The sequence below is a fragment of the Chaetodon trifascialis genome, chromosome 4 (genome assembly GCF_039877785.1).
Source record: "Chaetodon trifascialis isolate fChaTrf1 chromosome 4, fChaTrf1.hap1, whole genome shotgun sequence".
Taxonomy (NCBI): Eukaryota; Metazoa; Chordata; class Actinopteri; order Chaetodontiformes; family Chaetodontidae; genus Chaetodon; species Chaetodon trifascialis.
Genome location: NC_092059.1, coordinates 4,097,359 through 5,207,848, shown reverse-complemented (window position 1 = coordinate 5,207,848; position 1,110,490 = coordinate 4,097,359). Strand labels below are relative to the sequence as shown.

At 44.4% G+C, this 1,110,490-nt stretch overlaps 59 protein-coding genes across 129 annotated transcripts; 27 read left to right on the top strand and 32 right to left on the bottom strand.

Annotated features, from left to right (window-relative positions):
- The first annotated feature begins 1,990 nt into the window (after nt 1–1,990).
- On the top strand, nt 1,991–5,408 carry ociad2 (OCIA domain containing 2). The gene is made up of 6 exons (XM_070961113.1): nt 1,991–2,248; nt 2,345–2,429; nt 4,449–4,502; nt 4,616–4,663; nt 4,761–4,917; nt 5,298–5,408. Exons 1-6 carry the CDS (start codon nt 2,159–2,161, stop codon nt 5,365–5,367), a joined length of 504 nt encoding a protein of 167 aa, XP_070817214.1. The 5' UTR covers nt 1,991–2,158; the 3' UTR covers nt 5,368–5,408.
- Nucleotides 5,409–7,352: 1,944 nt separating this feature from the next.
- Nucleotides 7,353–74,120, top strand: fryl (furry homolog, like). 12 transcript variants are annotated; one of them, XM_070961580.1, is made up of 63 exons: nt 7,353–7,475; nt 12,663–12,732; nt 35,014–35,222; nt 35,743–35,796; nt 36,931–37,070; nt 37,219–37,315; nt 38,444–38,523; nt 38,898–38,978; nt 39,093–39,261; nt 40,128–40,220; nt 40,313–40,411; nt 40,792–40,893; nt 43,215–43,259; nt 45,653–45,756; nt 45,945–46,053; nt 46,165–46,251; nt 46,352–46,523; nt 46,615–46,747; nt 46,838–46,945; nt 47,053–47,290; nt 47,372–47,548; nt 47,657–47,743; nt 47,832–48,100; nt 48,459–48,666; nt 48,877–49,001; nt 49,104–49,161; nt 49,253–49,344; nt 49,473–49,645; nt 49,774–49,934; nt 50,035–50,145; nt 50,999–51,153; nt 51,265–51,364; nt 51,491–51,659; nt 52,103–52,371; nt 52,477–52,617; nt 52,726–52,894; nt 53,003–53,087; nt 53,520–53,632; nt 53,717–53,867; nt 53,951–54,054; nt 54,691–54,873; nt 55,117–55,318; nt 55,760–55,881; nt 55,994–56,181; nt 56,573–56,667; nt 56,781–57,376; nt 57,652–57,920; nt 58,007–58,147; nt 59,002–59,202; nt 59,316–59,477; nt 60,125–60,235; nt 60,399–60,575; nt 61,306–61,506; nt 62,670–62,861; nt 64,704–65,113; nt 66,761–66,968; nt 67,088–67,237; nt 67,456–67,554; nt 68,391–68,459; nt 69,834–69,851; nt 70,670–70,780; nt 71,364–71,557; nt 72,166–74,120. In XM_070961580.1, exons 3-63 carry the CDS (start codon nt 35,103–35,105, stop codon nt 72,404–72,406), a joined length of 9,288 nt encoding a protein of 3,095 aa, XP_070817681.1. In that variant the 5' UTR covers nt 7,353–7,475; nt 12,663–12,732; nt 35,014–35,102; the 3' UTR covers nt 72,407–74,120. The 12 variants fall into 12 exon arrangements, with proteins under 12 accessions (XP_070817681.1, XP_070817673.1, XP_070817674.1 ...); XM_070961572.1 differs by lacking the exons at nt 7,353–7,475; nt 12,663–12,732 and adding exons at nt 18,059–18,582; nt 20,793–20,858 and having other exon boundaries at nt 60,125–60,199; XM_070961573.1 differs by lacking the exons at nt 7,353–7,475; nt 12,663–12,732 and adding exons at nt 18,059–18,582; nt 20,793–20,858 and having other exon boundaries at nt 61,306–61,467.
- Nucleotides 74,121–74,626: 506 nt separating this feature from the next.
- Nucleotides 74,627–76,956, bottom strand: zar1 (zygote arrest 1). Its single transcript, XM_070961529.1, has 4 exons — nt 76,264–76,956; nt 75,164–75,256; nt 74,850–74,924; nt 74,627–74,767 (listed from the first exon to the last, which is right to left on the bottom strand). Exons 1-4 carry the CDS (start codon nt 76,954–76,956, stop codon nt 74,627–74,629), a joined length of 1,002 nt encoding a protein of 333 aa, XP_070817630.1.
- A 147-nt stretch (nt 76,957–77,103) lies between these two features.
- On the bottom strand, nt 77,104–79,778 carry slc10a4 (solute carrier family 10 member 4). The gene is made up of 3 exons (XM_070961586.1): nt 79,084–79,778; nt 78,622–78,832; nt 77,104–78,122 (listed from the first exon to the last, which is right to left on the bottom strand). Exons 1-3 carry the CDS (start codon nt 79,611–79,613, stop codon nt 77,598–77,600), a joined length of 1,266 nt encoding a protein of 421 aa, XP_070817687.1. The 5' UTR covers nt 79,614–79,778; the 3' UTR covers nt 77,104–77,597.
- Nucleotides 79,779–82,027: 2,249 nt separating this feature from the next.
- slain2 (SLAIN motif family, member 2) lies at nt 82,028–97,888 on the bottom strand. Of its 5 annotated transcripts, none has more exons than XM_070961346.1 (10): nt 97,139–97,829; nt 94,519–94,661; nt 88,976–89,143; nt 88,721–88,894; nt 88,291–88,644; nt 88,060–88,206; nt 86,767–86,853; nt 84,442–84,480; nt 83,800–84,010; nt 82,028–83,705 (listed from the first exon to the last, which is right to left on the bottom strand). In XM_070961346.1, exons 1-10 carry the CDS (start codon nt 97,621–97,623, stop codon nt 83,642–83,644), a joined length of 1,872 nt encoding a protein of 623 aa, XP_070817447.1. In that variant the 5' UTR covers nt 97,624–97,829; the 3' UTR covers nt 82,028–83,641. The 5 variants fall into 5 exon arrangements, with proteins under 5 accessions (XP_070817447.1, XP_070817448.1, XP_070817450.1 ...); XM_070961347.1 differs by having other exon boundaries at nt 86,767–86,850; XM_070961349.1 differs by lacking the exon at nt 86,767–86,853 and having other exon boundaries at nt 97,139–97,888.
- A 255-nt stretch (nt 97,889–98,143) lies between these two features.
- Nucleotides 98,144–105,133, bottom strand: anapc4 (anaphase promoting complex subunit 4). Its single transcript, XM_070960627.1, has 28 exons — nt 104,859–105,133; nt 104,151–104,266; nt 103,958–104,063; nt 103,733–103,865; nt 103,571–103,645; nt 103,458–103,484; nt 103,315–103,359; nt 103,130–103,214; nt 102,311–102,418; nt 102,061–102,231; nt 101,919–101,983; nt 101,736–101,778; nt 101,525–101,601; nt 101,336–101,436; nt 101,201–101,252; nt 101,008–101,063; nt 100,845–100,891; nt 100,691–100,747; nt 100,545–100,601; nt 100,365–100,458; nt 100,137–100,234; nt 99,780–99,841; nt 99,639–99,677; nt 99,458–99,559; nt 99,298–99,375; nt 99,018–99,185; nt 98,721–98,844; nt 98,144–98,499 (listed from the first exon to the last, which is right to left on the bottom strand). The coding sequence occupies exons 2-28, from the start codon at nt 104,256–104,258 to the stop codon at nt 98,266–98,268; spliced, it is 2,412 nt and encodes an 803-aa protein (XP_070816728.1). The 5' UTR covers nt 104,259–104,266; nt 104,859–105,133; the 3' UTR covers nt 98,144–98,265.
- Nucleotides 105,134–107,405: 2,272 nt separating this feature from the next.
- On the top strand, nt 107,406–158,014 carry palld (palladin, cytoskeletal associated protein). 3 transcript variants are annotated; one of them, XM_070960540.1, is made up of 21 exons: nt 107,406–107,555; nt 109,049–110,044; nt 128,201–128,376; nt 128,647–128,713; nt 129,527–129,644; nt 129,734–129,796; nt 132,469–132,610; nt 132,722–132,745; nt 133,486–133,605; nt 134,728–135,178; nt 149,008–149,691; nt 150,401–150,545; nt 150,924–151,025; nt 152,918–153,139; nt 153,552–153,701; nt 153,990–154,078; nt 154,917–155,049; nt 156,380–156,587; nt 156,671–156,836; nt 156,936–157,069; nt 157,170–158,014. In XM_070960540.1, coding segments are annotated over exons 1-21 (4,353 nt in total). In that variant the 5' UTR covers nt 107,406–107,553; the 3' UTR covers nt 157,331–158,014. The 3 variants fall into 3 exon arrangements, with proteins under 3 accessions (XP_070816641.1, XP_070816640.1, XP_070816642.1); XM_070960539.1 differs by having other exon boundaries at nt 134,725–135,178; XM_070960541.1 differs by lacking the exons at nt 107,406–107,555; nt 109,049–110,044; nt 128,201–128,376; ... (5 more) ...; nt 133,486–133,605; nt 134,728–135,178 and adding an exon at nt 143,242–143,378.
- Nucleotides 157,988–162,694, bottom strand: cbr4 (carbonyl reductase 4). Its single transcript, XM_070960543.1, has 6 exons — nt 162,571–162,694; nt 161,968–162,116; nt 161,589–161,709; nt 161,328–161,464; nt 160,075–160,209; nt 157,988–159,982 (listed from the first exon to the last, which is right to left on the bottom strand). Exons 2-6 carry the CDS (start codon nt 162,110–162,112, stop codon nt 159,804–159,806), a joined length of 717 nt encoding a protein of 238 aa, XP_070816644.1. The 5' UTR covers nt 162,113–162,116; nt 162,571–162,694; the 3' UTR covers nt 157,988–159,803.
- Nucleotides 162,695–164,727: 2,033 nt separating this feature from the next.
- Nucleotides 164,728–194,216, bottom strand: sh3rf1 (SH3 domain containing ring finger 1). 2 transcript variants are annotated; one of them, XM_070961260.1, is made up of 12 exons: nt 193,926–194,216; nt 192,476–192,983; nt 176,865–177,140; nt 176,203–176,298; nt 174,618–174,923; nt 172,125–172,235; nt 170,247–170,374; nt 169,299–169,469; nt 168,703–168,986; nt 168,292–168,611; nt 167,505–167,875; nt 164,728–167,406 (listed from the first exon to the last, which is right to left on the bottom strand). In XM_070961260.1, exons 2-12 carry the CDS (start codon nt 192,857–192,859, stop codon nt 167,238–167,240), a joined length of 2,616 nt encoding a protein of 871 aa, XP_070817361.1. In that variant the 5' UTR covers nt 192,860–192,983; nt 193,926–194,216; the 3' UTR covers nt 164,728–167,237. The 2 variants fall into 2 exon arrangements, with proteins under 2 accessions (XP_070817361.1, XP_070817362.1); XM_070961261.1 differs by lacking the exon at nt 172,125–172,235.
- Nucleotides 194,217–200,025: 5,809 nt separating this feature from the next.
- nek1 (NIMA-related kinase 1) lies at nt 200,026–217,002 on the bottom strand. Of its 2 annotated transcripts, XM_070961384.1 has the most exons (36): nt 216,952–217,002; nt 216,383–216,531; nt 216,189–216,285; nt 216,010–216,107; nt 215,741–215,824; nt 215,575–215,642; nt 215,392–215,478; nt 214,884–214,938; nt 213,915–214,115; nt 213,751–213,823; nt 211,355–211,506; nt 211,067–211,132; nt 210,699–210,758; nt 210,567–210,614; nt 210,383–210,463; nt 210,070–210,242; nt 209,849–209,971; nt 209,647–209,749; nt 208,817–208,903; nt 208,161–208,244; nt 207,967–208,044; nt 207,042–207,137; nt 206,588–206,797; nt 206,433–206,483; nt 206,090–206,330; nt 205,872–205,979; nt 205,598–205,771; nt 204,742–204,936; nt 204,540–204,645; nt 204,334–204,410; nt 204,028–204,245; nt 203,246–203,400; nt 202,579–202,991; nt 202,185–202,318; nt 201,960–202,092; nt 200,026–200,531 (listed from the first exon to the last, which is right to left on the bottom strand). In XM_070961384.1, exons 2-36 carry the CDS (start codon nt 216,497–216,499, stop codon nt 200,518–200,520), a joined length of 4,260 nt encoding a protein of 1,419 aa, XP_070817485.1. In that variant the 5' UTR covers nt 216,500–216,531; nt 216,952–217,002; the 3' UTR covers nt 200,026–200,517. The 2 variants fall into 2 exon arrangements, with proteins under 2 accessions (XP_070817485.1, XP_070817486.1); XM_070961385.1 differs by lacking the exon at nt 211,067–211,132 and having other exon boundaries at nt 205,872–205,997.
- An 800-nt stretch (nt 217,003–217,802) lies between these two features.
- fbxl5 (F-box and leucine-rich repeat protein 5) lies at nt 217,803–225,248 on the top strand. Of its 2 annotated transcripts, XR_011602095.1 has the most exons (12): nt 217,803–217,931; nt 218,650–218,865; nt 219,629–219,724; nt 219,922–220,117; nt 220,892–221,077; nt 221,220–221,345; nt 221,857–222,011; nt 222,112–222,194; nt 222,334–223,068; nt 223,641–223,789; nt 224,147–224,695; nt 224,726–225,248. XR_011602095.1 is itself a non-coding variant. In XM_070960123.1 (11 exons), the coding sequence occupies exons 1-11, from the start codon at nt 217,842–217,844 to the stop codon at nt 224,221–224,223; spliced, it is 2,109 nt and encodes a 702-aa protein (XP_070816224.1). In that variant the 5' UTR covers nt 217,803–217,841; the 3' UTR covers nt 224,224–225,248. The 2 variants fall into 2 exon arrangements, 1 of the variants encoding a protein (XP_070816224.1); XM_070960123.1 differs by having other exon boundaries at nt 224,147–225,248.
- Nucleotides 225,235–240,311, bottom strand: cc2d2a (coiled-coil and C2 domain containing 2A). Its single transcript, XM_070960121.1, has 40 exons — nt 240,028–240,311; nt 239,802–239,883; nt 239,513–239,566; nt 239,233–239,313; nt 238,956–239,109; nt 238,499–238,590; nt 238,268–238,369; nt 238,085–238,165; nt 237,781–237,996; nt 237,529–237,688; nt 237,266–237,402; nt 237,050–237,181; nt 235,459–235,668; nt 235,218–235,324; nt 234,980–235,120; nt 234,646–234,802; nt 233,994–234,265; nt 233,646–233,823; nt 233,379–233,532; nt 233,059–233,206; nt 232,270–232,408; nt 231,953–232,156; nt 231,747–231,839; nt 231,561–231,652; nt 230,869–230,883; nt 229,537–229,704; nt 229,381–229,438; nt 229,183–229,292; nt 228,678–228,774; nt 228,491–228,589; nt 228,226–228,402; nt 227,709–227,723; nt 227,389–227,592; nt 227,213–227,302; nt 227,025–227,138; nt 226,777–226,911; nt 226,545–226,667; nt 226,401–226,459; nt 226,140–226,317; nt 225,235–225,965 (listed from the first exon to the last, which is right to left on the bottom strand). The coding sequence occupies exons 3-40, from the start codon at nt 239,516–239,518 to the stop codon at nt 225,780–225,782; spliced, it is 4,884 nt and encodes a 1,627-aa protein (XP_070816222.1). The 5' UTR covers nt 239,519–239,566; nt 239,802–239,883; nt 240,028–240,311; the 3' UTR covers nt 225,235–225,779.
- A 518-nt stretch (nt 240,312–240,829) lies between these two features.
- Nucleotides 240,830–244,792, bottom strand: LOC139330478 (complement C1q tumor necrosis factor-related protein 7). The gene is made up of 3 exons (XM_070961400.1): nt 244,771–244,792; nt 242,525–242,761; nt 240,830–241,458 (listed from the first exon to the last, which is right to left on the bottom strand). Exons 1-3 carry the CDS (start codon nt 244,790–244,792, stop codon nt 240,830–240,832), a joined length of 888 nt encoding a protein of 295 aa, XP_070817501.1.
- A 3,195-nt stretch (nt 244,793–247,987) lies between these two features.
- On the bottom strand, nt 247,988–263,047 carry cpeb2 (cytoplasmic polyadenylation element binding protein 2). 4 transcript variants are annotated; one of them, XM_070960423.1, is made up of 12 exons: nt 261,883–262,017; nt 261,665–261,772; nt 259,891–260,160; nt 256,516–256,606; nt 254,362–254,412; nt 253,131–253,154; nt 251,352–251,525; nt 251,176–251,265; nt 250,866–250,984; nt 250,641–250,755; nt 250,184–250,365; nt 248,505–249,794 (listed from the first exon to the last, which is right to left on the bottom strand). In XM_070960423.1, the coding sequence occupies exons 2-12, from the start codon at nt 261,719–261,721 to the stop codon at nt 249,567–249,569; spliced, it is 1,401 nt and encodes a 466-aa protein (XP_070816524.1). In that variant the 5' UTR covers nt 261,722–261,772; nt 261,883–262,017; the 3' UTR covers nt 248,505–249,566. The 4 variants fall into 4 exon arrangements, with proteins under 4 accessions (XP_070816523.1, XP_070816524.1, XP_070816520.1 ...); XM_070960419.1 differs by having other exon boundaries at nt 261,665–263,047; XM_070960422.1 differs by lacking the exon at nt 254,362–254,412 and having other exon boundaries at nt 247,988–249,794; nt 261,665–263,047.
- Nucleotides 263,048–277,740: 14,693 nt separating this feature from the next.
- ndnf (neuron-derived neurotrophic factor) lies at nt 277,741–287,454 on the top strand. The gene is made up of 4 exons (XM_070960023.1): nt 277,741–278,069; nt 283,444–283,638; nt 284,064–284,188; nt 285,324–287,454. The coding sequence occupies exons 2-4, from the start codon at nt 283,445–283,447 to the stop codon at nt 286,718–286,720; spliced, it is 1,716 nt and encodes a 571-aa protein (XP_070816124.1). The 5' UTR covers nt 277,741–278,069; nt 283,444; the 3' UTR covers nt 286,721–287,454.
- A 9,167-nt stretch (nt 287,455–296,621) lies between these two features.
- Nucleotides 296,622–328,022, top strand: prdm5 (PR domain containing 5). 5 transcript variants are annotated; one of them, XM_070961305.1, is made up of 16 exons: nt 296,622–296,720; nt 297,454–297,537; nt 298,115–298,237; nt 299,674–299,842; nt 299,979–300,156; nt 300,982–301,074; nt 301,172–301,293; nt 301,970–302,049; nt 304,467–304,551; nt 304,640–304,797; nt 305,233–305,326; nt 308,737–308,897; nt 311,660–311,753; nt 320,016–320,101; nt 324,418–324,522; nt 327,248–328,022. In XM_070961305.1, exons 1-16 carry the CDS (start codon nt 296,622–296,624, stop codon nt 327,410–327,412), a joined length of 1,896 nt encoding a protein of 631 aa, XP_070817406.1. In that variant the 3' UTR covers nt 327,413–328,022. The 5 variants fall into 5 exon arrangements, with proteins under 5 accessions (XP_070817406.1, XP_070817408.1, XP_070817407.1 ...); XM_070961307.1 differs by having other exon boundaries at nt 296,628–296,720; nt 299,674–299,847; nt 299,993–300,156; XM_070961306.1 differs by having other exon boundaries at nt 296,628–296,720; nt 299,674–299,847; nt 299,993–300,156; nt 304,467–304,593.
- A 74,940-nt stretch (nt 328,023–402,962) lies between these two features.
- Nucleotides 402,963–407,226, top strand: slc34a2b (solute carrier family 34 member 2b). Its single transcript, XM_070960788.1, has 12 exons — nt 402,963–403,008; nt 403,094–403,231; nt 403,318–403,446; nt 403,601–403,744; nt 403,833–403,944; nt 404,037–404,232; nt 404,324–404,419; nt 404,729–404,840; nt 405,386–405,553; nt 405,839–405,955; nt 406,061–406,185; nt 406,681–407,226. The coding sequence occupies exons 1-12, from the start codon at nt 402,963–402,965 to the stop codon at nt 407,224–407,226; spliced, it is 1,929 nt and encodes a 642-aa protein (XP_070816889.1).
- Nucleotides 407,227–417,100: 9,874 nt separating this feature from the next.
- LOC139330267 (protein sel-1 homolog 3) lies at nt 417,101–429,834 on the bottom strand. The gene is made up of 24 exons (XM_070961090.1): nt 429,778–429,834; nt 427,662–428,196; nt 427,435–427,561; nt 426,825–426,946; nt 426,526–426,641; nt 426,182–426,231; nt 425,914–426,037; nt 425,687–425,816; nt 425,396–425,536; nt 425,111–425,316; nt 424,839–425,018; nt 422,209–422,331; nt 421,976–422,116; nt 421,791–421,853; nt 421,533–421,709; nt 421,325–421,452; nt 420,870–420,953; nt 420,685–420,766; nt 420,366–420,441; nt 420,164–420,282; nt 419,860–419,981; nt 419,331–419,445; nt 419,033–419,096; nt 417,101–418,849 (listed from the first exon to the last, which is right to left on the bottom strand). Exons 1-24 carry the CDS (start codon nt 429,823–429,825, stop codon nt 418,602–418,604), a joined length of 3,321 nt encoding a protein of 1,106 aa, XP_070817191.1. The 5' UTR covers nt 429,826–429,834; the 3' UTR covers nt 417,101–418,601.
- Nucleotides 429,835–430,373: 539 nt separating this feature from the next.
- Nucleotides 430,374–434,449, top strand: LOC139330581 (proteasome subunit beta type-11-like). The gene has a single exon (XM_070961558.1). It carries the CDS (start codon nt 430,479–430,481, stop codon nt 431,652–431,654), a length of 1,176 nt encoding a protein of 391 aa, XP_070817659.1. The 5' UTR covers nt 430,374–430,478; the 3' UTR covers nt 431,655–434,449.
- On the top strand, nt 434,380–454,031 carry LOC139330580 (cadherin-11). The gene is made up of 14 exons (XM_070961556.1): nt 434,380–434,455; nt 438,077–438,917; nt 442,862–443,156; nt 444,544–444,663; nt 444,986–445,153; nt 448,047–448,228; nt 448,874–449,130; nt 449,241–449,377; nt 449,538–449,659; nt 449,992–450,109; nt 450,244–450,552; nt 450,687–450,879; nt 451,001–451,385; nt 452,445–454,031. The coding sequence occupies exons 2-14, from the start codon at nt 438,258–438,260 to the stop codon at nt 453,345–453,347; spliced, it is 3,849 nt and encodes a 1,282-aa protein (XP_070817657.1). The 5' UTR covers nt 434,380–434,455; nt 438,077–438,257; the 3' UTR covers nt 453,348–454,031.
- Nucleotides 454,032–457,441: 3,410 nt separating this feature from the next.
- Nucleotides 457,442–461,647, bottom strand: cltrn (collectrin, amino acid transport regulator). Its single transcript, XM_070961357.1, has 6 exons — nt 461,351–461,647; nt 460,956–461,014; nt 460,592–460,677; nt 460,294–460,410; nt 457,880–458,074; nt 457,442–457,792 (listed from the first exon to the last, which is right to left on the bottom strand). Exons 1-6 carry the CDS (start codon nt 461,415–461,417, stop codon nt 457,654–457,656), a joined length of 663 nt encoding a protein of 220 aa, XP_070817458.1. The 5' UTR covers nt 461,418–461,647; the 3' UTR covers nt 457,442–457,653.
- A 2,245-nt stretch (nt 461,648–463,892) lies between these two features.
- On the top strand, nt 463,893–483,879 carry reps2 (RALBP1 associated Eps domain containing 2). Its single transcript, XM_070960771.1, has 19 exons — nt 463,893–464,296; nt 470,242–470,365; nt 471,166–471,335; nt 472,117–472,225; nt 472,614–472,720; nt 472,809–472,947; nt 473,033–473,096; nt 474,421–474,589; nt 474,705–474,758; nt 475,008–475,086; nt 475,412–475,486; nt 475,801–475,849; nt 475,932–476,068; nt 476,324–476,385; nt 476,475–476,564; nt 479,238–479,324; nt 479,413–479,546; nt 480,500–480,605; nt 482,708–483,879. Exons 1-19 carry the CDS (start codon nt 464,117–464,119, stop codon nt 482,774–482,776), a joined length of 2,004 nt encoding a protein of 667 aa, XP_070816872.1. The 5' UTR covers nt 463,893–464,116; the 3' UTR covers nt 482,777–483,879.
- Nucleotides 483,880–487,141: 3,262 nt separating this feature from the next.
- On the top strand, nt 487,142–543,641 carry nhsa (Nance-Horan syndrome a (congenital cataracts and dental anomalies)). Of its 3 annotated transcripts, XM_070961256.1 has the most exons (9): nt 487,142–487,571; nt 531,064–531,216; nt 532,194–532,327; nt 533,097–533,159; nt 534,941–535,133; nt 536,451–536,582; nt 537,084–539,906; nt 540,611–540,734; nt 540,813–543,641. In XM_070961256.1, the coding sequence occupies exons 1-9, from the start codon at nt 487,292–487,294 to the stop codon at nt 541,441–541,443; spliced, it is 4,533 nt and encodes a 1,510-aa protein (XP_070817357.1). In that variant the 5' UTR covers nt 487,142–487,291; the 3' UTR covers nt 541,444–543,641. The 3 variants fall into 3 exon arrangements, with proteins under 3 accessions (XP_070817357.1, XP_070817358.1, XP_070817359.1); XM_070961257.1 differs by lacking the exon at nt 533,097–533,159; XM_070961258.1 differs by lacking the exons at nt 487,142–487,571; nt 531,064–531,216; nt 532,194–532,327; nt 533,097–533,159; nt 534,941–535,133 and adding an exon at nt 535,858–536,209.
- Nucleotides 543,642–548,630: 4,989 nt separating this feature from the next.
- rai2 (retinoic acid induced 2) lies at nt 548,631–559,118 on the top strand. Its single transcript, XM_070961498.1, has 2 exons — nt 548,631–548,782; nt 554,620–559,118. The coding sequence occupies exon 2, from the start codon at nt 554,697–554,699 to the stop codon at nt 556,329–556,331; it is 1,635 nt and encodes a 544-aa protein (XP_070817599.1). The 5' UTR covers nt 548,631–548,782; nt 554,620–554,696; the 3' UTR covers nt 556,332–559,118.
- A 902-nt stretch (nt 559,119–560,020) lies between these two features.
- LOC139330397 (sex comb on midleg-like protein 2) lies at nt 560,021–572,609 on the bottom strand. Of its 6 annotated transcripts, none has more exons than XM_070961273.1 (15): nt 572,523–572,609; nt 570,447–570,550; nt 569,546–569,620; nt 568,941–569,011; nt 568,290–568,524; nt 567,003–567,091; nt 566,654–566,897; nt 564,219–564,484; nt 564,011–564,104; nt 563,693–563,896; nt 563,419–563,580; nt 563,057–563,185; nt 562,067–562,288; nt 561,812–561,975; nt 560,021–561,712 (listed from the first exon to the last, which is right to left on the bottom strand). In XM_070961273.1, the coding sequence occupies exons 2-15, from the start codon at nt 570,466–570,468 to the stop codon at nt 561,587–561,589; spliced, it is 2,103 nt and encodes a 700-aa protein (XP_070817374.1). In that variant the 5' UTR covers nt 570,469–570,550; nt 572,523–572,609; the 3' UTR covers nt 560,021–561,586. The 6 variants fall into 6 exon arrangements, with proteins under 6 accessions (XP_070817374.1, XP_070817379.1, XP_070817376.1 ...); XM_070961278.1 differs by having other exon boundaries at nt 569,570–569,620; XM_070961275.1 differs by having other exon boundaries at nt 572,529–572,598.
- Nucleotides 572,610–576,721: 4,112 nt separating this feature from the next.
- LOC139330704 (cyclin-dependent kinase-like 5) lies at nt 576,722–613,579 on the top strand. 7 transcript variants are annotated; one of them, XM_070961759.1, is made up of 19 exons: nt 576,722–576,842; nt 579,038–579,259; nt 581,318–581,352; nt 596,050–596,095; nt 596,238–596,374; nt 596,480–596,600; nt 597,667–597,726; nt 599,264–599,354; nt 599,470–599,659; nt 601,664–601,744; nt 602,598–602,764; nt 604,093–605,134; nt 605,577–605,678; nt 606,110–606,215; nt 607,194–607,317; nt 607,567–607,672; nt 607,901–608,023; nt 609,823–609,984; nt 610,087–613,579. In XM_070961759.1, the coding sequence occupies exons 2-19, from the start codon at nt 579,196–579,198 to the stop codon at nt 610,444–610,446; spliced, it is 3,117 nt and encodes a 1,038-aa protein (XP_070817860.1). In that variant the 5' UTR covers nt 576,722–576,842; nt 579,038–579,195; the 3' UTR covers nt 610,447–613,579. The 7 variants fall into 7 exon arrangements, with proteins under 7 accessions (XP_070817860.1, XP_070817863.1, XP_070817865.1 ...); XM_070961760.1 differs by having other exon boundaries at nt 576,749–576,951; XM_070961761.1 differs by lacking the exon at nt 576,722–576,842 and adding an exon at nt 577,658–578,323.
- LOC139330705 (retinoschisin-like) lies at nt 612,793–617,594 on the bottom strand. Its single transcript, XM_070961767.1, has 6 exons — nt 617,496–617,594; nt 616,985–617,010; nt 616,676–616,892; nt 615,520–615,661; nt 615,240–615,435; nt 612,793–614,082 (listed from the first exon to the last, which is right to left on the bottom strand). Exons 1-6 carry the CDS (start codon nt 617,548–617,550, stop codon nt 613,930–613,932), a joined length of 789 nt encoding a protein of 262 aa, XP_070817868.1. The 5' UTR covers nt 617,551–617,594; the 3' UTR covers nt 612,793–613,929.
- Nucleotides 617,595–619,111: 1,517 nt separating this feature from the next.
- On the top strand, nt 619,112–633,490 carry LOC139330706 (AP-1 complex subunit sigma-2). 6 transcript variants are annotated; one of them, XM_070961769.1, is made up of 6 exons: nt 619,974–620,153; nt 622,337–622,445; nt 622,565–622,702; nt 623,596–623,626; nt 626,867–626,929; nt 627,962–628,386. In XM_070961769.1, exons 1-5 carry the CDS (start codon nt 619,975–619,977, stop codon nt 626,917–626,919), a joined length of 510 nt encoding a protein of 169 aa, XP_070817870.1. In that variant the 5' UTR covers nt 619,974; the 3' UTR covers nt 626,920–626,929; nt 627,962–628,386. The 6 variants fall into 6 exon arrangements, with proteins under 6 accessions (XP_070817871.1, XP_070817874.1, XP_070817869.1 ...); XM_070961770.1 differs by lacking the exons at nt 623,596–623,626; nt 626,867–626,929; nt 627,962–628,386 and adding exons at nt 619,112–619,226; nt 630,620–633,490 and having other exon boundaries at nt 619,975–620,153; nt 622,565–622,719; XM_070961773.1 differs by lacking the exons at nt 623,596–623,626; nt 626,867–626,929; nt 627,962–628,386 and adding exons at nt 619,138–619,226; nt 630,620–630,930 and having other exon boundaries at nt 619,975–620,153.
- A 130-nt stretch (nt 633,491–633,620) lies between these two features.
- LOC139330247 (synapse-associated protein 1-like) lies at nt 633,621–637,782 on the bottom strand. The gene is made up of 9 exons (XM_070961065.1): nt 637,164–637,782; nt 636,945–637,063; nt 636,779–636,845; nt 636,617–636,690; nt 636,398–636,537; nt 636,141–636,292; nt 635,371–635,429; nt 635,121–635,265; nt 633,621–635,034 (listed from the first exon to the last, which is right to left on the bottom strand). Exons 1-9 carry the CDS (start codon nt 637,333–637,335, stop codon nt 634,907–634,909), a joined length of 1,056 nt encoding a protein of 351 aa, XP_070817166.1. The 5' UTR covers nt 637,336–637,782; the 3' UTR covers nt 633,621–634,906.
- Nucleotides 637,783–637,904: 122 nt separating this feature from the next.
- Nucleotides 637,905–670,485, top strand: shroom2a (shroom family member 2a). 4 transcript variants are annotated; one of them, XM_070960835.1, is made up of 13 exons: nt 637,905–638,147; nt 640,076–640,286; nt 648,454–648,602; nt 657,551–657,652; nt 658,002–658,019; nt 658,259–658,381; nt 658,836–661,305; nt 661,734–661,819; nt 665,246–665,848; nt 666,409–666,960; nt 668,302–668,473; nt 668,613–668,885; nt 668,993–670,485. In XM_070960835.1, exons 2-13 carry the CDS (start codon nt 640,080–640,082, stop codon nt 669,263–669,265), a joined length of 5,028 nt encoding a protein of 1,675 aa, XP_070816936.1. In that variant the 5' UTR covers nt 637,905–638,147; nt 640,076–640,079; the 3' UTR covers nt 669,266–670,485. The 4 variants fall into 4 exon arrangements, with proteins under 4 accessions (XP_070816936.1, XP_070816938.1, XP_070816937.1 ...); XM_070960837.1 differs by lacking the exon at nt 657,551–657,652; XM_070960836.1 differs by lacking the exon at nt 658,002–658,019.
- A 1,001-nt stretch (nt 670,486–671,486) lies between these two features.
- cldn34a (claudin 34a) lies at nt 671,487–672,251 on the top strand. Its single transcript, XM_070960787.1, has one exon. The coding sequence runs from the start codon at nt 671,487–671,489 to the stop codon at nt 672,249–672,251; it is 765 nt and encodes a 254-aa protein (XP_070816888.1).
- A 4,614-nt stretch (nt 672,252–676,865) lies between these two features.
- LOC139330379 (putative claudin-24) lies at nt 676,866–678,254 on the bottom strand. The gene has a single exon (XM_070961252.1). It carries the CDS (start codon nt 678,090–678,092, stop codon nt 677,433–677,435), a length of 660 nt encoding a protein of 219 aa, XP_070817353.1. The 5' UTR covers nt 678,093–678,254; the 3' UTR covers nt 676,866–677,432.
- Nucleotides 678,255–680,790: 2,536 nt separating this feature from the next.
- Nucleotides 680,791–711,673, top strand: wwc3 (WWC family member 3). The gene is made up of 23 exons (XM_070961641.1): nt 680,791–681,054; nt 692,755–692,864; nt 693,491–693,691; nt 694,074–694,150; nt 695,843–695,922; nt 698,516–698,645; nt 699,561–699,710; nt 700,270–700,343; nt 701,725–701,973; nt 702,514–702,603; nt 702,686–703,257; nt 703,336–703,456; nt 703,776–703,856; nt 704,525–704,611; nt 705,751–705,946; nt 706,112–706,282; nt 707,918–708,042; nt 708,129–708,276; nt 708,363–708,527; nt 708,621–708,713; nt 708,793–709,023; nt 709,104–709,231; nt 710,924–711,673. Exons 1-23 carry the CDS (start codon nt 680,909–680,911, stop codon nt 710,988–710,990), a joined length of 3,492 nt encoding a protein of 1,163 aa, XP_070817742.1. The 5' UTR covers nt 680,791–680,908; the 3' UTR covers nt 710,991–711,673.
- A 636-nt stretch (nt 711,674–712,309) lies between these two features.
- On the bottom strand, nt 712,310–717,078 carry traf3ip2l (TRAF3 interacting protein 2-like). Its single transcript, XM_070960943.1, has 10 exons — nt 716,982–717,078; nt 715,884–715,982; nt 715,133–715,806; nt 715,014–715,056; nt 714,864–714,928; nt 714,667–714,764; nt 713,886–713,954; nt 713,606–713,722; nt 713,440–713,514; nt 712,310–713,323 (listed from the first exon to the last, which is right to left on the bottom strand). Exons 2-10 carry the CDS (start codon nt 715,946–715,948, stop codon nt 713,162–713,164), a joined length of 1,368 nt encoding a protein of 455 aa, XP_070817044.1. The 5' UTR covers nt 715,949–715,982; nt 716,982–717,078; the 3' UTR covers nt 712,310–713,161.
- A 1,500-nt stretch (nt 717,079–718,578) lies between these two features.
- On the bottom strand, nt 718,579–729,718 carry chd1l (chromodomain helicase DNA binding protein 1-like). The gene is made up of 25 exons (XM_070960746.1): nt 729,516–729,718; nt 729,140–729,252; nt 728,293–728,399; nt 728,085–728,196; nt 727,963–727,994; nt 727,766–727,847; nt 727,520–727,682; nt 727,270–727,425; nt 726,568–726,660; nt 726,376–726,472; nt 726,188–726,261; nt 725,871–725,981; nt 725,177–725,291; nt 724,595–724,748; nt 724,284–724,470; nt 723,965–724,110; nt 722,833–722,996; nt 722,562–722,752; nt 722,351–722,449; nt 722,170–722,240; nt 721,875–721,989; nt 719,583–719,691; nt 719,228–719,482; nt 718,936–719,020; nt 718,579–718,844 (listed from the first exon to the last, which is right to left on the bottom strand). Exons 1-25 carry the CDS (start codon nt 729,607–729,609, stop codon nt 718,725–718,727), a joined length of 3,045 nt encoding a protein of 1,014 aa, XP_070816847.1. The 5' UTR covers nt 729,610–729,718; the 3' UTR covers nt 718,579–718,724.
- Nucleotides 729,719–730,503: 785 nt separating this feature from the next.
- On the bottom strand, nt 730,504–732,951 carry sft2d2a (SFT2 domain containing 2a). The gene is made up of 8 exons (XM_070961434.1): nt 732,799–732,951; nt 732,624–732,713; nt 732,317–732,402; nt 732,124–732,205; nt 731,129–731,164; nt 730,980–731,038; nt 730,869–730,898; nt 730,504–730,760 (listed from the first exon to the last, which is right to left on the bottom strand). Exons 1-8 carry the CDS (start codon nt 732,862–732,864, stop codon nt 730,721–730,723), a joined length of 489 nt encoding a protein of 162 aa, XP_070817535.1. The 5' UTR covers nt 732,865–732,951; the 3' UTR covers nt 730,504–730,720.
- A 1,800-nt stretch (nt 732,952–734,751) lies between these two features.
- tmem45a (transmembrane protein 45a) lies at nt 734,752–739,752 on the bottom strand. 2 transcript variants are annotated; one of them, XM_070961333.1, is made up of 6 exons: nt 739,566–739,752; nt 736,809–737,016; nt 736,369–736,581; nt 735,363–735,547; nt 735,137–735,279; nt 734,752–735,022 (listed from the first exon to the last, which is right to left on the bottom strand). In XM_070961333.1, exons 2-6 carry the CDS (start codon nt 737,002–737,004, stop codon nt 734,926–734,928), a joined length of 834 nt encoding a protein of 277 aa, XP_070817434.1. In that variant the 5' UTR covers nt 737,005–737,016; nt 739,566–739,752; the 3' UTR covers nt 734,752–734,925. The 2 variants fall into 2 exon arrangements, with proteins under 2 accessions (XP_070817434.1, XP_070817435.1); XM_070961334.1 differs by lacking the exon at nt 739,566–739,752 and adding an exon at nt 737,803–737,839.
- A 1,091-nt stretch (nt 739,753–740,843) lies between these two features.
- On the bottom strand, nt 740,844–748,566 carry lnp1 (leukemia NUP98 fusion partner 1). 4 transcript variants are annotated; one of them, XM_070961172.1, is made up of 5 exons: nt 748,071–748,566; nt 745,654–745,899; nt 744,459–744,557; nt 743,996–744,182; nt 740,844–742,969 (listed from the first exon to the last, which is right to left on the bottom strand). In XM_070961172.1, the coding sequence occupies exons 1-4, from the start codon at nt 748,254–748,256 to the stop codon at nt 744,015–744,017; spliced, it is 699 nt and encodes a 232-aa protein (XP_070817273.1). In that variant the 5' UTR covers nt 748,257–748,566; the 3' UTR covers nt 740,844–742,969; nt 743,996–744,014. The 4 variants fall into 4 exon arrangements, 3 of the variants coding, with proteins under 3 accessions (XP_070817273.1, XP_070817274.1, XP_070817272.1); XR_011602132.1 differs by having other exon boundaries at nt 742,854–742,969; nt 743,844–744,182; XM_070961173.1 differs by lacking the exon at nt 743,996–744,182 and having other exon boundaries at nt 742,666–742,969.
- A 2,926-nt stretch (nt 748,567–751,492) lies between these two features.
- Nucleotides 751,493–757,139, top strand: tomm70a (translocase of outer mitochondrial membrane 70 homolog A (S. cerevisiae)). The gene is made up of 12 exons (XM_070961181.1): nt 751,493–751,996; nt 753,065–753,238; nt 754,297–754,423; nt 754,519–754,628; nt 754,727–754,875; nt 755,112–755,319; nt 755,399–755,533; nt 755,633–755,740; nt 755,902–756,018; nt 756,168–756,265; nt 756,351–756,473; nt 756,554–757,139. Exons 1-12 carry the CDS (start codon nt 751,763–751,765, stop codon nt 756,705–756,707), a joined length of 1,737 nt encoding a protein of 578 aa, XP_070817282.1. The 5' UTR covers nt 751,493–751,762; the 3' UTR covers nt 756,708–757,139.
- Nucleotides 757,140–759,211: 2,072 nt separating this feature from the next.
- tbc1d23 (TBC1 domain family, member 23) lies at nt 759,212–768,502 on the top strand. Of its 2 annotated transcripts, XM_070960927.1 has the most exons (19): nt 759,212–759,270; nt 760,291–760,402; nt 760,912–761,017; nt 761,799–762,003; nt 762,101–762,224; nt 762,317–762,441; nt 762,534–762,580; nt 762,657–762,760; nt 762,885–763,007; nt 763,105–763,197; nt 763,283–763,453; nt 763,551–763,593; nt 763,704–763,810; nt 763,957–764,099; nt 764,491–764,535; nt 765,274–765,362; nt 765,450–765,585; nt 765,805–765,999; nt 766,512–768,502. In XM_070960927.1, the coding sequence occupies exons 1-19, from the start codon at nt 759,233–759,235 to the stop codon at nt 766,594–766,596; spliced, it is 2,091 nt and encodes a 696-aa protein (XP_070817028.1). In that variant the 5' UTR covers nt 759,212–759,232; the 3' UTR covers nt 766,597–768,502. The 2 variants fall into 2 exon arrangements, with proteins under 2 accessions (XP_070817028.1, XP_070817029.1); XM_070960928.1 differs by lacking the exon at nt 764,491–764,535.
- Nucleotides 768,503–769,296: 794 nt separating this feature from the next.
- On the top strand, nt 769,297–840,106 carry nit2 (nitrilase family, member 2). Of its 2 annotated transcripts, XM_070960954.1 has the most exons (11): nt 769,297–769,828; nt 769,986–770,104; nt 770,559–770,679; nt 771,685–771,773; nt 772,329–772,422; nt 772,508–772,582; nt 772,658–772,736; nt 773,059–773,157; nt 773,307–773,362; nt 773,495–773,617; nt 840,096–840,106. In XM_070960954.1, the coding sequence occupies exons 1-10, from the start codon at nt 769,801–769,803 to the stop codon at nt 773,593–773,595; spliced, it is 861 nt and encodes a 286-aa protein (XP_070817055.1). In that variant the 5' UTR covers nt 769,297–769,800; the 3' UTR covers nt 773,596–773,617; nt 840,096–840,106. The 2 variants fall into 2 exon arrangements, with proteins under 2 accessions (XP_070817055.1, XP_070817054.1); XM_070960953.1 differs by lacking the exon at nt 840,096–840,106 and having other exon boundaries at nt 773,495–773,965.
- On the bottom strand, nt 773,895–776,498 carry LOC139330186 (ICOS ligand-like). 2 transcript variants are annotated; one of them, XM_070960949.1, is made up of 5 exons: nt 775,990–776,498; nt 775,582–775,897; nt 775,221–775,505; nt 774,753–774,929; nt 773,895–774,198 (listed from the first exon to the last, which is right to left on the bottom strand). In XM_070960949.1, the coding sequence occupies exons 1-5, from the start codon at nt 776,146–776,148 to the stop codon at nt 774,125–774,127; spliced, it is 1,011 nt and encodes a 336-aa protein (XP_070817050.1). In that variant the 5' UTR covers nt 776,149–776,498; the 3' UTR covers nt 773,895–774,124. The 2 variants fall into 2 exon arrangements, with proteins under 2 accessions (XP_070817050.1, XP_070817049.1); XM_070960948.1 differs by having other exon boundaries at nt 773,896–774,198; nt 775,582–775,905; nt 775,995–776,498.
- On the top strand, nt 777,565–781,458 carry gtpbp6 (GTP binding protein 6 (putative)). The gene is made up of 10 exons (XM_070961507.1): nt 777,565–778,567; nt 779,049–779,186; nt 779,265–779,335; nt 779,415–779,545; nt 779,660–779,730; nt 779,824–779,982; nt 780,070–780,278; nt 780,371–780,519; nt 780,776–780,928; nt 781,014–781,458. The coding sequence occupies exons 1-10, from the start codon at nt 778,207–778,209 to the stop codon at nt 781,138–781,140; spliced, it is 1,569 nt and encodes a 522-aa protein (XP_070817608.1). The 5' UTR covers nt 777,565–778,206; the 3' UTR covers nt 781,141–781,458.
- On the bottom strand, nt 781,439–783,531 carry LOC139330547 (phosphatidylinositol specific phospholipase C X domain containing 1). Its single transcript, XM_070961508.1, has 6 exons — nt 783,389–783,531; nt 782,875–783,011; nt 782,291–782,419; nt 782,057–782,212; nt 781,801–781,984; nt 781,439–781,715 (listed from the first exon to the last, which is right to left on the bottom strand). The coding sequence occupies exons 1-6, from the start codon at nt 783,468–783,470 to the stop codon at nt 781,465–781,467; spliced, it is 939 nt and encodes a 312-aa protein (XP_070817609.1). The 5' UTR covers nt 783,471–783,531; the 3' UTR covers nt 781,439–781,464.
- Nucleotides 784,725–792,084, bottom strand: LOC139330676 (phosphatidylinositol-specific phospholipase C, X domain containing 1). Its single transcript, XM_070961720.1, has 8 exons — nt 791,876–792,084; nt 791,658–791,805; nt 791,369–791,491; nt 790,025–790,167; nt 789,801–789,929; nt 788,099–788,254; nt 787,365–787,545; nt 784,725–787,247 (listed from the first exon to the last, which is right to left on the bottom strand). The coding sequence occupies exons 3-8, from the start codon at nt 791,475–791,477 to the stop codon at nt 787,003–787,005; spliced, it is 963 nt and encodes a 320-aa protein (XP_070817821.1). The 5' UTR covers nt 791,478–791,491; nt 791,658–791,805; nt 791,876–792,084; the 3' UTR covers nt 784,725–787,002.
- On the bottom strand, nt 794,719–802,721 carry jade3 (jade family PHD finger 3). Of its 3 annotated transcripts, XM_070960923.1 has the most exons (12): nt 802,331–802,373; nt 800,095–800,163; nt 799,917–799,976; nt 799,746–799,828; nt 799,509–799,666; nt 799,228–799,418; nt 798,898–799,109; nt 798,625–798,792; nt 798,410–798,526; nt 797,675–798,133; nt 796,602–796,719; nt 794,719–796,445 (listed from the first exon to the last, which is right to left on the bottom strand). In XM_070960923.1, the coding sequence occupies exons 3-12, from the start codon at nt 799,963–799,965 to the stop codon at nt 795,631–795,633; spliced, it is 2,370 nt and encodes a 789-aa protein (XP_070817024.1). In that variant the 5' UTR covers nt 799,966–799,976; nt 800,095–800,163; nt 802,331–802,373; the 3' UTR covers nt 794,719–795,630. The 3 variants fall into 3 exon arrangements, with proteins under 3 accessions (XP_070817024.1, XP_070817023.1, XP_070817025.1); XM_070960922.1 differs by lacking the exon at nt 800,095–800,163 and having other exon boundaries at nt 802,331–802,721; XM_070960924.1 differs by lacking the exon at nt 802,331–802,373 and having other exon boundaries at nt 800,095–800,199.
- On the bottom strand, nt 802,667–808,898 carry rp2 (RP2 activator of ARL3 GTPase). The gene is made up of 5 exons (XM_070960947.1): nt 808,554–808,898; nt 806,860–807,528; nt 805,897–806,011; nt 804,492–804,577; nt 802,667–804,367 (listed from the first exon to the last, which is right to left on the bottom strand). Exons 1-5 carry the CDS (start codon nt 808,716–808,718, stop codon nt 804,284–804,286), a joined length of 1,119 nt encoding a protein of 372 aa, XP_070817048.1. The 5' UTR covers nt 808,719–808,898; the 3' UTR covers nt 802,667–804,283.
- Nucleotides 811,123–836,940, top strand: slc9a7 (solute carrier family 9 member 7). 3 transcript variants are annotated; one of them, XM_070960929.1, is made up of 16 exons: nt 811,123–811,675; nt 813,857–814,059; nt 814,150–814,227; nt 816,820–816,896; nt 816,991–817,103; nt 817,194–817,299; nt 817,685–817,826; nt 817,976–818,081; nt 819,008–819,096; nt 819,698–819,811; nt 820,103–820,214; nt 820,568–820,721; nt 827,806–827,869; nt 828,862–828,944; nt 830,335–830,440; nt 833,507–836,940. In XM_070960929.1, the coding sequence occupies exons 1-16, from the start codon at nt 811,396–811,398 to the stop codon at nt 833,768–833,770; spliced, it is 2,091 nt and encodes a 696-aa protein (XP_070817030.1). In that variant the 5' UTR covers nt 811,123–811,395; the 3' UTR covers nt 833,771–836,940. The 3 variants fall into 3 exon arrangements, with proteins under 3 accessions (XP_070817030.1, XP_070817032.1, XP_070817031.1); XM_070960931.1 differs by having other exon boundaries at nt 833,363–836,940; XM_070960930.1 differs by having other exon boundaries at nt 817,685–817,831; nt 817,981–818,081.
- On the bottom strand, nt 837,632–842,029 carry chst7 (carbohydrate (N-acetylglucosamine 6-O) sulfotransferase 7). The gene is made up of 2 exons (XM_070960944.1): nt 840,581–842,029; nt 837,632–838,628 (listed from the first exon to the last, which is right to left on the bottom strand). The coding sequence occupies exon 1, from the start codon at nt 841,869–841,871 to the stop codon at nt 840,603–840,605; it is 1,269 nt and encodes a 422-aa protein (XP_070817045.1). The 5' UTR covers nt 841,872–842,029; the 3' UTR covers nt 837,632–838,628; nt 840,581–840,602.
- Nucleotides 842,030–842,057: 28 nt separating this feature from the next.
- tubgcp5 (tubulin gamma complex component 5) lies at nt 842,058–852,208 on the top strand. The gene is made up of 23 exons (XM_070960921.1): nt 842,058–842,809; nt 842,910–842,963; nt 843,278–843,386; nt 843,488–843,584; nt 843,687–843,766; nt 843,908–844,043; nt 844,162–844,279; nt 844,914–845,003; nt 845,231–845,324; nt 845,417–845,669; nt 846,545–846,747; nt 846,833–846,948; nt 847,041–847,309; nt 847,403–847,601; nt 847,849–848,037; nt 848,122–848,304; nt 848,407–848,491; nt 848,578–848,698; nt 849,310–849,461; nt 849,868–849,993; nt 850,195–850,283; nt 850,509–850,609; nt 850,736–852,208. Exons 1-23 carry the CDS (start codon nt 842,676–842,678, stop codon nt 850,780–850,782), a joined length of 3,045 nt encoding a protein of 1,014 aa, XP_070817022.1. The 5' UTR covers nt 842,058–842,675; the 3' UTR covers nt 850,783–852,208.
- Nucleotides 852,209–853,300: 1,092 nt separating this feature from the next.
- cyfip1 (cytoplasmic FMR1 interacting protein 1) lies at nt 853,301–880,321 on the top strand. Its single transcript, XM_070960920.1, has 31 exons — nt 853,301–853,536; nt 859,174–859,294; nt 859,860–859,949; nt 860,424–860,501; nt 860,592–860,693; nt 860,781–860,962; nt 861,682–861,778; nt 862,123–862,251; nt 862,366–862,470; nt 863,003–863,094; nt 863,975–864,092; nt 864,561–864,683; nt 864,888–865,013; nt 865,098–865,264; nt 865,965–866,112; nt 866,920–867,073; nt 867,193–867,349; nt 868,664–868,760; nt 869,165–869,241; nt 869,464–869,572; nt 869,677–869,796; nt 869,885–870,084; nt 871,025–871,112; nt 875,536–875,679; nt 875,882–875,972; nt 877,132–877,262; nt 877,359–877,431; nt 878,237–878,331; nt 878,428–878,666; nt 878,748–878,895; nt 879,668–880,321. Exons 2-31 carry the CDS (start codon nt 859,178–859,180, stop codon nt 879,830–879,832), a joined length of 3,762 nt encoding a protein of 1,253 aa, XP_070817021.1. The 5' UTR covers nt 853,301–853,536; nt 859,174–859,177; the 3' UTR covers nt 879,833–880,321.
- On the bottom strand, nt 870,301–874,444 carry LOC139330189 (fibronectin type III domain-containing protein 9). Its single transcript, XM_070960955.1, has 2 exons — nt 874,266–874,444; nt 870,301–873,193 (listed from the first exon to the last, which is right to left on the bottom strand). The coding sequence occupies exon 2, from the start codon at nt 873,106–873,108 to the stop codon at nt 872,479–872,481; it is 630 nt and encodes a 209-aa protein (XP_070817056.1). The 5' UTR covers nt 873,109–873,193; nt 874,266–874,444; the 3' UTR covers nt 870,301–872,478.
- Nucleotides 880,245–883,762, bottom strand: nipa2 (NIPA magnesium transporter 2). Of its 2 annotated transcripts, none has more exons than XM_070960946.1 (6): nt 883,536–883,762; nt 882,660–882,890; nt 882,180–882,236; nt 881,862–881,952; nt 881,629–881,789; nt 880,245–881,445 (listed from the first exon to the last, which is right to left on the bottom strand). In XM_070960946.1, exons 2-6 carry the CDS (start codon nt 882,796–882,798, stop codon nt 880,787–880,789), a joined length of 1,107 nt encoding a protein of 368 aa, XP_070817047.1. In that variant the 5' UTR covers nt 882,799–882,890; nt 883,536–883,762; the 3' UTR covers nt 880,245–880,786. The 2 variants fall into 2 exon arrangements, with proteins under 2 accessions (XP_070817047.1, XP_070817046.1); XM_070960945.1 differs by lacking the exon at nt 883,536–883,762 and adding an exon at nt 882,988–883,516.
- Nucleotides 883,763–884,301: 539 nt separating this feature from the next.
- nipa1 (NIPA magnesium transporter 1) lies at nt 884,302–888,456 on the bottom strand. Of its 2 annotated transcripts, none has more exons than XM_070960952.1 (5): nt 888,391–888,456; nt 886,662–886,709; nt 886,414–886,504; nt 885,818–885,978; nt 884,302–885,646 (listed from the first exon to the last, which is right to left on the bottom strand). In XM_070960952.1, exons 1-5 carry the CDS (start codon nt 888,422–888,424, stop codon nt 885,153–885,155), a joined length of 828 nt encoding a protein of 275 aa, XP_070817053.1. In that variant the 5' UTR covers nt 888,425–888,456; the 3' UTR covers nt 884,302–885,152. The 2 variants fall into 2 exon arrangements, with proteins under 2 accessions (XP_070817053.1, XP_070817051.1); XM_070960950.1 differs by lacking the exon at nt 888,391–888,456 and adding an exon at nt 886,852–887,042.
- herc2 (HECT and RLD domain containing E3 ubiquitin protein ligase 2) lies at nt 888,266–926,715 on the top strand. Of its 2 annotated transcripts, none has more exons than XM_070960919.1 (91): nt 888,266–888,351; nt 889,434–889,542; nt 891,093–891,186; nt 891,380–891,511; nt 893,217–893,439; nt 893,677–893,777; nt 894,955–895,096; nt 895,180–895,284; nt 895,398–895,569; nt 895,763–895,936; nt 896,483–896,671; nt 896,788–896,939; nt 897,369–897,526; nt 897,628–897,741; nt 897,832–898,083; nt 898,168–898,361; nt 898,438–898,638; nt 898,830–899,058; nt 899,198–899,322; nt 899,613–899,791; nt 899,884–900,068; nt 900,183–900,338; nt 900,438–900,623; nt 900,756–900,932; nt 901,063–901,166; nt 901,251–901,401; nt 901,496–901,710; nt 901,798–901,930; nt 902,151–902,278; nt 902,412–902,607; nt 902,700–902,833; nt 903,029–903,202; nt 903,302–903,438; nt 903,605–903,756; nt 903,851–904,042; nt 904,149–904,336; nt 904,454–904,646; nt 904,732–904,914; nt 905,012–905,196; nt 905,371–905,518; nt 905,601–905,797; nt 905,913–906,143; nt 906,246–906,384; nt 906,590–906,736; nt 907,052–907,194; nt 907,315–907,582; nt 907,713–907,855; nt 907,967–908,065; nt 908,152–908,320; nt 908,422–908,547; nt 908,654–908,762; nt 908,848–908,987; nt 909,079–909,269; nt 909,380–909,485; nt 909,677–909,768; nt 909,858–910,033; nt 910,451–910,562; nt 910,845–910,926; nt 911,003–911,237; nt 911,431–911,608; nt 911,757–911,838; nt 911,992–912,163; nt 912,250–912,394; nt 912,812–913,037; nt 913,367–913,538; nt 914,219–914,405; nt 915,250–915,393; nt 915,486–915,677; nt 915,777–915,930; nt 916,039–916,146; nt 916,232–916,363; nt 916,502–916,660; nt 916,754–916,872; nt 917,595–917,720; nt 917,840–917,995; nt 918,106–918,420; nt 918,571–918,785; nt 918,926–919,103; nt 919,326–919,487; nt 920,373–920,464; nt 920,566–920,705; nt 920,811–920,998; nt 921,165–921,362; nt 921,498–921,581; nt 922,056–922,197; nt 922,306–922,500; nt 922,761–922,873; nt 924,530–924,720; nt 924,806–924,911; nt 924,999–925,211; nt 925,820–926,715. In XM_070960919.1, exons 2-91 carry the CDS (start codon nt 889,471–889,473, stop codon nt 926,090–926,092), a joined length of 14,487 nt encoding a protein of 4,828 aa, XP_070817020.1. In that variant the 5' UTR covers nt 888,266–888,351; nt 889,434–889,470; the 3' UTR covers nt 926,093–926,715. The 2 variants fall into 2 exon arrangements, with proteins under 2 accessions (XP_070817020.1, XP_070817019.1); XM_070960918.1 differs by having other exon boundaries at nt 903,026–903,202.
- Nucleotides 926,716–935,853: 9,138 nt separating this feature from the next.
- On the top strand, nt 935,854–984,900 carry oca2 (oculocutaneous albinism II). The gene is made up of 24 exons (XM_070960926.1): nt 935,854–936,067; nt 937,821–938,072; nt 942,822–942,917; nt 944,215–944,412; nt 944,689–944,746; nt 945,778–945,850; nt 946,452–946,609; nt 946,702–946,784; nt 948,148–948,301; nt 951,178–951,249; nt 951,919–951,984; nt 952,641–952,697; nt 953,965–954,089; nt 956,031–956,169; nt 960,732–960,864; nt 962,830–962,977; nt 963,480–963,537; nt 963,672–963,780; nt 967,955–968,082; nt 968,708–968,767; nt 969,541–969,645; nt 972,414–972,507; nt 973,203–973,296; nt 983,722–984,900. Exons 2-24 carry the CDS (start codon nt 937,831–937,833, stop codon nt 983,807–983,809), a joined length of 2,538 nt encoding a protein of 845 aa, XP_070817027.1. The 5' UTR covers nt 935,854–936,067; nt 937,821–937,830; the 3' UTR covers nt 983,810–984,900.
- Nucleotides 984,901–1,008,032: 23,132 nt separating this feature from the next.
- Nucleotides 1,008,033–1,052,274, bottom strand: LOC139330657 (gamma-aminobutyric acid receptor subunit gamma-3). The gene is made up of 9 exons (XM_070961697.1): nt 1,051,972–1,052,274; nt 1,051,604–1,051,752; nt 1,036,795–1,036,862; nt 1,021,371–1,021,591; nt 1,018,244–1,018,326; nt 1,015,155–1,015,292; nt 1,014,225–1,014,377; nt 1,010,343–1,010,542; nt 1,008,033–1,008,785 (listed from the first exon to the last, which is right to left on the bottom strand). The coding sequence occupies exons 1-9, from the start codon at nt 1,052,022–1,052,024 to the stop codon at nt 1,008,507–1,008,509; spliced, it is 1,344 nt and encodes a 447-aa protein (XP_070817798.1). The 5' UTR covers nt 1,052,025–1,052,274; the 3' UTR covers nt 1,008,033–1,008,506.
- A 5,738-nt stretch (nt 1,052,275–1,058,012) lies between these two features.
- Nucleotides 1,058,013–1,083,168, bottom strand: gabra5 (gamma-aminobutyric acid type A receptor subunit alpha5). 6 transcript variants are annotated; one of them, XM_070960940.1, is made up of 11 exons: nt 1,079,646–1,079,833; nt 1,079,351–1,079,428; nt 1,078,222–1,078,306; nt 1,077,924–1,078,048; nt 1,076,793–1,076,860; nt 1,076,201–1,076,421; nt 1,072,893–1,072,975; nt 1,065,910–1,066,053; nt 1,062,299–1,062,451; nt 1,061,790–1,062,001; nt 1,058,013–1,061,653 (listed from the first exon to the last, which is right to left on the bottom strand). In XM_070960940.1, the coding sequence occupies exons 3-11, from the start codon at nt 1,078,302–1,078,304 to the stop codon at nt 1,061,363–1,061,365; spliced, it is 1,380 nt and encodes a 459-aa protein (XP_070817041.1). In that variant the 5' UTR covers nt 1,078,305–1,078,306; nt 1,079,351–1,079,428; nt 1,079,646–1,079,833; the 3' UTR covers nt 1,058,013–1,061,362. The 6 variants fall into 6 exon arrangements, with proteins under 6 accessions (XP_070817041.1, XP_070817038.1, XP_070817039.1 ...); XM_070960937.1 differs by lacking the exons at nt 1,079,351–1,079,428; nt 1,079,646–1,079,833 and adding an exon at nt 1,083,088–1,083,168; XM_070960938.1 differs by having other exon boundaries at nt 1,079,351–1,079,818.
- On the top strand, nt 1,063,596–1,108,481 carry gabrb3 (gamma-aminobutyric acid type A receptor subunit beta3). Of its 4 annotated transcripts, XM_070960932.1 has the most exons (11): nt 1,063,596–1,064,099; nt 1,081,431–1,081,478; nt 1,083,361–1,083,452; nt 1,083,547–1,083,614; nt 1,093,881–1,094,101; nt 1,095,626–1,095,708; nt 1,096,335–1,096,472; nt 1,097,987–1,098,139; nt 1,103,797–1,104,041; nt 1,105,691–1,105,771; nt 1,106,966–1,108,481. In XM_070960932.1, exons 1-11 carry the CDS (start codon nt 1,064,005–1,064,007, stop codon nt 1,107,311–1,107,313), a joined length of 1,572 nt encoding a protein of 523 aa, XP_070817033.1. In that variant the 5' UTR covers nt 1,063,596–1,064,004; the 3' UTR covers nt 1,107,314–1,108,481. The 4 variants fall into 4 exon arrangements, with proteins under 4 accessions (XP_070817033.1, XP_070817036.1, XP_070817034.1 ...); XM_070960935.1 differs by lacking the exon at nt 1,105,691–1,105,771 and having other exon boundaries at nt 1,063,601–1,064,099; XM_070960933.1 differs by lacking the exons at nt 1,063,596–1,064,099; nt 1,081,431–1,081,478 and adding an exon at nt 1,082,696–1,083,275.
- The last annotated feature ends 2,009 nt before the right edge of the window (nt 1,108,482–1,110,490 follow it).

Sequence of the window (1,110,490 nt, the reverse complement as noted above, 5' to 3'; positions counted from 1 at the left end):
TCAGCATAACCCAAAACTTCACCCTAAAATGCAGTGGATTACATTATAGTAACTTGTATTTTGTCCCCATCCGGAAGGCCCCACAATGTCACTGTGTAAATAATAACGTGAGTAGTACAAATGTAGGTGCACGCACACAGACGTTATTCTGCTGACTGACCCCTGACCTCCTAACTGACTCTCAGACCTGATCCATTCTTCTCACTGTCCTCACTGTCAGAGGGAAGGATCCAAACAGCTCTACCATGTTCCTTCAGCACCCAAAAAACGTTCCCGTGTCCATTTCCTGTAAGTATCAGTAGATAAAGCAAAAACAGCTGAGTATGGTCATAAAACCCTGATTCCAGAAAGGCTGTGGCGCTGTATGAAACAGAAACAAAAACAGAATTCAATCATTTGCAAAGGAACTGTGTTTTAACAAGTGTTCCTGAGCCCATGCAGTCTTTGAAACGTGTTGCTGCATCAGATTCAGAATAAGCAGATATTTACAAAAATCAATGAAGCTGATGAGCTCAAACATTAAATATATTGACTTTGTACTGTTTTCAATTGAGTTTATGACAAAAAGCAAATTAACACATTCTGTTTTATTTAGGTTTGACACGGCGTCTCTACTTCTTTGGAATCGGGGTTGTGCAACCAAGCACATCTCCACTCTTAACATGACATTACCTGATCAAAAGGGATGTAACTGCACAATGCTGCCCCGAGGCAATGACAAAACAAAACAAAAAACAAAAAAAACAGATTTCATGTCTAAATAAATAAATATATTCTGTCAAGTTATTACACTTCATCATGTTAAAAAGTGATATTTATCTTACCAGTTGGTGGCGCTGTGTCCCATGTGGCTTTGCTTCCTTAAGGGACTGCTACACCCCCAGAGAAAAGGCTAAAACCACTTCAGTCCCTCATTTTACTGGACACAGACATCTCTGGTGATATCATTGATTTTTTATTTAAAAAAAATAAAAATACGGGGCGAGGGTCCAGAAAAGGTAGTTTGCCAATGCCACAGACGATTAAAATGCTGCTTATGCATTAACACATAATCCAATATTATGATATATAATCACATATTACTGGACAGGATAATTCAGCGTTCTGATACTGTAGGTACATTTTGATGATAAACCTCTGTACTTTTAAACAGTAAATGTTTTATGCTAAACTACAACTACTATACCTGCTGCTCTTTGCTTGTGCCACTGGTTGCACTGCTTCAAAGAGGCTGACCTTTGACTGAACGTTCAGTGTGCTGGGCCATGCTTTGACTCTGCTGGCCACTTCTTCAGCATGGACGCTTTGCAGACAAGAAAATATGAACAGTTTGGAAATAAGAGAGCTTGAATTAATGCTCAGCAGTGAAATTAATTGTGAAATTTCTAAACAAGAACTGGGCAATCCTGCCAAAATGTTTCTGAACAAGACAGCGAATCTATGCCATTATTAGAGAAGCTGTGGCTCTATACATTTCTTATCAGTGGTTATAAACCATTCTTTGACCTGAACGTCCCATTCTTCTGTTACTTTGATACAAGCAGTCTCTGACCTTTGGCTCGTAGCAGTATGCTGAAGCAACATATGTGTATGCGTGTGTTGTACATTATATGTTTCAGAAGACCTGCCCAAACCATGAAAACTAGAAGCTCATGATGAGCCATTTCTACCTTTGCCCACACTTGTTTCTGCCAAGCAATGGCATAAAATACACAAAACTACTTCAAATAAAGGTGTGTCCTATAAGAGGTGTAGATGTACAGAGGTGGCCCTATACTGGAATACTTTAAAGCACAATGTGTACCTTTCATCTCATGAGACAGATGGAAAAAAACATTTTTGCATGACACAGTTTTTGCCCGTTCGTAACATATATAATAAATACAACATAATGCACATTCAAATTATATTTTTCGTTCAGAATTCTCCATCTTAAGAAGCATTTTTTTTTTTACCTGCTTTATGCCTTATTTGATTTATTTTGAAACAGCTTTTAACGGACGGCGCCTGTTTTTTCAAGGGAGGCGGAGTTCTCAAGAAAGTGCAGGGTGCAGCAATTATAATCAGACAGATATCAAACGCTGAGACAGTGGTAGTGTACGAGCATCAGAAAGGTCCCAGTTCAGGTCCAAACTAGACTCCTGGAAGCTCCTGCATCATGAGTTCTGACGCATCTGGACAGACTGGAACAGTGAAGACAGAGGAAGCTGCTGCCTCCGCTCCGGCAGCGGTGAAAGGGGAGTGGAAGGTGAGAGGCAGCTAACAACTTCTACTGGATGATGAGAGTTTTCTCAGGCCGCTGTGCTGCAGATATGATGTCTGCTCTGCCCTCTGTGTCGCACAGAGCCCCATGAGTGAGCGCCATGTCCACAGAGATGATGTGAGAAGGATTTGGAAAGAGTGCCAAGAGGAGAGCTTCTGGTACAGAGGTACACTCTCAGTAGAAACATGTTTTCTTACTAATTTTCTTTTCATCATTTTAGCAAACGGACAAGCTCGTTCAAAGATCACCGCGTTGGCCAGAGTGTATTCTTCCAGGTGTATTGCACAAGTCTTTTGTAGTGGAGGCAGTGGGGCAGGGCTCCTCCATCAACGCCCTGTTATGTCCACTGTGTTTACATTCCTCTTTGTTGAATTCACAGCGACCTCTAAACAGCCTCGTATGGGAACATGTTAACGGTCACTGCCATGTTACATTTACACCGAAGCCTCGTGCACACTTTATGGACCTCTTTTCGGTGCTTGTTTTTTTAATCTTTGGTAAAGAATTCTGTGGAGCCTCGGAGTGGCCATAGACAGAAATACTATTTTGGTTACACTCCTGCAGGGAGAAGTGTATACAGAAGGCTGTCAATATTTACGGTACGTCGCAATCCACGTTTATCCACCGTGCGTAAAGACGCAAACGACTCTGTCAACAACGCCGTTAGCGATCCCCGAGACAAAAAATAGCTCCGTGCCAGCTGTCTGTATATGTTATCAAGACATTGTCCGCGGGTTTGCTGTGTCACATTCAAAGTTAATCGTGCTCATGATTTAACCTCGGACCTTTCACTAATTCAGACCAGAAGGTTAGTATAAGATAGTCGGTAAGATGTCAGGAAAAGGAAGATTTTCTGCGTCTTTACGCGCGTTTGTCAGACTGCGTGGAGCCTTTGTGATCAACAGAGGTTCGTTTTGGTGAAGGATTTATGTCAGGCTGATGCTATAAACAGCGGGCACATGGCTATTTATTTATTCAGTTAACAGCTAACGGTGTTGATGATTGAGCTGCGTGCGTCATTACGCACGATGGCTGCGCTTGGATTGAGACGCACCGCAGTTGCGTGTTTATATCTTTTCAGAATCAGACTCAGAATCCCTTTATTGATCCCCGAGGGGAAATTGTTTTTGTTGCAGGTGCTCCTTACAAGAATAAAATTAGAAGAGAGAGAGGGAAAAAAAGCAATAATAATATTATTAATAATAATAATAACAATAATACATATATAAAACAAAATATAAAAGACAAAATAAAAAAAACTAAAAATATATATACCGAGAAACTATAAGTATACACAAAACAGCAAAAAATAGATTATAAAAAGAGTATTTACAGAAGGATAGAATAGAATGTGCTTGTAACTAGGTATTCAATGTAGTGTATACTCTATGGCATTTGTAAAACGCAACCACCTTATGTTTTTTCCTCTGTATGTCCACTCCGGGACTCCGTAGAATTCAGTGAATTTTTCTGACTGTGCTGTCTCAGTTACTGTGGCTGATTAGACCCCGTTTCAAGTTTAGGTTGGATGGAGGAGGGCAGGGGTGTGTTCTGAGGTCACTGTATACCCAACTTAATCCTTAAAAATGACCTGCTCTAACAGGTGTAACAAAACTAACAAGGGATTTAGAGCTATGTCAGTTATGCACACCCACACAGCTGTAATGCCACTGTCAGACCAGTATTGTAGCGAGACGAATGTTGCTCACACACCACAACAAGCAGCACGCAGGACAGAAAATATTGTGGCCGGGTTGACAGCATAAACTGCCAGGGTTAGCTTGGCTGACTGGCTGGAAGTGATCCATGTTTTATGTGTCAACACTTTATCGTCTTTAGCCTCCATCTGCTGTGCCGCTGCCAGCTTGACTGCACAGTTACAACAGTCAGTTCTTCCTGAATTGGAAGTCCCGTCGTTGCTCTCAGATTTAGTGGACGAATTGTTGAGTCTTACTACTTCACAGGGCAAAGTTCAGTCAGATTGAGCTCAAGCCAAGCATGGGAGGATCAGTCCATGACAGGAGCTGAATGAGTCTGGCTGGGGAGGGGAGGGGAGGGGAGGGGAGGGGAGGGGAGGGGAGGGGGGTTGTGGTGTTTCCACAGTATGTCTCCATATGTCTCTTACTGTATGGCTTTGATCAGCAGACTATTGCCTCATTTGGCTTTATTTCATGTCTTCATCTAGCTCTTCCCCTCTCTCTGGGCAGCATGGCTGTCACTGGTGGTCTCATCTACAACGGTAAAGCACTGACTTTCAAACCCTCTTCTTCCAGCGCACCACCATGACACATGTAAAGCAGTCATTTTTGTAATCATCCCATTTGGATTGAGTTCAAGTTCATTTCCTCGCAGGCATCTGGAAATCATCGCAGCGATTTGGTCCCTTTCCAAAACTAGCAGGTGTGTACCGTACAGTATGTTGGACTCAGTGTCTCAGTATATGCTTTGAACAGTCCCTCAGCAATCATTGGACCCTAACTATGATTCTTTTCTTCAGTTGCGGGGATCCTTGGTTTTGCAGTGGGGAAAGCATCTTATGTTGGAACTTGTCGAAGCAAGTTTCAGGCGCTTGGTACTGGGGATAAACCAGGATTTGGACCCTGGTTTGAGGGAGGTCGCTTTGGACCGTTTAAGGACTCTGGTCGTGGGCACAGGTGGGGAATACCCTCGCTTTGGTAGTGACCAAAGGTCCTTAAAACTCCTGCTTGTTATCATTTTGTCATGGCTGAGGCTTATCGTCTAGACACGTGATGCTGTGTTAAAGTAATAACAGTTATGAGTGCGTGATGATCAAGCGATAATTGAGGAATAATTTGAAGAAGATATGATTTTAACATAAACATAAAACCAAAAGCCACACTAATTATTTCCTGCTGTGCCTCTGCTGACCATCAATATTACACCACAAGCCATTCAAACAGTATAATCTGTGATTGTGATGCAACACTTCTGCTTGGATAGATTAAAATTATACATAACAATGAAAAATTTCCTCAAGCCTCTGCATGTCACTGACCAGATTTTACCCCAACAGATGCCACCATGTGTGTGAAGAATGTAAGAAAAAAGCTGAAGCTGCACCTGCAGAAGAAGCTAAAATCTAAAGGTAAATGGATCAAATGTTGACAGAGCAATTACAAACATATATAGTGTACACAACTCTGATGACAGATTAATACAGAATACTGCTACATAAGTACTCACAGACATGTAAAAATCCTAAATGAAAATTAACAATATGTGACGCTGAAGTATTTGAGTTCTTGTCTGTAAGTCCCATGTAGAGCTTTGTACACTTGTGTTAAAATAATATAAATATGATGTTTATTAATTCCATCAGAGGCACAGAAGGACTGGCTCTCAGCGTGGCTCCATCTATCCATTTGTCTAAAGCAAACTGTTTTGGGATCCTGTGCATCATCCAGGAGAAACCACACACAGAGGCCACTAGGGGGAGCTGCTGCCCTTTCAGCCATAGATCGTTTGTGACTTTGTTCCAGTTTTATCTGGACATGTACCACTTTCTTTGCAGGTGTACAAAGTCTCCTGTAGGTACTGCAATAAAGGAATAAAGCTTTTTCATTTTCACAAGTTAGCATTATTACCAATGAACAATTCTAATACAATTATAACAATAACCATCCTCTGTATTCTCATATTTGCTTATATTGACTGAAGAAACAAAAAAAAAAACAACAGCATATTTGACATAAATCAAATTTTTAATGAGTAAATTATGTTAACAGATTGACAGATACACAATGAATACGCCATTGGTTTGGGGAGTGGTATCTCAGCAGAGGGTGTCAGCAGAGTTTCAGCTGTTTGAGTGATGGAAACAAGCTCCTTTAGGTTTCTAATCATCCAGTGAACAAACAATTAAAGAGGCAGTTATAGCCCTAAAAATCACAGAACAGAGTGACGTACAAACACGTCTGTTCCTTTAAATGGTCTGTATGTTTGATTATGATAACCGTCAGTAGCCCTACCTAATGATATTTTCTCATTTCTTATGAACAGTTGGTCTGTATTGCCACACTGTGTAAACCTGTGGTACTGTATGTACAACATATCCAGGACAAACCTCACGATGGGACATACAGAGACTTCAAGCTGCTTCACCAGGTTTCATTTCACTTTTTGATGAGTAAGCAAACTGGTTTCAGTTTGCAGAGTTCATACAGAAGCAGATCAAAGGTGTATTTTGGCCCTTTGAGCTTCATAGTAGGTAAAAGTATTTAAAGATCAATCCTCTGACACACATGTAGCCACATGAGTTTTGAGTTTTTTGTTTCAGTAAAAACTCAAGCAGCTGTGCTCTGAATGGCCTGTGGGGACTGTTTTTGGAGGGTCCTTCAGGGAAACCATTAAAGTAGAGCAGCCTAAATATGAATAAATGCAAAATAAGAGTTAGATTGTGTGTTATTACAAATATCTTCCAAATAGGAGTGGACAAATGTAGGACTGTGCCAGAAAATCCAACCCAGTTTACCAGCCTGTCTAATAATATAACATGGGCGACTGCGTTGAATGCAGCAGAAACAACCAGTAACAATGCAACTGGGTTTTTGCCAGTTTATAGCAATCTCAGTCATGCAGTCAAATCGAGACCACACAATACAGGAAGTATTATTAGATGCCAACAGGGAGCTGAGTTGTTTGAAAACTTAGTATTTTAACAATATAGTATGTATAAGTCGTGCTTTATGTTTTTAATATAAGCCTTTTTTTTTTTTTTTAGCCAAGTGTGGCGCGACAAAATATGTTGGTGTTGCCGCCTCCAAACGTGGCTTTGGCCCCACACCTGGCACTGCAGATCGGCTCTTTCGAATACCCGCCTACTCGTGTAAGATTCGGTGTACGCCGGATAGGATGGAAAGTGCACCCGTGCAAACGTCACCCTCAAGACGTCATCCAATCAACAGGTCGTTTTCTTGGGATTGCCACGTTTTTGGTGAAATAGAAAGCTGCATTTCATGTAGGCGTCTACCATCTCGGCCAATCGCGTTAAAGGAGGCGGGACAAACGGGCTGCCGACTGTTCTGACAGTGGAGCTCTCCCAACACAGAAACAGACTGAGAAAAAAAAATCACACCACTACGCAAATCCTTCCAATGGAGGAGGGCCAGGACGTTGAAGCTTGTTCGGCAAATGAAAAGAACGTCTGCAAGCTAGCTACCTAGCTCAACTAAAGGGAGAGGAAACAAAAGTTGTGAGTATTGTCAGCTTAACGAATATAGAAGTAACTGAGGACACGGCGGTTGCTATCTAATGTAGTTAACGTTGTCGTACGTCAAGTTCCGTGATTAACTTTGCCGTTGAGGTTAACGTTAGCTTTCCAACTGTGGTTCCAAAATTGGCTGCCGTAGCATGCTAAAGAAGGAGTTTGGCTCCTGCTAGTGTGAGTTAATCGCCTAGCTGCCCTGCAAGTTTAGTCGTATATGCCGTACGGATTCCTGTTGTCGTTAGTTTTATCACTGCCAAATAGCTAGCTGGTCTGTTAACATTGCTATCATACGAACGTTAGTATGTTGAACGTTAACTTATAGTTGACAACTGGCTGGTCAGCTAAATCAAGTTGCTGCTGCTCCTCCTGCTGCTAGCTAGCCTCCTGCTCAACATTAGCACTTTGCTTTAGTATCAACAGCAGGCTAGTTGCTAACTAAAAGCTACCATGAACGTTACCTTACTGTGTGCTATTCAGTTTGAACGTGCTTCTCTTTTTGGTCACAGTTTTGTCTTTGTTGTTAAAAAAAAAAAAAAAAATGTTCGTGTCAGTCAGCAAAATTGTGTGGTATGTTAACCTGCAGTATCAAAATAACCACGCGCATACAGTCAACTGAGTGAACCTAGTGTTTTTTTTTTTTTTTGGTAATGCACCAGATTTATCTGGGGCACAGTGAAATAAAGCTGCGCTATTGTGCTTAGCTATATGTAAGAGAGCACTTTTGTTTGTTTGAAGTCACACTTTAAAAGGTGGTCTGTTTGTAGGGACTGAGCATGGTGGTGCTTATGCATTGCCACAACAGTGAGACAACTGTCATCTTTGCATCCAACATTCCTCTGAGGACTTCATCCTCCTTGTTCAGAGTGCATCTGACATACAATAAAGCATTTGTTCGTGTGCAGTAGAGACCCATGCAGTGGCACTTGGATACAGACAGACAGGAATCTGGTCGGTCTGCTGTGCGGTTGGAGGTGGAGATGGCCAAACTATTTCAGACGAAGGCACAGTGACAGAAGAAAAGTCGTTTTGTGTTCACTCATGGACCCACGTGTGGGTGGACTGTGCTCTCAGCAGTGAGAACTTTTGTTGTGCATGTTCACATATAAAAGTTAAAGGACGGTAAAGCTAAATGTCATTTTTGCTCATTTAATGTTTGATTTTGCTGCAGTGTACCATGTCAGATGTCTGCTGCAGTGGCACTGCTAGGAAGTAGCACACATAGTTTAAGCTTTTTATGCACAAGATTGTGCAGTTTTGTCCTTGCCCTGGCCCACTAGATCATCAGTCTTTGCAAATGGCTGATGCCTGCTTCATCCCTGCCAGGATAAGCCTCTGATAGCAGTGCAGATGTGTAGTGTCTTCTCTAGTACATGCACAAACTAGAGGGAATCCCCCTAGATTGCAGATCACTATCTATTTGTGATTATCTGGGCCATAATTCCAGTGAATTAGTGTGTTCGGATTAATCTGGTAAGACATTAATGGCATTGAAGAGTATGTGGATGAAAAACCAAGCTCTGTAAAGTGCCCCAACAGTGGCCCCTCACTAAGCTGCCCCCTGCAAGGATTAACTGTTAACTCAGCATTTCAGTGGTGGCTACAAAAATATTATGTAATACAAAAATAACTCAATTCTTAATTTGGGTTTTTGATCTTAGAGTGCTGTTGTTTCAAAAAGTTGGTTGCTGTGGGGTCTGTTGGTATGTTTGAACTCGCTGCAGCTATTGATTGCTGCACATTTTTTAGGTGTCATGTTACTGGCCTCTTGCATACAAGCAGCTTTTGTCCATCCAGCTTGTTTTGTTATTTGATTTTTTTCCCTGTTCAAAACCTTTGCCTTAATATGTCTGACTGCTCTAGTGTCTCTCTTTAAATGAGCTTGTAACAAATATTTTGGAGGTTCAGCACCTGCCTCCATGCCCCTCGACCTCATGGGTTAACCTGGTTCTAAATGGGCCCATCCTGTAGGAAATCCTGGTTGACCTTCTGCAAAATTATCTGAGCTCTCAATTTTAGAATATCAGCTGTCACTTATTTGGCCTGGTTACAGATCGGTTGGATCCAGGTGTCTGTGTGTGTGTTTACATTTGCTCATGGTTAAATTATTAACTGGACAACTGAACAAATAAGGCTTGGAGGAACTGCTCATAAGTTTGGCTGAAAACCTTGCCGTTCAACTGAATGTTGTCTTTAACTGATTCCTCTGTGTGGTAGAACCCATCTTTATGGTTGCGCTGGCCTGCACTGAGCGTCGAACCCAAGGCGAATTGTATCTCTAGAGCACTTAGGATTTAATGGCATGGCTGTGCTCTTTCATTCTGTTCGTGGGAAATTCACATACTACAATGAAGGCTTCCTGTGAAGAAGATAAAGCTGCAGTGATGAGTCAGTGGAAAGAAGATAAACTGGCAGCTGTTTTGATAATCGATTGGTTGTTTCAGCCATTTTTCTAGCAAAAATGTCAAACATTTGCTGCTTCCAGCTCCTTAAATTTAAGGATTTTCTGCTTTTCTTTGTCATTTATGGCAGTAAATTACAGCCTGTTGGTTTTGAACTGTTGGTTGGACAAATGAAGCAACTTGAATATGTCCATTTGGGCGCTAGGAAAATGTGTCAAGCATCTTTTTATGCTTTTTTGATAATTTATAGACTAAATGATTAACTGATAATGAAAATAATCAGCAGATCAATCCAGAGTGAAAGTCATCGTTAGTTGCGGCCCTATGATGGTAAAAATATTAATGAGCTGGTGAATGGCTGAAAGTGGTGATGTTGTTCCAAAATACGTGACAGAACAAAAATTAAGATGAATGAGGTCACTTTGTAATGTTCGGCAGCCTACATAAGTCTGGTTAACAAAATGATTTGTTTTCAACCTGCTGTTTTCGCGTTTCTGTGTTTGTGGGTGATGAGCGATGATTGGTCGTGTTGTGAAATCAGCACTTGGTCACCATCTCTCTGACCTTCATAAAGCTAACTTCCAAAAGTCTCCTCATCCCTGTACAAGGAGTGCAGCATCACTTGTTCTCATTTACAAGGTTTAGGCATTCTTTTCATTGATTGCATTGAAGGACTTGGCGTAATGTAGCACACAATAAGGCCTGAGTCTAGCTAGAAATAACCTATAATTGAGCCCTGCTGAGGAAGATTATCCTTGGCTTTGGGAGAGAGCGTTTGGAGCATAATTGATGTTTGGGTCTGCCTTCGCCAAAGAAACCACCCTGTCTTTGCCCTCAAGACGGCCTCAGCTGAGCTGCTAGTGTTTCTGCCATGTTTAGATCCACTCATCGTACGTTAATGCTTCGTATTTTCTGGCTATACATGTCCCCCCCAGAGCAAGATAAAGATATGAAGAATATCCTTTGAAACACGCAAAAAGGTGTTTGTTTATGCACTTCCCTTCGCAGTCGGAAGAAGCCAGTAATGTTTCCGCTCAAGAGGTAGTGATTATGACAGGGCCAGGCCTGTCATTTAGCATTGGAGGGAGCCAGATATAGGCTATTCCCCCTTTGTCCAATTTACTGTCGCAAACTGCCCATTTCTGAATACGAGCTGGCCCAAATTCTTCAAGACAAGTACAGCGAATACAGCGCTTTAGACATTCTTGAGTTTGTTTTCAAGATTTTCATTTGCAACTGTGATTCATTTCTAAGATGAGCTCGAAGGACGCTGCACAGGACTGCTGGAAGTCGATATGTGGCAGACAGCTGAAGGGAACACAGTGAAATGAGATGGGACAATCTTGCCTTTGTCAGGGATATCTCTTGCTTCCTGGGTGCCAGCCTCCTATTTACAGCATCCTTGCTGCGTGCTGGAAATTGCAGGGCAGTATTAAATGAAGTGCAGTTAAACATTGATCAGATCAGTTCTGCTCTCCTGACCTTTAGCCCTTCCCATATGTTGCAGTTACAGCAAAATGTACAATGTTTAAACCCCGAAACCATACAGAGATCTGCAAATGCACCAATTTGTTAAGAATTAACGAGCTATGTTGAGTTATGATATGTTTTGGCACTACCAGAGAAACGTGTGTGTCTGAGAGCTTAAATATAGAGCGCGAGCTCAGTCTGTGGCTGTGCTACAGCATTCAGGATGTGCGCAGGGTTTGGTTTACCCTTTTTCTGTGGTCACACTTTTTCGTTTTTTGGAGTTGCTGAGTTGGAACAGGAAGTCAGATGTATTATTCACAGGTCTGTCAGCGTGAGAAGCAAGTAATTGCATCTAAGAATGTTGCTGTGTTTGTGGTGGGTGGGATAAAGACATGTGCCGCGTTGCTGCAACATGACTTTTGGGCCTTTAAGGTTTTTGTTTCGTTTGGTGTTTCTTTGACTTGATGTCTGCTCTGACCTGTTCTCACCATCTGTCCACAGTGCTACAGTGGAAGTTCTCACACCTCAACTTCTCTGTCTGGCTGCTGTGTGACTCAGTGGCTTCTTCTTCCTTCCTTTGTTACACTACACTGTTTGATAATGGTTCGATGTTTCTGGTCTCTTGTGCTTATCTCTTCTGCGTGCCAGTCCATTGTCACTGGATTTTGCTTCTTTTTTAGCTTAACTTTTTTTTAAAAAAGATATGAATAGGCTATATTCTTCTCTGAGACTGATAGTAACAATGACTGTATGACTGCATATGAGATTACCTGACTATAAAAGGAGCCGCTTTCACCCACCATGCTGATAAACTGAAAAGAAAGTACAGTTTTGGAGGCTCTGATCGCTTATGTAACTGCCTCTTGGATGTAGTGTGTAATCTTCAGATTATTACTCTGCTCAGGAGGAGGTTTTAATCCTGTCCCAGCACAGAGCAAACCAGGCTGAAGCCAACATTAGGCCGACCTATCACTTTGCTGTGACCAAGACCGGACTGTCCAACAGCACTCCGCATTTACGTCTCTGTCGTTACGCGGGATGTTGCTCTGTATCACAGCAAACCATCACTGACAAAAAACGTAACTTTAGAAAAAGCAGAATCTTGTCACTGGAATGTTGAAGTGACTGAAATAATCCACACAGACTGACTTTCGTTTAATGTTTTGTGTCCAGTCTAAGCTGAATTGGATCTGCTTCAAATTTCAGGTTTAAAGAGGATCTTTTGTGCTCACTGATAAATAGCAGAGGAGGTTGGTGTGTCTGTCTCCTCATGAAGACATCATTTCTATGCCTTCTGTTTCAGAATCTTGTGCAGTGAACTCGTGGACCCTCCTTTCTCTTTCCAGTTGCAGCCCCTGCTCTATGGCCTTAAGGTACGTCACACGGGCTAAGTGAGTAGTGTACCACTCTGTGGTGGGTTTTAGGTTTTGCTGGAAACTGTGAGCTAAGTACTGTGGGAATGAACAGGGTGTTGCATTAATCTCTTTGTTTTGTGCTGAATTCTGAAAGTAGCAGCGGAATAAAAAATAGAATTATTTTCTAGCTGGGATTTAGTTTCTGCCGCTGTTTGGATAACTTCACTTGTATTCTGTCAATAAATGTTGTCTACGCTGCAGTTATGAGGTAAAGACAGCTTCATTCAGCTCCGTCTGCATATATACAGAATATCCACATAGGTCAGAAGTTTACACCTACAGGTGCTACGTATGTGTATAATGTCTGTTTATCAGACCTATAACGTGACATAGACTGTTAACGTGGCGAGGCAGAGGCTGCTAGTTTGGCTCACAGCAAAATAACAACTATGTGTGTGTATTCATCTGAATATCACATGAATGGATCAACATTATGAGTCATTATTGTCAGTTCAAAGAAACAACCCGATAAATAAGCTAACCAGTCATCGAAAAATTCAACATGAAAATCAGATGATAAATGATGATGTGTCGTAAACTTTCCTCGCAGCGTGCACAGACCAAAGCTCTTCTCACGAGGAAGAAACAGGTGTGCAGCATGTATGTCACCACTGATTAATGTAGTAAAACCAAGAAGCAGAATGCCTCATGTTTATTAACATCATGTTATCATGGTTTGCATAGCTGCCCCCTCCCAAACGGGACTTGACTGCACTATGTAGTGGTAACTGGTACTTGAAGAATCTTCTGTCATATCACTGATGTACAAGGAGAACTTAGGAAAATGATGAATAGATTACCGCTGCGGTCTGAACACGATGGCACAGCAATAGCCTGTTTGAATGGTCCAACACAGCCTGAGCCCATGTTCAATGTCTTGTATCATACACTGGTTTTGTGTGTGTATGGTCACCTCATGTAAACTGGGCCCTTATTGATATTCGGGAGAATTTGAAACTTCAGCACACATGGACGAGTTAAGCACGTCTGCTTAGCTGTCAGCTTTCACAGCAGCGGTATCCAGTGACTTACTACACTAGTTTGTGTAAAACTTGCATGCCCATATGTCATATATTTTGTAACATGTAGCATTGTGCTAATTGTGTTGTCAACCTTTGTTTACATTTTTGGCAGTATAGTGTTTAGGCTTAAAAATCATTAATCCAAAAATACCCAGTATGTTACTCTGTCATGAATATGAGCCTTAGTTGCATCTCTGTTGCTGGTCAGCATCCTCCAAAACTAAAGGGTAAAAACGTGTGCAGTTAAGTCATGATGCTTGAGCAAACAGCTGAAGGTTGTGAGGTTGAATTACAGTGGTGTGTTCCTCTAAATACTGTTTTTGCTTATTATTGTGGCCTCTGGGGGACGGACGTCATCTCAGAAAGATAATTGGTCAGGACAGAGAAGAGGATCGTTCTGTGCAGGGTCTGGTCAGGTCACATTCTCACATTCTTCAGCAGTGACAGCCACGTTCTCTGCGGGTTGCCTGTCAGTCAGGACTGGGCAGGACCAGCTTGACGTCTTTGTCCGAGTGTTGAATGTTGAACGTTGCATTTCTTGTTCCTGTTTGCAGCTTAAAGACAATGCCTGCAAACTTTACATGTAGGTTCACAGACCTTAGAAGTGAAAGTAGAAGGGCAAGAGTAGCAGCGATCAAATGGAGGCTGTGAGAAGCAGAAGGTGTATGGTAAGCGAGAGCAGAGGGGGAGAATTTGTCCTCATACAGCAGGACTCTGGATGAACCATGACTCAACACTGAATGAAGTTCTTAGAGAGTGAGATTTTGTTCCTGGACAGCCCGTTTGATCACACTGTGTAAAACTTATTGCTGTAAACCTCTTTAACTTAGCAAGACAAGAGCTGAAAACTGACATACGCTGTGTGAGCTTGTGACCTGATATTGACAGGTCAGGATACGTTACAGTGCAGAACTGTGAGTAGCATAGTGCAAAAGAGTGGCACTGTCTCCATGCTGAACACTGGACAGATGTATGCATGTCTTTCAAGTGGTGTGTTGGCTGTGTCACACACTGGTACACGCACATGCACACTGTATTGAATATATAAACATTTTCGTTTGGGTTGGAATACGTGTTATCAGCTGAATAGCCAGGACACTGGCTGTAACTCAGTGGCTTCAGCAGGGAATCAAATCGTAAACTTGTATTTGAGATAAATGTAAATAAGTTAAAGACATTATTCAAATAAAGTTATTGCATACAGACATGAGAAAAAATGTAGCTTTAAGGCTTCGTAACTTCAGGTTAAGCTGCACTGCGAGGCAGGATTGTAGCCTCAATAGTGTGATTGCTGTTTGCACCATTAGAGGGCAACATTGTTTTGATATTCCACTTACATGACATGGACCTCAAACTGTTTACTGACATCAAGTGGTGGAGTAGCAGTTTAGATGTGTGCGTACCCAGACTGATCAACCTGACTGTAGGGTTGTGCTGACAGTGTACTGACCAGTCAGCCCCCCCCAACCCCCCCCCCCCCCCCCCCAACCCCCCCCCCCCCCCCCCCCCCCAGCTGACTGCAAAAGGGACTCTGACTTCTGGGCCCCAGCCCACTAGTTTTCCTGTTTTCTCCTGCTTGAAAGCAGAACAAGGCAGAGGCGGGTGGGACCCAGAATGGCATAGGAACGCTGCACATTGTTCCCAGAGCTTCCTCTTCCACATTCCTGGGCTGATTGGGATCTGGGCCTCCTGTGCAGGAGTATTGTTCAAATTCAACAGCACCACAGACCTGGCCCCAGCAAACCACAGCTGCCTCCACTGGCCATTGTGGCGCTCAGGCCGGGTGATGGCTATCTTTGCCTCATCAGTCATGCCCCTCTCTCTTTCGCTCTGACTCATTTAGTGATTCTTACCAGGATCTGCTGCCTCAGCCTCTCTGCATCTTTGCTTCGGCCTCAGTCTTGCACTGTCCCAGCAAATGTCTCTCCTTGCAACTTCAAGCAAAATTTCTCTTTGTCTCTGGTGTCTGACAGATTATTTATTTTCTTTTTTTTTTGCTCACACCAGCTGGGCAATAACATGAGAGATCAGACAGTCAGTTCTTGCCGTGATTTGGTGTACGTAATGATAATGGATGACACATCCACTTGTAGTAGTGTTTGAACTACTTTATACTTAAACTAAGATTGTGATCCTTGGAGCCCAGTCCTTTCATAAGTAGGTCTAAAATGTTGTTTTCTATTTATTAGCTACTTTCTCTGTGGATTATGAAGATTTGGGAGGAATTTACCCTGAAACAAGTTTTATGAATAAAAAAAAAAGTCCATTTGTAAAAATTTTGACAGCTTTGGGCCAATGGAGTGAGTCCAACTTTTTGCAAAAGTGTTGATGAGCCAGAGTCCAGGCCTAACAAGCTTTCTGGTGTTTTGCCATCAAATCTTGCTGAGTGTTTTCTTTTTTTTTCCAGCAATTTGGGGCTTGTCAGTAGATTTCAACCATTAGTTTGTGCTGCTGGGTGTGCTTTCTGCTCACCAGCCTCTAGGGGGCAGAGTTTTTGCAACACTGCTTCACTGCATTCATCATTGCATTCTTCCACTTTGTGCTTACTCTGCAGGCAAGGCCTGGTGCTGGATAAATGACATAAAAAGCATAGTTGAAATGAATAAATAACTGTTTTTGTACAGTATTTTCATTTGACATCCCCTCTGAGGCTCTTGACATAGTTTGGATGCTGAAACAATATCACAGTCATCTCACAAAAATGTTCACACGCTGGGTGTAAGCTCTTCCTTGATAAGTTTCTGAGCATACTCACTGATCTTACACACAGTGCATTTTGATCTTAGTATCTTAACCCTAAGAAATAATTCCCTATGAAGGAGATGGTCACTTGGCCATGCAACTGGAATATACTTATTGCACTTATTTTGCTTTGAATATATTTAACACCCACTTAAAAGCATAATGTTAATGTTGACTGTACATATTCTGAATTTTTGACCATGTGGATCAAAAGTGCTACAAAACCAACAAATAGAAGTGCAGCCACGACCCTATTTGCTTCTCACGTTGTAATGTTAACTAACAATATCATCTAATTAGACATCTGGTCACAGCCACACTGGCATCCCATCCCATTACCGCCTGACAAATGTCCAAAAAAGTCCATTCATATTCCATTTATTTCAACCACCCCTTCTGGAAAAGTATTACTTTTAAACTTGCTAGAGGCTCAGCTTTCTTGACCGGCCTCCTGTTTACTTTGGCTTGCTGCTGTTTTGTGTAAGACAGGTAGCATATAACCACCTTTTCCTGCAGGAAATGAACAGCTAGTTGTATGTGACTGGGTTGCTGAGACTCCCCAGAACATGACGATGTAAAGTAGCATTTAAAGACTGCAAAGTGGAGTTTTAATTCCTGTTGCAAAATCAAACTACTTAATGAAGTCTTAATTAGAGCAAGATAAAGTATGTATTGTGCTCTTTTGCATTGTCCAGTTCCTTTATTGTGGAGCAGAGTTATGATGAATTAGCAGAAAAGGCCTATCTTTAAGATGTTTAAACAGTTTGCTGCACACTGGTTTTGTTGGTGCTTGGATGGCATATTAATTTTTGCACTCAGTCCCAGAGAACAGCAAATTGATGATTTCTTTAGGCAGTGAGCTTTTCCAAGAGTCAGCACAGTATAGTCCCTCTCACTCCTCAGCCACGGATATTTGGAAGGGTTTGAGTTTGCTGCAGGTACAAGCTGTGCAGCCAAGCAGAGCGCAGCAGTCTGTCATCACCCCGTTTCACAGACCCCCATCACTTTGCTCATTCTGCTTCTCTTCATAATAGCTCAGCACAGTCGAGCAGGAGTGAAAGCAAGGGGAGGAGTGCTCTTGTTATATTAGCAAGTTAGCAAGAAAGCAAACAAGCATTTGTGTTTGTCTACAAATGCAAACAAGTAACACCACTCCGACAGTGATAAGGGCTATCAGTGAATGCAGGCAAGCAAGTGTAGCATGCTCCGCAGAGCTTTCCCTCTTCTTAAAGTGTCAGTCTTCTTCCTGCTCTTGGTCGTCTCGTTCACTGGAGAGCAACACAGGCCGGCAGGGTGTGGCTTGTGTCGTCTCTGTTGTGATTGGCTGGTGGCCCAGGCTTGTGTTATCTCCTGTGGAACATGTTCTAGTCCCACCCCAGATAGTGCCTGGCACTCAAACATAGCCCTGCCCACTCGCAATTACATCACTACTCATGAAAAGTGCCATGTCTGTTTGCTCTCTGCGTTCACTGTGAGCAGACAGGTAACGTTGCAGCGTAAGAAGTTTCTCCGTCAGTCACATCGGTAGCTACAGTGAACAGCTTCTCCTCTACTAGTTAGTCCAGACAACTTAAGAAAGCCTGACAGGTGGTGTCTACCTTAAGCTGGTCTGTAAAGGGCCTCACAGGCCTTGACAGTGAGTGAGTGTGTAACTGCTGCATGTAGGTAGTAGCTGGAGATGGGATCTGTACAATAGTGTGTCTGCTTATCTGTAAGTGGGGCAGATGAGACGGACAGGTAGTTTGTACGGGAGAAGGGCACGTCACAGGCTGTTGGACTACACACCGGAGTGAAAGACTGAAAGTCTTGTCAAACATGGAGTTTCTGAAGAACCTGGTTCCGACTGTCATCTCAGGAGAGGGGCCCATCGACTACGGGGGAGCCGTGTTCAGGGACACAGGTCCACGGCTCCTTCGCATGAAACGGCTGGGCCTTCTAGTCATGGGACAGACCATCGACGAGGATCCGGTAGATCCCATGATAGAGGTAGATCCAGGGATTGGCTCCTCCAGACCTGCCCGCGGTAGTCGAACCGGCCTCAAAGGTACAACTGACTCAACTGCGAATTGATGCAGTAGTTATCTGTATTGATTTTGTGTTCATCTCTGCATCAGGCCACTTCATAGGTGCTTAGAATTTACGATCTCAGTTCAGTCTATGTTAAGCTTCGTTAACATGTAACCAGGTTGGCTTTACCCCCACCCATCCCCTCCCACTTCATGTACATATGCTAACATGCACATACATACACTGCATAGATATAGTATACCATATATACACTAGTGTTTGGCAGTTGCCTTTATTTTTATAAGATGCAGAGCGATGGAGATTATAATGCAGCCTACAGATGACATCACAGTCTCAGTCGCATTAAACTGCATCTAATTTAATAATAGGATCCAATATCATCTTCTCCAAGTGTGAGGAAGAAGGAGGTGTAATGTGGCAGCTGTGGTCCGATAATGGTAACAACACAACATAATGAGCAGCTGAGTTTATTTACAGGAGATGATTACTATTTTGAACGTCTGTGTAACGTTACCTTCCCTTGCAGTTCACAGAGCAGCGCTGCTGTCAAGACAAAGAACAAAGTCTGTTTAGATCAGATCATCTAGGGGATCGGCTCACGCTGACAAACATCATGTTCATTATGCTTTTCAGTCTAGTTAGCCACACTCCTCCTTGAAATGTGACCTCACAGCAGTGTTTTAACAGTAGCAGTCAGACAGAGCTGAGAGGCAGCTGGTGCTGGGGAGCACATGTTCACCTGTGAAGGTACACCTGTGCTAGGTTATAGCCTGTTTTTGTTCTAAATGCAGATGGATTACCACAGCAGAAGATATTTACACAATTTTTAAATATATTTTGCCAAAAAAATAAATGATTAAACAACAATTTAAAATGGCAGTGGCATCAAAAATTGACAGTTATCTCTTCCATTGTCAGTAGCCGATACAATCATCAACCAGGACACACTGAACTATATTTTTCATTTTAACCTTTAACTACCAGTGACTACCTGTGGTGTGAAAGGCATTGCTTGCTGTGATGAACCCACAAAGACTCAATCTGTGGCTCTGTACAGTTTTTTAGCTTCTTTTAGAGCAGTGTTTTGGTTTTGCAGCCCTCAGTCTCACTGTGTGATTTAGTCTCACTGCATTAACCCATTTGCCAGCAGCAGCAACAGCAGCAGCAGCAGCAGCAGCAGCAGCAGCAGCAGCAGCAGCAGCAGCAGGCAGCCACTTTGAGCAAACAAGCTCTGCTAATCTGACTTCACATCACCTACCTGCCACCAAATGGTTGGAAAGTTAAGTGAACATGCAACAAATGGAAGATTGATGCTGTTTTGCTGAGGTTTTTTGTACTTTTATGGTTACATGACACACATGTCCTGAACCACTGGAAGAAATCTGTCATGGCTACAGTGTGCATCTCCACACTATTTAATTGATACAGTCTTGTATCATGCTGACCGATGAGACTTGTTGCTATTGGGTAGTGAGGTCATGATAGAAAGCATTCTGGGAAGCCATCAAAAGCTGGCATGCAAATGTGTGTAAATAAGAAAATACATATAGTTAAAATAAAGATCAGGTCCCACTCAGTATCTGCAGATGAGCAGCATTAGTGGACTCATTTTTAGACCTGCCTACTCGTTTATAGCAAAGGTTTGAGAGTTGAGGTTCTAAAGTATGTGTTGTGCTGACAGAGTTAATCCTCTGAAGGAGCTCTACTATTGTGTCTATGGATGCAGTATTTAAAGATTTAGTAGATGTGTGTGCACATATGAATTATGTGTGCGTGCAGGCCAGCCAGTTTGCATCAGCAGTGGGGTGATGACTTGTCGTCAGTCTATGGCTTCTTCTTCTTTTTTTTTTTTTTTTTTTTTTTGCTGTGCTACCTGTCAGAGCAAGCTTGCACCCTGTTTGCTCATGGCTAACTCATGTCTGAACTCTCCCTTCTGCTCTACTCACCCAGCCTCTTATCCTCTGAGGGTAATACTAGACAAGACAGCTAGCTAAACTGACCCAGTAACAATAGTTTCATTAGTCCACACTGTGGTTTGGGGCCTTGCTGCGCTGTTGTTGTTTGTTTTTTGCGCGGTCGACTCAGGTAACTGTCATGTGTGTGTTCTGCTTAGACTGCTGGCGATATGCTGATATTCATTTCAAAAGACGGGGAGAAGACTTTTCTTCAGACTGGATTGGGCAAATTGTTTTCAGATCTTTCCTCTCTTTCTTTCTTTCCAACTAGGAAACATCCGTCATATTAGAAAAATCTCCTTTTTTCATCATGCTGGTGGTGGCAAGGGTCACAATGGTGAGTTATGTAATAAAGGAAGCGATGTGATTACTGCAGTAGTTGAGGTAAGGCGATGTTTTAGAGGTGGTAGTCTGGTGTATTCATACCTCACGATAATTTCCCCTGTGTTTAAGTCAGAGCTGAGCGCCACTCCCTTGTTGTAGAACTGGCATAGCCTGAGTTGTCTTTTAAGGTGGTGCTCCTCTTTTCTTGCTCTCATTTGTCTTTCTTCGCACACAGTGACATCACCCAGCTGCTGGATGCACAGCTGAATTTTTGGGAAGGGTTTGATCTGGACGGTATTTGGTTAATGGGTGCAGCAGGTTTCCTGTTTGTGATGTGGGAGTGTTTGGAGCGTGTGACTGAACATGAGTGTGCACGGGTGGGTTGTGCTTTTCCAATGAAAGATGTGCACGTGATTTCTGTCTGAACAGTCCATAGGGTGTGTATCCAGACAGCCTGGACCAACTTATTCATCGAGTTTCTTAAATAGTTATTAGCCAACTGTAGTGAAACAAACCCTGTAATGGTGCAGCTCAGTGCAGACTCGGCACTTAGTGGGAATGCGGTGTCATAGCGGGGAAGACAAATGCCATGAATCATTGTTAGTGCTTTCTCCAACCAGCTTTCCCAATAAAAGCTCCTCCATAGTGAACAACTTGAAGACAGCTCGTTTGAAGAAGTGCCATGAGTAATGAGCTGACCTTTTTGTACCTGCGTTAAGATGAGTTTTAATTCAGATTTGCCCGGTGTTCTGCTCTGTCATTCCATAGAGACGCTACGCTTTTGACCTAAGAATGACTCTTTGCTGAAATGAGTTGCCTCTCTTGATTCCCTCGGCAAATCAGAGAAACGAGTGTCAGAGGGGAACGGATCTGTCATTGGGTTTCAGTGTGTGTTTGGTTTGTGTAAGGAGTTATTTATAAAGATGTTTTGGATTATTCAGAGTCATACAGCCACAGAGCATTATGCCGTGGATGTTGGCCAGGAAAATCTCTGATCAATATCTGTGTGTACAAAGGTTTGAAACCTTAATCTAAATGTGCAGAGTTTGTGTCTTGATAATTATTACTGGGAAAGTATGGAATAGCCAGTTTACTCAGGGGAGCATGTGGAAGTGAGGAGCTGTGCAGAGTCGTGCTGCATACTCAGACTGCTATGATGGATCTAAATGGCGTGTCCTCTGCAGCCCAGGCACCACTGGGGGAGGTCAGGGATTGAATTACAGCTCCTATCGATTATTGTTCCCACCACTGCCCTTCAGAGAGGCCAGGACAGGAAATGCATCCTCCACCCTGTGGGATCCTGGGAGGAACAGCTCCCCTATACTGTCTGCAGTCAGGATGGCTCGCTGTCAATCACTGCTCTCCACTTTGTGAATGGACCTACTATAACTTGCCCTGGTTGTGCATTTAGTTGAGATTATTTAATCAGTGAGCTCTTTCCAGGAAGTCCGTTATGCTGTTGTTTATTTCAGGTCCTCAACTTGCGTCAGCATTGTTGGACCATAGTTTTGAGCGCTAATGTTCCCAGAGAGATGATGTTGTCGGTTATTCCTCTGCATTCCTGAATCAACAAAGCTGGTTTACAGAAAACAGAGCCTGCAGACGGCTCTTCAAGTTTTCATGTTAACCGTTTCGCTGATAAGGATGAAAATATGAACTCTTAAGTCTGCTTTTAAACATAATGTATAAACATTGAGAGTCTGCCAAATTTTTGTGCCTTTCTAATACTGCCGCGTAGCTTGAGCTAAAGGTGTTAGTGTACAACACCTAAAGGCTTATTTTAGGTTTACTGAAGCCTTAAACTAGTGCACAGTACTCCATCAGACTGAAGGCCTGAAATAGGGGAATTTTTAGGTAGTTACATCCGAAAATAATCAAACCTGGCTCATACCTGAAGCTGGACTCTGGCCCCTTTGTCATGCCCCCACTGCGCTTGTGTCAGGTAGCAAAACAGTGTCTGAGTAGCCTCATTCAAAGAGAAGAAAGAAAAACTCAAGCTTATTAGATAATTTAAACTGTAAAAATTGCAAAATGGTAATGAGACAAAAATTTCCAAAACAGGAAGAAACTGTCGTGCCAGCTGTGTTGCTGTTTAACACAGTGTCCATTTAAAGGAATACTTTGACATTTTCAGACATACTCTCATTAGCTTTCAGACACAAGAAAGTGATACCAACCTTCTCATTTAACTCTCATTTAACATAGTTCCCAAAATTGTACTTTGTAGGAACTATTCCTTTAATTTAAGACCAACTTTGAACTGAAATCTTTAAAAGAATCAGGCTTTTGTTGATAAGCAAGACACTGTTGACATTAATGTCTCTTCATATCATCTGCATATAACTTTATGCAAAACTTCCAATGTGTCATTAAGTGAAATAAAGCATTATGTAACTGCTGCAAATGTGCAATGGGGCTTTAAAGAATCTGTGTTTGTTTATTACAAGGCAGAGTTTCACAGTGGATGCTTGCATCAGGGTAGCACCAGCCAGGGCTTGACAAAGCATCTACTTGTGTTTTGTTTGTTTGCAATGAGCTCTGCCTCATTTTGCATAACTTGTGTAGTGGAGGACATGTGACAGAGGGAGAGACTGAGGGCGAGAGAGAAATGAAGACTAAACTAAAAGCAGACAAAGAGCATTTGTCTGTCACAGTCCTGTTCCCCTCTGAATATTTTGTTAACAAACTTAATCCTGTGCTCGGCTGCAAATTGCTTGATGTCATGTGGATCTGTTTTTAAGTCTGCGCAAGAGCAAGAAGTCATCAACACGAGATTAAAATATTAGATGAATCAGGTGTGTGCCTCAGTGTCTCTCTCACCATCATGCAAACACAGCGGGCTGCTTTCTCACTAATGCAGAGTGTAGTGAGTTTGTTTATCATTCTGTGTGTTACTATGCCTGGTAGCTTTAGGACAGAGCAGTGATGTAATGCCTATGACTCCACTGGGTGTGAATGGCTAGTTTAACAAATAGATGAGCTGTAATCACTATCATGCTATGATCTGAGATGAGAAACTGATGAATAGTACCAATCACACCTTATCAGGTACCCATGTCTCACGATTTGGTCCTATAAAGTATGAGGTCATGTACATCATATCCTTTGAGTGCAGCTGAAGTACAGTTGACTTAAAAGATGGAGCTATGTGGGACACATAATTTAGGAGCGTAATATTTTTATTGTTTTGGAGCAGAATAGGAGTAGAACTGCTAGTTGTGGTGTGCGCAGCCCCATGTTCAGTTTATCCTCCCTTTCTTTCCTCCTCTCCTCCATCCTTCCATTCTTTCCTTACCCTCCTACTGCAGTCAGGGATGACGCATCAGTATTGCTGTAGAGCTTACAGGAAGTGTCGTTTTGATAGGCCAGCGGAGAGGCAGCACAGTAGCAGCTCTGACATGCGTATGCATTGCTGAACCGCGGCCAGGGAACACTCGCAGCATTTTGATGACATCACCCACACTGCGCTCCCGCCTCCCTCTGTTTGCTGTTGAAACGAGCTCGCTCTCACTCAGAGAGAAAAGAGCAGGCATCAGTAAAAGAACAAGAGCCAGCTCGGAAGAGGAGGGGCCGCTTGTGAGCGAATGGAGAGAGAGCGAGCTTCGGGGGGAGGCGGAGGGTGGCTGACGGTGTTAGTGGGCTAGGACTGGCACACACACTCACACACACACACACACAGGAAGAGGAGAGGGAATATTGCAGTGCATTGTTAAGACTTCTATCGTGTACTGTTCTGCTGCTGTTTCTCTCCTGTCAGGAGCAAAAGTTCTCACGCAGTTTTGTCCTTGGCCTTTCTGGATTTTTCTGCACTGAAATGGGGATGAGGGACTCTGTGGATTGGCAAGAGGGCAGCAGGCGCCAGGGTGGAATACTTCTGTAACTAGCCAGGCTATGCCCTCTCTCCTCCTCTCCCAGCGCAGTTTCACTCCTCAGTGACCTCAGTGGCAGCGGAAACAAACTGGCTGCACTTCTCGGGTGTCTTCCGTCAGCAGCTGCTCACACTGTCGTTCAGGATGACGCCTTTGACTAGCACCTGTGGAGGGTAGTGTTCGGCTCCAGTCGGGAGCAGAGCTACAGAAGTGAGAGGTGTATATTTTTTTGGAGAAGAGTGGAATGTTTGGGTTTCGTGAAATGAAAGTGACAGGATCCCTGTAAAATTTGTGCCTTCTGGTGAAGCCTAACCTTCGAGAGCCGTCATGCTGAGCCTGCAGGATTCGGTCTTCTTTGAGATCAGCATCAAATCTCTGCTCAAGTCTTGGAGTAGCAGCTGTGAGTACCTCGCCAAGCTCGCACTCATGTTTACATACCACACTTGGCCACCAGACTTATCTGCCACACGGAAGCCAGCAGACCCTGCACGGCTTTCGACATGTTTGCATGCAATCCAATCCATGCTTAAAGATTTCCCATCTCCTTCCTGTATAAGAAATTGGTTATTAATGGAGTTGTCAGGATGACTGATGATGTTTAGATCAGTTTGTTTTATGTGTATGCACAGTCTACCCTCTTTCCCGCTGCTCATCATTGTTCTACTGGCTCCTGTTTGTCCCCATGGATAGTTTAATTGACGAGCATCTGCTGAGACAGAGCACAGGTGGAATCGAAGTACTCTTTCTGTTATTCATCCTTGTTAACTTTTTGAAAATTTGAACATCCAAATCGCTCTTTTTAGTCTCTCTCGGTGGCACTCAACACAATCTTCATCCCTCTTTCCCCCCCTCCTACTTATAACGCTCCTCTCTCTTCCCTCTGGGGCAGCTAATGTTTCCCTACTATTGATCCGTCTCCTGCTTCCCTCCTATTATTAGCTTCCCATACAGCCCATATTACATCAGGAATAAAAAGGCGCTGGCTCCTCAGTCTCATTGAAATGTAGTGATGGACAAAGACAGACAGAGAGCAGCAGTTTGGATTTTCATGCTGATTCATCACTCCAGCTTTACCTGCCTTAATAATTACACAAACAGTGTTTCTTGCGCAGCTGGAAATTAAGCATTTCTTCTCGACATGTTTCCAGTAATTGCTGGTGTTTGACATGGGTTTCAGTTGCTGTGACCAGTAGTGGGGCAACACTTGTGTTTACATTTGGATCACACATCGCAGCTTTGACGGTGCTTCATGTTTTTGAAGTGTGTCTAATTTGACAAACCCGGCTCTCCACACAGCTGTTGGAGCGCACAGTGAACGGCACACAGCCTGCAACGCATCCACAGCTTTGCTGCGACTGCAGATCCTCAACCACACAAACTCTGACCAAACATTCCTCTTGTCTGGTTTGCCTTTTTCAACGGATCACCTGAGTTGTCCTTCTAGGATTATGGAACGGCTCCAGAGACATTAGAGCAATATCATCAACTCCGGGGCCAAACGAGGGAAAGGTTGTCAGAGTACGGATCAGACTTGAAAGACCACAGCTTTAAGAATCTATTTGAATTATAAATGTTGATGAAAGCCTCATGTCATCTTTCCCTCTGTTTCTCTGTCTCTTTCTCACACACGTAAACACACACACACACACACACACACACACACACACGTTGATAGCAGTTGGGAGCATGTTGTACAAGTCGGTTCTAGATAAAGTGACTTCATCGTGTTTGGATTTTAATCAGGCACATGATGTGCTCATACGCAATGAAATCTGTCATTTTCATCGTCAGTATTACCAAAGTAATTGCTCTAATAGCATGGAGGTCGAATTGGGCAATACAGGTTCATATATCACGAGGCGGTAGATTTGTTATCTTAACAGATTTTGGTTGACCAGTTATGGAAGTAAGCTGTTCTGTTAATTATCAGGGATTCCTGAGGTGTATTATAGCAGAGGCAGGCTGCCTAAAATAGAGGAGAGCGTCTCTGCTTGTAGTATCAGAAGAACTTTGTTATACTTCTGTGAAATATATTAAGCTGCAGGGAATATGAGCAGAGGGGCTACACGGGCCACATATTTAAAGAGTGAACTGACTGGAGAAATTTCAGTTCCAGCTGCATAACAAATAATTGTGTTATTCTGCATGATTTGACCTAATGGAAGCACGTAGCGTTTGGACTGATCTTTGGGACCTGCTCTTGGGTTGGTAAGACTTCAGTCATTTTGGGACTGCACCAGTGTGAGTCAAACCCAGTTTATTGATGTCCAGCAGTGGACTGTGGTCAACAGTGTTGGATGCAGCACTCAGGTCTCGTGGCTTTAAATATGCCTGTGTCAACATTTAAGTGTATAGATTAGAATAAAAATGTTTAAGAGCAGTCTCAGGGATGTGGTGGGGCTGAAATTCTCTACATTATAAACGCTCAATTTACTCCACAGTGAGCAGGAAATGAAGATTTTGAGACGCTGACAAATCATCGTTTTGTGACATCACTGACAGTTACAGTGTTGCATAACGAACTATAATTCCCACAAGTATCGAACGTGAAGCGTTGTACTGCAAGCTGTTTAGCAAAAAAAGCAGCACATTTCGAAGGGCTTTAAAAGGCAACTGGATTTGCTTGACTTACTGGACTTGACTTGCTCAAGCAAGTCCAGTTGCCTTTTAAAGCACTTAGATGTACCGTGACCTGGATGGATGGGGATCCTCACAGACAAAGAGTCGTGTACTTACTGTGGGCACAGGACAGCACAGAAGTAGCTCAGTGGCTCCGACTGTCACCACACATCAAACAGAGCTCTGGTCTGGAGCTTTTCTGTGTGCAGTTGGCATGTTCTCCTGGTCTTTGCTGGAGTTTGTTCCAGGTGCTCTGGTTCCCTCACACCGTCCAAAGATATGCAGATTATGCAAATAAGAACATCCTAATTGGAACAGTCTGCATTCCAGCACACGCTGTCAAATGTCTCTATTCTCTCCCTGCTTAAAGATTTTGTAGTCTGGATCCCTTAAACATCTGATTCCTGCCATTGAATAAGGTTCAATATTACATTACAGCTAATTTCAGTATTCTGGGATTGTTACCATTGAACACAATTTTAAACCATACATCATTTGTATTTTTCACCATATAGCTTTGCAAAGTTTTTTTAGCTTCGCAGAAAAACATCCACCTGTTGAGTAAACAGCTTTCTTTCATTGGCTCCTCTTTCTAATTACCACCCCCCCTCACCCCTCTCCCCCCTATGCTGTGTCGTTTGCCAGTTTTTCATTGGGCCTCTCAAACAAAGAGGACCTAATTTCAGAAACCTTCTCTAAGCTGCGCTGCCACAGCTCCCATCCATGAACTCTCCCTTTGCATCGCTCTTTCCCTTATGAGACCGAACATGTTGTTGAATGCTCCACTTAGTTGTACTTTGTCCTAAAGAGATGTTGCTGTTCAATGTGAACACCCAGTAACATTAATAACAGTTAATACATATGGTGAGGTGAGGTCACACTTAAGCCCTTTATTATTAAATCCGTTTTTGTTTCAAGATGGAGCATGCATGTTGGTTTCTCACTCTGTCCCTACTGATGCCTGTCGTCCTCTGGTAACAGTTTAATTTGTCCCTGTGTCTCTCAGCTTATTTTTTATTTTGAAGCAGTTCAGGTGAAGAGTAAACTAGTAGTAACTCGTCAGAGGTCGAGCATGTTGAGACACAATAGCAGAACTGGCACTGCTGCACCACATAAACATTGGCAATGATTCCTTTGTCTCTCTTAAAAAAATAAAAAAATGGACGCGCTCACGGCCCTGCATTCCAACAGTATGTGTGTGTTTGTGCTGTTGTTGCTGGTTGTCCTGATAGGGGAAGTGAGCAGGCGTTTGGGAGGGCTTTATTTTAACTGTGACAAGGTGGAGTCACTGCTCTAATAGTTGTGTAATCCTGCGGAGTGCTCCGTTTCTTCAGCACAACCGTAGAGCTTATGGGCTTCTCAGATCCAAACTGACACACTCGCAGTCTGCAGCAGTTTGGTAGCAGATTGTCAGTTCTGTCTATCAGAACCGCAGTTACAGTACTGCCCGTCTCTCAGGTCAAGATGTTCTGAATCTCTTAGATAGCAATGTTCTCTTGGGCATCTGATGTCAAATTTTCCAGGCTGAGACAGACCACAGATAAACTGTATTTTCTAAGATGACGCGAAGACCAACTCTGAACAGTTGGTAAAACTGAAACCAGTGAAAATCTAGTTGTTTCTTGGTTTAGAGTACTCAGCAGCTTTAAGAACCTTTAAAATGTTTCAGTTTTTATTTTTTAACCTGGACTTTTTCCTTCTTCATAATTGTGAATACAGCACTGACAGCATCTGACAGTAGATTTGGCTTCAAAATAACATTGTGCTTGAAAGGCAACCCAAGCTTGAGGGCTTTCCTCAAAGCCTTTAAGCATCTTTTTTTCATATTATCAGCTTTTGCATTCAGATTTGAATGGGAAAAGCAACATGACCTTGGGGTCATCAGTGAGTCATTAGTTTCCGTCGGTGCAGTTCCCAGTTTAAAACTGTGAGAAGTTTGCAAGCAGCCTTCCAGTTTTTCAGTCATCTGCAGAGATCTGTGCATCGGGGTCAGCTTCGGAAGGGAATCATAGTTTGGCACGCCACGAATGACTGGCATGTCTTAGGGGGAAAGAGAGCGAGGGAGGGGGGGCCAATGCAAAGGATGCCTTGCTTTTTTTCTCATTTTGTACAGTATTGGGGTATTCAGTCATGTGAACCAGTCAGCAATCCAGATGGCCCAGGGTGGGAGAGAAAAGAAGGACGGAGGGGGTAGAGCACCCGCACTGATTGGATATTCGGAGCTGGCTATGTGACATCATTGGGGGTGTTGGTGAAGCACAGTAAACAAAGAGGGAAATGCTTGAAAGGCTCTCTGTGCTGCTGGACAACATGACCACAACACAGCTAACACTTGCTACGACGCGGCCTCTGCCAACCCCCACACCTTCATTTGCTCTAGAAAAAATAACATTAATTTTTAAAACAACAAAAATTACAATATGCTGAAGAATGTTTATTCCCACGTTGTTTTACATAATTTTTTGGGGCCAGTTGGGGAAGGGGGGCATTTCTCTTTGAGATGTTTGAACAAATGATGGCCAAAGGCATATTGTAGATATGGTGTTTGGTTTTTAATGGGAGATGTTGCATCAGTTCAATGGATTCTGTTTTATTTGAATATATTATGTACTTTATTAAGTAAAATATTAAAAATGGTGGTTAGCCCCCCCCCCCATTTGTATTCACTAGTAAACGGACCAACAAAGCATTTATTCCAAACACAGCTTGCAGTTCCTGTTGAATGTTACTGCAAGCAGTCTGCTTGCATCAGTAAACTTAAACCTCATCTTCAATCTTCTATCTTACCGGAGTAAGAGCAGTCTTTTCCAGGGAGTATAGAAGCTTAGCATCTAGATCAGTGTCCATAGCAGGTGACAGCTTGTGCATATTTGTCCTGTCATACGAAAAAGCTTCATGTGCGAGGTATGAAAGTTTTTCTTCTGCTGGAAAATGCATTTTTTTTCCTGCACTGCTGCTCCTCAGACTAAGAATACATGAGTGTTTCTGTGACAACCAGGAAGAAACAGAACAAGGCTTTTCCTGGGAGGGAATGGGGTAAAGGGTCATTTTGATATTGGCTGTCCATTTGGCTGGACTAGAACCATTGTGGACAAGACTGGAAGTTGTGTCCCAGCTGTAGCATAACTCTCAGGAGCACTATTGAATGTTATGAAGCCTTGTGAAAAGACGGCAGCTTGGCTGTCTGAGCATGTACCTAGACGCATGTTTCCTGCTGGTTATGCAATCTTCATGCATTTCATTTAATTTTATTGGGAAATTGAGAAGGTACTTTAGCGCTTTTTAAAGGAATTTATTGTCTGTGTGTGTGCGCCTACCTATTAAAAAGCCCTGATGATTAAACAGTGTAAAGTGTGTGTGTGTGTGTGTGTGTGTGTGTGTGTGTGTGTGTGTGTGTGTGTGTGTGTGTGTGTGTGTGTGTGTGTGTGTGTGTGTGTGTGTGTGTGTGTGTGTGTGTGTGTGTGTGTGTGTGTGTGTGTGTAAATGAGGTTTAATTAACTTCACTTATCTTTGACTCTCATAACACTTTTTATCACCTGCATTAAAAGTTGTGTATATTTTTATTAGGTTAAGAAAAGTAAACTTATGCTGCTCTGAAATGTAAATTATTAGTTGAACAGTGATTCCATCTTGTCAGTGCTTCAGTAAATGTCAGGTATTTAGTCTGTATGATTTCCCATCATGACTAAAAGTTATAGGGCAACCCGAGGAAATGTGTAGACACCTGAACATTATTCCCATAGGTGATAGTTCAGTGCTTATTTCCAAGGCTGTGGGCTCCAGCCTCTCAACCGTCTCCCTAAACAGGCAAACCTAGACTCTTAAGATTTGCTTATGGTATTTGAATAGGATGGCCAAATGATCTGCGCCTCATGCAAATGTGCACAGAGCTCACTGGGTTCTCTGAGTGTCCCTGGATGAATGTGTCTCATGAAGCCCGTCTCAATGAAGAGGGAGCTCTGCGGACTTTCAGTTTTCCAGTGTTCTTAAAACAACTTTATGTTCTGTCAGAATCAGCCTTATTGGACAAGCATGTGAACACACACAAGGAATTTGACTCTTGTTTGTTTGTTTCTCTCAATGAACTTACACACTAATAGATACAGAACAGGACAGAACAGAACAGAACAAAGCTTAACAAAGTCAGATCAAATCAGTTTTATTTATCTATCTTTGCCACAAATCAACAATTTGCCTCAAGGGGCCTCACCAACTGTACAGCAAATGGCATCCCCTGTCCTTAGACCCTCGACTCAGATGAGAAACAACCCCATTAATGGGCAAAGTGGAAGAGACCTCAGCAAGAGCAACAGAGGAGGGATCTCTCTTCCATGATTGACAGACATGCAGTAGATGTCGCATGTACAGAACAGCCCAGCATTAGGGTACAGAGTCATCCACTACAAGCTCATTGGTTTTGCTGATATTGAGCTTCAGGTGATTGTTGTTGCAGCATGTGACAAAGCTCTTAGTGAAGACAGCGTATGTCTCACTGGAAATTATTCACTGGAATCATACATGTCAATATAGTGATCAATTCCACTTGAGCCAAAAATACCCTCAATACCTTTTATTGAATTCCTTCAAAGGATTCACTATATGACTCTGGACAGACAGTAGTTTTTTCAACTTATATAATCATTTTAATATCAGGCGATAAAAAGCCTGAAGACTAAAAAGGAAGAAGCGCTGCACATCTGGCACACCTAGGTGAAACTCTCAATGCAGAAATAGTGCAAAGAAAAAATAACATTTTTACCACCCTTTCCGTCTTGTCAACTTCTGCATTCTCAGAAAGGGCAGCTGGGTTCACCAAAAATCAGAATCACAATCCACTTTACTGGCCAAGTATGTGTGCACATACAAGGAATTTGACTGTTTAAACATGCACTCAATGCACTTGCACAGGAAAAAAGACTGAACAATAAATAACATTAAATAGTGCAGAAATATAAATAAACAATAAGTAATACAATACAAAGAATGGTGAGGCAATAACAATGTATACAATGACATTTACAGCGTGTGCTGGCAGTGACAGAGTTTGGTCATCTAAGCTGACAGTTAAAGCAGAAAGGCCTTCCTGGATAATCTTTTTGGTCAATGAGGTCACAGGCAAAATGGCCGTTTTTCAACATAATATTAGCACCGTCATGCAGATTACGATTATTTATGTACTGAAGTCTCCATTTAGGCGTTTAGATAATAAAAAAAAAGAATCAGCCTCTTATTTTTAGCCATTATTGAATAATTGTTTTTTGAGTGTTAGCTGTAGGCGTTTACTATGAATGGTGATATTGTGAATATCTCAAATATTTTCAGAGATGTTTGAAGCCGATAAATCCAGTTTTAAACAGTTTAAAACGTTAAGGGTGGTTTTAGGGCTGATTATGATTATTTTCCCAATGAATTGATTAGTTGTTTGGCTTACAAAATGTCAGGAAATGGTGGAAAGCCAAAAGCCAAGATAATATTTTCAAGTGTCTTGTTTTGTCCACAACCTATTCTGCCTTTTTTGTTTAAAAAAAAAAAAAAAAAAAAAAAAACTTCAACTGATCAGTCGATTATCAAAATAGCTGGTGATTGAGTTGTTGAAAACTGATAGATTAATCATTGCAGCTTTTCTTGGTATTAAGAGTTATCTGGTGGAAAGATGCAAAGCACAGAAACTTTGAACCAAAAAAGGGCAGTGAAAGATTGTTTTTCAGCCTGGTCTTCAGTTACTCCTTGGTTCTCATGCCGTTTCACTCTTTTCACTCTTCATATTATGGTATAGTGTTCTTCCAGTGTTTCGGCAGTGCTGCATGATTAATTGTTTCGTCGGCTCACTGATAAATGTTATGAATCCCACTTGAAGGTCTGCTTTGACATCTTGGGAAATATCCACTTTCTTGATGAGAGCTGAGAAGATTGATACGAGTCTCATGTTTGAATGATGAATACAAAGCTGCTGCCAGCAGCCGGTTAGCTTAGCTTAGCACAAAATTGGAAACAGCTAGCCTGTCTCGCTCCAAAGAGCCAGGAAATAGTCAGGCACATTACCCAACAGTACAACAGAGTGCTGTGTTTTACACATCTTGTGTGTATTAAGCAAATGAGACGGAACGTGTTCATTTGTGAGCTTTCGAAGTTCTGATTTGTGGTTTTTGTTATCTCTGGACAAAGCCAGGCTGTTTCCAGTCTTTGTGCTAGTGAGCTAACCGCCTGCTAGCTTTATAATCAGTGTACAGACGTGAGATTTGTGTCAATATTTTTATGTTGCTCTTTGCAAGAATTTGAATGAAGATATTTTTCAAAATGTCCAAACTTACACTCTTTTCCTTGTGTAAGTCTACTTGCTTTTCTTTTTTTAAAACAATATCTTTATTGAATTTTCAATATATAAAAAGACAAACAAGAACAAATAGCATCTGAGAAGTGTGCAAATGATGCAAAAGTGTACAAACATGCATCGTCAGATCAGATTTTTTCATGCTGTAGTCACTTAGTCCATACAACAGCACCAACAAAGTGAAACAAACACATGGCGGTCAAAGAGCCTCCTCAATGGAGGCACATAGTCATGAGTCCACAGAAGGTACATTATTATACAGTCCAGAGAATAGGGGAAGAAAGAACACCTATGCTGTTCCAGGCCTGTCCATCAGGCGCGACAAATGGTTGTCCTTCATATAATTGATGAAATGACCCCATACATTTTGGAATACCTCCTGTCTGTCCTTCAGAGTGTAAGAAATGTTTTCCAGAGGTAAACATGAAGTTAGTTTCCTAAACCACACAGCGATAGCGGGTTTACCAAAGTTTTTCCATGAAAAGGCTATTGTCCTTTTTGCTTGTAGAGAACACATGTTTATAAATATTTTTTCATGGCACTTTATCCTGTGTCCCTCTGGGTAAAGACCGAGCAAAAAGAGCCCAGGTTCCAGTTCTAATCTAATTGAGAAAATCTCTGCTAGTCTAACCAGTCTAACCTCCTCCCAAAACTCCCTCTCTCTTGGACATTGTCAGAGACAGTGAAATAAAGTACCCTTATTTACCCCACATCCATTGCAGGTGTCTGGAATATTCAAATTAAATGTATTTAATTTTTCTGGAGTAATATACACCATCATTAACGAATTATATAGTAGGAGTCTTAGGCGGGTATTACCTGCATGGGCTGCTTTACAAGCCTTACGCCAATGTTCCTGCTTGCTTTTCTACCAAATCAGCTTTGCAGGGAAAGCAGTGCAGTTCTTTCAGACCAACATTGTTGAAAGAACTACTTGTAATATTTTCTTATTCTAGATTTAGACACAAACATAAATATTAAGGTTTTTTAGAAGGATTTCCATAATTAATGACAGAGCTCTAATAGGAGTTTGATTATCCTTTTGTTTGTTTTGAAGTTGATTTAAGCCCATTTTGGGTGATATGAGTTTGGAAAATGAGTTTATAATTGGAGGCTTGGAATCAAATGGGAGCTGTATGTTTGCTCTGGTCAGCATTGGACGATCTCCCTCCTTTCTTTCTCATCAGTTGAGTCAATTTGCCTCTTTAGGAAACGTCTGTGCTCTTGTTTGGATTAGAACTAGAGCATGACACTGCATACTTAACAAGTGTGTTGGCTCGTAGTTTGACCTGCTGCTTTCGGCTCCCACTGTATTATTTCCTGACCTCTACCCTCTGCCCTCTCTGCAGCTTCTGCACCAGTCAGCAGCAGCGTGAGTAGACGCCGTGCCCCCTCCTCGGTGACTCCCCTCTCGTGGGAAAAACACAACATTGCCGCCATGTCGAGCATTACCATCGACCCCGAGCTGAAGCCCGGGGAGTTTGTCATCAAGAGTCTATTTGCCGAGTTTGCTGTGCTGGCTGAGAAGAAGATCGAGATGGTGATGGCTGAACCGCTGGTGAGTCCACAGGGGGGTGAGAGCTGGTGTCAAGAAACACAGGAAATGAAATTCGATACACAACACGTGATGTGGCACACACAGCTGAGATAACTCCTGTCTTTTGCAACTAACTGCCATCCTGTAGCCACTTCTGGAAAAACTGTGAGGAAACTCGAGAGGCACGTTATCTTTATGTACTTGACTTATATGAATTGTAAAATTGTTTATTATTAACAGACTGGATTAACTGTCCTTTGACCAGCCTCCATTCATCTATTTTATTCAGCCCAGTTTCTTTTATATAGGAGATCCCGGCGGGGTAACGACCTCAGGCTGATTGAAGTCTTACCTCACTCTCACTCAACCCCTCTTTCACCTTATGCACCACAATAAAACTTCAGCGTTCTTCTCTCTCACTTCCTTACTCATAAACAGGCCTGCTGTTAACGGACAGCAATCTGCTATTGTGCAAATACTCTCATTATCTGTGCTTAGTTTGTGACACACTTATTCTTTCCCTTTCTCTCTCGTCTAACAGGAGAAACCCTTGTCCCGATCCCTCCAGAGAGGGGAAGATGCACAATTTGACCAGGTCAGTACAGCCAGAGTAATGACCAGGAAGTAAAAAGCGTATCATGTGTGGGCGCGTGAGTGTGACATTCTCATTTCACAGGACCACCAGCAGTCCTTTCCGTACCTCTGTATGTGTGCGCAGCACTCGAATCCCCTGCTCCACCCACTCAATGGCCCGTCTGTCCCTCGTCTGTAGCTGGTGCAGAACTCCATACAATGGGCCTGCCTGCTGCAGAATGCTTTGTTCAGCACAACACAAAGCCAACGAGGATACGGTGCTATAGATCCAGCTGTCCCCATTGTGAGTGAGGGAGAGAAATGAGTATAGAGAGCGCAAAAGTGAGAGTGTAGAATCGCTGTGTCATCCTCAGCTACTAAATCAGCATTGGGTGCTGGAGCGTATCTGCCCGCCCGATGCCATAAGGGCAGAGGGAACAGTTGCATAACTCTCCGGCCCGGCATCCATTATCCACCTCCGTCATCGCGCTGCATTGGCCCTTAAGAACACACACACAGACAGGTATACCTGAACAGTTTACACATACCGGCCACCTTATCTCATGTTTTATGTAGTCTGAAATTATTCGCTATAATCTTGAGTTGGTAAAGTGCTGATTCGTTGTTTTCTGTGTTTACCTGTTGGTAACTGAATTTAATGATTTCTCATCAGAATACAGCTGATACTATACATCAACATAGAGATCATTATAGATTGCCCATAACAGGATATGTCAAGCCTGTTGATGCAGTGCTGGCTTTAAAAGGCAAGCTCTGATATCATCATTGATGAAGAGGTGTTTGGAGGACAGCTTGTTTCTGTATATGAACACCACAGGGCCACATGTACTGTGGAGCTGCTCAATAGTCATCCGACACCACTCTCCCAATTTCAATCAATAGCTTCTGTGTGTCACCCACTAGTTGAGAAAACATCTGGTCTATACTTGTGGTATATATGCTAATCAGTTATTGAATTTCCACTTTTAATTATTGCATGTGGGACAGCATTGTGTACACAATGTAAGCATTTAATTAGCATATTTGACAGGTAAAAGTATGTGATTTTTGTATTAAAAGTGGAAAATATGTGATGGACACTGAGGTAGCAAGTAATAACGAGTGAATCTAATGTTTGTATGTTGCTGTTTTCCAGTTAATAAGCTCTATGAGCTCAATAGCAGAACACTGTTTGCCCTCCCTACTGCGCACACTGTTTGACTGGTACCGGAGGCAGAGTGGCACCGAGGACGAGTCCTATGAGTACAGACCTCGCTCCAGTACCAAGTCCAAAGGGTGAGACGCTCCTCTTCGCTCGTCTGTCTTCTTCTCCCCATCAACAAATCATTCATAAGTGATTTCAATTCTGTGTCCGTTTTAAGATATACTTTGACCAAAACCTCACTGTTGACACTTATTATTATTGCTCTCTCCCTGTTTGCAGAGATGAACAGCACCGGGATAAAGATTACCTTCTTGAACGGAGGGACTTAGCCATAGATTTCATTTTTTGTTTAGTTTCTGTGGAAGTTCTAAAACAGGTGAGCTCTCTGACACTCTGCTTTTTGTATTCTGCTTTATAACACCTGTAAAAAGTGTTTGCCAGTTGGGTTGCTTGGGTCATGTAACTGAATATTTACATAGGGAAGAGGAAATTCACTGCATCCGTTTGACCTGTTACTGATGCTAACAGATGCTAACAGCTGCAGGGTTTTCTCACTAGACTTGATTTCTGGTTTCATTTCAAACAGAGTAGGTTTTCATACTTTTGCTGAAGACTTTGTCCACCTTTTTATTGCTACCATTTTATTGCTGTTATTCAAACGGTCAGATAGGCTTAACTTCCAGTACATCATTCACCGCTGATAAGAGAGCTGTCTTAACTGCGCCTTTGTTTGACTGCCGTAACTAGTGATTTGCAGACTAACGCCTGCGTGAGCAGAGCGTGTGCGTAGCAGAACCTCTTGGCCCACGTTAACAGGATAGAGCAGCCACACAGCCGGCATGCAGCGGCGCCTCATCTACAGATTCAGCATGTCCCCTGCTTTTCATTTTGACGTGCAGCTCTCAGCTAAAACAGGCTGCAGTCATCTGTGATAGTCGTACCAGCAACGACACACCTCTCAATGTCTACATCTATAGAAAGATCTGTCACAAACATGGAAAAAGGATTTTTCCATTGTTTGTTAATGTGTCACTGCAGAAAGATACTGCTGGCATTAGCAGCGCTGCAGCAGCAACACCTGACTGTTTGGTCACCACAAGCTTGCACGCTGCAGCAGTTCAGCAAGGTAGCCATCAAGCACAGGTAGAAGTGGGCAGTGGGCATAAGAAAGATAAGAGTACTGTTGTACTGTAGGTTTTTTATTTACTGATCATTTGTGGTACAAATGAACCACAGAAATGAACAAACTAGTGAGGTCTTTCCCCACAGGGGCACACAGTAAATAAACACAAATGGCAACAGACCAACTCTCAACTGAGTGTGTTTCTAAAGTGGACAGTCCAAATCTAAGCAGCATTCTGAACCAAAAGCCAATCCCTGGAGACCAGAGCTAAGTTGTCCTTGGCGTCGCTCCAGTAGTGAGGGCAATGAATGGTAGCAAAGAGAAAGAATGAAGACCATCAATGCTTCTAATAAGACCGATGATTCCATGTTTCCGCCACAGATTCCTCTTCATCCAGTGCCAGATGTTTTAGTACATGAAGTTCTGAACCTGGCATTCAAGCACTTTAAACACAAAGAGGGGTAAGTGAGAGTCGACGCACAGAAACCAGTGACACAGACGAATAATGCGTGAATAAAAAGTGCTGATGTTTATACACTCTGCTGTGCCCTTCTGGCTTTGGGGTTTTGCCTAGTAGGGAGTCAGTCACATGTTTATTTCCACCTCTTTGAATAGACTGGCTCCACGAATCATTTTGTCACTTTATAAACCGTCTTCTGTGTCGTTAAAGACACTTAAACAAAGCACAGGCTCAGTCAGGCTCAGATAAGCACACTTGCAGACTTCTTCAGCCCTTTGTGCATTGTTGTTTTGATGTCAGTCACACAGCATGACGTCTTCACAAAAAAGGATTTCTGTTTGTGTGAGACTTGATGCCATATGCTTCAAATGACAGGTACTGTGGCCCCAACACTGGCAATGTGCACATCATCGCAGACCTGTACGCAGAGGTCATTGGAGTCCTGACACAGTCAAAGTAAGCAAGCTTAACTCATCACTGTCACAGCGCAGCTCTGAACCTCACTCAGCTCTGTTGGGAGGAGTTGTTTTTTTTGGGGTGTATATGTATGTATCTTGTGTGTGCGCCCAGGTTTCAGGCAGTGAGGAAGAAGTTCATCACAGAGCTGAAGGAGCTCAGGCAAAAAGAACAGAGTCCTTACGTAGTCCAGAGCATCATCAGTCTCATCATGGGCATGAAGTTCTTCCGGGTCAAAATGTATCCTGTGGAGGATTTTGAGGCTTCTTTTCAGTTCATGCAGGTAAATTATATTCGTTTATTTACGAGATGCGTGGCTGATGCGCGCCTTTGCTAAATCGCACAACATTTTGTTTTACCGCCGTCCCTTTATTCGAGCTCAGCAGCCCTCTGTAGCAACGGCTCATAAAGCCAGATGAGTAACGATCAAAGGTGAGCTTTGCCAAGATGTGAGCGTATGTGTGTTTCAGACTTTAAGAGCTGTGAATGGAGCAGTGGCTTTTTCATTAATCTTTATATATACAGCGGTAAAAACACTCTGTTCTCTGTGATTTGCTCTTGTGAATGAAACATACTGTGCTTTATGTCCACCACCTGTTTTCTGTCTATATCATGATTTCCCATATGGTGATCTTTTAGAGACTGACCAATATTGAGTAGTTACATTCTGTATTGATATTTATGAACCAAAATCCATTACAGTTAAGTGTGTCTCTTACTGAAGTCAATAATACGATTAAAGCAGTGTTCCTTGGCTGGAGTGGCTCAGCCTGTGAAGGAAAAATAACAGTAACACAATGATGTATGGCTCTTTTCTTGTCATGTGAGCAGCAGTCTTTGGTCCTGCATCAGTCAGTGTCACAATGCTCTCCATCACAGATTACTCATTTTTTATCATATGCATTTTTTTAGTTTCTGCATTAGCTTGTCCAGGTATTTGGCTGATTCAGAAACACAGACGCACTGACAAAACACAGCACGGTGACAAAGTGCTTCACAACAAAGGCAACAAAAGAGGCTGCTGGACGGGGCGTTGTCTTAATACTGTGTTTATGTTGAACTGTGCCATCTTCTACCAGTTTGTCTTTGTTTACATATGTATCCTGTGTGTATTCTTCATACATGTGCGTCTTTGGTGTCCTTTCTCAGGAGTGTGCCCAGTATTTCCTGGAAGTCAAGGATAAGGACATAAAGCATGCTCTGGCAGGCCTTTTTGTCGAGATCCTTATCCCTGTCGCAGCCGTGAGTTTATAACAATTTCCTCTGTTTCACCCACATGAATGAATCCCTTTAAGTCAATTTGAGATCCGCGGTAATCACTCGTTCATCCTCAGGCGGTGAAAAATGAAGTCAACGTGCCCTGCCTGAAGAACTTTGTGGAGATGCTGTACCAGACAACGTTTGACCTTAGTTCCAGAAAGAAGCACTCTTTGGTAATAATTATACCATCCTAGGCTTTTTTTTTCCCCTCTCTCTTCCTCCCCACCCCGATCACTATGCCCTCTACATCTTTACTACTTCCTTCTCTTATTGTGTTTCTCTCTTCCTGTATTTTGTCAGCATTTCTGTTGGCCCCAGCACACCCAGTCTGTCATTATCATGCAGAAATGTTTCACTGCTGGTTCATTATGTTTACCAACTCCAAAATTGTCCTCAGAACATTTTTTTCATATCTGGATCTAATATATTGAATTCTTTTTAATGGATCCATCCAGCATGTTTAGTGATGTTTCTGAGCTCCTGATGGCATACATGAGATTTTAAAGCAGTTGTGCTCTCTTTGATGTTGACACTGTTCTGTCTCCCTCCCCAGGCTCTGTATCCCCTGGTGACATGCTTGCTGTGTGTTAGTCAGAAGCAGTTCTTCCTCAACAACTGGCACATCTTCCTCCAGAACTGCCTCTCACACCTGAAGGTACATCCACCCTGAGCCTTTACGCCCATCCATCCATCCATCCACTTCAGAAAAGTGTGCTCTTGTGCTCTAAAGAGTAGCACAATGGCTGTATTCTTCAGATGAAAGTATTTTAAGGGCACGACACTTGGCTTGACAAGTCTGCTCAAACCTCAGAGGTCTTATGACTCCTGTTATGAAACCTGAAATGAAATTTTGGTGTGTTTGGTGCCAGTGTAACGTGACATTCGTCCCTTTAAATGCAAGCTCATAATCCTCTCTTTGTTTCATGATTGAACACAGAATGAAGGCATGAATATTTATTAGTTTTAAAGAATGAAGTATTGCTGTTATGATGCTCTGTAGTCCGTACAAACTGTGATGCCGTCTTGGTTGTGAAGGGTGTGCTCTGTGGTTCCTCTAAAGATCAAAATGTACCTTCCCCTCCATTATCAACAACCAGATCTGGACAGGAATAGCACTTGATTTGATAATAGCCTCTTTGTTTTTTTTAGAGCTACAGTTTATGCTCAAAATGGACAAAATACAAACATGAAATAAATGATTATTAGGTGTTTAACCACAGCTCATTTGACAGAGAATGAGCTGAACCCGTGTGCAGCATCTTTAAACTAAAATGTCCTGCATCTTAACCAATGCACTTTGCATAATACGTGTTCTCTCAAGTGCTGTTTTAACTCAGGTCTGTTAATGACTCCTTGTAAACCAATTACAAACAGATCAAACCTCCTTTCCTCCTGTCCCTGGCCATCATGGAGCAAATTCAACCCAGAAGCTCATTGACCAAATTACTGACCGACTGACTGACTCAATGATTGTCTTTTCTGTTCTGCACTGATCGCCCTCTGTGCAGATCGTGTGATCTTGTGGTGGATAGATTTCTGTTTGCGTCTTTGTGATGGTGATTTTCCGATGGTTTTCAATGGCCGTCTGTCTTCTCAGTGATCTCATTCCAGCATTCTCTTCCTCCATTGTAACTGTTTTAGATCTCCTTGATTTTGAAAATCAGACAGTCTCATGAGCGTCAATGCTGATCCTTTGATCGAGATAATTTTATGGGTTTGTGTGAAGGCTCGAGTGTAGTGATGATTTTAGTGATTTAGGGCTTCTTGTCCAACTGGTGATTTTAACCCTGTGGCTGCTCCTAAAAAATCAGAATAACTTTGATGCTTCTGAAAGTTAATAGCCTTTAATAAATGTGTTATTCAGCCAGATTTAGTGTTATGCCCTGCAGGGATGAACCAGCAACCCTCCACCATGCTGAACAAATAACAACCTTTGAATATCTGGTGTGTGCACGTGTTACACAAATGAAAGCAGGGTGGAGAGTTATCCTTTAGGAAGGTCGTTGACCACCTTTTCAGGGAAAAGGCAAGAAACAAAGCCAAGACAGCGTGTAGATCAAAGGCAGCATGTGTCATTTTAATATAATTTGATTTGAAAACAAAATTACAAGAGAAAAAGTTTGATACGTGACCCCATGTGACTCGATGTTGTTGTTAAAGCAGCATTATCATATGATTTGTTTACTTCTTGTCTCAAGCGTTTGTATCCAGTATGTTATGCATGTGTGTTCAGGTCCTTTTTTATTTATTTGACTTAAACATGAACTGCAGTGAGAATAGGGACAACTAGACTTTCTTCCTACTTTAAGAGATATTTCATATAATTTGTTGAGACCAAAGAAATGGACATTCTGCCATAATTGGACAGCCCCACTTTCAAGCATGGTCCCCACAGGGTTAAAAAACAACAGTTCTGGGTGTGCTTGACACTGATTTGAATGACGGATGACTTGCGTGTCGCTGCTTGTCGGCTTTGTAGGTGAAACAGGCAATTTTGTTTTGTTTGCTCTTTCTTATGATTTGCAATTCACCTCTTTAATTGTCCTTGCCCTCATCCTCCCTTGTATCCACCCCTCTGCTTATGTGTCCTTTCTCTGTCCCACTGATTTCCAGACCACAGCACACCTTATTTTGCTTCTCTTACGCACTTGAAAATTAAGATTTTGCTCACTTGGTGTTAAAGGATGTAATACCATATCAAATACAAATGGACTGTAGTTTAGTTTTGCTGGCATGCCACTAATAATTCCACTAATAAATCCACAAGTGGCACGTTAAAAAACAGTTCGTTGTGTTTGAATAGTGTCGATTTATGTACTGTCACACTGACAAGAGTAGAGATGCTTTGAACTGCTCTTGTCTTATTTGTTTAGGTTATGTTTTTGTTTTTGCCTTTAACTTGCATGTGTCCCTCCCCAAACCCTGCATTCTTTGTCTCCTGTCATTTGATCTTTTTCTCACACTGACTCGCTCCAGATGCCGTCTAACAACAGCATCCGAAAGCAGATTGAGACGCTGCAGGTGAGTTCTCTGGCGTCAGCGACCTGCCCCGTGCTCCCTTTCTAACGGCCCTGGTCCCGACCAGGACGTAGGGCGGTACACTTCTGCCTGATTGGCTAACAGGGTAGTGATGGTTCTCTGTAGTGACAGTGACACTGTCGTCTGAGGTTGGTGTTGAGCTGGTTTGTGTTTATGGGCGTTGGTGATGACGTTTGCCTGATGTGTAATTATATATTTAGATTTTTACTGTAGATTCATGCCTATCTAAAACAGAGAGGTGTTATATATTGGTCAAGTTACTGGTGTTGGGCAATATTTGCTTTGGAATATGTTCTCTGTCTCTATCTGTCTATCTGAGGAGTGATTGCAGAATTATCTCCATGATATCAGATGTCAAAAGTTTACTCCTACATAAACACACAGTTACAGATTTGATATCTGTTTTTCAGTCAGCAACACTGTAGGAAAACTAGACAGTGACTCCCACTGTGTTGCAGTGAAATGCAAAATTCTGTTACTTGCAGAAAATAAGCAATAGTCACTGTCAGTGCGATATTGATTTCAATGTTGTGCCATCCCTAGTGTTCATTAGCAAAAGGTCACAGACATGAAAAGTTAAATTCATTGAGATGTCGTGGAATTTGGCGTTTTTGCTGCCTGCTCTGGCAGTGCTACCTTTAGTTTTCCCGTTGGACTTGGTAATAAGCTGGCTGGCAGCAGCCACATTGTGCTCTCTATTTTCTTGTTGCACAATGCAGTACCTGCCACATCGGCTGTTGACATAAGGGCTGAGTGTTGTTTTTATTAAATCATTAATCGATGATGTGTGACGGACATCTGTAATGCGCACAGCACGGAGGTGAGATGTGGATTTTCTTTCAGCGGTCCAGGTTAACCAGCAAAAAGTAGCTCTGTTATGCAGTGGAGTCTCTTTATCTCCAACTGCACTCAACACATTTACGCCAAACTAACCAGGTTAAATAACTGCGTGAAAACACAAAGATCATGTCATCATGACTCTGTGTTCAGGACCAGATGTACGTCTTTGTCCTGGATGGACAAAATAAGCCAATCATTTTTATTTATGAGCATACGTTAAGAAAGGGAAAGACACGTTTTCAAAAATGTGAGTCAAGTCAGTGACAACTTATGACAATGTACAACTGAGTTCTTTAAAAAGAAATTCAATCAACTTATTCACCAAGTCAGTTACACATTATTAAATTTCACATCCCAGTGTTTGATTTAAAGAAAGGATGATGATGTCAAAGCACTGACTTTAAGCAGACCTAAGCAGACATTGGAGACATTGTTTGTGCTCAGTGATCTGCTGCTCTGTGCTGCTCTGATTTGTTGGGTTGTACACACAAAGATTAGACTTATGATTGCAGTACAAAAAAAGGACTGTCTCACAGTGGTTTGCAACCCAGCATAAGACTTCATCTTGAAATGTCAACTCACCAAAAATCACAAAAAGACACTTTCTCACTTTCATGTGATTTTATTTATCTGTGTTTGGGACATTTGCCTTGAATGTATCCGCCTCCTGCCATCTGCTTTTACTGTATAGCGTGCTTAAGCCAAACCATGGCGTGCCCTAGAAGCATTTCCACTGTGCCCTCCCAGTAAGGGTAATCTGTGCTAACGTTGGGGGGGCAGGGCTGGACAGTCATGGTCTCTGTTTTTAAGATGTGTCCTCACTGTGAATTACCAAAATGACTTTTTTATAAGCTCCTTGTTGATTTTTAAGTTTGTTCACATCAAAGTATGGTTAATCTTTAAAATAGAAGAATGCTAAAAAGGCCATGAAGCAGCAGTGAAGTGGTTGGTTAGAAAGGTGGAGGAGCCATAGACTCTTCTTGCCGGTTTGGGCCAACCACAAACCCTCCATCTTGCCAATAAGGTAAAGCTGACATATGGGAATCCATGCTCCATGCCCACATCACACCTCCTGATCATGGCTGCTCACAGTATGGGCCTGTGCATGTATCTCAACAGTATGGAAATTTGTCATAGCAGGAAACTTGGCTGGTCGGTCCAAAATAGCCATGAAATATCAACTGGATGTCCTCCATTCCAGGACTCAATGACTTCATGTTATTTAAATTCAGCATATAAGTGGTTGTAATGACTCGGTTATTTAGCTAAAGATATTTTCCTCTGGTTGAGACTGACTGTCTCTGTACTCAGCATTTTCTGCCTAAAGCTCATGAAATATCATCAGATCATCAGACCATGTGGACTTTAACTGTTCAGACAGTCCGTGACTCATTAGCTTCTACACACAGTTCCCTGGTTTTCTGTCTGATCTGACTTTCTCAAGAAAAGACCAACATGATGTCACAGGTCTCACAGGTGGGTAATGAAATTGCTGTAGTTAAATTGAGTGGCTCATATTCTTTTTACACCCACAGAACAAAGACCCCAAAATGTCCCGTGTGGCGCTGGAGTCACTCTACAGACTGCTCTGGGTTTACATTATCAGGATCAAGTGTGAGAGTAATACTGTCACACAGAGGTCAGTACCAGGGACAACTACAAGTTGACCCTCACGCACACACGCACACACGCACACACACACACACACACACACACACACACACACAATCAACCCCATTGCGATTGATGGCTATCAAGTAGAAGTCATCTAAACATTTGTTGTTCAGCACTACATAAGCTTTAAATATCTCCCTTTTTCCCTTCTAGTCGACTACTCAGCATCGTTTCAGCACTTTTCCCCAAAGGCTCCCGCAGTGTGGTGCCCAGGGACACGCCCCTCAACATCTTTGTCAAGATCATCCAGTTCATAGCTCAGGTAATCTTGGAGCATGAATTGACGTACTTGGATTTCACAGCTGAGCCGATCCTAAGGATGCGCCACGTCGTAGCTGTGTGTCACTGATCGCTGCTCTGCTGGTTGTTTTAGGAAAGACTGGACTTTGCTATGAAGGAGATAATCTATGACCTCCTGTGTGTGGGCAAGTCTCACAAAACCTTCGCCATTAATCCAGAGGTAAAGTCAAGAGAAGGCTTCACGTTCTGATATTGTTGGAGTGTTGTTCTCTGTCTTCCCTGTCATACCTCACCCTGTCTCTCGCTGCTCGCTCTGCCAGAGGATGAATATCGGTTTGCGAGCCTTCTTGGTGATTGCTGACAGCCTCCAGCAGAAAGACGGGGAGCCTCCGATGCCTACGACAGGGATCATCATGCCCTCTGGCAACACCCTGCGTGTCAAAAAGATCTTCCTCAACACCACCCTCACCGACGAAGAAGCCAAGGTCATAGGTAGGTTGGAGTTTTTACACTTGACTTCTGGAAAGATGGGGACATTTTAGTAACTGTGTTATAATATTCTGTTGAATTATTGTGTTTCCAGGCATGTCACTGTACTACCCACAAGTAAGAAAAGCCTTAGACAACATCCTGCGACACCTGGACAAGGAAGTGGGACGCTCCATGAGCATGACCAATGTACAGATGTCCAACAAGGAGCCCGAGGACATGATTACGTATGTAACCACAACCTGATTTCTGTCACTGTCCATGGCTCTGTGCTCTTCTGACCTGTAGCAGGTTCTCATAAGCTGTTTGTGCCACAGGGGAGAGAGGAAACCAAAGATTGATTTGTTCCGTACGTGTGTGGCCGCCATCCCAAGACTGATACCAGATGGCATGAGCAGACAAGACCTAATAGAGCTTCTAGCCAAGTAATTCACCTTCTTTTAACCCCTCTGTAGCCACATCACTATGCAGTCTGTAGCTGAGGTGTCCTTGCACATGTCTTTTCATTCCTTCCTGTTGGCTCCATCTCCAGACTGACCATCCATATGGATGAAGAGCTGCGTGGCCTTGCCTTCACCACCCTTCAGGCCCTCATGGTGGATTTCCCAGAGTGGCGGGAGGATGTTCTCTCAGGCTTCGTCTATTTCATCGTCCGTGAGGTCACTGATGTCCACCCCACGCTGCTGGACAACGCTGTCAAGATGCTACTGCAGCTCATCAGCCAGTGGAGGCAAGCCGTGCAGAGCAGCAATAAAAGCCACGACGTGCAGGTTGGTCAAAGGAGTTTCAGCTGTCTTTAAATGAATTGCAGTGAGAAGTTTGTGATTTTAATTCCAAGTTCTTTGAAACAGGGCTCAAGCAGCGGCCATTCTCTGTCCCTGGAGCGCACTCCTCCATCAGGTGTGCTGCATGTGGTGGAGGGCTTAGCACTGGTGGTGCTTTGTAGCTGCCGCCCTGCCACGCGCAGGCTGGCTGTTAACGTCCTCAAGGAGGTCCGAGCGCTGCACACTGCACTGGGCATGGGCAAGGTAATTACTCTAGGCCATGCATTTTGCTGTGAACAGTTAAAAGTGAGTCTGCAGACTTTTTTGTACTCTGTTTTCTGACATTTCTTCTATCCCCCTCAATCTTTTCAGGGAGATGAGGAATTGGCCATCGATGTAATGGATCGGTTGAGCGCATCAGTGTTGGAGAGCTTCATCCATCTCACAGGAGCGGACCAGGTAGAAATGCCTTTTCTTGTTTAAAGAATCCTAAAACTTGCGCCAATGCTCTGACGCTCAACTCGTCTCCCTCTGTTATTCTCTGTAGACAAACCTGCTGTACTGTCCCAGTGGGATTGATCTTCAGACGCTAGCCGAGTGGAGCTCCTCTCCCATCAGCCACCAGTTCGATGTGGTGAGCCCCTCGCACATCTGGGTGTTCGCCCATGTTACTCAGGGCCAGGACCCCTGGGTCATCAGCTTCTCCAGCTACCTGCGACAGGAGCACCTGCCCAAACATTGCCCCACTGCCCTCAACTATGCCTGGATGTTTGCCTACACCCGCCTGCAGCTACTGTCTCCACAAGTCGACATCAAGTATGTTTCCTCAAGCCTCTCTGTCGTTGTGCTGTGTGTGTTTGTACACTGATGTAATTCTCTGAGTGTTTCTGTCATTGTGGGTGTTTTTATGAGAGGCTGTTCTTGGAATGGCCAGGTAATGGTTTCTTCATGATGACACACATAATGTAAGAGAACAGTTGGCTGAACCATATAAAACTAGTTTACTGGGCTTGACACAAGATAAATAAATGACAGAGACTGATAAAGCATGCGAGGTTTTGACATTAGCAGGCAGAAGGCAGCTGCCTCATTCTCTGGGCCCACAGTTCAGTGTTGTTCTTCCTCTTTGATATCAAGTCATTGATCTTCGACCTTTCATGTCATCCACTTGCAGCAGCCCCATCAATGCCAAGAAAGTGAACAGTCTGAACAGCAGTGACTCCTACATCGGCCTTTGGAGGAACTACCTGATTCTCTGCTGCAGCTCCGCCTCCTCCTCCACCTCCATGTGTTCCTCATCCTCCACCTCTGGCTCCGTCCGCTGCTCCCCGCCTGAGACGCTGGCGTCCACGCCGGACAGCGGCTACAGTTACGATTCAAAGGTCGGGAGCACCTGCACAGACAACGCCTTTTGCACATACATTTACAAGGCCTTGAAAAAAACAAAAGTATATTGCTAATTTCAAGCCTTGAAAGGTTTGGAAACAGAAAGCAAGAAAAGACCCGCGTAAAATGCTAACAACTAACGATGAGTCGTCATAGGAGATTCTTTTTTTATAACATGACATTTGTCCTTCTGCATCTGTTAATAGATTGTTGGCACTCCGTCCCCCTCCTCCCTGTTCAAACACATTGTTCCAATGATGCGCTCTGAGAGCATGGACATCACAGAGTCTCTTGTGTTGGGGCTTGGCAGGACCAACCCCGTCGCCTTCAGGTACACAGCACTGGACATGATCCATATATAAACCTGACTGTACGTTTTGCATTTACTTTTGTTGTAGTTTTTTTACGTACCTGTGACTTTGCTGTCCTTCAGAGAGTTGATAGAGGAGCTAAACCCCATCATAAAAGAAGCTCTAGAAAGAAGACCCGAAGTAAGCGCCGTTCGTTGATAACTTTGAAACTTTTGTGTGTTTAACAAAAGACCATCCACCGAGTTACAATGCTACTCTGTTCACTGTGCAGAACATGAAGCGACGCAGGCGTCGTGACATCCTCAGGGTCCAGCTGGTCCGGATATTTGAGCTGCTGGCTGATGCTGGTGTCATCAGTCAGATGTATGTAATCAAAAAAAAAAAGGACACTGTGATTAAACAGTGAATCACCATGACACTATGAATTTGCCCTTTTATATAAGCTGTTTCTAGACATAATAATCTTTTGTTTGTTACTTCTCCTTGTGCAGAGCCAGTGGAGGGTTAGATGGAGAGAGCCACTCTCTGAACAGCACCCTGCTGGAGTATGTTGATCTGACCAGGCAGTTGCTTGAGGCTGAGAATGACAAGGACTCCGACACACTGAAGGACATTCGCTGTCACTTCAGTGCACTTGTAGCCAATATCATTCAGAATGTCCCAGGTATGTCTTTAAAATATCGTTCACCATTTCAGTCATTGATCTTTTTATTTTAGATTATTTGCACTGAATGTTATAGGAACAAAAATCGAAGTGTCTCACGTGTTAATTTCACGACTTGTTGTGTTCAGTACACCAGAGGAGGACAATCTTCCCCCAGCAGTCTCTGAGACACAGTCTGTTCATGCTGTTCAGTCACTGGGCTGGGCCCTTCAGCATCATGTTCACCCCACTGGACCGCTACAGTGACAGAAATATGCAGATCAACCGCCATCAGTACTGTGCACTAAAGGTACACATTGGCACTTATAAAGATAGAAATGTTGAAATCTGCTTCTGCATAGAACAAAACTCGGGCTTAGGGATAACTAACAGCTTTGTTAATGTTCCAGGCCATGTCTGCAGTGTTGTGTTGTGGACCTGTAGCTGACAATGTTGGCCTTTCCTCTGATGGCTACCTCTACAAGTGGCTGGACAACATCCTGGATTCTCAGGACAAGAAGGTTAGAGAAGTCTTTTCATGTCAGCCTCTTTGATTACCATTAAAATTGTCTGATAGTCCGGCCAGGGTACGTATGTGGATGAGTGCTGGATATGAGGTTGAGGTAGTGCTTTGCCAAAGCAAAGTCTTGAATGCTCAACTTGAATACTCTGAAGGCAGCATGTCCAGAGTTCAGAAAGAGCAAAGTACTCACTTTTCTTTCGGATATACTGGCTGACACACAAAGGCAACTCTTTCATGTTTTGACCCGTCGGTGTTATCAAAGCACATTAAACCAAGTCATAATAAGATCATAAATTAGATCCCATGCCAGGTAGTCTCAATGGATGAATGTAATGATGGCAGTCAACTCAGGCCAAGTACACAATAATAATGTCTCCAGTGATAAGCAACATATAAATCCTATAGGAGCAATTGTTTCGGTCTGACTGTACTATAAGACTTCCTGAAGTCAAAGTTATACAGCAGACTTCACATTCTGCTACGCTAGTGCTACACAGTGGTGTTCAGAAGTACTGCAATATGTCAGCGCCAAACTTTTTCATTCAGATAAAAACACAAAGAAGGTTGATTGTTTAGAGAGAGCAGCTCAAAATCACTTTTTAATCCACCGTAAAACATTGTATGTAGGTGCTTAATCACAAACTTTTCCCTACTCATTACGATTACCACCTTGTTTTGACTGATTCTGCAAACCAAATGTAGAAATACTGCACATGGGGATCCATACTTAGCTTCAACTTTACAGTACGTTTTTGTGCCAGTGCTACTCGTCAATGCATTAAATCGAGCAGGAAGTGTAGTGACTGTTAGTGAAGCCTTGGTTGTAACTGCTGCTCTGCTGTCTCCTCTAGGTTCACCAGCTGGGTTGTGAGGCTGTGATGCTGCTGCTGGAGCTGAATCCAGACCAGAGCAACCTCATGTTTTGGGCCGTGGACCGCTGCTACACAGGCTCACGTCGCGTGGCTGCAGGTTGCTTCAGGGCCATCGCCAATGTCTTTCACAACAGGTATCGCACATTCCCGGCGTCAGCTTGAACTGTTTTCTGTGCATTTGTTTTTCACTCTGGAGTCAGCGAATTGCTAATCAAACACTACTTATGCTTTATGTTTTCTCTTAGGGATTACCAATTTGACACTGTGGTGCTGCTGAACCTGATTCTGTTCAAGGCGGCTGATTCTTCCAGGGACATATATGAGGTGGCCATGCAGCTGTTACAGGTCTGAATTTCTGTTTTCTTTTCATCAACAACTTCTCTTTTGCACATCTAGACATAACGCTGCCCTACAAAGCTTTTATTGTTCATTAAATGCCGTGTGTGGTATTTGTCTGTGTGAAACGAATAGATCCTGGAACCAAAGCTCTTCCGTTACGCCCATAAATTGGAGATCCTGCGAACAGATGGTATCTTGACGCCTCCCTCACCGCTGCCACACCTCTACTCCGTGTCTTACTACCAGCTGTCTGAGGAGCTCGCAAGGACTTACCCAGAGCTCACGCTGCCCATCTTCTCAGGTTTGCTACAATTCAATTTGTTAACAGCTGCTTTGGGTTAACGGGGTGCTGTAACGTGTGAAATGATTCCATTAACTCAAAGTCATATTTGTGTGTGACAGCAGGGATCTGCCCTGGCCAGAGTAGCACATATAAGCCTAGCTGTCCACGATCAGATACATTTCCAGCCTTATAACAGCCTTTTTGTTACCAAATATTGTCATATACCTGCAGAATATTCAGATGCAAAGTGTAGGAATTGAATGAATTTTTGACAAAATGTGGAGAGCAGTGTCGATATCAAATATTTATAATTCTGTGCTCTTTTGAAAAATGTGTCACTTTGTGTTTTGGATGTTTGGTTTATGTTGGTGGTTCATGAAGTCAGTCAATTTCATAAACAACCACTTACAATGCATAGAAATTGTACATACTGCCTTATGTCTTGCGTGTCTTCACTCCAGAGGTGAGCCAGCGCATCCAGACAGCGCACCCTGGTGGTCGTCAGGTCATGTTGCACTACCTCCTGCCTTGGATGAACAACGTGGAGCTGGTTGATTTCAAACCAGCTGCGCGACGACCGGAGGACTGCGGCAGTGGTGAGGACGATGAGGACGTACATGAGCGGGAGATCATGATGGTCAACAGCCGGCGTTGGCTCCATGGAGAGGGCTGGGGCTCGCCGCGAGCGACAGCCATGGTGCTAAACAATCTCATGTTCATGACTGCTAAGGTGAGACAGCTGAAGGACCGTCTGCCCTCTGTCATATTTGGATTTACATGGATTTGAAAATAATGATTTGAGATGACTGATCATGAAATGATTTTGTTTTTACAGTATGGGGATGAGTTTGCTTGGTCAGAGATAGAGAATGTATGGACCACATTAGCAGACAGCTGGCCAAAGAACCTCAAAATCATTCTGCACTTCCTCATCAGTATGTCGGGAGTCAACAGTGACCCCAGCCTCTTGCCCTACGTAAGTCACAGGGTGCTTAGTTCATGTGCCGCACTTGTCGTGTCCCCATGTTTAAGTGTCCACCACTTACTCCTTGTTTGTCTGACTGTGTTACATGTGTGTCCTCAGGTGAAACGGGTCGTGGTTTACTTGGGCAGAGATAAGACTATGCAGCTGCTGGAGGAGTTGATGTGTGAGCTTGAGTTGACTGATCCTGTTAGCTCAGCGGTCACTCACATGGACAACCCCCCCTATTACCGCATCACCTCCAGTTACAAGATCCCCTCAGTCACCTCAGGTTAATCAGTAGTATGCATGCACTAGTTCACAGCTTAGGTCATGGTTCCAATACTAAATCAAGAGTTTTGAATGCCAGATGGTGAATGTTTCATGTCTGCTCCTACAGGAACAACCTCCAGCAGCAATACCATGGTGCCAGGAAACGATGGTCATCATGACAGCAAGATCAAAGACTCTAACATGGAGGACAGGTACAAGCTGAACTACAGCACTGGCCTTTGTGTCAAACAGAGAATGTGATGAGAAGAGCAGGATGTGTGTACCTGAATGTTATACAGTATATGAAGCAGCACCAACGCATTCAATTTGAAAAGTTAAAGTACTCTTGCTTATTGGCTTTGTCATAAAAATCTGAAATTCTAAAACTCGAGTCTCCTGTTTGTATGTGTGATGTAACTCCTCTTATGGAAAAGGTTAGAATAAGAACAGCCACTAAATTATGTTTGAATTCATTCAGATGAATCACTCTCTAGTTTATTTTAGAAACGGTTTAGAGACTTTGACATCTGTGAGGTGAAATACTTTTAATTGGAAAATTCTGCTGATAGATTCAAGTTGTTGGCTGTGGGGAAAAAATGAAATGCTGGTGCTATCCTTTTAAATTAAGTCTGTCTGTTCTGCAGTTACACCCACCTGGATATCTACAGTGGTCTGAACAGTAACCTGAACCGCCAGCACCACCGTCTGGAGTCCCGGTACAGCAGCAGCTCTGGAGGCTCCTATGAAGAGGAGAAGAGTAAGAACGCTTTGCACCACTAAATTAAACATGACGCAGAATTCTTTCCCACCAACATTTCTGGTAATCTGCTCCCTTTTCCAGGTGACTCCATGCCGCTTTATGCTAACTGGCGTTTGAAAGTGATGGATAACAACCAGCCAGAACCTCTTCCCTTCCCTCCGACTGGAGGCTGTTGGTCTCCTCTTGTGGACTACCTGCCGGAGACAAATGCCCCTGCTGTACCTCTCCACAGGTGCACCATACACCCCCTCACTCTCCCTCTGTGTCATTTTATTGTGTTTTTCCCCAAGTCAACCCGTATTTTCTGCTTTTCAGATGTAACATTGCAGTCATCCTACTAACGGACCTCATTGTGGACCATGGGGTCAAAGTGGAGTGGAGTGCCTACCTGCACCTCTTGCTGCATGCAATTTTTATAGGTAAGTTCCTTCTTAATTGTTAATATATTTGATGGCTGTTTCTGCAAGAGCAGATTGTGTTCTCTCTCAGTTTGTGCACCTGAGTAACCCGATACCTTGTACCAAATAAGCAAATTCAAAAGTATTCAAATAGGAGAGGAGTGAGTTTAACAGGATGTTCCTATATGACGTCACATCACTTCTGTTGTGCAGATGGAGGGCAGGAAGTGATTTTCTCCATAGGAAGCACTATAACAGTTGCTCAAATCAATCGATCCATCAAAGAAACCATGATGAGCTTTTACTGAGAAGCAAAAGTTTTTGTTCTTTAGGGTGAAAAAATGCAAGAAATTGACTGAAAAATGCTGGAAAAATGGCTTGTTAACCATCTGCAGACTGGAGGAGCCAAGTCGGATAAATAGTGTAACATTAGCTGTTGTTTTAAATCTATGCTGATAGACAACAGATGTTTTGATTTTGTGTTTATACCTTTCTCTCATAATTTCATGTAAACTAGCACAGTAAGAGCTTTCCTCCATCTCATCCATTGTGGTTTTCACTTCCTGCCCTCCATCTGAATTTAACGTCATGTTCCTGACCTCTACTCGCTTAAGTCACAGGATCCCATATCTCTCCCTCTTCCATGTCTTCTTCCAGGGTTTGATCACCAGCACCCAGAAGTCTACGAGCACTGCAAACGTCTGCTGCTTCACCTGCTTGTCGTCCAGGGAGCGAATAGCAACGTTCAATCTGTGGCTATGGTGCTTTTACGCAACAGAGACTACAACGAGCCCAGGGTCCTGACGGTGAAGCCAGTAGCTCCAGAGTTCAACCTCACAGGTCAGTTCTGCCGTGGAGCTCAGTATCATAAGAGAAAAGGACAATAAGGAGTAAGAAAACTACTGTTGAAATGAAGGCAAAGTAACAGAGAAATGCTGCACACACTCACTGGTTATATTGCCACAACAGATCACTGGGTGGCAGCAGTGATCAAAATATTATGGTGGAGTGTTTGTTGAGGTCCCTGCAACGCTCGCCATGCACCTCCAGTGTTTACAACATGCATGTGAATTGTTCCCACAGGAGTGCAGGAGTTTTTGCCAGATTGTCAGCCATCACCTATGACAGACTCGGGCCTCAGCTCGAGCTCCACGTCATCCAGTATAAGCCTTGGGGCCGGGGGGACCGCTCTGTCCCACCTCTCCCCCACACTCCTCAGTGAGGTAGACGTCACTGCTGAACAGGACGAGAAGGTCAAAGCTCTCATTGAGTTCATTACCTCAAGGTGAGAAGACCTGGTTCCATTAGAATAAGTGTTTCCCAGAACAATACTTTTATCGCAGCCACTACTTGTACTACTACTACTACTACTACTACTACTACTACTACTACTACTACTACTACTACTACTACTACTTGAGGCTAAATAACTTGGCCTGATGTATAATCTCTCATTTAGTTTGCATCACTTGTATCATATAGATGTTACCATGTTACTCACTCTGCTCAATCATTTGCTTTCATGCCTCCTGCAGTGTCTGAATGGACTGGGTATTTTTACAGTGCATGGGTTTGATTTTGAAGTTGGTTTCATATTGACTCATCTTGCCTTGTGTGATAATATTCAATTCAGTAATATCGATAATAGCAATGTTCTGAAGTGTGGTTTAATTTCATAGCTTCAACAAATCACGTTGCCTGATGTGTGTTTTCACTTTCCTTGTAGAAAGCGAGGTCCGCTCTGGAACCATGAGGACGTGTCGCCCAAGAACCCCAACATTAAGAGCGCCGACCAGCTGAGTGTTTTTGTCAGACACGTGGTGACTGTCTTCAAGCATTCCCAGTCAGGTCTGGACGGTTATAACTGCTTGTCGCCTCATTTGACCGATGTCGGCTTGGGATACTGGTATTATCTGGACAGCTTTATCATATCTACCTGTATGTGTGTACATCCCCGCAGGTTTCCAGCTTGAGTCGCTGTTGAGCGACGTAGCCCTACAGACGGCTCTGTCTTGCTCCTCTCGCCACTACGCCGGACGCTCGTTCCAAATTTTCAGGGCACTCAAGCAGCCTCTGACTCCGGCCTTACTGTCTGACATTCTCTCTCGGCTGGTGGAGACCGTAGGAGACCCTGGAGAGGAGGCTCAGGTCAGAACGTAAAGCAGCTGTATGGTCCTGCCCTGCACCAGTGTGTGCTCGTAACATTCACTTCATCCCTACAGTACTGCTCAACTTGTTGAAGAATGAGTCACGATTGCATTTTGAGCACAGTTGCTCAAACTTTCTGATATAAATAGATACACTTGTTGGTGGTTGCTGCAGTCTCAAACTGCGACAGCCATTGTAAAGGTGGAATGGATGGTGGAGAAAGCTGTATAAGACCGAAAATAAGAGAGTCAGGTTTATTGGCCAAGTGTGCGTACACATACAAGGAATTATAGACATAGAATGGTAAAATATTTATTTGTGTTTGAACTCACTGCTGTGTAGAGTCATTGGTTTCTTTCTGACACTGACCTCTGGTGTTTTTTCTCCTTAGGGCTTTGTCATTGAGCTGCTCCTGACACTGGAGTCGGGCATCGACACGCTAGCAGACACGGTCAAAAACTATGACCTCCTCACTGCCTTAGCACAGTAAGTCCTCCTTCATTTCACGTCGTTTGACTCCTTCTTACTTGCAATCATATACTGCCTGACACGCCTGTTAGATGAGTCATTTACAGAAAGATTTGTCGTTTTATCTGCAGAACCTCTTCCCGTGATCACTTCTTGGGGCCCAAGTTTGCTGCCAACAGGAAAAGCACAGGCCAGCTGAACCTGAACAGCGGCGGTCTGTTCCATCATGTCCACACTCGCAGCAACTCGCTTCGTGCCAGCCTGATGGGCGAACGCAAAGCCGACAGACGTAGGAGCAACACCCTCGACGTCGCCGACCGGCTCGGCGGCAGCCACGGAAACCTGGCGCGCACGCGGAGCTTATCGTCGCTAGGTGGGGGAGGGGGCCCAGGAGGGGAAGCCATCCCCCCCGTGGACCCGGCGAATCTGATGGCCACCGTGTTCTGGATCGCCGCCTCGCTGCTGGAGTCGGACTACGAGTTCGAGTACCTGCTGGCCCTGCGGCTGCTGAACAAACTGCTGGGCCAGCTGCCTCTGGACCGAGCGGACAGCAGAGAGCGTCTGGAGAAGGTCCAGGCCAAGCTGAAGTGGTACAGCTTCCCTGGCCTGCTGCAGCTCTTCCTGAAGGGCTTCACCTCTGCTTCTACTCAGGAGCTCACCATCCACCTGCTCAGCAAGCTCATCAGTGTGTCCAGACACACACTGATAGACCCTTCTCAAGTGGCAGGTCAGTGTGTGGGACTGCTGTTTTTGATCATTTTTTAATAGATTTGTTTCCATCATTTGAAATGTGCTTTCTTGTGCCAACAATAGTTTGTTTACTCTAAAAGCTGAAATCCGTGCAGCTGCACAAAAGTTTTTCTTGTTTTCCTCATTGCATTCAGTGCTCAGTTCAATGCTCACACCTCTGTCGACAGTTGTATTAACATCAGTCCTTTTCTTTAAACTCCTTTGCTAATTCTGTGACTTTGTCTTCACTGTCTTCCTGACACACGTCTGCAGGCTTTCCTTTGAATGTCCTGTGCCTCCTACCACATCTCATCCAGCACTTCGACAGCCCCACTTCTTTCTGCAAGGAGACAGCTGATAAGATAGCCAAGGTGTGCACGGACGAGAAGTCGGCCACGCTCTCCAACCTGGCCCACATGATGAGCCTGTACAGCACGCACAGCTATTCCCGCGACTGCACCAACTGGATCAACGTGGTCTGTCGCTACCTCCACGATGCCTTCGCTGAGATAACCTTGAACCTGGTGACTTACCTGGCTGAGGTACGCAGGCCGACGCTCAGACGTGCTGCTGTTAGTCAGCTGTGGTGAGATCAAACCAGTAATGTGTGCATCTCTTTTTCTCTCAGCTGCTGGAGAAAGGCCTTCCCAGCATGCAGCAGTCCTTGTTGCAGATCATCTACAGTCTGCTGAGTCATATCGACCTATCAGCAGCCCCCGTCAAACAGTTCAACCTGGAGATCATGAAGATCATTGGCAAATATGTTCAGGTGAGCCTTCATTGCTTGTCCTCTTTGGTTTTGATCAAATCGCAATCAGTGCCGTGCAAGTTCCTCCTTAAATGTTACCAGTTATGCTATAAAATATTTACTCAGTGACTTAAAAGGTAAACTTGTTTTCCTATTATGTGCAGATGAATTTCATATTATTTGGTTACAGAACTCATTACATTATTGTTTGCAGGTAGCAGTCGAATCAAAGCCTCAGACTGCAGCGGTGGCTGAGAACTGTACCTACATTTGTCATATGTTTAATACAAACAAATAATTTTGTTTTTACTGTCATAGCCTACTTTAACAGACAGCCTGGTGTCTGTGAATACTGGGATGATCTGTTCTATAAGAGTAATTGCACAATTTAGAATAAGAAAGAATGACATATCTTACAGGGTCATTGTTCAGAGGCCTTTTTGAAGCAGCTCTTTATGGAAGGCTTTTACTCGTCCTGACCCAGGGCACTACTTTATATACTTTGCACTCAAAACTGCATGTGACAGCTGTTACAACATTATGGCCTTGGGCTGATTCTGTACTGGCTTGCTACCAGCGTCGCCTTTTGTGAAAGGCATTGTGTTTGTACGTGTGCGGTATACTCCTGCATATGCACTGCTATACGCTGCGAGTTGCACATGTGTGGCATCCTTTTAAGGACATTAACACAGGCCTTACATTCTAGACCGTGATATAAAATACAAATGGCTTCAGAGTCTATAGCTGCTGTGGGTAGGGGATGGTTTGGCCTTCTGAGGGAAAATATGCCCGTTCACATTCATGCGTTCTCGTGAAACACCCACACAGCCTGACATTTCACAATGGAGTCATTATATTTCTGTGTTTTGTTACAGAGCCCACATTGGAAGGAGGCCCAAAACATTCTGAAGTTGGTGGTGTCTCGCTCAGCCAGCCTTGTCGTTCCAGACGATGTGCAGCGATCTTATAGCACCGAGTCATGCGGCTCTCCAGAAATTGCCTTTACACGCATCTTCAACAACTCCTCCAAGGAGCTGCCTGGCAAAACTCTGGATTTCCACTTTGACATCTCAGAGGTCGGTGTCCTCCACCTCCAGTTTTTCCTCGTTACACTTGCTTCGTTGCTTTCACTCTCATGTGATCTGTTCATATGTATCATATTGAATTGCTGCATTATTTGACTCCGTAGACACCAATCATAGGGCATAAATATGGAGACCAGCGTACAGCAGCAGGGCGGAATGGAAAACCACAGGTGATAGCTGTAACTAGGAGTACCTCCTCCACATCGTCCGGTTCCAACTCCAATGGTCTGGTGCCAGTTAGCTGGAAGAGGCCTCAACTCTCTCAGGTACCTACTGAAGCAGACACAACAAAACATTATGTACTTATCCTAAGCAGGCAGCAGTAACTGGGTTTCCATCCAAATGTGGCACAAATCTTAATCAAAATTTCAGAATTTTCAGCCTTTATGCCACTGCAGAAGAAGATGGCCAAAAGAGCCATCCAGCTTTGGTCGACATTTGTTTCTTGACCCGATCTGATTTGTGTCCAAAATATCTAATACAGCCTGCTAAACTGATTGTTTACAGGAACTTGACAGGTCTCAACCAGATACACATTAGGTTTTCTTCTCAGCAGAATATCTGGAGCTTCTTGTTTCGAACCCACCAAATTTATTATATATCCCTTGTCTAAACACGCTATCATGCTAACTGTTTGCTGCTTCCATTTAGAATATAATGAAGCGCTCATGGTTCTTGGTAATTTGCAGTTGTTTGAGAAGTAAACGACACTTTTACACATTATATTTTCCAGCATGCAAACAAAAGCTGTGAATGCACCAAACATTAAGTGATGTTTAATAATGTCTTTGTTTCACTCTCTCGCTCCTTGTTGCTGATGGATCCGGTGTCAGAAAGCACAGAGTGTGTCGTATGTTGAACAGATAGTAAAAGACTCAAGTTCTCTCATAATGTTTACTTGTTCTTGTTACAGAGAAGAACCAGAGAGAGGCTGATGAATGTCCTGTCTTTATGTGGCCCAGAGTCTGGCATTCCAAAAAATCCATCTGTAAGACTCCTCTCCTACTCTAAAGCCTCAGACAAGGTCTCTGTAAAATCACTTAAGAACACTGCTGTTGTCCCTGTGTTGTCTTTTTGTCGTTGTTGATTTTATTTATTTTTTAACAGTTTTTTTTATAGACATACAACAATTATGTTTTACAATGTGAGAACAAAGAGCCTCTGTCCTCGTATTCATTTCTCTGCAGGTGGTGTTCTCGTCCAATGAGGACCTGGACTCTGCAGACCAGCAGACCAGTCTTATCCCCACGGTGGAGGAGGTGGTCAGAGAAGAGGAGGTGCAGGGAGAGGATACGGGCAGCGAGCAGCAGTTCGGCGTCTTCAAGGACTTTGACTTCTTAGATGTGGAGCTGGAGGATGCCGAGGTGAGAAATCCGTCAGTTTGGCACACGCGCACATAACACAGCTTGCTTGTGTCAAATTGTCTCGTGGGTGGACGGGAAAGTATTTGCATAAACCATCTTTAGAAGATCACCATTTTCAGATTCACTCAAATGTATGGCGTGCAGGGACACTGATGCACCCAGTTTTCACTTTGTCTCCAGTACTTGCATTCTCAGTTCAGTCTCTGTTCATCTCTACTTTTGCACCGTAGAGTATTGAGTTGTTTTGTCCCAAATTAACAACAGTGATGTCTCATTTGTCCTGACTGCTGTAGTAGAAACTTTTCTGTGTGCTGTAATTGTCTTAAGTCTACTAACATACGTGTTCCTTCTCTTCTCTTGCCACAAGGAGTTGCAGGTAAGTCTCTGGGCCAGTGAACTCTTTAGAGAGGCCGTCCTCTGCAGTGCCCTGGTGTCTCTGTGTTGTCGTCAAATAAAATGCTGTAGTGCTCTTTGAGTTCAAATGGTGGCTGCTGTGGTTGTGAGCCATTCACTTTTCTAGTTTTAGAACTTTGCTTCATTCACCATCCCAAAATGAAAAAAAAAACCCCTCATGAATTCATGTATTATTTGATTTTTTTTTTATTTTTATTTTTTTAAATTTGTGTAATGTTGATATGGTTTCGTCTTGTGCTTTGTTTCTTCTTCTTGTAAAATCTCTGCTGTTGTGTGCGTGCTGTGTCTCACTGCTGTGGTCTCGGTCGTCCTGCAGGGGGAGAGCATGGACAACTTCAACTGGGGGGTGCGCCGTCGCTCCCTGGAGAGCATGGACAAAGGGGACACGCCGTCTTTGCAGGAGTGCCAGTACACAGGCAGCACGCCAAGCCTCAACCTCACCAACCACGAGGACACGGACGAATCGTCTGAGGAGGAGGTACTGAGCGCTAGCCAGATTCTCACCCGCTCTGGCCTTGTAAGTCTCACTCCAATCAGGGTCCCCAACCCCCCCACCTCACCCCCAATCCACCCCCAATCCACCCCACCATGCTCCTCACACAGCCCCCGCTGGCATGGTGTGCGTGTGTGTGTGTGCGCGTACTGAGCTGGACCTGCTGCCGGTGTGGACAGGGGCTAGATGCTTGCTTCTTCGCTGGTGGTAGATTCCCCCTTCAACCCTCAGCCCAGTCCCTCTGACTGCTAGATTAATGCTGTTGTCCCCTCTCACATTTGTTTTAGTTTTTCCGGTAAGTACAGTTTAGGGAAATCCAAACAATTCACATCAACTCAAGGTAAATCATTGATAATGATAGTTTTATTATCAAAAGGAGAGGAGATTTCTTTTTTTACTTTTATGATTGGATGAATTCTTTTAATGCAGTTAGTGTAAAATTCAGTGTTAGAGTCCAGAATAACAGCATGTTCCTTTGCATTTGTAACAGTGAGGCTGCTTCTCTTTAACTCTTCTTTGCTTTGTTTTGCTTTGCAAGAAAGGTCTTTCCCAAAGCTGCCAACACTAATGCTGTTAATATAAGTGCTTTACCTCAGTCTAATGGGGGTGTTTCCTTTCCCTCTTCTTCTGCTCTTCTTGATCTTGGTAGTGCACGGTGAGAGAATGAGCTTTTGCCTCTTGTAGATATTTGCCCCAGAAATGTTTGCAGTTGTGCAGTATTCCCTGTCCCAGAAAAACGAGCATGCAGCATTTATGTGTGTCCTGAAACAGAATTTTGAAGAATTTAGTGTGAAATATGATTAATGTTATTGATGTTGGCATGATTTTACTTTCTCATGAAGCCGTTTTGAAGGGCTGGATTAGTGGAATGGAGGACTAAAATGACTAAACGTGCTCTGCTTGAGAGAAATGTGTGTAATGTAATTGCACATTGTCAAAGTTTGCTGAAACCTGGTGTCAGGTGTTATGAAGTGTTTGTAATATTTATCAGCGCATTAATGTTTAGAAGTTTTAGAAGTTCTCCTGAAGAAGCTTTTGTTCAGTCTCTGTGTTTACACTGACCACCTTCGTCCTGACTTTTGTTTAAGGTTTGCATCAAACCAGAGAGCATATAATGCAGTCTGTGTTGAGTTTATACTGTGTCTGAACGGAGAAGCTCAACCACTCAGCATGTTTTTCTTCTCCAGCTCAACAGCGACTCTGCCACTGACGATACTGCATCCAACCATGTGGACTCCTTGCAGCAGTCTCAAGAATCGTCCAGCAGCGCCCTGACAGAGGAGGCAACCGTCCTCCCCTCTCTGCCCTCCCTTCCTCGAATGGATAGCCCCATTTTGGAGATGGCCCACTCAGACAGCACCAGCAGCCAGCTGCCTGAGGTGCGATCAATCGGGAGCAGCAATAAACTGTGGTGCTCGGGTGCTTTCTAGCTTGCCTTTTCTTCATGTTCAGCCTTTATCTGCCTTTGCTCTGCTTCTTGGCTTGTCTGTCATTGAGACAAAGGATCAGCTGCCTTCAGGGAGGTTTGGGTGGGGTGAAAGTGCTGGTTCTGGTCGGGTGAAGACACTGTGTGCTCATTTTTCTGCTTCTGACTCCCCCTTCCACCGTCTTCTTTGCTGCTTTGCTCTGGGTGTGGGTGCTGAATGCTCGCTCTTGCTCCTTTTTTAATGGCATTCGTGGTTAATGGCTACGTGGTGGCGCTTGCTTTTATGTAGGGGCTTGCTTCTGTGTGTGATTTGGGGAGAGATGAAAACAAAAGCTCACCTCAGGTTAGCTGTTACTGCACATCTCCAATAACACAGCAACTGACCATTCCAACTTAATCCTCCATTAAAAACTTGTGAAATGGACACCAGCTCCTTTATCTTCGGCAGAAGCATGTGTGAGTATAAGTCCATTACAAGTGGTGTGTTAACTTTATTAAGCAGTTAAGTGAAATCCAGTGGTGCCTTAGCCAATTAAACCTCTTCAGTTTGCTACCACATTAACATGCTGTAGCCTCTCTTGTGATGAAAAGCTTTGCTGTCTACTGCTACTGACATTTATCACTCATACTAACAACGGTGAGTATATTATGTTCCCTGGTTTGCATTTTCACATATATTGTAAGTAGGTTTTTTTACCCCTCCACACACAGAACTGAATGGAACTTTCTAGGAACTCGATCCAGCCAGAGGTCTCAATATCATCTCAAGGACATCTCCCCCATCACAGCCCCAGCTCTTAGTGTAATGAGCCCCAGATAAAACCATCAATACTCTTACTCATTCCCTCCAGGATGGCCATGACCACTTCTAAAAGCTTTCTCTAATATAGCTGCCGTCTCTGTGATGTACTGGCTGCCTGCCACACTCAGCGCTCCCAATGCATTAGACTTTTAAATAAGGGAAAAAAAAGAAAACAAGACAAGAAAAACAGGTGCTCTTAATTAGAACCTCTTCTGCGAACCATCTCCAAACATACTCCCGCCATGCTTTGCGTCAACGTGACTTTACATGTGGAATTTATCTGGAGTGTCCTGTGTGTGAGTCACACACTGTAACTGGTTTTCTGCTAATGTAATCAAATATGAATGTATTCAGTTGTGGGTTACAACACTGTAGCCTCACTTAGTGTGTCTGCCCACTGTTGATTACTGCCGTTTGGTGAATTTGTTATGTCGCTAACACAGTCCATCATTTATGTGTAGTGATGGAGTGCAGCTCATAAATCAGTCCGCAGTGATGTAACGGGCAGCAGAGCATGTACAGTACCTCTCATTCATCCGCTGTCCTGCTGCGTCTCACTCCACGTCATTTCCCCGCGATGCTACTCTTTTATTAGCAGTGAGGTGGAGTTTTTAATGGCGGTTCAGTGATATATTGATATTGGCTTCTGTTTATTGATTCTTTTCGTTTTCTTTCATTTCTCATGAGAGACCTTAGCTTATGGAGTGACATAAAAAGCGATCATCAAGGAAGAGACCGTCGTAGAAAGCGCTGACTTTAAAGTCCCTCTTGTGTGATTGAAGCTGATGTGTGTTCTTAAGTACAGTCTTAATTCAGCCCATAAAAGAGGTTCAGCAGTGGATCTGTCATCTCCAGTTGATGTGCTGGCGATGTCATGACAATCAGGCAATCCAGCTGTTGGAAAAAAGAAAGTTCATGCTATCGTAGGGTGTGTTTTCTGTGGTATCATCTGCCAAACTGCACCTGAGCGCCCCCTTCTGGCTTGCATTACAGGATGCCGTAAGCATGACGGCAGCCGACGAGCTGAGCAGCAGCGTGAGCGAGGACACGGGGTTTTGCAGTGCCCCCCCTCTGCCCTCTGACCCACAGGAGCTGTGTGAGCTCCCAGACTCGCAGGACCCTCAGGATGCTCAGGAGACCCAGGACCCTCAGGAAGACCTAGACCCAGCCCCCCCTCCCCCGCCGGCCATAGACACTCCACCGGGGTCCCTCTGTGAGGAGGAATCCCAAACAGTCCTACCTCTGTCTCTGCCCCTGCCCATGCCAGCAGAGACGAAGCCAGATCTAGACCCAGACCCAGACAGCACCTGTGGCTCAGTGTGGGAGGAAGACGTGACACAGGCCCTGAAGGAGCTGGATGAGCGCTGTGAGGAGGAGGAGGCCGACTTCTCTGGCATGTCCAGGTGAGTGGATTGTTTCAGATCAAGACGGCTCGACAGAGTTTAACAGAGAACCTGAAATGTGAGATGTGAGCCATGTCAGAACCGTCTCCCCGATCAGTGATCTGTGTAATCATTATCATACTGTCAATGATAAATACAGTTTTACATGCATATGCTTTAAGCCAGTAGTCAAGCCAAAGCAAGATATATTCATCCCCTTATTAACATTCATTTGAAAGGATTTCTAAAATAGCAAAGATCTCATGTTAGAACATACCAGAGGTGCCAGAAAACGATGTGCAGTGATGTGGATTTTTGCATTTATGTTATGACACAGTAGATTTATTCAGCATCAGGGAAAACATCAGACAGCAAAGGCCACATATTCAATGACCGGACTGTCGTCTAGTAATTTGACAAGATGACAAACAACAAGATCTGTTGATTAAGCTCTGCAAGTTCTAGATTGATTGTGATTCGCTGATCACATTGTATGTTTGGTTTATAGTCAGTGATCAGAGCAGCACGTTCACAGCTTTTACGTGATCAGTTTTTATGTTTTTATAGTGATAAAAAGCCAAAAATAATATTTGGGGCATCGCTGCCTTTCAAAGTATGTGCATTACAATATGTGGCTGGACTAGATTGTGTGAAATGAAGACTTTTGAGACGGTATGATGGATAATTTCTTCCCTGGCGTGGATCCCATGTGGGCTGGAACTGTGGAGGAGGACAGGGTGGGCTGGCTCCAATCCACATTTAAACATTCCCTCTTCAAGGTGGGCCAATTCTGGCTGGAGGACGGCTGTAAAGTCACGGTTTAAAGCTACGCTGAGGCGATATGAATAAGCAATGCTGAACACACATGCAGACACACACACGCACAGCTGCTCTCGCTAGCATATATCACTCTTCTGAGAGTGGGGTGGACTCTGAGTGATTGAAGCAGCAGGTCACTACCCCGTTTAGTGTTTTTCTACATATGAGTATTTGTGTGAGTGGGAGAGGGCAAGATAAAAACAACTCTGAAGCATTGTACCTCTGTGGGGCCGGGAGCTGGCTTTGTTTTGCAGAAGTGTGTGTCTGTGTGCATGTGTGTGTGCGTGTGTGTGTGTGTGTCTGTCTGTGTGTGTCGATGCCCAGCTCGTCTAGAGCTCTCTGCAGTCCTGTGTGGGATGGGAGTGCAGTGCGCTAGTGCTGTTAGCAGTTGCAGCACAGCCGAGCTGCAGACAAGGGGAGAGAGTGAGAGAAAGAGAAAAGAGAAGCAGTAGTTGGGGTGAGGATGAGGACAGAGACTGTGTCCGCTGCAGCGCTCGGCAGCGCAGGCTTCAGATACTTATATTCTGTCTGCTTCTTCAGGCTGTTTGGTCCGACAGGCCTGTGAGTATCTGTACGCGTGTGCGGAGGAGAGAGAGAGAGATGTTTGCATGATGCTAAAATGCTAATAGCTCATATGTTGTTATTGTGCTGGGGCACTGCAGCAGATTAGAGCTCTGAAGATACTGCAGCAAAATCTGAGAGAGGGAGGCAGAGATGCAGCGATGGATTGTTTACATGCAGCAAGCGAGGATGAGCATGTGTGTGTGTTTACATTTGCCCTTCAGTAAAGACTGAGGGGAGTGCAGAATATGTCGGATTGTAGCTTATTGGCCCCCGTGTGTGTTTCAGTCAAGATGAAGGTGACGCAGACTGCTTCCCAGAGATTCAGGCCTCTCCGCCCCCTTCGCCCTTCCTCTCTGCCATCCTGGCAGCGTTCCAGCCTGTTGCCTACGACAGTGAGGAAGATGCTTGGCGTTGCCATGTCAACCAGATGTTGTCAGATACAGATGGTTCCTCTGCTGTTTACACGTTCCACGTGTTCTCCCGGCTCTTTCAGGTAAACGTCTTCTCAATGCTTTACTTTTGTTTGTTGCATCAGCAGTCTTGTTTACTAGTGAGCATTCTGTCCTTTTCTTTTTCTGTCCTTTTTTAATTCCACGTCCTTGTTTAATACAGAGCATTCAGAGGAAATTTGGCTCCATTACGCATGCATCTGTTCGCTTTCTCGGGGAACGGCTCCAGCGAATGGGTAATCAGTTCCTCAGCTCCCTGGAGGTCATGACGTCTCGCTCGCAGTGTCCCACTGTGCTGCTGGATGCGGAGACGGTGAGGCTCTTCGGCAATCATTTTACTGGTCGAGCTAAAATATAATAATGTGGTTGCAGTAACATGCAGCCATTATTCTGCAGAAATAGTGCTGCGTGTTCTGCAGATCCTTTCGTGTGTATGTGTGTCCTGCTGTAGATATTTTTGTGTTCTGTGCTGTGTGTGTATTGGCTGGTGTTGTGGGTTAATGTATGTGGTGTCCTGTCTTGCTGTTGTAGCTGGTCTCTTGTGGGCTGTTGGAGACTCTGAAGTTTAGTGTGCTGGAGTTGCAGGAACACCTGGACACCTACAATGCCAAGAGAGAAGCAGCAGAGCTTGTAAGTCACCACATATCGTCCACTCTCACCACATTTTCTTTCCAGTTCTCGTTGAACCCTTTTTCGAGGACACGTTGCCTCACATCCCCTGTGAGTCGTAAGACCGCTACAACAGCAGTTTAGTCGCTGTGTCAGGATGTGTGTGCGTGCTTGTGTGATGCTAAGGAACTGTCTCATAATGGCCTCTCATCTCAAGAGAGATGGGCTGAGGAAGCGTGTAGATTATTGCCCTCTATCCCTATGCCATCACACCGTGGACGGCCAAGCGGACTTGGAGACAAGTCGCTGATGCTGGACAAGATAAGCCCCGTTCTGTCTCTTCAGCGGGGCAGACATTGAATCAGTGTTTGTTATGAGTAGATTTAGCTGCTGTTAGTGTCTGCATCACTAGCAACATCCCCTGCTGAGGGGATAAAAATAACCCTCAGCGCTCCTAAATCAGTTATAGAGGGCCAGGCAGGAGAAGCTGTGAGAGGGTGGGAGGTGGGACGAAGGGGGAGGGGAGTGAAGAGAAGAGATGAGATTGCAGAGGGTTCTGGGATGCAGGGGCGCTAATTGAATGAGACGGCAATGGTCCCTAGAGGGATAGATACTATCCCATGCTCTAGAACAGGCCGTCTTTAATTCTCTAAGTACAATGCACTTATTAAATCTCCTCCCTGACCAGCCTTTTTTACATACGCACACAAATGTAGATGCAGACGTACAAGAGAGAAAAAGAGCTCTTGTATTGCCTCTGTTGCCGACCTTCCTCTTCCTCGTCTAATCCTTATGTTTTTTGTTTTGTTTTCTACCCTCCTGTCTTTTCTTTCACTCCTGTCCTCCCAACTCTGCAGTGGCTGGAGAACTGCAGGAAGACATTTGGGGACAAAGACAGCAGCCAACGGCCCAACACTCACGCACAGGTAGGAATGAATACTAGTTGGTTTGATGACCGGGAACGTTGTCTGTGATTTGGGTTAATCAATATGACTTCTGGTTGAAGAATTGTTAGACTGCAAATGATTGATGAATGGATGAATTCTCTGTCATTGAGACTGAAGGTTCCACTGAAATGAAACTGCATGTGTTCTTGTCTGTATACAAATCTGTTGCGTAAATGACGAGTCCTGTCTTCTCCTTTGAGAAAAAAATCTGAAACTTAAATTCAATATTTTTCAGTTTAATGACGACGCCCCCTAGTGTCGCATTTATTCGTCAGAATACAGTTCGGTATCATCTGTGTAGATGGAAAACTTCCATACAGCCAATCAGATGCTTCGTCAGTGGTCTGATCACACTGAGCCAGACAGCAGCCTGCTACACAACTTTGAACAACACTTTCTTGCTAAAATCATCTTCTTATCTAACTTACAAACATGAACACACGTCTTGTCCTGCACCTTAGCTCGTTGATCGAGCCACCAAACAAACAGCACAGTAAACGGCATGTAAGCATGCTCGCAAATGTCACTTTAGTCTGGTTCAATACTGCTGTGATCCTCTGCAGTACCACTAGCAACACGCTGTCTGCCCATCACATGTAGGCTACAGCGCCAGTTTAACTCTGAGTCTCTGTCCCCTGCCGGTGCTCAGCCTGACAGCTGTCAGTCAAACACAGACGTCAGCTCCCCCCTTCAGCTGGCAGAGAGGAAAGGATGTTTCTGATTTTCATTATTTTTCCTCCCCTCTGATAGTGAAGCAAATATTTTCAATACATTTAAAAAACACATTGACATTATTTTTGATTGCAAAAACTGGAACGACTCAGTTGAACTTTAAAGAAAAGTATTTGTGGGATTTCAAGACATACAGGTTTTCCACTTTTCCACTCAGCTGTTCCCAGTTGCTTGGACTCTCTACACGGTCTCTGTTGACATTTTGATTGAGCTTCTTGCACAGCTCTGTGGACGTCATGCTCACAGCTTCCCTCTGTGTTTTCCACCCACAGAAATGCTGTCTCAGCCTAAAACTGATGCTGTTTTTCAGCCACGCGGGCGACACATTCAGAGCTCTATCACTCCTCTCTCCTTCCTCCTCCTGTAGCCTCTGCCTTGTCTTTTCTCTCCCTCATCATACATGCCGTTGTTGAGCCTCTCAGATTAAAGGGTTGTGTTACCGCTGGAGTGAGCTCCCGTGTTTGGCCCCTGGCCTGTGTGAAGGGAGGGTGACAAACCACCGCTCCTTGGCCGTCAGGTCACTGTGTCTCAGCTGCCATGTTAAAGCTCACTAATTCTTGGTCTTTCTCTCCTTCTGTTTTGTTTGTTTTTTTTGTGTGACCTGCTCACCTTCTTGCTTAGCAAATGGAAAATCTAGCAGTAAGTGGTTCTCATATTATAGACTCTCAATAATCATGACATCTGGACAAAACACTGATCATCTCATCGCACCCTGTACACACCTGCGCTGCTGACAGCCACAGACTGCTCTGCCACCACCCCCACCCACCTCTGTATCTGCCTCTGCCTTGATCGGTCATGTAACCCAGCTCGACTCCCATCCGCCCAGTCATAATTTACTCTTATCCTGTTTACGTATGCTTTTTTTTTTTTTTTTTTTTGTTCTGTTGCTACATCCAGCCTGGATAATCAATGTCTTAACCGCTTTGTACTGCACACTGATTCTGTCTGCAGATAGATGAAGATGTCAGCAGTTACTGATGATTTCAGAGGGGGTGTCTGTGTTACTAGAGGATGGGTGGAGAGATTATATCTTTGTCAGGATAAGATTACTTTCATATTGCATGTGTATTGTTCCATCACCATATTTGTTCAAATTACCCCCCCCCCCCCCCCATGTTTTCCTGGATTAGGGTCTTAGCATTTAGTCATTGCCCACTTCTTCGGGTCGTTCATCCAGTCAGCCGTACCGGTCAAAGTGGCCCTTAGGGAGCGTCTCGGAAGGTTGTGATAGATAGTCTTCTAATTGAGATCTCATGACTAATTCTACTAGTGGTAGACTCACCTCTGGCCCACACCGGATGGCAGTTTGCTCCAGGCCATGTTAACCCTTTCATCTACTCCCACGTCTCTAACCCAGGATACCCATCTGTCTAATCATGTGATCATCAGAGTAATGTCAGTGCAGGCTGGACCATTACGCTGGCACGTGACGCTGTATGTTTCTGTCTCTGTAGGAGCTGGAATTGTGCCGGAGGCTCTATAAGTTGCACTTTCAGCTGCTGCTGCTCTTCCAGGCCTACTGTAAACTCATCAGCAGGGTGGACACCATCAAGAGAGAGGCAGAGGTGAGACTGGCACCACTCTGGATTTGTCGTTGATCGCACAAAATAAACTGGATTTGAATAAATGCATTTCTTATTTAGGTTTCTGGCTTACATAAAATCATAAAGCATGTCTGAAAAGCATTCTGCATTCAGCTGGAGTTTGTTTGTCCTCAGAAAGACACTGTGACACAGTGGTATCTTACATCTCTCTCATCTCCTTTGTCAGAGAGTCAGGAACAGACAAATTGCATTATATTACATCAGCCAGCAGGAGCACTGCTTTCCATCATTTTCTGTACATGTTTGCCATTTTGCATTAAAATGATAGTGAATGTAAATAAGCAGGAAGTTCTATGTAAAATACAGGCTGGTCATTTGTCCTCCTTTAACTACAGAGTGGATAAAGCAGTCACTGCTGGATGTGGACTGCAGTGTCTTAGTGAAGCTTTAATTAAAGTAATGAAATTAGATCGTCTCTCATACTGTGTGGAGTGATGGGGTCAGCTGTTTGAGTTCATATTTGGTTGATTTTGCTGGGCTCTCTGTGTTTTGTGCATGTCCAGCTCGCCGTGATATTAAAGCTTTCTATCCCTCCGTTTCTAAGGTGACCAACATGTCTGAAGAACTCACTATCCTCGAGAGCTGTTTGAAGGAGGCAGAAACAGGAAATGATGGTCAGGAGGATGTGTGTATGTCAGACACTGCCCAGACAAACACGGAGACGGCCATCCAGTCACTGATTGAAACTCTGAGAGCCAGAGACTTCAGCTCTGCCATCACACAGGTCAAAGTCTTTAGGTAAGATGGACATTAGAACAGCACAGACACAGTCAGCTACTTCTGATGTGAATACGAAAAATCAATTAAAATTAACCGACCAAACAACCGAATCAGACAACTAAATCAGGGAGGACCATGCTTCAAGTCAGTTACACCTTTTTTTTGTAATTATCTCATTCATGTGTTTACACTTTGTATAGCTTAAGCAATTAGACTAATTGATTATGAAAATGCTGTGTTAGTGTCCCATCACACCACCTTGAAGAGTTGAAAACGTGAGGAACGCTGCTGTCAGTGAAGTGATGGCAGCATCATCATCATCATCATCAGCTGCTGTCAATCACCCACCACAACTAGTCACAAGACCATTACTGTTCATTTTATTGGTAAATTGTTGGTAAAAGACACTGGAAAGTTGCAGTCACTACCAATGTTTCTCTTGTTTTCCTTGAGATGTTAAGCAGCAGTAAAGTCTGTTTTTCTGTTCAGACCAGGACACGTTAAAAATAAGATTCTCTGTGTTTCATCAGAAACTGCAGAGAGTGCTGGACAGAGAGAAAACAGACAAAAATGCTTCAAACATAATGTAAAGAACCTCGTCACCCTCGTCCTCCTCTTCTGTGCAGGTCTTTGTGGCCCAACGACATCTTTGGCAACGAGACGGACAACGCGGTCCAGACCCTTCTGCACATCTACTTCCGACACCAGACATTGGGCCAGACGGGCTGCTTGGCGGTGGTGGGCCCCAGCAGGGACCTGTCTCAGGCTAGCACCCGCCTCATGGAGCTCAATCTGCAGATCCGCGAGGCTCTGAGTCAGGCACAGGCCTGCCAGCCCCACACCACCATGGTCAGCACTGGACTGTGAACCTGTGGTACTGCAGGCTGCGAGCCTGGACTAGACTGGACAACAAGACCCCGACTCCCCCTGCTCTACACAGACCTTACCTCAGCTGTAGAGAGAGGGTGGGCAGTGAGGGGCTTCAGAGGAGGACGAGAGAGACTCCACCTATAAAGGGCTAAAGGATGTGTGGGAATAACTGTGACTCTTAATATATATTATTACATGTATGAATGCTTAAAGCTAACATCTTTTCCCAGACTAAGCCAACTTGCAAAATTCAGTTGCAATAAGTCATGTGGTGGTGTGCCTGGGAGAGAATAAGAGAGGACGCAGTGGGATGATAACTTTTTCTCTCTTTAGTTTTTTTTTTTTTTTTCCTTTTCTTTGTTTTCTTTTTGCTGGATCTGACCTGACGGGCCTGTCGTGGCCTCCTCGAGGCCTGGGCTGGAAGATGGCATTGAAGGCGCGTAAGACAGTCCAGAGGAGGTGTCTTATGTGTGAGGACACAGCGTCAAGATTCATAAGCAAACAGAAAAGTTTTGTTTAAAAAGAAAAGTTTTCAAAAGCATGCTTGAACGAGAAAAGCACTGCAAGAATATTTTTTTGAGAAATGTATTTTTTATTAGAGCTAACATCCTAGGTTGTAAATGTTAGGATATTTAACATGTAATTGTAACCCTGTGGGAAATGTTTGCCTTCAGGGAGTGTAAAAAGAGAAATATATCTGTTTATTGATCTGCTTTGAGAGGAGAGTCCCCTTCAACAGGTCTTCACGCAAAACTCACTCTTTAACCAAATAAGTAGCTGCCTTTAGAGACTCTCGACTGTGTGATATATATTGGATATTCTGGTATACGCTCACACACAAATGCATATAATTGCACACATAAGTGCAGACTGGCTACAACTCATTATGGAAACATAACTTATTTTACTCTGTATATATTTTAGAAAATGTATAGTGTAAAACCAGTATTTTTCCCTTGTACTTTTGTGTAATGCACTGTTCATCCGAGTAGGATGTATGTATAAAGCTAATGTGATGAGAGAAAGCCAAGACCAGATCTGAGTCATTCATGATCCACCTTTATCATCCAATCACACAAACTTCAAAACTTCCCAAAGGCTGCCTTGGTTGCTGGTTGTGGTCTTGCGAAGGGGGTCAGGGCTCATTTGGGGACAAGCCACCTGTCTGCCTTAGTGACGGCCATGGCATGGGAGATCTAATGTAGCCCCCATCCCCTGCTGGACCACGCCGATCCAGCCGAGTCATATGCATTCCTTCTCTCCACTGTGATCTTTTCGTTAGCACGTCACCCCAACATAGGCGCCGCTTAAAGCCTCACGGGGGGACCACGGATTGTGTCTGTCCATGTAGGTTGATCATGTTGCGAAGCGCGCTCGTCCTCGGGTTCAGAGGGGACGTGGCCGTCGCTGAAGCTGCCGCTGAGCTCTCAGAGTGGCCCGGCTTGCTGCTGTGACTGCAGGACATGAACCGTTACCCGAATGCTTTCTGGAAATCTTGTCATGGCACATTGTAACAGTCACTGTACTCATTCCTCAGAGAGCTTTTTTTTCCTGCTTGTCTGGTACATTTGAATGCTGTTCTTAATTATTTAATGAATATATTATTTACCTGGAAGATGTTTTAATGTAGAGGTGCATTACTTTTTTTTTTTCCTCTTGTTCACTCACATACCAGCCTTCTCTGGATAAATAAAAACCTAATCATACAGTACGAGCTTTGTCTTATGTTCAGTCATGTTTCCGCCATCTTCATAACTTCATTAAAAGTGATTTCTTATGGAAGTTTGACTGTATTTGGAGTAAAACTAATAGTATTAGAGTGTTAGACTTCTTGGCTGATGTTTCATTGTATACATCATGAGTGCACATAATTGCCTTTCATTAAGTTTAACAAGGCTGTTGTCAGTCTAGTTCTTCATGATGCAGCAGGAACTCTACTGCAGCAGTATTTTAGTTGGTTTGAGTGAAAACAATACTTCAGCAGAGTGCAAGATAGCCATTTATTGCATTGTCAAGTGTGTGGTGCTTAATGTTAATTTCATCAACACAAAATCGATATGAAACTAAGATTTTAAACATCAAATGTTTTTTTTTCCCCACCCCAATCCAAGATGCCATAACTGCATCTGCACATAGAGCGGCACAGGGTTGAAGAAACCCCACCCCCATGTGACATGCACTGAGATGTTAAAAGGCAAAGCGAAGTTGAGACGCCTCCTAGATGATGTATTTGAAGCTGAAAGTACTGTCGCAGGACAGCCGCTTGCCTTTGCATCTGCCGCACAAGTCCTGTCTGTGGGGCCGCTTGGGGTCAATGTGGCGTGTTACTGCACAGGAACAACGGGCTTTGTTGCACGTCTGGGAAAGAAAGAGGGGCTTGGGTTTAGTCGTGGCACAGGAGTCATTTTTAATTTACTGAGCATGTTAGAAAAGGGTTTACCTGACATGTGATGTCCTCAACACGGTATGGGTTGAAGTCCTTTTGGCATTTTCTACAGTACTGTTTGAAGTAAACCTGGAACACATGCCATACTTCACTTAGAGCCCATTCAAATTCTAAACATTTTAGCCACCCATAGGTTTTTACAGCAGAACCCCATCTGAAAACATGATGATTGGGATCATAGCTGTAAAAATGAACTGTTAAAGCTGCTCAGGCTTCAGATGAAGTAGCAGTTAACTCTTCACATTGCTGCAGTTACTGGTGAATTACTTGACTGAGTTGCCTTACACGTAGAAAAATAAAGCGCTCACCTTGTTCGTGCCCTGAACACACCAAACGTAGGCACTCTCCCATCGCAGATTGCATTCTCTGCAGTGGTAATATCCGTACTTCTGTTCCAAAAACTGATGGACAAAAAGCCAAGTGAGTGAGTCTGCTCACTCTCCCCTAAAGCTAACATAACACCTCTATATTAATGCACTGTTTCATCTTTATGGACTTCTACTCAGTTTCAGCTTGGTCAGTCTTTGTGGTCCTCACACCAAGCTTGCAGATAATAGCCAGACATCGATCATTTGGCTGATCAACACTATCCTAATGGGATTTAATATAGCTTTATCATTCTAACATCTCATTCAGGTTATTTTGTACAGAAAACCAAAGCATCCAGACATGATATCATGACATTTTCTGGATCTGATTTGAAGAATTATATTGTCCAAATTAGATTCATACCAAATTGAGTTTTATTTGAAGGCAAGGTTTATATATCTAATCAGGCTTCGGGAGACAACCAGGATCATCCACATCCCACTAAAAATCCTCCATTACTTCTGAGACCAAGACTTGTTTCCTTATTCACTATGAGGCAGCTTCAGGAACACCATCTGAGGAGTGATTTCAAATTTAAAATAACCAAGTTATCATATCGAAGGTTCATCATATGAGCTCCTTCATAAGATTAAATTTCCCTTTCAGTTTTTACCCAGCATGCTTTGCTTATTACCGTTAGTGCATAATCACTTAGAAACAGGAAGTCAGTTTTGACCATGGAAAATAACCCATGTTTGTGTAAACCTACTTTCTGGAGGACTTAACTTATATTTAGGTGGTTATTTCTATGTTTTATCTTAAGAATTCTACTTATTTAATATTTCGGCAAGTGAAATTGCGGAAAAGAGGTCACGCTGCCGTTAGCTGTTAAGAATTACGACAGCTAGCATAATTAGCCTAAAGGCTAGCGCCGGTGGTCAGTGAGCAGTAAAGTTTTCTTTTTTTCCTTTTCTTTTAAACTAAAATGCACATTTATTCAAATCAACAGAGCTCAACAATGGGGTGTGTTCGTCTGTCGCGTGATTTTCCTTCATCTTGAATCTTAAAAATACCCCCCTGAGCGCGAGCTATAACTTACCTGGAACCGCACACGCGCCCTGACCTTTGACCCCTCAGTATCTGACTGCGCATCCTCGCTCTTCACTTTTTGTTTGGACTTAGTTTTTTTGCGCTGTTCTGGGAGTTTTGCGGTCTTTCTGTCATCACCAGCCTGGTTGTCGTTATCCTTCTTCCCGCCACCTTTCTCCGCGTTCTCCGGCGGGTCACCGAGCGGCTCCCCGGACTGCGCCTCACCGCCGGCGACCTCCATATTGTTGTTTTCATCGACCAGGAAGGAGGTGATGCTCCGGAAAGCGATGGGTGAATACACGGCGAGGGTGCGGGGGTAACGCACACCGCACACTGCCCTGGGCCTGACCTGTGTGGCGGGCTCCTGCCTCCCCTTGCTCCGGAAGTTCTGCTTCATGGCCGCGAGGGTCCGTAAGCCGATGGAGCACTGCACCGAGGCGTCTCTCCTGGGGTTCACCTGCACCGCCATGTCTTTAGTGTTGGCCTTCCTGAGCCTCGGGGTGAGTTTTGGGTTGATTTGAGATAAGATGGACTTTAGCTGGGCCCGCTGGTGGTTGTTGAAGGCATCCGAAGTGTCCCCATAATGAGAGAGGTAACTTTTATATTTCCACCCCGCGTTTTTAGGCCTGGGGTGTCTGCCCGTGTACGGGTTGTAAGCTGGATAGAAGTAACTGTCGACTGGCTCGTCACCGTACGTTGCCATTTTGTTCAACCAACCGTCGTTGATAGGTGTAGCTATTTAAGTAGATTTGGCCGCTCAAGCTCTCCATCAGGCCTAATTAAGATCAGGTGTGACACCGGTTTCCTACAGCAGACACGTGACGAAGGTATACAAGTTTACGTTTTCTTTCTGTACACATTTTATTTTTGATGCATCTGTTTATAATATACACATATTGTACATTTGGTTCAGACGGTCAGGTCCGTCTGTAGAGCACAGATATTAACTGACGTGTTTGTCACATGCCTTTACTGTCTGACACGCACGCGCACACACAGCTTTACAGCACAGTTCATTGGTGAAATTTGATGGCGTGATTTCCTCGTTAATGATACTTTCATTGAGTTAATTTAAGCTTATAGCCAATGGAAAGTGCTTGATGGGTAACACAGCAATGATTTCAAACATGATGATTTTTCATTCCATATTCTAAATGAGTTGAACACAGTCAGAGTGAATAAATGATGCTTAGGACATAAAGCACCTGTTCAGCAGTCTGGTGAGTGATAAACATTCTGGATTTCCCTGTGTCGTTCTCCAGGTTTTCTTTATGAATGATGAATCCACTTTCAGGTGTTATTCTGCTCCCCTATATGTGGGAACTGATTTTTAGAATTTGCACATTAAACAGGCGTCGGATCAGGAGGACAGGGGTCCAACATGATGGTGTTTGGGTCACTCACTGTCACAGCACCGTACGATGAGTCAAAGTCCTCATCTTGAAACCTTTGATATGTTATATCCGTGTCCTCGCCGTCTCCCATGGGGTCTGGTTTGTGCAGGACCTTCTTCCTGTACACCCTGTAGGCCAGGATGAAAATGCCAGCCTCGGCTGCTTGGAACAGGGCGTACAGCAGAGGGAACATGTACATCCCCCCCATCAGCTGAGGGGGGAAGGCCAGCTTCAGGATGGCAGTGCACAGCTGCACGTTCTGGCATCCTGTCTCCAGAGAGACAGACCGGCGGCTGTTAGGCGGCAGGTCAAAGAGCACAGCCAGGCCGTAACCTGCAGCGTAGCCGCACAGAGGCATCAGGACAGCCACCACGTAGACGGAGGGCGGGATGGTGGACAGGAGCTCCGGCCCCAGCATCGCTCCGGTGAGGATGAACAACATCACAAGGGTGACCAGCAGAGACCACAGAGATACCTGGAAAGACACAGCATTTCAGGATGAAGGTGACTTATTTTGCATGTATGCCAGCTATGGGGCACCTTCTGCATATCTGCAACCCTGTGAGAGCTCTCTGAGCGTGGGAATCTTCCCTGCTCTCCTACTTTTTTAGTGAGGATCGATAAGAAAAAAGGTGTCATGTCAAAGCGGCACTGTGTGAAGAAACTATGGATTTTGAGCCATACTATTAAAATTGACTTTAAACAGGCTGGAATCTCCTTTATGGCATCTCTGCTGCCCAACATGACTGTCCGTTGCACTGATGTGGCCCTCCCTCACGTGTGGCTTTTATCAGAAATGGGAGGGAGGAGCTTTTCCTGACACACTGCCTCTGATGTCACTGTTCCTGCGGTCAGCAACTATGAAAGGCAAGGAAAATTACGCAGTGCGTTTTTTTGCGCAAAGGTGCGCCTTCAGGGCCTTAATGACACCAGATTTAATTATTTCATAGATTTGAAACTTGCTCTTAATTTACCTTTAAAACAACGTCGGCCACGCGCGTGTAGCGGTACCTCAGCATAACTCCTAAACCTATTGGGATGAGAGTGCTGCACAGGGTCAGGATGATGGCCCCGAAGGGCATGAGGTTGACCACAGGTGTGTTGATCCAGGCCCGGCTGTAGATCCACAGACACAGCGGCATGAGCACGAGCGCCAGCAGCGTGGAGGATATGGTCATGATGATGCTGGAGAGGAGAGCACAGACGTTATAGCGCCATAGCATGAATGTGATTTTTGCTTACAGTGTCGGATCTTTTTAGGTTTGACAAAAATATTGACTTCTGGAAGCATTGGAACTATAGAGGCATGCGTAAAGTTTACTAAAGTCCCTGTTTTCCCGTGCGTAATTTGCTGAATAATACGCGTAAAACATAGTTAAACCTTTGTCACTTGATAACAGACTACACGTTTTTGTAGATGCGCGCAGTGTCTCTACCTTAGATTCATCTCCCCGTGCACCAGCAGAGACATGATGTTTGATAAGTTTCCTCCCGGGCAGCAGCCACAGAGGAGCACGGCCATCGCTGCCACATCATTCAGAGAGAAGGCTAAAGCCAACAGAAAGGCCACCAAGGGCATGATCACAAACTGACACACCAGAGCCAGCAGCACCCCGATGGGCCGGCGGATATGCTCTCCAAGCTGGCTAACGTCCACCGTGCAGCCCAGCCCCAGCATAGTGAAGCACAGAACGAGTCCCACAAATACATTGATTCCGTGACTGAGCGGGGAATCCCAAAAAGCGGGCATCAGGTGAGGGGATTCCGTCGGCGGAGCGGCCATAAACTCAGCCCCACCGGCAGTCCTGAACATGCTGCCATCAATGAAGACGGCGCTCCCGGCCACTAATCCAGCCATGGCCGTGTCCTCCGGAGAATCCACAACTTGATTTAAAGTGTCCGACGTGAGAAAGTCTCTCAAGAGAGCAATTTGTGCGTCGGCGTCAAACAGGCTGGAGTTCTCCATGGCGCAACAGGAGGACGGAGGCTCGCCACAGTCTGTTTGTGCCTGTCGGTGCTCGTGCGTAAAATGAGTCCCCTAGTGGCGCGCTGTCACTAATAAGAAAGTGCGGAGGACCCAGTGGTCGGAGGACGTGATGGTGCCATGGCATTGACGGTCTGACAGCGACTCACTGAGTCAGACTGGTGCCGCTCCCCGACAGACGCGCATAGCTGGAGGGAGTCTGCACACGGTCTCCAGCTTCAGTGAGAGTGGAGGGGCCAATCAATAACGCCCAGGCTGCCCTTTTATACTGCGCTCCGCTCCGAGTGAGGAGAAGGTCCCCAAAATCCATCCATCCATTATCTATACCGCCTATCCCTTTCGGGGTTGCGGGGGGCTGGAGCCTATCCCAGCTACAATGGGCGAGAGGCGGGGTACACCCTGAACCGGTCGCCAGCCGATTGCAGGGCGGTCCCCAAAATATCAATCTAATTTTTACGTATTGGCAGTTTTCCATTTGTGAAATTAGAGTCAGTCCAGCAAAGGCCGATCTTTGATATTTTCCATATTAGAAACGGCGTCATTCAGACACATGAAGCAGCAGTGAAGACAGCTGTTTGTGTGCGGTTGAGTAAGCAAAGCGCACATGAATGAAAAGTGTGCTGATCTTTATATTCGTGCAGCAAACTGAAAATGTGCCCGCTCGTGTCTTTTGTCGGAGCTGCTGTTTCCTTCACGAAGTGCGCGCATTACGCACGCGTCCTCATGTCGAACCGAACGGGGCGCTGGTCTCATGTTTGGCTTAACAGAGTGTAAATAATGTGAGTTATTTCAGCTCAGTTAAATATTATGAAGCTGTCAGCGTGAGATCAACTGAATCAGTCAACTGCTGCTGGAATAAGATGCTGTAAATCAATGCGTTTGCTCCCTGAAGGAAAATAAGCAAATGTATGAAGCGTTGAGTGAAAGCTGGTGTCCTTTAAGAATAGTACTGGACATTACTGATGCACTGACCTCCAAGTGTATTGTTGCTGAAGCTGAGTGACCACTATGTGTACATTCTATGTTAAAATCTGCTGTGTAATTACAGCTAATATGATGAAAAAAATGCAGTATGTGGAGGAAATATATCAAGTTTCACCAAATAGAAATACCCAACCATGTAACTTAAATTTACAGTAACTATATTAGTTACTCCCGCAACCCCGAAAGGGATAGGCGGTATAGATAATGGATGGATGGATATTAGTTACTTAATTGTATTCTGTGGCTGTGACTGTTAGTGCACCATAATATTGCATCATGTTCAGTAGAGTTGAGGAACCTTTGGGGTTTGAGCTGACCGTTTCTGCTGTGTTTGTGTCTCTGCAGCCCACAGACCACGATCCTCTCCGTGGAAGTCCAGCACGTCAGGCCGTGGTACCACACAGAGGAAGCTGAGCGTGCGCTGACGTCACGCGTCTTCAGGGCACCGAGGCTGGAGTGGGACAGGACAGTTTGCACCGGTGACTCAGGCTTTCATCCGTCTCCTCCCCTTCCCGGAGACACGCCGCGTCCCCCATTAACCAGCCGGTGACTCCAGGTACGTAATGCAACAGCTGTCTGTGCACAGAATACTTAATGTGTCACCTTCCTCTTAAACGCTGTAAAGTGTACGGACACTTTTTGGGGGAAGCTGCTTGTTAAATAAACAGAAACTGGCAATTCTGTTCACCTCATCACTAAAATAAAACAGCTAGAAGGTCCCCGCATGGAAAAGACAAAGCATTGTACTTTGATGTGTATAAAGTCTACAGTCAAATCTCTGCCATTCTGCTTTTCACACTCGTCTAAGATGAAGAAGTGAACATCAGAGAGCAGACGTACAGATTAATAAACTTAGAACAAAATGAGTGGCATTGGGTGTATTTGATGTCTGACGTCCACAGTACAGATTAGGACTCATGAGTGACCAGTAAGGCGTCCTCTGATTGCTGTTTCCGATGGTGTGCACTCTCACTTTCATCAGCTTGTGTCCTTTGTATGCAAACTCCAACTGAAAGATTCAAAGACTTTGGATTTGACCTGAGAGTTTCATATCTTCAGAGCTCAGAGTTGTCATTCATCCACAGACATAATGAAATATAACTGACCCCGTAGATTAGATTGATAAAATTGATTAAAAAAATTAGCATCAGTGCACCCTGGCATGTTTTCAGGTGCTGAGATTCTGCCCCGAAAGCTGGAAAATGAGTTTAAGATTCGGGATTTCACACTCAAATGTCCTGCAGACACAGTTCAGACTCTGATCTTAACCTCTGTAATGATTGTAGCTTATTTGCTTTGCAGTCACTCAGATGTTTCATTGTTTCATCGTTGCGCCGTCAGTTGTCTCAGCGTCATCCAGACCTTTTATTGTTCTTAAAGATGCTGAGGATCCAAAAAAAAATGCAAAAAGAGACCAACTTTTCAGCTTTTATTTGAAATGTGAATTTACACAGGGAAACTGAATGTCATGTTGTGGATATAAAAAAAAGTTCGATAACAAAAAGTTTCACACAAAAGGTGTGCTATGTCTTTTTGCAACATTCTTCGTAGCTTCCCACTGAATCTGAGCTTGGACAGAGGCACCTCTCTCTTTAATAAATAGTTTCATTTACAGAATGACTAATTAGTTATAAATATGAAGGCGCATTATAAACATTTTTTAAAGCAATTATAAATGTATTTATTTAGTTACAAAAAACAAACAGGCAAGCAAATCAACCAAGCAGAGATGCAAAAGAGCAAATAATATTGGCAAAACCGGAAATTGGCACGAAATGATAAACAGACAAACGAAACATGGTGTTCAAACTCAAGTGAAACTTTAAATTATAGGCACTAGATTCATAACACCCAGCACACCAATCACCAGAACAGCTTCCCTAACACTGGCACACCATTTGATTCATAGCACAAGAGGTAAAAGCCAGCAAAACTTAATCATCTCGTCCTCTTATTCGAGACATTTTTCCATTTTTTTTTCTCATGTCATAAATGATACACACTGACAGAAATCTGAATTGAATGAACCACTTTCCTTGGTTTCATTGGCTGACTGGGCGAAGGGGGGCAACATATGTTTTGGGTTCAGGTTTGTTCCTCATTAGATATGTTTGATTCAGACATCAGACCTAATTCATGTCAACCTGTTCTTAAACTGACCAATCCCAGCAAGTGTAATTTTGGCAAACTGTGGCACAAATCAGAACTGCGGCTTTGGCCGAGGTGCCGTTCATCGCCCGGGTGTCTCACAAGTCCTGATCTGACACAAAACAATAAAAGGCTTTGGAGAGTTAGCTTGCAGTTGAGGTTCAACATGTACATTTTAAATGATTGAAATCTTAAAACAAAATACTGATATGGATGTTCTGACATACATTTCTTAAATAATTTGAATAAATAATTTCCAAAACAAACTTGTGCATACATTCTGGCTGATTTTACAAGAGGAAAGATTCTTAAACGTCACACCCACACGGAGGTGCTTCCACTGTTGCAAGACATCCACAATTCTCTAACGTTACGGGACATTTTCACCTGCACAGCATCATCATAGAGATCGCTCACCTACATCTGTTAAACACAGAGCATAAAGAGAGAAATGCGTGGAAACATTTCAACCTGAGGGAGGTGGAGAAAAGAAGAGGGGAGAGGAGAGGGAGGAAAGCCGGGCAATGAAGTGATACTGGACTGTCAGACAGATGGTTGCAGTCGAACTGAGGCAGGTGGTGTGTCCTCTGCTGGCGGAGCTGGAGTCGGGCTGGTTTCTTTGGCATTTCCAGGGCTTTCTGCACTACATGCCGGACCCCTCCAGAGCCGGACCCCACAGAGGAACACGATGGGAGGTCCTCTTTGACGCGGTGTGGACACTGTCCTCTCCTTTTTTTTTTTTAAATTCTGAATTCTATATATTTTTGGGACATAGTCTCTCTTCATTGTAAAAGGTATCTATCTAGATAAAGTGCCATGTTGTACTGTCTGCCTCCTTGTGTTGCTAGTTTGACTGGAGAGCCCCCTGCTGGCCCCTTTCAGTAACAGCCCTCTCTCCAGTTTTCACCTGTGCTGCTGTAGGACCGAGGAGCAGGAAGAGATCTGAGAAGGAGATGAGGAACAAACTGACGGTTAAATTATGTCCACAGACGGTTAGCCATTTACTTCTCCATTACTGTGTATGTGGTGCACATACCTGCGCACAGGTTGGGCTAGCTTGCTGCGAGGCAGAGGGATCCCCCCTCCAGCAGAAGCAGCACTGGGGCGGGGCAGGCCGCTGCGTGGAGCAGCCAGGGAGCGGGTGGGGGTGGAGGTGGCAGAACCGGGGTTGGATGTGGCCTTTACCGGCTGCCTCAAGGCCAGTGGGGACGGGGTGGCAGGAGTTCGCAGCTTACTGGGAGAGGGGACTGGAGACAGGCAGAGCAGGAACACAGTCAGATAAAACTGGATGGTCCTCACAGAAAAAAATGCTTTGATAGCTTTGAGTCTGTCAGTAGTTTAAAAATGAAGTAATAATCAAGAGCACAATGGTGTGAGATATAATAATACAAACAAAAAACTTTTTTAACCACATTCATCACAAATTCACAAATGAAGTCAAACCTGTTACGATGCAAGTTTAAAAACTACAACAGAAACTTCATTAAAAACACTTAAAAAGGAACAGAGGAAGCTAATAATTAACTCAGCTGCCTACTATGGCTCTAGATGTGCTGACAGAATGAGGTGATACACATGTGAAAACCAGAAGCACATCATAGCACAACAACAAGACAACCATGGCATGGAACCACAATCACAATATTAAAAAAGGTGGAAACCCTCAGTGAATACTCACTGAAATCACCTTCTTCTCCAAAGCAACAGGAGAGTGGGACTAGACAAAGACGAAGACAACAGAGACAGGCCTTAATTCAGAGCTGGAAGGGGGGGGGGGGGAGGTGCTGAGGGTGGGGTGTCTCTTACTGCTCGTTTGTTTTCATCGGTCTTTGACCAGTATGAGGAGCTGTGCTGCCTGCTTACATGTGGCAAATGACCTCTAGAGGTTACATGTAGAGCAGTGGATCAGTGATGGGATGGCAAAGGAGTTTAAAGACACTGGGCAGGTAAAACTGTCATGTAGACTCTGGAAACACTTGGATGAGTCTACACGCTCAGGTTTAGTGACAGTAAAGGTATTGCTAAATCACACAATGTATAAAGGGAGTCAGAGTTCTGCTGCCTAGAATTCATCAGGCACCACTTCAAAATGCACATACTTACATATAAATACACACTCAGCTGCCAGTGAAGACCCCATTTACACCCAGTATTAAAACATGATTTGGAGGAAAAACGTGTTTTACTGCGATTGCTCTTGTCTGACCACATGTGGAGGTAGTCTGCTTCACATTGTGTTTGGATCTTAGGTAGGTCGAAACTTGATCTGTGCAATGTGCTGGCATCAGTACGCAGTATAACACACTGATACAGATATTTGTTTTCAGCCAACTTAAATTAAAGGTTGTTCAAATTCAGACGCAAGCAAGAAGAAGGCTGAAGGAGACAGGCCTCTAATTACTGATTATATGTCTGTTCTTTACCACCAAAGCGCCAAAGATGCATTATTCAAAAGAACAGTGTGAAATATGAGAGCAATGCTGGTGTGAAATTAATACATACATACAGTAAGAAATAGCCTGCGTGTGATAGTCTGCGCTGCTCTCGTCTGTGCAGCTGATCTGCTGCTAACAAGCCATGTAATTTATCCAGTCACAGAGTAGCCTACAGGCCAGCGCTGCAACACACGGAGCAAACTGACAGGATATTTTCACACAAAGAAAGGAAGATTACATTTGCTTAATTTACAAGAGAGGACAAATAATTAAGAATGTGTCGCAGACAGTGTTTTTAAGTTTATCAAGTTTATCCAAAGTCAAAAACTCGCCAAACTCCATGATTTTTTTAAGGGAGTCTGGGACTGATTTGCTCAAACACAGGCTTTGCTCTGGAGGACACAAATCTGATCTCAACTAGGATTATGAGAAAGAAAATTACAAATACCAAGAGCAAACACAAAGGCAAGATCAGAATGTTCACTGCCAAGATAACACATCAGGATTTTAACACCAGGCGTGAACGGGGTCTTAGCTGCAGACTGATTGAGTCGTCCTGCAGTAAATCCTCCCTTCATGAAGGTCAAAAATGTTCAACTTTTAGAGGATGAACTGTACTGCATGACACAAAGAGGTGTTTTCTGTTATTTTGCCAAACCCTATTGATATAATGGACAAAATAACAGGAACACCTGTAAGCATACAATTCGACAGCATCACTAACTACATCCTCCAAAAAATGGCCTTGGAGTCAGCAAAAACTGAACCTTTACTGATTTACTGCAGGACATTTTACATTGTAGACAAAAAGCGGAACGCAAAAAAATGAATGTTAATCACTTTGGGAAGATGTGGAATCAGTGCGACTCTCACATGGAGCCATTTCATCTTCTAACAATGCAGATTGTTTCGAGGTTGTTGTTGTCCGTGTCGACACACGGCTGACAAAGCGACAAACTGAAAAGCAGCTGACGTGGTTGAAAAATTTACTCAAAGCTTGTATCTGTGAAAACAATACAAACTGTGAGTTGGCCATTAGAAATAGTGTTTATTAGGACAAAGGCTGCATTTGTAGTTGATTATGTACAGATGACAATAATGAATGTAAAAAGCTCAGCAGATCTGAGCGGTCATGTGACTCTGATCGTCAACCATGGACCAGCAGCAGCACACGATGGCTGTTTTGACCTTTCTGAGCGAATATGATCGATTTCCCTCTGAAGTGTGAACGTTAGATTCTTTCAGTATGGCGGCACCTGTGTGGGAGTTCTGAACTCAAGCTCATCGCTGCCAGCAACCACCTGGCTCCACCTCTTTCTTTTTCCTCTTTCCTCAAGAAGAAAGCAACAAAAACAGGCTACAACTGCAGTAGCTGAAGACCAGCTGGCATCTCGTGCATTAACACACCTTCGTCAGATCCATTTCAGCCCCCTACAAAACAGCTGTTCTGAGCATCAGTAGTCTGTACCTTCAGTGCACAGGCAGCTGACATTACTGAGTCATGAATTGTGAATATGTGCGTGAGATTGACCTCACAGCCTCCAGCTGGTTTAGGAGCAGGCTGTTACCTCGCAGGGAAGTTGGGCTTTGGAGGTGCTGTTTGGGTTTCGGGGAGGAGCGAGAAGGGGTCGAGTACCTCGGGAGCTGAGCGGCTGCTGGAAAACAGGGACATTTCAGCATGGGAGTCAGACTTGCCTGAGATTCACAGCATAACGTGAAAAAAAGGGGCCGTTGAGCCAAAGAGAAGCCTGAGTGCAGTTTGCGGCCACTAGGGGGCCCCTACAGCCAAACATCCACAGGCAGCTTCATTCAGGTGGAGGAGCAGCAGGCTGTCAGAGCGAAGTGTCAGTGCCATGGACATCTTTCACAGCCAGTCCCTCCAGTGTCAGCACAGGCAGAGACGGAGGCTGGGTTTGGTTACACATGCTTTACAGAGAGGAGAAGTCGGCGAGAGAGGCAGAAATGTAGGTGTCTCACATGCCCGGTGTAGCCAAAGCTCAGGTAGAAAAACGCATACAACTATCAGAGCAGCGAACCATTCAACTGCACAATTACATCTAAGCATACAAATAAAACAAAGTCTCTAAAAATGCAGCAGAATACTGGCAAATATCTGCTGAAATGTAAGAGCTCAGGCCACATGAACAACCTGCCCCTGAGTGGGGCTGGTTAAGACAGGATGAAAGCAGATGAAACCTGCCCTTTGACCCCCGTCCTCTCTGCCTCTCATAACATAGAGGGATTACTATTTCTGGATTAAGGACAACACCATTACCTTTATCTCCCATTACAAGATTACATCAAATGGATACTCTTAACCCACTGAGGGGGGATTCTAACTTTTTAAAACCCTTGGACACCAAAGGCAAAACAATGTTAGTGTCACCGATCGCAGGAGTCGCTCTGGATTCTCGGCGTTACTGGCAGCATGCTCTGAATCTGCAGCACGAGTGTGTTTCTTTGAAGTGAAAGTTATGCCAAGGCAATAAGAGGAAGGGTGCGTGTGAATAAAAGATATTACGACTGAAAATGATCAAAGACAAGAGGATCCCCAAACACCAAAGCCATGGCACTACAAAGCGGCGCAGTCCTTGAAGTGTAGGTGCAGCCAGAAGGATTAACAGAATTCCTACTTGCACAATGACTAACGAGAGATTATGCAGCCTGTCATGTTTCTGAATGTTCAGTACACTTGGAAAGCAAAACAAATATTAACATGTCAGCTGACAACACAGTGATATCAGTGATGAATCTGATAATCTGAGCAGTGCAATGATTCATTTAACTTTGAGGGTTTGTGTGTTTTGCAGAGTCAAACAGAAATATGACATGTTTTTGTATGTTTCTGCCACAGGACTCACTCGCAGACTGGTTCTGGTGTCGTGGAGAGCCGCCGTTTGGCACTTGCAGGTTGGACTCGCAGCTGCGGCTGTTCTTGACGGGTTCTGGGCCCTGGGCCGTCGCCGCTGAGGAGCGCGTGAGGTTGGGAAGACTGCGACGTAGCTTTTCTGCAACAAAAGCAACAGGAGGGAGTTAGCATCACGAAGCCACTGTGGTCTAACACGTCCTCCGCCTTTGGTGGCTCGGTGTACCTTCGTTCTTCACCACATTGGTCTGCAGGTCGTGCCCGTGGCCCTGCAGCGAGTGGCGAGGCTGCTGCAGGCGGCTGATGATGGGCTGAGGCGAGCCACGGCTGTGGCTATAGTCGATAGAGCGGGCGGGGGAGCGAGAGCGGGGCGAATTCCTGGGGGAGGCGCGGGGAGAGTGCCGCGGGGAGGGGCTGAAGCGGTTGGAGGGCAGGTGGAAGGCCGGGTGCACCGCCTCCTCCTCGTCCTCCAGACTGTGTGCGTCTAACTCCTGGTCACTGAAGGTGCTGCGACGCAACGAGTGGCAGGACGAACCTGAGCTCCGCCTGGATGCTGTTGCGGCGTAATCTTGTCTCAGACCTGACAAACACGGATACACTCAGTCACAACACACCAAAGATGAAAACTGAGCAGCTAGATGAGTCCAGGTACATACTCTCTTCCTGCATGCGTGCCAGGATCTGAACATCAGTGACATCATTGAGTTTGTAGGTGGTTGAAGAGCCCACTGAGTCCTCGTCCATCTCTGAGGTGCTCAGCTCGCTGTCCACTGAAGACTGCGGGCTCACCGCCGGAGGATTCCTCTCTGCGGCTGCGTTTCGCTGGTGTACTGGTAAGAAAATCATGTGTGAACACATACTCAGCAACAAAAGGTATTTTGTAATCGTTAATGAACCAGAGAGAGCCATACCTGCATTCCCAGGCATTAGCTGCTGTCTGACTATGGGCACTCTGCTGGGGGTTGAGGAGGGGGAGTTGAAGCCGCTGCTGTAAGGGCTGTTGGCTGCATTTGTGCTATACGGACTTCCATAACCCTGCTGGTTGTAGGGACTTCCATACAGGCTCCTGCGCTTGTTGGCTGCAGAATCAAAGAATAGAAAAAAATGAGTGAGGTCACATTACAGTAAGAAAGATCAAAAGTGTTACAGGTTTGGTAATAAATTCAAGTTTTTTATGCCTTCAAAGAGAACAAATCAGGTTATTCTGCACTTTTAGGGCCTGCACCGCAAACACTCAGTCTCATTTTGACATTAATCTGCTTTAGAACAAACAAAGGGCTTTATTATAGTCAGAAGGTCTGCAACTCAACCACACCTCTGTACAAGCTGAGTTAGAAGATGCAGTTCAATATAATAATATGATCAATGGCTGTCTTGATACTCTGTGGCACCACTAATATTCACAGTGGGTGTATTGAGTCTTTGAATATTGTATGAAATGTCACATCATTTCTTTATTTGTGTTTCCTTAACTCTACTTTATTACAGATCAGTGTGATCAAGTTAAAACTGTCAGCAAGAGATGAAAAATCTAAGGCTCTTCTCAACTAATATTCTTCCCTTGTAGTCGCTTAAAAATCTCTTAAATCACATCTCCAATATTCTTGTGTGTCCACAGATGGATTCAGTCATGCAGACGGATGCCTTAAAGTCTTCTGCTTCTTTGTGAGGACTGACATGATGCCAGAGGTGAGTTTTACCTTCCTTTTCCAGTGCATTTATGAGGTCGAATGCTGCTAAAAACTTAACATTCAGCGTTTCGCTCGCCCTGAATGTTAACACGCTACATCTATACCCCGTGACCTATAAAAGACCCTGACGCCCATCCCAGAATTTGACCACAACACCAGCAGTGTCTGCTCTGAGCCGGCACCTTTATGAAAGCTCTGCAGTGTGCTGGCAGTCCGGCCGAGTCTCTTAAACCGTATGCTGAGTGTGGGCCTGATGGAGTTCCTGCACCATCAGCCGGGAGAAGCACTTAACAATGCACATCATTCAATCCATACGCACAGAGCACAATGCAGCTCTCTGTGACAGCAGCAGCCCAGGCTCCAGTTTACTGAGCCCCTTGTCTCAGTGAAGGGATCTAACTCTGGACAGGCTGCCGGTCACTCTTGCAGTTTGGTGGTTCCGATGGTTCATGTCTTCCTCTGGGTGTGTTTACACAGCTGGGTGGTGACTGGAAAGGGGGCTTTCAAGATCAGCAACCTCCTCCTCCTACTTTCTCCCTCTCCTGGTGCTCTGCACTCTGTCCTCCTGCATTATTTAGGAAATTCCAGCATGTCCACTCTGCTGCCATCCGCACCATCGGCTTCTGAGGAATGTCAACAACACTGCAACATGTAGCTCTGTAATGCAGAGCACTTTAGAAACAACGGTGCTGCCTTCGTTTTCACGGAGGAAGAGTCAAGTCAACAGATTAAAACGCTTCACCTGGTGAACTAACCTCCAGTCATCTTACTTAATATCCTCCAGTGTGCGCTCATACGGCTAAAAAATGTGCACGAACATGCCACTGACGAACACAATAACATTTCTGTGAATGCTCTCAAACATGACTCATCATCGTGTACTATGAAGTAAAGGAATCGCACTAGCAGTAGGAAATTCCTCTTGACACAACAGTGTCTGTACTGCCTGCTACAAAGCCATATGAACCCGGCCGAGCTCTGTGTTGGTCATTGTAGAGGTGGTTAGATGACAATGAGCCCGATCACTGCAGCTCTAGCAGCACACTGTCATTTGAAAGAGACACAGGCTAATCTAAAGGGATCTGCAGCACAGGGACCAACCAAAATAGAGTGTCCTCAAATCCTCATGTCCTCAAAGAAGAATAGAAGTCAGGAGACGAGAGGAGAACTGCTGTTTCTACCTGCTGTGATTGATGCCGTTTTGACTTACTGCGATATGAAATTGTACTGGAGGATTTTCCGACTTGGCTTTTCAGCTGTGGAAACTTCAGGGTAGTTTCCAGCCCTAACCCTAAATGAAGCCAAGATACAACAGCCTGATATAAAATGAAGGCCTGCAGGGCTTAAATGGTTAAGAGGAAGTGAAGACAACGCTTGGCATTGAGGTAAAAAAAGAAAGAGAGAATGGCTCAAAACAGCCAGTGCAGATATCACAAGAGGAGAACAAACAGAGCAGCCTTTGTAAATTAAATTAACACCACAAAGGCGAAAAGGACTGGCAGAGACATGCAAGAAGGAGGTGAACTAACTGTACAGAATGAAGTTTAAAACAAGTCAAAGCTTTTATGAGCAGGAGGAAGGCAGGTCAGCTATGTGGCTGTGGCCGGGACCTCTGGGGTCCTGTGTGTGCGCTGGATCAACAGAGCGGGACAGCTGTCGGAGCAGCGCTGTGGAAAAACTGGTCTGCTCCGGCAACACATGTACTGACTGTTTATCAGGATTGTCTGACATGAAGAGAGCAGCGCTGTCCGACCAGCATAGTCAACTCAGCGTCTCCTCCCTGTTGTTGGTTATATAACTGAGGCACGTCATCTGGGGTTATGGTTTTAACAGGGTGTGCACAGACAAAAGGCTTGGTCACTCCTGACACTGTAAAACTCAATTCTGAACACCTTGTATGAGTGCCGGCACAGACGCCGTTTACACGTTAAACAGATAACAAAGTCGTATCTTGAATCTGCCTCAGGTGAAGTTATTTTTTTTCCTTGCAGTTCCCTTGACACAAACTCAAACCAACAGCATGCCAACAGGGTTTCCATGCTCCTGCGAGAGTCCGGGTGTGAAGGAGGGTAGCCAGGAGCCATCAGGGTGTGTCTGTGGTGAGTCTGTCTTTCACTCACAGACACAAATGCTCTCAGACTGCAGTGCTTAAGGTTTGCTGAAGTCTTGCTGTGTGCAGAAAAAGGAGCCATAAACCTAAACTACTGCCCCGACCTGGATGCTCACTTCATCTGATTAATGGTGTTTTAACCACATGTCCAGTGAATCGCACAGAAAATCCTTGTTGTTTGAGCCTTTGTGAAGTGATAACAACATCAGTGCCAACTGAGGACAGAAGAGAGGGGAGTGGGGTGGGTTGTATCAGTGACAGTGGAGATATTTTCAGGCCCAAGGCAGGATGACGTTATCCCCCCGTCCACACCTAAAGTGATGATATCACCGCTATCATGCTTCCATAAATCCCACTCAAGCGGCTAGTTATTTGTAGTACTAGTCAGCTGCTAAACAGATAGTGTGCTTTGTTCAGTAAGGGTTGTCTGAGGCTGCGTTTACACACAGGTCTTGAAGCCCCTTTTTTAAAAATAAGCCTTATCTTAAGCAAAGAAACAGCTAGAGAAGAGAAAAGGAAGGAAATGAATCTTTGTGCATCCCTATGCAGATTGCTAATTTCAGTGAGATTCATCATCAGTGAAGAAGGAAACCCAAAGCAACTGCTATTCCTGAATGTTTTTCCATTTCCACATTCATAAGGAATATCGGATCTACAAAACGTGAGGGGGAAAAAAGGCAACATGGAGCCGAAAAGGACCGCAGTCAATTCATTAGCATCACCATAATCAAACCTTGGTACCCTTGGACGAGGACGTGGCTGCGTGTCCGCGTCCGTCCAGATTCTTGCACAACAGAGCCAAGAAGATCACAGTGAACAACCTTCAGCGGCCTATTGCTCAACATGAGCTGTCACATGGGCATACCGCTGTCAAAATGGAAATGACCCCTCTCAGTTTAGCTGCGAGGATTTGAGGCCGGTCCTCCTCACTAAAGGGACTGACTATAATTAGTGGCAGTTAAAGGCTCAGATAACAGACACAGACCAAAAGGACTGACAATAAGGTAGACCTGGGTGTATTATCTGATTAAACCTCTATAATAATGTTTTGTTTATTTAAGATTTAGACTGTGTGCAGTTTCGGACAACTTTGACTTCTTGGTGTCTTGTATTGGACAATGAATTAAAACCCAGCAACTCTTTTTTAAACTTGAACAGCTGCACTAGACAGCTCCTCAACCTCCAGTGTAACGCTAGTTTCCATCCAGTCTGATGATGTGTATGATCCCTCCACATGGACCTAATCAAGATGGCAGGGACCACCACATCTACAGTTTGTGCCTCAAAATTTTAAGGAGAAAGTGATGCACTAGAAAAGGATTTTCATTTTGCAGATGTAAATATAAATAAATAAATACATGCTCCAAGCACCCAGATGCAATCATATGGCACAAAGCAATAAATATTTAGCATATCCCATGTGGTGAAGTCTAAATTATTACTGCTCACAGGCATTGCTGCAAAGGAGTTACAAAAGAGGCAAATTAAATCCCCTTTAAACTCCCAAACAGCTGATGATACGCATGACTTTGAGTGTCTGTCATGTGCCGCACATTCAAGAAGAGACTCGCAAAACACACACACTTTCTCACAAACACTCTGCCAGTTCATGAAGCAACAGCCTCTGCCATTAAGCGACTGACCCTACAGGTACATGTCTTAAGTTCCTCTTCCCTTTAGAATAAAGGAAGCTTAACACAAGGGAGTGTGTGTGTGTGTGTGTGTGTGTGTGTGTGTGTGTGTGTGTGTGTGTGTGTGTGTGTGTGTGTGTGTGTGTGTGTGTGTGTGTGTGTGTGTGTGTGTGTGTGTGTGTGTGTGTGTGTATGATACATCTGTCTGTTTTTTGTTTGTAATTGTATGTAGTAGTCATAACAGTATTTAAAGCAATAAATGTGTACTACATATTTATTTTGTGTTCTCTGCTCTTCAAAAATCAAAAACAGGGGAATAGTGAGATTCTGACAGAAGCTCACTCCACATTAAAGCTCTTAGTCAGACGAATATTCCTCACAACATTTACACCCCCCTCTTATCGAGCCAGCAGGACGGGTTATATCTGCATTTATAAACAGGCTGTACCTTGCTGGATCGATAGTTCTACATTTACTTTATATACGACGATCATTTACAATCGTCCCCTCAAATCACTGCTGCTTCACTGTTTCTGTGCCTGGACGTGTACACACTCATAACATTTCACGCTAGTAAGGATTCAGGATTGGAAATAAGTAAGAAGAAAGATGCATGTTCACTGAAGAGGGGGTTGGCGTCGGGGTGGAGGGGGAGTAGAAGAAAACATTAGTAAACATCATTTCATCTATAGCTTAGACATGAAAACGGAAACGATGTCAGCTGGACAGGATCAGCCTTCATGTTCTGGAGATCGTAGTGACAGTGACGCTTTTAGGGAACCAACCTAAACGCCAATGGTGTCATTATTCCATCGCCATCACTTCATAAAGGTGCGTTAAAGCAAAAAGCTTGTCTGTTGCAGTTTAAGTATCATTAGCAGGACATTGAATCCCTCCTAACTCTGGGGTTGCATTTCGTAGCTAACCCATAAAAGAGGGATTCATTCTGTGTATCACTGATGTTGTTACTGGCTCTGTTAATACTGGTGCTGCTAAGTTGACGCCACATGTTTCATGTTTACCTGACAGGGTGAGGTCCAGTCTGTGGATGAGGGAGCGCTTGGCTGATTCCATCTCAGGACTGGGGTTGTCAAGAGCTTGGCGGCACCACACAATAGGACTCAAGGTTTTCTGCAGGGGGCTGTTCAGCTTCGCCTCATACAGCCTGGAAAAACATGAACGGCATCCACAGTTAGACCAGGTAAGTCACACGTTCCTCAAAGCGGCACAGGCCACCATTACACAGACCGTCACCTCTTTCTCTAATGACGGCCGACCATGACAGCTCACACCTCATATGTGATGTGACCCAGCGGCTCTCAGAGGAAACGAGATTGAGGGGATAACAAATGTTTGTCCACTGTTTTATCACAAAACGCTGCAGCGGCAATGACAAACAAGGTGGATGGGGAGAAAGGCATTTTTGTGACCATGCTCACTGACACTGAACATTACTATTTGCATTAATACAGACCTCTGTCATACTTAAATATCTGAAATCTCGGGTCCACTAAAAAACAGCTGAAAACTCACTTCTCTCTGAAGACTTCTCAAAATATTCTTGACTCTCAGTGTTAAGCATGAGAACAATGCAACTTTCCACTCCTGCAGCAGCAAAACTTGCAGAATGAACCACTGTCACAAGGCCAGACGGTCTGGAGAAGTCACTGGGTTCAGCGCTTAGTCAGCTTTATAGACTGAAACTATAAAACCCTCTTAATACTGAGGGGAACGCATACGGATATAAAATAACAGAATTGGCCACTAGTTTCTAGAGAGGAGATGAGAAGAGTTTCCACTCAGAAGAGAAATCTGAGTCAGCAGCTGTCAGCTCCGTTGCAGCCATCGAAGAAGCCTTTCATGATGAAAGCAGAAACATTACAGGCGAAGGCGGGCGAGCGCAGCGAAAAACAAGCTGAAATCTGCGACTGCACATTTTCAGTGTTTATCAACACAATGGCCGTCATTCACATAGGGTACAGCACGTAGTAAATCTACATCTACGTCTACAGTTCGTACTTGACCTCCAACCCCTGAAACAATATGTGTCATGTCCACATGCGGTCAGCACAAGTGTGACAAGAGCGTCTATTGATAGGCGGGAGCGCTGCAGGCGAACGCAGCACTTTAAATCCAGTCTGATGCTAATTCAGGGATTACAGGAGTCTGTGACAGGAGCTGGCGAGAGCTGGGCACTACACGGTAATCCCAGATATCAATCTGATCCACGGGGCAGACAAACAGCCAGGGCATAATGAGACTGGCTCTGCTGAGCATGAGCGAGCAATGTCTGAAAGTGGTCTGATGTCAAAGCCTCACTGGGAAGACCCTGCTGCGAGCGGGCTTCCAACCAAATTTGATCCTCCTTCGTTGTAGTTTTAGTAACTATCATTGAGTTGCATCGGGAGCTGCGCCCAAACGCTGCTTATCACAGCGCCATTATCATAGCAGATGCCAATCAAACAGATGCTTCCTGACAAAACAGATAACAAGGGCCATCATCTGAGGACGGCCCATCATTATATTCACATCTAGTCAGTAGCTGATGCCAATTCTATCCTAACTGACCCATATACAAGTCTACATGCCTGCCATGAGCCCTGTAATGAAGACTCATCTCTGTGTGTAACTCTGCCTCTTCAAGGGATTTTCTTGAGTTGGGATGAGAGGCGAGATTTAGACAGCAGCACAAATCCAATCTTACTCCGGAGTTTCAAGGATTACACCTCTAAAGTGTGTCTATGCAAAGCCACCTAACCCTAAACATGGCAAATGCTCAGCAGTGGAGGAACTAATACGAGCACAATGCGCCAGGACAGGATTGAGCATAGATGGACAAGTGGGCTGTCAGGATGGTTGTGGCACCCAGCAGGCCAAGGTGATGCCAAGGGGTCGTCCTCGACCCAGACATTCTCCATGCTACCTTTTAATATTATTAATACCCGCTGTTTGTAATCTCTCACAGACAAAGCATGCGATCAGCCTTCAGATGCTGACATTTGTTCCAACACGAGATGACAGTCCTATTTCAAATCTCTCGCCTTCCTCGCTCGGTGCTGCAGAGCACTTGTGGCTGTGTGCCAACTGTTGTGCTGAAGGGAATTCAGAGGAGGACTATAACCATGGCTACCTCTCCCACATGACTGCTGGCAACAGGAAAACAACTTTGGTTTTTGCTGCACACACTGATCTCCAGCCACCACCGCCACGACAAGCCAAGCAATCTGCCACATCACAACGACAAAACGGTCCAACAGATGATCAGGGACTGGAGGGTCCTGACAGCTGAGAGCCTGCGCCTCACAGGCCTGCTGATCACTCACAAAACTGGACGCGAGGTATGAGGTAATGCTGATCGGTATCGATTGTGTGACAAAGCATGTCTGTTGTGATCACACGGTCCGAGAAGGGGCTTGGCATCGCCCGCATGACTCGCCAAACAACGTCCCTCAGTGAGTCAATGATCCACAATGAGACTCCTTCAGTACAGATGACTTCAGACTGTTTATGCCAGACGGTTTGTGGTGGCAGCTAATGTGTAGAGCAGCTGTGCCCGGCCGGTAACGTTACTGAAGCCCGGTACTGAAGACACAGGCACGGCTGTAAAGGTGAGATACCTCCCAAGACAAGCCTGTCACTCACCAGCTGTCCTCGTCTTCGTGTAGACAGTCCATGTCCTCGAGGTCTAAGATTTCCACTTCGTCTAGGATTGACGTTTCGCCTTCATCTGTAAAACCCCCGGTTGTGTCTGAATAAAGTGAGTTCTTACTCGACACAGAGGCGGCAGCCGATGCCCCCTCATATTCATACGCCCTCCTGAAACTGATGCCGTCGTAAGACAGTCTGGGGCTCAAACAGCGGTTGTTCTCCAAAAGCCCACCGTAGCTCCCCGTTCCGACGAACCCCACCCCAGGGAAGCCGGCCAGACCGGCTGCCATCCCCGCTGACAGGGACGACGAGTCGTATCCGTCGCTGAGGGGTCTGTGGTTCGCTGACATGGCTCCGGACGAGGACAACATCGTGGACCGACTCCGGAGCTGTTCGTTTTGCTGTTCGAGTTTCTTCACCAAGTCCTGGAGCTTCCGCACCTCCAAGTCCGCGTTGATATTTGAGTTGATATCCTCCATAGCGGCTCCTCAGCCCTACGAAAATATGCGGTGGTCTGTGGTGTTTTCAGTCGTTTCTCTGCCGACAGTCTCTCGGTTTTTGTTCACTTCACTATTTTCTACGTGTTCAAAGAAGACACTTTGGTGTTCAACTGACTTAAAAAGCTCAACATCGTCATCTTCTCCGGAGAACCGTGCTCACGGGCAGGGTCGAGGCCATTTTCATAATACTCGTCACCAACTGTGAAAGACCAACAGGCGGCGGATAACGTACGTCACTGCGTTCAGCGTCGGGAGCGAGCACGTAACCAACACCTATTTGCACGTGCACAAGAACTTACGTTTGACAAACGCGTTTAGTCCCAAAAATCGTATTTACACATGTACGATTTATATAACCTAATTATTATTTGAATATGAATGAATTTACCAGACTATTCAGCTCTTTATTTTCAGTTCTAAATATATTAATTGACCCACAAGAACACAGGGGTGTTCCAATTAGTCTCTACAGCAAAATATAAAATGAAAATCAGTTATTCAAACAAAAAAACTGTTTATTTTCATATCCAAATATTTCAGAATTAGAATAAACAAATATTGCAACAAGCAAAAGATGGAGCCAAGTCTTTTATTTAAGTAGCTTGTTTCTGCGTCTCAGTCTTAAGGGAGCTCCAGGGCTTCCTCCGACTCCAGATGCTCCTCAGTTTTCTGAAACACTGCTCCGCTTCGCTCTCCAGCTTCAGCCTCCACACTCTCCTCTCCCTGCCCCTGGCTGGTCATAGAAGCCTCCAGTCCATCCTGGTCAGCGCTGGCGTTCTGCGACTCGGCTCCCTCATCGTCTTCATCTTCTACATCCATCTCAAAAACGCGGATGTGCCTCAGATTGGCACTTAGCTGCCAGGAAAGAAACAGTTAAGGTTAGGAAACAGGCCAGTTACATTCATTCACTGGCATGCCCCCGCTAGCAGAGAAATGTGAGAACACCGCAAATAGGTCATCTGATCATATTGATCCAAATACAGAAATACTGCAGTATAGCTCATTCACACATAATATCCCAAACTAAAATCCCCATACACTTATTGGAATGAGTTCAAGATATAAATTTAACATACCACACAGGCCACTTTGCGGATTCCATTAACAGCAACAAACTGGGCCTTCATACTTTCCAGTTCACGCCACTGATTCCCCAACACCAGCTCCTGGCACGGGATGGCACCGCTCTGCTGGTCCAACCTGACAACATGGATGACATATGCAGCATCTTACCTCATCTTTGTCTTTAGACAACGGCCTAAATTTAACTACTGTGAGACAGTTTCAAACCATTTTAAACGACTCACTCATTTCTAATATTTATCTTCTTTGTACTGATGGAGAATCAAACTGTATTTCTAAAACACACACACCTCAGGTTAGGGTTCCAGCTGAATTCAGTCTCACAGCTCAGGGTGGAAGCAAGAGGAACCTGAGCCAGGACGCGTCTTCTGTTCTCTTCTTCTGATCCTTGCAAGACCACAGTTAGCGTTTCATCGTCATAGAACCGAGCATCCAGGCAGCTGTATACATAATTAGGCCTGAAAAAGAAAAACAGTCATGGTGGAAACACCTTCAGTGTCTGAGGGATTACTTTACATTTATGTCCATTTCACAAAATGAAGTGGTAGGAGTGACAAGAGGGGCACTAACTGGGCTGCAGCATTATCATCATCTGCACTGTCGAGATGGTGGCTGAGGTCAATGGACATGACGCTGTTGGGGATTTGTCTGTGCGGGCAAAAAATACATTCGGTTAGAAACGCATTAAACACACAAAGAAACTCACACAAACGCCCACAATCACACACACCTGTTTGGGTCTGTTCCTTTGCGTAATAGGTAGAGCTTGCAGGGTGAAATCTCTGGCATGCAGAACAAAACGTGGTGCATTTTGGCTTTCTTGTCATTCCACCTGTCGGTCAACAAAGAAATATCATGAATACAATCCCGTCTTACCGAACAGACCATTGTGATGTTTGTGCTTTACGTACAAAGATGGAAGTTCAAAAAGTCGTGGAGTGTTTTCAGAGCTGGAAAGACAAGGGACATGAAGAAATAAATGCAACTTTAATCACATTAATTCAGTGATATTTCAAATACTACACAATGTTAACAGAGACATAAGATCATACCTCTCAGGCACAGTGTACAGGGGCAAAAAGACGGCCTGTTTTACAGACTTCCCAATCACTTCCTGCATACACATAAACAATAAATGAACAACATGACAGAATAAGTAACAATAAGTTTATCAAAACACAAAAGTTTGTTTGAAAAACATATTCACATATATTACCAAAACATGAATGTAGCCAAAAAGCTGTATTGTGGCTACAGTATGTACATAATGCTGCAGGAGGGCTTTTGATCAACACACAGAGGGGACATATGATATTGTTGAATCTTCCAAAACTTTGAGGATCCCTAACATTTGCAACTAAAAGCTTAAATCAGGCAGGCGAAAAAGAGGAAGAGCAGACAGAACTCACTGCAGGTTTCTGTAAGCACTGCTCGATCACACTCTCCATCATCCTCTTAATGAAGTGCAAAGACTTTTGGGGATATGAAGGAAACAGCAAAGGGCTCTCTAGAGAAACCAGTCAAACATTTATCTGTCAGTTATGCCAGTGGTATCTGAAGTAAAACTGCCAGCAGTACAAAAATGTGTCATAAAACTAATAATTATCATTAACAACTGAAGTCAAGATCATCATCACCCTTCAGGTTCGCGCTCTCCTGTAAGAACTTGAGCCACTGGTTTCCCTTTGTGTTGGGTGGAGACACAAGGTCCTCATCCTCATCCTTCAGGTACTGCAAATATAAGAGAAACCAAAGTGTTGTTACTCAGCAGCCCCATTCAAAAACACAAGAAAGCTTCGCAACGCAAAACCACTTGCCTGACCGACTCGTTCTACGTTGAAGTACTTCCCTTTACGATCAAAGAGTTCTTCATTCTGTCGAAGCAAAGAGCAGTTTGTAAACAGCTACCAATATGTAGAGCAGTTTATTGGCTGGCATCAGAGTGCCATTATGCTGATCTTACCTCACTGAAATGCTCAGACAGGAAGTCAGCGACAAAGGCAATGTCCTTCTGAGTCATCTGAGGGATTCAGCAAACATGTTCAAATCATAAGATGATTTCAGGAACACTTAAAAAAAAAAAAATCACAAAACTCTCTTCATCTTTGATAACTCACCTTGTTGAGTTCTGGCGGTACATGTTCCTCACACATTCGTAGCATAGCTGCATGGAAACAAACCAGTTTGGGCATGAAAACATCATTAAAACTTTATACTCGGGATCTTAAAAACAACTGCATGTCAAATGGCAGGAATGTAATTTATGATTTGTATTCTTACCCACATACAACCACCGAAAAAAGGCCTTAAAGTTCTTCATACTCTTGTCAATCACCCTAAATGACAAAATAAATTGATTCTAAGCAAAGCAGGGACCTAAGGAAACAGCAGCAGATACACAATGTGCACAGAAATGACATGAGCATTGCTAATGATACAAGAAGCTAATTAATTTGAAAATGTTTTAACTCACTGCAGAAGTTCATTGGCCTTCAGAGAGAATGACCCCACAGCTGTAATAGCACCTAAAAACATAAGACATGTAAATGCTTATGATTAAAATCTGATTTGTTTTTTTACTGGTCATGCAGGCACGGGGGCTTGGTACCTTCAATAGCTGCTGAATCCAGACCGAGGGGCTCGAACTTCTGCTTCCACAGGGACATGCCTTTCACCTCACTGAGGTGATACAACAGAGCCTCAGAGCCACTGCAGCCAAAGAAAGGAAGAGATGGATTTTAACTGAGAGCTCTCAGGCGGCAGGCAGTGATGACGAGACGCGAAAGGTTGGAAATACCTCTGCAGGTGGCTGATCACCAGCTTCTGGATGCTGGAGTAAGAGGACTCAATGGACTGGCCCAGCTTCTTCAGGCCCTGTGATGAAAACAGAATATCCAGACAACAACCAAACAAGATGTGGTTTTCACTCACAGGAAATCTCGTCTGAACTGCAAACAAATTCAAGTTCGAGCACTACGAGGAGCATCTGCACCACCTCTTACTCTCACCTTGACGGTCAGCTGGTTCATGAGAAGAGCCTGTAGTTCAGGGCTGCATGAAAGCAAAGAGCCACTGGTAAGAAACATTTGATGAACTTGCCAAAGATATTTTGTCACCATCTACAGGACACTGCAAGCATTGCAACATGATAACCAGCAAATACTCACAGTACAAATTTCTTCTTTTCTCACCTTGATTGCCCCCAGAGCAAAAGCTCCAGAAACTCATCCTGAACTTGAGTGCTCGTATTCTTTTCCTACAAAGAGGGGAAATAAGACACTTGTTGATGTCTCTCATTTTAGCCAATTCATACTACAAACCACAACTGCTGACCTGAACAAACTTGGTGAGTCGAAGATCCATCTGCATGAGGATGTCCTCCCAGGCTTCGCACATGCATGTGAGCGAGAGGTGCAGATACTGCAGCAGTGTGGAGATGTGGGTAAACTTGCGCGCCATCCTCGTCACCTCAGGCAGGCAGTCTGACAACAGGCCAGTGTCTAACTGGAAGACAAGGATGGTTGTTAAAATAAGCAAATAAGTTTACAAGAACTGGAAAATGATGCCAAGCCATCCGTCTCACCTGAATGTAGCAGATCTCTGGGTTGTTGTCAGCAGACCTGACTTCAGTGATGACAGACAAAGACTTGAGATCACTGGACAGACTCAGGCTGCGACAGGTTCCTGATACCTGTGGAGTTTCATTAAATGAAAAGAACAAAACAAAAAGAGCTGAATCGCTAAATGCATTTTATTCAGATGTCAGTTTTGGAAGCTTAATGTTGGATTTTTTTGGGTCAATATTCAAGATCGACATTCAAGACCGACATGGCCAAAATCTATCACAGTATTTGTAATCTTATACCTTGGTAATGGTATATATCATGATACAATGGTTCTGTAAATTCAATTAAGAAATGGTTTAAAATAATACCATAATTCATCACATTTGATTTATTTTCTTCTTTAATTATGAACTTCCATCATACAAATCCTGCTCTGTATTTACACTTTCACTCTCCTCCTCCATGTTTTCTTGTCTCTCTTTTTCAGGGGCAGACGGCAAACCAGCTTAAAGAAGGTGCTGCCACCAACTGTCACCCTCACATCACATGAGAACAAGGTAAGCAGTCTTGCTGCCCGAATCATGTTACCTTGCGAGGCAGCTGGATTTATGAGCTCGTTTTAGACTTGCAAGATTACACAGGAATCAAACCCTGATTTGCTACAAAGCCTGCCCTGAATATACAGAGAAACGAATGGATAGTTCCCATGGTGGAAACAGTATGGCCAAATCTCATATCGCCCAGCCCCTCATTTTTTCAGCGACCAATAAGTTGATTAATGAAATCTTTTTTCAGATGTAAAGGACAGCTCTTACAAATGAACGAAAGAGCCTTACCCCTGTTAGAGTGGCAATCTTGTACATCCCGTAGGCATAAAGCTCCACAAAACCAGCATCTCCTCCAAGAACAAGTACGTTCAGCCTGCACAGAAACAAAATGGGGTGATGAAATAATTCCCAGTCCAACTAAAAAAAAAAGAATACAGCATTAAAAAGACTCAGACGCAAGGGCCTGAATTTACCTGACTTCTCCCAGGAGATTCATGATCTCATCAGACTTTTCCTCACTATAAACACAGACAGATAAACACATGTGACTGCTGTCACAAGGAAAACATACATATGATATTGAACTAGTGAGTTATGAAATTAAATACTGCCCCACCTGAAGATCTTTGATGTTGTGCTATAGCTGTGGAAAAACAACAGTTTAAGCAAAGTTTATTCAATCGACCCATGCTGGTTTCTAATCTGATGCACAGTGAATGCTGGCGGTACCTCTTGGGGAGTGTTGGTAACTTGGGAAGAAAAAGTTTGGATTCGTCTTCTGAGTTGTAGAAGGAGCTGAGGGCACTGAAACACATCAAAAACATTCACATTATTCTACAAAAATCAGATGTCCTTTGTGCCACTGGTTTGATCCCTGAGCCCCACGCACACCTGCTCTCCTCTGTCACCTCCATCCAATGCATGCAGGTCACAGGGTTCTGCATTGGAAAGACGTGGAGGATCTCTGCTTTCTCAACACCACACAGGACCACCTGCTTGGTGTCTCTAAGGCTGAAGGCCAGTACTGGGGAGTAGAGAGAGAAGACCAGTATTACAGCTTCACATTTCCATCAACCAGCAGAAGAAATAACAAACATGTACACAGTCATTCCTTACTTTTGCCATCAGGTCGCCAGGAAAGTGCGGTGATCTCCTTCCCAGTATACTCACTGGGTGGTAAGCTCCAAACACGCTGGAAACTAGCCAAGCGGTGTAGCAACAACTGTGGACACATGCCAGCCAGAAAATTACAAAACCATAAGAGATACCAAGACATGTGTCAGGATAGATAAATGGTTTGTAAGCCGACCTCTCCAGTTGTGTTGGCCAGAGCAATGAGATCCCTTTTGGGGGACCATGCCATACACAGGACAGGGTTAGGAAGCTGCTTCTCCCCCACTTGCCGGAAGGCAGGCATGTTGTAGGCTGGAAAATAAGAATACATAAATAACAGCAATTAATCTGGCGACTACACCTCCGCATTTTGAGAAATGCACAAATGCGAGCATGTAATCCTGTTATCAGAGCTCGAGGAGGAGAGGACAGCTGAGTTTATTTCTTTACAGTAGAGCTGGACGACAGGAAAATTAATCAGCAGCCATTTTCATTTGTTTTCTAGCAAAAATGACTATTTCCTTTGAACTGAATGATTGTAAACTGGCCTTTAATGGGAGTCTGGGCTGCTGTAACGTTACAAAACAATACATCTGAAGATGCCACCTTTGCATCTGTACAACAGCTGTAACCGGCATGTAAATGTAAAACAAAAGGTTAGCTGCTGGAAAGCTAAACTAACACTCTGTAAATGTAAAACAAAAGGTTAGCTGCTGGAAAGCTAAACTAACACTCTGTAAATGTAAAACAAAAAGTTAGCTGCTGGAAAGCTAAACTAACACTCTGTAAATGTAAAACAAAAGGTGTGCAGTAGGTGGGTAGAGTTAGCGCTAGCCACCACCTGTACTGCGCAGTGCAGGAAAGCTAAACTGACACTCTGTGCTCGTTAGGGTTAGGGTCTTACCGTTAAGAGTTGACAGATCAGAGCCGTCAGTTCCAATGTTAGCTATTATGCTAGCAGGTTTGTTAGCGAGCCGACGAAGCTAACGTAAAGACAACTTCATGGCCGACTTCACCGTGCTGAACATCACAGGCAGCGCCGTGAAACACGAAAGCATCAAACACACTCAACTCTGTCGTGAGAAACACTAGATTTGAATTTTCTTCATGGTGTTTTCACAACTACGCGGACAGCGCCATATTTTCCGTATAGCCAATCATCCTGCAGGAACGGGAACCGTAAGAGGACAAACTTTGCTGAGAGGGAAAACGCAATTAGCGTGCAAGTGAGACCGTGAGATGGTAAGTAAATAGGCAGTTTTGGAGCAATTAGACTCTTTAAGTAAGTAGTAAGTTTAACCTGAGCAGTTTTAATCAGAGACATAACCTAGAACACCTGTGAGGGTCTGTGGGGCCTTTTAACTGCATCATATTTAATACTTTGATCTTAGTTTAGTTTTAATTTTGTCTCAGTTTAGTTTCATTCAGAGAACCTTGAATCAGTCTTCAAGGTTTGTTATACAGGGACGGTCTGATATCTCTAACCTCTGCAAGTCACACTGAAGCTGTGGAGGGATCAAACTGTAAAAACTGTTTTTTAGTGACTAAGCCTTGTAAAAGAAGTTGATGTTTCAATAAAAGTTGACTAATTGTTGACTCTGTGAGTGAGCTGGAAAATGTTTGAAAGGCTTCAAACTTGTCTGAAGAGCTGAAAAATGATTTATTTGCCAGACTATCACTGATATCACATTTACAGAAGCACCAGCTGCACATCTGTGTTTACTGGCAAATAATATGGACTATCGGATTTTCTTTTCAAGTATATTCTACCTGTTGTGTGTGCCTGACTATGCTCGCACTGCAGGCCTAATATGAGAAGAAAGAGTCTGAGTTTCTGCGTCTTATTTATAGAGATGCTGTGTGTAGGTGACATGTAAATATAATCTGTGATGCAAGGAATAGTGTCGTGGTGAATACTTTTCAGTGTACAGTATAAACTATTATTACATAGATCACATCACGGAGTCTCACGCTCATAGAAGTCACCACAATGCAGTTATTTTTAAATGATACCTTAGTATCACTTATTACTAATTGGGGCACGGTGACGAGTGAGTAGAATTGTAGAAGACGGCTGATTGGCTGGTGTGTGTGAAGTAGATAGTTATTACAGTGGAAATTCCTTCCAAACTTATCACTGGCACTTAACTGTAATCAGTAGATTGATGAAGAACCAGAATAGGTCTGAGCACAAAATGTGATAGTGGCCCAGAAATAGACCAAGTGAGGCTGCATGGTCCTCAACTGTCTGATATCCCTCTAAACCGCTGTTTTGAAGGATGGTGGTCTGGTACACCAAATAAAACAATTCTGTGTCTCACTGAATGCTATACATCTCTGACTTATTTGACTCTTAACATACTTCATGTGAGCAGCATTGACTTTGACAAAACCACCAAAGCCCTGGTCTTTGCTAAATCGTCCCCTAACGCACCCATAAGTGAGACAGATATGTGGGTGGTCTGCGGTCAATGGGTCAACTCAGCTGGACACAGTGGCAACACTGACAAGCTGCTGTCACTTCACTGTGTCATATTAGACGTCTTTAATAACCCAGCAAGCGTGTGACGGACAACCTTGATTCCAAAAAAGCTGGAACGCTGTAAAACTGAAATAAAAACAGAATAAAATCATTTGCAAACAAACTTTGTTTACTGGTCAGCCCATGTAGTAATCTCCTTTATCTAATCATGTGTTCACAAAGAAGTGAACCTCACTCCATCCTCGCTTGTGAACGACTGAGCCTTTCCAGGATGCCCCTTTCATACCCAATCATGATGCTCTCACCTGTTAACAAGCAACCTGTTTATCTGTGGACTGTTCCAAACAGGTGTTTTTGGAGCGTTCCACATCTTTCCCCGTTTTTAGTTACTTGTGTGCCAACTTATTTGAAACACATGGAATTAAGAATAAGAATATATTTACAAAAATCAATGAAGCTGATGAGGAGAAACATTAAATATATCAACTTTGTGCCGTTTTCAGTTGAGTTTATGTCCAAAAGGATTAGCAGGTTATCACTTCCTGTTTTATTTATGTTTTACATCCCAACTTCTTTGGAATTGGGATTGTATTCAGCAGGACATTTAATATCTCTTCATTATCCAGACCTTTAGTTTAAAGAGAGGCCAGTGCACATTGAGAGCCTCTGAACATTACATGAACCCAGACTGTACAAGCTTATTAATAGTGCATGTTGTGGGTTTATGGTGTTAAATGTTACAACAGGATGCACTGTTATTTTTCCATGTTTGATTAACAAATACTGGTTGTGTAAAAATGTCACCACTACCTTCTGTTCCCCTGGACTACCATAACACTCTCCCTTCTTGCCAGTATTCTGGCTGTGAAACCTGAGCCGGGGCCAAATATAGCCCCATACAGTGAGCAGCTAGAGGCCGGGACAGATGGGACAGCAGGCCACTGCAGAGGCAGTACGCAATTGGACCCTGAACCTGAGAGATCCTGCTGACTGTCTGACCAATAAGGCTGCTCTTCTGGAAAGAGAAGCTTCTTTTTGGCTCATTCTTACTTAATAAACACGACAAACCTGGAACCACAAAACCGGGAGGAAGCGTTTGGATACATCGCCCACTTTAATGTAAGTTTTGCTCCGATTTTGTTGATTTTCTCAGCAACGTTTTATGGTTTGGCTGTTGAGTGTTCATCGAGAAAATGAATTAAATCATTCAGTATAACAGTGTAGGTGTTGACACCGTAGTGGCTATACATAGTACCAGTCATATTTAAGCACTGCATGGACAGTATCCTCTCTGACATGTTCTTTTAAGGACATTTAGGGTCTTTCTTATTTTAAACTGTGTTATATATGTCAAATGCTGTGAAAATATCAAAATGCTTGAGTTAAGAAGGCTTATTAATTTTAGGAAAGAATAGGTGCTAGTGGAAACTTTGACAGCGCTGAGAGTTCTTACTGTTCTGTCAATCAGTCTCAACCTTTGAAATTTTCCACATTCATATTTAATAAGCCCTGCGCCGTTGTTATTGTTCTCTTCAGATAATAGTATGTTTGAGAGACATAGTCCTGGCTTGTCCATTTAATGCTTTAACCCAGTGCCTGAGTGCATGTTCATGCGTGTCCAGTCGCACAGTACCTGTGTGTTAGAAGGTGCTGGTTTCAAGGACCTCTTTTCTAAACTCAGGGTGGGTGAGTTTGTGCTGCTGCTGTGAAACATAGCCCAGGAGATTAAAAATAACAACAGCTGGTCTTCAGGACGCCATGAGGCTCTGAGTGTCACACTGCGTCATGCATGTATCAGCACCAGCAGCTTCACAACACACCACACATCCAGAGTCGGTCCACGTCTCCAGAGATCAGAGCAGGGGAGACGTGCCTGTGACCCACCTGACATCAGAGTCAGAAAGTGAGACTAGTTCATTATGTGTAAACTAGCATGTAAGGATGCATCAGGTGATAGAAATGCACAGCACATGCACATTTATATTTGGATTGTTATTAAAATTTATGGTGCATACTTTCGTATATATGTATGTATGTATAGCTAAAGTATTAGTATTAACATCCAAGCTGAAATGATCAGTTGACTAATTGATAGTCAGTTGATTGACAAAAATATCACACTTATCAAGCATTTTGATCTCATTTCCGCTTTCCTCCAGTATCACTCCAAAAGAAGCAGACAGAATAAGAACTCAGGTCTCTTTAATTTCATCAGTCTGCAATTTTACAGACAGAATCATTAACTTCTTTCTCAAAAAAAAAAAAAAGTTTCCTAGCTTTACCCTTCCTTTAATGTGAAGTACAACATATGTGAAGTGAATACACCAAAGAACGGAGTGATGGGCTAAAATGTGCCCCTAGAAACAGAGTGAGGAAGAAATGCCAGTCATGTTCTCCATGACCTCAGTTAAGGCTTTGCTAATACCCACCATCTGTGTCCAGACAACACTGGCCTGAGTCATCCTGCCAGCTATGGCTGCGACAGCAAACGAGCCAGTATTGTGTTGTCTATATTTTAAGCTTGACTACTCTTGTTTGTCATTTTCCCTTTAAGTGTCTACAGTGTGGATGTGTGTAATTTGCTGCTTAATGACAGTCGATGTGTATTTCAGGATGCAGGACGGGAGTTGGAATCAGCCACTCCCCATCTCTCAGCTGCTGAAGGACCCGGCAGGAGGCAGGACTTTGGAGGGTGATGGGGGGGTCTTTTCTGAAGCATCCTCTGATGGAGAACTCTACCTGGACTCAGTGACAGAGCTGGATTCTGGAGATGCAGACTTTGCAGATCTTACTGCCTTCTTGAGTGCAGAGGAGATCCACCGTAGCCTGGACCTGGCCCGGGAGGCCTTTGGTGACCAATTTGAATTTGAAGATCCAGGCCCTTCTAATCCTACATCCCAGGAGCAGGCTCTCCAAAATGTCCCCTCACTTCCTGTGCCCCCCAAGACTACTGAAAACCTCACCACAAGCCCAAACCTGCAGCACCAGACCAAAGACCTTTGCCCAGATGACAGTGCAGCAGTTGAAGCCTCTTGCAGCCAGAACACCCCCCTCAGCAAACCCATACAAGCGTCCAGCGAGGCTCCGTCCTCTACTGAGAAGGTTGTCCGCCACAAACCCATCCAGCCAGTCTATAAGCAGGATAAACCCCGGCTGGTTCATGAAGGCCTGGAGCTGAACGATCGGGCAGGCTCAGCCACAGAGTTCTGTAGCCGGGCTGCCACGTTCATCGAGGAGCTGTCGTCCATCTTCAAAGGTTCTGCTCACTTGGAGCAGCAGGCGGAGGAGGACTCCTCTTCTCCTGATAGTGGTTACCTGTCTCCGAGGAGTCGGCGACCTGCCCCTCAAGGCTCAGTTTCTGCTCCTTCTCTGCCCCCCAACCAAGAGGAGACACAGTACAGCCAGCCGGCCACCAGCCAGGAGCCTCAGCCCGGAGGCTCGGTGGGAGTGGCAGCTTCTGCAAGGTATCAAAACTCTGGAGCTCCAACCGCACATGGGCCGCTGTCTATCCCTTGCTTCCTCCAGAAGCTGAAGAGTCAGGAGGTGGCAGAAGGAAGCCCCATCCGTCTAGAGTGCAGAGTCAGAGGAAACCCTCTGCCGCTTGTCAGGTAAGGTTTGATGCTGGTTGGCAAAAAGATATCACCACAGCGTCCGTTAAGTAGCCATATTTGGATTTGGATCAATGTTTGAGTGAGAGTCCTGGTATTCTTCTCTCTGATGCTGAAAACAATAAACACTTCAAGTTGGTCATTATAAAGAAGCTGGTGCTGACATTGGCGAGCCAAGTAATTCCCAAATCTTGATTAAAGGGTCAGTCCACCCAAACTACCCAAATATTTAATAAAATTCTGACTTAGCCCAAGTGGTTTCTAGCCAAACAGATTCTTTTGGGTTTGAGATATCTGTGAGATTTCTTCACTACAGCGGAGGTGAATGGAAATTAAGGAGCCGGTTTGTAGGATTTAGTGCCATCTAGTGGTAAAACAAAATACGCTCTCTGGTGCCAGCATTTGGTTTGTCCGCTCTGGGCCTGCTGTAGGTATAAAAAGCTCATTGTAATCTAACACAGCAATACTTATTTTCAGGTGATTGTACAATAATGAAAACATAATTCTGAATTTGCTTCCCCATTTCTACCATTTTCGGCCCACAGTTCTCCCTAAATGTGGTCCTTTAATTTCTATTCCAATGGATAATCCAGTTTTCTTTGGAAATATTTCTCTGATTGAAAGCACTTCCAATGAAAACTGTGACCTCTGTGCATTATTTGGAGTAATTTAGGGGGGCCTTTTTTCAGTTGTTGTTTTTAAAAAGGAAGAAGTTAAACACTTCCTTGTCATAAACAGGCCGGGTAACATTACTGGAAACCTTCAGAGCTCCTACATATTGAATGAACACAACTGGAGAATGCACTGACCTGCAGTATATGAACAGACCGTTGTATCACAGTGTTACTGATGTTGACCAGACCGAGCGTCAGGATTCAGCCTTGCTGGCCTGGCCATTAGAGATAAGGTGTGCGAAATGGGAGGTGGCCAGGAGGTGAGAGCCGCTCATGTGTTGACAAGCAGAGCACCTGGTTTTGGGTTTGGGGGGACTTCCAGTCCGTGTAAGCACATTTTGTCCGTCAGTACCTGTGCCAGATGAAGCAGGGGCTCTGTCTAATTTATGCCTGGATGGACTGTTTGAGAGGACAGAGCCCCCTGCCCCTGGTTATTTGCACCAGTTCAAACTAAAAATACACTCCTCTCTTGTTTCCAGATATGTCAACCTCACAGCTCAGTCAACACGCTTGTTGTTCGCTGTTGAGACATACCTGTACTAATTAAAGTTGTAATCTGTTTGAATGTGATGATTTCAGGGCTGATAGTTTGGCTTTTTCTGGCTGAACTTCAGTGATCTTGGACCATACTGTCCATATTCATCACTTTTAAGATGTTAAATCCTGATTATCAGAACAGCCTCCTTTGAATTTCTGCTTAGTTTCTGTATATTTTGGATCCACTTGTTGCAGCACTTCAATTCAATCATTCTGTTTTTTGAAATAAATGTGCCATGAAAGGCCGCACTCTTACATAAAATTGGAGTTTGGATTTTTTTGTAATTTATGCACACTTGACCGCACGTCACCCTGGCATGTTTGGCATTTTTTGAGAACTCACAATCTCACCTAGAGTTCAAACTTCTTTGGGTTTAATCAGTCCTCGTCTTGTCCAAATAGTGGATCCTCCGAAGGATCCTGCAAGAGTTAAAGAGGTTCACTGTGGTGAAGTTTCGAGCAGGCAATGTGTTTTTAGGTGTTTGTGTAATCAGAAGGCATAAAGTTAGCAGCCCAGAACGTGTATCTCCCCAGCAGGCCGTGAGGGGCCTCTTCTGCCGCTGTATAAATAGTCTTCAGGCCAACAGGAGCCAGGCACAGGAATGCAGGCAATGCAATGACAAGGCATTTTCAGTCACCAGGCTCCACGTCTCCTGACACCTTCTTGGGGAATATGAAGGTAGACTGCAGCATGTTTAACCACAGAGAAACAGGAGAGACGCTGCAGCCATGCTGATGTTACATAGCAGAGAAAATGAATTGAAAGATGAAAGAGGTAATGCAGAAAAGTGAAATTGTTAAGTCGTTTTTTTCACCCTGTGACTTCATAATCGGAGTGCAGTTTACAAGTTAACTAAAAAAAGTGAATCCAGCTGTTGTCACAGAATGAGCTGGAAGGATTTTATCAGAGTGCAGACTGTTTGATAGATTGTGTGTTTGGCTGCTGTGCCAGCTCTATTAATGACATGCACTCAGCATTGTCTGTACCGGCACTTCCTGTGCTGGCTGCTGATGGTGGACACTAGATGGCAGCAAATTATATATTATTCAAAACAATACAGAGCACGTTGGAAGCAGTTTCTTGTGCGCATTTAAAAGGTATCCACATAGTGATATGAAGAGGTGCACTGCAAAAAGGGTTTATCATTTCTATCTGTACTGCAGCTGAATGAGTGTTATCCCCGCTGCGTGTGGCACCCACCACAAACACCTGCACAAAATGCAAAATACCCAAACTTTCTTCATGTTTGTTTAAACTCAAACATCTCACATTGATTTGTCTGAATCTTTTCCCTGCAGAGCTTCTTGCTAAAATACCAGCAAGCAGCAAAATAAAGCAGCATGTCGTCATGAATCACTGTATGTTGTGCATGTGTGTGTGCAGAGGTGTGTCTCAGCTTTCTTGTACATCTCAGTGGTGAGACCTGTTTTCACGTTTTGCATGTTTTTTTCTGTCTCCCTCTGGAAATTGAATGGCTTCTGTTCACCTTTCTTTCCTCATTTCTAATAACCTGTAGTTAAAAGCATGCACTCTGTCATTTCTGTGTGTGTACAAGCATGCTGCCGTGTGTGTTTGTGCATGTTTCCCTCTGTTTTTTTTTGCAAAGTTTGAATTCACTTTTAGCACTTTTGATGCTGCTGCCAGTCCGAGCAGGTGACACACATCTTCACCTCCTCGTTCTCTCAGTGTGATGAGTCGGTGCTGAGCTGATGCCGCCGTTTCGCACGGCCAGTGAAGGAGACATTCCTGGTGGTTGGGTGCTGGGTGCGGTCTTCCGTGGTCAACCACAATTTGTCTCGGCCGGAGAGTCTTACGGTGCTGAGCGCCTGGTATTCTTCAGTATGTCTTCATGCTCCTCACACACAATGTTTTATGCAACGCTCTGTTTATAATGATGCATCTCTGGTACTGGGATGCGTGTGTGTTATATCCTTGTGGGAACCACTTTGTGCATTTTTGCAGTCTGAGGTCATTCTGGCTTTTCTTTACTTCTTCAAGAGGGTAGTTGTTAGATTAAAGATTAGCTTCTGGCATGAGAGCATAGGGGATGTACGCAGGCAGCGTAAGGCCCTTATGTGTGTGTGTGTGTGTGTGTGTGTGTGTGTGTGTGTGTTTGTGTGGTTAAAGAGAGCATTTCTAAACAAAATTGATGGTGTGAGGTCTGGTTGTGCAGAACACCAAACATGCTGCGGGTGCCTGATGGCTGATTTCTCACTAGTTCAATGCATTGCAAAGCAGACAGAGAAGATTGTGGCATGCTCAGCGTGCTATTTTAGGAATTTTGTATGATGCTCTTCCATGTCATTACTCTGACTGCCTGCTGTGCAAACAAGGCATTTCAAAACTTGACTGGAGTTGAATGAAGAGAGATGGGCAGCCTCCACTTCCTGGTTTGAGCCGAATGCACGAAACCACGAGGGGATGCTTTTGGAAGATGAGATGCCGCTGATGAATTTAGCTGTGAAATCTACACAAGCAGGTGTGTCCAACATCAGGAGGAGACGACATTCCAGCGATCGATGATGGAATTTGTTGTCAAATATGAAGGAGGCTTGTTTGAATTCAAACATGGTGCTCCGTTTGAGCTAATATTGACCGACAGGATCAGAGGCAGCAGCAGGCACACAGACATAAAAGGGACGCACACACACAAAATCCATTTAACAAATGCATTTATTTATTTTATTCATTCCTCTGGGTAACAGAAATTCTAATAGACGATAGAGGTTTAGTCCTAGAAACCTTTGATTCATCCCTCCACAGTCAGAAAGGCCAAATCACTTCAGGAAATACCCTGTGCCATTATTTTACTTCCGCGGTACAAACGGTGGTTATTTCTTAGCAGTTTCTTGTTCAGGCAGCAGTTTTTCTGCATTGACTTCCTCCACTTTTGCACACAGATAAGGGAAAGATGTGACTCTAGCCCACAGAAGCAGCCTGTTGTTGCAGAACTAATGACTCCACCAGCTCACAGTTACAGTGGCCCTTCCTCCTACACTGTGTGAAACAGACTTGGTATGAGGTCATAGCAGGTGACCCACTGCTGACTCATGACGTAGTCCGACTGTAATGCTGACTGTTTCAGGAAGGCCATAATTTTAAATTCTCCCTCACGGGCTCATTTGATCTCTGCAGGAGGAGGGGGAAGGAAAAAAAGCCCTGGTATTTTTATACCTGCTTTTTTTTATTATGATTTTTTTATTTTGCAAGCATGATGTCATTTCATATTTAAGCTCCAAATAATGAGCGAGCCTGGAGTTACTGTGGGGGTGCGCTCATACTTAAAATTAATACTATATGGGGGACTATTTGACAGAAGCTTAACATTCCTGAAAGGTGAAAACATTTAAGAGGTGTAACTTTAACGGCGGACACTGTATGGAGATTTCACAAGTTGCTGTGAGGTAGTCAGTTTGACGTATTGTTTAGTTCTCACCGTGCTGATAACTGAGCTGCGTCCATGACCGAGTCTTACACGTGTGCAACAACGCCTTTAAGGCCTGAGTACATTTTAACTGGTTCCCTGCACGCCGCCAAAACATTTCTCAACAAAGAGGCTTTAATTTAATCTATATGAGGAGACTGAACACCAGCCACTGCAGATTATAAAACAGCCAGATGGACACACGTCAGTGCTATTCCTCAGCAGTACGTTAATGGCACTTGTGATGAATGGAGCTGTCCTGTCTAAGCCTGAGCGGTGGCCCCGGGGCCTCCGCTGGCCTGGAGACACAGTGTGAAGTTACCCGACGAGGTGAGACTTTCTCACTCTGGACCTTGACCCCCTTCCACCGTGTACATACCTTATACAAGACACAGCTCAGGCCACGGAGCTTATATTATGATGCGTGAGCTTTTTCATTGTTCTGTTAATCTTGACTAGTCCGTTAAAGCCATTATAGACATGTAGGGAAAAACAAGGTTACATTCAAGTTACATTAAGACAGAGTGCAGACAGAAAGGGAGCATTGTCTTGTACGCGTTGGATTTAGTGGAAATGTGTATTTAAAGCTGTTAATCAGGAGAATAAATGTCTAGTAATGTTAGCTTTGTGCACGGACGCTCTCTCAGCCAAAGGGATTCTGGGCTCACTGACAGCACCATGTTGAAATCACATTTAGTGCTTAGTGGGTGAGTGTTAGACACCATGAAAAAGGATTTGTCACTGTTCTGGGGTTTTTTTTTAGTTCCAAACATGTATAACAATATTATTTGAATTACTGTGTAGTTGACGCAATTAAAGGAGGAATGTTTTCCCTCTGCTTGCACGGCCAGCCTGGATAGGATCGATGAACTACCGCTAAACTGAACAATCAAGCAAGAAAGAGTTAACTAAGACGGGGAGTAGCGTAAGAGTAGAGGGAAATGAGATTTGTAGGGAGTTATATGCGTGGATCAGTGACAGTTGAAGAAGTGGAATACCAGATTTAATACGAAGCACGTCTGTCATGGACAAAAGCAGCAGTCATGCATGGCAGCAGGCTGGTAATCTAAGACAAGCTCAGCCGGAGGATGGGCAGAGGACACTCCATAAATCTCCCCTCCGCTGAAGCTTCTCCTCCACACAGGCCTGTTCGACCTCATCTGTAAACATGCACACACTTAGCATCGCCGCTCACCGGCTCCAGCGGGGCTTTCATGCTCAGCGACACATGAACGCTCAAGCTACTTTCAGTCACATCGCAACAGCTCAGGTTACTCGAGCCTCGCAGTAAACGTGGGACCTAAAGTGCCTGTTTCCAGTACAGGGCACAGGTGGGCATTAGTTTAAGGGTGGGCAGAGCGTCAGGGATCTGCCCACAGTGTTGTTGACAGTAGCAAGGACTCCTCTGAGACACTGGAGTCCCGTCGGTCTCTGCTCTGCACTCAGCTAATGTTTGCAGTTTGAGTCATCCGGGCCTCTGGGTCTGTTCCACAGCTGGGCTGTGAACAGTAAGCAGCGGGTTGCATTCCTCTGTTCACCTGTTAAATGACTCTCTGCTATTCATCATGCTTGATAAGGCACGGCCATTAGATTCAGCTTACAGTAATCTGCCTTTTGATGAGATATTTCAGCCTGTTATTTTTCCTGGACGTTGGATTCCTGCGCGGCTGCCAGAGAGCTGCGTTTGATGTCGAGCCTGCTTCAATTACGCACCTTTGACAATATTGAACTGGTGGAATTTAACGCACGCCGTTGTGCGTGTGTTTGTGTGTCTCGGGTGTTTTTTCGACAAATAGCAGCAGACTCTCCTGGTGCTTGAAACTGTAAAATGTGTTTACATGTGTTGTGCACTTGGCTTTGGGTTGTGCGCAAATCAGAGTCTGTGCAGGGATACTGGTTTTATGAGCAGATGAGAGGTCAGATGGGACTCATAAAAGCGAGCTCAAGTCTTCCTTCCCATGTACATGTGGCAGGATAACAGCTGTGTGAATGTTAAACTGTCTCACATAGAAACTCAGGATGTGCGTCTCTGTTCCTCAGCCTTGTGTTTGCCTTTTGTATACCGCTTGAATAAATCCCTGCCTTTGCTGCGGCTCCTGACATCATGGACAGAGACAGTTTGAGTGGGGGGTCTGCAGGATTTGGTTGCATGCAGGGGGGAAAGGGGAGGAGGAGGAGAGGAAGATGCTCCATGTCTGGCTCATGTGCGTCTGATCAGAGCTCAGATCTAAGACCGTAAATTCAGAATGTGGAGGAGAGGTCGCGGAGTTCAATCCCTGACTACATCAACATCAGCCTGTTGCCTCTCGGGCCATTTATCTCCTCTCATCCTCCTTTGTTGGCGGTAGTTTTGCAGCAATTTCTCGTCTCTTTCTCTCTTCAACACAGCAGAATTACAGGGTGCACCGAGTTCGGCACTGACTCATGTGCATCCAGGTTGTGGAGTGTCTTATCAGCGTCTTGCTCGCTATCTCCACCCTCAACTCAGACTGGCTGCGATTTGGCCCCAGAACTAAAAATATTCGAGGACACCGATACTGTGGTGCGCGACTCACCCACACACCAGGAGAGGTGGTCTGGCTGTCATGGAAGCAGATATTTTTGTATGCTTGTGTGTTTGCATGTTTGTGGCAAGTTCGTGGGTGGCTGGTGAAGGGGGATCATGCACATTTGGGGGGTTTTTTTGGTGGATTTACTTGCCTGGGCCTACAGATGGCCAGAAGTATGCTGCTTCCTCCATCTAAAAGCTCTCAAGTCAAGGCTGCACCTGGCCTATAATTAACAGGATGTCAGCTACGACAGGAAAGAGTCACTATGAGAAAGAGTAAATATCATTATAACAGTAGATAGCTCGTCTTTGAAAGACGGAGCTGTACACTACGTGACTCAGCCCGTGGCCGTACATGTGACCACAGATCTGCTGTGTGCGGTTCAGCCATTGCATTAACTCCATCTAATTGTTGTTCCCAGAAAGATATGATACATACCTAAAATTAGCGCTGACACAGGCAGTTATGTGGTTTGTCTCCAGCTGTAATTACTCAGTGGTGGGAAGATCGATGATTGTGGCCGTGGAAGGAGTTTTTTTTAAAATCGATGGAATTTGAAGCAACATCTGACGTAAACATCTTTGTTGGTCTTAGGTGTGAGTACATATGTAGAAACCTACAGGGGTGAAATCCCACACTGGGGGACAGTCAGCCCTGTTAGAAAAACCAGCATAGACCAGCATCATATCCATGCTGGTTTATGCTGGATTGATGCTGGTTTAGCTGGTGAGTTAACATAGCTATGCTGGAACACCAGCATGGTTTTGCTAATAACACTGGTGGACCAGCATGTTGTTGCTCCAACAAAACACAACATATGCTGGTATAACCAGCATACCCCATGCTGGTTTTGCTGGTGGCTGCTAGCCACTGCTAGCTGCTAGCCACCAGCAAAACCAGCATGGGGTATGCTACTACTAGCAACAACATGCTGGTCCACCAGCGTTATTAGCAACACCATGCTGGTGTTCCAGCATAGCTATGTTGACTCACCAGCTAAACCAGCATCAATCCAGCATCATTTCCATGCTGGTCTATGCTGGTTTTTCCAATGGGGAGGGAGACAGCTGACCTTTTAGTCGCTGTTTAAAAACGTGGCATCATTTATTTCATACAGCTGATATGTTTAATTTTCGGCTCTTGTGGACGTTGCTTTTGTTGGTTTTCATGCTGGATTTATTTGACAGTCGGGAGGATATATTGTCCTCGCAGCATGACATCATGAGAGGACATCTCTGTCTCTGTTTTTGTTAGCGTCGCTCTGTCTCCTTGGAGCAAAAACAGGTTGCCCTGAAAACATACCCCCAGTTTTTTGTGATGTCAACTGACCCTTGAAAGACCCTCTTAAACAGTGAGATATCGTGTGGAAGTGGGCGTCTGATTGAATACGTTTGGTTGTTTGTGCTGCGACTGAGTGAGTGCGTGTATGTGTGTGAATGTGAGTCCATGTGCACCTGTGTGTGTTTGTATGTTAATAAACCCAGCATGTTGCCCGAAGGGAGGAATCTCTTTATTCTTGTTGACTCATATTTTGGAAAGCTGCACATTTCTGTTTTTCTTTTTATTTAATTTTAAGTTATTCGAGTCAGACAAAGCAGTTGGTCTGTGGAGGCCGCTGTCAGTCATTTCATAATTAATGGGAACATCCAGAGGCTGTAAAAGCCCTTCCTCTTATTAGCTGTGTTTTATGGTCACTTAGGGGAAGTACGGCGCTTTTCATGTCCTTATCGCTACAAATAGGAGCAACTATTCTTCACAAACCAGAAGAATTTGAATAAAAGAACCACATGATTACAGTGTGTGCCAGTGGGACAGGAGGTCGTTAGGTGTGCGCTCTTCCCATCGTAGATTTTACAGTGTCCAACCTCACACACACACACACACACACACACACACACACACACACACACACACACTGAGAACAGACCCGGTAACAAGCACCACAAATAATCCCATCTGTTTGGTCCCGGCGGTAGCTCTCTTCATTGACAGCGACCAAAATACCACCAGCTCTGTGTGCGTTAAAGCCTGAATGGAGCCCCTGCAGAGAGCGAAGCACACCACACCCTTTCATTCTGCTGCAGGGTGTGCATCAGACGTCAACCATCTGGCTCTAAACACACCACAAATACCAGATTTCTATTCGCTGACCTATGTGAATTCGGCATTTGGAGTGTTTGGGATTATCATATGCTCAGTGTGTGTGTGTGTGTGTGTGTGCGTGTGTGTGTGTGTGTGTGTGTGTGTGCAGGCATGACCAGTAGCCACAGCCATTTGTCTTGCACTTGCCAGGTGCTGCCAACTCAAAGTGGTCTATTTAGATCCTGACTTATGCAAGCTATTTTTGTTCGGGCCTAACTGGGCTTTTTAAGTGGCCGCCTTAGTTCCGGCATGTGGGATTTATTAAGTAAGGGCTGGTGTGTTTAGTGCCCTCTCTCTTTGTGTCACACTGTATTACGTACTGTAGCACTGTCATTTTAGTTTTTCATGGTTCCCCCTCGCTGCCGTCACAGATCAGACCCCAGAGGGTTCCATGGCGAGCGGGTCGTTTGGCTGCAGCCCAGAGCTCGCTGTGGTGCTTTTGATAGTCAGCAGACTGTGGCCTGGACTTGTATAGGAGCAGAAAAAAGCAAGTATAGCTATTTGCTCAGGAGACAGATTCCACAAAGAAACAGCTAGAAAATCCCTGACCTTAAATCTGCTTGTTTGAGTGTTTGCAGCCCACAAAATGCCTCACATTAGAGGGCGTTTACCTGTTTCCAGCCATGAGGGGTTTCAGAGCTGCAGTGAGTTTGACTAGCATGGGTAGGATTCATCCTTGTTGTAAGGAGGGGAAAAACATGGAGACGATTCAAACAACCACTGGAATTATATGAATGTGTTCAGTGTGGGCAGCGCTGAAGCAGTTCTTGTCTTTTAAATGAGTCTTAAATGTGTTTTTTCTGCCCTTGTGTCTTGTGTGGAATTTGGCAGTTCGGGGCTGCTCCCTCCCTCTGAGCCCTCTGCTCAGTCCGATCATTGTGTGTGACTCAGAGTGGCAGTCCTGGTGTGAGAGTGTCAGCGGCTCAGTGTGTGTCATCCTGTCAGGAGGTGAAGCTCTGCGTGCAACCTAAGATCAAGGAAAGCTTTAGTGACTCTGGTCGAACTAACCGGGAGCAGCGCGACAGCTCAGGTAAGAACGACCATCTTACCTGGCGGTGTCATTCGTTGGTGTGCGCAGGTGAAAGTGAAGTAAATCTTTTTTGATCTGGTCTTCACAGATTAGTCTCACATTCATCGTTAAACGGCAGATGAGCAGACTCAGGGCATGCTCAGCCTTAATGAGAGTACAGTCATGTGGTTGACATCTCATTGAACCTGGCTGAGAGTTTAGGGCTTTTAGGCGAACACTGCTAACTTTAACTTTGCTAAAATGTGATGCTGCTCTCTGAACCAGCAGCTCATCAGCTGTGTGTAATGTCTGTTTGAATGGTTTTATTGTTCTTTTTTCTGCCTTCCACCTCTTTTAAATCTGCTGATTTCTCCCAGCTCTCTGACAAAAGTGAAATTAAGGTGTGTGTGTGAGTGTGAGTGCATGTGTGCATGTGGGGGCATCCCCATGAGTGCTGAGGTGTGTGTATTTGTAGCTCAGCTGCTGCATATGTCTGTCACTGTATCACTTGTCTGTCTGTCTGTCTGTCTGTCTGTCTGTCTGTCTCACACACACACACACACACACACACACACACACACACAAACACACACAAACAAACACACAAACTTTCATATATGTCACTTTTGGGGAAATTACACAGACTTACATTCATTTACTGGGGACTTACCCTAACCATAATCACTACTTGCCTAACCCTAACCTTAACCGCTGACCCAAAAATCAGCTGTTTTCCAACTGGGGACACAGCCCTTGTCCCCAGTCCCACCAGCTGTCCCCAATTAATTGGTCGTAAGTTGGAAATGTGTCCCTGAATGTATCCTAATTCATAGACAGACACACCCACACACACACACACACACACACACACACACACACACACACACACACACACACACACACACACACACACACACTTCATTCAGTTCAACAATCACCAGCCCTGATTCAAGCTGCTGTGCACACACTATAAATATAGTTATGCATGAGTTCCTACCAACCCCAGTATGATTTTCACATTTTACATTAATGGCCGCGATGGTTCGGGCTGAACCCTCTTGGCAATCTGAGGTCTGCTCTGCTGTAATGCATCAGCGGTTAAAATTCCTCAGAGAAGTGTCCGTCATTGCTTCCGGTCAGATTTGTCGTCTGCAGCTGTCCGCCGTCCGGAATATTCCGGTGAACTCTGGCCCTTGATCCTGTCCCCCGATTAACAGAGCTCCGTCACCAGATGGCCTCTGCTGCTTTATGAAGCTGGATTCCTGCATGTGTCATCTTTAAACAAGACGTTTGCGGTCGCATGCATTTCTGAGCTCGGAGCAGGACACTTAAACTAAACTCAGTCTCAAATCTGGCAGGCGAAAATATTTCCTCTTCTCTACGTGACAATGCTCGAAACACTCAAACAAATAGATGCAATTCAGTGGGATGTGTACATCTATTGTGTCTAGATCATAAAAATACAGTCATGAAGTAATTAGTGTCATTGTCATTGATATGACGATGATCCAGAAGGCTTAAAAAAACACACACACACACACATTATTGCAGCCTTAAAATTGTTATTTACCAAACCGATTAATTCTGAATATTAAACTCTTAATTACAGTCTGGTAAACTATCATTGCAAATACTTTTAAGGCATTATGATATTGATAGACTGAAGCAGCGCTAATCAGGTTTTTGGCCACTGCACAACAAGCTGAACATCACACGAATGTTTGACATATGATGGACTTCGAGGTGATAAACACACACAGTTGCGTATTTACACCTTCGGCACATTTACAGCAATGTGAATCCAGCTCTCCTTTTAGCTCAGTTTTGGTCTCAATCAACTCTATAATACAAGTATAACTGGGTCTTTAGGCTGCTACATGTGCCTCTCTGCTCGCCTGCTAGTTGCTAACTTTATCTGTCCGCTATTTCAGCAGGTTTATTAGAGAAATTAGGGAAAAAATGCTGACAGAGCAGTGAGCCATGTGGGCCATAAAGCCAAAACAATGAACTGAAAGATGCTTAAATGCTCTGTAGAGCTGAGAGAAACTGCACTGTCTGCAGTGGTTGTTTGCCGTGTTCACAGCCTTAGCTTCCGTGTTAGCAGAGTACAGCTGAGGCTGATGGGAATGACAAAGGTCTGTACCAATAGTTGTTGAGATTTTTCACAAAAAGATGCAACTTAACCTGCTGATGGCTCTAGAGGACAAGTCAGGGGGTCTCCACAGCCTGTAGGAGTCATCCTCTGTGGACCATGAATGTCTGTACAAAGGTTTAAGGCAGCTAATCCAGTGGGTGTTGTGATATTTCACTGTGGACCCTGAGACCAACATGGCTGTCCTTAGAGCCATGCTGCTACTAGCATTGCTAAAAATATTGATCAAATACACCTTCAAGTGCAGCTTTAATGTTATCAGGAAGATTTTGTTTTCCCCTGTTGAAGACAACGGTTGTGTTTGTGTGTTGGAGAAGGTAGAAAATCGAGCCAACTTGTTGGCATGCTGAGCTGATCCCAGTTTAATGATGGGAATATTTTGTTGGGCTGGTAAATGGTGCATTCAGTGGTACCAATATTGGTACCACTGCATACCTGAAGGGCAGGTAAATGATGCATTATGTGGTATTATGGAAAATTACTGTAATGAGGATGGTTGTGGTGGGAATAAATATTTTGCAGCTTTAGTGGGGTTGTGCTTTTAGAGCCTTGACTGTGCCTCGCAGAGCTGCATTCATCATGGATTCAGTCCGCCTGCGTGGGAAAGAGGAAACCCAATACATGCCATCCATCTTCTGCTTGCGTGAATTAGGAGATTTCTCTGTCGTGGATAATAAAACCAACATTGCTCGCTATAGATTCTGGGCAGCGTCAGTTGACCTCTATTGTAGTTTGTAATTAGGGATAAAGACAGCCTTGATGCCGCTCTCCTTGTCCAGTTGTACTTTGGTTGACTTCTGTGGTCCGTAGCCTGGAAACTGAACCCTGCGCAAACATGGGAGTTAAAACAAAGACAAACATGTATTAGGAAGTTTACATCCAGCCGACTCAGGCCTCGCATCCCGTATTGATTACTGATTGCCTTGTGGCTTTTTGCAAGCCTGTCACTCCGACATCCCGTCAAGGTCGTTTTTGGGATCGAACCCTCCGTCTTTCTTTTTCTCCTCGCTCTGCGCTCTGGCCTCCGCTCGTTTGGGTTTGTGGTGAAACTGAGCCTGGCTTCATAAAATTTTCCATCAACAGCAGCAAATAACAACAGGGTCAGACGAGGCGAGCGTGGCCCTCAGCACGCACTACGGAGGCCAGGGCAACGGGGTCTGGTTTGGCCTGTCCTGCGGAATGCTCTCTTCTTCTTCTGCATGTGAATAGGGTAGCGCAGGGAGCCCCGCGAAGCCGAGAACATCCCTCCGCTGATATCTCAGGCATCATCTGGCATCAATTGTCCAAACTCAGATGTGCTTAGTTGCTCTCTCGTTTGCCGTCTTCATTCAGAGAGCTGCTGACAGGCTGGTTGATTGTCATGGCGGGATGTTTAGTCACCATCTTGGCTCTTCGCCTCAGGGTGGGGGGTGAATGAAGAGGTGAGACGTCACTCAGAAGCTTTTTCGCATGCGTGATCGGAATAGTTTTATAATGGTATTGTGTTAAGAGGAAATGGGTGGTAAGCTACTTTCTGCCAAGATATTTGTACCTTCACCCAGTTTTTTCAAAGCACTGAGTGACTGCTATTCCAACACACCCTGCTGCTTCCCTTCCCAGTGAGGCCGTTGATGGTGGAGTTCCTCCCCTGCCCGCTGGCCCGTGCGCGACAAAGTCCTCGACTGGAGAAAACCCTCCCTGCCGTTTAGGCCGAGCACCACGTTCAGCACATTCCACAGAAATAGAGAGGGGATTAAATAAACATTACCGTCTGTCTCTCAATGAGTTTACTCAGTAATTATGCATAATGGTAGATCATTAAGGTTGATTAATAAGGGGTTTTATTGTTGTGCTTGTTGGGAATGGTTTGTGCTTCCTCGTTTGTGCTCAGTCAAGCCTCAGGGGAGCACAGGCTGACGAGTCCTGCGCTCGGCTCTGCGTTTCGTCAAATTGTGCCCAAACAAATTTACATTTCCATTCCTTTACTCCTACTGAGCAGATGTGTTTTCAATTCAACAAGCAGAGCCTGGTAGATCTTTGTGCCATAACCGGGATGGAAAACTACTGAAGATGTTTCATGAAAAAAAAAAAAAAACCTCACTACAAGACCACTGATGGATTCCTGAATTACAACTCTATTTTGGATTTTCGCTCACATATGTTGCTGCTCGGAAATGCTGTATTTTCTTTTCTTTGGGTCTGGACAGATTCAGGCCACCCCGTGGAAAACAAATCCCCCTGCCTCTGTTCACTATAGTTACACACACACACACACACACACACACACACACACACACACAAAACACACACTTCCAGTGCCTCCAACAGCTTTAACATCCCCCACCGCACAAACAATAGTCATTCGTTAAATGATGTCATGTGTAACAATAAGCCCTTTTCTCTATGTTTGATTTAATGGTGCTCAGAAGTCATTTTCCTATACTGAATCAAACGTGGAGCATATGGCTGCAAGATCAGATCACAGTGAACCATTTTGATTAATACAGTGAGTGGCTTAAAAGGAAGTCGTGAGCTTTATCCGACAAAGGAAACCTGAGTGTCCCAAAGCAAAGCAGCAGACATGGCAGTCACCCAGGCAAGTCGTTTCTCTTTTTCTCTGCTTGGCCGTAATCCGGAAAAATGGGTTTCCAAACCACACGGACATCTTGGTTTGCTCAGACTTTTTACTCCCAATCGCCGGCCGCTGTCGGCCTCTGCCATACGACAAACTCATGTTATGCAGGGTGCCTGTTTTGTCCCTCTGTCTGGCTCGTGTGTGATGCTCAGATAGCTGCTGAGGTGTTTGAAGCGTGGCAGATGACTCTTGGCCTCTGCTGCCGCGAGGGCCGGACACACCGAGTGGATAAGGCCTCCCCGCTCGTGCCATGAACAGCTCTTGATTAGTCTCACGTCACAATCTGTTTCCTGTCATTTAACACACCGGCGACTGGCTGCGGGATAGAGCCGGCCAAGTTTCCGTAGTTTCGCTTCATCAAGCGATAATGCGGAGGAACTGCCCCGAGGAGTCTGGGCGGTTTGGTGTGAAAACAGCAGAAAGAGAGTGACAAAGCTTTGCACCGCTCCACCTGTCACTGCTGCTGATGAATGGCTCAGTGTGATCCGTCTCAACAATGACGGAGGGTATCATTTTCCCCGTCTGACCCAGGCTGACTCACGCTCATTCACCTCCTCTTCCTGCACTTGCCATCCATTCATTCACTTTCCCCCGTCTCGCCCTCCGTCAGGCGTGAATCCTCGAGTATGAAGCGCCGTCTGAATATTTTGGCTGATGGATTGCCTTCTGGAACAGGAACTGGCCTGCCGTTTGACTGACACGCCTGGGTGTATGAAATCAAGAAATGGCCGTGCAGCAGGGTGTCAGGAATTTTTATACAGCCCTCCAAGATAGCTGGAATGTCCTCAGGTCAGGACTCTGGGCGGACAGAGCAGCTGTTCTTCCGGCATTTTGGGAATTCCTGCTCCTCCCCCTGTCAGCAGAGGTCGGGAGGTGAAGAAGATGTATATGCTCTCTCTTTTTTCTAGAGTGCTGTACAGTGTGTGGGTATCTTGATCTGATGTGTCACAATGCACTTACAAAAGAAGATGGGGCATTAAAACTGATTAAAGCAACTGACTCCTACGAATCGCGACATTTGAGGCCAGCACTTGTGCGTCTGCAGGAGATGGGTGACCCCCGTTGTTTGATCCTGTATTTGATGTGGTAACACAGAGCTGGCGGGGGTGGAATCTGCTTTAATCATCACCCTGCGAGGAGAGATGAGACAGATGAAGCCGGTTGTGTTGCGGACTCTCTCATCCCTCCTGGGTCCCAGATCGGGGAACAAAGCCGGTGTTAGCAGACCCCAGGGAGGTGGCGCGGGGCTCAGGCGCCTGCCCAGACACACAGACCTCTGATTGGAAGGAGGGAAAGGGTGTGTCTGCTTCCCGTAACACGGCGTCTCGTCAGTGCCTCAGGGTGGCCGACGTTTGGCAGATATGGAAACTCAGACGTGCCCAGAGGGCGTGTGAGTGTGTGAATGAGTGGTTATTGATGTGCTAGGTTGGCAGACGTCCATCATAGTTTGCAAAGGTATATTTAAGTTCAAGTATTTGTCGAGAAGAGTAATGGCCCTGGCTTGCCTGATAAGACTTTACTGAAATTTCTGGAATGATTCTTCGGCTGACAAACAGACCGTTAGATTAAGTTTTTGCCTTCAGTAGAATATTAATTTATTTTGGCTAGAAGTGAAATATTCAGCTACAAGACAGTGTTGAAATAATATGACACATTTGAGACCCAGAGCTCTCTGTAGAGCTCTGAGTCCACAAGTTCATTCCAAGGCAAAAGTTTGTTTAAAAGTTGTGGCTTCCAGCGTTTCCTGCATCCCCTGATCTGATTAACAGTGACAACATTTACATGGACAAAATATTCAGATTTTTGACTTTTGAAAAGACAATATTCCTTCTAAGCTGTTTAGTAGCCTGGACACTAATATTCCCCAATAGATGCAGCTGTGCCGATTAACATAATGAGATATGTCCTGTTGTCCTTATGCTCGTTCTTTGCATCAAAATAGGATTTTTTTCTTTTATTTTAGCACATAGATTTTATCAGATCCCTTTACACAGTACAACAACATCGCTGCCAGGCACTGTGCCATCCACAACATCCAGATAACAAACAGAATATGCAGGAGGTCTTTATACACCACTGATCTGTAGAGCATGCAGCAGAAAGAGGGTAAATGACATTTTAAGCAGCGAGCCACCAGCCGCTCACCTTATTCCTATCAGTTTTGTCCATCTTGTAATGTACAACCAAAGCAGGATTTTTTTCACAGTTTTCCACCAGTGGCGGACTCGTTCGACCCTCTTTCATTCTTTCATCCACCTTCTTGAAAAGGTCGGCGCTGTGATATTAGTGCATGTTCAAAAACCTGTTGATGTCCACGTCTTTCCTCAAAGCAGTTTCTCCTTCTGACAAGAAATGTGGACTTTTCTTTTGTGTGTGCGTTTCTAGCCCAGCCTTGCAAACTGTTGGCTAGTCAACACACAGAGCTGATCGTAAACAGGCCATGTGTCGCTGTGGTAAACATGTGCTGTATACATGTCCAAAGAGCGCTCCCAAAACCTGAACGATATCAGGCCTCAATCAGAAAATGCTCATTTCCCATAAAAGCTCTTGAAATGTCCGCACAGAATATGTTGTTTACATGACCCACATGAAATGTAATAGTGGAAAATTAGTGTGTATGTAAACATAGTCAGTGAATGTAATATGAATTATACATGGTAGGAATTATGGCCAAACTTACCCAGAATGAAAAAAAGGATTCTTTGAAACACTGTACTGCTAGAAGTCACAGTGAATTAATGCATAGTTGAACACTGACAGTTCCAAAAAATAACCCCGTCTTAATCAGTTTATCAGGTTTTTATCATTAAATTAAAAGTCAGTTTTTCTCCTAAACGCTCGCCACAGTATTTATTACTCAACATAATGCTGCTGGATCAAGCGGAGTACCGGTCTGAACATCTACAGGCTTCTTCCTGAAGCTCAATCTGTCATCCCGACATCTAGTTTGGCTTTTGTGATTACCGTAATCCTTTGTTCAGTAATGCAAAACAGTTGTTCCGACTGGCACGACATGCTAAAGTAACCAAAGCTGTGATTCACCTCGTCTCCCAGGTGGTTCTGTGAAGGCCGTGAGCTGCACAACTCCCCCGACATACAGATCTGGAGGGATGGTGACCTGCACACACTGGTGATTACTGAAGCCTTTGAGGACGACACAGGACGCTACACCTGCGTGGCTTCCAACAGCCTGGGAGCAGACAATACCTCCGCTGAGGTTTACATCGAAGGTCAGATGGTTTCATATAGGAAAATTATTATATTCACACTTTTGAGACTTTTTTTTACAATTAACTGCATAAATGAGTTTTACAAAGAAATGTCTTTTTTTACAGGATTTATAAGAAATGTCATGATTTTGGCTTATATTTACCTGAATTTGGAAACAGGAGAACATTTGCAGATCTCTCTTTATTATCAACATTTTTTTACTGTTGAAAGACGGCCAGTATCACACGGAATAAATAACCATCGCTGCTTTCGTTTTTGTCCCATTGCAGGAGCTTCGTCATCAGACTCTGAAGGAGAAGGAGCTGCTTCAAGCTCCAGATCGGGAACCATGCCTCAGTACGTGTGTTTCAGCATGACCTCTTGACCCGTGAAGTGACCCGTTGAACCTTGAGCAGGTTAACTGAACCCCGCAGCAGCTAATCAGGTCTGCTGCCTTTAACTAGGCCCTTAAAAGGCCCTTAAAGAGCCATAACCCCAACCCTAGGCCACACTGAATAATGAGAGGTGCCGAGAGTTAATATGGTGAAGAATCACCCTGTTAGGATGTCGCCTGCACTTATTATCAAATGCTAAACTTTTAACCTTTTCCTGCTCTCGCTCTCTTCTCTTATGCTCTCTGCTGTTGCTTCATATGAAAAAAATGTTGTTGAACAATCTTCAGTGAAAGGTTGGACCTTGGCCAAAGTATGCACATTATTAATCTGAATGCATAAACTTTTAAAAGGCTGTCTAAATATTGGAAAATAAGACATTTTTGATTGTTTTTTTTTTTTTTCAGTTTAACACTTGATCTGGCTCACAGGTCCGTTTATTTCCGTGTAGCTCTGGATCAGGATGCATGCTGTGTAAACATTTGCTATTATTAGAATAATGTATTTGGAGTATTGTGCGCTCCCTCTAACAGTACCCGCTCTGTGTGCCGTCTAGTTCTCTAAATGTTTTTGATTATTATCTTTTGGATAAATCTGCCTCCATCTGGACTACTTCCTGATTCCCTTTCTGTTTACACACCGAAGCCAAGATCACTGATATCATCTTAATTACTGGGGAGACAATTTTCTTTGATTCAAGTATCATATTTTAACTAAAACCATATAGAGAGGAGAAAAGCCTTTGTTTGTGTGCTGATTTATACTTTGTTCATTTTAGAGTTCAGAAGAAGACCACTTCAATGTCCCTGACAATACGCTCTTCATCACCTAAAACCCCCGAGGTCCTTCCTCATCGCTCCACCCTGGTCCAGGCCTTGTCTCAGCCCCTGCAGCGGGTGAGCACCTACCACACACAGGACAGCAGATGAGCTCACACACAACGACATCACAGCGTTCTCATTTTTGAGGTTTTATTGTCTTCTAGATGCAGAGCCCGGTGTCTTCACTGTATGGTGGTGAGGTGTCAGGTCCTCCTATATTCACCAAGGTAAGCCTGCAAACACTGTATATGTATGCACGACACAGTTGGTCAGTCCAAACCCACAACCATTAAAATGCTGCTGAGACTCTGCTTGGATGTTTGTCCATTTGATTTTGTAACCTGTCTGCGGGGATTTGCTCCCGTTTAGCCTCAGAAGCATTAATGAGGTCCAGCTCTGATGTTGGCCGGCTTGCAGTCGGTGTTTCAGTCCATCCTAAAGGTTTTTGGTGGGATTGAGGTCAGGCTTCTGCGCAGGCCAGTCCACTTCTTTCACACAAACCATCTCTTCATGGAAATGTTTTTGTGCACTGGTGCATTGGCATGCAACTAAAGGGACCTTCCCCAAACTGTTGCCACAAGGTTTTTAGCATACCGTCGTTTGAATATTTTGTACGGAACCGAAGGACAAAGCCCAAACCATGAAAACAGCCACAGATACGTGAATCCTGACAGCCCATACGGTATATCATGCATGCAGCACCTACACGCATACAGTACATACTTAGAACATGATACACGTGTACTCAGTCTCCTTGCCTTCCCATAATAATAGTATGCAGTACTGTGGCTTTCAGCAGTGGGGGTCAGATAAAACATAAGCTTTGATGAGCGCTCCTCCTCCTCCAGCTCAGACTCTTCAGCACTCCCCCAGCATCCCCCAACTCCCTCTCCCTCAGGCTGTGGGTCTTGTGATGGCGGGGCTGAGACGGGCTGAGGCAGAGCTTCAAACGGCCCTGCCAAACCCACAAGGGTCAGGTCTCTTTCACTCTCATTCAGCCAGTCAGGCCCTAAATCATTTTCCACTTCATTACAAAAAGACATTTGTTTTTCTTCACCCCCACCCACCCGCCTCCTTTAGAAACTGTCACAGGCTTTAATCATTTCAATGAGAGGATGTTCGCCTCTGGTGAAGTCAGCACCGTGATGTCACCCGTACAGCACGCCCACGCACACACACACACACACACACACACACACACACACACACACACACACACACTGTCAGACCCATGATATACATTCCACCCCTGGCCTTCCCAAAATACAGCCATGCCAAAGAGCCACAGTCACACAGAGACAGAGACTCAGGCACATTCATTCACACTGACAGAGTGCCTCTTGTTGATGGACACCAGTGTTATATAACTCTGTTAACTAGCAGAAGACACAGCACAGTGTTGACAGCGGGGTCTCCATCGGCCCCTTTGTTCTGCGACACTCTACAAGCTGCCATATTATTGATTGTGATTGCAAGTGGGGGCCTTTTATTGTTTGTTATTGGAGTTAAACTGGCATCTGTAAGAAGGAGGTCCTGCAGTTTGAGGTTAAGAGCGTCAATAAAGAGGTGGGTCAACTGTCATCTGTTACCCAAAAGCTCCATTTTTACACCTTTTATCTGCGAAGTAAAGGAGACGAGTGTCAGTGATGAGTCAGGCTGTCTTAATAGAATGGCCATTGCTTCTTATGCTAAAAGCTAACGGCTAGCTTAAACTTAATGATTTAAAAGTAAATAATTATACACACTTTGAAAGAATCACAGTGATCCTATAAAAATGCTCTTTAGGAGAGATCGTCTTTCACAAACCTCCAAAAGGCAGGTATTTAGCCAGTGGCGTAAGGTAAGTTACGCACGCTGCGGCGTGCTAATTGCTGGTTATGAGAGCACACATATCGTTCTGTCACGCTCTGTATATAATGCTGTGCTTTTGCAAGAATCCTTAAATGAGATTTTACACCACATGGTAGTGCTGGAAGTACACCATGCCGGAAATGCTGATCATTGTACGCTGTGCATGCAGCATTATAAACCACGATGGAGATGGGTTCGCCTTTTCGACGGCATATATAGCAAAAGTTTAATTTAATTTGAGCTCTTTGAACACTGGTGTATTTCAGATGTGGAAATGTGAAACACTTGTAAAGACTCGCTTTATATTGTTGGAGGGCCGGCTCTCTCTGCAGCCCCCCCCCCCCACCCACCCACCCAACAGGCCCCTGCGCTGCCTGCACAGTCTGTATTTAAGCCCCTGTGTTCAGCTGTCGGTGATGATAAAAAGATGTTGAAAAGATGACTTGTGTTTGACAGCCTGTCATACTTCCACTTACAGTTCATCATTTTCCAAATATGTAAGAAATTATTAAATTTTTAAATGCAATATTTTGAGAAAGCAGACTTTGGTGACAGCTATTTGGACCGAAGCAGGCGCTCATTTTTGGCTAAAGTAGAAACAAATGGACGCACTGAACAGTCAGATTTATGACTTTTGTTGGATGATGTGATGCCCAAACCTGATGGAGCAGATAGATCCAATTAACTGTCAGTGGATTCTTGGTGGGAAGCATCTCTGCATGCTTACAGATGACTGTGTCTGTGATGTTTAAAAAAATCACGTTAGCCAAAATGAAACAGCGATCCTGTGATTCCCGTGATTGAACGGCCGTTTTGTTTTCAGATGGGCTCTTAAGCCCTGGTCACTGTTTCTAGACGTCCTCTTGCCTCTCAGTTCCCTCAAATGCTGTTTCATGATGCTGCCTCATCTTCAACGATCCATCATGCTGCAACTCTGAGACAGATTTATCGTTTTCATCGCTGGTTTCTTCTCATTTCCTCATCATTATTCACTCTCTCCATCCTTTTTCTCATCACCGCTCTCTTACTTCATCCGTCCTGCGTGCAGCTGCTGCAGGATGCCCAGGCCTCCGAGGGCCAGGTGGTGGTTCTGGAGTGCAGGGTCCGAGGAAGCCCTCCTCTGCAGGTCCGATGGTACCGCCAGGGCGAGGAGATTCAGGACTCCCCCGATTTTCGGATTCTCCAGAAAAGTGAGACACTCTTCTTAGTAATAATTGATTATTTTCTAACATTAAACTGGATGAATGCTAATTACCACAATGTCTTCTCTCCCTTTCTACCCATAATACACCATGAATCAGAGCCTCGATCTGCAGCAGAGACAGGTATGTTACCTCGATTCCTTTCCAGGTTTATCCAAATGTGACTCGGCCAATTACAACACTGCTTTCATGTTCCAACCGCAGTCGGTGGTTAAAATTATTAACGGATTATTAGCTGTGTCTGGAGACTCAGATTGAGTTTGATGGCCTCATTATCAGCTGCAGGCTTTCACTCGGCTATGACTAGAGCACATCACAAGTTCATAAGTCTTTGTCTCACAGGACGCTCATTATCACATCTACTCCAGTCAGAGGGAGCCCCTGGGGAAAGTCTGAGAAACCCCACCACCCGCAAGCTCCAACACATAAACACACGCACACAAAGGGCCAGAAAAACAATGACACGCTTCCCACCTGTGTGAGTCAGGGGTCATTTCAGGTGTTGCTCTCAGGCTGTGAGTCACTCAGGCGTCCCTGAACATCTGTGCGCCAGTGTTTATGTGTCTGTTCGTCATGAGCCGTTAGATCCACGCTCGTTTTTCTTTCCCCGCTGCTCTTCCGTGTGTCTGACTGTGAATAGTGAGTCACCGGTCTAGATCACATGTCCGTCATCAGCTCACCGTGTAGATAACTTCCTGTCCATCTCTCACATCTCATTACAAATCGAGTGTGAAGTCACTGCACTCCACACCTGTGCAGACCGCTGTTCATCACTGTCAGGTCTTTAATTCTACCCATATCAGTCACAAACGGGCATTAAAGGTGTACTGATGGTGGTGGTCTGTTTTTTTGTTTTTTTTTAGAGGAGATCTGCACCCTGGTGATAGCCGAGGCCTTTCCAGAGGACGGAGGTCTGTTCTGCTGCACCGCGTCCAACCCATATGGCTCCATCAACAGCACAGCCCATCTCACCGTCACTGCAGGTGTGTGTAACACAGACAGAGAGGTGTTCAAAGCGTGGTTACCAGGCAGGAACAAGCAGCAGGGACCGCAGCTGAATGCTGAAGCTTTTAAGAACGCACCATTTTTTGGTGTTGAGTATTTCACGTAGGAAGGAGCGACCCAGCGAGCAAAGTTTGCTTCCCAAAACTTTCTGAGAACATTATTTTCCGGCTGTGGGAACGTTTATTGAAGATGTTAAAGTGTACGTCATTGGTACGTTCCCTGAGTGTCCTGGTAATGTTACTGGAACGTTGTGTGTTAGCTGGGGAGCCTCCTGGAGCTTTGACAGCCGTGACAGCTAATCGTTAGCATACTGGCACATTCTGTCAGAAAGAACCACAGACTGTGACATTTACTTATGAAGGACGAGCAAGAGCCTTAACTATGACACATTGATTGATTGACACACATACAGACGAATCATGTTCATGTCATCAGACAAATTAAGTTTGTATATTGGGATAAAGACACGACAGAACATGATAAATGTCTGCGTAAGAGCTGAAAACATGTATGGTTATTATTTTAACGGTGGTGAAAACTGAGACGTTTGGTGGTGAATGTTGAAAAATGGGACGTGGTCATCGAATTGTAAAATGCAACAAAAATTAAATGCTAATTTCTCATGTGCAGAGTTTGTTTTGTTTGTCACAACAAATGTAATCAGGCAGATGAATCAGGGCTCGAAGCTCTAGCCTCTGATAGTCCAGTGATTCGCTGGAGGTCCTGTGGTTTGGGTCTGTAAATCTCAACGAGATGAGCATCTTTTGTCCTGTTTAGTATTGTCTAGTCTGCATGGGAGAGGGGTGAGAGGTGTGAGGTGATGAGCAGCTCTTTGTGAGTGCAGCGGGACACAAATATTTCTGTGTGTGTGTTCTCACAGTCAGAGCTGTGTATGTACAGTACAGGACTCACCGCACAGTTAAAGGAAAGGCTGAATAAACAGGAATCGGCCTGACTGGACCCAGCTGCTAGTTTAGATCATCAGATCAGCTGCGAAACAGCCTTGTGTGCGTGTGATCTGCATCTACTGGGGAATGTGGGGCGCAGAAGAAACACTAAACATTAACGTCCAACGTTTTCGTGTTTGTTTCTGTTAGCAGCCGAGGACTCATCCAGTAACGGCATGTCTGGTGATAGCTCAGGGTTTGAGGATGCAGCAGCCTTCCCCCCTCCTCCCCCACCCACAGAAGTCAGCCTCCTGGAGCTGCCACCCAAGATGCCTCCTCAACCCGGCACCGAGGCTTTCCATATCAAGGAGCTCGAGATCTGGCCCAGCGTGTCTTTCCTGCCTCCAGTACAGATGGGCTCAGAGATGGAGGACAAGGATAAAGGAAAAGGGTCTCTACAGAATGGCCAACCCCCAAATCCACCATCACCTCCAAGCCCGCCTAAAGCAACCACGCCTCCACCACCACCACCACCCCCACCTCTGCCTGACTTCATGACAGATGTCCCATTTACAGCCCCAAGTCCAGCCCCGGTGGCACCAGACTCTCATCTGTCCCCAGGGAAGGACGGTCCTCCACTGCCCACCAAGCCTAAACCAAAGCTGTGAGTACCTGTTGCGTCCCCGTGTGTCTGCGCCCTGGGGGGCAGGCTGGTCCCCGGGCAGGGCTGGTGGGAGGGAGACAGACTGGGAGGCCTGTCTGAGGACTAGTGGAAATGATAGTGTTTCAGCTTTGTGAAAGGGTTAACGGGGGAATCCCAGGCCTTTCAGAACAAAAGCATTCCCCTGCTTTTATGCTGGTGTCAGTGTGGCAACGCGTTTGCCAGGGCGAGTCTGCCAGCTGCTGCCTGTCTGTGGCTGTAAACAGATCTGCGTGGCTTTTGCTGGATGGCTCCTATTGTTTCTGCCTGACCTGGAACTGCATGCCCAGCCCAGGACAGAGCCATTGTGCTCTCCTCCTGATCACCTTTCTGTGAGCTCTATAGGGACCAGGTAGGATGTCACTGTTATTAGAAGAGACTTGAATGGCTTTTCTGTCAATGGTCCACAAGCCTCTTGTGCATGGATTTTTAAAATTTTTTGTCTGTTTGCCTGTAGTTGAAAGGATACAGTAGCGAGCATTGAAAAGCAATAAAGAGAGAGAGAAGAGATGGAAGGTCCACATCCAGACTTGACCCAGACATGTTAGTTATCCCCGAGGCTACCAGGATGCTTAACTGATGCATTTGTGATGATAAATGACAGCAGACCACACACAAATAACTGTAGTGAGCTCTTCCACTCGGCTCGCTTGTTTAGCTTTTGTCTGTCCAACGTTTTTGGTCCAGACTGAAATATCTCAGCAGCTTTGTGGTGGATGGTTGTTTATGATTCCTGGAGGATGACTGTGGTGATCACCTGACTCTCTTTCTAGTGCCACCATGAAGATAACTTTAGTGCTTCAGTGTGAAATATGTCAAAAATAATTAAATGGATTCATGACAGGTTGTTACATATATGTTCCCCTCAGGATGAAGTGTAGTATCTATGGTGATTGAGCTGCCACAACGCTGACATTTTTGGATGGATTGCCATAAAATTTGGTGCAAACATTCATGATCCTCAGAAGATATAAAAACTTTGATCCCCTGACTTTTCATTTAGCCCCATCATCAGGTCAATATTTCTGCTCATCCAATACTTCCAGATTCCAGCAAAATTAAAGACATTCCCATCAGCCTTAGCTTCCATTGCATTTGGTGCTAATTAGCAACCTGCAAAAAAAATCCTACCTGCTAAACATGCTAGCATTGCTGATGTTAGCATTTAGCTCAAAGCACCACTGTGCAGCCTCACAGGGCTGCTAGCATGGCTGCAGACTCTTGCACTCAGTATTTTATATAGTTTGACAAAATGTACTTTTTACTTTTACTTACTTTATTTATATGTGTGTCTGTGTGATGGTCACAGTATTGAATTATACTGCTGCTATATCCCATCACCGTGGGAGGGTGAACAGTGCTGCTGCGGGCTGTGACGGGCTGCGTTTAGTTTGGTTACCGTGCAGTACAGCTTGATTGCACGCTGCATTTCCGCTGCATGCTGGATTGGATTCCTGCCGACGATGCCACAGTGTTGCATACATGTTGACCTAAATGTTATGACTTGTTAATTCTGTGCTTCCAGAGCTGAGAATATAGAGGAGGAGACAGAAAATTCCAGGTAAATATTTGGCTGTGAAGGGGATGCTCTGGATGTGATCTGAGTGGCGCCTCATTAATCATCAAACTGTCATGGAGGCAAACACAGACTGTAGCTGATGGCAGACGTGCAGGCAGATTCCATTTCTGATGAATTTCATGTAAATTACTCCACATTGTTACGCTGTATGATGATAAATCAGAGGCAGCAGAGACGAATGATGATCGTTTACATCTGACATGTTGGAAATTATCCACGCATGCTTGTTGGAGCTGGATTTGCATACCCTGCATTAACAGATCTGACATGGTTTCTGGGCTCTGTGGCAGAAATTATGTACATGAAATATAGATTTACTGCCTTCCAGTTTTCATATAGAACCAACAGCCTTTGAGATTTTAGTTTTTGTGCTGTACTGTTCAGATCAGACCTCTGTTCGATGAATTAGGCTGTGAAGCTGCTTCTCTGAGTGTTCATCCACATTAACAACAAATCAGCTCCCAGCGGTGAAGGAAGCACAAGCAGCCCCTCTCCTGCCCTCTCCCCTTTCACTTCTGTAATTACACAGTAAAAACAGCAGCCCTGCCATTAACGAAGGTCACGTTTGTGTCAGACTGCACTCTGTTTCCTCAGGTAACATGTAGGAACAGAGACGACCACTCTGGGCCTCGCAGTTTGTCCCCGAGTGCATCGTTTGTCATGCGGCACGTCGACGCTCAGACGAGCATCTTGTTTCTTCTCCGCTGCTGTGAAACATCAGAGCACAGCAAAGCCTGCAGCCTTTGAAAAAGCTCCTGGTTTATTACTTTAATTGCTTGTCTTTTACTATTTACAGGAGCTCTTCTTAATAAGAACCACCGCTTTCTAACAAACCACTTTGCTGAAACACTATAAAATCAATAGACACAGTGGAAACTCTGACCCTTGTGTCGTGTATTTTTAGAAGAAGTCAATGCCATGAAATCACTAAATGGTTTTACTGCATTGACATAAAGGCAGTGGGATCAGTATGGATTGAGTTTTATTATCTGAGAGAGCAGTTCACCCAGTTTGAGGCATGAATGTGTTGATTTGAATGCTTTTATCCCCAAAATCTGGAGCTTTCACTCCCTACTCAATGTGGATATCCCCCCAAAATTATTCTGTGTATTCACATCGAGGGACATCTGCGTTAGATAACATTATAATCTCGCACCAGTGTTTATAGCTGTTGGAGGGACGTGTTCCTGTTCACAAATTCAGAATAAATCGCTCTAAATCGAAGGAATAACATACTGGAAGTCTGTGTTAGGGGTGATTCGTGAAGTCGTTGTGTGACTTGGCAGCCGGGAGGGACTGCAGGAGACCTGAGCCATGGAAACAGACCTGCTGGCGTTTTCTGTGCTGGAGGAACAGCGAGCGGGCCGGTCGGTGTTTGGGTTTGATGCCCGGCGTTGATGTCAGACGTCAGGATAAGAATCAAAGGAAATTCTCAGGGGAGAGGCTCTGATTGGCCGGTTGGATCTGAATCAACCCCACAGGTTTGGAGAGAAAGCAGAGTTTCACCACATGGTAGAGAGTAGACTGAAAATTGGCTGCTTTGTCTCCCTGTACGCTCCTCTGGATTTCAGCTTTTTGAAGCAGAATTTCGTGAAGTAATTCTACACAGAAGCAAATACTGATTGGTTACTTGTAGAATTAAGTCTACAAAGCAAAAATATCTTGAAATGAAATCACCCGTTGCTTTAAGCGTGCAGATGTTATGTAAAGTAACTGAAGGCCATCGCAGGATTAAAGCCTCTTTGGTTGTGTGAGATGGTCTGGAAGATAAACGGTAAATATGTTCCATGAAACTCACTGAGAGAGCAGCCGCGGTTCAGCTGGATGAGGCTTTGCATCCCAACACGAGGTCGTTGCTGCAGGAGTTATGTTCTCTCCTCACTCAACAGCACAGCTCCTCTCTGTTCAGGGCTCTCCAGGGTTCAACTGTACGCACGTGACTGTCTGCAAAGCCACATAATGATAGACTGATATCACCTGGAGCTTGTAAATCTGTGTTTGTGTGCGCCCATGCACGTGCACGCACATGGCTGCGGGTGTGTGTTGATGGATGAGGCGTCCAGCGTCAGCTTTGTTGTATTGATAAAGGGACGTGTTTGCCCAGTGTGACATTTCACAGGAACCTTTCGCGTTTCTTACATGTTCTTTTTTTTGCTGTAATGGCACATCCTTGCTAGTACGAGAGGAAAACGTGCACGTGTTTGTGTGTTTTCACATTCAGGATATTTCTGTGTAGCAGCTTTGCTGTTGAGCTAACGCCCTCCTTGGAAACATGAAGGCGAGATAGTGAAGACAAAGGAGGAGACCGTCGAGCCAGTGCAGCGTGTGGAAGGTGTGACCGCCGCGTTATCGACCGTGATAATAGGGGCAAAGCATTTTATTACAGGTTGGGAAAACGTCTGGGTGGGCGTCACACACCGAGCACAAGTAGCAGAGGCAACAATTATCCTCAAGCCATTCCACAGCTTAATGTCTCTTTCATAAGACCGGGAATCAACTTTGACAGGCCAAATTGTTCTCTTGCACGGATTTCGTTCCGCATAGTGCTTTTAATGTGTTGCGTGTTGAACCCTCAGCAGCGGCGCGTCTGTAGATTTCTGTTTTCTTTTATGCAGCTCCACAGCGTGTTCATTTTTACTCCGTATGCTAATATCACCGCTGATGAAAACCAGGCACACTTCGGCACTCAGCAGGACCTCGACTTAGCCTTTTATTTCTACATCGATTTCGTGTTTTTGTAAAGCGACTGCGGTGATTCAGGGTCAAGCTTTTTGCTGTTGGTTTATGAAAGAGATAAAACACTGATTGTTTAGTAGTCCTCGTGGGTTGGTAGTATACTGAACTTGTCTAAGTGAATTTAAACAAATCAAAGACCTGCTGGACTCACAGTAAGCAGTGCCTGCGCTTGATTATAAAGAGTTTTGAATTGATATTTTAAGCTTTGGGATAAAAGTGGAGGCCAGTCTACGTCTGTTTGTGTCGGCGGAGGAAGTGGAAAGTTTCTGCCTCTGAGGGAATTAAACAGCAGACAGTGCAGCCGTTAGCTTTCTGTCAGACCATCCAAGCATGACCCAACACCGAAGGCCAGGAGTTATTCTGAAGTCATTCTTATTAAATTAATAAAAACGTCTTTCTGGTATTGATATATCCTCCTGAGAACCAAGGAAAAAAGTCTCTTTTAATTAATTTTTTTGTGATTTCCTGCCTCTTTGGAGCTAAAACAACAACTCACAATTTAGAATTTTCTAAAATTATTTTTATTTTAGATTTTACAGCATGTCCACTGTAGTGTACAACAGAATGATTTTACCATAAAGCAACGAAATCATAACAGGCTGACAGGAAAACAAGAATGTCAGTCCATTTTTTAAATGAAACTGAACATTTCACCTGTATCTTTTGTTGAACTGCTGAACTAAATTGACATTATTAAACATTCATAACATTGCTATTATTTTTATTATTTATTATTTATTACCTGAATTCTGACTCCAATTTATGACTCCTGACATGTTCATAAACAAGAATATAGATGATTACCATAGTTAAAAAACAATATCTTAACAATATTTTACTTATCTTTTCTCTTTTCCTGGCTTCTGCGTTTTGCTGAAGTCTCCACTTTGTCTCAGCATGAAAACAAAGTTCCCCTCATCCCACCCAAACACATGAGATATCATTGGAAAGGCCTGGATGTCCTCTATTGAGCACACCAGGACTCAGTTGGGTAGCTCAAATGAGTCAAAAGATATAGACCAAAACCAAACGTCCACTACAGAAGACATAAATGAATCGGCTGGGTCTCAGGAGGATATGTCACAGTACTATAAAATAATCTAACTGATGTCCAGTGCAGTTAACTGGTAAATGTTATATTCTGTTTTTAGGTTTCATGCAGCGTCCCAACCTTTTAAACAGTTTGCAAGCCAATAGCATGATACAGTCATATTAATACACCTCCATCAGAATCATAACGCAGTCATTCTGACTGGCACAAACACACAGGAGCTCAGAACAACAGTGAGTGACACCATGTGGATCCCTTAACGTTTCCAGGCTCTGCATGCTTACACACCGCCGACGAGGAACGGCCTGATCCCCTTTAACGCGGCCTGTACTGCATGCTGCTTGACCTCCTACCTTTCGATCCCCGTCCGCTGACATAACTGCCATACCAGTGAGATTAAATGATTTCTGCAGTAGCTCCAAACCTCTTTAACCCCACTGAGGCTGTTGTCAGGGGAACTGCATGCAAACTGAAGGCAACAAACTGCTCTTTGGCAGCAGCCCTCATCACTCACACACACACAGCCAGTGTTTACAGTGTGAAGCCGCAGCAGGTGATTGGCTGTTGCTGTTTGTCCCTGCCTGTCTTTCTGTTTTATATAAGACTGCTCTTAAGTTTTTCAGGCTCGTTGTGTTGAATTTAAAGCGGGATCTATGTTCTCTCTGTGCCGCTGAGCAAGGAGCTCCGGCTGCCAGGATTTGTCGCATATCTGCTCTGTGACTCAGAGCTTCCTCTCAGCAGTGTGTTTGTGTTTACGAGGTGCAAGTCATGAACTCTCTAATGAAGTATTAACAATCACTTTCTTGTCGAGGTGTTGCTTGCGGTTTTATGGAAAGCGGGAAACGTGCATGTTAAGGAACCACATATGGCCCCGGCTGCACACTGAGAACTTCGCTTGTGGCTCATCATCATCACACGTCTAATTAAAAATGGAAGTAAAACACTGACTGCGGATCGGTTCCCTAATGGATACCCTCGCTTCAGTAAACGCAGGCCAGAGAGCCGTTTGATTATCCAGCGAATGGAAAAAGGACGAAACAGAAAGTTAGTTGTCATCAGGGAGAAAAAGAACTTGTGCAACAGGAAAAACAAAAAAAACAGCAAAATGAAGTCACCGGAGACACAAGAGAGCAGGAAAAGCAGATAATTTCACATCAACCTCCAGAGTCAGAGATGGGCAGTCCTTAAAAGGACATGGGAGACCCAGGATTGGCTGAGACGCCAGAAAAACTAACCACTGGATTGGTCGGCCGGGCTAGACTGACCTGCATGGAATGGAGAAACTTTCCAAATAAGGAAGAGAGTTGTCAGAGCTGACCTTCACAACACAGACGTGGGGGGGGGGCTGGGAGAAAGAGGGGTGAGCAGAGGGAAAAGAGAGCGATGAAAAGACGCACAGAGAGACGAGGGGAGCCAGAGACCGGAGCGTATGCTTGGGAGTTGACAGCATGGAAACTAACAGGCCTCAGTGATCCCCTCGCAGAGAGCAGCCTGTGTTTCCCAGGAAAGAACACCCGACATGCTCAACACACAGATAAACACACATTAGCCTGCACACACACACACGCTCGGAGGATGGCGTTGTTTCCGGATGAGGTCAATCAACCTCTGATTGGATCCTGACCCCGGCCGTCGGTGCGTGTGGCTGCGCTTGCGGGATAGACTTCTTTAGACACACTCCCAGTCAGACCACTTTCACTGGCGGATGTTAATTAGAGGGTGTAACAATGTACACACGCTCTAATCTCATGACGCTCCTGTCACCGAGCGTCGACTGACTCGCCTCTGAGCGTCAGCGAGTCGACTCGCAGGGAATGACTCGCACCTCCAGAGAGAGCAAGACCTCCCCCTTATCGCTAAGACCTTTCCCCGGTATTCAGTCACATACACACTTACAGCCACACACTGGACCGGATCCCTGGCCTCCCGCCTTCCATCAACACGCTGTGACTCATCAGCGGCCTGGAAAACGCACACCGGCTCTAAAAATAGAGGCATTGCACACAAAAATAGAAATGATGAATGCCCGAAAAGGTTTTGTTTCATGCCACAAAAATGAAGGAGAAAATTCTCTTACTGATTGGCCGAATATCTGACAGCATGTTTCAGTGAATGAGCAGGGATCTGCGTGGTCGTGACAGGCACAAATGGTTCCAGAGGTCCGGCCGAGCATCGAGCTACATGAAGCTCTCGTGTTCCACAAGCTCGGCAGGTAGATAACAGTGATCTGCTTCATCTAGATAATGTGAACAGAAAGTGGATTTTATTTCCAGCGGGGGTGTCGTTTCAAATGTTACCTTACAATGGGACGTTTCATCTGTGTCACCTGAAGCTGAGAGAGCTGTTCAGATGATTGATTTCTCAAATCCATCTTCTATTCTCCCTCCTCGATCACCCCGTCTCTGCAGCCTTTAGAAACGTGGTCGAGTTTAGCAGTAAGATAAAGATCTCACTCATTCTGCTTTGCTAATGGCCGCCTTCTTTATCTACTGCTCCTAAAGCTGCAGTTATTTTTGTTCCCTGAGACCCAAAGGGAAGTTCCTCGGTCTGCAGCACCGCCGGCCGAGCTTTTATTCTGAAAGGGGTTGGTCCTGGCCGGGCTGGGAGCTTTTATTGTGGAGAGGAGGAGCTCGCAGACAGACTGACTCATGCGGGGAGAGAGAGAGCGTCTGTCATCCGTCTGGCTGCTCGGAGCTCTATATATGCTCCTCATACCTGGCAGGGCAGCAGTGCATCGTGCTTTACTCTCCTGCAGGGAAATATCAGAGCTGCTACACAGCAAGACCACAACACTGAAGGTAAAACTCTTTCTTTTGTGCACACTGACAGCTCATTGACATTCAGCAAACCTCAGTGGGACAAGAAAAGATGAACTTTATGATGCTTGTCTTTACCTTTTAAACTTCTGTGTAGCGGAGGCTTTTTAAAACTGTCACTCCCTTTAGAGCTCGCTGATTTCTTCGTTTTATTTCCCACTTTTAATGAAAAACGCACAGCAGCCAAACGCTCTGAGTTTGAATTGAAGTTCCTGGTCTCTCCGCCCGGCATGTTAATGTTTAAATCATATGCTTTCAGAGCGGGTGTGTGGTTTTCTGGGAGCACCGAGAGGCTGAGTGTGATACCCATTCATTTGCTGGAGGCTCCTGAAAGGTAGCGAGTTACAGGCTGTAGAGAGAAAGAGGAGGAGAAGAGCGGCATCACTGAGGAGGACAGAGGTCGCCAGTTTTTCTCTCCGAGCGACTGTTTGTGTGTCGAGGTTGGTTTGTTTGCTGAGCTCCTCGCTGGAGTCACATGGATTAGTTAACACAATAGAGCCTGTTAGGTTAAAAAGCTTGTGTCTCACTCGGCTCCAACTCGCTCACTGGCTCATTTCTTCAGAGCCAACTCCTCTTTCTCCCCCTGGCTCTTCCTCCTCCTCCTCCTCTCCCTCCGCTCCTGCTGCTAATCCCATTTGATGGCAATGTCTTTCCCACTCCAATCCAGAGAAGAATGTCTTCAGCATTCTTGCTACAGAGGGAGAAAAAAACACTCCCTGTCTCACTTGGACAGAGCGAGCGAAAGGCGGAGGAGTGGGGAGAAGAGGGAGGGATGGATGGAGGCGCGTAGAGAAAGGGAGGCCTCGCTGATTGAAGAGAGCCCTCTTCACCTACACTTGGATATGAAACGCGAGCCCGGATAGAGAGCGAGGGGGGAAATAATAGAAGAAAGAGGAAAGTAGGGCAGGGAGAAAGTGGGTGAACGCAGCAGCCGTGAGCTGCTGGCGTGGCTGGAGCAAGAAAAACGCTCTGCGCTGCGTCTCAAAGAGGGGGGGAAAGGAAAACAGTCTGGTTCTGTTTTATGTGGTGTAATTAGAGCCAAAGAGAACGGGGAGAAGGAGGGGGTACCCGGGGAGGAGAGGGGCTGCAAATAAGTTAAGGATACCAGCAGAACAAAGGCAGAGGGAGAACGTGTCAGCTGACGGGGGAGAAGCGAATGAATGGAAGCTGCAGGCGGAGAATAAAGAGTTTCACTGAGTGCAGTGGTGCAGCAGCAGCAGCAGCAGGCTGGTGTTTGGGGTCAGACAGCCTGTGAGATTAGAGTGAAGTGGAAACTTGGAGCGGCTCCTTTGCTCGTACAGTGATGTGTGTGTGTGTGAGGATTTTACATTGCAGCTCTGACATGTACAGTCTGTGTTTGTGCTGTGGCTCAAATCTGACGCAACAAGTGTCTCAGTCCTCTAAAGAAATGTTTGGTAATCCCCAGCGTGATACATGCGCAGTCAGAAACGACACCAAAACATTGCCTCACATCAATCAGACCATACGCCACTCTTACTCACAGTCTGTCAATCTGACAGTCATTCAGACATCAGCTCAGTCACTTTGTCAGATTGATGGTTTCTACCTGCTCGGGGGCATCAGGCGGGCTCGCGTTGACGCACCGCCGCGGCAATGATGCAATGCTCGATGAATACAAACGAGGAACCCGTGAAGCAGGTGTGTGCAGGCGCAGCATAACAAGATACACCCCGTTTGTGTGTGACCTAAAGTTGTGCAAGTCTGACAGCTTTGGTGATGTCATCTCATGAGGTCCTGGTCCGAGTCACAGTTCAGGTGACGCAAAACACAAGTCTCCATAATGTCTCCACAGGGTTAGGGTTAGTGTGTGTGTGTGTCTGTGTGTGTGTGTGTGTGTGTCTGTGTGTGCTCTCAGGCAGGGTTTCCAAGGCTGTGTTTGTGTTGTAGGTGTGAAACCAGAGCTCAATTTAACTATTTGGATATAAATCATTGACAAGCGACAAGGTCAGGCCGTTACCAAGCTCACAGGTGTTTGCAGAAACAAACATGCAGAGCTGTAATGCAAACACACAACGGGTCTGTATCCTGAAAGCAGCCAGAACGCCCACTGAAGCCCCTCCCTCGTTCCACTTGCTGCACAGCCTTTTTTATTCCTCCTCTAACGTCGCTTTTTCTGCAGAATCTGTAAGAGAACAGGCACGTCCTCAGTTCTCCTAGTGTTGTTGTTTACAGTAGGAAACCCCTCATTACTGGTTACATACACTCGGCTACTTCCTGTTCTCCCCCGGCAGCGTGCTTCTTCCCATCAGCTGGCCGGGTCTAACAAAGCGGCCCCGTCTTTTCAGCCCGCTGGCGCTGATGGCGGCGGAGGAACGAGCGCGGCATGCTCCGGTGGAACAGTGGATGAGATTCTCACGCACGCTGGGTCATTATTGTTCAGGAAGCCGAGTAAACACGGCCATTTAAGATGTTGAGGTCTTCATTTATTAAAGCAAGACGCTGCTGGTAAAGACCCAGTCCGTCTGGCACGCCTCAGCGTTCAGCTGACTGATAAATCACTGGGCTGTAAAACACACTTTCAGCCGAGTTACTGCTAAGCTGTTCCTGGGTCTGTTTATTGAGCAGAAACCAGAGAGACAAAGTCACTCCAGACCAGTTGCCTCTTTGCCTTTACTGCCCGTCCTTCTTTTTCCCCACATTAAAGAATTTACAGACAGGATCCAGGCGGAGCGAAGTGTTTTTCAGGATGAAAGGGCGAAGACTTAACGGCTCTGCCTATTTATACCAGCAGAATGGAGGCAAAGACAGAGAGGCAGCGAGGGCGAGAGACTTAAGAGCAACGCTGTGTTGCAGAATGACAGACTGAGGAGTTGGAGCGTTTTCTTCTCAGCGCTCTGTGGGCCAGTTGGCCCAGACCAGACCAGCAAAACACAGAGCCGTTGGCATGGCGACAGAGGAACACTTCCCTGCTAATTCAGCCCCGCTCTGCCACAGAGACAAGAATAAGAGGGGCAGAGGTGGAGGTCTGTGCTGCTTCTCGAGCCGTTTGTAGATACCTTCTAATGGTTTACACAAGGCGCGGGGCAGGTTTTACAGCTGGGATGAAAGGGCAGGGCGCTGTGTGCACGGCGGCCTCGGCCTGCACTATGAGGCCAAGGCGGTCTGGACGACCAGAGCTGGAGGCTGCAGGGTCACAGAGTCTGGATGACCCCCGTCCTCCGCTTCATGTAAATCCTTAAGTGGGCCATAAAACTATTCATGCAGCTGCAGATTATACAAGCTGACCTTTTCAAGCTGATATGAAGCATGCCAAACGTCTGAACAAGAGGCAAATCAAATCTGGCAAATTTAGAATTTAGATGGAAGTTAAATGTCAGCGTATTTTAGTGCGGATGGATGACTCGACTGTGTATCAACACGTACTTCAGAGAAGTCTTGACCATACTCAGAGAGCATGTTATGATTCAGCGTGAGAGGGCTGCTCGGCAGTTTGGCTTTGTAATGAATGAAGGTGCTTGTTTAGCCGCAGTGGCTTTACATAGAAAGCGCCTTTTAAGGCAAAGGGGTGATGTCAGTCAGAGCTGGATAACGTCCTCTCTGCCTCCCGCTCATACATTTACATACGCTTGTCAAAAACACAACTGTTAAACAGAGCTGTTTTCCTCGCCGCGGCGCTTATCTCCCATGTCAGAAACAAAGGTGGACGCTGTGAAGGTCTCTGAGGTCTGTCACGCTGAGGCGGTGAAGCCGCGAGGAAATGAAGTGTGTTTCCTCTCTGCTGGAGCAGACGGGCAGGGTGCTTCTCCCCGACGCTGTGAGAACACAGCCAAAAAAGGAATCAAACCGCTGCAGAGCGCCGCGAGCCTCGCGAGCTGCCAAACTATTCCTGTAAAAGCTCTCTTTCGGCGGAGGCCCGAGCAGGAGACTTCAGAGAATGTAAAGAAAGGAAAACGTACACAGAGAGGGGGACGCACTGAACCGGCCGTGTGTCGGTGAAGGCCGCGAGGGGAGCGTCGGATCGGCCGAGTGAATGAACAGCCTCGGCCATGTGAAGCCTCCTATGACCAAAAGCGCTGGCCAGGACAGACTGATCAGTCATGCTGCTGTTGGACTGTCTGGCGGCTTTGTTACACGATGCTTCCACTGTCAGTTTTATGAAATATTCACCACTGTTGTTTGTAAATGTATACGGGGAGGGGGAGGCTGAAGGGAAGGGGGCTGTCTCTGCTCTCTCACAGATGAAAAATAGTGAAAAGACTCCGCTGATTATGCGACATCTGGAAAAGATTTGGGCACGTGAACTTGGTCCTGGTGGACTCCTGACAACACGCACCGCTGGGATGCACAGTATATTGTGAGCAGGCTGCCTATGAGGAACTCATCAGGCGCACATAGCTGTATACTCTGAAGGTTTAAGACCTCAACCTTTGCTGAAGACCCGTGTCCCCCTCCTGGTCCTCAAGGAGAGCTTCCACAAATTCACTTCTGTCTTGTGGTTTTCAGAAAACCCTCCTGGTGCACGCGGGGCTGGTTTCAGTGGATGTCGCTGCGTCGGCTCTGGAACACTTTGTGAAACCGTTGCTGGTAAACAGTTTGTTTGTTTCCCACAGCGTTCCAGCTTTTTGGGAATCGGGGTTGTAGGAGAAAATAAAAACTTTGGGTTTAGAGCTGATGACTGGACAAAATTTCAAAACCTCCCTCTCCCCCGCAATGACGTGACAACGCAGTGAATCAACCAAGACGGGGGAGAGACTGGACGACCGCACCTCTGTGAAAAAGCACAGTAGTTCATCATCAGCACCCATCCCTGGCAAAGTGACGCTGCATCGGTGCGTTCTTGTTCCTTTCATCACAATGCTGTTCGAAGCCACGCCTCAGCCGTGCGCGTCCCTCGTCCTGTTTCTCAGACAGAAAAACAGCACGTCTGAGCTCTGAACCAGCTCACAGTGCACGAGGGTAAACTGCTGCTGACACTTATCTCCTCAGTCCTTTACCACGCTTGATGCATTGTCAACAGGCTGGCTTTTTAGCAAGTCTTTGTTAAAGGCTAGAGGCTGATAACCTATCAGTCCCTGCTGCTGCAGTGGTTTCCTTCCCAGAACACACTGTAACACACACACACACACACACACACACACACACACACACACACACACACACACACACACACACACACACACACACACACACACACACACACGTCCACATAACGCTGCTCTGCCTGAACCTCAGGCCTGACAGGCTATCACCTTCAGACCAGAGGGAAAACACTTCAGTTCCTGTTGAAAACCGCCGCACTCACGACCACACGCTGATGTCATCCTCAAACCGCTTTAATAACGACACGATTGGTTGTTTCTGCCTCGCTCGGCTGTCCCGACGCCTTGACTGGCACTTTAACTCTCCATTGATTGCGCTCACATCTGGCATCCGACATTTCTGCCAGTTGTGTTCTGACTACAGTTGGATGGAGACCAGGCGATGGTGTCATGCGTAAACTGAAAACAGCTGCGTGATTTTGTAACATTTGTACAAGTGTGACACTTAGTTTCAGAGACCCCCTCCCCCACAAAGAATGAAAATTCCTTCAGAACTCATAAGATGTCTTGAGTGTCTGATAACTGACCACCATCATGTTTCCGCTCCACAGGAACGCGTCCCAGCTGAAGCAGCTGCAGGACCAGATTCTATTGGAGCAGCAGGAAGCAGCTAACTGGCAGCAGCAGCAGCAGCAGCAGGACAGCCAGGAAGTCCCGCCTCCACCTCAGCAACCACCTCAGGAAGTGTCTCCACCTGCTCCACCATCTCCACCTCTCCCCCCTCCTCCCTCCTTCCAGGAGCTGGAGAGCAACGCAGCCATGCAGGCCAGCACCTTCAACTACGCCCGGCCCAAGCAGTTCATTGCTGCTCAGAGCCCCGGCGGCGCGGGCTACACCACCCAGTCCTCTGGCTCCTCAGGGTCCAGCCTGTCCTCCCCCCTGTCTCCTCCCACCTCACACAAGCCCTTCAGCAGGGTCGCCGTGCCCCCGTTCACCAAGGCCGGCAGCGTGGAGTCTCCGAGCTCCCCTTCCTTCCCGCCTCCTCCTCCGCCCTTCCTCAGCTCCAGTAACCTGTCCTCTCCTTTAGGCCCCACCCAAGACTTCCCTCCCCCTCCGCCTCCTCCCCCTCTGCCCGTCTCCTTGTCTCCAGCCCACTCGGATATGTCCTCGCCGTTCTCCTCCGTCCCTCCATCTCCTGCCTCCAGCTTCCTGTCCTCGGTGCTGCCCTCCACACCTTCTTCACCTGGCAGCCCCACAGTCAACGCCCTCGGCCTCCCCAAAGGCAATGGGACTGTGTAAGTATCCCTCTCATGCTCTTTTACACTCGGTCTTCATGCTCTCTGTCAGATAAACCTGCTGCCAGCTCGAGGCCGGATGTCTGCTCGATGGAAGATGACATGTTTACATTTTTATTCAGCGTGTTTACAGGAAAACGCTCACTGAAGAGCCCTTCAGGCACACAAACCCACACACAGACACAAAAGTTTTCCCAAGGTGCACGAGCTGTAGCCTCCATATGGCACAAAAATATACACAAGGACCTCAGAGACACTCAGATTTCAGTATCGTAGTTCACTATATGGTGTGCAAAGTTACTGGCTGTCAACATCTGTCTCTTCACAGAGTTCCTCGCTCGGCTCGTATGAACCGCAGGGTTTCTGGATTTAGATTTCAGGCTCTGAGTATTGAGTCAGCAGATCAAAAACTCTCCTCCTCTGATGGCATCCCACAGGGAGAATTTTTGTTATTTCCTCCCATCAAGGGCATTCCACCTTCAAATCCTCGCCAGTCATTTTTCATCGGCCCCTCACTCACTCCCGCACTCCCCCTCTCGCCCTGGCATTCCTGCTGCAGTCGTGAGAGATAAGAAGACACATTGAGGAATGCTATAGCTGGACATGTCCAGATAAGGGTGGACGCGCGAGAGCCAGGAAAGAGGAGCTGCGACGTGTGGAGATAACATGTGTTTAATGCTGAGAAAGGTTCTGTTTTGTCCTCTTTCAGCAAAGCGTTCCCCAGGAAGTCCTCCGGCCCCCGGACGCCCCGCGTCGCCTCTGACTCGGACATCCAGGGATCCAAGGACGCCGTCATCCAGGACTTGGAGAGAAAACTGCGCTTTAAAGAGGAGCGCATAAGCAATGGTCAACAGGTGTGTGTGTGTGTGTGTGTGTGTGTGTGTGTGTGTGTGTGTGTGTGTGTGTGTGTGTGTGTGTGTGTGTGTTCTAGCCTTATTCCATTACTGAAGGAGCTGTGTGTTTGCAGGCAGTCAGAGAATGAGCGTGTTCAGTAACATATTAACAAATCAGACGTTTATCCATGCAAGAACGCAGTTTTACCCATAAGAGTGTATTTAAACACGCTGTCATGTCACGCACCCTCAAATAAATTCATAATGTTGTCTCCATACATAATTACATCCCTCATTAACACAAGGCGCAGATTCAGTAGCTAGCTGATGGTGTGTATAAGTGTGTGTTCTGCAACTCACACACTAACCCCTGCCGACCCCATTAATCCCTGCTTCCAGAGGTTAACCTATGAGGAGAAGATGGCGCGCAGACTGCTGGGTGCTGACAACGCCGCCACCGTTTTAAACACACAGGACACAGAGGAGGAGCCAGTCACGCAGGTACGGTGGCTAAACGCTAGGACCCACACACCTGGAGGGAAAATCACACACACACACACACACCTGAAATCATACAGGCATGGAAACGTTTGACCAACATGTCTACACCAGCAGTGTTTACTCTTTTTTTTCTCCACACTAATCCCACTGTTGCATGAATGCCACACAGTCACCCTCCTGTTTTCTGCTTTGTCCTCTGATACTTTGCTGGTGTCATTCCTATCTTATGACTACTGGCTTTCCTTTTGAATCAGAACACACCCCCAGCCTCAGTCCCTGTAAACACCGTTGAAGAGCGAGTTATGAAAGCCGGGTATAAACACTGTAAAGCCCTCCATAAAAAGCTCTGTTTATGCGAACCAGTAGAAACCAGTGTGGCTGCAAACATGCTGGGGAGTAACACTCTTTGAAGGACGTGCAGCACCTCCACACAGTGCTGCTTGTTCATTCATAGATGAACTGGGATTTTTTTACTCAACGGATCATTTCCACCTCTGGAGAATTGGTAGAATTTATGTTTATAATTAGATTTTTGTCATTTAAAAGTAAAACGAAGATGTGCAGCGAGCAGGCAGACTGACACCTCCATGGACAGGGAGCACACACTCATTAGTTAAGTGGAGTCACAGACATCACTGGAACACGAGCTGTGTCCACACATGAACTCGAGGCAGCACCGTGCCCCCTCCCCCCGGTGCGATGCAGCCTGTTGGCATGACGAGCCACCTGATTGGTTGCGGCGCTGCAGCACTGCATGGCTCTGAGCACAGCTTGTGATGCTGAATTGGAAGCATGTGAATCCAAATTGTGTGTTTTCTGAGAGCAGGTAAGATTGGACACACACTGAAACACACACACACGGGGTAAGTGTGTGTGACGGGACAACACGCAGACAAAACTCCCTGTTTTCTCTCCACAGGAGGAGAAGCCATCCGATAGAGAATCTGTCCCTCAAAAGGTTTCTGAAACCTTTGTTTCTCTCTGTCACCTTGTGCTTTTTCACTCACTGTGTGTGTTGCTGTGTGTAAGACACAAAATCCCACCCAAAGCTCAGATGTGTTCACTTTGACCGGAGCAGGATCAGGTCTGGGAATTAGCTGATAAGGAACACAAAGGGCAGCACTATGATGGTTCCACGTTGACTGCGTGGTCCGTCCACAGGCAGGCGTGTCCACCAAACACCACAGAGCGGAGCTGATGGAGCATGTGTTCGCCTTGATCTCTGCACCTTTTATGCACTTTGTTGTTGTTCGGGTAGTTTGACCTGATTCAGATGATGAAGCATGTTCAAGCTTGATTGCAACACAAGTCGGCACGTTTGGTTTTACCCAGACTGCACCCTGTTCTGTCTGCAACGCATGCTGCAACGCTACCACGTTTTAGGTTTAAGTAGCAATTAGAAAAATGACTTCGTGAGATGTTAGAGAGGAACGTGCCGCAGCAGCTGCTGGTGCTGTTACAGGAGAACACCTCGGTGCGTCAGGACGGGCCGTCTGCCGTCGCTATGAGCAGCAGGACTGAGTTCAGGAGGATAAACGCTGGTTCTGCAGCTGCACCCGAGGCCTGTCATTATCTGAGCGATGTGTCATCAGACCATGCGGCTCCGCAGATGTTCCCTCTGCCTGAGCAGAGCTGCACTGATGAGAGATTGATGGAGATGGTGGGAAGGAGGAGAGGCTCATCTGGGCAGAGCTAATCATAGAAAGTGGGTAGTTTGGGTGACAATGAGGACAGGTTCATTGGTGCGTCAGGAAACGCGGAATAGGGCAAACCTGCACTTCCTGGTGGCTTTCTGCACGCTCTGACATGTGCTCGCCTGTGTCACATGATCACACAAACCTAGCAGAGTGTTTCTGCCTGCCTCTCTCTGAATCTCTCTCTCTGTCTTGTAGGAATACAAAGTTTCCAGCTTCGAGCAGCGTCTGATCAGCGAGATCGAATTCCGCCTGGAGCGTTCCCCGGTGGAGGAATCCGACGACGACGTGCAGCACGACGAAGACTCCGCCAGCCAGGGGGTGGCGCCATCCTTCGACCAGAAGCTCAAACACTACAAAGTCTTTGAGGGCATGCCGGTCACCTTCTCCTGCAAGGTCAACGGAGACCCCAAACCAAAGGTGGGAGCTCTTATTGCGCGTTGCTGATATCACCCTGATTAAACATCGCTGGCTGCAGCCGTCGTTAATATTAATGTTTGCTCATTGTGAAGCGTCGATGATGGCTTGGCTTCCTTGCTCGGGAGTAGCTGATGTGTGATGTCGATGATGGAGGGCGTAGATGTTGGACATGTGCTCTGTGTTGTGATAGGAGGAGGCCCTTTGTGAGAACACACGCTGGCCCGGGCCGGCTGCCTGGCTCTGTCCACATTAATGACGTGGTGATGACAGGCTGCAGAGAAAACACATGAAACAAAACCAGCAGGGAGGCAGAGAGACACGAGGGACAGAGCACTGCGTTTACACAAAGACAAGAGTGCATTTTCAGGCAGGAAACTCACAGACGTCGCCTTCTCTTTATTTCCTGTCTCAGGTCTACTGGTTCAAAGACGGAAAGCAAATCTCCAAGAGGAGCGAACACTACAGGATCAGCCGTGACCCCGATGGGACCTGCTCTCTGCACACCGCTGCAGCCTCACTGGACGATGACGGCAACTACACCATCATGGCAGGCAACCCAGAGGTGAGCAGAGGGGTGAAAATAGGACTGTGCGTGTCTCTTGGTTAAAAACACAAACAAAGCGCACACGTCAGTCTCCGGCCTGAGAGGGCGTTGAATGAGGCAGGAAATCACCAAAGCCCTCATGAGGGTCAAACGTTCATGTGCTACACTCTTTCTAACAGCTTTTTCCAGCTCTAACACTCACATTTTATTTCCTCCTCCCGGTCTGACAGCTGCTAGTGGTGTGGTGGAGTGTCAACACCTCATAAGCTCTCCCTCTCTCTCTCTGTCTGCGTCTCACCCTCACAGGGCAGAGTGAGCTGCACCGGCAGGATGATGGTCCAGGCCGTGAACCAGCGAGGCCGGAGCCAGCGCTCCACACCCGGACACATGCGCAGGTGAGGCTTCGCCGACTGACGGCGGGTGGAGGAAAGGCAAAGAGACATCTCTGTTTTTGGCGGGCACATGCGCCGCAGGCCGATCGCCATCTGCACGGCGTCTGCGCTCGCTCGCTCCCGCTCAGTGCATCACTCTGACGTAAAATGTTCCAAGAAGCTGCGGCTCGCACAAACGTTTGCTGCGAGCCGAATCGAATGCGCTGAACCGTCTGTTCGGGAGAGAAAAGCTCGGCGTTAATGAGAGGGAACACCTGCTCGCTCTGTTCTGTGCTGCACTGCTCTAATGACCTTGTATATACGGCGCGCCTTCATCCGAGCCGCAGATCACACGCTCCTCACGGCACATAAAAAACCCCACCTGTAACCTGTTATCTAGATGAACACTCCCTGAGCTCACACATGTTTTGAATAAGAAGAGAGATTCAGATAAAAATCAGCGTTTTGCTCTCTTTACCCTCCTGCTCGACGAGCGGTGATGTCATGACAGAGTCAGAGGAACGCCTCGTAGGTCAAAGGGAAGAGCAGAGCAGGAAATAAGAGCAAACTGTTCACACTGTGTCTGTGAAAGGGGATATATCTGTATACACGCACAAGGCACGCTTCATTATATACAAATTCAAGCTGCTCTGCACAAAATCCGTCGTGCTCCAGAGGGAGTTCAACATTCAGCAAATGTGAACCGAAAGCCTTTTAAATACTTTTAAAGCTGGAATTTATTGATTTTCCCTGTCAAATCGCACATTTTATGACAAATTCAAGCAAACTTTTGTTAAAATTCCAACATCTCCAGAATCAGGTATTTAATCCCAGATCCCGTGTGCTTCCCTCCCTCCGTCAGGCCCAGGTCCAGGTCCAGAGACAGCGGCGATGAGAACGATAACATCCAAGAGCGCCACTTCCGCCCCCACTTCCTGCAGGCGCCCGGTGACCTCATCGTTCAGGAGGGCAGACTGTGCCGGATGGACTGCAAGGTAAAGACACGCCTCCTGAGAGCGCAGCCTGGGCGTACGGCGTCAACATGTCACCGTCATTTATTGATCAGGATGAAGAGACGTCTGACCGTTTCAGCGCTTTAGGTTTGCGGCATTTATTCCAACGCGATTCCTAAAGTTACTGGAGGGCGTTCGGTCGGCAGAGCTGCTTACTGAGGGACGTTTTTAAAACTTAAAAGCAGAAAAGACTAATTATACACCATGTTTTTAGGGCTAGTATGGCATGACAAACTCTGAACTTTAATGCGAAGAGGACATTTTTATATCTGACCGCAGTTTCAAGGCCTTTTTTGTGGAGGAATTCTACAGAAATCTGGCATTTTCACTCGAACCCTCTGCCCGTTTGCTTACGGCGAGTTTAATGGAACCGGATCACGGTGGAAACTAGTGGAGCCGCTCAGCCAACAGCCAGCAGGTGAACTCAGCACCTGATCTGCTGCTGTTCTTTGATACAGAGATGCTTCAAAATAACTGACTGGAGGGGAAAATGCCCGCACCAAAGAGAATATGTTAATCATAGTAATAGAGAAAGCCATTTCAGATCCGCCCTTTAATTCAGCGTCTGTGCTGCTTTCAGGGAGGCTCCATGTCTGCGCTGCCAAAGGAACATTTCCCTCTCCGTGCGTTCCAGTTTCTTTAGGGAATAAAAAGCTAGCGGAGATGTTTCATCACTTCCTCACAGGGAGAATCCAGAGGTGTCGTCTTTCAGGGATTAAGTGGGCTCAGCTTCTTTGCGCCTCGCGCTCGTTATCTCTCTTTATCTTTTCGTCATCACCTTGCCTGCCTGCAGCCCGCAGCCCGTAGAAACTCTTTGAAAACTGGTACAAGTAATAAAATAAAACAGACCCACAATTAACTCCCTATAAAAAGACGGCCTTTTTTTACGCTTGTCAGGAATAAACTGTGAGTCTCCATTCCCTCAGAGCCCTTCATGTCGAGGATATTTATAGCAAATATTTATTTTCAGATCATTTGTGGATTTCCCAAAGTTTCCAGGCTTAAAATGTCCAAACTTCTAAAAGAGTACTGGGCCGCTTCCAGAACAGACTTATCACTGCTTAGTCTCCTCTGCGATATCTGTGAATCCATTTCTACATTTATTTATACATGCATCCAGGGTTCCTCTGCAAATAGAGACGGGTCTTTTCTCGGGTCCCATGACAGACAAACACAACACAGACATTTTAACCAAACACTGCTGCTTTCATACTCCCAGGAAACACATGCAGCTAAAACAAGCACCAGAGCACCAACAAGCGTCCACACACTCAGTGAATTTTAACGCCTGCTGTTCTTTCACCGCCTGCAGGTGAGCGGCCTGCCCACCCCAGACCTCATCTGGCAGCTGAATGGACAGACCATCCGCCCGGACTCCGCCCATAAGATGCTGGTGAGGGAAAACGGCGTGCACTCACTGGTCATCGAGCCCGTGACCAGCCGTGACGCCGGCATCTACACCTGCATCGCCAGCAACCGAGCCGGGCAGAACTCCTTTAACCTGGAACTCATTGTCGCAGGTAAACACAATCATTGAAAACAGAAGCGGGCAGAGATGCATGTTGGAGCCATTTGGAGGAAGGTAACGCGCTCTTTTCTGCAGCCAAAGAGATGCACAAGGCCCCCTCGTTCGCCGAGAAGCTGCAGAACACGAGCGTGGCTGAGGGTCATCCTGTGCGGCTGGAGTGCCGGGTCACCGGGGTCCCCGCCCCACAAATCTTCTGGAAGAGGGAGAACGAGTCGTTCACTCACAACACAGACAGAATCAGGTAAATAAAAGCTTTTTTTTCAGGCTTGCTTCATCATATTTGCAGAAATGGTCAATGGAAAATGTAGATAATCACTTCCTTTTAATTTTTCTTTCCCAGCATGCACCAGGACAACTGTGGCTACCTGTGCATGATCATCCAGCCAGCCATGAAAGAAGACGCTGGCTGGTACACAGTGTCTGCCAAGAACGAAGCCGGCATCGTGTCCAGCACCGCACGCCTCGACGTGCACAGTGAGTTCTGACTCTAAAGCACACACACGCACACACACAAACACACGCACACGCACGTTCAATGCAGCGTTTCCTTAAACCGTCCTGTCTCCGTCCTCAGCTCAGTGGCAGCAGCCTAACCTTCCCAAGCCCAAGAAGGTGCGTCCCTCCACCAGCCGCTACGCCGCGCTGACCGAGAGAGGGCTGGACGTGAAGGCGGCCTTCTTCCCCGACTCCAGCCCGCTGCAGCCCGGCGGCCTGGTGGAAAGCGATGACCTGTAGAGGCCGCGGTCGGGCGCGAGGACTGCGACGTCACCCACCCTGAAAAAAGACCCTGAAAGCCGCCCTCGCTCCTGAGACAAATACGACCTCGTCCACCCAAAGGACTCGATCATTGAACTGCAGATACAGAACTGAAGGGTCGGTGGGCAGAGTGAGCAGGTGCAGCCTGGTTTTCATATGTTTTTATAGTACGACACGACCCGTTATATTACCCAATCATCAAGTTGTTTGCCCGCGCTTCATTTTATCAACTGGACCTGGAAAGTGATTGAAGTGTTTACCACGAGGATGAGACCGAACTGCACGGTCGATCTGTTTGGCAAAGGCTTGTCTTTTTAAGTGCCTCTCATGTCTGTAAAGATCAAAAAAACAGGTTTAAAATGAAACATAGGATTACTATGCATGTTCAAGTGGTGCCATTTGAAACACAGACTAATACTGTATCCACACGTAGCAGCACTGCACCGACTTTGTGTGGAAGTGGGACGTCCCGCAGGTGGAGACCGAGTGGCTCAAAGCATGCGAGCTTTGACAAAGGAGATCACAAACTTTGATTATGTGTAGCACAGTGCTGATAGCTGCAGCAGAGTATCACACAGCACGTCAGGTCACAGGTTAGCGTGCAGGAAAAGGCCGGGCCTTAAAAACAGTGTGTTTGACAACGTTTTATTGAGCAAAAGAAATGAGGTTTGGGAAGAAGAAACGCTCACACGTGGATGCACTTTGTTTGTTTGTGGGTGCAGCAGAAGGTTGAATCTAACAGACGCAGGAAGGGAAAAGCAGGTTTTTGTGATGGACTTCTTTAATGTAAGTTGAGGCTTGATTGAGGGAAAAAAGCTGGTGACGGAGGGTCATTTTTGGGATTTCTTTTCCTTCTTTGATGGCTTATTTTAAAGGCGTGAATTGAACCGTTCTCACTGGAGCGTGGGTGCCGTGAAAGGTTTCCGTGTATTTGTCACACAAATCACAGATTGTCCATTTTATTTTTGTATGAAGAAGAAAAACTTTCCCATGAATCTTAACGTAAATTATAGCAGCAACCGTTTGTTCACTGATAAAACAAATCTTTTCTGTATCGTGAAGTTTTATAAATATATTTACTGCCTTAAATCACTTCAGGCTTAATACAAACACAACTTCTTTGCATGTTATTTTTGGACACTTGTACGGTGCCAAACAGCTTTTTTTTTCCAGGATGTATAGAAACACGACTTTCTTTCCAGTATTCGGGGGAAGAAACGCTCGACGCTGGTGAAAAGTGAAAGGTATATTTATATCTACTATTTTCATCACCTCTGTAATACTCTACAAAGTGGACGTCTTCTTCTTCTGTCTGTTCAGAGCTCGCATCAACTGTGTTTGCACATTTCTATGCCAATCGATGCCTGTATATGGATTGTTCTCCTGATATTATTTTAGGTTATGAAAGTTAATAAAAATCAAACTCTTAAGAGACAGCGTGAGATGTTTTTGTAGACCGGCAGGCTCTTCCTAAATCAATAGGAGAATGCCAAAAAACACACCATCAGCCACAGTGGAAATACCGCTCCAGCTAAGAATGCTAACCAACAGCAGAATGTAGCTCAGTGTTTTAACAGAAAATAGGACGTTTAGGATACAAGTGCAGATGAAAGAGAGAGCACGATGGAAGCTGCAGCGTTTCAGATCTCATCGCTGAGCGTGACGGTCACCTCCAACCCCGTCCATCCACACTGCAGGTCCAAAGCTGTAACCAGACACTCAAAACATTCCCAGAGCTAAAAATACCCCCCTCCCACCTCCACCACTACCTCTAATTTCCTCCAGCTGCAGCCCGACATGCCTGGCCTCTCGACAGGCCCCTCCAGAGGTGGGCTCAGGGGGCCGCCGGTGGAGGGGAAACATGTGCTGGCTGTGAGGGGGTCTCCCGGGGGAGGTGGGGGAACAAAACACGAGCGGGCGCTTTTACAGTCATGGAAAAAGACCGACTGAGTTCAATCTACTGATCAAATTTAGGACCTCGGGGCACGGAGGTCTGGACTGGGCCAGACACTCTGGAGTCAGCGGCGTTAGTCACGACCCGGCTGTCACACGCACATCAGGCCACGCCTCCTGCGGCTGGACAGTGACTCAGCAGAAAGACGGCGGGGAGCGGCAGGACAGCGAGCCTCTGAGAAAGGCCGATTTCTGTCTCCTATGTCAACAACCGCCAACTGCCTTTATACAGCTTGTGCAAAGATGTTGTTTACTCTGTTTTACAGCTTTCAACACGAAAACAGCTGATAATAAACACTGTGCATCAAATCTCACACTCAGCACACTCAGCAGCTTTCCACTTCAGCCACGAAGTGTAAATGTCCTCAGTCACAAATACCAGAGAGTCCACTGTCCCTTCTTCTTATTGATCCATTTCCTCTATAGTCTCCAACTTCCAGGGCTTAAACGAGGCAGTTTCACCTGCCTCACAGGTAACTCCAGCGTAAGCCCCCTCTGCCTACATGGCCAGCTGCAGTCCTCCGTCCACCACCAGCACCTGTCCTGTAACGTAGGAAGACTCCAAAAGAAAGAGGGCAGCCTGGGCCACCTCCTCCGGCTCGCCAAATCTCCCCAGAGGGACGGATCGCAGCCCGTCCTCCTCTGTCAGCCCTGCGGTCATGTCGGTGCGGATGAAACCTGCAAGCAAGCGAGGGCGGGGACAAGAGAAAAGCTTTGAAAAGGACGAGACGGCAGAAAAAACAGAAGGCAGCGCAGGAGTCGTGTTGTACCTGGAGCCAGCAGGTTCACTCTGATACCACGAGAAGCGACTTCTTTAGCCAGAGAGCGAGTGAAGCCCTCTAAACCGGCTTTGCTGGCACTGTAGACGCACTGGCCAGCGTTCCCCTTCAGGCCAACAACAGAGCCTGCAAACAGCAGACAACCATTACTTAGCGGGACAGAGATGTTTTAACATAAAACTTCTGTGCGACGCCATGATGCTTCCAGGACAATAAGAGCGTTTTAGCCCAATTAATCAATCAGGTCCCGATCAAAAGCATAGCACAGGTTTACAGACAGAGGAGAGAAGCTCTCCTATGTTCAGCCACTGGTTTCAATTTATCTGAGTGTGCTAATGAAATGAATTTAGGGAGACAAGCGGGGATCAGGACTGAAGAAAAAAAATCATCATTTGTCATCCTGGTTTGATTTCCTAACGACAGACTGTTCACATTCGACGGCGTTTAGCTGCAGACATCCCTGATTTAAAGCACGTTACCATGTGACAATAATGTGTGACAAAAAACAAATCTTCAGTCCCATCACCTGAAAACATGTGGTTTTCACATTACTAAAAATGACTGCATTCAGTAAGGCTTTTGCACTAAGTGGGCTAAAACATGCATAAAAACACTTCAATGTAAAATGTATAACTATGGGCTGTACTGGGCAGCTGAATGGGATTCATACAGGAGAAAGTGAGATTTCCAGTCCAGGAGTGTTTCAGACAGAGGGTGAATAGAGGTGCTGCAGCAATGACTGAATTCTGTGAACTTTAAAGCATGTAAACATTTTCTAGTAGACACCCAAAATAAAAGCACGACCCTGAAAATGATCAGAATATCCGACCTTTAAAGGCAGAATGAGAATGTCGCTGTTTGTGTTTATAGTGTCACGCACTGTACGCTGTTATTGGCTGGGCGCTACGCATCCACCTCCCAAAGGTTGACACTCACAAACATGCCAAACAAGCAGACAAGACAATACAGGCAGACGGTAGGAGCTCTACAGACGCACAGACTGAAGGACTCGGGGATCAAACCAGCGACCTTCTGATTCATCAGCAACCTGCTCTGCCTGCTGGGCCACAGTCCACACACTGTTTTATTTTTAAGAAAATCCTTCTCATTCGGCCTTTCAAACAACACTCAGAGAGCTGAAGAGGATCTGAAGGAAGAATAAAGTGATGCACACCGCCACCTAGTGACCAAACTGAAAACATGACACCGCTCACAGAGGCCAGTGGATTCAGAGCTGTCTGTACCTATGTTAACAATGGCGGCTCCCTTTGTCTGCAGCATGCTGCGCAGGGCTGTCCTGCAGGTCAGCATGGAGCCCAGCAGGTTGGTGTGAAGCAGAGCCACCATGTCCTCCGGCTTGGTCCTCAGTAACAGAGCATCCCTGAAGAGACACACACGCACATAACGTAAGTCAGTCATGTAGTTCAGTTTTATGGCAGCATTATATTCATTTACACACATATGTACATAAATACAGCAGAGCATCAACAGAGGAGTCTGCTCACCTGTTGATGCCAGCTGCGTTGACAAGATAAGAGACGTTTCCACAGGTCTTCTGGATCGTCTCAAAGGTTTTCTGCACCTCCTGCTCTTTGGAGACATCACAGCTGAGAGCCACGTGGTCAGCTGGAGAGCAGACACACAGGGTCTGTGAGTCAGGTCAAAGCTAACGAGGCTACAGCCTGTAAGTATGAGATCAGTACTGCGTGTGTCAGATAGAGAGGAAATGGGGACACGCTGCCAGCGCCCCATTCCTTCTTGTAGTTATTGGAGTCAAAGTGTTGTCATATATTTCATCTGCTTCTGAAAGAGAATCATTTGTAGCGGGATAAACTTATGTGGGGGGCGCTTGACTCAAAGAGCAGCTGACAGTGATTCCTATACCTCCACGCAGAGACGCCACAGCAGCGCGGGCAGCGTCTTCGTTCCTGGAGACAACAGCCAGCCTGCAGCCCCTCTCTGCCAGCAGGCGGGACACAGCCCTCCCGATGCCCCTGGAGCCCCCACACACCACGGCCAGCCTGGACATGAGCCTGCAGGAGACACACCACCACAGGCCTGCATCAGTGTACTTACAGCCAGGACAGCCCTACAGTGCATTATGGTACAGTACTGTCTAATACCTGCACTCAAAAAGACGCTAAAATGTCTGTATGAGACAAAACAGAACATGCAGCTAAGAGCTGACACAGGTCTATATGTATGTACATGCCGCACAAATACTGTACTGAAAGTGGTAAGATATTAAGAAAATACTGTAAAAATAAAAAAATAAGATGGATAAAACGCTTTGAATGTGTGCTAATGTTACCATGAAACCTGAACATGGCTAACTTTGTCTAACGTTATTATTAAAGGGGTCGATAGCAACAGGCTAACGATGGTAGCTAACGTTACATTTAACGGTCATTTCGCTTTCTGGTGGCAGTTTTTAAGATAGAAAACTGTAACTTCATGATAAAGTTTATACATGTAGCTGTAACTTACCTACTCGCCTGTTATTTTCGTCGGACGAAACCTGTACCTCTCTAAATAAGTTTATTGACTGACGAAAGACGGGACGCCAGAGCAGCTCATGGACGCCGCCATGTTTCTTCTGTGTTGTTGCGCTGCTGCTCATTGGTCGATAGAGGGCGCAGCGGACGCAGCTCGCGGTGCAGAGCAGCACTGCTGTGGACTGTTTCTCAGCCATCTGGCTCGATGTTTGTCTTTGGGTTTTGCTGTTTTTGTGAAACCCTCTTGGCTGCAAGAGTGCACGTTAATATTTGTCCACATGGACCCTGAACACCACAATAACCTGATCATGTCCCAGTTGAAGTTAACAGTTCACCAGTCATTTAAATAGACCAGTAAATTTAAGAGGGCAGCAACATTTTTACATTTTATTTGCTTGCATGTGTGTTTGCAGCTGGAAAGATCATGGATCATAGATTAGTGTTGTCTTAAGTCTTAAGAGACCTTATTTTGCTTCATTATTGTTGTAATAAGCCTATAATGTTCTCAATATGGAGGCTAAAATTGACAGATATGTGTGAATGCATGCATAATTAGCTACTTACACTGACAGACCTGCACCCCCACACTGAACTCGCTCACTGATTGTCAATTACAATCTTTTTGCTTCATAAATCATTCTTCCCCACGGAAACGTATTTCACCGGTGCTGGACTGATGTTGAGAGTGGGTGGCCTTTGCCTACACCTGGACGCTCCATCAGACCAGGACGCTGTGCAGGATTGATTTGCTGAGGTTAAATCACATTCAGTGCCGCTGCCGGAGCGGCCCTGTGACACTGAGCCTTGCAGCATGAATCATGAGGACGCTGCAGCAGAAAAACACAGCCGCTATGTGAGCTGAGAGCACTTCAGCGTTTCCTTAAATTGTTATGACTCTGCGCCGCAATGTTCAACAATAAACTGTGTGTCAGAGGGACATTTGCATTCAGATCACCTTCAACACCAAGACTATTTCACTCCCCTCTGTCACACTTTACTGATCCAATGATACTCGCCAGCAGAGACGGATTTTGCACACACACGGAGATATGTGTGCATGTAGTCAAGCACACACTCAGACACACAGTATTAACTTTTAGTATTTCTTGCCTCCTGGATTGTGCAGACGTTCACTGTTCGGTGCTGAGTCTTGGCGCAGACCTGCACGACAGAAAAAGTTTTCTTTTCTGGAACTATTTTTGAGTATTTTTGAGGTATTTTTGGAGTAAAGTACATCTTTTTTTTTTTTTTTAACTTTTTAACTGCCCTCTTTTAATGCTTCTTGGAACACAGGGGAAATATTTTCTTGAACATCTCTTTGAAATACCATTATATACTGAACTCTGCTCCAGGAAGCCAAACCTGATCTCCGGTCTGTTATCTAGCACAGTAAAAAGGGTTGAAGAGGGACTTGACTGACACTCCCTGAGCTTCAGTATTTACAAGAATTTCTTGACCTTGAGACTCAATTCCTGAGCTCTTGACAGCCCTCGCAGCTATGAAGACTGACTTCTACCTTCACTCTGCACACACATTTCCTGCTTTTGCTCACACGCGCATCATTCAAGCATCTGCAGGCGCATTAATGAACCAGCACTCACAGCTCATCATCTATCAGAGTGAAACAAGTGGCCGCAGACGATGAAGCAAATGGTTTACGCACTCTTTCCTCAGTCAAGCCTCGTGCTCGTACATTGGAACAGCTTATTCCTGTGGTAAGCAAACCTCTGCAGGGAGCTGTGTGCAGCACGGTGACCTCTCAGGGCGCCTGTCAGTTCCTGTCAGCGTTTCCCAGCTGAGCACATCGGGAAGGCTCACCTCTCTCTGCTGCACTCCGCTCTGCTGCAGGAGAAGCTCCTCTGCAGCCCGGAGACAAAAACGAGCAAATGCACATTTAATTCGGAACAACTGTCTCTTTACTGTTAATTCATCGCATGTGTGTACTTTCTGTCAGTCTGAAGCCGTGCGTCTTAGGCCATCCAAGCTGTGTGACGGGGACAGGAGCATGGCGGGGACACCAGCACTGCGTCCTGTCAGCAGCGGTCTGTGTCCTCAATAAGTCTCGTGGTTGGACAGCTCTGCCCTGGCAGCGAGTGGACGACAGAACACAAAGTGACCGGAGAGCACAGAGGGAGGGAGACACTGCACTGAAACTATGGAAACCATTAGCTTTTATTGTTATAGAGATTTTTTTTTTTACAAAATGTGCTATTCCCTCAAATACTTCAGAATGTTTTTCACATAAGAGACTTGTGCCAAATAAGTTGATTTCAGTTTCACCATTTTCAGACATACAAGACTAAATACAGACAAAAAAAAAAAAAAAAAAAATCAAGTAAGTCACCTTGGCATGAGGAAACCTGTTAGGTTGAATCAAGCAAACTTGCGTCGCCATGTGTTCCAATGAATGAAAATCTAGTTTATTAACTGCTGTAAGAAACGCTTCATGTTTTGAGAACTGTGCAGCCTATGCATGAACAATACGTACGAGGAGTCAGTATGACGAGAAATGTTTTGATAGTGCATAAATACGTGTTGGAGGAAGTCTGATGTGTATATTAAAGGCTTACCAGTGAAATGAAAAGACACTCGGAGGAAGAGTTTAGCACAGAGCCTGAGGTTGGTGTGGTGATTGCCAAGACAACAATGCGACATATCAGATTAAATCTACACAAGTACCAATTCAGAAAGACGAAAAAAGGCCCTAACAGTGATTTGTACCATCTGTTTACACGCTCTCTTCAAATTAAAAAAAAACTACAATATATTCCAGCAGTCAGGTACACAGTGGTCCCCCAATCAACAACACAACACAAACAAAAACACTTGAAACTAAGGGTCTAATTCAGTCAGTAAATTCATCCTCAAAGCCAGATTTGGCATGATTCAGTGATTGCCTCGATTTAAAGTGTTTAAATACCCCTCAGACCTCACAGGTGAAGACCAGATGAATAAATCACACCAACATTAAATGTCGTGGAGTCCGCTGAGGCAGGAAGGGTCAGCCGGTAATGTTACCGAATACCTTTACTATGGAGAATTTCATTCATTTATCCAACGCGTTTTAGAGAGTACAGGCGGAAAGGAGGAATGACGTGTTGAGATATTTGATCCGCTGAGAGGAACCGGTCTTCATTCTCAATAATATTAATTCTAAAACTGCCTATTCTTTACATTTAACAAGCACCAAAACTACGACCAAATCCCCTCCGATCACAGACAAATCCTACAGTCATTCAAGTCAATACAACACTTAACATTAAGAACTTTGCAGAGTCGTAACGTCCAACAAACCCAACCACAAAAAAAGAAAAAAATCAAGGGGGTCAAAGTGATTGATTTCAATAAAACCTCATCTTTCAGAGACAGACTACACATCTCCTCCTGTGGAGTGATACAGTGACGTGTCACTTCAGGCAAACATTCTGTGCTTTAGCTAGCTGTGTTTCTTATTGCCACGAGTCACATCAGGAATGAGTTACACTTAACAAAAAACCAAGGGCCTGCTGCAGGGCGAGCGCGGTCCCGTGTGCCTTTCCTGCATGTCCGAGTCACACGGCAGACTCTCGAAGAGCAGCAGGCGTCAACGAACGAACATACACTGAAAAGAATCTGCCGTGCACTGATGCTGAAACGTGATGTCGCTCTCGAGATGCAGAGCTACGTCTGGGTCTGGCTGCTGCCGAGGGGTTAGGAGAGAAGCTACTCTGGTCAGTAAATACAAAGAAGGTACAAAGGAAGCAATATTTGACTGCAGGGTCTATCTTGGAGTGTGTTTTCCGCATATTAACACGTCTACCACCACTTTGACTACTGCGGAAGGCTTCGCTAATCACATGCAAAATATTCGATCGCTGCAGGTAACAGTCCTCAGCGCTTCAGCCACACCGGCAGTGAGGCCTGTGAACGGCCCAGAGATATCTCCTGATGATGTGCAGCGTTCACATGGCTGTGGCTGGAGCGCTCGAATGTGCAATACAGCAGATCTGTCGTCCGATCCTCAGGTTTGGGTAATGCCTTCAGATCTGCGGGGAAGTGTCCTTTTTCCTACTACACAGCACAAGTGATGATGACGCCGCTCATTTGTTCCGCTCTGCTGCATCTGATATACCTGCTCCTACCTGCTGACAGTCTGAATTAATGTTAAACCTGTTATCTCAGCAGCCAGAGGGAGATAAGTATAACTGATGTGGTGAGATATGGCATAAGGCATGTGCCAGCTTAACCCCTCAATGTGTGCACTACAAAAAGGCCGATCTATGAAATAAGTTAAAATGTGTAATATATCTATATCGACAGCTCATACTGGTTGTTTTAGGACTAATCATCTTTGTGTCCTTATGTACAATAAAGTGAGGAACAGTACAAGGCACACATTTAACAGCTGAATCGTTACAAAGATATAAATAATCAACAAAAAAGGAAAAGTTCATGAGTAGTGTGCTCTCCTCTAACTGTCCACTGTGCTTTCAATGACAACGTATTCTGTTCTTCTCTGCAGCACTCATGTGCCGCTCGAGCCACAGCGGGCTCCGAGGTGTTAAAGTGTCACTCCGACGGTCCCGTCCCGGCGACCTTATGAGCGTTGATCCGTTCGGTCTGTACGGTGACGCGCTGTGGCGCCGCTCAGCCGGGTCACGGCGGTGGCAACCGTGCGCGTTAGATGCTGTCCACAAAGCTGCCGGGGAACAGTCCGGTCCTGCCGTTCCGCTGCAGCGTGCCTTTGAACCAGCCGTCCTCCCGCTTCCTGTGAACGAACACAATGTCGCCCTCCTTGAGTTCCAGCTCAGCCTCGCTCTGGGGAGGATATGATACCACCACCCTGTACCTGGGGAGGGACAGCCAGAGGCACAGGCAGTGATTAATGGATGCAGCAACAATGACAGCTGAGGAGCTGCGATACCTGTGATTTAGTGTCACACGAACCTCTCACATATGATGGGCCGTGCGTCGTGTTGTTGAGATAAGAGAGAGGAGCACGGCTGGCGAGGAGGAGGAGCGATGGGTGCACATCCGTCAAGGGGACTGCTCTTCCGATGGGAGGACTCGGGGGCTGAGGAGGAGGAGGAGGAGGAGGAGGAGGAGGATGAGGAGGCAGAAGCAGCAGCAGCAGCAGCAGGTTCGGGCTCGAGGCAGCTGACAGAGCCGGAGGGAGGGGAGGTGTCAGGGCCCACTGCGCCATGCAGCACCTCTCCGGCAGCAGTCTGTTCCGCCTCAAGGGTGGGAGAGGAGGGCGGCGAAGGACGAGACTTCTTCTTGTTGGAGGACAACAGCTTCAGAAGGCTTTTCTTTTCCCTCTGCGGCAACAGCAGCAAAAAAATAAAATTGTTAGAGAACAGCTCCTGAGGCACTGAGGCACAAGTAATTTTCACAAACCACAGACAGGTGGATTCCAGCGTCTGCAACTAGCTGCTTCTTCACCACTGACACGCACAAATGTGGATTCTTATTCTTAGCACGGACGGGTTTTAAACTGCAGGTTAGAGGTGTGAAAAATCATGGCTGCTGTCTGTTTGCAAAAGACAGAACAAACGACAGACACAGACTGTGCATAATAAGAGGCCCTGCCTGTTGATTAGTCCTGTCAGTGAGCAGCATCCTCACAAATGTCATCAGGAATCTCAGACACTCAGACATCTACTGAAAATGGCAATAGCAATACATAATTAGATAGCGTTATTTAAGATGTGGAAAATATACAGACGTATCCAACCTTGACGTCTTTGTCCAGTCGGCAAGCCAGAGCCGTGCTGTTCGCCGCAGGGTTGAGAGCAGAGCTGTTCACAGGGCCGACAGGCACAGTGAGGATAGGTACAGGCCTCAAGGCATCGCCCTCCAAGGATGCAGCGCTGACATTGGGTGGTGTCAGAGAGGCAGCGGCACAGCCCATGGCCACTCCAGCCCGGGTACAGCCTTGAGCAGCACCGGAGGAGGGCTGCGGGCACACTGTGAGGTGTGGGAGATAGGTCACAGGTGTGGCAGACTGGATGGGTGTCACTGCCGCTGTGGGCCGGTCCTGACCGTGACAAGCAGCTGCATAAGGGTAAAAACAAGATAACTCATCAACACTCCTTTCATACAGCAGGGCAGCGTCCAGTATCTGTTTCCCTCCCTGTAAACGCACCTGTCCTGACCGCATTGCGAGCCTGGTTCACCGTCATCTGGGAGCTGACATGCAGAGGAACTTTTGGCTGTTGGCCCGTGGCTGTTTGAGCTGCTGTTACCACAGCTGCAGGCTGGGAGTTGGGAGGTGCAGCGCTGGAGCACACGGCGAGGGGTTTGTTGAAATCAGGACCCGGAACAACGGCCCCCAGGGGCGCAGAGGAGGGGCTGACGATGGTGATTCCTCTGCCAGCCTGAGTGCAAAGGCTCATGGGCACTTTGGACTGAGTGCTCCCCGATGCAGTCCTGAAGGGAGGGGACATAAAGACAGATAAGACCCAGCAGTCCGGAGTACAGCATGCTTTTATTATGCCTCATAAAATGTATTTTGTTTTCGCTCCTCTAGGTATATGTTTAACTGTTTCTAGCTACACTTTTTAATCATTATGGGAGTTTACTTGCTCTTCTTCTGCAACTGTTTATGTATAAGATAAACATAGAATTTACTCAAAGAATCTTCTGGTGTTATTAACTTACAGACAAACAGATGTGAAACCAGGCATGCGAGTGCAAAATATGTTGACAATAACGAATGAGTCCTGTGAATTCATGACTGACCTGCTGACTGGGCTCATGTAGTTCCCAGGAAAGACTCCAATCTTGCCCGTGTGCATGGAGGTGCCCTTGAACCAGCCGTCCTGACAGCGTTCCAGCACCAGAAACATCTCTCCCTTCCTCAGTTCCAGCTCATCCTCCTTACGGGGAGTGTAGGGGAACATGGCCACATAGCTGGATGCAGAGCAGTAAACAAAGACGAGGAATTTAACATCAGAACGGCACACAGACCCTGAAATGGAGCGAGCGTGAGCTAACATGGACGATTATCTGGCTCATGGAAATAAGAGCAGTTTAACATTTTGTACAGCGTGCCATTTGTTGTGGATTTATCCCGCTGCCTCGCTGTTCATCTGTCATCATCTCCTCTGAGACCCTCCAGCAGAGACTGTGCCCTCTGACCCACAGAAAATCAGCACTGGAGGACAAAACAATTTGCGGGTCATCTCTCTACAGCAGCACACGAACAGGCCTGGAATGGCTGCCAAGAAGACAGAAGTCTCAGCTGGGATGTTTTCAGTCGGATTTCAGTGTTGTCAGGGGGGAGGGAACATACATGCCTCAGAGTCTGACATGCACGCACAGGCAGACGCAGATGACGGCAGGAAGAGCGGGCATGAGTGGATCTAATTCTTATCAGGTGTGTGGCGTCTCGGAGGAGTAATGAGGGGAAAGGTGAGGGGGTCAGAAGTCAGGGGTGACAGAGAGGATCTCCGATGGGACCCAGGAGACTGTCATCTGCAGGTTTTGACCCCTTCACCTGTGCACATGCTCACACTTTGCAGCCTCACGCTGACAGCTGAGGGGGTCACAGACAGGCGAAGACCTCCCCCTCTGAACGAAGCATTTGCATTAAAGCCCTCGGCCATCAGCGCGCAAACCGCTTCTGACATTTCACTGCACATTTAAGAAGACTGCATATTTTTGTGTGTGACTGTTTTTATAACTCACACTGTGGGTCTTTGTCTCCCACTTTGGTCGCTTATGCTGGGGGAGGGTCTCTGTCCGGCTGCCAACGAATATGCCGCTCCGTCCACGGAGGACTGTGGGGGTGGAGGGGGCGGCGGAGGGAGAGCGTCCTGTAAAAGAACAATATTAAGTCATATTAGCAGTGAGACGGGATTATCGTCTTTATTACGATTTCATGACAATTCATCATTTATTCCATCTCAAGGCGAAGCAGAAAGACAAAACTAAGTAACACAAGCCTTAAAGAAACAGAGAGTACGTGTTACGTAAGTTGGGAAACCAGTTTGTTTATGAGAGGGGAAAAGAATGAGAGATCATCTGTCATCTGGGATATTCCCTCCGGTTTGCCGACACTAAGGGAGAGCCTGGCTTGGCAGTCATTACGGTCTTGTCCCCGACTTCCCCTCGCAACTGAGAATTTCCTTCTCTGCTTGTTTGTTTGTTGCTAGGAGACCACATAGCCATAATCCATTGCAGTATTTAATTGGGACCATATGAAATGAAAAACATGTCCGTAGGCACACTTCAGAGCAAGCCTCAAACCGAGCATGAGCGCGTTCATCTTGACTCGCTTGTTTTCCCTTGTAATGTCAAAGGAGGCTCGAGCTTTTGACCAGAGGCTAATGATCCCAGCATGCTTTTAGAGGAGCGTCAACATTTTCTGTCTTTGGTGTTCTGCTAGATTACAGGAGCCAGTCTGCCGTGTCAACATGCAGAGCACGAAAAACAGCCTAAATGAGCACGGAGTGTCAGAATGACGCTCCTACACCTAGGAGCAAGATCAGTCCTCCCCAGCTCAACGCTGCCAGCGCTGAGCAGCAGAGTAATAGCTTCCATGACACAACGGTGGAGCAGAGTGGCACTCAGACGGCCCCTGTGGTATGCGTACGGGCCTATGTCTACGTGTGAGTGTCGATGTGCGTTTCGGTTCGCTGCTGACGCTTGAGCTGAGATAATTAGGCTGCCTGCAGGCTAGAGAAATCATCTGTACAAAAACATCATGTAGTGTTCCCAAGTGAAGCGGAGAGCTCAACCTTTTGTGTACACATTCCTGCTCATTCAAAAACTCCACATGCCAGAGCGTACACACACACAGACAGGAAGTACGCCTGCTGTTTTGTGTGGGCTGAAGGGATTTCTTGACATTTTTAGTTGTGCTGATTTTTCTTGTTGCAGCAATGTGTCAGAAACAAGTTAATTTCTGACTGAACGATTCCTCCATGTCGCTATCTTTATGGAGTTGGATGACAAATTGTGAAATAATAAGGCTGCTGCATGCCGTTCGACAGAGAATTCAGATAAACACGGTTTCACATCTGCACAGCCTGAATTAACTATGTCGCCCGCTGCAGCTGAAGGGAAGTGGCCTTCTCATCTAAACAAACTCATATTCTCATGGGAAAGCAAAAGGTTTGGAGGGAACATGACTGTGCATTGGCTCATTTAAGCCCCTGTTCACACACCATTTTATAACGTATGCTCCTTTACCGTTTTAAGCAAACATGTTCAACCCTATTTCTGTCACATATTATAACACTAGGCCATTTTGAAATGAAAATAACATGTATTTCATGACTACAAATAATGCAACCCAATGGCAGACGCACACACAAGTGAGTCAACTGCCTCAACAATGTGAAAATAGTCATTACTGTTTGTAGAAAGAAGGAAAATTTAAATAGAAATGTGCTTTCTTTGGCCATTGTTCCATATCTAATCTGTTTAGTATTCCAGAAACAGCAGCATACTTACTTTGAATCCATTTTTCCAATAATGTTTAACTCGTCTATTTTTGGGTTTTTTTGTGGCTTTTGCCTCATTTTTGTCAGATTTATAAGACCTGTTGAGGATTGCACCTACCACAGGGATAGCTGTGAAGCTCGTCTCTGAGGGAAATGTGAAGACCGTTGCTGTAGTAACAGGACTACTAGGGGGTGGGGTCACAATTAGTCCAGTTGTGCAAATGTGTACCTGTCAACAAAAGGGAAACGTGGACAGTCAAATATACCGCAATGAATCCACTGTATGAGCTCCACTGCCAAAAACCACAGTGCTAAAAATATTCTCTCTCTTCTGTCACGTTGGATGTAAATGACTCTCACAGAACAGTGATGCCCACATGTGGGATTGTATCCTGGTGACTTCGCCATAACCACAATGGTGGTGTGACGATCGGATTGGCCAGAGGAAACCAGGTGACCACCCAGCAGGATATTTGATTGGGCATGTAAAGAGAGGAGGCTTCTCCAGCCAGACATCCACGTGAGTCATGGTGGTGTCCTGGTAACAAGGCCATACTGTTGGACACACAATGTCTCCCTGTAGCCTGTGGTCTCTCCTCGCATGACTGCTCCACACAGAGCCGCCTCTTAAGGTGAGCCTTGCAGAGCGCAGGCCTGCCTTGGATTTAGCCTCCACTGCTTCCTTATCTATTGTTCACTGGGTGTGCCGTGGGAAAGCCAAATGTTACACTGTGCTCAAAGGTGACACTGTTAAAGAAACGGCTGCCTGGAAACAAATAACTATAAAACCAAAGGGCAGGTATGTTATGCTCATTTAAATAAATACATTTCCTTTCATTCATGGACAATTCGGCCTCACTCTGTCTACTGCATTGTTAGATAAGAGGCGTGTTCATTTCCAAGACGGGGACTACTCAGCTCCCCAGGCGACTGGGGCTTACCTTTGTTGTTTTTTGTCTGGGTGTTGGAAGGAGAGAAGATGAGAAGAGGTGAAGCGGGAGAGAGGAGAGGAGAGGAAAAAAGGCTGTGCATACAGCGCCCAGAGAGTCTCTATTGTGTTTTTATTAAACACAACGATCTGTAAATCAAACGTATTGTTAGCCCTGCTGTCACCTGGGAGGATCAGCTTACAGACGCAAATATACGTTTCTTTTATTCTAAAAGTACCCCGATAATGATTTGTGGGAAACGTCTGGAGTCATTAAAAATGTGATTACACCTACCGCAAGTCTTTGATGATATATAAATCATATCAACATGAAAGGATGGGGTTTGAAAAAAAAAGACAGATGATCCTTAAGATCCACTTGACTGTAGACAAGCGCTCTCCTTGTCTCCCCCGCACAAGGGAAGCACATAAACACAAACGCTGTAGATGAAAGATTGATGATTGAGCTTAATGGGGAGTTTTGGAACATAGCATTTCAGAGAGTCTGCAGTATCCAGACAACACAGACAGTACGCTCGAGAGGAAAAACACAAGGGCGCAAAATAATAGAAAAAGTGAGTAAGCTACACGCTCCCAGAAGCTCAGAGTGGGCCAGCAAAGCGGATGCAGGCGTATAGAATATGAAATGTGTCTCAGAATGTAGTCAAACCACTCGCCCTTAAAAGCATTTGTTTTTGTATTGTTATGTAAGAGAGAAAAAAGGCAGCTACTGTGTGAAAGCCAGTCAAATTTAAGGTAATAAGATAATAACATTGAAACCCTCAGATGGATCACCTTCACTTGTTCTCAAACTTCTGGACACTCAGAATCATTGACAGATGGCGAATGATGAATTAATTTTGATTCGTATAATTGTTTAACACCTATTTGAGGAATTTCATCCAGCATTTACTTAGTATTATTATTAGCTGCAGGTTTTACGTCAAGTCATGCAGAGCCTCAGACTACGATGAATCAGCAGGACACTGGTCTTGTAAATCTCCAGGTCTGTTGTTCTGACTGTCTAGCACCAAGTCAAAGCCAATCTCCAGCGGCTGGCAGCCATAAAGCAGCTGCGAGTTCCTGTCATGTCGGGATTGGTGTGGAAACCTTGAGGGCTGAGCTGGAGTCGTTTTTGCGGACGAGTGGAGTCACGCATCCATGATTTCAAACGCTTGGATGGAGCAATGGCCTGTTTGGTATGACGGGGGAAAAGGGAAGTCGGCCTAATTGCTGACAGAAGGAGAGAGGAGCCTTTATAAAACAACAAACATCATACGAAAATAAAAAGAGCTGGACTTTTTTTTTTTTTTTGCTTGACTGTGTACTGTGTTTTAGTTTTGCAATTAAATACCACTGAAGAGGACACGGACAGAGCAGCTGGCTGAGAGTCATCTCTTCCTGTACAATGCATTAAAGAATCCCATAAAGTACATTGTTAGCGGTCAATAAGGAGCACGGTGAGGGTACATAATGCTCTATGTGCTGCACTTTCCTCCATTCTGTGTTTAAGGCCACAGTCCTCTACATACTGCTGTGCATTGTGAAAAAAGATCAGACATTGTGCTATAAAAAGGCCAAATGGAGCTTATTTGTCATACTGCAGACAGCTCCAAAAATGAGCTGTCCGTCAACAGAGTTCAACTTCCACAGAGGGACTGCAATGCAGCAGCAGCCTCTTACCTGTGAAGGTGCGCTGCAGGAAAGCCCCCCGCTGATCTCCCCGATTCGGGCGGCCGCTGTGGGGTTGCTGGAGCTGATGAGAACCGGCCCGCTGATCTCCATGGAGTGCCGCTGAGGGGGAGGAGCTAGCATGGGTTTGTGGGACATGGTGAGAGAGGTGAAAGAATGTCGCTTCTTGCTGTTCTTCTTCTCCCCTGCCCGCTGAGCGCCGTTGCTTTGGGGCCCCGAGGAGGCCCCCTCACCAGAGTCCCCGTTGGAGTCCGACGGCTTGTCCAACTCTATAAGCTGACGAGCTGCAGAGTTGAACTACGAGAGAGGACGACAGACATGAGGCAATGAACAGAGAGCAGTAAGGTGGAAATAACAGACAGAGGAGGGGGAGCGGTGGAGCTGACAATATTAAAACGATCATGAAAACTGTCACTCTTCATAATAAAGTTGACTGTCATGGAAGACCTCTGTCTTTATCTAGTCAGTAGAGATGGAGAGCAGCAGAATGATCTATCGGGTCTTTACATTGGACATATTAGTCTGTGGGAGTTGTAGTTTGAAGCCAGCTCTGAGAGTGCAGACTCTGTGACCCTTTCAGGCACCTGTAAGGTAAAAAATTAAAGGGGGAACACTAAAAAGGTTCCAGTTAATCACAGGGTGCTCTCACTTGCTGCCACACGTTGCCCCGAGCAGCTCCCTCTACTTAGGACATAAAAGCCAAGCAATTCCCTCCTAGAGAGAGCCTGTGTCAGCACATTAAGTCAGACATGTGCAATTACAAACAAAACACCTTAACCTCATTCAACTTAAGGGCACCTTTAACAGCAAATGTAAATTATTGTATATAAATAACTGAAAAGGCAACTAAAGCTACCAAAGCAGTGAAAAATCAGTTACCTAGATATTCAGCTGTTGTGCACAACCAAAACAACATTTTGGGGCACTCTATACATGAGTGATGGTCCTGCATTTGTGCATACCATCTAGTCAGAGGACAACAAAATAATATACTCTGCTGCAGTGGCTGCCTAACAAAACAACACACTGCTTTAGATACAGTCTGCACTCTGCCTCTGCAAAACCTCACTCAGTGTATAAAAATATGAATATAAAGAAGGGAGGATGCACATGAAAGGAAGAAAGAAAACTGTCAGAGCTACTGAAAAACAGTGCTCTCCTTTATGCTAACCTCAACACACTTCGATCCAGTCTCTCTTCTGCCTGTTTATTATGTTCAGAACAACAGAATGCACACTGCCACAGACAGCTTTTAAATGAAAAATATAATCATCTTTCAAGGACAAAGATTTGCTTCATTCTGTCTGGATTAGTCCTAAAGCTTTTAAGTGAGACCCGCGGCGCTCACAGAGGGACAGACTGTGGCTGTGTAAATCTTCAAAGACACATTTAAGTGGTTCTATGAAACATATGAGCATTTCAAAAGGAAGAGGGGTGTCATACACATTTTTCAGGATGCATAAGGAAACACTACTATGTTCAAAGGCTCTTAGCACTTGGCTGATCTTCATGGGGCTCCTACTCAGCTCATGATTAGTGACATACAGACATTAAAGAATCTACTTAGTTTTCTTACCTCCACATATGAGATGGGAAAAATTCCAATTTTATCTCCCAGCATCCCCTCTGCCCAGTTCTCATCCACTCTGCGGATCACAGTCAGGATATCATCCTGAAATTCAAGACAGACAGGGGCGCTGCATGAGAGAGAACCTAATTAAGGATGCTGCTAACTAAGAGTGTTTCTCATCCTCCAGGAACAAACACTCAACAGAAATAATGAGGTAGGAACAATGTTTTATTAAAATGGACATGCCCGAGAGTAAAAACACTGGAGCCTACTGCACGGATTTCAGCTTGGAAAACTACTTAGTAAGCTTGTTTCTGTTTTTGCTCATGTGGCATATAAACAGCTGATGACAGAATACAAAAACATCAAAGTATGACCCAAACAGCTGGACACACATAACTACTCAATTACTGTAGTTAAGCCGTGCCTTGCTCTGCATGGCATTCATTCTGTCCAGCTTAATTACAGTTGTTCATCAAGAAGTCTGGCTCAAAATATAAACCATTTCTCTGGGCGTTTCGGTTAACAGCCCTTACATTCTAACACATGCATAACTTGAGAAAATGAATGCTTAGAAGACAGAGTGTCACTGTAATGAGAGGTATTTTTGTTTTACTACAGTGACCACGTTGCAGAGCTGCGGGTGTTGCAGTGCTACTGTGTCTCACCTTGGAGAAGGGCAGACAGTCCTTGTCTGCCTCCTTGTCTTTGAGCTCGAAGTCATACAGAGCTTTGCACTGAGGTGGCGGCTGTGGCAGCGGCTTGATGACCTGGACAAAGTTGGTGGGGAAGAAGCCATGAACTCCACCCATCTCCCCGTGGTACCAGTTCTCGTCCACTTGCCGGCGCAGGATGATAATGTCACCCTTGCTGAACTTGAGGTCTCCTGGTTCCTTGCCATCATAGTTGTAGAGCGCCTTGGCACAAGGGAGCTGGGGTACACCCTACAAACAGAGATGGAGCGTAAGATGTACGCTGCATTGCAGTTCTGTGCTACATGCTTATTCTAACCAGCCTTGTGTTTGTAGTGTATTTCCATTGAAAAGAGAACAAAATAAGTGTAATTAAGTATGCATACTGAATTTGCTTGTGAAAGTTGGTCACAGCTCTGAAAAGTTAGAACAAACTGCAGTAGTGGAAAGACAAAAGTAATGCAAGAATAAAAATAAAAAACGAACTTTCAATCTCAAAAAAGTATCACAACTTTGGAAAAAGATTTTGCTTTCTCTTTGTGAAGTCAATGTAGTTCAGGCTTAGTCGCAGGATTCATAAAAAATGAATCACCAACTGAGAGCACATTTTTCAGAAAGGTACTGGAGCAGTGCTCGAGAACAGCTGAAATTGAAAATATCCAAGCTGAGGCCCCAAAAACGCACCACAACAACATAAGACAACAGTCCATATGAAAGCCATCAGATTTCCAAACAGTGCTCACAGTCAGTCTTTTCACTCCCAAATCAACTGGAAACCAGGCCAACGGGAAATAAAACTAGCCTGTTTTTTGGACAGCGCAAACAAAAAGGATACAGAAATCTGTGACTGCATGTTTCCACAGTAAACTGCCCCGTTTGTTCCCTGATAGTGAAAAGATCTATGTTGTGAGTTCACAGTTTAAGTGTGATGAGCCTGGCTGGTTGTGACTAGCTGACTAACGCCTTCAGAGGGCCCAGGGCTCTGTCCCTTTATCTTGCAGAGGAAGGTTTTGTATCTCAGCCTGCTAGCCTCGAGTCCTGAAAGGCCCATTCAGGGAATGACAATCTGGGGAAAGAGGGCCAGCGAGTAGGGGGGAGTAGCAGGATAGAGAAGCATCAATGTACTCCATTCAGGATGGGTGTCCATGAGGAAGGCTTCAGTCCAAACCAGCCCCCCACCATTTATCCCACTGCTGTTAGACATCTTTCGCAGTGATCAGAATCACAAACACTACAAACTCACTGGATCCCAAGTCTTGAAGCGAAAGTGCGGAGTCAACAAGAAATATAAACAGTGATAAGAAAAAATGGCTAGAACTCAGGCAGATACTGGCAGAGAGAGAAAGTGAGCCAGAGAGACAGAGAGGGGTTAATGCAGAGTTTGGAGCAGGCTCTGCAGTCTTGTTAAAGGCTAATGAACCATTTAAAGGCTCAGAGGAGAATAAAAGTACAGAATGAGGCGTGATGGTGAGCCAGGGTGACATTACCCTGCTGCAGAGAATCACACAGCCTAAAGCACAGAGCCAATCGCTCTCTGGCTCTGCTGGTCCAGCCTGTGGGGAGAGAGAGGTGGGAGGAGGGGTACCGCAGCCCCCTGCACACTGCACTGGGACTGGGGCTCCTTTCAGGGGAAAACAGGGCTTTTGAGCCCACCCAGGCCTGGCAGGGAGTTTCGTGATGAAAATGCAAATGAAAGTGGAAGCTCTGCCATTTTTGTTGCAAATGACAGATCAGGTTCAAGCTACACAAAGCCAGTGGGATCTAATTACATGGTAAATATGAAATGCTTGTCCCCTTGAGACTGTGACGTTTGTAAGCACTTGTTTGCAGAGCAAGGCCAAGACTTAATAAAACCTCTAGTAAGAGCACAGTGTCCAAAGTCAGCGTTGTTATGTAATTGCCTTTTCGCATGGTAAAAGTTATTCCACTGATAAAAGGTGTCAGTAAATGAAGGTTCTGCATGTATAAGACACTGTATTAGAACAATATTTCATTTCTGAGACTGGCAGGAATTCAGGATTTCTATTCAATTAGTTCAGCAATTATCTTTTTTCGAGTTTTGCACTGGATAACACTGACCAAAGTCACTCCTGGCAGGGGAATATGTTTTGATCCCACACTCTTACTGCCTACTTCTGAGCTGGTTTTTTGATCTTCTGTCCTGGCATCATAAAAGAGCTACATTTCCATGTTTCACTTGACTTAACATAGTGAGAGAGAGGGAGAGAGAAAATCACGAGAGGCTGACTATTGGGGCCTCTGGATGTAAGAGGTGGTGTGGGTGGGTGATGGCTGGGGGGTTAATATCCGGTTTGTGTCCATGGAGACTGTTGTGTCTGCAGTGGACCTGCATAAAGGAGCACCATCAGTCCTGACCAAACATCCCCTCTGGAAAGGAGAGGGGACTGCGCTTCCAACAGGAGCCAAAACTAAAGAGTTGCTACCACATAAATGCTCTCAAAAGGTTTCATCTCAGGCTGTTTGAAAGACAAATACACGAATCACATAAACATACAATCATGCACACAGATCCTCCTTGCTTTAATCACTTTTAAACCCTCCCCAGGGGCAGGGCAAGGCTATATTAAGGTACATCTCTGCATGACAAAGCCTGGTAAAAGACATCAATATGAGACAGACTTTCTTTGGTCTAAGGAGGGGCAAAGCTAGTTTTTTTTTTCTTCACTGCACCTCTCCCAATTGTCCTCAACATCTGCAGTGAACGTTTATGTAAGTAATTATACAGCAGAATAAGCTATTGTTGCTGTATCACACATCACAGATGAGGTTATGTATTAAAGTTCGGTTCACTTTACATTTAGTTAGATTTGCCAGCTTAAACTGCACCTTTACTTTTTCTCAAGCCTATACTAATAATAATATTAAAAAATATATATTTCTATCCAGCAGCCCAACTTTCTCAAGGCTGTGGCATTTGGACTGTCAACTAAGATAGCAGACAAGCGATTTGGTGACACAAATATTTTGGTTCTCAGACTGCTTGACATGATAAATATGCTGAACAGTGAAGCCCATTATCAGTTGAAATGAATGTTTTCAGGATTTAATGTGTCTTTACGCCGTATCAGGTGGAAAAACAGAGATTGTGATACAACAGTCAATTAAATGGGCTTCACCAGGCAGCTGCTTTCACAACCTCCTCGCACCACGTTTTGAGTTGTGAAGCATGGCGGCTCAGTGTTGAGCTGTCGCCTCACCATGGCAGGGCCTTCTCTATGGACTTTGCATGTGTTAGTGTGGGTGACCTTCAGGTGCTCCAGATTCCACCACCATCAGAAAAATGTATGTTAGGTCACTTCTCTTGTCAGTGCCCTTGACCAAGGTGCTGTCTTAGAACTGGAGTTGGAGTTTTGTATGAGAGCAGTGCCTCCTCCTACTAACTTCAGTGGGGACAGAAAAGTCCCACCAAAGTACAAGAAGCCAAGGTTCACACATTTGAATTCTCTGAATACATTCAGTGGAAAATGTTAGCTCTCATTTTCCTTTAGGGGCTAAATGAGTGGGTTGCTTTGCTGGAAATCTTTACATTGGACAGTCCTTAGACCGTCAACTTTTTTCATGCTGCAAATGGTAATTCTAAGACTGTTAACCTACCCGTGTGTGCATGAGTGAGAGACAGACAGACAGATAAAAAAAGGTAGAGAAAGCAAGAGGAAAAGGGAGAGGTTATGCCCACTGTGCAGAGCATCAGCTGGTGTGTGCAATTACTCCTGTACTGCAGATAATGCAATTAGACCTGTGTGCTAGGGGGATTTGGCTGTTATAGTGTTCTCTTCCACAGCACTGGATTACAAGTGAATTACCCCAGCATTGTGCTCTACAGCACAGCCAAATGTCAACAACCAGTGAGCAGACAGGCATAAAAACACAATGCATGCATGCATGCATACAGTGGAGGACGGAGTAGGTCAAATGGGGATAATTACACTAACAGCTTGCCTTTACACAGTACTGTTTGAAAGAGGTGTTTTAACCAGCAAATAGGCTTCCTGTAGGTCTGCTACAGAGTCAGATCCAACACACTGCTGACAACCAACCAGCTCAAGAAAATCAAAATAAATAATCCGTTAGTCATCAAACATAACACTTGCACAACAGTTTTGTTTTTACTGGGAAATAGTAAAGGTTACAGGTAGATTTTGCTCTGTCAGCAGTTCAAGGGTGGCGTGTAACCACAGTAGACGGAAACCTTTACCCCCTCTGTGCAAGTGCCAGACATGTCTCCACTCCCATATGGATACCTCCAGGAGCTCTGCAGGGGTTTGAGAATGAGCAGGGGGTACTACAGCCAAAAGAGTGTGCCTTGTGTGGGGGCCGAGGGGTAGTCTGTCTGGTTTGCCCTTCTACAAACACATCCAGGCCAAGACACGTCAGACATTCAAGTACTGGGAGCACAAGCAGCCTGTGCCACACTGACCAGGTGGCCATCGGACATTTGTCGTTCATTATCAAGTCACCGTTTACTGAAGACCTTGCCACCAACTTCGTGGTACAAGCACCGACACATGATGGTAGTGAGAAATTCGGAAGGCGTGGGCCATCTTGATTCCATTAGAGCTGCATTAGTTTAAATTGATTCCTAATGGCTTTTTTAATGACCACTGTGTAGAGAGCTGGCTTCTTCGCTGCCTCCACCACACTGTCTAAAAACCTGAGGGTTTCTCAGTGTAAAATGCAGGAAATGGGCGACAGACAAAAAGAGGAGGACAAAAGGCGGAGATATCATGTTTAAGAAAGCCAGCAGCCAGAAAAAGACCCAAATTCAATTAAACTAACACAATTGGGTAAGAGATGGTGCACACAAAATCAGAGCATAGGCTGAAATTGTGCACATAGTTGTATTTTCTTAACAATTTTTTAATCTTCTTTGTATTTTTCACATAATTAGCCTGTTTTTCTAGTAGCTGCATCTCTTTCTCAAGGTCAATTCAATATACAGTTCTGGATAAATCTGTTATCTTAATGTACTGAGAACAGGTTTGTTAATAATACCATTTCTTCATTGTTGAGCAAAACAATTGTGGTGAATGAGAGCTGAACATCTGTTTTCCTCTTGGGTCTCTGATTTTCCCATCAGATCACAATCGGGTGTGTCCAGTATGTCCAAAAAACATAAACATGAGGAACACCAAGAATGACTCAATCAAGGGGAAAAAAACCTAATTAGGACGGGCCACAGACCACCAACTTTCGCTCACTGATATTCCAATGATGCTGTCATACAGGGACTTTCAGATGAGCAGCTCTTGTCAAGGCAGAGCCTCAGAAGACAGCTTACTCATCTGGAGCTGTTGTCTCGCTCTCAGTCTGAGACAAAAGAAAAACCTCCATTCTCTAGTTTCTATGGAAACTCCACACAGGAGCACTTTTTTGGGGGCCATTTCTGGGTCTCTCGACAGCGTTGTGTATCTTATAAGAGAAAGTCATTCAGAATCTGGAGTCCAGCTCTGGGAGAGAGTGCAGTGATGGCGCAAAGGGCACTGGTGAAGTTAATGGGCTACCACCTCAACAAAATAGTTTGACCTTTCGGGAATTACACTTATTAGCTTTCTTGCCAAGACCTGGATGGGAAGATCAATACCACGAGAATGTCTGTTCAGTAAATATAAGGTGACAGCCAACAGCCAGTGAGTATAGCTTAGCATAAACACTGGAAACAAAGGGAAACAAGTTCCTTTGCTCTGTCCAAAGCTAACAAAATCCACCTACCAGCATCTCTAAAGCTCACTAAAAGTATTTGATGCACAGGAAAAAGTCATTCTAATACCATGAAACTTCACCACAGCATAATATAGAATATACCAGTTTTTATGTCCCCAAGTAAAGCCATAATGTCAAAAAATCAGCTAACGCTTAAGTGTCAATAAAACTCAATTGTGCGTTATACACTGAGGGAGCTTTTCCAATAATTATCTGGTTTTATTAAAGCCAGTCTGGGAACATTTGTATATTAACGAAATCATTATTGTGTTATGGTAATACTGGATTTGCAGGATTTCTGCATCAATGTGATAAATTGAATTGAATTGAATTTGCCAGATATTGATTTCACTAGCAAAAACAGACTTTTCCATTTGGTAAAATGTTGAACCAGAGTCACTTCTTTTCAATAACTTCCCATGTTTTTTGTCCAACTATGCTCCACCATGCCAGCAGAATCAAAAAACAACAACAAAAACACTCAAGCAGAAATCAGAATCAATAAAATCTAAGCAACACTCAACCCAAGTGAAGCGAGAATCATTTATCTACTTGACTGCATTTTGTAAGGAGGGAAATAGGCAGTAAACCATTCAGGCTTTCCAAGAGCTTTACCCTATTACAACTCGCTGTGCTTGTTTGTTTCCATCACTACATAGCAAATGAGGTTCCACACATTAGTCTACGGGCACGAAAACACTCAGAGCAGTCTGGAGGCCAGATGGAAGCACAGATCACATGTGAGAAGAACAGGAAGTTTTCAAAAGCCCTTGAAACTCTCCTCCTGTTCCTCCTGATGTTGTTCCTTGTTCCTGGGTCATTTCTCAGTTAAAGAGAGACAATGTCCTCCACTCCCCGGAGTGCAAACAGATCTCAGGGGTAAACAGTCACTCAATGACCCCAGCAATCTACAGTTTTAATGCCACCCTGTAGGTGTAGCCTTCAGGCTCATGGGAATCTAGACTATCCCACCTCTAAGAAGAATGGCTTTGATCATACAGACCCCTAAAGGCTGACATGTGCAAAACCAGGAACTTCATTGAGATTTCTGTCTTAAGGTGGTGGAGTCTACAAAAACATTCACCACATGGGCATACAATCGAGACATTACTGAGCTGAGTGCACTTAGTAAGCTATAGATTAGTCATCAGAAAGAAAGCAGTTTAGCAGGAAGGGAGTATGGATTTATGGGAGAGCGTACGCACACACTGTAGAGCTGTCACACATGCGGTTTTCATGAAGCTCTTGTGTGTCTGGGTGTATGTGCAGGCTCTACTGTGAAAACGCAATTGCACGAAACCACTTGCACATGAACTGCCACAACGTCTTGTGTAGCCTAATGTGTACGAGCTGTTTTTTTTGTTTTTTTTTTACCTGGCTGGCCTCAGATGAGAGGTAAAGGCTGGTTCTGGGTGGCCCTGGGATCACCCATTCTGCTTGTCTGACTAAAAACTGAAAGAACACAACTCTTAAACTCTGTGCCAGTTCATACACTGGGCTTAACAACGGTTCTCACAGGAACCCACTCACATTTCAGCACATACAGAGAGACCAGGGAAGCTATGCAAACTAGAGAGAGAAGGGGGAGAAACAATGTGAGATCAAAAGACTGAGAAAGAAATGAGGCAGAGGGAGCACAACTTGCCATCCAGAACCTACAGTATCTTAAGGTTCTGTGACACAGACATGCAGACATTGGATCAGCAGCCCTAACTAATCTTTTATCCAAAGCCATCACAATTGAGACAGGCAATAACTGAGGGGTACATGATGGGTCACTGATGACAAACATATGATCAGCATTGCATTTCTTTGCTTTGCTTTGATTTGAAAATGAGTCAAACAAATGCAAAATGTACTGTATAAGCTCATTAGAGAGTATCGTTCACAATGCAAATGTTTTCCTGCACTACCAGTGGCAATAGCTGAATAAGCACCTCACTAATCAATCTAACATTTGGATAAAACGAATTATTTCAATTAGAAATGTGATCATACCATTTGTCAGGTATCTAATGACTTGGACGAGCGCTAAGAGAGGTCTTACACATAGGAAGTTAGCTTGTATCCAAGCTACAGAGGGATTAGTTCACAGTATCTGTGTATTAAGTACCAGTCAATATGAGCTGAATACTAAGCATTTCCTCACATTACTCTCCACTGTGCTGGTGAAAGCGTGCAGTGTCTGTGGCCTTTTGTTCCTCTTAGTCATTCAGGGTGAGCCACCTGCTCTGCTCTGCTCTGCTCTGCCTAGGCTGACTTTGATTTACGAAGGGAGTAGCAAGTCAAGGGGAAATTTGACAAGAAACTGGACAACCACCTACTCTATAGTGGCTGAATCTCAAATAAAACCTGTTATATAGGCACTGCTATCTTGTTTCCCAGTTATCTTTGTTAAATGTGTGACTTTCTCATATGCGTGCCTATCTCTCAATTATCTAGTGTTACATGTCAGACTAGTGGGCAACTGAAGACCATTTGCTTGCATTGGCTGGTATTTGTACGCCTCTACAGTGGACAAACAAAGCCAGGATATTGACACAGGTCTGGCAGAGGGCCAAGGCACAAACACTGCATCTGTTCTCTGACTCAAGAAGCAGCACAGCACTGACCATTTTTCACTTTCTCAAGAAAGTGTGTGAGAGTGTTTGTCCATTCCACCCTCGACTCAACCCAGATGTAACATGTAGCTGCTAGGTTTCCTTTATGTCCACTGAATGTAAAACGAGGCATCACATACTGAAACGAGAGGAGCAAATCTCAGGAGCTCAGAGTTTGGGGCCCTCGCTAGTTTCTTGTTCTTCTGCAAAGCTTAGCTGAGTGCTTAGTCCTGAACAGAACTACTCTATTACAGCAATTACTCCATTTAACTCGTTTGTGCCAGTCCTTCTCGGAAAGAGCTTTCTGGCTTACGCTTTGCAAAACAAGCTCAGCACTGTGAGTATAAAATTAAGTATTAGTAAGGAATCTATGCTTTCACGTCTGTCTTGGTGATGCCTGATCATGGCCACATCGGCCATTAGAGGCAAACCCATCAACATGCCTCATAAGACTAGAGACATTTGACAGGCAGACAATTCTGCTGGCACAGACCCACATTACAAAAATCTAGGTTGCTGTGGTTACTCTGCCCACAGTTATAGTATTAAGCACTGGGGAGAAAAGAGAGACAGATGCTGGTGCCTCTGAAACTAACCAGGATGTCCATCCATATACATGGGAGCTAATGGGCTTTGACATGCTCAGCATGAAGATCACACCTTCCTACCCTGGAGAACAGAAATACAGGCTGGTTGGCTCAAACCTGTGCTGACATTTCAACACACAGTGCTGCCACAGAGCTGTTTGTGTACTGACTACACACCTGTGTTTTTGTGGGTGTGCACTGTATAAGGGCCCTCGAGGATCTAAAACCAGGCTGTGACTCATTAAAACAAACACTGGCCTGGCTTGGTCAGGCCAAACTCACAGAGGGCTAGGTCTGTGTTTGTGTAAAACAACTTAGCTCAAAGTACATTTGCCTATAATCAGAACACTCATGATGGGACACGAGTGTGAATGTAGCTCTCTAGTCAGTGCTTGTGGTGGGGTGTGTGTGCAGACAGCATACTCTGGATGAACGAAACCCCCAGTCTTTGTCAGTGCTCTCCCCTATTCAAGTCCACTTCAGTAATTAATCACACACTGTCAACAGGACAGACCCCACACATGTGGAGTGACTGGGAACACTAGATTTTGGTAGCCGGGTTTGCAAGATTTCTGTCCTTTTCTTTCAAAGTTTTTTCAATCATTTATTCCTGCAATTCTGTTTCCCATTTCAGTTCAGTTGTACTTCGTTTACATCTACATCAATTGTCACAAACAACCTCAACTTTAAACTTATGGTTTAGGGAGCAAGATATAGTTTCTTTTGATTGTAACTACTGTTCTGACTGAATTAGGTGTGTTATGTAAGATGTGGCTGGGCATTATTACTAATACTGTCCTTATTACAGCAGATAAAAACAAAAAACAAAAAAAAACACAATTGCTTTGAATTGTCGTACCGGATACCGAGAATCTTCTCACAGCTGGGACAAGCATGTCACTCAGGGGACAAACGCAGATTAACTGCACCTCTGGGCCTCCAAGAATAACAGGAAACTTCTCAGCACATAGCAGAGCAGCAAACACATGCGGCTAACAGAAGAAAAGGACGGAGATTTGAGGAAATCATTTAAAATATCTGATAGAATAATTTTTGGCCTATCTCAGAAGGAGGTCAGAGACCACACATCTCTCATGCAGCAGCAAGGTGAGCCAGAGGCAGCAGGGCTGCTGCTTGAAGATGCATGAATAGCCAGTAATAGTTCTCAGGTCAGAGGTCAAACAACTCAAAACGAAACTCCCAGCAAATCATGATTCTGCCTTAGGGATGGGAACTAAACACTTAACATGCCAGCAGTCAAACGGCCCATGGATGACCAATCCTGGCCCACCAATCACAACACAGGGTGAGAGGTCAAACTGCTCTGTTAAGGCCAGGCAGGTATTAGGAGCAGTTTGGGAATAAGGGGGGGACACAAGGGGACAAATGTTGTCAAACAGCTGACAAAACAGTCAAAATAATAAATTCCACTGAAAACATTTGTTTTTGGGTCAACCCCTTTCACCCAAGCCAGGAGAAATTACTGGAATGACTGGTATAAGATATGATGGCAAGCGCAGTCAAAGTGGTCTGTAAGACAAATTATTGATAAGAGCTGGTTCTTAAAATATTGTTCCTGAGGAACCTCAGACACTGCTTCACACAAATGAGTGCAGAGGAAAGACTGTCAGCGGCGCCCACAGGTGTGACAGGACGATGGTAAAGAAGGTCATGGCTGCTTCCCTTACTACTGTCTTGCTGACAGACTTGGCAGGAGATGAGATATGGACGGAAGAAGCAGGGGGGTGTGGGCCATTGACAAATGTGACATTTTTAGCTGGTGGACCACCCAGAAGTCAGTGTTAAAAGCACTGGAAATAACAACAAACATTAACGCATCTTTGTTAACAAAACCGACAAAATAAGGTTAAACATAATCATCAGTTGACAGAGAGCTAGACAGTCCAAGCTGTACAGAAAGTTGTGGCCAGATGGCCAGCACTTTGGAAGAATATGAAAAGATGTCCTGCAACAAGATACAACTGCTAGAGCTGAGTCTGCCCTGGGGCTTTCAGGTGCCGAGGCACATCACTGCAAGCTTGATTATCAACAGAAGTACAGACTTCATGAATATGGCAGACACAGGCCTCTACAGTCCTTTCAAATCACCATATTTACTTGTGACTCAAAGAACAGCACTGCATGTCTTGCAGCAAAAGTACACAGAAATACATGCTGATACTTATAGAAGGTTTACTGAAGGTGAACGTGAGTTGGCAAGTGGAACGAGACTGGACAAGCCCAGTGTTTAGAGGAGAAACAGTGACCTGCTACTACTCATGGCATTCCTCAGAGACTCGCTCACACACTAACACAAAACATCCTACTCTGTCTGGGGGAAGAGGTGAAAAGGAGACAGAGCAAAACAAGTCAACTCTTTCCTCTATCTGTCTGGCAAATCTTAAAAGCCCAGAAAGAAAACACACCCTACGTCAGCAGAGCAGAGTTACACTACAATGAGGAGGTCTTGGCTGCACCTTAATCACATGATTAGGTCTTTCAAACTTCTCCTTGGAAATTATGTAAACCCATACATGGAGGACAGTACTTCCCACAGCATAACTGTCCATTTACTCATTTGCTGTATGTTCATCTATGTACGTTAGCAGTGCAATAGACTGCTCACCTGTTGAAGATAACCAGGTACCCCTCCTCTTGCCCATTGCACGAAGGGACAAGCTCCACTCCATCGTGAGTTTGTACATGATGGGTGGTAAAGGAAATGGAAGAAATAGATTTCAAACCTTCTGGGTTGCACATCATGTTGCACCTATAAGTTGGTGGTGTGAATTCTCTCATTAAGCACCTGCTTTCAGGAAACTTAAGGTAAGGACGCAGAAACCATTCATTTGAAATATAATTTAGAATCAGGCTGTGAAAAACTGTACTTGTCAACAAGAAACAAACTGAGCGAAAGTGCATTAGGTAAGTGTGTAAAAACACATAATGGCAACCACAGACACGCAGGTTGCTTCACTAAATAACAAGTGTTTTGTTTCCGCTGAATGAGAGTCAGCAGTCAGCAGTAAGAGGAGAACGGGGAGCAGTGCCGACTCACTGTCTAATAAACTCTAATCTCATTAGACCTTTAACAGGCTCCAGCCTGGATTTAGACAGCAAGGAGGGAGGAGGTATATGGCAGAAATATGGGAAAAATACAGCTTGTGACAGTGTCTCATAAGAGAAAATTACAGGTGGCTCCAAAATCCCTGACACGCACTGTCCAGAAGGTCACGGCTACTTGTAGACCTCCGTGGGAAATACAGAGGAGGCAAGAGAAAAGTGTGAGTGTGTTGAGAGAGCAGGAATGAATAGACCAAAGCCTTCTTGAAAAATTCCCAGTGGAAAGCAGTAAGTATGTGTTTGCCAGTATGTGGGCAGCGTGAGGGTGTAATGACGGGGTTCTGTCGCACAGGCAGAGGTCAGCCAGCCGGCCAAGAGGAAAGGCTTCAACAACAATATGATGTCATCAAAGAGGGCCAGCGTGACTCATCGACCTCAGACGAGGGAGGCGCACAGGAATTTTAATGAGATACCGCTCCATAAGGAACCCATAAACAACATTCTTCTTCTCTGAAGAAATGAATCAACTACAAAGAGAGGACAAAACACACTGCAGCTTTAATATAAAAATAACTGGGAAACAAAAAAAAAAGAATGTCTTGACGGTCACGAAATGAGAAAACTTCCCTCAATCAGCGGCAAATAATACCAAATTAAGATGCTATGTTTTTCCTTCCTGTTTCTTTAGAATTATTTCTGCGGATTTGAAGATAATGAGAAGTAGTGGCAGGTGGAGGAGGCCATCAAATGTAAGAGGCCTGCAAAAAGAGAAAAAAAAAACCTCCGCTCTAATTACCAAAGAAGAGACAATGACCTAATTACATCCCCAAGAGCTTAGGAAAGAATAGTGTCTCATTTCCCATCAACTAAACACACACAGACAGACACACATACGCACTCATATCGATAGGTAGTTGAGTGAAGATATTATTCTTAATTAAAGCCTTATTGTATTTATACATTTATAGCTTATAAATGTAAGCCATGCTGTGGCTAAAGCACAACACCAGTAAAAAGGAGCACTAAAGTTTTATGACAAAGGCAGAAATTATCATAAAAGAAGCTATATTTTGAGTCTGTGGGAGTAATTGCCCAACTCTCCAGTGGACCATAATGATAACTGAAGACATCCCCAGAAATCCTCTAATTCCTCTCCCCTCTCCCTCATTGGCTCCGACCCCTGACTGCCATGACTCCTGAACCCTAACCTTTGACTTCCAGACAGCTCCAATGGCTTTACTCACTCTCACGCAAAAATACCACTGAGCTATCTGTTCTCAATCTGTGTGAACAAAATACTGTGTTATATGAGTCAACAAGGCCAACGGGAAGACAAAACATCCATGTAACGGAGCACCATGGAGGTGAGTCATCAACCTGACTGTGAAGGGCCAGACAACCACGGCACTGCACTCAAGATGTGCCTTTTCATTCCCATCATCAAAGAGATGCCGGGCCAGAGTGTCAAACAGCTGCAAGCAACCCTGGAGATGACAAGAGGAGGGGCAGATAGCTGACCGTGCAAGGTTACACACTAAGCATTTGTCCCTTTTGGTCATGACACCTTCACTTAACACTCATAAGCTTCTGTTACTGGTAGGCTTCCATACACACACTCTTGGCTACTCTACACGTGTTGGTCATTCAGTAAGATCAGAGGGGACCCGAAACAAAACCCTGTTGTGCATCTGTCAGGCCGTCCCCACCGCCTCCCCCCTCCCGGTCATTCTCTGACCATATAAGAATTGGAGGTGGAGCTCTGCTTGAACAGGGGCACTGCACCAGAGGAGCTGCTTCAAGCCTTCAGATACCCCAAAAATCAGGGGAGAGAGGACGAACAACAAAGAAGTGGGACTGAGGGTGTCACCCAGGGGCAGTGAAGCGCTCAGTCCCCATGGAGCACCGGCCAGAGATCAGACTAGGCAATCAGGAAGAGCTTTGATCTCTGTCTTTTATGTGCGAAAAACGTCACACCTGCACAGCCATGTCTTTTCTTGTCCTCGGGCATCAGTGAATGCCTTATGACGGCAGAATAGACTTGAGAAGCGCCATTAGTCGATAACATGACATTCTACAAAATAGCTGGAAATGCGAGGAAAATAGGAAATGGCATTTTAATGCACTTCACAACTACACAGACTCAGACAAAACACCTTCACATACTGTGTGCACGGGGGAGGACTGTACCCTCTGTGCCTACACTGAGAGATTATAACCAACTGTCAATCTTAAAAACCTGAAGTAACATGGCAGTTTCAAGTGTCCACCTTTTATCTCCAACAAACAGGCTTTGTAGAGTCTAGGGAAATTCCACGATGCACAAACAGCTTTGAAATGAGCATGTATCCTCTGAAGTGATACTATGGCAAATGAGGCGGGTCCCCCAGTAGCGATTTACAGCGAGGTCTCTGATCTTGGTACCTGCATGGCTAGGCAGATGCATTATCAGCGCTTTGACATTCCAGTGATTCTACACAAGACCTTGACATCTTTTCATCTAAACTATCCTCCCTACGTGGAGACCAGAGGCGCTCAACGAGGGGCCCGTGTGTTTTCCACATTTTTTTGCCCTCTCCCTTTTTTTGGACCCATGCAATGATATCAAAGCAATACCATCACAAATACTACCTTCAGTGCGATCTGAGTACAAGTATGAGCAAAAGATTTAGTTTAGAATCTTAATCTTAATAATCTTGATTAATTCTTTCTAATATTAAGGTGTTATATTTTCTGGTGTGTGCCCCCCTACCTCAAATAATCTGGCAACTCAGAGAAAGTCAAACATTACCACACAAATGTGATTTTGAGTTTTATAACTAATACATAGAAACAATCATTTACTGGGTATTCTCAGAGGAGAGTCTAAAAATAAAGACAATAAGCAGCTCTTGTTAGAGATACAGATTAAATAAACAGCATATAAACAGCACAAAAATACCAAAGCAAGATATGCTGTAGCATTCATTGGCCTCAGCACCTGCTTTCATCTTGCCTAACTGTTGGGACAAAAGCACATTAAAATCAACCCCTGAAAGATAAATCTAAGATATGAATTTCCTGTTTCCATGTGTTTAAAAGCTCATCTCTGTATCACATCTGTTGAAATGAAACTGCTGAAACTCAGGCTCCCAACACGTCACAATTTTCTCCTGCTTCTTCAACTATACATTACATCTCCTCTCAGTACTGCAGATAAAACCACCCTGTAGTCCCACCCTGCATTTCTCACGTACATTCACAAGCAAAACTACAGCAGGGATTCCAAGTACAACAAGAAAGACTTTGGCATAAGGTACTGTCAGCCGCTAAGAGAGAACTGAGAACCTTTCTAACGGGAAAAGCGCAGCTGCAGTCCGTGCAGAACAGAATAATTTGTTGGCTCGACTATTAACTGCTCTCAATCACTGACATTAGTAATGTTGGGCTGCTAGTCAACTGGCTGGCTTTCCGATCACCATGATAACAGTTAATCCGCAGCAAAGATTAGAGAGCCAGTAATGCAACATGCTGCTTTTAATCCACACAGATTTTCTCTGTTTTGTTTCAGCTTGACCCTAACAATGGGAAACAGATTCATGCTCATTGGTCCATGTTCACTCACAGTGAGTATACTAACCCGGACAAGGGTGCTCTTAGCCTGAGCTCGCTGGGGTTGTGCTCCTGGGGTGCCCTGGTCCCTGGTTCCACTGCTGTGCGCTCTGGCCACGGCTCCTCCAGACGTACCATTTGTGCAGACTATGGCCCCAGGACCAGCCCTTCGAGGCCTCTGCTTGATGCCATCCAACAGCCGCACAAGAAGGATGTTGCTGGGGAGTTCATCCACGGCACACTCCACCAACGTCCGGCACTCTGGGCAACGCAGCTCTCCACGTGAGCCCAGGATGCCTTGGAGGCAGCGACGGCAGAAGGTGTGCTGACAGGGGAGAACCTTTGCTGAGGCATCCAATCGCTCCAGACAAACAGGGCACTCAAGCAAATCCAACAATACTGACTCGTCCATTCTCTGTGTGTTCTGCCCCACTTCAGCAGAAAGACATGATGCTGACAAGTTTTCTGTTCGCAGGCAGGACCAGCTCTGTCACGTCACTCCCATACCTCGGCTGTGGCCATGGCATCGGCATCAGCTACAAACCAGGGTCAACACATGCAAATTAATCAAATGCACACATAAGAAATGGGTCATTGTATGCACGCAACAGTCATCACATATAGCTGAAACAGGGCAGTGTTGCTTCACTTATTGATCATTGGAAATATTACATGTCAGTTGGCACAGTTGGAAAAACTGACATTCACGCCACATCTAATACTGTAGATTAGTGATGAGCTGGTAAAACAAAGCCGCTGTCCTACTGTCTGCCATTAGATTAACGACTACAGGGTTGAAGGGCAAGTTAATCTAATTTACTCCACAGCGGATAATTACACCTAGAAACTGTAATCTTGTGGATCCTTGGACCCTGGAACATATGTACGCTCAACGCGCCATGACAGCGACAAAAGGAGAGACGCCTCCAGCCGCGGCGCAGCAGTGACAGACTGAGATTTGTCTCCCCAGAGAGAAAACATGCAGAGAAATCGGCAACAGCTCGCTATGTCTGGTAATCAATAAAAGAAACTACCAATCAAATCAGCCTGACGTAACCCATCTTATGAATGCTGACATTTCCATGATAAAATCCGAACCTCTCAAGCTCATGCAGCTATAGTGAAACATTACTCGGGGAGAAAAAAAAATGTCAATATTACGTAACACTTAACAGCATGAAAAACGTGTACCGATATTTACCGGACCCTTTAAGACAGTAGTACTCAGCGCAGTAGTGTTTTCGGGACAGCATGAAAAATTAAAACTACCAAATGTAAAGTAAAGTTTGCTAGCACAGGTCGCTGGCTAGCGAGGGGCTACTTTAACGCAGCCACCTTTAAAGCAACTGCGGTTAACAATTAGAAGTTTTTACAGCAGCCGTACTTGGAAAGAAAATGTTTCCTATAACTTCTCCGACGAAATCAATTGATTTATAACACTTAAAAATAATTCGTCCACTTAATGAAATTCAGCTTACCTCTTCCAAAACAGGACTCCTCCTCTTGTTGCTCCGTATCTCCCAATTTTTGCTTTCTTGCTAACGTTTACTTGTTAGCAAGCTACCTAGAGTATACTAGTCGCTTATCTGGAGTATTCGACAAATACTACTGTTCTTCCAATATATGTTTACTTTCGAGGCGTACAACGTATAGCATGAACATACCTCTGTCAGATATTTAAGTAAAACCTAACATGAAAAGGACACAGGCGACACAACGGAACTCCAACTACAACGAGCGCCATGCTAGTACGCTACTTCTGTTCTGCTGGACTGTGTTGCTGGAAACAAGCGGAGAGGGGGAGGGAGTATGTGGGCTTCAAGTACTGTCGGGAAAGAGAGTAATTACGGGGGGTGAGTAATCAGTATACACGAACGAGGCACCAAATTACATGGAATGTGACGTTTACATACACAAGTCTGTGTACAGTTTTAGTAATTGATATAGTTTTCTAAATTGAAAAGTTTGACTGGTTAATAAAACAGCAAATACTGAACCGGCGTGAACGTCCTCTGTGGTCTGATATAGCAGCACTGGTCATCACTGTCACTCGCCATCATTTCATCGTGATGGAAGCTAACAACTTATGTAAACAGTTACTTTATGTCATTATTACTATTTATATATCTCCTGAGACAAGTGCTTGTCTTCCAGTCTACCACCGTGGAAAAGGGGAATTTCCGAAGCCCACAGAAGGCGTCATCCAGCGTTGTCAAACGGGCGTGAACTGAATCGTCTAATGATCTATAATGATGTGTCAAAGAGCAGCATCTTTCCCAGGCGGAGTGGAAAATAACTTGGTTTGCATTTCATTATTTGGCGACACCAGTGGACATGTTGTGCGGTTAGCTGGAAGCCAGCTCTCCTGGTGCTCTATTAAAAAACACAGCCACTTAAATTGTCTCCAAAATATGGATTTTTTTCCTCCCCCTGTTGCATTTCAGCAGTATGTTCCGTTCAGCTGTAATCCTCAGATATTGTTCACAGATGTATTGCTTTGTCATGTGGACATAATAAATAGCTATAAGTGGTCTACTATGAATGGAAGGAGGACATAATCTTATTTCTGAAACATACCGTACCTAAATGAATACCAGAGAGTGAATAGGGACATCTGGTGGTCACATTTCCCAGAATTTATAGAGAAAGCAAGCACATTTTCTATACTTATCACTTTTTTTTTTAGCATATTTCCAGGCACAAACGAATGCATAAGTTCAGGATGTTGATTTTAAAGTGTTTTCAGTCCTTATAGTAGCAGCTATTAATAAATTGTGTCTTATGAAATTACAACTGTCCGTTTAATGTGAATTTTACACTGCAGAAATTTGATTACTCTAAAACACGGTGCAACAGACAAGCATCCAGCCTTGGATGATGCCATCCTGTATCTTTTCTCGAGGCAAAAGCAAACGGATGGACCTGTCACTGGCAAATATAAAAATAGAGAAGAAGCCCACAGGGGGAGAGGGGGAGCACTTTTCCAAAGGCGCTGCTTTTATTACAAAAAGTACATTTGGAAGAGACCTTTGACTCCTAATAACCTTCACAGCAGAGGCGCAAAACTGCACGAGGGAAAAGAGAGCAGCCAGACAATAAACATGTGATTTATTTTTATCTCATGTGGAGGACACTGCATATTGAGCAAGCAGGAGAGATGAGGGAGAGGAAGAAAAGGGCAATAAAGAAGGAGATTTATATGGAGGTGGCTCTCTTCTGTCACACGTGATCCTTGGGGAGTTGGCAGGAGCCCTCAGGTCATATTTCCTCACAGCGAAGAGGCAGCAAATCCGCCCCTCCACCTCGGCTGAGACAATGGCCCCTGCCCTCCTTTTATGCTTGACCCCTGTGTATTACCACACATTCGGCACACATTCCATGTTGTTTGGCGAAAAGGCTTCAGCGGACATCGCTTAATGTTATTCAGAGAGGCAGGAGGAATGATTTGTAGACTTTGAAAGGCAATAATCTCCCATAATGACTGCACCTGGGGGCAAAAACAAGCTTGCTGTCCACACACACACACACACACACACACACACACACACACACACACAACCTCATATGACGGAGGTGACAGCTGGGTTACTGCCTATAAACGGGGACAAGGAAAGCAGGAGAGGACATGACAAGACATATGTCCCAATTTCCATGAAGGGATAAACCTTGACAGAAATATTGCCCTCTCTTGTACACTCCATTACTGTAAATAGATGCCCAGGGTACAAAGTGTTGAAATGCAGCAAATACCAGAGCGGAGGACCATTTTCAGGAGCTATCATTCCAGTGCTGTTCAGCATCTGACAATGCTCCCTAATTCACTTTTTAAAACAACAATGTCTTACTCTGTCTTCTCTGTGGCTTAATATGCATTAAGATCAGGACACTCGCGACCACTGATCTCCATTTGAATTGCTTTGATAAGGCTTTCAAACTTACTAAGTCAGCCTGAGGCGACCTGCTTTCAAATTTGATTAGGGACCATAGCTGAATGTCAATGAACGCTGTCTGATAACGGTTGAGTGCATATGTTTCTCTGTGGGGTGATTTTTTTTTTTCCTCTTTGAGGGCTGGGATCAAGCCAAACACAGGCCTTGTGGAGAATTCAAACCAAGAATTGAATTACTTTCATCCCAGGTATAATGTCAAACAGAGAAAATGTGTACGAGACTGATATTATGCACACTGCTATTTGTGTTTACCTGGATATATTTTGGCAAGTCAAAAGCACATTTCTCCGTCAGTCATCCTGAAAGATGACATTCTGATGAAACAGACACAAACAAAACCAACTGCTCGACTCCAAACTGAGCGTAAAATGTCCTCTCTCGTTGTACTTCAAAGAAAGCCAGCAGCATTTTGTCTGAACGCCTCATACTCTCATCATAGGCGTGAACAGACAGCCGCCTGCCTTCCTGTACTGTATATACCTCTGAACAAGTAAAATGCAAATCACTTCTGATGTAAAACTATCATCCATGCATAATACAAGTCACACAGCGGGACTTAAAACAGAATTGATGAATCTGAAATGGAACAACAGACATAACGGCATCATGGAGCATAAATATTGGATGAATTGCTCTGATGTGGATGGCATGAAACAGCTTTAAGTGCTATTCCTCTCTGGCTCTCAACAGCCTAAATAACGTTAGAGTGGGTAGTATGGAACGCCGCAACCCAAATGTGTGTGTGTTTGAATGGCAAAATCAAAATTCAGAATACAGCTGCAGGCTGGGAAGCAGCTCCATCGGCCAGAATTAAAGGTGCAAGCAGAGTTTCAGGCTTCACAAAGGTGAGCACGGTCACTTCATCTAGTTTCACTCTGTTTCAATCACACACTTGTTTCTTCATCTCCAAGCCTGCAGCATTTCAATAATTGCACCCTCAAAGTTCTGCTGTTTGTCCCCCCTTCGCTGGATTTGAACAAACCTCAGAGGGGATGTTCAGGAGGCGGCGCAGGATGTCTCCAGTGAGTTTAATCAGGATTGCTAGGAGGCATCTTGGATTCTGAGCGAATGTGTGATTGGTCACAGCCACTTGCACAAATCAATACGGCACCTCAGACTCTGATTAATATTTGCCCCAAGAGCATGTGCGCCTAATTTGGGGAAATTCTGTCAACTGGGGTTTGAGGTACACACTTTTGGTATTTGCAGCGCCCCCTATTGGTTGGGCTCTAAACACTTTGGTGGGCCCATTCCCAATCATGGCCTGAAGAAATGCACCAAGATATTTAATGATGGACAAATTGTTAACGAGTTGTGGCCATTTTCCTGCCAGGCCCTGCCCCTCTGTTAGTGGACAGCGGCCATGTTTTTTGACTAATCTTGCTAATTCATGAGAAATTAGTATCTCAGTCCTGCAATGCTGCACCCACTTTGGCGCTGATTGTTGGCAGACTTTTATGGTTCAAGAAGCTTTTTGGTGGAGCACACTGGGCTGGACTTGTTGGTCAATCTACGCATGGTGTGAGGGGTGTGGCCCGTCATTTCATCGCCACTGTCCGGCCAACTGGACATATTTCTTGGGAAGCACTCGCATCATTTCCAGTTATTGGACTGAGTTTCATGTTTCAAGCTAATGGCTTGAGAAAAGTAAATATAAAATTACATAAATTAATACAAATATTCATAATAAACAGACTCAAACACAATAAGGCTCTGCTCCTTCAGGGCTTGAACCCTGACTGCATCAATCATACCAAGCATTAAATAAATGCATTTTACTTATCTTTACAATGTATTCTCAATACATTACATTGCCACCTTTAAAATTAAATCTAATGTGAAATTGAATTTTCATTTGCTTATTCAATAGACAACCTGTAACCTCAGCTTGAAAATGCTTATGTAATTATGGCATCATTTTTGCACTGACAAAAAGCATCTTCCACTTGACGGTTTAATGTCAATAAAGGCAGGTTCACACAAGGGCTGGTGTTTGAAATCTGCCAGCATCAGTCATCAAAGCTAGTGGGCAAGAGATACCTACCACCTAAAATAAGACTCCCACCCCCATGTCTGACCTAACCTCGAGGTCAGCTTCTGCTCCCTATTAAATGTACAGCGACAGATGAATGAGGTGCTGAGACAAACACGGAAAGACAAACACAAATCAGATGATTACATTTGTCTTCTTGTCACACATGATGGCACACACAGTGTTACATGACTACAGCACTGAAGGCATGAAAGGCTGCAAAGCTCCACGATCAAATTAGTTTGTTTATTCTTATTGGAAGGATGCTGCAATCAATTACTTGGTTATGTTCTAAGTCAGAGCAAACACGCCCTCTTCTCCCGTTGCACTAAATCAGACATGGTGTTAGAACTCGGGAGCCTCTTGTTATATTATTCCACAGAGACTGCAACTACAAATAAATCTCGCTGGCTGACAGACGGCAGAGTGGTCGGCTGAAGGGCTGCAGATGAAAATAGTCTTGTGTGCTCACCGGTGGCACCTCAGCGTGATAAAGCGTGAAAAGCACAATGATTTTCTTTGAGACTTCTAATGAAACATCTTTCATATTGTGAGACAGCTCATTTGCGAGCATCGACGTGTCCGCAGCCACACCTCACAGTCTCTGTCTCATCTCTCCCTGTATCAACTCCTGCAGTCTTGTTTGTTCTGCTACACATCCATCACATCTCACCCAATGACTACAGATCTTTTGCCACGGTGGAACGGTGGTAACCCTGTCGCCTCACAGCTAGAAGGTCCCGGGTTCGATTCCTGCATGGGGCGCTGTGGGCGCCAGGGGCGTGTCCTCCACCATGCCTTTGGTGCCTGCCTGAGGAAAGGGGCCTCTCTGTTTGGAGTTTGCATGTTCTCCCCGTGTTTACCTGAGGTATCACTAAAAACATGCAGGAAGGTCACCACCTGACTAATGGTGACATCAAAGAAAAGCGCTGGTTGGATGGCAGCCCACCGCTCCTGGTCTGCCGTGGAGGAAGGACTACCAGGATGGGTCAAAAGCAGAGGACAAATTTCACCAATGCATGGTGTGTGTTAGTGTGTGTGACAAATAAAAAAGGGGATTGTCCCTCTGATTCTTCTTCTTTTTAGAAAACATCCCCTGCTGTCTGTGGAAAAGTTAAATGCTTATGTTAAGTACAAGCATTGCAAGCAGGATCTTCAGATTACTTTTCAGACATCCTCCTTATTGTGACCTGAACAGTCTGTGCGGTCGTGAGGTAGAACGAAACAGAAAAGCCTCAGGTTCTTAAAAAAAGTGTTTATTTCATATAAAGATTTACAATATTTAATTTCTAATCAAATATGCATTCTTGTTAACATCTGTACCATTGCTTACACCATCAGCTTTCTGCACTGAACATCCACCCGGCCCGGGCCACTCACCCACCATCACACCCACCGCTCTAATGCCACAGTCTTGCTACAGTATCTCGGCATCATACAGCAGTCTGACAGAAATCTTTCATTTAGCCTGCGTTAACTGAAACAGTAAGAAATGTGGAAAACGTATTAGATAATATTTCACTTCACGTTTGGTGAAAAGAGTTGTAAGAAAAGGAGGTTCAACTGGTTCTCTGTAGTAAATCTTGGTACTTTCAGTTTGAGGGTGACCTGGTTTGAAGCTATGGTTGAACGTGTGGCGATTAGAAAGAGAGCACCTGAGAGGACCAGATCTTTGCCCACCAAAAGGAAAATGTGGATTCTCACTGACTCAATCACAAACTGAGACACAACAGGGTTTATGCTATTGATCAACGTGACGATATACGTTTCATTTACAGAAATACTCTTTCATAAACATCTGACAGAACTTTGAAGTTAACTTTGGTTAATAGGAACACGTACTCGATAATGCACTTCTGAATGAACACTGGTGAGAAAATAGTGTCAGGTGCTGATAGTCAAAAGTATGAAAGACAGCCTCGAGTGTACGAGTTACTCATCATGCAAGTGTGCCTGAAACACTGTTAGATGCGGGGCTGCAACACCTCATGCATAGATCCCTCCGCCAATGATGTGCGTGATGGGAAGACGTCCGATAGCTAGCAGATTGTCAGAGCTGCCAGCTGAGCAGCCGGCTCGCAGGAAGCATTATTCATCATTATCTAGAAGAGAGGGAGAGAGAGAATCATGTTGGGACGGATAATTCATTAGAGATGCAGAGGTCACTGGTTAGACCATGTCTGCTAATAAGGAATGACAGAAGAGGCTCCAAAATACTAAGAAAGAGCAAAAACCACAGGTGGTGTTTAATCCCACTGTTTACTCCTTTAACCTTTAACTTCACTTATCAAACATAATGTGCATTTTGGTATTTTTCAGCCATGCTACTGGCATGGTTCTGTGTTGATCGGTCACTCCTGTGGTCCAGACTAAACTAGCTCAACTTTCCACACACATTCAGGGCCCTGAGGGTGAATCCTACTGACTTGCAGCGCCACCAGCAGGTCAAATATGTCAACATACACTGGCACACAGACACTCGTTCCCAGACGATGTGGGTGACCCCCTGACTTTTCCTCTAGTGCCGCCATCAGAGGTAAATTCTTTAAAAATGACTTATCTGAGCATTCGAATGGGTTGTCATTAAAATTCATATCACATTCATGTCCTCCTCAGGATGAATAGTGCCAATCATTGAATGTTAGCATGCTAAAAAGCCAAACTAAGATGGTGAACAAGGTAAACATTATACCTGCTAAACATCAGCATGTCAATATGAGCATGTTAGCTCAAAGCAATGCTATGCCTCAGTGCTTCTCACAGAGCCACTAACACATCTGCTGACCAATGACAGTGCTGAAGTCTACCACGCAGAAGAGATTTCTATCTTTTCAGCTGACCTTCTTCCTTCTTGATGCTTATTTCCCGAAACATAAATGCAACCCGACATTTAATGAGAAGAACAGACATCAGAACTGACCTAAAACCTGCAGCTAACTCTTCTGAAACGTGATGAAGAAGTTGTTTGTGACTGCAGCTTTCTGCATTGCTACAGTACAGTTTGTTCTGTTAGATGGCTCAGAATATAGACAGTGTTAATGCTGCACGGACGGGAGCCATAAGATTGATCTTCCACAGATCCTGAGATAGCTTCTCAAGGGAGATATTTGACATTTGCATCCTCCATTTCTTCTGCTGAAGGCAGTGAAAATAGAAAACAAAAGAATTGTTAAATAGAGATATTCAGTGAGAGGATTTATCTGAAGACTGCTCCCATCCTGAGGGAAACCTGTCAAACTCAAAAGAGCGATCCCCCCCCCACTCCCTACCTCTCTGTATCTGCCCCTGTCTGACAACTGACTCGTCACGGAGGAAGAAAAAGCAGGCAGACAGCGTTAGGGGTGTGTTTCACATCTACTTAGTTTCTTCGACTTTGTAGCAACGTGAGGAAAGAGGACACGATTTTAGAGACTCGATAAAAACACTCACTGTACTGTGACACAGCTCTGCTCTATGGAAAACCACTGAGGACGATTCAGCACTGCTGCCGACAATCTACAACCAACCAGGAGCCAACTCGTGTCACTAACCCTCTTGGTATGCGCCATCTGCCATCACGAGATGCAGGATGTTGGGATACAGATGTTGGTGCTCGGTGCCCAAGATGCTCAACACCAAACTGGAGCCCAGGTCAATGTTCTCATCTTCATCTTCATGTATAGCCTTAAATGCAGAAAGAGAAACCATCTGTTTGAGCAATCTGTTCATCCGGTCTTCATGAGTCAACATTTAGCGAGACGTGCGACATTTCGCACCTTAATCTTATTGTAGGCCTCAATGAACTTCTCAAAGCCCATCTGCTGTTCCAGGTTGAAGCGAAGTTCTTCCAGACGACTGAAGATGCTGTCGTGATACGCCGCCTCTACGCCCTGGTCCTCTCCGCTGCCATCTGCGGTGCAGCAGGATTTATTAGCTCTCATAACGCTGAATGTGCTCAGTTAGCAGAAATAACTAATTTATAACAGGGCAGCTTATTAAAGGCATGAATCATCTGACATAAAATATTAGGTCAGGATTAATTTTCACACAAGCTACAAGTAGTTTGCCAGCATCACGCCGTCACTAAGCGGGAATAACAACCGCAGGTCCTGTGAGCACAAAACAAGCGTGAACTGAATGAGGCTGAATGAAAACTCCTCTTCCTCGTACCTGAATGCCACTCCTCATTGAGCTGGCTGTTATTACTGTGGTTCTCCTCTCCCACACCGTTGGTAAGCAGCTCCCCCGCCTCTTCATCACCAGGACTCCCATTAGAGCATTCCTCGTCCTCGCCGTCCTCGCCCTCCTCGCCTTCTTCCTCCTCCTCCTCCTCCTCCTCTTCGTCAACATCCTCGTCCTCCTCCTCCTCCTCGTCCTCGTCGTCATCGACAGCCATCTGATTGTTGTCCTGGTCGATCTCAGCCGCTATCCGGCTGAAAAGCTCTCGGTCTTCGGCCTCTGGAGGGTTTCTGTTGAAGTCTCCAGCATCGACCTCTGGGGGGCTCCTCATTAAGTCTCCCTCTTCTTGCAGCAGCCTCTCCATGGAGGCGCGGATGTCCCGCAGGTCTTCATCCTCATAGGCACTGGAGAAAGGGGAATTATTAGACACAGCATAGAATCAACTGGCTGCATTTAGAGTTTCTTAGCAAAACGAAACCTGTCTTTTTTCTAACTCTCTCCTGCACAGAAAATTGACAGAATCAGGGTGAGGCAGGGTATCGGTCACTGTTCAAACTAACAGCCACGTCTAGACTGCAGCAGTTTATCATTTGCCAAAATAACACAGTGTCGCCCAAGCCTGCGTTTGCTTTTGAGATTTAATTTATGTTTGCCTTACTCTTCAGGCTCTGACTGGTCGTCATCTTTGGCTGCCTCATCCAGGTCCTCGATTTCCAGGTTGTTGTCTGGGGCAACGTTGGCATTAGTCACCGCCGAGTCCTGCTGAGGGCTGAAGAGACGGCTGAGGTCTGGTAGAGAGCACGTCCGCAGCATCTGACAGCACAAAGTAAACAGAGGCTTTTGAAAAAACTAATCAATTACAAGGAAAAATGTGAATTATACCAACTAACACACTCACACACAGAAGTGTATTTAGAAGATTATGTGACGGCCAATAAATACAAATTAACATCTGCATGTGGAAGGACCAAACGAACTGGCTCTGCCTCTGAGAAACTGAGATAATTCAATTGGTACAAACTTTGAGAAAAAGTTCGGAGCAACCAAACCCTAAAAAAAGCCCAGTGACAAACCTACATTAATATTCTCTGTAGCTGTGTGTTAAAAATGTTCTGCAGATCCCAGCGCCCCTGATGAAGGTTATGAGAGATATAGGTTGATGGATGCTCTTCCTGTCCTATCAGACCCACTGCACGTTCAGAGTATGTGATTAATGGCCCTGGCTCTATTCCAGACCCCTTCATTAATAAGGAAGGCTGAAACTCTACCTAAAAATACCACACAAGCCTCGACATCACACCCGACAAAGGAACAAGTGTGAATTTCCTCAACCCCTGCAACAGCAGTGAAGTAACCTCAAAGATCCCATTCTGTTACGTGATCAACCTTTCCTCGTCATGCTGTCATTCCCAGTGACAACAAAAATGTGCTTTTCATCACCTTGGGGTTGTTTGCATCAAACATGCCCGTGGAGAGGCCGATGAGGAGCGCGTCGTGCTGTTTGGAGCGCAGAGGTGAGACTGAGCGCGAGCGAGAGGCCAGAGAGGACGATGATTCATCCATGGAGGACTGAGCCGAGAGGATTGCAAGGGCAGCGGTGCGTCGGTGGGCCGGGGAACACAACTTCATAAACAGGGGCTCCTCGCACTGGGCTGAGCCTGGGAGAGGGAGGGCAGGGAGATTTAATTAAGATAATAATCACACAGAAAAACAAAGCGGTTTGGACTCAGTGAACATTAACCTCACCGCAGGATTCAGCTGGTTTCTCTGCACTCCTCTCGGCCTCCTTAGTGCCTCCTGGTCTTGTGGTACCCTCTGGTGGCCTGCAAGAAAAACGCACTTTAGCTCCAAAAATATATAAAGTCTTAACATTTATGAAAGACACCATTTATATACTGCTAATTGTAAAAACTGAAAAATCAACATTTTCTGCTTCTAAGGGGAACAGTCACATTGGCTGCTGGGCTTCCTGCTCCCATGCCTGCTGCACACCAGCTGGGGGACGTGACGCCTGTTTAGGTGTCTCCTCCAAAACCACTGACTCCACATCTGCTGGATCTGGAAGAATTCACATCAGAAAGGATTGCATTCGACTGAAAACACACTTGAGGAGCTGAAATATCTGATCAATATCAGGTGGAGTGTCATGCTGACCCGGAGTCTCAGTGAGGTTTGTTGGCAGTGTCACTCGTTCTGCTGCAGCGGCCGCAGACATTTCCTGACGTGAGGCCTCTGCAGTGTGTGCGCTGCCCTGCTGAGCCTCTGGGCTCTGATCCACAGCAGACAGTGCTGGTTTAGAGGGCATCGCTTCATTAGGCGTCTCAGCTGCTCTTGTCTGGTTAGGCTTATCTAGAGCGAATATGGCGTCATCACTAAGTGAATATACTGCTAGCACCATAATAATCATCCATGCATTCCCTGAAACAGCACAATAACAGTAAAAATGCAACCATTTAGCAACAAGAAGGGAAATTCAGAGCTGTGAAGGCGGACGCAATACCGGCGCTATAAGCTCCATGAAAACAGAGCGTTCATCAAGATTTGATGGAATTATGGTGGCGATAGAAAATACGAGGAAGGCGACGAATGATTTCACCAAACGAGAGTCACAGGCAGAATCCCAAATGTCAAGCATTATGACTTTTCTCGAAGTCTAAAAAAAATATTTTTTCTGCTCAATGTGGCCTTAAAACTCCATCATAAAACTCTGTCGTAATTTGAGAATACACAGAGGCCATTCATTACTTATGTTAAGGATTTAGATGTAACAGATGATCAAGTGAATCCAGCTTCCAAGCTGTAGAATTTTGGTTATAATTTGCAGCTATTGCAACTAATATACAGCATTTTGTATAGATAGATTTGTTAAAACAGGAGTTTGTCTTTTTTTGGTATCAATGCAGTAATTTTATACGTCGTACGTGATATGAATGTAACAGGATGTATTTCATGGTGTTAAAAATCTAAATAAGAACATTGTGGGAAAAAAGGAGACTGAACGAAGACTAACCGGAGCCTGACAAGTCTTCCTCACAGATGGTGGCGTTCTCCAGCTGCTGAGTGAGGGGCTGCAGCTCTGCCTCCTGAAGCACTCTCAGCACCTGAGAGTCCGGACTCACTCCCCACACCTTCCGAGGGGCTCCTTCATGTAGCCCACCCATCCGTATAACTTCACCTGTTTGCTCTGAGACATCGCACAGAGAGAGAGAACGAAGAGAAAGGAAACTTACAGATTGTTGTGATTTTTAGGACATGTGCTCCCACTCAGGGAGACAGGAACTCACCGATGGTCGTGATGCATGTCTGCTCTAGCGTTTGTTGGGCCACGGAGAGGACAAGTGGAACTCCTGCCTCCCACTTCTTCCGCTCTCCACCAGAACATGGTCTGTCTTCTGGACACACAGAGGAGGCTAGAGAGAGAATGCTGTGGTGAAAAGATGTGCAAAATGTCTTCCAAAACCTTTAACCAGAAGCCCTAACATGGATAAATGACTCCACTCACCGCTTGCTGTGGCACAAGTTCCCTCTAAGGTTTGCTTAGCCACAAGAAGCACAGGCAGTTCTGCTGCATCCCATTTCTTCCGGTCTCCGTTGGAAGGGGGACGCTTCTCTGTGTCCGACTGGTCCTGCTGAGGGGCAGGACTTGGTTCTGCAGGCGGTGAACGCGACTCCTCCACCTCCCCCACCGGGCTCTGAGCTTTTAGGTTCTGGTTAAGCCTGCGCAGAATCTGCTTCTTCTCACTCTGTAACGTAAAAACAAGCATTATCTTGGGAAGAATCTGAGTTTCCTCCACTTTGCGGCACTGTCACTCGAATGAATGATTCCTCACATCTCACACACTCACCTGAATGACAGCAGTCTCTGGCTCCGGCACACTTTCTTTCAGTGGAGTAGTCTACCAAACATAAAATGCTGAACTGATGCACAGGTATCTTTGGAATACACACTTCAACAACGCTATGACATCAGGTGTGACAGACTTTGTGAACGTGTACTGACCGTTCCAACATTCTTCAGGGCAGCAGTCATGGATATAGCCGGGGTGGACTGGGGTTTGGATGCAGGCAGGGCTGGAGCTATGGCAGCTGTGTCTGGCTGAGAGGGACTGGGCTGTGGAAGAGGACTGTCAGAGGTAGATGAGACTGCTACTGCTGCCGCCGCCACGGCGTTTCCTGCTGCCATGCCAACCTTCGCCCCCCGAGCTGCAAGCTTTCCCAACACACCACACGCAAGATTAGACTTTAACTTTGTTAGTTTAAGCTTGAGCAGAAACATGGAGGGATGACATGCAGTAAATGACTCAACCTCGACCTCAGCGACCCTAGCTCACCTGGTAGCATGCTCTACAAGGTGAGCTACCAGGGCGACTTTAAATAAACAAATGCACCACTAAGGCCATATAATGGCACTGGCTCAGGAATGTTAGGGTGGAGCAAAGGATAATAGAACTTACGTGGTCCTCCCAAGCTCTCTTTTCCCTCTCATAGGCTTCCTTCCTCTTCTTCTCTAGCTGCTCTTTCAGCACAGCAGCACGGGCGTTGGCCTGGGCCTGGCAGGTATGTGTACACAGACAAATGAAGAAGAATGAGGCTACGGCCAAACAATTTTTGGATGGGCTCCGTTAATGAGATGCTATTACGTCACCTCACTAAGATAACTCACTGTTTCTATTCTTGTCTCACAGAGAGCAGCAGCAGCAGCGGCAGCAGCGAGGTTTTAAAATAAATATCTCATTGTACCAGAGGCAACGTGACCCAGCAGAGCACGCTTTGTGGGTGTTCATATTGCACATTAAAACTAATAAATAAAATCAGTGTGTAAGCATGATCCTGTAATTAATGCAGTACGAGTTAATATTGCCTTTGCTTCCAAATCCTGCAGGACCAACTGCATTAGCAAAACTCAGTATGCACAGAGTGAAGCCGATCATCTATGTGGAAAAATACTGGCAATGGAGCCAAAAGGAGGAATGCAAATTTGCTGGGTATGAGAGGTCCTTGGCGATGATGGTCATGTGAGTGTAGGGTCACTTTAAATCCGCTCAGAAAATATGACCACACGCTACAAAGGTGGAGTCTGTGCAACAGGTAAAAAACCCTGCTCAGCCCCGCCTATGTGATGCATTATGTCCGTGCCCTGATTTCAGTATTTTGGCTGACAGAGGAGTGACAATAACAGTCAATGTTTTATTTTTTCTGCACTGTTTAACAAATATAAGACTGTACTGCTCACCTACAGGGATCATGCACACGTCACAGGCTGAGGTAGTGTGGCGTGGAAGCGCTGGTCATTCCACAGTCCAGGTGTTCAATTTTATCGTTCTTATCATCTAAATGTTGATATTCTAAAATATTTGTTCATTTTTAAGGCACACTCACTTTTAAAGCCTCTGTCTTCTTTCTCCTGAGCTCTGCCTCCTCAATGGACTCCTGGCTGTCAGAACCATCACTGTCATACTGAAACACACACCAACGAGAGCGAGGAGGCGAGACGTCAGAGAGAAGTGAAGAGACGCATTAAAGGTCCTCTCAAAATCTGACGGGGGGGGGGTGGGGGGGGGGGGGGGTTGTACCTTCTCTCCTCTGAGCCGGGCTTTGATCTTCTGACGCTCATTGAAGTTCTGCAAGCGGATCTGCCTCAGTCTTGACAAGTACTCCTGAGAACAAACACAGAAATGTTATGTACTGTATGCTTGACACACCTGCACACACACAGACGTAGAATACAGAATTGATACCTTAAAAAAAAAAAAGCATACATAGGCAGCGCCTATAAAAGATAAGGTTTTACTCACAACACAGCATGATGTTAACATCTGTGCATTAACACATCAGCCATTCAGCCAGGATCAAAACAAGTACAGTACAGTGCAGTGCAGTACAGGCGCATATATTCATGTATTCCATTCAAAGCAAAAAAACTGCAACACACAACTGAAAACTGAGGCGGTGTGGTTACTTTAAATGGGCACAATCAAACATAAATAATGGTATTTATTGTCGTGAATAACAGACATTATTTGGAGGCAAAATAAAGGGTAGAACAGCTCACACTGGACAGTGGAACACCACACATTGTGCAAGGAGTGGGCATGGGTTTGAGCTGCTGGGTTGAATTATGGGAGCGTCAAAGGGAGTTTGTGCAGACGTATGAAGAAGACGAGCCAAGTCAGACGTGCCATGAGTGAGGTGAGGGTGTGAGGCTGGGCATTCAGGCCTGGGCTCCTACCTCCTCCTCTTTGTTGGCTCTGGGCCTCCTGCACCGAAGAGAACTGGCCCGGCTTCCATAGATAGCAGCCAGGTTTTGCCAAGTGCCCTGTTTACCGTTCAATTTAACCACATTTTAGAAGGACGCAGCCCCTAACATCTAACTGCCACAACAGTCACGAGCTGGAACCAGGAGGTAAAGTTGCACTGATCAACTGATGTATTAACAGTGAACTGAATGAGGGGTGATTCATAACAATGACCCAACAGAGAACTGTCACTCAACTTAGATCGATGTAGCATTTTAGCCCATGTTAGCTCATTGTTTTGTTTTTAGAGCAAACAGGTTTACTCTTTGATTCAGTGACACCCTCATCAGTCGTCTTTCCTGCAGCTGTTTGCACACACATCATCTATAGCAACATAAGACCCAGTCAGGGCTGTTTGTCTGTCTGTCAGCTTCTTCTGAGGTTCTGAGGTTCTGCTGCCCCCTAGTGGCCAACAATGAATTAAGCAGCAGAGAGAACTGTTGGGTCTCAGTCTGACAAACCAGCAAACCAAAACAAATGAGTTGAAACCTAGCTGATGCTTAATTACAAACCCTTTCAAGAAACATGGACAATAGGGAGCAATCTGATTCAGTGTTTGGATAAAAAAATGCTTAATGGATTGTTAAGATTCATAAGAAATACATCAGTGTAACTTTCCATCTTTGGGCTTAAAAAAAAAAAAAAGAAAAGAAAATCACACCCAGTTTGCAAAGGGATGGTGGAAAAGGTTCAGTGTTTCAGCAACAGGACTAAATACTTAATAGATTAAGCTTGAAAGGACAGAATAAGTCACACTACGTACCAGCTGTCCCTCAGCACGCACTTTGTTGAGCATGGCTTCTCTCTTTCGCTGTAAGAACTCCTCGACCTGATAGGCCCGTCCGGGAGCCATCTGACCACACTGCCTGAGAACACACGCAGGTAATTCATACTTTAAAACTACTTTTCACACCGTGAAAACAGCAAGAATGTAGAGTTTCACCCCGATGTGTAGTTTCACTGACCTACTAAAGTGAGCTTGTTTGGAAACGTGCTGCAGCCTCTGCAGTTCCCTCTTGATTGCATCAGGGTTGAGGAGTCGTGTGGGGCCGTTGGGCCGCACCGGGCCAGCAGCAGCCGGAACACTTCTTACACACAGAGCAACAAAAACAACTATTTAGCACAGAAATATTAAAAGTAAGGGCTCCACTGACACCCCCCACCCCCCGGCTGAATACTTGCTTACCGAATGGGGCTGCTGGGTCCTGCTGACGATGCCTCCCTGCTGATGACTTTAGGCTGCGGTTTAGCCATTTGGTCCAGAGCAGCGTGGTAGTGTTCATACGAGCTTTTGCTCGGGACAGGGGCCGGAGGAAGACCCTGACCCGGGACAGCCCTCTTTCCACCACCTACATAACACTGAGAGAAAAAAAGATGGTTGTGAGTCAGAGGGAAGGGCTGCATGACAGAAAAGTGGGGAAATGCTTTAAAGTGTGAAAGATTAAAAAAGATTAAGAGTAACACTTTGTATCATAAAAAAGGAAACGGGGATCCAGCACCTTCCTCTCTGGGCTGCTGCCTCCACTGGAACTCAAGACGTGCTTCCAGCCTTGCTCTCTGGCTTGGTTTATCCGATTGATCTGTTACAGATCACAGGTTTTAGATGGAGACATACACTGACCCCTTCCAATGTGTTTCCCACTTACTACAGTGATGACCACGAGGAACAACTTTAACACCCACCTTCTCCTTTTCATATCGCTTCATTTGGTCGGCTTTGAACAGGAACATCTGCAAGCAATACAGATCAGGAAACTACTGAAACTGCTGGAAACCATCAGAAACTTTTCCAGCGGGACACAACGACTCACCCACCTGCTCTCTCTGCTTCCTTTCCTTCTCAATCAGCTCCATCCTTTTCTTTCTCATGCCGTCCTGCAGCACGAGGCAAAAGCACGTCAGTCAAAAAGAGACGTCGTTACAAACATCCGCTTTGAGGCAAGAGGCAGCAGGACTGCTCTGTCACTGAGCAGGCAGGTGAGGAGGAAAGGTCGGTTAAAGAGGAAGCTAAAATCAGGTACAACACTCCGAATGGGCTGGGAGCAGAAAACGGGTGAAGATGGGGGTCAAGCATAATGAGAGGGAGGAAACGTAAAAATGCTGGTAGGAAGAGGGCCTTCAGGTGCGAGCAAATGTGGAGAGAAAGGGAGGGAGATCTAACGAGGGGGGGCTCTCAGCTGTACCTCGTGTTTTTTCCTCTCTTCCTCCACTTGACTCACTCTTCTCTGGGGGGCTGCTGGGAGAGGGGCCTGAGCGACATATGACACTGCAGAGTGAAGAGGTAGGTAGCCAACACACACTGATTCAAACACACACTCGCACACACACAGATGGGAGACGCCTCCGACATGAAGCTCAACATCAAACAGAGCTTTTTTTAATACACACAGAGCAAAAAAAAGTTATGAGTGACGCTTAAAAAGAAAAAAAAAATTATAGCAACGTGTCGTCAACATCAACGATCTACTGACCGGTTTGTGCTTCACAGCCGGTTTCCTCTCTGCAGGCTTTTTGGCTGCGTCTGACATCTTCCTCACAGTTAAAGGCACTCCGTATTTGCTGGCTGGTTTGGTAATCTTCTGGGCTGGGGCGAGCGGTATGGAGCCAGGGGCAGAACGTTTGGCTGGTAAAAAATATCAAACATTTAGTCAGTACTCAACAGCAAAGACAACGTGCAGATGTGCAATCTGCAAACAAACAAACATCATGTCAAAAACTGCAGATCTTCTATCGGGTCTGTGCCTCCACAGCACACACTCAAGATTCAAGAAACTTTATCGTCATCAAGACAACGACACAACAAAATAATTATGACACTCCTCGCTATTTGAAACACTGTACAGAGAACAATATTAAAATAATATTAATAAAAGCAAAATAAAGCAGCACACAGAGTGACACCTGGTGTGCAGATAAACAATAAATAATGAGTATAATTATAGAGTTCAGGCCATGTCCAACAATTTGACATCTTTTGGAAGAAGCAGTTTTTCCAGTCTTGTGGTACATGCATGAGTGCTTTGAAGAGGTGGGGGGCAGGGTGGGTTGGGTCATGATGATGTTCGAGGCACTGCCTGACATCTGGCATTGTAGATTTCCTCAAATGCGGAGGACAAATTTCACCAATGCATGGCATGTGCACTGTGTACGACAAATAAAGGGGATTGTCCCTCTGGTTCTTCTTCTTCTTCTTCAACATTCCTTTATTAGTCCCATGAGGGGAAATTCCAATAAAAGGTACTGAATCACACCAGCATTGAAGGGGGCACCCAGATATGAACTGGGGACCACCTTCTTCTTCAACTGCTTGATTCCAGTGAGCTTCCTGGAACTATCTGTTCCTTCCTGGTGGAGTTGGCATACCAATCTGTGACGCGGTGCGTCAGGATGCTCTCCAAACAGTCACAAGAAGGTACTGGAGCGGCAGAGGCGCCGTCATTTCTTACCAATGACAGTGGAGGAGTGTATGGTCCAGGAGAAGTCCTCAATGATGCCCCAGGAACTTAAAATGCTCTCCACAGCCTCGTCGTCTGATATCTGTTCTTCTTGTCTTCCTAAAGGCCACCACAATGTCTTCAGTGTTCCTGTTATTAAGAATGAGCTTGTTGGCAGAACAGCGGGCTGTCAGGTTTCACACCTCGTCCCTGTATGCTGACTCATCGTTGTTAGCGCTCAGGCCCATAACTGTTGTCTCGTCTGCCAAATTGATGACGGTGTTTGTTGAAGAGGGCATACAGGAGAGGGCTCAGCACACATCCCTGTGGAACACCAGTGTGCTGGTTGCAGGCGGAGGATGTATGCCTCCAAACCTGACAGTCTAGGGGCAGAAATCCAGAGTCCAGTTCAGGCCCAGGCAGCGAAGTCTGGACACGAGTCTTTTGGGAATGTTGAAGTCCGAACTGAAATCCAACAAGAGCATCCTGATGCTCCACAAGCTCTTTTACATAATAAGCAGAGGAGCATAATACTTAATAAGCAGAGAGAAATCATATCATGAAAGTGCAATTCAGTACTGCCTTTCACACTATAGTTGAAATGCACTTGATGTTTCAAAGCTCTGGCCTGCAGTGCACCAACAGAGCATTAAATTAGGAAAACCAATTGAAGCAAAAGAAGGCAGGTTATATCGCCCATGAAATTTAAGCTGGAAAAATACTTTTTTCAAGTTCTATTTCTGTGTCCTTATCTTACTTGTTCACTTTTCTCTCCAAATAGATGGGGAAAAATATCTTTTTTCATCATGTGAAACTTGAACAAGTGTGAATTGGGGCAATAATACCCATCATATAAAGCAGCACTTCACTGTTAGCTTGTGCAGCTAGCAGACTGACATCATAGTAGGATGAGTGTGTTTGGATCCAAAAGAGTGTGATTTAGGTCTAAGTTCACTGAGACCAACAGGCTTCTAAACCACTGATTCTCTTCCTCTTCCAGCATCCGAGGATCTAATGTTTTAAGTCATCTAATCAAATCTGAACAATTTCAACAGCCTAACTACACCCCACCCACACACAGAAACACGTCATGTCAGCAAAGATGCTCCAACTGCTGTTTAACTGGGACTTTAATACAGCATATGTATCAAATAGTCAAGTTTCACTAATGTGCACTGACTCTATGCCTGTTTTGCAGTGCATTTAATCGAATGGATGGATTTTTTCTTTGAGCATAACACGAGTAAGATTTTTAAATCTGGATTTTGTGACTCCTGGTGATACTAACTAAAAACAAAACTGAGGCAGACAGCGTTGTGTTTAAGGGTTTTTCTATTGGCTCAGGTCGGTCCATGCTAAGCCATGGAGGTATGCATTTCCATTACTGCCTCAGAGCAGGGGATATCAGCACCCAGCTGGTGGTCTTTGCTTACCTGGTGGCCCCTGCACCACACCCACTTTAGGCTGCTTGTGAAGAAAAGTATGGTGGAATTCCTGAGCAATAATCTGAAATCAGAGAATAAATGTTTTTAACTGAACACATTTCTGGTTTATGTAACTTCAGCCTGCATCAAAGACACCTGACTGAGTGCTCTACCTGTGGTGTGAGGAACCTTTCTATCCTACAGGCCAGGAAAGCTTTGTCCAGTATGCTGCTGACTGAGGGCCTCTCTCGAGGGTTGCGTTTAAACAGCTGTGCCAAGAGAGAGCGCAGTTCTTGGGAGTAGTGAACAGACACGGGAGGGTACGAGCCCCGGATGATCTTCAGGACCAGGTTCTTCATGTTGCCAGCCTCAAACTGAGGAGAAATACATGCAGTTACAGCAAATTACTGAGTCCAGTCACACTCGATCATAAGCAATGATGGAGTAAAGCAGGGGGTATTTAGGGAGTGGCCGAGACTATGAGGAGTTACAGATTTGATTATGAGACTCAGGAAAAATGAGTCATTCTTTAAAACTTAGTTTGTCGACCTTTAAACACAGAGTACACATGGGGAAGAGACCAAAATCAGTATGTGAGAGAGCATTCATTGCAATGCTGTGTAAGATGTAAAACCTGAGTCAGAAAAAGCTTGGACGCTGTGTAAAACGTAAATAAAAACAGAATGAAATCATTTACAAATGAACTGTGTTTAACAACAACAGTTTTACAAAACGCTGCTGAGTCCATGCAGTAACCTCCTTTATACACTCATGTGTTCACAAAGAGGTGAACCTCGCTCCATCCTTGCTTGTGAATGAGTGAGCCTTCCCAGGATGCCCCTTTCATACCCAATCATGAAACCTTCATACAGATCCTCATTAGCATGCACAAAGTGGGCTCTAGTCAACCTGGCAGCAAATTTGTTGCTGGCAACAAATTCAGAATAAGCATATATGGAGAAAATTCAATAAAGCTGATGAGGTCAAAAATTAAATATACTGTCTTTGTACTCTCAATTGATTATATGTCAAAAATGATTCACAAATATCACTCTGTATTTCATTTATGTTTTACACAGCGTCCCAAGGCTGCACATCAAATCTACATTAAACAGTAAACAGCTCACCCACAGAATACTTACTGCATGCTTAAGAGTGCACATTTCATATAGGACACACCCTAGGGCCCAAATATCACTGCAGAGGGAGGGAAAGTAGGGAAAGTGAGAGGAGAGAGCATACAAACGCAGACAGGGATATGTTCTGGGAGAGCTTTGCATTCGTTCAACACAGCATCAACAGTCATCTGCAATGCCTTTCCTTTCTTTATCATTAACAGGAGAAAACTCCACGCTGAACTTTGAGGCAATGCTAAATTGACTTCATTGGTTGTAACTAAAGTAGATTAGATTACACACATACCTAAAACAGTCAAGAGAAATCAATACAAGCTTCCTGTTGTGGCTATAGGTTCACTCAATAAAGAGGAGACATGACACCTTTACATCACCCAGAAGCCGCCACCACATCCTGCATGGCTCACAATTTGGTGGGACAGATCTCGTCCCCTGGATTACGATTAAATGTTCATTTACACAACACCTGAGACAAACTCTTAAGTCATGGTACTCCAGAACATCAAGATCGTACCTTTTGTTGTTGTATGGTTTGTTTTCGCAGATCTCTGGTGAAAGGTAATATGGAGTTCCTATGCATGTTCTTGCCAGTTCGACAGTGCTGCAGATCAGAAAGCAAACTGTATTATTCTTCACTATTCCCAAATCCAGGCTTTACAGAGGCTCTGCAGATCTATTCATGTGACATTTCACACACCTGTTCAGCACCCTTGCAATTCCAAAGTCTCCGAGCTGTATGGTCCCATCTTTTGTCAAAAATATGTTCTGTGTGGATTTTATGGAAAGATGTGTAAATAAGGCAACACGCGAAACAAAAAATATATCATGACTGAGGGAAGAGCCTGTGGTGTGTGAAACACTACCTGTGATTTGATGTCCCTGTGGAGGATTTTTCGATCATGTACGTGCTTTAGTGCCAGGCAAATCTGAACGAACCAATCCATGATCTAGGAAAGGGAGAGGATGGTAAAGCCACATTATACAGTATCAACTTCCTGTCGATGTCATCTGTAATTATGCAACCTGGGGAAAACACACTTCAAAGAAGAGGACAAAGATATGGACACTGTTTCATCCTCTCAACAGGTATGTCCTAAACGTGAATGATTGTCTCTGAGAGTCGGTGTCTTACTTGCTCTTCTGAGAACAGAACTCCTTTCTGAGAGTTGATCTTCTTGAAGAGGTCTCCTCCCTCACAGTAGTCCATTACAATATACAGGCAGCCCCCCTCTAAAAAGAATTTCATATGGCATTCAGAGAGGTCATGACATCCATTATTTATTGTGTCCTTCAGGGTATAACTGTGAATACCTTCAAAAGACTCCTTATACTGGACAATGTTGGGATGACTCATGTTGGCAAGAACGGCAACTTCTTTCCGAGATTCCTGCCTCTCTTTACTTGACATCTGTCAAAATAAGGATGCAACAGAGCAAGGGAATAAAATGGAGCTCACACTGACAGTGAAATGTGAAGCTTGTGCGATATCAAGCATGGGAGCTTACTCCAGATATGCCAATCTCCTTGATGACATATTGGCGTCCATCCTCTTTGGATTTGACAAGGACGGCCTTTCCAAATGAGCCTTCCCCGATCTTCTTCACCTTTTCGTACTTGTCCATGTTAGTGGGATGACTGGCTCCTCATGCTGGGTCTGCGAAGAGATCAAGGCACATATTGCAAAGCTATGCTCGAGCTGATTAGGCTTTGGACATGAAGCTAATGGTTTAATGACAGTAGTTTTGTAAAAAGCAATAATCTGATGCACCATTCAGAAATAATGATTGTGTGTCGTTCTGTAAATATACTGGGTTAGGGTTAATGTTAGCTCCATCGAGGAGTGCTGCCAGACAGAAAAGGATCTCTCGCCTCAGACGAGCTGTGATGCTGAGACAACACACGATACAGCTGTAGCAAGATAGCTAACGTAAGTTAGCCAGACGGAGATGAAGAAATGGAGCATCCAACATATAATAAATCCCCTGTGAGTGCCCGCAACACTGAGTAATATAATTAAGGTAACTCACTAGGTAGCGGCATGGACATGCTATTATGTGGCTAATACTTGTCTTACCATTAGTCTTTCTCGCTGCTTTCTCGCAGAGGTTCTGATGCATGCTACCGCCCAAGCGCTCTCTATCTAACTACAGCTGAATTTTAATTGGCCGCGTCATATTTCTCGACCGTGAATTGGTTTATACAGCTGTCAATCATCTTTCACTAGTAACGGCGACTCTAGTCTCCACCCCCAATGGGACGGTTCCTGTGGATATTTTCCATAGCAACCACAAGCCAACAGCAGACTTGAAGAGACCACGGCAGCCGTTGAACCGTGTTTTGGACAACCGACCGAGTATATTTTATTCGTAATTTAAGTATTTTGCACTTTCTTATGTTGTGAAAATCATTTGCCCAAACACAGAGTTTTACTTTACTTGAATAAGTATTAAATTAGTGGCTAATAATAGGCAGAAAACTAATATCTCAAACTATTTTAACTGCAAATATAGCCCTTTAAAATAGAAAAGATATTCGATGGAGTAACAATAAAATAGATTAAATGAGTGAAACATATTGAACTTTAACAGAACGAATGCACATAGAGTATGAAACCAAAGGAGGAAAAAAAGTGCAGCTGTGAAAAAATATGAAAAAGTGTGAAAATCTGACGAGCATAACATTCAAACTATCAAAATATGATATAAAGTAAATGATAAACGAACGACATATCTTGTTGATCTTTTCGAAAAATGTTTGCTGATCTGGGAGCGCATATGCCCTGGAGTTACGGTGAAATGTATCTTCCTTTACTTCTCAAACATTGATTCCAGATCAGTGCTTGCCCCGTTGGTCCTTATTGGACAGCTGCGGTTATAGCTTGTGGTCACATGACTAGCTCGCGCACGCCTCCTTGTTTGATTGTATCTCCGTATGTGAAGCAGATGACGCACTGAGGCTCAGTGTATGAAGATGGCTCCCTTTCCGGATGAGGTGGATGTTTTTACTGGTCCACATTGGCGCATGAAGCAGCTGGTGGGCCTATACTGCGAAAAGGCATGTATAAATAAACATCGGTCTTTAATTTGGAGTGTGACAAAGGAATTTATGGCGGTGTATGGCCAACGAACGAGTGAACGTCTGCTAGCACGTTAGCTAGCTTGTGTCTGTAGCACTCAGGATTGACTCAGCCGAAGCGAATGAACTAATGGATGATTGTCTCACGACTAAGTTACATTGGCAGCGTTTGTTAGCTCGGTGTAGCGACTAATGGGCATGGAGTTGGCGTTACATCTAGACATTTACATAACCAGTGCTTTAAATCATGTATCGGGTTGCTCCTAGTAAACTTCCAGTAACATCCTCTACCCAGCTAAGACTTGCTAACAGGCTTAGCTAGCTAACGTTAGCTTAAGTAATTTACAAGTTAGCTTGTTATGCAACATGCATTGAGTATCACAACGCAATTTCAAATGTTCCCAGAAACTCTGACAACATTGGAAATTTCCAGGCTGCCTATTAAATTTTCAGCACCTGTAAGATAAGCTCCTTTAGCGACAGTAGCTAACGCACTGTGGGTGTGTAACGGTAAACGTATATCATATACTGCTGTAATGTTAGCAATTGTGTCCTGTTGGGTTTCAAATAGAGGTAACGATTATTCTGATCCAATGGTACCAATGGAGAGGTGCGAATGGATATCTCATAGATCTCAGCATAAACACAGATGACGTTACATTTAATCATAAATTAGTCTTTCTCTTGTTTTCCACAGCTGTCAAAAACCAACTTCTCCAACAACAATGATTTCCGCTCATTTCTTCAGTCACTGTGCGCCACCTTTAAGGAGTTCAAGATGCATGAACAAATCGAGAATGAGTACATTATCGGCCTGTTGCAACAGCGCTGCTGCACTGTGTACAATGTGCACTCCGACAACAAACTCTCGGAGATGTTGTCCCTCTTCGAAAAGGGGTTGCACAGTGTTAAGGTAAATATGCATCGATGTTTTAAAGAACAGTTTATTAGCATGCCGTGGCTCTGCATTCCACTGGCTGCACATTTTTCACATTTTGGCTCAGCAGAAAACAGCAGAGATGGGCTCTGCAGCTGATACCTGATGCTCGCTGGTGGGGTAACAGTCTGTCATTAGAGTAAATATTATGTTAGCCACACAAAGACTGCAGTACCAACAACATCAGAAATTACTTTTATTATTATTATTACTAACTTTTCATGTATACATGTTAATTGTAAAGATGTGTTATTATTATGTAAGTCTTTTGAAAAGCCTAGATGCAGAAAGAAGTGGGCTGAATTGTGTAATTTCAGCCCACAGGCTTGTTTTCGTGATATTGTTCTCTCTCAGTCTATGGGCAAACCCAAAATGAGCTTTCCAGAATTATGCAATTGTTTAAATCTTAACTTCCACTCTGCAGTCAGTTTGTAAAACAGAAATGAACATTCTGTTGCTTTGGATTAAGATCTCGCACTCTGTCCAAGGGTAAAGATGTGTGCCATGAGACAAAACTGTGCTGAGATATTTTTTTATTGTTTGAGTACTTTATTTTGAAACTAGGTCTGAGAAGTCTTAATAAGTCTAATTACTTAAGAAAAACAGGTGACTGCACATTTAGTATTTCAGCTATGAAAAGACTGGACTGCTAGATGTCGTAGATGGGATTGTAAAGAGTTCACAACTGCCATGTTTTTTTAAGGGATTCCATGAATTAATAATCTTTATGTGTTTTTAGAGTGAATATGAGCAGCTTAACTATGCCCAGCAGCTGAAGGAGAGACTGGAAGCTTTCACACAAGACTTTCTGCCACATATGAAGGAAGAAGAAGAGGTATACGATGTTCAAATTTCTATTTATTGGCTATATATATATCTATCAATTTCCCAAAGAATGGGTAAGACTAAATTATGTTCACAAACAACAAAGGCAAAAGCATAAAACATGAGGAAATGCACTTAAAATGTCTTTGTTCATGCCCCAGTGAATTGCACTGTAAGCTGTTTATAAACTAAGGAGATTCATTGCAGGTGTTTCAGCCTATGCTCATGGAGTACTTCACCTATGAGGAGCTCAAGGATATCAAGAAACAGGTGATTGCACAACACTGCAGCCAACAGCAATGGGACTGCGCCGCCGAGGTGCTGAAGGGCTTCAGTCTGTGGAGCCAGGCCGAGGAGCTGCAGAAAGCCTTTAAATACGCCGATCACGAGAAGACAGATTATGGTTAGTGAGTATATTCCTGAAAGTTAAACAGTTTTAATGCAAACAGGCCAAAGGTCATAAGTAATTTTGAAGAAATGCTCCATGTTCCACATAACCTGAAACAAGCAAGCAAATGCAGTCCTTGAGGAGAGAACTATCACCAGTATTCATTACCACGGCTGTGCCAAGTTGAGTTCAGGTGTCAATATACTGGCAACAGCTGGCACATTAACTAGTTCTTCCAGTATGTCTGTGTACAGCAGGCCTCTGAGAGAAAAGCCACGGGTCTGTACACTTTTCAAATGTGGGCACACAGAAACCATTGTACAACAGTGTTGTGGCAGTGAAGATTAACATTTAACGAGTGAAAATGCCAGATGTTGTAGTGCCATCTGGTTAAGCAAAAATGAGATGTTTGAAGCCCAGCAGTGTCGTTCGTCATTCCCAGTCCAGTAGACGTTTTTCACAGCAGACATTTTAACTTGTCAGAGAAAAGCATTGGTGTTGCAAATGACATTAAAAATGGCTCCGTCCTGTTCAAGTGTCCCAGTAACTCATGACATGTGACAGTGAGTCAGCATGCACAATAGCAGGATCCTGAGACCAAGGCGGCTGGTACTCGGCCATCATTCGTTTTAGGATTTACAGCTGTTAAATGTCAAATGACTTCAGTGAGAAAAGCCTGTCCAGGCAGTGCCATGTTTGAACATTTGTCACGGCATTTGTAAAATGTGCGTTTCATAATTTTGGCATTTAAGTCACTTACAAGCGAAGCTGTTCTGTCCTCCTCCTCAGAACTGGAAAAGAACAGGGATTCTTCAGCCCACATCTCCCAGCTTCCTACAGAAATCATGCTGAGACTGTTCCACTATTTGGGCCCTGAAGACCTGTGTCGCTGTAGTCAAGTGAGCCGCTCTTGGTCAGAGCTGGCAAAGACCGGTTCTCTGTGGAGGCACCTCTATCCTGTCCGCTGGGCCAGAGGTAGGCTGAAGCCAGCTGGAACCTGGAGCCTTCAGGAACAAAATATTGTTTAATTTTACTTGCCAAATAAGACCTCATTGCATTCATTTGAGCATGTAGCGATGGTGCACTGCTGTAAAGTGTTTTTCTATCTCAACTGTAGGAGATTACTACAGTGGCCCCCCTGGGGATCTGGACCAGGACCCAGATGATGACTGGGTGAAGAGTCGGCAGAATGAGGGTCGGGCCTATCAGGAGTGGGACGAGGATGCTGATGTTGATGAATCTGGTGAGGTTTTGTCTGCAGGTATTTGTTTACGCTGGTCGGCTGTAAAAGAAGTTTCTGTTCTAAAATATTTAGCAGATAAAGAAGTTTCATTCAGTCTTCATTAACGGTGGTACGAAAAGGCACAGGCGCTGCTGACTGTACTAATGTTTGATTTTCATTGTCAAATCAAAACTAGGGCACGATAGTTTCTGGCCTGTTATCTTTTAGATAGAGGGTAATAAACATATAGTGTTATAAAATCTGTAAGTGTTTGCCCAAGATCCTCACGTACGGCACTCCACACACTCCTTTATCGCCTTCATCTCCTTTATTCACCTTATTAAGAACTGGCACAAAGGTTGCTCCCTCTTGATCTCTGGCTGCACTCTGGAATAAAGGCAGTAAAACAGGCCTGCTGTGTCGCCGTCGGCCGCGCCTAGTTGTCCATTCTTTGAAGGGGAAGATTCGAATTGGTTCTTTATCTTAATTGAATAAACTGTGTCATCTTTGTTCTTGTTCTTTGTCTTGTTAGATGTGTCAGGCCACACGCTGGGCTCCCTGGCAATTAGCACAGCTCAGCGAGAGAAGAGGCTTCTGAACGGGATCATCCAGAACCTCCTGCCAGCCGTGGGTCCGTCTGTCAAATCCATCATTCTGGCGTACAGTTCTACAGTCTCAAGCAAAATGGTATGAAGCACAAAACCTTGTTTTGACACTGTAATCACACAGTATGTAATGAGGAAGATCGTGTCACGTCTGGACTGTTATACCTGCGTTCTCTTTTCAGGTGCGTCAGATCCTCAGTCTCTGTCCCAACATCACTCACCTGGACCTGACCCAGACTGATGTTACAGATTTTGCATTTGACAGGTAAATATTAGAAGTCATTACTACCAATAAGTCATTTTGAATTCTACACAGTGGATTAGTTTTAAATTTGCCAACCCTGGATGCTTCTTTTTCACTCACCACTCATCAGACTGTGTTGTTGTCTTCCTCCCTCCTTCAGCTGGTCATCCCTCGGAGGCTGTCTCTCCCTGGAGCACCTGGATTTGTCCGGTTGTGAGAAGATCACTGATCACACCCTGAAGAAACTGTCTGTCGGGCTGGGCGACCTGACATCATCCACCTGCTTTGACAAGCGCTCAGACCGACGGGCCAAGCTCCTCAAAAGTTCTCCACTGCCCATCACGCTCATAGAGGAGAGGAACCTACATGCCGTGGGGCAGAAGCGGCAGGCCATCATTTTCAAGCACGGGACCAGCCGTTGGGGCTCTGCCTGCACCCCTGCGCGGGTGTGGGTGTTGGACCCCTCAGACCTTGCTGATATTGAAGATGCCGCAGAGTGGAGCCGCCGTAACGGGATGCCTCTGCCCGAGGCAGAGAGCTTTGTAGAGACACAGTTTGTGGGAGGCTCGTGCTGTTGCAGGAGCAGCAGGAGGCGCGGGCACAGGACTGGATCAAATGCCTCCTATTTGCATCAGCAGCTCGCCATGTCGGGGGAAATGTTTTGCGGTCACTCCATCTGCTGCACGAGCGACGCGGCCCTCAGGACTTTTACTGGGCCGCAGTGCGAGTCGGGCCCCACCAGAAGCAGCGCTGCAGAGTTTCGGACTAAATGCTCCTCAACTGGGGGCCTGCAGTGTGGGGGGCGTGAAAACAGGACTGACCAGTCAGAGGCGAAACGCTCACTGAGATTTCTCAGCCTCTCTGGATGTTATCAAGTCACAGATTTGGGCTTGAGGTAAAGATCACGCATCTCTGTTCTTCAAACAAACACTTGTTTCACACTTGAAATAGCACAGTTTCACATACAAATCTGTGTTGACATGGATTTATTTGAGAGGTTAGTGTCTTCAAAAACCGTTGTGATGCAGTGAGATGATTGAGTCATCTGTGATCAGCTGACAAATACAACGTTTTGTCAGGTTGCGTTGATACAGTTGCAAAACAGCATTTAGTGGTAAGTAGCAAGCGTAGTTATTTTCAGTGGCAGCTGTAAACAGAGGATGGTGTAATAACATGTGTGGGTGTTGTCATTTGTGCCAACACTCCACTTATCTCGGTAAACTCCTCCTCCCTGCAACCTTTCTCCCATACGCAGTTTGGGTGTGATCCAGTGGGAGCGGTTTTTCAAGTGGCTGAAAAAGAGTAGAAATGCTGATGATCAGAGAAAGAAGCGGTGCGTTACACGTGCTGCAGTCAGCAGCGTCGCCTTTATTAGGCTAAGACTGGATTATCAGCGTCCATCCAGCCGTTCCCACTGCTGCCGTGTGTGCTGCCGTGGCTGTAACGAGGCGTCGCTGTGTGTTTCAGGGCTCTGTCGCAGCGTGGAGGGCTCCCCGTCCTCGAGCATCTCAACTTGTCCGGCTGCCTCTTCATCACCGAGGTGGGGCTGCAGGAGCTGGTGTCGGCCTGTCCTTCCCTCAATGACGAGCACTTCTATTACTGCGACAACATCGACGGTAACATGTGAAGCTGTCAGGGGTCCTTTTTCCTCTGAAACACACATTTGTACACTGATGATGCAGTAAGGTGCTGTAGACATGTGAATGTAAAAGATCTGTTGCAATGTGTGGCAGCTGTAACAAACATTATTAACCCCACCTGCATAGCATGTGTCCTTGTGTAAGTAACAGATGCTACTGAGGTGGAAGGTAAGTACGCATTACAGTAGCCAGCCAGCATTCACTTCATTTTATTCTTTCTTTCTCTTATAATATGATAATGTGTTTTTAAGTATCGCTGTAGACGGTGTACCTGTGAGCTTGTCCAATGGCATGCAGTTCAGCAGATGACCACTGTGTGGTGTTTCTCTGCAGGTCCTCACGCAGACACGGCCAGCGGCTGCCAGAACCTGCAGTGTGGTTTCAGGGCCTGCTGTCGCTCTGGAGAGTGACCCTGCCGAGCAGCCGACTCTCCTAAAATGTCACGTCTCCTTTTTATCGCACTTTATCCTGGGAATACCAGTTGCTGTATTTTGTGTCACTTAAAAGTGTTTCTGGAACGAAACTGTAACTCTGCTCCCGTTATTTCCACTTCCATCTGTGCTGAATGGAAATAACCTTTTAGAGAAGGAGAATCTGAAGGGGCGTTATTGGTTTTGAAGTGTCTGAAATTCATTCTGGCTCCTTTTTTTTAAGTTTGAAAAATTAAAAAAAAAAAAAAACCTAGGGAAGCTTAAACACCAAGTACTTTGTGTTTTCTGCCAGTTAAACCCTGTTTTTCTCACTCAAACTACGTGAACTGATTTGCAGAAGTCTTCTTCTCCCCTGCTGTGTGTAGTTGATCGTTTCTAATCAGCATAGTGACTGACAGCTGACCCGTGCATCGCAGTGACGTTTTACCTTTTTTTTTAACCTCAAATAAGTGTCAGAGAATTGATCACTGCTTCCCTTTAGACTGAAGCTGGCTGTTGTGGGTGGCTGTCGTGTTTTTGACGGTTACAGCTGAGATTGATCCACCCGCTGCACATGGAGGGCTTTTTCACCCCCATCTGATTCTGATGCTGGTGCAGCCGCCATGCAGTTACTGAGACACCAGTAAAGGATGTACATACAGAGGAGTTGGCACACGATGCTGCAGTGTAGTCTTAACCACCTTAATGATACCTGATACTCACATTCACCAAAACAAACCTTTTTCCTTTTTCTTTATGCACTCAAGTGTTGGACCAATGTTCATATAAGAGGGATTTTAATACGCCCCGCACGAAAGAGCTTTTAGAGGAGCTGAAAGGGGATTTAGAAGAATAACCCTCAGATTGGGAGAAGCCTGCTGTGTGCTCGGTCAGTTTTCAGTAGATTGTGCTCCATCTTTAATCATTCTGCAGCAGGATTTGTTTGCTTGTTCAGAAGTCTTGCATGAGGAGTTCTATTGGAAATAATTCATTAACAACAATAAAAGTATCTTGGGGTTAAAAGCTGTGCTGTTGGTCATTTTTAATTATTTTGTGAACAATGATGGGAAGTAGAAAAGCTTGCATGTGATATTTTAGTGTCTCATCGCCCTGAAAAAACCATAGTAAGAAACATTTTTCAAGAGCCCAATGCACTGAGCTGTCACTACCCAACACAGCTGCTCTGCAGTAAAGCCTAACACTGATGTTGATTTTTAACTCTTCTGTGCTCCCATATATGTCAACATAGATTAAGAAAATAATAAAAACACATTTTAATGCTGTCCAGTGCAACAGCTACACAAGCTATGGCCTCAAATGTGGCTTTTGTCTGACCTAAGAGAACAACTGAACATAATAAGGTTAAGAAAGGTGGGATTCAGTTCAAAGTCTTTGTTGTGGATTTGATGTACAAATACCAAACTGGTAACTATTATTAACATTTACCTGATATACATTATATATATAAGATATACAATATTGTGCAAAAGTACAGTCAGCAGCTTAAATTAAGCTAAAGCTCGTTTTGATGCGCAGTGAGATGAGCGTCTCTGACATCACGTTCGCGTGAGCGAGGCCAGGTACACCCACACCGACAGGACGTTGTTCGGGTAGGCGTGCACGTACACGGCCAGAGCGAACTCCACATTTGATGCCTGAACATTGTGAACTCCAGTGCTGTGCACTGCCTCGATGATGGGCCTGATCTCAGAGAATGGCAGATGCAGGGGGAATCCTGAAATCTGAAAAGAAAAAGCCTGTTAGTGTTAATTTACGACAGGGATTTTTTAATGTGACGCCATGTGCTCGCTGCCAGCTGAGATCACTGAAATGATGGATTTGGGACTGATGACATCATCCAGTGCCTCAGTCCAGTAACTTTTTTCCAGGCACTCCCATCTCACTTCAGTTCTTACCCTGTTGTCTCCCAGCAGGCTCTGCAGCTCGTGGCGGTGCCCCTCGGTCACGTCCCGCCCCCCGCTCAGCTCCAGTTTGGGCAGGAATTGTTTCAGGGTGGTGGTGCAGTAGCGGTTCCAGCGGGTTGGGTGACGAGGTCGCCACTCCATAATCTTCTCCTTCAGGATCTTCTCAATTCTGCGCAGAGTGAGACGGTGAATGCGTGTCATTGAGTGTGGAACGGCAGCCTAACAAATCAGCGTGACTCAGTGCTAACTTGCCTGTCCTGAAGCTCTGCTGCAGCTGCTTTGTCTCCGCGCCAATAAGACAGCTCCTCCGGCTGAAGACAAGGAGATTTAGAAGAGAATATATATAAAAAAAGGCTGCACATAAAACAGGATTACACTGAGATGATGAGCACTCACTTGGACACTTGACAGGCCGGGATGAGAAAAGGATCGGGAGAAAAACGGCTTCCACAGATTGCCTTTTGTGACGTCAAAACTCATCGTCATCGGCGACGTATACTCTTGAATGTTGAGCCACACCTGAATAAAGATTCACAGAAGATTAAATAAACTGCTGGAACATTAAAAATCAAAAGCCACACCATGAACTGGTCGTTTCATGCTGTGTAGTTGCTCTCTCTTCACTCACATTGTCGCCATTGACCAGGCAGCCAACGGTTTGCAGAGGGCAGAAGGTGTCGTACTGTCCGTAGTGCTGACCGCTGCTGGGATTCCAGATCAGGTAGCGGCTCTGCTCGTAAGTCAAGACGTAAGCGGTGGGTCCCTAAGAAAGAAAGATCAGATATTTTTTACAGCTCTTCTCCTTGTAGGAGCTCTGCTGTGACAGATCGTCAGGCACCTGAAACCTCCGCGGGTTCACAAATGATCGTTACACACCTCCGGTATGGCAGTGCCAATTACAAGCCAGGCTTTCTTGCCCATAGACAGGAAGTAGTTGCACAACAGTACAGCATGTTCTTCTTCATCTCCCGCAAGGAGGGTGAGGAATTGCTAAAAAGGAAACACAGAGTACATTAAGACGGGCATTTCCCTCCTCTTACTTCTTCTTCTTCGGGCTCACTCACATCACAGGTGCTCCACAGGTCACAGGCGCCGGAAAACGAAACCCTGTCCGGCAGAGAGGGGATGAGCGAGACATATCGAGCAACCAGGACCTAAAGATGGTACAGTACAGCACATCCAATCAGATAAGAAACAATCACTGCTGAATTTCAGCATCCACTTGAACCAAGCGACTGACCGTGGCCTCCTGGGGGTTATTGGGGAAGGCGTCCAGTAGCTCCTGCGGGGGTTTAAGTGGTCGAATGTAACGCGTGACGAAGACCGTCTTCCCGTTGAGGTCGATGACGGTGGTGATGCAGGGTCGGTCCGGGTAAGCCCGAGCTGCGTCCCTCTCAAACCTCTCTGAAGCCTGCAACAAACGCTCGTCCTCTTGGCTGTCAAACTGCACAAAAAAGGTCAAAGGTTACAGCAGAGGGACACAGGTCAGCGCCGTGTACATGAATTTACCTTAAGAACAATGCGATCATGAATGGGTGAGTAAAACAGCGAGGCTGTTACCTTCACTTCCTTTATCTAGCACATGTAACAGAGCACAAGCAAATAAGTGACACAGAAGGATGACAAATGTTAGTATTAATAAAAAAAAAAATGCTGATGCACCTACTTCTAAAAGCACAGCGAGTAATTGCTTCAAAATAAGGGACCTCTTTTCACTGCAGGATGGGTAGAAGTCAGCTCAGACTTAAGTGACTAACTTCAGTCTCTCATGTGAGCTGTCCCTTGTTTTGATGCAATATGGCAACACAACCTTTTACGACAACAAGTGAAACTGAACATGCTTGGTTGAACACTGACATGGAAACATATGAAATGAAGCAGCCGTTAAGACACACGGACTAATACAAACTGCAACCCTGATTCCACAGAAGTTGGGATGGTGTGTAAAAAGCAAATGAAGTGTTCCTGAGTCCAGCTGTCTTTCCCACAGCATCTCAGCTCTTTTGGAACAGGGTTTGTGCAGGCTGGGCACTACAGAGCACACAGGATCCATTCTTCAGTTTGCACCTAAACGTACCTTTTCCCTCACAGACTCTCCAGGCACCAGCTGAGGTTCGATGGTGATGAAGAGTGTGATGAACGCTCCCTCACTCAGGTTTCGCAGGTGATCGTAACCTCCATTAGTCCCGTGGCTCCGCTCCTTGCTGTACCCCAGCAACACTGCCGGTGTGTTCACCTTGAACGTTCCGTCAATCTGTCAATCGATGGAGTTAAAGGAAAAAAGGTGAGCAGTTCAGGCATTCAGCGTGCTGTTAATAATACGCATCAACAAAGACTCTCACCCTGGACTGAGCATAAATGGTGCTGAAAGGAATCTTGACAGATCCCAACCAGTGCTTCTCCACCTGGGTATGCACGGATTTCCCTTTGTCTTTTTCATTCTGAGGAGCGAAACGTGAGCAACTCATTGAACGTGTTCTGATGTAAGTACTGAGAGCGAGGCGAGAGAATGTGAACTTCTTTACTCACCACTCCAGTTTCATAAACCATCTCATCGAATATGTTAATGAAAACTTCATCTCTGACTGACTGCAAGCTGGCAGTGCTGTAGTCACCGTTTGGAGCGCTGGAGGAAGAAGAAGACGTTTAGTTTTTTAGCGTTATCTGACTCTGTGAAGTGCACTGAGCTGCAGTATCTGAAATCAGTTGTATATTTCTAAATATATATATATATATATATATATAAGTGTGTAAGTAGATACAGCTGGTTTGGAATTGGCCACAAACAGCACCCAGTGGCCATAAAACACTGACAGCGAGTTTGGAATAGCCTGAAAAGCCTTTGAAGTATTTTCCTGGAACCATTTCCAGGATCTTACGGTGTGCTTACACTTCCCCAACGCTGTCTCCAAAGCATAACGTGTGATGCAGTTAATAAGAGCTGGAAGCACTTTCATAATTAACTTCATTCAATGTTTCTGATTAAAGGTAGAAACGCATGCAAAGTAAACATTTCTCGTGGAAAATGAATCACCTGAAAGGAAGCTGCAGCTCCTCGTTCCAGCAGGGGTTCGGTCCTTCAGCGGTGGTTGTTTGAAGCACTGTGCGCTGGAAGGAAACCTCCACAAAGGGCCTCACTTGTACCTGAAACACACCCAGAACAGACATAATGTAGATCCCATGCCAGTGAGGATCTCGCTGCCAATCAGCTGGAAGGCAAAGCGCACTGCACCTGGCTGAGGAGCCAATCGCTGTCCTGCATGGCACTCTGAGACGACTGTCCTGGTTTGCTGTAAAGAACAAAACAAAAACCCGTCGACACGCAGTTCAATGTTTGTCAAAAGCTTTCTTAATGCTCATCTATTGTCTCTGACAGCTGGACGCTCACTTGCTCTGCGGCCTGCGGACGGGGATGTCGTAGGCCCGGATGATGCTGACCAGCAGCTTAATGTCTCCGTCAGACAGATTCTGAGCCGTCACCTTCTTTCTTTCCTTCCTCTGAGGCTTCAGCGGCCGCTTGGGTTCAGCCAGCTTGAAAAGGTTTATTCCCAGAATCCTGATTGTCACAACGAGCAGCTGTTACCACTCAGCCAACAACCAACAGGGGACTGAAAACAAGTCATTTCAACTAATATCACACTGAATGGAAATTATTTACTGAGAGATCAAATGTCTTTCAGAGTGTGGGATGGACTTGTTACCACCATCAGACAGTCCCTCCAGGTTTTTGCAATTTTATGATCACAATGGTTCAACCCCAACTCCTAAATCAGATGGCACGTTGTGTAAAATATAATTAAAACAGAATGTGATCATTTGTTCTTCCTTTTTGACATATACAAAATATAAATATATTAAATGTTTTTCACCTCCTCAGCTTCATTGATTTTTGTAAATATCTGTTTATTCTGAATTTGATGTATGTTTCAAACAAGTTGGGACACCTGTTTGGATCATTCCACAGGTAAACAGGCTCATTGATAACAGGTGATAGCATCATGATTGGGTATGAAAGGGGCGTCCTGGAAAGGCTCAGTCGTTCATGAGCGAGGCTGGAGCGAGGTTCACCTCTTTGTGAACACACGATTGGATGAAGTTTGTTCGCAAATGACTGCGTTCTGTTTTAATTTACTTTTTACACAGCGTCCCAACTTATCCAGAATCAAGGTTGTAGTTTTGAGGCCATATTTACATCAACATTACCTTTTTCGTATTGTTGGGACCACTAAGGTGAAAAGGGGATTATGTGGTGTGTTGCTCATTATGCATCTAGCGTGCATTACTACTGGAGCTACACAGGATTAAACTGTGGCACAGTTGGCGACCAGGAAGAGGATTGCTCAAGAGTTTGAACAAAGGAAACATGGCAACAAAACTGTGCCCCATGTCCCATGGTGCCCTGCAAAGTGTTTAAGTACATGTTGTGAAGCTGTAGTTGTAAATATGATATTGTAAATATCATTGCAATATCATAACTGTGTTAAAATATTAACTCTCAAAAGATGCTAGACACATTTATAGAACTAGTGACTTTTACAAATCTGTGCAATTTAGCAAGAAAAACAATTCAAAATAAACTTAAATTCATCTTAATTTTTGGTGAAATCATCTGCAAAATCCTGGAAGGACTGAATACTACACAATGATTGTACTGGTACTCAGGGTTCAAACTAAATGAAGGAACAGAGACACAGAAAAAAAGAAAACTCTAAGCACATACCCTGGACCTGCACCACTGTTAACAATGCACAGCAGAAGAATAACAGAAAAATGGAACAGAAAAGATTATAGCATTCACTTTCAATAATGTAAAAAATGTGCAAAGTAACACCTGACAGCATGACTGCCGTTGACATAAATTACTGCGTATAAATCTGCACACATGCTATCAAAGCCTGAAATGAATTTCTGATTTGTTGTTATCGTGTCCATATGTTATGAAACCTCTCTAAGACACTGCCTTGAACAGTTCCAGGGGAGAGTATTACTCAGCCAGGGGAATGTAGTGTTGAGTTCAAGATCAAACAGGCTGAACCAGCCCCAGGCCAAGAAACATACTTACATCAGCCTCTGATTTATACAGTCCCTGTCACTCTCTCTGATAGGTTGATTTGACTGTTGATCCCACAGTGCAAAGTAATCCAACTGATCTAACCTTTCCTTTACAACTTGAGCAGGGAGTTCAGGCACTCTGCAATTTTTCAACGCGTTTTGACAAGAGGAACAAGCGTTAGATATACAGAAATGATGAATTACAACATGTACGAAGTAGCACTTTGTATACATGCTTCAGTGACTATTTTGTGATTGGCCAGAAAGAAATATTACAGTAACATGCATAACACAAACATGAAAGGCATGTCCGCTGTGAAAGGTGGGAGTGAAAAGTGAGTCAGTGACGTCGGAGTTTACCCAATGCTTGGTATCTCCTCTTCTATCACCAAGTCGGACAGAAGGTAGTGATGCTTGGCAAGAACGAATCTGTTCATGGCAGATTCTCGGATCTGTGGGGAAACAGCAGGATTATACAGCACTTAGCGCTGTTAGTGCTAAAGATTATGGTACGGCAAACACGTTTCCATCACAGGAGCGACTCACCTTCTGAAGCTGTTTGGACACTAATGCTCTGTGTGAATCCAAATGGTCTTTAGTGTCGATTATCTCTCCTTCTTTCAGTCTCTTCTCGTATTCCTGAAGTCATTTTTAACCGAAAGGAAAAAAACAATAATTAGCTTAATACAGCGGTCATGCATCCTCATTCTATCCATAATGTTCTGCATCACAGTGAATGTTTGAAGGCTGACCTGGAACACCTTATCAGTGACCTCCCTCTCCAGAGCAGGAACACACTTGTAATTTCTAAACTCTGCCACTTCCTGGTTCCTGAGCCTGAGCAGGCGAAATCTCTTGGACCTGTCCAACTCTTCATCAGTCACAAAGTTAAACTCCTCCTGCAGCTGCTCTAGACGGAAGTACTCTGGAGCCGTTACCTCTCCGCTGCTGGCCACCTGGTGAACCACGGGTGCAAAGAAAGACGCCATGATTTCCGTGCAAAAAATAAAAACAGAAAGTCTCCCAGATGGTTGACACCTAACTCACAAGACTGTATTCAGATACCCACCTTTAGCAGCTGCATGATGGAGGCGTTTTTTGGATCGTTGGGGTCCAGTCGTGACTGTGTGGCCCACTCTCCAATTTTTTTCATGTCATATAGTCCAGATGCACCAATATACGTGACGGCATCAAGACGGCCCAAGCCACTGAAAACAGAGACAGAAAGTGATTAATACAACTAAAGACCAGTTACCACTGAGGGACAAACTTAAACTACAGACTGCATACTCAATACAGAAGGTGAAGCTTATTCTCAGGTGATACGGCTTTTCACTTGCACACACGAACAGATGCATTCAGGTGCTTGTAGGAAGCTCTGACATCAATGCTTTGTGAATTTGCATGAACAATGAATGAGCCTTGTGATTCATTAATGAGCTTCGTTATCAGAATACACAAACAAATAAGCAAACATGGGATCTGTAGTGGCACGGCGACATTAATGTGGCTGTTCAGCATTTCCCAGCTGTTGAGTTGCTGTACGCTTTAGCACAGATGACATTTCAGAAACTCCTCCAGCTGCGCAGCCTTTGACTCAGAAATGAAGCTGAAAGTTAAACATGAATGACTTCCAGCATTAAACAAGTTTCAAGTCTGAGCAAGTCGCCAAGTTCATATCATGCTGAGATAAAAGTGAAACCACATGCTGCCTGGAGGGCAGGATAATGCATTTCTGATTATAAACACCTGTGGTATGCTTTGGAGAACGCTCAGCCGTGATATAAATCCTATAGAATGTCTAGTTCAAGTGCTAAAACGTGCAAAACCACCAGTACCATCCTTTAAGTGGCATTACCTGTGTATGCCGGCAGGTTGTTGAGACACAGGAGGGGCCAGTGGTACGTCATCATCCCCGATCCCCCAAGAGACGCAGCATGACAGCTTCCCAGAAGTCAACAGGGTCTGTTTGTTACTGCCATCAGCCTCAAAGGAGAGAGGCACGTCTGACGAGGCGCACAGAGAGGACGAGAGACAGGAAGACAGAGACGGAAACCACTGAAAGGTGCCTGTCCAACAAATGTGGCGGCTATGAATCGCATTCAAACACAGGTGTTATGTCTGGAGTGGGAAGATATCAGTGAGCCACAGTGTTTCAGGTCAAATGAAGGTGTTTACCACTTCCTACGCCCTCGTGGTCGAACATCACTCTCTGGTTGCTGCTAAACTCGAATTCCTCCAGCGGGACGTTGCCCGTCACAACAGAGGGTTCTGGCACTGGGACGAACACTTGAGCCAGGAGGAAGCATGATGAGCCAATCTCCTCAAACACCTACTCATAGACAGCACACACAAACACACAGAAATGAGAAAAGAATACAGTCCATGCAGTGATGGATCGAGCAGACAGACAGCGGCAGCATGCTCAGTGTTTCTGTACTGCACCTGCAAATTGATGCTCTGAGGACAGTTAACGATCTTGAGGTTGAAAATCTGGCCAAAGTGCACCCTGAAGTCAGTGTTCAGGGAGCGGCTGTCCGTTCGGGAAACTTCTTTATCATTGTACAGTATCTTGGTGAAGAGAGAGCGCCTGGCGACATCCTCCCTTCGAGCTATTTCCGCCCTGAAATGAGGAATAAGCATGATGTAAACAAAACAAGTAAACAACCTGTCAGTGGGTGACTGGGTTTATTTTCTATATGCCAACATATTTACTGAAAAACTCTTGAAAGAAGTAGAACTGAAGCTAAAATCTCTTGGCCTTCCTTGCTGGTTCTTCCTTTCTGCTCTTACCTCGGGCAGAGTTCACTGGCCGTGATGTTTCCAGATGCAGACAGCTCAGGGATCAAGATGGCCTCTCCCGGTTTCCTGCGTATCCTGGAGGCTTTCTCTCTGACCCGCTGCTCTATAGAGTCAAACTCCGGCTTCTCCGGTGGCTCCGGCTTTGGGGGACCCTCTTCATCGAGCCCTTCTGGTTCGCTCCCCTCCTGATCTTCGTCTTCTTCTTCTGTGTCATCCTGAGCCTGGCTTTTCTTCCTCTTTTTTCTCTTCTTCTTTTTGGCTTTCTGAACATATGATGTGTGTGTATTAAGACAGTATGTATGTTTCCACACAAGGTACAAGGCTGTCTTGAAACCAGACTTTGAACTTTGATTATTATTCTTCCCGAGAGCAAATGTTATAGCAGAAATGATTCTATTAAACTGATTGTGCTAAGCTAAGCTAAATAAATGCTGAATATGTAGGTTCTACAGTCTGTCTGATACTGGATTTTTGAGGCTGATACTGACATATCTAAAACGTAAACACATGACATGTGACCAAGATATAGCACATACATAATCCTACTTTGGCATTTTTATTATTATTATTACTTCCTGTATCAGGCTTCACAGTACTGATACATCTGCAGGAAGCTAATATCAGTCGATTTATCAGCAGGTACCTGTTTCCTTCTCCAGAGCTTCCACTCCTCCAGCTGTTTCTTGTACTCCGCCAACTTCCTCTGGTAGTCCTCATCGCTCTCTGCCTCCAATTCAACAACCTCTGCCATAATTTCATCTTCGTACTCTCGCTCATCTGACGCCCGGTCCACGTTCTCTCTGGAGCAAGAAAGCCAAAAAATTAATGACACGGGTACAAGAACCTGTAGAGCAACACACATTATTCAGCAAGCCTTTCTTAGCGGTAGCAGTTTCACATCAGAAAGGGCTGTTTGACAGTAAGGTGAGAATAATATAAACATAGTGTACATTTCTATGTATAATTACAGACATTACCTTCTGAGGTAGAGCTTGTAGGGCGTGTTGGTAAACTTCTGAAAGTCTCTCAGGGCCTTGATCTCTTTCCACACTTTAACTATGTTCTTCAGGAGAGTCCTGTCTTTCTCCTGCTCACTGTCTCGCAGCTGCCGAGTGTTCCTGTGATATCAAAAACACAGCCATGAAGTCACGGTGCTAAAGGGCACCTGGTTCTAGACTGAGCAGGATCTGGATAGAACACGATCAGGGTACTCACCTAACCTCCAGACTGTACTCAGATATCCTCTGCTGCATGGCTGGAGTGACGCTCTGCCCGCCATGGATGTCAAGCATGTTCCGCAGTGCACTCCTCAATCCATTCAACTACAGCAAACACAAAACACACCAGATATACAGTGTATCCGCCATATTTGGTACATACGAGATGTTTTTTAATGTTTTCAGCTTCACAGAGGAGCTGCATTACTGCACAAACACAGTCAGCTGATGAAGTTAACCTTGTCAGTGAGGTGTCCTGTAAGATTATTGTGCTGCCTGGTGAGGTACTGATCATACAGCTGAGCCAGACGGGCCCCCAGGACGTGTTCGCGACTGAAGAGAGGGTGATGGGAGAAGATCAGCCCAGAGACATCGACATCAAGCTGGTAGTCTCCTTCAGGGTCCGCTGCTCCGGCGATGTACAGATTTGCATACTTGGACTTCAGCGCCTGGCGGATAGAACAACATCATCCATCATGCAGTGTTCTGGAAAATTATAACATAATGAAATCTACTCAGCGCTTGTGTGTCTCTAAGTATGTGTGCGAGCTTTAAGGAGGCATGAAATAGTTGGCTAGATTGATAACATCACCAGAGAGTGCTGTAATGAAAAGTCATGCATGACAGCATTGTATCATAAACACTCAACTGAGCTACAACGAATGCTGTTTTCCAGATGATCACACATGACAGCTGCATCTCCAGAATAAAAATAAATACATATGAAGACAGGAGTCCTTTGATGATACTGACCGGAAATCTGCTTGCTTCCCACTCAGACACTCCCAACCAGCGGCCCACATCCGAACACTATTTTGGATGTGTCACATGTGTCACATGTTTGTCATATTATGCCTCTATGGTCAGTCACGCCATTTCAAAATCTGAGATTAACGAATTTATTAGTGTGAACAAAGTATAGAATTAGCTGAAGATGTACCAGAGATGTAACATACACACCTAACCATTACTAACCACCGCATGCAGTATCCAACATTTACTTAAAACTAATAATCCAAAGACGGAACAAAATGACTGTAGCTTTTCCAAAGATGGATTAAAGGGACCGCCCCAAAACCAAAACACTCCTGAGAGGTATTTTCTACTTTCTACTTTCTACTGTGACATATCTTTGGTGAGTGTCAGATATTGAAGGCAATATTATTCTTATCAGACCCCACAAGAAGACGAGATTGTTAATATTATGTGATAACCATCTAAGGAGGCTTTGCCACAAATTTGAACACAGAATCCAACATGTCAAAAACTCCAACTTCTTTGTGCCCGCTGATTAATGTCAGTCCTAAAACCAGCCTAAAGAGACACTACCACCACCAGCTGGACAGGTGTGGTGCTGTAGACCATGGTGACTTGTGGGATATACTTAATTCTGACCACTGCTTTGAAGTGATGTTAGGAAAAATGCGCACTGTGTGCTGGCATTTTCTGATTTTCTACTACCTGCATTATGTGAATGTAAACGGCAGGTTTAAACTCTTCTTTCTTGTTTCTGTTCCAGCTCCTCTTCAAAAGCTATTTCCACGGTGCCAACAATGCCCAGCTGGAGGTTTGATGTAGCTGTATATTGTCTGAAGAGATTATATCACAGATGTGCCAGCCTCCACCTCTGCTCTATTCTCTGATAACAGATGCCTCCCCCTCCCTGTTCCTTTGTACCAAATGCCAAACTGCCCTTTTGCTTTTTTAAAAAAATGGCACTCAAGTCTGAGGGAGCCACAATGTGCTCAGTGTATGAATGTCTACGGCGCCTCAGATGTGGCAAATGAATGGAGTGATCGAAGTGGGAGTCGCAGCGGGCGTGTGTCTGACCTTCCTGTACACAGTTTGCAGCGCAGGGTCCAGGTCCTCCTCCATCTGGAAGAGAGGGGGTCTCGTGGATGATTCCTTTATGGGGTCAGGCAGAGCCATGATCCGGCCATCATCTCCAAACCATTTCTTGCCCTTCATAAATAAAAGATATACTTTCAAGAATTCCACAATGAAGCCAGTGACAGTCAAGCTGTCTGACGTGTTGGTCGAGATTACCTCCTCCATTTTCAAAATGCGGTTCTCCAGAATGTTCTCATTGGTCAGGGATACAGGAGGCCTCTCCCCGACGTACAGACCCTCGTCCTCCAGATAACGAGGCTTCATGTTTTCAGGCAGTTTTACGGAAGTTGGGACTGTGACAACAACAGATACGTTTTTTTTTAAGGATTGTTCATATTCTGGACAGAACATTAACGCTGACATCACAGTGTCTGAAAGCTGTGGATGTGAATCAGGCGGTTTTGTAGATCACAGAATACCTGCTCGAAAACTTGGCGTGAAGAGAAGTTCACTTTCTTGCTGAATAAGCCTCCTGTATCCAACATAGTCTGCCTTCCTCACTTCCAGGTAGTCCTGGGACGACTGCTGAGTGACGAACAAATCCTCCTCTTCATCTTGCACTAGTGGAGCTTCTTCCCTCTACGACGAGGTGAAGAATATGAGGTGTTTGGAATCTACTCAGACCAGGTGGAAATAATCACAGTACACACTGAGAATTTCTTTTCTCTTACCTGATCTTCATTTTCATCTTGATTATCTTCTTCTACTTCATCTTCCTGCTCTTCAGCGTCTTCTCCCCCTCCTTCTTCATCTGCGTCCTCCTCAGCTGCTTTATTCTGTTTCTGTCTTTTCCTGCTAATCTTCTCAGTCCCATCTTTTGGATCTGGCTCAAAGTTGAATGTAAAGAAGTTGTACGCCTCCTCGGCAGTCGGTAGGCCTTTTTCTGCCTGTATTTGCAAAGAATAAATAAATAAAAACAACAACAACACAAATCATTTCTTCTTAAAATGATTGCAATCTTGTTTACAGCCTTACTCGTCTTGCTGCATCTCGGAACTTGACCCCGGTGCTGGGGGCCAGAGGGGCATCATGTCTTCCAGCTCTGACTGGATCAACCTGTAAAACACTGGGGGTTAAACCTCCACTGCTGAATTGGGTTACATGAATACAACCATGGCTCAAAGTCCCCATGAAGCCACAGCTGAGGTAGATACTCACCTCTCTGTCAAACCTCGTCACAGTGTCTCTGTCTCTGAGGCTCTGTAGGCGGCTGGGAGGCTCCAGAGAGGCCTCCTGCTGTTGAAGGCTCTCACCTTTAGACTGGAACAAAGAGGCCATACTTCAGCACTAATTTGCAAAAACACATTTTTGCAAAACAGGTGGTTTTGGAATGGGATCTCTTTCATAAATGTATTCAACACAGGCTAGTTTGTGAAGAGCTGGGTTTACTCTGGCTGCTTTTAATTTCTCCTCCAAGCGGCGCGTCACAAAGTCATCTAAATGCTGAGAGCCAGGAGAATGCTGACTTCTTGAGGAGAGACCTAGAAGACAAAGCACATCATGAGGCAATAATTAAATTTATTACCCAGCACTGTATTGTAACTAACACTGACTGTCTCATTTTACACTGAGAGCCTCTCAGTTTTGTTGACTTTTCTTTGATACATTTATTTAAATCATAATTTTCTTATTTTTAGTGTAATTTAACTTGGCCATAGTTAAAAATAAATGGCTGTATTTTGATAACTTTAGGTCATTTTGTTAAGTAAAAACACCAAAAACATCTTTATATGCAGCAAAGCAAAGGGTCATACAGTATTGCTTTGGTATGGGTGATTTTAAATGACGGAACAGCCAAAAAGCATGACAGGAGAGAGGCAAGTTTAAAGAAGACGTGGACACAAACCTCTTAGAGAACCAGTCGGAGGTCTTGATGAAGCCACAGGGTCAGCTGCCTTGTCAGCTGATCCCTCATCTTCACTGCGGTGCCGAATGGTGGAGATCTCCTCCACGGCATCATCATCATCATGGTACTCCTGAGCTGAGGACCGCTCAAGCAGCTGATGGATGCCAAGAGACAGAATTATGAGTAAATATACTGTTGGACAGTTTAAGTGGGTACTATGAAATAGTTATTAATGGTGTTACAGAATGAGAGCTGAGGGTGAAAGAGGAAGATGTACCCTTTTCTTCTGCCTCTCTCTCTGAGCCCTTAACGTGCGTTTCAGTGTCTCTCCTGGGTCTTCCTCACTGCTTTGAGGTTCCTGGTGCAACAAAGGAATCCAGTTCAGACAAACAGCAACAGCCAGACCGCATATGTAAACTGTACTACTGTTTAAACTGCTATTTAGCACAGCTGGTTCACTGGCAGGGGGAAGAGAGAGGGAGATTGTTGTGGAGCAGCCAGGAGCACACGGGAGGGCAACTACAGCCTACAGGCGAAGCTACACAACACACACCAACCTTCATTGCAGTCTGTAGTTTCCCCTTACTCGTTTTGGTGGACGGAACCAGAGCCTGTCGAGTATAATTAGATTAACTAAAGCGTTAGCAGCTCTTTTCTCCGTGTCCCTGTGTGTTTCTGACTCTGAGTGTGTATGAAATGAGCCGCCCCTCCATGTCATGTTGAGTCTTGTCAAGCGGTGCTCTAGTTCAGTTTCCGCTGGGTGAATGAACTCAATGGGACTACTGTCCGTCCACAGAAACAACAGAATATATGTTTATCTGCAGTAACAGGAATTAAGGATATTACCTGAATGTCGTCCTCATTTTTATTCTTTACCAACGTTTCTTGCAGAGCGCGACGTTTCTTTCGCAGTTTTTCTCGAATGTCACTAGAACAGATGTAGAAGTAGTCATTGAGCTAACGTTAGCTTACGTAGCTGTATGTGGCAGACGTGTAGCTAGCTAGCTAACCACATTAAAGTGGTTAATAGCAGAAACCAAGAAGGCAACAAGTAACGTTAACGGTAACTTACCTCGGGGAGGCCAGGGTGGCGATGATAGTTGTCTTTCCAGTAACTTAACGATAGCTAATTCATGCAGAAAGCGAGCTATGCCCAGTGGTGTTGCGGTCTAGTCTCAGTTATAACCGGATAACTTACTCTTACAATGTATGTATCCCTGCGCTCGTATCACTTGCAGCAAAGTTTGAAACGTTATTTTTTTTGAGCAAGATATTTTCTCTCAATACTCAGCAAACAAGCACCGTTACCGCTGCCTAGTAACGAGATAAACTACTTCTCGACCTACCTTGAAAGTCAGCGCCGATTCATCCTAACATGGTCAGTTTTGGATTTTCGTTCGTGGGAAGAACTGTCAATCAAATAACTTAGTTCCGTAGTGTACCGCCTACTACGGAGTCCGAAAAGTCACGAAAGCGCAAAGCGGTAATTCTCCCCTCTAGCTGTTGATATTTGGCATTATTGCCAATTAAAACAACACAACGGACTCGTTTTGACGTTTCATATCTTTTGCAGTGTCTTTGTCTCACACATGCTTCAGGTTTGCCATTTCGTAAAGAATAACAACCAAATAAAGCTCTACCTGTCAACAATGTTTATTTTAAGTTATTCTTGATCCAACTTGCACTCTAAACAAATTAATCAGATTTTTCATCAAGATTTATTAAATAATATATTTTCAAATCAGTAGGTGAGTCCCAATAGTAATAATATAACTAGCAGTACAAACATTTGTATAAAAATATAGTCTGACCATAGCATATGTTTAATAATAAAACAACAGTGACTAGCAGTTCTGTCCTATGTTTTCCAGATTCTATGCATAGTCCTCAGCCAGAGCGTCAAAATAGTTTGTGTCTGCATAGAGAAGAAAGCCAGAGAACAAGCTGTCAGCCCAGCCCGGGTCTGCAAATAAACCATTCTGGTCATTGAAGAAGATCTCCAGCCACACTTCATCCTCAGGGTTCAGGTACATCACAGTGGACCCAGATGCTACGTCGTGGTTCCCCGTGTTGGCATCGAAAGTTTTGATGCGATACTGACCATTCTGCACCAGACCAATGGCCAGGTGTTTGTTGGCCAGTGTAATGTCATAGGAGAAATAATAAATGCCTGGGTATGCGCAGATGAACTTGCCCGTCTGTGGGTTGTAGTGCCCACCTTCATTGAACAGGACCTTGTTGAACTTGATGGGGATTTTCTCTGCAGGGTAGCTGCTGGTGATTCCCACAGAGAAGGCGGACTTAGGCAGCAGGCTGCCACACTTGCAGATTCCTGCACTTCCACTTGGCCCTCTTTCGCCCTTGTCCCCTTTCTCCCCGTCGCGGCCTGGAGGACCGAGTAGGCCTCCATCTCCGTTCTCTCCTGTGGGCCCTCGTTTCCCCGCGGGGCCGCGGTCACCTCGGCTTCCAATCTTACCTGTTGGGCCAACTCTGCCCTTTAACCCTGAAACAGAAGAATCATGCTGGCATCATCACTTCTACACACTCACAGACTTTTTTTTTGGTAAATTCTGCCGTATGGATCAGTTTCTGCTGCAGTTGTTGAACCTGACTATTAAAGGAGCCGTTAATGGAAACACAAAACTCCACCTCATGTCACGGATTAAGTCACCCCGGGAACACAGCCACCTCGACATTTGACCAGCACAGTTTCAACTTGACTCATCCAAACTATTTTATATGCAGTTGACTACATCCGCACAGTAAATACCCCGGAGCAAAGGATCACTGTGAATCACATGCTGTATGTTTGTGGAAGAACAGTGAGCTATTCTGATCTGAATGTGTGGTTTCATGTTCAGACAAAGGTGTGTGTCTGAATTCCTGTTTCCACACATAATGGAAAACACAGGTGTGTGACGTTTATTTATTTCTGGCAGATTTATTCAGGCTGCGCAGACGATATCAGTGGATCTGCTGGATGAAACGAGCAGACGCAATCCTTCTAAATATTTTTGTAACTTTGTGGCAGCTTTATCTACATTAATTTTTCTACCACCTGAATAATGTAAATAAAGAAAAGGAATCTTAACCAAGCTGTGAACTTCCATGATAAACGTATAAACAACATTTCAGTGATGAAAGGAAAGGACTCTGTCGGACAAACAGCTGTTAGCTTGTGTTTTTGAGATGCTGGGAATGAATCTCAGACTGTTCATTTATGACCATGAAAAGACATATCTATGTTAAAATAATCAAATATTCTAAATTCAAGCTTCTCTTGCTTGTTTTTTTAAAATCATACTTTCAATCATACATTTACAGTTTTATTAGATAGTTAGAGTGCTGACAGGAAATGACACGCAACAAAGGTCACAAGCTGGTGCACAGTTTTTCTGATGCATCGTTTCATAAATCGTTTCCTAATAATGAGTTTTTCTGTGGAGCTCATCAGTTCACTTTCTTTACAAGCTGTGAAGTAAAGACGCTTTTCTGTTGCACAGAGTGGTGGTGTTTATTTATCTGCACACATGAACTGATGCTGTATCTGTTTATGTTTCGTCATATACCTGTGTCTCCCTTTTCTCCCTTTTCACCCTTCCTGCCATCTCTGCCATCTCTTCCCGGGATACCCACATTCCCATCTGCTCCCGGGGGCCCGCTGGGACCAGGTTTGCCAGGCAGGCCCGGTGACCCGGGGACGCTGCAGATCAGACGCGGTGCTCCTTTCAGTTTGGCCTCAAACAGCTGTCCAAAGACACAGTGGCACAGACAGACTACTCCCATCAACGTCCACATCTTCAAATCTGTAAATGCAAACAGTTTTTAGAGAACTTTACTAACACCTAACAAGCTTTTAGGGACATCTCTGATGAAGATACAGAACTAAATAGACTTATGTTTGCACATATTTAGAGCAGAAGAAAGATAACACTGGACATTAGACAGAATGAGCGTGTTGTGGGACCAGGCTCTTAAACAGGTTAGGAGCAGAAAGGGGAGCCTGGTATCAGTCGTCACAATGCTGTAAAACACTTATAGCGGCGTTGTCATGGGTGCAGACAGCACGAAAGCATATCAGCGAATCTAATTTTCGATGAAATACAGCATGAGGCCAGATGTGACTCTTGTAATGAGAAGCAATAGCGGCTTGACTCTGTCTCACACACCGATGTTCTCATCCAGCACAGAATTGCATGTGAGACCTCAAACGAAACCTTTGTCTCCGTTCCAAGTCTCCTTTTTTGCCAAAGCATTCCCAAGTTATGACATAACATCCAGCACAATTTCTGTCAGGGGAACCTAATCATGAAGCAATGGCACTTGAGCAGGCAGAAACATTATACATTTACGTTAGAGAGAGAGAGAGAAAGCCAGCGACGCGATCTCATCAGGAATAACCGTACCTCACTGGCAGAAAATAACCATCTGCTCAAAAGTAATAAAAACGGTGGAAATCTCGCAGTGGTGAATGAGGACTATACACGTAAATCCTCTCTGGCAACCTTTCAGAACATTCCATAATAAAACCATCTGTGGAGGCTTCCCAGCGAGAGTTACTCCACAAGAGGATCTTCAGGGAGTTTGAGCAAATGAACAAAAAAAGATTAACATAAAGATTTGATGCTTGTTCTTCGCACATTTGCCCAAGTGGGTGTGAGAATGTGAGCTTTGCATCTGCTGCTCGGCCCCGGCTGTCTCAGATCAGTGGGGGCGTCGGAACATGTGTGTCAGGTTTGCAGAGAGGGATCATCCCCTCGTCAGTCTTTAAAAAGAAGTGTGACTCTTCATTGCAACATGTTTCCCTTGGCATTACGCGCTTGCTTTGTCTGTCAGTGGAAGATGCCAGCACGTCAGGCGAATTATGTGTGTTCGACACGAGAGTGAAAACAGTGATATAAACAGGAAGTACACACATACACACACTAGACATGACAAGCTGAGCCTGCTCTGTGAAACCTACACACACACACACACACACACACACACACACACACACACAGCCGCTCCATGTTGTTAGTGTAGCATGTTTTTGATTTTGAGGGTAATGAACTGGTCACGGAGCCAGTGTGAGGTCCTGTGAGAGAGAAACCCCGCCCGCCAATTCCGCTCTGCAGCAATGATGTCAGCATTAGTAAAATGGCTATTATTAAGAAAAATGGCCCTCTTTTTATACACACATGCTCATGTGTATGTGCATGGGAAGATAAGAAAAATGCATGCAATAAATGCGCTCGCACGCTCGCAGATCATTCAGTTTCTTTTCTGAAAAAGGAGAAGAAAACCAGCATTAATTAAAAAAATAGCTGTTTTTAAAACTCTGACTGCAGTTATTTTCTAATAATGGGACGCCGCTGAAAAACTCATGGATCTCACTGCGCTCCTCTCCTGGCGAACAGGTGGAGCATTAAAGTTAATGAAAATGTCTGAGCCCGCTTCGAGCAGAGGCAGCTCCTGTGATGGCCTTTAGGTGTCTGTAATTGATGTCAGACACAAACATTCCAGGGGCGCTTCACAACTCATGCGGAACGGTTGAAAAAGAGCAATGAAGGCATCTTTAGACATGTAACCTCTTTAAGGGAGAGCATTCACCGTGTGCCATACAAGTTTATATATTATGTAGCCTCAAAGCTTCACATGCATTCATGTGGGTACACAAACACTGACACACACACAGAGGGGCATCCGCAAAGTCACTCAGCAAGCTCTACTGAAATCTTACAGTGCCTCCATCGTGTCTGTTAATATTGTGAATGAAAGCTGTTCTGTGAGAGTCCACTAACAGCACTGACATGTATGTGACCCATGTTCTTACCCCACAGGTAGTAGCCGTTCATCTCCAGAGATGATCAAAATTCTCCCCGTTGCGTGTCTTCGTCCTATCCGCTCAGACTCCGCTCTTCTTGATGGCTCGACCCCTTGGTTAACATGTTATTTGTCTTTCTCCTGCTGTGCTCTCACACATCTGCGTGCAGATCTCAGCTGCTTCGTCGCTGACAGCGTCTTGTAGTGCAGCAGCGGCAGCCAGCAGCCTGGACTCACTCCATCCAACACTCCCTCCTCTTGCCCTCCTTCCCCGACTCCCCTTATCCACTCCCTTCTCTCCGCCTCATAAACTTCCCAAGGCAAACAGCTATCATCCAGGCAATCACAGAAGGCCTGTGTGCCTTCAGCTCCATTATGTCATGGATAAAGACTCCTTGAACATGAGACACCCAGTGTGGAAGTCAGCAGCTTGGATCCTTCAAAATAAAGCTGCTGTTCCATGAGAAGTCAGACTCATAAATGGCAGAAGTCATTTGGGCCTTGTTGACCTCAGTACTGCACTTGTATTTCTGTCAATCACCCCTAGATGGGGTCAGAACTGACACAAGGAGTACCAAAAGCACAAGTTCTCACTGAGCAGAAAATGACCCCTGAGAGACATAAGATTAGAAATTAAATCATTAGATTGTTGCATTCATGTATCAGCACATATTAAGCATGTTAAAGTTGTAGACAGTCAGTTTTAACCACTTTATATTCTGTTAGCTAGTTTAGCTCAGAGGTTCCCAATCTGTGGTCTGTGTGCCCTCCAAGGGGTCACGGTCTGAGGGGCCATGGGTTGATTTATGAGGGTTGATAAGAAGGGAAAACAAAGTTCTGCTTCACAGATTTATACTTACATTTCTTTTGAGGGGGAGGGAGTTTTCTCTTTCTTTTTGTGAAATAATTAATCATTTGACAGTCATGCAGCAGAAAGCATCTGGGAGGTTTACAGGGGAAATGTGATGGAACTGCTCACAGCTCATATACAGCTGACATGACAAGGGGTCAAATGGGACTTTTTTGTGAGGGGTCACAAGACTAACTGGCTCAGTCGAAAGCGATCTGTTATATTTTAGAAGCTTAGCATCAGTTTCTGTATGTACAATCCTCTGTAGAAGTGTAATAATATAATGTAACAGAAAATGGAAATACCCATTTTACCTAAAAATTGTACTCAAGTGCAGTACTTGAGTAAATGCACGCAATGATATTAAACCACTGATTTGCATAATTCCTCAGGTATGGGAGAGTGTCATTAGAATATTATTAAATATTAAGTATTTATATGATACTTGGCTTATATGTGTTCATAACACTATATGTGTGATGACTGATAGAAAATAGTGGAATAATGAACATTAACCATGAAATTATTACTACTCATCACTCTTTGTCTTCAGCACATGCAGCATGCAGCAGCAGCCATGTTGTGTCCAAACAGAATGGGTCTTTATTCAGGAAGTGAAAGGAAAAAAAATTGTAATCAACACCCCATTTAAATACAAAACCAACAAAAATAAAAATAAACATGATATTCATTTTGCATATCAAAGAACCATTCAGTAATAATTACAATCCAAACACCTCATAAACCACTTTTGTGAATCTATACACAAACTCTGATTTAGAAATTAGTCACTTTAACAATAAAATTACAAATATTTAGCTTTAAAAATAATTAAACTCAAAATAATATCTTAGCAATTAGCATTTTAAATTTATATATAGTGTATTTCCACATAAAAATACAAAATAATACCAATGACATTTAAATATGAAAAATTATTCCAAGAATTCTGCTACTATTAAATGAAATCAAACGTGGGATAAAACAGGATGAAATGAAATAGAAATATGCATGAAAAAGTCTCTCCTTTTGTTAGCAAAACACTATCCAAAATAACTACAATCATTTACATCAGTACAAAGATATCTGGATTTAAAAATAGTTGCAATGAAAAAATGGGGTTTATTTTTCTGACAGTAAAAAATGACACTGTGGATCAGAAATCTGCAAAATATGCAATGAAAAAAATAAATCTGCATTAAAAAGGTTTACACTGTAGTTCTTACTTTTATACAAACATTAGAAACAGTATTGCACATCACAACACAGATTCGAGGTTAGTCAGCCTTTCAAAATGTGTTATATTCAAGTTTCAGAGCATCTATGAGGACAGGCAGCTGGGGCCTCGATGCAACAGGGGAGAATCTCAAGTGTCTTCCAAGAATATAATAAAACCTTCATGTTTCCTTCCTTCAAACGAAATGTGTCATGTGTATCAAAATAAGAATCAGCTGTATATCAAAAACTTTGATGCTGTTGCTAATGTCGTGATTCTTTGTCTTTGAACGGAACTTTTGGACATAATTAGCACTGGGGGGAAGTGAGGTGGGGTGGGTGGGTGGGGGGGAAATAAATCGTATAATATTCCTATTCAAATAGAAAAATACAATCAAAATCAAATAGATTTTTTTTGTCTACAAAAATAGTGAAATAAATATGATTTTTACAAAAACAAAGACACGTACAGAACAAAGTAACAGTGTTCAACATAGAAAATAGAACCTCACAAAAACAGCACGAGTCAAGTGTTACAGGTGACGATATTCAAACATGTTCATCATGAGAACTAAAGCCACGGGGGTGGGGGGTGGGGGTGGGCGGGAGCTCGCTCTTTAACCTTCACCTCCGTCGCGCTTTGACTCCCGGTCCTCACAACAACCAGACGACATTAGAATATATTAGAACACATCGGGTTCCTGCTCTACTCATACAGAATATAGATAACTTAAGACCACTGCTTCACGCTACATCTTAAATAGGTAATCATGAAAAAATAAAATTTAATAAATCTGAATTATAAATAGGTGGAGGTTTCAGAGAGATCCACACTGAGATCACTTAACGGGGTGGATAAGAAACCAAATGAGTGGGGGTATAGAAAAGTAGTGCATAATATATATTATAAAAACATACTGAAGGGCCAGTGGTGGGTAGGTAGTTGACACAAACAAATTCAATTCTATGACTAGAAATAAACTCAGAGTCTCAGTTTCATTAAGGTTTTGTAACAGTACACACTTTGACGTCTGAACACCGACACTGAGGAGCACACACCGGGCGTGGAGCACAAAAACCACGACGACACGAGAGCAACACACTTGTACAGTACCAGACGGACGGCCGGGCCACCGTCCTCACAGAGATTGTCCCTAAATAGTTATTTTTTTAAAGAGGAATTCAAGGGTCACGCTGGAAATCAAACAATACAAAGAGAGGGGAGTTTCGTCTTCAGACACACGGCACGAAAGCCTGACTGTCACTACAAAATGCTCATTAGCACGACCTCCAGCCTCCTCGCAGCCAAAGCTTCTCGTTTGCATTTCGCTCCGGGGGGGGCGGCGCTGTGTCAGGGTCGACCTTTGGAACCACATGAACGTGGGACAGGTAGAGTGAAGGCAGGGGTGATTTTCATGTTTTCATTCTCCTCTACGTCATCTGTTGGTAACTAAACTAGAGCCTCAGTCTACGCTAAAAACAGTCACACAGCACGGGGACGACACAGACACAAACCACTGAACACCACTTTGCTTCTCAACAGGAGCTTTTTTTTTGTATGTTTTTTTGTTTTTGGCCATACGAGCCACCGTGTGTCACAAAATGATGGCGTCCACTAAGTCTACATTAGAACCAATATCACTTTTTGTATCGTTAAGTACGTAAACGGATCAAACAACAGATAAACATCAACGCATGCAAGTTTAAATATGTTTTTTTTTTTACTTATTCAGCTTTGTCTGATTTTTTTGTCCCTCTTAGGCATCTGTAATAGATGGTCATGCTACTTTAATGTCTTGCCTTTAATCATGATTTCAGTGGTTTGTTTTTTTATTCTCACATCTATCCTGCATGCTCTATGTGTAACTAAGCCTATTGTCATAACATGCACTTTCCATGGCAATGGGGGCCATCAGTGGTTGAGTGCGTACTGCATTTCATTTTACGTGATTCTGGTTTATAAAAGGCATTAAATATAATACCTACACATTTATTCATATATATGTATATGTAGCAGCAAAGCTTCTAAAATAGCTTGTTAAGTATAAATGTTGAATACAGTTAGCAAGAAACCAGATCTAATATTTTGAGGTATCACTCTATGGGTCAGTATGAGCGCAGAAATTTCCTTATTATCGTTATTTAATAAACCCTCTACCAAGACGAAAGAGCCCATGGTAACATTAAAAAACAACTGTTTCGTTTTGCGGCAGAAAATGTGTCAAATTTATGCTTCCTATCTTTTTGCTACCTTTGGTTAATGACCTGGGGCAGGCGTCGACGTTGGAGAATCAAGGATTTCCCAGAAACAAGTGTGCACTACACGCACTGTAGGGTGGCTAGCAGCAGACAGACAGACAGACGAGCTGCCCCCATGCAAAAACATTCCCGTATCTACTTTAAATCTCACATACAAAAATAATAATAATAATAAAAAAACCTACAAAAATCAATCTCTTTTTAAATCTCCTCTTAGAAAAGATGAAAGTACCACAAAAGAGTTGTAGAGTTGTCAGAGCCTGAGATGTGAGGGGGGTTTTGGTGAAAAACTGAGGCTTGTGGTGTTTGGCTGCTACAAAAGATATATAGATATATATATAGTATATACTGTATAATGTTACGTACTCGATTATACTGATAGCTTAGGAGAGCAGGAGAGGCAGAGCGATGCTCTTTTTCCTTTTAGCCAGCGTTTCATTTCCCTTCCCTCTGACCGTGTCGCCATGGCTGTGGTCGCCTCTCTAGTTCCAGCGGAAGTGAATCTGTCGCGGGCGGTCGGCTCCCTCTTTGACCAGGGGCTTGTGAAACTCCCGTCCGGCGCGGGAGTGGATGTTGGCCCAGCAGAATTCGCAGTAGTACTGCAGGCAGGTGACGTTAGCGCAGAAAAAGGGGGCGAACTTCCCTCCGCAGCGTGCACCCTGACACTCATCACACAGCTGATCATCCAGGACGTAGGGCTTCACCTCCACCTGCACACACACGTTTCAGAGAAGACTGCATAAATACATTCAGTGCGATAATGTGTGTGTTCATGAGAGGCTGGGGCTTGTCGCAGCAGAGACTGGGAAGGAAGCTAATTCAATCAGCCCTAATAAGCTTTCGCTCACCATAGCAACAAGCTGCTGCTTCTCTGGACGCACGCGTGCACGCACGCACACACACACACACACACACACACACACACACACACACACACACGCGCACACACACGCGCGCGCACACACACACACACACACACACACACACACACACACACACAATGTGAATGACACATCCTAATGATGAATGAGTCATATATATATATATATAGAGAGGCTTTATGAAAAACAGGGATTTGCTAATGAAGTGTAGGCTGTACCCGCTTGTCAATGTCTCCGTGCTGCAGCTGGACGAATCTTGCGCTGATGGCGGCGATGTAACTCTGTTGATTGGAGAAGGCCACCCGCCCTGCCCCCTTCGGGTACTTGAGCTCTGGATCCGTGTCAATGCCTGCGTAGCAGACTCCGCCGTAGAGACGATCCATAATCATGGCCAGCTCAACTAGTCAGAGGGTGAGAAGAATGGTAGAGAAAAATAATCTATTCAGAGGAGTGAAAGGATGAAGAAAAGAGGTGGGAGGATGTGAGGAAGTTACCCTGCAGGGGGTGAGACAGACTGGGGGAGAGGGTGTCTGACTGTTCGAGATGGGATTCGTAACCTTTAATGTCATCAAATACACAGCTGATCATCTATTGTTAGCTGGAAATCTGGCTCCAGTTCCTACATAGAAAACTGGTATGAAATTGCTCGAGAAGAAACAAAGGATCTGTAATTACTTGCTCTCAGGGGACGAGGGACGCCTCCCACAAAGATGGTCTTGCGGGGATCAAGGGGCTGCGATCCGTCCATCACAAAATCACTGTCGCTCAGGTTCCAAGGTCGAATTTGCACCTGGAGTCAAAGTCAAAGTTAACTTTGAACGCAAGCTTTCTTTATTCAGGATAAATAAATAAATATGGAAGCACCGTCCTCCCAGTGTGAGCTGCAGGTGCTGAACTCACAGGTTTGTCCTTGATGGTGGGGCTGGAGACACACAGGTAGAGCTTCCCATCCTCCTCCATGCAGGCTTCAATCAGAGCCTGCACTGAGGTCTCCTCCTGGAACAGCAGGAATGCATATCCTGGGAAACACACACATCCACAGCCTCAGTGTGTGCATGAAGCACATAGACATAAGAACTGCATAACAACTGTTCTCAAGATAAAATGGTACCTTATTTATTAGCAATAGAGCTTCATAGCATCCAAGCACACTGTAAACAGGGTTTAGTAGCCATGAATGTGTGATTAATATGGAGGCTTTTGTCAATACCTTTAGGTGGAAAGTAGGATTTGCTCTCTGCTTTGTGTGGCCAGTCCACCACCAGGTGACCAAAGCGGCGGAAGCTTGAGGTTATTTCATCTGATGGAAACAACAGAGGTGAAGAAAACAGGCAGAGCAGAAGACGGCCAGCAGTGCAGTAAGATCCTGAAGGACTGGGTTCTCACCTTCATCTATGTCAGGGGGCAAACCTCCCACAAACACCTTACGGGAGAAGCGCTCGATGCGTTCCCCGTTTTGGTGGGGGTAACAGTTGGGGGAGCCGAGGACTCCTGGGACACCCTGGTTGCCGTGGCCGTCATCGAGGAGATTGTCATCAATAGGGAAGAGGGAGGAGCGGCCTGGTGGACAAAAGGCAGTTGAAGCTACAGCAAACGTCAGGCATTCACACAAACACACACAAGCAACACAAATCACAAACATGTGTCGAAAAACAAATGAAAGTCTCTGCGTCTCCTTTATGGAATCCTATATCTCTGCTATGACAGGGATACATTCAGAGGAAGGGCTGGCTGTAAAATAATGTTTCTGCTTTTTCTGCAGTTTTACGAGTGGTTGTGAGACAAAGCACCAGATTAAAGTGAGGGATTGTGTGTGCTCCACTCTGAGCAGCAGATAAAAGCAGGCGTGGAAGGGCAGGCTGTGTGGAATAAAGCTGTTAATAATGTCGCTGAGCAGTATGGAGGCCCACAGAGGTCAAAAGTGCTCAATACATAAATATCTTTTAAATTTATAGTCATATATGAAATGAAGTCATATCCAATTTTAGAAAATATATACATAAAAAAAATATTTGAGAAATATTTTAAGAAATTGCTTTATTTTTTGTTTCTATTAAAAGTGCTCTTTTTCAAAGGTCACAGCTGTTAGCCGGTTAGCACCTGTTAGCAAGAGTAACAACACTGTCTAAGTAAGCTTAATCAACCATCTTAGCTACTGCACGGACACAGAAACCAACATTATCATCTGAGTAAAAAAATCGACTATACGGCTAACACACAGTAAAAAAGAATATTTTGCAATTCTTAAAAAAAACATCTAAAAAATGTTCCTCAGAGAAAGACTGTGTGTCTTTCTTTCTCTGTGGTGGCTAGCTAAGAGGAGCTAGCTAACACTGCTAACACCTGATTCTCACTTTAACATTGATCTAAGCTAACAAGCTAGCCGGCTAGGTACAGTATGTAGCATGTGCAGTCATGATAAGCTAAAGAGGTGTAGATACCGCGTCTGTGTACTGCATTTATTAACAGCAGTAACCTCTAGTTGGTTTATTCAGAGTATCATTAGCATTGCTCTAGCTAACAGACGCTAACTGACTCAATCTGGCAGCCATAAAATGCGTCATAATGTAGAGATTATGATATGAATTGGGTAATATTTCATAGTTGAAATTAAAATATTTCAAAATATGAATGTAATTAAAGAAAAATTACATCCCAAACTATTTACTATTATGTTATTATGGACATGAATGATGAAATAACATTTCAAAGTAATGAGTTGACTTTTAAGAATTTCTTCAATTACTTATTTATTTACTAATTCACTTATTTAGGGTTCATTTGCCTATTCTTTTTTTTTTTCTTTCACACTGTCTTTAATAAATTAAATAGTGAAGACTTCGTGGTTCCATAGAGCAGAAGCACAACTGCCTCAATGCTTCAGATGAACATGACCAAACATAAAGCCCTCAACATCATGCATGTCTGGATACTAAAACAAGACACTCAAAAAAAGAGCAGCAATAATTTATTGGCCAAATTTTAACTTATCAAGTGTTTGACAGCACAAAAATATCAAGGTGTTCCTGAATTTAAAAACGGAAAGACAATTGGAAACCTGACTCCAGACTCAAGGCCTCAGTTTGGTATCCATTCAAGCAATAAAGCATGCCACAAGGGAATAAGCCACATGGAAAAAAACACGTTGTAGAAAGCTGAGTTTACCTCGACGTCTCCCATAGCTCCTGGCTGCATGTAAAGAAGTACAAAGTGCAAGTTTCAGCTTTGCATTGTTACAGACATGGACCTTAATCTGCAGTTATCTCATGACCTCTTCATCTAACCACCTAATAATTTAGTCAGAGTCAAGTTCAATCACAAAAAAAGTGCAGCAAATGGACTTTTTAATGCTTTAAAAACTTATCTCACATCCTCCTACATATTTTCTTTGTTGAGGACATCAAGACAAGGAGTAAATGTCTGAATGTTTATGTCATCTACTTGAATGTGTAAAAAAAAGTCAAATAAATATAAAATAGCGTAATGTGTCCAAAGATGACACATACAAAGGCATTTCCCAAACTCATTTTAGACACTTTCTACAACTTAACTTTCTTCTTTCCATAAAATGTGCCAGATCTGATAGAAGCCATTTGGAAAATCAGAAAAATAAACTCATCAGGGTCTGACTCCACACAGGCTGTTACATCACTGAAAAGCCCTGGATGTCCTCTGTCAGGGACAACAAGGCTCATCTCAGCAACATGTTCAGCCTCAGAGACACGAGCCAAAAATGGGTCTCCAGCACAGGACAGAAATGAATGCCTGATTGCTGGGTCTCAGGAGGAAACAACAAGCACCAGAAACAATAAAAAGCTCGCTCGCAATTATTTGGAAATGTCGTCTGACCCAGATTTGTGTCCTATTGAGACTGTTATACAACAAGATTTTATTTCTGACACCAACAGGACGTGTGTCCATGTGTGATGCAAAAATGAAAAATAGTCTGCAGGGCTGCAATTATTCTACTGACAATTTAATTTTAATGAAGGGATGTCTTGTTTGTGGTGCATTCAAAGTCCTCAGGAGACTCCATATAACAATGGAAACACTCTTCATGAACCACTTGTATACTTGATTTTGAGTTGTGTGGCAAATGGGACGTTTGACACTGATGGTAATGTTAAAAAACTAAATACAATGATGTTTGGCGCTACATGACGAATGGCACTTTATAGAAACATACTGTACGGGTTTGTTAAAAAAAAAAAACAGGAAACAGATACTGGTAGATATTCTCTTCTCTTCACCAGACCTACCACATGTCACCTAGTGTGCCACTGTGAGTCTGGTGAGTGTGTCTAATGAGGCTAAAGAGCAACAGTGGATGCATCATGAGCAGTGAGTCTGTATTTGATGGAAACACTGAAAATCTGCAACAGAGGGAGATAATTACCATTGAGCATGAGTAGGCCGTCAGCCCCGGGGTTAGGGCATCCCACACGGCCTGACATGAGAAACACACACAAACACACACGTCGCACACACGCGCGCGCGCACACACACACACACACACACACGCACACACACACACACACACACACACACACACACACACACACACACACACACACACACACACACACACAAATAAGGATGAGACAGAGCAGATGGAGAGGACAGGGCGAGGCCAGTGTTTGTACATGGAGCGAGAACACACACACACACACACACACACACACTACAGCCTGCCAGTGAATGTGCTACAGCAGCCTTCTCACATGTCGGCAGTGAGCACTGCAGTCAGCAAAAGGAACAAAGACCTCCTTATCCCCAAAGATACCTTGAGTCGATATTACAGGAAAATAGAAGGAACGTAGCAGAACGAAACACTTTGTTTTCATCAACAGTAATACAGTAAGACAGGAGACTTTCGACGAAATGCAGCGCTTCCTTTTCACATCTAAGAGCTGGACCACTGAAAGGTTGTGGCTTCTCCACCTGCAGTGTGCTGTGATACTGCAACTAAAGCAGCGGCTGGAGGGATCGCGTGTCATCGCGTGTGAAATATGACTCCAGCCTGCAAAGCAATATTCTGTTTAAACATCTGTATTTCAATTATGGCTGAAACAAGTCCTTTATTAATCATTTAGTTGATTGGAGGAGGAAAATATATCTGCAACAAGTCATTTCTAAGCGAAAATGCTAAAACGTTAAGCTTCTGAAATGAGATATTTGCTGTTTTGTTTTTTCTCCCTCTCTCTGAACAACATCTTTGGGTTCTGGATCGTGGGTTGGACAAAACAGGCAATTTGAAAATATCAGCTGACGCTCTGGGGACTGTTGGTGGACATTTTCCACTGTTTTGTGACATTTCATACAACAAAAGATTAATCTAGAAAATAACTGGCAAACTAATGAATACTGAAAATAATCATTAACTGCTTTCCTCATTTAAATAATATTCTAGTTTGTATTTTTTTGTTTTAGCTATCTGAGTCTAGGCTTGTCTAGGCAACAATATTTAACATTACATCTGAGTTTTTTGAAAGTTGTGAGTGTTCAAGCTTCATTAGCAAGTTTTTAAAAAACTTTATTTAAAATGTCAACTTGCAGCTTGGCAATATTTTGTCCATGCGGGCCTGTATTTTGGAGCTGCTGGTCAGGATAGCGTACACTGTTGTGTTAGCTGTGTCAGTGCTATAAATGGCAGAGCCCACCCTCGCAGGCCCTCCTTCCCTCTCATCTCCTCTCTTGGCTGTCATGCACAGTGTGTGAAAGTGTGATCACGTCTAAAATTAGTCCCGATCCCCCTCTCTCTGCTGTGCACACTGGCCCATGTCCTCTCCATCTGCTCCGGCAGGAAAAACAAGAAACTCGCCCAAGAAAGGAGGGCGCAGGTCGATTGGTAGGATGTTAGTGGAGACCACAAATTTAACAAAACAAGTATTTTGGTGCTTCTACACACGAGGCAGCACTGTTACTTCTGGGTCATATTTAAAGTGAAAGCGAAGCTGGGCTGTGAGGCTGTAAATGAGCTGTCTCTATGAGAGGAGGGTAAGGACGGTGCAGTTATTTGACACTGCTCCTCTGATGTCCAGCAGCTGAGCCCAGGAGGCCAGGATAGTGTCACACTAAAGTACATTCTCCGCTCGCTGCTGCCAAACCATGAGGAATAATTCAAAAGAAACCCAGGCCTATTAATAGTCTCCTAGCTCACTTCTCCTCTAGTTAAAAAATTCCAACTCGTGTGTGATATGCATATGGTCGCTCTGTCAGAAAACATCTGTAGCTAATTAGAGATATTCGCGGCAAACAGAGGAACCATCATTTCGCTCGTTCTCTCTCCTCCTCAGCTCTGTGTGCTGCTCAGGTTAAGTAGCAACAGGATCAGAGCTGGAAGGTCATGTAAATGTGCAGCTGGTGGCAGAAGTATTAAGCTCTCAGCGGGGGAGAAAATAAGCCGGTGTGTGGAAAAACAACGCAGCTCTGGGAGCACTGGGGCTGTCGCTTCGCCGCACCGGGTCAGGCCTCCTCGCCGAACACGATCACCTCCATTTGACCCCCCCCAAAACCCCAAACGTGGACAGAAAGGGAAAGGCAATCTTACCTTTCATCGGATCCTGCTCAGCTCGCATGATGTCAATCAGGGAGCTCTCCAGGGAGTGCATGTTCAGACTGTCGTACATTCTGGAGCGGTCCTGAAAAACACACAGGCGTGAGGTTTTATATGAGAGCAGAGTGAGGGCTGACAAAACAAGCGCACGTCTAATTCCTCACGTTTCTAACACACTTTGGGGATCTGGCTTATGAATAATAAAGCCTCTGAAGTGTGGGTATTTGGCTTAAGAGAGTGAGTAGCTCATGCTTGGATTAACATTCTTTCCGTATTTATTTACTTTCACAGCCTGGAGGTATACTTGTGAGCAGCCTATAGGACGGACTCCCCACAGACAGACGGACAGAGACTGAACCCGGACCAAAGACTCCAGAACCAGAACCAGGAGTGGCGTTCAGCCGCAGAGCTGAGATGGAGGTTAGGAGCTCATCAGCCGGCCATTGAGACAGCTCTCCTGAATGATCGACTATGACAGAGTCATACCACAGAGCGCCTAACCTGCCCAACCACACCAGACATAATGGCAGCGTAAAGGTCAACGCTTCATATTTTGATAGTGACGGATTGCCGGTTGCTTAGTACGCTTTCGCCTCGCTCCATTTGTTTAGTTTAGCACAACAGACATATCATAAACTGGAGGATGAAGTTAAATGTCATCTTAAAGGACAGTTTGCTCGACAAGGAATAAAATCCACCAACTCCACTAACTTTACATCTACGTCATCGCCGCATCACCTGCTTAAAAGCTGCTTTTTGATAATGGAATCATTAGTTAATCCACATCCACTAATCCATGTGACAGGACTGCCGCCATCAAAGGGCAAGTTCATCTGTACGGCTTGATATCGCCAAAGGTTGATGAGAGAATGTGTGTTTTGTAGTCATTTTGGTGAAATGACCCTTTAAAGCAAAGCAGCTGGGTGATCCACTGCTTTATTAGTCAGTGAGTAATTTAATGAGGTTTCCAGAGGGACCTAAATAACAGCTGATTTAGCATCGCATTCCCAGAACAATGTCAGGCTCATGATGGACAGTTTGGAGAAGCTATTAAAATTTAATGCAGCAGAACCAAAGTAATAAAACCTGCTGCCTGTTTCACCAAAGATCAAACTCAACTTGATTAACTTGACTGTGCAGATGTGGGCGTGTTATGCTCGTAGCAGCGAGGTTTGTCTGCTGCTGTTGTTCCTACAACACAATTCATGTGACAAAGTCTGTATAGGGAGCAGGTCATGGTGGACGAATGGGTGAAGCACATGACTTCCACCCTGAAGAGTGGGGTTTGTGTCCTGTGTGGAACTCATTGTTCTATTTATTGACTTATTTTCAGTTTCCTTTTTTAGTTTCAGTTTTCTGTCACAGTTTCTGTGGTTTCAGGCAGCCAAACTACTAACACAGACTCTTTCTCTGCATTAATTAATCGTGTGTTAGAAAGGCTATCTTCTCTTCCGTGTTTTCCAGACTTTTTCCTGAGTCTGAAAGCCAAGGCATCACAAAAACACGGCTGATGAGTGATCAGGTCGTGCGTAGCGGCTAATGGGGCCTGGAGAGATGAGGAGTGGGCTCCAGACGTCTGCTAAACTCACTGCTTTTTAACTCCACAACCCCGAATTTTTTTCATTTTCAAACCTGTTGTCTGCAGACACAACGAATGCTGACTCAAGTGAAATCACCAGACTTCACAGAGCTCCCTTTGGAGCCACAGAGGACCTTATACAACATTTTTCACATATGCAGCAGTATTCACCAACACCTGTCAGCAGACTTTGATTTGTAAAATCGGAGGAGTTCCCCTTTAAAGCCACCAGTCACATGTCAGAACTTCACTTGTCTGCCATTGTGAATCAAGAGCAAATCATAAGACACACAGAAGTTCAACATTCAGCTGTTTGAATCGTGGTTTTAGGTGGATATTCTTTTTAACTGTAAGGTGACGATATGCATTAATGCTAGAAAACTGTGTAATTTAAAGAAATGTCGAGGCAGACTGAAGGTTTAATACACTCAGTGAAAGCAGAAGCCACTTTCTCCTGCAGTATCTTCCTCAATCTACCTCTGTCTGATGTCTAAAACATGACACAGCAGAGATGTGTCACTGACTGCCAAACATTAAACAGAGAGGAAGGAAGGAAAAGACTTGGAATCTGAAAAATTCTGGGTCCGAGACTGTTTATGGAAATGAACAATCCATGGAGTCGGGCCTGTTTCCTGGAATAGGAAGCGCTGTACTTCTTGGCAGTGATATCACTAATAATTTGAGCTCATAGCAACAGGAATACCATTTGGTGACACCATTATTTAGGTGATATCATTATTTTAGTCTGAATGAATCACACGGTAATGAATATGTTTTCTGTTAGAGGTCATTAAAATGAACCAATGTATGGAGACACTGCAGCAGCATGTCCAGTAACTTATCAAACAAGTTTACATTTCAGGGCTTTTACTGAGTATTAAATATGTGTCCTTAAGAAAAACTCTGCCTTACAAACTGTACTCTGTACTAAAGTCTCTTTGTGAAGAAATACACTGTACAGACAATCGGTGGAGTAATTCTTACGTGACAGTGAAAGCCTCTTACATACAGCCTCAGCTGCCTGTCACTGTTTTTACATGAGAATTAAAACATTTTGTTCCCCCAAAACTGTCAAAAATAGCATCAGAAATTCTAAACTACAGATAAATTTAACATAAACAATGAAAAGCAATCCAATTAGATGACTATATAGCTACATAAGTATTGCTATTTGCATGAATAATCATGATTTCTAGTATCTATTTGATATGAATATAACGATATCAAAGTTATTGCTGTATGTAAGTGTTGTGATATATATAATATATATTGTTTTGTGGCTCCTTTAATTGTGCTCAGAATGAGCTTCAGCAGCCTTGTTACCTGAAGCAGGTCTCACCTACTAAGTGTTAAGTCTCCTGAAATTATTTCAGCCCAACCCCCACTTTGTTACACCTTTAGTAAAACCTGCACAGCAAATCAATTCCCGTTCCCCCCATCTGATTGAAATGCTAACCACGCATGCCCCTTTATGGTAATTTACGTCTACACACTGCTGTGTGTGTGTCTCTCAGTGTCTCCACTGATAACAAGAAGTCTCATTGCCTTTTAGTTTATGTTTCATCGAGGGATCTCAGTTGAAACCCTCACAAACACACAAACACCTCGTCATCATGCCCTTTGTCCAATCTCTGTTCCTATTGGCTATTGGTTACTAGTTCTTTCCCACCTTTAAAGCCAGTGATTCTCACACTGTAACACTAAAAACAAACCCCCCACCCCCACCCCAAACCAATCATCCTACAAAACAACCAACACAAGCCAATGCTCTAACAACCCAAAACACTTACCTGCAGGGGCAACAAGGTGTTGCTGTTGCTGTCTGTGCGAAACATGTTCTCCTCTATCCAGGACTTAGGCCCCAGTGATCCTCCAGAGCGTGGGAACTTGGGAGGAGCGATGACGTTGCTGGAGAAGGGCTTCTTCAGGGGCGAGACGTGACTGACCGAGCCAGGTACGCCCATGCCGCTCCCTCTGCGGTGGTCCCGGCCCCAGGACATCCCCCCGGAGCCCCAGCCGTTCCCCTGGTGGCCGCCCCAAGGAGACGGCTTCACCATGGGCTGCACACACGGAGGGGGACAGACGGCGTGGGAAGATGGAGGGTTAAAAAGGCCAAGTGCTTCTTTAGTATCTGTATATAATTTCATCCCATCCTGCCTTCCTATCCTTCCTTTCCTCCCTGTCAGCCACAGCCTAGCTTGATCTGCTCCTGTAACGGGTGGGTAGATAAGAAGATTTAGGGCTTTAAGTCTAATACTAAGCATCCCATGCGCTGCGACACCGCCAGTGTAACTTACACGAACTCTCTCTCTACCTGGACCTTGTGTCCACTCTTAAGCATATCATACATCCAATCGCGTCGTGCTTAATCTCGCGTGCTTTCACGTGGAAATCTTTCATCGAGGACAATCAACTTTCTGTTTCTCACCCACTCTGCACATAATGAGAGCTAAATCCCTTTTCTCTTTGTATCAGCTGAGAGTGTGGTGGTGTGCTATAAGGAGAGTTTTTATTGTCTAAAAAAAAAAAAACAGGATAATCTCAGCGCTGCTAAAGAAAATGGAAACCAATGGAGGCTCATGGACATGAATTATGTTTTTTTACTCTTGGGCAAAATAGTTAATGGAAAGAGAAAAAAGCATTTTAACTGACAATAAAATTATTTTGCATTTCATTCCCTTTGTCTCCTCATGATGTGTTGATCCTGTGGATGTGTGCGTGACGGTGGGACCGACAGGGTCCTTTGGAGGCTCATGGAAATATATTTACACAGCACTCTAATTAACGCAAGGGGTTAAAGGTCAGTGAAACAGCAACACTGCAGGAGCACTTTAAGCACAGCCAGCCCAGCACATGCTCCCAAACACACCCAATGTGCAAATCACATGAGGAACCTGATGCCAGAGGCTACTGACGCTTAGGCCCCAACACCGCTGCATTATCTGAAGCTTCATGTAAGCTACTGCTGGTGCCCTCACTGTCTGCCAACACACACCAATGCACGCAGCACCAAGATACTAGATGTGTTCATTTCGCCCAAATAAACGTCCATTTAGGACACCAAAGCCTGCAAGCCTTTGTATTCCCACTGACTGAGCCACAAGACCGGGATGGCCCCGTGCCATGTGAGTGCATCCCACTGCCAGCTTCCAGGACAGAACAACAGCTAGATTCAGTGATGCTCCCTTGTTCCCCTGTTCACCCCTCCCTCCCTTTGCCTCAAGAGCAGTGACTTCAGCCCTTGCAGCGGACACGACAAGTGCATTATGAAGTAAAAAAAAGACTTTTTATCCTTCAAAGACGACCACTGCATAATGCAGGCGTGCACGCATGTCTCTTAAGGCGATGCTTTATCTACAGTCACAAGATGTTCCCTAAACTGAGGACATCCTGCAGTGGTGCTCACTTAGTATTATGGGAACCTGATTGAAATTGTTTAAAAAGGATGGAGCTGTGGTGGGCATGGGGCCTCTTTTGGTCATCAGAGGTGGGAATAACAGAGATAAATGAAACAGGAGAGCTCCTGTGTCACCTTCATGTGATTTATGCTATACAGCAGCTCACCTGATGTTGGTTGTAGTTGTTCCTCTGCTGCAGGAAGGCGCCCTGCTGGGGATGCATCTGGGGACTGACCGGGGACCTGCGACTCTGCGCCTGCTGAGGGACGTTTATCTGGGGCGAGAAAGGACCGCTGAAGCCCTGCACATTAATCCCGGCGCACGGATTAGCTGACACGGGCGAAAAACTCTGGAAGAAGGCCGGGTTGATGGAGGAGGGGATACCTGGGTAGAAGCCGTTGTCAGAGTCCGTGCTGGGCATCTGGTTAATGGCGTTCGCGTGGATGGGGTTGATGGAGTTGGGTGCGGGAGGGGGCGAGGAGCTGGTCTGGACAGACCACGGAGTGCCGAACCCCGGGAGGGAAGGTGAGGACGAGCCTACGCTGGCGCTCTGCATCTCTTGGGTGGGGAGGTTCGGGAAAGCGGCGCTGAGACCTCCGGACAACATGTTGCCGGTGCTGCTGCTGCTGCTGTTGCCATTTATGTGGTGGGCGATGGGGGAGTCCATTTGGATCTTGTTTGGATTTACGGAAGTGGGCGATGGCGACACAGCATCAGCTTCAGCCTCTTCCACTGGAGAGCCGCAGGGGTCAACAGCGCTGCGCTCCGGCTGCCTCTGCGGCAGGTGACTGAGACGTCCCTGGGGTGGGGGCGACTCTGAGGGGCTAAACTCAGTGTGCTGACTTAACTGCTGATGTATTTTTCGGCTGTGTTGAAGGTCACAGATAGACTGCGTCGGGCAAAAGCGATCTGGACCGAAATCGGCGAAAGCTCTCTTCTGGTTGTAATCCGGTGTGGATGAGCTCAGTTTGGCGTCGCGCTCGTCGCTTTGGTTCGGCTGCTTTCCGGATTTGCTGACCGCGCTGCTGCTGTCCTTTTCTTCGGTTGACGGGGGTAATTGCGTGGTTGTCACCCCCACAGGCTCATCCTGCATGTTTTGCTGATGCGCAGCAGCTGACAGGAACAGCGGGGACGCGGCGACGCAGCTGAAGGGCGAACCGGGACGCGACTGGCCGCAGGAAACCGGCAGGACGAGGCGTAGTATCCGTCAGCCGGCTAAAAGAAACCGAATTCGGCTTTTAAATCCAACTCTAAACGTCTGAGAATATATATTAAGAACCGTTTCTAAGTGAGGTCTCTTTAATAGGAAAACGTCTGTGAAAAGGCTGCAGGCAGACACAGAGAGGAGGGGGTCTGGCCTATGCAAATAGTCGGCTCGTTCTGGTCGTAATCTCCGTTTTCCTCGCTGATATTTTCACCTATCTAAAGACCGAGCTGTTTCGGCCTTGGAGTAGGCTAGCCTAGCCTGTGCGGTCCTGTCCGACCGTGCTACCCCCCTCCTCTGGTTACCGGCTGTGCTGCTGCGGCAGAGGATTAAAGATCCCCGACTGAATCGACGTCACGGCCGCATCACGCCTCGGTGCGCCCGCCTCTCGCCTTGGGCCCGAGCTGCAAAGAGGACCGCATTGTTTACGTCATTTTTTCATTATTCATAAAGTGCAGTAGGCTTACACCCTCACCAAGAGCTGGGAAGTGGCCTACAGTAGGGTCAGATACACTGTCGTCCCATACAGCGAAAAAATGTCATGAATATCCCCGAAGAGACGTGTAGTGAGTCTGTTTCTCGTTAATGAGTTGCCTTATTGCGTCATTTGCAGGGTATGAAGCCAGTACGTAGGCTAAAAATCGGTGATATCTGTGTTTATATTGCGGCTCATTTGGTTCATGTGAATGAAACATTTCATACAGCCACACATTTGTTTGATTTTATTCTCCAAATCAACCTCAAACACAACAATCAGGAGCTTCTTACTCAAACCCAGCCCAGAAGATCAGAATGAATCCTGATACAGAACTTTATGAGGTCAGTCTTTGACCAGCATCGCGCCATCAGGGGCGAAAATATTCTCATAAAAACTTCAACATGATTAGTGTGGCACAGTTTGCCTCGGCTTGTGCCCATCAGTATTCAGTGCACAACCATTGTGCGTGCGTCTGCGCCAGCGTCACTTTACGCACGGACGCCAGCAGCTAAATATAGTTTTTTATGTCAGCGCGTGTCAGGGGAGATGAATCTTCATCGCCTGTTCTGAACTCAAAGCTGACAAGCAACCCTACCATATGATCTGCCTCATAAATGGCCCCCACCAGCAGCACTGTATGGCCACTGGCACAGCATATTTGAGTGTGGATGGGAAAGTGTGTGTGTGTGTGTGTGTGTGTGTGTGTGTGTGTGTGTGTGTGTGTGTGTGTGTGTGTGTGTGTGTCCTGTGTGCGTCACCATCTGACTGTGCTCATTTGTGTTTGAGGACTGAAGAGAGAAACAACAGAGGGGTTTAGGCTGATTCTTCCTCCCTCAGCAGATGAACAACAGCAAACGCCTTTTATTCACTTTAAAATAGAAAACAAGCATCAGCTGGGAGTTGGGCAGATGCGAATGAATGATGCAAATTCTGCTTCACTTTCTTCTTGTTTGTACAAAACGGCCCACGTAAATCTGCAGTTATAGATTTTATTGCCTCTGGTGTGAACACATGGGTCATCTCTCTTTCTCCAGACTGAGGCTGAATAAATCATTACAGTCTCTGTGTGTGAATGTGGGTTCTAATGGGAAGACAGATACTGGAGTAGCAAAGCAATGTGCACCATCAACCTGCCATCTGGTCACTTAATGATGAGGGCTAATCTCAGCACAAACTACACACAGCTTCCTGACATGCATTGCCACCTATACAGTGCTTTAAATATAAAAAACTATTTCATTAGCTCGCTTAAACTCAGGGAGTATATTTATGGAGGTTGTTCTTAGGACTGCTAGGAGTCAGCCAAGTGTGTGCAGATACCTTATCAATCCCTTTGTTTCATTCATTAGTGCTGCAAAGCATTTCCTGTGATAAGAACTTCAACACAACACGAAGCTCATCAATGAACCTCATCAATGACATGGCCTCATTTCAGCCGCTGGCATCTTGATTTTCTTCTCACTTTTCACAGCACCTTGAGCTGTTTTGGGAAGTAAGAAGACACCCACCCCCAGAAATGCCCCATCATAAGGTCCCAGATGGGACAGTCCCACCAGCAAGGGGGCAGGTGTGGTGGCCACGGATGGTGCTGAGCACCAGTGATTACCCAGGCCCAGTGAGTGCTGGAGGGAGTTAAATGGGGCAGGCTGCCAGCTGCTGGTGTCTGATGATGATGGGCTGGGGGAGGGGGTCAACCATGGTGGGTGGGGTGGAGGTGGGGGAAGGAGGGGGGTCCATTCTCTGATTCCCAGCTGCCCTTCAACATACAGAATGCGACACATCAGTCCAAATGACCAACCTGAGCTTACTCCTGCACACTGTAATCACCTTTAGATGTGGCTGTACTCTCTGTGCATGCACACTGGAGGGTCTGACGTACACAGCGAACAAATGTAAACCTGAAAACACACATATCGACATGCGCATGAGCGTATTATCACATTAAATTAGCATCACATTAAATTGAGTGTGAGAAATAAAGCGCACACAGCCTTCATTTTAATCAGGTTACTGGTTACGCTGCTACTGTTGGTTATTAGCAGGCACCTGGCCCGCTAAGCTAAGCATCAGATTTCACTGTGCTTGTAAAGCTAGCTCTATTTAGGTCTCTGTCAGAGCGGACGGCTGTCACACTGCAGCTGCAGTCGTCATAGCAACAGGTAATCTGCATTTCCTTTTGTGTGCTTGATTACTCTGTTTGACTCAGGGCTCTCGCTCGCTCTGTATGTTTGAAGGGTCGGGCGGAGAGGATTGATCAGCTCATCCTGTTTGACGGACCTATCCATCAACAGTGATGACTCTATTCTGGGATTCAAGGGGTGTGTTCCATCTCTTATAATCCTATCCCAGCATACAGGAAGTATGCCTCCTGTCTGCCACTCAATACTGGTTTCGTATTTCAAAGATGTCATCAGGCGGAGGTGCCATCGACCGCCTGCCTCAGTGGAAATCACAGGATTCAGAAGTAATAAAATCAGATTTGTACTGTCTAGACCTCCTTATGATTAAAGGGTCGGTTCACCCAAATTACAAACAACTTACTTTGTCATTTACCTGTGGTGGTGTCTACCTGTGCAGATTGTTTAAGTCTGATTTGTGCAGGTTTTGAGATATCTGCCATTGAGGTTTCTGCCTAAATGCAGCTAAAAAGTGCCTCTGATACTCCGATAACGAGAGAACATGCTGTGAATATTAACTGTATAAAACATACATGCACAGACTCTGTGACATCACACGTAGGTTACCGAAGAGCCGTTGTGAAGCTCAGTGACAGTGGCTCCAGTCCTCGCCATCTTGACAGCGCCTGACTCCACCAAATTCCCAGTTAATCCAAAAAATGGGTAAAGAGGTGGAGCATGGGTGGAGCTGAGGCTGGCCGAATGAAGCCTGGTTGCAGAAACCTAGCTGTCACTCAGAGCGGCCATGCCCAAAATGATGCATAACTTCAGCCCTTTGAGGAACTGCAATCTTTGGCCCTCTTGCATTTTCTCCATTTTTCAGGCCACCTGGCTGTGAACAGGCCTCATTGGATTTGTTTTTGTAATTTGGGTGAACTGACCCTTTAACTCTGTCATTGTTTTTCCCATTTACTGAGGCTTATGGACACCAAGGCTTGTTCTACCTGAGCTTCTAATTTCACATGGCAGTCTGCAGATTTAATGCCAGCTCCTGGGAGGGGTTTCGCTCAGATTTTCACCCAGCATGGCCTCCAGGACGGAGGTGTCTTTGTCGCTGTAAATTGTCCCTTTGTTGTGTCTCTCTGGCCGCTGAATGGCTCTTTGTGCTGCTGACTGATAAAGCTTCCGCAAACAGTCGTCTCACTCACACACATGCGCACGCTCAAGCCAGCCAGAGGTGTCGGTAACGATGTTATACCCACACAAGATCACAAACTCACAAACAGACAAACAGTGAGACAGTAGAGGCCTGGATGAGCTTATCTCTTATCCAGGCCGGGCCTTGTCCTCAGCCGTCACACCTTCCAGTTAATGCCACTATTGCTTCAGAATCAATCAGAAGGGCCCTCCCCTCTATGATTGGTATTATTCTGTGAGACTGAATGAGCAGTAGGTCTGTATCAGAGTGGCACATATTTGCATTTTATGGCCCGCTGCAGAAGGCTTGCAGGGCTGATTAGGTGGTTGTGTTCTCTGAGGCTGGAGGCCTGGCCAGGCACATCTGTCATGCTCAGAGTGTGTGACTCTCCTCCTCAGCCTGGGCTGCTAATGACCATACAGCAACTCAAAAGACCAACCCTCTACTCATTTTACATTATCTTGCCTCATCCCTTATCAATTTTATCCTGCTTTCTTTGTCTCAGAGCTCTCCTGACGAGTGTCCTCGTCGCTAATCCTGTTCCCAATATTCCCAGGAGTGCTCTCCAGTGATTGTGTCCACATCACATCTGTCTGCTCTCGTGCTGCTCTCCGGCTCGCGTGTGTGAGGCAAAGCGATGGCGTTATCTTAATGTCAGTGTAAATCTCCTCTGGTTGTTGCACAGAAGCCAGGAGCTCTGTTGTAACAGCAAACAGTCGCATGAACAGATAACAGCCTGCAGCCTTCTGCTTTCCATAGGCCGCTTATTTGCACACAAATACATGGATGGCGCACACACACACAGACTGTAACGTCAGGCAACAGCAGGGGTCTCCAACATATGGAGTTGCCTTCAATGCTGTTTAAAGGAGAAACAAAGAGGAAACCTGCTTATCCACACACACACACGAGCACACACGCAGGCAGTGTGTACTGAGTCAAAGCACCTGCCCGTCAGTGTATTGCAGGTAATTTAATTAGGTGTGTGTGTGTGTGTGTGTGTGTGTGTGTGTGTGTGTGTGTGTGTGTGTGTACATATGTGCCTGTTTCTGCATGTGCATCTGCATGTGCGCTCCATACATTGTCAGAGGGCATCTCAAGTGTCCCCGGCACAGAGCTGCAGCTGGGGGTCAAAGGTCAACGATGACAGGTGTCCCTGGGCTCCAGATGCCTTGTGGGAAGCCAGCAGGTGTAAGAAGAGCACCGATGTTAATGGAAACAGACCAGTGATTTCTATTTCTATAGTCCTGCTTCACTGAAACTGATCATTAGCTATGACATTAGCACTGATATGTTTTCCTTAAATCTCATTATGGTTAATCATCCAGTTCCCCTTGTACCTCAGATGCTCCTGAATCGAGTCTATCTATGAAAATGAAAGTTTTACACAAAAGACAAAAATGGCTGCAATTTTGGTCCTCCATACTTCCTTTACTGTTGGGCTAAAATTACAAATATTCATTCAGATTTATGCTTATTTTAGGTTTTCATTGCTATCTTTATTCTTCACAACATCATTCTTATTATTTTTTTTTTGTCTGAGCCGGCTGTGTGTTTGCATTCCTCTATCTGTCTCTTTACCATAAAAACTGCCAGCATAGTGCACGTGAACCCAGGTGTGAGTGACTCCTTTCTTGAGTGACCGTGCAGGTTACACATTACTGCCTCTCACTGGTGAGAATAGCACCTGCATAATATACTGACAACACAAGGCGCAGCTTCTCTCAGCGGCATGTTCTTTGATAAATGCAGGGATGGCACATGTGGAAGGGCTTTAGACAACCGTTTTTAAAGGGTTCGCATTATATTTTAGCTTGAGTAAATCTAACTGCTTTAAAATTCTCTGCCCCATGGTGTCTCGACTCCTCTCCACTGGCTTTTGGAGCAATCACTGAAACAACTGTATTGTGGAGCAGCACATTCCTGCAAAAAGCAGGAAAACACAGCGTGAAAACACAGCGCATAAAAAGGTTAAAAAATATATCTTCAGTAATTTTATTGAAGCTGCATGTACTAGTGAGTGAGAAGACAACAAAAGTCCTCTGCAGAGTATAAGAATAAAGGTTTAGCTTCGTGTCGTACAGAGTTTATTCAAATCAGCTCCCCTTTCCAACCATGATTTGAATAAGCTCCAAGGTTCCAGGAATCATTTGCAAACACGAGATTCTCTTCCACACCGACAAACTCGGTCAAAGTTGATGTTTCTAAACTGTCCAAATTTTTCAGAGTGAAATGCACAACCTTGAATGTCCTCCGTCCAGGTGACAGCCGCGGAAGATCAAACTAACAAAACAGGCTTTATCTGATGTATAGTAAACAGTCCCTTCCCCCGGCCTGCAGACCCTCCTCTGGCTTTGTTGACTCGTCTGCAGCTCGGCTTGACAGTTTACCCATTGAAGGCTCAGAGGAGGTTGGAGAAGGTGAATGGAGACAGGCAGCTGGTCCAGATGGCGTCCCCGAGCAGGTTTATGGAGGCATTTGTTTAAGATGTCTCGATAAAACAAGTGAAAACCAGCTCAGTGAAACAATAATTAAAGCCTTGTCAGGTGAGCATGTCTTGGCTGATTATGTTATGCTCAGGTTTGTTTATCGCTGTCAGACACACAAACAGCACTTTTTGGCCTTTAGCAACAATTGCTGTTACTGCGACTTGTGATGCAAGAGTCCCCTTGTGAAGTGGTTTTCATGTATTGAACTGGCATGAACATAACGGACAGGAGGGACATCACAGACAGCTGAAGTTCAAACATTATAACTTCTGTTTGAAAGATTAGAAGACAGGAATTCACCCTTCAAACACGCAGCCGTGAAAAACAGCCGCGTCAGCTGAAAGTAGGATGTGAAGTTAACGGAGAGGTTCTCATTTTTAAAGCGTGTTTAAAGGCCAGACGTCCAGGTAAAAACACTGTTTTTTCATGCTCTGGTTGTTTGACTTATATAACATGTCTTCTTTCACATTAGAAGAAAGAAAAAAACAAAATACATTTAGCTGCTGGAAACGTATGCAAATGAGTGCATATTTAACTATATATGGTGTCATTTGCATATTTAAACATATGATTTCATAAAACTGGTGATACAAAAAGCCAGAAATGGTTTATAATTATCTGTCTATTATCTAATTATTGTCAATTATTGGTTTTTGGTCCTGAGCCAGAAATCTCCACTTCAGCAAGCTGATAATGCAAAATTTTTTTGGTCTGTTAACAATGAATTCTGAGTTATGGAGAGATAAAAAGAGAAAAAGAGACATCGAAGTGAAAAAAATGAAAGAGGAATTTTGAAACTGGATTTATTCAATGTTCAAAAGTTTGTATATTTAATTAAACAGAGTCTAATTTGCGTATTTAAACAGAATATTTCAGAAAACCTCTGATACAGAAATAATTGTCTTGGCAAGTTTCATGGTGATATCTGCTATTTAAAACTCTATTCTCCTGCAGGGTCTGACGTCCTCATACCTGCATTAAAAGCATTTTTGTTTGCTGTGATCACTCCGGCCCATAATGGCTGAGAAGAGATCACCATCTTAAAACAATCCACTTTAAGTGATTGGGAAAAAATTCAGCTCAGTTCCATCAAATGTAATATGAGGCTCCAGCAGTCTGTGTTAGTCAGATCGAGCATCTGCCAAAGTTAAAGTGCTTTTATTATGAAATTCCTTCATTGTGTTACCTTCCCTCCATCAGGGATCTCTTCTGGGACACGATGGACAGGAGCAGTGATCACAGCGACCAATGACTTTCTCAGTTTACATAAAATTCATCAGTATTTTGTTTGGACACACTTAAAAAAATTAAAACCTATCCTTTAATTTATTGAGTACAGTGTATGTGAGCAGGCATTGGGCATTGCTCTCCATGCAACATCAAACAAGGCCAAATATGAGGAAATCATAGTACATTTAATCTTTAATTCTTGCTATTAGAGTACTTTTTATCCACCAGAGCAATGTGCTGCAAAACCAACCCTGATGAAAGACTGAAGACAGTTTTGAAACGATCCTGCAGGAATGGCTGCAGTTTGCCTCTCTGGCCAGCAGGGAGCAGTGTTTGCTTTCCTAATATTTTGCACATCCCAGCTATTGCCTGAACAGACATGACACTTGGGAGTGGGGGGGCTGATTTCTTGGGACTACTCTCATACCACTTTGACTCTCATGCCCACATTAAAGTCACTGAAACATCTTTTTCTTTTTTATAATGCATTTAATTTAAATGTTTTTCAGTCCAGCAAATTAGGTTTTCATGTCCCTGAATTTTTCTCCTGGGCTGTGTGTGTGTGTGTGTGTGTGTGTGTGTGTGTGTGTGTGTGTGTGTGTGTGTGTGTGTGTGTGTGTGTGCGCGTGCGTGCGTGAATAGGTGGGCGCTGGGTAAATTCATTCATCTCCGACATTTCATATCAGAGCCATAAACTTGGCTTGCTCCAGCAGACTGTGAGATTGTTGCTGGAATGTTCTTCGAAAGGATTTTATGGTCTTTTCCTGTAAAGTCTCTTTTGGGACCAACTGAAAATCTTCCTCAACAGACAGCGAGGACGTTCCAGTATTTTGGTAGAAAATTCCCCCTGACAGCTACAGAACAAATCTAATAAAGCCTGAGCACCTCGCTGGGCTTTCTCCAGTCTCTGTGATGGTTGCAACATTCCCTCTCTGCGTGAAAGAAACTCTAAATCTGTGGGACTCGGTGCTCCTCGCATTAACAGACCTTCATCATCATTATTTGCTCATCATTATGATGCATTACAAAGTGCGAGCTGAGGTGTCAGCATTGTGCTTTTATAACGCTACTAAATGCATCCACTTGTGGATTTGTGATTTACATTTGATGTAAGTTTCCAGTTTGCTCTCTGGTTTTGCTGGACCATAAAATATCGCAGTAAATCCTGAGTCTTTGAAACTGTGGCAGAGAAATGAGAAACACAGGCTTCATATAGCAACGCCATACGAACGACTGCCTCTCTTTTTACAAGATTAACTGAGAAAGTTGGAATTGCAAAACTTGCATTCTGAACTTTTCTCTCTATGTTGTTATCAACCTATTTTTGTGCCTGATTTGTATAGAAATCTGGTGCAATGAGTGGCTTTATATTCTAAATAAAGTGCCTGCAGTTTAATTTACTGTGTGAGTTCTCTAACAACCCGAGTGGAACCAAATGCATCAGTGAATGATCGGACTCACGTCCACACGTGTCATAATTTACAAAAACATCAGATTCATTCATTTGACCAATGTCATATGAGATGATGTTCTTTCTGTAAAAGAGCCACAAAACTTAAGATTTATAAAGGAATATGGAATAAATGCATGTTTCATCCGAAGGGAACAGTCTTAATTTAATGAGTGAATCAGTTTGTTTGTGTTCTAGACATGGATGAATGAATTGTAATCTGGGTTAAACCAGCAATAACTGACTTTTTTTTAGCCGTTTGGAGGCTGTAGAAACAAGTTCTGAACACACATGCTCTGACATATCATCACATTTTAAGGCTGATCCGGTGAACTTGTTAGCAAACAGTTGCTTGTGTGCACATTCAGCAACTGCTGCTAAATGCTCCACTAAGTTTTCTCTGAAAGCGGCTGCCTGAGTGTGTGTGAGTGTTGAACGTGAACCAGAAGAGTAAAGTTTTGGACCGAACAGCTCAACAATCAGCTGAAAGTTGTTTAAATTTGAGGAGAGCTGCAGATTTACACGATAATTCTGTGAAGGTTTGTTTGCAGTGAGAAACCTCTTTCACTTCCCCGCATTGTTATCACATTCCCATTTATTACATGAATCATTGCTGCTTTAATGATCCTTGAAGGTAAATTCTAGAACAACTGAAAAGCGTTTCTGTGATTGCGTAATGTAAAATAACACTTTTTAGTACTCAGAAATGGATGTAGATTGTTTTTTCTATCTTTTTTTTAAATTCGTTTGTTTATTCGTTTCACAGCTCGCATCCAATTTCCATCAGTCGTTAACAAAAATCAAGGAAGCAACTAACAGAAAAGGATCCAGGTTAAATTTTAGTGAAATAAAGCTCAGCATGATAGCATCAGCAAACTCTTGTTTGTTTATTTTCCCTACATAAATCAGATTCATGCAATTAGTCTCGCCATGTTTTTTTCCCATGGTTTTCCACGCCCCCCTGCTGCAGCTCTACTACCCCCCCAGAGGGGGCCCACCCCTCAGTTTGAGAACCACTGCTCTAACTTTATGTAGCTGTAATTTTGTCTTCTCTATATGTTCAAATCTCAGAGTACAAAGCATATGTCAGACATGTGTTTTTCCTTTTTTTTAGCACAGCTCGTGGTTTAACATGGCATAGCTCCGCTGCATCCGCCAAAGCATAAACATATCCCGGACTGTCAAAGGTGGACGAGCATGTGTTATACTGTCATGAGCCGTATGAACTGTGCATGCTTCATGGGTGCAGCTGTTATATCCTGGAGCACCTCGCTGTCTCATAATATCTCAGATAGAGTTACACTAGAAAACCACCTAATTGCCTCCTTTGTAGCAATTAGCCTTGGCTGTCATTACAATAATAGATGGTATTATAAGACTATTATTATTATTGTTGTTATTATATAAGCCCATTGATGCATTTGAAGATCTTCAAAGTTACAGTATATGTCTTAAGATTTCAGTCCTGGCTGATTTTGTAACAGCTGTGGTTTCAGTGGTAACAAAAAGTGTGGTATAAACTGCACTGAGTGTCAGATATACTACAGAAGAGCAACTGCATCTGTTTACAGTGCAGCCAAACAAACTCACGTTATGGGCATATGTGCATGTGGGAAGTTTGAATCCAGGGCTGGAATGGCGGACTCCGCCACGAACAATGGAAACTGCTGTAAGGAAAAATAATTACAGAATGCTCAAAGCGGCTAATGCAGAGAACATTTGTACAAGAGGGACAAAAATTTAGATTTCATGAAAATCTTGAAGATTATGACAGCAGATTTCTGTTTGGATAATAAATGTGCAATATGTTGCACATGATGTAATGCCACTAAAAGCTTGTCCTCCTCTTGAATGTAGACAGAGCGGGGAGAGCAGATCCTCCTCTGCTCCTCACGGCTGTGTTTACAATGGGCATACCACGCCTGGAGCTGCTGCGCTCTAGAGTTTCACTAAAAAGGCTCGGGACAGACTCCTGTTTGAGTCTGCCTGTGTGTGTGATTGTGAATCTAAACTTTGCTCTTTGTTTATGTCTCCCCGTCCCCCGAGTATTTCAGGCACCACTGACATGCCGCTCCCTCACCGGATAATAGGATGAAGTTGGACGCTGACACTGCTGCTCTCTTATTGGATAATGAGAGGAAGTTAGACGCTGACACGACATGTGCTCTTCACTCGTGTCCTCTTTCATCTGGTTTCAATTGTGGCTTTTAGTCTTTTTTTTTTTCTTCTATCAAGAGCCAAAAGAGCTTTTGAAGAAAAAGAGAGGGTGAGTTTTAAAGGATGGCCTACAGACTAATTTTAGAAAGGCTGAACCACTCATATCACCCAGAATGCCATCTGTATTTATCTCTGCAACGTGATGCATCTCTCTACAACACAAACTCCACAAAAAGCCTCAAAAGGGTTTCAAGTAACAAAGCCTTCAGGCCTGCCTCGCCTCCACTCACAGGTTGATTTTGTATTGGCTGACAGGAGTATCTGCTGAGGGCCAGGTGGGTACACGCTGGGGTAAAACTCGCACAGAATGTCCTTCACGCAGCCTGTTTTCCTGCCACATCCTTCCCTCCCTCATTCTTTCCTTGAACTGTAACCTTCCGCCTCTCCTCCCACTCTGTCTTCCTGGGATGATGCCTTCAGTGTCATCCAGTGTGCAGTGTGTGTATTTTAACCAGCGTATCTGTTAGAAAAGATGGCAAGCGTGTCATCTTAAGCCAGGTCAGAGTTCACACATTGTTTCTCCTTCCTCCCCCGCTCTGAGGAGAAACAACAGGAAGAAAAAAATGATGGAGAAATGTTTACAGAGTGGATGTTTGCCTGGAGTTTACGCTCGTAGCTCTGCTGAGTTAATGATGAACTCAGTATTAGCAGGCAGGCCGCTAAAAGGCAGCCCTCATCCTCCTCCTCCGTCGCTGTGACAGAAAGCCTTTCAGACGGCGCTTAAATGGATGTGAGGTGAGTGATGAAGATTACGCCTTCCAGGCTCCGCTCAGCGTCGTTTCGATGCATTTCAGGCCAATAAGATGTTTCTTTCCATCCTCCCTGCATTAATGGATTACCTGAGCCATTAGGGAGGTGTGAGGAGATCATTTAGGTGATGCCACAGTCAGTTACAGAGTTACCCCACAAAGCAAACACACTGAAGCCAGCGCACGGTGACCCTCAGCGTGCATCTGCTGTTCCAGACTGACCTGCAAACACACATAAACCACAAACTCACAAAGGTAGTTGCATATTTTTCTTTACAAATCACTTATCTGGCAAATGTAGCTGGAAATGCAAGGGAACACCAGCTGCTGATATCTGATGAGAGCTGGTGTTACATGCAAACAATCAGTTTGGAAAACAAGGTCAGTGAAACGGTGACTTGATATCCAAAAGGCAAACAAGACAGAGCCTCAGCCTGCGTGTTCACGCTGATAATAAACCATTAATCATTGCCGTAGTTCACTGGGTTAAATCCTCATAAGCTCACCAGGATAAAGGGTTGCGTCACCCACATTACTAAAAACATTTTTCTTACTTACCGCTCGAGCTGAGAAAGAGAAAAATGTTCTCTCTTACGTGGAATTAAGCACTCTGCAGCAGCTCATATTAAACGGAGATGAAAAGAATGTACAGCATTAAAAATTATGTTTGCATTTTATAATAAAACATATAGCACGGTAAAGCTGAGCTAATGCATGGTGATTTAATGCATGGATTAATGCAGGATGAACTCCTGTTGTCAACCTTTAACAAATGAAGTCATGAAAACTTTGATGACTGTGATTAGTTAATGCTTAATAGATCATCAGCTAATGAATGTTAACTCACGCAGCAGACCATGCAGCAGCATCACGTTGCTCCATTTAGTTGCTAGGTTTAGAGCATGAGTTTTTACAGTATTACCAAAACGACATTTAAAAACACAACAGCTTCTCTCTCCAGAATCAGCGTCCTGTGGATAATCAACATGTCATGAAGGGGACTATATCTTCAGCAGAAAGTAGTTCCAGTGAAAACTTGTGCAGTTGTGTGCTAAAGGTTTGAATGTAATTACAGTGCTTCAAATTCTCCAAAAATGAAAATATTTCCTCATGCAGCATATGAAAACTATCACAGTGCCGCTGAGCAAAGCGCTGAACTGCTGCAGCGGCTCTGCTCACAGCAGACACCAGCAGATGTGAATTTACAGTATGTAACTGTGGAAGTGTGAAACAGGGCGTCGCTGGAAAAGAGCATGTGTGGCTCAGTCCACTGTCCCGAGAAGAATAAAGTTCAGAAATGTGGATTTTGCGTCCGTAAATCTGTTCAAATGAGATTTTATTTTGTCTCTGCAGTCACGCTGAAATAGTGCAGAGGGATTAGCATCACAGGAGCGTTTTCCACCTCCTTATTCGCCTCCTCCCTCCATCTGCACTAAACTGTCCCTGGTGTGGATACATTTTCAAGATTCTGGCATGTAGCTGGGTCAGTGCATGTGTGTGTGTGTGTGTGTGTGTCAGTGTGTGTGGGTGTGTGTGTCTGGGTTATTGTGAGTATACTTGTCCCCGGAGTGGATTCATTTTCACAGCTTGGTGGTGTGGCTAATAGCAGATTCAATTTGGCATCTATTTTAATCCCAAGGATGTGAAAGTCACAGCGGCACTAATGATGAACCCAGGCATCAACAACCCCAACACACGCGCACACACACATGCACCTGTGTGTAGGTTAAAACACATCAGTACTCCCTGCCTCCATGCTACAGGAAACACTGTAAACCTTCAGGCTGTGTACCTGGTGCTGATAAGAAAATGCTTGTCAGTCTCCAAACTCACTGAAGCCCCTCTGCTCCGCTCCCTGCGGTCATTTGAGGCTGAAGTGATCACTTCTATGAGTCAATGTCTTTATGCAGAAGTGAAAAAACACTCCTTTGTTTTCACTGCACGCTGCTGCTCTCTGCTGTGCGGCCTTCTAACAGCAGACGCTAGATGACGCTGTTGTACCAACACTTTGTCCACCAGCAGTCTCCTTTCCAACAGATCTGCTGTTCCTGCTAATGAACGGCCAGTCTCAGGCTTGAACATTTATAAACAGACGTTTGACAATCGTTTTGTCCTGAAAAACACGAATTTCTGCTTCTTATATGTTTTATTACGTTTCTACAAACGTCATGAATCGTCTTGCAAATGTGTGATTTCTCATTTGAAACCCCGACTTTCCATCAGTGTGAATGCACCATGTAAGAAAATAAAGAGCAGATTATGTCATCTATGCAGCTCCTGCAGGAAGCTGAACAACCTGCAGCCGTTCATGCGTGAAGCTCTGCAGCTCCGTCACATGAAAGACGGCCCTCCTGGGGAGGAAACAGCAGCATCCTCTAAATCTAGACTGCCTGCTCATCAGACACGGACCCCCATCAAGCCGTAAATTTGGGGCAATTCAGTGCAGAGACAGTCAATGGGTCTTATCTAGGATAAATATTTGCTTCCCTGGGCTCCAGCCCAGGAACAGGCACTAATGTCTCACTGGGAATTTCCACAGTTGATCAGCAACTTTGCGCTGCTGAAACAATCCACTTAGAGAAAATTTCTGCCCATCATCAAAGCTGCTCTGCAGAGGAGGTGTATTATGATCGCGCCGCGCACACCCAGGTATCAGGGCCCATGATAAAACTTGCCTACACACTACAGCCCCGAGGGTTGCGTGACTTCTGCGAGGCACTACTGCCCTAAGTAATAATTTCCAGGGAGCATCAGGGTAAACAGCTCGGAAATAAAAAGCGAGAGGGGGAACCCCGCTGTGTGCAGATTTATGCTCTGGTGACACCTCACTGTCTGTTTTATCAGCAGCTCTCAGTCGTGCCTGAGTTCAAGTTTAAAATCATTTACTTTGAAAGAATTCAGGTGATGTGCGTGTGTGCCAGATCTGATCCTCTGCAGTCACTGGTTAATCTGAGGGCCAGTCAAACTAAAGTAAATCTGTCTGGTCCCTGTTTGTGTTTTTTTTCTCTCTCTCCTTGTGGTGCGCTGAAGGAGTGGGCTGGTTCTGCGTCTTGGAGTCTTCCTACAGCGAGCGCAGGGAAGAAGTTCGCACCAGTTTTTGCCTCCAATCCAGTGGAGGTTTCAATAGCAGCAGCGCGGCAGGGGAGGGACGCACTGCCAGCACTCAGGATACCCACTCACACACACTCACACACACTCCTGCCCACCAGAGACCAGTTAAATCCGCAAGAAAACTGCAAACACGCACCAGAGCGGTCGCCTAATGCGATTGATAGGCACCAACAGCGGAGGTGAAAACTGAGGGGACTACTGGACACTGCAGAGGACAACTTTTGATTTTTCTTTTAGATCGCTTTAGTTGTGAGGCACTTTTTTAAAAAACCCTGGTGATCATCTGAGCGGCTTTGGCAGATAACTTCGCCGCTTCATATTCTGGAAGGTAAGACTGCCTCATGTCTATTTTTCGCATGTTTCTTCCTCTCTGGCGTGTAGCGGTGCGTCTCATCCAGAGCTTCTAGGAAATTATTAGATTAAAAAAACTTGCTTCCTTTCTGTAACTTTTCTGAGGCTTTTATTTTCTTAAAATGCGCATGAAAGCTCCATATAAATTCAGAGCCGGACTCCCGGAGTAAAGTGGTGCCTTTGAAACGTCTGCCAGAGAGAGAAAGAGAGGGGAAGAGGTTTTGCGGTTTACAACTCCGGGAAGTTAAAAGTTTCAAACACATTTCAATCAAGCCCGAACTCGCATGTTCTTTTAATCTCATCTTATTTTTGGTTTGGGCTGCGAATGTGTGGCAGCCGATGGGGACCGTCAAAGTGGAGAACTTTAGAAAATCCTCTTGCTTTTGTGCCTTCGAAAGGTTCCCATGCTCCCAGGGGTGACACAGCACCCAATAAGGCGATTTATCAATACGCGCAGCCTTTAACGGCCTGCGCGCCGTGCGTGCTGTGCTCTCTGTCCATGCGTTTGGCTGCAAAGCGCAAAAACACTGCACAGTTTTTCAATCAGAGCGCAATTCGGGTGTGTGTTTGCCTCATCGGGTCACCTTTGGGTGCTTTTACGCACCTGTAAGAGCCCGAGGAGCGCTTATCGGGGATAATTTTTCATCTCTATAATACACTTAACTCCCCGCTGTCTAAATGAAAATGATTCAAGGCAGATTAGTGACAGTTTAGCTCATGTTGGGAGTTGTTTTTCCTCATCCGGTCCATGTGAGAGGAGCCGAGCTTCCCCTCTCAGCCCGTGTTTAATGAGAGACATACCCGGAGTGGGGATTTGAATAACTGTATTTAGTAGCAGGGTGAAGCCACACTGCCTCCCCTCTACTTTCTCAGGAGAATGAATCATGAACAAAAAAAAAGTCTTAAAATGGGAAGGTCTGCGTCGCATACCGTAACTAAACCGTGATTTGCATATGAAAACTCTCCGGCTGAAAGAATTCCGCCTGTGTTGCTATAGCCGCTCGCGTCCAGAGAAGTGACAAGGCTGCGGCGCACACAGTCTCCTCCGCGCTGCCTTTGGATCACATATCCAGAGTCACTGGCGGAAGATTAAGGACGCAAGTTTTTATTTCCTTGTTAAATTATTCATCATATCCACACCCCGCTCCCAGTCCCCCGGGCACATCCATTTTGCAAAGCCCCTCATTATGCTCCCTCAGTTGGACACAAGCGGAGGCAGAGCGGCTCACTAGCAGCTGAACGGACTCTCTGTGCCTCCCCTTCTCTGCTCCTTCCCCGAGCACAACATAACGGAGCATGATGGACTCATTTCCCACGACGCAGCCCGGCCTGGTGCGTGTGTGCCCCGGATGATGGGCAGTGGGTGGATGACTTTCCCATGGGGCATTTTCTCTTGTAATCTTTAATCACCCTTGCAGTCACAATGCCAGCACATCAGTCAGAGCCTCCACCACTCCCCCCTCATCACCCTCAATGCTATCTGAATAGGGGTGTTTTTTTGAGGCAGAAAGCGGCCCTGCGACCTGACCCTCCTCACAGAGACATTCCAGGATGCAGCGAGAAATGCAAGCTGCAGAGATGGACTCTAAAGAGGCACACGGGGAGGGTGAGACGCGAAGGAAACTGGGCTCTCCTCTCCATCACGCTATTGTGCCAGCTTTCGTGGTTCTGATGATGTGGATCGCTCAGAAAGTCAAACTGTGAGTGATGTTGTGGATGGCGAGGAGACAGGTCCTGAGTGATGGTTTAGACTTATACACAGAGTGGAGCGGAGGAATGTGATGGTTTGGACACACACGGACACACATACATCAGATAAAAATCTCCATTGTTGGATCAGAGCCCTCGCCACAGTCTCTACCAATTCATTAATGAGCTGTTTAGCTGGCCAAGAGCACCAGACCTGCTTTGGTTTGGCCTGCCTGTACCGCAGGTCCAGGTCCTGTGTGGTTCCATCCTTGGCTGCTAGCCCCCATATACTCCACTCACTCCAAGCCCCCTCATTGGCCCTGAAGCGACAGCAGCGATGGAGCTCGCTACTGAGGACCCACCATAAATCTGCCTTCAGACTTCCTTAAAGAAAACACACAGAGGCTTCGCGTCCTGCGAGCCCTGCCAGGCGTCTTGTTGGGTGGAATCCGAAATGTCTCTTTATTTGTGTTGAAATTAAACTGTCTTTTATTCCCTCCCGTTCTGTTAATGAGCTCCATGTGGCAGCAGGCAGGAGGCTTATCCGTCTTGACAAGGAGCTGGAGGGAAGGAGAGAGAGGGAGACCGGTTAAACAAAGTGAGGAGAGAAAGGGGAGGTCAGGGGCAGTTTGGTGCACACATGCACGAACAGGCTACATGTGAACACACACACACGGAGGACAGGGCTGGGATACGTGTCCTGTGCTCCATACATGGAAATACTGCACTTATAATCAGTGTGTTTCTGCTGGAAAGTACACTCACACACTTGCATGCAGGTGGCTGAATTGTTGCATTTTTTCCCCCTTTCATCATCAGTGGATTGTGAATGATTTTAATTCTGCAGATGATTGATGTCACTGCAAATATTGTGTCCATCTGGGCAATGTGAAACATGGTGTGAACATTTTGTTTTGGCTTTGCACATGATTTGCTTGTAATGACCCCAAATTAGAGCAGGGTCAAAGCTGTTATAGCAGTAATGCAAATGAGAGGGTCCCATTCCTCTGATCACACAGGAATGGAGAGAGGGAGCGGGGTCATTTTCTTGATACCGTAGATGTGTCAAAGACAGCCATGGGAAAGAAGATCATCACTATTTCCTCTATTGATGAAACCACTGTAAGCTCTATTGGTCCTTAAATCCCATTACACAGATTCCACAGCCTGCCAATTAGACTTTACATGACATTTTCCACCCAAAAAGCTTCGCAAAATCCACTAAAAGTGAAACAAAAAGCAATAAATGTATAAATAAGCTGATAAAAAGCAACAGCAAAGCAAAGTTGACACGATTGCGGGTGACCTTGCCTTGAAATTATCCGTTCCTCAAATTGCGATCATACATTCTTCCCCGTTCTAATTAAACATTAGACTTTATTTGTTCCAGATGCAGCTTTTTTTTTTTGAAGTGTTATTTTGGTGAGGGAACTCTGTGGCATGAGAATGGTGCAGGCCCGCATGTAAGAGTAGATCCAGAGCAGCCCGTGTGACCATGTTGACTCTGCGCTGGTCCGTGCAACCGCAGTGACCCAGCACAACTGCTCTGATATTCAGATGTCATCCCTCTGCAACACATACTGTCAATACAGACTGAGTGGTTCAGTGCATGTGGGAGAAGTATGGGTTCAGTCATGGGGTTTAAATCAGTGGTGTCACATGTGAGGAGCACTCTGAAGGCACACATCAAATGTGCTAATGACGGTGGTGATAAAACCCTTACTGTATGAGTGATAGCAGACATTATGTGTAATGACATCAGTGTGGTGGACAGGGCCGGCCGGGGCCCTCGCCGCGTCTGGGTGCTGTTTGGGGATGTTGGAATGAAAGACAGCTCTGAACGGCTCTGCACATACCACCTCAGAGCTGTCTTGAGTATTAATAGACATGTCTTTGTTCCAACTGACACGCTTCTGAAGTGGAATGAGACAAGCTGAGGCGATAAGGATCTCCACTCTCTGTGTGAGTCAAACCTCAAAGTACCACTTAGGCGGCTTTCCCTTTGCTCTCTGAAGTTTGGCGGTGCGGCGGGAGGCCGGGCTCAGACAACGGCTGAGACGGAGACTCTGACAGGAGCTGTCAAGGGCTTCTCCCCTGCTCGAGTTTTTAACGGAGGGCAGTGCACAAATGAAGCCGCGTTCGTCCAGGCCCGAGTCCTCTGGTTTTACTTATCTGCTTAGCAAAGAGCGAGGAGATGTTAAGAGGGACATGGAGTCGAGTGAAAAGGCTGGACTGTTTGTATACAAATGTGAAAGAGAGTGTCGATGAAAAAAAAGTGTGATCAAGGAAAAGAGACAGACAAGAGAGGGTGGGCAGAGAAAGAGAGGGGTCGTTAAAAGGACACCATCTCGCTTGCAGTAAATGGCGGTAAAGTATCTGGCTAATCTGCCATCATTACACTGATTAAATCACCAGGGATTTGGCGTTCCCATCAGCTGCAATCAATGGGGCAAAATCAATAGACGGGGGATACGTGAGAGGCTCTCCGTCAGCTGCACCTCGTCCCGAGCCACACTAAACATTTTTATATTAGCATCAATAAAACTTAAATGACATGGATTTGGGGATTTTTATATTAAGCGTTTTATGAAACGCTGTGGTTCCCTGGAGTTTCAGTGTCTTTTCCTTCACACGTTTGTGTTAAAACCGAGGCCTAATCCCCCCCCCCTTCCTCTCTCCCCCTTTTCGTCTCTCACTCACCGACTCACTCGAAGATGGAGTCTGAGCTGTCACACAGTCTCAGCGTTAAATGTTAATTAAGGTTAAAAGGAAAAGAAGGCAAGAAAACACATTTTAACACAAAATAAAATATACAGTGGAAAAAAATGAAAGCAAACGTCTGCTAAAAACACTAAAATGTCTGTTGCCAAAGCTCACTGTTGCCAAATGGAACTCATTAAGAAGGGTTTGTGTTTCAAGCTAGTGCCAGAATGAAAGGAAAGATAGGAAAAAAGCCATTCAGAACTTCCATTGCAAAAATAGACATTTTGGACACATCGCAGCTAATATGAGCCATCTATATTGATTGATGATGTGCATTAAAGGAGTAGTTAAATGAGAAGATTGATATCACTCTCATGTCTGCACGCTAAATATTTGCTGATGCTAACATAGCATAAAGACTGGAAACAGTTTGTAGCAGCTAGCCTGGCTCTGATCAAAGGTCAGAAAAAAATCTGTCTGCCTGTCTTGTCTTTTATTGCAGTTATATTTGATTCTAAATAAAAATCAATTTTTTATTTTGCTACCACTCTCATATCTGTACATTAAATATGAAGACAAGTGTCGATTAGCTTAGCTTAGCTTAAAGACTGGAAGCAGGGGAAAACAGCTAGCCTGGCTCGGTCCAAAGCTGAAAAACCTGCCTAGCAGCACCTCTAAAACTCACTTATTTACACATTATACCTCATTTTTTAAATTCACACAAGCAGTAATTGTTGTGAATTTGTGGTTTTAGTGAGGGTTATCTGCTGGATCAATTTCTTGAGCCAGGCTAGCTGTTTCCTACCGTTTCTAGGCTTCATGCTATGCTGCAGACTGCAGCATCATATTTACTGTACAGACATGAGAGAGGCATCAATCTTGTCAAGAAAAAAGCAAACTTGATGATAAAACTGTTTGTACTGCAAATGAAACGGAGGTGATCTGTCTTTGTCTTTCAGAATGAGGCAGTGTAAAGGTTGGAGTGTGGTTCTGCTGGTGCTTTTGGGGCTGGGAGCTTTGGCCCAGAAGCTGCCCACGAGAGACGAAGGACTCTTCCAGATGCAGATCAGGGACAAGTCGCTGTTCCACGACTCCTCTGTCATCCCGGATGGAGCCGAGATCAGTGGCTATCTGTTCAGGGACACACCCAGAAGGTAAGACAAACAGTGACTGAATGAATTACATAATGCTAGTGATTCAAACTGTTTGCACGTTGTTATGAGCGCAAAAAGGAGCCAGTTCCACCTTCCGCCGCTGACTGAGCCATAACAACCAGCAAAGAACACATTAAACTTGCAGATGGTCACTTACTGTAAATAGATAGGAAACATCAGATGTTGCTCTGTAACATGATCTATTATGGCGATGCAAAAACTAAATAATAAATGAGAAAGTCGTGTTTGTGTAATTGAGTGTCTGTTAGCTCAGAGCGAGAGAAACCAAGGTCAGTATTACAATAATATCACAGTGTGCCACAGTCTCAGGCTACTCATGCATTATCCCACACAGTATTTTGGCTAACGTCAAAATGTGATGAAGCAATGTGAATATCAGTCCCTTCAACCTATTATTTTCACAGGTACTACTTTGTGGTGGAGGAAGACAACACACCCTTGTCTGTGACTGTCACACCTTGTGATGCTCCTCTGGAGTGGAAACTAACGCTGCAGGAGCTGCCAGAAGAGGCCAGTGGAGAGGGATCAGGTATAATTGACATCAGGCAGCAGTGGAAGAGGTTAATGACACGTTATGTGGAAATATCACTATCCTCCACACACAGTTAACCTACGCAGTGATGTTAGGCTTTGTGTTTTGGTGGGTTTTAATTAAGTCACAGTCGTAGTGTCTAGTCTGACCACTTATGATGTCTGACTCGGCCCAGGCTGACGTCTATAATTTCAGAGAAGGGCTCCACTCTGCTGTAGTCACCCTACTGAATCAAAGCCATTGCATCCCTTTACTTAAGCTGTCTTGGTCTTCTTAAGGTAAACCCCGCTGCACTCTGTCTGTCTTCCTTCCTCTTTTTCTTCCTTTCTGCCTCACATGAAAACTTTCTCCATCTGGACGGCGTCCTTTCAGCACAGGAGACCCTGCCAGATGACCAAAGCGGTGGTTTAGAGCTTAAATGTGTGATGTGAGCATATATTTGAATATAAATACACGAGCACCTGCGTGTGTGTCTGTGCTCTTGTCAGGTCAGATATTACAAAATGATTTATTGGATTGTTATGCTGCTGACGACGTGCACTTTGCCTCAAGAGAAAAGAATTCGTCTGCAAGTCGAGGAGTAATGACAGATTTGGACCCAGCACATGCAGTGCCATTGGTAGAGATATGCTGGAGTAGTAGTTGCACCAGTGAACTTCTTCCTCTCGTTGCAGCTCTTTCTGCTAAATGTGTCTAGTGGGAGTAGATCTTTGAGCATTAATTTTTAGTACACCACTGAGCACACTCTCTGGTTGACAAACATAATATTATGCTAGGCCTGTCTCTCTCACGTAGAAGCTACAAGGCGCCTCTTTGTAGCACAGCTTCCCCGGAAAGGCCAAGTGAATGCCGGCCTGTGATCTTTGGGGATGTTTGGAGTGAAAACATGGCTGCCATGTGAGGGGCTAATCGTCTGTGAGGCTCGCAGGGCTTCATCATAACCTCACAGCATCAACACGTTAAACATTTTTAGTACGGGTGGAAATTATTTTTTCCTCAAAGCCAAAAGTGAAATGGAAAGAAAATACCGTAAAGGTCATGACAACAGATCTCTGTCAGAATTTATAATATAAATTTGGATGCTGTGTCAATCAAAGAGCTCATGTCGTGCCTGTTTGTTTTGGTTTTGCAGGAGAGCCTGAACCTCTGGACCAGCAGAAACAGCAGGTGACCGTGGACGAGGGGACGGAGCTCTTTACCTACAAGGGTAATGACGTGGAGTCCTACGTGGCCACCAGCACGCCCTCTGGCCTCTATCAGCTGGAGCTGCTGTCCACAGAGAAAGACAGCAACTTCAAGGTGTACGCCACCACGACTCCAGAGTCTGACCAGCCCTACCCGGAGCTGCCCTACGACCCTCGTGTGGACGTGACCGCGCTGGGCCGGACCACTGTCACTCTGGCCTGGAAACCAACACCAACGGGCTCTTTGATGGGCCAGCCTGTCCAGTACTGTGTCGTGATCAACAAAGAGCACAATTTCAAGAGCATGTGTGCAGCTGAAGCTAAGATGAGCGTCGATGATGCCTTCATGCTGGCGCCCAAGCCTGGCAGAGACTTCAGCCCGTTTGACTTTGCCCACTTTGGCTTTGTTCCCTCTGACATTGGTTTCGGAAAGGATCGAGGCCTCACAAGCAACAAGATCTCACGGGCGTACACGGCCAAGCCCAAAGCGTCAGACATTCAGAAGGTGTGCATTGGCAATAAAAACATTTTCACTGTGTCAGACCTGAAGCCGGACACACAGTACTACTTTGACGTGTTTGCTGTGAATTCAGCGACCAACACCAGCACTGCATACGTGGGAACATTCGCTCGCACTAAAGAGGAGGCTCGTCAGAAGACAGTGGAGCTCAAGGACGGCAAAGTATCGGACGTTTTCATCAAGAGAAAGGGCAGCAAGTTTCTGCGCTTTGCCCCCGTGTCCTCCCATCAGAGGGTCACTCTGTTTGTCCACACGTGTCTGGACGCCGTGCAGGTGCAGGTGAGGCGCGATGGCAAGTTGCTGCTGTCCCAGAATGTTGAGGGGGTACGGCAGTTCCAGCTGCGGGGAAAGCCAAAAGCCAAGTACCTCATCCGCTTGCGGGGCAGCAGGAAAGGGGCCTCCACTTTGAAGGTGCTAGCCACCACACGACCCAGCAGCAAGCAGCCCTTCCCTTCGCTTCCGGAGGACACGCGCATCAAGGCCTTCGACAAGCTGCGCACCTGCTCCTCCGTCACTGTGGCCTGGCTGGGCACGCAGGACCGCAACAAATACTGCATATACCGCAAGGAGGTGGCTGACAATTACGGCGAGGAGCAGCGACGCCGGGAACAAAACCAGTGTGCCGGGCCAGAGACCCGCAGGAAGTCAGAAAAGGTCCTGTGCAAGTACTTCCACAGCCCGAACCTGCAGAAAGCTGTGACTACAGAGACCATCACAGGTCTGGAGCCTGGCAAGACCTACCTGCTGGACGTTTACGTGGTGGGACACAGTGGTCACTCAGTGAAATACCAGAGCAAACTGGTGAAAACAAGGAAATACTGCTAAATGACTCTGCAAAGAATAAATCTATTATAAATATATATATTAAATAAGTTTATTTAACTCTAAGTGATATTCTACTAAGGAGTGTATACAGACTGACTACTCACACAGCGGATGGGCCTGTGGCAGTGACTGAACTGTTTGTAGAGAGAGATATCAACCTGTATATTTATGTTTACATTTCATTGTGGCACCTGTGGGTGGCCCATAGCGTGAGGTGCTTTGTTACCTGGCTTGTCGTCTTGTCATCATGTTGCCACTGGGGAGGCAGAACTTCAAAGAAGATCATCTTTCATCTCATATGTTTCTTTGTTGCTGCATGACATTTGCTTTTGTCTGTCATATTTGTGTGTTTCTTCAGTTTCCAATCACGTTGACCGGAGGAGATACAGTAGCTACCCACGTTGTATAGATTTCTCACTGCATATTCACTACATGTTTTAGGAGGAATTTAAATTATTTTATACTTTTCGTCTCTCTTTTTGATTGTTTTTATTGATGACAATAATAACTGTTACGAGGAAATTCCAGTTTTACGAGGAAGCTGTCGTAGTTCAGACATTCCCTGATGTATCTCAGCCAGTGTTTGCTCTAGAGCCCATCTTGTAAATGTGTTCTGTGCTGGAGATCTGTGTTATTATCACTGTATCGCTGTGTGTGTGTGTCACATGTACAGAGTTGTCCTGCCAATATTCATGTACATAAACACTAAATATAGAACAAGTAATCCCTCTGTCACCCTGGGTGTCATGTTCTTTTGCCAAGCAGTTAACATCTCAGTCATGGCTCGGAGATGAAAGAGCACACTGTGCATTGTGTTTATAGACTCAGATGCTCACATTAGGGTTGCATAAGCAGAACCTGATACTTGCAATTTGAAGTGATCCTAAAAAATGATTTGTGACACGAAACGATCAACAGAGGGCAAATTATTCCCTGGAGATAACTTTTTGTCTAAGATGATACAAGTGGTGTCGAAACTCCGCTGGAAACGTTTTACCTCTCAGCGCCATCATTTGCAATCAAACCAGTGTCTCAGTGACATCCATTCTAATAAATCGTTCCATTTTAGCATACTTATGAGTCCATTTCTTTGTCTCTGTTGGAGAACCGTTCATAGTTTCGATGCTGAGAATTTTTTGAGCTGACTCAGAACATTAAAGCCAGAGCAGAAACGTAGGATGAAAGTTTGTTTTAGCTCAGAGAGGACAGACCATCTGTTTCACATGGCCTGCTTCTTTGTTTTTAGGTAAAAACACTTCATACGGTGTCGCCACGCTGTGCGCTGATCTCCTTGATGATGCAAATGTGCCACACAGGAAGTTTTCATTTCATACGTGAAATTATGCTTCAGCTCAACAGGTGGAGGAACAGCACAGAAATAACACTGAGATAACTCTCACCATGACTTGTTAATATAATTTCTGTCAAATATAAGAAATTATTTTGTTGTTTATCGTCTTTTTTATGTTAAAGTGACACTACAAAACTTAAAATAATCCTCTCTTTTAATCTACAAATTCAAGCAATAAAACGCACCACTGCTGACTAATACACTCAGAGGTGCAGCTGCTGCATCCTTGCTTGGCCTGTTTATAACTGGTAGTTTATGGTAACACGTGTTAGCTAATGTTAGCAAACTTTTGTGCTAGCAAACGTTTGATTGATATTGCTGCATAACTGACAATACTTGGTCAGTTTGCTGATTTTATAATATTTCTTTACTTGTGCTGATGCTACACTATGTTGGAGTTTCTAAACACATTCTGTAAAATCAGCTACTCAGTAATATTTACCTAAAGTTTGCTGATATTAGCTAACGTTAGCCACCATATGCTATTGGTCATACCAGACCAAAAAGACCGTAGCAGTGAAGCCTCTGAGTGTGTTAAAGTGAGCAATGGTATTTTTTTATTTTGTAGGAATTCAACTTTTCAAAAAAGCTTGAATAATACACACAAAAAAAGCACATTTTTGCGCTTGATTTTTGCACTTTTTGAAATTGCACCACTTCAATATAAAAAACACGCCATCTAAACACGCCATCATCTCTAGAGCAATCCTTCTGCTCCTCTACCTTTATTTAAGTGCATACACTTACAAAAACAGGCTCCAAATTTGGGTGAATTGGGTGACTTGCAATACTATTTAACCATTAGATGGAGTTAACCACAAATAAGCGTAGAGAAAAGCCAGACACACATCAGTGCACATATCCACACGTTCCAATTAGGAGAAGTCTCAGGTGAATGGAAATGCTCTCTCTTTTGTGGCCAAGAAAAGCAGCTGTTGCTCTTGAGTTGCCATGTTTCCATCGCGACCCTGATTCTGGGTAGCTGAACTCCGATTCATCACCACAACTCACTGTCAATCAAGCGGTCCTGGTCAGGGGAAATGCAGGGAGGCTCCACCTGGCTTCCATTAACCTGCTGTTGCCCTGGAATAATGTGGAGGAGCTTCCAGAGAGCTGTGGGAGTGTCATGGATATCCCTGTAAACCGCCACCAATAAAGTTGGCCAGCTCTGCTCAAATGTTATCCTGCATGTGTGAATAAGATCTGCTGTGAAGTCCTTGGCTCCTTTCAAAGGATCTCCCGCTCTCTGGTCAACTCAAGAGGTCCGGGATGGAAAAAATGTACAGACACTTCTATTTTACCAGCATGCTTCAGGAGATCTCCTCGCAGACACTCACACAAACATACATACACAGAGAAACCTCTATCCGAGAGCCAACCATCTGCAGGGCTGTCCGTGTTTATCTTTTGCGTGGTAATGAGCGCAGGGCTTTGATGTATGAGTTTTGTATATATGTGAGTACACGGAGCAGGGTAAGGAGTGGAGACAGACGTGTAGCGCTCGGGTAAGTGGTGGAGTAATCACAGCAGCGCACGGAAGACTCTGATTCCTAAGCAAACGAGACAGACTCATAAAATCTCAATTGTGTGCTGTGGTTAAGGAACTCATAGGGTCAGAAAATTTGAGTTTGAGACATTTTGCACAAAAATAAGACCCTCTGTATTTTGAAAAGGTTCTCAGAGGGTCAAAGATCTTATTAAGTGCTCCAGAGAAGTAGTTCAACATTATGTGATGGATGCTTATTCGCTTACTTTCTGGTAATTTAATGAGAAGATTGAGACCACACTCAAATATCAAGCTGCAGCCTGTACCTTAGCTTAGCATTAAAGACTGGAAATAGAGCTTTCTTGATTCTGCCCATAAGTAACCAAATCCAGCTACCAACACCTTTAAAGATTTCTAACTAATATGTTATATATTGTTTGTTTAATCCGTACAGAAACTGAAATGTAGTAAGACTTTTAATGGGTTTTGTGCAGAACTTCGTCCTTGCCGGGTGCTTTAGAGGCACTGGAACATGGATTTTTGAACCTTTGGATGGGGCCATGGCTATTTGTTCCCAGCCTTTGTGGCAAGCTAAGCTAACCACCCGTTAGTGGTAGCATAGGCTAGTTATCAAACAGACATGAGAGTCACTTCAAACTTTGCCTTTGGCAGGAAAAAAAATTTCCCAAAACGGTAAATTATCCCTTTAAAAATTAAAGCTGCTTTACCTTTCTGTATCTCTAACCTTGTTATGTGGTAACAAATAATACCACCATTTGAACAAAACAACCAGGCCTGTCTCTTAGGATGATTTGACACTGAGAAAATGAAATTATATTCAACATGTAATTCTTTTTATTTGGAAACGAGGCATCTCTTTGCCATTAGACGCGATCTGTGGTGTGAAATATGCAGGAGCAGCGATTCAGTGATTAACCAGCTAATCAGTGACTCATGAAGAAAGTCATTAAAGGAATAATTCAACATTTAGCGAACTATGCTCACTTACTTTCTCACTGAGACTGAGAAAAGAAGACTGACGGTACGATATATTGTATGTCTCTATACAAGGTGTCATATTAGGGCTAGTTTAGCTTAGCATTAAGACTTGAAACAGCACCATTACATTCATACTATAGCTGAGGGTTGGCGTTCCACACATGTGCATTTCCTGATCCATACTCCATTGCAGTTATTGATGGTAATGAACCATAATATTGCACGTCAACTGCCATAAAACTCAACAGAAAAAGAAGAAAAAGATGAAGCATGAGGAAGGAAAATGAGAATAGGACCAGGGCAGGGAACAAAGTACGTTAGTGGAAACGATGAGAAGCATCACTATCACTTTCAGGTGATGGGCTAATGATGACATTTACGTCATGTGTACGACAGCTGGCCCTCGAGGACATGGAAAGTATGAATTTGGCTTTACATTTTGGTTTTTGTAAGACTCAGCTTCAGAGATGCTGGAAGGCTGATTTTTCTTTACCTTCAGACAGAACCAAGCTGGCTGTTTCCTAAAGCTCCCGCTCTTTATGCTAAGCTAGGCTAGCCATCTCCTGGCTGATATCAATCTTCTCATCTAACTTTCAGAAAGCATATTTCCTAAAATGTTAAACTATTCCTTTAAGTTAATGACCCACACAGATCCAGTTTCAGCGAAGCAACTTTTGGTCAAACTGAAAATAATGTCACAGACGTGCTTCATCGGCTTGCAGCGGTTGTAAGTTGTCACACTGGCAGACCTCCCACCACCACCCACCGCCCTCTATGAGGGGCTTTAGGAGCTGGCATTTGTGAGCATGTTTTGTGTATGCGTGTGTGTGAATGCACTTGTTGCTCAACTTAGAGGTGAGTGACACTTTTGGACAGAGATGGTGAAAAGGGAGGAGAGTATCCAAACAGAGACAGACAGCAAACAGACAGACACGCTGGGAGGGCTTTCAGAGTAACTCCTGTGGCAGAGGAACATTGTTGTGTGTAAAAAGCTCAGCGCTGAATGAAGGGCCGCTGCCATCGGCGGGGCCGGTGCCGTACGAGAGGGCGGTTAACTGAAACGTTTCAGTCTCACACTGCTGCCACTGTCTCAGAAATCTCTAAAGTAAACAGTGTGAAATGAAATTACGCTGCTTTGAAATCTCACACACGCACACAGAGAGGGAGCCCCAGCTGCGAGGTAAAGAGGAGGAAGACCATGATGAAAATGATTCCACTTCAGCGGCTACGGGGATAGATCATTGTTGAGGCTCGGGTCCAAACCAGCTCCACATAGCTCTGATTTAGCAGAGGGCCAGGCAGAAATCGGAGGCTTCCTTCCAAACCCATCCTGACCAAGAGCCCTTTCCCAGGAAGGGTGGAGAGGGACCAGCGGCCCTCGGGCATTGCCTGTCTCAGCCGATCTCCATTAGGATAACTCAAGTAGAGAAAAAAACAATGACTGGCTGCTGAACATGACTTTCCTTTAATCCCACTGTATATTTGACTCTAAGGTCAGTTTTATTATATGAGTAATCCCGTGCACATGATCTGCACTGAGGGTCTTCTTAAGGTGCCGATGCACTTGAACGCGACTCTGTGTGTGTTTGTGTTTGTGTGTACACATTAGCCGATGAAAAGCTTTGTGTGTTTGTGTACTCGCTGCCGTCGCTCCCTCTCGCCCGGGCTGCATGGGGGTGGTCCCTGTGCTCTCTTGTGCTCATGAAATCACTTCTAAGTGCCTGTAATTTCTCACGCTTCATCAGTACTGTAATTTCAAAAGGCTCCCTCTGAAGACCCTCCTTTAGTGGCGACCCGGGGTTGTCAAATGAAAACATCATTTATCCAGTGACCTCGGAGCTTCAGGAAATGGTTTGCTGGCTATTCAGCGACAGCCTTGAAATAGGGAGCTGTGGTGAAGGACTGCGGGGGTTTGTGAAACATGAAACAAAAGGTGGTCTGGCCCCTCAATCTACAGTATCAGGTTTGAGAGATTTCAGAAAAATGCACACATCCATTTGGAAAATCTTGTATGGAACCATTTGTGTGTTGGCCAAACTGAGGTTTTCCTCCAGTGAAAATATTTACTTAGAAAAAAAAGAAACTCAAAGTATTTATTTCAGTGCAATCCTTTCCTTCAGCATGTCATAAATGTGGTTTCTGTAGTTTTTGGCCCATCAGAGACTCCACTGGCAGTCCAGCCACTGAGTGGCTCGGTTCCATGGCTGGGTACTTTCAGGGTCACAGTCTTGGACCTGTGGGATTGATGATCTGAACGTCTTTGTTTAGCTAAAAAAGTCTTTATCATGGTAGATTTTCACATCCTCGGTGCATTGCGGCGCTGCTGTGCCTGTGTGTCGGCTTGTCATCACTTCATGAGGCCATTCATGGAAAGCATTGTTCATTCAGGTCTGCATTAGTCAGAAATGATGAAAGACGTTCGAGAAGAAAGCCGTCATGACGTGCTGCCGCTGCACTGAGCAGCCAGACAGACACTGAAAAAGCTGCTGATGACTTTATAGATTTTAAGATGTTATTATTAACTGTGCTCCAGCGTCAAAGCGGCTGCCGTCCATCAGCGTTCGTGAGCGTTACGTCAGGAGACTTTCAGCCATGAACGCTCTACGAATGCTAGTCCTAACTGAAATATCAATCTGATTATTTGATGGATTGTCCTGAAAATGTTCACAGACCTTCATGCTCTCCAGAGGATGAATCCTACTGACTTTGGTGATCTTCTCACTTTTCATCTAGCGCCACAGTGAGGTTTACATTTGTGAGTTTTGAGTGAAATTTCCCAAAAACTTACAGGATGGACTGCCATGAAATTTGATGCGGACAATACCATCAGCTCAAAACTTTTATTTTCCAATAGTTTGAATTCCGACCAAATACCTGCAAAACTAATGACGCCCTCATCACCCTTAGCTGTACTTTGTGTTTTGCGCTAATTAGCAAACATTAGCATGCTGTCACACTAAACTTATTTTCAGCATTTTACCAGCAACATCAACTAGCATTGTTACAAACATGTTAGCCTTTAGCTCAAAATACCACCACGACCTTGCAGAGCTGCTAGCTGTTGATGCTTTGCCTCGTTTGAGTCCATCCAGGTGCGAAATTCTCTGTATCACACATTTAAAGACAGACTTTCAAAGCATCCGTTGATAACCAGCTCAGACGACAGGATCGTGTTCAGATTGTTCCAGATCCAAAAATGTGAAGCCTCTATTTGAGTCTTAAAGTCCTAAACCCTCACACAGCACAAAAGCTAGTGAGATACCTGAGCAGACTCTCCATGATCTTAAAAAAGCCAAATCTGGATTATCATCTTTCTCACTATCATCTTGTAATGGGGTCTCAGCATTAGCAGAAGAGTCCTCTGTGTGTGTGTTTCTTTGTGTCTTTTGTGCAGGTGTTGGAGATCAGAGCTGGTGGGGATAACCCTGGGATCTCAGTGAAAGCTGAGTGAAAGTTAATGGGATGGAGGGTCCTCAGGGGGCGCGGGGGGGAAAAAGGGGTCGTGACATTTAATCGTCCTGCCCCGACAGGCCAAGGCACTGACAGAGAGGTCAGGGGGGACAGAAATGGACCAAGGAGGACATGGGTGGGGCAGAGACACACAAAGACCCTCTCAGAGCAGTGATCAGGCTTGTCACCCAATAAGTCTCCCTGTAGCCCCCCTCCCATGGCTTAACTCTGTGAGATACACCTGGAACATGACCCCAGGCCACTGATGACAACATGAAAAATACAGCAGTCATCTGGAGGGAAAAAGTCCCAGCAGAAGGACATGTTTACTCCATTTGTGAGGCGTAAACCCTGTAAAAACAGCAAATTCTGACAGAGACACTGGAGCACAACAGCTCATTGACTCTGAGGTAAACAGGCGCATCATGACTCAGTCCAACTCCGGTCATCTGGACCAATCACGCCGCAGTTCGGCACAGAGCCACAACACAACAGGAAGACTTTGGCATAAACACAGGCTATAAACACTGCAGACAAAACCAACATAACACTGACACAGTGCTGATTAAAGGGCGAAGACGTTTGCTGAAGAGGTGTTCAAAAACAGAGTGTACACAAACAGTCAGCGATCAGAGATGATGCTAATCTCTCCGCGCAGGGTGAAAGTCAACAAATCAAGGTGAGTGGAGATAAGAGGAACATGCGATGGCGATAACGTGAGGTCTGACCGTTTCAGCCCTTTCACAGATTCAGAAGTTGTGTTTTTCGCTGCAGTTTGAAACCACATCCACGGCTGAGCTTTTCGAGTAAGCGGTTAGTCAGCGAAGGAAAACAAGGCTCATCTGGCTTTAGTTTGTGAGCTTTTATTTTGAAATTTCAAGTTTTGCAGTTTGAACTCCCTCTCAACCTTAAAAATGAAGCGTGTAAACTTTACTCCGAGTAAATTTATGATTGCCTCAAAAAAATAAACAATAAAAAACCTCAATTTAGATATTTAAACCAGAGGAAGACTGCTTCTACTTCTCGGGGAAAAGTAGCTGAATGTGAATATGTGGCATGACAACACATGTTACACACATATTACACATAATAATATATATAATGTAATCTCAACATGATGTGAATATTTTAATACTGAGAAATAAGAGGATATGAAAAGGGAGGTACAGCAATGCCCTTCAGATCTGAACAGCAGCAATGTGAAAGTAGTAATTACTGTATAGGATCAATATGGTACCAGTCATCATTACTGGGAATGGTGGGTATGATCATGGTCCTGATTTATGTTTCAGCCTGCAGGGCTTCATTCAGAGGGTTTGAGCTTCAGGCCAGAAGAGCCATCTGTCCCTGCAGCCTTTGATTGTTGGTAAATTGTGGTTTGTGCCCTGCTGAGCCGACTGTTTTGGGCTGAACGGGTCAGTCAGACCTCTGGTCCGCTGCTTGTTGGTACAGTGCGGTTTCTGAATTATAGCACACACACAAGTTCAAGCCAAGACACACATCCACCACATTATTCTGAGGTTTTCGAGGTTAATGGCAAATGAGGAGAATGATGGTGTTTTGTTTTTCTGAGCTATGTGAAACACTTTCAGTATTGTCGCTTCTGCAACTCTTTACTGCGTAATAATATTTCAGTGTTAACGGGTCTGTTTGCACAATGATCATCGAACTGGCGCGTTCATTTTCTAAAAGTGCAAACAAAAGTGCATCTGAGCTCCTGGTTTTTTTGTTCACATGATATTAGCCAGTGGGAGTAACTTTCCAAAGTTCAGATTAGTAATCGTCACATTACTTTGGTTTATGTCAGTGGTTCTTTTATTATTATTATTATTGACATTTAATAGAATTTTAAGAAGGCATAAACATAAACAGACATAAGAGATGGCGAAAAGGACAAACTTAAGATATTAACTTATTAAAAGTATTGTTTTTTTAATACATTTTGCACAACCTTTTCTTATGCAAGTGCACTGATTGAGTGCAGTGTTTAAACCGGAGTCAGATCCCTTACATGTGCGCTCATACTTGGCCAGTAAAGCTGATTCTGATGCTTGAAGTGATGACTTGAGTTTAGGTGAGTGGTCACAGGTCCAGTCAGTGTTTAATCCCTGTATGTTTATGACCCATTCTGAATCAATAAGGCTCACAGAGTGTAAAGATGTCACTCATGCATCATTTTCATCCATATGTCCAACAATTCAGGGCCTCAGATGAGGGATTTTATGTCATTTCTAATATTTCTGCAGACTCAAACTTATGTGAGATGCAAGTTCAGTAAGATGCAGTGTTAGTGGTTTCAGTCTGTGGCTAAAACTTCAGCTTTTAGGTCCTTGACGACCCTCCTGCTGTGTGACAGTGCTGCTTTCCTCGCTGGCAGCCTCGCAGACAGCAGCCTGAATGAAACACAGGCGCGACAGCAAAGGTAGCCTCCGGTTACAAACTTCGGACCAATCAGGACGCCGCTTTGCCTTCCTGCAGCAGGAGCAGCAGAAGTTCAACCTGGAGCGCTTCACGGACAAACTATCTGCTCCCAATTCACACTGACAATGCCTGCTCACTTCCGCTGGCTTATCTGATAGCCCACCGATTGTCACTGAAGGAAACGTTTCCGAGAAATGACAATGTTGGGCATGTACGTGCCAGACAGATTTTCTCTGAAATCGTCAAAGGTCCAGGATGGAATCGGTCTGTACACGGCGAGGCGCGTGAAAAAGGTTTGTAGTTTCTGAATGGGCAACTTTGTATCCGAGTTAAGAGGCGGGAGGCGTTTAATGTCGCTTTTTAGGCATTTCTGAGCGTTGTGGTTGGTTTTTCTGTGCGCCTTTATTCCTTGTAGTGTGTCAGAGGCTCAGTCTCAGCCCAGGGCTGCTCTGACGTGAAGTGCCACGTAGCTACAGTGAATCCAGTTGTTTCTCTCGTTCACGACATGAGTTAATGTCGGCGGAGAAGGCGTCGGCGCGCACCAACACGGCACCGACTGTACGTGAACGTTACATTCACGCTTAACGCTCGCAGCTTTTTGGCTCATTTTGTGGAAGTGCGGACATTTCCTCACTACTGACAGGCATGTGGGGGAGTATGGAGGTGCTGAGGGGGGGTGGCTCCATGGAGGGGATGTGGTCACATTCAGGAGGATGTTGCTGTTTGAGTCCGTGGGGCTGTAGGAAAACATGTTGGGGATGAACATGAATGCACACTTTGACCACGCCCCCTGGATTTTTGGCGCTTGTGGAAGGTCAAAAAGGAAAAAAATGTCCAACACTTGAAGGATGCATTCACATGTCACATTACACAGCAGGCATGCCCACTAGCTTTCCAACATTTACCCACAGCGCAAAAAAGAAGTCATACTATGGAAAGCCCACCGCGGTGTGTGATGTTTTAATATCATTCATTTGACAGCAGCAGCATCATGTTTGACAAATGATCCTTGTGTTTGTTTTAAAGGGAGAAAAGTTTGGCCCTTTTGCAGGTGAGAAAAAGCTGCCCAGCGAGCTGGATGAAAGCTCGGACACCAGGCTTATGTGGGAGGTGAATGCACGCACATGCTCATATTGTCACACATGTAAAGGTCCAGAGTCCAGAGGTTAAAGCAAGACTTTGCAGAGGTCGACTTAGTTTTTAGCTAGGAGGCACATACAGCTTCAGAACTCCAGCCTCATGCCTGTAAAAGCTGCATTGAATATGTAATGTTGTAATTAAGAGTGCAGGAAATCTCTTTGCAGCTCGTTCTGCAGTTAAGCACGAAACGCATCCCTTTATCGCAGGACAGCTGTGGAAGAAAGGCACAGCTGCTTGCAGCTCTGTCCAAATACGTTTAGCCTGTGATAAAGAGATCATTTAATTACACTGCAGATCCGTTAACCATACTGGCTGATTCACACTCGCATCTCACGCTGTGGGGAGGCCGCTGATGCTAACCACTGAGATAAATGCTGTGATGTTATTATCTGTGGCTGCCACATTGCGAGGCAGAGGCCTGCGCACACGATGAGGCGTCCGTTTGAAAGGCCAGCACACTTTGATGCACAGCAGACAGACCATGAAAGCACCAAGAGAGGAATCAGTTCACCTCAGTCAGCTCATGCCGCTATTGTTTTCTTTCCAGGTCCGTGGCAGTAAAGGAGATGTGCTGTATATTCTGGATGCTAGTAACCCACGGCATGCCAACTGGCTGCGGTTTGTCCATCAGGCGCCTTCACAGGAGCAGAAGAACTTGGCGGCCATACAGGTACATTTCCTCTCAGCGGACGACGATTCCCTCGGGCTTACCTGGAAAGACAATATGTTTTACAGACAATACACACCTGATGGGACAGGCTAATGATTCACAAAAGTGTGCCAGGAAAGAGATCTTAAAGGGAGATTTTAGGTAAATGTTTTCAGATTTAAACTCTGACTCTTTTCAGGTTGGAAAACCTTCACAGACACATCTGAAAAATCTCTTTTTTGTTGACGGTGCAGGTCAACAATGATAGCGTGTCATTGTGTTTGGTCTCTGAGACATCCCACATGAGCACAGGAGTGTCCTTTTACAGACGACCTACATATTAGATATGTTACGGAGCGATGATACGCACATGGATGAAGCAGGGAAAGTGACAAATCTGCAAAGCCGCAAGCTGAGCTTTCTCTGAAAACAGGTGAAAGGTGAAAAGTGAAAAATCGATTTGAGGAAATTGCAGGTTTATCGCTTAAATTGCAAAACAAATCGCTGTAAATTGCATTTAAAATTGGGTGAGGAGAGATGCGTTTGGGAGCCATAAGCTTCATCCAGATGTAAAACTTTATGCAAGTGAGCCGTCCTGACCTGCAGGAGGGTTTAACACAGCAGCAGCTTCTCTGAGGGAATGTTTTTGTGGTTGTCGTTGAGTTATTGCAGCCTCTGGGAATGATTCTCTTTGTCAGTTTATTATTTCCAAAAGGCAACAAGAACATTTTTTCAAGTTATTATATTGACAAATTATGCAACAGTAGTAGCAAGGCCCGTGCATTCAAAAACACCCGAAGAATTTGCAAAGCACGACCTCTTCAAGCATTCGAACGCGCTCTTGTGAACACACGATTAGCGCACTGGATCTGGGAAGTTTCACCTCTTGCACCCTTGTGTCAAAGATAAAAAAGATTGTTCTCTCCCAATGAAAGAAAAATAGAAGTTGAACGAAGAGGAGACGAACATTTCAGATCTGAGGGCCAAGTTCCTGCCATTAATACACAAACGTCCAACGTGATTGGTCGTTTAAAGGTCATCCATGTGTGTTAAAGCTCTGTGTTCCATCAGCAGTGACATTTATTGTGCGGCTTTCCTCTTCTTAATCGTTATTTATGTATATTTACAATCCCACAGTTAAAACAAAATGATGGTTTGATTTTATTAGCATGACCTTTAAGGACAAGAGAGTTAATGACGACATTTTCAAGGGTTTGAGTTTGTGACCTGTGGCCTCAATCAGGCCTAACAGACTGTCATCTGGGTGTAATGAGTTCAACCGTCAGCCAGTCTCAACAGTTACTCAGAGCTCGTTACCATAAATGGTTCTAACTGTATTTCAGCAGGAATGCTTTTCTCTTTAGCGACATTCTTCTCAGATTTGTCAGCTCCGCCAGCGCTCCGTGGCGTCGTTACTGTTGAGCCATCGCTGGAATAAAACCATGTTGTTGTCTCAGGATGGAGAGAACATCTTCTACCTGGCTGTGGATGACATCGAGACAGACACAGAGCTGCTGATAGGCTACCTGGACAGTGATATGGAGGAAGAGGAGGAGGAGGAAGAGGAGGAGGTCATCAAAGATGACGATGAAAACAGTAAAGATGCCAAACATATTGTTGAAATGGGTACAGTGGAGTTATATTTGCCTCGTTTGTAATCCTAAACATAGATGATTCATTTCTAAATACATTTCAAAGAAAATCAGGCAGAAATCTCCGGACATTCGCCTCCATGCTCACTGTGTGCGCCTCATCTCTGCAGAACTGGTAATAAAGAAGGAGGACCACCCCTGCTTGCTGTGTGAGAGCAGTTTTCCCAGTGAGGAGATCCTGGCCGCCCACCTCCAGAGTCTGCACCAGAGGCCCAGCACGGAGGAGAAGGACTTCAAATGCAGGAACTGTGGCAAGAAGTTCCCCATCAAACAGGCTCTGCAGCGCCAGTGGGTGTTCTGCTCCATCACTTAACTGCTCCTACTCTAGTTTGATTTAACTGTTCTAACAATGAAGCTGCAGGTAATGAAAAAGTATTGAATCAGTTTGGCAGAAGTTTATGTTTTAGATTATATGTTACGGTAAGAAAACTCAGGTTTTTGAGGTTATACGTGTTTTTGCTTCTGGTACAAAAATAGTTCAGTCAGAATGAAGACGTTGGTTTGACAGAAAACTAAAAAAAAAAAAAAAAAAAAAGGCACAGTGCGACATTTTTGAAAATGCTCTTATTGGTTTTCTTGTTGAGAGGTGAATGGAGATTGATACTAAGGCTGCTCAAGTATGGCAAAAATTGATTGTTTTGGTCACTATTGTTACTAGAGCCAGCAGCCATTAGCCTAGCTTAGCACAAAGCCTGAAAACAGGGAATTAGCTAACCTGGCTCTGTCCAGACGGCGCACCACATGACCCCACATGAAACCACCAACTGTCATTTTTACATTATGTTCTTTGTGCGGATTAAACAGATGAGATAACATTTTGATTAGCGAGCATTGCAGCCATGCTAACTGTTTCCCCCTGTTTCCAGTGTTTATGCTAAGCTAAGCTACTGGATGAAGCTTTATGTTTATCATACAGACGTGTGAGGTATTGATCTTCTCCTCAAACTCTCGGCAAGAAATCAAATGCATTTATTTCCTAAAATCTAAAACTCTTCCTGCAATTTAAACACTTTTAGTGTATGTTGTTTTTTACCAATTTTAAATTTGAAGTCAAACCTGATAATCTGATGATCGGTCTGTGTCTAATTTGATTGTATTTGAATCCCTCCTCAGTGTTTTGCATTGTTCTGAGTCGTTGGATCCATCAGGTGACTCTAAAGCGCACCAGTGTTCCCTCTGCCACAACACATTCAGCTCTGAATCCAGGTGATACACAGAGCCCAGAATGACTTTACAACCTGTACTCAGTTCAGCACACACGTGGACACAGCTCTTTCTTCTTCTTCCATTTCCTGTGTTTCAGCTTTGAACAGCATAAGGAAGCCTGTAAAGGAGATGCCAGGTTCATCTGTAAAGCAGAGAGCTGTGGTAAAAGATTCAAGAGCAAGGACGCCCTGAAGAAGCATAAAGGAAACGTTCACACAGGTTGGCGTCTGTCTCTGCTGTGACGTCCTCTGCCTCTCTCTCCAGCGCACACATATTCACATGCATGGCGCTTTTCTTTTTTCAAAGCGTAATGAAGTTCATGTAATGAAGTTAATTGTCCATGAGCAGCCTCAGCACTGAAGGAACTGCAGTAACAGTACTTGACCTCGATCAGTTAAAATCTCTGCAATGTTGAGACTCATCTCTAATTACTTGCTCTACGTAATTGCTGACCTGTGTGTTCTGGGGCGGCTCACTCCTTCAGATAATTGGACTTCCATAGCTATTTATGATGGGATGTAGGGCAGCGGGGATCTGTGCAGCGTTACACGTGAATGAAGCATCAACCCGAGATTAAGACATTCATCTCAGGGGCTGATGGAGAGCTGGGCCTCTGTGTTTTACCAATGTGGTCGGGACAAGGGGTGTGTGTGTGTGTGTGTGTGTGTGTGTGTGTGTGTGTGTGTGTGTTTGTGTGGGGGCGAGGCGGGATGTGGATCAGACTCGTCAGATGTGGGGCATGTGACTCAGAGGGGGGATACGGGGAGGGTCCCACAGTAGTGGGATGGTGGGATGTTTGGGGCTGTGATGAGGAGAGTTCAGGGTCCAGTTAAACTTGTGGTATTTTTCTGTTTCCGTGTGATTGTATTGAACTTGTTGAACTTTTCTTTTTCAGGGAGCGCACGTCGGAAACTCACATGCACCATATGCAACAGAAAGTGCTCCTCGTCTCTCAACCTGCAAGAACACAGAAAGGTGAGGCTCTGAGCGGCCGGGCGGCGTCCAATCATGGCCGCTCAAGATCGCCAGCGTGCGATCTGATCGACAAAGGGTGGGGGGAGTATTATTCTTAATATTTGTGGTTATTATGAGTTTTAACCTGATACCACATGTTAGCCTCTGCAGGCTTTAGGCCACAAGCTTTGAGGTAATCGAACCGTAAAGCTTTCTGCAAGAAAAAGTGAGTGAATAAATGCACAGAAAAGAGTGTAAACATTTAATTTTATATATTTAAATGTTAAAAAAGTCTGTGTAGTAGCTACGTCTCCTCTGTTCAAACACAACATAACTAACTACTGTGATGGAGTGCAGAGGAAAGATTGGTGAGCAGGCGTGTGGAGAGCGGAGATGTGGGGTGTCAGATCCGTGGAAAAGAGATGGCTTGTAATTAAGGATTTAAAATGAACTCGTCAGTCGTGCTGATTAAGGGGCTCAGCGTGCGACATGCCGCTCCGCCACAAGCATCTCTAAATGCACATCATGGCTCAGATTCTGCAGATTATTTGTGTAACGTCTTAGCTCTGATGTCTGCAGAGGAAAAAACAATCATCGATCATCGCTTCAGTCGTCGATACACAATCCGATCACCAATCGGCACAAGCCCACCGTGCAGCTGCAGATACTTTGCATGGGATGTGAGAGGATTTACTCAGCTTACGCCGTTTTGCATGATCCAGTTTTACAGTGATGTCTCTTTCTGGCTGCTTGCCGCTGCACGGTGGAATCCATCACACTCTGCTGTAACCCAGTCTAACCTCTCCATCCCGCGGTCGTCTCCGCTCCCCGAGCCTCTGACTTCACTTTGCTCTTTCTCCACGTGAGGATGTCTTTATGATCAGGTTGTTACAGATTTATTCTGGGTGACAAAGAGCTGAGGGGTGGTTTCTCTTTCACTAGCTCATCCCACAGCCCTTGTGAAATTTAAGAGGCTCTGTTGGCAGACAATGAGGTTTTAACCTTGGCGTCAGGATTCTCCTTCTGACTGATGGATCACAGATCTGAACCGGCCTCTTCAGATACAGTCTGAGATGTTTCATGCAAAGATGTATTCGTTTTGGTCCGTGCTTGCCTCATGAAATCGTTTACATACGGGTGGATCATTCTTTCAGGCTACGCTCCTGTGCTGTGCACAAAGTAGGCTCATATGTCTTCCATGTAGAGATGCAATGCAATTTTAACTGCGTTAAATAATTAGCCAGAGTGCGCGAGTTTGGTGTGGAAAAGTTTAAGATTTTAAGTCACTCTTTGCTGCCACCAGTGATCTGAAACTGTCTTGGCACTGAAACAAGAATACCTATAAGTTATCTATGAGTTATTGACTAATAATGATAATAATTATGTATAAACTTCTTGGATTAATCACTTCTGAGAGCTGTTTCCTGTGTCCTGCTTCGATGATGTCTGTGATAATTATGCAACTTCTCTTACTGGCCGTCACTCACTGACTAATGTTCTTCATTAATTATCCCTGCTGGTAATTTCATTTTCTCGTCTCGACGTCCACCGTCCAGATTAATCAACAGGCGTGAATCCATCCCGCCGCCTTATTCATCACCGAGCCGCCTCCAAGCTGTCCGACGTTTAAAGTCACCTGGAAGTTGTGACACAGTTCTGCAGTGCATCATTTAACCTACTTCACCTGCGTATGAGTCAGTACTCTCCGGTTTCAGATCTCCAGGGTATTTTAAAATAGGCGTATGTAATCTTCCTATGTGGCCTCCTTATGTGTGTATGTGCCAGTTCTTCCAGCATGTGGCTCATGGCAGCGGAGATGATTTCCACTCGTGTCGTCTGAGCCTTTGTCTGCTGTAAAATCTCAGATCTGAAAGGCAGAATGTGTTCCTGTAAATCTAGGTCAGGATTACATTAGATTTTGACAAACTCTGCCTTTTCTGCCACGTCTAATAAAGATGTTCAGAAGGAGCGTGATTAGAAATATGTGTGTAAAAAACGTGGCGTATTCTTTTAGCTTCAGTTTGAAGACATCGGGGCATTAAGCATTATTCTAACGGAGCAGCAATCAAACTTTCCATAATGACACGTTAGCTCCAAAGCAGCTTAAAACTGCCATTATCATCATTTAGCTGAACAAGCTTTTGCAGTAGCAGCTGTGACAAGAGGAGCTGCTTTGCATTAGCATATGCTATTGTAGCTGTACGCCGGGGAGCTATTCAACGTGCAATTATTGGAGCGATGCTCTGAAGCAGAAAAAGGATTGAAACTTTTCATCACTTTAATTGCTTTTCTGTCTGCAGACATCAGTCTAATGAAAACGGACAAGATTTCATTTGTGTTGACCGTCGTGATCCTTCAACTTTTTACACGCTCAGTTTTTAGAGTTCATCAGCAAGAGCTAAAAGTTAAACGCTCCCTCTTTTGCTCTTCTGCTGCAGGTACATGAAATATTTGACTGCCACTCCTGTGACAAGAAGTTCATTTCCACAAACCAGCTGAAACGCCATATGATCACACACTCAGGTGAGAAAACGTTAATCACGCCCCTCCTTACCGCCGTGCTTCGTCTCCGTTTGCCTGAATGCATCTGTCCCCATCTGTCAATGATCAGAGAAGCGGCCGTACACCTGCGAGATCTGCAGCCGCTCGTTCAAGCGCCTGGACCAGGTGACGGCTCATAAGATCATCCACAGCGAGGACAAGCCCTACAAATGCAAGCTGTGTGGGAAGGAGTTTGCTCACCGCAACGTCTACAAGAACCACAAGAAGGTAATCCACAGGTGATGGTCACTGTGCTTCTGTGGTAGTTATTTGCTTTATGCAGTTACATCAAGCTGATTGGAGGAGATTTTCTCTGGAAGGCAGAGTCACTTCAAAGCTGGAGTTATTGGTCAGGCTGTAATCAATCAGGGTCTCGTTGGGGCCTCTTATCTGTGGGGTCTCTGGCCTGCTCCACCCCTGAGGTCCTCCATGTTTGCTTTTGGGATTGAGGTGTCACTCAGACAGATAGGCTGGGCAGGGTGGGGTGGGGGAGGCAGAAAAAACAGAAGCACTTTGAACTCAAAGCCCCTCGAGCTGCTCGTCATCATCAAGTCAACAAACCGAATCGGCCGCAGAGCCTTTGGCCTGATCCTCTCGCGTCAGTTTAAGAAGCTTCTGCTGACACGTTGTAAACATGCTGATGCCGCTCTGCCCTCTCTGCAGACCCACTCTGAGGAGAGACCCTTCCAGTGTGAGGAGTGCAAGGCTCTGTTCCGAACCCCCTTCTCTCTGCAGCGTCACCTGCTCATCCACAACAGTAAGTCTGAGTGTATGACTGCGAAGATTAGTCCATCCACCTGTTGGTTCATTGGCAGTTTTAAGTGGGATTATGTATTTTAAGATGAAGCGCAGCCACTGTGGCTACAAGTGAGGAGTCATCAGTAACACACATTATAGAGCAAAGTTTGGCTAAAGTTTGCCAGCGTGAGCCAAACTTTGCTCGTAGCAGAATCACAATTAGTCATTTCAGTCATTTTTAAAGCAAAAACGTTCGCTGATTTCAGCCCCTTAAATGTGAGGATTTGCTGCTTTTCTTTGTCATTTCTGAAAGCAATTTGAAGACGTCACTTTGGGCTGAAGGAAACTGTAACGAACGTTATTCATTTCATAGACCAAACTATTAATCAATTAATCGGAAGAGTAATTGATTTACATACATGCAGTGGGTGATTATGTACAGTATATCAGTGCATGTATCCATGTCTGTATATTGTGCAGCGTTCAGGATCGTGCTCTGTCTTGTAGCTGCAGCCTTTCCCATCAGTATAAAAGGGTTAATCTTATTTTTTCTCCTCATTACTGTCTTTTGAATTGAAGTTTTAGGCGAAATGACCTTGAATAGATTATTTAATTTAGAATTGGAACCATTTTATCCTCTCCAGCATGTTGTGGACAGTTTTATATTTTCACTGGCCTTCAACTCATCTTCACCTTGTGGATATTCCCGTTAATAATAAAAATCATAACTCCATCAAACGTCTCACCGAGGAGATGTCCAGTGGTCCCTGGCCGCCGTGGCCCGACACAAGCGTCCTCCCCTGAGCTGCAGTCGAGCCTTGGCAGGATGCAGCGCTGCTCCTCCAGTTGAGCCAGATAACAAAGGGATTGTAAAGCTCAAGGCATTTCCTGCCTCTGTCTCAGGAGGCAGGCCATATAATACCAGGGCTCGTATTATGTATCAGGTTCTAGACAGTATGTGGGGCGGGAGGCTCGAGTGTGTGGTTTCACTGTAGGTGAGAGAATAGACATGCCGGTGAATGCGTGTGTCTGAGCTAATGTGAGGGCACCGCGCTCGCTCTCTAGCGACGGTCTGAGAGGGAGAAAATGAAGCACAGCTGTCGCAGCGTTTTCAGGTGAAATCTCTTTTTTTTTGCAGGAACATTTTAATAATCTCTCGTGCTGTTTTCTGTGAGGTTTGCTCGCACGACAAACTGCCGAGGAGCCGCGGGACGTTTGATCATTAGCATAACGTTCGGTATAAATTGGTACATACTTGTTCCGCTCAATCAATAAATGCCACCAGATCTTTCGCACTGCAGAGCTTTGAGTCCTGCTGTTAGAAATCAGCAGATGAAAACACGTTATAACAGTGTCAGCAGCTGATTTAAGGGACCAGAAACAGCAAGAGAGGATGGACGCTGCCGTCGTGCTGCAGGTGATGCTGCACTGTCAGGTGTTGTACAGGAGGAAGATCCTGGAGAGATTGAGGCCCACAGTCAGACCCTCATCAGCCGTCAGAACAGCTGCTGACCTTGAATCATGAGCCGCGTTTGGGTAACGCATCAATAAAGTAACATATATTACCTCATATTATTTATTTTGCAGTAATACAAAGGATTACTGACAACGTTTCTGTAATATTATTGCAATCATTAGCTCATGTATCGTGTTAGCACCAGCTGTTAATCGTGTGATGATATTGCAGCGCTGTCTTTAAATGCAGCAGCGGGTAAGAAACGGAACAGGTCACATGTGTAAACCAGCACAAAAATGACAATCACCAGCTTAAACCTCCATGATCTGAACGCACACGTCACAAACACTAATGTTAGTCCAGCACGGCATGATGGGAAATGTGGGCCATCACTGCAGCTCCAGCAAACCCAGTGCAAAAGAGGCACGTGTAGGTTGCAGAATGTGGATAAATATACGTATTCAGTGTCTTTTCACTGGGCATGAACCTTGTGTTTAAGCGTGTCGTTGAGGAAATAGACTAAATAAACGCTTCAGGTTTCGCCTGCGAGTCACAGCTGAGGCGCGAGTCCGCACACAGGCGCTGCAGACAGCTGCAGAGATTAAACCGAGAGAGGATCCGTCCCGGGATGTTCCAGCGCGTCCGATAAAGCTTGTCAGCAAAATTCCTGTCAAAAAAAATCATGAGGTAAGATAAGTCTGCCATAAAGACCAGGTTATTCTGAGGCTGCAGCGGTGACCGCGTTGTTATTAAAAAAAACCATAATGTAACTTTAATCTACAGCCAAATATAATGCTAGTCATGCTTCTGCAGATACTTAGCAAAAAGAAATGCAAAATTAGTAAATCATGACTCTGCCCACACAGTAATCCTGTAAAGTGACTTAATACTTTCAAGTGAAAGTAACTAGTAATATGTAAAATTAACTTGTCCAAAACTCACTTTGCAGATAAATGTTGGAATTTCAGGTTTTAATTTGTATTTTAGTTGATTTCTGGGACATTTTTCAGTCAGATTGTTTTCTATAATTCTGAAATAATCCCCGTACGTGCCGCTTCAGAGCGAATCTGTCAGTATGTGCGTTTCTCTCCATGTGAACACGCACAGCACATTTATGTGAGGTCAGATCTTCAGCTGTGGACCTCCAGAACGATCCTGTGTGTATGAGTGACTGCGTGTCCGTGTCTGTGCAGGCGGTCTAACAGCAGACTGAAGCCCTGCTCCAAGTAATAATGAAATCTTTATGCGAGAGCGTCGGTGACATTAATTATCATCAAGCAAACGTTTCGATTTGATTAAAAACACAATGGGCCTCGGCTTCCTCTGGTGTTCCACTTTATTGAGCTGGCCATCGTCGGCCTTGGTAATAGGAGAATGAGCGCAAGCTTGTAAGCATTTGCTGCTGCCACGCACGCGCGCGCACGTACGCACACACGCGGTCTCTCCAAACTACTCTGTGGAAATTGAATGATCTCCATATAATGGAAACAACTACTCTTCGACAATAGAGGCTGTTGTACGGAGGCAGAGAGCGGAGGCGTGAAGGAAAACATCGGGCTGCGCTCCGAACAGCTGAGCTTGTGCCCCGGCGCACCGTCTGATACCGTCTGTCTGCCATTTTAGTGCTTTTCAGTGGAGTGATTAATAAAATAAGGCATGCTTTCTTACCCAGCCGGTCGACGTTCACATGAAACATGTGGCAGAGCAGTTTGTTTTACTGTTTCTGCTGCGATGTCAGCCACAGATCCACAATAAAGGACGACTTCTGTGAAAGAAAACAGACCCAGACCTTTCTAAAGACCATTGTTTGGGCTTGTCTGCTGCAACGAAACACCCCTTTTTGTATGTCTCTGTCCACACAATCGCAGTGAAATTGGTTCCCCTCTTGCTGTGCGTGATGACTGTGTGTTTAGAGGCACAACAATAGAGAACTGGAAATGGCTCTTACAAGTGTTCCTCTGTGCTTGCTGCAGGTGAGAGGACATTCAAGTGTGACCAGTGCGACGCCACCTTCAAGAGGAAGGACACGCTCAACGTGCACATCCAGGTGGTGCACGACGGCCACAAGAAGTACAAGTGCGACCTGTGCGAGAAGGCCTTTGTCACTCCTTCAGTCCTCAAGAGCCACAAGAAGGTGAATGAAAAGAGCCGGAGGCAGACAAACCTCAATCACAGGCGCTGATTGCATGTCTGCTGCCGCTTTGTCCCCAGGTTGAGTTCAAGCTGCATTTCTGTTGTATTTGCTTGAACATTTTGAGCTGTAGGTAAAAGTAATGAAAGCATTCCATGAATAGCCGTTTCAAATCAGATTTTCCATCATGAATCTTCTGCTATCACACTGAGTTTAAAGGGGAAGGAATGGCAGCGCGACCAGAACACATCCAGCCAGACTGCTCGTCTCGTGGGAGCGACGAAGCTAACTGCTAATATCTCGGACTGTCAAACCTGGCGGAGACATGCGTTTTGACCGTTGCTGCCCATGAAGGCTTGCAAATCAATTCCTGTGTTGATTAGGAATGGCAGTTAGTCCATTAGCTCCGCAGGGTTTCAAAGCCCCAAACAGATCTCGCTGCAGATTAGGAGCCCTAAATCTGACAACGTCCGGTGTGGTTATGGATCAAGATTGAAACCAAACAGATTCTTGGCACGCGGCAAAAGAAAACGTCTCGGAGGTTGTCTGAGAACAGTAGGGCTGAAGACTGGCATGCCGGACTGTCTCGCTGCTCGCGGGGTCCGGAGGCTGAGCGAGCCCTGGCCTTGATCAAAGCCAGGTTGCTGAGGAGACGACAACTCGCCGGCTGTGTTTACATGGGCAGAGTAACCTCGCTTCTGACCGTGCTGTTGTTGAGGTCTTATTTAAAGCGCACCTCGATATTTGCCAACTGTTTGTCTTTGGCCCCCAAATAATCACAAATTGTGGTCACAGCCATGTTTCGTTAGCATCAAAGTCCGACAGTTTTTTGCATGTGTGATGGAAATCTAAAGGAAACGGAGTCCCTTCATGAAAGCCAAACATCTGATGCAGGTTTCCACCGTTCAGATTAGAGGAGGACGCTTTTGAGCTGGGCTGCAGCTCATCTGTTTATGTTCTTTTTATCAAGGAATTAATCGTTCAGTCTTTCATCAAAACAGAAATATATTAAATCCACAATGATGTATGACAGAGAAAAGCAACAAACTCTCAATCCAGCGAATGAAATATGACTGAAACTTTTGTTTTCTGTCTTATCGATTGATCGGCTAATCGTTTCAGCTCTGGTTTTGATCACCAGGTAAGCACATCTAGACGTCGCTGCTGAGCCTGAATGACTTGATTCGGCTCTTTTAAGAGACTGTCAGACAGTTAAATCACCAGAACCAGGAATTTTTAAGAAAAGAGAAAAGAAACCACAGTTGACGGTGACGCTGAATGACTTGCTGTGGACGTCCATCGTCCTCGTCCTCCCTGGTCCGACTCCAGACGGGACAGAACGTCTGAACGGTGCATCCGTCTCTGTGTCCCATGGTTAGCTTTAGCTTTAGCCGCCCTCGCCGCAGTTTGTTTGCGTGAACGTAAAGGAACAGTGAATCTGTCCCTTCCTGGCAGAGCGCAGCGCTCTTGTGTTACAGTCCTGGATTCGTGTTATATGAGAGGGCGTGTGTGTCAGCATGTGTGTGCATGTGTTGTATGTGTTGCGGTTTGCACAAGACAGTCTCACCTCTGTCAAAACTCTTCTGGAAGAATTCCCGCATGAGTGAAAATTACAGGGTTGGTTTTCGAGCCGTTGCTCAGACATACCGATCATTTATATTAAAGATGTTGAATAATTACCTGCAACTCCCAATAAATTCCACACATGATTGTTGAGACTGCTGGCGCTCCCTGTCTGCTCAGGGAGGTGGAAAAGCAGCCATGCTTTTTTTTTTTTATACAAACAAGTAAGTAAATAATGCAACACTGCTCCATCTGGGCTGCATGTGCTCATATATGTGGATTTGTTTGTGCGTGGTTGCGTGTGGGTGAGTGTGCGAGCGCGCGTGTGCGTGTTGCCTTTGTAACGAAACACCCGAGGTGTCGAAGGGACACAGTGGGGTGATGGAGGGAAGGATGGGGGCCCACAGAGGAGGTGTTCCTGTATTGTTGTACTGCTGTTGAATCTGTCGCTCTGAGTTTGAGCCTTTCATACTCACGATTATTCTCGGGAGTTTACAGCAGGCAGGGAGGAGGAATTCACTTTTCAACAGGGAGAGGAGCGAGGGGGGGTGGGGGGAGGAAAAGGTAGGAGGAGGAGGAGGAGGAGGTGGTGCACCCTTTCCCACATGCTCCTCTTCCCTGTTTGCATGTGCAGCCCTCATGAGCCCACAGAGCTCGACGCTGTGGACTGCTGGGGAGTGAAGGGAGAGGAGGAGGAGGAGGAGGAGGAGGAGGAGGAGGAGGAGGAGGAGGAGGAGGAGGAGGAGATGAATGCATACGTGCAGCCTGGCCTTTGGTCCCCTGGGCTCTGGACCCTGGCAAATCTGCATCGTCTGTGTTCTTTGATCCTGCCTTCAGGGCAGCTCAGTGGATCCACTGTCATGCGAACATGTGCACCTCCGTTCAGTCCAAAGCTAGCTGGTTCACTGTCGGAGAAAATTGCTCTTTGTTGACCGAATCAGAGCGTGCAGCTAAATAAAACGCTCTGAAGAATGAATTTAAAGTGGAATCTTGCTTTTATCAAACAAAAAATACCAACAGCACAAGCTTCTATTTGTAATAGCGTTCTGATTGGCCTCTGATAAGGACGATGTTCTGACATGTACTACGCCTTCCACAGCCAATCACATCTGACTTCCTAATGGAAGACGGATGCGAGGATGAATGTTACAAATGTTTTCCTTAACATCGACCACATGTCTGTTTTATCATTCCTCCGGCAGACTCACACGGGGGAGAAGGAGAAGATCTGCCCGTACTGCGGACAAAAGTTCGCCAGCAACGGCACGCTAAGGGTCCACATCCGCAGCCATACAGGTCAGTGCTCAGCGGGTCGGCGCTCCGTCAGACCGACCCTCCATCAGCTGCCATTAGCGTCACCGACTGCAGCGAGAGATGAACGTTTTGTTTGACGTGGTCTTTGTCAGGGAAACATCAGACTGATTTTCCCATAAATACCCGTCTGACAGTCAGACGAGCTGAACAGCTGCACTTCACTCTGTTTACATTCACTCCATGAAGCAGGTTAACCAGAGAACGTGTTTGACCAGGTCACTCTAAATCAGCAGGTCAGAAATCACATTATTGCGTTCTTAATTTTTCAGTATTCATGATGGAGGAGTTCGTTTTTGTCTCTCTTGTGTGTCTGTGTGGAAACACAAACTCATCTGAAAACAGCACAAAGTCAAAATGTTAATGTCTGATCTCATCAGCTTCATTGGTTTTTGTAAATATCTGCTTATTCTGAATCTGATGCAGCAACATGTTTCACAGACTGGGAAAGATGTGGAACGCTCCAAACACACCTGTTTGGAGCGTTCCACAGGTAAACAGGTTGATTGGTAACAGGTGAGAGCATCATGATTGGGTATGAAAGGGGCATCCTGGGAAGGCTCAGTCGTTCATAGAGGACGGAGCGAGGTTCACCTCTCTGTGAGCACGTGATTGGATGAGGGATGTTAACACATGAGGTCGGGAACACTTCAGAAAACTGTTGTCTGGGAACACAGTTTGTTTGTAAATGATTGCATTCCAACTTTTTTGGAAGCGGTGTTGCATATCAACACTAAACACAATTAAAACAGACTAAAGTTTGACTTCCATCCCTGGTAGAAGCACAAACATGGAGAAAAGATCAACAAGTCAACATCAGACGCGTCTGAAACGCTCCCGATGGGGTTTTCATTCCTGTTTGTTTCCATTTGGATGTGATGTTTGCAGTTTGTCCTCTTTCTGCCGTCCCAGCAGCACTTTCTCTGTCTGAGTGAACACAGCAGCAGCAGCAGCAGCAGTTAATGACGCTGATGATGATTAGAAATGTGCAGGTTCGTTATTTGTGGCAGTCGCCCTGTCGGGGGTGTAGCTGGGTAGCTCGCTGTAGTTATGTAAGACGATGACATCATGATTTTTAATCCTACCTGCGAAGCTCTGATTGGCCGCCCGTTTCTCGCGCTGTCAGTGACACCAGACTTACTCGAACAGGAATGTGAGGTGGAAGATGTGTGTGGCGATTCGAGGTCTGGAACCAGGTTTCTAAATACCGACATTTTAACATGAGAAAATTCCGGCGTGATGGAGCGCCGCTCGCTCCAGGTCTTTGCACTGCCACAAAAATAGAGCCCTGGATGTTCATTAAACTGCCTTAAACTGGAAAGCTACGCATTCCTGTGCGTCTCCTTACCAACAGACTGGTGCAGAGAGCTGGCACGGCCACACACACACACTTCTTGGCCTCAAAACGCCGTCATTCACTCGTTCTTTCTCTCGGCGTCCCTGCCGGCTCCTGGCTGCCTCCCTCTCTTCCTCACTGCGACTCAACTTCCATCTCTTCTTCTCTCTCATGTCGTCCTCTCGTTGTCCTGTTGTTTTTTCGGGGGTGGGATACGTCACTTTACTTGCTGTCTAGCTTCAGACCGGCCGTTGAAAGGCACTTCAGATCAGCAGATTTCTCATAAATGGCAGCTACTCACGTGTCCAGGTCTTCCTACTGAATCCAGGTGGAGCTACGCCATCGTCGCCAGCCCACGTAGACCCCCTCATTAGTGAATTCATTACCTGATATTTGTGTTTAAATTAAAATTTCTGTGCTGTTTAACTCTAATACTTTAACTGTATAACACACATCGACTTATAGGCGACTTCAGCTTAAACCACGTCGCCTCTCAAATGTTCCCTTCAGGTGTTTAAGATTATAGTGTGTCAGAATGTGTGTGTGTTTGAGGACGATGGTCGTTTGACAAGCCCACCACACTTTGTCAACAGCTTCCTTTGTATGTGTGTGTGTGTGTGTGTGCGAGCCGCTGCATGTGTGTGTTTCCGTACATGTGTATGTGTGAAGGACAAACCAACAGAGAGCGAGTGTGTTCCCGTGTGGCCGCGGCCCAGTCTGATTGTATTTATATAGAATAAACAAAAGAGAGGAATGCTGGGGGAGGGGTGGGAGCCGAGGGGACACCTCAAAGAAAGAAAGGAGGAAAGAGAGAAAGGACCACTCCAAGAAAGCATCCAGCCGGATGACCCTTGACCCTGACTGGCTGTAAATCTGTCCCCTCATTCTATAGACTGGGCTCTTTTTTTTTGTTTGTTGTGTTTTTGTGTGAGGGGGAAAAATAAGCTTTGGTGAATCGTGTGAGTCGTTCCCTGAGCGACAATCCCGACAAGACCCGTCTTGTTCTCAAACAGTGAAGAGTGATTTCGTGGGCACGCACGTCGCATGTAACCCATCTGTGGATAACGCAGACTGTGTGACAGAACGGCTAAATCATAAAACAGCCCTGTTAAAGACGGACAGTTTTCTGTAGCGGCGTCTTAAAGAAGCCCACCAGCTGAGGAGAAGACCTTTAAATCGGCGGCTTCTCCGCACGGCAGGCAGGAAAGCTTGATCTTGTTTGTCTTCCTGCTTCACAGGAACAAGTCGGCATTGATTATTTACCTGCTAAACACAGAGGACTTTGTCAGGATTCCTCTGAGGTTTCCTTCCCCCGGTCGTCTTACCATTGAACGGCGGGGGGCATCATGGGAGGGACGGGGTGAAGTGAGAAATAGATTAAAGGGAGATCTGAAAACATCAACCTGAGAGTGCGCTGCAGCTGGAAGACGTGCTGCACCGCAGTGTTGAGCTCAAACACGTTAGCCGTCGCAGCCTTTATGAGATCACAGACAACCAATAAAGCGCGAGCCGTCAAAAACTTGGACCGGGACGCCGAAGACGTCGTGGAACTCGGTAGTCATGATGGATGTTTCTATCGTTCTCTAAATTACTCTTTTTGGCCCCGCCGTGGCCCAAATGCGTCCTTCTCCACATCACAGCTCAGCGAGAGCACATTTTCCCACCATGTGTGCCATGATGTGGTGAGCAAGCATACCGGGGTCATGAAGATTATTTGTGCCAAGGGAAATGTTGACAGAACGCAGCGCCTGGCTGTCACACTGACATCATTGGACATGTCATGTTTGGGCGCAGTGATCAGCGTAAGCCCTTGAGCTTTGTTGCGGCTAATTGCCGTGGCGTTTTAACCCTTAAAAATGCTGATTTAGTGTTTGTGTTGTATCAGCTTCACTGTTTTTTCCACGAGCTCAGTCGTGCCAGCGGGTCGCCAACTGTTTGCACATGTTCAGTAGTCAGAGAGGGGACGCTCGCGCTCATAACCGTCATCATCATCATCATAACTGACAAATAACAGCTTTTTAACAAGCAGAAACATGTGACGGAGTGAAACAAGAAGAAAGCATGTCGGCTCTGCACAGCTGTCCGAGATGGGCTGCGTTAAAGCCACTGGTTTGACCGGGGGACACTGGCATGAAAGCACCACGTGGACCGCACTGGTTTCACTGGGACCGTCTCATTTGTCTACAATCAAGAACATATACCAGCAGAATCATTTAAAGGCGCTATGATCAGGAAAAATGCTCACGTGGTGGCAATAAAGGGCCAGTTTGGCTCTTTAGGAAGCCCGGAGAGGCAGCAGAAGTGAAAATATCCTGAGTGTCAGGCCACGCTCTGGTGTCTTACTGTGTCAGGACGGAGCTCCAGGAGTCGTAAATCCCTCCCAGGTGAAAAAATATACTTTAATTGTAAGTACTTTTAAGAATGTGCTCAGTACACTTTGTGCTATTTTTGTCGCCTTCAAGTGTACTTCAGTGTACTCCAGCGGTCCTTGAGTACGACTGGAGTACACTTGAAGTGTAAATAGCTGCTAAATTGGCACAAACTAAGTGTGCAGAAGTACACCAGTGAAAATCAGGATTCATGAGCGTTCAGAACACACTCACAGTACAGTACAGTCGCATTACATGATCAGTGTGTTACTGCAGAAATACTGTCTGCATTTGATACACTGAAGTAGAAATAAGTGACATCTCTTCAGAAGTTTGTGTTGAACATTATTTAGATTAAGCACAAAAAGTAGTAGAGGTAGTAGTAGTAGAAGTGTACTTGTACTGACTTTTCTGTACTTCAGTTATATTTTGAATACACTGAAGTCTAGTACTTTCTGACCCGGGCTGTCTGAGTATTACAAACCACAGTTCAGTCACTCGTACATCTGTCAGCATGTCTCGCTCTGACTTGACTGTTTTTTGGCTGAATGTCGGCTTCGTGTTGGTGAAGCACCAAAATCACTGGATTGTTCAACTCTGTAGTGTCTTTTTGTCCGAGCCGTCCCGCCTGATCACGTCTCTCAAATTTGTAGTCTCCAGACTGAGACAACCCCGACAAGTCAACAAGCCCAAGTCCTCATTGGTCCGGGCCGCCGGGTAATCGCCTTCGTCAAACCCAATATTCTGTTATTATCCGCTGTCGTACAGGAGAGAATATACATACAGGCCAAAGCCGGAGTCTGGTTTTCCTCAGAGACTTACACAACACAGCTCTGAACGTTGGACTACACATGACAAGTAAAGTAGAGCCACCTCACTGAACTGCAGTTGTGGACGACGTGAATCATCAGTAAAAACCTCCTAGAAGAGATTCTCTGTTTTTCCACTGATCTGCTGCTACAGAGGCCACTGTTCTTTGTGTAAATTTGGGTTTTCTCTATCAATATTTTTTCCTTTCCGGCAGAGGAAACACAAAGAGAAAATAAACACGCGGAGCAGCTTTTTCTCCGAGCATGCCGTCTTAATTGTTCAAACGCGCGCTGGCGCTGGTCGGAGGACACTAATGGTCTCGATCATTTGTTATGGTGATCAGCTACGTTTTGATGTTTTAAAGAGCCGCACGCAGACAGACAGACAGAACAACTGCCCCTCAGATGGACATCTGGCAGAACTCTGGAACTTGTTGACGCGCAGATGATTTTGTTTGTCTCCGCTGTGGTCATGGTTACAGTCTTGTACAGTAAAAATCAGCAAGTAGTGAATTACTGTCTGTCAGAGCCTCGACATCACAGCTTCGACCAATCACGCCTGATGTACCTTCACATGGCCAAGTTCAGGAGAACTGCTTGAGGAAGTGGAGGAATCTGCCAAGGCCGCCGCGGCTATAATGGGAAGGTCAAGTGTGAAAGTTGTCCTCCGGCTCATCAAAGGCGATTTCTTATCATCTCCAACGCGCCGGTGTCACGTTACCTCCGTGGCCCCTGTCGGCATGTGACACAGGGAAGGACGGTGGAGGGCCGCTGTCTGGCTGAAGCAGAGGAAGCCGGGAATTAATTTCTAACGGACAGCGCTAATGCCTTTCAGACCGGAGCCCCGAAGCTACAAAGCGTTCTCCATAACACGAAGGCTGCGCGGCAGGCACGACGACGACGCCAACCATCTGCTAACCAGACGCGCGGCCGTACGCGCACATATACAACACACGAGGGGTGCCAAACGGATCGATTAGCAGACGAGGAGTGTGAGGGCCACAGCGGGGGCCCGGGGAGACACCCGGGGTCAAAGAGACGGTGTACTGTTTCAGCACATGCTAAATCAGTTACCATCTCCACACACATAAAGCCCCGGCTCAGCGCTGCAGCCACCCCTCGTAATCCCCAAACAATCTGCCTCAATCTGGAGAATAAGTGGAGGCTCTCCGGTTACAGTAACACTCAGCAGAACAGACACAAAGCCCCTCGCGTGAATAACACACCGATGCTGCAACACGTTCGGATTTCTGTTTATTTCCTGTTATCGCTGAGGAACTGAGTCGCTCTTGTTGCTCTCGGAGTCGTTCGGAGGAGGTCGTGTGATCTATGAGTGACCCCCTTTATAAATGACCTCTTTTAGAATATCGAATACCATCATTTTCTCTGTTTGCCTTTTCCAGATGAGGCGCGCACACATCCAGATCCAGAGTTTATAGGTTAAGTAGGCGGATTGGTGCGCGCTTATTACGAGCCTCTGTGTTCGCAGGGCGTGGTTGTCTGCGCCGTGTATGGACTGACAATAGCCAGCTCCTGGGAGGGATGTGATCCAAGCCGCAGAAGTACACTGGCACACTGTGCTCCGCTGCTATTAGCACACTAATGCCTTCCCCAGGACTCCCCAAGGCTAACGCTGGGCCTGAACCCGATACCACACATGCTACATAAGACATAGGATTCGCTCTCCTCTTTCTCCAAACACATCTGGGCTTCAGATTTTCCTGTTTGTCAACAAAAGGCCTCCCAGAGGCTGAAATGGCACAGGAGGGGATTTTGGGACAGAATGCCGAGCTGCCCTCTCGCAGATGTTCCAGTCTGTGTAATCAGTCCACATATGTCACGTTAACCCTTTCCACGCCGACGCGAGGTTACGCGTTTTATTGCCGGGTGTCACAGCGCGCCTTCATGTGCACCTCTGAAGCCCTCTGGTGGGGGGGCGGGGGGGATTTATGGTGGGTTTAGACCCCGACTCGTACATCTGCTACATGACAGCTGTCGTAGCTTCTCTGATGAAAGACAAGGGATTTATGGGATGTGAATGATTGAAATAAAACCACTGTAGTTTGGCGACCAAAAGTTGGAATGATAAAAATGTGTAAACTCCAAGTAGTAGTCAGATCCCACCAGTATGTAAGTGAATCTGACTAAAAACAGCAGCAGACTTCAAATGAAATCATTTAAGGGCACAATATCCACACTTTACCTCAAGAAGCACTCGTTTCTGCCAAAATAAAAGCCTGCACACCCTTGAACATTTGCCTTAGCAACCTTTCAATGAAATAACTTTTAAAAACCTCCATTAAATATTTACTTTGCAGCTCCATCAAGCCTTCCTCACGTGCTGCGAGCCACAGCGCAGAAACATCCTGCGACACAGCCGTGTTTATATCAGCGGGATAATATTACTCCTCTCGTATATTCCCCAGATGGATTTTCTGATTTAATAAGCATCTTTGCATTTTGAATCCCAAGGAAACACAGCTAATTAACCTTATTACTTAAAGGGGCAAAACATCTCCCCCTTCAATAAAATTACTTGCTTGCCTGTTCAACGATTAGCCACTAAAGAGAGATTACGTTACCGTGAAGTGGATGAGAAATTAGATTGTTGTACTGAAGGAATGAGCACACGTGTGGCTGTAGGTGTCTATTTTTAGCACTGTTTCATTAAACTGAACTGTGTACACTTGCAGGCATATATGTTCATTGCACTGGGCACATTTACATCATGAGGAAGATGACTTTTAGACCTTTTTAAGTTGGATTCCTCCCTCTATTTTTGTTTCTGTGGACATCTATGAAATAAATGAAGCAATTATTGAAGCCAGAATTTTTTCCCATCAGTTTTCTGCCGTATTTTCCCATCTGAGTCTTTAATTTCAGTGCGGTTCTATAGGTTACCTCATATCCCTTCTATAGATTACTAATCAGCTCTGGTGCTCCTATCTGGCCTGTGGATCAGCGCACGGTAAACAGATCCATGTGTCAGCCGACCGTTTGACTGACAGCCTGTCACTTTCTCTTTGTCATCGGCGGCGTGCGCTCAGATAGGATCTGTAGAAGTTTGGCCTGACTGCTTTTGATCCAGCTGGGATAAGCCACACTGCCTCTGATGTGTTCCTAAACTGTTGGCCAGTTGTGGCTCAGATAGGGAGCCACAAAGCGCAGCCAACATAAGCTCTCGCTCTGCAGTGGAAAGTCGGTGCGCATCAAGAACCAATGGCTCCGAGGGGAAGATAGCTGGTCTACCAGTAGCCAGAGCGGGACACAGACAGCAGGACAGACCCCTGAACCAGCTGTGAATGTCCAGATTTCTTTTCTGGCTTCTACCTGACAGCGAAGCTCTGTCTGTAAGACGCACATGTTGGAGAATATAGGAGCAAATGTGCAATTTGTGTACAATATATAATATGACCTGCATGTGGGAGCTTAAACAAGGGACACGTGTGATTGGTGGACTAGTCGATTATATGTCGTCTGCACCAGAGATCCTAGTTGGTTAAGCTTGAGATGATTATTGTATTAATGTACACATTTGAATTACAGGTTAATGTGCACACGTTTCAGTGCATATTTGGTTATTGAAGATGATTAATGCTCACAGTTTTGTCTCTTGTCTGAGTGTTTTCTTACTTTAACTTCTGTTTGAACACGCCTGGTCTAAACCTGCGTGCTGCAGCATCGTCTTCCTATGAACCATGTCTCATGCACACCAACGTCTTTCGTCCTCTAGGTGAGCGTCCATACCAGTGCCCCTACTGTGACAAAGCGTTCAGCAAGAACGATGGCCTGAAGATGCACATCCGCACACACACTCGCGTAAGTGTCCCCCCTCAATGTTTTCTATTCTCCATTTTACAGTGTATGGTATCATAAGTGGTCTAAGGTCTAAGAACAGCTAATTGCGCTGTTTGTAGTGCAGAGACAGACAGAGAGAAAGGGATGTTAACCCAGTGTCAGGTGTCCCACCGTCAATGTGGACGCTTCAGGTTCTCTGTTCCGCCTTTGTCTGAATCGCATGAGCATAAAGAAAGTCTCACACACCTCGCCTCGTGAGAAGTCTCCTCTGTGTCTAACATACGTGACACTCCCTGCCCATTTAATCATGAGGTAATGTGCAGGTTCTTTCATAAATCATGCAGTAACGCCTGCTGACAGAAAAAGGCAGAGATAGTGTGGGTGCAGGCTGGAGAGGAATGAACTGTGTGGCGATGCAGAACACTCAGATGCAGACACAGGAAACGCATCGATGGCCTGAACATGTACATGTAAAGTAAGGCTGCCAAGAAATACTCTAGATCTGAATTTATATCGAATTTTAAAGGAAATCCATCCATTCGATTGTAATTCATATTTGATTGTGGAAAAAAAAAAGCACTGCCACGGTGGCTGCACTGGAAACACTGCATGATGGACAGGAGTCACAAAACCAGTTTCCAATGTGCAGTTTTTACTTTTAACCTGGGAAATCAGTTGAAATCCAACATATTTAGCATAATGTCCAATGAAAATGATTCCAGAGTTAGAGGTCCGTCCTCTCTCACTCCTCTCCTGATTCGCTGAAATAAGAGTTTATTTCAGTCAGTTAGTGATGGTTGTTGGAACATCAGAAAGACGAACCAAGAAGGTTTTGGTGAGTTTTATTTTGTTTTAGTCGCGTTTGAATGAAGTTTGTTTTCCGATGATAAAATCGCTGTTTTTGTGAATGGAGTCTGGTGGCTTTGGCCAGAGCGATATAACAGCTGGTTCTGGTTAAACAAAATGGATCTTACTCTTTAACAAAAAGGTTTTCCTGCAGGGATGCTTTGCATAATGTTGTCAGACACTTTTAGTGGACGTACAAACTCCTGCAGGAGCTACATTGCAGCCCAGTTTGTGGCTGCCGGCTGCAGCGCCCTCGTTCAACACCGAAAAACTTCAAAAACTGTTGTGTCCATTAGTCACTGGGACACGTGGAAGTAGGGTCCATAATCAGATAATACATGACCAGAAGTCCTCCTGTCGGTCCAGGACATTGAAGTCTTCCAGGACGCTTGAACACCGGCATCAACTGGAAGCTCACAGCCTCACTGTGACTGATTGTTTATATTGAGATAATATACAGTAGTTTGTCTCTTGTGTTGGTTTCCCCTCTTATGGACAACATCACAAATCAGATATTAAAATGGTTCGAACACGTGCGTTTTTTTAGAGGGAACATTCGAGAGTCCTTTTCGGCCCAGCCCTGATGTAAAGTGAGTCAAAGGCAGGTTCCTCGCTGGACGTCATGAGGTCATTTCCTGGGCTGGGACAGCGCTCATTTCCTCGCGTCACGTCTCGACACATCGAAGCTCTCCACCAAAACGCTTTCCATGAGCTCCCTGCGAGCATCCGCACGACCGTGTTAGTGCCACTTTTGATAAACGAGACTTAATATGCGTTTCATCATAGATTTCCACCATCAATTTCTGCAGCTGTGACTGTGACCGTCGCGGCCTGTCAGCGCTGGTAATTTCAAAGATTTGTCCTGTTGTAATGCTGCCCAGAGCTCGGCGCGCTGCTGCGACGGCGCGTTGATAACGGAGGCGTCCTGCCCAGGTCGACGTCTCCCAGCAGGGACAGGCAGGTATAATTTTCGAGCGAGCTGCTGATTAAACTGACTGATGTTTTGTTCCTAATGTTCCCAGATCTGCCTTTGCTCACGGCGCTCTGAAATATGGGCTGAACAGTTACAAACAGCAGAGCCAGATGAAGTCACTGCGGAGCAAAACAAATGTCATTTGGCAGAGCGAGCTGCAGCTCTTTGTTAATGCACAGATGATTTGAGATGGATGCGTTTGGAGTTTGCGTGTTTATACCACAAACCACATCAGCGGCGGACTAAAAAGGAACACATTTGATGCCGATATGAACTGCTGACATTCTGGATATTAAGAGATTTTTTTGTAATATTGTTTTGATCTCTGATGCGATGTGGCTGTATGTTGTATGATTGCAAATCCACTTTTTGTGTAAAAAGTTCCATCTTGTGTTCTCTGGCATGAAGGTTCAGTTCTTTGACGGGAACACTGAAACTCATCGAGGCTCTCAAGGCTAAACTTTTCTTTCCATGACTGAATAAAGGTGGACTGTCAGCGATGGTCTGTCCAACTTGATGAACACACACAGTCCTGCGGGATTATGAGTACTGCGCACAGATTGAGACCTTGACCTGGTAATCAGAGCTGATGCTGCATTCACTGTCCTCTTGGTAAAAGGAAAAGCTTCACTGAATGTAATCACATGCGTCACATCACCTGTGCGTGACTCACAAACCGACACAGACATGTTTTTAGTCACTTTTTTTTAATATGATGTAATGTCAGTCCTCGTTTTCTGTGTCCTTCCATGAACTTTATCGAACACTGGAAACTCTCGTGCTAAGTTTAAAAATGGCCTAAATCTTAAAACTAAATGGCGTCGTTAACACTTCTGATTTCACAATAAAGGCTTACCGCTGCCCTCACATTAAAGAGTGCTTTTATTGTGAAAGGAAGTGGCTCGGTATCAGCAGCGGTTTGCGTGTCCGCATGAACTCACCGCAGCAAATGAACAGAGCTGCAGAGAAAACTGGATTTAATGTGGATCCCTTAACGAGTTCAGCATCTACGCCGATACGAGGGGATCGAATCTGTGCCGCCTTAACTTGGTGGAATAATTCAGAGACGACCTTCACAGCCTTCGACGCTGAGCTGTTTGTTGTTTTCTGACTGCAGCCTGAAGCCCGATGACTTCCTGTTAGCATGCTGCTCTACAAATACCAACATATTACAGATGACACATGAGACGTGAGGCTCATGGAGTAAATAAACCAAAGTCCATCTTTGCATTTGAGAGTGGTCGGATTCAGAGGAAAGATCAGGTCAGAGGTCACAGGGTGAACAGCTGCTGGAGAGTGAAGGTCAGCAGGTACAGATGTTCGATGTTACAGGGGTCATAGTGATGCATTCTGGGTACGCCGCATCACCTAAGTCCATCCATGTGTTTCCTGACCTCTGAGCTCTGACCTCTCATGGTTTTTTTTTCTCTTTACATACGAGAACCTTTCGTGCCTGATGGAAAGAGAAGTGATTGTCGTTACAGCAGATTTGAGCGGAAGTTAGCACAACACCTTTTCTCTCCCACTCGCCGCTTTATTTCCACTCCTCCTCATTCACATCCACACAAACAGTTGCGTTCCTAATCAGGCGCGCATGCAGCGAACCTGATCTTTACCTCCTTTTGTATCTTGTGTCACTGGGCACTCCTTGCCCCGCCCACACGATAGCGCCTTTCCCAGGACCCTTACTTCCTGCATTCACCCCGTTCCCATGACAACTAAGCTTTAAATGGGCCGAGCCTCTGCTATCAGCCGGACTTGTCAAAAACAGCTTCCCGGAGAGCGACGTTGGAAACGAGCTCCCGCTATCTCCACGCTTCGCACTCCTCGAGTCTTTCAGCTGTCACGCCGTTTCCCCTCAGGACTGCAGGACGCACCTACTCTTCGAGGCCGTCCACACACACACGCACACACACACACACACACACACACACACAGTTTTTCTTTTGCAGAAACACACCCACGGTGAGATAGCTGCTTTGACTGACACTGAGACGGGCCTCCAAAAGGCGCAGAGGAAATGTTCTTTGGTAAAGCGATGAGGTGTGGAGACAGAGGAGTGATATTCTACAGCCCCAGAGTGCCAGTGCTCTGATACATGTTCAAAGGGATCTTCTGTGCCATGTTTTCTTTACTCTTTTGAGGAATCCATGTGTTTTTGATGGCCCCTACGCCGGTCATTTCCTCCCTACTGCAGGGGCTGTACAATCTTTCATTTCATATCTTCATGAACACACCGGGGTGTGAGGAGAGACGGCATCAGTGTGTGACCGCGAGTGTGTGTGTGTGTGTGTGTGTTACAGGGATATTTCCACATCTTCCTCTGTGTTTGTTTTTCCGCATGCGTGTCTGTACATGTGTGTGTCATTACACTTGTGTACGCCATAATGCACACGAGTCCCTCTCCAGGTTTCGTCCATATGTGAGGAAGTATTGTTTTTTTCATGCGTTGTTCTGCTGCAGGCTGACAGATCAAGTGGCCTCTTTTAATTTGCCGTGTGCGTGTGTGTCGCTGCAGGAGAAGCCGTATAAATGCAGCGAGTGCAACAAGGCCTTCAGCCAGAAGAGAGGACTGGACGAGCACATGAGGACCCACACAGGAGAGAAACCTTTCCAATGTGACGTGAGTGTCTCTTCAGAATTTCATCAGTGACTCTAGATCCTTGCACCTTTTTGCATCCACCAATTAGGTGTTTGCTTGTGGCCCGTTTCCCTCCATCACGCTTCAGTTTTGACCCTTCAAATGGAAAAGTTTGGGCACCCCTGCTCTAAACCCGCCGCCGCCTCCCCCTGATGGTGTATGTCTGTGTGTATATGTGATGGAACAAGGCCAGCTGTGGGGGGACTCAGTAAGAGGCAGATAGTGATCTCGCTTCTCTGGAGGGGCCAAGTGGGCTGATCTCACGTAAACACATTGAGAGGATCAGAGGGAGGAATTACCCTCTGCTTATAATACTGCAGGAGTAATAATTATTCTCAGAGACTGGGGAGGGAACGTGCGACAGAGTGTCAAGAACAAACCCTGAATGCTGTGTCTTCATGTCTGAAGGTTGGACACATAAAGAAATTTACTCTACATTTTCAACAACTTTATGATGGGAATCTCGTCAAAACCCAATTCTCAAAACTGTTAAATGTGAAGGATAAATATGAAGGATTCTGGGACACAAGACACCTTTCAAACAGAATGAGGATAATGCATTTGTGATTTATTGTTGTAGTTTTGTATTTTATATTTGGATTACTGTATCCATGTGAGTGAAAGATGCTCGGTGAGGGGACAGGTGCATGCAGGTGTCCAAACATGTTCAGGTAGTTAAAGTAGTTCAGGTCCTTCTTCTGTGAGTCATAACTCACATTTGGTCCCACAGTCTGCTCAGAAACCAGAGAAAAAACATTATACACGTTATGACTAAGAATTTGCCTGAGAATCATCACGTTTTTAACTTTTCTTCAGTATCAAAGTCATCAGTTCACATTTGTGGTTAGGTTGCAGGAACTGATAATAGTTAATTTGACTTTCAATGGTGCCACTTTCCACGTAATATAAACAAAACCAGGCTTAAAAGCGTCCAATGTGGGCTACACCTTACCTACACCTTACACCAATGCATTATGGGAACTGTAGTGCCAAAACTTCCAAAACTTAGAGCCTGATTATCCCCAAAGTAGGAGAAAGATACAGAATAGTAGTTAAATAATGATGATCCATAATAATGTTGAAAACATTCAGACAAAACACTGGAAGAGGCGCCAGGGACTCAGAATAAAGATGGCCGACGCGCTGTACAATAATGAAGCCTGAGTCTGCCCAGTAGTGATTGGGGGATGGAGCCGCGAGGTCCTGCCCACACATCCACCCGACTCAAACTCATCATTGGTTAGGGTTAGCTGCCAATCATGATACCACGCCCCCTTTTTACAGCATCAATTAATGTATTAAAACCAAAAAATTAGCAACTAACGTGTATTTATGAAATATACTGCAGCCAGCCACCAGGGGGCGATCGAGAGGCTTTGGCTTCACTTTAGCGAAGCCGTCACGTCAGCCATCTTTATCTACAGTCAGTGGGGAGGTGCAGTTGACTTGATTTTGTGTGAGGGGGGTCCACAGTGTCAGACCATGAAACGCTTTGCTCTAGACAGCTCAATCATAGCTGTTACTCTAGAATCCAAATATCTCTAAATTCTGCGATGAACATCAAAAAACGATTTTGCGTCTAATCCATCAACCAATTTGGGATTCTGAGATTCTTGTTTGTGGTTTTTTGTCAAATCGCCTTTAGTTCTCATCCCAGAAAATGGGCCCATATCCCCGGAGAACGGTCTGTAGTTGTCGTGTAAGACCACAGAGTCAGTTTGCTATTCATCGTCAGTGAAGCATCAGCAGAAAGCGTCTCCCAGCGACATCCAGCATTCATCTGGATTCTTTTTCCCAGCTGTGGAAGAGCGATTTTCATGTAAATAATTCTATGCTAAACTATTAAAGATAATAGAAATAACATGTGGATTTTATTTCGGGGTGGATTTCGAGTCAGACAAAGGGATTGCACAGTTCCAGGAACATTTTCCAGACGAGCTGGAGGGGCTCTGTAAGCAGCGTCTGTCATAACAGCATTAAAAATGTTGTAGAAGCATCCAGTAACATCTGGGTTATGATGAGACGAGGAGGCCCGTCTCTCATCAGCTCCCATCACTGTTTCGCTCTCTAGAATTCCTGATATTTAACTGACACTGGATCAGATTTGTAGATTGTTTGAATGCTGTTTAATGCCGCTTGGATAGTAAAGCTAGAACATGATAGCACATCAGTACGAGGGTCCTGGATGCCCGAAAAACTAATGATAGCCTGTACGGTTATAAACACAGAGCCACTCTGAGGCAAACAATAGCTGGGAAACAGAAATGTTTGGACTGACAGCATAATAATACGACAGGAATCTCCTTATTTTTGCCGAAACCAAAAATGATTTCATTCATGTGTCGGCAAACGGTCTGTGAGATTTTCTGAATGTAGTTCAGCGCATTGAAGTTCTTCACAGATGAAGTGAGGAGGACACATGCTGGGAGTCTTGCAGCAGTACGTTAAACTGCAGCTGAACGCCAGCCAGCGGCGGATTATCATGATTGATTGAGGACGATGGAGTCATTTGTACAGTGTAAAATGCCTCATTTATGATGGATGTTAAGTTGCATGCATTCCCTGCCCCCGTCGCCAAGGTCCACATAAAGAATGATTTATAAATCTTTACGTCTCCGCTGCAGCGAGCAGAAGAACGCGACAAACAAGACCACAGGTTTAAAAACTTCAGTTAAGTGTGTTCATGTGCTTTCTGTGTGTTTTCTAGGTGTGCGACCTGTCGTTCAGCTTGAAGAAGATGCTCAGCAGGCATAAGCTCACACACAACCCGAACCGGCCAATGGCAGAGTGCCAGCTGTGCCATAAGAAGTTCACCAGGAACGACTACCTCAAAGTACACATGGAGAATGTCCACGGGGAGACAGAGAGCTAGAGCCAATTACGAGCCCGGCCGAATGATATCTGATTCCTCAGATAACGCTCAGTCCCGTGCTTCACGCATGTGTACACATGCTGTACACGCAGATGGATAGATAGCCGAAATCTTGCTATTAAAGATACGTACATGTAAGAATATGGAAAACATTTGGAGGAGCATTTTCCAAATTGAAACACGGGCTGCGCATTTGTAATTTCCTTTGTCATACTGTTGAGATATTGTTCTAGATATCTGAAGAAATGGAGCCGCCTGCAGAGCCGCCATGTCTGACTTTCACTTTTAACCAGTTACTGTTCATACTGTTACAGCCTGACCTCTTCCACCGCAGCATTTACTGACCAACTGTCTGAACACCTTACTGTACACCTGTGGCCAGTCGCCAGTCATGTGACCAAAGACCTTTTTAGTGCACTTTCTCAGTTTTACCTGCATGTTTACACCTTTGTGTTTAGATTGGACAGCTGTTCTTTTCTACTCAGACTCTGCTCAGCCGGCAAGCACACGTCAGAACCATGCTGCTCCACTTATTATTCCAAAAGAAGAAGAAGTATTAAAACAGGATGGCCGAGCAGGCGATGGAGCTCTGAGAGCCAACCGTCTGCGAAATGTGAAACAGCTCACGAATAGAGGTTTTTATTTACACGACAGCCAGGCGGCGTAAACACTCCGTCCTCGGTCTTTCATGCTCCTCTTTCCGATCGTTTGTAAAAACTTATGAATGGCCCCAAGAAAAGGCTGAGAGGACGCGGGGTGATTGGAACGACGTCATGCGAGACAGTCAGATGTGTTCTGAGTTTCTAGACTTTGCCTGTAAAAACTGTTGGACCTACATTGTTACTGAAGATGCCTGAGTTCACCTGCTCCTTCCTTCCCTGAGGCCTTCTGGTGCTCGACGTGTTACTGTTTCCGCCTCCCAAACTGTTCGAGGGACAAGCAGAAGATCCAAAGTACTGTGCTGCCGTGCGACCAGCCCGGGGGTCACCGTGCCTTACACTATGTTGTTTGTTAATCATTGTTCAATACAGTATTTCATGTATTTCAACAGAAGCGCATTCTGTCCTGTTTTCCATCCCGACCCGTTTGCTTCCTGCTCTGATTAACACTTTCCTGCTGTTTATTCTGCACGTGCAGACTGTGAATTGTCACTTCACACTTTTGTGTTTTGAAATGTATAAAACCTCATCACCTACCAAACGTCCATTTCCTCCGCTCGTTCTAATTATGTGTTTGGGAACTGTTGACGTTGGGGGGGGGGGTACAAGGAAACACTTTGAGAGTTGATTAAAAGTGTTCGGTCCTCGTTGTTAATCTAACCTCTATTCTTGGGTTGGCAGTCTGCTGGGAGCGAAGGCTAATTAAGGCTCTTTTTTCTCTCTCTGAGGCCACAGCCACCACTCGCCTGATCTGTAAAGCCACACACTAAAGGCTGCCTCTGATGGTTTCTCTCTGTGGACGCGGGGACTCTTTCTCACGTCCGTCCCCTGCAGAGGCTCTCGGGCGTCTCAGGGTTGAACTCTGAGAATCTCACGGGCGCTGGAGTGAAGTGGGAGCGCTGCTGCTCGAGCTCCATAAATCTTGCCGTGTGTGGTTTTGGTTTCCTAAAAACACATAACGGTCGCAGTATGTCTATCTTCACGTCTTTGAGTGCGCGCTGTTTGTTTAACAATTAGCTGATTACTGCCGTTCATGTTAGATTACATTCTGCTCACAGCAGACGAATCGAGATCTGCTCGACGTCTCCGGCTCAGGTCGGCCTGCGTGCTTGGCGGTGACTCTGGATCGAATGTTTCTGATGCTAGCCTGCCCTCCCTCTGGAGCTCGGTTCACCGCGTGGCCGTGCAGGGCGTAGCTGGAGTTAACCCGGGCCACGCCGAGGCCCACGCCGCCCGCTGGGCTCGTGCTGCCCTCCGCCTGCTTGTTAGTGGTGAGGCCTTCCTGACGCGCTCGTACAGTGGCATTTATGCTGCATCTTGTAAACAGTAGTAGTAGTGAGAGTTTCCAACAGCGGAGTATTATTGTCTGCCACATGTCTGTCCCAAACTGGATGACGGGTCACGCTGGGTGTTGAGATGTCCCTGCTTTTCATTATCGCTCTGCTCCCCTCTGTCTCGCCTGTCACCGTCCATGTCTCCGCTTTTCCATTTTCGTCTGGCAGCCTTTGATTTTCTCATGGGACTTTCCCGCTGACCCAGTGATCTTGTCCTCCACTGCAGTCAAACCGTTTTTTGTTTTTTTTTCCCGTGTGCATCCCTGCCTGCATGTGTCTCTCCCTTCCTGCTGGGTGTATAATGCCAAAGCTCCCAGTCAATGTGTTTCTAATTACATGTTTTTACTGGAAGCCCCAGTTTCCTGTGTTGCCTCCCCATTTGTGAGTGCGGCCAGACTGGGCCCCGACCAGCGTCCGCAGAGCCGAACGCCAGCCCCGCCCACCGCGCAGGAGTATTATTACCACGCGGGCTCGGGTTTATGGCAAACCGCTGTCACGTTAGGAATGACACGGACACGCTTGTCCGACCTCTGTGTTTGGCCAGCGTTGCCACAGCAACAGGTAGCCTTCCCCTCCACTTGCCTTGACCAGAGCAGTGAGGAATGCGTGTGCCCGGCGAGGAGTGCCATGCCGAAGAATTTTAATACGGGTGGGCAGGGTGTGTTTGGGTATTCTGGGTCAACCCTTCAGCAGTGATGGATGTTCCTTTAAAGCCACATTTCCATGGAAACAGACTGCGGCACTCGGGTACCTAAAAAGCCTTGACACTGAAAACCAGCAAAAGGTCAAATGCTTGACACAGGGCCATAGGGCTCGAGCCGAAACACACACACACGCACACACACGCACACGCACCATTCTCACAATGCCTTGCTCGCTGATTTACAAGGTGGTTCTAATTTAAAGCTCAGACTCCACTCCAGGCAAGAGAGCGGTGTATCAGGTCAGGTAGACGGGGATTATTTCATTAGGAGGAAATTGGGAGAGGAACTATCATTAAGGAGCACACAGCTACACCCACCCCCCACTTCACCACCCCCAAAACTTCATTCATACACGAGAGACAAAATGCAAACATTGCCTTCCTCCAAAAAAATCATCTTTCATGCATCATTTCAGAATTGTCAAATCAGTTCTGTTGTACATGTATTAACAATGAATCCAGTGACTGTGCTGTGAAGGGGGGCGCTCATGGTGATGGACACCCGAGGCTGCAGTTCCCCTCAGCTCCCCCCTCAGGTTTTAGCTCCTTTAAGTTCATTGTTTTAATTTAACGCTCCACAAACTCACTTCTCTCAGCTCTCACTGTTCTCATAACGCTGTTTCCAGACAGAGGCAGATGTTTTCTGTGAAGAAGTTCATTACAAACAAACTTTACCAGTTAGCAGACACAGTTAGCCCGTGAGCACAGCGAAGCATTTAGCAGCTAAAGAGCTGGATATTTCCCTCAGTGGGTCTCACATGGACCTGGGAGGAGAGTGAATAGGGGATTCACAAGGTGGCAGAACATGACTCCAAATGAACGCTAATGTTGTTGCATATGTGCTAGATGCGTAAACAGTTTGCTAACGAATGAGCCAAATCAAATTCATATGGTGTTAATATGTCAATACTGTGTTCGTAGCTTGCCTGCATGTGTCCACAGAAACAGCAAAAGACTGGTTTGAATAACTTCATCGTGCCTCAACCCAAAAATTATTTCACTTGTAATGAAAAACTTGGGAAAACATTGTGTCATTTTACATTGTTTCCTGTGTGGAAAGACCCAGCAAATTCAAAATAGATGTATATTGATTGGGAAACGGCATGGCCTGTTGTTTATGTTTCAGCTGCCTGCAGGAAATGGAACCACATTTGAAGCACTGGAGCACAATGGTGCCTTGGACACGGGCTCGTGAGAAAGACGAGAACTCGACAATGTACAACAGAGGCTAAATGCTGGCCAGGAAACGCTCCAGAGGAATGATGGAAGATTGTCTCCTTTTCCCAGTTTTGTCCCCTTTGGGAGGTTAAGCCCTGTAAGAATGACTCAGCCTATGCCAAGTATAGCTGCTAATTCCAATAAACAGGAATGTTGACTCTTTGTAACCGTGAAGAAATACAGGGGATGAAAGGCGCCTCACGCAGAAAGGCTGGAGGGTTTAAGACATCAGTCAGTGTGCCGGTCCACCTCTGGAGCTTTGGTGTTGGTCAGTTCTGTCAGCACGTTGTTGCTGCGTGCTGTCACTCCTCGGCCTCATTAGGAGCTACAGCGCTGTCCTCGCTTCATCGCGCCGGGCCGGCGACTCTTCCCGTGGCCACGCAGAACAGATACAAAAGTCGGCCGAGGTCGGCCGTTTACAATGTGTGGTCTTGCAAAATGCACCGCAAACGGCAGCCTGCAGGGAAAACAGAAACAATGCTGATGTTGTGTTCAAGTTCATCTATGGAAGCAGAAATTCAACTTGGCAGAAAACATACAACAAGAAAAGCAAATCCAATAAGATTTGACCTTTGCCAGGGTTCAGTGTGACCCACAGCGGGGAAAATGTCTATGATGAGCTGCCAGAAGCCAAATTCAACCCATTCTTTTGATTAGTCTGTGAATATTTGAAAATGCTGCATAAGAGGCTGCTTCTCTTTCACCCAGCCTCCTCTTTCTGGTCTTTCCTTCCTACAGACTGCTGCTCGGGGATTTATTGTAAGGTGATTAGTGATGACAGAGAAGACTCAACTGGTCTAGCCAAAACATTTGTGCAAATGTGATGAGAGATGTGCCATAATTCCTCTTTTTTTCTCTGTGGACAGAGTGCTGCTCATCCTCCCCCTCCTGTGCTGTTATTGTGTCAGCCCCCATAATCTTGGTGTTTTGGGAGACCTGTGTTACGCACACAGCTCAACACAAATAACACCAAACTCCTGCTGGACTGAAGTAATGGCTGCAAACGTTTCACCGCAAGAACACACACAGAGACGACACTGAGAGGAGGATTCAGCGTGCAGAGACCGAAGCGGAGTGAAATTACATGATTAAACTCTGCTTAAAAACTTTTGAAGTAAATATGAAACATTGGGCCGTCGGATGAAAGAAAAAGTGCATTTCAGTACATGCAAAATATCTTCATTTTCTCATTCACGCTAAATTGACATATGTGGAACAGCAGTGAGCAATCTGTGGCATTAAGTCTAACTGGTGACATAACATTGGCCTTATTGTCCCCTCTCATGCTACATTTCTGTTTTGAATTTTGTACCATGTTTGAAATCGAGTCCTGTGTGAGTTTGGAGAAACCAAATACCACTGCGAGGGTCTGTTTCCTGTCAGAGAAGCAGGAGAAGCAACACTGAGATACACACCTTTCATGTGCTGATTTAGGTTTCAGTCCCACGACCAGGCGAACACACACACACACACACTGAAACGCACACACATGCGCACGCAGCTGAACATGCACAGGGGCGCTAACTTCATGGAGAAAAGGCCTCCAGTGTCTGTGGCCCTTCTGAAAAGTGTGAGGTAGGACTGGCTTTGTGTCTGGGCCCTCTGAATTAGCCACGCTGAACCTGTTAACCCAGACCACACACACACACACACACACACACACATATATGTACGTGCACTGCATGATAATTCGCCTGCCATACAGGGACATCATGCGAGGGGAGTGACTGTTGTCAGAGCGAACAGCTGCTCGGGCCAAAACACATCTATCTTCCACAGGAAGTTATTGGTCAAACAAATGTAATGAATCTGTTGTTCTTGTCTTGTTGACCATGACCGTATCTGTCTCCCCCTCACACACACACACACACACACACACACACACACACACACACACACACACACACACACACACACACACACACACACACACACACACCATGTACATACACTGAAAACGAGCGCACATGTTCGTGTGTTCACTTTCTCTTCCTCACACAGAAACTGTTGAGTGGAAAGAGAATCAAGGTCGTGGACCTTTCGCATAAAGGACGCCTGGTTCCCTCCCACACCCGCTTGGTTTCAGCGGTTAAGTGGGATAAAAATCCAAGAACGGCACACAGTGAAATGTTCAAGTATTGCTGGGAAAATATAACTCTTACTTTGGTGACTTTAGCATTTTAACACCAGCCAGAAAAAGCAGAGAAGGATCCACCTTAATGCTGACATTTAATGCTACTAAGCTAATGTGCCATTTAGATTAGCATGTTATGATGTGTTGGTCAGCGAAGTAACAGTTCTGTTTTAGAAAAGAGTTCAAAACACTAGAAAATATTTGGATTCTACATATTATGTGCAAGCAAGCACAAGTTCAAACCATTTATAGCTGACGAAAATTTTAGCTTCTCCAACAGGCTAATATCCCTTGTACTTTATGTAATGTCAGCCACGTTGTTTGTAGCGTTGTATGTTTTAAGGTGCTTTAGCACGTGTTTGTTTCACACCTTACAAGACAAGACAGAATATTTAGCTAGCTGGAGCTAAAGCTAAACCAGCTGCTAATTGTAGCGCAGCTAGCATGCAGTCATGTAGCCCTCTGCAGGTGTACTGCACCCACACAGGCGCTCAGCCTGTCATGCTACAATTCTTCTAAGACAAAAAAAAGATGGCACACATGTACGACATCAGACGGTGCTCTGCCTTGCTGCCTCTGGGCTGTCATCAGAAGCGAGTGATTTATAGGGGCCCTTGTTCATGTTCACTTGTTGGAGAGCTGATAAAATAAGGAAGCGCAGATACCTGTTCCCCCGAGCGGTGTTCTGTAAGACATCAGCCTTGATCCCATAACTCCAGGAGCCCGGCCCTGTCACGCTGAAGAATGAGTGAGTCTGACCTGGGTTATGGAGTAGTCAGGGCCTTCAGATTCTCATAAATTACACCCTTGTTATAAATAAAATCCTGTCCACAGAGTGAAACGGGGAAGAAGTGGTGAAATCCAGCTTCTGTTCTGTGAAAATCAGGCAGGACAAAAGATAATGCTTTCACCTGCAGATACAGTGCAGTTGTATTGACTTCTCAAGACAATACCTGCACACAAAAAAACAGGGCAAAAAGTCTTTCTTAAAAAGGAAATAACCAGAGAGCGATTGTGGAAGGGTTTCATTTACATTCTCAAGTTTCAGCCTGTGTTGGGGGTGAGACACTTTACCTCCATGTCCTTGAACGAGTCTTTGATGCACTAACCCTCAGTCTTTGTGCCTCAGTAGCACACAATGATGTTTGTGTAGGACTTTCCGCTTGTTTCTCCTGGCGAATGTGGGCAACCCGTATATTTAACCTCTGATCCAAACCTTTACAGTCGTTGTTCTCATATCTCCCTTTTTTCTCATCCACCACAGTTTAAACTGATAGCATCTCAGGGTTACCCATGCACACCAGAACTGGAGACCGCTCGCACGACGAATCGCGCTGTAAGTCATTTCAAACCTTCTGTTCTTCACAGCGAATGAGCGAGGCCACGCTTAAGCTCCATTAAGCAGACGGGCAGTTATTTACTGCGTTTGTTTTCTTTTCTACAGCTCTGGACGAGGCCGGCCACAGGTGCAGGCCGAGCTCAGGGACCTCAGGGAAATGTACCACCAAACACAGCAGTCTCTGTGGGGGAAGCAATGAACCTTCCTCCTGGTCAGACTGGGAGAATGGACTGCAGATCACCTCTGGGATGTTGTTATGGACCATTTGAATGTGATTTGTGCTCTCAATGCGGTCTTGTGTGCAGAGTTGAGGTACAAAGGATGAAGCAATTTTCAAAAACGGTTTTAATTCTGCAAATCGCAGCATTAGGCTGTTTGAAGGAGCATTTTTAGGTTGTTTTTGCTCTTTCAGGATGAACACTTGTGTATGTTTGGGATTTTAAAGTTAGAAGAAATTAGTCTTGGCATTTTGGGAAATATGCTTATTTGCCTTCTTGCCCAGAGTTACCACCACTCTCGTATCCATCTTTTAAATATCGAACTCTACAGCGAACAGCCGGCTAACTTAGCTTAGCATAAAGAGTGGAAAACAGCTAGCCTGGCTGTGTCAAGTTATTGTTTGATGTACAAAAACCAACAAACTGCTGTTTTATGGTCTAGTGGATGGGAGCAGGCAACAGGACTTCAGGAAGTTTCTGTAAAACCACTTCTTGTCATTTCACACTTGATGTTTTGTTATCTTTGTACATCAGGCTAGCCTTTGGCTTAATCTTTATGCTAAGACACACCAGATGGTTTGTCACACAGAAACACCTGAGATGTCATCTTTGGAAACTGTTTCAAAAACACGACATCTGTCATCACCAGCAAACTTCAACCAATCAGTGAACCACATGCTCGCTGAAGCCAGTCAGTAGTGCTGCTCTTTGCTTCTCCAGTTCTGATGTAACTGATGCTAAAGCAGCTATGCTAACATTGTTGTTTTGTACACCTAAAGCACGCCCACAGGATGCAGACTGGACAGAAACAATGTTGGTTTGGACACAAACTTGAAGCCTGGTGAGATGGATGGAGTGATCTCATGACCCTGCAGATCCAGCTGCCTTGCAGGGTAAGTACCTTCAGACTTACTGTACAGACATGAGGGAGCATCTTTTCCTCTAAGCAATAACACATATTTATCACATTGCAGCTCATTTAAACGCAAATTATGCTTAAAATTGATGTATCCTTTTTTTAACCGATGATTACACATTATTCCTCATTATAGAAAAAGACCTTTATCTTTTATTGTATTGTATACTTTTCATGAGGTTGCTGCGACATATGTTTGAGATTGCCATTCATTCAACTGATTTTTGAAATGTTCCTTCAAAGCTTTCCAAGGTTTCAGTAGCCTCAGCTTTGGCCTTTACATCTCTGGAAGTCATAAGCAACCTAAATCATGGTTTACCCATACGTCAAAGAGTTTTCAAAACAAATCGTAATTCTAGATAGCAGAAGTATAGAGTCTGGCCGCGTTTGTCGGGCTGCTTGGTGTTGTTATGGGAACAGGATGCTTCGAGGGGCCTTGTTTGGAGTTGGCGTTTTGCGAGGAGCTGGTGTTTAGAGCTGTGAGCACGCTTTAGCCCAGGTCACCTCTGCAACAGCTTTTGATTCTCAGTCTTTGTTCTCCAATCAGAAACGTGTTTCAGTTTGAGTTTCATTAAAAGCATGTCCTGAAATTGGATCCATCTCTTTGTACAGCCGGCGAACAGGAACAGTGTGCAACCTAACTGGAAGCAGATCATCCTACCCTTCATCAATGCACTGGGCTGCACGTGCATGTGTGTTGGAGTGCGTGTGGTGTGTAGGTACACCTATGCTGTTGTGTGCAGTGTATGTTACAGTGTGCAACATATCTGTGCTTGTGTAACACTATAGCCTGAAGTGTCACTCTCTCTGCAAACATCTCATATGGCTCAACAGTAACATTTATTCACTGTGTATGACATCATTTACCCTTCAGACGTATTAATGATTATTTCATTCTCTCTTCCAGCCAAAGAAACGCCCTCGCCTGTAACACAGCGCAGCAGCACACTTAGCATAGATTTTCCACAGGAAACAGTGGCTTAAAGCGACGCTGTTGCCTCCTGCTAAGCCAACACGTGTCAAGTGTCCAGCAAACACCTTTAAGAATCCATGCTTTGTTTACAGATGCTTGCATGCTATCACACATGCCACAAAGCGTCTCATCTTTGCCAGCTTAAAATAGGTTTCACATTTCTGACCTTCCACAGAGCCCGTCAGCAGAAACAAGGCGTTAAAGAGTCTGGGACTCGCAGCAAATTGCTACCATTTTGATCTCCTTTTATGCTCCACCTATTGAGGAAACTGATCCTGTAACATTGAGGAGGAATGTGTCCAGAATGCATTCATTAGCCCAGAGCTGTTGTGGAAGAATCTCCTTTTTCACATCATTACAGGAGCTTCACAATCAGGCCTCCTGGGAAAGGGAAAGTGAGCAGAGAAATGTCTATGCAGCACATGTAGGGAAGAGCTTCCAGATGTGACATGTCAGCATCAACGACACTCAATGACGAGGTGGGGATGTTTGGGGGGGGACGGTGTGGGGGTTGACTGACTGACAGGCGCTCAGCATGAATGAGAACATCACTCAAGCAGAGAAAGAGGAAAATAATCATCTCCTCAATGGCAACCTGTGTTTGTACCTCCGGGTGCCATTGATGAAGGTTATGTTTACATGTGCTCAGGTTTGCTTGCATGTTGCGGTACAACATGCGCCTTGTAGCCAACATCAGAGTGGGTGTGTGAGAAAGGGAAAAAAAGAGAAAGGCATGCATCTATAATATGCATCCTTTAATCACAGAAGAGCTGTGTGTTTATGCGCTTGCCCATGCATGTCGAGAGTCAAACCAACGGCCAGACGAGAACATGTGTTCAGTGCCACGGTACCATACTTCACTGTGACCTGCTGTCGTGTGGAGAACCTCCACCGACATGCACAGCAGGGAATGTGATTGCTCTTGGAATCATTACCGACCAACTTATTCGAACTTTAGTTTGCTCAGCAGTGCTGTAAAAAGATAGATGTGCACCAGTTGCTCTTAGGGTGTATTTCTTTCTTACTGGTAAGCAGGACTGAAGCATTGAGTGTAAATAATGGACAACGTGTCTCCAAGTCAATGGACTGAAATCACAGGGATTACACTTTTAAACTCCAGAGAAGTTGGACGTGCTGCACACTCACCCACCACCTCGTCCTCCACACTTAATTTCCACCTTGCAAACCGCTTCTTGCACTGGCACTGAACATTAGCAACGGATGTAGAGGCGCAGAGTCATCCATAATAAAGGTAATTAAGATTCTGGCCTGTAAGAGCACGCGTCTGGTGAATGCATGTATCTTTGTGTGTCCATTACTGCACGGATAAAGTGCCGTATGTGTGTTTGCGCATACCATCACCAGGTCTGTGGGCCATATGGAATGTACAGTACAACCAGAAAGGGGAAGGCCAGCTGGAGAAGTAGAGGCTGCTGAATTCCTAAAGAGAAGAACATTTTCCAGCCAGCGCTGGCGATGACACACCTTCAGCGCGGTTCAAACACATGTGGAGGAAGGCTGAGCACTTAAGCACCTCGCCCAATTCAGTCACCGGGTCGGCTTCATTACCCCAGAATCACCGCTTGGATTCAGGCTCATTCGGGCTAAATGGACGATAGAAAGCCGATCGGGCCCACGGTTTCCTGCTGGGCACAAAGTCACTCTCTCAAGCACCGAGCCATATGTCAGCCAGATGCTGCCGGCCTCAGTCCCCTTCAAAGAAACAATTAGGCACAATTATCGCAACATATAAATGAATTTCATCCATGATTAAAATGTTTGGGGTACGGGGCGAGCAGGACGTGCAGCCAGGTGGTTGTAATCTCGATGGCGGTCGCAGTGGGGCTTCGCTCAAAGAGGGCAGAAGAAAGAAAAACCTGCAGAGCTGTTTATTCAGGCACTTGTATGCCTGGTCAAGTGCTCCCCCCCTCCTGCTGCACGTTCACCCCACCAGTGAAGGCATCTGTCCCTTAATACCACTTTAATGAAGGTCATTCATTTTAATGGAGCCTCATTTCAAACTCCAGTAATTAAAGCTTGTGGTGCACTTGACTGGGAGGTTGTTGAGACAGTGTGAGTGCCAGTTCTCCAAATAAACAGTCCCGCTGCAAGCCAATGGGCATCTGAACGCCGTCATCCAGTTCACAGCGGGCCGGCTCGCAGGCGTGCAAAGAGGAGAATGCAGCTCCGCTCAGAGGAGAAATCTAAACCATGTTACAGAGATGAAAACCACATTTAGTTAAGTGGCAAGACGGATGACAGGTGGCTCGAGCATGTTGGGAGGATAACACAACAATCACGTATAATCGGGTTTGAGAGGTTGAGAACATAAGGAGGAACTGAGGAGTGATGCAGTGAGATTCTGATGTCAAGTGTTTGTCAGAGCGCAGCTGAAAACTGCTCAGCTCGGTGAGGATCAAACTGCATCACACAGTGCAAACGCCTGTGTGTTAGAGGCTGACACAGGGCTGGATTTTCACTGCTGTCATACCCCACTCACACGGAAATACCCCCAATCCTGAAAGAATGACTCCCGTCCCACCGCATCCTGTGTTGTGGAGCTTTTACTCAAGTATAAAAATGTACTTTTCTGGATAAAAGCAAAAAGATACACAAAATACATAAAAGCCCCCTTCTGTATAGACTTCACCAGAAGAGGCCTAAGCCAGTGATAAATATAATAATATAAGCAATATAAACTCCACAGCAGCTGCAGCCACAAACACACATAAAGCAAAGTGACAGAAAGCTGCATAGGTTTAACACAACATAACAACACAGAAGAAGAAAAATCAGAGGGACAATCCCCTTTATTTGTCACGCAACATACACGACACGCCATGCAGTTGGTGAAATTTATCCTCCGCCTTTAACCCATCCTGGTCGTCCGTCCTCTGCAGCAGACCAGGAGTGGTCGGCTGCCATCTGATCGGCGCTCGGGGACCCAGTTCCTTCCTGTCACCATTGGTCAGGTGGTGATCTTGCATGTTTTTAGTGTTTTTTTTTAAGGAGGATACCCCAGGTGAACAAGGGGAGAACATGCAAACTCCACACAGAAAGGCCCCTTTCCTCGAGCAGCAGGCACCAAAGACATGGTGGAGGACACGCCCCTGGCGCCCATAGCGGGAATCGAACCCAGGACCTTCTAGCTGTGATGTTTCCACCGTGCCACCTAATAACATACAACATAGCATAACATAGCTAATAACATAGCATGCACAAACAATGCTATGCTGCCAGGTAACGCAGTGGGTGTTGATGTCTCTGCAGTTGTTACTTGCTCACCTGTCTGAACGTCATTCTGTGAGCCTCGTGCACAACATCCTCAGCCATCTGCACCTGGTTCAACTTCAGTGCTTGACCACCAGTTCATATTGTAACCAGTCCTCTCAACCTTTCTCATGCAACATCTGCAACATGCAGCATGTTTGATGGCTGGTGCATTAAAGCAGTGATTAAGGCACGTGTGCTCTTTTTAGGGGTACAGTAGAGTCGAACAGAATGACTATTTTAAAACATTATGATCAAAATAAAGTGTTGTAAATAATCGTGTTTATTCATGATAGAACTACATCTTTCTATGTTATAGACTGACCAAACCTCTTGTTGTTATGATCCACGTCCAACCTGCTCCTGACTTTTTCCTGTCCCATCCCAGTCACATGACGACCACTGAACCTGACTCCCATCCTGTGGGAATCCCACAGGAATCCCGTGACCCACAGGATTACTGAAAAAATGTGTGAGCTGTCATGTGTGTATGTTTACTGCATTCAGGAGAGGGAAATGAATGTGCCCACAAAGATACAGAATCTATTGAGAAAAAGAAAAATGGTGTCCTGAGCGGAGGTGAAAGATGAAGACCTTCACAGTAATTCTTCTGTCTCCTCTGCGCAGATCATCAAGGTCTCCTGAAAAATCACCGTACAGTCGATGTTAGAGCGACGTGGCCCTGCAGGCCCCTGCCGAGCTCAGGAAGGATGATGTCTTTGATTCCCAGATGAAGGGTGTGACGAGGTAAGCCGCTATAGACGCTGCTTGTCAGGCTCTACAGTCCCAGCAGGATAGTGAGGGAGTGACACGGCGCTCGCACGCACCATAATGCATTTCAGCAAGGTTAAAAGATTATCTGACGCAGTTTTCAATTTCGATCTGCATGCTGAAATAAATTCAAAATAAATACGAAAACGTGAGATAAAAATGTCTCCAGCTACATCTCAGCTAAATTGAACTTCCCATCCACATGCTTAAATATATCCCTGGATAATTTATGTGTTTACTCCTCAGATTAGAGAGATCCATCTTTCTAGGTGTGTCACCTACCCAGCATGCCTTGCTGCTTCCTGGCGTCAGATGGTATAATGTTGATGTATGATCTGTGAAGAGGAGCCTTGTTTTATCTCCTGCGTGGTGACATGGGACGGTTGTTTTATCTCCCGTGTGGAGGCACGGGATGCTCGTCCCGCTCTCGGCCGAGCTGCCTGCCTGCTGAGGGCCTGATGAAAGCGCAGGGACACCTTGTCCAGATGGCAAACATCCATCAGAGGAGCAACATGTCAAGCGGCGAGGGCAGAGGAGAGTCATCCGCAGGGCGAAGGAAGGTTATTGGCTCGGTCAGGCAGGGTTTAAGTCTGACAAACACCTCAGCAGAGGACCCGTTGGTGGAGATGTTTGGATGGCAGGAGCCACTTTTTAAGCATTAGCGGGCAGATGTATAATGCTGCAAATACAGCAGTGATTCTGGGTTTAAGCCATTGTGACACTGACCTGACACTGCAACTTAATACTCGCTACACTTTTTAGAAAAGTTAGTCACTTTATCATTTTACGAAAACATAGTAATTCTGTCCTCACGACCCCCGGAAAAGGTATCATCACCTTCACTCCGCACTACATGTACTTAAACACAGCAGTCAACTATCAGCAATGTATGAAAAACAGCATTTACTATGAAAGATTATGAGCATGAAACAGTAGCAGCAGTAGAAATACTACCTTTAGTATCTGTAGGCTGGTATTTTAGTGTTCTTGTCACCCTCCACTGCCTCTGCTAATGCTCTTCGTGGCTTCATCACACAGCTAAGCTAGCTGCTGAAACGCCCCTGTCTCATTTAAAAACATGTTTGTGTTGTTCTTAATGACCAACACAGCAATGTGTCTGCTGACCAATAAATAATTCAGCATTAGCTGCCTGCACACATCATTTTCCTGCTGCTTATTCTGAATTTGACGCAGCAACACGTTTCAAACACGTTGGGACAGGAGCAACAAAGAGACTGGGAAAGATGATGAACGCTCCAAAAACACCTGTTTGGATCATTCCACAGGTAAACAGGTTGACTGGTAACAGGTGACAGTATCATGATTGGGTATGGGCTCAGGAAACACTTCAGAAAACTGTTGTCTGTAAACACTGTTTGTTACACACAGCACTTAGCGGTTGTAGTACTTTGACAGTACTGTTTACTTCCTTGGTTTGGAGCAGTAACCTGCTAGAGAAGCACTCAGAGACAGGAGACGTCCCGGCTCAAACACTGGTGGACAGTTCGGCTCCTCTCTTGTGCAGAATGTGTCTTTCTGTCCTATGACTCCCTCCACAGCTACAGACATACGACAGAACAACGGAAGCCTCACCACATGAGCACCAGCACTAATAAAATGCATAAAAGCGAGGCCAGATAATTCCAGACACGTGATACTGAGACAGCACTTACTGCGCTGATAAATGAAAACAAACAGACGAAGACATGAAAACCATCAGAGCTTTTCTTCTTGTCCCCTCAGAGACAGACACACCAGCACACTTTGAAGTGGCTTTTGAGGGCTAATGATCGGCATGTTGCCTCGTCTCAAACTTTTACAAAGCGACCTCCTCTTTAGCAAATAAAAAACAAAATGCGACATCCATTTGGAGGCCGAGCCCGAGCGGTCTGACCAGAACCCGTCTGAATGGGGCCTTCATGCGTTTCTGCAGTTTATCCTCCAGGCTTAGTGACATCTGAATCTGTGAACATAATTTCTCTCTGCCTCTCTCCGTGTTTCCTGATTGCTTCCACACACTCGAAGCGCGTCCAGCTGGAGACTGTAAAAATAAACTTCATGTTTAAAAATGGGTAGATTAGCCCTTTTAAATTGGTTTCTTTTCATGTTTTTGCGTCCCTGTGTGTCCAACCTGGCAGGAGCCAGCAGGTTGAGAACAGAGACTGAGTGTGTGTGTGTGTGTGTGTGTGTGTGTGTGTGTGTGTGTGTGTGTGTGTGTGTGTGTGAGTGTGTGTGAGTGTGTGTTGCATGGGAACACAGAGGAGTGCAGAGAAACTCTAATTGGCAAGAAAGTGGAGAGTAAGACCTGTCGCCTGCCAGATGTTTCTGTAAAAGCCGTTAGCGCGGCACAGGTCCACGACGAGGTGTCGGAGGCCTGCACATGCATCAGAGGGCGCCGTCGGGATCCTGCGCCGCTCTCCTGCCGGACACCTGGCTTCCTGCCTCCCTGTGCAGCTGTGCACCTCCACATGCTGCATCATGTTCAGCTCGTTCCATCTCGCCCTTGGTGCTGCACACTGTCAGAGCTTGTTTACTGTTAAACACAAATACCGTGCAGTATCTCTTTTGTGGTTGAGTCAAACAAAAGACAGCAATAAGTCAGAGTGAAACCTTTATCTCATTCCCAGGTTTATTACATAACAACTTGTGTGTTTGGAGATCCTACGTGCACATTGACTTGTACTGATAAAGAGATAAACACAGTGGAAGAAGTGTTTCTAACTAAAATGTTTTCTGTTTTCAGTCTCATTGTGCAGACGGTGCAATAATTATATTGTGTAATCAGTCCTGCTGGTTGAATCACGGTGCACTGCGCCACTGAAGGTAAGTTCAGGTTGCTACTGATGCCGCCTGAAGACTAAACCAGAAACGCTTGGTTTGCGTGAATTTTTGGAGCGCCCGCTCTCACGGCCGCCTCTCGTTTTTCAACAGCCTGTCATTTTTCGATGGCATATTATGAAACCTATTACTCTTCGCTCATCACTTGCAGGGAGACAGACGGAGAGAGAGGCTTAACGTGAACCTCGAGCAAAACCCATCTGGGAGGCTTAATTACAAGTAAGCTCTGTTTAATAAGCACTGGATCATATATCCCAGTTCGGCGTGCAGAGGAGAGAGGAACCTCCAGAGGCTCAGGAATGTCAGTGTTTGTGTATGAATGTTCGTGGTCGCATGCCAGCGCTGCTGCACCGAGGAGCTGTTTCAGGCTGGCACTGTAATCCACTCTGGCTGAGGAAATTTGGCTGCGGAAAGCCAATGAGTAACTCTCTCCCCTCCCTGCTGACTGCTGATGAGGTGACTCTTGGGCAAGGCACTTAACCTTTGACCGGCCAACGGAGCACCCAGGAATGTGCGGAGCTGTGCGAATGACAAGCGAGGCTTCAAAAGATCCACATGAATTTGACTGAATAAAGACATTTTAGAACGAAACCTGAAGTTTACAGCCGTGCTAACGCTGCTTGTGGACCACTTTGTGATGTAAATGTCTTGCCTCTACTTTCTACCTTTGCGTCAAAAGATTAAGATGTGTACCATCTTAGTTTAGCAGGTTAGCATGCTAATGTTTTTCAATTAGCACCAAACATGAAGTACAGCTGAGGCATCACCAAAGTTATTACAATTGAACATCTTAACCAAATTTCATGATCATTTTCACTTCAGTTTTATTTATTGTACCAACATAAGTTATCTGATGACTCTTTTCATATAGAGCAGTTCTAGCCTGTAATCTTAAATTTACAGACCCAACAATTCCCCCATGAGCAAGCATTTGGCGACGGTGGCGAGGAAAAACCTCCTTTTAACAGGCAGAAACCTCAACCACAACCTGGATCTCGGTGGGCGGCCATCTGCCTCGACTGGTTGGGTTGAGAGACAGAGAGATGCATCCAAAACTTGAGGCGTTACAGTCTGGATCAAAGCGCTGGACCGACCTCCAGATCAACAGATTGTGCCATCACAAGCACCGCAAGCGTCATCCTCAGACATCTTCAAGGATCTCTCCATGACCGGTTTGGACAGGAGGAAGTGGTGTTCCAGCGGTCATGTTAAAAATCTGTTACTTCACTCTTTTAAAGCAACATGCAATGCTAGGCCACACAGCCTTTGTGTGTGTTAAACGCAACAAATATAAGACTGGGATGAAGCTGCTGAGAAAGATCTCAAACTGGTATTGGCTCCTTCAGCAACTCATCGAGTTACACAATAAAACCCTCCACAGAGACAGATCGCATTTACTGGTGTTGCAGGAGTGTGACCTATAAATACATAAAATACGTCACTTTGTGCATCCAAGCCCCAGCTGTAGGTTCACAAGTGAAAAGGGTCTGTAAAACAGACCTCTGTGCAATCTGGAAAAAGAAGTCACGTGTGCACTCTTAGCCTGACACTCCAAACTGCATTCACACGAGAGTCCACTCTCTGTCTGACGTACCTGCAGTTAGTTTATCCTCCAAACCATCTTTGTTTTCAGCGAGAATCAAAATAATTCAACAAAAATCTGACAACACTAACCTCTTGATATCATTTGGTCGGCGTGGACGCAGATGGTTCTTGTGGTCGCGGTTGCTGCGATGACATCATCCACACGGTGGTTTAGCAGCGCACCCAGCTGAGCGTGAATGTTTTGAGTCCCTCTTCCTAACAATCGTACCGCTGCTGCCAGTTGCAGAGGACATGAACGCCACATTACTGTGACATAAGCAAGATAAAGCCTCTCCGCAACCGCCAGCATGATTTTACAGCAAAACATTCGAACCATCTAATCTTGAAGTCAGGTTAAAGCACCAAAACAAAATGAGGGCTGAAATGCGGCGTAGCGCTAACGGGGGAATTACCCAGAAAAACAAAAACAAGGTTTTCTAAACTTTGGAGGATGTGATGTGTGACAGGATGAGAGCATCACCTCTTCTGTAAGATGACATCATCTTCTTCCTCATTCAGGAATAAGACACCCGTTCCAGGCTACAGGCTTCACCTTCTCTGAGTATCAGACAACCATGACTGCTCTACAGAAGTGCTGAACACTAATTCATTCATTCATTCATTCTCTGCTCCACGGCTGCCAGGCCCCGACGAGAAGGAAGTCTTGGCACTTCTAAACAAAACACCAGGTCTTTGGCAGCGTGGATCTCTGAGAAAGTCTCTGGAGAATCACTGAAAACAGATTTCAAATACAACACACAGACCAGATGTTTGTCAAATCAGCCAAACTATCGCCCTGATTTTAGCCCAGAGACACAGAAAGGGACACAGATGGCAGTGTTCAGCACACAGAACAAATAAAGGTTTCAAATCATTACCAAGTAACTACAAAGCTACTTTGTGTTTAGCGCTAATTAGCAACTGAAGATGCTGAACGAAGATGATTAGCATCGTCAGCCTGTGAGCATGCTAAGGTTAGCATTTAGCTCAAAGCAGTGCTGCTTAATGCTGCATTCAAAAAAGTCAGAAAAAAAATGCTCATGTCTTTCTCAGACTGACAATTTCTCTCACTAGGTGAAAAGAACTATGTTAGCGTGAGCAAACCTGTGGTGAAATGGCTGTTAGCCACCGTCACTGGCTGCTACATCTAAATGCAATCCAGTATTAGCGCTAAGATTTTATTTCTACTTGTTATATATTACACTTATATAATATATAACACCACAAAAGAAGCTCATTTAGCTACTTTTCCTAAATGATGGGTGGTGGTAACCATCTTTGAATCAAGAACACGTTGAAAATAAGTGGAAGGTTTCCATGTTTTTCCCCACTGTTACGACATCGTGTGAATGCAGCCTCACAGAGCTGCTGCCGTGGCTGCAGGTTCGATTTGTTTGGACATAGTTATCATCACGTCCATCCATATGTCTTGTTGACTGTCAGGTTGTTTGGGACCATCAAACAAGAAAAATAATGCTGTGATTGGCCTTTGCTTTGCTGTGTGCACTCAGGAGCCAATGAAAAAGAAGCCTGTAGTTTTAATATTCTGCTATCCACCCCGTGCAATGAAGGCTCTCCACTGCCCGCTTCCTCGTTAAAACTTTTATCTCAAAGTTATTTGAGCTCCACGTCACCAGTGTCTCTGATAATCTGCCATAATTCTGAGTTATCGCTTTGTTGTCGGCGGGTCAATTCAGTCCGCCGGCACTTCAATTAGTGTGAAGTTCTGTTGAAGGAGAGATGAAGGATTTCTGACTTGACTAATAGCCTGAGCTCTAATCTGGGGTGTTGATTGACACTGTCTTCAATGGGCGTGTTTACACAAGGTCCCGCCGTTAGCGTCTGTCATCCAGTCACCTCTCATACATGTCATGAGGTGCCCCGTGTCCCCGCCGTCTGGCCCCGAAGCCGAGTGACTTACACAAACACGGCTTCTGTCGTCGCTAACTAAACTTCCCTGTGCTCTTAAAGTCAAAGGCACTGACATTGTGTACGTACTTCACATTCTTCTTCCAGCTTGTGTCTCTTGTACCGGTCGCCCCTCTACTTTAAGTTAGGCTATTCCTGCTCGTGTCTGCACTTAGTGGACGTAGTTCAAGACAGACGGGACAGCGTTGTATTTATGGCCTGAAGATAATAAACACAAACTTTTCCTTGGTTTTGTCAAAGTTTCATCATGATTTCATTGTGTCTTTGTTAAGTGATGCATTTCATTACCCTCTTTTACTTTCTTTTTACTTCCTTTCTCTTTTACTCTCAGGTGGTACGGTGGTACAGGGGTAACACTGTCACCTCACCGGGCGCCGGTGTCAGCTGGCAGCCCACCGCTCCTGGTCTGCCGCGGAGGAAGGACGACCAGGATGGGTCAAACGTGGAGCAATTAATTTCACATAAGCATGGCGTGTGCATGTAATGCATGTGGTTGTGTGGAGTGATTAATAAAGTATGTCTCTTCTTCTTTTTATCATCTGGGTAAAGGTGGTGGAAGACCACCAGTGTTGATAAAACTCACAGCGAAGTGTCGTCCTGTAACCTCAGCGCTCCCTGTGTTACAGGATCAGAGTGAGCAGCAGGTACTCGTAGTGAGAAATCAAATCTGAGTTGGTGGAGAGTAAAACCAAATGAGTTCAAATTGAAATAAACACCAATGATATTAACTGTATACCGATTGTTTCAGGTCAACTTTAAATAATAAGTACAATACTCCTCTTGTCCTTCACGGTGAATGAACAACAAATTCTTGTCAAACATAACTGATAATATTTGCAGTCATTGTTAATTACACAGCTGTATATTTCAAGCTCGACTTACTGCCATGTGTATTTTAGAATGAAGGTTAAAAATCTGCACAGATGGCTTGTATTAAACACTGACTGAGGAAAATGAATTCTATACATTTAACACCTGCGCTGCTGTTCAGCAACAAGCGTCAGGCGCACTCAGGAATACAACATGCAGGCAGATGCATTTGCCTTCATAGAAAGCAGCTATTTTACAAATACTTCCTTCCTTCATCACTGAAGATAAATGTCAGTAAGTCTCATTTTCTCATCTCTGTGGTGACTCTGACGGAGTGTGTGGGGTCTGCACAGTATCATGAACTGTGTATTTCAGTCCAGTAATTACACACCAGGAGGTGCTCCCTGCAACCCTCAGGATACATCACCAGGCCCTTCTGACGAGATGGGAATTTCCCATTGCTCTGCTCTGCCTGCTATTTCAGGTGTTCAGACAAGCTTTAATATGGAACATCTCCCAGAAGCCTTTGCCTCAGCTTCGCTTGTGCATTGTTGTACTTTGATGAATGATCGCAGCCCCCGAGAGACATCTCCGCTGCTCTTTGCTTCGGTCATCAAAGATTGTGCGCTGCAGCACCGGGAGATGTTTATTGGTGATAGAGGGACGTACAGCAGCCTCCAAAGAGAGGTGGCGGGATCAAACGGGACCGAACCGGAGCGACGATGGGGGAACGGCTTGAATTTCAGGCAGGAATAATTTAACACCTCTGGAACATTTCACGTCAAACACGCGGCCTGTGCAGCACTCCTCCAGGGCAGAGCTTTATTTCACTGCCCTGTACCTGCGCTCAGAGCTCTGCCATCACAGTTTCCCTACTTCCACACAGCCAGGTGCAGTTCACCTTTGGGCACCACAAAATGCCTTTGTGCGCTGTATATGCTGCGTGGAAATACATTTACTCATAATGCACTTGATTCAAAGCTGGCAGGATATCCAGTAAGTCCCAGCTTTTTCCATGCTGGGGACTTTAGCCGTGTTGAACCTCAGAGACATGACATCATGCAGCAGACGGACGCATGTAACAGGCAACCCTTGATGACAGCATTTCATCGCCGCCATCACTTTAAGTGTCTTTCACATTACCGAGTTTTGGATTGCTTCAACTCAATTTCTTGAATTTGAGCTCTCAGCACAAGTGGGTGAACACAGGAGGGCTGTGTTTGAATGGAGATCTGCCACTGTAGGGCAGACGCGGGGAGAGTCATAGGTTAAATGTTTTCCAAGTTGTAGCCTTGGCAAAGGTTTTGGTGAGGGAATGTTACTGTCAGACAATTATATCATCGCCATCAGCATTTTCCATGGCTGCACTCTTATCACAGCTTCATCAGTACGATGATTCACAGCATCTAACTGTTTTTACAGGTCCATGAAAGACGACTGCCAGTCACATCGCCTCTAACCATTCTGCTACAGCAAGTCACTGTAATCCACTATTTAACAAGAACAAAGTCAGCTCAAGTCTGGCTGCAAATGGAAGAAGACTAAATGAAGGAAGAAGAGGGTTTTAATTCTGATGGACTGATGCATTTCAAAGCTTATGTTGCTGTGGAAGTCCCCATTAATGACCACTGAGAGTATAACTGATGCTCCTTGATGCAATAGACTGATCTGAGAAGTTTAATCTCCTCAACAGCTGCACTCTTTAAAGTGGATTTACTTAATCAGGTGATGGTGCATTTAGACACTCTGAAATCTGCCATGTTGAAAGCGATGCAGAAATGTTGCTACATCTGATAAGACTGTCATCAAGACGTCAACGTAAACATGACCAGGGAGCTTATTCAGACATATGATAGACATGTTAATTTGCTTAACGTACAGGGTACATGTCTTAAAGGGGTTTAAGAGTCAACAGCCATGTTTACAGTTCCTTTAGCTAAATGCTAACATCAGCATGTTAGCATTCTCATGCTTACCATCTTAGTTTAGCATGTTACCACGCTAACTTTAGCTAACTTGCACTGATGATGTTCAGGAATTTTGTTATACCAAAGTATTGGATACATAAAATTACGACCAGCTGTTGGTGCTACTAGAGAAGTCAAAGGATTACTAAAGTCTGATTGTTTGTCCTGTGTGGAACATGAATATCTGTGCATGACTTCACAGCAATCAATACAGTAGTTGATGAGATGTTTCAATCTGGACCAAAGTGGTGGACTGACAGCAAACTGACGCCATCGTGCCAGGAGCCATGGCTGAAAATCCAGGTCTCAAAAATGTTGGAATAGGAACGTTTTTGAAAAGAAAACTGGCAAATTAGGGATTAAGAGCAACTTTTGAAATGATCGATGGTTATCTTGCATTTAAGCAAATTCTGGAAGATGACGAAATGGAGCACGGCTGGCAGTAAGTCATACCATTTGAAAACAAGTCCTTCCAAAGAGAAAAACAGGTCAAATGAGTGGTGAGAGATGGAAATAATGAGAAAGAGTGAAGAAATGGACTTTTGGAATTGTGTTTAGATGAGTGGAATTAATATCCAACGTTTTATTTAAAAAGGCATTTGCATTTAAGGCTAATTAGCTTCATTTTCTCAGAAAATACTTGAGAAATATTGTGTTTTCACTATAATCTGCTTTTAGATTTGGCCGATTCCTTCTGTTGGAAGACGACTTTATTTGAGGTTTGCTTCAGTCTGAAAGGTTGAAACCTGACGACACTGAATCTTTTCTTTCCTGTATCTTTTCTCTGCTCACTGTAAGTTATAGCCAAACTTCATCTCCTCCTCCTCCACTAAAGTTCCTTTGCACAGTCGCCCTCTCAGCCGTGAAAATCATTCCTGTGTTTAGACACAGCCCTGTGACACTGGCTTTTAGCACTGAGACCAATGAAGCGTTATCGACTGTCCAGCGCAGCGTTGGAGCTCACAGACACCAGTGGCAAAGTTACACCACGATCCTTATTCCAAAAGAAATAAAAAAAATAAAAGTAAAATAAAGCAGTGATTAAACACAAAGCCTTTATGGCAACATTCTGCAGAGCACATTAAGCGTCTTCATGAGTCCCTGGAGGACGGGGGATGAAGGACGTGCTACAGTGCAGAGGCCAATCTGTCACGAAACGGGTCATGATCCAAAATTCTTCTTTTGAACACTGATCTGCTGTATAAAAACTCCAGAAAGCCTCCAGACAAGAGCTAAAAGTGACTAAGTGTTCCTGTTACACTGAGTGTAAGCCACGTCTTTCTCTCTGTGTGAGTCAGTGAGCCTCTCCAGGCTGTACAGTAGATAAGAAAGGGCAGCAAGAGGCACGAGGGTATCCATTACTCACCGGATGCCTATGGAGAGCACAAGAAGCAGCACCTGAATCCGGTTTAATGGTGGAAATGGATGCACAGTCTCCCCACAGAGTAATCCCCTTTATGGCCGACGCTCACCTGTGATATATGGAAAGAAGACAGATGCCAGCGAGGGAGGCAGTGGGACACAGAGGTGATTGGACAGATTCTTGTGGGTGATGCGGAGGCCGAGCATCGCTTTGAACTCATGCCATAGCCCAGGGTCATGCTGGAGGTTGATTGAGTGCTCCTGTGCTCCCACAGGAGAGAAAAGGGATGAGAACTTATTTTCAGAGAGCCAACAGGAAGAAGAGGATCTTAATGGCCGGACTTCAAGCAAGGTTTGTAACAGTGCACTCAGATTCAAGAAATTCAGCTACCACGAGGCACACAACACAGGCCAAGCTCGCCAACGCTATAACGTCTGCAAAGTCAGTTAAACATCGACATATCTGACATCAGTGTGTGTATTTACTGCGATCAGCTCATCATCAAGTGTTACATTCAGAACTTTTACAATGAATGAAAGATACTAAGAGATATCTAGTATTTAGTATAGATCTGTTTCTTTCATTGCAGTCCTTTGGTTCTGTTTGTGCAGGATTTGAAACTTGGTTCTGGCAACACCAGGCCACCTTAAGAGTCAGGGCAACACTAACGCAGTGTTGCTAACATTAAGCCAATGTGCAACTGTGAGGAGGAAGAAAACACGTGCAGACCAGATTCATGCAATGATCAAAGTATTTCTACCGGAAAGAAGACGCATTAATAAAATAACAGCAGAAACCAAAGTTCACTCAAGGTAATAAACACTGAACTTTCTCAAAGCCAGAAGTGGAACATTCATTCAAGCTACAAGGACACAAGGATAATGAATGCTGCAATGAATCCTCAGTGCTTGGCCTCACGGTGTCACACCTTTCCTTTATCTTAATAAACACAGGAATTAATAAAACAGAGCTGCCTCCAGTTGTTTATCTCCATGTGTCTGTCAGTGTTTACGCATTTCCCATCATATTATCTCATAAAGAATTTACAACAAAGCAATGAAAAATCACAAGGCCAAGCGAGCGTGAAGACATTTGCCTCCATACTTTTTAAATATCGACGGACTTCTGTGGGACTGCAATAAAAGAAACAAAAGTAATATCCAAAGCAACGGGCAAAGGTCCTGCAGGCCAATCCTAATACTGCATAAGATGAAAGCTGATGTCCACAGTCAGGCCTTCATGTCTGTGTAGGAGTGTGTGTGTGTGTGTGTGTGTGTGTGTGTGTGTGTGAGTGCACACATGGACACATGGCAATGACACATGAACCTGTTCAATAATTGATATGTTTACGCCACACCTGCTTTGCATTTGCCTCATGAAAAGCCTAAAAACTTAATACTGAAGCATGGCTCAGGGGATGTGATAATGTTGAGAATCTCAGCACAATCAGAAGTGAATGAAACACACACACACACACACACACACACACACACACACACACACACACACACACACACACACACAGGCCTAGTTGTTGTTTGCGGTTATGATCTGTCACTGGGCCCCCTCTTTCACACTGCAGGGTAGGGGGAGTCAGAGCACAGAGGACTCAACTACCAAGGCTTTTTATTGCTTTATTGCTTCCTCCCAAAGAAAAGGAGCACAAAGGACTGTAGAGCCCCCTCCCCGACCTCCCTCAGCCCCCCACAGACCCCCTCCTGCTGGGAAGAACAGGCCTGTGGTGGGCAGGAGGCCTCCCCCCTTTTGAAGACCGGCCTCTGAATGGTTGGCTGCGGTCATCGTTATCCTCCCAATTAACACTCGTTTGTCTCCAGTGAATTCAATTAGAGCCATATTCATGAGTGACCAGCAGGGGAGGCGTGCGTGTGGGAGGGAGGGTCACCTCCCTACACCACATCAGAGCATTGTAGGTCAGCTCTTGTTCAGTCAAGGCATCCATACATATGCGAGGCAGCCCCTTTATCTGTAGAGGAAGAGCAGAGCTCAGAGTTTAGGATGAATATGGATTAAAGAACGTGCTGAAACATGAAAACAAGCCTGTTTTTTAACTGGATATGACTAGTTTTTTATTTTGTTCAGAGGGTTTTGTATTTGATTTTTATTGACGGCAGTGGACAAAAAGCCAACAGGGAGCGACTGATCCAAACATTCAATAAGAATTGATATATAGATTTTCAGAGTAAAATTCATCTAGACATCTATGGCAAAACATCCAGTTTACATGAAAATGGTGTTTCAACACAATATGAATGCCTACGTTTCAATGTGAATCAGGTCCTGACTACACATTGTCATATACTGACAAAATGTGGAAACTGTAGACTGTAAAACGTGGAATAATATGTGGTGTACTATAAAAAGAGAAATTGCATTGTGGGATTGTTTTAACAGCAGGCACACAAATAAAATGATGGGCTGTAAATATAATACACTGGTTCGTAAATAGGGAGTGATTTCTCCAGCCAAGCTAGCATCTCTTGAGGCTTCACTATAGCTAAATGCTAACACTGGCATGCTAACATGCTTACAATGACCACGCCAATATGCTGATTTTTGGCAGGCACCACGTCCATTTTACTAAGCGCTGCCAGTATGGCTAAACATTTCACTTTTCAGGTAAATTCAGCTCAGCTAAACGGGCCCATGTCAAATGTTTTCAAAGACGAAACACTCCTGAGCTGCTCCGTGTTCTCGTGTGGAGCGATGTTACTGACTGCCGTGTGAGGGATGTCTTTGACTCTAACGCTGCTCGCCGAGTTCAGGTTTCAGTCCGCCGTCTGTGCTTCTGCCCTCGATGCCGCTATGTAATGCTGTCCTTGCATGCAACGCAGACAGGATGTGTCAACTGATAAAGCCAAATGAAACACATCTGTCTGGTAGTCTGGAGCAGCTTCTCTGCGGTCAGTGCCGTGTCACCACGGGGACACGCTGATCGCACCAGCAGCGCCGACTGCAGACCCCCCGGCTCCACAGGGAGAAGGAGAGGACGTAGAATGAGTGAAGGGCTTCTCCCTCTGCGTGTTTGACACTGGGGGTGGGGGGTGACGGGGAAATCAGATAAGATGTCACTGAGGTTGAGGGACTCTGACGTTTTAACTGAGAGGCCTGGGTCGCCGCCGCCACTCCACATGAACCATGGGATGGGTTTGATTTATGGGTTTTCACTTCCCGTCTTGGCTCAAATCTGCACTTCAGATGAGTTCACAAGAATTAAAAGCTGCAGTCTGTCATGTTTTTGTGACTTTGACCACTTCCACACCTTCAACACCTCTTGGACGATTTGTGTGTGTGTGTCAGATTATGTGACACACACACACACACACACACACACACACACACACACACACACACACACACACACACACACACACACACACACACACACACACACACACACACACACACACACACACACATACACATTTTTTGATTTTTAGGGCCTCTTGGGAGTAGCAGAATCAAACTGTGAACACTGACATTGTAAACTTGCACCTATTGTCACATCCAGCAGCATTATTATATAATTGGAGTTGTGTTTCTGATATCCTGGTGAAAGTAAGTCCAATTTTCAATCTTTTAGCTCGGTTTTTGGTCTACACCAGAGCAATATTTGGCTCTTTAGCTGCTTAATGCTTTGCTATGTTAACCAACGAGTCTCTAAGTTTCCCTGGTGTTTTGTGCTCTGCAGGTAGTGTACAGTGCAGCTTTCTTTTGCTGTAAACAGCTGCCTGCTGCTTTAAACAACACTGATGAGAGCAGTAAATTTGCAAGCCAGAAAACCAGAGCTAAAAAAACCTGCTTTGACCTCCAGACAGCTGAAGGGAACTGCAGAGCTGGGAGATAATTCTCACATGCACATTTCTTTTGATCTGTTATTCAAATAAAGAATATTGATCGTAGCTTTGAACTGGATCATTTTTAGGCACCAGGCTGCAGAACATGGGTGCGGTCAGGCTGTAAGGGCTGCTGGCTGCAGCCTTCCTCTCCGCTCCTTTTCACTTGCATGGAGTCATGCATTACTGTAGCACCTAACAGCACTTTTCTCTGCAGCCAACGTGTGTGTGTGTGTGTGTGTGTGTGTGTGTGTGTGTGTGTGTGTGTGTGTGTGTGTGTGTGTGTGTGTTGAGGAGCAGGACCACGGGAATGATGTGTGGTGCTGTGGTGGCTGGATCTGCCCTGGTGGCTTTCTCTTTCCCAGCCCTCTCTCTAGCTGTTATTGTGATTATCATGAATTTTACTCATAATTTTAACCTTGTGACTGATCCACTGCCAAGTCATATTTCTCCAGAAACATGTTGAAAATAAAACAGTATTTTTAACTTCCCTGGTTGGATCTTCTCATGCAGCTATCTCTTGAGTTGTTGATTTTTGCTGTACTTGAACTCAAAGCCATATTTTCTTGTGTATTCTTATCAGCAAAAACAACAACTTTTGAGATGTGAGGGTTAAACTGCAGTGAGAGCCAAAAAGGGCTGCATGGTGTGTTTGGGCTGCCGGCTAATGCCCTTGTGCAGACTGAAGGATGAACGAGTTCACTTCATGTGACACTGAACTAAATCATCATGCTTGGCAAATTCTGAAGAGATGATACAGTAGTCTGCGATGTGTGTGCGATCATGTCGTTGTTAACCGCCTGTACATGTATCCATGCTTGAATGTTAAGCAGCCTTGGTGCACATTCATGTCATTAGCCCTCAGAGCTGCAGTGTGTGTGTGAGGTCCACCCCATCGGCCTGCAGCCAGGGCACACAGGCCCTTGCGTCTCCTGAAATCACCTTCATGTGGAGTGACTTTTTGCTCCAACAGTGACAGGGCAATCCCACTCTTCATTTAATGGCTCATAATTACTTCAGAATAGTTTAACGATTGCACTAAATTCAAGCTGAAGTGTTTAGGCCTCTTGTCTCCAGGATACAGGGCAGTGGGAGTGGGAGTGTCTCCCTACTGCGTCCAATACAACGGCCCGACCATCAGAGAGGGTTTTCGCTATTGGAAATCATCAGCAAACAGAGAATTGTGAAGAACTTATATACATTTCAATGCTTTTTTTTCCCAGCGAAGGCCAAAATAAAGATTGTCTTCCAGAAACAGGATCAGTTTGGCTTCGTTTCACTTATGGCATTAAAAATCAAGACTCGCATCCAAAAAATTGAAATGATTTTGCCCAGTGGAATATACTGTAACTGCACACAGTCAGACAGTTTTAAGAGGCTGGAAAGTTTTATATTACTGCTCTTTTTATGAAAACAAATGTATTTCATTCTAAGAGACAGGCCTCCTGTGATGTGCTTTTTTATCCTGTAACCCCTGTATTCTTGTATTTCTCCGATGTAACAAGGCCAGGAGGTTCGAGAAAAAGAAATAAGGAGAGGAACAGAGCTAAAAATATTCTTACGATATTATGCAACCCCTCTTGATGCTGAACATGCCATTTCAAACGACCAGATGTGAGTCTGCAGATGTAAAAGCAGCAGAGAAAAGACAATCGCGGTACAGGACTGAAGCCTTTCCTCTTGAACAATCGAGTTTCTCTGAGCTTTCCGTGCCTTAATAAGCTCCACTGATGAGTTCATTTATGTAAAAGTATGAGCTCACTCCATAGCTGGCACACATGCAACCCAGTCAAAACACAAGGAAACGGGTCCAAAAACAAAAACAAGCTTGTGCTCTGACTTTTGGGGGTGTTCATGGGATCACACACCATTGCCGCTTTCTAAAGGTCACAAGGTTTTGGGAAAAAAAAGCCCATCTGGAGGAACCTATGACACAGGGGTGCAGAATATCAGGTAACACTTAGGCTGTATTTTTTCCACAAGTGTCAACTTTGGAAATGTTAAGCTCTTGTACGTGCGTATGTGTCTGACAGGGTTTCATTTCTTAAGTTCCCAACAGGGATGTCTTTGACTCTAACGCTTTGTGGCTGCACCAGCGTCAGACTATAGAAAATCATTTGAAAGGTGGTTTCTGCGGCTGTAGAAGTATTATCTGCAGCTACCATATTTGTGAAATGTTATATGTCTTTCTAAATAAGTCTTAACGCTGTAAAACAACATGAGCAATATCTTCACTGCTCCTAAATGTTTCTTTTATCTCTGTTGTGACAAATAGCTTTGGTAGCTGTGACAGCGAGCAGCTGAATGGGACACTTTGATTGTATGGAATTAAACGCAAGCAGCTGCGGGGCTAATCGAGGGATATGCCATTTGGCTTTAATTACAGAAATGTCATGAAAGAACCGCACCAACACAGTGGAGTTGAAAGAAAAGGGAAAATAAAAGCGCACAGAACAGAACCTCACAGAGGTTGTCTCATGGAGATTTGAAGGATGTAGGAAAAGAACAGAAATATATGAGTGGAAATGGAGGAAACCAGCTCTCTGGTCTTCTTGTCTTTGACCTCAAAAATGTTTTATGACGTTAATGCTTTCATTGTTCTCAGATATATACCTTTCTATGCTTCATTTGCAGCTTAAAAACATAAAAGATATATATGACAGTATAAGATAGAATATGACAGTTTTCACTGAGGGATGGCCCGCTCTGTTCTCAGGAAAGACAGATCAGTTTTTTAAAAGTGCCGTGGGAAAGAACGCTTGAGGACTTTGGGCTTTCCAGTCCAGAAATAAAAGCTGAGCTAAAATAGATTATGAATGCAGTGTCCTGTCCTGTGTCCCTGCATCACTCCAAGATTCCCTTTCCATCAAAAGCTGATCAAAACCCTCAATTTCTTCCCTGCCCGAACACAGGACGTGTGTGATAGAACGATCGTATGGGAAAGAAGTAGACAGAAAACAAAGTTTGGCGTGTGAAGTTAAACAAGTGAGGTTGTGGAATTACCCTTAAACAGATGCAGTGGATTAGGGGTGGAGCAGGCCACACCCGGCCAGGCGCAGACTCATTACACTTGATTGATTAGTGTATAATTAAATTGGTCGCTGATCACCGGTTGACAAAAATATGCATCACATCCTGTGCAGCGCGGACCCGAAGGCCACAACAACAAATCCACACAGTAGCCTGCAGGAGAGTAAAAGTCACGTCTCTAAGCTTTCCTTTTTCAGACGTGACATTTAGCAAAGCACGGGGGAATTCCATGTGGTTTCCTGCTGACAGCCGTAAGTGGGCATGGATCACAAACAATGCTGCTCACTGTTTCATGATGGCGATGCGGTGCCAAGGTAAAAGGGTGCCCGATAATGGACGGGGCGTTCGACCAAACTCGGCTGCAGATGAAAATATCAAGGCTTGAACACCACAGGTCAGGACACCATGTTGAATGCAATAATTCAGTGATGCTGGAGTGTCAAGTGTAGGCAGCTGCGTCACAGCTGGTCACGGTTTCCTCTATAAGAGCTGCGGCTTTGGCAGCTACTTCTGCAGAATGGTTATTGTGAGGGGAAGCAGGAGGAAAGGCTGACCACCCTTCCCAAGCTAAAGCACAGAGCTCTTTTCTTACAAATTCAGCTTCTTTTTCTTCCCTTAGACGCCCAAGTCATCCCTCCTCCTCCTCACGCATTCACACCAAACCGAGCTGTCGTCACCGCCGTTCTTTCCTTCTGTCTGTCACACATGGCCAGAGGTTAGCCACTCTGGTCTGAGGGTTCCTGCAGACAGCAGGTGAGGTCCCGGTGAGCGCTGAAACCCTGGAGTCCAACGTCATAAATAACAAAGTGTTTAAATGTGTTGGACTAACAGGACCAAATGAAGTCTTCCACATTCCTCTGCATAAACTGATTCCATATTTGCCATGAGCAGGTCTTTTACCACTCTGCATAAACCATAGTAACGGCACACCGTTTTACTATACGTTATATCACCCATATAAACATCTTCAAAACAAACCTGTGTTATGCGTTTTCATTGGATTCAGTCGGCTAAAGTTACAAAAATGTTTCCAAAAGCACATTAAACTGTCAGCATCCACTGTCAGCCTCAGAGTAATGTTCAAAGCAAGACTTACTTTTCGAACTTCAGACACAAAAGATCAAAAATACAGATTTAAAATATTTCTTCTTGCTGTCACATATGAAAAATCAGTTATTGATGCTGATCTTGTAAACGTAAGGCACAGCCCAGAACTCCCAGGAAATAGAAACCACTTCACACCGTAGGTGTTCGGCAGCAAATCTGGAAGCTCTTAAGGACTATGAGTTTATAAGGATAGTGGCAGATTATTACTTCAGCAGAAGCAATGCAAAGAACGGAAGGTGCAGAAAGTCACATACATTTTTAATGTGTGGCCGTAGGTGGAGGACTGGAGCTTTGCGGCTAAAGCGTAAGAAGATAAAAGGATGGGGCATAAGCCAAGCTCACAGTTCTTCACAGGACCCTCCGTTAATAGTTTCCTCATTTACAGGCCTGAGAGTCTCACTCACCCTCCTGCACTCTCTGCTCTTTAAGTGAATCAACAACAGCATCCTGCAGTTAACATTATTTTTCTTGTGTATATCGCAGCCTAAAAAAACCATATCAAATAAAGCAAACTTCCTCTTCTCCAGCCTGAAGTTTGTAAATCCATCAGTGAAGTATTTCAAGAGCACGCTGTGTTTTATGGCAGCTACATTTTCTTGACGGCTCCCTGGGCTAACCTCATTCTCACTTCCTGTCAACCTCTCAAGCCCCCCTTTAGGTTACCAGACATTCCTCGTAACCCAGGGGGTCCTGCTGCCCACACCGGGGACACCAAACACACGCACACAACCAGATAACATCACCTGTGGTCTGCAAGTTACTTGAAAATTGTAAGCAATTACTACAAAAGTAGTTAGATTACTCACTACTTCAGTTTCTTAGCTCTGTTAGAGGGGTCTTTAAACAACTCCAGACCCTCCACACCCACATATCACACAGCCTGCTTAAGTTTTTGTTGTTGATGTTAACTAAGAACAGCTGGCTTAATGGAACTGTTAATGTCGATATAACGAAGCTGTGTGGTTCACACTCTCTCCGTCTCTGAACAAGATGATTCATAAATGAAGGTTTACCAGTGGCTAATGTTAGCATGCTAGCTAAGAACACACAACTTTCAAATACAACAATTAGGAGCACGCTAGCTGCTTTAGCCGCTGCAGTAACATGTTTCAGACCAGTTAGTCAGCTTGGATGCAGAGTTGGGCAAGTTTCTTGGAAAATGTTATCACTTACTCTGCATATTACTAAAAGTAATTGTTTGGCTACTTTACTAATTATTCAAAAGCAACAGTAATGGAATACATCACTCTTTAGGTAACTATTATTACTCGAACCGTCTCGTCAAAGTTGTATTTAACATTGTGAGTCCTTGCAGTTTGATACGCAGCCAGCCTACGTTTTAAATGTATTTACTGACTATCCACAGCTAGCTTAACGTTAGCCGTGGTGATAGTGAAGCTGCAGGGTTCATGTATCCTCCAGCTCAGAGCAAAACCAGATGATTTCTGAATGTAGGGTTAGCTGACGTTAGCAAGCCACCAAAGAACACACAACGTATAAATAAGACAACTTTGGAGCGGTTTACATTTTGGTAGAGGTTAACTGCCTCACCACACCTCCAGGCCCTGAGCCATGCTAACACGTGCCGGGTAATGAGTGTTACTGGGATTAGTAACTGTGCTGTTTGTAATTGTAATTCTTTACACGAGAAATTACTGAAAAAAGGAATCACGTTGATGTTACAGATCAACACTGAACATCCCACACAGCACACATTTTCTCTCTCTCTCACACACACACACACACACACACACACACACACACACACACACACACACACACACACACACACACACACACACACACACACACACACACACACACACACACACACACACACACACACACACCTCAGGTCCTTCCTAATTCCAGCCTTAAGTTGTTTCTAAGCCAAGAGTCAACGTCTACATGATGGTGAACCTCTTTGGTCATGCGGCTGACGAAAAAACATGGGGATAAATCTATTGTATGTGCTACACCCTGCACACGTCCCACGAGAAATACGATACCCAGAAACAATGTGACACACGACTTTAATATCCACTCGGTGACAGCGCGTGCAAGCGTCGGCCTCAGCCGAGAGCCTCACAAAGCTACCAGCCCCTGCAACCCCGCACACTTTGCCACTGAAACCTTTGGCGGCTATTCTTGTCCTCAGCACCATGTAATTAAGTTCCTGTCGTTCTCCGCTCTCAAACATTGCTTAACATAAACGGAGGCCTAGCTCGTTAATTAGTTCCAGTGTGCGATCACGAGCCGCTGCTCTCAGACGTTGAGATGAACCTACTCCCTCTCTATGTAAAGCACGGCGGTGGAGAAAGGAGGGCCGTAAATGAAAGTGGAACATCAATCCTGAGGATGCGATGGGAGGGAGTCCACGTCACGTTAATGAAGAGAGCAAGGCAAGCCAGCGGTAGCACTGGCCCTGACGATGGATGCTGTGACTTCCTATTGCTGTCCAGCCCTGTAAGCAAGAACAAAACATTTCTGTTTTTCAACAACTAAAAAAATCAGACAATTTATCGAAAAAGGCTCCAAACTACAATATATTGTTTAAACTAACACTGCCACTCTATGATACCACCAATGAGTAAGTAAGGTTGCAAAGCGCTCTCTGTCCGCCTTTTGCATATGTGGATGCTGAGAGGAGGATATATGCTGTGTTGTTTCCATATTTAACATGAATCACATGTGACAAATCTATGATGCGATGTATGATACAGGTGGAAAGATGGAGTTCCTCGGCTTTCATCTTCAGATGCAATTACTGCGTTATGGATGGGCAGCGCTGATTAATGCAGCCTGGTGATATACGGCACGGCGAAATGGAAGGGCATATTTATGAAGTCTTTTAATCTCCCTTGACAACAGCCTCACATGAGCCAACAGGCTCATCTCCAATGGCCACATTAGGCCAACTGTTCTCTGCTCTGCCATGAATTACTGCTGTCACCTGTCGGAGATTTCACAGGACAGCGCCTCATTTGAGGTCAATTTCTGTCTTTCCCAGCAGATCAGCGGGTCCAGCAGAGAGGCAAGCCGATAAAGTTTGGGATTTTGAGGAGTGCGGATTATAGGATCAAAAGGCAATGGCGCTAATCCCTCCCCGTTATTAAAGATGATAGCGCTATAAATGACAACACATGCAAAACTTCTCCGACTCCAAACTCTTGCTCGCGTATGTAAGTACTTAACGGAACCAGGCTCAAGGGATGGGGCCGCCTCCGAGCTGGATTAACCGGGAGAGATGGGATGTTGATCCTATAGTTACTCTCTCAGTTCCCGAAGTTTCTTTCTTTTTTCCTCCCCTTTCCCTTTTTCTCTGTGAGGAAGTACACAACTGTGTGTGGAATGGAGACAGGAATGCAGCAGCAGCAAGGTTGTGGGAGCTCCTGTCTCTGTACTGTACACTGCAATTATCTCCAGAAGCTCAGGAAGCTAATTGGAAGAGATGTGGGATAAATCCCAGCCTGGGGGAATTGTGCTAATTTTCCACTTTCAGCTGACCTAATAAGAGGGCCATCCACTGCCACTGGAATGGTGGTGCAGTGGAAGAGAGAGGGAGAGAAAGCGATGCCAGTCTCATTCTGTGTTAACATGCATACTTAATGACCCTCACACACTGGGATCCAGCTACACAACACAGATTAAATTACATCTTCTGCGTTTGGTGCCGCCTTTCCCTTATACAAGCATTCTGGTAATATCCATGCGCACAAGTGTGTTATTTCTGGGAACTGAGCCCAGTACCTCTCCAGCTGACACTGCCCTCATATTACTTTGTCCAATGAACATCCCAAACAGCACGGACACTCGCTTCACGGATTCCTCCTGAGCAGTGAAGTGTGCACAACCACAGTCAGGGCTCCTCTGTGCATATGACAAATCTAATCCTCCTCCTTCCAAGTTCTAACAGGGAAGTCTCTATTCAGGCACGACCTTAATCACATTAACCCCCTTTTTTTCCACTGTGCGCCAGACCTGCAGCTTGAACTTAGTTCCAGGGTTCCTGATAGTTTGGAAGGTGGTTGGGTTAAGCCCATACAGAGGTTGTCCAAGAATTCAAATCCTGCTATACCGCAAAGTTTAGAAACCACAATGTGTCACAAAATTCTTTGAAATGACTCGTCTTTGATGGACAGATGAAACAAATAACAGTGAGGTGAAAGACTTACCACGCAAACTGACAATCATGCAGTAAGTATAGACGAGCGTTCATACTTTCTGGTAAAGCACGTACAGTCTGAAGCCATATGGATCTGAAATCAATACGCTGCTGTTATTTTACATGCACCAGTTGGTTTGTGGTTATCTGGCAGGCTAATGTTGTCCCCGGTAATGAAACTGCAGGAGGAGCAATGGGTCTATTCAAACACACGTGCAAATGCTCTGTAATGTCACAGCACTGGTTGCAGTCCTGCGTGCATGTAGGCTTATTAATCTTTTCCATTATTTGATTCCAGCCAGTTGCACCAGATGTTGATCGTTGAACCTAAGCCTTGCTATAACACAAGTGTAAGTGTAAAGTATCTTTCGAATTACTTAGGAGGAGAAAACATTGTCAGCAGAGCCCACTACAGGTCTGACTCCATCAGCTTCATGAGCAGGATTGACTCAGGTGTGAGGAAAGATGTGACTATGAGTTCAGCTGAGTTTGCATAAAGTTTTGAACTGGACTCTGAAATAATGGGTTTTGAGCACCAAATACATCATCATGCACTCTCCACCAAACTTAATATGATTTTTGAATGATTTTTCACCACATAACAGTAAGAAAGATTCCAGCAAATAATGATATAATGAATGTTTTTTTTGTTTTTTTTTTAATGTGTTGTGGTACTCCTGCGATACTGTTTGCAAATGGTGTCAGCAGCAGTAACATTAGACTATTGCTAGCCATCCAGCTACATGTCATACATGTCACGCAGCTAACTGTACCAGAATGGGGCAAGACTAGAAATGAATTTTTTTTAAAAATCTGAAATATTGCAAGAAACAATTTGCACTTGGCTCAGGTAGAAAAGTTGGAAACAGGTTTTAAAAATAACATTGCAGTTGCATACCTGCTTCTGCTCTGCTCCTCTGCTAGCTACCAGCAAGAGCCCCGAAAACCACGCTTCATTTAACATATATCAAAAAATGTTGACCATAGCAAGTGAGACACTAGACACGATACTTTTTCTACAAAGCTGAACCATGGACATAGAATTACAAAATGAATGGCTGTAAATGTTGTTTAGTAGTTATTCAAATGCATATATTAATGTGAAGACTAAAAGAAATGTTGCTTGTGATACCGACATGACCTCCCTTTTTACAGAGTTGACATAGTTTTGAATGGATGAAACAGCAGCTTCTTCCAAGAAACCAATTAACTCATGACTTCAATCAGTGCAACATTCCTCAAAATGCTCGTTTAGTACAAACAAGTTATTACTGAAAACACTGAAGACTTTCCACAGCTGTGACCAGAGAGCTTGACCCATAAAAGAACAGCACTATCACCACTTGAACCTTAATCCCACCAGTGTCACCTGGAAAACATGTGATTATAGTTTGAGGCTCTGACATGGCTTTGGATGCCTCAGATCATGGGATGTGCTGCACACTTGCAGACAGAAGCTTTGAAGTTACAAATGTGTCAGTTTGGATTATTATTTTCCAGCCTTTGTTGAGTTTATGCAGTTTATGAGTAGGATTAAATTATACAGATTATTTCTTGCAGCTCTGCTGTATAATATAAAAATCAAACAGTGAGAGTTGAACATCTTGAAAGCTTCACAAACACTGATGATAGTCCGTGTAGGTTAGCCTGTCTGATATGGGCTCCTCTTCAGTGTTAGCCTCAGTGTTTCCACTGACTTCTCGAACACTTTGGAGCATAATTATTATATTTTGGTATAATGAAAAGAAACAAGAGAGCACAGAAACACCCTCGAACAGATGCAAGCAATGACACGCAAAAGCCTTTCCAGAGGCCAGCTCATAATGCCTTTTAATGGTCTTGTTTAACAAGCAAGGGAAGTGGTTTCCCCCCATTACCCACAAACCCCCAAATCTTGCCCAGCCAAAGACAGGGATATCCCAGAGTTCAATGGGAGCAGCATCAATCTTCTTGTCCCCAAAGACATGTGCTTATTCAATAGAGAAGGATCAGCCGAGATCTGGACCGTGTCAGAACTCACTAAACAAGCATCACGCAGCCTTTGCTTTGCTGGTTCAGCCAAACCGCTCGCACTAAACTGAAATGCCACCAGAACAATCTGCAGTAATTGATGTTTTCTCGAGAGCAGTCTCAGCATCGCAGAATAAATTCGACGAATCATCTGCGTGCTGTCTGGATTACCGCAAAGAAACTTCAAACACTCAGATGGCATCGTTCCCGAAATCGCATCTGAATTTGTTTCACAGTGTGACAACAAGATTTCACACTGTGATAGACTTGAAGCACCAAAAATGTGTGACACAAAAAAAAACATTTTAAAAAGCAGCAATCATCATTTTCATAGAGTAATGTTTTCAGTAAATCCCAGCTACTACTACCAAAGCCTCCACTTACACATACACTTACTACATAAAGTAAATACACAAAATTGAATCACACAAGATGCTAGTAAAATACCCACAATGCTACTTGTAGACACAAGTGACCTTCATACTGGATTGGAGACTGGTTTGATAGTGCTTCTACATTTAAATGTTTTAGTTACGTTTCCATCCAGATATAGAAAAAATAGGACTAAGAAAATGTTTGTTTCCACTGTTCTTTTTTTCAAACTTTCAGCATTTCCACTTTTTTCTTCGTAAATTGAAAAAGTACATAAAAATAGATGGCTGGAAGCCCACCGCTCTGACGGACAGTGCAGCCTTAGTTGCAACCTTCCAAATTAATTGTGTATGAAATTGAACCTTTCCAGCAGACACGCTTAATTTTTCCACAATCTCCTAAAATTTCCCGAAAGGTGCAAGTCTTAAAAAGTCAACACATGCTTTGTTACACTACAGCTTAGCCTGTTCCTTTAAAACATCTTATTGTGAGGTCGAGAATGAATGTTCAGGCATAATTCTAAATGACTAAACGACTGACCTCATGCGTCAACCGAGCAAACGCCATCCTCTGATGAAGACCATGTGATAGGGCTGAAATCCCTACACAAAGCTAGTAAGTGGGCCATGACTTGTTTTGTGAAACTACATCAAGGTTTCACAATCTTTCCTCGACATTGTGTATTGTGTCACATGCACCACAACTACATTCACTGATGCTTGGATTTAAAGTTCTGTAATAACATTCAGCTAATTACTTTAGCCTGGACAGACACGTACTTCACTCTACAAATACTGCAAATACTTGAGAATACATGTCGTGATACCATTCAGAATCAGGGGCAGGTGGCGCTGGCACCACACTGTGGCTACGCTTTGATGCTGACTGGCATTTATGAGTCGAGCTCATACATTAAATGCTTGTGAGCTCACAGCCTCCTGTTCGCGTCCTGCCTGGTGGGTCAGGTCCACTTTCACTACTACTCAGAAAAAAAATCGGAAAAAAGGGGCCAAGCCTGGCCTGGGTCATGGTCATAAATGTATTTACGCTTCACATCTGCACATAAAGAAAATACACCAGCAGACACGATATTTCTTTATGAAACCAAAAAAGTTTGTACTCTCCACTCACAAAGCAGCCATAAGTGATATTATTCTATCAACAATGGATCAAAAAAGTCCAAGTAATGTGAAAGGGGCTGCTCACACTGATGAGCATCCTGCTGGTTGTGTTGGTTTGGTTTTGGCCAGGCTAACTGCTCCGTTCCAGTCTTTGTGCTAAGCTAAGCTAACTGGCTGCTGTCTACAGCTGCATATTGAAATTACAGACAGAGAGTGCTCTCAATCTTCTACTCTAACTCTCAGCAAGTCAGTTAATAAGAGTATTTCACAAAATGCCAAACTGTTGCATTAAAGGCATTCAGGCATTTAGGCCTGGAGATGGGAAAGTTATTTCTGACTCGTGGAAATCAGCACCAGAAGCTCCTCAGTCAGTTTGGAGCCGGTGGAAGCAACAATGCACTGGAACCAAACCCGGTATTCATTGCTTTGTCTCAAACTCAAACGCCCTGGATCAGCTCACTGAACAGAATAACCTGAATGCTGTCACACTGCTCATAATCAGTGTGAGATGACAGAAACTCGCTATATGCTTCCAATCTGTAATATCCGCTCTGCTCCAAGGAAGCAGAGAGGGAAGGAAACATTAAAGGAACCCCCCGAGGTTTCCTATGAGGCACAGAGACACTCTGGACATTATTGCATTTTCAAGAGAAACTCCTTAATTATCCTCCAAACGAAGCCACACCCCCTTGAAAGGTCTATTTGACTATTAATTTAAAGTTTTCTATTTGTGACCTATTATTTTATTTATTTGTGTCATTTTTATCAGGATATTGGCAATTACAGCTCCAGAGTGCCCTGCCCTACCATTAACAAGCTAAAACATTTTGTGGTTTTCAGTCATTTCCTGCTTGCAATGTTTTATTTTTCTCACATTTGGTGAGTGTGCTTTGACGTGGGAAATGGATCCTGTGGATAAAATTCTGCTTAGCACCAAGAATGTTTTCTTGAAAACATTATACTTCCATTACACCTGTGCGTTTCACGTTTCACACAAGTAACAGCTCTTCCTCTCATCCCTCCTCTTCCCTCTATCTGTCATGTTAACGATCCTCCCATTTGGGGTTCCTGATATCCCAGCTCCTCTCAGAGGATCCTGCTTGGCAGAATTTAGAGCAGCAGAGCTGTTTCCTCATTGATTTTGGATCTGACCTTCCTGTAACCTCGCGTAAAACAATCGCCTGTGTGCCCAAAGTGCCCCCGCGGCGGGAGGAGACCAACCGGCCGACTGCAGAGACAGTCAAACATAGAAGCAGGGAAAGAAAAGGCTGCTTTATCACACTTCCCTCCTGACAGCAGTGAAAACACGAGGGACACAATAGGGTCGCACAACCTGAGAATACTAGTCCCAATCCGTCCCAGAGCTGGTGGATCCCTGAGAGGGAGCGGTCGAAAAAAGTCAGAAACTCGCACAGCACAAGTCGAGTAGTTGAGATTTCCTTCATCACACAGAGTCAAAGATGTCCTGTATTCTCAAAGGAAATAGATAAATTAAGCAGAGGGTAAAGAGGTGAGCCAGGAATACCCAGCTGTGAATTGGCCTGAAAAGCGTGACTGTGCTGAAGCAAAGACGACAGACGACCTGAGGGTCATTACTCTGTGATTAAATACTGTATGTCAAATCCGGAGGGGGTGGGGGTGGGGTGACTATAATTGTAGTTTAGCTGTAGTGCAGCTATGCAGTGTGACCAGTGATCGCCCTTCTCCTTTTTCAACCCTAAACTTCAAAAGTCCTTTTCCTCATGTGATAAATAAAGGTGTTTGCTCACCTTTTCCATGTGCAGCATGCACTCGGCTCACCTTTGCACACATCTGTTTCTATGCTGTCTTGTTATCACGGTCCTTGACCACGGCAGGGAGCTCGCTCCGTAATAGAGATCATAGTGATGGATGAGCTGCAGTTTGGAGAGACCTCTGGAAAGAACTTGGGATCTTGCTTATGAAGCCTGACAGGAATCCAAAAAGTCCCGGAGAGAGGCAGGAAAGGTGAAAACCTCAGACTGAAAAGTTATAATCACAACAGAGCTAGCTAGTCATTTAAAGGTTGTACTCAGCTCTCTATGACCTATACTGTGATTGTCACAAAGCTTCCATCAAACTGCACCATAAAAAATGTTAATACCACATTTTTGGTGCTGTGTTTTCCATCTAACACATACAAACACACATGGGTGTGCCTCAACAGAAAGTGCTTCAAATCTACGTAATGGCAAGGGTTCTTTTAAGGACACAGCTTGGCTTTTAAAGCGCTCCTAAACTTAACTTTACTGTCCTGTTGCTGAGGTGAGACATTTTTCCTCCTAAGACTTCTCTTCTTTTTCTATGTGTACGCTTCCAGGCCAGAGTGTATGAGTGTGTGACATTCCTCTGGTTCGACCCGCCATTGTTGCAGTTTGTGGTTGTATGAACAGCAGCAGGACAATGAATGAAGCAGCTGTTCAGCCCGTCGGTGGTGAAGCAGCAGACGAGGCCTCCTACGTCCACATTTCATGACCCTGATTAATGCTGAGTGTCATGTGTTTACCTACATGACCAGATAGTCTTATTGAAAGCATTAAGGATGCTGATTCATTCATTCTAGCTGGTCTATTAGAGTTTGCTTTTGAAGTCTGAAAAACATTTAAAAAATCTTTTAAACTGCAGATTTAGCTGTGAGCTGTAGTGATCTGCTCTGAGTCATGGATTTGATATGCTTCAAAGTACTGACAGATAGTTTCGAACCTGATGATGTAGAAATGTTTGTTTTATGGTATGACAGCTCATACTACTGCTGATTTTGTCAGACTCTGTGCTTTAAGCATCAGTTTGATATTTGACAGAGTTTCAGAGCGTGATTGACAGAGGTGATGCTTTGGATACAGAGGACACATTATTATACTTACAAGTTTACAGAGAAATAAATCAAACAGGTGGACACTTGTCTCTTTCGTTACTTCACGTGGCTGATTTTACAGGGAGCTCATGCAGTATATGCTCGTGTTACTTTATGAAATGCTAATGTAACTTTTTTAATGCTAACATTTTGCCCTACGTTTTAATGTTGTTACTTTTTAATGCTAATGTCCCTTTTTTAAATTTTAACGGTACCTTTTTTGCTCACATTACTTTTTCAAATGCCGTTATGCTAACATTACTTTTTTGAATACTAAAGAATTTTTTCATGCTTGCATTATTTTTTTAAAGCCAACGTTACTTTTTTACATAAACACTACATTTTTTAATGCTAATGTAACTTTTCTCAACGCTTATGTTACTTCTTTATGCAGACATTTGTCTGTTGTTGGGACTGTCCTGTGCTAACCTCGTGAACGGGGCTGAGACCAAGGACAAATGCTGCACACAAATTTATCTATAAAGAGTCTTTTGACTGGCTTCCAACAAGTTGCTTCATTTCTTAATACTGAAAATGTCCATAACATTAATTAAACTACAATAAATAATGAAACTATCACGACATTTTGGCAACGTGTTTCCTATCCTTGTGCCACATGTGCAACCTGGATCATTTGAGGGAAAAGCTTTCTATAACGCAACCTGACACAACAAAATCACAAACCACCACAAAAGAACATCTCTCTGTCACAGGCTGAATGGAAAAAGTCCACAAAAGCAGTATTTATTGCATGGATGGTGTGCCGCATTGCATTATATTTTACAGCTGTGCCATTTATTGTGTTCGTCCTCTGCAGATAGCTGAGAGTCCACAGAGAAGTTAATTTACATTGTAGTAGGTCCATAGACAGATCTAAAATAGCAACATCCTATAGCTGAGGTTTGCATTCATTGCCTCTCTTCATGCACCCCAGTGTAATTTCTCCTTTTGTATGGCACTAAGGCTGTCAAAGGTCTGTAATGAGAAGTATTAGCCTCCTCACTGCTTGTTAATTGCTTTCCTTTGTCAAAAATGAAGAGACGGGAAATCGCTCACTCTGCACATTTTAGATAGCATCACCTCCTTTTGCCTCTGTTTCCCCCATCTTATACGCCGCACATGCTTTATATTGTTAGTGTTTCTCTGAAAGGGTAGAAATGTAAGAATCCCCCCTCTCCAGCCCATGACCACAAGATGGTGAACAATCATCAATAAGCATTAATAACATGGTGAGCCAGTAGTAGCGACACAGAACCCGGCTCAGCTGAGAGGTGACATTAGGGAGGGGATCTAAACAAGACATTCCTGCGCTTTATCAAGGCCGGCCGCTCAGCTGTAATGAGTGAGGAGGGAGGGGTGGGACCTCGACTCAGAGATGCCCTTACCCGTGGCATGCCGAATGTGAAAGTATGTCTCCAGCCTTATATAACGACAGCTCTGGGGTTAAAGGTGTCATGGGTGTTCATATCTGTCATAACTGAGTCATATCTCATGCAGGCCTTGCCATCACTAACAGCAGATCTATCAAGTGTGCTGATGGATGGTAACACATAGATAGATGCATGCTATCTAAGAGAAAAACATACAATCCAAGTTCAGCCTCAGTCCAGTTTCTGCCCGTTTACCAACCTTTGCTCTTAGCTGCAGCTAATGCCATGACTGCTCTGCCGTCCCTGACTTATTTCAGATATAAAAATTCACCACATTCACCATCTGAGCAATAAAATTTGCATGTAGTATTTTGATGGATACCAAAGTATTGGACAAATCAAATGTATTATGGTGCTGAATGAAAACTGAAGGGATGAGCAAAGTTATCAGAATTCATTCTGAAGAGAACGTGAGTGGACCAAACCTGATGGCAAAATGTGGTTGAGACATCAACTTCATGATGATGCACAAGTCAAAAAATCACCAATGGATTTATCCTCTGGGAACCAGGAAATTGTACAAAATTGTAGTTGTTGAGTTATTTCAATCAGGACAGTATAATGGATCAGCAGACCGACATGGCATCTTTACAGGAGCACATTTTTCCCAGCACCTACTTGCCATTTGGGCAGAGGAGATCAGACTCACATGATAGTTGTTTTATAAAATAAAATCACTCAAATTAAAAAGTCAATCATTCCTGGCAGCATTTTATTGGCTCTCATATCTCAAGTGTGATGAGTTCATCGTTGGATTCATTTAACGTCTTTATCTTATCTGTCCAGGGACTTGGAACCATGTTTAGCACTCAGGTGTTTGCGGCCAGAAGGAGATAAATACGCTATCAGAGCCAAAGACAACAGGTGCTGGCTGAAGCCAAGCTCCTGCTCGAGCAACCGAAGCGTGTCATTGGCTGAGAGCAGTTTGTTGTAAATCACTGATTAAAGGAATAAAGTGGTGGTTGTATTTATTGCTGTGATGTGCTGTAACATCTGCTTTTGTGGAGGCCACCCGTGCCTGCGTACGCACACATGCACACACGTGCGCGCACGCACACACACACAAACACACACTCACACACACACACACACACTCACAAGAGGCATCACCGCAGAAGGCAAAGTTTAGCAGGATTTATTTAGAAAACTGTTCTGTAGATTTTTTTCAGTCAAGCAAGCAAACAAACAAACCTCAGTTTGCTCATCTGAACTGGACCTCCCTGACTGAAAACCCAATGAAGAAAGTGCCAGATTTTAAGTAGGAGCTCCTTAAGGAACAGTTCATAATCAAGGGCTAGAGAAGAGAATTGCACAACAGATTAGAGATGATTCAGTAATAAGACTCATACCCGCAAGTCGCGACCCCTGAGTTCTGCTCCGAATGACAACGGACCCCTTCACTCCTCCAGAATTACAAACACATCTTTCTTATACTGGAAATAACACAGCTAGCCAAATGCCATTGTAGAAATGCTAAATTCTAGAAGAAAGGATGCCAACAGAAGTGAAACCCTGGTCTTCTCCCCCTCGCTGGAACGATCTTTCTCATCCTTTGCCATCAACATTAAATTTTCTAATCCTTGTAATTCATCCATCTTCTCTTTCTCTTTGCTGTTTCACCACACTGATCTCTCCACCCTCTTGCTTCCTGCCACCCATTCTTTTTCCACCCCTCCCTCACCCCAATCTGTTTTTTCCTCTCCTCTTACTTGCCACCACCCCCCCCCTTTGCCCAGTCTGCTCCCTGTCTTCTTTTCCATCTCCCCCCTCTCTTTTCTGCCTCTCTCCAAGACCTTTTCCACTGCAGCCATATCACCTAACGCTAATGAGGGTTTTAATCATTTATACAGAGGAAGAGAGGGCTCACACCCAGCGGCATGAGATACTGTGTCTGCAGAAAGAAGACAGAGAGAGAGAGAAACATGCTACTCATTTGCACTCCAAAAAAACAGAAATATACCATCATCTATCCACACCCTGTTTATGACTAAGTAAGTCTTGACACAAAGGGAGCTAAATACATCCAACCAAATACAACCAGAGCCAACTTTCAAACAGCATTAAATTCCCTCTGTCCTCTTAGTTTAGCAAAGTGGATGGCCCTGAGGGCACGATGGCAGATAACAGTTAAATGAACAGATGTCTGAGTGGAAGTGCAGCACCGTACTGCCACCCAATTTGGCCCAAGCTGGGCCTGGCCTGCAGCATTTACTCAGGATAGTATGTGTGTGTGTGTGTGTGTGTGTGTGTGTGTGTGTGTGTGTGTGTGTGTGTGTGTGTGTGTGTGTGTGTGTGTGTGAGGCTTGGGTCCATGGAGCCCATCCAGGCTCAGACGCCATAGATCCAGAGCCAGAACGAGTCTAGTGGCCCCTAGGCTCTTGTAAAATTAAAAGTAGTTGGAATGTGGATGCTTTGCCGAGTGAGAGAGCAGCATCTATGCAGCCGCTCAGCTGGGACCGAGCTGGCGGGGAACACCTGTCTCCACGTTGGACGGGCCCACAATATCTGGGCCGACATCGTAAACAAGATTTTCATGCAGTTGTGTGTGTGTGTGTGTGTGTGTGTGTGTGTGTGTGTGTGTGTGTGTGTGTGTGTGTGTGTGTGTGTGTGTGTGTGTGCGCACGCTCACTTTAACAGAAATAGATGATAAGCGGGAAAAATAACATCTGTTCAGGGTCGTAAAGCCTTGTCTTGTTCGCTGATATCTGGCTCATCGTGGAGGGTAGGATTAAGTTAGTCAAATGTTTCTCTGTCTGAATGATGTTTCATTTTCAGCAGTGGTGGAAATGACAACGTACATACACATATATACTTTACTTAACAGATTTTGAGCTACTTCATATTTCTGCTCCATTAAACTTGCTTAGTTACACTTAAATTAATATTTTACACACAAAACATGATTTTAAAATGCACTGATGCATTGTTCTAAACTACCCAAAATCAAAACTAGTGAAAGAAGGCAGCTGTAATATTAAAATGTTCCATTTATATGAGTGTATGTATTTTTTTTTATTTGCTTTTCTGCATGAGTGCTTTTATATTTAACTCCCCATTATACTTTGCTGATATGTTTTACACTTTTTACTTCAAGCTGCACCAAACAATGTTTATACTAACAATGGATCGAATGACTATGAGTACCAGTAATGTGAAAGGAGTTGCTCGTACTGCCAAACCCACAAAGATTTATCACCAGGCTTTGCAGTTTCCCTCAGCTACTCAGTGCATCTAAGCATCTTTCAGCTTATTGTTTAAGTTCTCCAGCCCACAACTTCACTATTGTTGGTCCAGTCTCTCTGCTCACATCAGCGACAATTCCAGTTAGCCGTTTTCAACAAAACATTTCTGATAAACCCACTGTACACAACCTGCTCAGCGCCAAACAGCAGACAGTTAAAGTTAGCAACTAGCTGGTGAACACAGCGCAGCATTTAGCTGCTAACAAGACAGATATTTCCCTCAGGAGTTGATGGAAACCAAAACAAACATTGGACTTAGCTTTGCCATCTGGCCAGAAACATGACTCCAAATAAATGCTAATGCTAAGGTGATAATATGTCAGTGTTGAATGTGAGAATATACTACTTAAAACACCTGTTTGGAACATTCCACAGGTAAACAGGTTGATTGGTAACAGGTTATAGCATCATGATTGGGTCTGAAAGGGGCATCCTGGAAAGACTCAGTCATTTACAAGCAAGGAAGAAGTGAGATTCACCACTTTGTGAACACGTGATTGGATAAAGGAGATTACTGCAAGGGCTGAAGAACACTTCGTAAAACTGTCAGTAAACACATTTTCAATTGATTGCATTCTGGTACTATTTACACTTGTACATTGTGGTATCAGTAATTTCTCTTCCATAAAGGATGTAAATATTTCTTCCATGACTTTCCATTATGATAAATTCTAGAGTTATACCAATGGAAGAGCAGACCCTGGATATTGATAATCGGAAGCTGTTTAGACGCAACGTTATTGTCTACAACAGAATTGACACATTTTCCACTGCTGCTGGGAGTATTCTGGCCCCTCAGCAATTAATATTGATTCCTGTATTGCTGTTTTTACTACTTGGGGGCACAACGGTGCCTATTAACTTCCCACAAATAATGATAATGTGCACCGTGCCAAACATCCAACATGGCAACCCCAGTAATGATTTAAAGCTGTAACCAGGACAGCAAATATTTAAAGCTCAGTTTATGTCTGTTTTTTCATGGGGGGGTCGTGTTTATTATGTCACATTCTTTCACACGAAGTGAAAAGGCGGGAGTTCGGGAGTCCTTGCGTCCATTCAGTGGGGCATTACCATGTTCTTTGATGGACTTCATTGGGCCCAAAGGAGAAGGACGTAACCCTGTTTATTTAAATGCACAGCTTTGTGGGCCCTTAAATGCTGCTCTGTCTTCATTCCTCAGTCGCTGTGCCTCCATTCACTGCAAAAAAACAAAAACCTTTGACCCCTTTTGTCTGCTCCATTTGTTGCTCCATTTGATTGCAATCTTTGTGCTTCATAGATTTCTCAATTTGACAATTTTCCAGTAAAATGAGGTTGTCTCTCTTTAGACCTGCCTTTGGCTTTCCTGGCCGGGTTTCTGTGCCATTCTGGTGGGAATCTGCACCTAAAGACCTCTTCGGCTGTGATGCTCCAATGGGAATGCTTGCCCAAGTGACATTGGCATAATAGATTTCAGCCTTTTTGCTTTCTCCCCCCCAGCTTGCTACAATTAAAAGTGTAAGGAAAGACACAAAACAGATTCCCAGCCAAGCAAGCACTGGGTCTGGCCAGTTGTTCTTATTTCAGATAATAGCAGGATTAAGTAATTCAGAACAGCCATTATTTGAGCTAATATTGAGCCTTTGCTCAATACAGTGTAGGCTTGACAGGTCAATCTTACCATACTCTGGGAGATTATAATATTTCATCTCACAAAAGAGGTTTTAAACACCACTTAATTCAGCCCCCCACTTACTCTTTTTCTTTTTTTTTGCTGATTTTGAGCTCCTAGTCAAATCACTTTAGGGTGATTCGTGGGTCATGTCTGAAAGCATTGACATTGTGAGTGCAGAACTTTAAAAAAGTTTTAATGCAGTCAAGTTTAAACATTTATCAGTGTGAAGCCTCTTTAATCAAGTGCACTCTCATGGCCCCGTTCAGGTGAGGAGAACCGCTGGTGCTCTGAGTTGCTGTTAATACCTTGTTGTTAATGCATTTGTGTGTTGCTTTGGATGCTTTATGTATCTGGGCACCGCCAGCTCTGTTAGTGTCAGTTTATGAGCAGCTTTACGAGCTGGTCGCAGCTCTGCTCATAGAGAGTGATGGAGAGGCCTTGAACAGTGCCATTGACTGGGCTAACTGCAGTTCGTCTACAGCCGGCTAAAATCAACACCAGTATTATACGCTTTAGTGAAAGACCTGCCAGTAAAACACTCTGCTGTGGGCAGTCCCTTTGCGACCTCCAACTTCCTTCTTTCTGCATCAGCATTACTGTCAGCAAAACATGCATCTACTCTGAAAAAACAATACACGCTGTACCGAAAAGCCTCAAGAATATATGAATAATAAGAGGAGAGAGTTTGGCCAACTCCCCGTTTTAATGACCAATTCATCCGACAACCTTGTGTCACACGCCAGTTTAAGGTTTTGCAGGAAAATACAGCCTCCAGAAAATGCCTTAAATTCTGACCCACCGCAGAGAGGGTGTAAAAAAGGCCGCGGCAGAGACAGACAGGGAAGTGTGGTAATATGAGGTGTTTTATGATACCGCCAGGGATAGCCTGATAATCGTGAAATATTGTAGCAGCGCTGGGGCCAGAAATTCAGCCTTCAAGATCCTGGGCAGTGTTTCTCTTAACAGGATCATAAATTAGTTTGGCAGGTGGGTTCTAAACTGTGGGCCACACAAGACAGGGACCTAAACTGAAATTGTGGCTTCTTAATTTTGAACAACAGTGCAGCACTCAGTTGCCATGTTGGTGCAAAAATCTGTTTTACATGATGAGGGAGGACCAGAGTGCTGAGACTTTAAACACATAGCTGAGATTCACTTGAGTGAGAGAAAAACCATGTCTGCGTGTAATGAGCCCATTTTGTGTTTTTACACCAAAAGACACTTCTGAGGTTTCAAAATAAGGACGAGGTATGTGACCTTCCCAGTAGAGACCTGACTGGGCTGTGTGTGTGTGTGTGTGTGTGTGTGTGTGTGTGTGTGTGTGTGTGTGTGTGTGTGTGCGTGTGAGAAGGGGACAGCTTTAGTAAACCAGGGGCTCATAAAACGACCAGGATTTATATGGAGTGAACAGTATGTCCAAGAACCACTTCTGAGTTATGTGTCCAACAGAGACTTGTCCTCAGACACAGGGACGCAGGGAGGGGCACCACTGAGACCCAATAATCTGCTCTCTGTTCACTTTATTCACTCCCCAGTAAGAGGCTCCCAGTGGCAGTGTGCATTCACTCACAAACCTTTAACGGTTAAACAATCATCAACATCTCATTTCCAGCTGCAATAAAAGAATGTAGAAAACAATCTGTATGAATGGAGACTGGATACACACCTCGTTTGGATCAAAGGTGCACTCGTAGCATCAAATTTCAGTTTCACTGATCGACATTTGACCTTCGCACGTTCCATGCAAACACAAGCCGTCATCAGACCAGCCAGATTTACATGAACTAAGTCAACTTTTTAAAAGAACAAGACTTTAGTGCCTGTTGTTTCTTTTCACTGATACTGAAGTAAATAACTACATAAGTGAGATGCTGTATAATTAGGCTCCATATGTGACTTTTGTCAAAGACCCAAATTCAGTATGCAGTACTTGACTCAAACTAGAGGAGTTGTTACAGGTTTTATTATGTGTCTCATTACAGAAAGAAAGACTTCCAGTTATTATTTCACTCATTTCCCCCCAGAGTGAATGGAAATGTGAAGGATTTGTCTTTGTCTGCCCAATCCAATGTAAGATCAATTTTTAATCCCAATAAAAAATCATTGACACAAACAAGGAGTAATGAAAAAACTGTTGAACCTGTGGTGTGTGTAGTTACTTCAATCCAAACCATTTCCCAGTGTCCAGCTCAAAATGTCGTACAGAGTGTTTGCTTCATTTGCTTTAATGCATCAAATGTCTAAAGCGCTTCAGCTCTTACATCAACTTTACGCTGTAGTCTCACACCAGTGCCCTCCACATGCATAATATATAGGTTTAATATACTAATGCATTTGATTAGCTGATTCATTTGAGCACTGATCTGCTGATGGATGTCATGTCTGTGCGGTGATCGCAGTAATGACACATGATAGTACATGGAAGCGCATGCATATCTTGACACTTGAGCCAGCAGCTCCTCAGTCAGGTTATTTGGGAGAGATAAGGTCATGGTGTGAAACACCAGTTCATCTGTGCCATGCTATCAGGACTGTGCAGCTGTCAGAGTCCAGCTGAACTTTGACTTGAGGTCTGGGACATTGAGGTTGATAGAGTTCATCTTAGTGAACCTGAATGGAAGCACTTACAATGCCATGTTATATTACGGGAAGTTAGACATTTATTGGTGCATGTTAGTTGGTTAGTTGTGCTAAAAGTAAAGTAGTAAATGAAAATGCAGTTAAAAATATGTTTTACATTTAAAGAAGTATCAACATTTCCAGTAAATCCACACGTAAATCCAATAAGACTTCCTCTGTCTAACTAAAGCTATTGAGATTTAACCAAATACACTGATATCACCTCACAAAACAGTTCAATTACTAATTGCATGATAAATATAGAGATAGTTGGCTTTCTCTGAAAAAAAAGAAGAACAAAAACAACAGAAATGCAGATGAACATAAACCTCATTAAAAAGCGTCAAAGCATGAAGTGTGTAGTCAGTGGTATACAGGCCCACAGATAGGCGGGTGTGTGGTTGAGCAGAGTTCACGACGGTGGAGGTGGAGCAGGTCACAGCGAGGTCAGCGGGACTAGCTTGGTGGTCTGCAGATGCTGAGAGTGACAGTTAAGACCGGGGATCTCTGAGGCCGAGGTTATCGCAGCCACCATCGCACACTTCCCAGGTTCTGGTGACATGTTATGGCTATCACTGACAGCAGCTTAAAAGCGAGTTACATCAAATAAAGAGCTGCAGCCATGCATGTAAAAGCCCTTTGCTGCAACATATGAGCCAAATTAAATCTCTGCTCGGTTTATTTTCTGCCTGAGAGCCTCTGTGTTATTTTTGCACGCATTAGCAAAGGTTACCAAAAATTATATGCTTTGCAAGAGATAAATGATGTCTGATCATGAATGATGTGATGTTTGGCTAAATGAGGGATATGGTTTGGGGCTTCATTTTTGGTCTATTCACATTCAAAACCAGCGCACACACATGCAAATGCACACATACACGTCAGCTGAAGCAAATCCAAGAGGTTTGTCCCCGTTTTGTGAAATCCCTGGGACTTTTTAAGGTTGTTCCCCGAGTAAGAATGAGTCATGGGCCTCACAATGGGCCACAGTGACAGCCCGTCCTCCGTAGAGCCCTGATAGCAGGAGAATGCCACTCTGGGAGGGTTTAGCCGCTTTATATTCTCTCCACACCGAGGTCCTAACCCCCTGTGTCGGCCCCCTCACCCTTCACCTCCTGTCTCCTCTAATGTGGCTTTATTGACTGTGACACACTGAGCATGGAGACGATGACCAAACAATTAAAAGTGCCCCCAAAGGAAGGGCCATTAGAGTCGCAAACCATTCCACTGGCTTTGTGCGCTTGAGCGTGTGTGTCTGTGTGTGCACGGATTTGTGCGTGGTCCGAAATGTGACAATACGCAAGCAGTAGTGGACAAGTGAGGGGTGAAATTCCTCTCGGCGCACCATCCCCCATCAGCCCATGAATATGAAACAAGAGTTCCTCAGCTTTCTAATCTGAACCAACACCAGCAGAGACGACGGACACCACAAACACGCCTCTCATTTTGGTTCAATTATCAGGGGAGCCAAAGAGATCAAGAGGATAATATGATTGCACGCCGCTATTGTTAGCTGATAAGTGTAACTCAACCCTGAACCATTTCATAGCATTCTGTCCAAAGATTACTTTCCGACACATTCTGATGCACGTCTAAGCCTCTGCAAACTGGGTTATCGGGGAAAACGAGAGCTCGCTAAAGCTCAAGCAAACATCTCGGAGATCAACTGGATTATGATGAACTGTATGTATTCAGCTGCCACATGAAGCTCGCTCTCTGCAGGGACAGATCTCTAATGAAGTGAGGGAAAATGATGGCAAGTGGCTAATGCTCTTAAAGAAACACATGCATACATATAAACACTAGTGTGTTGCTTCAGAGCATTGCTGCCTGCTTTCAGGGCCCTAATCTTGCCTTTGTTTCAGTTCTAGCTCTGGTTCGGGTCTGTCTGCAGCATGCAAATGTGAAGCGAAACCTCATAATGAGGCTGCTAATGGTCTGCGTGACCTCTGACCTCGTGTCTCTGTTAGGGTCTTCACGGGGCCACAGGCCAGCCACATAATCACTTCCATGAACTACACGCAGCCCTTTCAAATGTGACTTTTAGCCCTGCCGGGGAGCTAAACGTTAATTTTGTGAAATGCAGCTAATGCTCGCCTGTCACTTGTCGTCAGGTTTGATTACGTTCGTGAGCTGTTGTTTGTCCTCCTTTATTAGTTTACCCTGAGATGAAATGATCTGCGTTTCATTATGACCTCCTGGAAACAATCCTGTCGACAATTTAGACACGGGTTACACACCCACGGACACACACGAGGACACACGTAGTGGAGGCAATGCATAAAGAGCTAAAAGTCAAAGAGGGGAACAGAATAAAGTCATACAGGATCATTTTTCTCTTTTTCTGATTTATCCTGTCGCTGGAATTTAGAAAACTCTGTCTAAGACTGTAAAAAGTTCATCTGGCAGGAATATGTTTAAATATCTTACCTATAAAAGGCTCTTTTTTCATCAGAGGCCATCTGTTCAACGAATATTTAAACTTTGTATCCACATATACGTGCAGTAAATTTCATTTGTGTTAAACTTCCCCCCCACTGAGACAATTTCATTACTGTTAGAGATGACATCAGGCCCAAACAACTGGCTCTTTTATCTTCGTTAGGAACAGCATCAATTGGATTTGCTGCCTTTAAAGAAAATTGGAAGAACATGAGCCCGAGCGGGGTTCAGCTCTGAAAGGCATGTGCGTGGTAACAGGTATGAAGAATTCAGTTTTCCTGTGTGCGTGTTTTTGTTCACAGAGGAAATCATTAACTTATGAAAACACGCCGCTCTTTGGTTCTTCATCGCGACACTCACAGGTGAGCCACGGATATAAAGCCTGAGCTCAGCAGGGGGGGAGTTTTCTTTAGTTGAGCATCAGAGTTGTGAACCAGGTGATGATTCTGGATGCCAGGAGAAATTTAACACAGTATGGCTGCAATATGTTCACTGTTCATTTAGCTGTTTTTGCAATATAGAATCATATATTAGACTTCCTTCCTCACATACTTAAAGCTGCTTTAACTTATATTTTGTATTAACAGTGCATCAAATGACTGTACATAAGATGATTGATAAATATCACCTGAATCTACAGCTCCAATCAGCTCTGCACAGTGTTTTACTGTTTCATTATTCTTGTTGTAAGGGCCCGCAATTTGACAGGTTTGGCTCAACCCAACGTCTCTCGCCAGCATAATTTCCTGCCACACCGAAAAAGCTAAAAGAAAATCTGAGGTACACAAACATCCCTGCAGCAACTGCAGACAGACAAGGTTAGCAACTAGCTGCCAAACATCGGTGAGTGTTTAGCTAAATCACATTTGCCAGGTGGCCAGAGACACAGCTCCACATGAATGCGCGTGGTGCGATGTATATGCTCAATGTGTAAATTAGCAACTGTTTGCTAACAGGTTCGCCATATTAACTTTATATGGTGATATGTCAATGCTGTGATTACAGCTTGCTCCTGCTGCCCCCAAGTGACCAAAAAAAATCAGTTAATAAAGATTTTAAGCAGAATTTGTAACATTAAGGTGCTCACAATTAGTGATATTCATGCTAGAAGTTACACTAAAATGAAGAAAGGAAGAAACTTTACACGATTCCATTAGCATCAGGTTGGCTAACGTGCATTTAGCAGACATTTAGCATGTGTTTCTGCCACATCACAAAGAGGTCCAATATTCATTCTACTTTTACTTCCTGTTTCTGCAGCTACTGAGGAAATGGGTCTTTATCAACTACATGTTCAACCCTTTTGAAATGAGGCCAGCCACAACTTGTTTAGCCTTATTTTAAGTGAAACTTACAATGGTGTTAGCTTGTCAGTGTTTCCTCATTTGTGACACGCTACAAGAGGGGGAAGTTCTTCAATTGCAGGACTTAAGGTCTCACCTAATATCCACCACTGACTGGCTCATGCCACCTGAAGCAGTGTAGTTACAGTTTGGTTTACAGACTGAAGCCCACTCTGTCATCACCTTGAATATAGCAACTGCATTTCGTAATTACTAGAACAAGAACATATCTGGTCAAGAGGAACAAGTTTCACCAGACATGATCATTAATGTAAAACTGATCACAACATCTGTGTGTCCTTCAAAACAAAGTGTCTGGCTCACTTGTTACCTTGATTAATGAATAAACTAATTTAGACATGCTCTGCAGTGCTGAATCCTCATTTAGTGTTACCCACTACTACCATCTACTGGAGACAGTTGAAGTATTTCACCACACAGTCACAACCACCTGCAATGATGATCGAATAAAAGCAGGGTGACCTTCTTGGGTTTCAAGTGTTGGAATCACAATCAGCTCTAAACAAGAAATAGAAACCCTAAAAACTCTGCAGAAACTGCTGAAATTCAGCTGACGTGAAAGCAAACTCCCAATTACATCCTCAACACACTGCTCAGGAGGATTGTTACTCTGACATCCAAATATGATCTCAGAACACTTGTGTGAGTGCAAGCGGGTTTAGCCAAAACCCAAGAACAGACGGACAATAAAACAGCAAATGTGAGCCACACGAACACAGGAGCTGCTAACTGTGATGAGGTCAGGCCTCACTGGACCTTCTCCTATTCCCAGCGTCATTAAAATGAAACCTAAACAAAAAAAGCCTTCCCCCAAACCTCATAAATAACAAATATATGATTCAGAGATTACATTTCCTCCTAGGCGTCAAAAATTAGGAGCTGCGAGGCCTGTGTTTTCTCTGCTGCAGAATAAGACGAGCTGTGTTACAAAGCAACATCTCAAAGTGACATTTTGAGGGCATATTTTTGAGGCTGTCACATATCACAGAAATACTTTAGTTTCATAAGTTAGCTGCAAAGTATTGCAGGAGGGCAACCTGTTTGCACCTGCAGTCTTTGCAGTTAATCAATGAATCATAGTCCAAGTTGTCTATTCTCTAAGATGAGCTTAAAAATAGTTAAAAAAAAAACAACTTTCACTGTTTAAGATGCATTTTTTTGTCTATATTCTGTACAAGGTTTAAATACATGTCACTGAGCAATAACAGTTAATAGAAGCTGGCACTCTAATTCAAATGCCTTTTGAGACAGTGCCCCCCTCTGGATCAATGTGGAGAAATCATCTAAGTCCTTCCAGGTCGCACAAACACACAAGTATGTTTGTAGTCACGTACATGCGCACATGTATTTATAACAGGTGCAGATCTGTGGATGGTAAATGTCAATGCCCCGAGCATGAACAGCTATTAGAAAATGAATGGCTCTAGCTATCATAATAAATCCAGTGTTTGAGTGGAAGTTGCTGTTCACACCTTTTCCCTCCCCTGGTTACAGAGAAGATTAATACCGCTCAGTATAATTTGGAACATCTGCTTAGCGCTAAAGAGGATGTGGATCTTGTCATAACATTCCCCAGACCGACAGCGTGTCATTCACTAATCAGATGACTCCGTGCACATCCTCTGGGATTTGAGGAACTTTCCAGTCTGCTTGCCTCACACTCAAAGACTTACATGAGCTCAGAAAAATCTGACTGAAAGGGATCCATAAGGAGACAAATGGGCCACAACAGGTCCTATGTGAATTCTGTCTGGAAGAGCCAGACAAACACCAGAGACGCCTTTAGACAGACAGCAACACCCTGGACTCCAGCGGTCCAAGAGGGACTCTGCACCTGCTCTCATGAGTTCTTTAGGAAAACTGACTCATCTCATTGCATGGGGCTATAAGAATTATATGAAATACATGACAGGATGAAGCCAGTCAGACTTGAAAGCATTAAATCTTTAAAGAAAGAGACTGACATTTCTGGAAATACAGGGCACATGGGAAATGTTTAATTAAATATAAAGTTAGCTGGATAGCTTAGCATGAAGGCTCTGAGGCATCTTAGTTTAATTCAACATAAAACCACCTCTGTAGCTCACTAATTACCTCAATACATTGTTTTATCTAAATCAAAGGTGCGAAAACAGCTGTTTGTTGTCAGGCAGAGTGACACGTGGGACTATTTCTTCTCTGGGCGCAGTGACTTCCTGGAGTCTCCAATGGTTGAACCTCATGGTGACAGCATGAGGTTAGCTTTAGAGGTGCTGGTATGTTACATGTGGACAGAACGAGGCTTGCTGTGTTTACAGTCTTTATACTAAGCTAAGCTAGCCAGCTAGTTGCAGCCTTGTGTTTGAGGAACAAACGAGATCATGGTATCAATGTTCTTGCTCACTTTGCAGGGTTGTCCTCAGCACAACCTTTTCTGAGTCTGGGCAGAGCGTGACACACTGTTTAGTGTATCACCTCTGCAAGGACAACAGCCAGTCAGGAACCAGCACACCTTCTTTTATTTTTCAACTGTTTCAGGTCCCTGTTGACAGTGGTGGTGCCAGCGCCGGGTCGCCCAGACCTCAGCCCCTGTCAGCCCAGCGTACACAGAGGAGAGGGGTGAAATCACTAGCACATGGGCCCTGACACACACACACTCAGCTAGTGTTTGGAAAAAAAAGGTATGTTCAGCGCAACACTCCTGACCCCTGACGCACCCACACTATTCTTTAAAAATAATAAAAACAAATCCACCTGGGAAACATGAGATGAACCTGGAGATATTTAAATATTTAGAGGACAAATCATAAGTCTGTTATTTACATTATGAAAACAACCAAACCTTCTGTACAAATTGTAAGCGTAGCTGCAGATGTTAATGGTAGCGAGACTCCAACACAATATGTGTGTGTGTGTGTGTGTGTGTGTGTGTCTGTGTGTCTGTGTTGGAGTGCATAGTGTTCAAGTGTGGTGAAAGCATGTGTGAATGCTTACATGTTACACAGAGGGCTCTTTGTGTATCGCTCTAAACTTCTGGAGGCACCAGCAGTCAGCAGGCTCCAACTTTATGTCAACGACTTTATGACAATATTTATATAATGTTTGCATAAAATTATAAATATGCAGGTGTATTTACCTGTAAGAACGGGGGGACTGCTCTTTCCCATGTGGTCTCTGAGACCAGGTACTGTGGAGGCGGTGTTGGACACATCAGTGCAGTGATTTGTATGTATTTGTTTAAGCTTCAGGTTTCAGGTTGAGCTGAGTACGCGTCACTTTCATTAACACGTCGGTGCTGCTGGCCATGTGACTGCAAGGTCATCTGAAGTTACACGCTTTCACTTTGTGGTTACCAACAGTTTCTAATTTTACGGGCAAGAAAATATATGGCTGTACACAGGACATTTCTATGTGAAACAGCTTGACGTTTTCTAAATTGCTTCGTATATCATGTCAGTTGTTTTATTTTTTGCCTTTTTTTCATTTGTCATTATCAAAATATATTCTGTACATTTTTTATTTATAAGTACATCGGGTATTCTTTTCGCTCACTAATCTGCAAATGAGTCCTGTTTTTATTTTGAAATGCAGGATATACCATAAATAAATATATTATTTTTGTGAGTAATGAAACCAGCTGTGTATCTGGAGAGGCCTTGTCTCTTCAGTGGGCTCAGAGCTGCTATTAGCCAGGTTGCAAGAGATTTATGAACTCTTCACAGCTCAGTATATTAAACCACCGCCGCCTGCCAATTTGCAGGGGTGTTGCAGGTGTCAGCGGGAGTGTGAGGTGAGCTCAAGCTGGTCAATGGCCCCATTATGAACCTAACACTTTCAGAAAACTAAAAACAAAAAAAAATCCTGAAAATTAACCTCACGCCATTACTTAACTACATACCACATGCTCAAGTGTACAAATACACCACACAAACATTTAAATACTGTTGCATAAATGTTCTGCAAACTTCAAAAATGAACAAACTACGCATTTAGCCTTAAACGACAACCCTTTCCTGCAGCAGTACCACACTTGCAAATGCATGTACAAACTCATAGTAACAAACATGTTTGCAAGGTTGCAGATAATGCTGCTACTGCATTTTGTTGGGAATGAGTTTGACATTCTGGTTCAGAAGAATATGACACATTCGTCTTTGTGCATTCTCAGCGCTGATAAAACAAGACCATAGCAATGCTAGCAGCTGTAAACGCAAATATCAGTATGCTAACATTCACACAATGACACTGCTATTATGTTAACATTTAGTGGGAGTGATGTTTACTCTGTTTGATATCTTAATTTAGCTTGTTAGAATGCGAATATTCACAAAATGGCATTTAAAACAATGTACAGTTGAGGGTGATGGGATTAACACTAGTTTTGCAGGAATTTGCTCATAAACCAAAACTCTCTAAACCTTACAGTGCCACTACAAGAGAACCCAGGTTTTAGTAGAAAGTTAGATAGTTAGTTGGTGCGCGCTTAGCCAATTTTGTCTGCCGCCAAATGTGGCCGTGAAGCGGGTTACTCACCCTCTGGTTTTACCTCTGGATTTAGGTATCCGGGTAGCGGCTCCTCTTGCGATTAACAGCAATCCTGGTCCTCGTGAAAAAGGCAGCTCATCCCAACGGTCCCGGCATCATGATGAAAAGTCGTTCGCTCATCCCTCATCGCCAGCGGTGCAACTGAGCCTCGCCTGGTCACCCGGTGCACCACCTGGATTCCTCACGTTCGGTCGCAGATCTCTCCAGCGCTGGTTAACGGCTAGCACTACAGTAAATATGGTTCAATGTTAGAGAGCGCTTACTCGATGGAAGCGACGTCTAGTCTCCGATCATCTCTCCAGTGCTGGTTAACGGCTTGCACTGCGGTCAATACAGTTCCATGTCAGAAAGCGCTTACTTGATGGAAGCGTTTCGGTTAGCCTCCAAGCTAATGACGTCCAAGGCTGCCTAGCTAGGCTGCTAGCTTGACGTTAGCTGAATGCCGCGCTAACTCCAACAGTCTTAAAACGCTTCATTTAACTCACAAAAGCCGCAACAGTGACGTTGTGTGCATAATCACTGCACTGTAACTCTTATTAAAGTTCAGAGTTCAAATACCGACGAGCTGAATATCAGAACGTTGTCCCGTTGTCAAGACACCGTTTATTCTCATACACCCTTACCCTCACTCTGACGCTATTATCCCGCCCTAACCAATCAGAAACCATGGAACTTGACGTTGCCCCTTGACTGACGAATTAGAAGTAGGCTCAAACAGACATCAGCACTACTAAAATCCCAGAGCTATGCTGCTGTCGATAAATATAATTAAGTAAATATGCATGTTGAGAATCAAAGTCTGAAACATGAGTGCATGTGGTTTTTCTGTTCCATTTGAAGTCTGGTAACAGTATTTGAGATCTTACGAGAACACAGCACCACAATGGCAAAACATAACCATGAAATATGGAGGGGTAGTGCATCGCTGCCTTGTTATTGTCCATCAGTCACAGCCGAGAAACCTTACCCTTTGAGGGAGAGGAGACAAAGGAGCAGGACTGTCTCTCAGTTGTCCCAGCCTGGTGTCACTAACCTTCTACTGGCATCTCCAAATTTCTCTACAACCTCCCTTTGAAAGTCAAATTCAGAAGCATATTTCATTTCAGCTCTGGTAGGTTAGTGTTAAGCATTGAGTGCTCTAATCTAACCCGACAGTCAATTTAGGGGTCATTAGCCATCAGAAAGTCGACGATTAAGCCTTATTATGTCGATTTCCTTTTGATGTTGTCGACCCTGAATTATGGATCTGTTCGCTTCAATTGAATCTCACAGTAACCAGGTGGCACTTTGAGAAACCGCTGAACAGTTAGTGCCACAAAGCGTTACTCCTAAATCTCACACATGAACGGAACTCATTTCCATCTGTCACTACAGTTTTGGTTGTCGCAGCGTCAAACTGCGTTTCATTGTCTCTCCGCCTCTGTAACAGAATAAATGGCCCTCACAGCGACCTAGATCTGCTTTCAACATGCTGAGATGCTCCTTCATTGAGACAGAATTAAGCTGTTTTCCACAATAAAACTCTTGTTTTCATTTGCTTAATAAAATGCCTCTATCACATTAAGGCCTGCAGCTGAACCCATGTTTGATTTGTGAGTTAAAGGAGCAGAGATAATCACAAGGCCTCTGTCTTACATGACCAAAGCACTTTGTGTTTATGGGCCTGTGATGCAAGCCAGTGCAGCAGGCTAAACTGTTTTTAATTTGACCAACAAGGTTTTGGTTAGGCAGGAAGGGAGAGGGGAGGAAGAGGAGGCAATGAATCAAACTGAAAAGTATCGCCGCAGGAGCCTCGAGGTGCCTAAATGGAGTCGATTAGTAGTAAAAACTCAGTGTTTCTGAACTGGCCGGCGGGGGTCCAAGGTGTTAAGGTTGGTTCATCAGACAGAGTTTGAAGGTGCGAGAAATAGATTCGCTTGTGAAGAATTAGTGAAGCTCCAGCTGCTCGGCCCAGAGCAGTTTAAGTTTGTTTGGATTTGGGTTTCCGTCATCTATCAATGCCAATTATCAAAATGTTGTGTAATTGCTTTGTTGTGAATGGCTCTCCTCTTTTCTTTGACTTTTTTGCTTGGTTGGCTTGCGGGCTCATGACAGACAACAAAGACATTTACTTTGTAGTTGTTCTTCGTCCTGACAATGACTCCACCATTATTCTGCAATCAGAACAAGACGCTTGAGGGCAAAACAAATTTGGCTTTTCAGCCCTGACTTATACCCTACAACGCCAGACTTAAATATCACTTTTCATTCGTTAGGAGCCCCAGATGAGCCTGAAATGACCCCAACCTGAGAACTGTGGCCAAGTCTACCCAAATGTAAAGTGACGTCTCAATCTATAACAGACAGATAACAGCAGTAATGTTTAACATTCTTCTAATTCTTCATGCGTAGTGTAAGAAATGAATTTGAAATTGGACACTCGTCTGCTGGTAAAGTCCCACTGAACAAAGCACTTAACCACCAGTGAAGCAGCGTCCAACAGAGAAAGACTGCAGCCTAGTGTGAAATAGGACATTGCTGAAAAAAGATTACTCACTCAACTTTTCATGGCTGAGCAAATGTTTTAAAAAGTACTCAGAACCAACATCTGCAGCAATAATTAGATTAAACCCATCCCATCCATCTTGACTGAGAAGCAGAGCAGCAATGAGAACAGAGAGTCTCAGTCTCAGAAGAGGATTTCCTGTTGAAAAACCAATCTGAAGGCGACATTTTGGCAGAACTACCTGCAGACATAATCATCTCTGACTGAAGCCTTAAGGCAGGTTTCACTTTGCTTCTCCATCACTTCTGCACACAGTGGGAAAACTGGATGGTACTAAAATAGCCAAAGGGGCCAAAGGAATACTTGGATTTGACTGATCATAAAATTCAATCAAGTCATCTTGCATTGCTGGGAATCATAACGAAAGGAATGGGTTGAGATTTTGAGAAATTTGCACATTTGCTTTTTTGACAAGCGTTAGATGACAAGACTGATGCCTCTCTCATGTTTGCTTTTTACGAAGTCTGTCTTTGTCTGGATCCCCTTGGCTGCTTTGGTGTCATCCGGTTCTCACACTGTGTTTTCAGAGGATGGCCTGTCCATGAAACATGAAGCTAGAAGTAGCAACCAGCTAGTTTAGCTTAGCACAAAGTCACAAAACAAACAGCTAGCCTAGCTCCATCCACAGGTAACAAAACCACTAACCAGCATCTTTAAAACTCACCAATTAACACATTATATCTTGTGTTTTTACCACATGCAAATCATGGTGATAGACTGCTACTCCAGTACATTTCATCATTTGTCTGCAAGCTTTAGTTACTAGTTACTTTTCAGATTACAAATTATCATACCCCTCCTGTCCAGTAAGAACCACGTACCTCCAAATCTGGTGAATCTGAACTGTTTCTGATAAACTGAAGGATGAAGTGTTCCCTTATGGGTTGGGAAAATTCTTCTACTGAATAACATTAAAACTAATTGAAAAAAGTCTCTTGCATTAGGTGAAAGCAGGCAGTTTTTCTGATGTTTTAGAGATACATGGTTCACACAGGACAGCGACGCCACAAACATATGATGATCTTATAGAATATGATGCATTTCTGTAGATTAAACTAGCCAACAGTGTATAAAGCAGTCAAAATGAGCTCAACCATAAACATCTACAGCAGTGAAATGCAACATGAACGCAGCTACAAACATCAGATATAATAATAACTAATAATAACTGACTAATAGATAATTCAGTAATGTTTTGAATGCAGGACTTTTCCTCTTTGTGCAGTACTTTCACACTGTGGTTGGAGTACTTTTACTGAAGTAAAGGATCTGAATACGACCACTGTCTAGCTTCATATTTCATGCAAACATGAGACTGGTATCAATCTTCTCGTCTAACGCTTGGCAAGAAATTGAACAAGTATTTCCAAAATGTCAAACTATTCCTTTAATATTGTGAAATCTGACTTTCTGGAAATATTATTGGTCACCAGGAGACATACTGCAGGCTATACTGTGTGCCTTCAACCAAATAATATCATGTTCACGCGCCATATTTTTCCTCTCTTGTGGTGTAAGCCGATATGATGCTCTAACTCATGAGAAGCTGCATGCGCTATGCATTTATTCAACCCATTTTTTTACCTTCCATTAATGACTGATATTCTTCTTCTCAGTGACTGGAAACTGAATATTGGCCACTTGATGTGACAGAGCAGTAAAGTGTGATTTATGTTTCAAAGGTCTAATTGGCAGCATTTCTTCCGTCTCCAGGCTGCACTAGTCAGATTTTTGACATATCTGAAAACCTTGGGAGATATATACTTGGCCTTAAACGGCGCTGGCTGGTCTCAGATAATTTATCTCTGTCTTGAGCTACCACTGAATAAAGAGCAGACATGCTTCTGTGGCTAACTGTATTTCTCTTTGGAAATATCGATTTACGGGGTTGTGCAGAACAATGTCTTGATGGAAATTTCTTTCACAGAGAAAAAGAAACAATAAAAGAGTTATAGATGCGGGCAGTTTAGGAAGCACTCATATAACTTTACACCAAACTATATTTTTCAAGTCATTTTATCATAAAATCCAAATACACTGTGCCGTAAAATATTATGTAATGTAATATGATATGGCAATAATTCCCTCAGGATGTTTTTGAGCGACATTGACCGGAGTTGTTTTTAACCAAGCTTTTGTGCTTGTGGCTCTGTGGATGTCAAAGCTAATCAGTATCAAATGTCTCAACAACTGAAATTTGGTACAGACACTCCTCAAGATGAATTATAATAACTTTTCAGCCAGTGGCACATCGTAACGTTAACATGTTAGTTTGTTCAGTACTTTGATTTATCAAATCCCTGCAAAACTGGTAATAATGTCCATCGGCCTCAGCTGCACTTTGGGTTTAGTGCTAATTACCAAATGCTACAATGGTAAACATTATACCTGCTAAACATTAGCATTTTAGCATTGTTGTTTGCGAGCATGTTAGCTTGCTCACATTAGCGTTACCTGTCCCTAAGTACAGCCTCACAATGCTGCTAGCAAGCCCTGAATCACTTTAAGATAACTGTCAGTAATTTCCTCTCAGTGCTCTGACTGGACAAAGTTTATTACTGGGAAATGTCGCTATCTATAGACACTAACGCTAGCAGAAGTGAGATGGTGAGGTGACCAGACAAATATGGATTGCTAGCTAGCTAACCCACCCTCCCGCGGGCTGTCAGAGAATTTATTACTGTTTGTTTTTCTTCCCGTCTGTTGACACAGACGCTACGCTCACATTTATTTATCACCGTTAGAAAGCTAAGATTCTCCTGTGGCAGGAGGTACAATGAACAGCAACAGCAGACAAACAACCATTTTTAAAACTGACGCAACATTGAGCCAACTTACCGACTACAACTCCTAGAACCATATACACTCAGGCGCCATCTTGGCTCCACTTGCTCTGTGGAGTCTCAGGTTTCAAATCAATTCAATTCAATTCAATTCAATTTTATTTTATTTGTATAGCGCCAAATCACAACAGAAGTTGTCTCAGGACACTTTCCATATAGAGCTGGTACAGACCAAGCTCTTTTATCTACAGAGAACCAACAATTCCCCCATGAGCAAGCACTTGGCGACAGTGGCGAGGAAAAACTTCCTTTTAACAGGCAGAAACCTCGGGCAGAACCGGACTCTGGGTGGGCGGCCATCTGCCTTGACCGGTTGGTCGATCTCAGAAATCAGGCCTCATCTGACCAATCACGGTCTGCCATATGAAGCCAGGCTGCCAGAGTGGTCAATAACAGTCTGAGTTGAACAGAAGGCCCGCCATCTCTTCTTCTGGCTGTGATGATCGAGCCAATCACAACCAATTTTGCAGATGACTGACGCTTCTAATAGCCAATGAAATTCTGAACATGCAGAAAAGCCACTTCAGTGGATTATTTACGGCTCAAATCAAGAATTTCGGTGCTAATAGCGATATTACACACAATCGGCTGTGATAAGTAACATAAAAAGCCTCAATACAAAGATATATAGCCAAAATAGAGGTATAGATACCTTAAATATAAATATAGATGCCCAAAATTTAGATTTCATGAATATAAATATAAATATAAATATAGATATTGATGATGATACAGATTTCTAGGCGTTCTATCATCTCAAAAGGTTTGAAAGAGTGTATATAGCAATGCGAATGTAAATGATTTTTATGATATGAATCAATCAGTATGTTTCTATTATGTTCATTTGACTGTTTTTTTAATGACACTGAATGAGATGTACTGTATAGTGTTTGCTGAAAAATGTTAAAAGCTGTTTCTCTTTACTACTCTTTACAATACTGCCCTAAAATTAAAGTGATTTAAAATTGCTATTGATTTTTTTTCACACTGTTTTACTTTATAGAATTTATTGTTTTAAACACACTCACTAATAATAAATCACAATTCCCGCCTGACTGACCTCATGTAAACAGCGTCAGTGGTTAATTCATCGCGAGCTGTAATTTTTGCAGCTCTGATCCGAATTATTCACAGTTCTGTCACTGCTATGTTATGCAAACATACAGTACATGTCCGCTTGGTAAATCTTCAAGCAATGGCCGGTGTGGGGAATTATCTTAACACAGCGAGAAAACAAGCAAAGCCTTTTAGCTGTCGAGGCAATATTGATTTGATTTGCTTCCTAAAAGGGGAAATTTATAGATGCATGCCGTCTCCTCCAGAGAGTGATATTAGTTTCCCTCAGGAGGAAAGGATTCTGTCTGAGCGAGGCGTGAAGAATTGGGTCCAGATTCAGCAGGAGCGTGGGCCCCTTCGCCAATGTATAACATGTTATTAAAGCAGAGAAAGTTGTTACAGGACTGTTGCTCTTGAAGGTAACCCAAAGCTATCCAGTTCTGTGGTCGCAGGGAGAAAATTTATTTCTCTGAGTACACCGAGCACCGAGACAGCTGACGACACTAAACCCTCGTCTCAGTTTCTCTGCCTTCTTCTCCTTCCTCCCTCCCTGCTTTTCTTCCTCGCTCTGAGCTGCTGCCTCAGCGACTCACAAACCCCAGTTTCCCTCCAGGAACACTTTGTTCTGTGTTCAGGCTGGAGGCTTTTTCATGTTCGGCTGCATGCCTTCATGCAGCTCGATGCTAATTATTGATCAGGCACCGATCTGGGAGACTTTGTTTAGCTGTGCTCATATATTTGATGCTAAACTTTCACTGCTGCAGTTGCACTGTACTGCCCAAAAGCTCTGTGTGATGTCAGCAGTAATGTGAGGTCTTTCTCCTCGCATGTTAATGAAGGGGTGTTCTTTGCTTCAGTGATGCCAACAATCCAATGCTCCCTGCAGAGATGTAAAATAACTCCATCCCTGTTACTGTGCGACAAATCCTCTCTAACCACTGGAAACATGTTGGCTCCAGAACTGGTACCAAACTGCACAAAACTGGTGTGGCTACAGTCCAGTTGTGGTTTTTCTGTGCATGAACATGAACACAAGGATGTTCGCGTTCTGAAATCTAAGACATGAAATTGAAGATGAATTCTTGACTTTGGAAACAGCACTTGACAGAGTTGACAGTTGTCATGGAATTGCACATTTCACCTTTAATTTATAATCTCAAGTGTAAGACAACACAGACACATGTCACATGACACCTGGGAAATTCAGGTAACTCCGGAGTAATGTAGTATTGAAAACACGTTACAGCAGGAAAAACTATTTGAACTTGTTGTGACCAGAGTCAGCGACTTTATGCTGCATTCCTGTTTCTCTCTCAGGGAGATGGTGGGGGTCCTCTGAACGTTCGGGTCAGGACGGTCAGTGGGATTTTGAGGGTCTAACCAGCTTCGTTTCCTCCCGTTTCTGTAGTGAAGCGACAAAGCCCACCGTCTTCAGCTTTACCTCTGCCTTCAGCAAGCGGCTCGGTGACTTGAGTTCATAAATAGACTCTGTTTGATCACACAGAGAAGTACCACGCTGAAATGTCACTGGTAAATAAAACATTTCATGTATCAATAAGTCATGTTTTCTCCTCAGGTCGTGCTGCACGACTGGACACCAGATGATCAACTCCAGAAAATAACGAGGTCCCAAATGTTCTCTTAACTTCACATCAGGGTCAGAACAGAACAACGTGTCTACCATCACTGAAAAACACTAAAATCAAAATAGATTTCATCCAGGAAAATACACTAGGCTTCTGCAAACATCTACAATCAGTGTCACCTAATTACTTAATGCCTAATATCATATATAGCTCATAGTATATTTATATAGCATACTTCTATGTATTTATACAGTGATACTTCTTTAGCACTTCAGTATTACTCTTGTCACTTACACACAAATCCTTATTTTCATAGTTATATAGTGTTATATTTCATACATTTTTTTGTTTTTTGTTTCTTTATATAAGTCATGGTGTTACTGTGTCTAGTGCTGACTTTTTCCTCTCGTTCAAACTAAACATGACTAATAAAACTAGACCGAATTCATTTGCATCATGTATATTAAAAGAAACAACTGCAGCTGTTTATTACAAAGCACTGCAGCAGTGAGACTCAAACAAAATCTGCACGCTCATGTCTTGCAAGACAGAAAGATTCACCATCTCTGTAGGAATGCATAGCAGCACTTCATATTTCTTCACCCCCGTTGTGCGATAAGAAGAATGAGGAATGGCTGCCCATCAGCGTGTGTGGAGGACTTATGAATCAGTGTTTCCTATCAATCATCGCCAAGGTCGGCGCTGGTGAACGTCCTGTCTGATACGCCCAGGTGGGAGCTGAGCTGGAGAGCAGCACTTCACATGAGATAAACTGCAGCAATAGGTTACCTTGATGCACGACCTCAGCAGTCTGCAGCATCAGACAAAAGGAGCATTTTGAGCCACTTTTAACAAATACACATCCGTTCTGAGACAAGAGGCTCGACTATATTTAACAGGATAGAATATGATGGAAGGTAACAGGCTGACGGCTTGTTTGATCCATCATGTTTGAAAAGGTACATTGAGTGTGATCAATGCAGCAAAAGCACAGAAATATCACAACGCACTCATCAGTATTTAAGTAAAAGTAGCGATACCACAGTGTAAAAATACTCTACATCAAGTAAAAGTACATCAGAGCATACTGAAAGTACCAAAAGTAAAAGACTTCATTATGCAGACAGCCCATTTCAGAATAAGCTTTCAGAATAGCTTTATATTTCTCTCCTTTATATTTCTATCCCCGAACAGTTTTCAGCAGAATTTTGTTGTTGGAGGAGCTTTCACACACACTGAAGGACGACCTGCCTCAGTGGAAGTGCAGCGAAACACTGGAAACGTCCCACACAAAGTCATGAATCCTTGATTTGTCACTTGCAGGAGCTTCACTCTCCACTCTGTTAACAAAGCAAGAGCATTTCAGTGAAGGGCTTATTTTCCTCTTATATTCCACATTATTCAAACACTGTGTGAAACCAAACAATTCGACTAAACTGTGGAGTAAACTTCTGCTTCTGACCGTGACATGAACACAAGCCTTCTGACATCTATCTGTCCCCATCTGCTGGTGCATGTGGGGACCTGCTCAGTGCTGACAGCATCGCAGCAGCGCCACCCAGTGGACAGAAAAGAAGCTCGCCAGACCAAACTGCAATGCTGAAACATGAAGCATACTAATCTCTGACACTGTTCATATAACTTTTTAATTAAAGCTGTTTCTCTGTAGCTTTAAACAGAGTGAATCTCCCTCACTTTTACACGTTCAGTTTGATTCACACATGATTTCTACTGTCCAGCCTTTGTCTGTAGACACGACTCTGGGCAAAATATCTCTGCAGGTTTTATTGGGTAAAAAGTCAGGTGATAAAGCAGAGGACTGAGTGCAGTCAAGATGCAAATACAACAGAACCTATATCACAGCCTGTATGTTTGTCTCTATCAAGGAAACTAAACATGATTTTTAAGTAGGATTAATCACAGCAGAGCTTTACATTGCATGTCTATTTTTGTTATATCAAAAATAGACATGCAGAAAACAGACCCCTCTGGTGAGGCCTTCTATCTTAGTCACACTAGGGCTGTTGAAGCCTGGTGTCTAAACAGCCAGTTGGTGATTAATGTGTCCAAAACGAAGGAGGTGTGTCTTTGCACTAAGCAGGATCTGACAATAAAGTCAGCTTTACTTGACGGTCAACCTGTTGAAACAGTGGATACTTTTAAATACCTTGGTACAGTTCTTGATGGCCAGCTGAGTTTTACTGAAAACACAGCTGTTATCTTTAAGAAATGCTCTCAGCGACTCAATCTCCTCAGAAGATTGAGCTGTCTTGGTGTCAGCCCAAAATTGTTAGAACTTGTGTACACCACACACATCGAGAGTGTCCAAGCATTTCATCTTTCTGCGTGGTTTGGTCATTTAAGTGCGAAGTGCAAGAACAAATTGAACAGGATTGTGTCTATGGCGAGCAAAATCGTGGGAAAACCCCAAAAGCCACTTATCCACCTCTATAGTGAAAGGACGAGGAGGAAAGCTGAGAGAATAGTGGCAGACAGCTCTCATCCTCTCTCCAGTCACTTTGAACCCCTGAGGTCTGGGAGGCGCTACAGAGTCCCTCTGGCCAAAGGCGTTTTTTAAAAAATCTTTTATACCAAATGCTATTAGCATTCTCAACTCAACAAAGTGACCAATCCACAGATAATGGTTATGAACTGCTACATTTTTCTATTTTTGTACCTTCATCTGTCACTTTACTTAGTATGTTTATGTATTTCTTAGAGCTGTCTGTTTTTATATGTTGGTGAGCCGAAGACAATTTTCCACCTTGGTGGACAATAAAGATTTATTCTATTCTATTCTATTATTCACCACCATCAAATGAGCATAAAACCAATTTCATCGAAAATTCAATTTTAAATGTAAAAATAAAGATTACAAAAAAAATTTAAAAACTTTAAGTATTTAAGCTCTTCTGTGCATTATCAGAATACTGCTAATGCTTTATTTACGAACTCTTAAACAAAGCAGAACAGTTTAAAATGTTAATGATTGTTTCGTCACTGGTTCAGTGTCTCAGGAGGGTCACGAGACGACGACCTGCACCACCTTTGTGCTTCAGGGCACAATAAACTATATGTAACACACTGCAGGGGGAGAGGGCATTGCTCCAGGTGAGGTCTTTCGTACTCCTGCATGTTTTCTAGCAGCCTTTGATAAATCGATTTTAAAACGATGCACCGAGGCAAATCTGAAATGACGTTTCGGTCGTGTGGAGGCAGCAGGGCCATAACAGGAGCATACCTGTCAGAGCACAGCGGCACCTTCTGCAGAACCGAAAGCAGCATGATGTCACACACACACAAATATTAACCACACTTGCATTCAAGGGGTTCCCATTATTTCAACATGAACAAAAGGGGCTTTCTGTGCTGCTTAAGGTCGAGGTGGACGATATCTGGAATGTCAACATGAGAGTCAGAAGGACAGAACTTGCAGAAAGACCATCGCATCCAAATTCAGTGCTGTAACCTTCACACTGGAACCGCCCCCGGAGGAGGTTCAACCAGTTTGGACAAGTTCTAGCAGCTGAGTTTTATGGTTTTATGGATTACAGCACAGCCTACTCACAACGTGGGACTACAGGGAGGCCCCCAGCAGTAACATGGGGGCAGCCAGTTTGACCCTCTGTGCCAGCATGGCAGATGGGTGGCATTAACTCAGCGGCCTTGTAGACAATCATTGACTCTGCTACCATAACAAACGTCTGAGGGAAAACAAAACGTTTAAGATGAGCTATAGGAGGCAGAGGAGCATACAGAGGACTGCTTTGTGTGAGGAGGCGTGGTAGTAAAAATTTTGTAGCAGGTCGCACAAGGAGGTCAAATAAAAGAAACATGTCACAATGTGTTTCTAAAAAAGAAAAAGTTGCTCCGGGCTGTCCGAAAGGAAAAAAAAGTGTGTGGGTGGAGAGACAATGAAGCAGCATTCCAAAGGTTAAAGGTAAGACTGGGCTGATCTTTCCATCTTCTGCGGGTCTCCTGAAGTCACATGGAGAAAAAAACCATTGCATCAAACCAAATGAGTTAGTCAATAAATAACTAGGTGAACTGTAAAATAAAGCTGCTTTAAGATGCATCTTTATACAGTACTTGGCTGCAGTGGAGCTGGACTCGTGCACAGGTTGGGTCATATTACTGTGCACGCTGTGGAGAAGTCAAGGCCAGAACAACGCTGCTGGAATCAAATCACGCGTAATGTCGTTGGTCATCGCTGAACAGAAGCTGGGTTTCAGGGCATCGGCACAAACAGTCAAATAAACATATAATCAGATATTTCATCAATAATCATGCACCTGTTTTTAATGTGGTTTATCTGCAGAATAAGTAGTGTTTTTTATTTCCTCCTGCTGAAATACATTTCTGAAAATTAAAATTCAGTCGTGATTCAGAACAATATCACCACAAGAAATACATGTAAAGTAAAACAAATAAAGTTTATATCAACTTTAAAAAGACTTTTTGTGTGAAGATACAGAGCAGAAAACTAAGAGTTAATAATTAGCATCTGCACTCATAGAACATCTATTTTTATTGTATTTCTACCTAGTTTGTTCAGGCACTTTTTAACGTGGTGCTGCTTGTCTAAAAATGAAAAAGAATTAGAACATTTGAACATTTTAAATATAATTCATTTTCAGTTCTTTTGAAAGAAAGAAAGAAAAACGATCATAAAAGAAAGATACAATCTGAAAAAAAAATCAATATCATTAAATTATAAGTTTAATTTTGAATTAATTGAATTCAAATCCAGATTCTGATTTTTGCAGTTTTTCATGCAGAAATGTTTCATGCAAACACAACCTTCAGCTGTTTCTGACGTCGTAATGAATAAATTCATACTTTTTTCTGAGTGTTTTATTTAATGTTTATCAATTTTTTAAAGGCTCATATGATCACACAGTTTAACACCGCTGATGCTTTTAGAAAAGTGATGGTAAAAATCATCCACTCTATTTGTAGATAGTTGCATTATACTGTTTTTGATTAAACAGGCAGCCTGCACATCATCTGTATTTCTGGAGTGAGCGTTTCACTGCTTTACTTGCAGGCGCATTGTTTTTCTGAGCACTGTGCAGCTGATCCTGCCTGAGCTGTCATTATACTATTAGCCGTGTCGCAGTCACGTAGCTCAGTGTAATGATTGTTGGTTATGAGCTGTTGTTTTGAAGCTGCAGGGTCAGTGGAGAATATCAATTACGCTTAAGGCAAAATAATTTTATTCAGCAGAGATAACTGGACGTTTCACTCGCAAGCTTCAGTCTTAAAGTGATAAAAAAGGATCGAAGCAGCGAATGTCAGATAGGATCCATCGACAGGGATCACAATCTGGGGAGCAGATCACACATAAAGCTAACTCTGGTGACCAAAGTACATTAAACGCATCATGTGGGACTTTTTTTTTTTCTTTTTTTTTTTTAAAGAATGAAGTCATAGGAGTTCAATTCCAGAAAAAAAAACATCTTCTCCATAGTGTGTGAGTATCTCTTGCAGAAACACCCATGCAAGTCCCACATCCACCATAAAATCCACCGCTGCTCCCACGTCTCATGTGGCCAATTAGAGAAAGTATTCCATATCAAACGAGTACCATCATCAACACATCAATCCCCATAAATCATTTACTGATTATTTATGCAGGCCTGAAAAAGATCTGCTGTGAAACTTTAAAGTTTATTCTTTTGCATGAACTCACTGAACTTCTTTTGTAAGTCCAGCATTAAACCTGCAGTGATTCTTTTATTGCAGTTTGGGAGTAACTGAAGCATCATTCCAGCTTAATCATTTACTGCTATTCACACCATTTATTTTAGCTGTAATATGCCATGGTATTACCGTCATATCTCTGCCATATCTCTCGCTGTAAACTTCAACTAATAAACAATAAATGTGTGCACAGACGAGCGTGTGTGTGTGTGTGTGTGTGTGTGTGTGTGTGTGTATGTGTGTGTACATGCGTGTGCTATCTGAGGAGCTGTAAACATGTGTACGCATGTGTGAGTTGGAGAGAGATAATAAAAGTGTGTGTATACGCGTGCATGGGCGGGTGTGTGTGAAGATAGGTAGAAGTGCAGATAGATGATTATGACAGCTGTGGCTGTGAATGTTCACAAATCAGCTGGAAACACAAGAAAAGAAAAAGAAAACACGGACGAGCTGTTGCTCCTATGTGACACATAAACGATGAGTCCATAAATAATTGAGAAAGTTGTCGAATTCCACCTAATATTTAATAACACTGCATGACAGCTTGCAAAGACCAACACAGGATCCACATGATGCAGTGCAACAGCAGCTGCCCAGTTAAAAAGGGTTTTTAGAGTCCTGTGGAGACTAAACTACACATTATTTTACAAGAAAGTAGACAGAAAAATGCTAAAACATCACTAACAAAAGTATCTGATCTCTGAAAATGAGTTGCAGCCTGACAATCTTTGCCACCTCTTCCACTAAGAACTGAGAAGACATGCAGTGTTTCACCTATAACCACTAGGGGGCAGCTGCCTACGTCTCATCATTCTGTTACGTACCGGTCCTCCAGCTGTGGCACAGATTAAAGCCTGAAGACAGGTGCCTAACCCTAACACACAAAATGGACTTTATACACATATTATACTTTTATTTCTACCTCTGGATTTATTAAGTCGAGTAACATGTTATGTAAAAAAAAAAAGAAAGGAGGAAGAAGAGGAAGGAGTGAGGGTCATCTTCTCTATCTTTTCCCCTCAGCAGCAAACGATCCGTATCAGCTCATCCTTCAGTGTCATCTCATGGTTTTATCACTCACATAGACTTCATGTACCCTACAGCCACTTGTACTCTGCACATGTGTGCACGACCTTTGAACTGAGAGCAGTGTGTGTTAATGTGTGCGCGCGCGTGCGTGCACGTGCGCGCGCTCGGCACGGAGCTATAAAAGCAGCGCTCAGCTTCCAAGTGAGCAACAGGTGAACCAGGTGAAGCCTCCGTGTCACCGCTCAGAGCGCTCCGCTGCAGGTGTGTATGCCGCCATCACCGCTTCACGCGACAGACCGCATGAGCGCGCGTGAAATTACTGAATTGTTGTAATCGCGGACAAACTGGCGTTAATGATCCAGCAGCATGTGTGTGAGAGAAGATGATTTTTATTCAGATTGTCTTGGACAGCCTTGACAGTGATGTTTTGGGTTTTTTTGTTGTTGTTGTTGTTTTTTTTTTTCGCGCGCGCGCGCTTTTTCAGGAGTTATTTTTACTTTGTGGAGTTTTAGTCCTTCCTGATCAATCATGAATCACGTGGTCAACTTAAGGATCATGTCTGTAAAGAATTTCTTTATGTTAAAATGACTCTAATACAGACTGTTTGTAGACTTTGGAGGAGGACTGTTCACTTCTTCCTGCTCCTTTTCACGCATGAATAACTGACTGACTGTGTTAATGGGGAGTTTGCTTTGGTTATTCTTGTTTTGTGTCTTATAATTTTTAACATGTTCTGCAAACAAATCTAAGACTAAAATCGTTGCATTTAAAAAGTGATTTGCTTTTGAAAAGCTGCTCCTCACAGGTAATACATGGACATCATTTCCACTTCATCAGCATCAGTTTTTTCCTCTGCTCCTTTAAATTTTGTAATTGACATAATTAAATGTACATAAAGTCATGATCTGAGTTGTTTTCTGTCTTTATCGCAACTTTTCGTTCTGCAGATAATCATGGCTCCAAGACCAGAAGTGGGGACTGATTCCTCCCCCGCTCTCGGTATGTCCTTTTCTCTCGGCCACGTTAAACCTCCTCAGGCTTTGTTGCTGCCACATTCTCAAACATTCCCTCCTGCCTCCGTTAGATGAAAAGACCCCGACCAAAGATGTGGCCATCCTGCCGTCTTACTCCACTGTGGATCTGGTGAATGAGGCTCCAGACCCAGATGAAGATAATCCCTGGGATCTCCCAGAGCTCAAAGACACTGGAGTGAAGTGGTCAGGTGAGCCAGCTTCCTTACCTGCACTGCTCAGAGTGGACACCTTCACAGAACCTGGGTCTGATTCAGCTCTTTGTTCTTCTTTGCAGAGCTGGACACAAAGGAAAAGGTATTGAGAGTGTTGAGTGCTATTGTGAAGATCATTCTGCTGCTTGGACTTCTCTACCTGTTTATTTGCTCACTGGATATTCTCAGCTCTGCTTTCCAGCTAGTCGGAGGTAAAATCAGTTCACAGAATTACATTTAATACCTTCTGTCTTTATCTTCACCCATCACTGCACATTTGTTTTACTGACTTGATAATGCTGGGTCTTATGTAATGTGTAATGAGCGCTGTGTTTTTGACCCGACGCTGTTTGCGTGTGTGTGCAGGCAAAGCTGCTGGTGACATCTTCCAGGACAATGTTGTGTTGTCCAACCCTGTGGCCGGGCTTGTGATCGGGGTGTTAGTCACAGTGCTGGTGCAGAGCTCCAGCACCTCCTCCTCTATTGTGGTCAGCATGGTGTCCTCTGGATGTAAGCAGACACACACACTGCTGCGTGCAAGATGCATGCTCACGCTTGGATTTTTACAGCTTCTTCTAATGCTGCTTACATTCTGCAGTGCTGGACGTGAAGTCTGCAGTGCCGATCATCATGGGCGCCAACATCGGAACGTCTGTCACCAACACTATTGTGGCTATGATGCAGGCAGGAGACCGAAATGAGTTCCGCAGGTAAATCAGAGCGTGTGAAAATACATTGTGTAGGACGCTGCAGAGAAAACAGGGTTTGGTAGATATTTAAGAGTGTGTTCCTTGTCTTCCAGGGCGTTCGCAGGAGCTACAGTCCACGACTTCTTTAACTGGCTGTCTGTGCTGGTTCTCCTGCCCCTAGAAGTCGCCACAAATGTCCTGTACAAACTCACAGACCTCTTAATCACATCCTTCAACATCCAGACTGGCGAGAACGCCCCCGACCTGCTCAACGTCATCACGGACCCTCTCACCAACGCCATCATCGAGGTAGAGCCGGTGACTCTGAAATCGCCAAGAAATATGCAACGTAAACATAAAGATGTTTTTATTTAATGTGTGTAAACTTGTGTTGTCTCAGCTGGACAAATCTGTTATCACGGGCATTGCCACCGGTGACCCCGCGGCCAAAAACATGAGCCTGATCAAAAGGTGTTGCAGCAAAAAGGTCAACACGGTAAGAAATCAACAAGAGCTGCATCACATACATAAATTATTAGTTTGCCACACACTGAACAAAACACAGTAACAGTGAAAACATGTGATGAAGCTTTGGTTACCTCTGCTTTTTTTCCCGTTAATGACTGATATTGTCCTTCTATTGTGACCGCAGTCATTGTGTCGTTAGATCATACTTTGAAGGTGTGTTATTTTATAAAAGGCAGAATGTTACGAATGATAATTTAAAGATTATCGCCGCTGCATTGGCTTCTTAATCACCGCGCTTGTGTTTAAAGGTGTTTTTGCCTCCGATCTTTTCTCTCAGACCTTCTGGAATGAGGAAGTGGCCGCCTGCCTTCCTGGAATGACATGCTTCACGGAGGGAAACCAGATCTTCATGCAAAAGAACTCGTCTATTACCACTTGCGTCAAGAAATGTAAGTGTGCCTCCATCAGTGAATATCGAGAAAAAAATAACACTTACAGAGTGATTCGGATTACCTGAACCACTGAAGCTCAGTGAAACATGAGACACAACAGCCACCTTTATCCAGACCCTCTGATGTCCGGACAATGACTGCCTTTGAGGCTTTATAGTGACTCAGCTCAGACCCTCCCTTGACCCGACTACCTGCTCAATAGGTCTATTCATGCTGTCCTGCTGAAGCACCTGAGTGCTACACGACCATAAAATGGACCACCTCTTCAAAGTCTCCTGCCCTCAGATAGAGTGAATGCTTTTGTGCTTGGTTTTAAAAGTAAAAGACGATGATGTATTTTTCAATTCGATGAGATCAGAAACTGCTGTGAATGATGTCCCACCTTCAGTTTGTTTTCAAATTACAGGAAAAACACCTCTTCCCCCACAAAACGCTGTTTCATTAGCTCCCTTTATCAAAGGCAGCTCTATTTTCAAGGCTGTTTTCACATAATTCAGAGTGGATACGTCAGTGCCAATCATCTCTTTGACCGTCCTTTGCAGGCACACACCTCTTTGTCGACACTGATTTGCCAGACCTGGCGGTGGGCCTCATTCTCCTGGCTGCATCTTTGATCATCCTCTGCACCTGCCTCATCCTCATCGTCAAGCTGCTCAACTCCATGCTGCAGGGACAGGTGGCTGTGGTCATCAAGAAGGTGCTCAACACAGGTGAAAACAAAGGAATTCCCCGCCGACATGCTCTCCGCAGCCTGTTTGATAGTCAGCACATCTGCCTCGATGGTGATGCTTGATGAGCTCTGCAGGTACAGCATCCCTGATGCTTCCGGCTCGCCTCCGGGTCCACCTGTCCTGATGTGTGACGGCGGAAGCTCAGGCACAAACAGTTTTACCCCGCTAACGAGGATAAAACTCCTCGTTAGCTCTGGTCACGAGGCCTTAATGTGCTCACTTCATCAGGGTTATTGCTCACCTCGTCCTTCTGTGTCGTTACAGACTTCCCCTTCCCCTTCTCTTGGGTTACTGGCTACATTGCGATTTTGGTGGGAGCAGGGATGACCTTCATTGTTCAGAGCAGCTCTGTCTTTACCTCAGCTATAACTCCTCTAGTTGGTAAGTTGTCATTTGCATAATGTTTTCATAATGTGTGTGTTCTTAAAGTGCTTTTTTTTTTAAAGACACAATGATTTATATGCTCTCTCAATCTTCTTTTACCAGGTATCGGTGTCATTAGCCTCGAGAGAGCCTATCCCCTGACGCTGGGGTCAAATATTGGTACAACAACCACTGCTATACTTGCAGCTATGGCGAGCCCCGGAGAGACACTCGCCAACTCGCTGCAGGTAAGATGCAAGAAAAATTTTCCCTTGAGGGTCTGTTTTTAGCCACGCTAGCAGCGCAGCTCTGTCGATGTCAATGTTGGTCAAACTGAAATATCTCGACGGCTATTGGATGGAATGGTAAAGATTGTCATGTTCTTGAAAGGACAAATTGTGATAACTTTGATCCCCTTGTAGGGTACATTTATCTAGATATTCAGGTTGCCAGGCATGAGAATAATGGTCATCTTAAACCCATTATAAATAAATTGAAATTACTTAATTGAAAATATAGCTATGTCTACATTTGCCATATTATACAGAACGTTTAACACGCTAAACTACTATGGTGAACATGGTACACATTAAACCTGCTTAACATCTACATGTTAGCATGCCGATGTTAGCTTGAACTCACGAAGCTGCTGACATGTCTCTGAGTGTTATTGATTGATGTTTTCTATCAGATCCAACAGTGATAGCTTTATGTGACTGACATCTGTGTGTTTTTTATTCTAGATTGCACTCTGCCATTTCTTCTTCAACATCTTCGGTATCGTGCTGTGGTATCCAATCCCCTTCATGCGGGTGCCCATCAGGTTGGCCAGAGGGCTGGGGAATCGCACGGCCAAATACCGCTGGTTCGCCGCCCTCTACCTCATCCTGTGCTTCTTGGTTTTCCCTCTCTCTGTGTTCGGCCTGTCGATGGCCGGCTGGAAAGTGCTGGTCGGCGTCGGCGTGCCCGTCGTTGTGTTGATTGTCTTTGTGATTATTGTCAATGTGATGCAGTCTCGCTGCCCCCGCTTCCTGCCCAGCTTCCTCCGCACCTGGGACTTTCTGCCCCGGCCCCTGCACTCCATGGCGCCCTGGGACGCTATGGTGACCTTCACCTTTGGCTTCTGTGGCAAACACTGCTGCTGCTGCTGCAAATGCTGCAAGTGCTGTAAAAAAGAGGAGGATGAAAAGATTGAAAAGATGAGGAGCAACAGCACGAAGAGTCTGGAGATGTACGACAATCCTGCCATGTCACAAGACGAGGATACAAAGGAGGCCACACAATTTTAATATTATTAAGCTAAATTTGTATCTATGAGTGATACTCAATGCAATAATGTATTTGGAACACACTTTAATTGTTCATCACTTCTCAGGTTGTGGTATGTTGATGATTCCCCTTCGTTGGACGATGTATTTAACACTGTAGTAAACACTGTCAATCACCATAATTCTGGAGAACATGAACAGAAGTGTTGTTATCAACCTACTGTTTCTGGACGTGATGTTTATTTTATGATGTTTTCACTCTATCGTTCAGACTCACTATCTGCTGTGACCTGACTGTGGATTGCTCCGAATTTATTTTTATATTTTTTATGATATGTGTGAATGGCCTTTGGTTTTATTTTCAACTTTGAACATTTAAATTTCAAATGTCTAATGTAGCATTTACAATATTTGTTATCCTTCAGTATTTAAGACGCTATAATATTTGTAAATAAAGAAATTTCCTATTTTTAAATTGCTGTCTTGCCACTTTTTTCATCCATTTCCATCACTTTTACGCACAGGCTTGAAGTCACACTCATTTATGGATACTGATAAGTCATTTTAATCAGCTCATTTGATAATCAGCTCAGATACGGTCGGTCATGCATGTGTTTCAAGTGATAGATCGAAGATTCATTTATTCACTGTTAAGTGAATAAAATAAAATAAAATGGCTTCTGTCACAAACAGATTCACGTTTCTTATCTAATTTGGCTTTGAACAGTCATTTTGTGACTTCAGACCGAAGCACGGGGCAAAGTCCAGTATATAATTACAGTTAGATTATGCAAGTAGCATTTGATTTGCCAAGCAATTCTTAAAGATTTTAAATGCTTTCGTGTGGAATAGCCCACAGGTCCATAGTCCATCTTTAGGGCTTCAACACAGTAATGGTGTTTCTGTATCACAGTGACCTGATCTAGAGTCCAATCAAAGTATCTTCTGACACCACCACCGCCCACGCCACGGACGTGAACGCTGCCCTTCCTGTGTTTATGAGGTCCAGGAGCATCAGCAGAATTGACGCACAAGGCATTCTGATCAAAGGGACACTTCAACCTTTGCTGTTTTATTACTTAATCATTACTCATCATCCTGATTACCAACAGTCATTATGTGTCATTTATCAGTGGACAGCAGTGGGCAACGCTGACACAGTTTTTCAGGGCAATATTGAGGATTTTCAGCTGCGTGCTGCAGCTTTGAATGTTTGCTTTCATTGTCTGTCAAATGAGCCGTCTATCAGCCTTAATCATTCACAGTATCAATGAATAGTAGAAATTCAAGCTGTATGAGACAGTTGGTTGGCAGTCGGACAAGAAGGGTGCTGCATTCTGCTTATCTATAAAGAGCTTCTTGGCAAACCACCCGAGTACCTCACATGTCGACCTAACTATAAATCAAGTTCGTGCTCCACAAACAGGCTGTTTGGTTGTCGAAGAACACCATGCCAAGACTGAGTCCGGCCCTAAAATACGATGCACCAGGCAAATGGAACAACCGGCAGAAACTCTTGACATGTGAGTGCGAATGAAGGCATTTCATTTGCATTGTTGTGCTGTTTAATATGTGTTTTAATTTTTAGATGTATTTCATATGTGTCCTTATCAAGGCGTCATTATAAAAGACACCTGGCTGTCAATGGCCTTCCCTGTTTTAAATAAAGGTTAATAAATAGATACAACCCCAACTCGAAAGAAGTTTGGATGCTATGTAAAGCATAAATAAAACAGAATGTGATCATCTGCTAATCGTTTTTGACACAAACTCATCTGAAGTCAATATATTTCATGTTTCTCCTCATCGGCTTCATTGATTTCCGTAAATATCTGCTGAACCTGAATCTGATGCAGCAACACGTTTCAAAGACAGAGAAAGATGTGGAACTCTCCAAAAACACCTGTTTGAACATTCATCAGGTAAACAGGCTCATTGGTAACAGGTGATAGTTTCATGATTGGGTATGAAAGGGGCATCCTAGAAAGGCTCAGTCGTTCACAAGCGAGGATGGAGCGAGGTTCACCTCTCTGTGAACACGTGATTGGATAAAGGAGATTAGCACATGGACTCAGGGACACTTCATAAAACAGTTTAAACACAGTTTGTTTGTAAATGATTGAAATCTGTTTAGGTTGTACTTGGACTTTTCTGGAATTTGGGTTTTAATTTCATCTTAAAATTCAGAATCTTAATTATTACCATTATTTACTTTGGTCATAGCTGCCCATTTGTTAGCTTGTATGAGGAGCTTTTTTGTTGCATAGTAGTGCTATAATTATTAACATAACACATTTTATTCAGTTGCAAAAGAAACTTCTGCATCCTGATATTTCATCTGTTTGAGTCATCAGCAATGAGCAGCATTTGAAAACTGATTAACGAACGGGAACAGTCACATCCATGAGCCTTTTACTGCAGCTGGTCTGAAAATAGTTTTACTGTTATCAGACTGTTGGATTCTGGAGTTCATGTAAAGTGCAAACCAGCTGTCATATTTCTGCCTCAACCACAGACACGAATCAGGTAGTTTCACAACTCAGAAAGCAGAGACGGAGAACCGCAGAGCACGTGAAGGACAGACTTAATGCAGTGATAAAACACACTGTGTGACACAGTAAATATGAATGTTGAGCCATGCTGCAGAGCACACACTGTAGTCCTTGGTTTAAGGGCCGTGAGGTGTGTTTAATTTTCGTTGTTCATTATTTATATGGAGCAAAGCATGCCTCCACTTTCACCATCCATCAAAATCCTTCATCCACAAACCTTCATCCACAAAAGCTGTCAGCGTTTTGCAACAAAGCGGTTTGAGATTGTGCACAAAGATATCAGCGGGGTACGAACAGCTGACTGGGCTTCGGCTTCCACTGATGAACCACGGATAAATGTTTCCCCCCCGATTCCCGGTCTGAGCAGCCAGTGCAATGAAAACTAATATAGACTCTGTATGAGCAGCACGTTCTGGCTGTTTCAAGATAATTGCATGACTTTTATATTCTATTCCAGCATTATTGAGCAGAGTTATACGTGAAGATTATTTTACTGCACAGCCATTACCTGGCAAAACTATGAATTATTTTCACCTGTTCAGCTTCAACTCTTTAGGCAAGTGTGCAAGTATGATAATGGATTTGGTCATGGCTAAATAAGAAAATAATAAATCATCACTCATGGTAAAACAGAGAACGCATTTAGAATGTAAATCCAATTATGTTATGGAAAAGCAACACATATTCAGTCGTTTCACACATTTCTCTCAGGGCCTGCAAGCAATCTGTTCCCACTCCCAACCTGCAATAAACTGAATCATCGGCATTCAAGGTTCCCTCAGTCATCATGTTACCAACTCATTTAAATTTCCACATGACAACTCAGTGGATCAACACAGGACAACAGAACCTTTCCAGCTCCAGTGGTTGACTACAGATCCTGACGATTTCACTGTGAAATAAAACAATGGGACTGATTGACTCATCTTCGACTAATCTTTATCTTGACCGACATGACGTGATAACATAAAAGTCAGCTCAGGCTGTATTGCACTTACAGTATGCCAAGGAGCAACTGATTAGTTATTGTTGATGATCTACCAGATCTGAGTTTGGATGAGTTTGCATGCTGGACAATTAAAATTTAATTTCACAACAAAGCAAAGTGAGCCGTGAGCACGCCCCTCCGTGCATTCAAAGCTGCATTAGCTGATTTTTTTGGCGAAAAACAAAGCGCACACTCAATGCAGACACATTTTCACCTCTCAAGTTGGTGAACTTGTTCGCAGGCAGTTGCTTATTTATACACGCAGCAGACCCACAGCAGCATTAGCATTCATTCAGAGTCATGTTTATGTCCAGCTGATGAATCTAAGTCCAATATTCACTCTGTTTTTGTTTGCAACCAACTCCTGAGGGAAATATCTGCCTTTTTAGCTCTTAAATGCTCCACTCTGTTCAATAGTTAGTCTCTGACTGTGTCTGTCTGCTGTTTGGAGCTGGGCCTGGGGTCACAGTGGGTCACTGGGGGAGATTGTTTGCTGAAACCAAAATAATTCGCTGAAAGATGCTAAAACAATCTGCTGAGCTTCCTGGAGCTTTGTAGGTGAAATAAAAAAGTTGATCACAGCAGCTGGAACTTGTCAGCGGGATGTTCGGTCTTCATGTATTGCAGCCTGCTTCTGCCATTTGTTGCAGCTCTCTGGTGCTGCACCTTAGCAGTTACTCCATGTTTTATTCTGTTTTATAACTACCAATAATTAACAGTGCCACCCAATGCATACTGAATAATAAACCAGATAAGGCCACATATTAAAGGGCCTGCCCGCCTATGTAGGACTTTCTCCTTGAGGTCAGATTAGACCTCTGCTCGAGTTGGAGAGCGGTGGTGCTCTGCTGTGATTACAAACTTCATGAACCAGTAACAACAATAAATGTGCACCTTCTCGTGTCCACACAAGGGCAACAAATCCAAAAATAAGAGAGCCAGAGAGATGTCAATCAATCATGTCACAGAGTCCTGAGAAGGAGTTGAATTAGGCAAAAGTGAAAACACCTGTGTGGGTCGATGTGTGTGTTGGACAAGAAGACAAAGCAGCCTGAAAGTCCAGTGAATACAGATCTAATGCGCAGCCCTGTTTGTTAGCTTGTGGCCTCAATATTTAGAGTAAAGTGCATTTCTTCAGCTCCAGTTCTGGCACCTCAGGCTGGCCACAGTGAACCTCAGCACACATGTCCAAAAGTTAATGGGACATACCCTCTCTCTGTGTTGATTCCACATGGACAGGCACAAGCGTCTTCCCGGTGACACACAACATTATCAGCCACATCACCACCAGTCTGTTGGAAGGCCCAGTTAATCTGATTATTATTGTCTGTTACTATTATCTGCTTATTGGGTTTACAGCTGTAAGCAGGGTAGTATGTAATTACCAGCTGCTGACAGGTGAAGGTCCACAGCGGCCAACCGACAAGAGGACAAGAGGACACACAGCAAGTGTGGTTGGACACAATCAGATCTTCATTCTGGAGGTTCCTGTTGCTGGAATGAAGAGTAAAGTCTGTATTTAAGCTTCAGCTGTTGTGTTTTTAGGTGTTTTTTATTGCGTGTTGTTATCGCAGGCAAAGCACAGGTTGAATGACACTGACATTACGTATTGGGACGCTTTAAAGAAGCGGAGCCATCTTTGATATTAATTACATGCATTTCCTGTTAATGGTTATGAATGTTAGTGATTTTTATTATTGTTATTATTCCCAGTGCTGTGGACAGTTCAGACACAGTTATGTGAATTGCAGCTTTGTTCCATGACCAGTGAGCCATTTATTAAATTGAAATACTTCAATCATTCAACACATTTTATATCTAAATATTTGATCATTTTCATATGAAAGTTGTCACTTCCTTTATGCTTAAAAAGTGGTCAATAAATGTTGGTAGGTTCATTCTCCATTTGAAGATACTGTAGTAGGGTAGCGTTTCGACTATATTTAATTTCAGTTCTAAACTTTTTTTGCCGTGTCAACACGTTTGATAGGATTTTGCCCTTAAGCACTTAACATACATGTATTTTCAACCCTGTTTATGTGCAGCTAATTGGCATCCATTATGTCCACAGTCGACGTTTGTTTGAATGGATGAAACATAGCATTTTGCTGTCCAGAGAGCAGGACTGCGACACCAGAATCAGGGTTCACACGTCCTAACTCTGGTTACGTTTAGGCAATGGGAGCACTTTGGTTGATGTTCGGGAAAGATCGGGATTGCTGCTGACTTTTTCTGTATTAAAACAGGCTTTTGATCTTTCCCTAACATTAACCAATGTGCTGTCAGCGCCTAAATGCATCCATAAAGAAGCTAAATGATGCTGTTGTCACTACGAGTGAATAGTGCATTGCAAGATGGCCTATTTTGGTTGGTTAATTAACAACATTGTCTCATTATCTTAATACAAAACGCTATTCAGTCGGTGTTACTTTTCCTTTAAACATATTCGCTGTTGCTAATTAGCTGCACAGAAACGTCATTCCTTAGAGAAAGGGCTCATATTTCATGTTTTATGTGGCTCACATAAAAAGCCCACTGTTCCGTGTATGGAGCCTCATTTTGATGAAAATAGAGCTGAACAGACAGGTTGAGTGTCCTGCTGTCACACATATTCAATCAAGCTCTGACTGCGGCCCCCTTATCTTAAAGCTCCAAAAAAAATCTGATGTTTGATACTGATTCATGGTGTTGTGTCACTGCGTGAAGGTTGCTGTTGCTGATCACGCTGAGGACAACCAACGCTGAAGTTCTTTCCTTGGATTCATGAAATCTAAATTTTGGGCATCTATATTCATACTTAAAGTATCTATACCTATATTCTGGTTATATATGTTTTTATTGAGGCCATTTACTATATTTATCACTTCAAACTGTGCGTTATATCCCCGTTAGCACTGATATCCTTGATTTGAGGTTTGGAGCTCTAAATAACTACTGAAGGGGCATATAAGAGAATTCCATTGGCTATTTGAAGCATCATCTACAAACTGAGTCTGATTGGCTCAATTTTCACACGGAAGAAGGGAAGGCGGCTCTTCTGGTCAACTCAAGCAGAAGACGAGCACATCGCCAACTAATTTGAAAGGGGAAAACATCTTTCTGTGGATTATTATCATGTTTTGGACTGAATATTTCACTGCAGTGGATCTTCTGGACCTTTGTTGATGTTTTTGTCAGTGCTAAGTTGCCTCGATGTTGCATCAGTTCTAAAATGGGCTGTTTGTCTGCGGTTGGCGTTTATCGTGTCTCCTGCTGTGATTATATCTTGAAATGGTTTGCATCAATGGATTTAATCCATTTTAGCTTTCCAACAGTGTGTAATAAATGAACTAATTTCACCTATACTTGTTATATTCATGAGTGTAAGTGAATGCAGCGTTTGTTTCAACTGACAGGACGACAAATAAACAACAATAAATCCCCTAGTGCCCGCGGGCGGGCTGTTGGAACATAAAGGAGTTGCATTTTAAAATTAGGTAGAGAGACATTAAACTACAGGAGGTCAACAAAAACAAGCTCTTGAAGCCTTTTTCAGTTGCTGTTCAAACAAATCTTTAACACTGAATCCTAAAGCTGACCTGAGAATACTGAATCATCACTGTTTCACTCTGAATCACTACTTGCTGAAGTGCGTGTGTGTGTTTAACTGTGCCATTGCTTCGCTTAGGAAATGATCTACAAACTCAACTAAAACAATATGAATCAGCTCTTTTTTCCCAGTTGGTGCTTTTAATGATTCCACTGATAATTGTTGCCTTCCAGAAAACACATGAAAATCCAATCCTTCTGTGTAATGAGACAGAATTGTGAAATCAGATTGTATGATGATGCAGAAATGTGAAATGAGTGGAGGCTGCGGGACTGTCCACACATCACACAAAACAACAACCCACCTCCCAACAGAGCTACCTCATCCTTTCCTCACCAAACCCTGCAGGAGTCGTATCTGCAGGCTGTCATGACACTTATCAAGAATACTGAATCATAAAGCAAAAAACAAACGTACTGGTTCCAGTAAAACGGCCTCCCACTGAGTCCGAGAATAACTCTTCCTGGCTAGTTGCTCAACAGTCACGGCTTTTTGTATTTTCAAGTCAACTAACCGCTGTGCCCACTGCCAGAGACTGCAGTGGAAGCATTACAACTTTTAATTAGTGTGGACAAAATCAGTCTCCAGTGCATGAGTGACTGTGACAAAGTGTAGCTTACTCTCAGCAATGTGGGTGGTGACACGCTTTCTCCTCCAGGCTTACACTTACACTCTCAATGCGTCAGGACTGCTGAGAACATTCAGTACTTTAATTAGCTGATGACATTTTTAGGTTAAGTGGTCTTCTGACCTTGAGTCAGTCAGGGTCTGTATCATTTTAAACTGTTGTGCTCAGTACCATGATTTCATTTATTAACAGGTTTTTGTCTTAAATATGGCTAAAAAACAGCTGCATATCGGTGCAGTACTGCTGAGTGTGGCCGTAGCTAAAGTCACATGAAATAATCTTCCTCCAAAAAAATATAATTTAGGCATATCTGACCACAAACAGGACTTTCGTTTTGGTCTCATTGATCTGCATTTTGTAAAAAAAACGAGATACGTCATTCATACGTCAAACATTAAGACCTTCTTTGAGAGGTGAGAGTGAGTCGTGGCATGTACGCTGTACTCATGAGGTTAGTAGGATCAATACCATTCTGTTGCATCACTGATCATCACTGTGACTTTGCAAAAAAACAAAAAAAAAACCCTGCTTGGTGTCTTTGTCTTGCCTGCAGCAGGACCTGGTGTTCACTTTTACATCTAATTTTAGCTGGTTATGACACAGACTGACCTCCTTGTGTGGGATAAACCTGAGTTTAAGGGGACTAATATCATACTTTTACATCAGTAGCTGCTTGTTATTTTTAGGATTTGGCTTTTATTTCTTTTTATTACCTTGTAAGGCGCACTGTTCACCAGATCACTTGATAGGAGGAGACACTGTATACATATAATCCCTTTATTTTACCATTATAACTATAGTTTTGAGCATTGTCAACAAGTGGAAATTATTTGATAAGTGAATCACAGAAACACTGATTTAGTCGTTGTTGTTTCAAGAGCCCGTGAATTGCTTCAGCAAATGTGGCAGGTGGTGCTTGATGGCCACAGCAGCACCTTACCGCCGTGTGTGTGTGTGTGTGTGTGTGTGTGTGTAGCTGAGGTATAAAACCGAGGACTATCACAACTTCCAAGTGTCAGGCTCCACGCAGCCACGCAAACACTCCACTCACATGAAAAGGCAGTTGGTTGCAGCACTCGTTCAGTGGAGGGATTTCAATGGAAAGTCAATGGGCTACTGGATTTAATTGCATGTTCCAGCAGCCATTTGAATAAGAACGGAAATTAAATCAGATGGTTGCAGCAGTATCATCAAACTCTTTGATGAAGAATTACTGTAGGGGAACTGAAATTGCTCTCGACGGTTGTGGAAAATTAATGGTGCTGAGATGATTGTGTCTTTTAGCGCACATGTCACGGCCATGTGAAGCCAGCCGGTTAAGAAAAGATCTACAGATCAAATATTAGCTGTTTTAATCAAACAGTCTGGAGGGTTCAGCGAGAGTTAAGATGAACTTGAAAAGAAGGAACAGCGTGAAATCTCTAGGCGAGTTTAAAGATCCTGTCAGCGTGCAGGAATGCTGTTCAAAGGGTCTGCTAGTCATGCACTTACGTAAAGTTTGATGCAATGAGTCAAGGTCACATCAATCAATGCCTTATCAACTCATTAAACAATCAAACTGAAATCAAGGCCGTAATATAAACTCACTTTATTAATTTAGTTTTGTTGTGAAATCGATGGGAAAATATGTTTGCTTTTAGATTGCTATGACACACGTGATGTGACGGGATTACATTGTCCATAAAGATTTGCTCATGCACAGATTTTGGAGGTGACACCGGTTTGGGATTTCACAATAAGGATTCCAAGTTATAACAAGGCCCACATTGCTTAACTTAGTTGGTTAAAAATCCTCGTGGAATATTTGTATGGTCAATAAATCAATTTAATTTTATCAGTGAATTGATAAGAATAATTTAAATAAGTAACAGGAGCGAGAGCTGGCATGGGGGTCCACCTTAGAAACCAGCTGATGTGAGCTCACTTACTTTGCCTTAAAGGGACAGTTTGACACTTTGGGAAACACACTACAAGTTAGATGAGAAGTTTGATAGCAATGTTATGCTTGTACGGCAAGTGCAGAGCAACCGCTAGCACCCGGTTAGCTTAGCATACCAGAAAGACTGGAACCAGGTGGAGACAGCTAGCAAGGCTCTGTCCAACGATGACAACATGAGCCAACCGACACCTGTAAAGCTGACAATTTAATATGTCTTGTTTATTAACATAAAAATGTACAAAAACTGTAAAAATGACAAGCTAACAGTTTGTATTTGTGTCCAGTCTTTATACTTTTTAAGCTAACCTGGCTGTAGCTTTATATTTAGCTAGCAAACAGACTCGTCTTGTTCTTTCTCTAAATAACAAACTATTGCTTTCAAGTAAAGCTTTTAGTGCTGGAAATGTATAATTAGCACTTATTTTAAGTAACACTGTGGACATGGAGAAACTCCAAATACTGTTAAAATACGACCACAAAAAGTGCAGAAAACATCTGACAGATTACCACATGTGTAATAGCATGCAGCGTTTTTGTTTTGGTGACCTCTCTCTTTAAAGAAAGACGACAGAAGGGACAGAGATAGAAGAAGGAAGAAGGAGATCATTATTTCATCCCCAAATTATACACCGACTTCACTCTAAACTGAAGGAGCTCCACATGGTGCTGTTTACACGGTGAAACTCCTTATTTAACTAATGACAGCTCCATGAATACCAGGCAACAACACTCACTGCTATAAACTGCACATCATCACAAGTCACCCAGAGCTGTAAATAACTGTTAAGAACTGAGTAACGCTGCCTATTCCTCATATTTGTTGGCAGCCATAGAAACAAAATCCCTCAAAAGATATCGGCCATTATGTTTTTGTGAACGCAGTGACAACGGCAACACAGGGGGGTATTAAAGGAGTGTTTGAGGTGTCCATCGCTATAGTAACTCATCCTTTCATGCCAAACTTTTTTGTTTCCCATAGCGATGTCTAGAACCGATATCGTCTTATCTCGTGTATTGACCAGGAGCCCCTGAATGGCCAGAGGCTAAAGCGATAACTTCCCCTGCTCTGACCTTGAACAAAATGTTTAAGTGCGCCTGCATGCTGCTGTTGCAGTCTCCTGTAAGACACTTATTATCATGTCACTGATAGGGCCAGGAACAAGTCTTAATAGCTGACCTATTAAAACAGGGCTTCCGGTACGACATCTCCGAGCACATCCATCACCGAGGCTGAGCCTTTATGTCTTTTATTAGTTTTATTGTATCAGTATAAACAGTGCAACACTGACACAGATCAAATAAAAAACACTCAGTGTTGAAATTTGATTTACTGGACTTAAAGTATTGCATAACAGAAGCTTCACCCTCCCCGACTGGCACCACAGCCCCGAGATAACAAACTGTGGGTCAGACTCGGCGTTAATTAAATGAACCGCATGGAAAGTTTTTCATTTTCCACAGACAAAACAATGGAATAATGATTGGTGAGGAAACATCACGGGCGCTCTGATAAAGCAGCACACTCACATTCTGATCAGCACTTCTTCTCCTCACTGTAACTTCAAATGAGTCACACGCCTCCGAAACACAAATGTGTCACATGAAGAGCTCTAACTCATCTGCTAAATGTATGCTCTTACAATATGTAGTGTCTGGGGCTTTCGCTGTGGCTATTGGATCACTGTGCTTTGTATTCTATGTCACAAGAGATGATAGAGGAGTGCGGTCCAGAAAGCACACAGACACACACCCGACAGAGTCACAGCCAAATCTCCTGTCTGCCGGAGCCACTCCTCGCCATTCAGGGCGGTAAGCCATTGATTCCCCGCCGCTCTGTAGGTTCCTCTCATGATGGCACCTCGCCCTCTGTTCAAGATGACACCGTCTTGGCTGACAGATGATGTCCTTGCCCTCAGTGCGACCGCACGGTGACCAGCAGCCGTTTGTTCTGCGTTAATTTGCAGACAAGCAGAATGAAAGGAGGCAACTTGAGACGGCAAACAAACATGATTGCATAGATTATCTTTTGATGTGCAGAGCAAGAGGTTCTAAACCAATATGTGGGGAAATTGCACCATCTTGTGGCAAATACATGCAAGTGGGTGCGGTGCAGAAAAGCACCATTACTTACCAAGACAGCTCTGCAACGGCAGGGTGACAGCAATGACAAGGAGAGACAGAAGAGCTGCATAAGCCTACAGAGAAACAAGAAGAACAACTTAAATAAATCAGCACATATTCTTTTTCAACAGAACAGCCTATAGTGTCTTTAATGCCTTATTCATGAGGAAGGTCCAATTTACATTTTCAGATTTTTCAATTATTAATGCTGGATCAAATTATCAAAGGAGAGTAATATAATGTAGGAGTGCAGCTTACAGAGTGTGGACTTTTTCTCTCACTACAGTAACTATTGCCTAATTGCCTACCAAGAGGAGCTGTGCGCCGTTCTGAGTCACTCTCCTCCAGGCTTTTCCCATCTGAACTCCGAGCAGAGCTAAGGAACAGGGCGTCACTGTTTCTTCAGCCTCGGTCTCCATACATCTGTGGACATAAAACAACTTATAACACACACATATGTATAAACACACACGCACATATATATATATGGTCTGGCATATATGGTCTGGCATTCAGTAAAATGACTTTTTTGGGAAATATGCCCTTTCTTACCAAGAGTCAGAATGCTGCTCTCATGTCTGTACGGTAAATATGAAGCTACCACTAACAGAAAGTTAGCTTAGCTTAACACAAAGACTGAAATCAGGAGGAAATCGATGTGGAAAAACAACCTGTTTAGCTGAAGCTAAAGGCAGCTGCTGCTCGCGGCTTCACATTTACCACACAGACATGAGAGTGCATGTTACCAGTCTCTTGCCAAGCACTACAAACAGCCTTGAATCACCCAAATAACATTCATTATTCATTGTTGTGGCAGGACGTGGATTGAAAAAGCACCTTTTTAAGATCTTCTCCACCACAATGTCCTGCTCATCATGACGAGACACGTTAAACAAGCCGTGGACGTTCGGTGGAAGCGCGTAGCCTTGTTGTGCCAAAACCACCAAGTTGTACATTCCCTGAGAGTCCGTGTGAAAATAAAATCATAACAGCGGCTGATGGGTTATTCACTGAGAATGTCTCCAAATAATAACACTGTATAATGCTGTTTGTTGTTTTTATTGCGGTGTGCCTGAGCCCGTGGAAGTTTAATTAAGTTTATCATAGGATGATGAGATTACAGCCCAAGTAAATCTGTCACCTGAGGGCTGCCTGCTAGAGCTGCTCTGCCATACATCGATATGGCCTGACCAACCAAGGATAATGAGTCTTCTCGCGCACTGGAGGAGCTGTAGTAGTAGTCTCCCATTTTCAGCAGAGCTATAAAAGAAGATAAATACTTTCTGTTTATCGACCAGATTGACGGGGAGAGGTTAAAGCAAAATGAAATGAGAGGAACTCACCGGACGGATGGGGATCATAGTTTAATATAGAGTAGTTATGATATCTCCACTGACAATCGTGGCCGAGATTCAGCTCCTGTGTTTGGGAGAGTGAGGAAGAGCAGACAGTGATGAAGGCTATGTTATCAGCCGCTAACAATTTCCCTCCGGCTTGATTTTCCTCCTATCGTACGTGATTGGAAAGATGTGCAGTTTGTTTGCCAGCTCCCTTCAGAACTCCAATTGTGAGACATTGATTTCAGAGCTGTACTGAAAATCAGATTAAAGGGACAGTCATTGTCTTGTTGGCGACACAAAGGGTTAAAACGCACATGTTTACCTCACACAGGTGCGCCACGTTGCTCTGTGCCAAACCCAGCCCGGCTTGAGCTGCCAAAACATACTTCACGAACGCCTCCTGCCTGTTTACAACACAATAAAAGAAAATGAGAAGAAGCGGAGACAAAGAAAGTAAAGAGCAAAGAAGATGATTAAATGAAAAGTAATTGTAATTAATGTTCTCACCAAGAGCCCTGGAGGAAGGCCTGGAGAGCCTGTCTGACCATAAATCCAAGGTGTCCGTTCCGTTCGCAGACTGTTTTTAGCATTCTGCACAGAGGGTAAAGGATGGGTGATGAATTATGGAAGATAATTCTCTCCACCTAAACGGAAAATATTTTAACATGATCTTAAAATAGTTTCCGATTCGTCGAGGTCATTCTAAAAAAAAAAAAAAGGTGTCAATAGCTGCAACAGGAGCTTCTTTAAATTCATAAGATACCAGAGGAACAATAGTAAGCAGAATTTCTCTGTGGCAGGCAGGAATGCAGTGACAGTGACTCTTATTTTTAGATATGCAAATGTTAGGTTCTGACCTTGAATTAGCCACTGTCATTGAAATTAGATGCCATTGAGCTGCAGGCTACAGTGCAACAGCCCATAACAAAGCTTTCTTCACCAGGCTAATGAAAGCCTCTTACATCACAGCCCTCTCCACATCCTGAGACACCCCTTCCAGGCTTCCTGTCGAGAGATACCAGGCCACCTCCACCGAAGCAGCTACGTGACCGAACCCGGATGCATTCAGAAACTGCTGGAACGCAGCCGTCTGTGGAAGGCAGAGGACACGTCGGCTCATTGATCGTTCTGGATCGGGGATGAAATTTTGACTGTGTGCGGGACTCAAACCTCGTTCCTCCACGGTCTGTCGGGGTCTTTCCCACTGAGATGATAAACTCCCAGGTTAAACATGCCGTCGTCATTCCCATTTAGCGCCGCTTGCTCAAAGTATTTCACTGCTTTTTTATGGTTGTTCAGTATAATCCCATGGTACCAGCCCAAACCATTCAAGGCGTTAATTGAGCCCTAGAGCAAGGAAACCAACACTGGTATAGTGACGGCACATACAGCAAACACACAGACTGATTACTCACAGCGCACACGAACCATCGCTGCAGCTTTCTCCAGCAGCTGAAAACCTCGGGTGTAGTTTCTTTTCACTCCCTGACCCTGAAGGAATCAACATCAATCAGTGAATCAATAACTGTCAAAACACAGACGCGCACACACACAAAACACCCGGCGTTCAATCCAATCACAGAATTGGTTGAGTCTTTATAATCTCACAGAACCTTCATCAGGAGGATGGAGTAGTCGTACATCGATGAAGGATCCTTCATCTGCATGGCGCTCCTTTCGAGCCACTTCACCGCGCTCGCCGTGTCTTTCAACACTCCACGCTGTCCCCAGTACAGAAGTGTTCCCAGATGTTTCTGAAGATAACAAAGTTTTCACCGGCCTGTTCTGAACACCGTGCCGACTGATCGTGATGAAGGAATGAAAGCCGGCTTTAACTCAAACGTACCTGAGAGTCAACGTCTCCTCTCTCTGATTGAAACTTCAGATACTGAACGACGGGGCCCGCCTCGTGTGTGAGGCTGTTTAAATCCTCTTGATTGCTGAGATAGATGTGTTCAAGCATGTATTGCTTTAAGGAAGACAAATGGAAACATTAATGCAGTGAACGATTACAAATAATGTGCTAGTTGCACACAAAACAGAAGCTCGATGACACAGTGACTCGCAGTGCTAGCTGGAGAACTGCTGCGGCTGAGCTAAACGTTAGAAAGAAAGAAATGGAACTGTAGTCTGCTACAGTTACTGAGAAAAAATATTTTATTAAATTATAGTAACTAATCAAGATGTTGGTGATTGCAAATGACATCTGAATATATTATTTTGGGTGGAAAGCTTATAGATGTCCTCAGGCAAACAGCCAACCAGGTGGCCACAAGAGCGCCTTTCAGTGCTGGAAATTCAACAATATTTTTCCTGAAAGAAATCAGAAAAGCACTCTGATAAGTTTGTTTGAGAGTTTGAGAGAAAATCAGCATCGAAATGGATCGATCAGCGTGAACAGTTCAGTGTACAGGAAGTTAATGCAACCGTGAGCAGTCACATAAAATGAAATGGTATTAAAGTCATTTTTTCATCTTTCTGCTTTTTCATCTGCTCAGTTTAAGACAAAAAAGTTAGAAAAGCAATCAGAAAGTACTCAGATGTAATAAGTAACATTAGTTTGATGAAGTAATTGATAGTCACATAACATAAAGTCACTGAAGAGAGAAACTTTTCCGAGCTAACAGGCGTGCTAACAGTCACTTAGCAAACCTGTTAGCTCATTAGCTTAGCTCAGTTGCTAACGGGACAGTAAGTTCACACAGTTTATTTTAAAGACGTATTTGTACCATCGACGCCTGTCTCGTAACTGTCTGAAAAGCATTAAATCAGCTCTGACTCTCTGTGTTGGATGTGGTTTATGAGTGAATGGCACCGATTTATGCATCAAAGTTCACCAAAGATCAATTCCCTGAAAACTTTAAAACAATCAAAGTTTGAGTTTAATTAACCTGTTTCACCTGGACTCTGTGTGTGTGTGTGTGTGTGTGTGTGTGTGTGTGTGTGTGTGTGTGTGTGTGTGTGTGTGTGTGTGTGTGTGTGTGTGTGTGTGTGTCAGATTGGACTGACAGAGCGGGAACATAAACAAACAACCTGGTGACAGTCAGCAGATGGCGATTCAAATACTGTTAAATCCTGACTGGTACTCAGAAGTACGTGACATCACATTTATCAGCCGGGCTCAGACCAAACGGCGCCGACAGATATCGCTCGACTGAAGTAAATAAAACTGTTTTGACTTTGGAGCAGTTTGTTGTCATGTGCATGTAGAACCCTATCGCTCATAATAAGATGCTGATTGAGAAAATGGGTTTTCGGGGCCTTTAATTAAGATTGGATCCAGATGGATTATTGTTCTGTCATCTACTCAGAAAGTTTCCAAGTTAGTCAAAATGCAGAAGCTCCAGTTTCCACTAACAAACTTCACCACAATGGTTCTCTCGGTGCATTAGCTGCCCATTCAAGCTGGAGCAGACAGTAAAGTCTTTCTGTTGTCTCCACGAACCCCCGTTGATTTGATGCAGCTTATTTAAATATTCCAAGAATAAACAGGAAATCAGTCTGAAGTAGAGCTTTCTCATAGCGGGCTCCTTATCTTTGGAGTGCTCTTCTTCTATTCATCATGACAGCTAACTCATTCGCGTTTTTAAATTAAGATTTAAGACCCACCTATTCTCCCTGGCTGGACCAGCAAACACGCTATTAATCATATTCTGGAGATGGACCCTTTCGTATCACTTCTGCCATGTGCTTGTAAACATGTGTGCAATGTGTTGTGCGTCTGTGTGCATGTGGATGTGGATGTGTTTGATTTATGGATTTACTCATCCTCCCTTAAATCTGTTTATACCGCACGTGCTGTGAATTTGTATATAGTTCATTAGCTGTTATACTTGTTTTTATTGTTATGTTTTACTTATGGTCATCATTTTCTACTTTTGAAGGAATAATTCAACATTTTGCTGAGAATTAAAAGAGAGGATCGATATTTTATCTGTCCATTCAGTTTGAAGCATGAAGATTGGAAAAGGGGAACCAGCCAGCCTGTTTCTGCCAGTCAGTAATGAAATCAGACTACCAGCACCATTAAATCTCTAATTAAAGGAGAGACAATAAGCTCAGTTTGCTTCAATGTCAACTATTCATTTAAATGTACAGAAATGTGCTCAAGTGCAGCTTAAATAAATACTTGTATGCTACCACCAATGTTACCGACTATGACTGTTTTAACCACTTCCACCACTCCCGCTGATATAAGCATAAGAAAACTAATATTGATGAAGAATAAGTCTAATCATGCTAGCAGCTCTGTGCTGTACTTCAGAACAGAGGAGCTCGGAGCTAAATGCTAATGTGGGCCAGCGTGCTCACATGGACGGTGCTAACATGCTAATATTATGCAGGCATGTTCACATCTTAGTTTAGCATGTTAGCATGTGCTAATTAGCACAAAACAAAGAACAGCTGAGACTGGCGGAGACAGATGTTGCCATCCCTAAGAATCATCTTCTAGTGATTTGAGCTCTTCAGACATACATTTTTTTCATGCATCCTGGAGCTGTCGACGTGGCTCTGCGCCCCCGCGTTGGAATAGTAGCTGTAAGCCATGTCCAAGTCTTTTGGAAACCCATCAGTTCCTTGTGTGTGCTTGTACCCTGCATGCATCAGGGCAAAGCGGTTATCACCCGCTGCGCCAATCAAACTGTAGGCGTGACCCTGAAACACACGGGAGTCAATACTATCAGTCACCATTGCAGAAGAGGCGTGATGAAGCGCCAATTAAGCTACAAGGAAGGCATTGACTCTACCTTTTGTTGATCGACTGTATGTCCCAGGCCAGTGAGGTGGAGAGTGGCTAATAAGAGGGACGCTTTATGATTCCCAAAGCAGGACGCTACTTGAAGCAGATCCGCTGATTTGGAAATTATTTTATTTTCTGCCTGATCCACGGTGAATATTGTACTAACTGCCTGCTCAAACAAAGTCCTGCTGAGGTCCTTCAGGCCTAAAGATCCTACAGAAAACAAGAAAGTGTCAAAAACTGTGAATAATGACGTGAGTTAGATATCATTTATAGTGCAGTGCAGTGACACCTGTTCTGATTTCCTCCTCTTTTGTCTGCAAGAAATGAAAGAGCTTGCTGTATTTCAGCTGTTTCTCCCAGGTCCATGTTGGTGTGCTGATCCTCTCTCCACTGTGACCCCACAGTGTCATGAAGTGAGGTACACAGACGCCTGAAATAAAACATAACCTGTCAACACTAATCTTCAGGCTTAATAGGTGTGCAGCTGTACCGACACCGTGTATACGAGAGCTGTTTAAGGTTTATCCCTGCAGAAATGCTGCAACACTGCTTAAAAGGACTTGTCAAAACAACATTTCACCTTTGTTGATTCGTGACAGGATGTGACTCTCAGTTACTTGATGCAGAAAAGCTCTTGTAAAAGCTTTTATTGCCCGACACTCCTGATGAGTCTTCTCCAGCTCCTGTAATGTCGGCTTGGGGTTTCTTACCTGTGACAAGGATAAAATTGAATTTCAACACAAAGGAATTAAAGAACAAAACAAACAAAACAATGACATTATTAATTAGGATTGGAAATCGCTTTACCTTTTCAGCTCCAAAACGATAGTATTTAATAGGCCCAAAGTACCCATGGATGCCTGGTATGTATTTCCCTCCTCCGATCACAAAGTATCCATCAGTGTCATCATAATGGATGCTGTCCTGAAACCTATAAATCAATACCACTCAAACCAGCGCTCATGATCACTGTGCATGCATCATCATCCCTGTTCTACTAACAGGTGTTTTGTAAAGGCAACAGATCATATTTCACAGCATTTAAAGGGGAAAACTGTGCAACAACAGGTCTTACTCATATACATATCCGCGGGTTTCCTCCTCCCACGTTGCATCCAGCAGCACCTGAAAGTCAGACATAATAATGCATGAGTTCACGACACACAGAAAAGAAAAAACCCACTCAGCTGTAAACGACTCCAAATTGCAGTACACAGAGCAATCGCCTGGAGTTTCCCAGCTGGAAAGCAACCATCTTTCAGGATCTTACAGCTGTTCCAAAAGGAAATCAAACGCTGCAAAGGAAGGGCAGCAAATGAAACCCAGAAGAGAAAGGATGATTATACGATGTTGGCCGAGCTGTATTTTAATTTCAATTCTTCATCCCAACTCCCAGAGGCAAACAGCGAGCTTCCATACCTTTGAGTCCTGTATGTAACAGTCTAATCTAATCCATCTCCACAGGGGCAACGCTACACCGGCTCGAAAAGCTTCATCTTCTCCTGATGTCACACGTGCCTGAATTATGACGTCCCCTACACAGGAGACATGGCAGTCATATATTTCACCACAGGAGATCCAAAGCTCTTTATTAATACATAACACAGTCTGCTCCACAGTCTCACAAAACACACATCATCGCTCACCATCATCTCATGATGCCTCCATCTAATCCCCTAAACTGGTATCAGGTGTCCCCACAAGCTGCCGTGACCCACCTGCGTCTGTAAGCTGCATCAGAACGGAGTCGTATAAATTGTTCCTATCGACGTGATGGACGATCCCACAGAGCTTCGTGTGACACCATTTCAGCAGGTAGATCCACACAGATAAGGTGACGCTGAAAACCAAACAACGAAACGTGATGTGACAAATCATTTCTTCGGCCACTGAAGCGTGGGGCTGAATTTAAAACGCGGCGCTATCTGCTGAAAATGACTGACCTCGCTGTCTGTCACTGACCGTGAGTAAAGAGCTTATATGCTCCGGTGAAGAGGCTTCATGAAGCCTGTAAAGTCATTTGTAATGACGGTGAAGTAAAACTAAAAGCTGCCAGCACTGAAAAGGAAACAATCACCGACCTTTGGCCTCATTCAACACAACCGCTGGCGTTGTATCTTGCACATCTGAGGCAACATGAGGTGGTTTGTCAGAATTATCTCTTTAATTGTTTCCATTTATTGTATTTAACAGTTCCTATGTATTTTATACAACATCTGGAGACCCTGCTGGGGTTTCTTTTTTCACGCTGTGTCGTTCATACAGACGAAGCTCCAGCTGAAACCAAATGAGAAGTCAGCATGTGAAGTTTTGAAGTTTGAGTCCAACCTGGGCTGCGTCACAGCATGAAGACGGGCTCCCTCCAGGCTTCGGTCGATAAAAGGCTGGAACCTGCGGATGACTCCAAACTGCTCACCGGTGCTCGCCAGCGGGAACTTTAGCACATCGATTACGTCTGCGTGTGTGTAAAACAGCACAAGATTACATACACAGACCATTAAATGTTTGGTAATTAAGACGGGACCAGCATGAAAAAACGTGATTAAGAGTCTGACCTGACTCGTGTGGGCAATGATAAATCCTGTTTCTGGTCATCTGCCACATCAGCTGAGCAGACCATGAAGGGCACTCAGCGGGAGGTTTGCTTGGCCGCTCTGAGAGTGGCTTTATCTGCAGCACTTTAGAAATCCTCAGCATGGAGCCTTGGTGCGTCCCAGGTTCGCGGCCATCATTAAGATGACCTAACCAAGCACGAACCGTCACATTCCGGACGTCCAGAACGCGCCTGTTGAAAAGGTCTCGTTGGTATAAAATGGATGGCGGCCATCTGAGCGGCACCTGGTGGATCCTGTAGACCCCGGTTGTGCTGCTGATCCATTTCCTCCTGAAGACCACTAAATCTGTCTTCCTTAATGTGGACACCGCCGTCTCCACTGCAAGCCAACATGGCCGGGAGCACTGATACCGCACACGGACCGCTGAGCCATCTACCACTTCGTCAGGGGCCGAGTCAAACCCGATGAAACTGTCAGGCTCGCTCTCACCGGTTTGGAGCGGCGAGGCTGAAATGGTTTGTGACGCACAGTGTCCCTGGTTGAAGTGAGAGATAAGTAAATAAATTCAGTGGATGTAAAGATGTGTTGCCAGAGGCCGTTTAAGGGACGTTCTCTCGTTTAAACCTTTTGGCCTCTTGGTGCAGATGGAAACAACTCGTGAACACAGCACTGATATAGCCCCACTGGTCGCTATGGAAGCTGAGAACGAGCATGCTTTTCAATTAATTTATATAGTTTATCAGGACAAAACGACTTTTCTCTGTTTCAACCAGCAGCCGCTCGAATAAAGCTCATTACAGTGGCAACAACATCATTAAGACCATCTGATTTGCAGGCCCGTCCCACTGCACCCCCCAGCATCTCCTACACACACCTGTTGACTGTTAACGCGACTTCCAGCAGCACAGTTATGGCATAGCTTATTTAGCAGGATGTCATGTGTACTCAAATGAAAATGTACCTCTCCCTCTGAAGACACTAAATATTTATTTCCAAGCAGCTGAGCACGTTAAAGATTGATGATGTAAGCTATCACACCAAAATATTTAACGGGTACTGCAGGATCTGATAATTTCAGCCTAAATCAGTTGCCAAATTTGTCGAGACGCCATCTATGCACGCCGGCACGGAAGCGCTGATCTCTGGTAAACATTATACGCAATAAGAGGAAACAACCTTTTGTTTTCTCAAGATACAAACAAATGTTGTTTTCTCGAGATAAAATTATTTAGATAAATAATTGCAAGCACAGTCGTTATCGGCTTCTGTACCCACAGAAAAGATAATTTTCTAGTTTTGTGTCTTCTTTGCCTCATTAAGCCATAACTGCCTCATCGCTGCCCCCTGTGGCCGGAGTTGTAATAGCTGCTTTTTGCTCCCAAAGGTCACATGGATCAACAAGCGGCTCATTCAGCACCCAACAACAAACTTTGACAAGCAAAAACAAATGTGAGATTTCTGCTTTTTCAAACAAGTTTTGATTTTACAACAGAAAAGATTTCAAGGATGCAGACTAACTGGTTGGCTTAGCTAATGTAGGTCTAAAGAACATCGGCCAGGACCTTCCCTGAGCTTTTCCATGGAACCAAACGGTTGCTGTTTTACACATGCAGCAGTAAAAAACCAACATTAGCATTCATTTAGTCTTGTTTCTGGTCAAATATTCAGTCTCTTCCAGCTGTGTTTCCACTGTGCCCACTGCTGAGGGAAATCTGTGCTTCCTTAGCAGCTAAATGCTCGCTCCACTATGTTCGCCAGCTAGTCTCTAACTGAGCCTCTCTGCCATTTGCTGAGCAGGTAGTGTTTTTATCAACAGCTGCCAGCTCCGACAATAAAGCTGTGGTCCTGACAGCTAAACAGGGAGCTGAACCTCACTTTAAAGCTCTGTAAAGCCAAGTGCAGCTGCAGATTCAGGTTTTTATTATCTGTGGGCTCATTACAGTGAGCAACTTATCATTTAATCATTTAATATAATGTTATTATAAACATATCAATCCAAAGAATAAACCAGTCAATAAAAATAAATGTCCAGGTTTCACACTGAGCAAATGGAATCAGGGTTACACTAAAGCACTGTGATACAGTCATTACGGCAAAGTGTAATAGAGTTTCTTACCATCATAATGGCAGCACTGAAGGCGAAGGCAAAGGTTAACGCGATCATTTTGCAATTTTTTTTAAAACCTAAAAACAATGTAATCCTTGAGTTCATTTTCAATCATTTCCACACATACGTGGAACATAATGTTGACACCTGGAAGCCAAACGCTGGCTGGTGTATGAGCAAACGCCCCGTGTGATGCAGGATTACCTGATATTCTGGTGTTGCAGGTTCAGCTATTTGCAGTAGTTTCTTTAAAGGGCCACCTACAGAACCTGAAAGGCTTAGCCTGAAGGACACCATTGTGAGACAAAAATGTCTCACTATTTTATTCGTGATTCCATTAGGGAACTTTCCATAGAAGTGATGCATCAAAGCTCAGAGTCTAACTTAATTTTGATGTGCTCGAGCCAAGGCCGTGCCGTCACCCAGCGTCCTCCATGGCCTTCGCCCACACAAGACTTTGAAGAAATATGATCTGAAATACAACCTCATATCACAGCCAAAACTAATTACCCATGAGCAACTGACTGTTCAGGCTTCAAAGTGAAAGGAACGAGGCATCAGTGACTGCTGCTGATGTTTTTCTTTTGGGTTTTTTTTTTCAGGTGACCACGCGTTCTCGTTGTCTATATAAAGGGGTTGCTGCTGCTAAAATACACAATGTGCATTTGTGACTGGACGTGATTACAGAGGGGAAAAGGTCATCTAATTCAATGGCGTTGCAGGACCTGTGCAATTTCCAGGACATCTTTCTGGACACCGCAGAATGTTCTTCAGTGCATTTTGGAAAAGAGGCCACTTGTAACTATGGGAGCGATTTGCCCTTTAGCAAGAGCACAAATCTGTTTCATTTCTTCATACCAGCAGCAGAGTACCTGGATGAAAGCCCGATACAGTTCGGTCAAATCAGCACCGTGCAGAGCTCCAGCGCCATTTCATCTCAATATTCCATCTTCCCATCCCTCTCCTTACCCACAAGTCTTCCCCTGGCTTCCTCTCAGCCTATCCCCCTGCCTTTCCCCATGTCTCACGGCACCACCACTCTGGCTTTCATGTTTCAGGGCGGCGTGTTGGCTGCAGCTGACACTCGGTCCAGTTGCTCAGGGCTCGTGGCGTGCCCGGCCTCCCAGAAGATCCTGCCCATTCACAGTCACTTGGTGGGTACTACATCAGGTACTTCAGCCGACTGTGCCCTTTGGAAACGCATTCTGGCTCGAGAGCTGCGGCTTTACCAACTCCGCCATGGCCGCCAGATATCCACAAGCGGAGCTGCCAAATTGCTTTCAAACATGCTTCACCCGTTTAAGGGGACTGAGCTGTGTGTGGCGGCCACGCTGTGCGGGTGGGATGGAGGAGAGGTAGATGGAGGTGGAAAGATTGATCTCAGTGACTGCAGAGAAACAACAAAGAGTCAAATGATTGATCCCGGAAGCTCTGCAGATACCAGTCTTCTCTCTCTGGCAAAGACAAAGACTCTGAGCTCTTCTTCAACGATCGGCGCTCCACAGTGTTTTGCTAGAAAGACAGCCACTTTCTCCGGACCCAGTCTGTGCTACGTGTGCAGTGATGGCACTCGCCTGCAGGGGACACTCTTCTCTGTGGGCTCAGGTTCACCCTATGCCTACTCAATTTTGGACCAAGGGGTTCAATGGGGACTGACAGTGGACGAGGCCACATCAATAGCCAGAGAGGCTGTGTACAGAGCCACGCACAGGGACGCCTACTCAGGAAACTGCGTAGACGTCTATCACGTCTCCTCAAAAGGATGGACTCGCAGGAGCAGGGAGGATCTGAAAGAGGAGTATTACAGAGAAAAGGAAAGACAAGAGAGACGGCAGAGACGAGACGTGACTCAGAGTAAAGACATGAAACAAACAAAAATGGCTTGAGAAAAGAAAGGCAAACATCGGGGAGTGTTTTGGAGAGATGTGATGGCATCTTTGCAGCAGATACTAAATTAATGAACAGGACAGGCAGTTGTATCCTCCAGGCTATTCCTCCAATGATTTGGGCACGCATATTGTTGCCTCTAATAAACAGCTGATGTTTTGTTTGCGCTGATGATAAAATGTATTCTAACAGCGCACTGCTGGCTGGCATTTTGGTTTAGATGTGAAGACAGTGTGACTCATTTCCAGTATAAGAGACAATTACAATTTACTCCTGCATGTGTTTGAAGCAGAATAAAGGAGCAGAGCGAAGAGTCCAAAAATCGAAACGTCTGGAGTCTGAAGGTCATAATGTATTGCCGTGTATAAGGGAACTAATTTAGCCGTAGCAATAAACAGTAAGGAGCTGAAAACTGATTTGTGTCTGCTGTCAGAATTCGTCTGAAGTTTCTCTGACACTTCAATAAATTAATGGATAAATGAAATTTTGCTGAACTTGCCTGTTCATTCTGTTTGAGCAGTCTGGTAGTAAATTAAGCATACTAGTAATTATTCAAGTGACAATGGCTGCGAGGGATGTTAGTGAAAAAGGTGTGGAGCCGTTCATCCTCATCCTCGCTGCCTTTTCAAACTTCACTTGAAGCAGTCAAACTACACCGGTTAAAGATTTCAAGGTTGAGGCCATTTACATTCACATGGGAGGGAACTTCTGGACATGTCTACAAGCCGATATGATGATTTTTCCAAAGGGACAGAGCTTTTAATGGCTAATGTGTGCATATGTGTGCAGCGGCCTGCATGTATATCTATGTGTTATCAACTGTATGAAATACATGACACGCTTACGTAATGATGCTCAGTACATCTCAGAGCAGCATCAGAGAGCTGAATGTCTTCTCAAGTCTACACTAGTCTTACTGTATGACTGCAGCTGGGAGAGCATGAGGGGAAAGCCTCCCTTCCTCCCCAGCCTCATCCATAATTCCTACCTCCTGAAATTCATTAATGACAGAATTATTTAGCGAGTGAAAAACAAAACAAAAAAACAACTAAAAAGAAAAGAGCGGAAACTAGTTTAGTGGTCCAGATTTGAAAGCTTGCAGGGACAGACTTGTCAATGCAGAAGGAGCTCTGGGACGGACTGAACCGTGATTGTAATCAAAGTTGGGAGCCTGAAAGACGAGCTGTGACTCAGTGGGTGTTCGGGCTTCCTTTGCTCGCCCTCTTCAAGCTTTTGGTTCAGTTTTGTCAATTTCCTCTCCTCGCATGAAAACTCCAGCTGAGCGCAAACTCCACTGGATTTGACCAAGAAGTGAAATGTCACAGACCCTGAAGTTATATCAGCGTAGTTTTTTCTTTCATTTGTCAAAGGGAACGTTGCAAACGCTCGACCCTAACAGCCAGAAATTGGCCATTATTTGTGTGACAGCCCCCTCTCGCAGCCAGAACCCAGAACGCGTTTCTGCACTTGTAAATTTGTCCTTTTGTGCTCTCACATCCTGACTAGCAGATTGATTGCAGCTTGGCTTTGTTTTGTGCTTGCGCAGTATTTTGGCATTAATAAACCTCCGTACTATATCACACCCAGCTGGATACAAGGGATCTGAGCAGCGGTTTTAGGGTTGCCAGGTTTGCTTTCTAGTCATATCAGTGAACACTTGTTTAAAGGCTCAGAACTCAGGAATGATCAAGCAGCATCGACGTGCAAAGCAAAGCAAAGCTGCACTCTGTAGATGAATCACTTTTTACAGTAGTGAGGCGTTCAAAGCTCGCGATCCCGCCGCTGTCCTGAAAGCACAGTTTTCAACAAAAGATCAAAAATATCCAAAATTTAAGTATCGAATAAAGTAAGCCAAAACATAAAAATATCCCATTACCCGTGTTTTTATGTTCCAAACAGAAAAACTGGGCTTAATATTTAGATTTTGTGCATCCAAAGGTACAAAATGATGTTGTTTTGAACATTCATCCTTGAAATTCAGATTGGTAAATTCGAATTTATGTTTGTTTTATGTTCAAAGAATTAAAATGACTCGTTAAAGTCAGATTAAAGCCAACACTTACTGTAATGAGAGACTGACTTACAGAAATGGACTGTATATCACACTTACCATCAATTTCCAAGAAACAAAACATCATGAACGATCCATTCAACCCACCAGAGAAAACATCCTATCAAAGTAGGCAGAAGGGGGTTAATTATAGTCATGCATTGCAGACATGTTTTTAACGAGTGGGAGAACACCAATGGTGAAATTTCATCTTTTAATGCATCCTTGAGTAGCAATTTTCTGGTCCAGCTTATGGGTGGAAGAAGTGGGAAAACGCTAACGTGTTGAGGATGATTATGCAGACTGGCTATATTTAAGCAGATTACAAAGCACAGCTTCAAAGAAATGATAGAGCCGATCCAGAAAACACTGAAGCGGCTTAAACGACTCATGTGCTGCTGAAAAAACATAATAAATATGATCATTAGAAATCAAAGCTAAGATTCTGAAGCCATTTCCGTTCAAACTGAGCCAATCTAAGATGTGATTCTTACTAACTGCAGTGTGGATGTAGGTGTCTGTGGGTGGGCTTTAATTTCAGGTGAGCGTCGTCTTTCTGAGTTAAAACTAAAGGAGAGAGGGAGAGGGAGAGAGGGAGAGAGGGAGGGAGGCGGGAAGAGAGAGAGGGAGACTGGGCTAAGTGGACAGACCTCACGCTGAGCTCAGATGAACCTCGGCATCCTTTCCCACGTTGGATCATTTCGGCTCCGGTAAACCAGAGAGCCGGCGGAGCAGAACGACACGCGCACGGTAAGCCCTCTTCCTCTCTATGACGGGACTTTTTTTGTCTTCCACTCACTTGTTCATTGGAGTGAAGCCTCTCACGCCTGCACAGACGTGCCAAGTTTCCGCTCCCCGGCTCTCTACTTTACCGCTCAGCGTCTCGCTTTGGACGCTTGGCCACACGGTGCGGCGGTCTCCAACTGTTCCGCCGTCAGTTCGGAGCCGCTCGCGCTTACCTTTCCGCCTCTCGGTGCCACGAGCAGATGCCGCCGTGTGCGAGCTGTTTGGGGTGAAACAACGCACGGCTGTTAGGCAGAGGTTTGTGTTTTGGGCTTTGACAGATGGCACGGGTAACGCCGCGCTTCCACGCGCGTTTTCTTTTTCCGGCTGCGTTTGTGTATATGCGCGCGCGCTCGTTGTTACGCGCGCGCCACGCTCACCTGCCGCGCGCACTTTCACGCGGCCACGCTCGCTCGCTTAAATGATGGTGGGGGTCGCTGGACCTCCGGTAGTAGCCCACAGCGATGTTTTGGGACGCCGCGTTCATTATAATAGTTAGCCCAAGTGTGTAAATCACATTAACATGCATCAAGTAGGTCATTTTTCCGGCTTCCTCTAACAAGACAAGGTCAGGCTCCGGGCTGTTTAGTGTATCTCCACCGGATATGCTAATAAGCAGTCCAGATGTGAGTGTGCGTGTGTATGTGTGGGTTTGTGTGCCAACAGAGGCCAAAGGGAAGCTGCAAAGAACCATCACGCGCTTTGAGAAATGCAACGTCCTCCTGTGTCACAACAAAATACAACATCCAAGAAAGAAATGACCACCTCACGCTTAACTGGAGCACCTTGTGAGCACAGAGACATTTTCTCATGACAGATAAGGACGCGGCCGAACACTTGCTCAGCACAGTTCTTGTGCTGTGATATCACTTAAGGTTAAGCTGTCTGTGTGTCAAACGACGGCTACAATGAGGTGACTGATGTGCTGAGTACAGTGGGCCTGTCCTTGCTGGTCTGATTTGGAACGACTTAAGAGGTTTCCCACGTGTGCAGCGAGCAGGAGGGAGGCGGTGTGAATGGATGAGGGGTCTATAAGCATTAAGACGGATAGCAGATGGAGCGAAAGCCAGAGATGTTCAAATGGAACAGAATATGTCTTGGTCATTTAAGCAAGCCAGGCTGTCCTCCTCCCAGTGTACTTCCACTCCCCCCCACACCCACCCACCCATTCCTTCTCTGCCTCCATTTCCCATTTCTCCCTATGTAAAAGGCCTGACATGCACAGGCTATTTTTAATAAAAATGAAATAGCCTTGTTGCAGTGAAGCGACTCGATGCAGAGTGAAGTGAGACTGAAACAGCGATTTGCAATTTAGAGCTATGTCACCACTCATCATTCCATTCTGAGCCGGCAACAGCAAATCGTCCTCACGCTTTCATCCTCTATCCCTGCCTTACATTTCACACATATCTCATGCGCGCTCCTGCTCTAAAGACTTCAAACAACAGAGAATGACATGTACTGCTGGCAACGTGGTTTTGGAGCAAAGCTCGCAGGGAGGAAATGTAAGCCGGGAGATCAGTCTATGCTAATACACAATTGCTGAGGAAGACAAAAGTGTTTTGGATGAACCACGTCTTGTATTCTGCTAGATTTAAGATGATGGCAACCGGATGCAAATGTTGAACATGAAGCAGAACATGCAGTTTTGTTGGAATTGGTATAATTGGGGTGCGAAATGGAAAAAATAAAAATTCAAGGGCGAATTTCCTTTTAAGAAGAAATGCCATAAAGAGATTAGCAATTACTATTACTATTAACTATGATCAAATGCTCAAACTGACTCTGTTCTGAAGCCTACTTCTCAGAAAGTAGGTCAGTATCTGGAGTTAAAAAGAACATTGCTTTCATTTTCATGTGTCCTTCCCTGCATATGAAGCATATCAATTTGGATATATCAGAAAATGCTATGGTTCATATTTTATAGTGCCATCAAAGGCATGTGCGTTACTATACATCATGTCCCCTCTGTGCTTATTTGCATCTGAATTAATCAACGCACATGCTTCACTTTAGCCCGCAGACGAGGCCGCACGCTGTCGTTTATGTTCTTTAGCCACAATCTCCGCAATTATTAAAACGAAACAATCAGCAAGACGTTTGATTGCTCATCCGAACGCCGTCATCTGCTGTAGAAAGTGACATCTTTGTGTGTCTTCCCTGTCACTGATGATGGTGTTTGCATCGAGGCTGAAAATAACCATCATTTTCATATCTGTGGATTATTTCCTCAGTCAATCGAGTAGGTGTTTGGTGTGTAAAATGTCAGAAAATGGTGAAAACTGTCCATCCAGGAGCCCAAGATGACGTCCTCAGATGTCTTGTTTCGTCCATAACCCAAAGACGTTCAGTTTACTGACACAGAGGAGCAACGAAACCAGAAAATATTCACATTAATCACGCTGGAAAGAGAGAATTCTGACTTTTTTAATGGATTATCAAAACAGTTGGCGACAATTAATCAAGTAATCGTTGCGGCTCTAGATTGGATGAACACCAAGACGTCTTGTTAATTGTTCCTTTCAACGATCCAGTGATTTTAATTAACATTTTCTTGGGTTTACAACCTGGATGCCTTAGAAAATGAATCTACATAGACAAATACTGATGATTAGCATAGCATAGCAGGATGTGTGCAGAAGTCCCGTTTTTAGACTTTTGTCGCTTCTCTGTAAAATCTCTGCAAAAGAGATTCACGAAAACTTTATTGAGAAGTGTTTGAAGATGCCTCCCTGTGTGCATATGACTCATGCACTGTTGGGTTGTGTGTGTGTGTGTGTGCATGTGGGTGTGTGATAACACTTGCCTCCACGCGTGCATAAAGGTGAAAAACAGATGTCAAAAAATTGACAGTCATTGCTGGAAATGGCGAGGCAGAGTGATGGATGCAGGTAAAATGTGGATGGAAAAACTGCAATTACACAGTTTCAGTCTTGTGAAGCTGCTGACACCTTTCAGTACATCAGATTTCAGAGATCAATGGCCAGGATCTGACTCAAATACTAACGAAACTCCGATCATTAAACTTTTAGGAAATGAGGACAGGTCATTGATTGAATTATTTATGAGTCTAATTAATCTCTTAAGGGGAACTTCTTCCACTACTGGGCATTGAGGCATGGGGAGACCATCTTTAGGGACGATATCAATCACCTGATGTCCAGGCAATAGTGTGTGACAAGGAACAGTAAAGTACCTGAGCTCCACCTCATCGCCAGGCCTCAGGGCTCCAAATTAATTGAAAAATTTTAAGACCACACTTAATTCTCGGAGAATGCCTGAGTGATCAATAGCAGCACTCACGCACAACAGCAATGGCAATAGCGATGAGAGTGATATGAATAACAGCATCTGGTAAGAAGGGGATTCTCCTTTAAGTTATTTCCTATCATGTTAATCGTTTGGTGTGCAGCTGTTTTTACAGCCACGGAGCTCAGATTAGCTGTTCGGCAAACAAAAGGAAAAGACAAATTTGTCTGAAAATATCAAACGTCGTCTTTAAGATAATGAGTGAGACGTCAGCTGCTCTTTGTCTTGAAGCACTTTAATGAACAGAGTCAAGATCACGCTAATGATGTGTTCTCTCAGGTGATCCTGTGCAGCATGTTTACTGCAGGAGGCGAGATGAAGACTCACTGTGAGGAGGAGAAACCCGAAGCAGGAGGGGACGCCCAGTGCAACCACACAGGCCGGACCATCTCGAAGGCCGGCATCTGATCAGCCAATCGTCAGCTAGTCTTTGAAACAAACTGATCAGTTCATCGTAGCAATGGCAGCGCATGTCGTGCTTCTTTTTCTTTTATTGTGCAAAGGGGAAAGAAGAGGCCTTTCAGCTGCTGTTAGCCTTTCAGAGGAAGAGCAAGTAACATCAAGCAAAAGGCAACAAGTTTCACCTCATCCAGAGTCCGTGCACAACTTTTTTTTGAGTTTAAAAGAATTCAAAAACCTGCATCAGAATGCAAAGGATGACGGAAGAGCCCTGCCAAGTGTGGATTTCAGACCAAACGACAGAAAACCAAATGATTCTGACGTTAAGAACAACATAGCGGAGCAAACAGACACGCTTATATATCCTGAATCTGCTGCCAAATCCTTAATACCTAAACATAGCCCTGAACTCACGCTGAACCATGAGAAAAGAAGCAATTTGACTAATGGAGAGGTTGAAGGTGTAATTAACGCTCACAGTCTAGTGCCGAGTTCAGAGGAGGAGTACGCTCTCCAGCCCCAGCTCCGTTTGGAGGCAGGTGTCGGTGACGTTCTGCCTGAGAGGGGCCGCTCTAAGTGGGTCATGGAGTCTGAAGGCGGTCGGTTGGAGCCGTACCTGCGACGAGCGGAGCCTCGATCTCGCCGGCGGAGGAGCTGGCTCTGGAACCAGTTCTTTGTGATCGAGGAGTACCGAGGGCCAGAGCCTGTGCTGATTGGACGGGTAAGCCGTTGTCACAGCCGGTCAGGATGTGAATAGCCTGTGTGTAATTGTTTGGAGTCTTTCCAAAGAGTTTGTCCAAAGGCCTAAAATGTATTTTGCAGAGAGAGAGAGAGAGAGAGAGAGAGAGAAATTTAATTTGAGCAAACAAAAATCAATTCTGCTCAAGGCATTTATATGTGTTTTCATAAATAAATGAATTCATGAGCCATTATCCACATAAGTGCACAATGATAACCTCTTTAACTCAGTTAGACTCATTTCCTCTCTCAGTTTCCTGTTCTGTGTGCTCACAAAGCGTTGGACTCTCGCTCATAGTGGCCTCTCGCTCGTAACATCTCTGCTCTGGCCTGCTCACTCCTTGGCTGTATTATTAACTACCGGACTCAGTGACGATGCCCACTCACTTGAATTAAAATTGCTCGTCGAGCGCTTGAGTTTTCTGGATTTCCGGCTTTGCATCGGAGTTGTGCGGCCCACTTATACGCATCTCTGGCTGACCCCGCCTGCTCGGTCCCACTTGTCCCATAGACCTTGCGCACATAAGAATAGTAATGATGGTGGTCTTATGGGGAAAATGTGGCACAATCCCGACCACTCTGAATATTACAGGGGGTCATTTCTTAATGGCTGTCTTGAATAGGATGATTGGTCATTATGGGAAGTACTTTAGCAATAAAAAAAACCAAAAACGTTTTGTTTGCATACTTTCTTTAATGACTTTAATTCCATTTGTCAGTCAGTACTTTATTTAATCTGTTAGCTAGCAGTCTTATATTGGTATGTTGATAGCTGAAGTCTGCTATATATGCAGTGGCTAACAAAGCTAGTTGGCTTAGCTAACTAAGCTAACTTGACTTGTGAGGAGTGCTGAGTCATGAGTTTAGTTTAATATTATAGCCAGTTGACTTATTAATTACAATAAATCACATTATAGTTTGTTATTAAAGTGGTATCTCTTGAAATGACATCTTAGTTTTAGATTTATTTGAAGTTACAGGCAGAGTTAAAGCAAATTGTAGACTAATGATTTTAATGCTAGCTTAATGCTAGCACATTCGCTAACTAGCTTAGTTCACAAATTTTTTGCCTGATAGAACTTAGCTAGCTACCTGTTAGCATAGCAAGGTTTCAAACTAATAGTACAGATGGAAATTTTTAACAATAGTTAAACTATCTCACAGTGCTTTACCTAGTAAACATTAATACCACTTTAAGCTAGCTATTACATGTCTGTGCATGTTTGTTGAACTCAGCTGACTCAGCTTTGTTGTTTCTTAAATTTTGTTTGTCCATAAAGCAGATTCAAAAAGCACGTGCTATTTTTTTATCACTCAAGCTGAAACATTTTTAGCTCGCATGGATTAATCTTGCATCATTTCGTTGACTTTGAGGCCTCTAAAGTTTGTTTCTAGTCAATTTGTGTGAGCAAATCTGAGAGCACACCGAGATGTTAGTGCGAATGAGTGTTCAAATGTCACAGCGATATTAGCAAACACTCAAATCTATTTATCGAGGACCGAGCAGATATTTCCTTAGCGTGATAACAATCTCTAAAAAATGCATGCGCTTGCGAAAACTCTAAATATCCTGTCACGCACTCAGGAATGAGGCACAAATACAACTGTAATTGCAGTGTCTGTGCGGCAATCCCTCCTCGTGTCGTGTCACATACTTGAGTTTTCACAGCCGCCACACCAGCAACCTTCAGCTGCTGTCGGTGTTGCAACACGAAAAGTGTCTGAGATGATTTAATCCACTGCACACCTGAACCATTCAGATCCCAGGGGTTTACTTGTAGCATTTCACAGCCAGGCGCTCCACACTAATGCAGCTGCTGGCAGCTACAGTATACTCAGAGTAGGATTATATCAGCTGTAACGCTAACAGGGAATGCTGCCAGGCCAGCCACTTTGTAGCCAGCAGTATACTTTATAGTGACAGTCTAGATTGGATTCTTACCAGTGCAGTATACACCTCATAAATGTTTAATCTTCTTCGCTGGTTGTTATTGATACAGTCAGAGAGGGGTGTTAAAGCAATCAGTAGACACACGAGGATGCTCATTCCTCTGCAAGCATGGTCTTGATGTTGATATTCACGTAATAAAGCCTTGCCAGGGGGTTGGGAGCATGTTTTTTCTTCAGCAGCAGCTCAGTTTGTCAAAAATAGAGCCATTATCTTTCAGACCCCATGCCAGTGCAAGGTTTCAGGTGAGTTATCAACAGTTCAAATCGCAGGTGCCACAACCCGTGTGAAAGAGGGAGAATTCGGCTGCCGAAGGGAGCAGTGTGAAGCAGATATAAACCCAGAGGTGGATGTACTGCATGAGTGAGAGGAGGGGAAAATCAGGATTACAGAGTAGGAGAGAAAGTGACAAAGCAATTGGAAGAGACAATTTCCTCTTTTTCCAGCTTTGTTTGTGCGGGGCGGATAAATTTCTTCCCCACCGTGAGAGTGTTTTTCCATGCTGACTGAAGCACAGCAGGACTGAGCCAGCAATTAGACAGCGAGGAGAGCTAGAAGGATAGAAAGAGAGAGGATGGAGCAGGGTGGGGAGCAAAGAGCAGGGGAGCCAGATAGGCACAGACTCTGACAAAGATGTCTCTCGTGGTGAAGTGTGGGATCAAAATCGAAGCTAGCTTTAAGGAAGAAAGGAGGGAGAGGGATGTGGGTGTAGGGATGAATAGAAAACCCAGAGTCCCTTATCTGGCAATTTGTAGGGTATGCTATCATGAGTTTCTATAATCCCTAACTTTATCCTCCAAGACAGACACACACACACACACACACACACACACACACACACACACACACACACACACACACACACACACACACACACACACACCACACTCACAAAAAAAATGCTCAGTAATCTGCCTGCAGTGTACTGCACATGTTAACATGCATTATCCCTGAATGTATAGATACTTTCATCCAAGCATCATCTCAATCACCCAAATGATTTGACTAATTCTGCACTTATCATGTGGGAAATTAAACGTCTTTATTCCTGCGTCATTCAAACAAATTCCTTGAAACAAAATGATTTTTGCGCCTTCAGAAATAATTTCCTATGCATTTGTCAACAGTCATCGTTGCAGCTGAATTAAAATCGAGGCTTTAGTTCTGGTATCTGAGGTCCACAGCAGAGGTTGTGAGTAAGCCTTGTGGATTATGAGCATGTGCAGATGCGCCTTAAGGCTAGAGAGATGTGAAGGTTCCTGGTCAGAAAGCTCAGTGTGATGAAGGCTGAGTAATCTCTTTAGCTTTCTATTTCTGTGTATTTGGCCTTTTACCTATCTAGCTCACACTAATATCCTCTCTGCCATTAAATACCAAACCAGTACTCTCCACCAGAGAGCAAAGCAGAGAGAGTTGGGGGGGTGGGGGGTGAGAAATGTGAGCAGATGGGCATTCTGTGTAACCGAGGTAACTTGATGAAAAGAGAGAGACACACAAGGACGGGATGAAGAGGTGGTTTAAAGGTACAGGGAAGTCAGGCAGATGGATTTACAAGAGAGGGAAGGAGAGGACAGATGGATAGAAGAGTCAGGAAGATTTACAGATGGATACTGCCTGCGTTAGCAGAATGCATCTGTGAACATACATGTAGGACATGTGCAGGGCCACCGTCCACATTGATGTGGTTTTGCCCCCAACAAACCCCCAATGGCACGTTTGGTCCAGTGAGTTAATTAGCAGTATGCATCAGTACTCATCCCGGTCCCATATGTATCTCGCACACCTGGTGCCATTCATTTCAAATTCACTGAGCACATCGCGTCTTAACATAAATCACCCATTTTACACAGTCATGTTTGCAGCACTTGCCAGACAAATAAATGAGTGTTAATGAGCGATACCTGCATCTGTGTACTGTCTGAGAGCGCTGATGCCTGAAGGTGTTGCAGGCGTTTACTTTGTATTTTTTTATTTTCCAGCTGCACACAGATATGGACAAAGGAGACGGACGCACTAAGTACATGCTGGAGGGAGAGGGGGTGGGCTCTGTGTTTGTTATTGACAGCAACACAGGCAACATACATGTCACGAAGTCACTAGACCGCGAGGAGAAGGACCAGTACCGGCTCATTGCGACCGCCATAGACCGTCAGACTGGCCGAGCCCTGGAGCCCTCCTCCGAGTTCATCATCAGAGTGCAGGACATCAATGACAACCCGCCCGTCTTCCCCAATGAACCCTATGTTGCCATGGTGCCGGAGATGGCTAACATAGGTACAGCGCTAAAACAGCATTTAACCTATACTCCACCCAAAACCTCCTGAAAGGTGATATCCCTCCTACATTGGTTGATGCCATTATTTGTGGTGCAAAGCTCAGAAATTAGACCTACCGAGTCTACAGCCGTGCTAGCAGCTTTGTGAGGCTGTCCTTAGGCACTTTACTTTGATGCTAATGTTAGCATGCTAACATACTCACAATGACATTACTAACCTGCTGATGTTTGTTTAACAATTGTCACCATCTTATTTTAACGTGTTAGCATGCTAACATTTGCTAGTTAGCTGTAAACATGATAATGAGCCAAAGAATTGAACAAACTGAAGATTTGACCTGATAATGGTGCTTGATGAAAAGTCAGAGGACCACCAAAGCTGTAACACTTTGTTCTGAGGGCGACATGAATCTCTGTACCAAATTTCAAGGGAATCCATCCGGAGCTGTCAAGACATTTTTACCCAAAATCCTCAAAGTCAGTTTGATTCATCCTCTGAGCACCGTGGATACGTGCAGTGGCAATCCATCCAGTAGCTGCTGGGATGTTTTGCTAAAACCCAAAAAATATCAAAATCGCTTTGGCGCTGGAAGGAAAGTTGGAGACTTTTGATGGTAATTCATCAAACAGTTGTTCAGATATTTCATTGTGGACCAAAGTGGTGGACTGACGTTACCCCCTCCACAGCCATGAAGCTAGCCTGACTAGAATAATTTCACAAAAATCAATATAAACTTCTCAACCTAGTTTGGGCTGCCGCTAATGAATGTTTAGTGAAATGATCTGTAATAGGAATAATAATCCCAGAAAATAGTGACAAATGCTCATCACAACTTCCAGGAGCCCAAGGAGATTTATTCAGATTGAAGATTGGCTGCAAAAAAACGAGCACAAACTATGAAGAAAAGCATCTTCACTCGAAAACCAGCTGAAACAATGAATTGTTTATCAAGATAGCTGCAGATTAATCTACTAATCAATTAATCGGATGGTCATTGCAGTTCTAAACCCCTGCAGCATGATTAACTTCCCTGCTGTCGAAACATATCCTCAGTATCCTGTGAACAATCCTTCTTTTGCCAAATGGGGCTAAATATACTGCTTGTGGCGCAGTTCCAGAGATTCAAGGGCAACTGTTCAACATGAAAACAGGGTATTTAGTCCGATTTTGTCTAAAAGATGAATGTTTGAAGATGCTGCGTATACAGACAGACCGCAGAGAAGTGCTTTATCCTTTTAATCCTACAGATGTAAGGACTTGGTATTCAATAGACAAATTTTGGGTGGAGTATCTCTTTAAGCTCGTGAACCAGCCACCAGCTTTAACTACTGTACTTTTAAAGGGCTGTTTGACTTATCGCCTTTGTCGCCTCCTCTCTGTCACAGGCACGTCCATAATCCAAGTCACTGCCAGAGATGCCGATGATCCAACATATGGAAACAGCGCCCGGCTGGTGTATGCCATCACTCAGGGCCAGGACTATTTCTCTGTGGATCCTCAGACAGGTCTGTTCACATGTACCACACATCCCATCCAAGCTGTTTACTTCTCTGGCTGATGATTACACTTTATACATAAATCCCAGCGGTCCGGATAGAAATCATATGTCGTGTCTTTGCCACCATATGTCCAATGTGGATAAGATCATTTTAGCTCATATTTTACATGATCTGTTCAGAGGCAGCAGTGTCCTGGAGTGGCATGTTTTTCAGTGTCCTAATGTATGCATCTGGCTCGCTTTGATGGTGATTTCGGGCGACGTTCTGTCACTGTGAAATCTGTTGCTGTTGTGATTTTTGCTCCACGTCCCGCTCTCCTCTCCACCAGGCGTCCTGAGGACGGCAGCACCTGACATGGACCGAGAGACACGGGATGAATATCTGGTCGTCCTCCAGGCCAAAGACATGGGAGGGCATCTGGGTGGATTATCAGGGACCACGACCATCACTGTGAAGCTGACTGATGTCAACGACAACCCCCCTCACTTCAGAAGGAGTAAGCACTGCTGCTATCAGATCACCACTTTACTGTCGGCTGCTTTCAGTCTCTGCAGCAGGAGAATCTGTGTGTGTGTGTGAGTGAAGATTAAAATGATTAAACATCCTTTAATGGCATTTGTGACAGCAGTCTGATATTTTTTGCCTCCTTTGGGTCCTAGTTGTCTTGACAGGTTGAAGATAAGATATAAGCTCCAGCTAAACAGCTTGTCAGTCAGGCGTTGCTCTTTTATTCGATGCACTCTTCCTAATCATTGTTTTTAACGTCAGTTTGAATAACATAACCTTTGCCAACGTGACTAGCATTAACATTCATCTGAACACTCCCGTTTGGTCCCGGAGATTCAAATGGACTGTGCCTTTACGTAGAAGAGTGAAAGATCATGTCCGCTCTTTCTTATCCAAGCTTTTCCCTGTTCCATGCTATTAATATTTCATCGTAAAGTTCAGTGCTTTCTGCTTCAATAGACAGTAAAATCACTGCAGAATGTGTCTAACGCTTTGAGACATATACTGCAATTCTCTATATACTACCTCTGCTCTGTTCGCTTTTTCCTCCTCTTGCCTACTTCTTCTTCCTGACAGTCTCTGCTTACTGCCATTCATCTTAATGTTTAAAGCCCCTTTTCCTCTTGTTGATATATCGTGCTGCAACACAGTGCTTTATAAAAGCAATTTAATATCCCCAAATGCCAGCAATGTGTTATTTTTTACTGATATCTGACTATATCGCCCCTCCCTCGCCACCTCTCCTCCAGGCCATTATTTTCTGTTTGGCAATAATGCCACAGTTTAAGCAAACGGCTCATTTGCTTTGCTCTCTGAATGCGAGGGGTGTGGCGTTTAAATGAGCTCCATAATGTGGAGGATTTGAATGATTAACAATTAGCAAGGTAGCTCTGCTCTGATTAAAATGAAAGCTTTTCCCTGAATTTGTTGCTGCGTAGAGGTCATCATGTGCTAAATGGCAAAAGCTGCTGCAGATCACTGGCTGCTGAACTGAGCTTAAATTCTCAGCTTAATAAATACGACTCTTGATTCATTAACAGCAGAATGGAACAGATAAGCTTTACAGCTCTGTGTGGTGCATGCTTGTAACATTAATGGGATTCATGGAGCTGATGCATGTTTTTGTCTGGAGATTAAACAAAGAAAGTAGGGCAACAACTAATGATTGCTTTCATTATCTTTTTCTCTTTAAAATGCCCATCACAAGTTCCCAGCGCCCAAAGTAATGTGTTCAGCTGCTCAATTTATCTGACCAACAGCCCAAAAACCAAAGATAATCCATTTACAATGATATAAAAGAAGCTAATGTTCATATTTGCAATGTCTGCCATTTTTGCACGATGAATGACAATTAAGCACTTATCTATCGACTATTCAATTAATCAACTAATTGTTTCAGCATAAAAAAATGCTACAATGCTAAGCCTAGTTTGAATATCCATGCTAGCATCGGATCATCCAAAAGCAAGACTTTACAGCCATGCTAGCGGCTCTGCTCTGACTGTGCAGCAGTCCTTAAGCTAAATGCTAACAATGATCATGCTAATGTGTAGCAGGTATAATGTTTTCCATGTTCACCATCTCAGTTTAGTGTGTAAGCATGCTAACATCTGCTAATTAGCGCTAAACAAAGTACAGCTGAGGCTGATGGGACAGTTTTCTAATAACGTCACGAACTAAAGTTCTGCACAGATTGAATTTTGACCTGTTGGTGGCGCTAGACGAAAAGTCAGGGGATCAACAGAGTGAGTCGCCTTCTTCTCCTGAATGTTTCTACAAAATTTCAGGAAAATCCATCTGATATTTTGAGATATTTCAGTCTGGACTGAAGAGCATCATTGCCATCCTGAAGGAAATACCACCAGCTAAAAACTGTGACTGCAGCTTATGATTGCTTCCATTATCAGCTGATCGGTCCATTCGATGGTAGAAAATGGCGAAGGATATCCATCACGGGTTGAAGGAGACCAAAGCGATGTCTTTGAATATCACTTTGAAACCCACAGATATTAATTCTATGGTCATATCTCATCACATCTCCACTCCGCTTGTTATTTTGGATTTAATTGCTCTTCTTTAGTCTCTGTTTTTATTTCTATTCTCATTTTCATTTCATGGACTTCTAATCTTTATTTTTGCCTCTCTCTATTCATCTGTACTTATTTCCGTCTTTGTGCTGCTGCAACACCTGAATTTCCCCTCTGGGGATGAATAAAGGCTTTTCTTATATTCTACTGACTGATTAATAATTTCAGCTCAAAGTATGTGGCCAGAAATCATCTCTATACTGTACGTACAGTGAAGAAAGTTACTGGCCGCTGAAAATGTTCCTCCTGTCCCTGCTGGCCTGAAGGAGCTCTCTGCCATGGCGGAGACGGGGGACACAGTCCATATTCTGCAGAAATGCATTTAAAAGTTCAGCCAAAGCTAATATGAGGCTGCAGCAGTCATAGTTAAGTGAGTATCTTCAGAAGTTAATCTACACTGCAGCTCCGCGAGGAAAAAATGTTCATTTTCACGAAGAGGGAATTCCTTATTAAATATACATACTCTAACTTTGGAAGATATTTGATTTTAAATCAGCTCCAAGTGAAACTTAGAGGCGTTTTTACGTCATCTCTTTCACTGGAGTTGCATTAGGAAGGATCTCTACAGCCAGTAGGAGCAGGTGGAATAATTACAGCGGCCAGTAACTCTGGCAGTACATACAGGGATGAGTCATGAAGCACACCTTTACCTGGTCCAGAAACTTGTGAAAGAAAGCCATAATAGCCACATGAATTATGTGAATAACAACTGTGTTTTGACACAAAACTGAGCAAGACAGCTTCCTGCTGTGGAGTTTATTTTTCACATCATATCCTTTGTTGTCCTCGCTGCAGGTGCGTGGTCATTCTCCGTATCCGAGCTGGCGGCACCAGGTGTGGAGGTGGGCCGTGTCACTGCCACTGATCCTGATCTGGGGGAAAACGCACAGCTGGAGTTCACCATCCTGGATGCCGAGGAGGCAGAAATGTTCAATCTAACTGGAAGAGACCAAGAGGCTGTCATTGTGCTGAACAAGGTGAGTGAGGAGGCTCAGGTGGCCACATAGCCTGAGCACAAAGCAGCTGTAACAGCTGAGGATCCGAGTCTGCACGAGGGTGTTGTTGCATAAATGGATACAAAATGAGAAAATATCCAACATTTCAGGAGATTACACAAATTAGCTTTAGTGGGGTTTTCCTAATTAATTTTATTTGGTCATCTAAACATTTTGTTACCGCAGGCAAACACGTTCTGATGTTGACAGGTTCGAACTCCCAAGGCTCTGCGCGAGCAATTAACGAGTAACAATGAACTAATAAGCGGCTGGTGAAAAGCTGCAGCTCATTTGAAGTGAGGAGGCCGTGTTAAAGCCAGCCACTGTGAACTGGTCTTTCTGCTTTTAAGGCTTTAACAGCACTCTGCGCTCAGAGATAATTATTGCTCACTGAAATCTTAAATTAAGAGGTTGCAGAGGGCGAGTAAGAAGAGGCTGATGATGAACTACGCAAATTTTGAGAAAGGAACTCCAGAAGGGAACAATGTGAGTTTTAAAGGGAGATAACTAAAATGAATAATGAAGTACTGTCTGTGCAGCGTATATACAGCACATATGAATCATATATAACTAGCTTTGCTAAAGTATAGCCTACAGACTGAAGCTGCTTTGTTCTTCACCCAACAGCTGCTGGATTATGAGAGCCGCAGTTCATACACCTTCACTGTGGAAGTTACCAACCCAATAGTGGATGCCCGGTACCTGAGGAAAGGTCCCTTTAAGGACCAGACGACAGTCCGGGTCATGGTCCTTAACGCTGATGAGCCGCCGCAATTCTCCCAGGCTCGGTACCATCTGGACGTGTCTGAGAACTGCCCCCCTGTCTGCTCCGTTGGCCGGGTCTTCGCCGTGGACCCGGACACAGGACAAAGCAGCAACATCAGGTGGTCATTCCACCGTCACACTCTCATTTAGCCCCTCAGTCCATCACTCAGGGCTCTCCTCACTATCTCTTCCCTCCCTGTCCTCGCTCCTGCCTCTCTCTCTATCTCAGGTACTCCATCGATCCCCAGTCTGACCCCGAGGCTCTGTTCCGCATCGCCTCTGACACGGGCTTTATCAGCACGGTGATGGAGTTGGACCGTGAGGAGGAGCAGTGGCATAATATCACAGTCATCGCCACACAGAGGGGTATGTCAGCTCCTCTGCCCTTGGGCGCAATGAGCAGCAGAGCTTACCAGAGTCATATTTCACTGAAAGCACGCCTGGAGTTGGGGATAGAAAGTGAGAGTAAAAATGATAGAAATTCAGCGATAATTTCACCATTAGCGTCTGTTTCCTTTTCTTTCAGACAATCCCAATCTTGTGTCGAGGGTCGTTGTTGCCATAGAGACATTAGACCAGAATGACAATGCGCCGGAGCTGGACAGGCAGTACACAACATCTGTGTGTGACTCCAGCGCCCCCGGTCAGGTCCGTTCTTCTTTTGTTTCCGTGATGTTCAATTAAAAGCAAGATTAAGCGCATTGACACTGACAGTGAAAACTAAACAGAGAGGCACAAACAGGATGTAAATACAGAGGCTGCTGCAGAAAACATTCAGTAAATAGCATCAAAGGTGGGTTGATTTCATTAAAATCATAAGAATCATAGCTTTAAATCTGTTTCTACAGCTCACGTCAGCCATTCCACCAAAGAGCGATTTTCATGTGGCAGATTCTTTCTTTTTACACACATTTAGAGGTAAAAATGAGAGAAATGTAAAAACATATGTCTATAATTCCATCCTGATCCGTGTTATACAGGTGGTTCAGGTTCTGCGAGCCATCGACAGGGACCAGGGAGGCCAGGACAGCCCGGTCCACTTCAGCATCCCTCCAGAGTCCAGCTCTGCACTCAACCTCACCATCCGGGAAATTGGAGGTTACACCCATTGGCTCTGTTTTCCTTTTTCATGCTCAATCCAGAAACATGACACCAGCCAAAGCTGGTGCGAGCCTGTTGTGCAGTGACCGTGTTTGATGTGTGTGGGGTTTTTTTTTCTGCCGCGTTATCAGGTGTGACAGCCAGCCTGGTGCTCCAGTCAGCCTTGGAGCCCCTCCCTGGCTTCTCCTCATCCTTACTCACCCTCTACGTGCCAGTTGTGCTGCGCGACGGGGCCTCGGGTCTGACCAACACTGGCACGGTCACTGTGACCATTTGTCCTTGTCTGCGAGGGGGCATGCAGACAGAGGACAGGGGGAGGCAGAGGGACAGGAGATGGGAGAGACACATGGTTTGTCTCCCCGTGCCGTCTGCCTCTACATCTCTAATATTCAGTCTGGTCACCTTACTGGCCATGCTGGCGTGTGTCACCACTCTGCTGGGTAGGTTTGATCGGCCGCCTGAAGCCTCTGAAGTTGTTGTTTGTGGCGTTTTGAGAGACGCTGAGCGGTCGTGTCAGGTTGCTTCTGTAGCGTCTGAAGAGTATGTGGTCATGTGTCTCCTCTGTGCCCTATAGTGGTGTGTGCACTGTCGCTGTCATTGCGCCATCAGAAGCGAGACTCCCACTCACCCTTCGAGGAGGATGATGTCAGGGAAAACATCATATCCTATGATGACGAGGGGGGAGGGGAAGCAGACACCGCAGCTTTTGACATTACAGCGCTTCAGAGCATGCACAGAATGCAGCACATGCACAGCAACAGAAACATGTGAGCTATTCCCAAATATGAAAAAAAATAATAAAGTTTATCCTTGCCATGGTAGCTCATGGGAGCGTGTGTGTGTTTGTGTGCGACTGTGTGCCTCTCTGACATTTATCTCTCGGCACAGATGGTACACCCAGCAGAATCCGCCGAGGGCCAGGACGTACAGCTGGAGCCGTAACCCGCGCCCCGGCCTGGACCCTCAGCAGCGGCCGGGCTCCGCTCCGCTCTACGGACGCCTCTGCTACGGCATCCACACGCTGCCTGTTCTCAGAGATTATCCAGCTGGGCCACTGGAGGCCGGACTGCAGCTCACACAGCTGACCCACGGGCTCACCAGAGGTCAAATTGGCAATTCCCTCGTCATCCAGAACCAGAGCACCTTTGAGCCTCTGCTGCGCTCTCCCGAGATGAGCCCCGGTGGTTACGAAGCAGAGCACATGCTGGCGGAGAGCAGAATCACAGATGAAGGCAGGGAAGAAAACTCAAAAGAGACTGAGGATCAGGCCAAGGTCAGAATATAAAACTAACAGATGAAAATACAGAGTAATTATACAGAAGCAAAGAAAGACCATAAGGATTTGAATCGTATAACAAAGTGAATAATCGTGTTTCTCTGTAATATATCCTCAAATATTCATGGCTAAATCTGCACCAGTGTGATTCATCAGAAACTTGGAGCTTTGGTTTAATCAGATTTGATTGACAGTCGCTGTGGCAACCCACCATCTGTCATTGGATTCTGATTCAACTGTTGCTGAATCCTGATTGGTGCGCACAAGTCAGTGACATCACCTTTCTTAACTTAAAACAAGCAAGAAGAGCTCAGACAAAAACACAAATACGGAAATCTGTCATCCAAAACAACCAAAGCTGTTCAGGCTTTGGAGGAACGTGGACTCTTTCTGGATCCCATCACGCAGAAGCTGATTGAGGAGGAAGAAAGTTTTTATAGCCTTATTGTCGAAATTTCAACACTACTGAATTTATAACATTTAAATATTTTACTCTAATTTCTAATTTTATAACTCCAAGTTAAAGTAATTTAACAGTAATTTAAAAATAAACTTGATTAAATAATAATGATTTGAGGGTTTGTTTTGTTTTGTTTTCACGAATCTGCAGCAAAGTTAAAAAGTTCAAGTGTCCAGTATTTAAAAAGTTCTATTCAATTACTCATTTCTGGATATAAAAACTGAAGCCAGGTCACAAACAATTGTCTGCTGCAAAATAAGATGTAAAAATATGCCAAAATTCAATCAGAAATAGTCAAACTTAAACATCTGAACTACCGAGGAAATGAGAAGGAGTCAGAATGGAATCAGAGCTCTTGTCCAATCAGGTTAAGTTCTTTCCGTCACATGACCCAAGAAAGAGAAGAGCAAAGAGTTTTTACATTTGTGAAACCTGAAAGTAAACTGAGACAGACGGTTTTCAGGATATTCCAGTAGAGTAACTTCAGATTACACATTTTTCCGTTGATGAATATTTCACTTCGTTGTGGCCCTTTTTGGCTTCCATACTTGTGTGTCTGAATCATCTAAAATCTCCCCTCTTCTTCTCCCTGACAGATGAGCCCGACAGAAACAGAGTCGACACCAGCCAACAACGCTGCAACTCTGACCCACTGTGACCCAAATGAGCCTTCATGCCAAAGTCACACCAGCTCCTCGTCAAACCAGCAAGAGGAGCGAGCGGGGTCATCGCAGACTCAGCTCAGCACTGGAGCCACCAGCTGCACGTTAGATGACATTGACACTGATTCATCCCTTCCCTCCGTTTCAGAGCAAAATTATTCAAACGGCAGTCAAATCAGCTCTGCGAACCCTCCTGTTTACCTGACAGGAGACGCGTACAGCATCGTGGGCTCGCTGAATCCACACAGCAGAGGGACGTGCATGAACGGGACTAGTGGCAGCGGGTTATACCCGGCGGGAGCGCAGCTACTAAACATGTGCAGACTCCAGAGAAAGGATTTGACCCCACAGCCTTTGTCCTTACCTGGGGGGGTGTTTGGTAACAACAGAGGCTGGGCGAGCGGGGCGGAGCCTGCCAGAGGAGAAGCCCCAAACCCGCGGCCTCTCTGCATGGAAGACCTCCTGAATATCCGCCTGGATCAGGTCACCTTTGACCTGTCGCAGCCGCCCTATGACTCACTGCAGACTTACGAGTTTGAGGGCCGTGATTCAAGGGCTGAGTCACTGAGTTCACTGGAGAGCGACGGCGAGAAGGACGACGGGCGAGTGGTGGGAGGGATGGAGGAGTTAAACCAGAAGTTTCAGCGGCTGGTGGACATCATCAGAGAGAGGGAGAAGGAGAAGGAGGGAGGAGGAGGAGGAGGAGGAGGAGGAGGAGGAGGAGGAGGAGGAGGAGAGAGAGTGGCTGAGGGGGAAGAGACTGCAGAGGCTACTCTCGATGAGACTCGTAAACAAAAGGAGGGCAAAGAAAAAGAACTGCAGAAATGGGATTTCTAGACTGCAATGAAAGGAAAGTTGGAGAGAGGAGGACTTTCTTGACAGTGATGGATTTTAAACACAGCAGGGGTGCAATAACACACAGCCTCTGACAGAAATCTGCTCGCAAGAATCCAGGCTGGCAGTGTAGCGGAGATTTGTGCACAGCGTATAGTTTTCACTTCCACCATGTTTATACAATGCATATGGAATCTGTCACTTTTCACACTGCTCTTGTAACTGATATGAATAATGCACTGGGGCTTTCAAAGCTAAAGTTATGAAAAATTAACTTTTTTTTTTTTAAATATTGATTCTGAGCCCTGAAAGCTGCATTGTTAGAAAATAGGCCTCATCAAATATTGACCAGAATTGTGATATTTAATATTGATAGTTTAATAGACGCACGCTCACTAGACGTACTTGGAATTTGATTGAGTCGTTTGCATCTGAAGTGCAGAGATTTCAGACCACACACATGATGTGATGCAGGCCCACTGCCGCGTTCTGTATTTATATTCTGTGGGGGGGTTCAACTCCAGCAAGTAGTCACCAGTACGGCAGCAAAACCTACTCACTATGCAATTCGCACACAGTTAGAAATGACTAGATTGTCACTGTCAAAGATGTTGTGAAAGTACAGTAAATAATGTCCAAATGTAGATAAATATCAACTTCTGCTTTCGTGGTTATTGCTCAGAGTGGACAGTCTTTAATGGGACCCACGCAGGAAATTAAGCATCTGATTTTCAGCTATTAAACTGTTGCAGACTTACAATGTACAATGTTCCCCATAATTTCACCCACACAAGATTATTTATAATTCACTATTGTGTTTGCGCCTGCTCGTCTAGAATTATCTCCAAAGGCTTATTTATCTCCCACGTTTTAAAGAGACAAAATTAGGCAAAAGCCATTATGCGATGCCGTACACACTGGCATTGTTCTTGTGATGAGCCCAGAACACAGGCAGCAGCAAAATAAGCATTATTTTAAGATTGTGTGTAATGTTACTCAGACAATCCGTCATTTGACAGTGACTCATCTCTGTGGCTGCTTCAGAGTTCATTTATTATTCACAAGGTATCAGGATTAGTTATTAAAATAATGACTTTATATTCAATAACTTGATAAAACCTATTTGACTTCCTGCAATTATTCTCGCTTTCTAGCTTCCTCTGCGGTGGGAATTTAGGTCTTAATCAGCTGCCACTCTATTGAGATTGTGATGCTTTCAAACTAAATTTGACAGGAAATCTTTGGTGTGCTGACAAGAACTGTGAGGTGTAAGAAAGACTGGACTCCTCAGGCGAGAGGGATGCAGAGGAAAGGGAGAGGGATGTTACAGGAGGCGCCAAGTGAGAAGCCGTCATCGCCACGCTGCGTATTGTCAGCACACAGTGGGCATCTTGTGCCGTGATACTGATCGCTGCAGAAATATCACTGCACCACTGATGAAGACGTGTCGTCACCTAGAGATCAGGAACAGATTTAATTTAACAATGAACTAAATATAGACACGAGTTAGAATGTGAAACACGTTCTGTATTAGCACTTCAAAAAAAAAAAGGTAGACCAAAATAGAATAACAGTAAATTAAAATATGTTTGAAATTCAAATGTTTAAAAGGCATATTGCCATTCGCACACACTTTAAAGAGAGCCAGGAGGAAGGCTGTGAAGTGGAGGACAGTGGCGTCTGTCCAGGCAGCCACTGACGGCACGGCGGCGCCTCCTACTGCTCAGCAGAGGGACTGCATCGCCTGAGCAGTGGACGGGAATGTCACAGCACAGCAGCTGGGAGCATTAAGACAGATGGTCGAGGTAAAGACAAGAGATTTCAGTTTATAAGTTCTGTTTTCTGTTTCTATCCTCAGTCCAAATTTAATTATATTTTATTTTACAAAGGTCAAATATTTACATCAAATATGTTGTGTGGGCAGCAGGTCATCAAGGTGCTTTTTGACACATGAGGGCAACAATCATCAGTTTAGAGAAACAGAAAAGATTAGTGAGTCAACATTACATCTCCAGTATTTTCTACCAGCTCTTACTTTTCCTTCGTTCAGTGTCTGAACAGACAGCAGAACTGCATTAAAGTTAAATTTGCCATTTAAAGCGGCAGCTCTTTGTTCAAAGATACAGAATGGTTGTGAACAGGATATCACATTTTGTCATGTTTACCCCAATTTTTATTTTTGCAATTACAATTTCAAATAGTGATTTTATAATTCACTATTGAAAGATTGAGAAAATTATTATTCAGTTTAAATTAGAGTACGTTATCTCAAATGTCCAGTTTTAGTTGTTAATAAGAAAAAAAAAGTGAGCCGTACCATTTCAATAGTGTGTTATCGTGTTGAAATACTGAAAAAGTCCCCCCTCCCTTCTCCAATAATTTGCATACAGTCCCTAATTAACTCTACTTGTAGCAGCCAGTTTCTTATCGCAGCAGCAGTTCTCAGTCATGCCAGGTCCCCAGAAAGGTTGTAAAATATCTAAGACCAAAAAAAAAAACATATTCCTGCTTGGCAAACTGTTTTTATTTGTCAAACTTTCCTCTAAACTTTTTTTTCTTGAGAACTGCTGGAAATGTCTAAAAACTGTTCACATCAGGCAAAACATCCCTTTTTGGTTAAACTGGTCACAATCATTAGATCAACACATTCTCACTCTGAGCTCATCACATACAGACACTTGATCAGGACCCCTTAGCGTCACTTATTAAGGCCCTGGGCCCCCCTTTAGTGTCATTTTTGAAGGTGCAAGTTAGCAGTAATAAACATATAACATCCAGTTAGCAACATCCAGCTAGACTTTCAAAATAAAGCTTGCTGAGAACAATTAACACCTGGTTACCTTCTGAAAGTGTAGAACTTTAGGTTAGGTTTGGTCACCTTGGTGCAAGTCCTGTGCTCACCCTTCCAACCACCCCATCTTCCTCCATCCTCCTCCTCACTCTTTATACCATGTCATGTAACGTGTGGGTAGTCAGAATGGGCTGTCTATAGAAGGTACCCAGTGCCTGAAAAAGTGACACCAAGGGGTCCTGACCAAGCGTCCGCATGCGACGAGCTTTGGGGTTGCAAATTAACATGACTTTAAATGTTGAGTAACACCGGACTGAAGCTCTGGCAACTTGACAAAGCAGAGACTGGAGCAGTTTTTTCACTGTAATATCAAGCGTCCATAGCTGTGATTCATAAGAATTAAAATGCACGGTCCTCAATGTGTGCACACATGCAAGCAAAAATTCTTCAACCTCTCTGAAACAAGATCCAACCAGTCAATGCAGAGACATCAAGGTCAAGACAGTGAGCTTATTACTCAAACTGGCCTGCAGAGGGCAGTATAGTTAGAAAACACATTCATACCGCAGTTACTCAACGGTGTAAATATAATCTTCAAACTTTGTACCAATGCTGAGAGCTGATAACGCATCATGTGATAAACAGTAATATGAAATTTCAACATACAAACATCATAAAATCAGACAGTCATCTTGACCTGTAGAGGCCTGATATCATACACAAATCTCATAATCTAAATGTGTCCAGCCATCCTGATAATGAGTTTAAGCGCTGTTCTTTTAAATAACAATTTTAACTTAGCGTTTGATTTTGGGATACTGCTTCAATAATGTAGCTACCACTGACTTCGGGGGGGGGGGGGTTCCACTTGTCACTGTGGGCTTGAAGAGGAAAGAGGATGGCAGCAAACAGGACAGCAGCAGGCATCCGGCAGCAGACATCACCTCTGGGCCCTCGGTTTGACTTGATGCCATCAAAATCAGTCAAATGTTGGAAACAATGCAGGATAAACGTAATTCTGGAGCTGAGCAATTGTTCCCCAGTGACAAATACAGATCTCGCTATCCTGTATCTACATTCTCTATCATTTAGTTTTGCCATAAATCGGAATTCTACATAAACACAGTTGGCCGTGTTGAGCTGGACTGAGTCTTAAATGGGACCAGTTTCTCGTTTCTGTCTCACACTGTTTGCTGGAAAAACAACATTCATCTTTATATCCAGTAGAATAAGAAGCACATTCACCAGATGTGGGCCTCAGCAGTGTATCCACACACAGATATTCAAATGATCATCCCTCAACACAGAACATTTCTACATTTATTTGGGAAATGAAATTGGTGGTTTTACAAAAAATGCAAGAGCTTGTTTCTTTTTGAGGCAACATACAAATGTTGAGTAAGAAAGGAAAAAATCATGAAGATGTCTTCAATCGTTTCGTGGAGATTTATATATGAGCAGCTTTACAACCCTTTTCCCATCTTATTGCTCACATGGAAGAGTTTCTCTTGGAGCGTTTTACATCTTTGTGAATCGCTCCTCAACTGAGAATGACATGTTGTGAACGCCCTCACTTGCAGTACCATTTTCCACTGTTTTCACTCGAGCCTCTTCATCATCCTCATCATCATCATCATCCATATTCTCCTTCTTCTTGCTGCAATAAGAAGCCAGAGACGAGACTGAGCTCAGTGATCACATTTACAAAAGGATAAAGGTAAAGCACCTGCTGTCATCTGCTTACCGTTTCTTTTGGACCACAGAGGACACCAGCAGAGCGACGATGCCGACACCCACAGCGCCCATCACCACCCCGAACACAATGAGCCATGGAGCGGTGGCAGGGACGGTCGGTGCTTCCAGGGTGGGGTTGATGCCGATGAACTCCAGAGTTTTGTCAGTTAGCAGAAAGGCACCGTTGATGCGATTCCTGGACTTTCTGATGGGAAAGTAAAGAGTTTAGATAAAAATAGTGAGTTTTCAGCCCAACATGTCTCCACAGGTCAGATTTTGCTTCATGTATTCATGCAGCAAAGTGCCACTGATGCCTCAGGTGAGTTAAGATTTTAGGTATCACCATTAAACCTGAAAATTTTATGCTTAAATATGAAGTAATCAAATATGCACCAATTTGCGTCATTTTCAGAACAGAAAACTTAACAGGAATAAAATGTTACATAAATCAGGCTATGAATGATGTATGAACAAAGCCCTCTGTAAAAACCTCCAGAATATAGATGGGAATAAAACTGTAAGTGCTGCAGAAGTGGAGATTTCTGGTGAGAAAAAGGCCTTTAAAATGATATCTATTGTAAAATTTCACACATTTTAGACAAAAAATAAGACATATTACAGGTGAGTAATTTCACAGATTTCACCATGAAACTTCCCCAGTTGATTTCTTACTTTTTATTAGTTGATATTTTCTGTTTTAATATGCAAATTATTAAGATATGTGCTAACTTGGCATACATTTCCAGAACATGAATCTGAACTAAAACAAAAACCTGAGTGTGTATTTTGTATTCTGAGCATGAATCTGCATGTCTGGCCAGAGAGATGCAGTGACTCCATGATGTCCTCGGTCTTCAGGGTCTCCTCCTAGTCCCTTGGACCTGGATACCCCCAAAGGTAAGAGTCCAGCAGGAATCCTCACTCAGTGTCCAAACACTTTAAGCTGACTCGTGGCTCAATGCAAAGTTCTGCTATGTTATTTGACATTCTTTATCACCTCCAGTGAGGCCAGAGGAAAACCTTCATGCCACGTGATCTCAGTATTTGAGTCACCACACAAACCCGGTGAAGTCGGTGAGGGTTGCAGCAAAGACTGACCTGCATAATTTAGATTGTTGCTTTATCGCTCAGCACTCCCTTCACTCAAATCTTCAACACTATTTGACACAAAGCCTTCATGACAGCAGTCAGTTTTCCCAGACGAACTGCAGGTCCCTCTTTTTCTTTTTAGATTATCACTCGTTAATAAGACCCCAACGGGCCTCCAGTCCTTCCTGTGATTGGAGGCCTACAAAATACAGCAGATTAGCTAAAGAAGAGCCCTCCATGTACAGCATAGTTTTGATCTACAGTTTTACTGGTTCTGGTATGAGCTTGTGTGGTGGCTAACTGTGCGCAAAGTGTTAGCATAATTCTTCTTCATAACAATGAAAAGACATAACTAAAATAACACACCCAGCTACAGTCATATTTGTTCTGTTATGAGCTTATCTAGTACGATAGCTAATTGAAGATAACGTTAGCAAAACAACACTTACATTAAAATGTTAGCATAATAACAGTTGAATTCACAATCAACACAACAAACACTTCAGTTTTGAAGTTAAAGCTTGTTCTGCTATGAGCTTGTGTGGTGGCTAACTGTGCACAAAGTGTTAGCATAATTCTTCTTCAGAACAATGAAAAGATGAACTCATGACTAAAACAATGCCTCAGCTACAGCCTTACTTTAAGCTAATTTTATCTAATGTTAGCAAAACAACACTCACATTAAAATGTTAGCATAATAACAGTCGAATTCACAATCGACACGACACATCCTAGCTTAATGTAGAATAGTAGCAGCCCAGTTTAGCAGCTACAGACTCACTTAGTCTGTAGGACTGGTAGTTTATGGTGGCTAATGTTTGCTAAAATTAGCATAGTCTGTTTTAGGTACATAATATCTAAATTGTACTCATGTTGCACTGCGCTTTAATATTTAACATTAGGCTAACAAGATAGGTTATATGGTCTCACTTTAACTAGCTAACCAGGCTAATCTGATAGCTGGTTAGCATCTGAAATGCTATATGAAATTCAAGGGATTTGAGTAACTGAGAAATTATCATTTATTGCTTATGCGGAATCTCATTAGTCATTAGTCGTTTAATAATGAGGCACTACTATTTCTGGGGTCCATGTTAGAAAAATACTGTATATTCAATACAGGTTACTCTTAAAGTACACAGTGATCCAATATACTGTGATACTCATGTTTTAAGACAATGCCAGTAAAACATCAAATAAACTTGCATCAAAAGCAGACACATGAGAAAAAAAGCACGAAACGGAGCAATGACTGTAAGTGTCAGAGCTGAACGTGACCTCTGACCTCTTGCAATGGGGGTTTTAAAAAGAGCTGCAGTTCCACTGTATCATTACCTGACAGCCTCCTCCACATTTTCTTTATCTACGAGGGCTGAAGCGTCTTGCGGTGATGTGACCACGAACCAGAAGGACACCCTTTCGGTCTGGTTACACACAATGATGTTGGACACACTGGAGAAGATCCATGAGACAATAAAGACCACGTCAGTATCATAACAGGCTCATAAACCATGAGTCACTGATTTAATTATGGCGAAAACAGATTATGGTGTAGTTTTATAGTTATTGTGCCTATTTCTTTAAGCCCTCAAAATGGCTTTTTATTGTTTTTAAAAATCAAATGCACCCTTACTTAAACTCCTGGCTGTTGAAGTGACTCCTCATGGCAAAAGCCAGAGTTGCTCGGAAAAGGAACATTTCACTCTCATTCCAAACGTACTGCAATAACAAGCACAGATCATGAGTTCCAGTAAAGGCCTTCAGGGTTAACTGATCACCAGCTGGACCTTGTCCTCGAAGAAAGCAGCCGCTCGCACTTTTGGTGAATTCTGGGCAATATTCATCACTGTTTATCACAGTAGCTAGTTGCATGAACGATCAGTCGATCATGAATTATAGCTGACTGTATTAAAACAGCATATAACACAGTAAGACTTCAGTTTATGTATGAGCTGATGCTTTGATGTAGGCAGATGAATAATTAAATATATACGTACAGCTTGATTTCCCAGAGCAGTTTTGAGGCTGAGTCGAACTTTGTAGCCATCTGCATTGCCTATATAGATAAAACATATTTAAATTAACTGTAAGGAGGATTAAACATTTCAGCTTCATCGGTTATTTACTCACAGAGCCGTAGAAAGTCTGGCACATGGACCAGCATTTAGATTAAAAGTTCATGTTGAACGGAGGTCATTGTTATGAGGCAAACATTAGAGCTGAGTGATTAGAAGCTGCTTTCCACGTCTGAGGGCCAACAAAGAGCTCGAACCAGGCTGGTGGCTTCACAGCAGCAGTGTGTTTTCAGATGAAATGAAGACAGGGCAGCATAGGATGAGAATGTGAAATATTTCAGTTTTTATATTTAAAGGTTTTACACGCGGTCACTTACCTACTGTACACAGCTCGCTTGCCAGAGCAGATGACAAACAAAGCAGGAATAAGATCTTTTCCAGCATTTCCCCCAAGAACAAAAAGAAAAACAAACAAGCGTCCCAAAAGCTCAAGTGAGACTCCCAGCGATCACTGATTTGAGGTCAGCAGAGGAGCGTCAGAGTTTAATGGTTAAGCCAGGACACACCTGAAGTAACCTGTCCTCTGTTTAAAAAAAATGGCTGTGAGACGATCAGCTCGCCCTCGGCTATATAACGTGGAAACTGTAATGTGTGTGCTGTAGTGAAAGTGTTGCTGTTTGTTTGAGTTTCCAAGGAGCCCAATGAGAGAGGCAGAAAAACACAACGGCTCAGTGTGTTTGCTCAGCTCAGGTCAGTCTGCGACCTTGCCATCCAGTGTGCCAGCCAGTCACCTTTATATTAAGTAGCAATGCTTTTCCCTCCTTTGTGTCATGAAATCAAACCTCTGAACATATCTGCTCCCATTAGCTAAGATAAGCAGTTGCATTCCTCGCAGGGCAAATGATTTGGCATGTAGGTTACAAGATGTTGACAGTATCAGCACAGAACGACCCGACACGAATACGTGTCAGACTTAAACTGTTACTTCTGCCTCTTTTAGCATGCCTAATGTTCATTTCATGACATGTACTGTACTTTCTCTCTCCTAAACACAGTTATCAGGCTTAATGTAGCTTCATTCTGTCAGGCAGACATAAAATACCAAATAATTTGAACTAAATCTGCCACATTAGATCCAGGAAGCTCAGTATGTTCACTGTCAGAATATTCCTGTGTTATGAAATTCACTGCACGAAGGTGAGGAGAGCTTTAGTAGACAATAGATACCAGAGCTGAGGCAAATATTTGACGTTAATCATCCATTCTGCAGTGACAACCAGGCTGGTAGCTTGGTTAACTGTTTAACCACAGTGCTGGATGCCCAACAGAGACATGTGTAAGAAAGTTGACACAGGGGCACTAGAGGCAAGGCCTGTTGCCAAGTTTTCTTTTTTTAAGTCTCTAGCTGATGATAACAGACTGTACCTGCCATTTAAAACCGCAGATGATCACATTAAATTGGGCACTTGGCCTACAATAAACTGTCTTTTGCTCCCATAAAATGTCATAAGTGCTTTTCCATAAAACAGACAACACCCATGCTAAAACAATATGAAAACATCATGACATGTAGAGCACAGTGACACAGTAGAGCAGTTAAACCTGCTCTAAAACCTGCTTTTTCATTAAAAATATGATTTAAAAAAACATAAATAAATAAATATGTGCTTCCTGTTCTGTTTCTCTTCTATCCAAAAAGGGAAAAATATAACACAAAATCTAAAGTTCTCATGAGACTTCATGTGAAGATGAGTAAGCTGGTAACTTCAGTATTCTACTGTTTTTGGATTAACTCCAGTTCAGTCTCTGCACAGCAGCGGTTACATAAAAAGCTTGACTGCAGACTGCAGGTATTTTCCTGAACAGATGATGGCAGCAGAGGCGTGACAGCAGAGGAGCGTTAGCTTCAACAAGGCAAGAATGAATTCACCAATGACGAGGAAGATTCATTCATTTGGTTTGGTAGTTTTCTTTGAAATGTAAAGTGGAGCTTCTTCAGCCTCATCTGCTTCAGATGGTTTCAAGGTTGCAAGTACAGATCTGCATGAAAAGTAATCCAAACCATTATATTGTAGTATTAACCATCTAATAATATAATACTGTATATCAGTCACAGGGGACACTTTTATGGTACTACATTTTGCTTTTAATAGGCCGCTGCTGTACTTTAGTCAGATAGGCAGATAGTATTTTTACAACAACATACTAGTATGTTTACTTAAAGTACAACGTGCCGGGTCCTGTTTGTAAACAGTTTTCTGCGCCATTTTCGTAGCTTCCCCTCCGATGCGTCCTGCTTAACGCTCTGACACCTGGTCTAAACCTCACCTGTGCCTTGTTATCCGCTGGGGGCCCACAGTCCAAAGGCTGCAGCCCAGAAACATCCTGAACACATCAAATAGGCAGAAAATAAGAAAATACAGGCAGAGAGGAGAGTCTTTGCAGATTAATACAACACCACACACTTCCAGTGGGTCAGAGGTGATGATTTAGAGGGATTAGTTCTCTTTTTTCTGCACATTGTTTTTCAGGAACATCCTGCAGGGTGGACCTTTAAATAAATCACCTGAATACTTCTTGTACCTCTTCTGACAGGTGTGAATTAACACAGTGATTTCTAAATTGACTTCCTCGGAGTCATTCACAGATATAAAGGGCTCCACCCATCATAGATTTATTTATTAGTGTAATAAAACTGATTTTTCCTCATTTTATTCTACTTATTCTTAATTTAGATTATAAAAATAACACAATCAAATACTTTAGCATAATAAACTTCATAATAAAGTGATCTCCTGTAAAAATAAAATCAATACTACAGTTGTTTCTTCACTATGGGCTGTAAGACAAAGCAGTCCCTCATTCCTCACACAATGCCTCCCTCTTCTTCCTGTGCTCTACCGCCCCCTGCAGGCGCACGTCGGTACTGCTACAATCAGCCATAACAGGCAGCAGGAGCGGATGATCCAGCCGAGCAGTCAGTCCGTCCTCTCAAGGAGCACTTGTCGGAGGTGATACCGCCCCTCCGCCTGCCAAAACCTCCGCCTCCGTCTGGAAACAGGAGCCGGTGTGCGGAGCAGGATGTATCGATCTGTTTGCTTGTAGCGGCTCTCCGGCGGATCCTCCATGCGTCAGCCCCGGGAATGGATCAGGAATCCGGTGTGGCGTCTGCGGGGAGTTTCATCTCCCTGAATGAACATGAGCAGAGGTATTACTCAGGTCTCCACAGCCTGTGCCAAGCTGACACCTCAGGAAAACTGTCGTCCAGCAAAGTGGCAGAGCTGTTCAAGGCGTCTCAGCTACCTCCTGAATCCCTGCATAAAGTGAGTGTCTGCGCCTGCTCATCACATGTTACCAAGTGTGCAGGGCTGCGGCGGCTGAGCACCGAGCCCACAGAGATCTGCAGGGTCCAAACGATCCGCCTGTGCTCTCCACTGCACATCATAATATTTGCTTTGTGAATTGTCTTCCCGGTGGTGCGTTGATGTCGGTGTCAGAGAGGTTTTACACACCTCCTCTTCCTCACCCTCTGCCACAGAGGAGGGCAGCCCCCTTTACCCACTGTACTGTGGCTGTATGACCCCTCACTGCATTTGGAGGCCAGTGTTCTCCACAGAAAATATGTATTTTATAGTCAGGTTGAGGGACTAAGAGTGAAAGTCGACATAGTAATGCCTTTTCAGTGTCTGCAGAGGTGGAGGCGTGCACCAGTTTTCCACAGCACACATCAGTCTTCAGATCATTTGGGTTTGTTTGCTGCTGTGGGCAGAAGAATTTCGGATGTCTCAAGGTTTGTATGACGGTTGGTGTTTCTCACCACCCCCGTATGAATGTTTGAAGTCCTGTTTGCATTTTATCCCATTCATTTCAAATTACATGTATGTCTCATTACAGCTAGCAACTGTTTTCATTCTCTGTTAAGCGGTGATGATTACCTCAGTTAATTCATTGATCGCTGTTTGTTTGTAAAATGTTGCACCCCAGCAGTCTAAAATCCTAACAAAATGAATTTACAGTCATTTAAGGCTGAGAAAAGTCCTCGTAGTTGAGCTGGAACCTGAAAATGACGTAAAGAACACTCTTGGCAATTGATTATCTGTCTATCAACTATCTTAAAATTGGCTGATTTAGCTCTTCGGACGGCTGTTCTGCCCGCCGTGCTGCTGGAGTTCAGTTTTTTTTGGTTGTGTTTTTCCTGTGGTTCCAGGCGCCCATTGTTTTCCATTCATTTGTGTACAGTGTGAAAATCTCGCACACTCTTGAAACTTCATCCATCACAGATAACTTCAAAGTGAGTCTGTAACCAAGTCCAGCCTGATTCCTCCAAATGAGAAGCTGAATTCATCAGCAGTAAACACTCGAGGCTAGACTTAGACTTAGACTTAGACTTAGACTTTATTGATCCCAATCTGGGAAATTCTTTAAAGCAGCTTTTGCAGCTGCAGCCTCACTTGGTCTGGTATGACCAGCAGGTTATTTTGGCTAATGTTAGCAAAGTTCAGCAGGATGTTACCGTATAAAGGACATTAATGGGTGAGTTTTTCGACTGTTCTTCTCTTGTGCTGCTCTAACATTATGTTTTAACCTTCATCTTCATGCTGTATTTGTCACTCATGGCCACGGGACATGAAGCTGTGCACTCAAACTCTTTTAACACACAAACATAACGTGACTATAACATATGATGTTCACTGTGATGGATTATACAACTCAGTTTTGTTAGTGAACTGAATGGGAATCAATGGAGGAGGAGGAAAAGTACAACTAAATATTTAAAATGACAGCATTTGAAAAAAGAAATCAACAAAATTTAAAGGATATGTGACGTGTAGTTAAGGAGCTAAAACTTGCAAAAACACTGGCGTGGTCCTTTAAGTTTGAACCTACTGTTTAACTCAATGAGGCTTTTAAAATCTCATCTTACAGTCTGGGACTCTCATTCAAACCCTGAAAAAACAACTCGTAAGATTAAAACTGCTTGTACCATCTGATTGATTCGTATTTCTCACTTTCACGGGATGGCAGCGTACATGCTTGGCAGTGAAGATGTTAGCAGTGGTCGTGCTAAACGGTTTGTTATTGGCTCTAAAGCTCAGTCATTTTGCTGACCCACCACGGGGACATAAACATATTTTTCCAGCTCCGATGAGCACAGCAGGTTGCCGCCTCCATTCACGCCGCTCACAGTCCCGTGGGGTCAGCTCCCGGCGTTCGCAGCCTATTGTGTCTCTGCGTGGGTGTCAGGAAGTTTGGCACTGAGCTCCGCTTCCTTCCTGTCCGGCCTGGATCGCCGCCACCACATGGGGGTGATTGACACACAGCCCTCTGAGCTGTGTTTGGCCCTGCTGCAGGATGCCTGCAGTATCACTCTCGGACTCGCCGCTGGCTTCTGGGTCATTGTGTCAAACGTTATCAGAGAATCCTAAATGGTGTATTTCCTCCATGATCTGTGATAACAGAGATGTCGTGTTCTGATTTGTCAAAACAAGGGGAATTTTCCATCATGCGCTGAATGAAGAGGTGTGTATTGTTGAGTCATGATTCACCGAGACTGACCAGATTTACAGGAGGAGGGGTCTTTATGTCTGGACTATTGACTGTGTCCGGCCCGTGTTTGCAGCTCCTGCTGAGCTGTCATTGCCGCCTTTGAAGCCAGTCGTCTCTCAGAGAAAGGCTCAGCTTCCCACACGTTACTCCGCAGTGAAATCAATTCTCATGCTGATTTTATGGACTTAGAGTGCAGCGAATGTTTCCCATACGGTTTTATCATGTGACATGATGAATAGAGGGAAGGTGAAGCGTTTTAATGGGATGGCTCCCCCGTGATATTACATGGATTATCCATTAATGTCTCTGCGTTAGTTGTCAGGTTGAAGATGAATTCTCCGGTGAGTGCTGAGTGTAGTAGCGTGTTGTTCACATGTGATGAGGCGTTGGCAGACGTAGCTGTGGAACCTGTCTGGTGGACGAAGGCGTGGCCCTGTTCAAGACAACTTTCTGGAACTCGTCTGTCCTGGTGTTGCTTGCACATTGATCTTAGGTTTAATCAGCTGTATTGATTGTAGCCAGTGGCGGTGAAGCTCTAGCAATGGCTCTATGGGTCTGCTGGTTCACTACTTTGGTCCTGGCTGAAGTAACTGTTGGACTGTTGTCTTGACTTTTTTTTTTGGCCTCCAGAGGATGAATCCTACTGATGTTGGTGGACACCTGACTTTCTGACTTTCACCTCGCCTTTTTGGTTAAATGTTTCAGCAATTATCTATATATGCACGCTGCCCTGAGGATGAAGCTCCACCAGCAGGTCACAGTTTTCACTTATCCTGCAAGATGCCTTAACATCTGCTCCATGGATTGCCACAAAGTTTTAAAATTCAGATATTCATGGCTCCCCGTGGCTGATGAATCACAATTATTTGGTGATCCCATTTTCCTCTAGCGCCACCATGAGGTTGAGATTCGTGGTTTTGAGTGAAATGTCTCAACATCTTTCATTTCCCTTCAGGATGAATTGTGATAACTTTGGTGGCCCCTAAGAGACCAGAGATATCATCTTTTTTCTTTATCTCACGCATTCATCTGCCTTGTCAAAACCTGTTGCCTACATTACCCACAATGCACCTTGACCTCTGACAGATCAGTGTGAGAGTCGGCTACGTCATGCTAGTATCATCTAACGTAGCCTCTGCCTGCGAGGAGTGGGCTGCAGAGGTCTGGTAAGACTACAGCAGACCACAGAGCAGCTTCTGTCCTCAGACTGTTCCTTCATCCTACAAAAATAATAGTTTATTTTTATGAGTTATTATTTATTAATCCATTTATATAATTTTGGTTTTGTGGGTAACATAAAGGCACTGCGACTTGCATTTTGTTGTACAACCCTGTGTTATAGCCTGCTAAATAAATCAACCTCGTACCTTAACTTTTCATTTAGCGCCATCGTCATGTCAAAGTTTCAGTGGTTTCCTATTAAACACTTCCAAAATTAGTAACCCAGTTCCCATTAGCTTCAGTTGACCTTTGTGTTTAGTGCTAATTAGCAAATGTTAGCATGCTAGCATGCTAGAGCAAAGCTGAACATGCTACACATTATACCTGCTTAGCATCGGATTGTTAGCATGCTTGTTTTCACATTTAAACAGTGATACTAGATCTAGTAAACTGGTAAATATGTGCTCTTTGCTTATTTGTCTTTGCTTTATTTGCAGTCTTGAATCACAGAAAAGTTTTAGTTTTTAGTTTAAGATGGAAAAACAGGATGAATCAGTGGCCGATGTGTCAGATATCCTACATATTAACACGGCTAACATTCACACTCAGGTTTCTCATTCAAACTGTCAACAGGGCATGTGATTTATTAATATCCAGAAAGTCAAACCAGTGATGACACTGTGTGCTGAAATGTTTTTGGCATTTTTCCACCGTCCTTAAATAGCTTCCCCCCTCAGGCCATAGATCTGACCTGCCGGTCTGGTTCCTCAAGGCCTTCGCCGGCGTTCCTGAAGTAATCTCTTCATTAATCTTCCTCACCAGCGCTGCAGACCTGACCTCCGCTGTCTGCTCAGCCTCTCTGGCCTGTAGTTGTTTTGGATCTGCCTGTGAAAGCTGTTGAATGAACACAATGCAGGTCAAGCAGAAATAATGGCTCATAAGGCGATATGAGCCACATGCACTCCACCCGCCCCCCAGCCTCATTAGACAATGGGCATTAACGGCACTCCTGTCGTTCAGCTTTGAAAAACACATACCAGCTAGACTTCTCTAGACTTTTTGCTGTCGGATGTTCATAAGAAAAAACATTTTTGGCATTTTAAGCGCCGTTAATCCTTTGTTGCCACAAGAAGAGCAGAAGCTTGTCTCTGCGGGGTGTTTAGTCGACTGTCAGTCACATGTTGAAAACAGTCCTTGTGTTGTTGAGGTGACTTTGAAAAATCAACCTCTCACATATCAATGTGTAAATATTAAGCTAACGCCAACAGTCGGTTAGCTAAGCCCGTAATGTGTAAACAAATATATGATATAACTTGTTAGTTAGTGAGCTTCAGAGTTGCTGGAGAATGTCTTTTGTTAGCTTTGGACTGAACCAGGCTAACTAGCTGTTTCCAGTTTGCTAATATAAACTAGCATTTAGCATATCTTACATGGTTGTTGAGCTATCTCTTTAATGTTAGTTAGTTAACTAACTTTTATATCTAATTTGTGTAATCTCTAAAACAAAAACAAGGTGTAAAATTGACAGTTTGTAGTTTTACGGAGGGACTGTGGGCTTTATCTTTACCAGGCTAGCTGTAGTAAGGCTAAGCTAACCGTCTGCTGGCAGTAGCGCCATATTTTTCCCCATTAAAGGGGTTTTCTGGGGAGTTTTTCCTTATCTGAATCAAGGGTCTAAAGGACAGAGGATGTCCTGAAGTCCTCTGAGCCCTCTTGTGCTGTCAGGCTATATAAATAAAGTTGCCATTGAAACTGTGTTTACTGTACAGACATGAGAGTGGTATCAGTCTTCTCATCTAATTCTTGGTCAGAAGGCAGTAAGCATATTTTCTAATGTGTGTGTGCGTGCGTGCGTACTTGTACAGCTATCTTTGTGAGAACCAGTTTTAAACACTGGGAGTGAGGACATTTTTGGAAAGGAAGGACATTTTGGTTTTAAGGATTAAGTTAGAATTAGCTTTAAATTGGGGTTTGGCATTTAGTTGGAGAATGCATTTTGTCAATGAGTGTCCTGTGTGTGTGTGTGTGTGTGTGTGTGTGTGTGTGTGTGTGTGTGTGTGTGTGTGTGTGTGTGTGTGTGTGTGTGTGTGTGTTTGTGTGTGTGTGTGTGTGTGTGTGTGTGTGTGTGTGTCATACCACATTCCATTAATACTTCCATGACAAAGAGGAATTTCAGTTATTCAGGCTCGTATTGTTTCAGTATTGTACTCAGCAGCCGCGTCTACTTTGTCACAGAGGAGTTCGTGTTCACATCAGCAAGATTACAAACAACTCAGTCATAAACTCTAAAATTTCCTCCAGTTATATTTTGGGAAATTTTTCCTTGATTGTCCCACATAATCCTAATCTTCTTTGCTCCCCCAAAGCAGTCATTGTACCTCTAATCAATAGAGTAGGGATAAATAGATCCCACTGTGCGGCTGATCCCTTACACACTGTTTCTTCTGGCTTTAGTCTGTCAGCAGAGCCTGTAATTTTGTGCTCCTGGCTAGATTAGGGTCCTCAAGAGGAAAACAATGCATGAAATATGAGGTTTATCAGGGTAATATGTTGTCTGCAGGTGACCGAGGTGTGTGGAGCAAAGCGCCTGGGCTTCTTCGGCACGCCTCAGTTCTACGTGGCCCTGAAGCTGCTCGCGGCTGCCCAGTCCGGGCTGCCCATCCACCTGGAGAGCGTAACAGCCAGTAAGTCTGCGGCTCAGAGAGGAGGCGTCTTATGAGAGCAAAAGGGGATCAGGAGATTATCTTAACATGGCAGGATTTGGACTAATCTGGATGAAAGGGGAGTCGCGTGGAAAGGGCTAAGTGGGTTTGCCCGCACAATCAGTCACACCCCGACCGAAGAGAAAATCTGTTTTCGGCACAGCGCACGGTAGCGTGATGGATTACTAGAAGAAGTGTGTTCAGAGTTTCATAGTCACAGCGGAGAGACTCAGTCGCAGCTCACCTCTGCAGAAAACACCCCAAAGCTCTGGAACAGAGCAACTAAAGACATCAGGGAAGCAGAAGCTAAAAACTAAAAAAAGCTTTGACGGATACGTTCCTGAAACTTCTTTTAAAATCTGTATTTTACTTGTTTTTATGCATTCTGTGTGCTCCATTTTGAACTTTATTTTATTACTATTATTCAATGGTTTTACAGTCCTTCTTATGTTAAGCATTGTCTTTATTTTCATCCTTATTCTATCTTATTTTTGCTATTAGTATCAAGAGGGTGGCATGTGATTTCATTTTTGTAAAGCACTTGGAGCTGCATTTATCATATGAAAGGTGCAATACAAATAAATTTATTATTGTTGTTATTATTAATTCCCTCATTCTGATTCTCGATGTATCAAGGAAGCTCCTGATCAGATAAGACTTTAAGAATTGTCTTTTTATGCATTAAATACTATTGATTTTGACTTATTTCCGAGGAAAAGGAAGAAAAGTCGACTATTAGAAGAGCAGAACAGAATCAAAATAAGCTTCATGTCTCCCTTTAGATCTACCTCTGCCCAGATTCGTTGGGCTGAAGAATGAGCCGGAGGTGCGATACCCAGTCGTCCCTCCAAGCATCGACGGTCAGGGGGCTCAGTGTGGGACTGCACCTGGTTCCTGGACTCCAGCTGACAGGAGCGCCTTCAGACACCTGGAGGCCAACGTCGAGAGGAAGGTGAGACGTCGACCTCTGCCTCTCCCGCCAGCTCATTAACATACAGCTGTGACAAGTTACCTCCTGACATGTTGGATTTAAATTTTCAGCCAGAATGATGAGTTTAGAATAAATCAGGGGTCACTGTTCAGATGTGGTGCACTGAGCAGAGACATTCCAGATCTTCATCATCATCAGCAGAAATACCTCACTGATTGGAGAATAGAGGAGACTGACAAGCCTCCTCGAAGGTACCAGACTGACCACAAGTATCCAGACGCTCTTATGTAGAAAGAGCTCTGAGAACACAGACCTGCTGAAGCCTCATGTGAACTTGGACAGTCTCTCTCTCTGCTACATGTCACCTCTATGTAGTTATAGCAGAAAATCCTTGAATGGATTAGAATTAAGATGTCTGTGTAATTTTATCATAAAACTGGAACATGAGCTGAAATGAAAGACTTGCTGTCCGGCGAACCTGCAGCTGATCATGTGAGACAGCAGTCCGCCTGTTCTCAAACAGACACAACCCCGAGTCCAAAGAGGTTTCGGCGCTGTGATCACTCTCTAATCTTACAGCACAAAGACAGTATATTTAAAGAAGTGGAACGCTCCAAAAACACCTGTTTGGAACGTTCCACAGGTAAACAGGTGCAGTGCAGTAGCTTGAGCAGGCAGTTTATAACATGACTGTGTCAGTCGAAGTGTCCATGACCCGGTGACATGTTCGCGGGAGACTTTCCGGCACAGAGGCGACTTGTTGTTCTGCGTATGTGTAATAACTGATGTTCCGTCCCTGAAGGAATCCTGGTCCCCGCCTCGATCGCCGTGCAGTTCGCCGCCTCGCTCGCCGCTGACCTACCACCGTTACCCGTACGCCAAGCAGAGAAACGGGGCTGACGCACACATCAGTAAGGCCTTTTCCTGTCCTGTAACAGCAACACATCTGCAAACACGCCTGTCCGTTTGTCCCACAGTCTGTTTTCATGTCCTTTTTTGTGAAGTGAATACACCATAAATGAACGTTCCTCGTTGACCGCCAGCTGAATACTGCAGTGGACTCAAACTACAGACGTGCATGTGTTGCATGAGTCATGTGGTGTAAATTAGAAATGAAATGAACGACCTCACCTGTTCCTCCTCTAAAGTCTCTCTCCTGTCTTTACCTCCTCCCGCTCCTTTGATCTGTGGATCTCTCATTCTCTCAGATCGTCTTTTGAGGGTCATTATCGGTTGGAAATCATTGCATGTTTCAGGTTTCTCCTCCACCAAGGCTGATTTTTCTCTGCTGTTTTTCAGCCTATGAAGGCAAACATTCCTCACGGCCGATCGTTCAGATGGAGCAGCACTCCTCGCCCAGCAGCTACGGGACCAAAGCCGCTGTGGAGCATCCGGCCATCGCTCGGGTACAGCCAGATGTTTACAGCTTTGCTCTCATGTAATAGCTCTTTATGCTCTTTAAGTGTGTATTATGATTCCCGTGTGTGTTCCCAGGCGTCCTCATCAGAGAGACTGGACCAGCAGGGCATAGTGGACTATGATGATGACCCCTGGAGGATCACAGAGGAACAGCTGGAGTATTACACCAATCAGTTCAAGACCCTGCAGCCTGACCTGGGGGCTCTCATCCTGGGTATGAAGCCCTCCCCTGCTGCACCTCTTTTTAAATAGAAAAATCACTTTGAAACCTTTCTTACCCCTCTGCGACTCTTCTCCAGGAGCCATTGCAAAGAACTTCTTCACAAAATCCAAGCTGCCAATACCTGAACTTTCCCACATTTGGTAAGTGCTGACTCACTGTGTCCTTGTTCTGTTCTGGGGTCAGTTGGGTGTTTGTCAGCCAAAGCTCCTCAGCATGCCCATCGACTCACACTGAGGCCTCATTAAAGAGAAGATCTGTACTGTCTGCTCATCCTCAGACAAAAAGGGCTTCACCGCAGTGACGTTTGGAGCTGTTTATTGCAACAAAGGGGAGCACCCAAAATATAACACTGTGATCTGTACTAAAATATCAAAAATAAGATCTTTAAAGGAATATTTTGACATTTTTGGGGAATATGCTTATTCACTTTAATGAGAAGATCAGTAACACTCTCACAGTAAATATAAAGCTGCAACCTGGAGACAGTTAGCTTAGCACAAAGAGTGGAAACAATTAAAGCGTCATTTAACACTTTTCTGTATTTAGTTACCTTTGGACAGAGCCAGGCGAGCTGCTGTCCTGTGCTTCCAGTCTTTGTGCTAAGCTAACCAACTGCTGGTGGTGGTTAGCCCAACTAACACGAATACCAAGCTATCCCTTTAATGTTCGCAGGAAACTCAGGGATGCAGAGTGAAAGTGGAAATACTCAGTGGAAACACTCCACAGGAGCAAAGTTGAAGAAAGAAAGTGAAAAATACTCCATTCTTTCCCAATAATCCGACTAAACACACAAGTAGAACTCACTGAGGAGCAAATAACTAATTTAATCTTATCTTATCTCATAATGAGGTCACAGCACGGACAAAACAACCAAATACTCTCACTGTGTCCTGTTGACATTCACATGCTTTTATACCAGTGAGGGGGCTCAGTGCATGAAGTGGGGGGGGGGGCACTGCCCCCTGGTGACCCCTCGTGGAGCTGAGCTTTGTTATCTTTGGGCAGAGCCAGGCTGACGGTTCCCCCTGGAATCTGAATGTTTTCCAGCACGTCAAACTATTCCTCTAATGAGGATAACAGCATATTTAATGATTTCGCACACGTTTTTAAGTTTCTTTGCCATACGATCAGATAGAATCATGATTAAGAGGGTAAAAACACTAATTCTGAAGTTATTTCATACAGAGTTTCTGGAAAAGAATCATATAATTTGGCACAAATTAAAGGAAAAATGCAAATTGTGTTCAACTGTACTTTTCAATACAATAATAAATAACTTAGTGGTACATTTCTTAATGAATATTTACCTGCTTTAAACTGTTTTTCCTCCAATGAGGCTCAAATGAAAAATACACCATCACTTCAGATGAAAGGAATAATCAGGAAGCTTGTTTGAGTCATAGTTCTGCAGCTGCGCTCTCAGGCTTCGCAGATGTTTTTCATTGTCCCGCCTCGTTCTTTAAGGGAGTTGAGTGATGTGGATCGAGATGGAGCTCTCACTTTCTCTGAGTTCTGCACAGCCTTTCACTTGATTGTGGCACGCAAGAACGGATACCCTCTCCCAGAGAGCCTCCCCCCCACGCTGCGGCCCGGGTTCATGCAGCAGGAAGAGGACATCCCGGATACTCCTGAAGTGAGGGAAACAGCCGTGCATCTGTTCTCCAAAGCACTCAGAAATATCTGCCTTTGCTTTAGTTTGTTGGTTACTTCAGAATTAAACTGAGACTTAAACTGTGCTTCTTTTGCAGAGTGCAGAGCCTCTGATCGTCTTTGAGGATGCAGAAGTGAGGCCCAGTCAGATGGTAAATCCAACCCTCACATGCTCTAAAGCCAGATGTAAAAAAGTGAATGTGAAGTCCCTCTTTGGTGCCTGTAGGGGGCACTAACAAGCTGAACATGAGGCTGCTCCAACTCACCCCCAGAGTGTCCCACCAGCGTGTTGAGCTCAGAGCATAAGCGACTTCCTAAACTGCACTGCACGATTTGTACTTCTTAATTATACAGCTGATCATTCTCTCTGCTTTTTGTTTTTTTGTTTTGTTTTTTTTTAGGATCGGAGCATTATAGAGCGGCTCCAGCCAAGTCTGGCCACAACAAAGCAGGATTTGAAAGAGGAATCATGTAAACGAGGTAATGTGAGACGCGCCGTCTTCCAGTTTATTTAAGCGATTAATCCAGAAAGACTGACAAACAGTTTATTCTAAAATCAGATGTGAGGCACATGCAGAATATTAACTGCCAGCAAAATGTTTGATTCTGTCAGGAAAGCAGTATAAACACATGGTTTGTGATTTCAAAAGAGCTGCTGTCCAAGTTTATACTCAACGATAGAGTTTTTAAAATAACTGTCTTTCCTCAGAAGTTCGCACATGCTGAAGTTTTCACATCTTCTTCTATGAAATCCTGCAGCTGATTTCTGTTTGTTTACTGTTTGTGTTTATTTCTGTGTCTCCAGATGTGGGTGCGCAGAGGGCGGTGACGTCTGACGACAAACAGACTCTACAACCTGGTGCTTTTCCTGAGAGGCCAGGTGACCCGAGATCTGCTTTTAACAGCAGCACACACACACTTCACGTCCCCTCAGTGCTTCCACTGTGTCAGGAATATTTCCACTTTTCTCACATTTGGTGAAAATGTGCATTAAAAAAAGAAACATACAATAATCTGTAGAAACACTGCAGCGTTCAGGTGCATCAGGAATTTGAAATGCTGTGTACGCTGAAATGATGTAAACGCGCATGAACTTAGCTTGTGCTTCCGTGGGGAAGTAGCTTCTTCTCATTTACAACAACTCAAACGAAACCCAAAGCCTGACCGCCTTTGTTCATTCACCCCTGCTCACAGAGCCGCCTCAGGACCTGGACCCCCACATGAGGACGAAAACCAGGCCAAGGTGAGAAAGACAACCCAGAAATGAACAAATATATTAAACATGCTCCTCCTGCGTTAACCTGCCCTGGTGACCTCACCTCCAGGTCTTACTCCAGCACCTCTTTTGAGGATGCGATGAAGAAGGTGGAGGAGCCCCCCACCCCTCCGCCTCGACCCCAGAAGAGCCACTCCAGGGCCTCCTCGCTGGACCTCAACAAGCTCTTCCAGCAGGGCGCTCCAGGTACGATCAAAGCCACCGACTGGAGCGATAGCACATTTCACAACCACGTTACTGTGTTTATGACAAGGGGACATGGTGATAGGTGGGTTTTATTGTTCAGTCTGAAAGCTGAGCAGCTCATGAGAGTCAGTGTCCCATTATGAAAGTATGAGTGGTTTATTTCTGTGGTTTAAAGAGCGAATTGTGACTCAGCAGTGCAATTCAGGAACACAACCACACGAGTTTACAGCTCAGTGATATTTGTCTGGGTTTTAGGGGTAAAAAGTGGATGGTTACCACCTCCTCCAGCCCTCCCACCGAGACCATCAGCCTCACAGGTAAGCCTGATCTGAGTATGTGATGCTCCTCTGAACTCCAAATGTGTCATCAGCTTTGGTTGATCAGCGCCTTCACCTCTCGTTTTCAGGTTCCTCATTTCATCAACGTCCCAGAGAAAACTCCTCAGAATAAAGTGCAGCAGCCAAACTTTGCAGACTTCAGTCACTTCAGAGAAGAGGTGAGCATGAAATCTGATTTTCTGCCACAATTTGTCCTGGTTGGAGTTTCCAAATGTGAGAAGCAGTGATGCAAATCTGCAAAAGGGGAAAAAGTAAGCGTCAAACTCAAAGCGTTTTCCGCTCTCCGTCCAGCTCAGATGTAAACGTGTCGCCGAGGTCGTGTTTGTCAGATATACGGCCCTCTATTTCAAGGCACAAATGAACCGAGAGGTTATGACAGCGCTGAATGTGAAGCTGCAGGCGAACGAACGCTTCCAGGATTTATTTATGGCCGATGTCACGTGCCGCTCATTCAGTCTCAACCTTTTCAACCTCGTCCTCTTTGTCCTTCATCTGTCTCTCCTGATGCTTCCTGTTATTTCCTTTTGGTTTATACTTGCATCCTGTTGCACGAGACAACAGTCCAGTGATGTTTGAACATCCTCTATCCAATCATGTGTTCACAAAGTGGTGAACCTCGCTCCATCCTCTATGAACGACTGAGCCTTTCCAGGAAGCCCCTTTCATACCCAATCATGATGCTATCACCTGTTACCAATGAGCCTGTTTACCTGTGGAATGATCCAAACAGGTGTTTTTGGAGCGTTCCGCATCTTTCAGTCTGTGAGACGTGTTGCTGCATCAAATCCAGAATAAGCAGATATTTACAAAAACGTCACAACTTTTCTGGATTCGGGGTTGTTTGCAAAGTTAAATAAAGTGAAGTAAAGTGAAGAAAAAACAAAAGTGAAGTGAAGAATGGACTGAAATGAAGACGTGTTGAACAGTGTTGCCTTCCTCCGTTCTCCGTACCTGCAAACTGACGTCCTCCTGAGGGTCCTCTGCAAAAGATGTTCACCCTTAATTTAAGACATGTTTTATGTTGAAGAAGCTATTTTTAACTACGCCTATAGTTCACTTATGTGTCTCTGAGGGATTTGAGCTGGTGTGAGTTTCAGTTTGTTTTACTAAGTGAATCATATGCCTGCAGCGTACAGCCACCTTTGGGACCGTCCAGTCTTTTTGGATTTAATTAAGACGAAGTAAAACATCCTGTGGGGAGACGTAGGAAAGGTGATGCTGCACAGGCTACAGTGATGGAGAGGGAGAGTTTAAGAGGAGCGAGAGGACCGATCTGCTGCATCCAGCAAACTACGAGTGATTAGAAAGATCAGTGTGATAAACTAATGGAAGAAGGATGGAAGATAAGAGAGGAAGGACTGAGCGGGTGTGTTTGAATAGAAGCTGAAGAAGCTTTGACCTTAAAACTGATTTGTCAAACATGAGTCAAAGGAGTGATGCCATAGAGACAGAAACCCTTCAGGTTATCTCTCAGAGCAACAGTCAAAAACTATAATGAGGAAATTTGTAAATGATTCGCTTCCCAACTGGACTGCAGCATCTCAACTTTTCTGGAATCATTGTCTTCACCTAGCTTCACTTCCCTTTTCCGGTGACCACAGCAGGCTCGGTGAGGGCGCACCGAGGCCAGGAGTGATGCTCCTGCAGCCGTGACCCAAACGCTACACCTCTGTATTTGACTCTCAAGCACAGCAGAGTTAAATATGTGTCAGTTAAATGTCCATCCTCTCTCACCGAGGCCCACCGCCTCCTCCAGAGAGGGGAGAAGCTGGCCTTTGATCCACTGGACAGGTAAATACATTCAGGCAGAGAGTTGGGTCAAATCCTCTCGTCCTCCTGATGTGATCGCCGGCTTCATCATTGTGCCGCCGTCACCACGCGGTGTACTCTCGTTCATATCGTGAGATGAGGTTGTCGTAAAGCTCCTGTCTCTCAAAAGGTCGACGTGACAGCGACCGTAACTCTTCAGCTCTCGTACGTCGCTGCAGCCGTGACCTCCGGCTGATGTGACCACACATGCTGCCGACGGCGCTCCTGTGGTTTATTGCTTCTGTAGCAGCTCCTGCTGAACCTTTTTTAAACGTTTCCATGCTGTGGTTGTGTTTCACGTCTAATGGCGCAGTGAATCTCATGGCCGTTTATTTGTGTCTGCTCGCACATCAGTTGCGTTGCTCAGCAAAACTGACTTTTTTAGGCTTCTTGGGCACAATTTACAGCAGCAGCATTGGCCTGTTTAACCCATCAGGAAAGCCCAGGCATTTCAACGGCCACCACAATGGAGACAGCAGCCCGTAGAAATTAATGGATCAAATTCACTAAATCCAACCTTAACAGATGGGAAATGATGTAGTGCTGCCGAGTAAGAAATACCTTCAATTGTTGCTGCAACTGCTCATACACAGCGAGACCTGTGAGCTAAACTTCAAAAAATGACCTTCAAGTGTTGGACCTGTCTTCACACTCGTGCACTATTAACCTCTGCCGAGTGAAAGCAGGTGGTGATGCTTCATACATCACGTCTAAAAGAGAATAATGGCTGAAATGCAGCAAGGAGATGCAATAAAAGTAAAGTTAATCCATCATGGCTGCCCCTGAGCAGGCAGAAAGCTGCGCCTGGAGAGTTCTACATCGAGGTCCCTGCAGGGAAGCTGCTGATTTATCCACAGTCAGGGTGGACACATTTCCTGCTGCCTCTTTAGCAGCTCCTTCATGTCATTTAACCTCGTCCTGATGCCGACCGTCTGGCCATCAGTAGGAAGAGATCTTTTATCGTTTGTGTGACCAGCGTCTGAGCTTAATTTTGCTCATGCGTGTGTGTTTGTGTGTTGCAGGAGGAGGGCGGCGTGACACCTGAAGGACAGGGTCCACGCTCCAGATTCGGTCCAAGCTGCGAAGACTTGACAGCTGTTCCCAAACAGGTCCGACCCACGCTGGTGTTATTGTATGAGTGTCTGTGTCCCTGTTGCAGTGAGGATGCTAACGTTTACTCCTGAAACTTTCCTTCAGGATGTGATCGGAGTTCCTCACGGTCAGGTGCCACAGAAGCCGGTCCGCAGGAAATACCACCCAGAGACCCAGGGCCTGGAGGCCGCACCTCCAGCTGCCATGCCCTTTCCTCCGTCCACCAAACCGGCTCAAAAGTTAGTTTAACATTTGACTTTTTACTTCAAACTAAATCTGACTGAGCAGAATTAGCTGAAATTAGCAATGGTGGCTAAAATGTCTGTGAGCCAACAGAGAAAACTACATTTGTAAGGTGACAGCTCCCCTCAGAGATGCTTTTTAGCCTCTTTTGTTTTAGTTTTACAGCCTGCGACTTCAATGTTTTGATTCCCTCTCTCCATTCACATCAGCATCATTAACTGCTAACAAAGTTAGCATCGAGCTAGTGAACATTTAGCAGGAATTACACCGGCTGTTTCATTCAGGCGGTAGAGAGCAAAGCAAAGCACGGTGAATACTGGACTCATCAAAATGATGAAATGAATGTTCATGTTGCGCTTGATATGTGAGTGTTTCCTAACACGTTAGCCGTATCGGCTTTGTAAGGGGACAGTATGTCAGTGCTGCTTGTTGCGCTGCCCCCAAGTGAAATAATGCATGTTTGAGAACTTCTTAAAAGTGAGTTCTACACAGTGATTATTAACCACTGAACACAATCCAGACAGGGAGTTCAACAGGCATTAAGACACACCCTCACCCACCGTAATGACTCTAGCATGTGTGCTCCTGTCTCCTTATTGACCAGACAGCTCACTGAAACTGTCTATTAGTGCAGCAGAGGGAGACCATCAATAACAGCCGTGACTGCCAGCAAAGGCCTGATGATTGATGTGAAACCGCCGCGCTTTGGTCTGATCATTTCTGTCTTTGAGTGCAGCAACCCCCTTTAACCGAAGGCTTTTAATCCCGTCCCCAAACACCACGTTTAGACCCAAATCACACTGAGCGTTATGGCGATAGCTCAGGAATCAGATGTTTACTCTTATATTCCCTGAAGTTGCTCTGAACAAGGTCAGTCATGTTTTCGTGTTTTATCTATCTGGAAAATGAATTAAAACTTAATAAAAGCGGGTAAAACTCTCTCTCCCAGGCTGCTGTCCAGACAGAAGAGGGAGATCCAGATGGCGATCCGCAAAAACAAGGAGACCAACGCAGTGTTGACGCGCCTCAACAGCGAACTCCAGCAGCAGCTCAAGGTCAGCCCGTCCTCTGTTTCTTCACACTTGTGGCTGTAGATGCAACCGTAGAGTGTGTGTGCAGGATTCATTTGAAGCAGGGTGTGTTTTTCTATGGGAGCGGGCGTGGACGACGTTAGCGGCTGGCCGCAGTGACTCTCTGACATTCCCTCCTCCTCCTCGTCCTCCTCCTCCTCCTCTGGGTCACTGTGAAATGGAGAAAACACACAGCTCCATCAAACGACTTTATGCATTTTCACACAAGCCTGATGGGGCTGTAGCCTTCGTATTGGCGCCGTTTGGAACGTCTTGGAGTTGACTCCTGCCCAGCTCTGAAATGAGTGTGACAGCAGACGTTTCCACTGGTCCAACTTGGTGAAAAGCTCCCAGCTCGGCCGTCTGCTCTGCTCGCCATCACTCACAGCTGAACTAATGGCGCAGACTTGGCTGTTTGCTTTGGGGATCTGCCTGTGGCACACGCACTCACATTTGGAACACATGCTGCATGCCTGTCATTCTCCCCGCGAGTGATCCAGTGGCAAAACCTCCTCGCTCACATGCAGCACTTTTGCAGCTTTAATACAACTGAAAAATCAAGCAGCACTCATTAAAACAGGCAGTTTGATTATAAGCTAGGTCTGAAGCTTTCAGATCGGCGTTCTTCCTCCCTCAGATGTCATTTATTCGCTCTAATTCTGCTTGTTCCTCAAAGCATCTGTGGAATTTTGCAGAGAAAGGCATACGGGTCTTTATATAGACTCAGGCCTTGTTGAAATACCAAGCAGCCGTTGGCATTCACAACTGCCTTCTTCAAAATAGAGCCTGGGCTTGTCAGGCATCCAACTGCAGCCGGCTGTGTGAGGAGGAGCAGCTCCTCCGTGACTTTTCCCCGAAAGTTAAAGTCACATTTGAAATGAAGGCGCGTGCGTAGTAACCCCAGGCGAAAACATTTTACTAAGTACACTTTGAACTGTTTTTGTCACCTTCAAGTATACTTAAGTGTACTCAAGTTATCGTTGAGTACCACTTGAGTATGTGTGTAAATAGTATGCTAAATTAATAACTGAAGTACAGCAGTGAAAATCAGGATTCATGAGCATTCAAAACACACTTGCAGTACTGTTGTTTTATATCACCAGTGTGTTGGAAATATACTTAAATATACTTAAAATGAAGTGAAATTAAAGTACACTTTAATTAAACATGCTAATCGTGTGTAACAAAGGACTTATTATGATTAAAAGTACACTTAAGTACAATTTATAATGCACTTACAATAAAGTACACTTTTTATAAGTACTTTGAAATATCACTTTAAGTGGTACTACTATATCTTAAGTACTACTGCTACTTTTTGACCTGGGACAAATCTTAATGAAAGCTCCAGCTCTGTTATCATTCTGAAGGATCAAGTATTCGTCAGTACTTTGATGAACAAACAGGAGACCATGTTTTGAAGCACTGAGAACAGAATAATCTTTGGATGTTGTTCATTCTGTCAAACGCTTCATATTTTGGGGCCACTTTAACGGATTGATCTTATTATAGAGCTCAGTTTACCTCGTGAGGCAGCTGAATTCACGAGATCGTGAGATCATTTGAGGATCTTCCAAGGCTTCAAGCTATGAGCCACAGAGGTTCGGACCAGTCAGCGTCCTCTGATGAACTACTGGCAGCTACAGGCCGGCGTGGTTTAGGTGTGACAACAGCGAGAGCGGCAAATGCTCGTTCAAAAACAACAATGGCGGCTCCTAAAAGTGTTAGCGTTAGCTGCTGTAGCATCAGTTCTGTCAGAAGAATTCCTTCATGAAAAGAGCAAAGAGCGACCCTGAAGGCATTTCTTCATGGAAAAGATGCTTTCGCTCTTCTACCACGTCAGATGGTTCACTAATCTGATTGGTTGAAGTAAGCCGATGACAGACAGATGGCTCGTCCAATCACCTGCCACATACGGAACAGTTTCCAGGACGACTTCTCACACACCTCAGTGAACTTGAGTCTTCAGTGCACGTATTGTGGTGTGTTCTTTGAATTCTTTGTCCAACACTTTCAAATTTGAAGAGTCCACATCTTGTCCAATGTGCAGTGATCAGAGGTCTTTTTTGTTTTTTGGTTGATTGCAGGTGGTTCACCAGGAGAGGGTCACCTTGGAGTCCCAGCTGGAGCTTCTGCGGCCCCTGGCCTCGACGTGACTGAAGCCTGCTTCGATCACGTGTGTCACCTAAATATATCTCTATCATCCATGAATGTTTGAGCCAAGACACAGAAAGTTGTCTTTTGTCATCATAAATGTAAAAGGGTTGACGACGGGGGCAAACAGGGATGTGACTCTGGCGTCGCATCCAGGTGTTACTGTTACTTTTAAAGACGTTTTGCAGGATTGAACCATTCATTTTTTAATCCCTGTATGATACACACATGTAAAATATCCTGTCATTCATGGTGATGTTCTAACTTATTTTTCTCTTTTTGATTTTTCCTACATCGATTACAATACACATAACTGACTCGGTTATGTTCTGTGTTAGCGATGGGAACTGAAGTCCTCTCAGTGCTTCACAGTCTCTGCATATGGTGCACTTCATGTGTGGTCTAAAGCAAGCGATGGTGCTACAGATTAGTCTCTGAATCTGGTTACTTTTTGCACTTCAAGTTAAAAAAATGCACATTTGCAGGGTTGGACTTCATGTTTGAAAGAGCCACAATAGATACGAGCTGGATTTAATTGAGATTTCCAGCCTGCAGCCCTTGTTGTCACCATGTAGCAGTGGCACACGAGGCTGCAGGACGCTGAGAAATGTGACTCTTCCCTCTCTGGATTTGTATGAAATGTGGACATTTTACTTCAAATTTGCTCTATATTTTAATGAAAGCACTGTGTTGATTTTTTTAAATGCCCTTATGTTTATTATCATGAGTTATTTTTGCACTGCAGTCATTAAAAACCATTAAAAACCAAACCAGTGTTAACAGCCAAGAAAAGAAATGAGCACAATATTCATCTTATGTTTTGCAAGATAGATTTCAAAAATTTCTCTGTGTGAGCAGATGTGGTTTTGATTTTATCTATGCAAAGATGTGGTGCTGCTTTAGCTTGCTTTAGACCATTTCTCTCCACACATCCTGATTGTTCATGGTGGTAACTGAAGCGGTCGAAAAATGTGATGGCATGCTGAATACTGCATGTTCGCTAAAATGATGTGAGCATTGGACTGTAAGTTCACATTAAGTCATGCACAACTGAGCTCTGGGCTGAAGACAATAATCAAACTAATCAATAAAGTTGTCTATTTTTATCCCTTGTAATTCTTTTATTATACAGATTGATGCATACTTTTTGTCAATAGCTGAAAGAAATGTTTTACCCTTTCACTGCTAACTTGATGCTCTGAGCAGCATTAATTTGAAAAACCTGCAAAACCTCTTAAGAAATTTATGAAATTGTGTGTTTCCTTAGAGCAACAAGAGAAAACTACTCTGAAATCCCAGCAGCATGCACTTCTTCTCACTTTGATGGCTCAAACGAAGGTGACACTGAAGCTCGGATACATGAACGCGAATCAGAGCTCGTTATCATATCATTGGTCGGAGAGAGATCAAACAGACTGCAGCCATAACCCTCTGGCTCTCACATAGCAGCTGTGCTTTCTCCGACACAGACATAACAACCAAGGGTCAAGCAGATCATCACTGATGGCTGTATTCCCAGACCCTCCGCCACCGCCGTCCAAAAATATCCACTGACACACTTGGCTCCCATTTAGACGCCTCACGCCTACTTCTCTCTCATTCATGCTGCATTCAGAATCCAGGCTCGCTCCAAGTCCACTTCACTCCAGCGAGATACTTTGATCAAGATCAAGCGCTTTGATATCATCCAGACATTTGTCCAACATACTAACATGTTATGTCAACATCCTGGTTCTTAGCCCTGCTTGCAGCTGGGCACATGGGATGGCGATGGCGATATGTCCACCACTTTAGTCCAGACTGAAATATCTCAACAACTACTGCCACAAAGTTTTGTACAGACATTTATGGTCCCCAGAGGATGAATGACTTTAGTTATCCCCTGAATTTCACATGCAGTGAATTATTTTAACATCTACAGGATTCATTGGCACCAAATTTGGTACAAACATTTATGATGCTCAGATGATGCAGCTTAATGACCTTTGTGACCTCTTGACTTTTCCTGTAGCGACACCATGAGGTTTTGAGTGAAAATCCTTGAAATTTGTTGGATAGACTGGCACTGAATGTGGTGCAGACATTCATGTCCCCCTCAGGATGAATTCTAATAAGTTTCGTGAGCCGCTGACTCTTCATCTAGCGCATGTATATAAGTGTTAGCATGCTAATATTAGCATTTAACTCAAAGCACTCCTTTGTCTGAGTACATCCTCACAGAGTTGCTAACATGGCTGCAGACGCGTAGTCTCGTAGTTTGCACGGTTGATGTATTTTTAATCTTTCCTGGAAGTACCAGCATATAACTCATTTTTATTTATGTGAAGGATTCTGCAAGACTAAACTGAGCCTTGCAGACAAATGAGTGAACGAGTCTTTCCGGGTGATTGAAATCGCAGGACAGTTTTTAAGAAGGAGCAAAATGAAACACATCCTTAAATCCCAGGAAAACAGCGGAGCGGTGTTGGAGCCTGTGTTAAGGCACTCTGGAATAATACGCCGCTCCCACATCTGAGAGGATGAATGGAGAAAATGAATGAGCCGGAGTGAATGAGTTCAGTCTGGGAGACAGACACGGGATGCCAGACGACAACAAGGCGCTCGTAACTCCTCTGCGCCATAACCAGTGTTTGGCACGGCCCTGCATGTCAGTACCTGCCGCGTCAACTTACAGCATCTCCTCCCGTACTGTAGCTTTCATTTCATCTAACACGCCAGGAGAGGGTGTGCGTACTCATTAAATCAGACAGCTTAAAAGGGGAGCCATTCTCGCTGAACTATAAATACCACTTAAAAGTGTTTGGTTTGCATTTCAAGATGACAGCTGCACGTGATGAGGAAACTATATGTGTCAGCCATGTGTCCTGTGAGTAAACGCCTGTTTGATTTAATTGCCATCTAGCTATCTCACACAAAGTCAGCAACTGGCTTATTATTATCTACATGGTTAGTACTATTATTGATTCGTCTAGCTGGAGACAGTGATATTTAGTGCTCTCAGACACAAATAGAAAAAAATCCCCGGTGACAGCCGGGCATCTGTAAACCTCCATATTAATACATGTCTCAGAAAGTGCATTTTCACGACCAAATGTTTGATGGAAAATGGCAGAAACTCAAAGTTAATCTAATCAAATGAACTAAGACATGTAGAATTGATCAAGTTCAGTTTAAATAAACGTGCAATGGGCTCCTCAATAACTTGTATCGCTCCCGGTGGCTCAAAGTTAAAGCTGACCCCTCTCACAACAAAGATTACCAGCTTTTGTCCGTTCAAGTTAGGCCTTTTGTTGCAGCACCATTACTCAAAGATGACGACATACGCCGTTTCTCTCGGCTCTCCTTTGTCCCAGGCCGGGCTTTGCAAAGGTTGCACTTCTGGTGTGGACTTTAGTTAGGCCACAGGAAGGGCTTTTAGGCTGTCACCTCTGCTGATTCTGGCCCTGTCAGCTGGTGGGATTTAGCTAAACACTCATTCAGCAAATGTGAATGAAGCTCGGCCCAGGCTGTCAGGTCTGCGCACAGAGGTGAGAGCAAAGATTAACCTAGAAGTGGAAATTAGACAGTAAAACAAGAATCCTCAAGGCTTCGTCACACATCAGGAATGAATGAGGACAATATGAACCCCTGCAAGCTGCACGAATGTGTGCATTTACAATCGTGTACAAGCTCACCTCATGATTATTTAAATCCTTCTTGAATCTTTGTCAAAACACATATTTTACTGCAGCTTTTGAGCAGAATGCTTGGTCAGATACGCTGCCTACTTTTGTCTGGACCTTCCCCAGCTTAGGGATGAGGGATTGTCACATTCAAAATAATGCTGACCTCACCCTTCATTTTCACCTAAAATACACCAATAATACAACTGAAGCACCGCAGTGTACATGACAGAAGCCATGTGATGCTTGTCCAGGATACGCCGCGTAAGCTCTAGTTTATCTGTAAACTCTAAAAATACGATGATAGTTAAAAGTAGGGCTGCAATAGCCATTATTTCCAGTACATCTGTCCATTATGTTTTGATCAAACAGTGAATTGAATGGTCTATAAAATGTCAGAAAATAGTGGGAAATCCGTCACAGTTACTCAGAGCTTAAACGAGAATATTGAAATATTTTTTTTTTTCGTCTGACCAACAGTCCAAAAGCCACAAACATCCATACTGTTATCGTAGTGGACTAAAAGTATTGGCAGATACGTGAAGCCGCCACGGCAGCTCAACGGCGAGGCAGTCCCGATCCAGTAAAGCCCGGCGCTTCGCTCCAGGTTTTCCCAGTGCCTTTTTTTAAAAACCACCTCTACTTTGGAGCAGTGAAAAACACACCAGCATTCAGGCAGCAGATGACCCGGCGCAGCAGCCAGGAGCACAACAGACCTCTCTAACAAATGAAAGGATGGGGGGCATCAGCAGCAGCTGAATTCAGAAAAACTGGATCAGGGGCCGAGGGGCGAGAACTGCTTTCTGCTCACTCTTGGGTCACTTTTATTGGATTTATTCCCCGGTCCACACCAACATGCCATTTGCCAAACGAGTCGTGGAACCTCAGTTGCTGTGCAGGTATCAAACCCCAAACGAAGAGGGTCTGCTTTTCGAGGATCTGGTCTCCATCAGTAATGTGGCTCTATCTCGGACCTTGCGGCAGCTGTCGGACCTGGCCAGACATGCCTGCTCCATATTCCAGGAGCTGGAGAACGACCTCTCATCCACCAACCAGCGGGTCAGGGGGCTGCAGAGTAAGATCACCCAGCTCCTCCAGACCTCCTCTGAGCTGGACCCCAAACAGGAGGCAGTGCGTGAGTAACTTAACGTTACTTGACTCTCAGTTACTATCTGTTTTATACCGGAGCTGCCTGCGGACGTCCCGCTCGCGACTACGGCACGAGGAAAAACACATGAGGCATCCATTCCGCTTTTCAGCTCAGACTGAGGGATGAAATACTACAGAAACAATGGCGTAGATCAAAATAAAGTTAGCTAAGTTTACCTCAAGTTTTATAACGTTAAGTAAACATAACAATTATGGCGTACCATCTTAAAACTGCCTGAAAGTACGATAAAGTTGCTGTAGAATCACGGCAAACCAGGTTTATTAAGCCAGACTGGTGTTTTGTTTTGTTTGTTATCTCTTCTAATCTAAGCTGTATTGTTTTCTCCGTTGTTTTTGAGGATATTAGCCCACTGGTTCATACCGGGAGACACGCGCTGCTGTTTTCATCTCTTCCCACGCTGAGGGGCGTGTGACAGCCTGCCTGCTCCGACTTCACGCTAGTAGCCACTTAGCTATTACACCGCTGTAGACAGCCTGTCTCTCCCTGAGCCATGGTCCGGTGTGCCGGTCAGCGTTCTGGCTTCTTATGGTTAAGCGAAACTACAGGTGACTGTTAATGACGTACATTGATTCTGGCGGGAAGCGGCGTGCGTGCGTGCGTGCGTTTAGAAACACCAGTGACTGTCCGTGTGTTCTAATTTGAAAAAGTGACAGTTGATACCGTTATAATCATGAGTTCTGCTGCGCGCTGATGCACGCGGAGCTAAATTCTGGATGCTTCTGGAGTGTTTTAAGTTAAAAAAGATGCTCTGCTGTCTGCACGGGTCGCCGGCTTCATGGGTTGAACTTTGCTTGGCCACCAGTAAGAATTCATTACCCGATAACACAGCATGTGGCCATCGCCTGGCTCCTGTAGTCTCTGTGTCCCACCCCCACCCCACCGCGAGTCACTGCGGGGTGATGCGATAGTGTGTGTGTGGCCATGTATTACTCATGTTGTGGGGACATAAGTCTGTTTACACAGTCACGTTGTGGAGACAAAATACAGGTCCCCACAGTGTAAATTGTTGAATTTTAGGCTGAAGACTTGGGTTAAGGTTAAGTTAAGGGTTATGTCTATGTAATGTCCCCATAAATTATGTATACACGACTCTGTGTGTGTGCCCATGTATTACTGAAGTTGTGGGGACATGAATTTGTTTACACAGTCACATTGTGGGGGACTGGCTGTACTTGTGGGGACAAAATGCAGGTCCCCATAATGTAAATTGTTACATTTTATGGTGAAGACGTGGGTTAAGGTTAGGATAAGGGTTAGGGTTAGGCAAGTCGTGGTTGTGGTTATGGTTAGGGTAAGTCTATGTAATGTCCCCAAAAGCGATGGAAACATGGCTGTGTGCATGTGTGTGGGTGGGTGTGTATTTATGTATAAACCTACTCTCCAGGAAGCATTTGAGCCACCTGTGCACCCCAGAATTGTTCAGCCGGGAACAGTCCCTCCAGCTTGGACATACCCCAGTGGATTTAGCCTGCCTTAGTTTAGGTTCAGCAAGTCCATGCATGTTCCCCAGACCCTGCTTCCTGTGGTCTGTGAATGGCTTAGTTTGCCTGGAGGTATTTCTCTGCCGCCTTCCATCAGACCCCTCTTAAACCTGATGTCTGCTGAGATTTTTGTTTGCCAGAATTTGCTGAGTAGCTGTGCTGGTCTGTTAACTGTTAAGTGTCATGTTAAGTGCGGTCACGATAAGCTGACCGCTTGCAATATGTCCATAAATCTTCTGAGTCATCTCGGTCGCATAGAGACGTTGGAAGTCAAAGGGAACTGGATCTGCTGCTTGGTCTTGAGGACACTTTGAGCCTGATCCAAAGAGGCTCCATCAGTTCATATTTGCAAGTGCGCTCCTCTCTGTGCTGGGATTCAACACAGAGTTAATGGATGATCATAAGCGACACGGTTTCTTGTTTCTTTTGGTTTGTCATGGTTTTCTTTCCACTCCAGCTCTCTGTGTCCATCCAGACTCCATGTAAATTAATTTGGCAAGCTGCTTTGATAAAGCCAACTCTTAGAATCAGTTATTACGGCACGTTGGAGTTACTCAGAGCTCAGTTTGTGTTTGAGCTGCTGCAGGACGTTGACACTAAATGGTAAAATTATAGTCAAATGACTTACTGCCTGCTGCTACAGCGTGGAATTAATACACTGGAATGCAGTGATCAAATCCCTTCGCACTACATGTTGGAGGTCCTGCGTGCTTGGTTATCAGATAACACCCTTTGGCCTGGAAAAGCCTAATTACTCTTAATTGCGCTTTTCATGTTAAACAACAGAGCCCTCCCTCATCTGAATGACAATTAGTGTAAATGGGGCAGTTCAATGCACTCAGGGCTCACTAGGCGGGGGTGGGCTTTTATGATGTGGCCCTAGAGTGACTGCTGAAGACGCAGCTGCAGATGCCATCTTGGATTTTACGGAATCAGATATTGACCCACTGTTAACGTACAACAAACGCGGCCCCACCTAAGCCACCTTGCTGATTGGAAGAAGTTTGTCTGGCGGTGCAGGCACGTACCATTGGTGTGGCTGTTCCATTTCCCTCTGTGGTAATATTTGTGTGCGGACATATTTTTAAATGCTCAGTGTGATCCTGACACATTTAGGTCAAACGACTTGGTTTGCTGGGAGTGCAGCATCTCTCTTTCACTTTCGCTCCATCTCATATCGAGGCTTTTATTCTCTATCAACAACACCGGCTGCACAAGAGGCGGCCATATATAGACAGCTAAGTGATGCCTCGACTGTACGGGATTGATTGACGTGGCTATTTATACAGTGCAGTCCAACTAAATAACAGCAGCGATTCTTTTAAACAAACAGTATACAAATATTTCTGTGAAGAATAAGAAGAGGCTGTCTCCGTTTGGAAAGCTGTTTATCCAAATCCACGTGAAACACTCTTTCTTTCTCGTCCTCCGTCTCGTATCCTCTGCTTCACACACACTTCAACACACATTTACACACCGGGAGCCTGGCATGTATCCCTCAGCTCTGTGTTTGGACAGCTCTCCTGTGACACCCCATCAACGTCTGTGTTTGACTACCATCAGAGTGCCTCAGCCAGACCCGGCTCTGCAGTGCAGGCCCATGTCGGAGCACTCTGCTGGGTTTTAGGTTACACTGGCTCAATGTGGAGGGGGAGCTGTAATACTTGTGGCGGCAAGTGGCCCTCTGGCTTTTCTGGTCCGAGAGCACATGGCTGGCAGTTTACCACATTCCTTGTACAGACTGCTCCGGAGGCTTCCTCGCAATACCAAACAGAGGAAGACACAGATCCACTGAGGAAAACAGAACAACTTTAAACACAGTAGCACTGATGATACATTTCTGGCGCTGTGTCGTGCTCTTTCTGCTCATTACAGATACGAGAACAGGATCGTGTTACATCCATCATGCTTTAGTGTTGCAAGCTTCCTGCGCACAGTCTTGCATGATAATCTTGTGACTGTAAAGCAGCAAGTTGGAAGTGATAAGACGTGTTATTAGTTGTAGTGTTACAACATAAACCTTCAGTACAACTGGAAGTCAATGAGAAAATGCTTTGAACAAGACTTGGCACAGTGCTTTATTTCAAAGCTGTGTGCATAAAAAGTTGAATTCAAAGTTATGTACACCAAGAAAAAGTGTTTGCAAATGACTCCACATGAAAGAACAACCACAGTCTATATCTAATCTTTTAGATCAGTACACTGCATACAGCTGGAAGTAGACAAAACTGTGACCATGTGCAGAATTCACAGTTCCCTCGTATGTTTGGAGATTTTATTCTGAAAGCAGACATTATTTAACCAGTTTGCTTTAAAATTGTAGTTCCACATTAATAACTGTCAAGAGCAGTCAGCCTAGCTGTTCGGACTCAAGCAAATCAGCTTAGAAATGATACCTTGCTTGACAGATACTACATGTGACAGAACGTTTAAGGCAGCACAGGAGCCTGCAGCAGTTACGCTTTCTCACTTGCTTAAAGGTGCTTTATGCTTTCCGCTGTGCTGCTTCTCTGCTTGCTTAAAAACCCCTTGAGTAAGAGTGAGCACCGTGCATTTATGCTCTCCTCTCCGTCTCTTGATGTCACTTCGTAGCCAGTCTTCCACTTCAGCGCCGTGACGTTCGTGCAGCTCTGTGAGCCTCGTGGCCTGGAATGACGGTTTCTGTGGACGGCAGTAGTCCCGCATCTATGCCACTACAAACTCCACCAGAGCAGTTTAGACCATGAAAACACATTAGCCTGCTGACAGTCCTTCCCTTCTGCATTTCATTGACCCAGTCAGGCCATTACTGGGCCTTTGATTTACGTGAGGCTGCAACAACGAGTCATTGCAGGCTCTATCCAAGGTCAATAGCAATCCGTGTTAGGATGCACAATAGCGCTTCAGATGAAGTAGAATGAAAATGTTTTATCAGCGAGTGCATTTTTATCAGTGGTGTTCTCTCGAGTGAATCCGTGTTTATTTATCAAGTAGCTGAGTTAGATATGTGTGGTGGGAACAGATGCGGAAAGAAGTTAATGCCACCCGTGTGTTTCCATAACGTGAGCACAGACTTTAAATCATTCACGCAAAGGAAAGACGCGCTTCAGTGAATCTTGGATCACATTTTAGAAGAAGATCGAGAGCCTCTACTCATCTTTTCTCTTTCATTATCACAACTGTAAGCATACTTCTGCAGGTCCAGGCAACCTGCCGTTGATATAGTACCCCTGTTAATTATAGAGCGGATTTCAAAGACTTGCTCATTTATTCCTGCACCTTCCCCCTCTTCCCAGACAGACTCTGAGAAGGCCTAGACAGCCATGACGCTTTGCCCCGTTGTTTTCATTCAACTGTCTGATAGCGAATGTCATCTTTTCATATCTTTCTACGTCCTTGCGGTTTATATTCAGCTCTCTGACTTTGCATTTCTGGGACAAGAGTATGAAAAAGTACCAAACTATGAACAAACCAGTGGCTTTGTTCAGTATTCTGTACTGTAACCTGATAACATGGTGTAAACACTTCATTGTCAGCAAATTATTTTTTATGCCAGAGTCATTTGACAGTGAAATGAGAAGTGCGGTCTTTGCACCGGGTTGAACTCAAGGTTTCACGAGGATCCATTAACCATGTGCGCGTCTCAGCACCTCAGCCTCGGCGGATCGCTCAGCCCGCGATTGAAGTGGTTTCTGCTGAACCGTTCTGTCAAGTCAAGCATTCCAAAGAGCCAGTGACCAGGAAACCACAGCACTCGCCTGCACTTACGGGACCTTGCACCCCACACGTGTTCCCTAAATTGGCCTGGATGGCTGGTGTGATTAGGGCAGATGGAGGGGAAACTGGAGTTAGGGGTTGAAGCTGTGTTTGTTTATGAAAGGAGACATTTTGTTAAAATTAAGGTGAAGGTTTCTCATTGCTTTGCTGGAGGGAAACGTGTGAGTGATTACACTTTACATTCCTGCGGTGGGACCCTCCATGAGAGCAAGTGCTTCTGAGGGCTGGCGTCTATACACACACCTAAAAGCTAAATCTTCTGTGTATTTTCAGGTATATAGAACAACATTTGTGCGTGGTGTGTTTAGGGCCTCTCCACTGGAATATATGCATGTGAACCTGTAACAACAGGCTCGTTCAGAGGAAGTTAAGCTCCAGTTTGTTGTTGGTGAGAGTGGATTGTTTTTGCTGCTGCAGGATTTGGGGACCATGATAAGCTATCCCCTTGCCCTGAGGTGTGTGTGTGCCTCTCATACAAACACTCACACTTATTAATTAACATTCCCCAGCAGTCATTACTCTTTATGGAGTTCAGAGTATGGAACTGGGAGGCCAGCAGGACAATTCAAGCTTGTCCTGAAATTGAGGTGTAGGGGGCAAAGTCATCTACCCCCTGACCTCAAAATCCCGCTGACCTCGAACCCCCCCTCTACACACCCCTTCAAAACACAAAAGAGCAAACACAGCCGCCCCCATCTTTCTTATCACTTGGCCTCTAAAGACTTGACCGGCCAATTAGAGTGGATTTAATGTTTGACATGATACTGAATAGCCACAGGTCAGCAGACCGGCAAAACCCAGTCCAGGGCCAGGGATGATTAAACTGTCAAAGTCAACTCAATGACTTCAAGTCTTCAGTCCAGGTTGTCACTCATGGCTGAAGAAAAACTGAGCCGTGAACATGCATGGACAACTCTGCTTTTTTTTTGTCTTTTACTTCCTCTGAGTTTTTTGAAACTTAATTATTATGCATTGATCGTCACCTGTGGTACTTCACAAAATAGTGTTCTTGTACCAAAGATAATTTATTGCAAGTACTGCTTGTCATATTAGACACAGAATGTAGATCACCTCTATTTATCTCTGTTCTTGGCTCTACAGAATCTACCACATGCAGCTATTAATCATCCTACTGTAGCTGAGGCTACAAGATTTTCTCCAAAAATCAAATAAATACACGTCTGACTTCAAGCTAAACTGACTTTATTGCAGTTTACGACACCCCACCACATTCTTTTCCGTGGCAACCTGGAGAAATATTGACAGCCCTTGGGGCTATAAAACTATCGTCAGCTGCTCTTTGTCTTGCCGCCGCTAGCCAGAAGCATTTCAGGCCACCTGCGTGGGTTTCCTCTCCCAAGTCAGACGGTCTTTAAATGATAGGATCTCCTGCCTGGCCTTTGTGCTCCTCCGCAGTCCCTCCTCCCAGGCCACTAAAGTCACAGAGACAGACTTAAATATTATGCAATGGAATTATTCTTACAGAAATCTTAAGACAGATCATGCTATCTTTGCAGCAAGAAGTCAAGTAAGATTCTCGTGAACTCTCCTTTTCTTACCCCACATAACAAGTTGCCTCGCTATCTGATGAGAGAGATTAGTGGGAAGTGAGAGATAAAGGATCTGAGAGACAGAGTGAATCACAGCTGTATAAAAAGAGCCTTACAGTAGATAAATCCTCCCGCTTCTTTTGCGTATAGAAAGTTATACCCTGCACTGAATTGTAGTCTGTAAATGATCTGCGTCTTCAAACCAACATTTTTTAATGGACGCTTTAAAAGGTCTTCTCATCTGACATTAGGACAAGCCTAAGGTGTAAAAGTGCTGCGTGGTGGGGAAAATGTGAGTTCACTTGCTATTTTAACAGGAAGGAAACACATGTGAATTCGCCATGCAGGTGTTTAGACTGGGATTTGACTGGAATGTGATCTCCCCTCACCTCACCTCTGAATCCGAGCCCGTGGATCAGCCAGGTTGAGTCTTTAAAGTTGAAAGAGTCTTTCATCAATCGTCCCACCACCACACAAATGATGCAAAGAAGAAAGCACCTGATATTAGGGCGGGTGTAAACGGTGGACTCCCCAGTTTAGCCGAAGGCAGTTTGATCTGTCGGATTTGTCTTCACACGTACCATCTCTGGCGCTGGGTTTTCTTTTCAGTCTGGTGGGACAGTTGGAATAATCTCGTCAAAGCTGAGAGATATTCAGCTTTATTGTTACAGTTTTAATTGCATTATCTCCCTCGGTAACAGAGTGTTTAAAGCAGCCTGGCAGCTGCTGCTGCTATGAGTTCAGGGTTTGGATGCTGTTATTTTAAGGAATAGTTTATCATTTTGGAAACACACTTATTCGCTATCTTGTTGAGAGTTAGTTGAGTAGAATAATACCACTGTAATGTCTTTCTATTAAATATGAGCTACAGCCAGTGGACAGTTACTTTAGCTTAGCATAAATACCAGAAACAGGGGGATAGAGCTAGCCTGGTACTGTCCAAAGAAAGTCCCTGCACCTGGCCAAGAAGTGGTTCAGCACATACCCGTCAGCTGATAGAGCCTAGCTGCACAGCTAACTGGGCTAATTGGCTAATGGCAGCCATAGATACAGTAGCTACAGCAGAGAGTGAGCAGCAGTTAGTGGTGATGTGCTGCCCCGTTTGTTTGGAGTGACCTTCGACAGGTGGCCCACTCTTACATATTACACCTTTAAACCATCAAGATACCATTTAACATGTTGATAGGTGGCTGGCTGAATCCCAGTCTTTATCCCAAACTAAGTCGTTTTATATTTGTTGTTGGTGGCGAATGGCTGTCTGACCCAATAAGCCGTCCTCTGCTCTCTTCATACAACTGCCATTTCAGGCCAGACTCCCTCCTCATGGCCTTATCTGCTTCCCGCTGTGTTTGCACCGTCCTGTGGGCCCTCACTTGTCACGCTGATTTACACTTTTAGTGCAAGAAGTGGAAGGCACCCTGTAGCAGTCTGGTGGAGTGCTTGTGAGCGAGCGTCGCTGACCTGGACGGAGATTTCTGGTGCTCTGCTTCTCGTCACCTTTCCACAAAGTAACAGCATGACTTTTGTGTCTTTTTCTAACTCTTATCTTCCCGAGACCAGTTCCGCGAATGCCAAATCTCGCCTTGTAAATCAACAGTTTTTTTAGCAGATGGGGAATTCGTGCACTCTGTTTGTGCGTCACTTTAATGCTCCAGATAGCACTGGTTGTGGGACTGAGAATGACCTGAGGCCTCCACGCAGGCTTTCCTGGACAGGTCAATGCGAGAGGACGGCTCTCCTCCAGCCGGCTTATTGTGCTTTGAAGCACACGCAAGTTCACCCTCCTGCACTGGCTTTTGTTCCTCCCTCCTTTATACCCTCCTCCTCTGGGATATTTCCTCGCCATCCGGATTCATCCTTTATCCTTGCCAGTAATTTCTGTGCCTGCCCGTTCCCTCAGGCATTTTGTATACTTTGTTCTTCTCCTCTGACTGCTTTCTCTGAGATTCTGGGTCTCTCTCTCGCTCTCACTCATCTCTGTATCCCAGTTTCTTATTTTGAGATTCAGCCAGACCCGCTCCCAGCAGCCCCACTGGGGAGAGACCGCCCTGCTATCACAGCAAAAAGTGCTTTGCCATAAAAATGGATGACCTGCTCTCCATTATGTTCTGCTTTTTAGTGAGCGATTCTCCTTTATTAAACATTTACTGACTACCGATCAACCCAGAATTGATGCCTTTTGCTCTGGGGACAGTTGTAGGGGTTAATATTTGATGCTGAGCATGAGTACTGATGTATAAATCACTGTGCAGAGTCGTAACAAATGACAGCTTCATTTCTGAGCCCACTGCACTCAAATGAGTAACCAAATGTCCCTTGGCTCATCCTGAAAGAGTAACAAGAGTCTTTTCTTTTCCAAGTAAATTCCTTTATTTTCGATTGTGGCCCTTGTCGCTGATCTCATGACACATCAAACTTCCACAGAGTCTGCTACACACAGGTCTTAGCATTAGATGTTTACTTATGAGAAAACAGGAAATTCTGTCTTACCATCAATCCATCCCATATGTGTTCTTTCTCAAGAAAGATCCAGTTTCCAGTCTGAAGGTTGCACCCTCACAGCTCACTGGGGAGTTCGGACTTGGAGGGAACTTCCACTGACATTCGAGGAGAAGTCAGTGAATGCAGTGAATGAGACGCTGCATTGTTGCTTTGCCACAATGGAGGTGCAGCAATTGTTAAATATTCCTACTTCACCTGTTTAGATCAAGACGAGATAATCCTTTATTAATTTACGCAGTGGGGAAATCTGCAGTGTTACAGAGGGGACAGTGTAAGAGCAGGAAGCATCAGTAAAGACAGATTCCAACATAATGTGGCATTATGCTTTCAAAACTGTCTGGAACTGTGGAAAAATGGTGTAATTCTACCACAAACATCAGCCATGTTTACTGTACACTTGAGATGAAGAGCACGGTTCATCAGCAGTCACATGGAGGGATGAGTGTAAGTAATGCAGAGTAAACAGCGCTGGTGTGTGATCAGCATGTTCATACTCTCATAACTATGAACTTGTTGGGAGGGAGAGACTGGAAGACAGAAAAGAAAGGAAATAGTATTTTGGACAAACCCAGTTTTATATCCTCCATCATGGCTGCTGTCAGGCTCTTGTGATGATTTGCCCAGTCTTTTCTTGGCAGCCGCTCTACGTCAGGCATGAAGCCATCACGGAGCAACTTACTGTAAGAGTTAATGCTTCATTTGTAGTTATATAATGTTAGATAAATCAAGTCAGCATAAAGAGTAATATCTAGAAAATAACTGGCATGCTTTTGAAAAAAGTCGTTAGCTTTGAGGACAACCCGATCGTACTGAAGGGACTGCACTTCAGAGCGGGGCGACAAACAGGATCTACAGTACGGGATGGGAAGAAAATTGCTTGGAAAGCTTCTCGGCTTCCTCAGTTATTTTGGTAAAGTTATGAATGCTGTGGGCGACAGTAAAAACCAGGAATCAGCAGCGAATACCAAAGTCTAAACGCAGCCAAAAAGAACAACTGCGACTTCAAACAAGAGTCAGTATTTGAATAATCCTTTGATGCCGCAGCGCAAGGTGTGTAACAGTGATGCCAAAGGTCATTATTAAGCCGGCACAGCTTTCAGTTTGATACTCATGTGAAACATGACCGTGTGGAAAGTGGAGACAGTCGCTTCAGCGGTCTAGTTTTCATATATATGTACGTCTGAGGGTGTCAGTATTTGTACACATTACATTTTGGTCTGGATTTGCCTTGAACGAGGTTTACACTTTCAGTGACTACACTTGTGGTTTTGACTTGCTTTCACTGTCAGACCCTGGAGAAATCGTTCCTGGAAATAGCTTTTCATAACGAGTCATTTATGGGAAAGGCGAGGGCTGCTGGCCTCTGTTGCATCACAGAACTAATGGAGGGTCAGCCTGCTGTGGATTGTTCACATCAGCTCGTCCGACTCCCTCCCTCAGGCTGTATCTGAAGTGGTAGCTGGACATGGCGCATGGGGGAAAGTACCTGAGGGTGCTGCTGTGTTGTTACCGGCTGATAAGCCCCATCTGTTGGCCGCCAGCCCTGGAGCCCACAGCACTGTGGAAGGTGTCTTTCATTAGGAGCACGGACTTTCATTTGGACTCCCTCCTCCTGCAGGAAAACTCCCAAGAATACAGCTAAACTGTAACCAGACATCAGGATCTGTTTGTGTGTTTCAGTGTAACTTTTTCCTTGTGTGAAACTGAGGTATTTTGAGAAATGCGCTTTCTTTCCACTTCCTTAACTTCCCCAAATAAGTCAGCACAGTGTGTTTTACAAGACCTTTTTAAACATTTTACAATAAAAACTATGAGTGGCAAATCCAGCTGAACCCACGTGACTCTGAGGGGGCAGAGCAAGCCAAGTTTGATCCTGATTTCATGGACGCTGATCTTCACTGGTGCTTGTTTCGCTGCTTCACAGAACATTTGATTAAGTAGTCAAATGGCCAATTAGGACTCAGTCGTGATGTGTATCAGTCTATCTGTGGGAAACTGCTACTGCAGCGTAATAAAGATAATTTCCTCTCAGTCTTGGAACTAGAGAGGCGGATTTTGTGGCTGTTTGGCCTTCAAAACCTTTTCTCTGCTTTGGAATAGACAAATCACCCACATCCATCTGTGTTTGAGAGGTTTGTCCTGCTGTTCACACGCTGCAAATTTGATGAGAGAGTCTTTCAAAGCAAACTATGCTACACATGCTGCTTGACCAGTGGCCACACTTGTGACCTGGCTGGTTTTAGGTTGAAGCATGAACGAGCCCACTCCCCACGGTCTCCACCCGCCACTGAGAGCAAAGTGGAGGTGAGTCAGATGATCCCTCCAGACAAGACAGACACGCATAGAGAGACATATGTCGGACTGAAATCCAGAGACATAAAAGCACTTGTGCAAATGAAATGGAAAGCAGGGCTTTGAATGGCTGCCGTGCTGAAACAGACCAGCGTTGGGGCGAAGGTCTACCCTCGCAGATCTCTTTGTGCAGGCGAGCTGCCTGCCAGCTGGCTGGCTGCTGGGAAGTTTTTGTGTGACTCATTACCTCTCCATTGAGGGACACAAAGCCAGGCCACACTCACCCATCAGAGCTCAGAGTCTCCCAGCCTCCCGTTTTCACCTTAACGTCAGGTCAAGGCCGCGGCTCCCATGCTGGGGTGACGCCTGGCGCCCTCGTCGTCCGGCGGCCAATCAGCAGCAGAGAACTTGGACACGGGATCTGTTTGAACAAGGCTGTCAGTAGGAGTTCGCTCCATTCACTTAATGTTTGGGCGGTTACCTCGGCAGCACTCTGTCTAAAGGGAGAAATGCAGCGGTTGAACCCATTTGGCCGAACACGTTGATGTCCATTGATTTGAATTCTTTCACTCCATGTGTCCTGAAAGCGTGCCTCCATCTCTTCCCCGCTTTATTGCCCGTCTGTTTGTTCTCTTTCAGACTAAATGCCACAGTGGCACCAGCTTGTGACAGAAATGTCTCATTTATCACCTTGATGATGTCTGTTAATTCCTGTCATAAAGGCGTAGTTTTCTTTGCTCGGGCGGCGAACCGTCGTGTCGGTTTGAACGAGCTGAACCCTGAGGTGGGGAGCTGTACGAAGCGCTGCTCTGCTTTGAAGGTGTGTTTTAAAAGGTGCAGCGTTAAAGGGAGCGCGTAGAGGCGGATCAAAGACGACTTCGCTCTGACAGATGAGAACAACATGTTGTAATCAAAAGCATGTGCGCCATGTTTTGGGAGATCCAGGTTGTGGAGGGGGAGCTGCGATGGAGATGTAGATATGGTGTGAAAAATGGCTGCTGTGTTATTCTGGACTTAAAAACATAATAAACTGCATTCCGAGGCTCATGGATTGTGATGACTTATCAAAAGCAGCGCCGGTTTCTCTGCTGTTCCTTGCTCTCTCTCGCTGACTGTGGGGTTGAGAGCATGTGGACCTCTCTTTGTTGTAAACCGGCTCGTATCAGGTTAACCCTCTATCTGAATGCGGGAACCTGTGAGACACTGCCAGGACCATCTGTGACTCTGCAGATGGCCCTGCTTGTTAAAGTGGGCCATGGTAGGACCCTGTCGTCTACCCAGGACGGGACAATGGAGATTACGGGTGTCTGATCTCTTGGTTTAAACACAGTCTGAGGACTGCAGGGCACGGGGAGGGGCACGCTGCCCTGATCTTTGCATTGCACCACTGTTGTTTCATCCACATCAAGGAATTATAAGACGCACAGGATTTGTCAGGCTTCGACCAAGTCGTTCACCCTGTGACTGCGAGTGACTAAGATGTATTTACAGAACACAAGTTGCCTCATGTTTACGAGGCTGAGCTGGAGAGTCAAGTCTCAATGAAGCTCTGTAGGCTTTTCTTCTTTGTAGGCCATTTGTCCTTCAATGGCACTCGTGTTGCCTTTTGTTCTGTCTTTTTATGGTGGCTTTATGTCGGGCTTTAAGAAGATTGTTTTCAAGAAAGCGGCAATCATTAACAGAGGTGCAGAAATGTTGCTTCTTTTACTTCTTTATTTATTGCCTCGAGCTGTGTTTCCATCTAATTATCAGGCGAATTTGAAGCAAACTTGCAAAAAAGAGAAAGTGAATTTGGCACGTTTGTAGAGGAAATAAACGAGGCTACGCAAAGTACAGTTTCATCAGAAGATGGAGGTTTAGGCTACATTATGCAAAGCTGTGATAAACAGAGTACAGGAAGTAGATGCTGCCAACCGGAAACAAAACCAGTTGCCTCCAATAAGCCTCGAAGAAGAAGGAGGAACACCAGTAGAGGTCTTCAGGGTTTTTTCAGTGAGGCTTCTTCACTCTGAGTGCAAATGGATGAGCACTCATGACTTACATGTTTGTTATGTCAGAACTTGTTTGTGTTTGTGTTTACACCTCCTATTAAGTGCATTAACTCTTTTTCAGAAAAAGGCAAAAACCTCGTTTTAATAATGCAGTACTTGTGCTAATGCACATAAATCCACCGTGATGGAAATACGGCCATTGTTTGAAGCATTGCTCGTCCCGTCCATACGAAGCGCACATACCCACACCCTATTTGGTGTTCCTTGTTTCTTGATTGTTGTTGATGTTGGTGCCCGGCCAAAGAATGATGTGTGTGTTCAACCTGAACGGCTGCCAGAGCGAACCGACGGGGAGTTTGCTGGAAACACACTACCCTATAGGCAGGAAGGAGGAAGTTAATTTTTCCTTAACCAAGATTTATGGCTGACAAATGCGCTCTCTTTTTAGTGACACTTTCACACCTCGAGCACACAGCTTCTGGCCCTGAGCAGGTGCATCATGTCAGCGTATGTATGGAGGGCGTGTTTCTTTCTAAGCGGTCCAGGCATTTAAACCAACTATTTGTTTATGACATGTGAGCATGCATGCACAGGGGATTATGTTTCAACGTCACCTCCTGTTCTTACACCTCAGGGGGTCTACAAGTTAAAGGAGCACTGATCCTGATCTTATTAAGGAAGTGTTGGAAAGCCAGTGAGAGTTTAAAGGAACGGGCTGAGTCAGACTCGCTTGGCTGCCTTATGTGCAAACTGATGTGCTTCATCTTTGGTTATTTATCAGGGCGGGAAGAAGAAATTAGTCTGAGACGAATCTCTCCATTAATCATGGAGTACAGATATTGTTTTCCGAGTGTGTGTTTTGGCATGAGGTTAAATACTGAGATATTGCACAATAATCACTTGACTGGTTCCTCTTCCCACAGCTTTTGTTTTCATGACCTCTGCCACGAGAATGCTTAAGAAATCTGAGATGGTGGGAATGATCCAAGACTTAGGTATCCAAGAGTGATTTACCTCTGTGGTCAAGCCCTTCTCATCCGTGAAATACCTTTTAATTTACGACTTCATGTCAGGGAGTGAAGCAGTCTCAGAAAATACCCTGGGGGTGACGTTTCAATCTAAATGATAGAGGCTGCATCGTGCTGTAAATCACAGATTCATCCCTTTGTCATTCCTGATCCATGTTTTTGTCTGCAGAACAAGATATTCATAATAACAGCCAATGAACATAAGGCTGAACAGTAAAATATGGTCAGAGAAAATTTCTTCAAGATGTCACGAGGTGGCCTTAACGCTTGACTGAAGCCTCTGAAAGCCTATTGATCGTGTCATATTGCACGCAAAGCCAAATCAGATTTCATGCCAAGCAGTCGTGACAATGAAAGGCCACATAATTCAGACTATAAGAGCCATTAAATCGGGGTTTAGTCCATCATTCACTCTTCCATCCCTCCTCAGCCCATCCCAGTGCCTCTATTATGTTATAGACTCCACTCAACGGACAACAATGCGTTCTAATAGCAATACATAGGCACGCATGCCTCTCCAGTGATGTCATGTGCAGCCAACTAACAACTATGCCGAGCTTCTTCTTTGAAAGGGAGGGGGCAGCTGCTTCCTCGTCCCCCATCTGCGAAACGTATATGTCCAACACGAGCCTTTGTTGCTCAGTGGCGATGGCACTGACCCAGGGTCAGGGGTTTGAATCCCGCTGCGGATACCCATTGTGAGAATATGCGCACTCATTGCATTTTAATACAATTTAATTTGGGCCAGGTGTCGTCTCGGCGGCTTTATGAAAGAAGCCGCAATGTCAAGGATGATTCGACAGGAAACGGAGGGTGAGGTGCAAATGGAAATGTGCAGAGGGATCAGAAGTGGCATCAACAAAGCAATCTGTCTGTTATGAGTGTGGGCAGAGGGAGTGTTCGGCACGCAGTCTGTGTTTTCGTACTGCCTGTCATCCTCTTTCACAAGAGTAGGCTGGTTATTTTTCCCCTGAAGGACTTTGCTACTGAGTATTTTCAGTCATCAAGCGCTGGCTCAGCTTTGACTACTCTAAACTGCACAAATTTCTCGTCCGTCCAAACCAAAGCCAGGTTGGGCACGTTCAAAAAACAGTCAATGGTCATGAGCAACATCTGCAAAATGAAAATAATTAGCAGGTTGTGAACAGCAAACCCACCAGGACTCATGGCTGATTCTTAAATCCAGTATTTAGCCAAATGTCGTGGTGACCTGGAGACAGCAGTTGATCTTTACTCATCAGCGTGTCTCAGCAAATGTTTGCACAGTGCAGTATTTCGGCTTCCTTCATCAGTTTTACACATAAGCTGAAAGCAGAGGTCAGTGTGAGCTGACACGAGGTGTCCTGGCTTGGTATTGACTGTTACTATGACAGCAGTAAACTCAGTAAAACCTGCACCTCATTTATACCTGGTATTAAAATCTGGTTATGTTACTCGGATACTAGCGTGTAGGCTACTCTGTGACGTGGTAAATTATATGGCTTGTTAACAGCAGATCAACACAGTTGTTTCTTGCTGTGTATTATTAATTTCACAGCAGTTGTGCTGAGAAACGCATCTTTTGGTGTTTTCATGGCCCAGAATAAACATATAATCTCTAATTAGAGGCCTGTCTCTTTCAGCCTTCTTGTTGGCTCGCTCTCTAAATTAAACCTGTGTTTTATTTTAGCTAGAAAAAAGTATCTGTATCGCTGTCATGCATACCTATCAAAGATCTGAACACAGGCTCCCTCTCGATGTGGTCAGACGGATCTGATCATGACGCATTTACACCCTGCTTTAACAGGTGTTAATGAGGTTTTGGACTCATGGACGCATTACTTACATTGTCATACAAGTCCAGATTTATGGGTGCGCTGAAGATTAATTGTTTTCTGGCTCGGTATGTGACGGTAATGGGTTTACAGCAGGTTTTACAGCCTCATTTGCTGTATCACAACGTGGAGAAATACACCCTCTTTTAAGATCGAATGAAAATTGTTCTGTTTGGCAGCTGCAGAATGATTCATGCAGTCAAAATTAACTTTGTTCCAAAGTTTTTCCGTTTGTTGACTCACATTCGCCAACGTCTGGTGATGGCCGTGGAGCAACTGAACATGACTTAAAGTTGTTAATGTTGCATTAGCTGTGTTGTTTTTGTGGATTTAATTTGCAAGTGGTGACAGTCTGGATTGTTGGTGGCTGGTGTTGTAATCGCGTTGCTTGTGTTGACGTGGAGGGATGTCTGCGGGAGGAGCGCTGATCACTGACACAATGAACCTTTTCACCAGACCTTTATGATAAGATGTCGAAAAGGAGGTCAGAGCTCAGACCCTGGAATTTCACATCTACCTTTGAAAACATGAGGACTGTCCAGAGTCTGCAGAGTTTGACTCCTTATTTATGAATCAGATTTTTTAGGTAGAGCTACTGAGTAACAGATGAGTCACTGCGATGAATTTGCATATTCCCCTGATCCCCTAGATTATTTTATTTAATCTGTCTTTTATGACGCTGCGTCTGTTTTTTGGGGTTGTGTCATCGTCATCAGAGGCTGTTCTTTTTTTTCTCCTAATCTCTAATCTAAAACTTGTTTTTGTTGTCGCTCATAGGCCTACGCCGCTCCTGTCGCACCACATGGCTTGCATTGGTCACGGTCATCGGCGCGAGTCTCGAAAATCAGAGCGGGGAGCGGCAGGGGGAGAATAACCTTACAGTCCTGACATTCCCGAAGCCCTCAGGGCGAAGGAATATAGGGGTGACGGAGGATACATTCCTCTGAGCACAGATGTGACCCGTCCATCTGGACTTTCGCTTTCCGCGAGGCCGCTGAGCTGATGGTGTAACAGAGGAAACTGGAGGTGTGATTCTGTCATTTTGCTCACACCACAAACACAGTTTTCACACCAAAGAGAGCGACAAGCATAAACCACAATCCACCAAGACCTAATTTTCCTCCATAAACAAGCTGTAGAGGAGCCTCCAGAGGGACCTGTCTAGACCACGATTACTCATTGTTCATAAATACACTTGACGTTCAGCACATCAGATCAGGGCTGATTAAAGGGCTGCTGTGAGGAGTTACGCAAGGTAAAGCAGAGCTGCAAACCTCACTATGACCTTAAAGCTGTTCTCCTGTCATGTCATGTGAAAGGTCCCGACAGGCTCGGCTGCAGATGCAGAGAAAAGAGGAAGCATGTGGTGGATCAGGCATCCAACGCTGCATCATCACTGTCATTTCAGTTCAGACATGGCTGCACTGTCATGGCTTCATACTGTACATTTAATCTGTCGCATAGTGCTTTTAATCAGAAGCTTTGGGTTAGGAAAGGAGAGGTTGTGACACTTGTACTTTAGTGAGTAAAAACTGAATGTGGCCAATCACAAAGCAGATGAGAGCAGTAGCATAGCTGCATGTTGGCTTAAGGCGGCGACTCGCCCTGCATTTAACCTGAGCCTTACAGATGCCCGGCGCTCCGCACATCACTTCCTTCCATCCTGTTGCTCATCAGGATTGTGGGCGTGAGGCCAGAGGTGTTTCAGGAGGTGTTGAGCTCATTCTGCTGCAGTGTGTCATCAGCAGTGCTCACCGCTGTGTGCTGTGCACTCTGTTTTTGTTTTCTTCAAAGAGTCGAGAAGTATTCAAACTTGTGCTGAAGACCAGCTGTTATGTACTTTATACAGCAGCCTGCAGTATTCAGTTTGTGCACGTGCGAAGAAAACAATGAGGTTATTTCATGTTGATTACAGATATCTGTATTATCACGTGTATTAATTTAGATCCACATGAAGGACAACAAAGATTTGTACTCTCCTAATCTGTGTCGTCCTGTTGACCCGCCTGCAGTGAGATACTGTGCACATAACAGTTACGTAACAGCAGTGAACTGCCGCTGCGTTTTGACCGACGATGTACTGTTTCTATAAATGACACAACAAGCACGGGTATGTACCTGACCTCAGGCAGATCTCTGTAATCTGGGACACTGCTCGCCCCTAATCTCCTGGTTCTGGCCCTGTGAAGTTTGGTGTCACTGCTGGTGACCCTCACTGGGACAAAGACAAAGCATGTGGAACAGCCCTCTGTCTTTTCATTAATATTCAGTGTCAATCACAAGCTCCTCCCTCACAGGCGCGAGTGACATCTGGTGTGCTGTAGGCCGACGTCGCTGACCCAGGCGGCCTTTTAATCGCATATGTTTTTATTCAAGTATCTGCCAACTTGCACCCGGAAACAGGCCTGTCGCGTACCTTTAGCCACTTCAAACACTTACGACTTAGTTAAATATTTTCCCATTATTTCCAAGAATTAGCAATATTCCACATAAGCAGACAACACAGACAGAGTTGCATGAGATTGATTCCACTCTCGTCTGTGCAGTTTATCTGAAAGTTGCTGGATATCTCAGCTGAGCAGGCGAACTGGAAACAGCTCCCTGGCTGTGTTCAAAGTAACACAATACGCCTGGAAACTCCTGTAAAGATCACTAATTGATATATCTCATAACTTCCTGGAGTGTCCGCTGGTTGCTTGCCAGCCTCACAGTGTGGCTACCAAACTTCAGGAAATAGTCCCGCACGTAATCCCCCATAAAACTACAATTTTCCATTTTTACACTTTGTTTTTTCTTCTTTACGAATTGAGCAAATTACATATGATGTGTTCAGTGTGGAGCTTAAGAGGTGCCAGTAGATGGATTTTGTTATCTTTGGACAGAGCCAGGCTACCTGTTTCCCCCTGTTTCCAGTTTTTGTGCTAAGCTAAACTCAATCTTAGTGTAAACACACGAGTGTGGTATCAATTTTATCATCTAACTCTCAGCAAGAAAGGGAAGAAGTGTCTTTGCTTCTCCCTTAATATTAAAGATTAGTTCTTATGTGTATGAACATGTGACTTAAATCCTGACTTACAGTAGGAAAAGCTTTAATTTCTAATAACCTGGATGCAGTCAGCAATGATGTTATGATCCATTAGCATTAAGCAGGCTGCTGTTTAATGCCTTCGCAGAATTACTTGATATCTCACAATCCTCTTGTTCCTGATTAGAGGCTCTGCAGCGCTGCAGCGAAGCTTTAGACCCGCAGACTCGTTCGTCACTGTTGGATTTCCGTTGGGGCCTGCCAGGGTGGGATGAACTTGAAGCTCGCAGTGATGTCACTCTGCCCCAACTACAAAGTTGATGTGATTCCCATCTCAGAAATCGCTGTCAGACCGAGGAGACCAAATTACGAAGCATGTTCCTCGCGTCTTCCTCGCCTCTGTGCGAGTGTTCCTGTTGATCCAGGTTCACCCTGCTGCGATATCATGCCCAGTGGAGCCAGACTAATCGCAGTCACTTCCCAGGATCATTCCCACACAGAGTAAGACCTTCATTTTCTAGACATGGGATTGTCTCTGCTGCTTAGTCCAAGCAGAGGAAGGAAGATATTGTGCTTCTTGCTGAATGTCTAAGCTCCATTGCGTTTTTTTCTTCGTCACTAAGGCTTGACCCAGCCCTTCAGAGTGACTGTGGAACCTGTGGCAATTAAAATCCCTTATCTTACTGTGCCTCTTCTTCAAAGGGAGATTATTCGGCACACACAGAACCACAGGAACTACACAAGTGGCTTGTGTACAAGATTTCGGTGGCTCTAAAAGCATTGTTGGCTTTCCCCTACGCTCGCATTCCTGCAGCTCTCTTGAGCAGCCCCCTGACCACACAAGAAGGCTAACGTAGAACAGTCGAGCAGCCGAGGACAGACGGAGGAGTTCGCCAGTTATCAAATATTTGCTGTTTGCACAGTCATTCTCGGGTCTGCGTGTTGGCAGAGCGCGAAGAGCCGAGACATCGGGAAGCAGATTAATGAACGTCTGACAATCTTTAGGCTCTCGGAAGCCGCGGAATTAGAGTTTAATTTACAGTCACTGATTAGTGAAGTGAAGAGCTCGTAGATATTGTCTGGGGGCTCGAAGACGGAACCAGCCACACAAACAAACCAATGAGTCCTTTCGCAAGATAAAAGCTCGTTTAATGGGAGGGGTTGGTGGTCACGCATAACTGAGTGGCGGCTGCTGAGTCTGGGGTCTTTCACATGTGGAGAAAGGACATCTTTTACCCTCCCAACCCCACCCCCGCACACACACACACACACACACACACACACTATATATACACGTATCCCCCTCTACTTCCTCTGAAAGAAGCCTAATCCGTGGGTTTGGGAGATCCTTTCTTAAATCAGCCTTTCCCCAGAGTCTGCAGCGACACACTGTTGCTGCCACTTGTTCAGACCGAGCCTGCAATTACAGATTGATGGAAAATTTGAAGTCACTCGGCCCCTTTTTGCCCACACAAAACCACAAAAAGAGTTTAAGATTTTATGGGAATACATGCAAATATATGACAGTTTGTATATTAAACTGTCATAGTCATAGTCAACATTCACAGTGGTTTGAAGTATCTCTTAGATATTACTTTGCTACAAAATAAATGGTGAGGTTGGCTCAATTAGAGCTGCAAGTAACGATTATTGTCTGGAGCATAAAACTATAGTTTTATAGTTTTTAATGCCTATCAGAGTCCACAGTAATGCAGTCATATCTAGCAGAGAAAAAACAGCAGATCCTCACTTTGGAGAACATGATACTTTACTTTATTTTGGCATTTTTGCTTGAAAAATGACTTTATGATCAATGGTTTATCAAAATATTTATTTCTCTGTCGATCAAATAATTTTAAAGGACAAATCATTTCAGCTTTAGTGTCAGTTTCATGCATTTGGAAGTAGGCATGCTTATAAAGAAAATATCCAAATTCAGGCTTTGTGCGGCTGCCAGTCATCCATCATCACAGTTTTTGGGTTTTACAGTGTTCAGTTATATTTCATGCATGGATTCAGATGTTCCTGTCGCAGTTAAATCAATATATTGTACCAGATTCGAATAGAAGGGCGTGGAACATGTTGCAGAGAACAAGGACAAAACTGTAATGCAGTCCACCCAGATGAGTTTAAACACTAGATTTCACAGTGGATAAACACCCAATGGGATCCAAGCAGACGTTAGCAATCACATCGAGCTGGAAGGTCAGTCAAAATTACAGCTGTCCGTTAAAGACACTCATTTTGAAATTAAGGTGGGTGTAATTGTACCCAGATTGCCTTAGCTGCTACTTTAGAGAACCTGCCTTTAGTTTAGTCTATATGGTTGCTTTCTCAGACAACTTGCAGGAGATTTCATGAGGGAGAGGAGAGAAGGAAACTCTGGTCAGGATCTACCTGACATCCGGATCGGAGCGAGCGAATCCTCACAGCTGTGTTGCCAGGCAAGCTGCGCTGAAGCTGCCTGCTTGTATTAATGCTGGCCCAGTATTTGTGCTGAGAGAGGCAGATGATTCTGTGCAGACTGAGACACGAACACTGGCCTTCGTCTCTGCAGAATATTTTGCTTCAGAAGGAGAGAAAAAGTCTTTACTCTGCAGAGAAATATGAGAACAATGTGCTGATTCACAGTGTTTGTAGTTGAGATATTATCTGTTTGTGGCGCTGGCAGTGTGTGTGTGTGTGTGTGTGTGTGTGTGTGTGTGTGTGTGTGTGTGTGTGTGTGTGTGAGTCCTTCAGTGTGTGTGCACACAGACGGTAGTGAGAGTGCTCATGTGGTGTGCGACTGTAGAGGCTGTTTACTTAACAAATTACATCCCTAAATGGGGAAGGGCAATGAAAGGAGAAGACAATGAAATCATCTTGCTCGGTTGGCTTCAGTATTGAGGTCGGCTCCGCTCCCCCACACACCCCACCGCCGAGGGCCGAGCAGCACACACACACTCACAGAAACAATGGAGAGCAACGCCATTGGCCAGCAGACCACGCACTTCTGGCCAATAGCATCACGCTCAGACGTTACTGTATGTGTCCCCTAGAGTGCATGATTACCTATTGAGAGTGTGTTTAATGTGAGCTTGTGTAAAACAGGAGTCATGCGCTCGTCATGCGTGTTGCTGCATCTTGGTAATCAGCGTGTTGAAATAACCAATCAAACGGTCTTTTTCTCTGTCAGCAAAGGGAGCTTTTAAGTGCAGGAAACGTAATCTTAGCACTTCAATCTGTTGCAGGCGATCAATGAGATGAAAACGAGCCGTCAGCTTGTTGTTGATAACCTGCTGACGCTTTGCAGCCGCGTGTCGCTTGGATGTTTAAACTCCGCCGCACGTCCGGGCTGATGTCATGTGAGTTTTACTCCAGCTCTGGGTTACATAACGCGAGCGTGTCGAGCAGGGCAGGGCCCGCGATGACTTCATAGTCTCTTGGCAGAGCGTGTCCACTTCTGAGGTATTTTCTGGGAAGTTGAAAGAGTGTTTGAAACATGAGAGCTGCTCAGAATGGCCAGCGCGAGCTTGTTCAGAAAATATCCCCTAATTGATGAACATAACCCTAATCCGTTTCTTCAGTAACCTCATAGTGTTGAAGAACGCTCGTAATCCTTTACGACCCAGAAACAGAGCGAGGCGCAGCGCGTGAAGGCCGAGTTTGCTTTAGCCTGGAGGTAATTCGAATGTGCCTGCATGGTGAGTTTGAGGTCGCAAAAGTTCACTTTAACATGATCCGGTGTCGGCCGAGGCAATGTTCTGGCCCTCTCTGAGGCAGCCAGATATGATTTTTATCAGGTAAAATGTGTTATATCATCTGGGATCAGCGTGTAGCCTGGTTCACTAACAGCTGAAAGGTCTCGTTGCATTGGGTGTTTTTTCTGTGTACCATATTCTGAATATATTATAAAGCGTTAGGTGATCGTCTGCCCTCCATGTGAACTCTAGCACTGCACTGCAGTCTGACTTTGGATTGGAGCCTCCATCCTGCATGTTTTGATAAAGCCTCTTGCTGCCTGCATAGTTTTTGTTGACGTATTTTGCACTCCTCTGCGTTAACACTAAACAATATGTTACCACACAGATGGACTGTAACGCTGCATTTTAGCATGAAAAGAAACAGGAAGAAACCCGGAGGCGGAAAGTCGATCCACGGCGACAGTCGAGGTCTGACAGCACTGGAGGTTTGAAGACGCCGTCTGTCTTTCCACATTCTTTAGTGTGTGAACACACAGCTTCACCCAGACACATGAACACACACGGGATAAAAACCCTACAGGTGTTATTCCCCCAAACTGAAGCAGACAGGAAATAACAGGATCTCAGTTCCCACCATCTTACTGCTCAAAGCGTATGCATACCATGTGAAAACACTGCATTGTGTCATAACTGTGCATATACAGCTGCACACTTGGAGCATATTAAGTTTCCGTCCCTCCCATCATGGAGTCAGTCCTTAAGAGCCGGTTTTCATGGACCCTGGTCACTGCTTCATGCAGCTCTTTCACCCTTTCTCTCACTCAGCAAACAAAGGAGTACTAGACCACGAAGCAGCTTGTACTTCAGTGAGGGAAATACTAAAGGAAGGAAGCACTTTGGATGTTTTTAGACCTTTAACAACTATTTTCCTACGTGTGGTTGTCGCCAGGCTTTAATTTGTGAGTCGTCAGCGTTGGATGGGAGCATTTCATGTGAAAAGCTGCTGGGTCAGATGAAGAAAAAGTCACTCTGTGCAGATTTTAGTTATAGTTGTTATTGATTGGATTGTAAGACTGCACAGATAAAATGATGGGGGGGGATGTTGACATGTGGATTTGTTTTGAGAGTGCATGATGCAACAGGATGCAGTGATTGTGTGATCGTGTGGTTCCTGGCAGCAGCACAGTCCCAGTGTTGTCTCTGCTCCAGGAACAACTGGAATGGTCTGCGATCACAGAGATCGATGTGCAGGGGTCAGATCTTTGTTTCCTCGGCCGGACGCGGACCAGCGTGGCTACAACAGAAACCATCTGGGGAAAGGCTTGCATCAACATGGTTCAACCTGAACCAGAACCCACTCGGAGGGTAAACTCTGCTCATCCCTGCCTCAGAGGGAGAGCGTTTGCAGCTTTGTGGTCTGCGTTGTTTATAGAACTGCCCGTCTCAGAGGGCTTTCAGGGCCGAACATCTTGAATGATGTTGAAAGTGAGAATAGCTCAGTGTTGTGACATGGCTTCGAGCAGCCTTGCGGCCTCCCTCCAGTCAGGGTTTGCCCTTTGGCTGGGCTTGCACTGCACAAATCTGCGGTTAGCCTGCTGCTGAGCGGTGCAGGCTCTGCCCGCTCGGCGTTAAATCTCAAGCCAAGGAATTCATTATAACTCAGCGTGTGTTTTACGAGAATTCAGCTGTTTGTCAACAAAATGCTGTGCGGTTAGGAGATGTAAATTTCCAGTGGCCTGAGTGGCGGTTTACGCGTTTGAGTTAATGTGTGAACGGTACACAGAGCCACCACACACTGAGCCATGAAGAGCCGGAGAGGTCACTCCAGTGCGGGGACTCTCTTTGAGCACAGAGATAAAGCACAGCAGAGCTTAAGAAGTAATGAAGAAATTCCACTCTCCCTGCTGATCCCTGCCTTTTGTAGATGCCCTCCTCCCCCTTTTACCGGCCCCCTGTGCCTAGTTTATCCTAATGCCCGTGTTATGGGAAGGGACAGGCAGCACCGATGGGAGCGTCCTCCAGCTCATGCGAAGGCGTGCTCTGAGAGGACTGTTTCCTATATAAGGTAAAAAGCCTCAGATCACAGAGAGACAGGAAGCCGCTGATCAGCAGATGAAACACGACTCTGATGTGCACATCCACAGATCCTCTCCTGCCCGTCGCCTTTTCTGTGCCTGAAGGATCACGACCTCTGCGGAGGAACCACCGTGAAACCCGTCCTGACGAAGAGCAGCTTCCATTGCTCTGACCGCCGGCATACACGGCGCTCAAACATGCCCACATTTCATTCACACACAAAGAAACACACAGCCCTCTTCTTTATTGGTCCCTTTAAAATCTGGCTGACCAATGAAACGTGGCCAAATGAGTCGGATAACAACAGTCATCGCCATGGTGATCACTTGTTCAAGCAAGTGTCTTTTACTTTCTTTTTATCTCCAGATTAGTCGCACTGTACCGAGCAGAATATATTAAAAACATGCTCATTTCCTCCCTTCGCTCTCTGGTGAGACAGAGTTTTCTAGTATAGGAGTTTTATAGTGGAGACTTCAGTCAGATACTTTTCTGGTTGGTGGAGACCAAAAACAGAGCTAAAAGGAGAGTCGGTGTTAAGTAAATGAATGCTAATAATGCTGATTGTCATGCGTAAATATCCGCTTTATGTAATGATTTGTCAGTTTTTTGTTTACTGCTACTTAAAAAAACAGTGCTTCTTAAAATCAGCTAATCTGAATTTGTCCCTGAAAATGCAATTTTTTGCCGAGTTTGACTGTGGGATCATTTGTTTTTACAGCAGGACGACTGCACATTAGCCTTAAGCTAGCGAAAAACGGCGCGCACTGAGCGTGTGTGTATGTGTGTGTGTGTGTGTGTGTGTGTGTGTGTGTGTGTGTGTGTGTTGTCAGTTCAGCCTCTGACTGCACTCAGCACTCACCAGGCTCGTCTTCTTTCAGTTGTTTCCTTCCGGTCTCATTTCTTTTTCTTCTCTCTTCACATCCATGAAGCAAAGTGCGTTTCCCCTCCAGTAAGCAGCCAATGAAGAGAGGCTGATTACACTTCAGGTCGGCACCTCCGCGCCTGCACACGGGCTGAAGTGAAGATGATGTTAATCAAACATTGATTCAGAAAGGCGGCATTACGAATGAAGCTTGGCCTGTGGTGTGATCAGTACACGCTGAAGGAAACGTCCATCAGACATACATCTAATCCATAAACAAAAGTCAGAGGAACATCTAACTCCAACGAAACACGACCCCTATGGGAATAACCTCCTCTGGAAACCCAATATGCACTCTTTATAAAGTACAATGCAGCTGCTCAGATAAGGTTCAGTGCTTTGGGACGACTTGAATCTCAGGCTTCCGAGTGACTTCTGATATTTAGGCAGGAGGGGTGGCCAGGACGCCAGGGGCCACGCTGTAACGATACCCAGTTGTTTGTTGGGGGGGATTGGGTTTCACTGTATGACAGACCGGACTGACAGCATCACTCCCAGACTCTGGAGGCATTAATGGATCCAAAGTCGCTGCCTCAGCAGCTTTGTGGAAACGCCCGAGTGTTGGGTGTTCAGTAACGAGAGCTTCCCCTCTGATGTGATTTGTAGATCTGATGGCAGTCAGCTGAGCAGCATTCGTGGCTCTACACCCTCCTCTGATACATGAGAGGTATTTGCCACAGCACGACGCTGGCAGGTGGCCCTTCACACGTTGCTCCGGGGCGGACGTTTATCAATGTGAACCGAGCGGTGTTATTCATAAACAGACCGTGGATCACTTCTTTCTGAGCACACGTTGCCTAATATTTGGCTTGTGTTCCTTTGGAAGATGAATTGAATGACTCATCGTCATAAATGTAGTTTTCACTGGCATTAATTGCTGTTTATAGTCCAAACATCAGTGAGCGTGATTGATTTGATTAAGTTCTTTGAACAGGTGAATCTTTTTTTTTTTTTACTTATTAATTAGTTGATCAAACACGGCACCTGTGCCCATTTCCTAGAAGTGTTTATATGACACGAATCAACCGACGATTGATTGATTAGTCAATCAAAAGAAAATTAATCCCCATCTTTTGCTGCTTCCAGCTTCTTAAATGTGAGGATTGGCTGTTTTTCTTTGTCATTTATGATAATAAACGAAGAAGTTTTGATTGCTGATTGGACAAAAGAAAGAATTTAAAGACATTTTTCAACATTTCATTGACCAAACAATTAATCAGCCCCGATCTGGTCTGGATTAAACGTTCCATTCATGAATTGATCATTGGCTGCTATGCTGGTGTACCCATATAGTACATGAACATATTCACTAACAGTGATTTAGATTTGGTACGACAGGCTCAAAGTGTGTATTTTCTCCTGCACGGTGTCTGTTTCTGCTTCATATTTGTGTGTTATCAGCCGTGCTGGTATGCTGCGGCGCAGAAGGTCAGGTTGAGGCTCACCTCCACACACACTCAAACACACCCCTCCCTCGCTGCCGGACACGCCCTCCCAAACCGCTATATGCTGCAAGAGCTGTTTGTGCAGCTGGAGCGGGGATCCTCCTCTTCTTTCAGCGGAGGAGCATCGAAGTTAAATTCCACAGTTTCACAAACCCTCTCCGGGGTCCGGGGCACCGATAGCAGCAGCGTGCAGCAAACAGATGTTGTATTTTTCAGCCCTGATTTGCCTTTGTTGGGTTTGGGGCCTCGGGAGCGATGCAGAGCAGATTTAAGGGCTTGTGTGTTTTTATTACTTGGCTGCAGCTCCCACAGGTGCTTTAAGGGAAAGAGCCCAACTTGCTTGTTATGATTATGGCCCTGCTCTTCCTGAAAACGAGCCTGTTTTCTTTTTGCTTTTTTTTTGTTTTGGTTGCGTTGTCGATGTGTGTTTCCACTGCGAGCCCTGAGAGAGTCCAGAATCAGTGATAACAGCTCGGCCTCGCTCAGGGTCATTTATTATCTTTACTACACACTCTGCTTCACAGCTTGGCTTTAGTTTGAGTTCCTGCGTTGCTGCTGGAAAATGTAATTGTATAGCTCGGCCTCCGCGCTGACTCTGCAGAGCCGCGAGTGGATACGAGCTGTGCTGAAGGCGAAGCTGAAATTTGCTCTCAGTCTGATCTTGGTATTTGTGAAGGCGGGTTTAGCCTCAGTCTGACTTGTCCTGTGGTCTGTTTCTCACTGCAGTCTGGTGAGAAAAGCCATCTGGTGGAATTGGGACACCATTAGAAACAGCTTGACTGGATGAAGATAACTTTTCCCTTCACCGCTCCTGCTGTGCGTCGGTGGTCTCGCGTTAGCAGTCACCCAAACCGGCTGGAGAGCACACACCCAAAGCTGTGAGCAGGGAAGGAAAGCAGTCCTCGATCCACAGCTTGCATTTAGAAAAGACGCATTCATAAATAAAGACATGACCGTTTACTACCAACATGGCGGAGGATCTTTGTAAAGTGGTTCCTGGCGTGGTTTATTACTGCAGAGTAATGTGTCGTCAGCCTCAGGGCCGGATGATTGATGAGTGCGTGCATGTGCAGCGTACTTCATTTCCTCCGGTGGCGTTGTCAGGTGAACAGCTTGTAGGTCCTATTAAATGCTTTTGAATTATGTTTTCCTGCTTCTGAATGTTTGCTTTGGTTAGCAGTGTGTTTTCTTCTGTCACTCAGGCTGATTCTGACACTGTCAGTATTTCCAACGAACAAACAGACAACGGTGAAACACTGATGCATATCTCCCCATTTGTCCTGCGTTAAACGACTGTTGTGTTTGAGGTTCTGGCTGGAGAGGAACGTGCTTTTGACCCAAACAGCAATGAGACTTTATAGGTTTGACAGAGATGTCCTCCTTTGTCAGGAAAAGAGAGAGCGAAGACCGGCCTACATTCCCGTGGGCTCTGACTTGCGTACAACTGCCACCACATGCCCAACCGAGTGTGTCGGGGAGGCCATGTCATTGGCTGCACCCACTAATTTTACATCATGACATAACAACAGGACCCATCATTACCAAAATGCTACTACTGCAGTTCAGTGGTGGGAACAGCTGAGCATAAAGTCAGAACATAAGAGGCCAAAGAGACACAGAAATGGCATAAAGGAATGACAGCTGGGAGGTTTTGCAGCCCTGATTCCAGAAAAGTCAGGACGCCGTGTGAAACGTAAATAAAAACAGAATTCAGTCATTTGTAAACAAACTTTGTTGACTGACAACAGTTTACGAAGTGTCCCTGAGCTCATTTATTAATCTCCTTCATCCAATCTTGTGTTCACAAAGTGGTGAACCTCGCTCCATCCTCGCTTGTGAACGACTGAGCCTTTCCAGGAAGCCTAATCATGACACTCTCACCTGTTACCAATCAACCTGTTACCTGTGGAATGATCCAAACAGCCCAACACCTGTTTGGAGCGTTCCACATGTTTCCCCCACATCTTTGTGCTGTTTTTAGCTGAGTTTAGGTCAGAAAGGATTAGCAGCTTATCACTTCCTGTTTTATTTATGTTTTACACAGCGACCCAACTTGGGGTGGAAAGAAAAGACAAAAAGTCCTGATAAAATACCAAATCTAGAGGGCATATCTGCTCTTTAGCTGCAGTTTCATAGGCACAGATCTGCTCTTTCGGCTTGATGGCGTCTGTCCCTCGCAGCATAATGACCAGCGACCATCATGCTTTCAGTCCTCAGGCCGGTCATTCATGAAGCACTTACATGAGAGAGCCCTCCAGGGGCAGCAGGCTCTTCAGGAGTCAGACCGACTTTCTTTCGCTAGCATTCACCCGGGACCGCTGCTTTATTTTTCCCAGCGAACTCCCTCAGGATAGAGCGGCATTCAGCGAGGCTGCCGACACGTGAGCTGTGCCCGTCAGAGGCCCGAGTCTGGCATCTGTAAGTCGTGTCAAAGAGAAACGCTCCAGGGAACAGGCGTGCAGAGAGATAAGAGCGAGGTGAAGATGTTCGGTTCCTGGTCGGGACGGTCCCACAACGTATGGTGGAAGATAAGATGTTCTCTGAGGAGCAGCAAAGCAAAATAGTTCCTATCGTAATGAAAAGCAACCTGCTGCTCTCCAGCTCTCTGCAGAGTCTCATCTGAGCTGAGAAAGCGCAGCATTGAATCATAACAAGATGTTTTCTCATGTCCTGCTGCAGCAGCCAGTAACGTGTTTGCTTTCTTTCTTTTCCATGTCTCCCCTGACGTCCTGCTGATTTCTGCTCACCATCAACAGGTAAGTACCAATTGAATTTATATTTGCAGCACATCTGGAGCCGATCATACGTCTGTAAATTTAAACAAAAGAACTTTTTTTTGGTACATTTGGTAGTTAGCGTGTTCGAGACACATCTGCAGAGGACTCTCGGGTCACTGCGGGGCCGTGCTCGCCTTTTCTTTCCACAGCTGAGGTATGATGAGCTGTGAACGAGCACACCCTCTCTTGAGCACATGTCTCCATGCATATGTGCCCATTTCCATGGAGACGCCCAGTTTAAAATAATACACACAATGGCGTCTCTTTCGCTGGCATGAGTCGCCGCGAGGAGTCAGCGTGGCGCCAGCAGCCCAGCTGTGATTCGCTCGGCTTATGCTCTCCAGCTTAGTGACGCTCTCTCCACCGCTGGGCTAACGAGTAAACACACACCTCTGTGTTTCAGGCTCGTTCGGTGGACGGAGTAGTTCACACGCACACACGCTGGCAGCCACACAGCAGGCCACCACTTTAGCAGGAGCATCTCCAACAGTGTGTGTTTGTGCAGTTGTATTCCAGCATTGTGCTGACGCAGAGAGGACAACAATAGAAAGGTATGTGTGGTACAATCCCAGCGTGTCCTGGGAGGAAGGAGGGGTGGACACGCTGATTTTGTCCCCACAGTGGATATTTATGCTCCTCACAGACCTTTGTGTAAAACCTACCAACGCCAGCTCAGTGCGACTCTCTTTTCTCCCCAAATGATGCCAACTCGAACACCTCGTGGACAGTGTGTGTGTCTGGGGGCTGTTTGGGTGTGGTGTTGGAAGCCACCAGGAACTGGTATGGCCTGATCCTCTCCATTGTTTCCACTGAAAGGGCTGCTGGGTTAGCTCCCTGCATATCCATCCTTCCTGCCAGCTATTGGTTTGTGTTGAACCAGCCAGGCCTTCAGTTTATTCTCTCTTTGAGCTGAATCCCATCAGGCGGAGATGTGTGAGGGATGGCCAAGGCTCGGCTCGGCCCGGCTCGGCCCGGCTCGGCTCGGCTCAGCCCGATGCCACTCCCTCCTAATGACTTTCCCACAGACGCACACAGGTCGCCGGCCTATAAATCCGACCTCAGTCTGCCCATATTTGTCAGTTAAAGAGAGGTTTCCATCGCAATCGCCCGGCACAAATTCTGCCTTTGCTGCCTCTTTCCAAACCACACCTTCCCCCGTGTCTGCGCTCTGTTTCCTTTTTCCCCTCGTTGTGTTTCTCTCCCTTCACAGTCTGTCTGTTCTGCTTATTGTGCTCCATGTGAGCAGTGAGTGATGCCAGTAAACTGGTGAAACCAGAGTCTGAGGCTCATACAGCCCAGTGTTTACACAGGAAACTGTGTGGAGAAAACCTTGTGTGATTAAGCTGCTCAGACACTTATATAACAGTCTGCATATTCAGGCGTACCTTGAGCCAGGTTACGAAGCCATTGTCCCATCCCCGCTGCGGCATCGTGCCGCTGCACACACACACCCACGTTTACATGCATGTACACATGTGTGTTCACCGGAGCATCAGTCAGCTCACTGTTTCCATAACCTCCGTGGCTCTGTTTGTGACCCGAGACCGGAGCGCCACACAGCCTTTACCCCCCTGACCCCTCGCCCGCCGCTCGCTGAATAACAAGTTGATGAATGAGCGGCTGCACAAAACGCTGGAGGTGTGTCTGTTGTTGAGAGCCGCTTTTTGTGTTCAAGCTTGGCGATGGGGTGCACCTCGAAGTCACGTCAGGTCAGTCAGTCAGCGCTGTCTGAAAACGTGCTTGTGCAAACAGGCCTTTTACTGATGCCTCTGTCCCCGTCCCACCCCCACATGGCCACAGCAGAGACAGCTTTCCTCTCTGCGATACGTTATTCCCGCTGCATGTTCGCGTTAGCAGCTTCTATTGTCGCCGTGGGAAAATTTGTTCAGGGCTTCGAGAGAGTCACACATTTAGAGTCAAATTACAGTATCACACCCAGATCCACACACACCGAGAGTATTGCACAACACCCAACACGGAAATATTCCACAGATGTCCAACAGCAAGATGTGCCAGTCAAGGGCTCGGCCAGAGAATGATGAGGTCACGGATGCACTGGTTGAATAAATATTATTGTATTTCCTGTAGTGTTTTACAGCCAAGGCGTTGTGCTGCTCCTCACCTGAGATACAGTTGAGATAACATTTTTAATGCTACAAAAACACAACAGTGGTATACAGACAGACAGACAGACAGACAGACAGACAGACAGACAGACAGACAGACAGACAGACAGACAGACAGGCAGGCAGGCAGGCAGGCAGGCAGACAGACAGACAGATAGGCAGGCAGGCAGGCAGGCAGGCAGGCAGGCAGACAGACAGACAGATAGGCAGGCAGACAGGCAGGCAGGCAGGCAGACAGACAGAGGAAAACTAAGTGATGCACAGAACTTGAACATATTATCAGGCTTATTAAGATGAACAGTCGTGCAGCATCACACCTGTTTCATGAACGCAGCAGCTGTTTAACCCGTCATTCACTAACTGCAGTGATCTGAGATGAGACGTGTTCAGTCTGATTGATCTCAGCAGGTGATTGATAAGCCTTATTGATGGGACAAGACGTGGTGACAGGCAGCTCTGGTTAATTACTGCGAAACAAACAAACATACGATGTGATCGATCGACGGCCGTTTTTCGTAGCTTTGACTTATCGTAGTTGGTGTGAATAACAGAATTAATGATGGCTGAATTCCATTTAGCAGCTTCAGGTTCGGGGCCTGTTGATTGATCGCGTCCCACGTCCGTTTCGCAGTAATTTCTCCTCGTCCCCGCGTCGTATGTCCCGGCGTTGTGCACATGGCTTTGTTTTGACATTATATAAGGTCTACAGTTCAGAGCCAGCGTGATGCGCTCTTTATTATACGAGTGACATTCAGGAACAAAAAGCCCAGTGAGGCGTGCTGGTTTGGCAGAGCTGCACGCTGATGAAAGATTAATCCCCTGCGCTGTTCTTTTCTTGTTTTTCTTGGCTTTGAGCTCACGGAAAGGTGAATTCACCCCTGCGTCGCTCTTCCTGTCTGGACGCAGAGAAAACACTTTTGTTTCACCTTTTTAAAAGCAGCCATTTTCCCGTAAGCGCTCTGGCGCATGTTGACAGATACGACCGTGCGGAGGCTGCTCACCTTACTTCTCCCCCGTCTCGACTTCAAGGTTTTTCATCATGCTCCACCTCGCGGTTAACACCACCCTTACTTCCAGTAAAGCCAGGAGCTCTTTCTCTTTTTTTTTTACACTCCTACAAGAAGTTCCCGCCTTTCTGGGGGTGCCTGCGAGACGGGAGTGCAGGCTGAGCAAAAGCAGGAGGTCAAAGGACGCACATTTTCATTTGTGAGACTAATAGGCCAGGTGTACCTGGAGGGCGCGGAAACCTGGAGACAGCGGACACACCTCCTTCCTCCTCTGCGGAGGCTGGGCGTGAGTGTGCGAGGACTTCAAAGGTCTAGCGAAAGCAGGGATCCGGGCCAAGCTCAGCAGGAGAGCCATTACAGCCCAATAGGAGTCAGCTGTGACCTCAAAGACCGTTAAATGATGTGATATGAGGGTGTGCTGCAGCCCCCCAAAGGCCTCCGTAGTGAATCAGGAGGACAGAGCTGTAAAATTACCTCCGTGCTGATTTAAGGGCCGAAGGAATTTTAAGTGTACTTAGGAGGATAGGCTGTTTTTTTACTGGTTTTTCTTCTGTTTTTCCAATATGTGCTCCCCTAAAGAAAGTCAGAAGTAATGTCAAAGATACGTTTTTTTGCAGGCCAGTAATTGTAATAAAGCACTGTTTTAGTTTTTACTCATCATCAGCAGTTTTTATTGCCAATATCAGTGTAAAAACAAATGGATTTGTTGCTTTTATCATTCAATCAATCGCGTTTGGAGACAGAGGAGAAGTGGAGCGGCCGATGAGCTCGTGATTTACTTCAGTGTTTACTGACGTGAGCTGACCTCCCGCTCTGTGTGCAGACCTAATAATGAGGTGTCTGGAGGTCAGGAGGTAAAAGGTTGCTGAAAGCGGGGCCCTGACCTCTGCCGACCCCGCTGCGTGTGCACCTAAAGGACAGAAAAATGAAATGAGCTGGGCGCTGCTCTCATTCACAGTTTCTGTCATGTCGCTTTTCATTGCTCAGCGAGCACGAGTCAAAGAGCGGACGCTGGTAAACAAGAGGTCAGCCCGTGTCGAGTGGACGGAGTTTACTCAGAGGTGAAGAGGGTCTGGAGGACGTTTTTCCTCTCCAAGCTTTTAATCTGCTTCCAGGAAATTCCAGATGATTTCATCATTGTTTTCACTCTGGTGTGAATCGAGATTTAATTGCAATTAACTGGGAATTACTCTCCAAACTCCCACTATTCCCACTGGAGCTGTTCAGCGTGACTTTGTCATTACATAACTGAAAGAAAGAACTTCATTCTCTCTGATGCTTTGAGGCCGATCCACATCCAGACTGTGCCTCACGTGCTGTGATTAGTCGGTTGAATTTGATCAATTACTCATTATCCATATAATTAATTTTTCAAGTAGAAATGCCAAACGTTCGCTAGTTCACTACCAGAAAATGATCAGCAGATTGATCAGTAATGAATAATCATCAGTTACAGCTTTCGCGCTCTGTATTCAAAATTAGCTTTCAGAGCCGTCGTTAGCTTTGCTCCTCTCAGAGCTCTTTGTTAGCTCTGTGCTTCTTATGAAACGTGTACGAACATTATTAATCTTTGTTGTTGTTCTTGTGCTGTTTTTTTATTTTATGTTAAAGCAGCAATAATTGATTTTTTTGGCAGTGAGAGAGGCAAACTGTAAGCATAGCATTGACATTATATACTGTTATTAAGTTGTTATAGCTAATGTGCTAGCTAACGTATCCCTGTGTACACATCTGGTAAGACAGAGCAACATTAGCTTTCATTTGGAGTCGTGTGTCCGGACGCTTTGCTAAATATAAGTCTGATATTCGCTCTCTCATCTGCTCTGTTGTTTTCCACAAACTCCCCTAAAGCAAATATCTGCCTCTCTCGATGCTAAATGCTCCATTGTTGTTCTCCAGCTAGCTGCTAGCTTTGTCTGTCTGCTGCTCTGTGCTGGTTAATCACCAAAACCAGCTCTCAGTCGATGAAAGTGAACTAAAACAGTCACGTTTTAGGCTGTAAAACTAAAACAATGAGCTGAAAGGCAATAAAATGTTCTGTGGAGGTCAGCTAAATGGTGAAATATATTAAAAACAATGATTCATGCAGCTGTAGATATGCTGCGGCTCAGGCACCAGCAGATTAATGTTCCTAATCTGCTTTCACTTTTTGCCCCTCCACATCGCCCTTTGTCCCCGTTCCTCCTTATTATATGTCCAAACTCTCGTCCTTTGCTCAGAAACATGACCAACTGTAAAGTTACTGTCACATAAATGTCTTATGACGCCCTAACAGAGTAGCCTGCTCATTACTCTGCTTTAAAACACACCACACACTCGCATGAACCTTCCACATGCTGTTAAATCTTTACAAAGGAAGTGTTTCTGGGCATGCCAGACATTTTCCCCGTCGCTCAACATCCTTCTTCTTCTCCAAACCTCCAGAATTTGCGCTCTCTCTGGTCGGGGTGAGAGATCTTCTTGCTGGCGTCGTGCCCGCCCTGCAGTATGTACCACTCTGGAGGTTTCAAAATGGAAAGTATTTCAAAGTCACCGCAGCCTGCTGTTGGACTTTGTAGTGGTAATATGAAGCAGCTGAGAAAACAGGCCTGGGCCGTACACGCGGCTCCTCTTCTGCAGCTTCGGTTGATCTTCGGGAGGATTTCGGTATCAGGAAATGTCCCATGTGCATGCTTTCAGATATTATCCAAAATAATTCTCAGTCAGAGTTGTTTAAGCGCCGTGTGTGTGTTTGGGAAACGGATAAACATTAGAAATGTTATAGCTCTGTCCGGGAGAGGGAAGCTTTGAGGTCGTTAGTGATGTGGTTTGAGTTTTTTTCCTGGTGCTGAAATATATTTTTGTCTATCCGAGACGTTTGCGTGGTGGTCCGCGTGTCGGTTCGACTGTTAGATTTCCAATGCTGAACATCTACAGTGCAACAAGCCGCCCGTCAGCGGAGCATCGTGCTTAGTGAGAGGTGATGCATTTTATATCTTTTATAATGGAAACTGTGCTATCTGATGGGATTCCCCTTCTCCTTCCTCCCCTCCACCCTTAATGTACCTCCCGGCGCTCGAGCACGCAGACAGTTTGGCGGTCCAGAGGCTGATCCAAAGCCTGAGCGCAAAGCAGCGTCTCCCGAAGCTCCAGAGTGATTTAACTTCACCACCAGACGAGTTTTCGTGTGTGGGCTTGCGGCAGTGCCAGCGCGTGCTGACGTTACGACCTCGAGTCAGGAAATACAGGCAGGCTGCAATTAAACAAGAGCGATTTCTCACACCTGCACGGCTCCTCCTGCCGGGGTGATGTCAGCGTCTCACATAAGTTTCCTTATGTCGAGTTAAAGAATAAATGAAACAGCCTGAAAATGTCACGCACTTTACAAGACTATAAAGAATCGTCTGTCATAATGTGGGGGGGGGGGCTGTTCTTCATTTCTTAACCATTTCAATGGCTGCTGTTGAGGGACAGTAAAGCGCTTCAGGAAGACAACCAGTGGTTTGATTGCAGCTTAGCAGCCGTTTGCTGTGGTACCTGCAGGCAGCCGAGAGCAGCACCAGGCTGCAGCAGTGGCTCGTTTAGCCCCCCCACCCCCCCGTAGGCCTCCTGGTTCCCAGCATCACATTCCAAGCAGAGGTCACGGGGCCCACCTGCTATCCCACATCAAAGCTGCAGGTGAGGCGAGGGAAGGAAGGCGTTCTCGGCCGCATCCTCACTAATACACTTTAAATGCATAACTTTTGCTGGTTTTACGCCCAGCGTCCTCACAACGAAGGCATTTTAGACCCCTGAAACCAACCACCTGACCCCCTGGTACATATCTATGAGCCTTGACTAGCTCACAGGTAATGAATTACAGGTGTTGCTGACCTTCTTGTCTTTGATAGCAGCTGCTGTGCAGTGAAATCCTGCATTTTATTCATTTTATGATGCTCCTACTGCCTTCATGTGCGGGGGGCAAACACCAAACATCGGCATGCCCACCGTGCTAAACAGCTCATCTGGACAGAGATCGTTTTCTTTTTAAACTCCATTTTAATGAAAATCTATTAGTTTCTTGCACTAACATCCTATCTATAATTGGACTTTGCATGCTTTTAGAGGGCGTTTGTACTTGCTTTAATGTCCAGGCTGCTCTCACGCTGACAAAGTGAACACATTCAGCACATTACTGTGGCGGTCATCACTGAGGAAACTAATATTTGGTCCAGTGGTCGAGTAAAAATGTGAATAATAGTTGGATTTTAATCATCTTTTGCAAACTGAAGTCAGTGATTGACAGTTTAGTACGATGACTGCGTGCTTGTGGTTTGTGCTGATTGTTCAGTGGACTGAAATTAATCAGCAGCAATTTGAATAATGGTTTAATTCTTTAAAAAAACAGCTCACTCACTCATCATTAGTCTATCTATAGTTATAACTCCAACAGCTCCGGTCCTGGGCAGAGTTGCTCCTCTCAGCTTTCCTCTCAGCGGGGCTGCAGGCTTTAGCCTCGTCCCTTCCCGGACGTAAACAATCTCGTGCTCCACCTGCTGCGGCGACTCATCAGCAGCGCCATCGCCATCAGCTGGATGGATGTGCGCTCAGAGCGGATTAGCGGGCCGGGTATTATTCTGTGCACGCTGGCTTTGTGACTCCGCTCTTTGTGTTTTACTAATCAGACCTCAGAGGGGACTTTCTCCAGCAGCTGACCGCCGACACTCAGCGGAGCAGCAGCATTGTTTTTCTTTTGGTGGGGGTCCAGGTTTATCAGTGACAGCAGGCAGATTTCAGTTTTGAGCTCTGTTCAGGAAAGATCATTGTTGCCTGTTTCAGGTGAGAAATGTTTTCATTTGTTCTGTTGCACTGTGGTTCATACTGACATCCACCAAGACGCTGATGTGATGTTTTCAGATTCAGTCCGTCGAGTGTTTTGTTTACTGTGATCTTCTTTGACATGCAGTGCAGTACTGGATGGAGTATATTAGAGGTTTATCCAAAAGCTGAATGAGTAACACACTTGAACACACTAACATTTGAGCTATGAATTCAAGCGTGCACCGTCCGGCGCATCCTTTGGCATTCCTCTGCACCCTCCATTGTGATCCTGCATTGTGGGCTGAGCGGTCAGTGTTGTTTCAGCGGTTTGGATTAACACTCCTGCTCTCCTGTAGGACACCATAAACAGATTAGCGGTAGCCCAAGTCAGGGCCTGGCTGGACCATCTGCACCCAGCTGGGGTGGGGAAGGGGACATGGGGGAGGAGCGTGAGCAGATGTTCCAGCGGAGCTGCAGGTCAGTGCGGCGGCCGGGCCGAGGAGGGACGTTACTGCGAAGACGTGAGGGCGGCCGGTTTGAGTTGAGGCGACTGAGGGAGAGACGCTGGCTGATTTAAGGTCTCGCTGATGTGCAGAGTTAAAACCGCACTGCTCTGTCATGGCTTTAGGATGCTGCCTTGCACTCACATTCCAAGGTACTGTATAATTTACCGGGGCTTTAATTGAGCTGCATGTACCTCCCATCTCCTTTTGCTCTGCATGCACAACTTGTTACCTCGACCGCAGCGGTTAGACAGACATGTCTGCACTTTGTTCGAGCGTTGTCACAAGATGTAAGAGATGTGGAGATGAAAGTGTTCTCCTGCTCAGCTTGTGTTGGAGATATTGACTTGTTTTGCTTGTTTAGTCTGACGGGTGGGGAAGCCCCACATGCTCTGACACCCAGTTGTCTGTTCAGTGTGATCGCTGAAGAAGCCTTTCAGACTCCAAACCTTTCCTTAATTTTTTTGCATTTCTTGTGCAAAAAGTCCCCCTTAATTTATTGAAGAAGGCTCCTGTTGCATGGGACCAGTACTAACTGGAGACCCCTTGTAATTTGTAGTACGTGTGGAGGTCGTCTGTGATGTTAATCCTGCATGAATCTGCCATGTAATTTGTAAAGTGAAATTTCACTACAAAATACCTGCAATATTACGCCAAATAAGTGATCCCATGCAAATCAGCATCACGGAGCACGAATGTTTGTTTTGTTTTGGGGTTTTTTGCAAATTTTTTTGTTTCCTTTGCACCTTTTTTCTGAATCATTCCTTGTTGAGATTGTGACCATGGCTGCATTAGCAGCATTATGGAGGTTAATTCAGGAGACTCACTGCTCTTGTCATTCAGGAAGTGGATGTTATGCACAGCTGTGACACCACATGTGATGGATAAAGTCTGTAAATTCAAGTAAAATGCAGATTTCTCTTGTACCATGCAAATGCGCCGCAGCAAACACAGATAGGGGGGATGGGAGTTAATTTCTAATGATGTTCTAGTAATACTAGAGCTGTTCAAATAGGCTTTAACTCTAATTTAGCTCACATCAGTGCACAGAGCTGACCGTCACAGTCCTCCCTCATGATCTATGAAGGTCAGAAAAAGTTTTTCTTTACTAAGTGTGACCTCATGATGGACATCTGCCGCTGTGTTTTCCCAGGCCGCTGGCAAATTGTAGGTGTGTGAGAGTGTGAGTGTGGGTGTAAGGGCTTTGGTTTGGCTCCTGTCTGGGCCAATGCTGAGTAAATTACAAGGCAGAGGCAGTCTGAGGATGCAGGCTTTCATCCCCCCTGCTCCTGGCCTGCAGGCCTGCTGGCAGGGCTGATGGCAGTGAGGTTATTGGGGATGATCCCTCTGCAGATGAACAGGAGGTGGAGGAGAGATTGATAGGCTGTGTCAGGGTGCAGATAACATAGTGCTTCATTTCACATTACTGGGAAAGTTCACAGGGTGAAGATGCTTATTAAAAACCCAAGAGAGGGCCGTCTCACAGCAAACTGAGAAACCAAGTGTCGGACTCTGTTGGAGTTTTTGCTCGACGTCTTGTTTTTCTTCTCACCTGAGGCCATGTGGCTCGTTTGGCTCAGCGCAGCCATGTTGAATATCACTCAGCCTGAATGTGAAAGCAAGAGAAAGCTGCCAAGAGGTCAATGAGATGACTGAAGGCTGATGTGTTTTCTTTGGCCTTATTTGGGGGTAACAGCTGACCACGGCTCTCCCATTAAAGGGCTTCCCCATATGGACCTCTTGTCTCCACGAAAGCCTCTTTGAAGGCCTCTCGAGCTTTGTTGTGCATGCGCAGCCTCCTGAACCTGAAAGCCGCAGATTTCATTGAGCAATGTGAAAGAAAGTGCTGACGCGTTCTGAAACCGAAAACAGGGGAAGTTTAATGGAGTCGGTACAGAGAGCACGGTCTGTGTCCTACTTGTTGTTATTGTTGTCAAATGGGTTTTTAGTGTGCTGGAGACATCGAGGGTGTCACAGCAGGGCCAACAGTTCAAATCTCAGCGGGGAGGCAGGGAGGGGAGAGGCTGACAAACAGGGTCAGAGGGCTCGTATCTTCAACACATCGCTGGTTACTCACTTATCTCGCGGCAGGAATGCGTCACCGTTTTCTGCGCTGTTTCAAGTCTGAAATATTCTGGGCTCTCGTCGGAGAGTTAACGGCCAAACACCACACTGCGTACACGATGATGGGCGACAACTCAAAGGAAACACCCGCATAAATGTAATCAAGGACAGATGCTTGCGCACGGAGCGCGAGGGAGCAGTGAAGGGTTGAAGTGTGATAGAGATGTGAATCAGACGCCGTAGCTGTCTGCAGAGCTCTGTGGAGCAAGGGTTAGTCTCCTGCAGCCGAGGAAACATCCAGCACAAACTGCAGAAATACACCAAGCAGCACATCGAGAGCTCGACACTGAACACCTTTCCTCTCGTTCTCGTACTGTTTTGCTTTTAGGGAGAGTTACACGCTGTAACAGCAAGTTTTTGAGATGTTGGAGGGCCTATATCTGAACTTTTTATCGAGCCAGGCTAGCTGTTTCCCCCTGCTTCCAGTCTTCATGCTAAGCCAAGTCTAGCTAACTATCACCTGGCTGAGATTGATCTCAGTGTTTTTGCATTAATTCCAGTTTAATTGAAAGCTTTTTTTAAAAGTTAACATGATGTAATTGTCTGAAATTGATCAGTGAACATGGAGGGGTTGCCTGGTCCTCGTCACCTGAGGTAAAACAGTTTCATGATGAAGCTGCAGGAAAATCAGCGGCGAGCAGGAGACAGAGCACAGAGCTCGTTCTCAGGTCAGCGGGGTCACCACAGAGGGCTTTCACATCACTCTGCGGTGTTTTATGGAAAACGTCAGGTCGTCTCTGGGTAACTGATAAACACACCGCCTCTCCTGGGACTGCATGCATGGCTCCACGTGTCTGGGAAAGGAGAATTCACAGTCGTCGTGCTGCTGGAGGATCACTTCAGACGTGCAGCAGTTTGATCAGCGGCGGGCTGAGCTGTTTCTCTGACCTTTGGTAGCCGCGATCAGCAGTTGAACTACGTCTTTTTTTGAGTGAAACAGGCTAAAGTTAGCTCCTGGCTCAACTACAAAGCAAACGTGGAGCGTGCTCGGCCAAAGCTGCCTTCGAGCAGACGCAGGGGTCGGACAGAGTGTGTGTGAGTAAAGCTGCCAGGTCAAGGACAAGCCCAGAAATGTCCGCCAAGGAGGGGAAGACTGACAGATGTGTTTGTCAGCTAAAGCAAAGGCTCAGAGGGTTCAAGCCTCCAGCTTTTCTCTGGATCCTCCCATAGACGTGTTTTATTTGAAGGTGTTTATTATCTGGCTGCAATGAGGATCAGTGTGTGTGTGTGTGTGTTTGAGACAAAGAGAGACAAATGAAGAGAGATCTGTTTGTTTTTGGGGAGGGGGATCTGTTCACTTGTCGACTGGGACACGTCACATACGCGCCAATTACTGTTTAAATCACTTCTTTTATTTCAAGCAACTTTCAAACAGGCACCAGCGTAAATACCAAATGGCTGCTTTTAAACTTTCCCCCTCGTGCAGCGTCTGCATGCATTATGTGTAATTTGAGAGGCGAGCATCTCCCCCTGTAAGCTGAGTAGGTGCGAGGGGGGGCAGTGAGATCAGTGCAGGTACTGGTCAGTGTTTAGAGGATGAGAGTCACAGTATCGGGTTGCATTAATACCTATTGTTTGGCTGCAGGTAATAGCATTGCATTAGCAAACAGGCTATTGTCCTGCTAACGCTGCCTCTGATTGTCCTGCTTTTCCTTCTCAGGCTGCAGCTCTCTTATGAAACTGCTATTTCTTCTCCACCTTAGATCCCAAAACATTTGTGAAAGCTCAGCTGCTCTCACGGCAGCACACTGTCGCTGTAATGGAAAGCTCATTAGTTTCGTTTGTCTGAGGCTGCGGAGTTCACCTTAATGATCTTAACCAGTGTGTCACCACAAAAATGCCCGAGTGGAAATTTAAAGGCCTCCTCACCGGGAGCCGTGGAGCCCCTTGTGATGAGAGCGAGTTGCTTTTCCATTACATCTGTTGGCGTACGCAGCATTTGCAGTCAGTCAGTCATTTATCGAGACAGATAAAGACTGTTAGCTGTTACACACCATCCGAGGAGGAAAGTTCAGTAAGTTATTATCAGGGGCCTGGAAAATAATTCAAGGCTCCACTGCAAAAACTCAGCCTTCAAAGGCAAGAAAAAGCAGTAAAATGGAAGAAATATGGATTAAAATAAGTAAAATGATCTGCAAACATAACAGGAACAGGAACAAGAAAATTGAATTGAATTGAATTGAATTGAATTGAACAAGTAAAAATATTTAGTCACAAAGATCCCACAGTTTTCTTAAAAACAGTGCAGCCAGACTAAAAGTAAGTCCGTCTGTGTGGATGCAAAGAAATTCTGGCTCTGTCAAAGCAGATTTGTACAAACTGGAAATTCTAGTTTCATACATTAAGTTACTCAGAACCAGTAAGAAAACTGGTAAGAAGACAGATCTTCTCAGACAAAAAACAAGCATATTTGGCTTCACTTTTTGCAGTGGGATGTTCATGACTCGTAGCGCAGCAGCATTTTTCACGTGCTCACCATTTTTTTGCCGTTTGTCACCAGAATTGGGTCCAGTCCCTTCGGCCCGTTTGCACCTGCTGTAGCTGTTGTCTAACCTGCTCGCCTTCTCTTCCTCAGCGGTGTCTAACCTGGATGTGGAGAGTAAGCTGACAGCGCATTACCAAGCTCCCTGGCACCAGCAGAGGAACGTTTTCCACCCCTCCACCCGGCCAGCATGTGTAGAAGAGCTCCACAGGCAAGCCAGCCTCAGCCTGTGGGCCCTGCAGCCAGGTGAGGCCCCTCAGTCCCAGAAGGAAGGCCAAGCAGCTGCCACGAAGCTGGCTTTCATTCTCTCTGCGTCCTCCCCAATTAATCCGCCTACACTTTCATCTGTCGTGTCATTTAAAAACACTTTCACCTCTGCACTAATGCTCCCCATCATAAAGGTTAGCAGCGTGCCGTTAGTGCCTGTCATTCTGGGGTCGTTCTGCCCTCTAGTGGACATATTTTGTAACTACATCCTGGTTGTAAGAGCAGCAGAGGACAGTAATAACACAGTAATATAAACCTGTGCAATCCAAACAATCGAGCTCATAATTTTCACACATTCATTAATCCTCCCCTGTGGTGGACAAATTAACGGGAACACTTAAAGCAAACCAGTGCAAACATCTAACTGCCTGACAGTTGAGTTCCTCCTCCTCTCTGACTGATCATTAGCTTCACAAAGGCAGAATTCACTGCAGGCTGTTGTGTTCATTGCTTTGTATTTGTGTGCAGCCTCTTTATTGATATGCTCGGTTTCCTTGTTCCTCCAGTCTGTGCTTAAAGGACAGAGTCACATTTTGTCAAGTCTCTTAAACTCCTAAAAACTCATCGCCCTTCATCAGAAGCTCATTTTTAGACGTAGCATTTACCTTCACGTAATATGCGCAGATCTTCGCAGTCTACGCCTCTGTCTCCACCCGCCCCTCCACCACTCGCCTCTGGCTTCGACTCAGCTCATCAAACACACACCTCACCAGCAGCATCGCTCCCTCACACACACATAGAAACCGCCCCGTCAGCGTCAACGTGAATCATCATGTGACTTGCTAATGCTAACGCTGGCTAACATCAAACAGACGAAACACAGGAAAAATATTCTTTGTCGTAGCAAATGCTGGAATATTTCATCTTTTCCTCAAATCAGATTTCATGTGTTTGTGTGAGTATGTTGGGGGTTACACACGGACTGTCTTCGGGGTCTTACTGGAATCTCGTTGCAGATCACCAGAGGAGACGATCGGGCAGCAGGGAGCGCAGAGTGACCATCTCCATCTCAGCCGTGCCCCCGATGCCCATGTACCCCTCCCCGCTCAGCGTCCGCAAGCAAGAAAAGAGGTCCATAAAACTGACGACGGTGAGACGACGGACGTTTTTATCCTTTAGGTCCCAACAGCTTTTCAATCTGACTTTTAGGAAGTCAGGGAACAGTCAGTTCATCGCAGAGCTGCAACGATGAGTCCGTTAATCCTTCAGTCAATTTAAAGAAACTGTGAGATTGAATGTAAGGATTTGCTGCTTTTCTTTGTCCTTTTGAAGACACTTGAGGCTCCAGGGAATTGTGATGAGCATTAATTGCAACTTTTTTGACAATTCACAGTGAAATGATGAATCTGTTAATCATGAAAATAATCAGCAGATTGACTGATAATGAAAAGAATCATTAGTTTGTGTAGTTTGTCTATCAAACACGTTTAATTAACATTATTCAGCACTTATGATCTATTTTTTAAATGATATGATTGCCTTTTTATTCTCTGAGTGTTTCTTATTTGGCGGATATGAATGAATTTTTTTGTGCTTTTGAAGTGAAATGCATATTTTTCCCTTCAAGCAGCCAGAGAGACTCGTTAGAGATGCGACGACTCAGTTAGCGCAGACGCAGGTAAAGAGGTCGAGGTGTGTTCGTGACGTGTCGTCTGTGCAGAGCATGGCTGTTTACGTTTACCTTTATGTTTCATCACCTGGGGAAGAAATCATTCAGGGAGGGTTTTTGATCGTTTTTAAAGTCCATCTTATTCCTCCTCACCAGGTCGACTACTGTTTTGTCCATTTGTATGTTGAATATGTTCATTCCTGTCATTTGCTTCTCTTGTCCTTTTTTTTGTTTTCGTCCTGTAATTCAGTTTGAATCCACCCGCTCCTCCTCCCCTACCGAATGTTGCCGCTTCTCTCCCTGGAGCAGAAAGGTAGTGGTCCCTCCCTCCCCCCCTCCCCCCCGTGTGCTCCTCCTAACACTCTATTTCGCAACTCCTCACCTGTCCCTGCTGTTCGACTCCCTCTAATCTACATCTTGAATTTCCTCTCACATGCATGCCCGCTTCTTCTCCGGCCGCCGTTTGTTGTGAAACTGAAGCAGAACGCCGCTTCAGAGTTTGCCCCACGCTGGCACATCACACATCTGTGCGCTCAGACAGCTGCTGTCGGGCTGCGAGCGTGCCGTGTGTGGCGAGCGTGTGCGCGCGAGGGCCGCAGCGTTCCTCTAATGATAGGGTCGACTTCTGGAAGCTTGCGCCTGTGATTACCCATGATCCCTCTGCGCTGCGGTTGGCTCGCTGCACCCGTCCCCGAGAGAGCTGACAGCCTCGCGTTTCCCTCTCCGTGCTGTTTCTCCACCAAATATATCGTGCTTGATGCCCGCCGTGAGAAAGAACTGAACCCGAGGACGGGGGCAAACGCCAAAACACTGCCACTCCTTTTTCTTCCTCTCGCCCGTCCACTCTTCCTCTCTTTCTTTACTCTTTTCGCCGGCTCATCCTTCCTCTCACAACTCCGAAAAACTTGCCTTTCTGTCCTCGAAACAAATCAGCTGTAAATGCTCTCCTTTTGATTAGTTTTTTCTACTAGTTCAGAGAAGTTTCCAAGGAAACCGGTTTCTTTTGTGGCCGGGGTTTTGTCAGGGTCTCATTGGTCTGCTGGGAACAGAGAGCACAAAGGCTGCAGAGCTGGCTTTAAATGGGGGTGGGAGGTTGTCGGGTTGTGGAGGTGGGAACCAGTTCAGCCTGAGAATCACTCCCAGTTTCACATGTGCCTCTCTGTAGGAACCTCAAGGTAAGAACTTGATAGCTTGAATTCATTTAGCATGGAGCTATTAGCGATTTGAGTCTGGAGGAGGAGGAGGAGGCCCGTGGGAAGAGGATGTGGAGTCATGGAGCAGCAGGAGGACTGTGCAGTGATACTGACGCTGCCGTTCAGAGGAATGCTGCCGTGAAGCGTCTCCCCTCAAACATTTCCGGAGCCTCGTTGTTATGCAGGAGAGTCGCTTTAGGTGCCGCAGATTGTGAGCTAAGAGTTTCCAAACCAGCGTGTTGTGACTGGAAATGACTGTTTACGCCGTTTGTCAGGTTTCTGTGCGGCTGTTCGAGTGGAGAGGCGTCTCAGAATTAGTGTTTGTCACGACACGTGCTGCTCAGTGTGTAACAAAGCTTTTACTGCTCTGACGTTTTTGCAAGCCTGGATGCAATCAGGTGGTCAGAACTACTAACTTTTCGCAGGTATTTCCTGATTCTAACAAGTTTCTCCTTTGTGCACGAGTAGATTCTTCCGTTCTCTTTCTCTGAAGCATGCTTTTTATTTCCACTGGATTTTTTTCTTGCACTCCAATGTGAAACTCAGCTCCTGGAAGCAATTTTTCTTTCCTAGGATGGCAAAAAAAAAGTCTAATTCATCCAGCCATAGCGAATAAACGCTCTTCACCCAAGAAGGTTAAGGTTAGGAGTGCGGTGTTGCCATCCTAAGGGAAAAAATATGGCTTCCTGGATGGGCATGCGTATTGATTTAGCTCTGCTCTGACAGAAAGCAGTCTTTGCTGCAGTTCAATAAGACATTCAGCCTTCAGCTCTCGGCCTTAATCACTGTACTTCCCCTTTCTGAAGCTGAGTTTGACCAATTCTTAACTCTGCTGTACCATTTCTCATGTAATGCCACCTAACCATAACAAGCTAACCATGCAAATATCCATCTGTTGCAGGCTGCGCCCTTTGACCCCGACACTGACGGGGTGGCTCTAGGTCACCGGTCTAAGTTTCCCATCCCTAACATCCCCTCCACCCTGGACAAGCAGACTAACTGGTCTAAAGCCCTGCCGCTGCCCACCCCAGAGGAAAGAATGAAAAGCAGTTCCCAAGTCATCAACTCATGTGTCATTCCCATTAATGTGACTGGTAAATTTAAAGTTTTTATGTCTGAATCTGTTTATGGTGACGAGTCTGAGCTGTGGTGTTTAAACGTCTTTGTCAGCGTTAGCTCTCTTTAGCTTTTCTTAAAAGAACACTGACTTATTTGCTTCCTCGCTGGCACTGAGAAGGTCGATCACACTTTATTGTCTGTCTGTTGAAGCCAGGAGATGATTAGCTTAGCTTAGCATAAAAACAGCCAGCCTGGCACTGTCCAAAAGGTAAAAATAGTCCACCAGCACCTCATAAATGCCGTGATTAACATGTTATGTGGTGTTTGTTTAATTGGAAAACCAAAGTGTAATAAGAACAATCTGTGGTTTTCAAGACGCCAGGGGAGAAGTATTTACAGCACCTCACCTCCTATAAAACTCCTGCTTGACAGAGTCAGGCTAGCCCTCTGCTTCCAGACTTAGGCTAAGCTAAGCTAACTACCACTTGGCCATGGGCTCATATTTAGTGCACAGTCATCAGAGTGGGATCAATCTGATCATCTAACTCTCGGCAAGAGAGCAATCAGCAGGCAGAGGAGACTGCACACAGTGCTGCTCTCGTTGCCGACTTTCGGCTGTGCGATTGTTTACTTTCCCCAGTTCACAATAAAATGTGAAAATTCTGTCATTAATTATAAAACCTCGTCATTATCAAAGGCATTTATGATGCCACAGAGAATCATTCTCAATGTGCAAGTCATGCTTTGTGCCCCGTTAACTTTCTTTCTCATGCTTCGACGCTCTGTGCATGCGACTGCGAGGCAAGACGCCGTGACATGAATGCTAATAAGTTCTGTCCAAATTGTTGAAAAGGCCTGCCTGATGTTATTTACTCTCGCTCGCATTGAGTCAAAAGAAGAGTTGTACGCCAGCGCTGGCTGAGTCAGAGACAGTCGAGGGGAGAAAATGCACATTGTAAGCAGAGTCCAGCGATTGCTATGGTGCTGAAAGGCCTGACCGGCTCTCACATGATAGTCATAACGTACGGTGAGGCAGGAAAACAAGGAGGGAACACAACAAAACTGAAGCAGAGAGTAGCATCTTTCCTTTGGTTTGGGTTCCTTTTTCTGAGTAAGGGTCAAGCATCACATTAAGTCCTAAATGACTCACATTATTACTCCCGCTTGGTCTTACTGTGCTGCTCCATCAGATCCCTGTCCTCCACTCCTGCTGCTATTTTTGTAGGGTATCTAATTTAGTTCGGCCGAGTGTTACAGATTTCTTTTTTTACGAGACAGCGCGAGAGTTAAAGAAGGAATCGCTGCAGTTGCCGCTGAACAAAGATTCCTCAGATGTCCCGTCTCCGTTGCAGGGGTTGGCTTTGACAGAGATGCTAGTGTGCGCTGCTCGCTCGTCCACTCGCAGTCTGTGCTTCAGAGGAGGAGGAAGCTGAGGAGACGGAGGACTGTCCACGGCGTCCCCAGACAGGTGCAGCAAGATTTAGGTATGTGACTTCCTGTCAGACGCTGCCTGTAGGCGACGGCTGACATTTGATTCAAACTGCTGCTGCTCATAAAGTTAAACGATGTGCTGTGACGTTTCACACATGGTGTCACTAAAACCAAAAGGGTTTGGTGTTCAGGGTCTAAACCACCTTATGTTCAGTCAGCATGTTGTGTTAAATTCACATCAGGAAGCTACAGAAGAAAAGATGAAAGATGAGCTTTATGGAACGTTGACATTTTCTCTGTTTTTTAAGTTATTTTTGGGGCATTTCGTGCTTTTATTAGCCAGATGACAGTGGAGAGATGACAGGAAACGACGGGAGAGAGATGAGAGAGAGAGATCTTGTGATTCATGGTCAACACCTTGAGCCACTAAAAAAAAAATTATTTTATACGATTTATTGTGACAGAAACGCCTAAATATCAGTATAAAGAGCAATAATGTACTCGTCTCTTTAAATCACGTATTCTTATGATCCTTGTGTCCCCTCTTCTTGCAGACTCGGATGACTCTCCTGGTTCCAGAGAGCGGACGGTGATCGTTCACGCCAGTTCTGATATCACTCCCTCCACCGAGGAGCTGGCCAGCCATCTCAACACCAGAGACTCGGGCTGCCAGACAGAAGACTTTTTGATCTCAGGAGCGCCGTCTCGGAGGAGGATCAGAGCACAGAGAGGCCAGGGAGTGTCCCTCTCCATCTCCCACTCTGCGGGCAACATCTCGTGCCTGCCGGACAGCACTGACGCCATGTTCACCGGCTCTGTTGGCGCTCGCCTGCGCTCCCGAAGTCTGCCCCGAGACGGGAACCGGATGATGGACAACGGGCATAACGACAGCGACGATGAGGGGGAGCTTTCCCCCTTCGATGTGGAGGACTTCCTGCCCGGACCCGGAGAGCTGATTCTGAAGGATGAAGGAGAGAGCATGGACGACCAGGCCATGTCTGAGCACCAGCTGGGCCTGAAGTACAAGCAGCTCTCAGAGAGTCCAGAGCGCAGCTGGATGGAGAGGACCAGATCCCAGCTGCCCAGGAAGGCCGACATGGGCAGCTGCGAGATCTCGTCCAGCTCGGACACCTTCAGCAGCCCCGTCCACTCGGTCTCAGTCGCGGGGGTGCTGGGAGGCCAGATGGACCATAAGGACGACCACCAGTCCTCAAGCGGGAACTGGAGCGGGAGCAGCTCCACCTGCCCCTCTCAGACCTCGGAAACAATCCCCCCAGCCGCCTCTCCACCGCTGACGGGCTCCTCACACTGCGACTCTGAGCTCTCTCTGAACACTGCCACTCACCCCAACGATGACCAGACCGGCTTCATGCTGGACCACTACCAGGGCATCAGGACCCAGCGGGCGGGCTCCTTCTCTTCCACAGCCATGGATATATTAGAGGAAGTCGGGGTCAGCACTCCCATCGAAGGGGAGTGGGGTTACCCCCATTCGGACCCTCCACGTTCACAGGACTTCAGCCCTGAGCCAAGCAGAGAGGCCGAGAGCAGCCTGGGCTGCCCCAGCTTCACCAGCATGGCCACCTGTGAGAGCAGCTTCTCCGACAAGCCGCCGTCGGAGAAAGCTGACTCCGTCTCACATTACTCCGTAGACACCGAAGGCTACTACACCTCCATGCACTTTGACTGTGGTCTGAAAGGTAGCAGAAGCTTCACTTATAACTATGCATCGCCCGGCTCCGACTGCGGCCTGTCCGATTTAAGTGGTCACATGACTCTGGGGAGACGCTGCCTCTCTTTAAGGAAACCAAAGGCGAAGCCGTCTCCACCCAAGAGGAGTTCATCGTTAAGAAAAATATGCAGTGAGCGAAACGTCCCTGACAAGAAAGAACCAAAGATCACCTGCGGGCAGCAGCTTTCCTCCAAGGAGAGGAAACTGCAGCTGGTTTTGTCCGGCTCCCCGGGTCATATAGAAAACTCCTCCGTAGTCAAGGAGCCGCTTGTGGTCTGGGGGGTTGAGGGCTCGGCCGATCTACCTGACTTAGGTGTGTTCAGCTCCACAGATGCGCATTCATTTAAGGATGAAGGGGTTGTACAGTCAGACTACGCAGATCTGTGGCTACTGAATGATTTAAAATCCAGCGATCCGTACCGATCTTTGTCCAACTCCAGCACGGCGACAGGTACGACGGTCATCGAGTGCATCAAGTCACAGGAAAGCTCCGAGTCTCAGACGTCCCAGTCTGGCTCCAGAGCCACCACCCCCTCGCTTCCATCAGTGGAGGGAGACTTCAAGCTAACGTCTCCAGAGAAGCTGGCAGGCCTGGCCAGCCCATCCAGCGGCTACTCCAGTCAGTCAGAAACCCCCACCTCCTCGTTCCCCTCCGCCTTCTTCCCTGGACCGCTGTCGCCATCCAGCGGCAAGAGGAAGCCCAAAGTCCCGGAGAGGAAGTCGTCACTTTCGTCGCTGTCGCTGCAGTCGCTCTCCTGCAGGGACGGAGCCGCCTCGAAGAGAGACCTGGAGCTGCCGATAATCCCCCCCTCCCACCTCGACTTAAGTGCCCTTCATGGTGTCGGCAACAAGGCTTCAGCTTACAGGACCCAGATTCAGGTCCTGCATCAAAACAAGCAAAAGGCTGCCGTGACAGCCAGAGTGGCAGCGCCGCCAAACTCAGAGGTGTTTAACGCCCACGCCATGTCCATCACGCCCACAGCGCTGCACTCGGTACAGCTGCGATCCATCAGGAAGGATCATGAAGGAAGTCATGAGGACAGAACTTCCAGACTCAAGTGTCCCACTGTGAACTTAACTGGCACACTTTGCAGCAGTAAGTCCTTCGAGCTGAAGAGTCCCCTGTTACACGACTCGCATCAACACCACACGTCCACCAAGGGGTCGTGTGAATCAATGTTTACCTCAAACGAAGAGCTCGCAGATGGAGAAGCGGCGTGTCAGAGCGAGACGAGGAACCAGCAGGACGGAGAGGCTCCTTTAGAGAACACGACAGCATTCAGGCTGCAGGCCGAGCCGTCGTCAGATGTCCCAGAGAGGACCACGAGCCGTGAAGGAGAGCCGGCGGAAACGCCCCTCTGCAGCTCGCAGCCCGAGCCTCTACAGCAGCAAAGGTCTGAGCCGTCTGAAGACGAAGAACCGTGTCCTCCTCTCTCTGCTCTGCACAGTTCACCCCAGAGATCCAGCAGTCTTGATAAAGTGCCTGCTACTGACGGCCAATCAGAGGCGTCGCAAGAGAGTTCAGTGGGTAACGAAGGTAGAGCAGACGTGGAATACGAGTCGTCAGGTGTTTCAGCCCAAAGTGCCTCTCAGGATGTGAAGGAGGAGTCCACAGCAGAGCCGACGGAGGACTACTTCAGTAAAGGTAGACTGTCTCTGTCTTTATAGTCCCACATTTGTTAGGAATCTGTCCAAACTGTCACAGTACTGAGACACACTGTCTGCACTGAAACTGTTTTAGAAAAGTGTCATAATGGACCAAACGTGTAAGTCGTCTTGTGCAGCTTCATATCGGTTATTTCTGCTTTAGTGAAACTCCCATTTGGAAGCCGTCAAAGGAAAGCAAACGCTAATAACTTCTCTGATTAAAAGACTAAAATGACTTTGGTCCATCCAGATTTGAAATCTGAGCCTGCTCGGCTGTGAAAGGCCTGATGAGCAGGATCACAGATTTTCTAAATGATGCAGATCAAACAATCAACAGTTTAAATAAATGGCCCTGAAAAATAGGTTTCACTCTTATTTTTCTACAACAGCAAATGCTCAAAGTGTCTTTATTTAGAGTTCAACAGTAAAAGGCAGCTGGTCTGCTTCATCAGGACTGTGGCTGAGGATCAGCAACCAAACAGCCACCAACTGCTGTGCGGCTAGATGCTGACTGTTGCATCAAAGTCTCAAACTTCCAACTGTTTTGCAGAAAATAGTGTGTTTATGTGACGTACGAGGCAGTCATTAAGTTAAGAAGTCATAGTTCATCATCGGTTCTTGTAAAGGGCTCACGTGCTGGAAACACTGCTAACCGCTCAGCGTATGCAGCGTATTCAGATGTCCACTGGTTTCTGTCCCCAGACTCTACAGCTGGAGACAATGCGGCGTCCCCTCTGAGTGACGAGTCCAGGCCGGAGGACGACAGCGTGTTTCTGTCGCCCACTAAAGCTCGGACCACGGAGGATCTGTTCGCTATGATCCACAGGTGAGCAGCTGGGACAGCGGCGTGTTTGCGTTCGCTCTGCGTCAACACAGATTCTTAACGGCCTTTCTTCATGTTCAGGTCCAAAAGGAAAGTGCTGGGCAGGAAGGATTCCACCGAGCTGGGTGTGAGGAACCGCCTCGGAGCTGCGTCGGGGAACACTCCACCCGGCAGCGCCGTGAGCTCCCCGGTGTCGCTGGCGTCCCCCTCCTCCGCCGTGACCCCGCCAGGCCTGCAGAGAGCCACCGGTTCCATCTACAGGAGCGTGAAGAAGTCCAGCACCTCCAACGAGGAGTTCAAACTGCTGCTGCTCAAAAAGGGCAGCCGCTCGGACTCGAGTTACCGCATGTCAGCCACTGAGATCCTCAAGAGCCCCATTGCTCCTAAATCCCCCGCAGAGTCCCTGATGGAGTCCCCCAGACAGCCCGAAGAGCCCGCCTCCCCCCTGCAACAACAGCAGCATCCATCAGGACCAGATCAGCTCCCCGGCTCCTACCCCAAAGCCAACGCCGAGGGCTTCTCCCCGAAATCCTTCTCCATGTGCGCCGCATCCAGGCAGGGCCGCTCCAGGATCCCCCCGCCCGCCAACAGCAGCCGCTACGGCATGCGCAGCAGACTGTACTCGGCGCCCATGCAGGCGATCTCCGAGGGCGAGACCGAGAACTCGGACGGAAGCCCTCACGACGACCGCTCGTCACAGGGCTCCACGTAGTGTCAGAAGGTATGAAATGATGGTTAGTTTACAGAGAAAACACGTGGACCAGAATGAATTCTAATATATATATGAGATGTGGTGACTGCAGGGGCGTTGGTACGTAGAACATTAGAGGAACCGTTTTGTTAACAAGCATAAATTTACTAACTGTGGCTGAGTTTCAAAGCTGTTTCCTTTTGGTTATTCTGTGGATACTTAACAGTTTTATCTGTGCTCAGAAATGTTTTATACACACGGTATGTCTCAGAAATATCCTCTGCATATGAACACGCTGCATCAGAAACAGTGATGTCGAAAAATATCTGATGATTTTAAGAAACATTATTTGGACACCCAGCTGGACGCCCTCCCTCAGCCCTGCTGCAGTGCATCAGCGTTAAATCTGAACTGCTCTGAGGTCAGATTTGTCCTCAGACTTTAAAGAAACTCCCGCAGTTTAACCCTTTTATCATCATCTTGTAAAAATAGAGAAATATATTGGATTAACTGTGTTGTATTCTGTGAATACCTATGCAATAAGACACAGATGACTTTGAACCCATCAGCTGAAGATCAGGACTAACACGAAAATGTGAAGCTTCGACGCATCGAGTCGATCGGCGCGTCGGATATTTTACTCTTTTAAAAGCATGTTGTAAATCACGCTGCAGCATTTTAAAATTCTCACGCAATAAGAAGAGCGAGCGGAGGTGAGACAGGAGATGTCAAAGCCGAGCACGAACTCGACAATCTTAGAGACGAGAGCGGAGCAGGTGTTAACGTTGGAGACGGAGAGGCGATCACAGGTGGAGGTCGTGAAACAGGACAGCTGTGAAGGAACGAGGAGGTCTTATGTGTAAAAAAAAATGTCGTTTCTGGTTTAATGACGTGGTGTGTTTACGAATCGTTGAAAGAGGCACGTGGAAAGTGTTCAGGAGGATTTATTACGCCTTATTTTACAGTACGTGACGAAGCAGCGTAGAGTGAATTTATTGCAGATTTGGGGTTTTGATGGAGGACGCAGGTTTAATTTGGAGCCAGGCGATGAAAAGAACAAGTTCTGGATGAAGAGATGTGGCATTTGCTGCTATTTTGTACCAAATGCCCGTCTGTTTGATTCCCCATCAAAGCTAACCTGCCACCGTTTCATATGAATCAAATGTATTTATTTTTCTAAACCTCTGCACGCTCCCCGATTACACCTTTAGATCACCAGAAATCCACGGACGGAAATATGCAACGAATCGCTGGTCTTATCGATAACATGTTTTATTCAGATGCTTATTTTGTGTATAAGAGACAAATTTTAAAATCGGACACTGGCTGGAAAGCAGCACGGCGGCAGCAGTCATAAGCTACAGGTGTCAGGTGAGTCCAGAAGAACGTGGGGTTTAATGCAGTGATGGTACTCAGCCATTATGCAAAGAGTCTATGTAGCCATATTTCCCTTTGAAGACTGTTCTTCCCTATAGGTACACTGTAAATATCCACTTAATTTTGGCCTTAATGATGCTCCGTACTGATGCAATGACATTTAACAGGGTACACGATGGGTTACGTCTGTGAACCTTCATTCCAACCTTTTGTTTTTACTCTTCTGTTTGTTTGTTTGTTTGTTTGTTTGTTTGTTTGTTTGTTTGTTTGTTTGTTTGTTTGTTTGCACTGATAAAGTGACGTTTGTGAAGTTCCAGCTGTCTCTTGCTGTACCCGGAGATATTTACAGCCTCTCACACGGAGCTGTTTGAATAACTCGTAGACGCTTCTGCCAAAGGCGAGAACGTGCGCACGTTAAGTGGCACCGAGCCGTTTTTCTCCTCTCGTTTACTTGACTGAGACGTTCTTGAAAACAGTAAACCGACGCTTCAGATGAATCACAGAGTAGCTCGCGGTACTCGAAGCATTTCACGTCAGCTCCGCCTCGACGCGCTGGAGGTGTCAGCTTTGTATTTTTTTGTACAAACCTGTAAATACGACGACTTTTGGAAATGTCGCAAAGGTTGTTGAATTGTTTCCTATGTAAAAAAAAAAAAAAAAAAAATGTTTTCAAAGTTTACATTAATTTCAACCCTTTGTATATTTTTGAGCTGTGGAACACTTTGTCTTGTATTTATTTTTTAGTAAGCGTTGAGGAAATCCCATAGTAAATCCTATCAAAGTGCGAGCGCCGCAGGCTGCTCAGCGAATGTGTATAAAGAGACAAATAAATGTGACTGCTTTGAAAATGACTCTTTGGGTCGGTGGTGCTGTTAATTCTTCTTTTAAAGGTGTTTTTATTCACAACAAACCAAATATATGAGTACAATATGTCATGATAAGTGCTGTGATGCAACTAAGTACCCAGGTGCTGTACTTGAACTTAATACTTAGATTTATGTGACTTAATACAATGTGATGTATTGATTAAACCACTCAACAGTGTGATATAGTTCAAATTAGCTTAATATTATATAAAATACACTGCTCACAGGGAGGGGATATCAGTTTACACGTAGCAGGGTGTTTTGGAAAACGGATATTTTGTCTCCTTCGTTTTCAAAAATAACATCATGCACAAAACATTGTTTTCAAAAATGTTGTCGTTTACATGAACCCGGATAAACACGCCGTCGAGCGCCATCATAGCTATGCCAAACCAATGGCTGCGAGTGTAAACAAGGTCGCTCACATGACGTTAAGTATTCAGTCGCATGTTGTGACGTTTCAGAACCTAAAAGAAATCTCCACTTTGGCCGGAGTTTTTAACAACGATCGTTTTCCGTGAAAAAATCTCTGTTTGCGTGTAAACGAGAGGCCAAACTGCATGAAAACATTTCCCTAAGTGTAAACGTAGCCTCAGTCTGTCCGTTTGGGAAGCACAGGTGATTGTGACTCAGTCACACCTGCGTTGGTGCAAATGAAAGTGCCAACAGGTGCAGTGGAGGCAAAAGCAACACCACCCCACAAAGACAATGTGGTTCTGCATGTGGTGGCCGCGGACAGTCGCTCCCTCCTGACTGATTCTTCTCTAGTTTTGAGTTCTGTTCGTGTCCTTGTCGCTCCTGGTCGCCTGAGGTGGCACCTGCAGCCCAGTCAGGCTGCACAGGTAGTCCAGCTCCTCCAGGATGGCGCATCCATACAGGCAGGTTTGCTGTGTCTCCCAGCACAGTCTCAAGAGCGTGGAGGAGATACCAGGAGACCGGCCGTCACACAAGGACAGCCGGCCAGGGGTGTAGGAGGGAATGAACCCAGCAGCAGGACCAGTATCTGCTCCTCTGTGCGAGGAGGAGCAGGGGGAGCACTGCCAGAGCCCAACAAAATGACCTCCAGCAGGCTACTGGTGTGCATGTTTCTGACCAAACCGTCTCCATGAGGGTGGCATGAAGGCCCGGCGTCCCCCGGTGGGACCTGTGCTCACAGCCCAGCACGGTGCAGGCTGATTGGCATTCACCAGAGAACACCAGAACTGGCAGGTCCACCACTGACGCCCAGCTCTCTTCACAGGGGGCCCTGGGTTCCTCCTGGTGCAGGACAATGCACAGTGTATTGTGTATTTTGGCTGTATCCTCAACAGGTGGCGCCAAATCTCACAATAAAACCAGGCTGTGAAAGAAGTTGACTTTCATTTCACAGGACAGTAGAATAAGAAAAAGACAATAAAAATCAAATGTATTAAGGAATCTGTGTGAAGTTTAAAAAGCTCTTTAACTTTGTCACAATATTTTCATAATGTTCTTATATTTTCTTTTGCACTCTGAGCCAAAAGCATGATGTTTGTCATAATTTCACAGTCATGACTGTAAGCACAGAGTTTCTGCTTCTTAAACACAAAAAACACCTTCAAGGTTTTGAGCAAACCATAAAAAAATGGCCCAGCAGCCATTGACCTAAGATGACCACCAGAGGGCGTTCTTCAGTCGAGTCCACTGGGTAATTTAATGCAAATTGGGGGTAAATTTAAATGAGGCCTCTTTGTGTGCCGGCCAGAGAAATAAGAGCTGAGAGGCTTCTTTGAACTCTGAACAGGTTCCTGTCTCCATCACAGACCGGAGGCTCAGCTGGACTCACTGACATGTCAGTCCTGCATGTGTAGTGTCACCGTCATGGCTGCACAGTCGGCCTGGATTCTCTTTGTCGCTCTGGATAATGTCAAACAGGCCTGTGACGGACAAAAACTCCTTGTTCTCAGTCGGTGCGTGTTAACCGAGCTGAGACTGTAAGCGAAGGGAAAAAAAGGTAAACAAAGCCCGGGACTGTTTGGGAGCCCGTGTGGGAAGCCATCAAAGGGCACACTGACCGTGAACCCTGACCTCTGTTACCGATGGAGACAGGGTGGCCAGGCATGAGAGGGAGGTGCTTTTGAAATCAAGTATTTCTGTTCTCAGGAGAAAAGAAATGGGATGTGTGAAATGTGTCCGGGTGGAGAGGAAAGTGCTGATTTAAGCTGCAGAGCTCTGAACCTCGAGCTGTCCTCTGATGGCAGCCGACAACAGGCTGTGCCTTAATGTGACTGAGTACATTTACTCAAGTGCTGTACTTAAGTATACATTCAAGATACTTGTACTTTACTTGAGTTTGTTCATTTTCTTGTTTGTCTGACAGCTTGAGCTACTAGTCACTTTTCAGATTACACTTTTTTTCATGCAGTTCCTCGTATGAAATCACACATCTCTGAATTCGTATTGAATATGAACGAATGTGATAAACTGAAGGATGACAGAAATTCTCCTCCTTCTTAAGCTAAATTAACGCTTTTAAAAGCCTGTTTGATTAGTTTGAAAATGCATCGTCGCAATGAAAACAGGCTGTTTCTCTGACTTTTTGGGGATTGGTGGTTCTCACAGGACGGCCACACTGCAAACACATGATGGTTTTACAGAATATGATTCATGCTGTAGATTGAACCAGCTGACAGTATATAAAGTTGCTCAAATGAGCTCAAAATTAAATAAAATACAACATGAATGCAGCAGTAACATTAATCCACAAACATCAAATATGATAATAAAACACCGACAGGGAGTATTTTACTGCAACATGAGTACTTTTACTTTTACTTAAAGTACATCATGCTGACACTTTACTTCAGTAAGGCTTTGAATGCAGTATTTTCACAGTGTGGTATTAGTACTTTTACTTAAGTAAAGGCTCTGAGAACAGAACAGTCAACATCATCGAGGCCTTAAAAGCAAACGTGAGCCCAATGTGACTTTTCGTTGTCTGATTATGAAGAAACATGAACAAAGGAGGAAGTAAAGACCTTCAGCAGAACAGACGCAGCTTCTCAGTGCAGATTTAAGGGACTGAAGGAGGATTATCAGGTGGGTGCAGGAGCAGGAGTCAGAAAAGATGGAGGCTACCATCATGAGTCTGTACTGAGAAACACGATACACGATGATTTCTTATTGTCCTTTATGGTCGCCCCTTTATTCTGCATCATAACAGACTAATAACTTCATTTAACTGCTTAGAATAATTAAAAACCAAAGAGCGGCTGTATTTTTTGCCTTTTATTCTGTTTGTCATTGATGAGTTGTTTCAGGGTGCAGCAGTTTGTTTTTTTCAAAAGTCTGCTTGGTTTTTATAAAATTAAATATTCAGCCCCCCCTCCCCAACCCCCGACCCAATCCTTTTCCCACAGCCCCGACATACAAAGAGCAATCAAACAGCCTTCAGAGGACTCATTGATATGGAAGCAGTAATTATAATTGCAGGTGTCTGTCCAGTCCACATGAAGGGCCCACAGTCTAACATTCAGCCTCCATGTTTGGATTCATCCAGCTGATCCACATGCACCTGCAGCAGACATCCGTCCACACGATAGGTGGAAATCTGTCCAATGTTCGTTCTTGTATTGATTTCATTGTTTTCCATCACGAGAGCCTCAGCCTGACCTGAGCTGTACTTCCTCCCATGTGAGTAGCTGTGACTGTAGACAGGGTGGGGGGAGGAGCGCTGGGGAGGTAACCACACCAAAGTCACCACCAGGCCACCAGGGTGCACGCTGAGGCTCATTATAGTGCATTAAACAGACTCCCTGTGGAACAATGAGAGGCCCGGGGCCCCGGGGCAGAGCCCGAGGCTGGCTGGGACTGATACGGAGGCCCAGGGGATCCGGCTCACCGGGGCCTGTCACTACCAGACTTTCATCCACAGCTGCCAAACTCCATCCTCCTCTGCCTCTGTCATCTGCCACCAACCAGGCGGATGCTGTCTGTCTGTCTGGGGTACAATGAAAGAATGAAAGAGCGTCTGAACGCCGGTCCAGCGCTCACACACCACCTTCAGGAGGCTTCATGACCTGATCTAACGTGTTTTATTTCTGTGTCACACAGTCACTGGTCGGATGATGATTCAGTCAGCTCATTCTCTCAGGCCCTGCAGATGAGTTTGGTTTTGGTGGCAATGATCAGGATTATTCAGGTTTAATGATCCGGTTAAAGTTAGTTTGTGGTCGTAGTCACGTCTTTATTTCTCCCTAACTGCAGCCTGGTCCACACCACACTTAATTTGGGTCCTTAAATAAGGATGCTCCACCTCCATTCAAACCCAGATAAATATAAATAAATTAGCAATTTATTTTGGAATATTTATTCTTAGTTATTATTATAACTACGGCTATTATGATTATGATTATGATTATTATTATATTGTAAGTTGGTAAATTTCGCAGGTTTGACTTTGAATTATCACCACAAGAAAAAATTAATTATATATGAAAAACAGAATTTTGTGTCATATAAATGATTTTTTTTTTTCTCTCTCTCTCTCTCTCTCTCTGTTGTCCTGTTAATAATCTCACCACCCCTTTACCTTGCGACCCCTTGTGGGGGCCCGGACCCTCACATTGGGAACCAACGCCTTGGTTACGCTAACGAATAAATACATTTTGCAGAAGTGTGTAAAAACTTCATTTCCTGTGAGTGTCAGGTTACATATTTTCTTTCAGGAAACTGGATTTTTTTTTTTTTTTGACCTGTAAAATAAAGCACGTGAGATTAACAGTCATGAACGTGAACGCAACATGTTTGGCGCCATATGATGATTTTACATTCATGTGTTCATTTTTACTTTTTGAAATCATTCGATACCGCTCGTATTATGACTCTGCTTGTCTGCATTTCTTCCTCTGCCTTTTCTTCTTGAATGTGTGCAGATAATAGACGGTATCATTCGGAGGAGGAGGAGGAGGAGGAGGAGGGAGGACCCGCTGACGCTGCTGCGTGCGCAGCTTCAGTCTGGAGTCGCTTCGACGGGACCGCAATGAAGAGATAAATAGAGAGCTTTTTTATTTATTCGGAGCATTAAAGGTCCCGGTCGTTGAGCGCTGAGACGGGGCGGGCGGCCCGGCCAGCTGCGAACGCGCTCCTCTGCTGGAAAGGTGAGTAAATGCCCGCGTTTGTCGCAAACGTGGGATTTAATAGAAGAATTACATTAAAGGGAAGGAGGGTGAGCCGAGGCTCTTCTGATTTGCGCGTCGCTCACGCGCTGGAACATCCATTCGTTTCAACATTAGCACGTGGATTAAGTGGGAATTATTCAGATAGTGGCACGAGCTCGCTCTTAAATCGAATTCAAGCTTTCTTTTTAGCTTTTTTTTTTTTTTTTTTCTCAGAGCCGATCTGCGCCGCGAGCTCCTGTCGCGAAACGCTCGCTCTCTGCCAGCGCGAGCTCGTCTTTTTAAACATGCGCGAGCTGAACAGGAACTTTAAAATAACAGGTTGTGATTAAGCGCGAGGACCCCACTCCGTCCGCCACACATTGGTGCCTTTATGGCAGCGGAGCGTCACGCGCCCTCAGCCGTTCGTGTGGAGACGCGCGCACACACGACGCACAGCCTCGCGGCTTTCATGGCGAACGGTCGGCTTTGACGGACCGGAGCCATCAGAAAGCCTCACAATGCGCAGATCTGTGCGGGAGGCCGGCAGCGCAGTTTGCGGGCACGTCTGACAGTGAGCGTGAAGAGATGACAGGAATCTCCTCAGATGAACCCGGCGCTCGCGCTCAGGGCCTGCCTCAACAGCCTCGGCTGTAATGGCTCGTGCGTTTGCTTGTGTTGGTGCTCTGTCACATGTGCCGTGACAAGACTGCGTTAAGAAAACGGCGAATTTTAGCAGAGCTGCTGCAGAAACACCTTCGTGCTCATCTCAGTGACGGGATTGTTCACGTTAGAGCTGCAGGAATTCATTGATTAGTTCAGAATCAGGCTTGTATTGGCCAAGCAAGTGTGCACAGACACGAGATCTGACTCCGGTTTAAACGCTGCATTCAATGTGCATGCAGGGAAACGACACAAGGCACAAAAAGACAAAAGGCTGAACAATAAGTGGTGCAAAAATAACCAATATGTCCAAAGAAATACAATATGCAGGTATTTGTGCTCACACTGACAGTGAGTGATGAACGTCGATGTTAAAAACTGTGTTCATGGATGATAACAGGCCAGTCAGTGGATGTCAACCATTACATTAATCACCAGCTCTCTGGATATTGATTAATTGGTCATTTTTTGAGAAACAAGTCTCTGATTGCAGCCTCTTAAATGGGCATATTTTCTGGTTTCTTCATTCCTCGTTGACAGTAAACTGAATATCTTAGATTCTGAATATCAAGACATTTGAGGACGTCCTCTTCTGCTTTGGGCAGCACTGATCTTCTGACATTGTAGAGACCAAACAACTAATCAAGGAAATGATACATGAATTGACAATTAAAATCATTATTTGCAGCCCTAAACATGACATGCCTTTTCATTTCTTATGTTTCTAATTTCAGTTTGCTAATGATATTTTTAAATATTCTCACTGTTTCACCATCTGATCTGGATAAAACTGTGACTTATTCCGCCGCAGTGCTCGCAGTGAAGGCCAAACCAATTGTATTAATTAGAAATGTTAAATTATTCATCGGATTTGACGACTATTACTGTGGGATTTAGGAGATCAGCTGGAGGACAACCAGCTGAATAAAGGGAAATCTGCCCTGATGTGAGAGCAGCCTGCGTCGCTCTAAGGACGTGCAGCTCATGAATGAGGCTCCATGTGTCTCGCTAATGAGATGTAATTGGCTATTGGAGCGGAGGGGTGTGGAGGGCGATGACCTTTCAGATCGTCAGCCGTGCTCCGTCCGTCCCCGGCACTTTGTTCCCCTCTGAACTCTGAATCAAACCCAAAACAAGGAAACCTGAGCAGAGGAAGCGAGGACGGAGCAGTCATTGTGGCGAATCTGAACTGCAGCGCGCTTAATTGTTGTTGTTTTCTCCCTGCTGTTGACTTAGTAAAGCACACATTCCACCAATGAGGCCAGGAGAAAAAAAAGGAAATGTGGAAATCATTACAGTAACGGGGACAGGGGCGGGATTTCATTTGGCTCTCCGCTCGGTCTCTTCTTGCCTATTTACTCAATTAGCTGTTCCTGGCTGGCGAGCACAAACCTCTTACAGATGATGTGAACAGAGCTGGACGTGTTGCTGCTCTTATCGTTGAAAAACCAAACACTGTGCATGCGTTCACTCTGCAGCAGGACGGCTCGTGGTGCATGTTTCCTGCATTAGCTCACGCTCGGTGAGAAGTGCGATACGCCGGTGCTGTTTTTAACAACCTAATCGACAAACTGCATCATCATGCAGGGACGGGAACTGTGCTAACACGCTGGATTTAGGAAGATTAATGAGTTTAACCTGCAGCTATTTATAGGAATAAGGTTGTGTTTCATTTTCTGACAGCTCTCAGGCTCGCTGCTCTGAAGGCTTCACACTGGGCTGTTTAAGAGGTGCTGGAGATGGCAGCAGTTCATCTCTGACCACAAGGACCAGCCGGTATTTAAGCCGCCTTTAACCGAGGAGGCAGAGAGGAACAGCTGAAGGCTTTTTGCATCAAAGGCTGCGTTATTGATGCGTATGCGACCTCTCTCTCTGACCTCCCCGCTCTGTGATAACACAGAGACAAAGCACAGTCACAGAGTCCGATAATGTCACAGGGAAAGAGAACAAAGACCAGCACGGCCTCTATGTACTTTGGCTCGCTCCACACTTTGCTGGCGAAGCTTCCTCGTTCCTCTGCTCGTCTGCAGAGTTTGACACCGAGCTCACATGATTCAAGGCCGGAGTGGTGTTCGCTGGAGGGTGAGAGGCCGGCGGCATGTCACCCCGGGGGTGATTACTGCCCGGCGTCAGGTCACCTGATCCAGCGGCTCAGAGTAAAGCTCACCAACACTGTTTTTATTTCTCCTCATAAAGCAGAAAGCTGAGGCATAAAAAGCGATTTCACCCTGATGGTTAAATTAAGAAGGAGTGTTAAAGTGAATTTAATGTGGGGGGGTTATTGTCCTCACTTTCTGCACAAACGGGCCAAACCATTAGAGTCGTGAAAGTAGGGGAGTCCTAACCAAGAAAGACTTCTTTCATATTGGTCAGTGAGGCCTTGTCGTGTCACAGACCTCATGACCGTCTTATCAAGCAGGAAATGTCTTTGCCACAAACGTCCTGGAAAGCAAGTAGAGGAAGAAGGAAAGGAGGAAGAAGAGAATCAATCCTAATTTTCCTATTCAGGCTTCATTTAGAACGTTAGATCCAGTTTTCCATATTTCTTCCTCGTAGAAGTGAGGCCTGTTGGAAGAGTGTCAGTGCAGTATGTGTGTGTCTGCCATCACCTTTGCTTGGATTCTCATGTCAATAATTTGTCCTTTTTGTCCGTCCTGTGATCCCATGACGTGCAGGATGAGTCCTGAGGACAAGCAGCACATGTGGTACATGAGTGTGTAGCTGTGTTTACGTCTTTTTGAACACATTTTGAAGGACTGCATTAGAAGAGATTGATGGAAACGGCAGAATTCGGAAAAAAACTTCTTCAGTTTTAGGTGGCTTGTGCCTTTTTTTTTAAAAAAAACAAAATTGTGCATAACGGAGGATGGAAACACTTTTTTAGAATAAGCTCTCAGCAAACATTTAACTCACATGAAGAAGAAATCCAGTCAGCTTGGTCGATGTCGACATATTTACAAGACGTACAGAGAGATCAAAATATGGCCTCTCAGTCCCACAGTGTGCAAAGATATGAAGATAAAAACAATAAAGAGAAAACAAGTATTTAAAATGAATGCAGAAGAAGAAGAAATTGGAATTTTTCTCCCAATAACCTCATAACAGCCGTGGATGGAAACTTGCGATACATTTGCATTGAATCCCATCTAATTACGTGTATGTAGACAATCATGACCTGCCAGGGAGCAGACCCGTCAACACCCACCAGCTCTAGGCTGAGAAAAGACAAGAGAGCAGAAACATCAAGCTAGAAATGCACAAAGCTTTTATTGGCTTCTCATGTGTGAGTGTTTCGTACTCCCAAGGTGCACATGCTTCCCAGGTCTTCCTCGTGTGTAAAACAGCAACAAGGTTATCGGCCGACCGTCTGGCTCAGAATCCTCCGTGTAATCCATCACAGCCATATTACACTGTCTCATCTATGCTACAGAACAATATAAAGCCAGCCTGGGGGGATCCAGAGCTCCTCCTCGCTGCTCAGCCAGGCAACCCAACACCACATGAAGGCCGTTCAGAGGAAGAAAAAAGTGTCACGCGTTAAGAAAATTAGAACTGCATGTGTGCGTTTAATTGAGTTTTTCACTTAAAAGGTACGACACACTTGGCTCTTTCATTTCAGGTTGTTTAAAGCCTCTCCCAAGACCTGGACTTATTATCCTCGCAGCCCCCATCAGTATGAATAATTGACCGCGCTGACATTGGATGCATTGTATCTCCAGGCACCCGAGGGATGTTTCATCGCTGCAGATGGATGAAGGTTGACAGCCAGCGCAGGCGGAACGAGTTGTGTAGAAGTGTCATGTAGTGGCGAGGAAAGCCAACACAGTGCGGGCTTATGAAAGCACGATAACTGCCGGGATGACAGACAGATACGCTGACAGATAGCGTGTTACTAAGACCAGTTGAGATCAGGTGATGTGTTCCTGTGTTCTGTACGTCAAAGATAATGGTCTATAAAATGTCAGGAACTTGTTAAAAATGTCCATCACAGTTGCCCAATGTGACGTCTTTGAAGTCCTTGTTTTGTCCAACTGTCGTATAATCACGAATCAGGATAGTCGTGAATATCCTCACATGAATGCCGTGTAGCTCGCTAACGTTGATTTCCTAATTTATTTTGAATTGCCACAAGGGGGAGCCAGAGCTCTCCAATCATTTGAAAATCCCGAACCTGTCACCGTGGCTGCAGGTTCAGCTTGATCAGTTTCTCCTGCTAAAAAAAAAAAGTTAAACCGGACGTGAGGAAATGCTGTTGATTCCACACCAACGGGCAGATGAGGTGGAACCTGTCGGAGGAAGGGGTCCCATAGACCAACACCTCCAGTTTACACTCCTCTCTCCATGACAGCCATCCATGTTTTCATGAAAAATTTGCTAATGAATTTTCTGATGAACGACGAATGCATTCATCGACCAGTCGTTTAGTTTTCAGGTGTGTTGAACAAAGTGCTTCATAAGTCATATTACAGCCAAACCGTCATTACCTCCATGTTGGTCTCGTCTCTGTTTACCTTTTAATTGTTGATTACAGTAACAGCTGGAGATAATGAGCTCTGTACAGCAGAAGCCTCAGTCATGTTCCCAATCTCAATTTCCTGTGTTATATTACAGCGGCTCCGCTCTAACCTGGTTACTCCTGATGAGACATAATGAACCATAAAATCCCCTCGTTCTCGCTCCGTTTACAGTAATTATTTGTTTGGGATGAGCTGTAAGGTCCAATAATGCATTTTAATTGTGTATTTTTTTTCCCACAGTGGAAGAGTTTTTCCAGCACTGAGTAAAAAGAATTGGGACAGTTCGTTGGACATTATTAAAGGGACATTTCACCAGTTTTAGATGTCAGGGTGGGTTTAGCTGCACTAGACACAACATGCGGCAGATGTCCTTCAAAAGGCTCAAAGGACAAATTCCAGTGAATTCAACAACACTGCGCACAGATTGGGTTCAAGATTTTTCACAGTTTTAAAGCTACTCCACGCCTTTAAAGTCTCAGAAGTGTGTTTTTCTTTTTGTTCCTACGCTTTAATATTTGAGCTTCACTTGGCAGAATGACGTATGTGCAGGGTGTGACACTAAAATCCAAATCAGGCACAATATATTATTCAGGGTGTTTTATATGCACCTTAAAACATGTCTGGAGGGGATCTTTAAACGCTCTGTTTCCTGTGTTTCAGGGCTGCCTACAAGAATAATGGATGAGACCTGTCAGTAGCACTTGATGAAGATTTGGCTTGACTCTTCAGACTGAGCTATGGAGGGTAGTGATGACGTGTCTGTACCCATGACGCAGCCCCAGCCTGATGTGTGCGGCGCTGAGGTGGGAGGAGGAGAAATCCCCAGTAAAGTGGAGGATGGAGTAAATCCACCCGTTCCTGCTGATTCCTGTGGGAGCAGCGCGACAGGACTGACCAAAGGAGGGCTCTCTAACCTGGTGGAGCCTCCTGCTCCCTCAGGGGTGAGTCCCACTGCTGAGGCTCCGGGAGGTGTGGCGCTCAAGGTCGCCACAACCGTGTTACACCCGGTGTGCCTGGGAGAGAGCCCGCTGATGCTTCCCATTCACCTGCAGATGGCCGGAGCTGCCGGGCCACAGCTCGGCCAAATGGGGGCAGCGCCGTACTTGATAACAAGCCAAAGCCCGGTTTCACTTCCCCTGGTCTTGGATCAGCAGGTCATCCAGCACATGAATCCGTCTGTGATCCCTCAGACTGCTAACTGCCCTCAGCTTCCACTCCAGAACAACGTCCTGTGTCAGAACCCTTTGGCGTTTGGTTTACCTCCAGCTGTCGATCAGAAGTCTGCGGGACAAACGCAGGATGCTAACCTGCTGTCTCTCCTGCAGAATCCTGCTTTTGCGGCCATCTTGCAGGATCTCTTCCCCTCCCAGTCAGGCTCATCCACCTGTCAGTCACCAAGCTCTACCTTCTTCCCACTTCCTCCCCTCACGCCTCCCTACACCTCCCCTCTGGCCCCTTTAGTCCCTCCTGCCACCCTTCTGGTCCCCTATCCTGTCATCATCCCTCTGCCAGTGCCTCTGCCCGTCCCTCTTCCCATCCCCATTCCCGTCCCTCAGACCGAGGACTCAAAGGGGAACATGCCAAAACCAGTTTGCACTGTGAGTAAAAGCACTCAGACTTCTCCAAAAGATACTACCTCTCCGTCGTTGTCTTCAAGCAGATGCATGCCGTCGTTCCAGCCACAAAACGTGTCCCCATCCTTGCTTCCTCCGGATGAAGGACAGGTTCTGGACCTTTCCGTCAGAGCATGCCCCGTCGAACTAAAGCAGGAATACCCGAGTCCACAGCAGGACAGTGTGCTCGACTTGTCAGTGCCTGGTGTGAGGAAGAAGTGTGTTCAGTCAGACCGGGAAGTAGCTTTCCATTCTGGTCAAGATGCCGGTACGTCTTTGTCTCTGGGGGTTGAATGCACTCAGAGTTTAGATTCCAAACTCCTGGGCAGTCTGGCCTCACTGGAGTTCAGCCGGCAGCATAAGTGGGTGGTTGACAGCGCTGGTGGGTCTAGTTCTCGGGGTCAGGAGGCGACTCTAAGCGGAGCCGGAAACCTTGAGATTGTCAGCACCTCGCAGACGGCCAAGGTCATCGTCTCGGTGAAGGACGCCATTCCTGCCATCCTCTGCGGAAAGATAAAAAGCCTTTCAGGAGTCTCCACCAAGAACTTTTCCATCAAACGGGACGGCAGTCAGGGGACGTCTTTGCAGCAGCTCTACGGGATGTCGTCGGCATCCAAGGGGGAGCAGCACGACCCCAACAACCCACTCAAAAAGGTTCCCAAGAACAGAGCCATCAAACTGAAGAAGGTCAGCTCGCAAGAGATCCATTTCCTTCCCATGAAGAAGCAGAGACTCGCAGCGCTGCTACCCAGGAAGTGAAAGTGCTCGGCAGACTAACAGCTGGCCCGCTCTCTGGTTATCATTCCAGAAAGAGCAACATATAACACATGTGAGGACGTTCTGTAATCAACCTCTTAAACATTCAATCAAAGCTCACAGTTTGGCCCCAAATGTTGCTTTGACTGAGGCTCATGAATGTGTGACAGTGTGACACAGTCGTCACAGAAATGGTTTCCACTGGACTTCTCTGGATTGCTGTGTTTTGTTGTAATGCACTACTCTACAGTGTTATGGTAAACCAGAAATGTGTGTGCGTGTGTGTGTGTATGGCAGCTTAATGGGCTCTCCGTGTGGCTTTGGAGCTTGTCGTTATGAATCGGAGATGTTGAAGAACATTTTTTGACTTTATAATTACAGCAAAGACACATGGGTTCCATTTTTTCCATTATGGATCATGGTTTGTTTCCACATGTAATTTTTATTTAAGTGCACTGAAGAGCTAAAAAAAACCTGATAGTTGAGGTTGTCAGTGCCCAGAGCAGAGCAGTAGGCACTGGCAGGACGTGACCGAGACTGTTAAAACATGTCCCATCGTCGGAAATTCCCATAGTCATCAGTAGCTCAGCGGAGCCATTCATTCTCCTCTGATTGGGAGGGCTTTAGCATGACAGGCTAATAATGACTTGGCAAGGCCGGAGCCACAATTTCATTATAATGAATGTTGGCAACAGCCGTCTGTCACGACAAAATACGTTCTTATTTTGTTCAACAGCAGGGAAAAAAGGGACGCCTCACTTGGTTTCACATTTAAACAGGACTTTGAACAGGCCCATCCAAACACAAGGAAAGCATTTCTGGAAAAGAGCTATTTTTGAAGCTGGATGAATTAATCCGTTTTAATTCAGCAGCGCTTCAAGATGGAAGCCAAATCTGAGAAAACACAGCAGAGCCCGCTGCTGCGTACATTAACTCTCTAAAGACGTGAATCAGGGTGGAAGTTCTAGTGTTGATTTCACCTGTAAAATCACCTGAAAATGTGAAGGGAGGTAAAGGTGATGGGAACCGGCAGATTAAAGATGAAACGATGAAAATTTTCTTGGCTTTAGTGAGAGAAGATACTGTTTGTATATTGAAGTGTTGAAGTTATTAGTCTGTTATTAGAATGAGTATTGATAAGACGCCCGCCTCTGTTTATCAAGAGTTTCATGTGGTTTGGTGTCATGGACTGTTTTTGTTCCCGTTCTTCTTCTTCTTCTCAACAAAAAACGTAAACACCAAACTGGCAGGTGGGTTGTAAATTCCACTCACCGCTCAAGCACTTAAAATGACACTTGTTGACCTCAAGGTGGCGCTGTAATAAATCAAATTGATGTTCTGGCTGTTTTCTCAAAATCCAGTTTTCAACATCGTCCAATCTTCCCAAAACTGAGTCCGTAACATCTGCGAACTTTTTCAAGAAATTTCAACGTGTCTGTCTGCTTTGATTATACGAGCCGATCAGATTTCATTAAAAGTTGATCAACCTGAAATTCAACCTGAATGTTAAGTATCAAAGCATGTCGCGTGTCGACACTAGGGGGCACCCCAAACACAACAAGTTTATATCTCGTAATCGGCCTCATTGATTCGCACAAATTTCGATTTAGATGAGTGAATGCATTTTTTTTAAGTAGCCGCAGCTTATTACAACAGTTATAAATGTGTAGATATTTCACATTCTGTACTAAATTTCAAAGTAGATCACCCTGAAATTTTTTGTGTGCATGTGACAAAAGTTTGCCTCACTGCAGCCTAAATGTACTGTTCAAGTGTGGAAAATCCATTAAAATCCACAGTTAATCTCCTCAAGTCTTCAATCGGATGCTGCCGAAAATGACTTTGGACACGTCACATGTTTTGCATGATGTTCAGATGCGTCAAACTACAAACACACAGCGACATTCAGTCTGACTGCAATGTGATGTGAGAAGGTGTGCGGAGAACCACGCCCTCTAGTGGCGCAGACAGGAAGTCACCTCTGAGGATGCAGAGGTCCAGGCTTTGAATCCCACTTTCCAGCAATGTGGCAATTGCACGTGCATGTGGAGTGTTTTCAGGTGCTTCCTAAATCTGAAACAAACATCCAAACGATGACGACCTGCCTGGACTCCGATCACTACAGCTTTTTTTAAATTATTGTGGAGCGTGGTCTTTTTCCTTTCTGTCCCATGGCTATGATCAGAGTCGTGAATGTGAGAGTGTTGTTGTGTGTCCGTTTTATCCTATCGAGTGCACTTTGTCATAGTTTAGTTGAAAACATTACAGGGTGTTACTACCTTTTCTACTAAAACTGTGTTGCCCGTTTGTGATTATAGCATTTATGAATTCTGTGAATCGTAGGCCAAGAACTATTAACAGCCGCAGACTGCCTGGACGAACAAACGAGGGATGGAAAATACCCAGAGGCTCGACTTCTTTTTACCAGTTCTTTATTTTTATCGATGTGCTTTAGCAGCTCGGGTCGGCGGTCCAGCCAACATGGAGCTCTTTGGTTTAGTAGTTTGAACGGATCACTTTGGTTGTACAGGATTTCACCCTAATTTATTGTTTGTACAACTTTAATTTATACAGTCTGTGTGTATATAGTGGATGTTAGGAGACAAAGTGTGACTGGGCATAAAGACAGCTTCCTTCGTGTCTCCTGAAGCTTTTTGCTTCTGAAAGCTGTTTTAACTAAGATGTCAGTGAAGAAACACCAGTTGAAATGTGCTGGCGGTAAAATGTTTGCTTACTGTACAGTATGTGTGCTTTTTATATGGAAGTGAACTAAAATCTCCAAGCTCTGAATTTGTGGCTCTGCCTCTTTCTTTAACGACACACTGGTTTGAAATCACGTCTCGTTGGCCTTGACGGGCACTTTGTTTCTTCGGGGTGGTCTCATGAAGACGCAGTAACTATACTTATGTGATGAAGGGCACAATGTTGCCAGAATCGACTCATTAAAGGAAAAAAGCACTCAGATAAAAACTTGAAAAGACAAAAATGTTTCATCCAGTAAAACCAGTCTGACATCCTCGGCGTTTGTGCATCTCATGGAACAAAATAAGGTGGTTTGTCTTCAATCTTCAGTGACTGTAAACTGGCTCAATCCTGCAGGTGTGGAGGCAAACGTTCTGTAGTTTAGGAGGCTGAAATGTCTGGATGCCATGTTTAAAACGAGGGATGTTTACAGTCAATTCAACACACACACACACACACACACACACACACACACACACACACACACACACACACACACACACACAGGTTTCAGCATGAAGCATCCAGTCTTTTAGATTCTGGGCCGACGTTTCTACGCCTTCGCTGCATCGTTCCTCGCAGTGCTGCGCGTTCTGTCCGACAGTTGTCAGATGTTCGACGTACTTCGCGGCTTGTGATCAACCAGAATCATTTCTCAAAGTCTCTGACGTGTTTTCAAATTGTTTTGACGTGTTTTTCTCTTATATTTCATGTCATAAATAAACACGAGCAGGCCCGGCTTATGAGAGGTAACATTTCAAAACAACGCTCCCAGAGACTGATGTGGCTTTAATGATGGAAATGTTCTCGTTCTGCGGAGCTCGTCCTCTGCCAAGCTCTCATTTTCTATCAACGGGACAACTGATGGCATTTTCTAAAATCAGCCAATCAGTGATTTGGCTTCCTAGGGAATCCCGGTGAATGGAAATAACTCACTTCTTCACCTCAGTAACAACACACGCACATCCTTTAGTTTCTGACAGGTTTATATAAAAAAAAAAGGAAATACACAACATCATAAACACATATTGTTTATCTGGTGTGATGTAATGGACAAGTGAGTTTTTTTCCAACACATATTTTTCAAGTACTTAAAAAGAAGATGCGAGAGAGGGAAATCGACAGCACTTCGATCCTGTGTTGAATATCATATGGCACAAGTCTTCAAATCAAGGAAGGGAATAACAGGAAAATTCTGTTAAGTATATTATAAACAGTATGCTACAAAAGCTTGTACTAACAAAGACCACGTAAACCTGAGAAATGTCGTAGGTAAAGCAAGGCAGAGTCTATTACTGGGAGTATTTGAACTAAAAGCACTGTGTTAAGTATTAAAAAGCAGAATGGAATCCACTGTGAAATATTCACCACGTCCCCATCCCCCTTTATCTTCACATTTCTAACTTATGTATATGATTTCCTTAAAATATTAAGTTTCTACAAAATGTACATTCTGTTGCTGATATTCATGGTTAAACCCATAAAACTGTACACATCTGTTTTCATTGCTAACAGTGATTGGAACGGTCAAAAGTGACAACACTGAGGCCGCAGGCGGACCGGCGAGCTTACGTGATAATGACTGAGAAAAATATTACATCGAAACTAAACACAGAAAGCCCTTAGAAATGTTGGATTTGCACTTCCTTCAACAATCTGTCCACTGAAACTGATAAACCCAGAACTTCTAAGCTGGGACACGAACAGCTGACTGATAAGAACTGCGTGGGGACCATTGGGAGGCAACTGAGGGCCCGCTAAAGACACAATAATACATCATGCCGCGCAGCAGATGATCCTGCAGGACACTCGTGGAAAAGGTTCAATCAGAACTGTTAATACAACGTGATCCCTGCCAGGACGCCGGCGACATTCAAGCAAATGAAAAACGCCCGTCTTGCCTTGCGTGAACGGAAAAGGAATGCACGACGTTAGCATTCTTCGACAGGCGGATATACAGTACCCATACTGGAGGCATACATGTGAAGAGTGAAAACAGCGAAACGACAGCACAGACGAGAGAGCATCCAAATTCTCTTGGGGAAGAACATCTGATGGATTTTTTTTTCTTCAGTATATCAACCCTTCCTTATTAACTGGAAATTCAACAATATTAAAAACATTATATAAGAAGAAACATTCTCCATCTTTGGGGATCCAAAACCAGGATCAAAAGATTTCAGCTCCGTAAAAAAACGTGTCCACGTGTGCACATGTGCTACGCAATGTAAACACTACAGGGATTCTTTTCCTTTGGGATCTCAGTCAAATGGCGTCGGTTAGACTTGAACAGCTTTTGTTCACTGATGAGGGGATGAGGTAATGTGTCAGCAATGCACGGCACACTTTCTCCACTCTGGAAGTCAGGATGAAGTTGTAACATCTCGTCAGTCCCTGGAGGTGGAGTCTAGAGTAGCACGTAGCCCCCGCGTGCCCCGTGAGTCAGTTCCCCCCGCTGGCTCCTTCAGGGCTCTTTGCTCATGGGCCTGGCAGGGACAGGGCTGCCCTGGCTCCTCTTACAGCTTGCCTTGTTTCAGCCTCTCTATGTGATGGCATAACTTCAGTGCAGGCCCCAGCTTCAGACCCATGTACTTCATGATCATGTCACTCCGTAGCAGCATCAGAGCTTTTCCATCGATCTCCTGCGGAAACACAGAACGGGACTCATCAGGTTCAAACGCCACGCAGAGAAACAGATGATGTACAGCAGCCAAAGCGATTAACAGACAAGGTTGACTCACATGCTTTCTGAATAGCTCGGCGTGCGGAGCTAAAGCTGTGGGGTCTGCGTCCCTCACAAACTGCATCACCTCTTCAATGGACCAGCAGGAGGGGTTTTTACCGGGCAGCTGCAGACCGTCCCGCTCAGACACGAGGGCCTCAGGACCCGTGGTGGAGCTGGCTGCTACCGAAGCAGAACACACGGGCACGCAGTGAGGACGTGAAGCAGAGGTAAAGCATCTACATACATTCAGTTCCATCGACTCTGACCGTACCTTCAACTCGTCTGAGAGGCTGCGAGGAGCTGAGCTCTGCGGGGTTCGAGGAGAGGCGGCGCATGGCGGCACTGTTGCCTGGGTGGTAGAGGCCGCCGGCCTGAGAGTGGTACTCTGAGGAACTGCGCACTGTTTGGGGTCGAGGGGTCATGGAGTTGGAGGCTGAGTCCATGTAGCGCTGCTCCTTTATTAGGCCGTTCTCTTCATGTGGCAGGGTCTCTGCTGGAGAGAGGAAAACACGAAATACAGTCAAATAATAACAAAGATGATGATAATAATAATACAGTTCATTTGCAAAGCAGTTAGTGACTTTGATTTACAGACAGCATTCAAGTACAATGATATGACCTACAGGGGGCGGTGCAGGACTGCGACATAACAAATTGAGTCCAAGTGCACTTCAAAGATCCCTTAACCGATGTTTGGCATGTTGACTTCCAGGAGTCTGATGTATCTGCTGCCTCCCTCACTTTGTTTTGAAGGCATTAGGTCATTTTCACTGGAAACCTGAAGCACTGAAGTTCTTCTAAACTCATAAACACAACCTGAACATCACTATGCAGCAGGCAGAGGAACTAATCCAGCAACATGCACGACTCATTACTGCATCTCCAATCAGCACTTCAGTGCCAATGCTGACGCCATCACAGAGCAATCAGCTGGTATACACACTGCAGTGCATCGAGAGAAAACTATTCATCATATTATATAACACACATCTTTGGCTGGAAAATGGTTTGAGGTGGAGTGAGTTGACTGATGTTTGTAAAATAAGCAGAAACAGCCTCTCTGTCTGCCCACTGACGAGCAAAAAAACATCCACAGAGAATTCACCTACACAAAATGTGTTTTGTGTGGTCACAGTGACCTCTGACCTCCAAAGAAAAATCAGTCCAGGTGGACATTTGTGCCAAATTTGAAGACACTGCCTCATGGGGTTCTTGAGATGTCAGAGGCATAACAAGCACAAAATGAATGAAGCAGCTGTACCTTCTGAAGGATGAGCTTCAGTACGTAAGTGTTTGGGTGACAGCGGGGCTGCGTATGGCGGGGACACTCCAGAGAGACTCCGTTTGCTGCCACGAGCTAGAGACGGAGCGTCCAACGCCTCTTCTTTCACTGAAACAGACAGATACGATTTACTAAACCCAAATCTTTAAGTTCTTTGTTGTTAAATTAAAGGACTGAGCAAAGCTCTGCTGCCTCTGTGACGACCGTACGTGTGATGACTGTATTGGGCTTTTTGAGTGATTACGGACAATTTGAGTGCAGTGAGTTTTAGTTTAAGAGCTACGATCAAAGCAGCGACGCCTCCCTCCTGAAACACCGCTTACACTGAGCGCAGGCTTTACCTGACTTGGTCCTGTCGTAAGCCGTGTAGTGGCTGAACGGCTGGCTGCTGAACAGGTTGTCGCATTGCAGGTGACGACACATCGTCTCCAAGAAGCGCAGCACAAAAGAAGCACTGGAGGCTGCCGGGAGTTTGACCACACGAACTCCGCCATCTGTTCTCACTGGGATGAAGGACAGCATGTTTTATTGGTCTATCAGAAAGCTTGAATACTTGTGCAGCCCATCTAACGAGCCCATTCTGAGATGAGAAACAGCTTTCGTCTCCGTGTCTACCTCGGACAATCTCGCCTCCTCCTGAATGAGTCTGCAGAGCGCTGAGCAGGACTTTCGGCTGGTATGCGCAGTCTATACATGACTGGACCACCTGCTGGAGCACAGCATTCACTGGCCCTGGTCCAAAGTGGTCTGGCAGATGCTGCATCTGCTTCCTGTCCAGGTGGGGGCCGCAGTTTCCATGCTTATTCACGTACACACACACTGGAACAACACACAGACACGCAGTGACCAAATTAGATCTTCTAATGATAGCTTCAAGTCAGTGCAAAACATGAATTAGCTGATTACGGGAAGCCAGTGAGCGTCGGCGCTTACCTGTTGAAACCACAGAGTTGAGGCTGGGGGGGCTTTCTTGTGGAACCTGGATGCTGGGCAGCTGTGCTGGGCTTTGGAGAACCTTGGGCTTTCTCTGAAAAACACACATTTATTTGCAGACATACTTTGACATAACGAAGGTGGCAGCAAAATGTACTCATCCCATGTTTAAATATCTCAGAGTCTGCTCTGTTTGTCAGGGTCCCACCTTGCTTCCAGGTTTGGGGCCCCTCTTCTTGTGGGGCCGGGGCACCAGCTGTGTGTTTTCGGGTACAGTTCCATTCTGGGCAGCCGCTGCCTCTGCCACAGCTTTGAGCAGAGCGATGGTCTCACTCTTGGGCCGGCGGCCTCGTACCCCCTTCCTGACGGGCAAAGGGGGCAGAGGGTTGGGGAGTCTGTAGGGGGACTGCATGGAACGCCTGTTGGGCTTGGAGGGTGACACTGGGAAGATCTGCAGGTTCTTTGGCAGGGTGACTAGAAGGAAAAACACAGGCATGGATATAAAATACAGAGAAATGTAGTCTTGGCTCAGCGCTAACAGCAGCCTGTTGCTTCCAGAGACTCTGGACTGACTGTGTGAGCAGGATTATAAAAATGGAGACTGGTTTGCAACTTTTCCAATCACTGAACAGTCTCTGCTGGCTAATTAGAGAGTAGGTCATTATCTGTTGATGCAGGGAGCACCACAGTGTGCTGTGCTGCTGCTGGTGGTGGCTGGGATTAAAGTCAAAGTACAGAGAAGGTCTGGTGCCAGTCTGGGTTTGGAAAGGGGCATCTCATTACTGGAAATAACAGGGGGAGTGCTCCAATTTATGTCATACAGCTCCATATTTCTTGTTTTCTTGTAAGTGTGCATAATTGTTCTGCCGTGCCATTTATATCTGATTGTTTAATAACTTGGCGTAGCATTACGATGCCAACTAGTTAGCAGTGAGGCCTACAGCACAGACTATTATACAGACTAGCTGCCAAGCATTCAAATAATAATGTCCTTCATGTTTATGAGGACAACAACACTATCCACTTTAAGGAGCTCCAGTGCATTTTTCTGCTAGCTAATTAACTTATTCTGAAAACAGACTTTGGACAATGTAGAGGTGGGCTGGTGAAAGAATTATTAATTATTTTCCTCACTTGCAGACAAATGTAGGTAAGTAAATGAATATAACAGCAAAGACAAAGATCACACACGTCTGCAGAAATACTAACACTATATCAATCATACAGAATAACACCCAACTCTTGAATGCGAAGAATTCAAGTTCATACAACAATCTGTAATCCTCCAAAAGACGAATCACCATTCCAGCCTTTTGTGTTCCAAATGCATGTATTGTGAATGCTGGGTCTGTCTAGAAATAACACAAAAGCCTATAGCCAAGACCTGAAATGTTGTTAAAGTGCAACTCCCCACGCTGAAAGGGAAAACATTTACACTGACACATACCCACGCAAAGCAAGAGCCCATTTATTCAGCTAGTAAATATTTTTCTGTTTATGTATGTGCTCGAGACTCCCGGACAATTCCCACACACAGAGTCAAATAAATCTTCCTCCAAAACTCGACACCCGCTCAAAACAAAGCACACACTGAAGGAGGAGTCGGAGGAAGCCCGTCAGTGTGAGATGTGCGAGAATAGAGAGAACAGGAGTGTGTTTGAGTGTGTGTGGGCTCACACATGAGCAGGTACATTTAAAAACTAAAGTACGGGTGTAGCCACCGCTGTTTGTCAGCTCATCGTGGGATTTTTTGTGGTTGATACTGTAATCCTCTCCATCCAGAGTCTTCTACACAAAAGGGGTTGAGCAAAAGTCAGACTGTGCGGAGCAGCTTTTATGTAAATATATTTTTCCATGTAAACTGGTATGACGTGAGGCACATAAATCCTCCTCCTTCCTGCTTCTCCTCCCACTTGTAATCCTGCCTGTTCCCAACTCCCCGACCAACCAGAGACACAAAAACACGGCAACAAGACTCCACAGCCTGTCTGCGAAGTTTCTCATGCAACACACAGCATGTCCTCTACGACTGTTGGCTCGGTGCTCGTGGAACTCATTTTTCTGAACATAGCCACAGTTTATCAAGAGGAACATGTTGAAAACGCTGTATTAAACTTGGTACTAAGCAACCAAACTTTCCTCACAGTGCAGCCACTATGGGGACTCAGGAGCGTCGTAGAAAAGTGTGAAAGGACACAACATGGAGTAGGAAAGTTTTACTAAACCAGGAAAAAGTAATTCCAAAGACTTCACCAGAACAACTAGTGAAGCAAAACCACCAACACAAACCCAGCTGCGGCATCACCGGGAACGTCTGTTCAATCTTTGAATCCACTCATTCATCTGAACTGTGATCTATGCTCATGCCCCTCAAATGCACAAACTTTTCCATTCACACTTTACGCCTGGGAGGTGTGTTAATGTGTGTTATTACATTACACACAGATTCCTTCATGCTTTCTTGTACTGTATGTTCAGCACCTGCTAAAGATTAGGCTGTGTTTATTTCACTTGGATAATTACTATTAATTGTGATTGCAACTAAAGTGAGTATAAATCAAACATTGAGAACAAACTGCAGCATCTGCCTCAATCCTCACTGTATGTGCAGACGTGTGCTGCCACCTAGAGGCTGACACTTACCACTGTTGCCTGGAGGCTGGAGGCTGTGCTTAGTGAGGGAGCACCAGCCCACAGGGAAGATGTCCCGAGAGTCATACTTGCACCAGTAATCAAAGGCACCCCGCCACCCGTCGAACATGATGAAGACCTCATCACCCTTCACTTCTCCTATGGTGGCGGGACAGATGAGGTAAGGATTCTTCTTGTCCACGGCCTCCAGCTTCATGCCTGGCTTAAAGTTGTTCTGGGTGGGCCTCAGAGGTTCCTGGAAGGAGTGCAAAATCCTCACTGAATACATACACTGCCAGTAAGATGGCGCCATACTGTTTGTATAATGGAAGTTTTCAAAGCTTTTTGGCGCATTACAAACCTTTTTAAAGGCTGTTCCTGGTGCCATCTCTGCTCCATTTAAGGTTCTCAACAGAAACATGGGCCATGAGGAGGCATTCATCCGAAATCCTGGAAGAGAAAATGTAATAACATTTAAAGCACAATGAGAGGCTAATTCAGAACACAAAAAATCAATTATATTACCACACAGTGTGATTTTATGGGTTATTTCCATTGTTAGTAACCTTTTCTTACAGGAGGCGTCACTATAATTTTTGATTTTTGGCAGATAAATTCAGTGCCGTTCACTGGACTGAATGCTCATAATTATTCAATATAAACAAAACATTTTGGCCAACTTCCTCTTATCTTCAGGGTCTTTCAATGAATCAAAATAAAAATGACAATCATAGCAGCTGATGCCTGTAGGGAATTTTTCTTTCACTTCAACAGGAGACTCCAGGAAACAGTTACTACAACATGGTCTCACCATCATTTTCAGCTCAATTTCATCAATCTTATTTAAGATGGAGAATCACCACACTGCGTGGTTCCACTGCACTTTACAATCAAACAGATTCATGATTCAGATTCAGATGTTCATGGGACTGAACATACAGCTAGCAAATAAAAATAAAACAACCATGATAGAAATCTAATTTTAAAGGGACATCTGAAAAGGTGATTCACCACATCAAGTTCTAAGATCTCGAGTAGGCTGCAGTGAAGTGCGTGAAGGTGGCTTTTCAGCCTCCTCCTTTTTAAGATTTCAACTGAATGTGCTTCTTTCTCGTGGAGTGAAAGGCCATTCCAGAGATAAGGGACGCTGCAGGCAAATGCTCTGAGCCAACTGCTTTTTGTTAACTGAAGGAATGACCAGGAGAGCAGCATGAAGACAGCGAAGACGGCGTGCCTGTGCATGTAGTTCAATTAGCCAAGAAAAGGACGGTGGTGCAAGTACATGCACGGCCTTCTGAGTTAAAGGAAAACCTTTAAATCCACTCTAGCTCTGCAAACCAGTCAAGAGAGGCCAGGAGGGTGATATATGATCACATTTTCCACTTTTTCAAGATTCAAGCTGCAACATTTTGAACAGGCAAAAGACTCCTAGTAACAGTAGGTAAACCAGAGAAAAGGGCATGACGATGATTAAGTCTGGAAGATATGAATGCATGGATTATGGTTTCAGGATCAGGCAATGACAGAATAGGTTGAATTTCAGGAATATTTCTTAGATGAAAAGGTTAAGATATATCCTTTACTGTCCTGAAATGATTGCAGTTGACAACAAAAATCTGCGTCCATCCCACCTCCCCAGCTTTCTTACCCAGCGGGGGCTGCAGCATGTCTCCATTCTTCTCACAGGTGCCGATCGGCTGGATATCAGAGGAGTCCACCAGTCTCCAGAAGTCATTGCTGTTGTCACTTCCATCCAGACGGAGACGCAGACGAACCCCAGTTAAACCCATCACCGTGGCAATGCAAACTGAGGTGGAATTGCGCGGGTCGTGGGCTTCGAGCTTCATTCCCACCTTGAAGTCGTTGGAGGGTGGAACTCGAGCCTGCAGATATTGGGAAAATGTGCTGCTACTGTAAACACTGCTCAAATACACTGCAAACAAAGCATCATTTATCCAGCCGGGCATGGATAATGTCAACTATGCTAATGATGCAAGAAAGACAAGCATGCTTCTGTGTGACTGTATTCTTTCAGTGTTACAGTAAAAGTCATAAACCCAGAACTTTTGAGTGATGGGAAAAATCCAGTAACCCTAAGGACTTACACAACTTTAAATTTAACGCTGACTTTCCAAAGAAAACACTGAAAGATAAACAACAACACACTGATTTCTTCAAGAATAAACTTCTTCAAATTCTTACTCAATTACTTACAATTTACATTTAAGTCTAAGACTATGTCTTCATGCAACTCATCCCTGGTAAATATTAAGCACATCAAAAATCCAAGAGGTCATACCTGACGAAAACAGCTTGGTGGAGCTGGTATAGAAGACGTTTCTTTTAGATATTCTTCCCAGCTGAAAGCATCTGAAGGAAAATCATAAAGAAATCAATGTTTTCCATTAAAGATGGATGGATGGATGGATGGATGGATGGATGGATGGATGGATGGATGGATGGATGGATGGATGGATTGTCCCTTTCTAAACCCATTTCTGGTCCACTATCCTCAGTTAAGGCTTAAGATTTCCTCATAGTGTAGAATAAGGACAGAAAATCTCTATATAGTGAGTATAGTGTAGTATATAGTGCACACACACACACACACACATATACATAAATAGTATAGTATATTGTGATTGAGCTTTTCAGAAAGACCGAACATCTATGGGAAAGTGTTGTTGAGGCAGTGCTGGTATCATGTAGAGTCTAACTTGAAAGAGTGACTCTGGCTTGCTGAAACAATGGCACGTGATTTCTAAAGTTAATGTATAAAAGTTATGTGACTATAGGCTCTTGAGATTATAAAAAGCCAAAAAGATCCTCCTGTGTTCAACCAAAGTGAATGAGACTCGTAAACCAAGTCAAGTACCATCACTAAATGTGATATAGAAAGTTCACCTTTAGTTGCTGCAGGGCTTGTACCTGTTAGTGGAACTGTCCTTCCCGGTTTCTCCTTTTTGCCATCTTTCTGATCTAAAAATTAACAGGATAATAAAAAAAATGTTTTTGTAAATGTATGAAAATACAAAAATCTATGGATTTATCTGTGCAATACCCTCTTTCCAAACATCTCTTCATGCCCCTTTTTGAAAACTCTGTTCAATAACTTTTCAACAATGAGCATTTTTAGCTCTAAGTTATAACTACCTTGTGATAAATCATCACATTTGCATACTTTAACACGAGTCAGAGATAACAGACTGAAAACTGGCAATGCATGCAAATGTGGATTTCGGTGGGAGTTAATGTCAAACTTTGAATAAAATACCGGAATGTACACCCATTTGTGAAACACAGCGCTGAAGCCTTGAGTCGTCACAGCAGATGGCACAAAGAATATCTAATTGAGAACTCTGGAATGCCTTCAGTAACCTCATGAAGGCAATCATGATGACACAAATGAAGCTGTATGTTGTCACATTATACGTAAGTCCCACTGTCCCACTGTATGCCCACACAGGTGTTTGCACTCATTGTGTGTGATTAGAGCCCTTCCCTAATTTCCCAGGTGGGAGATTAATAAAGTAATATCTTAAGTCTCTCCTGAAGACAGTGTGGGAATGTACACATCTTCATCACTAATGCATACATTGAGGACATCATGTTCCCTGTATAACTACTGAGTACTACAGAGGTTCACGTTTCTTCATTACTAATGTGTTTAAGAAACCTTTACAAAAGGTCCAGATTCAGCTGTCAGAGCACAACCAAATATAACATTTTATTCAGGGCAACTTTGCCAAAAGAAAAACCTTCAAACGCTGTCTTTATCAAGCACAGTAAAATGACATCTCCTTGCCTTTTAGCGGAGTCTTTCCCATGGTGGCTGATGACCGATGGTGACACTTCGACGATGACGACCAGTGGTGACAGAGTATGCTTCTGTGCCTGTGTAGATTTGTCCTACAAAAGGTAAAAATATTCCATATGAAATGCAGCACAAACAAACACAAACTACTTCCAAAGAGATTCATTCGTTCGTTTGCACAAGGCACAATCCAAATTACAATTCATTCATTAGGCTCATGGTATGGAATACAAGGGCTTTAGCGTTTAATGCGTATATTTATGGAACTGTGTAGAAATCAGCTGTTTGAATATAACTATTTGCAGCGAAATAAGCAGACACTAGCTGTCTTTTTTTATATAGCTAATGGACCATTTTCATAACCCAGCCTTAGGAGCGCTGAGCAACAGTTACTACATACTACAGCTATAAAAAATGATTTTCACTTTCAATTAACTGCTCAATTATCACCACGTAGTACATAACATGTCAAAAAAAAAAAAAAAAGAGCCAAAATGTCCATCACAGCTTTCAAAAGCTCAACATCATGTTTTCAATTTGCTTATTTAATCCAACAAACAGTCCAAAACCCAGCGATTTTAGATTTATAATGATGTAAAACACAGCAAAGCAGCAGAGCCTCATATTTAAGACGCTGAAAACAGCATATGGTTTGGCACTGCTCCTTGTTAAACAATAAAAGGATCAAATCCTCTGTCGAGCTAACCATTGACTGGGTGTTTTAGCACTTGAGCGCATAACTACAGAGGTGAACAACAAAAATTTACTACACAAGTTTTCAAATGACAATATAGTTAGGTATTATAACTAATAAGCTGTTATTGTTATGTGTAATTACTAACTTAGTAAAATTGAAATTTAAAGAGTACAGAGATTATGAATCAATGTATGATTTGGTTTGAAGCAGAATGAGAAGTAATGTGAAAACAACCTTCAGCAGGGGGTCACATGAAACCTGAGGCTGTGTTACATGGAGCAAGGGGAAATACTAGGTTGTTTTTTTTTTTTTGTAAAGAACATCAGAACCTCTTTTAAGTACAGTAGTGTGGTATTCCAGTAATGGACACTCCCACAGAGACAGGAAGCCTGTAATATGGTGGGTTTTCTCATGAGGTTCAGCAATGTAACGACAGGCCTGCGGTGTTTTGGGACAGCTCCCGTGTGACCCCGTCTTTAACTTGGTGTGCATTCCCCTCGCGTTTCCAAATCCCACTTAAGTGTCACCTCGGAACTTCATGCCCGAGACACGAACGAATCCCCTTTACTAGGTTGTTTACGAAGGAAACAAAAACAACCGTCCTACATGTTGAGGTGAAATGCGAAGAAAACAGGACTGAGTGTCTTCATCGTCAAGCGACCGCTTACAGTAACGTTATCAAAACAGGCTAACGTGAAGTCATTAACACCAACGGTAAAATTAGCCATTTTGAATAACTATTAACCTTATAATGAAGCTAACGTTACCGTTCAATGAGACAAATTGGCGCAAACGTAACATGTATGGGTTTGGTAATTAACCACCCACAATATCTAACATTATAAGTTAACTTAATGAAGATGTAGCTTCATGTCGGGGAAGAATTATCCGCACACTTTACAATGTTTTTCTAACCTACTCTAGCTAACATACCTACCAACGGTAAGTTAGCTGGCTAGTTAACGTTATGTTACCTCACAACAGCCTCTTAATATTAACTTAGCTGGTAACCGCTAGGTTAGCTGAATGCCGAGATATGTATAAAATCAATTTGCTTTCGATATAACGTTACGCTAAAAGCAGTTATTATTTTGAATAGTGTATCTTTGCTCTACGACACCGTATCTGATATGTAACGCTATACGGTTCCAGGTAATAGTCTGGACCCAATGTTGACAACTAGGACCGCTTGATTTGCTAGCCACCACTGCTGGCTAATAACTAGGTTGGCTAACCTTAGCGTTAACGTTAACCCTCTGAGAGCAGTTTCTTACATATTATCGATGGGAATTACGCATAATCGTTATCGTGGAGCTTCATCTGACATTCTTCCGAAACTCTATATTATTTAGTTTGAAGAAAAAACTTACAAGTACCGTCTTTTTTCGAGTGAAGATCCACACACTTTTCTCTAATCGTCAGCTGCCATTTTTTCACGAATGTAGCGTATGCTTACACGCATGTAATTTATGCCAAAGATTGTCTTGTAAAGCGAAGACAGACAAGCAAAACAGCGAGAGAGGCTGGACGTGTAGAGCAGTAGGCCAATTAATTTTCACGATGCTCACAATTACAGCCAACCAGGTAATGGTTTACTCATTTTATCCAATCAGCGTCTGCAAACAACTCGCGTTGTAATTTTGGATTCCAGAAAGTAACATGAGTCATACATCTTCACTTTTTCTCTTCTTTACAGGGTCTTTTTCAATGTGTCCCCTGCTCTGGGTAAAAACTGGTCAAATGCTCTGTCAGTGTCAGAAAAAAACATTAAAAAACATGAAAACTTATATTTAATATAGACTCTGACCATTCACACCGGTGTTGTGTACACAACTCAAGCGAAAAGACTGACATTTTAAAACGTAATGCGAGGGAGAACAACCCTACAGCTGAATAATGGCATTAAATACATCAGTGTACATGAACAGAGTCCAAAAGTTGTAAATAAGTAAATTAATTATAGCAAACAGAATAGATGATTTATGAAACAGAGACTAGATATCATAATAATAAGCAATAACACAAAAGAGGTAATGAGCCATTATGATCATACGGTTGGAAAATTCACAGTAAGATAATAAAAAAAAGTAGACAAATAAGAGCAACCAAAAAAAAAAAAAACTAACATCCTGTCAGAATAATAAAAACACACAAAACATGAAGTGTTTTTGTATGCCACCAGGTACTTCACCACATGAGGCAGATGGCAGAATATGACTCACTGTCCCAAACAGTTTCAAGCTCCTGTGATTTCCCCCACCCACAACTTTCCGATGAACGACAATTTTCAAACAATTCAATATTCAGGCACGATTCTGCTCCTGCTAAAACTCCGGAAGTGGCCTACAGTAACAAAATATATGATCAATAAAAGCAACAATGATCAGGAAAACAGGGCACTCATATATGTGTTTTATTTTAAAATGAAGTACATTTAAAGTATATTTCCTTGACTTACTTACATTTGTCATATTACGCTAATTCAAATTTCTAGTCCAATACAATTGAGAAGGAAATATTGTAGATTTTACTCAGTTACATTTGCAGTTGCTTGAAGATTCTGATCATCTAAAAAAAAAAAGAGAGAGGCATTTTTATGCATGAAACTGCCTAATAATATATCTAATAATTGAAAATAGGTACATACAGGACAGCTGCAAAAGTAAAATTCTTCTTAAACATAAACGCTTTAGTAATAATAATTAAATAATTGATAAATCAAATATATATGAACAATTACAGGGGCTATTTCCTGTATTTAGCTTTTTTACTTTTGATAAATTAAGCACATTTTGCTGATTATAATTCTATATTTTTACTTAAATAGCATTTTGTTTTCAGTAGCCTACTTTTATAGAGTATTTTTACACAGTGTGTTGGTATTTTTACTTAATGATTTGAATGCTTGTCCAACTTGCTGTTGTGGTTGTTGTGTCTGTGGCATCCCACCATCCTTTCTTTTTCTCCAATGGGTTCAAGGTTAGCTAACCGAAATTCAAACCATGGAATATTTTAATTAGCTGAGTGCTCAATTACACCTTTAAACTATGTTTTGGATATTCAGTACTATCATGAAAGCTGCTGAAAAATGCAGATTTCTGTTTCTAATTGGCAAAATATATGTCATACTTTCACAAACAGTTATGATATTGCAACAAGTCTAAAATAAATGAATTTGTGAGGTTGCAACTTAATTGTTTGAGAAAAAAGTCTGTCTGTATTCCAGCATCATTTAGCCCAGGTGTCAAGGTGATCTGCGCTGTTATAGTCCAGCCTTCAGTAGGAAAACGCTGGTTCTTTGACATACTATTGGCCACCCTGAAGCCAACATGACTCTCTCAACCTCATCATCCTCATAAGCAGTGTTGTCTCTCACATCAGTTGATTGATGAAGATATGCAGAGGGAATTAAACTTCTCTCACAGCAACTTCAAATCATTCTTATTTAAAGAGCTGCATTGCACAATATCATCATTTTTACTTTAGATTTGTATGGATTTCTACAGATATAAGTATGAATACTTACTTTCAAATGAAATGTGGATAGAGGCCAGTTACTTTGAATGCAATTTCCTTTTCACAAAGCAATTTGTTACTGTATGTAGACCTCGCTGCACATACAATGATTGAGGATTACAAACCTGGCAGAAAAGCTATGACACATTCCCAGAATTGGCTGAAATGTAGAACTCAGATATTAGTCAGTCAGCCTATAAAACCAGACTTTCTTAACCGCTGTTCTTCTTTGCAAAGGCTTCCTTATTATGTATGTCCTGCATGTAGTGGACTATGATGGTAGTTTCGCCTGTTTCAGGTGTTCCTAACATGTTAAAATTCTTCATCATCGGTTTGTAATAACCAAATCTTCACAGAGAGTATTTATTTTACTCTGTCCCTTGCTGACAGAATAATGGATGTTTGAGCTGCAACAAGCACACTTTAATTATTATTCTCAGAACATTATGAAGGTATATTATTAGAGGTGATGGCTCTGTTGTGATTATGATCTGTTATGGCTGTGTCCATAATATTCTAACTGATGTCTTTAGTTCTTTATTCTTCACTTGAATCCCCAATAGCTTCCACAAAGTGGTTGCTAGTCTTCCACACACATTGATGTTACATTCCCCAACACATGTCTGTGGATATAATCAATTAAGACGCAGTAAATTAAATACAGGAAACTTTAGTGCTATATAGGGGTCCAACTGCTCATAACAGACTATTCAGATAAAGAAATATTTGAAGAGCTCAGAAGTTCCTGAGTATCATAGTAGTATAAAAAGTCAGTCTTAAGCTGTTAAGACTCCTCTTAAGATCCAGCTGCTCCTTCTTTGTCGCTGGCATTTCCTTGGGAAACATTATTTCTGCCAGTGAGATTATCAGATGACTTTTTGACTGGAGGATTTAATGTTGATTGATTATCAAATCATAGATGTCAAAAGAAATTCAGAGTACACCAACTCTAACTCACCTCACACAAACATTTGCAATAGAAAACATTGATCACCACAGGAAACTGTGCATTGATTTATTCAGTTTCAGGTTCATCCTGTGGGTGGCAGCATGGTCCCATGTGATAGCACACACATGGAAAAAGCTCTATTGATCCTTCAGAGTGTTTAGAATATCAATAGCTCACATTTGGTCTGAATGAGGTTGCGATCATAGATAAAGACACACACACAGGACCCTGTGGGCAGTTTTCATTTTGTTTCGTGCTCCTTTGAATTCATGCAAGTGGGAGGTGTAGGCAATAACTTTCTACCCATGATGGTGTACAACAGATATGATCACTATTCTCCAAAAACACACATAATCACAGGGATTTACAGCTTTCTTCACATTTAATTCAGTAAACATTAGATTTTTTTTATGCCAGAAAAGCAATACTGAAAACAGACAACTTTTCATAGCAGTTCAGATTTGTTTATCTGAGCTGTGTTATCACCTGGGAAATTAAATCAAATTGATTAAGTGAAGAAAATGAATTTGAGCATAACTGTCTGCAGGTTTATCATGTGTGAAATCACCTGTATATTGGACAAAGTGTTGTCGGCAGACACTTTTAGCTCTAATTTTCTTATTCTATTACATGTTTTCCACTTAGTGGAAAATTACAACACTTTTTCTGAAGAAGAGTATGAAAATGTCATTAAAAAATATCATGACTCCACACACAGCAGCTGCAGACAGTGGTGAAGTGTGAATTGCTTCAAGCTTCCCTTGAGCAATGCAAATTTCAATATTTGCCATCTGTTTTTTAATTTTGTGGCTCTTCCTTACAATCCAAAGTTTCTCCTCCTATATGTATTTTGGCGTGGCCTTTAGAAAAACTATGTTATCATACTGAAAGCAGGGTGTGATCTTGTGAATTATGTAATTGAGAAATTAGAACAATAATATCCCACCTCATACGAAACACCCTCAGACCGCAGCACAGTTTTCTCCCTCAGTTTGCAGTTCTGCTCTCCGATTGGTCCAAATGAAGGGGGCGTTTGAATAAACAAGCGCATGAACGTCTTTCATTGGCCGTTGCCACGCCACTCAAACTGTTGCCTGGTGATCTGCTTGCAGCTTGTCAACCGCACGATCCAGTTACTGTAGCTGCCTGCTGCAATGAAAATATCTCCGTTGGTGGGTGGATTTATCGGCCCAGTTCCATCATTTTTTCCCCAAACAGTGACTGAGTGAGTAGTTTATTTTATCTCTATAAAGATAAGAATCGGAAAATAATCTACATATCATGTGAATATCGTCTTCAAGCTCAAGAGGAAGGCAGCGTTTATCAAGCTTGAGGTTTGTTTTTAGCTAATTGGCGGTTTTGTGTGTTTTGTGAACCAGGCAGAACAACAAGGTAACACAACTAAGTTAGCTTAATTATACCGTGTCAGACCGGTAACTAACGTAACTAACTGGAGTCCAGTCCAGGCCAGAAAACTGCTAATGTGAGACAATGTGTACTGAGTTGGCTTGAGTGCAGCCATATGTTTGACTTGTTGGATTTATTGCTGCCCTGCATTGAAAATGTGGGAGCTACGTACATTCAGTCTGTGGGCAGTCGTAGCTACCACACACACACACACACACACACACACACACACACACACACACACACACACACACACACACACACACACACACACACACACACAGTCCCTGTTAAAAACATTTCGCCCTCGCATGTGTGTGAGCTGCTGTTGAGGATGTGAAAGATTTATAACAAGCAGCAGTAGGACAAGTGCATGACAGGCATTTACATGTACAGCAGTTAATTTCACATGTTCTACCATGATGTGATATTTCACCACAGATTTAACTGTTTGCTGGTTGATGCTGGTATTGTAATTTTGTGTAGTGCCTGAAAATGTGCTGTCAAATTCCCTGAAATGGCAGTGACGATGTAAGCTGGGTCTCTTGTTTTTGCAAAATTCTCACCACTGTGTCTAATCTTAATGATTGAAAACCCAAGTCGAGCATAGATAATACTTCACAGATCATATGAAGAAGAAGAAAAAAAGTCCTGTATTTTGAATTCCACACACTCGGTCCATTACCACGCATGAGTCATTCTGTTGATAGAGACAAAATATATGATCCACAGCAATGCCCAGTGCATTCCTGATCATATTAGCCTTCTAGGTCTGGGCCTGGAGAGCAGTTGGCTAAAATCTGCCCTGGAAAACAATAGGCTGCATGCCACTGCATGTAGGCTGTGAAACGAGGAGCGGGAGGAAGCACATTAACACACTGGCGTTCAAAAAGAATAGATAACCAAAGGCATTTTCTCTGCCAGTGTTTATGTTTCGTCTTCTGTCATCCTCCTCAAGTTTACCTACAGTTGCTACCTGTGTTGATGGTGTTCGGCTGAGTAAGATAAGGGAGTAATAGACCACACAGCGGTGTTTAGTGTTCTGGGAGACGGAGTTTATTTTGGTGCCGAGGTTTTGCATACTGATGAGCAGCTCCTGTGCCCACAGCACCGTAGGAGACTGGGAGTGTGAGTAGGCTAAGCAAGTCCTTGAGCTTTCCAGCAAGGGGAAGATGAAATGGAGAAAGTGGTATCTGGAGTCTTATCTGATTCAATAAGAGTAAAGAGTGTGTGGATACCAGAGGAGATGCTTTGATCACATTAAGAGATTATGTGGTACTGTTTCACTCACCGAAAAAGGTAGGAATACAGCGAGGAACTTTGGAGTGTTAATTTAAGGTATCTTTTCTCATTATTTGCACAAGAAACAGTCAACTATGCTGTGTATTTACAAGGCACGACAGCTTATTTACTTATTCATGTTAAATGAGCACACCATTGATTTTACACATTTTACACAGTTTCCTCGTCATTGAGAGTACGACTCAGCCTGGAGGGAGGGAGCCCGACAAAATAACCCTGAGGATGTCATCAGGGTTATCTTGAGTTAGACTTTAGACTTCTAATATTTATCAGAAAACCTGTGTTTTAAGCTGGGGGCGTGGAGTTTGACAGGTGAGGGAGTTTAGCAAGCAGGGCAAGTGTAATGAAAGATGCTTTCAGATTGCTTTCTGGATTTTGGAAGATCCAGTGTTTTTGAAGCATGACCTTGATTTTGACTCGTCTCTCTGACTCTTGTAAATCCCCCAGCTGAATGGAAGTGCAATGCTGAATTGCTTTAACTCAGGGAGATTGTGCTGTACAGTACCAGTTTCATGTCCTTTAAGGACAACTGGCCAACTTTACAAAAAAGTCCTTTTCTTGTGGGATGTTTCTGAAAATGGCAAAGCAATCAAGTTAATTTAATTGTGAATCCATTTCAAAACAAATTTCACATGTAGTTTTGGCTCTTGCACTTTTAAAGGTAAGTGAGGAATATATGATTATCATATGATTTGATACGTTTTTCTACAGGTAAACGCCAATCACAGAAGAAGGCATGTGTCGGATGTTATGGCGTACAGCCGGCACACGCCCCCGGGGAGCCATCAGCTGGCCGCCTCACGCCATCCTGTAGCCGGACCCCCTCTGCCTGAGCTCAATGCATCTCACGCAACATACCTTTTGACTTCATGAAGATCCCTGACATCGGTGATGTAATGAATAAATTTGAAGTCCTTGGGATTGTGGGTGAAGGTGAGCGTTCTCATTCAATACCACTGTAAAATATAACAATCTAAAAGCACATTCTGGACATTTTGTGCAACACTGACTACCAATCCAGTCTAGTCTTCTGCCGCAGCTTTTCATGTGAAGTAGTACACTCACAAATTTGTTGCTTTTCAGTGAGCAATCATTTGATTGTTAGAATCCAATTTGCCTGTGGAACAAGGCTTTTAAAAGCCTCCTCTGTTGTTCATGATTGTTCAACTCAATAAGGTCAAGGGCATTTTTTAAAATATTTGTTCATCGGGAAGAATTTTAACATGGAAAAACTGAAGCTCGGCACTGTGACCTCAATTTGTGCTTGTGTTGTTATGGCAGAAATGTAGATGAGGTTTAGGGGATTCAGTTTCATTGTTGTAAATATCACTGGGACAGCGTGATTTGATCGTTGAATTACCCCAAAATGCTTCTCGTGGCTTTTCCCTTTCCTTTAGCCACTTGGTTGATATAAAGTGGCAGAGGCCCTGAGGTGAGACCACCCACTTGTCCCAGTTTTTACACTCCTACTCCCACATCCTAGAAGTTTTATAATGTGGGTATAATGCGTCTCTAGAAGACACAGGGAAACTGAGCTGGAGTCATCACTTTTAGCTGTGGAAGTTTTGTCAGTCCAGCTCTACTTACTGCCTTTGCACTCATGGCACAGTGCGCTCCACTTGATCCAGCATCATAGATTTTTCCTCAGTGTTCTTGAAGTCAGTCAATTTTGTTAATCGGTCAGGACTGAGTGCAGCATGTAGGCTCACCCCAGCAATTAAAAGTACACAAAATCGTATGCAATTATCTAAGGAGGTAAAGGAATGAGACGAGCAATGCTTGTGGTTTTTTTAGCACATAACCTACAAACAGTGTTTTTGTTTCATGGTATCTCCTATTGTTGAAGGACCTTTGGGAAATACCAACATCCAGTATTTGAGGATCAGCTGACAGATGACAAATATTTTAATGTCACATTATCCTTTTCATCCTCTGTGTTTATTGTTGTGTTTAGGTTTGATTTTCAAATTCAATGCTTTTCAGCAGCCAGTTCTCTAATTTCTTATGATTGCATAAGAAACAGTCCACGCTCACAACTTCATTAGCAAGAAGTGATAGTAAAAGTATGCTAAAAAAAAAAAAGTTGTCTGTATATTCATGTTATGGTTAGTTATTTCAGGTAAGTTTTAAGTGCCTTCATGTTGATTTTCATAGATTTTTGGAGTGAATGAAAATCAGCGTCTACCAAAAAAATCCCCCGCAGTCATTTGGAGTACACTCAGTGTGTCGTGAATGTGTTAAAACACACAGAACCACCTGTCCGGGCTGGAGTCAAAAGGTGGTCCGACTTTCTTTAGGGCAACAGTATTTGTTGCACTCCTCTCGATTTAGTTTTCTAAACTGTGTTAGAGAGAACGGAAAAACATTAGAGCAGCCTCTTGCAGACAGTAGATGACTTCTTGTAGCACTGATGTGCCTGTGAAGGAGCACGGAGCAGTTTGTCATATGCCTGCTCAGTCCAAGAATTCCTCTCGAACCCTCAGGGGATGTGTGTGTGTGACTGCCAGGGTCGATAACATCAGAACTACAGTAGCTTGCCAACACTTGTGTCCTACTTTCCGAGCCACCTGTCCTTTTATAGTGTGGGATGTTTTTCCTTAATTCATGTGAACATATGAGAAGCATTAAAAAGGAGGATTTAAAACCCCGTTCACTTTGTAGCAATATGCTCAGACGGGCTCAGCAGGCTCTGCATTTGTTAGCGTTGTTAGCCAACTCACTTCATGTGAGAATGAGAAACTCTGCATCAAGCTGGTCTTTATTTAATAATGACTATGGATCATGTCGGGGTTGTTCATCGCAAATCAACATTTTTCAACTGACTTCATGCAGAATTTTTATTATTATTTTATGCGGGTCTGCTTTTAAAAGTCCTAGCTCTACTTGTTAAGGCAGAAGTTGTGCTCGGAAAACATGAATACTTTGAATATTCATGAGGAGATTAGCTGTGGTGAATCTCACTAAAACATGTGGTTTGCTCTCTTTTTTTAGGTGCCTATGGTGTTGTTCTGAAGTGCCGACACAAGGTAAGATCTGATGAATTTTCATGTAATCACTTCAGTCTCTTGTCACTTATTGGTCCTTTCAAATTATTCCAATCATCATGTAATGTATTTTTACATGAAACCACTGCCTTATACCAGGAAGCCAATTACAGGTTTTAAAGGATAAGTCTGGTGATAATCTAGATTTTTCTTATTGTCAAAAATCCCACGAAAAGACCAAAACCAACAATATATTGATCCTACTAGCAAGTATTATGAGTGTAGCCAAATCTGGCTTATCTCTCTGTGCCATAGGCCTCAGTTTTTGTCCAAAAACTACTAAGAACACATCAGTGTGCCACACCGTGTTCCTTCATTACCATGAACGCTCACCCTGTAGTTTGGAGTCATTCAGTACACTGTCCTGCTGCTGTAAATGCTCACCAGAGCACCAAATGTGTATTAATACGCAGCTGAAAATAGTCCCTGAGAAATGCGCTATTTACTGGTGTTTGAGTAACATTTCTAACAACATGAGAAAATATTCATGACCCATTTCTGAAGATTTACGTCTTCAGCAGGAGCCAGCGAGCTCGGGGCTGAGAACCACAGATAGGCTGGGAAGTGGGAGGCAAACAAACACATTGTTGGTTTTGGTGTTTTCTGTGTTGACAATAACAAATATATAGACTTACCAGTCGCCTGCTTTAAGGATGGGGATTGGAGTGTCCGGTGTGTGTATCTTAAAAAAGATACGGCTAGTTGACATGAGGTTTATATGTGTCGGAGGTTAAAGGCCTGCAGAAGCCCAGAGAATATTAAACGGTAGGCGCGTCTGAAGCAAGTGCACCTGGTCGTTCCACTTTAGTTTACTGCAGCGGTTGTGTGCCTTAAAATTACTGTGATGCTTAAGTGGCTCTCGTGGGCTGCTGGATAATTAATGACAGTCCTTTTATCTGTACCCAGGTTCATCAATGACAAAGATCTGCTTTGAATGGCAACACATTTGTCAGATTAAAGTCTTCCACTATGTTTTCATTCATGTAGAAGCATCTCTGATAGGCTATCTGGAAGCAATTATTATTTTTTGCGTAAGACTCAGAAAACCAAAGCAAATCAAAAAAACAGCAGGACTATGAAAAGCAGACGACCCACACTGCAGTAATAGCCTTGTCATCTCAGTCCATTTAAGGAAAAGGCTGCGCCAGGAATTGACGGCAATCCAGCATGAATAAGAGAGACTAACTACCTCCTACTTACAGAGATCTGCAGGAAACAGACAAAACACTTTCTCATCAAAATCCTTGATGTTTTTCTTGTTCTGCAATTGCCGTGCATCTGCCTTCATTACGGTGTTTATTGCAGCAGTGACCTTACTCAGTGTATCCATTAGCCAGGTTTCTAATGTGAGCAAGTTACCTTAAGTGTCAGAATTGTAAAAGACAACAGCTCCAGACTGGATGTTGAGCTCAGACGTGAGGAAAAAGAAGAAAGCCCTGCTGTAAGCTGGAATCACAGCCTATAATTACTGGGCTTTATTATTCAGACTGATTGATTCAATTCAATTCAATTCAATTCAGTTTTATTTGTATAGCGCCAAATCACAACAGAAGTTGTCTCAGGACACTTTCCATATAGAGCTGGTACAGACCAAGCTCTTTTATCTACAAAGAAACCAACAATTCAACAAGTGCCAATGTCTCCATTTTATACAGCATACTCACATCAATAGACCTCAGTTTTGTTGCTTTGTTCGTAACACTCGTCACTGTGTTTACTGTGCACTAATCCGTCATCATCGCCGTAAACGCAACTTATTATTCAGCAAATAACACTAAAAGCTTTTCAGAACAGTTAGCTTTAACGTCAAACAGATAGACCAGCCGGTTCAATATTGTTGAGAATGAAAAAAATAATATGGGCCAATAAATAATTTGATCCAATTTTTAAATCAAATATTGATTTCATACTAGCCTCAATAATCAGGTTTTGGCCTTGGCCTCTGGGTAAAACACAGATTTATTACAGAATAAACACCGCAGTGAGTTTGTGCCGGGGATGCATGGGACTAGTTACCTTCAGTTTGGAGCGATGTTTGAGCACACTGCGAATGCAATGTCGTATTTTTCAGCTTGTTTCACCACAGTAATAAAGTTATCAGTATTTTATATTAACAGTGGTTCGGGTGAAATGAGTCATTTGTAGTGACGAATCCACAAAAAGATCTTCATCTTATCTGATTGGATAGTAACTGAATTTTCAGCTCCAGCCAACAGCTGTTGTCAGTGAATGCTCTGCTAAAACTACTGCGTGCTGTGTCCAGGAGCAAACAACAGTCAGCGACCAGTTGCTGATGAGCAGCAATTTAACAGCTAAAGACAGATATTTGCCTCGTAACTTTCCCCATAATAATAAAGCGATTATACGTCGGCGTGGCCAACAAATCATTTCACTTAGCTTTACATAATTTTACACTGCAAACGACAACAAATCAATTGAAAATGACATCGTTCTTTAATTACTGTATGCTAAATCACTTGCGAAGTGGAACAAAATGATAATCATCGAGTGAATAAATGCTGCTAGTCGAGTTTTACTTCCCTCTTTAATTTAGAAGAGAAGAATAGCCAGGATTTTCATGCAGGAGGCAGCAGATGAAACAAGCCTTGTAACAGGTGAACGGTACTCAGCCTCAGCTGATTGGTGGTTTACTGGGTTACTGCTGAAAAATAGATATTTACAGACACTGTTTGCTCGCTGTGTTTTTAATACTTGACTTTATAAAGCTAATTTTAAATTTTAAATGTCTTTTTAATTAGCTCATCATTATTTCTCCTCCATATAGCAAAGCAGCAAACAGTCCTCTAGAAGTCTGACGTTTTGCTACTCGTCTGTGGGCCTTGTATGTGTTGGAAATGCCATAATATATGCAGTTTATGCTAGAATATCTGTTGGTAACTTGCTTTACGTGTGAAAGCACAGGAGGATGAATTCTCTGGCTGCAGATCAATATGGACCAGTGCCATCTGGAAAATATTGTATTGTTAGTGTGAATGAACCGACATGTTTTTTCAAGGGCTAACTCACAGATCTATGCCGCATAATTATGTGTGCGCACACACAGACGTGGGCGCACCAGCCAAACACACACTTCATGCACAGACGCACACGCATGTGTTGACACCGACAAAGTCGAATAAGCTTACCAAGGATTTGATGGTGCTGTGGCTATGGGCAGGGATGTGTGCCGGCCAGAGAAAATGGCTGTGTTTGTATGCAACAACTGCTGCTCAGTCGCAGCTGCTCGTGCTTGCAGAACATACTTATTTCACCAGTGACACACCCCTCAAATTTGGTTTGTGCAACACATGTGTTTAACAGGAATAATTAGATCCAAGAGCGATGTGGGGACAGATATAGAAAGGATGGAAATACAAGGATGCATTCATCAATTTCCACACAATAATCTGAATCTATTTAAGAGGCTGCAGGATTACTGCGTGCGTGCCTCGACGTATGATTTATAACAGCTGAACAGAGTTAAGAGTCAGCTGGGTTTGAAGAGTCAGCTGGGCTTAGTTTAACAGGGAAGTGACACAGAGAGGAGGATAATATCAAAGAGTTTTTGGTGGCGTTATGTGTGTGGAGCAGATAAGTGTATGTGGATGATTAATATCATTTTTTTCAGACCGACTGTTATTTCAACAAGAGCTACTCTCTTTATGTATTGATACCCAAATTATACCTCACAAATGGGATATTAGATTTGACCTAAATGTGTCACAATGGGCTATTATAGCTGAAATTATTTACAGTATATGACTGTGTGTAATGGCTGCATGTTGGCTGCTGTGGCGTTACCAGAGGATTTCAATAGATGAGATTGAGACCGTGGCCATCATAACGTCGTCATGCCATTTGTGAGAGATGTGTGTTGAAAAGATGCTTAATGGTGGTTTACATGTAGAGGGCAGAGACGTGCATGAACATCATATATGCGGTTTAAAGCTGATAGAATACAGACTGAAGTTGATATAGAAGATGATGCTCCATGCTGCAGCCCCACACTGCAGACGTGGTAGCGAATGTTTTTCAGCCTGCCTGCCGAAGTCCATTTTGTGGTATCTTGCCAAATTTTGCCACAGCTTTTTGACAAAGCGAGCACCCGGACTAAAACTGCAAAATGCTGTCATATGAAAGGGTTTGAGTGCGCTGGGACACAGAGAAGCTTTTGTCTTGAGGGTCTGGTCCATCTTTTATTGATTCCTTTTCCATGTAAATGGATCAGCAGAGGAACATGTTTGGGATCACTGATTCTTTTTTTTTTGCCTGCTCACTAATGGGAATATAGTGTTTTATTGTGCCATGATGACAGAAAATGTGGGAAAGCTAGAGTCAAAGATGTCGCAGCTGTGTGTGCACATTTTGCCAACTGAGCCACAAGGATGCTCCAGGACTTTTTCTCTTGTCTGCTGATGTTTGATAAAACCTTATGAATTATGCTAATCATCGTAACCTAACTAAGAGGCTTTTGTCCCTGAACGTCATCAACAGCAGCAGCAGCGTGGTTCTAGGGATGGCTATGCTGGTCCATCTGTCAGGACACTCTCTTCAGATGAATTGTAATCACTTTGCTCATCCTCCATTGTCCATGTGGTGCCACCATCAGGCCAAAATTTTAGTTTGTACAATACTTTAAGAAGATAAGATAAGACTTTATTTATCCCTTATCAGGGAAATTAGGGTGTTACAGGCAGCAGCAGTAGCATCAGGAATTGAAAAGGAGGCATAGAAGGGAATAATAATAATAATATGCAACACAGTGTATAAAAAAAAACAACAGAAAAAAGCCTTAGCTGCCTTGTGTCTTGGTGTAATTGGCAATGTTAGCATGCTAACATGCTAAAGTAAGAGTGTTAATATAGTAAACATTATACCTGCACACAGATGCAGAACACTCTCTCTTTGGTCTTTCAAAGTGTTTGTGTGTTTTATTCAGCAATGCAAAAGCAGCTACGTTGCCAGTATGCTGTAAACTTGGTAAGGCGGTGCTGGCGTTTCACTTGTCAATTCACCGTGTTGACGAAACTGGGAGTATCACGACTGAGAGTGGAAAACACCGTTTTTGTTTGCTCCGCTTTGACTGAGAGTTCATTGACACATCATAAGGCATGTTTGCTCATGGTAGATTACAGAGCCAGCTAACCTATGTGTGGCTCTCCGTTGACCTCGCAAAAGAGCTGAAGACTGAAACTGGAAAGTTCTGCAACTGTTCTGCACATTTTGCAATACGGTGAATTCAAAGGAAACAGAATTGTCTCACATAAATGAGGGCTGTATAGACACTGGCCGGGGGTGGTGTTTAACCTGTGTTTCACTGTGTTAGAGAGCTGATAGATTTGTATTTACCTAAAAACCTGGATGGAAACACATTATTATTAGATCCATATTTGTTTCATTGAATGATGCAGCTGCAAAATTCTGCTGAAATGATACATTGAAAAAGAAAGACAGAAGTGTTGTAACTGAGAGGTTTTTTCATTCAGAAGACCCCCACCCCCAACTCTGGGACCTGTTGATTTACAAGTGAAACACTCTGTATCTAAGCTGCAACTTTCCTCTGAAGTAAGTCCAGTACAAATCTTTTTCAGCTAAGCTAAATCCTGGATAAGGCTCGTGCACGGCCATGGCAGCTCTTTGGCGTGAGCAGGTATTGGAAATGTGTAAGACAGAGGGTAAACATAGCCGTGGTCAGTGTTTATTTAAGTGTGGAGCACCTCTCAGGAATGCTCACGACACGCAGCATCACCCTGCACGCGCTTATCATCCCATGAACTGGTTTCCTCTGACTGCAGAGAAGTAAAACATTGACAGTGTCAGGGCTCTGTCTCCTCAGTCGTGCTCTTGAGTGATTCAATTTGGAAGATTTGAAGCACTGAATTATCTGTCATATGTTTTCATTAATCGTAGGAGCTTTATAGAATTAAGCCTCTTTATGAAAAGCCCTGGCCGTGGCTGTGGAGGTGTTCTGGCTGCATATGATGGCTGGATCTCAGCCAGAGTGTAAATGCAGCCCTTAAAGTAGTTTGCATCATTGAGAAAGCATCTGCCCACGAAGAAGAAAAGTCATAAACCTCCAGGACAACAGAAGCGCCCTTCAAAACACCAAGAAAATCAACGTGTCATAGTAGTGTGTGATGACTGCTGCACAGAGATATCTGGAAGGAGATTGCAGAGCAGGTGTGTGTGAGGAGTCATCGTCAACGTCTGTAGAAATTCTGAAAAGGTGGCTCTTTTCCATATCAAAAGAAAAATTAAGTACAGGCTGTACACACACACACTGCTTTTGATAAATGTGCGCCTGCTATGTTTGTTTTTGTTGACAGTTAACAGGCTTGTTACCTCCTTACCTAATTGCCTGCTTGACATACTGCACATATATAAAAAAGATCTCATTACAGTGTGTATCATACAGAAAGCATAGAAACAGCAGGTGTAAACGCAGGGCTGCGAGCATGCTTATTATGCAGATAACATCTCATTCATGTTGCCTTTTAGACTGTTTACATTAGCTTTTCCTTCTTTGCACAACAATTGCAAGACGCTGTATTGTTTGTTGACTGAAAATCTCACAGCACGCTCAGAGATCCCATGAGGCAGCGCATCATGTATCATGCATGTTGCATTTTTTTATATTGAGATTATATTATAAATAGCAGCAACAGAAAGGCTTGTAACCTACAGTGCACAGAAGTCAGCTTTTTAAATAATGTAGGTAGGATTCCACGTGATGTTTTGCATTTAATGTAAAGCATTGGTCCAGGATGGGGAACCATTTTCCTATCAAGGGCAATTTCACTTTTTCTAACATCCTTCAGGGCCGTACTAAATTATTGATCACACGTATCACACTAACCTCTAACGTGATGGCTGGAACTGCTTCTCTTCGGCGAGGCGTCTGGTCTGACATGGCGGTGATGATGATGTGGATGATGCTACTAGCTGCTGGTTTTCCAAGCTTGGGTCAGTCAGTTTTGAGAAGGAACAGGATGCAAGAGTCACTTTTGAAAAGAATTGCTCACAGCAGTCGGTTGTCCCGAGCAGACAGTAAAACTTCAGTTTTGTGATGTCCTCATGATGTACGTGCACTTCATAGGACTCGAGCAGGGGGAGGCTGTTGTATGTAGCTGGCTTATTTGTAGCTCAGTGATTTCGTGTTGTAGGCACAACAGGTGGTTCCACATTACATGGTGTGACAGATATGTTCATTTTTTGTTTAATTTACATGACCTGAAACCTCTCATCAAATACCTTAAGGCGTTTTCACATTCCACTCCAGATGTCAGGTTTCTTGCAGAGTAGGAAAATGCACAGTGTTACCCCTGTCAAAAATGGCTCGTTTGGTATTAGGCATTTGTTCCTTTACAGGTTCTCCTTCTGAATGAGGTTTCAGCTTCTTAGCTAATAGCTATTAGCTCGCTCTGTCAGAATGTGGTCTTGTGAAAGCTGCTTGTTGGGCTCCCACACTCCACTGAAGAGCGTTAACCGTCTTAATATATTAGTTTGCTATATTTCTTCTGTATTTCTGAGTTCCTGTTTTTTCATGCAGCCCATTTTTGTCTAACTTTGCCACAGCAAATTCTACATATTGTACAAAGCAAAGCAGTGATTATGACTGTATTTACACTGAATATGACAGCTAATATGAGGTGACTGTATTCTGAAAAGCAGGATTTAGGGTTCAGCACTTCATGTAAGCACGGCATTTTTTCTTTGAAGCTAAGAGTTATGCATTTAAGAGCTTTGGACATTGAAACGCTGTGGAAAACTGAGGCAATTCAGTCACACATTGACTGTAATACCTGGTACAAGTTAAGCTGTTTGGAACAGGAGGTGAGGACTGCTGACCCTAATGTTCCTTGAGAACAGAAGCTAATGTGATGCTGGCATGAAAATCGAAAGGAAAGACATCAGCTTGAGTTGATTGTAGATAGAAATACCTCCTGACAGGGATGCGCATGCATTAGCTGACATGCGAGACGAAACAGACAGCTAAGTAAACAAGTGAATCAGTTTCCCTCATCCAGTAAGTCAACCCTTTCATTCATCGCAGGGAGCAATACGCATGTGGACAGCTTGCATTGCGCTGTCACCCCGTTATTAAACGTGAACAAGCAAATTTGCGAGTTGAGAGCAAAGAGCGCAGCGAGTGTTTTCCTGAGCTGCACAAAGCGTCACGTGATCACGTCAGTCATCCTATTATTAGCAAGTGAGTGAGAACATATGTGGCACATGCCAAGAGGAGTCCACAGGCACAAAGCTTGCTTCTTATGGCGAAGGCTCCTGGCAGCTCCAGTATGGCACGGGGCTGTATTTTCCTGGCATGGTTCAGGTTCACAGAACCCCTGAGCGCTAAACACAGATGCCAACACAGAGCTGTTCTTACTGAACATGTTCAGCCAATGGTGAAGCCGTATGCACAATCCAGGCGGTGGTATTTTTTAGAATGATACGGCCGATATGAACCCGTATATCATGGCCTGTTAGCACACAAAACGCCATCCCACTGGTGTTTGAAGTATTTTGGTAATAAGATCAACGGGCGCTAATGTTTGTATACTTTCCTCTCATGGTGTATGGCTCTCAGCCTTAAGCACATGACTTATGTGCCAGCTAGAGTGGTGCTGTGGGTGCCTCTGCTACCAATTAAGCCGATGAATGGTGCAGACACATAAAATTTTAATCAAATTTGTACTTTAGTGGGGTTACATCTATCTGCTCTCTGTCTTTTATGAGGAAAACATTAATCATCAAAATATCGACCTCTCTCTCGCTTTGATCAGATAACTTTTGAAAACCTTGCAAAAATACCTGTTAATGGTGAACCCTCATTTAATGACAGAGAGTAAGATGACCGTCTGTTGACCTCATGCGGCATGCCCCTTTTTGTTTGACACTTTTGTCTCTTAACCTCTGGTTGCTACTTCCAGCTGTAGTAAAAGAAGTCAGAGGTCTATGTCTGATCAGTTTCAGAACATTTCTGTTTTGTCCACATTAAAGTCGCTCATGAGGAGGTCATACGGCCTGGCACCACTTTATTCTCTGCAGATATCTGATTAAAAATGTGATCTTTGGTGCAGCTGCCTGCAGTGTTAACTAGCTTACAAGTAGTTCAACAAGCGTGCTTTATGTTGTAGTGTGTACAGTCCCCCTCGCTGCTTTCTTGCTGAGAGTGCGTCAGGGACAAAAGCCTCTGTGCAAACGACAACAAAGTCCATCTACCAGCAACTCCAAAGCTCTCTAATTAACATGTTATATCTTGTCTGTGTGTACTATTCGCCAGCAGTTTCCAAGAGTCTCTGCTGGTTGCCTGGCAACTAGTCCCAGCAGAGTCAAGTTAGCCGCTTCTGTCCTTGTGCTAAGCTAAGCTAGCTGGCTACTAGTGGTAGCATATTTGCTGTATGTGTTTTGTTGATGATGTAATTCTTAATGATGAGCTTGTTGCACAATGAGCTTATGTCACAGAAAACTGCTGCGCTGTGTAATAGTGTCACTAAAAATGAGCCTCACTGAGCACTTTCGACCACTCTCATCTAGTTTTCACCTGACTCATATTGTTATACACACACATTCACACACAACTCTTTCTGACCAGTCACCATATAATAACATGACGAGCTGTTCTCAGGGCTGTGCGGGAGAAATTACGGCGTTTGCACCCCTACTACCTCTGATAGCAGTCAATGAATGATGACAGAGCGCTGAGGAATAAAGTCTGTCATTTTCCACTCTGTATTGTAAATCTGGTCATATATTTGCTGTAATGCAGACACCAGGTGGTCAGAAGCAGCAGATGCCAGCGAGACAACACGGCACAGTTCCACTTCGATTATAGACAGGAAGTTAAAAGATAAAAGCTAGTCAAATATTTTGCATTTGTGACTACATGTTAATTAGTGATGTCACTAATTAGGGTGTGTTAAGGGCAGGTAGCGTCACGCAGTAAGCTGAGATTCTTCTTCTTCGATTCGGCTCTGTGTGATCCACGGATGATTTACTCGCTAATGCTGTGTCACTTTGCCCACTGAGAAAAAAAATATTATCTGCTGGAGACGATTCCTTAATGTTTCCATTGCTTTCGCCTGTGACTTTGTGTTGTTAAATGGAGATAACACACAATGATCCAAAAAGTGAGTAATTAGTGTAATGACTAGATCTATTAAGCCCTTCACTGTTTTAGGAGGTGCCATGCAGCATCAAGTGAGTCACCACGGCTCTGCGGTCGTCTGTTGTTTGTCCTATCTTGATCATAAACGTTCCTTTTTTAAACAATCTTTTATTTTTGCATTGCTTCAGCTTCGTTTTGCAGGTTGTGTAACCGCTTTTTCCACAGATAATAGAATTGATGCGGTAGGCTTAAATTTTTATTCCTCCTAAATAAGCTGAGTGGCTGTCAGTAACATCTAGATTTATTTAGTGGAGAAAAAAAAAAGTCTATCCGCCCCCTTTGAAGGGAACAGTTATTTTTGCACCCAGTGAACAGAAACTGGGACAGGAGAGGAAAAAAGGACTTTCACATCTAGCATTAAATGGGTCACCTTGAGTGGAGCACTTGTCTATGTGGTCCTATCAGGAGCCAGAGAGAGAGACGGAGGGATGTAGAGGGGGCACACGTTTCCTGTCTGAACGTTAAAGTCGTCACTGTCCCCTGATAGACGAAGGCTATTTCAAGTCTAATTCTGAGACACTGTCGAATGCGGCCTGTCAGGCCCAGCCCACCTGTTGATGCACTGGAGTCTTTTTCTGAGCTTCTCTCCGGTTACAGTTAACTTCATTATAATGCAAACAATGGATGTAAAGTACTGCATCATAATGCCGCATGCTGTCATTCAACGTACTTGTTTAGCATGCACTTTGCCTTATTTATCCATTCATTCATCCACTTTGGCTTTTCCTTTTACGTGAGTCGTTGTTCATCCCTGGCTGATTTGTGTCTGTTCCTGGCACTTGTCGAGGCTCATACCAGAAGGTGAATCAACTCTACAATTGAACAACATATGTTGCTGTAAATAACCCAACAGGACCGGTGCTGCAGATAGAGATTATGTTGTGTCAAAGCTTGCTTGCGTGCATGGATGCAGAAATGCATCGGTATTGGTGTTGTTGGTAACAGATGGTATGTTTGATGCAAGATTTAATTCAATTATATAAATAAATTAATAGAAATTTGAAATAAAGGGAACATTGCACAGTGATAAACATTCATATATCATCACAAAATACACTTAAAATATAAACCTTTACATAAATATGCATGTTATTACAAAACAAGGTCATTAGCATCAGTTTTGTTTGTTATTTTTCCTTTTTTAGTGAACGAGCTTACATTGCTCGCTCCTCTCAGAGTTAAAAGGCCATTCCATTGACTTGTGAGGTCATTTTGTTGTTATCCCTCTGAGCCTCACCTGAAGTCCTCAGAATAACCTGAGGTGTTGGTTCAGCAGCCTGCTGAGAGATGCTCAATGGGGCTAAAGAGAGAACAAGCTGATGCACATGTTTATGTATCAAGAAATCTACTTGCTTGCGAGTCTGCTTGTTTAAGGTGATTTCTCTGCTACAAACTGAACTTTCTGTTGGCTTTCCTCTCCAAGTCTGGTGGATACCAGGCTGTTATTAACAAATGTCACAGCCAAGTGCTTCGAAAATAATGACATAATATGGGATCTTGGCAATTTGATCATGTCACGCTCCGTGCAGAAGCAAGCCTTTGACACAAAATTGATGCCCTTAATGCCGGGTTCAGTATTGCAGTTTGGCAGCATGCGCTTCAAACTGGATGAAGAATATGACAGCGTGATGCACGAGGGCATGTGACACAGCCCAGGCTCGACTGCATCCTCCACTAACTGTGCCGTGGAAAACACATGAGATGACTTCTTTAAACAAGATTACCAACAATGAAAAACTTAGTAATTAGTGGGTGGTGTTTACACAGTTATAAAACTGATGTCTCAGTGTCTCCACTTTGAGGATTCACTCACGACTTAATCGACGTCACAGCGGATGTTTTGTGGTGGCGTTGCTGATTTGGGTGTAGCCAGAAGCGCAACATAAAGGAAAGTTTCCGCCCTTGTAGAGCAGCAGTAGGTTGCTTTGAATAACTTTATTTACACTTAACTTCTGTTCTCTTATTGTCTGCTGTATGTTTAATTCTTTTGTAAAGTGTATTGATTATGCTACGTGGTGACTGTACACTTTAAGTAAAACTGATGGATTGAAGTCCTTAATCTGTGCTGTTCAGGTCGTGGGAAAGGGACAGCATATCCACAGTAAATAACAATTTACCCAGCTTGGTTTCTCTCCCACACAATTGAGCCTCACAGTCCATCGCCACATGGGAATTCCTAAAGAGCTTAAAATAAAATGTTACACGGAAAGGTTGAGAGCAGCTGGTGTACTACACTGATCCCTCCAACGTGAAAATGCACACATAATAAACCGCGAAACTTATTGGACAAATGAGAGATCAATGTGAAAACAAGGTGGTGTTATTGGTTTTTTAATGTGTGTGTTCAGGACCTCTTATCATACAGACCGCGATGCTCTCTGAAGTTTTCAAACAGGTTGACTTGGGAAGCTGAAGTAGTTACGAGCTGAGTAGTTTGGGTGGTGTTTAGCGAGGGTGGCTATCTACTCGCTTGTTTTGCCCTTCACAACTCTTAGGAGCAAATCACTGGTGTTGGCTCTGGTGAAGTTCTGTGAAACAGTGCTGCACATTTGTCCGTCCGACAAATCACTGCTTTCTCCACCTTCTTAAGGTGCGTGTTTACTGGCATGCTGCTGGGTCCACTTCACAGAGTGTAGAGAAGATTTTGTAGTGTCTGTGATGTCTACGATCGGTCTCCAAAGGGATGTTTTGGCCTGGTTTTGGGTACACTGCTTTTTGCCAAAAAATGGGACTTGAATGGGACTGAAGAGAGACGAGCTAGTAGCTATCACCAAATAAAATAAACCTGTCAATCAAGTAAACAAGGCTTCATTTTAAATTTAGTTCATTTTGAATAAATCTTCACCATCAAGACGCATTAGGGATCAGCCATGATCAGCAAGCATTCATGTCTTGACTGTGTTTTCAGAGGGAAGTTTTACATTTAATGAGCAGTCAGGGCACTGAATTTTAAAGGACTAGCTCAACATTGTGGGAAGTGATTGACTTTGCTTTCTTGCTGAGAGTTACATGTAAAGACTGACACCACTCTCATATCTGTTCATTAGATATGAAGCTATGTCCAGCAGGTGGTTAGCTTAGCTTAACACAAAGACTGGAAACAGGTGGTATCAGCCCACCAGCACATCTAAAATCTCACTGATTAACATGCTTTATCTAGCTTGTGTTAATCTATACCGAAATGTGAAATGACAAGGTGCAGTTTTATGGGGGGTTACATGGAAGCACTACTTCTTGGGCAGGTGCAGTGACTTCCTGTAGTCTTGTCATCACTGTGAGGTGACATGCAGAGTTGGATGTACATTGAGCACGGTTAAAGCCTTCAATTTCCAACCCTGGTTAGTTAAAGTGCACTGTAGCCACTGATTTCCACTATCAGTGAAGAATATCTAGACACAGAACAGGTTGTTTGATTTCCACCCTGCAGCACACCAGCTCCCTTCTCTCAGGCTACCTTGCATGTGCACAGTACAGCGATGCTCATGAAGTTGACCCTGCTGTGAGTCATCCTGTATTTCTACTTGCTGGGAGGAGGGCTCGCTATTCACTGTGATCCATGTTGGAGTGGTGCGATGCTGCCTTTGGCTTTGTGAGGGGGGGGAAAGTGGAGCACAGCTCTGAGCCATAGGCAGAAATACCAGGCCTAACTAGGACATATCAAGAAACGGGGCTAGTGGTGGGGCGTCTCTCAGAGAACTTCATAGAGACATGATGAGAAGTGTCTCAGGGCAACAGTGACTCAGTGGTGATTAGTTCTGAATTTCATGGTTGCTCCATGTATTGTTCATTATTTTGTGGCACTCGTGTCTGTAAACAAGTGACAAAGATGGTTTTTGCTGGAATTGTTCTGAGCTATACACTTTTCAAGGTGCACCAGTCCTACAGGCACTACAATTCAGCAGTGAATCATTCAGCTTGAATAGTGGTACCCAATTTTTTTATGCGTATGACTCCTTAAAATGAAGTAAAATTTACTTGCACACGTTCTCATATGGTGCATATCACCATCAGACTAGGACTGCAGTGATTATTTCCATCATCAGTTCATTAATTTCTCTCTTAATCTGTCAATAAAATATCAGAAAACAGTGTAAAATGATCCCAGACTCCAAAGTGACTCTTTGAAAGTGACTTTTTGAAAGTTCATCTTGTATCCAACCGACAGTCCAAACCCCAGAGATATTCAGTTTATGTTTAATGTCATCAAATCTTTGGCACTTTTGCTTGAAAGATGAGTTGAACAATTGGGATTAATTTCCTGTCAATCAGCTTCTCAGTTAATTGACTAATTGTTACAACTCTACATCAAACTGGTTAATTTGAAAAAGCCTGAAAAGTGTGAGAAAAATGTGAAAAATAACAATTTTGCAAACCAGGTTTTTGGTTTTTCGCACAGCTGACCGTAAAACTGTGTCGTCCACGTTCTGTCGCTTGTTGCAGCGGTTTTCATCTCTGACCGCAGCGACAAACAGCAGCGATTTCTCACTAGTTGCTCTTTGTTTTTACTGCAGGAGACCAATGAAATTGTGGCCATTAAGAAATTCAAGGACAGTGAAGGTAACAGGACAACAAGTCCCATCAGTGTTTTTTATAGGCAACCTGTTGAGCATCTTTATTTCTGTTGGGATGCGTCCTATCTTCATAACAGCTTGTCAGCCCGATGTGATCCTGACTCCTCCTCTGTCTCACCTCCATGCAGAAAATGAGGAGGTTAAAGAAACGACTCTACGGGAGCTTAAGATGCTCCGCACCCTCAAGCAGGAGAACATCGTTGAGCTGAAAGAGGCCTTCCGCAGGAGAGGAAAGCTCTATCTTGTCTTTGAGTATGTGGAGAAGGTAAGTTTCCTCTGCACGTGTTGCTCCTGCACTGATTTTGTAACGTTTCTGTCGCCCAGTGTGGTGGTCATCCTGATTTTTCGGGGGTCTTTGTCTCTCTTTTAGAACATGCTTGAGCTGCTTGAGGAGTTACCCAACGGTGTGCCGACTGACAAAGCGCGCAGCTACATCTACCAGTTAATCAGAGCAATTCACTGGTGCCACAAACACGACATAGTTCACCGCGGTAAAGTCTCCCTTTTCTTAATTTATTCTTATTTCAAAGGACGCATCATAAAAACACTGAGAGGGATGTGAGCATAGATGTAGAAATGCAGGTATCTCATTGGTCTCTCCTGAATATCGCCACTACGTGTCTGCGCATCCACCATATTAGAGCAGTCAAGATCCGCTGGTAAACAAATACAGTGTTTATTGATAGACTTCACAACAAAATCCTTTGTATCTTGTTTAATTCTGAGCTGATCTCCAGAAAATTAGGTTTGTTATAAACGTGAGAAATTGAACATGATACAGATTAGTTGTTGAAATTCGGCCTAACCGGCTCTATGAAAAAACATTAACCTTCTGAATAGCCACAGCTTCCACTCAGACATGCAGGCTCCAATCTCTGAATAAGCAACATCAGGTATAAATTAATTAGAATTTCAGCTTTTGTGAATTTCCAACAATTTCTATTATATTGTTATGAAGCCGCCTGGATGTGACAGTGTTAGTGAGGCACAGAGGAGACGCTCTGAACATATCTGAGCTGGAAGAGGCTCATGCAGGTCCACAGAGTCGCATTTACAACTGCACCATCGCTGGGCGCCATCTGTGCTTCGAGTTAGAGAAGCTGTACATTTTCAGTATACAATAGCACAAATATGTGTGTCTATACAGACAATTACTGTCATGAAACAGTGGCTTAATGGGTTTTCTGACATGCTGTAAGCAACCACGAGATGTGGGTAGCAGAGCAGGAAACCAGATGGCCCATGTGACCTTTTGGCACAAACGCAGCAGAGCAGGCATCCAAATGGCCTGTGGTACACCAGGCACACATATGACAGTGTCGTCCTGGGATGTGATGTATAAGTTATGGTATGTCTTTACAATCTGTGAATTTTCACTGCTACAGTTTGATTTCTTGGAGTCTTTGTTTGCTTTTTTTTTTTTTTACAAAAACAATGTAACCTGAGAAGAATCTAATCTTTTGAGTGAGAGAGATGAAGAAGTGATGGCAGGGATGATGGTAGTGATGATGTAACAACGAAGCCCCTCGCCAGCTCACGTGTGTTCTTCTTCCTCAGACATAAAGCCAGAAAACCTTCTCATCAGCTCCGATGACGTCCTCAAGTTATGTGACTTTGGTGAGCACTTCTATCAAATACTCACACTGTAGGAGCTGTAAGGAAGGTGGCCAAGCAGTCAAAGCTGTGATGTAAAAGGAGTATTTTCAACAGAGGCTATATTTGGCTGAAACCAGTGCTTCAGAGGGGCAGCAGGCAGGCTTCATCCGGTTATCTAAAGCTTTGTGTGCAGCCCTCTCTCCTGGTTCCCAGCCTGCTGCTGTGCATTCTTCTCTCATCTCAATTAGTGAAACATGTTGAAAAACAAGGGGCTAATCATGCTTTGATTCAATCTGGTAGCGCCGCAGCAAAACGGGGGAAACGGAAAAGATGGTAGCCAGCGTCATGTGGGCAATCTGGAGTGAGAGACTGAAGACCTGCTGTTTGCTCTGTGTCAGCCAAAAGCATTGAGAGAATAGACAGAGGCCAAACAGGCTCCGCTCCACAGCTTTACATGTGAGACTGTGTCGTCCTGCACATTTATTCTCACTGTGTGTTGTTTTGATTTTGATGTCGGTGCAAGCAAGTTTGAGAAATGAAAGTCCAAATGAAATGCTCAAATAATTGCATCAGTGTAGATTTGGATGAGAACATTAATATCACTCCTATGTCAGCACATTAAGCATGAAGCTAGAGCCAGGACATGGTTAGCTTAGCTTAGCATGAAGTATGAATATGAGGAAACAGCTCGCCTGGCTGGCTTCCTCCAAAGTTAAAAAATCTGCCTATCAGCACCTCTAATCCTTAAAAAATTAAGTAAAGATATAACATATTTATTAATGAGCTGTAGAGGTGCTGGTAGCCTTTTTTTAACCTTTAAACAGAGCCAGACGAGCTGTTTCATCATGTTTCTAGTCTTTATGCTAAGCTAAGCTAACCCTCAGATGGCTCCAGCTCCTACTTTTAATCATACATGCACATAAGAGTGTTTCTGATATTCTCATTTAATTCAAGGCAGAAGGAAACAAGTGTGTTTCCCAAAATGTCAAGCTACTAATTGACAACTACGAGATTATGAGACAATTTTCTTGTTTTTGACGTTTTTATCGAAGCAAAATAGTCTTCATGCTAAGCTAAGCTAACAGCTTCCTGGCAGTGGCTGTATACTTAAGGTACAGTATTGAGAGTGTTAGTAATCTTCTCACCCAACGTGAGTCAATTAAAAAAGTGAACAAGCGAGTTTTCTGAAACAAAGAACTTCCTCTATCGAACCATTAGATGATGTCAGTTTTCTGTATTTGTAAGTTTGCACTCATGTTTCAGGATTATGACAATGAATTCAGATATTTACCCATAATATAATAGTTTAATAGTTATCTTTATGACCGGGTATGTGCTAAACAACATCCAGCATTAATGTGACCACATTTACCAGTACAGTGTGTAACATGGGGACTCATCGTCTCCCCCAGCTCAACTACTTCATAACTTACACCTCTGGATCATAATGAGCATCCAGAGAGGATGGCTAAAATAAATTTTGAAGTGTCTCAGCATGTGGAGCACATCAAAAAGCTCCTCATTATACTCTATTGCTTCCTGTGTCTTCTCTTGCCAGGCTTTGCACGTAATCTCTCTGAGGGGACTGATGCCAATTACACCGAGTATGTGGCCACTAGATGGTACCGCTCTCCAGAGCTCCTGCTCGGGTACGTCCGTTACGTCTGAACCTCGTCCAGGAGCTCAGTCACTACACTGACATCTACTTTCAAAGCTATTTTTACGCCCGGCCGTAACCATCGATCCCTTAAATCTCTGGTCCAGGGCTCCTTACGGGAAGGCGGTGGACATGTGGTCAGTGGGCTGCATCTTAGGAGAGCTGAGCGACGGGCAGCCCTTGTTCCCAGGAGAGAGCGAGATTGACCAGCTCTTCACCATCCAGAAAGTGTTGGGACCCCTGCCACCTGAACAGATGAAGCTCTTCTACAACAACCCCCGCTTCCACGGGCTGCGGGTAACGCTCTTTACCCCAATCCCCCCTGCGCATCCCACCGCTGACCCGTCCCCTCCACGTCTTTTCTCCCATCGCTCTCGCCGTGATCTTCTCCTTCCTTTGCTGTCTCTCTCTGCCTCCTCCTCTTCTTCCCTTATTTATTTTCTCTCCCTGCTATGTCTCTGCTCTCTCTGCTTGTTTTTTTCTTCCTGTTTTTTCTCTCCTGGCTGAGTTTGCTGTGCCGTGACTGATTGGATCACAATGACTCATCGTGTATCATGTATCCTGTATGCTCTGTGAAGGAAGGCTGTGATAAGTCTTCTGTGGCAGGCTGGTGGTACAGCAGACCCGGGTCGGCCTTCCCTTCCCCTGTCTGCCCACGTCCAGGATATAATTATTAGTTTGCAAACTGCCCCTCTGTGAACACCTGACAATGAAGAACCCTGCTTGATAATGCTGCGTTTTTTTTTTTTTAAATTTTGCACTCTTGTGTGTAAAAATTGGTTAATGAGTGTAGGAAAATACGGTGGAATGAAATTCTCAGCCCAGAAATGCATTTTTCCAGAGTGAAATGCTCCATCCAGCGAGGCAGGCACATAGGGATGATTCTTGAATAAACATCTAGTGCCTGCTGTCGTTAGCACTCGCTCAAAGAAAGAAAAAATCTTCATTCTCCATAGCATTTCTATGGCTGTCGTCATTTAAATGAACAGAGAGACACGCTGCCAGCAGACCATGCACGTTAAAGCCCCTCCCTCACAGTAAACGTTATAAGATATATGCTAAATTTATATTTAGTAATAGCAGAGCAGAACAAAGAGAGGCGAATGGTGTCTGAAGGGACCACACGGACCGTTTTTAGTCAAATACAAATGCATCAGACCAGCAAGAAACCACACGACACTTGTGAGTGAGCACAGGATGTTTGATTGTTATTTTATCACGTTGGCCACCTACGGCGTGCTTTCTGCAGCACTTGGAAATGTGCGATGTAAAAAGAACAGCTTCTGGACAGCAGAGCAGCAGATTCACAATAGTCTGAGGAACATTTCTGTCAGAGCGAAAGGTTGACATGGGAAGAGTGAGTGTGGAAGAAAGCGCATGCGACAGTGCTCTCGTGAGTCACTGAACGGTGTTTTCAAAAGGTGATTTCAGGAGAAGCAGCCTCTGCAGGGTAACAGAAGAAGAAAGTGAAATATGAAAAGACAAAGTGGTCGCAGCCTTGACGTGGCGTGTGGGCATTTCTAAGAGGTTTTATGAGAGCAGCGTCACACTCACGAGCTATTCAGTGCTAACTTACATTAGATCACTTGTAGATAACTTCATTCATTCACTCAAAGACATGCCTATTTATAATGACTATTTGGAGCATCTTGGCCTCCTCAACTGGTCACTCAACGCACATTTAAAAACACCAAACAGGAGGTGACCTTCAAACTGAAGTATGCTTTGAACTCTCCTCCTGTTATTTTCTGATGAATCAGAAGTGTGGACTCTAGAAAAATTAGCAGCCACTTTATGGAAGCTAACGGGGATCCAAGTAAATATCAGGAGTCGGACTTTTTAGTGACTTTGTTGATCCTGTCCTCAGAATACAACATCATACAGCACGGCGTTGGACAGGCCGGTACAGTCTTCCTCCTGGCCTTGAAGGAAAATAACCTGGACTGTGTCTTCTTAAGCTCAGCGTTAACATTTTTCTGACCTGTTCACTTTCATATCAACATGAACCTCCAAATATTTGTATGAAGAAACAATTTTAACCTGCTGATTTGCGATGAGAATAATTGTTCCCTTCCCTTCTGAAGGTCGATAACTATCCTCTGTGTCTTACTGTTATTAACGTTTATGTGATTACAGTGAAAACTTGTGAACGGCACATTCCTCTGTACTCTACACACAAAGCACAAGTGGCTGCTATTGCTGGTCTTACTACAAAGTAGTGATTATTCTATCATTTATCACTTGGACATTTGTTGTGGCTTCATTTTTGGCTGTACTATTATCCACTGTTTCTTGTTTTAGTTCCCTGCTGTGAACCACCCCCAGACCTTGGAGCGAAGATACCTGGGAATCATCGGCGGAGCCCTGCTGGACCTCCTAAAGGTAGGAATCAAAGGTCTAACAAAGCTGCTACGCTGCAGAGATGTTTTTATCTCTGCCTTTTATTGGGTTGCCGTTTATTCCTGCTTACACACCGTGACAAAAAAGATATACTGCCACCATAAAACCTCCGGTATTCATAAACTTGACATCTGATAATTGCATCATTATCACCGTGTTTACGTCGTGACTGCATGATGCCTCTTCACGGCTTCAGCATCTCTCAGCTCATATCCTGGTTCCAGCACTGCTGTTATTGCTGTGTCTGCACTGTAAACAGGAGCTCCATGTCAAGAATGTGGGCTGAGCTTGTGCACTTGCGCTTTTCCCAGTAGATAATGACTCACTGCTAACATAATGTCATCTCAGGACTGACTTCAGCAAGGACAGGCATCTCTCTCATCATTAATCAGACATTCTTGAGTTGAGTTTGGAAGTTGGTTTGATAAAATATGTTTGCTAATTTCTAATGCAATGCTGCCTCGCTTTCAGAGAGTAATTGTCTGTCTTGTTAGTTCTATTGTTGTCCCGGCAAAGTGAGAAGCTGCCACTGTAAATTTTCGTTATATAACTTCAGAGATCACAAACTATCTTCAGTTCACAGGTTTTATTTTGAGTCTATGGAGACAGGTTATAAATCATATTTATTTGAACAAGCAAAAAGCAAATGTCACAAATCATTTTTCACATCATTGTTTGGCTTATTTGGTGACTGTAAGACACAATTAAATGTAGCAGCAGCCTGACTTTTATGATAATGGGGATGACTCATAATAGCATGACTGTTTCAGTGTGCTTGCGAGGTCTGAATGTTCGGGGTGTCTCGAGCGCTCACGGGCTCCCTCTGTGTGTTCAGAACCTGCTACTGCTGAACCCGACAGAACGCTTTCTCACAGAGCAGAGCCTGAACCACCACGCCTTCCAGACCCTGCGGCTGGTGGAGCGTCCCGGCCCGCCCACTCCGACACCTGTACGCTCCTCCAAGAGAAAACCTCACCATGGAGACAACACCACCCCCAGCAGGTCAGCAGCGAGCACTAAGGCTAGTTAAAGCTCACCCCTGTTGCTCCAATTCAAAGTCAGTGTGGTTTTATTTTCGTATGCAAATGTGACCGGTGGTTTTCAGTCAACAGCCCCCTGAGGACCATTATCTGCATTATCTGGCGCAGTCGCTGTGTCGTGACATTTCTGCAGAATGTGCTGCCCTTTGTTGAAGGATTCAGACATTTTCTCTTTTTTCTGTCATAAAACGACCTGCAAATAACACACCTTTATTCACAAAAAACAACAAACAAACACACAAAAAGACTCAATCCCACATAAAACATAGAGAAGCAAATAAAAGAAAACCTAAAAGAAACAAGGTGTTATGCATGATAGCACCTGAAGCATGGCGCAGGATAAAAACAACTGAAAGCTGAAATATCTTGTTTCCATTGCAGTCCTGGCTTTCCCCCAAATTGTAGTAAGAAACAAAGACTTTTGTGCTGCTGCTGCTGCTGCTGCTGCTACAATACCACTGATTACAGCAGAGACAGTATTACTCATTACACAAGTTGTAGATTTTTACTAAAATACTAAATCTGTACATTGACCGATTTCTACTGTTTCTGTTTGATTAAATAAAAGGTTTTTACTCCTGTTTTGAAATACTGCAGTAGATTATTGACAATCTCACATCGTGTGGCACATTTTAGCTTCCAGACATTACAATAACTTATATGCAAAATAGCCTTTTCTACACATTTTGGCTATATTTTGACTCTAGGATTTCACCTGCACTGATCTCTAGTGTGCTCAAAACCTGTAAATAGCCTATGTGTCTGTCCACTTAGACATGTCCTGCTGCTACAAACTGAGCCCTGTTAGTAATGTTGAACCATCATAGTAATTTAAAATATCCTCTACTTACATTTGTTCTTTAACTGTAATTAAGAATATAATGTATTATTGTATTCTGTTCTATCTATTACTGGGACTCTGCTGCTAAGAAAGACCATGATAATACAAAATACATCCGTAGTTCTTGAGTAGCTCATGGCCACGCATTCTTACAACTAAGATAGTGGAAGCAAAGTTTTGTATTTTAAAATGTAGTGAGACTGTAGTGTCCACTGGCCTTGTGCTTATTTTTTGCTTAAACTACTTATACTTGAAGACTGTAACGAAACTGAATCGTCAGCATACAGAAAGAGCTCATGATCAGCTGCAGATGTAGCATCATTTACATGCGTTAGAAAGGAAGAGTAGGAATCGTACAGTTCATCCCTGACCAGTGTAACACAAGAGCCTCCAGTCCACTGTGTACATTTGAATGTTTGATGTTGTCCTTTCTGTCTGCTCGTGATCAGGAGCCATGGGGGAAAGAGCTCAGGAAGCCACCGCTCCAGCAGCAGAGAGTGCTCTAGCTTGCCCCGGCACGAAGACCTCCATCCCAGCAACGATGGCTTTCTCAACGGCAACATGCCCGCAGCAATCAACCTCAGCCCCACTCTGCACCCCAAGAACTACCAGCCGCAGATCTACAACCACTCCACCTCGTGCAACATGGACCTGGCCAGCAGCAACCTGCCTCATCTGCTTAGCCCCGGCGAAGCCAAGAGCAAGGGCGACTTCGAGATGAACCTGGGGTCCAAGGTGTCCGACGGCCCCGGAGCCAAGTACCTCAAATCCAACTTCCGCTCGCAGCAGAACCGCCATTCTTTTGTGGAGGGGAAGACCAACACGCTTCAGTCAGGGGAGAAACACAGTCGGCACAGCTACATGGAGTCCCACGGCTCCACGCCCTCCTCCAAGTTCGCCTACCTAAACTTGTCCAAGAGCTATGGCACACTCAGCGATGCCAAGTCAGTGGGGAACTTAAATGATGTGCATCTTTACGCCGACGAGCCCACATCTCGCTATTTTCCCTCCAGCTGCCTCGACCTCACGGCCCCGAGCAGCCCAGCAGCCCGCCGGGTGGACAGACTGGGACCCGGTGCTGCTGGCAGAGGAAGCATGCGCTCTGACAGAGAGAGCAACACCCTGGACTCGTCCTACAGGCGCTCCTCCACCCGCCACAAGGCCTCAGAGGAGGCCAAGTCGCCAGACGCCCTGGACCCAGGGGAAGGCGGCGTAGAGAGGAGCCACGCTCACTCTCTGTCCGCGCCACACGACCCCCTGTCTTACGGTCAGGGATACACCAGCCCCTTCTCCTCCCAGCAGCGCCCGCATCGCCACTCCATGTACGTACGGAGGGACCACCAGAGGACACACGGGGCGGACGAGGGGCTGGTGGTGGGGCAGGGTGCGCCCACCAGGGCCAGCAGCCTCCAGCTCCTGTCACCGCAGCTGCAGCACCGCACGCTGCCTCGCCACTCTGGGGGCTCCTCCAGAGAGGAAGACATGAGCAGGGTCAGTCATCAGCCCACATCAAACCTCTCCGAGCCGAAGGAAAGCCTAAGCCTACATGATCTAATCATATCAAATGCCTACACCAGCTCCTGTTGGATAACTCTGCCTCAGTCTCAGTTGCTACAATAATGCGGTCAAATTTATTCTGGCGGCGTCTGAAAATATCATGATCTGTGTTTAGGTGTTCAGCCAGATCTTGTCAGTCAGTGTCTCAGGTTTGTAGGTGTGGTGGGGGGTAACGTAGCCGCAGCTTCGTCCTATGAACATTGCAGTTGTTTAAGAGTGTGGCTTTCTTGTTAGGATATACAGTAAATCGTGTTCCTGTATATTTATATATACTGTATACACACATATAGTATATATAGCGTGTGTGTGTGTTTATCCGTACGTGTGTGCTGCAGCGCTGAGCTCACGTCATGCTTCATCATGTCTCCATTAACAGAGTGAACAGGCACCCACTGAGGTCACCCACAGCAGACCCCCAATAAGGGACTCCACAAGGGACAACACCGCATCTTTTCACACACAGCGGCAAAAAAGCGAGGTCCGACATTCTGCCTGCACCCACCATTCCCCACCCACACCCGCACTCTCTGTAGACTGGATGTGGGTGGATACTGCTGTCATGAACTGCTCTCTCTCTCTCTCTCTCTCTCCCTCTCCCTCTCTCTCTCTCTGTCTCTCTCTCTCTCTGTCTCTGTGCATCAGATGCCACTTCATTTTCTCTGTGTGCTTTGCTTCCCTTTAATGTGACTACTTATGATAGCACAGCTTGTCATCGGAGCACATTTCAGTTTAATTCTGGGACGCATTTATAGCTCCTACAGATGTTTTATTGTAATGACCACTTGTAAATCTATACGCCTCCTCGTTTTTCTGTTCTGTCAGGTAAATAAAAATATCAGCTCAGGTAGAGAGGCATGCAAAGCAGCCCGCCTTTAGTTTTGTGTGACGAGGTCTTCTGTTGTGACTCAGGTTGGCTTATATCATGATCAGCAAACAGAAGATGGGGGCTCGTCCAAAGAGAACCGTAACATCTACAGTGAATCCATGCCTCGGAGGGTGGGCAGCTTCTACAGAGGTTGGTTTAGTCACACTCATACCTCTGGCTTTCTTTCTTTCACTGCACTGTGCAGACCAAGATGTCAGTGCAGTTTTAAGCACCACACACTTGAGTTTACTGTAGTTGACAGAATCATTTCTTTCACATCATATATGTTCATTGATCAGGTCTTAAGCTGACTCTGAGTAGAATTTAATGTGATTACAGCACCTTTCAAATACTGTATATTGTTTTTTGAGCTTGTAACCAGCATTGACCTTTAAAAAAAATGGCTCATAAATGCCAAACATCTAACGAATCTATTGATTTTCAGTTATTAAACAAGACTCAGAGTCTGCAGCCATGCTAGTGGCTCTGTGTATAGTTAAGCACAATGATGCTTGAGCTAAATGCTAACATCTGTTTGCTAACAAGTTCACAATGACAATATTAACAAGCTGATGTTTAGCAGGCTTCGTTCACCAGTTTAGTTTAGCATGTTAGCATGCTAACATTTATGTACAGCTGAGGCTGATGGGAATGTCTTTAGTTGTGCAGGTATTTGGTCAAAGTATGAAAAGCGAATGGAGCACTGAGGGTATTACAGTTTGAGGAGGGTCATATGAATGTCTGTGTCAAGTGTCAATTCATTCAGTAGCAGTGGAGATATTTCAGTCTGGAGTGGTGGACTGACCGACCGACTTCACCACCTCTAGAGCTACACCGCTAGTCTGGCTTAAAAGTGACATTTGTTTTTTAACACAAACAGATTGTCCTTTATGATACTGTCACAGGGTTTCGCGGTTTAATGAACAGAGTTGATGCTCTGTTGTGTTGTTGATCTATAATTTCAGCTCTTAGATCTAAATTTGCTCTGCTGCTGTCTTCTTTTACTAATGTGAAGGAAAATGTTACATCTTATTTTATTTAAAATATATGATTGCTTTGAAATAGTTCTATATTTTTTGTCTGTGCATCAAAAGGTGAGTGAAGGTATTTGCTGTGTCTGTTGAACAGTCCCGTCTCCCCGGCCAGACAACTCCTTCCATGACAGCAGGGGTCAGAGCCGAGGATCTGGTCTGTCCGGGGACGGCTCAGGTTTGACGAACCACTCCAAACGTCAGCCGGCGTTTGATCCCTGGTAATTATCTCTTCTAACCATGACAGAACACGTTTTAAGTTGTTTAGCAAAGGACGTCGTCTCTAACTTAGGTTACCTTGACAACATTATAAATTTGTTTAGCGCACTTTGCTCTGTGAAACTATTTTCAGCTGGATTAAATCTCACACTGGTCACAGAACACGGTGGCTTTAGCAGAAACGACCAGGTCTCACTGGGAGTTTAAAAATATTGTCATGTCATGCTGGGCGCTCTGTGTTTCATGTCCAGGACTGGCCCTGATACTGTCGTGTTGAACCCGTCTGAGCCGTCCAAAGAAAAGGAGAAGCAGGGTTTCTTCAGAGCAATAAAGAAGAAAAAGAAAAAATCTCAAATGGTAACTTGCATGTTAAGTGCTTAAGGATGAAGCCACATCTGGATGCACTGTTTCATGCATTATATGTCGTTTGATGTCTGCCTACATACTGTATCTCCTCCTCTGCTTTTCAAATGTGTAATGCTTTGGTCTTATTAGCACCTTTAACAGAAATGTAAGATCATTTCTTCTTGTTGTCACGTGCATCATGTTTCCCTGTGCCACCAGTCATGTGCCTCTATATTCCAGATGCAAGTCCCCGACGGAAGGCCTCCTGTCATCAAGAAATGTCTTTTCCCTCTGTTTAGCCCAAAGAATAGCTTAAAGCATAGTTCCTCTGTGAGAGTCCTCCCTGTAGTGTCCTCCTCCATGGTACATGCTGTTTTACACTACCTCCAAACTCCATGCCGCCCATCTGACACTGCATGCATTAACAACGACAATCAAGACAACGTCATTCATTATGAGCTCGTTTTCAGTGGGTTTCTTTGATCATCAGATGAAATTCAGTCATATAATAATCAGTTAACATAAACGTCCATATGGGTCTAAGTGTCAGAACAACTCTCAACCAGAGCTGAAAATGATGCCAGTCAGTGCCTGATTTGAAAGCTCAGATTATTGATATTTTATCACTAAAGGTTCAGTGTGTAGGATTCAGCTGGCAGAGATGGAACGGAATGTAATACCTCTAAGATAAGATAAGATAAAACGTTATTGATCCCACGCTGGGGAAATGAAGTCGTTACAGCCAGCAAAGTATTAAAAAGCAAAAACAGTGGCAGAGACTAATGTTTTCATTAGTGTATCAGGTTTTATTCTTCCATGTCTCTACAGTAGCCCAGAGCGGACAAACAAAACACTGAGGGGTCTTCAGATGGTTGCAATCTGGAACATCGCCACCAGGTGTCACTGAATCCCACACGCTGGTCCTTTAAATTGATAAAAATCCACCTTAATCTTACAATTTTCAATGTAATGAAACACCGGGCCGTTCACGAGTCATTTTCCAGCTGAATGAGCCGATCAGTGCTCGGTCCATTTGATTTCAGGCACAACCCTAACAGCATGTCTCTGGTTCGGAGCTGAGGATGAACGAGAGCGCTCAGGGTTCAGTTAAGCACATGAGATTTTACCATCTTCACCCATGTAGAGCTCAGATCAGTCGCTACATGTGAAAACAGTATTTTAACACGTTAAACTGACTGCTGCATCAGTGGCAGCATGGCACAGGTGTTTGAAACTATCTTCCCCTCACATTTCTATTTATATGCGACAGTCTGTTCAGATGCTGAGAGGGGGTTACAGCTGATGACAGAGCACAAATAAACACAATCTGGCCGGGAGGAATCAGGCAGTAAGTGGAAAATAGTGTCTGCTGCATAAAGAGTAGAAGATTTGCAAACACTAAGGCTTTAGATGTGTCATGGATCGCACAATGCTGATTCCAAAAAGGCTGGGACGCTGTCTAAAACATAAATGAAAGCAGAATGTGAAAACTTGCTAATCCCATTTGACATATGCTAAATTAAAACCGAGCAAAGACAGTATATTTAATGTTTTTCCTCAGCTGCTTCATTGGTTTTCCTAACTATCTGCTTATTCTGGATTTGACGCTCGTGTCAAACAAGTTGGGACAGGAACAAAATAGACTGGGAAAGATGTGTAACGCTCCAAAAACACCTGTTTGGATCATTCCACAGGTAAACGGGTTGATTGGTAACAGGTGATAGCGTCATGATTGGGTATGAAAGGGGCATCCTTGTTTTACTTCTGACTTTTTTGGAATCAGGATTGTTCAGATGTCTAAAATCACCCGATCAGTCCTAGATGAGACGAGTGTCTCTCCTCTTCCTCAGGTCAGTGAATGCTTTGGGTTTCTGGCACCAGATGCATGTCATGATTTTTAATTTTTATTAATTCACTGTACAGTGGCCCTCTCACCTACACCTCCAACTTATGTCTCTGGTAAATGAACACATGTGAAGGATAAAATGAGACGCGCTCATATGTTTTCTGTATGAAACCTTGCGGTGGTGGGTTTCACCTTAAATAGCACATTTGGTGTGTGTCATGTTGTCCTTTACATCGTGTCATAAAGTTCATGTCGTAAAGTTTGAAATTGTTGGTTTTGGACAAGTCAAGTGATATTGATACCCGATGTGTGAAAGGTTCCTAATGAAGGGGTGGACACAGTCATCCAGAAGTCCTCCAGGTCCTCCAGTCACCAGAGCAGCCGTCACAGGACCCGTGACAAGAGCAGAGATCGGGACCAAGACCGAGACCGGGACAAAGACTGGCCTCCTGAGAAGCTGTCTGATTCACACTCTCCTGTGAGTCTCAAAGACAACGTTTAACTGTTTTCTTGCTGCTTGTGGTTTCAAAATGTCTGATTGAACCATGTTGGTCGTCTCAATGCGTCATGTCCCTCTCAGAGTCAGCCACTGAAGTCTCTGCGCAAACTCCTCCACCTTTCGTCCTCGTCCTCCAACCAAACGGCACCGTCTGACATGCGCTACCAGCCGCTGCCTAATCCAGCCTCCGCTCAAGGTGGATTCACAGAAAGCCGGGGTCACTCAGGGGTCAGCACACCCCAGCTGAAGAGCCGACAGACAGCCTACCCGCTGCCCGGACAGCTGGAGTCCGGCTGGCACTCGTCGGCCCTGGGCCGGCCCGAGGGAAACCCCTACCCGGAGCAAATGAGCATCAAGGGAGGCCAGAACGGGCACGGCTTTGGACGCCCCTCCAGGTCTCGTATGCCAAACCTCAACGACCTGAAAGAGACGGCTCTGTGATCTCCGTCACCCCGCAGCTCTCAGATCCACTTCAGACTCCCCCGTTCCCCCTCTGTTGCTCCTACACGTCCTTTGCGTAACAGTACACCTGCTGAACACACACACACACACACACACACACACACACACACACACACACACACAAACACAGATACCAAACCTTCAGTTTTAAACACTGCTTGCAAACAGGCCGAAAGCCTTTTTATGTCTTCATTTTTTTTAAAGCTTCCATGTTTGATAGACTTTATATTATTACTTCTGTAATTCTGATTATAATTTGTATTATAAAGTAAATATATTGCAAATTAAATATATATAAATGGATAGATAAAGTGTAGATTTTAAGTGTAAGTATTTTTGTTTCTATTCAATATAGAAATCTAGTACATTTTCCTGCGTAGTATTTCCTTAAGACTATCTAAGGCATTCTTAACAGAGTTTGATCAGTTGTTACAATAGAGGTTGGTAATGTCAGTAACTTTGCATTGTGTTCATCTCACCCAGGACTGTAACTCTTCGTCCAAGCTGTCCCGCCTTTGGATGTGCTGTCATTCTGGTTACAGGCGCTCAAACGTGCAGCTGCGAGTCAAAGCAGTCTTGTTCTTGAAAATAGCTGTAGTGCAGTTTTTCTCTGAGTTGGCACAGACAATCTATGAAGCTTAAATCTATTTGTTCTTTTTTTAGGATATTTAGGTTTTTATGTCTTTTTGTAATGCAGCCATTTTAGAGACTATGGTGCCATAAACAGACAGAAATCCTAACCTGCATCGCCCTCTGTAGGAGATTATGAAGCACTGCGTCTACTGTTTTCAGACTACATGCACTAACCAACATATAGGCACTGACTTTTCATGCACAATACGTGTAAATCATCATTTTCGTATATATTATTAACAAATGTTACACAGTTAAATCTATGATTACACCTCAGTCATTTCAACGAGAACACACATTAGCTGCTTCTTATACAGACTATACTGACGATCCTTTGGTAGAAATGTAATCTCAAATTATTTACTGAAACATTTATTTATGTAAAAGCATTATGGAGCACCACTATGGATGAATTACACAGTAATAAAACCTTGATACTTTGTCCTGCTGCAAACTTCCAGGATCCAGGACTTCTGAAGTCAATACCGAAGGATGCAAATATCTCTGATAACTTTCCTCACCACCGGGATTCAAGGAAGTCTGTTTGTTGCTCATTTCTTACTGAAAGATTTCACATAAGCAGCTTCCAAGTGGTGCTACTTGTCTGATCAGTTAAAGAAATGTACAAATACAGTACATCCAAAATATTATACAACTGCTGTGAAACTTTGATTTGTATTAACATGAGTTGCAGTTTTTTTTTTTTTTCCATAGTCGTCTAAGAAAGTAATTTTTACAGCAGCTAGAGGAACACAAAAGCCATTGTGGGTGTACAAGTACTGTGATTCCCAACCTTTCATGCCCGATGTCGCCTCACAGTCTGTCAGATACTCAACCATCATGTTCCAAATGTGGTCGTTTCATTTATCATAAATTATGAATAAATATGATATGATTTAACACCATTGATTATATGTAAAAGCATTTTCTTAGACTATTTTTCATGCAGTTCAACTGTCAGTGCTTCGCTCAGTTTGGTCAAGTTTACATTTGTGTTGCTCCCAAGCTGCATGTTTCGCCCGTATATCCAGTATTTTAGCTAACTGTTTAGCATTAGCATCAGCATTAGTTTTAGCTATTTAACCACTTATACATTATTTTTAGCAATTTCATCCATACGTCCATTACTTTCAGCTATTTAAGTCACCCCCCCACTACAGTTAGCTATTTAGATTGTTTATCCACTTCTTTTAGCCTCTTCACCATTATTTTTATGCTAACTAACTTTTTCAATCGCTTCTTTTCACCAAATTCAAACACTATATTTATCTATTGCATTTAGCTGCTTCAGTCATGTCCCCAGTACTTTTAGCTATTTAAACAATTCATTCGTTTCTTTTAGCTTTTTTTTTAACTGTTTGTTTCAGCTATCTAATTCAAACATTTGTCTGTTACCTTTAGCTATTTCAACAGTTTTCTCGATACTTTAAGCTAACAATTCCAACTATTCATCCGTTTCTTTTCACTTTTCAGTATTTGCCCGCTACTTTTATGCTACCTAACTTTTTCAACTGTCCATGTCTTTCAGCTGAATTTTTAAACCATGTATTTATTACTTTTAGCTAACTGTTGAGCTGTTCAGTTATTACCTTTGGCTATTTCAACCATTTAGCTATCCAGCTAACTTCTTAGACTTTTCTGCTTGTTTGCGCTCTCATTTACAACATGTAATATTTTTTGATTAAGTCATAATTTCTTTTCTTTTTTAAAAAAAGTAGTTCAGCTAACTACACTCTTTCCATTTAAGCCCTTGCACCTGCTGAAGTACCCGCTGGCCTACATGCACCCCTGCTTGGGAATCACTGTACTAGTGTATTTGAACTGATTGCACACACTGAGCCACTTGGGTCCAGCTTTTGAGAAATCTTAATACAGAAGCACAGTGGGGGCATAAGCTCCGTACTGTAACCTTGTTTCTGTCTGGGATAAAGTGCCATGAAAGTAGCTTGGCAGAAACAAATCCGAAGCTTTTTAATGTTGCACTTTGAAGAGACTGTGTGGCTCAGCAATATTGCTCTTCCTCACTTCATGTTCATCATGTGCACAGTGCGTGAAGACTGAAACACGGGGCCCGAGGCTCCCACCGTAACACACTGAGTCCAAATATGACCGTATCGTATTGTGTATTGTGCATCTGTAAGGACTGTGCACACTCTGTATTTGACACAATACATCTCTCTCCTTGAATTATTGTTTTGCTGAAGGAGCACCATGTATTATATTAATACTGACGTGTGACTACTTGTTTGGTAATATTTATAACAGAAGATGTTTATCAGCTGTTTAAATGAAATCAAGTATTACATTTGTGCTTTTATTACAGACACAAATTAGTAGCATAGTCAGTGTTTATCTGCTTTTTTTTCAACAGAGCATTTACATGAGAACATAAACCCACAAATGAATGCTTAACAATTTTAGAATATTCATGTTTACATATGTAACAGTAAATCTCAAATAAAACAAACTCATTTGATTTGACTCTTAACCTGTAGAATCTTTTTTCATTGCAGTTTTTATGAACATGCTCTTTATTGAAGGTAACGCCTCCAAATTGCATTTTAAACTGGAATCGCCTGTTTGTTTTGAGGAAGGTGTCCAATTTGTATTTACATTAAAACAGTGCATGAAAGGACACCAAACATGTCCGCCTGCCCAGACTTAGTTTGCTTTGAGTGTCACCAAAGAAAGACAGACATGTTAAAGAGATGAAGGTCAAAACAAAGTCGCATGATGGATCTTTCAGTGCTGGATCGTTGTCCCCCTTTTGGCAAGCGGCAGGTTGGCAGGGGAAGGATGGACTGTGCAGAAAAAGCCGGCCAGTACTCTTCAGGGACACTTGTTCATGCACATCAGCAGCTCCAGCCTCATGGCGATGCGGGTGTGCCAGCCCAGCGGCAGCAGGCGGATGTACCGGGCTACGATGGGTGGGCGCAGCAGGTTCTGTACCGTGGAAGAGCGGTCAGAGTTCCCATAGAAGACCTGAAGAGAGAAAACTGCATGTTAAGATACACCAGAACACTTTATTATCAGGTCAAACGGATGCTTCATTCCTGCTCTTGTGCAGAAATCAGTTTCCAGTCTGGTTTATACTTAATATATATTAAAACACAACGTCTGACATGTGGATCCCAAATTATTGTTTTCTGTCTTTTCACTAACTGGAGTCCAAACCCCAAACATTTTTAATTTGCAATGATATATAACAGCACATCCTCACACTGGAGAAGCTGGAACCAGAGACTGTCTGTTGTTATTGATGCAAAAATGACAGTTACAAACAGTCGCAGATTATTTTTCTCTTGATTTACTTGATTAATCAGGTCCAGTCCCATAAAACATAAAAAACCTGTTCAACTCTGCTGTGAGAGATTATTCCATAAAATGCAGCGTGGCATTTTCATCAGTTTGATTCAGTTTCACATACATGCTGAGACCAAAGAGTCAGCGTGAAGCAAGTAAGCAAAATTAACAGAAGAAGACAAGTCTAAAATATTACTATCAGGAGGAAACTTAATAAAACATGAAGGTCAACAGAGATAAGTTGTGCTGAATCTGTTCAAAGTGCTGAAATCACTGCTTCCACGTCCCTGCAGATGATTTAATAGAAGATCAGAGCAGCAAAGATAATTTATTCTATTTTTACTGAGAAAACAGTTCACTGAATTTCAGTATTGAGGCAAGTTTACATCATTCAGCAACTTAGTGCTGCAGAGGAGAAACACAACTGAGGCCACAGAGGTGATTAAATGTTTGGTGTTATGGATCATCATTGAGAGGTGATCATTAGCTTTGTCTTCACCTAAAGGGGTATTTGTTGGTTTATATTGCCACAAGCAACTTATTGCAGGTGCAGATGGCTCCTAAAAAGCAGCCAAAAGTTGTGACCTTGACCTTGATCTGCTGGACAAAAGCAGGTATTGTGAGCTTGTTCACGGCTGTATGTCCTTAATAAAACGGCTTAGTGAAATGATTTGCGCGTGTGTGTGTGTGCTGCAGTGATCAGGGAGGATGTAGGAAACCAACCCTGAACACAGGTCAGTGTTTCAGCCTCCCCTGAGAGTCAAGTGGAAACGAGTGAGCAACACCCTCAAGTTTGTTTCAGGAAGTCTGACAAGAGTCACAAAGGTTTACTTTACCCTGTTGTTTCCTGTCTGGTCTTTGTAGTAGATCCAGTTGAGGGTGTCCACAGTGCGGTACTGGATGCTGTATTTGGTAATCCACTCATCAGCATCACAGCGACCCTGCGTGAGGATGCCAGACACCACGCCCACCTCCTTCAGGTCAATCTGGATCCACTGGTGCAGGTCATTAAACTTGGAGAGCCACGCACACCTAACAAGCATGAACATATACTGTATGCTTTTATTGCAGAACAGTCAGAGGAAGAGGAGGAAGAACCTGGCTGTGGAGACGTACCCAAAGCCTTGGTTGTTAAGGCGAGCCTTGGAGGGGACCCAGGAGGAGTACCAGCTGGTGTACTGGTCCTGATTGGAGCAGCTGATCTGGTCTGATGTCACAGATCCAGATTCAAAGCCCAGGGCTCTGTGGTACGGGCATTCTGCGGAGGACAGACAGACGGTTGACTGTGACCTTTTTAAATTCAGCTTTGATTTGGTCTGTCTGTGCTAAACTAATACAAGACAGAAAAATAAGATGAACCTGTATTTGTTAAATTCATCCATTCAATACACACGTGTGATAATGTTTGATGTTTTTACATCATTTAGGGTTTTTATAGCAAACATAAAATTATGGTATTCTGGAAATTAGAAGGTTTAGTGCACACATACCAATCATAGGTAAGAAAAACTGCTGAATGTAAAGGCCAGAATTGTCTCTTACTGCTGAACTGAGTCAAAAGATCTGTCTCACCAAGAGAATTCCCATCAGTAGTGTCATCATACCGCCTTAAAAAACACACAGCATTGTCGAACGTCCACCTAACACTTGATTGGATCCTGAATGCTCACATGATAAGGCGGCAGTAGATGATTTGGACATCAACTGATGTGTGCTGCTTTGCCAGGTATCATGCTATTAGGTGAAGGGCATGGCCTATTTTTGGCTCTCTAATCTGTTCATCACATTCCTGCACAGGTAATGAGATTATCCATCAGCGTTTGCCCTTCCAGGCCTCACAGTTGTCCATGTCTTCAACCCAAACTGCTTCCGTCTCTCTAACAGACACAAGACCTTTTAACTTGAGGTAAGAACCTTGTTGAAAAGTGTCAAGATCACAGGAGAAGGTGATTGTGCACCACTGCAGAGATGGAGAGAGTGAGCCAAGCTTAGGTGGAGTGCGTGTGAGGACACAGCCAGCCTCCATCAGCTGTGTGATCCATCACACCAGCTGGAGCTCTCTTTGTCCACAAGACGCCTGAACAGTATAGAGGATGCGGAGCAGCCCGCCATTAATCTTCACATGTGTGATGTTCCCTTCAGTGTCATTGTCCTTCACATACTGTGCACCTCGTTTTTTCACTTTTTAAAATCTTACTGACCTGTTAATCAAACATCCTTGTGAGTGAAACAGGCAGAGGACTAAAAGGAAATCAGGGTCATGTGTCCTCACCCGGCATGCAGTTCAGTGGGTGGCCCTGAGGTGGCGGCGGCGGCGAGGTCGGTGGGACAGGTGCGATGACGGCGGGGATACGCGTTGGAGAATCTGCTGATTCACAGTCACAGGTGCAGGCTTTGACGTTCCGCGTCCATGTCTCAATCACCTGCTGGTCCTCCTCCTGCAGCTCCTCATCCTGTACAACCTCCCCCTCCTGGGCAGCCTCCTCCTCCTGAAGGACACACGGGGAGGAGTTAATCCAGTTTGCTCCCAGTCACCAAGTGAGTCCCAGTCACATTTCAAACTCCTTTAATGGGCTCTTACCTCCTGGGACTGGACAGTGATCAGGGCTGGCCACAGCAAAAGATGCATGAAATGTAGAAGCAGATGGTGAAATTAAATGTGACACATTAAAAAACAGAAGAAATCAACTAAAATTAACATTTTGACAAATTAATTTCTGAATTGTCTGCAGGTATTTTCATGTGATTAACATGACTGACAAATATCTCTCATTATTCTGTATGATTTGTGTGAATGTAACCAGAAAAACCTGAACTTAGAAAAAAACATACAATGTTGATGGAAAAAACATCACAAACAAGGAGCCGCTCACTGGCCACTACCAGCACACCTCGTCATAATGAAGCTTTGGTGCTTTCCAAATTTTCTGACAGCAGACAAACAGCAGAACTTCTGCAGGGTACTTTGACTAACATGGTCACAAGAAGGCAGAATAAATAAGGCTGAGCAGTGAGTATATTCCTGAGTTTTAGGGCAGACAGAGTGCATTATGATTTAATAATATCCCTCATGCAGGTGCACGGCGACCTACCGTGAGATAGAAGCAGGAGGAGCAGCACAGCAGCACAACGAGCAGTGACCTCCATCTTCCTCCTCAGCTGTGCTGGAATGCAATGTGTGTGTGATACCCAATGCCGGTGGATAGGATTACTGTAATCCACAGGCCTGCGATGGCCTTATCTAATACTCTTTATTGGCCCTTAGACACCTCCCTTTGGCTGGCTCATTGTGCTGCACCTGTGGTGAATACCTGCACTTCATAAATCATGAGCATCGTTCTTTATGGCCGCGGTGTCTTTCAGGATTACGGTGCCGTCACCTGTCACTAGTACAATCTGCTCATATGTTTGACTGCACGGACACGGTCAATTCACAGCAATCGCAGCTGTTCCCGTGTTAATAATTTAAGATTTTAAAGCATCAAGCAAAGGACAGCCTGGTGGTCTAGCTCTCACATGTTTCCTGTCTGAACCTCAGCTGTCACACAAGAAAAGACTAGTTTGACATTTTGGGAAATACTCTCACTCGTGTCTTGATAAGAGGTGGATGAAATGAGACATACACATGTAGCCTATAATGAAAGTGGAGCTGGAGCCAGACAATGCTAGCTTAGCTTAGCATAGCTAGCCTTGTTCTGTCTGGCGGTAACAAAATCCACATTGCACCACCCAAACATACTAATGACACGTTACACGTCATTTGTTTGATCCTTAAAAAAGACGACGCGTACACATGACACATTGAGCTTGTTTGGGGTTTTATGTGCATGACTAGTTTTTAGCGGTGAGCAGTTGCTGGGCAGAGACTCCAGGAAGTCACTGCCCCCAGCCACATAAACCCCCTGCAGACAATGGCAAATCACAGGTTTACTCTTGGTATTTTAATGAATGAGATATAACAGGTGAAATTAGTGAGCTTCAGAGGATCTGGCAGGAACATTTTTAACTTTTGTGAAAGCCAGGCTAGCTGTTTCCCCTTGTTTCCAGTGTTTGTGCTAAGCTAAGCTAACCAGCTGCTGGCTGTAGCTTCATTTTTACAGTACAGACGTGAAAAGGGTCCCAATCTAACTTTTCTCCCAAAATGTCCAAAACTATTCCATCTCGACCCCTTCTGTGTTCATATCCAACAGAAAGTGGCCCCAAATAATTTTGTAAGTATTTTGGTGGTCTAAACAGAGAAGCCACCTGATTCTCAGTTTACTGTAATATCAGTTATTGATGTGTATTTTAGTGAGTGAGGGGCTAACAGCTGTCCATACTAAAGCCCCGATGAGGTGCCTGAGTTTATGAGGTCCTTTGTTAGACAAACACCTGAACGTATCTGAACATGTTCTTCCCCTTCTGCTCATTCTGCCTCTGTTAAAACATTCAGTCTTTGCTTCTGGTTATGAAGTTTGATTGATAGTTTTATAAGCCAATTACATCCCTAATATTGAATTAAAGGGTTGGGCGCTGTGAATCATTTCCTCAACACCATTCGCGAAGACCCGCCCTACTCTGCCTCTGATTGGCTAGTGTTCGTGGCATGCTTACCATCAGGGTTTCATGGTTGGTTAGAGTTAGAAAAAAATGTCTGGTCAGAGCCAATCAGAGGCAGGGCAGGGGCGGGTTTTCGCTGAGGCTCTCGCTGAACTGCTGGCCAATGAACAACGCGGTGAGCGCTGCTTGGGCCAATCAGGAGCTTGACGCCGACTTGCCGTGTGGGTCAGGGTGGCGTTAGGTGGCTCATCTCTTCACAGGAGGATACGGTGCTGTTAACCAAGGTAAGTAGTTTTAAGTGTATTTAATTTCACATTGTGTGTTAAAACGTACGTGTACGCTTGGTCGTACGACGTGTTTAAAAGAAGCTAGCCGGCGGTGCGACCGGCTAATGCTAACCGCTGAATAACGGTGTTAACTGTACTTTCGTTGGTTGGGCTGTGTTCATAACGGTGAGGAGGTGATGATTTCAGTCATGTTTCTGGGTAAAACTGCAGAGAAGTGGCTGTTGAACTGCTTATTAAAATGACAGCCTCGCGTTATTTGCTTCAGTGTGTCCTGAATTGAAGACATGGGATGTGTCGTCCTTGATAAACGGGCTCAATTTGACCATGAAGTGCGTTGTTTATGTTAAACACATGGCAGTACACACACACACACACACACACACACACACACACACACACACACACACACACACACACACACACACACACAGGGCTCGGCAGCCAACTCTTAGGGCAGCCAACTCTGACTTCAGTTATTAGATGAAGGTTTATCCTTTTATTATTCTCCTGAGGTTGATTGACTTGATTAAATTGAATTTGTCTTCCATGCTGCACGTCCCTCATGTCTTACACTAATTAGTTTGCCTCAAGTTGTCAGACTGACTTGATATTTGCATCGGGGTTTGACATAAAAAGTGGTAAGATGTGCTCTTTTCAGTGCTTTTCGCGTCTTTCTGCGGATGTCATTAACCACCCACTCCTTCCTCTCACGGCTCCTCTGTTTCCTCTCATCTCTTCATTCCAGATGCAGTTCATGCTCCTGTTCAGTCGACAAGGCAAGCTCAGGCTTCAGAAGTGGTACGTGCCTTTGTCCGATAAGGAGAAGAAGAAGATCACCAGGGAGCTGGTGCAGACGGTCCTGGCTCGAAAGCCCAAAATGTGCAGCTTTCTGGAGTGGAGAGACCTGAAGATTGTGTACAAGAGGTGGGCGGGGATGGGACAAAACGCTCTCTGGTTCAACACTCGCACAAAAGAATTTTTCACACGTCCCCGGGTAATTCATAGACCTGTCATTCACAGACGCAGCTCAGTTAGAGGAAGTGCTATCAAAGAGGCGGCAGCATTATGAGCACAACAAGAAGCAGCATTAATTTTGCCTCATTATGTCCTGTTGCCGTGCCAACGGAGGGGCTGGCAGACTATCGGTGAACCCGGGCGACCCATCAGGGACAGACAGACAGACAGGCGCGGCGCGCGAGATGCAGACTACTCAGCAACTTTACACAAGCACGCAAATGTTTATTCTTAATTTTAAACCCTTTAAAGTAATGAAAGCATGTTTTCTTGCTCGCATCAGTTCATTTGGCTCGTCCGCATCCTGTTCAGGCATAATAAGCCGCTGGGGCTGCTGCCTCAGGGTCTAGTCGTGCTGCAGCAGTGTTGTTTTGTGCCGTGCGTCTGAAGCTTTCAGCTCTCTGAATGTCTCGTGTCAACAGAGAGTTCTTGGATGCAGCTGTGTGATTTAATAAGTCTGTGCCAAAAATGAGCACATTCGCTTTAACTTAACAAATGAAAATGTTGAGGCGTCAGATCAGATTTGCAGGAACGGGGTCGACCCCACAGCGAGCTGCGCCTCAGGACGTCCAGTGGAAATAGTTTTGCAGCGTGCAGAATGTCTGAGGCTGCAACTAACGATTATTTTTTCAATCAGTCGTTTGTGAGGCGGTGTATTCAGGTGGCTCATTTTATTTAAGTACAAAACCCAAATATGTTCAGTTTACTATCAAATATGACAAAGAAAAGCAGCAAATCCTCTCATTTGAGAAGCTGTTTTGTTTGTCACTTTGCTTGAAAAACAACTAAAACAGAAACAGTTTAAAGATTAATTTTCCATCGATCAACTTCTCAATGCATCAAATGACTGTTGCAGCTCTAAGCGTGCCTTCATGAAGACCTCAAAATGTGCGCTGTATCCCATCTGACCGTCAGAATCGGCCTGGGATCAGAAATAAGGCTGAACCGATGCTGGTGGACATGTCTGCCAACGCTTTGGTATATAAGGAAGCCTGTGAGCTGCCTGCCATGCCCAGACAAAAGACCTAAAAGTCATAAAAAACATTATGCAAAAACACATTTTCACTCAGAACAAATTCATCTTCAGCACAGGATCTAACTTTGCCATCAGGCTGCAATATGAAGAAGCAAATTCCATTAAGGAACTTCAGAGTTCTGCATTGGCTCTGAAAGGTTTGACCCCTTCACTCCCTGCTGCCGAGTGAGTCAGCTGAAAGTGCTGCATCATTTCTCCGTGCCACAGACAACTGAGCAGCTGAACTGAACCCTTTGTGCTTCCTGAGCTCGGCTGTGCTTTGCATTCACTCGCACGCAGCAGACAATGCGATGGGATAACCCGAATCGATAATGGCGCCATGTTCCGGTCCTGTCGAGTCGGGGACTTGGCTCTGTGAGGTGTACAGCCTGGGTCTTTGTGCCCTCCTGCCCTGCTGGCTGCGAGGGATCAACTGACCAGCTCTTTTATTAGCCAATCATCACATGCTTAAAGAGTGCCTGAAGGATTATCAGGGATAAAGAACCATGGCAGAATGAGGCTTAACTCATGCAGCCTTCTGCATCCGGCTTCTGGCTTTTCAATGAATACCCTGCTCGCGGTAAACAGCGATTCTTAATAATAACAGAGAAACTCTCCCTCAGCACTATTACAGTGAGCTGCGACGCGGCATATGTCACGTGGAGATCCCGTCTAAGTGATGAAAATGCAAAAGGTCAGCTCTTCTTCTACTCACAGTGTCAGATCGATATTGCAGTTTTCACAGTGAAAGAGTCTTTTTGAAACTGTGTTGTCTGTGGATGATTTAAGGGATCTTTTGGCCAAAGTCACAATAATTGTTTCATTAGTGCATAATCACCCGAGGATGAGGGAGCAGGTCCTCTTCCACTGAGCTCACCATGTTGCACCGCCATGTTTCTACATTTGCCCTGAATGGACAAAGCAAACGCTGCCACCTTTCGCATTCTTCACGTCCTCCTACACGATAGGACGTGGAGGGCAACTCAGTTTGTCGCAGTCTGCGATCTCTTAGCTTGACGCCACTCAGTCACCTACATACTGGTCCTTTAAAGCTGCCGGTCTTGTCACTGTGTTGCAGATACGCCAGCCTGTACTTCTGCTGCGCCATCGAGGACCAAGACAACGAGCTCATCACGCTGGAGATCATCCACAGATATGTGGAGCTGCTGGACAAATACTTTGGCAGCGTGAGCGTCTTATTCTTTTAAATGTTGTGCGTTCATGCCGTGGTCATCATATGTTTGCCACCTGCTGAACATTGACCCCTGTGTTAACCAAGACGTGTTGTCTCATCTCTGAACGACAGGTCTGTGAGCTGGACATTATTTTCAACTTTGAGAAGGCTTACTTCATTCTGGATGAATTCCTGCTGGGGGGGGAAGCTCAGGAGACGTCCAAGAAGAATGTGCTGAAGGCCATTGAGCAGGCTGACCTGCTGCAGGAGGTAAGGCATCTCATCAAGTCAGCGTGGGGACAGTAAGAACTTTATACAGCTAGATAGAAATATTTACCTCAGGACTGCTTCCTCACGTACAGTTATAGAGTTCAGTCCTTACTGGTGACTGTTAACTACTCAGTGAGTCTGTTTCCATTGCATTTTGTTGCATTCTGCGTTTCATCCATAAATGCTGCTCTTAATTGTTCTTTTTCTTGCTGCAATATTTAGAATTTACTGACTGATGTCTAAAATGTCTCTCGCTGCTGTTTGTAGATGTGATTTTGGTGAATGATCACAGTCAGTGTTTGTCAGCATCATGTTTCCTGTGACTGCTTCACAATATCAGCCAACCCACATTTCACCAGTGAAATGCTTTTAATGTGAGCTAGCCACGCTATCAAATTAGCATTAGCAGTAGCTCTGATAACAGGCTGAATCATTTGGAGGTAATTACTGAATGTGAATGCACCGAATGGCTGCTGACTGCAGAAAAACCATAACTGGAATCAAAAATGTACTTTGATTTCTGGAGGTTTACAACTTTTAAGTACTATTGAAGTGAGTAAAAGCAGAGTAGCTACAGGTATTTGTGTACTTCAAATGTGCTTACGTTAGCTTTCCCTCCAAATGTGACAGCAGCTAAATGGAGCGGGGCCGCTTTAAACTGCTGCTGCTTCATGATGTTTCCTTTCTTGCATGTCTTCCTCCCAAATCCATCTTAAATTTGGTTTTTGTAGCAGCATGAGTTACTGAGTTGATTTCTCACCAACGTTTATTTCTCATGGTTTTCTTTCCTTTGGCTTCACACTTTGCTGTTTTCTATTTCGTCTGCTTGATCTTGATTTCAGCTGATGTTTTTTCTCTCTTTGCCTCTTATTTCTTACTGTTGTGATTTACAGAATATAGACTTTCAGATGCGCCTGTTTGCAGGTACAGTTTGTGACCCTTGCCGTAGTGTTAGATCAGTAGCCTTAGATGTACTGTAGACGCAGCCACGTGATGCTGAAGCCAGCAGAAACAACACACCAGCAACAGAAACGTTTCAAACGTCAGGAATACTGAAGCTCACTGGTGTGTTTTTCCTGCTTCACACTGACCTCAACCCTGACACCTCAGATGTAATCCAGCCACTAACCCGTAACTCTTTGCCAGCAGCACATGCACTTGAAAAAGCCGCATCAGCCCCATGATGTATCCTGAAAACTAAAGAGAATATCACTCATTTAATTCAATTACAGCGTTTGTTCTCCCTTTCAGTGTCATAAAGTCATAAAGGTTTATTAAAATCGCTGTCGACAGGAAGTAACACTAGCAAGAAATACACATGAAGAAGCCACAGCAGATGCTGCTTGTCCTGCCTTTAGCTCTATTAGCTTTAGCTTTAGCTTTGTTCTCAGGTCATGTGCTGATCAGGTGACGTCTTTCTGAGTATTTCTCACAGCAGACGACAGTGTTTGGATGAACACTGAAGTCGTCCTCAGTGATCTTAATAAACCTTTTAAACTGTCTTTTCAGACCTGTTTGACGGTCGAGGCGAGCTCAGGGTGCAACCCACAAACAAAGCCTCGCCGCCTGCATGGCCGAGACCACACAAACACACACACGCCCAAGATTAGCATTTCATATAGAGGGAGCACAATTACAGAGGCAGCATCACAGCGTCTCTGCAGTGTGTGACGCTGACTGAAAGATAATCAGGAGCACACCAGCAAACATTAGTCACAACGCCAAAGCCGTCACTCAGTGAGGACCCTTCCTGTCCTCCACTGCTTCACAACACACTGAAAAAGATCTCAAAGAGCGATCATCTAAAGGCAGCTTTTAATGCTGAATGCACATAAAAGAGGCAGAAATGCAGACGGCGTTTGGTGCGGCACAGTGTGGACCTAATCAGTGTCACCGTGCTGGATTCGTTTTTTCAACATTTCATCAGTTAGCGAGCTGAAAGGCCACTGCTGATGAGTTCAAAATCAGGCCACAACATCCAGAGAGGCGACATGAAAAGTGGAGAATTCAACGCAGAGATCCTCAAACGTGGCGGTAAAGATACAAAAATAACCAAATATGAGGAACAGTAACAGATTATAAAGCCTGAAATAATCAAACTATGGATCAGATCTTCCTAAAATCTATCATTTAGCAGTGATACAGATACTCTGAGATGAGCCAGTCATGCTAATGATATCAGCCTGTATCCAGCTTTAGTGAACTCTTAATGAATTTAAAGGTAAAGTCAACCTTAAAAAAGGCCGACATACATCACTGTGGTGCTCACGTTGATATTTTCACTGCAGCTCCAGTTATTGTGAAGTTATTTTGCCATCAGAGAGTTTAGTTTTTCTGCTGTTTGTTTCCACTTTTCTGTTCAAACCTGAGGGAATAATTTGCCTTCGTCGCCTCTCGACATGTGACAGACCTGTCGTCATTGATCACCTCATAGACTTGACTTCGGTCGTCTTTATAGTATGAGAAGGCACACAACATGAGCGAGCTTAAAACTCAAATGACTTTGAGTTTGTAAACTAAAAGCAATAAATAGGTGAAGGATGAGGAAGTCTAAGAGGCCCATAACCATTAGCTGTGGAGCAGCTGCTGCCAAGTCCATAATCTCTGAGGACAAAGTGAGAGGCTGTTAGCTGATTTACAGTCAGCGCGGCCGTCAGCTAGCAAACACACTGCTGAGGCCCTGCAGGGCTCATGGTAAGTTGTTACTGTAGGCTGTGGGTGCGGCGATGAAGCCATTTCAAACCATTTAGTCGACAGTCGCTCTTGAAGAGTGCCGCTCCACATTTCCCCTGCGGGGGAGGCACGAAGAAGTCTCTGATTGGCTCAATTCTGTATTTGTAGAGCCAGAGTGAAGACTGGGGGAGTTTGCCAAATGAGGAGATCTTGTAAAGGGCCTAGAGTCCGTCCATGCCTCCGTCCAGGCGCCTGGTAACTACCGGACTGGTGCAGTCGGCCAGTCGGCCAATCAGCATGGGTTTCCAGCTCTGTGTGCTGTGGAGTTCTACCTGCATGTACTTCTGTCGTACCTGAAAAATACCTGACACAGCGTGAAGGGTCGTAACGGGCATGAAGTCAGACTGGACCGTTTGAACATGTCTGCATACGCCGGCTTTCACTCACAGGCCGTATATCAGCACTCTGAGCTTTGGATGCAGCTTTCACAGTTTGAATTCGTATACTTTTTTCCATGACGTGAATTTTATTCTTCATGGATGCAAATTACCCTTAATTGGATTTTCAGTTAACTTGAAGAGTAAATGTGAAATTCAGACGAAACCATCAGTGAAGGAGCTGTGTGCAGACGAGCCTGCTGGTTTACTAACAGCACTGAATGAAACGCTCACGTTACTGACTCTGTGTTGTTTTGAGGGGTGGGAATGGATTTTGATGAAGATTAACATGTGCAGTGGTATTTTATACTCACTGATATTTATTCCGCAGGTTTCTGTGCGACACAAAATGACCGTTTTGCACAACTGTTATCCTGTAATATTAAGATATTAATGCAGAAGGATGGTGTTATTCTACATTTTTCTTTTTCTTAGCAAATCCCACGAAAAGCCTCCTCATCATCGTCGCTACTTAACTTAGGAATCAGGAAAACTGAGCTTTTAAAACAGCACAGTGGAGTGAATTTTCTCATGTTTAATGGATGGACGAGCTCTGTGAACAAACACATTTGCTTCATTTACTGACTGGGGACGAAAACGACCGTCATCCTTTGAAACATCTAAACATAATGTAGGTATAAGTCGGTGAAGGTGATGCCGGGGGGTGAGCTGGGGGCTCGTTCGGAGTGAGAGCGTCGGCCTTGGAGGCATTAGTAAGTGCGTAGCGCAGTAATTACATGGAAAACATGCCGGAGGGGATTTGGTGGAAGTTATTTTAATAAACCTTTAATGAAACTGATCTGCTGAGCTGCTTTTAGAGTAATGACGCCTCAGAGGACCTGCAGCCTGCATGTGAGACATCACGGGTAAATTGGGCAGAGACGTCCCCGTGAAGAGGACATTGTTATCGTTATTGGTGCACGGTGCCCCCCCACCCCACCCCCCCCGAACACACACTGTAGATGCGTAGATGCTGTAGCTTCCTGAGAGACTTTAACTTGATCCAAGTTGATGAGCGGTTTGTTTTTGTCCTCACAAACTGTTTGCCTCACAGGTGTGATGGTCCCTAACATGGTCTCTGAGTCCTCTGGTCTTTTCCAGAATTAGGCCGGCTGAGGTGATTACTCTGTCTGTGGATTTAGGCCGTCCGTGCTGTTCGAGTCCTCTAGTCAGACCTCGTCCCTCTGTCCTAACTGTGCACACCCGTCTGTCTGTAGCTCACTTCCTGCTGGCTGAGGCCGGTTTCCTGTCCTGATCCAGACTACATGTTTGTATTGAAAACAGTCTGTCGTAGTGTGTTTGTCTTCGTTTTCCATTTCTGTGTCACATTTCATCGACGCTGTCCACCTCCAGATGTTCATGGTTATTCTTTACAGGATTAAATTTCTGCATTTTGGACAGTCGACACTTTGACTGAGCGTCCCCTGATTCACTGAATAAGCAGAGAAAATGAAATTGGATCCAGATCTTTTAAACTGTTTGCACTCAAAATGAAATATTGTGCTAAGTTTTATATATTTTTTTTAACTTAGGCAGACTTGTGCAAGCCTTTTTCCAAAGACGCTTGAGCTAAATGAAGCTAAGCTTGTTGTTCATCTTCAAACTGAGCAGAGACATAAAAACCACTGAGAGTTCATCAGACTTTGGCTAAGTAAGAAAAAAAAAGGCTCCTTGAAGGAATAGTTTGACATTTTGGGAAATGTGCTCACTTTCTTGCTGAGAGTTGGAGGAGAAGAGCGACACCACTCTCATGTCTGAATGCTAACTATGAAGCTACAGACTGGAACAGTTAGCTTAGCATAACATAAAGACTGGAAACAGGGGGAAAAGGCTAGCATGGCTCTGTCCAACAGTAAAAAACTCACACGCTGACACACTGTATCCCCCTATCTCCAGTCTGTATGCTAAGCTATGCTAACAGGCTAGCACTAGCGTCATATTTCTCATGCAGACATGAAAGTGGTATCAATCTTTGCATCTAACTCTGGATGAGAACGCGCACGTCACCGCCTATTGAACTATCCCTGTAAAAGTGATGAAGCTGCCTTTTGACGCCTCCAGCCTGCTGCACTGTCTCCTTGCATGTCCTGTGAATGTCTGTACGAGGAGTTTCCTTGTTCTCTAAGCTGTGTGCATTTCTCTCCCTCAGCCCCGTCATGAGTACTTTAATGTGCCTGTGTACTGATTGGCTGCCATCGCTGCTGCCGCTGCCGCCGCCGCCGCTGCTGCTGCTGCTGCTGCTGCCGCTGCTTCCACCCTGCATGCTGAGCTCCTCAGTGCCTGGCACCTTTCTTTCCGCCCTCTGAACACCTGTCATTGTCATTGGTTTGGGGGTGTATCAATGCTCTTTGCTCACTTTCAGTGCGGCACATGACAGTCATGATACGATATGGTCACAATAGTAGAAGTAAGTTGAAAACTAAATGATGAAAGCATTGAGAATAGATATTTGGACTGTCACCTTTACAGTGTATTTAAAGGTGATCTATTGCTTCATGCCTGTCATTCGTCCACCTGTGGTTGGTTTCATTGCACCTGTTGAACGCCTCTCTTTATTATTACCACTGTAAGAACGTAAGTGCATCATGTCATTTTAATGAAAATCTTTCACTGGGGCTCCATTTACCAGAAGGAACAGCACTTTGACGTTTTTCAAAGGTCAAGAATGAACCTTCAGCCCGTTTTAATTATTTAAAAGCAGTGAAAGCAGCTGCTGTAGTTTTGGGTTGAGTGGCACCTGAGACAGAACTGCTGGTTTCAGACTCAAATTGAAGGAGGAAATCACATCAAAATGATTTCTCATGATGGATGTTCGCCACAAACCCTTTTTCTTTTTCTGTGGCGTTGCTCCTGAAACCATGTGGGTAAAGTCCGCCCTCCCCACAATGTGTCTCAGTGTGTTTGTGTGCAGTGAAGTGTGAACACACTCATAAAGAAAGACTTCAAGACCAGATCACAAAATATGAGCCAGCTCCAGACTCCTCATCGTCACACGTAGTTCATATTCAGTCCAAGAGGTGTTCGTCCAATCAGATGTAGCTTTCATGTCTTTATTGTTTCCCTCATTGGTCAGTGGGAATGCCTCAGACGTCCCGTCACCCGTTCCTTCATCACGTCATGTTTTTCATCTTCTCACTTTAATTCATACGCACTTTGAATCTTTGGTATGATTTCTAGGAGTCGTTTGTGTCGTAATTATTAAAATCAGACCATAGCACACATCTGCAGACTCGATAGATTTATTATTAATTATTATTATTAATTTAATAATTAATATTTAGTATTATACAAGTCATTTTTAAATCTTTTAAATTATTTATAGATCCTGGTTATTTCCTATTTAAATGAACAGCGAAAGCGCGCTCTGAAGGTAAGTGGTGTTAGTGGGATTAATACTAAATAAAAGTTTGATTTGCACTGATTAACTGAGAGCTGTTCTAGCTTTTAATGTTAAACTGATAATAGACTTTTAAACACACTTTAAATAATTAGCCTTTCTGTACTATGAATGCACCTAAAGTGGTTTCTATGATCTGTCACTGTTCATCTGTGTCCTACTAAGAAACATAGACCGTAATGATAATAGAGGATATTTTATCAATGTATAAATAGATATAATGAATAAATTCTTACTGATTCTTTGTCAATTAAGCACACTGGTGTCGTTCTTCAGTATAATCATTGATCTCTGTTTTATGGTGTTTTCCTACATGACGACATTTAGTCATTTTTACTGCCACTGTTTTCATCCGCGTCACGAACAAACCCGATAAGCTGCCTCTGAATGCCGCTGAGCTCCGTTTGCTCTGCAGATGAAGATGTTTAGCCTCCGTTGCAGGTGACGGGGACTGGTCACTGCAGCAGAGTGTCTGACTGCTGAATAATGCATAGTCTCCGTTTGTGTGCTGAGCGTGCTGCACTGAGAACAGAACCAGTCGTGTGTCTCCTCTTTACACGAAGCCAGATTTCTGTCTTCCTGCTCTGATGCACCTCCTCTCTTTACTTTGTGCTCATCCTTGCTTTAGGACGCCAAAGTAAGTGCTTCTCTTTCCTTTTGCCTCGAGCTGCAGGTCCAGATGTTCTGTTTCGACAATCTGTGACACTTCAGCTGCAGCACGAGCCAGAAAAGCAAACGTGTCAGATAATTGTTGGACGTATGTAGGCCAGTAGACTCTTTTCACAGCAGACGTGAACGATGGCTGCATTCCATTTAGGTGACCCCGTTCCAGGACTTGCTCACTCACGGACAGCAGGCGCTTAATGGAACAGAGCCATCATTCATGTTCACCTGAGCTTTTTCTGCTTGGACGAGCGTCTGCCATGAAAACAGTCTGTTGATTTCAGCTCATCGGCTTTCATCCTGTTTCTTTGTGTGTGCACGTGTAAATATTGATTAATGTTGAATCAAATCCCCAAATTTGATTCAACATTATCATAAAAATGTTGAAGCTTTAAATTTAAAGACCGTTTGCAATTTCAAATTCCCAAATAATTATGTAGGATTTGGAGCGTGAGCAGAGTTGTGGGTATTTATTTACTTCTATTCAGTGTTAATGTCAAATATTGATTAATTACAGTATGAAATTCCCAAATAATGATTCAGAATATTTGACTGTTTGCACGAAGCCAACAACTGAAATGTTGCCATGTCTGTGAAATACTGCTGCTGAGGCAGAGGTGACGTTACACCAGAAAACACGTGGCCTCGCAGCGCGTGTGTGTGTGCGCGCATGTGTGTGCACATAAGAGTGTGTGTGTCACTCACCGAGTGCTTCACTGGAGCTGTGGTTCCTCTCTCCCTCCACAGGATGCAGAGACGCCTCGCAGCGTGCTGGAGGAAATTGGACTGACATAAACACGCTCCTCTTCCTCCTCCTGCTCCTCCTCCTCATCATCCACCCGCCACACACTCCCTCATCTGCCAGTTACTCTGCTGTATGTAGCTGATAACAACTCCAATTCACCACACACACACACACACACACACACACACACTGCCTTTGTTTTCTACTTTTTTTTTTCCAAAACAAACGACGTAGCACTGTTTGTTTATTTCCTACTGAGTTGTTTATTTGTTCAGAGTAATGACGTGAACTGTTAAAAATGCAGCGTAATTAAGGTTTTATTGTCTGCTGCTTTCCAGTCCACAACAAGACGCTGTCCTGAGTGAACTGCTTGATTCTGATTGGACCAAAGCTGATGAGCTCGTTCTGTATTCATACATTTAATGAGCTGCATTTCATGTGTGGAGGATGTAGAGCAAAGGGAAGTCAGAGTATTTCATTAACAAACCAAAGAGTTGTGTCTCATCTCGCCTGTTTCTTTAACATTGTGATCATGATCGACAGCTTCAGAAAACACCTGCTGTCCTTCCACCTGATGCACCACAGCAGTGTCAGGTGAAATGACTGGAGGAAGTGGCCTAAAGACAGACATGTTGGGTGTCACATGATGAGAATTTTCTCAGTTTACGGGCTGTTCCCACTTCATGTTGAAGGCCTTCAAATACTCCATCTGCATGCCACTGCGGTGGAAATGGTGAAAACACTGAGTTTATTTTATTTGTGTATTGTGTGCAAGAACTAAATAGACTGTTCTCTACTGTGCTTCTTTATTTTTTAAAATATTTTTAAAGTATTTCACTGGATCAAAGACCGACTCACTTTAAATATCTCATCATTGTTGTCAACGTCACATTTAAGACACGAGACGTTTTCACTTAAAGCTGCACTGATCGGTTTTTGTCCACACGGCGGCAGAAGAGCTCGTTCCCTCTCCGTTAGCTCTGGTTTGATCTCCACTGACTCCTGACAAACACGTCTGGATCTTAACCTGCTAAATGTTCGATATCCCTCCCAGCTGCTCACTGTCTTTTCCACAGGTGCTGGGCAGGTGAGGCAGCAGACACCTGCTGTTCACCCCAGAATCAAAAATAATGTGTGTTATTTATCCATCTGGATTGTTTTGGTGTGACTTGCAGAGTTATGGAGGGATCAGCTGTAGAGACGTCGGCCTTCTCTCAGATATAAAGGAGCTACATGACACTCAGCTCATGTTGCTCAAAGCAACAAAAAAAACACAGCTGACTCGACGGCATTGTCTCTTTCTATGAATCACGACCCGGTTAATCAAGATGATCTGCAGACCCTGTTGTGACCAGTTTCATGTAGGAACTATTTTCTCTCTACCAAACTACGCCTGCCATCTGTATCACTGCGCAGAAAGAAGCAGCGTCTACCCTCTAACCCAGTGACAGTGCTGTCTTATGGAGTTTAGTTTAAAGCTAGCCAGTACTGCTAGCTAACGCTACAGCTCAGCTGAGGAGGACCACATTGATGTTTACATCCCAAGCTGTCACCAGTCTCTCTGCGAATAGATCCACGGGTCCTTCTGCGCAGTGATACGTTTGGCAGGTTTAACTCAGTTCAAAGAAAATAACTTCCACATGAGATTGTTCACAACAAGGTCTGTGGATTATCTGGAGTTAGCGGGTCATGATTTCTGGAAAGAGACGCTGCTGTGGACTCAAATGTGTCTTTTTGGCACTTGGCAACACAAGCTGAGTGTATTATATTCAAGAGAGGGCCGACATCCTCCAGAAGTCAGCAAGTCACACCAAAACAATGCAGGTGGATAAATAAGACTACAGCACAGGTGAACCAAAACAAGTTAAAAGAGGCTAAACAAGTTCAGCAGAGCTCCAGTTTTGGTTCTTCTTTACAAACCACCCCGTTCATATGCACTGTTAAGTAACTAGCATCATATCAGTGACAAATTCAGATGAATGCAGCTTTAAGATTTCGAAGAGGGATAAAATGGAGCAAACTACAAATGACTGCTTCCCTCTCCGTGCTGATGAGAGCAGCAAACGTGTGCTAATGACAGACGTCTGAGCAGGGGACAGTTTAAAGCTGAGGCACCTGCAGCTTCTGACGACAACAGTTTACTCTTTCAAAGCCGTTTCACTGTCTACCTACACTCATAGGGATTTAATATAACAACTGTACAGCATGGAAACTACCTGTTTACTACTGTGACTCTGGAAAAAATAAAAACGCAACCGTGCATCAAATAGCAATAGTGTCACAAACCGTAGCAGAGTATTAAGATTTCTTTTTTATGAGCCAAAAGTAGTATCGAACCACTTTGTCGACAGAGGAACACACATTAAATGCCTTGGACACAGGACTGTACAAATATCAGAAGACAGCATCTTCGCTCTTTGTGTGTGATGTTCATGTTGCTCAGTATGTACATTTTTAAGAAGCTGGTGTTGCTGTTGGAACCAAAACTGTGTTTGAAATTAATTTTTTTCACTCCTTCTTATGTGGTTTTCCTTTGTTAACTTGTGCTGTACAATCACCACCGTTTGACGTGTTAAACCTCCTCCTGTTTACCCTTTTATATACCTTCAAACGAGCATTTTCATGTGTAATGTATCCTGTAGGACATGCTGTGTCTGACGTGTGGTGGACTCTGCTGTGTGTTGGTGAGTACACTAGTTCAAGCGTGAGTGCAACCTGTGTGTTACATGACTGGACTTGTGTTTACTCACACAGAGGAGACATTGTGTTGTTTACTGCTACAGTGTCTGAAAGGGACAAAAGGAGGAAGGTTGTGTTTTCCTGTCAAGCTCAGCAATAAAGAGTACTCCAGTGGCAGAGAGGCTGTACTGCCACGAACGCCTCGTTCCTTTTCTTTGTGCTCTCCACGGGTCTCCCACTGCACACGAGGAGCAAACGGACGATTTCTAATGATAAAAAGAATCGTTACACGTCGACTAAGATGAAAAAATAAGGTCAATGTGTGTGAGAGGTTTCCAGAAAGTGGTTTTAATGTTTTCATGTATCTGATAAAGAACTGTATTCAAAACCGTGCAAACAAAAAAATCAACACATTTTACATAAGAAGAAAAGTTTTATAGGTTTAATAACAATTTAAAAAACACTACGCTGACGTTTGCATGCACAGTCTGTATAAACACAAAAGACAATGGACTCTGGGTCTGTGTTCCTGAATCAGGTCTGGTCTAAACAGGAAGAACACATGTTTGGACCGGTGCGAATCTACAGTATGTGTGTGTATGCAGAGACAATGCATTGATCAGAGATAACACACACGCTCAGTCATGGTTTATCAAACACAAGGCCCAAGGTCCATTACAGGTGTGATGTACGCTGTGGATTAACACTCTGTACCATCATGCTCAGTTAAAGAATCTTAAATGTTAGATTAACATAGGCCGACGCATATTAAGAGCAACCGACATCATACACATTTCTATAAACGAGTTGGCTCAGTCATGGAATATATTTTTCTGGTCACATGAAAGAGCTGACAGAAAGTATCACCTGACTTTGTTCAGGTTATTTCTGAGGCAGTGAAGAGACACATCGAAGGCTCTGCTCTCTGATTTCATACTTTACACTGAACCTTCGATTCCAGTCAGGCAGCATCTGTTCAGTCGTTAAATGGACGTTTTAATGAGGGTGAACCTGAAACAATCTGAACGGTATTTGTGCTTAAAATGTATCGTAAAAGCGAGACTGTGCGACTTTTGGAAGGAGACGCAGCACGTTGTTCCTCTTACAAATTAACAGTTAAATTAGTAAACCGTTTTAAAGAAATAAAAGTCATCCTTGTTGCGTTCAATGCACTCAAACTTCAGGTCGATCTTGCTGTGTAACAGTCACTGCTGAGGCAGCTCGTTGAGTCTGTGACACATTTACTGTTATGCTTCAGCTTAACTGCATTTTAGCATTCACTATTATCCTGTAACGGCCGCAGCAGAGGCAGCCGTTCAGCCAGAGTTAGACGGTCTCACTTTTATTCCTGAGGCAGATTTCAGACTTTCTGTGAAGACTTCACTTTATCACATTACGGGCTTCAGATACAGGACGACGTCTCCTTTTCTTTCTGCTCCAGGAGACAATACTAAACACTTGCCCATAAAACTGAAGGCCACAGAAAAAGCTCAGTGACACGTTAATGATGTCTGTGTTGTAATGAATCCGTCCAGTGGGAGCATTAAATCTGTGGTCATGTGCTGATTCTGACCTTCAGCTGAGGCTGGAGCAGCTTGTGTGGGTGTCTCCTAACTGTCCTCCTTTAGCATCTCTTCAATCTCCTTGTCCCAGTTGTCATCGCGGTTCTCGTTATCCTCCAACACGTCGTACTCCTGAAGCTCCTCCTGCAACTCCCTCTCCCAGTCCGCGGTCTCCTCTGAAAAAGCCCGACGTGGAGTCACTCACCGAACTCTGATCATCTCTGCTAACCACAGGACGAAGCAGTTAGACAGACAGACTTACCCTGCTGTGTGTTCGGATGCTCCCTCTTGTCCAGGACCAGCTGTTCCATTTCTTTGCGCAGGTCGTCCTCATTTATCTTGCACGAGTCAAAAGCATCGCTCACAAATTCAGTCACAGTCGGGCTGGTGGAGATCTCCTCTTCATCCTTTCATGGCACAAACATAACTACGCTCATTTAAGTCCAATTACTGCTTCCTGGTGAATACTCTTTTCTCTTTGGTGTTTTATATTTTGAAAACCGGTGGCTTACCTCACTTGACTTTGGTTTGGTAGTGCGGATGGCAGAGGGACTTTTCCATTTAACTGCATCTGTGAAAATCATTTTTTGGCATTATCTCTCAAGTATATCCAAATAAATTAAGGTGGCTTTCATACTTTCTCAAAAACATGAATCATATCGAGAAATCCTTGTGATATGTTTCCGATAGCTGGTATTAACATTGCTTCTTAGCAGATTCATTCATTCATTCATTCATTCATTCATTTTCTATACCGACTATCCCTTTTGGGGTTGCGGGGGGCTGGAGCCTATCCCAGCTGTCAATGGGCGAGAGGTGGGGTACACCCTGAACCGGTCGCCAGCCGATCACAGGGCAACATACAAAGACAGACAACCATTCACGCTCACACTCACACCTAAGGACAATTTAGAGTCACCAGTTAACCTAATGAGCATGTTTTTGGTCTGTGGGAGGAAGCCGGAGTGCCCGGAGAGAAGCCACGCATGCACAGGAAGAACATGCAAACTTCACACAGAAAGGCCCTGCCCGACCCGGGAATCGAACAGGCGACCTTCTTGCTGTGAGCCTGCTGCGCCACCGTGTAGCCCCACTTCTTAGCAGATCATGTCTCAAAAGCCAAGTTAAAAACCCAAAAAGTTCGATGTTCAAACGTTTCCTGCTGGTTTATCTGCGTCAGCGATATCACTACTTGTGCTTTTGTGTGTGAGCGACTGTGAATTGAAATCATTTGTTTCACTGATAAAAACATGACGATTGAACCCAGCTGGGACAGTTTTACCCTTCTGATGAACAGCCTCAGAGCCGGTGCCAGTCTTTTCCACGCTCCTCCGCTCAGCAGCCTGCTGTGCTGCCAGAGCCGTGAGCTGCGCCGACTGCTTTATTAAGGACACGCGGTAGAAGTAATTCTTCCAGAAAACTTCCTCTTTCACCCTAAAATGAATGACATGCAGGAACAGGCAGTTACCTCTGCGGTGGGGTAAAATATTTCTGTTTTTAATAACCTGTGAACATGCAGGACGAAGCATAATCACTCACTGTTTGGGGACCAGATGGAAGCGCATCTTCCGGAGGAGCTCATCTTCCTCCAGCATCACCATGGCCACGGGATACATTTGCTCACAGTCAAAGTGAAACTGCACCCCAGCAGGAGGGTCTCGCAAAAAATTTCTTTTGTCCTGTCCACAAATAAAGCAACAGGCTGAACACACCATTGTTCTCTGTCGAAAGGAGCGTCTTATGAGGTGTGACACTCACAGCGGAGAGAGCCAAAATCTGCTGCTGAATGGTTTCCTCTTCATTATAACCGACCCACGGAGGCACCGCAGCACCTGGAGCAAAGACACCAGCCTGTTAACACTGCACTTACATATCAAGCACACAGATTTATTATTAATCAACATATTACTCTGAGCTTACCAGACTTTTTGGCTTTTTTCTCCTGGACAAACCTTTCCTGTTCTTTCTGGAAGTCACCCAAAATGGTCTGAGGGAGGAACAGATGCATGAAACAGGCCGAGCTGCTTCAGAGCAAGCAAGGAGGGGAAATCATTTCAAATAGAGACAGACACTGAGAGACACCCACCTTATCAATAATCCCGTTCACCTTCCCCTCCTCCACGCTTTTCTTGAGGGTTTGTGCTGTTTCGACCACGGACTCGGACAGTTTCTTGGAGGCGCTGCTGGCGAAATGATAAATGTAACCTGTGAAGAGGCGACATGACTGAGGTTACACAACTACAGCAAAGCCTACTGCTACGTTAACGTTACTTTTACTGACTACTATCACTTTCCCCACACTCACCACTGAAGCCTTTCGCTGTTTGGAGAAGCTGAGGCGGTTGAGCATCATCCTCAGCAGCACTCGGTTTGTTTATCTCGTGGTTCTGGTCTTCATTAACAACAGACTCGCCTTCTTGTTTAACTTGACCATTGTCGTTTTCTATTCCGAGCCAGGTTCCCCAGTTCTTAAACATACTTTAAACGGTTTGTCAACAGACTTCAAGGAAGTTCTTTAACATGCTCTGGCGAAGAATTACTTCTTTTCTATGTCAGTTTTCTAACAGTTTTAAACAAATTGCAAACTCTCAAGCCGATGACGTTTCAAAATTCGACCACTTCCGCGAATCGGTTAAGTTTGGCCCCTCTGTGTAACCCTACAGGTTGTCATGGAAACCTAAGCGCTCCTCTTGAAAATCTGAGCGTCTTTAGTTACCTAACGTAAAAGTTAGCATTGAGCTAGCTAAATAGCGATTTTAGCGGTTAGCTACGTCTTACCCTGAGAGTATTTTTAAAGTGTTAGCTGGGTTAGACACACACACACACACACACACACACACACACACACACACACACACACACACACACACACACACACACACACACACACACTAGAACAAACTTTTTTAGAGGGAAATTGTACCATTCTTGCTAGCTAACGGTAGGTGGCACGCTTGCGCCGTGTTTTCCAACACTTGTCATCCTAGTTGTCCATGGATGGAGCTAGGTTAGCTTAGCTAATTTAAACTCTCCTCAGTGTGTCAGTGTGTCGTTCCCCGGTGGTGTCATGAGGCAGGATACGGACTGAATTGCTGCGTTTGAAACTGGAAACTCTCATCTTACTCCACGAAACCGTCCGCACAACTAGCGAACTTAAAGAAAGTGATTCACTGGAAGACAAGACGGTTAAAAAAGATGAAGTATGTGTAACGTAAAGCTGGGATATAGCTGCGTGCCACACCGACGAGGCTTTCTTGTTCACCGGTTCGTCCAGAAGTTGAATTCCCAGGTAAGGTCGGCCGTTTAAGATGAGTTGTGTAATTATTTTTTACAAAGCTAACGCAGGGGGTTTTGTTCATTTCATGACAAAGTGCTTGTTGACACGAAGATTCGGTCACTTACAGAAAGTCTGTGGGCTCAGGTTTGCTTATTTGTTGGGACACGCGAAGATGGTTTCCATTGTGCTGCTCGACATTGTTTGTGTTTAATTCTCACAGATAAGAGCATTAAGTTGAAGCCAGCCTGTCTGGAGTATGACAACAGGTGTTTACGCAGCCTCACAGTTTTCCTACATTAGTGACACAAGGATGCATCAATACGTCGAACCGCAAAACAGCTTTCACGACAGGCGAAGTTATTAGTTCGTCAGGGATCATTAGGAGTCGTTAACAGGAGTTCCTTTCAAATTAAGAGCACAAATGTAGTTTCAGTCTCAGTCGGTCCAGTCATTAAAACCATTAAAGTCAGAAATCTATCTGATATATGGCACCTTGTAATCTTAATGAACCTGAATCAAATTTCAATCAACTTTCAAAATGCATTTTGAAACATAATATGAAATAGGCTGCCCAAAACCTCCGAAATAATTCTGCATTATTAGTATGGAAGACATTTGTGTTTAAATAGTAGTTAAAGATATTAGTAAGAATATTTAAAGAGTCCTTTTTAGAGAGAGAGAGAGAGAGAGAGAGAGAGAGAGAGAGAGAGAGAGAGAGAGAGAGAGAAAATCATTAATTTTAACAGTAACCCCAAATAATAAACTCTTTACATATTTTTTCCAAAAGCTGTCAAGAAGCTTATTTTTTAAAATGTTCCTGGTATCCCAATGCAGTGACTTCCTACATTGGTATTCAGGTTCTTGCCAAAATAAAGGTACATTTAGTGATATTGTTATAGCCTCATGGTGACCAGATATTCCATAAAATTTTTTTTTAATGTAATGGTGCTGCCATGTTTGAATATGAGCTGAAATATTATAGGCAGTGATTCCAGTTAAATTATGCACAGTGTAAAAGACAATAGGCTACTAACACGGCATCTAAATTATTATAAGCAACAAGTATAGCACACAAATCATTTTTTTACTTTATTGATTTATTTTTTGTAGTCATGTTAAACTTTCATGGTGACAGTGTATTATTTCATGCTTAAAACTTGATTGACACTGAGACAGAAATCTATTATCAATTGCGATATTGACTTATAATAACAATGTGTCCAAAGCAGACATCACAACATACCTTACTTAAAAAACTGCACAGAATTTAAACAAATACATAGAAATAAAAAAATATGTGTTCCCAAACAAGGTCAGCTGGTAAAAGTAGAAAAAAGGCTTAAACTGTATCAAGAGAAAACAACTGTTAAAAGATAATATTTACAATTAGATAATGTCTCATCCTAAGTCTTACTCTGTTAGCTTCTTCAGCCACTGACAAATGCTCAGTTAGCTTTATTCATGAGTCTAGATTGTAGAACAGTCTGGTCAGGTCATGCTCTGCTTCAGGAAGGCTTAAAAGATCAGCGGTATAAAGTGTTGCCAGACAGTGCTGAGCTGTGAAAGTGATCAGTGAAATTTTTTTCATATCCAGAATTGACTGTCAACAAGACTTAGCGATGCTGAAATGGAGGTAACATCATCTCATTCTTTAGTAGCCGTGAAGATCTAGCTGTGGCTTTCTGCTCATGCAAGGCTGCAGAGATAGTCCAGAGAGATTTTCAGCGGGGTGTCATCAGCATAGCACTGAAGCAGAATATGCTTACAGATAATGTGCCTGATAGTGTTTCATGAACAGTCATTTGGAGCCAGAATTGAGCCTTTCAAAAATACAGTCCTATTTGGTCAATATTAACATATTTTAGGGCAAATTCTTATGATTATTTTGTGTCTGGACATGTTTTCATGCTGTCGTTTTTGTGTGTTTACTTTAATAACAGTACCATGGACACTGAGGGATATAAAAATGACCCACACTATACAGGGGCAGAGAGCCTTTGGCATGTGATGCAGAAATCCGGAGATCTGGAGCCAAGGAGCAGGGATGGTGAGGGCTGGAAGCTGGTGGATGTATTTCTTTCAGGAGGAGCACCGTGGGGATTCACTCTGAGAGGGGGACTGGAGCATCGAGAACCTCTGCTCATAACCAAGGTAAATACTCCCAAAAAAAACAGACAGCTCTGAATTGAGGTGGCGTTTGCAGGTACATTGATTCTTCTTAGCCTATGATGTCAATACAGGTGACATCAGAAGTGCTTTTTTCTGCACAAAAGCATCTTGTGTCTTAATGTTTGGATTTAAAAGTTTTTGACCCCTCAACTGTGGTAGCATCTCACATGCTGAGTATAAAAATAATCATAGCACCATTTGCAGCCTCATGCACATACTGTAGCTCCAGGAACATTAGCATTACCAAGCCTGATAAGTGCCCCCTAATAAACATCATACATGAAGGAGCTGCTGATAACTCCTCAGTATTCAAAGCTTACCGAGATATGTAGAGCTGATAAACAGTAACGTTAGGCATAATAAACAGCAGGGCTATGACTGTGTACCGACACCTCTCCAAAGACACACCTGTAGTAGAGCTGCTAGCTAAGCTACAGCACAGTGACTCTGTCAAAGGGACATAAATAAGCTTCTGGTGACTGTCAAAGCTCCTCAGCAGAGACACGGGGAGCCTGACGGTAGCATCTCATGGCTGTTAGCTCACACTACCAGCTCTAGGTCACTGTCCATGCCACACCGAGCAGTGGTCAGGGAGTCAGTGTCCGCCATATCCCCTGACCCTCCACGTCACACACTACGCAGCCACAAGGCGACACCTCCTATAGTCTTTGCTCCTTCACTCCTGTGTTTGATTTTGTTAAAGGTGCTGGGAGGGAGGGTTCTGGCAGAATTTGAGGGTGTGTAGTTTGCTGCCAGTTTACTGTATCAGCAGCAGTCACAGTCAGTGTCCATTTGTTCCACCTTAGCATTTAGCTCAGAGTGCCACTGTGCATAAGTCCTGCCTCAACGAGCTGCTAGCATGGCGGTAGACTCTCATACCTGCACTTGGACATGTAAGTCATGTTATGACAGTGTTAAACTGTCTTCTTTCAAATAAATAGACTGTACATAAGTTCTGCTTTGTTGAGGCGGACTTATGTCCTGAGCTGCGGCTACCTTCAGGTGGGATCTGTGCAGTCTTGCATCAGTCAGAGCTTGTTCCAGAGCTGCATTCAAGTGCTTTGTTTTTTGCTGAAAGTGTAGTGAAATTAGAGTTTTCTAGTCAGCATTTTATATCAAGTTTTTCCAAAACAATTAAACATCAAAACATTAAACATCAGAACGTGGACTATAGCGTGTAATTCTTGTGGGCCATGGCTTTGTTTAAATGGGAGATATGAGCCACAGTATGCACAGCGCCATGAGAGGGAGAGAACCTAAACATAGTACAGCCCACTGAGCTCTGAAATCACACTGTAACCTCACTCTCTGTTGGCTGTGTAATGATTTACTGCAAAAGACCTTGCTAGTTAATTTGACATGGTAAAATACTGGCACCTGTTTGTCAGGAGCTGCGTCCCTGCTTGAATTTTGTTCGTTGTTTCTGTATTGACCCAAAGGGGGTCCAAAGTCCAACTCAGGCGGATGAAACTCAGGATCTCAGGCCTAGAGCAATACAGTTAGGATCACTGTCACCCTGTTACTGTGGGTTTTTCAAGAATGTGATTCAAATGACTAAAATTCTGAGCATGTTAAGTCTTTAAGCTGAAAGATTAAATGGCTCGGTCACATTGCTGAATTGTGTGGAGTGTACCGTTGCCCAGTTGGACTGCCGGTCTTTGGTTTGATGAGTGACAGCATTTTATTGTTAATGTTTTGTCACTGAACGCCACATCTCAACTCCAGGAACCAACAGAAAGTGGACGTGTTTGCAGCTGATGGTGAGATGTTGCTTCCTCAGAACTTTTTGAGAAGCCTTTACTCTAAACTTTTCCTGGCCGGCGCTTTCAGAAATGTTCCAGTAATCTCATAAAGTAAATTGGCCATGGACTAGACTTAACACATGTTTGTCAAGTTTACTTTGCTGTCACTCAGGCTGCAGCGTACGTTATTAAATCCCACCTGGACCTTTGCTTTCTCATATTTTGTGCTGGGTTAAATTTCAGTTTGGAGGGTAGCCGGTGGTACCAGGAGCAGGGGAGGAATGTTGGAGCTTTGTTTGATTTTCTAAATGTAATGAATTACCTGTGACAGCCTGAAGCCCTTTGGAATGGCATGATGGGATAAGTGAAGTCAGGATTAGTGATTTGTTCTCATTTTGGAGTGACTCTCAGATTATCACCATTGATTTACAAATGTATGTTGCTGAATTATGTGTGCTAACTAGATAAAGATGCAAGTAAACCTGTTGTTACTTTTACAAAATAACAACCTTATATTGTAGCCTGAGGAAGGTCTACAGTGTGTCTACAAACCACTGTCTGCTTGATACTGAAAAAAATGTTTGAGGCCTCCCAGCATTCATCTGTCTAATGACATAAATATGTGGACATACTGCAGACGTAGTACACATGAAAGCCTGTATGCACCACCTGATGCACTTTGTTCTTTAACTGCCTCATTTTGTTGGAGGGTGATTTCAGTTGGAGCATATTACTGGCTGTTCTTGCACCCATATGTACACTACGTACTATTTTATTGTGAGCTCTGTTTTATCCTGCCTGAACAGGTAGGACCACAGTGATGCAGGAGCTAAAACCTGGTCGTGATGGGTGTCAGACTGGATCTGATCTATCAAAATCAGACACAGTATTCACTCTGTTCTCTGGGGAAAAATGTAAGAAAGCACTTAATTTATTAAAATCTCATTTTCGTGTCAGGCTTCCTATAGTAGCTACTTATCCTTCAGCCACAACGCACATTGTTTGTCACACTGCACATCTTTTTAGCAGTCATAAACATCCACTTGGCATTGACCTTTATTTCCTTTATGGCAACTCCTTTATGACATGTTATTTTCATGTCTTTCTGTTTAGCTTTGCTAGGCATGTCTGCATTTTATGCATTAAGAAACACACCACGTTGAAGACGGCCCTAAGGGAACGATTTTCTCCGCTGTTTTCTCACTTATGTGCGTTCTCTCCAACAGCTAAAACGAGAGATAATAAAAGTGCCCACAGTTAGATGAGAGGTTTAGAGTATTGGTAAAAAAAATAATCCTGGTTCTAATTAAAATTCTTAACATTCCTTTCATAGCTCAGGTTATACTCAAGGTCTTCGTGGACTTAAAGTCCTTAGTCTCAATAAACTTATATAATCCTGTTTTACACAACACAGCTGGGCATGCACCTCATATGTAGATACGTTCCCTCAGCCAGAATCAAATTTTATATGGAAGAAAATATTGTTTGCCATTAAAGAACCAGTACCAGACACACTCCAAAAATGTCTCTGTTCTTACACGCTGTGAGACATTACCTGCAGGTAAACAGGTTTTACCAATTATTGAATCCGTTGTGAGGCAAAATTGTGCACTTGATTTGACTGTTTTAGGATTGCTCAACCTCTGGTGCAAAGATGATTCATGGAGAGTGGGATCAAGGCTCTTGCAGGGGAAGGAAGTTTCAAGATCCAGATAGATTTCTGTTTGTACAAGTCAGGGTTTTGGAGGTAGGAATAAGGAATGCTGGAGTGATTATTGATTAGGCAGAGGATAAGGAAAAGGTCAGTGTGTGTGCTTTGATGTACATGCACAATATTTACACAAGATCTAAAATATGCTTATTTTAAATGTTCTCTGGTGTCCTTTACTTTAATGTTGGTGCTCAAAGTTATTTCCACCTTTGTCTTATCTGGAATTTCAGAAAGACAAGTTGACTGTCACGTGTACAAAGACCTAAACAATACCTTTTATTGTGCCATGCTTTGAATAACATAGATGTTTTCCTACAAAACCTTTTTAATTTCCAAAAGAAGCCAAGCCTCTTAAATACTACAGAAGAAACTATTCTAAACACAAGCAACTGTGACAGAACTTTGCTGAAATGAAATGCAGTCTAACATAAGCAAAATTCTGATTGAAATCAGAGATGTCTGATGAAAGAATAAGTACAAATCTGAGATGGTATTTAACACCACGTATTGAGGTTTGATACCCAGCTCTGGTAACAGCATCACTCTAAAAAATCAAGTAAAAAGGGTACAAAAACACTTACACATGTACACATGTTATTAAAGTATTCATATTTTTTCCACATCACATCTTTAAATGTAGGCTATTTGATTATATTTTTTCCTCTGCTCAGTGTGATTAAGATAGCTGAGTCGCATAAAGTTTACGTATTTGTATGGTTAACAGGCTGATCTTCACACTGTGGTCTTTTGTTGTGAATCTTAATATGTGTGGTTTATGTTTTTCCACATTTTAACTACCTGTGACAATGAGAGGCCGCCCTCAGAGACAGCCAAATGCTAACTTTAGCTAACTCTCTTACAATGATGTATTGATGTTAAGCAGGTAGAGTATTTACTGTTGCACTGGGTGCTCACCATCCTCATTTATGTTAGCAGGCTAACGTTTGCTAACTACCCATAAACAAATACAGCTGAGGCTGGCGGGGATTTTGCAGGTATGTAGTTGTAAGTATTAGAGAAATTGAAACTTGTGCTATATGAAAAATTATCGGAGTGCCAAAGTGTTTACAGTTCATCCTGAGTGGGACATTAATGTCTCAGATTTCATTGCAATCCATCCAATATCTGATTAGTCAGTTCAGTCTTATCCATAAATGTCAACCTTAAGATGGCCCGAGAGGAAAAGTGGGGAGATCAAAACCCAAAGTCATTAGGATTCATCCTCTGGTTGTTGTCGAGACATTTCGACCTTAACCACAAATGGAAGAGTTGTTCTGTTTCACTCTGGACCAAAGTGATGGACAGGCTGAGGTTTACCATTCACACAGCCACAACGCTAACATGGCTAAAAAATGTAGCACAAGGGTTAACTTCACCTCTGAGGAACGATGCTTAAACATCCATCTATGGAGAGGGCTAACATGGTTATTGTGGTCATCGCTTTCCACAACCAAATGTTGTGATTTACAGGCACAGATGCTTAAAACATCTGTTTAACTTAGAGGGACAGATTAAACTAAAAAAAAAGAAGAAGAAAAACTACGCAAAGGTCAAATTTGAGTGCGTTTGGTTATGTGGTTGCTGGTGTCTTGTCAAACAGCAGTGAACGTTGTCAATGATGTGTGCAGGCAGCGGCTGAAACCATACGAGAGGTCTGAGTCCAGTGCCCTGTGAGCACGCTTCACAGGACATCTGTCAGCACAAAACACACATTCCTTACCCTCACGGCCACCACATCCTTCCCTTCATGACCCACGGAGAGACATGAGGCTATTTTTGAGGATACTCAGGCATCCAGGATGGCTGCAGTTTGACTGATTATAGCCTGGAGGAAGATGGTAAACAAAGGACATGGTATGGCTCAGATGATTGGGCTGCCGTGGTGAAAAATGTCAGGAAAACAGTATGAATCTGCTGCCGCGATGTGGAGTGAACTCTGCCTTTAGTTTTATGTTGTCTTTCATGCTGCTACTTGACACGGTTTGTTGTTTTTATTTACATTCTGAAAATACTTTGTTGTTGTGGAGCCATGCTTCCTTTCAGCTTGTTAAATAAAAGCCAGACTGCTGCGTAAACCTAAGCGCTGTTGACTTTAATAGGCCAAAATAAATGTTTTTAAAGTTTTTCCCTCGTTTCACTAATCAGTTTATTCTCTACTGACTACCAGAAGAACAAAATAAAGCGTCTTAACGACCGAAAAGTGACAGATATCAGAAAAACATGACCCGGAGATTCAGTAAGGTAGTTTGTGTTTGTCCAGTTCATCTTCTTTGATGGAGGGAGACTGAAAGGACACTCATCAACCCCTGTTTCTGTATTTTTTTTTCTATATAGCAAAGCCTGTTGATTGGCAATTGGCCTGACTGGCCATATGATTTGGACTCCCAATTGCTAAAAAGTAATAGAGGATTCTAATTTTATGCTATTAAATTGGCAACGACGTACTCGACAAATGCATTCACCTGCAGCTGAAAATAGTCCCCAGTAAATGCACTGTTTGAATAGCAGTTGCAGAAACTACAGTAAACATGAAACTGTACATTAGTGTATTTATGTTTATCAGGAACCATTGGTCTTCAAGATGAGTGTCACTGTATGCATGCAGATTTCCCCCCCAAAAACATCTAAATGCAGAATAAAGAGTGAGAACGCAACGGCACTTTTGCGTTTTCTGTTCAGATCGTTTCCGTCTAAACGTAGCCTAGGAAAGGCAAGAAAGGCAGTTAGCAACCTCACCTGCAACGCCTCTAAAACCAATCTTGCATATCCCACAGCCTTGTGAAAGATAAACAGTTTACCTAAATAAGTTGTGTCCATTTGGTGCTTGTTTACCTCGTTATGTTCAAACTAGTGTTTTCTAGTGTGAATGATCTTCAGTTTCAGTGAAACTCTGGGTGTTTCGTGCCCATTTTAAACATTGTAGCTTACTGTAAATGCATCAGTCGGTGATTCAGGTTTTCTACAAAATACATTACCATATCAGGCCCAGCTCAGGAATCCAGCCAGCCATCATAAAAATCCTCAGTCCAACCGGCCTTAACCCTGCCTTAAAATTGGTATTATAGAAAAATGAAAAGGGGCTTTGATTAGAGCGATCTTGGCTCTGGTTCTCTGTGCTGAGGATAAAGGCCATATAACACGTAATGGTCTGTAAATGTACACATACCTCTGTAGTTGAGTCATACAGCCCCCTCTCACAGGTTGAGTGGAGAACTGATAATCAGCTGCAGAGCTCGGCTTTTGTGTGTTAATGTGCCAACTGCCAAGCGAGCTCTCTCTCCACGCTGAGCTGTGCTGTCTTACTGGCTTTTATCTGGCTTTCTGCGTCAGTGTGAGGACAGCACTGACCTTAACGCCTGGTACATCTTACTGTCTTATATTCAGTGGCTCTTTTCAGAGGACACTAACACTAACAGTTGCTGACTTACAGTAGACTGTACTCTGTCCACTGTTCTTCCCTTTGACAGATGTGTTATTCCAGGTGTCTGCCCTCGAACAAACACAGTACGGTTTGTTTTTACATCATGCCACTGGCTTGGACAGCAGCTTTTTGAAGTATTTTTATAGCCTTTGATCGTTTTCTTTAGAAACTGACCTTCCTGCTGTTAACTTTGGTAAGCGGCGTGTTTCTTTTGTCACTGTTACCTTATAAAACATATGAAGAATGTCAACAAGAGGCTGGTGGCTTTTTGGTGCATTTCCCTTCAGCATGTGTTCTTTGTAGGTATACTGTCGTTGATTTTGATAACTCCGCTGCTGTAAGGACTGGATTCATAGGTGTAAGTTATAGTTTCTCATATTAATTGGGTATATTTGAAAGGGCATCGCTTTACCTTTCATACATGTTTTTTCCTGCACTGAAGACGCTTTGTAACAAAAACGTGTCGAAATATAACATTAGTTTTTCCTGTCTCCTTAATGCACATCAGGGTAAATTGTATTTTTTTACCTGTATGTGTGGAGAGAGACAGAAAGAAGACAAGAATCAGATGTAAAACACAGTACAAAAGAAGAAACTGCACCCCAATGGGCCTTAAAACCTGCAGTAAACATCAGGGTTTGCTTATCACAAGTTTTAAAGTACTGAGAAGCAGTAAGCAGCAGCAAGGCTGGGTCGTATGGGGTCACTTAATCTCTTTCACAACGCTGTGATGGAAACCTCTTGGACATAATAAGTCTTTGGACACCCAGTTATAAACAGCATATTGTTGTTCACTAGTGTAGCTGAAGTGTTTGCACCTGCAGAAGTCCACCACCAGCTCTTTGGTTTTCCCTGTACTGGTCTGGAGGCGGTTCCGCTGGCAACGTTCCGCAAATCCCCGCGTCAGTTCTCTGTACTTCCTGTCACCCCCCCCGTCATAAAGAGGCTGATAATGGCAGGATCATCAGAGAACATTTGCAGGTGGCAGTTGGTTGAATTGTGTGTAAAGTCTGTAGAGGAAGAGTGTGGGTGCGGAGGAAGGGAGTCGGGACTGTTTTCTGCAGGGCCCACATGCTGCAGACCACCATGTCAGACTAATAGTCCTGTATCCTCACAGACTGCGGCCCACTGGTGAGGCAGTCCATGATCCTTCCTGTATCATGGCTACTCTCTTGCTAGCTTGCCAGCAGAAGTTGGTTTCTCTTCGTGTTTTGGTACCTCTATCAATGAGCGTGTTTAATTCTCAGCTTTCCACCTCCTGTGTTTATGCTCCAGGTTGAGGAGGGCAGCAAGGCAGCAGCTGTGAGTCTCCAGGTGGGAGACGAGCTTGTCAACATCAACGAGATTCCCCTGAGTGGCTACAGACAGGAGGCGATCTGCCTCGTGAAAGGCTCCCACAAGACCCTCAGTCTGGTGGTGAAAAGGTAGGTAACCAATCCCCGGCCCCCTCCCGTGCCCTCTCCTCGTACATCTGCCGCTGTCACAAGTGCACCACCCCCGCAGCCTATCAGGTCACCATAGTAACATTTCCAACAAACCAAGGTTACAGAGGAGTGGAGGCAGAGGATCCCGGCCCTCGCAGCTGTTTGCCTGCCTGCTGTGTACGTAGAGTGGCCTGGACTCTCTGGGACGTCTAAGCTGTCGCATGCTGAGTTCTTGCTAGCTGGATGGTCCTGTTTTGCAAGGTTGTACTGGGTTGCCGTCAGCAGGAGTTTGAGAAGCAGTTTTTCATGATCGAGTTGAAAGAAGGAAGAGATGTTGTAGGTGACATCATGTGCTCTATCCGGTGCCACACAGACAGTGTAGGAAGAGGAGACGGGGGGAAGTTTTGATGCAAATTCTGCTATCTGGCACTGAGATTTGTTTCATCAGTCAGTCGGCTTCACACCCTCTGTGAGAAGGCATTTCTGGTTTGCATTGTTTTCTTTGCACACTAGCAGCACATATCTCACTCTTTCTTATTGACCAACAGACTGTTGAACAGTAAGCCCACAACTGATAGTTACATTGGCTCTTTTTGTCGTAAGCAGTCCTTGTGACCTATTGACTCCAAGGTATTGTTTAGTATTCATACCTTGTTTAACTGATTAATCATTTGTCAGCTTAGCCCTGAAGGCCCTCTTACAAATGGACTTGTTGTGTGTGAAACACTGCTCCCATTGTCTCCCTTTGCCATCCGCATTTCTTTTTGTATTGTATCATATCATAACGTAATCCCTGAACAAATCCTAGCGTACAAGGAAGTCCACTCACCATTTATCTCTCCACAAGGACGTGGCTGTGAGCCTCACTCATTGTGTTTTATTCTCAATAGACGTGTCTATTATAGGATCTGGAAACAGGGATGCATTACTGTCTGTAACAATCTGTATCTATTTGAACACTTATGCCATTGTGGGACAGCTTAAAGGCCCTGAAAACACATCTTCTCGGGGGGGTTTTCTGCAGAAGTTAAAACAGTTTTGTTCACTACACGCAATATTTCTGTATATCAGGGCTCAGTTGGAGAAATGCATTGTCACATTCTTGTGTGCACCGGTCACGATTTGCCAAGTGTTTGAATTACAGTCTGGTGACGCTCGTCGGGCTGTTTGCTCAAATTGCTACAGCCACTGTCAGTCAAATCTGATCAAACCGCACTGACCTGATTAAGCAGACAAGGGTTTTTGGACATCAAACTCTAAATGATATTTAAAGATATCTTTTTCTTTTGTTGATATCTGAGCGACGAAGAGTCATAGAGAGTAATGACGCTATTTGACACACCTCCTCAACAATATTGTTAGATCAGCAGGTGGAGAAAGGTTTTGCTAGCTGTGCTAGCTACTACGAGCTAACAGGTCAACAGCACTATAAACTGCAGCCTCCAAAATGATCATAAAGTTAAATCAATCTTTAAAAGTATTTAAATGAAAACTGACCATTATAACCTTCATGATAGTAGCATTTACTGCAGTTCTGTTGAATTAGACTGCATTAGTTTTAATTAGATATAGCTAATAAAGTGGCAACTGAGCTTACTTGGACTTAAATTTCTCTTGTCTGAAGATTTCCAATGTGCAGTGTATTAATGCTTATCACTTGCTCGCTGGCAGCTTGTTTTCACAGCCAGTACAACACACAAACAAACAGATAAACACCCAAGAGAAGATACATACAATCTTCATGTGGGTATATTCATACATCCCAGCCCACAGCATTGTCAGCTAGGCTGTTCAAGGCTGCTGTGGCTGAAGCGAGCTCATCTCCATTTTTAAGTCCTATATCTCCAACCAGAGATAGAGCAAGAGTGGGAGAAAGGAAGTAAATACTGGGTAGATTAAACCACAGAAGAGCAGGAGGCATTATGAAGGATCTGGGTATTGTCATTTCAGCATGTGTGTAATTGTAAATGGAGAATGATATTTCCTTACAAGGACAAGTCCTATTGTTCATCACACAGACTTCATGTCCCATGAGACTCTTCCTGTCTTCTGCTCGTCTGTGTTGAAGAATTCAGTTTGTTCTTACTGTCTCAAATAGCATCTCCAGTCAGTCATTTTCCAGGGCCACAATAACACATCTGTATAATTTAGAACACAGCAAAGCGATAATGGTTCATCACAGAACCCCAAAGCTTCAGCTGCTGACCCATTTCTTTTCATCCAGCTGCAGTCTGCATGTTTTGTAGAAAGCTGGTGTCGGGTTTTGGAAATGCTTCACTGTGTAGCATTTAGCCCTCATGTTTGACTGTATCTTAGTCTGTGCCTGAGCATGTCAGGTGTCAGCCGCGAAACACCTTTCTTTTCATCTCAGGGATAATGTTGGATAGTTGAACGAGCACCAGGAAGCTGTCAGAACCTGCTCTCGTCTACAGGTGTGGTCTCTTTACAGACAGCACAAAGGAGGAGCTTCATTTATTTTGCATGCAGTGACTAATGTGAGATTGTTGCTGTAATGTCATTTGGGAGAGGGGAAGGGGAGAGGCTCGTCACACACCACGTAGAGAGCAGATAGGTGTGGTTATCTGTGGGAAAGCATCTCGTTCTCTTTGCACATGCCTCAACAGACCTGCTGTGCACTGTGTGCCTCCACTTTGCTGTCAAATGGGGAAATCTTTAAAGCGTCGCAAATACTTTTGTACATTGAAAACAACTGTACATCAAAAACAACCCCATGGTATGAGTTTAAGTTAAATTGCACGTTTTATTCCAAATTTGTTTAACACTTGCCAAGGCTAAGTGCTGCATGCAGTCAAACACTGTAATTGTCCCACATCGACACATTGTATTTTCATGCATTCCAGCTTGCTATTGTTATGCTACGGTCACCGTAAAAAAGCCAAAAGCTGTAATTTGGCTAAATGTGGCAAATTTTAAGTTGAATCCTAGTCAGTAATTTGTTGCTGAACTGTGTATAGACAGCCCTTGTCTCCAACTTTACTGAGATCAAGGAAACAAACAACACAGACAACACGTATTTTTGACCAGCGCAGCTCAGATCCACAGTGACACAGATCATTTGAAACACCAGCCACTCACCCATGTTGTCTTAGAAGTTTGGATATCACAGAGCTGTGTATTCTTTTGCCATGAGGTGTTTAGTAGTAGTGGCTTTGGGCAGATATGCTTTTATTTAGCTTCTGGACCCCCATAGTCTGGTTTGCCTTCCGTTCCCTTCCCTCGAGGCATTTTGCCGTGTATGCAACCAACAACAGAGGCAAGTCAAATCAAGTACATTCAGTTTTATTTATACAGAACCAAATCATAACAGAAGAGATCACACAGCCCTTTTCATTTAGAAGCCGTGCTGTTTATAGTATTATTTAGAGACCCAACAAAGAGTGAATCCATCCACTTTGCACCGTGAAGCTTGAAGTGTCTTGTAGCTTTTGGTTTCCCCCTTCTGGCATTTTTACAGAAGTGCCGCAGTCACTAACATGCTTCATTATTCTGCACTGGAGGAGATGTCGTCCACTGTAACAGAAGGCAGCTGCTTCTCTGTGTCTCTGTTTTGCTTGTTGCGGCACCAAAAATGCTGTTTCCAATACATAATACAACTATGTGGCTGTTTGAGATGAGTTAGGCCAGCACAGAGGTTTGCTGCACAATCCAATTATACGTGGAAAAGCTTATTGACCCAACTTACAGTGTAAGCAGTAGGGGGATTCAGCAGGGGCTGCAGTGCAGTGGCTTACATTTACCGGTCTTTGTTTTTCTAAATAAGCCTACGTAGTATGTTTGGAATGCTGTGCGCTGAATTCTTGTCCTAAGTAGATTTCTTAAAATTGTTTGGGTCTCAGCTGAGGAAATCACTGTTTAGAGATTTCATTGTAGCCCCGTCTTAACTGCACCCCTGGGCTTCTTTTTGGTTTGTTCCATTGCCAAGGTGAGCTGACAGGGAGTCGCTGAAGTAGATGTCACTGCAGGAAGAAGGTTTCAATCAAAGCTCTTACACTTGCTTTGAACTGTGAGAACCTTTTCCAAACTTTCTGAACAGACTTTTCATGAAGTATGGACGTGAATTGTTCATGTCATCAGCCCAAGTGTTGTGCTATTCTAACACCTGTCTTATGAACTGTTTCGCTCCATTATTCAGCGGCAAACATCTTGGCTAACATGAGAAATATTTTGTCATCACATACGAGTGATGAGGTGTGTTGATGAGGAAGATCAGAGTCTGATCTCTGATCTATTGAACTTCAATCAGAGCATGTCGTGGCTGACATTACATAAACATTTAATCACCTCACAACAGTTTTGACAACATGTTTGTTTGTGCCAGTTAATTAAATACAGCACTTGTATTGTTTGTGGTTGGTTAATCGTTGCCACCCACAGTATGTCATCATCAGGGACTGCAGCTAATCCCCTCATTATTTGTCGTTGTTGCTCGGCTTATGTTCTAGTGTCTGTCACACTTCGGCTTTGAGGCTGTTACAACAGGTAATTGACGAGCCCAGCTGCTGGCTTTAAGTTATTGACAGGTTGTTGGATTTACGCCAGCACTCTGATTGTCCATGAACCATAAAATGAAGTGTGTAAGACACAGGACATGGAGGACTTTGTTATAGTGATGTTGTTCAGGCCCTCACTCTTAGACAAAAGGTTTCCAGGTGTTTCTGGGTCAGTGCAGACAGCCGGTGACTTGACAGCTGGTATGCCACTCAGCCCAGGAATGTGCTGGTCATTACATGCTGCTCACGGTTCACCTCTCTCACCCGAAACATGACTGGTTTGATTGTGGGGTCTGCTGAAGAGGGTCTTTGTCAGACCCTCAGGGACCAAATGGAGTCCACCGGCTCACCTGCACAGTGTAGGCTGGGTGCATACAGCCTCAGCATTTTTCTGCTGTATTCTGTGCAGTTTATGATACTGCACTGCATTGTGCCAGATGTTACACAACAGTAAATGCCATCTGTCCAGGCCAGACGTTTGCATGGCTTGTTATTCATTAGAAAAATCTCACACCTTAGTCAAATCAAAACTTATTAGAGACGGTTAACATTCTATATGATATGAGAGGCATTTGCTAAACTAGCAAATAATGCAAACACTGTACCACACAATGAAAACATTGTTGGACTGTATGCTTGATTACTCCCCTCACAATAGATCACTGTGAATTTTATTGCCTTCCTATCAGCTTTAGGTTGCACCCATTCTTTGCTAATCTTCTTGCCCGTCACCGGACCTGTTGCTGGTGTGCCAGAGCACGTTTTAATAAGAAAAAAGCTTGTTAGTTACTCAGGCAGGAGTGTTTTCTCCCACTTATGCAATTCAAGATGATCATTATCCAAAGGCAGCTGTTATCTTCATAGCTGTACCCATCTGTTTAGTTAAATTGGCAAATAAATGACATATCAATTTGGATTACTTTGATTTCCTAATTGCACATGTTTAGTTTTTGATAGGAAAGGTGTGACAGAAAACTTTACTTAACATTGTATTCTGGTGTAAAGAGTCATGAGCCTGCAAATTTGAAAATGAAAGCGCTTCTTGGGCCATTTAATTCAAAGTGCACAACAGCTGGTACTCCTGTATCACTGATTGTTTCTTAAACAGAACCAGAGCCTGACTAATATGAGTAGTTATGTGGTAGATTTTTATTTAGTTGAGTCATTGGAGAATTGGAACATGAGAATCCAGTCTGTACTGTAAAATCCCAGGCGCCTGGCCTCAGCGTTGTTGACAAGAAAAAGCATTTCAGTGCAAGTTTGAGACATTTTTCTGTAAGGCTTACCAAGTAGAGAGCACCTGTTGCTAGATGGGCCATGGCCTGTTCATCTTGTTACTTCATTTCTTAACTTTTCCTGAATGGAAGGACAGCAGGTCAGATTTAGCCAACTGGCTGAACATTTATAGACTTTTGCACAAATGCTAATTGACGTGCAAATGCTTAGTAAGACAGTGAGGCCAAGCCTCAAAATAGCCCTGAATTGTTCTTCATTTAGACTAAACCAAGCCCACAAGAAAAGAAAGTTATAGTGCATTTCCTTGTCTTAGTACTTGTAATCTGTGCAGTGACGGTAAAGTGGAATCTAATAATCTTGTCAGGTCAGTCAGTAAATACCATCTAATTGTTATACACAGCTGTTAAAATAGAAAAAATGCCAACATGCCAAGCTAACCCTAATGCGCATGAGGCTTAAGTATTAGTTATTAATTTACTGTAGAGTCTCTTTTAAATTCATACATTCATTTAACTACCACTAACGAGCTCAATTAAAAACAACCTGAAATGATGAGTACAACAACATGTGCTGAAGTGATATTTTTGAAAACTCAGCTCTATTCGCCATGCGTTGCTGCCACGCCAGCTCGGTTAGTTTCAGCCCTCATTAGCCGAGGCTTTCGGGAAGCAGGGTGGCCTTCCACCCCGGAGAGCAACCTGTTGCCATAGTAATGGTAGAAATGCATGTCTGCCACACAAGAAAGGAGATGGGAAGAGAAGAGTCCGGCATTTCATCCCATCATTAGCATATTACCCCCTTAGAGCCAATGAGACGAGGCAAGGTACGGGAATACTCCAAGGGGACTGGCTGTGACAATAGCCCTCCTCCTCCTCCTCCTCCTCCTCTTCCACTCCTCCAACCCCCTCTCAGGGGTAAAACCCCCGTAATCCTCAAGGAAATCTCCCCGTCGCTCAAGCTAATTCTGCCCAGTGAACTTTTCAGACATGGCCGTTCTGTGTTGAATGCTGTGTTTGTGAGTTGTCGCTCAGTGTGTGTTTGCAGGTAGTGGGTCAGTGTTCGAGGTGTGCGATGGTACTCAGACCTCGGCGGCCTGCATGTCTCTTTATTTTGGCCTGTCTTTGAAGTGTCTGAGGAATGTGGTGCCTGACCAGCACACGAGTACAACTGGCCTCACTTCCACATTGAGCTCCAGTCCAACATTATTTTATGGTCTTTGGGATTACACATTTCTTCTCTGTGTCCATTTTGAACTCCTTCATCCAGATGTTTGGTGAGTCAAAATGAACATTATTTTATGTTTTCACCACTTTTTGTGTTTTAAACCTTGTGTGGAGGCTGTCATACCTGCTGCCTTTTGTCTTGTTATACGTCAGTGAATAACTGGAGGACATACTGGAGCCATCTTTGCTTGCTTTTATGACCCTAATACTCTGTTATTGTTCTGACTGTTCTTGTCTCATCATTCAGTATGAGGTCATCCATCATTTAGGTTAAGCCATGATCAGTGAGACTTAGCATTTGAAAACCAAATGCAAATTAATCTTTGAGGGAAAAGGCTTATAGGTAAAACAAAATCATCTATGAGTATTCCCCAAATGTATTGTTAATTAATTGGCCTTTAGTTTCGAAGATTAACTAGCTGTTTGTGAGTTCATGTGAGCTGCTGCTGTCTGAATGTGGACTGGTTGGTACCGGATACATTTGAAGTGAGATGGGGCTCTAAACTGATCACCCAGAAAACAGCCTCTCCCCCTGCCCCCATTCCAGCCAACTGATTCACTTTCCTAGCATATCTGCGCTGGCCCAGCTGTAGCCCTGACGATAGGCCTAATAAAACCAGGATCATTTGCATACCAATAGCAGGCGCCATGTGTGGCTAGCTCCTAGTGGCCTAGAAACATGGACTGAGGAGACAAGGAAGACCGAGCTCCATGTTGGCTTTTCTTTGTCCTCTAAATAGGCCTAAACTTTAATCCACAATTAATTTTGTGGAATTGTCCCATTTTTTTTGAGCTTAACCAAATCTCTGTCTGAATCTGAAAATTCTCAATCTATAAAATTAGTGTAGGGTGCAAAAATAACAGTTTATGTTAGTCATTTCAGCCAGTAGTGTGTTTTCAGGTCTCCATCTGAAGGAAGCTGTTGTTTGGACCTCTTGTCATCAGCTCATTGAAGGCCTTTAGACAAGGTGACCGAGCGGGCAGGACCTCTTGACCTCGCGGATTTGTAGGGAAAGTCTTGAGTCCAATGAGAACTTAAGCAAGCAAAGCTTTGTCTCAAATTCTTGACCAGTATAACTTTTTATCTGTAATGCTTTACCGTTCACCCTCAGTAAAACTAGTTACCAAGGTCTAAAACACGATGCTATACTGAGGCTGAAAGCAAAGATGCAAAAGTAATTACAAGCTGTCGTGTAAAATCTTGGCAAAAGTTGGAGAAAACACCACATAATATACTCGCTTTAAACATGGGCCTTCAGCTATTCAGGAATTGAATTAGTCGATTATACAAGTACCAAACATGTAACTGTAAAAGCTGTACTCATGCAGCATCATCAATATCACTGCAGGTGTGCTGAATGTCCACAAAAGAAGAAGTTCTAAAGCCCATCGAGGATAGAAAGGCTGTCTGAGAGGCAGACGACAGCTTGTATTGAGGGGTGATGTGGTTGATCTGATTGTGTAAGAGATTCTCTATTCTGTTAAGCCCCCAGCCCCATGCTGGGCTCGTGTTCCCCCTGGGACCATATGGCAAAGTCTGCACACGGCCAGCTCACCTCAGCTACTTTCTATGTTCTTAGATAATGAGTCTAATGAGAGATGACTAAAACTGTGTCTGTTTCACTTCTCCATCTTTCAAACAGGGTTTTTCTCATATTTCTCAACTTCCATGACACCGAAAACTGTGACATCACGAGCATGCGTTAGTTTGACCAGAAGATGGCGCTGTAACACCATGTGTCAGCAGACATTTACACATGTAGACTGCATATCACTGTCCTGTGAATAATAACACTGTGGTAATTGAGTTGGATCAGAGGAGATTTAGAGAACCTTTGTACGAGTGAGCTTTTGAGACGCTGACCGCTGAGTTTTCTGCAGCACTGCAGTGAGCTCAAACTAAATGTCAGGTGGTCTTTGTCCTGTCTTCAACTGTCGGTGAGCTCTTAGTGTGTGTGTTCCTCCCCCTGCTACCCAGGAATATGAAAATGGTGGATATTGTAACTCAGAAAATGCCCTCAGAGAATGACGTGCATGTGGCAAGAAGCTTTCTTACGAAGATTTTGCGAAGTTCCATGAGGTACGGTTCTGCCCGCAGCTTCATCGTAATCATTACCACCTATTCCCTGTGTTCCGCCCCCTGTGCCCATAATCATGTTAATCATTTGTCTCGTAGTAATGTCATCTTCATTCCTCTTGTAGCAACTCTCCCTCTCCCATGGTTTATTACCTGCCCTCATTGGCATGTCTCTTTGGATTGTCTTGTGGTTCATGTCATTAGATGAATGATATGCATCCCATTTGTACCGCATGCAATACACTGTCTGTCCATGGCTTGTGTACACTTGTTTTTGTGCCTATATTGATAAGAAAATTGAATTGTATGTCACTGATGTGTTCTGTTCACCTTTTCCTGACATGCAATTCAGAAAGAATCACTTTAAAGGGTATGTTTCTTATGCATAACTGACAGCTCTACAAAGTTTTTCATTAAACAGAGATGTAGATAAAAACTCTGAAACAGTTTCCATCTGTGAATGCTGGAGTCAATCAAAATTGTTGCAAATCACAGCCTCGATGTTGATGCAGTAAAACAAGTAAATCTTTTACAGTATGTGCAAGAACATACTGTTTTCCATAAGGGGCTAGCCTCTAATCCAGTCTGCGTTTTTTGCCCTCTCTGCAGGCGGAATGAACCCATAAGCAGGCCTCACTCCTGGCACTCCACCAAGTTCAACGAAAGCCAATCAGAGACTGCCAAAACACAGTCTCCACCCACGCCAGTCTGGCACACCAGATATGATGCAAGGTAACTCTTGGATCTTGAAGTTTGCCTTTTGAGTCTCAGTGTTAGATATGAAGCACTTTAGAATAAAAGTATATGACTGTGCTTTTCTAGTATTTTTACAATAATGGTAGAAATGCCTGTCTCAACACAGCTATCAACCCCAACCCTGTAACAGCCTATCTACCACAGATACTTTACCGATCTTCTACTTGTTGAATTGAACTGGTTTTGCTGAAAACCCAATAATAAAGGTGTTTTTCTTTGTAAATTAACTGAAGTCGTCATCCAAAGGTTTTGTGCATTTGCTCAGATGTCAAAAGTTAATTTTAACAATGCTATCATAAGACTGTACAGAATTAGATATTATAATTCATAGCTTAATTAACAACAGCAGTCTCTAGGAGAATGACTATTTTTGCTGGAATAAAGGTTGATTTTTGTATTTTCACACTTGGTCCTTTGCTTTAATCTCCAGCTCATCCTCGACTGATCTGTCCTCTGGCTGGGAGCAGACAAACCTGCGCAGAGTGTCCGACCAGTTCAGCTCTCTGGGCAGTATGGACAGTCTAGAGCATGTCTCACACCAGTACCCTGCTGGTCAGCTGTCACCTGCCAAGTCCAACAACAGCATGGAGCACCTTGGAGGAGGCAAACGAGACTCAGCCTACAGTTCCTTCTCCACCAGCTCTGGGACACCAGACTATACCCTCTCAAAGAGCAACGCTGCCTCCACAGAGAACATGCTCTACAAATTCAGTCAGTGGGATGCAGGAGGAAAGCCAAACAATGGCAGAAACAGCCAGAGCATGACTGAGGCAGTCAAACAGGACGAGAGGGTGACATACTTCCAGATCCCAGAAGCTAGCACAGGCTGTGAGGGTCCGCAGACTGAGGACTTGGCTGGGTCCCGCCATTCCACTTCCAGTAGAACCAGCTGTGGACCTGTTTGGCATGTCCCTGAAAAAAAGAAGACCACTTCCCCTTCTCCTCCCCCTCCCCCTCCACCTGCACGCAGTGACAGTTTTGCTGCAACTAAGGTACATGAAAGGGGTCTCATTATAGCTCACCCCGAAGGACCTGAATCACGTGTCTCCTGTAAGGTTCCTCTGCTTCCTGCTTCCACTGAAAATTGGCGCGGCCACAACCTTTCCCCAAAAAATGACAGTGACAGTTTTTACCCTTCATCTGATAAATCCAATCATAATCAGTTCAACTCAAACAAGCAGTTCTCATTGTCCAGCAGTGATGTTCGGCAGGGCCAGCCGTACCATCAAAGACACCATAGTGACAAAAGCACTTCTTATTCTCAGCCCTGGGCTACATCCGTACCAAAGCCACAGAACGTAGGTGGCTACTATTGTAGCATGCAGGAACTGCCTACTAACGGCTCTGTGCAACACTTTGGTCAGAACCAGAGAAGGAATTTAAGCACCTCCCAGTCCACAACGACCGCCGACCAAAACACTGACAGCGGCGGACATAGTCGATACTACTGTGTCACAACATGTCAGCCCATGCAGCCTAACCCCCAGGCCTTGTCAGGAAAGTTAGAGGACAGGAAGAGTGTCACAGGCGTCGACCTGGCACAGACCCGAAATGAGCAGACCTCTCTCAGCCCACAGATAGTCACCAAGCTGAAGTACAATCTGCCCCAACAGCAGCAACACTCCTCGCACATTAAAGACAGTAATGGATACAGCAAGCACCAAGTTAGTACTGTACTCGAAACCTCTGTACCTAAATCCAGCTCAGATGATCGGGGGGGCCAGAGAGGACACAACACACACAACGCAGAAGCTCAGTTCATGAGTTATCCCTCTAGCAGACAGTCTGAGCAGAGGCGCTCTCTGCCACTACAACACAGAGAATTACCCCAGGACGTCAAACATCACAACCAAGTGAGCAACAAGATCTCCCCCCAGGCCACCCCAATGCTTCACTCACTATCTATGGATGCTGCAGGCCAAGAGGCAAGAGGCTCAAACGCTGAGGAGTCCCTTGAAAGCAAGCAGGCGAGACGCAGTGACCGTTTCGCCACCACGTTAAGGAATGAAATCCAAATGAGAAAGGCCAAGCTGCAGAAAAGTAAGAGTGCAGCTACCCTTCCTGGCACTGAGGGAGAGGCTGAAGATGATCAGGATATCTGGAAGCCCACTGAAAACACCACGCCGACCTCTGCAGATGGCTCCTTCACCAACACCTACAAGGTTAATCTGAAGGAAGCACAAGCAAGGGTGCTTAAGGCTACGTCTTTCAGGAGAAAAGACCTGGAGCCGGTTTTACTAGAACACCCTGCAGCCGAGGCCTTACCTAACTACCCGTCCTCAGCACTGACCCGTAAAGATGTCACCCCTCTGCCAACTGTCTCGGAGTCTGTAATGAGTAAACCAGGGCCTGCCGGTGGTCAGGTAACTCGCATCGGTGGTCGAAAGCGCTTTCCTGCGGAAAAGAAGGTAAGGTCTTTCTCTGAACCGGACAAAATCCATGAAGTTGGGGTGAAGGAAGATGTCCCTCAGAATGAAAATGCAAGCTCTTCACTAGACCAACAGACCCTGTTCAAGGAAGGTGGGAAAGCAGCTGTCCCCAATCACAGTCCTCCTGAGAGGTATACCGAGAACCCCACAGAGGCCAAAGCCAGAGGTTTTGCAACAGCCAGTGAAACGGAGGACACAAAGAAAAGCATCAGGAACAGAGAATACCCTGAAGAGGTCCAGGGAGGTCCTTACTCTGCACACAAGCTGTCCGTCCTAGGCCAACAAAGACTGGGAACCTTCGCCGAGTATGAGGCAAAGTGGAATATACAGAAAAAAAACCCAGAGACAAGAGTCTCCGGCCGGTACCGCTCAGCTGATAACATCCTGGATCCAGGACCAGAGGAGAGAACCAAAACCACCTGTTTCCACGAGAGATCCAGATCATCCCCTTCAGCAGACATCTATGGACAGGTGAGACGTAAAGAGGTTCTTGGATCTCAAAATGACTTAAACTAACATTTTATTCAAAAAAAATAAGAGGTCTCTTGGTTGTAACATGATTTTAGTCACTTAAATGTTGCAGCTCTATCAAACCCTCAAGGTGGTTTTACATCCCATTAAGACAAACATACTGGGTGAAGTGAAAGGTACAAAGGAAAGAGCCAAGTCAAATATTAATCCATGTTTGTTCGTATGACACACCCTCAGCTTAAGGAAAAGAGGGGCATCTACCCACTGGTTTCTTTTTGCGCTTTCAAAAAACCAGGAAGCTGCAGAGTTGAGTTGGTTGAAATAATTAACAAAAGGCAAGAACTTTGGATAACTGGAAGCCTCTGTTCTGTGGGCTGTTCGGATGGTTTTGCATAAAGGACATTGTGTTTGTTCAACTTTATTTACAGAAGATTCAAGCTCCTGCAAGAAAGTCTGAGACAGAATATTCCCAGACGGAGAGTAAACCTGCTGAACAGCTCAACGCTGCACCAACGTGAGTACATTTCTTTTGATGTAACCTGCTCGGACATCGGTGTCTTTCACAGTGGGACTTTGTTCTGTCTCCAGTACGCAGTGCAGGATACAAAAGCTAAAATTTTAGTTTTCTAAGTGACCTCAGAGGGAGTAAACTAGTATTGTTATTTATCATCAGTGGGTAAATTGACAGTGAATGCTAACACAATAATGAGCAGTGTCTTCATCATGCTATCAGCATATCTAGTGTGATGTATTATTGTTTGTTTCTACTCCTCAGCTTTATCAGTGAAAGAGCGCAGTAAGCTTGTAGGAAACAGTGAGCTCTTTATAATCTGTCAAGGCATACCAGTGGCAGTGCCTCGGTGCAGCTGTGACAACATAAGTCGTCTCTCTGGCTGTGCTTTGTGTCGCTTGGAGGCTTACTGGTGTAGGCGAGGCATCTGACCATGTGTGCGACAGTGAGGACGTGCTTATTCAGCCCTCTGTCTCAGTGTAATGGGGACCCAGGTTCAGGGTGCCAGCCCGAAGGCATGAATTCATCATCAATAAGATCTGTTACTTAGATTAGATTAGATTTTCTAGCCGTGCTAGCAGTGTGGCTTCATGGCGGTGTCGATGGGTTTGCCACTTTGGTCCAACAACAACAGATTCATGTTGATTTGAGTAATTACATGTAGGCCATTGAGAATACAGTATCACAGGAGGTGTGTCTCTCTAACTAACTGCAGCCTATAATCAGAACTTCTGTGAGAAAGTTAACTTTTTTGTGGTTGGAAAAAAGTGTGGAAACATGAATTCAAACTTTGTGAGGATTTGTGAGTATTGTAAGCCTTGAAGAGGGTTGAAATAACCCCAAAATCATGTGAAGCTGAAGGATGAAGTGGTTTGGTCACACTGGATTTAACCTCCGTCTCAGTGACTGTTTGTTTTATGGGTAGGGTAGAAATGTTTCCAGGTCATGTTGATAATTTCATGTGATCCTTTGATGATCCCGCACGAACTCCTGTCATATGAAAACAGTGCAGTATTATTGTTTAATGCATAAATAGAAAGTCACCTGTTGTGCCTGTTCACCTGTGGTATGTTCCTTCCTTTATTTAAAAATGTATTCCTTAAATTATCTAGAATTTTTCCTTCTCTTAAAGGAGCAGTCCACCACTTTTACACATGAAGTTAATTTTCTCAGCCTGAGTACTACTCTGGTTGGTTGTATAATGTCTTCGGTGTCTCTGGAGGAGCTTTCTGAAAAAAGTAACCCAGATGATGTCATCAGGGTTACCTTGGCGTGAGTTTAAGGCTCAGTTTCAGCTTTGGTTTTAATTTTTTAGCAGACTGTCTGGGTTACAAATTTGAGAAGACAGTTTTGAAAGAAAGGGGTATTCACCAGACACTGAGGGTTTAATTGAAAATACTATTGCCCTGCATTATGGGAAATGTAGTACCCATTGTTTTTGGAGCTTGACCCATAGCTGGAGACCAAAGCCAGGGTATGTTAGCTTCCGCTGCTTCGTGCGATGCACTTGTGGCCGCACAACAGTCATTCAGAGGAAATACTGGAAGCTGCTGGCGGAGTGTTTTAGATGTGACAACAGCGAGACTGTTCATTCAAAAACAACAATGGCGGCTCCTAAAGAGGTTAGTGTAGATGCTGCTGTAGCATCTACACTGGCCTCTTTTAAAGAAGAGTAAAGAATAGCACTGAAGGCTTTTCTACAGATGCTTTCATGCTGTGCAGTGCAGGTTTATGCAGTAATATGAGTTCTTGATTCGTATGTTGGGAGTATTTTGTCCTAATGCCAGTTTCTATTAGTGGTTGATAAGCAATATTTTTTAAACAGTATTCTCCTTTGTTCTAATTACTGAGAATCGTTCTTACACTACGCATAGTGACGCAGTTGAGATGACTTCATGCTTTGTAACCAGTTATTCAAGAGTCTTTCCGCATTATCTAAACTTCCCACCTGTGAAACTCATTCATGGGTGTAGAGTGTCCCGTCTTGAGCAACCTCATTGAAGGAGCCACACCATATGACACTCACGTTTGCATTACAACAACAGTGCAGAGGATGTTATTGTCATTGAAAAGTCAGAGAGGTGAGCTGAGTGGGGCGTGCTCCACCCAGACGGGGTTACTGATACAAGTGTAAAGAGATACCAACGGGTGGCTTCTGTCACAGCAGAGAGCCAGCAGACACACAGCACACTCACTTCTTACTCCTCTATGGAAATGACAGCAGTAAAACGTCACATAGGGTGAGTCGATGCATTCATTTCTTTTTTACAATTAGTGAAATATACCGTGTTTGATCCTAATTTACCTGTTTTATACCTTATCCTGCCTTGTCTTTATAGTTTATAGTGTAGTGTTGTGTATAAAGTGAAAGGATAAGAGAAAAAAGTCGTAATGTTTTCGCTCCTTTGATGGTCAACAAGCCTAAGAAAGGCTTTATCTATAGTCGCACTTGTTAGCGTTGTGTATCCTTATTAATGACTAAACAGTCTTCTCTTACATAAATATGGATTATTGGTTAAATTCTTACATCATGGTAACATTGCTCATATTCCTCCTACCGGATACTGCAGTAATACCGCCGGCATCATGTTTCATGTAACTTTCTCTCACTCTGTGCGGAGCTGAGGCTGAGGCACGAGGGAGGGTGCAAGCTGCAGCAACAGCCGTTCATTGGGTGACTTGTCACAGCTTGTACGAATTCAAATTGGCGGAGCTGCTTTGAGTTATGGCGTCTGTCTGTCACTGTGCTGTACCTTGTGACTGCAGAGTCAATACAGCTTTGTCCTTAATCCGCGCTGTGTGATTTATGTCTCACTGTCCTCTGAGCACTCGTAATTAAATTTGTATGTGAGCATGCACAGAAATGTGATCCGTGAGCACGAAACAGCAGCATTTGGCAGGTTTGCCTGCTTTTGGCACACAGTCTGGATCCGATGACAGCATTCCACTGTGTTGTATGGTAAATTGTGTAATTGTGGTTAAATTATGCAAAAGCACACAACACATACTGGGTGAAACTGAGTGTACAGACTCTTCATCTCATATAGTTCACTATCAGGCCTCTAATGATTCCCGCGAGCTCCACATATTGAACTCTTGTTCCTCTTCAGCATTGGACTTTACCTACAAAGAGTTAAAACTGTGAATGCGAATCAGGCAGGAAAAAGTGATCCGGTCTTGCTTCTTTGCGCTGGAGGATTATTTATTCCTCTTTGCTGACTTGTGGGAACTGAAATATTCCTCTTCAGGCTGCCAGCTGAGCAGTTACCAGGGAGGAGGTTGCAGAAGAGAGGGAGACGTGTGTCTTGTCATGCTGGCATAATCATAGTGGTTGCCACAGTGTGTTATTTGATTGAGCTGCAGATGATAGTCCGTGCTGCCTGGCTGTTGCACAGTGTGTAATTAAAAGCTTTCTATTGTGTTCCTCAGGTTCTCTGACAGAGGGCCTGCCGACTGCAAAGTGAGAGAAAAGCCTGTGGAGTTTGAACATTACTCAGTGCCACCCCCTCCGCCCATGACAGCAACCAACCCTGACAGCAGACACAGAGCTGCCCCTGCCACCATGAACCACAGACCCACATCTGTCTCTCACAGCCTCAGAGATTCTGCCCTCCCTCAGCCTGAGGACCACGGCCACACCGAGCCCCCGTCTGGGCCCAGGAGGAAGCCCTCTGCGCTGGAGAAGCCTCCCCCACCCAGATGCCCAGAGGTCAACTCCCACGAGTCCTTCACGGGTTCCCAGAGCGAAATCTTCACCCACTGCTCTCCTAACTCTGACCCTAACTCCGCCTTTGTCCCCACCCACTCTGCAAAGGAATCTGAGCAGGGCAAAGGACTTGTGGACAAAGGACAAGGGGCAGTACATCATCTGTCAACATCCAATCCTCAGCCTGCCTCCTCTCCCCCGGCTTCCTCCCACAGACCTTCGAGGCTGGCCACTATGGAGGGACAGCGCTCGCCATCGCCACAGTTTTCCCCGCAGAGACTCAGTGACAAGCCGCCGGCCTCTCTACAGGATGAAGACTCACACAGGTAAACCTTTTTGGTTTCATCAGAGAGGGAGATTTACTCGAACTAGTCACAACACAGTGACTGTAGCTCCTCTACTCATCGCGTCTTTATGCTGCTTCTACAAAGAAGCTTATTGAGAGTCACTTTCTTTGTAGAATCAACATGTGAGCGCCATCAAGTAAATTAGAGGGATTCTCCACATTTCTGTAAAGCCACTGGCGGTCTTGGCGTAATTCAGCTAAATGCCTGAAATGTAGTCAAAATGCTCCTATTGTGAAGCTGTTTATTCTTCCTCTTGATCCAGAACTAATTGATATCATCTGTAGTGAACTTATGACTGCACAGCAGGATTATTACAGCTAGCAGAAACCAAAGTGGTGGGAGGAGCTCAGATGTCTTGGATATTCCAGCATGCTGGCCATGGAAAAAATCTCAGTTGCCATCAAGCAGTGAAACTTTAAATCAGCGTATGGCTGGAATAACTGCGAGACATTTCCTCCTCCTTCCAGAGAGAAACACAAAGAACGTTCTCGGAGCTTCTGTTGGTAAGATTGTTTCTCTCTCTTTGTCTGATATTTCAGGATGGATCAAGTGGTAGAAAACCAAACTTCTGCAGTGAAGAAAGTGCCCATCAGGATTGTCCACTCCGAGGGAGTCACGGAGAAGGAGAATTGTCCGTTTTTGCAGCACAGCGACTCCTCTGCTGTTGAGCCCGAGGGTCCCGGCGTAACCAGGCTCGGCACTCTGGGAGCTGCAGGGCAGGACTCGGTCTTCTGTGCCTTTACTCGCCAGAGGGAGCCCGACAGTACGCCGGGCACTCAGACAGACCCAAAGCCCCCGAGAGACCCCTACATGAGCACTGCTAGAGATCCCACAGAGCCCACAGACGAGCCCGGCGGCAACAGGGCGACGGTAACCACAAGACTGTCTGAGGATCAGAAGAGAGAGGAGCTGGCCAGGGACATCATGGGGAAGGACAAATCGCTAGCTGATATTCTGGACCAGAGCAAGATGAAGACCACCATGGACTTGATGGAGGGTATCTTCCCTCAGGGGGAGCAGCTGTTGGGAGGAGCTCACCAGCGCAGGAAGGTGCCCCCGAAACAGACAGTCATCCGGCCCGCTGAGGAAAGGTCAGCTGCGCTCACCGGGCCTGACAGATGGCCGTCTGTGGAGCACTAAACGTGCTTCTTACATGCAGCCAAGTGCATTGTTCAAGGCACATTTAATTTGTACATGCAGCAGCTCACCTGCTCACCTCACCTGGTTTGACCTGCAGAGTGTTTATTTACCCTCAGCATATGCAGTTAGTTTGATACGAGTACAGACCTGATATGTTCAATAACTCATCAGCTCTTTTACATTTAATCATCTGTGTGAGGTGAAACTAGTTCATACACATCACTTGTACAATGTTTTAGGGGCATTTTGCTCGTACCTCAGTTCAAAGTCGGATTCACCGAATTCTCTTAAACTACATAAACGTGATAAAATCACTGGTTTGGGCCAAATGAATGCTACCTGTTCAGGAGCAGGTGCATGTTCATGAGTATTGATCATTAGCATAATCAGCTCTGTAAGGCTGCCTGTTTGTCCTTCTGTGGACAAAATCTATTCAGAAAAATGTTAAGTGTAAAAGAAGAATTTCACACCGCAGAGCTTCACGTCCTTCAGCACTCGTATCAGGTGACCTGAAACAATTAGAAAATATTAATACAGCTGCTAACGACGTGCTGCTGCAGCAGCGCTGCGAAGCGAAAAGAGAGTGATTTGACACAGATCAAGATACTGAAGCACATCTTACTGAAGCTAAGTGGCTAATAATGGATGATATGACAGTCATTATGACCTGGAGATGGATGATGGGATATCATACAATGTGTGATGTTAGACCAGTGACTCCCAACCACACTGAAGTTGCCAGGAGGTACATAGAAAGACTGTAAAGCCTCAAATTAATATAAAAAATATAAACTAGGATTTGATTGAAAAATATACCTACATATCTGTATTAGGGAGAAAAAAAACATCCAAATTGGTGTGCATGAGAGTGCATGAAAACCAGTTAGCAACCCAGCACAGAAGCTGAGATATTTAGTGTGAAGTAATGAATAAATGTAAATAGTAATGAGAGGATGAACAGCTGAAATAATTAGCTGAAACTCATACATAGATGGTGGAAAGATCCAGTTTCTGCCCTTCCAGTTGTTCGTAGCAGGAATGCAAACTTCATCAAATTAGCCTAAACACTGAAAATTCAGTTTTACGGACAACAGACAAAATGTCACACAGAGTCAGTCGGGAGCTGCTCACTGATCTGAACTGATACCAAAGAGAAGATCTCTTGAGAATGGCACAGGCCACATGAAAGCAGATCTGTTTGCACGAGCGGTTGTTGCATGAGGCCCATTGTTTACCCTGTGCGTTCTTATTTGGTTTCGTCATGTGAGAAACTTTATTTGTTACTGTTTCAGGGAAAAGGAGGACAGTATGGCAGCGGCTGTCACCATGGTGACCACCTCGACATATTACAGCACATCAGCTCCCAAAGCTGAGCTCCTGATTAAGATGAAGGACATGCAGGAGCAGGAGCCAGAGGAGGAATACTCAGAAGACGAGCTGGACATTGATCTGGCCAACAAGAAGGTATCATCCGCTCACTGAGGCCGCTCAGATTTAATGTTAATCTGATGGCAGAACTTAACTGTGTGGGTGAAAGCACAGAAGCAGTGCAGCTTGACAGAATGAAGATTAAAGGCCTGAGTTTTATCTTCTGTCTTTGCAGCAAGAGCTGATCGACAGCCTCAGCAAGAAGCTTCAGGTGCTGCGAGAAGCCCGGGAGAGTCTTCAGGAGGACGTCCTCGACAACAACGCCCTGGGAGACGAGGTGGAGGCTCGAGTCCAACAGGTCTGCAAACCCAACGAGCTGGACAAGTTCAGGATGTTTGTCGGGGACCTGGACAAGGTGGTGAGCCTGCTGCTGTCCCTGTCGGGCCGTCTGGCCAGAGTGGAGAACGCCCTGAACAGCCTGGAGGAGGACGCTTCTGCAGAGGAGAGGGTGAGTTAATGTGCAGCTGAGAAATCCAACAGATAGACGCTTCCTCCTATCGCAAGAGAAAACTTGGTGTATCTCCTCAAGCCCTAATGTGTTTCTTTCACCTCCAGCGGACGTTGATGGAGAAGAGGAAGCTGTTGATTCGACAGCATGAGGACGCCAAGGAGCTGAAGGAGAACCTGGACCGCCGGGAACGCGTGGTGTATGAGATCCTGGGCAACTACCTGCAGGAGGACAGCCTTACAGACTATGAGCACTTTGTCAAGATGAAGTCTGCGCTCATCATCGAGCAGCGCAAGCTGGAGGACAAAATCAAACTGGGCGAGGAGCAGCTCAAGTGTCTGATGGACAGCCTGCCGATAGAGCAGCGGCTGGCCTTCTGAACGTGTTGGACGCCGATGAAATCAAGACAAGTTATGTTGCTCCAAGTTGCAAGTTGAGCCCTGTGTCCAGCAGAGGGAGACAGAGCCGAGGCATTCTGACATTTTCAGCTCTGTGAAGCCTCGTCTGAGCTCGACTTACTGCTTCACATCTTCTCTACTGGACTGCCAGCATCCATAAGTAACTCCTCTGTGAAAGATGCCGCTTTTTCCGGCATCAACCAACCACTGTTTCTAATGTCTTTCATGCCATTTTTTGCTTTGTTTTTATGTTTTTTTTAGTAATTTATTGTAGCCTTTTGAATCTGCGTAGGAGGGGACAGTATTTTATCTTCAACTGATTTGAGCAGCCATGCTACCTGATGTGTGTTACACACTGAGCATCTATGAGTATTTATCATGTTTTATGTTTAGATAGTTTCACACTCTGAAACCCTTTTCACAAAATCCATAAAATCTGGCCGAATATTTCAATAAACGCAAAGGTTTTTGTTAACGTTTATATATAAACTAGTGGCCTTTTACTAAAATGTTTGTGCCCTCGCTTTCCTGTCTGAAGAAACTTTTCCTCTGCAATAAACGGACGGTGGGATGTCAGTGAATGCACTTGTGAAGAGAAAGTGTGCAGATACTGGTCATTCTAAAGAGCACTTGTTCAGCTTCACTCAGCAGAAGAACAGCAGCACTTCACATCCAGACTTTAACTCAAGTGAAACCCACCTTTGAAGTGCCTGGAGAGTCGCCCACGTCACTGCGAACACTGTCCCGTCTTTTCAGCCGCTTCTGCGCGTTGCATCCGTCAGTGCTGCTTCATTCCCGGCCGGAGATAACGTGTTTAGATGATGATATTGCCACGTATAAGTCGACCAAGTGTTTCTGTATTTTGTCTTATTACTTCACTGTGTTTTGTTTTCCACGGTGCAGATGTTGAATGCATAGTTACCACAGTTGTTACTTGACTTCTAGTTCAATTTTGTCACTAAATACTGTTCAATTTGATCATTTTGCAACCAAATATGGAACTAAATCATTATGAACTCTGGTCTATCAGATGGTTCAGACTGTGAGGCTTAAATCACTCACCCAAAGGTGAACCCTATTGGAGGATGTTTGTTCTGCACATTTGAGAATATTAGTTTCACATGCTTCATGCACTGCTGCAGCCCGACTCTTAACACTTTATCAGCTGTGCTCCTTTATATCAAATAAAGAGTCTGCTGGAATCACGCTGCGGTGTTTGATTGATTTCTGTTCCGTGACCAGCTGTCACTCATTAACTTTAACCATGCCCTCTCTTCTACTGAGGAGGTGTGGAGGTTTAAGACTTTGACATGTAAAGGAATATCTTTAAAGTCAGGTGTGACAGCCTTTCCCTCACATAACCAAAGCAAAATGTGGACTATCGAATTAACTCTCTTGTGGTAAATGCAGCGTCTGTGGAAGGATTCAGGGTAGACTGATAAGAAGAAATCTGAACTTCAGACACATCGAGGTGAGTAAAACCATGAGACATAACAGAGGGTTGTTTTATTTTACTGCAGAAGCTGCAAATGTGCAGTCATTAACTGTAGTAATGCTTGAATTGATCCTACAATTACCAGAAACGAACGTTGGCTCAGTCGTTCACATGTATTTCATACACAAGCCATGTTTTCATTCCTCACATTGTTCGACAATACCTTCATTTCATTGAATCACTTTCTTGAAGAGAACATAGTCCAGCTGCTGTGGCTCAGACGGTACGTTTGACCACTTATCTGATTGTGCAAAGATTTATTTTTTCCTCTTATCTTCAGCATTGCTGTTTTGAGCTGCAGATAAAATGTCTGAGGAGGTTATCTCAGAACCTCAGCAGACATGATTATCTACAGGCTCAATACCGATGGAGGTTTATGAGTATGTGAGAAAATGAGGGGGGGTTTTTGGTCATTTGGGTGAACAACCCTATGAAGGTTCCTTCTGAGGTGTATCATAGAGTTTTCATGGCACCACCGCCATGTTGAAAGTGTGCAGTTATTCTATCTTACTGCGTGTTTCTCATAATTTATACAGTAAATTTTGAGAGTATACAGAGTTCACAAGTACAAAATCAACATGAAAATAATACTAGGAAGTCTTAAGTTTAAGTCTTTTTAATTTGTGTTTTCAGCAGGTGTGATGGAGGTCAGTCACGCCGTGTGACTGAACAATGTGTGGCCAGTCTCTTTGAACATTAGCAGCCACAATGGGCAGGACGATTTACCTGGTTCCCACAGCTCACTGGCAGTTCCTGGGCCTGATGGCCGGGGCACTGTCCTGGATCTTAATCATGACCACGGTCGGCCTCAACGAGTGGCGGCTGTGGCACGTGGCCAATGTGTCCGTCATCACCTCGGGCGTGGCCTGGGTGGGCATCTGGAGGACGTGTTTCTACAGTCACGCCCTTCCCGAAGTGGAGAACTGTCAGAGCATCAGCATCTCGGACGAATTTGTTCCTACAGAGATCATCGTGGCCCAGGTGTTGATGATGGTGGGGGTGGTCTGCGGTTTGGCAGGGAACATCAGCGCTGTAGCAGCTATGAGGATGGCCTACTTCTCTGTGGCGGATCAAAGGAACATAAGATTGGTCTTTCTGCTGGCGGGGACCCTGTATTTTCTGACAGGGGTGTCCTGCTTGGTCCCGCTGACGTGGAACATGAGCTCTGTGCTGAAGAACAACACCATAGACTTTCCTCCAGAGTTCCACCTTCCTGTAGCTCCTGTCAGGCAACAAGTGGGCTCAGCCATTGGAGTGGGCATGGCCGCCTCCATATTGATGCTCATCAGCGGCCTGCTTTTTCTTTCCTACCGCTACGCCTGGCAGGCCCTGAACTTGGAGGACCCCAAAGACACCAAGGACCCACTCCATGGTCCCTGGACAGAAACCACCCTGGCAAGGAAGTCTGACTGGCCAAATGGAGACAACGGCGGCAAGGATAATCCTACGTTTCACAGTGAGGAAGCCATGTGATGGCAAAACCTAAGAGTTTACTCACTTCCAATCTTGGATTTTTATCTTTTTTCATCCATGTGAAAGTGACTCAGACAATCAGAGAAGATAAGTCACATTTTAGACACAGTGCTGCTGAGTTTTAACAATTTGTCACTGACTGAGGACCTACAGTATGAGTATAGCCTATTAGGTGGAGCAGTAGCCATGTTATCTCACTAAAAACACTGTGAGCTACAGTACACATGAATCCAGGATGGGAAATTAAAATGCAGCATATCTTTCCAGATATTCAAGGACAGAACAGTATCAGAGTAACTGGCCTCATGGTGAATGGCAGCTGCTGGATATCACATCATAAATCTACATTTGGACAATCAGCTCTCTCCATAAAGGCCTGTCAGCTCTGGAACTCATTACCAGCTGAAATCAAATCAAGTCCAGATATAAAATTTTTTACCACAGAGGCTGAGTGCTGCCTAAGAGAAAACCAGCGCTGTACTCATTTTAAGCCAACTGTACTCCAAATCACTAAGGTTTTTATGTGTACTGGTGAATGGTGTATGTGCTGGTGTGTTCTGGTATGTATTTTATTGTATTTCCATGTCATAACATTCACTTAGAAGAGTAAGAAAATGTCTTCATAGCACAATGAATCATTCTGGTTATATATCTCTGTAGCTAGTGAGTAAAGCAAGCTACATGAGTACTTTTGGCCACTAGCTTTTTGGCTAACTCATTAGCAAACAGCTGTAACACATCCAGCAGATGTGGAGCAACATGAGCATTTATTTGTGTTTATGTCCACCTGATTAATGTCAGTCCAACATTAACTCTATTTAAACTCTGTTTGGTTTTTGCTAACTCCTGAAGGCAGTTATTTAGCTTAAGCTAGCTCTATAGCTGCTAAAAGATACACTATGATGATTAGCTTGTCGCTAACATTGTCTATCTGCCATTTGTGTAGGGAAGCTAACTTATAGTGTGGAGTTTATGTGTATGTCCACCTGTAAGTCCAATATTAACTTTATTTAAACTCTGTTTTGGTTTTCAATAACTCCTGAAGGAAGTTAGTGCTATTAGCACTCTAGCTGCTATATACTCAACACTGTGCTGTAGCTGTTTGCTAACATTTTCATTTGTGCTGACCCTCCATCCCAAATTTCACTCATTCTCACCTGGCTACTCTGTCCATTATTAATAGAAAAATACTGATTGTAGCTGCTTTAATATTGTACTGCGGTACGATGTATTGTGTACAATATGATGGTTCTTGCTGTCACAATCTCAATAAAACCTCCAGATGACATTATGCCAGTTCGACTCTATTTAAGCTCACGTGACTTGTGGTAAGCGATTACAGCCATAATGGATTATTGTTGCCAGAGTTCAGGGACAGGTTTTACTATAACTTTATCTCTCTGTTATACAATAGTGCTGTTTGGAGTAACCAGTCTGAGCACTCCTGTAATGACTGATCAGCGTGATCACCACACAGGCCGGGGGAGGTGGCATGACATGCCAAGGTGTGGGCTTCTGACGGGCCCCATGTGAGGAGGGATCTGAGTGGGTCAGGTTGACTGGGGGCCCTGCTCATGTGACCTGGGTAGGAGGCTGACGAGAGCAGGCATGTGAGTATGGAGGGAGGGGGGCTGCCTCACAGTAGTGATTGTTGCCGGGGAAGGAAGACACACACACACACACACACTCACTCATTCACTCACTGTGGCCCAGTGGCCCGCTGCACCTCTCTGGAGGCGGCTAGCTGCCGGGGAACAAAAGGCCCTCTTCAGCTGAGCACAGCTCTCTGTCAAAAACACAAGCCCCAGAGTGGATGAAAGGTAGACCTGCTCTGACCAAGACTGTGAGCTGCTTCATCACAGACCGACAAAAACTGCGTTCTGTGTGCCAGTAATCTGCGATGTTCATTTAATTGAGCTATCATTCAAAAACATTCCTCTGGATAAGAGATTTGGGCAAAATATCAAAATAATTCTCCATCCATCCCTTCATTTCTGTCTTCATTATCCTCCCATGTCTCTCTTGCACATTCCCCTCTGCAGATAAGACTGACATAACAACCTGAACTGCTGTTTTATCTAATCTGGTTGGCTAAGTCATCCACTCTATCAGCTATAATGGATAATGGAAAATCACCGATAAGAAGGCTCTGAGACAGGGGGGATGGTGATGGGTGCAGTTAATGGTGAAGATGAGTCATATCAAAGTATGGAAGAACCATAATTTCACAAACGTGACGCTTTAGTTCAGCCGACGATGTTTTATTGAGGAGAACTATATTCAAGATAGATAATCGGGGGTAAACTTCAAGGAGAAGAGCAATTTGGCCTCATATGTTCTTTTATCTTATTTGGAGATTGCTGCAATCCAAGATATCAAAATCTGATAAAAAATCATTACAGTCAGTGCCATCGGGCACTGTACTTAAATACACTTTACTTTGTTATGTACCTGTACTCACTTAAGCGTTTCTGTATTATCCTACATTTTACTTAAACTTCTATCGTACTTTTGACTCCACAACATTCATCTCATGGATGTAGTTACTGGTTACTTTTCAGATTATGATTTTACATGAAAAGATATATAAGCTTTTAAAATATAATACATTAAAATTAAACCAGTGGTCCCCAAACTTTAAGGACTGTGACGACAGACAAACAGCAGTGTCAGATTGGGGCCCCATGTTTCAGATGCCTATGAATTATTAGCAGTTTCACCATTGAGTAATTTCCTCTCTTAAAGGGAAACTCCACTGACTTCACACATCATAGTGTTTATAGGGCCTGAGATGTACATCTGCATTTATGAAAAAGTTGCATAAAGCCTTTTGTGTCTCCATCTCTGCTTGAGGCCAGAGCCTCCAGGCTGCGTTAGCCACTACCAGCATAAAGCTGCAGTTCCTCAAATGGCCACTTGAGGCTGGATCCCCATATCTAAATGCTGGTCTATGACCAATGTCCCTGTTCATGACAGCTGTACAGGGGTCAGTTTTATTTAACTGAATAACTTATATTAAGGCTTAAAGTTCTGCATAATTATGGGCACGACTGGTTGCAGTCTGCAGCCTCTCTGCTAGATGACACTAAATCATACACACTGTTCCTTTAAATAACTGTTGAAGGTCCAAAAAGGTCAAATTTTCCAAACAAACAAAGACAATCTGTGTAACAGAATAAATGTTTTTCTCTGTTTTTCTGCCATCAATCATCTCATGACCCCTCAGATTAATCTTTTGACCCGTTGGAGGGGCCAGAGCCTGAGGTTGGGAATCACTGAACTAACCAAACTGTGCTGACTATCCGTCAGTGTCGCTCACGGGGCCCATGTTCCTGCAGAATGAGCTCTTTTGCTTTTTAAACTTTTCATACTTTCACTCTATACCTTTGTGTCAGATAAGGCAGATTGTCATGATGGTTTATCATTTCTGAGGATGATCAGTGGAAAACGTGTTGCACTGACTATCTGATCCCACTATCTCTTATCAAAGTTTGAACTCAGGGCTGGATCATCTCTATCTCCGTCTGAACTGTCAGCGTCATATTCCAGTCAGTCATTTCACAAAGACAGCAGATCAGACAGCGTTCTCTGCGCTGTGAGCTCTTTGCTTATCAACCCCTTGGAGTGGCTTTGTTTGTTTGTCGGATGCATTTAAAATAAAATTCCTCATGAGACGAGGACATCCCATTTCCTTTGCGCATGTGCGGTTAATCGAAAAGAACATCTCTGCGGTTGTTTTCACTGCCTCCCCTGCTGATAGATGCCCTCACACTGAGAGACACCAGGCAGCTCCCAGCAGCCTGTGTGGCGTCACAGGATGGGAGGGTGCCTCTCGAGCTGCTCTGTGAGGCCTGACATAACCATTTTTTGTGTCCTTTACAGTCTGTCACGTCTCCAGCGCCTCAGGCAACATATGCCTCTGTGACAACATCATTATCTCTCATTAACTTCATGCTATAAGCGCCGACTCCACAAAAAGTACCATCATTAGGAGGCGGAGGTTTAAAAGTCGTCCTCCTCCCACGCAATAACACGTTTATGTCACCGTACCTGTGTCTATGTAAATGATACAGACAGCTCTGCAGAGCAGAGAGCGGCGGCGCCCTATGACCTTGGCAAATTTGTATAATTATGTCAAAGCAAGAGCCGCAAGGGCAACCTGTCCTACATTCTTCTCAGTACACGCTGCCTATTAGAGCATTCATTAAACACAGCTTAGCTCAGCGAGTGACCAGGAAATCTGATGGAATTAGTCTCAAGCTGTGTTTCCACCGCCGCAGACACACCTGACAGACCAAGACGGTTGTTTTCAGTCCCCCACACCCCCCCTGCTCAGCTTGTCGTCTGGCTATGAAGCCACCAGGGACCACTTCAGACCAAAATAGGCTCTAGGTTTATGTGACTAATTGACGACTGGATGGGGAAAGAGCAAAAGAGCAGCCGTGTTTCCGCCTCTGACATAACTGAGGAAAAAATACGCTGGTTGTTTCATACAGATTCACGCCACAGCTTCTCATTTATCAGTATGAACTCAAAAATGAATGATCATAATCTGCATTATTCCAACAGAGAACGCAAGAAAACATTATAAATGAAAACAAACAACTTTTCAAGAGAGTTTCAGCTCTTTATGTGAATCATCTGAATGTGCTGCACAGTGCAGCACGTAAGCAAACGTAACCAGGCACAGAATACTTTGTGCTCTCTCTATTTTTTAGTATTAAGAATAACTTACAATCACAGCATTGTAAAAGCTACGGCGTCCTGTAAGACAGCCCTGAAACAGTATTTTCTTCTTTGCTGGCACTGATAAGAGAAAGATCCAGAAGCCACTCCAGAATAAGGAATATAAGGCATTTTATAAAACATGTCTTTAAAAAAATATTCATTTTTACGGATCACAGCAGGTTCTTTTAAACTGTAGATTTTGATTGTGCAGATTGAGTCGTTTAAAACAGCTGCACTGAGGAATGGGTGGTATTTTCTCCAAGGTCTCATTTTCACTGTTTTACAAAACATTTAATCAAAATCCACACGTGACAAAGCAGCTCTCATACAGGATGTCTGATATAAAACCAGATATTTACATCATTATTTCAAAGCAGTTTGAAGTGCAGTTCTACGGGTGATTTGTGTTGTGCTGTCAGTCTCTATGCAGGTAACCCTTCTACGATTCGTCCCTTAAACGTACTCTGAGCGCTTCCTGAACGAAACATCTGGACTCATGATCTGGTATCTGCGCTGCAGCGCCGGCTGAGGCTCCACCTGCGAACATAAGCAAGAGGTGACCAGGAGGAGCCCGGCCACTATGAGAAGAAATCCTCCGGCCCAGCCGCAGAACAGGGCATCGCCAAACTCCCACCGTGGCACCACGTCAGGCACTTTATCGTCAAAGAAATGTATCACGGCTAAATGGGCCATGTAGGACACGGGGATCAGACACAGCACCCCGGAAATCATTCCCAGCACCCCTCCTACGGTGGTTAAAGTCCTCTTGGTTCTGTAGCCTCCATGTTCTCTGCAGCTTTTCACCAGGTAAAGTCCAGGTATAGCCACCAGCATTCCCAGCATTCCCACACCAAGGGAAGAGCACATGAGGATGCGGGCCAGCTTGAGGTCACTGGAAAGGCCCAGCAGGCTGTCATAAGCTCTGCACTCCATGCCCCCGACATCCTGGACCACGCACGTCTCCCACAGGCCCAGCTCGTAGCTCTCCACCGGCAGCAGCGCGGTGGACATGGTCAGCCACTGAGGTAAGATCGTGGTGGCTAAAGCGCAGAGCCACGCTCCGACGTACACCAGCATCCCCAGCAGCTCCAAAGCGCAGGCGCACGTGTCCATCGCTCTCTGTCTGGCCTCCACGCTTGACAGACCCACAAGAGTTCTTCTTCTCTGGCTGCACTTCAGATGGAGAGGCCTGCGGACGTCCAGCCGGCACAGGAGCTGCTCACGACACCTGATAATTAGTCGACCGCTCGGGCTCTGGACTCTGAGCTCTTTCGCAAACAGTTCCCACTCAGAGGAGCACACATCTTCTGCTGCAGGGAGGAGAGGGGGCCCGTTCGGCCCTCCCCTTTGTGGTCCTCCTGCTCCGGCTGCTGTGCCAATGGGCAGCAGGGGCAGAGGCAGAGACTGAGCGGCAGGCCACAAGGGATGACATTAAATGCAGACAGGATATTGTGCATTTTTACGTAAGAAATTAACTCCCCGGCGTCCATTTTTATGCATCCTGTGCTTCCTCTGAGAGATAGAAATATCATAAATAAGCACTCAAATGGCCATGAGCCAGCTTAAAACAACACAGTCAAATTATTATTTACAAATGCCAAGCAAAGATAAGCTTCTCATAAACTGCGCTGCCTCAAGAGATGCTGCATAATGTGTAGTTTTATATCTGAGTGATTAAGATCAGAGCTCCTTTTAACAGCACTCAATACTGTCCCCAACATGTTCATCCTGTAGATTTATGGTTGAATTATCTACAGTCATAAACACAATTATTAACGTATCACAAAGATCATCTTCTTTAGGAAATCAGCCATTTATTAATCATGTAATAAAATTATGCAAGGACTCCACTGATGGTGAGAGGTATTCATGATAATAAATATATGCAGTGAAGGAAAGTGCATCACATCTTGAGGAATTTCTGATATTCGTCAGCGTGTGACGGCCGGTGTCACAGTCAGGCTCTTTGCTGCATGTGACTGAAACAGAAACAACAGTGCAGCTTATTGTGTGCTCTCATATGAACACTACACAGCTTGTGGGAAGTGATCGTAGGAGGCGATAGATCAAAGCTCTGATGTGAGATGTTTCCCGGCCATGAACGCTCACAGCGGTGCACGGCCACAAACAAACATGCAAACAGAAATGCACGGGCCCAATCCTCAGGCTGCTAATCTCCTCCTCCAAAATGCTCAGCTGACTGCACTGACGTCTTCACAAAGAGTCCACGTCTGCTCGGCTGCACACACACACACACACATGCTCTCACACACAGTCAGGTGTACTGGTGTCTGCAATGGGGGCTGGAATCACTTTAAGTACCAAACCAGGAACATTTCCTCAGTGACACACACGTGGAGAATGCACTTGGCCTGATGACAACAGAAATTTCCCCCCATACTGGAAATTCCACTTCACCCTCATGTCACACTGAATTTTAGTCAATGCAGCAGAAACCTGAAAAAACCATGTTTAATTAGTGTTGTTGGAGTTACTTCTGGTCAACACTCAATCTAAAGAATTCAAAAACTAAACCAACTCTCAGTGCAGAGGCTCACACACACATATATATGTTTATCAGCATTCATCTTTTGCATCACCTATAAATGCAATTAATTATAATTATAATATATATTATAATGTGATCTAATTCTGTTATGTGCTTTTCTTATCGTTCCTTAGTGACCTTGAGGACGAAGAACATTTTTTTTAGTTCATTTGTTTAGTTGTAGAGACTGACACTCAACACCGCTTCATCAAATTAATCTAATTTAAACTGGAAGAATAAGAAAAGACACAAACAGCATTGATAAATACTAATACACACCTCAATTCCACATGGCTGGATTAACCTGCTTGAGGTCTTTCTGAAATAATAAAAGTTTAAAAACTAGATTTTTTTTTTAAATTCAGGACACTTTCTCAAAAAGTGTCTTGTGCTTATGTCGATCCATAAGTGTTAAGAGCTTTTATATTAATTAAAGTGCAAACACACGGTGGACCTGGAGCCTTCAGGTCGCCCTGGATCTGGGCTCCCGGGGACAGCAGGAAAGTGTCCCAGTCAGCCAGGACACTAAACCAGCTTACACAACACCAGGATGCTGGAACCAGTTCACCCAGACTGAAGGAAGAAATTTGAATGTTATTAATCTGCTGTGTGGAAAAGGTGCTGCTGGTCTGCAGGTGAGCAGTGAGGGGAGACGGTGTCGTATCTCCTGGAGGCACCAGGTGGCGCTGCTGCACCGCTTTAACGAGCCTGCAGTCAATAACAAACCCAAGTTTGTCTCAGCGTCCAGGGGGAGTTGTCCGCGGATTTAAATTACAGATAAACTCGTGTAAACAGTTTATCTTTTTCTGTGAAGAGGCGTTGATTTAATTTACAAAACGCTAATTAAAGTTTAAGAAGTTTGTGTGCAGCCATGTTTCCACGGGCTGTCGTCTGAAATGTGGACTGCAGCGGTGTCGCCTCTTTTATCCGCCGACTGAATTATCGTTGAAATAAAACTTTAAAAGAGTTTCCCAAAGTTTGGTTCGACGGTAGACTTTGATTAAAGTTTTCAGCCCTGAACTTTCCCCATTGGACAGAGCAGCTCGCTCAGTCTACGTCCGACCGTTTATGCAAATGGGCTCGACCCGAATATGGACACGGAGGAATGAAATATGGTGGAGGAGGCGAACATGGAGGACCGAGGACCGTGAGAGCGCCGCGGTGCTGTTTTCTGGGGGGGTAGGAAGAAGAAACGTGGATGTACCTCCAGCAGGACGTTTTTCAGCGGACAAACCTCGGAGGAAACTTGTGTTTTTGCGTCCTTTCTTTGCGCCGATAAGCGCGTCGAGGTCGAGCTGGTTGTAATGCAGTGAAGAGCGACTTTTTTCGGGGGGATAAAAAGCAGGGCAGAGGGCTTCAGCCCTCTCACCATCCCGACGCGATGCCGTGGGTCAGCGGCGGTAAGCGGAGAGAGAGCTCGGAGCTGCCGCTGCCCGCGGGCTGGGAGGAAGCCCGGGACTACGATGGCAGAGTGTTTTTTATCGACCACAACACCCGGCAAACTTCGTGGATTGACCCCAGAGATAGGTATGCTAAAGGCCCGGGAGCACCGGGGCTGCACACACTCACACTAAGTGATTTTAATTCAACAAGTCCTCCGAACAAGAGAGCGTAAGTTACCGGAGGGGATGCCAGGGCGGCCGCGCGGAGGGCGGGGGGGTCCGACTACAAGCGAGGGCAGCTTTGTTTTTTTCGGGGGGGTGGCTGTAAATTCCCTTTAATGTGACATAAGGTTGTGGTGGATATTGTAGCTGAATCAGATTAGGTTTGGCAGCAGTTGTGCCCCCCCTCCTCTTGTAACGCCCATGGTCGCCCACCGTGCAGCAGCTCGCTTTAACGCTCCAGCAGAAATGTGTCTTTAAAGGTCTGACAGGGGAATTACAGTCAGAGCTGGTGTCACCAAACCCGAGCCCCACCAGCCCAGAGACCATCCGTCCGTGTGGCCACCTGAGGCTGGACTGGCCTGCCTCCTCTTCAGGGAGGAAGATGTCTGCCTCAGACCTCATTCACACTCATCCGCAGGCTCCACAGATTTATGACTTCCAGTGACCTGAAACATTCCTGCTTCACACACCTAACACAGCGAGCTGTTGTTACCCAGCACCCCCTTTTCATGCGAGGACACCTCGAGTCCTGCAGCGCCAGGCCCGGACCTGAGCGCCACCACGGTGCACTTATCCCAAAATGACCCATAATGTGTGTGTTTAAGTGGATTTGAGAATGGAGGCTAGTACAGCAAGAGTTCTTAAACTCCAACTCCCAGAAATCTTTGTGAAAATATGCCAGGAATGCTAGTTGGGCCACTGGGAAAGCTGCAAGGATGTGCTTTTGTGGGGACTGGGATTTCACCAACCCAGAAACAGGCTCAATCAGGCATTCAGAGCAGACTTTGTGAGATTACTGGGAATTATAGCAAGTATTTAAACTGCGCTGCATTATGAGGCCGAGGCACAAACTCACACTGCCTGACGAAAACAAGCGCGGTTGGAGTTTCCGAGCAGCGCTTTAAAGCAGCTTTTCTGCAGCTGAGACCAGCAGTGGGAATGTAGTAGCTGCGTGTAATCTAGATAAGAGAAACCTGATTTCCTCGGAGGCCCCCTCCTCCCTGCGAGCTGATGAACCATTGTTGTGCGTGAAGCTGATAGATCTTAAAGTGGTCTGCGTTTGGAGGAGAGGATCTGGGTTTTTTTTTTCTTTGCGTGACTAAAGAGTGTTTCGTTGTGGTGCCGCTCAGTGATTTACGGAGGAATGTCTCCTGTCACCACCTGATGCTGACTGTAAATCGCATCACGCTGCGGCCGTGACGCTGACTTTCTGCTAACGTGCAACAGACACAAAGAGGTGTCAGCTGTTTGGTCGGTGCCGCCGCTCCTCAGAAACGCGCTCCTCTCCCCGCAGGACGGCGGGAGCAGAGAGGCGAACGCAGCCAATGACGCGCGTGTGACAGCTGCTCTGTTCGTGCAGCGAGAGTCAAAGGCGGACGGTTTAAAGACTGCTCCGCCGCATGTTGTTGTAGACCTTCATCATCATGAGTTACCGCCTCTCACCGAGCGTGAAGCGCCGCTGACTGAGCGAGCGAACGAGCCAGAGATTGAGAAACGAATCGCGATGAGATTCTTGAGATGCTTGACGTGGATCGAGCCGTAGGAGGTGATGTGATGTTGTTATTGTTTGACAGCTTAATCAGATTTGGTGTGCTCATACCTTTTGGCTGATATTAACTTTTCATAACTGGTCTGCTCATATTTCTCAAGAAGTCAGCCAGCAGAGCCCCGTTTCCTCGTTTTATTCAGCTCATCAGGTGGTTTCATTTGAACATTTTCTAGATTATTTTGTCCATGAAGTGTCAGAAATGGTGAGAAATGCCTTGTTTTTTTTTCTGAGTAACAGTCCAAAAAATAAAGAAGTTAAATTTCTGATCATATAAGAAAACCAGCAGATGTTCACTTCAGAGGAGCTGCAGAAAGTGACTGCTTAAAAACTGATGATTCATTGATTTCTTTTCTGTCAGTTAATGGACTGACTGCTTCAGCTTCAGTGACCTCTGATGGCTGGCAGTCGGATCTTCTGCTGTGGATCAGGTGGAAATGCTTTCCACTCAGAGGGCTCAGTGTTTGTTGGACCTCGGCTGTTTGTGTCGCAGACTGACGTAACGGATGTGAAGTTTAAGGGAATGAAAGTCGCCTCATTCAGCAGAGATCAAACTCCACATTCTGGCCACAATGTGTTTGATCTGTGTTTGAAGGGCAGCAAAGGCCTCAGGGGCTTCTCTTAACTCATGACGCTCGGACCCACAAAAGCTCAGTATGACACTTTGTGTGAACACCTTGTGCAGCAGGTACTGTGATCCGGCCCGGCGCACAGCTCGCAGCTACCGTCGTCCGATGAGCTCGAGCCTGGAGTCTGCTGACCCGCGGAGAGGCGCGTCAGCAGCGAGTTCTCGCCTAATCTCTGAAACACAAGAGCCATTGAGCTCAGACATAATTGTCAATGATGATCATGATGGGCTGCGACGGCGCGGCGCATCAGCAGGAGTTCAGGTCTGCTCCCCCTGCTGCGCTGGATGTCTGCGGGCTTGCGGGAGGGAGGCCGGACGGAGCTGCGTGGGTTAGATGGCGGCGTGTAGTGAAAAATTGGATTTGTGTGTGAACGCGGTGCGCACACACCTGGGAAACGTCTGTCAGCACGTGGCCTGCAGAGGAGCGAACTCTGCTGTGACGTGACCTCACCTCCGAGCGCAAACCTGCAAACCGCATCCCTCGCCGCGTTCGAGGACGGCGGACGCCTCGAGCGGCTCGGGGCGGCCCCGCCAGCTCCCGCAGATAAGCCCACAGTTCTGTGGGGCTTTTTTGTCGCTGAGGAATGAGCGTTATGTCAGGCATGCCTACACTAATGCCCGGGGGCTCTGCTCGCTCGCGGCCCCAGACAAAGCAGCAGAACAGAGGCAGTTCCCACGTGTCTGCCTCCTCCTCTCCATCCTGGGCCCTGTAGGCCTCCGTTATTAGCTCTGTTATGCAACAGCCATGGCCGGCCTGCCGCTCGGCAAAGGGAGGCCTTTATACTTGGTCACAAAGCACACCAAATTCAATTATTCTGGAAAGGGTGAGCTGTGTTTCCAGCACCGAAAGGTTATTCACATGCGCTGAACCCCGCTGTTATTTTGCTTCCCCCAGTGTTTTCATTATGATGGCTCTTTTTTGTCTTTTGGTCGGGAGGGGGGAGGAGGTGACGAACATGCCATTGCTTGATCCGGTGTCATTTAGCTTTCTGTGTTTTCTGTGTTCTTCTTCACACATCATGTGTGACAGGCGTTCCTCCCTTTGATGCTCTGCTTTCCCAACTATTGTTGATTTACAATAATAAAGCACTTATCATTGATCAGGTATTGCTTTGCATCAGTTCCCAGGCTGCTCGTCGACCCCCCCCCCCCCCCCCCCCCAAGCAGCCACATTCAGCTGTCGCTTGCTGGTGTTTTTATGTGTATATTGTGAAGAGTGCTACCTAAACAGGACATGCCAAACTCAGTGGACCAACCTCGAGCTCTGGGCCACCATTGTTTTTTTTCCTTCCACACATCTGCACAATTCTCATTCAAAAACAAAGAAAAATGGCGCTGCGGCACTCGCTCTGCCCTTTTGTCGTGTGCGTTTCTGTGCATCACACACGTCTTTTTGCTGTAATTCAGCAGCTTTTCATTTGTTCGTAGTTTAGTGTGCTCACGCTTCAATGAGAACCTGCTTTAATTCACTCTAACACCTTCTGTTTGGCTTTTATATTCAGTGTATAAAACTACAAACCTTCAACACATCGTTCATTGTTATGCAGCTGTGTTCAGTTGTGGGTTCTTCTCAGGATGTGTTGCATTAATGAACACTTAAAAATGTCTTTATATCTGCTTGCATTGTAGTGTGTTTGTGGCTTTCGGGGAATTTGCATACTCACTTTCTTGCAGGCTGATGAGATAATTGATCGTTCTCATGTTTGTAGGTATGAAGGTACTGATGCTAAGATCAGGGTTAGGGCTAGCTTAGCTTAGCTTGCAAAGACTCCAAACAGCCAGCCTGTCCAAAGGTAACCAGATCCACCTGCCGGCACCTCTAAAGCTCACTAATGAACATTTGTTATCTCATTTGTTTAATTAGTGTAAAAACCGAAGTGTGAAAACGAGTTTGAGGTTTCGTATATTTCTTGGCTGACTTTCTCGAGTCTAAAAAAACAGTGAGGGATTTGTTCTTGAAGGTACCAGTGAGACAATATCCAGCCACAGTAACAGATTAATGTGTTAAAAGTTGTATCAGACACCAAACCTGTGCACAAAGACAGCGGTTAATAGTCCTCAGACTGAGGAAATATGCTGCTGCAGCAAAAGTTGAACCAGGCTCAACTTTGTGTTTTCTTTTTGCCGGAGCCCCCTGCATCGACACCCCTGCTGGGCTGCGGTTTGTCCTGCTGGACAGAGCCAGGGTGGCTGTTTCTGGTCCTGTTTATGCTAAATGAATCTGATTGTCGGCCGTCTTTAGCCTCATATTTACCTCACAGACACGAGAGCTCCCCATAAGAAGGTGAAGAAGTACGTTTCCCCAAACTGTTCCTTTGAAATCAAGTGTTCTCTCTCTTTGAGAGACTTGAATACTTTGAACCTCAATTCAACCTATGAAGCAGAAATTGTCTTTATAAAGAGAAGATGCTCGTTACTGTGAAAATTGAGGCAAACTGCAGGCATCTATATTAAAATGCTCATGGTCTGGATGCTGCGCTGGTCCCTCACAGCGACCGTGTGAGTGGAGGAGCCGCTTCTGCATTCGAGCAGATGTAACGACGGCTTCCTTTGGCCTTTGACTGATTTTATATTTAAGAAACAGCACTTCTGTCGGGCTGGTCCTTCCAGCCCGGGCGGCTCCTCTCTCCCTCTCGTGTCCAGACGCTGTCTAAATGTGTTCGGAGACAGAGACGTCGGTCTACTTATAGGAGACCTATTTCTATAAGATTCAACACATAATGGGAGAAGCGGGTGTCCGTCTGTCCGTCAGCTGCTTCAGGCCTCGCTGTGAAATGCGGCACCGGGCCCTCAGAGAGGCAGGACATAAATGACATTCCTCCCAAAGTTGTTTTCACATTTCTTTCTTAACACAGAAAGGAATTTGTAGACCAACAACACTTGCGGCCTTTTCTTTTTTTCTTGCAGACGGTGTCGATCGCCGCTGCAGAGAAGAGCTCAGCATGAGAATGAAAGCAGGTGGTATTCGTGGTGCATATCGGGGTTAAAATGGGAACACGCAGAATCGTCTCTTATCAGCTCTCGCCCGTCTACGACGCCGCATTTGCTGTTTTTCCGATCACATAAGCAATGCTTGTCCTCCAGAGGTCAAACCTCGATTCTTATTTGTAGACCTCAGCAGCTGGCTCACTGGGACGATGACAGACTTTCAGTTGTTGGACCAGTTTGTCCATGTCATTTCTTTTTGAGGCGTGCTGCTCGTTAATAGTCCTGCTGTGGTCGACTCTGAATGTTTTATCACACTCGAGTTTGCTTTATTTGTACAGTGAACATCACACAATTAGGGCTGCGACGATAAAGCATGACGGCGGCGCCGCAGCCACCGCAGGGTCGAGCTCGTCACGGTCAGAGTTACGGGAGCGCACGTGGCGTGTGATGTGAAATGTAACAGACACAACAATCATGCATCAAGTGTCATCACTGTCCTCCATCTTTGTTCAAAGGCACACAGAGGATTTTCTTTGTGTCAGGGCTCGAGTATCTACAGATGACGTTCACTTGAACATGTAACACACAGACATAAAGGATTGCAGGTGCTCATCGTGAACACGCTTAACGCTGATGATGAACCAGTACAGTCCAGTGCAGCTGATGCTAGCTGGCCGACATGATTCAGTTCGTACATGCTGTCCCTCACGTCGATTAAAATGTCTTCTATCCACGTCTCCGTTCGCTCACAGCAGCTCCACCTCTGATACCGTATGGCTTTGGGTCCTTTCAGTAACTCATGAGCCCACCCGGATCCTGGTCCTGGTTTCTGCCTGTTAAAGGAGAGTTTTTCCTTGCCTCTGTGGCCACTTGCTTGCTCATGGTGGGATTTGTTGGGTAAATTTTGTAAAGAACAGTCAAAACCTGCTGAGATAACCTCTGTTATAACGTAAATAAATTAGCAGCGAGTGTGTTTTATGATCGTTGAACAACGCTCGCCAGCAATTAGCATAGGCTAACTTAACCGACTCCCCTCCTTTAAGCCCACGCTTTGGCGAGGCTTTGGTGGTAAACCGCTAAACCACAGGGATGCGTAGCTTCCCGTCGCAGCCCTAAACAAAACGAAGCCTCGGTGTCAAAAACTCGTCCCCCGTGCACTCCAACGCTGAGCAGACTGCGCTGAGCTATGAGCTAAATTAACACATTTGGTGGAGCGATCAACGACGGGCTGCTTAATTTAATATGAACCGAGTGAACCGTGTGAGAGACACCCGCAGCAGGAGACCCTTTGAGCTTCGTTAGCTGTTCAAAAACATGTGGCTGTTGTGGTCAAGCTGAAGGATGGTAACTCAAATCAAACCCAGCGTCTTTGGCTCCACAATAAAATATAACAAGGAATTTGATGCTCTGAGCGAAGCAGTCTGCCGGTTGGCACGCCCCAATTTGCACATTGTTGTAGCAGAGAAACAAAGGTTGAAGAGCTGGTGGGGACGACCAGACCAGACGAGGTCCAGCGGCCCAGACTCCAGTTTCACATGCCTTTCCCGTGCAGCAGCCCGTCGCCAGGCAAAGGCGGGTTGCTGCAGATAGAAATATCCTCTGGGACGACCCAGGATGGCGCAGATTATTCTAGAATTAGCAAATGTCTTTGACAACTAAATATATTTTGCTGGGAAGTTGTGAGACGTGGACGGGCCCTGCAGCATTTCATTCCTCCACAGCTGAACATGCCTGTCGTTCTGTTTTTTCTATTCCAGATATCTGTCTCATTTTCTGTTTCCTGTCAGACTGAAAGACGATCCTGGAGAATGCCACTGTCAGCTTTGGTCCTTATTGATAACTCATGTTTTCATTGCAAATTATATACGCGGCACATCAGTTTCACTATGCTGCTGTGCTGTTTTTGTGTATTTTTAGGTCGTCAAAGCTTCTATTGATTCCAGTCTGATTTAAAAACTGTACTGCAAAAACTGCAACCAAGTTTGAGAGTAAAAGCTGCTAGCGGCTCCGCGAGGCTGCAATTTGAGCTAAATGCTAACATGCTAACAGTGTCAATTGTATCATATCGATGCTAAGCATGTTTCCAGTGGAGTTAGCATGCTAACGTGCTAATTAGTGCTGGACAAAAGTGCAGATGGATGAAGTCTGTGGGATTCGTCCTCTGGGGGCCGTGAACGTCTGTCCAGAATTTCATGGTGATCTGTCCAATAACTGTTTAGGTGTTTCAGCCATGCTGCTAAAACAGCTAAAAATCACTGCCCTCACCTGCTGTGGAGGTGCAGTAATCCTCCAGGAGCTCTATGATAATCCTTCAGTAATATAGTTATTACAGAAATCTGTGTTTTGCTGTACATACCGGGCCGGGCCGGGCCGTGCCAGGCCTGTGTTGACCTCTGTTAGGTAATCCGTGTTGTTGACAGATCCGCAGTGTCAGCAAACAGGGGTTCACCCGGGGTCACTGTGTCAGCCTGACGGGGAGTGACACGCTTATTTTTCTCCCGCAGCTCGTCTGACTCGGCGGGGAAAGAGCTGATTTATAGAAATGATAGTGAAGGTGTGTCAGCGCCTTGTGGGTTCGCGATCCTCGCCTCCGTGTTCGCCGTCAGGACGTGCGTCCTCTGTGCTGCGTGGTGGCGGTCGCTGAGCCTCCTGAGACTGAGACTCGGAAACACAGAGGCCGCTGTCACAAGACTGCGTAACAAACCAGACATTCAGATCTGCGAGAGGAGGACATGTTTTTCCCTCCGTCTCCCTCTCAGGGGAGGTCGAAGGGCAGCTCAGGACCGAACTCCCTCTGACGTCACGCCGCTTCCCATCCTCCCCCGCTCTTTACGACCATTTTGACAGCCACGGTCCATCAGACCCGCTGCCCGGCTCTGATACGGCTCCTGATCCCTCCTCTGCCCTGTCTGAGTGGTTTTTAAGTATTTACAAGTGCAGTTAGCGTCTCGACGTTTGTTTGCCTTGAACAAACAGTGAAAGCAGGAGCAGGTGGGGTGTGCGCTCCTGTTTGCTTTGTCCTTGTTCACCGGAGTGTGTGTGCGCTCATTTAAGCTTGTCTAGACAGCCCGATTTCTGTGAATACGCAGGTCTTTATCGCGCTTATCTGTGCTTTTCTACCGAGCAGGGGTGGATGATGAGCAGCTGAAACAATGAGGCAGTTAATTGATTTATCCAGCGGTTCCCAAGCTGAGGTCGAGACCCCTGCCCCCACTTCCCCTAAGGGGGTCACAAGATGGATCTCAGGGGTTAGGAAATGATCAGCGAGTTAAGGAAGAACAAGGAAAGCAGTTATGAGCACTGTGTATGTAAAATCACTGAATCGCTTCTGGCGCCTGAAGTGATTCATATTAAACCATGAGAAGCGCTCAGATTGAAGGCATCGCCAGCTGTTTTGACAATCAGGTAATTGTTGAGGTCATTTTCCGAGCAGAGATGTCAAACATTTTGTGGTTCCAGCTCCTCCGCTGCGACGATTCGCTGCTGTTCTTTGTGTGATATCGATGGAACTCGAGCATCCGAGTTTTGGGCCGTTGGTCGGACGCGGCAAGGCTTTTGAAGACGTCACTTCTGACGCTCTCTGTAAGTGTTTCGCCATTTTGTGATATTTAAAAGACCAAACAATGAACTGATTAATTGAGAAAGCAGTTGCTAGTCGCTGTCTCACCTTAGCGTTGGTCTTACTCTCAGGACGTTACCTCCTGTATACATTCATGTTCATCATGTAAAATGTAAAATCAAAAAAATCTATCTGTAAGTATTTGAGATGTAATTCTGAGTCACCTCATCTTTAAGTTGTGCACTTTAATGAAGAAGTATATGAAGAAATAACAATGACTCCTGCATGCAAAGCTGCACATCAGTGACAAAACCTGCAGAATTCAACCAAAAATGAGTGAAACATGAAGGGAGTTCACTGAGTTTGAGGCATTTGAAGCTTGCTTTCAGTACGTGCAGACAGCAGTGATGTGCCTCATTTTATCAGTGTATTAGAGCACGCTGGAGGGACTGAGGGTATGACGTGCAGCTTTTATCTTATTTATGTCACGAAAAATGCTTTGAGAAGACGCGCTCTGTGTTTCCTGCTAACGTGAATCAGCGGCATGTGTCTCGCTGCTGGTGGCCTTTGACCTGAAAACCACGTCGCTGCAGCCAAACTGAAGTTAAGATGGAGTTTGTCCCGAGCTGCCGCCTCTCTCTCCTGAGGAATGTGGAGCAGAATGCCTCGGCTACTCTCTCCGGGCCGTCCCTTCATTGTGTGCATACCTCGCCAGACTCGGGCCTCGTGCGCGCTCTGCACTGTGAGCATGCTGCGGTGGAAGGGGTCACTGCCGCCGGACCCCCCCCCCCCCCCCTTTGTCCATGCTGATTGATGGTGATCAGACAGTTACTGCATGTGCTGCTGTCATCAGACGTCTCGCTGATATGTGTAGATTAGTGGGGTTAGTTTTCTATCAGCCTGATGTCATTACCTCTGTGTGTGTGTGTGTGTGTGTGTGTGTGTGTGTGTGTGTGTGTGTGTGGCTTCGGCTTCATTTCACAGCAGATTCCTGTTCAGAAATCTAAAAAAGATGCATGTAGGCGAACCCATCAATAAGTGTGTATTGACTCCTTTTTTCACGATGTAAGCTAAATAAGGCAGCTGAAGTGGACATTTTCATGTTTATTTTTCATTTATTTACGAACAACCCTGATTCCAAAATAGTGAAAAACATAAATAAAACAGAATTCAGTCATTTGTAAACAAACTGTGTTTACTGACAGCAGTTTACTGAAGTGTCCCTGAGCTCATGTCGTAATCTCCTTTAAACAATCATGTGTTCACAAAGTGGTGAACCTCGCTCCGACCTCTATGAACGACTGAGCCTTTCCAGGAAGCCCCTTTCATACCCAATCATGATACCATCACCTGTTACCAATCGACCTGTTTACCTGTGGATTGTTCCAAACAGGTGTTTTTGGAGCGTTCCGCATCTTTGCAGTCTGTGAAACGTGTTGCTGCATCAGATTCAGAATAAGCAGATATTTACAGAAATCAGTGAATGTATGAAGAGGAGCTGCTGAATTTACAATTTCATACAATTTACAATACTACTACTACTAATAATAAACAATACTTTCATAATATAGCTTCACCACACCAAACTATGAATTCCACCAGAGCCAAAGCAGCATCTGCTACACACTAAGCTAGGCTAGTTAGCTTTTTAGCACTGCAAGTTCAGCGAATCTTTCTCCATGACTGGGTTTACCCACTGCTGTATTTATGCGAGATAACAAATTAAATAACCAAGATGTGGCTTCGTATTAATTGCAGGTAAAACCTACAGGGGAAAATAAATACTGTAAGTTTAGCTTTAGCTTTAGGAGGCTAGCTGTTGCTAACTTCAGCAGAACTTGTCTCTCTGGCTTTAGTTGTGCCGCTGACTGTTTGTTTTTTAGCTGTGTTTTGTTGGAACTGCAGATTTAACTTTATTTGTTTATATATATGTCAAAAAGTTTCTGGTCTTCACTGCATTTTGAGTATTTCTGGCTTTGTGGAGCCGTGTTAGCCAGCAGGCTGTGACGTTTGTGTCTGCGTGCAATCATCAAGGTTTTCCACTTTATTAAGACTGAACATCTGAGACAAAGTTGTCTTCTCTGCTGACTGCCTGGACTGATCTGCTCCATCCCCAAGGGGCCCTGAACTCAACACCTTTGTAAGCTTGTAAAACTCTCAAACTTGTAAATCTGACAATCACACACAGATAAAACTCGGCCTCTGTTGATGAATCTGTAGCATCCTTCTTCTTTTTGTTTGTACGATAGTTGAAAGTGTTTTTTTTTTTTTTTTGCTGACGCAATTTAATAAAGTAATCCTATGACTATGTCACAGGAAATCATTCATTCTGTTCAAACGAGGGAAACCTGAGAGTCGTGTCCCTTCATCGCCCAGTCAAGCAGTTAGACAGAAGAAATTACTCTGAGATTTTGGGATTGACCAACACAAGTCATTTAAGCCAATCACAGAAACGCATAAACATTCATTACCTGCATGTATTCATACTTTAAAACCTCATTGTTTTTGTGTGCGCTGTGAGACAAAAGCTGTGTTGGATTATGTCCTGCGACCAGATTTTGAAATGATCACTCTGGATAATTGGCTTCTCTCCGTGATAATAATATGTATCTCAAAACTTACACGGGAGGCTGAGCTACGGCTCTGGTCGAGCAGGACTGGTACAGTTTCAATGCTGAGGGTCGGGCTGCTGCGGGAGAGAATATTCTTTAGAATGATTGTTGACTTTTTGCCTCTTTCCCCTCGATTAACACTGAAAACTGCCTTTATAAACACCATAAATGGAGCGCAGCACCCTGCAGGCCAGTTAACGCTAACAGGGAAAATTGCATAATGTGGGAGATCAGGTTTCTGTGGAGCTGAGAGTGAAATAGATGCTGTCGATGTTATTATTCCTTAAGCTGATTGTAAAGTGCATTCCTTGGGGTTACAGTGGCGCTGAATACATTTTAAATCATTTCAGGATCACCAAACCGCTGACGTTTGCCGACTGTGTTGGAGATGAACTGCCTCTTGGGTGGGAGGAAGTTTATGACCAGCAAGTGGGAGTTTACTACATCGACCACATCAACAGTGAGTACATCCCTGTCGTCTCCGAGTGCTGGAATTGAGTGAATAAAAGGAAAAAAATACATCAACACAGATTTTTACTGTTTTCATGAGCCAGCGTATCTGAATCGCGACGCAGACACACAAGTTATTTTTCTGTTAACTGTTGTTAACATTGCGAGATTCGGCGTTTGGCCCTTGAGGAATGAGTGCCATGTATCTTAAAGTCCAGTAGGTGGTGATAGAGTTCAGTCGTGAGAAAACATAACCAATAGTAGAAATACGATCGTATCTCAACCCACAGTCGCAGGTGCGAATAATAAGAGGTAGCATTACATGTAGCTTCTCAAACTTCATGGAGCTTTCGGTGGTTTCATGGGAGACCCGGTGCAGCTGTAGCCTCGCGTTTTTCTCAGACTAAGTTGTTGCTATGAAAACGTAAATACGCACATATCATGCAACTGATTATTCTTTTACTCACATCCAAATGTGAATTGTCTGCAGTGAACTCCACCAGAGATATGGAGTGTTTGATTATTACGCTTCACGAGAACAAACAGTAACATCGACGTGAAGTTTGGACCAATGCCGCCGCTCCCATCACCCTTCCGGTTTGCTCATTGGTCACTTCTGTTGTGTCCTGTCCTCAGAAACCACCCAGATTGAGAACCCGCGGACTCAATGGCGACAGGAGCAGGAGCGCATGCTGAAGGAGTACCTTGTGGTGGCCCAGGAGGCCCTCAAAGCCAAGAAGGAGATGTACCTGGTCAAGCAGCAGCGTCTGGAGCTGGCTCAGCAGGAAATGTTGCTCTTCCACGAGCTCTCGGAGGACAATCGCTCCATCACCAGCAGTAAGACACTAACGTCCAGCTGTCTCTCATGATCGTAACAATATACGCGAGCGTACGAGGAAAGAAAGGATTATAGGATGAGACAAGTGTGAACTGGAAGGCTATATTGTTGATGTCCCTTCAGGAACTGGTGGGGGTGCAGATCTATAGAAAATCTTCCAAATCCCCATTCCTGGTTCACCCCACCCTTCCTTTTATCCACCTACACCCGGTTCACCCCCAGACTCCAGCCAGCTGTCACACACAAAGCGTCCACAGCGAGCGAAGGCTGGGAGACGACACCGGATCCCCCTCGACTCCCAGTATCACCAGTTAACTTTAAAATCATTGCTCTCACCTCACCGCTGATCCCTCTCTGCCTTTTGTTTTTCTGTCTTCACAGCGCTCTCCGGCTCGTCCTCAAACGCGAAATACGACCCCGACCAAATCAAAGTGGAAATAGCTTGTAGACGAGAGCGGGTAAGTCATTATCGGAGGAGAACAATGGGCTGCAGCGAGGGGCCCTTTTGGGTAGAAAAGGGGGCTGGGGTGTGGCCCCTACAGGATACTGTGGCTCTGGCCCGGGGCCTCGAGAGGATGAGGATGAGATCATCATCAAAGGGTCAGGCAGAGGCTAGGTCACTGACTCATACGGCCAAGTCGGACATTTCTCTGAGATCAGTCACACGGGTGAGGGCGTTTCTGGATCAGAGACGCTGACACTGAAAAGATGAGTAGGACCTAATTTTAAGGTCACAATGGAAATCACAGACAAAGTTCAAAGACGTTTTTCAGGACTCTATATTTTGTCGTCCAGTTCCTCAATATTCATTCTTTATTGATGTGTCATTCACAGGCAACGCCCACAAATCAGCATTATTAATGTGAAGTAGCCACTGAAGCCCAGAGCTGTCAAAGTGATTCAAGGCCTGTCATGTTTCCAATAAAAATCACCGCTCATCAGTTTTATTTCCGTAAATGTCAGGCTAATCTTTGGGAAATGTTGTTAGTTTTAGGCCTGGCTGATGTGGCTGAAATCATCGTGATGTTCAGGGTCTCCAGAGGACGAATTACAAGAACTTTGATCCTCTGAAATTTTGATAATTGCACCAAATGAAACATCCGTTTGTTTTGGTTCATGACCAGCTGTACTTGCATTTAGGGCTAATTGGCAAGAGCTAGCATGCTAACATGCTAAACTGTGACCATGGCAGATGTTACCCAAAGTTTTGTCATTGTGCGCATGTTAGCGTGCTAATGTTAGCATTTATCTGAAAGCCTCACAGAGCTGCTAACATAGCTGTAAACTCTCAGTATGTTCCTGTTTTACTGATAGTGACAAACAATCCATCATAATATGTCAGAGACTAATTTCAGACCTTCTGAATTATTATTTAGATTATTATTTATTTCCCACAATGCAACTGGGCTGCATCTTCATCAGACCTTCCCTGCCTGCTAAATGAATGCCACACTCTCAGTTTCTAACAGGAGCTTTTTGCTTAAACATTTGTTGTCTCAAAGGCCACCCTGGTGACATCATCAGGGTTATTTTCAGTGACTGTAAATAAAGATGGCCGACACGTCTCCTCTTCCTCTCACTGTACAAAACTGAATTTGTCTCTGGAGCCAGAATCTGTGCAGTAGGGATGGGGGCGTGGTATTGAGCTCCCGAGCGATTCAATCACTGGTTAGTGTTAGCCATCAATCATCCGCTAACACGGAGGGGGCGGGATTTATGACATGTGCTGCAGCCAGCCAGCAGGGGGCGATCGAGAGGAGCTGTCATGTCGTCCAGCTTTATATACGGTCATTAGTTATTTTCTCAACCTGCAGATATTTTCTCCCTGAGCCTCCTCAGTCTGAATCAGACGTCCTGTGACGAGTTAACTCCACTGGATGTGTAAAATCGATGGAGTACCTCTTTAACGCAGATATACAACGACGCTGAGTCAATACAGGCTGCAGTCACACACTCACACACCTTCTCCAGCAGTGACAGCCTCAGTGTACGAACCGCTGTGCGTGTGCACGTACACACACACACACGCAAACACAGCACAGCATTCCTGCATGCGAACACTCATGACTAAGCAGTTTTGGCCGGCGGTGGTGGTGAGAGAAGCCCATTGTGTGCCACGGTAACCCCCCTGCTCGGCCTTGTCTCCGCAGCTCTCCAGACTGAAGCAGGAGCTGGCCCAGGTGAAGCAGGAGCTGCAGTATAAGGAAATGGGAGTGGAGACCCTGCAGGAGTGAGTGTTCCTCTGCCTCCGTGTCCCAGGCCCACCCTTCCTCCCACGGCCGCCCTTCTCCTTCCTACAACCCTCGGCCCCGCTGCCCCCCACCCAGCTGCCTTTTCCCTTTCTCATCCTCTCCCACCCTCGGCGTCGGGTCTTGTCCTCTATCTTCACTCAAACTGTCCTCCTCTGCTCCCTCTCCTTTTCCTGTCCTCATGTCTCCTTGTGTTCAGACAGAGTATTTCATGTAGTATTTCATATTTAGGATAATATTTCACTCGACTTTCTAAAGATTTGGAGCAAAAAGACCTTTGACCTGTGTAGAAAAAGAGAGTTTTCAGGGAATAATGAGGAGAGACTCTTCTTCTCTAGCTTGTATTTTAGAGGCAGTTTCCCGTTTTCCTTTAGTTTGTGTTGCTCTTTAAACGCATACACATAGTCTTTTGTGCTGGAAACATTTCTGAGCGGTTCCAAATTTCATGTTAGAATCAGAAGCTCCACCTCTCTGAGGAAAAAAAAGGAAAGCAGAGCGTTTGAGAAAAGGCAAATGGAGGGAGTTTTTGATGGAAAAGGGGACTCCACCTCAGGAAGAGGATGCACCAGTGGAGTGCAGGGAGCCAAGGCTCAGCCTGGAGAGGAAGTCGCTCCATGGAGAGGGGAGGGGAGGAGGGGGAGGTGTGGGCTGGAGAGCAAGTTTTAAAAACAGAGAGATATCTGGCAGCAAATTCCTCAGCACTTCCTGAGTCCTGGCAAAGAGTCCCTTATCTCTTAGATAATACACAACTCGAGTGATTCCCAGAATAGTCAGGAGAATACACAGCTTGCAGAAAACATGGACGCATCCTCCCTTTGAGTTTTTTACGTGTGTGTGTGTGTGTGTGTGTGTGTGTGTGTGTGTGTGTGTGTGTGTGTGTGTGTGTGTGTGTGTGTGTGTGTGTGTGTGTGTGTGTGTGTGTGTGTGTGTGTGTGTGTGTGTGTGTGTGTGTGCGTGCACGTCCTATTGTTTCTTCTGGGTCGGTTTTTGCCCAGCAGGGTGAGGCCAGGAGGGACCCTAGGGCTGTTGTTTTCCAATCTCAGCTGCTGTCAGCAATACAGCTAATTGTCCTCCACACCATGTCGCTTCAAATGAAGCACACAAACAGCTTCTGGCTGCCCCCCCCCCACCCCCCACCCCCCCACTGGTCATTTTATCATCTTTTAAAGAGTTTGTCTCTTTCAGACAGTGCAGGAATCTCTTCTGCTCATCTGTGTTTCACCTTATCAGGTCAAATTTCTCAATGTTCACGTTTACTTAACCATCGTTTCGGCTGCTGCGTTCAAGGACTTAATCAACCTGAAACCTGTTGAAAATGTGAGCTTATTTGCTCCACAGTACACAGGGTTGGGGGTTCAGTACAGGCAGGCACTGAGGGGTGGGTCGTTGTGCCTTTTTTTTTTGCTAAGCATATAAACTCCCAGGCCCTGCCAATGGGGTGGGGGGAACAAAGCCGAGCTTGTTTTGGGAGGAAGAGGCAGGGTCGGGTGGATGAACAGTACCTGCTGTTGAAGGAGAGCGAAGGAAGCGGGCTGTGGTGAGAGCGGGGGCCACGTGCCAGGCCCGGTGATGGAGGAGGCAACCAGCGCACCGACCAGACCCCCCCCCCCATACCCACACTGAAGAGTACAAGACCATCCAAAGCTGGAGAGCAGATTTGTTATAGCAGAGTTTACAGAGACGTTAATCAAACCGTCTGTGGGTGAATCTTCACTTTTGAGGGTCTCGAGTCTTGTGGCTGAGATTTCCCCTCCAAACGACAGGGCTTTGAAAGCAGCACGTTAAAGGCTGAAACCGTATCCAAGCGTGTGGAAACGAGCACAGATTAGCGTTTACACCGGCCCGTCACACACAGCGTCAGTATTTCATTACTGACCGCAGCCTAAAAAAACACTTTACCTCCCACACACAAATACTTCACATGTTCGTCTGGTGATTTTCTCTGTGACTTATTCTCTGCTGACCTGTCCTCCACTTAACAGCATGAGAGATGTTTCCAGTCGACTGGGTTCTTATGAGGAATACACTGTGTTCACATTATTACACACATGCCGTTTCCCATAAACAGTCAGTACGATTATTATTCAGCCGTATTATAATATGGATGTTAATTCAAGCAAATGACTACAGCTTTAATAAGGTTTTGAATAGGTCTCAAAATCCATTTTTCCAAATGATTCACGATGTAGCTTCAAAACATTCCAGTAGAAATCTGTTAATTTGTTGCATGAACACATCTTTTTTTCATAATATAAATGCAGTTTAAACAAAAAAAACACATTTACAGATGAAGTTACATATTAACTCTCTGAGATCATTTAAAAAACTCTCTCATCCACTAAACTTGTCAGTCTGAGGACAGTTTCTGCCTGTATTTCTGCTTTTTTGACGAACGCCGCCGCCCCTCCCTCATAGAGCTGAATTCTGAACCCGCTGCGTAAAAGTGGCCAAACCTCACCTCAGTCCAGTTTTCTGCACTCTTTATTCAAATATAAGTCCCAAATTTGATTTAACATTGTTTGTCGAGGCTGTCGGTTACAAACAGACATCTCAATGTGTGTGTGTGCCTCACAGGATTGACAGGAAGATGTCCTGCAGTCAGACCAACTACAAGCTGGACGAGGCTCAGGCCATCTTCAGCGAGCTGCGGAGCATCAAGAAGGCCATCAGCTCAGGCGAGAAGGAGAGGCAGGACCTCATCCAGGTAGCTGCGTCCCCTCTTTCTGAAGCTTTCCTCCACATCAAAATATCTGCAGCCCTCAAATATCTGCTGCTGGAATATTCTCTGCTGACCTCTAGTGTCTGTTATCCTCTACTGTTCTGCTGCTCCTCAGCATTGTCTCTTAATAACAGACATTTCCAGACGTCTGAATCACCGACCGCATCTCCGATTTTGTCAGCAAAGCGAAAAAGTGTGACGGTGGATATAATGAATAATAGGCGATGATTCAGTGCGATTGTCGGGCCACATTTGCAGAGGCATTTCCTGGCAGAGTCTCAATCTATTTCTGGACGCACACGGGAGGCAAATGACATGCTTCAGATGTTAAAATGATTTGGAGGAGAAATCTGTGCAAAGTGATGCTGTTATTTTGCACTTTTTGGTTGTTTTATGCAAAAACTGGGAGTGACGAGGGCTGAAATCTCATGACCACATGGTGCGTGCCATGACGCAGCATGTTTGAATAAATAGTTTAGGTGATCGCATGGAAAGGCTGATTCTTTTATTGTATTTTGAATTACGTACCTGACAAATTAAAGGTACTTATTCTTATATTTGAGCATTTTTCTCCTTTTTTTTTTTTTAGAACTTTTGTGCAACTTTTCCATCAGATGTGTCCGATATTGTGAGACCGGTCTGCAGAATACTTTTCAAAATACGGTTTTCTGGTCTGTGGAAGGGTTTTCATGCCTAAACCACATCCATGCATCAGAAACCTTTCTTTTAGATGCAAGCGTTTTTTTTTTGGCTGCATGTATCCGTGTGGAAAAATGCAAAGCGACGTCCAAATGATGACAAATATTGCCGTAAACACTGTGATCTGCAGCACAACAGATTGCAGATGATTCCGTCTCTTTGATATTCTCTTTTGTCCTTCATCGCCGTTCCATCCCGCAGAGCCTGGCGAAGCTGACAGTCAACTTCCAAAGCAGCTTGTCTATCGTGGACTCGTCCGGCGAGGTGGCGAACAGCACTGGAACCGCGGCGGACTCGTGCAATCTGCAGCAGTACTGTGACACTGGCTGTCAGACGGACATCATGGGAGAGGTAGGAGACGCTGAGACTCCTCCTCGTCTCCGCTGAAAACAGATTCCAGACTGCGAGGGAGAGGAGGGAGATGCACTTTGTTGTCTTTCTTTGAGTCACAACTTCTGGATCTGAACACAGACGTGACGCTCGGATGTGACTAAGCCATCAAAGATCCAGAAATCAAAGAAAAAGACGCGTCTTGTAACTCCAGAACTTGTCTAAGAATCGCCATGTTTTTCAGTTTAATTCAGTATCAGACTATTCCAGTGACAGCGGTCTGACCATCCATCAGGACACTGCATACAGGAGCTGTTAATAGCTAATTCAGCTCATGTTTAATGCTGCCAATTTTCCTGAAACAAAAAAAAAAATCAGGACCAAAAATATGGAGCTCAAGTTGTAGCCCATAGCTAGCTAAGAGGGGGGTGAAGCCCAGCCCTAAAAGAACCATCAGCTGTCAAGTGATGACTGGATAATCTGCAGGAAGCTCCACAAACTCCCCTCATATGTCTGAAATGACTGGTGGCTGTTTGTTATGCTGTGTTTTAAAAGCACTTTTAATCCTCTTTTTTTTCAGTACGGTTCCCAAGATTCCTCACATTTAGTGGACAAAGTGAAAGTCAACTGGCAGTACGAGGAAGCCAAGAAGAAGTAAGTGCGTCTGTTTGTTGTCTGTCAGCTGTAGTACTATGACACACCGGCATGCAGCACTGACTCACGGGCCCCGTCAGCCCCCTCTCGCTCCTCGGGGGCCTGTCCAGTGGGAGGGCGTGTTATGAATAGTATTTGCGCCCGGTGGCCGTGGCTGCTGAGCGAGGTCTGGCCGGCGGAATGAGCTGGGTGGTCACATTCTTCACGGCCTCGCTGCTGCTGACTGTGTGCTGCCTTTGTGTGCGCAGCCAGAGAGCGCGCTGCCCACCGCCGGCCGGCCGGCCTGCCTGCCTGCCTGCCTGCCGCGGTGAACACCCTGCTCCTCCACAGCGTGGTTTCCTATACACACACTGCTCGCTTAAATATATCCCAGCTCAGCCTATAGCGCCATCTAAATTATACGTTGGCAAAATCAACAGTGAAAGAAGCCTGTTAGTCGTGAAAAGGGGATCTGATGAAGGTCTGACGTGAGGCTCTGCTGTGACTGGACGGTCCGCTCCAGCCGTGAGGGGCAGCAGCGCGACGCTCGCTGCAGCCAGAGTCGCCGTGTTATTATCCGCACACGCTTTTAGAAGTTTCATGTTGCTGTGGTGACCCGGCAGCAGCAATGCCAACCATGACATCAGGGAGCGGGAGAGAGAGGAGAGACCTGTGGAAACTTGCATGCTCTGTCACTGAGTCACTCCGTCTGAAATCCAGCACACGTAAACACAGTGATTTCATCAGAGCTCAGTTAACCCCGTCTGAATAAACGCTCGCTCGCACACACCTGCGAGACCGCCGCCTGATGCAGCAATAAGAGCTCAGGTAGAAAATTGCTGCGTTGAATGCTGTCATTATAATCTCGGCGTGAAGTGTCTGCTTGGCTCCAGGATGCGGTCTGACGTGGAGCTGATTCTGCAGCACTGCTGTAAACACTTGTGCAGAGTACACAGAGGCTGCACTGAACACTGCAGGTAACATGAACTCCGTAAACACTCATATGAATATTAATAAGCACGGGAGCCGTCTAAGAATGCTCTTTGAACGATTCATATTTCTATGTGAGTGTAGCAACATAAACCAAAAGCTTTATCTAAAAACTTTAATTACAGGAGCGTTAAAGCTTCACTGTGCAGGAACATTCAAACACTGCCTGCGACTGCAAGCAAGCTGCTGTTGCAGAGCAAGCTAACAAAGCTAACCGCTGGCACCCACCTGTCCAGCAGAGACTTCACCGCTCTTCATCCCCATCCTGAAAGCCAGCCCCAGACTGACTCTCGTTCCAGAATGAGCTTTGTCATTCACCTCGCTATATATGTCTTTTTCGCCTCTGTGTCCGTTGGGTGAATCTGTTGTGGTTGACTCAGGTGTAACGTGTCTTTGCGTTGTTCTCTCTCAGGGTGCAGAGCATACAGCACCAGCTAGCACAGCTGGACAGTGAGAGCTGGTCGGGGCGGGCCGAGGCGGACCGCGACCGGGACTTCATGCAGCTCCTGCGCGAGAAGGAGGCCCTCCTGCAGGAGATCATCCTGGTCAGCAAGCAGCAGCACTCTCCAGAGACGCTGCTGCAGCTGGAGGAGGAGCGCACCAGGCTGGAGGAGGAGGTGCAGAGGGCCCACAGCTCCCAGAGCCAGGGAGCCAATCAGAGGTGAGACGGAGGACAGTCAGCCGTCACTCATACAGTCAAATGCTCTTTAGATTCAATTTATGAGCCGTTAATGAAGGAGCTGCACGGAGCAAATCATCGTTAGGGAACCAGATTTAAGGTGAATAACATTAACAGTCAGCGTCATACCAGATATGATGAGGCCGAAGGTTATTTCTGTCATAAATACAAACATAAAAACAACTCGTGAAAGCGTCTCAGTCGACGTTTTATGCGCAACAGAAACATGTTTTGTATATCAAATCCATATTATCAACCTGGGTCCGTTAGTCTCAAAGCTTTAAAATCTAAAGATGTGACAAATTGCCTCCAGCTGACGATAGCCCATAAACCATAAATCTTCTTTTAAGTGGGGACATTTTTATTGTTTTACATTTTACATTTTTACAGCTCCTCCATCACAAACACCGCTCCATCATGGTTTTGATATGTGTGCAGCTCGAATGTAGAAGCCAGCTGGGTTTCTCTTTTTATATCACATGAATTAATCGCGTGAGTTTCTGAACTGAACTTGTTCTTCAGGATCCTGCAGCAGGAGAAGAGGAACGTTCTGCTGAGGCAGCTGGAGGAGGCCACGCGCATCACCACCTACCTTCACTCCCAGCTGAAGAGGTGCGGCACACGCTCCCCCGTCAAGCTTTCAGTGGTCCTCCTGCATCCCCTCTCACGTGTCTCTTGTCTTCTGTGTCTCCAGCCTGTCTGCCAGCTCTCTGACGGTGTCGTCCAGCAGCAGCCGCGGCTCTCTGGCGTCCAGTCGGGGCTCCCTGGCGTCCAGCCGAGGCTCCCTCAGCTCCATCAGTTTCAGCGACATCTACGGCGTCCCCCAGTACGAGCGTCACGACGGGGCTGGGGAGCCGCTCGACCCCCACCTGCGCTTCCTGCTGCCGCCGGAGACTGTGTCCAGAGACTGCTCCATGTTCACTCCGGACCCCCTGACCCAGAGCAAAACCAAGCGCTCCCACGACACCCCGCAGTCCCTGGCCTCCCTCTCCTCCCGCTCCTCGCTCTCCTCCCTGTCGCCCCCCAGCTCTCCCATGGACACGCCCTACCACTCCGCCCCTCAGGACTGCCCCCTCACCCAGATGACAGAGGAGTACATGGAGCAGGCGGGCCGCGGCCTGTTGGAGGGGCTGCGGGCGCAGACGCAACCCCTGTCACACAGTGCCATGTTGAGCGGCGAGGACGCCGCCGTCCCCGCCGCCGTGCATCAACTGGACAGCAAGACTCACCGGGACAGCGGGGCTCAGGGGGCTTTCACCTCCACAGGCAAGTCACCCTGATCTGACCCTCGTCAAACAGAGTGAAGACTACCTGACGGCTAACCGAGCGTGTTTTCTCCTTTAGGAGTGACTCTGAGGGGAAACAGCGGCAACAGGAGCGGCAGGAGGGCCAGAAGAGTCTCTGCAGGCGTGTCGGAGGACGCTCTGGCCACAGACAGCGGCGTGTTCGAGGCCTGGGGCAGAAGGTGAGAGGAGGTCCACCCTCGCAGTGCTAGAACACAGCATGAGCACTGGCTCTCTGAAGCAACTGCGCCTCCTGGTGACAGAGGAGGAAACTGCCACACAGACAGTTCAGCTCTGACTCCAGTGGCGTCGCACAGTGTCGATGACAGCGTCTCAAAAGCGCTTAAGTGTTAGAAATGAATTTGAATCAAAGTAGGTGGTGACAGTCCAGTGTGTCACGTCTCATCACTGGACTGTCTCCAGATGGTCATAAAAGACGTTTTTGTCCAGTGAAAGAGGAAAGCGGCCTGTTTAATTCTTGTTCTGTCGTTCCTCTCACAGGGCAGAGGAGTCCGATGAGATGTCCTACATGAAAGAGCTGACGTCTGTGAGCGAGCCCACCCAGATCCAGCTGGGCCTGCTGTGAGTAAACTGTTGGTGTGCGCTGAACGCGGGTGGTGTCGTTGTCTCGCTGTCAGCAACGCTTCGAGGGAATTTCTTCAAATTTCAAGGATGAACCGATTAGACTTTGGTGGTCAAAGGTCACTGTGACGTTTTCTCACCGTAAATGAAGAATTCACACACTAATTATGACTAAATTTCTCACAAACGTCTCACAGGATAAAATGATGATGATATATCCAAAAGGTCAAAGGTCAGCTTCACTGTGACATCATAACTTTTCGGGCCGTTGTTCAGCAGCGTGAATCAGGAGCAGAAGGACAGATTGTGACCATATTTCACTTTAGGTCAGATACTGAGTTGGTGACTCTAATGTGAGTGAAGCGTCCACGTTTTACAGTTTGTAGCTTCTTTGCCGCCATATTTGAAGCATTGTAGTCCACCACAAGCTGATTGGTTGAGCTGATATTGATCTTCAGGTGATTGTAGTGATGAAGCTCTCTATCAGTCCTCTGTACAGTGACTGTACACAGCATGTCTCTAACTGGAAATACCTTTAATTAAGTTCATTTAAAGTCTTCACTGCATGTATAATATCAGACAGACATGGATGCAAACTGCTCCTTGACTGGTTGGTGGAGGCAAACAGCCAGGCGGCGGTAACTGCAGCTGTACTTTCGTCTTCGCAGGTGGGACTCTGGCTCTCAATCTGTCCGGCTACATCTGCTGCAGCTCAAGAATCTGAACAGGTCCATTGTGAGAGACGGCTACAAAGTGTGAGTACTTCCAGTCCTGACGATTGAGGTCAATAGAAGAAAAGAAATATGCTAATTTGCCTTCTTGTTAGTTAAAAAGGAAGTTTGATGTGGCTCTCGTGTTTGCATGGTAAATATGAAGCGAGGAGATGTTAGCTTAGCTCAGCATAAAGACTGGAAACAAGGGGAAAGTCAGCCTGACTCTGTCCAAAGGTGAACCAGCCTCTGAACACTTGCCAGATTTGGGGTTTTCCACCCAGCTGAGCTACTTTTTATTCAATGGAGCCTCTGTGGCGACGTGATAATTTTGCTTTCCACAAAGAAACGAGGCCACGTCCTGATTAATCTGCCTTTACTTTCCTCTAATTAGCGTGATTGAGAGTGACGGCACAGAGTTTGGTGGGCTTAAAGCACAACGATCAAATCAGCACTGTGGTTCATTTTATTAGGCTGAAACTTTGAAACTTAAATTATTATTTGCTCCTAGCTTTGTGATAAAGCCTTTAAAAGAGGTGGATTTTGAGAGCCAGGCTAGCTGTTTCCCCCTGTTCCCAGTCTTTATGCTAAGCTATGCTAACACGAGAGTGGTCTCAGTCTTCTCTAACTCTGCAAGAAAGTGGAAAAGTGTGAATTTTCAGCAGCAGCAAAAAAACACTCTAAAATAAAACAAAGGAAGTTTATGTAACAGGAACATTAAAGGTAATTTTTTCAGGATTTTCCCTAAAACAAGCAAAGTACACACTCACCTTTGACCCACTGGAAGTGTGTGTCTGCCCTCTGCCTCCACTTTCTTACTTCCTGCTTATTTTGCTGGTGGCGACCAGGCTGAATGTGTAATCTGTGGTCTGAAGCGCTGCTAATTTCTCTTGCCTGGACACATTAACAATTAGCTAATGCTGCTGTTGGCTTGTCGGCTGCCGTCTGTAACTCAGCAGATCACAAGCAAAGTAATTATGTTCTTAGCGTCACATGTAATTATGGCCTATTACCGCATCTGTTAGCGAGCGAGACTGAAGACACTGACGCTAAAGACACTTCTTACGCAGGTATGCGATGCTGCAGGTGGGTCAGTGGGCCGTGTGTGATCCGGCAGCTGTGGTCAGGGGATGTGTGCCTGAACATGTTATTGTTGTTATCATCATTGTTGCGTTCGTGTCCAGGTATGTGAAGGTGCACTTGATTCCACTGGACGCCGGCAGGGCCTGTGCGTTTTACTGTTGTACGGCGTTGGAGCCGCAGTCCCAGATGAGTTTCAACGAAGGCTTCTGCATTCCTGTCCCTGCAAACGCCCTGGCGGTGTGCGCTCTGCAGCTGTCCGTCTGCTCGCTGGGACCCCAGGCTCAGGAGGAACTGCTGGTGGGTCTGAAAGGCCGAGCAGCTCCATTGAGACTGCAGCGGACCAGGAAGCAGCATCGCGCTGACGCTGCAGCGCCGATTCTGCTCTTTTAAGATAGTTCACTAATACAAGGCCTTCAGTCAAAATGCTGATATCTGAATGACGCTCTCCGTGTCTTCCTGCAGGGCACAGCCCAGGTGAGCCTGGCAGACTGTGAGGGAAGTGCTGACATGGTCTACCACTGGCTGCGAGTGCAGATGCTGAGCGGGACGGAGATGTCCAGGCCTGAACACAAGAGCCTCAGCCACCGCAGACACCACGACAGCCAGGAGGATGAGCAAAGGCCCCGAGCCATGGTACGCGCACACACACACACACACACACGTTTATTCTGCAGCACTGCAGAGAGAGAGAGACAGCGGCTTCCATCTTCTTTTCCCCGTGACCCCTTAAAATGAAGACGTCTCCTCATGTCACAGGTTGATGCCTGAACACTTCTTCACCTCATGCGGCCCATCTGTTCGCGCTTTTGTCCTTAAACTCTGGGTCAATGTCCTCAGTCAGAAGTCTCGGTCCTGATCGGTTCACACAGCCGACTATAACCTTCTCAAAGCTGGCGTCTCCACATCAACACACAGATCAGATCTGTGCTGCAGTTTCCTGCAACCAGTTCGACTAGCTGAACGAGCTCCCTGTGTGCTGCAGCTGCACTTCAGCTTGATGTTTCTATGCTGAAAACCCATCAGAGCGCTGAGGCTAATTTCTCTCTATGACGATGCAGTCGACTTCATAACCGTAAGAAGTTATTAACATTATTTGCAGCTGTCACAAACAATCACTAAACCAGCTGTTGTTGCTTTTGAGGTTTGGAATCTCATCAATAAATATGAAGTAAAATATAGATTTTTACCTAACTATGTAAAGTATCTATTTTATAGTGATGTTGATACAATTAGCACAATAATATATATAATTAACACAAATATCATCACACTGAGCAGTCGCTATGTTACAACCCTGATTCCAAAACGCGGGGATGCTGTGCAAAACATATTTAATGGAGCGAGGTTCACCGCTTCGTGAACACATGACTGGATAAAGGATTTCACTGCATGGACTCAGAAACACTTTGTAAACACAGTTTGTTTGCAAGTGACTGAATTCTGTTTTATTTGTTTCACACAGCGTCTCAACTTTTTTGGAATCAGGGTTGTGTAACAGTCGACGATCAGCTGATCGTCTCACTGGTGCTGCTGTCTTCTTCCAGCTCTGTCCGTCCGTGATGCTGTGTTTATGTTTTAAAACCAGTCAGATATTTGCTGAAACGTAGGCGTAAAGTGATCACAAGCAGCAGATCAGAATCTGCACAGTGAAACACATTCAGGCTTCCGGTGCAGGAAGGAAGCTAAACGATAAAATAACACTTCCTTGTTGGTGAAACACAGAGTGCTTCTTCCTTTTGAGAGGGTTTGAAGGACTTTTCCAGGTCTGAGGAGGTGAAAGTATCCAGCAGTTTACAAGAAAACAGGCAAAAACTAACAAGTGGTCAGAAAAATAAACATCAGTTTGTGCGAGACATTTTTTTCTTTCCCGTCTCTTTAATCATCTTGTGACTGCTCAGATAAGAGGGGGAAAATGCAGAGGCTTATGGACGGCCCGATCAGCAGGCAGATAGGACATATCATGGACCTGAGTCACGACTCGGGAACTGAAAGAGGCTCTAATACACTGACTTGGCCCAAAACCAGAGCGATCCTGAGGCGTTTCCTCAAAAAATGAATTTGTGCATTAAATACATCAAAGTGTAAATGCTGCCTCGCCTGCAGGAGAAATTCCTCTCGATCCACAGTCCGCCGGTGAGCGGCTGAACAAAGCGCCTATTTGCCAAGAATGTTTCTGCCGAGCCAAACAAGCCTCCGCGCTGCCGGAGGAGGGAGGAGGAATGTGGACTGCGAGGACGGTGTTTGCTAGTTTGCTCTGTGACATTACAGGACACTGTCTGCACCCTGCTGTCACGCACCGCCGCCGGCGCCGCCCATCTGGAGGAGCGGGAGGCAGAGCTGGAGCTGCAGAGGCTGGAGAAGAAGGAGGAGCCGGGGGAGGCGGTGTCTGAGAGGTGGAGACTCTTTCTGCTTCTCTCAAATACAAAATTCCCGTCTTTTTGCCGCCTGCGTGTTAACGTGGCGAGGGTGTGTTTGGCAGGAGCTGGCAGGCAGAGTCGGTGGACAGCGGCTGCAGCAACAGCACGGCGTTCACGGCCGCCTGCTCGGAGGGTCTGTGCGCAGAGGGCATCTGCATCACCACTGGAGGGCGCTGCGACCAGACGGCCAGCAAACTGTCCGCGGTGAAGGTAAAGTCCGCCGCCGAGGTCCTGTGCAGCCGATACCTGCGTCTGTGGCGCGGATGCATTTAAGCGCCGCTGGTTTGCTGTTGCAGGTGGAGAAGGCCACCATGACGGAGGGCCTGTTCCCAGAGCCGGCGAGGGTGCGGCCCAAAGAGAGGGGGGGTCGCTGGGGTCACGCCTCGCCGTTCATGCGCGGCAGCACCATCGTTCGCTCTCAGACTTTCTCTCCTGGCGCCCGGAGTCAGTACGTCTGCAGGGTGCGTACATTGATCACTGTTGACTCGCGTTCACTGTTCAGGTGTTCATAATTCTGCCTGATCGTCTTCACATCGAACGATTTCTCCTTCCAGTTGTATCGCAGCGACAGCGACAGCTCAACTCTACCAAAGAAGTCGCCTTTTGTCAGGAACACGTTGGAAAGGAGAACGTTGCGATACAAGCAGGTACGTTTTGTTTCAAGCTTGCACACATCGGAGCGTTTAGGGTCATGTTTCTGAGGTGTGTGTGTGCATGCGTGAGCAGCAGTCGTACCGCTCCTCCCTGGCCGAGCAGCCGACGCGTACCTCCCTGGACCTGGAGCTGGATCTCCAGGCCTGCAGGACGCGTCAGAGGCAGCTGATGGAGGAGCTGAGCGCCCTGAGGGAGCTGAAGCTGCGACTGGAGGAACCGCAAGCCAGGGAGGACACGGAGCTCCCGCACTGGGCCCTGAGGGACGAGCGCTTCCGCTGCCTGCTCAGAGAGGCCCAGAGACAGGTGAGGCCGGACGCCGCTTCACGAGATCACGACATTCGGCCTCGGCCGGGAGCGGCTGACTCTGTGTTGTCGTCCCGCAGGCCGGCCAAAGCAAGCAGGAGCAGCGTCAGGAGGAGGCGGCAGAGAGGAGGCTGAGGAAGGCTTCCAAAGAGGTTCTGCAGATGAGGGGGCAGAGCCAGAAGGAGCCCCTGCCTGTGCAGACATTCAGGTTTGGACTTTCACTCTGTTACTCCACTGAAGATGTTACACAGCGTCTGCAGCTGCATCTTCAGCTTCAGCTTCAGTGATGTGATCCAGTTTCAGTCAGAGCGCCAATCACAACAAATGTTGTCTCATGGCGCTTTTCATATGAAGCAGGTTGAGACAAACTTTTTAATTTACTCAATAACAGTTCCCTCATGAGCAAGAATTCGCTGATGGCGAGAGGGAGGGAGGGAAGGAGGGGGAGAGGAATGATAATAACAGCTAAAATAATAATAATGTCAAAGTATATATACATACCAGCAGAAAAATTCCTATGTATATGTGTTCATTTGTGATATTATGAGGGTCGATGATACATATAATAATAGAAATGTGCCTAATAATAATAATAGTATATGATAATATATATGTTCTATATTATGTGACATTATATCATGGTATGTAGAAAATTATTCATATAAATACAAATATTTCTACTGATAATATATGATAGTTTAAGTATATAATCATAGAAATGTGACTATATGTATAGATTTTAATATGTGGCATTATATCAGGGTTTGTGTAGATAATAATGAACTTTATATAATAATACAAATATGACTAATAATATACTATAATATATACATTTATCAGGGTATATGTGGGTAATATTAATAGAACTATGATTTAAAAATAATAACAGCACAGGTGAGGTTTGACCAGAATAAAACATCGTTCAGTCGTTTTGAGCTCTCCTTCTCCTGGATTTCTCTGTATTCAACCAAAGCAGAGTTAGTGATGATTGTTGGAACAGCAGAAAGATGAACCAAGAATGTTTTGGTGAGTTTTATTTTGTTTTGGTCGCGTTCGAATGAAGTTTGTTTTCCCGGTGACAAAATCGCTGGTGGCTTCGGCCAGAGAGATAAAACAGCTGCTTCTGGTTAAACCAAATGCATCTTTCTCTTTAACAGAAATGTGTCTCTGCAGGGATCCTTTTCTTGTCATCAGACACTTGTTTTAACAATCAATCTGAGCCTGTCAGAGGAAAAACAAACACTTTTAGTGGACGTACATTAACGACACGCCAATGCCTGGAAGGGCTAAAACTGTTGTCTCCATTGAAAACTCTGAGCACAACGTGACTTTGATTGATTGAATGGAAAGTAGGTCAAACTAAAACCAGCGAATCGTTCATCGTCACGGTAGAGGACGTTCTTTTATTTACTCTGTAATGTGTTTTGAATGTTTGAACCCGTGTGGTTTTTTTAGAAGGAATACTCAAAAACATCATTTTTGACCAATTTTAACGGCTTTAATGTGAACAGGCGCTCCACAGCTCCACCTAGAGGCGACAAACCCCACAGGGCACCTTTAAGGCTACAAACAACCCATAATGCACTGCTTTCCTCATTACAAAATGTGCAGCATATATAGATATATTTTAGACTTAATTTCCAGTTTGTTTGTTTTTGTCTAACCTGGAGCCTCTACGTTATCTGATAGGCAGGAAATGAGAGGATCAAAATATGCTTTCGCATATTTACCAAGAGATAACAGAACAGCTGACTCGGGGACAAAGATCAGAAGCTGTTATCCTCCGCTTACTTTACGAAAAGCGACTTTCAGCAGTCTGCTCACGAACTCGTGAAGCAGTCGTCTTTATTTTGTGCTGATTGACAGGATTTGACAAAGTTTTCTCTGTCTTTGTCTGCAGAGAGAAGATGGCTTTTTTCACTAGACCAAGGTTCAACATACCTCCTTTGCCAGCTGACGACGTATGAGAGCTTGCCTCTGTGTTATGTGACTAAACATGAAGTATTTGTCGAATTTTTCTGAGCTCATGAAGTACAAAGTTCTTTCTGCCGAGGACGTGGGCAGCGTGACGCGCAGATGATGAAGATTAGAAGATTTCACATTTTCAGAAGTGTTTGTGCGGCCGTAATAAACACGAACACAGCAGACGCAGTTATCGACGCTCATTTCCTCTCCGGGGAAGACGCCGCTCATAAGGAAACTGTGTCTCTTTCCTCTCCTGTCGTTTGTGCTTACAAAAGGCTGGAAGACGGGAACAAACGTCGGCTTGGACAAATTCACTGTACTGTAACTTATTTTATAGTACTTTTCCTTGAAGGAAATTAAAAGAAACGCTTCCTGCTTTTTAAGTGTATTTTGTAGCTTTGAACAAATAGCACTTCGATGTTTTTGCATACAGTTAAATGGAGCTATTGTCTGATTTTGTTTCCTGTTACCTAATTCTTAAGAGTTATTTACATAAAATGTCACTTTGTAATCCACTCTTATGACAGATGTCATTGTCCTTTTGTTATGTTATTAAAATTAATATTATTTCATGTACTTTTCAATATATGAAACACTGTATTCAGATTTTTTTTATGATGTCTATATGAACATCTGCAGTGTTACCTCTTGTGAAGATAAAACCATTAAACCACATCGTGACGCTCGGCTTTTTATGTTTCAGGTAAAGAACAGGATTTATTTAACCTGAGCAGGGACCAGGAAAACATCACATTCTGCACACAGAGACATTTTCTTTAAATGTGTCACGATCTCTGTGCAACCACAAGCACTTCGCGATGACCCACTTGAGTGTCGGGTTGCCGATTCTTAAGAGGCCGTACCGCACGCCAGGCAGGCAGCTGTGTCAGCGGCTCGTCTGATGCGACATCCTGTTTGAGAGGCTCTGGTAGAGCTGCGCTGAGTAGAAACGCACACCTAAACCTCCACATTCTCACGCCTCATTCCCAAACAGAAAAATGCAGCTCGCGGTTTGAAAAAAACACCCCACGGCCCTGCAGGCAAACCAGTCCCAGGTCTCTGCTTGTCTCGGTTAACTGTCGTGCTCGGGGCCAGCTTCACAAACACTGCCGTGCTTCCAAGAGGAGATGTCAGTGCAGGGACAGGCTGATGCAACAGGCTGCCAGCTGCAAACCCGCCGTGCAGCTCTGCAGCTTTAACGCTGATGTTTGACGCTCAATCCACAGAGAACGATTCCAGCACAGGACAGAATTCACGTCAGCGGAAAGACCTCGTTTTTGCTTGGTTCAGCCCTTTTTTTTAATATACAAATAATGTGCGATTCACATGACTACACATTGTTCCAGGCTGGTGTCAGCGCGTAATGAAAGTCAACATGCAGAGATCGTAAACTTGAATTATACGATCGTCAGGTAGCATCACATCTTGTGGGAAACCGGTGGCTCGTGTTTCATAGCAACAACAACACGGCCCTTAAAGCGTTCACAAAGCCGGCTCCTTGTTTACCAATAAAAACTTTCTCATGAGAAAAATACATTTCGAATAATGCTGAAAGAAATCTGCCTCCTCCTCCTTTAAACACGAGCCATTACAAACATTCAGTGACTTTTACTCAGCAGTAACTCCATCCAGCTGGCCAGCGGTTGGCTTTAGATAAGAAGGATAACATGGCTGATGCAGCGTGTGCTGATGAGTACCTGTCAGTGTTTACTTCTCATAAATCCCTGTTTCATTAGACTATTGATCATAAATTTAATTATACAACATGTGCACACCTGAGTCCCAAAACAAGTATGATACATCTCTCCTTTACGAGGTTACTTGTTCAATTCCAAAGAACCACAAACTTTAAGCTGCTGTTAAAGAAGTAAACGCTGCAATTGCCAGGCTGTAAAAGTAATTAACTGGGAGTTGCACCAGTAAACATTTCTCATGGCGCCGCAGCAGGTGGAACACGGAGAGGTTAAAACATGTCGTGTGATCACACAAACAAGCTGCAGAGAACAAAAAGCTCGTCTGTGCGCCTCAACGCATCGCTCATGTAATATGTCCCTGATGTCCCTGGAGAAAAGTTCACGTGACGCTAACTTAAAATGTAAATTGATGTCAAACATCCTGCGCAGGTAAGCCCGTTCACCTGGACGATGAGCAGGAGTTCACCACAGTCCAGCCTTCAGGTCAGAGGTTTCCATATGGGGATGGAAACAATGGTGGGCAGCTCCCCTATAGGTGGCGGATTGTACTTCTCGACCCTCATCAGTCGCCGCAGAATGTCGTCGCGGTCGCGCGGCCATCCGTAGACGTGTGTGTTCTGAAGCCAGTTGGGAACGTGACACTGTTGTGATTACAAACACACACCGTTTTGTTAATGTGGCATCGTACACGTGTGGTCTTTTGTTTACGAGCACACAGCGAAGTGCCCTCTTGCCTGTCGTGGAGAGTAAAATTTACCTTCTTCGCCCCCGGGAACACGATGGGAATGAACCGGAAATTCTTGCTTCCATTCTGGATGAACTCATTCTGGAGCTGCAAGGCGCACACAGAAAGATTGAAATGAGAAAAACTGCAGAGTTCAGAGTATTTCAGCCTTCCTGTGGACTGGCGGGCGGCTCTGGACCTGTTTATGGATGTAGACGGTGTTGAAGGTCCTCTCGTCGTTCTCCAGGCCCACAGGGGACGCCGTCACCGTCTCATAGTACTTGGGACTGATGATGATGATGATCAGGTACTCTTTCTGGGTGAGAGGAAGAACATAACTTTTCATCCTTGTTTCACTTGTTTGCTCTGGCTGAGAGAGAAAAAGCTCAAGAATGAACAGACTATTATCTGAAAAGTGTTTTCAGACGTCGTCTTCTTCTTCTTTCTATGCATGTTTGGTGACTTAGAAGGATCTTTACCTCACTGAGGTATCGCTCCATGAAGTCTATCTTGCTGATACTCCTGAACTGCTGCTCGAAAATATCAATCTGAAATAAATGAAGACGTCAGTCAGAAAGTGGCAGATCTACAGCTGCAGTCCTCAAGCGAACAAGTAAATATACACACATAATACACAGAATGCAAGTTATTTAGACTAAAATGTGGCTTGCTGACATTTATTTTGCCATATATTTCTTTTTAAGCCACAGAAATGTATAAAGTCAAAGAAAACAACATGTTAAATGTGCAGTCACAACAAAAAGGTCAACTATACAGCTAAAGCACAACAGCTGCATCCTTGAAGCTAGCTGGAGCTAAACACAGCTCGCCGCCGTAACAATCCTTAATTATCTCATCTCTAACACGTTGGTTTGTTGTCTCACATTCGTAAGACAGAAGCTGAATCCAGTCATGGAGGATAAAAACAATTAGCCTCATATTAGCTTAGCATGGCAGCGGTAACCACATCAGTTTTGGACTCTTGTGGAAATTACAATGAGGTGTAAATTTATGATATTAATTTTAAGATTATTATATTTTTAAAAAAAAGTGGATGGAGAGCTGAAAGAGCCCATCTTGTGTGTTGACATGTGTTTACTCCTCGAGGTTTTTTGGAGGGTAAAATAAGTCAAAATAAAGGAATTATATGCTCGACAGCTTTTTCTCAACTTCATCTTTTCTGGACCAACTTCCCTTCGTCTCCATTAAGCATCATATTAAAAAACATTTATATCAAACGTATAAAAAACCTGAACATACGTGCGTATCGAAGCCGTTTTGTCGCAGCAGAGCCACAAAGTTGATGATCTCGTTGACGTGCTTGTCGCTGTCCGCTTCGTACGTGACGAACACCCTCCCTGCGTTAAAGAGCCACAAACACATAATGAGAGCGTGTCCGGCAGCGCGGCCAGTCATCCGGCAGCTCGGCCAATCATCCGCCGCCGCTCAACACTCACTCTGCTCCAGAGACAGCGGCGTGCTGTAGGGAGGGCCCTTCTCTTTGGCTGGGGCTTTGTGGCCGCTGCGTGGAGGTAAAGAGCTTTTTTTAATCACAGTTAGAAACATGCAACAGGAGGCGAGTGGCTCAAACATGTCGAAAGACTCACATGTGGGTGAATCCAGCTCCGGGAAGTCTGCAGTCAACTGGACCTGGAACAGAGGAAAGAATCCGTTACGACTCCTGACAGGTGCCTGAATCAGGGTGGATTAACGGGGGCAGACTTACAGTATGGGCCATACGCCGGGTGGTACTGAGGCCAGAGGGGCTTGGTGACCACCGGCCCCCTGGTGAAGGCGTCCGCGGGACACTGTGCGCAGCAGGCAGCTCCCAGCGGCGAGCACGAGTACGGGGGCAGCGTGTGGTGGCACAGGTTGGCCGAAGGCGGGTTGGAGCACAGCGACAGCGGCTGCTCCAAGGTGCTCATGCCGGTGCTGTGTCCGCCGGGCAGGGACAGGGACTTGCAGCCCGAGAGGCGTGTATCTCCAGTGCAGCTGGAGACGTCTTTCTGGCCCAGAGAGGACGGCAGGCTGCTGGGATACCCCGACCAGCTGCTGGCGAAGCTCGGATGGAGCCAGGCGCCGTTGGCCTGGCTGGGGAACGGCGTGGGCTGGCTGTACCCGGCGGGCAAGCTGCAGGGAAGCTGGTATGAGAAGTAGCTTGAGCCAGGCGGAGGGGGAGCGTGGTCGCGCTCCTGCTCTCTGTCCGGCCTCTGTCCTCTGAACTGGGAGTCATCAGCGAGGGTGGCGTGCTCTGGACGGGGGCAGTGGCCATCAGGGTGAGGGGCGGGGTCTGGCTGGTGGACGACGCCGGCTTCTCGCTCCTCTAAGCTCATGGTCTCATCGTCCTCTTCCGGCGTGTTGCGGTGGCTGTTGTGGTACCTCCTCAGCTGGCTGACGTGACTGTGAGGCGACACATTCATCAGCATTCATCTGAATACTGATCCAACATCAAACAGCGTATTTGAGTTCCTGCTCACCTATTTGGTGCTAAAGCTGAGTGGATTGAAGTGGGCATCATCATTAGGCCTCTTCCTCCTGACATCCATGTGTGTCCAGTTCAAGCTGCGCCTGAAATCCTGTCGAAGAGTCAATTAAAACACAGCTGACTGAAGCAAGACATCTTCTGCCCTTTAACACTTGAAAGGCAGATTTGTACATCAGCCCACACTGCTGCCGCTGACTTCTTGATTCACATGAGAACTCATTACAACGTGTCTCCCACACAGGGGACTTTTCTCGAGCCGTTTGGTGGTTAATACTCAGGACACAAATGAACTCAGATGTGGGAATAAGGAAATGATGCCTCCCACTGACAGAAACCACACTCAGATGGAAATTAAAAAAAAATCAAACCACAAAACTTCCAAATGATAAGAATGTGTGTCTGGATTTCTGTGTAATGGCACGTTTGATTCACGGCGGGACCCTCACTGTGCTCTTTACTGGTGATGATTTCTAATATGCAGCCATCAAAGACGCGAACATACTTCAGCACAGAGGCCAAATCAAGCTGAATGGGCCAGTTTGGGCAGAAAAGCTGCTTTCAGGGTCACATGAATTCAGTTTTTAAACTGACTTTCTCCACATGAACCTCAAAGCTGTCTAACCTGGACTCAGGTGGGCTCGCCTCCCAGACGACCCTGAAGCTTCCTGTGAATGCAAATCCGCTCATTAAAACTTTCCTGTGGTCGCATGTTGTTGTTCGCACTTTCCACTGAGACAGACTTAGATCTGCCTGCGCCTGCTCCTCATTTCATGCTGACTTCAGGCACGTTTACAGGTGGAAAAAACCCCAAAAACAAACGTCATCTCCTCACCTGGACGCACTGACGATGTTACAGCTGCTTTTAGAAACTGGACTGTTTAATCTGCGAGTTACCCCGAAGTTAAAGGTCGGAACAGCTAAAAAAAAAAAAAAAAAAGCCTCCGAAATGAAGTTTGTGATCAGTGATAACTTACATGTCAACTAGTTTTATTAAACGCTTACACAAAGTACACATAAGCCTTAAAATGTGTACTTAGTACACGTTGTTTGTCGAAAGTGCAAACATGTAAAGTGTCATGACTTCACTCACCGTCTGAGCGTCTCCTGCAGGTCATTAATCTCCTCCAGGTGGACAAAAAAACAGGTGAAAACGCTTCACGGCTTAGAGTCCAATTCGAGTGTTAGCTGTCCTCTACTGTCCTCCGATGTCACCTACTGTCCTCTCCACGGGACATACATGTAATGACGCTGCGGATGAATTTGTTCTTTACTTCGCCGCCGAGCAGCAACACCGCCCTCTGACAGACTCCACCTCTTCACACACACACACACACACACACACACACACACACACACACACACACACACACACACACACACACACACACACACACACACACACACACACACACACGCTGTAGGTTTCTATCATTTTTGGGGACACTACAAAGACTTACATTAATTTCCTGGAGACTGAGCCAAACCATAACCATAACTACTGCTTCCGTCACCCTGACCCTTACCTTAACCTTAACCAAAGTCTTCACCCTTAAATATAAGGATTTACATAAAGGGGACTTGCAATTTGTCCCCACCAGGAAAGCGAGTCCCCACAATGTGACTGTGTAAACATATGTCCCTACAAGAGTAGCACACATACAGGCACACACACCTGATGTTTTCAATATTTTTGGGGACATTACAGACTTAATTTCACGGAGACTTGACCAAACCATAACCAAAGTCTTAACATCCACATTTAATTATTTATATGATGGGGATTTGCAATTTGTCCCCACAATGTCAATGTGTAAAAAGTTCCCACAACATGAGTAATACATAGCCGCCGCCCCCCCCCCCCCCCCCCCCCCCCCACACACACACACACACACACTTTGAGGAACACTACATTCATAACCTTAACCCAAGTCTTCTCCTTAAAATGACATTATGGGGACGTGTATTTTGTCCCCACAATGTGAATGTGTAAAAAGTACCCACAACATGAGTAATACATGCCCCCCCCCCCCCCCCCCCCCCCACACACACACATACTTTGGGGAATATTATATTTACAACCTTAACCCCAACCCTCACCTTAAAATGACATTAATGACGTCAATTTTGTCCCCATGAGGAAGGCGAGTCCCCACACTGGGACTGTGAGCAGTTTTATGTCGTCACAGCATGAGTAAAAGACACACACAGTTCTATCTTTGTGAGGACACTCATTGGCATTATGCATTCCCTAGCCTCTTATCTTTACCTTAAAATAAACCTAAAACCTTAAAATAAACCCAATTCTAACCTAACCTTTAAAACACACACACACACACACACACACACACACACACACACACACACACACACACACACACACACACACACACACACACACACACACACACACACACACACACACACACACACACACACACAGGCATGTTTCCATCTTTGTTGGGGACACTGACTTACATTCATTTCTTGGAGATTTACCCAAACACCAACTATAACTCAAGTCTTCACCCTAACATGTGCTGATTGACATTATAGGGACTTTATGTTTGTCCCCATGAGGACATTAGGTCCCCACAGTGTGTCTGTGAACAGACTTACGTCCTCACAACATGAGTAAGACATGGGCACACAGCAGTGCTGAGGTGTGTTTTCTTTATTCACTCCTCCAGTCGATTATAAATCACTGAGTGCAAACTGTCTTCAAACGATTTGACATTTGGTGCGTTTTCAAGCCGCCGCTCACACATTTCATTCCAGCTTCATACAAAAGGTCATTTTAAAAAACAAGATGTAAAAACGGTGAACGTCAGCGTCGTCAGAGCTGATGCAGGAACGCTTCGGCGTTGACTCTCCGCTGTTTGGAGAAGCAGGACTCCAGCCAGTCCTTCTGCACAGGGACAGCCTGAGCGTACTGACAGACCAGATCCCGGAGCTCCTGTGCACACACATCACAGCAACCGCAGTCTATCAGTGGAAACAAGGTCAGAGGTCAGATCAGTATCAGTGGGCTTCAGCGTGATCCTCACCTGTGTGTGGATCCTGTCCTCCACCTCTGCCACGACGTGGGTAACCTCCGGACTCATGATGTCCTCCTCGTCTCCATCATAAGTGCACTGCAGCTAAGGAGCGCACATGAACACACACAAACGCTGCAGGTGTTCCCAAACAGGAGCCAATTAGGTAATATTCATAATTTCAACACCTGAGCTGGGAAGATGAAGTCGAAAACGTGCTTTGACATGAATTATCTCACACGTGATGACTGCAGCTTATCGGCTCAGTGCTGCGCTGAAGACGTCCAGTCTGAAAGGATATGTGATCAGGTAGCGTGCCAGCCTCTTCCTCTCTGATGCGGGCAGGTTGTAGAAGAAAACCCGGACTCCCTTCATGAAGTCGGGGAGCTCTGCGGGGCCGGGGCTCCGGGCGGGGGCCGAGGGGCTGGGGGTTTCTGCTGCCGTCACGTCGGTCGACCCGCTTGAGTTACGCAACTGCGTTTGAGTGGAGGATGCTGAGGCGGCAGCGGTGGATGTCTGAGGCGGAGCGGCGTTCTTCGCTGCTCTGCTGTGATAATATCTGTCAGCCAAGTTAAGAGAAAACGACTTTCAGGGAAACAGATTCTGAGAAAAAAATAAAACCTTTTCAGATTTTATCCGCCGAAGCCTTTCAAAGATACATGAACGTAGGGATGCCTCTGGAGGCCAGGTGCTTCCTGATCAGCCTCTCTGTGCCGTACCAGTTGAAGCCTTTGGTGGCGTGTCCGATGCGAGGGAGGTGAACACTTGCTTTGTGGGAAAAAACATAAAGATATTCAGAGAGCAGCAGCATATAACTGATACAGAAGACACAGAAGGACTCGTATAGAGACGAAGCTGGGGTGTTAGGGGACTAAGACAGATAACACAATTGAAACAGGCTATAAACAGGATTAAACAGCTTAAGTCAAAATTATTTTTTCTTCAGAAAATCCATTTGACCATCTTGGTATCATCATGCTACATCTATCTTTAAATACACATATGGAGAAATTCAGTCATAATTCCTCTAATTGGAAGCGAGGTGCTGCAGAACCCAGAATCTGTTTAATTCATTGATGGTAAAATAGATATTCTGAGTTAAATCCAATGCCTGCACAAGATGGGAGGTGTTTAAGGGATATATTAGAGGAGAAATCATCAGCTACACAAGCTCAAACCAACAAAGAACAGAGATAAAAACAAAAGAAATCTTTAGAGATAAATCTCAATCAAAGAGATGATGCAACAGAATAAAGAGATCTGCTGTGTTTGAGGACCAAATCTAATAAATTATCTGCTGATAAGGCTGCAAAGAGTGGCTCAAATAAGCTTATTGTGGTTGTGGAGAGAAAGCAGGGAAACGTCTGGCATGGAGAGTTAAAAAATGTAGTCAGAGAGTGATTAACAGGAAGTCAAACAGCTGATCCGCTCTTTGAATGAGTCTCATCTCAATGACTGGCCGTGTAAGCACAATCATTTCTAACCCTCCTTCAATCACTCTCTCTCTCCACCATCTTTAGTGAAGGACCTCCATGTGAGCGGCAACCTTCCTCCATCTGATCTGATCAAAAAAACACCTCTTAAAATACCTGCAACTGAAACATCTCACATCCTCAAAATCTAAGCGCGTAACAGCCGAGCCGCCAGCGTCACGTAGAAGATCTCACACTTCTGAAGCTGAAAGGACAGAAGCACTTTTCTCCATTACAACACAAACTGAATCATCAGACGTTCCAGACACCTGTTTTTAATGCGGGGTGTTTGTTTGAGATACCTGGAAACAGTTATTCAGACTATTTCTGTGCAAATCTGTGTTGATGAGGCCCACATGCAGAGGATGCTACTGTTAGCTTTAATTTAACTTTAACTGACTGGACTCCTGTAGACCTTCTGCGGGCGGCATCCTGTACTATTGTGGAGAAACTGGCTTATATAACCAGAGGAAGAGGAGCAGGAGAATGTGGGAACATCTACTGGAGCTTCTTAATCTGCAAGGTGTGCTGAGTTGTCTCTGTTAACTGGAAAACAGGTTTCAGTTTAGTTACCGTCGTCTGTTTTTCTACTTTCGAAAAAAAAAAAGAAGCTAATTCAGAGAAACGGCCGGTGAGGGTTGGCACAGCTGGACCACTTCCTATGTTTACGATCTGCTCGAGCAGAAGAAGGCGGGGCGGCTGTCGCTGATGCTGCAGAAAAGCCTGAAGCGTCTGTTACCATGAAACACTGCGAGGGGAGCAAAGACAGAAGCGTTCAGCTCCAGATGTTCTGAGCTGCTCCTCTATCGTGCAGCACCCGAGGGAAAGTCGGAGTCTTGTTCTCCTAATTGTGTTTGCAGGAATTTGTCTGTGCACACACGGTGACGCCAGCAGCATAACTCAGAGCGCGTCCTGCACATCCCGTCAGTCAAGTCTGACAATCATCAGACACTTCATGCTCCTCCTTTCTTTGTGCCCTCACAGAGGCTCAATTATGAGCACGTTATTAACCCCCTGAGACCTTAAAATAGTTATATTTCATCAAGACTCCACGTCTCATTTAAAAATCTGGCAAAAATAAACCAGATCCTGTAAAAAAGATTCAATTCTGCGCTCCTGAAAAGTCCACTGAAGCGCAGCGTTTGTGCAGGCTGTGAAAATGTAAACAGTTAAACAATGTGTCGAGCGTGGTGAAATACAAATTGATTTTTCCTTTTTATGATTTACTACTTGCAGCTGTGATTGTGCTGCGTCTCCATAGAGGTGCAGGACTTGAAAACTGAGCGCAGGGAGGGTACAAATGTGACACAAAACACTCCGAAACTGGGGTGATCTGGCGGTTATCTGAGATGCTCATTAAAGCGCGGATGACTCACCTTTAAAAAAGTCTTGACTCTACAAATGCACATTGAACAATCAACTTGAAACCGACGGCATATTAAGTGTCTGTTAAACAACTTGAACGCTCAGTGTTTGTACCCTTGTTTCTTTTGGCCGCAGCGTAAATCTTCTTCAGGCCTTCGTCCAGAGCCGTCAGGAGGATCCCAGACAAGTTGTTGGCTTTGTCTCGCTGCTGTGCCACTATCAGGGCCAACTGAGGTGACAGGAAGGAGATGGAAACAGGTCGAGGCATTATCATTTTCATTCTCTGCCACCACACATAAACCACAACCCGGAGGATGAGCGCTGCTGCTGCTGCTGCGAAGAGGCAGCAATGCGCGATCATGGAAGTGGCATCTCCAGGCAGTTTTCAGCATCTTTGTGCAGAGCGTACCTGATCCTGACCGTCGAGTCTGGACTGTTTGTCATCTATGGGGAAGAGCAGCACGTTTCCAAGGTCCAAATCTGAAAGAAATAACATTTTCACGCTTTATTCACGTCATTAAAGGTCTTTGCAGATCGAGACCTTTAACGACATGAGTAATAATTCTCTTTGAAGCTATGATTAATGGTACCTTTCATCTTGCCAGCCAGTTCATACTGCTTTGGTGGCTCATCTGATCTCACCTCTAGAGCTGTGAACAAGCCTCCCCTTCCCCACCGGCCTGAGTCATCTACACAAAAATGATCATAGAAGAAGTGCTGAAGGGGCGCCACCTTATCACTTCGTTATCAGCCCATCGTGCAAAGTGCGATGCTGCTATGTGGCGATAAAGTAGTTCGTACCAACACAGTGGACGATGATGGCGTTTCCCTGAGCGGCGTGAGGATGAGTGACGTCGCCCAGAACGTAGTGGATGTCTGTGCTGTCGGAGTCTGTGGAGCACACGCTGCTGGCGTCCTCCTCTTCTTCTTCCTCGCTGTCCACAGACGGCAGGCAGCGTGACCTGTAGCCGCTCGACTCCCACCACGCCATTCTGCACGAAGACGAACACGCCAGTTAAAAGGTGACGTCAGAGAGAGTCGAGAAAGAAAACACAAACTGACAAACGTGTACTTTTTCTTGTATTTCTGCTCTTGTTGCTTCTTCTTCATGTCCTCCTGAAGTTTGGCTCTCTTGGCTGCAGCCTCCTCTCGTCTCTGGCGCCTCAGCTCCAGCTCAGCCTCAGTAAGAGGTTTCCTCTTCCTCGCTGGGATCCCAAGAGCTACCGACAGGGAAACCTGGGAGCACACGCACAAAGTCAGTTACTGACATGCAGAAGTCAAATATGTATATTCACCATGACTGTTTACTCCATGAAGTACTGCATCCTAACATGGCAGACAAGGGTTTGCCTGATTTCTGTGACTCCTGGTTTCAAGTGCACAACAATTCAAGGCATTTTCATTTTATTTTCACCTGTCACTTCCTGACTTCAGTGTATAAATCTCAGTTCATTTGGCATGGCCATACGAGGATTAGTGAGGAGAAATCTGTGTTTATAAGGAAGGAAAGGTCGTCTGTTGATGTTTGGTATCAACCCTAAATACTTCCGTGAAGCTGAATTTAACCTAAAGTTAAATATCTTGTGTGCAAAGCTGCGTTCAGGTACAACACAGATTCCAGAAAACTTGGGTTGCATCCTGGAAAGGCTCAGTCATTCACAAGCGAGGACGGAGCGAAATTCACCGCTTTGTGAACACGTGATTGGATAAAGGAGATTAGGTGATTTCGGTGAAACAAAATAAAATCCACTTCATGTTTCATCGTTCATCATACAATGACTTAAGGGTTACTCTTTTTAGTAAATTCTCCTTCAGTCTGATATTTTTTCTGGATTACAAAATAATTTGAGCTGTCCTGATTTTGGAACAGAAGACGGAGTTGTTTGTTTCCAATGTGAAATCTAATGAGCTGTGGGTCTGTGTGAGCTGGGCGCATGTATGCATGTATGTGCATTATGACATAACTAACTGGCAAGTCAGCAAACCATAAACACACAAAGACATGAAAGAGAAACTGAACTACAGGTATGAGGTGTGACCTGATTCAGTGGGTTTTGCATCCACTGTCATGCCCTACATACAATATCCAACATGCGCATTGACCTGAAACAACAATATTGTGCACCCTCTAGATTTTCCACTAATAAATGCAGTGTTGTCAGATCTAAAACCATCAGCTGGAAGTGAAGGAGACGCCATCTTACTCCAGCTTTGTGTCTGAGAGCTCGTCCCTCTCCTGCAGCCTTCTGGAACTCGGCCAGCTGATCCTCCAGCAGACGGTCAAAGCTCTTCTGGTCGTCGGCGCTGGGGTCTCTGCTGTAGTCTTTGCCCTCAAAGTAGTACATGTGGTCTGAAGGATGGGACAGAACGACGGTGAGTAACAGAGTACCTTCTATTATTTGGAAAGGAAAATACGAGCCCAACACATGAAGCGAGAACCAAAAGCAAAAGTGAGATGTTTACAGGCCAGAAGAACCCGTTCAACAACAGAGGACGTGATTATCAGTCTGTGCCGGAACGTACTCGGCCCGTCAGAGTCCGAGCTCTTCTCTTCCTCCTCTTCCTCCTCTCTGAGCGAGGTGAAGTCTTCTTCATCCGCCCACTGACCGTCACGCGACGGACCGAGGATCTTCTCCAGTTCCACATCCTGTACGGAGCTCTCCTCCGATGACAAAAGCTTATCAACCCCAAACTTCAAGATCTCACTGAGCTGCGGGGGACAGGAAGCCGTGAGTAGAAAGGGTGCAACAAAAAAAGACAGCTGGAGGGGTTTTGTACAAGGTGGACAGAGACACAGGAAGTGGAGAGCGCAGGATTCAGAGACGTTGACACACCTGCAGTCCTGCAGCAGCTGACTGAGCCTGGTCCAGCAAAGAGAAGCGTCCTTCTTCTATAACAGTGTTGGTGAGGTGCAGCTTGGACACGGCACGAGAGTACATGATCTCCTCCACAGTGTCTCTGGCCAGAAGGCGGACCACTTTCACAGGCCTGGAGGAAGTGACGGTCGATAGAAGATTAAAGGGGTTCTCGCAGATAACACAGATATCAAGGCAGCAGAGGCTGAGTTTTAGAGCCCTGCACAGTGTTGGTTAGGCTTCAGTTCCCATAATGCAGCTCAACAGCATCTTTCATTAGAGCCTATTGAACACCTTTATCCATCAAGCTCCATGGCCCCTGTTTATAATGCAGGTTTGCGGTCAAATATTTGAAGTCTTTCATGGGAACTAGTCTGATTTCACACATCGGTCTGTTAACAGGTGTTGGGGAGTACTGCTGCATACAGGGGAGAGTAGCTGCTGTTACAGGAGGACAATGGTGAATCAGTGGAGCGCTCTTTCAAGCCAAACTACAGACACCTCAGGGGCATCATCTGGTTATCCTCTGTGATAACTGGAGTAACTAAGCATTCACGTCACCTGTTCTGACCAATCCGATGGCAGCGTGCAGCAGCCTGCAGGTCATTCTGAGGGTTGAAGTCGCTGTCTATGAAAATGACCGTGTCAGCAGCTGTGAGGTTCAAGCCCACTCCCCCTGCAAAGACAGCGTGTTAGGAAGCCAGAAGGCCTGAAAACAGCGTGCACATCATGTTTACACTGAGAAGTTAGAGGAAATCAGGTTTTTCTCTTCGAACTTTCTGTGCATAAAACACGCTAAGAGAAGTCGCTGGCCTTATTTGCACGACTGCGTCATCCTGCCACAGCTCTTATCTCTGCCATCAGCTCCCTTTCCTCTCTCAGCTATGTCTATGAACCCAGCTATAGATTTAGATATGCAAAAAAGCTTGCAAGTGCAGCTCAGTCCGTGCTGACTTATCGTGTCACCTTACTCTGTTATCTCCAAACTTGCCACAGCGTCGTTCAGAGGATGCATTTAATCACTAACAAAGCCTTCAACCTTTACCACACTTACTACAGAAACTCTGTCTATGAGCAGGTTATATGAGAAAAGAGGCTGCAAAATTAAAGATGCTTATGATGTATAGGGTGACTCACCATAAAATAGCAGCAAACAACAGTAATTAAAACATGCAAATACATTATTAAGCACAGTATGGTTACCTGATAATGCCAAAGACACAGTTTGCTTTCCTGTTCAACCTCTTTGGCTCACCTGCTTTAGTGCTGAGTAGAAACACAAAGATGTCTTTGCTGCTGAAGTTCTTCACCGCCAGATTTCGTTCCTCCCCTCGGACGGATCCATCCAGACGTTCGTAGCTATAACCTGAAGAGAAAAGCTCAGTTTAGAGAAATTAAAAATGTACCGCTGGAAACATAATTAAAAATGCAGCAGCGTTTTCTCTTGATGTTTCAAAAGAATGTAAAAGGCGGTTTAAAGGATTAGAACTGGACTGTGAGGATGTAAGAGACATGTTCAGAAAGAGAGTTAAACTCAGGGAGAGTAAGAGGTGCCAGCGCCCCCCCGTTCACCTCTGTACTCCATGTAATCCTGAAGTATGTCCAGCATCCTTGTCAACTGAGAGAAGAGCAGGACCCGGTGGCCCCTTCACCACAAACATGCAGAGAGAAAGAACGAAAGACGATCATTTCAAAGTCGCATCAGCGGTGAGAATGAGCCTAAACTGCCACTGGGTGGAGCCCAATAACAGATGACTGACCCGCTGTGGAGGTAAGCGAGGATGCTGTCCAAAAGGCAAAGTTTCCCACTGGCTTCAACCAGATGTTCCCCCATCTCAAAAGGCTCCGGTTCCACGCCTGCCCAGAACAAAGGGAACAGAAGTTTAACATGTGCTGCTGTGTCCCATTAACAGCCAATAAGATGCATTCATTCATCACAGAGCACATCTCACCATCAAACAGGTATGGGTGGTCAACACACTTTCTCAGGTTCATCAAGATGTTCAGCAGCCGGTTCTTGTTTCCCTGCTCGTTTCCAAAAGCCTCTGAAAACAGATTCATGAGAACCGAGTCTGCAGCCGTCCCTCCATCGATGGATTTTTATGCACATTTTGAAGTACCGCCTTAGAAAAGGTTGATGGAGGCGGCAAAATTAAAACAAAACAAACGATTTTACGCCTGTTTGAGGTGGTTTTTGCCTTTTTCAGAAGAATTAAAGCACTAAAGGACAGAATAAAACACCTTTTAAAATCATCTGTTTCCACTCGAAGCTCAATGTTTGAGCTTTAACTCTTTTAATTATGTCCTGGTGTTGCGCTCTCTTCTCCTCCAGCGGTATTATTAGTGGAGCCACCTCCTGCTTCTCTCCATGAACTAACTCCTAATAATGGCACAAAGGTAGTGGATAGAAACAAGCAATCGTTCACATTTTCTTTTGCTGATTTTCTCCAAATTTGGATGGAAGCCAAACTTCCATGAGGTTGCTCTGTATGTATCTTGGTCACAATTCTTTAACAGAACAAATATGTGTGATCCATATAAAGACTGATTGTTTATGTGTTTAAATTAAAAATACTGTCGGCTGATATCATTTTAGCTCTTAAATATCAATGCAGCATCACTCATGCGATACACCAACAGTGCAGACGTCTCACCCAGATCCTTCATCAGGAGGGCTTTGTAGTACTTCTTCTGCAGAGCCGACATGCCGTGGTACACCACCAGCTCCGTCTTCTTCGGCAGATCCACAGCCACCTCTGACTTGACTCTACGGAGCAGGAAGGGCTCCAGGACACTCTGCAGCTCGGCAGCTGCACACAGAAACGCAGTATGACGGACGCAGCCTGCCAGCGTTGACTTAACGAGCAGCTTCCACAACATGCACAAAAACGATGTCTGTCCTACCAAGAGCAGGCTGGCTCTGCACATTGGAGTAAGAGCTGACAAAGTCGTCCGTCTCATCAGCTGCGAAGATGCTGGGCTGAATGAAGCTCAGCAGGGAGTACAGCTCCTGCAGGTTGTTCTGGATGGGGGTCCCTGTCAGCAGGACCCTGAAGCCAACTGAGAACTGCACAGCACAGAGTGAACATGAAAAACAACGTCAACAGCGGTAAAGATGAGCTCTAACCCAAACCAGGTGCAGCTCAGTACCTGGGTCAAGGTTTTGTGCAGTAGTGACTCCTGATTCTTCAGCCTGTGAGCTTCATCCACCACGAGCACGTTCCACTTCCACCTGAGCAGCAGAGCGATTTGATTACATGGAAACATGGAATTAATGCAGGTAAAGCAGCTCAGAGCTGAACAAGGTGAGCAGTGACTGTAGCTACCATAAGTCAGAACACACTCACCGTCTCAAGAATGAAGCGTCTTTGAGACACAGCTGGAAATAAACACATAATAAAGACGGAGACGTCAGTTACAAGACAAATGAACCTTCAGCTCGTTCGGTTCTCATGAAGCAGCCACAGACCTCGTATGTGGTGAGCAGAATGTGAAAGTCCTGAGTGTCTGTCTCCCTCTGAAGCTCAGCTCGTCTCTCTTTGTCTCCCTTGTAGCACAGCACGGTCAGAGACGGGGCGAAGCTGTGAAGCACAGGATTTCATACATGAAGCTTACGGGCGGTGTTGTGAGTGGACTGTAGAGAATCGATGGAGACTCGTATATGAACGTGATTGTACCTCTCCAGCTCCTTTCTCCAGTTCTCCATGACGGACAGTGGACTCAGCACCAAGAAGGGGCCTTTCTTCCCGAGAGCTCCCGACATGTAGACCAGCAGAGAGATCGTCTGAAGGGACAAAAGACGAATTCTTGACATTCAATATGCAGTTTTTACACAGCAGGTCGCGGTGTCTGTGACTTTTATGAGGCACGCATTGAAAAACCTGCCGTCTTAATCTGCTTTGGGCCACATTTGCTTAAAAATATGTGACTGCTATGCAGGACAGACCGATATGAAAATTGATGAGCGTAGTTTCTTGTTCAATCTGCCAATTCTTAGAGGAGAATTTCCAGCCAGTCCAGCGATCCAGCAGACATAATTCAATAAACTCAGCCTTTAACGATGTAACTCCCTCCACCTGTGCACCTCAGATCAGGTAATATTGTGACAGTCAGGGCTGTTATCGAAGATATTTACTGAGCTTATTTTGACATGTCACAGTAGGAAAAGCACAGATGTGAATAATAAAATCAGTCATGGCTCAGTTCCATTTAGCTGCAGGGTCCTGATGTTGTGCATGCTGGCTCGCCATCACACCATCACGACTTACTTTAACATTATTAGTGCTGCCTGTGTTTGTACCAGGTCAAGATGTCTGCAGTTAAAAAAGGGGGACAAGTTTTCAGACATCCTTTCAGTGACGTGAAACAGGAGACGGCCAGTGGAAAAAGAGACGTGCAGAGGAATTTCAATCAAGCAAAAAACATCTGGATCAGCCACAGCGACCAGTTATTCATACATGTTTTTAAAAGAAACGGTCCTGCATCACCATTATAAGACATTAGAGACACTGATGGAGCTCACACCTGGCAGGTCTTTCCCAAACCCATCTCATCTCCCAGAATACATCCCTGCTGGCTCTGCAGGCACTGAGTTAACCACCGCACACCGTCCAGCTGGTAGGGCCTCAGCTGGATCCCTGTGAGGAGACAACGGTCCAGGTTAGCAAAGCTGGGGCTGGTTCAGAGCAGAAGGCTCGATGATGAATCATCTGCTGGAAATTAGGTCAAGTAGGAGATCCGTCAAAATGAGTCTGGGAGAGGAAACACTGAAGACGAGTATTTTAAGCTAGTTTAAAGAGTAGCCGGTAGCTGGTTCACGGTACCTCGCTAAATGAATGAAGACAGCTGAAGTATGGTTCGTGACTTTACTTTACTTTACGAAGTTAACGAGCCTCCATACCTCTCAAACCCCACTGCTGCACGTCGCTCTGAGCGACAGTCGTCTTCTTTTTCGCTGCTACGCTGTTTTTTATCCTTAAGAAAATGTCTGACATGTTTCCGGACCGACCGAGCTCACACGGACACACAAAACCTGCTCCAGCGCAGACATGTACGGACAAGCGAGTCCTCAGTTGACATCAAGTCCAGCTTCACTTCCTGATTGGGTCACGTGACGCCGGGAAAAAGGCGCGTCACAGCCGCGCCGCGCGCCCGTTCAGTCTAATATTAAGTCTAATATTTTAAAAATGCATTAAAACACGCCGGAAAACTTCCCGTACATTTGCAGTATTTGCTTATATACATTTATTTTAAGATTTCAAATACTGTTAATCAGGCTTACATCACCTGGATACTGTATGTTAGAAGTACAGAGATCTTTTAAAACAAGTTCTGAGCTAATTTAAATCATATTTTATAAGCTAATTATGGTTGTTACATATAAAATACGTATATTATTTATTGTACATATATTGACATTACAATATAACACACAGTACATGAAGTACAGAGCAATCATTTTTCTCTTTGTTGCACTGAAGTAGATGTGGTAGCTTATATAATAGAATACTATACAGGCTAAAGGAACCTCAGAGTACTCTGCTCGAGTAAATACTATATACTTTTCAGCGTTAATGCTGTGAATGTGGAAAATATTTCAATATATGAAAAACTTAGCAAAGTCAACTGCATCACAATCGTGTCTGGTGTGTCTGTGCAATGCAATTTTAACCACAGTCAGATTATTACTGCAGGCATTTGTAGGATCTGAGTTTGTAAATTATATTTGTGCTTCACATAAATGTTATTTAGATTATAGAACATTTTGAAATTGGAAGACTCTCTTTATAGAAGTCTTACACAGAAATAATGACGCTGCACTCATTTACGAAACCATTAAAACATTAATTTATTACAAGTATTTACACATATTACAAACCAAGCCCACACTCATTAAAACTGGTACAAGTGATCAATACATACCAACAATCAATCAGCTCAATGAATGAAGCACAAAGCAGAAACAGAAGCATCTTTGGAGATAAAACGTGTGCGTATGTGCTGCAGGAAGAGTCGCAGACTCTGAAGCAGAAGCATGAGGAGGCTGTTTCAGTCACTTCAGTCCTAAAAAACACGTCATCTAGCTGGAAGCCACCGCACAAAGCCTCACTTCAAGCAGATCGACACCATCCTCAATATTGCCTCCCTGGAAAGTTAATTCACACACATCAGACATCCAGACGGGCTGCAAATGACATTTTAATTCTGAACATTTCTGCAACTGTTTTGAATAAATGGTGTTTAAAAGACGAACCTCACAAACGGGATGTACGACAGACTGTACCTGCAAACAAAGCACATTTTCTGTCACCATTTTTTCTTCATTTCAGACCAAAATCCACAAAGACAAACTGAAAAGACTCACCAGGTGAACGACAAGACTTGCAAGATGCAAAATAACAAAGCGAGTCCAAAGTTCTTCCACTGAAAGAAAAACCAAAGTGCTGTCTATGAGAGATCAGCCTTCATCACTGCATCACGTTCTTAGTTAGAAATGATGATGAGCTCGCTCACCCAGAAGGCTGCACAGAGGGTCAACACAAGGCACGTCTGGAAGGATGAACGGGACAAACATGGAGCTTTTTAAACATACTGGTTGAGGCTTGGCCCTCATCCTTCATCAGTGGTGAGAGAATGAGTCTTAATTTCAGGTGGTGAACTCACACACAGTGCACTTAATCCCATTTAAAGAGGTTTGACATGATTTCCTTTGAATTTTTCATTTACATCAGCAAATTTGCAACACTTTTTTGTGCTTGAGCATATTTAAATAAGTAACACGTACACAAAGTCCTCAGTGTTACATCCAGGTTAATGTCATCATATTTTCCTTATTAATTTCCCTTTAGATCTCTGCAGACTTATGGGAAATTAGGCTGTACGCGCATGAAACAGAGCAACAGGTAAAATCAACACTCATTCTCATTCAGGTCATCGTACTTCTAAATGCTTTGCAAAGGCAACTGGACTCGCCTGTAGCTACAGAAGACGTTTCGGTGCTCATCCAAGAGGGTTAATCAGGTCTAACTGGCCGGTGGGGAGTCCCAGACATTCATCCTCTTGCAGGGTTGTTCACACCATGGGAGTTGCTGAGGTCACATGAGTCATTAAGGTCAGATGAGTCATGGTGTGAATGAGTGTTATTGTAAGTGGATGATAAGTGGTGTCAAAGACTACCTCCTCTGTTCAAGTGCAACTACATCTTAAGGACAAGGAACACTCATTTGAGGACAATAATGTACTTATTTTGGCCAAACAAGACCAATGGTTTGAAAGAGGAGTGAAAGAAGGCATCTACGTCCAACTGGAACGACCATCACTGTACAGAGGAGGTGGTCCAGTGACTCCCAAGGTGTGAACGATCCTGCCAGAGGACAAAGGCCTGGGACTCCCCTCCAGTTGGTTACAGATGAGGAGGCCTCCTGGATGAGATGAGAAACGTCCTCTAGAACCTCAAGCAAGTCCAGCTGCCTCCGAGAAGCTCTTAGAAATCACCTCTGTGCACTCACAAGCATGATTGTGGTGGCCAGCGCTCTTGTTTTGTCACACATCCTTTTCAGCTGCTTCAGCGGGCCCATCAGAAACATGGTGCTGTGAGACAAGAGAAAAAAGTCTATAGTCACAAATTCCTCCTTAAAAGAAAACATCAGTTTCATCACCAGCTGCTTGAATCTGATTCGCTCTTCTTGTCGTGACACTGACCTGCACAGAGCACATATGTTTCCGAAAGTGTAAAACACAATGAAGAGAGTGAGCCCCACCCTGGGGATGAAGAGCACGCACACCCCCTGCAAAGACAGACACGCAGACGGATGGTTGGTGGTTTTCTCGCTCAGAAACTGCAGGTTTCATCTCTGAGCTGCAGCTGAAGGCAGGGCGCTGCCAAGCTTCACATCAGCGCATTCCTCAGGGCAAGAAGAACCAGTAAGGCCACCGCGCGCTCTTCCTCATTGTATGGAGCTCAACACAGCAACAGCAGGTGATCACAGAAATTATTATAGATCCTCACCAAAACGGTGCACGCGGCCCCGACCACGAAACAGCCGATGAATCCCTTCACACGTGTTCCCCAGCCCAGGGTAGAGGCTTCATTGACAGTCTGCACGAACAGAGTTTAAAAATGAACAAACAGGTGAGGTTACGGTTTAAAGAGCGTGAGCCTGAAATCAGTGTCCAGGTTTTACCTCCAGAACAGTTCGGTCATCTCTGCGCGCCTCCTCGCCGCTTAACACAGACTTTAATTTATCCATAGCTGGAGATCCCTCAGAGGCGACTGGGCTGCTGAAGGTTTCTGGTTGTTTCCTGGAGCCAGAGAGGAAATTTGCCGGTTTCCTCAAATCTGTGAGGATTGACAATACCGTCACGTGGTTGAGGACCTGTCAGGTATCTTACCCGGCCAGGTGGATGACTTCAGGTTAGTCACGAGCGGAGACGCAGCATGAGCTCTCACTCTGATCTGTTTTTTGTCTGCTACGTAACTCAAGTTTACAGCAAAACAGGGAAAAGTTCACCAACTTTAGTCTGATTACAGAGACTTGAAGGAAAAATAAGATTCAGCCTCAAGCATTTCAATTTATCTTAAATATTTAGTTTATTTTGATGCAACAAGGCGAAACATTATTAAGATTTCCAGTTCTGATGATTTGCTTTTTTCCCCCGTTTTATCCGATAATTAAATTAATTTTTTGAATATTTTTGCTAAATTAAATTGACATTTTTCACTATTTTCTGACATTTCATACATCATTTGTTTATTAGATAATCCAGAAAATGCCTGTGACATTGGTCAATATTAAAAACAATTGTTACTTGCAGGCCTAATTATATACAATTACGTCCGGTTTACAGCATATCAGATTATCTGTTGTAAACAAAGGGAATCTGCAGGAAGGAAAGCTTCAGTATTAAAGCTAACACTGTCAGACGTGACACGTTTTTAAGAAATGAGTGATTGGTCTTCTTGAACACAGACGATCTTTGCTGACGCCTGTTGTCAGATATGTATTGTGTTGTCCTTACAAAAATAAGTCTGCAGGGGGAATTTATCAGCCTTTTCAAGCTATTTCTGTCTCCTGATCAAATGATCTGAGTGATTGTTTGTTGTTAACATGACATACTGTGATTTCACTAATACAGTGAGAAATAAGATTTATGGTGATACATGCATGATTTTGGTCATCTCATCAAGTCTCACAAAGAATAAATTCTGCAGATAGTCCTATTATAACTTTTCAAATGACAGGAAAGTGTTACTATAAAGTGTTTTATGTTACGTACCACTGACAAATATGTTGTCCCTGCAGTCCCTTAAGACGCACCAAATAAATACAGCAAAAAAGAAGAAATGCATAAACAACAATAGCAAATATAATATAATCAGTAATTAAGTCCAATAGCAAAAAACAATTTTAATAAAATTATTATTTTTTGACAGTTGTATTTGACTCACATGTGTGACTCAACCTCTTAACATTGAAAAATTAAAAAGCCACATAAAATACTTTAAGACATGCTTTCAAGTAACACGGTATATGATTGTTTTCACCACGAGCTGCTGAACACCGAAACGTCTGACAAAGAAAAGTTTGGCAAGTCAAAAAGAAAAGCATGCAATCCATAAAAAAGCTTCCCTTATGAGTTCATGTCCACTTAAACTGTGTGTGCAAATGAATAATGACAAAGTGATATGACAGTATATGAAAGGTATCAGGCCACAGTGAAAGGACAGGCACTGCTCCTCCTCCTCCTCCTGAGCAATGATTCTCCTGACCATCTGCAACACCAGCCTCTCAGCGGCTGAATTTCATTGGTTAACGCCTAAATTTGTATCCACTCAGTGCTCTCCTGTCTCATTACTGTCATTCACTGCAGCAGCTGGTATACACCGGTCACTGTATTCAGTCATTAACTGTCTGTCACTGTATTCATGATTTCATTCATGCATTCATCAGCTGTTTATAGCTGTATATTCACTGCATTTATTCATCCATTTGTATTGTGTGAATAGTTTGTGTGGATGAAGAATTAAGGCCCCCCGCGACCCCGAAAGGGATAAGCGGCATAGAAAATGGATGGATGGATGGAAGAATTAAGGCCAATGTACACGAATTGAATGAATTAGTTAATTGCCTTTTGTTTTGCCTTTGTTAAGAGTGGTGCCCCATGGTGAATTTAATGCATGTTAAACTCTATTATTTCATATAAATATTGATTATTTGTGATAGTTGTACTGCTGCTTGAACTGCCAACATCATATCCCTGATTTAACTGTTATATACATGAGTCACAATGTAGATGTAGAACAGTCCTCTTCATAAAATCTCATCCTCTGACTCTGGATCCCTCTCCCTGGGCTTCAGAAGTCCCATTTCCATCGGAGGAGTCCTCTTCAATCTGGAGCGAACCACACTACAGAGAAAGCACAACAAACACCACAGTCACACATGACATAAACCGCTATGAGAGAGTGTGAACGTATGACTTCTGCAAGACTTCCACATGTGCTGTGGAGCAGGTTCTTACCAGCTGACGGTGCAGTAGAGCACGCTCACGACGAGCATGGCGAAGGCGAGGTGCCAGGAGTAACACATGGTGATGAACATCATGTTGTTATGATCACTCAGGTCCCACTCAGGGCCATGAGGAGGGTACAGCACAAAACCAATCTTTGGGCAAAGAGAAGGCGACGTCAGGAGTTATTAAGCACTGGCCTTAACTTCTGCTCATACACGCAAACATTCAGATTTACCTGCCAGAACCAGCTTCCCTGCAGGAGAGTGAGGGTGCAGCGCAGCAGCTCCAGGATAATGTTACCTCGGTGGAAGACCTCCAGGAAGGCAACAAGAGCATCACCAAAGATGGCGTAAAGAAGGAGCTGATGTACATGGACGTCCAGCATACTCCTGCCATGGAGGTGGTAGAGGAAAAGAAATCCTGCCCGAACAAAGAGACAGTCATCAGCAGGAACATAGACAAGAAATAAGTTTTTAACCTTTTATTGGTTTTTAGTTACTCGCTGGCATTCGTTAGTTTGTCAAACTGTCGAATGGCGTCTTTACTTCATTTTTGTTTGTGATTCAGCTGTAAAAACGCATTCATGTGCTCCTTTTTGAGGGACTTATGTACATACAGTATGTCCATGGTCTAACCCAGCCAGGGTACAGTTCTGCAGTTACTGGGGGTACATGGGAAAACTGCAGGGTACCTCATCTAAATTGAAAAAAATTAAGTAACTAGATTACAAAATATATTGTGTCAGCTTTAACATGAGCACAATGTGTTGCAAATGAATGTGTGAAAATTAGCAGAGAACTCCAAACAATTAGCTAAAAGTGTGGTTGAAAGAGTTAAAGGTAGCGAAGTGTTCAAATAGAAAAGGAATGGATAAATGGTTGAAACAGTGGGCTAAAGTTGATGAATGGTTGAAATTTATGGATAAATCAGTGGATAAATGGTTGAAATGCTAAAAATAATTGCTAAACAAGTGAAACACCTAAAAGTAACGGAACACTGAGTTTAAAGGTATGAAAATACATTGTACTAATTGTAACTAATATTGTACAACATTTTGACAGTTGTATGAACTGTAACCAATAGAGTTAAATAACATCCAGTTTATGATAAATGTAATTGAACCCATTTGGAACCTGTTGGGAGGGACTGATGACGTTGAGTTCCTCTGATTGGCTTGGGGGGGGGGGGGGGGGGGGCGTGTCAAAATGAATGCTGGACAATGCAAATGTCGTTTTTCTTACCTTCATTGAAGAAAGCGATAGCCAGCATTAACCTATCCAGCGCCAGCGGTGCAGCCTCTGTGGTGTGAATGATCAGAGTCACAGTCCCAAACAGGCCAAAGAACAGATACATGGTGGCGTGCTGCCAGTTCATCAGATCCTCCCAGTGTTTCTCTGCAAAGTCGTACAGCTGCAGTTTGGGCCCATCTGCCAAAAACTGCTCTGCCATCATCCCTGGGGAGCACAGCAGAGGAAACGCTCAGATCAGAGTGAATAGTGTGAGCTCGTATTTGTGTCACTCTCTGCTCATATCCAGTCACTGAAGTCTCTTTAAACTGCTTTCATGTGTGCTGGATTTAAGCAGACAAAACCTCAACCGGTCGTTTCTTACAAGCTCATATCGCTCATGTCACTTTTCCTATTAATGTTTGCTGGCCAAACAGGAAGACCTGTGTACGCACCAAAAAAAGAGAAGAAGAGTATGACAGAGCTTTCGATGATCTCCAGGCGGCGCTGCGAGGCTCTGCTGGCCAGCCGAGTGGAGCCGATGTTCTTGTTCCTGCGGGTGGCGTACCAGAGTGAGTGCTTCCCTATCCACCAGATCCCAGCCACCAGAAAGAAGCTTCCAGGAAGCGCGTGGCCTTTGAAGCTTCCCATGACTCACGACACCTGAATCGTACAGGAAACACATCTATTAGTGGTCGTTACGGATAATTGCATTATTGCAGGGAAGTGCTGACATCTCAGTGATCCGAGAAAATGTGATTTCCTCTCGCACTACAACAGAAAAGGTAGGCAGCTAGGTGGCACGGTGGAACAGTGGCAATACTGTTGCCTCACAGCTAGAAGGTCCCAGGTTCGATTCCCCCCTGGGGCGTTGAGGGTGTCCTCCACCATGCCTTCGGTGCCTGCTGTCCTTATCTCGAGAGGAAAAAGGGGCCTTTCTGTGTGGAGTTTGCATGCTCTCCCCGTGTTCACCTGGGGGATCCTCCATAAGAAATGAACCCCCCCCAAAAAAACATGCATGAAGATCACCACCTGACCAGGAAGGACGACTAGGATGGGTCAAAAGCGGACAGAAAATTTCACCAAGCATGTGTACTAAATGCATGTACTATGTGGTGTGACAATAAAGGCTTCTTCTTCTTCTTCTTCTTTTCTTCTGAAAGCAGATGCTTCCTCTGGACATGAATCAGGGTTTTCTTCTCACTACTGCCTCTACATTCCATCAGGAAGTAAAACGCAGGTAGTAAGAAGCGTCAACACAAACACTATAATTTGGCATATATTTTAGACAAAGTGTTCTTCCACTGGCATATACGGTATTTTTAGCGCTGCTGGCAAAGAGAAGGAATAAGAAATGTGAAGGGAAAAGCGGAGGAGTGCCTGCAATTTAGTTCAACAGCATAATTAGACATAATTAGTGTGTGTGCTGGCGACGGGCCCTCAGCTGACCTTGGTAGAAGTGTGTCTGGACGGGGAAAGAAACCTGTTAGAGCATTGCGAGACTCGCACTTTAACCTTAACATACGAGATCCAGTCCTGCACTATACAACAGAGCAGTTTTTATGACTGGATTAGACATTGATTGTATTACATCCTCGGTAATGATTAGCCATCATTTCCTTTCAAGCGAACCTGAGCGTGATTGATGTGTGCTGGTGTCGGTGGACGCAGTCCGGGCTGTCATCATCCGCTGTGTGCAGCCACATGTTTGCTCTCTCAAGGGAACAAAACGTATCTCCAATAAAAGAAAAAGAGTCAGAAACAAACAAAGCTGCTACTTCAAAGTCAGCCGTGTGTTCTGTGCCTCCTTGTGGTTTCACTGTAAATATGAAATTACTTTAAAGAGGATGAAGGCGCTTTAGAAACCCGTCTGACTGTCTGATGCTTTTTAAACTCTGGCAGCAAAACAGGAGCGACATCAATAGTGAGAATCAGAATGAGGTGTGTGGCTGCACCCCCTTTGTGATGGAGATGACAATATTCCGGTCGCAACAAAGGGAACCTTTTAAAGGAGGACGCTCAATAAAAAGGGATTGTTTGAGATGTTAAACTGAGCTCATCTGTGTCCGACGGCCCTTCGCCTGTGCAGCCTCTTCAGAGGGAGGAAAACACTTCAGTCGCCATGGCAATCGCTCCCTTGTGTCACTCCATGCTGCTGAAGACTTCGGATTTTACTCCCAATGTCAACAACAACATCTGTGCAGCCTTGTTTCCACATTCAGAGGTTCCCACACATTTTCATATGAGGGAATGAACACACATTTTATTATACTCAGTGGTGGAAAGTAACTTGAGTATTGCACTTAAGTACAACTGTGAGGTACTTTTACTTTCCTTGAGTACAGCTCTGAGATGCTACTTTATACTTCAACCAAAGGAAAACAATGCACTTGCTCCTCGATCATATTTATTCGACAGCAAGCTCCATGTCAAGGTGCTGGCCTACGGGAGGAGCTGGGGACAGAAACACCACCAAACAGATCAAAACAGATCAAATTAGCACCACCTTGACCAGTCATAAAGTTTAAGTACTGCTTAGGTATTGAAGCATCAATAATAAAGATCAGCTGAGGTCATTGCACACGATGAGTCAGCTACCTTACAGCTACTGATACCTTTAAGTGCATCTGCTACTACTGTTTTTACTTTATTTTAGACGCAGGACTTCTTAAAACCTCCCATACACGAAGGGATAAGGCTGAAAGTTAATATCACATGCATCACTTTTTGCATCATTTTTGCATACAGAGCTCGCTGACATCAGCTGAGCTTAGTGGAATAATTGTGAAGGCATTTGTGGGGTTTTTTCCATCTTTTTTAATTTGCTGGTGACACCTTTTATAAACAAGTGTACACCTGTGTACAAAAACATTTTTTTTAAGGACATTCATGACCTGCCAGAAAGCTCTCTTTGTCATTTACTCTGGCACAGCAGTCAAAGGCTGCAGAGCTTATAAATAGAGATTATAAGGGCTGTTAACCTGATAAAACACACAAGTCGCTTAATGTGTACCGTGAGATAATTAAAACAAACAGGGCTGCAGAGACCAACATTAAGATGTGGTTTACTGAGCCTGAACGTGAACATCAGACCTTATCAGTGCACAGTATAGTGTAAAAATCAAACTTGATATAATGCATTATGAAGCCACTGTACAGGAAACAGTATCCCAAAATTCCTTCACAGCAGAAAGGAAAAAGGGGGGTCTTACCCAAGTGTGTTTGTTCCTGGAGATGAAAAGTTGCGAAGTACGTTGAGCCAAAAATAAATCAAAACATCCTCATTTTCTCATCACGCAAATCTTTTTTCCCGTGACAACATCGAGATTTATCCCCTCTGCTCTTCGGCAAGTCACGAAGTAAACATCGGTTATCTCCTCCGACTCCCAGCAGCCTCCGGACCCGTTTCACAACGTTTTCTTTTTTTCTTTTTTTTTCTTCCAATCTTTCCGTCTCCAAACATTTTAGGCTTTTACCACCAATAAACCATCCCATTGGATGGCAGCGATGAGTGGCGTCATCGGTGCGTGCTGTCATTGGCTGGAGTGCGCGTCGGTCTCAGGTGTCCACGTGTGCACTTTCACTCCGCCTGTTCGTGCTCCGGCCCGGTCCCGCCCTGCTGGGTGGAAACCGCTACTTTCCGTCTGCCAGGCCGAGCCGGACCGGGACAAGACGTCCGGCACGTAGACCCTCTTATCTCCAGCCTGGAGCTTTGGTCCGTCGCTTCACTTCTTTTCGTGGTAACACCCGCAGTTTAAACAGTAACTTCCTGTAATTCACGGTGTCATCGTATGAATCAGAACGCCGACACAGAAAATGCTTTATATTGATTCATATGACCAAATTACACCTTAAACTGCGGCCTGTAAAGTTAATACTGAACGGCAGCGATTCACTTTAACTTTAACTTCAACTTTAACTTTAACTTTAAGAAAACTGCAAAGGACACCTTTGCCATTGTGAGTCCAAATAATAATAACAAAACAACAACAAAAATAATAATTGAACACATTACAGTTTATAAAGTGTGCAAGATTTCCCTGCATTTTCAGGAGGAATGGAACTCACTACTTTCTAATATTTACAGTATTTGCTGTATAATTTCTCCTAAATGGATGCAAAACATTGGATAAACAGGAACAGGAAGTGTTCTGACAAGTGACAAGGCTTTGAGATGGTGCTTGCAAACCTTGATGGAACGAAACCGTCAATATCATTTATGCCTACCTGTGTTTTACCTGCTCAAGTCAAAATATCTGCTGAGAGAGAGCTATTATGATGCTACTTGCTGTGATTATAGGATCTGAATCCCTCCAATGCTATTATTACTGGCCTCGGTGTGAGCTGCAGAGTTAAAATCCGAACAATAAAAGCGATGAAGAGGTAGCGACTATAAATGGCATATTACGCAGAAAAGTGTATGTTTGTTGAAACCACATTAAGCATGGGAGTGTCACGTCAAGACCACAACAGTGGACAGCAGGGCTGTGTGTCAGCAGTTGGCTCTCAGGGGGACAGTGAACGCAGCAGCTGAAGGCGTCTTATAAAATGTCAGACAGCGACAAAATGTTTAATATTTCATGTATGAAAGACAATCCGAAAAACAAATTTACATCTCTGAGAGAGGACAGCAGGCCTGACTATAGCTCAGTGACAATTCCCCTTTAAAGAGATAAGAAAATGACTTGGATACCTTCCAGCTATAATTACTGAGATCCTAACAGACATTATCAGTGGAAACACATGTTTTTTAGTTTGGACACAAATCCTGACAACACCTCAACTGATCACCGGGGTTAGTAAAGGATTTAACATCACATGAAATAAAAGCAGTAGTGATACACATACTGTACATGGGAAAACAATGACATATTTGTCAGTAACTAGAAATACATTTATATGGATATATTTATGTACAGGCAGTCCGATTGTGTTGGACATCGAGCAGACGCTGTAAACTCTCATGTGGCAGTGCAAGATACTCAACAGTTCGTAGATGACGGCAGATTAGACCTCACATGCAAAACAATAGCACAGATAAGGCAGGAAGATGGAGCAGATGCTAACTGAGGTACAGGATGACAGTTCAGGAGGAGTTCACTTTTCAGACTTCAGAGTGAGTATTATCAACAGGCAGAAAACAGGTGGGTGCGTTCACTCACTCTCAGTCACCGTGAAGCTGTAAGTATCATTATTTCTGTCCATGCCGTCAGCACGGACTGAGTGTACAATACATAAACACTGGCCAGTTAGTTTGAATATGCAAATACTACACACACGCTAACACACTGTTGACACTCTGTATATGATGTGTTTGTGCTCATCAGACAGAGGAGAGGTTTAAAAATGGTTTATGTTATTAAAAAATGTGTTGTTCAGATGTTTATTTTTCAAAACTAAATGTCAATTCAATGTGCAGAAAGTTAAATGATCAGGACTTGATTAAAGAAAAGAATTGGACATCTGGGGAATATGCCTTTCTGCTTTCTTGTCAAGAGTTAGATGAGATGCTAAATATGAAGCTAAAACCAGCAGCTGGTTAGCTTAGCTTAGCATAAAGACTGGAAACTGAGGGAAACAGCTCGTCTGGCTCTGTCAAAAGGCAACAAAATCCTCCCACCAGCAGCTCTGAAGCCAGTTAATGAGTCATATATCTTATCTATTAAAGTGTAAAAAATAACCAATTTAAGGGGCTATTTCTTGGCCTGGACCGGCTGCCAGCAGCGGTGTCCGGGGCCTAAAGCTTGCATCCTGCTATGGTGAAGGGATGACCCGCCCCACTAGGCCTCTGATTGGCTTGTACTAGTTGCCTTCTTCGGTTGGGTTGGTTAGATTTAGGCATGAGAAGTGATTATTGGTAGGACAAGGTAAGAACATCAAGGTAAGCTAATGTGAGCAGAGTAGAGCAGGACATCCCTTGGCCATGGCAGGATTTGCAAACCACCCTTGACATATGATTGGCCAGCTCAAATGCCATCCTAAAGTACGATTGGCTGTCTACCCAGCGAGAGGCGGGACCTTTGTTTGAACCAACTGTTTGATGAGTATTTTTAAATGTGCATTGTTTTGTTTGTAGCTTACTTTTGGAAGCAAAATTTCTTTTTGAGCACTTGAGGAAGAATAAAATATGGAAACTTTATATTATATTTGTACGATTTCACTCTGTTGTGTTGTGATTGGTGGGTATATTTATCTTTTAAATACATATTTTAAACACACAAATGTGAGAAATTGTAAAACATGGTTATGTAATTAAAGTAGATAAGTGAAATGGAAAATGAATGCTATTCCCAAAAAAGCCCCAAAAAATGACATTTTCTGTCTGTTATTTTGGGGCCACACACTGTCCAGGGGCCCTACTATGACAGAAGATGAGTGCTGTTGTCAGTAAACCCTCACACGTTGACCAAGGAGCACCGTTCATGCAGAGGGACTGAGGTGAGGTGGAGGTCTGGGGATCAGTGGGTCACACGGGCATGCAGACATGGCAGGTGTAGGTACGGGACCATTATGGGACTTTGGTGCGGGACGAAGACCAGTAGAGGGGCTTCAGCATGGACACGTGGACTCGGCATGTGGGGCACATCTGCTTCTTCCACAGCCACTGCTCCATGCACTGAAACACATGTTAAAAGAGCTTATTACAGGCTGAATGTTTGTGATTCCTGCAGGTATTGATTCCCCTCACAGATGCCAGGAGGTAGTTTCCAACATGCTGACCCACAGAAAGCACACACACAACAGGCTCCACAGTGACCCTGAGCCCCGGCTGTGAGGACGCTGCTGTCACATGTGGTTACAAAAGAGCTCAAGAAATAAAAAGTAGATAACTGGATAATTTTTTGCCCTGATTATTTATTTCTCATCTGTTACAACACAAAACACAAACACTGAAAACACACATTAGTTTGTCCTCCATTAACTTCCAAGCTATCAAAATGACACACGCTGTCCTACAAGTCCTCAGACTCTACTGTAAATAACATTACTGGAAACAGGAAATAGCTAAACCACAGCAGTTCATCTACAGTAAGAGCCATATTAAATCTTTTTAATACTGTTTTGTTTCACTGAAAGACTTTTCAGATGTTCTCCCTGTGTGATATTTAAAATCAAACAGAAAAGTCCGATTCCATGACATCCTGACATCTTTTATATACTGCTATGAAGAAAATACCTCACACCTGTGCTTCATGAATTTATTCTCTATTTGCTCTCTATTTTTATTCCCTTCTATGTCTCTGTTTCATATTTCTAATACTATTGGCGCTGCCTGTAACGCTATTTTCTCCTATGGGGCATTAATAAAGTGCTAACTTATCTTTTAATTCAGACTTTCCTAATTGGATGTAATTATGATTTGTGGTTTATCTCGAATTTGGCTTTTGTTCTTTTTGTATTATGTAAAGCACTTTGTGTTACAGTGCTTTGTATGAACAGTGCTATACAAAGTCTGACTGACTGATTGCAAATTATCCAATTAAACCCACAGAGCAGTTTGCAGTTTGACAGGATCACGTCAGGCACAGTTACGGCCCTGACATTTGAACACTTGAACGCCACACCATGACCGGTTCAGGTGCGGCCCCTGAAGTTAGGCCCCACGGGCTGCAGATCCTCCACTGTTCCTCCGAGGAGTCACCTCCTTCCGCAGAGTGATCTCAGCGATGCCTCCGCAGGGACAGCTGACGCCGCAGTGCGTGCTGCTCCTTCTCCGTGGGGATCGGTCCGTCCGCCGACTTCCTCCTCTCGTCCGAGAGCCTCCTCACCTGCAACGCCGCCGCTTCGCTGCCGCTGCGGGGCCGACACTGCTCTGTCCTCCGAGCTGCCTTCAGCGCCCATCAGACGGAGACACGGCGGTCAGTAGGAGCTGCTGGAGCTCCGCGCTTCCACAGAGAGAGTTTCAGGTGCAGGCAGATTGTTTGCATCCCGCTTCACATCATGCATGTCCAGGAGTGAGCTGCCTGCATGCGCCGTGGATCTGATATGTGACATGCTGGGATTGGGCTGAACATGCAGAGGCTGCTGGCGATGGGAGGGTCAGGGTTGTGTAAGCAGAGGGTGCAGGAGACATGCAGTGTCTGACTTGAAGAACTGTGTTTTACCTCCTTGTGGAAGCGGTGCGAACAGTGCTGCTCCTGAACTCCGCCTGCGCTCCTCCTCATGTCCTCATGACAGATCAGGCACAGCTTATCTTCATCGTTCTGTAAAAGAAAGAAATCAGCTTTATTTTTAAAGCTCAGCCTCTGACCACAATGATCGATCAGGTATACTTACAATACTAATGCTGTCTGGCTCCCAGTGGTGGAAAGTAACAGTACATTTACTCTAATAGTTAACTTGAGTATTTCCATTTACACTGCTCCTCCACTACGGTTCAGAGGCGACTTTCATGACAGTTTAATGATACAAATATAATGAAGAAATCAGTTATGATGCAATGTTAAGCTAAAACTTCAGTATTCAAGTATTTAAAGTTAAACCACATGTACCAGCTTCAATATCAATAAGCACATTAATTCATCAATAAGTATAATCGAATACTATGATATATGGTATTCTGAGATATTCTTTTCTACATGACGAGCACTTTTACTTCGGGTACTTTCAGTGTTTTTTAATGCTAATACTTTTGTTCTTTTACTGAAGTAAAAAATGCAGGACTTTTACTCGCAGCAGAGTATTTTTACGCTGTGGAAAGCACAAAATCTGAGTACTCCTTCCACCTCTGCTGGTTGCACTGTACTCTTACTGCTCCAGTGCACTGACGGAAAACAGTATTTTCAAATGATTAATATGAAATTTGAAGATGAAACACAAACATACAACAGTCCAACTTTTGATTTGAAGGCTTTGTTGAACGTAATACACATTTGGCTACAGATGATGAATATACTGCATGTTATTAGCAGTAAATATACTGTATATGCAGTGAAAGTATACAGTAATTGTTGCAGTGAAGCTATTCCTTCTGCTGCTTTGCTGAGCTGTCAAAACAGAGAAGCCTAATTCAGCGTTTGCTGTCATGTCCAATCACAGAAAGCTTCACTCACAAAGATGAACAAAGATGAGCTTTTCAACACGTCAGGCCGTTCAAACCTGTCCGTGATCCCGTCAGTACGTTTTGTAATCTGCATCTAAGTGCTCTTTAATCTTTAAGGCTTCATCACAGTGAAAGACAGAGTGCACCAAACCTGATCCACCCTGCAGTTAACTGGATGCTCTACAACACGCTGACCTGGTTCAGAAAACTGTCAAACCTGCTTAAATCTCCATTAACTTTGCAACACTTCTGCTCACCAGAGACATGTTCTGCTTGTCGCGGAGACACAGCCTCCTCTCGAAGGACTCTGTGAGCTCTGGGATGGTGGTGATGCGGTTCTCCAGGACGGTCGACTTGGAGCGGTTGTTGTCGTCCGAGGAGGTCCGGCGAGCCCTCTGGTGGGGCCTGACCTCCCCCTTCTCCTCTCTCGGCTTGATGTGGCTCGGGGTGGGAGCCATTGTAGCCGCATGGAGCCTGTTCAGCTTCATGGCGTCTAATTGTGACTGTGGGCCACACAGAGAGGGACAGTACGTCCTGTTAGACAGTGTAAGACCTCAGTGACTCAGCTGAAAGGAAAATAATAGTGCGACATTTCCACGTTTCCCACAAAAGCTGAAAATGTGAAGACCATTAAACCAAAGAGACGATCCTGCTGAGCTGTTGTCTGAACGGGGTTAATCACGCCTGATATTCTTAAGTAACCATGTCAGCAGAGCATCCACCTAATTATAGTTTACATCTAGACTCAGGCCGGTCTGTTCAATGATTATTTAAACAACAGCAGTAATCAGATTATTATACTTATGTGTTGCAACACAGGCAAGCTGAGATTACAGTCAAAACAAAGCAAGTGTTAACTTTTCTTCGTGTTATGACTCTTTCATCACTCACTGCTTAACTTTAGTGCCGGTGATGAAAAAATCAACAATTCACAGTGATGAGTGTGTCAGAAAGACTCCAGTGATTTCGTTTAGCGCACTTCAATGTAAAGCCGGGCTCCTCACAAGAGAGACAACACGGCAGATGCGGAGATATCCTGATTTTTAGGTCCTTAGTTTTACTCCACGAATACTGGATCCTACATCTACCTCCTCCCCTGAATTGTTGTAACCCAAATCCATTTTGACATTAACTCAATGGAAAACAGCACCAAGACAATATATTTAATGTCTGAGCTCATCAGCTTCATTGATTTTTGTAAATATCTGCTTATAAAACACCTGTTTGGATCATTCCACAGGTAAACAGGCGTCCTGGAAAGGTTCAGTCGTTCACGAGCGAGGGTGGAGCGAGGTTCACCACTTTGTGAACACATGATTTTATAATGGAAATTACTGCATGGACTCAGAAACACTTCAGAAAACTCAATAAATACATAATTGCATTCTGTTTTATTGACATTTTCACCACATCCCTATAATGGAATTAGGGGCTGAATATGAGTTCATCAGCAGTGTCTAAAAAGACTCCATTACAGTACATATCTCTGTACTTATGGATTAATAGTCAGATGATTCAGCTTGTTCCTCCTCTGGGTCAAACGCTCACGTCGGTCTGCATCGGCAGCAGGAAGCACAGGCTTTCACAATGAAAATAAATCTAATTTTCAGCTGAGCCGCAGCCCTCTGTGCTTTGTTTGAGAGGCCCATCTATATGAGGATGTGTCATCAGGTTTCCCATCAGCTGCTTTTGCTCCACATCACCATCAGGATTTTCTTTGGTTCCAAAGGAAGAAAACACAAAACCTCCAAATGTAACAGAATAGCAGTGCAGCTCTGATCATATGACAATATGCAAGTCCTAAGCTTACAGGGTATACACATACTTTCTGATGAACACCCACTTTGGTAAACTGAATGTCCCTCATTATACTGAGCACCTCCTGCATGAGCCACAAGTGTGCTGCTGTGTAGCTGCCATTGACCTCTGACCTCTCCGTTATGGGAGGCGAGTGAAAAGTCAGTTCACTCATGGCAGTGAATAAAGCAGCACTTTGTCCACCGTTCCATAGAGCACATGCTCTCTTGCATGCAGCAGTCCATGACTGAAAAAACATCACAGATTTTTAGAAACGTCTGTGACTGTTTGTTTCAGCTGGAGATAAATGGCGAGTAGGAAAGTCAGCAGTGAACTCTGGTTAAAGCAGCATGTGGCAGAACGTTTGCACACGGCACAGGAAGCTACATAAACTCATGCATCCACGAGTTGCAGCAGGATATGATCAATTTAAAACAATCTATCTGTGCATGTCTGTGTGTTAGTGTGTGATGGAGGAGAGTCATATACTTGTGCATCAGCTCACATTATTGATGAGCAGCAGGTTGAGGCAAAATACAGGTCAGGTCATCCTGTTACTGAACGACACAGCAGACATGCATTCATCTACTGGCTGCCAGAAGACAGATTTTTCTTCAATATGGTTTTCTCTTTTATATTTCAGTATAACTTTTTTCAGTTTCCCACTCTGACGTTGCATTGTGACGTCAGTGCTTTTTTTGCTAATTTATTCTTGAAGGTAGTAGTATCAAAAAGTTTACATCAGTTTAAAAACACCTTTAATGCCGTGCCAGTCAGATCATTGGTTCAAGGCGTCTTACTGCTGTCTGTATGTCAGTGTAAACACATATTGTTCAAAGTCACATGCTTGCATCCGTCAAATGCTGGCGGTCCTTACCACAGTCGGGAGTGATGCCCTTCGATCCGCTTGCATTTTCGCAGGTCTTCTGAAACTGCGTTTTCTCTCTCTGGACTGTCCGGTTTCTGCTCCGTGACCCCAGTAGCTGCTCATCCACTTTGTGAAGTTGCCGTCATCATCTTCATCATTGTCCACAACGAAAGCAGGCAGGAGCCTGAGAGACATGATGGAGCTGTGCAGGGAGCCTCTTGGTGCAGCACGTCCGAGTACAACAAATGAAAGTGTGATCCTGGCTGAGTGGCACGGAAAGTAAAGACAACGCTGAGCTGACCTACTAAGCCTCTGACTGACTGGCTGCTCTACAACACAACACTGTCCCACAAGGCAAAGGTAGCTTACTTAAGTTAGTTCCCTCTGGAGCTCAAGCGCTGCTGGAGTTGTATTCTTGGATGATCCAAAAATAAGCTTCAGAGCTTTTACTCTTTAAATAAGTGAATCCCCTTTAATCTAGTTACTCTGGCTGGGAGAAAGTAAAAATGGAGGTGATGGGAATAAACACGGGGCAGGAGTCTGAGAGGAACGGCTAGTATTTTGGTACTGGGTGGGTGATGTGACCACAGCTTTTAATCTTTCCATTACAGTCATGAGCCTGGGGGTAGACAACTGAAACTCCAATGTCCCCATACTTTCCACTCGCCGAGTACATCAAACCTGTCAATAATTATGGAGTGCAGGCTACCCTGTCTACCACTGTGTGCTGAGAGCCTGCGGCTTATTTAATACAGGCCAGAGAGGGAGCATTTTTCATGTCGCACCAGGCACTACTGAATCATAATTTTGCTTTTCTCGCCTTCATTTCTTATCAAAATGCTCAGGCATAATTCTCATGAGAGAGAAAACACAATTCAGCAACAGGAAAAGCAACATTTGCACAAGTTGAAATCTTTGCAGCACACAGTCTGAATAATATATGTGCAGAGCAAACATATATCATAACACATTACTTCTGCTACACTAGATAGTATACAGACATCGTGGAGTCTTATGGTACCTGGAATGTCCATTATGGGCTGTGCTGAATGAGCAGATGCTGTAATCCTGCTGCAGTGACCTCTGATCAGACACAATAGACGTATTATGGAAAACATGATATGGAAGGAAATATTAGATAGATAACCACTTTTGAAAGTTTTTTCCTCTAGTTTTCTGCTGCAGAGGAATTTATTAAGATGAAATTTACACTTGAACTTGAACACAGTCTTCCTTTACATGAAGAGGCTCAATCCGAGAGTCTCTGGAGGAGGACTAATCTGGGCTGTTATGAGACGTTCATGCAGCTTTGTCATGTAACATCAGATCATGGCTGAGTACAAGATTACAGTAATCGGCTGTTTTTCCAAAGACGGGAGCCAATTAAGGTTGCACCTGCGCTCAAATGATCGAGAATAATGAAAAAAACAATGAGTGCCCTTTATATATGCCGACATGACCCCAGAAGATGCAAATCTTTCGTGCAAATAAGACAATACTTCTCCATTTCTGGAAAATAATTCAGTAATCAGATTACACATCAAGAGGGATTCGCCAAACCAACATCTTTTTTTAGATGTCTTTAAATTCTTTATCGTGGATGTGTATTATATAAAGGACAAATTGCAGTCTGATGTAAAGAAGTACAAAGAAACGGGGAAAACAGTTGTGTTGCTCTGTTTCAAATCTACAGTTGGGTTGCAGGATCAGACTTGTGGCTGCCATCCAATCACTACAATCAGTATGCTTTCTCTTCTGGATGTGTGCATGTCACAGGTCTGCCAAACAGTGCAGCAAAACACTTCTTGGAACGCGGACCAGTTATCCAGAAAGCTAACAGATCAACAACAAACTGTATAAATAAAATGTACCTGCATGAGCACCTGAAGTTAATCTGATCAAATGATCAAACTGGAATGACTTGGTGTATTTATGTAGTTGATTTCTAAAGATTTAGGATTTCAAACACTTCCCAGCATGATGGCAGCACAGACACATCTCAGTGCTTGCAGGTTTCCAAACATCTAGTGGCAGCAACTAAAAGTAAGCCGGGCTGCGCTAACAATAGCAGGCAGTTTTCACAGGAGACAGGAATAGCTATAGAGGAGATCAGACATCCTTGCTGTAACCTCTGTCAGTCGGCCCTTTCACCTCTCTGAAGAAACAGGGTCTGCGGGGTCATTGCAGACAGACACACCACATGTGCAGTGTACAGTACAAGGTCATTGTGTCTCATCACGCGTTGGAGTTTAGCGGCAAAATTGATTTCGGGGCTTTTTAAAACAAGCTACTGTGTCAGTGTAGAGTGGATAATGTTAGGCCAGCTGCATTCATTTAGGATAAATTATAGCTGGGAAACTCTTTACACTTTATTTGGTTTTTCATTTGATGAAACTACAAATACAGAATCAAACTCTATGTACCAGACTGTGTGAATAGATTACCAGTCAGTCCTTGAATTACAGAACACCTCCTGAGGGAATAGTTATCTTATCAACGGTCTGTGTCGCTGGAAGGACAACCCTCTTCATTACACAGGCTTCCCTCTAACCTGCTGAATACAGCTGACTTTGAAAAGTGTTCGGTGCTGGTCGCTGTTGGAGGACAGATGGCCTTGGGCACAAATTGAGCAGTCAGGCTGCAGCGGCGTCCAGACAGACCAGCACAATGCTCTGAAATGGGACAGTGAGGGGACTCAACTTTGCAAAGACACAAACACACACATGCAGACTCAAATAATAAATCTCATTGATCAGAATATTAAAAACACACACACAAAAACAAAAAGGAATGTGTACCAAAAGATGTATACATACAGCATTTTTAATTCATGTGGTTGTTTCTGTTCAGCACTAAAGTGGGCAAATGTGGCTCTATGGAGAAAGTCAGTAACACTGCCACCTAGTGGCTGCAGTCAACCTGCATACAGATAATATTGATTTTTTTTGTAGTTTTTCAAGATTCAAAAACATCACTCATTTGGGACGTTTTACATTTACATGATTTTAAAATCATCTTAAATTCATGCTTTTCTTGCACAAAACAAAACTTCTATTCAACCAACTTAATGCAAATTAAATGGTAAATTTGGTGGCTGGTAGCATCCCAGGACAGGCCCACTTGTTTCTTTCTATGCCCCATTCGTTCTGTAATTTATGTCTTTAATGAAAATGAATAATGAATAATGAATGTCAATCAATGTTCATTCAGTACGTGCATGATAAGGTGGGCTGCAGTGTGGATGCGGTGACAGTGAGAGGTGGGGGTCAGTAGGGGTCCATGGTAACTTCAACTCTCCAACGAGTTAATAAAACCAGTTGAACATGTCTGTCCTGTGTAAGTAGTGATTTACGTATGTGATGCACTTTTCTAACTAATTTGACACAGCCCTTCACTGCTCACTGTAACTGAGACTACAATGCATCAACGCCTCAGTCCTGGAGAACTACTAAAATGGACGGCTATAGGCAAAATTCAACTCGTCATGATTCTTCCAGGATCATGTTTCACACTTATGATGTTTGGACTACAAAATGCCACAGCCGAACTACAGCTACAGGCAGCCCCGTGGATTCCCCGCCAGTATCCCATGATGCCTCGTTGTGTGTGACCTCGCAGAGCACGGGAAGAAGAAGCGGCGGTCGCTCACGCTGTTTGCTGGTGGTGCTGCTGGCTGGCTAACTATTGCTCGGTCGTACATCATGGCTGCTTCCAAGCCAGTCGAGCCGCAGTCCGGTACCGGACTACCCCGGTGGCAGCTGGCACTGTTAGTCGGGACTCCCATTGTGCTGGGAGTAGGGGCGGTTTACCTCTGGAACCGCAGCAGGACGAAGCAAAGGAAAGGGACCGGGGAGCGGAAAACTCCAGAAGGCAGCGCCAGTCCCGTGCAGGGCCAAGACGGCGCAGCGCGAGCCAGCCGGGAGCAGGAGAACATGGTACCGTTGCCTAGAGACTCCGCTTCCCTCTGTTGTCAGTGTGCTATAGCATTCCCCACATTAGCATGATTTTGCAGAACGAACGCTTTTCTGACTAAATATGTCTTTACAGTTAAAGTGCACTCAAGGACACCTAACGTTGCTGGTGCTGTCAGTGACAGCTACCTTCACCAGAGCAAGGCCGATAGCCACCGGTTCATCGCTGGTGGATTAGCCGATGTTAAGCGCTAGCTAGCTGTTGTGTAAGCTAACGGTATCAAGGTAGCTAGCTTGCTTAATTACCCCGGTGGCAAATCTCTATTAACCTACACGCCGGTAAAGCAAGCATTACGTTAAATGTGTAACAAGTGCAGCTGATAAATCATACGATGAAACGCACATGCGAACAACGTGACGACATGTCTAATAACTGACACCAATGGTGTAGCTTTCGTTTTAGCGCATGCTAGCTGGCGGTGTTTACTCAGAAACTGAAGTGGGGCGGGGATGGCTGTCCGTTGAATCCGTCTTGTTTACGCAGAGGCAGGTTTACTGGGTAATCTAACAGGCTGTCAGTCTTCACGTTGTTTTGTCACGCACAGGTAACGTCCAGTAACGCAGTCTGACACATGTGGGCGTTGTTACTGACAGCTGGGTCGAAGTCCAGAGACCAACAATTTAGCTTTGTGATTGAGCTCTCTGCCAAAATGTTTGTCAAGTTTTCAGTTACATTCAAGCTATTGTGTGACCATAGTAATCTGTGAGTGTGAGGTCATTATATCACAAAATTTATCAGACAGGATCCGTGTGAGGCCTTAGGTCATATTCATGTGTAGCCATGAAAGCAGAATTACTGGTGGTAGTAGGCAAGCATTATTCAGGTATAATTTATTCCAAGACTTTCTGGTTATGCACATCCATTGTTAAGCATCACAGTTGTTTGCCTTTAAATCAGCATTACTGGAGGCGTGCTTGTTACTAATGGTTCCTTAGCAATCTTATGCAGGCTCTTCAACCCTTAACCCAGTGCATTGAGTCACAGGGGAGTCCATTTAATCAATAATCGTTGCTTTCCTCTCTCTCATTCAGAGCCCTTTGGATCGGGCTCAGGCAGCAAAGAACAAGGGCAACAAGTACTTCAAGGCTGGCAAGTATGAGAACGCCATCCAGTGCTACACAGAGGCCATCGGTCTCTGCCCCACCGAGCAGAAGACTGATTTATCAACGTTTTACCAGAACAGAGCAGCAGCCTACGAACAGCAGGTTGGCAACACCTTCTTTTAATGTGTTCAGAGATTGTTTTTTAATATGGAAGACACAGCTGGTGTGCAAAAACAAGTCATTATGACAAATGTCTAAGCAAAAAAAGTGAACAGGTCATCCTTTGCTATAATGACAGTGTGGCATTGATACTTGATCAGTTTTGCAGAAATTGACAGTAAATTCTTAATTTAATTAACACACTGTAGCTCTTGCAAATGTTTTTGTACTGTGGTACACATTGACACACAGGCCAATACTTCTCATGTTCATTCAACTTAAAATTTGCCCGTAATGACTTCACAGGGTCAAGGCGTCCTCTGTTTCTTCTTATTGCAGCTTATAGCCTGAAGCGATGGCCTGTGCACAGATCAGTGGCTGTCCCTCTTTGGTCAATGTGTTGTGGATTGAATGTGTCATGTAAATCATCAACATGCAGATCTTTCCGCCCTCATGTGTGATTGAAGGTGTACAAAGTCGCAGAGGTTCATGCAGCCTCATCAGGTCCACTGCGCACATCAGCTCTCCAACGTTAATTAATCAGTGTGGAAAATTTCATCCCAGCCGGCAGCAGTGAAATGTTGTTGGCTCGTTTAGACTTTTGTCACTGAAGAAATGTTGCTTTAACGTTTTAGGTGTCAGTTTTCCAGTTCCAAAACATTGCAGCAGTATTTTTTTTCTCTTTATTTGGTTTAGGTGCTGTAACTGAAATGTATATAATGATTGGGAAAACCCTGATTTCTCTAAATTACATCTACATTTTGGCCATTTCTGCAATGTTCTGCGTTTTACAGTTGATTCTGTTTTGTTATTGAAGTCCAGTTTCCACCTGTGTTTTCTGCATTGCAGAACTCAAATCTTCTAGGTTAAAGATTAATTTTATATATATTCGTCTTCCATTGTGAGACACTATAAGTCTCTTGGTCCACTTTAAAACATACAGGTCTGTGTCTCCATTGGACCTATAAGCCTTCTCGGGGTAGTGGACAGACCTCTGAACCGCTGCATATTCAGATGCACATGTGTGTGGGAGATAACCAGCATTTGAATTATTATTTCAGATGAAATGGACAGAAGTGGTACAGGACTGCTCTCAGGCTGTGGAAATGAATCCACGCTATGTCAAGGCCCTGTTCAGGAGGGCTAAAGCTCTGGAAAAACTAGACAACAAGAAGGAGTGTCTAGAGGGTGAGACACTCGTTTCTTCTGAAAATATTCTTTTACTAGTTTAACTTGAAACGTGTGACTTTTAGTTACGGTTTTGTTCCCTGTGTATCCTTCAGACGTCACAGCTGTGTGTATTCTTGAGGCCTTCCAGAACCAACAGAGCATGTTGCTGGCAGACAAGGTACTGAAACAGCTGGGAAAAGAGAAGGCCAAGGAGAAATACAAGGTACTTGTCCACTTGTACACACAAGCGTTTCTTTCAGTTTTCTTTCTCTGAACTGTCACAGTAAACTTTTTTCCTTTTTTGGAACCCCTCCTCTGTAGAACCGTGAGCCGATGATGCCCTCTCCTCAGTTCATCAAATCCTACTTTAGCTCGTTCACAGACGACATCATCTCACAGCCCCTGCAGAAGGGGGAGAAGAAGGATGAAGACAAGGACAAGGAGGGCGAGGCAGCTGAGGTCACTGGAAGGTCAGAGAATGTTTACTCAGCATTAACTCACCTGGCACACTCAGGTTGAAGCAGGAGGGACGGAGGAGCTGCAGGCATGGAGTGACGTGCTGGGAATTTTTCCTAACGCAATAGGAACAAAAGGAACACTTCGGGAAACGGCAGCTCCTCACACTTCACACCTCTGTTGTTTGCAAACTGAAAATTATCACCTGGTAGGTTCACACTTTACTTCATCTGTTTTTCCACCTCTTCAGCTCCGGCTACCTGAAGGCAAAGCAGTACATGGAGGAGGAGAACTATGACAAAATCATCAGCGAATGCACCAAGGAGATCGAGTCAGGTGGTCGATACACCGCGGAGGCCCTCCTGCTGCGTGCCACATTCTACCTGCTCATCGGTAACGCCACTGCTGCTCAGCCTGATTTAGACCGCGTAATCAACATGCAGGACGCCAACGTGAAGGTGTGCACTGTTTATTTGACGGCCTGTTCGTAGTCGAGAATACCTGGGCAATATGACGACATGCGTCTCCTCTTTACAGTTACGAGCCAACGCTTTGATCAAGCGCGGAAGCATGTACATGCAGCAGCAGCAGCCTCTGCTCTCTACGCAAGATTTCAACATGGCAGCCGAGATTGACACGCGCAACCCTGACGTCTATCACCACAGGGGTCAGGTAGGAATGCGGCTGAATCGGTTTCACGTCAGTTGACAGCTACTTGCTTATCTCACTTTACGCTGCAGCGCTCTGTCTAAAGTCTTTATTTTCTCTCAGCTGAAAATCCTGCTGGACCAGGTGGACGAGGCGGTGGGAGACTTTGATGAGTGCATCCTGCTCAGGCCCGACTCTGCTCTCGCCCAGGCACAGAAATGCTTCGCTCTTGTAAGTCATCCACTCAGGATTTGAATATCAAGTGTGCCGTCGTCCGATTTATCTAATGAATAAACTGATTCTTTTCTTTTGATCGGCCCTGCTGCCTGTAGCGTCAGTGGGTGATACAATTCAAGATAAGCTGCTGAGTTTCTTTTTCTCGTGTTCCTCAGTACAGACAAGCGTATACTGGAAACAACCCGTCACAAGTACAGACAGCCATGGACGGCTTTGAGGACGTCATCAGAAGGTTCCCCAAGTGTGCCGAGGGCTACGCTCTTTATGCTCAGGTAAAGATTCATTGATTTCATTCTCTATTTGCACGTCAGTGATTACTTTAATACTCATTTGCTCTGTTCATTTTACAATAAGTTTGCAGAAAATAGCAGCTGTAGCTCGATGTCAACATGCACAATACGTCTGCTTGTGCCTTTTTCAGGCTTTGACTGATCAGCAGCAGTTTGGAAAAGCAGACGAGATGTATGACAAGTGTATTGAACTGGAACCAGACAATGCTACCACATATGTCCACAAGGGGTAGGTGTTTTTCTCCTTTATGCCGGCATGCTGTTAAATAACATGTGATTAGTCATCAGTTCCTAAATGTTCAATATACGTCCAGTTTGTTACAGCTTCAGTGGAAACAGGACCTTGACTTGGGTCTCGAGCTCATCAGCAAGGCCATCGAAATCGACAACAAATGTGACTTCGCCTATGAAACGATGGGAACTATTGAAGTTCAAAGGTGAGACTGACAAGTTGACTCAGTGCGCTCACGAGGAGACTTCTTAAAGTGCTCGAAATAACGAGAACCTTTCCTTTCAGGGGCAATCTGGACAAGGCAATAGAAATGTTCAACAAGGCAATTAACCTGGCCAAGTCAGAGATGGAGATGGCCCATTTGTACTCATTATGTGATGCAGCGTACGCCCAGACTGAAGTGGCAAGAAAGTACGGGCTGAAACCTCCGACACTGTAACTCCTCCGCCAGCTGACCGCCAATCTCTTCATCGCTCAACGTAACTGTGTTAAAAGTGCAACTGTCTGACCTACTTTGATTTGTAAAAAAAAAAAAAAGAATACTGGATTATAAGAAAAAAGAAGAGCGCTGAATATAGGCCGTGTTTACATCACATTAAAGGGGGTTATTGTCACGGAAATAAGGATTTCTATTCACAATCAGGCTGAGGCTGTGGTCTAGGCCAATGGGTGACCAGGTGGTCTGTCCCGGTGAGGGGGGGCACTTCATCGTCAAACCTTTTTATTGGTCTGAATAAAGGAAAAGACTGTATCACCTAGAGAGAAAACCGTACATGAACGGCCATGTATACCTGTCTAAATTAATAGCAACTATGTGAAGTGTAAGAGAATTGAAATGCGTGCAGTCTTTTGAACCAATCACTGACTTTAAGGCTTTTGTGACTCTTCGATCTACAGAAAATACTGTGAGAGCTTTATATAGTTCTAATGGACTGTTCACCTGTTAATTTATGCTGATCTAAAGTGGTTTTGTCCGGCTCCTTTCATATTGTAACGTACATAATCAGTTCCGAATGCAAGATTAAAATTGTAGTCAAATGTGTAATGTCAGTGTTTGTGATGCTGGAATTGATCTCATGGACGCGGGCTAACAGAGGGGCTAGTTTAGCATCCTGAAGTGTGTTTTTTTTTTATTATGAGACTGCTTGTTTCCTTTTTTTTTTTAATATATATATACTTTGTGCAGCATGTTCACTTTATAAATAAATGTAAATGCCATGCTCGTGCTGTCTTGAACACTAGGAAAAACCCAACTATGAGACTTTGGGCAAAACACTTTTGATTAGAAAAATTTAACCAATTTTGTCTTTAGTTTTTTGAATTTTTTTTTTTTAAATTGCCGCTAGTGTCAGAAGATGTCACAAGGGATTGAATATTCAGTGTTTTTCCTAGCTCACTTTAATTGAGAGACATGATTTTTTTGTATTTTATTGTAAAATGTTCATTTTTCATGCTACGTTTGATTTCATCTTTTGAGTGAGTAACCTGAAGACAGCGGTTTTAGTTTTCTCTCTTTCTCCTGTTATATTCTCTCAACCCAAGCCTTATTGTTTCCAGACCACACGCAGCCCTCAGAAGCTCTTGGTTTAATGCATGATTTGGCTCTCAAGTAGCATCCATCCATAAATAAAATTCACTGCCACTGCTGAATGTTTGGAACATTTTCAGTTTTTTGAAAATTCAAATAGTTGTGTGACGTTCATTTATCCAGAAGCAGTGATGGCTGAATTTTATTGAATGTGTGGTAATAGTGAGGAACCGATTCATGCATCCAAGCTGCAGCTGGTGAGGACTGCTTCTCAACAAAAATCATCTTTCTTAAGCTTTCAGAGTCAAATGAGAGTTAACCTCTGAGCAGATGTCCCTGAAACTTTGGCTGTTTGATAGAAATTACACTGACATTCTTCATCAACGATATGTATGGTGACCAAAGTGAAAGAGAATATAAATCCTAATAAAGTTATAATTCCTGGAATGAATTTCACCTTTGCAAGTGTTCCCTGGCTTGTTCAGCTGCACATTCAGCCAAAACACTGATTGACACTTCTGTTTTCATGCTTTGAATCGTTTTAGTTGCTTTTTTTGCCTGCTCGCTGTTAACTTGAAGACCGATAGTCACTCGTATTTGTGTTTGGGGTTATACGTTTAAGATTTGTTTTTATAGCGTGAAATAATTCATGGATTTACACCAATACATAACATTGAATCTTTACAGGTTAGCTTTAGATTAGGCAGTTTATTATGTAACAAGTAAATATGTGGAACTACATAAGGAATTGTGAAATATTAGAAAAACTGTGAACAACATTCATTTTGTTTTGCTGGCTCACTCCTACTGTCATAGCTTTCTAGGACACTTGAATAAAATGGCCAATACACCTGTGCTTTACCCACTTTGACAAGTCAAGTTGCTGTGAAAGGGCTAATCAAATAGTGATCTTCAATTAACAACTATAAATAGTTTCAATAACACTCAGGTTTATTGCTCCACTATTTAAAGACACAACTAAGTCAGCACATTGTGCAAGCTGCAAATGTAAAATTGAAAATCCTAAGCACATATATTATGTGTTCAGGATTTTATGTGTTTGAAGATGAAAAGATGCAGTTGAAACAGTGCCTGCAGGAGGTTGTTTTGAAGTGTCGGAGCACTTCAGGCTTTGGGCTCTAAAGTGTGATGAGGAACAATGAACAGTCTGGTCTTGATCCTGTCAACACATGCAGGCTCATTAAAGTGCAGGATTTGATATTAAAAGAAGATCATATGTGGCATTTAACCTTTTTGAACATAGCATCAGCATGTTTCTTCATATCTGTTTCAATTAAAAACTAAAGTTGTCACAAGTACCATCTTTATTACAGAGACAATTAGCTGCACTCAATCTCTGCGGCTCATTAATCAGTCAGAGTTCGCGACACATCGGCCGTGTTGACGGCAAGTGACGTGTCTCCGTCAACACAACAATGGCGGATGCCGCGGAGGAAGCCCTTCAGGGCAGCTGGTGAGACAATTTGTCAACGGACAGACATTATACGAGGCGTTTTTTCGATTGTCAAACAATTGTTCCGGCTCCATGTGACATAATTTGATGTGTAGCCACTAAATATGAGTTTGCGGAGTAGGTCTGTTCCGCTGACGATGGATGCTCATCTGAAACCAGCTGGGTGCCGTTACTACTCGGCAGCTAGCCAGCTAATGTTAGTTGGTGCCGATAAATTAGCAGCCCGGACATTAAAACGGACACAAATTACCAAAAAGCTTTTGAGAAATATCATTAAAAGTGCTTATATTTTCATAACTTTGTTCCTCGCGCAGACAAGTTTATAAACAAAGCCTGTTAGCCAGCATGCTAACAATAACTAGCTAGATAGCCGGTGTTTGTCGGGTTCTGCTTCCCTTTAAACAGATCCCAGCCTTAGCTTTTAACCGAGCTCCAGTTTCCTCCTCTCGGTAATATGCTAAACTCGAATCCTATTATAATGATCAAAGTGACATTAAGATTCAATGTTCAACTAACCTGAAAGTTGTCAGTGAAGTATTGAACTTGTCAAGACTTGTCAAAAAACAGAACTAGCCGGTTGAAGTGCTGGGCGTTATGGAGATAAATGTCGCCGTAAAAAGATTACCATATTTTTATGTGTCGTGATATCTGCCTGTAGTGGGAAATCACCTGTTAAATGGTCGAGCTTCAACACTTTTTCCTGCATAACGGTGTACAGACAAACCGAAATGATCAGCTTCCAAATAGCTGGACTCAGTAATGTCTTTGTGGTAGTAATTTTTATGACAGCAGTCATATGGGACTTATGTAATGATTATTTTGTAATACATTTATCGATGCCAAGAAATACTTTTATCACATGCCAAACTTCACCACAAGTGCTGATGCCAGAGAGCAAAGGTGATGAATTGCTCATGCTGAGATTAGACCATTGTGGGAACTGTAATCACACAGAAAAATGACCGTTTATGCTTCACTCGTCTGTTAGCTTGTTTGACTGTGCTGTTTGTGTTTGTTCAGGGACCAGGATCTAGCTGAGGCTCTTGACTCTGGTGGCTCAGACATGGAGATGGAGAGAAGCGTCATCCAGGTCCAGGAGCATTCAGCTCAACACAGGGCCAAGATGTGGAAGGTGAGAAGTATGACGAGACTTCACACATGCTGAAAACGACATTTACAAAAAGCCTTTTCACTTGTAATGTGACTAATGTTGTAGTTTAAGTGTGTTTGTGTGTGTGCGTGTGCAAGCTGAAGCCAGTAGTGCTTCTATTATCAGAGTGAATGTGCAGTAAGGGTGGAGACGTCTCTTGTCAGAAATAAGTCAACAGACTGGAAAGACGAGCATCTCAGGCACAGATGATGTACCTAAGATGCTTTGTGACGCACATTTAAGGTGTCAGTCATGTTTGAAACAACAAAGCTTCTGCATATTTTTGTGTGTGACTTACGTGGACCAATGCTGAGAGGTTCTATTTTGGAGTTAACACGTGTACATGTTAGCGCGTAAATTGTAGTTGTTCATTAATGGAGGAGCGGTTGAGTCACTGAGTGCAGATCAGTCTCAGTCTTTGATAAGAGGTTATTAAATGTCCTCTTATCAGTCAGTAGGTTTTGCAGTGATTCCCTCTTTTGTGTTGGCAGATTGCTCTAAACGTCTCTGGAAAAGGAGACAGCCTGTCTCCGTGGGACGGCGTCCTCGATTTACCAGAACAGACCCTCATTCACAACCGCAGTCAGCAGCTGATTGGTGAGTCAGTTCCTTGACAAGATGCTGGATTTTGGAATTACAGACCCCTGCAGCCCCATCCTCATCTCTGCTTGAGGCTCCAGATCACATTAGCTGCTACGAGCACAGCACATCTGAATCTCTGACTAGACTGTCAACAAATCAAGCTGCATTGTGGGTAATGTAGGGCCCTGATTTTGACTGGGAGTAACTGTTTTAACTGTCATCTTTAGTCCCACAGAGTTATAGTTAAGCAATCAGAAATCGCTGTGCTCTTTCAATGCTACACATACTTTAGTTGACGGCCGTCTGGGCAGAAAACATTAAGGGAACATCAACATACAGCAACAGAAAGCAGCCTTTCTTGGAGCTTTTCATGGATGCATATAACTTTGCAGCACCTTCTGGTGAGTGTGACACACACCAGGAAGCAGCAGGAGAGAAGAAAGAAGGGTCGTGTTAATTTTGGTTCTTGCTCACAGTCTGAGTATCTAAAGAGGATCGTCAGGATTTCAGAGGAACAAATGACTTTTATTAGTCTGCTCTTCTGACATGTTGACAGCAGGATCTGTTACAGCTCAAAATAGAAAGTCTCTTATGAGAATGATGCTCAGAAAAACTACGAACACAGCAGGAGTGCTCTTTTCATGTATTATTTTATGATTTAGGTTTGTCGTGCTGCTAAGTTTTCCTTGTCATGGCACATTCTACATTTCCCCGCTTCCTGTTTTTTAAGGCCGAATGTAGATGACGACATCTGTGTAAGGTGACTAACACTTCCTGCTTTGGTTCCCATGTTTAGACCAGCTGGGAGTGTCGGAGGAAGAGAGGAGTGAAATGGTGTCTGATGTTGAGTCGGTCATCACGTTCTACTGCAAGTCCCGCAACATTTCCTTCACCCCAGAGCTCAGCTGGCCGCACCTTCTCAAACCACTACTGGGGCTTCGGCTTCCCCGCAGCGACCTCTACAACTGCTTCTACGCTATTATGAATAAATACATCCCCAGGTCTGAGCCCTGCTTCAGTCATCTGTCACATTCCACTCACACACAGACAGGAAGTGGAGACCTGAATTCTAACGTGTATCACATACGTCCATTTCAGGGAATGTGTGCCGAATGGCCGACCCTTCCACCTGTACAGACTACTGCTGCAGTACCACGAGCCCGAGCTCTGCTCCTTCTTGGACACCAAAAAGATCACACCTGACTCCTACGCCTTCAGCTGGGTTTGTATTTTTTTTCTCCACCGTCTGTCTGACGAGTTACTGACTGGTGACAGGTAATATATATGTGTTGTCTCTTCATATTTCCTCTTTAGTTGGGCAGTCTGTTTTCCAGCCACTGCCTTCCTGAAGTTACGCAGGCCTTGTGGGACTTCTACCTGCAGCAGGCCGACCCCTTCCTCATCTTCTTCCTCATGCTCATCATCCTCGTCAACGCCAAGTAGGCAGCAGTTAGTCTAACCTGCAGAAACATGACCACGCTTAGAAACCTTCAGTGTAAGTTTGATCTGTCTTTCTTTGATGTGCCTGCAGAGAGACCATCCTTACACAAGAAGGAGACAGCAAAGAAAACATCATCAGTAAGTCTGACTCGCCGTCGCTTCGTTTGGTAATCATGTTGAATTCTGGACTTTAACCCGACTTTCTTTGTCGCAGAAATGCTCGAAGCGTCTCCTTCTCACCTGGAAACCGAGGACATTGAAGATTTGTTTTCTCTTGCCCAGTATTACCAGAGCAAGACCCCTTTGTCCCTCAGAAAGGTGAGGCAGTGTACGGATATGTTTGATGCATGTGGAGCAGAGAAAGCTAACAGAGAGATAGAGGCAGCTGCGCAGGAGAAGTCTTTGTTCAAACGCCAAGTGTGTGCTTTTTCTGTCCCGCCAGATGAACCAGAATCTGTTTGGTAGCAGCCTGGTGGCTCTGAAAGAAGAGGACACTGACCTGAGTCAGGCCCTGTGTCTCCTCGTGTCTGTCCCTGAGATCCTGCAGGCCAACCAGCTGCAGCAGGTCAGTAACACTCACGTTACTCTCAACCCTCTGTTTGTTAGCCATGTGAGCAGAAAGAAAGAGAAGAGAATGTGATAATGATGGATTGTGCTTTCAGGATGGAGTACGTTTCTTCGTGGTGGACTGTCGGCCTGCAGAGCAGTACAACTCTGGACACCTGTCCACCGCCTTCCACCTGGACTCCGACCTGGTGAGAGCAGACACTGCTGATTCTCCCTGAAACATGTATGAAATACCTGAATGTGTAATAAACGTGTTTCCCTTCCTTCTCACAGATGCTCCAGAACCCCTCTGAGTTTGCTCTCTCGGTGAAGTCCCTCTTGGAGGCTCAGAAGCAGTCTTTGGAGTCCGGCTCCATCGCCAGTGGAGAGCACCTGTGCTTCATGGGCAGCGGGAGGGAGGAGGAGGACATGTACATGAACATGGTGCTGGCGCATTTCCTGCAGGTGGGGGACATGAAAAGAGACGGACGAGGAGGTGGCTGGAGGGAACACAAAGTGTCGCATGATCTGCATTTTGCTGATTAAAGTTTTTCTCTTACAGAAAAACAAAGAGTATGTCAGCATCGCTAAAGGAGGATTCATGGGTAAGCGGGGGAATATCTGTCTCTAGAAACCTGCTCTTCTGTCATAAATACCATTTTGCATGTGCACATTGTTTATATATCTGGCCCCTGGTCAATTTGTGTGATTTCAGCCCTCCAAAAGCATCTGGTAGACATGAACGTGGAGGGTCTCGACTCTTCGTACGTCCACTGGATCGTCAGCACGTCTGGATCTCACAGCAGCCTCAGCTCTGCCGACGTAAGAGGCCTCAAACGTGTGAATGCACGTGTCAGTAGATTAAGAAAATCACTTGGGCATCATGTTGCGTGTCTGTCTTCAGCTTCATGTTGGACAGAATGTATCTTTACTTCTTTAAACAGATTATCTTTTCCCCTCTGATTCAGGGAGAGTCACTAAGTAGCCCTGGAGACAGCAAAGGCGTCAAGTCTTTAGTCAACAAAATGACGTTTGCTCTCAAGTCCAAGTCAGTAAACGTGAAGGAGAAGATGATCAGCTTCATTGAGAATACCTCCACCCCCGTCGAGAGGTGAGGTCTACATCCATCACGGGCAAACCTCCACTCCTGACACACACACTGCAGCACACTCTCACAACTTTTCGAAGTTTTGCACAACACAAGAAATGAAACACTGAAATCACTTTATCCAGAAAACACATGTTACATTTCTTTTTTAATTCACAATAAATTCCACCAACATCAGGCGAGTATCAAACATCATTGAGGTGCTACAGCTGCTTTGGGGTTTAATACATATTCACACCTGACTGAAGACATTACAAAGTGTGAACTATGAAGGCTGTAAAAATGAAGAGTGGACTATGAAATCAGAGATTTGTGGTCATTTGATGAGTGTCACTGATGTTTAGCTTTGCAGTTTTTTTAAGTTCACCAAACCTTGTGCCTTATTCCATGCTAGAATATCTTTCAATCTGCCCTGGCCAGAGAAGGTGACTCCAGATCGGTAAGAGCTCCCTGCCATCGAGCTGTTTGTCACCAGCATGCCCACTGGCTGTAGACCCGCCCCGGTCCGCTGGGCTGCTGGAGAGTTGGCCTGTGTCACATCAACGCATGCTTAGTATCGGCATCTCTGCCCACACCCCTCACTCATGTAACACCCCCACGCGTCCCCCGTATGGTGTGGGCAGGCTGTGTGCGACATGTTCGGGGTCTGTCTGACGCTTTCACTAACAACATTCAGCACTGCTGCTCAGTTGGCACCACTGACGCTGCCGTGGCCTTTCAGGAAGCATTGAGTCATCTGTACATCTGCAACTCACTGAGGCCGTCGTCTCTTGTCTGAATACGTGAGGTGTTTTAGGAAGACCCTCAGCTTCACTGCTGTTTGCTTGGAGATGCTCTTAACAGTTTGTCTTTCCATTTCATTGTTCTGTTAGATGATAGCCAGGGCTATGCGGAGGCATTAATCCACTAAAAAAGATAAAAACAACCCTATGACTGCCTGCAGATAGCCCTGAATATCATAGCCTGACTAATCTGTAGCCCCTCTGGAGTATAAATGTCTCATTTAACCTTTTTCTTTATGTTTAACAGCATTAGGTGGCAGTAGTGGGCTGAATGTTTCAGCGCAGCCTGGAGCTGCTCATGTCATTTCTATCTTCTTATGTGTGTTTGATTTCATCACAGGCGTTCATGTGTCTTCACATCCTTCACTGATGCTGATGTTGCTTTCCACCTGCAGGCACGTGAGCAGCAGCGACCGCGTTGGCAAACCTTACCGCGGGGTGAAGCCCGTTTTCAGCATCGGTGACGAAGAGGAGTATGATACAGGTAAAGTCCCGCTGAATGTAGCCGAACAATTTCAGACCTTTTTATTTTGAAAAACTAAACAGGAACCTGCTTCGAATGCCCCCTCAGATGAGATCGACAGCTCATCCATGTCGGACGATGACAGGAAGGAGATTGTCAACATTCAGACGTGGATAAACAAACCCGATGTGAAGCATCACATTCCGTGTAACGAGGTGAAAGAAACCGGTCACATGTTCCCCAGGTGAGCTGCTGCCTGAATGAATGTGTGTCAAAATACTGCTCGCCAGACACTCTGACGCATCCTCCCCATCAGTCGTGGGTGTGGAGGGTCGGATTGGGCAAGAAGTTGCATTTGAACATGACTAATCTGCACTTCCTTAAACGTGAATGAACAAGAGGCCTCGCAATACTTCAGGAATCCGTGAAACGCAGCACTGACGCTGTTTATTTGTTTTTCCAGCCACTTGTTGATCACAGCGACTCACATGTACTGTCTGCGCGAGATCGCCTCAAGGAAGGGCTTCGCCTACATCCAGTCCAGACAAGCACTGAACTCTGTGGTGAAGATCACATCCAAAAAGAAGCACCCGGAGCTGATCACGTTCAAGTTTGGCAGCAACAACTCAGCTGGAGTGGAGATATCTGCGGTGGAGAGGTGCCCGCTCACAAATATTAAATCCCAACGATTAGAAAAGGCCCTAATTGTCATTTTAAGGCAGCTGTGGCCAGAGGCGCTATTTCCAGGTTGTCCGTTTGTCCCATGAACGTGATATCTGAGGAACGCCTCGAGAGAATTTCTTCAAATTTGGCACAAATGTTCACTTTGGCTCAAAGCTTTTGGTGGTCAAAGGTCAAAGTCGCTGTGAAATCGTTGTCATGAGCGCAGTATCTCAGGAATGTGCCACCAACAGGGTGAATATTAATAAATAATAAATAATAAAATTAATAAAGATATAATTAGACATTTTTGTAAATATGCTAAATATTGCAATTAGAAATTTTAGAAATACACGGACAAATTTGCAAAGTATTCTTTTAGAGATTATCCTGGGAGGTGAAGTGCAACAGGCTCGATCAAAAATCAATCTTTATGAAAGACGGTATTTCCTCTTTGCTATTCCACTCCTGTGTCCTCTGGACTAACATTGTCCTTCCCTCCCCCGTCAGATATTTGATACCCAACGCCGGCGACGCCACCAAGGTCATTAAGCAGCAGATCATGAAAGTCCTCGACGCGCTGGAGAGCTCGTAAAGGGAGACGACGGGGTCGTGACGGCCAGCCGTGACGCAGACTGTAAGAAGCGTCTCCGTCTGCCCGGAGTGAAACCTTGTCCTGCTCTCCCTCGGCTGTCCTCCCTCCTGGACAGATCCAGCGCAGCGTTGACTGTGAAGCCCTGTGCGGTCTGTGTTTGGGACATGGGGACACACTGCTGACTGCAGGCCTGTGGGACAGACTGTGTGTGATGAAATACTTAGGTGCTCCGCAGTCATCCAACCATCCTCTTAGACTACTTTAAACAATATTGGTTGTGCTGTATGTTTTTCTTGATTACCGATGAAACATGGCATCTCATTACTGTGCAGTTCCACTTTGGCAACTTCCCTCTGGCCTTAACGTAGCGTACTGACCGACCTGCTCACTCACTACACCACTGACCTTTTCCTTTGACCCTGACCCTTTTGTTCTGCAGTGAACAGCGCTGAAGCTCAGTCATGTCTCTTCATTTACTTTTCAGACGCGTTGAGATTAGATTTAGCGTCCATCGCTCTGGTCAGGAAGTGAGCACGAGTGAGCCAGCTCAGTCTACAATGCACATCCCAAAAAGAAAAAGCAGCAGTGCTGGCACATGAGGCAGGTTTCCTACCGCAACAACTGTTTTTGATAACTTTTGTTTTCCAGCAGGCAGCCTTAAATAGAAACTATTTGAGGACGTTTATAAGTATGTGATGTATATATTGTGTAAAACTGCTCTATATCAGCACAGACCTTTGCAATGTCATTTTGAAAGCATATCCTGATCGTTAGAATATGCAGTGAAACTTCAGCTGGCCCCTAAACCAGCTCCCCTTTCTTTCTAGACTAAGAAGTAAGCCTTTTACAGAGTGTCTGTGAGATCATTTACTCTCTTCTTTGACATATATTGATGAATTAACCTCATCTTATAGCAGTGTGATGTAGCTCTCAGACAGCGTTGTTCACAGCCCCTCTGGACTACATTAGTATTACAACAGGAGGTTTGGTGAGTGTAGTTACTAAGAGCCTGAGCACCTCAGTATTTTTCCATCCTATTCAGATTCAGTGTGTGAATTATTTTCCCAGTTATCCTTCTAGAAGTGTCCGGGTGAAACAAACTGCTGATCGTGTTCGCATCTGGAAGGCTCTGACCGTCATTGAAGCTAACTGCTACATATTTAGACAGACGGATCGCTGTAACAAGGACTGTGCTTTGCACAGCTTTGAAAGGAATGAAAAGAAAATGTGTTAAAAGTAAAGTCATTATATAATCTATGTTTTCAAACCAGTCTGTCTTCTCCATCGTATTAGTGGAAACTACGCTGTTTCAGTTTGCTTGCCACTGTTGCCTTCGGCCTCATGCCTGTGATGTGTGATATTGGCACCAGCAGTGGCAACATATCACAGTATATTGCTGCTTCTCCTCTAATCTTTAAACCCTGTTTTGGACTTTTCCTCCTCGCTTTGTACTTTTGCGTTAGAACCTGGATTCAAAGTGTCAGAGCCTCTGAAGTGATGCAGCACCTTCCCGACGGCTCCAGTTGAAACGTCTGTCCAGAGACGCTTTTATTCCATTTATCCCTTCAAATGAACCGTGGGGAGAGGTCAAGCTAAAACATGTTTCAAATATGGGCAACAGAAACCAAAACTTGAATTAAAGGCTCACTAATCTGGTCTTTCTTCACTCCAGTCTCTCATAGCATTCCTGTGTAATCCATGCATTGTGTTGTAACTTTGTGATATTCTTCAGTATTGACTGGAACATCCTTGATCAGGAGTCTTTACATTACTCTGTAACATCACTGGCAAAGGATGTCACCACTAGTCAAAATGCAACATGTCTAAAGTGTAATTTGCACCTTATTGTACTGCTGTTATTTTCTAAGCCTTTCTGTTTTTAATAAATGGAGAGTATTTGACTGCACCCCTCTAAGAATACTCATTCACACGTTGTTACTTGGCCTGGAAATAGTGGTTATATTTGCAGTGACGGACATTTTTAAGAGCGTGCACAGTCTTCTTCTATGTTGGAAGGTTGCGATTTGCAAGTTAGATGATTCTTTCCTAAATGATGAACGACAAATGAGTGAACAAATATCCCCGGCAAGAAGCAGAACAGCCAGTAGCAACATGAAGAGTCTGGTCTGTGTTTTTACCTTCACTTAAATGTGTAAATAAAGGTCCAAGAATACAGAACGTTCATTCAGGGGCAGTTCTATTAAGTAGAAATATACAGTGTATATACAATTAGTACCTGTTCATAAATACTAATCCTCAGGAGTATTAAGCATGTTAACTTTTCTTACCTCTGCTCATTTAAAGCTGGTATTTCCGCCTCATGCAATTAACCAATGAGGAAAGACTAAAACTGGATCGGCGGAATAACGCCCACGTAACCCGATGACGTAACTTCGTGTCTAAATTTCACATTAAAGGTTCTGGACCTTCCATGAGCCTCAGCAACGTGCCGCAGAGAGACTTTAAACTAGAAGAACGAGCAGTTTGGATCTACAGGCGTTAACTGTCACTGCCATAATCACTGTGTGTTGTTTTACGGCACTTTTCTTCCGTCGTAAAATCAGATCTGCCATCTCTTCTTCAGCTTTTCCCGGGCTTGCCTATTTGATGCGTGGTAATTCCCCTCCGCTACTGCAGGTGGCAGTATGTAGAAGATTAGCTGTAACGCTGAGTGACTATCCATTAACTCAACGGGCAATTGAAGAAAGAGAAGAAGAAGAAGAAGAAGAAGAAGAAGAAGAAGAAGAAGAAGAAGAAGAAGAAGAAGAGGAGAAGGAAGAAGGAGGAGGAGGACGGACTACCTGCTCAAATATCTCATCAAATTGGAGGGGGCTCACCTGAAGAACAACGTCATTTAAAGTTATGCTTTTGGCTAAATGTGCTACACGGATGTTAATGAATGACAGGAAAGGAAAGCGATAAATCAGCCAATCAGAAGCGCGAAAACACTCCACCGTTGACTGTATACATCTCTGCCGTCCATCATAATCACCCTCTCCCTGTAGTCACTTAATGCAGGAGCCAGTTAACCCGATCCCAGGAAATAATTAACCCAAGGTTACACTTCCCTTGCTGTTAAGTCCCAATGTTGACAGGTGCGCCGGTGTCAACACTGTCAGGACTGTAGACTAGCTACAGACTCTTATTTTGAAAGCCGGAATCACGTGCCCTATCTGGGACACCGAGCAGGACAGATCTGCATACATGTCCCCGTTAGCGAAAGCCATGTCCAGTAAGTACAAAGTTCTCTATTTTACTGAGGTTGCAGCTGACTAACATGCGCTTTCACTGTGTTTAAAGTTTAAAAGTCAGTCTAAAAATGTCTCCTCCGAGCGCAGACAGTGCACTGATATAAATCTGGACCAAAAACCTCTTGTTTGTTGTGGCAGAGTTCCGTCTGGCGGTGGTCCAGCTGCAGGTGACGAGCGTCAAGGCGGACAACCTGAGCCGAGCCCGGAGGCTGGTGAAGGAGGCAGCGGGACAGGGCAGCAAGGTGGTGCTGCTGCCGGTGAGCAGGAGGGTCTCCGATGGGGGGGTGGTAGAGGACGCTGGGTCCCATCATAATGCACACCTGTTCATTTTGTCACTCCACTGGTTGCTGTTGGTTGAGCTCGATGCACATGGAGAGTAAATCACCACAAGACAACACAATGCATGAATATAGAAATACATTATTGGAGATTTAGGCTGCACAGCCAGCAGGAGCTGCAACCGACACCTGTTTGCATCGTCGATTAGCTGTTTGCTCTATAAAATGCCAGAAAATGGTTCAACATGACATCCTCGGATGTCTTACCCACAACCTAAAGATGTTCAGTTCGCTGTCACAGAGGAGTGAAGAAACCAGAGCCTGGACAGATCTGCTACCGGTGCCCAAAGAGGTCAAATTCAGTGCGTAAGACTCCCCACAGCGCACACTTCCTGCTGCAAAGCTGACACTGTGTCACCTGTCGTTGATGCAGGAATGCTTCAACTCTCCGTATGGAACCGGCTTCTTCTCTGCGTACGCTGAGAGGATCCCAGGAGAGTCCACACAGGTGCTGTCCGAGGCGGCGAAGGAGAACAAGGTGTATCTGGTGGGAGGTAGGAAAGCATCACTGGCTGCGCTGACACTCACTGCAGGGTCCAGACATCCGTTAATCCAGTGTTTTCCCACACTGGAAATCTACATTTATTGTTAATTCTGTTGATAATCCCACTCAGTGCTGAAACCTGGAAGCCTCCTGCATAGATTTACAATTCAGTATTATGTTGTGTAGAAATGTGTCAGCTCTGTGTATGAAAACTGTCTTGTTTCTGTTGAGTTTGAGGTGTCAAATATCTCCAAATACAAGGACAGACTGAAAGACGAGAGGAAAGCACAGGAGTGAGCGTAATTACAATAATTTTTTTAATCCTCTTATGTCAAGATCACGCACAGCTTCGTTGTCTGGTTTTATTTGGATAACAAAGTCATTTCCTTGAACAAACAAAGGTTTATATTTTTTTTTATTTTACAGTGTCTGTGTTGATCTCATGCCAGTACTTCATCTTGCATTAGTGACAGAGTTAAAGCCAAACAGCAGCAGAGTTAATAAATGATCTCAGCTCATCTCCTCTCTCTCTTTATCTGAACTGGCAGTAACAGCTGTAAAACAATGGAAACAGCAACTGGAAACACTGGAAAGTCACCGTTCCTTCTCCCATGATGCATTCACAAACACCACAGCGTTAAACATCTGCTGAAAGCCATCCACAGAGTTATCGTGCAAGTTTGACCCGCAGCAACCCTTTTTAAAGACACTGCAGGAACAGCCGACATCGTTAATGTTATTAATTACACCTTCGCTGTGGAAGTGCTGTGGAGGATGCTTTCACACCTTCGTCTCTCGGGGACTTTCCCTCTGGCTTTTATTACTCCTGATTTATTCCAGTTTGCTTCTCTTGCAGCAACTGAAACTTGATTTCTGTGCACTCAGGGATTGTGATTGTCTGTTAGTAGACGGAGCTGCAGGAAAGGCAAAGTGCTCTCCTCTCGTTGCTATTGGTTCTTACCTGTCAGCTCATTACAGCTCGGAAACTGCACTAAAGAAAGATTTTGTTCCCCAGGATCCATCCCCGAAGAGGACGGTGGGAAGCTGTATAACAGCTGTACAGTGTTTGGGCCTGATGGAGAGCTGATCCTTAAACACAGGAAGGTTCGTTTGCATCAAATACAGGAATTTGTTTAGTCTGCAGCCCCGCTTCCAGGAAGCCGTGACGCTGTTTAAAAGATAAATAAAACAGCATGTGATAGTCTGCTGATCCTTTTTGACATAAACTCAACTGAAAACAGCACAAAGGCAGTATATTTAATGGTTGAGCATCAGCTTTGTTGGTTTTTGTAAATATCTGGGAAAGACTGGGAAAGATGATGAACGCTCCAAAAGCACCTGTTTGGATCATTCCACAGGTAAACAGGTTGACTGGTAACAGGTGAGAGTGTCATGATTGGGTATGAAAGGGGCTTCCTGGAAAGGCTCAGTTGTTCACGAGCGAGGATGGAGCGAGGTTCACCACTTTGTGAGCACATGATTGGATGAAGGAGATGAATGCTTCAGGAAACTGTTTTAAACGCAGTCTGTTTGGAAATGATTGAATTCTGTTTTATTTGCGTTTTACACAACGTTTTACCTGATTGTTTGGAATCAGAGCTCACAGAGATCAAAGCAGGACGTTCAACGTTTCTCAGGTGTCTCATTGTCTCCTTCCAGATTCACCTCTTTGACATCGACGTTCCAGGGAAAATCCGCTTCCAGGAGTCAGAGACACTGAGTCCAGGCAACAGTTTGTCAGTGTTCGAGACACGTAAGTGACGTCTTCGACTCCTGTCTTCGTCCCTGCGGTTGGACGGCGCCCTTTTGATGCGTCTCCTCTTCATTTCCTCCCGCAGCGTTCTGCAAAGTGGGCGTCGGGATCTGCTACGACATGAGGTTCGCAGAGCTCGCGCAGCTCTACAGCAGGAAGGGTAAGCGGCTGGTTGTTCGGGTGACATTTTTAATGCGGTGAAGGACACCTGATCAGCTTGTCCTTTTGTCCTCAGGCTGCCAGCTGCTCGTCTACCCGGGAGCCTTCAACATGACGACCGGCCCGGCCCACTGGGAGCTCCTCCAGAGGGGGAGGTCAGTGCGAGAGTCCCAGAAGCAACTTCTGGAAAGTGTTTATTAAAGTGAACCAAATATCTTATACAGCAGTTAATTCATGTCCCCCATGAGACAGACTTGTCCCTCCTTCACATGACATGAGTTTATATGCAGAGGAAGACGAGCAGCAAGGAAGAAATAGCTCCAAGTCTGATAATCAGTGACGATGCTGCTGTGGATGACACTGGTTTTCAGAGGCTGCAGGCTTTGATGCAGGAATTGAGCTATGTAAATATTATTATCATAGGAAGAAGGATATTTTGTCGGCGGCATTGACGTCATGCGCTTGTCTCGTCTGCAGGGCGCTCGATAACCAGCTGTACGTGGCCACAGCGTCTCCTGCCAGAGATGAAAGTGCTTCGTACGTCGCCTGGGGTCACAGCACAGTCGTTAACCCATGGTACAGTAAGAGCACGTCGTCTGCTGCGTCCTCTGACCAGCTCACAGTGCGAAGCAGCGTGTCAGTCTAAAAAAGCTTTAGTTTCCGGTAACGACCAGCTGACTGTGTTGGATGCTGCAGACTTGTGATCGTCCTGTCTGTGTTTGCAGGGGAGAGGTGATCTCAAAGGCCGGAGCGGAGGAGGCCGTGATCTACGCCGACATCGGTGAGTGTTTCTGCAGAGCGACGCGCTGCAATCCAGATGTTTCACGATGAGTCTGACTCCACAGGAGGGTTTGTACAGATGTGTGCGTGCAGCTGAGCCTGCTCTAAGCCTCCCTGTGTGACCTGTTCCCAGACCTGCAGCATTTAGCCGACATCCGGCAGCAGATCCCCATCACGGCCCAGCGTCGGGACGACCTCTACACGGTGGCGTCTGTGCAGGAAGGATCGAGCTGAACGAGACAGAAACATCAGAGGCGTCTCCTCCCCAAGAAACACGAGACTTGATTGTCTTAAATGTGGAAACGAGAGATGAAGTTTGGACGGTCAGTAATTGACCGATGGCGGCGCTGCTCGCTTCTGAAGGAGCTTCGTTTTGCGTCACTTCTCCTCAAATGAGCAGCTGATCAAAGGAAAACTGGGAAGCAGTTAACTGTTTATTCTTTTTTATCACTGGGAAGTTAATTATTTGAACAAATAGCTATATTTTTGGTCTTTTATTAATTTCTCTTTGTGATTGTCTCACCAGAGATTTTAAAATGTAGAAAGTGATGGAAAACCTGGACAGCTCTGTAAAAAGCTGAAATAAAACGTCTGTATGAATGAGTGTGAGCGTCTTTATTACAGCTTGAAACGGCTCCTCCCTGTGAGAAACAGAAGCTCCAGTGAACACAGAAAAACAGGAAGCGGTCATGACATTCGTATGTACAGGTCAGTGCTCTGTCGTCTCCAGTCGACGACAGCAGAAATTCATCTCCTGGCATTTCTACACGTCGGTCTCTTTGGCCTCCGGCTTCATCGCCTCGTTCTCCTCCCTGAGCCGATTCCTCCATTTGTATCCTGACGACAGCAAACGTTCGTGTCAATGAGAGCAAGAGATGAAAGCGTGAGACTTAAATGAATGTCGCTGAATGTTTGACGTGTGATTGTCAGTCATTCACAGCCTGCTGGGAGCAGCTAAATACTGAATATCACTGTTTCCGCTCACTGCTGGGACAGTTGGTTCAGCTTGTGCTTCAGATAACAGTGACAGAAAAATCCAAACGAGGAAAAGATGAAATGATCTGCTTTAAGACTCTTAGAGCAGATTTCAGGACTGCTCAAGTCCACCAATTCATCTATAAGGCAGCAGTAATAAAATCTAAACTTTCATTCACTTCAACACAAACGTTTGAGGAAAAAAAAAAAAGTGTTTCTGACGTCTTTTGTGTTGAATCTTCCTGATTAAAAGCTCTACTGATTAGTGATTGTACCACTGATCCTCACCTTAACTCAGGCCTTCAGTCTAAAGTTTATTTATGTTTTGGGAGTCTGAAGTGTTCTGGACTCAATTCAACTGAATCTTTAAAGTTTCGGCCTGCAGTGACGACGAGCCACCAGCAGCAGGCGCTCACCTCTTTTCCCCTGCTGGTGTTGGTACTCGCGCTTCTTCCTCTTGCTTATCCTGTCCAGGTGAACCTGGTAGGCGACCCCCACCACCACCATGACCCCGACCACCGCACACAGAGCCGTGCTGAAGATCCACATGGCCTCTGAGGCCCGGCCCACCACCGGGCTGCTCTTCACTCCATCTGAGCGCCGACAAGAACCAGAGGAGTGATCAATACGGAAAGATTCATCGATCAGTTGTCAGCATTCATTCTGATGATCGATTAATCGTTTTGAGTGATTTTTACAGACATAAAGTCAGAATTTTCCAGCTTCTTAACTGAGGATTTCACTCCTCAGCTGAATATTTGGGGTGATTTGGGAAACACTGATGGACATATTTCACCTTTTTCTGACATTTTAAACTAATCGATGAATCAGGAAAACAATCAACGGGTTGTTTGGCAATGAAACTTTGATTTCTGGTCACTTACAGCTTGTGGATGTCAAGCTTTCGTTCATGGGCTGGTTCTCTATGGTGCACGACACGTTGGTGTCTCTGGAGACGTTGACCTTCAGGTGGCTTGTGATGTTGAACAGACGGGAGTCCGGGAGCGACGCTGTCCGCGTCCTCACGGAGCCTTCTGGGGGCTTCTCGGTGTTGTTGATGAGCCAGTGGACAGCAGGCTCGGGAAACCCCCCGGTGGAGTGACAGAAGAAGGCCGTCTCATGGCCCGGAGACGCTTCATCCCTCTGAAGCTGCGGGGGGCTGAAACTGGCTGCGAACAGCCACCACAGACACAGTTAGTTCCGTTAAACTCTGCTCTCATCACCTCCTGCGTGTCTGACACTGACCTGCTATCCTGAGGCACACGGTGCACAGCGCCGCGCTTTGCTTTCCCTCTGAAACCACGATCAGACTGTAATTCATCCGGTGCTCTTTGGGGTCGACTGCGGGCAGCTCCAGAGAGACGTTTCCAGTCTGCGCGGCGTCCGCTGGGATCGTGGCGCTGTTGGCGCTCAGTGTCTCCGCATTTTCACCGTTTCTCCACACTGATCTGAGCACCACCTCAGAGTCTCTCCTCCACTCAATGGAAAAATTCACTAAGCCTTGTAATTTAGGGTAGAAGCAGGGCAGTGAGACCGGCCGTCCGACCACGCCGAGGACGCACTCTTCCTCTGTGGAGAAAGAAGGTAAATCATGAGCGAGGGTCGGTGGACAAAGTTGTCTCAGTGTGTGGACATGTATGAGCAGACAGTCACCTCACCCAAACACGCGCAGAGACTGAGGAAGCAGAGCAGCAGTCCTGTGCGCCACAGCGCCACCGGCATCCACCGCTGGGGACACTTTTGCGCACCCAAGACGCACAAACAATCCAAAAATATGATCCTCTTGACTCTGGAGAACAAAGACGAGCCCATTGCTAACTTAGAAAGCCGCCTTCCTCTGCGCTCCTGTCTGCTGCTCGTCCCCTTTAACCGCTCAGGTCAGGCGCACACCTTTCCTCTCTCCGCGTGAAGTCACAGTCAGTCATGTTGTGGCTTGTTGTGCCATACCTCTCCCTCTCTCCACTCTTCTCTGATTTTAATGGTTTAACAGATATACAGAGTCCGAGGCAGAAATTAATTAAGAATCATATCTCTCAGCTTCCACCAGCACATATCCTGTTAGGAGCCACATCATGAAGGCTGGTCCGACCGGTTTGACCCAATTTCAGGTCGCAAGCCCGGAAGCTGAACGCAGCACCAGACACCCACACAGAGTTTTTTTTTTCTTTTTCTTTTTTTTTCTAAATGTATAAAACGGATGTTAAAATTAATAAATATTTTCTCTCAAAATCAAAATGCACTTAAAACAAGTATTAAAAGTGTTCAAGTTATTCTTCACCAGAAGTTTAGTTCCGTTTAATATCGAATACAAAGATGACACTTTTTAATAGCCGCAAATTATTATTATTATTATTATTATTATTATTATTATTATTATTATTATTATTATTACTAGTAGTAGTAGTAGTAGTATGAAATCAACAGATTTCAATTCTCAATTTTCCACTACAGTGATAAATTGTTGTGGAAGCTTCATGCAGGACAAAAAGGTTGATACAACAAGAGTTTGCTGGCAAGATATTATTTACACAGATTTTATAAAAGCATTTAAAAACAATTGAACTTCTTAATGATCATCTATTAACTGTAACGTGGTAATCAAAACTACCTGACTTCCTGAAAATGTATTCCTCTTTTTTTTTTAAAGATTTATTTGTTATTTTCTTACTATTTATTTATTTTGCTTCTTACTTTAAGTTCATTCTTTGATTCTTTTCAGTGGTATGTTAATGAAATAACTTGTTTTAAGATGCCTGTTTGAAAGTTTGTATTTAAAGTAAAGTTTAAAAAAAAACTGTAGGTCTCTATTTACTTACATACATATACATGCAGTAATATTTCACCATAAAATAAATAATCATGTTGAAATTGATTCAGGCAATCATTGGTCATAAGTTTAGCAAACAACTGGAGGAGCTTTCAGCTTCTATATCCCTGCTGGAGCTTCACTAAACTCAGTCCAAACAAAACTAAAGTTAAAATAAAATAAAATAAAATAAAATAAAATAAAATAAAATAAAATAAAAACTAATAAATAAGTAAATGGAGTAACGACACTGAGCTAAGATTGCACCGCCAACCAGAAGATCCAAATGTTTGAAATTCAGTCAAAACTAAATTTACGCTAAAGTTTAAAGGTGCAGTGACTCGGTAATCCTCCAGGGGGCAGACTGACGCTGTGAGACGATGGTGAAAACATTTTTTTTTTTTTTTTTTTTTAAATTTCTGGGCAGATGAAATGTAATAATCCGTCTGCTAAATTGTTTTAACGTACGGTTTGTTGATTTTCCGATAAAGATGCTAGAAATGACACAGGAAATGACGTAAACCGGAAAGAGTTATTAAGCTTTTATTCCCTGACTAATTTCTAAAGGTAGTTTCTTCCTCGCAGGGTGGGTAGAAAGCGTCGCTCCAGTAGCATTAACGTAACACACACAAACCTTAAACACCGATAAATCCATATATTCAACCACTTAATCTTCGTAAAACGTTCCGTTGGCGAAGCAGTCTGTTTTTTAGACGCAGCGTGGGAGGAGACGCTGCCTGTAAGACCAGACTCCGGGCGAAAACACGCCCCAGTCTGAACACGACATCAGGAAGATAACGCGCTGTCATTTACAGCAAAACACAAAACTCTACCTTAAGTTAAATGTATGAAGTGTGACTAAAGTTCAAACGGAGCATCACCAGCAGGCTACCTCTGGCTACAGCAGGTGGCGGTGTGCGCTCTCCAGCTGCTCTGTGATCCTTCAGTAAGCGCGAAGAAGAAACGTCAACAGCGCTCACGTGTGACCTCTCAGGCACAGCTGCTGCTGTCTGAGGTGTGAACGCGGTCCCGATGACAGCAGCGGGGGAGCTCCTGGAGGAAACATGACAGCACCGAGGAGGATCCGGTCCTGGCTGCCGCTCCTGCTGCGACCCTGTCCGCGAGCAGCACCCACGTCCCGCACACTCCTTCACGCTCCTCCTCACCGTGCAGCTGCAGCGAGGGCCGCCTCCCCCCTGCAGATCAGACCGTTTGCACTTTCTGCATGGAGGATGAGGAACACGGATGACTTCAGCAGCGGATTTACCGAAGGGGAGGAGGAGGATGAAGACTTCATTGACGACAGCGAGGTGGAGGAGTTGTTCCAGCAGCAGCTTCCTGCGGGCATCGGAGAGGGTCAGCACAGGGTGTTCATCGTCCACCCCGACGTGAAGTGGGGAAGCAGGAAGCAGCACCTGACCACCGGTAACAAGACAAGGCGTCTGCCAAAAAGTGATCCCCGTCCGTTTTAAAGGTGTTTAAACTGGTAAAACTGGTGCTATTCATAATCTAACAGGTAAAATAACGCAGAGGCGTAATGATGATTGCAAAAGAGATCACTTCTTTATTTTACGTCACCCATCAGTCGATTGTATTAAAAACATTACAAACACATATAATTATTGGAAACAATAGCAAAGTATTGCTGTTAATCATATAAGTGTCATGTCTGATTACGCTATATACACCAAATACCTTTTTGGACCTTAAGGTTTCACAAGGACAGACCTTAGCTGTTACCAGGGACATAAAGTTATCTATGTTTGTCCATCAGGACAGTTTGATCCAGATAGAAGCTGCTGCAGACGTGCGAACGGGCCGATAGGATCACTTTTTGGCACTCAGGTGTGCGTGTGCTGATCGCGCAGGTGGATTTCTCTCACTCATCCTGCTGCTTTCTCCACAGCTGAGCTGATGATGGCCGAGGCCGTGGGGCTCGTCAACACGTTGGACAACTGGAGGGTGGTGGACAAGATCGTCCTCTCCACCAAGACACCGGAGAAGAAGAGGATATTTGGCAAAGGCAACTTCCAGTCTCTGACAGGTGTGATCCGTGCTGTGAATCTGTGCACGGAGGCGCGGAGGCGAGTGTGTCCTAATCTCTGCTTCCTCTCCTCTTCAGAGAAAATCAGGAAGACTGCAGGAATCACTGCTGTGTTCGTGAATGTCGAGCGTCTGTCTCCTTTGTCCGAGGTGAGCTTATCTGGAAATCGCTTTCTGGCTGCGCGCACAAAGGTTTCGTGCACTGATGGACATTTTTTCATCCCTGCAGAGGGAGCTGGAGGAAGCCTGGGGGGTCAAAGTCTTTGACAGATACTCAGTGGTCCTGCACATCTTCCGCTGCAACGCCAGGACTAAAGAGGCCAAGTTACAGATCTCTCTCGCAGAGATCCCCTTGTTGAGGTAATTCTGCTCTTTCAAAACATCCCGTCACATGTTTTTGCCCCAGTTTGAGCTAAATTCTGTTTTTGTTATTACCCACTGGGATTTCAAAACGTCTTCACCCGATGGCGGCAGATCTCGTCTGAAAAATGAAGTCGCGCACTTGGACCAGCAGGGTGGAGGATCGAGGTACATCGGAGGTTCAGGTAACGTCCAACACCTGAGCGATGGGTACGCCTGCCTGTGTGTTGGAGAAACCTGTCAGAAAGGAGCTCCAGCTTGCTGATTGGTCGTTACAGGTGAGACCCTGCTGGAGGTCCAGCAGAGACTGCTGAAGGAGCGGGAGCTGAAGATCCGAGCGGCGCTGGAAAAGCTGCGGAGAAAGAGGCACCTGCTGCGATCTCAGCGGAAACACAAGGAGTTCCCCGTCGTCTCTGTGCTGGGTTACACGAACTGTGGTGAGCCTGGGACCAGTTCTGGTTCACTGACGCTTAATGTTTAGGACTTCAGGTTCATGATGCTGATGTGCTTTTCTGCTTGTCCAGGAAAAACGACTCTGATCAAAGCGCTGACCGGCGACCACAGTCTTCAGCCCAGGAACCAACTTTTCGCCACCCTGGATGTCACCGTCCACGCCGGCCAGTTGCCAAGTCACATGACGGTTCTGTACGTGGACACCATCGGCTTCCTGTCCCAGCTGCCCCACCAGCTCATTGACTCCTTCTCTGCCACCCTGGAAGATATCAAACACTCAGTATGTCCCAAACATCGAGAGCCCTTGTGGTGAAATGCAGAGTTTCAGTGTCACTGTCGTTGACTCGGTGCTCGTCTCTCTGGCCCGTCCAGGATCTGCTGGTTCACGTCAGAGACATCAGTCATCCAGAGACGGTGAATCAGAAGGCGAACGTCCTGAACGTCCTCGAGAACCTGCAAATCCCCGACCGGCTGATGAACTCCATGATAGAAGTCCACAACAAAATTGACCTCGTTGACAAGTAAGAGAAAAAACTCGATTTTAGGCATGCGTTGAGCAGCTTTTTAGATTTAGAAGATAAACAAACTGTATGATTGGTCGAACGCCTCACAATGCATCACAAAACCACAACATTTAACTTAAGCTACTCAAAAGTATTTCCCAGGATGCTGGATCATTTGTATTTTAATGACCTTGTGTGTCAATGGGGTTGAGCCAGAACTTGGTTCAGTCTTCAGAAGAAAAAGACGTCAGATTATTTCCTGTTTTCCTCTTAGCTATCAGCTCACTGAGCCCCACACGCTGCCCATATCCGCCCTGGAAGAGCGAGGCCTGGATGAGCTGAAGCGAGCCGTGGAAGAGCAGATCGTGAGCTCGACGGGAAAACACATTTTAGACCTCAAAGTCGACCTCAGCACTCCGCAGTTAAGGTGAGATCTGCTTTTCCTCGCTTTGTTTTCAAAGTTTAGAACTAGAGTCCATCCAAAGTAAATGTGCGTCTCCTTCCGCGCACAGCTGGCTGTACAAAGAAGCGACCGTTCAGGACGTGCGGGTGAACGCGGACGATGGCTCGGCCGTCGTCGCGGTCATCATCAGCGCCGCCGCTTATGGACGCTACAAGAAACTGTTTGCAGTCAGATAGCAAAGTAGGAAGGACAGCGATCCGTCCTGCTGCAGCTCTGAAGATGCAACTGCTCCATGCAGACTGTGTCACAAACAGTGAATGTATTGTACAGCATATTAGAGTGTTTTCTGCTGTAAACATACATTATATATAAAATGCACATTACAGTTTCAAACTGTACAGAAACTCAGAAACAGATTTTTTCACATCATTTCTTTCAGCTAGAACTCTCAATGGAGGCAAAAGTGCAAATACAGATGTAAAAAAAAGAAGAAATGAGGTATACTGTAGCTGCTTTGGGATCAGTTCCTGTGGAATAAAATCAAGGTAATCATGTTTGTTTTATCTGGCGCCGTTCTTCTGTACAAGTTTTTGGTTCAGTGCAATGACCAGAGAACAGAGTGGCAGTGGACCCACGAAGTCTCCCGCGATGATATTCAGGCTCTTTGGGTCCGATCCAGGTTTCTGCTCCTCCAGCCATTTCCTCAAACTCTCCCAGTTACTGAAGGTCAGCGTCCGCAGGGATTGCTTCGGGTTCTCGGTGATGTAATACCTGTCAGCCGTCAGGTTCAGGCCGGACACGAAGAAGCCCTCTGCGGGAATAAAAAAACAAAAACCAGCTTAGTATGTTCGTGAAAACACACAAGAGTGACAGAAAGTCAAAGCCACGAAACCCACCCGGACGTCCCAGGTCTTTGTTCCAGTCCAGGAAGTTGATCACTCCCTGTGCCGTGTGCTTGTTGGCCCACCAGTAGGGGATGGCGGGCCACAGCTCCCGATGTCTCGCCGCCGTCTGGGAGTCGTAGGACAGGACGACCTGGTAACCAGAAGCCCACAGACTCCGCAAGGTCAGGACCGGTTCCTGTGGAGGGCAGGTTTGCTCGTGTGAGGCGCTGTGCTGTTTTCACATCGGCTGCACGAGGAGGAAACTAACCTTCTGCGGGCACAGCTTCGAGCCGAACAGCTTCTTCAGGGAGAAAATGAAGGCCTGATGGAGTTCGTCACTGATTCCCTCAAAATGGCTGCAAGCAAGGATGACAATCTCTTTTGGGTGAGACTCCAGCCAGGTGGCGACAGACACCAGTGTTTCCTGCGGAGGAAGGACATTCACTGTGAGCACACTGCAAAGGCCCAAACTGAAGGTCCGACTTAAGATGATTCTACCCACCAAAACCGTTAAATGTGTGTATATGACGTGTGTGAAGTACAGGTCGCTGGATGAGTCGTTGGGTTTGTGCGCGACGCGGAGATCGAAGAACCGAATCCCCATCGAAAGCTGCTCCTCGATGCTTTTGTCCTGCAAGAAAGAGATTCGTGAAACATGAGCAAAAATACTTTTAACAAACAACAAACATCAACTTTATTTGTGTTGCACCTGGCGTACAAGAGGAGCAGCTCAAAGTGCTTATGGATCAAACCACTGAGTGTGTATGAAGGGGGTCAGTCATGGAAATGACCCCTCAGAGAACTATCTTCAGAAAGTTTTATATTTTTAGCTTGTTGTTTTGGTTTTCTGGCAACCCAACTTCAATATTTTGGTTGACTCTAATGGCTCTCATCAGCTGTTTTTAGAGGAAAAAGTCAAATAAAACTGCTAAACTCAACACTGGATCGACTACAAACCCTGAAAACACACATCTCACCGTGGCTCCTGACCCAGCACAGCACAGCAGTACCTTTTTAAACCCATAGGGGTCCTCACACCACTTCATCAGCACAGGCTGTCTGGCTGCTGCTAGGCTTAACTCTTACCTGTGTTGTAGCCCATTTGAAAATAACAGGTCTGGTAAAACAGTAGAAAAGTCCATCCAGGAGCCGGAAAAGGTCCGATTCAGACCGGACCAGGGGGGAGTTAATGTCCAGACAGTAGCTCATGGCATCGTGGCTCCCTGGATTAACAGAGAGAACAGACACATTAAAAACAACTCTGAACTGGGAAAAAGTGGTTTATTTGTGGGTTTGTTTGTTTGTTTGTTTACTTTTAGTACTTTACTTTCACTCCAACCAACTAATTAAGTAAACCAACAAAGGTGATCAGAAAAGGAGGAAAAATAAATGCAATAAAAAGAAGGCATGCCAACCCAAAGATATTCAGTTTCCTGTCATAGATGAAAAAGAGTAATATTCACCTTCACAATAGAGGCTGGGAGATAAATATATTAGTATAGACCTGAGCGTCTGTTTGTACTGTGGTCCTCAGTGGAGTGACACTCTGCACGAGACATTCACAACAGCAAGAGAAAAGGTGTTCAAGTGTGAGACATACCGGGGATGGCCAGGTTTGTCAGCGGAGTGTCCCACAGCTGCTCGGGCAGAGCTGACATCCAGTCCTGGCAGCTCAGATCCATGTCGCACAGCCGCTCACAGACGTGCAGGAGACTCTCTGAAACCAGATCTGAGAGACCTGTTCAGGCTTGTCATCATGTGATCGGTCCCGTCCTCCTCCTTTATCTAGTTCCTTTCAATGATCGACCGCAAGCTGCACCACAAAGGAGGAGGCGGGAGAAGAAACTTGGAAGTTCCTGGTTCTTCTGAGATGTTGAAAAACCGGTAATTTTACGTTACGCTGCGTGTCAAGTGCAGCGTTTCAGCCAGTGCGGAAGTTCCGCTTTTTTCTGACGCTACGGGAAAGTTATGTTATTTGTATTTCTATGCAATATGAAATACATGTCTCTGAAAACAGTATTTAAACTCTTTGACCAAAACACTTCCGGCTTCGTTGCCATGACGTTTGGAAGGGGGCGGAGCGAACACCAAACCGGAAGTGGACTACATCAATGAAGAAGTCTAAACTTCAGTCCTCCAACATTTCACAGCAGTTTCTGCTAAATCCACAACACCGTTATAAACGATGAAACTATGTAAAATGTGTTTGCTTTCAATCAGATGAACGGATATTTATTAATGTTTATTTTACATTTTAAAGCTAATTCAAATGATCAGAAAGTGTGTATCTGCTATCTGCTATTCTATATTAAATGTAAGTTGAAATCACAGAAAATGTTATTAAGCTATATGGGATATTGGTTATATTTCAGTAATATGTAGCTGTAGCTGGGGCTGCGGCTGCACGGTGGCGCAGCAGGTAGTGCGCGTGCCTCACAGCAAGAAGATTACCGGTTCGATCCCCGGGTCAAGCGGGGCCTCTCTATGTGAAGTTTGCATGTTCTTCCCGTGCATGCGTGGGCTCTCTCCGGCTTCCTCCCACAGACCAAAAACATGCTCATTACATTAATTGATGACTCTAAAATTGTCCGTAGGTGTGAGTGTGAATGTTTGTTTGCAACCCCCGCCTCTCGCCCATTGTAGCTGGGATAGGCTCCAGCCCCCCGCAACCCCAAAAGGGATAGGCGGTATAGATAATGGATGGATGGATGTAGCTGTTAGAACATCAATCAAAATGGGACACATAAAAAAGAGTTTGAGCCACAGTTATTTCTGTGCCTCAGTTATGTCTCTGAAAACAGTATTTTCTAATGAAAAGGAAATTTAATGATGATGTTTTTTTTGTCTGCATATTATTCCACAGTTTTTAAAGGTGGTGTTTGTAGCTGCAACTCACATGAAATGATGAATGTGTGTGAGAGAATGAGTCATGACAAAGTGTTGATTTCAAGTTTATTTATGCATCCCTCCATCACATAAGCAACACAACTTTAAATCCACCTCATCATGTGATTCACACATCTCACAAAGAAGCAGCTGCGCCAAGAAGGAGGAAAAAACAAGGAAGCAGAGGAAGCAAAGTCCCTGATTAAATGAGTGCAGTATGAATAAATAACATAATCCTGTACATTCAAAACCACATTGGAGATCTTTAACCGTGACCGTTAACTGAAAACGTGGGGGGCTGTTACTGGAACAAGTCTAGACTTTTCCGTTATGATTAGGGATTACTTTAATTAGTACATTTCAAAATAAATGCTGGTGAGAGAATTTGTTTTACCTTTGTACACAACAGTGAGAGCTCCAGCGACTCTGTGGGTCAGACCTGTTAATGTTTACATCTATATTAATTTAATGTCTCTATAATGCAATAAAATTCTCTGATTGATACTACAGATGGCCACAGTGGGAGTTCTGATTGGCCAACTGTTATGTGTTGGCAGCCAATCAGAGCTCCCACTGCTGCAGCTCTTTGGGTTGGACTTTATTTAGTTAAATTTCATTTAATTGCACTGTTTACACATCCTTAAAGTCAAATAAAGAGATCACAAAATTTGAGCAGTCAAAGTTAAAATGAATTGTGAAAGTGAGAATGATTGAAGACACCCGACTAAAAATCTTTTAAAGACGATTTCGTGTTAAAATTCACCTGGGGGGCTGCGACACATTAGTGACGCTCCCTCACTGAAGCACTTTGAGTATCATCATAAAGCGCTATATAAATGTAATCCACCACTATTATCAGTATTAAATATTAATAATCTAAACACAGAATAAGGAAACAGGATTGTAAAATAGCTCATTTGAGGATCTTTTTAGTTTTAAAATCCAAATTCAACTTTTCAATTCAAATTAAAAATTGAGCCATTTAATTCAACATATGAAAAGTCTATAAATATCCCAGTGACATGCCTCAGTCTCAATACTAAATGCAGAATTTAATGGCAATTACCTGCCATTACTAGAAATTTAGCTTACAGTGCAAATAGCTTTGTACCCCAGGCTAACAGCAGACGTCTACATCTGGATTTTACCCTTTATCTTCTCTTACAGTGAACTCATCTGAACGATGAGCTTCACGTGAATGATCTGCCTGTTTTTCATCAGCTATGATGGAAACGCTTGGACTGACTGGATCCCAGAGCAGCAGAGTTTCAGACAGATGATGTAATACAAACTATTGTGAGGGAACGCAAAGCATTGAAAAGGAACACAGACTGCAGGGGGACACAAAAGCTTTTCCCCCACTGTGGCCCTTTAGGGACTGAAAGCACCACAGACGGGCTCACTTCTATTGTGCAAATGAACCGAACGCCTCGGTGAGCGGAGACTGTGCCACTCCGGCAGAGGCATCTCTGAAGGAAACATGTTGGGAGCGAATCTGTTTTCAGGCTCCAGCTCCCAGTTCAGTATTCTGCGAACATGCACTAACCCTCCTGTTGTGCTCAGGTCAAAACCTCAACCCTAACTTTGGGAACACAGGACCCCGGGACCGATAGGAACAACTCGATTTTACCTTTGATTTGTACGTGTGAATGATCAGTGAATAAAAGTGTGATTATTAAAAACGCCCATGTTTATTGGAAAAGCTCATCTCCACAGGCACAGCGGTGCAGCATTATTTTAAATCAAGGCTGACCCTATTGGCTAAAGTAGGCTATATTATAAGTAGAACAGTCAAGGTTGGGTCCATGCAAATTAGTTTTCCATGCAGTTTGCATAAGTTTCATGTCTTATCTACATTCTCTATGGATAAATACATGTATTGTAGGTGATACAGTTTAGCTACTTCTTACACTTGCTGCCAACATCATTTTAAAAAAGTCTGGCCTACGTTACGCTCACATGTGCTCGTTGAATACATCGTTTGTGCTTACTCTTCTAAAATGCCTACATTAAGGTGAGATTGGTTGTATCATTATTGCTTTGGTCACCGTAACATAAAACCGGCCACCTCGCTGACTCGTGAAAACTGACACAGTACGTTGCATAAATAGTGAAGTGAATGTAAACAAACAAGTGCAGGTCAAAATACCAAAAAGCCTGTTTTCAAGCAGCTTTAAGACTGAAATACATGTCACTGCCTCCACTAAGTGCATTTATGCGTAGATGAGTAATTCAAGTACTTTTCGGTCAGTCTTAATGAAACAAGCTCATGTGAAGTTCATGCTGAGATTCACATTTTTTGTAGAATAATGCAAATTGAGGCGAAAGTCATGAGGACCATTTCAGTAGTTTCTCATTCAGTGTGACAACAGTTGGTACAAACTGGCTCTCTGTGATAAAGTCACCAGCAATGATGTTTAGAGAGCCGGCTCTGGAGCCGGGGGTCTGCTCCTTCACCCAGCTCAGCAGCGTGGGATACGTGGACATCACCAAGTCCTTCAGGGACTCCGTCGGGTGCGTGCAGATGTATTTCAGGTCCTCGGTCAGATTAATTCCTGTGACGAAGAAACCTCCTGAAGCACAAAATGTTCACATGAAATGCTGTGATTAGTGAAGGCCAGCGCTAATTAAAAAGCAATAAATCCTCAGTTTTGCTCCCAAACTGCTGATATGAATCAGTCTCAGGCTACCTGGTCTGCCGTGTTGCTTCCTGTGCTCAAAAGCCTCGATAAGAGCCTCAGCTTTGCATTTGTTGGCCCACCAGTACGGAATATGTGGCCACAGGTCGCTGTGACAGCTGGCAATATTGTGTTCATAGGACACAATGACCGAGCAGCCTGAAGCCCACAGGTTTCGAAGAGTCAACACCTCCTGAAATCAAGAGAACAGCGGGGTGAGCTTCCTGTAACGTTAGAGGACGAGGCTGGCATTATTCTACATTTTGATTACTGTCAGAGAAACTCAGCAGCAATGTGTTAGTGCGTCTCTCAATCAAGATCTGAGCTCATGATGTACATCTGTAACGCAGTGTAAGCTCTCATGCATTCAGTCTTTATGAAAACATGAAGACACGAGGCATCAACTACCACTGCCGTTAGAAGACACGGAAAGTTTACCTGTGAGAGCAACCTCTGTGGTCTAAAACCTGGAACAGAACCCAGACGTTCTGGTTTCAGTTCAGCTCTCGATACTTTGTCTTAGCGACCCCGTCAACCCCGAGGCCACTGGTTCCTACTGGTTCCCGTTCAAACAGGAGTATCTTTGTATTTAGCAGCAGGATAGAGGAACCAAACAGACCTGTCAGGTGTCTCAGTTCATTGTTGGTTTTGGTTTGTTCTCAGGATTCAGTGACAGTAAGAAAAACATAGATCATATCCAGCCTTGATAACTGAGTCCTTATTTAAAGGTGGGGGAGAAGTCGTACCGTCTTGGGGCAGAGTTTGGTGGTGAACACTTTGCGTATGGTTGTGAGCAGCAGCATGTGGAGCTCCTGGCTCAGGCCGAGGAAGTGGCTGAAGGAGAGGATGACCACCTCTTTGGGGTGAGCGTCCAGCCACTCTCTTATCTCCACCAGAACAGTCTGCCAGGAAAACACAAGGTACCATTTAGTCTGCTTCAGCAGTGTGTTAATGCACAGTTCACAGCCTCGCTCTACAAGCTACCAGCACACACTGCCAGGTTCAGTTACCTGGTAGGACTCGATCTTTGGCATTCACATAATATGATGGAAGCCTGTAACAGCGTGCCAGAGCATTTCTGGATAGATGACATTTTTCGCCACCTGGCAGAGGTGAGGAAAGATTCATCACACAAGCTGCCTTATCTTATTCTGCAACCCAGCTGGATTGTGGGCATGTTGAGGGCCATAAACACATCACGGAAACGCTCACAGGCTGATTTATGGGCGAGGGGTGGGGATGCCAGTCAGTTTGATTCTTTGGCAGCAAACACAACCAGCTGTTTTTCCTCAAACCCCAGGTGGAAACCTGAAATGTGGTTGTTGTGTCTCCACATTATTTTACTTTTAGACACAACTTGTATCCGTTTCCCTTTAACGTCATAGAAGCCAAAATGCTTCTACGCGCTAGTTTTTACACCAGGGGGAGCCGGTCGATCGTTCAGCCTCACTCATCCTCACCAGAACTCAAGAAGCAGCCCGGCTGAGAGCGCAAACGCGACGCTCACGTCAACGTCCGTTACGTGTCACCATCCCGTTGGTTCAACGGCCAGGTAATACAAAATCCACGCAGGTGATCACACCATCCAGAATAAGAGGGTCAGAATCATGACGCATCTATCGCACAATCGCTTTTTTCCTCCCACACCTGCTATGAGCTGCTTAATTTCCACTGCAACATCACAGCTGAAGGTCCGTCAGGCTGCACAGCATTACTGTGCGAGGACAGCAAAACTTCTCACATTTAATACCTGGAAATGCTGCTTTTGTTCTGCAGCCACGGTGAAAAGACTTGAACAAATCTGATTAAATCCTGAGCTGGAAAACCGCCAGAGCACCCAAAGCAGCAGATCTTACACTGAAGACTGCCTGCAGCTCCTGTTTATGCACGAATACTGTCAGAAAATTCACAAGTTACAGCACATCTGAAAAAGCAACTCTAAAAAGAAGAAGCAGCATCTTCCTCTTCATCTTCCTGTTGAACTGCACCCTCACTCTGTTCAATACACTGTGTGGTTTTCCTGCCACAGCCTGAGCTCGTCTGGTATGACCAGCAGTTTACATGGCGGCTGATCATCATTATCAACATTTAACTTCATGAATCTTCCGTACCTGTGCTGCTGCTACACGACATTTCAGCTTTTACTTTCATCCTGCAGTTGTTACTTCTGGCTGCTGTTAAGCAAAACTAACACTGGCTTCTAAATAAAAGCGCTGAACTGCCATTAAAATAACCTTAAAAACATCCTAAACGACAGCCACGATGTTGATTTCAGTGTGACAAATCCCGGGATGATTTAGCGTCTCACTCTCGTCTTTGCTGAGCGCGACTGTTCTTTATGGTGATCTTTACGGTTATTGTTGTAGATGCAAATGGCCATGACAGGAGCGTAAATCTCGCCGTGGCGACAACCTCGTGGACGTGTGTGTCGGCGTGCCATTACTTCACCTCCACAGTGAGCGTGGTGTACACGCCGTGGTAGAAGTACAGATCGGTGGAGCTGTCGTTGGGCCTGTGTGCGATCCTCAGGTCACAGTATCTGACCCCACAGTCCAGCTGCTGCTTTATGGTGTACTCCTGCAAGACACGGGGTGCACAATTCACCAGCTTAAATAGCTTTTCTTTGCTAACAGTAAGTAAGAGCTGTTACGTCTGTTTCCGTGGTTTATCACCTGCGTTATGGCCCACTTGTACACAAAGGGGCGAATAAGGGGCTTCATGTATCTGTCCAGCTTTTGAAGCATGTCTGGCTGAGTGAGGTCCACAGGGGATCTGTCGTTCATATCCAGACAGTAGGTTATTGCATTGTGGCTGCCTGTGTGTGGAAAAAGATAATAAACACAATCACCATGAGACACACGGTTGGTGCGTGTAAGAGCTACGGTGGCCCTGAGAGCTCAACATACTGCAGCTGAAGAAAACGACAAAACGGGGGCAAAGGAAGAAAACATCTTCAGGTGTTTTCATTCCTCTGCGATGATGCAGCCGCAGCCAGAGGTGTCCTGTTTTTGGGTTGTCCTCCTCCAGATACGTCCGTCCATCCCATTCTCAAGAACGCAATATCTCAGGAACGCTCTGAGGGAACTTCCTCTTCAAACGTTCGCTCGGACTCAAGGATAAACTGCTCAGATTTTGGAGGTCAAAGGTCACTGTGGTCACATAAAACTCGTTTTTGGCCATAATTCATAGGCAAGTTTTGATAATATTTCATACAAATGCCTCATGGGATAAACTGATGAAGTGATGATGTTTTACATCTGAAAGCTCAAAGGTCAGCATCACTGTGACGCCAAGAATACTGGCAATAATATTTTTATGGCATTTAGTATTTTTATAATCATGATTTTCTATTCTACACCCTGTATACTTTCATTTTGACCCTTCTGTTCTTGCTCTTGTGGTGTGGGATCAATAAACCCTTATCTTGTAGCTTCTTTGCAGCAGCATCCATATCTGAAGCGTTGTAGTCCACCATAAGCTGACTGGTTCTGCTGATATTGAGCTTCAGGTGATTGTTGTTGCACCATGTGATGAAGCTCTCCATCAGTCCTCTGAACTCCTGGAAAAACAGTCTCCAAGTGAGGACAGCATGTCTCACACTGGACACTGGAATCACACGTTAGTACAGTGATAACATCCATTTGGCCAAAAATTGGCTTAATTACTTTTATAAAATCCCTCCAAGTCTTGAGTCTGGACAGACATGGATGTGAACTGGCTGAGTGTGATTCTGTTTTAATTGCATTTGAAGTGTGTCTCTGTGTCTGTGTCAGCTGGTGAAGGTGTTTTCCTTAATTTGCTCCTGTTTCATCTATTTGCATGTGTTTGCTTTAGCTGCAGCACACCCAGCTCTCTGGCTAGCCTACACAGCAGCACAGTCCTACAGTTTGTCGAGTTATTTAAGTGTTGCGGGCTAACACACTGAAACCACTCACACACCGCACATGTCCACTGAGGACATCCAGTTAACCACCAGCGCCATCCTCCCTGCAGTGTGCTGTTGTATGGCAGCCTACCTGGGATGGCCAGATGGTACAGGGGAGTGTCCCACAGAGCACATGGCAGGTGAGACATCCAGCTCTCCATGGGCAGCTCCGCCAGGCTCAGCTCGCTCTCTCCGGACATGCCGAGCTCCAGCGCTGCACCCGTCAGTGGACACACATTCAAGGGTTTATTAAAGCTGCAGGACACTCATGTTTATTTAGGATAAACACCACAAACACGATGTGTGGAAAGCTCCTGCACCGTGTTCAGGCTCGCACACAGTAACGTGACAGCTGGCTGTTCTGCTCATCTCACACTTACTTGATCAAACTGCTGCGGCTGCTGCTGCTTCCTCCTGACGCCAAACCAGCCGAACCGGCCAAACCACCAGAGGGGAAACGCGACGATTACAACTCCAGGCGTGAACCAGAAGCAGCCGTCCATCGCACAGCGCTGGAAAATGTCATGACTGTACGGAGAACATGCGTGATGAGAACCGGAGATAAAGCGTGGCGGCTCAGTCTGGTTACCTTTCACACCTGCATAGCCCGGGATGACGAGGACAGCGGGCCCGGCGCATGTTCTCTCCGATCATCGATTATCCATGACGGATCGAATATCCACGCGCGATCCGCAGGCTGCTGTCAGGCGCATCAACGCGGGATGAGTCCCTCGGTGCGCCGGCTGTGTGTCGGTCCTCTGAGGCGCAGCGGCGGGGTGTGCGGGGAGGGCGGCGGCCCGGCACCGCGCCTGCTGACGGATCAGCAGATGCGGAGACGCGCTCCTCTTAAAGAGCCCACAGACAGAGGCGGCATGCGGGCCGAAATGCCAGGGAGGGGGGCGGAATGAAAGAGGGGGCGCTGGGGGTCCTTCCCTAGAAATATAAATCAATAAAAAAAATCAAATAATAAAATAATAATAATAATAAAATAATTAAAATAATGACCCAATTTTCATTGACTTTGGGAGGATTATTTTAAAGCTGTTTTTGTAGCTCAGTAATCTCACACTTTTTTTATATCAGGGTAAATACTGTAGAGTTATTTGGGGATTTTTATGTCAATAATTTACTAAAAATGACAGTTACTGACTCACTTCTGCACTGCTGCTGCTTTTCTTGAAAAAGAGTGAAATATTTTCTGCTTCACCCAAAAATTGTAAGAGCAATAAATTCACATGAAAGACTGCAGTACACCCACCATGCAAATTAATTTATCCATTTAACATGGATAATAAAGCCACATTTATTATTATTATTATGTTGTAGGAAAACCATTGTGTTCCAGACCTGAGAGTTGAGACCCTCGTGGGGGTCAGAGGATAATTCAGAGTGGCTGTGATCCAGTATCCTTGACTTGAACATTTCCTTCCTCATAAATCATTTGGCATTAAAAATAAAATAATTTAAAAGGTTCATCCTTCTTCTTTGCCTTCGTTTGCTCATCGGTTCTCTTCTTTGTGTATCTTGTCAGGGACCACTTGTAAAAACATTGCTCCACAGCGCCACACATGGTCAAAAGCTCCACAGTGTACCTATTTTTTGATACTTCTCTCATGTTTGCTTCTTTGTTGTGTCATTTTGAAAAGGTCTAAAAGTCACTGAAATGAAGCAAACTGAAGAAGAAATTTCACCTTTTGATTGACCTGCTTGTCACATGCCTGCAGCCTGAGACTGGAGGTCATGATTGGATGTTGCTTTGCTTTGGTCATAAGCCGAGGAGGTCAGCAGCTGCTGACACAGGTGATAACACCTGTGTTAGAAAGCAGTGAGTAGAATGTGTACAGGGCAGGATTTATAACACACACATTTCTAAATACCAGCCATATTCAGATGTTAAATGTGACAGTTTGGCTCAAAGCTGTCATCCACACACTGTTTCAGCTGTCTGAACGTAAATAGGCAATGACTTTAGAACTCTGGACTTTGTACTACACTGTGCTTCCTGAGAGGAAATTGATTAAGTTGTCTGTGTGTTTACGATAATTTGGTCGGTCAGGTCTTCCTCAGCTCCTTCAGCAGCTCAATAAACCCTGAAACAGCACTAACCAGCGCGGTGAAGCGAACTACACGAACTGACTCAACAGCACGTGAACTGTTGAAGTCCAACCTCGCTGACTTTGTGCAAATCACGTCAGAGCTCTCCTTTTCCTGCTCAATGACTTTTAAAAGAGGAAAAGTGGAAGGACAGTTTTAATTGATGGCGTTAGGTATGAGTGCAGTTCATTTACTTGCAGGCTCTCAGTGTTGTACATGCTGATACACCTGAACTGAACAGCCTTCATTCATTCATGTTCATGACGCCTGTGCTTTCCATGTTAAAAGGCATCATGTCTGCAGTGAAAAAGGCCTAAATACAGTCAACACAGCCTCTGCTGTAAAACACACTTGCAGTGGTGGATTTAGTTGATAAGTGTGGTGATGCTGCCATCTAGCTTCCCATCCACACAACTGATACGACTCATGAAATAAACAAAGGCCTGATTGTAAATATCCCACTGATGTTTTGCCAGCAGGGAGCCCTTCCTTCATTCATTCATTCATTCATTCATTCTCTCGTCCTAATTCTCACCTTCTCATGAACATTTATAAGCAAACCTTTGACTAAACTGCACGACTCATCACCTCATCGCTGCCTGCAGCTTAAAGTTGCTCTTTGTAAGAGCAAAAAGAACAAGTTAATTAATTGAAAAAATCCCTTTAAAACGCATTCTGTACAGCAGAAACACAACATAAAACGCTAAATGTAGATTACTGTTTCTGAATGAGTCAGTCGCAGTAGTTTGTTACTGGCTAATTACAGACTTGAGCAACATAATTAAAAGGCCAGAGAGGAAAAACGTAGGCAGTTTTCAGGCTGTGCTGCACAGTGAAGTACAATACTGAGACTTTCTGTGATTAATCCTCGTCGACCTTTTAACAGAGTAATCGCTCAGTAAATCCACCACACTGTGCACCACATACAGAGGCTATTTGTAAAACTGTCACAGTGATGTTGGTAAGAGGTGAAAGCCAGGTACACCAGCTGATCAGGACTCTTCTTCACGTGTTTCAAGTGAGGCAACAGATTAAATGTCACCTGCTTTCTCTTACCTCACTTGGTAATCAGGCTTTGGCCTTGCTGTGAGGCTCAGCACTGGGTGAGGGTCTCTCTTCACTACATCTGCACATCTATCACTTATCCTGCGTGAACACACGAGCCAAAAAGCACTGAAAACTGACACCAAATGCTCGGTCAGATGATTCATTCTTCCGTCAGATTTCCTTTCTTAAATCCTGATTTGGTGCATTGTAAAAATGAGCTTTTTGTGGGAAAATTTTGTGCTGAAGTACTGAATTGGCATCAACAACAATATTAATAACAGCGCCCAGTCCCAGTAAAACTAGTTACACCAGATCATTTATTATGAAAAAATGTGACACAGAGAACAGAAAAGACGGCAAATATACTGAGTTCCAAAGTTCACAAAGTCTGTGATAATGGCAGCTGATCGTGTGATGATCTGAGACCAATAAGAAAGGCCATCGATTGCGTATGTGTACTGTTTTCATGCGTCCGCTTTCAACCACATCACTGAAGGACACATCAGGTGATGTTGTCACGCACTTCTTTCCGTTCTGAGAGGAGAACTCAAACGCTTCTCAGGGTCCGTTCATCTAACCGTGACTGAAGGTACTAACAGTGTGAAACTGTGTTCCTACACACAAAAGGCATTTGCGTTCATAAAAACGACTCCACTACTTGACAAATAGAAAAAGGTCACCCCGCCGGTTTATCGCCTGTGGAACAGCAACAGGTTGACTGCAACAGACAGCGTGCAGGACACAGAAGCAGCAGAGACCAGAATTCACCACAGAGTCCCATCTGGCTTTTACCTCTGCAGCAACTTTGATTTCTGAAGTATCAGTAAGTGGAAGGTGTGTGATTCAGTTAAACATGACCTAGACATCAACTTGACCGTCTTATGTACAGCACTTTCAGTCAAAGGCCATTTGAACCTGTGTGTGGGGGAGCAGGAGTGTTGAGTACGAAATGTAACGCTAACCACGATGAAGGGCGAGCGCGATAATCTCAGCAGACGGACAGACGTGCTCACGAGGCTGCGTTTCTTTCTGAAACCCATTGGGAGATGTTCATGGCGGCCCATCGTGCATCTTCTGCTCCATGCATGCAGCGCCGTGAGCGCGGGGTGTTGGGTCTGGTCCCCGATGGAGATGTGTTCACAGAGACGGCCTGGCACTTGGGAAGAAGGTCAGGGGAGAACGGCGGCAGCGAGCTGAGCGAGCACACGGCTGTCACCTCTGCATGGGGTGTCTGGAGCCCAGCGACTGTTTCCCACGACTGACCCCTTTCCTGGGAGCGTCTGGCTGAGGCGGCCCGACGTGCCGCCGGTGCCTCCCTTTGGCCTCCGGCTCTGAGTCACTGAGCTCCAGGTCGGGACAGTATCCGTCACTGTCCTGGTACGATCTCGCGCTTTTCGCTTTGTGCTCAGCCACCGGTTTCGCCCACAGCGTCTCCTTGGCTGAACCCTTCCTGGACAGTTTGTCAGAGGCCCGCAGGTCCTTTGTGGTCCGTACCAAGTTAATGGTCGCCTCTTTGAAGGACCGGCCAAAGTGCTCCATGGCAGACTTACGAAAGCTGCTCTTGTCCAAAGCCTGACGTGAAGTGTCCTGGTCGCTGGGCGTCTGGCAGGAACTGTCCTTCTGCGCCACAAACTTGTCGAAGAGGCCGTTAGATTTAGCCATGTGCGCTCTGTCTTGGTCCAGTTTGCCGTTGCTGTTGGAGGAGTGGCCGTGGAGCGCGGCGTGCAGGGCTAAAGGTTTGCCGGTGGGTTTCACAGGAAGCCCCGAGCTGCTGGAGGAAGACAGCCGCCCGTTGGAGCGCTCGTCTCTCCGAACGAGTCCGTGCAGCTGAGGCTTCCCCTGACCCAGCCCTTCAACCGCGTGCTCACTAACATTGCCGCTATTGTCCGGGCAGAGCGGCCCGTTACCTGACTTGGAACTGGGATTTCCGTTTCCAAGACTTGAGGATTTGGGCATTTTAAGCTTGAGCGTTATCCTTGGAGGAGGCCGGAACAGCATGCTCTCCGCTGGGTATGAGGACGGCAGGCCTGGCGACAAAGAAAGACATTCAGCCGTGAGTCAATTTAACAACCGAATATTCGCCAAAAAGCCAAATCATTATTGGAATCAGCTGTTTTTTAATCTAAAATGTGTGCTCGTGGTGACAGAATAGCTGGCGAGCTGAAGGACAGCAGATGGCTCACCAGCAGAGAGCTCCTGGTTCACCAGCTTCACGTGCAAGTTGAACATCTGCTCCTGGGCTTTACTCTGCAGCAGCTTCAGCTTCTCGCGCCGGCTCACCATGTAGCACAGATTCCTCACCTGCACAGTGAGGAAGAGGAGCAAAGCAAACGCCGTCCATGAAGAGCAGGCACTGCGCGTCTGTAAAGCCTCTTCTGCTCTCTGCCGCCTTCAAGAACTCACTGATCTGAACACACAAGCCTGAGACTGGAGGCTTTCGACTGTGGGTCATAAACATGCTGCCGATACGAACCTTCATCTCAGCTGATTAGTTCAGCTTTAAGAAAAGACAAGGTGTATTGCTTTTTAGATATTTTTAGAACGACATGTTAAGTGCAATCAATTGCTACAAACTGATAAGTCCACATATAAAAGAGAGCTGAAGCCATTAATCAATTAACTGGTTGATTTAATGATCCAACTACCAGTTCCACCTCCTGCATTGTGAGGCTCTGCCGCTTTTCTTTGTCTTTTATGACAATAAACCAAATAATTGGGGGATTTGGATTACTGGTCTGACCAGCAAATAATAAGAAAAGGCCACCGTGGGCTTTTTTTTTTACAGTTTCTGCCATTTTTAATCAGCAGAATAATGGATTCTGCTGATGTGCTCAGATCGATTTATAGATCTAAACAGCGATTACGGGTTTCCAAAACAAGGAAACATAAAAAACACTGAGGAGGGTGAAAACTTAGGAGACAGTGTATGCTGACTTTTGTGAGATCAGCTCAGGAAATTCAAAACTAGAATATTTTTCTTTCCTGGAGTTTCTCACTTCTGTTATGTGTTCTGTGGAATAACAATACATGAAATGTGTTTGAACATGTTAAACTGACAGTGATCGTCACAGTGAGCTCATGAAAAATGTGAATTCTAGCACGTAAACTCCTCCTGCTTCCTCATAATGACCCACTGAGCAATGTTAAACAAAATTAAGAAATACAGCGTAGACAAATGTTCTGGACTCAGCGAGCAGAGATACCATGACTCAGCACTATTCATACAGCGATGTGTAAAAAAACAAAAAGCACCCACCCTCTCCAAATCCTGCCGCAGGTGCATGAACATCCGCATGCGTGTGTGGATGCTGTCCTCGTGAGGCTGCAGCACCAGGTTCTCCTCCTCCTCTTTAGGGGGCAGCAGAGCTTTGTTAAAGTTCGCCCTCCTCTTCAGCTTCCAGTACTGATAGATGAAGTCCGCCAGGCGCTCGGAGAGCCCGAGGGCCTGGGCCAGCTCCTCCAGCTGGATCAGAGTGTAGAACTCCTCCTCCAGCTCCTGCAGTCTCTGCGCCCGCTGGCCCACCTTCTCCGCCTCTGCGGGGGCTTTGGAGCGAGCCGGGCTCAGGCCGGCCTCCCCAGTTTTAGACTTGCTGTGTTTGAGGCAGTAAGACTTGAACTTGACTTCGTCCCCTTCATCCAGGATGGTCTTCATCTCCAGGCTGTGCTCAAAGGCGCATGTCACGTGGAAAGGAGTGGTGCAGTTCTTCACCGAGCACTGCGAGACGAGGGAGGGGGCAGGTTAGCATGTTTACATGGTCTATGACCCATTTACAGGGAATAACAAGATTATGGTTAAAGGAGCTTTTAAGAATTTACAGATTTTGCAGAAATCCTGAGTGACTTGGTTTTACGTGATTTGATGATAACTGGATGTCTGGATGGATGTGGTCATGATCAGAAACTATGTGACCCAGTAAATATGGAAAATGAGGTGGTTGCAGTGGTTAGAAACAGGGAACAGCCGGCCTATGACACACAGATCCACGCTCACCTGGATACACGCGCCTGTCTTCAGCTTACACAGACTGCAGATGAGGGACCAGCGGCTGGGTGGGATGTGGGAGACTTTGGTGATGGGCTCCATCCTCTCGGGACACGCGATGCTCACCTGCAGAAGAGGAGGGCGTGATGAGGTGTTTAACTCTCACTGTAGAACATATAAAGAGATCCAGAGCAAACAGAGGACGTCAGGCTTTGTTCATCTACCTCCGGTATCCACAGGGCACAGCTCACGTGTGCCCACTTGGTGCCGGCACGTGTCGCCTTCATGGCACCGCCCTTCTGAGGACACAGAAGGCACTGCGGGTCGATGCCGAGGACGCACGTCCTACACAGCCAGTTTCCGACAGGCACTTTGACGATGCCGTAACAGGCCTGCGAGGAGAGCAGCGGGTCAGGACGTTGGCTGAAAACCAGGTTTGATATCTTAATTGATTGAGCCGCCATGCTGTCTCCGCGATGAGGCGTACTCCTGTTTACCTGGTGCACACAGATGTTGCACTTGTCACAGAACACCATGTCGTTGCCCTCTTCGCTGTCGGGGGAGCGGCACACGTCGCAGATGACGTCTTCGTCGTATTCGATCCCCAGCCCCTCCACCGTCTCGATGGCGTGGTTCATGTTGTCATGGCACTGCCTCTCCAGGGCCTCCATGGCGCGCTCCATCGTCAGCTCGTCTATGGGCTCCTCCCCTGGAGGACAGTGAGGAGCAAACCCCACACGGTCAGGGAAACCCCCGCAGACTGCTGAGACATCACGAGTCCAACACACAGCATGGTGTAATTTCACGGCGGATCATCTGTTCCTTACCCATGTGGTCGAGCTGTCTGTTGAGCGTCTGCAGCCAGTACAGGTCCACGTCGTCCAGATCGTAGCGACACATGGCCTCTGCCAGCTCTTTGATGTTGACGTAACCTGGTTCTGTCGACTCCTGGCCCGAGCACTGGACGTACTTCTTCTGGTGGTTGTACAGCACCTCCACAGGCTTCTCCATGATAACTCTGAAGACAGAAGACACGAACATCATCTGTCAGCACGTCCAGACCGCTTTGTCCACTGCGGGACCTCTGGGAATCCGACGACGCCGTTACCTGACTGACGGCTCTGGGATGGTTTCCGGACTCGCCAGCACCTGGACTCCCTTCTCCCACTCCTGCTTCCAGGTGTCTGCCAGCAGGTAGTAGTCCTCTGCAGACACATGGTGGGAATCAGGCAGCTTCATGGCACTGATCAGGTCTTTTCTGAACACCTGCGGGAGACGTTGTAGTCACAAACCGGACGTTTAACAACACTGATCACAGAGTCCGACGCCAAGAATGGGAACTTACTTCAGCCGGTTTCTTGTGGTTGGAGGCAGGGGTTCCAGGTTTACTGCCATACTTGTTGGAGGAGCAGAAGGAGGTAGAGGGACCTAAATAAAGAAAGACATGAAGGCATGAATGAAAGAACAGCAGAGAAATGCAAATACTCTGGTTTAGTCTTTAAGAGAGGCGACTCACTCTCATTGTCAGAACTGTTGCTGCCGCTTGAGGACCTGAGACGTTTCATCCTGTAACATCCTGCAGAAGAGACGCGTGTTAAAAGTCATCCACACATCAAAACCTTTTAAAAACACTTCCCTCTGGACCAGCTGACACATAAACCAACAGTGTGCACACACAGGAAACAGTCACTCACCATAAATTTCAAGTTGAAAAGCATGCTAGTGGATTCCTCTGATAAACCCTTAACCACTTAATTTTGTGCCTGCAAATAAGAAATATGTCAAAGCAATCAGCAGCACTAGAAGAGAAACATGGGAAAGCGGCTTTGCATAGTTGGGTTTGCATTATCTAAATATTATAGTTTTCCCAGAAACCTGACTGTGAAATATTTAGTGTATTGATACACTAATAGCATTTAGCACTGTTAGCATCAGTGCACCATTTAAGTCATAACTTTCCTGATTTTTATCATTTTTTGTGCTTGAATTCTAAAAGTGAAGTTTAAAGTGAAGGAACAGAGCAGGCCGACCCCACAGGCTCACACTGTGTGCCTTTAACCCACTGAACCACTGGGACGACTCATTCAAAGCTTTCTAAATACCGTGGGACTCAGTACAGTACGCTGTTTCAACAGACAGGACATGCCTCGCATTCCCCATGAGGACAGGAGGGGCAGGAGGGGGCATGGAGCCAGTTCCACTCCATACCAGTTTGAGTAAAATCCAGCAGACTGATGCCAACTGCTGGGAAACGGACAAGCGGTTTGTTACTGGTTACAGCGTCCAAACTGGGGCTTGTGGACATGAGTCAATCCCTGCCGACACACTGAACTGTCCCATACGTCAGCTGTCATTTCTCCTCTGAATCTCTGTTTTTAAGATAAAGTCACCCAGCACAAACACGCTGCGTGTTCACCTCCACAGCAGAGCACTCAAGACGCCGGACATCTGCTCCTGACGCGAGTGTTTCTGTCTCTGAACGTTCACTTCAGATACTCCAGACTGATAAATAAACACAGGATAAACCACGAATAATGTGAATTTTGGCCTGTTTGGAGTGCGAAGCTACGATTCTGACTGGCTGGAGATAATGTTATTCACATTTCTTGTGTTTCCATTCAGCGTTTCCAGTTCTTTGCAGGACTTTTTGTCTCATCTCCTTGTTTCTCTCATTCATTTTTGTGCCCTTTAAGAAGCAATGAAGCGATTAGTTAACTGATGGAAAACTAATTGGCACCATCAATCTATTGATACTAAAGCAAAAAATGGCAGACATGCACAGAGTCCAGCTTCTTAAACGTGTGGATTAGTGCACATTATTGCACACAGCAGCAGCTCTTATTCAACGCTGATGCTTTATTCCCTTGCACACAGAAAAATATGTGAAAATTAAAAATGTGCATTGTCTGACGTGTCTGCAGACATTTTTGGCTGAATCGGCCTCGTGAGCGCAGCCATCAGCCGTGTCCTCGATCTCAAAATGACAGATATCTGCGTCTAATCTTTGGGGCTTTGACTGCTGGACGCACGGGACGAGGGGCCTGGTGCCGTCGCCGTGGACTCTGGGAAATGAGACGGGCAAGTTTCATTACTCTCAGTCACTTTATGGATGAAACAATTGATCCATAATGAAAACAATCACTGGGCCCACCATGCAAAAGTTAACAGTGCAGATGGAGAAAATACACAACTTGTGTTTTAATGGTACTTAAACTTGATTTATACTAATCACACTACAGTTGAGGAGCAGGTACTTGCAGCTGGTCTCCCCTGGAGGAAGTACAGACTGTGGCAGAGTAGTAGTAGACAACATGAGTCATTTAATGCCTTTCTGGTCCCAGCATGAACTGGTTGAGTGCACGGATGTGACATCAACCCGTCCAGGAGCCCCTGATGTGATTTTCTGGGAAACAGGAAACAAGTGACCAAACTGCGGCTGCCGCCCTGTTTACATCCCATACGGTGCTGTCCTAAATATGCTAACGTCCGGGGGCAACAAGTGTGTGTGTGCGTGGGGGGGGGGGGGGGGGGGGGGGGCTGCTTTTAGAAACGTAGAACACACACACATCCAGGTGCCTGCCCTGCCCAAAGAGCCCTGTTGGCGCCAAACACGCCCGCAGGCCTGAAGCGGGCTGCACTGCAGGCGGTGGGAAAATCAAACATGGGCGCCACCATCATACAAAGATGTCACTTCCTACAGCAATTACGACTATTCGCTCGCTCGGCCGGGCTTATTGTTCACCGCACGGAGCGGAGGAGCATCGGGAACACGTTAAACCAGCAGGAGGTAATATTCATGTAGCCACAACGAGTCCCGGACGAGCAGAAGAGGCGCAGGCCCCGTGGCCTGGATAGACCATCCAGGGCAGATCCTGGCACACTGAGCCCACTGAACACACGAGCATATTGTTCACATTCCGCCTGATTTACCTCCAGTCCACGCTCCGCCGTCCGCTTTATCCCAACCACGTACCACTCCGGACAGGCCTTCCAGCATGTACATGTAAAAACAGGGGCTCTGGGTCCAGCTACGGATTAAATTTAGGGGCTTTTTGTATCCCACCACAGTGGGAATCTCCAGGGCAGCAGTCTGTCCACCACCACGGCACAACAGCTCTATTGTACCGCGCGTCCCGCCGGGTCCTAAGCTCCGCCGCTTTCCCTCCAGCCCGGGTGCGCTCGATTCGTTCACTAGCGTTTGCCTCTGTTCACGCGCCACTAAACAGTCCTCCGCAACGCTGTTAAATAAGCAGTCAGTCTCCAGTGTGCTTCCACATGTTCTACGGCTTTTAATGTGACTCATTTCATAAAGACAGTTCATTTAAGTGTAGAAAGAGCAAATGACAGACAAATGTGCATTTTCTCTACAAAAACCGGATGCTCAAGTACAAAAGATTTACAAATACAAAAGTACATGACAAGAAGAAGTCCCTACGTGTTTGTTTCTGAAAGGCAACTGTACAAAACGGTTTGATATATCAGGCTTAACCTCTGCAACGTGTTGCATGTCATCATTGATAAATGAGTGAATGATACGGGCCGGCACCGGCTGGGCGAGGTCCAGCTGCCGGGCGTTGACTGGAACAATCAATAGAGGGCCACATGATGAAACTGCTGTCTAAGTAAGTGGAAGTCAAATAGCTGAAGTGAAAGCTGCTCGCTGTGGTTGACAAGAGGAAGACAGCACATCGTTAATAAACTCCCCATGGAAAGATTCACTCTGCTTCAGAAAAACACTGCAACGACAACGTTTCCACTCCAGAAACGACACTAGCCTCTAATGTTTAATCACCAATGAATCAAATTCATGAAGTAACTTTTTCCCAGTTTTACACTAAACACATACAGTCAGAGATGAGTCTTTCTACGTGCAGCTTGTTCAATGTTAAATTGCTCAAACTGAACTTTAGCAGCGCTTTATTTAACAAAGGGCAGGTTGATCAGGTTACAGAGGGGAAACAGAAAGTTCCTCACATCACGTAATCTCTAACCGACAACCTTAAACCCGAGTGGTTTCGCTGAGATCGTGACAAGATCTAAAACTACACAAACTCATCGAGATTATCGACTTTTGTTTCCCGCAGCGGCTCAAGTTTGTCACCCTGCGACGACCATCGAGAGCCTGATGACGAAGTGAAGTCACATGATGAAACCTGACCCAAAAAAAAAATAGATATAATAAAGAACATGAATTCCTGTCTATACAAAAACATCTGAGTATAAAACAAATATTACAATATAAAAAAAATGACCACATGAGTTTCCTACATCAAAACACCAGCAACAGATCAGTTAAACTGAACTTTGGCCTAACAGAGATCAGTGAGGATGTAGTTATCGTCTACACAGCATGTCTCAAATATACACATTTAAACAGGTTCATCTAAACCACGTACACAAACAAATCCTCACGAGAAATAAAAATATGATTCATATAAAATCTTCTCCCTCAGGCATTCTTGTGCTCATGTTTTTTTTTTTCACTGCAATGACGGTTTCAGACAGCAACGCTTTAAATTAAAAATGAATTACATTTACAGCAAAGAGCTACATTCACGATCGATAAAAGCAACAGAATTACAGAATACATTCAGAGAAATATAAATATTCACAGCACTCTTAGCAACTAGTGGATGTTAGGTGGTTTACAGCAAATGTTTTTGGATGGGGGGGGGGGTTTAGACTCGTGGTTGATGAACTGAATTGTTTTATCGAAGTCAGTCCTGAATATTTTTCTTTACTATCTAACTTTTGAGAAGAAAAGCAGGCAGATAATCAAACACTACTCATATGCAAACCGTGCTGGGCGGTGACGGGGGGGACGGGGGTGTTAGAAAATCCCATTTTGTGTCTGACAAACAGTTTGTTGTGATACTTAATCATTCACAGGCCCATCTGCATGTCAGCGAAGTTGAAGAAGTTGTCCACGTCTCTAGAGGACGTGTTTTTGTTATCTGAGACAAAAACCTGTGGAGGAAAAAGGGACATAGAATATTGTAGATTAGTTGTTTTTGTTAGATATTTTTCCTGAGAAAGAGAAGCGAGCTGCGTCCAACAGGAAAGACAGATGCCACAACAACAGTGCGATTACCTTGGTCCCACTGAATACTTCGTTAGCGATGTTCTTGCAGGCGTCCACGACTCCGTCACCGTTCAGCTCGAGTGCAATGACGGGACCTTAAGGAGTAAGACGTGAGAGTCACAATCCCACAGAGCAACAACAGTCTGAACGTCTGTACTGGTGATTTCCAAACATTTCCAACTGCTGTGCAAGTCCACAGCTACAGTTAACTCCAGCGAAATCCAGGTTTCATCCCTAAAACCCTGTTCCTGTAACACACACTGTGGCTATGAAACAGCAAAGCTAGAAGAGGAATGGCTGAATATCTGTAAAACTCAAATGAGTACTTCAAGATCTGGTTATTGGAGGGAATTTACATGGAAAAACATGATTAGATTTTTTATTGCTCCTAAAATGCAACTGCCTCAGACAGGCCAGACAAGCTATGGAAGGTGCTGGCGAGAGTGTGGAAACTCCCGGGCAGACCACTTCCATGTTTTCTGGGATTGCCCAATTACACAAGCTTACTTGGGGGATGTAGTAGATAAAATGAAATTAATAATGGGTTTCGAATTTGAACATGATTTTTGTACAGTTTATCTTGGTATTATCTCTTTTGTGACGAATGCTCCGGACAGATATTTGGTTAAAATAATGTTAGCAGCCAGTAAGAAAGCTATCACAAGATGGTTGAATAGATGACCCTGCGCTGTAAAAGGAGATAATTAATAAATACCTATGTAATCATTGTTTATTGCACAGCTGTATGAAAAGCTTTGGAACTGAGATGACTGAAGAACCCTGGATCTACCTCTTGTCCCTACAGACAGTAACAAGACTATAATTGTGACTCATGTACCCCTTGCTCTTTTCTACTTGATCATCTGTGCATTTCTTTGGTATTTAAATGTTCTATTTTTTTCGTAAAACAACTCAATAAAAATAAAGTTAAAAAAACAAACAAACAGTAAATGCTCTCTACTGAAATGGACATCCTGACACTTTCCAGTATTTACTGCCAAATCTATTGTATTCATTCAGTCAATTTCTGCAGCAGCAGAAACAGCAGAAAGCAACAGTGGACTGTGGTCTGAGAGGGGTTAAAGTCGATGTTAAGCATTTGGGTGTGTAAGTTTACAACATACATGCTAAGAAAACAGTCATTATAGCATTTTTTACGCCTACTGGAAGACACAAACTGACCCTCTTTGTCAGTACTGACATACTACGACACACGGTGCTTTTTTCCTCTCTGTACTCTCATCACTGTAAATGCAAATGAGCATGCTGCAGCTGCAGGCTTACGAAACAACCTCACCAGATAACATCGCACAAATCTGGCCGAGTCCCCACCCAGCTGATATTTTGGAGATGTTTCTGAGCAACAGCAACGAAATAAAACAACAAAAAAGACACACACGAAACAGAAAAGTACCTTTCGTGATCCACTCCACCAGGTCCTCCGCACTGTTCTGGAACACCCGCTTCACGTCTTCAGGCCGCATTGAGACTTCCTTTGTCTGGATCAGCATGAACCCTTTGGCGGTCGCCTGTGCAAATGAGACGGACCAAGTTGAATAACACAAATCTGAGGTGAGCCACGAAGCGCAGAAGGAATCCCCCATGCACAGAGGAGATGAACTGCGAAGACGAGTCTTGCAGCAGGACGTCTTGACTGTCCCACACCAGTCTCATGCCTATGTGACAGAGTAATGCATACTTTGGCGAGAGCGCAAACATCACTGGAATGTTCATGAAGCAACACAGGCAGCCGAACACGGCGGATTAGCACTTCAGTCACACCATTCCTCAAGTTTAAAGCGAGTTAGAAATCCCATAATGCGGAATACATAGAGGTTACTGTGCTTACAAAAACACTTACAACACTGATCTGCAAATACTAATCAATGCAATATGCAAATGTATCCCATGAAGAAATGTTCATGTGTGTGTTGAAGAAACACACTGAACACACTCAGACTCATTTAGAGCGTCCGGCATTTTAAACTCCAAGTCACGTATAATCAGAAGAAACAATTAGGCGGTTTGATAAGACTTGTTATCTTAAACCCTCTTCCTTGGGTGATAAACGCTCTTTTCATTTGGCTGATAACCCGCTTCAGATGCTTGTTTTTAATTACTCCAAGAAGGCTAAAGCTAGATTTCTTGAATATCTTAACTTAATGTAGGATTTCTGTTAAACCTCTGTTCCTTCTACGTGGTGCAGGCTGCACAGATTTGAGCTTTTCCTTCAGGTCGCGCTGCAACCTTTTAAAGCACAGTTAAAGCAAGGCTGACTTGTGTAAGCAGTGTGTCATCAGGTGTGCTGCTCTGTTTCAACATCGCCACCAACATTTTCCATTCCCATCCTAAAAACAGACCTTATTATTCTCCTCACCTCATCAATCATTTTGCGGGCGTTTGCGGTGGTGTACTCTCCGGCGAAGAAAACAAAAAGGCAGGACTCTTCGCTGTCCTTACGCCTCCCTCCCTTTGTCAAAGGCACAATGCTTCGTGCGGGGTCAGCGGAGATTCGCACAGACTTGAAGTCAGACTCGCCGTCTGGAACTGGTACAAAATCCAGAACCGCTGAAGCCTCTGGCAACAAGCTCCAGTTGTTCTCTCCAGACACCGGCGTGAAGTCGTGGATGTTGCTCCAGTTGTTGTTGAATATGCTGAGCCCGGCGTCCTTGAAGTGGAAGGCCAGCTCGGGGTAGTAGTACTGAAAGCAGCCAAACTTCATGCCCGTAGATGACTCAATGATGGGCTGAGTGGCGCAGCACAAGAACACCTCCATCTTTTTACAGTCCCGTGTGCGAAACTGCTGGCAGGCCACCACACACTTTATGTCCTTACAGTCTCTGAAAAACACACTGCCCTTGACGGGTCCTAGAACGATGCGGCAGTTGACGCAGTCATCGATGGTGATCGTCGCTGAGTGGTCGAACACGTAGATGTTGCAGTTCTCACACTCTTGGATGACAAACTGTTGCCCGTTCAGTTTGCCAGGCAGACGGCCCACCGTGACATCTTTGAGCCCTGTCAGCATGTAGTCTTTGGGATCAACCTGTGCAAAGGGAGAGGACTAGATGAGTATTCAAACAACATATTTAGAGATGCAACAAATCGCCTTTCCTGAACCACACTGGTATCTGATATATTCCCACCTCCATCACCCAGTAACAACACTGATAAGTTTCTAAGAGTCTTAACTTCCAGGTTTCTGCAGAACACCGAGTTTTAGACTTGCTTTTATATGTTAGAAATGGGATCGCCTTTCTAATGTTCCACTAAAATTACACGTGTTTTACTTTTCCATGCCTGAGTGGTATTCGATCACTTACACAATTTGCATGTTTGTGACAAAGTAATTTCTGACTCCAGAACCGGATACTGCGCGAGGCAGTGTTTTATCTGGCGTACCACAGCTGAGGTGCAACATCCCATGAGTCAAAACGGAAGTGTGGCCGCCGGTGAGTTAACGCCTATAGTGTCTGAGCAAGCCATGTTAAATGCGGTCAGCTGTGGAAGCGCAGTGTTATGAAGTAATCCGATAATGAGATAACGCGGGATGCAAGAAGTAAGAGAGAGAGGGGGCGAGGCTTTGAGTCTAAAACTCATGAGTGTTTTCAACGTAAAATGAGCCTTGCATGCATCCCCTGGCTACTTAGGTCACAGCTAATATGGTGGCCACGATAAACCGCCGCTGCGCGACGAATCAAGCTGTTAAACATTGCTCATTTACAGGTGCAGCACTCAGGAAGTCAGGTTAGACGTACAAACACCGTGAGGGGACGCGCTGGCTGGTACAACAGGGTCACTGACCCTCGTCGTAGAAGACAGCTAAAAAACACATGTTTTTGTCACACAGACGTTAGCTACGTGTGTAATTAGCACGCTGAAAGGTGTGAATGTAGCTCACTGCGCCTCTTGGGTAATGTACGTAACGCCACAGTAATATTAGCCACCTGGAAGCGACTTAACACTCAAGTTAAAAGATGTTAAGCTGTCGGGTTTAGCTAGTTAGGGCCTCCATTTGGCACAATTTTATTCTATTTTAGCACTTCACGTTTCACAGGACCGACGCGTTACCTTTTCTCTCTTATCCCAGCTGTACTGTTTCGGTGCCTCGTCGGTGTTGTTGCCAAGGGGAACCGCGTTGCTTGTCGTCGTAGTTTCGACAGTCGTTGTTGTCGGCGTACGATCATCTTTTTCGGATGACTTCCTTTTGGATTTTTTCGAAAAGAAGCACCCCATTTTGGTCTTTCAATGGCTACCAGACAAAACAGTGTTTGAACCGTAACGTTGGCACCGACAACACGAGAAAACGAGAGGGAGAAGCTTACGTGCACTTTAGTTGACAAGATTTTTTTTTTTTTTTAGCTTCCTGTTTCCCAGCTTCGTTTCGCAACCAATCGGTACCGTGGTAGTCGTTACAACAGCCAATCACAGACCTGGATGGTTCATGTGAAAGAGACGTGCACTCCTGAGGCGTTTAAGTACACGTACAAAAGAGAGCTTCGCATCTAGATTTTATTTTAAACATGTTTTAATGCGAGTAAATGAACACAAAATAAAAACAGAGATGTTAAATATCGTCTTCCCAAGTTCAATTTCATATACTTACTTCGTCTATCGCATATAAACACATAATAGCTGCTATTGTGAAATACATTAGAGTCGCACAGATGACTAAAAATTAATTCCTCCTCTGTATTTTCTTTTTTGCAAAATAGAGTTATACGTCGCACTTCATAAAGTAAGGTACTCTCAAATTAGATTGACCTCGCCACTTGCATCAATAGTCAGTGAGGAGAACCAAACAAACAAACAAAAAAATTCACCAGATGATCATGAACGCACCGCCATCTGCACATCGGGCACACCCCTCTGGGTGTTGTCTACCACAAAAAACTGCTTGCACCAGTGTCCTAGTTCATGTAAAATGTATTATTTTCAATAATGTGGGGAGTTTTTACGCACCAGCATGGTTTGTATGTTTGTAATGTGTGCAGTGAGAGCTACAGAAGAAGACCACACGACCAGGCACAACACACCACAAACGTGTCACCATGTCCAACCAGACATCAGATTAGCTTGCAACTTAAGCCACCGAGCCAGTCTAATAATAGGTAATCCCCCATCATGCTTCTGTGAAAGATGCTCTGAAGTCTGGCCTTTCTGTGCATCTGCTGTGTGACCGTATAACCATTATGTGACAGATTTACCGTTCAAATACTATTCTGCTGAACTTGCGGAGGAGGTGGTGTATGGTGAAAAGGCAAAGCAGCCCACTGACAGACTTAGAAATCAAATCACTTCTAATAGAGAAAAGTTGCTTGAAATGTTGTAAACATCTTACAGGTTAAGCAGCACTGACTGAAGTGGACCTCACTGTCTTACAGAAAGAAAGTAGAGCAGTGCATTAACTCAGGATGAAATCAGAAACACCCATAGCACATGATGGCACAAAGCGTGACTAACCTGTTAAGGGGCCCTGGGCTGTTGAGTCCCACCACACACAAATACCCCTCACACTATCATTACCCCATCACACACACACGCACCCTGCACAACTCCAAGTTCCCATCAAGTCACAGTCATTTATTAAATACTTATTTATTGTAGTACATGTACACAGTGAGTACAATATAATCTGTGAAATTATTAAATCTGCATGTCACTGAAGTTTTTGGCAACCAGGAGCAGTGTCCTCAAACATGGCTGTGTAAAGCAGCTATGGTTTACATGTTAGCAAACAGTTGCCTATTTGCTTATGTAATCTTACTGCACCATGTATTTTTTTTTTACTGTGTAACATATTTTCCACTTTGCAAATGGTACAAAAATGCTGTATTTAGTTTTCCATCTTACATGAGCAATTCAAAATTTTCCACTGAGACACTGAGTCATTCTTCATGAGGCCATATTATTTTTTTATACTCTTTCAAATATATAATATACTTATATGAAGTTGATTTTGTTTGGTATCCTTTTTTTTTTTTTTTGGTCTTTTTCTACCTTTTTATTCTTACTGTCTGCAACAGGAAATTTCCCCAGCATTGAATCAATAAAGTCTTATCTTACACGTCCAGCAGAGGCAAATTGAGTCTGTCTACCTGAGAAATTTGTCATTCTGTCTTTGGTCTCCACCAACCCCTGACAGATATATAGCTACAGGTTGTGTTTAATGGAAAGCAGCCGCTGTTTGGTGCTTAGTAGGTAATTCAAAGTGGATTTATCAGAGCTTTTTCAATGCAAACAGCTGCCTGCTGTTGGAAAAGAGGCCGGTGAGGGTGAAAGAAAAGGTGAAGTTGGACCAAAACAATGAGCTTAAAGAAGCTAAAATGCTCAGTAGATCTTTCACATTGTTTGTTGGTCCATTATTGATTTAATAATATTGATTGGTGCGGCTTTAACGTCTTGGGGGACACAGAAACGCCTCCTGAAGCACACTGCTGTGGTTCCCGCCTGGGCCCTCCTCCAGCTGTGCCCCCCCCCCGGCATCTCCCCACCTCTCACCTCCCTCTACCATCATTATCCGAGGCGGATATTTGCTTCCACTTCTTTTGAAACGTCCTGCCGTTTAACACCCGTGCACAGCCCTGTGAATTTCCTGTTTTAAGGAGGACAGAGCACCGAACTGCACATTCATCAAAATCTCGGGACAGTGACTCAGTAGCTTTGAAACCAGTCGACTTGGTGGCTTCGGTCTCCTCCACAAGGGCAGCGCAGTCCCCCTCCGGAGCGGCTCCGTCGCCCTTCCTCGCATCGCGCAGTGTACCTTTAAAAGGTTGAACTCGCCGGTCTGCGAACGCTGGACCGTTTCCCCTCTCGGCTCAGCTGAGCGTATCCTCCAGCAGTGACATGGCATAGAGGCGGTGTGGTGTAAGCGGCAGCAGCAGCAGCAGCAGCAGCAGCAGCATCCTGCACCATGGACGCTCTCCGACAGCCCAGGCGGCGCGGAGCCTTCGCCGCGCTGGACGCGACTCTGCCCGTTTGGATCTTACTGATCGCGGTTTCGGGACTGAAGGCGGAGGACGACGGAATGGAAGAACTTGCCACCGAGAAGGAAGCCGAGGAAAGTCACCGACAGGACAGCGTTAATTTGCTGACATTCATTTTACTGCTGACCTTAACCATTCTCACCATTTGGCTCTTCAAGCACAGACGGGTCCGGTTCCTCCACGAAACCGGACTGGCAATGATTTACGGTAGGCTTATTGGATTATATGTTGAATGCACACACTCACGCACACTCACACACACACGCACACGCGCACAGGCTCTCTCTCCTTCACAGTTGCCACCTTCCCGCGGGCTTTGCATGATTCAGTCTCCCTGGTGGTTGTGCGGCGGCTGCACAGAGGCGATGGGGAGATAAAGCTGAGATGATTTAAGTCTGAACAAACGCACTGACGCGCCTCCGCATTTCCACCAGCTCACTCTGCTCCTCACTGGCTGGGCCGGTGCTGCTTTCTAGAAGGTGCTGTCGGCTGTTCAGCCTTGTCTGAAACTCCAGCAGGCTGATGCATGTGCAGCCCTGACTGGGAATCAGCACCCTGTCATCTGAGGCCACTTAGACTGAGGTGTAAGAAATCAGATTACAGTGACCTTGATGTAGACTATTGTTTTATCTCCTGTGATACCATCGAGCATCTCTCAAAGAATGTCACGTGACAGAAGAAAACATAAAGTGCATGTTTTGCATGTGTTGTATGTCCTCACCCTCCACATTCATTGGCTGTTTAAAGCGCAGTCACTACAACACAACTGCACATCTAACCAACATGATCATTAATCTATAAAAATGGACTTAACCTTTGTCTGTGGATTTGAAAGGCTGCAAGATTAGAAAATTAAAGGTATGAAAGCAGAGATCATGGCATGCAGTGTCAGACGGGCTGCCATCAGCTGGGGTCCAGATGTATTTCTGTGCCACTGAGTTTGTGTTTATTCCTGCAGGGACATCCACATGAGCACAGATTATTCATGGGATGGAACATGCTACACCGGCAAACTGCAAATGCTTAGCTGTGAAATCAGAGATCTTTCTAGTTTCCCAGCAGCTGAAGGGAGGCAGATATTTTTCAGAGAAGAAACTCTTTAAGTAGCAAAACACACAAACACCGTGACCCGAGTCAGTGACTGACCACTGTTGGGCAATGCTGAACTGAATGTTTCAGGACACAGCTGGCCACAAAAAGGCCGTGATACCACATCTGTAGTATTTTGTTTTTCCTCATAGTTTATCGGAATGATCCCATTCATCAGTGCTGCAAATGTTACTCATTAACCAGACATCCCACATGGAAAAGACAGACTTTGACTTGTTTTTACAAATGCGTAAAGAGTAAACTGTGCCTTGGCGTTCCTCCCGTGTAGCTGCCTTTGTACTTTCATTTTCCAGCTCCACAGATACGGGCCAGCTCCTGGCATTGGGACAAAAACACACATGGAATTAGTATATTAAAGTCAAATCATCATCTCAAACCTCATGGCTACAGAATATTATTTTCTCTGGGTTGAGTTTGATGTGATGAAGTTAAAGCATACGTTGTGTTAGAGCACACTGTTTGTAATTTTTGGACTCTCACCAGGATTAAAGTGCTGCCAAGCAGAAACCTTGTCACAGTATTGATTCGCTGTATAAAGAGCAGACTTTACAGAAAACCTTGTGTTTTCAGTTGGTGTATTCAGTGGCTTATTGTGGCACAAATGCAAGAAAAAGACAAATCAATGACTACGAATGTATTGATAATAGTGCTTGATGTCGGTTTAAAGGCAGACATCAGATGGCACTTGCTCGTCCATAAACATGGAATTTCCCCTTCGCTGGAAAGAACCTAAAGTTTGAGGTGATTATTTTCATAGAAACTGAGACATCAGACAGACAGGTTTAATTCTCGAGGATTATTTAAAGCCAACCCTGTTACAAAACTGTCACTATTTGTGTGCGTGTGTTTGGTTAGCCTAAAGGCAGGGTGTGATGTGCGAGGTTAACCGTCTGGTAGGAAGCGTGAGCGCGGTGCTGGCGGCTTTGCTGTGCCATGCCTCCTGCAGATAACTGCTGTCTGATCGCAGGATTAATGCTCTCTAACTGCCTGCCTCATTCCTTTCTTCCGGGCTTTAGCATCTCCTCATTTTTCTCCCTTTGCTCTGCTGCTCTCTGCCTGTCACTGCCTGATCCTGGGGGCTTGTGAGGCAGAGGCACCTGGACCATTACCTCGCACTGAGCAGTTGGCTGGAGGGGGTTGATTTTGGTGGCATTTACCTTCTGGGTGGTTCTTTCCCCAACATTCATTAGCTGATTAACTGAAAACGCTGCACCCATGAGAAACCTGTCTAAGGATATAAATTTCATGTGCGTGTCTCGGCCTTTCTGACATCCTCAGGTTTGCTGGTGGGTGTGATTCTGCGGTACGGCATCCCTGCCACCAGCTACCACAACAAGACTCCCCCAAGCTGCTCGCTGAAGGAAGGACCTGTCAGCACCCTGCTGCTGAATGTCAGCGGCAAGTTCTTTGAGTACACCCTCAAAGGCGAGATCAATTCCCGAGAGATTCACAATGTGGAGCAGAACGATATGCTGCGCAAGGTACCAGTCAGAGAAGAACACCAGCTCTTCTTCAGCACTGCATTTACCAGATTTACTCTGCTAACTCCTCTATTTTACGCTCTTTTCCAGGTGACCTTTGACCCTGAAGTATTCTTCAACATATTGCTGCCTCCTATTATTTTCCATGCGGGGTACAGTCTGAAGAAGGTGAGATGTGAAATTCTGCACCTGTGACTGTTTCAAAGCTGAGTTTGATAACCTGAGGTGATGGTGGTCATACCTGCTGCCGCAAACTGCTGTCTCATTGGACGGATAGTTAGCTAAGAAAAGCCCCCATTGGCCACGCTGAGAGTGTTCTGTGTTCATACTGAACATAAGCGGCCCTTTTGGGGGGAAGCACAGAGCAGATGTCTCACATTTCCTCTCTGCTGTTTAAGCTGGTAAAGAAAAAAACGGCTGACGCTGACAGAATGAGTAGTTTCTGCTTTTCATTGTTGAAGAGCAACAGATTTGTTTTATTTGAGGAACCCTTGTGGAGGCTCTGCACTCTGAATTATTAATCCATCACCGTGTGTACGGCTATGAGATTTCAGGTGGTGCTTTCTATGTGGGAGAATTGTGGGTTGTAGGTGCTTTAGTGCCCCGACCTTGAAATAATGGAGAGTGAAATGTGTTTAAGCAGCTGCTGACATCTGATATATGTTCTCATTGCGAGGGCGCACCTCAGCCTTTTCCAATTACGCAGTGATAGATGATATCAAGGAGAAGTCAGATGGATGAGGGGAAATAACGTTGTGCTTTGCTACCGCGCAGAGCATCACGTGAGGATCTGACCGTAGCGTATAGTGAAGTGGTTCAGTTTTTATTCTGCTTTCAGCCATACCCGCACTGCGGCTCTATGGACGGTAGTTTCACCTTTGTGGTCCAGACTGAAATATCTCACCAACTGTTTGATGGGCTGCCATGAAATTTTATACGGACTTTCATGGTCCCCAGAGGATGACTGGTGATCCCCTGACTTTTTGCTGAGCGCCACCATCAGCCCCGAATTTCAACGTGTCAGATACTTTACAAAATGCAAAGACATTCCCATCCACCTCAGCTGTACTTTGTGTTTTGTGCTCATTAGCAAAGTTAAGTATACTAATGCACTAATCTGAATATTATACCTACTTATCATCTGTATGCTAGCATGTTAGCATGCTAACGTTGGCATTTAGCTCAACAAAGTGGCCCCACAGAGCTGCCGCTGGGGCCTCTTGTCTTGCCTGTGCCCCAAGAAATGTTTTTCTTAATATTTAATAGCCATTTTTGTAGTTGTCTCATCACCACCCACAATTTCTGTACATATTTTCTCCAGATGTGACCTCCATATCCTTTGTGCATTGCATTGTGGCAGAATAATGTCCATCAGCAGCACGCTCAGAAATGCAGTCTGCAGACTGACTGGTTTATGCTTTTGTTGCTTTTCAAGTGAGAACTCACTATGAAGTAAATGCATAAGCTTTAGTCTTGGTGATATAAATTTACTGTAGTGCTGCAGCGTGCAGATTTATTTTTTAGCATATAAAGTAGTAAAAAATACAGAAAATCACAAATCACAAGTTCTCAAAACCCAAGGTTTTATCACATTGTTTTCGTCTGACAGCAAATGTCACCTTGATAAATAACTTCAGTGATCCAGCGATTATTAAAACTGTAGGTTAATGTTTTGTTCATTCATCTATTGTCTGATGGACTAGCAGTTATTTCAGCGTTAACTTACTGCATGTTGCTGTTAAATCTAGTCTGTGGAGAATATTAATTTCTAAAAGTACAAGATGCCTCCAGTTTGCGGCGTAAAAAATCTCTCTGTGGCAGTTTGAAGCTACTGCAGGAGTGTGTATTAACAGGCCTTTTTGTTTTCCCAGTGAGGCTGTTATTCACAATGTAATTTGCTGAGTCAAACAACGGGCCTGAGGAAATAGGAAGCAGGGGGTCATGTTAGCCTGTTTTTTTAAAAACGTTCTTTCTTTAAATCATCTGTTGCAGCGGGAGTTCATTTGAAGCACGCTGTTAACAGCTTTGGACAGAAACAGAAAGACTGAGTGTGCGTCTCGAGCGTTTGTGTGCCTCCTCTTGCTAACTTCAGTTAATCATCTGCTTTAGATCACTGCGGCAAAGCACGCAGGACTGCAACTGATGAGCAAATGTTAGCATGACTAGCAGCGTGTCATCTAACTGCGCCGTCACAGTCGATCAGCCGAGTGTATCCTGAACGTAATCATCACAGCATTGTTTCTTTCTTTTTGCTTGATTCTTTAAGGTTTTATTTGACAGAAATCACTCCTGGCAGTCAGCGAGGAAAAGGCTCGTTTCCTGGAGAAATCTGTATCAGCATGTTTGTTTCGTAGATGCTGGCTGCGCAGAGAGTTGGCGGGACGCTCAAGTGATCTGGAGAGGCGTCTTTGTTGTGCTGCTTGTTTGTATTACAACCAGTCCAGCAGCTGAATCTGTGTTTGTGTTTCTAGTCCTGTTTGACAGGGAGACGCTCGCCCACCCGTGGCCCTTACTGACCTGAGTTGAATCCTTCATTGTTGAAAGACATTTGTCTTGTGAAGGGAAAATAAAATACGTTTAGTGTAAAGATGTGCAGCATCTGAGAACAGCAGTGCTAACTGTGAACACTTTTGCTAAACCTGTCCTTACAGCAAGTTAACAAATGAAAAGAACACACACGTAGATCAAAAATACAACAAAAGAGACGCTTTCACAGTTTTTGTTTCCTTTCTTTATCTTACTCTCTTTTTCCTTTTCCAGAGACACTTCTTCAGGAACCTGGGCTCCATCATAACCTATGCCTTTCTTGGCACTGCCATCTCGTGTTTTGTGATTGGGTGAGTGTCCACTTCCTGTTTTATGACTTTGCTTTGTGATCACACCCTGCTGTTTTGACCTGAACGCGCTGCACCTTCTGCTCTCTATCCTCAGGAATCTGATGTACGGTGTGGTCAAACTGATGCAAGTGGTCGGACAGCTAACGGACAAGTTCTACTACACCGACTGCCTTTTCTTTGGCGCCATCATCTCTGCCACAGACCCGGGTAGGACGCATGCTGGCCAGGTTTATGCGGTGCAGTTTATGCTTTTAGATCCTCTTTGAATGTTTTGCCTATCTGCGTCCCTGTTTGTAGTGACGGTGCTGGCCATCTTCAATGAGCTCCATGCAGACGGGGATCTCTACGCTCTGCTGTTTGGAGAAAGTGTTATGAATGACGCAGTGGCCATTGTGCTGTCATCGTAAGTTAAATCTGTAAAACTCAACACTTTCCGTCCTTCTACACCAGATAACTGTCTCCTCCTTCTGGGTTTTGAGCTTTTTTCCCCTCCTGATGTTGAAATTCAACACTGACATGTGAGACAGAGCAGCACCGCTGTGCATCGCTGCTCCTCGTGACGGGCAGACGGCGCTCTGCCTCCCTCTGCTGGAAGATCATAAATCACCGACTCACCAAATTTTTTTTAATCATCTATTTTTTGATCCCCTTTGCAAGACATGTAAACAAAACATGGACACAGAGATTATTTTCCAAAAAGAGAATCAAAATGGAAATTATGAGGAAGTGAATTGAAAGCATCATATGACAAATGCTGAAAGTACCTGCTGCTGTTTTTTGTGTTTCAGGTCCATTGTGGCCTACCAGCCCAGTGGAGCGAACACACACATGTTTGATGCCTCAGCCTTTTTCAAGTCAGTGGGCATTTTCCTGGGTATTTTCAGCGGCTCCTTTGTGATGGGTGCAGCCACAGGAGTCGTCACTGCTCTCATATCCTTCTCTGAAACCCTCTTTGTCATGAAAACGCAAAAATTAAGTCTAATTCCCAGACTGATGTCAGTTTGATGGAATAGCACGTGTGTTGTAGTTTAGATTAGTAAGGATCCCGAACAGTGTTGCGTCCTTAACTCGATTCCCACGTCACCAAGTTCACCAAGCTGCACTGCTTCCCTCTGCTGGAGACGGCGCTCTTCTTCCTCATGTCCTGGAGCACCTTCCTGCTGGCCGAAGCCTGCGGGTTCACAGGTGAGCTGAGTCAGGCAGTGGTCGGGATGGTGAAAGAAGGCTGCGTGTTCAGCATGTGTCAGACTTCTCTCTGTCTTAAATGAATCAAATATTGTCTGTGAAGATTCTCAGTCATCCAGGTCATGCTTTATCTGGACATGCTAAGACTGGTGTGGTTGTTTTTGACTTACTTCTAGGTATGAATCAAGCATGTTGAAGAGGCAAAAGACAGTCAGTTTATTTCTACTCATAAAAAAGGGGACAAAATTGGGAAAAAGTGTGGACAAAAGTGAATATTTTGGTCAGGCCATTATCCGCTATTGTCATATTTTAGGTTTATAATAAACTGACCTTTTTTTGTATCTAACCTCTAATGGTTTGATAGTGCATGGGCATTTTTCTTCTCTATGACCGGACATTAAAAGGGTACAACAGCGATTTAGTATTGTATTCTAGAAAGTTGGTAGACTCATAAACGTCAGATTAAAAAAAAGAATGACTAAAATTGAAGCAGCAGAAGCCAAGATATCTGTATTTTCTAGTCCTTAGTCTGGATCCTACATTTCCCATAATGCAGCTCTTTGTTCGCTGGTCATTTTTAAAAGCTTCTTCCAGATAACTAAAACGTAACTGATGATCATGCACCAACATGATTATGAGCAGTTTAAACTAAAAGCTGTTACACCATCCTCAGAGAGCTGCATCTGTCTGTTATACAAATGAAATGTGACAGGGACTTAAATGCAGATTATGCAGCAGATGTGCAGCAGATGAAACAGACAGACAGTATAATACACAGAAGCAAAGCGGTCAGAGGGCTGAAAGGCTAATCCTCGGTTCTGATGTTTCTAAACAGGCGAATTGTCAATCGCATATCCAATTTATGCAGCCGACCCGCCTGTGCAGTGCACTGGAGTCATTGTGTTTGCATGTGTGTCGTCCTACAGGCGTCGTGGCCGTGTTGTTCTGCGGCATCACGCAGGCTCACTACACCTACAACAACCTCTCTGAAGAGTCCACAAAACGCACCAAGCAGGTAGCATCCCACCACTTCACGAACCATCTATTTTGGACAGTTTTGAACCCCCCAGTAGTACGAACAGGGTGCTCGTCCCCAGTGCCAGATGGCTCAACGCTCAGCCTGCTGTGACCTTAATCGGGGTTGTCTGAGGACATCCCTCCTGACACGACTCTTTAGTTTCCCAGAGGGGGTTCAGTCTTGAGGACTGGGTACAGATTAGCACGTAGACAGCTCGCAGCGTGACACATTTTGGATCAGTGTCCTGGCAGGCTTGTGTTATTTGGTTTCAAAGAAAGCTAGACATGAATACATTGGCAAGGTCAAAGTACTTCATGTATTAGTGTGTTCGCCCTGTCCTTTGCCTCCCTCGCAGAGCAATGTAGATGCACTCGGCTCTCTAATCATCTGGGAGAGGAAAGAAAAACATTACTCCCAAAGCTTTTCTGGATTCTGAGGGAACAGATGAGGCGCATAGCTCAGAGAACCAGGAAGAGGACTTTTATTAAGCAGCGGATTGAACGTTAGAAGGCTCTTTCTGTGCATTTTTACTCGTATTCTTGTTCTGTTCATCCATTTCTAAACTGAATTCCTGATGAATGTTCTATTTTGCACGCAGCTCTTTGAGGTCCTTCACTTCCTGGCAGAGAATTTCATCTTCTCCTACATGGGTCTGGCTCTGTTCACCTTCCAGAATCACATTTTCAGCCCCATCTTCATCATAGGGGCTTTTGTATCCTTTCTGGGACACGACAAATGTGCATTTTTCGGTCTTCATTTGGGACTATCCCTCTCATAGAATTACAAATTTTCCACAGCTGTAGAATTGGGTCATAGCTAAGGTCCTTTGTGGGGGATTTTTGTGCTATTTATGTCCAAAAAGACAATCGGGTCATTCCAAGAAACATTTTGCTGCTTCATTAAAAGGTTCACTTTTATGCAATACATCCGTCAGGACACCCGCTCCCTTTAATCTCTCCAGCATTAAATTGTTCAGTTAAAGACTTCTTGACCTGTCTGTCAGATTGCCATATTCATTGGAAGAGCTCTCAACATTTACCCGCTGTCCTTCCTCCTCAACCTCGGCAGAAGACACAAGATCAAGGGAAACTTCCAGCACATGATGATGTTTGCTGGTATGAAAAAGCCACTTTTTTCCCTTTTTCCTTCAGGCTAAATGTGATTTATGGCTGAAACCACACATTATTTATCCTCGATTATGGTCGCCTATCATTTCTTACTTAGTCAGTGAATCATTTGGTCTGAAATTTTAAAAAATGTGAAAAAATGCAGTTCACAATTTAACAGTAATGTCTTCAGTTTGCTTGGTTGAACAGGCTAATACCTTTCAATTAACAGCCAATGGTCACAATTGAGAAGCTGACACCAGAGATTGTTAAATATCTATAATTTGCTATTATCAAAATGGCAGATTTTCCTTTAGCTGACTAAATGTGATTGGAGGATTTTTGGATGTGACCCTCTGCAGGTCTGCGCGGAGCGATGGCGTTCGCCTTGGCCATCCGAGACACGGCCACTTACGCCCGCCAGATGATGTTCACCACCACGCTGCTCATTGTCTTCTTCACTGTCTGGGTGTTTGGTGGTGGGACAACGCCCATGCTGTCCTGGCTACACATCAGGTGACATGACAATTTTCTGACAATGTGGATTAATCTACACGTTCTCACAGCTTAAAAATTTCCTATTATGAAAAAAATATTTTAAGGAATACCCGTAGTACTGTTCCATTACTGTGCTCTGCCACAGAAAGCGTGCAGACAGCTAAAGCGAGAGACGTGAAAGCTAGCAGGTGAGCTAACCACAGCTAGCCCTCGCTAAAGCTGAAACTAAATTCACTAATTCTTTTTCCCTAGATGTTGGATGTTGATGAAAATATCAATGTTGATGAAATGACACCTTGGTAATGAAGTTAGCTCCACATATCAAAATGAGGCAAAACCTAAATCTAAACATAAGAGGGGGAAAAAACTGCTAATCTCCTGCTAAAGCTAAAGCTAACTAGCTTAGCGTTTGCGGAGCACCAGTAACCAACATCTCTAACGTGGAAAATTTTTGTTTTGCTTGTCGCACCAGAGACACCAAAGAAAACAGAGAAAATGTTAATTTCTACAAGCTATGAACTGTGAATGATCAAAATAAAGTTTATTTTTATTATTATTTTTCAAAACTAGCTAAACAAACTAGAATGCAGAAAAGACACATTTTTCCGCAAAGGCAGCAGCTGCATTTCTAGTTATCAGTTAGTTACAGATATCATTTCATAGTTATCATGTAGCTTCTGTGGCAGGTGTTTTTTAAGATAAGATAATTAGCCTAAAAAGACATGAAATTAAGGCATGACAACTCAGTTTGAGCCAGTTTTACTGAGTTTACCTGAAGAAATACCTGTTATCTCTGTTGTTACTGCTCAGTCTTTGGAGGGCAGTTATATGTTTGCTCTGTTTGCACCAGTTTTAATGAAGCATTACTATTTCCTCTTCTAATTCCTCTCCAGTTGACATTGTTAAATTCATCTTGTGCTGCCTGGTGCTTTCGTCCAGGAGATGGGGCCAGAGTTCTCCTCTGCTGCCAGCTCTCCATCTCAAATGTGTTTTCATGCAGGGTTTTCAAGTCACAGGGACTTTTGCTGCATCCTTGAAGAAATCCTGGCGTTTTCCTCCAGAGGAAGTGCCGTAGCGTCTTCACTCTCAGGTCGAATGCTGGCTCTTAAAACCAACATCATTCCTGTTTATCGCCAAGCTGCCACACCTTCAGATGTCCCAGCTTGAGATGCCATCAGCGGCAGGATTGGTGCTTTGCTTGCGTAGCTGTCGGTCTGTTTGGGGGCCGGCCTCGCGTATTTTTTGTCTGACCATGATGCACTGGGAGCTTGTGTTTGTCATGACAAAGCGGATTATGGGCCGGTGATGCGTGTGACAGCAGCAGAGGCGGCCTGAGTGGACAGGCTCTGTTTAATATGAGTAATGCCTCCTCGGACCGAGCAGGAACTATTGTGTTTGGTGGAGGTTTACAGCGCCGCCAAGTCTCCCCTGTGCACTCATCGCCATGGTAACTCAGACATGTGGCGCATGGCGGGCGGATGCTCAGCGCTCCTGTTATCATCCTCTGTATATGTGCATAAATTTGCACATTTTTACTCTTTGTGGGGGACATGTTCAAAGCCCTGAAGAGTAGCCGGATGTCACATGATGCGGAGCATTAAAAGAAGTTTAGTCTGTGTGTTTGCATATAATATAAGCAGTCTGTTTGATAGTATTTTCCCCCAGTATTTAATACTGAAGATTAAACTTGTTTACTATTTTTATGACACAATCCTCTGGCTGGGGAGTCAGAGAGAAGCAGCTCTGATGAGGCAGTGAGGGCGACGAGCAGGATGTGTTGATGCTGTTTTAACTGGTGCTGAGATAACAAACGTCTGGTGTGACCCTCGTCACACGCTGTGGTTTCTTTTAATGGGTTTTAATGGACGATTTATAAGCAGGCAATAGTGAAGCTTATCAGTCCCGACAGTGTAGCCATCGACAGATAAAATGATCCCTATGTGCAGGGCTGTCGTGGGGGGTGGGGTGCGAGGCCCTGTGCGAAGTTGAAATGTGAAGCCCTGCTCACATACATGGATTCGCAATTGCACATGAATAACAGTCACACGGACACAGCTATTCTAGTTCTACTGCACGGATAATCCCGCTGCAATACGTTTTTATCAAGTAGAATAATACAGCATAATCATACACATAGTCTCAGCTATGACTATTTGCTATTTATTTCAAAGGGGCAAAAATCAACTGTGCAACGAATGGCTTTACAGTATATCAAGTCAGCTCAGTCACTATTTTTGGCATCTTGACATTTTAAAGAAGTAGGTTAGGACACTTTTCATTCATAATATACGTTCATTTTTATTAGAACTATACACAACATATTTACTGCACTGTAACTCTAACAAATAAGACAGACTCACCTGCATAAACTGAGCAGAAACTGATCATGTCAGAGTCACTTTCTTTGCCTTCTTGGCCACAAACTCAGCAATAAGATCTTTATAATCCAGTTTGGATGCAATGTCCTTTTCAACTGATAGCAGGGCAAGCCCACACAGTCTGTCCTGTGAGGTGGAGGTGTGCAAATAGTTTTTGATTAGTTTCAACTTTGAAAAGCTTTGCTCGCCTGATGCCACCGTCACTGGAAAAGTCAACAGAATCCTGAGTGTAAACTCACAGTTAGGGAAAGTTCCTTCAATCCCTCTGAGGTATCAAAGTGTTTTAAGTGCTGTAGTTGCTCCCTTTGGGATTATCTCTCCAAGTATCCTCATCTCCGCGAAGAGGTCCGGTGCATTTATATCCTGAGATTCGGACGTGCTCAGACGTGCTTCAGTGAGGGCTAATGACATCCTGACAATGAAAAACCCACTTGATTTGTTTGATTTCTTCTTTATTTATTTATTTGTTTGTTTGTTTGTTTGTTTTTAATGTGACCATGATGGAGACAGACAAAATCATATATAACTAATGTATTCATTTAAAAAAAAAAAAAAAAAAGCAGAATTGCAGGCGCAAGGCCCCCTAGTGTGCGGTTGCACAGTCCGCACAGTCCATAATCCATAGTCCGTAATCTGCCTGTGTGATCATGCTGGCGCAGGAAAAAGCTAATCTGTCATCTCCAGTGCTGAACATTTTTAGATGCACTTGCATCTTTATTAACGTTTACTGAGTTTACTTCAGTTCAAATTTTTTGATTCGGTGAGCATTTTGAGGAACTATTAGCTGTAGAGGCTCACTTTGGGTTTTGGTAGAGTGTTGCTGTATAGGAAGCAGATTCTGGGGAGAAAACTGAAGTGTGCTTGCAGCTGAAAGAAATTAAAGCGGCTTACAAAATATAACTATTGAAAGACGTTGGCATGGAGGTTAAAATGGAAGTGCTGAAATAGGAGGTACATAGATGTCTGTGTGGACCCTCTGATGAGGAAATCAGAGGACCCTCACACAGTTGTGGACGTGGAATGTATAATTTCGGCTAAACACTGAAAGAAGCTGAAGTGGCAGCCAAATTTGGGATGGCAGTGCTGAAAGGACTGAACGAAGGTGAAGTGTTTATTTTAGTGTAAGTGCTGATTGCAGTTGATGTGGTCAAAGTACTGAAAAGGATTTACAATTCAGCCGAAGTTCAAACACTGAGAGGAACTGAAATCCATGAAAGTGGAAGAAATCAAGCTGGAAGTGTTGATAATAAGAGATGAAAGCGGTCAGCTGGGGAGTTCTAGTTATTTCATCCCGTGTTTTTATTTTTATTTATATGTGTGGGCTTGAACATCTGCGGAGCCTCTGTGCCAAGTCCAGGGATTAGTGCATGTCCCCAAAACAGAGGATCATATTTGTCCGAGACCGAGAAAACAAGTGGTCACTGTTATCTGCTTAAACTCTCATTTATGTCTCGTCCGCCATTAAAGTCCAGTGTCGAGGATTTAGGGGGATCTTTTGGCTTAAATGGAATATTCATAATTCTGTTTTTGTTTGTGTATGACCCAAAATATGAATTATTGTCTTTCTGTTACTGTGGACTGAGCTTTATATATGCGCAGAGGGATCAGAGGGAGTCCGCCACGTTTTTAACGGCCAGTGTAGGGGAGGGCTGAGGCGAGGTGTGTTCAGCTGGCTGCAGTGTGCTCCCTCGACACTAGATGGCACTAAATCTGACACACTGGACCTTTAAACTAACACTGACTGTTCAGCTTTTGATACTCAGAATGGTGTAGATGATATGCTGTTATCTAACATGTGAAAACTTTGCCATTTTCATGGAAAAAAAACAACAACGTTTATTCTCTAAACATACAATCTTCATCTGTATCTAATGTTAAGACCAAATGTGAGAGTTTTGTGTTGCACTGTGACCATCCCAGTTCCTCATATGAGTATCTAACACACAACATGCTTCTTTTTGCACATACACATATATCGACGCTGAGTGTGTGTGTTTATGATGTGATAGCGCTCGGGGAAGCGAAGTGCTGCAGGAAGAGCGACGTAAGCATGGAAAGTGGGAGTACTTCAGGTGCTGTATGTGGATGTGTCCAAACTCTCTGACAGTAACTGGTGTTGGGAAAGTGTGTGGTTGCTTCAGATGGGACTTTCTTTTTTCACTGTTTACTTCTCTACTTCTGTTTTTCTGATAAAGGGGAACATGGGGTACCTTTAGAAAGAAAGAAAGGGGGGACAGTCCCCTTTATTTGTCACACACTGCATAGAACATGCTACACACACGCCATGCATTGGTGAAATTCTTCCTCCACTTTTGAGCCATCCTAGCAGACCAGGAGCGGTGGGCTGCCATGCGACCGGCGCCCGGGGACCCAGTTTCCTATGTCATCACCATTGGTCAGGTGGTGATCTTCATGCATGTTTTTTTTTTTTGGGGGGGGGGGGTGTCATTTTATGGAGGATCCCCCAGTTGAACACGGGGAGAACATGCAATCTCCACGCAGAAAGGCCCCTTTCCTCGAGATAAGGGGCAGCAGGCACCAAAGGCGTGGTGGAGGACACGCCCTCAGCGCCCCAGGTGGGAATCGAACCCGGGACCTTCTAGCTGTGACAAAGGCAAAGGCCCATGGGAAATGTTCAGACTCCTGAGAACATGGAGAATAATATTCATAGGTTGGAATAAGTTAAAACAGGTTTGATTCTTGAGAATATTTTAGGAAAGCTGGTTTTTAAAGAGCTGAGCAGCTCTGGTGGAGGCGCTGCAGCTCGAGGGTTACAGCACCGTATCCTGGCTTTCTCTGGGTGATGTGAAAACCCTGTTGGTTTCTCTGTTGTCTCTCCGTGGACAGTCCACCGGTTTTTCACACAGCAGTGGAAAGAACAAATCACACACCCCGGTGCCCAGAAGTAGCTCGACAGATATGTGTGATCTGATCTGAAAAGTATGTGCAACAGAGGAAGGTAAGAAAGAAACCGAGAGCCGCGTCCTGGCGGTTCCTCCATCTTGTTCAGGATTGTCTTCCCCAGAGGACGCAAACCCTGCAAGGAAATTGCTTGTGAGGAATAGCTGATGGGTTTAAGGAGAGGAGGGAATGTTTTCAGGATTAGGACTGGAGGTTAGAGGGTGAGTTGAAGTCAGTGGGGCACTCTTACGTAAGAATGTGTGTGCATATGAGCACGTGTGGCGGCTCTATACTGTTTCTTATCAGAGGAAACGTGTGCTGCACCCCCAACAGTTGTGTCCTAATCACACAGATCCTTCCTGGTGCAGCACCAGCAGGCGTTGCACCTCTTTGTTTTTGCAGGCACTTTGATATACACCCAACCTCCACCCCCTGAAGATCCTGTATGTGTGTGTGTTGGTCAGACAGGGGAGAGTCGGCTGGACGGCCGTGGCCTGCTCCTTCTCAAGCTGTTAAGGTGGAAAGCAGAAAAAAAAATGGTGTTACCGTTCAGTCAGAATGGATATTTCCTCTGTGAGGCTGTTATGGAAAAGTCTAAAGATAACCACACACATTAGTCTCACCTCCCACTGTTCAGCCTCAGTTGTAGTTTCAGATCTAACCATGAAAGGCCACACATCCACGCCTTGGCCTCTGTCCACAAGGATTAGACTCAACTGCTCCAGAGCTTATGTGAATTAAAAGTGCCCCTTTAAAATCTGCTTGTGTTCAGTTTAATCCTTCTTGGTTTGGTAAGAGACACCACGGGGAAATTAATTATGTCCAGCTTCGAAGACTGGAAATGTGTGCGGCTGTAACTTTAAAGGAACTGAAATCTTATTTGCATTCTGTACGGTGAAAGCACCTGATCATGAGACAGGCCATCGCATTTCCCCAGCACATACAGCACAGTTCTCCATTAGTTTGTGAGGTTTTTTACAACAGCTTCCCAAAATGTCAAACTGTTTCTTTAAATAGTAATAGTATGAATATGGTACACACTAAAAATTCCTGCATTGACCAATTTTTGGTCAATATTTGCACAGCTGCTGCTTTATATTTCAAAGTTTGGTTTGACCCAGTGTGTCTTCCAAAATACAGTAGTGCAAACTGTTCCATCCATTCCAGCCCTTTTTTTAACACGCACAGTCATACATAATTATTTCAGTTATGTGATCTTGCATGCATTTTCGAGGGGGACTTGACGGTGATTTCTGGTTTTGGTGTAAACCTGTCTTGTTCCTAAGGCTGTGGTTTTGTGCTTTGGGTCGTGACTCATCTTTGCCAAATCTTTCTCCATTTCTCACGTCACGCTGAATTATGCAAACTGTGTCATATCTTTCATCTTCTCACTCTTTTTCTGTCCGTGCTTGAGTTGAGTGCTAATTTGCAGCATTTTCCAGCCACTGAAAGGGTCTAGCAATCAGCACTTTGATGTGTGTGCTTTGAAAGCAACTTCTGACACGCAGCAGAGCCGCGAAGAGAGCAAATCAGTGCTCTGCAGGTGCAGCCGTCACAAAAAGATGATTTCTGTGTCAGAGAGAGCTTTCCACAAAAATCACGTCAAATTCAAGCTGCATCGAAGGAGGCATCGAAGATCACTGGTCACAAGTAGGAAAATTGCAGACTTGCAGTATAAGGGACTGACAAATCCTGCTAATTAGCATCTGAGCAAATATGAGTCACATTTGTAACAGGCTTTGCAGCAATTTAGTTGCTTGAGAGTTAAAATACATTTTCATGAGATGCTAATATTCTCTTTTGACTTTCTTCCTGTCTTTCAGGGTTGGCGTGGACCCAGATCAGGACCTGCAGCCCTGTGGAGACAGCTTCCAGGTCTTACAGGGGGTGAGGAGCGCATTTGTTGTTGCTCTGAGTCGATGCTGCTCTCACTGCTGAAATGGTTCTGCTTCTGCAATTTTCTGTTGACGTGGAGCACAGTCAGCGAGTCCTAAGATATGCATAGGGTTTGTCAAGAGAAATGGAAGTGAGTTTCCTGAATGAGACACAGGAAGCAGATAGTCACCATTAGCTGTGGCACACATTATGATTATTATTATTATTTATCATTATCATCATTATTATGAACTCACTCTTCAGTCATTTCAGTTCAATCTTGTCTTGCAGGGAGGAGTGCAGGTCACCATGGAGCTGTGTGATGTTAGCTACACCGATCAGTTTGTCACATACTTAGTATAGTACAGAGTATTTAGGTGGTTTAACCACAGTCTTGTGTGGAGCATCATTCATAGTTGACATAATTATGATTAAAGATAAGAAAACAAAATAATTGAGGTTTCTGACTGTTATCAGACCACTGGATCCAGAAAACACTGCTTTTATCTGTGAGATTATGATGGGAATATGTCATTTACAATTCAGGAAATGGACTTGAGTCATAAACATTGGACTGTATACGCTGAGATCATCAGTACAGAACCAACAGCATGCACTTTCTTTAGCGGGAACTTAATATGCACTTACAGCCAAACAAAAACACAAAAAAAGCACAAAAACATAACACCACTAACAATGTGGAAACACATCAAATGAAACCTAAAGCCCCAATGCATGCTGGTAGTTTTTGCTATACGTTTCCATTACATAAGTGCTGTCATATGATCAGCCCTCAGCAGATCATGTGACTGCTGATCATGGTCCTAACTCTCATGTTGCCTACATTTCAAAATAAGAGCGTGCTGTTATTCAACTTCTTTTTAGTTTGAGGAACCAAATCAGCTGGATGAGAATTGCCAAGATCCTTTTAGTCTGATAATATGTTGGATCCAGATCTTTTTATGCAGCTAATCTTGATTTTTTTTTTCTATGTGTTTCTCCAGGATGGCACCCAGGGTGAAGGACAAAGTAAAACCAAACAGGAGAGTGCGTGGCTCTTCAGACTGTGGTACACCTTTGATCACAAGTATCCTTCTGTGCAGATTCAGAGAAAGCTTCTGGACCACAAAGTAGCTTTTTGTGGTAATATCAGGTCTTGTATCCAGTCAGGATGATTGTCCAGGGTCCATTTTCCCTCTGCACTCTGAATAAGCCATCAAAATCACAATTGCAGTTGGTGTCCTCATGGGCTTGCCCTGGAATCAGAGTGACAATTCATATTTCATTTCATATTTAGTTTATTTTGCAGCGTTGAATTCCCTGAAGAAAACTTAGACACGGTCCATGCCTGAAAAATAAAAATCTCATGCACAAATCTGTAAAATGTTTACTGTCCCTGCTCAGAGTGGCAGCAAAAACATGGTCCTGAAAATGCGTTCAGCAGCTCATCCTCCCATTTCCTCCCCCCGTCCTCTCGCCTCAACAGCTGCCTCCCCAGGTGGCTGATTGTGTGGCTGGTTTTGAGCGGAGCAGCTGTGTTTTCCAGTGGTGACTTTCTCCCTGGTGACACGTGCTGGAGGCAGCTGAAGCGAGCTCGTGTCCCTCTGCTGCAGATGCTGGGGTAAACATACATGACGCACAGCCTTGGTCTCTGGGTGGCGGACCGCGCAGTAGGCCGCTGATTTTGATTTCTGTTTGAACATGCATGTTTCGACTGCCTCCGTCCTCAGAGGGATCGTGACCTGACCAGTTGAACAGAGAATTGGGTTTTTCCCACACTGCAATCCAGCCTGACTAATTACAAAAAGGAGGCAGAGGAGCTGCTGCTTCACTCTCTGCTGCACTGCTGCCAAGCGTCACCAAATTACTTTCTCCTCACAGAGCCCCATACAGATTAAGACTCCAAGTACATCCTGCTGGCAGGCATTATTAAGCCATAATTCATCATTTGAAATGCTTTTATGGTGCAGGAAGAGAACTTCTTACAGGAAATGAATGACTTTATCAAAGCAGACAATTTAAACTGTTTTATTTTTTAATGAACTTCTGCAAACTGTTTGATTATTCATCCTTCATTCACTTATGCTTTATAGATCAATATCTAAGCCTTTAAATAGGAGCAAAAAAACAGAAGTGTCAAGTGTTGTTCCAAGTTAGCTAGAAGACAAAGCAGGTGTCATGCTGGACTTTTGGACTTGGTTTTGGGTTGCCAGGTTGTGGAGGATTCATCACAGCCTGGAAGATATTAATTATTATAACTGATCTACAGAGCAGCATTTCGTTATTAACCTTAGCCAAAGGCATTAGTACAACTTAGAAATGCTTTTATACATAGATGTATATTAGAAAGTGGTTCAGTGTAGAAAATCAGATCTGGGATATAAACTTAATTATTAACTTCACTACATTCGACCAACCTTTGCTCACTGATATAAATTGTTGAGGTCTTCAGGTCATTTTCCTTAATAATTGCCCAGTTACCTGAAGCCCATTCTGACACACAGCGGTCCACCTCTCACCTCCACTCTGCCAGCCTACTGTGGACCACTGGCGAGCTGTCTGACCAGCCCCCAGGCATATGAGGTGAGTGTCCACGTGCACTAAAAACACTGTGCACGCAGCAAATACACAGTGACACTCCTACATAACCAGTGATGTATGAAAAACTGTGTTCACACAAACAGAGGAAGAGACACAGCAATAGTTGGAGATTCTTGCAAATAATTAACTTAATTCACTGTTTTACCGAGAGTTAGATGAGAAGATTGATACCACACTCGTCTGTGCATATGAAGCTAAAGCCTGTAGTCAGTGAGCATAGCACAAAGACTGGAAATGGGGGGAAACAGCCTGGTTCTGTAACAAAATCTGCCTGCCAGCACCTCAACAGTTTGTTTGATTTATACAAAAAAAAGTTGGTGTGTTTTGTTACCTTCAGTTGGAGCTACAAAATGCTAGCTGTTTCCCTCTATTTTCCGTCTTTATGCTAAGCTAAGCTAACTGGCTGCAGGCTGAAGCTTCATATTTTCCATACAGACATAAGAGTGATATCAATCTCACCTGGCTCTCAGGAAGAAGGTGAATTTCCCCAAAATGTCAAACCTTTCCTTCAAAATAACACATTTTTGTCATTAATTGTTTTTGTTTCATGCTATATGTGTCAAAAAATATGACTTTTTGAGTATTTTGTCTGACTCATCTTGAACTCTGGGATAGTTTAATAGATGTCTCTAATCAAATGTCGTTTGGGTTGACCAGCTAACCAACCCGTCATATAAGACTTGACCATTAGCCAGCTAGCGCCTAGCTAGCGGAGCCATATCACAGTATGAGGTGTGTGTTAAGTTTTCAGCTGGAAAAAGCTTTGTTTACATTTCCAAAGAATATGGTTTATTTGCGTTCTTTAAGAGTATGACATGTTTTTTTGCAGGCGACTTTAAAAGCTTTTTAACTGGAAAATATGTTTCGGTGCTGCTAAATTGCTAATTTAAAATTCTTGATTTCAAGGCTTTTTCTAATTAGCTATAACCACGTCATTCTGTGAAACCACTAAGAGGTGGTAGTTTTCCTTTCCTTTGTTCAAAGCTGAGCCCGGTGCCTCAGGAAGGATCTCTGTGAATACTGAAGGTTTTTCTCTCGGGAGAATTGTGATAGCGTCAAAGTATTCTCAGTGCCTGCCAGTAAACAAACAAAGCACAGAGAAAATGGACAGTCAAGAAGCCTTTCTGCATTCAAATGCCACAAAAGGCCTTCTCAGCACCCCCTCAATGATGATCACTGTTCTGAAAGACATTTCAAGACATTTTAAGCACAGAAACACCCATTGACCAGACGGTCACACTTGGATCCCCTCTGGCAAATACTCCCTTTCATTTCATGTGAAATACATTCGTGTGGAGGCGTTCGGCCATTATACTCTTCTTTCTCGGTCACCCGGAGAGCCTTTCACTGACATTTCCTTTCTGCAAAGTACGCAGGGATTGTCAGTTGAGTTTAATTCCCTGAAAGTTTAGTTCAGCTCCGCATCCATAAATGTTTTCCTCCCCTGGTTCGCTGCAGTTGCTTTTCCAGCGTGAGGCTGCCTGCCAGGCGAGCCATGAATTTAGGCGGTTGTTCATATAATCAGGACCGTCCAGGCCTCTGTGTTGCCAAGTGGGGGGAGACTGGATTAAATAAAGCTCCTTGGATTTTTCCTCTTTGGTTATGGATATTATGAAATTGGGAGCGAATAAAATGGTCCACAAACAGGGGAATTTTTGTCCCCATTGACTGCAAATTGCATTAGATTTGAAATAGGCTTGTGGGATATGACAATTGAGTTTCATGAAACTGAAGTTTATCAGTTCTGTTTAACTGTGTTAGATGAAAAGGCTTTGAAAAGACTGCCTAAAGAAATTAGACTGACCACGAAGGATAAGGCTGGCAGTGTTCTGTGTTTTTCTGATTGTCAACAAATCCCGTGGAAATACAAAACCAGCGACGCTTTAGCCCGTCCCTCCATGTGAAAAACAGCTCACGCAAAAGGAGTTTCATTTCCTGAAAAGACCAGACATTTTCCTAAAACTGCTGGCCACTGCACGTCTTAGCAAACGCTCCTCAGATAGGGGTAAAGAGTGCATTCGTTGGGGCCTTTTTTCCTCTGCGGACTGGTACACATTCGGTGTTGTGGTAAATATTGATGGCAGTCGGGTGATCGGCTCAAAATAAACTACAGTGTAACGAGGGAACATGTCAGCCAGTGCCACGCTGAGGCTCACTGATGTGTTTTTAATGGTTTTTAATAACAGAGGAGGTCTGTGGCTACACAAGCAATCCTTATAATCCTTTGATAAATATAAATATAGAATATTACCAGACTTACCCTTAAAATGGCCTTTAAGAGCTTCTTTTCTTTACTCCTCTCACTCTGATTTCTTTACATTTGTTATGTTGTCCTCTTTTCATTAATTTAGAATAGATTTATTTCTGCTTCATGCAGCAGTTTTGTCACTATCTTTATTCGAAAGCAGCTGCACTCTTTTTAACCACTTAAAATGCCTGATGGCTTTATCAGGAGTGTTTCTTTCCTCCGTTTCCCTCCAAGTTAATTGTTGGAGAGAAGAGATTATGTAATCTCTTCCTTTTTCCTTTTTTTTTTTTTTATCCGTTCATCTGAGTAATCCCTGCTGACCCGGCGTTAGCTCATCCTGTTGTCCCCGAGGACATGGCCAGACTATTGATTGTCAGCCAGTCAATTAGAGCTGTGAGGACCTCATGCTACAGTTTTACAGCTCTACGTTACTTACCCAGAATGCAATGTGTGCTTTTGAATTGGGTTTCTCACTTTCTGTGGATGTTTTTCCGTGTCACAGCTGTCAGCAGACTCATAGACTCACTGTGGTTCTGGTTTGGGTGTTAGTGTGCAGCCTGTGGTTTCCTGTGTTTCTTGCTTTGGCTTTAATTTCACTTTAATGCAGATGCCACTAAGCTCAAGTCTCCTCTTCCCTCTCCTCTGTAAATCCATAGTGCCCCTTATGAGCCTTTGCACTGTGTTAATGTCAGTCTGTTCACCTGTTCACACCACCTGCATCCGCTCTGTGTGTCCTACATCTGTGTGTGCGTCACCCCCATGCCCCCCCCCCCCATGTTCCTCTGTGGATATGTTCTCAGAACCACGAGCAGCTGAGGGACCACGACTCCGACATCCTCCACAATGACGGCGACCTGAGCTTCATGTTCGGTGACACTGCCATCACGGCCAACGGGGCGTCCGGCGGCGGGGGGGATGCAGCCGGAGGCTCGGGCTGGAGCGTGAATGGCAAACGGAGCGGCAGCACCTCGGAGGAGGCGCTGGAGCGTGAGCTGGACTCCCGCGAGCAGGAGCTGCTGAGCCGTGGCACGCGCCTGGTTTTCCCCATCGAGGATAACGTCTGACCCCCCCCCCGTCCTTCTGCCCACGCTGTCGAACCTCCCTGACCTGACCCCCAGACCGCCTCGCCCTCAGCTCTCTCCACATCCTGCGGGCAGAGCGTCCAGTCCTTCGGAGAAAAGACAGAGTGGAGATATGGGAGTAGACAAGAGGGGAGGGTTCAGGGCTCCCAGCCCGGGAGCAGAGCTCACGGAGCATTTCATCCTCATTACAGAGCTGGAGTATATTCTCCAGGAGACATGTGTCCTCTAACACGTCAAGCGATGAACTCTCCACACTTTTATACTGTGATTCACTTTTACTGTTTCCTCTTACTGTTGCATAAGCAGGAAGGAAACCTTTATAGGATCTGAGGACATGCGAGATTCAGTCTGCACTTGGGAACATGTGACACTGTGTGTGTTCAGCTGGAGTCATGTGATCTGATCAGTTTGTCTTCACATCATGCCAGTGACCACTGAGAAAAAAAAAGGTTTCTCTGTAATCATAACTCATCTCGACGCTGAAATGAGGCTCACCAAACTTTAACCGCTCATGATCGAAAGCAGAGCTCTGGTAAATGTGCAGCGTTCGTCTGAGGACCAGTGTTTGGTGTGTTTGTGAGGATGTGTTTGGCTTCACGCAAACGGAGGAGACTGTGTTGATGCGAGGAGCGCGGAGGGGCAGCGAAGGCGTCGCCCTCTCAGCCCCCGCATCCCGCATGGCTGAAGAAACGGGGGTGAGGAATATGAGCATGTAAATAGCGACAATACTGCGCTTTGTTCCTGTTTACTGGCTTTACTGTTTCTTTCAGTGCTTTACATCATGTGACTGTTACAAATGGCACCTGTGTGTCTCGTCTTTGAGCCGGTCTGGATCTCTTTCTGTGTTCTGGGCTGGTTTTCACAACATTAACACGAATGAGGAACGGAAGTGTTTGATGCAAATTGTTTTTTTTCTTACGATACAATGCTGATTCCCCAAATTTTAACCTGACATGAGACATACGCTCTAACACAGTACAGAATCCTTTTCAAAAACTACATGATTGTAAAAATATTTCAAACTACCTGATGCATTCACGCATGTTGGGCCGCAGCTCACAGTGATTTTCACCATCAGTTAATCTGCTGGTGTTTTTCTGGATTGATCGGTCAGTCGTTTAGTTTATAAAATGTCACAGCACATCAAATTGATGTTAGTTTACACTGTTTGTTTTATCCGATCAATAGTCCAAAATCCAGTTTACTGGATACTCAGTTTACTACCGAGAACGGCAGTGAATCCTGACACTGGAGAAGCTGGAGCCAATGAATGTTTGATATTTTGGCTTGAAAAATTAATTTTCTTTTGTTTCAGCCTTACATTATCATAAACTTAAGCTTAGTTCCTGGCTTAACTTTAATATTTATTAACAGACATATGTTTCTAATTTGTTTTTCTGGTTCATGATTGAAGCCTTTCTCAAAAAAAAAAAAAAAAGCTAAGCTAAGCTAACTGCTGGCTGTGACGCTCAGCCAGATAACAATTCAGCTCATCTCCCAAAATGTGCAACTATTGCTTTAAACTCATTTTGCAGCTACAACACTTCACTTACACATTTATTACAGTCACTGCACAGAAATAATACAAATACAGACTTCCCTTAACTTTGATTACAAGAAGAAAGAAGATATTTTGTGAATATGCAGCGTACTGACAATAATTGGGAACATGTTGTTCTCTTTAACAGTCTGAACAATAATGTGAAACTCATGCACTTTGTGTGTGTGAGCTGTGACATCCAGTAAACTTACAGTGTCCCACGCAGTATGACGTCCTTTCAACAGAGACATGAGACACCTGCTTTCAGACTCAGCTCCAACATGAAAATCCTCGACAGGAGACGCTGACTTTGGCCTCTGAGTTTCACTCTGCAGCCGTCTCTGTTGGCTGACATTTTCCACAACAGACCGCTGAACCGTGTTCTTTTCCTACATCGCTCCACATGAACTGTAGAAATGTTTAATTATTTACGCTGCATCAGTTACTCTTTGGTGACCCTCTGAACACATTTCCTCATTGCTTGTAGTGGACCTTTGGGAATTCTTCCTATCCAGCATGATAGGGGGAAATGTTTGCTCATTTGCATATTTTTCCCACCTCAAGATAAAATATTTAGCTCTTTTTGAATAAATGTAAATAGTGGGGCATCAACTTCCAGACTTTCACAGAGTCGTGCAGGTCTTTCGGCTGGTGGAGCAGCCGGTTGAACCAAAGGAGAAGAAGGAGGATTTTCTTTTCCAGAGCCTGACACACTTTGTGTTCCCTTTACCGCGTCTAGATGTCTGAACCAGTCCTCGTTTTAAATTCACCACACAGCACGTGCGGCCTTTTGTTTTGTCCCTCGACTGCACACAGTGGCTGCTGCATTTATGTATGAGTACACGAGGGCAGGTGTGAAAGGCTTGATTGTGTGAGCTGAATCTGAGGATTTGACACAAGGGAGAAGCCCCGCACAAGTTTTATGGCTCACCGGGGGCCTCCGAGAGGAAATGAATCTCGTTACGTAAGCTGTTGCTCAGCTGTAACTGTGGGTCATTTAAATTCTAGCTGGATGGAGAAGTTCAACTCTGTCTGGTGATCGTGAAGCTCGTCTGTATCTAGGGCATTAAAATACTCGCTTATTTACCATTTTGTCTGGACAAACTGTTTCTGTTCACACCACGTCTTCTTCTGTGATGTGGAAGGTTACACACACACACACGTGCAGTATAACTTACAGCAGATATGTCGTCTGTGGACTGTGCAAAACTGTGATTTCTGATCATCTCTGTTACATTTCCTGCTGTATCGGCGACCACGAGTGCAGATAAAAGACAGAACAAGAACTTGCATTTGTTGATCCGTGCAGGACGAACGGACTGGCCGATGTAACTGGCGGCTGCAGGCTAATATGTAAGCAGAGTTTGGCACTTTACCTCAAGCAGAGGACACTCGCGGGACTCTTGTATAACCTTCATGTGCACTCTATCTCCAGACTGTTGTGCTGTCAGTTGTCTTGCAGGCTATATTTACATGCTCTCTGTACCTGAGAAATATGAGATGTAGCTCAGTTGTCAATATGTGCACCTGTTGTAGTAGCAACTGGCTGGCTGCCTGGTTTACCTGCCATGGTTTGCATGTCAACATGTTAATAAAAATCATCAAATTATGAGCCACCAGTTTTGTTCATTTTGACCTCAGAAGCTGTTTAACTGAAATGAGCTATTTTCGTGCACTCATTTTGATTTGCCAGCATCTTTTTTTTCTCACCTGTAACTAAAAAACTGCACATAACCATCACATATCGACACATGCGTAACTTAAAGGCGCTGTGCGGAACTTTAAGAAACCCCTTGTGGCCGTTCAGTGAACTGCAGTCAGCATCCTGTTGATGGCGCTTTGTAAGCATCATCCTGAGCATCGGCCAAAACAGAGACGTGACAAACATGAGGCTGAACCCTGAAATGAACACTTAATACTGGAAAATGAAGCATAATCATATTTAGAATAACCTCTATTTGTAATGTTCCTATATTTTAATTGGACCGTGGCTCCATGATGCCAACTAGCTTGCTGTTACAGCTAGCTGGCTATGATTCTATAATGCATTATAATCTACGGAGGTCCATTCAGTCTTATTGTATTTAGGATTCAACTGCATTCAAAAGCACACTGGATAACTGTGGATATGCACATTATGCTGCCATGTAGGGTTTAAGTCATAACCGAACACATTAAAGCCTAATGCAGACACCAGAGCTATAACTCAACCAATATGTCAAGGTTAATGTATCATTAAATTAGAAATTAATCCAAAAATCAATTTAGCACCAATGTGCACAGCAAAGAGAGGCTTCTCTAGTTCTTAACTCTTTATTGCAGTCAGTTTAAATAGTCTCAAAGTTATTTCTTTCTTAGTAAAGAGAACATCTTCAGGTGTTTCACCCACAACAATTATTACAGAACCAACTTCTAAAGTTGAACACGTGATGCTGGTGAAAGTTTTACCCCTCCACAATATGTCGGCAAGCGGAGGGATGTCACAGCATTTTACAATATTTTAGACAAAAACACTAAAAACAGTTCAAATGGTACACAGTATGAGTCAGTACCGTCTGCCGCCTTTGAGGAAACTTGCTAAAAAGTTAACAGGGAGAGGACAGCTGCAGCTCTCCAAGACACGTTTGAGGGATATTAGAAAATTTCACACCCATGTGAGTGTTTTGTCAGGGGGGCGGCTGCAGCTGTCTGGATTCCTGAGGGGCCGGGGGTGGAACAATAGTTCCTCAGTCAGGCCTCTTTTCCAGAAAGCACTGTAGTTTCTCCTTTCAAAGCCTCTACATCAGCACCGTTAGTGAGCCCAGTGCAGTTAAGTATCAGTAATGCTCCAGATTACTGCCGCGCTTAGTCACAGGCTGGACGGATAAGTTGCGCAGGTGAAGGCGACGCTGCCACCCTCCATCCTGGCAGTCATCTCGCAAGAAGGACCCATCTCTGGCTTTTTATGGCCCTCGCCTGCAGGGGATTTGCGGGGGGATTAGTACTACTAAAAGGACAGAAGGATGGAGGCAGGCCAGTGTAACGGCAGCACAAATCTGCCTCCTCTCTCTTCTATCTGCACAGAGCCTGCTGGTTTAAAACAGGTAACGCTGCAAAAAAAAATAAGCTGCCTTCTCCGCGTGTCAAACTCATCTGTCTGTGATTGGCTGCTCTCTCCACTTGGATTTTCTCCAGTTCATCGGTCCGGCTCGGCTGAAGGAAAACAACCCCAGAGCCGTGCTTACGAGCTCCCAGTGGACCACATTCCAGCTGCTTGTTTTCTTATTCCACCTTTTGCCCTCAGCCTCGAATACCAGGCCTCTGGAAGAGAGAAAAGAAAAGCTGAAGCTGAAAATAAAACCCTGATGTTGTGACACTGACAGAGACACAGAACACAAACACTTTCAGTATGATTAATAGTGTTCATAACCCCCAAAAGCAGCTCGATCAGCGCTAGCATGAGGGTGGAGGCAGGGTGATAAGGGGGATCCACTGCCTCCCATCCTGTTCCTGCTCCATGCTGGCGGTTTGCAGGCGGCCCGGCCTAAAGGGTCTGTTTGTGAGAGCTGGTGGTGACAGGCTGGTGGTAACCCGGGGAGCTGTACCCCGTCAGGAACAGCCGCACACAATGATCCCCTTCTTGACAGCAGAGTCTGAGGCCCAGCCACTCGCTGCCAGCCCCCCCGCTATCCATGAGAGGACCCGGCATTGCCAGGGAGAAAACAATGAGGCCTCTATTAAACAGCAGATCAGTCGGCCATTAAGGAGGGAGAAATATTTCTGTCTCGCTCCAAAAATCTGTGAAAAGTGCTGTCACTTGTGTTCCAGAGGCAATGCCGGAAATGCCTGCACTTATCGGAATCCAACATGTGATTCATGAATTAATTAGAAAAATAAAGGGGAAACTGTGTGCGAGCAAAGCAACACAAACACTGACAACAAAATAGAAGCTTGAACGCTGTTTAAAGCAAATAAATCAGTGTCATCACTTGCTGATCCTTTTTGACATAAACCCAACTGAAAACAGCACAAAGACAATATATTTAATGTTTGACCTCAGCAGCTTCATTGATTTGTGTAAATATCTGCTTATTCTGAATCTGATGCAGCGACACAAAAACACCTGTTTGGATCATTCCACAGGTAAACAGGTTGATTGGTAACAGGTGAGAGGATCATGATCGGGTATGAGAGGGGCGTCCTGGAAAGGCTCAGTCGCTCATGGAGGATGGAGAGAGGTTCACCACTTTGTGAACACATGATTGGATAAGTTCTAGTTCTAGTTGTCAGTTTGTTTGCAAGTGACTGAATTCTGTTTTTATTTACATTTTGCAGAGTGTCCAAACTTTCTTTTTTAGATTTGGGGTTGCAATCAAACAAAAATCACCAGAATCAACAGGTGGACTTCATTGTATATTGTGCAAGATGATATTCAGGCCCTCTCCAGGCATGTTTTATAAAAACACTTCCATTTAAAAACTAATTTCTGTCTGTTTGGGGTTTTCAACTAAAAGCTAATCTAATGTAAAACTCCTAAAATGACAGCATATGTGCTCGGCAGGCCTCCACACTCAATGTGCTTCAGAAATCATCCCTCTGCACATGTCTGAAAGAGAAACTTCCCCTTCAGCAGATGAAAGCGAGAAGAGCCTCCCAGCGTCTGCACATCCATCACTGCTCGGTGAAGGTCAACCGTCGCGGCGAAGTAACAAAGAGCTAAACAGATGCTTTCTGGAAGGGGACTTCGAATGCATCACATCAGTGCGTCATCTGCAGCGTCAAATGAAGAGAAATGTGGGCCTCTACTGATCCCCATAAGGACCCTGTGTTTCCAGTTTGTCAGGAGGAGGTCAGAGGTCAGGGATCAGAGCAGAGCGGCAGCAGACCTGAGGCCCGAAGGCTGCTTTGAGTGAAACCACAAACTTCCTGCAGTGACAGGAGCGTAGCTTTAAAACGACGAGTGTGTGCACCACTCTTCTCTTCTGCCTCACACATCAAACACTGCTGATTTCAACCTTGTGTGATCTCGCTCACAGCTTTTAAAATAATGGCCAACTATTTTTTATAATTAATCAATGGGTCTGAGTAATTTTTAAAGAAAAAAAAGGACAATGTAAATATTTTCTAGTCTCTTCACCAATTTGAAACATTGATTGATGTTTTTCATCATTTTCTGACATGTTTAGACCAAACAACCAATCAATTGATGGAGAAAATAATCGACAGATTCATTGACAGGGAAAATAATCGTTAGCTGCAGGGATAGATCTTACCATAGCTCCTGGTGGTACCTCCTCATGTTGCTTTATCCACGCTGTTTTTCTGATACCCGAGGTGCCTCATCACTTCGCTGCAGTAGGCCTCCACCTGATTTATCTGCTCAACGTTGAGTCTCTCCCTCCAGGCATATATTGCCTCCTTTGCATCCCGTGATGATATCAGGAACGGCCTATCTGATGAATACCCGCGACCGTGCGTCATGTTCAGCGCAAACTTCTCCAGGGCGGGGAAGGTGGAGAGGTTGGAGAAGCGGTACAGCCTCTGGAGCTCCTCCATGGGATGCAGGACCAGGTCCTCGTAGCGGATGCGGAGGTAGTTCCTCCTCACCCAGGGGGGCGCGTTCATCACCAGCATCATGTCGCTGAGCCAGTTGTCGCAGATGAGCTCCATGGCGCTGGAGACGTAGCTCTCGGCCCGGTTCACCTTGCTGCTCGGCACCAGCAGCCGCTTGTACTTGTCTGCCTGCTTCTTGCTCCTCAGCACCTGGATGCTCTCCTTCACCAGCGCCTGTTTGGACTTCAGGCGGGAGTTGTGCACGGCCCTCGGGTCTCTGAAGAGCTGAATGATCTGGAGGTTTATCGCCGGGTCTTTCATCAAAGGAACCAGCGTGCTCAGGTCCAAAACGCGGACCCCTTTGATCACCATCACCGGGTACTTTTTACACTCCCTCTCCAGCTCCCTTATGTCCCGCTTTTGGCACTTTGCGCACTGATCCTCTTTCACCAGCCCGATTTCGTGCCGCTTGTGCGCATCACACAGCGGCTCCGAGCATATCACCTTATTCATTTTCCACCCGAATATGAACGACGTGGTGATATTCTGCGAGCCGGCGTAAAGTTTGAGGACGGAGAAGTCGCAGCGGTACAGGGCGTTCATCATGTCCCGCACTGCGCCCTGGAGACTGGCCGCGTCCCCCGGGTACAGAGCCTGCCATATGTGCCACATTGGCTCGTACAGGTAAAACGCATCGGGGTGCTGGTTGAACAACTCCCCCAGAAACGACGAGCCAGTCCTCCAGGTGGCATGCAAGTAGATGTGGATCCGAGACTGGCTCCGGTTGAAGGCGTGCTCCGGCGCGTCGCTGCCGTTAACTTTGTAACCGTTATCCCAGAGCAGCGCCACCGTGTTCTCCAGTTCTGGGCATCTGGATTGTTGCTGCGGCAGTCCATGTCCAGCCTGCTGCGCGGATTTATCCCGGTAATCTAACACGTACGGGATTAGCAGAAGCAAACCTGAATATGCCAGGATCAAAATCAAATATTTCTTATGGAGCCTCCTCTTCATTTCCTTTCTCCAGGAAGGGGGGCTGGTTAGTGTCTTCTCTGAGGGGTCCACGCAGCGCTTTGTGAGCTCCGTGGTCGCGACAGTAAAGTTATGTGTGTAGGGGAAGGAGCGTGTGTGTGTGTGTGTGTGTGTGTGTGAGGGAGAGAGAAGGATATTAACCACGCCCCGTTAAAGACGAAACACCGTTTTATTTTTTTATTTTCTTTCCACACATACGCAGACGGATCGGTGAATTGATTGTATTTAACCAGTTCAGAAATTTGTTGAACCGTTAAAATAATTTAACGAGGACGAGGAGCAGCTACGTTAGAAATCACAAAGAGCCTTGAATGGAAGATGATCCACAGGCGACTACTTACGATAACCTGACTGGGGTGCAATGCATTATGGGAGATTAGAGAGAAACGAGCGCTCCCTGTGAATAAACGTTGCTGTATTTAGTCGCTAATGTTGTATCGCTAGACGGTGAGTATTTTCGTTCTCCGGGTCGGCCTTTTAAAGTGAGCTTTTTAAGTTAAAAAAAGAAAAACAAAACAAAAACAAAACTGTTTTGGCGCATGCGCAGTTGCCCTCGTTTGTTGTCGGAGGCAAACCGCGCTGCATCTCAAGAATCAGTGGAGAAATAACTAAAGCTGTCGTGCCGTCGCATTAAATGGCACTGTCTGGGTAACATTTCTTGTTCGTGCTAGCACGTTAGCTTGCAGAGATAGCAGGCCAGCAGCAAAGCCCTGCCGGCAGCTAACGTTAGCTACGTGTAGCAGCTTCTAACGCTAAGCTAACGGCGGCGCCACAGTCAACATCAACATGGCACACTGGAGCACCTTCGAAAGGGAGACTGAGAGGGAAACGAAGAAGCTGATAACATGCATCAGCGGGGTCGAGGATGAGGAGGACCAGAATTTTCAGCTGGCTTTGAAATTTGCCTGGTCGAATTTCAGGTGAGTCGGCTGGTGGCAGGGTGGGAGCTAGCTTGTCAGATGCTAACATGTAATGAAACGTTAGCCACAAACAGTGATGCTAGCTGTCTTTTGTTGACAGGTTTCATCGTTACTTGGACGTGGACAGCCATAAAGTCCAACGCAGTGTTAGTGGGTGAGTGAGCCTGTTATTTTTAACTTCTTTGCATTACTTCTGTCAACGTTTGCACATCACAGTCCTCCATTAGACATCATTAGTATATCATTTACCAAGAGTTTGACATAGTCCATTGACTTATCAGTAAGACCTGCTTTTCAGTAAAATCCCTCGTTGTTCCTTGTTTGAAATTAACTGATTTACTTCTCCAAGCTCATTGATGTGACTGATTGTACCATTAGGAAGATCAGACTTTTCCATTTCCCTTTACATTACACTGCACGTCTTTTCCATGACGCACTCAGCCATTCATAATCTGCTGTGTTTTCCAGAATCTACGAAAAGCTCATGGTCCACTCAGACTTGAGTAAAGCAGAGAGCTGGATGAGGCTGACTGAGGAGTTCCTGAACTCACCTTTACCCAATACAGATGGAACTAAGGTATGGCACTACCACTGCCTTCAAGACAAAACCATCTCCCTGTGTTTTCTCAGGCCACAGTATCCTGATAACAGATGTTTTTATCTTATTCTTCTTTGCAGACAGATGCGCACTACAGCCTGCTGTCACTGCTGCTCTTATTGTCAGGGTCCCCCTCAAACACAGAATTTACTGAGAGACCCAGGGTGAAGGAGGCCGGTGAGTTGATGTTTGACCGACTCTTAATTTGTTGTGTGAAAGATTTACAGCGTTTAAAAACACGTCCATGTTAATAATTATCACTTTGTCTTGTGTCTGCAGAAGAGGAGGACAACTTTGACTGGGCCAGATATCTGATGGAGGGTGAGGACATCGACACCGGACCATACCCAGATACCCCTGTGAGTCATTACAGCAGCTTATAGTTACTGGAGGGCATGTTGGTTGTGTTACCATGTGTACGTAGGTTATAAAGAGATGAGAGTAAATATGTAACTTTAACAGAATCCAGTAGAAATAAAGCAGTCTTAAGTGGTTTTTAGGAGTGGTCTGAGGAGGAGAGCGAGGACGATGACAGCCAGCAGCCAATCAGCAGGGAAGACTCTGGGATCCAGCTGGACAGAACGCCGCAGGAAGACCAGGACAACAACAACCAGACAGTCCCCGTCACATGGACGGGTGCGAACCGATCACACAGCACAATAACATCATGTGAAACAGATGCATCTGGAGCATCTGTGTGTCTCCTCTGAAGCTGTTTTTGGATGTGAAAAGAACTCCGTTTGTGTGTTTGCAGTGGGAGAGCCCGACGCCCGGTCCTGGCTTGAACAGCATGTGGTGACGCCGTACTGGGTGGCTCACGCGCCTCGTTTCCCTCACAGCTTGCATTTACACTCCAACCTGCTCAATGTGTGGTAAGGCTCCAAGCTGTTGTATACAATCAAATTTTAAACTTAGTATGGATGCATCGATTTTTTTTTTTCTAAACTTTCAAGAATAATGGTAATAACAAAAAATTGATTTATAAAAATCTAAATTTTTCTCTTAATGTTATGACTTTGTTCTCAAAATATTCAGACTTTTTATTACACGTATTTCAAAATTGTGGCCATTGACATGATTTTACAATTTTTTTATTTTATTCGTGAAATCTCATTATAATGAAATTGTCTTAAATGTAGGCGTAATTTTTTGAAGCTGGTACCAATATCCAGTATTTCTCAGCCATAGCAAATATGCATTTTTGTAATAGTTGTAGTACAAGTGCAGTTACGTTTTCAGGTAATTAAGTGGTCTATGCATTTATATCAATAGTATTTTATTCTTTGCTTACAGTTGTGTTAAAATACATTCTCCTAAAAAATCTAATGCCAATTCCATAACCTACAGAATAAATCAGTAAAAATATATAGAATTTAAGAAGACGAGTCAAGCCTTCAGGTCTGTATATCAGTGGATCATTTTAACATAGACTGAGTGGCAAACAGAGTGTATTTTTGGACATTTGACATGATTGAAGACGTTTACCCTCAGCATCTCTCTCCTCAGGGATCAGCACTTGTATAACACTGATCCATTGTATCTGCCGGAAGAAAAGGCCTTTGTCACGGAGACTCAAGTGATACGGGAGACGCTGTGGTAAGATGTGTTGATGCTGTGGCATGTGACTGTGCTCATTGTGCAGACTTACAATGAAGCTGATCTCAGATTTTCTCGCATGTTGAATCTTTGATTATCTTGTACATCCCCAAACACTGGAGTCCTTGTTGGATTTAAGACAAATCTTTCTTTTCATTCGCAGGCTCGTGTAGACGCTGTGATTTTGGGGTGTCATTAACCTGAGCTCTCTGACTGTTATGTTGCAGGCTTCTCTCTGGGGTCAAAAAACACTTTATATTCCAACACCATGATGGAAAAGTGTCCGTGAGGAGCAACGTGGTGGTCACTCATCTGACCAGTGTAAGTAGAAAATCTGAAATTGCTTGTAGTGTATCCTATCATGCGTCTTCTGTTCGTTGTAGTAAACAGTCTTCTCTCTTTCTGTGCTGCAGAACTGCCTGCGCTCTGTGCTGGAGCATATCGCCGTGTACGGGCAGGCGGTGTTCAGGCTGCAGAGGTTCATAGACGAGGTGACGGGGTACAGCTCGGAGCCCTGCCCGCCGAGCTCCGGTTCCTCCTACAGCTCCAAGAAGGGCTCCGAGCCTCCTTTCAGGACCTACCAGGCCTTTGTTTGGGCACTTAACAAGTACTTTACCGACTTCAAACAGGAACTGACCACAATTGAGAGAGAGCTCATATGCAATGGCAAGTGCAAGTATGTTTATGGTGCTGAAATCGTTGCCAAGTCTGGATATTATAATATAACTCTGCATTAACAGCAGAGGATGGCGTTTGTATCACAGTACACGTGACAGTACAGCCTTTTGAATGCACACAACTTATGTGTGCCGTCATTGAAATAGAGCAGCCATAAACTGACTGATGACTGAAATAGAAAACTGAACTGTGTGAGAGTTAAAATGATGACCGTTCGAAAGGAAATACTGTGACATTTAATTCGCACAGGGCCTAATTAGCTATTAGCATGCAGCAATCTGGTCAGAGCCCTGGATTTTAAAAAAGGTGGTGGATGGAAACTGGTGAGAAACACTTTTAATGTGAGATAGGTCACACTGTTCCTGTGTGTTCATGGCTCTTTAATGAATAGTGCACTCTTTCAGGATGTTTGCCTCTGCAGCAGCCAAACAGCACTTTAGCAGCTTGACTTAAGCTGCTTGAAGGAACGCTTCCCTTTGATCACTGACACCCACTAACAGATCATTTCTCACTATCCACAAGAGCTGACTCTGTGTTATCTCGGTCAGCATTAGCACTCGTGCTAGCTGTGGTATTCTTAAACTCCATGTGTCATGTTAGCTAGCTGCGGCCGACAGATGTCTTATCAGCATGAGGTTTGCAGTAAAGAAACATGCACATTTTCAGCAAGTTGCTTAATTTCTACATCCTGAAAATTTTCGAATATAAATTATCATGACATTGTTGGCGTGTTTCCTACCCAGCTGCTGCACTCTGTACATTAAAGCTGTCAGCTAGCTGTTTCCACTGCTAGCTCTGGGGGGTCTCGAGGGGTCTGTGTCAGCTCTGTCAGCTGGTGTTTGATGTGTTGTCCTCCCTCGCAGATGAGACGGTCACCCTGTCTGGAGTTCTGGAGCGACTCAACCCTCACTTGGCACAAATCAAAGTGCTGCACAAAGTCTTCTGCACCGGGGTCGCCGAAGTCCCTGCTGAGACCCCCAACGTCGTGCGCGCCTCTCACTTGCTCAACACGCTGTACAAAGCCATCATCGAGTATGACAGCGTCGGGGAAGCATCAGAGCAGGCGGTGAGTTTGTCAGTGTGAATTTATGGATCTTAACAAAGAAAGAAAACGTGTCTAATCATTCCTGCATGTCGTCTTCTCTCGCTAGGTGGCCTTGTTATTTTCTTTATGGACCGAGACAGTCAGACCATATCTGGAGATTGTGGATGAATGGATTGTTCACGGCCACCTGTTCGACCCCGCCAAGGAGTTCATCATCCAGAGGTATGTGGACAGATTGTTTAACAACAGCACAACTTTCTAACCAAGCATTTTGGTGGCTGCACGACAGTAAACTGACAGAGACGTTTGCTCAGGAACAAGGATGTCCCAGTGAACCACAGGGACTTCTGGTACGCCACCTACACGCTGTACAGTGTGTCTGAGACGGTGGAGAATGAGGAGAAGCTGAACGACGCAGCCAGCGGGAGCTCCGGAGGGGATCAGGGCTCCAGCAACAGGCAGCTCACCATGGTGTCCTTCCTCAAACCCGTGCTCAAGCAGATCATCATGGCCGGGAAGTCCATGCAGCTGCTCAAAAATCTGGACTGCAAGGAGGCCAAACAGGCCGAGAGATCCTCCAGAGGTCAGTGTTTGCTTGTGTTTCGGGTTTTTCTCACTAAGCATTAGTGGTGCTGGTGTACTTCTGCTTGAACTGTGTCAAGATTGTGCGCTGCAGATGCGGAGAGGAAGAGTTTGTACACGTTGTTCCTGGAGTCAGTGCAGTCACGCCTGTGCAGCCAAGAGGAGTCGCCCACAGACACGGTGACTGAACACCAGGCCACTAAGAGGAGCCTCATAAAGATGCAGTCCATCATAGCACAGCACCTGGAGATCGACGACATCCACGATCCATTGTTGGCTATCAACTTCGCCAGGTAAGAACTGACCGCGGCACTCAAAGGACGACTACCTGTAGCTGAGCAAACTGAAATGCTTTTTCCTGTCAGGAATAAAGCTTAGATCTTCAGTTTAGTCGTCATTATGAAACACCTGTTTGCAGCTGCTGGTTTTATCATCTCTCAAACTGTCAAGCTAATAAGACTTCAAAGCCATTTTATTATTGTTGTTCCAGACTTGTGTTTTTAAAACCTAAAGAAGCTCTGGTCTGTGTCCCCCCCCCAGGCTGTATTTGGAGCAGAGTGACTTCCACGAGCGTTTCTCCGGAGGCGATTTCATCGTGGACCGGTCGTCTCAGTCTGTTACCTGCCAAACCTTTGAGCTCACGCTGCGCTCGTGCCTCTACCCCCACATCGAGAGGCGGTACATCGAGTGCTGTGGGAACCTTATGAAGACTCTGAAAAAAGATTACAAGTAAGCGTCTCTCTTTAGGTTATACGAGCGAGGACTTTTTTTTTCCTGCATGTTGAGCATTTGAGTTCCTTGATGTCTCTGCAGGCTGCTGGAATACCTCCAAGCGATGAGGAACTACTTCCTGCTGGAAGCTGGAGACACCATGTATGACTTTTACACGGCCATCTTTGACAAAGTGCAGGAGAAGGAGAGCTGGCAGCAGCTGTCTTTCCTCAACGGTCAGCTGCAGGAGGCAGTTGGACAGCGCCACCCTGAGGACAGCAGCAGGTATTACTGTTTATTCTGAAGATGTTACGATGATTAGGAGGACCATTTCTTTTCATATTATTACAAAGTCGCTATTTTCCTCCGCTGTTTCATGCTTCGCAGGCTGTCAGTCTTCTTGGAGAACATTGACCCTGCCAGGAAAAAACATCCTGTCAATAACCTGGAAGTTCTCACCCTGAGTTACAAGGTCAGCAGTGTGAACGTGTGCGCTAACGTTTTGTTCGTTCTGTGTGAAGCAGCCGTGTTGATATTTACTGACTTCACTCTGCTCAGGTCCCCTGGCCTGTTGATATTGTGATCAGCTCCGAGTGTCAGAAGATCTACAATCAAGTGTTTCTCCTCCTGCTGCAGATCAAATGGGCCAAATACAGCTTGGACACGCTTCGATTCAGTGGTATGACTTGAAATGGCTCTTTGAAGCTGTGCTTTGCAGGAATTGTTCATTACTGTTTGTAAACGCAACTCCATGTCGCTCTTCATCCCCATCCTCTCCTTCAGTGCTCGCCAGCAGGTGAAATACAGCCCAAGACTCTCTTTTGCTAAAGCTTCGTCTGCTTTATGTTTCACCTTCTTTTATTTGTGTCTTTTGCTCCATCTGCCATTTGTCTAGCTTCCTCCTGGATGCGTGCTACACAACATCAGTGACACCTGGTCGCTACCTTTTTAGAAAGTGCCAACCTCACCTGAATGCTGTTATTGGCTGGGAGATACACACCCAAGATACACACCCAAAGGCTCAAAGGCTGCAGCCGAGAAATGTCCCAAACACAGCAAAATAAGAAGAAAACATTTTCTTCAAGTCTGTACATTGTTTTTTTAGGAAAAATCCTGCACAGTTGACATTTAAAATCAGGTTAATGTACTCCATCCTCCAAAATAAAACTTCATTAATTGATGTGTCTGAAAACAGCTTCCTCATGTGTGAGTATCCTCAGGATACAGAGAACCTCCACAGCAGTTTTTCATCGTGATATTTCTAAGAAGTGACAGGTGTTTGTGTCACAGATTTCACAGACGTCACTAAGAAGCTGGAGGGAGCGCTGTCTGAGGAAGCGAAGGTCAGAGAGCCAATAAATCAGCAGATTCACCGAATGTGCCTGCTGCGGGTCAAACTGATGCACTTTGTCAACAGCCTCCACAACTACATCACGACCAGGGTGAGACCAATCGCGGAACGGAGTTAGTTAAAGCTGTCACGGTGGGAAGAAACATTAATGACGCACAGTACAATGTGATGCTTTGTCAACAAAGCAGCTCAGTGGAAATCATTCACTTAGTTATATCTGTAAAAAAGGCTTATCACATGTTTGCACATATCAGCGTTTTTAAACCAAAATGCTAAGATTTGTACTCTTCTTAATGGACCACGTGGTTTAAAATATTTTCCCCATTTATTTTCATCATAATCATCAATGCGTATCATTGCGTAGGAACAATACACTGCAAGAGACTGCCTTGAAAAGTCACACTGGTGGTGCATTTAAGGACAGCAGGAAAGTACAAGAACTTGATCAAAACCACTTAACATACCGTCTTAAATGTGTCTGCTTTGTCTCCTGGCAGATTTTGCACAGCACAGGACTGGAGTTTCAGCACCAAGTACAGGAGGCAAAGGACCTGGACCAGCTGATCAAGATCCATTACAAATATCTGGCAACCATCCATGACCGTTGCCTACTGAGGGAGAAGGTACACAGCGCTGCTTTTCCTTTAGCTGAAAGCGGCACTCTGACCACACTGTGGGGGCTGAGGCCAAAGCGTTCAACCTTTATTGATCAAAAAGTTAAAATGCATCACTCACCCTTTAATAATGTTGTATTTCCTGCTCAGATTGAGCTTCATACACACATTTATGACACTACATGTGTCTGTGCTGTTGTGTTTTCTCAGGTCAGCTTTGTGAAGGAGGCCATAATGAAAGTTCTCAATCTCGTCCTCATCTTCTCTGACCGATGGCAAGCTGGATTTGGAGCCTGGAAGTAAGAGCTTTCCTATAAAATGAAGGGAAATGAACATTTAAGCTGGACCTTTCAGTGTGTTTGTGTCTGTGAAATAACAATAGAAGTACACACACATCACGCTCAGTGTCGTGTGTTGTGTTCACATGCTGATATATTTATTGTACCAAACTCTAAACACCAAACCTGTGCTGCTGCAGCTCCCTGTCGTCCCGTGTGTGTATAAATGTCATGTTTATCTTTCAGGATCGAGTCCATTGATAAAATGGAATCAGATTTCAAAAACTGTCACATGTTCCTTGTGACGATACTCAACAAGGCCGTGTGCCGTGGCTCCTTCCCTCACTGTAAGTAAAGCTCTGATCCTTCTGATGGCTTGATACAAGTGTTCTGTGTTCTTTACTTTCTACCTCGTGCACACATCGGACTGTTTAGAAGTAATCGTACGTTCTCTGCTCTTCCTCCTCGCACAGTGGAGTCTCTGGCGCTCTCTCTGATGGCGGGCTTTGAGCAGTGCTGAGGATCCATGCGTCTGTTTTCACGTGATGGACTGAACTCCATTGTTTGGTTCTCCGTCTCGTTGCTGTCTGTTCTCTGACTGCTGTCTTTGTTCATGATGATGTGCAGCGTATGACGTCACTATCTGCTCCAGCTGTTGGAGACGGATGTATTTGACATGATTGTATTTTTAAAGCTGCAGTCAAACAGGCGTCTTGTAAACATTTGTACATTTTTGTAAAGGTGTTTTTTATGAGCTGACTGTTAATAATGTGTATATATGAAGCACAAGAAATCTCAATATTGAACATAATGTAACATTGCATAATAAATCTATTACATTAGTACTTTATGTATGTGTGTAGACTGTCTGTATGTACATATATGTAATAGACACACACACACCCTTATTTTGCAGTTGTGTTGTTTTTGGGTTATCTTACCCATGTGCCATCCAGGGTGGGGGTAGGGTGGAGGAGGGGGGGGGCACTTGGAGGGAAAATAAGAGCCCTTTGTCGGGCACTTGATGAACATTTCAATGCATGTGGATAAACGAGTACCATGCCTGTGTACTTCTGTGAAAGTTATTCAGACTGACGATTTGTTGTCATTCTCAATTATTAATAATTTAATGAACATATGCACCTGGATAAATTTGTTATTTCTTGGAAATATCACCACAAATGTGGGCTCTGTCTTATAGTTTTAGAAGAATTAAATTTCACATGATTTACATTAACTGTATAAAATCTATAGTACACTGCAAGGCCATAATAAAGTAAATTAAGAGTACTGCTTAGTGAGATGCAGTAACTAGCTCATGCCAAATTGCTGCAGTATTAACCTGTTAATTCCAGCCAGTAAGTGAATATTTTTCATTAATAACAAAAAAAGCCAACTGTTTATGTTGTACCATGTTTGACCGTAGCAGCCACCATATCCTCATAGCTCTCAGAGAGCCTGATGAAGCTGCAGGCCTTTGGCAGGGTGGTGTTTTTCATGCAGTGACACGCTGTGAGCTGTGTATTTCAAGGATTTTTAAAAGCAACAGATTTTCTTTCAAAAAGTCACTAAAACAAAAATTTCTCACATAAATGTTATTGCTTTTTTAAATTTTTTGTCTGGTGGCATGTGTTTGTGACATTTTTGTTTTTGCTTCCATTGTTGGTTATTTATTGTGTTGCTCTAAGTGCAGTAATTTCACTTTTTGACCTTTATATTGGGCATATATCACATTTTCTTGTCTTATTGATTCTGTGTGATTTTAAATCCATGTGCAATTCATCATTCCCTGTGCAATTTTTACATTTTCCCATGAGCAATATTATTTACAGATATTTTTTACTTTGTTATTTACTTTTTTATATTCTCGATACTGTTGCTGCTGCCTGTAACACCCTAATTTCCCCTATGGATACAGGGGATTAATAAAGTGTCATTTCATCTTACCTTATTTTAAATGATTGTTGTTGTTTTTTTAATTGTTTGTTTTTGTGTGGATCCCAGGATTTATCCTTTCCAGCCCATGTTGGCTTTCTTTTTTCATTCACTATGTATGGTGTAAGAGGAAGCTTAGACTTATCCTATTAGCCTCATTTATCTTAGAGTTCAGTCAGGGCGTCTAAGTGGCTCAGTGGTCAGTGCTGCTGTTCACAGGCAGAAGGACGGCCCTGGTCGTCAGCTGTGAGATGTTTGAAATGAGCATTTTTAACTTGTGTCTGTTTGGCTTTCCTGCAGATGCTAAGGGTTTCTCAAATACCGGCTAGCAGAATAAGCAATTTGGAGCATAAATGGATTTTTTAAATTTTTTTTTAACTTTAAAAAAGGAAGATCTGTTATTTTTTATTATGTATGAGTAGTATTTTTACTACACAAAACTGCATAAAGGCCACTTTAATCATGTTTCCCTGTTATTTAATGTTTATTTTCTTGTTTTAGCATTTTTAATGTACACATTTTTATGTTCTTTAAACTGGTTTGCCTTTTATCTTGTTTGAAAATAAAATAATCACTAGGTTACTGAAAGTGCCTTTTCTTCTTTTTATTAGTTACTTACGGCAGTGGTTGTAACTTACAGTTAGTAACTAGAAACTATAATTATATTCATACCCATGTAAAATAGTGGACTGTGTTCATGTGTGTGCTTGACAGTTGCTGTTACACCAAATAATGCAACATGTAAGCCTTATTTTGGCATTGCATGAGTAGATCAGTAATATTTAAAGTGACTTTAAAATCGACCTACTGCTAATGAAGTTATATTGAAGACCTGGTTGCTAGTAAAATCGTTGCAAAATAAAATAAAATAAAATGACATTAGGAGTTATACCTTGCAGTGTGAACAAAAATAAACGTTATTTCTTAAAAATGTGTCATACTTGGGAATATTTATTACTGGGGGGTTGGGTTTTGTCGGGGGTCACTAATGACCCTCCATACCCTCGGGCAGGTCTTACTGTACATTCCTCGCGGTTCACCTTTCCTCCGCCGCCTCCCTGCCCTAGCGGAGGCGACCTGCACCGCAGCTCTGAGCGGAGTTTCCTGTTGAGTTTCCCTGTTTGAGGGACAGGAACTCCCTGCTCTGCTTCTCTCCCCCGCCCATGATAATAACACCGACCGAGGGAAGATTCCTCTGGCCGACGACAGGAAAAAAAACTTGGACTGAAGACTTCCAAAGTCGGCGGAGGGATCGACATTCCGGTTCCATGGCGCTCTAACGTTCGTCCCGTCCGGAGAACAAGCGCAGAAGTTTTCCTCGCTAGCCAACAAACTCCGGGTGAGTAGATCCGATTTATCGCGAAGTTTCACACTGTGTTTGTCCAGCTAAGTTGACTAAGCCACGGTGGAGAAAAGTTGAGCGGCATTGCTTTGGGTGTAGGCTTCCTAACGCCGCTTGGTTGAAGTTTTCCGTTCAAAAAACACTCTTTCCAGTCGGACCTCGGAGTTATTAGCTTGAGGAGGTCAACGGCTCGCCGCGATGCAAAGCCATTTTCCTGGCTCACAGGCCCGGGCGGTGACTAATCTCAGGCCACGGCACGGAGCAGGGATACGGCTGTGACCGCAGTTACATGCTCTTCCAGAACTTTTTCCACAGTAAATGTTCGCTGTTGTCAAACGTTTTCTCCCTTTGAACTTTGTTTTAGAATAATTTGTCAGTTATTGTGAGCAGGGAGGTACGTGTCCGCCAGGTGTGATAGCCGCAGTAGGACAGAAGTTAAGCTAGTATTAAAAAAAGCTAAAGTTATACATTATTATTCGGGCTAACCAACTGTCAGTGTACGATGTAAAAATGAACTATTGCTTAATTTTCTGGGGGTCTTTTTCTGTTTCTCCTCCGTTTGTTCCTTTGGGAAGTCCTGTGTTCAGACAGCTGTTGTGTTCAGGAACCAAACTGTATTCCCCACCCTCCTGATGTTGCATTCAGGGCCCAGCCTTTCACTGTAAATGCCATTCAGTCAATTTTCAAATATGAGAAAACGTCATACAAACATTTGGAAAAAATTAGAAATGAGTCATATTTTTGCACAATATTTTATGTGAAAGTTATGGCAACGGCTGCATTGAGTATCCATCAAACTTGGAAACTTTCACTTGATTCATTGCTGCCCTGTTTTAGGGCCATAGTTTCTAATTAGTGTTACCTCGGAAGGAAGGAAGGAAGGAAGGAAGAAGAGACGGCGATGATGCATGAATATACTGTAGGTAAAACCGCGTTTGTTGTTACTTTGGTGAGAGCGGTGTGTTTTCTTCCTGTGGTTGAATTTCTTCTTCAATCATGCTGTAAAGTTCATTTAGGGATAACACACCTCAAATGCTGTAAGCAGTACGCTGTATATCGTACAGCGGTTGAGCCACTGAAACTGAATCGTGGGTTTCCATTTCCTGTAGTTGTTCTGTACTGGTAACTAATTAAATGTCTTTATATTTGCTTTATTAAAATCTGGTTTGCAGTTGGAGATCCCCTTTAAATATGAGTCCATTGACAAACCAAATACAGGCTGCACAGACATGTAGACCAAGCAGTTGCTGTTGGATTGAAGGTAATACTGTATGTATTGTGAACATTAATATTTGGGAGAAGTGAAGTTATTTCTTTGCACTGACTTCCTGACAAACTGAGATCCATAGAGATTCATTATGCACTGATAAGTGGTGTCGATGCATCCTGCAAAACAAGTGTTGAAATGGTGTTTTCACACCTTAGTCTCAAGACTCAGTCGTATACAACTTCCTTCAGAGTGGAAGATGCAGCTCGCTGAAGAAGTCACATGGAGCTGCTTTCATTGCAGCTCTTTTCTGCTTGCCATCTTAGAGGAAACGTTGAGGGTACACTTTCTGCAGGGCATACATTGTTGCCGTTGCATCTGTTTGTCACTTTAGTGGAAAACACGGTAGCTATGAACGTGTGATCTGCTGGTGTTTCTTTGCAGCTTGTTGAAGTGTCAAGCTCTCTTCATCATCAGACAATAGCATCTGAAGACTGAACACCACAGCTTACCACAGACTCTTCTTTCTGCTGCTGTCTGCACACAGAACAAGCTTGAAAATCAGTCCACACAACCTCACTTACAGCTGTTTATCAGTGGCTCTCATCTTAAAACGTTGACAGTTTATCTGTTACTTTTATCTTAAAATTGCAGCTGTTTATCAGTTCCTTCTAGATGACATTATCGACTGTACCTTCAGCTGTTTCGACCACTCTGCTTCCTTGCTAGCTGTTTTTTTTGCATTTTCAATCGCAACATGTTGAGTATGAATATGTGGATATATTTTTGTAATCAAAGTAGTTTCAAAATATGATATTTTCATGTACATCTCAGCAAACGCAGAAGTGCTCCCTGGGTGAAATCCTGGTTGGGAATCACGGATAACTCACAGACCTCAACAGTTTTCATTGTGACTATTTCTTTGGCAGAAGATAAGATAAGATAAGATATAGAAGAATAGAACTGTATATGTTCATTACGTACAGATTATAAAATACTAAATGCCACGAAAATACTACTGCCCATAAAAATACTATCGCCAATATTCTTATGAGAAAAACTACCAATGTCTTATGTTGTATTACACAAGAAAATACTGTTGCATAGAAAGGACATTGAGTTCATGCATATGCCCAATATATAGAGTTTCTAAAAATACTGTTGCCAATATGGATAATAAGTATTCATGGTGTTGCAGGCCAGAGCTGCTGTAACATCTTGTCAATTCAGAAAGTGGTCTCTCCCGTGTTTCACTCATTTATTGACACTTGGTTCCTTTTGGTCGATGCTGTTATTTTACCTTAAGGTATCTTCTGTGATTTCAAGAAGAGCTAAGAAGAGCTGCTGTACTTAAACTGTTGCGTGGTAGAGTCCAGGTTACCTACTTGAGGCTGGTTTAAGCTCCTTACTGTGTAATTACGAGGGAGCCCTACAAACACACGGTGTACGACTTCAGCAGTGGGCATGGTGGCCAGCAGCCTAAATTAACACTTCAAGAGGCACGACTGCTCCAGTTTGTCCCTCACCTGACTCTTATGAGATCAGACAGCTCCAGATGCTGCAGTCTGAACTGGAACCGAGCGCTAAAGCAAAAGCTGCCGAGCTTCCTTTTTTGATAATGAGTGTGGTTTCTCTCTGTAGTTAAAACTGACCTGTAGGTTGTTCTTGCTGTAGTTACAACATTTTTTCAAAGCTGCCTCATGTTTTTTTCTGTTCTCTATTTTCCACAAAAGTGAACTAATAAACTAAGCAGAAAATGTATTTTTTGAAATGCAGAACTGCGCGTCCGTGTCTCTTTTATTAGCTACTTTCAGTTTCTCGGACGTCAGCTCAAATGTTTGGTGTCAGTCCTTCCCTGTCTTCAAGTTGACCGCACACCACGTGTTCTCCCTGTCTGGGCTTCGTGCTTCCCTGTTTTCTGACTAAGATGACTGATCTGTCGTCTGATATGCTGCTTCCTTGACCGTTTGCAGATCAGTTAGGTGAACTAAAAAAAGACGTTTGGCTGAATCATTCAAGAGGCGAGTTCTGAAAGCTGCTTTGCATAGATGACACTTCCCATCTGACTTCCCCCTCGATTTCAAAAACTGTATTTTGCAATAATCCGCACCTATTTTTACTCCTTATAGGGTGAATAATCTTTGTTATTGTGTTGTCTGCTGTGGCAAAGCAGTATAAAAGTGTTCCTTACTTGCTTCCAGTGAAGCCTTTGAGTAGTCGGAGACAATTTTTTGTTCTGTTGCCTCTCTGCGCCCACACATCTGATCTGAAATCAAACAATGACTGTGAGGTTCGAGTGCTGAGTTTCAGCTTTAATTTGAGTGTCTATATTGAGTAAAGTGCGTAGGAACTGTACTATGTCTTGAAAGGGTACAGTGATTGTACTTTTCACTCAGCACAGATGTAAACATCCTCAGATGCCGTAAACCTGAAAACCAGCAGTTGAAGCTCCGTCACTGTGTCATTTCAAGTTCATTGTACCCGAGTACAGAGTCGAAACGGTAGAAAACGTGTCACAGTCCAAACTTAGGAAGTGGCTGCTGTTTGTACACTTCTGAGGTGACACATCAGTTTGTCAGGGCCGTGATGCAGCTTTTCAGAGCGTGTGAACTGAAGTGAGATCTGTTTGTTAAGTACTAATCAGCGCCATTAAAGATACACGGCAGACCTTGAAGTGCTTTGCATCAGCACGAAAATGTTTTTCAGAATGATAAATCTGTAGCACAGAAATCTAATTTACCAACAAGTGCCTTTCAGACCCTGCAGTATTTTCAGTGTTGCTGGACTGTGAAGAAGCTTTATCTGATCTCATCAATGTAAGGAAGCCTCAACGCTACTGAAACAACCGACCAGCCAACATTTCTGTCTGCGCCTCATGTGTGCAATCAAAAGAGCAGCTGCCTTTTGTAATGTGATGCCGTCGATGGTGGTCACTGTGCATGCACATGCTTTGTAGAAATCTGTGGAGGGCATGCCTGGGCTCGCATTAGCCAACCAGCTCCTCTGTATGCTTTGCATAATGCCTGCATAATGAAGAATGAAAATGTTTGGATGGAGTAAAGAGGAACGAGGGAGGTGAAGCCGTAGGTCCTACTTCTCTTTATGCTTTAAGATAAATGCTATCTAATACCAGGTAGCAGCATTTGAATGTCTATTTTAACCAGGATAAAATGGCCATTATTAGTTAGCATTCACAGCCACATATCCCATGAGTCAGAGGGGCGGGACTGTACAGTGGTGATTTCATGAGAGGACAGTGAGCATTCAGTCAGCCGCCCAGTTGTCAGACATCTTCTAATGACAGTGTGTTATATTAGCCCTTAAATGTGGATGTCCTGCAGCAGTCTGGTGAATATATGGAGCCTCTCCTCTTTGTGCTCTGTGCTATACTTCCACCTACAGAGCAGGAGGTCAGCGACCTCCTCTGACCCCGGGCCTGTGCACGCGGTGACTGCCCGGCTTTTGTGCTGGTGGTTAGTGGCTGTGGATTGTTTGACTCGCTGTCAGTTCTGATTGCAATAGGTTTTTTGATTGTTCAGTGTCAGTGACGTCCAAAAGGCAGCCGTCAGCAGCAGCGTGAGAATGCAAACCAAAGCATACCGCGCCGCTTTCTGATACTGTACCAATGTGTTCGCATCTGATTTCATTTTGCTCGCGTTGTTTTCTCGGTAGGTGCAGAGGAATGGGAGAATATGTGAGAACTACAGTTTCTGCTTCATTTGAAAGTGTGCTTTCCCTGGAATTGATTACATAAAACATCAATGAGACGCGTGAGCAGCAGCTTTCACACACTTTGTGAAATTACACTGTTATTGCACTACTGCTCAGTACACACACTGATGACACATAACCAGGGAAACTCCTGCTTTAGTCACATTGATCTTGTGGAATTTTTTCATCACTTGCAGTTCTGCACACATACAAAGTGCAAAAAGGGAGAAGTGAAGTTATTTCTTAAAGGCGGCGAGATGTCCAGATGAGTGGTGATGCCACGTCTCAGCGTGTTTGAGCAGTGCAGAGATTCAGCGCTCACCTTGTTGGTTGATAGTGAGGCTGTTTGGGCAGGAAGCACTGTGCAGCCTGTCGGGACAAACGGAAACCTCAATCACTCTGAAGCTCCTGTGATGGGGAGCGTTCTGTCTGCAGCTGCATCAGCTTATTATTATAGAGCTGGAGATTCTGGGCTTTCTGGATGAGCTGTGGTCATCCTCCACTGTGTCTCTCCTACGTCTTTCTCTTTCTACCGTGACCTGTGTTTTTAAACCAAACCAGCGTGCAAGTAAAAAGCACACACCTACAATGAAGCCATATTGCAGTAGGTCTTGTGCATAAAGGCTGCCATGCTTTGTTGCGCTCAATTAGAGCTACGTGTAGTTCCTGCTTTTCCAAATAAAAACTATAAACATACTTCTTTTTGTCCTTTTCAGCAACATGGCGTCCACAGTGACCTTAGAGGATGCTCTGTCCAATGTGGACCTGCTGGAGGAGCTGCCACTCCCCGACCAGCAGCCATGCATCGAGCCCCTCCCAGCCTCAGTCATGTTTCAGGTCGGTGCTGACGTCCGAGCAACCATCACAGCAAAACTTTGTCTTTCCAGAAACACATAAGTGTAAACAATAGGTCAATAAGTTGCAATATGTTCAGTAGTATTTCTCAGCTTGATTAGGTTTCATTCAACCAAATGTGATTTACTCTAATCAAAATGATTACAAACGGCACTGGTTGTAGCTTCTCTTGCCCCCAGATATTGAGATATAATCCAGTTTTCTTTGTTAGCAAAAGAAGAAAAATGCCAAATGTCTCTAACAGAAGTTTATTGTTGGGGGGCTGCAAAACAGCATTACATGCACACGCTCATTAACGAGCAAGTGAATGCACCATTCTGGCCAACTGTTAAATCAGTGAGCACATTTCCCTGAAGCATTTAGAAAAGATGACTGCAGAATGATTTGGGTCAGGTGAGTTTATGTGGGTGAAAAAGACCAGTCAGATTTCCTTTCAGTGCTTATTTGTAGCTTCCACACTCACATGTTGAATATGTTTTTGGTCGTTGTTTGCCTGACATCTTTACTAGTGTCCTGTTTTATAATCATCATTTCCATCTCCCCACAGCCCAACTTCAACACCAACTTTGAGGACAGAAATGCATTCGTCACCGGCATCGCCAGATACATCGAGCAGGCCACCGTCCACTCTAGCATGGTACAGCAGGGGGTCACATCCCCGGGAAAAATCACTTAATAATGCTTCATTTTTAGCCTCAGTCCTCTCTCGCCTCACGAATGACTTGCACTTTGGGAAAAGCAAATTCACCAGAATTGGGTCAAACGCTGCTGTGAACCGGATCTGTTAAAGGCCCGTCCCACCAGAGCTTTTGGTATTGTGTAGCAGGCAGCTCTTAGGATCCAGGCCCAGAAGCAAATGGCCCGGGGACAAACGGATGCTTTGGACCATCTTTTACCAGGAATAGTGGTGCTTTGTGTCTAATTAGTGAGGGATAATTGCTCGGGGTCTGAATCAAACAGCACTTTGTGTGGAGGCAGAGCTAACACGCTTCCCTGTCCCCCACCGGGGATAAATGGTTTAGAAGAGAAGCAGTGGTGCGTGCGTGTTATGGACTGTTTGTGTGCTGTTTTGTGTCTTGAACCGACTGACTGGTTCTGTTTGTTGAATCAGAATGAGATGTTGGAGGAGGGGCAGGAGTATGCCATCATGCTCTACACCTGGAGGAGCTGCTCACGTGCCATACCACAGGTAACCTCTGCGTTTCAGCTAATGCTGTGTGTTCACATCACATCATGTGTAGACTGAAACGATAAGTCAGTCATTGTTTTTCAATCTCAGGTGAAATGCAACGAGCAGCCCAACAGAGTGGAGATCTACGAGAAGACGGTGGAGGTCCTGGAGCCAGAGGTCACCAAGCTGATGAATTTCATGTACTTCCAGGTGATTCACATTCTCCACTCTGCAGGGACCGTCTGCTGACCAAGCCGCAAAAAGCTAATGACGTCTCTCCGCTTTTCCCTCCTCCAGCGTACAGCGATCGACCGCTTCTGCGGGGAAGTGCGTCGTCTGTGTCACACCGAGCGCAGAAAAGACTTCGTCTCCGAGGCGTACCTGCTGACCCTCGGGAAGTTCATCAACATGTTCGCCGTGCTGGACGAGCTGAAGAACATGAAGTGCAGCGTCAAGAACGACCACTCTGCCTACAAAAGGTATTGAGGAACATCGAGGTTACACCTGATTACCACAGCAGACACTAGGTGGCAGCATCGCTCAGCGTCCATAGAGACCGTTCTGTGTTAAGTTTTATCTCAGCACTTTAACAGCATGTGTGTACCAGGGATTTTCAAAGTCTCACACTCCACCTCTCTGACCTTTCTTGTGTGTGTGTCCAGGTTTTCATGACAGAGGAAAAAATGTGTTACTGTGCTGTATCTGTATGTGAATGGATAGAACAGAGTGTCAGTGTACCAGGAATATAATAACCATGTCAAAGGAGCATTCTGTGTCTTAGTATTTAAAGATATTGAAAGTGCAGCAAGTTTTGGAGCTACAGTTCTCATAATGTCGACAGGAAGTATAATGTTAGCGTGCATTCTGTGAGTTTAAGCCTATATTGGCACCGTTTAATTATTTGCAATTCATCGCTGGATAACTTTGATAGTGAAGAAGAAGAAGAACTTGAAAACACGATGATTCTTAGGCGAGTTCTTCTGAGTGGTTTATTCATGAAGTGTAAGTCACACTGCATCTAAAAATAAGCCTGTCACATCTGTGCGTTTAGATTTGACTGAGTTATGAGGCCTCGCATCTCTCACTCGGCGCCCCGTCCCCTCTGGGGAGTTGCGTCTCACCATTAGAAAATCTGCTTAAAGTCTGCCTGGTGTGAATTTGTTGATTAAAATAAAATCCCTTTCTTGCCTTCGCCCAGAGCTGCCCAGTTCCTCAGAAAAATGTCTGAGCCTTCGTCCATCCAGGAGTCTCAGAATTTGTCCATGTTCCTGGCAAACCACAACAAAATCACTCAGGTTGGTCAGATGTGCATCGCACTGTTCATTCAGCATTATAACGATTGATTCATTTGGATGTTAAAGGACGAGCTCTCAGCAGCTGTGTTGCTGCTGTTGAGTGTATTTCAGGCTGCACATGCAGGTCTGGTTTGTTGATTTCTGAGCTGTAAAGATGTTTAAGAACTGCACTAGTAGGACAATAATAAGATTCTTCTTGCTTTGCTATGATCAGAATGAGTCTTTTGAGGCTTAAGGATGTGAATTAAGGCCAAGAAGAAACTGAGAATACTGAAATGAGGAATTTACTGTGCGATCAATGGCACCGTGGTCTAATATCTGGTCTGTTCTCTGCTGTGTGTCAGTCTCTGCAGCAGCAGCTGGAAGTGATTAATGGATACGAGGAGCTGCTGGCAGACATCGTCAACCTGTGCGTCGATTACTACGAGAACAAGATGTACCTCACCCCCAGCGAGAAACACATGCTGCTCAAAGTAAGTGACAGCGTGGAATTGGTCTGTGATCGCCTCTGTGATCCTGCTGGTTCTGAACAATGTGCTGGAACATCGCTGGCACTCATCATCGTCCTCTGTGTAACCACCTCCTAGGTCATGGGGTTCGGCTTGTACCTCATGGATGGAAACAGCAGCAACATCTACAAACTCGATGCCAAGAAGAGAATTAACCTGACCAAGATTGACAAGTTTTTCAAGGTAAGGAAGCGCGTACATGTGCTAAACAGACACATGAGCACATTTTTGTACTCCTCTGCACCACATTAGAGTTTAATTTCCCAACCCGCCCTAAACACAGATCTCCAGGTAATGTGGTCTTTGATTGTAGTTGCAGTGATTATTTTCATTATCGATTACTCATCATGTGGACAATAAAATGTCAGGGAACAGTGAAAAGCGCCTGTTTCAGTTTCCCAAAGTCAAAGTGACGTCTTCCTGTACATTGACTAATTGATTAATTGACCTGTTATTTTGTCTGTAGTGTAAATTTTAATCTCATTGCATCTCATCTCACATCTTAAAGGACTGCAGATATTCCTTTGAGATTAAAGCTGCACACGTTGCACAAGAGAACTGATGCGATGTTGTTAATATCTTCAAGATTTTCATTTTCATTTCCCTCGATGGGTTTTTTTTTGGACCCTTCCTGGCAGTTTTGCCTTTTTGTTGTCATTTTGGTTTGGACTTCCACTATTTAATATTCCAAACCTGTGGTTCTTGGTCTTCGTAGCAGCTGCAGGTGGTCCCTCTGTTTGGTGACATGCAGATCGAGTTGTCCCGGTACATCAAGACCAGCGCTCACTTTGACGAAAACAAATCCAGGTGAGAGGAAACACACTTTGACCAGGATGTGTCTGTGACTGAAAGATTTTTTTTTTTTTTTACAGTTAAGAGTTAGCTCAGTTAGCTGCTGTCAGAGTTCAGGCTGTTTTCCTGCTTCTCGACCTCATGTGACCTGCAGTTGTAATATTACCAAAGCTCATTTCATCATTTCACCATTTCAGCATTCATTTTCTGTTGTTGATCTGTGATTATGAGCTGTGCTTCAGCTCATTTCTCAGTACTTTTAACTTTTTATCAGAGCCGCTAGTGACTGTTAGCATGGCTGTAGACTCCCAGTCTTAACAAACTCAAATACAAGTAAAGATCTAGATGTTTTGACAACGAGAAACATGTGATATTAATAATTCTTTATTTCTCGCTCTTAAAGGCCACATTACAGTTAGCTGTAACTCTCTTCACTGGGTGCTGTCACATCCTCACGACTGAAAAAGCTTTTCTTTGAGGTGCATCGTGAGATGTGCTGACTGTTTGCACTGCTTTACTGCTGTTGCTGTTACTGTCTCCTCCTTATTTTTCCAGGTGGTCTCTCGCTGTGACTAGTGACAGGATAATTGTCTTATTTTCTTCTTTTATTGAACCGCTGTAAGAAATAAGGCTAATGTTTTATTTTTGTCTTTGTATTATCAACAACTCCCCCAAAGGGCCTAAAACCAACAATGAATTAATCCTGCCAACAGATTGTTTGTGAAGACATCCTGCTCTCAAACCGATGTCACCCTCAAGCCTCTATGTCTCACCTTATTTTGCATTTAGATTGTATCCTGCTCCATCTTCTCCTCTTTTAATGTGTTTTTTCTTCCCGTCGGTGTTGGTATGTCTTTATATTTATTCTTCCTGCGTCTCGCCTCTTACCCCGTAGGTGGACTTGCACGTCTATATCCAGCAGCCCGCAGTACAACATCTGCGAGCAGATGATTCAGATCCGCGAGGATCACATGCGCTTCATCTCCGAGCTGGCTCGCTACAGCAACAGTGAGGTTAGTATGAAACTCCAGAGGGCTTAAAGTGAGACGCTCTGGTGTGCCGCTGGTGGAAATGTGTTAGATTGTCTTTGAGGCTGAGGCTGAGGAGTGGATCAGAGCATCACATGCATACTGTGCCCTCATTAAAAACATCCACCACCTGGATGTTTGTCAGAAAATCTCTTTCTTACATGAGGGAATGTTTGAATTCTCAGGGCTGATAGAACAAGCGTTTCAGCAGATGTCTTGCCCCAGTGGATTTCTAGGACTCTGTGTTTCAGATGCAAGTTGAACTGACTCTCTTGTGGATCAGAATTGCTGATCTACTGAAGACAGAAATATTGGGAATGAAAACAGGATTTAAATGAAAACAGTTTGCCCCTTCTTTCCCATTTTTGCAAATCTCCCTGATGTGCACGTTAAGGTGGGGGCGCTCTGTGTTCTGTCCGGTGTGCTAAAGTGTGTTCATGTGTGTCCGTGTAGGTGGTGACCGGATCAGGGCGTCAGGAGGCCCAAAAGACTGACGCAGAGTACAGGAAGCTGTTCGACTTGGCTCTGCAGGGCATGCAGCTGCTCTCCCAGTGGAGCGCTCACGTCATGGAAGTGGTGAGGAAGCACAAGTCGCTCGGAGATGTGGATGAAAATGTCGTGATGACTTTTTGTTTCCTGTGTAAATCCTTTGTTGGTGCACAGAGCTGCAGAAGTCGATCATCAGGCCACATCCTGTGCTGTTTGAGGCTTTAATTGACGGCATGTTTCTCCTGATTCATTTGTGGTTGCTGTTAATTTTATGTCTGACTCTCCCCTCAGTACTCCTGGAAACTGGTTCATCCAACCGACAAGTACTCCAACAAAGAGTGCCCTGACAACGCCGAGGAGTACGAGAGAGCCACCAGGTACAACTACACCAGCGAGGAGAAGTTCGCGCTTGTGGAGGTCAGTTGTGTTTCCATCACACACGTGTGCTTTTTTTGATCTGCTAATGCTCTCGTCACTGATGTAATGATGCGCTTGCGGCAGGTGATGGCAATGATAAAGGGACTACAGGTGCTGATGGGACGCATGGAGAGCGTGTTCAACCACGCCATCCGTCACACCATCTACTCGGCTCTGCAGGACTTTGCTCAGGTCACTCTGCGCGACCCTCTGCGACAGGCCATCAAGAAGAAGAAGAATGTCATCCAGAGGTACGGATCACACCGCCGGCACATCTCAGCTGTTAAAAAAACTCTTATACATGAGTGATTGTGTTAATAATATCACCCAGGAGTTATCATGAAAGTGTGAATTATTCAGAGTGCGACGACTAACGAGCCAAACAGAGGCAGACCTATGAGGTGGTTTATTTTGCGGTAGTTGTAATAATTACGTACCAAATGGCTAAAGTTAAGCAGTTCAGTTTAGCAGCTAATGAGTGATATTTCCCTTTAGAGCTGGTGGCGAGCAAAATAGAGAGCTCAAAGGAGTGAATACTGGACTTACATTTGTTTAGTGGGCAGAAACACAACTCCAAATGAGTGCTTGCTAACATGTTCGCCACATCAGCCCAGAAGGTGATTGTTCCACTGTGACCAAAATATTAACATTAAATTCAAACTTAGCTTTAAGCTATTGTTTTTTCATAACCAAACATAGCCATACTTTTATCTGAAATGTCATGGTGAGATGTCCCTAAATGCACCAGCAGTAATCTCTGTTGTGTATAATAACCCCTCTGAGTTGAAAGACCCTCCAGCAAATGTGTCACAGCAGCAATATTTTCTGCACTTTATGACATTCCCAGCTCACAGGGGAAGCTCTATGCAGAGATTGCAGCGTGCGTAGACTCTCTAGCCAACAGTTGATGAGAAAACTCATTGTGGTCTTTGAATCGTCCTCTCGCTGCAGCGTCCTCCAGGCCATCCGGAAGACGGTGTGTGACTGGGAGACGGGCCGGGAGCCACACAACGACCCCGCCCTTCGTGGAGAAAAAGACCCCAAGGGTGGCTTCGACATCAAGGTTCCTCGCCGTGCAGTGGGGCCGTCCAGCACACAGGTCTCGCCTCCGTGCCTCCGCTCAGTCTCATTCTTAAGCACGCCACGCTTTAACTTCTCCTCTCGTCGTCCTCTTCCCTCATCTACGAGGTCTTGCACAGCGTGAGCCAGGCTGCCGCAAGTCCACGTTAATCAGGCTTATGAAGCTCACGCAGCCCCTGTGAGCGCGTCAGAGGCGAGCTCAGGTCTGCAACGTGTCATGTCAAAGTGGAATCGCTCCTGGATAAAGGAGAGGAGATAATATGAGCTCAGAAGATCTCAGACTGTGCCTCATAAACTGTATTCTCTCTTCACTCCGTCTCTGGATGAGTGTTGATAAGCCTTACTTACTCATTTAAGTCCTTACACTTCATACATCGCTGAATAGTAATCACCTGCATTTATATATCACATATATTGTGTGTAGCTCCCTTATGTTGCGTAAACCAGCGGGTTTATCAGCTTAGAGCTCAGTTCCAAGAATTAATTTGTTTTCCAGGTGCAGGACTGTAAAGCTCAGATAAATAATCACCTTCTGTGTTTATCTACCCCGAATCAACAGATTTCAGCTCTAGTGTTTTGATCAGTAAACAATGGAGATGATGGCTCTAAGAAATGTCGCCCACTGAGATGAACTCCAGCTTGTTTTGAGTGATGATCAAAAGGAAGATGTATGATGCATGTGCGCTTTTATTAGATGAGGTTTTTATTAGACTAGAATTTTTCTCTTGGAAGGATGCTGCTGTTTGAGGGACACGTAGCTCGTACAACATATCAATAAGATTCCACTGACATCTATTTGTGCTTGTCTACTTTTCTTTCTGTGCAGCTCTACATGGTGAGAACGATGCTGGAGTCTCTCATCGCCGACAAAAGTGGCTCTAAGAAGACCCTGCGCAGCAGTCTGGAAGGTCCCACCATTGTGGACATCGAGAAGTTTCACCGCGAGTCCTTCTTTTACACCCATCTGCTGAACTTCAGTGGTAAGAGCCAGAGAGCAGTTCGACCCTGTAGCCCTCCAGAGCCCTTTGCATGCTGAATAAGTGCTGTTAGATGGAGACCCTGTCCTAAAAAGCTGTGTCTGTACTCTCCCTCTGTGCAGAGACCCTGCAGCAGTGCTGTGACCTTTCCCAGCTGTGGTTCAGGGAGTTCTTCCTGGAGCTCACGATGGGCCGCAGGATCCAGTTCCCCATCGAGATGTCCATGCCCTGGATCCTCACCGACCACATCCTGGAGACAAAGGAAGCATCCATGATGGAGTAAGGATGGCATGCAGGATCTTTTCTGTCTTCCATGGCAAAAATAACAAACATAACAGCAAGAATCAGATCCGCTTCCTCTTTAATCAGTACAGCTCTGTGACGGTTTGCCTGTCAGTCATGCTAAACTGTACATGTGTAAACACAGCCCAAAGTGCATTTTAAAGCTTCAAAATAGTTTTTTCTAATTTGCTACACTAATTGTGTGTTGGGCTCTGAGTGCTGCTGAAATGTGGGTGACCTACACTCAGTGCTGTGCCTAATGGTGTCCTGCGTAGACACAGACGGAGCAGATGCTGCTGCTGCTGCTGCTGCTGCTGCTGCTTTCACTATGCAGGCCATTTAAGTTGTTTGTCTTTCTGGGAGCTTTTCTGTAGCTCGTATCAGCTCTGCACAGTCGTCTAAATCAGCATGTGATTCATGCATCAAGCAGCGGAAAGCTAAATGGATGCATGGAGGGTCTCCTGTAACCAGACCTCTGGGGGAGCGGGGATGATGACACTTTTGGATATGGAGAAGCAGCAACTATGGCTTTAGGAACACCAGTGTGCAAAGTAGCACCACTGATTGTTTCCTGTATGGAGCAAACAGGTTCTCCATAGTGTAATTTGATGGTTGGAAGCACTCAGATGCAGCTCTGCATCTTTGTCGTGTCAAAATGAAAGCATAGACTTTGGTTTGAAAAGGCTGAGGCAGTGTGTGGCATCATTAGTGGTGCGACTGGCCAGAGGCGTTCAGCGACTTCACTGCTTGATTCTTCTGTTTTCAAAAAGGACCCTGCGTAAACTCCTAAAAAATGGGATTAACCGTGAATGTTTTCATGTCTGTTTTAAATCTTTGCCCCAGGATTATGCTGATGCCAGGCAGGTTTTACATAAGCCATTAAGCACATCAACTGGCATGAATCATAAGTGCTGTAATTCTTCAACTGTTCACCCAAAATTACCCAAAAAAGTCTGCATTTCAACCATATTGATGTTTAATATCGACACTTATTGAATTATGGAACGCAAATAAATTTGATTTCTGTCCCAATATGAATGGAGTTGACTGTACGGTGATGCTTTTGCAGTTTTGCAAGTGAGCTGTGCAGAACAGTCATGTTAGTTTAATACAATTAACTCCTAAAACTTAGAAATTCATAAAAGTTTTACGTTTCCCTGAGCTGAAATGAGTCATCACGAGTGGATTGATCTGGTTTGACAGATGTTTTACTTTCTCCACTGCTGCATTTTCAACACTGTATGAACTAATGTGGAGGCCTTGTTATTTCAGGCACTTTGGACTAAAACGTTCTGCTTCAATCCTCTGCAGGTATGTGTTGTACCCCCTGGATTTGTACAACGACAGCGCACACTACGCCTTGACCAAATTCAAGAAGCAGTTCCTCTATGATGAAATCGAAGCCGAGGTAACGACAGATTTGGTGCACCTACGCGATGATCTGATGTGACAGAGAAGCTGCACAGACTCGTCTTTCCATACGTGTCCTAGTATCTCAGTGCACGTCTAATCATTGTGTAGCTGATGTTGCTACTAGCTTTGTTAGCGTGTGTGTGTGTGTAGTACACGCAGCTGGAATAAACTAAGAGGTAGAAAAAATGGACTCAAGGCCTACAAATAAGCTTGTTCATGTCGACTCTAATAGAAAAGAGTTGAAAAGTTATCTAAAGGTTGAAGCTCAACAATAACCAAAACATTGTTCTACTATGGTGCTTCTTTTCATATTTATTTATTTTTGCAAGAGCAACATGTCAAAATATCATGTTTTATGTTAGATAGTTACACATTTTTTAACATTTCTTGTTATTTCAGGTGAACTTGTGCTTTGATCAGTTTGTCTACAAGCTGGCTGATCAGATATTTGCCTACTACAAGATTCTAGCAGGAAGGTGGGTGAAACGTCCAGATTTACTCCTTTTTCTAATGTACTGTTCCATCAGTAAGGATGTGGTGGGTTTACCTGTCTCATAATGCAGCCATGGCTTACAAGCTTGTGGAGATACGAAGATTGTGATTAGATTTAGAAAACGCAAAGTCCAGAAGGAATTGTGTAAAACCCTTCAATGGAAATAATTGACCCGACTCTTTCTCTCTTCATTTGAACCCTTCAGTCTTCTCCTTGACAAACGTTTGAGAGCCGACTGTAAGAATCAAGGGGCCAACATTCCCTGGCCGGCCTCAAACCGCTACGAGACGCTTCTGAAGCAACGCCACGTCCAGGTATACGCCGCACCACTCGTGCATCCTGATGGCTTTGTGCTGCCGCCCTCATTATATGGGCGTCATGTTGCATCTGCCTCGCTAACCATGTGTGTGAATCTCAGCTTCTAGGCCGCTCCATTGATCTGAACAGGCTCATCACTCAGAGGGTTTCAGCTGCCCTTTACAGGTCTCTGGAGCTGGCCATCAATCGCTTCGAGAGCGAGGACCTCACATCAATCATGGTATGTTTACTGTGATGATTTGATAAGCAGCAGCCTCTTTTGTTCTGTCTACCAGTCCGTTTATTATTTTGCTGTGTACTACTTAAAGGAACTGGAAGGTCTTCTGGAAATCAACCGCATGACGCACAAGCTCCTCTGTAAGTTCTTGACTCTGGACAGCTTTGACGCCATGTTCCGTGAGGCCAACCACAACGTGTCGGCTCCCTACGGCCGGATAACCCTGCACGTCTTCTGGGAGCTCAATTACGACTTCCTGCCCAACTACTGCTACAACGGCTCCACTAACAGGTGCGTTGGGTCAGACAAACATTTCAGAATGAAAATAAACATAAAATATGCTAAAGATCAATGAAAGGTCAGAATGATAAACACAGAAATATAAATGCAAATGCATGCAACCAGCATCAGTAGTAGTACGGCTGGATTACCAAGTGGGTAACTTCACCAGAGCCTCAGACCTCCAGGGGCTAAAACAGGGAACCTGGGGAAGGGAGTAATAGCATTGCATGGCTGAAACTTCTTTTTATTAGTAATTGATTAATCCTGTGTGTAAAATGTCAGAAAACAGTGAAAAACGCTGATTACAATTTCACAAAGTGCAATCAATGAACATAAATTGCTTGCACTGTCCGACCAACAGTAGAAAACCCACAGATTGTTGGTTTCTGGGCTTTTGCGGAAATGATGGAGCTAACATGTACAGTGAGAGGCAACAGGGCCAAAAAACAAATATTTGTCCAAGGGCCCGATCGCAGGTCAATCTGGCCATAAGTGAGTCGCAAATGCAATACAGACTTCAACAGCCAAAACCCTCTGTCTGCCAAGATATGCCTGTTTTTGGTCCTGGTGTCATTAAAGGGTCTCAGTTCGATCGGCTCATGTGGAGTCAGATCCCTGATTGCAGCGGACTGTCAGAGGGGAAACCTTTTAGTCTGTGGGTGGAAAGATGGATTCTCTGCGGGGCTCCTTTCAAATGAGCAGTAACAGCATCTGTATAGTCTACAAATAAACACACAAGTTGATCTTGTTTGGCTGTTTGATGAGCAACAAATGAATTGCGTTCAGCGTATTTTATTTCTGCTGCTTGCTGACGTACATCTCTGATCATTTCTGCAGCACAGCACTGCTGCAAAGGTACAGCTGTGTGTGTATGTGTGTATGTGTGTTTAAACCTCCTGCCGTCTCTTAACCATGATTGAATGTTTGATGAATGTCTGTGTGTGCTCAGGTTTGTGCGCACCGTCCTGCCCTTCTCTCAGGAGTTCCAGAGGGACAAGCCGCCCACTGCTCAGCCTCAGTACTTGTATGGGTCAAAGGTCAGTGAGTTGTCTCTATCAGCCACAGAGAAAGCATGGTCCTTTGAGTTTATTTTCTTGGATTCCATCAGTGGAGGTTGTTTTTAATCATGTCTGCCATGACCTTGCTGGCGGTGTGTAATGTCTCTGTAGTCCACATGTTGAAGCCAAACAGTCACCACATGTTAGCAATATATACACATCTGTAGATTACAAGTAGGAAAGCGTCTTTATGGGAAACGATTAAATATCTCACAACATGTGCAAAGTACATGGAAAAAAATAACATGTTTGTATGCAAAAATCAAAATTTATATCACAAGAACACGTTCAATGAAATAAATCACATAGACAGGATGAATTACTGCTGCATGTGTTGCATTTGAGGAACATTAATCATTGAAAACTCTGGAGCAGCGCAGGAACATTTTGTTCTGAATGGCTCCTGTGAAAATGTTTTTATTCCTCCTAAACACAAAAAGGATTTTACAGAGCCCGAGAGGTGTCGTGGAGAAACTGAAAAATGAATATATTCTCTGGATTGACTCATTTGTGCTCTCAGATTTTGTTTTTGGTGCTCTCAGGCTCTCTCTCTCTTTCTAGACGATGATGTCAGGGCGTGATGTGCATGAAATCTGATATCTGGCTGTCTGTCTTAAATCAAAACCAGTTACACGATGCTGAGTTGCATGTCCAGGCCTGCTGGAGGCAGCTGTTCCAACAGAGCGTACAGTTAAATATGAAAACACACTTCAGTGCTCTCAGTAAGTTCATTATCTCTGCAACTGACCGACAGAACTGGGCACAGACACCCATTCAGAATAATCAAATAAATGTGAATTAGATCTGATGGTGTCGTGTGTCACCTGGTTGTGCAGCCACATTAGCCAGGTGTGTTTTGGAGCGTCAGTCAGATGCTCAGTTTACTCTGGATACCTGGGCCAGAGAGCAACATCAAAACACGAGTTAATCACTGTCAGTAAGTAGTTAAAGTCACTGCTCGCTGCTGCACAGACGAGAGGAAAACAACTGGAGGCGGCACCTTTAAACTCTACATTTTTCTACACAAAGTGATGGATCTGCACCAGGCTGTCAGTGTCTTTGTTGCAGCTCTGCTAACTGTGGAAGAACAAACAATAACATGCGTGGGTCAGGCCTGCCAGTGGACTGAAGAAAACAATCAGTCGTGTTTCAAACTGGCAGCCACAGTCAACAGGTTTCATTCACTGAAATTCACTTAAATCTAGAGCACGAATTAGACAATTGAGAGCATGAATTAGTGGAAAAGCATTTGTTTCTGACACCTCCTGAGCTCTGTGGGATGATAATACTCGATGACAATTCAGCGCAGGCAGAACGTGGACGTGATGACCTCAATCCAGTTGATTCAAACTGGCTCGGTGCCAGACAGCTTAGCCAGCGTCCTCAGCTCGTGGTCCTGGGTAATTATGTGGCCGGTGGTGTGCCCTGAGAGGAGGGGGCGTTGTATGATGGCGGCGTGTTTGGCGCTGCCCTCGCTGGTTCTTCTGGGAGTGTAGGATCCAGACCTGTCTTGGCGGGTGGAGTTGGTCGCCACATGGCAGCCGTCTGTGGCTTGACTGGGGATGGAGCAGATGGTGTGGAGACATCCCCACAACAGGATGCCAGCGATGACCAGGAGCAAGATGCAGCAGGTCAGCCAGACGCCCATGGCGAGCTCCCAGCCCGCTCTGTCGTGACCTTCGCCGCTATCGCTCAGAGTGCTGAACACCTGGCACTGGTCCCGCACCGGATTGGCTGCCTGACACGTCACACACAAGAAGTAGGCGGTCTGGGGGAGGAGGTTGGCCAGGTGCGTGCTGGTCTGACTGACGGGGATTCGTTCCTCGTGCATGAAGCTCTTGCGCTTGTAGCCCATCAGGAGGCTGTTCCAGTTGGGGTCGTACATGACGCTGTAGAAGGTGTCCAGGCAGCCGGGGGACGACGGCCAGCTCACTCTGGCTGAGGTGGTGGAGATGTTGTAGACCACAATCCCCATGATGCAAAGCTGTCTTTGTAGTCTGCTTCCAGAGGCGAGTCGATGCTTGAAGTGTTTCCTCAGTGATTACAGTCTCAATGAACTACTGGAACAGAGAGATAAGGAAGAAGAAGAAATTCAGATTGCTATAATATAAAACTGCAATGTCCCTTCAAATTTAGATTTTTGCACGTCTCAGAGCGAAGAGGAGCTTACACCGTCACTGTCTCTTTCATTAAAACACCTTTTCTGTTGTAATTACAAAAATATCAGAATTCTGACTCACCTGATGTAAACAGAGTCATTACAAACTGTAATCACATCCTTCCTACTCACCGCGCTGATGGTGCACGGCGTTAAACATAATTAAAAATGTCACGGCCATCCCGCTCCCTCATCAGACAAAGCATGAAAAGTGAAAGAATATCAGAGGATAATAAGCTTTGTATGAAGGATTATCTATCTGGAACAAAGTGCAGCGGAGGGAAGTCGGCGAGTGTGTGCACAGATGTTCAGCAAATGACATAATGCAGAATGATTTGTGAAGAGGCTCATCTGGGCTGGAGAGTCACCTGTGACAGGACAGGTGACCATCTGACAACCTGGAGCGGTATTTACCTAAATTATAGTCAGCTGGTAACAATAGAAGCCTTACAGGTGTTAAAATTGTCCGAAATGGAAGAGAAGCTGAAGCACGGTCGTCAGAAAAGCCCAAAGTAGGTCCTGAGTGTTTTTTATTTACATGAAATTTACACGCCTTCCTCTGTTTGAAGTAAGGCAGAAAGGGTGTGACTCTCACTGGGAGTAAGGCGTATTCAGGTGTTTAGTATACTCATTTTATTTTCTCTCACGACTCCTAAGTGGGCTTTTCTAAATAAGCCATCATAAAAAAACTCTGAAGATGTAACATTTTCATACACAGATAATCTCAGAAGAACAGTTAATAGATTTTAAGTCTTTAAGAATTTCAGTCAAGCCTGGAAGCTCACATCTATCTGGCTCTTATAGAACAAGTCCTTGTGGAGATACCGCTGTTCTCCCGCTAATGAAATGAAGTAAATGCATCCTTTCACACGTTCATCACAGCAGCAGAACATACTTGACGGTATGCTAATGAGCCACGTTAAGAAACTCATCAGTGACCGTCCGTTCAAAGCACGATAGAAGGGAAGACTTACCAGAGAAACCCTGCGAGCACGTGTTGAACACGCCAATCTGTCGCGCCTGAAGTCGTGGTTTGGATATTCTCTCCCACTCTGCAGTCACTTTAGCATGTGTTCCTCTGATGCTGGGAGCTGCTGTGCAGGCTTCAGCCTCAGCAGTGGACCTGAGGTTGGTGTGTCCTCGTCTCCGCGACTGCCGCTGTGGTGGGAGTGCTGCTGGATTAGAGCAGCTTCACTCCTCTGCCGACAGGGGAGAGAGAGGGAGCTCAGATCAACACGTAGAAGCAGCTCAGCAGCCAAATGGGTCATTATAGACACTTTTTATGATGGTTGTAAATGCAGCTGCTGCCCGTTTTTCCCCACTTGTTCCTCCACAGAAAATCAAAGCGATATCGATCGTTAATTTCCTCTTTGCCGGTCCACGTCGTGGAATGGCGGTGGCGTATAGCGAGGGAGCTGAAATGCTGCTCAGCTGGTCGATCCATCTGTCCGCAGTAAATTCTCCCGACACCTGCTGTCCAGATTGTCATGAGATTTACTGAGGACATTCATGGTCCCCAGAGGATCGTGACCGCCTGACACCGGTGTTCCTTTCAAGCAGATATTTCCACTTGGACGCTAAAAATGTCAAAACCTATTAGGAAGATTGCTGGGAAATTTATCCTTTGCATGTTTCGCACTCCGTGAGCTCTCTTGCAGCGCCACCCTCAGGCCATAATGTGAACTTTGCACACCAAATGTCTCCTAATCTCTCAGGCAGGTTGCCATTAAATTTAGGCCAACAAACCCGTTTTCATTGATGATCTCACTTGGGAGGGTTTGTTTTAGCCACCTCAGCGTTGTGTCTTAAGGGATTGAAATGTCTCTTGGTTGGTCCGTCTTTTTGGTCCAGACTGAAATGTCTCAACAACTATTGGACGGATTACCATGAACATGGACATTCACGGTCCTGAGAGGATCAGCACGGCTGTACATCCTCTCTGAATGCTCGTGTGGTTTTGTGAAAGCTGCAGATTCTGTGGATGCTTACGTGTGTTTGCTCCAAACAGACCGACGATGTGCCTTTGGATGTTGATGTATTGAAAGTGTTTATTGTGACAAAGTGAGTCAGCCCTTTAATAACCACAGATACACCCACAGGATCTCAGTTTACTGTCAGCACCCGTTTGTTCAGAGGATACGTTCTTTCGAACACTCCCTGATGCATCATGGGTGATGAAAGCACAGAGTCTGAATTCAAGCGATGAAGTTTAACCGTTTCTCGTCATCTTTCCTCTGAACGCAGACCTTGAACCTGGCGTACAGCAGCATATTTGGCTCCTACAGGAACTTCGTAGGTCCCCCACACATCAAGGTCATGTGCAGACTCCTGGGCTACCAGGGCATCGCGGTGGTGATGGAGGAGCTGCTGAAGGTCGTCAAAAGCCTGGTGAGTAAGACACACTGTATTAAGGTATGCGGGAGGCATGGTGCCATTGCTGCAGAGCAGACTTTGAGAGGTGGCTTTCTTCATTAGAACGAGGCTGATGTTAACATGTAATGAATGAACAATGAGGAAAAATGGACATTTGTTTGTGTGTCCGTTCTTCATCGTTGCCTCTGAACTGAATATTTCAACTGTACTCGTACAGCTCCAGGGCACCATAATGCAGTACGTGAAGACCCTGATGGAGGTGATGCCCAAGATCTGCAGACTTCCTCGCCATGAGTACGGCTCCCCAGGTAACCGACTGTGCAGCCTCTTCTTCTTGTGATCACTGAAGCAATCGACTGGCCCAAATTAAACCTCATGAAAGCATCATTAAAGACTCGAGCCTCGTCACTATGCACATTTGCATTTTATTGAATTGTCTTGGAGAAACTGGTAATTCAAGTAATTTTTAATGCTCCTTTCCTGCATCTGTTAACTGCAGTAAAATGATGAAAATGAAAACAGCTCAGTTAGCCACGCCAGTTAAATTGCTGTTAAAGAGCCAAGCTGTGCAGACGCTAACAATGAGCTTAAAGGTCCAGTGTGTAGGATTTTGTGCATCTAGTGGAGAGATTGCAACCAGCTGAGTCTCCCTCATGCCACCCTTCACTAACATGCATGTAAGAGAACCTACAGCTTTCAAATATGAGGGAAGCTGGGAAATTTTAACCGAATTTAGAGAAAGTTGACAAAAGAAAATGTGAATGAAAGCTTGTTTCCATCCGCTGTTGTTACGTTATATTATTAATTCATTGAGATAAACAGAAGGTGGCACCAAGTCTCCAGTTGGAAAATCATTGTATAATTGCAGAAGAAGAGGGTGCAACACAGTGACGTGATTAAATTGTGGGAATCATGATGGAAATATGTTTTTGTTGTTTTATGTATTAATGTGAGGAAGAGTTCATCAGATGTGTGACTGAGCAGAAACAGCTGATCAGTCATGTCAGCTAAATGTTTGCTATGCTGGAACTCGTTCTAAAGGGCGTTTCCGTCTCCCATTAAGCTCATTAATTCTGTTTAGAAAAGGGCAAAAAAACACCTCAAGTGAGTGTTAAGCGCTGACGAACACGACTGTTGTTACTGAAATGAACTCTGCTGATACACCTCGATCTAACAAACTACCTGCCATCAAATCTCCATGAAACAATAGAACAGATACTGAGGTTTGTACTGATTTTGCTGGGATGGTTTTTCCCATTTTTTCCCTATAAATGATGGAGAGCAGAGTTAAGAACGAATCACACTGAGTTCCCTCATTTACAGACCTGTGACAATGAGCCGCGAGGCCTCACCAGCAGAGCAGATGACTGCGGTCCACCAGCTGCCACTGTGATGGACAGATGAGGGCTACTTCACTGTCACCAAAAAAAGTGGGAGATGAAACATTTAGCTTGTTTTTCTCATCAGGTATCCTGGAATTCTTCCACCACCAGCTGAAGGACATTGTTGAGTACGCTGAGCTCAAGACGGTGTGTTTCCAGAACCTGAGGGAGGTGGGCAACGCCATGCTGTTCTGTCTGCTGAGCGAGCAGAGTCTGGTGCGCAACAATGCAGAATTTCACTCATCCACGTGCATTTCAAATGTATTTTCACACCTTCACGTGTTTTTGACCTTTCCTGTCTCTGTCTCTCAGTCACAGGAAGAAGTCTGTGATCTGCTGCACGCTGCACCTTTTCAGAACATTCTTCCAAGAGTCCACGTCAAAGGTAAAAATGCAGAGAGAACAGAGAGGTGCAGCTGCTGCTTTGAGTTCAGTGCTACGGAGCTAGTTCATCCAGCGTGCTGTCTCTCCACATTGGAGGAAGACGCTCGAAGGCAGAGTGACGCGCAGGCGTTTAGAGAAGTGAAACGTGATCATTTCAACAAGACAGTGGCAGCCTTTCCTGCAAGGCGTCTGTAGTGTTTCACCCGCTCGTAGAAATAGAAGAGAGCGCGAGACGAACCCAGCTGGCCAATCACGATGTAAAGAAAGTGTGTGAGGAGGAGGAGGAGGAGGAGGAGGAGCTGCTGACCATCCGACAAGCAGTTCTGATCAAAGGTTTTTCTCACCGTCGACAGATTCCACTTTAAGTCCGCGGCTGAGTCCAGAATCACTCCCTGTTCACTGAACTGTTGGTTATATTTACTGTGTGCGTGTTATTTTACAGTCTGAGTGAATCCATGCTCTCTGTGCGCTCAAAAATCCACATAATGGGACGTGAACAGTGGCTCCCATGGCACTCAGACAGGAGAAAACGGCGCGTTTGAACTTTCCGGCGGCAGATCAATACAAATTTAGTGCTTCGGTGAGAGCTTATGGCAGCACAGTGATGTGTGCGAGTGAAGTGCTGTGAGTGTTTGCATTGTGGAACGACGGCTCTTTGTGTGTTTTTGGACGACAGAGCAGCTCTAAAGCACAGAGGAATAAACTGTATAAGGCTTTGGATACACAGACTATACTTTGTTGATTTGTTGACAACAAGAAAACTGCAGACTGTCTCCAGATTTATCTCACCACGCTTTTCTTCTCAGAGGGGGAACGCCTTGACGCCAAGATGAAGCGCCTGGAGGCCAAATACACGGCGCTGCATATGGTTCCGCTGATCGAGCGCCTCGGCACCCCACAGGTACGGCCGGTCTGGTGCTTCTGCCGTGTCACAAGTGAAAAACTCCGACCTGATGATCTGTTGAACATCACGGCTCTTTTTCACTTTCTCTCCCAGCAAATAGCCATCGCTCGTGAGGGCGACCTCCTGACCAAAGAGAGGCTGTGCTGCGGTCTGTCCATGTTCGAGGTCATCCTCACCCGCGTGCGAGGCTTCCTGGAGGACCCCATCTGGCGCGGCCCGCTGCCCAGCAACGGCGTGATGCACGTGGACGAGTGCGTGGAGTTCCACCGCCTCTGGAGCGCCATGCAGTTTGTGTACTGCATCCCTGTGGGAGCCCACGAGTTCACAGTGGAGTGAGTGCAGCAGCGCACGCCACATCCTGTCGCCACATGTGATTTCGAGTCGTTACTCACGCGCCCCGTCCTGTTTTCCAGGCAGTGCTTTGGAGACGGCCTTCACTGGGCCGGCTGCATGATCATCGCCCTCCTGGGGCAGCACAGACGCTTCGACATCCTCGACTTCAGCTACCACCTACTCAAAGTGCAGAAGCACGACGGCAAGGACGAAGTCATCAAGAGCGTGGTGAGTGGGAGAGACGGGGGTTAGCGGCGGCGGCATATACGATGGCAGTCCATCGTGACTAGAGGAAGTTACTGCACTCAGACAAGAAGTAGTCCAGCACATAACCCCATGTTTAGGGTTCTTTGTATGAATTAAACAAACCAGATATAATGTGTTAAGTGGTGAGCTTTAGAGGTGCTAGTAGCTTTGGACTGAGCCAAGCTAGCCGTTTCCATGTTTCTCAGTCTTTATGCTAAGCTAAGCTAACTGGCTACTTGCTGTAGCTTCATATTAAGCATACAGACATGAGAGTGGTGTCAATCTTCCTCTCAAACTCCGCAAAAACACAAAGAGTCAAACTGTTCCTTAAAGGCCCAGAATCCATATGAAACATCCAAAGTTCCAAAGGAAGGTGTCAGGTCGGGTTTTGGGTCATTGTGGCTGCATTTCTGACTAATTAATGAAAATAATCATTAGCTGCAGCACAAATCAGTTCAAAATGAGCTCCAATTCACCAGTAAAATCCTGCTTTTACGTGAATGCATGAGTCAGTTATCTCAGTCGCAGGGGACTTTTTTTCTGCATTGAGCACTTCTACTGTTAGTACTTGAAAAGTGTATTTTCCTGATAATATGGACACACCTTTACTTGTAATTTGTATTTTTCAGTGTGGTATTAGTACTTGAAGACCTGACAGGATGCTGATCAGACCCAGAGAGAAAACTTCTCCACTTGTTTTCTTTATTTCTGCACAGATTATTCTCACTGTGTTCGTATTTTCTGCCTCCTTCAGCCACTGAAGAAGATGGTCGACAGAATCCGCAAATTCCAAGTCCTCAACAACGAGATTTTCGCCATCCTGAACAAGTACCTGAAGTCTGGAGACGGAGAGAACATGCCGGTCGAACACGTCCGATGCTTCCAGCCACCGATACACCAGTCGCTCGCCAGCAGCTGAGGCGCCACCGTTGATACCGAGGACCGGCGTGAAGCATGACCAGACTATCCGCAAATATTCCTCCTCACTTACTTTAGGTCTTCAGTAGCAAAGGACCATTAAATGTAAGGAAGTTGGGCCACATTTTTTGTCAGAATAATTTTTTTTGTATTCACTTGTGCCTTATCAGAAATGAATAGATATTTCCCCTTTTTGGATGAACTATTCTTTGTTTTATACTTGGAGAAAGCAATAGATCAGGGAAGGGAAATTAGTTTTATCAGATGATATTTAAGGTTTTGCAGTGGTGGAACATTAAGGGCGAGCAGCCGCCTGTTTTAAGTTGGGGTGGAAGTAAATCTGTATTTTCTATATTGTTGAACACGCATGCTAAACATTTTAAAAGGAAATTGAAAAGTAACAAAGCTCATACTCATGTTAAGCATTTATTCACTGTGCCTTGTGTTTCAAATGTTTTAATCATTTTAATTCAATAAATATGTAACAAATCTGTTGGTTCGTCTCGAGAGCTTTTCATGTAAACGCTACAAAAAAAGTTCAGAATGACCCCCAACAAATATTGTTGTCAGCATCAAGTATCACGAAAAAAAACCTCAAATCAGTGACTGTCCTTTGAACTGTCATCATCGTCAGCAGGACCTCGTATAGAATATATATATTAAAACCTTTATCGTTTTGATTTATAGAAAGTAAGTCAGTGCATGAATATACATGTACATATAACAAAACGCTTCTTAAAAAACTCATATTTACAGCGCTACAGAGGAATGAAATTAAGTTCTAATTAACTGAATATGAGCAGGTCATATTCTGAGAAAAGTAAGGCAAATTAAAACCTTAAATACAATCCACTGGTCCGCCCAGCTCGCTCAGCTGATTGTCTTATTGTTTTCATACGCCATTACATCGCCACGGTTGGTGAGTCAGTCAGGGAATGGAGGAAAAAAAAGTTCCTTAATGATCCGATGAGCAAGTCATCGCCCCGTTTCTTCTAGAGACGCTGTCAAAAGGCAAGCCCATTTCTCTGTCCTCCATGTCCTCGTTGGACTCGTTATGCAGCAGTTCGTAGGTGCTGTGGGACCCCATGCCGTTGGCAGCGGGGAAGGCTCGTTCCTCCTTCCTCATGGACACCGCGAGCGAAGCCCAGCTGACGTTGACGTCTTTGAAGGCGTGGAGCAGGAAGATGCCCACGATGATGGTGAGGAAGCCGCTGAGGGTGCCGATCACGTCGTCCGTGCCCATGTGCCCCCACTCCTTGAAGAGGATGGCCGAACAGGTGAGCACGGACGTGGTGAAGAACACGTAGTAGATGGGAGTCACCAGGGAGGTGTTGAATATGTCCAGTGCCTTGTTCAAGTAGTTGATCTGCGTGCTCACGCAGGCCACCAGGCCCAAAAGCAAGATCCACGCCAGCGGGTCTTTCACAACGTTTTTCCCGGCGATTGCTTCCTTGATGGCGATACCCAGCCCTTTGACGCAGGACACCGACAGAGCCCCTATCACCGAGCAGATGGTGATGTAGACCAGGATATTGGTCTGACCGTGGCGGGGGCCCACAACAAAGATGAAGATGAGGGCCACGATGATGACAAGAGTGGCAAACAAGAAAAACCCTAAGAAAAAGGGAGTAAAGGGGCGTTAAGTGAATATGAAGAGAGAAAATATAACATTTGTCGTGTTTAAATCAAGCAAATTAGGCATTATTTTGATATGGAACATCTGTATTTTGACAGGGACGTGAACTCTGGTATAAAATTTATCTGGACAGGATCTCTGGCGTCCACTTTGTTCTGTACCTGGATCAACCAGCTTCCTGGTCATGTGCTCCAGGCTGCTGATCTCTTCCTCTTGCGGAGCGTGGATTACCATGGTGGTGGAGCCCAGGATGCTGAGCAGGCAGCCGAGCTTCCCATGCAGGTTTAACCGCTCCGTCAGGAAGTATGATGACAGCACCGCGCTGCAATGACATTACAGTCAGCCACAGTGAGCCAGGTTTAAACCTTCCAGTCATGCAGTGAATCAAGTGTACCTGACGAGCACACTGAGGGCGCCCAGGGGGGTGACCAGAGTGGCAGGAGCGAAGGCGTATGCTGCAAAGTTGGCTGCCTCACCAGCTCCCACTGTAAAGGATCAAGACATGTTAACTACCAAATATAAAAAGGGTGACTGTGTTGTAATTGGAGTTTTATGTGTGCGCTGCAGCAATGTTTAGTACAAAGACGGCCTCCCATGTAAGCACAGTGGGTGATTTTCAGGTCAAACCAGACTAAAAAAAACCCCACCCAGTTTGAATCGAGACATCTAAGCATCATCATTTCCACTTTAACTACAGGGTGCCATCACTTACTTGATAGTAAACCAGCCCACCAGAGCCATTCTTTCAGATACGCATGACCACCCTGACCTGAGGAGCGGAAAAACAAAGATTTTAGTGATTTCACTCATTCAAATATCGTCTGCTTTAAAGCAAAGTCTGACTTGTTGACTCAATAACAACTACATGTCAGGCGGCTGCACCTGAGCTGAGCTGAGCTGAGCTGAGCTGAGCTGAGCTGAGCTGAGCTGAGCTGTGGGAAAGGGGAAACGGTGAAGTTAATGATTACAGAGGTTGTAGAGATTGTAGAGTGCGCTGATGACTCATTCGCACACAGCAAATGTGATATGTGGTGAAGGTTAAATCAGATGTTAATGGGCTGACTCCACTGGTTTGACTTCTAAAATGACTTTGAGCGTTGCGCAATTAAACCAGGGAGTGCCTCAACTAAACTGACAAAGACGCACAATTCGCTCCTTGTTTGCTTGGTTAAAACGTGCGTTCACACACTACCTGCTCGCATCGACCCCTTCCTCGCCAGCCGCAAAAGCCCCTTCTTCTTGAGGATAAAACTGCCTCCGATGAAGATGCTGGAGCTGATGGCCAGTCCCAGGCCGATGTAAAAGTCATACTTCCCTCTGTCCTGACCCATGCTGAGGCTGGATGTGTTGGTGTGGTCTGTCACATTTACGACAAAACACTGCAGATGCTGACCAAAGGTGCAGTTCTGGCCAGCCCACGCACCTGAGAGCAGAGGACATGGAGGACAGCAAAGCATGCATCAGCTGCTGAGAGAAAAAGTCAAAGTGAGGTATTTCTTTGGTCAACAGCAATCACCTACCGTCTCCACAGGTGATGTTAATACCTGGCAAACCATAGCTGGATGTGGGGGAAAAATCCACCATAGTGACATTTAAGAGCTACCGAGCTTTACAGCCGGCTGGTCCCACACAGACAAAAAGACGTGACAGCGAAGAAACCAACCGGTTGTTTGGTCGTTGTACTTAGAGAGCTTTGCGTTACCATTCTCGAGTCAAGCCACAGGAATCCAGGAAGTGGCACGCCACTCAGGTAAATGTTTACTTGGGTACGCTAGGTGCAGCTCGTAAACCGCTAGCGCAAAGTCGCCGTTTCCCGTCTGTCTGTGAGATAATTACTCGTCTATCAAATGTCACGAGACGCATGTCAGAGCCAATAGCTCTGCAGTGGTTCCAAAGAGTCATACCTGGGCTGTTTTGACACTACTTAACAGCGTTAACATCCCTTGTTAGCCACATTAGCTCACATTAGCGCGGCGGCTAACTGCTTGGCTAGCGAAATCAGTTAGCATTGACTGCGAAACTGAGCGTCGGTCGCTTGCTAGCTGTTAAAAGTCATAGAGTTAAATACCTGCACAAAGGTGGCTGGTTCCCCCGATAAGAAGAAAGTGTTGGTGGCTGGAGGTTAGCTAATAGCTAGCCTTCTTCTTGGCTCCGTGGCTGACCATCTCATACTGCTCTCTCCACGTTCAGCCAGCACCGACACCGCTTGACGACTGCCGCACTGCGAGACTCTTCTTCGGCGTAAAGCCGGACATGCGACCGCTGAACTGTGTGCCCCCGCAGGCTGAAGACCAGTACCGCAGAGACAACATGATCCACCAGAGCTGAATCCAGTAAGAATGAACAGCTCTGCCTGTCTCTTATATTGAAGTCGTCCTTTATGGATTTATAATTGATATATGAGTATAAAAACACTGTAAGTGGTGTTGCGATGTGAAAATCCTCAATTCAAGACCATGCACATGAATACGATGTATATATTTAGTTTTTCATTAGTTTGACAAAATGAGTCACTAAAAGAGAATGAAACCTTATTTATCATTAAGATACATAATCTAAATAATCATAATGTCAATAGTATTTTCATGGCAGTAGCTGAATTTTCCGTTTGTATATAATGTACATATATATAGTTAATTTTTATTCTGTATTCAGTTTTTTGATCTTTTCTTTGTGTCTCTTTTATCCATTGCTGTCTGTAACAATTTAATTTCCTCAGCATGGGATTAATAGTTTCATTTTATCTGGATTTATTGGGTTAGTTTCTTATTTATCCAAAAACCTGCATTAAAGGGCTCTAAACAGTGACAATATTTACAGGTGATATATAACTACTTGGATTTAGTTTAATACTTCATAAATCAAGCAAAATAACCAATCGCTCGTCAAAGAAAGGACAGTGTATTTCTCACAGACCTTCAGCACAACAAATGCTTGTCAAAACCGGCACAAAGCTGACACATCCAGAGGTGGAAATGAGTGTAAACGTTCATATAAAGTCAATAAATAATCCATGATCCAACTGACGTTTTAGTTAAACATGTATACCATGTAGCAATAAGACTGAACAGCCAGTGGGCACAAGACAAAAGTTTATATTTGGCATATCAGCTTTACAAATCCATCCATTAGAATCCATTTACAAATCCATTAGACAAAACGTTGTTGATGCTGTTTGCACAACTCCTGCACTAAAGAGACTGCTTCTGAAATTACACTGAATAATTCAGAGGCACACTGAAGGAGTCAAAGCGGGGCTGATCCCACACAGTCCAGCATCCAGTGCGCCTATCAAAGCCTTGAGGGCAACACTGAAGTAAACAGAATATTTTCTGTATTTGACAAATTGACTGTTTCCCAGGTTATATTTGAGTGTGACAGTCTCACGATGAAGTAAGTAAGTAAGGACTGTTTCATAAGAAACGGCGAGGAGGTTCAAGTAAAACGTTGAGTGAAAGTAGTGATAAACACGCTGTAAAACATAGATAAAAACAGAACAAGCAGATATTTACAAAAATCAGTGGAGCTGAAGGGATAAAACATTAGATTTATTGTCTTTGTGCTGTTTTTAGTTGAGTATATGTCAAAAAGGATCAGCACTTGTTTTACACAGTTAATAAAGACAATATATTTAATGTTTGACCTTAGTGTTTTTTTGACTCAGGCTTTTATGAAGGCACCTCAATCAGTCTGTCTTCTTCTTCCAAGTGAGCAAAGCCTCCTGGGAAATGCGGAGTAAAACGACCCCGACGCACACTGTTGCCAGGCCGCAAAGCATGGCGAGGCTGTCGGTCAAAGTCAGCGCAGTCCACTCCTTGAAGAGAAGAGCAGAAGCGAGAATGACGGTGGACGTGAAGGTCACATAGTAAATGGCTTCAAACACGTTGGAGCTGAAACACTGCAAGGCCTTGTTGATGAAGAAGAACTGTATCAGGATGCTGACAGCCAGCGTCCCCAGCAAGCCCAGGAAGAGAGCCAGAGCTCTGCCGCTCGAGGGCCCTCCTCCAAAGGCGTCCTGTGCAACCAGGCCGAGTCCTTTGCTGCTCGGAACGGTGAAGCTTCCGAGGAGGGAACATATGGAGACGTACACCATGATGTTTGATGTGCCGTGAGCTGGAGCGATCCACACAATTAGTATGACCAGCAGCAGGGCCACCAAGAGGGAATACAGTACAAACCCTGCAGGATGAGAAATTATATGGTCATTTCCATTATATTGTATATTTTTGACTTTTGACTGGCGTGCTTGCAATTCTGTCGTGTACCTCATCTTTAATAATTCTGGAGGAAACATTTATCAATTCAGTAGAGTGAATTGAAGGCAAAAAACACAAAGAAAACTGACGTCACCTGGGTCCAGCAGCCTCTCCTCGAACTCCAGCCTTGACGTCACAGCTTCTGCTTTAGGGGCATGAATGATCAGCACGACGGAGCCGCAGCAACATAACACACAGCCAAGCTTTCCCAGGATATTTAAATGCTCCCTCAAGATCTGAGAAGCCAGCACAGCCCTGCATCACACAAAAACAGCATGGCAAGGCGATTCATCGAGTCCTGAAAGTGGAATAGCTTTAAATCTCGACTCTGCTCTCTTGTGCTTGATAAACATAAAATAATACAGCGACACAATGAGATTAAAGCTGCTTGTGATAGCTCAATAACATGGGACCAAAACGAACTATACAGACTGAAATTGGATTAAAATAAACTATTGTTCTCATTTCACGTTAGAAATGAGAACAAAAGGATTAATAATTAACCACAACTTCACAGTACCTGAGATAACAAACTTGCTGGATCAGGTAATGTCTGCTCGGACTCAGATATAAGGACAAATCTCTTCAAAATAATTCTGCGTGGTGTCTCTAGTTTGATCCACACATATCTCAACATCAAGCTAAATACTAAAAAATAAAACACCAACAGAATTCAATTCTTAGACTTACCCAAATAACACTCCCAGGGCCCCCAGTGGTGTCACTATCACAGCAGGGGCCACATTGTATGCCAGGAAATTCCCAATTTGACCAACAACCACTAATGAGATTCACAAACAGATGTGTTAAAACATGTAGCATCAAACATTCACGGAGAAAAGTGTTTTACATGAACACGTGAGGAACTCTGCCCAGAACTCTGGTTTCCAGCGGTATTGAACTGCGCATCCAGGATCGACAGGGGGCGCTGTACTCACTGGACAACGTGCCACTCCACCACACCACGTCTGTGAGGTACGAGCCTCCTACGGAAAATATAGGGAAGAGTTTAGTCTGCGGCTTCATTTGGCTCCATGATATAACTTATATGTCTTTCACACTCCTGCCCGTGAAGACAAACTTAAGGAAACCCGTCTGTCCGCCAGCTTCTCTGCTGTTTCTGTCTACCTCTGTCGCGGGAGCGTAATATTCCCTTTTTTTGAAGCACAAATGTCGACCCATTGATGAAACTTGATATCACTGCTATCACTACTCCAGCTACGGGCATCGAAACGCTACTTGGTTCGGAGACAGTGGCCATAACAGTGGCTGTCATTTATGAGGATTGGCTTCACTAGCAGGATGACTGAGGGTCTGTCGGCTAACTTCCTGGTTCGACTCAGGAAGTGAGACGCTGCGCATGCGCAGCGCCGGCTTCTCTCACTAAATGATAAACTTTTCACTCCAAACAGTTCATAACATAATTTACTGATTGTCTCCACATTCAAGTGACATACTGTGTGTAATTTTCACGCTCACAAAAAACGTCCGATATTATCAATCAATGAAATGACACTTTGGGCCCATATTTAAAGCGACCACATAAAGCATTGCCTTCTGTAGTTACTGTGTTCTGCTGTAACTGATCAGTTCTGTTAAGTGCAAATTAGAGAGGAGAGGGTCCTTCACACTGGAGTAAGAGCGGCATGCCTTGTGAATCGCATTATTCATTTTAAAGATGAATCTTTCTCCTACCTTCAAAAATATCCCCTTGAGAAAAAAAAAAAAGATTCAGTCTGAAATGAGCAGTCAAGCATTACACTCTCAGATCTCTCATTACGCATCAGTCTTTCTGCTGGAGTTTCTTTGAGCAAGACAACAAATGCTAAAACACAGTTTTTTGCCTTTTCATGGGGCAGATATTGTACAGTGTCAATAAGATGATGATGATGATGATGATGATGATGATGATGATGATGATGATGATTATTATTATTATTGATCCCACATCGGAAATGTAGATGCTACAGATAGCAGATATCTTGATATTCCCTCCTCTGAAATATCTCTTTGATCTATTGTGGAAAACATGACCTTACATTCAAAAATTAAAAATTGTAGACAGGCTGATAATTGTCAAATGGTCAATGGTCAAATAGATAAATAAGTAGCAGCAAACAGATTTAACAACAGATAGCAAAATTACACAGACATGATGACGGCTTTAAGGTGGTATAAAATCAGCATTAATTAATAAACTCTATCGTTAAATAAACATAAACTATGTGAACAATGTAACTGTGGCTAAATAAATCATCTGTGAAGTAAATATCCCCACCCTTTCCTTGAGACACACCGCCGCCTAGCGGACACTTGGCCTTCACTAGGCCAACCCCGCCCCTCCTATGTCCCGCCTCAATTCAAAAGGAGCGCACTTTTTATTACACCGGCCGGTGCGAGCGGGCGGAGTAGAATCTGTGGCGAACGGATCAGCTCGCGTTAGAAACCCCACCTCAGCGGGCTGTTGTGGTAAAGAACAATCGCATTGAGTCTACCAGTTAAGGCTACGTAATTTGTTTCCATGCCTCGTGCCCTAGTGCGCGACCTGTCAATCAAGTCCATTATGAACGGCTTGTTAATGCAGCAAAGCAGCTGAGGGGACGAGAATAGCTTGAGAAGAGACCGCAGGTAATTTAAAGAAATTTGTTGGCAGAATTGACATGTTACCCGTCGTGTTGCTGAACTCGCCGGGACGGTGCATGTCGTTCGGTTCAGTGTCATGTCACAGGAGCTTGTTCATCGTTGCCTGGATGTTGAGATCTGGTTTAGCGCTAGCTAGCTAACGCTGTGTTAGTATTAGCTGTATAGCAAGCTAAGTAGTTAGCCTTAGCTGCCAAGCTAATGTGAACGTTACCGAGCATTAGGCGTTGCTTTATGAGCGTGCTGATGCTGTGTCAGTGTGTTATTACCCCCCGGGCTCGTGTTTATTATCATATACGATAACAAGGTTACAGCCACTTTATCAAGGTTAGCAGAGACTGTGCCCTTGCTAGCATTTAATGCTACGATATTCTCGTTTTCCTCCCAACGTCTCATGTAACGTTAGAGTTATGGATACATCTTTGGCCTTAAACTCTGGCGTTAATTGTGTTAATGAAGCTAATGCAAGCTACAACTTATAGTTACATGTCACAATTGTAATTTTTAGATTGTGATAGGAAGTTGCGGCTATAACCGCATGTATAATTTAAGGGGTTGACCCAGTTAAGGATAAAGCATTTATGTGTAACGTTACTTCAGACAGTCATGAGAAAAGCAGCAGTATTTAGATGTCACCCAGCTGATGTTTAATATTAGTTGAGTATTAGAAGACATGTCCTTAACGTGGGAGTGACTCCTGTGAGTCCCGTGTTTTGAAAAGTGGCGTTGGGGTTCTCCTGTGTTTACACCTTGGTGATAATACTGGTTGGTGTTGGCATGTTCTCTGACTGAAAGGTTGGTTATGCAGTTTTTGTCTGACTGTGTAAGTTCACCAGTCTGAGGTTATGTTAGTGTCAGTGTTCATCTTGAAACAGATTGTTGTTAGACTGCTTTTTCATTCAAGTCAAAGGAAACAGGTTTGGAAAGGAGCCTGCTGATGTTTGGCGAAAAGCTTTACCCTCATTGTTTCACAGGCACTTTATAATGTCTGGCTTTCTTAGCTGGTTTTCATCTTACCTTGACTAATTAATTTGTCTCATATCATAACACAGCCTCTCTTTATCTTGCAGGTTGGCTGCGTTTGCAGCCAGGAGAGGAGCGGGGAAGATGCCCTCTCCATCTTTTACCCTCGATGCTCAGCTGAGATTTCATGACAAATGGCTGAAGATAGACTTACAGGTATGTGTATATGAAGGAGTGATTCATATGAAAATTGCTGCTTTTTCATATCGAGAAGACAGCATGATGTTTTTTGACTGAGGAGAAGAGGACGTGCCAGGTTTGACAGTATTTTTCATCTTTGCCTCAGCTGCAGCATTATACTTTCCTCTATTGACTCAGAAAATGTTGCTATCTTGGATGATTGAGTCCATTAATCTGCATCTGCTGCAGCAGTCCTGGATGTCTTTCGCTATCTAAAACAACTGTTCAGCTGAGCTTAATTTAGAATCTGCTTAATTTCCGAATTGTTGTGAGTCTGACTGTCACAAAATGTTGGGGATGAACTGCAAAACCTCTAAAGTGTGATGACTCGCTGATAGCAAGTGTCTGTCTTCTCTCTCTTTTTCCGAAACATTTTTTCTATGAGGCCAGGCAGTGAACGCACCTTACCGTCGTTAACATAAACATCCGAAATGGTCAGAATCAAACGGAGAGCTGAACAACAGGAGCTACGTACTGCAGCCGCTGACCTGCGAGTTGCATCAAGCCTCTTGTGCAGATGATTATTGTTTTTCCTTCAATGTGAAAAGAGGCGTAGACTATAATTTTCCACTAGGTTTGGGTGAAAAGCTAATAAAAAAAAGATCTCTGTTGTGAAAACAAGCTCATGTTGGTTGTAATTATGAGGTCTTTTATCAGTGTATGACAGATTTAGAGAAGCGTGAGATACAACACTCCGTATCCACCGCCTTGCAGTATGAAATAGGCTGTGCCATGAGCCCTCTGCTCTCACCTCCACACGCTGCAGCCTGTCCGTGCTCACCCTGAGCTTGAAAACTCGACCAAATGAAGACTATAGTTGGGGAAGGGTGTCATGTTTTCCCATCGTCGGAGCTCTCACCAGTTCTGAAGGCAGCTTTAGTGTTATGTGTCTGCTCTGGTGTCATCTTTGAGCTAACATGTTTTTGACATTTAAGACATTAGATCCTTGAAAGCGAGGGCTCGGCTTTCCACTTGCGAATATTTCTTATTAGAGCAAAGCTTGACTGGTGTACCACTTGGGTGATGACACAGATTTCGCGGTCGATGAATCCTTGAATCAGTTTGAACTCGGGGATGAAGGAGCTGTTTTGTACTCTCATTCTTTTACTTTATTTTATATTATTAGATTATTAGTTTGTTGGTGTTAGTTTTCTTAACTTGGTCATGAAGCCTGCATAAGGGATTTCCTTCCCCAATCGAAACAGATGTAAGAATTTCTGTTTTTGCTCTAAATGTTTGAAAATCTAAAGAGAAATGAAGTATGGCCATGTGATACCCATGGGAATGGTTATTTTTAAATGCACCAGTGTGAAGACAATATTTTTACATGGTAAAGCAGCACAAAACAAGCTAACCCCAGTTCACTGGATCACATTCAGCTGCGATTATAACGCCTTCATAATGGGATAATATCCTCTCTGTGACATACTGAGGCAGACTTTACAAAGCAAACACATGCAGATGTGAACTCACGTGATTTTATCTATGTTTCATGCTGATTTTCTGTTTTTTCCTTCCATTTCCAGAGGGCATTCTCTCCAGAGGGACTGAGTGAGATGTGGAATGAAATGGTAAAAGATGAGGAGATAACATTCAACGGAGAAGAATCAGCTCACCCAGGTACAGCACCGAGAGGTGACAGCGTCTGTTAACCCTCTGTGTTTCTCACAGGTATTCAGTGATGCTGTCGATTTACGAAGGCACATTTTCGCTTGCTCTCTAAAGACGTGAAGCGAGCCCGGGGACAAGGTCGGGACTTAACCTTTCTGATGGAAAAGAGGGTTAATGTCAGGATTTCTTTTATTTATTTCAGAGGATTGCACTGACTGCTTTGGAACCCAGAAGAAGGATGAACCCAACGACAAAGAGAAGAAAGAGGAGGAGGAGACGTCGACATCTGTACATCACTCCATCATTGAGACGTGGGACTGGGGCCGGCAGCCAGGTGAGAGTGCGACCTGAACAAGACCAGACCAGAACGCGTGAAGCTACAAAACATCCCGCTGACCCGCTGCTACGACGCTGCCCCGTCCTCCCGTCGTGGCTCTTGTTATTTAACGCCTTTCTGTTTCCAAGTAGGGTAATTAATACCATGTTGACAGCAGATGGTTTCACAACACCTAAATGTCGAGTAGATTCAGTGATACTGATCATTTCGACACATGGTCAGCCTCTCTGTTTATCAATTTCACGTCTGTGGGGCCCTGCTGACGCGTGCGTGTTTTGCTGGCACGTGATGTGTGGAAACTCTAAAATGACAACTTGCAGCCTGAAGGTCTGCGTGGTTATTTTTACCCCTCCGAGTGTAATCTTGGTAGGCGTTATAATGTGGCCCAGCTCGGGGTAGCCTCTCTCACCCTTGCTGTGTTTACTGGCAGGACTGGGTGGGACGGTGTCATGGTGGTGGGAGATAAGCGCTGGGAGGGAGGGGGGAGGGTCTACATGCTTACTGAATGCAGACTTTGCAGTAGCTCCGTGGCTGCTCGTCGCTTTTTTATTTTTATTGACCGAGTCAGGGAGTCACACTGGTCTGGTTGTACAGTGAGTGAAACTGGATCGCTGCACGGACGAGTGCTCTGTCATTGATGCTTAAAGTTCAAACAGCATACTTCCTGCTTTTCCATTGAGTGGCCAGATATTTGGAACATGTTGATCTCAGCAGTTAGAGCCCAGACCCAGCCTATTGTTTGAAAGCAGGTCGACGTAGGGAGATCTGCGCTGATTCTTAGCCGCTGATGTGTTTTACCTCTTTTTTTTTCCGCGAGGTAACTTTTTAGCCATGGGTGATGCGTAATGAACACTTAGAGACTTGTCTGACTGGTATTCATATCTGTCCTGACAGCTGAGCACAGCTGACTGTAGTGTGGCTCATACAACCTCAGGCCAGTCTGGCTTACATAAAGCTTTAGTAGACTTCAGACCAGCTATTTTGGCCATCTTTGCCCCCCTGCAGCGCTGCTGTATAGACACATAATAAAGCATTTTCTCTTGCACTGGATCAGAACAAAGGCATGTTTGTGCTAAAGGCCAGTGGGGAAATTTTTGACAATGGTGAATATTATTTTTAAACACATAAGACATCGTCAGTTTTTATTTAAGCCTCAAGGGGCTTTACTACCTGAACTGTATATGACACCCTCTAGTGCTTAGATATTAATTAATATTTGGATTTTAAACCGGATTGCGGATTAAATTATTAAAATTCAGCAGTATATTTACAGTATGGCAAAAATACTTTCACTGTTGGATGTTTCTGTTTGTCCTGTGTCATCTGCTTTAAAATTTGAGTTTTCATGGGTGGTAAAATAGAATTTTAAAGCATCGCATTTAGATTGGTTATACTTTTTCTTTTCCCACTCTGAAAGCCTTTGTGGTGAACAGTTACAATATATTGCATTTACTGTGAATGCATTTTTTACTAATTTTAAGAAAAGTCTTGAATTGTAGAAGAAAAGTCTGAGATTAGACTTAAAACTTTAAGGGGAAAATAATAGTTTTTCAATATTGAAATAACACCAGTACTCAAACCATAAGTATTTACTGTATAATAATAGATTTTAAATAATAATACATAGGCTGTCAATGTGTATTTTGAATAATTTCATGCTCAGGATGATGATGTCTTTGTTGGCGTTTCCTCCTGTGTGTAGATGAGACTGAGCTGAAGGACTGTCTGATGGTCCTGGTTGACGACCAGCAGAAGCTCTCCGTTCAGATGGCCAAAAGCACCCTGTCTGCCCAGCGCCTGCGGCAGCGCCTGGTCATCCTGGAGCGCTACCTCATCTCTCTGAGCCACAGCATGATGGAGGAAAAGTACAAGGTCCGCTGGAAGACGCCCCCCAGCCCACCGCTGCCTGCTGCTGACAATAAGAGGTAACAGTAATTAATAATTAACTATAGATTGAGGCAGAACAGCCACAGTGTACATAGAACAGTACAGCTTCTCTCTGGTATGTACATATATGCGCTTACAGGATTATTCATGTGCGTTTGAGTTAAACGCTGCAGCTCAGTGTACGAGTGCACACTGTTTCCCTCATGAAGGCCCCTCAAACACTCTCACAAATGCATCTGTTGTTAATCCCTGTGCATTTTGCTTTGCTCCTTCAGCCCTCGTCCGGCCAGTAAAGGCGTCGAAGGTTTGGCCAGAGTCGGCTCCAGGGCCGCTCTCTCCTTCGCCTTCGCTTTCCTGCGGCGGGCCTGGAGGTCAGGTAAGAATACTGACAGTGAAGATGTTGTGTGCCCTCGTGGTGGTGATGATAGCTGCTGTCATGGTGATGGAGCTTTGCTCAACAGCTGTTAATGAATGTGTTGCACCATGTTTCACGCTGCTCGTAGTAAACAACCCAGCATATTTCACAGTGCCATGTTTTTAGCCTTGTGTTGGCTGCATGAAGGACTGCAGGAGATCATGACCTGTAGGGAACATTCTTACTGCCCCCCCCGTCCCCCCCCGTCCCCATTACAAGCGGATAACTTAGGGACAGTCAGTGATCTGTCCGTCACAGATGTTGAACATATAACATGCTGTTCTGTTAGACTGTCAAATACAACACACACCACAGACTGTGACTTCAAGAAAGACAACCAGAGTTGAATTTGATTGTGTAAGCAATGTTCAATCAATCAAGCTGCATCTCAGTGTATGTCAGTCACACCGTGTCTTTATGTCCAATAATGAACAGCTTTGGCTGCGTGAACTTAAAAGTCCCAAACTGTTCGCTTTGCAAGCAGAGACGCTGTTTTTGTTACGTGTGCTGATGTGAGGATGAGAGCTGCCTGTCCACAGGGACTGGGTGGGAACAAAGAGCTGGCCTCTTCCAGCCTTCCTGTAACATGAGCAACACACACACACACACACACACACACACACACACACACACACACACACACACACACACACACACACACACACACACACACACACACACACACAGTTAAGCCTCTCATTCTCAGTGTAGCTGTATTCCTGGAATACACTACAAGAACAACAGAAGTGTAACAGTATGTTCTTTCAGCCACCACCTGCTGAATGAGCACATCTACAAATCCTGGATGTTATGAAACTTTTTTTTTTTTTCGTTTTGCAGGATAATGATTATTTAATCTGATTGGTTGAATGCATGCCAGGTTGAGACCGTTTTCACCAATCATCTCAGGATCAATCAGTGGTTCTAAATAGTTCTCACTTCCTTTTTGTGACTGAGGAAGTCAGTTTTAGGCCAGATGTTGGTGCATTTGCGATGTTTCTATCATTTTATGCATTAGCTTCATTTTAGATCCACATTTAGGGAAACATGGGAAAGTATAAATGCTCTCATGCTGGGCCTGGCAGATTGTACAGTGTGTTGTGTAGCCGTATATCAAACAGAAGCTTGTGTTTTATAGGAGATGATGCAGATCTTTGCAGTGAGCTCCTCCAGGAGTCTCTGGATGCCCTGAGAGCTCTTCCAGAGGCTACGCTGTTCGATGAGGGAACTGTATCATCAGTGTGGCTCGAGGTTGTTGAGAGGGCCACCAAGTTCCTCAGGTTCGTATTTACTGGTTAGTTGTTCTGTTGTGAGATGTGTTGGACGATGTGTAATCTTCATGTATTGTCTTTTCTGGGACCAGTGATGTACACGGAAGTGCCAGCACCAAAGGCAACATTCCTCTTCAGGACCAGCACCTGGCCCTGGCCATCCTGCTGGAGCTGGCTGTACAGAGGGGCACTCTCAGGTAACCAGATACCCCGAATGCCTGCTGATTTGCTTATGCTGATATGCTCCTGCAGATGAAATGCAGTGCTCCCTCTCTGCTCACTTTGTCTCTTTGTCGCTGTGTCTTTGCAGTCAGCTGCTGTCTGCCGTTCTGCTGCTGCTGCGCCTGTGGGAAAGCGGCACCAGAGAGATGGACAATGAGCGCTCCACCCAGGGAACCAGCGCCCCTCTGCTGCCCCTCCTGCAGCGCTTCCAGAACATACACAGCAGCAAGGACGAGCCCATTCCCGAAGAGGCAGCTGAGGTGAATTTTCCCCCTCTCACTTTTTCTTTTCCCGTCATTTAATGAAAGAGCAAGAAACCTCAAACAAAACGTCATCAAATGATGGTCTGCTGTCTGGTGTGTTGCTTGGAAAGGCCTGTTTCTAAATACCCCCGTCGCTCTTTTCCTGCTTGATAATCAACCTAATTACGTGGTTGATTGCTGTGATTTCCAGATCCTCACAGCCCCCCTGAGTCCAAATGAGAGTTTCCTGCGCTACCTGACCTTGCCTCAGGATAACGACCTGGCTATTGACCTTCGGCAAACAGCCGTGGTGATCATGGCTCACCTGGACCGCCTGGCTTCTCCCTGCAGTCCTCCACACTGCAACTCCCCCACATCACACAAGGTGACAGCTCTGTTTTTAGCAGCTGACAATGCCTGAATCATTAGTTATCTTATTTTGTAGGTCAGTGACGCTACCGGTTCCTTCAATTATTGCTTGAGTTACGTGTCTCTTTTTCATCTTTGTGCTATATATATCTCTGACTTTGCACTGAAGTCTTGCATTGCTCTATTTTAATTCACCCACTGTTTTTATATTTCATCATTGTTTCTTTATTTCAACCATCCACTGTTTTAAGTTTTATCCCTCTTCTGTCTTTTATGCCATTTAACCATCATAACTGTATTTCACTGCTGCTGGCTGTAAGGCACTTTGTAACACTGGTTTTGAAAAGTAGCATTCAAATAAATGCAATTATTATTATGTACTCTGTTTCCCTTGTAAATCCTCCTTTGGATTCACGACGGTTATTAAAATACTGCGCATGAAATTCATGCCAGCCTCTCTCATTTGATTGTGGTTAAGTATGTCTGCCAAAGGGGACATTACATCCACAGTGGCACACAATCACCATGAGCCTGACTTTGTCTCTGTCTTGTTTTGTTCCAGGGAACCCTGCAGGAAGTGATCGCATGGGGCCTGTTGGGCTGGAAGCTTTATGCCAATGTTAATGGGCCCATTCAGTGTAAAGCTCTGTCAAGCCTCGGAGTCACACAGATTGTCTGTTCAGAAAAGGGTTTTCTCATCCTGTCCAGCAGTGGTGCTGTTTACACCCAAAACTACAAGAGCACAACCCTGGTCAGTTCTGTTACACGTGTTTTCTGTTTATCTGTGTACCCTCTCTAATGAACTCGCTGTACTCAGAACAAAGAAGTAGCTTCTGCAGATTGAGTCACCCAGTTGTTTTGTTGCAGGCTCCAATGCTAATCCACTGTCTGAGCTCCAGAAAGATTGTGAAGCTTGCAGCTCATCCTGATGGGCAGCACTACTTGGCCTTGTCATCCAATGGGGAGGTGTTCTCGTGGGGCTGTGGCGACGGAGGCCGCCTTGGACATGGAGACACCACGTAAGAAACCAGAGAAAAGCCCAATCTGATGTCTAATTTCCAGGGTCCCTCTAATTTTGCATTTCTATTCAATATAAAATACGAAGGTATATAGACAGTTTTGCAACTCACAAACACCAGTAAATCTGTAGATTTTGGGCATTTCAAAAAGATGTAGCCTAACTGAATTATTGATGCTAACAGATGCTAAAGTTATGCATTAATTACATCCCAAGTCTAGGATGTTGCATTCATGTTTTATGCTATTAAACAAAAGAGAGCTGCCATTAACTGCATTTTAAGAAACAATGGAAAATACCCCACAGCAACAAATCCTTTATAAAAAGTATAAAACAATGCTTGAGACATAAATAATTACTTTCACAATGGCCAGAGAGACTCCTGAAAAGCATCTTGTATGTGTACATCCCCGTTTTCCCTTTATTTCAGGTATCTAGAAGAGCCCACAATGATCGCAGCCTTCAATGGGAAACAGACAGGAAAGCACGTGGTACATGTTGCTTGTGGGAGCACATACAGCGCTGCGATCACTGCTGATGGTGAGCTGTATACATGGGGCAGAGGGAACTACGGTCGACTGGGCCACGGTAAGCTCCACCTGCTTTGAAATTCTTCACCCAGCCTGAGCTTGAATAACAACATCTTTGTCTGTTTTACCACTGAAAATGAGCTCTGACTGCATTGATAGGCTCCAGCGAGGACCAGACCACACCCATGCTGGTGACGGCGCTGAAGGGACTAAAGGTGGTGGATGTGGCATGTGGAAGTGGCGATGCACAAACACTCGCTGTGACTGAAAATGGTAAAAACAAGAGTCTTTTCTTAAATCCTTCAGCATCGCCTTAACTGCAGCGTTAGTGTTTTTGATGACCACCTCTGCGTGTTTCCACAGGTCAGGTGTGGTCCTGGGGGGACGGAGACTATGGCAAACTGGGCAGAGGAGGCAGTGATGGCTGCAAGACACCCAAACTTGTGGAAAAACTGCAGGACCTGGACATTGTGAAGGTGTGCTGTGGCAGCCAGTTTTCAGTGGCCCTCACCAAAGATGGCCAAGTGTACACCTGGGGGAAGGGAGACAATCAGCGCCTTGGTCATGGCACCGATGAGCATGTTCGCTACCCCAAGTTGCTCGACAGTTTACAGGGTGAGCTGACTATCTTATATACGTGTTTATATTGTCAGAAGCTTCACACAAAGGCTGATCTTGGCCTGCTCTTTTTGCACTCAGGAAAGAAAGTTGTGGATATTGCTGTGGGCTCTACACACTGCCTAGCCCTCACTGATGACGGGGAGGTGCACAGCTGGGGCAGCAATGATAAGCTGCAGCACTTTGATACACTCTTTTCTAACAAGAAGCAGCCTAAGGCACTTCCAGGGCTCAACTCCAAACACATAGTGGGAATCTCCTGTGGTCCAGGACAGGTAATGCAGAACTGCCGTTGATGATTTTTATATGCTTGTAATGATTGGACCCAAAACACTGTCTGTGTGTTTTCAGAGCTTCGCCTGGTCCTCGTGCTCAGAGTGGTCTGTTGGGCAGCGTGTGCCCTTTGTGGTGGACGTTTGCCCTATGACCTTTGAGCAGCTGGACCTGCTCCTGCGACAGGTCAGCGAGGGAATGGACGGCAGCTCAGACTGGCCTCCCCCTCAGGAGAAGGAGTGCATGGTAGTCGCCACGCTCAACCTGCTCAGGCTCCAGGTAGGCGACTGTCTATCAGCAGTTGGTGTTTCATTTATTTGTGTCAGTGTTAGATTTTCTCAACAATATAAAGTTTTTACATCTCCACAGCTTCTTTCATGCCTAGTTTACCTCACAGAATAGTTTCTAAGATTGCAAAAGTGGACTTCTTGGACCTCTGAACATAATATTTCTAAAACTTCCCTCCTCAGCTGCATGCAGCCATCAGTAACCAGGTGGATCCAGAGGAGCTGGGACTGGGGCTTGGCAGCGTGCTGCTGAACAACCTCAAACAAACAGTGGTAGTACTCGCTAGCAATGCTGGGGTGCTTAATACTGTGCAAGCAGCTGCCCAAGCAGTCCTCCAAAGTGGCTGGTCAGTGCTGCTGCCCACTGCTGAGGAAAGGGCTAGGGCATTATCCTCACTTCTGCCTAATGCAGGTGAGTGCAAATCAGAGCCTCTCCTAACACTGATTAAACACAGTAATGGACACTTAATATTCCATTAACGGTGCTACGAAGTCAAAAACGGTCAGGACAGGAGACGCTGAGGTCTTTATTTATTTATTTTTTTCTCCAGCATCCGGAAATGAAATGAGCGTGAGCCCTGGACGTCGCTTCATGATCGACCTGTTGGTCAGCAGTTTGATGGCTGATGGGGGGTTGGAATCTGCACTGAATGCAGCCATCACTGCTGAGATACAGGTCAGTGTGTTAAATGCCATTAAATGAGTCATCACTCCTCTCTTTTCTTGTGTAATGTATTCAGTTTGAATTTAATTTTCATCAAATTTCTTCTGATTTGTTTAACCCAAACTCTGGGCCTTTTGGCAAATCTATTAGTTGAACCCTGCTAACTGGGAAATCCTTCAACTAATACAGAATAATAGACTTTAAAAGTCAAAATATCCTGCACCCGAAATAATGCAGGAAATGACGAAATGCACCTCTCACTGGACACAGCAATCATACTTTGCAATTTCTTTTTATGGCAGGACATTGAAGCCAAGAAGGAGGCTCAGAAAGAGAAGGAGATTGACGAGCAGGAGGCCAATGCTTCCACCATGCACCGCTGTCGCACCGTTCTGGACAAAGACCTCATCAACACAGGCATCTATGAGTCCGCAGGGAAGCAAAGCCTGCCTCTGGTGCAGCTTGTACAGCAGCTGTTGAGGTACCTGCTCTTCGCTTCAATCACGCTACACCTACGCAGCGTAATCCCATGCTGTCTGCCAGCACAATTACTTATTTATTTGATTTCACCAGGAACATCGCCTCCCAGACCATTGCGAGGCTGAAGGATGTTGCTCGCCGTATTTCCAACTATTTGGAGGCGGAGCATGTCAGCAAGGAACGCTCTGCATCTCTGGACCTGCTGCTGCGCTTCCAGCGGCTGCTGGTTAGCAAGCTCTACCTGGGTGTGAACGGCACAGAGCATGTCAATGGATACAGTAAGTCGTGCATTTCACACCAAGTGTTTGTTTCTAGTCATCCAGATAAGAGTAACTGCTTTACAAGTTTGAAAAACAGATGGGTAGCATTTGACCTGTCTGTTGCTCTTGCAGATCCTGAGCTTCTGGGTGTTGGTTCCCTGTTAAAAAAGTACATCGCCCTGCTGTGTACTCACATTGGAGACATCCTCCCAGTGGCAACGAGTATTGCCTCTACTGGCCGCCGTCACTTTGCTGAAGTCTCTCGTGTTATTGAAGGAGATCTAACTGGTAATCCCTCCCTCGCTGTGCTGACTGTTGCATGGATTATATGCATACCTTTCAGGAACTGAGGAAATTACGGATGCCTTGCTGTTTCTTCTTCCATAGGAGTGCTGCTGCCTGAGTTAGTGGTGTCCATCGTCCTCCTCCTCACCATTGATGCAGGTCTAATGCAGGAGACTGGCTCTATCCCTCTCCTTGCTGGACTCCTGGAGCACCTCGACCGCTTCAACCACCTGGCCCCAGGAAATGAGAGGGACGATAATGAGGATCTGGCCTGGCCAGGCATTATGGGTATAACACCAATTGTGTCTTACACTGTTCCTGATGTGAAATTATTTAAATCTTAATTCTTTATGTGAAGATTAGAAGCTGTTCACTGTATTATGGTTTAGAACGTAAATAGCCCCCTTTGTGCTCCGGCAGGATCCTTCTTCACAGGGCAAAGTTCGAAGAACAATGAGGAGGTTTCCCTCATTCGCAAGGCCGACCTGGAGAACCACAACAAAGATGGAGGTTTCTGGACGGTCATTGACGGAAAGGTCTATGACATCAAGGACTTCCAGGCTCAGTCCCAGTCGCTAACAGGAAACAGTGTCCTGGGTAAGGTTGAAAAACCTGTTTGCAATCAGATGTAACGTAATAAATTTCAGAGTTCTTTATTTACTTCAGAAGGTAGAGATTACTGACTAATGCTCAATCTCATTGCACTTTTGTTTCTGTCATTTTGCAGCCCAGTTTGCAGGAGAGGACCCTGTGGTTGCTTTGGAAGCTGCTCTGCAGTTTGAGGACACCAGAGAGTCAATGCAGGCCTTCTGTGTCGGCCAGTACATGGAGGTACCAACTGTCCCAATACACACCTCATACATCGATGTCATTCTCCATGATTGGTTACAGTCTTTGATATTTTATCATCTGCAGCCTAACCAGGAGACAGTCACCACTCCAGACCTCAGCAGCCTCTCCTCCCCGCTGATTGACACAGAGAGGAACCTGGGGCTGCTGCTGGGTCTCCACGCCTCCTACCTGGCCAAGAGCACCCCCCTGTCCCCCATGGAGATCGAATGTGCCAGTGAGCTCAATGATTTTTAAAACAACCAAATCAAGATGTGTCTTCTCTGAACTCTGCATTTGAATTGGTTACATTTTTTTCTTTCTTTGCTCAGAATGGCTCCAGTCCTCCATATTCTCTGGGGGGCTGCAGACCAGTCAGATCCACTATAACTACAATGAGGAGAAAGATGAAGACCACTGCAGCTCTCTGGGTACAACCACTCCAGACAAGGCCAAACTCTACTCCCGAAGAATAACCCTCAGCGACCACGCACAGCCTTTCCTGCAGGCCATTGCTGACAACAACACTCAGGACCACACTGTGAAGGTACAGTACAGCGTAGCTGCACAGCATCCATTAAAACTGAAGTAAGCAGTCGTGCCTTCATGTTTTGCTGTTGGTGTCACATTACAGGACTTCCTATGCCAAATAGAGCGTTGCTGTAAGCAGTACCATCTTATTACACCCATCACCTTCCCCCCGGAACACCCTGTGGAGGAGGTCGGCCGCCTGCTGCTCTGCTGCCTGCTCAAACATCAGGACCTTGGTAACCTAGCAACTGGTCTCAGACAGACTGTTTGACGAGCTAATTTTGGCTCACTTTGCTACTGAAGTGGGCTTCTCGTTGTTACTGCTTATGTGCAGATGCATTTAAATCTTTCCTTTCTGCACTTCCACAATCCTCAGCACTTTGATAAGCAGCTCGTCACATCTGGCATGATTTGCACCTGTGCAGTGATTCAGAGTGAAATGTCTTTCTGTCACAGGTCACGTTGCTCTTTCACTCGTCAGTCAATGTGCCTTGGGTGTGGACCAAGGGAAACAGAGGTCCCTCCCTAAATCTGTGATTGACGTGTGCCGCATGGTCTACCAAGCAAAGTGTTCTTTAATTAAGGTATGATTACCGCTGGACTAATAGACCAAAACACAAGATAACTTCCCAAGTGGAGAATATCAGGTCATTTTGCAATACAAAGGAGAATCAAAGATAAACTAATGACGTGTTTGCTTTGTCCCACTCACTGTAGACCCATCAGGAACAAGGTCGCTCGTACAAGGAGGTGTGTGCTCCTGTGATCGAGCGTCTGCGCTTCCTGTTTAACGAGCTGCGTCCGGCTGTAAGCAACGACCTGTCTATAGTATCCAAACTGAAGCTGCTGAGCTCTCAGCCACGCTGGAGGAGGATCACCCAGAAACTCATCAGGGACCGCAGGAAAAAAAGAGGTGGGTTACTCAAAACCGACCACACTGTGATCGGGTTTTTATTTCCTTATCATATAACCCATTTCTTCATTTAAATGTATTCTGTCCTTTAGTGCCTAAGAAGTCAGAGTCTGCTGACATAGAAGAGCCAAAGCTGGAGAATGAAGGGACCAATGAAGAAGAAATTAATGTCCACATCAGCCCCACACCTGCTGACAGGAAATCACCTACGAGCAGGACATCCAAGGTAATTTAATGGGGCTTAATTATTGTAAAAATAAATAATGTCCCAATAGCCTTCGTGCTTGAGACAGTCTAACAATGTTTCTTACAGGTGGAAGGCTTAGTCTCAGTGTATATTTTGGTAATACTTCTAAAAACTAATACAGTAGCTGTGGTTGAGCAGTTTGACATTCCTGTCCTGTTTTGTACTTTACAGCAGGACAAGTGGCATCCGCTTCTGAACACTGTGGCCAATGTCCACAAGTACCGGTGGCTGAAACACAGTGTTCAGGGTGCTTTTTCTCAATCCAGCCTCATGGCCACCATAGTAGAGTTTGCACTGAAAGAGGAGCCCCTGGACGTGGAGAAGATGAGGAAGTGTCTTCTCAAACAGGTGACTGGAAACAAAAAATTGTCACTGACTTTGGCCATAGTGATAGAAAACACATGAAGGGTCATCATGATGTATGATGTACGTGTTAACTCATTGTAGCTGGAGAGGGCTGAGGTGAGACTCGAGGGCATTGACACCATGCTGAAGCTGGCCTCCAGAAGCTTCCTGCTGCCGTCTGTGCAGTATGCCATGTTCTGTGGCTGGCAGAGGGTCATACCAGAAGGGACCAACATCGGGTAAGTCCACAGTTTGGATCTATGGATCTATTGTTATCACAGTGAAATATGATTTGATCATCATGTGATTTTGTGTGAATGCTCAAGCAGAAACAATACTAATGATGTAATGATGGTATCTGTAATCAGGTGTTAGGCCTTCTAATCTTTCAACTGTCCTCTTCAGAGAGCCCCTGTCTGACTGCCTGAAGGACGTGGATCTGATCCCTCCTTTCAACCGCATGCTTTTGGAGGTGACCTTCGGCAAGTTGTATTCCTGGGCCATCCATAATGTTCGCAACATCCTGCTTGAGGCCAGCGCCCGCTTCAAAGAGCTCGGTGAGTGTCTTGGTCTGGTCTCATCTCAGAAAGTGGTACTGGTATAATATCATTTTTAGACCTGTTATACACACTGGCCTGTTCTTGTATGCAGGTGTGCAGCCTGTACCCTTGCAGACCATCACCAATGAGAACCCTGCAGGACCAAGTCTTGGCACCATTCCACAAGCCCGCTTCCTTCTGTCCATGATACACATGCTGTCTCTCAAACATGGCTCCAACAGCCTCAGTCTCTTGCTCAATTCTGGCATACTGGCCCTCACACAGAGCATACTGCGGCTCATAGGTGAGTGCTGTGCAGTCAAATACATGCAATCCAGAATAGCAGCAGACAGGCATCTGCACACATTTAGGGATGGAGGTGTTTGAGGTCTCCTCTGTTCTATTTCAAGGGCCCAGCACAGACAGCAGTGAGGAGGACTTGAGTTTATGTGCACTCGGAGGATCGGCCACAGTACTGGAGGAGTCGAGAAAGGAGGCTGCTCCTGCCCCACTACCCGCCTCTGGCCCTGAGTTGGCTGCCATGATGAAGATAGGCACCAGGGTTATGAGGGGAGTTGACTGGAAATGGGGAGATCAGGTAGCTGAATGCATTTTGCAGCCACTTAAGCAGCTCATGGGTCTCTGCTTTGTAATTACAAACCAAAGTAGGGAAGAAAAAGCCTGTTTAGTGTTTGACCCTGTGCTTGCTCTGCAGGATGGACCAGCACCAGGCCTCGGCCGGGTCATTGGGGAGCTGGGCGAGGATGGCTGGATCAGGGTCCAGTGGGATACAAGCAGCACCAACTCTTACAGGATGGGCAAAGAGGGCAAATATGACCTTAAACTGGCAGAGCCACCACCAGCTGCCCAGCCCCCGACTGAGGATTCAGACACAGAGGATGACACAGGTCAGCCTCGGTACAAATCACCATAGCTGCAAACAACACGTGAGATTCAAATAATGACGTTTGCAATGTCCTCTCACTGTTACAGAAGGTGAGCTAATGGAGAAGAGCAGCCACCCGACAGCTATGATGCTAACCAGCACAGTCAACCTGCTGAAGACACTGTCTCTATCAGCTGGCATCTATGCAGAGGTGTTGCAAACAGATGCTACACGGACCCTCTGTGGGCTACTGAGGATGCTTGTGGAGAGTGGAGCTAATGACAAGACAGGTAACTGACCCGCCATATTGACAAAGAGCAGTTTATGTTTGTGTGAGACAAGTTGTTGGACGAGTCTTATTCTAAGTGGACCCATCTTTGTTGTCAGGCTGCCACTCCCAAAGGCTGGTCTCTCGGGAGCAGCACAGGAGCTGGTGCACGCTGGGCTTCATACGCAGCATCGCTCTCATGCCTCAGATGTGCACCACACTCAGCTCCTCGGCGTGGATTGGCCTGCTCATCCGAATTGTTGAGGGACACCAGTCCTTCAATGCCATCACTCTGCAGAGACAGGTGGGATGATTAACATGGTCATGTCAGATGTGCTGCTCGTGCTGTTGTTGATGCATTTTTTCTGAATGCTTTTAGACAAGTTTTGTTATCGAGGTTCTCTAGGAAAATATAATCAGGAAGAACCTCAGAGCAGTGGACTTGAAACTAACACTTGTGCACCGTGTGTGTTTCCAGATTCTGGCACTGCGTCTCCTGCAGGCAGTCTTGCCATCATGGGACAAGACGGAGCGGTCTCAGGACATGAAGTTCCTGGTGGAGAAGTTGTTCAACTTCTTGGGAAGCCTGCTCAGCACCTGCTCCTCAGACCTGCCACTTCTCAGAGGTATGTCGATGAATCGTGCTCAGGCTTTTGCTGGAAATCTTTGTTTTCTTAAAAGGTTTAAATGTCTACTTCCTGCACACAGAGGGCTCCCTGAGAAGGAGGAAGTCCCGTCCTCAGGCGTCCCTTACAGCCACTCACAGCAGCACTCTGGCTGAGGAGATCGTTTCTGTCCTGCGCACTCTGCACTCTCTCGGCCAGTGGAACAGCATGATAAATGATTACATCAACACTCAGCTGAGTTCCATTGGAGATGTTATGGCAGGCTGCCAGTCTGAAGCGGTAAGAATTATTGCAGTATTATGGATTCAGTTATTAGTTAAAATGTTAACTCACAGCAGTGCTGTCATTCAGGCTTCATCGATCAAATCTGTTAAATGTCCCCTCTCTGCCTCAGTGTTTCCTGGAGGAGTATTTTCCTGATTCAGAGGGTCCTCGAGTGGGCAGTCTGATGGCAGTGTTGGCTGTCATTGGAGGAATCGATGGGCGCCTCAGGCTGGGAGGCCAAGTTATTCATGAGGAGTACGGAGAGGGAACAGTCACTCGCATTACCCCAAAAGGACGCATCACCGTCCAGTTTCACGAGATGAGGACCTGCAGGGTTTGCTTGCTCAGCCACCTCAAACCGGTATGGAAGCATTTAGATCATGTTTGCTCAACTTTTACTTAAAGCAAGTTCAGCAGACAATAAAATAGTGATTTTCTGTCTCTCATTTCTGTCATTTTTCAGCTGCCTGGAGTTACCTTCAGTGTGCAGAACCTGCCTTTCACTGAGTCCATGCTGGCAGTCTGGGCCCAGCTGGTCAGCCTGGCCGGAAGCAAACTGGAGAAACAACGCATGAAGAAGTCCCTGAGCAGAGGACTTACAGGTGCTGAGAGACGCTGACTGCATTTAGGCAAAGTGCCCTGCAGGATGCATGACTTCATTCTTAGGATAAATGATACCTTGTCTGATTTCGTCTTTTACAAGTAATGACATGCCCAAAGGTTTTATTCTGTGGGCGATGCTTCGATTCAGTGTTCAGAGCCTCAGGTCTAGTCCAGTGGATTTAATCAAAGCTATTGTGTTTCCAGCTGACCAGGTTGACATCCATTTGCTGCGGTGCCAGCAGCTGAGGCTCTACATTTTAAAAGCAGCGCGGGCCCTGCTCTCTCATCAGGACAAACTCAGGCAGATCCTCTCCCAGCCGGCAGTTGTCGACATAGGACCCAACCCCAGTGGTAAGACCTCATCCTGCGAAGGGTTGAATTTGACCTGCTGTTTTGGGGCACCATTGCGGCTCCATCTGGGTGGACTGGGTGGGCATTTTGTTTATGAAGAGCTTCGTTTGCACAATTAGTGCAAATCCTTTTGATGCAGCACAGCGGTTACTGCGTGTGGGAGGATGCCAGTCAGCTTACCTTGCACTCTTGTGCATAATATGTGGGTGGATGTTTAAGTTTTCTGAGCAGAAATTTGAAGCACCAGGTAGCTGTTATTTATCTCTTCTGTTTGGGCTTCTTCACGATGCCTGCTTTTTGTGTTTTTGTTTGCAGAAGATCCCGTGGTGTCATCTCCTGATGTGGGAGACTTGTCCCCTGAGGGCCCCTTGCCTCCATTGATCCTCCTGCAGCAGCTGCTGTCTGCTGCCACTCAGCCCTCCCCAATCAAAGCCATTTTTGACAGGCAGGAGATGGAGGTGAGTCCGTAAGCCTCTCTTTGGTAACCCAGCGTTAGGTGTCAGAGTTAAAATTGCACACATCAGAGCTGGTGTGTTTGGTTTGACCTCAGCGTTATCTGTGCATGGTTGTATACGTAGGCTGCAGCTCTGGCTGTGTGTCAGTACCTGGCTGTGGAATCTGCCCACCCGTCCTCTCCACTGTTTGAGGAGAGCAGCTCCAGTGAGGCCACCACGCCTGTCACCGTACAACATGTCCGACCTCCCAAGCAGAAGAAACAGAAGACCTCCCCTGTCCCTCCTTTACCCATAGTCCTCCAGCTAATGGAGATGGGGTTCCCACGGAAAAACATCGAGTTTGCCTTGAAGTCGCTGTCTGGAACTACAGGCAGTGCTTCTGGTGTCCCAGGTATCATTTCATATGACACAAACCTGAATTTGTCACTTTGCTTGTGCTGCCATTCCTGCTGCAATCTGTCTGCTGTATTTGATATAATACTGAGATCTGCTTCTGGAGAGTAATTGAGCATATACATCAGGTGTTGAGGCTCTGGTGGGCTGGCTGCTCGACCATCCAGACATTCACGTCACCGAGCTGTCAGATGCAGACACTGTGTCGGATGAATACTCTGATGAGGAGGTCCTGGAGGAGCTGGAGGAGGCTGAGCCGACATTCTCTGTGGTACATTAACTTCTTTTATTTCTGCTATAAACCGACTCAATAATAGACTGAGTCACCTGCCACTCGGCCTGTCCTTATGACATGACTGATAATAGCTTTGTGTGACATTAGCCTCCAGGTGCAGTGGTGACTGAAAGCCAGACGTTTAAGAAGAGATCAGATTTCCAAAGCAACGATGATTATGCTGTGTATGTGAGAGAGAACATTCAGGTGAGAGCAGCGGCCTTTTCAAGAGTTTCTAAAACTGCCTTGAGGAAATGTGACAGACGTCTGATGGATCAGTGGCTTCTCCGCAGGTGGGGATGATGGTAAAGTGCTGCAGAACGTATGAGGAAGTGTATGATGGCGATGTTGGGAAAGTGATCAAGCTGGACAGAGATGGACTTCATGACTTAAATGTGCAGTGTGACTGGCAGCAGAAAGGAGGAACGTACTGGGTCCGATACATCCACATCGAGCTACTCGGTAAACTTTGAGCTTTAATGTGACCTGATGCTTGAAATGAGAAAACCTTGACAGCATGTTTTCTCTTCATTCTTTGACATGTTTTTGGTCATTATTTGTAGGATTCCCACCACAAAGTTCTCCTTCCCATATAAAGATTGGGGACAAAGTGAGGGTGAAGCCCACAGTCACCACGCCAAAGTACAAATGGGGCTCCGTCACTCACAGGAGTGTTGGGGTTGTGAAAGGTAAATCATCCTCTGCAGCCTCTTCTCCAATTTTGATCCTGTTTATAACCTGAACGCCTCCTTAGATGAGTTTCCTGCACTAATGGAGCCAAATGGTTTGTTTCAGCTTTCAGTGCCAATGGAAAAGATGTGATCGTAGACTTCCCTCAGCAGTCCCACTGGACTGGCTTGTTGTCTGAAATGGAACTGGTGCCCAGTGTTCACCCTGGAGTGAGGTATTGATATGTTTGAGGTTTCTGTCAGCCCAATTAACTTCGTATCTCAACATGATGTTGAAATAGCAACTGGTTTCGTCTGCAGGTGTGACGGCTGCCAGATGTTCCCTATAAACGGCGCCAGGTTCAAATGCAGGAACTGTGACGACTTCGACTTCTGTGAGAACTGCTTCAAGACCCGCAAACACAACACCAGGCATTCCTTTGGCAGAATCAATGAGCCTGGTACGTCACACATTCATCAAGATCGTATCCGCGGCGTTTCCGTTTGCCTGCACGTGTGTAAAAACCTGTTGTTCATCTTCCCTGCGATTAGGCCAGTCTCCGGCATTCTGTGGCCGCTCAGGAAAACAGCTCAAGAAGCATCACAGCAGCCAGCGAGGGATGCTGATTGACGACTGGTCTCGTGCTGTCAAGAGCCTCAATGTGTCATCCTCCGTTAACCAGGCGTCACGGCTCATTGACTGCAGTGATCAGTGTTGGCAGTCCTCGGGCTCGCAGGGAAAGGCAGGAGATTGAATTGCATATTCTAATAAGCAGGACGACAGCCTGTTTGGTTTAGTTTTATTAAAGTGTCATGCATTACCTGACGGGTTCTGTCATTCCTCCCTCTGCAGCACTGGATTCGTCTTGAGCTCTTCCCTGACGTACTTGTGCACAGGCTGAAGATGATAGTGGACCCAGCGGACAGCAGCTACATGCCCTCACTAGTGGTGGTGTCAGGTGGGTTGTATTTATGTTCACAACATGAATATTTTCCCCTAAGTTTGAATAGAGGCTGTGTTTTGCTGCCATTAGACAATTGTATTCTGCATTTCTAATCTACTGTTTGGTCTTCAAATTGGGGTGTTCTTGAGTTTTCATATTTTTAATTGTCTTTTATCATCATGAGTAATGCTTGTCATGATGCACAGGTGGAAGCTCTTTGAACAACTTGATTGAGCTGAAGACAATCAACATCAATCCCACAGACACCACTGTCCTCCTCCTCAGTGACTGTACTGAGGTTGGTTAGCTGAAGACATCAACTTCTGATCATTATTTTTTGCTTTAAAGAACAGCCCTGTATTAACTTGAATGATGTCTTTGCTCCAGTATCACAGATATATCGAGATTGCTATCAAGCAGTGCCGCAGCTCCGGTATTGACTGCAAGATTCATGGGCTTGCTATCGTTGGGCGCATCAGAGCAGAGGATGAAGACCTGGCCACAGTCCCTTTCCTGGCGTCGGACAATGAAGAAGAGGACGATGACAAAACTGCCACTGGGAGGTATGACCGGCCAAGGAATAAGAATTTCAGTGCCGCAGGAATATGTGCCATGTGGCTGTGGATGTTTTCCAGTGAACATGAATCTGGCTGGGAGTTTCTTCTGATGCAGGCTAATCTGCAAAGCTTTAGTTTTTGGAGGTTGATAAGAAAACAAGAAAACTGAGAATGTAGAACTGAATAGATTAATATGTATACGCTCACAGGTGCATGGCTTCATGCAAACATGAAAGATCATCACGGTCGAGGACTGTTAGCTGAATTAAGTGTGTTTGTTCTGTTCCTTTTGTGCAAACTCACTAATTTTACTCCAACGCAGCTGTGTTGTTTTTTCATTTTCAATCAGTAAAGACAGGAACATTCAAATGAAGACAAAGTGGATTCATATCATTGTTCTCACGGTGTGTTCATGTCCTTCAGCCTTGCTCGGAAGAAGTCTTCAGGACTGGAGTCTGCAGCCACCATCAGGACCAAAGTGTTTGTCTGGGGGCTGAATGACAAGGACCAGCTGGGAGGACTCAAGGGCTCCAAGGTGCAGCTCAGAGTGTTTTTCATTAAATTAAACTTGGAGAGTAGCCTGTGGTTCACATGCCACAAAGGCGTAACACAGGTAGTTTGAGCTTTGCTTTCCACCCATGACCCCAGTATATCAGATCTACAGCACAGGCCCGTGCACCGTCTTTGAGCTTGATGTATGCTGAGCACATTTGAGGATGTGTTTTCATAACCTGCTGGTGGTCATAGAGGAGAGACAGCAGATGGGAGGAGACATGTCTGCTGCATTCTCTCATCAGCGTTGTTCGTGTCTTCACAGATCAAGGTGCCCTCCTTCTCTGAAACACTCTCTGCTCTCAATGTGGTTCAAGTGGCCGGTGGTTCCAAAAGCCTCTTCGCAGGTGGGAGACATATTTTTCTTTATGTTCTTATGTAAGATGCACATTTGCTGTATGTAATACTGTGTCCCTGCTGCAGTGACGGTCGAGGGGAAGATCTATGCGTGTGGAGAGGCCACTAATGGCAGGTTAGGCCTGGGCCTGTCCAGCGGGACCATCCCAATCCCCCGTCAGATCACGGCACTCAGCAACTACGTGGTGAAGAAGGTTGCTGTGCACTCCGGGGGGCGACACGCCATGGCCCTGACCGTGGATGGGAAGGTCTTCTCCTGGGGAGAGGGAGATGACGGCAAACTGGGCCACTTCAGCAGAATGTATGTTATTTTGCACAGACATCTTAATCAGATCTTACTGTACCTTTTCTAGAACTCAGGTATTTTTTAAAGATGAGATGCTTTTGTTAAGGCTCTTGTTTTTCATAGACTTGTTTCACTTAAAGTTATTACTGTTCTCAATAGAAGTTGTCCTGATGATGTGATTAAAGAGAAGTGTGACTTTCCATCGCAGGAACTGTGACAAGCCTCGGTTAATTGAGGCACTGAAGACAAAGCGCATCCGTGACATTGCCTGTGGCAGCTCTCACAGTGCAGCAATCACCTCCAGTGGGGAGCTGTACAGCTGGGGTTTGGGGGAATATGGACGCCTTGGACATGGGGACAACACCACTCAGCTGAGGCCTAAACTGGTGCGTCCATGTCTCCTACCTTTACTCCTGTACTTTACAGGGACATTGATGACTTTTCTGGGTTTTCTGGGTTATGATGTTTTGCTGCTATGAATCCATGAGTAGTATGAAATGTGTAATGCGCACTTGCTGTGTCTTTGTCATGAAGGTAAAAGTGCTTCTGGGACACCGTGTTATCCAGGTGGCTTGTGGGAGCAGGGATGCTCAAACTCTAGCCCTCACTGATGAAGGTATGTCTGTCAGTGTATTTAACAGCATCCTGTGGAGATCAGCCACATCATAACAGTGAAGACTCCACATAACACCTTTAACACTTGGTATAAGTTTTCTTTTGGCCTTGATAGATGTGTTTCAGTTTGTGGGTGATGTGCTTATTTTTGTAGGGCTGGTGTTCTCCTGGGGTGATGGGGACTTTGGGAAGCTGGGTCGTGGAGGCAGTGAGGGCTGCAACATCCCCCAGAACATAGAGAGGCTCAACGGGCAGGGGGTCTGCCAAATTGAATGTGGAGCGCAGTTCTCCTTGGCTCTCACAAAATCTGGAGTCGTGTGGACATGGTCAGATGGACCAAAGATTAAATCACGGCATGAGATCAGTCGTCATTTGTCCTTTCTAGTTGTTCATGGTTTGTGTTTCCAAACAGGGGCAAAGGCGATTATTTCCGATTGGGCCATGGCACCGACGTCCATGTGCGGAAACCCCAGATGGTGGAGGGACTGAGGGGCAAAAAGATAGTCCATGTTGCTGTTGGGGCTCTGCACTGCTTGGCTGTTACAGACACAGGACAGGTCTGTACCGGAGGATTATAAACCAAAGCACATAGTTCAGGCACTCTGCTCATTTACTGCCATGGCACTGATCCAGAGGTGAATCTCCCCTCCCGTAGTTTATTTATCGACTCTCCCTCTACTTTTCCAGGCACCTCTGACCTTTGCTGTTACACAGCTTATTTCATCTTGTATAATATCTTCCCTCAGAACAAATTTAATAATGTTAGCACATCACTTCCAATGATGAGAGGCAGCTACTGGATATTTGACAGCTTGAAGAGCTTGTTAAGATTGAGTGCTTGGAGCGGTGCCTTTACGTTTTTCATGTGTGGCAGTATGGAAAGCTGTATTTAACAACAGCTCACAGAAACCTTGAAGGCTTTTTAGGCACTGACCAAAGTGAAATCCAGTCATGGTGTCGCGTTTCTCTGCCAGGTGTATGCGTGGGGTGACAACGACCACGGGCAGCAGGGCAACGGCACCACCACAGTTAACAGGAAGCCCACCCTGGTGCAGGGTCTTGAGGGACAGAAGATCACTCGAGTGGCCTGCGGCTCCTCCCACAGCGTGTCCTGGACCACCGTGGATGTGACCACACCCTCAGTTCACGAGCCGGTTCTTTTCCAGACGGCCAGGGACTCCCTCGGAGCATCCTATTTAGGTACTCATCCTTTCCCCTGCAGCCTTCAATCCAGCCCACCCCCAATGGTTAGATGTGAAGCAGCTCTTGGACCAGCTTTGAAGTTTCTCAAAGACTCACTCATGTATGTTTAGCAGAATGCAGATTGTCCACAAGGGGGAGCTCTCCTGTCATAATCAAACCAAGGCCGGTATTTATGAAACTGCCTGTCTAGACGGCTGTTGGAGTTCCTTTTCTTATGGAGAGGTCCAGTTTCTTACGGAACTGTAGGGCTGAATCTGCTAATAGTTGCTGGTTTAGCTTCACATCATTGACAGCATGCCTCATTGTTGTTGTGTTGTACACCGCAGGCGTCCAGTCAGACAGTGACTCATCAGCCGTGAACAACAAGATGAGCGGGCAGAGCAGCGTGAAGCCTAATCGACCCTCTCTGGCTAAGATCCTCCTCAGTCTGGATGGCAACTTGGCCAAACAGCAGGCTCTGTCTCACGTGCTGTCAGCCCTCCAAATCATGTACGCCAGGTATGTTGTCCACGCGTCCTCTCCTGGTGGGTCATGTACAGTAAGTGCAACACAACCAGTTAAGTCTGGACAAGGACCTCTGTCCCATGACACCCCCCCTGTCCTTTGCTCCGTATTTCATGTTGCGCTACCCTCTCAGACTGCAAATAAAAAGCAGAAATCACATGTAATGTACTCACAAAGATATCTGAAAACAGGGGCAACAAAATGTTTGGGAAACACAAACAAAGCATGGAATAGGTGTGCTTATGAAATAGACAACAAAGAGAGACTGCGTTCTAATAATTTCAGGACGTTTATGAAAAAAAGTGCAGTTTAAGTTTTGACGGTTGGACTGTCAGTTGGCCAAGAACACAGGATTAAGAAATTTGTAATGAAGCTGGATGCCACATGTATCTCAGCGTTGACTGAGATCAGTAAAATCTTTAAACTGTCCACATCTCGACCAAGACAACCATGCAAAGGTTCAGGGCAGGACTACCATCATGTTTATCATCCGTTAAAATCCCAAATGCTGCATTTACAAACTAGAGGTGAGTGACGCCCTGCTGAGGCCTGAAGTCTGAACAGGACGAGCTAAAAGCGCGTACGACCTCTAAATAATTAAATCTGCTGACTGGCACTGGTAATCATCATTAGTCGGTATTACTGTTGACAGGATGTGCTGTGTGTTCCCCCAGGGATGCAGTGGTCGGTGCTCTGATGCCAGCCAGCATGATTCTGCCAGCAGAGTGTCCTTCCAGCTCACCTGTTCCCCCATCAGACTCCTCTTCCTCATCCAGCGTGAGTGACGAAGAGGGTCCTCCCGTCCTGCCTGAAGCTGAGGAACGAGTCAGTCCCAATCCCTGGCAAGACAAGAAGGGAGAGGTGAGGAACACACACCAGCCGTGTCTGTGAAACGCTTCGTAGTTAATAACTGTCAGTGTGGGTGTTCCCATGCTGTTAGGCTTTTTTTGTCATAAAAGCGCTGCCTCAACTGCATTTTGTGCTGATTTACAGTGAAACAGTAACCATGAGCATTTGTTCCCATATTGACCAGGTGTATAGATGCAACCATCAGCAAACTATATGTGGGTCCAACTTGGAAAAATCAGACTCACAGGGTTTTGATCATAATTGTAACTCTTAACGAAGTTTTCTTCCACAACTTTCTCCACTTTTCATTCTGGGTCAGGAAGTTAAAATCCTTTAAGTTTCAGTCCTGGTTGATTTGGTGTCACCAGTAGTTACTGATGGAAGCGGCAATTGTAATTTAACATACTAACACTGAAAAAAATGCCAGAAATGACTGTTTTGTCTTGTATTTTTGATAAACGATTGTGGTCAGCGCTAACCGCGGTGAAAACCACTGTTTCACCATTTGAACACTTTAAATGTAAGCAGTGACAGCAGGATGATCCGTTCGCATTAAGCAGTAACTTAAAACAGCTGATATGGTGTGAAGAACGAACATTAAACCGTGAGACTCATAACGATGAGGAAGAATTCCCAGTGTGGAAAGACGGCATTGACATTTTTTTCATCTTTTTGCTGCTGCTTGTGTATTTTATTCTTTTCAATCCTAAAGACAACTTGAGGATGAATCGTCACAAAGACACTTTGTTGACATTGTCTAAAATCACATAATTTTATTTAAGATAAGAAATAAAAAGGTTTTTATGTATTCAATACTTACCATACCGTGTGTGTGTTTCTGTGTGTGTGTGAGTAGGTTCCCTCATCAGAAGAAGCCGTCACCCCGTCGTCAGCCATGACTCCCTCTGCCTCTGGTGCCTCCTCACGTCCTTTCATCCCCGTCACCGATGACCCCGGAGCGGCCAGCATCATAGCTGAAACCATGACCAAGACGAAAGAGGCGAGTCTGTCGAGCTGAGCACGTGTTCAGTGGAGCCGGTCACTCACGCAGCCGTATGTACCTAACTCAGCCTTCCTCTTCTTCATCTTCAGGACTCTGAGAGTCAGAGTAAAGTGGTTGGTCCAGAGCCTCAGTACCTCGACGAGTTCACGAGTCTGCTTGTGCCTGATGATACTCGTGTCATGGTGGACCTGCTCAAACTGGCAGTGTCTTGCCGCTCTGGGGAGAAGGGCAAGGAGGTGCTGTCGGCCGTGCTGTCCGGCATGGGCACAGCTTATCCACAGGTCATTTACTGCTTTCTGTTTTTGATTTGACAGCAGCTTTGTGATTTAAAGGACTTCAGCTGGTAACATTTGACTTCTTCTGGTCTCTGCGGCGTGCAGGTCGCTGACATGCTGCTGGAGCTTTGCGTCACCGAGCTGGAGGACGTTGCCACAGACTCGCAGAGTGGCCGTCTGTCCTCTCAGCCAGTTGTTGTGGAGAGCAGCCATCCGTACACTGATGACACCTCCACCAGCGGCACTGTGAAGATCCCAGGTAAGAGAGGAAAAGCAGAGATTCTGTAGTTCAGTGAGAGTTAGTTCAGTTTCCAGCCTTTATGACTTCCTCTTGGACGGAGACAACATCTCTCACTTCCTCTTGTAGGTGCCGAGGGCCTCAGGATAGAGTTCGACCGACAGTGTTCGACTGAGAGACGCCACGACCCGTTAACAATCATGGACGGAGCCAATCGGATCGTCTCTGTCAGATCAGGTGATGAGAGGACGACCGTATAACTGAGTGTGGAGTGTATGCCAATGAATCCAAAATGAATATGGCTGCATGCCGTGTGTTTCAGGCCGGGAGTGGTCTGACTGGTCCAGTGAGTTAAGGATCCCAGGAGACGAGCTCAAATGGAAATTCACCAGTGACGGCTCTGTCAACGGCTGGGGCTGGCGCTTCACTGTCTACCCCATCATGCCTGCTGCTGGTGAGCCACATCAAGCACATTAAACAAACCGCTGCAATCAGTAAAAACACCCTCTGAACAACAGCACAGACATAAACAGATATTTCCATTGCACATACAGACTGTCAGACACTGAGCCTTCTCCACGTCTTTCCTCAGGTCCCAAAGACTTGCTGTCAGATCGCTGCATCTTGTCCTGCCCCTCTATGGACTTGGTCACCTGTCTGCTGGACTTCAGGCTCAACTTCGCCTCCAACAGGAGCATTGTGCCTCGCCTGGCTGCCTCCCTCGCTGCTTGTGCTCAGCTTAGTGCACTTGGTACAGTATGAGAGTCCTGCTTCACCATGTGTGGTGCGCGTTTGTTCGAGATTAAATTTCCATTCACGCTGTATTTTATGTTGTTTGGTCCAGCTGCGGGACACAGGATGTGGGCCCTGCAGAGACTACGGAAGCTCCTGACCACAGAGTACGGTCAGTCCATCAACATCAACAGGCTGCTGGGTGACAGTGAAGGCGAGGCTCGCTCTATGGTGAGTACACGCCTTACCTCAAATATTTATTGACTTCATGTTTATGTATAATGATCATTTGTAGAATAATTACCACAGGGTGTGTGATAACTATTGTAGTAATACATTGCTGACTATCATACTGTTTGATTTCACATATTAATGTTGCTCATTTTACACCCAAGTGTGTCATTCAATCCAATTTTGATGCAACCTTGTTTTTTTATAATTAACTTCTCCGTGTTCATTTCGTATCTGGTCACATCTCATCGTGCAGCGTTTAGACTGTAATTCATTTAGTTGAGCTCTGGTACCTGAATGTGTTGTTGTAATACTTGTGTGTAGTTCACAGACATGCATGAAATAACGGATCAATGGCACCTCTCTGGTCATTGTATGAGCTGGTCTCTTCAGTTGTTATTGATGATGTATGATGTAATTTGTCACTGTTTATTTGTTTGATTGATTAGATTTTCTTCCCTTCAGTCGCATCTTTTCAAGTATTTGCTTTCTACTCCCACAGCTGTTTTCTTTCCTTCACCTCAGGCACCATCTACTGCAGGGCTGCACTTTTCTCTTATGCTTTGTGTAATTCTTTGAGAACTGAAACAATGATTAAAAGGAACAAAAGCCGGGATATTGAATGGAGAGCCAAGCCTCTATTTAGTAAAATGTAGCCTGTATTTTTAGAAGTGACTGATACATTCCATTGATTCATTGATTGATGGTCTATTTTCTTGCAGAGTTTCACAGGCAGCGCGCTGGCCGCTCTAGTGAAGGGGCTGCCAGAGGCTCTGCAGAGGCAGTATGAGTACGAGGACCCCATTGTGAGGGGAGGGAAGCAGCTGCTTCACAGTCCATTTTTCAAGGTGTGCTCACAGTTGTTTCCTTACCAACGCATTCGCACCAATGCTTGAGAGTGTGATGGATTTCTCCAGATCATTAGATGCAGTTGTCTCTCAGAGGCTAATTTTAACATTTTGTTTAGGTCTTGGTGGCTCTAGCCTGCGATCTTGAGCTTGATACCTTACCCTGCTGTGCCGAGACCCATAAGTGGGCCTGGTTCCGTAGATACTGCACGGCCTCCAGAGTCGCCGTGGCTCTCGACAAGAGGACATCTTTACCAAGACCCTTCCTGGATGAGGTGAGTGTGCCAGGCTGTGCTGTCTCTGCCAGCCTTCACTTTTCTTCATAACACTTTGTCATGAGTTTGTTCTTAATCCGTTTCCTCCAATTATTCCTGTCCCTTTGAAGGTCACAAAGAAAGTTCGCGAGCTTATGGCCGATCACGAGAGCATGAACGGCCTCCACGAGAGTCACGACTTGTTCAAGCGCGAGCACGACGAACAGCTCGTACAGTGGATGAACCGCCGACCGGATGACTGGACCCTCTCTGCCGGGGGGAGTGGCACCATCTACGGCTGGGGCCACAACCACAGAGGTCAGCTGGGGGGCATCGAGGGGGCAAAGGTCAAAGTGCCCACTCCCACCGAAGCCCTCGCCACACTCCGGCCTGTGCAGCTTATCGGTGGGGAGCAGACTCTGTTTGCTGTCACTGCTGATGGAAAGGTATTTAACAACCTGTGTAGGCTGCTCGCTGCTCCTTCTCTGGCTGTAGCACATTCTGGAAAGAGTATTGCTGAACAATGTCAATCGAAGTCGATGACTTCCAGGAAAATGTAATATTGCCAGACTAAAATATGTTGTCTTGATCCTCAGCTGTATGCGACAGGATATGGAGCTGGAGGCAGACTGGGTATTGGAGGCACGGAGTCCGTGTCCACTCCCACTTTACTGGAGTCCATCCAACACGTCTTCATCAGGAAAGTGGCTGTAAACTCTGGAGGGAAGCATTGCCTGGCGCTGTCCTCTGAGGGAGAAGTCTACTCGTGGGGAGAGGCTGAGGATGGAAAACTCGGCCATGGGAACAGAAGGTGGAGACAGAATCAAATCTGACACTTTTCACTCACAAGTTTCTGTTCATAACACACAGAATAATAATACAAATCATGTCGCTGCAAGAGTGAAGACAGTAAAGTGTATTTCTAGTAACTGTGACTCCTCCTGACTTCAGTCCCTGTGACCGTCCTCGTGTGATTGAGTCCCTGAGGGGAGTGGAGGTGGTTGACATCGCAGCAGGAGGGGCGCACAGCGCCTGCATCACTGCCAGTGGAGAACTCTTCACCTGGGGGAAAGGTCGCTATGGACGGCTGGGTCATGGAGACAGCGAGGACCAGCTCAAACCCAAGCTGGTCAGTGGTCATTTAGCTCAGCTTCTCACACGACTTAAAATACCGTGCTGTATACATGTAGTGCACTCAAGGTTTGTCAGTACATGGAAGAGGCTAAAAGAATAAGTATCAACCTGAAATGTTTGGACAGGAATCAAACCGTTTACTCTGCCTCACTCTGACAAGGTTTCTGACACAATCAGTGAGCTAAAGCTGATGTTGGTGTCTGTGTGGTTTATCCAGGTGGATGCACTACAGGGTCACAGGGTCATTGATGTCGCCTGCGGCAGCGGGGATGCCCAGACGCTGTGTCTAACAGACGATGACATGGTCTGGTCTTGGGGAGACGGGGACTACGGCAAATTGGGCCGGGGAGGCAGCGATGGCTGCAAAATCCCCATGAAGGTAAGACAGTTTACACAGCAGAGTGCACCGGAGGTCAGCAGCAGCAGCAGCATGTTACATTTCTCTTTAGCTATTTTTCACGAGAAGAGACCAGAGTAGGTTGAAAACGACAAGCTGAGCTTCACACGAGTTTTCTGCTTCCTGTAAGATCAGTAGCCACATTTATTAGGTGCAATGTACATTAGTTAAGCGCTGCTAGCTTAAAAACGTAAGCCTAGGCAGACAGAGGTCAAAGGAATAGCTTGAATAACTCACTTTCTTGCTTGAAGCTGATGAGAAAATCAATACCTTTCTTCAGCTAAACTTGAAGCTACAGCCAGGAAATGGTTAGCTTAGCTTAGCAGTTAGCATAAAGACTGGAAACTATGGGAAAAATTTAGCCTGGCTCTGTCCAAAGATAAGAAAGTCACCTACATGCACTGCTTATGCTCACTAATTAACATGTCATATTTCATCTGTTGAATACATAGAAAATTACATGATTAAGAATCTCACATGTAGCAGTGTGCAACTTCCTGTTTAACAGCTGTTTGTTTGGTAAAGAGTCAACGGTGAATATATCTGCCTTAAAGTAAAGTGTGACATTACGGTACACCAAAATATGCTACTACTATACATTAGTTTATTAGCATAGAGTTAGAGTTTATTAGCATGTCCAGTAGTAGTAGCATATTGGCTGTTTATTAGTCATTATAAAACACTTATTAATGCTTTATTCTGGGGTTATGGGCTATTAAGGGTTAGTTATTAAGATAGTAATTCATGTACATGTCTTAATGTACATGTCTGTGCTTGGTGGTGGGATGAATGACATAGTCTAAGAGATCTGATGTGTTTTTCATGATGGTCCATCACACGACTGATGAAATGATGTCTTGCTCTCAGATTGACTCTCTCACCGGCCTCGGAGTGGTCAAAGTGGAGTGTGGCTCTCAGTTTTCTGTAGCTCTCACCAAGTCTGGGGCCGTGTACACATGGTATGTACGGCACAGCACAGAGTAGGTGTGTCGTGGCCTTTTGTGTCGCTGCTGTTGTTAGGTGACACGGCTCAGTTTTGTACGTATCACGTGATTCCTAGGGGGAAAGGGGATTATCACCGGCTGGGCCACGGCTCTGACGACCACGTCCGACGACCCAGACAGGTTCAGGGGCTGCAGGGAAAGAAGGTCATCGCCATCGCCACGGGGTCACTGCACTGTGTGTGCTGCACAGAGGATGGTAGGATTGACCGAAGTCCTCTTTGCCATTTAGCCAGTTGGTATCATTGAGCCCCGACAGTCGGGTTGGATCTCACAGAGAGCTTTGCTGTTGTGTTTGGCTCAGGAGAAGTGTACACATGGGGTGACAACGATGAAGGCCAACTTGGAGACGGGACCACGAACGCCATCCAGAGGCCACGGCTGGTGGCTGCACTGCAGGGCAAGAAAATCAACAGGGTGGCCTGTGGTTCTGCTCACACCCTCGCCTGGTCCACCAGCAAGCCCACCAACGCCGGGAAACTGCCTGCACAGGTACAAGCTTCATTCTTTGTGCATCGGAAAATGAGTTCTCTGTCCACATGTTCCAGTAGATGGCAGTAAAGCTTTGCAGACAGAAGCATCATCCAAACAAAGTCGCTCGCAGACCTTCAGATGCTGTTCATGCTGTTCACCTGACTGTCTGTGTGGTGTGTTGAAGGTTCCCATGGAGTACAACCACCTGCAGGAGATCCCCATCATGGCCCTGAGGAACAGGCTGCTGCTGCTGCATCACATCTCAGAGCTCTTCTGCCCGTGTATACCCATGTTTGACCTGGAGGGTCGTCTGGGCCAGACTGGCCACGGACCCTCAGTGGGCTTCGACACGCTCAGGGGCATCCTCATCTCCCAGGGGAAGGTGAGATACCGTTTCTCTGAACCAGAGAAACAAATATATAACATGGAAACAGCTAAGATTACAGCTAAAATTCAACCGTGTAACACTGCATGTCTGACACAAAAATAAGGAGAAACATTAATTTTGTTTGAACAGGAAGCAGCTTTCAGGAAGGTGGTTCAAGCCACGATGGTGAGGGACAGGCAGCACGGACCTGTGGTGGAGCTCAACAGGATTCAGGTACGGCAGGAGAAACACGCACACAGCACAGTTTTAACATCTGCAAGCACAATCTGTTTCACAATCGCTTTGATCTTTCTTCAAGTCTCCTGCTCCCCCTACTGTAGTTCCTCCCTCCTCCTCCTCCTCCTCCTCCTCCTCCTCTCACGGGGAGGCTGTGTTCCAGACAGGCTCCTGAGCATTACATGTGATGTCTTTCATAAGGGGATTTTTCTGTGGTGTGTGTGATTCCTGCTCCAGCCTGTCTGCAGGAGTTCCTGGACTGAGTTTTGTACTTTACTGCAGATACAGTGTCGGTTTGGGCCACTGCCTCTCCACACAAGCCCCCCACGTAGCTCCGGCTGTGGTTGTATCCGTGGTGCAGGGAGCTGTCATATCCAGGAATTCATGCCTATCACCACTTCCTCTCTATCTCACAGGAAGTTATTAAGCACAGAACAGAACCAATCTTTTTTTATCTTCTTCACCCTGCAGGTGAAGCGTTCCCGTAGCAAAGGGGGTCTGGCAGGTCCCGACGGAACCAAGTCTGTGTTTGGTCAGATGTGTGCCAAAATGAGTTCGTTCAGCCCGGACAGCCTGCTGCTCCCTCATCGAGTGTGGAAGGTCAAATTTGTGGGTAGGTGCTGCGCTGTCTCGTCCACCGCTCGCCCAAAAGACGTATTATTCTCTAAGAGGTACGTTTACGGGGCATGTGCGCGCTCCTCACCCTGTTTGATTTCCTCAGGGGAGTCTGTGGACGACTGCGGTGGCGGTTACAGCGAGTCCATTGCCGAAATGTGCGAGGAGCTGCAGAACGCCTTGACTCCGCTGCTCATCGTCACCCCCAACGGCCGCGACGAGTCGGGCGCCAACAGGGACTGTTTCCTGCTCAACCCCGCAGCCAAGTCCCCTCTTCACATGAGCATGTTCCGCTTCCTAGGTATAATCCACTTAATCTCCAAGTGAGGTCTTCTGGGGTGTTAATCCTAGATAAACAAAAACTGAAAATATGCATGTTTATTTTACAAATTCACAAAATGCTTCAAGTGCATTTTCACTGATAATACCCGGCCGAGCTGCCCAGCATGCTTCACTTCATGTCCACGTTCCTGCCGTTTGCTGCAAACGTTTTGTCCAGCACAGTGATGCCTGTTGAGGTTTGATCTGTGCGTAAAGCGCTCTGCCTTGCTGTGTCTGCAGGAGTGCTCTTGGGCATCGCAATCCGGACCGGAAGCCCTCTTAGTCTGAACCTGGCAGAGCCGGTGTGGAAACAGCTGGCAGGCATGAACCTGACCATCGCCGACCTCAGTGAGGTACGTACACAGCGGGGCTCTCGGTGCGGATGCTCGACACGCTGCTGGTGATGGAGTGTGAAGATGGAACTTAATCAAACGCCAGGCCTCGTGTAAGAAGCACTCGTCCAAACAAATCTGTCCTCAAGTGATTTAAGAGAACTCTTCCACCAATGTTCTCAAGAGAATTTTCAGCACAAACAAAATTCATCAGTGGTCCAGAGCCGTCGTATGAGTCATTAACAGATATTCCCCCCAGCAGTGAAAAACACTTGATTAATTTAAGAGTTAGATTGCCTTAATGTGAAATGAATTTGAAGTTTAATGATGACAAACTCAAGAGTCTGTGCACTTGGGCAGAAAATATTATTCAATGCACAGGCTTTTTTGATGTAAAAATCTTTATTTTTAGCATTTATTTTACATTTATAGGCATATTTTGATAAATCCCGGTTCCATGGCTGTGTCCTGTATTATGTCTTGCCTTGCTGGAATTGAGAATTGGATTTCTAAAATTTCCCTGCAGTTTAATAACAGGGACTCCTCCTGACCTCAGCACAGCATGATCAATAATATCTATCTATCATTTACTAATGTTAAAAAGAAGCCTGTGATCTCGGTGTCATGTCTGCCTCTAAGCTGTGTTTCGATGCTCAGGGTATTTTAATGGTTTGGTCTCATTTTGGTCTGCATTGAGATGTTTTTAGCAGCTAACATCATGTCCAACCATCCTGTCTTCATATGTCATCAGGAGTTTTGGGTCTCCTGTATGGCTGCTGACACTTCTGAATTTTTAATGTTTTCATCAGCTGATTTCTGACAGCAGAACATGAAGCTCTGTGGTGTGAATGCTTTCTTTTTTACTCCCAGGTGACATTTTTGAAACGTGCCCACAGACATCGTCATATAGGAATTTCGGGGTGTCAGTTATGCTAATGAAGTGCACCTACTCATGAACAGACTGTGAGGTTAAGACAGTTTGGTGACTCTGAAATCAACAAACCTCACAGAGTTTTAGAATAAGAGCGAGAAAATGTTCTGCCATGAGGCTTATTGTTAAATGACGAGCACCTCGGTGTTACATTTGTTTTACATTCTGTACCCTCGCTCGCTTGTCTCACACACAGTATTACATAACATTTCAAACCCTTATGATCTGCATTATAACCAACCAAAGAACACATTCCTATACATTCCTTTTAGGATTAAACCTTAAGCCTATCAGCTCCCTGCTCCCCTGAGCTCGACAGTAAGAAACATGCCTGAACTCATACTGTACCTGCTCTTCAGAAAGGTTAAAATCTATAATTAATGTTAGCTAAAAGATGTGAGCCACAATCTCAGCTTTTGTTGGAGAGATGGCATGAGCCCACTCCTGCCCTCACGCTGTGATCATGAGCTCCTGAGCGGTCTTTGGGAGAATACTGGAGTGGAAAAAAAGACCATTTTCCTTCACAAAGCTGCCCTTGTTTTGCGGTTATGCCCTCGAGATATTAGAAAGGTTGGATGGGAAATGAATCCAGCACAAGACTCAAGAAAAAGTGGATCACTGTGAAGCTCACCGTAACTGTGTTGTGAGCACGAGTGCGCATGAATACATACAGATGAGTGTGTAAAGCAGGTGAGGTTAGAGGTTATGAAGAGATGAATGATGGTGATTTGCTCTGCATCTCCCAGGTTGATAAGGACTTTATTCCCGGCTTGATGTACATCCGGGACAACGAGGCCACAGCTGAGGAGTTCGAGGCCATGACTCTTCCCTTCACGGTGCCCAACGCCAGTGGCCAGGACATCCAGCTCAGCTCCAAGTACTCCCACATCACGCTGGAGAACCGCGCCGAATACGTTCGCCTGGCGATTAACTACAGGTGAGGAAACCAGCCGAGAGAATGAGGTTTACGCCTTCCAGTGCGCGCTTGTGCTAACCTTTGTTTTTTTTCCTCCTCTCTCCAGGCTCCATGAGTTTGATGAGCAGGTCTCTGCAGTGCGTGAGGGAATGGCTCGAGTAGTCCCAGTTCCCTTGCTGTCGCTCTTCACTGGTTACGAACTGGAAACTATGGTCAGTGAGAGCTGGTTTTAAGGTTGAGACTTTGCCTCCGTCCTCAGGCGTCAGGCTGGTTTGACAGTGAGCGTCTCCTCTCCTCAGGTGTGCGGAAGCCCGGACATCCCTCTCCACCTGCTGAAGTCGGTGGCCACGTACAAAGGAGTGGAGCCGACGTCGCCGCTCATCCAGTGGTTCTGGGAGGTGATGGAGTCCTTCTCCAACACGGAGAGGTCGCTTTTCCTGAGGTTCGTCTGGGGTCGCACGCGCCTGCCTCGCACCATCGCTGACTTCCGTGGGCGGGATTTTGTCGTGCAGGTAAGAAAGTGAAAGTCTGACTGCAGCTCCTCTTCAAAAGTCAGTTTCCAGAGACAAAAAAGCCTTTGATTTATTTCTGAATTCGGCAGAAATGTTGGCTATAAACTGTTTCAGTATGCAACTGTGTACACTTAAACTAAAACAGTGACAGTCAGCACCATCAGACATACAACAAACACCGTCACTGCTGCTAACTACAGTAGCTACGACGCTCGATGGTGGATTTTAACAAACATGCTTTGGCTGATATGGAAGTTAAACAGGCATTAACCTGAATTGTGTGTGAGTTTAAAAAGGTAAAAAGTCTTAAATTGGTGAAGGATCTGAGACGAAGGATCTGTACAAAAACTCACGTAAAAACAACAATAGGTTTTACGGCCCTTTATGAGCCAAACTAATTTCTGGCCTTTAGCAACGACTTCCTGGAGTCATGTCATCACTGTGAGGTTGCCAGGCAACTAGTGGAGACTTCATGTCACTGCAGCCATCCAGGAAATGGCTCAGCACTACTTGTCATTCATACACGGCGAAGCCTCTTCACACACAAGTATGAATCCAGCTCTATGTTCACCTGACTGGAGACCTAATGACACGTTCTCGGTCCCCAGGTGCTGGATAAGTACAACCCCCCTGACCACTTCCTGCCGGAGTCCTACACGTGTTTCTTCCTGCTGAAGCTGCCCAGGTACTCGTGTAAACAGGTGCTGGAGGAGAAACTGAAATACGCCATTCACTTCTGCAAGTCCATCGACACTGACGACTACGCCCGCATCGCCCTGTCTGGCGAGCCCGCCGCTGATGACAGCAGCGAAGACTCGGACAACGAGGACGCTGACTCCTTCGCCTCAGACTCCACCCAGGACTACTTAACGGGACACTGAACATTAGCGGAAGGACGAGCGGACTGCATTAACCTCACCTATTAACACACACGTTCATACAGGCATTCTGCTAAGACACAAACGTCTGTGGGGGAAAAATGTGCAATGAGCTTTAAAAGCATTATAAGCTAAAGAGAGGAACAAACACAGGTTTGCTCGGATTTAGTTTCTTTAAAATAAGACGGGGTGATCAGCTGCACATGTAATTGTTGTGTTACATGGGAATTGTGTATATTGTTACAGTTAAAAAATGGCTCCAGCCTAGCACTGTGGTAGATTTCTCCCCCTGGTTTGTGTGAACTACCTTTCCCTAGTTTGTAAATAGAAATTGATGTGCAACAAAACAGTAGTATTACTTTTTGTTTCTTGGTAATAGCCATGTTTCTTTATAAAAAAAAAACAACATTTTTAACTTAAAAAAAGTCAGTGTTTCTCACTCGGCTCACGTCAGTCGGAGCCCACTGAAGGGTCATTTTAAGATTCCCCACCCCCACCCCCACCATGTTTGTGCACTCTCCTCAAAGAATGTATATAATATGATTGTGCCATGTATTCACAGAAGGTCTCATTCCTGCATATTAAATGTTAATACATTTCTGTTAATAAATTCAAGTGAAAACAGGCCGAAGGCTTCATTGTGATGGTTTTGTGAAAGCGATGGAACATTTTGCTGCCTTTGAGAGGCGTTCACTGACCGTGACCCTGTGTGTGATGCTGCAGCCGGATCTGAGGAGGTTTTTAAAAAAAACAAGCGAAACACAGATTGATACAAGCAGTCTTTCTGATAATCTCAAAATGAAATCCTACTTCCTGTATTTTTTGTGCTCTATGAATCATCATCAGACGTTGTAGTCTGGATTAAGGTTACTGTTTGGAAAGGGTTAACAGGCTGCTCTAAAAAAAGCCCATTGCATTGAATTTTTTCCAAACTCGGTCAGAGGATCATTTAGGCTTTATTTCTCTTTTCACCGGGCGGAGCTTTAGCCGAAATTAAATCAGATTTTCCTTGCAGTTTCTTGAAGAATCCCTGTTAATAAACGGTACAAAGGTTGCAGCAGGATGGTGGAGTGTTATCTTGACATCACTGTTAACCCTGCAGCTCTGTGGGATTAAAGAAATCTCCCATTATTACCTCCGTAATGAGCTGTTGTCAGCTGTGCTCGAGCATCGTGAGGGGCTGTGCCTCCCTCACGTGCTGGGAAAAAAAGGTGATGTGAACGAGGGGCTCTTAAGACCCCCGCTCACTCGTGCACAGGCTTCACAACACATTCCTCCTCTGGCTGGAGGACGCTCCCTCGAGGGTGTGCTGTCTACGTCCACTTCTTGTAAACTCACTTGTAGTTCAAAGACATGAGGAAAAAAAACCCTCTCTGCTTTATGAGGGCTTGATTTGGCTTAAAAATCATTAGCATTCTTTGTAGACTTAGTGCTTTTTCTCAGTAATAATCACAAAGTACGTTATGCTGGGGGGAGTCAGGTGCTTCTCAATACAGTGAGGGAGGGAGGAGAGCGGAGGCGAGGAATGAACGGCCTCCCTCTTCTGTGGTTATGTGTTACACAGACTGTTATATAAACTACGACTGTCAGAAACCAAGAAACCCTGATTTCAGTTCATTTTTACAGATTTTCATTGTCGAGTCTGTTCACTCTAGTTCAGAACTTTAATCCTGGAAAGGCCCTGAAAATATATTTTCTCAATCAGCTTCACACAAATCATATCACTGCTTTGAAGTGGGCGTGTTTGTCTCTGCATACATACAGTACGGTCATGTGGGTGGTGTTAGATGGTTAAATGTGAGGGGTGGAGGTAACAAAAGCCGATGGATTAAAATGGAAGTGACGAAAATGTATCACTGATAAATTTAAAGCCGATTTGATTAAAACAGAGCCATGTTTCATCACTTCCTGTCTTTCATTATTTATCATTCACAACACAAAATCTCCATTTATCATTTACAGAGTGGCCTCAAGGGAGAGAGCAACAAAAACTGGGCTGATAACTGGTCTGTGTCACTGTCCACCATTCATCACTCACAACACCCATTTCTACCAAACCTATACCAATCAAAAACCACGCTCACCGACACCTGATCGACTATTGGCTCTCTACTGGCAGGCCGGGGGGCGTTCAGCCCCGACAAAACATTCGAGCAGTGTTCGCACATACGCTGCCTTGATACGCCGGGGTTTACACGTTGCTGCTGATTGGGAAACACACCCACCAATCGAGAGAGAGAATGTACCTCAAACTCCACTGATTTATCATTTTAATTCTAAAGTATTGTTGGATTAATGATTGACACCAACATTACCCACAATGCAACTCAAATGCCGACAGTTTGGCTGGAGTGTTATGCTAATAGTGGCTAACGTGGCCTCCAGCTGCTAGCCTCAGGCAGAAATGAGGAGCGGGCTGCAGAGGTCTGATAACTCTGTTCTAACTCAACACGCAGATTTTTTGCTCAGTTTCAAACTTGTCGTCTTCGGATCTGACTCATGTGACATCACTTGAGGACATTTATCAGATTTCTCTCCCTCTGGAGCCACAAAAGGCTCAATGCAACTTAAATCTCTCACGTAGTTCCAGTTTAAGATACTAGTGATCGTCTGAGATGCTCTTATAAACACGCAGGATGGAAGTTTACAAATAGATATTTAATGTTTGAATAATACTAAAAAGGGTCATATAACAATGTGTAGGTAATGAGACATTATGCACATTTTAACATGAAACCTGAAATCTTCTTGTTGAATTTATGAAGAGTGTGAGAGTCTGTAGGTATTTCAGTGTTTGAACTCTTAAATATGACTTCATTATAAAGTAAAAGTCACTAGTCAGCCTCTTCTAATCCTAGTTTAAACCTCATGTTAAGCTGTTAAACGTGTCAGCAGGCATCTGAGGCCGCTGCACTCGATCACATGCAGGAGGGACGCTGCTCACCTCGGGATGGTTTAACCCGGCCGACAGACAGACGGACAGACGGACGGATGGACAGACAGACAGACAGAGGAGAGAGACAGAGAGACACAGACAGACAGACAGACAGACAGACAGAAGAAGGCAGCTCTGCGGGTCTGCAGCATGTGACGGCATGTGGGAGGTAGACAAAGGAGCATAATGGCCTTGTGTCTGCAACTTCAAAAAAGCTCTTCCTCTTCTCTCTATTCATGCAGGCCCTGTTTTATCTGCACTGTAAATCATTAACTTGTGACTCCTACTGACTAAAAATACTGACTACCACTACTGAGAGGAGCACTATTTTAAATACAGTAGTGAGATGGTTGACGTACAGTATGCAGTTCTGCTGTCAGTCAGCGGCTTTAAACCACTGAAACAGATCAATTCTGCTACTTGTTAGCCAATGCTTTCCTCATTTATAAACTGAAGCTTCAGGCACTCATATATGTTGGTCTGGGGCAGCGTGGATCGGTTAGGAGTACGGTATGATCAAAGTGTGCATAACTGCAGCCAGAACAATGAGGACCAGTGAAGCGTGTATGACCAGGACTAATTCCTGGAAAGAGTAGGTGAGTGACTGCGAGAGGTGGGATGGAAACCAAAAACAGAGCTTATTTAATGTGTATTAGAGGCAGGTTTACACTGAGATAACGTTTAAAGGACCTGAAATGTTTCAAATCATATGCATTTCTCTATAACATGAAAAAACATGAAGAAAGAAAAGTGATTTACTCCCTTTATGATCCACACAATAGCAAGTCAACAGCTGCATGCACGCACGCACACACACACGCACGCACGCACGCACGCATGCATGCACAATGCATTGTGGGACAGTTGGCTGAAAGAACAGTGCAAGGCAGTGAGTGGAGAGTGGATAGAGTGGACGGTGAGCATTACCTGCTAAACATCAGCATGCTAACATTATCCACCTCTTTTGTTCCATTCGATATCACTCAGTAATTTTGTTTAAACCAAGCCAATAATCACGGTCAGTGATGATTAATAAGGCTGATCAGCAAACATGCCAGCCTCCGGACATCAGAGCCTGAACCAGGAGCCCAGACCTCATCAGGGTATCGAGGATCTCCCCTCAGAAAGCTGCTAATTTCAGACTGTTTTCCTGCTTTCTAGTGAATTAGTGGAGTCATTCTGTAGCAGAAGAGTGGAGTCGGGGGGACAGTCAGTTGAAAGCTGGGCCTCTCGGGGGAATCTGGGGGGTTGGCAAGTAGCTTCATCTGCAAACAGGAACACGGTGCGAAAAGCAAATGAAGGAGAACAACACATTACTCAAAGGCAGCGGATCCCACAGGATCGTTTTGTCCAGAAAACAGCAACTAAACTAGATTTTATCAAAGCAGAAAGGCAGCATAGAAAGAGGAGGAAGAAGAGGGGAAGAACTCTTCGCTAACCGGTTTGTTTGAATCTATCATATTTCTACATCAGAGGAGCTTTGACACAAACTTAAGCAAAGGTGCAGTCTGACAGAAGAGATCCAGGATAAACACCAAAGCACGAAGCTTTCATTAGACAGCGGCCTGTCTGCTGGACTTTCACCAGCCTTAACGACTGGCTGCGACAAAGCTCGCACGTGCAGGGCTGTTTGGATGACAGCAGCCGGAGGGTCCACGGACATCCAGACTCTCTGAATGAGTCTAGGGGTCACATGTCGATGCATAAATATGAAATATATCCAAGCCAACTCTTAAATTCAACCATATGGTAAGTTTATTATTGGTGGTGCTGCACTGACTGGCAGCCACGTTGGGAAATGGAGCAGACAAAACATTAGAAACACCTCTCAATATAATACAGTCCACTACAACAGCGCGACAGTACAACGCATGTTTTGGATGGGATGCGACTGCGAGCATTTTAGCACGCTATCCCATCCTCAGATCAAACAGTATCTCTCCTCAGTGCAGACTCTTCTGTTGCTGTTATGTTGAACAGTTTCGTGGAGCCTTTCGGACCTACAGCAGCTGCCCTTGGCCTCAGTGTGGCCTGCAGACACTCAGATGTTGTGGTTAAGTTAGGTTCACGCTACATGTGACCTCAGCAACACAAGTTCCACTTCATATTGACCTCTTCCCAAAGGCGTCATATGAGCGTTTGTGTGTTTAAGGCTTTGGGTGACCTGACCTATGCCACTTACCCAGAGAAACCAAGCAGCTCCTTGCACCCCGAAGGATAAAGGGATCATGGGAGAAAGGCCACAGGCCTTGGGGCTGCCCATGAAAAATTCATACTCGTACCAACAGAGCTACCAGGAGGCTTAAGTACTGACCCATGGCCAGTCGCTGCACTGACTAACACGTAAGCAATTTAACTGCTCTGTTGGTGGCTTGGAAATATTCAGTGGGAACAGACTATATTATCCAAATTTCAACAAAACAGCAGACAACACCAAATGACCCTTTTGACCGGGCTTAACCAGCTAAGGACAAGATTTTAGTTTCCATCTTCAGACATAAACTTGCATGCAGAAATGTTAAGGGGACAGGAATTGGGTGGGGTGGGGGAGGATGGGGAGTTGTAGTTCAGATTTCCCAGACGAGGCTTAGGTTTAACTACTGCGCGCTGCTTGGCCGTGAGCCATCTGTGCCAGAGCGCTGATGAACTGGCAGCGGTGGCCGAGGCGTCGGCCATTGTTGCTCTCAAAACGGTTGGTTAGCTATCTGCTGAGGCAGAGAGGTCAGTGCGTTGGCGGCACATGATCCCGGTCGTCTGACCTCGGACACACCAGCTGACAAAACAGTCTCACCACAAGGTCCATTTAGCAGCTCTGTTTGTTTATCACACATCACATGATCTTCATCATCTGATGAAGTTTGGCCGTTGGTTGCAGGAACTGTTCATGTTCAAATTCCTATTTTCTTTCAGCATTTTTAAGACTTCTCATACAAAACGGCTAAAAAGCTTCTTGATGTCGTTTTAAAATCTAACAGTTCTGTTGATGAAGATCATGAGATATTATCAAAGGCTTCAGTCCATCGACATTCACACACCGCGCTGAGGTCACAGGGAGGTGGAGTTAAGGTTTTGGAAAGATCATGATTGCTGCTGACTTCTGTATTTAAATAGACCACGATGTTTCCCTAGCATGAACCAAGTGCTGCCAGTGTCCAAGAGTGACCACAAAAAAGCTGTCGTCTCTCTGAGATGTCCCCCCTGCCCCCATCACCTTCTGTGACTCCACCATTGACACTGACCATTGACCACCATTGACCAGGACCCTGAGGCGTGCAGGAGAGATTGTGGCTGACCCCTCCCACCCCGGACACAAACTCTTGGAGAGACTCCCCTCTGGCAGGAGGCTGCTGTCCATCAGGACCCAAACGTCATGCCACAAGAACAGTGTTTTCCCGTCTGCTGTCAGGCCCAGAACCCCCCCGACACTCTTCACACTCCACCTCTGCCCCACCTTGTCACACAACAAAGAGCCATTGCCATAAATCTATGCGTTACATTAACGCTCAGCTCGGACTTCCCTGTTATTTTACTGTATCACTGCCAGCTGTGCTGCTCTTTTTATTCTGAAAAAACAGCAACAACAACAACAACAACAACAACAACAACAACAACAACAACAACAACAACAACAACAACAACCACAAAACGGACTGTGTATATATATTTATATTCTTATATTTTCTACTTATTAATAGCTCATTTCTAGAAGATTTTTCATGCACCAACTTCACCAAAACAAACTCCTGGTATGTGTAAAATCGTACTTGGCAATAAAGCTTTTTCTGATTCTGATTCTGATTGTGAGTGGATGGTGAATTGCAAGATTGCCTATTTTGTCAGTAATTTGTCGTCATTACGTTTCCTTTAAAACGAAGCTGCTGCTGCTAATTAGTTATAAATAAAGTGGATTTCTAGGAGCCAGGGCTCCATCTTTTAGGGTTATTGGCTCCTTCAGTGTTCATTCCCTGAGGTCTGCAGAGCTGCAATGGGCTCACATGACACACGATATGTATACAGTACATATGTGTGTGTGCTGCTGTATGTTCACTATGTATGTCTGCTCCACAGCACATTCCAGCTTCAGCTTCACACATATTCTGGGAACATTCAGAGAAGATTCCCTAAAAGTTCTGTAAAGGTCTTTCCAGGAATAACCTCCTGGGAACTTTCAGTGGATGTTCCTAACGTTCCTAAAATGCTGGAGGCTGCAAACAAAGTAACCAACAGGCTGACAGGCTGAGTTTTGTAAAAGACTGCAGCTGTAGATGATCATCACGCTTTACACACCATTCACTACTTTTCCCCTGAAGTTTCTAAACAGACGTCAGGATGATGATTTCTCCTGCATCACATGACTTCGCCGATGTGAGAATAAAACGTCTCAGCGGCGAGTAACTGAGTCATCCAGGGCTCACACAGTCTGTAGTGACGCTCACGTCATTCAAAGCCTCTGGCTCGCTCTCCTCTCCTCTTCTTGTACATGTGATTGCTCTATTCTCCCTACTATATGTCACATCAGCCCACAAGACCAGAGTGCAGTCGCCCCCCCTGGGCATCTTCTCTGTGTAGCTTTCATCCTCTGGTGTCGCAGGCAGAGTGAGTCCAGACCAGGTGACTCCATCCGCTCAATGGGAAACATTGTCTTCACTCGTTTCAGAGAATGAGACGGCGAATGCTGGAATTCAACAGACTGCAACCGCTCAGCTGCAAAGATCACTCTGAGAGGGAGAGTTAATGGAAATATATTTCTGTCACTGATTGTGTTCAGTTCACTGGATAGATAATTATCATTGGGGGAAGGTTTTAGCAGTGGGAGTTTCTAATTACTTAGGTCCTGTTAGTCTGGTTCACTGGCTTTTACTCATGGATGGCGTGATTCCTAATCTGCTCTATTGTGTTGGGTCAAATGCAAATGTATGAGGAGATTAAATTAAAGATACAGTCTGATTTTGTTACAGCTCCCAGCAGAGCCCCCTAAAATCATCACGTTTTGGCTCTCTGTTTAAATATAACAGTTGAATTTGAGTCATTTATGTTCTTACTGAAAATGCTCAACTGGAAACAACAGCTTGACTGATGAAAGTAACTTCTCGTCCCAAGAGACCTTTTTCTGAGCAGTCAGCAGTTTTCACAAGTTTTCTTAAACCCTCTGACCTTTTTTTGTCCAAGCTGACTCCCCTGGCCCCACTTTGAACTTGCCTTTGCACAAAGACTGCAAATAATTTCATCATAATTTACATCCTCTTTTAAAGATATTTAGGCACAAAAATTGAAAAAAAATTGAAATTGAAAAGGCTTCGAATGAGGTTTGCACCAGCACTTTTTTGGAGAAGCACATTATCTGTTTCACACATAAAACAAGAGAATAGTGATAACTAACAACCATTCAGAGAAAAAAGGAACATTTCTTCTGAAAAAACAGGCAGGGGTTTAAGTTTTCCTTGAAGCCTCTCTGTCTCTGACCTGTCTGACCTTTAGGCACCTTAAAGCTGTGGAGTTGACTCACCCTGTTAAAGCGAGTTAGGCTCAGCGGCTTACATTTGACCCCCTCCCAACCAGATAAATCAACATCAATCTCAGTTCACAAAAAATGTGATGGGCGTGAACTATTGGCCATTTTTAGAAAATATGTCTGATGTTGCAGGAAACATCAGTTGAACTGTAGAAATCAGGAAAAGGATAAAATCAGCAGTGGTCAAACTCTGATAAATAAGTTGAAACTTAGGGGTTCTACCCGTATGCTCCCCCATGTATGATTTTACCTAAGTCCAAGGACTGTCAAGAATGTGCATCTTAATTATTACTGTATGATTATTATTTATTATTAATTGTATCATAATTATTTTTATTATTTGTTTTTTTTAATTGATTTCTTTTCTTTTCTTTTCTTTTCTTTTCTTTTCTTTTCTTTTCTTTTCTTTTCTTTTCTTTTCTTTTCTTATTTTTCATTGAGTGTATTTTGCTTGTTACTGTCAGGTTTGTTCTATTTTCTTAAAATGCTGACTTGAACTCGTTTGCAATGTATGGATCTGCACACTGGCTGTGCATTTGTAAAGAAAAGTCAGCCTGGAACTGCCTGGAAAACTGGTCGGGATGCAGAAAAAACCCCTCAAGCACCTTCAGCTGAAAAGAGAAAGTGGCGGAGCTGTTTCAAGATGCACAATGAAGAGGTGCTTGAACAAGAATGGCCTGTGCAGTCGAGCCGGCAGAAAGACGCCGCGGAGCAGCTTCACCACGTGAGCCTCATCCACAACTATCACAAAAGACTGCAAGCCATCTCCGATGCTGAGGGAAACACCCAGCACGAAGAACGAAGGGAAAGCAAACTTCTGAACGGGGAACATTTTGACTGATGGCTCATCTTTTTCATAAGAACGGTACACATCTTGTAAATGCTGCCAGGGGTATTTTGATTCATGAGTACTACTGTGAGCTGGATGCTTTGATGGCCCAACACTGACATCTCCACATTACATTTTTATGAAATTCTTTCTTTCTTCTTTCAAATGTGAAATTTCACTTCAATTTTGGACTAAATTGTAGTTATTTAGTTCAAGAAGCTGTCAAACGTTCTTTTCACTGGTGGATTTGAAGTGCAGAGGATGGGGGTGGTGGGAGGAGGCGGCTAAGAGGCTTGGGGAGTCTGGTTGTAAAAAGGGGAGAAAATGATTGAATGGGAATGTTTGCTGCTATTAGTGGAGAGAAAATTGTGCCACTCCCCCCCCCCCCTCCTCCTCCTCCTCCTCCTCCTCCTCAGCTCCTTCAGACCCAGGCTGCTCCTCCTTTGCTGGGGAGCACAGGAGAGGAAGAAACACCTCAGCCTTTCTCGTCTTCAGCCATCGTGTTCAAATGTAACAGCAAATCTAAAACAGCACCAGTAGCACAAACACGAATTTCTACACGATTGTCTACATGAATTATTTGTGACTTTTCTGTCGGATGTCCATTGGTTAACATCAAGCTTCATCATCATCACCATCATCATCATTGTCCTTCCTCATCCTTCCCATCACCATCATCCAGAACTGTCTTCGTCTTTAAAGGTAAGTCTGATAACTTTCATTTCTGTCTGTCGCTATATCAAAACTTTTAATTTAATTTAAAGTTTGTACATGATGTTTGCCTCAGTTCCTTTGCATTCTTCCTACTGTAGATTTAGTGTTTCACAATAAGGGCTTTGTTTTAGGCTGTTCAAACATTACGTCGTAATACCACACCACAAGAGCTTTGTAAAAATCCCTTTCATTCCACTTATATCTAAATGGACGTGTGGTGGACAGATGAAATGTTATGTTTTTTCAGACATTACCTGATACTGAAAATCAAAAGGCAGGAAAAAAAATACACTTGACGTGTATAATGTTGTTACGGTCTTTGGTTGCAGTGATTAACCTCCTCTAAGGATGCCTTTGTCTTACTCCCACTACACTTGCTGAATGTTTATCTTTACTTGCTGTGAACGAGCGTGGAAAAGTCTGCAGGCAGGATGTCGTAAAAGCATCATTCTTCTGTCTGATGAGCTGCGACACAAGCGATGGACAAGGATATTATGCAAGGTGTAACGAAAACACCAAGCAGCGCTGTCATTACTCTGAATGCCAAAAAACAAAAAAGGAATTAATGAGAATTTGAGAATTCATTGTGTATTGCAGAATAACTAACTGTAAATAAGAAATCGGAGTAAATGAATTTAATACACGATCAATGGTGCAACTTTTAACCTTTAAGATGCTGTGATAAGTATTTTTAAATGGATCAAATTGTGATGTGTTATATGAAAGGGCTTGCCCGTAGTAGTTTTCGTTTTCTGGAACTATTCCTGTACATTGCAGGAAGGATCAGTTATGTGACAGGACTGCAGTCTCACTCCTCAAAGAGGTATTATCACGGAGGGCTTAAATGTCGCACGTGAGTTCATGTTGGCCTTCATGTGAGCAATAATCCCACTGAATTCATGCAGCCTTTGGGACTGGGACGACCACACGTCTGCTGTAGCTGACCTCATCCACTGACCTCACACTATGGTTTATGGGTGTCGTGAATCACTCCGCTTCCGTCTGTGTTGCTGCAGCATGGCGGGGGTCGAAAACACACTTCACAGAGGATGTGTCTAAAATCAATTCTGATACTTTACATGTACAGTATATAACTCATACTGTAGTGTGATAGCTGTGAAGTTGCTGCGAATCAATATTTTCATACATGGGTCACATGACTACTTTTGTCAGAAAGGGGTCACTTGTTGACGAACCTACAGAAAGTTACCAGCCAACTCTGCGCTTCCTCTTAGCTCTGTGGAGCCTTTTTAGCATCTTTCAGCTCACTGTTTTGGTTTTCCTGCTGGCAGTTTTTCTGTTTTGGTTCACTCTCGCAGCTCTCATAGCATCAGCAAAACCATCTGAAAACCCAATGTACATTACATGCCCAGCACCAAATGAAGGACAGGGAAAGTTAGCATAGAGCTGAACATAGTAGAGTTAAGCAGCTACAGAGCCGGATATTTCCCTCAGGAGTCGGTGGAGAGCAACACAGAGCTAAAAGAGAATATTTATATTGGACTTACATTTGCCAGGTGGCCATTAACACAACAACAAATGTATGCTAATGTTGCTCTGTGACTGCTAGGTGTGCAAACAGGCAACTATTTGCCAACACGTTCGCCACGTCAACTTATAAGACCAGCGTTTTTTTCTGCTGCCCCCAAGTGGCCACAATTAGTTATTGCAGGTTTAAGTGCTGAATTGACCTACTTTGAGATACTTGCTGAATCAAACTCTGCCTCCTTCTACCTTCCAGCAGTCTCAACATGTATTTGGAGAACAAAAGCAACCTGGACATTGAGATGTCTCAGACGTCAGCCCAAGGCCATTCGAGCAGGAACAGCCTGAGGACACCAGAGGCCGTCGCAGGGAACTTTGGGGGGCTGCGTCTTCTGCAAGGCATCTCAGAGAGGAGAGACACCCAGAAGCTACAGCAGTCTGCAGTGCTGCCCTCAGGACAGTGCGTCATCCACACTGAGGGCTTTGTCCCTGTTCGCCAAGAGGACGGGTATGTCTACTGAACACGTCTCTGCTCTCTCATGGTGGCTTATTGTAAAGATATCTCAATTAATTGGTGTTTTATTGATTATTAAGAAAGCTGCAGTGGAGGGTCTAACTGGTTGAGCTCAATGTCAATGGACTGACTGAAAAGACTGGCTAAGTGGCATCCTGGAATACCAAAGGAAGAACACCAGCCAAAAACTAAATAAACAAGCATCTTAAGGTTATGCAAGTGCACCGGACAAAGGCTTAAATGTTAAGGCTTGTGAGTTATTGTCAACAAAAATATGGTACCTCTGGCCATACTACATTATTGAACACAATATCACACTAACCTGCTGCTTCTCTTTGGAGTCTGATGTCAGCTGGCTGTGATGATGATGATGATGATGATGATGATGATGATGATGATGATGGTTTGGGTCAGTCGCTCTGGAGCAGAGCTGAGTCTTTGCAGGTGTCAGTTTTTAAAGGACTGTTCACAGTAGCTGGTAGTTTCTTTGCAGCTCATTGATTTCATGTTGCAGGTCTGGAGCTTGAGGTTCACCTCTGATACTTGGTAATGTCCACCATGAAGGCCAAATCACACAGACACTTAACATCACGTCAGGTTTTCCTTCATCTGTATGAATTATTCCAGACTAACTGACCCTCTGGAGCACTTTTGCTGTGTCTGGTGTTAGCAGCTCCACAGCAGCAACAAGGCAGTCCTTCACAAACTCTCCATGAATGAAGTTTCAGCTTCTTAGCATAAAACTTGCCTGCGTAACACTGTCTCTGTCAGAATGTGGTCTCAAAGCTGCTTGATGGGCATCCAAACTCCGCCGAAGAGCGTTAGCACTTGCAGCTAATCCAGTTTAGCATGTTTGTAGCTGTAATGACGCTCGACATTAGCCTTCTTCGTCACTGCGAGCCCCACAAACTAACTTAGACACACTGGCTTGCCTTTTGCTGAACAACAAAAAAACAAACAAACAAACAAAAAAGTTTGTTCGTTTCCCTTGGAGAGCGCGACACTCCATATCTACTTCCGACATATTGACGGCCGCCATGATGCCCTGACGTAATATCAACTGCAACGACTGCGTTGCATTCAGGGACGCTCGAAAAACGATATCTCTACAATTCACACCGTAATCTTTGTTGCTGGAAAAGGTTTTTCAGGAAGCAGTTTTTTTTGTTTGTTTGTTTTGTTTTGTTTTGTTTTGTTTTGTTTTGTTTTGTTTTGTTTTTGTTTTGTTTTGTTTTGTTTTGCTTTCATTGTTTTGTCTTTACTCATTTGCTGTGGATTTGACCAAATTAATTGCAGCTTGACCTCCAATGAAAGTGTAATGTATCTCAATACATAAATCATACACAAAAACTAGACTCTATATTGTTTACTTATTTTCAGGTCAGAGCATAGCACTAAGAGTTTGTATTTGTCTTTAAAACTGCTATAATCAATATGTCTATATTAACAATTTTGTGTAATGTTAATGGGGAAGCTTGTAGGGACAAACCAACACAATAATTATCACAATCTACAATTCTCCTCTGCTCTATGTAGCGTTTTAGCATCTTTCAGTTCATTGTTTTGGCCATACGACCTTCTCTAAGCTCTAAAAACTGACTGTACACTAATTTTCCAACCCCACACAGCAGACAGGCAGGCTGGAAAAATAATGGAGCATTTAGCATCTAAAGAGACAGATTTATCTCTTAAGAGCTGGTAGAGCCCAAAACAGAGCTAAAAGGAGATGAAAACCATTTGCATGTATCATGTGGTGAGAGACATGACTCCAGCTGAACGCTAATGTTGCTCCTGGCTGCTAAATGTGTAAATAAGCTACTGTTAAAATGTGATAGTACTGTGTTTCAGGGTTGTGTTTACAGCTTGTTTCTGCTGCTCACAACAGTCCAAAAATAGTTAATGTGGGTTTAAAGTTTGTAATTTAAGGTTTTATGTGAATAATTGGTTGAGAGTTCACATACTACAAGTTTTTGTTGTGTTCTACTCTAGAAAGAGATTAGCGCTCATTCTCTCTTCTCACCGGGTTTCCTGGAGTAAAGACATACAACAGTTTAAAGACTTTGAACCACACATGCAGAATCACATTACACATGCCCCGCTGGTTAAATCTTCCAGGGGATGTATGAACTTACGTGGAAAAGACTGGAATTTTCTTCTAAGGTATAACTATTCACCCACACACAGACTTATGTGTGTGCGACTGTGGGTGTGTATCTCAGTCACTCAGGGGGGTGCTAATCTCAAGCCCGTGGCTGTGACGTCATTGGGATTAACCTCGGGAATTTGTTGCTTCATGAACTCATGAAGTCAAAGTTGCACATGACAAAGAGCGTACTACAGCTGACACTGGTGTGTCTGCTGCACAGCCCTGTGGTAGGTCAGATTAGATGTTTTATTTTTAAGCTTTCGGCACTGATGGTGATGATAACTTTTTATGTCTTGAGTGGCAATCAGGTGCTATAATCCCCAAGTTCCTGCAGATTAATCTTGACACTTTGACACACATTAAAAATGTGGACAGATTAAACAGGTAGAAGATGTTGCAGGGCACACACAGCATCTATCATGTCTTCAATAAAACAAACAACCATAAGAGAAAACAAAGAGCTACTACGAAAACTGACACAAATGGACAACTGAGAAAAATTAGGAAAACCTACCAAACATGATCATAAGGTCGACAAATGACAATGAGCTCATTTGGACTGAGATTAGTAAATTTCCTCTAAGAGCAAAACCTGCTCACCTGCGACATATAATTTCCTTTTAACAGTAATAAAGGCTGTTAAACACTTGAACTTGATTGCATTTGACATGTTGAGAATTTTCTTTGGCTGATTAGCTCATACCTCAACAGAAGGAATGCTGCAGTGGTGGTAGCTGTCAGGTTATTGTCTGGCTCTTTCAAAATACCTTTGAACACAGGCTTAATGGACTGTAGTGTGACTGTAGGGCTCACTTACTGAACTTAAAGATTACTTTTAATGCTAATCAGATTTCTAGATATTTTTGCATCTTTGTCATTAATCAATCTTTTGAAAATAATTTGAAAATATTTTTTTCAACATTAGATGTTTTCAGATTGGAAATAATGTCAAGCACTATAACCTTACAGGAGGTGAGAAATAAGTTGTAGCTCTTCAGTATGTGATTAATTCCATTTTTCAGTTTCATAGCCCACAACTTGCTGCTTTGGTTCACTCTCACTGCTCTGGTCAGCAGCATCATGGAGCAAAAGCTCTGATAAGCCCACTGTAGCTAAAAAAAGAGTGTGAATATTGGACTAACATTGGTCAGGTGGTCAGAAAGATAATAATGCTATGTATATAAGCTGGGTGTGCCAATAAAAAGCTTTTTGCTAAAGTCAGCATTATCAATTTAAAAAGGCATTGTATACTGTGTTGCCTGTACAGCTTGTGGCTGCTGCCCCCAAGTGGCCAAAAAAGAATCCTCACTTAGATAACCAGAAATAGAAATTAATATCGTATTATGAGCCCATACTGTTTTGGTATAAGAGAACTAGATAAGTAGAAATGAGGAATAACTCCTTTAAAACATGACCTAATCATCTGTTGGTCAGTATTAATCACAATGACTGGCCTTTGTGCGTGTCCTAAAAAGACCACTGCATAACTTCTATTTCCAGCTTCAGTTTGTGCTTTCTGGGCTCGATATGCTTTAAGCACTCCTCTGGAAAGTCACATCGAGGGGACAGGATCAGAGTCATGTCAGGCAAAGAAGAGGGGAGAAAACATTTGTAGACATGCAGTAAATCTCTTTATAGTTGTATAAGAGTATCTAAGAGGATTAATGCAGAAGACTTCCATAATGTAATCTAGTCTTTTATCCAACACCCTCACCACATTCATTGATTCAAAGCCTCCAGCTGTCTGGAGCGTGTTTGGTAACGCCTGCCAGACTTGCCTACAACAGTAAGGCATTATGAATTACTGAATTACATCCCCAATACAACAGAAAGTCAACACAAACCAAACCAGTGTCCAGAATGTATTTAAGCTCAACCCTTTTGACAGCCAGAGGGTAAAAACCCTTCAAGATTATAAGATTAGCAGAGGGGGACCTTTAATTTTCAGAAAGATTTCCATCTAACAGTTTTGGCTCAGTGGGTTGGTCTTCCATTACATAATGACTCTCATGACGTCTCCACTGTTGTCAGAGTAATTGCTGAGATGACTGTGAGCTTGATGAAATACTGGATTGGTATTTTCTTTCTTTCTTTTTTTTTTTTTTAAGTAAAAACAACCATTAATGTGTCAGAGGAGGACATTGGCACTGCCTCTTAGGCACTTTTAACATGTGTGACTGTGTTTAGCTTTGAAAGACAGGGATGAAGACAGATATAGAGTGTGTGTGTGTGTGTGTGTGTGTGTGTGTGCATGTGTGTGGATGTGAATGTTGGTTGAGACCCAGCTGCGATGCTCTGAGGGCAGCAGCCTGCAGGAGCCCCTGGGATGCAGTGCAGCGACGGGGCGACAAAATACACTTTAATGATCTCCTCAGGTGTCGAGTCACCAGCTGCTCACCCACCTTTCTGCCATCGGTGGGTTACAAAGGGTCTGGCAAACTGCTTTAACTGGTAACTGACAGCTGTGTCGTGACAGTGGAGAGAGTTTCTACTGCAGCCAAAGCTCACAATTCTGTTTATCAGGTTGTGAAAAGCACAGATTCATTATTTTTTATTTTTTAACTCATTATATTCCATCACTATTTTTTTTTTTTCAGGCACAGTTTCAGCGTGGTTAATATTCTCAGAGGAAAAACAAATTCAGCCAACCTTACAGAGAGGTCGCCTCTGCTGAGATTCTCTCAAGATGACAGGTAAGTAATTCCTCACGCTGCAGACTGTGAGCTAACGTGATGCCTGAAAGTATCCAGCATTCAATAAATCAATGAGACAGTGTGAAATAAAAAAGAAGAAAAGGAATGTGCAAAATATATGAATGAAAATATACTTAATAATGATTTGTAATAATGAAGTAAACGATCAAAACTCAACTAACCCAACTTACAAAATGTTATTTAATATATGTATTATTATGTGTATTATTTTTTATTTATTTTTGCTGCAAAATTTGGATTTCATAGTATCACTTTTCATCATAGTGGTGTTGTCACCAGTCATGGCCCCGCCCTCTCTTGAGCTAGAAAGCTAAACAGCTGCTACCAAATTTAGCTTCAGGTAAATTAATTCTGAATCAATCAGCTTCAGTCTGAAAACAATACACAGACACACGCCAGTCTTTGTATTTAGCTCCACAGGGCTGACCTCCTGAGCTGACCTCGCTGATGCTGGTTGGCATGTGAGCTTGGCACCATCATCATCATCATCATCATCATCACACAGTGTTAGCTGCAGCAGCTAGCAGGTTAATTCAGAATTAGCCTACTTTTTCCAGCCTGTTCAGTCCCTCAGAGAAAGACTGCGAAAAATAAAAAGTTGTTATTCTTATTTTCTGTTTTTTCTAGCCAACAGGCTGTCTAATTAGCGAGCCCGCTGGGCAACGAGGGGCTTCTGAAAGGCGAGGGGTTGAGGATTGGTGACACCTCCACCATCATTAAAAGTGACATTATGAAAAGTGACATTATGAAAAAAATGTGAAACAGGCGACAACAATTGGTGACATTTCATAATAATAAGCTGAGTTACAGTCGCTTCCTAAATCCTTCAATAATTTATTGGCACATTTACATATTCTACAGAATTTATTCATGTGATCATGAGAAACCTGTGTTCATTTCCTAATGTCTTTTTTTAATTTATTTAGTACACTTGGGGCTCCCTAATCTGATCTTTACTGAAGCAGTTTCACAGGTTGTCTGACTGGAATTACTTGTGTGTTTTTGTTTTTTATATTCCAGGCAGAATCAGAATGACATGCTGCCAGAGTCATTTAATGAAACGCTCAGCTTATAACATCACTGTACAAGCCTTCTTATTCAATTACAGAGTAGTACAAAACATGTAATGAAATTGTGGTTAAAGAGTGCTCCTGGTTTACAGACATGTTTCTGCTGCTTAGTCTTAGAAACATTTTTCAATTCAACAGTTTATGTCCACAGCTGTGTTTATTTTGGCTGATGCCCAGAGAGCTGACGGTGGTTATTTTTTCCCCAGTATAACCTACATGACCCTACATGACCCCAGCTTCGTCGGAGGCGAAGAGCCTTGGGACAACAGCTCCCTAGACCTGGAGAAGAGGTGCCGGCTGGGCAGCGAAGTCACGAGCCTGTCCCTGTCCCGCTCCAGCTCCTCGGACAAGAGCGACCCTCTGGACAACCTCAACCTCAGCTTCAGACTCACCAGCAATATGAAGTGAGACCCCTCGTGTTGTCGGCAGAAAACTGATCAACTGGAATATGTTATATATTGTTCACCCTCAAAGTTTTTTTCCTTTTAACCCCTCATTATGAAGCCATGTCTACTTTCAACCCCGTCTATTATTTTGGAGAGCAATATTCTTTTCTGAGAAAGCAAACTATAAGAAATAAAAGTTCAGAAGATTATAGAAAAGTCCAAAAAATAAACAGGATTCTTTGGAGAAGAATTTATGTTTATTAAGTGACTGTCTACTTGTTTTGTGCTTTTCAGATGCTGTTTCAGAGCCTCCAAAGTTGCCACCATTTTTACCATCGTTGTTCTTTGCAGCGTAAGTGGACGTGTCCCTTCAGATTATCTCACGTTGGTTTAATAACACAAAAAAAACTTAACTTCATGTTAAAAAAAAACCCTTTGTTTTTCTTTATTCCTATTAAAACAGTAGCAAAACATTTAGTAAAATAAGCCAATTTTCTTTCTTTTGGACAGTGACATTAGGAGATTGATGTGTCTGTGTGTAGTATAGAGCCACACTTACTTATCTTAGCATTAAGATTGGGAGCAAGGGGAAACAGTTAGCCTGGCTGCGTCCAACACCTCTAACACCCCGAAATGAGAAATGAAAATGAGAAATAAGGAAATGTTTGTGGTTTTAGAGGGATTTGCATGCTGGAGCCTTCTTTTGACAAACAACAGTTTATCCCTCCGCCTGTTACATCTCTGCACCGTCTGCTAGCAGCCTCACTGTGAATGCAAAAGACTTTTAAACTAAAAAACAAACTCTTGTTTATACACTTCTATTTGTGTGCCGATTAATTAGAGAAGATACATGTGATAAGATGCGTGAGCTTTGATAAAGATATTTCTGAAGCTTATAGCCAGGCTAGCAGATTTCCCCCACTTTCAGTCTTTATGCTAGCCAAGCTAATGGCTATCAATGGTTTTAGCTCCATACTTCACAAACAGACAGGCGGGTGGTATCAACTGTTTTCACCTTAAGAATGACTGTGTTTCTCAAAATGTTGAACTATTTCTTCAGTCATTAATCATATGAACCAGATGAAGCTGAACCCAGAGTCTAATTGTGCCAAATGCAGAGAAATATTAGCATTAAGCTAGTTAGCCCTCTGAGAACCACTGAGTTCTATCATAGATACAAGTTTGCTAAATTCACTGGCTTTGCTCTATGACAGGTGCTGTATGAGTGAAGTTTATTATTATTATAATTATTGTAGTTTTTAAGATACATAATATGTTTACTAAATGTCCAATATTTTATTTTTTTCTCAGTGTCTCGATTCCTCTGGTGGGAACTGTGTGGACTGAGTGAATAATATGTTGATGAATTTATTCTGGTTTCAGCTGTTCTTCAGCATGTATCCAGATCGAGACAACCCCTGGAGGATGTTGGCAGTCTCTTCAACGGACAGCTTCTGTATCCTTTCCCACTGCATCAATGTCAATGTGCATTTGTATTTTATGTTAGGTTCTGATGTTTGCCCCAGCAGGCTAATTGAATCGACAAAGAGAGGGGTGGAACATGACATGGCTGTGCTTTACTTTGCGTATAAGGGCACACAGAGACACAGTAGATTTCTCAAAATGTATTTAATCCACAGCTTTAATCAGAGTGAATGATGCTGGAGAAGATATGAGGTAGATAAGACAGAATGGTAGCAATCCTGAGAGGTGAATAAATGATCCTCACTGCTGGGTTTCGACGTGTACTTCAATCTATGAGTCGCATTCAAAGAGGGACAGTCCCATTGTCTTTATTATAAGCTGAAAATGAGTGAAGAGGAACACTGCACAGTTTATGAGATGTCATATTATAATGGAGCATTTAATTAGTTCCAAAATGTCATCTTTAAAAAATGGAAAAACTTTTCCTGTGTCCTGCGCTCGTCTTCATTCTATGATTTTAGATAAAAGAGAGTCATCTGCAAAAGATTTAGTGCCAGTCTCCTTTCAAAGGCACTAACACACATTCAACATCCACATATCCACATTTTCTCTTGACGGTGCGCGTCCCAAAGCAATGAATCTGACAGATTTTCGAGACAACGCTTTGCTGAAGCTGCAGGTGGGGGGGCCTTTCACAGGAGGGATGGTCGACCTCACCAACCAGGAGTACGTCCTGATCCAGGTGGAGCAGACCGAACAGCTGGGGCAGCGAAGGAGGAGGGCTCAGCAGGTGAGGGCGATACATTCTACTCCTTCGCTGTGTCATCTATGAAGTGTCGTCATAAAAGGTGAACTCATTTGTCTTCTGCTGTTTGTGGACAGGTGATCCATAATTGGACCATTCCTCTGCACGGTGAACGGAGTGACCAGATACTGTTGACAAAAACGTTTGAGATGCTCAGCAGGTAAATTATCTGTAATCTACTGCCATTCATGCCTTTGGTACAATTATTTAGCTCTAAATTGGGCTTTTGACCACAATATAAAGATATAGACTCCTCTTCAAACCTCGACAAGCACATTGAAGTAAGTTGCACATATTGTGCTAACTTAGCTGGCTAATGTTAGCTATGTTAATTTTTTTGTGTGTAAATCTTTGATGTTATTACAATGACATTAACTCATCTTGCAGTTGGTGGTTGGAAAGCAGTTACCCCAATGTAATATCAACCTCAACATTACTTTCATAAGTTTCATAAGTAATAATAATTTTCATTATTTTGCTTTGACCTGCACATCATAAACAGCTGTTACTTTTACTTGAGTAGGTTTCTCAAATGGTAATTTTCACTTTTAGTGGGAGGTTTATGTAATTTTTATTCTTGCTGGAGGGTGGTTGCGTTTTCTTGAGAGAGCTGGAGGGGACCTTTTCTTCACACACATCCACTGCATCCCAGATGGTGTTTTCGTACAGTATTTTCCTGCGTTACCAGAGAAAATACTTCAAGGATGAAGATTAACTGGCCAGTCTGGCAAATGTACGTCTGATTAACTTTCCCACCCCAGATAAAAAGTGGCATGCAGCTGCTCGGCTGTGTTTCTATAAGGCTTCTATCAGAGACTGTCTCCCACAGTCCTGAGTGGTGCTGTATTTTTGAAAACTAAAACATGAGTCTAAAATATGAAAACACCCCCCCCCTTCATCACCCAGTGATTTTTATACAGTCCCTATAACAAAACATGAACACTTGTACAGTATAATGTAACCCCGTACACTGGCCCTCCTCTGTGAGGCTTCTTATATACAATCTTCAAACAGAAGAAATCATTTTACAGTTAACATTAGCTTTATTCATTTCTACATCTGTTGCACAAGAAATCCTTCTGTAGCTACAACAGATCTTCTGAAAGTTGTTAAAACTGACAGGATGCATAAAATCCTTCACAAGATGCAGAATTTCAGATCTGAAAGACATAATTCCCCATCGAGGCCCCCTGGTGACAGAGAGCTGAGTCTGTGTATCCAGATCTCTTCTGAGCACTTTGCCTTCACTGCAGGCTGCCATTACTTCCTCTAACCCACTATCTCATTTCTAATAACATGCTTATTGTCTGATTCAGCGCTCGGCAGTCTGTGAATTTATGCCACATAATGTCATGTATTGTAACACTGGAAGTGTTCATGGTATTTTCTCTCGGCTGCTGGACACACAAATATTACACCACAGATTTCTGACAGCATTTTCCAGCTCAGGCACTGAAAATGTTCAGTGAAAGGAAAAAAAACATGCGCATCATTCTTGCCTTGATGCTTCCTTCCCCGCACAGTGATCCCATCATCATCACGATTCAAGCCTTCCTGCAGGATAACGAGGTGGTGCCATTATCCATGACCCACCAGTCGCTCTACGTCAGTGTGGAGACACAGGTGGCCATCGCTGGAATCATCCTGGCTGGGGTCTACGTTCTCATCATCTTCGAGGTAAAGGGTCTGTGATGCAGGCGGTTGATGAACGAGTTTGTTTTCAGTACAGTATCTGCTGCCTTGTCAGACATGTGTAACACGTACAGCAGGTATGACAGCACATGAAGCTTTGATATCACCCACATCCAGAAATAAACTGTACTGTATTAGAGGTGCTGACAGCCATGGTAAATCCTCACAACTGTTTTCATTTTACTTGATTAGACCTCTCATGAGTGGGTGTGTACACACTCTTCTGTTTTGTTGTACCATGGATGTGTGGAACTGGTAAGACTGTTCTCACTGAGGATGTCACAGCACAGGTATAACCAATAATAAGATGAATGATGGCTGAATGCCATTTAGCCCTGTAACCCAGCAGGTGGCGCTGTGTTGCAACACCAGGTCACACTGAATAACATCCCATCGCTGTCCCAGCTTTTGGGTTTGAATGTGTGATGAACAGCTCGTTAATCCCTAATATGGGTCAAGCTTCTAAAATACTACAGCCTACATTTCCCACAATGCAATTCGATAACATCTTCCATTAGACCCTCCCTGCCTAATAAACCTCTTTCAAGTGCCGCAATTCAGGGTAATGAAACCCAGTTTTAGATAAGCGCACAGATTTTTTAACTTGAACATGGCTGAATCTGCAGTCACCTGACCGCCCTGTGATGTGAATGTTTGCATGTAAAAAACACACGTGACAAGAATGCGAGCGGCATCAGAACGTGAACTTTGGCGACCACGCACGTCCCTCCAGAGCTCTGCATGACCTTGACCTGAGATCAAGTCTAATCGGCCACAATAATGGAAAACGCCTTTGTAACTTTAAAGTGTCATGTTAATTCAAAATACTAATCAGCAATAATTAGTAGATCCTTTTTTTAGTGCTCAGGTCAATAAGTAAAATTAATTAACATTTAATGCCTATGTTTGTTAAACTTGTGTTTGGCATGCATAATATTTATTTATAGATTGCAAATTAGTTTTTAGATCATTACCATTAATGTAATTTATTAACATATATGCAAGAGTTCATTGACTATCAGTCAGTTGATACTCAGTGATCTATTAGATGTGGAATAATGACTAATTTTCTCACATAAAAGTCAATAAAACTTTGACGTGTTGCTCACCAGCTTCTCACCTCACTCAGACTTGTTTAGCTTTGAGCTCACAGGAACTCTTCTGTAATTTTCATTCATTTACAGTCAGTGTTTGGTTTTAATTAGACAGGCTAATCTCCCCGAGCGCGACAAGGTGTGAACTCACTAAGTTGTGTCGGCAGGGGCGATGCTCTGGTGTGAAAGTCAGCAGCGATGACAGCGCAGTTACACTCTGTAAACGCTCTCGTGTGTCATCTCTGTTACTGACAGGGCCGCTCGCAGAGGCTGTAATTGAAAGTGCGAGGGATTGTCTCCAAAGTAGACAAGCATGCAGCGCATGGCTATTCAGACATCAGCAAGATGTCATCTGGCTTCAGCTCTGTCAGGTCTCCATTTGCCAGTGCCTCCCTCCTCTGCAGAGATTTGTTTTTCTCCATTAAACTTTACTTTAATGAGTGATCGCATAAGCTTTCTCTCACTTTTAGGATATTGGGATTTTCTGAATGATAAGTTCAAACAAAGGGATCTCTCCATGTGTTGGTAATTGGACACCAATTTTCTCATTTTTAATGGGCACTTCAGTGAAATGTCCTTACAGAGGTCCGCAAGAGAAGAATCACAGCATGGTTTTCATTTTGTCACTTTTGACAGAGGCTGAGGCAGGAAAAGGGGATGCTTTTGTTCTCCTTTATCTATTATCTGAACAGATGTATTCAGACAAAGAGAAGTTTCTCAAAGTCTGTAGACTGTCTGAGTTATTATTCATCTTGAGTGACGGGACCCAGTTTAGTGTTGAGTAGTTCAGCGAGGTCAGTTTGAACTGAAGACGATGATGATGTTGTTCTCATCAAACGTTGCCCTTTTACAGCAGACAACAGAATTAACTTGCAGCAAATCTCTGTTTTGCCAGAATAAATCTGCCAATAAAACTGCCTTATATGATACAAACGAAATAGGATTATTTTTTTGATTCCATTTAGGTCAAGACAAAGGTCATAGATCCCACTTTCTTCTTCATCATACCCATAAAGTGACCTACTTTCCTGCAATTTATTGCGCTGGCATGAATGTCAGCGGAGCAGCTCTAATGCCTGATAACACATCCGTGCTTATCACAGACAATTTTTAATAATGGGATGCATCATACGTGCGGGTAGTGACGGAGGCTGGTGGAGGAGGGTGTCTCTTAACAGCATCATGGAGATGTCTGTAACATCTCCTTGAAGTTCAGCATTTCTTGCTATTTCACACAGAAGAAAATGACAGACCATCATAGAACTAATGGAGCACAAGCCTCAAACAAGATTTTTTGACTCAACTTTTCCTGTTGCTGCTTCTGTTATTCAGACAGAAACTTTGACAATGTCTCTGTAAAATAAGGGTCTTCACTTTTAGATGCAGTACAGGACATCAGGCTTATTTATTAACAGACACAAAGAAGTGAATATAAAACATTTGCATGAGAAAGACAGTAATATATAATTAATGTAATATAAATAAGGGCTGTAGTTTGTTGCAGTGGCTATAAAGTTATCCACTGTTGTGACTTAACCAGAGGTAATTAAGACTTTTGACTTCAGAGTAGAGAATTTCACATTCCTCTCAGATGTAAATGGAGAATATTTGACTTCATGTGTCTCAGGCCTGATTATTCAGTTTGTGTGTGAATGTATTTGTATTGCATGTGAATGATTATTAAAGAGGGACTGAAACAGACTGGTTGCATCTATATTTAAAGGGTGATATTTAAATATGTTTCTGGTGAATCTCTTTGATTTTCAGATAGTGCACCGCACTCTGGCTGCCATGTTGGGATCTTTAGCCGCTTTAGCTGCTCTGGCTATCGTCGGTGACGTAAGTCTCTTTCACTCCTCTGTTTTACCGAATCATAAAATAAATAACAGAGAGATGCCTACAGCTGTTAGCTTATCTAGACGCTGTACTGCTGTGCCAATCTTCCAGCAGTTTTAAGGAGCAACAACAGCTTTGAATAGGAAGCTAGTTTGCTAGCTTAATAGCCGTAAGCTAGCTATAGCTGCATTGGTGGCGAGTTGAAAATATCCCTTTATGTGCAATAACCTATTTGCTTCTAATACGTCCTTTTCATTTGTCAGTATTAAAGATATCACATGACGTGTGTGTTGAACACAGTCGGGCTGTAGTCAACTTCTTCCTGGTGGACTTTCAAAATCAAGGCATTCAAAATGGCTGCCATGTAAATTCAGCCACTTCTTTTTTGCTAACAGAGGAATATATAGCTTGGGGTATTTATCATTGCCCTGTGTTCACATACTTATCTTAAACCCTTCCAGTTCCCAATAATCAATTAATAGCCAGGGAGGAGTAATATCAGTACTCAAAAACAGTTATATCAAATACATTAGTTATAGTACTCTATCCAATTAAGGATCAATGTATGTGACACTAATTCACTGACTCATTGCTTTTTGCTTTTTCCTCACAGATCTCATCATTGTCAACGGAACCCTGTAAAATCTAATTGTTTTCTTTTATTATCAACAGCGGCCCAGTCTGGTGACGGTGGTGGAGTGGATCGACTATGAGACGCTGGCTCTTCTGTTTGGCATGGTTAGACTCTGAAGATGTTTTTTAATCCCCTTTTGGGCAGTCTGGTTTGATTTTACATAGAAAAATATTATTATTATTATTCATTTTACATCACCATCTGACATCTTAACTATAAATATCAACTGACTATATAAATCATATCTCTTAAAATAAGTCTTAAAAAAGACTGAATTTTATTCAGATCATTCTTTGCAGACACATTTTTCAAATTTTCTTACAGAATATCCAGTTCTCATTATTCTCATAGAAGATAATTCTGCCAGAGCAGTGATATCTAAATTTCATATGGATGAATGACCACAGATGGCAGCTTCCTTTGGACAACTTCCACTGTCAGCAGCTGCCACTGAAATTTCCATCTCATTCTGAGGAAAACAGCAGAGGGACTTTCTGAAAATATTCCAAACCTGGAGGCAATGCATTTCACATATTACCATGTATTTATAGGTGCTACAATACACTTATTATTATTGTTATGTATGATATAAATTCAGGTACTCAGGTGCTGGAGGTCTCTGTCTTATTGACCACCGTCTCCTATGAGAGCGCCATCTTGTGGTCTGTGGTAACTATTTTCAGGGTGACATATAATCTTGTTACACACTGAAAAAACGTCTGCTTGTTGTTTTTAAAGAAATGTGTGCTGTTTCTTCCAGATGGTACTGGTGGCCATTTTTTCAGAGACCGGCTTCTTTGATTATTGTGCTGTGAAGGTGAGTGATGATGATAATGATGGGCCCCAGTGCTAACACACACACACACACACAAATAAAAATAACAAATGCAAATGCAAAGGATGAAGAATGTACAACATTTTGCACATAAAGTTATATGGCACAGTTATTTTAAGTTTTATATCTGAGTCATGTACTAAAGGGATGTTGAGTCTGTGAAAATAGCTGCAAACTGGCCTGATGGAGTTCTCCCAAAGGCTTTGAGCTATTTCTGAATACAAATGACATGACCAATATTTAGGAAGACCTTTGTAATATAAGACCACCTCACAGGTTTTGATGCCTATCTTTACATCGTGACTCAAGGGGACATCACTTTAATAGGCTGACAACACATTTTTATTTTGTTTTGCGGGGAAGATCAGAAAACTAGGCCAATGCTGTCTATTGAAATGAGCCACATTTGTTAAATATTTATTTAAAGAAGAAGAAATTCTGCCAGTATGAACTGATAAACATCACCTTTAAACTGTTTATTTCTTATCTCGTAGTTACATGCAGTTATATATGTGTTCAGACATTTAAGGTGGTGCCATACTCCACAAATGATAGAGAAAACTCACATATGTTACTCTCCGCTTGAAGATTAGACCTTCATCCTCTCTGTATGAGGTGCAGGTTTTCCCCTCGCAGAAAAACAGCTCTGGGATGCTCAGTTTTAATCCTGAATATTCTGTGTGGATGGTGAAGGAGGGCGAATGCCTTTGTCCTTCAGGTACAGTAGCACTCAGACCTGGAGAACAGAGGGATCGTGCAGGCTCATGAATTTTAAGCGTGATTTGGACAAGGGCAGGCACTCCAAATTAAAATACCTTCTCTGAGAAGAGCTCAGCAGCTCTGACACGTCCTGCTATAACATACAAAAGGTGGCCATCCTGAGCTGCTCCCATGGGGTAAAGGCTGGTGTATAAGCATTAAAGACTGAGTGTGAAACTGTGTGTCATTCAGTAGCATATGGCTATTTTTGTAATCTGAGTATGCTACCCTGCCAAGTGCTACTAATGGAAAATTACGCATTAAAGTGCTCATTTATGATATTTCACTATGATATTCTTGAAGCTCTGACAGGCTGAAACACATCTCAGAAGTGTCAGAACTCGTCCTCAGCTCACTGATTACTTTGCAGGGTGGATTTAAAATCTACGAAAAGTGACTCACTCCTACTGTGGATGCATCAAGACATCCACTTAATAGGTTGCTAAGTGCCATTAACACTGACTTGTTGTCATTTTCCTTCTCTCTGCAGGCTTACCAATTATCCCGAGGAAGAGTGTGGCCAATGATCATCATCCTCTGTCTCATCGCTGCCATTCTCTCTGCTTTTCTGGACAATGTGACCACTATGATGCTTTTCACCCCCGTTACCATAAGGTATCACCATCTGAAATTTCCATCCATTCATTATCTATACCTGCTTATCTAAACTAACACTGGGCAAAAGGCAGATTCTTTAATAATGAACCTAATTAAACTGCATGTTTTTGGACACTGCACCAACGCAGTATGTTATAGAAACAGCTAAAAAATGTCTTCCAGCATGCCTGATGTGAATAGCTCTACCAGGTAGTGTACTCATCTGCAGCTGGACATCCAGTAGCTGTGTAGTGTGATTTATTAGGAAATCAATACTCAATAATCTGACACAGTGTTAAGCTTCCAGACATACCTCCAGAAAAAATAGCTACACCTTCTGAAATATCCAGGACTTTCTTGTTGTCTCATTAAGACATCTGCAGTCATCAAGCCATTGCTATATAAATTAATTTACTTTCTTGATATTTTGGGGACCAAACAGCCAAGGCACCAGGACACAGGTTCTTGGTTTGGAAACATTAAATTTATTTCTCTAACCCCCCCCCAAAAAAAATTTAACAAAGGCAAATGAAGACCACCAACTTAAAATAGGACTAACAAAACAAGATGCAAACTGAACTAATAGACCTCAAAAAATGAGGCATGAGGGAGCATATATACTAAAGGACTGAACCAATAAACAAACACAGGGGCCACTATACTAAACAATAAGTCAAACTCAATACAAAATAACCCTGATCCCCCCCGTGCTGTCAGAGCAGTTGGTCTGGTCCTTGGCTTGGGCCTCTGCATAAAGTCAGGCTCCACCCTCAGTCCCATCTTTTGTCCAAACCAGGAAGAGCTCAGCAGGTAAGCAGCAGGTAGACAACTCAAAAGAAAGACAAAGGAATTAATAACTTAAATCACATGGCACTGTGACAAACGATGGAAATTAGATGTGCTTCAACAAACATATGCCAAATTGCTAATAAAACAAATTCCCAAATCAAACTTTGTGTCATATGTATTGAAGTGGCTGCAAATGGAAACAACTTAACATGTGGTGATGTGGCTGAGTGTGACAAACTTAATTGTGTGGCTCTGGCTGGAACCATCACAGAAATATACCTCAGAATTCATAGTGCTCTTATGCTTGTATGGTTAACAAGGAGCTACGGCTAGCAGCCGGTTAGCTAACCCCTCATGAAATGGCACAGATTAAACAAAGCAGATAAAAGTGTTAAGCAGTGAGCATTAAGGGTGCTGGCAGGCTGACTTTGTTACCTGGGACAGATCTAGGCTAACGGTTTCCCCTTGTTTCAAGTCTTTGTGCTAAGCTAAGCTAACCTAACCGGCTGCTGGCTCTGGCTTTGTATTTACAGTGAACCTGATTATTACCCAATCAGGTAATGCAAAAATGAGGATTTCTCATCAGATACGGAATGAAATGACTGTCTGTAGCCTTTTACTTCAGGTTTTGGTAGCTTTTAGCTTAAAGTTGCTGCATCTAATCAGCGATCATATCATATCCAGTAACCTTACAGTATACTGGTGACCTGCTTTCTCACAAAAGCTGAAGCACACATTTCATCCCTAAAAACAGAACCACTACACAGCAGCTGCAATTTAGTGCAGTGCCTTACAAAGCGGCTGCATGCGTGCCGCCCACCTCTTTCTCTCCCTCATTGTTAGGGTCTCTATTTTCTGTCCTTGATTTGAGTTCTACAGTAAACCATTATTATGTTCTCAAATTTGCTGTTGCTGCCAGAAGGTCAGAATAGAGATGATATTTGACTGGACAGAAATTAGACAGCCGATAAACATAACACAGATCCGGGCAAAACCGTGCTCTAATCTATTACCCAGCCAGCAGGGCAGATACTCTGCACAGCCCCGATGTTAAAGGACCAATGCTTTCTATCTTCCAATCTCCTTTTTATATTCCTGCATTTATTTCTCCCCACCCGTCGCAATCTAATCGGGGCTAAAGGGCTTTGCTGTCTCTGTCTGATTTTGCAGGTTGTGTGAGGTGCTTAATCTAGACCCCAGACATGTCCTGATTGCAGAAGTAATCTTCACCAACATTGGAGGGGCTGCCACAGCTGTCGGAGATCCACCCAATGTGATTATAGTATCAAATCAGGACCTGCGTAAAGAAGTAGGCACTTTCACAGCTCTCTGCCTAAACTTGCACTAATATACTGTAACAGATCAGCTCTGTGTAATCTGACACATGAACCAGATGCCTAGGAAAGCAAACATAATGCTCTTCATCACGTGTGTGCAACAAGAAGATGAAGAGGAAATCATTGTGTGAGCAGAGCAGATAGTACAGCACTGACAGGTGAATGACAAACTGACCTGAAATGGATTCATGTCACTCCCACCTCTTTATTTTTATCCTTTTTGTGTTGATCAACTATTCTGGAGGGCGGCAGGCAGCAATATTATTTTGATTCATGGAGTTTGGTGCTGAATTACATTTGTGTGTCATTCAGGAAAAGTCGCTAAGGTCACTGCCAAAAGATGAATTATTAAGACTTTTCCTCAGAAGTTACTGTGTTTGCATTGATGAAGTCATTGTGTTTGTATTGATTCATTGCCCTCCAGGCAGTGAAGGATTTTGTACCAGAAAAAGTAATCAGATATATAAATACAATGCAAGGTCACATTTATTTATTCATTTATTTATATCGAAGAGAGCAGCTAACTGTTATTATTCCCAACAACTCATACCGCTGCAAAGATCCATTTAACGGTATTTTGATCTTAACATTAAATCAAATGACTCCCTGTAATGTGAAAGGGATTCTGATGCTGTCAGTCCATTAACATTCATCATCCAGCTCTGCAGCTTCATGCAGCTCATTGTTGTGTTTTGGTAGTCTGCACTGAGATTTGACAGGTGGGGCGGCCATGTTGTAATGCGTCTGCGTTCTGTTCCGTGAGCCTTTCTGCCCTCTAGTGGTCAAAAAAGACTCAATGCGGCTTTAACGTACGAGCAGACAAAAACAATCCATTGCACTTCCTCGAGCAGGCCAGGATGAGTTGGCAGTCTGAAGTTAGACCTCGCCCTGCGCTTCCATGTCAGACTGCTGCCAAGAATTTGTTTTTCAAATCTGCTTTTTATTTAAAATAGTCGTTGCAAGCAAATGAAATATCAGCGCTGTCAGATGAAATCTAGTCAAGGACAGAGAAAAACAGCCCAGCTTTTTGCTCTCTACATGTTTAAATTTTCATTTGTTGTGACTTTTAAGTCGGTATTTGACCATGTTCTCTGAAATCTCTCTCTGGAGGTTGCAGTCATAAGATATCCAGCTTTTGTGTCTCCTTTCTTGTTTTACTTTTTTGAAAATATGTGTGGGTTAAGTGTAAAAGCACTGGGTACACAGTCCATATAATAATGATTTAAAAATATATTCATCAAGCACTTTTCAAGCTACTCAAAGTCACTTCACACAGCAGGTTAAATAAAAGAGAATAAGAAAGTGTACTGTAGAGTTATGCACTTTCTGTATCTCTTAAACTTTTCCAGTAGTTATGTTGCTGCAGAAAGTTTTTTTTCTAAAGCTTTCATATCCCTCATCGACTGACATTCATGATCCAATATAACATTTTACAGTGCATACACATTGAGAGGGTACACACAGTATTTTATGAGTACGCACTGTGGGTGAATGACCTGTGTTTGCTGGGCTTCACGTGTGTCATCTCTGTTCTACACAGTCTCTCCATGTATTTATACAATCGTGACCCTTATTTACATTGATGCGCAGGTGATGAATGGAGATCTAGTGGCCGTGAAACCAATTTATATTTTTGCCGCTGCCGTCATAAATCACGGGAATTAAAAATGTCAAAACGGTGGCGAAAGAAACTGTAACACCTGCCCCGTGTTACATACTGCCACTTTGGCAGTCTTCCAAACATTTATAAGATTTGACTTTAAACATTTTCACATCAGAAGCAGCACGGCGGCTCTCAGAGCTCCCTCTCCCTGCACGTTTAATTGTTTCTGAAGGCTGCGTGCAGAAAAGTCACCTGCAGCTCAGCAGCAGCTTGTGCCGGTGCGGCTTCAGTCTACTGTAAGTGGCATGTTCGTCCACACTGGAGACCCTCCGTGGGACTAGTGTGTGATTAAACGTGTGAAGGAGACACCTTCACTGTCCTGATGCAATGATGTGTGAAACCATGTAACTCTTCCTGTAGTGGATGACGTTCATCACCTTTGGGTGAGACTTTTGTATGAATCTGTGTCTTTGTACCACCAGGCTGGTGAGGCGATAAGTTTCCCTTATTACGTGTCTTCCTAAACTGATTTTTTAATATATATTTCTACATTTATGTCTCAATAATATATATTTTTAAATTAGTAATTTAAATTTTTCCAATTTTGGCCTTTTAAAAAACAAATTTTCCCTTTTTTCTTGTTTTTCTGCTTGAAAATGTTGCTAAATGTTGTAAATTGTCAATGTGCAGTCATATTAATTTCCTGATTGGAAGTCAGGAAAAACCCGTACACACCTTCAAGTCACATGGCACAGCATACCTGTATTTAAATATTTCTTATCTGTGAATTGACTTTTGACTTTGGGACTAGAATGAAAATGTCTCTGTCAGGCCAGAGGCAAGTCGTCCTCTGTTGTGAACAGAGTCAATCAGAGCAGCCCGTCGCAGTCGAAAAGGCCAACTTGTAGGCTCTTCTCATAACCTTCACTCTGCTTATACTCAGAGGGGCATGATGCTACATTACTGGAAGATATGACATTTTCCCAGCTGCTTGATGTGGCATCTGTTCACCGCGCGTGACATTTTAGCCTTTGCCGATGCAGCAGTATGGGGTCTCCTTCAGCACACAGCAGCTCCGACCACACCGGGCTCGCTGTCCGGTTTGTCTTGGCTCGACTTCCCAGGTGACAGAACCGCAGGGACACGGCAGCAGCGTGCTCGTTCAGTCATGTCTGGCCTCTGATAAGGACAGCTTGTGTGTGCATGCATGGTTTGCTCGCCTGTTTGTTTGTTTGCTTGCTCGCTTGTTTGCGTCCAGGGGATTTTTGGGAGAAATTCAGAGATAGAAAGAATGGCACAGCTGCGAGGTGTGTGTTTAGGTGATTCTGCCCCTCATCGGAGTGTCCTTGTATTTGATTTGTTACAGAGCAAAGTAGCATGGTGCATACAGAATCTCTACCTCCTTTTGGCATAATTTCACTGAGGGACATTGGTGACACTCCTCGCCAAATGCATCTCCTCCAACCTGTCGGTGCTGTTGACATTGGCTCTGAAATATGGACAAACCAGCTCACGGTTTATGGCCGCAAACAGAGATACATTACGGCAGCAAACACGCAATCAAAACCTAGATTCATGGTGATTTGCTCTCTTGTGTCTTACTGCTGAGCGATTAGGAAGATTGGAAATATGTTACAGCCTAAGATAGGGATGCAGTTCCTTGGTCTTTAGCTCTGGTCTCTAGTTTCTAGGAAGAGTTTTCATTTATAACGGGCTTACATGAGCAGCCATCCTCAACCCACGAGGCTGCCCTGAGGGTCACGGCAGATTGAGTGAGTGGGTCTCTTTGGAGGCACGAATGCAGGAGCAGTCACAGCTGTCCTGTGTGTGAGGCAATCAGGTGACATAGTGATGAAATTAGACTGTGGGACATGAAGCGAATCTCTGCATTTAATCTTCTGCACAGCTGATGAGACGTTTAAGGACATTCTTCAAACTCAAGCTTGATAGGATCCTTGATATCTTTTCAGGTTGTGAGAAAATCTTTATTTTTGTCATATGTTGGTTTGTCCTGTTCATCGTCATAGCCTGTAGAAGTCACTATTATGTGTGTACACACACACACACACACACACACACACACACACACACACACACACACACACACACACACATATAAATTACTAACTAATAGCCCAAACTGTCCACCTTAAAGGCTTTATTTAGAGGCTTTGTCATTTTGAATTGCCATGTTATGTAGCTGATGAGCGGCAAGAAGGTCGCCGGTTCGATCCCTGGGCAGGGCCTTTCTGTGTGAAGTTTGCATGTTCTTCCCGTGCATGCGTGGGTTCTCTCCGGGCACTCCGGCTTCCTCCCACAGACCAAAAACATGCTCATTAGGTTGATTGGTGACTCTAAATTGCCCCTAGGTGTGAGTGTGAGCGTGAATGGTTGTTTGTCTTGTCTGTTGCCAACCAGTTCAGGGTGTACCCCGCCTCTTGCTCGTTGACAGCTGGGATAGGCTCCAGCCCCCCCCCCCCCCCCCCCAACCCCGAAAGGGATAGGCGGTATAGAAAATGGATGGATGGATGTAGCTGATGTATATGATCTGATAAAATGGTTTTCTCTGGGAAAGATTTGCTCAGTTTTGAGGACAGCCTCAGCCAAACTAGAGCTTGGTGGACATGAAAACACCTTAAGGATGCACTTTCAATGCCCCTTTTGGGTGCAATAATAATATTAATTTATTGATTCTTGATATAATGCCCGGTAATTACTGCAATGACTGTATTACAGTGTCATAACATACAGATTAGTGGTTACACCTGCTTACGTCCTTTTTGATGATGATGCACAGTTCAGATGAAGGCCACATGTCTCACTCAGAAACTAACGATCTGCACAGCACTGACACTGAGTTTCTCACCAAACCTCATGTCCAGGCACTGCTGCCTTATGCTGTCTAACATGTCGTTGTTCTCCATCTCACAGGGGATTGATTTTGCCAGTTTCACAGGCTACATGTTCCTTGGGATATGCCTCGTCCTCTTCACCTCATTCCCTTTCCTGCGGATGCTCTACTGGAACAAAAAACTCTATAACAAAGAGTCCATTGAAATCGTTGGTGAGTTAAGATATTTTTGCAGACTGGCTTTTGTTTAAAAATGTCTTTCCTTTTCTATTTAGATGATGGTTTGGGATTATCATGATGTTATTGGGCTGAAATGTAAATTGCTCTGGATGTGGCACAATCTAAAATTAATTATGATGGCTTCTGGTTGTTGTTATAGGCTCCATACTACAGTTGCTCACCTTCTCAGGCGTTGCAGTGACCTCATAGAAACTTAATTATCTTGGCATTACGGCCTCAGCCCTCAGGCTCCCACACATGATGTATAGCGCTCTCTGAATTGAAGACTTTCCTCCCTCTGTCTCAGCTGATTTCCACAGTATTGCATTCACATTATCCTCATCAGACGACCCTGTTGCTGCAGATAAAACATCTCTGGATTATGGCGTGCTAGTTAATAAAAGAGGAGATCTCGCTGTGGTCATGACGTCATTAAAAACTGGCTTCACTCATCAAGAGAGCGGTACAGGACTCCCATCTTGGTTCCAATCTTTTCTTCCCAATTGTGCGATTGTATAAAATATTCAGCTAATCTTGTGCTCCAGAGTTCTTTTATACATCTGCTTAATCATCCATTAACAAAAGAAACAATTATTTTGCCATCCCTCAAGACATTACATTGTCCAGAGGTAGAGTAAGATCATTACAGATCATTACAAGATCAGAATTGGTGGCACAGGTGGTAACACTGTCGCCTCACAGCTAGAAGGTCCCGGTTCGAATCCCGCTGTGGGCGCTGGGGGCGTGTCCTCCACCATGCCTTCGGTGCCTGCTGCTCGAGGAAAAAGGACCTTTCTGTGTGGAGTTTGCATGTTCTCCCCGTATCCTCCATAAAAATACCCCCACTAAAACATGCAAGAAGATCACCACCTGACCAACGGTGACAAAGAAGGAACTGGTCCCCGGGCGCCGGTCGGCCGGCAGCCCACCGCTCCTGGTCTGCCGCGGAGGAGGGACGACCAGGATGGGTTAAAAGCGGAGAAAGAATTTCACAAATGCATGGCGTGTGCAGTTTCCCCCCTAACGCCGCATGTTGTGTATGTAATTGTGAGTAATAAAGGGATTTCTTCTTCTTCTAATAGAAACCACAGGGTGTGTTTATGTGGGATAGAAACTGTGTCCTCCATCCTCGAATCTATTTGTTGCTGCTGTAGATCTTTGCATATGAGACCCCGGGGATGGAGATAATGGGCCAACTAATAAAACAGGGATATTTGTGTGAAATTGTTTGCAATTCTTCCAGAAGCACAGTCACCTTTTATCAGCGTTTACCCACAATGCTACAGTTTCCCCCCGCGGAGAGAACTTCAGCAGGGGATCATTAAAAACGGAGACCGCGGGGCTCCCCAGACGTCACCATCTAAGGAGTGAGGAAGAGCGACTGTTAGGAGCTGTACTGTCACACGAAGCTCCAGGCAGATTGAAGGAAGCAGTTGTTCAGTGCAGGCCTGATAGCCCATCTGTAAATCCCACCCTGTGGAGTTTCCGCTTCTCCCGCCAACCTAACCTACCTGGAGAGCATACAGCTAAATCAGCTCAAAAGCCCCTGCCTCGACTGGTAATTGTGAGGATTCGCTTACAGGAAGGTTTTTTTCCTGTGCCAGTTAGATCCCATTAAAATCACCTAGCAACCTTCCTAAGAAAGGATGGCACCTACTGGTATCCACACAGGTGTCCAGCTCCCTCAGGCTGTATCTCTGCTTCAACATTGGCTGTTCCTGAGCTGGTCAATGTGCCCAGCAGCTAGCTGCATTAGTCCCTCTATGGGGGCTCACAGCATATTGACCGAAAACGCCTTTATATCCTCTCAGTTGGCCTCAGCTGCAGGAACTATTATCTACAAATCCACCACTGTAAACATGCTACATTTGCTGCAAAGCTCCATCGCTGTAATGACTGTGTTGAACATGCACTAAACAGGTGGCCTTCTCTCCTGCTCTGTTTGTCCTGCTCCTCCAGAACTCAAGCATGAGATCCTGGTCTGGAGGCAGACGGCTCAGCGCATTAACCCAGCAAGCCGAGAGGAGACGGCTGTGAAATGCCTCCTGATGCAAAAAGTCCTCAACCTGGAAAGTCTGCTCCGCAAGATGATGAAAACCTTCCAGAGGTTAGAAGAAAAGACTGAAAACAGAAGTTATACCTGTTGTTGTGAAGAATGCTTTCATCACTTGTCATGATAAAGACATCTTTGCTTCATACTGTGTTAATAAGACTAAGAATTCAGTAGTTATCATAATATCGTTAATGAGGCTCGGACGGAGACATCTAATAAATGCCCATTAATGCAGTTTTAGTTGAGTTAATTTTGGATTATTTCATTGTTTGAAACACAACAAAAATCGAGGAACGAAAAATACAAGGAAGTACCAAGAATAGCACTTTTTGTCCCCTCGTCCAAGATGTTTCCCCGCCGTAACAATTACAGCATAAATACAGTTTTTATACCACTGAAAAATACCTAAAAACAGCACAACATTCAGTATATCATTTTTCATGATTTGAATCAACTCTCAAGAGAGTGATTGTCTGCAATTACATGTTTGTTTCTGTTCATCAACACTCAGAAAAATGTAATTAATATGAGATTTAAATGTTCTTTTGTGTGACAGACAAATTTCTCAAGAGGATAAGAACTGGGAGCAAAACATTCAGGAACTGCAGAAGAAGGTTGGCCTCCATACTTCGTTCTTCATCATCCGCTGTGACTGCGGAGCACTGATGTTATCTCAATGATGAAGCCGGCCGGTGTTTGAAACTTAAGACGAACGCTGTCAGTAGAATATTATCTTTCTCTTCCACAGCACAGGATAACCGACAAGGTCCTGCTGGTGAAGTGTGTGTCCGTCCTCGCCGTGGTGATCTTCATGTTCTTTGTCAACTCCTTCGTTCCCAGCATTCATCTTGATCTCGGTGAGCGCGGCAGTGTCTCATTATTGTGCTGTTTCCACAGGCCCCACGGGGTGGTTATAGGTTCCGTCATGTAATTATAACACAGCCTCCTCTGCTCTCGTATTTGAAATGAGCTGAAATAATGGGCTGACTCGCAAACGCAACCAACAAATTACATGGATACAGATCTGCATTTAGAGCCGTCACCTCGGATACAATAGCTATGGTTTAAATGGAGTCCGGTCGCTTTTTGAAGAGTTCCTTGGCAAACACAGGCACCAGTAATACGGAGTTAAACAGAAAACAGCAGTGTAAGATCATCACACAGTGAAGTCACGAGGCTATGACATCCAGGTCTTAACACTGGCAACGAGCCCACAGAAAACGACCACCTTGACTCTCCAGTTTCTCTCAGCTTTACACAATATTTCCCCTCTCTCGCCTGCAACTTTGCTGTTTAGGTTCGATCTTATGCTCACTCATTAGCATAGCTTTAAGCCTTTATTTTTAACGTATTTACAAAATATGGTTATAGAAGCCCAACCATGTCTTTCTAATGGTTTTACCATCTGTGACAAATCTCAATTGTCCAATAACAAATCCATCAATGACAAGTTTCGAGGAGGTGGTGAAGGGAGCTGCAGCAGCATGTGGTGTTAGCATGAGAGCATCACGGTCAGGTTACTGTATGAAGTAGACCTGTACAAAAAACATATACCTGTATGACACATAGACCTGTTTAAAAGTATTTATATATATTTTTTTTAAGTAAAAATATGAAAAATCTAAAATATAGCCGTTAAAACTGTCTAAAACTGTATAAAGTAAAGTGATTGGATGTTAGCAGTCAGCTGATGTAAACATGACAAAAGCAAAAGCTTTAAACGTGCGTGCTTGCATATTTTGGGCCTGTTAGTAAATCCGGACATGTGGGTTAGGCTGAAGGTTCTGTCTTGTCTGACACTTCTGACTGTGATATCTCTGATGTGTGCTCAGCGGACGACCTGAACAGCGTGTCGTTAACGCTAACACTGTCCCTAAATGAAGACGGCTGTCTGCACACACACCCTGTCATCTCTCCCCTCGCCACTGAGGCCATTCAGTCACCAAACATGCTCGGTTAATTACGGGCGCAGCTCAGGTTACCTCGCTGTGACATTTATTAAATGGGAATGACCCCACAGCGGTGTGTTTTCTGTCCCCGCGGAGGGATCGGCGCCTGTCCAGGCACAGCTCTCATTAATGCATGCAGGTCACAGTCAGGGTTGAGGACTGCAGCCGGCCCAGTCTATTCACTCACATGTGTTTTCAAATCGAGCCTCATTAAAATTTCATTAACTGCACACAGTAAGATTTAATTTCAGTCTGATCATTGCCTGGTCGTTTGATCCCTCTAATGCATCTGAGGTTACGTGGGTTTGGATGAAACCTTATTGATCCCGATGCAGAGACGGGCAGAGAGCAGCGGCCAAAGGCAGATCGTAAAGCAGGAACATTTACAGTCTGTCTAGTTTCAAACAGATTGGTCGTTCATTTTTAGACACTGTAGAAAAACTCTGGCTAAACTCCAACATTTAAATTGCTTTGAATCTTTAGTCAAATCTTTGGCAAGGCAAAAGCAACATCTGAAACATCAGAGTTTCTTATCTAACCACATGCTCACGAGTGCATGAGATGCTCGAGCCGGAGCACAAATCTCTTTATCTCTTGGCTTCGGCCTTGTGTTCGTTTACTTTGTTCTGAGTACCTTATGGAAAACGGCGACGAGACATTTCTCACAGCACATTTCCTGTCGCAGACACTGTTGTCTTGCGTGTGTGATGGATGAGTCTATCATAAACCGCTCAGACTTGCCTAAAAGCCCTTTTTAATTGGAGAGCTCTTTAGGTTTGTTATCTGCCGCTCGCTCCTGGATGCAGCCTCAGGAAATATAGACGCACTGTCGTATGTTTTGTTGATATTTTTTGTCATCTGTTGCTTGAAAGAAGCACAGAACTCTGATTATTGGGTCTCTTATTCTGAGTTCTCGACTTGTTTTTGCAGCCTAAATGAAATGAGCCTTTATTATTCACGGTGACACATGCCTCAGTGTATTTAAAAGAAGAATTTCATTGTCACATTGAAGCAGAGTGAAGCAACTCTAACTGAAGTCTGTAATGGGTATATTAGCTAAGAGCTGCCCTTATTTGTAGGGAAGAAAATGTCATTTTATCCACACAGACCTTCATCTGTGTGAGACAGACTTTTCCTCTGATGAAGATCCACTGTTGGTTGGGGAGTGTCGTAGCAGGAGTTGTTTTCTAACCCTGCTGACCAACTCTTTGTTGCAGAACTTCCACTTGCTTGAACTCTAAAGTGAGAAACGTTCGCAGAATGAGCTGACAGAGTTCAGAGCTATTTTAGCTTCAGTAGGTGTGTGAACTTAATTTTGAAGCTGCGTGTGTCATGCTTTTAGCTTTGCATGCATAAGATGAACTCTCAGCTCAACAGATTGTTAATGTAAGTATATGATTCCCCTGTTCTGCTCAGAATAAGTAGACTATGAAGTGTTGTGGCGATGATACTGTACAGACTTAAAGCTGCACTAATACATTTGCCTTATATAACAATTGAAAGGGGTCGCCTGCACTGATGAACCCACAGAGAAATATCAACCTGCAGGCTGATAAAGGTAGTGACTTCCTGGTGAAAGTGAAGCATTTAGCAGCCAGATATTTATCTCAGGAGCTGATGGACACCAAAACAGAACAGAGAGGAGACAGAATATTGGACACAACATCAAAGATAGGCTGATGTTGCTCCAAATCTGCAGGATTTGTACAGTAATTTGGCAAGTATTAGCTAGCAAGTTCACCATTTCAACTTAAAGCTGATTACATGTCAGTGTTGTGTTTGCAGCTGCCCCCAAGTTCCTATTATTGCAAGTTTTAAGAGACCAGCGTTTTTAATTTTAGGTCTTATTGTCTTCTAAATGTTTCTGGCATATGGTGGCCAGAAACACATTAATCTCATACATGTAGTGTTGCTGTAATGTAAATGGGCAACTGTTTGCTAACACGCTTACTTCAACAGCTTAACCGGGTCATATGTCAGTGCCCCCAAGTGGCTAAAATATCAATGAATGTAGGTTTAAAGTAAAAGTGTCCCTTCAAAATGTCAAATGCAAATATCATTGAAACGTATACACATATGAAAAGCCTTCATCGTTCATCTGTCTTCTCTTCAGCAGCTGCTCTTTCCCCGTTGCTCAGTTGTTCATACTCGTTGGCCATTTCCTGCAAACTTTGGTCCACATTTAGCCTAAAAAGCTTCCCGTGCCATCATGTAGACATTAAAGTAATACTAGAGAGCCAAATTGTCTGTTAAGAGCAGACATCTCCAGCCCGTCTCCGGCTGAATCCTGGCGGAGATTTTGAGTTTCTGAACATGTAAACAAGCCGTGAAGCCTCTGTCAGTCTTGATCTTACTCTGTCTCCAATCTTCCCTCCGTCACTCTCCTCTTTCTGTCCTTCTGTTGCTCTTCTCTCTTCACTAATTCATCAGTTGTGAAATTACTTCCCCAAAGGCCTCGGCCAAGGCAATTACTGGTGCTCACCTGTTTAATCAAATTTTCTCCAAGTGGATGCACACTCGTCCCGCTTTCAAAAACGCTGCCTGGTGCCAACTTTTGTCCTCCCGACTAGAATGTGTTGAATTAACATTTCTGCGATAATGAATGCCTCATCAGACCAAGACAGACCAAATACGTCACTCATTGTTTCCATCAGGTACCAGCTCACGCTCCGCTGTGCTTATGAACGCTGTGTGAAAACTCCTCGGCAGGCTGAATTCTCACACGTTCATTTTTCACGTTCATTTCCATTTTGGATGCATGTTCAGCGTTGGCTTATTTGAGGCGGCGCAGATGACAAAAAAAGCAGCGGTAGCGTCTGTAACGTTTACTGAAGGCTCTTTTTGAGGGTTGTGATTAAAGACAAATCTAAGTGAACGGAGAACAGATGGAACACCATTTTGCTGAATTAATGAACACGACTTCGTTTAAAAAGTCTCCAAAGTTTGTGTAGCGTGTGATATGTCTTCTCATTACAAATCTGCCAGATTGAGCTCAGTGTCTGTTGGATGAGGCCGTTAAACATTTTTTATGTGTGTGAGAGCTTTCTCGCTCTAAAGGGAGATGCCTGTTGCTCTCTCTCAGGGTGGATCGCTATCCTGGGTGCACTGTGGCTTCTGGTTCTGGCTGACATCCAGGACTTCGAGATCATCCTGCACCGGGTGGAGTGGGCCACGCTGCTGTTCTTTGCCGCCCTCTTCGTGCTGATGGAGGTATTTGACGTACACTCTGCACATTTAGAGGGATTTTGGACTTCACACAAAGTAAAAAACTGATGCCAAGCAACAACTTTTGCTTCAAGCCTTGATTTGTCCCACAAGGTAATTATAACAAATAAAAAGTGAGCCAGGACTGGGCTCCCCTCCGACAAGCATCTTTGCAAGGTACTGAAGAAAACAGGATCATTGCTTGGATCTATTGACGGTACACCAGGCTGTGCCAGAAATCCAGTCAGTCTGTGAGCTTACAGTCTGAGAAGTAATTATCCTTTTCTTTACCCACGGGCCTCCCTGTGAAACGATGAAATGAAAACGTAATGTCAGCACAAAAACCACTTTGTTTCCCTCCTCTGAGTCTTTGATACAGACGTGGGCCCTGTCAAAACTATGTGTTGAATGCATTTAACATTGCACAGTGTGGGAGAGCAGTAACGGCCACCAGCATGTGAATATTTTGCTCTTGGTGTCAATAACGATAACAAGAATGGATTTGTCTCCGTCTGCTTAATGGCCGCTTAATAAAAATCAAATTGCTTTTCTTCTCTTGGTTTAATCCCACCTATAACTAATTCTCCTCCCATTTTCTTTCCATATTAATCTTCTGCCCTTCATTTTTCAGGCTTTGGCCCAGCTGCAGCTTATCGACTACATTGGAGAACAGACAGCGCTGCTTATAAAAGTGAGTTTTTCCTTTGATTCTTAGCCTTAACTGTTGTTTCTCAGAGCTCTTGCGTAATTGATAATTGGGCGCAGGTGAGGCGATGCTGCATTTCATGCATTTTCTTATGCACAGCTCTGAATTCAATTATTTTGCTTACATCTGATTCCTGTCAGCAGCTGAAGGGGTCTGAGGTAATTTTCACCCATATTCTAGCCTGTGTGCATCATGCAAGCGAGGTGTCTCTTAGCAGAGAATTGCACCAGTAATAGGTACGCCAGCTCGCGTTTAGACCGTGGGCCTCTGTAAGTCTAATAATCACACATGACAGGTGGTGGTCTATTCATGGTTTCTGACCTGCTCAGCCTCCCCGAACGATGGACGACATGCTGTGCTGGAATTGCATGGCCTTTCTCTCCTGATACAAGTGGGGGGGCAGGTGAAAGGAGGAGATATTGCCTCCGTTAACCTGGCCATGCATACCGAAGAGAAGACCATCAAGAGGGTTCAAATAACATCATGCTTGTCACACGTGGAGAATTGGCCTTGATGTGTGTGTACAGCAGAGCTCGGAGATAAAACTCGAAGACGCCGCCGCCTCCACCTGCAGTCGCGTTGCACGTTCAGCGGCTTCATCCCCTTAGCCTGCCCTCCCCGACGAGAGGTTCAGTGTCAGAGAATGAACATGACTGTGTGTTTGATTTAAATCAGTGACGGGCTGACGGGGGGGTGACTGCATCTGAGTGACAATGAAAGTAGCAGTTATCTGTCGCTCTTATTATCTCCTCTCTCAGGCGGTGCCAGAGGACCAGCGCTTGGCTATAGCCATTATCTTGGTGATGTGGGTCTCGGCTCTGGCCTCTTCTCTCATTGACAACATTCCCTTCACTGCCACCATGGTAAGAGGCTTCGGCATGATGCTTTAATTTCACACTCCAGTATAACCTCGTGAAATCACACACAAGCACAGTTCAAACAAGACGTGTTCAAACAGGAAGGAGTCCGAAATCATCTGACTTGCGATGGGTTTCACCACTATTTATTACTTCATTTCACTATGAAAAAAACAATTTAGCCACTATAAAACATTTCAATGTAACCAGTATGAAGTGTTTTGACACCTATAAATCGTATATTTAATATCTATTATAGGTGTGACTATTGTTGAGGTGACTTTTGACTTTGGAGCACCATCTGTAAGGGCATTTAACGCTGACTTATTCGTCATTTTACAGCTTTAATAGGAAAGAAAACTCTCATAATGGCTCCAGTGTGAACCTTTCCATCGCAGACGACCTGGCAACTGGCTAGTTGTGTTATTGTCACAGAAATTTATTTCAGTCTATAAATAATTACACTGATTTTGTTATTAGTCATTATAAAGCACTTATTAACGCCTTATTCCCAGGGTTCGGGTTATTAAGGTCATATATATTAACTTCCTTCCTTCCTATTAATAACCAGTCATTAGGATATTATTGATGGAAAACTCTTAGTTAATGTAGTTTTAGTTGAAGAATATGGTCATGTAGAGTAAGACTAATAAGAGCTTTATAATGATTAATAAGTGTCAATATGTTACTCTCATGCACACTAATAAGCAACTAGTTAATGCTGAATGTGTGTACCTTAACATAAAGTGCATTTTACGCTTGCTCATGAATGAAACTTTGAATATGTGCTGCATATTTTCACTTCCTCACTACAGCTGTTCCATAATTTCACCCTGTATCAGAAATACAGCCATTTTTTTACATGTTAGTTTAGTCTCTCAAGCATGTATATTCCTCTCTAATCACACTAGTTTTTTCTCATTTTGAACTATTGTTGGTTACATTCAGGTGGCTTCTCGTACTTCCACACAAAAAGTAATGGATACGCTACTTAAATAGTGAACAATAATAATGATGCTTGATTTAAGAAATCCTGATTTTATTCAGTGCTACTTCATGACATTTTTGCCGTGACATGATATATGTGGTTTCCTGCAGAGTTTATTATTTTACCACTCCTTGCTAAATTAAACGTTAACAGCTGTGACATTTTTAACATCACTGAAACAAAACATCTATTCATACCTAAACTGCAGCATCAGGTCTAATTAGCTTCACATAAGAAGAGCAGAGAAAACAGTGTTGATCCAAGAACATGCTCACTGACTTGCACTTAAAGTTGGATTGTGAGTGTCTGTTAAACGGCTCTTCATCTGACTTTCCGTACAATAACTGCAATGCTAAAATACAGAAATGTTGTCTCAGACGCTCATGAATTATGCAGCTGCTTTCTGATACAAGCCAACTGCCTCATCGCCGCTTTGTTGTCAGCTGTCTGTTTTGCTGAAAATTAATAGATTGTACAGAGAGCACTGCTTCAGAGGGGCGCCGGTCTGCTCAATTAAAATGACAGTTAGAGAAGGAAAAGATGTTATCCAGCCGACAGAAGGAGACGATGCTCGCTAGAATTAAACTGCCAGATTTTTGACTAGTCAACCAGTTTGTCCAGGGGGGTTTAAAATGTTCTCTTCTCTGGTTGTTTGTCCATATTTTCAGGCCCATGCAAGCGTTGTTGCACCTGTAAGAGACAACTTCAAACTGCATCAATTTTCAATTCAGTGCACAGCCGATAAGAAAACATGTCCTGATTGTCACAACAGACTGAAGCTGAGAAAAGATTTGTTTTCCTCATTCAGACCAGAAAAATGTATTTGTGGATGATTCCGTTTACGGGCTGTTTTAAACGTGATTTTCTAAAGAATAGTCGACACATTTTGGAAAATTATTCACTTTCTTGTCAGATGAAAAGATTGATGCCACTTTCACGTGTGTACAGTAAATACAAAGCTACAGCTAGCGACGGTTAGCTTACATTAGCAAGAAACAGCAGAAAACAGTTAAAAATATCCACCTACCTGCACCCCTGAAGCTAATTTAGCACTAATTAATATGTAATTTCTTGTGTATTGACTCCACATCGAACTGTGGATTTTGTTCCCTCTGGACTGAGCTAGGCTAAATTAGCGCTATCCGGTCTTTAAGCTAATTTAACCGGCAGTTGGTTGTAGCATCTGCTGTAACACAAGCAAGCGAATGAGTGTATTTCTAAAAGGTCGACCTTTATGCACAAACAGTTCTCTGGCAGCCAACCAACGCAAACCATTTCATCATTGGAATAAAGTTAGTGTAAATACTCAGTGCAGGTTTGTTTTCCTAATGTAAGGCTATGTACAGTGCATGCATGCTCCGCTAGTCTGCTTTGCAGAAGTGACGTGCAGCCCTGTATTTATTCATGCATCATCAGTTTACACCAGCAGAGACCAGTGGAGATACCCTCACCACACTGCACATGAAAGCTTTAATGTTGTCTTGGTAGACTAGTATTCAGGAGAGCCGCTGGAATTTGAGTAACGTCCTCAGAAAATAACAGTTTTCAAGAAACTCTAAAACACAGCTGAGCACACGCTGCTTTGCCATCATCGTGGGATCCGATCTGGCTCATCAGCGGCTGTATGTTGCATGTAAAACCCATCACATACCACATTACAGATGGAGCCCCTGTGTTTATGTATATGTATTTGGGTGTTTGTAGTATTGGAAAGCTTCAGACTACTTTTAGACACGGAAACCAGTGTGTATTTTCAATGATTTTCAATGTATTTCTGTCCTCACAGATTCCAGTTCTCATCAACCTGAGTCAGGATGCAGATGTGAACCTGCCAGTAAAACCTCTCATCTTCGCCTTGGCTATGGGAGCCTGTCTCGGGGGTAAGTCTCTACTCCTGTCCTCTTCATATGATCAAGTATGAGACTGTTGTTGCACTGAAACGCACCTTCCTCAGGTCACCGGGGACTTCATAGTTGATCCCCGTTTGAAAGGTGTGGATCTTTATCGATGGCCCCTGCCGGGAGACGTCTTATGCCCCAGGTGACAGTCACACTTTGTATGGCTGTGTCACTCCCCGGGGAGGTCAGGTTGTGCTCTTTGCGAGAGTGGCTCAAGGCCCTCGGAGCTCGCCTTATTCGGCTCTCCCACACCCCAGCGGCTGGCCCTCCAGCACTGTGTGTCCCTGTTTGGGTGGGAAGAAAGACACAGAGGGAGAGAGAGTTAGAGGGCTGTCATGGTGTTTCAGTTTAATCAACTGCCCCGTGACAGGTCTGTATCGATCGGCAGGATGATGTCGCCGCCCGGCTCCATCCCCACACTGACACCCTTTGAGATGTGAGCAGTATCGAGTGGCAGGATGGATACGCGCCCTGACTGTCAAAATGCTGCCTACAGTAGATTAGAAATAGTAAAACTTTCTGCTAGGTTAAGTCTGAAAATACTGAGAGAAAGATGATGATGATTATTGCTGGAATTATTATTCTAACCTGCCCTTCTAGCTCTTCATAACTGTGTTTTATGTGATGTAGAGCTGCTAGATTCAGTTTCCCTGAATGCTGTTTTCCTGTCTGTTTAGGAAATGGCACGTTGATAGGAGCATCAGCCAACGTCGTGTGTGCAGGAATAGCTGAACAACACGGTTACGGCTTTTCCTTCATGGAGTTCTTCAGGTAAGCCCCCTCCCCCTTTTACAGCACTAAACAGATCAAATCTTAAACAATCTTAAAATCTTGTTCCCAAAGTTGCTTTATTTCTAGTTCTAATCATCGCTGTGAATGCTGTACCATAGACCATACTGCCTAAAGGGGTACTTACATGTTAATGTCCATCATGCTACAGTAGGAGATGCCAGCAATGTGTATTGAGTTGCCTGAGAACATTTAGACTTTCTTCAGATCCTCAATTACAAATGTCTGGCTTCCCCCGGAGTGCCGCTCATTGAAATATGCATCATGTGGCAGACGCTGCGCTCCTCTTTGAGGGGGCGTTGCTGGAAGTCTGAGTAGTGGTTTTTGAAGGGTTACCACCCGACCTTACTCGGGGTATATGCAGCAGGTGTTCTTGAAACAACCTGGCAGACGTGAGTTAATGTCATCTGGTCTGGGCAGTGATTCCAGTCCGTGTCCTCTCCGGTGATGCTGCGAGGGAGCTGAGAAATGTTTACTACAGCGAGCGCGGAGGAAGTCAAACTGTAGCAGTCTACAGAACAGTGAGTCGCTGGAAAGGAGAAACACACTTGAATCAAGAACCCTCTGGTGGCTTAAAAACAAACCCAAGCGAATGGTGGAAAATGTCATTATATCTCAGGCAGGGTGGTAAGTGGGCTGCCTCCCGAGTTGCCACCTGCTCACTAATAATTCTCACTGCGGTGACGTAACAGCCAGACATAATTTGCAATTTGCCTGCTGGAGAAGTGGAAGTGGTCAGTGATTTTGAAAGACGGATGAATATGAGTCTGATTAGCCTTAATATGCAATCGCTTGGAAATAGCATGTCATTTGATTTATGGGACTTCTAAGTGTACTGTGTGCGATGATGAAAAGAGAGCTGAGACCATTCCTCGCGGGATTTCGTTCTCAAAGAGATTACAGTTTAATCGGTGGCTTGAATGTCTGCAGGTGGGATTTACATGAAACACAGACGTTCTTTCACAGCAGTGAACGGTTCTGTGGCTGTGCCAGCGCTGCGTAGACTTTCATCACTTAGTGTTCCTCAAAGAATCACACGTGCAGTTCTGCCTTTCTTTGCACATTAGTGTGTTTTTTGTGAGATTTTTTTAGCAACACCAGCAGTGCAGCTCTGTGGATGGTAATACCTGCGAGCTGGTCTCTCTAAACTTAAGTATGAAGTTTGGTTCAGACATTCATGGTACCCAGAGGATGAATCCTAATGACAAAGACGCCTCGTTTGCTGGAGCATGGATGAAACATTTGTTGGTTCCAGCTTCTCAAATGTGGGACTGTGTTGCTTTGACTGTTCAATAAGAATAAGAACACTAAGCAGTGATCTCTGGCCTCTGGGAAGCTGTTTTCACATCTGTCTGATCTTTTAAAGGCTACAACATTAATTAGTTCACAGGACAGGTAGAGGAGCAGAGGACAGGTAGGGAAGCAGACGACAGGTGGTGGAGTAGCGGACAGGCAGAGGAATAGAGGACAGGTAGAGGAGTAGACAAGAGGTAGAGGAGCAGAGGATAGATAGACGAGCAGAGGACAGGTAGAGAAGCAGAGGACAGGTCGAGGAATAGACGACAGGTAGAGGAGCAGAGGACAGGTAGACGAGTAGAGGACAGGTAGGGAAGCAGAGGACAGGTAGAGGAGCAGAAGACAGGTGGAGGAGCAGAGGACACGTAGAGGAGGAGAGGACAGGTAGAGAATAGATGACAGGTAGGTGAGCAGAGGACAGGTAGAGGAGCAGAGGACACGTAGAGGAGCAGAGGACAGGTAGACGAGCAGAGGACAGGTAGGTGAGCAGAGGACAGGTAGACGAGCAGAGGACAGGTAGACGAGCAGAGGACAGGTAGACGAGCAGAGGACAGGTAGAGGAGCAGAGGACACGTAGAGGAGCAGAGGACAGGTAGACGAGCAGAGGACAGGTATTGTGACAACAGGTGACCCTTGCCGTTGTAAAGAAAACAAAGACCACTTCGTTGACTTCAGCGTCTTGTTTCCTTCTCTCTCTGCTTCGAAGCCGCTGTAATCAGGACAAACGTCACAGTGAGTTTTAGTTCTGCATGCTGACGAGTTTATCATGGTAAAAAGACTCGGCTGCACGGGGTTCCACTGAAGCTGATAGGAACAGTTGCAGCCTGTCAGCTCCGCTCTCCTCTCGCCATCGCTGTGTTTACAGTTATTGGATGGAAGCACTGCTCTCGGCTGAAGCGCTGCCTGTAATTGGCTGTCTGTGGCAGGGGTCACAGCTGTTCACAGAGACAGGTGAGGGGGAGAGAAGTCTGTCTCAGGCTCCAGGCAGCTGGGACTGACTCGTGCTGTATCAGGTGGTTGCATTCAGGGCCCAGATGAGCCCACGGGGACACGGATGCCTTTTTGATAGACCATCACAAAGGAAAATGAGTGGCCCTGAATAGCTCAGCAGTTAGTTGGTATGCTGCTTCCTCCGTGCCTCTAGACCCTGATCATCCCCCTGTCCTCAAACCATTAACCTGGGGACAACGACAAAGCACCTGTTCCATATGTGCTCTATGGTATGAGCCATTGTTAGTGCTCACATGCTCAGTGTGTGAAATAGCCACTGTTACAGCTTTATTACGTATATACGAACTTCTAGAACAACATGGCTTCACATAGGAAAAACATCACTGAAATAATAGGAAAAGTACAAAAGTATAAATCTAATAGGAGAGAAAAGAAGAAAAAACAAATTTCCGCGACCAAATCTGTGTTAATTTCTTCTCTGACCTTTAACTGCAGTTTTACTTGTTTGGGTCTCAAACTGTCACTGAAATGAAGCCGTATGTGAAGTTTAGAGGAATGAAACGTCTCTTTGCTAACGACTCGGACATGTGAAACGTGACAAACGGCCCAATTAGACACTGTTTTTTAGTCGGGGTTACAAGCCAAAAAGTCTGAGTACTTCAATTTTTGACAAAGGCTTTCAGAGCAAGAGACGATTTTTTTCCATGTAAAATCTTTATCTGAAAAGTGACCGTAGCTGTCACATGTAGAGTACAATATTTCAGTTTAAAGAAGCATAAAATGGAAATTCTCAAGTTCCTGAATCATACTTCAGTACTTTAGCAAATGTACGAACTGTCCACCTCTGATATTTACTGTAATTTGTTCAAATCTAATCTCCTTTTTAGATGTTTTTAAAGATTAATGACAGACAAACACACTGAAACCCTCGTTAGCCTTGCAGGACTTGTGACTAAAACAGTAACAAAGCAAATCACCTAAAGCCTGTGGTTAAAAATATAATGACCACACTGAGCCACTCGTCACGTTGGGAGAGCTCCTGGTCCGCCATCACTGTGCGCTGACCACCAGGCGAAGTAAACAAGGAGACTCCGAATCAGATGACATCAAACAATGTGAGGCCAGTTAGAAAGAGAGGAGCATGATTCAGGTTCTGCGCACCTTGTGCTGCCTCCCTCTGCACCATGTGACACAGCTATTATTCCCATTTATAGGGCTCTCTGCAAAAAAGACCTGTGCTGGGAACAATGGTGCCCTTCACCAGAGACTGCAGGTGTGCTTCCTTTATTTCCAAGAAATCTAACAAGCAGTGTAATACAGAGAAAAACAGATATTTTTAGAGGTTCAGGGAGTATTTTCTCAAACTCTCCAGCCTGAATGCTGCACGTCTGAGTATTGTCCAGGTCGTACCAGTAACTGAGTCCAGCATTGTCGCAGGAAGTGGTGGCGTCCTGTGTCAAGCAGCCTCCACAGCCTCCAGCGTGTCCCTCTGGTTTATCTGCAGAAAGTCTTCAAGACTGCATCGGGTCTTTCAAAGGGCTTCCATCATATGCAATTAAATCAATGCGTGAGATCACAAGGTACGATGGGACGTTTTTAGCTCCTCTCTGTGCCGCATTGTGGCGAGTTTTTCTCCTGCCCCCGTCCCCTCATGCTGCGTCTGTGACGGGGGATGAGTGTCGCTCAGCAGAAAGAGATTCCCTCATGCAGAGGTGACCTCAGCTCGTCTGATAACAGTTTAGAGATCCCTCACTCCATCCATCTTAAGTGGACCTTCATTCCACAAAGATTAAATCACAGTGGTCTCATGTTAATGGATTATTTAAGAACCTTGACCTACTGAAACCTTATTTCCCATTTTCACTTATACGAGTATAATTTAGTATAGGCTCAGCAGCACGGTATGGAGTGAAATGTATTTTCCCTCTACAGATCAATATACACACCACCGAGCCTCCATCTGCTCGGCTGAAAGCTGCATTACTATCAAGCTATGCAGCGTTTCATAGCATCGATTCTGTAGTCTGAGGGCGAGTGTTGTGGCTTAGTGGTCTGAAGTTTCCTGTTCAGTAGCAACACTTGTCACACAGCTGGAATCCAGTTTGTGATTTTCACAGTGAAAAAATGTCTTTTACTCTTGATATTTCTACGGTCAATCTTCGGTTGCAGACTATGTGACAGCAGTTTCAGGTTGCTCCAGCTCATCCACAGTAGCGTAGTAGTTCCTCAGACCAGAGCCTGGATACCATCAATGTGCAGGCTAACGTTAGCAACTGTGTCCTGCTCTGTTGGATTCAGGAAAGGTTACCCTCCAACAAACGTTATCCCAGACAGGCTTACATATGCTAACACATTGGTTGGTTGAAAGCCTTTTTTCATGTAACATTAAAAATGAAAATACTGTTCGCAAAGACGAACAATAAAGCAGAAATATCCTGCAGTCCTGCTTGTCGCAGTATGTCAGAAAAGCTGCAAAACACGGTTACGTTAGCATGAGGTCAGAGCCTGACTAGCTCACTAGCTTTACACCACCATTTAACAACAAAAGTGTTTATTTATGTCCGTGTCTTCTACCTGAATCAACTGGTGACGATCCTGACTTTTTGCTTGGTACATTTAGCTTTAGCCTTTAGCGCAATGTTATGTAACTATGCAGCCACCACGCGCATATTCAAACCTGCAGTGCAGAACTTTTGTCTCCCTCTTCTGGCAGTGAGAGTAATTACACAAACACTGTCGACGGGCTTTTGACGCCATCGGCTCCACCATGCTCCTTGTGGCTGTAGCTAACGGTTGCTCCGTCCTTCAGTTTTGTCAAACCAATCATTGCTGGTTGGTGTAAAACGCATTGCTACCGGTGTGCCAGTGCAGGAAAGTTAGCACATACACCAGATTAAAAAAAAAAGAGATTTACGTGGCGATGATAGGCTTAATCAGCATTTTGTGAGCTTGCTCCTCAAAAGATTGAAAGTGACTCCAGCACCAAGATCCCTGTGCAAGATTCTGCCTTTAAAAACAGCCAGCTCGACACATTAAGTCAGTGTTATCATTGAGTTAACAATTGAGCTATTGTTAGCCTGATTAACTAGCTAGCTGTAGCTGGAAAAATGTGTTAGTGGCAGTTGTCAATGTGGGGTTTAGAAGTGTCAAGGTGGAGGAGCAGCAAGGTTGAAGGAGGCCTGATTATGGGGGCTTTGAGAGTGAAGAGGAGGAGGTCTGGGAGTTGCAGTGACGAAAGATGGAGATTCAAATCAATCAATAGTATCACTGTCAACCTCTTTTGCATTTAAATTGTTTCAATCACCATCGGCATGTTGGTATTAATAGAATTACTGCAGATGTGGAGTTAATTGAAAAATGGTTAATTAACACTTTTGCTGCTAAACATGAAGTTAAAGCCATTTTCTGAAATGGTTAAAGTATATCCTGAGAGGAGGTTTTGTGATGGACGAACCTCTAAAATTACAGGAAGTGACAGATCAAATTAAAAGACAGATCATGGGAAAACTGTTTACGTGGCTCATGTGTCCACCTTTCCGTGCTGGTTTCGAACATTTTTCTTGGAGGTTTCCCTCATTATTCACCCTATAAAACCTCTGATGTGTAAATAACAATGACAATCAGTCTGACCTTTGTGACTCAGCCTTGTTGGCTACTCGGAAAGTTTGGCTCTTCCGATTTAAATTCACCACCACGCTGTACTGAAATCATTCTTAATGAGCTTAAGTGCTTGACTAGCCTCATTAATCCTTAGTTCAAGTACTAATTTGACATTTCCACATGCATATTAAATGGAAACTGCATAATTTTATTCGTCCGAATGAAGAAATAGTTGTAGCAATGAAGAGTAATACATATACCAACACACAATTATCAGATATGTGCAGACACATAACATTTCCTGTTTAATTTAAGGTCCCCTGGACTTCTTGTATCCTTTTCTGAGCATCGTCACTGCAAAAGACTCAATATAAGGGATATTCTGAAAGGTCATCTTAAAATGGGGCTTTGAAATGGCTTGTTCAGAGGACGTTATATAAGAAAGGTGCAATAATAAAGAACAGATGCACAAGGCCAATAGCTGCAAACTCTCTTATTGTCTTCTGATATGGGCCCTTTTCTGTACCGTCTGTATTTATTTGTGTGTTGAAGACATCTACTTTCTTTCCAGAATTCTTATCTGCCTTATTTATGATGCAGCATAACAAAGGATAAACTAATTGGTTCACCAGGTCGCTGCTTTAAGTGCTGAAACTCTCATTTGTCGGAGAGAGATGAAGTCATCCAGACGTTTAACTTTTCCCAGCTGTCAAAAACATCTTAAGCGAGGAACTCATGTAATGCAGCCTTAATTGGCCACTTAGGGGATCTTTAATTCTTTAAGAAGTTCAAAATTTTACCACACTTCATATCAACACCCTTGATCACACCTCAGTGAAACTCGGCACTCGTTCTCTGGGGTGCTCTAGAATTTTGCCAATCAAACAAACATTTTTTTTTACTTGTCCTGTTTTGCTTATAGACCAGTTTGCACCTATCATGGTGCAGATTATCACCCTCTGTCAACACAATGAAATACGATCATGGACAACCCATCCCACCCCCTGCATGAGACAGTGGGGGGCCTTAAGCAGCTCCTTCGGGAACAGACTGCTGCATCCATCGTGTCGACGCTAGCGCAGGTCCTTCAGTCCTAAAGCTGTCAGACTGTTTAACTCCAGCATCAGGTCATGTTGCAGTGTGTTGATGCTGTTTGTCCCATTTCTACATCAAAAACATACCGTTATCTTATATGCTCACAGTATCCACTACATCTGGTGCAATTGTGCAATAGTACAAACACTGTATTTATGATCCATATTGGCAACAGTATTTTTAATCAGCACACTGTACATATCCATAGACCTGTGCAAGTTTATTATCTCAAGTGCAATTCAACATTTGGCATTGGTGGTTTTTTCATAAGAATAATGGCAGTGTTATTTTTATGGGCAGTAGTATTTTTATGGCAATTAGTATTTTTTAATAACAAAGGATATTCAAATTTTGAATATGGATATTGAATCGGAAGACAAAGTATCGCGATATATTGCCATATCGATATTTTTGCCCACCCCTAATATACATAGTTGATTTTTTTTTAATTCTTTTATTCGGTATCCTTATCTTGACCTAGCAACAGGCCTAAGCAGTGCACTTGTTTGCAGTACTTCACTACATTTCACTTTTTTACCACATAAGCCACATAATACCAGAAACCTTCATATCGCCTCCAACTGAAATACGTAAGCTGGAAAGTCTTGTTAGGTGTCCATGTCCATAAATCCTATAGACTATTTCACAAACTGCTGCTGCTGACTCTATGTTAGGTGTCAAGTAGGCTACATTTTTAGTATGAAGTCATTTAATAAGATTCGAGTCCACACCTCTGCTCAATCGACTGTGATTCAGTGCGTTATATATTATACATGACTTATTCTGATTATCCATTCATCTATCCATCTATCATCCCCCCAAAAGTCACATTTTAAGTAGTAAAACTGCATCTGTTGTCTTCATCAAGCCTAAACCACCACACTGGCACACTTACTTACCACACTTATTTCCCATCAAGACAAGCTCATGTAGGAGACTTAAAACTAAAATGAGAAAGTCCTGAGCTGCCCCGCCTCAGTGCTCATCAAATCCTGAACATCAGCTCTAACTGAACCCAAATCTTTTCTTTAAGAGCCTGTGAGAAGGAATCCAGGTAAACAGAAAACACACGGCAGAGACACATGTAACCTTTTGCATGTCTCTAAAAATCAAGCTCGCACAGTTAACCTTTCCATATCACATAATTGTCTGAGGGCCCGTCTGACCCGAGCGCGTGCTTCAGCAGTTACTGCGGTGAAAGACAGATCGGCGTCATGGTTTTTCACAATGAAAAAATAAGAGCGTCTGCCGGTGAAACCACATTTAGACAGAGCAGAATATAAAGTCGTGTTGAATGTTTAATGCTGGCGAGTAACCAAACAAGCAGCCCATTACCGTTCTGTTCTCATGCATCATCATCATAATAATCATCCGTGCATTAGAAATAACTCGCTGTTATCGTTCTGTCATTAATCTCAATCGGAGGATTAGCACGGTTAATAAACAATTTTATTTACCATCGTCAGCGTGAGCTATGGCAGCTGTATTTTTATGGTTATTTTCTGGTTTATTTGTTGCTGACTTATTTATTGAGTTTATCATTGACTCACATCTCATGCCGCACCATCACAACAGTAAGCAACATCTGCTCTAAATGATATTTTAACGATATGGGTTGTCTTTAGGGGCGCTATACTTTTAATTACTTTTTGGATAAATCGCTGTGGCACTAAATACACACGGCATTTCCTTTCTCTTTTTGTCCTGATCTGTGTCACAGACTGAGGGCAAACAGATCTTTGGCCCTCAGAGCAGCCATGTGTCCATATAGGACATATGGTAGACATCCAAAAGACAAACCATCTGCAGCTCTGGAGTCATCTAAGGGTGAATTGCAAATGCATGCAATGAAAATCTGACCTGCGATCTACTTACTACAGTTTTACTGCCGCTGTGTCGTGAAGCTAACTAAACGAAATATCACGACAAACTTCGGTCACAGGTGCCCAGCTCTGGACGAGTCAGTTGTTTGTGTGCACTTGAAGGCTTTTTAGATTGCATGATGTGATTTAATTTGGCAAATATTATACAAGCATGCTTTAACATCTCATCGGGCCCGTCTTGGAGCGGCAGATAGCGAGCGGGAAGATGAACCGTCACCTGCAGGCTGAGGTGTCCTTGAGCAAGACACTGAGTTTGCAGGAGCTCCAGCAGGGCGGCTCTGACCTCCCTGTGCAGGGGGCTGAGTGAGCAGAGTCACGCCGGGGGGCTCAGCACAAGCAAGCATCAGGATAAGGATCAGTTTTATTCAAAGTTTTCATATATGAGAAAAACACAAAGAAAAACAACATGATTAGTTAAATTTGGTGGCACTGGGGAACAGGGGTACCATTACACCTCACAGCTAGAAGGTCCCAGGTTCGATTCCCACCTGGGGCGCTGGGGGCGTGTCTTCCACCATGTTTGTGACTAATAAAGGATGTCTTCTTCTTCTTAAAGAAAAGCATCTAATATTCAGCTAAGAGGCAAAATATGAATGGAAAGATTGTGAACCTTTGTAAAAACATTGGAAATGAGGCGATAGGTCTTTTCGCGGTGCAGCATGTAAAGGCACGCTTTCCCTAAACACTGAGAGCTGCTGCACTTGTTTATTCTGGACTGTGTCTAGAATGAATTGTCCAAAGAAAGAAATGAGAGAATAACAGGAAATATTCACTCATATCGCAGGCTCGATCATAGACTGACTGTGTTTTCGTGGACCCTCATGAAGAGTGAAACAAGATAGTTGTAGAGGGAAGCTGTGTGTGACATTGTCAAATACCCTCCGCCTTATCGAAGATTTATTCAAGAACCAGTTGCTTCAGGCAGTCGTTCCATTTGCACGAAGTAGAGATGTCAGCAAAACACATTTTCTGGACCGCTGAGATGTTTGAAGCCTTTTCTTACAACTGTACTGCACAATATAACATGAAACCTATCTGAGCTACAGAAGGTACAGGAATGTTGGTTGGACTGTATGTTATGTTGCTGCTGTATAAAAGCCTGCATTGCATCATCGTGCAACGATGACTAAACTTTGATAACAATAAGAGCAGACATGTTTTTTGCTCGAGCTCATTTCAGGTGTCTGCAGGGAAATATTTCTACTGCATGGAAATGAGCAGAAACCAGACTGTTGGAAAGGAACAAAACACACTGGAAACCTGAATAAAAACAAGACAGTCTGGCTCCCCTGTTAGACTGCAACTACTGGACAACACACACACAAACAGCGTGTGCATGCTAACAGTAGCATGAAGTTCAAAGTCCAGCTGAGGCTGTTGGAGTGTGGAGATTGGCTTTGGAGGTGTTCTGTCATGGACCTTAAAGACTGACCTGTGGTCTCAGGATCATCAGATCCTCTGGGTTCATCATCTGGGGACCAGGAGCCTCCGTATGAACCTGGACCAAATAAACTTGCACCACTTAGACCAGCAATAAAATGCTAATTGGTGACATGGATGTGTTTTTTCCTGCTTCTTACAGGTTAGGATTCCCCATGATGATCATGACATGTATGATCGGCATGTGCTACCTGCTGGCCACTCACATCGGACTGAGGTGGAACATGTAATCCACCCCTGCTGTACAGAGCCAAAGAGTGTGTGTGTGTGTGTGTGTGTGTGTGTGTGTGTGTGTGTGTGTGTGTGTGTGTGTGTGTGTGTGTGTGTGTGTGTGTGTGTGTGTGTGTGTGTGTGTGTGTGTGTGTGTGTGTGTGTGACCACTCCAAGCATTCAGCTCACCGTAATGTGACACGTAACCTGATTGACTGGTCAGATTACAGACACTACATGAAGCACAGCAGCCATGTTTTGGAAAACGCCTTTGACTGGAGTTCAGACCAGCAGGGACCAGAATTACAGGAGCTTTGACCAAAACATCCCAACATATGAGCGCGATGCGTTACTTCGTGGTGACTGGTCCACCGTCACCCTGTTGAGTTTTACCAGCTTTGTCAAAAACTTGAAGCTTTGTGTCCTCAGCAAAGAGCCAATCCAAGGGAAGGAAATGTGTCTTTACTGGAAAACACGGTCCCAGTCCATAATGCTGTACATGGTGCTACTGCTTCAGTGGGTGTAACTGGTGGATGTGATTCCAGCTACGGCCTCTGACGCCAGACTCTTCATTCATCAGAGATGTATGTCTCTTTACAAAAAGACAAGCGCTTTTAGAGCTTTTAGGACACTGATCAGTTTGTTTTCAGCAAACATTTCACCCACAGTTTTCCAGACTTTCAAAGGAACCACGACACCCAGTGAAAGGGATTTTATAACGGTTAATGTCTAATGTTTTTGTCAGCTACCCAAATCTCACCGCCTCCTGCATGAATCAGAAAAACCAGAGCAGCGCGAGTTAAACTGGAGAACAGCAGAATGATTAAAGCAGACGCTTATCTGAACATTGTATACTACCTGTTGTACTGTGTACACCGTGATCTCATGTAAGCCCAATGATTTAGTTCAGTTAACCATATTTAAAGTAGAGAAGTTTAATCATGTAAAAGCTTTGGCACGGATTGGACAACACCTTCTGACCGTGTCCAGCTGAAACTATCACCTGTATTTATTGTACAGCCTGACGACTTGAACGTCATTTCTTCCACTTCCAGAACATTCAGACAGAGATAAACGTGAACAATAAAGGTTGTGATGTTTCTGGTTTTCATTTGGCTCACTGAGTGTTATTCTAACAGGGTGCCCTTTATGAAGGGTTTCTAAGTTTGTTATTGGTTTCTAAATATTTATGTGTGCTTTATAGGTAAGTTTTAAGCATCAGTAAGAGCCGCTTTTGGGTTGCCAGGTTGGGAAACACCTCTCTGGCTGGCTGGCTTAGCTTCATGGAGCTTTATAATGAATTTCAGCTCATCGTGCAGCTGTCCAGGCACAGTTGTACAGTTCTCACCTAATTGCAGGGGTGGGGCTTGCGGACAGGCAAGCCAGGCAGTTGCTTGGAGCTAGGGGGGGCCCTGTCCACTTATTTACAACAACGATTATTGATAGGCCTGGACTTTCAGGGACCTCTGTTGGAGCTCACTTTGAGAACTACTAATCTATTTTTTTAGTATTCATCTCAAATGTCCAAGAAATTGTGCATTCATGTGTGCACGGCCTGCACGGGTGGAGTGGGGACCCCAAGGATTTCTTGCTTGGAGGCCCAAGATACCCTAGCAACGCCACTGCCTAATCATAAGGCTTTGTCCCACGTTACTGTTGTTTGGTGATTAATGTTAGCTATATTTAGCCATTAGCTTCTTTTGGTTGGTTTGGACTTCACACCAGAGTACTTAAGATGAACTTCATGTCTCAAGTTTATTATCAAACTAACTAGTTTCAAAGTATCGCTCAGTGTGGACTCGAAATAATTGGAGGTTAAAGAGTTCATTGGAGGGTCTTCTTGCCTCGATCCAGTCCTCTGAATCTGTCCACTTCACCGAGGTGATTTGGCACCATGACATCAAACAGCGGTTTCTTATGTGAAAAAACTGACGATTTAATGACTGCCACGGGGGATAAACGACGAGGCAATCGGCAGCAGGAGCGTTGTCAACCTGTGCGCCACAATCATGCAGGGGTAAAAACAACAATGGATGCTGCTATTGAGGCTGCTCTTATAATCCTGATGAAACCAGTATGTTGGCATGGCTATCCATCAGCTGCGACTTAAAATGACATCAGATTCAGACGGTCTCAACTGATTGGTCAGGGAAAATCAAATCCACCTGCCTCACGCAACATCAGTGGACGCAGATACCATTCAGATTCCTCCTGATGAAGAGCTAAAAAGCTAAAGCTAGTGTCTAGGTGGAGAAGTATATACACCAACGGGAGGGATTTTTCACAACATGGCAACCCAAAACTAATAACCTATTACTTAATCTACCAAGCAAGCAAGCAAGCAAGCAAGCCATTAGTTTCAGTTTATAAACCGTCTTTAAATGGTGTCTGATTACAAAGTGGTACCAACATATTACATAACCATTTTTGGGGGTCATTTGCTTTTTGCTCCGTGTGATGAGAGAGAAGTCGGCCGCTCTCTTGCCTGTACTTCACTGACGGTATCATAATTGCTCTGTCCACCTACACTTTTCCACTCGAGCTCTGGGAGTTCTCAACATCTTAAAAATGTCAAACATCACTAAATGTAAAGTAGAGGACGCCGAGGTCAGTGGATGCTCAACAAAAATAAATTACACAACACTATCGCAGAAGAGGACCTCTGACGGACGGTACAGTATCTACAGCAGCAGGGAGGATTTTGTCTTTCATGTGAAAAGCTTTCTGCTACTTCACTGTGTTTCCTCTGAAGCCGCACTGCCGCTCTCCTGCACAGCCACAGCTCTGCTCTTACTGTGTTTATTGGCAACGACTGAGAGTAAAACTGGCTTTCATGTTCTCTGTAATGAGTCAGGCTCCAGGCCAACTAGACCCCAACTACACAGATCGATGTATGTAGCTCCTGTAGGACGATTGTTTCACATTAAAACTCTTGGGGGGGGGGGGGGGGGGGTGAAACTCTGCATCACAGCATTAATTAGCATCTAATTAATTAAAGACACATCCACCCTCTATGTGGTTATACATCATTAATGCGTTTAATTTGTTCCTGGAGTTAGTTCCTGGAGGCTCAAATCCAGGTTTTTCTTCTTATGCACTAAACTGAGCTGCGACTCAGATACCGCACACTCAAAAAACAACCAAATATAAAGCGTGAAAGGAGTAAATGGCATCAGTGCCCAATGAAATAACAATAACGCAAGGTAGAAAGAAAACTAAAATTAAAGTTAGAGTGAAAAAAGTAGAATTGGCGATGATATTGAAATGTAATTAAAATTATTATTGCACCTGATATTGAAAAAGTAGCACTGCAGCTGATATGTTAAGTAATACTGCAGGTGATGTAGACATTATTGGTCTTAATGTTTGAAGTTTCAACCAGTTTTACAGTCTGATGGTAGAAAAGAGCTCCTGTGGCGTACTGGGGGGCACCTCGGGGGTCTCAGTCTGCAGCTGAAGGTGCTCTGATGTGACTCCAGGGTGGCGTGGCGTAGTTTCCTCAGCACTCTCCTCTCTGACACCTCCACCACTTCCACCCTCAGGAACTGAAAGGTTTGACATTTTCCCTTTATGGAGACAATTCTTCACATTTTGACCAATTACTGAGGGTCCTTTCTTAGATTTAACACTTTAATGACTGAATCCTCGCTATATTTTCACACAGTGGGTGTTTTCATTTCACTCGGGTCAGTTTTCACCTTCATATTATACAAAATGAATTTTCCCTTCAGGGTTGATCCAAAGATTTTAAAGCACAATAATGAACTGTAAACTACCAACAACAGAAATATCTGATATTTACTATCAAAGCTTTGAGTTGCAGAATCTCTAGAATTACCTATCTATTATCTTTCCTCTACTTGGACTACATTACCCAGAAGTCATCTCAGTAACTGCAAACTGAGACAGCGATGATGGCGATGGATATATTATTGTTGACAGAAGGAATTCTTTAGATTAGTTTGCTGATAATCTTCAAACATTTTTTTCTCTGTTATATTTTGTGATTTGTGATGTTGGCTTTTAGAAATGAATCAGTGCCCAGCTGTTATTGAATTATTTGGCCTTTTTGATGAAACCAGATATTTGCCACCCCGTTTTAAACATTCCTGTCTTCAGTAGGAGCCAATGGGCTCACGGCTGAGCGTCACAGACAGTGTCACACACGTCAGAAACCATTGAGAGATGGACTACCACACTGCCAGTTTTCATGGAAAAAACAAAGTTGTGCACACATCACTCAACACGCTCCATCTTAAAGCTTCTGGTGGGTTGAACTTTTCTATCTTCGCCTCTTGAATGGTGATTTTTTTGACTGTTGAGCTTTTGGTTCATCATTGCTTTCCTTCAGCTCTTGATGCAAACATCTGATTTTTGCTGTCATTGTTTCAGAGCACTGAGGATGTTTTCTTATTTCTATCGAGAGCCAGACATCACACAGCTGCAGCAGCTTGTTTTATTGACCGTCTGTCTCTGAACTCGAGCCTGTGAAAAAACAAAGCGAGGTGACTCCTGCTGAACACTTTTTGCCTTGTTTGCTTTGCTCTTTTGCATAACTGCTGACATTTTGTTGGAGCTGGAGCTAATCCAGCAGTTCTGTGAGCCACTTATCTGCTGCTCGGCGTGACCGTCCTCGGTGAGTTAGCAGCATATTTATTGTGGTCACTGACCCAGACGCCTCCCTGAAGACACACCACTGAGTATTCAATCTTTGTTTCCAGGAATCAGCAAAGACAATAAAAAATCAATAACAATGACCAGGGATCTAAATTATTGGAATCAGAGGCATATTTTGAGGCCTCATGGCATCTGAGTTGCTGCTGTTTTTCCTGCTTCGCTCAAGGATGTGATTTGGTTTATAATGAGAACAATAAGAGCCTAGCGTTATTTAACCAATCAGGCCTGAAAGTCACTACACGATCAGTGGTTTGAGGCTGCGATGTCACCATGACATAACACAACCACACAGGCCAGGTCATTTCAGGTGATATGAAAAGCAACAGGACGGTTTCACCATGCCGCTAATGACTGCAGAAGAACAGGATGCAATGAGATGACATCATTAAAAGAGCACCAGTCAAACATCAAACATGGAAACTGATATAGCTACTTATGTTTATTTTTGGGGGGACTGTTTCATCTTTATTCCACAATGACCCCCAAAGGGAGAAATATGTCCATCTGCAGTTTGCACCACAACAACAGAGTCATGCGCAAACAGCCTTGCTTTGCTTTCAGCATCTCCAGCGAATGTCAGTCTATAATCACACTTTAATTCCATATTTTGACATTTTTCATAAACAAAATGATTGCACATTTGTACAGTGTGTCGCTGATTAAATGTCTTTAAGCAAAGCAGCAGAAATATCCATGATTATAAGTATTAATTTAAGTGTGGCTCATGTCTTTAGAGCGCCTAAATAAGACGTCATGATTTCGCTCCACACGTAAGAAAACAAACAAGAGAAACAGAAATGAACTAAGTGCACAGAAACATTTATTATCCAGCAAATATGATAAAGAAGGAAATGAAAGGCAATGCACATTAAGCAACGCTGACATTTTAAAACATCTAGATGTGCCACGGTTAGCTGAACAGCTAATTAGCACCTGCTCTTGTGCTAATTCACTTGATTGATTTAACATTTTTTAATTGAATGCTATTAAATGTTTGTTTACATGATTAACAGCAGGGATCTAATAAACTGAAAAATATTTGCACCATTTTTCAAGTTGTGGAAGACTAATGGCAGCTAGCTGGCTTGATTTCAGCAGCCCGGCCCAGACTATTTCCTGCATGTCCTCGGTTTTTCACCACAGTGTAAACACCTGTCAATCACAGGTGAAGCTGGTAACATTAATGCCATTCCAGCTGCAGGGTCCTGCTGTTCCTGCCCACTGGTTCACTCACTGACTGTGGCATAATACCCACAGCCTGCACTCCATTTAGAGGTTTCCCTGGACTCGCCACCTTAATACATGCAGCCTGCTGGTAAGGACAAATCAAGATCACCCACCCACAGCTCAGAGTGTCAACCCTCTGTTGTGGCATAGCAGGTAGCTTACACTGAATGTAAGACTTCCTTCTTCTGAGGGAGAAAAGACCTCGAACTGAAGCTGAGGAGGACTTCATATGTATTGTTCAGTGTCACACAGATCCTTCAAAGAGGTTGGACTAATGCACAACACCTGTGTGGGTCTACAGGCCTTTGGATTGGTTGTTAATAATGCCTAACAATGTTTTACTTGTCTAAACTTAAATTAACTAAATTAGCCCACTTTCACCTGAACAAAGTGAGACATAAAGACAGATAACGACTTAACAAAATATTTGTCAAGCCCAAAATTCTAGAAGTGTGATGGTTAAACATGCAGTAACAGATTTTTTCTGGCTTTAAGCAAACAGTTTCCCACCTACACATCCAGCAGACGTACAGAACAACATCATCATTCACTGGAGTCCTGTTTCTGGCCACATGATGGATGTAAGTACAGTATTCAGTCTCTTTCAGCTCTCCACCAACTCCTGATGTGTCTGACTGTGTACTGTGTGTTTCTTTAGCATGTTTTCACTAACAGCTGCTGCCTGCTGTGGCCGAAAACGATGCTCTAAGAACATGAAAGTGAAATAAGGCTACTATACTACCCATACTGAATCAGTGCAGGAGTATGGATGTACACATCAGGATCATTTCCCGTATACTGTTTGTCATTTGTCACTTGTAATGCAACAGATAATAATTTACATTAATTGAAAATCACCTTTCTAACCTGGTTAAGATCCATATGGTGTTTTTTTTTTTTTAAATGCTACGAGATGTATCATGAGGGAAATAAGCAGTCAACGCTGCGCCTGAGCATCTCCACCGTGGAGGCGCAGTGGAACAATGACAGTCTCACAAGCACAGATTCAGACAGCGTTTCATACATCACATAACACAGGAACCAATCCGCTCACGGCCTGGGACGTGCAGAGTTACTTCTAAACCAACGCAAGACGTGAAGGGATTTATCCATGGAAAGCACTCGTAAATATGTGATTCTGATGAATTCCAGGGGTTTAATTAATGCCTGGAGAGAAACGCTAATAGAGAATATTTAGATAAAGACGTGAGAACCCATGCAGGTAAGTAGGCCAGACAATAGAGTCTATTTATTGCTCAACATGTTCTTTAAGGTTACCCGTGACACTATTGTTCCTCTGACGATATAAATGAATTAATTACACCAGTTCAATGAGAATTCATTCGATTTCCTCTAAGAAGTCTCCTCAATCCACGGCTAATGCTCTTATTCATCAAGAAGGGATTAAATGAGCTCTACCTTCCGTAATTAAGAACTGCAGTGAGGGAGCTTAAGAGGATTCGCTTTAAAGGCTATTTTAAAAAAGCCTGATCCTCCTGTTACAAGACACAGTAACACGATACAGACTGAAATAAACATTTCCTTCTTTGATCACCGCAACACAGAAGGTCTTTTTAATTAGACCGAGAGGAAAAATGACACAGTGCATTATCAAAATAACGAATAGAAGAAGCCTTTAATGTGTGATATTGTTTTTAGATCATGATTAAAAAGCTGTGTTTGTAAAAACTATGAAAAACACATCATTTTACAGCAGAGAAGAAGAAAACCAAACAAGTTAAAGCAAAGCATGAGAGAGAACAAATAACTGGCTTTATTCTGCAGCGCAGGGATAATAGTGAACTTTAAGCTATACTTAGAAGCAGGGCTTTCACAGATGCAGCATGTTGTGCTGAACAAACTGCACAATGATTCACGACGCTGCTCTAAGGTTGTATTTGTAAAGGGCTGGTACAGGACTAGACTTACCGTGCCTGTTGGACTCCTTGCAGGTCTTTAGCAGAACCCACGTGGAGAACTTTTCCTTTAAGTGAGGCTAAGAACAGATCTGATCTTTAAAACATGTAAACTGCTAAATCTGAAGGTAGATTACCATGTTTTTAGAACATAATGGTTAATCTGTTTTTATCGTCCTCTTGTGTTCATTAAGCGCATGAACAGGACTAAGAGTCTCTGTGAGGTTGAACGTCACATCAGCTGCTTATGTTTAGCTGTTATGTTAACCATTGTCACTATTTTAGCTTAGCATTTATAATGTAGTGTGTACTACCTTAATTTGATGTTGCATTCGTTGATAAAATGTCGGGGCACCACCTTCCTCAGCTAAGAAGGACTGCAGAAATTAACTGCTATAACGCTGATAAATACTAACGAATGAACTAACGGTAAACCAGTCTGATAACCTGAAGTGTAAATTCTGGATACAGGGATCGTAAATATTCAGTTCAAAAGGACACCGTCTAACCAGGACTTAAATCAAAATATCATTTATTAAGCAGAATTGTGGATAATGGGTAATGTACCATGAACAATAAGACAGAAGATGGGAGGTGATATGACAGAACAAACAAGAAACTTATGGCAACACAAGGGTAAATAAATTGGCGATAGTGAGAGGCAGTCTAAAAGGAGTAATGGGGACGCGAACGCGGAGTTAAGGGAAAGAACGATTAATGGAGAGAATTTGGACGAATTGACCTAATCTTAACCTCACGGACCAACTCTTATTCAAACCCACTTAGCGTGCCTACTTGGTTGCTGGCGTCCCGTTGTGCTCTGCTCCGAACTGGCTCGAAGACGTTCCAGATGTTCGTCCGCGGCTCGATCTACTTGGTGGTCTAGTGGAAGGCCCAGACCTCCAAGATGACAAACTGGTGCGGAACGGGGCGTCTCTGGAAATGGTTCGGCGGTCGGTTACAGATGAGGGACGGCTCCGGATGGTTGTGAACCGGACCAAGGATCAACAGCTGGCCGCAGGGTTTGGTTCGGTTGAGTCCGTGACGGATTATTTTAGACTGATAGTACAAATTAAGAGTCTCTTCGATGGCCGGTCGAAGAAGGCTACAAAATTAGTATTACTTGCCTAATTTCACTAATGAAAACAAAACAAAACGTTTGGCTAAAAAGGAAGTTAACTTTGAAGTTTACGGCAAATTATAAGAATACGTCTTCTGAAGATTATTTACGCTACTCGGAATGGCTTGGAGTAGCTCGAAGACGAAAAACTTAAAGAGCAAAACGACTGTGCAAAACTTAAGACAAAAGCAAAGAAAGGAATTCAGCTGAGAGTAACTAGACGTGAAAGAAAACAAAGGAACAGAACAAAAGAACAAAACAAAACTAAAAATCTACTACAAATCTACTCTACTATAAAATCTACTATAACTCTTACTCTCCTGAAACGCGCACTACACGCAGTTTTTAAAGGTCGCTCCGGGGCGTGTCGAAAGGCAGGCCATCGAATCACGGGAGACTCTTTGTGACGCGCGGTGTAATCTCGCCTCCTGGAGCTGAACTAATCAAAGAATCATACGAGGGGCTCATCTGCTTCTCACTATGGTCAATCACATATAATTTCAATGACAAATTTCGATGGTATTTCAATATTGTTCACAGCAGGCATTAGATACTTTCTATGGTTGGGTGACAACATTAAATGACAACCATGGTACAATTTTATCCCAACAGGCATAATAACTCAATGAATAACTAATACAAAAATAAAGGTAATAATAAAGAGAGGCAGATTATATTTGTCAAAAAAAAATTGATTATCACGATTACGGTTACTTATCGATAAATGTACCAAGTCAAGCATATTCAATCTGACGGTTAGGAAACTCTGGATGGCAGTATGGTTTTGTGGTGACAATTCATACAACTTTATAAAACCGTTAAAATCACAACTTGGTCATACTTCGGGTCAGAGATACGGGAAAAACATCAATATTATGCGTACCCTGAGTCCTGTAGGTTGAAAACATGAAAAGTTAAGTTTGACATAAAATCTGGTTATCTTGGAGTGTTGAGGAAAACACACAAACGTGAGTCACTAGTTGCTTCAAGGGATGTCCGGTTTACGACCATCAGCATTTGCTGATGTCTGTGGATTCCTCTGAGGCCTGCTATTTGTCTCTTAAGGCAGTCTTGTTGTATGGAGTCCTCGGGCTATTGGGGAAGTAATTAGCATAGAGGGGGACATCCTGGTTTAGAGATAGGCGCTGACCTTTTGTCTCTCTTTCTTCAGTGTGTGAGTAAAGTAGTTTACTGAACCAGACTTCCTGTCTCTCTTCGAAACCAGATTGCATTATAGGTAAACCAGACGGTCTATAATTCAATTGGTTGGCGGGTTTACACCTCCATTTCCCTTGAGTATCACCAGAAAAGGAGGGAAAGAAGGGGTCAGTTAAAGGCCGGTTCTGCTACACATTTTATCATAAACCAAAGTCTGGGGCAAATTCAAATTTTGGCCTGATGGTGGCGCAGGATGAAATTTTCTACAATCCTTCCTTAGTGGACCATGAATGAACCAAATTTCATTACAATTCATCCAACGTTTTTTTTGAGACATTTCACTGAAATGGAACTAATAAACATCTGTGTTAGGTCTACATTGGCTGCAGATGTTTTTTTTACTTTCCTGACAGGCTCTCGTAAAATGAAACCGGCAGAAAAACGACCCCACACAGTGTAACTTTGCTGGTACCCAGCTGGCAGACTTTGGTTCCCAAAACGTTGTGGGAATATCATTTTTTCAGCAGTGGGAATGTTTAACAAACATTCTTGCATAATTTTCCCAAGATATAAAACAGCTAGTTTTCCTGGTGTAAAACTAACATTATTTTATGTTTCGACAATATTCTGCGAAGGTTAATTGAATGTTTCAGGAAGGCCACTGCAGTGTTTCCCTTTAACGTTCTATACGTGTTAAAAGGAGAGTTTTCTGATGTAAAACTAAAGGTTAGTTGAAACATTCCCAGAATGTACTGGGAATGTTAATTGAATGTTCCAGGAAGGTTACTTAAATATTCCCCCTTCACATTCTCTAGATGTTAAAAGGAGACTTTTAACCTGCGGAGGTTAGCTGAATGAGCCTTATGTTACAAAAGTCCTTTGATTTACAGAAAATTTGAAGTGTTTATTTAGCAGAACTGCAGCAGCTTGTTCATGACAAGTTTTCTCTGCTTTTAGCTCCACACTCTTGACATTAAAATGCAGTATCTGACTCCCTGCTAGAGCTCACCCACACATCAGTACTGTACCGCTTCCTCCACTCTGTCTTTACCGCACACAAAAAACAGTGTTTCTCTGTGAGTGTGGTGACGAGACACTCAAACACTCAAAAAACAAAGTCCAGACATTTCAGAAGTTTAATTAAGTCGAAGTAATAGACAAAACAGAAAGTCAGCCTGCAATAATCAAGAGTCAAACAGCAGGCAGAGATAAAAACACAACAGCAGGAATAATAAAGTCTGGAGCACAAATCTGCAGGGAGGACAAAGACGACCTGGCAACAGGTGGTGGATGATGAGTCTAAGTACTGGGAGGACTGATTGGATAATCGAGAACAGGTGATGATAAAACTGAACAGTGACCAGAAGTAAAGCATATGGGAATGCATAAAGAAGAGTTGCTACAAAATAAAACAGGAAATTCAGTTAAAGAGAGCCAGGCTAGCGTTTCCCAGTGTCTCCAGTATTTATGCTTTGCAAGCAGCATAGCATAAATACTGCGGTATTGACTGTGTCATCAAACTCATGGCAAGAAAGCATAAGTCGGGTACAGCTCTAACATTTCAAGTCTTTCTCTCGTTCATGCTTTCACACAGAAACTCCATTCAAACCTGAAAATGTTCCACATCTTTCATTCGCTATTAGTGTTATTAAAACTTTTAAAGCCAGCGCTGCAGTTTAGCGTCAGCTTTTCAACACACAGCATTTACACTTCTCTGCTTATGATTGATGTTGAATCAACATTGGATTTCCAACCATAACTGACACTGAATCAATACCGATTCACCCGTCATCTACAAAGTCAGCCTGCAGCCACATTTCAGATGATTACATATTGAAACAATGTAGTGAAACAATATTGACTCATCTGGCCATCATCTAAAAGGCAGTCCTGTTAAAATATTTAATGAACTATTTTGTTCTTTGACATATATGGTAAACAGTCTAAGAGACCTAAAATCTAAGAGTTAACATACCTCATAAATTTAAAATGAAGAAATACAACATCTCTAAAATGCTCTACTGTGTATGAGGTGGTCCAAACTGGCAAAAAACACACACTAAACAATGTATTTTTGGTAAATATTAGCATTATTAGTTAGTTATATGAAAACAAGTTGGAATAACTTAAAAAATTACCAACAAAGAGGCTCCCAGCAGGGAAGCTCAGGGGAACTTTGTTAAAATTAGCCCCAAAATGTGACTTTATGTGATTATTAGAACATTTTGTGAATGTTACGTTTAACAAATCATTTGCACAACTTTCTTACAACATCGTGAGAGGTTTATGTGCAGAGCTACCAGCAGGGAACCGAACCTTAAAAAATTAGCCTGAAAAAACGTGACTTCATGCGTTTCTTAGAACATTTTGGGAATGTTACATTGAACAAACATTTGTGCAACATTCTTGGAACATTGTGACAAAGTTACAAAACCTGTAAGGAACATTCTGGGAATGGTTGGAGGCTCGAATGCTGCAGTGTGAAAATGCTTTCAGACGAGCAGACTGCTGGTCTACAAGGAGCTCCTCTCTAAACATGTTTCACTGTGGCTGAATTACATTCAGGTTTTATTAATTTTTGCCCCACAGAGACAAACAAAGTCATCTGTCTGACAGAGCTGAAATGATTTCTACATTAGTGAAATGACAGGATTTCTTCTGATAGGATCATTTATTCTTTCACTTGAGAAATTGGCCTCTGGTTACTCATGACGGGCATTCATCCTCATTTGTGCGAATCTTACTTGACTGAATAAAAAATGTTTAACATCAGTGGACTGATCAAAAGCTCTAATCGACCGATATCCTATCAAACATCCATGTTTGTTGTTAGTGTTCCTTCATGCAGAACAGCTTCTGAAATTTCCCATCATAAACAAATAAATATGCCAGTTTTCACTGTGACTAATTACTTAATTTTGAATGCTCTGCAAGTTGATTTCCAGTGCATAGTGAATCAAATGAAGGGTGTGAAATTAATCCACAACTCACCCCGTATTTGAGGATGGTGATCCGTAATGACAATATGTTACAATAGCATTTGTTGTTCCTGGAATAAAAGATCGGAAATCGCTGCCACGACCTTTAAAGAGTCCAGCTTTGGATAGCTGTTTCCTCCTCATTCATTAAAAGTCGTCTAATGGAACCATCTGACATTTGTCTGAATACACTTGTTTGCTGTCATATTCACGAAAACACTGACTTCACATTCATCTCTGTCGGCCCCGTGCACCATCTCAAATGACATTATCAGCAATAACATGATCTGCCTTTATATGTTGGGTGTGGTTGGACATAAAAATGTTAAAAATCTGGGTTGCAGGAGCCGTTACATGTTGGGATTTGTGGACAACTGCTGGGTGCAGTGATTGAGCACAGCGTGACGCCGGCTGCCATGAAGGGTCAAGGCACTGCAGGTATTCTTCCCATTCAAATGTTAAAGCAGCTGGTTTCACTGATTAGGAAGTTTATCCAGCCGGGAAGAAGTAATCAGACAGATCGCCTGGTGAATCCCGCGGCTGGAGCTCAAACCTGCGAGCTCTCAGAGGCTCTGCACTCCTGATGCAGGCTGAAGAGTGCTCCACTCTCCACTCTGTTCAACTTTGGTGATAATTATCTGTCAGAGCGTTCAAACAGGAGTCATCAGAGCTCCTTTATTTTCTGCTCAAATCAGACAAGAGGTTTGAGGCGAAGAGCTGCAGCGTCTCCTCCTGCTTCAGCCACAGTCGTGATCACGGCTGATCAAAACTCACTCGCCTCGTTACCGTCCCTTCCCTTAATAATGGTGCATTTGCATATCTATGACAAAAATGTATTACACTTTCAATGGCGTATTGTTTATAGACATGTACGAGATGATTGCAGAAATGGGAACTAAGACTGCATAGTATCAACTTAATTGGATTTCTTATCTAGGCATTGTGTGCATGATGAAACAGACTATGAGTGTTGAAGTCATGATCCATGCACAGTTTAACTTTCAACAGCTGTTTTGGCCGAACTTTGTTGTCTTTGGTTATTCGAACAGTCTGATGGAGACGCAGCTACAGGTGACACTAATAAAAACATCACAGTGAGTTTTGCCTCTTTTATAGGGAATCATCTTTAAAAAAATGTGAACTGACTCCAGTTAACTGAAGATATGTTGAGTTAAAATCAGTGTTGTTTCTTTTGTAATTCAAATGTAAAAGGAGATTTGTGAAATATGCATATTCACTTTATTGCTGAAACTACAGCCAAGAGAGCGGTTAGCTTAGCATAGCACAAAAACAGGGGGGACAGCTAGCCTGGCAGAGTCGAAAAGTACAACCCTGATTCCAGAAAAGTTTGGACGCTGTGTGAAGCATAAATAAAACAGAAAGGACTAAAATGCTAATCCTTTTTGACATAAACTCAACTGAAAACAGCACAAAGACAATAAATTTAATGTTCGAGCTCATCAGCTTCATCGATTTTAGTAAATATCTGCTTGTTCTGAATCTGATGCAGCAACACGTCTCACAGACTGGGAAAGATGATGAACGCTCCAAAAACACCTGTTTGGATCATTCCGCAGGTAAACAGGTTGATTGGTAACAGGTGAGAGTATCATGACTGGGCATGAAAGGGGCATCCTGGAAAGGCTCAGTCACTCACAAGCGAGAGTCCAGACTTTTTGGGGAATCTCAGTTGTAAGAAAATCAACCAATCAACACCTCTAAAGCTCAAAAATTAACGTCATGTTGAAATATATGAGGAAATATTCCAGCACATAACTGCTGGTAAAACTCTAAACGAACAAAGAGTGTTCACTTCTGTCAGGTCATGTCACATCAAGCAGTCGAGTTGTTTAAACGTTCTTGCCAAACTCCTGCAGTCGTTGTAATTTCCAGTTGGAGATAGTGGGACAAAGAGGACAACAGAAGACTCAACAGACTGTTGACCAACACTGGCACCTACACATATATAAAATCCATTATTAACGCTAATACTGTGGATTCAGATTTAATTCAAAGGGAACTATAGACAGTTTGTTTTTGCTGTCTCTTTTCACTGAACTGCCAAAAATCTGTAACACAACAGCTAATTTAGGCGAGTTACATGATGTCATAGGCTGCTGCGGGGGTGTCCAGCTGGAATAATGCATGAGATTTCTGTCCTTCCCATTCTGCCGACACTGCAGCTTTAAAGTTACTGGTTGGTGGGTTTTGTTACCATTGGACAGAGAAAGGCTAGCTGCTTGTACAATGCTACACTAACACAGCTTCTGGCTGTGGATTCATATTAAATGTGCTGACATGAGTATTGATCTTACCTCTCGGCAAGAGATCGAATAAGCGTTTCTCCTAAAATGTTCAGAACGCCTTTAAAAGCAGTGCCCTCGTGACAGAGGACTCACTGAGCTTGAAGAGACACTGCTGAGCAGGCAGATATGTCTCCTGATCTGACATCCCAGTGGGACAGAGGGCCGAGCTGTCCGGCCTCCACATCTGTCTGTGGAAAATACAAGCTAAACGATTCAGCTGCGTAACCCATCATTTGTGCAGGACATTGACGAGCTGCTCAGTCCTCCAAGCTGCTTAAAGCCACAGTCAGTAAGTGAAATCGTCTAACACTACATATTTATTGTTAACTGCTCAAGAAATGTCGTGCACCTCCTCCTTGCTGTTGCTTGGTAACTTCCACAGAGAAGTAGTTCTCAGGCTAATGTGGAGCGATTAGACTGTCTGTGAGAAACAGTGCGAGGCCACACAGCAGCTAACCGGCTGCATCCTGCAGGCTTTCCCTCGTCCTCCACACCTGCTCCCAGCCGGCTGCACCCAACAATACGTCATTCAGCTTCGTCCTCCAGAGCTGATGATTGTGCTGGAGCGTTTTCCATCAGCTGAGGAAAAGTTTGTGAACTTTAAACCAAACCTTTCACTGTAGAACAAGATGATTGATAGATTTTAACTTGCAGGATTATGCACTTTAAGCAGCACGCGGTGATGTTTGAGTGATTAAATGAATCATTGAACAAATGCTGTCAAATACTAAAATGACATAATTTAATGACTGCTTAAATATTGATAAACATAGTCTCTGTTTATATATTATTGATAATATTATTATCAAAATGCAAATTGGTTAATCTCATGAATGCCATTTTTCTCTTTTCCCTCACTGACATATTATCTCTGTTGTGTTTCCCTCTGAAGTCTTTGATTTTAAGCATCGTGGCTTTAGGGATGCCCACTTCAGACTGAAATATCTCAACTATCAGATGCACTGCCATGAAATTTCGCACAGATCAACCCTGTTCTCACTCCCAACTCGTCCCATGTGGATGTGATGTGCTCAGTCAGGTCACCTTTTAAGGCACCGGGCACCTGCTTAGCCTCATTTTTCAACATGCAGGGAGGTCTGATGGACTTCTATAGACCTGTTCTCAACCCCAACACGTTAAATGACGTAGTGTAAAATGCGAGATCTATTTCTACTCAAAGTTTTGGAGACAAACTTTTTACCTGACAACCTGCGCCTCGCTGACATGTTTGAGGCTGTTACAAACCACAGTATGAGCCTGCAGCTCTTTCAGCTCAATGTGGCTGTTTCAAGTATATTCGACCCTCCAGTATTTAGACCAAATAGCACAGAATATGTCCATGTGCGGTTGAATTGGCAAGCTTTTATTTAAGAGTATAAAAACTGATGAAACTGATGAAATACTTTGTGAAAAGTTTGGTTTGCATCAGCAGAGCAGGAACTTCACACAGCTCCGATGCAGCTGAAAGTGATCAATAATCAGGCCGATGTGACAGCTCAAACAGGAACACAGCAGAGAGGAGACCACCGCATTGTCCCTGCTACCAAACAGTACCACAGCAGTCTGGCTCGGCGTGGCTTTCCCCTGCTGTGAGGGCGCAGGCTGACCCAGGCCCATAGAAAAACCATGTTGGGCTCCGGATGCCCAAACATGCCTCAGTCAAATCAAGTGATTTATGCTTAAGATATGAGAGTTTTGAGTAAAGTCAGTGTGAGAAGATAAATGCTCGGCTAACAGTACAGATAGAAACTGTCCAATGAAAGAAGAACGATAACGCCACACTTCGATTTGGAGAGCCGATAAAAAGTCACGTTATGCAACATCTGCTTTGTTTTAAGATGGAAAATGTTTTGTAGGATGTTGTATTCAGGTGTCAGTCGAGTGTGTTGAGGCCATTCAAATCAGGTTCAGCTGTGTGTGTGTGTGTGTGTGTGTGTGAATTATCGCTGCACCAATGGAAGGAAACTTGAAAGTTGCTTTAAAGGCACAAAAGACAAACTGTTGTCAAGGCCAGTTGACAAAATGGAGTTGCATTGCTGTCGCTGCCTGCAATCAGATCTTAAGTTACGCTTCATTATATCAGAGAGAACACAGTTACCATGGCAACTGACAATTTGTAGTGGCGAGTGGGCAGGACGACCAACACGGTGGCGATCCATGAATGAGACAGACTTGTTTTGTTTTGGTTTATCCTGCACAGACATCACACGGCCACGGCTGCATCGCCGCTCCTGTGCAGAAAGAGGCGTTTAATGACCGCACAGCCGCGATGTTTCATGAATGAATCACTGAGAAGACCTGCGGGCTAAAGCTTTCAGTGTCCCTGCACAGGATTACTGCACCTCGGCTGCTCTGAGCAGTGTTTTCTGACGAGTTAAAAATTTGACCTGATGATGGCAAAAGATGGAAAGTAAGAAGATCACTCGTTAGTAAAGTTATCCTGCGGGGAACATGAACAAACCAGTATATTTTGAGATATTTCTGACACTCAGAGCGATGCCGCCACCATAGCTAAGAATATGTCAGCGTTGTATTTGCAGCTTTTTTCTGCTGCCCCTATGTGGCCAAAAACAACAACACCAGCACTACACGGTACAGAGTTTCTCTAAAATTACAAAAACTATCCTCTCACTTGTTCAGAAAGTTTCCACCTCTGAATTTCTGCTTCCACTCCAGTACAATGGAGGTGAATGGGATTTCATCTGCAGCGCTCACAGCACTGAAAATATTAAAGGATCCGAAATTCAGCGGTTCATGAAGTATTAAGAACTTTTATGTTGTCAGAACAATATGTTTGAGCTTGTGGCCTTCACCAGTGACAACATAGAAAACTTTGCAAAGAACATTTTCTTCTTCTTCTTCTTCTGGAGTTTGGAGCATTTTTGACTGTTTACCTTGATCCACCTTTCAAGTAGGTGAAGTAGTGCCAGAACCACCTCTACTGTGGACGACCCACAGACCTCACTGTGGATAATTTCCATTCATTTATTTTATTTGGATTTGAGTGTGTGTGTAACAACAGGCTGCTATGTTCAGTGCAGATTTAACCCCTGTGGTGAAAGGACAAATATCATCATTATCATCATCACCGTCATTTATTTGTGGCTGTAAACAAACAGTTTTCACATCCAGTTGTGTTACTTCCTCCTTTAACAGCGGCTTTATTGGGTTTCAGACATGTACAATTGAATTATAGGCTTAGAAAAGAACTGTTGTGTTTGTTTAACTGTTTTCTCTCACAGCGTAGCAGGAGTGACCTGCAGCACATCGCTGCTTTAAACATTTTGCTCAGGTGGAGACTGGCAGCCGTTTTCTCTTCTTGCTGCAGATTGTTGACAGTCCATGAATGGAGCAGCTCCCTGATAGGTCCCATTGTGCTTCTCGCTTTTTCCATACCATACCAGCGAGGTATGGTGAGGCAGTGCAGCTGAGGTGAAAGAGTCTATCAGGAGGATATTTTCCTACAGGATGTTTGCAGTCACGTGACGTTAAATCCAGATGGAGGGCAGGAAGTGAAAAACCCAATGGACGAGATGGAGCAAAGTTCATATGGTGCTAGTTTAGATGAAATTAAGGTTTACACAGAAAAGCATGTTGGATGTGACGCTTACATTTTGAATAGGAGCAATTTCTTGCATTCTTCAGCTCATTGTGGTTTCTTGGTTTGATCGATTTGAGCAACCGCAAAAGCACTCAGGGTTAGGGTGAGGGTGTGTGTTTGAGTGCTTCCTATGCAGAAAATCACTTCCTGTCCTCCATCTGCAAAAGAGTGACACGATGTCTCATACAAACAACCTATTAAATCATTAAAGGTCTCGTGTGGAGGATTCAGGAGGATCTATTGGCAGAAATGGAATCTAATACTAATCAGTATGTTTTCATTCGTGTAAAATCACCTGAAATTAAGAATCTTTGTGTTTTGGTACCTTAGAATGAGCTCTGAGTCTGCCATGTTGCACCGCCATCTTTCTCCAGAAGCCTAGCATTTTTCGGAGGGTGAGGCGAGAGGCTTCAGTTGGTTCACCTCGCCACTAGATGCCACTAAATCCTGCACACTGGACCTACTTCAACAGCTTCAATTTAAATGCATTCAAACAAAAGATGTCTGAAAATTGACTGCGCTGATGTACATTTATGAAAAAAGTTTATTCCATATGTTCTGGTTCTTGGTAGTAACGCACATTTCAAATATAAAAAGAACCATAGGTATGAAAACAGCATCAGAAATGGATGGTAGATGTTGGAGCCAAAGAAGCAAAACCGTGAAAACAACCCCACTCACAGGACACCACGCTGCTCGGGAGCACAACCTCAACACTTGCACATGACTGTAGCACTGAGTCATGAGATATCTATGTCACACCGAAGCCACAAGAATGAAAACACAAAGCAGATAAAGTGTACAGTTGAGAATTGTGCATACAGTCAGATTGAAGATAATACATGTCAACAGAAACAGGATTCACCACTGCTGAAATACGCTGCAGAGAGCACAGGTTGGAATAACGCTCGTGGTAGAAACACGCTTTGTGTACAGCAGCAGAGACTCCTCTTCAGCAGGCGCTGCAGCTGTCTGCCAGATTCCTGCCACAAATAATACAACAGCGGATGAACTGGCAAATGATATCAAGCATCTTAAAGCACTTCTAGGCTAATTATTTCTGTTAGGCTCATAGTTTCCAATCAAATGACACGTCACAGTACTGCACTGAATACATGAAGGCCTATTCTTTAAAAAACAAAACTAAACACAGCAGTTTCCTTGAATGATTCAAACTAGCAGAATAACTGAAACAGAAATGTCTTTGGCTTATTAATCACAATAACACAAACTGAATGTGTCTTTATTGAACATCAAGTCACCAAAACTGCACCAACACTCCAGCAATTCAGTCCGTTTACGCGACATTTTCAAAAACGCGCAACTTTCCTTGCGAGGGATTTACATAGCACATTAGTGACAGACAGATAAGTTTCATGTCTAAATGTCTGTCCCTCACATGTCCCATCTGCATAATCCAGCTCATCCTCAGATGACACGATGCCCAGAGCTGGTTCACTGGTTCAGTCTGGAGCCACACACATGCCCAAACTGGCCTGGGATCAAATCCCGGCCTGAATCCCTTCCTGTGTTTACTCCCGCTTGCTTCCCCAGAGCCTGTAAAGATAATACTGAAAAATGTGGACGGTCCAGTTGGAAAAACATGATGCAAAATCAGAAGCAAATATGACGGGGGTGTGAACGAGGCGTCTTAAACAGCCAAATGGAAAATCTGTCGTGTCAGTTTAAAGGCACATTGAATTCATGTTGTTTAAATCTGTCGTTGTGCTAAATATAGCATCATGGGGATGCAGAAATGTTCTATGTAAACCCCAAAACTCAAAAGTAACACCTGCACACCAACTCCAATCTACAGTGTTTATTGAACCACATTAGACGATGCATCAGTTCAGTCTGGATCGATGATACGACAAGTAGTTTTTAAGGAGTCTCAATAAGATCTTACAGAAAATAATGAACCATCTGGAACCGTGTTCACAATAACTCTTGACCTTAAACATTTGAGTCTTACTCAAGAAAAGCTACTGAGTTAAATGCAAGAACTTGCCGCTGTGTTTCAACACTATTGCCTGATAATACAGAGTGAGACAAGCATGAGCTATGCATGATTTTAACAGTCAGGACCTGCTGTAAGTTTCTACGGGTGGGAAACTCAAACGTGGGTGCGTCCTGGTGCTCAGCTGGTGAACCAGCCTGGGAGCTCTGTCACAGGCCTCCCTTCTCTCACTCAGTCGTATAATGGAGGCAGAAATGCCCCTGAAAAGTGTGTGTTCTTCTTATCCTAACACGGTAATGCAAGAGTTATTGTAAAGTAGCACCACTCACAATACCTTATTGCATCGCCCTTCATCTGTCAGCAGAACATCTGGGCTCCACAGAGTAATGAATCAATTAACACTGCAAAACAAACACGGATCAATAATGTCGTATAAAACTGTTTTTCGTTCACGTTGTGGCCCACAAAACGCCACGTGCGGCAGATTATTACTATTATTACTGTTAGGTGTGATTCAGGACTTTGTGTTTGCTGAGGAGACGCTGTGAACAGGTGCACTAACATATGTGGCTGCATCCGTCCTCATTCAGCGTCGTGTTTGTCTGCAGGCACAGTGGGCGGCACTTTACGCCAGCGCTGGCGGAGTTTACTGTTCTTCTCCTGTTTGAAATAATGACCGTTCGGTTTCACCTCCACTGCACACCGACACAACGTGAACACAGCATCAACGCTGGCAGTCGCTAAATACTCCACAGTTCAAAAAGCAAACGTTACACATGCTATATTTCTTTTTCTCCACTGGACTATACTACGTGTGCAGTATCAAACATATTAGTGTTCAAACTGGAAACATAAATGACTGGGCACATATGTGAAATATTTGGCACAAACATAGCAAATATAATCAAAAGGAAACAACTCGGGATAGAAAAAGTTCTACTTAAGTAACTGCCCGAGGCAAAGAAGTAGCCTTTGCTGAAGCGAGGTCTTCACCGCGCTGAGGTTATTATCAGAGGTAAATATGTATGTCTGGTGTTCATCTCAGCTCTGGGCTACACTCTAAGGCAATTCAATGGCTGCTAATGCCAAACCTAAACACAGGGAAATTAAATTATGACACAACATATTAAAACCATAACTCTATCTCTGAACCTGTTACAGCTTCTTCAGTGTAGTGTTTAACTGTCTACTGCATGCAAACAAGAGTCAACGGCCAAACAGAGATGAGTGATCCTAATGTGTGGGATTATCGTATTTGTGCCTACATTAATGTACAAATGACGCCCATCCTATTTAATCTGGGCTCCGCGTTCACCGACTGTACGCAGAACTGAAGGGTCGTTTGTGGTTTAACGGCTGGAAGCAGAACACAATTCTCTGCCCGTCCACTTCATCGAGTGTGTTAAGAGCTGTGGCAACACCAATACATGGTGTGAATATGCAGAAATATAGCAGCTGAATTACAGTGTTGGCTGCCTGTGCTCTCCACCTCAGAGGACCCCAGTCTGGGATGATACAGTTTGTAGACATGAGAAGCTTTCAGGAGCATATTTATGTTCCCGAGGTCTTACGTTCCCGAGCTTAATGTTCTGTTAACACACATTAACCCTCCTGCTGTGGTCAGGTCAAACCCCGAACCCTAACCATGGGAAAATAGGACCTTTTGTCCTGTTCCCACTTTGTCCCATGTGGGGAAATCTGGGGGACACAGGACAGGTCAGACAACGCTCACGGCTTCACCTTTAGCCTCATGCTCTCACACCCAAATAATTCTCATGGAAAACACTGACAGCAACACAAATGAACAGGTGAACATATTTCAGTGAAGTCTTTCTGGTGCAGTATTGGTTAAACTAAGCAAACGTTTGTTACGTACTGTAACTCCGGGTTCTATGGGCTGTTAAATCACTCTGATTGGTGTGTGATGCTTGGCATTTTTCTGTGTGTGTGTGTGTGTGTGTGTGTGTGTGTGTGTGTGTGTGTGTTGCACCAAGTCCCGCCCTACTGTGCTATGATTGGCTTGTTTAGCTTTCTGGCAGAAATGTCGCATGACGTATAAAGGGCAACAAAGTCCGCACAGGGAGGGGGTCAAACCCAGGACTTTCACTCATGTGACCTGGGTTTGTGTCCTGTGTGAAGCATAAATCGGTGTTGACTTAATATCTTTAGACTTGCTTGTTCAGGTTTAGTCAACAAAACCATTTGCTTAGATTGAGAAAAACATTGTTCACCATCAGTTAACCAAGTGTTAAGGTTTCCTGGCAGAAAGAACCCCCCCCCCACGTCACACTGCAAGTGGAAGTCAAAAGTTGACACAGGAACATCAGAATGACTCCATTATGTCAACTGTCTTCAATTATATTTAACTCCAGATTTGTGACTTTTAAAAGCTCCTAAAACCTCCAAAGTGACGCTGACGTAGTCAAAAAATACTGGTCCATATAGAGCTCATATCAATCTGTAGACCACTCTTTACTCACAGTCTTTGAAAGGAATAGTTAGTTGGGAAATAAGCTTAATCTTTTTGATGGGAAGGTTGATACCACTGTCACCTCTGTACAGTGAATATGAAGCTAAAGCCAGTTAGCATAGATTAGCACAAAGGCTGGAAACTGAGAGAAACAGGTAGCCCGACTCTGATCCTCAGTAATTACATGTCATTCGTTTAATTCGTACAAAAGCCAAAGTGCTGGCAGTTGTTTCCCTGTTTCTTTATGCTAAGCTAACATAACTAGCTGCTGATTGTAGCTACATATCTAGTTATATATTTACATTAAAGTGGTATCAGTCTAACTGTCTGACTCAGGCCTACATGGGGCTGGCACTCTGTGCTGGATTGTCTTTTGTACCCACAGAAGTTAGTAAAAGGGCTTTTCTATAATCATTATAGTGTCTCTTGGGTGCACATCCAGGACACCCCAGTGAGACGTTATTTGCACCTGCACAAACACAAACATGAATAAAATATAAGGAATCATTAAAATAATTGGCGTCACATCCTCTAATGTGACAAATAAGCTAATAAATGACGTATTATTCTTCTTTCTGCTGCACGGATCATTCAAATTGTTCTCTTCCCTGGGAACCAATTTATTTATTATACCGTGTGCTGGTACTAATAATGCTGCAAGCAGGAGGAATGAGTCATGCCTAATGACTGAGAGTCAGTCTGAAGAGATAAAAACCTAATGATTTTTCATGTGGTTGTTACAACAAATGGCTGTGTTATAAATGTAACTCAAAGCTCTGAATGAGAGCAGCCATAATCAGTCAAAGCCAGGCTCTTGTATTTTTTTTTTTTTTATAAATCATTATTCCCTGATTATTGTAGCAGATAGTATCTACCCCTCCAGAGGAAGGCACTATGAATGGTTTGAATGTCCTTGGATATTCATCAACTGGATTTGACTGATGGCTGGATAATAACATGCCGGTACAATCTCAACAACACAAGTCATCCTCCTGACTGAGAAGTTTAGGGTAGCAGTGCAAAGCACATTTCCTTTGTCTTCAGAATCCATCCCGTCCTCCCTCTGTGTACAGCATATCGAAGGGAATCAGCATTGTGTTGTATTTGCGTACCTGAAGTCACAGAGGCAGAAATCTCTGCTCGGCACAGGCCTGCAGGCACACCCTGTCCCCTGTTTTTATCTCCAGGTAACTGCTTCAGGTTCCACAGGAAAAGGTTTATTTGGTGTTACCTACTTCATAATCTTGGATTTCTTCTGATAAACGGTGCTGCAGTTCTTTTGTGACCGAACAGGCTCCTGCGGTGTGCTAAAGGTAGAGATAGCCTACCCAGTAGACGACGTTGAACAGCAAGAAGGAGGTGGGGAAGAAGACGCGCGAGTACGCGTCCAGTTCAAGTATATCTATGTGGACACGTCCTTTCCTCCACGCGCCTCCTTTACACTCCTCGAAGCAGCAGAAGAAGCTCTGGCAGTCTTTCCCGTCCAGACACTCGTAGACACAAGCGTCCTCAAAGTCCTGCCAGTACATGGAGTTGTTTAAAGTGATGACGGTGTGTGGAGGTCTCACGTCCAGGACAGAATAGTTCTGAGAAGAAGAAGAAGAAGAAGAAGAAGAAGAAGAAGAAGAAGAAGAAGAAGCAGTCACACATTTTGCTCACTCACTGAATTATTGTCTCCTGGTACAGACTAGTTTTCTTATGTCTGGATCAGACTACATGATTTTAGTTTAAGACGATTTCATCGTGGCGGACGAGTTACCAGCATCGTGATAATTGTGTAATGTGACATGCTAAACGTCTTGTCTAGCAGCTTCTGGGACGTGCCATGAGACCCCAGTGCAACAACTAGCATGTCAGAAATTTTTTTGTCTTGACACATCGACATGTTCCTGAGCATTGACCAATCAGGTGCTCTCTCCAGAGGGGTAACCATGGTGAAGAGGAGGAGGAGGGATACGGAGGTTGCTGCTGTCAGGTGGAACAACGAAAGAGAGGAAAAGTTGCTTATTGCTAACGTCATTACTAGCAAAATACCCTCTGAGTGGATATGTTGTTTGGCTAGCTTGCCAAATTGCTTACCAGCTAATTTTATCCATGATGCTATGTGTTATTGATTTTAGCAAACAATAAATGAACATTCAGCGTTCATTTCAGCGTTCACTGTTTTGGCCGATGCCCACAGGACGCCCGCAGGTGCCTATCGAGCACGAACACGAGCAACAGGATGCTGACTGCAGTTCACTTAACGGCCACAGGTGTCATTAAGAACCAGGATTTTCTGAACGTTACACCTTTACGACACATTCAAACCATTAAATGCTCTGTGAAAATGTAGGGTTAAGTAAAACACAGGCAGCACAAATGCATGAATTACAGCTTTCTTAATCAAGATTATTTCACTAATTTATCATATGAGGTACATTTCTAAAATGTTTGTAGTATTAGTACATAAGGTGCATGAAAACAAAGTATTCTCAAATACTAACCACCCAGCTGATTGAAGACATTTATCACTGAACTCTCTGACAAACATTTACAAACTTTCTTCCAAAGGTACAAACAGGATGGCAAAGCTTCCTCAATGTATCATCAACAAAATGAAATAAATCAATAAATCCTGCATTTATTCAACTTAATGCATCTGGAGGGAAAAAGTCACACAAATATCCAAAGAGGCTTCAGTCCCCTTTGCACGAACGATCGGACAGTTATGCATGCTGTCTGTCTAACGTTACAGGTTAGAGCTTTGGTTTTAACAGAACATGAGGTGACCGTCTGCACTCCCGTCCTTCAGTTGTTGACGGACTATAAGGGCCCGTCTGTCTCTGAAGCTTTTTCAGACTGCTGCAGTGTCCCTTAAAATAGTAACAGTCTTATCAGAAGAGCTTACAAAGGGCAGCGTCACATCATCTCAACCCCTTTTTTTTTTTTCTCACTTCTGTCTTATCTGTGATAACCACAGCCCCATCAGAAAGAAGCTACTTCTGTAACACAGCAAGACAAACAGTAATCCTGCACATAAGGGCATCACCCCAATCTACATTTTTATCATTTGTTTCACCTGTGAGTTCAATATTAGGTGATTTTATGTAATATTGCTGCAAGAATATTTAATATATCAGTCCATGAAAAGGCCGACTCACCGATCTTTTAGGTTCCATGCAGCTGGGTCTTCGAGCGCTGTACGAATAATAATTTAAAGTTGCGTACTCCATCAGAGCGGCGAAGACAAACAGGAAGCAGACGGTGACAAACAGGTCCATGGCGGTGACATAAGACACTCTGGGTAGAGACGTCCTGGCCACACTGCTGAGGGTCGTCATGGTCAGCACTGTGGTTATACCTGAAGGGCACGAGGTTGGACAAACTCATCACAGCACGGCTCACAGGTAATAATGGAGAATGAAGCGTTTTTTTTTAACTCAGGAGTGAGATGAACACAGTTTGATATTGTCTTGGACCGGCTTGCAGACTGCATGAACATCCTGTTTACTGCAGTGAATTTGAGGCTCAGGAGCAGAGAGACATCATACTGCACTATTCCTGAAAGGCTTTATGTTGATACAAGTTTCTTGGACAGCCCCATCTAACCTTCCTAATATTGCGAAATGTCCAGACAGCATGGAAATGCATCACAGCACGCTCTTTAACTGGGAACTGTGTCAAATATTCAAGGCAAACACAGTGAAAACTCTAAATCCTCAGAGGTAGCTCATATCTGTGTTCCTGACCTCTCATTCATGTGTCCAGTTCAGATGTCTGTGCTGCCTCAGAGCCCGAGCTCACAAAACTAAAACAAAAATCTAACTTCACCAACTCATCATACATTAAGTTTAAAATCTGCCTTGTCATCACAGCTTTTACTCTTCGCAAAAATGATCCAAATAGGGAATTTCATAATAAACAGTTTGGAGTATCTGACTTGGTTTAGCTAACTGATTGCTGGAGCCTCATGTTAGCTGTGAATTTGAGAATTTTTGGATGAACAAGCCAGACTACACGTTTTCCATTGCAGTCAGGCTTAATCACAGTGACCAATACCATTATTTTCTCAGTATAGACGTGACTTTTATGTTAAAATATAAAGATGTTTTCTCCTCGCCCAGCCTGAAGACTGCTAACTTGATGCAAACAGTTACTTGTTGTTATAATTCAGGACTCTACCTATTGCACAAATGTAAGTAAAGTTCTCTAGTTTTGGTCTCCACCAGCTCCTGAGGGAAACATCTGGCTCTTAAGCTGCTAAATGCTCCTCTATGTTCACCAGCTAGTTGCTCACATTGCTTGTCTGCTGTTCGGTGCTAAGCGGGCAGCAAACAGTGGCTTTTTAGAGCTTTTTCACTGAACAGCTGCCTGCTGCGTCTGAGACACTCATGAGGGCAGTGAGAGTGAACCAAAGCAGTAAAGCTGTGGACCAAACAATGAGCTGAAAGACGCGTTTTTGTTCTGTCCCCCACGCGAAGCAGAACGTTTTGCCTGCCTGATTTTAACTCCTGGCTTCCTGATTAAATGGTTTTCTTTTTTTGGCTGATTTAATTTGGAGTATTGTTGATGTATGAGTCTATGAGTCTGCACAGGGTGTTTTATTTTGAAAATTTACCACATTCTCTACACCATTCCTGTGTCTGACTTCCTGTCTGCCTCCGTCTGATCGTCTGACCCATCGTCCATCAGACTCAGACTCAGACAGTGCGTATTCTCCATGCAGCAGACCTGAGACCTGCTTCTGAAAAGGACATGGAGTGCGGAATTGCTCGCATTGTTATGCGATTTTAGATTTTAGATTTTACACGCAGTCATTTCTTCATTATTAATATAAAACTAGCGATTAGTGCCACCTTCCTGGATCTACTGCATGTAAAAGAATCAAGCATCTGCCTTTCTTTTATAACTTCTTGTAGTAAAACCAAGCATTTCCTTATCTTAACAATGTCACTGAACTAAGTCAGGAGCTTTTATTTTGTCTAGCAGCAGACATTGATGTCACTCAGACTGACAGAGAAAACCTACATGCTTCAAGCCTCCCTGTATGATGTCCTGCTTTCCTCTCTCCAGTCTTCTCCTCCACGAGCGTTATCGAGAAGCCCACAAGAAAAAAAACATCTGTGACTGTTTCACTGAGGTTCCCATGGTAACAAGCTGGCCCCATCTATTTCAGGCGGACATCTCACACTTTTCTTTTGGCCTCTGCTCGCCACAGTGATTACACTTACCTGCCTTCTGCTGATGCCGTGGCACAGATTTGGGAGTTTTCACTCTAAACGACAGAATGAACAGCAGGTTTGAAGAGAGGGAAAACTCTCAAAAGCATTTATCTTTCCTGACAGCTTAACGTTCTCTATATGATGTGTCAAACACAAATGGCTCAAGGGCCAGATGTGCAGTATATGACCACTCTCACAGCTGTTTGCCTCCACCAACCAGTCAAGTTGAAGTTCACATCCACGTCTGTCCCGACTCATTTAATATATGTACTGAAGACTCTGAAGGAATTAAAAAAAAAGGTATTAAGTGTATTTTTTTGGTGAAATCGAAGTTCTCACTATATTGACGTGTGTGAGAAACATGGCGTCTTCACTTAGAGACTCTTTTTCCAGAGAGGACTGATGGAGGTGCAACAACAATCACCTGAAGATCAATATCAGCACAACCAATCAGCTTGTGGTGGACTACAATGCTTTAAATATGGATGATGCTGCAGAGAAGCTGCAAACTGTAAAACGTGGACGCTTCACACACGTTCAACCCGACAGAACTGAAGATCCAAACAATCAGCTCAGTTTCAAGGTGGAAGAACGAGATTAGAGTCATCAACTCAGCATCTGACCTAATGTGAAATATGGTCACAATCTGTTCTTCTGCAGAACATTATGACATCACAGTGAAGCTGACCTTTGACCTTTTGGATGTAAAATGCCACCACGTTGTCATTTTAGTCTATGAGACCTTCGTGTGAAATTTTTTTATCACAGTTAGTGTGAGAATTATGGCCAAAAATGTAGTTTGTGTGGTCACAGTGACCTTTTACCACCAAATTAGTTCATCCTCAAAGTGAACGTTCGTGCCAATTTTGAAGAAATTGCATCAGGGCGTTCCTGAGATCTCACGTTAAGCAGCACGTAAGTGTGTAATAACTTCCTTCTGAGCTAAGCTAGTGCTGTAACTATCTGCTATTCAGGCTGACACCCGCAGTGACATGGGGTGACTCACTCAGTCCTTTTCTCCACCTGAAGGGCTTCATCTTTACTCCCACACTGGCTCGACTTGCCCTGTGCTTCAACCATCAGCACACATCTGACATCCACTCATTATCGTCATCCTTTCTCCTGATTTGTATGCGGTTGATCCTTTAAATTAGATTAATAGTTGTCCATTTTCAGATGTGAATGTGCAGTGAAGAGCACAGTGACACAGTGGTGATTCCATTGAGAGCGAAAATCATACGTTCATGTACCGCATTCACAACATCATTTCTAGCATAATTAGCAAAGATAGCTCAGTCATTAGCACAAGTTCTGTTCAAAAGAGGTACACTTAGTACTTCCTTTTACTTTTGTAATGCCAGTTTAAATGCTTGAAACTGCTCTACTTAAACTAGCATGTTGTCCGGTTCCTTAGCAAACACAAGCTCGCTAAAAATGTGAACCAAATGTAAAGAGAGAGAGAGAGAGAGAGAGAAAAAAAAGGGTGTAATCAATTACCTTCACCAAAATGTTCCACAGGACTGCACAACAACAAACAGAGAGCGTGTGCAAAAGAGGGAAAAAGCATAACAGAACAGAAAAAGCAGATGGAGTGACTCAAGTTAGGTGACAGACGTCCATGCGGTGTAGACAACGGCACCTGAAGACGAGCACATTCAGAACAAAACATGATTAAAATGTGCAAATGGAAAGCGAGACCTTAAGATGATGTCTGTATCAGTATTCCCAATTATCTGAACTGAAGTTTAAAGCTACGCTCCAGACGTGAACGCTGCGTCCGGGTTTGGACACAACTGCTGAACTGCAGTGAGACCACGGTACCTAAAGTCGTTCTGGCCGGCGTGGCGTCTTTCTTGATCCAGAAGGACACCCAGGAGAGGACCACGGTGAGGATGCAGGGGATGTAGGTCTGGATGGTGAAGTAGCCCATCCGTCGGCTCAGGTCAAAGTACACTGTCATCACCACGTAGTCACCTGTGAGGGAGAGAACGGCACAGTCTGATGTGAAGCTTCACAGGCGAACATGCCTCCAGTCACTTTAGACAAAGGTACATAAATGAGGGCAAAAATGAGGGAAATAACTCTGAAGGTCTTATATGTAATGTAACAAATGGCCATTGACCTACGTGTTACATAACATCAGGATAACGCCTGATTTACACGCCGTGTATAAAGACTCAAAAACAAAATGACTGTGTTTTTCTGCATTTGTTTGTATCAGTTTTAAACGTAGCAGCGAGTAACAGAGCAGGCCGGCACAGCCACAGTCTGCTGGGAGCTGTGCAACGCCAAGGTTCTTGGATACACAAGAGTTTTTTAGACGTGTACTTCATATTTTTCTCGAGCTCAGTGTAAACAAGGAAATACTATTACACGAGCGACGATAGGACCGCAAGAGGATTTTCCCAATTATCTCAGACTTCACTCGGTGGTCTCCACATGGCGGTTTTCTTACTTTTGTACTAAGGCAGGCAAAACTCTCTGGGTGCTGGCTTGTTTCCCGCCGTATTTCTGGCTTCAGATTACCAAAATGTGTTTTCTAGTGTGATATTCATGCAACAGTCTAAGTTTCTACCTCTCAAACCAGCCTGGCTGTGCTTTCATTTCAAGTTGTACAACATCAACAGTTAATGTGACAGACAGAACTTGTTGCAAAATAAATGAAGGAATGATTATGAACTACTATTCTTCCTACGACCACATATCAACAACAATGTTGAACCTGAGAAAGAAACAACAGACACATCCTACCTGCTGTAGTCTTTATTATGTCTGTCGTGTTTCTCAGGCCCATAAAGTCAAACTGGTAGAGACGCCAGGACTTCTGGTCAGCCGCCTCCACAGAGTTCTTCCTCCACTTGTAAATCATCTCATCTCGTGGGTATCCATCTGCAATTACACAGAGCATGTGTGTGTGACCCTTGGCGCTACATGGCACATCCTAATGATGGATATCCCGTGCAGACAGACCTAAGGCCACCCAGAGCAACATTTGTCTTGTGCTGGAGGCTGGCTAATGAAAAGACAGTCTGGAACGAAGACAGAGGCAGAGAGAAAGTAGATTAAATGAAAGCTTTGGTTCAATAATGTACTGAATCCATCTTGATGTTGGGCCTGACCTTCACATGGTGCACGCAGAGCCTGGGAGTGCTTTTACAATCGATCAAGCGAGGTTAATGATGGGTTAATGATTGCGTTCATGCTTTGGTGTCGCACTCCCGGATCTTTCCTGTCTTAAACAGACACATAATCATTTTAAGTAGAAAAGCTAACAAAATTATGATCTTGCCTGATAGCAATTTGATGTAATAGGCTTTCAATTAACAAAAGCATTAACTGTGAGGGAAGACGTCGCCCAAACTACTAATTGTTTTCAAACATGCTTGATGAATGAATTCCATTAACATTTGCCACATTCTCTCATTTGCTATTAATGATGTCATTAAAGATTCAGCAATCGCTGCTCAGATCCAAAATGTTCAGAAAATAACGGCTTACTGTTGAAAAAAGCTCTAACCAAGTAAACTTTTATGAATGGCAGCAGTGGATACGCCTTATTCTCTATGACGTTTGCATGAAAAGGCCTCAAAGCACAGTTGAGGATGATAATCATAGGACTTAATATACATCAGCCTCAGAGGAAGCCCCAGTGCATTTCAAAATAAAAGCTCTTTTGATGGATACAGGTTGAAGTTTGCACTCTTCCTGTCACACCAGGACCTGGAGCTGGTAGAGGTTTAACTATATTGTTTATAACAAAGTGGGTTTGCCTCACATATCTCTGCTTTTAGGCTCTTTACTGGACAGTTTCCATTTTATGCCACTGTATGTGTTTCTGTTGCACCCTTCAGAGGGAAATATGGTACTTTTCACTGTGCTACATTTATTTGACAGCTGCAGTCATCGGCTAATTTACAAAAGAGTTTAGAAAACATGATGCATTGTGATGGATTAAACGACCCACTAGAGGTCATTAGAGCTGAAATGATTAGTCAATTAACGGACATCACCTGTCCTTTGATAACTGAGCCGCTGCGGTCATTTTTCATGCAGACATTGACACTTTTCAGGTTCCTAAATACAAAGACTTGCTGCTTCTCCTCGTCTTAAATAATAAACTGAACCATTCTGGGATTTGGAATATTGATGGGACAAATCGAGCAATATGAATTTGGGCATTTCTCACTATGAGAAAGTATCTGTAAGAGTAACATATAATAGAAAAAACACTCACAGGGGACATTTCTCCACATTGAGATACTTTTATTTTTGATATTTTAAGTAAATGTTGCTGATGATACTTACGCAGGTTTATTCAAGTAACATTTTCAATGCCTGATCTTTACATGCACACTGATAGAGTATTTTTCCTGTGTATTTTCTGAATACTTTCCCCATCTCTCATCATTAGAAACTGTGGTAATACTGGTTCCCATTTGAAAAAGTTTATTGCTCCTTCTCTTTGAACTGCATGTAATGTGGAAACCTGATTTTTCTTTATCTCTATAAACAGATATCTGCTTATCAATACAGAATAAGTAGATAAGGGAAGACTACAGTAGCGGAAGCCTTCTGGTTTCCATTTGTGAAATACTGACCAATCACGTTTGAGCAGGCTTTCCTTGCATGCAGGTAAACTGTCCATGTGGAGGGCAAAAAGGTGGAATGCATTGGCAGAAACACAACCTCAAACCATCAGCTATCGTCTGATAATAATTTAGCTTTTTAAATATTGATCTGCATTCATAAACATGTATTTGTTTGTTGAGACTGGCTGAAATGTCGTCTTTGCACCTGAAGCGCCTAATCAAACTATAAACAATAACCAGCACGCAGAAGAAGTCTTGACCCGGATATCTGTTAGCCGTCAGCCGCAGCGGCAGCCCCGAAACATTACGACCTTCTAACATCTGTGCCTCTAACATGGGAGCGCTAATCTGAATAAGCACTGCGCTGTTTCTCACAACAACAGGTTGAGTTACAGCGCAATCGCTCCAGATTGATATGTGTGTTCATTAATACACAGACTGAAATCAAATGTCTACCCGGGTCACGATTGAAGACTGTAAACATTGTTTCAAACTTATTCTTTTCATTTCCAGGTATTTTAATTCACTACAGTCTATACTCGTATTTGCATTATATTCAGCTAATTATTCAATTCTCCAGAGACATGGAGGCTTTAAAGATAAGCCAATATAGCTTAATCAGAAAACAGAGATGTTGTCATGGAAACCAGTGTAGTGTCCAAGGTGAGGAAATGGGTTTGATGGCTCACAGCAGGATGGGTCCGCAGACGTGGAGGAGCGGTGAGCAGGTATTAAACTCTAATACGCTGCACAAGATGCACGGTCTTATTACGTTCAGTCACTCTGTGATCCGGATAACAGATCTGTGTGAGTCCACTAGAGATCCACAGCAGATAACACATCAGCCACACAGCACGCCTCATTTTCAGCACGACGCTCCATTCCTCAGAGCGTCACAAATAACACAACATTAACCGTCAAATATTTCCTCTTTCCCCCGCAGGTCAACGTTACCGACACAACGTCTGAGCCGTCACGTCCCTGAATGTTTTTGAATCGTCCTTCAGTCCCTTTGCCATCATTGTCATCCATCACTATTTTTAAAAAATCAGCGTGTGGTAAAGCAGCTCTTCTAAAATGAGAGTTTCTTTCAAGTGGCCTCTTCAAAGGGATTCTGCGTTTCTCACACAAGCAGCTCACATCCAGCTGTGGCCACATGTGACACCACGAGCCAACGTCATCACCTGAAACATGCAGATCTAACAAAACAAATATTAAATATAAGCTTTCTACATAGCACGGTGCACTCACAGCTGGAGAAGATGAGCGGACAGGAGTGTTCGTCCATTGGAAAGTTGTGCAGCAGCAGCTGGCATTCTGCATTTATTGTCAGCCTGAAAAGAAAACAGCACAACAGTTTGTGATGCATCTCTCCTCTTTTAATACAAAAGATTTACTGTGAAACCGTTTCGTTTGGTTCAGACTTTCAAAGCATCACATCAACAAGAGCGATGTGCTGCACACTGTTTACAAAATGGGACAACATTAATACATTAATACACATTCATTTCAGTAAAAATCCACCTTTCAGCCTCGAGTGTGGCAGCAAATTTGAACTATTAGCCATCACGTAAGGATCCAATAATCAGTTAGTGTGACAGCTGTGTGTGCAGATGTTCCACAGCTGCAGAGGCTGAGGAAGAATCTGCCCTTTGCAGCTTGTTTTTCTACAGTTTGATTGATTTCCCTTCAAGGCCATTTGTGGTTAGCAAACGTTCATGTGCAAGAAGAGTTCCTGACAACAGAAACATGAAAGTCAACAGTCTGATCTTTACCCAGTTTGTGCTGTACAGCATGTATCAGAGCTGAAACGATGAGTCCTTTAATCGATTGCTTGATCAATAGAAAGTTAAAGGCACCCTGTGGAGTATTTGACCACCAGTGGAGTTGTGCTCTGATGAATGGGTCCATGTTTTGTGGAAAGCACATGCTCCCACACATATTCCTGTTTTCATTTTGACAATCGATTACTCTTTAAGTCACTCTTCAATCAACCTGCCTCTGCAATGTGTCCATTAGCTGCTCTTTTCTGTTTTAAATCACTGTAAACTGAATATCTTTGGCTTTTCGACTGTTGGTGAAGCAAAGCAAGATGTCTGAGGACGACACCTTGAACTCTGAGAAACTGAGATGCTCATTTTTTACTATTTGCTGACATTCGACTGTAAGGACCAAAGATGAATTAATCAGGAAAATAACTGTTAGTTTCAGCGTTTGTATCCTGTATATTAATACCCTTCAATGATTCTAGCTGTAGTTCCAGTATCTAGAGCTACGCATTTAATTTACTGTAAGTAGTTGAAAATATTCCACATTTTCTTCGTATTCATCACTTTATCTTTCAACACGTTACCACTGCAAGCTCACATTGAATGAAACACAGCATGAATGTGAGCAATAATCTAAATTAAAAAATTAAAGGTGGACTTCTTTGACTTCTATCAGCCTTCTGTGGCCTGTAAGTCACAAAACTCATAAGAGGCAGACAGACGAGTGAGCAGCTGCAGTCAGTCTGTGGACTGAGACTGAGAAACGCTGGTTCTGGGGAAACTACGTGACGTTGCACAACCTTATCTTTGCTAGCACGTGTGCCTCCACGACGATGAAGCATCAAACCTACGTCACACACGTCATGTCCGGATGTGCACATGCTGAGGAGATCTGTCTGTGATGCAGCTTAAAGCCAGATTTCCCTTAAGACGAGACAGACCGGAGGCAATTATGCAGCCAATATGTTGTTGACCCTCAATTACGAACCATTTAAAGAAAGCAGTGACCTGACCTCTTTAAACATGGTCATACACAAACAAACACACACACACACACACACACACACACACACACACACACACACACACACACAGACTTACAAGTTTCAAAATAAAGCTGAAGCTTTAATAATTCCACAGTTTGCGTTGCCATGAAACTGGAGCACGTCTGACTGAGGAAACAACATTAAGGAAAGTCTGCTGAAAGCGACTTAAAGTCTAAAGTAAGAGAAAAAATAGAAATCAATGTGTAAATCGCATATATAACGTCCAAGAGTGGACACATGAGACAGGAAAAGGAAGAAGAAAGTAGAGAGGGAAGTCTTTGTAATGTAATTCTGGCATGATCTTTAAACCTCATTAAAGCATGGAAATGGGACAATAGCATGCATGTGGGAGAGGCATGGATATCACAAAATGTCATCTCTGTTTACTGCAGCCAAGCCAATGGACAATTAATACCCACTGACATTTCACCATCTTTCTCTCATGCCATCAACGGATATTACTCCTCAAAGTTTGCCCGCTCCTGAACGCTCCACATCAAAAGAGCTGCACGAGGGAGGGTCGCGCCGTGACTTGACTCGCTCGTCACTTCTTTGTTCTTTGCGGAAATGTGCTAGCTCTGTGCAGATTCTTAGGTTTCTGCAGGTCCAACACAACGCTTGACAGGCCGATGGGAGTCGAAAAAAGCCACGGCGGAAAAGTTTGACGGCGCTCGACTGAAGACTCCAGATTCTTCACTGTCAGTGAAGAATCTGGAGCTGTCTCACAACATAAGGACAGTGCCAGAAAAGACTGAGGACAGTCTGCAGATGCTTATTACTGAAGGAGCAGTTTATATTAATGTCGAGTGCTCCAATTACAACGAGTGCTTCAGGGCACGAGGGTGGCTGCCTTAGTAAATTGGTCTTAAAGCTCAAGCAGGCAATTTGCACTTACAAACAGCAATGACAGGGGCTAATTGCTTTTGCGCCGCTCTTTTTGGGGAATGTTTGCATCACCAGTTATTTTGCATAAATTTCCTGGTGAATGAAACTGCGTGATTGGCTGATTGATAAACTGAGGTTTATCAATCAGCGCAGAGAACATGGAGATTCAGGGAGGTGATTATAAGAACCATGTTGGGAAATGTTGACTATATATTTACTGTAAGTAAACATTCTGCAGCCTGTTGCTGTATCCTAAAGCTCTGAGCTGCTTGATCTTTACAGAACAGAGATTTTGCAGTTAGCATACATGACATTAAAGTATTTGAGGATTTTGTGTAAACTGGAGCTTAAGAAAGCGAACTGACCTGAGCCCATGAATCAGTAAGCTAAGTGACAGAAAGTTAATCAGCAAATATTTTGATAATTGATTCATTTTCTGGCTCTTCCAGCCTCTTAAACGGGAGGATTTGCTGCTTTTCTGTGATTTATATTATTGTGAAGTGAACATCTTTGGACAAAACAAAACTGAAATACTGAAATTAACTGACTTAACTTTGATCGTTGACAGGCAGTCAGGTAACAGCATACTCTTATTGCTGTAATTAAAATCCATTAAAACATGCTAAAGCTTTGACTTTGCATTGCATTTCTACACTGAAGTTCCTCTGTTGTGTTTACCTTAAGGTGTAAAGTATCTTCCCGTCGTTCCATATTCTGAGCAGCTGGTTGGGCATCGTAATCCAGTGCGAATCTGCATTCTTGGAGTTTCTGAAGATGGTGTCTGGCAGCCAAATAAGTCCAACCATATTGCTGTTCAGAGTCAATTTCTTCATTGTGCTGTTGTATCTGAGACGGCTGTCCGTCCACGTCTGGGCAAAGATGATGTCGATTTGGTATTCCTGTAAGAGGAAATCAAAAGACATTAGAGTGGATGTACAGCGCTGGATCACTTGGTGCCATTTCATTGAAAAAACATAGTTCACCATCACTGATGCTGCTCTGTGGCCTTACTGAGAGAGAGAGAGAGAGAGAGAAAATGAGCAGCTTCACCTGCTACTCCAGAGCATTGATTTTTCTTTTTAAATGACACTAAATAGAGGGATTATGGGTTTCAGCAACACGTCTATGGACGGCATCTATCATTCATCACTTTCACCAGCGGGAGCATTTATCCTTTCACTTGTTCACTGGCCTGCATGTCGAGCACAGACCTCACCTGCCCCCTCTCAGTGATTTGCTCAAATCGCCATTGTGCTGCTAGCAAACTCTCCAAGGAAGCAGTGCATCCGCCTGTGGTTTTAAGCGTCTGCCAGCACCTGGACAGCTGCTCAGTTTTACTTGGCGTTTGTAGCCAGAAATCATCATTTATTACCCTTTTAGTGATGTATGGAGAAATATGTCACAGTCAGTGTAAAGTTAATGGTCTGGAGAGCGTGATTGCTGATGGACTGGCTCACAGCAGACATGTTTGACCAGAGCACATGTGATGCCTGATAGTACATTTAACAGGTTCCCACGTTCCCATCAACTCCATTTTTATTATGAGATTTTGTCACAATCACATTTTGGGTAACGATTGATGACACAGAATGAATGACCTGCGAATCCTTAAGTAAAAGATGGCGCTTGGCGGCACAGCTGGTGCTCTCCTGCATGTGACTTGGCCCTTAGAGCTCTTTGTCTGAGATCTACTGAACCTTCTACAAACGTAACAGGAGTCCACAGCTATGCTAGCAGCTCTGTCAGGCTGCAAATGGGTGCAACAGCGCTTTGAGCTAAATGCTAACGTGAGCATACCATCGTGCTTCCATTGACATGCTAGCATGTACATTGCTTATCATGTTCACCATCTTACTTTAGCATGTTAGCATGCTTATGTTTGCTAATTAGCACTAAACATGAGGTACAGCTGAGGCTGATGTGAATGTCATTAGTTTTGCATTGCATATTGTGAACTCCACACAGACAGGACCCAGCAGGCAGGTGTTATCCACTGTACAGCACACACCTCTGCGTATATTTAACAATGAAATGATTTGAAATACTGCAGCACTGTTTTCGCATCGTTGTGTGCCTCAGAGACACTGAAACAGCTTTGCAGGAAGCTTTGGCCTCTTCATCCAGGCTGCTGTCACTTCCAAATCTGAGGGCAATCCATCCAACTCACTGCCTTGCTTTTTCTTAACAGGGGTTTTTGGTTGAGTGCTCAGCACAGAGGATTCAAGAAAAGCAAGAAAACCCGAGCAGGAAAGTGAAGAGTAGCAACTGGTAGACAGACGAGGAACTGCAGAGTCTAGAAAGTTGGAAAATCAATACATGACCACGGGGAAAGAAAGAGGTCTGAGGCTGAAGAGGGACTGTGTCACCATGACAGAGCCCCGGAGTTTCTTAAGTCTAGACCCTCTGACAGAACAGGATCATAAATATAAACATGTCGTGGTTTTAAAAATGGCTGAACAGTGACACTAACAAACACTACTGACATGAATTACTGTGGTTTCTTTACTTGAACACCAGTGAAACTGATGTTTTCTCATCAAGATTCTGCCTTCTGTTTGACTCTCTGCAGATTATAATCGTATCTATTATGAAATCAGTCATTCAGACTGGCCTCGTCTTCACATTGCATTCAAGGAATAGTTTGACATTTAGGAAAATGTACTTATTCTGATTCCTGCTGAGTGTCAGATGAACAGAGTGAAACCACTCTCATGTCTGTGTTCATGCATTTACTGCAGAGTCTCTTCTCAAGATCTGAAACCAAGCACAAATGTTTTAATAGTTTTTTGTTAGTTTGGCCATATCGGGGGTCACCCTACACAGGCGATGCCCTCCGGTGTGTCAGTTCCTGGTGATTTTAGCACCATGAGGTGTTAAGTATTGACAGTGAAAAGCCAGTTTATTGTATGTTGGTCACACACATCCCAGGTGTAAATGTACTTTCTCAACATACGTCCAGGTATAGCTGCAGTTAATGCGGACACATGAAATCATCCAATATGTTTTGCTCTTCGGCCTTGCTGGAGGTTTCCTCATGTTGGCCTGCCGGTTAGCACAGAACAGAAGCTACTTATGTGAAATTATATGGAAAATGATTCTGTTGTTGATGCAGAAACAACAAAACAACAGGTGGATTTGTGCTGGAAAAGGCGTCCAGGCGGCGGGAAGTAACTCTGCAAGATATCTGCATCTAATTCAATTTGCATTCAGATGTACCAGACCTGTGATTAAAAGAGCCGTATCACGGCTGCCTCGCAGTAATTGGAAACTAGATGCAATTTAATGAGGCAAACAATCGCTCCATTAATTGTGTGTAAAATGATATGTGATGCTGCTTACTGTACATAGGTGATGATGCAAATAATGTGCAGCAGCGAAAGTTCAACATAATGCAGATAAGCATGACGAGTCCCTGCTGTGTAATCATACTTGACAGTGATCAACAGCTGAATTCCTCTTAAGCAACAACACAGATAAAGATGTACAGTATAATGAAATTAATAACAGCCTGCTCTCCTCTGGCAAACCACATCTTTTCATACCGCTGCCTGAAATGCGTTTGACCTTTTACCCAGTCTCTACACCAGTTTGAATAGCTCGCCAATTAGAACGAAGTCTATAATCAAGAGAACTACTGGGTGCTCATGACCTTTAACTGTATGGAGCTCAGGGGATTTGAAGTAAGTGAACATTATCCAGGATTTAATGACCAGTGGAGGAAAAGTGCTGCAAATCAAATAAATAGCACTAATATGAGCTGAAGCAATCACATCTGGAAACAGTGAGCTGCAGCTGCAGGGTGAGAGGTAAATCTCTAATAACGCACCAAAATTTCCACCTTTCTAATCTCTTATATAATTTCACATTAAGAGGAAATTATAACTATGCTGAAAGAGTATCGATCTCACTTCCCCTCCCTGCTGCCTGCAGCTGCTTTCAGCCACCACAGCAAGCGTTGCTGAGAATAAAATGGGTTTTTCACCTTAGCCGCCTCAGAGGAGCTGCTATATTAAGGCTGTTGATTTAGAGGTACTGCATATACCTGCAGTAAAATCAAAGATGCTGCTGGACAGTCGGGATAGACCCCACATGATAAATTCATTTCAGCTGAGGTTAAGAACAGATGATCCCCTGAGACATGCACACCTGTCAGGTGCTTAACGCTGTATGCTTAATCCCGCCTATATTGACAGTGAGGATATTGGCTGAATGGGAGCAAATCTCGGCAGCCAGGTTCAAAATCCTGTGGGAAGCCCGAACATTACAGGCTAAATTTAAAGGTTTTGGAAAAGATGTCAAATCATCACATTTCAGTGTAGAAGAAGAAGAAGTGAAGATCTGAAAAATGTGAATTTGAGCTAACAGCAGACTGAAAGCACAAGATCACATTTTCATATCTAAAGGTAAAAAATCTTAGTTTGAATCTGAACTTCTTGCTTTTCTGTTTCTGTTTGTGGCAAAATCAGTCCACTTAAATGAAACCTGCTCAAGTGGATTTTGAGAAGTAATCTGCTTTTTTTGTGTTAAATTCAGCTTTATGAACTTTGACACAGGAATTACGTAGTCGACCAACAGCGAGCAGTCATGACATGCTGACCTTTGTCTTGGCTGTATCGCATCATCCAGTTTAACTTAACCTCCACTGCACTTTATCCAGGAAACAGTCATCGTGGAGCATTCAGGGTCTGTGGGAGAATCTGTACAATTGTATCATCACTTTTTCCTCAAACTTCGGTGGCTATGGAAACATAAATACACGCATATCACGCTGCTAATTACAGCGACTGCGCCTCCGGATTTGCGTATCACAGAAGAGCGGAGGTCTGCGCTCTCTGAGTGACTCTACTTACTTACAGTCCTTTATTATTCAAAGCTGGTGCCCAGTTACAGCTCAGCTAACCTGCAGAGCATCGCTACACACTCAGCTCCTGCAACAGCCAACACAAGACTCAAGTTCAGCATCATAATATACCTGTAAGGCCCATATTTTAATGCCTTTGCTCATGCAAAGCATCAGATTTCCACAAAAAAATTAAATGTGTTCGTCCTGGTGCAAAGACAACCCAGAGTGGTCAGGAGGAGGCTGGACCAGCGGCTCGTTCAAAACTGGTCTAGCCGCCTTCACTAAGGTTCAGCATCCGAGCCAAAACCTCTCTGCTCTTAGTGATCGAGTGCGGCTTTGCTTTTAAAAGCCACTGTGTGCAAAGTGAAAGATTTAATTCCGTCATTCATCATTCTCTCCTGTCTATAAGATGTTAAGTTGGGTCAGGCTGAACAGATTTATTCTTATAATGGAATATTTCCCCATCAGTTTTTAAATCATGTGGACAAATGGGGATATTAGTCATTATTGAAAATCTGCACATGGTTTAATGTTGACTCTGATATGTGGGGAATTATTCTGCCACAGTTTACCCAATGTTTCAAATGACCAGAATACAAATTAGACAGCAACTGGGCTGACTAATGGCTCGGGATGGAATAAACAGCTGCAATGTGAAGCGGCCTGGAAGAAGCCACCTACCATGATGACACCTCGCCCTGCGCCGCCTGCAGAGGTGCAGCTTTTCATTTCTGGGAAAAGAGAGCGGAGGCATATGCCACTGACCTTCCTGTCCCCTGATGCAAATAAGGCATAGTTCATGGTTCTGTAGATTTTTATGGATGGACTGTGTTGTCTGAGCTGGGTAGGATATCCCTAATCACCACATTATGTACATGCAGATTGTGGGCACAATAGTAAAAATCCCATAATGTCATCCCGCTGTAATTGTGAGTCTGTAAAATGGATATTGTTATATTGTTTTTAACTTGTTTGTTGTACTCATGAATGTTCTTGGAGATTCTGCAGTTGCACCATTTATGTCTGACATTCCCATATATTCAAGGGCTTGGATAAGACCTCTATTTTTCGGCTCTCCAGCACTTTTTAACTGCACAGAGAAGTACTTTTTAACACTCCTCCTCCAACAGGTCAAGGCAGAAATGACCCACTTTCAACATGAAATCGTCAGAGCATTAACATTTGAACACCTCTGTGAAATAAACATTTCCACAGATGCAACCTGTGGTATTTTAATGTTATTTCTTTTCCAAAATCCCAGTCCTGGTCACTGCACCAGATACTGTAAACTAGGGCAAAGCATACAGCTGAAGCTCCGCAGAGTGAAGCTGGCATTTTCTGATTATGCAGCAAAAGGCATACAGTACATACTGTATCTGTCCTGTGCTTTGAGACATCTTGTCATGTTCCTCTGTTGGCTCGAAGTCAGTCCTTGTTAGAGGCAGCTAAAGGTCGTTTGGAACCAGGAGACAAACTTTGCACCCACCTGGTGTGACCTGCTGCTCAGAGGTTTTGTCAAGTACACAGATACAGAATGTCAGAGCTGCAAATCTCTGTAACGCGAAGTTTGACTACGATACAACAAAACCCAAAACTCAAGAGCAGTTCCTTTGCGACGTCAGTCATTTCCTTCGCTTTCATGTTATCTTTGAATAACAATAACGATAATTAACTTTATTTCTATTCCACCTTTCGCACAAGAACTGCCTCTCAAAGTGCTTTGCACATGCACATGCACAGAAAACTTTATTATAATAATAATAAAATGAGATAAAACTAAGGATGAACATAGAAGCATGAAAGGTCTAAAAACTCCTATTCCCTTAATACAGTGGCAGTCAGCAATTTGAGACTTAATAGGTGAGACCTCACAAAGTGTTTGGCCTTTCATGCACGCTTCACACACCAATTGTTGCCTCTGAAGCGTCTCTGGACACAGATTCACCACTGATCTTGATTATTAGTTTAATCATTATTGGTTAATCATTTGAATGACACATCTTGCATGCTGTATGGCTCTTATTCACATCATTTCATCTACTTTGCACATTACTAAACTTGGCCAGCTCTCCTTTACTGTGCCGAGAATAAGAGGGTATAGAAAATAAATGAACAGAGTTTGTTAACAGCACGCTTCACTGGCCTCGAGAAGCTTAATGCCACACATGGAACGCTTGTTATTCTTGTATTATTTATGTTTCACAGTTCAACTAATCTAATCAACGGCCAACAAAACTGTCCAACATAATTTGTTCTGCTTAACGTTTCTACTCTGCATATATCACAAACAGCCAAAGTGGATAGCTTGTCCACCCACGTTCTGTCTTTTTCTCCAGCAGCAGAAAGATGGAGCGCAGAGATTAACCCAAAATCCAGATTTCCATGGATGCTGGGTCCTTGTTTAGTAGCAGTCCTTCTTGTTAAAACATCTGTTGACATTTCATGCCATCAAGGAGAAATTAAAATTTTATTTCAGTGCTGCAGCTGTCAGGACTGCAGATAAGAAACATGTGAAACAAGCATGCTTCTTCATTTAGTTTTTTCTGGAAAGTTCATGCTTCTGCCCTTTCCAATTTCAGTCTACCAATGATTTGAAATATGTCACAGCTGAGAGCTCAGAAATTCTTTGCAGGCACAGCAATAATCAGCACAAAAGACGAGAATAAACAGCTGCAATGTGAAGAAGCCACCTACCATGATGACACCTCGCCCTGCGCCGCCTGCAGAGGTGCAGCTTTTCATTTCTGGGAAAAGAGAGCGGAGGCATATGCCACTGACCTCCCTGTCCCCTGATGCAAATAAGGCATTGTTCATGGTTCTGTAGATTTTTATGGATGGACTGTGTTGTCTGAGCTGGGTAGGATATCCCTAATCACCACATTCTGTACATGCAGACTGCGGGCACAATAGTAAAATCCCATCCCATAATGTCATCCCCCTGCAACTGAGACAGTTCACACCACAATCCAGCTCCCAATGTCCAAACTTTCAGCCATTAGTCTTCCAACTGCGAAAGACCAAAATGTGGTCAAAATGTCATCTAGTCCACAGAAATTTTGATTTTTCTCCGTTATATCTACATGTGCACACACAAAACATCTGTTACGGGAATTGTGACAAAGATGTACTGAGCAGAGCATTTTGCAGCTGTAAGATAAACCTGAACCCTAAAATGACATCAGTCTAGCTCTCGAACATAGCGCACTACAATGTGAATGAAATTGTTGTGGAGATACTGAAAGATGTATTTGCTTGTACACACTAAAAAGTGAACATGAGGCCACTTTGAGCACCTGCATCAAATATTCTATACAAAAGGTGCATCAGGATAGAGCTGGTTGATTTGGCTTTTTTATGGTTATGAGGGTCAAACAAATAAATAAAAATTCAATCTGTCAAAAAACTTTTTTAGATTTCTCAGCACATTCCTTACGTGAGCAATTCATCACTCCCTTTTTCACAGTTTCAACCAAACGTGAAAAAGCTCATGTGGTGTGAAAAAAAAGGCTTGTGATGTGGAAAAAACGCCAAAAAAAAATTTACTTCTTTGACATGATTACATTTCAGTCTGTTACCAATGAACCTGTTTACCTGTGGGATGTTCCAAACAGGTGTTTTTGGAGCTTCCCACAACTTCCCCAGTCTCAGATGTTTCTGATTACGGTGATTAGTGGGTGACCATATTTAAGGGAGAGGAGAAAGATCTCTCTTCCTCGTGGACAAAGCAGCTTCTGATTTTCTCTATTTGGTTTTGGGTTTTTCTTGCCAAGAATGGAGGTCTGGTCATCTAGTTTAGTTTGTTTGTTAGCTTAGTTTTTGCACTTCTTTTGGTTTTTTAGGTGAGGGGGAGTTCTGGGTCCTACGGTCCAGAACCTGACTGTCCCAGACTCCCTCCATTTTTTGGTTGTTCTTGGTCAGACCTCCATACTCCCATAGATTTGGTTAAATAAAGACTTCATGCTCTGCAAACTAACCCTCAGTTACGGTGTTCTGTGCACACGTTCTGGTTGCAAGGTTGAGCTAAGTGTATTTTTGGGGGCTTGTCAAACACCTGTCCGAGCAGATGCTGATTAGTGATGCACTGTGCCTTTGGAGTTTTGTTAATCGTGTTCACAATCAACAATCGTGGTGTTTTCGGAGGCGTGTCGTCTTTAAGTTGACTGTATGCGTTAATTTCTTACTGTAATGCTTTGTTTGCACAGCAGGACAACAAAAAACAGTTCGAACATAAATATATTATACTGTTTTCAATTGAATGAAGGTTGAATAGGATTTGAAATCATTGGTTTTTGTTTTCAATTTACGTTTTAAACAGCGTACCAACTTTTCTTGGAATCAGGGTTTTAAATGAACGTTCCTGGAAGCAGAAATAACCTCACTGTTCAGAAGCCTCATGAATATGATTTACTTCCAATAGTGATGAGAATCAATACTTACCTGACACAACAGTGATTAATACTGACCAGTAGTTCATATTCACTTGACTGTAATCAATACTGACAATACAGCTCAAGTGATTTATCCTTTATGAGTGTGTTCTCACTGGAAATCTCCCTGTGTCTGATAACCAGGTGGTGCTTTACTTTTCTTCAGCTGGTTTGTTTGGATGTTAAATGCACGTCACACGTCTGTGGTGTGATGTGGTTCATCTTATTATGTGACAGTGTATCGTTTATTGTGACACACATTAATGACGAGTCATAAAAAACCTCAATGGAACACGGAAAACAGCAAGTGTTACAAGCATTTTGTTCGATTTCTAACAGGGTTTGTCAGAATTAACCTAAAATACATTGAAAGAGCGAGGACAGATGTCTTACTTGAGAAAAATAATGCAAAATGTGATTCATTTAAACAAGGCAATGCTGGATCTCAGGACGGTAATGGAATCTCAAACTCCACTTCAGCCTGAATGGTTCCTTTTTTGCAATTACTACACAATATCTGCCTCCGTGCCTCCCTCGGTCATGCATCACTCCCTCTAAAAGTCTCCAGCAGCGTTCGTGGCGAGTGTTGGAGCAGCGGTAGGACAGTACGTCTGCTCGTTTCTCATGCCTGGAATCAAAACAGCGATACAAAGCAGTTTGAAATGAAGCCGAGGAGTCTGTCTGCAGCACCGAGGAGCACACTGAGGCTGCTCAGCGCTGTGGCCACACGGGTATCATGAAAGTCATGAACACGGGAAAGGTATTTTTGTAAGTTCATTACATGCTGATTGAAGCACACCAGCAGCATGTTAATATTCCACTGAGATCTGTTCTGTTTGTGGCGTTACCAAGAGCCTCATTATAGGATCCTCATGCTGATGACTTCATTAACCAAATCTTCCAGCCAGAAAAATGAAAAAATGAGATGCATCACTCGGGCTTATTAAGTGAAAACATACTTTTCCCCTTGCATCTGAGCCGTCCTGTAACTAAGCTGAACCAGCTGACCTTCTTATTGAAGAAAGATTTTTATGAAGTGAATAAAAAAATTTTTCTAGGCAATTTTCTATCACAGCAGGAACGAGCCAAACAATTACACTAAGCTGCAAATTTCAGGAACATCACAAATTAATATTGTGCTGGGAGCTAAAGAAAACCACAGTGCCAAGGATGTTGCGGTAGCCCTGCCAGCAGCTCGCTTACGCAGCGGGAAATGAAATGGCATGAATATTGTATTTCTTTGGATATCCAGTGTGTGATAGCCTGAGAGTGGGCAGCTCGCTCCACAGGGTGAGAATAGCATCGGGGACCCCACTGGCACCAGCCTTCGTTTTGGCAGGAAATACTGGAGGACACCAAGTTGCCTTGGACACTGCATGACCCACAAGCATAAAAATAGCTTCTTTATAATAACAAGGAGGCTGCCTTCTCCAACGTTACATACTGTTCATTTCTTATTAAAACATACAGTAGCTCAGCGAATTGTTCCTTCTCAATGGTTCATTCACAGTGTGCTCCGTCGTCACTGCGCCTAATGAAGAAACAATGACAGAAGAAGAGACGGGTTTCCCATTTACAGACAATCCAGGACGTGTGTGGGGGTAGAAAGCACTTTGTCTTGACAGCCTAAATAAGGACGCTTTCAGTATTCACAAATGAAGCAACTTGCAGGAAACCAGTCAAAATTACTGGTGAAAGGCATATTTATAGGCTGCACTTGCTTTGGGATTTTTAACACCTCATCACACACCTACAGTCTTTCAGCTCTGGCTCACTAACATGATAAATGGGATTTCAGTGAGAAACAGCAGCTAGTAGCAATGATATAATAAGTTATCTCTACAACTGAGAAATTAGTGCGTGTTGCAAAATACCAGCCAGCAGCATGGGTTTAAAGCACAGAAGCCCCCCCCCCCCCCCAACACACACACACACACACACACACACACACACACACACACACACACACACACACACACACACACACTAACCCTAACCCACAAGTGATGTTAGCATTAAAGGTGCAAAATGTAACAATTTTAGTTCAAAACATTCAAAAAATAAACTATCAACAGAATGTGAAGAAATTAAGATTTTCACATTATGTCACAGATATTTATGTATTGTGTTTCAGAGATATCTACTGTAGTTAGCATGCTAACCAGCTAGCCTCAGCTCGCCCTGTTTTGTAATACCTCTTTGTACCTGAAGGGGCGATAGCGAGTCACTGTAGTGTCCAGTCTGCCAGATTGGGCTCCTGATCCTGCCGTAACCTGACCTCCCTCTAGCTCCTCCCCTGCTTCACGCCTCACCTGTTCCCGCCTGACCCCGCTGTGCCTTCGAGCTCCGGTCGGAGCCGATTTAAATCACCTCTGTGCTGTTTTCCATGTGGTCAAACTGGCCTCCATCGGTTCTGTTTCCCAGCTCTGGTTCTAGTGCCTCTTCTGGCACTGAACCCTTCTTGCTAAAGTCTGATTTGCTTAATTTGAGGAAAACTTTCATTTTCTTGCTCACGTCTTTTGGTTGTCAGGTTGTACTGATTCACCTGGTGAACTATTGGTCAGCTGTCCTTCATGTCTTTATTAAATAAATGTCAAACTTGAGGACATATGAGTATGAGTAAGTGCTTTTGTGGCTGTTTAAAGGGACACTTTCTTGTGATTAATGTTTGACCTTGAAGGTGCTGAAGGGCATGACGTTGAGCCAGTGCTGTTTCCTTTGGGAGGACTTTCAGCTTTGTCCTTCACATCCAGCCTTTGACTGATTTCATGCTCTGTCCCTTGGTGTGGGACTTGGCATGAACTTCACAGATCTGGAAATCAATTTGGTCTACAGTAAAAAGAAAAAAAAAATCTCTTCACATCTTCTGCTGAGAGATTTTTTTTAAGAAACTAAATGTACAACCAGTTTGTTTACAATTGGAATCAAATATATTAGTTTATCAAACATTCAATAATATGATGATAATACAGTAACTGTTATTTTGGAGTTGAATACTCTCACATGGGGATGATTAGTTTGTTTTTCTTTGCACATAACACGTATGTCTTCAAACTTCAGATAGTTTTCTATCCACTATACCTGCAGCTGTTCTTAGCCATGTTCGCAGCGTGGCTCCTGGGACCGTCAGTCGCTCAGTCAGTCCAGCACTTTGTTCCAGAATAAACTCTCTTATCTTCTATTGAATGGATCACTTTGAACTTTTTTACACATTAACGATCCAAAAAGATTCTGGAGACCTTACCTTTCCTCCACCCTGAGGTTCACATTTATGGTTGGACTGCCACCATCAGGTCAAAATTCAGGGCAAATACTTGATTTGTGACTAGACACCTGCAAAACTAATGACGATCCACCTAACCAGCCTAAATATCAAATGTTAGCATGCTAACACACTAAGCTAAGGCAGCAAACAAACACAGTAAGCCTAATAAGCATCAGCACGGCAGCACTGCTGGTGTGAGCATGTTAGCATGGTAACATTAGCGTTCAGAACAATGTGTAAGCACACTCACAGTGCAGCATAAACTCTATATGTCAAGGTGTGAGCAGTAACTTTAAATTATAGAGTATGAGTACTCTCTTGTTGCTGTGTTTCCTTGAGGACATTCGACCACTTAGCCTGAACTGTTCGTTATTCTGACTTTTGCTGGATCATGACAAAATTCACTCTTAACAGCTGCTGCTGCAATGAACTGATCATCTGGTTGAATGGACGTTTCAGATACACTCGCAAACACCAGAAAGCCGGCGTCCATGTTTCTCTCAATAGAAAACGTTAACAAGGTTAATGAATGAGCAGCTCAGACATCTGATGCTCGTTTGTCTTTAAGGGAGTCCGTTTGGGACACTCGTCAGGATGCCTCCCGGACACCTTGTGCAGATATTCCAGGCACGTCCAACTGAACACTCTGGTAAAGACCCAAAATATGCTAGAAGGATTACACATCCCATCTGTCCTTAGAAGGCATCAGTAAATTGTGCAAAATGGATGGGTGAATGGACAGATGAAAAGATACACTCATGGCTTGATAATTCACTTGCTGTTTTATCCATTCAGGGATCAAGTGAGGTCGCCTTTTGTTAAAGAAGAGTACAATGTCAGTCATTTCCTATGAATCAAAAGCTCCGTTACTGCAGTGTGGAAGCCAGCAGCCAATCGGATTAAACCTCCCAGCCACTGTACGTTGGCAGCGCCGCCTTTCTGTTGATAAAAGACCTGGTGCAGTGCTTCAGTGGGCTGATGAGCATTAATAAGTCCATTTCTTTCAGATATTCATATTGAAATTCAAGCAACAATTTTCTCTCTGATTGTACTTTTCTGATGTGAAAATGGCCTAATTTCCTCTGAGTTTATTCCCAGAGCGAAGGGGATTAATCACAGTCTGTCTTCCGGAGAAGTCATGACACCCTGAATTATACACTGCATTGCAATTAGAAACAATACAAGTATGACAGTTGATACTGTGGCTATATGAATTGTCTGACAATGGGGCTTAAAATTAGCTTGTCACACAGAGTGGGTGCGTGAGTGCTTGCTGTAGCAGCACCGAATATGCACTAAAAAAAGCAGTGGTACTAATTTAAATTAAACCAAATGACTGGCTCTCAATGAGAGACACAAGACAGAGGACACGCTGGTGCAGAAAGACATTTGCATGTACGTTATAGGACAGAATTAAAAACAGGGACTACACCGCTTTATCTTTATCTTTGACAATGAAAAAATGCATTCAGAGGAAAATAATGGTCACTCATTGGCTGTTGTTTGGTCACATTTTTCAGGCCTTTCAGTTCACACCTGTACAGACTGCGAGTTTGAGAGCTGGATCGAGTTCAGGTGGCTTTTAAAAAATAAAGTCACGAAAAGATCCGAACACTTGTCAGCTGTTGACACGAAGTCAGTCAGGTGGCAACAATGACGACAAGATTAGAGTCCCCACACACCTGTGGTTCAGGCACACAGGTGTTCTCACTTAATTTGGCTGATTAGACCTCGTCAAGACTGTGTGTGGGTGTGTGCTGGATGCCTGACTGACAGCAGCAATCTTGCAAATGTTAACTATATGTTAGAGCCAACTTTAACCTGAGATTTCTTCACCCAGAATGAAAGCAGCTGTGTGGTTTAGCAGGAGTTAAAGCAAACACGCAGATGTTAGCGTGCTAAAGTCGGCATTAAACTCAAAGTAAAGCTTTAAAACTGAGCGTGAGCTGACCTGAATATCTCAGAATTATGAAACTGAAAACAACGTTTTCTACCTCATTTTTGGAAATTTTAGCTGAGAAACAACTCGCATGTCTGTGTGTTACTGATGGACGAGGAGCAGGGAGGTGAGCTCGGCATAAAGACTGAACGCAGGGGGAACCAGCTGGCTGCCTCCTCTCCAAAGTTCAAAAATACACCTCCCAGCATCTCTGAGGTATAGTTTATAGGATTCTGGAACCATAGACGAACCCAGGACAGCTACTTCACCCTGCTTTGGTCTTTATGCTAAGCTAAGCTAACCCTTTCCTGGCTCCACCTCTTTACTTAACACACAAAGTTGATGCATTTTAAAGATACAATTTCACAAACCCTGTGCTGGTTAGGAGGTGATCCGCAGTCACAGCTTCATGTCCGCTTACACACGTCTTAACATGAAGAGGTTTACAGATTTTACATCTTTGAAATCGAGAGCACTGCTGGCAGATCAGTGCTTGGCCAAAACCCTGAGTTTGGGAACTGGAATCAGTGTAAAGGAAGGAAAATTTGGATCAGTCCTTATTAGAGATAATAATGAAATGAGCCTAATTATTTGCTCTAAAACACAGATGTCAAAGCAGAATAAAGTATCAGCAGCTGTGACTCTGATCAGATTCTGTTTGTCTCAGCAGTTCTGTCTTTAAATCTGTTTCCCCTCTCAACTACAGCCCTCCTCTCTCGCTCTGTCCATCTGACGGTCGATTCTCTCTGCATCCCTTTCTAAAACCCATAACTCTCCCTCCCTTGACCATTCTTCAAACACACTCCAAGTATCCGAAAACCTCCTGTCTGTCGCTCATGCCTGACCAGTTTCTCCATCCACCCTCGACTCCCTCGTCCCTCTCAGGTCTGCGTCTCCCCTCGTCCGCTAAGTTAAAGCCTCTCCTGCTTCAGCCCCAGAGCTGCTGTGGTTTTAAAAAGGAGACTCACAGTAATAGTTTATAAAGATACTGTCTCTCTATTTTAATTGTATTTATCCCGAGGCTTCAGTGTTTAATGAAAATATTGTCGGAGGTCGTTCAAACCAGACTCCAGAGAGACTCAAATCTGCCATATCAGCAGGATATAACATGTTGTCAATACACCTGAGGTCAATACGCCACTGATTTAGCATTGCACTCCGCAAACACTGTCAGATTCATGATGGATGCTTCAAAAACAGGATCAAAATCAATGGAGCAGTCTTCGTCGTCACGTGAAGACATTTATCAGACTTTGCACAGACTTTGTTCATTGCAGAACGCTTACCGGCGTGCTTACTGACGAAGCACAAAGAGATCACCTGAGTGATGCTGTTTTGACAACGGACTCATTCCACGGACGTCTGTTCTCGCCACAAAAACAAGAAACTCAAGTTCAGGAACATAACACCACCCTGCCTTGTATTGTTTCAGCAGAAGCACACCTCTTCTCGCTCTCCTCAAACTAAATTCTGCACATTTCAAGGTAAAAAAAAATAAAAATTTATATATATCAATGTGCATATGTGCAATTGTGCAAGCCATGAAGACCTTCATTTGAACAGATGCTCAGCTGAGTGTGGAGAAAGTGTAAGTAAGGACATAACCTCAGTGAGAGGGATCCACTCACCATATTTATTGACGACACTGGTCCGATGCTGTTCACAAATATGTCGACATCTATAACAGTCGGTTTAACTGTGGGGAAAAAGAGCAAAAATAATTATTGATCAAGACTTCCATTTAGGCACCATACCTGCCTCTTTTGTAAATCAAAGAGAGGCAAAGTGAAGTTGGGTCGATGAGACTTTGCTGTTCTGAATGCTTTGAAGAGCAAGCAGCTGCTGCGTGAAGCAGTCCTCGGGGAGCTGTGGTTGTTAATAATGATCACGCATTAGTCTTCATCACATAAACTGCTGTCATAAAACACCTCTAGAAGTGTTCTCTTGAAAGCAGCAATTACACATCCATGCATCACAAATGGTTCGAGCCACAGACCAGCACCGCGACACAACGTAATATACAATTAGACGTCGTGTATGAGTCCACGTAGGACATCAGGGGAACGTCAGAGGAAGTGCAGGGAAGTCCACTCCACCGGTACTCAATCCCACTTCTCCCTGCTGGTTTTCACTCCAGCAACTAATCATGAACCGAATTACATCTGGGGCGCCAGATGAACGCAATTAACTGATAAACCGGCAGTCTTTCTGTCCCTGATTGGACCGAGATGAAGCGCTGTGGTGGTCTACGTCTGGCTCCAAATTCCAATGTTTCTACTTGACCTGGAGGTAGAAGATAATGGCACAAATTAAAAAGGCCAAAACCTCCAGTCTGAACTGCTAAAAAGGATGTTCATCAGCAGCAGAAGAGGGAAACACAAGCTGTGGTGGGCTGCCGTGCTTTAGAAACCGTCTCCTGTTCATGTATCTTTATTTAGAACAGGGACGATGAACGGAAAACATTAACTTTATTTAAAACAAGGAGAGGTGTAAGAGACGCTGTTTAGCATTTTGCTATTTTTGCTCCAGTCGTCACTCATCTTACAGGAGATTTACATGGACAATAATCCGACAAAATTTGGGTCTGTTACAATCTGAATGTTAAGGTGGTATTTTTTATACTCTTGTATATAATGTACATATATATTGTTGATTTGTGTTTTTTATTCATCTTTTTTTACTGTCTCTAACAATTTCATTTCCCCTTAGCATGGGATTAATAAAGTCCTATCATTAATAAAGTCCTATCATATCTTATCTTAAGGGATAATAAGGAATTAAATTATCTGAAAATATCAGAGTCGACAACGTGTTGTGGGTTGAATCATATTCAGTCTGGTCGGCTATAGTTACTTTACAATGGACAACACTGCAATATTTGAAACTATTCTTATGCTAACTCACAATGTTTCCCTGTCACTCAGTACTGAATTTATTCACAGTGACTTAATCAAATTTCCATCCATCCATCCATTTTCTATGCCTTTCGGGGTCACGGGGGGGCCGGAGCCTATCTCGGCTGTCGATGGGCGGGAGGCGGGGTGCACCCTGGACCGGTCGCCAGCCGATTGCAGGGCACATACACACACCATTCACACTCACACTCACACCTAGGGGCAATTTAGAGTCACCAATCAACCTAATGAGCATGTTTTTGGTCTGTGGGAGGAAGCCGGAGTGCCCGGAGAGAACCCACGCATGCAAAGGAAGAACATGCAAACTTCATACAGAAAGGCCCGACCCGGGAAACGAACCGGCAACCTTCTTGCTGTGAGGCACGCGCACTACCTGCTGCGCCACCGTGCAGCCACTTGGATCATCATTGTGAGATTTTTTTTATAGTTAATATAAAAATATCAGTTCATGCAGCTTTAAAAGGGAACTCCACTGATTTTACACATCAAAGTCTGTTGATCGGTCTTGGGGATTATTATTATATTACATTATTATTACATATGATGAAAACACAGAGTCAGTCTGATAACCTGAAAATGCCTTGAGTGATATCACTTCCGTCTGAAGTAGTGTGAAGTCTGAAAATGAAAACTAGAGTTACCCTCCTGGCTGTGCACCTCCTCCAACCAGCTGTACATCCACGTCTGTCCTGACTCATAATAAAAGTACTAAAGACTCTTTAACAAAATATGCCACACTAGCTAACAATCTCCTCCACCAGGAAGGTCCTGATTTTCAGACATCAACGCACACCAACACTGTCCTCACAGTGCAGCAGGTTTCCTTTTCCTTACTATCATCTTCGATCTACCTGCCTCCTCTGATCTGCCAGCTCGTCTCACGCTAGAACTCCCTTGGCTTTCCCCAACTTTCACACTCGGCGTAAAAGCGTCATTTAGAGCTTGAACTTTTAAACCGGTGACAGCTGTGACATACCGCTGCCGCCGCCGTTCACATTTACATAGCAAAGAGCTCCTCCATCATTTTACATTACCTGTCTTTGGAGTCTCAGTCTCAGCCAATTAAGTCCACAGCGAGAGTTTTTCCACCTGCCAGTCTGCGTTCCAGCGTTCGGTTCACATGCTAACAGATGGCACTCTGGAGAACACTTCTGCAGAGTCCCTGCTGAGGCAGCTTTTCAGAGGCACTATGTTCATAAGCACACAACACCTGGTGAGCAAACCGCACAGATCCACTGTATAAACCTCTACAATGAGACCAATAGATTCAAAGATCTGCATGTAATATTTGACAGTGTCATCCACAAACCTTTTATGGTTCTCATTTGTACATTTCTGTAAATCAGTACAAGCAGCACCTGTTTCACGCCCTACAAACACCAGATGGGAGGGTGCTGCAAACACTTCCGACGAGTGAGTTAACAGCTCATTGTGTGTAAGCTGTCAGGTAATAACGTCAGCTCGTGCAACAGGATGTGTTTTGACCCAGGACATTAAAAGGACAGAATCAACCAAAGCAACCTGCTCTCCTCTCCCAAACGGGGAGTATTCATACACACACACATTTCATCTAAATTACGGAGATTAGTAATGACCACAGGAATCTAAAACCTTTCATCAGGTCACTTCCCAAAAGACGACACACAGGCTCTGTGCTAATCACGAGGCCTTCCGCTATCTGAGTTCAAAGAGAAGAAAATAAAAACTCAATATTTGTGTGATCCCATTGGGCAGATAAACTGGCTCATTACACACTTTCCAAAAGAGAATATCACCAGCACGGAAAAGGTTTCATCTAATTTAGATTACAAATGTGATCTACAGCGCAGCACACACTTCATTATATGGAGGTGCACTGTTGCATAACCCTGTTTCCTGTGAATTAGGCGCTTATGCAGCTAATTCGCTTTAGTAATTTATGTTCAGCAGCAGTAGTAGTGAGACGTTGAAACGGAGGAGGTCGGCATAGAGGATGTTTCTCTTCGTTCACAGATTACACCTGAACTGATTCCATCCTCGTGGTCTTCACCTCTCTTGAAATTATAAATGGCTCATTCAGACTTCCACGTGACGTCATGTCCAGCTGTACAGTTATAAAAAGATGACCAGCAGGAACATTTTGATCCACAACCGCTCTCCATCAAATCTACAGAGGAAAGGATATCCACACCTAACATGTGGTCACGTGACTCGTGGTCAATGACAAATGCATGAAAAAGTACCTGCTATTTTCAGTCAGTGATTTGTTCATTTTTAACAGGTGGAATGGCCCCGACCCTCCAGTAAAAGCTGGATCTGTATATGTGTCCCCTACAGCATTTAGCACAGATGGAGCTGAACGATCAGCAAAATATTACAGGAGTACTACAGGCAGCACTGTGCCTCTATGATCCTCTCGCTCTTCGATCATGGAGGTGGCACTAAATGGTAAATGGACTGTATTTGTGTTGCGCTTTTCTAGTCTGACGACCACTCAAGGCGCTTTTACAACACAAGTCTGCACCTGTTCGCACACACATTCGTAAGGCGGCTAAGCCACCTGCTCATTACGAGTGTTAGCCACCCAACACACCGACGGCTCAGCATCGGGGGTCAATTTTGGGGTTCAGTATCTTACCCAAAGAAGATTCTCTTCTGAGCCACATTTATGCATTATGACCACTGTGTTAGCAGCTCTGTTGTACTTGTCACAATCACATTATAGTTGTGCTGCTGATGTGGGGAGTATTCATTAAAAAGCATTTATTTGCAGTGTTCAGCATTATCTTGCAGTTACCTCACACGTATTTATTTTGTACTTGCTGCTGGCGTCACTGAAAAATGAAAGACTACTATAAAGAGTATAATCACATAATAAGCCTGCACCTAGTGCCTATAATTATTAACCGAGGAGCACTGTGCTGAAAAGAGACCTGATTGGATGTCATCTGACCCTTTGCTAAATCAGTCCGCCGAACAGCGAATGCCTAATCATAGCTTAGAAATTGTATCAAGACACAGCTGGTTTTTATTTATCCACATGTTGAAGCACTGCACACAAGGCTGTTTAGTAAAGTAAGCATCCAGATAGGCTTAAGTTAAAATTTTTCATTTTCAATACTGTACCAAAAAGCAGTATTTTCTTCATAATAATGTACTATAACTGGTTTCTCTGTATTACAAAACTGCTCCTCTATGATCACTGGTGAGCATGGTTACTTCTTCTCCGGGATATGTGGCTTTAGCCTCAGTCCTTTCACATGTTATCATGTAAATAACCCTCAAGTGCACATTAAGGATCCCTTCAACAGAGATCTTGTGCTGTCTGCTTGGTCTACAGTCATACGAGTGGACTGAATGCTGACATACTCAGAGGGACAATGATGTCCTGATGACGTTCAGCAGGGAAAATGTTTACCTTGTTCACCATCTTGGGTTAGCATGCTAAACTAACTGGCTAATTGGCACCAAACATAAAGTGCAGCTGAGGCTGATGGGAATGCCTGCTACTGCTACTACTACAACTACTACCACCACTACTACAACTACTACTACTGCTATTAATAACACTAGTTGTTGAGATACTTCAATCTGCATCAAAGTGGTAGACTGACAGGCCGACGTTCCCTAGAACCACAGTGCTAGCGTGGCTAAAGAGTCAGTTAGCATTTGTTATCATCAAACACATGGTTTAATGTTGATTAGCTTAGCAACAAGTCAACACAATGTCAATGCCTCGCCATAAAATACCAAAGAGATGGTCAAAGCGCATTTGATGGTCAGGAGAGTAGCGTAGCGTAGCGCTGCTTGTGTCGGTCTTTGCAGCGCAACACAAATAAACCCAGAGGCTGTGGAAGACTAAAAACAATGAGTAATTCAGCTGGTAATTATGTCCCTCTGAAAATTTGCACCTTCTGCAATGAAGCCGCATTACACTACTTCCTTTATTATACAGTACTAATTGTGCTGCAAGCTATAATTCTGCACCTGCCAACGGTGCCACTTAGCAACAGTCATTCAGTAAATGGGGACAGCTCATTAGCGTTGGGAAAATAGATAACATGAACTAGAAAATAATTAGTAGTTGTGTGTCGGTTATTTATCAGCGCAGCCATCAGTGAAATATCTGGAATGGTCATCCTCTAAATAAACCTCGCTGTTCGGGATCTGTCTCCTCAGATACCAATACAGTAGAAGTGCTTTGTCTGAAGATGGGCAGTTTTAAATAACAGGAAGACGAGAGAATAACAGCGTGACCTCTCTTGGGGGAGGGTATAATCTGCTATGCAAAGGTGAATGAGCACTTGGAGACGTGTATACAATCATCCAGTGAGGGGGAGAAGAAAGCTTTAACCTCCTGTGAGATTTATTTGTCATTAAGGTGGGCAGAGGCTGATGAACAGGCCCATAGAGACGTTAGCTAATCTCTGTCCGGGTTTGCACTGGAGCCTGTCTGATGAATGGATGTACATTATCTGTTCATGAAGAGCAGGGACAAACTGCAGCCTCGTCTCTCTGTTTGACATACCGACAGCGATATTTATGGCAAACATGTGACCTCGGCTGGATATTTGCCTTTTTATGTAAATATAAAATTAGAAATGTCCTTGTCAGGCTCCATTAGCCTGTCAACTTTATTCAAAGAAACTGAGTTTGAGCACAAACAAAGTAAAGGAAGTAAGAAAAGTAAAAAAAAGGAAACTGAACTGCAGTAACCTCTCATTCTCGTCTGAAGGTGTGCTGGAGTCAGGGTGGAGTCCACCAGCTGCGTCTCATCACTGTAATCAAGGCCTCCACATACACTTAGCTCTGCCATCTCCACCCTGCCAGACTATAGTCTCATCCACTGGATGTGCTGCGATGCTCCTGGCTTGTATTCAGGCTGCATTGCTGTGGCTAACTCTGTCCTCTGTGTCCTTGAAGTCCTGCTGCTCCTGACTCCAGCCCTGCTTCCACCCCCTTGCCTGTTAAATGCCCACCACCCTCAGACCCTGTTTACACCTGCCATTAACACGTTCGATTTGATCACTAGTGGACAGCCAAGACACATCGCCATTCACGCCTGTGTCCATCAAGGGTCTCCAACATGTCTTCAGACTTAGTTACTGCCTACGTTGCTTCCACTCGGTCAGAGAACCCCATGCACAGTTATTACGTGTCCCGCAAGACGAAAAAGAAACTTTTACTCCAGCCACTTCCATCAGAGCTCCTCTTCATTTCTCCAATTGTTTTTTCAGCCGTCACGTCCTGCATGAGGTACGTTCCTGTTACGTCCTTGACTGGGACGCATCAGGACGCATTAGCATTTAGGCTAATACACTCAGCATCCCAGACCATTTTGGCAAGCGGTTTGAGTGATTGGATCATGATGAATCACAACCCGACGTGGACCTGGACCCTGGACCCTGATGGAGCTCAAATATCTGCCTCTCTACTTTGGCTCCTCTTCCTCAATCATCATCTTCTACATACTTGCAAAAAATAGCTTTAACTGCTTCCCCGACTCTCTGGTTTGTCCACATTTGGGTTCCCAGCCTTTGGCAGATCCCAGCAGACAAATGGAGAATAGAATAAAATATAGAAAGTCTTTTGCAGCTGACCTGTGGAGGAGTTTGAGTCCTGTAAGACCTCAGCCACGGTAATTCCCACCTCTCTTCATCGTTTCAGACCGTTTGTATATGACCTGTTGAACTTACGAAAGCACAGCAGATTGATTGTGTCTGTCCTCACCAAGGGTACCTCTGCCTGTTTACGAAGGACTGAAATATTCAAAGGGTTGATTAGACTTCCACTTATGTGAACCAATCAATGACTCCGACCTCTGCTGGATGGGTTTGGATCTTCCCACCACATCCTCCTCTGAACGGATCCTCAGTCAGGATGATAATCCATCTTTGATTTTCAGTAATTCCTCATCGCCCATCACAAAAAAGGAGCAGTGCAGGGAGGTGTTACTCACACTGCATATTAGTGATGGCTGGTCAGTGCTGGAATAAAGGGGATTAGCTTTCCTCTTTGATGCTCAATAGTTTTGGGCAACTTGGTTGAAATCAATATCAAAACACTGATGAGAGCATTTTTCTGATAGATATGTGTATAAATAATATAGCAAAATAACAAAATCACATATAAAATAATTAAATTGAGGTTTAATGCGTTCAATACGCATTAGAAACATAAAAGACTTTACTAGCAGAGATAAACCTGCCCTCAAGTCTGGAGACACAAATCCGCCAGGAAAAGAAAACAAATGATAGTAAAAAAAATATAAACATACTCATCGTCAGTTAAAATGGTAATATACTAATTAATTTTCTAACCTTCAAGGACAAAGTAGAGCTTTATCACTGTCCACTTTCTCAAACTAGGACCTGTTTCTCTGCACGTTTTTGTCCACTCATTAATCACATAAGCCAGCAGGAACTCCTGATGACATAACTACATGTGGGAAAGTCGCAACTCATTCCTGGTCGACGTCTACATGTTCTGAGCCGCCGCGTAATGACTTATGGCATGAAGACTTTAGCTTCTCCTCTCACTGTCCGGGCTCATTACCAGAAGAAATGCCAAGGGCTCTGAAATATTCAGAAAGCAGAACAGATCACCTCCCTCCGGCTAACTGTGCCACGGCCGATCATCTGTCACCCAGTAAGTAGCCAGACACCAAAGCTAGTTTAAGAAGGGCTCTTTAATGAATGTGCAGGAAAATAGCTGCAGTACGGCTGCGAGTTACATTTTCACAGTGACACTTTTCATCTGTGTCTTCTTACAAGTATAAATCTGTCATATTTTGACTAAAAACTGGCCTCATGTTTAGCACTGTGGTGTAAACTATTGTTAATATTTTAGATTTAAGCTTGGTTAGTCTACGAAATGTGCTACTGCATGCTCCATGATGATATTAACAGCTAAAACCTACGATATCACCACAGCATCATCGTCAAACAGCAGGGAACTGTTCAGCCTTTCATACTCTGTCCATTTATTTCCCAAACAGGAGGAGATGAGGCACATTCAGGACCGTTGCTCTTTCAGTTATCTTAAGTTATCAGACGTCCTCTGGAGGCGTTCACAACTGTTCCACTCGCTGACTGCTGCCTATGCTAAATCTATCACAGGCTAAGAGTGGAGTGTTCTGCTGGCCCTGGACACTACCTGAAGACTACATTTCTAACATTTGACGCATACATACCCTCAGTATCATGTGATATGCTACCTCGGTACACTTGGGAATCAAATATCACTGGACAAATGAATTATTATCATCAATTTAGCCACAATCCAGCCATGTGCTCGGTCTCGACGTCGTCTTTTCTCATCTGTTACACATTTTTTCCCTCTATTAAGTTGATCCAGTGTTGGGGATTCTTCCATGAGCAAGATACTGAACCCCAAAACTGCCCCCGTTGCTTTGCCATCAGTGTGTGAATTCACATGTACGTCTGCCAAATGACTAATTGTAATTATTCCTCAATCCTCGCACACCTCGTGACAGACTGAGCTTCAACATTTCTAGAACAAAACTCGACATTGAGACGCGCAGTTCTGAATAATTACGTGAACTAAACCTACAATGTGCGCGCCACATCAATCAGTCACTGTCATCTGCTGAGCCGAGTCTGACAGACCCTGACAGCATCTTTTGTAACCAACTTAGCTACTAGGTGATGGTCTAAACAAAAGCCTCACTCATATTTCTGAGAGAAAGGTGGCGTTGGAAACAGTTTTCCCTTTTCAGGCTGATGTTCATCCTCTGTTACGCCTTTGAAAGCCTATTGTATTACCGTGACGGTGTCAGCTTTTAACCGCTTTTGTCTTGACATTATGCACAATGGAGAGAACAAAACACAGCTGTTGAATTATGAGGGGATTCTATTAAAGTCGATCAGAGAGCTTCCATGAACTCATGGAACTGGACCTGAACTGGGACCATTTTCCTCTTTAAAGTTTTTATCATTAAGAAAAATCAAACCTCATTCACGACATTCTCATCAGCATTCTTTCAGCGTATTTACAATATGTGTTAAGTTGCTGCGAGTGTAAACATTTCCTGCTGCTGCTTGTTCACATTACAACCCCGATTAAAAAAACAAAACAAAAAAACACCTGTTTGGATCATTCCACAGGTAAACAGGTTGATTGGTAACAGGTGAGAGGACCATGATTGGGTATGGGCTCAGTCGTTCACAAGCGAGGATGGAGCGAGGTTCAGTACTTTGTGAACACATGATTGTTTATTGATCGTTTACCTGCAACTGATCTCATTTTAATTTTATTTATGCTTTACATATTTTTTGGAATCAGGGTTGTAAAAGCAAGCGTTGAAACATGGACCCTTTCGTTTCGGCTGACTTTTTAGTTGGCACTTTCCTTCGACTGTTTGCGTGTTACCGTTATCAAAGTCCCCATCGCTACGTGAAAAACAACAACAGCCTCTGAGATACAGATATGGATCGTGCAACAAGGCAGTTCTGGCTCTTTCAGCGAATAGTTAAAAAGATATAAAAATTTGTTTCTTTTGCAGGGATTTTCTCATTTTAGGGCTCCCCATGTTCCACCAACACAAGTTCCCTCCTGGGCTTAACACCGCCCAAGGCGACTGTGATTGGTTTAAAGAAATACAAGCCGAAGCATTTTGTTCCTCTACACCAGAATGATAACTGGAGCCAGACCTTCAGCTCCGGCACAGCCCTTAAACTAAGTGTGAGGATCCGCCCGGCTATGGCGAGCCAAAACGCACCTGCAGAACGAGACAATGGCATTTTTGGCTGTTTTAGGTTTTGTAAGAGTCAGTCAGGAGGAGCAGCCACATCGAGCTGTTAGATGAAGAGCTGCAGGTGACAGACTGCTGAAGACGGCCTGAAGTACCAAAACAAACTGTGTCTCTGTCGGTGTGAAATGTGTGTCCAGTGGTGTCGCAAACAGTGCTGTAATTCATAATAGGGAGAAACTGTTATTTCTTCTTTGACAAGCAGCTTTAAGATACAGCGAAAATAACTGAAATTGGAACATTAAACATTAAATACCGGCACAGGCAGGCGTGACAGAGCTGAATCGGCCCTCGCACGCTCAGCTCAGTGTGGACACCAGCACAGCTATCACTTTACATTCGAGCCATGCGGTGGAAATGCCCCTTGTTGTTTAACCACGGGCAATTACAGGCTTCAAAAAGTCACATTCATTAATGCTCAAGAGGACAAGGTCAGATGACTTTAGTGCGCCATCTGCCATCAAAGGGCCAGCATCACAACAAATGACTAATTTACTTATCTGTGGTTTGTGGGCAGGGGAATCAATAAAAAAAAGAAGCTTATCGCCAACATCCTATTTATCATTGCTTCTTTGAAATGATCCATGCAAGTCAATTCAGCCAGCTTTGGCTGGTCAACCAGGGAGGAACACAGATCTGTGATACACAACAGAATAACAATTTACTGTGTGTGTGTGTGTGTGTGTGTGTGTGTGTGTGTGTGTGTGTGTGTGTGTGTGTGTGTGTGTGTGTGTGTGTGTGTGTGTGTGGAAAAGAGAAGCTGTGGTAGTCCCTTAAGTAGCTTAGTGAAAAGGTCACAGTGTTCATAACTCAGACACCTACAGTAGTTGCCTCCAGTGGTTGACAGCTGAGCAGCGTGCAGCACGAGCAGCATCCATAAAATGTGTGACTCCTTCCCTCCTCATGATTTTCACTGGATTACTACAAACATCACTCCGTCTGAACTCCGCTTTACAAAGTCATTTCTGCCACATCTATAACTATTAATGGCTCATTTAAACATAAATGCACAGCTGAGGATCTGACTGTGAAACTGCTCTGTTAGCTCACAGTGCACAGTCGCCTTTGTCCCCACAGAAATGCATGATGGTACGCTGTCCATGAGTCACGACAAGTTGGAAAATCTTTAACTGATCGTGTTCGTACAAGACGCAGAGGAGCCGGAGCACTGACGTAAATCAAAGCACCTGAAAGTGGCCACAGGGTGAGTGGAAGTAAAGAAAACCTCAGATGTGTTGCATAAGAGAGGAGAGCGAGAGGTTCGAGTTATTTATTGGAGTCAAAGTGACACGTGGAGGAACTGACACAGAGGAAGTGGCACTTAGGGTTTGAGAGAGGACTCGACTCCCGGGACGGCATCAAAAGGTCTTTTCCACCGCTCGGTGTGCCGCTCAGTGACATCCTGTGTACCAGTAATATTTGTTCCTTTCTGTCAGGCCAAAACAGCACCTTACCTGGCTTGGTATCCATAGTAACAGGTGTAGCACGCAACACCTGCCCTCAGGCTCAAGTGATACAGACGCTAAAGATTGTTTGCTAAAACTATGTTGTACATAGTTACAGAATAACCCATAGTACTCTGATAACTGTCTCAGACACTGGCAGATATTTTATATAATTAACAATAAATCAGGATTAGCACTGCTCATAATCTCGCTCTCAACTTTTAAATCACATTTGCTGAATTAATTATCAACCAGGGCTGCAGACCCTCTGGGACACAGACGGACCTACAGTCACTGTGAGGCAATTCATGTGTGGTTATTTGATTACATGCACATTTGTTTGGTGTTTGGTGCTGTAATATGAGCCACTAACGCAGAAAATGAACTCAGAAATGGGAATATTGGATGAGAAGATGGATAGCACCCCTACGTCTTGAGCTAGCAGGTGATTAGCTTATCTTAGCATAAAAAGTGCTAAATCACCTGACTCTGTAAATCTCACAGATAAACATGTTATATCTCATTTGTTTAATCCGTACACAAGCAGAAGTGACTATTTGTGATGTGCATTAACTGATTTTTAGGCAACTTAACGCATTGACACTGGCATTACAACCTTTTAAAACTGAATTAGTGATATGTTAGCTAGCAGCTGCTTGTACAGACAGCAGCATTAACACTAATGTGAAGCTATGATTCTGACCAAGTTGAATATTCATTCTCCTTTTAGCTCTGTTTTTGGTCTCCATCAAGTCCTCGGCCAAATATCTGGCTGTTTAGCTTAGCTTTAGCTTTAGCTTAGCTTAAATGCTCCACGATGTTCATGCTAACGCGTCTGCCGGTTGGGGCTGAGCAGGTAGCGTACAGTGAGTTAATCAGAGAGCTGTTTGGCTGAAAACACCTGAAACAACATTCAATGAACCAAAACAGTAAAGTTTTGGATTTTGATAACAAAATATTTAGTTTAAAAATGCTAAATGAGGGGGACTGCACCATAATTATAATTATAATTCCCTGTCACCACAAGTGACCACCCTCACCTTACATTTAGCCGTTATGATTTCAGTAGTGATTATAATGGCGTTAAAGAAAGTCTACTACACTGGCCTCTTAATAAAAGGCAAGTCTTCAAACACTGCTGACACAGTTAGCAGAGTAAGCTAGCTTGGTCCAGCTCCTCATCAGTGACAGACCCTGCAGAATTTCTAAATGTATCGAGAAATGATGAAAGTCATGACAACAGAGACAGCAAAGAAGAACCGTGGTTAAGCTGAGGCAACAGCCATGTCTGAAGCAGTGACAACAAAGTGTCAGCTGGACATGTTCGTACAGTGACCCGCTGCTGTGTGCACTGCTGGAACAGATGAAAACCCAACCTCCACCCTGAGCTGCTGCCACTGTGGCCTGCAGCCAATCTCTGCTTCTACCTCACGAAGAACAATTCATGCAAATATTTTACATGGAGCTCATTTCTCTCATGCATCCAACTCATAAACCGTACGACAGGATATGACCGTCATACGACTTCTTGATCCTGACACCAAAGAAAAAACTGAGGCAGGAAGTGAACGCTGGCTCTACATGACAAACACACAGCATATCCTCAGATCCTCTCACGCTGTATACGACATGAGGGATGCAAATGCAACAATCACGAGTCGGTGAATCACTGCACTCAAAGTTTCAACCTGCGAATGTAATTTATATTCATGAGGATCTGCTGATGAGCTGCATCTCGACCTTTGTTGCTGTAGGTCAGTAAGTAACCAACGGCTGAAAAACGGGGTGATTTTCTGCTCGCTCGAAACAAACAACCAAGATCACGCTGTTTAAATGAACTGTGTGAAATGCTGCTGCACCGCAGTGAAAGCAGGAAAATACAAATGATTTATTTTGTGCAAAATGATATTAGCATATTTTCATTGTTAACAAAAACTACTGACTTTGACTGCAGTTACTGGTTCCAATGGCAAATGCATCTAAGCTACTGGCTTCCAACCTGTGGGTCCTGACCCCCACTAGGGGTCACCAAAGCTTCACAGGGGGTGGAGAGTGCCTCTTGATTTTAATGGGTGTGAGAAAAGCTTCATAAAAAATATATAGTCAGCCAATATATCACCAAAATTTTTGATTATTTTTTTAAGATATTAAGTTAAAACATCTGGGCACAAGCCTTGTTCAGAGAGCAGATCAGCTTCATCCTGCATTAGAAAAGTAAAGTTTAAACAACCAAAGAGCTAACAGAGCAATGGCCGAGCATCAGGGGGATGAAAACACTGAATTAGTCAAAAAAAAAAGAAGAAGCCTTTCAAGTGTGAAAAAAACCCACAAACAGACAATAGTGAAAAAACGTTTGAAAAACATCTACAAAACTAATCTGCTGCCATGTGCAATTCAAATATTCAAGGCAATATTAACTCTTTTCGTATACAATATACATCTTCAGGTAATGTTTATTTTGTGTCCCTTTTATTGTCTATTTGTTCTTTTCTAGGTCTCTTTTTTTGTTCTTGCTATTATTGTTGTCTGTAACATTTTAATTTCCCCAGCCTGGGATCAATAAAGTTACATCTTATCTTATCTTATCTTATCTTATCTTATCTTATCTTATCTTATCTTATCTTATCTTAATCTAATCTAAAAATATCAGGAAAACTCATCTCTGATGCAAGATTCACAGGAAATAATGCGCTCAAAAATTCACCCAAATCGCTCATTTTACACAAACGTCCTGCAGTCATTGAGCTCAGATGTTCTGTGCTGTTATTGTTATGCATTGAATATAATATGAGAAATCCACTAAACATGTCACTCAGTCAGAGAATGTCTGTTGACTAAGTGACAGAAGAGGAGTCCTTTAAGGAAGAGCACTGGGAACCAATGATCTGAGGCATGTGTTCAAACGCTCTGACTTCACCTGAGGCAGACAATGAGCTGTCACACAGGTGTTACAACATGTCACCACCACATTACAATAAACACCACATCATGGTGCGCAACACCTCACATGCAAGCTGGGTAGAGCAGGCGTGAGCAGGTGTGATGCCTGACCTTGTGAAGCATTATGACCCTCCTGGTTTATTATCTTTTCAGTCCATACACCTGCTGCTGGAAGACATCTTCATGCATTATGAAGGGTTACAGCAGCTCTTGCATTGCATGATTTGTGCAAACATGGTGTTCTTCATGAAGACAGCAGGTATCTGCCCATTTGTCAGGTTACAGCAGCAAATGAATCTGCAGGTTTAGGTGTCACTGATTCACAGTCTGCAGGTGAAAAATCTGTTTTCTGCTACAAACGCATGAGTGAAGCAGAAGAGTCAGTTACCTCCGATATCCGGTCGCAGTTTCTTATCATATTCTTTCAGTAAATTGTTGAGTATTTCCGTGGTGTCGGTGTCCTGCGATTTAGGAGCCAGCATCTGGTTCACAGTGACATCCTCGTAGTCCTCCTCCTCATAGTCGATTGTGAGAGAGCTGCACAGGTAGAAAGAAGGTGGTTGAGAACAGGCGATGCCATGAAGTGAATTCTGCAGGCTGCATGAAATACTGTCAACCGGAGTCCTTCAGATAAACTTGGAGCTGAGCGTAAAGTTGTCTTTAGGAAACAAGTGACAAGCATCACCGCATTAAAGGAGTTTATTTTCTCCAACATCCCTGAGCACATCTTTATTAGAACAAAAGCACGCCACTCACCGTGTGTAAAGGACAGACAGGAGGGAGACATACGCCAGTAATTTGGATGACATGTTTCTCGCAGGGTGACAACAAGTAGAGATGCGTGAGCGGACGGTGCGCGTCGGTGTCTGGTCACAGCTGCTCAGGGGATGCAGCGACGGAAAAGCTCCTCAGAGTTTGTAATCCAGCACAAATTTCACGCATTGTTCAAAATCGGGCGTTTTAAAAATCCTTCCTCGCAGCTTTGAGGGCGCAGCAGCAGCTTCTCACTTGTCAGGTTGCAGATTGCGGACGCTGCTGGTCTGCAGGTGCGCACAATCTGAGCGCGTCCTCCGAAAGACCCTCATTCATCCAAAACTCCTCCACGGGAAGTCTGCGTCACGACACTTTCTTAAGGACTACTTTTTGCAGGTCTCATGAAAACTGTCCAGGCGGCGTAAAAATACTTTTTGTTGAGCTTTTTCTTTCTTTCCTCCTGATTTTTGGAGTATGTGTCAAATAAATATAAAACATGCTTTGTGACTGGATTGAACTCGACTTCAATACTTTGAGGGGACATTAAGAGACTTTAAAGCAAATAAATCTGTGCCATTACAATGAACTGCATCTCAGTGAGGCTCCTGGTGTTTGCCTTCATGGTGGCAAAAGCTGAACATGTCTCTCTTCTTGTTATTGTTTTCAAATGTTGATCTTACTGTCATATTTAATTCATTTCTCTCATTATGATTTCAGTGATGCACCTGCAGTTTGAGCACAGGTGATGTGGCCTCTTTTGAGCCCTTGTCAGCTGCCACATATTCATTTTAAAGGCTGCATATCAAAGTGCAAAAGCTCTTTCAAAGCTGCCAAATTCTACTAATTGGCATGCAACCTTTGTAGTGTGTTTGTAATTGTAATTGAGGGCTCTTGTCACGCTGCCTTTATATTGTCAATCTTCTGTACTTACAGTAGCCGTGATGGCACAGACAGCCAGCGGCAGAGATCTAACAGTTAAAGGGGAACTCCAGCGGTTTAGTCATGCACTTTCAGAAATTTGTGGGACTTGCAAGAAACATGTAAAACAAAAACAGCCAAAATCTGTGAAACGGATTGAGATATCCTGACTGTCAGACATTAGCATGGGTCTTGCATGAATCCTGCATTTCCCATAATACAACTGGATAGCGTCTGCCTCCTGTGTGCCTGCTTCCTTCGACATGATATCGCTAACCCACAGTAAACTGAATGCGTTAAACTGAATCTGTAGAGTTTCCCTTTAAAGGGGCAGCGTTTGGGATTTAGCGACATCTAGTGGTGAGGTTGCAGACTGCAACCAACCAAATGTGAGGGATATTTGGTTGGTTGATACTCACCTGGCTGTGCAACATGGTGGAAAAAAACCTGGTCCTTCTGTACATATAAGGAGGACACATCTTATTTTCTGGTGTTTTATACACTAAAGAAAACATACTTGTATTATATTCAATTTCTGCCAATAGATCCCTTTAAATCCTTCACACTGGACCTTTAAATGTAAGTTGTTCTGTCACCAGAGAGACAAATAAAGGTTGTTGTCAGGTGAAAAAGGCAGGAAACAATGCAGACGACTGCATGCTGTGTGTGAGGGTATCTTCAGAGAGTATTAGGAAGTATAAAGTAGTTTTTATAAAGAGTCATCCAGAGGGTTTCTTCAGGGAATAATGTGACTGCCCCATGACACTTCTCGGCTATCATTTTTAATGAATGGACAACTGGCCGAGCCTCGGTGACGCACCAAGAACGAAACAAGTTCTCCCTCTGTCGGCCTCTTGTATTTCACCTCTGAGTCATACAGAAGACTCTTGAAGGGGAAACACGAAGCAGCCAGATACCACAAAATCTCAGAAATATAGCACAACTTGCTTCTGATGATGATTTTAAGGTGAATCACGTCTCTGCTCTGTCAAAGGAAGACTAGCAGCAAGACAAAAACACGGACCCGTCACTCGTGGAGGACGAGGCCACAGCTGCATGCAGAGGCTTCAGTGTGCTGCTGAACAGACAGTGTGATGATCCTCTGACATCGATCCTGTCTGCAGAGCTGCTGCTGGAGCTGGCTGCTGTCACCCTCTGCTGGTCAGAAACTGAAATGCAGACACGTGGAGCTCTTTCAAACATGATAAGGCCATGCATCACCCTCATAAATCAGCTGGAACCTCATTGCTTGGTGTTTGGATCGTGCGCTGCCCACTGCAAGAAATACGACCTCAGTGGTCCCACAGGAAATCATTAAGAACGTACACATTTTTTATTCTTTTAGCATAAATGGACTTAATATGCGGTAAAGCCGTTCATGTTGCAAACAGCTTCATTTTAATGGATTTAGATTATTTTAATGGGCTCTGAGGATTTCTTTTTATATCCGAGATAATGATTATACACACCTTTAAACTCAAATCATTTATCTTCGTCTATATTTAGTGAGTATTGATGTGTTGTGCATGTTAATTCTCACCTGAGCAAAGCATGGAACATACAAGGCGTTTTATAGTAGGAGCTTTATTATAGAAGCCCGCACCATGTGTGATCCCTGTAGTGAATGAATGGGTTTACATTATGTTTTATTATGATTGATGAGATTATTATTTTATTGTGATAATACAAGAGAAATACAGAAATACTGTCCTGATTGTGCATCTATGCAATGTCATGCCAACACAAGACAAATGAAACATATTGTGAGGAAAGGACAGATGGCATCAAAGAAATATCACATCTTGGAGCTCATGTGGTTTCAGTTTTTCATTTGGGGGTATTTTAGCTTATTCTAATGCCAAGACGGACAGAAAACAGGCCAATAAAGGTCTTTCAATCACATTTTCAGTCCTCAGATTACACAGTTTATTAGTTTTAGAACCTATAAAGTGTTCAGATCAGGGAATCAGTGCAAGCTTTTCAATTTCAGATGAACAGTTTAACTCAGGTGAGCAGCAGTGTAAAATAAATACAGAAAGAGAAACAAATGCAAATGTATGCATTACCGCAGTTTAACTTAGCTTTCCAACATTATAGAGTTACTGTAGCGTTGTGGGTTTATGAGCATGGTTCAAACTACAAGTCATGTAAATATGGGAGGTTTGGCAATATGTTCAATATCCGTGTATCGTGTTCAATAAATAAACTGATGACTGAGTTTCTGTGTCAGCTTTTTATGAGGAGTTTTGCAAATTTAAATTTTGTTGTGAAACCTGAGATGAAGCCATTGTGAAATTGTGTTTTTTTTCTGGGAAGAACGTCATCAGGCTAACATTTGTCATCATTCATTATTTAAAACGTACATGAAGCACCAACTAATCGTCTGAAGTTGAAGTTTTCGACTGACATTTCAAAGGCTTCCCTCTGAACTATGCATCAGTGCACAAAGATAACAGACCTGCACAGTACATGTCTCATTAATAATTTACTCTTTTTAATGTTGGTGACGGAGTGTGAGCATTCATGCAGTCACCGAATTAAAACACGTGTTAATGCGCGCAGTGAGCTGAATACTGTGTTGATCAGATGAAAGGTCGCACAGACAGTGACAGAATTTGCAGAATTTAAAATACTGATGTGGCTTTCAGTCAAATCTTTGGTCAATCCAAGACCCAACAAAGCCAAATCTTTCAGGTTCTGTACATTAAAAACAAGACTTGAAGATGACTGTGCTTCGTTATTAGCACTTTGAAACAACATGCTGAAGAAGAAAAAGCTGAACCATTTGCTTTATATTCTTTTTTACAGTATATTTTTGTGTAATTTCCTCCCTTTCATGATCTTATGTAGCATTTTTATATTTCCATCTTGTATTTTTTACTTTCCTGTCAGATTCATCCTTTCTCTGGTACTTTCCTCTTGTATTTTAAAAGTGCTTTATTAGTATAAAAATCCTTTTTATTGCACGTGTGCACCTGCAGGGTAACCTAATGGTTTTTAGAAGCATTAAAATTCACAAAATGAATTCCAAAGAGATTCAAAAACTTAGCCTCTGAAAATAAACAACAAAGCCATTCACACATGGCTCAAGGAGCCTCCCAATGACAAGAGTGGGACACTAACGAGGCAGACGACTGTCGTTGACACCCAAGGGTCGCACCCTACCCCGCCTTAATGGGGGATCGGTTGCCTCACAATAGAGTGATACCATCCTTGGTTTTGGGGGTTGGCCTCACTCAGAGGATAAATACTTGAACCTAACACCATTTCATCGGACTAGAGCTGTCCTATCTAGTCCGGTGCGCATGAACTGATGAAGCCTGCTCGGATGAGAGGCGAAACGTCTTCCAAGGCAAACTGACAAAGTCCAGTTGCGATCGATTGAATGCCCTGAAGCTTACAATGACCTGGATTCACCTGGATGAGAATATTCACAGGCATCTCACAAAATTATGCAACATTTTGTACTTTTTTTGTACTGTTTTCTATTTTCTCTGCAATATGTGATTTGATGGTTCCTTCCCAACATGAACGCAGTGATATAATCAACACAAATGTTTTTCTTTTCACTTTGATGCAGATCAGTGGCTGACACTGGAAAGAAACGGTCAGTTACATCCAAAAACATGACTTTACGTGATCCTTCGAGCCTCTGCAGAGGAGAGTGGATTCACACTTGAATCTGTAGAAAAGGTAAAGAACACACTCTCAGCACTGCAGAAATCAAATTACATCAGTGAGCTACATGCAGGAGCTACAGATATTCTGTATGCTGATAAAGTAGCTGCGGTGTATGTCTGAACATAAGGTGCAGCGAGTGTCCTCTCATCCCTCCTGACTAAGCACTTTTGCAGACGTGTCATAGATAGTAGCCATAATGAATAGTGCCTTATATTAGAGTTGGCTATGCATACTACACAGATTTTTCACTCTTAACACATCCCCAGATCCTCAGCTGGCCCTGAGCCACAGCCTGTACACCCCTCACTGATACCTGTTTGTGTTGCATTAGCTCCACAAACATCTTTTCTGTGCACATGAACAGCCCACAATGCAGGAATCACTAAAGCCAGCCGATGATCAGCTGCTGGACTGCTCATTTGCAAGAGACACGGTACCAGACATTAGCTGTTAGCTAGTTAGCAACAAACAGCATATCTGTGGGAGTGTGTCTGTGTTCAGCTCAGCCTGTGATGGATCTCACAGCTCATCATAAACTCTGTGATTTCCATCCAGACTCTCTCCTTTTACCCTCTTCTGTAAAAACTGATGGAAACCTCCAGTAGACCAACAGCAGATGACCTCAGCGTTCCTGAAACGAGGGAGTTAACGATGTAGAAGGCGGAATTCCATCAACGAGCCACTGTGTGTAGGTTTTTAAACATTTCTGACTGCTCGTGGGAGGTAAATTGCGAATGAATGGACCAAGTTGGGGGAAGTTGTGTCATCAGAATAATTGTATTATTGTAATCACATAAAAAATGTCTTGATTCATCATCTTACAGCATCAATCTGCCTCAGAATAACTGAAAGTGGCTTATTTTCTTTGTCTAAAGCAAGTCGCATGTAAAATGTGTGTATAAAGGTCAGCGAGCAGCAGCACACTCTGATAGCGTGGAGTATGGTTTGATGACGCCGTGGACGAGAGAGGACGGCCTCTTCGCCAGCATATACTGCAGCCCATCTTCGCTTCTCAAGCTATATACTATGATTGATGTCATTTGGTGCCATCAGTGACAGCTTAATTTGGTGTAGAGTATGGGCCTGCTGAATGGAAAAAGCAACTTAAATGGAGCTAAATCCTTCACAAACAGATGTGAGCCAGATGTTACCGCCACAGAGACCCCCAAGATGGATTTACCAGTAGACCAACTGTAGAGGCTGCATGATCTGGATGTGCATGTGTGTAATCAAAGGAGAAACGGCACGTGCGGGCCGTTGTGCCATCAAGCAAGATTAAAGCAGTGTTTTATCACGTCGACTGCATAAATGCATCTAAATATGTACTGTAGCTTCATCCACTGCTCAATCTGTGTCTGTGTGCGTTTATCTGGAATCTCACAGCAAAGAACTGACATTTATCACTTCATTATCGCTGCGCTTTTTGACCAAAAACAGCAGACAGATTGACTCAGTGAAGCTTTATTTGGAATCAGATATGCATAACAATTAAGAAAAAGACATGATTTCAATAGTGGCCCAACCCTTATGGTGGTCATCTGCACAGATCTTTTACAAAAAGAAAAGAAAAGACATGAAATAAAGACATTAAACATGGTCAGAGAGCACTGTGCTTCCAAAGAGGGACGAGATCAGCTAAAAAGAATCAGAGTGTAGCCGTATATAGAAAAAGACTATTGCCAAAAGGATCAAATATGGATAAAAAGACATGAAGGTCAAATGATCACGTTACCATAAACAGAAGTCATTATTTATATGAGCATTATTTATTGCTTCAGATATTTGCATTTAAAGAACAGCCTGTACCTAAAATTCACTTAATAATACAATACAACTGGTGTGCTCCATAAACTTATTAAATAGTGGCAGGCCGCACAGAAGGCATAAAGTCACATGAGTAGATCACATTCATATTTTAATCTTCTACCCAAACAGACAGCGGGCTCGGGTTCAAAGTGTTCCTGCAGAAGACTGCAAAAACGTGCTCTGCTGAGGTGAGCGTGGTGCATGCAGCCTCCATGGACAAAGTTTGACTTCACATGGTCTTTAGGTGAATTTAAAAGCACTTTAACTTGGAGTTACTCCACTAAATACAGTTACTCGCATTCTTGATGAGGGTTAGATTAAAGAGAAGATTGAAGCAGTCGTGTCTGTACGGTGAATAATGAAGCCAGGAAACACTTTATTTTAAGTTATTTTTTTAATCAATTATCAGCTGAAGCTAACCCTTATTTGACTGCAGTGACTGGACGCTGCCTGTTGCAGCAGCTGAATTTTGATGTAATTTTTTATCAACACAAACAGCGACATTATAACTTTCACAGTAAACTCAACACTTTCTTAAGTTGCATCATGTTTAGTGTTCTCATGCTTTCGCTAGCATCGCTGCAAGGAGTGATGCTTCACCTTGTGCACCTTTTGGTCAAATTGAGAGAAAAAACCCCTAATAAAGAAAAGGAAATACAACAGACTTGTTTTTATTAAAAAAAATTGCTTTCATGTCTTCAAGAATATCAACTGATGTTATTTGTCACAAGCTAGCTGCTAGCTGTTTATTAGCATTTGTATTAGTAGCATATCGGCTCTTTATTAGTCATTATAAATCACTTATTAATTCCTTATTCTGCATGACTGTATCCTACAACTACTAAATCAAGAGTTTTTCCTTCAAAAAACATCCTAATTACTGCTTAAGTATCCTTACTTAAGCTGTTGTACATCAATATTTAATAACCTAACCCGAACCCATAATAACTCTAACTCTGTGACCTCCAGATTAAGGCAATAAAAAACTGCTTTATTATGACTAATAAAGAGCCAGTTTGAATATATGAAATATGAATGTGTGTACCTTAATATAAAGCATTAAAACTTCCTCTGGCTCTTCTATCATTTCTCTCTCCCATCAATTTAACTCATGCCATCACAACAAGGAATGTGGTGCAATGCAGTTAACCGCTACGTTCAAGCTAATGCTACGTCTTAACCTACATATACAGAAGCTGGTGCAATGGGACGCTGGCTCTGTATGTATGTATTAAACAGATAAAAGAGATACAAAGTGTGTATGAGTAAACTTTAAAGGAGCTGGTACAGAGTCAGGCTAGCTGTTTCTCCATTTCCAGATTTTATGCTAAGCTAACTGTCATCTGGCCGTACCTCCATTTTTAGTGCACTAACGTGAGAGTGGTGTCAGTTCTCGTTTAAGTCTGGTCAAAGACACATATTTTCCCGAAAGTCAAAGTATTACTTTGATGGAATTACCTGTTTTCAGTCTTTAGGCTAAGCTAAAATAAGCTAAGCTAAGCTAAGATAAGCTAACCATCATGTAGCTGCACATCCATATTTAGTGTACAGACATGAGTGTGGTATCAATCTTCTCACTTGAGCCTCTTCAAAGACACATACAAGCATATTTCCCCAAAAGTATTCCCTTGATGGAATTACCTGTTTCCAGTCTTTGTGCTAAGCTAAGCTAACAGTTTGCTTCATTCATTTACTGTACAGACATGACAGTGGTATTAGTCTTCTCTCGGTGAGAAAGCAAATAAGTGTATTTCACAAAATACTCTGACATTCAGTTACAAATTCGTATTAATACTCGATCTCACATCTTTCCCTGAAACCCAAAAAATTACAGATCACGTGGTTGTGATATTGATCAAAACGCAATAACCTGGTCATTGTGGCTTTCTGTCTCTCGGATGGGCCTGATGAGCTCACGTCAGTCTCTGAACTACAGCAGCTACTCTAAGTTATGACAAAAAAGTGATCCTGCTCAAAGCATCCACATATTTTCAAGAATACTGGCATCAAAGCTTATAGAAACAACTGACCTAAAAAACAAAATGTCTTAAAAAAGCTTCGTATATCCTGTCAAAACTGCTAAAGCTCAAGCTCATTTCTCAATATCCGCTCAATGAAGCACTAGACTAGAGTAACACTGTGTTGCTGTATATGCATAACATAGAAGCTAACCTTACTGGCTTAGCGGTGCTCTCTAAAAGCAGGGCATATATACAAGTTCCTTAAACTACCTACAGACATACAGGATTCTGGAAACAGAAGCTGCCACAATCACTTTAGCTTGAAATCTGTCCCCATTTAATCTCCACATAAACAGAAAAATTAGATTTATGGAAAACCGGCTGTTCAAAATTGAGAAAAAAGTAGCAAAAGAACAAAAAAGAGAAAAAGATTTCATGAAAAGTTGGAAAAAAAAAGGGCCTCCAAAAAGGAACTGCAGGAGATTTCAGTGCATTCATTACGAGTTATCAGACTCTGAAGGCAACACATTTAGCATGGCTATTCATCTGCTTATATAACAAGGAAGCAAGGGTCCATGTGCCTGGGCCCAGCCTCGCACACCTGGACCTCCGGCCCATTTGTACAAAGGTAAAAGCCGCTTTTGAGTAATAACACAGTAAAAATGTTGTTTTGCATAGCATTTGGCCTTGCTGTACCGTCACCTACTGTACACTCAAAAGGAAAATAGAAATGCCAAATGCTAAAGGTTTTAAAATATCAGGATTTGGCAGAAACTCATCAGTGACTGGAGTTCTGAAATGAGATAAATCAAACTGTCTTTGAGGGAAAGTCGTATATCACACATGTACAAACTCAAGGCAAACATGGCAACATTTTCCTGAAGCAACAGACATGCAATGTTATCCAATGACCTAAAAAAACACACCTATGATACAAGGGCTAAGTGCTTGGCATTCGTTTTGATTGCGTTCCAGTTATGAAATCCTGAAGTGGCTGTCAGGAGGATGAATGACCCGAATCGCAAAGCTTACACGGCTCCTTTGATCACTGGTTCCCTATTGAGATACGTGGCCCAGTACACCAGGTTGAAGGTCCCAAACAGCACCGGGAACACTATCCTGGCCATCTTGTCAATCTTGCTCACGCTGTTGTAAGTCTTTTTGGGGTCCGGGGCCTTGGTTTCGGAGGGTTTGAGCTGTACAGCCGTGCTGTTTGAAATGGTAGCGATGGACGCGTCCTTCGTGAGGTTGGTTGTATAATTCACACCAGCTGAACAGGTGTTGTTGGGCTTTTTCGACAGAGCCAAAGGGTCCTTCTTCTGTGGGGAGAAAGAAACACACTGATTGAGTGAACACACAATTTGGACCAAGACAGGTGCTGCACATTCATTGAGCGTAATAAAAAGGTCTGGGTCCCCACAGTCTTTTATCAACACCCACACCGACAGTAGATACCTTGGGCTGTTGGGCCTCCAGCGCCTTCTTCCCATCCCAGGCCCAGCTCCTCTTGGTGAAGTAGTTCACTGTGGCAAACTCAATGAGGGCGGAGAAGACGAAGGCATAGCACACCGCGATGAACCAGTCCATGGCGGTAGCGTAAGCCACTTTAGGCAGCGAGTTTCGAGCACTGATGCTGAGAGTGGTCATAGTGAGCACCGTGGTCACACCTGGTGGTGGAGAGAACTGGGTCACTTTTGCAAACCAGACCAACTATTCTGTTTTTTTCCACCAGATTAAGTCAGAGCAAAAGGAGGGCGCATTTCAGAGCATTATAGACAACAATGCAGCAGCACCACCGTGCATGCATGGTTTCATTGGTTTCACATTTCAGACATAATCGCATGTTGAGCACAAAATTAACACATCAGATTGAAATCTTTGCAGCCGTTCAACAGGTTTATTCCTACAGCATCTACACAGTGTGAAATCATGGGTAATGATGGGTCCGTCTTCTCCAAACTCACCAAAGACGGTCCGCGCTGGCACGGACTCCCTGTTGAGCCAAAAGGAAACCTGCGACAGGATTACAGTCATGAAGCAAGGCATGTAGGTCTGGATGACAAAGTAGCCGATCTTCCTCTTCAGGTAAAAGTGAGCCATCATCACCGTGTATTGACCTGTGGCAAACAGCAGAACAAAAGAGGAGGAAATGCTCAGAGGATTTTAGTTTTTAGACCCGTCTGAAAACATAATCCTGACTGAATAGAAGAGGGGATACGCTGTAATAATGAAGGATATTTTGTAGGACAAATCTGACCTGCGGACAGCGAGAATGAAAGCTATTAATGGACTGCACCAGTGTTCATCGTTCACCTTCATTACCACAAACACAAGCGCTGTTTATTTACCATCAAGCACACACACATATCGTCCTGCTGCTGTAAAAATTCACCAAGCACCGAACGCGTAATAATCCGCATCTTAAAATAGTCTCCAAAAAACAGAATGCGTTATTTACTGCTGTTTGAGTAACGTTTGCTGAAACTACAGCTGTTTTAAGAAATGACACAGACGATGAACCAACATTCTTCTGGTTTTGCTCTTTTCATGGAATTTACTGACAACAAAAATCAATCTTACTGAAAAATTTAGCTACGAAACTGCTGATTTGTGTCATGTTTCGGCATTTGAGCGGGTTAAATAAAGATACACCCTTTTGTTTACAGTTGACTGAGTTTACACTCCAGAGAACAGACGGTTTAGGATTAGGAATAGTATATAATCTATCTGGAATCTAATTGATAAGTAAATAATACAAACAAATAAGGGTCTTAGGTGTGCACCCCAGCTGATGGCCGACGTTCATGGAGACTGGGACAGTGTTGATGTACCTGACCAGGGGGATTCCTCCCTCTGAGACCCCTTCTAAGACTCGTTTTTTATGTTTTTTGTGCATTGAAAATCTGTTTTGGAGAGTGTTGTTTCCACTTCCTTCAGTCCTCGGCGGCTATTATTAAAGACTAGAGTAAACTGTTCTTCACAACCTCCAGGCCAGACCTCTGAACACGAAAGTGTGAGCTAAATTACTGAAAAAACAGGTTGGTGGGGAAATCTTCAGATCCTGTTAATCAACTGAAGATTGTATTTGAAGGATTTTTTTTCTCAAAAATCCTGTCGAGCCATGGAGTCTGATAAACTATAGAAAATCCACAGATGACTGCTGCTTTCTCCTGGCAAAATCGGATTTTTCTGTCTCACTAATCCCTTGTCACAATCTGCATCCTGTATATCTCTCTCGCTCTCCCTCTGTCTCTCTCTCTCTCTCTCTTTCTATGTGTGTATGTGTGTGTGTGTGTGTGTGTGTGTGTGTGTGTGTGCAGCAGACAGTCCATCCCATTCTGTCAGGCCGGGCCACTCTTGATTGGTGACATACATCCTTGCCTGCCTGAGCTCGAACACTAAAACAGACCTGGATCAGCGGTGATTACAAGCAAGGTGCACAGATGACTGAGGCGGAGGGGGGTTGAGAGGGGCTGGAGGAAAAGTTTGGATGGTCCGTGCAATGCGGCGACAAGCACCATGTCTTTAATGAAAGGGGCACCTGTGCTGCCTTTGCTCCGAGGACTACTGGCCTGCAGCCGCGCTCCGCGCCGGCACGACTGGACAAACCCCGCTCTGATCTGACCGCCTGCCGGGCTCCGAAGTGGATGGAAATCTCCAAGGCGTGAAAATGCGGTTGTGGTGGATTTTACTGTTTGGTTTTTGGAGCGTCTGCGGGGAACTGCCATTCATAGCGGAGAACAACGCGGCTATGTTGGTCAACTGGTGAGTTCAGATGAAAACCATCTGTTGAGCTCTGCCGCTTCCTGTTTTGATCTGAAAGCGCCGATGTGTGTGATGTGATGAAATGACAAGGTTTGCTGTCATCAGTTCAATTCCTGTGCCTATATTTTCATCCTCTTCAGCTTAACCTGGCAGGTCAAAGGTCACATGCACCCAGTGTGAGCCCTTTGCCGAGCTATTCTTGGCTTGTTAAAGAAGGTTTGTACCTCAGATTAGCAATGCTAATTAAGGCTGTGCTGGCTGAGTGTGTCTGAGCAGTGCGGGGGGGGGGTTCAGACTTACATACAGCGACCTGTGCGTTAATCTGAACTTGTTGAGCGTTTTGAGCACTGTTGGATTTTCTCCTGCCCCTTCGTGGCACACTTAGCTTTACACATTTGGTTCTGATGCATTATCTTTCCCGGCACATGCAGGATAAAGCAGCTAACTCTATATACATTACAGCTATAGGAACCCCCCCATCATAAACTCACCAGCAACAAGCAGCAGAAATGTATTATCATACTTCTTTACATAACAGAATTAAGCAGATGCCACTCGCCCCCCCTCGTGTCTCCGCCACAGCAGCCAATCCCTGAGCTGTGACGTCACTCAGTAAAAGCACAACTGATGGGCCTGCATACGGATTAACCCTACAGACCCAATGGCTCAGACCACGGATAAGTGATTTTTTTTTTTTTTTTTTGCCCCCTCTTTCTCTTCTCTGGCTGCCCCAGAGACAGCTGGCTATGTGTGGGAGGCATTCTCAAATCCTTGTGATTCATTCATTGTCTCTATCCAGCTTGATTTGAAAAAAAATTCTTCTCACAGCATCTTTGGATGGCACACACTGTAATAACACAGAGCTGAATAATAGGGTTGAAGTGGGGGCTTAACGTCCCCGCTCCGGCCTGAAGCTACTGTACGATCGGTGTTGTAAGGCAGGAAATAAGTGAGCGCTGTAAGATAACGGGGGGATTAGGACACATGAATTCCAGCTAAGGTGTAGATGTGTATGATAGAAAGGTTCGGGGTGGCCGTATACGCTGAACACGCATATCTGTCTTTTTAAATAACAGCTGCTGGGAGACGTAAAGTCAATCATTGGCTCTGACCCAGTACACGAGGCCCCCTCCTCAATGGATAGATCCTGTCAAGCCAATCAACATCTCTCTGACCCATCAGTCATTATGCTGCTAAAGCAGGACATGATGGCGCCTTCAAAAGCCAAGCATCCCTCCGGCACTGCCAAAAAGAAAGACGAGGGAGAACAAAGACAGAGAGCAGAAGTCGGGATTCAGGTATTTGCCGAATTTACAAGAGAGGATGAATAATTAATAATTTGTCATAGACAGGGTTTCAAAAAGTTAGTAAAGTTTCTTCAAACTCAACAACTCACAAAGTGAGTCTGTTGACGTTCTTCTGGGGCAACAAAAGTTCAAATTTCACTCCAAACTTTTAATGAACATCTTGTGAATGAAGTTATATTTACTACAAATCTGTGTTTTATGTATTAATGTCATTCCCATGGATCACGACCACTTTATGGATTGCAGGAACGTTGCACATTGTCAAAGGGTCGTCATGTTGTCCTCACAAAACAAATAGCCTTATATAGTTACATATATAGCTAAACTACAGTGTATATATAGAGTTTGTAGTTTCATTTATTAGTTCTCAGCTCCAGTCAAAATAATGAGGGGCCCCCCACAGAAATCTTTCCCAGGGGCCCTTGTTGTCTAGAGCTGGCCTGAACAGGTCATCTTTAATCTGAGGCCTGGTCGTCCGGGGTCACGTGGCAGTTCTCCCTCACCTCGGCTGGTGTAGATGTCCTCCGTCCCTGCAGTCTGACCAATGAGATGATACTGATTGAGCCGAGAGCCTTCCTCCGCCACCACCACTGACTTGGCCGCTCCCTGAGTCCACGTGTAGACCACCTCCGAGACCGGATACGCATCTGAGAAAACAAGACCGGATAACACACAATTAGTCCGGACTGGAAACCAGTAGTTTGAATTTCTCTGTTTAAAGTCTCTTTTAAGTACTGATCGTTCTGTTCTTAGGCAACATGAGGCTGTTCAATAACTACATGTCACAGATTTACTATAGTATTATATTTTACTGAGATTCATTAATTCATTTACAGTTATCTGAGAGAAGTATCCTCTTGACCATATCTACAGAAAGCTTCAGGATTAACTAAGAAAGAGGACTTTCTATTTGCAACTTTTACAGCAAACATTTCCTCTAGAAGGTTTGCAAAGTTGCAGCACATCTATCAGTAATAATGTTATTCAGATCCAGTAGATCAATAGATCAGTAAGATGTCCACAGTCTTTCACTGGTGCTAAAGCAGCAGACAGGAGTTGGGTGGCAGGAGCTCAGGTGTTTTGGAGGGTTGGACATTAATTGCAGGGTTGCTGGTTCAGTTTCTTCTGAAAGTCACTGTGGATAAAGGCTTCTGCCGGTTGAAGGTAATGTAATATCATGTGGTGGATCAAAAAAAAAAGCTCATTAGATCATTTCCTGAACAGCAGTGAAGTGAAAATGAGTCCTTCCCGTCGGCCCGGAAAGGTGCATGTTCTGTGTTTTCTGTCCATGTTCTCTGTGAGCTTTTGTTGTTACTTCCTCTCAAGCAAAGACGAGTTTGATGAATGACATTTTACGTGATTGCGATTATGTAAGAGTTGCCCTTTTTTGGTCATGTTAGTTTTCAGGTACAGGTGCTCGTATTTAGCTCCCCCGTGAACTCTGTTATCATAAAAACCCTTCAGCAGATCCGATAAGCAGATAAACTCGGTTATTTCTGCCGTCCTGTAGTCCTTCAAATTTGACAAGCCACTAAGGTCACTTTATTCCTCTCAGCTTGTCAAAGCAGGAAAATGGAAAGCAGAGTCCCTGGGCACGCTCATCTCATCAGATCTAAGATCGATGGCAGGAATAAGCAGGTTCTGGATACACAGATGACACTTTTTAGCTCTTTTTATGGGATTTGCTGACAAAAAACTACAGTAAGACATACATTCACACCAGCTTTCTCATTTAAGGAGTGTTTTTCAGTGGTGTTGACACAGTGAAGACAGTCAGTGGGCAGAACTAATGATTGATAGTCCTCATATACACCTCGCAGGACGTTCTGGTCACATATAATCCAGCTGTGGCAGAATCTGAAGCCTCGGTCAGATGCTGCGAGCTGCTGTCGTGTTGGCGTTACCGTGCGGCTCGACTTTAAGACGTTACGAGGTAAGAAACGTGGTGAAGCTGAGATACAACGCTTGACCTCTCATCCACTTTGCTTCATTACGCAGAGATTAACTTGGTGTCGCTGTTAAGAGCTCGTGTTTGGATCTGATGTAATCAGTGTGAGCGTATCACAATACACAGATGTTACTAATGGTGTGATGTTAGCTGCGAATGTTGGCACAGTCTGAGAGATTGCCTCGAATGATTCTGGGCCCGCTCACCAGGGTTGACCTTTGACCTTTGGAATTAATGGCTTGTTTACTGTTGAGCGTGAAGCACAGCTGATAGCCCTCCATGTGATTCAAATGCATTTCTGAACGCACACAGTCAGTCGTTCATACAACAAGCAAGCCAAGCAAGCTCGCTCAAACTGTGCTGGAGTACAAACTGCACACACAGATACACTAAATCTGTGTGTGTGTGTGTGTGTGTGTGTGTGTGTGTGTGTGTGTGTGTGTGTGTGTCAATCGTACTGCAGTGTCCAATCTAACAGAATTGCACTAATCCAGCAACTGCAGTGTTAGAAGACTTCACAGCAATTGAGATTGACCCCAGTCAACCAGTCTGTGGATTATCGTCTCAGAGACACTCCGCATTGTCTCAAGTGAGTCTTTGTAGAACTGCGTCACACGAGCGGCCGGTTTCTTGTTTTCTTTTGTGGCTTTAGTTATTTCCTGTTTTATGTTGAAAGAGTTTCTCCTCATGTGCCGTGCTTTGCTTTACTTCCTGCCTTTGTCTCATTCCTGCACTTGCGATTGCGGATTAGCTTCACCTGTCCCTCGTTAGCCGTCCCTCCGTTGTGTATTTAGTCAGCGTGCTGTCCCTCTTTCAGATGGCAGCTCGTCAGCGTCTCTTCTCTTATCCTGCATTTGCTTCCTGCCTGTGTTACACTGGTTTGTTCTTAGTTTGGTCATTTGTATTTCGTCTTTGTTTTTTGGGTTTTGCTGCTGCCTGCTCCTGCAGTTTTTTTGCATTTGCATTTGACATTACTCACATTTTATGAACAAAGAACGGCCCAAAAAAAATCCCTGACAATTAAGCTCCTTCTCCTCCTCATGAATTTGTCTACACTTGAGCAGTCCAGAGAGCTTGTCTGTAGATCAAGACTGCATATCGCACGTGGGAAGATAAAAGATGCGTTACGTAATGGCTTAGCCAGCCATCACTTAAAAATGAATTTAAACCAGCGTAATCAAAGACGGAGGCTCACAGTTTGGTTACATGTGTTGCTGTTGTCTTCTGAACAAGCAGCAAAAAAGAGGGTTTTGTGTGTTACAAGAACCCGATCTGAGCCGTACTTTAACATCGTTGACACCTACCAAAATGTCAAGACTGTCTCCCATACTGTAAACTCTAGAGTGTCCTCTTGTAGGCAACACTCACTTCAAGGTTACCATTAAGTTGAAGAAGATATCCAACATTTATTATATGCCAGCCTTTTACAGGTGTGAAAACAAGACTCCAGGAAGTCATTGCCTCCACCCATCAGTCCCGCACCTGATCCTGTAAAACCATGAACTTCAGTTTCTATTCGAATTAAAAGAAGAAGAAACACACGTTAGTTGTGGAGGTGGACTTTGTTACCTTTGGACAGATCCAGGCTAGCTGCTAAAGTGAACTGAACTTCCTGTGGATTGAAACAACAAATATCACAAACTGAAGCGTTTCAGTCAGCATCAACGTCCATTTTTAACAACTCTTACAGAATAATCCACTGCTCTACTGTCAATCCGTTTCTGTCACAGCTCTTTTAAGGTTGCAAGCAGGGCCATGGATTGGTCGCATCCACATTAACATCCATTCTTCCTTTAATTAGGGTTTACCTATCAGCATTGCTGTACTCTGGAAATAATGTATGCTGATCCTATTATGTTAAGTCACTGACATTTCTGGAGAATCCCTGATATCAAACGCCTCCTGGTCCTTGGCAGCTGTGGTTAGATAATATAATTCTAATACAAAGAAGTCTCCTGTCATATGTGACCTTTAGCTGACAGGCACGCTTGTAATGTTCAGGACATAGAAGAGCATACTTAGCATACCGATACTGCTGCAAGTCCTCCTGAGGAGAAGGTACAATAACCGCGAAGACGTGCATGCACTAAGATCTAAACCTGCACGATGGAGAAAATTTGCTTTTTATAGAGAATCGGTATCAAACGGGTGGAAATCTCTGCTCCTTTGTTTTATTGGCGTTCAGGACAAAGTGGTTTACAAGCCGAAGTGAATGCGGGCACTTTGTGAATTTGCAGCGCACAGCTTTTTCCCACGTCCCTGACTTATTTCAGCTCTTTCTCCTGCTGTGTGCCCTTTTGGTAATTTCCTCCATTCCCCCACAGGCTATTACAGAGCACTTCTCAGCCACTAGTTAAAGCTGCCTTTACTCCAGCTGCTGGAAATCATGATATATGTCTTATATTCCCGGCCAAGAGACACGTGGGTAGGAATACAGCACAACACACAAATAACACGCTAATATGAACCAGGATGCGAGTTAAAATGAGAAATGACCTATTAGACTTATTGAGTCAACAGACAGTCTGTCTGAAAATGAGATAATCAGTCTTTTTTTGCTTTCTATTTGCATTTCAGGTCATTCAGCTCCTCCTCTATTCATTTGTGGTATGCAAGCAATTATTTCAACTATGACTTAAAAGGGCTGCAAGACCACAAATGCAAATTGGCACTTTACTACAATATTATCTGAATTAATGAAGGCTAGAACAGCCACAGAAAGGCTTACAAAACCTACAAATATTAAAACAGGCTAGAGAGGACGGAAATAAATCCATGTTAAGTTTCCACTGCTGACTTGATGCAGGGAATAAAACACATTTCATGGTTGGTGTCTCCTAAAATCCAGTCAGCACATTACTAAAAACAGAGAGAACCAGAATATATTTGTGATTCTGTCGGTGTGTGTTCAGTCAGAGGTATAAATCATGTTTTAAATTTCAAGAAAATAGCAGTTAAACACATGAACAATGGTGCAGTTTATAAGAGTTTACCAACTACCAACTCGCGTCTTTTTGAGTCTTTCTCCTTTCACTGAATGCTGCTGTTTGGTTTCTTCTCCCACTGCCATTTTCCTTTAACTTCAGCTTTATTGCCTGTGATTTCTGCCTTTTTTTGCCTAAATTTAGACGAGAAGATTGGCGCCACTTTCATATTTGTTCATTAAATATGAAGCTGCAGCCAGATGTTTGTCTTAGCTTAGCATAAAGACTGAAAGCAGGGTTAAACCGCTGCATAGCTAAGAAATATAAACTCAGCGCACAATGTCTTAACCCTTCAGTTTATGTACAGACTAAACAAATCAAGATATAATTTGCTAAATAGTGAGCTTTGGAAGTGCTGGGCTAACTGTTTCCCCCTAATTCCAGTTTTTACGCTAGGCTAAGCTAACGTCTCTTGGCTGTAAACTGAGTCGATCTTTTGGTCCAGAAAGAAATGAAGAAAGTGAGGAAGTGTGAAGGTGGATAAGGCAAATGGAGCAAAACTATAGAGAAAATCATGTGTTGAAAGATTAAATTGGGGCTTTCTAACGTTAGCATGGCAAGAAAGTCGAGATGGACAACTGAAAAGATGGCTGACTGTGTGACTTGAGAGAGCTGCTGCCAGAAATTAAGTGTAAGAAAGGGAACAAAAAGCACCTAGCGACAGCGCTCTGCGTGCTACCTTCACACCAACACAGCTAACGTCAGTGTATTTACATGATTCAAACACTTTCCATCCATCATTCACTTCCTCTAAACTGTGCCAAAGCCGCGACTGCGTACTGTCCCCGACTGCTTCGATCTACGGTGAAAGACTCCTGAGGCGGAGAGGCTGATGATAGTGGCGCTCAGTCCCCGAGAGGTGATTAACACAAGAGCAAAGGACAGGTCTGCTGAAAGCCTTGAGCTCATGGGTGAGTGCTGTCCATTAGGTCAAAGGATTAGCTAGGGTTAATGGAGCCGGAGGAAACAGGATATACTGCGCCGCGCTAACTTTTACCGCTGACAGCCTCGCACTGGCTGCGCTCTTACTGTGACGTGAGGTTTCTAAAACCTTTTTATGATCAACAACATACTTCTGATTCTCAAGTTAGCGTCCTATAGTTTCTGTTGGACGCTGCTTGTTCTCTCACCTCTGCTGTAATAATAATAATACTCAGCTTACGAAGGCTAGAAATGAAGATTTGAGGTCAAATTCTGAGATATATAAACCTAATATATCATCATATCAGTGCTGTTGTTGGGCTCAGCTATGCTTTTTTAAAGTGTTTTTTGATATTTCATCTATTTATTCATGTATTTCTGACCAGTTACATGTATAGCTTTTAAGCCTTTCATGTTTTACACTTTGTGATTAACAGAAAAAAGTAGCACAAATCTTAAATACACTTCCAGAAAACTGGCAAAAGAATATCTGAATTAACACACATTTCCATCCATGATTGTGATTTATTCTTTGCCACATTTTGATTTTTGGCTTTTTTTACACACAAATTGAAAATTCACATGAAAGCAGGTGGGTGGAAACGTAATTAGTGTGTTTTCTTTCCTCTCCTGTTAACGGTGTGTGTATTTGTTGAGCTGCTGCATACCATCGAGCTTGCCGGGATCAATAAAGTTGTATTTAATCGAAGTATCTCAGTCACCTGTTACCTCAGCTACACCGAATCTACAGGACGCCTGGTGAAGACCTGTATTTAAACTGCATAATTAAATCAAGACAGGTTTTGACTTTCCGGGCTGCCTGATAAGTTAATGAACATCAGATGCGCCAAGTATGCAAATGCCAGTGGAGCCCCAGTTAGTTGCTTTGATTATCCCTGTCCTCGGGCTCAGCTGGGGGTTGAGGTGGTGTGGGAGTGGCTAAATGTCAGGACACCAAGCGTGGAGATAACCCTCCATACGTCAGAGGCAGGGAAGACCTCAAGTGTTAATCTTAAGCCGACACGATCGGAGCTCCCCAGGTATTTTTGTACCTCTGGAGGTGTGTGAGGCGAACTAACTAGCTTAGGAGTCAAAAGGAGGGCTGGGCATGAGCCACAAATGTGGTTTAGCTGTGCATGTGCAAGGCATAGGATTGGATTTTTAAAGGTTACCTTGGTGGTAAATGTAGGTTTGGTGTGTGCGTCTCATGCTGCTTCCACTTTGTGTGTTTCAAATATTTCCCATTAAATGTAGCTGAGGCAGTGAAGGATGCAGGAGAGCAGCCCTGACATGTTGATTAATGGCTTAATCAGGAGCAGTGTGTCAGTGTCTACATGGCTATCTCCTGCACCGCCGCCACAACAATAGCTTTGCACCTGAGGGACACAGGCTGTCAAACACACCCAGGTACATCCATCCCCACATCTCCTGCATGGATAAAGATGTCAAAACTACATGCGACTTCCCTCACCGGTGACCTCAGGTATTTTTAGAAAGATTTGGGAACACTTTCAGAGCTCATGTGTCTCTGGTGCCTCGGCTGCTGACAGGAAACATGTACACTGCACCTTTTCCTGCATTATTTAATGCTGTTACTCACTGTGTGTGTTTGCTTATGGGCATGTTTACTCACAGCTTCCAAATTTAAGGGGACAAGCATGGGCGTCCATTGGGAAATCCTCCAGCTGCATGGGGCATTCAGCTGAAATAGTGAGTCTGAAAGAAAATTCACGCAGGTCACATCATCATCATCATCATCATCATCATCATCATGAACACCATTTTCACAAATTAACGTCTCCTAATATCATAAATAATTTGTTTCATTTGGGTTGTGCTTCATGTTGTATGCAGCCATAAACCAATTAAAATCACAGTCTGTCTTCATTAGTGTGTCTCAGACAGTTAACAGCACCGTCAAATGTAATTTTCCCAGCACAGAGCAATAAGCAACTGAGCCACCAGAGGGAACCAACATGACACCTAACTGGGAAGAATGATGCAACTGCATGGACAAAAATGAGCTTGAGAATTATTTGAGAAGCAGGATTATGTTGTGGAGGAAGGCTGCCACCTGTCTGTGGAACCGCAATAAAGCTCAAATGAAAGCTTTATTGGAAACAAAGCACAAAACAAATGAGTTCATGCCGTGGGTGTAACGTGTGAACGCTCACACAGGGGGGCAGAGTGTGAGCTGATGCTGCCCTCTGCTGGACACACTGATAATGGCCACAGCTGCTGTCGTCACCATGAGAAATTATAGTGTATCACGTATGTATGCCAACAGACAAAATGTGACACTGACTGACTGACTGACTGACTGACTGACTGACTGACATTTAGATACTCTACAATATCACACTGCAATACTGGTAATACCAAGAGATACTTGTACTTCACTGGAGTGTTTACATTCTCTGCTCCGCTCTGCTTCTGCAGGAAGAGAAATCCTGTATTTTTACAGCTAGATTCAAGAGTGACTCTGCAGATTGAGATTCAACACATAAACCACGCAACCATCTTTGAAAATATGAGATGTTGCCGTAAGATTAAAAAACCCTGAACAAGCACCAACCCGCTGACGGGTCAGTCAGCACAAACTCAAGCTGTGCAGCCGAGTATTGTTCAAACACACAGAGCTTTAGTTCCAGCAGGGACACCCACGTTTCCCAAGATACCAAATGTGTAAGGGAAAATTTAAGGTTAATTCGTAGGAAATAATGCACAAGAAATCTGTAATATTTCTGTTTGATGGACGGCGCAGCCATGGAGTTCAGTGTAAACATCATAAAGCTTAAATGAAGAGCTGGACCGAGCTCATATGATGCTGTCAGAGTGTGTATGAAGTAGTTAAAACAGCTTCACTCACCATGACCTGACAGCAGTAACAGTAATATAAAATGCTCTATAACAAACTGCAGTAAGATACCACTTTGATCATTGTGCATAATTAGCTGATAACACTTTTACTTCACATTTGTGTGTTTAAGTAAAAATTGAAGTGTTGGCACACATCTACCACCACTCATAGCACCTTCTACTATATCATTCTAATAAAATGCATAAATAAGATAGAAATTGGCCACAGAGGAAGAATTTCTGGATATTAAAGGCCATCTGCTGTCTCAGCTGTTTCAGTCAAAATATTCCCCACATCAATGCACACCAGCCTGGATATGTGAGGGAGAGCAGAAGCAGTGATGAGTCTGGAAGTCACTGCATTATACTGATCCGGGGATATTACAGAGCACAACATTATACTGTGTAATAATCAGTCTTTGCTTACCGGCTCATTCACTGAGTCTCTGTTTTGGCCTCCATCACTCTCTAGTGGACAATTATGCAAAGCTCAGATGAGGAATTGAGATTTTGTGCTTTGCATACAAAGAGTCCTTCTGATATTTATCTTGATTTCTTATTCCAGAACATGTTGCGTGTCTCAATTACAGAGCATGAGAGACAGTGTTTGACTGACTGATCAGCCGATTTATTCATTGAAAGTAATGACAGTATGAAAGCATCTCCAGTTGAGTAACGAGAAAGACCACAGTGATGTTCTGCTTCAGTCAGGTGGTTTTCTTGTTTCTTTGAGATGAATTACCAGCATAAAGTGTGTCATTATCAAAGTTCAGGATGATGTTCAGCTCATCAGGTCAGTGCAGCTCTGACATTTTCTGACTTTACAGTGAATGACTTTAATTATATGTACTAATAAATCATAATGACCATTAAGGACAGTGCAGACCAGCAGATGAATTAGCAGCTAAAAAGCTAAACAGCTGACGTCATTAGTATTACACACAGGTGCATATTATGCTTTAGATTCGTAGGAATTCACTGTGATCTGCTGTGAAACACACCGTTCAGTACGGCCGCACTGCCTGGATCGAAACTGCGCCTTTCCTCCGAGAGATGTTTTCCCGCTACGCTAGCTGGGGCACTTGTTCTGCAAACAACCAGTGTAGGAGAGTAATGCATGCATAAAATGTTCCTCTAATAACCTTGTTGCCAGAACACAAAAGCATTAACGGGCCATCGTGAGGCCATTTCTAATGGCTTGTAGTGTGAGCAAATGTACTGCAGATTTGCAGCAATTTCAAAGGCAGTGGATCAATAGTCATTTTTGACATGCACCCACGTCCATTTCCTCCAACTTCCTCTATTGTTATTTGATTTGGAGGATTTGTTGTCCTGATAGGATGGTGATAGTGATGTGAAAGTGGATGTAAATGAGATGCTTCTATCTAGGATATAGCATTGTTTTCTACTGTGATGTATTGCTCTCAAATAGCACCCATAAACCTTTCTAAGTACTAATAATGGATGGATTAGACTCATTTGAGTAGAAAAAACAACTCAAAGTGACTTTTAGGAGACAGAAAATGCAAAGTGATGAACTTCCCGTAGCAGCTCATACGACCACACGTGGCTATAATACACGAAATGGGAACTGTGATTGAGAGCAATAAGCAGGAGAGGACGCGCTGTCCTCCTGTCAAAGTAAAGGTTTGTGTGATGTGGTGACACAGTTATTGGTGGAGGATGACGGCGTGAGGAGGAGGAGGAGGAGGAGGAGGAGGAGGAGGAGGACTGAAACACCCAGTTCCCCTGGTCAGAGCGCTGGGTCAAAGCAAACATTTGGAGCTCCTCTGACCTCCAGTTACAGTATGAGGACAACATGATGACGCATCGATGCACCACTGAGACATGTAGTACGAGTGTGTGGGCTGTATCAGTGCAGCGGGGGTCTTAAAAACCATTACCAAAGATGTGTTACAGGCTGATGGATGTTTTAGTCATCACTCCTCTCGTAATTGGATTACACAACATTTCCAAGCCGCGCTCATCAGCTCTCACAATTCAAAGTTTTCCTGTAAGACGGACCGGAAAAGAAACGTTTATCCGGCCGCAGCCTGAAGCGCGATCAAAGGTCAGCCGTACCTCATGGTGTAGAGCAGAGTCCCATCGTCTTTCAGCCGCAGGAGCTTGTTAGGAGTAGTCATATTGTGCGCGATGGATTTCTTCCCGTTGAGGAAGAAGGTGTCCGGAGTCCAGATGTTACTGGCCAGGAGATTATTCAGGGGAAGCATCTCCATCGGGCCCTTAAAGCAAAGTCGTTCGTCTTTCCAGCTTTGACGGAAGAACACGTCAATGGTGTACTCCTACAGAAAAAATAACACTTAAATTACAACTAAAACACATATTAATTGACAACAGTGTGACAATGTGTGGAGTCAGACACAGTTTTATTTGTTCATGCTATGTCACGAACTATAAGGATGCCAGTTAGGTAGAATCAGCCGTGACGCACTGAACGTGGATGCGATGTAAAGCTGAAATATGTAAGGCTTTAGGTCAGACAATCACTTTTTTAATACAGCTGTACTGTGGTTTACTCTCAATTTCAATCTCACATAATGGCCTGTAAAAGAAACCTGAAAGTACTCAGTGCATTTCAGTGGGTTTTTACAACATGTTTATAGATACAGAGCTGTGTTATGTGAAGAAATCCATGCTGCTTTAAGCTTCTTACCATTTCGGTGTCAGACACTGGACCAAAGCTCGTGACAAAGATGTTGGTTTTGATCTCTGTCACCTTTTCTATAAGAACAGACAGAACATTGTGAGCCTTTACAGCAGATTCATATCTTACATTACTGTTCAGAGCCACATCTGTTCTACATGTTCATGCAGGTTTTTGCTTTCTGTGAAGTTCGACATAAAACTGAGGGCCTTCTTTCAAAGAGGAAGGGTTGATTTTAATATTCAATATATGAACATTTTAAGGGTCCTAAACTCAACAACTTAACTTCACGGCATATGTTTTGATCAGACATATGTTGGTAGTTATTTAGAACGAATCTGAATTACGCTGGGACTTTATTTTGCATTCAGTGACACGCTCCAGATGCATGCAGCATGTCCTGAACAGCCTGCAGCTATCACAGTGGCCTCTGGACAAACTCCTGCAGGACCAGTGTGAAGCAGCACACGGTGACCTTAAAGCACAAAACTTCTACTTTAATGGGGCCAAAGGGAGTTTATAATGATTTAAAGGTGTTTAATCATCTAAATACTGTACTGTTTCATGAAGCATTGCAATCTTAAAATTGCAGAGAGGTAGCAGAGAAACATTTTCTTTGCTTATTGTATTAACAGATTCAGAGTCTTTTCATTTCTCTGTTGTGATGAGAAGTTCTCAGTCTTTCATATTTTGACCTGCATCCACTGAGAACAAAGGAGCTGCTGTTTAATACCAGGAGTAATGGCTTTCTCAAGGTCACGCCAGCACACTGTGTGCGTCGGCGTGCATCATAGTGCCATTAAATCATACTTAGAGGAGATGTTAGCAGCTGACGATAAAGGCTTCATAAACACAGACACATCCTCTGGTCTGGAATGAGCAGAAGACGGATGCTGCGGCGCAGAGCATCATTCACTGCGTGGACTGACGGGCTGCGATCTCTCACAGAGAGCGATCGACAGAAGCTCAGCATCTTTTAGCGATATCCAAAAGTCCACAGCTTTCTGTGTTAGCTGTTAGAAAGGCAAGACCCCAAGACATTTTCCTAATGACATAATCAGTTCTCACCTAGCATGCATGAGACCGTTTTAATTAGCAGACTGGCAGAGGTGTTGAGGTTTCTGTTTGAAGTGCTTTTACCTCCCAGTCCAGGGCGGAGTCTGTTGTCATAACCGTCCAGCAGTCCGTCCAGGATGCGAGTGAAGATGGTGATGTTGTCGTTTAATTCAGCCTCTTTGGGAGTTCCAGTTACATCCTGGGAGAGGCTGCATGTGAGAGCATTTTCAGATAAAGACTTCAGAGGGACGCAAAGTAGAAAAAGGCAAAACTCAGCTAATCTACTTCCAAATGAGTTCAAGTGAACACAAAAATTATCTCAAGAGATTATCACAGAATGTTAACGAAGAGCCGAACTGCTGAAAGCGAGTCAGTTCCTTACCTCAGACGGCAGGTGATGCTCACAAGCAAGACACAGACCCACAGACGTCTCATTGCAAAGCTGTAGCACATTCCATCGCCCATCCCTGCAACGAGACGTCCTCACATGCTCAAAACTACAGTAACTGTCTTCTTCACCTGCACTGTTGACGGGCTGGTTTCATCTCAAATTAAGTCGATATTAAAAGATTAAGAAGATTAAGATTAAGAAGATGTATTTATTGTGTAGCCTCCGAGCAGTTTCACAATGGAAGCTAAAAAGTCAATCTGAAATAATACAGTCATCTCATTATAAACAGGTTCATGGTTTAATGCAATCAGCTTTTACAGGCATGGACTGGAATCTAGTAATATTCAGCCCCGGCTGCATGCGTTTGGCTGTAAAGTGATCAGCAAATCTTTATCAGGTGCACAAATATCAGAAACAAATGCACAGTGTCATGATACCCAATGCAGCTTCTCCAGCATTCTGCCTTTTTTAACACTACTGGACAATGAGGACCACATCTGCCGGACCTGCACGTGCTGTCTGAATGACAAAAGGCTGATAATGCAAAGTTCCTCTTTTTTTAAATCTTTACACTTGCAAATAGTGCAAATAATGTCTTTGCCGGAGCCTCTCCTCGCCCACCCAGCTTACTGCAATCTAACGCTCTGGAGAAGTTGAGTTCTGCCTGAGCTGAGCCTTATCCTCCACCGCTGGATCTCCAAGGTGTGACCTGCCTCTGCTGTACCTCCACAGTCACATCTGTAATCCCGCAATCCTCTCTGCACCTCCTGCAGCTGGACCCCGCACGCACAGTGAATCCCCTCAGTGTGGCGGTGACTGTACGCCCCCTGCGCCGCAGCCCCTTCATTCACGACTCACTCGCGCACTCGCATCCCCTCCAGTTTCCCTTCAGCAGCACGGAAAAGTGTGACTACCCCTCTTCCTCCGGCTTGCATCACCGCCACCGTCCCCGGTTCTCTAAGTCTACAGCTCTCCCGGTGCAGGTCCTCTCCAGCAGCACACCTCCGGTACACACTTCTGTATCCTGCCCCCCCTCCAAAGCCCCCACGTCCCACTACATCTCGCTGCGCGCCGGCCTGTAGCAACGCTCTGCTGCACAGCCGCAGTTACCAAAGCTTACCACACAAGACGATGCGCAGTCAAACTTCTCCCAGATATCTCACACGCAGATTGCACTGTTTAGTGTTTGGCATCAATTCTGAAGAACGTCACCTCCATCCGCGCACGAGGATTGCATTTTGGAGAGAGAGAGAGAGAGAGAGAGAGAGAGAGAGAGAGAGAGAGAGAGAGAGAGAGAGAGAGAGAGAGAAAAGATGTGGACTAATTTCACTGTCAGCGAGGTTTATTTCGCCCAAGAGCGATTAAAAGGTTGGCAGCGAAAAAATAAAGGCTTCCCAACACTTCTGCTGACTGACCATCCTTCAGTTTGGTCTCCGAGGAGCCGCGAGCACACAGCAAGATTTGCAAAAAATCCGATAGAGTATCCAAAGGCGAGGTGCAATGCAAATAGAGTTTGGTGGCGAATTAAATGGAGGAGCGTGCAGTGCGGCCAGGAAGGCAGGAGGATGCACAGTGGTGAGCGGCCAGTGAGTGGAGGAGAGATGGGGAGGCAGATAAGGGAGGGGGTGACAAGATGAGAGAGAGAGAGAGAGAGAGAGAGAGAGAGAGAGAGAGAGAGAGAGAGAGAGAGAGAGAGAAACAATACAAAGTATCAGTAGTAACAATGACAACCATCAGAGGGATCTCCACAACAACATAAACCTCTGAAGAGCCTTCATGATCTTCTTATGATGTTTTACCTGCAAACTATAATATAATATAATATAATATAATATAATATAATATAATATAATATAATATAATATAATATAATATAATATAAAGATGCACAGTCTGTGTCTTATTGTACTGGTGCAACAAACTTCCCACACAAACGATACTCATGACAGGTGTGTCAGTGATGAACCACTGTGGTTCTTTAACAGCCGTTTAGTGTTATACACAACATGCAGTGCAGAGCTGCAGCGATTAATCGATTAGTTCTCAACTATCACATTAATCAGCAGCTTTTCTGATGATCGGTTTGAGTCATAAATGTGGATATTTTCTGGTTCTTTACTCTGTGATGTCAGCTGAATGTCTTTGGGTTGTGGACTAAACAAGACATTTGAGGGCGTCATCTTGGGGAAATGCAGACATTTCTCACCTTTGATACTTTGCAAAATCAGCTCCCAAACTGTACATCGAGGAGGTGGCAGGTGGTTAAATTGAGTTACTGACTGTGTGGAGAGCAGCACTGATCAGGATCAGCCTGATACTGTCTGTATTAAGACGTTGGGGTATGTGACCAATCAGAAAACATTACTGTGATGCTCCCCTCTTTCGCTGTGGTGAGGTCCTGGTATGGTGAAAACTGATCTTCTAAGATTTAGAGACCCACAGACTCGACTGAACAGAACTAATTTGTTCCTCAGTCTGTCAAACTGTTAAATCAGTGTTTGGCTTTAACACTGAATGTTAAAGGAAGCGATGATGCTGATGCACTGCAGTCACTTATACGCAGTGTCTGATGTAATATATGTTGTAGTTTCAGAATATTGTGCAAAATATGATATTGAAATGAAGTCAAATAAACTGAGTTATAGAAATTTACACACTTATACACTCTCTTTGTTATAGCTACAGACTCATACACAGCAATGATCCCAATGATATGGAGAACACTGGTTATTGTTATGGCACAATCCGGTGGTGAGTCACCATTGTTGTGTTTCCTTTTGGTAAAACTACTTTATAAAAACTAAGTTTTTTCCCACATTTAGTGCAGCCTATTGTGGTCCTGACTTACAACCTGAAAAAACAGAGTCCTGATTGCAGGAGGAGACAGATGTGACACACGTCTGCCATCAGCACAAATATAACTCTGCGGTATATTTTATCATTCTGCATTCATATCCAGCAGGATTAGGGTCAACTCACTTCCAGCTGAGTCAGATATAGAGGTGGATTTCTTTTAAATTTTAGAGTTGTTTATGAAGCTGGAGCGCCTTTATGAATTTGGACTCAAGGTGAAAGCCTTCTGGTACTGTTGTTTCCTGACAGTGTGGATTCAGAAACAAGCCTCCAGCTGGAGTCAGAGGCAGGCGAAGGGAACACTGTATTGACACGGCAAGTAATTCCTCCTTCTTTTGTATTTACAGGAATGCTGTTGATGGGAACAAAAAGCTGTACGCCATCTATGACACGAGGTAAGCATAACTCCCTACGGTTATATAAAAAGCAGAGGGGTGTTAACTCTGAAATGTAGAGAAAGACCAGCATCTGATGAAGACATGGAAGGAGAAATGTGTTGGGAAGAGTCCAGTTCAAGGACCCCCTGCAGTTATACTGAGCCTCTTCCACTACAGCAAGTCCTGTCGCAAGCTGAAAGAGCTTCATGAAATCTTCACAGGAACAACTTAAATTGGGTGAAGCATTTCACACCAGATCCAAAGGTTCTTTCACACCTCTGCTGCCAAGAATCAAGACGAAACTCACAAGCTTCTCAGGATTAGACGATATAGACAATAGTAGACCTCTGAGGGCCCAAATGGGTTTTAGTACATGTATCCCTCCACTGATCTTTGCCATTCCTCACACCTGAAAACATCTGAACAGCAGTCAGATCATTTCTCATCTCGCAACATGTCATAGATCGGGTGTTTTTCATCTAACCACCGGGGCTGTGCGGGCATTTCAGACACCCAGAGGCGCTCTTGGGTTGAACACAATCTGATATCGCTGTTGGTGTTGTTCCTCCAATCCTGTTATGTTGCTCCAGGACCATCATCGCAACTGACCGGAAAGATACGATGGGAGAAGTTAGCCTTTAGCCTAGTTGGTTAGCCTAAGGTTAACATTGTGAAGGGTTTTATTTCAACACAAACCGAACCTGGTCGTTTGGATGTCTGAACATAACCAAGTAGTTTTGTTGCCTAAAACTAGCCAAGTAGTGTTCGCTTAACGTAACCAAGGAGTGTTAACTAATCCTAGCCAAGTAGTTTTGTTGCCTAAATGTTACCAAACTGTGTCAGAAAACTGTAAAATAAAAAAGGAAAGAAAAGAAAAGAAAATGTATAAATAACATCAAACTCACAAGTTCCACACTGGACATGAACCCCTGTCATCAAAGTGAGGTCCTGGTCTTAAACCAGTCCCCATGTGGACTTTGATCATGATGGTCCTGGAGCAACATTAATTAAAAATTGTAGGAACAACATCAACACAGTGATACCATAGAAACCCTCTGGACACTTGGGCTGCTTGTGTGTCCCTTTGCTGTGATGTTAGAGCCAAAATAAACCATGGAGGTGTCTCATTAGGACACACAGAGTTGATCTAATGGTTTCAGAAGAGGACTGGAGCCCTCCTGCCGGACATCTCAATAACCGAAGTGAACTCCTGCCCAGTCTGAGACCCTCGGTCCAGGACAGCCGCGTGCATCGTCTGCTATATACAGTCTGTCACGTGAGCTTTAATGATAACCTCGCGCGCACTGACATGAAGTCATATTCCAAACTGCTAACTGACTCTGTGAGGGATTACTTCCAACCTGGGCTTCGAACCTGTGGATTTGCACACGTAAAAGTGCGATGATGGATATCTGACGAACACTTTTTAGTCTGGCTGCGAGCTAACCGGCGACGGGCTGAGGGAGGCTGACCGGAGGATGGAGACACGGAGCGGCAGCCTGCGCGAGGCTTCACGGCTCCGCTGCCGTATGGATGCATCTGACAGCCGAGTAAACGCGCCCCTGCCTCACGAGGCATGTTCGCGCAGGCTGCGCCAGCGGTAGACATGATGTGGAAGAAGCCTTACCTGATTTAGGGGAGCTCGGGGGGCGCGAGCGAGAGCACCGGGGCTTCTTCATTCAGTCTTTTAGCTGCACGCCGGACATCACCCCTCCACCCAGACGCCGCACGCGGGATGTGGGGACCCCGGAAAACAGGGCTCTTTGACATCCTCCCACTGCCGCTGGCCGTGGCAGTGATGTGCTGTGCCCAGAGGTGAGTCTGGGGGTTAAAGCCGGACAGGAGTGTGGGTCTCCGTCCTCAGGAAGTCTTACCTGTACTGTTGTCTTGTGTCTTTCAGCGTCAACGAACCGGGGAACATGTCTTACGTGAAGGAGACTGTGGATAAACTGCTCAAAGGTTATGATATTCGTCTTCGGCCAGACTTTGGAGGTATGTCTGCTGCTCCTCATTCGCCCCAAAGGCATCTCCACCTTAATGTTTGATTTGTGTTGTCCATAGCTAACTTTCTTCTGTGTATTTCAAGGTCCACCGGTTGCTGTTGGCATGAGTATAGACGTGGCCAGTATAGACATGGTGTCAGAAGTCAACATGGTGAGTTATGTTCAAATCCTGTCATTGTTTGGCTTATTTGTGGTGTTAGTGGAATTCTGCTGACTGCTTTTTACTATCAATACTGCACAAATGAGGTGCTCCTCTAAAAAAACGACCACTTTATTTTAAGGTTTATATGTTGAAAATACTTTATTCCTTTATAAACTAATAATTCTCTAATGCCTTAAACTGTTCCACCTATTATTAAGTACAAGGTTTGGGTTGCCAGATTGCGGAAACAATCCTTTTATCTGGTGTTTATCCAATTGAGATTAAAAAAGACAATTGTTGCTAATGCGTTCATAAATCGTGGGCTTAGCCGTCATATCAGCGGTTGGATATAGCGCAGAGTCATTTTATTTTTCACAATAATTCATCCATTCATGCAGCTGTGAAGCTTAATAAGTTGATAAATGCATTTTGCTCCAGATGGTTCTGCCAACTAATCTGGCAACCCTGAATTTGTTCTTATTAATAGCTTATTACAGATCTATATGTCATCTGCAAATTACTAATTAACCATAAATAAAGCCACTAATTATAAATGCTGCCTTGTCTGAATGTGGTGCCAAAGAGGGTACCGAAATGAATCTTTACATGCTGGCAACCCAAAACCTGTTCACGCTAAAAAAGAATGAGCAAATTAAGAATTAGCCACTAATAAAGCCGCAACTTAATACTCAGAAACACATGATTAAAGTTAAGTTGTCAGAAAGTCTCATCAAACCTAGAGAAACATTACAACACACACAATAATCTGCAGCATCCTCTTAAGGCTCTTTGTGAACAGAGAGCAGTTCACTGAGGCTTTCTTCCATTGTCGAGAGTGCTTTGGTCATCTGCTGTATCAGATTATGGCTCGTTGTTTGGTTTTACATCCTGGTTCAGCGGCTGTGCGACTCGAGCAGATGAACTAATGGTCCCGTTAGAAGATGAGGTCAGTCAGTTCTTCTGCCGTGTCCTCTCCTTTCAGATATGAAAAAACAAGCTAGACCTCCAGATGAGTGTGTCAGTGTGCATGTGTGTTGGGGCCGGCACACCACGGGGCTCCACAGTTTAATGCCTGTATGCCATCTATCATTGGTCTGAACTGCTGACAGAGCTTGATGCTCTGTCACATGATGCTACCGAGAGGAAATAGCCCCTGACATGCTGTCCTGACAAGTATGCGTGATGCAATGTACCCGTGGTGCATTTTAATGCATCTCTACGCAGCAGCAGCAGCAGCAGCAGCAGCAGCAGAGTGTGGCTTTGTGTGAAGCACACAGCAGCTGAACACTTACTGCCAGTGACAACTGAGACTCATAGTCTGTAAACAAGCAGTTTGTCATGTTAAGTACTGTGGTTATATAAAGAAAATACAGTTTTTTTTCTGCATATTTAATTAACGTTTTGGATGTGGATTTTTAAAATGACAAAATATGACGTTAGTGAAGCAGATGAGCACAGCAGAGGTCTTCAGACTCTGAAGCGGACCTCCACAGGGGGCCAGGAGGGCTGAGGGGAGGTGTGGATGAGGAGACCATAAGACAATTAGTCCGTTTAGAAATCATTATTCAGTCAACTCTAAACACAGACATGATCTTCATACTTTTAGATTCAGTGTGACACACTTACTGAGGATATCGTCATGTACACATCCATGAATCCATTTCAGAAACAGAGAAAAAGTCGCCTTTTTATCGTCTTTTCTGAGGCTTTTAAGGTTTTTTTCAGTATCAAAGTAATCCAACCATAGTTATCTGAGCATTCATGTGTATTTCACAAACTGCTGATAGCTAATTCAGCATACTTGAGAGAAGAAATTAGCCAATTAGTGGGGCTGTTGGGGGGAAGGGGGGCAGTTGTTTCCGTTCTGTGTGAGGGGCCTGCAGGGTCCCTGGAATACAGCTGTACATATAGGAGGACTAATGTCCTTTGCTTGACTGCTTCACTGTTCTAATACAGTACATGAATAATGCACCAGCCTGTTATTGTGGACATGTACAAAGTTTGACTTCTCACCGCCTTTGATTCTAAGAAAATAGACAAATAAACATATTCTTTCTCATTCATTGGCCTTGAAAATCTAGAATCCGTTAACTAAGTCTCAACTTTTAATGGGCCAAACCTAATTTCCACAGCAGAGACCACGCCCGCTTTTAACCCGAGAGCTGAGTCTGCGCGGCGACGCCACGCCAGCGTGAAAGCATCGGGCCTCCCCAGCGCCGATCATATCGGACTGTCTGCTAATGCTTCTAGGTGTGCAGACGGGACAGAGGACATGTCCTCCTCATCGCTGGACGAAGTGGACACATCTAGAAAACACACTCTGCCATTGGCACTTGAGCATGTGCTGAAAATGATTCAGTCATGATACAAATGATGGGACTGCGTCCCGTCCACGACGCGTTATGTTGTCTGATTTGGCAGATCTGTCCACACCGTCCTGCAGGAACCAGCAGGACCACTAATCACTGGTCAGGCTGCTTTAATATACTGGACTCTGCTGTAACTAAGCAGGCAAAGTGACCTCACGTCAGCACTGCTTCCATTTATTTGTTTGTTTAATGCGTGGAGCTATAGATCAGTTTGATCAGGGTACCCTGAGCAGCCAGCACCACCAAACGCGGCGGTGCTTTATCTGCGGTCCTTTCTGTCTAAGCTGCGTCCCCTCCAGAGGGCTTTGACATTTCCAGCTTCTTCTTCTCACATTTTGCTCGCTGGAGCATCTCGGTGTTGATGGAGAATCCCTCTCATTGAGGTACAGCATCGTGAAAAGCTGCGAAACCTCACATTAATCACAACTCTTTGCACATTGCAGTTGCTCCTTCGCATTGTCAATCATCTTATTAATAGCCCCGGCCCTTGTGAGCAAAATGAGCTGCCATGCTTGGTTTTAACTGGATGTCCCAATCAGTTTTTGGCCACAGTCCTGATGTGAGTGGTTTCATATTGAGTATACTGAGCCAAATCTGAACCTGTAGCTGAATCTCACACACCTTAATTTCAGGAGCTGTTTGATCCAAATGCTGACGGCCGTGATCCTTGTAAAGTTTAGTTGGGTATAAATGTTTGTTTTTGCTTTGTGAATTATTGCCGGTGTTATTTATTGGCAGTTTCACTAAAAACCTCACAGCTCTGTTGGTCAGTCATAAATCTTCAATGCAGTTACTCACTTTAAATATTTCTTTCTTCTTAAATGCCGTAAGTCACATTATTCTGAAAAGGAAAACAGGCAAAACATCTGTATTTGAAGCTAATAAGAGACTCAAAGGCACAGAAATGGAAGTAGGACAAAAACGCAGTTTAACGTTACTATGAAGCTATAAAAATCAGCTGAGGTGAGAGGAGAGACGCAGGATGTGTGTCTGTTCTTCCGCTCATTTGAATATTTGGAGATGATGACCTATATCTGCAGCAGCTTCATCGCTGCTGTTACTTCTCACACTCTTCAGACCCTGATTCTTGGGTTTCTCTTATTGCCTTATTGTCACGGCTCCAGCCTTGTTTCTAAAGACCTTTGAGGTGTTTGAGTGTTAAATTACAGCCTCTCAAAGCCAGACTACGTATTACAAGCTCAGTTTTCACAAGATTCAAGTCTGCTGAGAGTCTGTGGAGCCGTGCTGATGCGTTTCTGACCCGTCACCGATGCATGAGAGCGTTCAGATGACGTAACGACTCCGAACTTGTGAATGAAGCGTAATTCCACGTTTGCATCTATTATGGCCGTTTGTGTTTTCTCCGGTTCAGAGGCTCATTGTGCTAAATCGTTGGTGGTGGAAGTTTGACATTTCCAGAGCAGCTGTCACGTCATTCCAGTTTGATGTGTGAAGCAAACACAAATGACAGCCCGGTGAGTGGCGAGTCCGGCGTCCAGTCACATCTCTGATGACTTCGTATTGATGTCTGACTGAAGATGAGAACTGTCAGTCATCTATTGTACCGCTTGATTGGAAAGACATCCGTCCTGTGTGAAAGCTGAGCCTCGTGATACCACACTGAGAGACGTCAGCAGACGTTTAGAGGAACGCTAAACTAAACGCAGCGTAATCTGTCTAAATATGAAAACGCTAATTACTCTACATGATGGTGGATCCTAAACTATCAGCCTCTCTGAAAAGTCTCTGGCTCACCTTTGAAATGCATCGATTGCTGATTGGTTGCTTGTCAAGTGTATGTTTGTGCACATGCATGGTCGCATGTGTGTGTTATTTGCAGTAGTTTTTAATCTGTTAATAGGATCAGAGACTGCATTTAGTAAATCAGTGCCGGCGCTCAGTTTAGAGTCGTGCTTTAAGAGGAGTGGGAAACAGACAGAGCAGATCTGCATTGCAGTGCATGTCCTGTCTCTTTTTATATACTTCAACAAGATCCTGGTGGAAGTACGCCTCACATGAAGTCCAGAGCAGCAGGAAAGTTGTGTTTCTCTGAGCTCTCCGCAGTCCAGCCGCACTTTTCACAACCCACAGGGATTATTGAGTGATGATCAATGTTTCTTGGATAAAAGCCATAAAAGCAGACCCTCTGTTAGTTTGAAATGTGACATGATCTCAAGCTGTGTCAGTAAAACGTCTCCCAAAGCTTCCAAAACAAACACGCTGAAAAGTGATGCTCGGGGGCCCTCGAGGAGAGACCTGTGGTTGCGGTCTGTGCTGCAGCGTCGGATTCCCTCACACGGGCCGGACGAAGAGAAGAGCAGAAGAAGAGAAAACTTGGCTCAAGATCAAGTTCATCTCTCTGACTTTTAGCTGGATGCTTTTCCATGTTCCACATACCTCCCGCTGAACCACACTGTTCTTTACTGAGCTGAAGTTTTCTCCCCGTGGGTATCAGGCAACTTTACCAAAAGTAGTTTTAGAGCGAAACCAAAGACAGACTTCCAAAAAGACTCTTTAAATCCGCCCGGTAACTCGTCTGTTATTCAGCCATAGGAGTAAACATAACGAGTTGCAACCTGTCAAACCTTTAAATGCTTTTTCTCAGTATTTTACATAAATGGCGCCAAAATTATTTTAAAGCGCATTGCTGTTGCTAAGCTAAGCTAACCGGCTAGCCATGAGAGTGGTATAAATCATATCAGCATATCACTGAAAATGTTGACTACAGCCCGACCGATACTGGATTTGTGGCGCTGATAGCAATCAATATTTTGGACATACGGATCCCTCACAGAGTATTTTATTTATTTATGTATTTTTCTGACCATTACACATCCTGAGCCGTGCATTTTAAAGCGTTCTCTGCTGGACAAACTATGTAGTAGTGATACTTTTTCTAAATTACCTCAAACCTGTATTTCATTACTGCATTTTTTTCATTATCTGCCAACATACTCTGTAATAAGCTGATATCAGCCTGTCTGCCAGCTCTAATGTTGCCTCCTGAGTCCGAGCACATTGTTGTTAATGGCTGGACTGGGCAGCCATAGAGTAGTTCTTTACCTATTGTATGTGTTTTTGATTTAAAACGTGTTGTCTTATGTTGTACTACATGTATTAGATATTTAAAGGAAATGCAGGATACAGAGCTGCAGAACTTGTGTGGAGTGGAGAGCAGAAAGGTGTCGGCGGCTTGCTTTCATGCAGCCGAGTCACACGAGGTTTTGGCCCATTATAGCAGGATGTGGGCGAGCTGCAGAGCTTGTTGTCTAGGAAATGAGATTATTAATATATTTCTGTCTTTACTCGCTCCTGTCCTTTTATTTTTAGCTTGGGAATTCAGATTGGTCTGTCCTTTTCTACGCTGTTGTTATTTTTAAAACTCCAACCTAACCAGACGTTGGTGTTACACAAGGAGCAAATATTTGTGTATTTCATTTTTTCGGGATGGCGCCTTCAGATGTGAGTTTCTACGCTTTTTAAAGAAGCGCCTGTCCAGAGACATAAAGCACCATGAACTGTAAAGCAGATCCTCCAAGCAGTGCTTTACACATTTATTCAGCAGCCACAGTGTGAGTCAGCGGGAAGACGGATCCATCAGGTGCTAAAACAGCCGTCCATTTTTACACTTTAACATTATCCACCTTCTGCCTGGAGGAAGCATTACCCTTAAAAAACTCATACTACAGATGTTCCCCCAGATTTATATTGAAGGGCTTACTTAATAAGTCAGCCTCATAAAACACCAAATAGCCTCAGGCTCCAGCTACTCACAAGGTAAGGAGAAGTCAGCTAGAAACACTGGAGTAGCCCTCCGTATACAACATGCTGAGCTTTCCTCTGTGCTGGAACAATGCTGCATTTAGTCTTACACAATAGCGGGATGTGACCCTACAGGAACATAAACCCTCTGTGCAGCAGAACCGCTCTCCTCGTCGCTCTAACAGGGTGCTTAAAATAAAAATGGAACTTCAAGTGCTTCTATTGAGTTGATCTGCCTGATTCAGGGGGAACTAATTGTGGCGGAAACACTTTTAATTTATGCGGTTTATGGGGAAAAAAGTGAGGAAATGCTGAGGTGACCCCCAGCCGGCATACGATTCCTTCATGTTTTCAGAGCATCAGAAATGTTTTAATCACAACGCGTGCAAAATCACTGATTATTGATATATTGGTGATAGATGATCACAGCTATAGGTTTTAAATCTATCTAATTACCACCATGAATACATGTTCTTGAAGGAGAGCATCTTAATTCATCACCTCATTTTAGATAAATAAAGATACAGGCTGTCGTTGTTATGAACACATGGCCTGTAATATTGTAAGATGCACCCACTCATGAAGGCAGTTCTGCTCATTTCTCAGTCAGAAAGCCGTCTTCTTGGATTTTTACGGTTGACTGATTCTCTAAATGTAACTAAAATGACAGCTTTTGACTTTTTCATCTCAGGAATGAAAATTGGAACCGAAAAGTTTTCTTTCAGCTCGTCTGAGATCCGGTGTTTGTCACAGAACCAGTGACGCTTCCTGAGAGAATAACGTCTGACTGAACTCCTCAGTAATCGAACAGAAACAGGTTTTCTCTTGAGCCCCCGTCCCTCCTCTCCACAAAAATAGCTCACCTGCGACTTTGTTCTTAAGATAATAGTACTTACATGCAGTCTGCTATAAGGTGGTGGCAGGAATGAAATCATTTCATGAAAGGCTTTGTAAAATGTTGTGTGGGAGGATGCAGACGCTGAAATCATCAAACGCATGGTTTGTAAAACATACATAGTACACTTTTGAATCCCGCTGGGAACACTTAGCTGTCTTATGGAGAGATGAAAAGCCCCCCTCTTGCACGGGGCAAGCATCTCTGAGTGCTATTCCTGTATTCCCAGCAGATATCCTGGTGTTAAGTTGACGTAGACGATGTTTGACTGGCACACAGTAACCACGTCTGAGTATGAGAGCGTGCACTCTGCGAGCCGAAGATGACGCGACAGTCTCATCCTCCCACTGGGCCTCATTTACTCACTGGTGCTGAGAACAAACCTCTTTCTGTCTCTTGTGGTCTACATATCTGACAACAAACAACTCCACCCTTTAGGCTGACGAAACACACATCAGAGTGAGGAGGAGATACGTGTATTTTCAAAGTTTAAGCAAGTTGGCATTTTGAAATCCTCCGTGGGATGATCTTTGAAAGCTTTTGGTTATCAGATATGGCGACTGGTAATTGCCACATGATGAAATATTACCCTCAAACTCTGGAGACAGGCAGCACTGAAAGTTAATTTTCAATAGAGCTGAGGCGTAATTCAATATTATCCTTAATGACTTTCAGTGGAATCGTCAATATGAACATATTGCGTTAGCGTCTAGTGAAATTCTGTTGAAAGCAGAAGCAAGTCGTAATCAGAAATGGAGCGCAGCATTAGTTCCGGCAGTGAAGTCATGTTTGCATTAGCTGATTGGCATCAGCTGATTCACAATCACTTCCTCATTCACCAGCTGTGGGGCTGTCAGCTGACTAGTAATGTCCAATCACGCTAATGCACCGCACCTGACGCTTCTCACTGTGACTCTGCTGACAACCCTGTTTGCCACCACAGCTCCCTCCATCTCTCCAGCCTCCTCGTGGGTTATGATTTTTGGATTTGTCGATCTAACTAAAATTGGGCATCTCATTGGGCACAGAACACCACCAGCAATATATCTGTAATAAGCTCGTATTAGCTAATACTACTAGCTGTACTGCATAGCCTCTCAAAGCGTGTGACCCTCAGAAACATCTTGTGCGGCCCCCGAACCTGACATGAAATGCATGCACTGTACTTTAATCATTTGTTTTCCATTTAAATACTTTCACTTTCAATCTACATCTAATACACCGCTCAGCTGCCGCGTCAAACTGCGTCCTAACGAGGTTAAGAATGACAACTTCCTGGTTGCAGGGTAACTAGCAGCACATCCCAAATGTGGAGAGCTTTACAGAGCGTGATGACAAACAAGTGGGAGCGTCTCATTTCTAATTCAAACAGGAAGTGTTTTAAAAGTGTTATAAACGAAACAGCTTTATAGAAAGCTTTACAAGTCTGATGAAGGTAATTAGATAAACAACATTGAGTTAGTGTGTGCTGTAGTTATGATCATAAAGCTTCTTTTTGTCGTAGCAACGCCTTTCGTTGGACAAGCGTTGGCAACACTGACCTCCAGCGTCGCTGCCAGAGGATGTTTCCCAGTACAGAAACTGTAAACCCTCTGTAGAGAACATGCTGAGGCCTGGAATAGAGCCCTGTGGGATCCAGCAGGTTACTGGGAGCCGGAGGGTGTACTGTACTGTGTGCACAGAGAGAATTGGTGTGCTATAGCTTGGTTTCTGAGATGCTAAAACAGCCGTCAAGGTAGTCAAGGACAACTGCTGAGGTGGGATCTGAAGATCTAAAACAGACTGAAATAGCTGTGGTCCAGACGGTTGGTAGATGGGCTCCATCTCTGCAGCCGAAGAGCTGTTGTGTAAAGCTGAGCTGATTCACCCAGCCCACACCTCTGCTGCAAGTGGGAGAGGGCGTAATGAGGGCATCTTCTGTTCACAGGGGGTGAAGGAGAGTTGGGAGGGCGAAGGCATCTCTGAAGACGGGTTTTCTGAAAACATACTGTATTACATTGATTACAACAGAACCTGCACCTGCACCAGCATCTTTAAAAACCATGTCTGGCTTTCTTTTTCAGAAGCAGAAATGTCATCAGGAGTGTCATTAATCTCATTTTTTAACCGGCGAAACACTCTATGTAACAAAAAGGCAGTTAAATGGATGAAAGCCCGCACAGTTTCAGTAACTAGAGGCATATTTTTTCACATAGGGGAGGAGAATAAATACATCTTCTGACTGTACACACACACGCTGAATTATTCATAGGAATCAATACTATATTATATTATACTGTCAGTCAAATGGCACAGTGTAATTCACTCCAAACACAGAACAAGCCCACACTTTGTCAGCCATGCATGGTGCAGCTGCCCCTTTGCACCAAGGTGTGTTGTGTTCAGTGTAATGAGAGAGTCAACAAAAATAATGAAACGCTTTATGTTGTCAAAATGAGGTCAGCAGTTTCCTGGCTGAGTCGTAATAATTAGTTTAGTGTAGAAAAGTAAAAAGAAGCAGATATTGATTTTCATATCCAAAGGAAATCAGGGCATTTTTGAACACTTTATTACAAATATGTTATTGCAGCAGAGGATTGAAATGTTGGTATTTTCGGCACGGGCCAAGTTTTTGTTTATTTCCTCAGACCTGCTTATTTATTTAAGAGAACATTAGTCAGCAGAATAAAGCCAAGTGAGCTAGTAAAGAGCTCCATTAAAGGCCTGGAAAAGCTTTTGTGTTTTGATGGATCCACTTGTGGAGCTAACTGCGAATGAACGCCCAATAAATTATTGAAATAGCCTCAAGTCATTGCATGTATGGCTGGTAATATGTAATGAAATCTATCAATCTGTCTTTCTGTCTATCTGTGCTTGAGTATATGCAGTGTAGTTGTGGCATTCTGGTAAAAGTGGTCAGTCACGAAGCTGAAACCTGGCGTTGATGCTGCGCCTGCAGTAATGGAAATCCATAGTCTGAGGGCTAGTGCCAGTCTTGTACACAGAGCAGCTGAGAGAGGTTTCTCGTTGAGACAGGTCTTGAAATATGGTCACCCAGGGCGGACTGATGAGATGTTTGACAATTCTATAAATATCACTTTGTTAGAAAAAATACATCCCGAGCTCTGGGCTGCATTCAGTGCTGAATTTAAAGCCTCGCTCTGGACAACGCTGGCCTGAAGAAACTGCAAACTTGTGAAACGAATTGCATTTATTTGTACTCTATCTGCCGTATAGTATCACTACACAATGCTGTTTCACCTCCCACAGGACTACACGTTGACTATGTACTTCCAGCAGTATTGGAGAGATAAGAGGCTGGCCTATGCGGGGATCCCTCTCAACCTGACGCTGGACAACAGAGTAGCAGACCAGCTCTGGGTCCCAGACACCTACTTCCTCAATGACAAGAAGTCCTTTGTTCACGGTGTCACTGTTAAGAACCGAATGATTCGACTGCATCCGGACGGGACTGTTCTCTACGGCCTCAGGTGAGCATTGTTGTTCTAAATAAACTTATTTCAGTGGACTCCATCAGAACTTCCTGCATGTTTAGCTGTCGCCTTGATACGATCAAAATGATGCCCACTTTGTTAGAGCATCTTTCCTGAACAGATGCAGCCCGAAGTGCTTTACACATCAGGATTTAAAACAATGTTAGACCAAAAAGAACAGTGTAAGCAAAACAAAAACAATAACAATATGATAAAACGTTAAAAACAGTGTAACCAACACTATTGATAAGAATACAAAGATGTTTTTTTTGTTTTAAGATCCAGGCTGAGAGTATTTCTCAGGTTTGAGACATGAAAATGTGGGAAACATGATTAACTTATAAATTAAAGGCACCATGAATGAAACTCAGCACTTCCTCCAGAATTTTCACATTAAAAGCTTTCCCTTTAAAGACAGGCGTTAAATGTGGACAAAAACATCAGGAAGTGTTGAGTTTTGTTGACGCTAGCTTAGCATCAGTCAAGAGTAAGGTAAAGAAGAATAGATTCATTTGTATAATCTGTGAAGAACAAGAACATGAGAGTAACATAGTGGTGTGTATAATATTACTCTGTTGTTGTACTGATGGACGTATTGTTGTGGAACCTGAAGTTTGTTCATGCTAGCGGCGACCCCGGCCATTATTTGAATAGAGGCTATTATATGAGAGTTAACCCTGTGTGACTTCTTCATTAATTCCCTTTCCTGAAGGCATTATGCAAGACAATGTGGAATAACTACATGAAGAAGGATACACTCACATTCACGTGTCTCATATCCTGATGAAATCCGGATTTGATACACTTTCACCAACACACATACTGTATATGCATCTCCATTAGCCCGATCGGAAATCTGACTGGATGAGTCTGGGTTCTCCTCTGCCTTCACGCACTCCAGCCTGATTTAATTGAGAGCTGTAAAGATTACTGTATGCATCTCTGAGAAACGGATGCATTTACACATTTTCAACATCTCACACCACCTCCCATGGTGGTTTTAACGATTGGCTAGCAATCCATCGCTAATGCTTATTGGCTGCATTTACTCTTGGCTTTTACGCTATCACGTAGCTATCCAATCTGCCCAAGACGCGTGAAGTGGCTAAGTGTTTTATTTGTTTTGTTGAAGCCATCTAAGGTGCAGTTCTCACGACCTCACGCTAATTACAGCAGGTCTCTCACCAGCTAATATCACATAGCTTGTCTCATACGTTTATTTGGACTGCAGCTCAGGACTGGATTCACAATATAACACTTCGGCTCTGAAAGGCCTGCTATTAGCAGTAATTGACAAGGAGTCTGACTTCCAAACAAATAATAATGAGCGTCACTGCATTGCCAAACTGTTTGTGTCTCGCTGTAATAATCTGCTATTTGAAATTTGTTTCATCTCAGACTTTAAGGGAGCACTTCTCTATAAATCTGCTGCTGTATCTTCCTCTATTTGACACCATCATTTCAAACAAGGTCACCAAAGTAACGCGTCCTGTGCCTTCCTTTTGGCTTTGTATGACTCAGAATCACGACGACGGCAGCCTGCATGATGGATCTGAGGAGGTACCCGCTGGACGAACAGAACTGCACTCTGGAAATTGAGAGTTGTAAGTTTAAACCCCACATCTTGTGCTTGGTAAAGAAATACAGTGGACAGCTGCACTTTTTCATCCCTTAAAAATATGAACAGCGCTGTGATTCTCATAAAAAAGTTCTCACACTCCTCATCTTGTGGAGACAGAAACTGCACAGACTGCTGAATTGCTTTCAATTTATTAAGCTGTCGTACCTCATTGAGATTGCTTGCTTCACCCTCCCCAGTCAGAGCTACAGTGTCTGTCCAGGAAGCTTCTGACCACACGGTGATTTCCAAACTGGAGCACATTAACGATTAGTCCAATTCATCAGTCTTTGATGGCATGTTTGGTTATCTGCGCTAAAACTACTGACTGTTATGGATCCCATGCATGTGGTTTAAGTGTGTCTGCCTGCAGTGACACACATCCTTGTGCAGATTTACATCTCACGCAATCAGCACTTATAGCCAGTATGTATGATTCATATGACTTACTGTAAATCAACTGTAGCTGTTGGGCCCCCAGATTTCACTGAAGCAAATAAAGATATATTATTAATTTTAGCCCTCCAAACAAGATGAGACGGCTGCACTTTCCGGCGCTTTTCCTCTCGTAAGAATCACACCTCGGCTTGTTTGCTGTGTCCCTGTTTGCAGATGGTTACACAACAGATGATATAGAGTTTTACTGGAAAGGAGGAGACACTGCTGTGACCGGGGTGACGCGAATCGAGCTCCCTCAGTTCTCCATAGTTGACTACAAACTGGTTTCCAGAAATGTGGTCTTTTCCACAGGTGAGTTTGTTTCACCTTCCTCACTTTTGATAAAAACTCCACCTGCACCAGCGCTCATGTTCAGTCATGTCCTTAAGGCAGATGAAAACCTTCGGTATTTTAGTTCGACACTCAAAAACTCGGCTAACCTGCCTCATCAGGACTGTGTGGGAGTGGTTTTATCAGATTTGATTGACAGTAAGCCTAACTACCCAAGACCTGTCAACAGATTTTAATTCAGTAGTTGCTCAACCCTGACTGATGCGCAGAAGTATGTGGCATCAACATTTTGCCAACTCTAATGTCAAACTTTTCTAGCTTTGGCAGAAAACTGTCCATGTACATGTTAGACTTTCCTGACATGGAATAATAATGGAGATGCAATCACTCCTCTATCACTTCAAGATCCTGATAAAACAAGGGGGCCTGTACTCACAGTAATGCAGTGTATTCAAGAGGCAAAGCACCAACAGCATGAATTCTTCTCTTATTGTACTAAAAATCCAAAACTGTGATTATTCCCACAGCTGAATTAATGACATGTAAGATGGATATTGTCCAAACGTGTCTGTCTAATACTCAGAGGACGATTAGATCTCATTACGATCAGGGTCAAATCTTGATGCAGATAACAGATGCTTTTAACATCTTCTCAGTACTTTAGGTGGATCTAGCACACATGGACAAACACAGATGTGTGTTTACTCTCTCAGCTTAGAGAAGTAAACAAACAGGGCAACAAGGCCACTTGAGTGGACGGTCTGTTGTTTCAGGTACAGTTTCATCCACAGTGATAAGTTCGTTCACATTCGTTCATTCAGTAAATTATCTAAAAATGTTGCTTATTAATGTCAAACACCTGTTTTAGTCAAGTTAAAGGACCAGTGCAACATTTTGGGAAATACACACTTTTGCACTCTTTGTTGGAGAGTTAACTGGAGAGTTAAAGGAGAAGACTGATAATCTCATATCTGTATGATAAATATGAGGCTACAGCTAGCAGCTGATTATCTTAAATTTAGCTTAAATGCTAGCTCTGCATAAAGACTGGACATAGGAGGAAACAGCTAACCTGTCCAAATCTGAAAGTACTAAAATCTGTCCTCCAGCACCTCTAAAAGTCACTTAATACCACATTATATGTCTGTTTGAATCATGGAGAAGCCAAAGTGTGAAAACAGGCTAGCAGGTTTCAGTCTAAACGTTAAGCTAAGCTAACTGCTAAGCTTGCTGTAGTGTCATGTTAATCGTACAGGAGTGAGTGGTACCAGTCTTCTTTATCGAAGAAAGCCAATCAGTGTTCCTTTAGCGCAGTATATGTGTGTGTGTTATGTGTTCCACTGCATTGTGCCGTTTGCACACACAGCGATCTCAAGGCTAAGTTTCATAAGACGATTTGCAATTTGAACCACGCTTGCTTGTTTCCATGGTGATGAAAGCAGTTCATGAGGCCATTGCCATAGGAACCAAAACAAAGTGCGAGACGTCCCCTTGTTCCTCTTGAATTAAAGAGGGCTTTTTCTTCTTCGCTGCAGGTGCCTACCCTCGACTGTCTCTGAGCTTCAAGCTGAAGCGAAACATTGGATACTTCATCCTGCAGACGTACATGCCCTCCATCCTCATCACCATCCTATCCTGGGTGTCGTTCTGGATCAATTATGATGCCTCGGCTGCCAGAGTTGCATTAGGTATGTTTTGTCCCGTGCAGCAGATTGACCTCAGCTCTGTGGTTTCACCCTCAGTCACATGTCTTGTGGGCCTGCAGGCTTGTGAGCAAAGACCACCTCTGTCCCAAAGCTGGAAACAAGACTTTAAACAATAATATCATCAAAGTGAAGCCCCTGCAATTCAACAGAGAATTAATAAGAATAAGAATTCGGCTGTAGGTGGATTTTCCTGAGAATCAAGCAAAACCCAGGCTCAGAAATTAAGAACCAAACTCATTTGGATCCTTAAAAAATCAAACACATATGATGTAATGCCTGAGAGAATCAGCAATGAGGACTAGAGAGACAACTATTCTGTTGAAATTAGCAAAAAATAAAAAGTCTTTTAGTTTGTATTCATCAAAACAGAGTGACCTGGATCTTTTGGTGGTTTTAGTGTTATTAAAGCATTTGTCAGTGTCTATTTTTCCTCTTGATTGTTATAAATAACTGAATCACAAGTCTGACATGTACTAACAAACAGCTTTACCAGCTTTTCAAAATTTCCTCCAGGTGAAAGTTTTCCTGAAACTTGCAAAAAAACCAAAACAAAAAAAAAAAACCCTGATGTCCAGAAACTTCAATGCAAACTGTGCTGGCATCAGGTAATTCAAGTGTACAGTATAAACTTTAGAAAGAGACAGAAAGTCAACTTGCAAAATTTTCTGATATTTGAATTGTATTTTTACTTTATTTGTACATTTTCTCGTGCTTAACAGTAACTGCAGATGTGTGTTTTTGAGTGTAAGTTGTAAAGATAAATACAGATTTTGGATTTTAGCTGCATATTTGTGATGTAGTACTACCTACATCTATGGATGTCAGTTTTTGAATCACATCAAAGACCAAAATGTCGCCTGGAACAGACTTAAAGTCAGCTTTGGTTTTAGCCTAGCTGATTGCTGTAAATGCCTTCAGTGACATTTTCCCCAGCACAGACAAGACTGAAAACTAAAGCAGGTCTTGATCACTTGTGGCTCCTACTTGCCACCAGAGGAGAGAGGACCATGAATCACCACAACCACGAGAGGTCTTCAACAAACAGTTAAAGATGTGGCCAAAAAATATGAGTCCAGTGGCTTCAGTATTATAGTAGTAGTATGCACACACACACAAACACACAAACGCCTCGCAGAGATAAAATTGAACAGCATTTTCTTACCTCGTCATGCACATGCACAGCTCATGCCTTGTGCAGACTCGATGGCTGTCACCTATTGAAATTAAAATGTAGGGAGGATCAGCTGCAGTCAGTCTTAGACGCAGAGGGCACGTGGAGCAGATTTCAGAGAAAAAGGTGTGGCACTTAATACCTTGTGTTAAAAGAAAAGCTATTAGGAAAAAAAAGATGGACCCACCACCCTCTGAAAGATTACTGTGATATAAACATTGACAACAAAGTCTGTCATAGGAGGCTCATTTTCTCTGCTCCATCACTACTAAATCCCCTCCTCCACTTTCCTCTCTGTCTGTAAAATCTCAATATACTAGACTGTGCTTTACTGTGTGCATCATCTCACTCACACAGGTAGTAATGGACAGATTTGAAAAAAAAGGGGGGGGGGCAGGAAGAAAAGACAGAGACGGCATGTGAGTGGGAGGTAATGAGGATGTTCTGAATGGATGGCTACACAGCAGAAAATGTGGCTGTGTGGTTTCGTGAGGCACATTTATGATTGATGGCCTTTCTTCCCCCTCGGAGATGCTGCACAGTGGACGGAGTGTTTGCTGGGAGATCATGTCAAGTTCAGGACGTGAGCGGGGGATCTGACCTTTGCAACTCAGCTTTATTTGTGTTTCTAAAACTGACTGGAAGCGATCCTTTCAATGTTAGTGTGGAGTCTCAGGAGTCGAGCAAAGGGAGGACGAAGTCGAACTTTATTATTGCATTATTTCACTCCAGATTTAAAAAGAAAAGCTGCATTATATGGGTGTCAGAGCAGTATAGTTTGGACTTAAAGCTGCACCAATAAATATTTTTACATTAACAATACATCAAAGGACTGTGGAACATGAAAAAGGTGTTGCTCGTAGCGACGGATCCACAAAGAATTATCATCCAAGTCGTAACTCTGTGGAGCCTCTTTCATTGTTTTGCTTCTACAACCTGTAACTTTACTGTTTTGGTTCAGTCCCACGGCTCTCATTAACCTCATTTAAATTTGCAGCAGGTAGCTGTTTACACTAAAAAAGCTTTGACTGAAATTCACCTTGCACTGCTTGCCCAACACCAAACAGCAAAGAGACAGATATCTCCCTCAGGAGTTGGTGGAGACCAAAACAGAGCTGAAAGAGAAAAAATATCGGACTTGTATTCATCAGTTGGCCACAAACACAACACCAAAATATAAGCTAATGTTGTTTAGCTTGATTTCTGGATTTGTAGATAAGCAGCTGTTGGCTAACAAGTACAATCATACTCTACAAATACGGTGTGTTCACTAAAGAAAACACTCAACTGAAGAGACTCTCTAGTTTGGTTTTACAGAACAGTCAGCTGTGCTGCTAATTTCAATAGAATATAAAAAAAAATGCTCGGCCCAGGACAGTGGACAAAGAGGACAACGATTCTCTGTATCAACACAATGTCATACATATCAAATACATGCAGAGTACGATTGGTGAGCTCTTCCAACACTGGAGTCATGTGTGAATAGAGAAACATCTGATTCATAACGTGTCATCATGTCAGTGTGTTCGTTTCGGTCCGTTCAGTCTGTTTGAGGCTGCTGCTTTGTGGTGTAATACTAGACTGAACTCACACTTTCCACTGGCCTCTGGGACTGAAGCATATATGAGGCTCAGTTCACTGCTGGAAACCCCCCCACCATCCCAGGCTGCATTGATCCCTGCTGCAATATTTACTGTAATGGAAATGCTCATTAGAAATCGCATGTTAATGCAGCGTTCATCAAGTCTCAGTTTGAGGATCCTGCTGAGCAGCTAGATATGAAAGCATCTGGCCCAGACCTGTTCAGGGGACGTGAAGACCACTGTCTGAGACGCTGTCAGATCGATGCAGGTAGAAACCATTTACACTTACTGTACTATCCAAATTCAATCACTGTCTGTGGTGATTCACTGAAAGTTTCCATTCACTCTGCCATTATGGTGCTATGAGTATCCTGAGGAGAACTGAATCTGCAGGGATGCCGGTCAGGCCTCACACATGAGCAGTGGAAAATGACGTAGGAATCTCGCTGTAGAGATATCAGGTGATTGACGGTTTACAAAGCACAGGTCACAAAATTCTCATCAAATTATTTGTAATCTTTTTGTTTTAATTGTCCTTGATATCAGAATTAGACAAAAACTTCAAATTTCTAGCTGAAATGACGACTGTCACCGGCAGATTTGATCAGCTGCAGCTAGCGTGCTAAGCTAATGTTAGCACCATGAATTTGCTGAAAGGGCAGGTTTTTTAAAAATGTGTCTAGCTTGACGTTTTGGCATGAGAACCACACATAGAAATATGATTTGTATTGTGTTGTTGTAACGCTGGTGAGTCTTAGTTTTATCAGTGTGATGCTTAATTGTTGGAAAAAAAGGAAACAAAGACATCAAGTTAGCATGAAAAAAGGCGTGTGTGGTGTGAGAGCGTGAGATCTGTGTCAGCTGTGTGAGTCTCACGCTCATGATGAGAAGGTCTGAATGCTCAGCTTACGTAGTTTTCCAATAGTATGTGTTTACAGAAAGGCTTTTAGCATGAGGGCTAACATGTGTTTGGCTAACACGATGCTATCAAGGGTAATGTTAAGTTTCTTTAGAATAGATATGCTAGCATTACCCCACCCTCCTCTGTCACACCACAAACTAATGAAGTTAATCAATGACTTTGGCCTTTTAGGCAACACTCAGTAACTACTGTGGGTAGAAAGCTAATTAGCTGGACATGCTAAAGACTGCAGCTAACGCTACAGCAGATTAACACTGATTATTGCATTTCTGCCAAAAACAAGCTAAAAAAAGTTACAGCTACTCAGGCTATGATTTGAGGGAGGGGTTTAGCAAACAGTAACACGATGTCTGCTCTGATTATCATTGATTCTTCTGTCCCGGTGCTTTTCACTGATGTAATGTCAAAGACAACAGTAACCTCTGCAGAGCTGCACTGACATATTTCAGGGATTTGTTGAGTAACCCTCTCCTCTGAGCTCTGAGAGACTTTAGATTCTTGCTTTTCCCTTTTGTTCTGCAGAAATCGATGCCATAAACCCACAGTGCTCTTAACGCCCCCACACATACAGTACTGTACAGTGCAATATTTTTGTTTTAATTATGTAAGCCTGAGTCGACAGAAATAGACACACCGTCCGGGTTGGTGAGCCGCAGACACATTTGTTGTTGTCATTTATTGTTGAAGGTGCACATTATGGAGAGAATTACTCCACTGCTGTTTATTTTGCATTTGCTGAGCGTGTTCACTCGCTGTGTGCTACATGAGCTGTAAACCATATTGTGGAGCATTTTCTGCTTATCCGAGCTATGTACATTCAAACTTGCGGAGCGGAGTCATCGGGAACTTTCATCTGAACAATCCTGAAAGCTCTTCTCTTGTTTCTGACCTTTTTTTTTTAATTGCTCTAATCAGGTTTGATGGAAATGTTTGTGCCTGATGAAAATGACTCATAATAAGACCTTGACAGATAAGTGCAGTGCTCTCGCTTAGATGGAGTATTTCTCCATTTTAGCCCCTGTGTTGCCACACAAATTGATTTTTTCTGAAAGCTGTGATTAAAGAAACTTTGATGAAAGACTTTTTGTTGCTTTTTTCCACATGGAGGTCTGTCAGCAGTCAATAATTCCAGTTCACACCAGTATTGATATCAATAGGCCCTCCAATGGTGAGTTTCCTCACTTCCTGGGTTGGTGTCACATGGCGTCGCCCACTGATGGGCACCAGTGTTTCCCTCTCTGGCCCCTGTAAGTTCCCACCCGGCCTTCAGATTTTACATTAGTCACAGATGTAAAAACTGCTTTTCTAGGCTCTTGTAAAAGTTTTGCAGCTGTAAGGTTTAAAAATTCATAACACAAAGAATTAATAATTGAAGTAATTGACCTTGTTTGCAGTTTTTTTATAATGGGGGTCTATGGGGAAAATGCTTTTTGGACCACAGGGGATTTTTTTTTGTTGTTTCAATTCTCCACTGGAGCAAGCTACAGCAAGGCTGAGTGCTGCCGTCATATCCATCTTTCTTTATACATCCGTGAGTAGCAGCAGCTACCATATACAGTATTTGTTGACATTAAAAAGTGCCCATAAGCTTTTCTGTGACTGACTTTGTGCACAAAGGGGAAGCTGGAAGTGAAAGGTACCAAATGCATAACTCTGTCAGTGTGGGAGGAAGCCAGGCATCACAGCATCTTTAAGTCATCTCTTATTTTATTAGTTATGATTCACCCAAACAGGAATACATCAATAACAAGGCTATGAACATAATTGCATGAAAAGGTTCTGCACTGATTATCGGAGACTCTGTTATCTAAAGCTTTTCATCAACAAACGATCCCGACTGCCTGCAGCGAGCAAGGTAGTACATCTAACAAATTCCATCCAGTGTGTCTCAAACAAGTTGTCTCTGGAAGTCTGTATTTGATTATTTGTGCTTTTATAATTTTCTTTTTTTTTTTGCTTCCAGGGATCACCACTGTCCTGACCATGACAACCATCAACACCCATCTAAGAGAGACTCTGCCCAAGATCCCCTACGTCAAAGCTATAGACATGTACCTGATGGGCTGCTTCGTGTTCGTCTTCCTGGCTCTGCTCGAATATGCCTTTGTCAACTACATCTTCTTCGGTCGAGGTCCTCAGATGCAGAAGAAACTGGCTGAGAAGGCGCAGAAGGCAAATAATGACCGGGAAAAATTGGAGAGACCAAAGGTGAGAATCATTTCCAGAATCAAGCGACATTCATCATTTCACAGGTTCAGAGCATCGGAGAGCCGGAGGCAGCATTTTTAACTAACTGCAGTAAAGCCGGTCTTTAATGAAGGGCTTGGTGATGTGCATATAATTTGAAGAGTTCCAGCTCTGGCACCCCCTGTAGTCATAAATCATTGTGGATGAGAGCAATGCAGTGTCAGCCTTTACTACCCCAATAAGTACAAGCTCATGTATGCAGATAAGACTGTTAACATGCTCTGTACATGTGGAGCAATACTCATGTCCAATCTATCAGTGTATGCCCAAATAATATGATTATATGTGAAGGTGAACAAAAGTAAGATTATGCAGAGTAAGGTCTGGATTTCCACAGCTGCAAATATTAAACTGAAATCATTAAATTGAAATTTAATTTCTCATCTGTGTGCACACGATGTTAGAAAACATTTAAAATTGTGCTCGAGCAATTTAGTTTTGTACTCATTAAAGCTTTGACAAAGAATATGGTCGGACTGATGGAGCCGAGGCCTCAGATCCTGATCTTTAGTCCCTCCAAAGGTTTAAGGTCCAAAGAGGCTGTTTCCTGTATTTCCCGCAGCTCATCCAGCAGCGGCTTTCCTTTGAACAGTTACTGCGCTGTAAATACCAACATCTTTCAAACTCCACACCTTCAGTTTGTAACACAGACTCTGTTATACAAGCTTTCCTTTCTCACAGTACACGTAAGGAGTTTATGGTGATGACAGTGGAAGGTTTTCCATCGAAGCACAAGGTCTTTGATTCCTCTCAGAAGGAAGCAAAAGCAAGCTTCTCAGTCATAGCTGATGGGCATGCATGCTGTCGGTTAAAATGGTGACTCACCGGCAGATTTTCTAAGCATAGCTAGCTAACCTAAGATGATGCTGACGCTTAAAGTGTGATTTGAGAAGTCCGTCTCCATGGAGAACCCTCTGAAAGGGTCTTAAATGCGTACATGATGGCTGCGTGTGTTGAGGTTAATGCTACACGTTCCAGACATAATGTCAGCATCCTCACCAGTTGTTGATCCATGTAATCTATACAATAACAGGTACTTTTCTAATCTAACCTGCGACCCCACAAAGTGATGCAGACATCTGATAACATGTCCATCACCTTTGGATGTAACCCCCAGTTACTGCTGTAGGAAGAAAGCTAGTTAGCCAGACATGCTAGCATGCAGCTACATCAGAGCAGATTAAGACAAAGTTGAAATAATCCCTCACGTTTGCTCTTGTGTTTTAAACTTTTAAGACACTGAGTATCGCTCTTCTGAGAGCCTCATGCAGGAGCCCAGTTACACATTCTAAGCTGTGATTGGACAGCTGCTGATCGGGGGAGGAGTTTAGAGAAAGGTCAGCTGATGTCAACAACAGTGCTGATGCATTTTTAAACAGGGATGAAAATGAAAGTTGGATCACAGATTTTTATTTCTTTTCGTCTTCATCACGTGCACACTGGTGGAAATGAAATCTCACTTTGATGAACTGCTTTCGCATTACTTGTCAGCGTCCATATGGTCAAACGACTTCCTGATCCTCCCACTCGCCCTCCTGACTGTGAACACTGAGCTGCTCTGGAACCAAAGCTCAGACAAAAGGCTTTCTGTTTGTGTTTCTCCCGGCTAGTCCGTCCTGGAAGGCGGCAATTGCAAGTCTTCGTCCGTTAAACAGTCCAATCAGGTAGAAGGCCGTCGTCACTCACGGCGGGTGAGTGTCTGTCACTGCCTGTTGTGTCACATCTGTGAAAACTTTGCTGCTGCAGGGCAAAGTTTGACCTCCACATTGGACAAATAGACATGCTTCATCTCAGCCAGCCATTTGTGTCATGATCACCATCGCAGAGAAGCATTTTCCCTCTTCCTCTGTGGTGTTTTACCTCTTTATTGTCTGTGTGTGTTTGTGGCCCTGATATCCTGCAGTAATACAAACAAACCAATGTATCATATATAGACATATCATACAGAGTAGACAGACAGCACATACACAATGCCTTCTCATGGTTTAGCCTGTGAGGTAATTACATATCCTTGTCAAATGTTGTAAAATTCATAGGTCTTCCCGCCGAATCATCGACTCTGAAGGATGCAATGAGCTGTCTGCAGCGCTCGATCAATACACAGAATATTGTATCATGTCGAGGATTTATCAGTATGTATATCATGATTCATGCCTAAAATATTTATCCCCATTTGAAGGCAACGAAACCAAAACATCTGCATGAAACAACCCTAAAAACACAACAAGATATATATTTTAACCCCTTAGCGTGCTAACACACCACCATATAGTGAAGCATTGGATCAGGGTTATGGAGCAGAGAGTGCTTTAACTGTGCAGAATCACTGGATTTGTGGTCAGTTTTAGGGTTTTATTCTTGATGATTTCACCTGCTTTAGGAAGCTGTTCATGTTAGAAAAGCAGCCGCCTCTCGCTCCCATAAAACACTGCTCGTATGTTTTCTTTCCGCTGATGTGCAGCCCAAACAAAGAACCAACCCAAACCCAAAAGAGAAAGTAGAAAGCGTGAGGAAATAAATATTCACCTTGTCACTTCCTCTCGTGTCTTGTAACCACATTGTTTTATTACTGTGTACATATTGTGCCTCTATTTTTGCCACACAGGTCTGAATGATTTATTTGTTGTTGTGTGGGAAGCAATAGCTGCCATGACACGAGTATTAGAGACATCCGCTCCAACCTTGAGCTGATTTGTGAGCTGTGATTTAACTTTGGGACAGGAAACCTGGTTTTGAAGGCCGCTCTTGGATTCCCGGGCTGTAATCTGTCAGCCTGCTGGAAGACGCCGGCCCCGGGGCCCGAGGCATGCTGCCCATGCGTCATCAGTCACTGGAGCCTCAGCTCACAGCCCATTTTTAACAGCGCTCCTCTCTGTTGCGCCTAGGTCGACTCCCAGGGGAACATTTTGCTGACAACCTTGGAGATCCACAACGAGGTGGGAGGGAATGAGATCACAACCACGCTGAGCGAGACCCACAACTCCTCCTCCATGGTGTTCGACAACTCGGGGGTCCAGTACAGGAAGGCGAGCACGCCGCGAGAGCCCGGCCGCCACAGCCTGGAGAGGAACGCTCACCTAAAGAAAACCCGTCTGCGGAGACGATCCTCGCAGCTCAAAATCAAAATCCCAGACCTGACCGACGTCAACGCCATCGACAGATGGTCACGGATAATATTTCCCTTCAGCTTCTCCCTCTTCAACTTAATCTACTGGCTTTACTACGTCAACTAACGCACTGATGTTTTTTAACCCATATCTCTTTGTTTTTGATGAGAGGATGCTTCTCAGTGTCAGGAACGACGTACGGTAAACTCCTAATGAACGTTTTTTTATCAGAGACTGTCACTCAGACAGTGTGCATCCATGTTTGCACAATCACAGAGGAGTTATCTTCAGAACATTTCACAAAGACTGTCATCTGCTCTGATACTGTATCTCATGAGCGAAGGCACAGACTCTGCAGTGCTCACAGGACGCTGCTTTAGGTCAGTTATTACAACTGTACCCGTAATTTCAGTTTGAAAAACTTATTGCTAACGAAAAGACAGCTGGCAGTGATTCACAGTATTATTGCATCGCTAGTTAATCTGCACATGGTCAAATACGATCATATAAACACAGAGCTCTGAGTTTATGATCTGGAAATCATTTGCAGTGAAACACGAGTTGAAGGAATGGTTCGGTCTTTTGGGAAATACATTTTCTTAATGCTGAGAGTTAAGATTGATGTCGTTTTCATGCATGTTTGCTAAATGTGAAGATGCAGCCTGCAGCCAGTTAGCTTAGCTTAGCATAAAGACGAGAAGCAGCTAAACGTATTTCCTAAAATCCAGAACTATTCCTTTAACTTGCCTTTTCTTGGACCGACTGTTCACTGGCTGTTTGACCTTGCTCTTGTGATTAATTAACACTGTGCAGATGTCGAAAAGTAACACTGATTTTAAAGCCCAGTTTTATTAACAAGACAGAGGCTGATGGAGTCCATACCAGCACATTTTAAAGTCACTCTGTCAGACAATGCCATTATTTAAACACGGGAAGTTTGCTAATTTGCTCTCTCGCTGAGGTTTGGATGAGGAGATCATGGTGGAAACAGGCAACAGCTAGCGGTTTCCCTCTGTTTCCAGTCTTTATGCTAAGCTAGGCTAAACAGCTGCTGGCAGAAACGAGTGATATTTTTTCATCTCGCTCTCGACAAGAAAATTAATAATAACCCATTAGCTTCTGCTGAAGGGCAGTCCGTGTGTCAGTGACAGTCCAAAGGTCCACAGGCTTCACAGGAAACATGTTCAGCATCAGTTTACACTCTTTCACTGTTCGTCACTGTGCTTTCGGGACTGCCGTCACAATATTTTATTGATTTTGTGAAACTCGTATTCAATACAGCTTAATTCACGTTCTCGCCTTTCTTCTCTCAGACTTTGTGTTGTTTTGGTAGCTGAGCGCAGACTCTCAGCTGCAGACGTCTTCGGCTTCACGTTCAGATTTGATGTACATAATGTAACGCTGAACATTTTCTGTCACTTCACATTAATTACACGGCTTTGTTGTCAACAGTGTTTTTCTCTGTGATTTCTGGCCTGGCTGTTTTGTTTTGTTAGTCTTTACACAACATTATAATTTCCTATTTGTGTTGTAAATATAAACACAATATCACAGCTTGTGATTATTTCCATTCTTTCCTGAAGAAGTGAGCAGATCATGTGAAACTCTCTCCGTGAAGAAGGAGCGGGGTGGTTTTATGGTAGCTCCTAAACCCCAACTGTTGGCACGCGTAGCTCGCAACGCACCATCTGCACGGCTCCATCGAGCGGCTCGCGGCGCGTAGGAGTGACACCACCTGTCAGAAGTCCAGTCAGCTCAGCGACACCCGTGTGCAGCCGCCTGACGGAGCCCAACATCCCAGAACAAGTCAAACTAAAACGCATCACTAATAAACCTGACAGGCTTCGTATTTTTACTGCACCTGAACTTCCTGCATGTTCTTTTAAGACTGTTGTTCAGTATGTTTGGAAATGACCCACAAAGTTTGGACAGCCACGACTGGTATACTGGTATATACTCACCAGTTAGTAGTTGCTTTTTAGCTGCTATTATTAGCATTTTGGCTCTTCATTAGCCATTATAAAGCTCTTATTAATGCATTATCTTAAAGGTTAGGGTCCTTACAGGTTATTAAGTTAAGATCATTATTCATGTACAACAACTTCCTTAATTCCTATCAATAAGCAGTAATTAGGAGGTTATTGAGGGAAACTCTTAGTTAATGGCCTTGAGTTTGAGAATATGGTCATTAATAAGTGCTTTAAAATGACTAATAAGAGTCAATATGCTGCTCATATGAATGCTAATAAGCAACTAATTAATAGTGAATATGTGTACCTTAATTTAAAGTTACCAAAAACAGAGAATGAATGATTTGTAACACAGCATAGCAGAGCTGTAATCATATGATAATACATGAACAAACATTTACTCGTTCACAGGTGTGTTTCTAAATGTCGTGGAGTGTGAAGGCCAAATGCACAAACCACAATCAGGCCCAAAACACTCAAAAATAGCCGTCCAATTGTTTTAAAAGAAATCCTTCTTTTTTAACGAAATGCCCAATAAAGATAAAAATTGTAAAAATCCAATAAAGATAAAGGATGTCCAATAAAAATGAAAAAGAGTCGAATAGAGTAAAAAGGTGTCCGATAAGAACGAAACTCTGCGGGAGTCAGAAGTCCAAGGAGCAAAAATACTTTATTGTGCACAACAAAGGGGAACACACTCAGAAACAGAAAAAGTGCAGTCCTGACGAGCTCCGAAGTACAATGGTCAGTGCTCTGTTTTTCTACACTTCAGCCAGGTGTTTACCACGCCCTGTGGGCACCTTTGTTTTTTGTAAGTTGCTTCTCATCTTACACCGTAAGGTCATCTCAGGGCAGCCGCTCTGACCTTAAAATCCCCTATCTTTCCCAGATTTGCACTGTTACATCAAAGGTGCATCCCAAAGAGGCAGTCCATTTATTTTTCTCTCTATTCTTCCCAAATTACATCATTATCTTTTGGTTTTTGTTTCATACTTAAAGTAAAGTTTACAACTTTATTGCAGGCACAGAGTGGATAACAGAAAGCATAAAAACAATACTTTGGTCATTAAGTGCACATAAAGTGATTATGAGAACTTTCAATCCATCAGTGATTATAGTAAACACACAATTATAAAGAATACATGCTTTAAGGTTACTTTAGGACAGCGAGGTTATGCCAGGTCACACAGAGTAGCAGCTGCCTGAACACCTGCACACCTCACGAAGGGGGGTGTCAGAATCTCGGGCTACGAACACTGTCCTCAAATCTCAGACCATGAGCATTCTCCTTCCGTCATATCCATGATCACTCCGCCCTCCGTCTCAGTGTATC

Excerpts from the sequence above, each read along its gene's own strand:
- traf3ip2l (XM_070960943.1), bottom strand. The coding sequence starts at position 715,948 with ATGTCAGGAGGAAGAGGCCTAATGATGATGCCCACTTCAATCCACTCA. Across the intron at positions 714,765-714,863 it reads GCCGCTGTCTCTGGAGCAGA|GGAGGGTGTTCGTCACGTAC; the intron begins GTGAGTGTTGAG and ends TCTTTAACGCAG. Across the intron at positions 713,955-714,666 it reads AAAACGGCTTCGATACGCAC|ATTGATATTTTCGAGCAGCA; the intron begins GTATGTTCAGGT and ends CATTTATTTCAG.
- nipa2 (XM_070960945.1), bottom strand. The coding sequence starts at position 883,051 with ATGGTGGATTTTTCCCCCACATCCAGCTATGGTTTGCCAGGTATTAAC. Across the intron at positions 881,953-882,179 it reads GTGGGCTGGTTTACTATCAA|TGGGAGCTGGTGAGGCAGCC; the intron begins GTAAGTGATGGC and ends GATCCTTTACAG. Across the intron at positions 881,790-881,861 it reads GCCCTCAGTGTGCTCGTCAG|CGCGGTGCTGTCATCATACT; the intron begins GTACACTTGATT and ends ATGTCATTGCAG.
- slc9a7 (XM_070960929.1), top strand. The coding sequence starts at position 811,396 with ATGGACGCTCTCCGACAGCCCAGGCGGCGCGGAGCCTTCGCCGCGCTG. Across the intron at positions 818,082-819,007 it reads CGAAGCCTGCGGGTTCACAG|GCGTCGTGGCCGTGTTGTTC; the intron begins GTGAGCTGAGTC and ends GTCGTCCTACAG. Across the intron at positions 827,870-828,861 it reads GCTTCCAGGTCTTACAGGGG|GATGGCACCCAGGGTGAAGG; the intron begins GTGAGGAGCGCA and ends GTGTTTCTCCAG.
- fbxl5 (XM_070960123.1), top strand. The coding sequence starts at position 217,842 with ATGAAGATGGCTCCCTTTCCGGATGAGGTGGATGTTTTTACTGGTCCA. Across the intron at positions 222,195-222,333 it reads ACAGATTTTGCATTTGACAG|CTGGTCATCCCTCGGAGGCT; the intron begins GTAAATATTAGA and ends TCCCTCCTTCAG. Across the intron at positions 223,069-223,640 it reads GTCACAGATTTGGGCTTGAG|GGCTCTGTCGCAGCGTGGAG; the intron begins GTAAAGATCACG and ends TGTGTGTTTCAG.
- gabrb3 (XM_070960932.1), top strand. The coding sequence starts at position 1,064,005 with ATGCGGTTGTGGTGGATTTTACTGTTTGGTTTTTGGAGCGTCTGCGGG. Across the intron at positions 1,064,100-1,081,430 it reads GCGGCTATGTTGGTCAACTG|GAATGCTGTTGATGGGAACA; the intron begins GTGAGTTCAGAT and ends TTGTATTTACAG. Across the intron at positions 1,081,479-1,083,360 it reads TACGCCATCTATGACACGAG|CGTCAACGAACCGGGGAACA; the intron begins GTAAGCATAACT and ends TGTGTCTTTCAG.
- LOC139330247 (XM_070961065.1), bottom strand. The coding sequence starts at position 637,335 with ATGTTTAAGAACTGGGGAACCTGGCTCGGAATAGAAAACGACAATGGT. Across the intron at positions 636,293-636,397 it reads TTCCATCTGGTCCCCAAACA|GGTGAAAGAGGAAGTTTTCT; the intron begins GTGAGTGATTAT and ends CATTCATTTTAG. Across the intron at positions 635,035-635,120 it reads GCATCCGAACACACAGCAGG|AGGAGACCGCGGACTGGGAG; the intron begins GTAAGTCTGTCT and ends GGGCTTTTTCAG.
- LOC139330676 (XM_070961720.1), bottom strand. The coding sequence starts at position 791,477 with ATGTCCGGAGAGAGCGAGCTGAGCCTGGCGGAGCTGCCCATGGAGAGC. Across the intron at positions 787,546-788,098 it reads CCAAACTCTGCCCCAAGACG|GAGGTGTTGACTCTTCGAAA; the intron begins GTACGACTTCTC and ends TCTTGATTTCAG. Across the intron at positions 787,248-787,364 it reads GAAGCAACACGGCAGACCAG|GAGGTTTCTTCGTCACAGGA; the intron begins GTAGCCTGAGAC and ends TTTGTGCTTCAG.
- tomm70a (XM_070961181.1), top strand. The coding sequence starts at position 751,763 with ATGGCTGCTTCCAAGCCAGTCGAGCCGCAGTCCGGTACCGGACTACCC. Across the intron at positions 754,424-754,518 it reads CAAGAAGGAGTGTCTAGAGG|ACGTCACAGCTGTGTGTATT; the intron begins GTGAGACACTCG and ends TGTATCCTTCAG. Across the intron at positions 756,266-756,350 it reads ACCACATATGTCCACAAGGG|TTTGTTACAGCTTCAGTGGA; the intron begins GTAGGTGTTTTT and ends ATATACGTCCAG.
- cbr4 (XM_070960543.1), bottom strand. The coding sequence starts at position 162,112 with ATGTCCAGGCTGGCCGTGGTGTGTGGGGGCTCCAGGGGCATCGGGAGG. Across the intron at positions 160,210-161,327 it reads AGCCGCCATTGTTAACATAG|GCTCTGTTGTTGGCCTGAAG; the intron begins GTACAGACAGCT and ends TGCTGTTTGCAG. Across the intron at positions 159,983-160,074 it reads AGTGAACCTGCTGGCTCCAG|GTTTCATCCGCACCGACATG; the intron begins GTACAACACGAC and ends GCTTGCTTGCAG.
- nipa1 (XM_070960950.1), bottom strand. The coding sequence starts at position 886,999 with ATGACAGCCACTGTTATGGCCACTGTCTCCGAACCAAGTAGCGTTTCG. Across the intron at positions 886,505-886,661 it reads GTGGAGTGGCACGTTGTCCA|TGGTTGTTGGTCAAATTGGG; the intron begins GTGAGTACAGCG and ends GAATCTCATTAG. Across the intron at positions 885,979-886,413 it reads GCCCTGGGAGTGTTATTTGG|GGCTGTGCTGGCTTCTCAGA; the intron begins GTAAGTCTAAGA and ends TGTGTGATGCAG.
- LOC139330581 (XM_070961558.1), top strand. The coding sequence starts at position 430,479 with ATGGCGTTGCAGGACCTGTGCAATTTCCAGGACATCTTTCTGGACACC.
- rai2 (XM_070961498.1), top strand. The coding sequence starts at position 554,697 with ATGGAGGGTAGTGATGACGTGTCTGTACCCATGACGCAGCCCCAGCCT.
- tmem45a (XM_070961333.1), bottom strand. The coding sequence starts at position 737,004 with ATGGGAAGCTTCAAAGGCCACGCGCTTCCTGGAAGCTTCTTTCTGGTG. Across the intron at positions 735,280-735,362 it reads AGGGAAGCTGGTTCTGGCAG|ATTGGTTTTGTGCTGTACCC; the intron begins GTAAATCTGAAT and ends CTTTGCCCAAAG. Across the intron at positions 735,023-735,136 it reads CTCTACTGCACCGTCAGCTG|TGTGGTTCGCTCCAGATTGA; the intron begins GTAAGAACCTGC and ends CTTTCTCTGTAG.
- reps2 (XM_070960771.1), top strand. The coding sequence starts at position 464,117 with ATGGATCAGGAATCCGGTGTGGCGTCTGCGGGGAGTTTCATCTCCCTG. Across the intron at positions 470,366-471,165 it reads CCTGGAGAGCGTAACAGCCA|ATCTACCTCTGCCCAGATTC; the intron begins GTAAGTCTGCGG and ends GTCTCCCTTTAG. Across the intron at positions 479,325-479,412 it reads TGACAGCTGTTCCCAAACAG|GATGTGATCGGAGTTCCTCA; the intron begins GTCCGACCCACG and ends ACTTTCCTTCAG.
- slc10a4 (XM_070961586.1), bottom strand. The coding sequence starts at position 79,613 with ATGGAGAACTCCAGCCTGTTTGACGCCGACGCACAAATTGCTCTCTTG. Across the intron at positions 78,833-79,083 it reads CACGGGGAGATGAATCTAAG|CATCATCATGACCATATCCT; the intron begins GTAGAGACACTG and ends TCTCCTCTCCAG. Across the intron at positions 78,123-78,621 it reads TGGCCGACGTTGTTTTAAAG|GTATCTCTGTGGTCTCTGCT; the intron begins GTAAATTAAGAG and ends GTGTCTTTCCAG.
- tubgcp5 (XM_070960921.1), top strand. The coding sequence starts at position 842,676 with ATGGCACACTGGAGCACCTTCGAAAGGGAGACTGAGAGGGAAACGAAG. Across the intron at positions 844,044-844,161 it reads AGTCCCCGTCACATGGACGG|TGGGAGAGCCCGACGCCCGG; the intron begins GTGCGAACCGAT and ends GTGTGTTTGCAG. Across the intron at positions 844,280-844,913 it reads TCCAACCTGCTCAATGTGTG|GGATCAGCACTTGTATAACA; the intron begins GTAAGGCTCCAA and ends CTCTCTCCTCAG.
- nit2 (XM_070960954.1), top strand. The coding sequence starts at position 769,801 with ATGTCCCCGTTAGCGAAAGCCATGTCCA. Across the intron at positions 770,105-770,558 it reads GCAAGGTGGTGCTGCTGCCG|GAATGCTTCAACTCTCCGTA; the intron begins GTGAGCAGGAGG and ends TCGTTGATGCAG. Across the intron at positions 770,680-771,684 it reads CAAGGTGTATCTGGTGGGAG|GATCCATCCCCGAAGAGGAC; the intron begins GTAGGAAAGCAT and ends TTTGTTCCCCAG.
- LOC139330580 (XM_070961556.1), top strand. The coding sequence starts at position 438,258 with ATGGCAGCGCATGTCGTGCTTCTTTTTCTTTTATTGTGCAAAGGGGAA. Across the intron at positions 449,131-449,240 it reads GGACAAAGCAGCAACATCAG|GTACTCCATCGATCCCCAGT; the intron begins GTGGTCATTCCA and ends TCTCTATCTCAG. Across the intron at positions 449,660-449,991 it reads ACTCCAGCGCCCCCGGTCAG|GTGGTTCAGGTTCTGCGAGC; the intron begins GTCCGTTCTTCT and ends CGTGTTATACAG.
- herc2 (XM_070960918.1), top strand. The coding sequence starts at position 889,471 with ATGCCCTCTCCATCTTTTACCCTCGATGCTCAGCTGAGATTTCATGAC. Across the intron at positions 904,337-904,453 it reads ACTGGAAATGGGGAGATCAG|GATGGACCAGCACCAGGCCT; the intron begins GTAGCTGAATGC and ends CTTGCTCTGCAG. Across the intron at positions 904,647-904,731 it reads AGACACAGAGGATGACACAG|AAGGTGAGCTAATGGAGAAG; the intron begins GTCAGCCTCGGT and ends TCACTGTTACAG.
- LOC139330706 (XM_070961768.1), top strand. The coding sequence starts at position 619,975 with ATGCAGTTCATGCTCCTGTTCAGTCGACAAGGCAAGCTCAGGCTTCAG. Across the intron at positions 622,446-622,564 it reads TGGACAAATACTTTGGCAGC|GTCTGTGAGCTGGACATTAT; the intron begins GTGAGCGTCTTA and ends TCTGAACGACAG. Across the intron at positions 622,703-623,595 it reads AGGCTGACCTGCTGCAGGAG|AATATAGACTTTCAGATGCG; the intron begins GTAAGGCATCTC and ends TGTGATTTACAG.
- cc2d2a (XM_070960121.1), bottom strand. Across the intron at positions 233,824-233,993 it reads GCCAGTGAACTCTGCCCGAG|GGCGGAAATAGCTCGAAGGG; the intron begins GTAAGAGCAGAA and ends TCCTCATTTCAG. Across the intron at positions 229,439-229,536 it reads GTCCGCAGGCCGCAGAGCAA|CAAACCAGGACAGTCGTCTC; the intron begins GTGAGCGTCCAG and ends TGTTCTTTACAG.
- prdm5 (XM_070961306.1), top strand. The coding sequence starts at position 296,628 with ATGTTGGGCATGTACGTGCCAGACAGATTTTCTCTGAAATCGTCAAAG. Across the intron at positions 298,238-299,673 it reads AGAACTTGGCGGCCATACAG|GATGGAGAGAACATCTTCTA; the intron begins GTACATTTCCTC and ends TTGTTGTCTCAG. Across the intron at positions 320,102-324,417 it reads ACATCCGCACACACACTCGC|GAGAAGCCGTATAAATGCAG; the intron begins GTAAGTGTCCCC and ends GTGTCGCTGCAG.
- cpeb2 (XM_070960419.1), bottom strand. The coding sequence starts at position 262,591 with ATGCAGGATGAGCCTGTGGGGGTGACAACCACGCAATTACCCCCGTCA. Across the intron at positions 256,607-259,890 it reads ACACCTTGTTGCCCCTGCAG|GACCGCTCCAGAATGTACGA; the intron begins GTAAGTGTTTTG and ends TGTGTTTTTCAG. Across the intron at positions 250,366-250,640 it reads CCCTCGTCCCCTGAGAGCAA|TTGAGCTGGCCATGATTATG; the intron begins GTAATTACAGAT and ends CCCTCTGACTAG.
- anapc4 (XM_070960627.1), bottom strand. The coding sequence starts at position 104,258 with ATGCCTGCCTTCCGGCAAGTGGGGGAGAAGCAGCTTCCTAACCCTGTC. Across the intron at positions 101,984-102,060 it reads GACTCACCAAGTTTGTTCAG|GAAAAGAATACGAGCACTCA; the intron begins GTCAGCAGTTGT and ends CCCTCTTTGTAG. Across the intron at positions 99,376-99,457 it reads AAAGGAACAGACCCAAACAG|ACAAATCCCCAACAGCGTCA; the intron begins GTGTGTGTGATT and ends TTGCCCGCACAG.
- nhsa (XM_070961256.1), top strand. The coding sequence starts at position 487,292 with ATGCCATTTGCCAAACGAGTCGTGGAACCTCAGTTGCTGTGCAGGTAT. Across the intron at positions 487,572-531,063 it reads CCCCAAACAGGAGGCAGTGC|CGGTGTCTAACCTGGATGTG; the intron begins GTGAGTAACTTA and ends TCTCTTCCTCAG. Across the intron at positions 535,134-536,450 it reads CATTCCCATTAATGTGACTG|GGGTTGGCTTTGACAGAGAT; the intron begins GTAAATTTAAAG and ends TCTCCGTTGCAG.
- slain2 (XM_070961346.1), bottom strand. The coding sequence starts at position 97,623 with ATGGAGGATATCAACTCAAATATCAACGCGGACTTGGAGGTGCGGAAG. Across the intron at positions 88,207-88,290 it reads CAATGTGGTGAAGAACGAAG|AAAAGCTACGTCGCAGTCTT; the intron begins GTACACCGAGCC and ends CTTTTGTTGCAG. Across the intron at positions 83,706-83,799 it reads CTAGCCCAACCTGTGCGCAG|ATCTCTTCCTGCTCCTCGGT; the intron begins GTATGTGCACCA and ends TCTCCTTCTCAG.
- gtpbp6 (XM_070961507.1), top strand. The coding sequence starts at position 778,207 with ATGACAGCACCGAGGAGGATCCGGTCCTGGCTGCCGCTCCTGCTGCGA. Across the intron at positions 779,546-779,659 it reads GCAGAGATCCCCTTGTTGAG|ATCTCGTCTGAAAAATGAAG; the intron begins GTAATTCTGCTC and ends CGATGGCGGCAG. Across the intron at positions 779,983-780,069 it reads GCTGGGTTACACGAACTGTG|GAAAAACGACTCTGATCAAA; the intron begins GTGAGCCTGGGA and ends CTGCTTGTCCAG.
- LOC139330186 (XM_070960948.1), bottom strand. The coding sequence starts at position 776,148 with ATGGGCTCGTCTTTGTTCTCCAGAGTCAAGAGGATCATATTTTTGGAT. Across the intron at positions 775,906-775,994 it reads CAGTCTCTGCGCGTGTTTGG|AGGAAGAGTGCGTCCTCGGC; the intron begins GTGAGGTGACTG and ends CTTTCTCCACAG. Across the intron at positions 775,506-775,581 it reads CGTGTGCCTCAGGATAGCAG|CCAGTTTCAGCCCCCCGCAG; the intron begins GTCAGTGTCAGA and ends GGCTGTTCGCAG.
- jade3 (XM_070960922.1), bottom strand. The coding sequence starts at position 802,721 with ATGAACTGTCTTTATGAAATGAGTCACATTAAAAGCCGTAGAACATGT. Across the intron at positions 799,667-799,745 it reads ACCACAAGAAACCGGCTGAA|GTGTTCAGAAAAGACCTGAT; the intron begins GTAAGTTCCCAT and ends CGTCTCCCGCAG. Across the intron at positions 798,134-798,409 it reads AGACAGGCGCGTGTATCCAG|TGCTCGGTGAAGAACTGCAC; the intron begins GTGAGCGTGGAT and ends CTCGTCTCGCAG.
- gabra5 (XM_070960937.1), bottom strand. The coding sequence starts at position 1,083,139 with ATGAAGAAGCCCCGGTGCTCTCGCTCGCGCCCCCCGAGCTCCCCTAAA. Across the intron at positions 1,066,054-1,072,892 it reads TCCCCTTAAATTTGGAAGCT|ATGCGTATCCGGTCTCGGAG; the intron begins GTGAGTAAACAT and ends TTGTTTTCTCAG. Across the intron at positions 1,061,654-1,061,789 it reads TGGAGGCCCAACAGCCCAAG|AAGAAGGACCCTTTGGCTCT; the intron begins GTATCTACTGTC and ends TTCTCCCCACAG.
- lnp1 (XM_070961172.1), bottom strand. The coding sequence starts at position 748,256 with ATGTCTCTCAGGCTCCTGCCTGCTTTCGTTGTGGACAATGATGAAGAT. Across the intron at positions 745,900-748,070 it reads GGGCATCACTCCCGACTGTG|TCACAATTAGACGCCATGAA; the intron begins GTAAGGACCGCC and ends TGTGGCCCACAG. Across the intron at positions 744,183-744,458 it reads CGCACCGCTTCCACAAGGAG|GCAGCTCGGAGGACAGAGCA; the intron begins GTAAAACACAGT and ends TGGGCGCTGAAG.
- LOC139330189 (XM_070960955.1), bottom strand. The coding sequence starts at position 873,108 with ATGGGGATTGTGGTCTACAACATCTCCACCACCTCAGCCAGAGTGAGC.
- LOC139330705 (XM_070961767.1), bottom strand. The coding sequence starts at position 617,550 with ATGGAGGTCACTGCTCGTTGTGCTGCTGTGCTGCTCCTCCTGCTTCTA. Across the intron at positions 617,011-617,495 it reads CCTCCTGCTTCTATCTCACG|CCCTGATCACTGTCCAGTCC; the intron begins GTAGGTCGCCGT and ends TGCTGTGGCCAG. Across the intron at positions 615,662-616,675 it reads CCCACTGAACTGCATGCCGG|AATGCCCGTACCACAGAGCC; the intron begins GTGAGGACACAT and ends TGTCCTCCGCAG.
- LOC139330478 (XM_070961400.1), bottom strand. The coding sequence starts at position 244,792 with ATGAACGGCTACTACCTGTGGG. Across the intron at positions 242,762-244,770 it reads GAACGGCTACTACCTGTGGG|ATTTGAAGATGTGGACGTTG; the intron begins GTAAGAACATGG and ends TTGCATTTACAG. Across the intron at positions 241,459-242,524 it reads GGGAGAAAAGGGAGACACAG|GGTTAAAGGGCAGAGTTGGC; the intron begins GTATATGACGAA and ends CTTCTGTTTCAG.
- LOC139330267 (XM_070961090.1), bottom strand. The coding sequence starts at position 429,825 with ATGATCGCGTTAACCTTTGCCTTCGCCTTCAGTGCTGCCATTATGATG. Across the intron at positions 426,232-426,525 it reads GTTACATACAGGACTCAAAG|GTGCTGCTGGATGCAACGTG; the intron begins GTATGGAAGCTC and ends TCTGACTTTCAG. Across the intron at positions 420,442-420,684 it reads ACGTGGCGCACCTGTGTGAG|GAGCTGAATCTCGGCCACGA; the intron begins GTAAACATGTGC and ends TCCCAAACACAG.
- oca2 (XM_070960926.1), top strand. The coding sequence starts at position 937,831 with ATGTATTTGGAGAACAAAAGCAACCTGGACATTGAGATGTCTCAGACG. Across the intron at positions 948,302-951,177 it reads ACGTTCTCATCATCTTCGAG|ATAGTGCACCGCACTCTGGC; the intron begins GTAAAGGGTCTG and ends TTTGATTTTCAG. Across the intron at positions 962,978-963,479 it reads ATGATGAAAACCTTCCAGAG|ACAAATTTCTCAAGAGGATA; the intron begins GTTAGAAGAAAA and ends TTTGTGTGACAG.
- fryl (XM_070961570.1), top strand. The coding sequence starts at position 18,354 with ATGGAGTTTCTGAAGAACCTGGTTCCGACTGTCATCTCAGGAGAGGGG. Across the intron at positions 37,316-38,443 it reads CTGTGGAAGTTCTAAAACAG|ATTCCTCTTCATCCAGTGCC; the intron begins GTGAGCTCTCTG and ends TTTCCGCCACAG. Across the intron at positions 46,054-46,164 it reads TCATCCAGTTCATAGCTCAG|GAAAGACTGGACTTTGCTAT; the intron begins GTAATCTTGGAG and ends TGGTTGTTTTAG.
- slc34a2b (XM_070960788.1), top strand. The coding sequence starts at position 402,963 with ATGGCTCCAAGACCAGAAGTGGGGACTGATTCCTCCCCCGCTCTCG. Across the intron at positions 403,745-403,832 it reads CAGCATGGTGTCCTCTGGAT|TGCTGGACGTGAAGTCTGCA; the intron begins GTAAGCAGACAC and ends TACATTCTGCAG. Across the intron at positions 404,233-404,323 it reads TCACCAACGCCATCATCGAG|CTGGACAAATCTGTTATCAC; the intron begins GTAGAGCCGGTG and ends GTGTTGTCTCAG.
- LOC139330657 (XM_070961697.1), bottom strand. The coding sequence starts at position 1,052,024 with ATGTCATCCAAATTACTGGCGTATGTCTCCCTCCTGTCTGTCCTTTAC. Across the intron at positions 1,018,327-1,021,370 it reads AAGATACTTTACACCTTAAG|GCTGACAATAAATGCAGAAT; the intron begins GTAAACACAACA and ends TTTTCTTTTCAG. Across the intron at positions 1,014,378-1,015,154 it reads CATAATAAAGACTACAGCAG|GTGACTACGTGGTGATGACA; the intron begins GTAGGATGTGTC and ends TCTCCCTCACAG.
- tbc1d23 (XM_070960927.1), top strand. The coding sequence starts at position 759,233 with ATGGCGGATGCCGCGGAGGAAGCCCTTCAGGGCAGCTG. Across the intron at positions 759,271-760,290 it reads GAAGCCCTTCAGGGCAGCTG|GGACCAGGATCTAGCTGAGG; the intron begins GTGAGACAATTT and ends GTGTTTGTTCAG. Across the intron at positions 762,761-762,884 it reads CCCCTTTGTCCCTCAGAAAG|ATGAACCAGAATCTGTTTGG; the intron begins GTGAGGCAGTGT and ends CTGTCCCGCCAG.
- sh3rf1 (XM_070961260.1), bottom strand. The coding sequence starts at position 192,859 with ATGGACGAGTCAGTATTGTTGGATTTGCTTGAGTGCCCTGTTTGTCTG. Across the intron at positions 177,141-192,475 it reads CTAAGAGCACCCTTGTCCGG|GGTGTACCCCAGCTCCCTTG; the intron begins GTTAGTATACTC and ends CTCTGTTTGTAG. Across the intron at positions 170,375-172,124 it reads GCTTCACAGCTATCCCTGTG|GACGCTCTCCCTCCGCCGCC; the intron begins GTAGGTGCAATC and ends GTTCTTTTACAG.
- sft2d2a (XM_070961434.1), bottom strand. The coding sequence starts at position 732,864 with ATGGATAAATTAAAGTCTGTGTTAAGCGGCGAGGAGGCGCGCAGAGAT. Across the intron at positions 732,403-732,623 it reads GGGCCGCGTGCACCGTTTTG|GGGGTGTGCGTGCTCTTCAT; the intron begins GTGAGGATCTAT and ends CTGTCTTTGCAG. Across the intron at positions 731,165-732,123 it reads TGGCCACCACAATCATGCTT|ACGTGCCTTGTGTTGACCCT; the intron begins GTGAGTGCACAG and ends TCATCCTTCCAG.
- LOC139330379 (XM_070961252.1), bottom strand. The coding sequence starts at position 678,092 with ATGGACACGTGCGCCTGCGCTTTGGAGCTGCTGGGGATGCTGGTGTAC.
- cltrn (XM_070961357.1), bottom strand. The coding sequence starts at position 461,417 with ATGCTGGAAAAGATCTTATTCCTGCTTTGTTTGTCATCTGCTCTGGCA. Across the intron at positions 461,015-461,350 it reads AAGCGAGCTGTGTACAGTAG|GCAATGCAGATGGCTACAAA; the intron begins GTAAGTGACCGC and ends TTATCTATATAG. Across the intron at positions 460,411-460,591 it reads TTCAACAGCCAGGAGTTTAA|TGTGTCCAACATCATTGTGT; the intron begins GTAAGGGTGCAT and ends GATCTTCTCCAG.
- LOC139330704 (XM_070961759.1), top strand. The coding sequence starts at position 579,196 with ATGAAGATCCCTGACATCGGTGATGTAATGAATAAATTTGAAGTCCTT. Across the intron at positions 596,096-596,237 it reads GAAATTCAAGGACAGTGAAG|AAAATGAGGAGGTTAAAGAA; the intron begins GTAACAGGACAA and ends ACCTCCATGCAG. Across the intron at positions 599,355-599,469 it reads TCTCCAGAGCTCCTGCTCGG|GGCTCCTTACGGGAAGGCGG; the intron begins GTACGTCCGTTA and ends TCTCTGGTCCAG.
- rp2 (XM_070960947.1), bottom strand. The coding sequence starts at position 808,718 with ATGGGGTGCTTCTTTTCGAAAAAATCCAAAAGGAAGTCATCCGAAAAA. Across the intron at positions 807,529-808,553 it reads GCTGGGATAAGAGAGAAAAG|GTTGATCCCAAAGACTACAT; the intron begins GTAACGCGTCGG and ends CCCTTTGCACAG. Across the intron at positions 806,012-806,859 it reads CCCGCAAAATGATTGATGAG|GCGACCGCCAAAGGGTTCAT; the intron begins GTGAGGAGAATA and ends TCATTTGCACAG.
- zar1 (XM_070961529.1), bottom strand. The coding sequence starts at position 76,956 with ATGGCAACGTACGGTGACGAGCCAGTCGACAGTTACTTCTATCCAGCT. Across the intron at positions 75,257-76,263 it reads GGGCGCGTGTGCGGTTCCAG|TTTTTGGAACAGAAGTACGG; the intron begins GTAAGTTATAGC and ends TTTGTCCATCAG. Across the intron at positions 74,768-74,849 it reads TTGAGGACATCACATGTCAG|ACGTGCAACAAAGCCCGTTG; the intron begins GTAAACCCTTTT and ends TTTCTTTCCCAG.
- LOC139330397 (XM_070961273.1), bottom strand. The coding sequence starts at position 570,468 with ATGGGAAAGACTCCGCTAAAAG. Across the intron at positions 569,012-569,545 it reads AAGCCCTGCAGCAACTAAAG|ATGCTTTCAGCTGGGAAGAA; the intron begins GTGAACTTTCTA and ends ATTTTCCTTCAG. Across the intron at positions 563,581-563,692 it reads AGGAGGCGAGATTGTCCGAG|TGAGAACAGATGGCGGAGTT; the intron begins GTAGACACGGAG and ends CCTTCATCCCAG.
- palld (XM_070960539.1), top strand. Across the intron at positions 133,606-134,724 it reads CCATCTCACCGTCACTGCAG|CAGCCGAGGACTCATCCAGT; the intron begins GTGTGTGTAACA and ends TGTTTCTGTTAG. Across the intron at positions 155,050-156,379 it reads TGTGCCGGATGGACTGCAAG|GTGAGCGGCCTGCCCACCCC; the intron begins GTAAAGACACGC and ends CACCGCCTGCAG.
- wwc3 (XM_070961641.1), top strand. The coding sequence starts at position 680,909 with ATGCCGTGGGTCAGCGGCGGTAAGCGGAGAGAGAGCTCGGAGCTGCCG. Across the intron at positions 695,923-698,515 it reads GGAGTGGAGACCCTGCAGGA|GATTGACAGGAAGATGTCCT; the intron begins GTGAGTGTTCCT and ends TGTGCCTCACAG. Across the intron at positions 702,604-702,685 it reads CTTCACTCCCAGCTGAAGAG|CCTGTCTGCCAGCTCTCTGA; the intron begins GTGCGGCACACG and ends CTGTGTCTCCAG.
- chd1l (XM_070960746.1), bottom strand. The coding sequence starts at position 729,609 with ATGTCAGACATTTTCTTAAGGATAAAAAACAGCGTAGCAGCGAAAAAG. Across the intron at positions 722,450-722,561 it reads CATCATCGTCCACTGTGTTG|ATGACTCAGGCCGGTGGGGA; the intron begins GTACGAACTACT and ends ATTTTTGTGTAG. Across the intron at positions 719,021-719,227 it reads AGGCTGGCACGCTACCTGAT|CACTTATGATGGAGACGAGG; the intron begins CACATATCCTTT and ends TTAGCTGCAGTG.
- shroom2a (XM_070960835.1), top strand. The coding sequence starts at position 640,080 with ATGGACACTGAGGGATATAAAAATGACCCACACTATACAGGGGCAGAG. Across the intron at positions 658,382-658,835 it reads CACACCAGATATGATGCAAG|CTCATCCTCGACTGATCTGT; the intron begins GTAACTCTTGGA and ends TTTAATCTCCAG. Across the intron at positions 668,886-668,992 it reads ACGCTTCTGCAGAGGAGAGG|CGGACGTTGATGGAGAAGAG; the intron begins GTGAGTTAATGT and ends TTTCACCTCCAG.
- LOC139330547 (XM_070961508.1), bottom strand. The coding sequence starts at position 783,470 with ATGGATCTGAGCTGCCAGGACTGGATGTCAGCTCTGCCCGAGCAGCTG. Across the intron at positions 783,012-783,388 it reads GACAAACCTGGCCATCCCCG|GGAGCCACGATGCCATGAGC; the intron begins GTATGTCTCACA and ends CTGTTAATCCAG. Across the intron at positions 781,716-781,800 it reads CAAAGACCTGGGACGTCCGG|AGGGCTTCTTCGTGTCCGGC; the intron begins GTGGGTTTCGTG and ends TTATTCCCGCAG.
- ndnf (XM_070960023.1), top strand. The coding sequence starts at position 283,445 with ATGAGGCAGTGTAAAGGTTGGAGTGTGGTTCTGCTGGTGCTTTTGGGG. Across the intron at positions 283,639-284,063 it reads TTCAGGGACACACCCAGAAG|GTACTACTTTGTGGTGGAGG; the intron begins GTAAGACAAACA and ends TTATTTTCACAG. Across the intron at positions 284,189-285,323 it reads GGCCAGTGGAGAGGGATCAG|GAGAGCCTGAACCTCTGGAC; the intron begins GTATAATTGACA and ends TTGGTTTTGCAG.
- nek1 (XM_070961384.1), bottom strand. The coding sequence starts at position 216,499 with ATGGACAAGTACGAAAAGGTGAAGAAGATCGGGGAAGGCTCATTTGGA. Across the intron at positions 204,411-204,539 it reads CAGGAAGCCCAGCAGCCAAT|GCCACCAGAGGGTACCACAA; the intron begins GTGACTGTTCCC and ends TTTTTCTTGCAG. Across the intron at positions 203,401-204,027 it reads TTGATGCAAACAACCCCAAG|ATGCTGCGGACGTGCTCTCT; the intron begins GTGATGAAAAGC and ends TTGTGCTGTCAG.
- cyfip1 (XM_070960920.1), top strand. The coding sequence starts at position 859,178 with ATGGCGTCCACAGTGACCTTAGAGGATGCTCTGTCCAATGTGGACCTG. Across the intron at positions 860,963-861,681 it reads GACCACTCTGCCTACAAAAG|AGCTGCCCAGTTCCTCAGAA; the intron begins GTATTGAGGAAC and ends GCCTTCGCCCAG. Across the intron at positions 875,680-875,881 it reads TGAAGGTCGTCAAAAGCCTG|CTCCAGGGCACCATAATGCA; the intron begins GTGAGTAAGACA and ends GTACTCGTACAG.
- ociad2 (XM_070961113.1), top strand. The coding sequence starts at position 2,159 with ATGAGTTCTGACGCATCTGGACAGACTGGAACAGTGAAGACAGAGGAA. Across the intron at positions 4,503-4,615 it reads TGGTGGTCTCATCTACAACG|GCATCTGGAAATCATCGCAG; the intron begins GTAAAGCACTGA and ends ATTTCCTCGCAG. Across the intron at positions 4,664-4,760 it reads TCCCTTTCCAAAACTAGCAG|TTGCGGGGATCCTTGGTTTT; the intron begins GTGTGTACCGTA and ends TCTTTTCTTCAG.
- chst7 (XM_070960944.1), bottom strand. The coding sequence starts at position 841,871 with ATGAAGAGGAGGCTCCATAAGAAATATTTGATTTTGATCCTGGCATAT.
- cldn34a (XM_070960787.1), top strand. The coding sequence starts at position 671,487 with ATGGGCAGGACGATTTACCTGGTTCCCACAGCTCACTGGCAGTTCCTG.